Here is a 1,153,433-nt window from a genome sequence, read left to right as displayed (position 1 = left end):
ATGTAACCATCAAAATTAGACCTGCCCAGTATGTTCCAAAATGTCAGTGGTGTTTTGGTCAACATATAGGAAAGTAAGTCTATCCAAAAAAGTGTAGTTTTCTCTCCCTGCTGCAGGCAAAATTTTGGACAGTGTTACTGGTGCACTCCACCTGCTCTGCTACACTGTCACAAAACAATCCAGGACCTAGGAGTGGTGCAGAGGAGCCAAATCAGACAGGTGAATCTTGCTTGTTTGTTTTATGAAAGTGATTAGATCCAATGCTTGTGCTTTTAGTACGAAGACTGTCCAGTCACCTGCATTCACAGGATGAGAGCACCGAATACATTGTTACTCATTGGGTATTTGTACCCGCAAAATGCAAAGAAGAATTTTTCCAACAGTTTAAGTAGGTCTAATAAAAGATATCAGATTTACCCAAATAACTTTACCCAAATAACTTTATCTGCCCTTGTCACTCACTGGAACACTTTGGAACACTTTGGTCACTTGCTTTTGGAAGGTGAGCTCTGGGCTCCATTTTAAGAAAACCTGGGGTAAGCAAATGAAAGGACCAGAAATATCACACTAGAGGCAGAGTGATAAACAGTAACAGTAGTATCTATAGCAAAGGGCACTGATATAAGGTACTGGGGCTATTACAATGCAACTACTTGGTCTGCATGATTCTGTAGAAATGCAAGTGTAACAAACCCACTGGCCCTGCTTCATTCAGAGTCAAAGTAAAGGCAATTTAACTCACTTGTATCACTACAGGATCCTGCAGATGTAAGTTAGATTGTAACTGCTTATGCATGCTCCCAAGTGGCAGCTTCCTCTCTCCTTTTAACCCTGTTGCAGTGAAAGCACAATCTGTGAGGTAGCGATGCCTGGGCCATTTCTAGCAAAATATATAAATAAATACATCAGGAAATGTTGCTCGATTTGGGGAGTGGATGGAGTGATTACTTTTTGCCAAACCTGACATTTGTGTATGTTCTAGGTAACTTCCAGTTCCTTTTTGAAAATAAGGCTTTTGTGTGAGGCACTAAAACCCATGGTCATTCTACTGCCAGGATATCTGGGTTTCTGCTTTAATACGGGTACTTCATTTGAAGATCCAGACATGTATTCTGCAGCTATTGTTTACAGATTACTACAAAATGTTTGTATTTTTAGGCCACATACAGACATTCAAAAAAACCAGGGGAGAAATCTAAGGTATGTGATTTTCTCTAACCCAGACAGTTTCGATTGGGGTTGAACAGTATACATGTTTGCCTCTGGGGGGAAGGAAGGGGTGTACAGACAGCCTGCGCTGGCCAAGGCCCACAGGCAGGGGGCACTTCTGCATGCTTCCCAGCATGCCCTGCAGGCTTCCCAAACTGCCAGAGACTGACAGGCACAGCCAAATGCCCAGGCCAGCCCTAATTAGTTACTGGGCATGGGTAAGCATGCCCCCAACCCCCCACCATATCACTGGAGACCGTCCTCTGTACCCACTCTGAAAACAGAAACCTATCAAGCAATTAGTAGCCTGGGTCCCTATGGTTTGAGTGGTCAGAATAGGGTAATTCGCTGCCCCCCGTCCGTCCCCCCCACACACACACACACACCTCTCCATCCATGCACCAGGCCCCTACTCCAGGCTTCGCAGCCACAACAGCCTGGGAGAGGGCTGTGACTGAGAGGATGGCCTGTAACAGCCACTGGTCCCCCAGGGACTTGGGGTGGGGTAGGGGGGAAGCAGTGGGTTGAGTCCAGTACATAGGCTTGCAGAGGGCTTTGGGCTAGTGGGACATCATCCTGCCACTACCTGCCCATCATTCTGGTTGTGAACATGGTCCATTCACTCCTGTCTGCCCACTTTTCCCCATGGGCTTTGTGTTTCCCTTGGTATCTGGGTCTGTCACAGATGCGTGGAGCAGGATAGAACCATACTGTTCCAAGCAGAAGGGCATCCTCAGTCAGTGCCAGAGTCTTTGCCAGTGGGGAGAGGGCTGGCTGTGGGTCATGCTGCAGTAGTGGCCACTGAGCGGGTAGTCAGAGGACTGGGGAGTGCTCTGTGGATCTGGAAGGGGGGCAGCAGCTGGTGGTGGAGTATCTATGCTAAGGTTTGGGTCACAGAGCACCTGGATCTGGCCTCTGAGATGTGATGTATGGGTCCCAGGGCCAGGATCCAAAGGGCTGTGCCCAAGCACGGAGGCATAGAGGTCCTTGGCTAAGCATGTGAATGTCAAGGTCTGAGGGGCTGTTCCCAAGTGCAGAGGTTTTCCTAGGCTCAGTGTTGGGGCCTGCATGTATGTCATAGGGTGCTATGCAGGGCTGGGGAGAGAGGCTGGGGTGGGGGGGAAGGGGAGGGACCTGCTGGGCACTTGGCCAGAGCAGCCAAATGCAGGCCAAGTGCTAGCGTACTTCCCTATGGGGGGGCGGGCACAAAGCAGGCTGGGATGCCAGAGGACAGCAATCTAACTTGAATCAGTAGGGAAACAATACAGAAGTTTGATGCATCAGTCTAACCTAAATCAATCTGAGTTGAGTATACCCCACACCAGGTCTATTTTAGGTCACTTGCACCATTTTTAGACTGATCTATGTACACCAAACTTCTGTATGGTTATGGGTTTAGATTGCTCCATGTTTACTTAGACTGGTCTAAGTATAATGTCTGTATGGGTTAAAGCTTTCACTGTGAAGAAGTTACCAAACTAAGATTACCACTTTTTTTCTCCAAGTTGCATGAATTCCTTGTAAAACAATATCAGTAAAGTGATGAGTGGTGGTGTTCTTTTTCAGTCATTGCTATCTGCTTGTCCTAGTAGCATCAAGCAGGATGGCAGCATATTTTAGAAAGTAGAAATTTCAATTGATAACTATATAGACTTCATAAATATACTACTGTGGATGTGATTTTGTCAGCTCTCCCAAGGAATAATCAAATAAATACTTGAATGAAGAAAATGAAAATCCAAAATTCAGTATGAATAGGTGACAAGTAGGTCTTGTGTGTGTCTAACTCAGAATAAAAATCAAAAGTCCTACCATGGAGCTGAGGATAATGGTGCTACTGGAGGTGTCATCTTTCATATGCAATATTAAGTCAATTACAAGGTCAGGCTATTAATGATGTCCTAGTACTTTTTGCCAGAGAAGCGGTAGGGACAGGGTCCAAAGTAAATAATATTCCTATTTTGATAGAGGTTCCTCTTTTCTATCCATGATTGTTACATGGTGCTTGCCTGCTTAACTCAGAAGCTGCTGCATTTCAGTGGTGAGTGATGTGCAGGGATCCTAGTTTTCTCTGATAGAAATCCCAAATTTTTGTATTTAAAGAAGTAACCCAAAACCAGCAGCAGTCACGGTATAATCAGATGGAGAACCCTAGTGAAATGAGAAGTAATATCCAATAAGTACATGGCAAAAATGGACCCATGTTTTATCCAAACCAAACTCCCTCCTCTCCTGAACATTGGGGAAATTCAGATTTGCATTAAAATCCCAGCCTGAACATTATGGGGCTGTCCCATCTCTCTCAGACTGGAAATGGCGAAGGTAATTTGTCTGCATTTATTATGCTGCATCAGGTATTCCCAGCTCTGAAGTGCTCCTGGGTAAATAGCATCAGCAGAAGTTCTGTATTGTGGGTAATTCCCTGGCATGCTTCACCGTATTTTTAAGGGAATTTTAGGGTGAAAGCTACATAGACATTTTAAACTTTGAAAGTTCAAGACCTAGGAAGCTGTCTTTCTAAATGAACCCATTTCCAGGTGATACAATGTGCTAACAATAGACATCAATTTTTGTTCCCAAAAAAAAAAAAGGTAAATTCTTATGTTCCTGTGAGGAAAGAAAATAAATCAGGATACATGCCTACAGTTGTAAAAAGCTTATATAGCTCATAAGTCTCTGTCTGTAACTGTAACCATTCCACTGACCCTAGTTCTGAAAGCTTCTGTGCACATAAGGTTATTCCACTGAGACTTAACACAGAATTATGCATACAGGAAGAAGAGTTGGCAGGAAATTTGAAATTCCTACACTGTTCATTTAGTTTTTTACACTGAAAATAATGGAAACATTGCTCACTTGCTTTTGATATTGGATACTTATATACTTCCCAGATGTGCCGATAATCCACTGGAAACCAAACTACATTGTTAGGAAATATGTAGAATGTTAAAATATAGATACAAAATACTTGCATTAATTTGAACTGTATATACTAATCTCCTTTTGCCTTTCAGGAGCAATCAGTTAATTTCCTCTTTTTTCTATTATGTAAGCACAAACACGCACTTCTATCAGATATGGAAGTTGCATGATGTTCTATTTAAGCAGTGACCTGAAGAACTCTGTATCTCCCATCATTTATTGACTTGCTTCTTTGGGCCAGAGGAATAGCCTATAGCAATTAACTTTTCAGTTCACTGGTTGTTAACACTAACATCTGATGCACTAGTCTATAGGAAAGACTGCTGGAAAATCAATAGTTCTTTGTTGATTAATACTGATTTTCCACTGATCAAAATGGTCATGTCAATATGTTGCATCTGTCCAAGACTAACAAATGACATAGCTAAAAACAACATGCAGCTCCCCCTCCCCCATAAAAACACCCAGTTCCCAAGCTCTCTTCTTTTATCCTACAAAGTTTTTTTTTTAAATTGAAAATAAAGTCATAGTAAGTAAAGGAGATCTTGATATACTCTTATGTTCTGCCGTGAAACCCAAAGTTCAATAACTACACGGGAACTATTTTCTTTCCACTAGATGGCGCTGTAGCACCTTAATTACAATAGCTTACAAAATAAGGGAAAATAAGCTCCTAGGAAAGATACGGAGACAGATGAAATAACTACAATTTGTGCAAGTTAACCCTTCACAGCTGCTGGACTACAGCTGGGGTTGTACAGTAGGCACTGAAACAAGAAAACTCATTAAAATAAATGAAGAGTTATGACAAGTCTGTGAGTTACTTTTTGGTTACAGTAGACATGAATAGTTTCATACTAAGCACTTTCTGGTGTCCCTGTTGAACAGGTAAGGCATCTATTTACTCTGTAAGCAGCAATTAGTGTTCTCCTGTAAGAAAATGATTCTTATGCCTGCAGTTTAAATATTTATAATAGTCTCAACGGTTTCCTTTATTAGTCTAAAGCACAGTAGATTTTTTATTTTAGGTAATTTATTAAATGAGGTAATCAGGGAAATAATTAAAACCAAGCTCAGTCCTGATAATACAAAAGGAGCAATAGCACCTCTTATCATAAGAAGCTTCAGGAGGAAGTACGTTTTAATGGTTAAGGGTAGGGGGCCAGAATCAGTTCCTTTGTGATCTCTCTGTAAAATGGCCTAATACTACACTTACTTGAATACAAGGTTCCTGCCCCCCCCATAATTTAATTCTATATATGGAAAAATTATAAATTTGTTTTAATTTTCTAGGTATAGTATCTACTTGGAGAATTTCCTTGAATTTATACCTCTCCCACAGCCATAGAAGGGAAAATCCATCTGGAGAATCAGAAACCCCCCTACTCTCCCCCTGCAACTTCTTCTCCCTGCAGCTCCTACCCCTCATCTTTACTGTCAGACCCTGGTCTCCCTGAACACATGGAAGTGAGGAGCAAATTTCAAAACACTGACCTTGAAATAAACACACCTAGTGATTTGCTTATAGAATTAATTCACCTAAACTGCTGCAAGTTTTAGGGCAGGTACCCCATAAACACACTTTTAAGCAGCACTTGTCTACCTACTTACATATAATTCAAACTGGGCATATCTACATGAGAGGTTTACTGCAGAGCCAGCTAATTAGCTCCATAGTAATTGTCTCAGCATCTACACGTGTGCCCCTATTAGGGTGCAGGAAACTAATAAACTCCACAGCAGGGTGGTACTTGTAAATACAAATACCACCCTGCTGTGGAGTTTTCTTTGCGTGCAGCAATGGATGTGTGGACGTTGATCTGGCTGGCTGGGGCATGAGAGTGCTTCATTGAGGAGGCTGCCTGCTGGCTAGCCCCAAATTGAAGTATCCTCCTGCCCCAGCCAGCTCCCCCACTGTGCATTGAGCCTACTCAGAGCAGCCCCAGTCTGGCAGGCTGACACCTGGGGCATCTCATGAGGTTCAGCAAGGACACATGCAAAGTCCTACACTGACGACAGAAGTTTGGGCTTCTCCTACCAGGCTCCACATGCTACACAAGAGCAAACTCCAGAGCTGATTGCTTCAGAGTTAACTGCTCCTGGGTGCATATTCAACCAGCATGCCCAAGGGCAAAAATCTCCAGAGCAATAAGCTCTGGAGTTTATTCATTGCACTAATTGCATGTGTAGATTCATCCACTATGTAGGGTATTAGTCCAAAGGAAAAGAGTCATGATTTACCATAGTTTATTGATGATGTTTGCCAGATATATAATGCTGGTGAAGAAACATGAATCATTGGAAATGGGAAAGAAAGACACAGCTCGGTTTTGGGACTGAAGAGGCAATCACAATGTATTCAGTGTAGTGGCTCATGATGACCTGAAAGAGAGTCGGTGCTGAAGTGGACTGAGTGCAATGGGCACTACTACATGTCTTTTTCAGATGGGCTGCACTAACTTATCCGTGCAGTAGGCTCACATCAACATCTCAGTCTTTTTGGCTAAGATCAAATGTTAGCAAAAACTCAACTAGGGCAGGATCTTCAAATTCACCTTAGAGTGGGATGCCAACAACTATTTCATGACCAGTGGGAGCTTCACACCGTTCACAGACTGACGCTTCATCCACTGCACCCGCTTCAACTTCCTGCTGCTCAAGGTGCTATTGAGTATGGGAACCATGACAGGATGTGTCAATGCTGCAGCTTTGAGGCAGAGACACCCCCCACCTCCGCCACCCCACCACATGCTGTGTGCCTGCCAGCCCCACACCAGAGCGTGACAGCTGAGCTATAATGCCATCCAGAACTGACTGGCCAAGGCAGCCTCAGTGGTGACTGTGTTCATCAACTGCACTGTAAAAGAGAGGTCACTGTAACAGTTCACCAACTGCACTGTAACTTTAGGATAAAAGCTACTCAGCCAGGGAGCACTGCAGGGCAGGAAAGGCTCAGCAGCTGCTAGTTGCCAGGGCAACTGGGGAAATGAGGTAGTTAGCAGACATCTGCAAGCACCTACAGGGGTAGTGAGGCCCCGGAAGCTCACAAGGTACCCTGGCAGAGAGGCATGCTATACTAGAGGTAAAGGTTTACCCTTTTAAAAGGGCAGAAGGCTGTCTCTATTATTATTGTTATGTTATAGCCCAGGTGCTTATGTTTATGTGGCTGTTTGTATTGGGGGTTTGGGTTGGACTATAAGGGGTGGTTTTGGAGGTCCTATTAGTGCCTGTGAGTCACATGACTGCCTGGAGTCCTTGCCAGGGGTGGGCTCAGGGACTGAACTATTATTGAGCCCTGGAGAGGCAGTACAAGTCTACAGAGTAAATGGGGACCAGGGACCCAGTGCCCAAGAGGGTCACAATGAGATGGGGACCAGGTGCCTGAGATAGGCACAGTGAGACAGGGGTCAGAGACTCAGTGCCCAAGGGGGACACACTGAGACAGAGGCCAAGACTGCAGTGCCCAGTAGGCCAGGAGTGCAGTGAGATAGGGGCTAAGAGCCCAGTGCCAGCACAGCATGGCCCTCCTGGGCCATGGACCTGGTGGACAGAGGCCAAGGACCCTGACAGTGAAAGCGATAGTGCCTCAAAGCCAGGTCTGGTATGGTGGACCTAGACAAACTGGCCTAGTGAGACTGGAAAGGGCAGAGGCTGGGAAAGCCAAGGCCCCAACAGAGGAAACAGTGTTATTATAACACGTACAAAGCTTGGGACATGGTGTAGGGGAGAAACGAGCCACACAATTTGCCCTAAGGCTACACGTGCCTAGTCTAGCTGGGACTGACTTATTAGAATGAAAGATCAGAACAAGATCCTTGGGAGGGGAAACTGTAGGACTGAGGCTCACTCTGAGGCCTGCTGGTAGCCTCCCTTAAACATTTTTAATAATATGATCAAGGTATGGTGGATGAATGAACTAGAGGGAGAGGCCATAGAGTTTGCTCCAGACAGGAGTCACAGTCTCACTGAGAAGCATCACAGCTGCCCCAGTGGTTGCAACCTGTGACATGCTGTCAGAGGCAACTGCACCCAGACATTGTTGTGACAGATGAGGATAGCAAATGCATTGTGCTAGTAGATGTCACCATCTGCTTGTAGAATTGGAGGCTGGCTTTCATTGAGGCCTATGAATGGAAACAGCAGAAGTACCAGCCACCGGTGAATGTCCTGAGGAGCCAGGAATACCAACGTGATGGTCAAGGCACAGATCATCGGGACACTCAGAGCATGGGACCCCAGCAACAAGTATGTCCTGCATACCTGCTATGTATCCCACCACTACACCAAACTGATGTAGTGTCTCATGGTGTCCAAGACCATCTGCTGATTCAGGGACATCTATGTGGAGCATGTCATGGGGCAGCGCCAGTACATGGACTGCATAAGATTGTCAACTGGAAGTGATGCATAGCTAAAGCTTGGCTAGAGCCATGTGAGACCATTGCTCAGGCATCCAGGGATAAAGTCAAGAAGACCAAAGTGCAATTGGAGTTGCAGATAGCAAGGGATGGGAAGGGTAACAAGAAGGGTTTCTACAAATATGTCAGTAGCAAGAGAAGGATCAGGGAAAGTGTGGGTCCCTTACTGAGTGGGGGAAGGCAACCTTGTGACAGAGGATGCAGAAAAGGCTGAAGTTCTCAATGCCTTCTTCACCTCAGTCTTCACAGGCAAGGTCAGCTCCCAGACTACTGCACTGGGCAGCATGTTTTGGGGGTGAGCAGCCCTCCATGGTGAAAGAAAAGGTTAGGGTCTACTTAGATAAGCTGGACATGTACAAATCCATGGGGCTGGATGGGATGCACCTGAAGGTGCTGAAGGAGTTGGCTGATGTGATTACAGAGCCATTGGCCATCATCTTTGAAAACTCATGGCAATCAGGAAATGTCTCAGGTGATTGAAAAAGAGAAAACATAGTGCCCATATTTAAGAAAAGGAAATGGGAGGATCCAGGGAACTACAGACTGGTCAGCCTCACCTCAGTCCCTGGAAAAATCATGAAGGAGATCCTCAAGGAATCCACTTCTAAGCACTTGGAGGAGAAGAATGTAATGAAGAACAGTCAGCATAGATTCACCAGGGGCAAGTCATGCCTAACCAACCTAATTACCTTCTTTGATGAGCTGACTGGCTCTGTGGATGCAGAGGGACTGGTGGATGTGGTGTACCTTGATTTTTAGCAAGGCTTTTAATTCAGTCTCTCAAAACATTCTCCCAGGTAAGCTAAGGAAGAATGGACAGTAAGTTGGATAGAAAATTGGCTGGATCATCAGGCTGAAAGAGTAGTAATCAATGGCTCGAGGTCTAGTTGGTAGCCAACATCAAGTGGAGTGCCCCAGGGGTCAGTCCTGCCTGGTTTTGTTCAGTGTTTTCATCAGTGGCCTAGAAGATGGCATAGAGTGCACCCTCACCAAGTCTGCAGATAACACCAACCTGGGGGAAGTAGTAGATACACTGGAGGGCAGGGCTGGGATTCAGAGTGACCTAGGCAAATTGGAAGACTGGGCCAAAAGGCATCTCATGAGGTTCAGCAAGGGCACATACAAAGTCCTACACTGAGGACAGAAGAATCCCATGCAACAGTACAGGCTGGGGGCTGACTGGCTGGGCAGCAGCTCTACAGAAAATGACCTACGGGTTTCAATGGACAATAAGCTGAATATGAGCCAATAGTGTGCCTTTGTTTCCAAGAAGGGTAAGGGCATCCTGGGCTGCATTGGCAGTTGTGTTGCTAGTAGGTCAAGGGAAGTGATTATTCTCCTCTCTTCAGCACTGGTGAGGCCACGTCTGGAGTACTGTGTTCAGTTTGAGCCCCCACTATAAAATGTTGTGGACAAATTGGAGAGAGTCCAGTGGAGGGCAACAAAAATGGTGAGGGGGCTGGGGAACATGATTTAAGAGGAAAGACTGAAGGAACTGGGCTTATTTAGTTTAGAGAAAAAGAGACTGAGAGGGATCTTAATAGCAGCCTTCAACTGCCTGAACAGGGGTTTGAAAGAGGAAGGAGCTAGACTATTCTCGGTGGGGGCAGATGACAGAACAAGGAGCAATGGTCTCAAGTTGCAGCAAGGGAAGTTTAGATTAGATATCAGGAAGAATTTTCTCACTAGGTGGGTAGTAAAACTTTGGAACAGGTTAGCCAGAGAGGTTGTGGAAGCTCCATGCTTGGAGGTTTTCAAAACCTGGCTAGACAGAACTTTGGCTAGGGTGATCTAGTTGGGGCTGGTTCTGCTTTGAGCACTAGGTTGGACTAGATGACCTCCTGAGGTCTCTTCCAACCCTCATTTTCTATGATTCTATGTATGTTAGCAACTGTCAAGTGAACTAGATTGGACATCAGACAATGCCATCAGCGTAAAGGTGTGTCTGTGTGTGTACACACACACACACACACACACACACATGCATATGTATGTGTATATATGTATGTATATATAAACAATATCATATATAAATAAATATAAAATATATTTATGTGGATGTATAGATATAGATTTTTCCAATAAATTAAAAAAGGGTCCCATCAGCATGTTTGTCTCATATGGGCTATGTGTTTTATAGCTATGGTCAGTGTTGGCTTCATTTGATCAACTTCACAGTTGGTTTCCCCTCTTACTGAATGCATGCCACTTTTGGCACCAATACAATAATAGAAAATATATTCAATGAAGTTTCCTTGTACATGAATATAAGATAAGGGGCTTTTTCCCCCAAGCCAATTGTGAGAAAAAACATCATCTTGTTTTCAAGTAAATACAGTGGGATATTGTGAATCTAATTCCTGAGTACTAGCAAAGTATTTTGACCTCCTCATATTGAAGAATCTGTTGAACTATAAAGGAACATAGGACTGGGTCTTTCTTTTGTATGATTCTGTTCATGGCAAGTGTCCAATGCTTCAAAGTCTGGTGCAAAAATACCCAATCCCCCACCTCCAAAATAAAAAACCAGAAGCTAAATAACATCATCAAGAAGATAAAAATCTTCCTGACCCCTGCAGGTGACTAGCAGAAGCCATGAAGTAGGGGTTTACCAGACATTTTCCACACCTCCCTTTCTAATAATAACAAAGCAATATTGTTATTACAGTAAATGAGAAAACACTCGTTATTTATGGGATCTATACCAAAACTGAAAGCCAAAAATGGATCATTACTTCATGTAGTTTGAGCTGTGTACAGCAGGCATTTAGATGTTACCCAGTTAATTACATTTGATGACTTGTGTTTGATTAACAGATATCACCCCAAAAGACATTCAGCCTTGTTCTGAAGGCATCAAGAGATGAAGAATCCATTGCTTCCCTTGGAAGTTTGTTCCAAGGTAACAAATACTTCATCCCTCCCTACAATATGTATGCCTTATTTTCTGTTGAAATGTGTCTTTTTTTAGCTTCCAGCCATTCGCTTTTTTTATGCCCTTCTCTGATACATGGGTGTTTAGCACTCAGTATATTTTTTCATGTAAAGGTATTTATACACTGTACTCAAGTCAGTCCACAAGCTTCTTTCTGATATGTTAAGCAGTGGTATTGAGTTTTTGTCTCTCACTTTAAGACAATTTTTTCCAGCTCACAAGGTTTTGGTTTGTGGTTTTTTTGTGGGGGGGGGTGTTGTTTATGGATCTTTTCTACCCTACTTACAATTTTCCAAGAAATTAATGTGGCTTTCTTTAATTCTTACAGCTGAATTGCAGTTGTGTATAAAAATGTCAAATGTAAATGCTTTCAGTATGTCCAGAGATGTGAAACCTAGGGTCCTGTTTTTTCTTTATTCTAAGGACATTTACATCACTCTAACAATGTAAAGTGGCCTTGAAGTATGTGTAATTACATTATATTTATGTCCAACATAATCCCCTCTAACTTGCTAGAACAATAGTTTTCAACACATGGTCCCTGGGGTGTCCGCAGACTATGTCTAAGGAGTCCACAAAAAGATGACTAGGATCAATCAAAAGCAAGTGAATACCCACACTTACAATTCAAAGTAGCCCACACCTCCATTCAACATTTTTAAGGGGCCACAAATCAGAAAAGGTTGAAAAGCATTGCGTTAGAATGTTATAAAGGAGCTGTGGTGCAAATGAGAGTCTGGCCCTTATTTATTTTTAGTGATGTAGTTTTAATGCCTAGAAACACCATCCTAGCATTACTGAACTCTTGCTGCTTAGTACGCTATTAGAAGTACACATAAACTAGATGTTACACTCCCCAAGCCCAGTATGATAAATGTCCTTTTTTTTTCCCCATCTTGTGGTGGAAAGATTTATTTCCATCTTCTTTTATTTAGCAAGGGCAAAAGTGCAGTCCCTAGGGGAGTCTCTCTCTCCATTAGAGGGAAGATATTGGCTGGCTTCTCCTCACAATGGCATGACATCAATGTAACCGATCAATAGAGTGATTCCTGATTTAGGCAGCATCCATGAGAGGAGAATAAGGCCTTCGGATGGTACACTTACACTTCCATTAAACTCTGGCCGCCTAGCTGAGCTAAGGCATTCCTGTTTTTACATCTAGACTTTTCCTTTGCCCCTTCTTGATATGGCATTAGAAACAATGAAGTACTGAGATCTGAGAGGCACTAAATACATTTGTATTTCTAAGCATGGCTAAGGCTTTCTTTCATTAAAATCACTTACATGTAGTATCTACTTGCCTGAGTCATTAATTCCCCTTTTACAGAGGCTGTTGCTATTATTTCAATGCTGTGTCCTTGATGTTTGCTTACATTGTCCCACGTTTCTGTATCAGAGCAGAAGGTTCTGTACCCCACTAGAGATGACTAATACAGGGACAAACAGAGGAAAGAGAGACTAAAACAAAAAGGGATTTGTACTTGAAATGTTAAGTACTGCTTAACAGAAAACCCTGCTGCTTAGCTGAGAGCAGTCTGCATAAGGAAACTCTGACTTCTAGGGAGTAAGTGCTTTAACTGTATTTCCACCTTGGTTATATGCACCGGAGTGAAAGGACAGAAAAGGGATTAGTCAGTTAATAACAAATTTAAGTCATGAATGCACAAAGTGTAGAAGGAAAATTATGCTTCAGGTCTTTTTCTAGGAACTCATTAAAAACAGAGCAGCACAATATCTTCCCATGGAAAATTTCGATGGGCAGGCACTGCACAAGTGATCCCTTAAGGCAAGAGTTAACTGCCACTAACATGCAGGAAAGCTTTATATGGGCTTAAGGAAGGAAATATTCCTCTCCAAATCCTAATTGTAATATGTTCTTTAATTGGTTTATACCCTTACTGAGTGTGTGCCTCACAACAGAACAGTAGTCCCTTGATGGCATTTTATCTCATTTTGCCTGGCATATGTTGCAATTTAAAGCCTTATATTTTGGATATTAGAGTAAAACAATCGGTAGCAACAATTACTCTCCCCTCAGCTTCAGCCCTACCTCTTTTCACCCTCTTTTCTCTATGCTGTCTACTAGTTCCTGGTTCCTTGTATCCCCACATGCCTTTTATAGACAGGTTGCTAAATTCTCACCTCCAAATTCTGCTCACTCCCATGCCCTCCCAACAATGTCAGCCTTTATCCTGTCTTGTGCATCTATTTCATAGTGTGTAGGGACTGTGGGGACTGGAGAAGCAGAAATGCTGGGGACAAGGGATGACGTCTGGGTAGGAGTATTAGGAGCGTAAGTGTTCAAATGTTTGCTGCCCAATGAACTAGGGAACTGTGGCAGGAGCCAAGGGAGAGCTGTCAGTAAATCCTGATTAAAGGTAGGATTTGCAAAACATTCCTATTTTATCTGTCCCTGGAGATTTGGAGAACATGAACATTGTGATTCCTTATCTTAGAGGAACCTAAAGAAGAGTGAGGAAATCAGTGCCAGTTTTCAAAAAGGGAGGCTTTTTTTACATGGCCCTTCTGCAAAGTTATTACATTGTCTTTCCAACTGACATAGAACATTAAATTGTCCTCTGAGCAGTTATTTAGTCCAAATTAAATAGATACATTTAATCATTAAATTGAGGGAAAGGGGGATTTTAGTTTGTATAGGCAACCTTATGTGTATAGGTCCCAGTGCCCCTCAGTACCCTTAGAAATTCTGCCCCCAAGTTGCTAATAGTGCTTCCATCACAATAAAAAGTACATATCATACTGTTTTATGAAGCATTCTAGATATAAAAATATACCTCACTATATGTTCGCTCTGCTATTTTTTATAATACCCACCTATACCCAACCTTTAGATTGTAAACTCTATGGAGAGAGACTATTACTCTATTGCTATATAAATGAAACAATACATTCAGCAAGAACCAGGTGACTTTAAAACATAATATATAATATTTTCTATCATTGTAAGTTTTGGGATCATTCTGATGTATACATCTGTAATGTGACTGGATTGTTCCTGTCCATTTCAAATCTTGGTATTAACATTTCATTAGCATAGGTTTGTCAAAGCCTGTATCCGTTAGCACGGATATAGAGCAATTGCAGAATTTACTACTGTTCTACTTCCATGGTGCTCTGTGTACAGATTTAACCTCAGTGAAATTAGCAATAAAGCAACTAGCATATCTGCCCAGTCCACTCCTGTCCTCATTCTCACCTGTTCTCTTATAAACATAGTCAAGACAGCCTGCTCTCCTACCTGCCTCCAACCTATTTTCTTTCCTCCAAACTCCAAACTTTTTCTTTCATGAGCGGAAACACTCTTTTTTCTCAACTGCAGGAGTTAGCATTCCCAGCCCCTCCACCTGTCTCTCCAGTCTTGAGAAGATAAAGAAAGACCGCATTGAAAAATATATGGCTCAAATTTGTGGTTCAGAATTGCAGAATCCCTAGCCCTAGGAATGAAAAATCATAACACAAGGGATCCACACTGGGGGTCAGCCCAATCTCCCTCCAGCTGGAATGGACCTACCCACCGAGCTAGGATAGCTCCCTGCCACCTTCCAGAGCTCTAGGGCAAAACCCCTGTGCTCCCTGCCCTCTGCCAGCCCAGAGCTGGCACCCAGGGGAACCTGGAGGTCTCCCTGGCTGCTGCAGTGGTGGGGGGAGGGAGGGCAGAGCAGGGCAGGAGCAGCCCTGGACTGGATTCCTCCTATCAGGCTCAATTTGCTTCCAGTGGGGGTGCAAGTATAGATGCACCAGGGAGCATTTTAATGAGCCTGAATTTTTTGTGCAGGAAGTTCAGGCATATTAACCGCATGTGTAGATGCTTCCCATTACGTAGAAAACTCAAACTTGAAATGGAGTTATCCCTAATCTTGCAAATCCACATTAACACACTAGCAGGACAGCACATATGAACAAAGTTAAATACAACCATATATACTTACAGGATCAGAGAATACCATCCTGGGCTGGGAAGTGCAGGCCACAGATGATGACTGCTGGGTGCTGGACACTGTTTTGGACCTGGTGATCGCCTTTGTGCCTTAGCCCTACATACCCCCTGGCAAGCCACCCACCCAGAAGTAGGTCCTCACCTGGGCCTGGGAAGAGGCCCTGTGGTGTTTTCAACCGCCATGAGCCCTGCCCCAGGTCTGCTGCCACCCATCCCCCCAACATGGGCCCAGGCCTGCCACTTGTCCCAGCTCCATGCAGGTGCAGAGCCAGAGCTGCCAGCAGCAGGGCTAGGACCACACACCAGCCCTGCTGGCCATGGACAGCACCTGGTGGAGGGGGAGCTGCTCACACCATGGGACCAAAGTTCCCTGTAAGGTGAGTGCATGCATGGCTGTGCACAAGTAAAAGGCTGACCCCGCACAAACTTTTTCAGACCATGCACCTGCTAGGATAGGAACTGGGCTGTGGCATGGGCCATTTATTTGATGGAAAGTTCCTCTGAGAGGCAAAGCAGAGGCAGAAGCAGGGGCAGGACCCTGGTGCAGGCTTCTGCGGCTCCAGGGAACTGCTCCATTTCCCCACTTCACCTCAGGGAGTGAGGAGGCACTTGGCATCAGAGCTGGGGAGTGGAGCACTTCCCCAGAGCTGGCAGAGCCCATACAGCAGTTCCCCAGAGCCAGCGGAGCCTGTGCCAGCCCCAGCTTCTATCCCTGCTTTGCCTCACCTCAGGGAGGAGCTGCTGCCTGCCCCAAGTGAGGCTCTTCCAGCTCTGGGGAACTGCTTCACGGGCTCTGCCAGCTCCGGGGAAGTGCTCCACTCCCCAGCCGATGCCACAAGCCATTCCATGGCTGGGGCCTGGCGCAGGCTTCGCTGGCTCCAGGGAACTGCTCCACTCCCAAGCCCTGATGTCACATGCCTCCTCGCTCCCTGTGGCAAAGCAGGGGAGTGGAGTAGTGTCCTGGAGCTGGTGGAGCCTGTGCCAGGCCCCAGCCCCTAGCCCCCAGCCTCCTGCCCCCTGGCCTCCAGGCCCCAGCCCCTGCTGCCTGCCCCAGGTGAGGAGTGAGGAGCTTACCTTCAGTGAGTGTCCCACACTGCACCAAGCGGCGCGCTCACGGACCGAAGCAGTGCGCTGATGGACCTCTACTCCGTAGAGGGAACATTGCATGGGACGAGCAGCTGGTGTTACCCCTGGGCAAGCCCCCCACCTGCTGCGCTCACTGTGGTGTCTGCATCCATCAGGAAATGGCCAGAGGCTGGGGTGTTGGCTACCTGCCCCTGGGCTTGCCCCCTAGCTACCCCCACCCTATGGCCCCCCACTCCAGGACACCACAAAAATCACTTTGTAAAATGTTTGCACAGGGAAGAGGGGTTTTTATTGTTGGTGGGTGGGGTGGATGGTAGAGGAGCTCTATTTGTTGAGGGGGGAGGGGGGCTCTGTTTTTTCAGGGCGGGGGAAGGAGGCTCTGTTTGATGCGAGGGAAATAAAGACTTGTTCTTTTGGTGCCTCTGCAGTGAGCGTGGTGCAGGGGAGGGGCAGGTGGGGTTGGGGGTCTGTGGGTGGTGGTGCAGGTGAGCTAGAGTGGGGAGTGCTGGAGGAGGTGGTCAGCCAGACCTCCTGCACCTGGTGCCCTGGACCCCACTGGTGGGTGCACAACTCTCCTGGGGCCCAGGTGGGCTGTGGAGGCCAGCAGGGCCAGCACCAAGGTCAGCAGCAGCATGGGGTGCTTGTTAGTAGATGTGTGAGAATAGGGAACTATTCAATTTAGATTTGGCTGATTTGGATGCCAGAGATTCAATCTAAAGATCCAAATAATTTTTCTGATTCAATTCGGCCTAATCGCCTTGGAAGATTTGGAACCAATTCGGAGATTCGGCCATAGAGTATAATGGGGAATCAATGAATTATCTATACCTTTGGTGTCTTTTGGCTAATTCAGATGAAACTTTCAGGGGTGGCAGCTCTTGCTGAGGCCACAAAGCCTGCCACATTTCCTTGAAACTTATTAGGCTTTGTGGCATCAGCAAGAGCTGCCACTTCTGCAGTTTTCACCCTGCTGTGGCATAACACACACACATGACACGAGTTTTGCTTGTCAGAAGCTCGAGGTGCAGTTTCCCAGAAATCCCTGCACCTAACTCCATATTACCTCCTATTATTGCCTCTTGGGAAAGGCAAGAGAAATACAAGCTCTTCTGTGCATGTCTTTCTGATATCCCTATACACATTCGCAGTGGGAAATGGAGATGTTCAGCTTGGCTTTTCTTTTCCAACCTACTGTTGGTGAGGGGTCTACTGAAGTTGGTTCCTCCAAAAAATAAAATCACAATGTGAAAATCCAAATCAGAAGCAGAATTTTTTTTCTTTTTTGGGGTGGGGGGACGGCAAGCACAAAATGAAGACAGTTTGGAAAATAAAGGGAGCTCACAGAATACAGATAGCTTACAAGGTCAGGCAAAAACGAATATCTAACCCCAAATTATACCAATAGGATGGCAACAAATAACCAAAGTATAAAGTACTCTATTGAAAATGAAGACACTTCTACTGAGGTATGCTTCACAGGCACCCTGAAGTGAAAATAAGACACTGAGAAACGCTAGCCATTGATTTCAATGAGCCAGAATTTCACTTTCTTCCTTTATGTATTACCTAAAAAAAATAGGACTTTGATTTGTAATAACCACTTTAGTATTACTTAACTATAACAGTGACTAATAGCAACAAGAATAGGCGAGATTTCTTAAGTTTGGGCTCAGACTAAAAGGGTCATTTTTTGGTATCTTAAAAAAAAAAAATTCCGATTTTTGAGCTCTCCCTTTTGAGGTGGAAAAATGTATTTTCTTGCATTTCTTTAGGACCTTTTAGATGTAGTTCAATATTCAGCTACCACAGAAACACACTGGGTGCGTCTACATGAGACATTTTATTGTGTATTAGATTAATGTGCAGTAAATCGTCACCATCTACACGTGTACAGCAATTACTGCATAGTATATGTGTCTAATGTGCTGTTTTTCTAGCACCCGTAGTTCCATTAGGTAGAAATATAAGATTAATAATGTTGTCCAAAAGCATGAGTCATGATGAAAACATCAAAGTACTAGGTACAGGACATATATAAGATAGTTTAAACTATGTACAAACTTAAACAATCAGAGAGAACCTGAAGAGTGAGAGGAATCTGAACAAAATAAATTTAAGCTCTGCCCAGCAATGTAGCCAATATCACCAAGCTTGTTTATTAAACTGTCAGAGAATCATGGGTTTGAAATGGACATTCATAATCATCTAGTCCAATGGGGGCAAACCTTTTTGGCAGACACAACAGAAATTAGCTCTGCACCCTCCCTGAGTAACACTCTGATCTATTTCCCTTGCCCAATCGGCTGCTCTGCTTTCTGCTTCTTGCCCTTTCTAACACTGTGCCACTGAGCAGTCCCCTTCCTGGTCTACTGCATGCCACACACGGAAGCTGTGAGTGCCATTTGGCCAATCTGTGGCACATGTTGCACACCCCTGATCTAATCCAACCCTCTTCCCAGGACTTTTCAAAGGTATTTTCATTTTCTCTTTTGCCTCATGCAAATTTCTGTCCTGCATGCTATAAACAAAGATAGATGTACAAGACAATGGAATTATGAGTGAAAGAGAGGACTAGAAATCCCAGCTCTTAATACTGTATATAATTCACCCTTCATCTGTGAAAAGATTCCTGGAAACAGAGATGGAGAGACAAATCACTATTCACAATAACTAGTGATCTGTAAAGAACAGAGATGAGATTGTAATGGAGTGATTGACGTTCTATTGTTACATTTTTAATCAAGCTAATAAGCATATTCTATTTTATTGTATCTTATTTTAACATATTTAGATTTTGGAATTGAAATTGAAACCACTGAGCTATGCTTGGTATTTACGGGCACTACATTTTTATAGAAGAGTTCTTTAAGAAAATCTACCTAAATGTGCATAGTATATTCAGGCTAATGTGGAATGGAAATATAGGTTGACCTTTCATGAATTATTCAATTACTTTTTTTGCTTCAGCCTTTATAAAAAGGTTAATTTCTGACAGATACTTAGCACAATTAATTTTAACAGGAGTGTAGGAGCACAGGCCAGCAATGCAAAAGAACATGTTTAAGAATAGTTCGATAAGGTGGATGTATTAGCATTGGCAATAGCTGATGAGATTAATCCTTCAGTATTTAAAGAACTAGCCTCAGCAATCTTTGAACCATCAAGAATCATTTTTGAGAACTTGGGAAGATTAGGGAGGGAGGACCCAGACCAGCCTAACTAATTTCTATACTTCAGATGATACCTACTAGTAATTTCTGAATGCCTCAAAGGTAATAGAAAAACAATCAGTATTTTTTCAACATGGTTAGTTTCTGTCAAATCCAAATCTAATTTCATTCTATCGGTAACTTGCCTAATTAAATCATGACAAGAGGTAGATGATGCTTCTTGACTTTTGAAAATCTCTGTCTCTCATAACTTTGTCATAACCAAGCTAGAGAAATATGATCTATATGATTCTACTGTAAGTCTAGGGCATAGCTGGTTGGAAAAATATCCCAAAGTGGTTGAGAGAGAACCATTGATAAGCTGGAAGTCTGTATCAAGCCCTAGGTCATGTATTCAGTATTTCCACTGATGATTTGAATGATGAAATGGAGAACATACTAATTAAATTTTCAGATGGCACCAAGCTCAGAGGGTTTCAAGAAGTTTAGAGGACAAAATTAGAATTCAAAATGATTTTGGTAAATTGGAGAAATGGTTCCCCAAATCATCACAATAAGAATCAGTGCAAACAAGTGATAAGGAACAAAGGACAAACATGCACAAAAAGAGGAATCATAGAACCCTTGTGTTAGGAAAATCTACCTAGGGGCCTTCAAGTGTCATCTGGTCCAACCCCTGAATATGTGCAAGAATGCTATTCCTAAGCTATCCTTATCAAATATTTATCCAGCCTCCTCTTGAAAACTCCCAGTGAGGAAAACACTAACTCCCCTGGGCTGCTTGTCTGTTCTGCTGCCTTGCTGTTCTGACATTAAAGAAGTTAGTTTAAATCTCAGGAAAAAATCTGTTTTGCCACAAAAGGCCCACAATTTGTGGCTGCAACATAGGTGATATCAATTGGTGCTGCTTTATTGTGGCAGACATCTGTTAGGTTTATGGTGGGAAAGCACAGTTAGCCTAGAGCAGTCTGCACTTTCCAGACCCTCAGGCAGGTGTTCCCAGGGCTCCAGGGGCCCAATCCTGCATGCCCCAGGAATGGGAATTCCCAGGGAGTATAGGCCCAGAAACCTTGAGAGTGCCAGCATGGGTTCCCCTATCTGGAGCACCTGTCGACACACCAGTGCAGTCCGAGGGCTGGGACTGCCAGTCAGCTGATTGATAGTCTTGGCCCTGGACTGCATTGAAGCCAGCTTTCTCCACGTACATTAATGCCACAGAGATTCCCAGGGTGCATCTCTGCAAGAAGGCAATGTATCACCCATTATCCCACAGGGCCAATTGTCAAGATAACCAGTGATGCGTTTTACCCAATGAAGCAGATCAGCTGCATGGGCATCCTGGCACAGCTGATCCACTTCATTTGGCAACATCTATTTATACCCTAAGACACAGGGTGCGACTACTCTGCTCTGCTGGTAAGACCTCAGTTTTGAGTTCCCTCTTTTCAGAAAGATGTAACTGAAGAATCAAGGTTTGGAAAACATGACAACGTGAAAGCAGGGAAGGTTAAAAGAATTGGGTTTAAGTTCAGAAGTGAGAGAAGACAGCTGAGGAGGGATATGCTAACAGTCGTCAAATATGTAAGAATTTTTTATAAACAGAACAATGATGAATTGTTCTCTATTTCCACTAGAGATAGAACAAGAAGGAATTGGCTTCATTTGCAACACAGACTTATAAAAGAATTTAAGCAGTGAGAAGGCTGTCTAGGAAGAATGTAAAATGCTCTTCATCAGAGGTTTTCAAGAACAGGTATTTCTTGGGAATAGTCTAGGCTCCTTCTTCAGGACTGGGAAATAAACCACATGGTCTGAGGTCCCTCTCACTCCATGTTTCTGTTCAGAGGTTTGGAGTTATTGAAGTACTCAGACATGGTTGAGTAAACAGTGCCACAAAAAGGTGAAGTAAAACTTGATCAGGAATTAGGATGACTATAGTATAGTTTCATTATTTGATGTGACATATTCAATATTATATTTTGCTCAGCCTGTCCAAGATAAAGTACCAATACTGTGAAGATCTGTGAAAACGGTGTGTTAAATAACGCCATTTAAGAATACCATAAAATATCAGCTTTAGCATAATTTATGACAAATGAAAAAATGCAGACAGTGGAGTTCCTGTGAAAAGACATGGCAGGTCTTGTTACTTGCCCTTCCCTTTCACAATGCATTGAATATCATACTTGAGAGCAAATGTATTTAATTAATCAACGTTATTTATAACATTAGATCTTGAACAACACATCTGCCAAGCACAAAGGGAATTCCTCTTTTACAGGAACTCATAGGTATTCAATTACTCTTACCCTTCAAGACAGGAAATGCACTCTGAAGAGTGCATTTTAATATGTGGCACTGGAAATTCCCCAGGTCCCACCTGCCCCATGCCCCTTTGCTGGGACCTCTGCAACCTGTGCCTCCTGGTATGGGTATTGACTCCATTTTTCTGAGCAGGGACCAAATCAGTCCCCCCACCGGGCCCCCCTCAGGCCCCAGGGGAAGCGCACCTAGGCCATGGGTCAGGGAGGATCTAGTCTGAAGGGACTGGATGTATTTAAATCAGCTGGTCCGGACAATCTCCACCCCAGAGTGCCAAGGGAATTAGCTGAGATCATTGGGGGACCCCTGGCACAGCTTTACAAGCACTCATGGTGCTCTGGTGTGATGCCAGAGGACTGGAAGAGGGTCAATGTGGTTCCCATCTTCAAAAAAGGGAGGAAGGAGGACCTGGGGAACTATAGGCCAGTTAGTCTTACCTTGATTCTGGGTAAGCTTTTTGAGAGAATTATCCTGGCACATCCATGAGGGGCCAGCAGGGCAGGTTATGCTTAGGGGCAACCAACACGGGTTCATTAGAGGCAGGTCCTGTCAGACCAACCTGGTGGCCTTCTACGACCAGGTCACCAAATCCTTAGATGCAGGGGTCGCAGTGGACATAGTCTTTCTGGACTTTCAGAAGGCCTTCGACACTGTCTCTCACCCCTTTCTCATTAAAAAACTGGGGGACTGTGGTGTCAACACCTACACAGTCAAATGGGTCGCCAACTGGCTGGAGGGCCACACCCAGAGAGTGGTGGTGGATGGGTCATTTCCCACCTGGAGGGACGTGGGCAGTGGGGTTCCGCAGGGCTCGGTCCTCAGGCCTGCACTGTTCAACATCTTCCCTGTTCCCCCAAGCACTACCAGGAGTGACTAGAAATAATGGTCACAAGCTGGCAGAGGGTAAATTCAGATCTGACATCAGGAGGTGCTACTTCACTGTCAGGGCGGCTAGGATCTGGAACCAACTTCTAAGCAAAGTGGTGCTGGCTCCTACCCTTGGGGTCTTTAAGACAAGGCTAGACAATCACCTTGCTGGGGTCGTGTGACCCCAGTACTCTTTCCTGGCATGGCGGGGTGTCGGACTTGATGATCTGCTCAGATTCCTTCCAACCCTACTAACTAAGAAACTATGAATTCCCTTGGTCTTGCATCACCCCATGCATAATCAGTGTAGGTCCTGAAGTGGACGCATGGGGTACCAGGGATTCCCTGGGTCCTGCCCTGCTCCTCCATGCTTCCCTGCACTGACCTGTGGCTTCTCATGAGGCATAGGTTCACAGGATGTGATGTGGAGGCATAGGGAGCTGGGGATTCCCTGGGGCCCACCCACCCACACATCCTTGCTGGGACCCATGCAGATCTGTGCCTCCATGTGAAGCATGGGTCAATGTGGGCCCCAGACATGGAGACTGGGGTGCTGGGGATTCCCTGGGTCCCATGCCTCCCACTGGAACTCACATGGGCTTTCTATGCTTATGGAGACTTGCTTCTGGAGATCCCAGGCAGGTCTCAGTAAGTAAGGAAAGCTGGACAGGTGCTCCTGGGACTTGAGGGGCCAGATCCTCTGTGGGAATTCCTGGGTGTTTAGGATTGGGCCCATCAAGTCCAGACATCACCTTGCTTGGGGTGGCTGGATAGCATAGGCAAGCTCTGGGATGCCCATGCTCTCCCAACCCAGAGCAAATAGATGTCTGCTGCAATGAAGTAGTCATGGCAAAGGATAGGGATGGTTATTTGCTTCCCATTTATGCCGTCATAAAAGTTTGAAAGTAGCATAACTACAATACAGCCTCTCTCTTGCCAGCAGTGGGACTGTTCCATCACAGGTAGTCTAGGAAGCCACAATCCTTCCTAGAAGAGCTCTCAAGGCTCTAAGTATCTGTCCAGATCACTTGCTTTTCAACACTATTTCTGTTACCACATCTAGCCCTAATCCTTAAAATCATAAGAAATCAAAACATTTGAATATGATGACTAGAAACGTAGTCTGTCTTCTTAAATGCTGTTTACATTGTTCAGAGGGTGATATAATTATCAAGAAAAACATGCTAGTTTTGATAAAAGGCATATCAGTAAACAGCAGATTAAGTAGCACACACACAGCCCTATAGCCCAATTCTACATAATTTGCCATGGACATGGTTTGAGGAAGAAATGCACACAATGATTCAGAGAGAATTGCTTATCTTGGCCACAGCCTTATTAACAAAACAGTGCTTGAGGGCATAGTGTCCTTGAAAAATAACTCCTGGTAATGGAAGCCTGCCTTCAGTCCTTTTCCTCCTGATGATAAAGGAGGTACCTGCACCAGACCAACCCTGAGTGTGGCCATAACACCCTTTTGTAACTGAATTGTCTCCCTCCACTCTTCAGGGTAACTTCATCACTGTTCTTCCTGCCATGGCTGTTCCTCAAAGTCCTTGAGCATGTGTCCCTGGATCTGCATGGGGCCTAGCTGATGAGCCTTATTGCCCCTGTACATGTTCTCTGGCATTGACTCACCCTTAGGATGTTAATTGTTGCCTCCAGCTGTCCTCATAGCCACACCTATGCCTTGCAGGTATCACTCTATCACTATTTTTGTGGGACTTTCCAGTCCCACCCACACTGCCCCTTAGGCACTGATCCCTTTGTCCAAACCTTGCCCTTCTTTTAGCCTCAGATTGCTTTCTCTCACTGAGGCTCTCAGCCTTGGCCCACTGTCTTGGGCTTTGGCTTCCTGGCCCCGGTCCACCCTGTCCCTATCCTATGTAGAGTTTGACACAGAGCAGCCTCTTGGTACCCTGCTTTGCAGCCTCCAAACCTCCCCCATAGATACAACCTAGTCCTCTGGTCACTTAAATACAAACTACAAACATACAGCTAAACAGCACAAACCCTATGTAGTTCTCCAAGGAGACTAGCAGAGTTCCTTTCTCTTGCAGATCCAGGGTCAATTTGAGCCTCTGGGCCCTTTTCCTTGCCCCTTCCACTCACCTGACCTAGACCTGTGAGTAACAGGGCCCATGTGCTGCTACTCATTTCCAATCAGTGACCCCACCTGCCCTGTGTCTGCATAACTATTTGTACATACTAATGCTTGACCATACTGCCCTCTTATGCTGACAACCTGGGCCTACACTTCTGTCAGCCCTAGTGGTTGGCTCTTCAGAATCCACAGAACCATTCTTCTTCCCTTCCAATTACACAAGGATTTGGAGGCTGGGAAACTCCACCTAACTTGCCTACATTTTTAGATTTTTACCTAATAGTAATGAAAGGACTATTTACCACAAAATGTTACTACCTAGTTGCAGAGCTGTGTATGTAAGGCTTACCAACCAAAGCAAAGTCAAAATCAGTATCAGAGTCTGGTCAAAACTTGTTAACAACCTAAACAAAATTTCTCTGTTGCTACATTTCCAGGTCTAGTCAGTCATATGCTTCTCTTACTTCTCCTTCCATCTTACTGTAGTTGGGTCTTGAGAAACATCTGTCATAGTTCTCTTAATCCCATTTCACACTGATCTCTACCTGCAAGTTGATTTCCTACATCAACACATTTCTTTACTTGAAGTAGAATGAAATAATGACTAGCTGTCTGTTTCTGCTCCATGGCATGGAAAAGGGGCATAAGGAACAGTTCTATAATTGCATTAAAAGTAAGAGAAGCATAAAGGAAAGTATAGGCCTATTACTTAACAAGGAGTAAGAGTTCATAATGGATAGTGTTAAAAAGGCTGAAAGGTTCAAGGCTCTTTTTGCTTCAGCCTTCACAGGAAAGGTTAATACTGTGTTAAACATCTAGTCAATATTAATAACAGGGACACAGGCCAGAAGAGGAAAAGAACACGTAAAGAAGAAAAAGTTAGATAAATGACATATATTCTAGTCCACAGTCTATGACATTCAGCACAGTGTGCTTAAAGGATTAGCCTCAGCAGTCTCTAAATGATTAGCAATCAACATTGAGACCCCATGGAAGACTGAGGCAATCTGCAGACACATGGTACCTATCTTTGGAAGAGAAAGGAGGAGGAACACAGAAAATTAAAGGCCAATCACTTTAACTTTGATACCTAGGAAGATACTGAAAAAAAATTATTAAACAATCCATTTGTAATTAACTTCTATCTTTGACAGCACAACTGACCAAGTGGATAAAGGGGAACCAGCAGACGTGATCTATCTTGATTTTAAATAAGGTTATTGACATAGTCCCACATGATATTCTCATGTATTTCCTTAAAAACTAGGGAAATATTGTTTAGATGAAGCTACCTTAAGGTGAGCATACAACTGACTGAAAACCCCCCAAATAATTATCAATGCTTCATTGTCAAATGGAAGAACACATCCAGTGCAGACATGGAAAAGTGTGTCCTGGGTCCAGTTCCAGTCAATATTTTTATTAACTTGGATGATAAAATACAGAGCTGGGTATCATCTGCAAATTTTATAAGCAATCTGAAAAATGGGGTTGCAGACACTAAAAATAAATTGGGTTGCATCCAGGGAAAAGCAATAAACATGATAAGTTTGGAAAACATGACTTAGGAAGAAAAACTGAAATCTTTGGGTTTGTTTAGTCTGAAAAGAAAACACACTGATGTAGGACAGAACAACAATTCTCCAAATATGTAAAAGATTGTTAGAAAACAATGAATTATTCTTTTCCTTATATCATCACTAAAGGCAGGGCAAGTGATTTTCTTAATTTGTAGCAGGGAAGATTTAAGTTTGGAAGTAGAATAGGTAAGCACTGGAGCAGGGTATCTATCTCCTGCTTACAACAGCTTAGACAAATGTTTGCTAAGGATGCTTTCACCTTACTTTAGACCAAAATGTTGGAGAAGGACTGTCCAACTTCAGCCCCCAGTCTCCCTCTGTGTGATGCTTCCCCCATTGTTCCTCTCCTGCTGTGACTGGAATCTCCTGGCTCCCACTCTCTCCTCCTTTCTACTTATTACTACTACCTCAACTCCAGGAGGTGGGGTAGCACAGCCCACAGGTAGCAGGTTCCCCTATGGGCAGGGGGGTCTGCATGGTATGCAGCCTTGGGGGACTATGACCTGTATAGCATGCAGCTAGGGCTGTGAGAAATTTTGCCAGCCATTTCATTTCAACACTGTTTCGACATATTTTGAGGTCAAAACAGCAAAATCAAAAGGAAGCAAAGGGCTGCAAAACAGCCTTGAAACAAAATGAGGCTAGTTGAAGCATTTCAAAAGTCGAAATGCTTCGACCATAGTCAGCTGGGCTCACTTCCCATCCCTAGCACTAGATGGCACCAGGGTCTGGGATTCAGCCCAATTGGGCTGACTTCCCATCCGCCAGTGCCAGATCGTGCCGGGGTTGGAGAGTCAGCCCACCTGGGTTGACTTCCCATCTCCCACATTCTGTCGGGGATGGGAGGTTAACCCAGCACCTGGCGCGATCTAGCACTGGGGATGGGAAGTCAGCCCAGCTGGGCTGATTTCCCAACCCTGGCGAAATGTAGAAACAGCATTAAAACAGCCTTTCTGTTTCAATGGAACAGAACAGAACAGTTGTTTCAAATCAAAATGAAATTCAAAACAGAATGCTGTTCTATCAAACCATTGAAACTCAAGGCAAAATGGAATGGTGCTGTTTTGCACAGCCTACATGCAGCCTATATACATATTTTCCCAGTCATTTAAAAAGTTGGATGGCCCTAGACTAAATTATCTCTTGATACCTATCTTCCAGTCCAGCCACAATGACTAAGAGTGGAAGCCTAATGCCAAAGTAATAACATATGTATTTATGTCACCATGGCCACTGTCCTGCAGGGGATCCCCAGGAACTGGCCTATTCTACTTTTACAGTGACATCAGAACATATGTGAAGATGGCAGTAATCCAGAGGTGAAATGTCCAGATATATGGATTTGCCTGGGCAAAGTTACAAAGCACCAACTAGGCCTAGCTGTCCCTCTCTCTGGCTTAATCTGTTCTGAAGAACACGAGGCAAAGTTTCAAGTAGCTCTGTTTCATGCATGAGTTCCCAATTTAAATCTATGTCATGTAGTGTTTCCTCACCCCTGTGTCTGTCTTGTCCATGACTCCAAGAAGATGAGAGGGAAGACAAGTTGGAATTACTGATGTTCCGAATTAGAATTAGTGGTGAAACGAAGGACAGAAAACAGCTGCATCCACTGCAACATAGTAGACACACTTTCCCTTGCATCTGCATTTTTCTGCTGGTGATAATCCTGTAAAAGCTGCCTCCCAAAGAAAAAATCCATCAGGCAGGAAACAATAGGGAACCATGTGTATCCATACTCCAATACAACCATAATAAAGCACTAGATTGTAAACTTATTCAGGCAGAGATGACATCTTCATGTGTGTCTTTTATTGAACCTGAACTATGGAGTCCAGATGTTGAATGATACCTCATGTTGTTACAGCAATATAAACATTTATTGAATAATAGTTTAGATTGGCGAACATATATATCCAGGTTCCCAGAAAAGAGACACACACTCTTGGACTGCATTAGCCTCAAAGGTATCAGTAATCATGGTGTCATGGGATCCTCATCATCTCATCTGACTGTGCTCTAAATGCTAACTAGAAACATACATTTAGAAGGGGAGGAGTATGTCAATAATTCAGTTATAGGCTGGTTTCATCAAGCTGAGAAATAGATACAGTAGCAAAGGTAGTTGAACATGGAGTCTGCACCAGCCTTATAGCCCTGTGAGGTATTTAGATCTGGTGGTTCATACTGTGACAGTAGTTGTTATACCAGATATAAGAGGTAGGGCTGAGAAAAGGGCCAGATCACTTACTGCCTCAAATCTGTCTGTGTTGTAGCTCTCATGCAAGACTCATATACCTAATTGCTTTAGTGATTACTAATGGAAGCATCACTTGTCAGTTTTTCACTGTCGTTGTTGTGAGGTCATTTGTCTCCTGCAGCCACTTAAACTGGCTGATGTTAATAATTCATAGTAGTAACAAAGTAGAAGCCTGGGAAACCTCATAAGCCATTGGACTACAAATATCAAACAAATAACTATTTTTTTTTTTTTGCTCTGCCCACCCCCAGAATTACCTGACCTGAATGCAGGACTGAGACCTTCTCAGAACTTGGGTGACTACAGGTGTTCCAGCCCCCCAGCTGGAGACCTACATAGGTGGGCTTTCTAGCCTAAGGGCACTAAGGGCTGTTCCTTGGGTCCCCTCAGCCCCTAAAGCAGCCCAATGATTGACAATCTGCACTATCCCATGCCTGGGCAGGAAGCGGGCTTTCAATGGGCAGTTTGCAGCTGCTGGAAAATGGCAGCTACCACAGACAAACCCTTGTCTTATAAGGGTGGCAGGGGTGAAGAGAGGTATCCAGGTTATAGCTGTATTGGTCTAGAGCAGGGGTGGGCAAAATGCGGCCCACGGGCCACCTGTGGCCTGCCAAGCCATTTCATCCAGCCTGTGGGACCCCTAAAAAATTTAGACAATTAATATTTATCTGCCCCTGGCTGCCTGTCATGCAGCCCTCTAAGGCTTGCCAAAACTCAGTAAGTGCCTGAAATAATTGCCCACCCCTGCTCTAGAGGAAAAGGCAATCAGGACTCATAGTAGAGATGATATCTTTTATTAAATCAACAAGATTTTTGTAAAATAAAATTCTTTAATTGCAAACTTTTGAGCACAAACACCCTTCATCGGGCATTGGAGAAAAGATTGTAAAAGTTCTTCCAGGTAGAAATGAAAGTCTGTTACCAGATTTGCCCGCTACTTTGAGGTGTGCTCATTATTAGGGCTAGGTTCTTGGTAATTCTATTAATGTGCTGCTTGTGTTACTGGTGTTTCTATACGAAGCTGTATCTCTCCCCTGGAGCCCTCACCCCCAATGGAGCTATCTTGCAGGACTCAGTTCAGTGGGGCTGGGTTCCTCCAGTCCCCAAATCAGTCATACACACAAACACACACAGATTAACATGACACGCCTGACCTGGCGAGGTTGATCAGCATGGACAGGCTGACACCCTCAGATGCCAAGAATCAGTTCATCAGAGCAACAATAAACTACAGTCAGACACAAGCACACAGTTAAACAGAATACCTCTGAATCCGGCTAGGTGTCCAGATGACACCCTCATGGGCCAGCATTCAGTTCATTAGGGCACATCTGAGCCAACTGGGTCAATCAGCCTGTACAAGCTGATCCCCTTATGTGTTTCAAACTCAGCACGTCCCAATCTTTTAGCCTCTTGATGAGCAGACCGCACAGTATTTTGGGGCTTCACAGGGATCTTTAGCTTAGGTAAAAGAAGTGTTGCTGCAGAACAAGTGGGGAAGGAGAAGTAAAGAAGGAAAAATATACCCAATTACCACCAGTTTGACTATAAAAGTTATTTATTGCTAAGTAGATGAAATATACAATGGCACTAGCAGTAATAGACATGCAAAGGAAAAACAAACACAAATAGTTACAGTATTACCCTGGTTTCACTAAGTATTTGGGGAAACTTAGCTCAAGCTTAATTAATACGGTTCAGGTTCAGAAATCTATTCTTAGAGAGAGAGAAGAGAAAAGAGAGAGAGAGAGCTTGAATCTCACCAGTCCAAGGCATTTGGATTGCAAAGCTGACAGGTTAAAGTTCTCAGCACGATCCTTGAAGGGAGACGATCTGGCTCCTGCAGCATCTTGAGAAGAAAGCGGGTGGTATCAGCACACACACTGCTGCTTCTTTTACAGATTTTTATACCCTCCGTTCAGCTTCTTTCAAGCATTCTCGATAGTGTAAATCAAATTGTCTTTTCTATTGACAAGGGGTTATCTGGTTGGAACATCTCAGGAAACTGATTGATACTCAGGAAACACCTACTTGGGAGCCAGCTTGACATTCCTATGGATAGCAGATATACTGGTGGGATATCTCCTGGTGTCTTCAGAAACAATAGATAGCTTGCAGCATCAGGGTTTTGGATTTTTACTTGTTGTGAACAAGCCTCAGCTTAGCATGACTTCTCCAGATCTTACTATAGTCTTTTAACAGACTTAAGGCAATTATTAAAAGACTTACTATAGTCTTTTAACAGACTTAAGGCAATTATTGGCTTCAATGGGCTGGATGCTGTGATGAACCCTTTACCATTGTTCAAATGTTGCCCATACCCCCGACTTGGTGTATTGCCTCAGCATTCCCTAACCTGGCAACCGAGTTTTAGCCAATTAAGTTTAAATAGGCGTCCCATAGTGGGACCGGGGAATGTTCGGCCCAAGATGCCTATTAAACTTACTTCTGCTTAGAGGTGTGTGTGGTGGGGGTGGGGGGAGAGGGAGTCCTTTGTAAATCCAAATTAGAACTGGTCTGGTAAATGCTGAGTTGGGTGTGTGGGTTGATTAACATTTGGAGCACAGATTCCCCATCATGCCATGCCAGAATTCACTGCAGTCTCTGCTTCAGGCTTTCTGTTCTCCATCTCTCATGTAAATGAATGGTCATCAGATGCAAATGAGACCCTGGGTAGTTGTTTCACTTTTGTCACCCTTATCTTGAGGATTTTAGGTGTGTCTCTCACTGCATTTTAACCAGTTTCTGTTTAGGTAGAGGGGGGGATTCTTTGTGAGTCAGACAGTCTGCGTCCTGTGTCAGGGTTCCCCAAGAACATGGAGCTGAGAGGTAACAAGTTCATATTTCATAGGATTTCACAGAGGAGTCAATAGATGGAAGACTGCTCTGGGCAGTCAGTTCATAGCTGGTATGGAGCCTGTCATCTCCTGTGAGGATCTGTGATGATGCTAATTACCTTGAAACAAAGGCAGGAGCAGCATCTCAGGTTTCAGGTGGTCACAGATGCTTTCTGCTTGGGAAAATATGAAGATTTCATTTTTAAAAATTGGCTAAAATTCTATATTTTTTGTGTCAGGTATCCAGGTTGTAGCCATATTGGTCTAGAGGAAAAGGCAATGAGGATTTGCAGTAGAGATGATATCTTTTATTAGACCAACAAGATTTTTGCAAAAACATTTCTTTAATTGCAAGGTTTTGGGCACAAACACCCTTCATCAGGCATTGAAGAAAAGATTATGAAAGTTCTCCTGGGTAGAAATGAAAGTTCATATTTCATAGAATTTCACAGAGAATTGAACTACTCTTCTCACTGCTTCCACTTCCCACCCCTTGCACAGACAAGGGTACCCCCAGGCTGTGCAGGATCAGAGAGCAGAGGCAGTATTGTTCCACTCGTCCCTGGAGCAGTGAGGATGGGTCGAGCCATGGGGAAATCTCTTCAGCCCCCACCGTCTGCACAGACCAGGGTCACCCAGATCTGTGCAAGGAGTGGGAGACAGAGGCAGCAGCAGCTTGACGTGTCTTGGTCCTGTTCCTGGTGACCCAGAGCTGTGCACAAGGGAAGAGACAACCTGCAGCTACAGCTGTCCCTCTGGGGTACTTCTAGTTACAGAAGAATACCCCCACCCCATGCACAGCTCTGGGGTAGAAGGCATAAACCTTCAGTACCTGCAGCTGGGACCATCCCAGAGTCCTGGGACAGTTGATCAGTGGGCTGGGGACCATTCCCCTGCTTCATGATCCATCCTGGGAACACCCAGGATGGATTAAACATCAGGGAAATGTCCCCCCACTCCTTGCATAGACCCAGGGTGGCAGACTACTCTGTTGGGGGTGGGCAGCATTAGCATTAGCACTGCTGCTTGAACAGTAACTGTTCAAGCAGCAGCAACAGCAGCAGCAGCTGGTCCCCACAGGGCTCACTGACAGCTCACCCTGGGGGCCAGTCAATGCTCTGCCTCTTTCCCTTCCCTTGGAGGTGGGGAAAGAAAAAGGAAGATTGTGGACTACTGCAGGTATCTCAATATCAAGAGATGTGTACAATCATTGAAGCTAGTGGGAGATAAGAGAGATCTCACTGCTTGAAAGTGCTCTCATTTGTTGAAAGATCCAGTTGTCTTCTGTGAAAAAACCCTGGAACATCTGTATGATCTTGTATGATCTCATTTTGGGCCAGAAGAAAGGCATTTCTCCCAGCACAAATGTAACACCTGTCTACTGCCTTTGTCTAAATAGAGGAAAGTTGCTCTAGTTTAACTTAAATTGCTTTCTTCTAATACTGATATCATTGCACCAGTACTAACCACCAATATGAACACCCTTGCTTTAAAAGTGGGTTTTTTTCCCTTTCCATATTACATTAAACAGCAAAGAGCCGGAGAGAGAGGGTTGTATTTCTTAAGGGAAATTGAATCAAGTGTGGTTTTAGGTTAAACTGGTGCAACTTCATCATGTAAACAAGACTTAAGTATGTCTTAGTCCTGCACCACTGAGGCTGGGGAAGAGTTTTCATTGATTCTGTAGGAGCAAAAGCAGGCCCTTTGCCTCTCGAAGGCAAAAAAAGGATTTTTGTCATGTCTTCTGTCATGGTTACAGAGCAAGTGCCTCCCTCTGAGGTTACTCCAACTGCATTTCATCAGGACTTAGGCCTGTCTACACCCAAGCATACTTGAGGTGAAATCTCAAAATTGTTCTACTTTTTTGGACAGGCCCCTGGGAATAATGCCTTACTTCTGCCAACTGCTTATTACCATCAGCTGGTCCAGTTGGATACTTGCAATGCTTCTCTCCTGGTGTCTTATAATAATTTATACCAGGTGCATAGACCAACCATTTTCAGAATAAGGCCTTAGATAGTAAGTTATTTGGCTCAGGAACAGGATTTATATGTCCATTTGTGTGTGTTATTTGGCACTCGATAAATAATTGTAACCCTATTCCCATTTATGTCTATGGACTCCTATTGCTTTCAGACTGAGCCCTTGAATGTGCAGTAGACTCGTTGTAAGTTGTTTGAAGCTGCAAGGAGGCATAGACCCAGATGGAATTTATTTCAAGGGATGAAATCACAGCTCTGTGTATCCCAAACACTAAAAACAAAACTTTTTATATGAATAAGAAGTGGAAGCTCTTTCAAGTAGGTAGGTTTGCCTCCAAGTTTTGCATTATATTATGTCTGGTCTTTACCCACTGTTCTGAGTTGGACAACTGTGTGTCTCATGGAACACGTTTACATGCCATTTTTGATTTACCCACCTTCTGATATTGCCAGCCTCTGCTGATAAGAGCAAGCAGGCAGACATTCCAAAGCAATAAATTAGCATCCATGCATTTAATTTATTCAATTACAGTTGTGTTAAGCAGGCACATTTTCTCTACAGTATTTTATTCACTAGTTAAAAATAATTGCATATTTTATATGTTTATCCAACTGCTTTTGTGTCTGTTTCCTGCAGGAGGAAAATCATTCCATCACTGTAGAGCATACAGAACAATCAATTTTAATAGCTTTTTTCAAATGCTCCTATTTATAACTATGACTTCAGACAAACATACTGTCAGTTTTGGGAAAATCCTGTTACTCAGAAACCAGGAAAAGTAGACAGTCTCATTGGGCATGTATAAGTAACGGGCTTTCTACCAATGAGGCATGTAGTGGTAGAAAGGCATGTAGTGGCAATAAGTGGAGAGGCTGGAGGGAGACAGCACCATTTAGGGGTGGGTGGTCCAAGAGCTCAAGTTCGAGAAAAGCAGAAAGATCTAATGTAGTGGGGTTGGAGTGATGGTATAGGAAATATATGAGAGGCAGGGATTTTTGAGGGTGGTATCTTCTATTGGACCACCTGCATGGTGGGAACAGACTAAACATGTTTTCATTTAGAAAAAACATAGGAGGATTTGCAGATGGCTTGGCTGTAGCAGCTCTTACATCACATCCCATGTCCTGATGTCATGACCAATAAACTACAAGAAAAACTTCAGACACTGATCCCTCCACTACACAATCCAGGGATATTTTACATGCTCCTTAAAGTCCAAAAAACAAGGGAACCCTGGCAGACCTATCATTTCCAACCATGGAACCCTAATGGAAGAAATAGCAGGTTTCATAGAATCCACCCTAAAACCACTTGCCACCTGAAGACCAAGTTTCATCCAAAACACAACAGACTTGCTGTGAAAACTCAAAAATATAGACCACCTTCCCAGCAACTCCCTCCTAGCCACCACAGTATGTACTAGCTTATACACCAACATCCTGTACCAGGATGGCATCCAAGCCTGCATCACATATTTACAAGAACGAGATTACAACTCAGAGTACAGACCTCAGAATATCACTGAACTCACACAACAACTTCAGTTGCAACAATTAACACTTCCTCCAGACCATGGGCACGACTATGGGCACCAAAATGGCACCACAATATACCAACCTTTTTATGGCCCACCTGGAAGAAGAATTCCTTAAGAACTTTACCATCAAACCCATGCTATACCTGAGATACATAGAGGACATCTTCATCATTTGAACAGAAACTTGCAGTCTCTGATTGATTTCCACCACAAATTCAACAATCATCACCCCTCCATCAGACTATCTCTTGAATAATTTAACACCAGCATTTCCTTTTTGGACACCATGATCAATATCCAAAATGGTAAAATACAACCACCATATACAAGAAACCCACCGACCAACATACATATCTACACAGAACCAGCAATCACCATAAGCACCCCAAGAAAGCTGTGATTTACAGCCAAGCTCTCTGATACCATTGAATTTGCACCAAGGAGAATACCTGTAATCACCACCTCACAAATCTCAAAAGGGCCTTCACCCAGTAAGGACACTCCTCAAGACAGATAGATCGTACTTTTGAAAGAGCCACCTGGATACCATGCAAAGATTTGCTGCAGTACAAAAAGAAAATCCCCACAAACTGCACACCATTAGCTATGACATACCACCCTTTCCTGGAACCTATACAGAAAATCCTCAAACAATTGCAATCCATACTAAAAGAAGGCCCGGTTCTTAAAGAGATCTTTCCATCCTAGACCCATCCTAGCCTTTAAGCAAGCACTGAACCTTGCTAACCTCATCACCAGAAGCAAAATCTCTATTAGCCAAACAATACGTAATATATCCAGACCAGATCCAACAACTATGTACCGGAATGAATGCACACTCAAAATCTATCAAAGGCAAAAATATCCAATTACCTGTGGGTGCACACTTCTCACAAGACAGTCACTCCCCCTCTGATCTCTCAGTCCTGATCCTCAAAGGGAACTTATAAAACACCTTTCATAGACGAGCCTATGAACTTCACTTCAAAATCTACTAGATACAGAAAATCATGGGCTCAGTATAGACATTGGATTGATGACACACTGCAACCTGCCTGACATCTGCTTCACCAGATAGGTGCCTGAACTTACCATTTACATTACCCCCACCCTCCGCCTTCTTCCCCTCCATTTCCAGCTATTTGCTTTTTCACAGACAGCCTCTTTTCTACTTTGGAGAACTCATCACTGCAGCAGAGTCTCCCTTGCATACCTCTGGCATTTCTTCACCCATTTTCCCCCTTGTTCATCCCTCTCCTCCCTTCTTTACCCACTGTTTTCCTAATTTCCACTTATTCACATTCTCACCAACATCCTGTCACACTTTTAGCTTCTTTCATCCCTTGGAGATCTCAACAACAGCAGAGTCTCCCTATGCCTGAAGAAGGGTACTTGTGCCTGAAAGCTTGCCAAGACCTTTGTTCCAACTACTCAGTTGGTCTAATAAAAGATATTACCTCTACCCAAATAACCTTGCCTGCCTATGTCCTTAGACCAACACGACTAGAACCAAAAACCCTACAACCAATGAAAAGCAGACAAGGCTGGGGCAGTTACCATGGTCCATTGGGGCTGTTTCCAGCCTATACATGTTAAAGAGCCTGTAATACGTTCTTACTTGAACAAAGCATTAGGTCCTGTACAAAATATTTCCACAATTGGGGGATTTCAAAGATGGCTTAAACCCATTTTTTGTACCCTGTCCTTCCAGAATTTCACCAAGCATTCCCTGAGGATGAGGAATAAGTTACTTTTTTCTAAACAAATGGAAAATTGGGTGACATCTACACACCATAAGAGAAGTCTTTGTTGGAGGGTGGGGGCAGTGATCAGCAACGCTGTTGTTTTATATATATATATATATATATATATATATATATGTATATGACAGAAGCAGTAGCCCACTACAGAGATGCAATTCTAGATCATACCCCATCATACAATTCAAAATATGTACTGCATTACATATTGTGTGTGCAACCAAAGTAAGGAGCTGAGTCATACAATGATTGGTACCATCCATCACAACTTTAGAATCTGGCTCTGTTTTATGGTTACACCTGAGGCCCCAAATCAAATGTTCCAATTGCTGTAATAAAGACTGCTGAGCCACATTGTAGCAAAATATGTATTCGTAGATAAGTCTCACCACACAAAAATAGCACATCATATTATTTGAATGAATCTATCTAGTTTCAGAAATGAGAATGTTCTTAAAAAAGCAAGGCAAAATGCCAGTTTAATAAACAATATTTTATTTGTGTATAAAGTGCCTTTGGGGATTATAAAACACTTAAAACATTAATTCACTCTCTTTTTACTCTTGCTCTAAAATAATCTACATTTAAATGTGACCAAAAAGCTACTGCATCATTAACAAGCATATGATACTACATATTATACACCTAATTTACCACTGACATGCAGTCACCTCTGAGGTACTGAACAGCAGCTGCTTCAGAGCACACAAAATATTTTGTAACATTTTAAAAAGTAAACTGTTAGTATAATAAGACAGTTATACAAAAGAAAAAGCAAATGGTTGCTTGATGCCAAGCACACAGGTGAGCTACCACAAAGAAATATACAAATATAGCTCATACTGAATGGATGTATTCATATAGAAATGTATATCAGCACACATTGTCAGACACATGGCCACCTTACATCAGTAAAGACAATCAGTATGCTACAGTACGTTATCAATAGTTAGAAACAATAAGTATAAATGGAGTACATATGCATAAACGTTGTATTTGGTTACCAGATTCCAGGAATGCAGTCAGTTAAAGAGATGGAAGAATATCAAGTTGTCCATCAGGATGCAGCCCTAGAGTTAGTGCTTCTGTTCCTGTCTAACTTGCTGCAATTACGCTGGCTGTTCCTAGTGCTGCCTTAGTAATGCATCACTATACTATTAACTACATTTTCTGGACTGTATTCAGAAAACTTTCATGACAATCCCATTGAGGACAATACTTCTGGCTGAGAAGAAACTAGGGTCTGTGTAAAAAACATTCACTAAAGGCACTGATTTCTTATCCTTATCTATATAGTCTGTGACCCAGTGGGTGAGTTGCTTTTGTCAGTGCCCTGATATTGTAATCTGTAACATCCTGGTGATCATTTAGCTTTGAATTAACTCTTCAGAAGCGACCCTTGACTTAAAAAAAATCCTCCATTGTGATGGAGCTTTAATATATATATTGCATTAGTTGAGCAAATACCATCTGTAAATATCATTATACAGTAAATGAGGAAACAATGGCACCTTCTGCTGCCTGAGAGAGATGTTATTCAGGTTATTGTCCTTTAGACAAACTGTATCAGCATAAAACGACCAACTGTAATTTCATGTCTGAGATGTTTTTGATTTGGATGTATTGAACTATTTATGCTTGGTGCATTTCTTCATATTATTTCATTAATTACATAACAAGCCTTCCATTCCTCCACTAAACATGCAAAGTCTAATTATCTCTCTGTTGCACAGATGTTTCCTCATTTAGATGTTCAATGCATGGTCATTTGTCACTCCGGTTTTCACAGGGATTTTACTTTACATGAAATTGTTCTCATGTCCTTTCAGCTTGTGAACCCACTGGGTTAATATATCCCTTTGAATAACAAATTGAGTTATTGATTATACCCACACAGAATGGATCTATCTATCTATCTATCTATCTATCTCAACAATATGTCTATATGCTGTAATCAATTGTGTGTTTGGAAAGAGTCATTTGCATGACCAGTATATGCTGGGTTATAACTGGCTAAGCAGCAACTTTGAAAAAAACAAGGACCTGGGGGTTACAGTGGATAAGAAACTGAATATGAGCCAATAGCATGCCCTCGTGAAGAAGGCTAATGGCATACTGGGCTGCATTGGTAGGAGCATTGCCAGCAGATCGAGGGAAATGAATATTCTCCTCTATTTGGCATTGGTGAGACCACATCTGCAGGTCCAGTTTTGAAACTACCACTACAGAAAGAATGTGGACAAATTGAAGAAATTCCAGCAGAGGGCAAGGAAAATAGTTTGCAAATTGGGACACAGGACTTCTAAAGAGAGACTGAGGGAACTGGGCTTCTGCTGTCTGGCAAAAAGAAGACTGGGCTGGATTTAATAGCCTTCTACTCATTACCTGAAGGGCTGCTACAAGGAGGATGGAGCTAGCCCAGAGGTGGTCAAAATATGGCCTGGGGGTGGGGCTACATCTGACCCACCAGCTGCTTGGATCTGGCCCATGGACAGGCACCCACCAAATAATTGTATCCAGCCTGACCCGCAGTGCTCCACATGGGGCTTATCCCTGATGACAAAGCTAACCTATTTAACAAATTTCTTTGCCTCCATTTTTCTGAGCAGAGACCAGGTCACCCCACCCACCGATCCCTGATGGTCCCAGGGGAGGCACAGCCAGGCCCAGGGTCAGTGAGGATCTAGTCAGGGAACTTCTGGTGGGACTGGATGTGTTCAGATAAGCAGGTCTGGATGATCTCCACCCCAGAGTGCTGAGAGAATTGGCAGAGGTCATTGTGGGACCCCTGGCATGGCTTTACGAGCACTCATGGTGCTCTGGCGAGGTGCCGGAGAACTATAAAAGGGCCAGTGTAGTCCCCATTTTCAAAAAAGGGAGGAAGGAGGATCTAGGAAATTATAGGCCTGTTAGTCTTACCTTGGTCCTGGAGAAGCTCTTTGAGAAAATTATCCAGGTGCACATCTGCAAGGGGCAAGCAGGGGAGTGTATTCTTAGGAGGAACCAACATGGGTTCATTAGCGGCAGGTCCTGTCAGACCAACGTGGTGGCCTTCTACGACCAGGTCACAAGATCCTTGGACACAGGTGTCACGGGTGTAGCAGTGGATGTAATCTTTCTGGACTTCAGGAAGGCCTTTGACACTGTCTTTAACCCATTCTCGTTAAAAAATTAGGAGATTGTGCTGTCGATGCCTACACAGTCAACTGGGTTGCCAACTGGCTGGAGGGCCGCACCCAGAGAGTGGTGGTAGATGGGTCATTTTCGACCTGGAGGGATGTGGGCAGTGGGGTTCCCCAGGGCTCAGTCCTTGGGCCCACACTATTGAAAGTTTTCATCAGCGACTTGGACGAGGGGGTGAAAACCACCTTGTTCATATTCATGGATGACACTAAGATGTGGGGAGAACTGGGCATGCTAGAAGGGAGGGACAGGCTATAACTGGATCCGGACAGGTTACAGGGGTGGATGAATGAGAACAGGATGGGATTCAACACTGACAAGTGCAAGGTGATGCACCTGGGGAGGAAGAACCAGCACCATACCTACAGGCTGGAGAACTCCCTTCTCATCAGCACAGAGGCAGAAAAGGATCTTGGAGTCATCACAGACTCCAAGATGAACGTTGTGGGGATGCGGTCAGGAAGGTTAACCGCACCTTGTCATGCTTCCACAGGTGTATCACGAGCAGGTCCAAGGAGGCGATCCTCCCCCTCTATGTGACATTGGTCAGGCCACAAATGGAGTGCTGTGTCCAGTTCTGGACACCATACTTCAAGAGGGATGTCGACAGCATGGAGAGGGTCCAGAGGAGGGCCACTCGCATGATCAGGGGGCAGCAGGACAGGCCCTATGAGGACAGGCTACGGCACCTGAACCTGTCCAGCCTCCACAAGAGAAGGCTGAGAAGGGATCTGGTGGCCGTCTATAAACTGGCCAAGGGAGACCAGCAGGCAATGGGAGAGTCCCTGTTCCTCCGAGCACTACCGGGAATAACAAGGAATAATGGCCATAAGTTGACAGAGAGTAGATTCAGGCTAGATATCAGGAGGCACTACTTCACTGTCAGAGTGGCTAGGATCTGGAACCAACTTCCAAGGGAAGTGATGCTCACTCCTACCCTGGGGGTCTTCAAAAGGAGGCTAGACAAACACCTAGCTGGGGTCATTTGACCCCCGGCATTCTTTCCTGCCCATGGCAGGGGGTCGGACTTGATGATCTGCTCAGGTTGCTTCCTACCCTACCTACTATGAAACTATGACTTGCAGCATGCTCTGTGCTCTTACCCTTACCTGGCGGAGGGCCCCAGCCCCAGCCCCAGCCAGTGTGCAGAGCTTCTGGACAGGGCTGCTGCTGCCACTGCTGCAGCCACCCAGACAACTGTTTGGCTCCCCACCCCTGCAGTGGCTCCTCCTCCTGTCCCTGCTGCAGTGATCTGGGCAGTGGGCAGGGAGAGGAAGTGGTGGCTGGCAGGGAGCAGGCTGCAGCCTGGGGCTGGGAGTGCGAGGTGGGGCTGGCAGGACAGTGGATCTGGAGTCAGCAGCAGCATGGAGCTGGTGGGAGTGGGATGGGGTAGGAAGCTGAGGAAGCAGTGGCAAGCTGTGGGGGGAAGCAGGGGAAGGTGAGGTGGCCCCTTGGGACACTAGTGGCCGGCCTGTGGCAGGGGGAGCCCCCCAGTGGTGCTGAGCTCTCAGCCAAGTCCTGGGAGTCACATATGCCAGTGAGGCGAAGCTCAGCTGGCTGGGCTCCATCATGCATAGCTCCTCCTGGCCAAGTTCTGGGAGCCTTATGTGGTGGCAGGGAGCTGCTCCCTGCCATCATGTGTGGCTCTCAGGACACACCAGAAGCAGCATGTGATGGAGCCCAGCCATCTTGGCCTCACTCCCTGCCACCATGCACAGCTCCTGGGATTTGGTTAGGAGCTGAGCATTGCTGGGGGGAGCTCCACCTACCATGAGCACCCTGAGAAACCACCACCTGCTGGTGCTGCTCCCAGTGGTGGTAGGGGATGTGCGCCATAAGCTAGAGCCAGCCCTACTCCCTCTGTGTGTGTGTGGGGGGGGCACAGTGTGTGAGGTAGGGAGGTGGCCAGCAGAGAGGACAAGAGATGCCTGAATCCCCTCTGTCTATGCAGGGCAGAAGGAGCAATGGATGCAGGCAGCCATTACCCAGGGCTCCCTGCAACTCCCAGGGAAGCAGCAGTGACCGTGGCAGGGAGGGGGTGGAAGCTCCAGCACACAGGGCTCCTTTCCACCCACTCCGCCTGCCCAGCATGATCAGCAGCCAGCTATGAGCAGCCGAGTGTCTGGAAGGTGGCCCAGGCAGGGAGCTGTGTGCGCTGGGTAGGGCCAGGGAGGTTGCAGGCTGGAGTGTGGGGTGGGAGCATAGGGTGGGCTTAGCCCCATGCCAAGCACCAAGGAGCAGCCACAGGTCAGAGGCAGATTGCACTTGCACTGCCCAGGTGAACTCTGCTGCACATGCCCCCTGCCCCTCCCTTACACACCCACCCCCAGCCAGCTCCCAGGACCTAGCACTTCTGCAACCCCCCCCCACCACAACCATACACCCCAGCACACCCACACACCCCCCTCACACATCCACCCAGCTACACACCACACTCCTCCACATACACCCCCATACGCCTTCCCACACACAAAATACAAGAGTAAGACTTTATTTTGAACTATTATGCAATCACCTCTACATACATTACTCAAGCATACACTAATCAGGACAAAAACATTTTCTGAAATAAAATTAAAATGTTATACTAAACATCCAACACCTGCTATATGATTTTTTTAATCTATACTTTGTTAAAATGATTACTTCTAACAGATTTTATGTGTGCAGCCCTTGACTCGATTGGTTTGGCACCGTTCTTCGGGGCGGTCTGACATCCCAATTGGTTGAGGGTGATGGGGCAGGTTGTTACAGGGGTCACAATCCCTTGCCACGTGACAGGGCATGCCTGTGCCCTGTGGCCTAGAGGACAGACCTTGTGGGGCCCCAGGGGCAGGCCATGCACTGTGGGGGTGACCGCAGGGAGGGGCAGCGTTTCCTGTTCAAGGGATGGACCTTCTGTTGTCAAGGACTATGCGATGGGGGCAGGGGATTCTGGGACCAACGTGGCACCAGCAGCAGCCCGGTGAGGTTTGGTGTCAGGCAGGGAGGCCTTGGTATGTCTGGACCATGTGACAGGCTTCTGGTTCCAAGATGGCAAACCCAGCTCCCAAAAGGAGAATTTCTAGGACAAAGGGAGGGACTTCTGGTGGCAAAGGTAAGGTGTTACGGGTAGGACATCAGGTCCCAGCATTGGGGATGCATAAGGGGTGCACACAGGTACATATGCACCCCCTGAGATTGATGGTACACCCTCTGAGACTGGCCACCGCCACTGCTGCTGGTGGCACCTGTGGGCAGTCGCTGCTTGCAACCTCCCTCCCTCGCCACGGACACCGCTGGTGGCGTTTGCGGGTGGTCACCGCTCACCACTGCTTCGCCCTTGCCACTGCCTGCGGGCAGGCACATGTCATTCATGAGTCCCAAGCTGGCAAATGGGGTGGGCGCCTGTCAGGGGGCAGAGCATAGCAGCTTGACAAGGGGTGCAGCTCACTAAACCTGACACGGGCACCCTCCAGCTAAATAATCGACCACCTCTGGGCTGGACTCTTCCCAGTGGGCGCAGATGGCAGAACAAGGAGCAATGGTCCCAATCTGCAGCCAGGCAGGTTTCGGTCAGATACTACGAGAAGCAGGAGGGCAGCGAGGCACTGGAGCCGGCTGCCCGGGGAGGCTGCGGAGCCTGCAGCCGGCGGAGGGGGCGCCCAGGCTGGGAGGGCAGCGCTGGGGACGGCGCTGCTTTGCCCGGGGTGGGCAGAGGCGCTTGAGCCCTCGCTGCGCGGAGTGACACGAGGGCGGACGCTCCGCTCTCTGTGTGGTCCCGGGCGCCGGCCCCGAGGCGAGGCGGCAGCGCGGGCTCCGCGGCGCAGGGCGGAGGCTCGGCGGGCGCGGGGAGGCGGCCGGAGCCCGCTGTGCCCGGGGTAGCCCTGCCCCGCCCCGCCCCGCCCCGGCCCGGGGGGCGCGGCACGTGAGCGGCCGCCCGGGGCCCTCCCCCGCGCGCACGGCGGAGCCGCCCGGCCGGGGCTGGGGCCGGGGCCGGGGCCGGGGCCGGGTGGGCGATGCTCCGCGGGGAGGCGGCGCGGGGCGGGCGCGGCCCTGGGGCGGGCGCGTGGGGCGGGGGATGCGCTGAGCGGCGCCGTCCAGGCGGGGGCAGGCGGCGGCGGGCAGCGCCGGCACCATGAAGTCGCCGCTGCTCGGCCGCTTCGCGCTGCTGCTGCTGCTGCCCTGGGCGCTGCTCGTCGCCGTGGTGCTGGACTCGGAGCGCGGGCGGGCGCGGGCCCCGCGCCTGGCGGCGCCCCGGCGGCCGGCCCCGCTCCCGGCCGCGGCGGCCCCGGCCCCGGCCCCGGCCCCGGCCGCGGCGGCGCTGCCCACCATCTATGCCATCACGCCCACCTACAGCCGGCCGGTGCAGAAAGCCGAGCTGACGCGGCTGGCCAACACGCTCCGGCAGGTGGCGCGGCTGCACTGGGTCGTGGTGGAGGACGCGGCGGGCCGCAGCCCGCTGGTCAGCCGCCTGGTGGCGGGCGCCGGGCTGCCCGTCACCCACCTGCACGTGCCCACGCCCCGGCGCTACAAGCGGCCCGGCCTTGCCCCGCGCCACGGAGCAGCGCAACGCCGGCCTGGCCTGGCTGCGCCAGCGCCACCAGCACCTGCCGCCGCCGCAGCCCGGCGTGCTCTTCTTCGCCGACGACGACAACACCTACAGCCTCGAGCTCTTCCAGGAGGTAGCGCCCGCCGGCCCCGCGCGCGCCTCGCCCCGCCGCTGCCCGCGCCCCTTCCTGCCCCGCGCCTGTGGGGCGCCTTCCCCGGTATGCCTGGGCACGGGGGGCTCCCCCAGGGAAACCCCTGTCCTGAACCGTGAGTGAAGCTTTAGGTAACTCTCCCCCGCCATCTGCTGTCCCCTTGCAGGTGAACCCCCTGTCCTGAATCCTGGATGAAGCTGGTAACTCTCTCTTCCCCCCGACTCTATATCCCCTGGGACCCCCCCCCCGCCATCCTGAATCATGGGTGATGCTTTAAGGATAACTCTCCCAGACTCCCCATCCCCCATGGGGAACCTCCCCGCCAATCCTGAATCCTGCATGATGCTTTATATAACTCTCTATTTCCCCTCATCTCCCTGTAGGGAAAACTGCCATCCTGAATCCTGGGTGATGCTTTAGGTAATTCTTTCCCCTACCCCCCCCCCCCAACCAAACAAACAAACCCTGTCCTGAATCCTGATGCTTTAGGTAACTTGCCCAGACTTTGGGCAGGACCCTGCCTGGAGGTGGGCACTCTCCCTGAAGCCCTTGGCTGTTCAGAGAAAATCGTTTGCATGACAACGAAATCCTTTCAGGAGCGACGGTTGAAAAGGGACTGGGTTTTTGTCTGTATTCCCGGCTGGCTCCAAGGGAGCTGGCAAAGGCATAGGGATGAGGGTCGACAGCCTTCTGTCTGCTTCCCGCTGGCGGGGAGGATGGATGGTTCCTAAGTGCTCATAAAACGGCAGAAGAAAAATCCTGTCCATCTGTGAGAGAGAAAAGAGTCCCCTTGGCAGAAACATGGGGGAGGGAAAGTGAAAAGCAGGTTGCTAGATAGGAAAGGAGCAGGAGTTTAAAAAGGCTGAAATCAGTCTGCTACCCTGGTAAAGGTTTCCCGCCTGTCCTGCCTTTTTGCTCATGCCCTGTATCCCTGCCTGTTTTCTAGTCGCTAGATTAAAACAAGTGTGGCATTAAAAAATGCCAAGCACATAGACCCTGGAGAGAATCATTTTAGAAACGCTGGCGTTTGGATTCATAATGTATCCATTTCCCTCTCTGGTGTATTGGTAGATACAAGTTTCCCATTCAGGAGATTCCTTTTCCAGCATGACATCCAACAATGAAGCTCCTAATATGAGCACTTTAGCTGGCAAAAGCCATAATTCTGTGTTCTGGTTTATTTTGTTAAGATGTCGTGGGTGTGCTCTGATCAGGAACTCCTTATATTTGTCCCTTGGCCAAGGATGGTGCTTGGTTCTCTTGGAAATCAGCACCGGGGTGGACCAAACTGGTCCAAAAAATATGTCCCATACTACCAGTAGCATGAGGCAACTTTTACTTCATCTGGGAACAGAGAAAACAGTGAAGAAAGCAGTGAGTAGAAGTGACAAGCACACCAGCAGCGCATCCCATGAGAAAAGAGAGTCTTGAGTCAGGTTTAATCTCTTATTGTTTCCCACTACTTTGCTTCTGATTTCTTTAGATGATGAAAATAAAAAGGATACAAACTAGCTCTTTAAAGTGTTGGCTCTGAATGCAGAAAAGCAGATGAATGAATCTGCGGGGTTAACCTTGGAAATTACATGAACAACAGGCAATCCATGTTCAATTATTTCTCCTTGCTAAGAGCAATGCCAGCCTCTTCTCACATACAGCTAAGCAATTCTAAGCCTCCTTTTTCAGTGTGGTTCAGTGCCAGGAAAGAAATGTTTGCTTTGAACAGCCCCGCGTTCACAAGCAAATACATTTTCAAATGAAGCTGTTCATGTGAAATGCAGCGGTAGAAGAGATCCATTTCAAGGCGTGGGGAGCGATTTTAAGCTTCAAGTATCTACTGAACCACCCTATTCCTGTTTTTCTTGCAGTGCTGATGGGCTTTGTCTCAGAGACGGGGGCTGCTTGAGCACTGATAATTCCCTCTCTCCTATATTGATCTGGCACGCTCTTAAAGCAACTAAAAAGCCTTTGCAAATGCCACAGGCATTGTGCCTTTCATGTTGGGGGAAGTGGAGGTAACTGGGAAATGGGGGGGTGCCTGTAATCTTGTTTTCAGTCAAGCTGTTGATTGAATTTTTATTTTTCATTGGAAAACCTTCACTGTTATCATGGGTTCTGACTTGACAGTTTTCAAGTAAATCCCCACCTCCCCTTTGGGAATCAGTTGATTTATGAGGGTAAATTGTGTTCCTCCTCTCTAAGCGTGAAGAGACCAGCCTTGGAACATATCACATGTGGCAGAAATCCAGTAGTAATTCCCCTCATGAAAGCGGTTTAATGAGATGTGAGAAGGAATTTGTGCTTAATGCTGCTTCTCAGCTTTTCAGGAACAGTTCTTCTGAACTGTGGTTGCTGAGTCCCTGACTTGAAAATTATTGTAGGACAGGTAGGGAGCAATATAATGTAGGATGGGAGCCAGAAACTCCTGGATTCTAAGCTTGCCGCTGTCACTGGCTACTGGGTGATCACAGCCAATTCACAATTATAATCAGAAAGGTCCAAATTCTCAAAGGTACTTATGTACTTATCACCAACTGAAAGCATTCAGGATCTAGCCAAAGGCGACTATATGAAATTACAGTCTTGCTAAAGAGATCCAGTTTATGTCATAGCTGCTGGTTTTTGTGACGACAGTTTGATAATATCATTCACACCATGCCAATAAAATAAAGGGCCCATCTATATTAGGGATGCAGGCCCCTAGAGGTTGTGTTAATCTATTTAGGAGTGCTATACCCGTGCAGTTTAACTTGGTAAAGATCAATGGTAATGTAACCCTGTTATTGCAGATTTTTTTTCCTAATGACCTGAAAGAAACTGAGCCTCTTTCAGACATCCCCAAGAACATAAACATTATTACTAGTGCAGGTGTCCAAGCCACAAAGAACATGCCTTAATTTTGAGATACCAGGTTGTGTTTGTGGAAGTCAGTCAGATGGTTAGAAAAACTAAATCTCTGCCTATGATATTTACAATCACTGTGGTCACTGGCTAAACTTCCTAACCCTTCTGGCCACAAACCAAATATATTGTTACAGTAGTGGTGCTAACCCTGTTTAGACTGCATGCACCCCTCCATAGCTTCTGTGACTTCAGCAGCACCTCATTTCAAAAACTAATTTATTACAGTGCTTCCTTGCACAGGACTGGGCAGTTGGGAAGGTGGGGATGGAGGGATGGGAGAGGAGGAAGAGGAAAGAGAAGCAACTAAGCAAGGATGAGCAAGTGTGTACCTCCTTGTTCCTCACAACACCCTTCAAAGGCTCTTAGGGCTCTCCAATTGAGAATATATCCTTCAAAACAGTCAGACCTAGAAACTGATCATCTCAGGCATGATCCATTTACCTGCAGGCCAGTAGCATCTCTCCAAAAACAACCTTCATTCTGAAAATGTGTTTAATAAGTTGAACAACAGGTAACATACCTGATAAAAATAATTTTCATGGCAAAGTGAGTGGAAGAACAAACGCCTAAATCACCTTTATCTGATGAAAGTTACTGAAGTTTCTTCATGAATCATCATTCTGTTCTTCTGTTTTTCTTGTAGGCTGTTTTGTCATTTCGAATGGCAACATTTCACTTTTGGTTGTGTGTTTGGCTCATCTTGTGTGAAGACACAAGTTTTTGTAGTACTGTGACTAATGCTGTACACTTGTTTATTTTTAGATGCCCAGACAAAAATCTTAGATATGGCTGACAGTATCTGATCTTGTATTTGTGCCTATATGGAAAGATTATAAAATCAAAAACAATGTAAGCAAGCCATGGGAAATAAGGTGATCAAGTTTGGACTTGGAATTTTGTTTTAATTCTTTGTATCCTTGTTTGCTCACCACTGGGCCAGAGACTGATTTACTCTATCTTTCATATATTTGAAATAACAGGCCACAGGCCACCACCAGATCAGACTTTTTCCTTCTGGCTCAGTGGTTCTCAACCTTTTTTGTATCAGGACCCATTTTTAAACATCAATGGTCAGTCCCAACCCAGTGCCCCTCACTCCCCACCTGCTGCCCCCGGGCCTCAGCACCCCAGTGTGTGGGGCTGGGGGGGAGTGTGGCAGGGGGGCCCCCAAACAGCCCCTCGCAGGCTGGAACTCTATCAGCCTGCAAGGAAAAAGCCATGGTTTCCCACAGTTTTCTCCTTTAAAGGAGAATCCGTTTTTTAAAGTTTGTTTGTAACCCTTAAAAATCTAACAATTCTTTGCATGCATGCTAGTGACCACACAAGTGTTCCGGTAGCTGTGCAAAAATAGTCTTTGTTGCTTTCCAGAAAGTCTCGCTCATCAACAACTGGCTTCTTCCTTCTGTGTCCAAGTCAAGGCATCTTGTGTGTTATTGTTCTTTTACCCTTCAAGTATGGACCTACCTGCACCAAGCAGTTCCCTTCCTGAATTCTTACACAAATAAATCGTATATACAGCACTGCTAGCCCCAGATATACTATTAGCAGCCCTGCTTGTTAGGGATTCTGTGCCTAATCTATTGTCCATGGAAGATGACAGAAGCCTTTCCATGGATTTGAAATGAATGCTGGATTCAGGCATATGTGAGAAATGACATTTGAAGTTTTAGTGATGTAATTCATCGGAAGTGTGCTAGGAAAATCTTCTAAAAACAGAGTTTAAAGTTCTTCTGTCTCTGAAACCACTTCTCTGGTTTGTTTCCATTTTACTAGGACTATTTTATCCTGAAATGAGACTTTTAAGACTAGATGGGATTAATTCTGTTGCTGTTAGGAGTTGAAACTGTGCTTACATTTCAGTTTACCCATCTGTAAAATGGGAATAGTAACATTGATCTGCTTTGTAAAGCACATTGAGATCTATCAATGAAAGGCACTTTGCACTGCAGGAGATGGGTATTATTATTGGGAAGTGCTTCAGCTGTTCCTGTGGAGGGACCACTTCTTCCTTTAAATATGTAATATAATCTGTTAAATGGATTTGGATTATTTTAATAGTAGTGAAAAATGGAATCCTAAATTATTGTTTATGGATAAAACGATAGCCAAGGGGATTTAAAAATCATTTATAGACTCTATCAATAGTTTCTAACATATGGATTTAAAACTTTCTTAATGCCTTTCATAGTTGATTGGAAAAACAGATTTTTGCTAAGGCCTGTAGTTTTGAGCAACAGTATTCAGCAGCTTAGACAGAATTAAATATTAGCCATCTGGCACTGATATTTTCCTTCATATTAAAAATCCTTAAACAATAAAAGCAATTTAAATATAAATTAGTAGTGTGTTAAATACCTTCTAATGTGTAAATTACTCTGATACACTTGAAGCTTTTTTAATGCTTACTGATGTTAGAGTTTGATATGTGGTATCTTTTCTAAATAGCTTGGGATAAAAAAGATTGGTAGAAAAAGCTAAAGTAGATTGAAAAGGACAAAACATAGACATCAGAGGAAAAAAAAAAGTAATTTGCTGCAAATATTTAAGGATTAGGGGTCCAGGCTTAAAAGGTGGTTCTAGCATTTTAGGACAGGAACCTTTTTCATCAGGGTGGTACTGAGGTCAGTATGATGGCTGAGTGCTCATTGATGTCTGCAAGCATGGCTTAAGGGGCACTTAGCATCTTTCAGGATCAATACCTAGCAGAACAAAAGAAAGAGTGGGGAGGGAGAGAGAGAGAGTAACTGTAACCTGGAGAGTGGAAGAATAAACTTTGGTAGTAAGATATCTGCAGGGCTATAAAATCTGTAAATTCAAGGAGGTATGGTCTTTCTGCACATTTTGCTGTATTCATGCTCAAAGCCCAAGGTGCTGTTAACAAACATTCCCAGTTCTAATTGTAAAACTAGCTCTGGTATTGGAATGCTTTGCTGAATCCAGAGAAAGACTGAAACAATATGTGTGGTAAACTTATTTTGGTTAATTCAAGATATTTTTCTACACTGGAAATATACTGATTTTAACTAAATCATTTAGGATAGTGGTTCCTAACCTTTTAGATTCAGGGGACCCCCTCCATAATTTTTGTGAATTGAGTGGCACCCCATTTTTAACCCCATAAGTTAAAAAAAAAAGTTATTTATTACTGTGCTTACCCTCCTTTCAGAGGGGCCAAACATGGAGGCCCAGGAACAGTTAGGCAGAGACTAAGCCTAAACCTGAGCCTCTGCTTATCTTCTTACACCTAGTTTGTCTTCTCATGCCTTATGGCATCCTTCAAAGGATCTTGTGACACCCCTGGGTTCCCCGGTGCCCTGGTTAAAAATATAGATTTAAATCAGTACAGCGCCATTCTGTGGACATTAATTTCAGAGTACACTGACATAGGTTAAGTCAGCAAAGGGTGGACATAAGCTGTATCAACATGGTTATTTCATTTAAAAAATGCATCATGTCCACCCAAAAGGGCATTACATGATTTAGCCTTACATCATCCCTGTGTGTAAAGTAAAGTGGTAGATTAGCCTCATTTTACATTTGAGGAAATCAAAATACAAAGTTATCCTTGGCTGATTACTGTCTTCACTCACAGTTCTGCATTTGTCTTGACTTGCACTGAAGTTGCATGAGTATTATGGAAGTCAGAATTTGTTCTTAAATGATTTGCCTGTGGTCATATAAGAATCCTGTGTCAGTTGATAGTCAAGAGACCTGGTTAAGGTCCAGGCTTTAACACACTTGCCTTTGTAAGTGTTAAAGTGATAAGTCTGGAAGTGAAGGAGCTTGAGATACAATCTTCAGTAAAATAAACAGGGGCTGTGTGTAAGTCTGCTAGAGTTCTACTGGGCTTGAGTGACAAGCCCAGGCAATAATCTATAGACAGCCACTGCAGATTGCAAATTACGTAGGGGCTGAGGCAGTGAGGAGAAAAAACATATACTATACAAAGAAGCAGAATTTACTGGTGACTTTGAATCCCAAGCAGGGAGGCAGTGATAGCTGGCTGTGAAAACACTGGGAAGATTGTTATAGTCTGGAAGCATTTTCATGCTAGGAAGTGTGACCGGATTCCCTGCTCTTTTGTCTTTAGCTTTCATTCCACTGGGGGGTTTTCTGTTTTGCTACTGATTTGATACCGTCTCTATCTCAGTTGGCTCTTCTTCAGTGACTAATGAGGTCCTATTTTTGGCAATATTTGGTGGCTTTTAAAATCATTGCTATTGTTGTCTCTCTGTTTCTGCTTTTACATTCTTACCTGTTGGTTTCCAGGGTTTCTTCCTTCTGTCATTGTCCTCTCATTCTGCATTTCTCCCTTACTGGTTCTCACCTCTTCATGTCCATGCTCTCTCTCCGTGCCATATTCACCCTTCCTTTTATTTTTAGCCTTTGTTACCCTCCCATTTTCTTAAGTTGTCTTATTTCCTCTTTCTTCTTTTCATATTTTACTATTCATTACCTTTATTTTCTGTGCTGGTCACCATTACAATAATTTTATATGGCATAACTATAATGGCTATGAGGCATAGAAAGGTTTCCTACCCCTAGTGAATGGAGCAATGACAGCGAAATCCCTGGTCTGATCACAGCTCTGCCAAAAGAACAAGGCTGCTGCCTGCAGTGCTTAGCTAATGTTATTTGGAGAGGTGGTGTAACTGCACTGACAGAAAAAAAAACCCTTCTTCAGGCATTTGCTGCATCTCCACTATGGGGCTCTGTTGCTATATCTATGCCAGCAAAGCTATAGGAGCAGCAGCTAACTCCTACTTTGTCCCTTCTGAGAAGGGCGATAGATAATATGTATAAGTGACTATTGTGGCTTAGCATTTTGATTATTATAAATATAGTAGAGCAGGAGTGCAGGACTCATGGTAGATTTTATGAGGTTTTGTGGGTAATTACCTTTTGACTTCGCAACAGCAAAGATACTTTACATTTCAATATTTTGTGGCTAATCTTTCATGTGTCCCCACAATAGATAAAGTCAAGAAGAATAGATAGCATAATCAAATACCACATAGAAACTAACCAATGAAATTCAAAATCCCTATGATTTTTCCTTTGTATAGTACTCACAGTTCCTATGAATTTTCCTTTCCCTGGTACATGAACATAATTTACTACATAAATTGTGAGAGCCCCTCACTTTACATCATTCTTTGCAAATGTAACAGTAAGATGATGATGAAATGAGAATACTTCATGAGTGAAATTTAAGAGCTTGGTAAATATTTGGATACTTTTACTTTTTTAGGAATATGGATAGCTGTACACGCTTTAATACGGGGAGGGCAAAATACAGCTTGCGGGCTACATCTGGCCTGCCAGGCACTTTCATCCAGCCCATGGGGCCCCCCAGTGAATTGTGCCCTGCCTGGCCCTTCCACCCAAGAGGGTGGGAGCAAGGTGCCTACATCCTCGCTCCCACCCTCATGGGTGGAATGACTGGGCCCCACTAGCACTGGCTGGGGCTGTTCTGCAGGCTTCCCCGGTGTCTAGCTTCCTCAGGCAATAGGTAGGGAAGCGGAGGGGTGGGCGTGGGGGTAGGGCTGCAGCTGGGTGGGAGAACGGAGCATGGGGCTGGGGCTGGCAGCAGTGCAGAGCTGTGCCCAGGGGCTGGGGGCAGTGCAGAGCTTGGCTGGGCAGGTTGTGGATGTGGGGACCCCTCCCATACTCCTTCCACTGCACATAGCCCTGGCAGGCAGCAGCAGCAGGCAGGGTACTTGTGCTCAACACTGGTGCCTGGCTCTGGCCAGTGCTGCTCATTGCCACAAGGAATGCAGCTCCGGTCAGGCCTCTGTATCATGGGTGCTCCCTGCACTTGGATGACATGGGAAGGAAGCCGGCTGGGGCTGGGAAGGCAGCTGCTCCAGCACCTGGGGCTCCCTCCCATCCCTGGTGCTTTTCTCCAGAGCCTGGGAATTCCCTTCTGTGCCACTTGAGTGTGGGGAACACCCCCGATAGAGACAGCCTGGAGCGGCTTTGCTCCTTGTGGCAATGTGCAGTGCTGGTCAGAGCCAGGCACCAGCACCCCTACCTGCTGGTGCGCCATGGGGGGAGTGTGGGGAGGGGGTCTCCACACCACCCACCCCCTCTCACCCCCCACACCACCCCTTGCTTGCCTTGACTGCAGAAGACAACAATGTGTTCCAGAGCTACACACCCACACCCCACAAATGCCACACAACCCCCTAACATACCCTATGCCCCACACACAGCTGCACCCCTGCACAAATTCCCCCCACACCCTTCCACATCCCACCATACACACCCTCATCCCCCCACCATACACGCACCTACCCCCCACCATACACCCCCCATCATAAACACCCCTCACTCACCCCCACACCCGCCATATACACACACATCCTACCACCCCCCCACACCCCATATGCATACCCAACCACACCCTGCTACACAATATAAAAGACTTAAGAAATTATTTTCAAGCTATTATGCAATCACCTCTACATAAAATACACAAACACAAATCATGACATAAATATTTTTTTGTAGGTGTTTGACTTTTAGTGTATGATTTGTTTTTTTCTGGTTCTAAGATGGCAACTCCACCCTCCCAAAAGGAGTATTTCCAGGGGGCAAGGGGACGGGCTTCTGGTGGCAAAGGTCAGGAGTTAAGGGGTAGGTGGGACTTCCACTCCCAAGATGGCAACCGGGGGTAGGACAACTGTCAGGGGGCGGAGGTACCCATTCAGCCCTCAACAGCTCAATAAATCTTGTTAAGCGGCGCTCCACCCAAAATAGTTATCTGCCCCTGCTTTAATATCTACACAGAGAGAGGTAGATCTGTGCACATCTGTCCTGCTGTTTCTCTACAGAGGTTGACAAGGGTCCTAAAAACATAAGAACTAGCACGTACTGATTTATCCAAATCTACCTTTTTGAGGCTGGTGGGGTTATTCCAGATTTACACTGGCTGAGGACTGTTCTTTAGAAAGAAATTGGCATCTGGTGTGATTTTAAATCTGTCTAGTTAGAACACTTATATTCCACTACAAAAGAGAAGACTGGAAAGGACTATGTGGGTCTCTGAGCTTGCAGGCAACTCAGAGACCCACATAAATATGGGGTAAATATATATAAAAATGGGTAAAAATATTCAAATCGAAAGGATCCACAAGAACATTCATTCTGGATCTTTTCATACAGGAATAGCCATAAAGTTCCTCTGGCACTCTATGGGACATCAGAACTATAACATGTTATAGGAAGAGGGCAAGGGAGACCAGCGGCATCCCTTATGCCTTGGATTTGTGGAAAAGCAGGAAATTTGTTGGGTAAAACACAGCGAGATGATCCTAGATTTGGTTAGTCTAGGACAGGGGTTTTCAACCTTTTTTGGTTGTGTACCCCTGGCAGCTGGTCAAGAAGCAGGGAGTACCGCAGCCGGTTGACGAGTGAAGGAGGGAGGGGTCCCCTGGCGGCCGATTCAGCCAGGGGGGTCCCCTCTGCAGCTGATCGGTGGGGGGCGGGGGCGGGCCCCTACACACTGGTGGCAAAACCAGAAGCACCAGCAGCAAAACTGGAAGTGGTGGTGAAACCAGAAGTGTCCCTGCTTCTCTGCTCTGCTGCCGTTTACCTCCTGGGGGCTTCCCTGGTTGACAACCGCATGTCTAGGATCACTAGAGTTGCACTAGTTTAATTTAAGGTATGATTTTAAATTGACTTAGTGTGGACATTACTTCAGTTTGACTTATGTCAATTAGTAGTAGAGGGAGATCAAACCAAAATAAGCTTCTCTTTCCCTGAAAGAGGATTGACTTGCAGTTGTTCAAGAAAGCTAGATTTAGTAAACTCATGCACATTTGCATGGATACAAGGCCTCAAATAAAGAGCAACTAAAAATTTAGGGTTGGGAGGGAGTTTTGGTTTGTTGTCTTTCCTTGCTGATTTTTCTTTCCTTATCTTTCTCAGGGAGATGGTGCAAGCATAAGATATCCCCTTCCCATTCTCAACACTCGACTTAAGGGAAGCCTGTTGCATGTTTGGGGACCAATTCCACACATGTCTATTATCCTGAGTATCACATGCACAAGAATGGCAGGAGTAAGGAGATGGAACAAGCTTTTTGCAAGTGGGTGAAGACTGAGTCTAGGGCTTACGTATTTTTACAGAAAGCTCAGCAAATGGTCATGTTGCTGAAGTCAGAGCTGCCAAACTTTTTGTGTTTTTACAGTCAAGAAATAGTCCAAAGTGAAGTCTATGCTGTAAATATTTAAAAGAAGCAAGCAATTGATGTTGCTATTCTACATTTCCACGAACAGTGAGTGAGACACCAGAAAAGACACAACTTAAACACACTGGGGCCTGTGCACACACACGGGCCTGAGGGAGTGTGGTTTTCCTTGGATCTGTTGAGTCTACTTAAAATACTAGACTTTGGCAGTGGCAATGTCCTACAGTGATAGGGCATTGACCTTGTCCCTGTACCTTGCTTGTGACAAGCTAAAGTGGTTTTGATGTTTTTGGATGTTGTGCCTAGTAGTTGCATAAGGGGATTCTTTTTGTGGTTTTGTCTGGAATAAGCTAGACAAGGAATGTCAAACATAAAGGCCATGGGCCAAATCCAGCCCATGAAGCTACTCCATCCAGGCTAGGCTACCAGCAGGCAAATGGAAGTTGAGAGGTGGTGGCATGGCCATGGGGAGAATGGCCTGCTGTAGAATCCAGGGCCCTTGGCTCTGGTGAACAGAGCTTCAGTTGCCCTCTGCTTTGTGTGTCACTTCAGCCCTACCTTCTCAGCTGTTGGCCTCACCCCCACCATGTGGTCTGGTATAGGGCATGCAGTGTCAGCTCTGGCTCCAGCATAGGGCACACAGTGTTGGTGGCAGACCCAGTTCTAGCATGGGGCTGCTGCCACCACCACATGTCCGGAGCTGGAGCTGCTGCTACATGCTCTGTGCTAGAACTGGAGCTCGTGTCGCTGCTGTGTGCCTAGATCTGGCCCACAAGGATCCTGGGGCACAAGATGAGTTTTGAACTCCACTTGGACAGCCCTGGACAATTTTGGGCAGCCCTGGACTATGTGGACATTTGTATATGATGATTTAGATAGGAACAGTCCTTCCTTTAGCAGGGGGTTGGAGTAGGTGATTTTCTAAGGTCCCTTCTAACTCTAGTTTTCTGTGAATATGTGGAATTGGGATGCTTTGCTAAAAATAGGGTAGATGAATTTAAACATGTCCTACTATGAATTTAAAAAAATAGAATTATGTCTTCATAGAATCATAGGAAAGTAGGGCAGGAAGGGACCTCCATAGGTCTATCCATCGATCTAATCCTATCCCCTGCCTGAGGCAGGATCACCCCTATCCAAACCACCCTATACAAACCCATTGTCTAACCTCTTAATTAAAACTACACAATCAACTCTGACACAACCACAAGGCGGAATACTGCAACCTGCCACAGGTAAAGCAAGGGGACCACGGCAGCCAACATCCTGCTGCTGCAAAGGTGGTTAATATAAGCTCAAGAGATCCCAGGTAACTTTCTCAAGAAGCTTTATGTGCCAGCATCTAAATTTTTAATAAACATGTTGAACATCACTGGGCTTTTACAGCCTTTTAAAGAAAGCATGAAAGATAGGGTGCTATCACCTCTTCCTCTCCCTCTCTCTCTCCCTCTCCCTCTTTCTTTTTAATCTGCTAGTGTTTTTACCTTAAAAATGTAAGGGAGGTCAGGCTGGACTTGCTTGTTTTTGAAGGAGGACCTCTTGGGAGCTTAGCAAAGGTGTATTGTGGGCTCTTTTTACCTTGATAGAAACAGTAGAAGTGTTGCATCTTTAACAAATGCTTCTTTTCTCTAAAATGTCCACAGGTATTGGAGTTATATTAGAAACCTGCTCCTGATTCTTCCTGCTCCTGATTCTTCCCCCTTCCCTCCTTAAGGTTTACATATCTGGAAAATGAGTACTTGTAAACAGAGGGGATAACCTTGTCCATACTCTCAGAGTGATCCAGTTTTGCAAATAATTATGTTTAAACCAGTGAAACCTAGATATGCTTAAACAAATATAATCTTTGCCTAAATTAGAGTTCATTTAAGTGCACTTAGAGCAAGGGGGTTGCATCAGTTATCAAGAGTGGATTACATAGAAAAGTTCATCAACTTGTCTGAATCAATTTAAAAAATCAATGTCTTAAACCATTGGTGCTAGTCCAACTTCTGGCCCATGGGGCAGATCCAGCCGATAGAACGATAGCTTCTGGCCCATAGGGCTCTCCAGGGGTCTGAAAATTTGGTGGCAAGGGAGTGGAGCAGTCTTACGGCAGTATGGGAGCAGCACTTATTTCTGGGGCCAAAGTTCTGAGCCTGGGATTCAGCCTGTGGACTGGACCTGTGCTGCTCATCTGGCCTGCAGGACCAAAAGATTTTGCATCTCTGTCTTAGTTTCTTGCGTGATAATGTCTGTAGTCTTCCAGTTCTTAGAGGTGTTTATAGGGTCAACCAAACCTAAGTTTTAGGGTGCAATAAAGCTCAATTTCGATCAATGGGTAAACCTCCATACCTGAAGCACCCCCCTATCCTGTTTCTTTATTTTTTATGGATATCTTTTGATCATTCTTTAAAGATAATAAAAAAGGAGATGCAAGACCAATTCTGTTATTTGTTGCAGACCACTTTTAACATACCTAAACTACATTTTTGTATGTGTGACTGTGTGTGTTCGTGTGTGTATGCACATGTGTGCATGCTTCTAATCATAATTAGGTTTTCTTGTCCTCTTAGAATATATTCAATACTGACAAGTGCAGGGTACTGCACCTAGGGAGGAAGAACCAGCAGCATACCTACAGGCTGGAGAACTCCCTTCTTGTCAGCACAGAGACAGAAAAGGATCTTAGAGTCATTATAGACTCCAAGATGAACATGGGCTGCCAATGTGGGGACGCAGTCAGGAAGGCTAAACCGCACCTTATCATGCATCCACAGGTGCATCACGAGCAGGTCCAAGGAGGTGATCCTCCCCCTCTGAGGCACTGGTCAGGCCACAGTTGGAGTAGTGTGTGCAGTTCTGGGTGCTGCGCTTCAGGAGGGATGTGGACAGCATGGAGAGGGTCCAGAGGAGGCCACTCGCATGATCGGGGGCAGCAGGACAGGCCCTACGAGGACAGGCTACGGCACCTGAACCTGTCCAGCCTCCACAAGAGAAGGCTGAGAGGGGATCTGGTGGCCGTCTATAAACTGGCCAAGGGAGACCAGCAGGCAATGGGAGAGTCTCTGTTCCTCCGAGCACTACTGGAAATAACAAGGAATAGTGGCCATAAGTTGACAGAGAATAGATTCAGGCTAGATATCAGGAGGCGCTACTTCACAGTCAGAGCAGCTAGGATCTGGAACCAACTTCCAAGGAAAGTGGTGCTCACTTCTACCCTGGGGGTCTTCAAAAGGAGGCTAGATAGACACCTAGCTGGGGTCCTTTGACCCCAGTACTCTTTCCTGCCCATGGCAGGGGGTCGGACTTGACGATCTGCTCAGGTCCCTTCTGACCCTACCAACTATGAAACTATATTAGCTTCAAAATTGAATGTGTTCTTATACAGACTTCAACCAAAATTGTATTTGTGCCTTCATAAATATAGACAGCAGACTGAAATATAAACATTTTATTTCATCCTGATTCAAGTTTTGTCACTTCAATGTAAATATATAAAAAAATTCCACAAGAAATAAACCTATTGAAAAACTTAAACATTTTTGAGGGGACAATTTACCACAGACAATTCAGGGGGTTTTTTTTGGAGGGGAGGGCGAGGGCGAGGGCGAGGGGTTAGTTGTGTTTTTTAAATAAGGAAGAGAGGCTGCTTACAGACATGAAAAAAATGGTGCTTTACATTCAGCGTGGTATACTTCTGTGCCAAGTGCAGCACATGCACAAGAGAGGCATTGTGTTAGTCTGACCTGGCTTGCCCAATGTCTGTATAGATCACGCACTTCAACAGGCTTTTTTGGCACTTTTATCTCATAGCTGATTGAATCAGCTTAAGAGGAAAGTGCCAAAAAGCGCCCCCCCCCAAGCACCCAATCTGTATAGACACTGGGAAGCTGCGTCAAACTAATGCTACTCGTCTTCTGTTAAAGTGTGGGGTTTTTTCGTGTCTGTCAGCCCCCTTAGCATATGAGGTTTTTGGAGGCTTACAACTTCATTTTATTAAAACAACCTTGTTTATCCAGGGTTAGTTTCTGTGTAACTGAGGTGCCTACTGGTTAGAGAATTGCAGTTGTAGTTGAGAGCAAGAAAACATACATGTGTCTTTAAAATATCTCGAGAGTTGAAATATAGAAAGCAAAGAGCCTGTTATAAATAGCTGCTTGTGACTAGAAATGCGTGGGCTGCTTCTACACACCCTTACAAAAACTAGCACAACTTGCTAAGAAACAGAAAGTTAAATAACCCTGTGTCTCCTTGCAGATGCGTACAACCCGCAAAGTATCCGTGTGGCCTGTGGGACTGGTGGGAGGACGACGATATGAGCGCCCTATAGTGGAAAATGGCAGAGTTGTTGGCTGGTACACAGGTTGGCGACCTGACAGGCCCTTTGCCATTGACATGGCAGGTAAGGACTGATAAAATGCTTCTGCATGATGCACAAATATGTTATGCATATATCCTATGTCCTATTTGCAGTTTTGAACAGGGCAGTCAGTTGCTTACACTTAAACCTTAAGATATGTACAACATTGAAAGTTTTAAAACTTCCTATTGGAGTTCTTGATTACATAGGTAGGAATCTTGTAAAACAGAAGACCTTTTGAAAAGGCAGTCTTTGCATATTGCTTTTACTTTTAAATATCCCACAAGTCCTAGGCTGCACATGTTGTCAAACAGTTATTTGCAAATATCCCAAAATAACTTCAGTTTGTTTAGTTTTATGTGGTAATTTAGCATTTAGTTTAGATTTAATGCTTCTCTGCAAATGAGTTAATTTTTGTAGGAACCTGTCTTCCATGGGGTGTTCCACACAGTGTAAGTGTATACCCTTGTTGTAAAATGCTACTATATCATTAAATAATTCATTTTCTCTTGCTTATGTGAAATGACAAGGATAGCTGTAGATGGATATAGTTTGAAACCTAAACTGGGTTTAGGGGAAATCACTGACAGTTTCAGCCTAGTAGATGAAGGCAGAAAAGCTTCAAAATTGATCTCGTCAATCTTCAGTTGTGAAGTTAGCACACCATATAGTTCTGTCTAGCTGTCAATCCATGCTTGGCCAATCTTTTGTCTATACTGGGTGTGTCTACAAATTTAAATAATCTGGGAGCAGTTTATTCTAGAGTAAAGTACTCTAGACTAAACTCTTCTGGGCATGCATCTACATGTGCAGGGATGCAGGAGCAGATTTGCTGCTCCTAGCAACAGTGCTGCTGCTCCTTGTGGCCCTGCACCAGGCCTCTGCAGCCCAGGGGCTGGCAGGGAATATGTGGGCCAGGAGACAGCTGTCTCCTGGCGGGGGCTGGGACATTGCTCTCTGCCCCCAGAAGCTGCGTGATTATCTCCCAGCCCAGGCCCCACAGATTCTTACTTTCACCCTGAACCTTGCAGTCTTAGGGCTCAGGCTAAGAGATAAGGATCTCCCATCCCCAGCCCCATGATCACAGAGTTGGGGTTGGAAGCTCCCTGCTCCCCACATCTTCCCTTTTTCTCTGCCAAAAATAAATCAGTAGTCACTAGAAGACAGTAGGGGATTAATTTACAATACTTTTAATGCAGGGACATTGTCCCCACCCAGGCTCTGGTGGTAGAGCCTGCCCTAGCAGCAAGCAGCTGCTGGGGGTAGGGAACAATCTCCTGTCCCGTGCTTTTTGGCTGACTGGGACCACATTTGCTTCCGGTCAGGTGTCTACATGTGCATTACTGTGCAGTATATAATATAAAGTAAATTTGCTACTTGTATTTACAGGTGGCAAATATACTCAAGATTAGAGCAAATTACTGTGCAGTAAGTGTCTGCACATGTAGACCATGATGCTTACCATGAAGTAATTAACTCTAATCTCAAGTAAAGCATCTCACATAGACTTACAATGACTGATTGAATCTCCAATGCATAAAATTCTAACGCTGGAGGTAGCAGCAGCTGGTCTCCTAGCATAGGATAATCATTGTACTTATGTTGTATTTATTTCTTTTGCATATTTTTGTCAATATCCTCTTTTTTGTGGGAAGGTTACAAAGGAAAAAAGTGATAAAATATTATCTCACACTTTTATTTTGTGGGGTTCTGAGCGAGTATATTCTTTTCATAAGAACATTTGCAATAAAATATTTCAGGCTTATAGTTTGTAATATTTGGTGGAGAATATGAACGTTCAATGGTTATACATGGTAAAAGGAAACTAATGCTGGTTAGTGACACCATGGAGACGGTGATGTTTTTAAACAGTAAGTGATCATCAGAAAGTGATGTTTTAATGCTAAATCTAATGTGTAGGATCCTTTACAGTTAAGGCTATTAATTGGCATTAAAATGTCTGCAGTAAAACAATTTATGTTGAGTATGGTGGTAAATGCATGACTCTGTGTGAGAGCTGAGATTAGGGAGAGGCCTGGAATTCTCAGTCTATAAGTCGGTGCAGTCTGATTGTCAAAGTGATCTTGGGAAGCGCTGCAGCTGCATATGCTGAGTAATCATGCCCGTAGATTTATAGAGATGTATTGGTGTTATATTGTGGAGGTGGTGGCTCCTGGGCATTCAAAGGATGAGAGTATGATGTATAATTTATTAGCTACAGGCAAAGACAGTTATACAACATTAGCCCAGGGAATCTTGCCCTTAGGTGAAGAAACACATGAAGAGTTGATGAGTTACCTTAGCTTATACTTTGCAGTCATTGCCTGGCATATAAGGGGACAATTTGGTATTGCTACCAGTGAGATGCATGCTTACATTCTTGGAAGAAAAAGACATAGAATCAAAGGTATAGAAGTTGAGAGAAGATGAAATGTTGCTAATTCTTTTAAAATACAGTGCACACGTAGCTTTCTTTGAGCAAATTCATTTACATACATCACATATTTATCTGAGGGCCAAATAAAACCTTATTCATAATCATTATTCTGCTAAAGAAGCAGGTAGACTTTATGCCTTGACTGGTAAATGTTCAGGTCAGGTTTGCTTCATCATTTTGTCAGGGAAACAAGATTGAAGAGGATAGACAGTAATAGTTGAGTGTCGAGACAAAATTGAGTAGATATTTGCAATGAGCAGTGGACATAGCAAGTATTTTGACCAGTATTAATGATCAGTTTCTCAGTGTTGTCACATCTTCCCTTTTTCTCAGCCAAAAATATATCTGTAGTCACTAAAAGAAAACAGGGGATTAATGTACAATACTTTTAATGCATATTGTAGTATACTGCTGGAATTCCCTATTGTATTGGCACTATACTTGGTCCAAGTGTCCTACCTTGGGCTGTGTATTTTTGGAAATGGTTGAAGATAGTATTAATTTTTCTTCTGAAAACAGACAGTTCCTCAGATGCTGCATTTGAACACCATCTGGGCAGCATTTTTCATTTACTTTATTTCAGTTTACCTGAAGCTTGAGTGATTTTTAAATGGATACATTCTGTACTTCAGGATCTGGAGCCTGATTCATATCTGATTCAGTGGGCAGCTGCTTTTGGAGTGGATCTAGGAGTGTCAGTGGCATGCATGCATCCCCCCACTTTTCACTCAGCTACACCATGGGAGAAACAGTCAAGGATTTCATAGATTTCATAGACATTAGGGCTGGAAGGGACCTCGGAAGATCATCAAGTCCAGCCCCCTGGCCGAAGGGCAGGAAGTCAGCTGGAGTCACAGGATCCCAGCCAGATAAGCATCGAATTTTTTCTTGAAGGTGTTCAATGTAGGTGCTTGCACCACTTCTGACGGCAGGCTGTTCCAGACCTTGGGCGCTTGGACAGTAAAGAAATTCTTCCTTATGTCCAGCCTGAAATGGTCTTGCAAGTAGTTTATAACCGTTCGACCTCGTCATCCCTTGGGGCGCTCTGGTGAACAAACATTCCCCCAGATCCTGGTGAGCACCCCGATAAACTTATAGGTGGCCATCAGATCACCCTTGAGCCTGCACTTTTCCAAGCTAAATCGCCCCATGGCTCTCATCCTGTCATTGTAAGGTCTGTTTTCCTGATGTCTGATCATGCACGTGGCTTTTCTCTGGACTCTCTCAAGCTTCTCCACATCCTTTTTGAATTGTGGGGCCCGAAACTGGATGCAGTACTCCAGCTGCAACCTCACCAAGGCTGAGTACAAGGGGAGAATGACGTCCTGGGATTTGCTTGAGAAGCATCTATGGATGCAAGCCAGCGTTTTGGTCACTTTACTAGCCACAGCATCGCATTGAAGGCTCACGTTCATAACCTTCAATGTTTTTTAAGTCCCTAAAGCGCATCAGAATGCTGTCCTCCCCGCTGCATGTTACCTCCCCTGCCTGCTACTCTCTCCAACTGCTCCAGGCAGTATGGGGGTGGAGGTGGGGGGGCAGAGCACCAGAGCTGCTCCTGTTGTCTGCAGCTGGGCTCCATGCAGAGTTGGGCTCAGCCGGCAACAGTGGGTTGGTCCTTCCTCCCTGCCTGGTTCCTTTGGTGTTCCCTGCTGGCCTGGGATCAAGTGTTAGGGGCAGGTAACTTGCCTCCTGCTGCCACTGTCCCTAGCCAAGCCTGGCTCCATGTGGCAGTGGGGCAGGAGCAGCTCTGGAACTTTCTGCTTCCTGTCCCACGCCCAGATCAGCTGGGGACAGCAGAAGCAGTGGGTAGAGGAGGGCAAAATGGGAGGGGAAAGGAGGAAATGTGCAGCTGAGCAGAAAGGAAAGGAGTGGGGAGGGAAGAGTCTTACCTGCTTGAGGGAATTAAAAAAGTCCCCTGCTGCCATTCCTGCCTGCCTTAGTACATGTATGTATGAGGGGAGGGGGTCTGGGACCTCAGGTGCAGCCACACTCATGCACTCCCTTTCTGAAATCCTGGAGGATGTGGAGGGGCATGAGCCCCTGGATCTTCATGTGGGGTGGGCTGTGACCGGAGCAGCACCGGGTTGTTCCTGGCTGGGCTGCACTGAGGCCAGGTGGCTGCAGTGGCAGTGCTGGGAGTGGGGCCACAGGGTAGGGCCGTAACCCTCCCCCCCACCAACCTTCGCTCCCAGCACCGCTGCCATGTGCAAAGCGGGCCAGGCTCAGTGGAAACAGCCCAGCTCAGCCTTCCCCTGAGGACATGGGGGGCCTGGGGCTGGTGGGCACAGGGGAGGGCGGGCTGTACCTCCGGGCTGGAATGGCATGCTGGGCTGTTCCCATCGGGCCTGGCCCATGTTGTGCTCAGCAAGGACAGTGGTGGTGCACCCCCCCTGTGGCCCCGCTCCCAGCGATGTCATCGCAGCTGCCTGGCCTGAGCACAGCTTGGCGAGGAAAAGCCCAGTACTGCCCTGGCCCCGTGTGCAGCTCCGGGCGCAGAAACTCCTCCTGCCCTCCTTGGCTGCAAGACCCCCCTCTCTTCGTGCCCCCTAGATGAACCACTTGCAGCTGTGTCCCCCTCCCCACCCTGGCTGTGTAGGGCTTGCCCCTCCCTCACCGCTGTTGGGGCAGGGGGGCAATTGAGGCTTCAGCAGTGAGGGAGGGAGGCCTTGATCTGCCCCGCCCCCGCAATGGCCCTTTCCCCTCTCCTCTCCCCTCCCCTCCCCTCCCCTCCCCACAGACTTACCTGCTGGGCGGAGTGGGGGGGAGTAGATCTTCAGTTGCTCTTAAATTCCAAAAGTCATCTCTGACCTAAAAAGGTTGGAGACCACTTTTGTAAATGGTCCTTAAAGCATTTATTCACTATGACAGTGGCTCCCAACCTTTCTAGACAGCAGACCAGCAAACTGCGGCCTGGAAGTGACCATGGCCTGCAAGTGATCGTGGACTGTGGCAAACTGCAGAGTGTAAGGGACCGGCTTACTGTGGACTGGCAGCCAGCAGGCATTTGCTGAGTATAAAATATACTGAGTATGAAAAAGGGTTGGCAGCCGGTCCACAGTATGCTGGTCACTTCCAATCCATAATTTTCTGGTCCATGGTCACTTCTGATCTGGCAGCCAACCCTCTTGCGGACTGGCAGCCAACTCTTCGTGGCCCAGCACCAGGCCATGGTCCGGGTGTTAGGAACCTCTGCGTTATGGTAACCAGTATTTGGAGTCAAGATGTCATACCAGCAGACATGACTATAAGATCACAATTCATTGACTGAATTTCTCACTTTCATATCTGGTGTTAAATGCCTTCTGAATGAGTCTAACGCTAACATTCCTCTTTTCTTTAGAAGTGCCCCAGGTCTCTGTTTCCATACAACATCTAACCAGGCATTCATCAATTCACTTGACATCCATTCTTCTTCCTGGCACTTAACCACTATTCCCAGTGGCAACTTTTCTTTTGGAAGAATTTTGTTTCAAATCATAAAGGATGGCAATTTTCTTCCATCTGCCAATACTGTTAACATTACTTTAATTTATGACTTTTCATTTCCTATATTTCTCATAATTATGGATTTTGCACCTTTCATGTGGATAGTGACATTTCTTGGCATGTCAGAATGGACTGAAGTCTGATCAGCATTACCTGTCTGTCCCAGCAGGTAATCATGTGTTTTGCATAGCCCAATAATATACCCTAGAATTCAACAAGTGTCTCGCTGTAGTCTGTTGGTAACTTTTGTGCAAGTGATGTTTTTTGTCTCAGGGCTAAGCCATTACATTGCATCATTCAGGTATAGCACCCACTACTTGTTTTGAACTTTTGAAGCGGAATGTTCAATTCTTTCACTATTTCTAACTCCTTGAGTTGAAGCACTTCATAGGTGAATGGCTTTTCCTCCTTTCTTTTTTTTGAAGATACTTGAGAACTTGCTTACAATTTCAGAAAAGTGACCTTGTTTTGGACTCCTGAATGTTTTGTGTGTGGACTTAGCATTCTTGAGTTGTTCTTTTAATTGTCTTCACTAACTCACATTTGCTTCTGTAACATTATACTTTTTCCCACCTCACAGTTGTTATTTTTTCAGAATAATTTACAACCTTAATTTTAATGTTTAACTGCTCCTCATCCCTTTTTAGTGTCTTCTCATTTGTACCTCTGCTTCCTCTCTTTTTCTACGTGGTCAGTCAAGGGAGTTTCCCTGCTGCCACTCACTCTGCAAAACTTACCATGTGTTCCTCCTATGTTTTTAAATCTTTGCCAGTCAGTATTGATCAGGCCCTGTAATCTGCTGCTTTCCCTGCTACCCTGCTGGGTGCATCCGTGCCACCTGCTCCGCCACTGGGTGCCTTGTTGCCACAGCCTTGCTGCTGTCTGCTAAATCTCTGATTGGCATGCTCATGCTGTGCGCCTTACCAACCCCTCCCTACATTGTGTTGGGTGTCTGGCAGGCAGGTGCTCAGGCCACTCTTAGCTGCTGCCTGATGTGGAGGCATCTCAGCATATGCTGGCCAGGCTCCTTGCATGAGCTCAAAATGACCTGGCAGGTGCCAACTAGGCACGGTTCCTTTCTCATGCAGGGTTTCTATCTAACACATGCTGAGTTGCTCTGAGCTGCTGCTCAAGCAGCAGGTGCCAGAGCAACCCAGTACACAGCAAAGGACCTGTCCAGACTGGTATCACGTGATGAGTTGCTCCAGTACCCGCCACTCAGGCAGTGGTTCAGCAACTCAGCATGTGCTGGCCAGAAACCCCACATACTGCAGGGATGGTGCCTGACTGGTGCCTGCCAGGTCATTTCAAGCTGCATGCAGGGTTTCTGGCTAGAGGGTGCCAGAGCAACTTGGCACATGCTGGCAGGCAGCAACTTGGAGTGACCCTGCTGGCCAGGAACCCTGCACAAGGAGATGGTGCCTGACTGCATTTCTCCTCACATATATCGCTGTCCACTATGCATCTTTTGATTTCAGGTAAGCCGTATGTGATTATAAGATGTGGCTTGATTTTTTTCCCCCCCTCTTGTTGAATGGGGACAGATAGGGGGTGGAACATGATGTTAATAACCAAGTAAATATGCTAGCTCTTGCATGAGTTACTTATCTCTCGATTGCAGTGAAAGGTCCTGTTAAATTCAAAAACTCCATGGCATATGATTTAAGGTCAACTTTCTTCAAGCCTTGGTCCTAGTCTCAGTGCTCATTGTGGGAGTTTCTAGAGCTTGACCTGGCTTGTCACTGGAAACAAGGCAGAGAGAGTAATGGCAAAAAGTGATACTGGCACTAAGACAGAAATGAAAGAAATAAACAGCAAAGAGCAGATTTTAAGAAAGGAGGAAAGTGTACTCTTCTTCCCCTCTATTTACTCTTGTCCCAATATGAGGCAAGGAAAATGAGACAAATAGGAGAACAAGAATGGGGAGACAAATGGGAGAATTTAGAACAGGCCTGAAAAAGGCATGGGTTAAATGGGAGAAGTTGGCATAAATAGCAAGGAAACATTATAAAGGGACTGCAACTAAGTGAATAGAATAGAAAACAAAAAGACTAACAGTATTTTTTCTCTTCTGCGTCCAGTATTGAAAGATGCACCATTTTTCCATTTGAAAAGTGGGCAGGCTGGTTGGAATGGGGAAGAAAGCAGATAAGTACTGTTTTCTTTCTATTCACCAACCTGTCAATCTATAAAAACACCTTGTGCAGTATAACAGATCTCTTTTTCTCAATTAAATTGTCCCTCTACTAGCGAGAGTCTGCTAGGCTTCAGTTTTCAACTCATTAGGTTTTAGATCAGTGGTTCTGAACTTCATTAGACTCAAGGTACACCTCACTAGACTCAAGGCACCATTCAGAAAATGACAAATCTTTGTCAGTTTATGATGACAGAAACACAGTAGAGCAATTCTTCTGTTGCAAAGAACTCAGAAAGCCCACAAAAGGTCAGCATGTTTTTAACATTATCGATTCCTGTTTGAAATCTCTGGGTTTATCTTGTAAAACGTGTTTGCACACCTAACAGTGTAAACATTGAGTGGCATCCTGGGGCACCCTTGAAAGGATCTCAAGACACCCCATGGCACCCTGGTTGAAAATTACTATTTTAGATGCTAGAAAAGCAAGACCCGAGTTGAGCTGGTATGTCTGCTATTGTCACTCCCAAACGGCAGGACCCTGTGTAACTGATGTAAGAAGAGCAAAGCAGCCTTTCAAGTTTTGCCTTCACAGCAGAGGTACAGAGTTGTGGCACTCCAGAAATAAAAGTGGCTTGTCTCCTTTCTTGAAGATTGTCACAATCATGGCATCCCTGAGGTAATCTGGGATTTACTCATCATTCCAGAACCTTAAGATGAGGGGCATGAAGCTGTGATGTGAGCTTTTCTCCTCCTTGCTTAAAGATTCCCATGGGGATTTCGTCCACTCCAGATGTTTTGTTGTTCTTCATCTGCCTGAGGGCTTTCTCCACCTTGCCAAGTGTTGGAGGGATTCAAAGATCATCTCTGACTGGGTGTTGTGGGATGGAGTTGAGAACACTTTCATCAACAATGGAGTCTCAATTGAGAAGGTCTTGATGGCCTCCCTTTCCTTGATCAGGTCTTCTCCAACCTTAGGTATCAAGGGGGTTGGTCCCTGAATGCTCAGACTGTAGACGGCTTTGCTGAACAAGACCCAAAATTGATATGTCTCACCCCATCTTTTATAGCCTTGTCAATTCACCCAGTCCTCTGGGCTTTTCTTGTGTTATCACTGTGTTCTTCCTCAAAGGTCGATTGCCATTGTTTTCTCACCGTTTTGGGGTGGATTCTTCTTGTTTTGGTCTTTTATCTGCCTGCATTCTTCAGCCAGTTGCCAGCTGACGTTTTCCCTTTCCACAGACATGCTTTCACCCATTCTCTCACGCACACTGCATACTAAGGTCGAACACTTATGTCAAGCTACAGAGCAATACAAAATGGAGTCATTATCCTCTAGTAGCTGCTTATCATAAAGGCAGTGATAATAGTTTGCTATAACAGTTCAAAGCTAGGAATTTTTATATTTAAGTGCAGAAAACTGATGTAAATACTAAAGTACTGTACATAGCTCCATTAGAAAACATAAAATCATCCATTTAGACTAGGGATGTCAAACTCATCTTGTGCCCCAGGCCAGATCTGGACTGCAGGACTCCTTGCCATGGGTCAGGTGGCAAGGCCAGTGGTTGTGGCAGTGGCTTCAGTGAGGCCAGCAGTAGAGGCAGCAGAAATGAGGCAAGCTGCTGTGCTGGCAGCGTAAGTGGCCATGAGCCAAATAGCCACAGGCCACTTGTTCTCCCCCCCGCCCCGTGAGTCCCCCCTCCCAGCGCTGCCACCCACTCTGAGTACAGCTTTGGTCCGGATCCCCCCCACCATGCTGAGAAGAGCCTAGCACCATCCCCAGCCCCAAGTGGGCAGCAACAGCCCACCAACATCCCATGCACAGATGCAGGGGGAGCTGCCCCCCACCCCCAGCACTCCCTGACCAGCCACTTGTGGCTGCAGCCTCAGCTTCCCTCTTCCCTCACCATGGGGGCCTTGATCTGCTGCCCCCCACCCCCTAACAGACTTACCAGCTGGACACTGCTGTTCAAGCTGCTGGACTGCATATTGCCAATTGGAGTGGTGTTGGTTGGTATGGCTTGTTAATAAACAGCCATCAGTATCGGCCCAAAAAAATCTTTATCAGTGCATCCCTACTTTTAAGTACCTACTTTTAGATATTTAATCTTAGCTCTGGGTGTGTTATGAATCAATAGAGCCTCTAAACAACAGGAAATGCATATCCTATTCTGTCCATATGTTTCAGTTATATTAAGGCTTGTATTCACTTTTATGCTACATTGTCTATAGAACCATGGAAAAATAGGGCAGCATAGGAACTCAGGAGGTCATATAGCTCACTCTTCTGCTCCAAGTAGGTTCATTCCTTTATAAACCATCTGAGATAAATCTTTGACTACTGTTCCTGTATATACACAAGGTTCACCACATTGTCATCAAAGGAAATCAGGTTAGAGTTGACTTGTTTCTGACAAATCCTTGTGGGCCATTCCTTATGACCTTGCCATCAGCTATGTGCTTACAAATTGGTTGATAGATATTGTAGCATATCATTATTCCAGCTACTAAAGTTAGACTGAGCCTCCTTTTCCACTTTTTTAAAGATGATACTAGAGTTGCCCCTTTTCAGTCTTCTGGGACCTCACCTGCCTTACATGAGCTTCCAAAGGCAATAGTCAATGGCTTTGCACTTCCTTCATCTAATTCTTTCAGTATTTCAGGATGAATCTCAGCAGGGCCGGTTGAGTTGAAAACATCCATTCAAATTCCCCACCAGTGTTTCTGTGTTATTAAGAAATAGATTGAGAAGAGCCCTCCCCTCCCCTGGGTTTTTCACCATTTGTGCTTTGTTGTTCAAATAGAGTCTGAGATATCACAATTAATGTTCTTGTGATTTAGGTAAAGGATGTTCAACTGGTAGCCACAGGCTGCATCTAGCCTGTGAGGGGTTAATTTGCCAACCTGTGGGCTCCCATCCAACTGCTGCTTTCCCCCATTGCTTTGGCTGCAGAAGTAGTCAGGGAGCCTACACAAGATGCTTAATGCCTATTGGACTAATTCTACCACGTTAGTATGACTGGCAAAAACTATGCTAATGTGCAATAGATTAGTTCAATGGGCATTAAGTGTCACACAAAAAGTGTTCATCTGCACTAATTCGTAGTGCCAATTTATAGTGCATTAAGTTGGTACCTGTTATTACAGGGCACCCATACACAAGTGCAGAGGCTGCTCCGATGCACTGGAATTCCAGTATGTTAGAGCAGACTCAATTAATTGAGTCTGCTGGAGCGTGGCAATTACTGTGTCCTAGCATCCTCCTGAATCTTGTGCATCAGCTTCCTTATGTTTAAAAATGGTGATGGGGGCATTTGAACTAAGGCTCGTTTGATAAGGTTTAGTTCAAGTGCCCCACTGCTGTTTTAAGCGCGGGAATGCTGTTACATGAGACACAGCAGTGCTTTAGTGTGGCTCTCGGAGCCACCCTAATTAAAGCGCTACCCCCCCAATGTGTAAAAGTGCCCACAGGTACTAAATTTAATGCGCTGTAATTATAGTGCATTAATGAACATGTAGACACACCCAGGGCCTCTGGGCTCTCTCTGGCTTCCTACTTCCATTAGCTAGGGGGTGGGGTGGTATAGCATGGTGCGACCTTCAGTACTAAGGGAGACCACAGGCCAGGGTGCCTGAGACGCATGATACAGCAGGGGAACCTGGGGTGGGGAGCTTAGGGTGAGGCAAGGCACAGAGCAATAGGGGAGAAAGCACTGGGGCGCAGTACTGCATGGGGGGTCATATAGTGTGCGGCACCATGGATCCATTGGTTCCAAATGTTTCAGTCCCCAGACGCTTAGAAGTTAGACAGCCCTGATTTAGATTCGTCAGCTTAAAAATGGCTGGTCCACCTCCCACTTTGAAATGACCCTTACTGTTTTTACCTTTTACCTTAAAAACTTTAAGCAGGTCTGCCTATTACTTCCTTCTCATTCTCAGGGAAAAAGTTCACGCATCTTTAATATACACGGCAGCACTCATCATTTTCTGTTCTTGAGCAAGCTGTTTCTGTCCATATCAGTACTGTAGTTGTGTAAACACTTACCAAATCTGTTATCCCAATCTAATCATATTTTTGTACATAATGAGGATTTTAATTTCCTCCTACTTATTGCCCATATTACCTGTATTAGTATACGTACATCTTAGATGACCAGCAGATTATACTAGTAATTTCCTTTATACAATCTTAAAATTCCCTGTATTTCCTCCTCTTCCTAGACTTTATCCAGGTCACCTTGCTCTACTTAGCTGTCGGCATTTCTTTCCTGCCCCTGTTGAACTTAAAGCCCTTCTCCCTCTGTGCTAGTTTACTATCAGATGGATATTTTCTCAAAACAGAACCACCTATACTATACCTGTTAGTGGCTGTAGGCCACAGGTGACTGGTGCCACCTTAGTCAGCAGCTGGTTGGGGGAGAGGTCCCCCTGCAGCTGCCAGTCTTGTTGACTGGAGGGGGGGACCTCTCCCACGGCTGACTGCACCAATGGGGAGGCGGTTGCAGAGCTCCCAGAAGTGGCTGTGGCACTCTATCCAGGACTTCCACTCCCTGGCCAGTGCTTGCAGGGTGGGTACTGGCACTCTCGCCTACCCCCACCCCCCATTGCCTAAACAGGGAGCATGGCCTGTCAGTGGGTGCACCAGTGCTCTCAGGAGGTGCGCATGCACCCCCTACGTGTCACCACTGCCAGTAGCTGAGTAATACAAAGCATTTATGCTAAATGATAAAGCAATAAAATGTGCTTTTGACTTACTCCAAGCTCAAGGTTTTTTGACATTTCATGGGCAAAAGTTGAATGATGGAAAGCAGATGGATGCTTTGGGGAGAACTGCTTCATGCATGTAGGCTAATAAGTCCTCCTCCATATATCCATGGACAGGGATACTTTGGATTTGAGGTCCTGTTTCTATCCAGTATGCTACAGATTGTCCCCTAATACTTGAAATGCCAGCTTACTTTGGGTTTAACGGGCAATTAATATTCTGCACCAGTTTCATTTTCTAGGCTGACTTAATATATTCTACCCTTCCAAGGGTGCCTTACTAATCATATTAAGGTCTCAAAGACAGTAGCAAGGCCATCCATACAAACTTATCAAGGTAAGACAGTAAGAATATAAAGCAGGGCTGAAGAACTTACCTGACGGCCAGGTCAGGTGCATCTACTTAGATGATTTTACCAGTTGGGGTTGCTGCTTCTTGAATCCTTTAATTAGGAGACAAAGGCAAGTTGTGGAACAGGAAGAAAATAAACCCTTTTCGGAGTAGGCCAATTTGTATGTGGTGGGTCCTTGCCATAAAACAGGTTGGACTTATCTGGGTGAAGGGACAGTTTCTTTAAATTCCTTTCTCTGTTATCTGTGTTGGTAAAAGAAATAACAGCAAAAGATTTGTAGACTTCAGTACCATAAGGCAGCTGAAAAGTTCAGATCAGCTCAGAACCTGCTGCCTTATCAGCAGGAATCTGGGTTTTCCGTTTCCCACAGAAACAGAGAAAAATGTAGACTTTTCCCCTTTATCTGAAGAAAACACGGATTTCTCGTTTTCACGGAGAAACCTGCAGATTTTGCAGTTTTGTAAAGAGCTCTCTGCAGGCTGGCAGGGTTCCTTCCCTGGACTGGGAGGGAGCAGAAGGAAGGCAAACAGGGGGCACCATATGCACATGGCCACCAGGCAGCCTGGAGAACAGCTCCCGCAGGTAAGGTGGGTGGGAGTGGGATCGAGGACCCCATAAGGAGGGAAGGAGTTAGTCAGGGCTGGGGTTGGAACTACTGCCAAGCTGGGTGGTGCATAGGGCTTGGGGCTGCAGTGCATGTTTGGGGGACTGGGGGTAGGGCAGGCTCCCCAGTGCTGTGCAGACTCCTGGCAGGACAGGATGGACCCGTGCCCCCCCAAATCTGTGCATGGGGTGGGGGAGGGTGTGGGCTATCCACTGTGGGCATAGCGCAAAATGCCAGCCTGCAAGAGGCTGCTTGGGGTCCCCCATGTCCATTTCCCGCCCCCCGCCCCACACACACACACTGGGGCCTGGGAACAATGAGTCAGGACAGGCCATTGATGTTTACACATGGGTAAAAAAAAGGTTGAGAACCACTGGTCTAAACTAGTCTGAGACTGAGGAAAGGACCATGGTCTGTCTTTTATGAAAGAGGATGCGAGTGATGAGGTTCACACTTAGAGATGCATTGTCTAACTTCAACAACCTTTGACACGAGGACAGCGGTTTAGGGGAAATAAGTCTTGGGAACAAACAAAATCCTGTTGAATAAAGATGTTGAAATAGAGCTGGTTTTGATGGCACCTAAAGAGTGCTACTTCAAGGGTGTTGATATTAGTGAGAATAGGAACTATTTATGCTCTTCAGATTTGTGACTAAGAGTAAGGAAGTCTGTCTCGCACTGATCAAGCAGTCCCTGCCAGTGAACTAACAATATAAAATCAGATGATCAAAAAGTTTAATGATTCAGATACTAATTAAATTAGGACCCTGTAAAAAAATGAGAAAAGCCTTTGTCCCTAAATTACCTAGGGAATATAAAGTATGAAAATGCGAGAACACTGGGGGAAGAGCAGATGCATATGGAAAGGGCCTGAAGAATGTTACTATTTTTGAAGACAAATGTAGGCCACATATCTCCATAAAAGCCACAGAAAAGTAGAGTAGTTTGACTAGCTCTCTTGTTTTTAGATCTTCCTTACTGGTGCTTTTCAGTGTTTTGCTAAAGGAGAGAACATCTATTTTAACGTCTAATTCAAGCACACGTAAGTTAGAAATAAAATCAAAATACTCTGCTTTCCAAGCAACGTGAACAATTTCCTTTTTTCTTGTTGTTATCTGTACCTAAAAAGGCTGTTGTATTAAAAGGACAAGATATTCGAGCTCATTCAGAATTGGAATTTCAAGAAAATAGCCTGACAGTGTTAATCTAGTAGAAAATGTGGCTTGCATACACCAATAAAGCAAAATACCGTTTCTTTGTGGAAAGAGGGATAAAAATACTGATGCCTTCAGGCCCATTTTGCCAGATGTCAAAGCATGGCAGTCATTCCTTTTACAAACAGGTGGCACTAGGCATCACTGAATTGCCTATGAGAGAGCATTTATCGAGGCAGGTCCTGTAACAAGAATCTTGGAATCAGTCAGTACCTGCGGTTCTTCTCCAGAGGTGTGCTAGCCTCATTTTAAATAGTACTTTGGAAAAACTAAGCAGTTCATATTCCAAGTGTATATGGTACTAGCTATACCTTTTAGATCTATGGTCCTCAACCTTTTTTGAATGGGGGCACCTGGATAGACTCAAGGCACACTTTGAAAATGTCAGTTTTTTGCTTAACTACAGGAAAACAACAGAATAACTCTTCCATTGTAAAGAACTCAAAGACCACAGCAGGGCAGGGTGTTTTTAATGCTATGGATTCTTATCATGTTTGCACATCTAGCACTGCAAATATTGTGGGTCACCCCGCAGCACCCTTGAAAGGATTTTCACTGTCTTAGATATTGAATTTATCAGTTTGCTATTATGTCATAATATTGGACATAGAAAACCAAGCTTGCTTTGCTAAAAGAAATTTCAATACATTAAACCATTAAAAATTACATAATTTATAATAGAAAAAGTGTCTGCCATCCAGCTTGAGATTCTAATTACTGTACTAGCCAAGTCTGAAAAGAAACTTTTTTGTAGTCTAATATGGCTGTTTTCTTACCCGTACCATTAACCTGGAAATATTTATAGCACATGTAAAAGCAAACACTCCATATTAGCTAAAAATAACTATTGGTGTGTATAAAGAATGAAAGAAATAATTTGCTGTATTTTTAAATCTTCTCTATTTAATATTAAATATTACATTATATATTAACATTTAATAATTTAAAACAATTTAACTTAAGAGAACCTTTTATATGTTTATTATTTTAAAATAATTTAACAGTTTATTTTAAAAACTTGTTTTACAAAGGATTTGCTGTGAGTCTTCAAGTGATTCTTTCACACCCTAAAGCTGTATTCAAACGCCGTGGGTCTCAGCCAGGTATGCAAGAATCAGATTTTCTCAAACAGATAACAACAGTGGAGGAGCTGGAACCAAAAGCAAACAACTGCACAAAGGTACTAATTCCACTATTACTGCTGAGCTTCTACTACAGTCTCTGTAGATTGCTTAATACTGTACTAATGAAACTGCTGTTTTGTAGGTTCTTGTATGGCACACTCGAACAGAAAAGGTAAATCTAGCTAATGAGCCAAAATATCATCTGGACACAGTTAATATTGAGGTATGATCTGGAGATGTAACTATATGGACATACCTCAGAATATGGATGCGACCGAAGAAGTCTACCTGAGTTCAGCCAATTGAATTCAAGCACTGTACAATCTATTGCTGTGCAACATCTTTTACCAGTCATCTGATGGACTTCTGTGCAGGCAAAACAGTTGTCAGATAACCTAATACATACGTCAGATGGTATAAGCCATACGTGCTTTGTTCTAGCTTGTTTTGCATGCATTCCTCAACTTTTTCCCAGTTCATTAAATTGATATACACACTTTTGTTTTGAGATGGTTTCCATGGAGGGGGTTAAAAATAACCCCCAAAACAGAAGACTGAAACATGACTGCTGAGGAACATTTGCAAAAACATTTTTATATATTTTCTTGAATTTATCCCACTTAAATGATGGCAATTATAAACTTGCTTTGGACTACAAAATGTTGATCACCAAAACAGTGCTGTAATGCACCTTCCAAATTGATTTTTTTTTTTTTGTATTAAGCAGCTTTTTTGAGGGAAAAATAGTCAAGTAGATAATACAATAGAGAAATGAACACACACGCAATGATTTGTGGATTTATCTTTTTAATATAGGGAAATAACATTTTATCAATACGAGGCACCATAAAATGTAAACACAATTACTGCCATAAACCTGGATAATTCTGCAAGGACAAATGTTTCCATACGTGTCGAGTTACCCTGTATGCATACTGTGCAGTAAATTCTTTATATATTAGCACTGTGTATACACGTAAGGAGCCAAATTGCATATTTTGTCACAGGAAACTCAAATGGATCAAATACTCATTTTTTAAAAATAATAAACTAAAAATTTGTAGAACTACAGCAACATCCAGGTTTATCTTTCTTCACTAACCATGTTCCCTGTTAAGCACACCATAATAACATCACAGTGAAATGAATTATGAAACAAAATTTGTTTGGTACACTAGAAAACATTGTTCAGTGATACATTTACATTCTATTTATATGATTAAACATTTGTTCATACAGTACCTTCTACAGGATTACTGGGTAATTTTGGAGGGGCAAGGTTTATATTTGTAAAGATATTACTAACATGATAGCTACGTCCCTTATACGAAACATCTGACCTAGGATTTTGAGAAAAAACTGAATATGCAGTTGGCTAAGCAGCTTCTTAGAGATATGGTTTATGAAATCATATGTACTGTAACATGAAAAAGCTGCCAATGATATATAAATGTATTCTCAATCTGCTTTTCACTACATCAAATTTAAATCAATAGAGACCACAGCACGGTCAGTTAGGTAACTTCTTAATCTGAACAACTGGGGGGGGAAAGAAAAAGAATATGTACATGGAGAGAACAGGAAAACCAAATGTATTTAAGCAAGGAATGTCAGGTGGCTCTTCTAGATGAACCTTCTATTGCAACTTTCATTTCCACAGTTGTGTGCTGAGTGTCTGACCCGAGGAGCTTCCAGTCCATCCTGCCACAGTATTTGGGGGCTGACCAAAGCCCATCATATTGCTGGAGCTACTGAGATTCATGCCAGCCATCTGCTGATTCATCTGTAAAATGCATACATGACTGTAGTTAGTTTTGGTGTTGGAGCACAGTTTTCAATAGCTGGAGGTAGTAATGCATTCTGACTAACAAACCCAACTAAGAATTAATTTTAGGGTGGGGGGAAAAAGTATAGGAGATCAGTGTTACTTCTGTATTGTTTTCTAAAATGTAAATTGAGAACACTTCTCTTAAAGTATGTATTTTTCCAAAGTATAAGCTTTTCTAGGTGCAGGGTATTTTTTTAAAGAAGTGAAAAGATGCAGATTTTGTGGTACATGCCAAATCTGCACAAACATTTATATAAATTGAATTAATAGAAAACTCAAAAATCTCAGGACCTGTACGTTTTATATAAAATAAAAGCTCTCTCCCAAGTTAGACAGAAGTTGTTGGATAGCTTTGTTTTGTGATAGCTAAGAAGAAAAAAAAACGTCAAATGTTCTATGTCTCTATCATACAGTATGCTAAAGCACATTTATAACTCTTGATAGTGTACACAGATTAGCAATCAAGAGTTAGATGTCTTAGTTTGTGAAAGCTGAAATACTCAAGACCTTGCTCAAGAGTATTAGAAATCCAGTATTAAAGAAACTGACTCAAAATTTGGATTGAGATGAGTTAAGACATGCAGTCTTGAGCATTGCTGTCAGTTAAAAATACAAAAGCTGATCAAAAAATGCTAACATCTCTTTCAAATGAGAATAGAATGCTTTACAATAAAATATACAACTAATTAGAGGCACCCGGTTATTGCCCGTCATTTAATCCTAGTGTAAAGATATTTGGTTTTAGGTAGGAGGTACAATGTAACTTATTCTCTAAGAGTATAAGTTAATTCAGAGTAATTTTCAGGACTCAATATAAGAAAAAAATAGCCTTCTCCTACCAAAATATTCTTCTGTTAAAATAACTGAAAAGTAACTGTGGCATGTATTCAAAGTAAATCTGCATTTATGTAAAGTGTTCTAGGAACAAAATACCACTTGGAGAAATGAAGATTGACTGCCAAGTGGGAGTTGAGGGACAAGCCATGATAGCAGATGAGCCTAAAACAATTGAAGTACAAAGGATTTGGCTGAAAATCATTCATGGCAATTCATTTAACAATTATTGTTAATACTTCACCTTGGCTCTTAAAGCTGTAGAATTTTACTCTAGTAAAATGTCCTATATAGCTTCTAATTTATATATGCAAAATTAGAGCAGTACTTAATTCAAACACTGATATTAGAAAATAGCGTATGGATTTAAATACCAAGTTATCTTGATTTCATAAAACAGGTCATTAATTTCATTCGAACTAAAGGTTAAAAGACATGCTACTTCAGATATGCTATTAAATGCTACAGCACTCTTTATACATGGTTACTTTTTTTTTTTTTTTTTTGTCACACAACGCTACAGATTATTTAGTTAGAATACACCATTCATCTGTAGCAGACTCAGGGCAAAAGCTTACTTTAAATCATTGCCTAGAAAGGACAGAGTAAATATTCACTTTCAGCAAGGGCAAGCTATGCCCTTTGTTGCAACAGGGTGTCTATATTGCAGTCACTGCAGCACTATGGAGTGTAAATGCTGGCTGTAAAACTCACCTGAGAACCAGCAAAAACACAATGAATGCACACTGAATTCCGCACTGCCATGGGGAGCTACAGCTGCAGCTTTCCTAGTGTACCTAAAACACAGTATCTGGAAAACGAATGACTTCACTTTTGGAATAGTGTTTTTTTGCTCTAGTTAAAGGAAAAATGTATCCTTACCTGAGAGAGATTCCACTGAGCTTGCTGAGTTTGTGGCATGCCATATTTATTTTGTTGAGTAACCATTTGCCCCACCATTCCACCTGGGGGTGCAACAACATTTTGAGGAAGTCCCATCACCCCAGTTTGTGCAGTGCCAGTGAAACCATTTGGAACTCCCATTCCCACCATCATGCTTGCGTTCTGTCCAATGACAGGCACCGGTTGTCCCATCATGTTTCCCATCATTCCAGAAGCTGCAGGCACAGGTACACCCATGGCTGAAAAACCTTGAAAATGAGGTGAGGGTTGTGTGGTAAACGGCATAGACGATGATCCCATGAACATACCTGCATTTGGGTGGAGCAGAAAATGAAAAGAAGCATTAAGAAATAATAAAAATGCGCACTGATTCTTTTTCCTAACATTTGAAGAATTAAGTGCCAGTTTTAGAGGATAAAATCTGTGGAACTGAATCTGTCCACACTTATTCAGTTTAATAGAAAACCGGTACCCAGAAAGACTGCACAAATGTTTTGTAAGAATGGTTTAGCTGCAGAACTGGACCTGTGAACAACACAGCTGAACTGCCACTGGGAACAAATTCTGAGCGAAGCAGCCTTGGGCCAGAATTGTTCTGATTTGTATCAGTGCCATTTCAGTCATAGCACTGGAAATCACTGGATACCTACCAGTTTAACTAAAATCAAAATGTGATTCCTGAAAATGATTTGGGCAATCTGCTGTTCACATGCTAAAGACTCTTGTCTCACACCTGCAGCAATGAATGTTCACTCAACAAAAATTTAATCAAATCCTAAAATGAGGACTTTTAGTAAATTGTGTATGTGACAGTTTATAATCTGCAAACAGCTGTAACTTCAAATAAATAAAAATCAGTCTGAATCCCTTTGGCCTCAGTGCTTCATTCATTTTTGCTCTTCAGTTGTGAAAGTGGTGAAAACAAAAACCTAGTTTGTTTGAATATGCATAATTTAGGATAAATGTGCTTCATTTTGTGTTGACAGGGGATTATGACTATAATCTAAACAGTACTCAAGAATATGATCAATTTAGAAACAAATCTGAAAATTACCTGGAGCACTTTGTTGTTGCATGGCCCCTGTGCCATACAGTGATAAAATTGAGTCTTTAGAGAGTTGTTTCTTTGCTGACTCTTCTGATTTTGTTGTTTGCTCAGTGAATAGATCAAGATCCGCGGACACTGAAGATAAAGTAGCAGCTGCTGGTTTAGTTGAAGCAGTCTGAAAAAAATTGTTCAAAACAGATTACTGTATGAAATTATTCATGCAAATTGTGTTAGATTAAGTGCTGTGTATTCTCACTCTTAAACTAGATACAAATCAGTTTAATTAGGAGCTTTATTGTAAATGAAATTGGTATTTTAAAGTTTGTCATATATTACCACAAATAAGCCCAACATACAGCATCTAGAAAGAGGTAGATCAAGGTTAAAAAAAAAAAAGAGGAAGAGCAAAAATGCCTTTGGGTGGATTTTAATGCTTACATATATACATTACACAATTCCTGCTCTTCATAAATAATTTCTCATCTGTGGGTAGCATAAATCATGAGATGAAGTTAAATTATGAAAAATGATCAAAAACCAAGACAGGAGATTACAATTTCACATTTCTCATTAATCCTCTCAGAGACAGAATACATTACACAGGAACTAAATAAAGAGCTTTTCGGTGTTGGAAGACCTTGTCTAAGGTTATTTTTTATCAATAATGTACAGAAATATTTTAAAAGATCTGTACGTATACCATTTTTGGAGTTGTTGCACAATAGTTACAAACAGGAAATGGACTTGTGGACATCTGAAGTTCCCCATCAATCTGAAACGGTGAATTCCAAGTTGCAAACTTTAAATGTAATAAACTGAAAAGGTGAAGGTACATCTCTTTAATTAATGTAAATGATTTTATGTAGTAGTTTTCCTATTCTATTTATTTTGTTATTGATATTCATGCAGTTCAGTTACACAGTTCTTTGCCTCAAGCACCTGACTGAGCAATATATATTATTTTCTTTATGCAATGAATACCTCCTTATCAAAATTAATTGTTTTTTTTGCAGTAGAAACTTACTGATTGCGATTGTGAGCATGAAAAAAAAGATGCCAGACAAAAATATGTGCCTCTTGTTGGATTTGTCCTTTATTTAAAAGTACCAATTAAAATCTGCAGGAGCTGGATCAACCTCAAACATTCATATTATATTCATGTTGTTTTGGGGATTATTTGATGGGTCATTGTTTATTTGGTGATTTTTTTAAACTGTTTCAAGGAGGCCCATGACAATGGATACACTTATTGCAGACTGTGTTTTAAAAAGTTTGTTAGTTATTGCAGTTTCTACTTCAGTCTCCCATCTTCAGGCTCTGCTGTAAGAAGGGCTGGAACCAGACCACAGCACTGTATGTTTAAATTCTTTCAACTTTATACAGTTTCAGCTTTGGATACAAATCTGTAACCTCCCAGACTTAAATACTACATTTTAGAAAAAAAGGATTCTATGAATACAGAAAACTTAAAAACTTATGCCAGTACTAAAATATAACAGTAAAATGTATTCATCTTTTTAATCCCTTACAACTCAAAGTTTTGTATCATCTCACTGCAAGAATTTGACAATGCCCACAATGGCCAAATAGTATGAAGGGCTGCCATCATTTGATGCTTTTTGCATTAACCACATTCAAATACTTGCAGTGACACAGAGCCAACTACCAAGCACAAAAAGAATGAACCTTTAAGTTAAAACGCTTCACATTATTTTATAATATATTTCTCATTTTTGTTTCTAACATACTCTATTAATTATTTAAGACCTCTTTAACCAACTTCAGTATATATACAAAGAATATACCCGTAAGAAATTCTGTGCACAATATTCTTAAGGGAAATGTTATATACAAAACCTTTGAGTACCTTAATCTGCAGGTGTCTCAGTGGTTGCACTAAAGAGAAGTATCACAATATTTTAATAATTACATTATATTAGCTAATAAACACACTTTACTATACTGGAATCAAAAAAATTTTTAATGCTGCCCATAGTTTATACAAACAAAGATGAAGTATCTTTAGAGCAGAAGAAAAAAAGTGACAGAACCCTGAGGCACCAGACCCACGGAGAAGTAATTCCAAGTCTGACTGTAGGCAACGTACTTATAATACAGTGATACAAACTTCCTTTTTTCAGCCAAATACATAGTATCCGAGACTGGAAACAAATTCTGTTCTCATTCTGACTTGAATTCTTAACATATTATGCTGTTAAGGAAGCTGAATAATGGAAGGATTATGAAATGTTCACGTTAACAAGAAGTTTATATTAGTCCAAATGTGACACAAATCACAACAGACATAAAGAGAAGCTTACTTGCTTTCCCTCTGAACTTAATCCAAAGAAGTTCAGTATTTAACATGTGTGATATCATTTTGAAGTAGAATGGAGGTAAAAACATACTTTAAAAGGCAAAAAACTGAAAGCACATATTGCAAATAAAAATTACATTTATGATTGGTGCAATTTACCATGCATTTTCTTTAAGTCTTTTCACTGCTCAACTGAATCACTCTTAGAAACAGACCACAATACTCCTAAGCAATTTAGAAGCAGGATTAGAGAGAGTCAGGAGAAGAACCAGGAGGTTCTGGAAGCTGTCATGAGAGGACAAACTTTCATGGAGGAGGACACAGTCATTGATATTAGAAGCAGGTGATGGATCAGGATGAGAAAGGAACACTGCTTCTGAGCTGTGGCTAGGAAGACATTATTAGACTTAGGCAAATGTGACAGTTCAGTAGAGTCCAGCCACAGAAGTGAGACTGGAGGTGGTCTCAGATGGAAATGGAGAAATCAAATCTAGTTGAATAGAACGAGGGACGGTGGGTAATACAACAATGAATCCAGCTTCTGAATTCTGCTTGATATTATGAAAGTCGCTATGAAAACATTGTGGGATTCCTCTGCTTCAACACTGGGCTGGATTACCATGTCAGCTAAACCAGAGGTGAGTTGCTCTTGCTCAGCCATCATCTATTCAAGGCAAAGTACCTTAGGACAACAGGTTTGGGTGGTGGGACTGGAGGAAGCTATTTCTTCCTGTTACCCAAAGGGAGAAGGGAAGTGTGTATTTTAATTGTGAGCTCCTTGAGGCAGGGACCATGTACTCTTGACATCCTATTCCTGGTTGGCCCCTATACACTACCTGAAACATGAGGATCAGAGGACGCTACCCTAATTCCTCATGTCTTATCTCAACTGTGCCGCAGGAAGGTGAAGTCAAAGATCCGCTCAGTCTCTATGTACATATATGCAAGGAAGATTACTGACTTTAGGACAGTACCTACCTCCTCACCCTTCCCTACTGCCTGTGATGTAGGTAACCTGAGTGAAGAAATGAGTAAGAAGCCACATGTGGTTCATGTTACCCTATGTAGGCAAGAAAAGTAGCTCAAAATCATGAGGATGTTTTTTGTTTGCAAACAGTATCCCTTTTGATACCGGGAAGTTTGGTGGATCCAAACACTTCTTGTTTGTTTTGATATGCATGGATAGTTCTAATTCAAAATCCATCTTCTTAAAGGCTTCCTAAATTACATTTTATATATTACATGCCAGTTTCTTTCTTTTGAGAAAAGTATCTGTTAGGCCAACTAGTATCTTGCACTTTATAATTTAATCCTAAATTACTGTATTTCCCCCTGTGAGAGGGAGTGGGAGGGATGGGGAAATATATTCATAATTAATGTAACTTAGACTGAAAGCTCTTTCAATGGACATAGATAATGACAAAGGATTTTAATACCCTCAATGTTGACTGCTACTAAATTTTGGCTCCCTTTTTCTGTAAAATCCCTCGTAGATTTTGTCACAGCACTAGCTTTTGGTAAGGTTTTTCCTCTGAGAAGGTTGAATTTGGTCTCATATTGCATTCATGCTTACAGTCCTTCTGACTTTACCACCTCATGATTTCACAAGCATCTGTCTATCCAATACACTACAGTTACAACATATAATTTCTGGCCTGGTTGCTCAGACAGTATCACTCTCTGGCTGGAAACGGATGTTGCCTTTGAGCCACCATAAGAATTTTGATGGTGGAACAAAGCAAAAACAACACATGGCCTTTGAGACATGAGTGCCTTTGTTTGTGGCCGCAAGAAGCAGCCATAATTTGTGCTGCTTTTTAACAGCAGACATTGATTTGTTTTGTGGCAGGAGAGCACAGGCAACCAGAGCCGCTTGTACTCTGGTTGCCCTGAGCAGGTGCTCCCAGGGCTTGAGAAGCCCAAATCCCACACTGTATCGAGTTGCTCAAGCCCCAAGAGCACTTACAGAAATACAACCCCAGTAATCTCCAGGGTGCACCTCTAAGCAAGGGAAGCACAGCTGGTCTGCTTCATTTGGCAATGTCTATCGGAATTCCTTCACTGGCTTCTCTTCACCTTCCACAACAGGTCCTAATCGCTTGTCCTTATCAGCTTCTTATCATGCTAGATCTGCTCTGTGCAAGTCTCTCCTTTTTCTCCTATACTGCTTTGTTTTTATCTTCCTCTATGGTGTTCTGATATTTAACTCCTTGACTCTTCATATGAGTGTGTAACATAAATAAAAGCCCCAGGAAGGTATGGGTCATGCCAGTAATTACCATAGCTAAAATTGGCAATGAAAGAGTTCACTACAATTCAAATAGCCAACTGAAGAAAAATAGAAAGGAAGGGACATTGTCAGCCAAGAGGCAATCGTGACTACAGGAAACACCGTGCACTGGACAAGTATTCAGAAACTGTATTAAACCTGACCCTTATGCTAAAATATGCAGAGAAAAGAGGAAGGTGCCTGTTTTAAGTGCAGAAAGAAATTGTGTGTGTGAAGTACCACTTAGGGGAGAAAAAGTTTACAAACTCAAAAGACTAATTAAAATATGCAGACATGGCATGTGCAAGACATACAAGATTGAGCAGGGCACAAAAAAAAAAGAGAAGAGAGGGGTGTAAGAATCAATGTGGAAGTGATAAAAGTATCTGCAAAAGGCTTAATATCCTGGTGCTGGAAGAGTGAACACTGACACTTTAAATGCAAAGGGAAAATGGTAAACTAAGAGTGTAGTGATACATAGAAATAAGCTACAATCTTTGACCTATTTGAGAGATGCTTTAGTGTCATCAAGGGGATATAGACCACAGCAAGTAAGAACTGCTACCTAGCCCAGGAAAGAATGTAATAACACCATACAAAGATTTATCTACAGAAGTTGAATGCTTCCAGTAATGGACAAGATATGGTTAATAGAAGATGCTACATGATAAGTTCAGTGAGCCTTAAGAAGAGTCTAAATGAAGAGCTGTGAAACGTGACAGTAGAATATTATTTGGAGAACAGAATCACCAACCGATTGCAATCCCTCCCTAATCATCTTGCAGAAAAAAGAAAGGAGATTATGGCTGGGTGTGGACCAGTGCTTGTTAAGGTACCTCTTTGTTATAAAGAGGAAAACAAAACCAAATAATTTCAACTTAATGAAAAATGAAATAATTTTTGAGACTGGAGAAGAAGCTACATTCTTCAACAAATTGAATGTATCAGCAGGATTTTGGCAGATCCCCTTGGTAAGGAGAGCGAGCAAGCTAGGATCTACACCTTTAACATACCATTTGACAGATATTGTTTCTTAAAATGACTTATGTGAATACATTTGTCTTTGTCAGTATTTCAACACAAAAGCCAGATATCAGAAGGTCTGCAGGTATGAAACTACACATTGATAACACTATAATTTGGGCCATTATTACCACTGAGAAAAAATTATGGAAACTGCAAAAAACTAATAAACTTAAATAGCGTCAAACCAAAAATGTTAAATAGCAAATACGTTGGAGAAAAAATAACTTCAAACAGGATTTGTCTGAGTAATGAAAGATTCAGCCAGTGGTGAGGACATGATAATATGCGAAGATGAAAAAAAAAGAATGCTAAGGCTTTTATTTCAGCAAACTTGCATCTAATCATGCAACTCACTTGTAAGTCAACATCTTCAAAGGGTCACAATATAGACACGGATGCTGTGGCAGAAAGCCACCTTGGTTTCTCCCCAAAATCTCTGCCCTGTGACAACGTGATTAGATGGGCCAGCACAGAGGATTCACACCTCAGCCTGTCTCTTTTGGTAACCCGAGCTGGCTGCATTCCTGAGGGAGGGGGGAAACCTGCTCCCTCTGCCTATGTGACTGGCATCTGCCACCTGGGGAGCTAAAATCTGCCTAGTAACAGGTGATGTATTTCAAATTGGTTGGCTGACAGCCAACTGGGGCTGACCTCCACTGGACCAGGTAAATGAGGTCACAGGGGCTATATAGGTTGCGGGGGTGGGGGAAGGAGGCCCACTCTCTTCGGCCATGAGGTGAAGCAGCAGCAAAGCAGGGGAGACGGAGAAGCCTTACCATCTGAACCTAGCTCTCTCTCTCACCCCAAGACTCCAGAGGGAAACTCAACCAGCCTCTGGAAGATGCTTGTGAGTAAGCTACTTGAGATCTGATTAGATATTTAGCTGGCAGTAACACAGATGCGTGATCAAAAGGCTACCTCAGCCATACTGTTTGCTCTTTAGGATTTCTAAGATATTGCTCAATCCTGTACCTGGTTTCACTTAGCGCTTAGCGAGTTTTGTTATCATGCTTGCAGTCGCCATCTTGGGTCATTAAAAACAACTGTGGTCACCATCTTGGATCATCAAATACTTTTGGTTTCCCTTAACACTCTGTTTTGCAGGAACCAATTAAGAATGCTAAGCAGGGGTTGCCTGCATATCCAGCATGTGAAGATATTATTGTCATGCAAAATCTTACAAAAGAAACATGACTATCTATCTCTGCATGATAGCTGAGAAGCTGGTACAGGCAACTGAAGTGAGAGCAGACACAAGTTAAAAATAATGCACAAACTGATTCCATTACCAACTATAATACTGAACTACCTGTCACCAATCAGGCCACAATAAGGGTTTGATATACACCTGATAAAAAAGACTGCTTTAAATACCTTTAGGAGATTGACTGAGACCTGTGAAGTTTATATTAAAGCAACCTAAAGTGTCAAGTCAATTATTTTATTCGGTATAGCTTTCAAATTTAATAGTATTGTGTTTAGGACATTTTGAAGGTACCTAAAAAAGGGTTAAGTGTACTATAGTGTAATTCCTTGAGGAAACTGAGGTACCATACTTCCTGTATGTACTGTATACAAGTTTGGTATGCTTCCTGAAAGGCACTACATGATAATGCGTGTAAAAACAAAAAACAAAACAAAACATCACAGGTAAGCCTGTACATACAGCTAATAGTATTTAAAAGTACAGTATAATCCAAGATCAAGCTGCACAAGTGGAGGAATGCATTGACATGGGCAACATCTAGGGAATAACAGGAAGTTTGTGACCTATTTCTATACACAGCTTAAGCTCTTAGCACCTGGGTATAACGCACATGGAGGTTTTATACACTAATGTAAGTTATACCATGACCTAGCACAGCTGTATGCAGTTGCTGATGTTGACAAGTGCAAGGTAATTCACACCGGGATCAATGTCAAGAAGTGCAAGGTAGTGTATACAGGGAAAAAAAAAATCACTTTGATTATACATATACACACACACAATTCACTGTTATGACTCTGGAAAAAGACTGCTGCACTGCAGATAGTACTCTATAAATGTAATTTCAATGTGCAATGGTGACAAAAATCTCCAGTAAAATATTGGGCATTGTTATGAAAGGAACCAAAAACAAAATGGAAATCATCATCATGACACTACAGAAATCCATGATGCAACCACATCTTGAACACTGTGTGTTGTTCTGATCTCCCCATCACAGAAAGGATGAAGCAGAATTAGAAAAAGTACAGAGAAGGGCAACCAAGATAAGCACAGATTATCAGGAAACGAAAAAGCCTAGGGAAAGGGAAAAAGCTGAGGGAGAACATGATGGAGGTCTATAAAGTCATGAAGGGCGTGGACAAAGTGAATACAGAACTCTTGTTCATCAAGGCCCAGAATACTAGAACTAGGGGACACGCACTGAAATTAGCAGGAGACAGGTTCAAAACTATTAAGAAAAAATATTTTTATGCAGCATGTAGTTAATTTGTGGAACTTAATGCCACAGGATGTGGTAGAGGCAGATAGCACAGCCAGGTTCAAAAAGGGACTAGTTCAAATTAATATTTCTGTTACAAGATGTTGTAGAATAGCATGGTTGGAGATGTTTCCTCTGGTGTCTCTAAATCACCAATGATGGAGGTCAGGGAGAGTAATGAATAGAAAACAGATCACTCTAGATATGCGTGGTTCAATACTGTCATTCAGAAGCATCTACTTCTGCCACTGTCAGAAATAGGACTAAGCTAGATGGACCACTGGTCTGACCCAGTATGGCACTCTGTAGGTTCTTAGAGTAATATTGGTAATATCTGGTCTGTCTAAAGCAAACCCCTATCCTGGGATCAAATACAGACACACAACAGTTATACTAGCAAAATTTCACTCCACGTGTATATTTCAGCACTGGTTTCTCCTATGCCAGGGGTCAGCAACCTGTGGTCCATGAAGCCATTTGATTCAGCTCATGGACATGGGGCTTCAGTGGCAGGCACTATCCTCACACCACCACAAAAAAAAAAAAAAAGGTACTGGGTCCCAGTGCTCGACACAATATGGATCAGAAGCAGGCAATCTGGCCTACAGCTTTAAATGGTTGCCAACTGCTGTCCTACGGTAGTTCTACACCAGATGCAAATAAGTTACATCAGCATATGAATGAATATATGTTGCGTCCACTTCTTGTTTACACAAGGGTAATCATTACGTGTCCAAGCCTTTAAAAAAGCGCTCATCTTCAAACAGTCTTGCTCACGAAAGGCAAATTACAAATTCTTGGTGAAAAATATTTTTGTTAGCTGTTTGATTATTTCTCAGATCAGTTAAACCATCATGCACAAAGAAATCCAAGATAGCTTATCAAGTTTGTTGGATTTCACTATTTTGCTAGATACACTGTTTCATGCTCAAATTCTCAAAATACGTTTTCCAACATACCCAAAAAGTATCAATTTTTTATTGTCTTATGCACACTTGTACACAAATTCACAGACAAAATGCTTCAGTAGCCACTGCTTGATAAGCTGCATAACCTCAGATGCTACAAATGTTTCTTAAATGTTTTATGTACTAAAGTTACCAAAGCATGAATCAAGATAGCAACCCATTTTTTTCTATCATTAAAAAAATAACCACACTGTATTTGGAAATAAAAATGAAAGTAAATGAATTTGGACAGTGGTATTTATATAGACAGAGATGGTAAAAACCTCAGTTCCAACTCTAAGCAATGTTTGACAGCACAGGAAAGATTCAGCTTACGTTAGCAGAACATTTAAATTACAGTTCAGATTAATTTATTCCTTGTCTTAACTCTGATACTTAATTGTTTATGGTTTCACATTATTTTAAAATTGCATCTGAAAAATGTAGATGATCTTTAATTTATGCACCATACTGGTAATGCCAAAAGTTTGGGTCCTGCAAGCAAAATGAATGGTGGGGGGTTGGTCCATGGGCTAAACTGGGCCCTGGAGACTCCACACCTGCCCTGCACACCCATACATCAGGATTCAGGTCTTCCACCTGACCTAGGGCACAAAGCTATGGCCCATTTATGGGCCAAATGATATAGCGCCATGAGCTGTATCTGGCCCATAGGCTGGGGGTTGAGCACCCTTGCATTACCCAAACAAATTTATTATCAAATCTTATATATTGAACAGTATTACAACATGGAATCTTTCTTTTCCAAAACCACAATGCAAATTAATGATGCTTGGACTCTGCACTGTGCTTTCATGAATGTTTATGATGCTTTTGAAAGTGGGACTTAAGATCCTCAATCATTCAGAGACTTCTGAAAATGTTGCCCTACCTAAACTTGTTAGCCCCATAACACAGAACACTACAGGTTTTCCTCACCAACCATGGTTTTGAGTATTCACGGTTAATATTATGTATACTACTTTGGCTATCATGGCATAGTAACCACAGTTTTCCATGGCTGCATATCAGCCAGCCAAGCCCCTGGCCCTACTCATGCCTTTCCTCCCTCCCTCCCCAGCCCCCTCTCCCCCAGTCGGAGGTGGCACCCAGCCCTGCTGGAGGTGCGTATGGTGCGTATGGTGGCATGGCGGGAAATAGCAGGCTCACTCACCACTGTTCCCCGCTGAGCAGAGAAGCCATGTGGGAATCTCCTCGCCTGCCGCTGCTCACCCCGGTGATGTGCCTCCTGTGCCTGCTGCTGGTTTCAGGAGCACAGCCCTGCACCACTGCCCTCAGTGCAGCGCCACGTGTAGGAGGCACGTTGCCAGGGCAATGTGGGGCGAGCAAGCAGTAGCGAGTGAGGAGATCCTTGTGCAGCTTCTCTGCTCCCTGCCACACCAGGGTCACAGGGGAGGGAAGCAGGGTGGCAGGGAACAGCAGCCCTGGTCGTGGCTCAATTCGAGTCCAGCAGCTCATCCAGGGGTGTGGACAGGTGGCTCTGCTACCTCTGGGCTTGGATTGTCCCATGACACCTCCTTCCAATTCCTATTTACACATCCAATTGCCTTTTTGTCCACATCACTGCACTCAGTGTTTGGCTGATTATGCATCATCTCCCCAAGTTCCTTTTAGAATTCACTAGTTTCCCCTCCAACTCATCCTGAAAGCAAGGCCTGCATTCTTATTTTCTAAGAATATCTTAATGTTGGGCTATATTAAAATGTGGACTGTCCTCTTCAGTCTCCCAGTTTCTGGCTCATCTACAAATTTTAAATCTGTGACTATTTATCTTGTCTTCCAAATCACTGATAAAAAGGTTAAATACAGGGTCAAGAATTGATCCACAATTTTATAAGTTTCTAGTAAAATCATACACTAGATGGAAATCTCATGTTTAGTATTTCAATTAGCAGAATAAATAATGCAAATCACTTATAAGACTATGTTGGTAAGGTAGATGCATGCAAACATTGTGGGTTCATGCATCTTGGGACAAAGAATGCAGGCCACACTTACTGCCTATTTTAATCCATTCAAATCAAAGCTTGAAACCTACAGTTTTTAATTCACTTCAATCTTGTTCTTGCTTAATCAAAGTGTGTGATACCAAGTCAAATGCTTTACAGAAGTCTATTACATCAACATCATTACTGCCATCAACCAAATTTGTACTCTCAAAAAGAAGATTAAGTGAATTTGACATGATCTGTTTTCCATAAGTTCATGTTGAATGGTATTAATTACATTTCCTTCATTTAATTCCTGATTAATCAAGTCCTGCATCAGCCATTCCATTATTTTATGTCAGATCAATGTTAAGCTAATAGATCTATAATTAGCTGGGTTGTCTTTTCTTACTTTTTTTCAATATTAGTATTCTTCCAGTCATCTAGAAGCTCTTACAATTCCATGGCTTACTGAAAGAAATTAATGTTAGAAGTCCAGAAAGCTTTTCATCCAACTCATTTAAATTTCTTGAGGCAAGTTCTTTTTAGAATTGGCAAGTCCATATATCTACCTTTAGTAACTGCTGTTTAACATTCTCTTTGCCTACTGTTGTAGTAGAAAATATTTCATCACCACCATCATCAGCATCTAATTTTTTCCCAAATATAGAACAGAAATATTTAATGATTGCTTCGACATTTTTATTGCTTATAATACTACCATTTCCATTGTTAGTATTGATTTTACACCAGAAATGTATTTAAAATTCCTTATTTTTCTTGATTTTTGTTCCATAGAATTTTTCTAATCTCCTTTTCTTCTCCTTATCTATTTCCTACCATTATTAGCTTTTGAATTATACCTGTTAGTAACAACTTATCCTCTTTTCCAACCCCTCCCCCCCCAGTATTAGTTTGGTTTCTTAAACAGTATACCCTTCTTTCTCAATCGTAAGGTTGTGCCTTCTTTGGTTATCTTGTAAAATCTAAAAGTAATTTCTCATTAACACTTGCATTTTTCTAAGGCTCTAAGGTAAGGCAGTTAGTTAGAGCCTCTTTCAACTGGTGTAACTGATAATTGTTTTCAGCTTTGGGAAATTAACATTAAAATACAGGGGGATCTATATCATCACCAGGGATCCTAGTGTTCCCTGATAATAAAATCACAAATTCTCTGATAAAACCCCCAAATCCATGATTCAAATCAAAGCCCCGCCCCAGCTTGCTGGTGCCCCTCTTCCCCCTGCCCCCAGCCCTACTCATGCCTGTCACTCCCCCTCCACAGCCTTGCTGGTGCCCCTTGCCCCCCCCCACTCACAGCCCCTGCTCCCCCAGCCCTGCTGGAGGGGGCCCCCACCTGCCAGGGCTATGGGTCCAGGGACCCAGGTAGGAGGGAGGAGGCTGCTGCAGTGGAGCAAAGCCTCTTGCACCCCTTCCCCCCCCCCCACAGGCTCGGAGGGCTAGATCCACACTGTGGTGTGCACACCCTAGGGGGGACATGCCCCCCAGATCTATGCGTGGGGCAGGGGTGACTTCAAGCAACTCAGTCACCTGTGCTTCAACTACCACTTCATTTTTAAAGTTCTAACATGAATTTCTCTTTATTGTCAAGACAAGGTTTGACAGTTTCTGCCTATGTTGGATGTTATACTTTTTAAGTGTTATTTAGGAAAAGCAAGGATGTTTTAGTACTAACACCACAATCTGAAAGTGATATTCTGAAAGTCCCCCATGATAAAGTTCCTTTCCACCCTACTGCCCCCCCCCAGTCATAAGCAGATGATTAAGCTGGTCGTTCTCTTCTCCAGTGTGATTTTTTTGGGAAAGAAGCCAGTTGAACAAATGGGGTAATAATCTGCTTATCTATTAATCTATTGATCCCTAGTCACTGAAAAAAAAAAAAATCACTTTCTTCAGAGCTGTCAGTTAAAAAGGAAACAAACAACACCATTTCTGTCAATGATATTTCCTTCCCCTTTTTGCTCGACAATTTCTTCCTACAGAAGAAAAACAATTTATTTTAACATTTAAAATCATGCAAATCATCATAACTGGGTTTCAGGAAGCCCAACTACTTGAAATTTATGCTTATAAGTGGGCAATTACAACTCTTTTCATTTCCCATGCTTCTGGCTTTGACTGATAAGCAACACACATATTCTCATCATATCCTTTGGTGTTCTAGCTAGCTTGTTCTCAACTGCATGATGTGCTCAAGGGGTGTTCAGTAGTTTCATCTTTTCACCTTTCTGTTTTGCTACAAGGTGCGCACTGACATTCCAGTCAGCCCACTCCTAAAGATGACTGGTTCCGTCTACTGAGATGTAAAGGCTCCATGTAGATTGTAGACCGATGTTCCACAAAACCAAAACCCTCAACCCTACACTATTTATTCAGCCAGCAGTACTTTTCCAGAATATTTTGTTTTCAGTCTTCCTTCGCTAGTATGACAAAAGAACTATGAAAAGTCACTTGGACATATTTCACACCTTCAACATCCTTCTGAGGTCCTATTAGACTTCTATTATCTTCAAGATATCCTGGAGCATCATTATTAGTGTAGATACAAGCAATATCCATGGGAATCCTTGTCTATCGGCTTCCAGATAGCAGTATGTTGTGTCCGTACCAAAATCCAGCACTGTACCCTGTATCCCACCTGCTCCTTGAAGTATGGTTCTTCTATATTTATTATTACAGAATCTCCAGGAAGGAACAGTTGTCTTCCTTGGATAGTTAATTTCTTTGAAGACATGTTGGAGCTTCTTATAAATTGGGCAGAGCAGCCTTCCAGAAACATCTTACACATTTGTGAGTTCCACTCAACCAGCTAAGAAACAGTCTGCAGTTTTCTACTGTCAAAATGATTTTTAATCTGCACAGGATTCTTCCTAGCCCTCTTCTGCCAAACTGCCCAACTTTATCTACTTCTCTACCAATAATCTTCTTGCATCTCGTAGTTATAAAACGCCAAACCTTAAGAACTCCTCAGTTTTTCTCATGCTCCATTAGTGGCTGCAGATGTCCTTCCAATCCAAGAATCTTTTCTTCCTTCACAGCCAACCTGTACTTTATAAGCAAGCCCCTTCAAAATTTTTCTGTCTGCTGAACTTACCACAAAAATAGCTGACTTCTGTGTTTATACTTTCCTGCTGAGCTTGAGCATCTCAATAACATGGACTGATTAAGCAGTCAAACAATTGCTTCAAGCCCAAGGGTCATAGCCAGACTCTGCTTATCAAGGCCAAAAAAATTAAATTTGTATTTCCTAGTGTTCTGGATGGAGCCTATGACCCAACTACATGACCCAAAGAGAGAAAACCAACCAACCAAATGCCCCACTCACCATGTTCTACCACCTCCAAACACAGGATTCTCACCTTCATCCTTCCCAATGCTTCTGTTTCACCTTTTTCCAGATCAGCAACATTACTATGCCTTGGAGCTGCACTAAGAAGCTTACAGACTGCATGGGGTGCAAATTAAAACTGGTGAATGAAGCCAATTATTCTCTCAGATAGGAAATGAAAACTTTATCTGTGACTGCATCCAGAGTTACTCTCACGTGCTGCAAATCCTGTGTAGGATAGCCTCTTTCCACGGTTTTAATAAATTGTGGTTCTTACAGGAAGGTTAGTTGTCTTCTGGGCTCTGAATATTACCTCCCCTGCCCTCACTTCAGAAAACTCTAATGAGCTACAGACGTTTATTAGTGGGTGAACGCTAATTTCTTGGTCCTGAAAGCCAGTTAGTACTTTGGTAAGCATTCTTAAGGATGATAATGGTGTTTCTTGCAATAAGCATACACATATACACTTGTGATGATGCTCTAGTTATATTTGGAAAGGTTTTCTCTATGTCTACTGATGGCAGAAGCCCTTGGCGAGTAAAATGATTATGGAATGTTTCAATCCAGAACACTGCCTTCTAAGAGTACATGTTGGAAATTTTCCATCCAGAACAGTGATTTTGCACCTTCAATTTACTTTGGTATAACCAAATATAGTACACAGAATTTCCACAACACATGACAAATTAACTGTTCCTAGAATGTGATTTCAGAAAATCACAAATTTGCTTTTTGGGCACTGGCACAGCCTAGATTCTATATCACTACACCTTCCTCAATGAGTCACTGCTAATTGGTAAAATAAGCACTGTTTCAGTTTGTAAAGGTGCTCCAGATAAACATTTCTGCAGAAGTAACTCTACAGTTTATTCTCTTGCTGCTCTTCCTTAATTAGCCATATTTTCATGCCATCAACAGTTTAGGAAACTGCAGCCAAATCCATTGACCTGCACAAGTAAAAGTGCACCACTTGTTGTATTAATGACTGTTGTCACCATGTTCCTCAGCACTATATCTCCATGTAACACAATGATTCAAAAATGCTCCTGGCAAAACTAATGGATGCCAGAAGAACTGAGAGTTCATAGGTTTGGCATCAACTCCAGAATTTCTGCAGGCATCCCAGTGTACATTACAAGTAAAGATGCACAACACATCTAGAAGAACAGTGAAGTAGTGCAGTGTAGGAATATATACCCTAGCTGCTAAAGAGTTAAGTTGAACTAATGCAGATACTAATGCTGCAGATAAAATGATTAGCAGGTAAAATACCATAGGAGTGAGACAGATACAGCTTAATTTGCATAAATTAAAATCACTACATTTTGAGTGAATAAACATCATTGATGGAATTTCACCTTGTAGACAGCATACATATGAAAGCTACTTCTGCAAGAGATTTTACCATTTGTTCCCTTATTGGTTTTCTGCCCTAACATTTTTAGGTCAAAGGCTGATATTTAATTATACATCTATCTTCCGCAACTGGAGACAAAGATGTCAGCAAACAACTATGTCAGATACCATGGAACATGCTGATGAGTATAAGGAATCCAGTAAAATGTTTGCAGCTGATGCTGATGAGGCATACAAATATCTTTTATGCAGCCTAAATTTTCTTATTCTTTGACCACAGCCTTTCAGCCAGGGTTCATTAAAAATGATTTTTTTAATGTTTAGATTGGAGTGTGTTGTTTTGTTGTTTAAATGATCTTTTTTCTTTTTAAAAACAAACATGTTTAAAGTGAAAACATTTTTGCAGTAAATTGAAAGAAGACTTCAACTTGATTACAATCTCTATAACCATTTAACTCAGAGCTTCTCAGCCTTTTTTAGACTGAAGTCACCCCCTTGGAAAAATGCCAGCTCTTAGGTTTCACTTATTTATATATTTATTTTTACAGAAAAAATAGAGTAACATTTCTATTGCAAACAACTCAGAAAGACCATAACAAGTCTGAATGTTTTTGACACTAGGGATTCCCATTACAAATTTCTGGGTTTCTCTCGTAAATCCTGTTTGCACACCTAACAGTGCTAATATTGTGTGCCTTGAGATTGAAAGCATCTCAAGGCACTCCAGGGTGTTGCATCATACTGGCTGCAAATCCCTAAACTAAAAACAGATATAATTAAGTCAGGAAGCTCTATAAAATCATTTGAGCTCCAAGCTGTGTGCTTAGCTACTCAAATTATGGTTTTGCGATTTTTGTGAACATAGCAAGAAAACAGTGATTTCTACCAATATTGTGAAAAACTGCAGTTTCCATGATTTTGCATGGAATTACTGGAACCCAAACCCCCCCTTACGAAAATAACATGACGACTCCCCAACAAGGGGGGGCAGGGAAGAGAAGCCACTGGCAAAGGGGAACAGCTAAGATGGCAGTTGCCCCCTTTTCCCTCAGCCACTAATTGGCTGAGAGGGCTGCCTTTCATGGGGCCCCACCCTTCTCTGCCAATCAGCAATGAGGGGTGGGGTTGCATGACAAGGTAGTCTTCTCTACCAATCAGCAGCAAGGGTAGGGCTGTGTGAGGGCCAGTACTCAGTGGTAAGAGGCAGGGCCATTGGGGCCCCTTGGCCAATCAGCTGGGAGCTCACCAAGAAAAGACCATGAAAATGGTGCCAGGCAACCTGAGTAGTCTGTGATTTTTCCTTTGCCTTGGCGTGCCTTAAACAGATCCCTATATATGAAGAATGAACCAAGGGTAAAATGTATGACTTTTGAGGCCATGCTTTACAATTATGGCACACTAGGTCAAATAAGAGCCAGTCCTGACAGGGAGCCAAGAGGTAAGCTACAGGATGCAAGAGACTGGGATCTGAGATCTGGCCTGGGGCCCGAGAGGCAGAATTATGCATCTCGTTAGGATCCTCCACGAAGCCTAAATTGCTGGTCTCCAACATTTATTTGACAGATGCTCTCTACCAGAGCTCTCACTGGCTCAGTTATCAAATTATAAACATTTATGACTATACATCCATCATGGGAAAAAAAAGAAACACTCATTAACTATCACTTCATGTTTGAAGAGCTGCCCAAGTAATTTATGGGTACTATTTATTGTCAAGAGACTGGGTTATCTTAGCCTCTTAAGTACCAGTCACGTTCCACTTTCACATTAAAAAAATGTTCCAGGCTATTGTGAAATATTAAGTTGAATTCAAACTCTAGTTAGACCTTTTACTCACTAAATCAGTTGGAAATGTGAAGCATATTTTGATAAGAAAAGTTGGTTTCCAAAACATTTATGGTTCTTTTGTGTAATTAAAATAAACTTTACATGGTTTACATGGCTTCGTAGATTTAATTAAATTAAATTAGCTACTATCCTAATGTAACTACTTGACAAACTGCAGGCAAAAAGTGAATTATTTAGGGAATAAAGTTTCTACATGTAAGGCCTCTAGTAAGTTAAAGTCTCCATTTTTTTATGATTATACCAACCAACAAGAATGTACCCGTCTTTAGAACATAAAACTGAAGCACAAGCAAAAAGTTAATTTAAAAAGTCTGTCCACTTGGCAATTTAATCCATTCTGTCAAAGACAATGAAAGATCTTTCTCCCCCACAGAAAAAGTTTGGGTTTTTCAGAGGTTATGAGATACTACCAGACAGAATGATTTTGCAGTGGCTATGGCTACTTGTATTGCCCCTTTATATACTCTTTGAAAATTAGATTTGGGGGAGAAAGTTATTTACAGTAGATTTCAACAATAAATGGCAATCTTCTTTGACTAGACTTAGGAGCAACCAGATGCTTACAGCTGTTTTGGCTGGATGTAGACTTTCTATTCCAAGGGCTAAAAAATGTTGCCCAGCTTGTCTAGGATTTTTGGAAGACACTATTCATCATGCTTTAGAATGTTTTTTATATAACAACATAAAGAGAACCAATTTATCACTGTTCTTGCAGAAATTGATATACTTTTCAAACAAGCAGAGAGAAACTAATCTGGCTTTTCCAGCAAACCATCTTGCAATTTTTTGCTAGTGCAGCTGAAGCTATTAGAGTTGAACAACCTTTACTGTTGATATGATTGATAAATTTTAACACTATATCTGATTTTACTGTGTCAATTGTGGATCTATGTACAGCATTTTTATAGATTCATGATATGATTTACTACTATATTTATACTAATAATGTTTTTATAATGGTTGATTCTATTTTATTATACTTGTATTTCTGTTATTTTGCTTAAATTTATTAGTATTATGGTTGTATGTTTTTCATGTTGTTTTCAGGAGCATGGTTTTCAGCCAGAATCCTTAATAAACTAAACTAATCCATTCTGACTTCAGTCTGCTGATCTATGTTAAAAAAGCTCTTAAATGGCAGAATCACACCCAGGTAGCTTTTCTCAGCTTTTTCACGTCATTTGAAATTGTGGTAGCTCTAGAAAACTAATTCACACCTCAGTGATACTCTACTGAAGGTTGTAGTGATTTTGCCATCCACACTTGTCACTGGTCTCCTGTGAATACTGGGGATCTAACAGAGGCCCAAGGTCCCATCAACAAAGGATGCAGAAATGCTACATGGCACATTTTCTCGCCTTCCTCTGTTTAAGAAAAAGAGATTTCTACACCTGAACAAATGAATCCTGTTGGTTCCCTTGACTTGATTTTTGAGAAGGAACTTGGAAAAAAGGGTGAAGAAAAGCAACTGTTGTAGAGTAAATTAGTACAGACAACCTTATATTTTGATTATCCAGTGAGTCCAATTATGTAAGTATACTAAAACTTTATCTTAGAAAAACATCCACGCTTCCATTTTTTGCAGCAAGCTTGCAATACGCAACAGAAAGAAACATCTATAGAAGTACTTTTTCCTTCATTCCACAGAATTACACTGAAGTTCACTGAGCTAAATGCTAATGACTCTTCCCCTTCTCAACGTTTCTCCTTTGGAAATGTTTGGCAGTATATCAAATGACTGAACATTTTGAAGAGGGGTAGAAGCTCCCCACATAAATATAGAATATGGTCTCAGTATCCCAATTCCTCCATGCTTCTTAGATCATGTGATTTCTCTCTAAGTTACAAGGGAGTGGGAGGTACAGGAGAGAGCAGTGCAGCACAGAACTGGTGGTGCCTCGGTTCTCCCCCTGCTACCTTCTGCTTCCAAAGATTCACTCTCACTTTCAGATAATTGCCTTTTCCTGATGTCAGCTGATGTAGTAATGGTCTCAGGACAGAGTTAAAAACTTTGCAAAAACGTATTTATAGAAAAAAATAAAAAATACATTACAAAACCATATTAAAAATAAAAGTATCCTTAAACAGCAACTTGAACGTACTACATTTAACAGTAAGAGAAAAACATCCACTTAAATTGTATCCATTTTCCCCCCAAACAGGGGAAATTAAGTAGTTTAGCAGATTGGCAAAGAGGGATTTTCACATCAAGCTCACTAGATGAAATCCACTGTAGCTCTATAGGCAGCACAAGCTGCTGAAATAAAACAGCAGCTGAGTGGCTACATATAAATAGATGGTGTTTTTTTACTACTTTTTATTGCGCAGATGTCCACAGTACAAAAACAGACAACTGGCTCCCCCTTGACACTCAGGTGAAAGACTAAACTTTTCAAAGCAAGGCTCTCTTCATTGCATATCGCTGGTTTAAAAAAATGTGGAGAAACTTTTCTTGTTATATGTACATCTATAAAAGGCAGACAATAGCAATCACTGAATATTAACCTAGCATGTTTCATGAATACAATACATGAGACTGTGGTAGAAGTTAATGTGCATATACATATTTCTAAAGTGTACCTGAGCAGAAGTGCCAGCAGCTGCTGGCAGAGGATTGGAGATCATTGGGCCAAAGATATCCAAGTCATCATTCAGTGTTGTCATAGCAGTGGCACTTCCATTTGTAATAAGTGCTTCAGGTGGACCATCTTAAAAAGAAAATGGACTGAAGTTTTAAAGTAGAACGAATAAATAAGGAAATCACTTTAAACAGTCAAGTATTAAAAACAGCACCTGATTTTGCCAGAAACTTTCAAAGCACCTCAGAAACATTAATTCTGAGTTTGTCAAAAAAATGTTCCAGAGGAACTCTGTAGTCTGACAACTGCGGCACACTAAAGTACCCTGTTCAATAGAACACTTTTGTATAGTACTGTCATTTTTCAAAATTTTATTCAAACACTTCCCAGCATTATAATTTAATAGGAAGTTAATTATCATCTCATACCCACCTAGAAAAAAAATGGGTTACTGGATATTATGTTAATCTGAACTCCTTAAAAGTTAAAATGTTTATAAACATTGAGCTATTTAGTGCGCCAGATTTATTCAGAATACTGTACAAACATTCTTGAAGTGAGGCAAAAATTTTCCTTCCCACCATAGTGAAATACTTTATTTAGCAGTACAGTATACTTGATGTATATGCATGCCAGATAAATGTATAGCTCACTTAACTGTATAATACTGTGTTGATTTCTTGCCATTGCTTGCATTGTAACAAACTCTGAATATCTACCTATGAGTTACTGCAGAAACACTTAAGTGCATAACTTCTTTCACTTCCACTGTCTACTTTAATAAATTAATTGGATTCCTTAACTGCATAGCTATTGTAACTGTAACTATCTGCTTTGTAATTAGCTATACTCTGACTATCCCAGGAGAAGTAAATGGGAAGCAACTGTCAAAGGGCTGCTATTTGAAGCTGTGAAAATGATGGGAGCTTGTTTTACAGCTGTCATCTCCCCATCATTTTCATGGCTTCTAACAGGCACATTGGGGCTGCTATGAAGCCTTGAAAATGAGAGATGCTAGTCCATTGCAGACCTGCTAGTACTACAACTAAGTACTACAACTGTACATTTAAAATAAGAAGCGTTTAACACTGGGCTCAGTAAGGGCACAGCAGCCTTAAGCAGAGTCCTGAAACTGAAGTAAATGGAGAACAAGATACAGGTGTACATAGGAATTGACAGAAATAAAACCATTTTATTTGCCCTACACAGAGTCTGCAATCCATGGTTCTGGACTCTCGACAGGTATATAATTTAGGGGTGCACCAATAGAGATTTTTGGAGCCGATACCTATAGCCGATTTTTAAGGAGACATAATGGCCAATACCAATACAACCTTTGATACCAGCCCAGCACCTTGGAGAGCTGTATGCAGCTGGTAAGTCTGGTGTGATGGAAAGGGATGGGGGAAGGAAGGGGTGTAGGGGTGCAGATCATGGCCCCCAGTGAGGGAAAAGTGGGGCTGGGGCAATTGCTGCCCAGCCTGTGCAGGAAAGGCTCATCCGGCACTTGTTCAGTTGTCTGGCGGCTCCTCCTGCTTGTCCGGGGGGAGGTGGGGGCAAGCTACTGCCATGGATAACAGCTTCACAGGAGGTAGTGGGGAGACTGTGCTGGGGTTCAATATGATGTTGCTGCTGCCAGAGAACATTTCAATGCTGAACTGTCTGCGATCGGAAGTGAAGCTGAGGCTCAGCTACCATGGTGGTGCTGAAAGAATAGCAGTATTTGTAAACTTGATGCAGCTAACTATTCATCACTTGGTTCCAGTAGCACTGATGAATGCAGCAGTATCAATTCCTAGGAGGGATATTTGTAAATTATAACCCCTGTTCCAGTATACTCCCCACATTTTGTACTCCAGGCTGAAGGTCTCGAGACAGAGATATAGGTTGTAGCCATGTTGGTCTAAGGACATAGCCATACAAGGTTCTTAGGGTAAATCCAATATCTTTTATTAGACCAACCCAAATAGCTGGAAAAAGTCTTCTTTCCAAGATTTCAGATACAAATACCCTTCATCAGGCTGAGGAAGCATCTCCATTTAGCCTGTACTCTTCCCGGATGGAACAATAAAGAAGCCAGAAACCAGTGCACATATGCAAGAAATCCAGTCAGTGAAAATGTAAACTGAGATAGTCAATGGGTGAGAGAGGTTTTGGGGGGAGTTGGGGGGTGGAGAAGAGAATGAATATAGCTGGTAATTAGTAGAGAGATTACCTGAGGAGTCAGATGTTAGGCAAGTTATAACATGTCATAAATCCAATGTTTATTTTTATTCCATGATTTTTTGTATTCAGTAGGTTGATGAAATGAAGTTCACTGCCTCATCTGTGAAAAGTGTTTTGTAAATTCTCTTTGGCCAAGGCCAGAACTTACACACAAACTGGTTTAAGTGATCAGAAACTGATTTAAACCTGTAACAGAACAGAAGCTCAGTGCACATGAGCCAGTTTCAAAATGGCTGAAACTGGTTTAAAATAAACCTGGCTGAATGTAGCATCAGACTTAACTGATTTAGGTCAAACCAGTTTATGAAAACTTCTGTCCCAGACCCCTTCCTGGTTCAAGTTAAATCACAGTTCCCAGCATACTTTCCAGCCTTGGGCTGGGCTGGACTGTGCTATTTGCTCTAGAGAGCAGGGTTGGACTAGCCCCTCTGCTCTTTAGTTGGAACAGTGAGGGCTGCCTGACAAAGGCTGGGGGAGGGGGAACAAACCCAGCTGGGGATGCAACTCAGCCTATGGGGCGGGGGACTGCCCCCCCCCCAGCAAACCCCACTAGTGCTGTTAAATACCCCTTCCCCTGCTCAAACTTACTGCTGGCTGTGACTGTGGACTACAAATTCCACAGGCATCTGGAAGCATGAAGAGGAAGTAATGAGCAACCCTGTAGAGTCCTGCCACTGTAATTCTGGACTGCAAATCCCAGAAACCTTGGGGGCAACATGAAGAGGAAGTGAACACAGCCAGAGAGCTGTGCTCTAGCACCCCCCGACTTCTGGCCTGAGCCACTGCAGGCATGTGGCTGCATGTCATGAACCAAAGGTAAAGATCTGTTCACTTCTGTTTCAATTCAATCTGTGCAGTTTAAACTAACCTGCAAAGACTGAATCAATTCAGCCTTTGGCTTTTTGACTCTCTGTATACAGCCCTTGAGGATTAGGACTGAGAGACTGGAAAAAGCATGGGCAACTGGTGCTGCCTTAGTCAGGGGGGCATGTACCCCCCCCTTGTGACCAGTCCCAGAGAGGGTGCGTCCCCCTGGGCAATCTCAACAGCTGATCACTGCGTTTGCTACAGCTCCTTCCAGGAGGGGCTGTGGCTGCTTCTGGGAGCATGCGCTGGCAAACCACCACAGCCCCTCCTGAAAGCAGTCACAGCAAGCGCCGTGACTGGCCAGCGCTTGTGGGGCGGGGGGTGGTACTGGCATTCCTGCCTGCTCTCCCTGCCTATCGCCTAAGCAGTGAGCACAGCCATCAGGGGGTGCACGTGCATCCCAGTGCACCCCCTGCATGTTGCTACTGGGAAAGAATGATTTTCTTGTGAGAAATGTGCCCCCACAGATAATTGGGTATTCTTGTCTTTGATAGATTTTCAGCATGCGTTCATTCTGGTATGCAGCTGTTGTTTGGTTTCTCCTACATATTTTCCATCAGGTCATCTGGTGCATTGGATGAGATATTACATTTCTGGAGGTGCAGCTGTAACATCTAGGAATGTTGATGGTTCTCTTTTGGGGTGTAGTAATTCTGGGGGTGGTGGAGATATATGTTGGCAGGTTTTACATTTCTTGTCATTGCATGGTCTGGATCTATTCTGTAATATACAGCCAAGCCCCACAATAACACTGAATGCCCATACCACTGAATGTGCACTGAGAACACTCATGATCATCACTTCACAAATCTCAAAAGGGCTTTTACTCAAGGAGGTCACTCCTCCAGGGAGATGGATTGCACTTTGAAAGACCAACCCTGATAGCACATGAAGAACTACTGGAGTATGGAAGGAAAACCCCTATGAATCGCAAACCAAGGGTTATGACGCATCACCCTCCCCCGGAACCTATACGGAAAATCCTCAAACAACTCCAACCCGTACTAGAAGAAGGCCCAATTCTTAAAGAGATCTTTGAACAAGCACTGAACACACCTCACCAACCTCATCACCAGAAGCAAACTTCCTATGGCCCAAAACAGACCAAATGGATCCAGGCCATGCCATGAGAAAATATGTAAAACCTGCCAACAAAACCTCTCAGAATTAGTAGAGAGCATGCAGAAGAGCACGCATGCTCGAGACTAGAAACAATAGATCTTCCAATATGTAGGAGGCTCTTATAATAGGAATGATTTCTTTTCCAATATCCTCACAGAGTAAGATGAACAGTAACTGCTGAATTCAAGAGACTTAGGTTTCATAACAGGGAAACATTTCTAACCATAAGAACAATTAGACCATTAATGACAGAAGATCTCTAAGAGCACTTGAATCAAGCCAGTTACTTGCTGAGTGATTATCCTTGGACCAGACAGTTGTTCAGACATTAGGAATGCCATTTACTGGGTCAGTATAACAGGGAACCCTTGCCCTGTTACTGTGGGAAGGCTATGGGGCCAGCAGGACCAGCAAAGGCTCTTTAAGAACAAGGTCTTTGGGTCCTGGAGGGAAGCCCTAAAATTGTAAAGGAGTACTGGATAAAGGAGAGATTCAAACTGAATAAAATATCTCCTGCTAAGAATTTTGCAAGACCCATTGGTCCTAAAGCAGGGATTGCCAACCAGCAATTGTGATCGACTGGTTGACTGCAGAGTCTCTTTTGGTTGAACCTGGGCTGGGCGCATGCACACACACCCGCCCCCTCCCAGCCCAACAGATCAGTCTGTAGGGGAGGGAAGGGGCAGGGTCCAGATGGAGGCCACCGTGGTGAGGGATGGATGGAGTGCAGCACAGCCAGGAGCAGTGGAAGGCAAGTGGGGCCTCAGCCTATCCAGGTGGCGGAAGGATTGGAACTTGGGGGCTGGTCCAGGGGCATGGGGGAGGATGGTCCCCCATGCCCCTGGACCAGTACATACTCCGGTGGATGGCCTTCTATGTCACATGTGCCCACACTCCAGTGGAGGCCCTGGGGGCATGTGCCCCCCCAATCTCTGAATGCAGTGGAGGTGGCTGCTGCCCGCTGCAGCTAGCCATGTAGAGGCATGGCTCAGCCCAGTAGCAGGACTCATATGGGGTCAAGCCCCAGCACAGCCAGGTCTCATAAAATCTGCTCATCCAGGGGAATGGGGGTGGGGTGGGGAAGGGGGCCTTCCGCCACTGGGTGCACCCTGGCAGAGGCCCCGGGGGGCCATGGCCCCCTACCTGTGCTCGGAGCACAAAGGGCAGCCCACAGCAGCAGCCACCTGTACCCTGCACAGAGATGGGGGGAGGGGAACATGTCCCCTGGGCCTCCACCTCAGTGAAACCAGCAGCAGGAGCCCCCTCCACACACCCCTGGTAAAGCAGATAGTCCCAGACCCCACTGGGACAGGGCCTGACACCACATGTGCCCTGCTGCTTGGAGGATGTGGCTTAGCCCAGCGGCAAGACTCATATGGGGTTGGGTCCCAGCCCTGCCTGGTCTTGGAAGATCTGCTCATCCAGGAAGTGGGGCTGGGGCAGGCACTGTATGGCTGGGGCGGGGCACGGGACAAAGCCATGAGCGGTTCATCTGGGGGGTGTGGCCGGGGGGGGCACACACTTTTGGAGAGCATGGGGGCCGTGTGCCTGGGATCTGTGTGCAAGGGAGGGTGGGCTGGGGTCAGGGTCTTTTAAGTCCTAAAAAGGACCGACCAGAAGAGTGAGATGTAGTTATCCTCATTTTGGTGTCCTTGGATGCTTGCGTACAGTGCACACCAGGATGTACACTTTTAGATGAAGCCTCCACCACTTTTTATTCTTCTCAAAGAAGTAGTAATATATGGGACATTATTCAGGAGCACATCCCTTTTCCTAGATGAAAGGGCATCTGGAGTGTCCAATGAAGCATCACAAAGAGCAGGGAACACCAGGGACTGTCACATAGCTGGTGCCCCTGTACGAAAGGGTGGGGCAGAATCTAGTGTTTCAATGAATAGCAATCAAAAAATGGTCCCTGTCCTTCTAGTGTTTAAATAGGCATGATTATTATGAAGCATGAACAAGTAGTTAATTGTACTAATAACTAATTCTAAATAATGACTGTATAGAGTACAACACAGATGGACAATGCAGAGGCCCTGCCATGCATAGAAAGATAGCACAAAGACAACTGGGGAAAGAGGAGTAATGCAAGAATATCCAAGGTGTCACCATGACCACAAAAATCAAATCTCCCATGCAGGCAGTGCATTTACACCAAGAGTAGAATCCATGTGAACCATCAAGGAATAATAACTTATGCATCAAATTTGGTTATTCTATGCCACCAAAAACATATGATCATAGGATTATATTATGCTATTATAAAAAAAAAATATCAAGCATTTGACATCCATTAAACTGAAAACATACGATATACATTATGGGGTACTAAATAATAAAACAACTTTAACTTAATACAGATATCATTCAAAGGCCCACTGGATATGCATAGTCTAACATAATACATTCATCAAACTTAAAGTGTGGTGTGTGGGAACAAGTAAAATATGTGTTTAAACAGGTCTTTAAAACCTGTACCAAAGATACCCACAGACTATCTATAAATCCTTACAGGAAAACAATTAGTTCCTCTTTTACTGTAACATAAAGAAAGTGCTTTACTACTCTAACAGTGATTTGCCCAAGGGAAGACATTCACTAAGGTCAGGGGTCTATTAGCAAAGCAGCAACACTGAAAATTCAGTAAGAATATACAGAAAGTATACCTGGTTATTACAAAGAAATATGTGAAAAGGCACATTGGAGGCTTCTGTGTACCATGCTTCCCTGATTTATTATTCAGTCATTTTCTCAGAACACGTTTCCTAACTGAGAAGTGCAGCAGTGAAATAAGAGCTTTATTCATATAAAATAATGTAATTAAACTTCCCCATTACTTGCACACTTTACAACCATAATCTATACTCTGACTGAAATATGCTCCAATATACTCAACAGTAAGCTTCCTGACTAGCTCTATAAAACAGTATTTTTCCTCCAAATTATTTATTATTGAAAAAAGGAAAGGATAAATGGCAGACTCTAGCAATATACTTATTTACATAAAAAGGCAACAGAAAGACCAGGTCAGGACACTGCATCTTTCACTGTTTTCTCATGCCCTTACATGTTGTTTCCCTTCAGTCCCCACCAGACACTGGAGAATATTAGCCAATGGTCCTGACTGAAAAAAAAAGCCGGGGGGGAGGAGGGATGGGGCACAAGAATGTGGCAGAAAAAGGATCCTGTCACACATCCAAAATAAAGATGGATAGAAGCCATCTGTACAGTTGTTACATATTTTCAAGCATTAACTTTATAGCCTGTTGGTTCTTTTTATAGTTAGACATTTTTATCATGTGATAATTACTTTGCACATGTGGCTGATCTAAATTTGTTGCATGATTAACCTGTTAATTGTGTGATAATTACTTTGCACTTGTGGCTAGTCTAATCAATTCATTATATGATATATGTAACATGTACAAGGGGCCGAAGAGCCCTACTGCTAGTTAAAAAGAAAAGGAAACCCAATTTGGGCTTGAAGTGACCCAATCTGGAGAAGACTTTATTGAGAAATAAGAAAGAAATTATCTACAAAGTAAGTGTTTTCTGGCTATCTTGTACTGTTCCTGGGAAGCAGTAAATAGAATCAGTGGCAGGGAATAAAATGAGACAAGGTTTAAATTGTCTCCAAAATCCTGTGTAATGGGATCCAACCTGACTGCACTGCACGAAAAGATGTGCTCTTGAAGGAGAAAGACCATGCTATCACTAAGTTGTGTGTGAAGTGTTAAGATATACAAGTCGAGCAATGCAAAATTACAATATGCAAAGCAACAGTGAATCTGCCATCCTTGTGCATAACTGAATTTTGTATTACCACAGAGAGGTGTTAACCTTTATGCCTTAATATGTATATGAAATGTGGCACAGTTACAGTTGCTATGGGAACCACAACTTTGAACTGTCTTTATAGTGTGTGTAAAATCTCTAGCGTAATGCCTTTTTTTTTTTAGCATTTACTTTACCTTTTCATGAAAAGGGGATCCAATAAATACAAACACTAGAAAAGAAAACAAAAGATGCTTGTATACAGCTGTGTGATACTTTAAAAATGCTATTTTTGCAAACAACATATTTGCTAGATATATAAAAATGTAGCTTGTGGTTCTAAAAATATAAAGCAATATTCAGAATTAGGTGAATCTTAATTATATAAAACTAAATTATCTAATTACATATACAAATGCAACATTTCCATTTATATCCATCTTTGTGTTTTTAGATGATCTCCAATTTATATAACATGTTCCTAGTTGATAATTCAATTTATTTAAAATATCGCTGTATACTTTACATTATGCACAAGAACTGTGGCACTGGGACCCCATAAGAATAATCACAGAGCCTGTTAGAGTCTCTTAAATTTACTGCAGAAAGGTGTGCAAGTGAGCAGGGGTGAGGGGAGAGGAAGGTTTGAAGCAAAGATGACCTAGTAATATTTAAATTGGAAGGATAATTCAACATCTTCAAGAACTGTCTAAAGTTTGTGCAGATATCCAGCTGTACACACACATGGGGTGGGGGGACATGACACGCCTCTCTTGATCTTCAGCATAATGCAGTCCCATGCAGGAATATTTAAGCTAGCTCTGGTATCAGAAGCAGTATAGCCACATTGGTACTGTGATTTGCCCAGACTAATTAACTGAGAGTTTAGGCAGAGACCTGCATTGATACAGTTATATTGCCCCCAGTCCCCAAGCTAGCTTTTTTAGAACTAGTTTGGGTATCTCTGCATAACATATAACCATATCACACACCACTGTGCCATGCTGCACATCTGATCTACTCAAGCACTTCAGAGGCAAAAGCAAAATGAGGTCTCAAGTTCATTGAGATTCCCCTACTCTTAGGAAGTCTTGAAGGACTCTGGCATATTGGAAAGAACCCAGGAAGTCCTTTCCTGCTGTCATCAGGAACAATAATATCATATTTCCCATATACTTTTTATAGACTTCAAACTCCATCCTGAAAACAGTCACGTTTATTGCCCTTCCTGCTCCTTACCCATGAATGGCTTCTCCGTCAGTCTAGTGAACAGCTGCCTGTGAGCTGCAGGTGTTAGTTTGGGGCCCCTGGCTTTGCCCCAGCCACTGCCCCTTTGCACTGTTCCTGCTGCAGCAACAGCTGCCAGATGCTCTGAATTTCCCCACCCTCAGGCTTCTGCTTGGCCCCAGGAGACAGGGCAGAGCAACATGGCACAGCCCACAGTGGCAGGGAAGCCCACAGCAAGGTGTAGTGGAAGACCCCATGCTCAGAAAGCTGACGGTAGAGTTGAGGCAACTGCACTCATGTGCCTGGTGCACTAAGAAAAGTGCTCACATGCCTGGTGCAGCAGGGAGTGCATGTGGGCCCTGTGGCATACGCTTCCACTAGTGAGGTCCACAGGGCACACGACACTTGGCTGCTAAGCTGGACAACCTCAATCTAGCATTTCCCAATTCTGCTGAGCTCAGAACCCCAATCCCTCCTTCTTACCTGTTGGTGTAAGTCCATCTTTTACACCTGAATTACTGTGGGGCTCAGCCCTACTAATAAGTACCATCACCCAAGCTGAGGGCACAATGCTGAGTTTAGGAACTGTCATCTTAGTCCCTAAGGCTGCCTTACAGAGTCTTCTTCCTCTCAGGCAAGCTTTTTTTCCATTTTAAGTTGGAGGTTTTGTCTATTGTAGCCTCAGACAATATCCAAAGAAAGCTTCCCCTGCATATGAACTCTTCTTCCCAAATGTTTTCCAGTCATCTTTCTAAAGGGGATAATTTTGTGTGACCCCATAATCACAGTTACTACTATAACTTCACATGCCCTTGATTAACAAAAAGGCAAGGACCTACCATGCTTCAGCTGCTCTCTGTTAACCATCTCTGTGCCCAAAATGACTTGACAGCAAGGGCTAAGTAAGCCAGGTCAGGTTACTTTGAATGAGACAGGGTTATGATCCCCGATTTAGGTTTTGCTTACCACAAAGTAATGACAGACACGAACAAACATGGTAACATGGAGCAGCTGGCACAAATTGTCACCCACGGTTAAGTGCAGGTAAAGAACTGGGTGCGAGTCTATGACTATATTACAGTAAATAAAAGCTGAGCAAGGGCAAGTTAGGCTCTTTTTTATTCACTGATAAGCTGCCCCCGTTTAGTTCTCACTACAGGGTAACTGAGGGGACAGCAACACTTCCTGTGGTGCATTTGATGCATAGCAAGTCTCTGACCTCTGTTAATTAAGGACACAGGTCCTATACCCAGGGCACAAAATATAACTGCAGGCCTGTGTGAATTATAGGCTTCACGGAGTTTATGACTTTAATGCTAACTGCTTCAATCCCTGGTTTGGGAACCATTTAACTTGAGCAATTAAATAGATCCCTGCTCCCAAGAAAATACTGGGTTAAAAACAAATACTGGTTATCTTAACATCCCAAGATATTTTCTGGAAAAACTACTGTCATTAAAAGAGCAGCTTTAAGCATTGCTTTCTAAACGTTATGTCCTTAGTAATATAATGTGTGGTTAAACATGTATTCAAATACAAAAATAACAGGTTTATTAAAATGTTAACATTAATCAATTTTTCACAACTGTTCTGTATAGTCCAGTGTTTGAGAAAATTTACAAATTGTGATACAAAAAGTTTGTTACCACCTCGTAACTAGAATCCGCCATTTTATCTTTTCTTATTGCATATTTTCCCTGTAGACTGAAACCACTGGAGAGCAATGACTACACATTTGATCTGAAATGACCTTGCATCTAAAGGGCAGAGTTTTCAGAAAACATCCATGCAAGGCCAAATAAGAAAAGTGAGCAAGTGACAAAGCTCTCACTTAGGACACAGAAGTTGTCATTTAAAACCATTTTGTGAAACTGAAATTTGAACATTCATGCAACTAAAAACAGTCACTTTCACATTAAGGATATAAAAATTTGAAAAGCTGCATATTTTCCCAATCAATTATTTGTCTACAATTTTTAAAAGTAATATTTTTCACAGAAAAGAGAGTATTAATGAAAACAGGTAGATTTCAATTTAAAAATGGTCCAATTGTGCCAATTAAGAAAATAAAATAAAAATTGAAATGGTAATTGAAATGGTTGGATTGCTCATAAGAAAAACCAGAAAATGATGTGAAAGCTTCCATTTTTGAAGTTTAAACTTAATTTTGCAATTTTCATGCGTCTACAGAACAGCTAGATGTTAAGTGTGCTGCAGAATAGTAAAGTTTATAAGCACCACTGTTTAATATTTGAAGAATACTAAATTATTAATACCATGGGACTCCACATTTCCAAACCCTGAAACTTTCATTGCATCAGGTCTAAATATTTATAAAATGGTGGCAAGCATTTGTAAAAGTATAGCTTGATGACAAACACAGAGCCTTTTCACTCCTTCTGTTTTATATGACCAGGACAGGATTTATTGATAAAAAGCACAACAGTAATAATTTTTACCTTACTATTTTATAAAACCTAAGTAGTTAAAAGAAATGTTCTTAAAATAGTATATAGTGATAATACAGAAGTTGTGTAAGCAATTATTTTCTACAAAATGTATTGGGCTAATTTATACTTTTAATATATTAAGAAAATCATAACCAAAGAACATTGCTCCAACAGACTGAAAATTCAGAAAGGCACCAGGGAGTACATATCTTAAGATGTTTATTGATATTACTCCTTCCACTTGGTATTATTCCTAGTAGTAGTGCCAACATTTTCACTGGATACACTTATAAATGGTTCATATTTTATAGTGGAAAATAGAGGCTGTCACTAATTTTAATCTCAAATTAAACAAATATTTATCCATAGTGGACAATAATGTTTTAGATGAACCATGATGCATAGAGTTCCTTTTCATTACTACTTTTCTGTTAATTCCACAGAAGCAATGCTGTGAGGCAAACCTCAGAATTATCTATTTTGTATGTACCCAAAAACCTTAGACTGTTTATTTAAATAGAACACATATCTAAACTATACAGTAATGATGTAGCTCAATCCAGATCATTATTATGGCATTCTGATTAAATGTATGGGACTCTAATGATGTACTCTGCATTAACATAGAGATTAGCTATTCTAGGCCATATAATCTCATTCTTTGTTGAAAAAGGAAAAATTTACTGAATATTTTTAGCTTGAAAAATTTCCTCTCAATTAGATTTAGTCCATAAAATCTATGAAGGTGAAAGTCTACAATGCCTTCATTTGTTCAATAATCCCACTTGAAAGATTAACTTTTAATGGAGTGGCCGAAGAGTTTTGCTACTTGGGCTGTAAACAGAAGTCACGTTTGCCCCAAGAGAAAATGATTTATTCCAGTCCTACAGACATACAACAGCATGGTACCCCTTCCACTCCCACTGAAGCATGTAGAATAAAATGAGCTATTGTTTTTTTCTGAAACATCCTAGCGTGCAGCTACAAGGCTACTGCAGGTCATCCCTTAAGAAACCTGCCAGGATGTGTGCTCTTGCCAGCCACCTGGGCCAAGTACAGACAGTCGAAAAGCCTGAGGCTGAATCAATTCAGTTTTGCTTGGTAGGTTAGTTGAACCTCCATAGATTAAATTGAAACAGAAGTGAACAGCCCTTTGACTCAGGAAATACAGCCACATGCCTGCAGTAGCTCAGGCTAGAGGTCAGGGGGTGCTAGAGCATGGCTCTCTGGCTGTGTGTTCATTTCCTCTTCCTGCTGTTCCTGAGGTTTCTGGGATTTACAGTCCAGACTTACAGTAGCACGACTCTGCATGGTTGCTCACCACTTCCTCTTCCTGCTTCCAGGTGCTTCTGGGATTTGTAATCCACAGTCGCAGCCAGCAGTAGGTTTCAGCAGGTAAAGGGATGTTCAACTCCCCTCCCTGCCCCCAGGCCCCAGCTGAGGTTTGCCTGGCAGGGGGGCAGTCCTCTCCCTCCCCTTCCCCCCCCCGCAGACTGGACGGCATCCCCAGATGGGCTTCCTCCCAACACACTTCGTCAGCCAGCCTTCAGCTAAGGAGCTGAGGGATAGGGCCAGCCCTGCTCTCTGGAGCAGAAAGCACAGTGCAGCCCAGGGCTGCAAAATGCTGGGGGACTCTGGTTTATCTTAAGCCAGGAAGGGGTCTGGGACAGAAGTTCCATAAACTGGTTTGACCCAAACCATTTAAGTCTGATACTACATTCAGCTAGGTTTATCTTAGATCAGTTCCAGCCATTTGAGAACTGGTTTATACGCACTGATCTTCTGTTCTGTTACAGGTTTAAAACAGTTTCTGATCACTTAAACCAGTTCATGTGCAACTTCTGTCCCTAGCCCTACAGGCAGAGGAGCTGCAATTCAACTTGGAAGAGCTGTGTGTTTGACTGACTGTGCTGCTCCTATTTTGATCTACATCAAACAGTTTCAAATGTGACATCTCTTTACAATCTTACCCTCATAAATATCCTGACATCTGCAAAGGAACAACTGTTGGCAAAGGCCTTTGGCCCAGATCCACTGTAGGACCCTTCATGGAACGAATGAAGTTCCTAACCGGTCCCTGCTGACATCTACTCTTGGTCTTCTCTCAAAAGTGGACTTCAAACTGTTGATCCTATTAGTTTTAACAACTTACCTTAATGGAGATCTGTAATATAGTAAAAATGCACCTCCCTTTCAAGTTAAGCACTTTCTGGCAAGAGCTTTCATGAGATTTTTTTTAGGGAAAGTGGGAATATTTGCTATCTATGTCTGTTTCTCAGCTTGACATTGCTCCATCCAAATATGGTTCCTTTCTATTCATAATAGTAGGAAAGGCATATGTACATTTCCAGAAGTAGAAAAAGGCAACTGACCAATCATTTCCAAAGATTTTAGTTTTAACCTAGAACACACGTAGCAAAATCTGAGAACAAAAATGTTTATTGTAAAATTAAATATCTTACAAATCCTCCATTTTTTTCTTTGTATTTAGGATTGTTAATGTGCAAGAAGAAGGTGGTAAGGCTCAAAAAGAATAATGCTAACCATGCATTTTTCAAAACAGCAAAAGTTTTAACACCACCAGTAACTCGCAATACCTTCCTGATTAAATCACAAAGCCTGTACTTTGATGGATCAAAATTCTGAGAAAGATATTAAGAATTTATAGTAAGTCTTTCTGAATATCAAAACAGGAGATTTGTAAAGTAGTAAGCAACACAAGTCTTCTTATGGTGACCTTCACTGGAATGCACTGAAACAACTTATTTTAATCATTGGTACTTCCATTTTAAATTCATCACTTCTCTAGAGAACGCATCAGTAGCTAAGGATGAAGTATTAGACATGGCAGATTCTATTGCAATGGGGGCACACTCAAGGCAGACCCTTCATGCTCAGTAACAAATGGTAATGAAAAACATAACATTCATTTACTTTTTACGTTGTCCTTCCTACTTATCAACCCAAAATGGATATTTATTAGATATTAGTTTAAAGGCAATCCAACTTCTGTTCCTTCTCTTTTTGCATTTATGGTAGTATAACAGATTATGTTTGACTGCTGCCTACCACATCCTGCAACCACAGATGCGATTCTGCTCTCAAAGGATTAGATAGTCTTATTTTAACCTTTTAGTTGTGCTACCAGATAGCACTGTACATTTAAAAAGGAGGGGAGATACCACTCCAGGCATCTTTTCTGATGCTTTTAAAATGGGAAAGACAGTATTTTTTAGCTGAAATTTTCAGACCAAGTGAAATAAATATCTAAAATCTGCATCTTGTGTGACAGATCAGAAAATCCTCAAGCTTTGAAAGAGAAAAAAAAAATACCGAAAAGAGTTGTCTTGGGTCATAGTGGGAGCAAAACCTGTATACTTCTGGCAAGGCCCGGGGGGGGGGGGGGCAGGGGGCGCTGGACCCAATGATCTCATGAGGTCCCTTCCATCCCCTAATGTCTATGAAATCCAGTTTGTGAGCTGTTCTACTTGAAGTCAATACTGTTTTTTGAATACGGCAACTGCCATCAATACCTGTTAGATCTATAGCAAAAGTGCTGCCTGCTGCGCCGTTCCAAAGTAACACTGAAGCAGGAGGAATAGCTGATCAGAGAGAAAAAGATCTGGATAGATTCTCAACTTCACATTTACATTTTTGTATTATGGTGTAATTTCTGTATGAATAATCTGGACTACTTTGGGCAAACCTTTTTCAAACATATACTTAGTTTCCATATGGCATGGCTGTATGTCTGAAGTTATACTGAGAATTAATGCTTGAAGGGGCTGGTTATTCATACAAGTTTTCATTTTCAAAACCTATGAGGGAGTCATTAAAACCAATGAATTTGCAAAAACAAACAGAAATGCAGAACACAGACAATATTACAAGGTGAGGCGAAACAAACAACTACAGACTTGCTTGTCTACTGCGTAAGGAGGTCACATGCAAGTTAATCGTATGCTTTTGTGTGATAACTTTTCTTTCATGATTTGCTGCTCTTTTCTGTCATGGAACTCCAACTACAACCGGAGTTTTCCAATTTGCCAGTGCCACTGTGTTTACAGTGATACTGCCTTGTGACTGCACTTATCAATTTGCCTGATCTAACATTCAGCTCCACATCATGAACCTAATTAAGCATTCTAAATGAAGTATTACTTCCTCTGCCCTTAACTAATTGAAGTGACTCTGTATAGCATGCTTTAACAATAACTGAATAGACAAATGCATGCATACACACACATATACACACACACACCACACAATCACATTTACTCAATATTACTCTTCATACACACATATATATACATATCAGTTGATATGTTTTCAGTTAGCAAATTGATTATATTACTTACATTAATTTGTTAAAATAAAATACGAAGCAAAAAGTATGGCAATTACTTATCTTTTTTCAAGCACAATCTCAGATCATCCATTACAAGCAACTTCCACTAAAAATACACTAGATAGTTACTTTAATGTTATTCATCTATTGTTAATGGTTTTTCTAAATGAGATATGTAACTGCTGAATGATACAGAACACAGCTGTCCAACTGGCAACCTACAAGCCACTTGTGGTCTGTGAGTGGAGCAGAGCAGAGTTAGGCTGCCTGTGCAGCCAGGAGTAGAGCCAAGCTGCCCAAGCTGTGTGCTGTAAGCAGTAGAGTTATATACTTCAATATTATTTGAACATCTCAAAAATGGGACATTCTATAACAATGTATTTTTTTAAAAGGTCAGTTCTAAGTTATAGCATCTCTTTCTAAATGGGTTGTCCAAGTAGATCTGTATGATAACCCAAGAAAACCTGCAGTACAACCACCATTTTTTTAAAAAAAACAACTACCCCTCAATCCTTTTCACTCAAATCAACCTGATGAGAGTAAAAGCACATAGATGATTACAGAAAGATAAAATTAAGAAAGTATCCTGGTGTGCTGAGTTAGTAGAAAAGAGACCGGATGAGCAGTATCAACAGGTGACTGACTAGCCATGGCAAGGTCCCTGAAACAGGACTTGGGCTTAAATACTGTAGTGGTTTGTGACAGACTAATAAACTAAGGGTTAATTAGTTATACCAAAAAATGACATAGGCACTATAAAACATATTACTCATTTTGATAATAAATTTAATTTTGTGCCTTCACATTTTCATTTTCAATAAGCCACTATTGTATTCATGGCTAATGTCTACTTGTACTTCAGATGTCAGAGGATAATCTGGAGTTTTGGACAGCTGGGACAGTTGATGATGTTCTGATTACCAAAATAGCACAGAAGGGAGTTTGGGATTCTGCAACCAGAACATTAACTGTAGTTGCAGCTAAAATGCAAAACAAGGAAATGCCAACATGGACAACTATTTAGTCATCCCTGAATTTGAGAGCCAACAGCTTACAGACAAATACAGGGGCAGTTACCTTCCAAGACTATGCTTCATGTTGTCTGCAAATTGAAGACATCCCATAATTAGTAAAGATTCTTTACACAACTTTACCATTATCACCACTACTTTATGGGGAACAAATTATTATTTTTTTAAATGATGAAAGCTTTATGTTCTAGAACATGAGATAACAAAATAAAAGGAGTAACTTGTTCATTGTACTGCTGTCACAAAGTCAACCCAACAATTCTTGCTAAAGCTACATTTATGTGCTTCCTTTGTTGAGAACAAGAAGTTTTGAAAGGCCAAATTACTATTATTAGTGAGATGCATGTCCATTTATGCTTCAAGCCAAAACAGCTACACCATAATATCATTTTTAACTTTGTTTTACTACTGAAATATATAATAAACTAGAAGCCTCTTTGTTATCACTAGTATGTGAGTATCAGTGAATTCAAAACTACAAAATATACTGCTGGGATTAAGCAGCGCCACAGAGACTCCTGACTTCCTAGTACTGCAAAGGGTACTGCATCTTCCTCACATTACATTTACTAAATTTGTTCATTAGCTTCTCAAAATATCTCATTTCGCCTATTACACTGGATATATTCCTATTTGAAGCATACCTTCCTTACTAAATAGGAAGATTTTTAAGTACAGGTTTCCCTCACTAGCCACTGGGATTAAGTTCCTGAAAGTTTCTGTTGTTGGCACAACAAAAGGCTTATGGGAAAAAACGGCAGGTGGCAGGCTGATGCACGGCCACAGAAAACTGTGGTTACTCCAAACTGTATACCATGGTAGCCAAAATGGTATATAGAATATTAAGCATGGATACTCAAAACCATGGTTAGCAAGGGAAACCTGTACTCCTTCTTGCCTTATAAACAGATTTTATGATAATATTTATAGTTACACTATATACCCTCTCCCAGCCCTAATATTTTCACTGGACATTACTATGCTGAGAAAGCGTAGTTACTGAATATCACCAAGAAGTTATAAGAATGATCCTTATTGCAGGGTTCATGTTATTTTGAGTTAGGTACTGGTAATATGACTCCATCGCTGCCCAACTGCACTTGCAATGAGTTTATGTTAATACAGGTTTTCTATATAGATGCTGTCTTTTGTTCATTCACAATGTAACTTAACAGGGAGATGTTTTTAAAATAATATAAATATTCTATAATAACCACTGAGTTTAGAGTTCATTATTTAAAACATGATGCTACTCCTAATTCTCTGTCACAGAGGAACACATAAAGGTCTTTTAAATAAAATATCTGTAGGTATACCTGGAGCATTTGCCTTCAGTACAAAACACCTTTGAATGGCTTACATTATTAGACATTTTGCAGCAGGTCAAAGTCACTACTCCACCTCTTCTAAAATGGATTACTCCAAACTTGAAGAGCACATTTAACCTGTGCTACCCAAAATAATGTGAACTTATTTAAATTTTCAAATTATTTCCCTGTTTGCCCTCTACTTAAATGGTTAGTGCTTTTCATTATTTTCTCTCTCAACATTTCTGTCTCGAACAGCAATTACTTATAAACAATATCACGGCAGAAGGAAGATTCAGTGCCTGGAGCTAGATTGGAACTCAAGTGCTACTCCTTGCTCCATTACAGATTTCTGCTGTTGCCTCAGACAAGTCGCTTTAGACTTTATCCATAATGGGATTTAGGCACAGTGACACTAAGCACTGCCATTTCTAATCTTAAGGCATCTTGCCCCTGGGGCAAAAACCACAGGCCTGGGATTGGTATCTAAATTCCCTATACAATGTATAGGGCAGCAGTTCCCAAACTGTAGACAGCAACCCCAAATGAGATCACAACATCAGCAGTTGGGATGCAAGATTTATGTGCCTACAGTGAGGTGCAGGGCTGCAACAGGGCTGGACCAGCTCCAGGCAGCTCCACAGCCCAGTAGGCAGGATCCAGCAGAGAAGGGAGTAAGTACTACACCATCATGGCTTCTAAGGTGAATTACAGCAGCAGGGCAGAGTTGTGCCCCCACTGCTGCCAGGTGGGCAGGGGGCACCTTGGCTTGGCAGCCATGGCAGTATGGTGCTCCCTCCCATACGAGGTCCTGCCCACTGGGATGTGGAGCCCCCAGGGCATGAGGGCAGCAAGACAGGGAGCCCCAAGCCCAGAGCTTTCATCCTCCTCACCACAGGGTCTGCTCCAGCCACACTGCCCACAGGGGAGGGGATAGGGGGGAGCCAATTCGCTCTGGCTGCAGCCAGAGCTTGGGTGCTTCTGGTAAGGGCCAAGGGGCTACAGGCCCTGGCTCAGGGACTTGGTGGGAGTGGGGGGCTGCACATTGGGAGGAAGAGGTGGCAGGGTCAGGGGGCTGTGGTTTGGAGTAAGGGACACCAGAAGGGCAAGGGAGTTGTGGGTTGGGAGTGAGGGGCATCTGGGGGTGAAGGGATGCACTGAAGAAATGGGGTCATGCTAAGGAAGTTTGGGAAGCACTGGTATAGGGAAATAGGTGTAAAATGGAATTTACTACATGCCTAGATCAAAGTTCACCAACAGGAAATGTTGCAGAGTAGCCAGAATTTAATGGAACAGGAAGAAGGTTATGCAGATTAGAAATCATCCTGACCTGAAGTGGCATAACTTTTAATTGAATAATGAGTACTTTAAACCATTTTAAGGCATTAATGTCCAACCAATCCAGGGATTAAGAGCTCCAGAAGCCACCAATATTACCATGCAACAAGGCCCTTAGGCTGACAGGCTGAAGTAACTATGGGCCTTATTACACCTTATAGTGCAAGCTGCACAAATGTTCATCAGTGTTAATGCTAGCTTGGAGTTTGAAGCAGTCACACTCTTAGTCTAGAAATCTTCTTTGACTGTCCCCCCACTGCAGAGCTACGACTCGTCACAAGAGACCTGGTAAGCAGGGGCAGGATCAGGATCTGTAGCTGTGAGTTTCCACTAGAGAGCTGGTGAGCCAGGACAGACTTCTATTCCTGTTCTACAGGAGGTGGCATGAAAGATCCTGGATACTAGAGGACTTCAACTTATGCAGCACATCTGTGGGGACTGGCCACACATCAACAGAACAAGAGCTGAGTAGTGCAGATCGGAGATAACCCTGACCTGTAGTGGCATAACTTTGAGCCACATTATGAGTGCTTAAAACCACTTTAGGTTGTTAACGTGCAGACAATCCAGGGATTAAGAGCTCTAAGAGTTGCTCAAAATTACCACGTAATAAAGGACTTGTGTAGGTTTAGCTTTAAGAAAAGGAAATTTAAGAAGGAATTACCAAATAATGGAAGACTGCCATTAACAAAACACAAAAAAAAACCCTATCCTGCCACACAGGACAGGACAAGAGCAATAGGCTTGAACAACAAGCAAGATCAGAACAAATTTAAGGAAAATCTCCAAATAGTAAGAGTTTAGGGACATGGAGCAAACTGTATGAGTTGAAAAATCTCCTTATCAGAGATTTTCAAGGAAAGGGCACAATGAATCTGTTTAGGGGGCTAAGTCAGATGATCCTTAAAGTCCCTTTCAACACCATGATTCTGTTTATCTTTAATTAATGGCATAGTTTTATTAATTCAGGTATCTTTTTTCCCCAAAATGTATTTTTTTTTAAATGTGCAGTCTTTATATTGGACTATTTTAGAGTCCTAATTTTGGTGCCAGATAATAACACCACTTTTATTTTCAATTCAGGCCTGTTAAAAGTGTGAGAAGTATGATCATTTTAGAGTCTTTATAATTATCAAATTTTATTTCCTAAGTAGCTTGCTGGAGTAGCTAACATTCACTAATGTAAAAAAAAAAAAATCCACAAAAAACAACAACTTTTGTTAGAAGGGCTTTAGAATTGGTAATTGTTTATGCCACAGGCCACAAGGCCTCAACTCAGGGGAATAAACAGGAAGAAAAAGATTAATTTCTAAGGCTACTATAAAGGAGGATAAGATTTCCATCAACTTTGAATAGCTTTGTTCTTTATATGTTTGAGAACCAGGTCTGAGGTCTCTTATAGTAGGTGACTTCAGATAGCATGAAGACATGCGCAAAAATTGCAGTAGTTAACCGTACATTTTATATCTAATAGAATATTCCATTATAGTTAACATTAGCACAGATTCACAATCACAAAGTATAACACAACTGAATGGAAAATATTAGGTACAGACAGAAAGACACAACTATTTCTGAATAAGGAATTAAGAACTGGCTTCTGTTTTTCCAAAGTTAAAAAAATAAAAGGATAAAGCTATGCATACTCCAAAGAAATAAGAATTATACTTAGTAATTGGACTATCAAGCTCTTCCCAGAACTGTTCAATTTTTAAAAACTTATACTAGAATTATACTTATACATAACGGCATAAAATTACATCAAAAAAGTATGGGAATGATACTCACCAGTTAGTTTATTAGCAAGGAGACTACCCAACTGCAACTACCATATTTATCCGCGTACCACATGCCGCTAAAATAGACATGCACCCTGTTTTAGGAATGAAGGAGGTGGAGGGGGAAACGACAATGATTTTTCCAGAATCTTCTCTGCCATTGAACTGGCTTGTACATTATCACATGAAGCAGGGCCAGTGTCCCATAGTTACTGCCACTCCTCTTCTCCCTACTGCTCAGCCAACAGTTACAACCACTGCCAAACTGGCAGAAGAGAGTTAAACCTATAGCTGTGTTGGTCCTGCAGCAGGCTGAAGTGGGGTGGGGGGCATGACAATGATAACAGGACTTTGCTGTGCTCCATTTGGTCAGAGGGTTTCTGCTTGGCTAGACTAGTGTACAGTTGCCTTTCTGGCATTCTTCTGCCTCTATTCTGGCACAGAAATTAGTTTCTTTAAGACGCACCCAAATTTGGCATAGTTAAGTTTTGGAGAAAATGTGGATGTGGTATGCAAATAAACACAGTATTCTATAGAAAAAATATTTTCTCAATACAAAGCAAACAATACATAATTAAAAAAATATATAGTTGGAAGAGCTCTCTCTCTCTAATTTCACTCAAACCTCCCCAAAACCCCCATATTTATAATATTGTGAACTATGAAGATCAGATAGTTTTAGGAATGTGGCGTATTGAAGAATAGAGAAAAAAAATAAAAACACAGCAATGTGTAGACAGACATTACAAAGAATAAACTATTACCGGAATCAAAGTTAGCTTCCTTACAAGACAAGTACATTGTCACCTTCCAGCTAGAAGGAACGCAAGGCATGTTACATTAAATTGAATAATCTCCAAAGACATCACAAGGCATTAAAAACAAATAAGGATACTGAGGTTTCAAGTCAAATATTGGAGTTGGCAGTAGTTAACAGGAACTGGTAACTATTGAAACTAATGGACTGTGAAAGATGTGTACCCTATAGAAGTGTAACATGGTAGCTTCACTATTTTGTCTTGTAAAAAAATATACATCTGTACTTTAAATGTTGAAATGCCACTGTCCAAGAACACTTTGAAGAGCACTTTGCTAGTCTTCCTTTTCCCTAAGGAACTCATTACTTGAATTTTGTTAAAGACTGCTGCCCCCCACAAACCGCTCCATTACAGTTTTTCTTTATAGTTGGAATTTAACAGAATTAATTATGCCATTTTCAAGTTCAGCTAAGAATACTGGTTGGCACATCATAAAAGATAAAGCAGTTTATATTCTTTGTAGGGGCTCCAAGGTCTTGTTGTGGTCATTTTTACAACAATAACAGATCATTCCCTTATTTACTACTTACCAAGTCCTAAAAGATCAACAGTGGGCTCTGGTGTTTTTTTCGGACTTGCTTTAGGCTCTAGTGGCTGTTCCTCCTTCTTCTGAGGCTTTAGAAGGGAAAAAAATTGCATTCATACATTTAAAAAAAATAATACATGGTGAGTCTGTTGTTAGCAACTTACTGATATAAGTACTTCAAGCATTCCTGAATATATATCACATAGATACTTTATAGAACAACCTCGTATGATGCAGTCTGACTAAGCTGAACTAATTTTCTAAAGAAAATAAACTGAAAAGGTGAGGGGTAGGATTAGGAAATGAATAGCAAAACTTACTCTTTTACAAGCATTCATTCTAAACATAATAGGACAATTTACTGTATTTAGGACAAGTTCAATACCAAAAATATGTTTACTGTCTACTATTAAGACTGTTAGTGAGCAAACAAATGATTTATGAGTATAACTGAGTTGCAATTAATTTTGATTTACCACAATTAATCAGTATAGTTCTGTCACTGTAGAGAGAAAAAAAGCTAAGTTTATGAGCTTTTAAAAAGCTGGAAATAAAAACAGAAAAATGGGCAAAACTGAAGAAGACTGAGAAGTAAAAAACATATCTGGCAGCCCTGATATCAATTGAATTGCAGACATTTTGGCTGCTCAAGGCAGCAGAGACAGCCCTTTGAGACAAAATGTGTGTTCATAGGTTTAACTTGTTGACGTAGGAACAAATGAGAATCTTGTACATACAACCTAATCTATAAAATCAGTTGATGCTGAACTGAAAGAAATATTATGATTAATCTGTTGCTGAAAAGTAAGATTCTGAACAAGAATGCAAGCAAACAATCAAAATGACAGCTGTGTAAGGAACAGAAGATATGATGATATGTTTTCATTCCATTAAATCTAAATTATGACTAAAATTATAATAAAATTATAAATTAAAAGACGCATACAGTTCAGGAAAGGTGCACACAATAATATGAAAATTATGTCTGGTTCCTTTTCAACTGTTGTAGGAAATGTATGGGTCACTGCAATTGTGAGGAGAAATGGTTTGTTATGTTGCTTGGTCTTATGATTTTGAGAAAAATATTGTTGATTTTTTGCCAATATATACCAAAAGTTACTAAAACAATAAAAACTACAGTTAAAATGGCACAAGACAGTTTTTATTATATCAATTTCTGTTGAATATAGCAAATCTGAAAGCACCATACTGAAATGCAATAATGCATGACAGAGTTAGTTTCAAATGCTATTGTGTGTTCCTAAAAAGCAAAATACCTCTTTGCATTCATTAGTAAGCATTAGACAGCTGAAATGTAAATAATATTCTTCTTTGCTTAGCAATGTACTGATCATAGGGAATTAATCTCATTACTTTAATCTAAAAATGCAATAAGAGTAGAGTCCATTGAGTAGACCGAGTGTTTTTTTTCTTTTGTCAAATGAGTGTTTTAATTCTATGACTGTCTACTATTCAAAGGCTTTCATTACATATATAAACAGGCCAAAACGGGAATAAGAACAGTTTACAGAGAAAAACGAATATAGCTAATCAGCCCTAAATTATATTTTTTTCAATTATTATAGAAAAATTCAATACATCTGACAGAAGAACAGAGTACTATCCATATACAGTACTGCAACTCTTATGATTTGATAATGAGTTCTGCAATATTTGTTGTTTTACTTAAAAACCCATTTGGTGAAAACAAACCAATATATGTGAGTTTTAAGAACAGTTTGAAATAGACAAACACGTTTGTAGGCCTGCTAAAAGTCTAAGTACTGGTGTTCTACCAATGTCAGAAATATTCCCAAAGCATTCCCTTGCTTCCTCGTAAGTCACAGTATATATCGTGACTATCCTTGTAATTAACTAGTAAATAAGAACCGCCATACTGTGTGAAACCAGAGTATCTACTGCAGTACCTGGTTTTGGCTTTATTAGCAAGCAGCAGATGCTTGCGAAGAGTATTACAAATAAAGCGTGTGTAGAATGATGCATCCCCTGTCAACAACCTTTGATGAGGGACCTTCATCAAAAGGTTTTTGAAAAAAATCCACGTATACTGTATCAACTTGGCCCTCCTTATCCATACATTTCTTGACTCCCTCATCCAATTGTAGATATATGGAGAAAAATATATAAAAGTACTCAAAACTACGAGAAGGAGAGTTAGTCTCTTTCAAAAAAAACAAAGTGATAACAGTAACAGCAATTGAAAGTGAACAGGTTTTACTATTTAAAGGGTGGAGCTGTTTAATTTTAAATTTTACACTAAATCATAAAGAGAATCATGTGTGCAAGCTCAGTCTTTGAATAATTTTACTTATGTAGACTCATGCTCAATTTTCAGAGAAAACTGTTCCCGAGACATGCTAAACACTAAATATTCAATATATGGTATACACAGTGAGGAAGAGGAGCTATTGTGTACTGTTATGAACTGGTATTTTACAACAATGAACACATTTAAGATAAATCTAATGTGCCTCTGAATCTATACACTGCTATGTTCATGTAACTTAAGAAAAACTAGCTTGTTAAACCTTCTGCACTAAATACATAAACACAAATCCAGTTGATGACCATCATAGTAAATAGAGATTTTCCCTGTCTTGACTAGTTCTAGAGCTAAGATGCCCTCTGTAGGTTTCTCAAAAAAGAAAATTTGCAATCTGGCTCTCCACTACCACTAAATGACTACATCCGTAAGTTCTCTACAATGGAGCTGACCGGGTAGCAGAGAGTTACTGCTGATTTACACAGCGGCTGTCCATTGCTGAGTTGATCTTAGTAATTAAGTGTGTAATCTAGAGTAACTCCTAGATGTACTGAATGTGGGTCATGTAATAGTAATTTTCTATTCCAGAAAATCTCTGCAATGTGGTTAAGTTCCTGTACGGTGTTGGTTTAAATGAAATGGAGCATGCTTTGTTAAAGTCCCGACACTATCTCAGCAATGCTCAACCTTTTGGCCCCATGGGGGAGATGAGCGTCACAGGGCCCGTCTATGAGCTAGACTGCATCCCACACCAGAATTGGGTCCATATGCCAGGATTGGGCCCTGCACCACCATTTGGCTGTGCCCCAGAATCAGACTCCAGGATCCTATCCTGCCCTTGGCCAATTCTGCATGCCAAGATCAGGCCCTCTACTGCCCTGTGCACTCAAATCTAGCATGCAGCTGGATGACAGGGTGATGGGCCAGATCTGGCCTGCAGGCTAGGAGTTGAGCGCCCCTGCACTAGCTAATTACCTGGGTTAGGAACAAAAGTGGTCACAAAAGCTATCAGTTTAATATTAGTTTGCTTGTCTCGCTAAGCACCAACATCCTCTGCCCCTTGTCTTTTATATTCTAAATTTCTGTCTCCTTTTTATACTCTACTTTCTGCACATCCTTTCACAACATCTGATGAAGTGAGGTATAACTCATGAAACCTTGTGAGATTATAGATATAATGTGAAATACACACACGGTGAGTGGGAGTGAAAGAGTGATATCATGCACACACATTGGTTAATCTGTAAGGTACAGACTGGTTAATCTATAAGAGGCAAATCTTCTTTCCCTTATGTTATCTAATATCAAATCTCAGATACATTTTTGCATCAGGCTGTCATATTTTTACTTCAGGTTGTCTTCAATCTTTTTAAAATCTGTCTGGAAGCCCCTATCTGAATGGTGTGCAGACTGCTGGAAGCAGACCATTGGTAAAAATGTTAAAAAGAAGCACTCTCAAGACTCTGGATCCAACTCTGTATTACTTAGGATCGTCTCTCTTGAAGCATCATTTCCAGACATGTAATGAAGTATCAGGGTAATATCTGGACAACCAGCCAGCAAACCTGTGTGCCAGGAAGTGTCATATGCTGCTGGTCAAGTCAAATAAAGAAACAGCCTCTGTTTTCTCCATCTGTTGCAAGATATTTTCCATATAAACAGTAAGAGCAAGAACTAGGTCACAGATACACCTATTAAAGCTGAACCCTGCCTGGTTGTCAGTCAGAGACTACTTTAATCTAGGCATAAGTCTTGGGAGAATTAACCTCTCCAGCAGTTTGCATTCACATCTTAGAAATTATACTGGATAACAGCCAGCCAGAAGGAAACTATCCTTTCCAGATTTTGCTTATAGATATCAAACCCTAGCTTTGTATTGCATCTGGTGTAATGTGCTCTCTCAGATGACATGGGGCATAAGACATAACATCCATTGCATACTCTTCTTCTGAAGTATAGTATTTTTTGAGAAATTTTGTCAAAGCCACAGGAAGCTTTGTCCTGCTTTCAAGGTAGCTCAGTAGTCTCAGCTTCTTCAGTGGAGGATGGCTGGATGATTTCTTCCTCACCAATACATTAGCACCATTCTTTCTTTGCTGATCCTTCAAGATTTTGGGTTTGTTTTTTAAACTTACTTTCAAACTCAGGTTACTACTTCTCATCAGGTCGGTCGGTCGGCCTGTCTGTCGGTCGTCAAAAAATGCCCTCTAGATTTAATCCTACATCTGCATGCTTTATGAACTCGAAGTAACTGATATCGTCCACTAAACTATTTCTTCATTGCCTTCTTTAAATGTCAACAACTTTATTATCTACTCTATTTCTCCCTCACCAAGCCATCTTTAAATCCTGCTAGTTCTTTCCTCCTGAAATCCACTGTTTCCCCTGTTGTTGTCCTAGGTGGTGTTTACAAAACCATAAACTCCTTGGGAATATAAAGTACACGAATAATATACAGTTAAGTTTCTCATGATGACATCACACAACCAAATTTCAATATAGGCAGTTATACATACAGACTCCCTTTTGGTGCTGTATTACCTAAATGTACAAAATACAAGAGGCCCCAAAATAAGCAATGAACATTACATTTTGACAAAATCTTATTATAAATAACTTACTTATAAAACAAGAAGTTGGAATTTGGAGTACTTCATGATAAATTGTTTACCAAAGCAAATGGTTAATAACACAGTGTATGATCTACAAATTCTCTGGCACCCTTCTATTATTTTGGGGGAAATGACAAAGTAGTCTATACTAAATTTCCAGTCAATCGCACCAAGTTTGGTTAGCTTGGATTCACCAGATGGACAGCAGCATGTTCAATGCTATCAATCTTTATTCAGCAAGTCCACCAGCTTTAAGGTTTTATATGAATAAACCAAAACACATAAAATTCATATCCTAACAAATGTAAAAAAGCAAATCAACTCTGAGTAGATAAAATTAGACCTTCTATAATTTATCAACTTTTTTTTTTTTATAACAAGCAAGAACATAAGGTCCAACTTAGATGAAATAATTTTATAAAAAGTAATTTCCTTAGATGCATGCTGAGCAGATATCTCATTCAAATTATTAAGTTTTCATTAGTAAGAGCTTCGCTGTCCAAACTGCTTGTAATTCATAGAGCTACTCAATATAAATTTAATCAAAATCATTTACTTTCCCACTCCAGCATTTTTCATTTCTCTGATATTTTAAATATACAATGAAACAGTTCAGTCTATCAGTTTTTGGTAACTCACTGTATACTACTCAGAATACAGTTCCATATTTTAACTGTTACAATTAAGGACGAAACCCCCCACCATTCTAAAATATTAAACACACAAATACAAAAGGGAATTACATGAACAATTTCCATTATTAAAAAAAATTACTCTTTAGATGCAATTCTAACAACATTATTTTAACTTACTGAGTAAAATTCACCTTGCTGTTCCTAATGCTGCTTTGGTGCTCTATTTCCCCCTACCCCCTTACTCTATTTTTTCACAGAGGGAGCAGTGTTTGGAAACCTACCAGGAGCCAAAGCTCAGAAGTCTCTAGCACTCAAAGCCATACAAGACTTGCCTTTAAGACTGTGGTAGACCTGATTCATTCTCCAAAATAAAAAAGGTACAGTGCTTGGTCCTACTCCATAGGTGACATTTAAGTGTATAACAGTATTTACTTGAAAAATTAAATTTTCAGAAAGACTTATTGTATCATCATCAATTTAAAATGTACAAGTATTGTAGCTTAGTGGATAAAAGCTAAATAATCTAACCTAAACTTGCTCGCTATACTTCTCAGCAAAAACAAGCAGCAAATATTGAACTTTGTACAAACTGATGTTATATTTTATTCTGGTAAGAGAAAAGTATTATAGAAGAATAGCTTTTATGTAACAGCTTGTAGTATTAAGATAATACTATATTGACTCAATCCAATTTAAGTGAAAATTTCTTGAATTAGTTGAACCTTGATAAATCAGTAAGTAACATATTGCTAATTGCTCTATTCACGTCATCTATGGTTGATTTTGCAGGGGTTTGTTTATCTCTTTCAGATAAAGGAGAAAAATTATTTCTCCTACAAACATTTTCTAGTCATTAAGGAATTGTTTTTGAGAAGGAAAAGAGAATCAAATTCTATTTTATATTACATATTTGATAGGCTAATTACCAAGAACAGCATGACATAATTAAGACATTTAAAAATTAAAATGTCCTAGGTCTGAATTTAAGCCAAAAGACATTCAAATGGCTTGTCAGCTGGAAACAATATATCCGTTCTGAACTTAACTACTGCATACCATCTGTGCTGCATGCATAAGACCAAACTATTCAGGACTTCCACAATACACCAGTGAAACAAGTTAAAGACCTGGGTAATGGAATATAATTGATAGTACGTAATGTCGGTGCCCTAGCACCATCACATCAGTACAGCAGTTATACACTTTATTCTAGGAATTCTCATTTTGCAGAAAGTATCAAGGAAACAAAGATGCCCCTACATATTTAGTCACCACATGCTGATAGACTTGGATAAATTGCAAAGCCCTGACCCAGACTAAACATCAGGTGTTTCCAGTCATTTGCAATTCTGAAAACTTAAGCCCATCTCTAAGGGTCAGCAATGGTGCCCTACTTTGGCGCTGACAGGCTCTGTCTCTGCTGCAACCTGGGGCCCTGTAGCAGCTGTGCTGGCTCTGTGCTGCTGCTGCTATGAGGCAGGACTGGGATCATGCTCTGTGCCCCAGGCTACAGTGGGGACACAGCCTGCCAGTGCTGAAGCAAGTGTAAGTGGGAGGGAGGTGGGAAATTGGGAAAGGGGGAACAGAGGCGGTTAAATGGGGCCAGGGGATGGAGGGTCAGGCAACAAGCTGCTTGACTTTCCCATACCACCAGTTCTCCCCACTGCCTGCTCCCCTGTAGTGGTAAGGGAGACGAATGCAAGACAGCCCTCCAATAATTGAATTCTATACACAGAAAATTACAACAATTTACATAATCTAATTATTGGGGAGTTATCTTAAATTTAGGGTCATCTTGGATGCACCTATATATGCTATGTATAGAGCACTGGTAGGCAATCCCCAGCACACATGCCAGTGTGACACGCAAAAGCATTTTACTCGATGCACATGCCTTAGAGTGGATGGCAGGGAAGTAGCCAGGGCTGCACTGCCATGGCAAGGATTGAGACCTTGGCAGTTCCCCCACCTCCCGCCCGTGGCACACCAACATCTTACAGGTTGAGGTTACTGCTGTTTCTGGCACTCTGCCCACAAACATTGCCAACCCCTGGTGTAGAGTGTCACAGTATCTCAGCTGTGCAATAAAGGTAACATGCCAGAAGTCTAAGCAAGGGAATGTGAGTAGGACTGCCACCACCAACCACTGCAATATTGTAACTGAATACAATGCTGTTGATCAACTTGGAGTACCCCTAATGGATCGGGTCCCTACAGGGACTTCAGCACCTTTCCACTACCAAACTGGAAAGAAATCTGGAAAGCTTGGTGGGAGTTCATTAAGGGTTTTTACACAAGCTCCAGCAGTGGAGGTACTTTAATCAGAGCTTCTCTGAGAGCCGCTCTAATTAAAGTGTCTGCAGCATCTATGAAATCTTGTGCTAATTATCACACTCCAACCAGCGCGCCTCATGTATCAGCATCCCTGCACTTCAGAATGGCTGCAGGGGTGCTTTGATGAGCTTTACTTAAATGCCCCTGCTGTGATTTTGAAGTGTGGGGATGCTGATACACGAGGCATGGAGGCTGGTTGGAGCACGATAAATAGTACACTACAGTAGGCTTGATTAGTCAAGTCTGCTCTGAGAAGTTGTAATTCCTGAACAGCCTCCTTGCACATCTACAGGCACCCTAAGGTACCTAAGCCTTTCACTTCTGACCATGCTAATTTTTTTCTGGGCAAGTACAGAAATCCAACACCTTTGGAACAATTCTGTCCAAAGTGGAAACAATGGCAAAATTTACGTGTGCCGAGTTCTGTGGCTTGCAGAACAAGGCCAAACTTGACTACTCTGTGGGTCACAGGTACATAAAAACCCAAATTGGATTTGGCCCTAAACCGCGTACACACAATATACTGATAGAATCACATTTTGATACAGAAGAAAGGTTCCTGTCATGTGTTTGGGAATGATTTGCATAACTTACCTCACAGGAGTAGTATAGCCATCCTAAACTTTGTGGCACATTAGGGAGATTATTGAAATGTACACGAACATACAATGTATGGTGTACTAAGAAAGTTTTATTGCAGGAGTGGTGCCCTTCTAAAATGTGCTGTTACCCTGCAGACTATCTAAGAGCAACATATTTTTACTTTAGTAGTTACGTGCACAATAATCATCCTTAAATTATAGAAGATATAGAAAATATTGCAAACACCAAAATAGCTACTTGCTTATTTCAAACACAACTGGTAAGTTTTTATGAGTGGCTACTGAAAACAAGAGTGAACATAAATGGTTTAATACATGGAATGGCTTTCAAGAATGCTGCAAATTTGTAGTACAATTCTTTAATATTGGGTTACAACCAAAAATGAGCCTAGGTATTTTTATTACTAAGTAGACACAGAATACATCAGAAAATGTTATGCCAAACACACAAAAGAAAGGATTACAGTGCCATTAAATAAAAGATGTAACACTGAAAGTACATTAAAAATTGCATAAGTAGGACTAATCCTATACAATGCATCCAGCTAAAAAAGATACCTTCATTCTAGCACTGAAAAAATATACTGTAGTTTAAGAAGTTCAACTTAAAACAGGACAAAGTTTTTATCTCATTACACTTCTTACAATGATTAATTTCATTGGGAGAACAAAGAAAAGCTGTAAAACAGCAATCCTTAACCAGGGTCCAGTGGCAACCTGTGGTGCCTCGAGAGCCTTTAAAGGGTGCTAGGGAATATCATAAAATATTTGCACTGTGGGGTGTACAAACATGATTCACAAGATAGACTCAGAATTTTCAAATAGGAACCAAAGAAGTTAAAAACATGCAGACCTATTGTGATCTTTCTAAGTTCTCTGCAACGAAAGAACTGCTCTAGTACTCAGTTTTCACTAATATTTACTATAAAGAGCTGACATTTTCCCAGAAGTGCCTTGAGTCTAAAAAAGTCTGAGAACCATTACTCCAAAACAGTAAATTTTTATAGACTAATGATTGTTTTTTTTAGTAATTTCTGCAGAGACAGATGCAAAATCCTTCTAACATGTATTAGCAATAAAAGCACCAGAGGGAATCTGGTGGCCATCTATAAACTTACCAAGGGGGACCAGCAGGGACTAGGAGAGACCCTGCTCCCCCCGAGCACTACCAGGATTAACTAGGAATAACGGCCATAAACTGACTGAGAGTAGGTTCAAGCTGGACGTCACAAAGCACTACTTCACAGACAAGGTGGCTGGGATCTGTAACTAACTTCCAAGGGAAGTGGTGCTCGCTCCTACCCTAGGGGTCCTCAAAAGGAGGCTAGATAAATCACCTAGCCGGGGTAGTTTGACCCCAGTACTCTTTCCTGCCCATGGCAGGGGGTCGGACTTGACCATCTGCTCAGGTCCCTTCTGACCCTACCAACGATGAAACTAAGTGTTAGCAAATATCAACACAGTATCAGGGTACAGACCTCTCACGCTTTTATAGATTCAAAACACCCCTCACTAAACTCAAGTCACCTTTGGAAAATTTCAGCTCCGAGTTTTCAATATTTTTTTTTTACTTCAGCAACTAATAAAAGCAACTTTTCTGTTGCAGAGAATACTGAAAGATCACAACAGATCAGAATGTTTATGACACCATGGATTTGGGGGTTTATATTGCAAGTCGTGTTTGCACACCTAACAGGGCTAATATTTGTGTCCCCCACCCCCGCAACACCTTTGAAAGGATCTCAGGACCCCAGGGTGCCATGGGAATTACTGGTATAGACAGAAGTAACAACTCCATCGATATCAAAGAATAGCAAAACTTCTCCAACTTTAAGCCTTTTCCATACACGGTTACTTGTGTTCTTACATGATCTTGAAGACATAACAATTAGATAACAACAGCTGCCAAGTGCTCCCAAGCAGCAGCTCTGCAGTCCCTCTTTAAAGCAGCTAAAATGTGCTTCTGTCCATACTCTAAACTAACTAAAATCTTTATGCATCTCTTTGGACCAGAAGGTTCAAACAGTAAAATATTACAATCGTGTTTTGCTGCTGTTCTTAGTCACCTTGAGGGCAGAAATATGTTGCAACAGAAAAAAAACATGTTGCCTGCTCTATAAATCTAAAGTTCCACCCAGTAGGATATGAAAGGGTAACAGCTAAAATGTATGTGAGCACATCAGTGATTTCTCACTTATAATGGTTCTACATTTTATTCTCAAATGCCCAGAGGTTCTGCACTATATACACTAACAAACCTTTTGAAGTAAAAATTCCAGGGACTATTAATGTTTGGTCCATCAATCTACCAATAAACCAACGTAAAATAAAATAAAATATATATTATTGCGACCAGCGTCTTCTATTAATTCCATACTACTATAACTGCAAGAGACTTAAAGATGTCAACATTAAAAATGCACGCTATTAAGATAAGTATTATTCGAAATCAATTAGCTATATAGATCATGTATCCAAGGTCCTTTTCTAACCCAAATCGTAATATTAGCATGTTGAGCTGCTCGATGCCAAATCATAACGGCAACTGGACATGACTTTCACTAGAGGTGGCGACAGCTGAACACAGATAGATGGCCATGTCTTGGGACTGTCACACAGCTTATGTAGAAAGGGAGAAAATTATAGCTAAAATGTAGGGTATAAACAGGGGCAGATCTAGGAGGGGGGTGCAGTGGCATGGACATCCCCCACCTTCCCAATCATGCTGCTAGAGCAGAAGCCAGGGGCTTAAGTCTCAAAGAAGATACATATTTCCCCCTCCAGTCCCCTACATGCTCAAAGGCACATGCTCTTCCCTCTCCCTCTCTCCTATTCCCTCCTCCCTTATCTGCCAGTGGAACAGAAGGGGTGTGAGGAAGGTGGGGGGAGGGGGGGTGGAGAAACAGGGGAACTCCTGCTGCTCCAGCTAGGCCAGGGGTGGGCAAAATGTGACCCAGGGGTTGCTGCACGTGGCCCGCCAGGCCATTCTATCCAACCCACAGGGCCCCTAAAAATTTTAGAAAATTAATATTTATCTGCCCCCAGCTGCCTGTCATGCAGCCCTCAATGGCTTGCCAAAACTCAGTAAGTGGCCCTTCGCCCAAAATCACTGCCCGACCCTGAGCTAGGCTTTATGGGGGCCATGCTCAGTCCAGGACTGGCAACAGTTGTTTTCCCCCTCCCTGCCTGCTCCCCCAAAGTGCTTCCAACATGCACTCTAGTCACTGTCTCTGCTGCAGTCCCCAGCAAGTAAAGCCCCCAGTGCAGCCCAGCAGGAGCTCCTCACCCCCGGGGCAGCACCTGGCAGCAGCAGATGGGAGGGGGAAGGGACAAAAGGAGAGGGGACATGTCTCTGAGCATGGAGGGGAAGAGAAGGGGACTTAAATACTCAGTGCTGCTCCAGCACCACCACCTTCCTGCTCCAGTGGGGAACAGCAGTGCGGTACAGCCACCCCTGAAGCACCAGTCACTACAACCACAGCCCCTTTGTAAAATCCTCTGTCTGTTTCTAGGTACAAGAGTAATATAGAAACTGAAGCTAGACTTTTTGGCAGCCATTACATCCACTCAAAGGAGGAGGGGGAGCAAGTCTCAAGCCCTTATGTCCATTTGAATTCCATGCCATGTCTCAAACCATAGGTAACAAAGCATACAACTGTTCTTCTTTTAAGCCTTATAAATCAATAACTTGAATCTGGAGGAGATCTGTGACAGAAGTTCAATAAACTGATTTAACCTAAATCAATTACAGTCTGATACTACATCCAGCCAGGTTTATCTTAAACCAGTTTCCGCCATTTTGAAAGCAGTTTATATGCACTGGACTTCTGTTGTGTTACAGATTTGAACCAGTTTCTGATCACTTATACCAGTTTGTGTGTAATGTTTGTCCCTAGCTATGAAGTCCTTCCAGCCATTCTATATCTATCTATCTAAAAAAGTCTTAGTCTGTCTGTCAGTAATGCTTTATTCACACTCTGACTGGCCATCTCAGCAGCAAATCAGAGTAGGAATAAAGTGTTACCAACAGTAGGTGGTGGAGCACTATCATGCCAGCGGGAACAGAGCGGGAACGGGGTCAGGCCCAAAGTGACAGGGGGTGGGGGGTACGAAATAGAGTCAGGCCCGAACTGGGGTGGACAAGGGGAGTGGGAGGGTGCAGGGCTGGACACTGGGTTACGTCCCTGCCAGCCCCCTGGGTGGGGGTGGGGGGAGTGGCCCTGGACCTGAAGCAGTGGGGGCAAGGGTGGGTGGAGCAAGCCTGGCCCCAGGCCTCTGTCCCCACCCACCCCACCCCCAGCAGGTGGCAGCAATGGAGCAGATGGGCCAACAGTGCTGGCCCCACCCCCACCCTGCAGCAAGGCCAGAAGCCCTGGCCCTGCCCCCCCAGCCCTGAAGGTGGCAGCAACAGAGTGGACAGGGGGCAGGGCCAGCAGATCGGGGGGAGCAGGCCTGGCCTCAAAGGTGGGGGGGGCAGAGCCAGATACAGGCCTGTGTCCCTGGCCACCCCCACCAGCCATCTGTCATTCCTGACGGGCAATTGGCTAGTACTGTCCTATGAGCCTATGAACTCCACAGTCTATTCAAGAGTTATCATGACCACTGGGAGGGAAAGAAAAAAAAAAGAGGGCAAGGTTCTTCACCTACACAGAGACACCCTTCTTCAGGTGGTTTACAAGCACTGCAAGAAGAGCATTTCTTAAGTCCTCAAAATTTGCCACCACCTTAAATCTCAGAGCCAGAAAAGGGGGAGAGGAGTGGTTCTGACCTACTAGCTATTCTATTAAAACAGTAGTAAATAAAAAGGCAAAGAAGAAACAAAATTCGCTGCTTACAGCTGTATTAACTACTCACTAACATTAACTGCAATAGACTCAAACAGATGCAGGCAAACGCTGCAAGACTTTCACTTTGCTCTCATGGATGGTAAGAAGGGAAAAAAAAGGAAGAACGAAATGGTTCATGCATTTCTGCCATTGAAAGAGCACAAAGCATCCAGGGTACAGGCCCACATCAAGTGGATACAACTAACTAAAAAAATCTTGAATCTCAAACACATGGGGAACGTGTACCAAGAGTGGAAACCATATGGATAATTGCTCCAAAAAGTATTATTGCTTTTTAAGTTAAGTTTAATTATTAGCCATCATTCATACTATAATTCAAAGTTTTTGTGCTGCACACACAACTATTTGGCTGACCGTAAGAAGGAAAGAAGAGGGAACAAGAGAACAATGAAGATGGGCGGACAACAGTGTTATTTAAGCATTACTGGGTGGGTACACACCACAAAGCCTTCTTCCATCAGGACTTAAATTTCTGTTAGATTTTAACATACAACAAAGCAGAATTCATAGGGAGCAGCTTACATATATACTACTAACTGGCAGCAGTTGCCCTTTTTCCTACAAAATCTTTCCCCTCTCCTTACTCAAATGATACCCTGACTTAAACCTAGGAAAAGTTAGGAAATTAATGCAAATAAATAAATAAATAAATAAATAAATATGCTGTGGCTATGTTCCCTTCTCACAACAGTAATCTCCAGCATTTTACTAAGAGGATAGTACTACCATATATCCCAAAACAAATACCACAACTTAATCTTTGCTCTCTTGATTTAACTTTATTCACAATAGCATTTACCAAATCATTTTTCTCCAAAACTAGGAGATGTAGATGCTTTATACACTAGCTGGCTGTACTGGGAGTCCGATCAGCAAAAGACCAGGTGCATCCAACGTTCATTAATATGCTTTTGCTACTGCTCATTAAATTTAGTACCTCTGTGAGGTATTAAATAAATGCGCATTAGGTTGCCCTAATGTGCAGAAGTGAAAGTGCATGCATTTTAGTGACCCTTAATGTGCAGTAGCCTATTTTTACCGCACATTCACATGGTTTTGATGAGACACTTTAATACGCAGTAAAATAGGCTACTGCACATTAAAATACATGTGTTCTACAAATAACTAAACAGTGTGACTGAAGGCAAAGGGGCAGTTAATACTGCAGTTCATGGTTTGTGGTATATGACAGTTATTCTATCAGCCAGGTCTGTGGCTTGCGTATTAATACATTGTGATAAGCCATGGCTTTTATTCTAATATTTGTTCTAAACGTATTCCTGTTATAATAATATTGTGCACCTCCATTTCCCTTAGTAGCCCATACACAGGGAATGAAGAGTGAATAGTCTCAGAGCTGACAATAAATTACCCAGAGGGACAAGACAAGATGGACTCCCAGTATCAACTGAGAATAGTTATACTGACACTTCAACATAGTGGAACTGGAGACGACACTCAGGAATCTTTTATGGGAGGAGATGACAAACATGCCAATAGACAGAACAGCCCAGAAAACAAGGATCTGCTGCACAGAAACAACTCTGGAAACAGCAAACTAGAGCAGCTTTGGGAGTCATGGCTCTGCAGATTAGAAAGTGGCCAGCTGAGCTAACTCTGGGTGCTCAAGGCTGAACTGACCTTGTGGAAGGCGTAACCCTCTGGAGTGGGCAGAGAATCTCTGGCTAGGTAGTCTTTGCCCTTAAGTGCCTTCACTGAGGAGGAGCTGTCCATTTTGCTACTTGGAACTTTGGGGTATTCAGAGACCAGACAAAGTGAGGGTAGTAATAGGGAAGCGCTCCCCAGGGGGGCCCCATGACAATAATATTAGAATATGCAATTTATATTAATAATTTTCTTAACTAAATTAGTATTAGGGCTATTAAACTCCACAGTTCAAGAGGTAAAATGATCATAATGGTTTATAATTAGGAAGAAGCTATTCCTAGAGACATGTCCCTCTGAACACTGTAGTCCTATGTATCACTGTGAACACTGTAGTCCTTTCACAAAGAAGCATGATATACTGGCCAGTGTCAGACATGACCTGTGGGATCCAATATGGCTGTCTTCACTCCTATTTACTGAAATAAAGTTATCACATTGTAATGAAAATATTTCTCTTACACTTTCCTCATTTTCTTATTTTCAAATCTGAAAAGATTCACTTCGTCTCACTTCAAAAACATTTAGTAGATATCAGACCTCCTTTAATACTTATTTCTATGTACTATTCTGATTCTTCAAGACTCTTTATATACCACCACTACTACTTTAAACTAAATTCTATTGAAACAATTAAATAAGAAAGTATTTTCAATGTAAAGTAATTTCCAGTTTACTCACTAGAGCTTGTAATGCTTCCATGTTTACTTGAACTAAAGTCCTAACTTGTTCTCATTAGGTAGGAATTGTAAGCTTTGTGCTAAAGTAATTGGATTCTTTCCCTTTTATTGCCTTACTTGCAATAAAGGTTTAAATGACTGCATAAACATTTGAGAATTCCCATAAGGAGAGAAAGTAATGTTACCAGTTTACTATAAGCTTGCAGGAGGCTTGCAGATATGATTTTTCCTGACAGCTCTTATACTTTCACCATACTAGTTACTTTAATAAACATATATTCAAAATCTGTTACAACTACTGAATTCCTAGTGTTCTAGTCCTATTTTTGCAGCACTTACATCCCATATCAAAATAGACTTCAAAAATCTATTTTGATCACAAATCAATCTTCTTTCATATAATGGATCATTTTGTTCTACCCATTATAAAAACTGCAATTAAAAACAATATCGAAGACTAAAATGTATTATTTAAACTCCTTACATTTTTACTGACACTTATAAAAATATTTTTTTAAGTAGCATTTTTAAAAATATACGCCTTGTAAATTTCTTGTTTACATTTATTTTAGAGTCACAGACTTGTTCTTAAAAAGAACTATTACTTGCTAAAGGCTCTCTTGCTCCTCAGTCCTACAGTTTGATAGTAAAATATGCATTCTTATTACTAGTTCAGCAAAAGAATGCTGATCCAGTTGCACAGTACAACAGGATATAAGATGGTTGTGAGAATGTAGCAATGTCTTCTACAGATTTATACGTTTGGAAGCTCTATTCTGTATAAATAAAAACCCCAGTGGTGAGTATTTCTATTCAAGTATGAGAGACGTGTCAACAAAATATTTATTTGAAGCTGACAACTGAATGAGTGGCATTGACCAGAACAGCTACCCTAAAAAGGGAAATGTCATAAACTCTAGAATGTAAGAGTATTCAGTATAGCAAATATTGATTACTCTTCTGAACTGATGTCAGATATATTGATTAGCTGGTGTAGGTAAGATAGTTTAATGTTATTACAGAATAGAAGGCCAGGGAAACTGATGGCGGTAGCATTGGTTTAAACAAAATTCATGTATTCATGAAATAAATTAAATCTAAATGCATGGTTATAGCAGCAAAGCAAATACATTCATTATAAGTTTATATTAAATGGACCTTGAGTTATGCTTTATTATTTTAGTAATATGATAAAGTAAAATAAGGAAGTTACTAGAGCTCTTTCTCCAACCATGTTCTCCATACAGGTGGGCTCAGCCATTAAGTCTTTTGATTAGAGACCTTTGCTTTTTTACTTCAGTAAAGCCAGTAGAAGGCACAGCAGCTCCTTTCGTCAGCCCCCCTTGTACCAAAGGGATAAAACACAGTGTGCACCTCCATGTCCCAGCTTTCTCTCAGACTCCAAGTAAAAAACAGGGAGAGGGGGCAAACAGATGTGTGTGAAGACATATCACAATACTCATAAATAGCATTTTCTCCCTTGTGTAACTGATCACACACACTGTTACATATGGATGTATGTAACAAAGCCCATAACACCTGGAGGTGGGACTTGGATTTTCCACAGCTGAGACTGGCTGGAGTACTACTCTACCAAAAGTGGTATCACTCCAGGAGGCCTCCACACTTCCACAGTACTTAGTTTTGAGTTTCAGTTAATCAAAAACTTCTGTTTTGCTAGGCTAATCCCTGCAGCACTTTCTGCCCCTTAGATTGGGATACTTAATGCGGTCTTTTTAAAGTACAACAGTTGCTTGGATTTCTTTTCCCCCAAGAAATCTCTCTCAGACTCTAGTACACTGGGAACACAAATTTGGCTGAGGATGTCTTTGAACCCTAATGCTGGTTTTTCAGTAAGGGTCAGTATACTGGAGAAGTTTCAGAGGACCGGGGAAAAATGCTAAATAAACAAGATAAACCTGAAAATTGTTCTGCTAGCCTGATATTCTCAGTCAGAGAGATGATGACAGAGAACATATTCAGAAAAGGTGAACACAGTTATTATTGAGTCAACACGGCACCCATGTTTTGTCCTGAACTTGGTGCTATTAGGGTGTTCCAGCGTGACAACTGCATCAGGCCCTCCGCACACAATTCTACCTATTTCTGGATTCCAGTGAGTGTAAAACAGGATCTAGGGGCATTTTTACACATGCTCTGGGAGTGTGGGCGGGTAGGGGCAAGGGGGAGGGCTTTAGTTAGAACAGCTCTTGGAGCCACTCTACTTAAAGTGCCCAGAGTGTCTCACGTATCAGGGTCCCCATTCTTCAAAATGGCACTGGGGGCACTAGCTAAAGCTCACTGAAATAGCTTTAGTTTACTGGCCCCTGCCACCATTTTGAAGTGTGGGGATGCTGTTACATCAGACATGGAGGCTGGCTGGAGCATGGTAATTGCCACGCACCAGCAGACTTGATTAACTGAGTCTGCTCTAGCGTACTGTAATTACAGTGCATGGGAGCAGCCTCCTGGCTCATGTATAGGCACCCTAGGTGTCTAGTTAATCAGATCAAGGCAGTTCTGCACACTAAGAACTATAGGCACCTACAGAACTTTCATGTCAAAAAGGGAAGTGCCTAGTAAGTTAGCCAATGAACAGGACTTTTGGGAATTGTAATTTTGTACTTAAGTTGCCTTTAAGCTTCTAAACCCTATAGAATCTGACCCTAGAAAATGAAAAGATGGCCAAAGCCAGCACAGAATAAGTTTTGATACAGCCCATCTTTCCAAGTCGCCAGACTATGTTGGATAATAGAGCTTTGTGAACACCTCTCTCTACAATATACCATACAACAGAGGGCTTCAAATTCCATTGTGTTATCTAGCAAAAAGACCACAGTGAGATATTTGAAAGGGCTGGGCTTTCAGCATGGGTTAAAAAGGGACTCAAACAGCATGGTGTCTGTGGCTTTTCCCAGGTCCAGGCTAATTTCCCAGGCTCCCTCCCTATCTCTTTAACCTACCACTTTCTGCAACTCATTTCATATAAGTCTGCCAAACTGCATTAGGTCTGTGATTCCCACCTGAGCCCTCCTTTGCCAGATGCTGCAGGGAAAACTAGGAGACTGAGCACAAAAATACTGCTGTTCTAGATTAACCAGATTTTACATTCTAACATCTTTCCTCCAAAAAAGCTCCCACAAGCAGGTTGGATCAGTTTGCAAACTGGATTATTCACAGTAAGAAGCTCCTCTTAAAAGCCAAATCTTACACTTAAGTGAAACAAGCGACAACACAGATTCCCAGTTTCCACATGTTAGTAATCTGTCCATGGACTTCTCATCAATAGACTTGAAAAGTTGAGAATTGAAGAATTACTAAACAGATCAAGTAAGACTTTGGCTATAGACAGATATTCAGTTTCACCTGGGACAGTCATTGCTCTCCCAGGAGAAAACACAAATGTACAGATGCTCAGGATTTTTCTCCTGAAATAAAAATGACTGCTCCAGGAAAAAAATAACCTGGGAAAAAAACAACAACCAGGGTTTAATGGGAGAGTGAACGTCTAAGACAGGTAGGTCCTCTAACTTTGAATCCACACATTTAGTTACAAGGGTTGGAACATACCACCATCTTCTCATGGGCACTAAAACTAGTTTCCAGAATGATTTCATTTATGCATTTGGAAGCCGATTGTGACGTTTTGCTGGGTCACTCAATGATCCCTCACAGTTGGCACCTGCATGCTCACTGATGAGCACAGGCTTGCAAGCCTGTGTTTTTAGAGATTTTTTAACTTCAAAGGATGCATAAATATAAAATAGAGATCACTCTGGAGGCAAGCATAACCCTTTCTGTGGTCCTGTACCCATCTAGATTCCCATACAGTTCACCTACACATGATAGGTATTGTAGCAGGTTATTTATTGTGTACATCCATTCTTTAATTTATATTTTGTGATGATGAATAATTCCTGGGACTGCAGGTGACAGAAGAGAGGTGACTGACTCATCACATGTTGAGTATTATACACAAGTTATCATGATCTGACAGAAGAGGGCACAGAATGTACACCATGCACTTTCTGCACTGAGCTTCAAAACTGAAATATTTAAATAAGGGTTCCAATTCAGATTTTCAGAAATAAGTGAAGATTTATGTTCATTTCTGTATATCTGAACAATGACATCTGTACTTGCAGGGGAAAAAAAATGAGACGTCCTTAAATAAACAAAGATGATGCAATAAAGATAAGGAAAAAAGTCTAGGGGGTAAGAAGAATTCAAGAGGAAGAAAATCATCTAAGAGAAAACAAATTAATGTGTAGAAATTATTAGCTTCCTGACTTTCTCAGTTAGAAGACATCTCCAAGTCTCAGTTAAATCAACTCCATCTCTTTCCTTTTCACAGGAAGACCAAAGAAAATTTCCGGAGGGAGGGAGGAGGAAGGGGAAAATCACAACCATGGTGAAAGTTTTCAAATAAGATATTTCTCTCTCAGATCAGATTTAGCTGCCTGGACCACAGTGATCATAACACTGAAGTATGTTGCCAGGGAGAATACAGTGATAGCATTTTTGTTTTACTATACTGCAGTAGTAATTGTAATATAATACTATAATACTGAATAATACTACATTTTTACTATATGGAAGGAAACAGATCACACGCATCTCTTTAATCACTACAATAGCAGTGATACTTATGGATTAACATGCCAAAGAGAGGATGATGTTTAACTAAAAAAAAAAATTACTCTTCTGAGCCAGTATTTCCTTTAAGGATAGTAAGAGTATAATATTAAAATTGATCTATACTTCCTTCACTAGAATTAAAATAAAAATAACAAACTTGTGCAATTCACAAAAGTGGAATGCACAGAATCTTGAGAAGTGTTGTCAAAACAGAGAACCACAATTATACTTTAAGTAATCCAAAAGCATTTTTACAGAGTAAAAGCATATTACCCTGTAAATGTAATGTTTAATATTTTCTGTGCATAACTGACTTTGGGGGTAGCACAAAATGAATTTTTAGGGAAAGTTACCATAGTATTTGCCTCTTGGTAAAATTAAACTCATATAATAAACTGAGTAGCTTAAATACACAAAAAAGCAAACTGACAAAAGAACAGGTTCACCTGTGCATCTCTCTTTCTTGTTTGAAGACTACTATCTAGAATATGAGAGAAGCATTCAGACCTCCTCCCTCCATGCCTGAGTATGCATAACCATGATCCTTAAAACTTTTTCCACAGCCAAGCCTCATCTCGCAAAAACTAATACAGGTTTCTCTTGCTTTATGTGGTACATGCATTCCTGAAAAACAGCACATAACTCAAATTCACATAAAGGGAACCCAATTCACATAAAGGGAACCCACCTTACAATGTAACAGATAGGGATACATTCCAAGACCTGGACTGTACTGACCCCCAGACCTATTACTTCCCCTTTTACAATTTTGGTACTCACCAACAGCAGACAGTTGGAGATAAGCTAGCGGGACACTCAGAAGCCATAATGGAAATGGTTACTACAGAAACATGAGTTGCATACGAGCAAGGAGCACAGATCCACACGGGAAACTATATTTTGGTGCGTATCACTCTCACAATGCACCGCACAAAGCAGCTGACTTCAGGCTACAACCACACCGACTGCATAAAAGAGTGAATTTATATCAAGAATAACGAATTCTTGATATAAAAAGGATCATCGCAAAAGAGAGCATTTATGTGGGTTCTGTACGTACAAAGTGAGGGAAACCTGTATAACAATAACAAAATTAACAAAGTACAACTGTTCATTGATATAGGATCACTAGTTTACCAAAAAGTGTTTGCTCCTGAATGTCGTATTTCCAAACTTAAACACAGCAGAAGCTGATCTTCTAAATACAATTTCTCTTACCTTACTAAATACACATGATAGCATGTCAACCAACTATGGTTTAAAACTAAGCAGGATGAAACCATAACAAAAATATATCTCCACTTCATCACCATCATTTCAGGAGACATAAATCATAGTAAAACAGATAGGACTTATACTGTATTTATAGAACAATTAAAAAACAAATTCCATGTTATGCAATATGTACATATACGGGGGCTGAAGCAGTAATACACAAGGTTAGTAACTTCTTCATTACTGGCCCATTATACAGTCCTAGCTACTGACTGGCCAGCTGGAGGCAGGTTCACATGTGGTACTGACAGTGATGTACTGAACTGATGTTCCAAGTAAAAATGCATAATATTGTGTGTGAACACTTCTGTGAATTGTACAAGTGCATTATTTTGATTTTAATTCTAGTGAAATAGTCTGATGTAGGCTTCTGTAGTTCACTTTCTCTAAGGTTTGGCCAGTTTCAGGTCTTGGTTTCTTAAACTATCAATACATTTTTAAAACTCAAGCAATACACTTCAAGGGAACCCCCTTCCCCTCTTCTCAAAAAACAGTATTATTTTTTAATAAATTTTTTTTTAATACTGCAGTGAAAGGTGTAATAGACTGCAACTGAGAAGGGAAATTTTAAATGATAATTCAACAAAATTCAGCACTGTTTTAAGTGAATAACCACTACAATAGTATTATTTTTAAAAGGATCTTCAGGACAGGGTTATCAACATTTGCAAAAAAATTTCATTTCAAGGATCTTAACACACTTACAGACTGGATTAATTTAATTTATGACTAATGCAGAAAGGTAGAAGACAGCCACTGTTTTAAATGCCCAAGACTACCAATAGGTTAGACCAAGGAGTGATAAAAAAAAACAAAACCTCTCCCCAAAATGAAATGGTAAGGTGAATGAATGTTAATGATTGTAATGAAATTGGAATTTGGGGGGGGGGGGGGGGGGGGGGGGGGGAAACATTGATTCAAATGGAAAACACACATCCAGTTCGTCTCAGGAACAGTACACCAAGGCACCGACCTGAGCATGATCAGATCTTTCATATATAAACATTTCAAAAACTTCAGATGGATAACTATTAAAAATAAATGTCCCTTGCATGCCACCTTTCCTAGTCAAGAACAAAACTAGTTACTAGCATATCTGGAGAACCTAAGCTGTAAAAATCACATCTGTCCATATCAAGATGTCAGAGAACGTCTTCTTTATACTTCCAGCTTGCCATATTTAGGATCCCAAGATGCACAGTCTGTAACCAATGCAACACAGGGAGAACAATGAATGCTTGCTCTATGGCAGTGGTTTCAACCTGTGGTCTACAAAGCATGTGTAGGGGGTCTGTGAAAGGTGGCTGTAAAAATGGTGGCCTGAACCAAAAGGGAAGCACTGCTGGTGCTACTGTTTGTTATAATGTTCCAGCTCCCCCTGAGGTCAAAAGCTCTTTGCACACCAGCAGCAGGCAGCCCAGCATAAGCAGGCATGCAAAACATGTGCTGTTGCTGCTCCAGGTCCCCCCCACAGTCAGAGGCCACCTGAGTGCCAGGACCAGCAGCAGCAGCTCAGTAGGGCTGTGTAAAGCTTTGGTCGCTAATTTGATTCCTGCCTGACTCAGTGGCTGAATCTCCGAATCGAATCAGGAGACCCTTTAAATTCTCAAAACGGAATCTGAACCCTCTGAATTGATTCGGAGAGATTTGGAAAGATTTGAAGATTCAGACAGACACAGCTTTCCTACATACCTCAAGGTACCAGGCAGCTCGTGAACGCTGAGATGGTGGGGCGGATGGAGCCTCACACGGGAGTGCAGGGGGAGGGACGGGTTGGGTCCCCAGTGTGCTCAGCAGCAGACCCAGAAGTGGAACCAGAAGTACTTCCGGTCCACTGGGGAGCACAAAGGGCTTCCCCCCGGCACGCCTGTGGGACATTCCATCCACCCCACCATCGCAGCATTCACGAGCTTAGTACCTCAAGGTATGTAGGAAAAAATTTAAAGCTGTGTCTGTGGCTGAATCGCTGATTCTCCAAATCAACACAGAATTTTCAGATTCGGATTTGGCCGAATGGAAATCGGGACAGTAATCTGAATCAATTAATTGAATTACAGTCCCCGATTTGGGCCGAATCGGGATCGAATATGGTCCATTTTGCACACCCCTACAGCTCAGCACTAGCAGGCAGAGGACAGCTGGACAGCACTGTCTCATCCTGCCATCACCACTGCTGTTTCACATGGGACCCAGTGGTAATGGCCCCTCTGGTCGCCCAGCAATATCAGTCTACAAACTGAAACAACCATGTGTGCAAGAGAGAGACAGAGATGCAGAAAGCACGTACTAGTTTCATAGTTTCTAATGTCGGAAGGGACCTGAGCAGATTCATCAAGTCCGACCCCCTGCCACGGCAGGAAAGAGTACTGGGGTGAAATGACCCCAGCAAGGTGTTCATCTAACCTCCTCTTAAAGACCCCCAGGGTAGGAGCCAGCACCACTTCTCTTGGAAGTTGGTTCCAGATGCTGGCCGCCCCGATAGTGAAGTAGCGCCTCCTGATATCTAGTCTGAATCTACCCTCTGCCAGCTTGTGACCGTTATTTCTAGTCACTCCTGGTAGTTCTCAGGGGAACAGGGACTCCCCCAATGCCTGCTGGTCCCCTCTGACTAGTCTGTAACAGCCCACTAGATCCCCCCTCAGCCTTCTCTTGTGGAGACTGAACAGGTTCAGGTCCCTCAGCCTCTCCTCATAGGGCCTGCCCTGCTGCCCCCCCGATCATGCGGGTGGCCCTCCTCTGGACCCTCTCCATGCTGTCCACATCCCTCTTGAAGTGCGGCGCCCAGAACTGGACGCAGTACTCCAGCTGTGGCCTGACCAGTGCCGCATAGAGGGGGAGGATCACCTCCCTGGACCTGCCTGAGATGCATCTGTGGATGCATGACAAGGTGTGGTTGGTCTTCCTGACTGCCTCCGCACGCTGCCGGCCCGTGTTCATTTTGGCATCAATGACGACTCCAAGATTCTTTTCTGCCTCTGCACTGACGAGAAGGGAGTTGCCCAGACTGTAGGTGTGCTTCTGGTTCTTCCTCCCCAGATGCATCACCTTGCACTTGTCAGTGTTGAATTCCATCCTATTCTTATCCGCCCACCCCTGTAACCTGTCTACGTCCAATTGCAGCCTATTCCTCCCTTCTAGTTTGGGTGGAATTGCTATTGGGAAAGCTGGCAGTGTCTTGAGGCACTAATGAAAAGATTTATTTGGAACAATAAGAAGTGCACATATTTAAAGTGAAAGGCTAGGTCCTAAGAAAACCACTGCAAGGCTGGCCACCAACAAAAGTCTGGTAGGGCTTAGGGATATCTACTCTCAAATCTGTGCCCTGACTTTTCATTTTCACAACACATCTAATGCATGTGAATGTGTGTGGATTTGATGTGGCAATCTGCAGGAATCCCTCAGTGAATGGTTGCCTGTGTATACAGGGGACTGTACTTGATGGCTTTCATCAAGAAGCTTCAACTCTGGCTTTCTTGAGTAAGAGAAAACAACTGTGACACATTTAGAACCCTTGACCGCTTTTCGGCTGAAAACAAGTTGGTACTGGGCAGTGATGTGAAAAGCAAATTCAAGGAACTCTTGCGGTGCTCAAATATCAGTTTTGCCAGTACTTTCTTAAAATGGGCAATGAGAATAAGTGGATATGTAAACCTTTTGTAGTCAACTGCAACTCTAGGTCTTGGCTAACAGCTAAAGAACAGCAGCAATTACTTGAGCTATCCTGTGATGGGGGATATACGGGAACTGAAGCAGGAACCTCTTGCCCAATTTGGGTTGAAAATTTTAAAAAGGAGTACCCTGACATAACAGACAAGGCCATTAAAGTCTTGATGCCATTCACCACCATGTACTTGTGAAAGGGGGTTTTCAGCCTTAGTGTGAATTAAAAAAAAACAAACCAAAATGAACTGGATGCTGAAGGAGACCTAAAACTGGAACTGTCACCTATTCTACCAAACTTTCACATGCTTTCTACCAAAAAGCAAGCTCAACTATCTCATTAGACCTGATGACAAAATGGTGAGGTCACAAAGTTGTATTGTTGTTATTTTTTTTTGACAAGTTTGTCAATAATTATCTACTTATGATTGCCACACCCTCCCCCCCCAGATTTCCAAAGGGGTCTGCGCCTCCATTCAACATTTTTAGGGGTCTGTGAATGAAAAAAGGATGAAAACCACTGTTCCATGCATGGATAATCTTAATTTTTCAGAACATTTTCGTGATTTGAGGAAGTGAGAGAAGCTGGCATTTCTGCGTATGCATGGCCCAAGGAAAGAGAAACGAGGTTATTTCTGATGCTCATGAATGTTTCTGTCAGAGGCAAAATCTAATTGCACTGTTCTGTTCTAAGCTGCAAAACAGACTAGACAAAAGAGAAACCATTTAGTGGGCCGATGGTCATGAACATACTAATTTAATTCCTATTTGTACGCTAGAGAGGCAAAGAAGATTTTTTTGTGTTTTACTGAACCAACTGTGTAGTTGGGAGAGTGGCTGGAAAAGCTTGTGGCATCAAGTGCCTTTCCTTGCATCTAACTAATAACAAAAGGGCCCTTGAGGCCCAAAAGCCTGTCCAGTTGCTCTCCCAACTATACAGCTGGTCCAAAAAGCAAAAGAATTGTTGCCGCATATATTTCTTAAACCATCAGTTACAACAACACTCCAACCCCATTATTTGTATGCTATGGGTTGTGTGGGCATTAGGCCCAACATCCACAACATCTTTACTTGCCTGCATGTTGCTTTTGGTAATTAGGCTCTGCTTGCTGCAGAATGAGATCACTGTGGTTAGAATTATAATGTAGATGTGTTTTTCCACCCTCTCACATAGCAGTTTATACATGTCACCTTTGTCTAGATAGCTATCACATGCTATGGGGAAAATAAAAACTTTCCTGAGAATTTTGTGAAACAGGGCTTCAGTGACATTACCAATTGCTTTGAGGGCACTACACAAAACTTTTAAAGCAATTAAGAGTCACTACTTTTCAAGAACAGAAGGATCTTATAAATTACATGTTGGATTTTTATGTACAAACTTTAAGTGCAGACAGTATGGAAATGACTTTACAAGTAGATCATGGAAAGATACAATATAAAATGAGATGTTTTAGGTTTTCAAGTAATGAAGGAATTAACTCTGAACAAATCTTAAAATCTCAAAGATGGGTAAGGATAATACCATATTTTCTCACATACAATCTGCATTTTGATTTTGAAACACAAAAAGAATAAAATCTTTCCTTGTAGTAAAGTAACTGGCAGGAGCTAGAGAACAGAAGCTGCTCATAATTTATCTCCCTGCAAGTTGCAGGCAGATTTTACATTCATTTTTGTCCATAACTGACAAAAACTTTTTCATAATGCTCCAATATAATATGCATTACAATTTCCAGCAACTGGGAATTTTGTTGGGGGCGGGGAAGAGAGCACATGTATGTGATGAGTTATACTAATTAATTATACTCCAATTATCAAGCTTGCTGGCCTATGTGGAAAGAAATTTCCTGTAAGTATATTTTCAGCAGTGGACCACCTAGATAATGAAACATAGAAGCCCTATTTCATCATTTGGGTCATCAACAATCACAGTTTAAAAAGGTAATATATGTCGAGTTCATGGGTGGGCAAAATGACAGGTCTGGCCAGTGGCTGAACTGTTTCCCAGCAGCCCCTGCCTGCATCGCTGCAGTCAGTTTCCATGGAGACCCCAAGAACAGCGGGGCCATGACAGCATGGGGCCAAGGTCTCCATGGAGATGAGCCCCAGCAGCAGTGTCAGGGCATGCAGATGGGCAGGGAGATGCTCTGGAGTTTGGACTGGGATCTTGTGGCAGTGATGGTGTGATCTGGAGCCAGGCATGGCTGCAATCTGCTGTCTGCTGCACACACGCTCTGAGCAAGGGCATGCAGATTGCAGTTCTACCCTGGCTCTGGATCATGCTTGACCACGGCAAGATTTTGGCCCCATGCTGTCATGGCCCCACTGCTGCTGGCATCTCTATGGCAACTGTCCACAGTGACACAGGCAGGGGCTGCTGAGAAATGGAGTCCTCCATAGGCTTAATGTGGCCCACCAGACTTTGTGACTGCAATCATTGCCTCAACTCCTTTCCTCCAACGACATCTTACATTCTCTCCAATCCAGCTTCTGCCTCTTACATGCTACTCTTTTTAGATAAAAGTCAGAAACAGTACTACTCAATACTGCTTTTTGACTCATTACCCACTTTCAATAGTCAGTTTGGGAACCACAGACTTAGATGAAAGTATAGCTATAACTAATTTTGCTCAACTTCTTGCATATGTAAGGTTTGAAGCAGATATGGCAATTAAGGAAGATTTTTTGTTTTGTGAAGCTCCATCAAGTAGTATAACAGCAGAACAGATATTCAAGAAACTTGATAACCAACAACAGATTACGGTGGCAAAACTGTGTCGGCATGTGCACCAACAGGGCACAAGCCATGACTGGCAAGTCTGACAAAAATAAGAGAAGTTGCACCTGCTGCCAAATTCACACACTAGTATACATCATGAGGCTCTAGCAGCCAAGACAACACCAGCCAGTCTTAAGGTCATTTTAGATCAGGTAGTAAACGTGGCCAATTTAGTCAAAGCAAGGCCACTCAATTCATGATCTTTTTCACTTCTGTGCAACGAAATGGGGAGTGAGCATGAAAAGCTTCTTCTCCATACCAAAAGTAAGATGGCTCCTCTCACGGAACGGTGGTGGCCCATCTGTTTCTACTCCATTCTGAGTAGCAGCTTTTTCTAGGTGACTTTAAGTTTTCAGATAATTTCACGGATGAGCTGTGTGTGGTTAGCAAAGCTTGCCTACATGGAAAACGTATTTACACATCTTAATGAATTGAATGCTAGTCTGCAATGCCTGAAAACTACCCCTTTTTAACATTCATGACCAAGCAAGAGCATTTGTTAAAAACTTTAGTTTATTATTCTGGAATGAGAGAGGTAATTGTCAAATTGTTTACAACGTTAGACGATTTTCTCACTGGAAACAAAAAATTCACACTTCACCCTGATCTGATCGCTGATGTTAAAGAGCACTGCTTTGGTCTGATCTCAGATTTCAGCGACTATTTCCCTGAAGATGAAACAAAAGAAAACTGGATCAGAGATCCATTTTCATTTGAAGAAAACTGTTTGTCCAATGACTTCTCAGCTGACGAAAGGGATCAGGTAATAGAGGTTTCATGTGATGGTGAGCTCCAGCTGGAATTTAGAAGAATGCATCTTGGTGATTTTTGGCTCAGGTGAAGGATTGGGCTCGGCCAACTCCAGGCTGCCACGTGCAGAACTTGGCACTCCATCTGGGAGCTGCATGCCATAGGGCTGGGCTGAGCTGACTCTATGCTAGCATATGGGGCTCCTGGCACTGCAGTCACTGGAGCTGCACGCTGTGCCTCTACATTTTGCTCCCCACAGCTCCTGGCACTCCAATAGAGTCAAGCATTATGGGGCTGGGCTGGCTCCGTGCCACCACATGGCATTCCTGGCACTCCAGCTGGGAGCCAGGTGCCTTTGGGCTAGGCTGGGCCAGGCCCGGTCTCTGCCACTACATCCCATGACTCAGCCAGAGCTGCGCACCACCAGGGAGTTCTGCCTCCAATGGGCCATGAGTGTATTGAGGGCCCGCCTGCAGGTGCAGACTGTGCACCACAGGTGGGGTGTGGGGTGTGTATCCACGCTCAACCCCCTCCACAAACTCCCTCCCACACCCATTCCCCCCGCCCTGCCACACAATATACAAGAGTAAGACTTTATTCAGAGCTATTATGCAATTGCTTCTCTATTCATTATACAAACTCACAAGTCAGGACAAATATTTTTTGAAATAAAATTAAAATACATTACAGTACATGTTTGATTTTTAATATACGATTTGTTTTTTTTCCCCTGGTTCCAAGATGACAAAGACCCCTCCTAAAAGGAGGACTTCTGGGGGCAAGAGGGACATCAAATGGCAAAGGTCAGTGGTTAGGGGTGGGACTTCTAGCCACAAGATGGTGACCAGGGGACAGGACACCTGTTAAGGGGCTCACTAAAAGTAATTAAGCAGCCCTCCAGCTGAAATAATTGCCCACTCCTGCTTTAATTCAAAGGAGCACTTTCAGATTATCTGTCACCATCAAATAGAATAATTAAGAAACTACATCCTGCTGAAGTAACTGATAACTAAGGATACGGAATTAGTAATCTATACATCTGAAAGGACGTAAATATGTCCTAGATATAACTGAATCAGGAATGACATCTGGCCTCATAAATGCTTCACTACACTTCTAGGGAGAAAGTTTTTCCTAATATCTAATCTAACTAAGACTTGCTGCAACTTCAAACCATTGCTTCTTGTTCTGTCATCTGCCACCACTGAAAAGTACAGCTTCATCCTCTTTGTAACCACCCTTCAGGTAGTTGAAGGCTGCAATTTTAGCCCCCCCTCAGTCTTCTCTTCTCCAGACTGCAGAAATGCTCCGTAACAACTGAATAGAATGCAGATAACTAGATAACAGTGAAGGTACTTAAAGACATACCTTGAGAGGCAAATGGTTGTTTAAGGACAGGCTTTGGATAACTCAGTTCTGCAGCTAGATAGTGCAAGCTTACAAGCTGCTTGAAGAAAAATGACAAGTCAGAGGTAGAAGCTGCATTTTAAGTAAAGTGCAGGATAAGATTGTTCTAATACTTGTGTTTATTTCCCATGCATTTCTAACTCTCTCAGGCACAAGGCAGGGTAGAGATGCACTTGACAGACTAACCAAATCAGAAATGCATAAGCTTTGTGAGCAAGAGATCACTTTATTAGTAGTAGGAATACTGACCATTCATTAGTAGAGAGCTCTTGCTCATAAAAAGCTTATGCATCTCCATTTCAGTTGGTCTATAAGGTACATCATTACCCTGCCTTCTGCCTGACTTCAGACTAATACAGTCAATTACCTCTCTGGATTTCAATACATGTCTCCTGCACTTATGGTACCTCTTGTTTACATGATCAATCTTTTTCCCATTTCTTATACCTTACTATTGTCTGTGATAAATGCCATTTCAAAACAACTGGCAAATGGATGGCTTCAACTCCTACAAGGGTGAGGACCTATTACATGAGCAGGATAAGGGTGTGATTTTTAAATTAGCAAAGTCTTCCTTGCCAGAACTGGTAAGGCCTGGAGAAGACGGGCAGAGCTGAGGTTCACTGGGCTGAGTCAACCCTGTGGCAAATCTCAGCAGCCCAGCAACAGATGACAGAAAGAGGTTTGGAGATGAAGAATATCCCTGAACATGACAGCACCATTTGTGTCACAATAATTATGTCAGGGTAATTATGCACCTTTATAGACTAACTAAGACTAGCAAGCTTGTGCTCTCTCTCTGTATAAAATCTTAGTTATAACTGTCTATAAAGTGCATATCTATCCTGCCTTCAGACTAACATGGCTTACTACTTCTCACAATAACTGTGTCATGTTATAAAAAAAGGAGGCTACTGATTTATTACTTCTGTACTTCCTATTCATGTTCCTCTTTTTTCAATTTTTTCCTATGAATCCAAGTTATGTAATTTCCTAATAGTCCTAGAAGTAAGGGAAAATTTTTAAAAACGAAAGGCAATTTATTTAAGATTTTACTAGTTATAAATACAGAAGAGAAACTTGGAAATGTTCCATAAATGGATGGGATGGACTCCACCTTTCCCCTAAAGGTAAGCGTGTGTTCTCTTCTAGGTTGGTGGACCTCCTCTGGTGGGCTTTAAACTAGGCTCATCGGGGGAAAGGGAAGTTTAGGGCGGAGGAAACATCGGACTGCCAGACCAAGCAACACCCACATCTACAGCCCAGCCAAGACCAACGAGCGAAACAAATAAACAGGTAAGCGACAGGGGCCAAGGCAACACTGGGACAAGGGGTCAGTACACACACCCACAGGAGGCCTCAAATGCCTCTACACAAGCGCCTGTAGTATGGGAAACAAGCAGGAGAAACTCACCCTCCTGCTAGCTGACACCAGCCCAGACATGGTGGGGATCACTGAAAAGTGGTGGGACTCAACGCATGACTGGGTGGTGAATGTCGAGGCCTATAGGCTGTACAGGAGGGACAGGATAGGAAGGAGAGGTGGGGGCGTGGCACTCTATATCAAGGAGAAATACACATCCTCGTCAATTAGCAAGGAGTCGGAGGAAGGGCACTCTGAAGTGCTTTGGGTTAAAGTACAAGGCAGTCGAGGGGAAAGAGACTTAACGGTGGGGGTCTACTACAGACCTCCCAACCAGGGGGAAGAGCTTGACCAGGAATTCTTAGGTCAGCTCACTGAGGTAGTGAAGTCTAAGGATGTGGTAGTCACGGGGGACCTGAACTTCCCAGACATCTGCTGGGAAGAGCAGTCAGCCAGGTCTAACCGCTCACATAGGTTCTTGACCATAGTGCAGGACCTCCATCTAACCCAGGAGGTGCACACCCCCACCAAGGGAGACGCCTTGTTGTACCTAGTGCTGGCTACGGGCGATGACCTGGTGAGGGGGCTGCGGGTGCTCGACCACCTGGGCGACAGTGATCATCGTCTGATGGAATTCACCATCCAGCACAAGGTGGCAAAGGCCTGCAGTAAGGTAGCAGCCCTAGATTTCAGGAGGGCAAACTTTAATGAGCCGAGGAGGATAGCTGGGGAAGTGCTGAGGTCCCAGAGCGGAGGGAAGCCAGGTGTCCAAGGAGAGTGGTCACTCCTTAAGGAGACGATCCTCCAAGCCTAAAGGAAGGTAATCCCAATGAGGCTCAAAGGGAGCAGGAGGGCACACAAGCCTCCATGGCTCACCAAGAGCATCCGGGAATGTCTCCTTGCCAAAAGGGTGGCATACACCCAATGGAAAGAAGGGGACATCACCAGGGACAACTATACTGCAGTCGCTTGGAGATGCAGGGGGGCAGTCAAGAAGGCCAAGGCAAAGATGGAATTAGGGCTAGCTTCCCAGATTAAAGGACAATAAGAAGTCCTTCTTTAAATACATAGGGGGTAAAAAGAAGGTTCTGAGTAATGTGGGGCCCCTGCAGGACACGTTGGGAAATTTGGTCGTTACACCAGATGACAAAGTTAACATGTTTAATGAATTCTTTGCCTCCATCTTCCTAAGTAGAGACCAGAACAGTCACCTTCCTGCTGGGCCCCCCTTGGGCCCCAGGGGAGGCACACCTCGGCCAAGGGTTAGTGAAGAACTAGTTAGGGAACTTCTGGAGGGACTGGACGTATTCAAGTCAGCCGGTCCAGACGATCTCCACCCTAGAGTTCTAAAGGAATTGGCCAAGGTCATTGCAGGACCCCTGGCACGGCTTTACGAGCACTCGTGGTGCTCTGGTGTGGTGCCAGAGGACTGGAAGAGGGCCAACATGGTTCCCATCTTCAAAAAGGGGAAGAAGGAGGACCCGGGAAATTATAGGCCAGTTAGTCTTACCTCAATCCTAGGCAAACTGTTTGAGACAATTATTCTGGCACACATCCACAAGGGGCCAGCTGGGGACTGCATGCTTAGGGGCAACCAACACAGGTTCATCAGTGGCAGGTCCTGTCAGACCAACCTGGTGGCCTTTTACGATCAGATCAGATCACCAAATCATTAGATGCAGGGGTAGCAGTGGACATGGTCTTCCTGGACTTTCGGAAGGCCTTCGACACTGTCTCTCACCCCATTCTCATTAAGAAACTGGGGGACTGCACTCACACAGTCAAATGGGTCGCCAACTGGCTGGAGGGCCGCACCCAGAGGGTGGTAGTGGATGGGTCCTTCTCAACCTGGAAGGACATGGACAGTGGGGTTCCGCAGGGCTCGGTCCTCAGGCCTGAACTGTTCAACATCTTCATCAGTGACTTGGACAACGGGTGAAAAGCACCTTGTTCAAATTTGCTGATGACACTAAGATGTGGGGGGATGTGAGCACGCTAGAAGGAAGCAACAGACTACAATCGGACCTAGACAGGTTACAAGGGTGGGTGGACGAGAACAGGACAGGATTCAACACAGACAAGTGCAAAGTGATGCACCTCGGGAGGAACAACCGGCACCATACCTACAGGTTGGGGAACTCCCCTCTTGTCATCACAAAGGCGGAAAAGGATCTTGGACTCCAAGATGAACATGGGTCGGCAGTCAAGAAGGCCAACCGCACCTTGTCATGCAACACCAGATGCACCTCAGGCAGGTCCAAGGAGGTGATCCTTCCCCTCTATGTGGCACTGGTCAGGCCGCAGCTGGAGTACTGCGTCCAGTTCTGGGTGTGCACTTCAAGAGGGATGTGGACAGCATGGAGAGGGTCCAGAGGAGGGCCACTCGCATGATCAGGGGGCAGCAGGGCAGGCCCTATGAGGAGAGGCTGAGGGACCTGAACCTGTTCAGTCTCCAAAAGAGAAGGCTGAGGGGAGAATCTTGTGGCCTGTTATAAACTAGTCGGGGGGGGATCAGCAGGCACTGGGGGAGTCCCTGTTCCCCCAAGCACTACCAGGAGTGACCAGGAATAACGGTCACAAGCTGCCAGAGGGTAGATTTAGGCTGGATATCAGGAGGCACTACTTCACGGTCAGGGCAGCTAGGATCTGGAACCAACTTCCAAGAGAAGTGGTGCTGGCTCCAACCCTCGGGGTTTTTAAGAAGAGCCTAGACAAACACCTTGCTGGGGTCATTTGACCCCCAATACTCTTTCCTGCCATGGCAGGGGGTCGGACTAGATGATCTACTCAGGTCCCTTCCTACCCTAGAAACTAAGCAACTATGAAACATAAATCCAAAACCCAAGGCAACTTTGGTTCGTCCTTGGCAAATCCTCAGTGGTTATATTTTACTTTAGTAAAAATAAAAAGAGCTGACCAAACATCATTGCTAAAAATAGTTTAACTAGGCAAGCAGAACACAATTCTTCTAACAACAACTTACCCTCATAGGATTTAAATCAAAATCTTGCCCTTGTGACAGTTTTAATGCATGGCCTCCCATCACTGAGATTTAGTGTTTACTGGTCAGATAAATTAATTCCTTTTTATTTTTTTTTTTAAATTAAATGCCACAAAATGTGTTAGGATTCATAACAGATGTATGGATAAGGACAGCCACTCAAACATGTACTAAATGCAGCCATTCAGGTAAATACTACTCTGCCTACCTTATTACAGCTGGTTCTAAATCAAGCATTGTACAAAAGAGTGCATGTACCAAAGTAAATTAATTTGAAACGAAACTAAATAATTGTGCCTAATAGCACATAACAGTGTTCATACTATAGTCTACAACAAATATTGCATGTACGCTGCAAATAATGGCCATCAGTTTTCAAAAACTGAAGTCTGAGAATTTAAGAACTGCCTAAAAGAAAAAGAAAAAAGCTGCAAAAGAGTTTCTATTATTTGGAACCCTTGTTTTTTTTGTTCTCATTATATATGAAGACCTAACCTGTGTTACAGATGGGATGTTAATGGAATATCAACTGTCAGCAGAGAGACTATGGAAACAAATAAAGTTACCAAAGCTTTTCTTAGTCTTGAGGGAAGTCAATATTTTATTGATCACACTGGTCTAAATTATTATGAAATTACCTACAGAATTTTATTTATGTGAATGATAAAACAAGAGAAAACACACATACAAAAATATTTTCAACTGACTGAAGTATTTTTTAAACCGGATTTCTGTTCTTAAAACTCTCTCATAGAAGTGGCAGAATAAATGTAAAATAAATTAAGTGGGTGGGTTTTTGGTTGTAGCCATGTTGGTTTAAGGGCTGTACAGAGTCTCCCTATGTTTGACTGCCTGAAAGCTTGCCAAGAACTTTTTTCCAACTACTCAGTCAACCTAATAAAAGATACCACATCTACTCAAAGAACCTTGCCTGCTAAATTAAGTGAGCAGCTGAACCACTTTGTGTACTTAAATATATCAAAATAATTTAAACACTTAAAAAAAGTGCAAACATTCAACTTCCCATCTCAGTCTGGAACTTCAACAGAATCATTTTAAACTAGAGATTCCAGCAAGACAAATAAATAGTGCTCCAGTCTATTAAATTCAACTAAAACGACCCTCAGCCAAAAGGGTTTGCAATAGAGAAAAAAATTCGGTATAATATTGAGAAACCTGCTTGGATCTGTATAACTGATGTATAAATTTCACCGGGAGAACCACAAGCACCACAGTAAAGTAAATCTTCAAATCTGCAAGTATGTCTAAAGCAGGGATGGCCAACCTGTGGTATGCAATTCACAGGTGGCAAGGGACTTGGCCGATGGGAGAGGGAATAGGAAACACAACAGTAGATGGAACAGAGAGGAGAAAGCAAAGCAGCAAATCAGACAGAGAGCACAGGGCAGGGAGCAGAAAGTGGGTGGATGTGGGCCATGTTTGAAAACCCCAGTTGTTGCCCTGGGACCTGTCATTGTCCCAGAGCAGCAGCTGGGGCTGTAAACACAGCCCCAGTTTACCTCAGGGAGAAGCATTGTACAAAACAGTACATGTACCAGAGTAAATTAGGGCAGGAAGCAGCCTCCCTCCCCAACCCTCACTAGTAGCCAGGGGTTGCTGTTCCCCTGCAGCTACCTCTCCCTTGCCCACATGGCAACAGGGCAGACACCCTGTCTGCTACAGAGGCTGGGAGTGTAGGGGAGAAGAAAAACAGCTGCTCACCATCACCTCCTGGCTGGAGCGCATGCTTTTGAGGCAAGTGTTGTTCGCCAGTCAGAAGACTGGACCATCTGTACCCCACCCTCCTTGCCATGTATTCCAGTGCTTCGCTTTCTCAGAATTGCTACCTTCTCAGGTTGTTTTCTTCATGCATATCATTTTTTCTTAGCCGATATCCCTTTTTTGGAGGAGGAACAGGAGAGATCCAGAGACGAATGAAACAAAGAACAGTCTGAAAAATGGTAATTGGGAGACTCATCCTGATTTCCAATGGAAGACTGAAGGGCAAAGCCTAGAGACAGCAGCAAAAAAGATTATCTCCTGCCCCCTGAAGTCTGTCCCTGGATTCTGTTGGTCTGAATATGCAACAGCAATATTACAGCAAGTCTTATAAAAACATTTTGCAGTTGGGACTATCCCTAAGGATTCTTGAGTTTTGGTGCCTACAGCTGCTTGTATCATGTGATCTGGTAAATTTTGAGTTCTAATCAAACTCTCCGTGATGTAAATAGCTTAGTAGTACATTTGAATTCCATTAATATCTGCTTAATGTGTCTTAGTTATTAAACCTTTGATCAAATTCTTTTAAAAAAGCATCTCTTGACTGTATTTTATAGAAAAATTATTTGTATTTGCAAACATTAAGGCTAGTTTCACCATTTCCAACCATAATGAATCATGCATCAATATCACTTTGTAGAAAAGACTCATTTAATGCCCATTATGACAAATCTAGGTTTGGATAATCACTAATTATATATTAATTCAAGTAATTATGTACCACTCTGCCCTCGTATCTATTTTGCACTACTTATATCTATTTTGAAATTCAATTCATTATCATCAAAACCATCTTAGGAAGTTACTGTGCAAATAGATTTTTTTTAAAAAGTTCTCTATAGCAGCATTATCGGAACTTTGCTTCTTCAGCTTTTCTTTTTGAAAAATATTTTTATTTCACATACAACTCTACACATTTTGTGGTGACATTATTGACAATGCCACCACACTTACTGAAAACAAACAGCCTAACAGTAGATGGCTTAACTTACCCCAGTATTAAATCTGAACGTAGTTTATGTGGATTCTTAATCAGATGCACTTATCTTTTCCTTCTTGTTAGCACTAGCCTTTCTAAAATTCTAATGTTCTTTGCAATGTCAAGTCCACTTACAAATCACCCTGCTCTGGTTATCATTTATACTTCAAATAATTTGAGCGTCACATCATACATTTACATCATTCTACCAATCTGTATAATAAAGCTAATGGCCCCAATTGGCATCTTGTAAAGAAGATGCTTTTGTCAAATGTTACTGGGTGAATGAGAAATATATTTTTAAATTTGAATAGCACAGTCTTACAGCTGAGCTCCCATCATGTTCCCACTGAACTGTAGCATAGAAAATAACCAGCGATTCTGTGCTCATGTACATATCTGCGAGAAATACTCTACTTTCTGATTTCTCTGCACATGTCAATTAACTGTAAATAAATATGAAAGCTCTGCAAATTCATGTCAAGTTTTTTGCCAAGTTCTTTTCAAAACAGAGGGATTCAGGAGATTGTATTTGCTCAAATCTTGCAAACAATTTATCTGACACCATGATATAAAATACTGACACTATCAAGTGCTGTTAAGAAACTGATCTTTATTTCCTGGCCCAAATCACCAACTTGGCTACAGGAACTACAACTATGTTTGATGTCAGACCCATTATTTGCAGCTGAAATTGGCTTCAGTAAATGTTTTCTGTAGAAAAGGTTCAGCTACTTAAAATGGTACTTCTAATAAAATATTCTATTTCTACTTTGCACAACTAGGATGCAAAACAAACCTTTCAGAAGGACCTGCCTGCAACATACTATTCACCTACTTCCGAATTCTTAACCCACTTTTAAAGTCAAGCCCAAAAGGCATTTTAGGGTCTACCTACAATTGACTTTCAACTTACTAAATAAAAAAAGACAAGGCATTCCTTATTAACTCTTATTTGAAGAGGATAAATATAGTAATTAAAAGCTTTTACGATTTCAGTGAAGAAAACAAAACAAAACAAAAAAAATCAGCTTCCTGGCTTAAGATATACTTGCTAGTTTTAGGGGGTTGATGGAGGTGGGGGGTGAGGGGAGGAAGGAGGAGACTATGACTATATTTGTTATACAAGTAAAAAATGGTATTTTATACATTCTTTACATTAATTCCTTGAAAAACTGAAGGAACACACTGAAGTTAAAAATACATTGCCTTTTCTACCTTAGCTTTGCAACTTATTATTCAAAGTTACAGTAATAAGTCTTATACACTCAACAAAATAATAACATGTATACTGTTGGTTTGAAAAATGGTTGGCATTTGTACAGTAGTCTCACAATTTTAATCATCCTAAATGGAATCAATAATGTCATACAATAATTTAGGAACAGAACAAAAATAATGCGTTCAGTAAAAACAGACAAATTGAGATAACAGTAAGTGGAAAGCAATCATCAATATAAGAAATCTGTCAGCCAACCACATCAAGCTGCAGCGGAGAACTTTGGAGGAGCTGGACAATAAAGTTTTCCTGCTCCCTGTCAGTCTTTATTCCACCCAAGAGAGACAATAAGCAATGAAGTGATTGTTAGGGTACTTGCCTGGTACATGGGAGACTCTGGTTCAAATATTTTGAAACAGGAATTCAAGCCTGAGTTTCTGACTTTAAGTGAGCACACTAACTACTGGCTCTAGTCAGTCTGTATGGATCAATAAATGTTTATATTCAGTGAACAGCTCCCACAGGAGATACCAATCCAGACAGAGCAGACTTTGAACCTAGGTCTGACCACCAACTACTGGTTATTTTGAGATGGGTTCCCTCCAGGAGAAAGCCAGCCTGGATTTAAGGCAGTTTTCCCAACTAAGCTTTCATCAAGGCAGAGTTTCTCAAGCTGTTGGTCATAACCCAAAAGTGGGTCATAAGAATATGAAAGGGTCACAAACAATCACAGAAAAATGTGGAAAATCACTGATTTTCTCTTTTAAAGGAGAAAAGTGTGGGAAACCTGGGTTTCCCCTGGCAGGCTGGCAGAGCTCCAGCCTGCAAGGGGCTGCTTGGAGCTGGGGGAAGCAGGAGGAGGCTGATAAGGTAGGGCACCACATACACACACACGTGCACAAGGCAGCCAGGAAGTATACAGAGCAGCTCCCGCAACTTCCCACAGGTAAGTCTATGGGTGGGACACAGATGACATATGGGGGGCCATATGCCCCACCAAGATTTCTGCATCCACAACAGGCATGGGGCTGCAGCCTGGCTGGACCAGCAAAGACAAGAGCCACCTCCACAGCCCAGTGGGCAGGGCTTGGCACAGGAGGGCAAAGTGGGGTGGTGCTACTGTACCAAGAGTAATGGGCAAGGGGATGGAGGGTGCCATGCTGCCCTCACCTCCTCCCATTGCCACTGCTTCCCTCAGGCTATGGCTCTACTCTGGAGGAGAGGTGGGGTAGCAGACAATATGGGCAACCTAAAGGGAGTAGTGGCAACCAGGCCATGACAGCAGGGTAGAGCTGTGGCTTACCACGCAAGCAGCTGGTGGCAGAAAGTGAGGGCATTGAACCCCCTATCCATTACTCCTTGCACTGTTCCCATGACTAGCAAGGGAGTCCTAGTGGCAGTGGTGGCAGCAGCAACAAGTGTCAAGGCCCCATTACAGGTCCCATCCACTGGGCTACAGAGGTGGTTCCTACCTATGCCAGTCAAGCCAGGCTGCAGCCCCGTACCCACTGTGGATTCCCACCCCATGCTGCACAAACTGGGTGGTTGCGGGTGTGGGCGGCTGCAAGTTGGGAGTGAGGAGCACTGGCAGGGATGGCTGTGAAGGGCACCAGCAATATGCACCATGCAAACTGCACAATGATCAATGTCACTTGAGAGTAATGGAGGGCTATATGTTGATACTGCTGTTACTGTTTTCCTGTTGATGTTTTGTCTTTAAAAAAAACCCAGCAACTGTTGAGTTGCTTTAACTTGTAGTGTGAAATAAGTATTTTGGGGCCAATACGTTTGTATGCTTTCTACTTAAAACTATTTATTGGGTCAGGACTGGCCACTGATGTCTACAAATGGGTCCTGGTACAAAAAAGGTTGAGAACCACTGATTTAAGACAATGGTGCTCAACCTTTTGGCCCTGTGGACCATTTGAAGGGCACAGGGCCAGTCCATGGATCAGATGGAACCCTGAAAGTTGGCCACCTCCACCCAAACTCTGGCTTGTGAGACGGATGTTGTGTGCCATGGGCCAGATGACATCGCACCACAGGTGAAACACCCATGATATAAAGCATACCTTGCTACGAAAACTGTTTCAACAGATCAGGATTTTTCAATGAAAAACAGGTTTTAACAAAAATCCCAACTAGTTCTACAGTAACCTACAGTAACAGAGTCAAAAATTCACTTTTGACTTCTCATCAAAATCACATTTTAAATGGAACCTTTTATCCAGGTATTGTCAAAAATGGTAGTCTGCATTGTACAGCTAAGTACCAGTACACAAAAGAGAAAAGGGAAAGTTAAGCAACTCTCCTATAGAAGAATAGTTTATTCAATCTTATGAAAACATTTAATAGGGGAATTAATTTTCTATGACCTAAATACCAACTTTTTGCTAGCTTGGTATTCTATAACAATTTTCAAATTGGGGTTTTCATAAGGTTGAGCTCCTGATTTTGGACTGACCTATGACCAAGATGAACCTAAAAATACCTACAGAACTACCAAGTCCTTAATTCTTTGGCAAGCCTTTACAGTCAAGGATAATTGTCTTCCATGAAAGACATTTTCATGGAAGACACTTATGTGGAGAGAAAAACCATAGCAGGGTGCAGGGCCCAGACATGGCAGCTGGGGGGGAGGGAGGGGCATGAGTGGCCAGGTGCAAAGCTGGCTCAGCTCCACAGGGCCCCCACAAAGCTCAGGGCCCAGGGAAGTCATGCCAATTTCTTTTATTGTAGAGAAGCTGCTGCACATCAGGTCCCACACAACTCTTGACAGAACAGGACCTTCATCTAATGGGAGGAGACCAAGACAAACAGGGAATCTCATTCCATAGCCGCCTCCATCTGCTTTTGCAGCCACTGAGATTCTAACATCTTTTTCTGCCTGCTCTACTGCCAAGGATTTGTTGAGCCCATGGCTGGGGGGTAGATGGGCTTATTATAGTGGCAAACTGTACTTGCCATGTCACGGCACCAAATGATTCATGTGGCTTTTCAGGAGGGAAACTATTGCCATCTGCTGTCCTCACCACATCCTGGTGGTGCTGTCACTACTTGGTCTGTGATTGCTTATTTGTCAGAGTTACCCCTGCTTATTTCACAGCTAAAGGTTAGCGTGTGTTCTCTTTCAGGTTGGCTGATCTCCTCCAGTGGGCTTTAAGCTAGGCTCCTCAGAGGAAGGGGAGGATGAAGACGGAGGGAGCCACAGAACACCCAACCAAGAGATGCCCACAAGAACAGCCCAGCCAAGACAGGTGACGAGCACAAGTAGTACCCAGGTAAGAGAAAGGGGCCCAGACAGTCCTGGGATATGGGGGGGGGGGGTGCATTCACCCTCAGGAGACCTTAAATGCCTCTACACCAACGCTAATAGTATGCAGAACAAGCAGGAGGAATTTGCCCTCCTGCTACCTAACACAAACCCAGACATGGTGGGGCTCACTGAAACTTGATGGGCACCAGCCAGCACTGTTCAGCCTGCTGCAATGCCCGCTGCTCAAAGGCACATGTACAGTGAAAGATCTCACAAAGTACAATAAACAAGCACAAGAATGTGTAACAAAATGGTGAAATGTGGCACAGAGACATGAGAAGAAGAATCACGTACCAAACCACAAAAACAGGACTCTGTCACAAATATCAGCTTTCAAAATTTTCTTTTTCTCCAATACTTATTAGTAGAAGTGTGAATGCTAAAGTAGAGATTTTTTTTATTGTTTCTATTTTTTTCAGTCCACCAGATGACTATCAGCTTTTGCAGGATAAATGGAACCCTGAGGTTTTATTTAAACAGTGGCACGGAGAATAGTTCCTAGTTATTCAAGACACCCTAAGTTAAACAACATTGCTATCCTTTAAAAAAGGCATGTTTTACTTATAAAGTATTATTTGATCCTGAGAAATTTTCACCTAGGCTCCCCCACCCCAAAATTTCAACACAGTGTGGGTTAGGGGTAAATGCAACTGTTACCTTCCCAAATCAGGTGAAGCTTACAAAAAGTGCTGGTTGGTTTTATAGGGTTTAATTAAGATTAATTAAGCATATATTTTTGCACTGTAAGCCCCCCCCCAAAAAAAAAAGAAAAGAAAAACTGAAAGCTAGAAGCATATTTCTTCCTTAAACATCAGCATCAGTCCTGAGAAGATTTGATTGGTAGGTGACAAACACCTGTGTGATTTTTCCTAGTCATTAGTCATACAAATTGCCTCTACAGTCCTTGGATCAGGGGTTTATCAAATGGCATGTTCAGGATTTATCAAAATCATATCACTTGCCAAATTTTACTTTCAGAGTTGGTTAAAGCATACTCAAATGGGAAGAAAAGAAATAATACCTCATTGATTATTTGTTCCAGTCAGGATTTTATAAACGTTAAGTAATTGTGTAAATTGTTTTATCCGAAAAGGTAAAAGGTTATCCAGATTCTTAATGAATAAAATTAAATAAGGAGTCATGATACAGACTATTTCACAGTTTTTACTGCATTATACCTGAGAAGCTATTTTAATTGCTTGCAGGTCTTAATGCAGTTCCTTTATTTGCTTCTACTTCCAAGAAATTTAGTTTCCACAGTTGCTTCCATAAGCAAAAAGCATTAGTACTAAAAGCATTTACACTTTAAGACCTGACACATGTTCTTTTTGAAAAGCTCTAATCTATGCCCTTATTCAAACAGACAGTATCTGTTTGTAGGAAGATACCTTTATGTCTAATTCTCTTAGAAATGTGAAATTGCTGAAAGAAAAACGACTTTGTAAATTCAGCTAGTTTACCTAGCTCACTGACAAAACATCATGCTAATATTTACCCTCAGGATAAAACACACTGAGCAATATTTTCAACTTAGCTCTTTACACAGCTACTTACCTATTTCATTGTCTAGATTTTTCTTCTAAACATAGTTAGAGGGCTGCCAAGTGCTGACCATCACATCTGAAAAACTGACCTCTTCAATTAAATATGTAAAACAGAATAGTGCATCTGTCTCCATGAATGGTTTATCCCTGTGACATTCAGGACAAAAATAAGTATTTGAACTAACTTCAGGGAATTGGTGATTGACAGAACAGATCCTAACTGATGTTATAAAACCAGACTACTCAGAATATTATTTTTGTATAATTGATGGGGAAGCATAGTTTCACTGCTTTAAAGGAAAAACATTTAAAAGGAGTTTGAAAAGAGAAAAGAAAATACATTTGTAAGTTAAAATGATTTTGTATTTTAACCCTCAAATTAAAGCAGGAATGTTTCTGAAAGTGCATTTATGCAGCAAATCTGGAGTACAAATAGCAAAAGAAACTTAAAACTTGACCTACTTCTCCAAAACAAAATTGAGGAGTGTTAGTATCCAGCAAAACAGCTCACTGCCTAATGCCACTCAGGGCATAAGAGTCAGATGTTCTACTCTTCCTCTTCAACATTTAAGAACCCTCAAGATAGTTATGCCCTTTTTGAAGGATAGGAGTACCTGCCTTGAAACCATTAAATGAGCTTTAATTTGCACATTTTTGTTTTTGTGCAAACATGCAAACCAGTTTTACAGAGTAATGTACTGGATGTAGCACATTAGCATTAAAGGATCCCAGCTACACAACTAAAGATTAAATGAACACAAGGCTGACCATATTTATTAGGTGAAAATAGACTTTTTACAATAATCTTCTAACAGTCTGCATACCTGACAGTTACGGTAAAAGAAAAAGAATTAAGTGGAAGAAAAGGAAAGATGACAAAGAAATCACAATCATATACATTTATTAGAAGTAAAAGAGGATTTGCACTTGTGAATCATTTACTTTGCTGATGGTGCATCATGCTGAATTGTAATGCTGCACTTAATAAACAAACATTATTCTTTAATGCCTGTCAAGGATGCCTAGAGAATAGGATGGGAACAGTTTGAGTCTATGAATGCATCTAAATAATGAAATAATGCATCATGGAGAGAAAGATGAAATTGCCTTTGAAAATTTATAGTGCTACACAAGTACACCAAGAGCTTAAATGTTGTAATAGCTGCTTTAAAATGTTTTACTTTAGGAGAACAGACAGAAAACAGATTAGATAAAACCATAGCTCAAGAACACTGATACTTTATGTGGGCCCTCCATCCAGCCAACCTTAGGAGAAAGCAAGATGGTTTCCAGCTCTCTATTGTTCTATGAGGAATGGCACCTTTTGTTTGCCATGACACCACAAACCACTCATCTCTTGACACTCATGATTGGAGCAATGCTGGGAGAAGGTGGATAAATTTTCACAAGTGCAAAAAAATGATCTTGTGGAAGCTTACCGTTTCTTCCTAAAATCTTAGCCTGATTTTTATATATGAAAAAGCAGTCCCATAGTTCAGTCACTAATCAGTGCCATATATAGTATTTTAACATAAGACACAGATGAAGCTACTGTCTCTTAGGTAACACTAAGGACTTTCCATAAGTAACGTAAAATTATTTTTTATATAACCTCTAGTAATAAAATATGCTTCTCTCAGAAAATTAATAGAAGAGAACATGATATTTAATACCAATAATAAGGATAACTGAAAATTAAGTCTGTAATACAGACTTTTAACCTAGACAGAATTTGTACAGATGTAACATTTGTGTAACTTGTTCTAAAAACAAGTGCCAGTTAATAGTGATAGTGTTAAAACTCACTTGAAATATCAGTTAAATAAAAAAAAAAAAAAAAAAAAAAGGCTACCTACAATACCATTTTGATTCTTGAAGTCTTCATCTTTGTATAGCCATTTAAAAATGCGGCTATGAAAGAAAAGAAATATTGACTTGACATTGTTTAGGCAGAGAACAGCCACAGAATCCTCTCTTAACTTTTACAGCAGCAAGGGTAAGAATAGGAGGGCCTTTGGCAGACATTAATCTAAATTGTACAATTGGGATGTGAGGTCTTTTATATGCTGGATCCCCCTAAAGAACAAATCACATGCCAGACATGCATGGCAAGACGTACAAGTTTTGGGATCAGGGATAAATTTCCTTTGATCCAGATTGTGCAACTGCCAGGGCAGGAAAGACAGCATCAGGACCTATCCTACAGTGCCATGCTCCCTGCCTGCCAGGAACTCGAAAGGCGAGCTGTGCAGCCTGGCACAGGGGAACCTGCTACTCCATGCCAGGCTGCATGAATGCTTTACTAAGGGGCATCGTGACCCTGAGAATGGATAGAGGATTACCAATGCTGAAGTTGTGTTGCCTTGGAATCTTTAAAAAAAAAACAAAACCCAAAAACCCAGGAAAACACTTCCCCCGCCAAAACACAAAACCAAAACATTCCTCATTCAGAGAAAAGTTCAGAAATGCCAGTTTCCGTCGAATAGAAATTCAGTTTCAATCAGCTCTGCCTAATTTTCACTGCGTTTAAGAACCATGTTGGTTTCAATTATACTGATGTAATTAGGTCATTTCACTCTGCTAGAACTTAAGAAAGCTTGAAGCTGCAGCAGAAGCAGATACTAGTGCACATGGCCACGAAAGCAAAGGAGCAGGGCAGCAGAAATATTACAACTGCAGCAGCCAAAGGCTGGCGAGCAAAGCAGCAAAGCTTCTCTTTATACCTCAGAAGCAACCAGATGGCCATGTTACTAATCATCAACTTGGAAGCCATGCTATTATGACTGCATATAGAAGATCTCTGTTACTTCACTCCCATACAGCACTGGTGCAATTAGAAAAGGTGGAGTCTTCATTACCAGCTTTAGCATACTGACTTCTAGGAGAGCTTTGCCTGCTTCTCTATCCCTTCATTGAAGCCCAGCTTTGGGTCCTATAAATAGGAAATTTTCTCTTTCAGGCCAGAGAGAAAAAAGTTACTTCAAATTTATCAAGATATTCACTAGGTGTTTTTTGATACATATGATCATTACGTGCACCTTTGCCAGTCCATGATTCTGTGAGCCAGTGAGCATGCTCATGAAGATGCAGACCATGAGCTTATTTGGAGCCTCTGGTGCAGGGGAGGGTAAAACGTGGCCTGCGGGCCAGATGCAGCCTGCCAGGCCACTCTATCTGGCCCCTAAAAAAATTTAGGAAATTAATATTTATCTGCCCCTAGCTGCCTGTCATGTGGCCTTCAATAAACTTACCAAAACTCAGTAAGCAGCCCTCAGCCCAAAATAATTGCCCACACCTGCTCTGGTGGCATAGCTAAATTGGTCAAGCCCCCAAGCAGTGATATAGCACATACCAAAAAGGCTGTCTTTTTACTAACAGAACTATACCATCTCCCCAAATGGCTTTGAGATGAAATCAACAAAAGGCACTGTTTTCTCAACATCCCCTAGGGCTTTTCTGGTCTAAGTGGAATGGCTGGACAGAAAAAAAAAAAGGGAGGCTTGTAAAATTTTTCATTCTCCTTGGCAAAACAGCTAATCAGCTACACTTTCTATGTCTGTGTACAAATGTTCAGTTCTAGCAGTAGAAAGTTTCCACCACTAGAAATGATTCCAGGAGTACAGACTCAACACAGCTGCCCCCTCCCCCCTGCTTCTTGCATCTTCCTAGGGTGGACTGGAGGATTTCACCCTGGGGCAACAGGGCAAAGCCACTGTTTGTGCCTTGCACCAGAAACTCCAGCCTGAAAGCAGGCACAGGGCTGTGCTCTTCCCTGTGCTCAACTTCCACTGGCTGGCTGCTGAGTGGAGGGAAAGGTGGGGCAAAATCCCAGCATGCTTCTCACACCTGAAACTTCAGAGTGAGAAGCAGGCAGGGGGATCAGCTGGCAGATGCTCCTTCCATCTCCTCCTGGTCTATGAGGCAGGGGGGGACTGGTGCAACTCCCCTGAGCCATCCCTAGACCAGGGAACCTGGTCTCTGGAAGGCACAGGAGCCTTTCCCCTAGCTCCACTTTGCCAGGTGAAGTTAAGCCAGAGGAAAGCATGCAGACATTTAGCCTCCTGGGGAAAGAAAAACAAAAAAAAACACAACACACCTCTCCTGGGAGTGATTTCAACCTTGGTGTGTGTAGTCAAGTTACTTTTCTCCCAGAGCCACCAGTTTTGTCCTGGGAGAAAAAACTTCAAGTCTGCACATTTTTGGTGTCTACCCAGAGAATGGCAATTCTTCTAGTGGAAACAATGTCTGTACATGGCCTAAAATAAACCAACCTTCTGAGAGCTTGCAGAGAGATGAGCTTAACCCTACAACCAGATGTTCAACACCAATTCTGTTGATTTTATTTAAGCTAAGCCCATCCGAAATCACCCCTCCTGAATTTGTGTCATTGCTGCAGGACTAATTGAAATAAAAAGATTTCAAACACCGACAGGTCAATTAACCTGATGATTAAATGATGACATTTTAACAGCCTTTTTTGAAACCACACATCTCTAACTATTCTAGTAACCAGTTTAATCTGAACAATGCCTAAACTGAAATCAGTCAAAACTGGTGAGGCACACTACTGATAGGGGTGCGTGATCAAAAAAGTTTGGAGACCACTGCTCTAGACTTTGAAACTTGAGGTCCCCACCTCCTCAGACTTCAGTATGCAGAAGGGGAAGTGAACTAAACACCACCTTCAGCCTCGACATACCCTACCCTAAAAAACTTAACATGAAAGTTAACTCGTGTTAAATTCTAGCATTGACAAAGATGCTGTAGCTTTAATGTTAACATAGTAAAGCAAACCAGGGAAACAGCTTACTCCAAGAGCCAGGCAATGTTTAAAAATGCCTTTCTTGATGGAAGACAATGCCTCAGAGAAGACTGATGCTTTCTTTTCACTGCATTTAACATTTGCATACAAGTCAGCACCTACTATGCCTTAAAGCTATTGTTTCAGGCTTGCCAAAAAACTCAGGCAGACAACTCTCTCTCATGCTCAGGACACATTTTCAAGGTTTTCTTCAAAACTAGAACAGCTAGATTTTTTATTTATTTATTTTTTTAAAGGAACATTGTGGAGAGCAATCAATCTAAAATCCCAACCTCATGCACATCCAACTCAATCACAACTACAGGATGACTGAATAAAGTCATGACTGGTGCTCAAACTTTTGTTGGTATTTTTTACAAAATGTAAATAGGCAAAACACCTGTAAGTACCATTATACAACGAAACATCAACAGGTTCCTTTATTTTCATTTATTAATTTGACAACTAACTCAAATGTAAAGGGGGCACACTTTAGAAAACTAGATGCTTCAATTACATTAATAAGAAACAATTATATATGAAAACGTATTTTTGAGCAGCTATAACACATTACCACAGGGAAAACAAACTGACAGATGGATGCTTGGGTGCGGTATAGACAGAAGAGAGCTAGATTGCTGGATAAACATTATAAGAACATGCTAATTGATTTGTGTCATCTGTGCAAGGACATCTGCCCCAAAAGAAATGCCTTAGAAATTTTCACATAAATGTATTCATTCTATTTTTAATATCAAAGCAGATTTTACACAACAATGTAATTAATTCTGTTTGAAATGCAGTTCTGCTAATAATAATGTCAACACTACTCTAGAATTTTCAATTAGCTTGTGAGACAAGTGAACACATGGAACAGGTTTCTTTCTTTGAGCGCTGTTTCATTAGAGCAAGAGTGCTCAAGCCCCAGGTTGCAGGCCACATCTGGCCCACAGGGCTTCCGAAGGGTCCAGAAATATCGCAGTTGGGGATTGGTGACACTTCCCCCCTACTGCCAAATTTCCAGACCTATAGGGAGCCCTGGGACTGCATGCTGGATCAGGTGCCTGATCCTAGTGCCCAGGGCTGGGCAGGGGTGACACTAGCCCCCTGAGGCCCAATCCTCATATTCTGGGGCAGCACTGTACCCCTGGGGCCCAGTTCCAGAGCTGGGGGTGGGGGAGGAGGAGTGCTAGACCCCAGGGCCCAATTCTGGCATGCAAACTATACACCAGCCCTGTGCCACACATTTGGACCAAAGTAAAAGATTGAGCACTACTGCATTAGAGCACTTTACCCCAGGTATCTGGTGAAATTTCTAGGCAAGATCTCTCTCCCAAGTAACTATATAAATTCAACAAACTTTTCTTTAAAATAATCTCATTAAATTAATCAATAAATTTATTCTGATTAAATGCATGGTAATGTAATGCAGTCTTTGTTAAACAAGCAACAATCAAATTATTTAAGTTACTTGATCCTCTTGGGACAATAAATTAAAGTAAATATGTAACAACAATTTCTTGAAAAGTCAAACTGATGTAAGGTCTAACCCAATGGGTCTTAAGCCCAAACCTGCTACAAAGATGCAAGATTTGCTGTTCCTAAACCAAACCAGATAAATATCCATCCAGCCTCCTTTTGAAAACCTCTAAATAAGATTAAGGTGTTTCCACAAATTCCTTAAAGGAGCTTATTCCTTTGTCCTACTGTTCTAAGAACTTGCAAGATTTTCCTGACATCAGTCTACTATGCTGCAATTTAAAACTATTGCCTCATATCCTGCTGTCTGTAGTAAAGCAGAGCAATCCCTCTCCCTTTTCCTAATGGCAGCCTTTCAAATATTTTTTAAAAGTGCCATGACTTTCTCCAAAAACTCCTGTTCTCAGAGCTAACCATACCCAGTTCCTTCAACTTTTCTTTAAATGGCTCAAATTCCAACCCATATCATCTATATTACCTCTGAATCCCCTCCAGTTTCTTTACATCTTTCTTAGAAATGCAGTGCCCCAACAGAACACAATACTCACTTGACCCTAATTAGCTGCAAATTGAATGGTCCTATTATTATCAATGTCTTGCATACGATACTTCTCTTAATACAGCCCAACACTGCATTTGCTTTACGCAACAGTATCACACTGCTGACTAATGCCGAGTTTAATTCCCAGATAATTCTTCATATTCTTACTGCCTAACTAATGGATCCCCTATTCTGTACTTCTATATTTGACTTTTTCCCTATGTAGAGCACCTTACATTTGTTTGTTGAATTCCTTTTTGTCCTTTATAGGTCAGTTCCTTAATTTACCAAAATCCTTTTGAATTCCAATTTGTATCCTCCAAAGTGTTTGCAATCCCTTCCAGTTTTGTGTCATCTGTCAATTTGATCAACATGGTTCCTTCCCTGCATCCACACTATTACTCAATGTTAAAACAGCATTGAACCCCTGTGGAACTTCTCAAGACCTTCTGCCAGTCTGACAGCAATCCATTTGTAGTTTCTCTTTGCTTATAGTTATTCAATGACTTTATTCATCCAATAGTAATTCTAATCTAGCCCACATTTCTCCAGTGTCCAGATAAGAATGGTATGTGGGACCATGTCAAAAGCCTTATTAAGTCCAGATATATACCAAATGCATTTTCATATTCACCAAATTATTCCACTTAGAAGGAAATCAGTTTTTATGATTTGTTCCGCGACTGTACATCGACTGTTAGTGATGACTAATTCATCCTCCAGACATTTACAAAATTAATGTTTCTTAGTTTGCCTTAAGTAGCAACCCAGATACTGAAGTTAGGCTCACAGATCTGCAATTCATTCAATCCCCCACTCTGTTTTTGTTAAAGGTAGACACTACTGCATTCATGACTTGCCTGTATGCCTAAGATTGACAGTGGCTGCAAGATTTATTAGCTAGTTGCTTTGACACCCTGGGAGGAAATTTATCAAGATAGACTGACTTAAATTCACCCAAGTTTGTCAAAAGTTCTTCAACATACCCTTTACTTCTCCTTAGTACTTTTGCTACTCATCTGATAATAATTGAGGGGAAGCCTTAATCAGAGCAACAATGAGCAGCTCCATCCTCTAGGTCTTCTATTAACAGGACATATTCATTGAGCATCTTGTTTTGGTCTTATATTTGAACAACATCTTGTTGACAACATCTGTTTTCTTAAGCGGGGGGAGAGGGGTTGGCCTTTGCTTTCCTGATTTTGTCCATACATATTCTGCTATTTCTTTGGATGCTTCCTCAGGAACACAGTTTCCCCACCTACTTGCATCTCTCAGTTTTCAGTTGGGGAAAAAGCTCCTAGGTCTCTGGCTGCTCTTCTTATCTATTTTTCAGAACAGTTTGATGTTGAACCTCCCATATTAAGTCCTTTAGGAATGGTCAGATCACTTGGATTCCTTCATCTTTAAAATGCATCTGCCTATAGGACTTACCTACTATTTCTTATAATTGGTTAGGGAAGAAAGCCATTCAGTCTATTCCACTACCAATGTAGGATGCTTCCTACAATGCAGTTACTGGTAGTTTACTGGGCAAGGTATTTCAATGCACTTGCATAGTACTGCAGCTTCTACTAAGCACCTTCCGAAAAGATTGTAAGATCTCAACAGTGAGCATATTTTTATATTCAGATAATTTTTAAGAATATGCTTCATCTGCTAGTTTTCCCTCTCTTTATAGCACTCTAAATAATTATTCTCCCTCCCCCATATTTATCTCCAGCCTCAAATACCTTTGGTCAAAGTTCCAAAAGACATGATATTAATGAATCCATATATTACTTAAATATTTTTGGAAGCCTACATATTCTCAGGTTAAGAAACCTATAAAAGTATGTAGTTTTAACACTGGCAAATAGAACAGAGCTCAGTTATCAAAAATGTCTAGTTTAAGACTACATCATTACATTTATAATGGCTATGTTTTTAAAAATCTTTAGCTTCTGTATCCAATTTCTGTCAACTGTTGAATTCACTGGGGTCATTAATAAAAAAATAAAAACAACAAAAAATATTTGATGAGAACACTCCCTTTTCCTGTCTCACCAAATAGAAGGATGAGGATTTGTCATACTGCCAATCTTTGTAAACGAAGGCACTGTCTCAAATCATATTGTAGCTAAATATTACATTTTTTCAAACTGTAGTGAAAAAAGCAATTTTACCTTTTCAGTAGCTAGGGGTTTTGAAGGTTTTTCTGGTTCTCTTTCCCTTTTTTTCTCTTCCTTCTTTTTTTCCTTTTCTTTCTGTAAGAGAAATAATTTAGAAATTTAAAAACAAAAATTAAAAATGTTCACTAGTTGAAAAAGAGCAGCAGTCCAAGTGATATGAATGTAGTTTCCTGTACACCTCATGCAGCCAGCATTTGTAAAAACAGGTGATTATTTAAGGTCATTCTTGCTTTCTATATCAAGTAACAACATTGGACCTCACCCTGAAAAACAAAGGTTAATAACCAACCAAAAAATTAGTGTTATATAGATCCTGTTTTGGTTACATTTATCTTGTAAAAACAGAATATGGAAGTCACCGGTAATACATACCATTTAGAATATTATAAAGGCCAACACCCTAAAGCATAAACTTGCTGGCCTAACTAATTGGGAACAAATTCTATATAAGGAACATTAACAAAAACTAACAATTGTTCAAGCATATCCAAGAGCAAAATTGGATATCCCAAATCTTCACTGGGCCATGGCAATGATATTCAGCAAACAATACACTACAGGCATCTTCAGACTTTGTTGTTGTCAAACTCACCTTCAACTCTTAACTTCCCATGGCCATAAACATGGTCTTATGAACAACACGCCATGCATGAACTAAGACTTGAGGAACAGCACTCTACCAGGAGGTCCCCCAAACCAAAATACAGTTTCATAATACAGGTTTCCCTCAATTTATGTGGGTTCTTTATATGCAAGTTTGCTCTTATGCAGTGAGCATATTTAGACCCATAATTCATTATGTGCGAGGTAAATTCGCTTTTATGTGATCAGCATAGATGTGCCCCCCCAACCCAAGCAGGTAAGTCTGTGGGGAGAGGGGAAGGGCCATGGCCCCACTCACCCCAGCCCTGGTTGCAGCAGCCCTGGGAATGGCCAGGGCCAGTTGCCTGCAGCCGCTGGGCTGCACCATGGTCTGCCTGTCTCCCCATGCCTGGGCTCACCCTAGCTCCTGGGCTGTGCCATGCTGTGGCACAGGCAGCTGGTGTCGGCTACTTCCCAGGCTGCTCCAACATGGGCTGGGGACAGTGTAGACAAGTGAAGCCCCGGGTGGCACAGGGCACAGTGCTCACCCCAGCCCCAGCTGCAGTGGCCCTGGGAGTTGACACCAGCTGCCCACACCAGGACACAGCGCAGCCCCGATGCAGAGGTGAGTGGGGATAGGTAGAGCACAGTGAAGCCCAGCGCCTGCTGGCTTTGGCCACTCCTGGGACTACTGCAGCCAGGGCTGGGTAAGTGCCGCTCTGTTCCCTCTTCTTTGCTGCCTTGTGCCTCACTCCCTCCCTTCCAGTCATGGGAACCCACCCCTATTTGTTAAATTGTAAAGTGGATTCGCTTTATGTGAATTTGATTTATGCACTGTTCTCCAGGAATGCATATATAGCATAAGTTGAGGGAAACCTGTACACAGGAAGTTACACCTGTCCAAGAAACCTAAACTGGTTAAAAGGGAACATGGAGGAAGCAAAAAATTCTATACATGAAATGGAAAGAGAGGAAGTAAAAGGCCATGAACATAAAGTTACAAGTGAAGATACATAGGTGACTACTAAAAGATGACAAACCATAAAAAAAAAAAAACAAAAAACAACACAACAACAAATCAGTAGAGAAAGTCTAGGACAGGGTTTCCCAAAGTTTTTATGCCATGGCCCATCAAACAGCAGCCCACAAGTGGCTGCTGTAAGAGAAAACGGCAATACAATCATAAAAAGCAGATGACCCTTGAAAAAGCAGATGATCTTTTTCTTCCCCCTAAAATTAAAAGATTGCCTCTTACTGACAGTAAGCGAAGTGTACTCCTCACTGACAGTAATGTGTAACCGCAAAACCAGTCTCAACTAGCCCAAGCTTGCTCTGTACCGTGTTTTGCAATTTTGTAACGGCAAGGGAAAAAACCCAAACGCGCACGCAACAATGTAGCAATGCTTAATGTATAAATACCAAGCTGTAAACTCAGTTCGGGGGGAACTCTTTGTCTTTGTGACACTGGGTGGCCCGCCTCTGCAGAGCAATAAATCATCTTGTCGACACCCCCTCATTCTCTGCCTAATTGATCACGGCTAGGAACGAGTCCAACAAAAGGGACGAGATCAGTGCTCCTCAGTATGAGCACACCCTTCGGTGTATGGGTGCTACACAGTACCTGATCAAATTTCTACAACACTGCGGCCCGGCAGTCACAGCTGACTGACGCCAGAATTTCTGGCTGAAAGACAGGCAAGGATACCCCCAGCCCCTTGAGGGGGGTGGGGGGAGGCAGCAAACCCTGTACTCCTGTGGGCCCTGGAAAAGGAACCACAGCCTCTCCGTCTGGCTCTGGGGGACTGTGGTTTGTGGGTCCACACCCACTTCCGGTCTGGCAGCTGACCATGTGCCCAGCACCAGGCTGTGGCCCAGGGATCGAGAACCCCTGTTCTAGGACAACACAGGACCACCACTAGATGCAGATAAAACTGTTAACAATGTTACAAGGCAGAAATGTTTCTATTTTGTATTCAGAATGAAACTGGGAGATTTATATATTGGAAGTACTGTGGATAGAAGAGGAAGTTAACTATCTTGCAAAGGAAGCAGAACAACATCTGATAAAATTAGACAGCGTCTAATCAATAGGCCCAAGTAGCTCATACCCAAGTCTTAAAAGGAATTAGCCAATAAGCTCTCTGAATCATTACATTTTGACAAATATTAGAAATTTAAAAAAAGGAAATTTCAATGGCCCAGAGGACTGTCAATGTGGATCCAGTATTTTAAAGTAAAAGATGACACACAGAACTAGAGAACAGCTAGCTTAACATGGAACCCAGATAAAATAATGGAATAGTTAATCTTAGGCTATCATAAGAAGTAGAGGTTAAAAACCCAGTTAAAAGCTGTCCAGCATGGTTTAATGGAAGGCAGGTTTTGTCAATGTGATTTTAAGATTTCCAGTATTGTCGATTGCTAGTATATAAGGAAATGCTATACCTTAATTTCTCAAAAAGTTTTAGATTAAACGTAACATGACATTTTGATTTAAAAGTTTCATTTATAGAAATATACCTAATAGGATAGACATTACATGGAACAAAATTACCTGATTAATGCATCTCAAAACATGTCTTTTACTGGGATAACATTGTTGAGAGCTATTTCTAGCAGGTCACTCAGGGACTGATTCTGGATACAATACTAATTAACAGTGGTATCAATGATCTATAATTAAGAAAAAAAATCTCTCCTGATACATTTTGCAAATGTGATAGTGGCAGGGAATTGAATACAGAGGATTAGAAGTTACTGTTACACTTGGTCCAAGTGTTTCCAACACAAAAAAACATGTTTAATATAATGCACCTGGGAATCAGGAAGGCAGATAATGACTAAAGGATACAAAGCTATCTTGAAAAGTGGCAATAAAAAAGGATCTGAAAGTTAACAAAAGATAACCAGACTTTCATGAAGTCTGTGTCATGCAATAGCAAAAAGGGCTAACATGATTGCCAGATAGATAGATAGATAGATATGATATGAAAAAGGAATATGAAGTGTAGGTAAGAAAAGCAATCTTGCTTTTGTATACAATACTGGAAATACTACTGTGACAGACTGTGGGGTATCTAAAATATTTTTGCATTAACTGTGTTCATGTTGTGATAATGCTGGATGCACTTGTTTCCACTACCCCATTTATACAGAGTGGGAAGAATGGGTTAGGTACACTAAAGCCAGAGTTTCTGCACTACATGACAGAAGACTCATCTATGTACAGAAATTTGAATAGCTTTACTGACATTTCAGTTGAAGTGGGGATTGCAGATAACACTCAGGAGTCCTTCAGGGGAGATAGAACATGACAATGGCGGCAGCAGAAATGGCCACGCTAGGTATTATCTCTCCGATTGTCCCTTTCAGACAGAGACCAGTGGAGGAGTTCTAATTGGGGCTCCAGATCTGGGAGACTGGAAAGGAAACAGCTGAGCAAACTGGATGCACTTGGGTTGTGAGGGATGCTGACAGAGACAAAACAATAACCAATGCCCTGAAGGTAGACAGATTCAGTCTTCAAATCATGTACCATAACCAAGATGGGAGGATAAACAAACACTGGAACAGCTTACTGCGAGAGGTGGTAAATTCACCATCATGTCAAATTAGAAATTAGCTCTCTTTTTGAAAGATATGCTTTTAGAAGCAGAAGAATGTGGAAAGAGGTCAAGCTGCATGGTAAGAATGGTCACTTCTGACCTCTGAATCTGTGAATTTAAGATCCCCTGTTCACTGCAACCTTTCGTGGGTCTCAAAACAAACAGAATTGACTGCATTACCTTCAACATGCTCATAATATTTGCAGCTCTAAATATTAAGACAATGATTATAATCAAATCTCATGCTCCAGAGCTTCTGCTGGTAGTCTACAGGAAAGAAATTCTTTCCCCTCAGCATACAATTGGCTAAATGTATTTTTTATGTTGGTCTTTTGTCTAAAAAGTCAACCACCGCCCAAAGCAAGAGATGGGATTACTGAAGGGGAGGACCAGTTATCTCAAACGGTAGAGCCTCCTCTTCCTTAGATTGCTGGGCAGGTGTATCACAAACTCCAAGGTCATACTGACTGACAGATCTTGGGTTGAGACAGAGTCTCTCTCAAGGTCAGACTAACAGGGCACATATGATTTTTCTGCCTTCTGCAGCATCGGGGGTGCTGAACCTGCTAGAACAATCCGAACCTCTCGCCCAATCAATCTTTTGCCAGCGTAGGAGCCTTAGTATTAGTTGCATCTTGTTCTCTTCTGCTGGTTGACTTGGGTACACAATTTAGTCTTCTGGAGTTTGAAATGCTTTGGTCTAAAAAGGCCTCTGGGCTTGATGTAGGGCAGAGCTATCCAAAACGGTGGCCTGTGGGCTGCATGCAGCCCACATCAGATTAATATACAACCCCCAGGTTTCCATACAACCTCTGCATCCCCCTGGCTCCTGCTGTTGTAGGGACAGGGTCTCCAAGCTCCCCCTTCTTCCTCTGGCTACTGGTTCTTGTCCCTGCTTCTGGGGGCTGGGGAGTAGAAGCACACTGCACACATGGCAGGAGAGGAGTCAGGTTGCCCAATGTGCATGCTGCCAAAAGACCCAGACTGCTCACGACGCATGCACAGCAATTGCAGGCGAAGAGCTGTGCTGCCTGCACAGTGAGGCGGGGGTGGAAATTGCTGGAGGAAAGTTCTGGACTGCTCAGATGGTGGGGGGACCCTGGGTCTGCAGTCTATATGGTATGCAACCCCCCTGCTGTTCAGAAGTTGGCTGATGTAGGAACATCTGGATGGGACTGGAGGGCTTGGGATATGAATGTAAATATGGCCTTAACACCTGTGGTCACATTTTTCAGATTCCTACTGTAGTAATATCTCGTGTTGTAAAAGAGACTACAGAGAAATTAAATACACAAATTAAACTTTTAAGAAAAAGGAGTGGCCAGGTCAAATGGAGTCACTTAAGATAGCAAGTTTAAGACAGCATGATACTTGACCAAACCGATTGCCTTCTATGACGAAATGACTGGGTCTGTGGATGCAGGGAGAGCAGTGGATCTGAAGTACCTCAACTTTAGCATGGCTTGATACAGTTTCTTACAAAACTCCTGTAAGGCGGATAGAAAACTGGCTAACTTGTCGGCTCAAAGGGCTCAAATCAATATCTCAATGTCTAGTGGGCAGCCAGTAGCAAGTGGAGTGCCCCAAGGGTTGGTCTTGGGACTGGTCATTAACTTCATTGCTACGTGGGATAGACATCTCAATCCCAAATGAGAGTGAGGCACCAGAACAAAAAGATTTGCAAGCTTCTTTCTGAGCAGATGGCTGAACAAGCATAATGCTCAAAACAAGAACCAATGAAGAGTGCAAGAAACGACAGGGGAAAGTGGATTCAAAGAAACCAGGACCAAAATAATATCTCTAGGAAATCATACAAAACCCATACCTTCTACATGTAGCCCCAAACTGAGGGTAGCAGTAGATATGCTGCAGGGTAAGGCTAGGATTCAGAGAGACCTAGAAAATTGGAGGATTGGACCAAATAAACCTTGTAAAGTTCAATAAGAACAACTGCAAAGTCCTGCATTTAGGATGGAGCAATCCCATGCATGGGTACAAGCTGGGGACTGACTGGCTAAGAAGCACCTCTGCAGAAAAGGACCTGGAGGTTACAAAGGACAAGCAGCTAAATATAAGCCAACAGTGTACCATTGTGAAGAAGACTGGGCTGCACTAGTAGGAGCATCGTCAGCAGATAGAGGGTGCTGTGCATACACACAAATATTTTTTCATATTCCTGATCCTCAAAGCATATATCCAGAACAGTTACTTTGGTTTTTAGCCAGCTTAAATTTACATTGTGGATATAACTACTGTTATAGCTCATGATTTCTGAAGTCACTGAATCAGTGCAGTCACCACATACACATGTAGCTACAGAAGTAGCCTACCTGGTCTCCTTTCTTCATCCCGGATATTGTTAGAGGGTACTGACAAACACATGTGCCATTTGAAACCAGACTAATAGAAAGCAAATTTTAGTTTTGGAACCGTTGTTTAATGCCTCTGTTGTTCTCTACAACCTATATGTTGTTCTCTAAAACCTGAAGAAAATTAGTCATTAACTTCACTGCTATGTGGAATAGACATCTCAATCCCAAATGAGAATGAGGCACCAGAACAAAAAGATTTGTAAGCTTCTTTCTGAACAGATGGCTGAACAAGCATAATGCTCAAAACAAGAACCAATGAAGAGTGAAAGAAACGACAGGGGAAAGGGGATTCAGGGAAACCAATACTAAAACAGCATCTCTAGGAAATCCTATAAAAACCATACCTTCTACAGTGGGAGTATCTATGTGAGCTGCCCACTACACAGCTGTTACTGTGCAGTCCTTTTATACTTGCATAACCAAGTACTAAACAACTGTGCAGTAGCCTCTGTTACTACTGCACAGCAGTTCCCCATCACAGGTCGTGCCTGCTGATGCTCCCGTGTAGTAGTTACTGCACAGTAAGCATTTCATGTAGACACAGCCAATGATCCTATGCAACAAACTCACTACTCTATTAGACGTCTGTTAGGAGTCTAAAAGAAGAAGATATCATAAACTCACTAAACCTAAACTATTTCATAGAACGTAGGATTGTAGCTACCAGGTAGGGCTTTGTGCATTCGCAATGAGTCTTCTCCTAGGTCTAGACAAATTTTCCAAGAACAACAGGGCAACACAAACAAATTTGTGAAATATGGAGCCTTAACTTTGAAGTGATGTTTTTATTGTAATACAATTAGTATAGCCCTTTGAAAATAGTTGCAGGTTTGACAGCTGGCTTTGGAAAACTTACTTATGAGTTTGTCACCACAATCACCAACTGAAAAACAGATAGATAAAATTAAAAATAAAGGGTAAAGCCCCATTTCTCACATTAATTATTTTACTAAGTCCTGAACCACAGTATGCCTGTCACACTAAGTGCCACCTGCCTTGTCCGATCTCTACCTTCATCTTATCTGTCATTGCCTAATCCTGATTAAGTCACAATTATTTCTCTCGGAATGCAAAGAAAAAAAATATAAAAATGGTTTATGCTACATCAGAGTATAAATAATACAACAGTTTTATTGTGAGAGCAAAAGTTATAAACTTGTACAACTGACTACATAAGTTTTATTATAGAAGCTGGTACAGATGATTAAGCCAAAAGCTGCCTTAAAATTATTATTAAATCAAGTAAAATTATGGGAGTTTTTGGGCCTTCTTTTTACAACAAAAAATGCCTTTGCTTGTTAGCAAGCTAAGGCATTCACAGCACTCAATAACTGGCTTGTGCAGGATGGGATGCTTTTAAGAAAATTACAGTAAATAGGCACTATACCTGCAAGCTTTAAACTATAATGCTATTAAATTTATCAGCACTGAGTACTACAAGCATGAAAGCCAGATAATTTCAAACCTAAGTTTACGTATCACCAACCTTGTATCAGAAACTGATATGACAATACATATTATGTAAAAATTAGGGACAAACATGCATGCACCTAAATGATTCTGAAGCCCAAGTCCTACTTATTTCAAAGGTGATACAGCCATTCCAGAATCAACCTCATTGACTTTAATGAAACTTAGACTCCTTAGTAACATTCATTAATAATTGACCCATCTTGATTTATTTGTATTGTACCTCCGAAACTAGAGATCAAGGAACAGAGAGGTGGTTCATTGGGCAGATGCAGCTAACCGAGCTAAACAAGAGGAACAAGATGTGCAGCAAGAAAACAATGCAGAGAAGAGAAACAATAAAGAAACAAACAAAAAACTGCCAAAAAAGACAGGAACCATGAAATTCAAGTCTTTTCTGGTAGGAAAATGAAAACAAAAAAATTGGAAAAAAAATATACTCCAGCAAACTTCATTCCTTATCCTATCCAAAAGCCTTTGTCTAAGAGTATACCAAACTGCTGTCCTACTGGCAGCCTGAAAGAAGTTAAACTGTGGCTTGCAGGGCTTGTTTGTAGGCCTGTGCGGAACAGGTAGTATTTGCTCCAGATTTGGATTCTGCTGATGACAGTGATTCAAAATCACTGTCTCTCAAATTGATTCAGCCAAATCTCCGAATTAACCAGGCCCCATCAATGGCTGCCCTGCCTGGCCCCAGCATCCTGGCTCTTAAAATAAATCCCCACACTTATGGGCTGCTGCCACGCAGGGGCGCAATCTCCACTGCCCTCCCACTGCATGGGGGGGCTCTGCCACGAGCCCCCAACAGCCTCTGACACAGCCAGTGAATGCAGAGATTTTTTTTTTTTTTTTTTTAAAGTGCCAGTACGCTGGGGCCAGGCAGGGAAACCATTGCTGGGGCTGGGAGAGAAGGCAGCTCAGGGGGGCTGAGGGAGCAGGCAGGGGTCCAACCATGAACCCCACCCCCCTATTAACAGCATGGAGTCTGGGTCCAGCTCCCTGCGGTGGCGAGCGGGGACTCCCCGAATCTCCAAATCAATTCAGAGACTTCAAATCAATTCAAACCTTTTTACTAGTCTCCCAATTTGATTTGGAGATTTGGCCACTGAATCTCCTCTGAATCAAATCAGCACCTGAAGCTTTGCACAGTCCCACTTGTTAGTGCACCCAGGAGACCTGCTGCTGCTGCACTGGTGACTCAAATCAGTGGCAGGAGAAAAAGGAAGGGCAAGCAGTGGCAGAGTTTACCACCTGCGGTCTGGAGTACAACACTGGCTCCAGAAGCTGTGCCAACAAGCCACTACAGGAAGTGGGAACCTGCTCTGCAAGAAGCCCTGCCATCTGAATCTGGCCCATGAGACCAAATCAGTTGGACACTCCGATACAGAAGATCTCAGTCATACCAAGGAATATTTTCTGACAAGCATCATACTGTATCCGAGGGGACTTGATTTCTTATTCATTCAATTATCTGTTGTGCATGGCTGAAACTCAGTTTGGGTTTAATTTAGTTCCTTCTGTACAATATAGCAGTGACAGCATTTTTGGCTAATAAATAAGGATGCAAAGGCTTACTGGGCAGCAATAAGCATGGTTTACACAATAACCTTGAATTAATTATGGTATGCTTCCAGACAAAAGTAGTAAGAGAAAGTAAAATGTTTTTCATGCTCCCTACTCAAGAAACAAAAATGACAACAGAAAAGAAATTTATCTATAGCACACTCAATGCATTACAGACTCTCCAACTGTCGTTCAGTTAACCAAAGATGATTCCACAGACACAAAGTAAGAATTCAGGATGTAAATGGTACCTTGACATAACATTTTGATCTCAAAACTAGAACTGCACAGATACATCAGTCGTATATCAGATCAGCACTGATATAAGGAAAATTGACAGCACCGGCAATTGGCTTCTTTTGGCTGATATGGCCGATAATGTCACTGATAAATGCCCCCATGCATGCGTAGAGCCACTGTGAGATGTTCAGGTGGCCAGGAGCACATCCCAGCAGCATCTGGCTGGTCAGTCTGTTGTGAGGGAAGTGGCGAGGGGAGGGAAGAGATGTGGGAGGGGGGGTAAATCGAGGTCCCTGCAGTGAAGGAGGGAGTGGGACTGGGGCAGGGACAGGGCACACAAACGAGCCGCAAGTGGCTTGTCCAGGGGGCGTGGGAGGGGAGGCAGTTCCCACCGCTGCGCACATTTCTGCAGGAGGGAATGGGGGGGTATGTGCCCCCAGATCTGTGTGCAGGATGAGGACAGGCTGCTCTTGCAGGCTGAGGTTGGGGCTGTACTGGGTTGGGCCAGGCTGTGCTCAGGGCAGGTAGCAGTGGCATGGGGGGGGGGGGGGGTGAGAAGGGCTATAGCAAATTTTGGGGTGGCTCCCATAGCCCCTCCAGCCCCATTGCCACCTGCCTCGAGCGCAGCCCAGCCCAATGCCCCTGCTTGGAAAAGCCCAGCACAGCCTCAGTCCCAGCCTGCAGCGGCAGCCTGCCCTTGTTCCACACACAAATACGGGGGCACACATCCCTCCATGCCCTCCCCCTGGGGTGCACACAGCGGCAGAACCCGCCCTCCCAACTTGCATGTCTTACTGAGACTGAAGATCAGGTACAGAAGAGCCTGCATCACAGCAGTCTTCTGCACCTCCTCCTTGTTGACAGGAAGAGTTTCAAGAAAGGAAGAGAATTCTGTGATTCAGCAGAGGGAATTACGAAAGTGTAACCCTCATACCTACAGTTTGTCTGACATTTTTAAGCTATCCCTCAGTCTGACTAAAAAAGGCCAGAATGCAGCAAGGCTTAGAAACAATTAGACATTTATTGGTCTATACTTATGCATATTACATTTGTGGATTTTTCTTAATTTCTACAACAAAGCACAGGTTAAGTATCAACTCAGGGAGGAGAAGTACCTATCTCCTAAATCCCAAGGGTAGGTTCATTGAGTTTTTTTGTAGATCTCAGGCAAGTACAGGCTCAGTCCAACCCTGCCTAGCTTTTGAGATCTGTGCCTGTCAACCCATTAGGACAGAGGCAGAGGAACAGATGCCAGGCCACTCTAGCCTGGGTCTGCACAGCACAAGGAGAAGGAAAGCACGCTCTGGGGCTTATTGCTGTTTCCCCCTCCCCCCTTCCCCTCAAGCCCAACTGGAATCACTAGCTCTGCCCCCTGCCAGCTGCCCTTGCATCCCAAGGACTGGGGCTACCAAAACATAAACTTACTTTTGCCAAAAGCACTGACATCTAAAATTTCAGCATAAACAACAGTGGGAAACACAGAATAGTTAGAATATAGACATTCCTACAGTGGCAGCCACAGTAACTTTGTACATGTAAGATTATTTTCAAACATAATATAAACATGGATTTTAAGAACAAAGAGAATGGGCACATTGATGGAACAGAGGAGAGAGCATGTGATGCATATTTTGGACACTGAGGGAGAGAGTACCAGACCTCAAGGGCTAAGTACAGACAGTTAAAAAGCTCCAGGCTAAAATCAAGTCAATATCTGCAGGTTTCTATAAACTGCCTAAAGTAAAAACCGATAAGAAAGGGAACTGATGTTCACTTTTGAAACCAGAAAGGCAGCCAAACCTCTGCAGTGGCCCATACTAGTAGCTGAGGGTGCAGTAGAGCACACCTCCCAGCCTGCCAGCCACTGCTGAAAGTACATGAATGTAGGCAAGCGTGGATCACCCTTGACTGGCTGCACGGTACCGCCCCCCACCCCCCAACCCCTTGGTATCCCTCCCAGCAGGAAACAGTCCCTCCAGCCCAGAGTTGGCCAGATCCCCTAGCCTCAGTTGAGGTTCCCCAAGCCCTGCCCCAGTGCAGAGAGGGGATTCCCACTCCTCAATATGGTCTCACGGGGCTTGGCCCTGTGCCAGCCTCAGTCAGAGACTAGATAGCAGTGACTTTACTGCCTCCACTCTGTGAAAGCAAGGGGGTGCAACCAAGGGATCCCAGCCCAGCTCCTTATGCTGCAGGGCAGGGAGAGGGGAGACAAAAAGCCCAGCAGAAGGGGCTTTGCTCTCCCCATGACTTGCAGACCCCACTTGGGCTAATGTTGGGCTGGGGTGGGGGAAGAGTGTTCCCTTCCCCTACCTTTGGTATGCAAGGGCAGCTGGCAAAGCGCAGAGCTACAGTGATTCCAGTCTGGCTTGAAGGAAGAGGGGGAGGGGGAAAGAGCGATAAGCCCCAGAGCATGCTTTCCTTCCCCTTGTGCTGTGCAGATCCAGGCTAGAGTGGCCTGGCATCTGTTCCCCTGCCTCTGTCCTGATAGGTTGACAGGCAGAGGCTAGAGCAGAGGCAATAAAGCAGGAGGGCGGGATCAGTTCTGCTCTGCTGAAGCAGACAGCATAGCCCAGGGCTGCAAAACACCCCAGGGGACTGTGACAACTTGAATCAGGAAGAAATCTGAAACAGAAGTTCCATAAACTGGTTTGACATAAATCAGTAAAGTCTGATACTACATCCATCCAGGTTTATCTTAAACCAGTTTCAGCCATTTTGAAGGTAGTTTATGTGCATTGAACTACTGAACTACTGTTCTGTTACAGGTTTGAATTGATTTCTGATGACTTAAACCAGTTTATGTACAACTCCTGTCCCTAGCCAAACAGACCAAGACTGGGAAGATAAGAAGATAATATAAAAACTGACCAGGAAGGGATAGGTGAAGAGGTGACAAGGTTGTAGGAGACTGTGCAAGGCTGGAAGAGATGGAAGGCTGTAGTTAAGGCAGTCCTTTCTATTTCCCTGCAGTACTTTGTACCAGTATACCACGATTTAACTTAGCAGCTACTAAGACTTTCACTAGATTTGTTCAATTGTCACCCTCAAATCCATCTACCAAATTCCAGTATCGATAGTAACAGACACTAGCTAACACAGTAAAAGCTTGGATCCCTTGACAACTGAGGTAAGTGGACAGTCTTTGAAAATTCATTTCAGTGTTTATACACATGTCCACAACCTAGCTGATATTATTAGCTTTTTATTTGAAACCCCAACAAGGAATGATTTTTAATTCTGCTGCAAGCTAGTGGTCATCCTCAAATTGAAAGGATCTTTTTGCATTTGATTGAAAGCAGAAGAATCAAAGGGAAAAAGTAAATATGCAAAAAGAAGCTCTTTACTTAAAAATCTATTCCCTACAATTTGAGTAATTGTTAATGGCTTTTTCAGGAGGCAGAATCCTGAACAGCCAAGTATTAAAAACAACTGAAACTATGCTAAAGAACTTTTAAAAAAATACAACTCCAAAGGAGATCGTCATTGTCTAAGAAAAAGAACATTACCGCCATTGTATTACTTGATGCATGCACAAGATTTACGCTGAGAATAATCTGAGTTGGTTTCAGTTGAATATATAAAAAAAGATATAATAAGCTCCAAGGTGCAATGTCCATTATCAGTGAAAAATGTGGAGGCAGCTGGATCACTAAACCAGAGCCAAGACAATGGAATTTTGAAGCATCTTGACAGGATTAAAGGGTACAGATTACCCCCATTTGAAAACAGAACAATACACAAGAAAATGAACATGTTGCCTGTATAGTTTTCCCAAGCCTTTGCAAAAGAGGTAAGTGTAGTACCCAATTTGGACTCTAGCCATGGAACTATTCAATGCCTTGATACCTGGCTGCCAGGATAAAATTCTAACTCCATTTTAAAATGCTATACCACAAATGAACTGAACTCATCATGATATTACAAGATTGAGAGGAAAAAAGTTACTTGTCTTCTCCTCATCAGTTCTGAGAAGAAAAGAAAAATCAAAGCAAAATAATTCTTTTTTAGTTTCCCTGTAACATGCTAAACTATGTAGTTTTCAGTACGTATTGCCATTGCTGTAACTTTACTAGCATTTTAAAGGAGTTGGATGTCAATGCAGAACAAATATGTATTAACTTTATCTCACGTGTTCACACAAAAATATTTCATGCCAGAAGTTACACTGATAGTATGCTAAAGCTGAGTAAGACTAAGCAACCAAAGAAAATCAGGAATCATCCAAGTTATCTGCATGCTCCGAGTTCTTTCCATTTACACCTCTGCATTACAATATTATCCTTAAAGAAACACAGCCAATTTAAAAGCCACCAAATTATTTCTACCTATTGCTGCAGGAAACAATCACCATAGGATTATTATAAACAGAAAGACAGGTTTTCCCATTTATTTACTTTGTGTATTTGATAGCACATTGTAGGCAGTCAATTCAGTATTCCCATTGCTGCTTATGGATTTTTCACACAGCAAGAGAAATAAAATAAATATGAAAATGGTTATAAAGAGACTGGGGGGGGGGAATAGGGTGTATTATCTGAAATGACCTTTAATTCATTTTTTTGAAGTTTATAGGTATAAGAGTTGAACCAAAATATAACTCTTTTTAAGAGGTGCAACCATTTGTTTAAGATTGTAAAATGCTTATGAGAATGGCAAGGCAAAATTGGCAGCATCACATTCAGTTTATCCCATGATTTGTATAATGTACACATTTTAGCAGTTATCACACCTTACACAATTTCTTAAAACAGCTGCACAGCCTTCCTAATATGCAATAAGAAACTGAGGCAGCAATCGTGCAACTAACCTAAGGAAGCTTAGGGTGAGGACAAAACACTATTACCAAGGAGTAATTTTCCCTGGATTTTACACTGTAGTACATTAACTACAAGCCAGCACTTTTATTATACTAGGTGGTGGGGCAGCCTGTTTGCATCAAGCAAATGGCTACCTTGGAACAAAATTGATTAGGGAAGCAGACACACCACTGGTTTACCAGTGTAACTTGTACTGATATATACTTACTCTTCACTTTCTGACACGTAACTGCACTCGAGTGATTTTAACCAGCAAAAGACTGCACTCATTCTACTTTAGTTAAAGTAAATATACTCTGTAGTAAGCAGGCTGTATGTCTGCAACCTTGCCCAGTAAAAGCCAGCAGAACTTCATGATCATTATGCTGATTCCCATTACCACATACTGTAAGTTCATAAGCAATGTATTCGATCACCTGAACAAGATGCATACTAAAACGTGAATAACATTAGTGGGGTTCCCTGGTCTGCGCTTGTCAATTCGGTCAGCAAGAAGCACTGGGGCTACTGTCCCTGGGATTGAGGTCCTGAAGCCCCAGGAGCAGCAGGGGTCCAATCCTGCCTAACAACAGCCCCAGGTGATGTCTATACCTACCAGTCACATCTGGATCAGCTATGCCATGACATATGCCAGCACAGCTGATCCTGCAACAAGAATTATATCCATTTCTAGCCTACATGAAACAGATGGGGAAGACAGAGTATAGTAAGGGGAAGGGGATGGAAGTGAGCAGAACAGCTTTAGGTCAGGAGGTCCAGTATCCATTTCTCTAATACCAAGCCATGTCCAGTGAAAAGGGGCAAGATGACCCAAGTTTAAAGGACTTTAGCCTGGCTCTGGAGTGGCTCCCAACTTTCTTGTCAATTTTGTTGTTTATATTAAGGGCCCAATGAAAGAAGTCAACAGGACCCTCTTGGAATACTGGGACTTTTTCCCATGGAGGGAAGCTGGTTGTTAGCTTGAGAACAAGATAGTGGTCATCTACTGCTGAGTTTGTTATTTATGTAGTTTTCAATAGGACGCTGCAGCGTAAATCTTTAGCTACCACATAACAGCACCTTAATCTTCAAAGCAATTGTGATCTCAGTCTGCTCTACAGCTAAATAGCTACAATCCATTAAAGGGCAAGTCCTTGGTGCTAAGTTTGTGCACATCTTTTATCAAACACTAAAGCCAAGAGGCAAATCAATGCTGCAGCTATAAAGGATGTAAGCCTGGCCACCTGCAATACTTTCCTAGCAATGTGGCCCTTTGATTTTTTCAGTTCACCACTGTTCTGCCTGGGAAAGGAGAAAGATCCTTTCCAGAATATGTTTTAATTTGCAAACAAGCCATGGTAGCTTACCACTTACAATTTCATCAAGGCTGCATCCTAAACAAAATCTTTTTTAGGTCATGTCTACATATTAAAACCATAATATAACAGGCAGCAGCACCCTCAAATCACACAATGCTGCTGTGTACTGCCTGCCTCCCAAAGACGAAATAGTTTAGCTGCAGAGGACAAACTGGCTTCTCCAAACTGCCACACAAATATGGCTACACTGCTACAGTTTACGTGGTAGCCCACAATGCAGCATAGCGCGTTAGGATACTTCTGACAACAGGTAGAAGTACAATACAAGAAGTACATGAAGAAGTGGCCTTAGGGTGCTTGTCCTTAGACACATCCTTAGTGACATCAACAATACAAGATAAATCCAACAACTCTGTTTGGGTCATTGTTTAAAGCCAGTGGCAAGCACCAGAATTTACATTCCTTCTGTTCAGATGTAAAAGTGGCTACTGTATGCTAAAATATCTTTGCAAACTCAAGTGTGCCCTCACTGACAGGGAGAGCACTTTTGATTGGAGATATAGAGCTCAGCAAAGCCTGGAGCACCTTCTGCATGAATGCAGTTTCAATGTTCAACAATATGAAGCAGACAAAACTGGACCACCATCTATTGACTAAGGGGTTGGTGCCACTACCTCATCATCCACAGTGAGAAAAAACCCCTTTTGTGATTCTAGGGCTGGTGGGACTGTTAATTATACCATTAGGAGTACAGGAGCCTCTCCTTCGCCTAGATGGACAAAAGGGAATCTGCTTTGTGGCACATGACTGCAGTTATTAGCAGAGCCAATATAGGCCAGTTTCTTTTCCATAGGAATATCGGCCCAGTCAAGGCTGGCTAGCTCAATGCCACCCACACCTTGTCTGGGACAGAGGAAACTCTAGGTTTAAGTCCCAGCAGGAACACTAGCATACAGCAGTCAACCGAAATGCTGGCACACCATAGTCACAATCCCTAAATTTGGCTGTAGCCAACTCCCAACGCTTGAGGACAGCAAGTCACTCTCCCTCTCAACCCCAAAACATGCAACAGAAGAGTTCTCTCTGGCAGCCCTTCAGGTATTTGAAGACTGCTATCGTGTCCCCTATTAAGCATCGTTCCCACAAGCTGAACATGCCTGCTCCTTCAGCCTCTCCTCATGGCTTGCCTTTCAAATCCTTTATCATTCTTGTCACCTGCCTCTGCACCCTAACTTCTCCTTATCTGAATACATGTCCTGAGTATTCCCAGTTTTGTGTTGTGTTGTTTGCCCAATTTACTGAAAAGCTCTCAATTCCAGCATCCAAATCACAACAAGCATGTGGACCCACAATGAGACTAAGACTCCTGTAGGACTCTGCTCGAAAACCTCCTGCCAGTCTGACATGCATCCCTTTGCTTTGCCCTGATCCAGTTGTCTATCCACCTTATAGTAGTTTTGTCCATCCCATATTTCTCCAATTTGTTTATGAGAAGATCATGTGGCACTTTGTCAAACGTCTTGCTGAAGTCCAGATATGCTATATCCATTGCATTGCTTTCATCCACTAAGCTAGTTATCTTATGGGGAAAAAAAAAGAGCTAAAGTATATTGGGCATAATCTGTTCGTGCCAGCTGCTTGCGATGAGCAGGGATCCTGGTTTTCCCTGATAAAAAAAATAACCACAAGTTCTCTGATAAAAACCCAAAATCTAAAACAGTCCTCCAGCAGTTTGTGATTGTTAGACCTGGTCTTCCCTTTGGGATGCCCTGGTAAACAGACCTTCTCCCAGGTCCTGGTGCACACCCCTTATATACTTACAGGCTGCCACCACGTCAGCCTTGAGCCTTTGTTTCTCCAGGTTGAAGAGTCCCATGCCTCTCAGCCTCTCCTCCTAAGGCCTGTTCTCTTCACCTCTCATCTCCTTTAGACTCTCTCAAGCTTCTCCACACCCCTTCTAAAGTGCAGAGCCCAGAACTGGATGCAATACTCCAGCTGCGGCCTCATCAAGGAGGAGTAAAGTGGGAGAATGACTTCTTGGATCTTGCTTGAGATGCATTAGTAAATGCAGGCCAGAGTTTTATTTGCTTTGCTGGCTGCGGCATCACATCAGTGGCTCATGTTTACCTTGTGATCAATCATAACATCTAAGTCTCTTTCAGTTGTGGTGCTACTGAGTGTAGCACTACCAAGCCTGTAAGTATAATGTGGGATTTTTCCTCCCAAAATGGAGCTCCTTACATTTCTCCATGTTGAAAGCCATCAGGTTTTGATCCTCTCACCTAGCAAGCCTGTCCAGGTCAGCCCGAATTGCCAGCCTATCCTCTAGCGTTACCACACTTCCCCATAATTTGGTGTTGTCTGTGAACTTGGCGAGTCCACTTCTAACACCTGAATCCAAATCATTTATAAACATATTAAAGAGTACTGGGCTGAGCCCTGAGGGATGCCACTGGTCACCATGTGCCATGTTGACTCGGTTCCATCAACTACCACTCTCTCGGTCTGACCACAAAGCCAGTTCCCCAGCCATTGGACTGTAAGGTTGTTGAAGCTGCAGTTCCCCAATTTTACCAGGGGGACATCATGGAAGACCAAGTCAAAGACTTTTCTGAAATCTAAATACATGACATCAACCTCTTCTCCTTTGTCCAGGTGATGTGTCACCTGGTCACAGAAGGAAATGAGGTTGGTCAGGCAAGACCTACCCACAATGAAGCCATGTTGATTATCTCTCAGAATGTTGCCTTACATTATAGCCTGTTATTGATGGTTTCTTTGATGATTTTTTCCAATAGCTTTCCAGGGACTGAGGTCAAACTGATTGGCCTGTAGCTCCCTGGATCTTCCTTCCGTTCTTGATGATAGGCACTGCATTGGCCCTCTTCCAATCTTCAGGAACCTCTTCCAAGCACCACAAGTTCTCAAATACCTTTGTCATTGGTCATGCTATAATGTCAGGCAACTCTTTTAGTACTCTTGGGTGCATTCCATCTGGGCCAGCTGACTTGTGAGGGAACAGCTTGAGAGGCTGGACATCCCCAAGGCCTTTGCCAGTTATAGGCATATAATCACCCTTACCCTGGTAGTCTTGTGTCCTGTCAGGTAGGGTGATCCCCTTGGGCTGGTGGAAAACCGACGCAAAGTAACTGCTGAGGAGATCAGCTTTTCCCTGAGTGTCAGTTGTCAGCTGCCCCATTTAGTTCAGCAAGGGTCCAACGTTGCCCTTGCTCCCCCCCGACTTCCCACATATTTGAAGAAACTTTTTATTGTCCTTGATTCCCGTAGCCAGTTTGAGTTCGGTAACTTCTTGATGTTTTTAAAGAGGGGCACGTTGTTGGCCCTCTTCTAGTCATCCGGTACCGTGCCCATCTCCCATGACTGTGAATATTATTCCCAAGGGCTCCAAGATAACTTCTGCCAGTTCCCATCATTACCTTAGGATGAAGTTCATCAGGCCCTGCTAAGTTGAGTTAATTCAGACTCATCAAAAGCTTTCTGACATGTCTCTTGTGTTATCTCATCCCTCAGGATGCCCCTTCCTTACCCAAATCATCCTTATTAGCTGTTTGCTTGCAGCTTAATTAGTGATGGCAGATACTTGACTGGGATGGTTTTTATCCAGGGATGATCCTGCCCTGAGCAGAGGACTGGTGAGACCTCATGAAGTCCCTCTGAGACCTACTTTCCCATGATTATCTTCCCTTGCATACATTTTAAGGAGGCCACATCTACATGTTCATTAATGTGTTTTTGGTAATGCGCATTAAATTTAATGCCTCCATTGTGAGATACTAGAAAAAAAAAAAGCACACTGGCCTATTTTAATGCACATTTGTGAAAAGCAGAGTTTTTTGTGATTCTTTAGTGTGCATTAAAATAGGCTAATGCACATTAAAGCACACATATGCACCCACAGAGAACATTAAGGATCCATCTTTAGAGACATTTCAAGTCCTCCTGGCAGGATGACTTTGCATGGTATATGCAGATAAATTACTGCTTCATATAAAACTCTGCTCTTCTATTGCTCAGTTCGTAAATACTGGGATCACTTGTGGTTAGGTGATCAAAGTTGGAAGTGCCAGTCTTCACTGCCATTTTTACTACCCTATCCTTAGATGGGAGACCAGTACCCTGGGCTTCAATGCAATACCTCTCACTTCCTCTCAAGTGACCCACATGGAATGCTAAGCCAGATGCAACTTGGCCTGTATCCTTGGAGTTGTGGGTCCTAGAAGAAAGAAGTCCAGCTACTGAATATTTTCCCAGCACATGGTGGTGTCTATCAGTGAGAATACAAATCTCAGTGTAGTTTAGGCTAGATATCAGGAGGCGCTACTTCATGGTCAGGGCAGGTAGGATCTGGAACCAACTTCCAAGAGAAGTGGTGCTGGCTTCTACACTGGGGGTCTTTAAGAGGAGGCTAGGTGAACACCTTGCTGGGGTCGTTTGACCCCAGTAGGCTTTCCTGCCGTGGCAGGGGGTCGGACTCTATTTGCTCAGGTCCCTTCTGACCCTACTAACTATGAAACTAAGTCTGTCACAGGAAGTGTAGGATTTGAACCTTGACTATTTAGAATCCAGTATAGCAAACCCCTCATTTCTACTATACACAAAGGTCCTTATTTATTGATTTTTTATGGGTTAGAATTAAGTTTCTTCACCAAATTATTAAACATGGAATAAGTATAAACCTCTAAAAATGTAGCAAGTCTGATACTTGCTGGGGTCCAGCTCAATGCCAAGAATAGTAAGAAGGGAACTGAGGTTAACAGGTTGCTCCAATCTTTATGTCCTTGCAGGGTCGTACAAGACACATGCATGACTCAGACACTACTGTATAAAAGAACACAGCCTCAAGCAATGAAGTGCACACACTTCTACAGTGGGATCCCACACTGACACACACAAAGAATATTCTACATTTACATGCATCAAGCTGTAAAATGTATTCTGTGATGTTGCATTATTTCACATGTACAATAATACAATCAAGAGTAACACATTTGCAGAAAAGGGAAGAATTAAGGCTTTGCACATAAAATTCAGCCTTATCACAGTTCTGGTTGTTCACTGAATTATTAATGTAGTCCAATTAAAGTAGTTCTTCTATGGAAATCTTTATTTATTCTTCACACTTTACAAGGCCAATACGCACGTTTATAGGTTTTCCAAATGCAATCAAATCAAAACAAATTTAATTCAAAACAAGTAAAAAGATTTCTCAATACTACTAACATGTCAAACTTCAACTCAGCCATTTTTTTCAACAAATAGACAAAAATATTGCCAAGACACTACATTATTGTAGTGAAATTTCTACTCCTGCTTTCCTTGGGGTCAAACCCTGCTGTTTGTCAAGTTTTACTCAAAAATTCACCAATGGGAAACAACAAGGTAAATTTTTTAAGAGTTTCAGAAAGCTTTAAAGGTCAAATAATAAATTAGAAGAACAGTTAGGCAAATTTTACTAAAATAGGTGCTCCTATTTCTGATGCAGTATAAAATATGTGCAATACATGTTTTGAAATTACATTCATTAGGCAATTGTGGCTTGTTTCATGTGGGTACAAAGAAAAAAATTCAAACAGTACTTAGGACTGAATGTGCCATAATTAAAGGTGGTTATATTTACTACCTAAGTTTTTGTGTCCTAATTTACTATAAAGCACTTTATAAGTATGAAACATTTCATTCTTTGGTTGTGTAATTATTCTATATGTCTGAACTCAAAACAAAAATTCCAAATGAGTGCCTAAAGCTGGGTACGCAAGTGTGGGTTTAAAAAAAATACATTTACTATAAAATATGGATATTACCGTAAGTCTTAGGCATGAGTAGCGATGCCTTGCATGCCATCCATATTTGGTTATGGTATCCAAAAGGCCAGCAGAAATGCTCCTTTTAAATGTCTGAACTACAACATACTAGACTACTATCTTTTCAGTGCAATTCTTTTCCCATTACTATAAAGGAAAATGCAAAAGGAAGATAACCTATAAATTGGTAAAATCTCCACCAAATGGCTGTGTTAAACCACCCCATGGCCTGTTAAACCAGCTATATACTTTGGCTGGAATGATTTTGCCCCTACAAATCCTGGAGAAGTTTTAGCAATCCTGTTATACTGAAGAGCAGAGGCTTATCAAAACACTGTTCTTAATGAAAAGAATAATAAAGGAATCAAACTTGTGTCTCTGAGCATGGAAGTATTTACATGGTTTTGCAACACTAAGACAGCAGCATAACCTTGAACATAAAGGTATCAATCCAAATAAGTATAATAAAGCCAAAACCCACAAAACTACTTTACACCTAGCTGGATCAGCTCTCTTCAGTTACACAAGTCAATGAAGCAGGGTGCAGAAAGCTTGTTTTAAATGTCCAAAGCTCTTCTAATGAAGCCAATTAAGACACTATGCTAGAACACAAATAAATTTTATATTCTAGATTAAATTAAATACACAAATATTCTGTGCACTAGATCAAAATATGTTGTCTGACAGAATGGTGTTATACTAGAAAAAGAGATACCTCCAATTTGCTCTTTTCAGCAGCAGCTTGCAGAGAAGGAGAGGATGCCAAAGGCTGAGCAGCATCAGAGGAGGACATCTGTACAAAGCAGATGAAAGGGATGGATGAGAAGGAAACCAAGGCAGATGATCAGAATTAACAGGCTACAGATAAAGCACAGAAATATTATGATTTAATCCTCTTCCAAGATGCAGAAACACTTTTTTTAAAAATCACTTAATATAGAGAAAACAAAGCAGAAGAGAAAGCATTTGCATTTTAGACTTATGAATTTGATTAATGCAATTTCCAAAAGAAGAGAGATTTGTCAGGTAACAGTGAATGATTTATGATGAAATTCACTAGAATATAAAATAAGAAAATGAACCCGGATAAGATCACATCACAGGCATGAGAAAAATAATTAGGTTTTATCCATTGTTCAGTTTTATCCAATGTGACTGTTGAAATATTAATGTCCTGAAGCACGAAGGCACACTGTCCCATGGGGAGGGGAGAGAAGAGAGTGCCTTTGTTCTTGTTCACTGTAACAGAATATTTATACTAAGAATGTAGCAAAATAACTCTGAAAGTTATACATTAATTAAAGTTCTAATGAACTGTTCTATACTGAAGAACATACTGAATGCTAGAAAATGATGCGTGTTAACACATAAAGGCAGCATTTTAGCAGTAAACTGGCAGGCCTACTGCAAAGCAAGATATACAATTTTCTAGAAATCAGTACACAGGCAATTTTAGCATCACTGTACTTTAGAATTATCCAAAGGTATTTTGAAACAATTATATATGCATTAGATGCAATTTATACATGAAAATGGGATTCTCTAGACTCATGTTCATACTTTGTCCTACCCTATTTCTTTATGCATACTTGATCACTTTAATGAAAACATCATCTTTCTATTCCCTTTACTACAAAAATGAAACTAAAATATTTTTACAAAAAGCATAGTAGATCTTCTGAGCTATTAGAATGACATTGCTCAGCTGCCCTATAATCATTGTCACCACCAAAGGAAAAATTAAACATAAGTGGAGCTGTAGTAGCACAGAGAATCATAGTATCAAAAAAAACAAGTACTTAAAAAAATTAGAAGTAGTAAGAATGTGTTGTTTATGTAAGCCTGGGCACTGGCTTCTTAAAACATAACCAATACCTACATAAAATGTTCATGCCTTACATATTCTACATTTGTTATACCAGAATCAACTAGTAATACTGTAGTTAACATGAATACGTTAACTATAGATAACTGGTTTCAGTGCACAGAGGTTCAGGAAGTGTGCTGTGGTCTGCAAGTTAGTTCCCAAGGTTCCAGGAAGGAAGAAATTCCTACCCCTCCGATACCCCTTTTTATATAATAAGCAATTTCAGGAAGTTTTGCACTACATTTAACTTGTATGATTAAGACTTACATAGCTAGTTATCATTCAGTACTTTTCTGTTATTTAATTGTTTTAGAAGCTATCCACTTTTACCATAAAGCTACCAAATAAAATCTTTCTGATATTGTATCATTTAATCTTATTTTTATGACACAATTGGTGTGGAAACAGTCAGCATTTTGACATTACAACCTGAACTGTTAAGAAAAGAGGATCTTTCATAACAGCTCTGTTTGAGCATTAAATGATCTGGTAATTAATCCTATTTATAATTCAGGCACTCATGTTTTCAGTCATGATGTTCCACCAGAATTTGCTATCATGATTAACGGCTTATTCCAACTTTTCTTTTTTTGATTCCTGTAACAAAGAATTATTAATGTGTACTCCCTTTATATGTTAAGCCAAGAAATGATATGGGCTAGGTTACTGAAGTAACTAAACCAGAAGCTTTAAGTTCACAAATAATTCATTAAATATATCACAGTAGTTATCAAAGAACATAATAAGTTTAAGACCCTAGAGGACTAGCAAGGCTAAAGCATGCCAGTTTCTGTAGCCAAAGGCATATATGCCTTATATATAATGGTGATAGCATGACAGTCAACCACCACCGACTCCCCCCTGTTCAAATTGCCAAGTACCCATTTACAGAAGGGTAATGACTTTTGCCATGAGTCCAGAGTAGGGATTCAAACTCTTACCTCTGGAGTTGCAGCAACACATCTTAACCACTCTGCCATCATGCCCCATATAACTGTAATCAACCACAGCAAAGGATAATAATTTTGGGAACATGATAATCCAGTGGTCTCCAAACTTTTTTGATCATGCACCCCCACCTATATAAACAGAAGTTCTAATCTATAAAATAATTTTTTGCACCATCAGCAGTTCACACCTTTCAGAAGTCTGGTTCATTATTTGTATACCATCTATTGGAACTAAGATACCATCTGTCAATAGGCCAAGTTCCATAGCTATATAACTGATGTAATAAAAATTCTGAGCTGAAGTAGAGTCCCGTGCATTTGGAGTATTAAAAGGTATTTGAGTCCTTAGTTACCAATTCATTTTTCACTAATTTTAAGAACTTATTGCCAGGCTTGAGGAACATCAAGATTACCTCAAGTGGTCAGACACTTATAAGATTATTTGGGAGGTTTTTTTCATCTTTATTAAAAACTCTGTCAGCTTTGAACCATTCTTGAGATTGTGTAGCTGATCAAAAAGTTACTTGATGTTCAACATCAACATATCAAGGAAATATCTTCTATACTTTTGTGTGCCTCTGCATTGCTCAAAAGGTATCCCTTGGTTTTGACAACTGCAAGAGGTAGACAGAGCCCTGAGCAGTAGACTGAGCTAGCCTCGGCAGTGGACAGTCTACATGAGATGGCACGTAACTGGGGCTAATATGCAGTACTTCTGTACACAACAAATTGGCCTACAGCTATCTCTGGGTTGTCATGGCTCTACTGCATCAAGTACCTAGACTAGCATGCTAAAGACAACTCTGTATACCTGTGTTGCACCACAGCCTGCAGTGCAGACAAGCTGTTCATTGTGGGGAAATATAAAAAAAATATGTCCCTCCACATGATTTCAATAACTAAATGCATTTGAAAGCCAATACTATACTCTTATTTAAAACTGTATATACAGATTGTAGTTAAAAATATTTTTTTTAGTTTATGGAAGGCATGAGTTTGAGACATCCCACTAGAGTGAGAAATTCTGTGTAGTTTTTGGCATAACAAGTGCCACTAATTGTGTACAACTGACTCCAGCTCCATGCAACCGTATTGTTTTCATTCTGACACAATACTATTGGACATCAGATGCTTTATTAGCTCTACTGAAGGAGGAAGAGAATGCTAAATTTATTCTACCTTCCAGGTCACATCAGCCACCTATGGCAGATGCATGCATCTTTTTAGTCTAGAATAAGGAAAACTTTTAGATGTAGGAGCCATAAAATTGCCTTCATAGCACAAAGTCCACCTGTATGTTAAGTGTCTTTAAGGTAGTCCAAACCATCTACCCAATGTTACAATCTTGGTAACCTTCAGTCTCTGATTAACCTTCTAAGAAGTGTTATTAAGAAGGTTTAAATCCTTTGATAAATGTTTTAAATTTTAATTTCTTCATCTAGGTTCTATCTGAGATGTATCAGCTGCCACTTGTTGGAATTATTTCTGAACAAAGTATACAAGGGAAATAAAGCAAAATCACTTATTAGACTTCCACTAGAATGGAAGCATGACTTCCGCAAAAATAAAGCAAAAAAAGTTTAAACCCAGCAAGCCTCTTATTAAAAACATCGATCTTTATGATCAAGTGGTATCTAGATAATACATACAGTAAACACTTCAATTTAAAAAGTTATTGAACTATGGATGGACCATGTCATAAGAAAACAGAACTTTAGTTGAAAAAAATGTTTTAACCATACAAATAGGAAATGAACCAAGCACCAGGGTGCCCTCAAGTGGCCATTTTATACATGCACAGTCAATTAACAGGAAACAAATTTGGAAAGGTACTTAAATAGGAAAAATAAGAGTTCATAATGACAGATGAAGGCTAGTAAATAATTATATACCACATTTTTTTCTTTTGCCAAGTAATGCTCGGCTCAGACTTAAGATTTACATTAATAAACAAATGAAAAATCTGCACCCCTAAGATTTTTTGTTTTGGGTTTTGTTTTTGGTTTGTTTTTTTTAAACAGTAGCCGCTAGAGATCCTAGTTAGGACAATAGTACACTTGTATCTCTACAATTAAAAAAAAACAAATTACTTATAACATATAACATATAAACTTTTTTAAATTAAAAAAAAATGCAGCTAGAGCGAAGATATTCAGTTTTTAGAGTAAAACTGTATGACTTATGGAAAAAAGCCATTTTTGTGGTTTTTCAGTACTTTACATTAAATTTTATTCTGCCTCCAAAATGTACTTCCCCCCCTCATTTTATGACAAAAATCATTCAAGAATCTAGAAGACTAGAAACTTTTCCAAATTTGAATGCAAACCAAGTTGGATGATCAACTAAAAGGTTAAAAAATATTTTATATAAACCACCTGATAGATGCCAGAAAGATGTGGGATCTATAAAAATAATCACTATACAAAATTCTGAGGATATACATCTGACCCAAAAAAGTTAGTCAAAATAGACCCCCCACCTACAAGTGCCTGAAAGTCAGTAATTTATTTTACAACTATTTAACTCCCCTCTCAATGACATTCCAGCCAACATCAGAATCAAGTATGGTATTTTGATTAAGGCACTGGATTACCGTATTTTCTTGTATGCAGCATACCCCAAAATAAGACCTGCATCTGGCTTCTGAAAGTCCAAACGAAGAAAAAGATTCTCTCTTGAAAATACTGGTAAAGTAACAGTAAGTAGTACCAGCTTCTTCAGCAGAAGCCTCTACCAGGACAAAGGAGAAAGTATCCACAGCCAGCAGTTAGGCCACCCCCACATGCAGCACTGCAGCATTACTTTTGCTTTCTCCCAGCAGAAGCTGCTATCACCATATTTCCTCATTTATAATGTGGACCAGAATTTCCAGCAGCTGAACTTTGGAAAAATGTGTTCTATGCATGAAAGTATGGTAATATAGGAATGTCACTAAATTAAACTTTGTATGAACATGGGCATAAACTGCTTCATTTTTTGCGTTTCACTTCCCCACTTACCTACATTCTTCTTAAAGTCTGGAGCTCAGAAGCTGGGCAAGTCAGAGAAGATCCAGAGGAGAGTGTCAAAAGGTGATAAACAGTTTAGAAGGCAAACTATGTGTGGAAAAAGCTGAAAGAGCCAGGTAGATTTAGCTTGGGGAGGAGATTAAAGGAGGGTTACAATAGCAGTTTTCAAATGTCTTAAAGGATACCATAAAGAAGAGGGACAACAAGTTTCCTCCCTTGCTAGAGAATGCAGGATACTAAGCATTGGTTTTAACATGCAACAAAACAGAATTAGATCAGATGATGTTATTGTTAGAGCAGCAAGGCAGTGGAATAAAAATTGCTAGAGGTATACCAATACATCATAGATTCATAGATTTTTAGCGGCTGGAAGGTGCCTTGCAATATCATTTGGTCCAGCACCCCTGCACTAGGCAGGCAAGACAAGTGATCCCAGCAAGGTGACTGTCCAATCTCCCCTTGAACATTTCCAGGGTAGGTGACTGCACCACCTCTAGCGGGAGTTTGTTCCATAATCTAGACAACCAGACTGTGAAGGAGTTTTTCCTAGAATTGAGCCTGAAGTGAAGTGGTCTTCCAGGCATTTGTATCCATTACTCCTGGTCTTCCCCATGGGTGTCCTCATTCACCAAGCTCCTGATGTAACGATAAACTGCTACCAAGTTCCCTCTCAGCCTTCTCTTTTTTAGGCTGAAAAGGCCCAAGTCCCTCAGCCTGTCTTCATATGGTCTGCCTTGAAAGTCTCTGATCATATAGGTGGCTCTTCTCTGGACCCTCTCAAGTTTTTCCACATCCTTGTTGAAGTGCAGTGCCCAGAACTGGATGCAGTACTCCAACTGCAGTCTCACTAGTGCTGAGTACAGTGGAAGAATCACTTCCTTGGTTTTACATAAGATCCACTGGTTGATACATACCAGAGTGTTATTTGCCCTGCTGGCTACAATACCGCACCAACAGGTCATGCTCATGAGATGGTCAACTATTACCCCTTTCGGCCATGGTGCAAGTCAAATTGTTGCCACCGAGCCTGCAGGTATGTTGGGGATTATTTGCCCCCAGATGGAGCACTTGACACTTCTCCGTGTTAAACCTCATCTGGATCCGACGAGGTTCAACACCTCCACCTCTCCAGTCTGTCCAGTTCTGCCTGTATCTGCAGCCTATCTGCAGGTGTAACCATGCTCCACTGTAACGTGGTGCCATCTACAAGCTAGGCCAGTGAGCTCTTTACCCTCATATCCTAATCAATGATAAAGATGTTGAAAAGCACCGGAACAAGCATGGACCCCTAAGGGACACAGTGGGCCACTTCTCGCCAGTATGAAACAGATCAGTTCATAAGAACTCTGGGTTCTACCTCGCAGCCTGTTTCCCACCCACTGAACCACTGAGCAGTTGAGTCCACAAACTTCCAATTTTCCCACAAGGATACCATAGGATATTAAATCGAAGGCCCTTCTGGAAGTCTAGGTATATAAACTTTGACCTTTCCCACATCCAGGTGGCAAGAAAGAGATTGGGAAGACAGGACCTGCCTGTGACAAAGCCATGCTGGCTGCCATTGAGAATCCTATCCTCTACGAGTGAGTCGCACAGACTCCTTGATGAGTTTTTCTAGGATTTTCCCTGAAATAGAAGTTAGGCTGACTGGCTTATAATTGCCTGGGTCCTCTCTCTTCCCCTTCTTGAAAATGGGCACAATGTTGGCCCTCTTTCAATCCTCAGGGATCTCCCCAGAGTGCCACAATTTTTTAAGATTTGCCAGGGGTCCCACAATGACCTCAACCATCCTCTCGGGCACTCAAATTCAGTTCATCCAGTCCTGCTGACTTATAAAAACGTGTAGCTTTTTTAGTTGGTTACGTGCCAGCTGAGCATCAACAGTGGGAAGGTTGTCATTCCCACCATGCCCCACGTGAACCTTATTTTGCATGTTTTTCCCCTTGGTCCACTGAAAAACGGAAGCAAAGTGGGCATTCAGGAATTCAGTTTTCTCCTGGGTGTCAGTTACCAGCTGTCCTGAGGTGTTCAGCAGGGGCCCCATGCTTCCATTTGTCTTCCTTCTGCTCCCCACATAGCTAAAGAAGGACTTCCTATTGTCTTTGACTCCTATTCCTAACTTGAATCCAGTCACTACCTTAGCTTTCCTAATCTTCTCCCTACACACGTGGGCCACTGTGGTATAGTTCAGAAGCTCTCAAACTGTGGGCCATGACTCCCCGGCAACTTAAAAGAGGGTTGCAAATTCTCTTCCCCCGCCCCCCGAGAAGTGGTGGCATGGAGATGCTGCTGTCAAGCATTGTGCTGCACGCTACCTCCCCACACCCAAATTTGGCTGGCTGGCTGGCAGGGGCCCTCCTGCCCCCCAGCTCATTGACGGCCAGACTTGGGTGTGAGAAAGTGGCTCACAGCAGCACAGAGTGCTCGATGGCAGGGGTGACCTTGCCCCCTGTGCCACCGCTTCTAGGGAGGGAAGAGAAGTTTGTAACCCCCTTGTCACAGTATCAAAAAGTTGGAGAACATCTGGTATAGTCCAGATTAGGACTGTCCCTAGCTTCCATTGTGTTTATGCCTCTTCTTTTTCAACAGGACCATGATATCCCTATTGAGCCAAGAGGGCTTGAGAGCCCTTCTGCTGCCTTTCCTCTGCATGGGAATGGTCTTCTTTTGTCCTTCGAGGATTGTGTCCTTGAGGAATGACCAGTCATCACATACCCCATTCACCTCAAGTCCCTAGTCCTACATTGCCTCCCCTACTAATGCCCTGAGCCAGTTCAAGTTAGTATTTTTTAAGTCCAGGACTTCAATCCTGCTAACTGGTCTACCTTGCAGCAGACAGCGACCACAATCTCATGGTTGCTGTCAGCCAGGCTACCCTTAAATGTTCAAGTTGCTCAACCAAATCGTCTCCTTTGGCCAAGACCAAGTCTAGGAGACTGTTGGGGAGGGGCACAGGATGGAGCCGTGTGCAGGGAGAAGGGGCAGCATGGGGGGTGCCCCCAGATAGCAGCTATCCCCTCCCCCCGCAGTGGCCAAGGCAAATTTTGGAGTGGCTGCAATCACCACCCCCCTCTACCCATAGCCCTGCTCCCAGTACCGTTGCTGCCCACCCTGAGTGCAGCCCAGCTCAACACCATTGCCGGGAAGAGCTTAGTGGTGGCCCCAGCCCAGAGGCAGCCCACACTTGCCCCATGTGCAGATCCGGGGGCACATGCCCCCCCCCCCAGGGTGTGTGCAGCAGTGGGAGCTGCCTCCCCACACCACGGGCTGATCACAGCTGTCCTGTGCCCTGCCCCAGCTGTGTAGAACCTGCCCCACTCCCACTCACTGTGGGGGCCTTGATCTGCCCCCCTCACACCTGTCCCCACTTCAACTCTCCTCCTCCCTCACCCCCAACAGACATATCAGCCAGATGCTGCTCTCCAAGCTGCCTGGCTGCATATCGGTTATCAAACTGGTATCGGATGATATTGGCGCCTTAAAAATCTGTCATTGGTATTGGCCCCCAAAAATCTCTATCGGTGCACCCCTAAAAGTTGTAGGTGTTGCATGATTGTTGGGCTCAAGCATCAGATCCCAGTCATACCACACCATAGTGCTGGCACAGGGGAAGCCCAAGATCATGATCCTGGGCTCCTCCTGAACAAGCAATCTTCATTGTTGTGGCTGGGAAGCCCATCATGGGCTGGGAATTGACAGCGCCTCCAGCCACAGGGTAGCCCCTCTATGCTGAAGCTAGAAGTTCTAATCACTGACAGGGTTTCCTGCCACAGAGGGCTCAGCATGCTTCTCCGGCTGGGACCCATGATCATTTGGCCAGTATTTCCAGTTTGTGGAGTACCCCGTCCAGTTCAGGCAAGGTTGCTTTGTGATAGTGTGCGCCATTGGCTGGGAACACTGGTCACACATTTAAAGGCATGATAGGAACAAGTTGTAGTTATTACACATATACATTGTGTAATAACTTTGTTGCTTATTCCTCAGTTTACCATGACATTAACTGAATGAGCATGTGGCCAGATCACTACTTCAGACATGATTAACCAGTTAATCCAATACCATGCATCAGAAGCCTAAAAGAGCGTTTTCCCCCATGGCTTGAGCTTTCCCAAGCTGAACCATAAAGTCAGGGGAAATAAGTTTTTGTTTGCTTGTTTGTTTGAAGGTGGCATTTTGTTTGGTTTTTTGTGATGAACATTAGCTCCTGAATTAAGACACATGTTGCTGAAACATTCTTCTGCAGATATAATGACCTTACAACCTTTGGAAAACTTTGTTAAATCAAGAAGCAGGCTCCAAAGATGAGATCAGAGTATTCCAGGTTGGCTTCTTTATTTGGGACACAGAGTTCAGTATTGTTTCTCAAGAAACACTCTGACAATAAATGCCCTGGCTCAGCACTGGGAAGACAGACTTATTGATTTCCCTCCAACTGTGGTTTTCTTCCTCAAAAAAAATCTAGTTCTTTATAATACAAAGTAATAGGAGGGAAAATATATTCACATACTTCTTGGAAAATCTGCAACTTTCCATCAACCCCATTTACAATAACCAAGAGTAACCCACCATCAACAAAAGAAAGTTAAGTTTTTAGACTGAATCCTTTCCATTCCCTCAGAGCTAAACAAACATTCTTGTAACACGCAGCCAGATAAAAGCTGTTTTCTGCACTACAGAAGAATTCATACTCAAATCTAAAATTGCCTTAGAACATGAAATGGTTACTCCCTAGTTTTGTACCAACTCCTCTCAAGCACTGGCATTCACTTTATTCAGGAAAGAATCAGAATTTCTTCTTTATCAAACCTAACTAAGGTCTCAAAAATTCTATTGCATACACACAAAAAACATGCGTGATAATGGAAAATGGTTTGATTACTCACTCGCGCTCTCTCTCGAGCATGCGAGAGTGCGCACACGAGTAAACTGAACCACTTTCATTTTTACGCAAGTTTTATTTACCATTACATTTTGTAGAGCACTTTAAGTTAATGAGACTTAAAAGTAAGGTTTAGACCTAAAACCTAATTATATGTGAAAATTGCATTCCTTAGCATGTAACTTCTCTTTTCTTATGGACTAAAATAAAAATCACAGCTTTCATATGGTGATTGAATAAAACTGGTTTTATAGTAGTTATTAGTGATCATTAAATTGTTGAGCTCCTAAGAACGTGTGAATGTTTAAGTAGGGTAAGAAAGAGTAATGTTGTAGCCACAATGGTCCAGAAATTATGCAAGCAGCAAGGATTGCTTAGGGTGAGATCTTTCTATTGGATCAACTGTGTAGCGAGGGCAGTTGGATAAACTTTTGAATGCAAGACATTCTTCGTCCTGTCCCTGGACCATCCCTGAGATGCAGACGCAGACACATATGAGTAGTCAAACAATTTTCACTATCATGTGTTATTAGCCTCTTTACAATATTTAAATATCTAACTTAAGGAACTTTGTGTTGATCTGACCAAGTAAACGAGCCTCTTTTGTAGCACTGATTTAATTGCTTCACACTGTCACAGCTCTCTAGATCAGAGTTTCAACTATCAGTGAGGTCTGAAACACTTCTTTTATAGCTGTTTTATAGCTTCTTTTACTTCTTTACAGCTGTTGTATTACTAAGCTAGAAAGAACAAAAACTCATCTTTAGCAAACAAACTGAATTTACCGATTATGCACTACATGCAATGCAATTTACCTGCAAGGTTGTAGTATTACAAGGAAGACTTTGGGTTTCTTACCAAAGTTCCACTGGAAAGCTTTGGACGTTTCATAAGCCTCTCTCTCTGTAACGGCACTACCTTTTAAGTACCACAGAATGATGTAGCTATGCTAGTCCACAAAAAGTGAGAGATGCAAAGATTTAAGAGTGATACCTTTTACTGGACCAAATGTATAGCTGGGAGGGATATAAACAAGCTTCCTGGTATGAAGTACCCTTCCTCATCTCTCAGACCCGAGGACAGGATAGCTAAATTAGTGGGATATCAAGACTAATAAAAGGGGAGAAGGGCATTAATACCTTTCTAGCGAAGTAAATTGCACACTGATCAACAAACATTTGCCAATGACCACTTCCCATCAATAGATGAGAACAAAAAAAAAAAGTGTCAACTCGTCTCCAGTGCTACAATCAACAGCCACTAGAATCCACAGATCCTTCACATCTGTATCCCAGACTGTGGTACAAATCTCACCAAATGGTCTCTCAGAAGCCATGTGGGTTAAAACAGACTAAATCTACACACCAGAACAAACAGGAAAAGCTAAAGGACAGAGACATACCACTGTGCAGGAGAACACTTTTCACAGAACAACCACTCAGTTTCTGGCCTCATTATCCTCATGTTCAAGGGAAAGTTGCAACATACCTTCAAAAGGTGAGCCTACAAACAAAAAATCATAATCTAGCTGGACATTAAGAACCAAGAAAACAATGACTTCATGACTCACCTACCTGATTCCTGTTAATCTTTTCACCCTGCATGTGTTTATGAGTCTTCCTTTTTAATCATCTTGATCTTCCATTAATATAGCTATGCATTCTTCTGCATTTTCCGTCTCTATTACCTACTCTTGGTAATGCATCTCTCCTCTGATTTCATAGGACAGGATAGAACAATTTAAAATAGAACAAACATTAAACACTAACCTCCTGAGAAGACAGGGAACAAATCTACAAATAGGTTCTAAATGCCTAAGTGTTTAAAGCACAGAAGTTAAGTTTGTTGGCTGTAGTTGTGTTGGTCTAAGGACATAGGCAGACTAGGTTCCTTGGGTAGATGTGATCTTTTATTAGGCCAATTAAATAGCTGGAAAAATTGTTAAGTTTTTGTTTGTTTTTTTTCAAGCTTTTGGAGCACACGCACCCTTCTTCAGGCATAGGAAAAGTTTGCTGGTGTTTTGTGTACTCTCTCTATGCAAACACAGAAGCTAGGCACTTAACTTTTTACATATCTGATATTGTATATATTGATCTAAGTCTTTGCTAAGTTAGAGGTATTTCAAGACTGTTATGCTTTCATTTAAATGACACAAAAACTCTCTTTTTTTTTGCTAGAAGTCCATGTGACTATGATGATATAACCTAAATACTACGGATTTTCAAGACATCTTTCATAATATAATGACAACCTTCCCATACAAGCCTAAATAAATTGGTCTGAAGCTAGTGGACCCCAAATCTAGTTTTATGGTACGTACAAGTACTGTCCATCAAATTAACTGCACCATATCCTACAAGATGATACATTTGCTATTCCTATTTATAAGAAAGAAGATAACTTGTGCAATATACCTGACTAAAAATTCTAAACATTCTGTAGATGTTAGAATTTAGAAGAGGATGCATTTGGGATGTTATTCAAGATAAAAATCAATTGGGAAAGAAAAAATTTAAAAATTTACAAAAAAAAAAATTAAAATGTGAACCTGTTAGATTAGAAATGTATCCGTAATATATTGTAGTAGGCCTGGAGTCTTGCTGTAGCTGTGATGATCCAGGAAATATAGGAGAAGCAAGGGGTTTATTTTGGCAGCATCTTTTTATGGGACCAAGCATATCGTTGGGAGAGCGTGGACTTTTTCAGGTGCCAAGGGCCATTCTTCAAGTCTCGGAAAAAAGCAAGTGCAACTTAAACTGTGAACAGATATTTAGCTTAACAATGTAGTAGAAACAAAGTTTTATAAAATCAGAAGTCAAGCTATGCAAGGGGACTGGGTCATGGGTGGTCTGGCCATGTGGGTAGCCCACTAGAGGAGGGTCAGTGACAAGGGCAAAGTCTAAAAACACGGGCCAGATATACAGACCACTAAAACTGGTATCAATGAAGACAAGTTTGTCTTACCTGCTAATACAAAACTAAAAATTCATTATTTTATTAGTCTGTCAGGAGTCCCAACAGGCAACCCAGCCTGGGCTAACTGCTTAGTGAACCACACCTGCCTGGGGTTTCAAGTGGCAGCCCTAACCCACTTGTAACTCTAGCTGGGCACTCTTCTCACCTCGTCCCCCACCCCCCGCCCCATTTGTTGCTAGAAGAGCAGTCTACCCATTCAGTTGTGGCAACAGGCTTGAGCCCAGCCAACAGTTCCTGTTACATTTACCCCAGCACTTCATTGTACTTTCTGGTTTCCTGACCCTACCCGCTCTATTCCGAGACTCTGGCTTCTGGATTTTCCCTGGTATTTGGCAATTTGGCCTCTGCCTACTCAACTTTGACTCAATTTGTTATTTGGACCTTGCCCCAGAAGTCCTCTAAATCTGGAAACTTGGTATTTGATTCCTCACAGATTCACAGAAGCTAGGGTCAGAAGGGACCTCAACAGATCAAGTCCAACCCCCTGCCCTGGGCAAGAAAGAGTGTTGGGGTCATATGACCCAAGCTAGGTGCCTATCCAGCCTTCTCTGAAAGACCCACAAGGTAGGGGGGAGCACCACCTCCCTTGGAAGCCCATTCCAAATTTTGGCCACCCTTACCATGAGGAAGTTTCTCCTGATATCTAGCCTAAATCTGCTGTCACTTTGTGACAATTGCTCCTTGTTACCTTAAGAGGCGCCCTGGTGAACAGAACATTTCCGATAGTTTGCTGTGTCCCCCTAATGAATTTATAGGCGGCCACAAGATCACTTGTCAGCCTTCTCTTGTGGATGGCCCTGGATTAGGGCCAGTATTTTAGACTGCCATGGTTTAACCCTCCTCTGGCAATCTAACCACTAGGCCAGACCAACCACCACCAAGTATTCTTACATAGTCTGACTTCCAGTTTACACCCTTTTTGTTTCCACCTTGCTGTTTGTCTGAGTTTTGCACCAGTTCTCATCTTGTTCCAAACTTAATCCAATACACTTAGGTTATGAGGATCTATGCATATGAGACCAAAGTACCCAAAGGAAACCTATGAAATTGGCAACAAGGACAAGTGAAATGAGACTGATGTGCAGTACCTGTAACAATAGAGATATTGTTAAAAAAAAAAAAAACTAATACAGGAGTCAAAGATTTCTTAGGGTGATACCTTTTATTGGAACAACTGTAGTTAGGATACAGAGTTAGACAAGCTGTTGAATGCAAAACATTGTTCATCAGATCTTAGGGATGGTCCAGAAATTCGTCAGGGACATGACAAAGAATGTCTTCCATTCAAAAGCTTGTGTAACTACCCTAACTACACAGCTGATCCAATTAAAAGGATTCCATCCCAAGAAATCCTTGCCACTTGAGTAATTCTGGACCATCATGGCTACAACATCACTCTTACACTTTAATACATTCTTAGGAGTTCCATAATTTAATGATCACTACTGTAAGAAGTTTTATTCATTCACAATATAAAAACTATGATTTTATTCTAGTCCATAAGAAAAATCAATTTGCATACTAAGAATGCCATTTTCACAAATAATTAGGTTATGGTTCTAAACTTTACTTTTAACTGCCATTAACTTAAGCAGTGATTTAAGAACTGTAATAGCTTGAAACTGGAATTTAAATGCAAAGTTAAATAAAATGAAGTTGGTCTCTATTAAAATAAATAGCTCAGAAACATTAATAATACTTTAGACAAAACTGAGCATGACTACTTTGGGTGACATTAAGGCAAAGTTTTAATTTTAAAGAAGTAGCTATTTTCTTTTCTGGGTACAAACAGAAAACAAGAAGTGGTAAGCACATGCTCAACTGGATCCAGCTGTCAAGTAATTTTGGAAAGCAGTCTTTTGGACTTCAGATGGAACATAATAGATAATCTATTAAAGGATGAAAATGGAAAGAAAACCAGGAAATCCATCAGGATTCATTTAGACTGCTTCAGTCTAGTTATCTGACCCCCATGCCAAAAGTTACTCTCAATTACTTTTACCCACAATAAAGCATTTTTTTAAATCAACATGTAATCAAGGAGGGAAAACTGCATACTCTGATAATCTCTCTTGTACTACTTGACTGATTCAGGAAATATGGAAATCCCACTTAGGTCAAAAGAACATCCCTTCATGACACACTTGAACGCTTGTGGCTGAGCCTGGCTGCTCTGCATCAAGATGGTCCCTGGTACAAAACAAAGCAGCCTTTAGATAGGGGTGGGCAAAGTCTGGCCTGCGAGCCAGATTGCACCCAGGGCAGACTTCATTTCCTAGCAGCCCTGGCACCTGGCCAGTCTCCATCGAGTGCGGGCTGCAGAACTGGGGCTGTCTTGGCCCAGCCCAACCCCACACTGTTTCCATGGAGACCAGCCAGGAGCAGCATGGGCTGAGCATGCAGCCAGGTGGTGATCTGCTCTGGGGTTGGAGCCAGGATTGTGTGGCAGTGACAGTGTGGGCTGAAGCCAGAGCAGAGCCACAGTCAGCTGCCCGCACAGTCCAGTAATGAACGCAGGTTCCACGGGCAGGGGCATGCAGGCAGATTACCTCACCGCAAGATCCCGGCCATGGACCAGCTCCCCACCTGACCGTGTGCCCTGCCCATGCTGCTCTTAGCCGGTCTCTGTGGAGATGACAGGAGTGCAGGGATGTGTGACAGTGCAGTGTGAGGTGGGGCCAGGCTGATCCCAGCCAGGGCACAGCCCCAGTTCTGCAGCTCTGTGCCATCATGACCCCAGGGTCTCCATGGATACTGGCTGGGAACCAGGGCTGCTGGGAAATGTAGTCCAGCCACCAGCCATATCCACCACTTTCCCCACCCCTGCTTTAGAGCGTTCTAAACAGCTGCAAGTTCACAGGCGTAACCGATGTTCCAGTCACAACCACCACTCTCATTACTAGGATAGGGAGAGGGAGCAGTCTGCATTAAGGAATTACAGGGTCCAAGCAACCCCCCAAAGTAATGAGGAAAGCCAACTTTCAGTCAGCTTGACACCAACTGTGGAGTACAAATCTACCAGAGCACAAAGATCCAGGCTTCTGTTAGTCTAATGTTTAATAGCTGCAATTCAAAAGAAGCTATAGCAAGTCATTTAATAGTGAGATTGCAGAATTATTGTTCTAAATCTGTCCTGCTCTCCAACAGTGCTACATTTGGTTTCTTTACTGATGCATGCTCTAATTCTATTTGCTTTTAATGAACATTTTACAATACAATGAACACAAACTGCTCTTAATCAAGTTATCATCCAACTCCTACAACTCTAGCAAAAGATACTACCCCAATACCTCAAGCAACTTATTAAACCAGACTGGAATTTGTTAAGCAAGATTGTTTGAATGAGCCAATAAAATAAAAAATAACTTGCGTCAGAAGCCAAGAACTACAAGCTGCAGGTAACTCACCTCCCTATCATTCTGCCCAACCTGTCTTACGTATTCCAGAAAAATATCTACCTTTAAACCAATGAAATTTCAACATAATTGTGCACATCAGTGTGAGCAACATACAGTTTGTGCGCCAAATCCATTCAATAAAACCAATGGATCCAGCCACCAGTGCCAATGGCCTCTGCCTGTTCCTGTGCCCATGGCAGGGCCAGGCAGCGGCTGAAATCTATACCCATACCAACGCCACCTCCCCCAGCCCCTGTTCCCTGGCTGCAGTGTCATGCAGGCATAGCTTCTGGCTGACGAGGAGTTAACTCCTGCTTCCCAGCTGTGGCACAAATGGCTGCAAGGAGGCTACAGCTTCCAGTCACTGGGTCCCAGCACACCTTCCTTTCAACAGAAAGCTGTACCTATACTCAAGTCAGGGAAGCAGGTGGCTGGGGAAACCAGCTGTAGAGCGAGCATAACTTAGCCGCCTGGCCCCGGGGTGAGCACAAGCAAAGCCTCCCACCACTGAAGGAACTCCACCGATGTCAAAGTACATCCAGGTTGTTCCAGCCAGCTGCTTGTTAAAAGCTATTGGCCACTGCTGTATGTGGCTAAACACAGGGTGTCTCTCTCTCAAAGATCTTGCAAATCTAATTGCTTTCAACTCAGAGGGATTTGACAAAAATCATGCTAATAGGAAAGAGCCATATGCATCTTAACTACAGAAGAGGCCATATTTCTCTCATATATACCACATACCTTCCCCTCTGCAGAAATCAGCACCCCCAAAATTAAACTGTGTGGATTAAGCAGGGAAAAGCTGATAGTTTACTGGGATAAAATCCCCCTGCTTTGAGTCCTGCTCCACAGACAAGGAGCTGTTGTATTATTACTACGTCAGCTGAGGGAGTCAATTGACTTAACAACTCATTGTTCTTTACTCCAGGAGATGTTAACAATCTTCTCTTTTTTAACCATCTTAATATTACACTAATCAAGCCAACATTTTTTAGGGCGAGTTTGCTGTCTGGTAGTTGCTACTCATCCCCCTCATTGCACAGCTTTGGAGAGAGTCTCTTTTCAAAAGCACATTTGTCTCCCTAGCAGTTGCTACAGATGGATCAGTAACAAATGTTTCAGCTTTAATTAAAAGCAGAAAAAGGAGAGCAAGTCAACTGAAAATTAGGCTTTATCCCTGGTCCATTCTGCTATCACTATGGGGGGAAAAAAATCTTCATTTTGCCTTTCGGAAACAATATGCATATGATATTTTGGGGGTAGGTAACATATGAGAAAGTATGGTATTTGGACCTCTCCATAATGCTGAAATCCATCCTTAAAGCTGGAATCAACTTTAGCCTACACTTGTAAAAATTGGCAAGCAAACTCCAACCCTTATTGTTGAAGAATATATTCAAATCTACCCCAAACCAATAAAAGTTAAGATGGAAAGGACACATTTGTGCAAGTTCTCTACTTCACCATATTGCTTAAAACACCATCAGCACATCTAAACCTTCATAAAGGCTTTCCATCTCTAACAGACACCTAAAAAGCAGTGCATGCTCCAACTTCAGACACCTGTACAGTAGCCTCAAATTATTTTATATGCTACTTAAAGAGATCAACCAGCTGTACTTTTAATATATTCCATGCATTGGGAGCTTAACTGTCATCAACACTACTGAGGTATTGCCAGCCTTGGCCATTTTCAAGTGACCAAGGCTAAGCTGCAAAAGTGTACGTAAGCAGGAGGCTCAAAGCTTGCTGAGTAAATGTAAAGTGAACCTATGAAATGTGACAGCTAGCTGGGTCAGCAGTGAGATTTAATTAAACAAACAGAGCCTAAAAGGAGACATCATAAGGAAAGATCATAGATTATGTAACAAGCAGCCCCTTCTTCCCTGCACCCCCTCATTTTGTGCATTCCTTTTTCCTTCTGAGTACTAGTATAGACCTAGCACACTCATTGCAGGGGAGTGGCAAAGCTCAGAGCAAGCCAGAAAGCTGAAGTGGCTTTCTGTAAGAGAAAGCTACAAACTACATCTACATATCAATTGAGCTAAGTGTCACTACAGAAAACAGAAGAACTAAAATATCCATTTCAAAACAGGATGCACTTCAACACTGACAAGTGCAGGGTGCTGCACTTGGGCAGTAGTAACCAGCAGCACACTTATAAGATGGGAAACTCCCTTCTTGAGAGCACAGAGGCAGAAAGGGATCTTGGAGTCATTATCGACTCCAAGATGAACATGGCCGACAATGCGAGGTCACGGTTGGCAGGGCTAACCGGACCTTGTCGTGCACCCACAGGTGCATCTCTAGCAGGGCCAAGGAGGTGATCCTCCCCCTCTGTGCAACACTGGTCAGGCCACAGCTGGAGTACTGTGTCCAGTTCTGTGCGCCCCACTTCAGGAGGGATGTGGACATTGACAGGATCCAGAAGAGGCCCACCTGCATGATCCAGGGACAACAGGGCAGACCCTACAATGAGAGACTGCGGGACCTGAACCTGTTCAGCCTTCACAAGAGAAGGCTGAGGGGGGACCTGGTGACTGTCTATAAACTCACTAGGGGGGACCAGAAAGGTTTGGGAGAGACTTTGTTTCCCCTAGTGCCCCCTGGCATAACAAGGAATAACAGCCATAAGTTGTTGGAGAGTACGTTTGGATTAGACATCCGTAAGAACTACTTCACGGTCAGGGTGGCTAGGAGCTGGAACCAACTTCCAAGGGAAGTGGTGCTGGCTCCTACCCTGGGGGTCTTTAAGAGGAGGCTTGATACCTACCTAGCTGGGATCATTTGAGCCCAGTCTTTTTCCTCCTGCCCTGGCAGGGGGTCAGACTTGAAGATCTATAAGGTCCCTTCCAACCCTACTTCTATGATTCTATGAAAGCGAAGCCTGTGAGAAACAAGACAAACCAAGGTGTATTGAAAACATGACTGTAAATTTATCCTAGTAAACACATTCCCCCTTTAAGTAAAACCTATTTCCAAAAGAAAACTTCCAATATCTGTCTAAAGTTTATGCTAAATCAGGCTACTGCATCTAACCTAACTCATTTATTGTCCCCAGTGTTTGAACCTCACATTTACAGTTACTGATTAAGGTACATCTCTTTTTATATTTAATCTGTCTCACCTTTACCCTGGCATTCTGCATTTTAGATTTTATACTTTTACTTTAAAAAATACATTTGTTCAAAGTCATACCTTGTAGAACTATTATTATGAGAATACTTTGGAATTGTAATCACTGGAATTGTATTGCTGTGGGCATTGGGCTGCTCCCCCTGACTGAATGCAAGTATGTATGAATCAGTAGATAATTAAGTGGCAAAGCAAGAGCCTCTAGCTATTAATTGACAATAACCTAGCCATAGGAACTTACCATTACAATACTCAACTCTACACACCATTTTTGGCTAATCAACTCATTCCTGGAACTAAGCACCCACCCTACTGACTGTTCCTGTAACCCATGACAGTAAATCAATAAGGCCAGGATGGACTCCCAAAACTGCACCATTGGGCAGAATCCCAGGACTGTGACTGATAGCTGTCATGCACTAAAGGACCACGTGGGACAGCAACCTCCAGAATGGACAACCAAGATGATGATGGGAGATCACACAAGTCTGCCACAAAGGGATAAAAGGCAGTGAAGCGTGACCCCCTCCCAGTGGCACCCCCTCATCCAGTACCTGACCTACCAAGACAGAAGGACAAGCAGGCAACCCCCTCCTGAAGGAAGCTGACCATCAACAGCAGACTCCAGTGCCCCAGACAGGTATAAACCAACATCAGAGCTACACTACTATTGCAGCAATAGTGCATGTCAAGGTGGCCAGTACCCCTCATAACTCAGTTTGCATTTATGATTTTATTGGTAACATCACATCCCATCTAATAAATTAGAATTCATGATGATCCTGTAAGTTGGTCCTTCGTAGCAATTAAATAACCTAAATATACTATATCATAGTTTTAACTTTTAGTAATTGATGTAACCAAATGTATTAAATGCTGTTTTACTATAAATAGACATATTTTTGTTAAGATTCATAAATAAACAACAAAAATAGCTTCTTCTTTTTTAAATAACAGAAGACCATAAATTTGTGGGGGGGAAAAAAAAGACAGGAGAGTGGGGCAAGCAATCCCATAATGGTGAAGGAAAGAGTTAAGAAAACCTTCCTTCCAGAAGTAGTTTCCATAGAAACATAAATCCTAACCAAACTTTCATGCCCACAAAAACACCCAAAAAACCCCACCCCCAAAAAACAACTGGTTCAATACAGTTCCAGAAGTTTCAGATTTATATAAAACCCATTAATTAGAATATTAAAACCAGACATCTATAAATATGGGGCATGGGCTGGAGGGAAATTTGGAGAACTCAGCAAACAATCCTGCCACTATCATCCCACCCCTCAAGTCTTCCCAGCTAATATAGGTAAGAATCTACATTGTGCTGTCACAGGTAGCCACTACTCCTCACTGCCCAGCCACAGCACCAATAAAGCCTGTGCTGTAGCTGGGTGTTAAGTACTCCACTGCCCTGCCGTAACAGGGGCAAAGCCTTCAAGCTCTAGACCAAATTCAGTGGTTCCACAGGCTAGATCTACCACACAAGCCAGAGGTTCCCAAACCCTGAACAAGAGGGTAACATGATGTGCATTTTTCACAGAAAGTTGTATAACTATTTTACTAGTTTGTAAAATACTTGCAGTGTGAATCCTTGGCTCTAGGAGGATTGTTCTTTCATCCTGTTACCCATACCTTGATTATCCAAACAGCAGTTTTCTTTTGGTAACCTCTAAGTGTTTGCGCTGAATAACAACCTGTTCTCTTAGGTTTTACTGAATTTAACATATACATTGAGGCCGGCAGTGGTCTACACCAAATCCAGCCAACAATCTGCCCATGGCAATGCTAGTAATTTACTGACACTGGGCACCCTTGTACCACACCAGGCACTGAATCAGAGGAGGCCAACAAAAAGCACCAGCTTCCAGAAGCCATGCAATTATAACTGTGATTGTGGCAGCAATCAGAAGTCACCACTGCCCCTGAGCACTGGATGCCTGACCATGTCCTTAAGAAGCTGACCCGTGGGCTTCTTCTGGCCCTTGCAGGGTTAACCTGCACCCCCAGGCTCTGAACACCAGTCCTTTGCACCACTCTGCCTGCTTCTGCAGCCAGGGTCTTCAGACCCACCTTCTCTCTCCTCCTGCTTCTGCACCTGCCCCTAAGGGTGAGATAGCACAGTGTAGTTCACAAGGCAGAAGGGTAAGGGATGCCTTGATGTGCAGCAAGGCTGATACAGTGAATTGCAGGATGAGAGGCATGTGGTATGGTACAGGCATGGTGCTGCAGGGTGGAGGGAGGCCCAAGTGGTGCACTAGACACAATACAGCAGAGGGGGACAGTGTGGTCAATCAGATGCCAGACAGCTTTGCTCTAGATGACATTCTGTACTGGCATATACACCTCTTCATAAGATGCTGTATTTTACATTTAGTCAAAAGGCTTTTGGTGGGTGCTTGCCATAGGGGTTTGGATAATTAGGGATGCACTGTAGCTCAAAGTAGCGTAATCAAATCTAATTATATTACATTCAAAGTCAGAGCAGGGCAGTAGATAAGGCTGGCATTAGTCACGCTAGATACCCAAGTTCAATATCAGAAACAACTGCACGTAAGCTCAGTGTTCAACAGCTGTCTGCTATCTTCCACAGCAGTATATCCCATTGAAATTCATAAGAGGTTAAAATTTCAAACCTTGTTCCCCTCTTTATTCCCCCCCCAGGCTATAGGTACATTTGGTGAGACCTACACCTCGACTTGTAATTTTTAGGTCTCCCATGAATGAAACTACTAATGTGTTTGCACTGCAGTGTATTTGCCATCAAATTAAAACGTGACAGGCCTACCTCAACGCATATATTTTCTGTTACACCTAAAAAGTTAACCTGTAGATAACCACTGCTTTAATATAAACAGATTTTTTAGAAATTAGCACGAGGAGTAAGACTACGGCAAAAATGCTGATCCCAAAGTGATTTAGATTTCCTGAAAAAGGGAAAAGAGGAAAAAGTATGTGGAAGAAACTGCTAAAATTGGAGACATGAAAATATTCTCTGTATTGATTTACTTTTCATCAAGCCACCATGAAAAATTCAGATACCCCTCACAGCGTATGTTCTGGGTTCCTGTCATTTCAACTATTGTTTAAAAAAACAAGGTTAAAATTCTTGTTGAGGTTATATGTCAAAATTTAATTGAAATAATGAAGTTACCATAGCAGCAATATTCAATAATCACTTAAATCCCCACGAGCAATTCACTTCCAGTTTTACAGATAATGAATATCAAATGCATTTGGCTCTGGAGCAAGAGATTGTCTACTTTATTACATAATAACTATGCGATATCACTTGTGATAACAAGCACTTAAAACTTAAAATTTTCCTAGTTTAACTTAGGTTGCAAGATAAACCCATAAAATACTATCTAAATTATTAGGAAAATTGTTTACTTACATTGAAGGTATTGATTGCATTTTTGTCATAGTATTTCTTCTTTTCATATTTATCCCTGATGAAAAATTCTACAGCTCTGGTAACAAAGTACATTAAGGAAAAAAAGCAAGAGAAATAGAAAACAAATCAAATCAATGCATAAACAGGTTAAGAATCCTGAAACTATGGGATAATAATGTTCAAAGAATAGAATTCTCCAACATTCATTTTATTTTTCCCGATTTTATCTCAAAGAAAGAAAAATTGAACCCCAACGTTAAGTTGTTTTTGCTATTCACATGAATGCTTAATTACTCTCCAGCTCCCTCTACACATGCAGGTACAGGCACCATTAAATCTAATGCATGATGCACCTAATTGCACCTCCTGCCATGCTACACTGCACACTAGATCCAATTGTGCTTTATGGAAGGCACTGGCAGAGACCAACCCTGGGGCCCACTTGCATTGGCAAGAAGCAGGACCCCACAGCTGGGAGTCCCATTTGCTGAGGGAGCTCCCTGCTGTGGAGGCTGTGAACAACCCGGAACAAGAGCCCTGTCAGGTACAGGACTCAGTCGGCTGCCTGGGTGGGCCCAGCAGTTTTACACACCCCCTGAGCCTTGGAGATAGCAGCTGCTGCAATCCCCAAGGCCTGTGGATTTCACACTGGGGATAGTGCACCCTTGTGGTTAGAAGCCCTGTCAACTAATGGGACCCCCAGCTGCAGGGGAGACCCTGCTCGCTATACATGCAAATTAAAGCTTTGTAGCAATCAGCCATGAACTTAGTACACTTTCAAGGTCTAATTTCATAACTGATTGGAGCTTTTTATCATGTGATAACTACTTTGGAGATGTAACTAGTCTCAAGGTAACTGCATAATTAACCAGTTAATTGTGCAATGCCTCTAGCATGTAGAGCAGGTCTCCATGAACATATTAACAGCAAAGTTCAGTCATAGTTTCTAATTATTTAAAATTACGCATGCATACTTTCAAACTTTAAAAGCACCTTAACTTACTTAGTGCAAGATGTTTCAGGTGACATTTCACACAAAGCATGAAAAATAGATATACTGTCTTAGCATAACACTGAAAAATAGCTATCACATTTTCACTTTGTATTTATGATCGGTCACAAGTTGTGTTCATACACAAAAACACTTGTAGTATTAGATCTTACAAAAAGATCATTTTTAGCTTTTTTAGTGAAATTGTCAAAACACTTTTCTGTTAAAAAGTTCTTAGGAAGAAATCAAGCCTCACTGAATTTCCAGTGAACAAGACTTAAAACTGGTTCAGCTAAAGATTTCTGATTTCTTGGCAGTCTCTGATTTATACCATATTACAATTTAATCAGAAAAATAAAAATCAATCGTTTCTCTCACAAAGCAAACATTTCAAGAAAAATATACAGCTGAACTATATAAACATTAATGGAAAATTTCCCAGGCAGGAAAATTCAATCAACTCAAACAATGCAGAGAAAAACAGCAGTTATTAAAATCATAAATCTATTAAGCAAGATTTAAAAAATTAGTGTATATATTGACACAAAGCCAGAAGGACACAACAGGAAATACAGTACTGAAGTTCAAGTACACAGAGTTGAAGAAAAAGGTAAGATTTCATAGACATTAGGGCTGAGTCCAGCCCCCTGTCCCAGGGGCAGGAAGTCAGCTGGGGTCAAAGGATCCCAGGAAGATAAACATCCAATTTTCTCTTGAAGGCATTCAAAGTAGGTGCTTGAACCACCTCCAATGGCAGGCTATTCTAGACCCTAGGGGCTCAGACAGTAAAGAAATTCTTGCAGGAGTTTATAACTGTTTGACTTTGCTGTCCCTTGGGGCACTCTGGTGAACAAATGTTCCCACAGACACTGGTGGTCACCCCTGATAAACTTGTAGGTGGCCACCAGATCACCCTTGAGCCTGCACTTTTCCAGGCTAAAGAGCCCCATGGCTATCTGTCCTTGGACCCATATTGTTCAACATCTTCATTAATGATGTGCACACTGGAGTCAGTAGCAGACTGGCCAAGTTCGCTGATGACACCAAATTCTGGGGCAAAGCATCCACACCAGAAGACAGGCGGGCAATCCAGGCTGACCTGGACAGGCTCAGTAATTGGGCGGATGAGAACCTGATGATGTTTAACACTGAAAAATGCAAGGTCCTCCACCTTGGGAGGAAAAACCTGCAGCATCCGTACAGGCTCGGCAGTGCTACGTTGGCTAACACTACGGAAGAAAGGGACTTGGGAGTCATCATTGACCACAAGATGAACATGAGCCTGCAATGCGATGCTGAGGCTAGTAAAGAAACCAAAATGCTGGCTTGCATCCATAGATGCTTCTCAAGCAAATCCCGGGATGTCATTCTCCCCTTATACTTGGACTTGGTGAGGACACAGCTGGAGTACTGCATCCAGTTTCGGGCCCCGTGATTCAAAAAGGATGTGGAGAAGCCTGAGAGAGTCCAGAGAAGAGCCATGCGCATAATCAGAGGTCAGGAAAACAGATCTTACGATGACAGGCTGAGAGCCATGGGGCTCTTTAGCCTGGAAAAGCGCAGGTTCAGGGGTGATCTGATGGCCACCTATAAGTTTATCAGGGGTGACCACCAGTATCTGGGGGAACGTTTGTTCACCAGAGCGCCCCAAGAGATGACAAGGTCAAATGGTTATAAACTCCTGCAAGACTGTTTCAGGCTGGACAAGGAAGAATTTCTTTACTGTCCGAGCCCCCAAGGTCTGGAATAGCCTGCCATCGGAGGTGGTTCAAGCACCTACACTGAACACCTTCAAGAGTAAATTGGATGCTTCTCTTAGCTGGGACCCTATGACCCCCGCTGACTTCCTGCCCTTTGGGCGGGGCTGGATGGGACCTCGGAAGATCATAATGTCTATGAAATCTATGAAACAATCTAGTTAAAATCTGTTAAAGTGATATGAATATTTTGACCCCATGCAAAATTGGACCTTGAATACTCTAGGGTAGTTCCAATTTTGCAGTTTAATAACAGTCATAATCTCAGAGTCACTTTGCCATACATCTCATATTCATTGCACCATACCCACTTCCCCATCAATTTCACGCAGTTAAATGTATTCTAAGTGGTACCTAGCACAAGAATTTACAAGATCCACATAGAAGCCACTAATCTAACTAAATTTAATTAAGTGACTGCAAATCCATCTTGTGATTCTTTGGACAGAATTGTTGCCCCTCGCTCCCCCCCCCCCCAACCCTTTTTTGAGTTACCTTTGTACATTCACACTGCAGGAGACACGATGAGCATTGAGCTACAGTACTGTCCTTAAAAATTACCTCTGCTGGGTTACGTGAAAGTCCTCTAAGATGCCATCATTACTCTTCTCCACATAAGAGTTCATCCTCAGTTCCCCAAGCACATCACATTACTTCTACCTAACCAAAGAGTCTTGGAGCAGCAGGAAAGGTGGACAGGTAGTACAAAGAAAAGATTTTCAAGGATTAGCTATCTGTACCTAACCTCTCTTTGTTCTTTAAGTACCTCTATTCATTCACATCAGCCATGGGTAAAGAGTTCTTAGCTATGTAAGGCCTGCTGTCTGAAACCTGGAGTGAGTGCTCCTGCTGGGACAAACCCATAGCTTCCTGGCTAGGTCTTGCCCGCTGCTCAGGGTCAAACAGACTGGCATATCTGGAAGAAATTTTACCCCATGGTTAGACTGGCAACGACTGTGCATTTTTTTGCCTTCTTCTGTAGCAGGGGATATGTTTCTCTTCCTCGGCTCTTGCATACACTTTAACCTTTGCATCACTAGGACCTTGGCCTCTGTGGTACCCCTGCTTAACACCACAATCTGCCACAGGTAACATCTTGCATTTTGTTTAGGTTGACTCTGCAGTTTTGCTGGGCAGTTAGACAATGGATTTGTATAAGATAGTTTGGATAGGGAGGATCTTGCCTTAAGCAAAAGGTTGGACTAGATAACTTCTGGAGGTCCCTTCCAGCCTAACTTCTCTATGATGCCATGAAAAATGGTTTAAATTAAGCCTCCTAGACCACCATGCCACAGTTTCACAATGGGGATAAGCACAAAGTGTTCTTGTTTTGGGTCAAACCAGAAGTAGGAGTGGGAATAAAACCATGTTCCCTGACACTTTTGTTCTTTAGCTGTAAGGCTGCCCTTCCTGGCCTGGGTGATTCCTTTCTTCTCTAGCACCTGAGGTGTGCCTACATAGGTGTCACTCTAGAGTTTGACATTACTTCTACATAATTTAGTTCCAAAAAAGGTTGGTAGTAAGTACTTGGCAGTAATTCTCATTTATTTGCCCTCCTTTTTGAGTACTTTTTCCCCTTCTGTTCAATTACCAGTGAATGAAAAAGTTCCCTTGGCTGTTTGTTCCTTCATGCAAAGAATATTTTTGAACAGTTCAAAAATAATGTAAAAATACATCTTGAAAACCCAGTACATTTTCCTTTTAAAAAGTAATCTACAGTAAGTTCTCTCTTTTAATGTATTCTATTCCTAGCTGTTAGCATCCATATGGCTATTTCCAGAGACTGATTATTAGACAATATCTGTTAAGTTTGCTATATGAATAGTTCTGAATGTTTTTTTAACCCACTGCCAAATATTTTTTACAGAAATAAATCAGGAAAAGTATAGATCTTAACTGTACATGTTGATGCTATTTCTTTAAAGTATGGAAAGAGTGCACAGATTGTGGCTGTACCTATAATTTAGGTTGGCTAACGCTTCTGCATTACTGACTTCAATTCTCAGAGTCCTGTGGTCAAGAGGTACATTTCTGCTAGTCTTGGGGAATATCTGAAAGATCTAGAATGAGCAATATACTGCTGAAAACTACTACTGCTGAGGTATGGCTTCCAGAATACTGGATTTTTGTGCCAAACATGAAGTGTATTTTCTAGTACTGTGTCTGTGCACCATCCTGGTGCTTACCTTGAAATAGAGAGTACAAATGCCCTTTAGAATTGTGGAAATTGTATTATTTTGGGAAGTCACTTCTAATACAAGATGGGTGTTAATTGTGGGTTCTTCACAACCTTTTTATTAAGATAGACCCAAGAGGCTATGAAGAAGTTAAAAACAAGCTTGGCACAAAACAAGAGGGATCTCAGTTGTGAGGGCGCCCCATTTTATACACCTATTCTTAATACCTGCCCATATGTCTGTCTGGTAAAGGTGATTTCAATACCTTAAAGCCTGTCTTCTCCCCTGCCTGCAAAGGGGGCAAGCTGTCAATAGACAGAGCCCCCCCTAGTTTAGTTGGGCTGTACATGGCAGGGTTTAAAGCCAGAGGCATGGGAAGCAAGCTGGGGATAACATCCTTGTCCCAGCTCCCCAGCTGTTAAAATACCGCAACAGTGCAATGAGGTAGCCAGCAGGGCAAACAGAAATCTGGCATGCACCAGCCAATGTGTTGCCAGTAGATCCAGGGAAGTGCTTCTCCCTACCTATTTGGCATTGGTTAGACCACAAATGGAGTACCGTGTCCAGTTCTGGGCACCACATTTCAGGAAGGGTGTGGATATGCTCGAGAGGGTATAAAGGAAGGACCCTCATATGGATTAGGGGCCTGGAGGATAGACCCAATGAGGAGAGAATCTGGGAGATGGGCTTGTTCAGTCCCAGTAAGAGAAGACAGTGGTGACTTGATAGCCGTCTACAAGTATGTTAAGGATGAGCATCAAGATCTGGGGAAGCAACTCTTCAGAAAGGCACCTCAACGGAGGACGAGGATCAATGGGCACAAGCTAATAGGGAGAAAATTTAGGCTGGACATAAGAAAAAAAATTTTTTTTTTTGGTAAGGGTTACCAGAATCTGGAACACACTCCCAGCAGAGGTGGTGCAGTCACCAACCTTGGAGGTGTTCAAGATGAGGCTGCATAAATACCTTGTTCGAGCCCAATAACTTCCCGCCCATGGCAGGGGACTGGACTTGATGATCTTACAGGTACCTTCTGGTCCTTTGAGTCTATGACTGTGCGTGTGCCACCCAGGAGGCAGAGTCCACACAGGGCTGCCTATCAGCTCACCCTTGGGTGGGCTGTGCAGTGCTCCCTTGGAGGGAGGGGAAGGGAGAACAGTAGACTGTGGGGTACTGGGTGTCTCTGTCTCCTGAGAGAAGTATTGGCAACCTACAGCCTCTGTAGTATCCTCCTCTGCAGCTCTCCCTACTATTCCATGTCTGCACTTACCTTGCTACGCAAGGACTATGCATCTGCAGTGAGAAACAGGTGAATTACACGCTCCTGGGGGTGAGATGGAAATCTGTGACCTGCAGTAGTAGGTTGAGCCACAAGCTCCAGCCTCACAGGGGAGACCAATGACTCTAATAATGAAAGTTTAACACATGGCTTTGTTCTGCACTGGTACATCTAGTTTACAACTACTTAAAATGCAAAAGTGAAATTCTTAATATTAGCTTTTGAATTTTTGTAAACTGTTACATTAAAAATGACAAGCCATATTATGACTGCAGTGAAGTTTAAATACAATCACATTCACTCTGGTTTTGGTAGCCTGTGGGATAACAGCTGCCTAGTCTTTAGACCTAAAAGAAGTGGCACAATTAGTTCAAAAGAAAAATCAACCTACTGAAATAGTTACAGAAATCTTGCTCTTTGTTCAAATGTGTCATCCATTTTACCAAAACAGTTCTGACCCTTCAAAAGCTCTGTATTTAGAAAAGCAAGACGAATATCTCAGAACTACTCAATGAACCAAGCCAACAATAACTTTTTTTTGATCTTATTACCTGGTAGAAAGACCTTTTCCTACAGAAGCAGGATGACTGATCAGGGCTGAAGCATCAGAACCCAAAGACTGGAGAACTCATTTAAAAAAAAAAAAAAAAAAAATTTATACCAACCTAAATTTCAGAAGCCACTACTGGCTCCACAGAGATGGACCTTCAAACAAGGCCAAAAACATCAGCACTTCAGGAGCATGCTGCTCAATCTATCCACCTGCAAAAGGTGGCACCTGAATCACCAGTTCTTACAAACTTTTAAGACTGATCTTGCAACATCCCTTTGCAATAGTCATTCACATACTCATGGCCAATACTGGTAACTTAAGAGCAATGCGTCAGAGCCAACAAGAATGCCCCAGCAGTATAGCAATACCTCTGAAATGGAGAGGTGGACATGCTGTCAAAACTTAGAACTCTGGATTTATACCTGCTTACTTGCAACCTGGATTGCAATTCTTGGATCAAGCTGAAAGGCAGCTGACTGGGATGACCAGACCTGTGGATACAATATAGAGGTTTGTAAAATCCTGTCCTTTGCATGACTGCAGAGCAGCAGTGAGGTCTTTTGGATCTAGGATTCTTTAGGTACATCTTCACTAAGGGGCAGAGTGCTTAGTCACATCACCAAAACAAGCCTCACACCTGCTTTTGTTTCCTCAGCAGCGTGAATGATCACTCTGCCACTGCAGTACAGACATGCTTTGCAGACCCACACCGTACATCTGAGCTGCAACTGGTAGACTTAACCAGCTTTCAGAGCTGTAACATATTATGGTAGAGGTCTCTCTCACTGTATGGGAGTTTTGAGCCTGAAATTCAGAATCCAGTTTAGACTTAAAGGATCTGTCAGGTTCCACTCCAAAAGACTCACAATGGTATTAGCAGGGGATGCATCACATGACACACTTTCCCCTCCAAATTTGCCATTACAAGAGTCCATACAGATGTGAGAAGAAACTTTCCACTGTAACCTCCCCTCACACCCATGAATCAGAATCATAGAAAATTAGGGTTAGAAGGGACTTCAGGAGGTAGTTTAGTTCAACCCCCTGCTCAAAGCAGGACCAGCCCCAACTAGATCATTCCAGCCAGGGTTTTGTCAAGCTGAGCCTTAAAAACCTCCAGAAATGGAGATTCCACCACCGCTAAGTAACTTGTTTGAGTCTGTCACCACCCTCCTGGTGAGAAAGTTTTTGCTAATACCCAACCTAAACACCCCTTGCTGCAACTTGAAGATGGAAGATGAATACTCCCTTTTTCCTGCATGGTATTGGATAGCCATGCATATGAGATGAACAAGCAAGATTTACCACAAGATTCTATTTTATTCACAGATCTTAGGCCTAGGAGAAATCATGAGGAGCATCAAGTGTAGTATAGCCTCCTGCATAGAAGAGACCATACACATCCACACACAAAAGAATTGGAGTGTATATTTTACAAAGTTAAGTCTTGATTTAAGAACTAATGAAAGAATTCCAATGGTTTTTACCCTCACTACTAAATATTTGTGCATAAGTTCCCATTTAAGTTTGTCTATTTCAGTTTCCTAGGTATTCAATCATGAAGGCAAAAGGAATAACAAGATTTAAAAGCTTTTGCTATCAGAAATCTTATCCCTTTTTAAGAACTTACAAGCTATAATCAAGCTACTTAATGGTGTCTTCTGATGTGAACTTAAGTCTCTCGCTCTCAGACAGGGTTGTCATGCCTCAAATAATTTTGTTAAAAGTTGTGAAACATTTTCAATTAGTCATTAACTTTTGTCAGGACTTACAAAATAAAAATAAATAATTTAAGGTATCAATTCTCTTTTTTATCATCAGAAAAATATATATGCATTTGTTCAACACAGATTGCATTGAGATATTCTCTAGTGGCAAACACTGACAAAAAGGATACTGATCTGTCTGAGGTCTTCGAAAGTTTTCTGGTAGATTAGCTTCATAGAGTATTCTTGCCTTGGTATTCCCCATTTCCTGCATACACTAAAGAAAGGTGTTAAAGATAAATTATTTTTTCTGTCCATTGCTGTTTTAAGGTTAAAAACGTTTTAAAGTTTTGACCATTTAAAAATAGGATTTACAGATATCTGCATATGATGCATTAAAAAACCAGCCCGCCCCCCACAAAAATGCTGGAGCCTAAATCAGCTACTTCTAGATTAACGATCTGAACATGAATAAGGATTTGAATAAATACCTGAATAGGGAGTTGGTAATGGTACAGGATAGAGAACACTGTCTCTGTACCCTATATCATTACCAACTGTCTATTCAAGTATTACGCTCTGTACAATGAATCAACATTTTCCCGTACTGCACACTTTCTGTAATGAAGCAATAATCTACATTTTTAACCAAGTCTTCAATGGTACAATATTCTGGTTTACTATAAAATTATGTCCATTAAAAAAATATTTCAGTTTAAAAATTCAAAGTGATCTGCTGATATTAGATATTCTGCAAATATTAGTTATTTCAATGATTTAAAAAAGGAGATAAAGATTAGTCACTTATAACCAGAGCTTTTAGAGATGGGCTCTCTAACATGCACATTGTTGGGATGCACCAGCACCTCAGTTCTGATGGTGAAATGTTTCATAAGAGTGCAGCTGGAAATGTTCTTATACCCACTCCCAATCCTCTCTTCACTGTTCCCAATTATTCTGAGGATTAGGCTATAAAAGTGGGTGCAGCATGCCACCCACCTTCCTTTCTTCTATCAATTCTCAACCCCACAACCGTAATTAGGACTCCCTTGATAGAGATTCACATCCCATATCTGGGGGGCTGATACTATGCAACTTGTCCAGGGGCACATCTATCTACATGTGTATTAATGTGCTCTAGTTAATGTGCATTACATCTAGTAGCTCCATTATGAGGTACTAGGAAAATGCATTAGCCTGTCTTAATGCACATTAACTAAAGAGCACTTTTTTGAAGCGATGCTTAATGCACAGGCTAATGTGCATTACTACTTCCTGGGTGCATCTACGCCCACCAAAATACCTTAGCATTTCCCAATACTTTAATGCATTTAACATCCATATTAGTAAAGCACAATCTCTCATTAGAACTTTATTTTTAAGAAATTAAAGTTAAAACCTAACTTCAACCACTCAAGATTTTCTCTGCCACTCTTCTTAAACTCTGCAGGAGTCTTAAGCCTCAAAATAGATGACATTTGTCCCAGGTTAAACCATTTTATCCAGAACACATCCTGGAAAGGTTCATAAGAAACAAAAAAGTACTAAATATTCCAGGACACTGCAAAGTGTCTCTGAATGGTTATCTATTACATTATTAAATCAATGGCAGAAAAATGGTAGTGCATTTAACCACTCACTGAGCTCTGATTAGAAGAGTAATGTGTGTACATGCCAATCCTGGGATCTCTCTATTTCAGGACAAACCACAGGTATATTTAGTCTAGGGAAAAATGCAATGCCTGTTCTTAGCCACACTAATAGGCTATATTCCTGATTAAAAAACACTTTGGCATCTAAACATTGGTGATCTTTATTTCTGTGATCCATGACACAGATCTGTATAATTTAGTATCAAAAGTGACAAGTTACCAAGATTTAGTGGCCACAAAGTTAAAAACCGCACAACTTCTGAATCTCTTACATCTGTGGGACTGAAGGGTGGGTATGCCTCACACTACACTGAACAATCAATGTGTGTATGCACATGCAAGCACATACACACACAGTATGCATAACCCAAAGCAAAACAGGATATAAACATAAGGGGGGTTAGGGGTTGAATACCATCCTATTCCATCCTGCTGAGTCTCTGAAAAATCTTTGAAATGCCGTTGTCTTTGCCTCAAATTTAAGCCACAAAAAATAACTAGGAACAAATCTACATATCTTTTCCATTAACACAGATTTTACTAAGGCAGAACAAGATCACACCTAAGTGCCTGACAGCTGGTCAGAGGATTGGGCCCTTGTTTTTTTTTTCTGTTTGTTTGGTTGCTTGCTTGGGTTGGTTGTTTTTTTAAAGTAGCATCACAAACCCAATACTACAATTGAAGTGAAAGCTCCAGTATAGAAACCCTTACCATAGACCAATAAAATAAGATAAATGGGAGGAAAATTATCTAATTTGTATGTATTTTTACTGCAAATAATATCACCCTTAATAAGACTTTTTACCATCTTGTACCATCTACACTTTTCCCAGAGCCTGATGAAGGGACTTTGATCCCAAAAGCCTGCAGAAAAGGACAATTTTCTTGCCATTTTCCAGTTGGTCTAATAAAAGGTATCATTTTGGAACCAAGAGTTCTAGTTTTTTTCTATACCCTTAATAAATGCATTTTAGTAAAAATTATGTTTTTTTATAAAGTTGCTTGTGTCTTGTATATTCAACACATTAAAAAAAGTAAGATTTCTGGAGGACAAGTACACCCCCGCCCCCCACCATTCCCCTTCCCTCTGGGTCCCATTTTTCATTTTTGCCATACTTTTTTAAACATGTTCTCCCAGTTTTAGAATACACCTTCAAGGTATCCCTTACCTGTATTTGTTCTGGGGTCCACTGGTCCAGGTTGACAGATTTGACCCTTGATATATGAACCCCAAGGTTTCGATGTATCCCAGCACATCTGATGCAAATAAAAACACCGGTGTTCCAAGAAGCCCATCTTGGACCTAAGACAAGGTAAACAGGGAGGGGACAAAACACAAAAGAAAAAAAAAGTGTTTTACTTGGACATTTCTTCATAGATTTCAGGGATGGAAGGGACCTTGAGAAATCACTGGATTCAGCCCCCTGCCCAAAGGGCAGGAAGTCAGTGGGGGTCAGGTCACCCCAGCAAGATCAGAAATGCTTGGATGCTTATAAAACTATTTGAGACATGGAGATTTTTTGCACTCTTACACCATCTACAGACATTCAGTTCCTACTAAGAGTCATTGCTCTCCTAATAGCCACGCGTGTTCAGATGTTCAAGATTTTTATCCCAGAGCAAAAAATGGCTGCTCCAAGGAAAAAAAAAAAAAACCACGGAGAAATAACTGGGATTAAAAATCACTCCTGGGAGAGTTTCTCCTTGGAGAGTGAATGTTTGTACACTTTGCTGAAGGATTGTGTTGCAGTTTCTCTCAGGCATGTCAAGGTGCTTTTGCTCCCAGCTCCAAAGTCTCCCACCCTCAGGAGGTGTGTACTGCTCAGGCTGGACTCTGATGCTCCATCCAAGCTGAGAGCAGAATGTGCCCCTTCACAATCCCTACAAACAGTGCTACAGGGAGATACAGGCTGACTCTGAGCAGTCTGGGTCAGCCAACCAAGACTGCCTCATCCACTGCAGCCATCTATCACCAGGGACATGAGGGAGCCTGCAGAGTATGCGGAGATGTGTGCGCACAGAGGTAGCCTGCCTGTGCAGTGTCAGCTCTGCAAGCTTCCTTCCCTTCAGGAGCTCAGCATTCAAATGTCTGTTCAGGCAGGCATCTATGGGTCATTTTTTTCTATCAGGAGATCAAACCCAGAAGAATTCTCCCACATCATTTGAACATATGTATGCACCCTTAGTATACGGTTATCAGCCACAATGAAAACCAGAAACTTTGAAATAGAACTGAGAACTACAATTTAAGAGATGCCTCTGTATTAGTAGTGACTGGTTAACAAATAAAGCAGAGCTCACAAGGATTATATCTATCCATATTGGAATCAACTTTTAAAACAGTGTACATGTGCATTAGCTTAACAGGTTGGGTTTTTTTTCACTTAAGATTTAGAAACATACAAATATTACCCTAAGGTCGACAGTGTTATTTCAGCTACAGAGCAATGATTACACAAAAAGGACCAAAATATTTAAGCTACAGAATGCTGTGAAAGGAAACCACATGTTCAATATATTTAGTAAACAGAAACAACACAGGACTATTTCTATTAACAATACAGTAAGAATCTTACTAATACAGTAAGATTCTTCTGATGATTCAAGTCCCTTACATATTGCTTAATTTATCCTACATTTAAGAATATTCATCCCATGTACAGTCACTCTTTTCCAAATGTAGTTTAGTAAGCAAATGTGCTAGAGCCGACTCAGATTTTGTCGAAAAGAATCAAATTGTCTTGATAGTATAAAACTACTTCTTCATTCTTTGGACTGAGACATGCCTATAACTAAATGCCACCTAACTAAAAAAATATCCTAAAAGGAGAGCTTATTCCTGGTAACTTTAACACACACAAAAGAACAAACTTAAATAAAATATTAGCACTTTTAATCAGGTAAAGTTCTCCAAAATTAAGTGTTATCACCAATACAAATGCTTTTGCCACACCCAGGAAGTTAAACCTTTTCCAAGATGATCACAAAAGGAATGGTCTACAGGAAGGGCTGGGGCTACACATTTTAAGGAACATTTTGGCATGTAGCAGCTAAAAGTTGACTACTTAGCACTGTTGAAAAGCTAGTCAGGCCATTCTGAAAATATTTACTACCTACAATACAAAATCATTCATATCACATCTTGTCAATTAGCCATGCCCATGAGCTGCCTGACTTGGTACAGAAAGTCATCCTATCAAGACAGAATGCTAGCTTTCTTCAAAATATCATCTGTTGAACCAAGGTCTTAGAAACTATCACCTAAAATTAAAATTTCCTTAGCCCCTTGCTGTAACATCATTGCACTAAAATTCTCTTCTCATTTACAGACTTTTGGCTATCACTGACACAAGCTTTTATTTAAAATCAAACGGGTGCCTCAACCTTTCTGGGTCCATGAACCAATCAATAAGACAACATATGCTCCCAAAACATCCATTACCCAACATACCTCACAACCCTTTTTAATCCTATGGCATTTTAGCCATGGAAAGGAAACACAGTTAATGTTGGATGTTGTAGTGTAGACTGATAGGAATAATGGAAGTTTCAGATGAACTGGAAATCCATATGCACAATTCTAATGTATAATAGGGCACCAACTGGAGTAGTCAATAGCTGAGAAAAAAAGATCCATTTTTATAAAGGAGTTTCCATTTGGGAATGGAATCTCAGGGCATCTTACATGATAGGATTTTGTAGGTTTTATGATTAACAGGACTTTAAAAACTTTTTTCTTACTTATTGCTCAATTGTGTTTATTTGTTCTTTATTTTTATTTCATTTCACTTCTCTGTAGAGTTCTTCACACTACTCCAGTGAGTTGGCTACATTGCTCTGGAAAAGCCTCTGATCCTTCTTCTCCCTTTTAGGGACCATCATTCTAAGAACAGCAAGACAAGAAAACAAGCTGTCTAAAAAAGATAAAGATTAGATTTGCAAGAAGAGGCTAGATAGGCACCTGTTTGTGAAGGTTTAGGAATGAATGGTACCAACTATATCTGTCCAGCAGTTTGGACTAGATGACCCCCGAGGTCCACTCTAACCTGCGATTTAGGCTCATGAACTATTATGGAAAACTATTTTGAATATTTTTAAGCCTATTTAATCTATACTTGTGGCACTGCATTGTTGTCATTTTAGAAGGCTTTTTGTATGCAGTTAAACACACAAACTAAATGAATTAAATTAGATAACTGAAAAGAACCGCTAAGTGTTGTTTCAGCACTTGGAACACAATTTTTCCCCGAGGACCCAGAACTGGAGCTTCTGCCATTTGACTTGTAGTACTTGATGGGATTACCTGTTTTTCCTTTTTTTTTTTTTTTACATTCTTTTTTAAAATAATCTTGAACAGCATTCCTCCCAGGATGTACACAAAAGGATGCAATACCATGAACCTATACACATTTATTTTCATATATAAACCCAAAAAAGAATTAAATGTATGTAGAATTTTACTAACTGCATAAAAATTCTGAGGAAGAAAAAAATTAAATAAAAAACTCATTTTGCCTGTAGTAAGGCTTTCCCCCCCCCCCCTCGCATGCAATATAAATAATTTGAAACCTCCAGAAGTATACAAAACTTGGTACAGGATCCCAACATAAAGCATTCCCAACTGTTAAAAATATATGGTATGAAAGGTAAAGTTATTATTTCTAGGTCATCCTATCTGTGACTCAAGTTATTAACAAAAAAACAACCAGCAATTATTCCTTCCTCCACATTCCAGCTTTGTCCAATAAAACCGAATAGCAAAGATGGTACTAAGTCTATGTCAGCCGTCTCCCCGCCAGTTTGATCTCTTCCTAGAGCTGAAATCAGCCAGGCAGCATTTCAAATGCAGTGACACCCACACTAAGACAATACCAATACCAACCTAATCCTTGATAAGATGTCTATTCAGTAGAAGACATTGGTTATCAAATTCCTCAAGACTTCAGCTGCCTGGTCCCAACAGTTCCCCTCCAGCTACAGACTGCACTTGTGCCCCAGTCAGGGAGTCGGGGAGCTAAGTGGCACGAGTACAGCTCCCAGTCGCCCAGCCCCAGTAGTATTCATGATATGCATGCAATCTTCTTACTTGCATGCTCTTGGCCAATATAATTATGAGCCACAGATTTTCCACTCCTCCACTTCTCTTTTCAACCGCAAAATTCCAAGTTACATGGACCTTCAAGAAAGGAGGATCAAGTCACCGACTTCCCACTTAGTTATTCAGTGATATGTAACTGCTGGGAACAATTAGGCTGCTGTTCTGAAGGCTAGGCAAATATACTGCCAAGTTGCATATCATAACAAAATATATCAGTTCCACAATCTAACTGTAGAGCTGGAAAACATTAATTCCACCTCACCTGTGGATGGATAGTAGCATGACCATATTTACATAACCGGTATACAACAACCCAAATGTTACAGAAATGACTGAAGAGATCTGAGAACACTTTGAGAACCAACAGGCTGATGCGCATCTGTCTTATGCAACCATGTGCTCAAAAGGTCACCTATATGCACTTCTCATCCCAGGAGGAACGCACCCATCACAATCATCATATGCTGAGTTAAAGCCAACAGTTGTCCCAATCATTCCACAAGGCCAGGGAGGATTGAATCAATGTGGAATTTTAACACACACATTTTTTTCTTGTATGTGGATCACAGCAATGTTTTTTTCTTTATGTGAATCACTACCATTTAAAAAAGGACCTTGGTGAAAATCCTTGGGGCCCTTGACAGCCTGACTAGTGGACCCTGAACTGGTAGTAGTTCCTGCCCATCACAAGCCGCAAGTGTTTTCTGGGATGAGGTATCATGCCATTGTGGAAATATGCATCCTGAAGGTTTAGAGATACAAACTAGTCCCCTCTCCACTCAATTCAAAAGGGAGAGGATTATAATGGCCAGCATCACTATCATAAATTTCAGCCTAAAGATGAGTTAAGTTTTCTCAAGCCAAGATAGGTTGCCACATCTTCCTCCTCTTTCAGGGTCAAAACCCCCCAAACACCCCACTATGGACCTCCTGTACCCACTGCTGTACAGGTACTGCCTCTTGCCCTGAAAGCCAATATAGAGAAAACTGTCTGGCAAAATAAAATCTCATGAGAGGGGGCACTAGATTGAAACAAGTGATATATTTAAGACCCCCTAGTCCATAGTGATGTAAGCTCATGCATGTCTGAAATGGGCCAAGCAGTTCCCAATAGGAAAACAATAAGACTGCAATCTCAGGTGATACAAACTGTGGCCCAAGGAATGAGTCAATAAGGCTGTTGAGGAAGACTACTTTCTGCAATGAAAATGCTGCCTTTCAAGGTTGGAACAAATGCTCCCAGCTGGGCTCGCAGTCTTTGTCCGGAGTCAGACTGCTGTTTATAAATATTTAATTTCAGTGATGGTGTGGGTTGGAAATAACATTATGAACAGGAGCAATGACAGCAATAGAAAAAGAAAAAGCAGGGTAGAGGCACGGGAGCAGAAGAGTCTACATAACCACTAAATTAAAATAGAGAATTTTAAAAACTGAAAATCAATGAGTCTATGTGCCTGTACTGTAATCAAATAGGAGTAAACACTATTGAGAAGTAAAAAAAAAAAAAGAAAAAAACCCCACTTTAATACACACCCTACTGAACGGTCTATATGGAAGTCCAAATCATGATGAACACCCAAGCTGAAGGAAATGATAAACCCCAGTTTTCCTCTACACCAGCTGTTATATTAGGAACACAGGACTGGAGCTAAAAGAGTCCCACAATACAAAAACCAGGGGACATAAAATGAAACTAGCGGCTAGTACGTTTAAAGTTAGCAAAGAAGGTTTTCACACCATGTGCAATTAAAGTGTGAAACTCATTCCAACAATACGTTGTGGAAGCTGACAGTTTAAGTAAACTCAAAAAAGGGATTGTACCTTTCCTCCAGGAATCTGTCCATCAACAGCAACTGAACATGGGAGTTAGAGGCACAGCCTCTGAATCAAAACTTCCAAGATCTTCAAGGCTGGAGGCTGCAAGTGGAAGAAGAACTGGGGAAACACCCTGGTCATATCCTGTTCACTCTTTCAGCCACTGTATGATACTACCACTGTATGACAAGGCAAAATGGACCTATGGTCTGACCCATAAGTGGCAGTTCTTATGTCCAGTCCCCTGCATTCACAGGAAGTCCTTAGCTAAACAAATGCCTCAAATTACCATCTCAACACCTCTCCAACAAATACAAGGAACAATATCTTAAATAAATATCAAGAGAACTCCCGAAACAGCATTTCGCACCATAGTAGTTAGCCATTCTTGTGCCCTTCCCTCCCACCCCCACTTTAGCCAACACTGTTTGACACTTCTGCGCATGCACAGCATTTATGGAACATTGCATATGCATGGCCAGCGGACTTACTCAACATCAACATTATTTCATCCTTAGTTATGCCCCCACAGGAACGATTTGCATCTCAGTTTGGGAAACATTGCCCTAGGATATGATACAGGCATAAGCAGGGGACACCAAGATACTGCCACTGTAACCACAGAGAAGAATTTTTATTAATATTTCACTCTGAAGATCCTAGAGAAAAAAACTGCATTAAAAAAACCCATTAAGGACTCAGAAGAATGCAAAGACAGACACTAAAAAGCCAGACGCATCCAAAGTACAAGTTGCTTATGCAAAATTATTACAGCTATGTCTTCAATGACTTCATCACATACAAGTTTATTCCAAGGAATCCTTGCCTTACTACTCAAATGAACAATATTGTGGGGAAGAATCAAAAGCCACGTAGTAATCAACACTGTTATATTAAGGAGTACTATCCTCATTTTCTGGAACACGTGGAAGGCATGCAATAAGTGAAGCAAAGGACTACAAAAAGAGTTCAAACACCCAAATGCTGCCATAAAAAAGTGGATGTTATTCCTTCCTCTGCTATAGGTTCCTTGTGTAATGGTAGGAAAGTCACTTCAACTGAACTCCTCATAGGTGGACAGTAATTATTTTTGTTCTTTTTACAGATGCTCAATGTAAGGTATCAGGTAATTGATTTGCCAAATGTGAGGCTTTCACAGTTACAGCTGGTCACTGGGAGTTGTGCCTCAACCAAATGCTATAAAAAAAAAGCAATATAAAAATCAGCCTCTTAAGACGGTTTCTACCCCCCCACACACACACACTACTTTGGAGATCTGTGTATATTTGACAGTTTTGACTGTTTGCCCCATGCCTATCAGACTTCTTAAAAAAAACTTACCCCTCCCTCTTCAGAATGACTTGCATGTTCACAGTTTTGGTGTTAGCGAATACCTGAGGACTCCCCACTGCTTCAACATGGATTAATTTCGGTAGAATGGAATCAAGGGTAGAAGACAACACAGATGAAATGAAGGTTTAAAAGTAAAGGCAGGAAACTTGCATTGCATAGAACCACGGAATGTAAAAGATTATTTCCATTCTACAATGTAAAGACTAACCTAAATAATGTTCATGCTGCAAAAGAGTTAAATGCAATACGTGCCTTCGTTAAAAAAAGGGTGGAACAGTAGATAGCTAAATTTGCCTAACTTCTGCAGTCAACCCTTGTATTCAAATGGTAGAAGCTGTCAGTGAACAGTAGCTGTTAAAACATGAAAATACCTATAAGTTCACAAGAATGAAATGTCTCATGGATTTAGGAAAAAGCAATCAAGGCTCATGGTAGAGGAAGGCACTGTCAGTCAGTTAGTTAGCATTCTGAAGTGCTGCCTCACCGTAAATGGATTTAACTACTGGAGTTTTTAAAAGAATTAATCTCTTCTGGACTCCTCAAAAGCACACAGATCAGTTACATACTCTTGGGTCTCTCCTGCTAGGAGAGAGGTCAGAACACACGATCTTCCAGATACCCCATACGTATAAAGGACCTCATCAATTTAGCATGTTGAAAGGAAATGGAGATAGGAAGACTGGAAGAAATCAGAGTTGGTCACAATTGCCATTGTGACTATGAGAGTCAATTCATCTACTGCAATTAGAGATTAGGGGCCACAACCAAAAAGGAACCCTGGAGTTGCAACACTTAATTTGATGGTACCTGGCTTTTACAGTGGAATCTAGAGCCTGCCAACAGGTGGCTATGTGCCCTAAACAATGCCTGGGGAGAGCCTGGCATCGCAGAATGGCATCTACAAGAACTAGCACACTGAACAGCAAGCCATCTAGAGCTACGCAACAGGAGAAAAGGGGCAGATCCACAAAGGGTGCAGTAGCATGGTGGCACCTCCCTTCCATTATGTAGCTCACATGCCAGTGGCTCCAGTTTTCTGCTGCTCTGAACACAGTAAGGGATTGAGCTCATGTATCCAGGCAGCAGCAGCAAAGCACTTGAGCCTTTAAACCAGGTAAGAATTCCACCCTCCAGCCGCTGCTCTTAGGCACCACCTCCCTCCAGCATTCAGTGGCATCTCCCCTCCCTCTCTCCAGCAGCGCTTACCCAAGGTGCAAACTTTACTAACTAGGCCTCAGAGTAGGAAGGTAGGGAAGGGATCTGCCTGCTGCCATCGCAATCCCAGGGCCATCCCTGCCCCAATCGAGGAGGAAATTGTTGGGCAGAAGGAAGAGGGAGTGGGGCAGGGGACAGCTGCATGGGGTGCTGGGCTCACACATTTATAAAATGTCAAGTTTAACATTCCATTCCAATTGGAGTTGAGACCTTCAGCTTTTCCTCGACACTTCACAGATTTAAACCTCCCAGCTCCTAAGGGAATAAATAATATTCTCAGCCGCTAAACTTAAAAGTGGTTTCATCCTAAATGACTAGTTTCTCCCTCAACTTTTTAAAAACTTTCCCTTTAAGAATTAATTTGTGCAGCTAATTCAGAAAATCTTTAAAACAAGAAACAAAGAAAAAACTGTTTGAGTCATAAAATATGTATAGAAAGAAAACAAACAAAAAACTAGGAGCTCCTCACCGCCTATATGCTGCACTGTGGCTACACACACAGGCATTCATCGGCTAAATTACTGGCTGCATCAGGTTGATTTCTGATGCAGCCAATTTTCTTTATATCTGTGCTGATCCAATATTGGACTAATGTATCAGTGTACCTCTAGAATTTTCAGATGCATTTGTTAAGCATTAATGGTGTGCTCAACATGAGTGGACACAACACTTTCAGATAACAGAATATGAAGATAGGTTTAGTAATAAGCAAAATTCTAGAAGTTTAAGCAAGAATTTAGGGCAAACTATTTTGAAGTCATACATCATTTCAAATACTAAGGTTATACACTTCCATTCCTTCATCTCTTCCCTTCATCTGCTCTTAGGTCCTTGAAAATGTGGATACTTTTGACACCTTTTGCTTCTCCTGCCTTCAATTACCTGTCCTTCAAAAAGCTCAGGTCTCAAATAATTCTGAAAAAGAATGTATCGAGTGCATCTGGCTTCTCCTTTCCCATTTCTGATTTCCAGCTTCTCCCTAACACTTGATTTAAATAGCAAGTCCACAAGATAGCTCACAGACATCTTTGCCCACATTATTAATCAATCAATTATTAATCTACTCAAGTTTTTTGCTAATCACCACTCTCAAATCTTTTCACTGCTGAATTCTTCACCAGTGGACTCAATTACTCTAACTTTCATAATTCTCCACTGGCAGTTTCCATACAGTTTCTTCATTCTTCACCTCTCATCCACTAAGAGCAGAGATCAGCCCGTGTGTGGGGTGTGTCCTTCAACAGCTCGCCAATACTCATTAAGTGATCCTTCATCCCAAATAATTGCCCACCCTGTTCTGAACCGTAGTCTTCTCCTTCAGAGCACTTGCAACTCCACGCAACCTGGTGCCATCCTCAAATCTGCCAAGCATATGAATCCCATAGTCCAAATCATTAAACGCAGAAGATACTGAACAATGCCAGAGCCAGGACATACTCCTGAGGAACTTCACTTGATACCTCCTTCCAACTAGACATTAAGACACTGATGACTACTCACTGAGTTATGTATTCACCCTGCAACACTTACCTAATCCCACGCTGTCCAACTTCTAGGTAGATGGAGGCTCACACAGTGCAGATCATCAAGGCCACCCAAACTCCCCTCTCATCAAAGTTCAGGTCTGCCTGCCCACCCCCCACCCCATTCATCCCAGTTCCCCTTCTGCTCACCCCCTCCTTCAACCAAACCTCACTCTACAGTATGTACAGCCTGGCTCCTTCCTGCCATGTATGCAGCACAGGCAGCCTCACTCCCTCCTTTGCTGAGCATGCAAGTAGTGTGTGCAGCCTGGTTCTTTTTCCCCCCCGCAGCATACAGCACGGGCAGCCTGGCCCCCCGACTCACGGACAGCATGCCACCCATGGGCCATCAAGTTGGGCAGGCTCTTTTTCCTTAGCTTGTTAATTTGACCATCATGGGAGGCAAATGTCAAAAACTTTACTAAAGTCAAGGTATATTACATCCACTAGCCAACCTCCATCCAAAGAGTCCACCATTTTGTCAGAAGGAAAATCAGGTTGCTCATGTATAACTTGCTCCTGGTGAATTCATCCCGTCTGTTCCTAATCTTGTTCTCTTCTAGGTACTTCACAAGAGATTCCTTGGGGACTTACTTCATGATCTTTCCAGGTACTAAGGTCAGTCTGACCAACCTGCATTTTCCTGGATCCTCTTCCTTCCCTTTCTTAAAAATGGGCATTGTATTTGCCTTTCTCCAGTCATCCTAGACCTCAGAGGAGACCTGTCATCATAGAGGGCAACTCCCTACTAAGAGAAGCAGAGGGAAATATCTGCCGCCCAGATCCCATGGCGTGTGAGGTGTGTTGCCTGCCAGGGGCCAAGATCCAGAATGTCACAACGAGGATTCCTGACCTGATCCAGCCCTCAGACTACTATTCCATGGTCCTCATCCTTGTGGGAACCAATGACACAGCCAGAAGTAATCCTGACCGTGTCATGGGTGACTACAGGGCTCTGGGGGCTAGGCGTGCAGGTGGTCTTCTCAACCATCCTCCCAGTCAGAGGTTGCAGCAGGCATCACAGCGCCTGTATCAGAGAGGTCAACTTGCAGCTCAGGAGCTGGTGCCATCATGCAGGATTTGGCTTCCTGGACCACGACCCACACTTCCTGGGAAGAGACTTCCTGGGGCACGATGGAATTCAGCTCTTAGTGAAAGGTAAAAGTCTTCTCTCCAACAGGTTGGCTGATCTCCTACGTCTGGCTTTAAACTAACTCAGACGGGGGATGGGGAGGCAGAAGGAGAACATCAGGAAACTGCAATCCATGGGACATCCAGCAGTATAGCACAGGTAAGCAATAAGCAGGGGGCAACAAAGGTTCCAGTCACAGGGCTCAAGTGCCTATACACTAATGCTAGGAGCATGGGAACTAGCAGGATGAACTAGCACTCCTGCTTGCAGAAAACACTTACAACTTAGTGGGGTTAACAGAAACCTGATGGGACTCTACCCATGACTGAGCAGTACACATTGAGGGATATAAGCTGTACAGAAAGGATAGAGTAGGGGGGAGATGGGGAGGGGTTGCGATCTATGTCAAGGAGTGTTATACATCGACCCTTATCAAAACAGAATTGGGAGGAGAAAAGTAGAAGGATTGTGGGTTAGGATACATGGAGGTCAAAGGGAAAGGGATTTGGTGGTAGGGGTCTGCTACAGACCCCCACACCAAGGGGAAGAACTAGATTTGGAACTCCTGAGGCAGCTCTCAGAGAACAAAGACTAGGGAAGCGGTATCATGGGGGACTTAAACTACCCTGACATCTGCTGGGAGACGCAGACAGCAAATTCCCATCATTCATGCAGGTTGCTATCCTGTGTACAGGACCTGCACTTGACACAGGAGGTACATGGCCCCACTAGGGGGAAATACATTACTGGACCTGGTATTGGCAACGGGGGATGACATGATAGGGGACCTACAGATCAGTGGTCACCTGGGGGACAACCACCATGAAATAACAGAATTCACCATAAGGCATAGAGTGGGAAAGGTAACTAGTAGGGTAGAAGTGCTAGACTTTAGGAAGGCTGACTTCAGTGAACTCAGGAGTTTAGTCAATGATGCACTGCAGAGTAAGAGATTTGGCAAGACGGGAGCCCAGGAAGCATGGCTGTGCCTTAAGGAAGTGATCCGTTGGGCACAGAGGGAGACAATTCCGAAGAAATTGGAAAAGGGGGAAGGGGCCAAGAGGCTTCCTTGGCCGATCAGAGAAATCCAGAGCAACCTAAGGGCAAAAAGGGGGGCATATAAGCAGTGGAAATGGAGAAATTACTAAAGAGGAGTATGCCTCCTCAGCTCGCAGTTGTAGAGAGGCAGTTAGAAAGGCCAAAGCCACCATCAAGTTGAGGATGGCATCCCAAGTTAAGGATAACAAAAAATTGTTTTTCAGATACATAGGGAATAAAAGGAAGGCCCAGGGCGGTATAGGACCACTACTGAATGGGCAAAAGCAATTGGTGACAGACGGGGGGGACAAGGCTGAACTCCTCAACAAGTTCTTTGCCTCAGTGTTCCTAAACAAGGGGCAAAACAAGTCTCACAACGGGATCATAGAGAGACAACAGCAGGACGCCAGACTACCAGGCGTTGACCCTGAGATGGTGCAGAGTCACTTGGAAGGACTGGATGTGTTTAAGTCGGCAGGCCTGGATGAGCTCCATCCAAGGGTACTAAAGGCACTGGCTGATGTCATTGCACAGCCACTGGCAAGAATATTTGAGCACTCGTGGCACACGGGACAGGTCCCAGAAGACTGGAAAAGGGCCAGTGTTGTCCCCATTTTCAAGAAGGTGAGGACGGAGGATCCAGGCAACTACAGGCCTGTTAGTCAGTCTCACCTCCATCCTTGGTAAAGTCTTTGAAAAGATTATTAAGGCTTATATATGTGACAGCCCAGCAGGAAAAATTATGCTGAGGGGAAACCAGCACAGGTTCACAGCAGGTAGATCATGCTTGACTAATCTAGTCTTTTTATAACCAGGTTACAAAACACCTCGACACAGGATTAGGGGTAGATATCGTTTACTTAGACTTCAGGAAGGCCTCTGATACGGTATACCACCCCATACTGGTGAAGAAGTTAAGAGGCTGTGACTTGGATGATTACACAGTCTGGTTTGTGGCAAGTTGGCTAGAGGGTTGTACCCAGAGAGTGGTAGTGGATGGGTCGGTATCGACCTGGAAGGATGTGTGCAGTGGGATCCCGCAGGGCTCGGTCCTTCGACCGATACTCTTCAATGTCTTCATCAGTGACTTGGATGAGGAAGTGAAGTGTACTCTGCCCAAGTCTGCGGATGATACAAAACTGTGGGGAGAAGTGGACACACCAGAGGGCAGGGAACAACTACAGGCAGACCTGGACAGGTTGGACAAATGGGCAGAAAACAACAGAATGCAATTTAATAAGGAGAAATGCAAAGTGCTGCACCTAGGGAGGAAAAATGTCCAGCACACCTACTGCCTAGGAAACGACCTACTCGCCAGCACAGAAGCGGAAAGGGATCTCGGAGTCCTAGTGGTCTCCAAGATGAACATGAGTCGTCAGTGTGACGAGGTCATCAGCAAAGCTAACGGCACTTTATCATGCATCAGCAAATGCACGACAAACAGAAGCAAGGAGGTGATACTTCCCCTCTATCGGGCACTGATCAGACAGCAGTTGGAATACTGTGTCCAGTTTTGGGTGCCACACTTCAAGAGGGATGTGGATAACCTGGAGAGGGTCCAGAGAAGGGCCACTCGTATGGTTAAGGGCTTGCAGGCCAAGCCCTATGAGGAGAGACTAGGGCACCTTGGACCTCTTCAGCCTCTGCAAGAGAAGGCTGAGAGGCAACCTTGTGGCTGCCTATAAATTCATCATGGGGGCGCAGAAAGGAATTGGTGAGGCTCTACTCACCAAGGTGCCCCGGGGGGGGGGGGTCACAAGAAATAATGGCCATAAGCTAGCAGAGAACAGATTTAGACTGGACATTAGGAGGAAATTCTTCACAGTTAGTGGCCAAAATCTGGAATGGGCTCCCAAGGGAGGTGGTGCTTTCCCCTACCCTGGGGGTCTTCAAGAGGAGGTTGGATGGGCATCTTGCTGGGGTCATCTGAACCCAGCACTCTTTCCTGCCTATGCAGGGGGTTAGACTCGATGATCTATTGAGGTCCCTTCCGACCCTAACATCTATGAATCACCCAACCTTCTTTCCCTAACATACACCGATTTATCTTTATTCTTTATTTAAAGTTACTCAACCAATTATATATCCACCTAATAGTAATTCTGTTTAAGCCCACATTTCTGTAGCTCATTTGGGAATGCCATTATCAAAAGCCTTACTGAAGTCTAGGTATGAGTTCTATTATATTCACTTTACCTCTCAAACTGACTACCCTATAAAAGTCAAGTTAGTTTGGCAGGATGTTCTTTACAACTCCATGCTGACTGCTAGTGTTCACCTCTACATTTTGTATAATGACCTCATTTATATAAAATTTACACAGAAGACAGATGCAGAACTAGCATAACACCATTTTATACCAATCAATTCTCAAACTTGGCATTATTACAGAAGAAACTGAAATGCAAGACAATCAGAATGTGGAATACCTATTCTGCTATCCCTAGCACCACAGCTGAAAAATAATAACTGTTTTAAATTATAAATCTTATTTTGAAGGGTGCCTCCACACACTGTGCATTAGGTAAGACAGTCTTCTTTTCAAAAATAAAACTAGAAAAAGTAGAAATACCATTATGTGTCATAATAAAGCATCACCGTCTGAATGTTGGACCTTCAATTCCCCAGCACAGAACTATGTTACACTGGGGGGGGAAGTATTTTAAGATGCATCTCATCAGCCATTTATAGTTGGTCCACACAGGAGAGCAAGTTAGACTGGCAACAATTTGCAGAGCTGTTCAAAGGTAGCCCTAAGCTCAAAAGCAGAAACACAGCACATCAGCACATTCGTGAGCCTCTGACCCTGCAGAATTTTGTGGAATCTGTTTGAAATGTTTAGTTAATCTACCAACCTCCTCTTCTCATTCATCCATGAGGCTTTTGCTCTCTTACGAAGGTTGGAGAAAACACAGCAAGTGGCTTTGATCATAAGGAGACAGATGTTTCTCAGCATTTTTTAAGAGCACATTTAGTGCAACTTTTTGAGGCGTATTTAAACAATGCTTCTCTCACAAAGCATCCAGCAAAAAGCTCCATAAACCACAAAGGGCTAAGCTGGATCTCCAACAATTACCTGGGAATTGAAAATGTCAATGTTGTAACAAATCATGGGAAGAAAACCATCATTTCTCAGACAAAACAAGACAGTTTCTGAAGATGTTAGCACTGCAGACTTTCCAACCAATTCATACTAATATTTGTGAACCTTAGGTACCAACTTTTCACCACCCTGGAGAACTACCCCTTTTTGCTGATTAACTCTATAGCCTGATGCAAGGACTACAGAACAGGCACATGGATCCCCACCAAATGGTCCCAGTATGATTCAGGAACTTCAAAAACAGCAAATCCATTAGTAAACCTCCCAGCCTCCAGACTCCATAGCACTATCCCAGGGGCTGTCAACCAGAGGTTCATGGTCCCAGAGGGTACGTGGGGACTAAGTGCCACCATCCCAGGCCGCTGTCTTACAGGAGCAGGGAGGGGCAGGGTGAGAGCAAGTCCGCACAGATGTTTGCCACTCCCCCTCACTCAGCATCCAGCTGCTTGCTACGCTCTCCCCCCAGGTACATGTATTAAAAGGTACACTTATTAAAGAAAAGTGTACCCTTATTAAAAAAAAGTTGAAAACCCCTGCACTACCCTATCACTGCTGGGCAGACTGCTACTTTTCAGTCCCCAACAAATGAAGCTGCTCCAGGAAAAGGCCTCTGGCTCAACTAAGAAGCTTTCCTACTCCTCCTCTGAACCTTTTGCACTGGTTGAGAAACAACTGCATAATGTTACACATGTTGGCAGTGACATGTTTTTATATTCATCACTGCAAGGGTTACAGTGCTCCGTTTCCTCCATGCTGTCTGCCACCATCTTGAAAATGATGCTGGACTTCCACAAACAAGAATAAATGGGTAAGAGGATTCATGGGAATTTAGTTTGATCCCAACCCCCAGCACCTTCAATAACTTCTAGCAGGTATCCAACACACAGGGGTGAAAAGTCACATAACACACGTACAACAGCAATGGGGCATGCATCACTGTTGCTCATCTACAATGCTAGGTTTATTTTGCATCACCACTAAGCTATGTAGCCATAAACATACAAGACAATAATACCAAACTTGTAGTATAACCGCACTGTGCATACACTTGTTTATGCAATAGCTGTAACATTTAGCATAAGTGCACAAATATCTGCAATTGGCTTTGAATGCAGGCAAAATCTTCAAGGTACAACATAATCAGACCTCAAACTAAATAGGACAGGCCTTGTCATAATTTGGATATGAAATCTCAGTGTTTTACAAGATTTTCCATATTTTTTTTAAAAAAAATAACATGTTTAGATTTAATATAGATTTTATAACCTTCCAGTGCAAACTGAGTAACTGATGCAGACATGCCTGTTTAAGTTGCAGATAGCCTGATAATGATTGGGAAACATGGATTTACTTACCCAATATTAAATCTTACTTGGGTATCATTTTTAAATCCCAATAATGATACGTTAAGTGTGAAAGTTAATGCGATTGGCAACTGTTTATTGGAAAGAATAGGGCACAGCATGAGTGAAACACAGTAGACTGCAAATTGAGATCTGCTGCAGAGAGAAAAAAAACAACAGGGAAGGCTAGAGAAAAAACAAAAACATCACAACAGCAGTGAACTACAGCAAGCATCAGCAACCTTTTGGAGTGGTAGGCTACTTTAAACCGAGCTGGCTCCAAAGACAAGCTGACATTCCAACTCAGCCGACATCACCATCACTGCCCACTATTGCCATGCCATGCTTCCCTCATCTCACTGCCAACCTCCCACAAAAAAATACTGCAGATGGCCAGGCTTCACAGGCTGGATCAGAGCACTTGGCAAGTTAGATCTAGCCAACAGGCCATGGATTGCCAATCCTTGAGATAGAGTACATTTTTTTCAACTTTGTGATGAACAAATTACATCTCTAGGGATTGGAAAACACACGAAACTACAAGTTTGGTTTCCAGACGGAAGGCACTTCTCTGCTTGACCTCTCTGTAAATCTTGTGTGATGTCGGTGGTTACACTGAGCAGGATTCAGTGCTAACTTCATACACCAACCCATATTTAAAAAGAATTTAACCTTCTCCTCCAATACATTTGACACAAGTGAGGGAGTTCCATCTCAAAACTATAGGTGTATTGCACCATCAGTGCTTGACCTCCCAGAAAAAGCAGGCAGTACTACATCCAACTTGGGTTTTTAGGGGAGCAAAATCTGGCTAGGATTTGCCAGCATTATATCACTTGGCCAGTGATGCTTACTCACCCATGGCTGCAGGGCGCAATATAGTGCCCATGTAGGGTTAGCACCTGTGTGGTTCACCCCGAGTGGGGAAGCAGGGTCAGCCAAAGCTGAGGCATGGGACTGACAGAAAACAAAATCACACTGCAACAGAATTACCTCTGTGTTCCAACAGAGGTTGCCAACCTGTGAGCCTCTGGGTAGATCCAGCCCTCTCAGCCTCTGGATCCAGCCTGCAGAGTTGTAGCTTCAGCAACATTCAGCAGTGGGCGGTGTCCCTATACCACACCAGTCAGCCACCTGCCACTGACAGAGGGCGGGCTTCTGCCCATGCCACACTGCCACTGGGTGACACAGGACTTTTGCTGCACTGCAGCTGAACACAGGAGAAGCAGCATTAGGACCTGGCCACAACTGCCAGCCCACCTCCAGCCAGACCTGGGTCATTCTGGCCTCCCACTGCCAGAAAAATAATACAATCCTCTACTGGAGAGGTCAACAAATATTTGATTCCACATACAGGTACTCCTCAATTAACATCATCTTGGGTAACGTTGTTTAGTTATTACATCACTGATCTATTAGAGAACATACTTGTTTAAAGTCGTGCAATGTTCAGTTATGTTTGGCTGCCACCTGCTAGTAGATAACTACTGTGACGTAATCGGATTAGCTTAAAGTCACATTTTTTAAGAATGTAACTACGACGTCAAGTGAGGAGTAGCTGTATCACATCCAATGTCTGCTAAAACAAGAGCTCCTTAACCATGTAACTTGCTGTAGTCTCTCCCTTTAAGCAAACACCTCATCCAACAATTGACTGCAGTACTGATCTCATCACCATCAGTTTCCCCATGAGGGATGATATTAAAAGCTTTGCTTAAGTCTAGATCAAGGATAGGCAATTACTTTGGGTTGAGAGCTGCTTAATGAGTTTTGGCAAGCTGTTAAGGGCCACATAGGTAGCCCTGCCCCTTGACAGTTGCTACCCCTCCTCCCCCAGGTTGCCATCTTGGGACCATAAGTCCTAACCCCTGACTTCTGCCACCATAAGTCCCTCCTCTCACACCCTAGAAATACTTGGGGGGAGGGGGGGGGCGCAGGCAAAGGTTTGCCATCCTAGAATCAGAAAACAATGAAGCCATAAGCTAAAAGTCAAACATCTACTATAACATATTTTAATTCCATTACAAAAAAAAATATCATTATTTATTGCATAATAACTCACAAATAAATTCTTAGTCTTGTATATTGTGTGTACGTGCATTCCTGAGCAATCTGTTAATCTTTCTCGTCTCTTCGCCCTTTTCTCTTGGGACAGAAAGAATCTCACTGAAGACTACTTGAGCTGCTAGGGTCTTTAAGCATCTTCTGTAGACTAGCATAGACAACTGTTATCCTTGTCAGTGATTATCTGGCTATATCATTTTTTTCCTACATAATTAATGTGTTTTTGCCTGATCCCACCAGAATTCTTCCAGCCTTAGAGCTGTCACATATCTTTGCTCCTGGTAGACAAAGCAACTTTGTTTTCTAGGTCATCCCTTGCAACTCAGTGTATTCCTCTTACAATAATTCTCAAGGTCTAGAAATTTCCCTCCCTCACCCTTCTGACTTTTTGCTTTCCATTTTTATCAATTCATATCTTTCATTTTTTTTTGCTCATAACTTTTGGTTTCCTTTGATCCTTCTTCTAATAGTCCTAGGCTGAAAGTTACTTGTTAGCTTCATTTTCTCTACTTTCTGGACAAACTACTTTCCTCCACTTCTATACTTACACTCTTTTCTTGCCTATTTCTCATTGTCTTTTTATGAACTTACTGAACCAATTCTTCAATTCTTATTTCTTTTCCACTAGCTGGTCGTTTCCTTTTCCCCTGTCGAAGTCTACACAGAAGCAGGTTCCACTGCTCCTCTAAAGATCTGCCCATCAGACTACTTTTCTTTTGAAGGTGTCAAAGGCTTGTCTCCATATGTATCAAAGCCTTCTTTTTTATATGCAATGACTCCCCACTTTCCTCAGCTACATGAAACTCAGGAGCCTCCCTGAACTCCAGCACCATCTTCAAATTAATTTGCAAACCTTGATCTTTTCCATGAGCACTATAAAGAGATATTTCATACATGTATAGTTACCATTAGGAACCCATTCGAGAATGAGCTAAATCTTACAACTTCTGTATTATCCTCATTTCCTGACCCTTGGAAATTTCTCCATGGATGTCACACCTGTTGTTGTTTGTCCATATCTTCAAGAAAAAAAAGTCCCCTTCTCAATTTTTTCAAAGTATTTGTTGCACTTACCCATAAGAGCAGTTGTTCTGGATCTTCAGGAATAGAGAAGATTTAGACATCTCTGTACTTAGTGCTTCCTAAGGATTAGCTTCCCACTTAGCATGGCTTTTTTTTTTTTTTTAAATATATGATCCTTCTGAGGCACTTCACTTTCCATGTGCTGTACTTAGAGCCTAGCCCTTAAACCAGAATCTGAAGTTCTGGTTTCTTGCCAAAATTGGACCCAGCCCTTACAGTTTAGGGTATCTATAAGTTAAATGCAGCATAGTGTCTTATTTTTTTCTTGGATGCATGCCTAAGGAACAAACAATGGCTTGTCTTCAGTTCCTAAAGGAAGAAAAAAAATATAGAGATGCACCAATATGTCGGTCCATGTCAAAATCAGTATCGATAAAAGAAAATATGACATTAATTGACAATCAGCTTTTTTTTTTGACTGATGTGGCCAATAATGTCACTAATGCATGCATGCATGCATGCATGCATGAAGTCACTTCATGCATGTGGCCAGGAGTGTAGCATCTGGCTGGTAAGTCTGTTGAGGGGGAAGGGACAGCAGATTAAGACCCCTGCAGGGAGGAAGGAAGTGGAGCTGGGACAGAGGCAGACGCTGCACAGGTGGAGTGAAGTGGGGCACAGGACAGAGCCAGCAGCTTGTCTGGGTGGGGGGCAGGCAGCTCCTGCTGCTGTGCGCACCCCCAAGGGGAAGCATGGAGGCATGTGCTCCCAGATCTGTGCATGGGGAGAGGGTGAACTGCCCACTGAGTGCTTGGGACCAGGGATGTTCCTGCTTCTTCCTGGCAGCTGCGCTTGGGCCATGTGGGAAGCAATAGGTGACAGTGATGGGAGGGGGACTTTGGGTGAAATCTAGAGCTATGGTGAATTTTGAGGTAGCTACAGCCCCCCTGTAGCTGCCCCTCACAGCACCACTGCTGCCTGCCCCATCAAGCCCAAGTGCACACAGCAGGCAACCCACCCTCACTCCATACACAGATCCGCAGGGAGGGGGTACGTGCCTCCCATGACTCCCTCAGGGGTGCACACAGTGGCTGGAACCGCTACCCCTCCCCCCCCCCCCACACACAAGCTGCTGGTTCCAGCCCTCCCCTCACCCCACCCCAGCTGGACAGCACCTGCCCCAGCCCCATTTCCTCCCTCACCATGGGGGCCTCAATCTGCCCCCTCATGCCACTTCCCCCACAGACTTACCAGACAGATGCTGCTCTCCACATTGCCAGGCTGCATTTTAGCAATCAGAATGGTATCAGTCAATATGGCTGGTCACTAATTGGCCACTGGTATTGGCCCAAAAAGTCTTTATTGCTGCATCCCCTACAAAACTAGCTTCTGAAAAATCTAGTATGGCACTCACACCGCACTCCAAATGAATGTTTTTCACGTGCGTTGTTTTAAAGATATTGAATAACAGAACTGTGTCATAACTGAATGAGGAAAAGGCAAAAAAACTTCATCAGAATTCAGACCACGCTGAAGAAAGAGAGACATGCTTGTGAAGAAAGCAGAGGGTAGTTCTCATAAGACTGAAATTCAATGTTACAGAAAACCTAAAAAGTATACCTTCTTTTTTGGAAATAATAGCCTAAAGATGACATTGTAGGTGCTCTAAAAAGAAAGAAGATTAAGACAGGGCAGAAATTTTGAGCTATATGAAAGTCTGCCATGAAGACAGCAGTTAAGCACTGGAACAGATAACCTAGATACAATTTAGTGACAGGTTTCGCAGAGTAAGTGCAGGTCAGATAAACATTTGTCCGCTATGGTTCAAACTGAAATGATCCTGTCTTGAGAGCAGAGGTTTGGATTAGATGCTTGTCTGAGTTCACATTTAGCAGAATTTTTCTAATATTCTATAAAATGAAAAAAGCTGGCTTTCCCTATAAGCATATAGTTATAATAAACAAATATAAACTGTTCTCTCTATATACAAATAATAAGCATGATTATACTTCAGTCAGTCTATTTAAATTAGATTTCTTTATAATCCTTTATTCTATTCATTTTTATTAAGATTCAGAAACTTTCAAGAGTCTGTGTTAGATGGCCTAAAATGTTTATGTTACATACAAAATTAAATGTGGATTTTGCCAACTGATCAGTCCATTTTAAACAAGCTTCAATTCCAGTCAGTATCTCTCTTCACATGTAAAACAAGAGATGCAGCTGAACCCTTAGAAGCAGTCCACTTAATAGCTTTGTTTTTCTTAAAGTTGTGCTTCCTACCTACACACTGCTGAGAATAGTGCTCTACAAGTACCAAGGTGACAGATAAACATATAGACCTGTCAAAGTAACTTATGTGTTTGCACCAATATAAATTTGTCAATTACTCTGCTTTCAATGAGAGGTGTAAAAAGAAGACCATCTCTTTGACTGAAGCCAGAAAGGTTTTATAGAGACAAAGGAAAAAAAGCGAGATTTAAATGAAAATAGCTTTCATGCAAAGAAAGTGAAAATAGATGTTTTTTCGTGAGACCAAATATCTGTCAATTTCCCATATTTTGTCAAAACAACTTATAGCAAATTAGTCTATTTGGATTTTTTCTGACTACAACTGAAGAGATAAGAGAATATGATTAAAAGGAACAATATCAACAATCTGAAGACAGATACCTCCTCAGAGGATGTGGTCAAGGTGATTTCTTCTCATTATGTCCTCCCTCCCTTCCATGGTGCAACTATTATTCTTGTGAAGTCAAAAAACAAAAACAAAAAAAAAACTTAATAGCTGGCCTTTTTCTGAAGGATGCTGTGGAGCCTATGAAGGGGTACCTTGAGTCTAAAAAGATTTAAACAACTTGTCTATAGACTAGGTTTCATTACCCAGCTTTGTAATTCTTCTCAGTTTAAGCAAATGATACTGGCCGTGTCTACTGAAAAGGAGATGCTTGCTAGAAAACAGCAGGGATCTTAGAAGTCTTGTTTTGATAAATTCTCTATTAAGTTATTCTTTCCATTCCTAGACAAAATCTCCCAGAGCAGATCTATTTACATCAAAAAGGACCAAAATTGGGGTGAGGACAGGGGAAACCAATCTTGATTTAGAATCAGTTTTAATCATGGCTTTCCATTCTTGCATTAGTTTTACCTGAAAAAAGTCAATAACCATGAAGGCACATATTTGTATACAGGTGTATCTTTAGCAAAAAATTATAAAATGTAACCTTTTTGTAAACATTTTAAACTATATATACACACACAAAACACACAAACTATAAGACTGTAATTTTATTTAATAGGTTATGGTAAGTGCCTTTTTACTAGTTTGAATTTTTAAATTCATGATCTACATTTAAATTACTCTCGAGTGGAAACTTGCTCAGTTAAAAACACAGAAAGTCTACATATTAAAATTGTTTTTAATATTAGGCAAATTAAATTGCATTTAAAACCAGTGTATTTTAAGTATTAAGTAACAGTATTAATACTTTCTTTAAAATCAACATAACCCTCAACCTAATATTAATTATTTTATTGAATTGTTTCTGGTCACATCCTTCCACGTATTAAAGCTAGTAGATCTCAGCCTCACACACGGGTTTAATCATTAGATAGGGAGTTGAAGGACAGACAAACCTGTGTTGTTCTTATAATCAGTTGCTCCAATTAAACTGAACTTAAAGTGAAACTGAAGAAATGGAATAAAATGAAATGAAGATACTCTTCTACACTTGGAATGATACTACAGCTGTCAAAGAGGTGACTTTAGCACTTCAAATCCGTGGTGCTCGTTGTTTGCTAACATCTTCTCCAGTTTAGTGGAAACTTTCCTTACAAACTTCAGCAATGAATAAGTACTGCATGAACAGTATTTGTAATCAAATAATTTATTAATTTAATAAAGGTTGCACCTTGCTATACATTGTCATTTGCCAACTTACACTTAAATAAATTATTTTAAAGGTAGTTAAATAAGAACCTAAAACCCAACCTAAAAAAAAACAACAAAAACCTGCCACCCTGCCCTAAAGCGCACATTTCAAATGAATTTTGAAATCTTAATGGAAGGATGCTACAACAAAGCTGCAGCATCTTGAGCTTTACCCTTTAAACCGTGCTGAACACAAGCAGGATATTGCTTCCAGCTTATGATCTACTGAATGATTCTCTGTCTTATACTCCAACAGGTTATTTTTATTCTTCTCGTACACTAGAAAAGGGTTTTTCACAAAAAATTGTAATAGCAATCACACAGGCTGCAATTTTATTTTACACATATATGATTTATACCTTCCTGAACTAATTCAATCTGAACAATTTGTTCCAAGTTTAATTTCATTACATATCTTATTTAAGACGACTGACTAAATAAGTATCTTAGCCTAGATCAGGGTTTCCCAACCAGTGTGCCGTGGCACAAAAGTGTGCTGTCAGAAATGAACAAGTACACTGAGGAGTTTTATCATGGCAATGAACTACAATAGGTATGAGGATGGGGAATGCCTTAACAGGTGTGCCACAGAAAATTTTTATTACTGTAAGTGTGCCTCAAGCTGGAAAAGGTTGGGAAGCACTGTTTTTCTTGTATAGATCTAGGCCAATGTCACTTTCACTACCCTGACAGATTCTCCTATAGATACCATCTATCCTAGTAGGGAAAAGAATCTTTTTCTAGTATAGCTTATACTAGTCCCCTGAATAAAAATAAGCTATTCTCTCAAAAACACTGTTGCATCTGAAGTAGAATTTTAGGCCAGCTTATTTTAAAGGTAACACTTAAATATTTTGTGCAGACATGGTCCTTATTCCGCAGGCACTACTCTAACATTTGATGAAGCAAGAACAACATTTAAATGACAAAAGATACACCCCCCCCCCACACAAATATAAGATTTCAGTAGACATTTACTAGTTTGGACATTAAAGTGTACTTGTCAGGACTAACATGACAACAACAGTCGGTGGGATTTAAAAAAAAAAAAAAAAAAAGCAATTTCACATGGACTACACTTTAAGCCAAGTTTAATACTATTTGAAGACAATCTAAACCAGGGGTTCCCAAAATGTGGCGCACATACCCCTGGAGTTATGCAAGACATCTCTGGGGGTACACAGGAACAACTGTGCAATGGCAGATTTAATTTGCATTATAAAAACTGACTTCAAGAGGTTAAAATATAAAATGTATGCTGGTAGGAGAATGCAAGCACCTGGCAAATTGGAAGGGGGTATACAACACAAAAAGTTTGGAAACCTCTGCTCTAGGCCTAAATTCCTATTACAGGAATAAAAGAATTGCACTATATATTCAAATACTTGTGTAGTGCTTTAACATTTCCCAGTAATCAGGCTCCACTCCCATATTTATCAAAAAAAAAAAAAACCAAACAAAGCAACAAATAAATGCTGCCTGAAAGGAACAACTGTGAACACCATATTGAAACTACTTCCTAATGGAGCACGTTAAGAAAATTAGGGAAAAACTGAGACTAGCAGGGGACAAGGAAACTGAGTGGCATTAATATAGGAAAAATGTGACAGCTTGTTTTAGTGAATAAAGGGAAATGGGATGAAAAGGAGGGGAAACAGCCAAAAAACCTGCTAGAAATATAGGAGTGCACTAATTCCATAGGAAATGCCACAGCACCAAGGTTAGGTAGATACTAGTGCTGGTACAGATACAAAATGGAAGAAAAAGTGTTATCCTACTTCCTACTGCCATCTTTTCAACTTTTTCCTCATTTGATGGCTCTCAAAATTCCTTTCCTACAATTGCTTAAGTTATTCTTTCTGCTGTGCCACAACGTATTTAAACACAATTTCCTCTTCTGGCAGTTCAGAGTAGCTGTCCTATTGTTCCAGAACTTAATAAAACTCTTGTCAGCTCCATGCAATACAAGAGGTAAGCAAGAAAATAAGGGACAGAGAAAAAGAATACATAGGCATATGACACCTGCATTTTATTCCTTTATTTTACTCCAAGGCTAGAAAGGGCAACTGCACAAGCTACATTTGGTCCTTTGATTATAACACATGCTCAACCATATGTCTAGTGAAAGGTTTAGCAGACATTTGACTTACATGTGTAAGACAGAGGAGTAATTATCTGTCTTATTCTGAAGTCAGGCAAAAGGCAGGGTGACCAATTCATTCAGAAAGATGCAAACTTTCGTAGGCAACAGCTTATTTTGTTAGATGCTATGAATAGCATCACAGCATCTGAACAAGTTAGTCACTATGGTGCTACCCTTCCTTGCTTTTGCTTAGTTTTACATTTTTGCAGGTTGTATGCCATACAAGTTACTGCCAGCTGCAAGAACTGTGCATACTGGAAGACAAAAGCTTGTTAGAGAAACTATCCCAACACACACAACTTAATGTGACAGACATCCTGGATGGACAGATTATCCATGGCTTCCAGTACACACCAAGATTATCATCGTGCTACAGCTTCTCCTTGCACCCCTGCCTAATGTGCCCACCACTGCTTTCTTCTATTTTCTCAGGTCCTGGTCTTTAAATTCCAATTATTGTTGTGTAACAGGCGTAAAACCAGGAGATGAGCTTCTTACTGGGAGCCTTCCTTTGTAGAATTGACAATTGGCTCCACCTGGTGGCACAGTGAATTCACTGCATGCAGATTACAAATGCAAACCATCTTTCCTGGCTCTTGCTCACTGAGAACTAAAAGGCTCATGGGGCCTAAAGAACTATCATGGCAATTTAAGAATCATGTGCATCAGAAACGCTGACTGAACAAAAATGTATCTGCCTCTGTTCACACACAGGCATTTATGCACCTCCTCACTATCTCCAAATAAAAGAACATTCTGTTACTAAGAGCTTTTAAAAGGAATTTCACAATCCCATAATTCTGTATACTTTATGAACTGTAGAAAGATATAAACCTAAAATTACTGAAAATAGTAATTTGTCAGCTGTGGGTCCAGTCTACTTGATTAGGTATTCAAATAGGAACAGAAGGAGATTAGACTAGTTTGCCAACAAGCACTCATCAATACCTATTCTGTTTCCTCAGTAGTAATAATGAACAATCACGTAATATTTTGTTATTCAATGCAAGGTCTCCCCCCCCACCCCGATTTTTGCTGGTCTAGCTTTTATTTATTTAAAAAAAAAATCAAATTAGAAACAGTTATACTGATCCCATCCCTAGCTTTGCGAAAAATATATAGTGGTATATAAATGTGCATTTTGCATATACTATGCTAAGTACTTTCATATTGGTGTAACTACATCCGCTCTGCATTTAAGCATCTCACCAGAAAGCAAACTGGGGAATACATGAAGAGTGCCACTATCGGTAAACCATTGTGCATTCCTCAAAATGAAGCATTCTAAAGGATTATATACAAGTAGCAGCAGCTAGCTTTATGGGGCAAGAGGATCATGAAGAGAAAGACGACAGAAGATGTTTCAAAATAAATTAAAGAGACATGCCACAGCAAGAATACAGTTCTTGCTTTATTCAAGATAAATTGCTTGTTTATACAAGACTACAGGGGTGGGGGAAAACCTCACAGGACCACTACAACTCATGCCATGCACTTGCAAAGACTAAACATACCCAACTTTGCTTCTTTTGCAGACACACAAATATAGCATAGTATTTAAAATAAATTACAAAAGGAGATTTTAAAAATACCTGACAATTTCATGCTGGGGAAAGGGAGAAAAAGGAAGAACAAGTGCTTGTGTACTCCAAGAGGACAGGTCTCCAATGGCATTCAAAAAGACTCCTCAGCTCACAGTTTGTGACTGGGGATAACTTTGGACATAACCAAGTGGGTCACTATCCCTAGAACAAACTGCTGCTAAGAGCGGGATCTGATCAGTAAGAGAAACAGCAAAGAGTGAACCACTTGCAGAATTTTTTTTTCCTCTTTCATGACTGTTTTCACCACACACCAGGCTATCACACTCACATACCCTGTAAGCTTCTTTTGGAGCAGAACCAGATAGTCAACTTAAGACAGAACATGACAAACCCTGCCCTGCCACTTATGAACCAATTTAATCTAGACTTACCTTTTACAAAATTAAAGAACCCAGAGAATTCAACAGAGGCAAAAGCAATTCCATCTCTCACAGATTAGATGTTCAATACTTCAAAGCCATGGACAACTCTACAGTTAAACTGAGCAAGCAGAGTGCCCAGGCTCAATTAACTCACTCACCAAGCCTACCGTATTTTTCGGACCATAAGACGCACTTTTTTCCCCCCAAAAGTGGGGGGAAAACGAGGGTGCGTCTTATGGTCCGAAGGTGTGTGTTCCGGGGAGATGGGGCGGAGCTTGCCCGCGGAGGCGGCGGAGCCCAAGCGGGACACCCGCCGCTTGTTTATGCCGTGTCCCGGGGAGACGGGGCGGAGCTTGCCCGCGGAGGCGGCGGAGCCCGAGCGGGACATCCGCCGCTTGTTTACACCAGAAGCTGGCGCCCGTGCTGGTGGCCGGGAGCCGGCAATAAAAATGGCCGGCCACCGGCACACATAGTCTCTCCTGCCATAAAAACTGGGTGCGTCTTATGGTCCGAAAAATACGGTAATTACAATGCTTACAAACACAAGTTATCTTTACCTATTTTAACTTGGTCTTCATGATCCAATAAAAAGCTGGTAGTAGACTGAACTCCAGTACCACAATAAAATACAATTTTTTAATTTGCCTCAAAGATTGAGCATACTAAATTTCTTATTGAAACATGTGATTAGTTTTCCTGCCTTTGAACCTTTGTGTTCTCACCATAATAATTAACATATTTTTAATAGTTTAACTACAAGTTTTATTGAAAATCAAGTTTCTGATCAGTACCCTTTCAAACATTACACGGTATAAACAAACTGTACAATACACACACCAAGTTGCAAGTGTCATGAAACATCAATTTTGGGGGGAAGGAGGGTGGAGAAGAATGAAGCAGGAATGGAACTGATAGGCTAAAAGACTTGAAATGAAAGAAAAAAAAAAAAAAAACACTTACCTAACAATTGCTAATGGATACCAACTAAATACAGTGCACACAAGCAACAAAGACTATGCATGCGTGGGCACAGTCTTTCAGAATCAAATCAGTTTTCTTATCAAATTCAAGCCTACTATGCAGCTGGGCATGAGAGAAAGATCATGTAAAGTGTTTGGTTAACAGTGATATATCACCTCACCAGGCTTATCCCCACTTGAGGAAATTAATACATAAGTGTGCCTAACAAACCAGTAAAATCAGAGAAGAAACAAATTTAGATGACCTGCCTTCTGTTCATAGATACAGCTCTTCCCATACACCAAACAACATTCATCTTAAAACTGCCCCGCACCTTCCAGAGAATTTCATTCTTATCACCTTCACCGAACCCCATTTCTCAACAATGACAATGGGAACAAAGCAGTGAAAAAAAGGACTGTTGTAATGGGACGCAGTTGTCCTTCCCTTCCTCTGTGCACCAAACTATGCTGGGGAGACTTTCTTAGGCAACTTCAGGATCACGATGGACCTGGCAGTCCCCTCTGCCACATGGCGTGGCACTGGAAGAAACGATGCAGAAGTAATCCCAATAAAAACAGAAGCAGCAGGAGCAGAATATTAAAAGGTGGGAGCTTACCACACGTCAGACTGGTTTTTCTTGTGTCTTGTTTCTGTCTCTTGTCTATTTGCTCTCCTATTTGCTCTCCCTCTTTTGAGATTCATTCTGCATTTACCTCTCTTATATTCTCCTCCCCTGTACTGTCACTTTATCACAAATTTACTACTGTTCAAATTGAGCCAAAAATGACACAGCCTTTTAAAGTAAACTACCTCCAGCAAAATTTCCCCACATGCAGTTTAGTGTGGGGCAAATTGCCCTGTCTCAGGGAAAATGCCATTTCCCTTGCTCCTCCCAGCTCCCACTGGTTAATGCACACTGCCACTTTTTTGGGGGGCGTGGTTAGTTTTTGTTTTTTTAAATACTGGGAGTTCCTGGTATCCAATTTGCAGCACTGCACAGCACGTGGTTGCACAGGTGCCACATCTGGTTTGCAGCATGTCAAACAGCTTTGAGTCACCACAAACTACACATGTATGCTCATCTAGACATGCCACTTGACACCAATGCGCACTCGGGGGATGCTGGATTGCCTCTTTTACCCAAGCAAGAAGGGGCAGACTGCCACTTGCACCCATTTTCCCTGCATACACTTTCAGGAAAAGCAATGAGGGGGCCTGCGAGGACATGCAGTGGCACTTGCTACCATGAGAACAGCAAAAAATCCACCTTTCCCTATTCTGTGGGATATCTTGACCTAGCTGTTCCTAGGCATACCCTACCTAGGCTCAACCTACTTGTTCCCAAAAAACACACAGATCCAGAAGGTGAAGCTATTAAAGTAGGGCTGAACAATTATTTGAGCCAAAGGTCCACTCAGGGAATTCTGGTAAGCTGTTACAGGCTGGGTCAAGCAGTGGGTGCAGGTGGATAGGCTAGCAGTACCTGGGCAGCACAGAAGGGTCTGGCAGCAGTGGCAGCTGGAAGGAGCCACTGCTGTCAGGAAGCAGAGTCCAGCTGCCATGCTGCCCCAGTCCCGCTGGGTGACCAGGAGCAGCATGACTGGTTCAATGTACCCTGGCCTGGACTACTGCCTGCATCTGGGCCAGACAGGGCCAAAGAACCCATCATGGGCTGGATAAAATCCCTTGGCAGGCCAGATCTGGCTCACTGGCCGTATTTTTTCCACCCTTGCGCTAAAGGGTTGTCTCTAGTGGCTGCTCCAAAGTGTGTCAGAAACCAGTGTCTCAGAAAGATGTGTGCAAAGATACGTCAGACCATCTTCACTGGCATACTTACATGTTTGGAGCATTCCTGCAAGAGCAGGAGTGGGGGTGGAAGTGGCTGCTTTGGGACCTCACCACTAGGGTATAGACAAGTCCCAGGATATCAAGGAAAGCATTAACATACATCAAGACTGTTGGCTGTAGTCCATCCTGCCACGGTGGGACTATCAATAATACACACGTTAGCACTTCCTGGGTCATTCACAGAATTGTGGAAAGAACTGAGAATACTTTATTATGGAAAGAAAGAGAGAATTTCCCTTTGACCTAGGGTAAAGTGCAAGTATTTGAGATGCCACAAAAATTAAAGTTCTTGTGTCAATTATTCTGTTGATTAACATTACTAGTTCTATGCAAATTTCCATCTCATTAAGGTTCTGACCTAAAGACTGCCCAAGACAAAAGTAACACAGCCCAGTCAACAAACACTTCCACCTACTGCTCGTCCATAGTTTGCTAGTCCACGGTTACTTCTGGTCCACAGTTTGCATAAAAAAGGTTGGGAACCCCTGATCTAGAGAAGGGAGATTTTCCCAAAGTACCAAAACATCATGTCAATCAGTTTGGATTATCCTGAGTGAACCAGGATGATTCCTCCAAAAAGTGCTCACCCTTAGCACTTTCTAGGCATTCAGAATAAGAACATAAGAATCTGCCACCTCCTCTACACTTCCCCACCAACCTGTTTTGAATCTGTATTGATATAATGAATGAACCCCTAAGCTTTTTATTTTTATCTACTCATTCTGCAAATAATGGTATTTGCACAGTTTCAGGTGACCCTGCTACATGTGCAAATTAAAGACTTGAGAGCAACCAAGTATAAAGGCAGTATACATTTTCGAGGCCTAACTTTATAGCTGGCTGAAGTTCTTTATTGTGTAACAGCTACTTCGTACATACAGCTGGTCTTAACGGTGCAACTAGCCAGCTAATTGTGCAATACCTGTACCATATAGAAGGGGCCAGAGAGATGTAGCATTTCATAAATTTCAAGTCAGTCCCTTATGTCAGTATTTCTCAACCTGTGGGACGTAAAGGCTGCCTAGGTAGGACACAGAGAAGTAGCAGTAGTAGTGGCTCATTGACCAGCTGCCAGGGGACCCCCAGCTCATCATTTATCATGGTGGGACCAGGGTTTTCGGGACCAATGGCTGGTGGGATGTTAAAAGGTGGAAAAGGTTGAGAACCATTGCATTAAGTTACAGATTAAAAGTTATTTTGGCTTAACTACCATTATAATAAAAAGCAATTTTCTGGTAACGAGTTGAAGGGGAGTGAGGGGGTGGCACAGGAAATAAAAGTCCAAAAAAACCACAATTCCAGATATGGAGAAAATAGTAAAAAATGAGATGGATATAAAGCTATATAATTATGGATCTGTAACTGAAGAAGTTAAGAAAAATGACCATATTGCACTTTGAACTCCATATTAACAGTTTGGAGGCCACACTCAAGATAGGAGTTAAAGTTGTATTTACCAGAACCTAGTACATGGACTGAACAGAGGCCACAGGGATGAAAAGGACTTTGAGTCACAAAATCCAGTACCCTATTGTTGTGGCAACCAGATCACAACCTTGATCAAGCTGTGTTCCAAGAAGTCAGTGTCATTTCTCACTAACACTGTTCCTAATGAAAGGGTGTTCCTGAACTTTACTCCTTCATTCAATTTCGGGCCTAGGTTTATTCACAAGCAATTCATAACAATTTTGTTGTAGTACTAGCATTATCCTTTATCTTAAATACTGCTTCTCTACCTTTGGCACTCCTACTCAGGATGCAATCAGAAAAGCAAGTCATATCCCTCTCAGTCATCACTTAGCTAAAATACAAACGAACAAAACTCAAAAACCTCACAACTTTGTTTCCTCCCAGAACTTAGGTTTTCCACTCCCCTATTATCTTAGTAGTCCTTCCTCAGTGCCTGTTCCTAATTGTGTTTATCTTGATAAATCAGTAACCTACATTTCTCATTGTGCAGCCCTGTCAGATTCCAATGAATCTGTGAATTCTGCTGACATGAAATGGGAAAGAAACTGACCTAAACCATACATAGTATTCCAGAAGATGTTTTACTATTGCTTTAAAATATTAAGTTTTTCTCTACCAAAGACTATTTTCTCCAATTTATCCTAGACTTTTTCTTTTTTCACTGCCACATTATTGTGGTTTATGTCAGTCTTTTTGTCTCCAAAGTAGGATAACGGGAAAAAGCAAATCAGGGTAGCCAGCAGTAAGTACACCAGCTAAGGTACAATCACATTTAATAAAATGTATTTTTTGCTCAAAAATATCCTCAGTTTCTCTAGGCACACAAATAACAGACCTATGTTAAACTAAAATAATTCTGGACAAGTGAAAAATTAAAGTTATACTGGTTAAAGCAGCATAAAAAAGAAACCACAGGGTTGATGAGCTTTTATCCAATGCAACAGACTATTTTTGCCAGTGGAGGGCACAGGAGAATTGGCATTTTGCTTGCTTAAGCCATCTTCCCAGGTTTAAGAGCACTCAATATTAAACCCATCATAGTTTTCACTCTTTCCTGTTATAGAGACTAGTTCACCCCTTTAACTAGTCAAATACAAGTTGATATTTTGCTAGGAACTTCCAAAAACCAAGGTACAGCCCTGACCAGTAAATCTTGATTTTAAACTAATGCATTCACACGCTTCTCTTTAGAGTAAGTGCTACTGATGCATACCAAGTTTGTCACAGCAGCTGAGAGACCCAAACATAAAAACCCACCATAAGGGCATGACTAATCCAACTGTCTAAGAAGGAGATATCGTGAAATCCTTTTAAATGATGCATATGTCTGTGAAAGAGGGAAGGCAGGAGGGGGGAGTGTACACTTACCAAAGGTCTGAATATAACCTCCACTGCATGACATGAAAACAAAAACCCCAAAAAACCCAACAACTGACCACTGAAGTTGTGTTCAGTTTGCTTCTCATTTCTGTTCCCTTTCAAAGCTTGTTTGCACCAACCTTTCCTGCAAAACGTAAAAAAGTTACTGCTGAACTTAAAGTTATTTGATATTAAATGAATTTATGATCAGACACCTGAAGACAGGCTTTCAACAATACTAAAAGAGATGCAGACAGATCTCATTTGATTTTTTTCTTTTTGGTTCAGTGTATTATTGAAGTTTTCTATACACATCAACAAATATGCCAGTGTGACTTAGGAAATTCCTAAACACAATATGTGCAATTGTTTTGAGTCCTTCTTGAAACAGAAAATATTTTACTTGGAACTTAAAATGAAGTTAGCAGTAGGAAAACAAGTGTTTTATCCATGTGGAGTCTTTTAATTTCATTACAGGGATATCTAGATCTCTACACTGCAGTTTGACTCAGCTGCAACTTGACTGGGGATATCTATCACTAGGACTTACCCCTTGTCTCTGTACAACTATAAAAGTTGGCTGGGGGGTGGGGCAGGGGAAAAAGAAATGGTACCGATTTTCCTCCATGTATTCCAAAAGACCTTCTGCCTTGTTCACATTTGTTTGGTTTAAGATAAGACTTCAAACCACATCAATCCATTTGTTTTCAGAACTAAAGTTATATTTCAAGATCTTCATTACAACCACTGGAAAGCTATAACATTTGAAGCACTTTGACATACATGCCTTACAAAGTGCTCCAGAAAAAGTGACTCTGGAGAAAAGAGTCATTTTGAAGTGCTTCCTGTTACATGTGTCTGCTCTACAAACTGCAGAAGGGGGTTGTTCAGTCCTCTGGCATCTGGCTGAGTTTGCAGACAACTGGCAGATAAGAAAAGAGAAAAATCAGCTCTGAAAGAATACAACTTGGATTGCTTGATTTTTATTTTTTTTTTTAAATAATGGCCCCTATTTAAACTAAAGACAAGGTCACACACACCTAAAAATAGAGACTACAGAAGTAACACATACGACAGGGACTGTCATGAAAAGCACCGAATAGTTATACTAAGTTACTAAATGAAAATGAACTCCCACTGTAATGCTAAGACTAAGACTACCAATGTGATGCTCACTTATTGTATTTATCCAGATATAAAAAGACAACCCTGAATACAAAATGACCACCCCAGTAATTAGATTCTAATTGCATGGAAAATTAAAAAAAAATTGGTATAATTTTCCAGGTACAGGTTATTTCTCCACTCCTCTCCACCCCCAACCACGGGTATAGCAAAGGAAGCAATAAAGAGAAGGGGGGGGGGGAAAGAATCAGATGACCCCTTTGCTAGGGTTACCATACACCCAGGTTTTCCCAGACATGTCCTCTTTTTCAGCCCCAGGCCTCATGTCCAGGCAGGTTTTTTAAATGTGAGCAAGTGTCCAGGTCTTTGCTTTGCCTCCACTTTTCCCACGCATGAGCAGCTTGGATGCTTGAGGTCGGGAGCAGCAAGCAAGGTGAATGGCTACCAGGGAATCACATGCTCTGCCTGCGGCTATGCAGCCTCCAGCAAGTAGCGTGTGCATGTCTGCACACACATGGGCTGAGTGGGCAGCAGGGCTGGGAGGACAGGGGCTTAGGAGTAAGGGGCAGAGGCAAGGCACAGGCATATGACTGCCCCCCCACACAGATGTCCTCTTTTTTGATCTAGTATGGTAACTCTACGGGTCTTTGCCCTCTGTCCCACCACTTCCTTCCCCCTGCAGCCTCCCCATCCACTGCTACTTGCACCCCTCAGTTTCTGCCCATTCCCTTCTCCTCCCTGCCCCACCCCTCTCCCATGTGAGATGCTGCTGGGGCTGCTCTGTCCCAAAGCTAATGTGGCTGATAAATGTCCCATGCGCACACACAGCAGTAGTGCAGCATGCAGGTGGCCAGGAGCACAGCCCAACAGTGTGGAGAACAGCTGGGTCTGGCTGGTAAGTCTGTTGTGAAGAAAGGGGTGCAAGGGGAGGGCAAATCGAAGCAGCTCATCGGGGGGGAGGGGGAGAAGGGGTTCAGCTCCTGCCACTGCATGCACCCAAGGAGGGCTTTTTTTTTTTTTTTTTGCACCGGTCCTGGAAGCACTTGAATACCAGGTCAATCCATGGAGTGGATGGAGCACGCTCCGGTTCCACCACCCAATACCAAAAAGAATCTGCTCAATATAAACCTCCTGTGGAGGACATATCAGCGGGCCAAAAGCCCCATATGAGCAGAATGCAGGGAGAGGCTGCAGGGCCTGCCCGGCGTGAGGAGGGCATGGCAGCATATGTTCCTGGATCTGCACGTGGAGCTAGGACAGGTCACTGCTGCAGGGTGGGACCAGGGTGGCACTGGGCTCTTCCCAGCAGAGGGTTGGGCTGGGGCTGCGCTCAGCATGGCTGGTGCTGGGAACAGGAGCTACAGCAAATTTTGGTGTGGCTGCAGCTCCACCCTCCCTCCAGCTCCCCTCCCAGCACCATTGCAACCCGACCCACAAGTAGCCCCAGCTCAACCCTTCTGCCAGGAAGAACCCAGCGCCGCCCAAGCCCCAAGCGGCAGCCCACACTCACCCCATGCAGATCCAGGGCATATGTCCCCCCATGCCCTGCCAGGGTACATGCAGGTGGAGCCATGCCACCCCCCTGCGCCAGCCACACAAACCACTGTCAGTGTCATCCCACACCCCAGCCCCACTCCCTCACCATGGGGGCCTTCATCTGCCCCCCCCTTTATATCACATAATTGGTAACATTAAAAACAAGAAAAAATATAAAGGGGTACATGAGCTGAAACTTTGAAACAGAAGGCATACACTTGTTATAAAACGTTGGAAATCCCTGATGCATACAAATATAAGATGGGGCAGGGGTGGGGGGTACCTCATCTTGTTTTCAGGTAAATGCAGTGTATAAATAAGAACAAGGGCTATGGGTGAGGACATTACTATATACAGCACTGGTGACACCATTAGTGGAGAACATTATCATTCTGTGTCTACAAGAATGTGCAACAGTTTAAAGAAAAAAAGTTTGGAGGCAAGGGAATAGAAAGAACAAAGATCCAAAAGTTTGCCTGTCACAGTGAATAAGCAACTCAATCTAATTTGAGAGAGGAAGTCAAAAGGCAACTTACTCTTTGATAGATTTTTCTTTCCCTTCTTATTAGATTTAAGTCACCCTTCCTGAAAAGGGGCTCAGGGCAGCTTAAACAAAACCCAGAAGCAAAATAAAAGATTAAAATACTAAATAACACATTAAATTTCATCAGTGCCTGCCCTGTGTACCCACCCAAAGGCAGCTTCTAGTCCTTTTAATTAAATAACAGCCCCCTCTGTCACCAAATTTGGTCCGTAGACCAACACGGCTACAACATATACCCCGTCCCAAACCAGATATTTCACAGAAAAAGGATACAAATAGGTTGTGAAATTAGCCAGATTTAAACTGCAAACACAGGCTAACAGTACATCTAATTAGCCATCTAATGACCTCCATTGACAGAAAAGTTGGTAAAATCCCTACCCCTTCAATGTCTATGACAAGACTGAAAGCACTCTTAAAACGATCCCATGGCACCCCAGGGTGCCTCACCACCCTGGATGGAATCAATAACACATCAGTGATGAGTCACTTGGGCCCTTAGCAGCCCAACCCTCTGACATCAACATTAAAGAGTGGCAGTCTTCCCTTCCTCTCCCACCCCTCCCGAAGAACTTTCCTCAGTTTTGATTTACACCAATTACATAACACTTTGATACTCGTGTCTAAATTCCACTTACCTTCTCAATGACTGGGGCTGCTACCACCATCAATTCCATTATCCTTAGCACTGTGACTCAGAAATCATCCTTGCAATGTTATACAAACAATATTTTCTAAACAATCTGTCAAACTTGTATTATAACTCTGAGAAAATATGGTCTAGTTAAAAAAATATACTAAATATAGATTTTTTTAAAATAATCAAAATATATTCCCCCCAAATTTTTTTAAATTAAAAAAAAATAATAATAATAAAAACAAACAAACAAACACTGGAAATCCATAAGAATACATATTTTTCCAGGATTCACTCCAACTTGGAAACAAATTTGATATCTTATTCCACAAGCACCTCTGGAAAGAATCACAACTGTAGACTGCCACCAGCTAGTGTGCCAAGTATTTCAAAGCAAGTAATTCCTTCCCTTGAGAGCTTACATAGTAGCATCTGGATATTTTTTTATCCAAGTAGTTCACAGCAGGATGCTGAATTAAAAAGAAGCTATTCAGTTGTTTGCTGCAGCTTTTACTTCAAAGACTCCTCCGATAGGCTGGAGCGCAGCAGGGGGGCATCCTGCACAGCTGACAGAGAAGCAGTGCCCTTTGAAATAAAAGCTGAAGCAATTAGAGCACCTCAGCTATCCAATACAGCTGTTTGCTGCAACTATATGAAACCCCAGTTAATTCCCAACCTCCAGCCTCCTCTACACAAGGGCTAAGGGACCCAAGCCTATGAAGAATTTGGATTGTACTGTAATTTAGACATGCTGATATAAAACACAAGAATTAAATAAGGTGACAGAATAAAGTGAGAATAAAATAGCAACACGAACAGTCTAGAAACATGCACAAGTTGATAGCGGTGACATTTGTCATCAAACTTCAAAGAGCATCCATCAGATCATTTTTTTCACATTTATCTAAATTAAAAACTAAAGCAAAGAATACCTGCTACTGAAGCACTGTCTTTATGGGTATTTCTACCGTTAGCATGGAAAAACTCTGACCACTCCATGGTAAAAATGAGTAGTTCTCATGACTGCTATTCAAAGCCTTATAAACCATGGTAAAGAAAAATCAGTAATCAAGTATTTATTAAACTGGCTGTTTCTTAACGAGATGCAAATCAACACCAAAGCATCTCAGACCTGACAACAGCACAGTGTTCTTACAGCCTACAAAACACTGCCCCTAGAGAGTGACAAAAGATTTGTATTTAAATGGATAACTTAGCAAAGCTACTTCTTCACAGGCATAACTACTAAATGGAAATATGTCCCTTGATTTGTCAGAACAACAAATAAAGCAGAAATAGATATCCCGAACAAATCTGAGGAAATATGTCATTTAAATTTATAGATTATAGGGGTGCACCGATAAAGATCTTCTTGGCCAACACCAGTAGCCAATGATAAACCAGCCATATTGGCCAATGACAATCTGGTACCTAATATTTAGTAACAGCACAAGGCATTTTAAGCTACTGACATAAATAAACCTCTCTTTTATTTGTTTTGCATTTATCACATGCACATATGCCTCCTGCCTGCTCCAGCCCTCAATGAGAAAGACAGTGACTTCCTCATACCCACGTACATTGCTCCCTCACCCACAACTCCTACCCACATCCTACTCCCCATGCAGGCTGTGCGGCAGGACAGCGTGGACAGTGCCACTGGGCACATTTGGAAACCCAAAGCACGTCGCTGCCTCAGTACCAGCGGGCCCCGCACAACTGAGCTCCCATGGCCATGGGGGAGAAACTGCTTTTGCAAAGGTGCCTGGTGCACAGCAGAGCAGGAGGTCCCTTGCACAGCATCTTACCCTGCTGCGAACAGGCCCACATTTCTGCAGCAGCCCTAGCACTTGGGCCCCTGCTGTGTGTGCAGCATTACCATGACAGTGTCAGCAAGAGCTAGTAACAGTCCCTTTGTTGCAGAGTACAGTACCCTAAGACTGCTTTCTGGCACCTCATCTCCCTCCCCACCAGGACCTGTACTCTGGTGTGGGCTCAGGCCAGCAGCAGGGTTTGGGAACCGGACTACACATGCCAAGGTGCTCTGGGCATGTGGCTGTAATTAAATATGCTACAGTGATCAATAAGTTGATAATGTCATTTCTCCTTTTATCAGTGCTGATCCAATAGCCAACTGATATATATCAGTGCAACCCTAACAGATGATGAAATTAAGTTCAGTCAAGTTTAACAGTAAATATGTAATTTAAGGATACATGATAGAGCAGTGAAGATCAACTACCTAAATTCCTCCTTCATTAATCCGTGTTCCTTCATCTCTCTTCATACATGTAATTTTTCACATTAAGTTTACTCAGGAGATGCATTAAGGAACAGGATTCAAAGTGATTCAATATTTATTTAAGCAGTTATCTCAGCTGCTTTAAAAGTTCCTATTTAAAAATGCACAAACCCTTATTTTTTAATTTATCCCCTGAAGTGTAACTGCCTGAGGGTAGAAGTTCCCAAGTTAAACAATTGAACAAGTTGTCTGTGGAGTTATTTGGACCCATTTTCCCAATCATCTACTACCTGCTGCTATTACAAAAAGACTGCTGCACTGGACAAACTGCTGGTTTAATTAAAGCCGTTTTAAGCCTCTCTACAGACCTAACAGCATGGCAGTCTTTTTTGTCAGTTTTTTTCTGTCCCAATAAAATTTTAGAACTTTGTTACTTAGTGTTTAAATAGTAGTTACAGCTGTATTTGTTTTAGGCACTTCCAATAATTGTCTGTTTCCATGATACATAATGTTCATGTTTCTTTTTTTAAAAACCAGCTGCCAAGCCAACAACTTAATACAACAGCACAATCCAAACAAAAAAAAGCTGTCTTCCTAGCACTGAACTCTGGTTTGAGTCAACTTTGATAGTGGTAAGAGATGGGAATTTTCATAGATTTCATAGACATTTGGGCTGGAAGGGACCCCGGAGGATCATCGAGTCCGGCCCCCTGCCCCATTATTAAAAACATCAAATAAAAGAAGACTTTCAACTGGAAAAGGAGAAAGGCAATGAAATCTTAACTGACAAAACAGTCTAAAAAGTTGAAAAGTGGAGACTAAAGGACCTAAAATCTAACCTAATGTGTAACCTACATTAGGTCATGCCCACACAGTTGACTTATTTTGGATTGGTTCCAGACGTAAGCATGGCTATTGAAAAGGAGTCAAGGGAGACCACATTTTCAGTGTGGCAAGAGAACCATGCACAACTGTGGCATCAAGGAAGACTTCAAGATACCAGAGGAAAATCTGTATACAAGACTACTCAAATGGTACATTAACTTTAAATTCAGAGACTTAAAAAGCAGTTTCAGAACACCATCTGCTCCCACTGCCCCTGAGCCAATTTTAGTAATTTTGCAATGACTAATATTTCTCTCCTCCTTTGCTCCATGGAAGACCAATAAAACAAGAAGGAAAGCTGAATATACAACAAATCCATTAAGTCAATTATACATAGAGTAATGGAACTGGGAAGCCTGCACGTGCATGCACACACACTGATTGAAGAGACTTTCTGTCATATTTATCTCGGGTATCACTTATAAAAGTTAACACAGAAGCATGTTTATACTCTCAATGTTTCACCATAAACATCCAAAACTTCTGCTCAATTTTTTGTCAAAAAAAGAATGCCAGTCTGCGTTGAAGAGCCCAGCTATGTATCAAAAACAAATACAAATGAAAGAAAGACACCCCCCCCCAACTCCAAAAAAAGCAAAATAAGGATAACTGGCACAGGAAGCAAACTACTAAAAAAGAGAAAGGCAAGTAATTCAAATGAATAACTCCACAGCAAACAAACTGGCCAATATATCCAGGATTCTGATAAAAGCTACAAGTATGTTGTTTCCCATGTGTCAGAGCTAATATTACAATAGGGATAGATAAGCTACAGAAGACTGTAGAACTCCCACTACTATTCAGCCACAGAAGCACTTTTGATATAAATCAACTATCGCACCAGGGACATGAAAAGACAACTGGGACAAAACTAATACAGGGGATTATAGATTCTATGCTTCAGCACAAAACCAAAGCAATGGAAGCCAAATTACAGATATGTCAAGGGCAAACAGAGTTTTAGATTCATTACAAAGATTTTTCTGATCACTGTATGTTGTGCTGGTGGGTCTCATCATTTCAGTTGTTCAACATGACCAACAGAGGAGAAAGCAAAAGGGAGAAATACTATCCTGAACTATGTACTTGAATGACAAGCCACAAACAACACTGAAAAGTGTGGTGGTAAAATTCTCTGGATAAGGATACAAAACATTTTAGAGCCATGTTTAATGTTTATCCATCGATGTAGGCACTTTAAAAAATAATTCATCATTCCAACGTGCTCTTTTATGAGAGGTGACAGTCTCAAGTTTAATGGCAAATTAGACTAACACTTGGACGTTGGAAATGGGTTGTGAATGCCAATGAACAAAAGGATACATCTAGGGTGAGAGCAAACATAACCAAATGAGGGAGTGGCAACCTATGGCTTGTGGGCCCCATCCAGCCTGTGCCAAGAGTGTATCCATGTTAAGACAGTTCAGTGGATCAGCAGCATGCTGTGGCTGGGGCAGCAGAAGAGACTCCCTAAGTCTTACCACCTGCCATAGTCAGTTTATTCCCACTGCTGACAACCCCAAACTCCCTGCTCTATTCCTAGGGTGCTGTTCAATTTAACCTTTCCATCATCACTAGCCTCCTGAATCTGTGGCAAGGTTAAACACAGGTTAAACACTTAGCATTCGGGTTGGGGGGGCAAAGATTTGCAGCAGGGGTTTTGGTCACAAGCAGCAGCTCAGAGCACCAAAAAGATTGATGACTCATGAAGAGTTTCAGAAGCAGACCTGAAAGAATTTAGTATTCTCTTATTCCACTGCATGTGTGCATAACGTTGTCAGCACAGTTACTTTAAGGTGTCGTCTTGACCCCCTCAGTCAAAGGGGAATAGAGGTCTCATCTTGGATGCCAGTACCAGTGCTCTGGCCGTGCCCTAGCCCTACTCTTGGTCTAGGACAGAGCCATAGCTGCCACCTGCAGCCATGGAGTCAGCAGAAACGCTGTAAGTGCAGGTCAAGGACGAGGGACAGTATCCAGGATAAGGTGGCAGTGTGGGTAATGGAGGGGCAGCGGTGCAGGTGAGGAGATGCAGCTGCAGGGAATAACAATTTTATAATTTTTCACATATAGAAACTAATTATTGGGCTGTCATCTTCAAATCTGAAGTAGTCTTAGATTCAAGTTAATACACACGTTTTCTACAACACTAGTCTGGTTGATATTTCAGGCCTCCTACTTCCCTGCTACTACAAGCAGCTACTCTGTGACTTAAGGTAGATTCCAGTGCCATGGGGCTCAGAGGTCACATCTGGCCTTGCCCTCCTACAGCTGACTGGGTGGTACACCTTTTCATGCCACAATACCTGGCATCACCACTGCCAACACTCTTCTGATAATGAAGGCACACATCTATTCCTTGCAACACTACCATCTGGCAAGCAGTTGAAGGCAGCACCAACAACAATGTACTGCTGGTTATGAAGGTACTCATTTATTCAATGGCATGCTACCTAGTGACATGTTTGAAGTTAGTACTGGCCCAGGTTCAAGAGAGACCCATTTGGACTTGCCACAACGCCTGTTAAATCAATACATCCACCAAGCATGCAAACAACTAGAGCCAAGAAGAAATGTCATAGTTTCATAGCTGGTAGGGTCAGAAGGGACCTGAGCAGACCATATAGTCCGACCCCCTGCCACGGCAGGAAAGAGTACTGGGGTCAAACAACCCCGGCAAGGTAACTGTCAAGCCTTGTCTTAAAGACCCCCAGGGTAGGAGCCAGCACCACTTTGCTTGGAAGTTGGTTCCAGATCCTAGCCACCCTGACAGTGAAGTAGCGCCTCCTGATGTCTAGTCTGCATCTACGCTCTGCCAGCTTGTGACCATTATTTCTAGTCACTCCTGGTAGTGCCTGGGGGGAACAGGGACTCCCCCAATGCCTGCTGGTCCCCTCTGACTAGTTTGTAACAGGCCACTACATCCCCCCTCAGCCTTCTCTTCTGGAGGCTGAACGGGTTCAGGTCCTGTAGCCTCTCCTCATAGGGCCTGCCCTGCTGCCCCCCGATCATGTGAGTGGCCCTCCTCTGGACCCTCTCCATGTTGTCCACATCCCTCTTGAAGTGCGGTGCAGTACTCCAGCTGCGGCCTGACCAATGACCAATGTCGCATAGAGGATCACCTCCTTGGACCTGCTCGAGATGCATCTGTGGATGCATGACAAGGTGCAGTTGGCCTTCCTGACTGCGTCCCCACACTGCTGGCCCATGTTCATCTTAGCATCAATGACGACTCCAAGATCCTTTTCTGCCTCTGCACTGACGAGAAGGGAGTTCCCCAGACTGTAGGTATGCTGCTGGTTCTTCCTTCCCAGGTGCATCACCTTGTACTTGTCTGTGTTGAATCTCATCCTATTCTCATCTGCTCACTCCTGTAACCTGTCTAGGTCCAACTGTAGCCTATTTCTCCCTTCTAACGTGCCCACATCCCCCCACATTTTAGTGTCATCAGCAAATTGGAACAGGGTGCTTTTTACCCCCTTGTCCAAGTCACTGATGAAGATGTTAAACAGTGTGGGCCCAAGGACCGAGCCCTGTGGGACCCCACTGCCCACATCCCTCCAGGTGGGAAATGACCCATCTACCACCACTCTCTGGGTGCGGCCCTCCAGGCAGTTAGCGACCCATTTGACTGTGTAGGTGTCGACACCACAGTCCCCCAGTTTTTTTTAATGAGAATGGAGTGAGACAGTGTCAAAGGCCTTTGTAAAGTCCAGAAAGACTATGTCCACTGCTACCCCTGCATCTAAGGATTTGGTGACCTGGTCGTAGAAGGCCACCACGTTGGTCTGACAGGACCTGCCTCTAATGAACCCGTGTTGGTTGCCCCTAAGCATAATCTCCCCTGCTGGCCCCTCATGGACATGTGCCAGGAAAGTTCTCTCAAAAAGCTTACCCAGGATCAAGGTAAGACTAACTGGCCTATAGTTTCCCAGGTCCTCCTTCCTCCCTTTTTTTGAAGATGGGAACCACATTGGCCCTCTTCCAGTCCTCTGGCACCACCCCAGAGCACCATGAGTGCTCATAAAGCCGTGCCAGGGGTCCCGCAATGACCTCTGCTAATTCGCTCAGCACTCTGGGGTGGAGATCGTCCAGACCAGCTGATTTAATAAATACATACAGTCCCACCAGAAGTTCCCCGACTAGATCCTCACTGACCCTTGGCCTAAGTGCACCTCCCCTGAGGCAAGCCCAGTGGAGGGCTGATCCAGTCCCTGTTCAGGAAAATGGAGGCAAAAAAGTCGTTAAACAAATTAGCTTTGTCGTCTGGTGTGACGACCACATTTCCTAGCATGTCTTGCAGGGGCCCCACGTTACCCAGTACCTTCTTTTTACCCCCTATGTATTTAAAGAAGGACTTCTTGTTGTCCTTGATCTGGGAAGCAAGTCCCAGTTCCATCTCCGCCTTGGCCTTCCTGACTGCCCCCCTACAGCCCTGAGCAACCGAGGTACAGTCCTCCCTGGTGATGGCCCCTCCCTTCCATTGGGTGTACGCCTCCCTTTTAACTAGAAGACATTCCCGGATGCTTTTGGTGAGCCATGGGGGCTTTTGCGCCCTCCTGTCCCCTTTGATCTGTGTTGGGATTACCTCTCTTTGGGCTTGGAGGATCGTCTCCTTAAGGACCGACCACCCTTCTTAGACACCCGACTCCCCTCCCCCTCCAGGACCTCAGTGCCTCCCCAACTGTTCTCCTTAGCTCACTGAAGTCTGCCCTCCTGAAAATCTAGGGCTGCTGCCTTGCTGCAGGCCTTTGCCACCTTGCGCTAGATGGTGAATTTCAGCAGGTGATGATCGCTGTTGCCCAGGTGGTTGAACACCCGCAGCCCCCTCACCAGGTCATCACCCATGGCCAGCAGCAGGTCCAACAAGGTGTCTCCCCTGGTGGGGCTGTGCACCTCCTGGGTTAGACGGAGGTCCTGCATTTTGGCTAGAAACCTATGTAAGTGGTCAGACCTGACTGCTCTTCCCAATTCTTGACCTGCTTTCCATTTAAAGAAAGGAAGAAAGCCAGTGGACACTCCAGTCAAGCCACTGCAACCAGTTAAAAAACCAGAAGGGCATGAGATACTAGTTGGGTCTCTATATCAGGAGAATTATGTCCACAGCTAGCACTATGAAGCCTCATGTGCAAAGAGTAAGGATTTAAGCAACTGTATTAACTAGCCTTGGACCACGTTACCATCAGACCCAGGGAAACTCTTTAGTACAGTTACTCTAAATAGAACCCACCACAACAATAACTGTTTTGAGAATGAGACTGATATAAAAATGGATGGGATAAGCAAGCAATTCTTCATACTACATAATACTGTTGCACAAAAAGCAGTGAATGAGAGCTGCAACTGTGAATTAAGTAAATTGACAGAATGATCCTATAGCAAATACCAGAAAACTACTGCTTTCCTTATAAAATTAACAATTTTGAAAAGTCTGAATATGAAGATGCCAAATGATTTCTACTCAGAGAATAACAGACTGGTTTGATCTTACCAGCCGAGTTAGACAAGGGTGTGTTAGCAAACAAAAGAGGGGAGATATCACCATCGACTTCTGGCCTAGAAATGGAAATTCTGGATAGATTAAGGGATTTGAGATCTAGACTTTGTTCAACATCCACTAGTTTAAAAGACATCAGCTACTTACAAACATGAAGAAAAATAAAACAGCAACTTACTTTAGCTTGGAGGGCCCCTGCACTGAGCACACCACATGCCCAGAAGAGCCATCCTGTTAGTCTGATCTGGCTTGCCCACTGTCTGTATAGATTAGGTGTTTCAGCAGGACTTTTTGGCAGTTTTAGGTAATAGCGGATTTCTCTAAAGTTGATTCAATCAGCTACTACATAAAAGTGCCAAAAAGCCCCACTGAAGCCTGCAATCTATACAGGTGCTAGGGAGCCAGGTCAAAACAACACATTTCCTCCTCCAGTAAAGCACTTTTGGGGGGTCTTTTTCCATATCTGTCAACAGCCATTATGAATTTAAGAGACAAATAGCTTAGTTATAATACTAATTACTTGGCATTCCTCAGCTATGGAAAAAACCCTAGAATTATAAAAGTCAGTATGACGCTGGATGACCCCATTGTTCTAAGAGGAACAGCTTTGAGTACTATTAATGAGTTTATTTACCAAAGCAGCAATTTCCTTAACACTGAAAATTATATTTATGATGCAGTTAAAGCTGCACAGAGTGGGCTTATTTGACATCCAGGAAACTGTTTGCTAATCCTGCAAAGTTTGAGGCTAAGTGCTTTTCTTTTCTTGGCCATGTCTGCTACTACAGGCATTACACAATATATGCTGCAGAAGATCCTGGAGTAAGTGGTTTGGCTATTAACTGTACCTGCTATACTCCAAGTACCAAAGTAACAAGTCCCAATGAGGCAGCAACAACTGAGTTTCATTATCCCAGCACAAGTTAGCCAGCCTGCCCAATTCACTTAAATGCTGTTTTTATGTAGAAATCAATAATATTTAGAAACTGACTTGCACAGGGACCATTTAAGTCTAGGATGTCAGAAGTCATTCAGCCCTGTGGGTCAGACAAGGGGTTCAGGACTAGTCTGCAGGCCAGATCAAGCCCCTAGACCAGCCCTATGCACCAGAGCCAGAGTACAGTGCCCCTCTAGCACAGGCACCTCATGCAATGCACTCTGGACCAGCCTTGTGTTACATGCAGTGTATACTGGCCCTGTCAAGGGCTTACATGCCAGGTAGGTCCTGCATTTTGGATCCAGTGTGTGAGGAGGGTCTGTAGGCCCAACCTGGATTGCTCCTGAAGCCAACAGGCAGGGCAGATCAGGTGAGATGCCATGTGCAGCACGTGTCCCAGACTAGCCCCCTAAGCCACATGCAGCATGCGTGCCTAGTCTAGCCCCATATGCCACATGGAGCACATGCTGGCCCCCAGTCTGGGTTTTGCACTGTATGCAAGACTAACATGGGGTACATACTGCATATGGCACCCATATCAAACTGAACCTGCATACTGGTTCTGGCTTGCAGGGACAGTCAGTAGGCCCACCAGCCCTAAAGCCAAAACACAGGGCCAGTTTGCTGTGAGAACCACATACAACACATGCGACTGGAGCTAATGCAGCATGTGGGGTTGGTCCAAGACCCAAAGGCTGGATCCTAAGGACTCCACAGGCTGCATTTGGCCCATGAGTCATATTTCTGACACCCCTGATTTATGGATAATCTGAAGAGATATTACTTAAATATTTTAAGTGCCTTACCCAAACTGGTAAATCAAATCCTGCTTTTTGGAAACTTGCCACAATGTAGATATTAAAGCACAGATATCAACGCTAAGTTGTAAACCCCGAGTCAGAAGTGAAACTGTGAGCTAGAATCATGGAAGAACAAGTGTACTCAAATGAGATTCAGTAACTTCTGGAGTGGGTGCCTAAATCCAAATATTCAAAGTGAAGTAGTGAGGCAGAATCAAGATCCTGAAGCCAGCAGAACTACCAACACCTGAGCAAAAATACGATGAGTAATAGAAGAATTCTTGGAACAAGGTCAATCTAGGGGCCTCCCCAATAAATGGAGCTTAATGACCAACCTTGCCTTGAAGGACAACTGCTTGTCCCTCCTTAGTCGGAAGTTTGTAATTGTTTGCTAGAAGTGGGGTAAAAGCAGGATCCCCCTTTTCAGTGTGCATACAGAAAAAAGTTATATCCAAAATAGAGAACACACCTTTGAAATCACACACACACTTTCTTCTTTTCGGTAAAAATAATAGCAAGTTTTAAAAGATGACAAAAGGAAACTTCAGTGATGTTTACAAGAATGAACCGCAACACTGGATAAAGTGTATATCTGAAAATTCATAAGTAAGTGACTGGCTTCTTCAGCTGCACAGGTAGATAAGAAAGAGGGTTGAAAACATGTACCTTGCATTTGCTGAGAGAGAAGAGAAACCAGTACAGAAAGAGGGATGGATAACAAGATTTAGTATGTAGACAGAATCTGTGAGATTTAGATATAACCATAATGTGTGGACTAGAGCAAGGTTTGAGTTACAAACAGAGTATCTGTCACTGAGAGACAGAAACCATGAATACCTGAGGGGGAAGGAATCCAGTGGTTGAGAGCATGAATGGTTTTAGCCATGGTGCACTTAGCTGATGCTAGGTGTTCAGAATGAGACAGCCAAACTTCTTGTATCAACAAGAAATAGATCTGCATCTCTAAAAAAAAAACTGGATGAAAGTTGTCTACATAAAAGCCGATACATAGATTTGTTTGGTATAGGATTGCCTAAAGATCCATAGAAGAGAACAGGAGGAGGAAGGAACTGGAGTCATCTAGGATCCCCACAGAAAGTTGGAGAGGGGAAAGGGGACAATCCAAAGACACAGTGAATGGGTGACTGGAGAAAACCCAGATGAGGACAGTCATGGAAGACAATGGAAGGCAAGATTTCAAGATGATAGTCAGTAATGTTAAAGACACGTCAAGGAGATGAGATTGCAGCACTGATTCTAAGCTGTGACTGGGAAGAGGTCATTTGTGACTGAAAGCATGGGTTCAGTGGATCCAAGGTGCAGAAAGAAGCCAGGCTGGCAAGAATCTAAGAACTGATAAAGTGGAACTTCAGGTAGCTACACTAAACAGCGTGTTCAATAAGCTGAGAGATAAAAGGGGAAAAATAAACAGCTACGCGAGAAGCAAAATGCATTAAAGGTAACATGATAATCTGTGGAACCTGTGTGCCCCATCTGAAATCTGGATGATATAATGAAACAGTCCTTATGAAACTGCTGTCACACAATGCTTCTTTCTATGCACCTCAACCACAGCTCTGCCAGATTACAGAGAAAGGAGAGCTAGAACTCAGCCACCACCTATTTTAGGTGAGACAATGAGGTTTCTGAAGCTGAGACGGTCCTTTTTCCTGCTGACCAGAGAGAGAGAAAGGGGATGCAAAGAGTGCAGGAACTTTCCACCATGTAGACAGAGTTTAAATACGTTTCCAAAAAGGGATCCATAAGAAGAATGTTTTGGTAAAGAGGGGAGAACTTAGTTTTATCTGGAGGACTGATCAGGGCAACAAAGAGTAGACATGACCTGCCTGCCTTGCTCAATCCAACTCGATATCCATAGACTTCCAAGGAAAGAATAGACAGCAGCCTTACTTTGAAAAGATCTGTTATAAAATAAAACTTCCTACTTTTGTGCTTTTAAGTAAAATGATTGATATGACCTGAACTGTTTAAAGTCCCTTTATCAGATGCCCCCAGTAAAAAGTTAAGAGAAGGCTCACAGTGCTAGCAAAATTCTGGAAAGGGGCATGTTTCAGCTGCAGCATTGTGGTAGAATATACGGGAGTCAGCAGTGGCCCAATGGGAAAAGGGAAAGATGTAAGCAGCTGAACCTACTATTCCAGTTACTTCCCTTGAAAGAAGCCAGTAAGATCCTGTACCCACAGAGAAGTAGAACTGGAGAGCAAGTCAAGAACAGCAGAAGATGCCAGAAGTGTACACATGGGATTCACTGCAGTTGGAGAACTTCAAAATGTTTAGTTAGGAAAATGGCAGACTGAAAAAAAATCATGAGCAAATGAATGTGTAAACATCAACACAACCACAGCATTTCTAATGGGTGCTTCACAGTGCAAGAATAGGAATGAAGAAAATCCATGATGATAAGCCAAGACTGGGAACTGGTAGGATGAGACTTGGTGATGGCAGCAGGACAGGAACTAAATTAAACTAAACTAAAAACAAAACAAAACAAACCCCATGAAATAGGAGTGATGCTCAGACAGAAACAACATTAGAGGTGGGAGGAAAGGGGCAAAGGACAGAGGAAGTGGAACTGGGAGGAGGAGAGGAGAGAGACAATAGCTAATACTTCAAAGACAGCGCTGATCAGAAAGGAAAAGTTTAGTATGGGGGAACAGAGAGAGAGAGAGAAAGCCAGTCAGCACCAAGCACTAGGGCCTTACATTTAGGTAATCAAACCCCAGCTCAACCAAGTCATCACGGGACCCTTACAGAGTGGACTTGATAGTCTTCTCTTTCAATATGAAGAGTCACAAACGAGGACACGGGCCCAGCGTCTGCACACCCACGTCCCTGAGCAGGAACAATCCCCGGGCCAGCGCCCACGGGCGCCAGACCCACAACACGCCGGCAGGAGAAAAGGTAGCAGCCCAGCCAGGGGTCAGCCCAGGCCTCAAGCAGAAGCATAAGAAGGCGGGGAGAGGACAGGAGAGAAGAGAGGAGAGGCCTCACCCGGCCCCGCCCCAGCCGCGGCCCCAGCCCCAGCCCGAGGCCCCTCCGACCCGCGGGGTCTCTGCAACCACGGGGCCGGCTCCGCCTCCTCCTGCCGCCCGGGTCAGCCCTCGCCCGCCCCCGGCCTGGCCGTACCCTTGGCCTCGCAGTCGGCGCAGTACTTGTTGTCGTCCTCCCGCAGCAGCTGGGCCAGGATGGCCTGGTGCTGCTCGTTCTGCTTCTGCGCCTTCTCCCGGCCCGAGCGCGTGGACATGGCGGCGGGGGGGTTGGGAAGCGGCGCTGCTGCTGGGCACCGCCAGCAGCCGGTGCGGGGCCGCACTTCCGCAACCGGCACTACTTCCCGCGCCAAGGGCACGCGCGGTGAAGAGGCTGTGGAAAGTAGACCCTCTGCCGCCGGAGACGCCGCGGATGCGCGCCGTGATGGAAGCAATTCTCGCACAGCACTCGCGTCTCCCTCCGCCGCCAGGGCAGAGACAGAGTGGGCGGGGCTTCCCCGGGAAGTGCCCCGCCCCCGCGCCGGGCCGACCCGGGGCTGGGAGGAGCTGCTGAGCACCGGGGCAGTCTCTGAGATCACCTCGCTCACCGCCTGCATTTCCAGGAATTGGGAGGAGCAGGTGATTAAGGACAGGCAGGTTGGATTCACCAGGGGTAGTCATGCCTGCCCAACCTGGTTGCCCTCTACGAGGAGGGAACTGGCTCTGTGCACGGGGGAGAGTGGTGGATGTGCTGTACCTTGATTTTAGCAAGGCTTTTGATACCATCTCCCACGGGCCCCGCTTGGTTGGGGGGGGGGGGCACGGTGGCAGGGGTGTGGTGGCGGCAAGCAGGGAGCCCCCGCAGGGGGCCACAGCAGTGTCGGTGGCGAGCAGCAACCGCCCACAGTGGTAGCGGTGACCAATCTCCAGGGGTGCACGTGCATTCACATGTACCCCCTATGCAGCACCAGTGTCCCACATCATTCTCCCAGGCAAGATATGGAAGTATGGGCTGGATGAATGGGCTGTACGGTGGATAGAAAACTGGCTGGAGCATGGGGCTCAGAGGGTGGTAATCAATGGCTTGATGTCTAGCTGGCAGCTGGTATCAAGTGGAGTGCCTGAGGCCCTGGGGCTAGTTTTGTTCAATGTCTTCATCAATGACCTGGAAGATAGCATAGAGTGCACCCTCAGCAAATTTACAGATGACCTCAAGCTGGAGGGAGTAGTAGATATGCTGGAGGGTAGGGCTGGGATTCAGAGTGACTTAGACATATTGGAGAATTGGGCCAAAAGAAATCTCATGCTGCTAAGGATCCACAACCCAGACCTGCTCCCAAAGACAGCTGCCTACAAACTTCCTTTAAAAACGGCAGCAGGATTTACTTTTTGGTATACAATGGCAGTTAAGCACTACCCTCTTTACATAATAGCCAAATGCAGGGATCTTCAACCAGGTTGCCGCTTTTCTTGACTTCTTTTCCCTCTCTCTGTTCAACACTGTGGGGTTTTCTGCCTTGGAGAAGAGAGGAACCCTAGGTTATTGTGGATGCTTGGTTTTTCCTAGGTCATCACCAGAAGAAGGAACTTTTTTTTGTACTTATTTTTATTACTTCCGTTTAGCACAAAATGACTTTCATGTTTAAACAAATGGACTAACTTCCAGTCTCTGAAATGCTCCCTCATTTGCGGAAGCTCAGCAAATGCTGTTAGTTACAAAATGAGCAGATTGGATAAAGGTTAGCGCCATGACCCTCTCTGAGATCCTTTTATGAATGCTACAGCATGTGGCATATGAGCACTGTTAGGTGTGTGAACACCTACACATCAGTACCATAGCTAAGGGAAAGTGACTGAGGTAGCAGTTCCAGGTGCTGACTTAGTTGGGGGGGATACAAAAATAGCCACTGCAACAGCTGGCCAGCCAGCCACTACCAAAGGGCACCACTGCCCTGTTATGTCCCTACTACACAATTCATCCAGAGATTTCAACTAGGAATCCATAATGTTATAAACACTCTGACCTGTTGTGGGCTTTCTGAGTTACATGCCATAGAAAAATGCTCTACTATTTTTCCATCATGAAAAAACAAGTGAAAGCTAAGAGCTGGCATTTTCCAAAGGGTCTAAAATGGTTGAGAACCACTGTCTAACAATGAGGTTCACCTCAGATACTGTAAACACAAGTTCAGGGGTGTCCTCTGCCACAGGGGCCTCAAACCCACCACTTTCACCTCTCAAGAGTTCCCACCCACAAGACTACAGGAGTGTTTAGGTAGTTAGGGCTGATGGGGAACTGTTCACTTCTCCTACTGAGGCTAAGCAGAACAAGTTCATTAGACAAGAAAGCATGAATGGGAACATGACTCTGAACCCCTAGTTGTTACAGCACTTGTCTGGGAATGGGGGCCCTAGAACTTGCTACCCCAAGGAGCGTTTATGCATTTTACATTAAAGAATCACTGAATAAAACAATGGAATAATCCTAGGAGCACAATCTAGAACCCAGGACTCTCCCTTCCTCGATGAGTGCCTTCACCACTTGAATACAGTGTCCTACACCCTCCTATGCTATCTTTGGTAGCCAAATTTACCTTGAAATCTTCTGTGCATACTGCAGTACTTTTCAGTCAGGTTGCCATGGCACCCAGGGGTGGTGTGAGGTCCTTTCAAAGGGTGCTGTGGGGTTCCATGCAATGTTAGCACTGTTAGATGTGCAAACCTACACAAGTAGCATAGTTAACGGGAAACAACCAGAGGCAGGGGCCCCAGTTAACTTCATTGGAGAGCACAAAAAATATCAGTTGTTGCCACAGCCATCCAACCATGTTACCACCACAGAGGGTGTCTCTGGTACACATGATTCACAAGAGAAACCTGAGATTTAGAATAGGAATCCAGACTATCAAAAAAACTTCTGACTAGTTGTGATCATTCTGAGTTCTTTGCCTCCTTTTTCTTCAGCAATCACTTGCAGTTGAGGATCATTGTCTTCCATGATTGTCTTATCTGTGGGTCCAAAGATGGCTGATGAGGCTGATCTGGGATCAACAGACTCTGCTACAACTCAGGCACATGTTTCCATGCAGGGTGGGTGGCTACGGATTCTTGATTCAATTTGCAATGCGCTGTTTCTGCTGCTCCCACTTTTCCATTTCCTGTTGTCGTCATAAAGTTTCAAAGTACTGAGATCCTTGCAGCAGACTCTTCTTCCCTTTGGGGTGGTCCTGGGTGATAGTGTCCTATAAGCTGATGTTATGTTGCGTTTGTTCAAGTTGGCCTTGAGGATGTCTTTGAAGCATGTTCTCTGCCCTCCTCTTGAGTGTACACCTTGACTGAGCTGGAAGAATAAAATTTTTTCAAGTGTCTGGATCCAGATGATGTGGCTGGCCTAGGAAAGTTGATGTCAGATGATCTTCACCTCGATGCATGTGGTGTTTACTCGTGAGGGGACGCTAATTTTGGTGCACCTATTTTCTCACTGGATTTGAAGGCTCTTCTGTAGACAGATTTGATGTCTCCTGTATTTTGTCCACATCTCAGCTCTGTATAGTAAGGTAGGAATCACAACTGCTTGATAAACCATAAACTTGGTTTCAGATCTGATGTCACAATCTTCAACATCCCGTTTCCTCAGATGTCTGAAGGCTGCACTTGCACATTTGAGGCAACGCTGGATTTCTTCCATTGATATCAGCCTTCCGTACACTGTCACCTATGAAGGCTTATGTCCCTCTGAATTAGTCCCTAAGATGCCATTCTGTCCTGCCTTCTGCCTGTACAATAGGGTGCAAGTTGCACCATCACCACCATTTTAAGAGAAGGTGGGGAGTGTTCATGTATTATGTGAGAAGCCTGATCCTGTACATATGTACTCCACATGCTCTGAGAATGCCTCTTGGATGAAACTCTTCAGCATTCTGCGGTCAAGGAATGTCCAGGTTTGGGGATACTGAACGGGTTTAGAGGCAAGTTTGGAACTGAACTGTTTGGCCCTTTTAAGACTGAGAAGTTCATGGCATGTTCAGAAACAAATAATTTGGTGCCTCAGGCACTTGAGTGTAAGCAAGCCAGTACTTCTGGAGTTAGGTACCAGGCAGCAGGTGAGAGGAATTTTTGGATTTCAATTTTGAATATAAGTACCTAAATACTAGCTTAATCTTTCTTTAGATGCCTAAGTCATATCCTGGATCTAACCATGAGTCACTGAGAGGCATGTGGCTGAAGGTGCATCCCTGTTCTCAGCACTTCCTACTGGCTAGTTTTTCTGGTTTATCACGTTGACTGTTTTGGATCCTATTTCTAGGTGCCTTTGTCTCCCAATGCACTGCACAGCAGGCCCAGGAACCCAACTCAAAACCATGGATTTGGCTAGGCACAAAAATTGAATACTGCATCTCTCAGCAGTGCAGATGCTAAGTCCTTTTGTGGCCCCAAATATCATAAAGATTGGTATACCTGTATAAACACACTTCCTTTTTCTCTTCCCACTCTCAGATCTGCAGTGTGTTTCAGGCAACTTCCATGCCTCCCAACTGCCTGATCAAAATATGCTTAATGTACCTCTGCTACCAGCATGAGTACAAGATCCCAAGGTTGGAAGAAGTTGGAATTGAATTTTGCTCTACTTATGCAAAATAATATCAAGAAAATAATATGAGTACAAAATATTATGAGTTACCAAATGTCCATGGGTCTTCAAAAATAAGTACAGGCATACCTCGTTTTATTGCGCTTCACTTTATTGCACTTCGCAGATATTGCATTTTTTACAAATCGAAGGTTTGTGGCAACCCTGCGTCGAGCAAGTCTGTCGGCGCCATTTTCCCATCGGTTAGCATTTTTTAGCAATAAAGTATTTTTTAATTAAGGTATGTACATTTTTTTTTAGACATAATGCTATTGCACACTTAATAGACTACAGTATAATGTAAACATAACTTTTATATGCACTGGGGAACCAAAAAATTCATGTGACTCACTTTATTGCAATATTCGCTTTATTGTGGTGGTCTGGAACCGAACCCGCAATATCTCCGAGGTATGCCTGTAAGTCAAATTTATGCTAATACTACCCTGATTTATCAAAGCACTCTAAATAAGTATTCTAGGAAGATTTCTGAATAATGATTGTTATTTAGCCCATCCTGGTTGTAGGGGCTCAGCACAGCTAGGTCTACACGTCTGGCTGCCCAATACCTTCCCTGTCCTGCATGAGTGTCTCATGATCACTTGCCTGTTATCCCCGGTGGTGTCCCGACTCTTACCTGCCACATCTTGGTTTTCCTTTGAAGTAAATGATCGGGTGGTGTTCACTTTCACCACAGTTGGTCAACGACAACCCAATGGACTTTCTTTTGGGGCTCCAATCTCCCCTACACCCTGTCCTAACACCACCTAAAGCTTCGAGAACTTTGTTTAGCTGGAAGACCCAGCTGTGAGAACACTGCGAAGAGGAGTGATGCAGGGAGCCCGGGAACTCTGCTGGAGACAGACCAGCTTGAGACAAATGGCCAAGCCTTTGAGATTAAGTCGATGCTTTGTTTTTTTCCTTTTTATCTTTCCTTTCTCCTTCACACTGATTTACACTGTTTCAGTGTAAAAACAATGGCATCTTAAGGGTCAGGAAACCTGGGTTTCTTTGACCCTTTCTTGCTATGTGATTTTAAAATATATTTAAATACTTGGTAGAGTATTGTGACTGTCTTTGAGCTAGGCACTTCAGTTATATGTGCATCTGTTTTCTTGTCCACAAAACAGGTGTAATGGAACTTACCCTGTTTGCAAAATTCTCTGAGCTCCACAGCCCATATATTTAAAAAATATCACACAACACAAAATATTTTTTTTTATATTTACAGAGAGAGAAAAGGAGACAAGAAGTTAAGTATACTGCCTGGAATTTGCTGTGGCTAGTGGATTAACCATTGATTTAATTATCGGAACTTCTAATCATGTAAATCCTGATTTACCCACTCGTTTGATTCCATACCCTTCAGAGACGTCAGGTGTCCTACTCCAACTGAAGTCAAGGACAGCTTTATGTGCTAATTACCTCTGGAAATACTGCCTTTACCTCACAGTGCCCATCTTCCCATCTATAAAGTAATAACAACAGTTATTTATCTACTTTGCAGTGAAGTTAAGAAGAATGTTTCTTTAGTATTTTAATAGTGTTCTGAAAATAATATAAATGCTTTATTGAATTGTCTTTGGAGCTTGAATGAGCACAAGGAAGGAAAAAATATCAATTGTTATATGCTGGCTTTGCTGACCTTTGTAAGGGTAGACTATTATCAGAATGAATACATTGGGAGAAGAGGGATGTCAGCCAGAAGCTTTACTGCAGAAGAAAAGAGCAAAAAAAAATTATGGGAGATGATTCATTAGGTAGGAGTGTGTCTTTCATGCTATGCTTGTAGAATGATTTAGTGATTTAAACAACAGGTTTGAAATCACTTAGCCAGAGAGTCACATCCATGAAGTGCTGGCTCAAACCTTTCATCTTCAAGATAGAGAAATTGAACTCCATGTAACTAACTACATGAAATTTGCAGCCAATGCTAGAAAAATGAAAACCCTGCCATATAGACATTAAAGAGACCATGATGCATTTGGAAACAGTTTCATCACATGATTTACCCACATGAGAAAAAAAAATCTTATTTGCATCTGAGAGTTGCTGCCAGCCTTCATCCCAGAGGTTGCTGTCCATTTCAGTGGTGCTACATGGTACATCATGTATGAAGTAGCAGTACTTTGTAATGGAAGTTATTTTAGAAATCTAAAAAAAAATCACACACACTACCTAATTGAAACAGTGTGAATCAGGATGGCTGTTTTATTCAGAAATCTCTCTAGAATACATATTTAGATAGTGCTTTAGTAAATCAGGGCAGTATTAGTATAAATTTGACTGACTTACTGGGGAAGAAGTGTTTTTCAAGTGTAAAGTTATTAAACAGTGTATACTCAAGTGTTAAATAGGTTTGCTGTTCTAATCTCTGGTCTTCTAATATCAATGCTGTTAAACAAGCATCAAGAATAAATGGGATTCTAGTTAGACTTGAAGTGCCTGGCAATTTCTGGTTCATAGGAAATACTGATATTTCAAAATTTGATTCATACTGAACTGAAAGAAAACATGCTTTGAATTATTTTCTATAAACTGGAAACTCCTAAAATACTCAGACATAGAAACCATAGCAACAATGGAGTGATATTGAATTGCCAGTTTCACAGAGCACTCTCCTGCCTTCCAGGGTTCACCACTCAGGGAAACCTTGTTTCCAATACAGTGTCTTTATACTTCAAACAATCACTTCACTGCATACACTGAAGTCCAAGAGTTGTGTTTGTTTTACACCTTCAAAAATTAGGTCAAGAATTGGAAAATGCTAGAATGGGACTTCTGTTTGTCTTTCTCAACAATGAAATCATCTGCTAACATTCCAACATGTGATGGCACATCAGAAACACACTAGCAAATAGGCTTGTTTTACACTGAGTGTTACTCTCTGTATGGTAATTCTAAATGCAAACAACCAGTACAGGACTAGAAAAAAGCCTGGTGGGTTACTTACAAATGAAATAGGTTATGAGTAGCTCAACATATTCAAAGAGGTTTGCTGGTGGACAAGCTCAGTGAGCTGTCAGTAAAAGACTTCTATATTGTGTATATCAGTGCCCAACCTTCCATCCCTGCAGGCCAGGGAAGTGGTGGTCCCTAAATGCAATCCATCACAGTGACCTAGCCCTGCACACCACCCTAGCACCATGCACCAGATTCAGTCACATGCCAGCCTGATCCAGCATGTCAGATCTGGCTGTGTGCTGGCTTGATCTTACATGCCCAGATTCAGCCATGCTGGCCTAAACACCCACCAATGCAGTCTAGTGCAGAGAGCCACTATCCAGTCCTCGGGGTTCCCACAGGTCCAGAAATTTAGTAGTAGGGGAGCATTTTAAATTGTCACTGCTCCCCTACCTAAATTCCAGATTTGGGGACCCCCAATGGGCCAGATGACATGGTTCCAAGACTGCAAGTTTGGAGCACCTTTGATATATATAATTCATATCAAACTACTGTATATCATCAAGTCAAGTCAGTCCCACGGCTGCTGTGACCGTTGGGGCACCTGAGATGCTGTAACAACCCTCCTCCACTGCCCTGTGTTTGGCTAGTTGTGTGCACTCTGTCAGTTGAAGCCCCATCCAGTCCTTGATATTGGTTCCCCAGCTCTTCTTGGGTCTACCTCTTTTTCTCTTTCCCTCCACTGTATATGTTGGGCCACTATAGTCTTGGAAACTGAAGAGTTCTGTCCTTCTGACAGAGTAATGCAAGGCCACTTTGGAAACAAACACTTTTCATTCTGAAAGCACATAATCTGTTTTCAACTATTTCACACACATGCTTCAACCTGTAGTACTTTTTTTCAATTTGCATTACCTTAGCATGGGCTTTTTTGAACAGATGTTATAATACCTATGTATCTTAGAGAGAATATTAGAGAAAACTGTGCGAGTCACACACTGTTCCCTCAGTTCCTCAGAACAGGAATAGGTAGCCTTACATATCAGCTGTCCTTGATAGCAGTTCAAGGAGAAGAGCAAAAAACGTCATAAAATAAGTTGCTAAATTATAAAGGACTAGGGAGAAATATGAAGAGGAAAAATGAAATGGCTTATACATCAGTACTGTGAAATACAGGAAGGAACAGCTGAGCTACATTTTGAAAGTGGCTGTGTTATGAGTTGTGGTGTAAAAAGATGCTTTCTGGAGCCTTAAAATATTCTAGTTACTGAGATAAACTGAAGAGTTAAAGGATGGATGACTGAAGCTAGAGAAGGCTTTGGTCTTGTCTTCGGATGGTATCATCTTATGTTCAGCTATGTAATGGCAGGAACATGTGATCCATGAAGAGCCCCAGTAAAGTTATGTACTGGAGGAGGCCTGAACTAATTAGTTCATTAGGAGCATCAGGTTACCATAGACAAAAGCTATGGTATATGTAAGCTATATGTAAGTTTTGAAGACAGTTTTTTACTTTAATTCTTATGATGAATGTGTTGATTTATCTGAAATTTTCTGTATGATTATGCTTAAATGCTAGTGTAAATGAATCATTTCTTTTTACATTTTCAAGGTTAAAAGCTGCCACTAAAATATTGTGGAAGGAATAATTGCACATAAAATTTCTACCAGTCTGAAAATCTTTCCAAGTCCTGCCAGCATTACTCATGCTCTATGAAGGAATCTTCAAACCAATGAAAATATTCAAAACCATTTGGAACGTTTCAAACGTAACCATTTAATTTGTTTGCCTTCAGGACAATCGTATCAAAGAGAGGCACAGGAGAAATATATTCTCATCCTGATTCTGATCTTTCTTTGTGGCTCAGACCAAATTTTTGAGACTCAAGAATAATCTGTTGGCTTTATGTTAGGGCAGAATGTCTATTTTGATCATACTGGACTTCCTAGAACCCTCTGATATATTGAGTCATTACTTTAGAGTCTACAAGAAGATTGCTAGTATGCCTAAGGTCATTTTGAAGCAATTCCTACATATCTAGAATAGAGGAAGCAGTAAGAGTTAATGAATGACTAAGGAATCCTATGTGCAGCAGCCATCAAATTTCTGTGCTATCTCCCACACATTTGTGGCATTAAGAAGTAATAAGCCTTTTTAAAAACATGTTTGCATCCTTTTTTGACCTCTTCTATGGATAGCCATGTTTTGAACATGGCATAAAAGTAGATTTTTCTGTTTTTGTGGGTAATGCCCTCATCTTACTCATAAAGAAAATATGCTTCTTTAAGCCTCATTTTTATTTAACCTATTATTGTCTCAATACTTTGATGCAACTACACTTTTCCTTTTGCTAAGTGTAGAAATAAACAATAAACAATATATACCTTATCAGTTGTAAGGGACCCTGGGATCTCAAGCTACAGTGTTCATGACCAGATACTCCTTGCCTTTGGAAAACTGTAGAAATAAAAAATACATATACAATATCAGTTGTAAGGGACCCTGTAGTCTCAAACTACACCATTTAAATCGAAATGATTCACTCCTAGGTTATGCGGAAGGATTTTCTTCTACTTCCAAAACTCTGAAGCAAGACCAGGTGCCTTAGAATTGTCAGGTTCTTGGGAGTCACTGGTCATGTCAGACGCTGACTGCACAATCATTACTGTATAGTCATTTAGTACTTGTATAAGCAAGTACTACGTGACTGTGCAGTAACCCAAATTCCCGTGCAGTAGTGCTGATGAACACCTTTTTTGTGACACTACTGCACAGCAGCCCAATACTACTACACAGTAGCATCGTGTCACGGTTGTTGCCATGCAAAGCTACTGCGCAGTAGTATTGGGCTACTGTGTAGTCAGTGTCTCATGTAGATGTAGCCAGGCAGTCACCATCAAGAAGTCTGCAGGACTTTTTTTACAGTGTTTCCTCTGATCACTCCCTACAAGAAATTATTTCCCAATAAGAGAATATGGGTTTCAGCTCCCAGTATTTGTAGCTCCTCAAGGTCACACTGATCTTCAGAGAACGTGCAGGAGAACACGCCATCTGTGAAGAATACTAGTATCTCTGTGCTGGCTCTGGAACCCCCTTGATCTCTTGGCTCCCTAGGATTTACCTCTTCTATTTCCCCATATTATTGCCTCTGGAATTCCTTAAAAGTGGGTGGATGGATCTCTGCACAAAACCTAGGATCTCCATTGAGCTTATTAAGGACAAGGCTTGTTGTTGCTCTTCTGCCCCCAACCTATCAGTCTTTCCCCTGTCCCCATTTCAGATCCATAATCCTGCTCAACTTGTATCTCTAAAACATACCATGTTTGCATGCAGACATAGAACCAGATAACTTTTCTTTTTTACTACATTGCAGCACATAGAGTATCTGATATTAAAGTCTGGGTCCAAGAAAACTAGTACAGCAATGACATTATTTTTACAGCAATACTATTTTGACCATGGAAAAATATATAATCGAGACTAGCATCAGTGTGTCATTTTTTCTGTTTTAAGATTTAATCATCATTTGTTATGACAGACTTAATCAGCCTGATGAGTTTGTGTTCAATGTTCTGGCAAATGTCATCAGCCCTACAGTGTATTCTTACTCCCTGAAGGCACACTGGTTTTATATTTCTTTATTTAGTTCTGATATTTTTCCAGAAACCTGTATTTCTTTTGATTTGCTTCACAGTGCTAACATGTATCAAAATAATATTTGTTTACCCACAAAAATTTACATTTTTGATTGAAAACTTCAGAGTTTTATATTTAATTCACTGGATATGAAATTAAAGTGTTTTACTTATGAAAAATGAAAAGATGTAGAAGAAAAGTTGAGGTATCTGCAGGTATAAAAACAAAAGCTGTAAGAGGAAGGATAGGCCAGAAAAATGCATAGTATCCAGTAAAAAGTGAGCATTTCCAGTAAAAAGGCATACCTTTAGTACCAAGAGATGAAATTGTGGGCTATATCTAAAAAAACTGGCTGTAGTCTTAGACCCCAATCCCGCAACTGATTTTGTACATATAGAGCCCAGTGCCCACACAAAGTTAGCTGTAAAATTAAGAATTCATTTCTACAGTACATTTCTGTTGTTGCCCCTGTGCCTTCTGATGCGTGTTAGTCGGGTATAATAAGCCTTCATCTGCAATGGGACCATTATTCGTGGTCAGTCTCACTGACTGCAACAGAGTAAATCCTATTTGATTTTTTGGCACTGAGTTTGCAATCCTTTTCCATGTGCAATGTGGATGCTGCATTTTGGCCAGGGAGGTACATGCCACCATAAGTGTATACAGATACAGTCGTAAATCCTAAAATCGTTTGAGCAAGTATTTATTTAATCATTTCCTGACACACACAACTGGCAAGTGCTTTGTGAGTTGGCTTAGTTTGGACTGAGACCCATTTCATTTTATTATTGTTAATATAGCACACTTAATAATAGTCTTGTACTACTAGGGGATGACATTATTATTTACTTGCTGAAAGATGATTTGTAGCAGAGTAATATTACCATCAGAAGTCATGTGCTGTGACCCAGTCACCCAAATTGTGAATCTAAATGACAAAATGAAGCTAAGCCATTCCTAGTATTGAGATGCATTCCTAGTATGGTATTCTCTGATATGAGTTGTTTTTAATGTCCAAATTGAAAATGTTTAAGATTACAAGAAAAGAAAGTTACAGATTTTTATATTCTCTTCTTCATTATAAAAAAGAAAGGCTAATATAATTCTATGATTAGCAACACACTCTATAATGGTATAATATTTTGTAATGTGGATCAACATCAGAAAACATTCAGATTAAACCACTGTATACTTCTCAGTGCTATATAAGTATTATTATTTATCTTCAATTATAATCAACAAATGTGCAACAGTTTGATTTCATGTTAGCATACTTGTGACAAATCATTTTGAAATCAGGATGGAAATGTTAAAGTCTGGTCCTTCAGAGTTCTGAGTACCCTTGACTCAGATTATAGTTCATATATGTAAAAATACTCATCTGATATGCTGTTTATTCTACTGAGTAAAGGTAATAATCTATCACTAATTCTTACTTTGGTAGCAACATGGTGTAGTTAATCATGGCAGGGTAGCTCCTATAAACTACCACAACGTTGCAATCTCCAAAGTCAGGTGAGGATACGGCACCTCAAAACCCTAGTCCCCACTGCCTTGCGGGTACTCCTTGGTTGGAGAAAAGCTAAAGGACATCACCCTGACAGAAGCATGCCCAGTTCTTATCAGTTGCTCTCTGGCAGAAGCTGCAACTACTGAGGCACTGAACATCTGGACTTGGTCTGGCCTTTGGATTCTGTCTCAATGGTCTAAAAGGGTGATGGTAGGTCTTGGGCCCTCCTCCGTGGTCTTGCACTAGGTGTGCATGTTGAAGATCTTGGTGTGATGGTCACAGGATTCCATACAAACAGATCCATCAGGGACCTGACTAAACCTCTTATGCATACACCATGATCCAGAGGATCGACAGTTGCCTACTAGATTCTTATTTTGTAATAATAACTTCTTATGCTGATAAACATACATAGTAATAAACTAAAATGTCTCTCAGGGGGCTATAATAATATCAATTGATTATAAGAGATAAGTGATATGATGCTAGTAAGTTCTATATTTTTCACCAGCAGGGAGCTGCAATGTGAAATTGAACTAAACTACACTCTAGTTGGTTGAGTAACTTCTAATGGTACTATGATGGAAGGACTAGTAGATGTTGCTGAATAGATATCTTCCACAGGAAAGCTTGAGGCATTCCCTAATACAATATGCATAGGACACTTGTAGGTATTCGTAGAATCATTTCTGGCTCACAACAGTCATATAGATCTCCCATAGATTAGCAATGTTCATTTGGTCTTCCTAAAATCCTGATGCTGATGGTATACTCAACACCACACCTCTACACCTGAATAGGCAAAGTGTGCAATTCACACCCTTGGCTAGGGCAGAATAAACAACTCCATAAACCTTCGGGTTAAAGTTAGATTTCACCAGCTGCACTTACAAAATATCCCATCTGATAATCTGTCCTTTGGTTAAATATAGAACTGAAATTTTGGTGTACTTTTATATAAATTCCTTGCATTCTGTGCCATTTTTTACTTTCCAAATTCTATAGGATTTTTGTCCTTCAAACTGTAGCTTTCAGAGACATGACATGATTTACCGATCCGTTTAAACAGTTCTTTGATAGAGATATGACATAGATGATATAACTTAAAACTGAAATACTGAGCTCTGTCATATTTATGCAAGACACACTTCCATAAACGATTTATATTGATGAAAATAGAGAGAGGAAACATCAATTTTTCTGTTGAAATTTTCTGTATCACAAGCTTGACTCATACTATCACGTGGCCCATGCAATTCTGTGCTGAACTTAATTTCAAAATAATCTTGAAGTGCACAGAAAAATGAAAGAACATGGAAAATGGAGAGAAGCAGCATTCTGCCTACAATAGGACCTAAAAAAGGCTTGAGAAGCTATATATATTTTATTTTACACATGTTCTTATGATTTTAATTGCATCATCCTGTTCTAAATGTAATTTTCTACATTATCTATCATCAACACTGACGGTATTAACAGAAGTGAGCAAAAGTAAAACAAACATTTACAACTGCTTTTTCAATCATGTGTGATTGAAAAATATCTTGAATGACAGTCAAAATCATGCAACTTCCTTTCTTACACACAGATTTGTAATCTAAAGCCCAGGCTTCCAGGCTTCCATCTTTCCACTTTACATGGACCACATCTCAGAGGATCCCTTGGAAGTTCCTGGTGACAAACACATTGGCAAGAACATGGGAAAGTCTGGGATTCCACTGGAGGGACTTCAGAAAGGCCCACACTAACTGTACAGCAGGCTGACTAGAAGTGCTGTCAGCGCATTCTGGCTCAGTTTGATCACAAGCGTAAGGAAATTTCTGCAAACTTTCTTCTTGAGCAGCCCCCAAACCCTAAAGTCATTAAATATATGGCATCTATTACCTATTGTTACACGTTATGCACCTAAGATGTAGCCATCCACCTTCTCCTCTACTGCACAAGATACATATGTGGGGAAAGAGAGTTCATCTAGGACTTTCTAACAATAAGAAAAAGGCTCTATCAATGGTTAAGTCTTGAGCTTGTTTTCCAATTACATTTTGAACTACTAATGGTAACAAAAATACTTTCAAACCACTACTACATCCAGTTACTATATTATTACAACAAGGAAAAGTGACCCTCAAACTGGGCCTATCAGTTTTCCTTCTCAGGACTATTATACAGAAGAATTCTAGATCCCCATTTTAACTGAGTGAGATTAGAAAAGCAGTTCTCAGAAGTGGTGGGGGTGGAGCACAAATGGTCATTTAATTTCCCTGCAGCCTCATTCTCAGAGCCTTTCTAAAACTATCCAGCAGAAATCTGGAAAGGCCGAGTTTTGAAGTCTGTCTCTTCAAGTCAACATTTTTCTTATGTGATATGGAGACTGCATTAGTAGTCTTTTTGGATCTGAGGAATCCAGAAATCCATGGCTATTTTCAGCTGGAACGGGCCCAGAAAGTATTAAAAATATGTCTGAATAGTATGACAGATTATAGTTATACATGGCTAGCTTTGAAAGAATGCCTATTAATTAAAAGTTACTAAATTATAAAAAAAAGTATAAATCAAATAGCTGTTCCAAAGAAACAGGTATTTTCTCACACTCAACATGTGAATATCCTAAAAGGTTATATCTGAAGTGGAGTACAGGCCATACTACATTTCCACTGACTTAAATTGCCTAACTGAATCAGGGATGTGTAAGAGCAAGAGCTCATTTTGCCAGGTACAAGTCTATAAGGTGTATTTCTACCCAATCTTCTGCTTGACTTCAGACTAACACAGAACTAGCTGTCTCCAATTTCCTAGTCAGTGCTGTTACCAAAAGAATGCTTCCATGATTTTTTAATACTGAATGAATCTCTTAATACCTACCCTTGGAGGCTTACAGGTAACCAAATCCTCCCAGGATCTGTACAAACTGAGGAGAAGTAGCACCACCTGTCTTCTAGAGGGATGTTTTAATTACAGTCTTTGTAAAGCAAGCATTTATTTTCTGTTCTTAGAACAAAACTTCAAGGAGGAATTCTGGTTCTCAGTCCTACAGGAACTGTTTTTGAAAGAAGGAGGCTCTACTTAAAGAGTTTTGAACCTGTCAGAATATCTGTTATTAAAATGCAGTGGGGTTTTTGAAATATTAATACATTTAGAATAACTATTGTTATATAGTCTCACCCCCTTCATTAATACAGGCCACAGAATTTCATTCTGTTATTTCTGCCTTGAGTTCAATTACTCTGAATTAAGAAACTCATTTTAGAAGGATATCCAGCCTTGACAAAATGATTCACAAAGGTAGAGAATCTATCACATTCCTATTCCACCTATTAGGCACTTAAATGGATTTAAGTACAATCCAGTCCCTGAAAAATGTTAACACTTCTGTCTACTTTTGTAAAATGCCATCATCTTAGCTTTAAGACTAAGTCACAACAGAAGAGGAGGATCCCTCCACTTTCTTCTATTTTTCAGGGACTCAAGGAGGGTGGGTATAAGATTTCACTTAGGCCCCCAAGTCTACCGAGGTAGCTAATAGATGCATTAGGTTCCTTCATGTGTGTTTGAAAGGTATGTTGTCACTCATGTTTATTTAAAAAAACAACTTATGTTGTGACATTAGTCTTACTTCCCACCTAAGCAGTTCTCAACATTACACTTATTACTGAGGTACTTTTTTTAACTTCTTACTGTCTAGCAGTGACAATTCTGCAGAGAGGGTATCTTGAAATTCTGCTTTTCTCTGAATATATGATATTACAGAATTTGTAGTCACTCTCCATCATCCTAAGAAATCTCTTGCCTCTCTTTTCTGGACTTCAGAAAAGCAAACTTTAACAAACTCAGGGGTTTGGTGGGGAGGATCCCTAGGGTAGCATGTTTGAGGAGAAAAGAGTCCAGGAGAGCTGGGTATACTTTAAGGAGGCCCTTTTAAGGGCACAGAAGCAAGCTACCTTGATGAGGCAGAAGTGCAATAGGAGATCAGCCTGGCTAGACAATGTTCTTTTCCAGGAGCTGAAACTCAAACAAGAATCCTATAAAAAGTGGAAACTTGGTCATCATACTAGGGAAGAGTATAAAAGTATTGTATGAGCATGAAGGGAGAAAATCAGGAAGGCCAAGTCACAATTTGAGGACAGCAATCTAGTCACAGGTGATGCAGAAAAGGCTGAAGTAGTTAATGCCTTTTTACTTCAGTTTTCACAAATAAGATCAGCTACCAGACGACAAGCGCAGCTGGCAGCAGAGACAGGGAAGAGGACAAACGGTCCAGAATAATGAAAGAACAGGCTAGGGATTACTTAGAGAAGCTAGATGCTTTCAAGTTGGCAGGGCCAGATGGGATGCACCTGAGGGTACTGAAGGAATTGGCTGAGAATTTTGGAGTCATTGGCTATCTCTGGCTCGTAGGCTGGATTGGGCAGACTCCATGGCAGACTCCATTTCCCAGCAGCCCCTGCCCACACTGCTGTGGCCAGTTTCTACTGAGACCCCAGCAGCAGTAAGCCTATGACAATGCAGAGCCAGGGTTTCCATGGAAATTAGCCACAGCTACACTGGCAGCTGGGCAGGGAGCTATTCCAGGGGCAGGATCTTGTGGTGGTGACAATGTGGTGCAGAGCCAGAGCATCGCTGCAATCCACTGCCCATAGGCCTTGGGCAGGGGTGTGCTGGCAGTGAATCATGGCTTTGCCTCAGCTCTAGACCACGTCGTCACTGCTGCAAGATCCTCAACCCCGGAGCAGCTCCCTGCCCAGCCATGTGCCCTGCCAGCACTGCTGGGGCCAGTTTCCATGGAAACTCTGGCCCCACTGTTACGGTACTGCTGCTATTGGGGTCTCTGTGGAAACCAGCTTCAGCAATGCAGGCAGGGCCTACTGGGAAATGGAGTCCAGCCACTGGCCAGATCCACCATTTTGCCTACCCTTAGGCTATCTTCTTTGAGAACTCATGAAGGTTGGGTGAGGTCCCAGATGACTGAAAAAGGACAAATATAATGCCCATCTTGAAGAAAGGGAAGAAGGAGAACCCACAGAACTACAGACCAGTCAGCCTGACCTCCATACCCAGAAAGATCAAAAAGCCTGAACCTCAAGGAATCCATAGGAAGCATCTAGAGGAGGACAAGGTGATCAGGAACAGCTAGCATGGATTCACCAAGAGCAAGCCATGACAGACCAATTTGATTTCTTTCTATAATAAAGTGATAGGGTTGTAGGTGAGGGAAGAGTGAGTGGATGTGATATATTTTGACATTAGCAAGGCTTTTGAACACTGTCTTTCATGACTAGGGACCTATCAAATTCATGACAGAAATAGGGTGAACTGTGGCTCCTTTAATCTTGCAGGTTCCCTGCTTCCCCCACTGATTGGTGGAGGGGCCCTACTTGGGGCTCACTCCTGATCAGTGGGGAGGCCAAAGCTGAAGTTTTAAATATGGCTCCATTTTTGCCTCCCGCTACTGACTGGCTGAGGGGCCCCAGACGGGGGGAGGGAGCGGTGGGGTCCTCTGCTAATCATCAGCAATGGGGGGAAGGGGACAAGGGACAAAGTGCACGCAGAAAACAAGATGCATACAGAGGAAAATACACAATTAAAGAAGCCTCCACGCACTCTACTTCTGCCATGAATTCAGTTGGTCCCTACTTATGACATCCTCATTAACAAGGTAAGGAAATACAGACTGGATTAAAGTATTCTAAGGTGGATACATAATTGGTTGGATCACCCTACTCAACAAGTAGCTTTGAATGACTCAATGCCTAGTTGGGAGGAGTAGCAAGTTAGGTTCCTCAGGGGTCTCCCCTGTGCCTGGTATTATTCAGTATCTTCATTAATGATTTGGATGATAGGATTGAGTGCACACTTAGCAAATCTGTGGATGACACCAAGTTGGGTGGAACTGTAGACACTCCGGAAGGCAGGGCTAAGGATCCAGAATGACAGATTGATTGAAGACCATTTCTCCAGTCTGTGAAATGAGATTCAAGAAGGAAAAGTAAAAAAATCCTGCACTTGGGACGTAACAACCACATGCGCAAATATAGATTGAGGAATGACTACCTAGGCTGAAGTACTGCAGAAAAGGACCTGGAGTTATGATGGACCACAAGCTGAATATAAATCAACAGTGTGCTCTTGCAAAAAAGCCAACAGCATACTAGGTTGCAAATCAAAGGAAGTGATTCTTCCTCTCTATTCAGCACTTGTGAATACTTGCTTGGAGTACTGTGTCCAGTTTTGAGACCCAAGCATCAAGAAGGATATGGACAATTTGGAAAGAGTCCAGCACCTGGCAACAAAAATGATTAGGGGCCTCAGAGACAAAACTTATTAGGAAAGGCAAAAAGAACTAGGATTACTTAGCCTGGAGAAGAGAAGACTGAGTAGGGATTTGATAACAGTCTTCAAATACCTGAAGGGCAATTTTAGAAAGGATAGAGATGGGTTTTGCTCTGTGGCTGTAGAAACTAACTGGCTACTGTCAGGAACAGGGTTCTGGACTAGATAGCTCTGGGTCTGACGAGGGAAGGCAACATGGGAGGCCAGGAGTGATTGGTGCCTCCTGAGCCTGGGGAGGTACACTGCAGACTGGAAGCGGCCAGCCCGGCAAACTGTGGACCACTATTTGGAACGCAGGTAAAGCTACCTCCACCCCCTGGGTGGGGAGGTGGGCCCAAACCTCAACTGTGGCTGGCGCAGGTCCTACAAGAGGAGCTGTGGCCTCTCTGCCCAGCTCTGTGGGGTTGCAGTTTGCCATCCTGAGCAATGCCGAGTCAGGGGCCAATCTTGGGGGGCATAGTTTCATAGTTTCATAGTAGCTAGAGTCGGAAGGGACCTAGGTAGATCATCTAGTCCGACCCCCTGCCTTAGCAGGAAAGAGCCCCGGGGTCAGATGACCCCGGCAAGGTGCTCATCTAACTTCCTTTTAAAAATCCCCAGGCTAGGAGCCTGCACCACTTCCCCTGGAAGCTGGTTCCAGGCCCTAGCCACCCTGACTGTGAAGTAGCGCCTCCTAATATCTAATCTAAACTTACCCTCCGCCAGTTTGTGACCGTTATTCCTGGTCACTCCTGGCAGCGCACGGGGGAACAGGGACTCCCCCAATACCTGCTGATCCCCCCTGACCAGTTTGTAGCAGGCCACAAGGTCCCCCCTTAGCCTTCTCTTGTGGAGGCTAAACAGGTTCAGGTCCCGTAGCCTATCCTCATAAGGCCTGCCCTGCTGACCCCTGATCATACGAGTAGCCCTCCTCTGGACTCTTTCCATATTGTCCACGTCCCTCTTGAAGTGTGGCGCCCAGAACTGGACGCAGTACTCCAGCTGCGGCCTGACCAGTGCCGCATAGAGGGGGAGGATCACCTCCCTGGACCTGCTCGAGATGCATCTGTGGATGCATGACAGGGTACGATTGGCCTTCTTGACTGCCTCCCCACACTGCCGGCCCATGTTCATCGTGGAGTCAATGACGACTCCAAGATCCTTTTCCGTCTCCGTGCTGGCAAGAGGGGAGTTCCCCAACCTGTAAGTGTGGTGCCGGTTCTTCCTCCCCATGTGCAACACCTTGCACTTATCAGTGTTAAACCCCATCCTATTCTCATCCGCCCACCGTTGCAACCTGTCAAGGTCAGCTTGTAGCCTATTGCACCCTTCTAGTGCACCCACATCCCCCCACATCTTAGTATCATCAGCAAACTTGAACAGGGTGCTTTCTACCCCCTCATCCAAGTCACTGATGAAGATGTTGAACAGTGCGGGCCCGAGGACCGAGCCCTGCGGAACCCCACTGCCCACATCCCTCCAGGCCGAGAAGAACCCATCCACTACCACCCTCTGGGTGCGGCCCTCCAACCAGTTGGCGACCCATTTGACCGTGTGGGCATCGACACCACAGTCTCCCAGCTTTTTGATGAGGACAGGGTGAGAGACAGTGTCGAAAGCCTTCCGGAAGTCCAAAAAGACTACATCCACAGCAACCCCTGCGTCTAATGATTTGGTGACCTGATCGTAAAAGGCCACCAGGTTGGTCTGACAAGACCTGCCACTGATAAACCCATGTTGGTTGCCCCTGAGCATGCATTCCCCCGCAAGGCCCTCCTGGATGTGCGCCAGGATAATTTTTTCAAAGAGCTTACCCGGGATTGAGGTCAGACTAACTGGCCTGTAATTTCCCGGGTCCTCTTTTTTTCCCTTTTTGAAGATAGGGACCACATTGGCCCTCTTCCAGTCCTCCGGCACCTCGCCAGAGCACCACGAGTGCTCATAGAGCCGTGCCAGGGGTCCCGCAATGACCTCAGCCAGTTCCTGTAGAACCCTAGGGTGAAGATGGTCCGGAGCAGCGGACTTGAACACGTCCAGCCTCTCCAGAAGTACCCTAACTAACTCCTCGCTAACCCTTGGCCCAGGCGTGTCTCTCTCGGGGCCCGAGGGGGGCCCAGCAGGGAGGTGGCTGAACTGGTCCCTACTTAGGAAGACAGAGGCAAAGAAATCGTTAAATATGTTAGCTTTGTCATCTGGCGTGATGACTAAGTTGCCCATCGTGTCCTGCAGGGGCCCCACATTACCCGGGACCCTCTTTTTACCCCCTATGTATTTGAAGAAGGACTTCTTATTGTCCTTAATCCGGGAAGCTAGTCCTATCTCCAACTCTGCCTTGGCCCTCCTGACTGCCCCCCTACATCCTCGGGCGACTATAACATAGTCCTTCTTGGCGATGACCCCATCTCTCCATTGGGTATATGCCTCCCTTTTAGCAAGGAGACATTCCCGGATGCTCTTAGTGAGCCATGGGGGTTTATGTGCCCTCCTGCTCCCTTTGACCCTTGTTGGGATTACCTCTCTTTGGGCATGGAGGATCGTCTCCTTAAGGAGCAACCACTCACCTTCGACATCTGATTCCCTTCCCCTCTGGGTCCTCAGCGCTTCCCCGACTATCCTCCTTAGCTTGTTGAAGTCAGCCCTCCTAAAGTCTAGGGCTGTTGCCTTGCTGCAGCCCTTTGCCACCTTACGCTGGATGGTGAATTCCAGCAAGCGATGATCACTGTCTCCCAGGTGGCCCATCACCCGCAGCCCCCTCACCAGGTCATCACCCGTGGCCAGCACTAGGTCCAACATGTGCCCCCCTGTGGCCCCCCTACCAGTTGCCTGTGTGGGAGGCAGTATGGCCAGGGAGTAGTGCATTAGCCTGGCATTTAGATAACTTGGTTGGATCCAGATGTGCACGCACATGCAGTTTGTGGTGCCACAAACCTCTTTTTGGTGCTACAAGCCACATGTTGCATGTTAAACCATGCATGGCACTGCTGATTTGCTATGCTGGGGCAAAATTTGCTACCAGGATCTCCCAGGAGCAAAAAACGCCACTGAAATAAAAGGTGGCACAAAGCATGCCAAAGTGCCAAGTGCTGGGAAAAACATGGAGACAGGAGAAAAGGCAGCTGAGGATTGCCCGCTCCCCCTTCTCTGTGCACTGAGAAGCCCCCATGTTGAGGCACCCTGCACCCCAGCCAGCCACACCCCAGTCAGGTTAAGTGCAGTGTGCCTTGAGATGGGAGCTCCATGTGTCTCAACACAGAGGCTCCACAGTAAAGCCCTTGCTCTGAGGCATGCAGAGACATACGAGCAGCCATCCACGGCTGCCTGCTTCCCTGTCTTGAGGCATGCTGCATCCCAGCCAGGCAGGGAGTGGTTTGCTAGAGTGCAGGGTGCCTCAGCATGGGGGCCTTCACAGTGTGTGGAGACGGGGCAGCAGGCCTGACTGCTCCCCCATCTACATGTGCTGTTCCCCAGCTGGCTCTGCCCTGCACTCTGAGGCACCCTGTGCTCTAGCCAGCCCCACTGCCAAGCACATGGAGCAGCAGGATAATGTGTCCTACTGCGAACTGCATGAACAGGGGCATGTGCTGTACCACAAAGTAGTGGCACAAATTTATGTTGCTATATTTGTGCTGCTACAAATGCACACACTGGCTTGTGTGAACACAGCCCTTGAGTTCCATTCCTAGCTTTGCCATTAGTTTGCTTTGGTGACCTTGGATGAGTCATTTTCTCCATCTGGCAATGATAATGTCAATATTGATCTCATTTTTAAAGCTCTTTGAGATCTATAGACAAGATGTGTTATTGAAGTTATCATTAATAAGTTCCTAGAGCGTAGGAGCTGAAATGACTTAAGTGAGGTGTTCTTGTTTTTTATAAGGTAGGTCATTGCTCTTGTTCTAGAATGGTCATCTTTTTTGTATTTATTTTTAAAACACTAGAGGTAATTTAAGGAGGCTCTTGTTCTTGGAGGTGATTGCCTGATTTGGTTTGATGCCTTATTAGAACGTGTGTAGATAAAATGGGGGCCTTAAATTGAAGCAGTGGGTTTTTTAAAATAATGCTTCAATTTGGGCGATGTAAATACCCATGTTGTGCACACCCGTGTCTTACCTGCCTCTGGTGGCGGGCAGAGCAGTTGCTGGCAGCAACGGCCCCCCAGGCAGCACCCACCTGCAGGCACCTGACTCAGGTGGTTCCAGGGGGCACCGCACCTGCGGAGATAAGGACTGGGTCCGCACGCAACTCATGAAGGCAGGCAGGCTCCATGGGGGAAAAAAAAAAAAATCAGGCTCACCGCTTTTTCTCCCCCCCTCTTTGGTGGAGTCTGCCTTCCTGGGCTGCTGCCAGGCTGCCTGCATGGGCGTGGAGCCCAGTGCTTTACTCCGTGGCTGTAGTTCGGCAAACTAAAACCCCTCGGAGGTATTTTAGTTTCCTGCACCCCAAAGTCCTTTAAGGTGCATTATGCCACCAATGGTGCTAAAGCAGCTGGAATTAATGTGTAACATGCCACCGACACGTGCAAACGCCAACACCATTAAAGTGGTGCAAAAGCATTTAACCTGCCTTAAAATGTCATTCACATGTGCCCCTCGTTTAATCTACACATGACCTTGGAGCACCAGTTCTCTGACAGATTACACACCACCAATTTAAAACGATACAACCTTAAATACCAACATCAAATTTTTCAGTTCAACCTTAAGTACCATCAGCAAATTTTTGCCATATTAAGTAATTATAATAATTGGTTAATGTGTACCACTGACAGGTCTGTGTACCACTGGTGGTATGTGTACTAAAGATTGGAAACCGCTGCCTTGGAGCATCAAGAGTCTTAAGAGCTAGGAAAGTTTCCTGTATGATTCAGTCCTAGGATTTACATTTCTAGTTTATTTCATAGATTTCATAGACATTAGGGCTGGAAGGGACCTTGGAAGATCAACGAGTCCAGCCCCCCGCCCAAAGGGTAGGAAGTCAGCTGGGGACACAGGATCCCAGCAAGATAAGCATCCAATTTGCTCTTGAAGGTGTTCAGTGTAGGTGCTTGAACCACCTCCAATGGCAGGCTGTTCCAGACCTTGGGGGTTCGGACAGTAAAGAAATTCTTCCTTATGTCGAGCCTAAAACGGTCTTATAGTAGTTTATAATCGTTCAACCTCATCATTCCTTCGGGCGCTCTGGTGAACAAATGTTCCCCCAGATCCTGGTGGTCACCCCTGATAAACTTATACGTGGCCATCAGGGCACCACGAGCCTGCGCTTTTCCAGGCTAAAGAGCCCCATGGCTCTCAGCCTGTCATCATAAGGTCTGTTTTCCTGATCTCTGATCATGCGCGTGGCTCTTCTCTGGACTCTCTCAAGCTTCTCCACATCCTTTTTGAATTGTGGAGCCAAAAACTGGATGCAGTACTCCAGCTGTGTCCTCACCAAGGCCGAGTACAACGGGAGAATGACGTCTCGGGATTTGCTTGAGAAGCTTTTGTCGCTTTACTAGCCGCAGCATCACATTGCAGGCTCATGTTCATCTTGTGGTCAATGATGACCCCCAAGTCTCTTTCTTTCATAGTGCTAGCCAGCGTAGCACTGCTAAGCCTATAAGGATGCCGCAGGTTTTCCCTTCCAAGGTGGAGAACCTTCCATTTTTTGGTGTTAAACACCATCAGGTTCTCGTCTGCCCATTTGCTGAGCCTGTCCACGTCAGCCTGGATCACCCACCTGTCTTCTGGTATGGATGCTTTGCCCCAAAGTTTGGTGTCATCGGTGAACTTGGCCAGTCCGCTTCTGACTCCAATGTCCACATCATTAATGAAGACGTTGAACAATATGGGTCCAAGAACAGAACTTTGGGGGACCCCACTGATCACAGGGCATCATGAGGATTGACTTCCATCAATTACCACCCTCTGGGTCTGACCACGGAGCCAATTTCCCAGCCAGCGGGTCATGGTGGACCCAAGGCCACAATTGGCCAGTTTTGTCAAAAGGTGATCATGGGATACCGGATCGAAGGCTTTTTTGAAGTCAAGATATATGACATCAATCTCTTCTCCCTTGTCCAGGAGATAGGTCACCTGGTCACAGAAGGAAATGAGATTGGTCAAGCAAGACCTACCCGCAACAAACCCATGCTGGCTATCCCTTAGGATGTTGTGTCGGCCAGTCCATTAATGATGGCCTCTTTAATAAACTTTTCTAAGATCTTCCCTGGGATAGAAGTCAGGCTGATGGGCCTATAGTTAGCCATATCCACTTTCCTCCCTTTCTTGAAGATAGGCACCACATTGGCCTTCTTCCAGTCTTCAGGCACTACACCAGAGCGCCAGGAGTTTTCAAAGATCTGTGCCAGAGGCTGGGCTATAATGCTAGCCAGCTCCTTGAGTACCCCTTGGTACAGCTCCTTGGGTACAGATTGTCAGGGCCAGCTGACTTGAAGGTATCCAGCCTCTCAAGGTGTTCCTTCACGAGGTCAGCATTAATGGAGGGCAGGGGATCTCCCTCACCCGGACCTCCCTGTCCTGTGGTGGGCATGGGGGTCCCATGGGACTGATGGAAGACCGACGCAAAGTACCCATTTAATAAGTTGGCTTTTTCCTGGGCGTCAGTTGTCAGTTGTCCCATCTGGTTCAGCAGTGGTCCATCGTTGCCCTTGCTTTTTCCTCCGGCTCCCCACATATCTGAAAGAGGACTTTTTATTGTCCTTAATGCTCGAAGCTAGTTGGAGTTCAGTTGCAGCCTTGGCTTTCCTGGTTTGCTCCCTGCAGGACTGGACCAGTGCACAATATTCCTCCTTGGAAGTGAATCCCATCCTGCATCCTTTGTAGGCCTTTCTTTTTAGCCTTAGGAGGTCGCTAGATCTCTGGAGAGCCAGGGAGGCTGCTGTGCCCTCTTGCTACCTTTCCTCTGAGATGGAATAGGCTTAGCTCATGCATTGAGGATTGCTCCCTTGAGGAGCAACCACTCTTTCTGAACTCCCCTCCCCCTCGGATTGTGGTCTCTTAAGGCCTCACTGACAAGCCTCCTGAGCTTGTCAAAGTTGGCTTTCCTGAAGTCAAGGATTTCAATGTTGCTGACTGACTTGCCAGCTTTACAGTGGATGGTGAAGGTGATCAGCTCATGGTTGCTGTCACCCAGCTTCCCATCAATCACTAGGTAGCCGATTATGTCATCCCTGTAGCCAGTACCAGGTCAAGCAGCGTTTTACCTCTCGTTGGCCCGTAGACTTCTTGAGTCAGGTACAGGTCATCCATACATGAGAGAAAGCTTTGCGACCACTCGTATTTTGCTGAGTGATCCTCCCATGAGACGTCCAGGTAATTGAAGTCACCCATGACAACCAAGGTCCTGGAGCATGAGGCCTCAGCCAGTTCCTGGGTGAACTCCTTATCAAGCTCTTGACTTTGGGTGGGAGGTCTGTAGTAGACTCCCACCGTTGTGTCTCCTGTGCCATGTTCCCCAAGGATTTTAACCCAGAGGGTCTCCAGTTGTTCACCCTGGTTGCCAACATCAGCTTGCAGGGATGTGTAGCTTTCCTTAACATAGAGAGCTACACCCCCACCCTTTTTATCTACTCGATTCCTCCTGTACAAAGTATAGCCATCTATACCCATGGTCCAGTCATGGGTGGAGTCCCACCAGGTCTCCGTTATCCCTATGACGTTGTAATTATTTGTGCTGAGCAGGAGGCAAGCTTATTCCCCAAACTCCTGGCATTTGTGTACAGGTAGGCAAATGTCCCCATGGGGGCTCCTGCCTTGCCCACAGATTGTACCAGTGGGTATCTTATGAATAAGATAACCAGTATTACGTGTATTTTTTTCAACCTGATCTCCAGTAGTGACTCCTTCTGTAATTTTGATCAAGTCAAGTGCCTTCTGTGCCTCAGTTTCCATATTTATACTATTAATTTACATCCTTCGTAGACTTACTGTAAGAATTAGTTAATTTATGAGTCTGATGCTGAACAGATATTTAGCAGCTCTCAGACTTGCACAATAAATGCAGTTTTGGCCCCATACTTGAAGAAAGATGTGGGCAGAGTCCAATAGTAAAAAAAAATATTAGAGGCCTGGGTGTCAAGCTGCAGCCTTGAATGTGGGGCCTTGGCCTGGCCAACATAGCTGCTCGTCTCAGCCTTCCACCCTGTTGCTAATTACCCAGGCTGGTCAAGGCTGACCTGAAGCCTCCCATGAGTCCTAACTTTCTGCATACTCCCTGTCAATGGAGTGGTTGGCAGGGTCAGGTGACTCTACACTTCCTCCATACAAGCCCCTGAGCCAATACAGAAAGTGTCCAGGCAATAAGGTTCAATCTGACTCGAGGCTGCTTTGCTGTTTCTGCTGGGTCTCTGTGTGATCTCATGACTATTTGAGCTAGCTTGTTCCTAGACTCCACCCTCTGCTTGACCTCCCAGCTTCTTAACTTGGCTTTCTCTTAGACCTTGCTCTCAGCTTGACCTCCTGGCTTCCTGACTCAGTTTGCCTTTGAAGTCTGCTCACCCATCCTCACCTTGGCTGGTGCCTTGATCCCCAAGTGGCCCCAGACCAGCTATCCATGTGCTAGCATGACACTGGGAAACACAGTTTTTGAGGAAAGGCAGAAAGAACTAGGATCGCTTAGTCTAGAGAAGACTGGTGGCGGGGATTTGATAACAGTCTTCAAATACCTGAAGGGCAATTTGATGGAAATAGCCTTTTCCCTGTAGGGGACAGGACTAGGAGGAATGGCCTCAAGCTTCAACAAAGAAAATTTATATTGGAAATTAGGAGGACCTTTCTGACTATGAGGGTAGTCAAGCATTGGAACAAGCTACCTGGAGAAGTTGTGGAATCTCCATTCCTGGAATTTTCAAAAGCAATTTGAGCAGACATTTGGCTAGGATGATTAAGTTACAGATGATCCAGCCCTGAGCAGGGGGCTAGACCAGATGATCTTGTGAGGTCCCTTCCACCCATACTTCCTCATGGCAGATAAATTCTATATCAACAAATTCAAGGCCAGGAAAACTACACTAAATTATACATACGCAATGCTGCACTCTGTATTACAATGTAGGAAAAAGACTTTGGAGTCACTGTAGGTAGGCCTCTCAGATATCATCTTAAAGTGCAGTGGTGACCAAAAAAGCCAACAAAATGTTGCATGTCCTTAAAAACAGAACTGAAAACCAAATGGAAATCATATTATGCCACTACACAACTCCACAGTGTGTCCACATCTTGAATACCGTGTGCAGTTCTGGTCTCAATGTCTTAAAAAAGATGAGTAGAATTAGAAAACATGGAGAAAGGCAACCAAGATGATCAGGGATCTGGAGCAGCTGCCATACTAGGAGAGACTAAAAAGGGTAGGACTAAAAAGGGTAGGAAAAGGCTGAGGCAGGATATGATAACCGCATATAAAGCTCCCCTATAAAATCACGAAGGGCATGGAGAAAGTGAATAGAGAACTAGAATCAAGTGCTAGCATACTGAAAGTAGCAGAAGACAAACTAATATGAGAAACTGCTTTTTATGTAGCATGTAGTTAACTTGTGGAACTCATTACCACAGGAGGTTGTAGAGACAAACAGTATAGCCAGGTTCACAAAGGGGCTAAACAGATTCATAGGTGATAAATCCATTAATCGGTATTGAAAAGAACAATCAGGGATGTATCCTCTGGCATGTCTAAAAAATGGTGGATGCCAACCAAGCTATGACATAGATCACTCCAGATATACCCTGTTTATATGCTCTTCTAAAGTATCCACTCCTAAAACTATTGGAGACAGATTACTAGGCTAGATGGATCTTTGGTCTGATCCAGTATGTCACTTCTTATGTTCTTATGATCCTATATACAAAATGCTTTGACCCTGGGCAAGATTAAGAGAGAGCTAATTTTAGTATAAAGTGGAAAGGGTCTGCTTTTCTATTACTGAAAAATTCAAAAAGAGAAAAAGAAAACATTGGAAAAATAAAATGATTAAAAAGAAGAGGCCTAAAATGGGGAAGATTTTTAAGTATCAACTGAGGTATGTGTGATTTTTCAAATTTTAAATCAAAGAGAGCTTTAATCTTAAGTGAATGTTTGCTATTGGATATCCTGCTGTTTTCTTTTCCTTTTTTGCATGTCAAAGATTAATAACACACATAAATACAACTATTTTTATTTAAGAGTTTCAATATAAGTGCTATTGAAAAATAATCAATGAGAGATGGTGTTGACAATCACTTAAGTTTTTCCAGACAGAAGAGTGAAAGAACTTGAAGATATCTTAAAATTACTAGGAAATGCTAATGTGACCATGACAACAAGAAATTAAAATTTAAGGTAAGAGTGAAAACCGAGAGAAAACATTCAGTTGTAAAAAAGACAGCTTTAAAATAGATGTAAGAATCCTAATAGCAAAAGTAACATTGACAGTATTTTCTGAGAGATAAAATAGATTTTATTCTAGTTACATGAAGAGATGTTTGTGCTGAAGAAATGTAAAACGTGAGAGATGTTCATATCTTGAATAAGACACAAGTGATCTATTGTGTTAAAATCATATCCTTGTTTGACATAAGATAGGGTGACTATATGGGACGTGAAATCGGGGAAGCTGCCTGCCTGCCCCCTCTACCCTCCCCACCTCCATCTTCCTACTGCAGGCTGCAGGGAGTCAATGACCTGTTAATGACCCAGTGCCATTTACATCACAGGTGTTAACAATCACCTGTGAAGTAATAATTAGTATTAATAGAGCTTCCTATTTTACAGCTCCTACTTACTGCTCTGCCTCCACCCCCCCCCCCCCCCCCCCCCCCCCCGTCTGCCTCTGCATCACCCCATACTCGGGGTGTTTATTTCAATTTTTATTGGTAGGCAGGACATGGGCCAGGACCAGTCTCTAAAATCTAGGATTGGTCAATCCAGGACATATGGTCAACCAGCTCAAAAGGGGAGTATCAAAAGGTCACCAGCTTAGGAACAGCATGTGCTTGTCTTCATATTGGTGTCAAGAGTCTATCAATCTTTTATCTTATATTGTTCTTACCCTACATGTCTTTTGGCAGAACCCAGCTCTAAAGCATTTCCTGACATCAGCCCTAGTGCTGAAGAAGCTCAATTTATTAACCATCAGAGTATATAAAGCAGTCTGTTTTCCTCTCAAATGGCTGGCCTCCATCCTGTTAGTATACTGTATTTTAAAGACCCCCTGTTGTGCAAATTGTTGTTAACTTGGCTTTTCAAATTAGCCAATATGGCCAATGTATTTTCTTTCATTAGTAATTCCTTTCATATACTGTGACTTGAGATGGCTTATACATATTATAACAGGTGAGGTCCCTGGGCACCCAAAGAGATTGATGCCCCCTGCACCCATTCTAGGGCAGTCTGCCCCTGCACTCGCCTGCCACACCTTGATATTAAATTAATATATAAATGTGGGAAGCTTCTCTAATTTGTGGCCCTGGTGTACTGGGCCAATTAAATGGCTCTGAGCCACCCCTACACTGTGTCCCACAGCTCACAGATGGCATCCTATTCTTTTGGCTACCCCATCAGCCCCTCATTGGGCTGCATTCAGCACATTCAGGCTTCATGCCCCACTCAGCGAGCCTTGGCCCCCTGGCCTCTCCCTGGGCCACACTCCAACCCCACACTGGGCCTATATTCTTCTCCTTAGGCCTCAAGCCCCTCTCCGGACCTTGACTCTGGACCATTATTGGGGCATCCTTAGACCTCAGGCCCCACTCCGTGGGCCTTGGCCCCATAGTGCTTTTCTGCCAGGGTGTGCTCCCCTAGCCTTTCCCCTCCATGGGGTCACCCACAAGGCAGCACCCCTTCCTCCCCTTACCCTGGAGTGGCCCATGTGTGGCATTTCCTGGAGACTGCCCTGCCACAGGCAGCCCCATCACACCATCCAACCCCACCAGGGTAGTTTTAGGTCTTACCCAGAACTAAAAGGAACCTCCTCCATCCCCATAGTTCCTACCCTGACCTCCAGGTGTAACAGGAACAGTAACACCTTAAGCCACATGATGTTACTCTTCTAGCTCCCCAGATGTAGCTGCCAGCCCTGCTCCCAGGGTCTGGGTTTATACGCTTAGAGAGCCCCCTGCAGTCATGTGACTACCTTATTGAGCTTGAACCCACCTGCCAGCTTCTCCACAGGCTGCCTGATGGTCTTAAAGTGGCAGACACAACCAATGCAGTGCCATACATATCATAGAAAATAAAGCATTTTTTCTCTTCTACTACAGGAATTTAAACCAAATATTTCAGTGAGACTTTGTTGATATGTATGCTCAACTCGGGAGAAGAGGACAAACAGCCTAGCACCAACGGACATGTTTGAATGCTTTACCTGGAGTTAAATTAATTCATTTAACATACAGTGTAATAGACAAAAAACCAGTAACATGCTAGTAGTTGCATAGGGAAGGAAACAGGTAACTGATGTTTAATGCTAACTCTGACACTGACTTAGTTTATGGCCTTAGGCAAACACTTACTCTGTGACTCAGTGGGCGCATCTATGTGATGCTACATCACCGTAGCAATGCACTACAGTGACATAGCGTCCATGGGCAAAAATCATAATGCTGCTGCTACATTGCCATAGCAATGCACTCCCTCAGGATAGCATGTTGCTACAGCGACGTAGCAGCTAAAAATGCCCATGTGCCACTGGCATGGCATAGTATGGGCTGCTACTGCATTGTTACTTAGTACTTCCAAAAGAAAGTACTAAATGACGGCATAGTAACAATGACACCGTAGGGGCATGTGTAGACATGCCCAGTATCCCCATCTGTGAACATGCTCTTAAAAGAGTGTTTAAAGCAGCATTTAGCCATGTTAGTCTGAAGTCACACAAAATACAGGACAGGGTGACACTTTAGGGCAGCAGCTTCCAAACTGTGGGTCACAACCCCATATGGTGTTGCAATATTAGTGGATGGGATTGCAGGGTTGGGGGCTGTGGGCTGGGAGTGAGGAGCCATGCTGAGGATATAGGGCCATAAATGGGGTCATGATGCAGAAAAGTTTGGGAAGCACTGCTTTAGGTGTTAACTCATCTCAAAAGGCAAAAATGTCATAGGCAGTGAGGATTAATTAATTTATGTCTACGTAGTTGTCTGAAGATGAAACGCTCCATATAAGTGCCAAGGATTATTATATTAGTATGTGTTTCAGGTTAATGATTACTAATATATGAAATACCACCAGTTTAAACTATCTTTGTGTATATTAGATTATATTCCAAGGGAGGACTTATTTTATTAATATTGTCACATCCTCTTTTGCCTGGGCAATCCCATGGAAGGAGGGAGCCCTGGGTGCTGGCTTCTGCCCCCAGTGGTACTTCTAAATGTAGTATCTAATAATCATTAGATAAAATAATCATTAGATAAAATAGGGGCATAACACAGGGCCCTTTCCTTTCTAGGGTCGTTCTCAGGCAAGGTTCCTTCTGGTTTGCTCTCCTTCAAGTCCCATGCATCTTCTTAACTTGGCTGCCAAATGGGCTAGCAGGAAAAAAAAGAGAGGACAACTGCAGCCCTGCCCTATGGTTAGAACATTGCTGGGAAAATAGAAATACAGGTTTAAAACCCTTCTGGCTGAGGTGAGCCTAGAATCTGAGTCTCCCATTCCTTGGGCAAGTGCCCTAACCACCTGGCCTTTTGCATTGCCAACCAAAGATTTTTTTTTACTGACATTCCACAAACTTTTTATGGACATAAGTTTTTACTGGGAAATGTTTAACATAATGTCCATATAACCCTTCTGCTAAACCCTTCAAATTTAGGAATTTAACACCAACTTCTAAAAAGTCTTACTTGACTGCAGCAATGGTTGTGCACTATGCTTTCTCATGCCAGGGGTCCCCTACTCACCCATAAGCCCAGTACCCCTGATTGCACCCTGCATCAAGCTGTCCCCACCCCAGGTCACCCTCCAACCTTGGCTCTGCCAGCCCTGCTTCCCCTATCTAGGCACAAATCCACACCTGGTACTTCACTTCTTCCCTGTCCTGGCCCAACAGCTATTTTCTGGCCACAACACCCCCTCCCTGTTCCAGCTGATGCCTCAGACTACCCTGGGCCATGCAGCCCTAATGGCCTATGAGGCAAGCAGTTGTTACAGGCAGGCAATAGCTGATGAGATGCAGCGACAGCATGTGGTTTGGGATGCGGGGATGGGAGAGGACACCTACAGAGTCCACAAAACCTGAAGGAGAGCTCCCTTCAGGGTGCTGTGCTCCCATTCTGACACAAAGTGGTGCTGCTCTGTTCCATCTATTGCATCCAGCCTCATTCCAGTCGCAGATGTTTAAGACTAGCTTACAGTAAATATATGTGTGTGTGTATGCATGTGCATGTATATTTATGTGTGTGTGTATATACATACACGTGTCTGTACACACACACACACATTGCTTGGAAACTCTCTTTCACATTACTTCACTGTAAGAGGAAAAAGGTTTGCAGGAAATGGGATCCCTTCAGGATCAAGAAACAGAAGAGTTTGCTAGGGAAGGTCTGCTTGGAAAGAGAGCCAGGAACGGAGAGACAGAAGATTAGAAGACCGAGAGGGATGGCTGGAGGATGTCACAATCCCAGAATCTGGCCATGGCATCAGGGGGCATGGTTCAGCTCAACAACGTGCCCTGCCACTCCCAATCGTGGAGCCTTTGACAGACTGGGATCGACTGTCAGAGGCTCTATAATCGACCAGTTGATTGAGATAGACTGTTTGGTGACCATTGACCTAGGTCCTGGTTTGGTGCTGTGCAGACTGCAGCTTACAGGTTCATCCCAGTGTCAGTCAAGTGAGGGAATGCCTGCAATGTGCAAGGTACCGTCTTGTGGTGTCCCTCAGGGAGAAGGCAAGAGAGCAACAGGAAAAGGTAGCAAGGCCCTGAAACATCCTCCACCATGAGGACTTCACTGATTTCATGTTGGAGGAAACATCTAGGACTGTGGAAGAAGGACTGCCAGAGGTGGTGCTAGAAAAGAAAGAAGCCATAGACACCCAGGAAGGTGAAAGCTAGAAGCTTGTGACCTCGGGCAGCAAGAAGTTGTCATCCCTACCTGCAGTGGTTTGTCTGGGAAACAGATACAGAGCACTGGCAACAGAAGAGGAGAGCATTCGATTGGTGTAAGAGACCTTGACAGGAATCCCTAAAGTGGGGAGGGTCGAGACCACTGGCACCAAGAGGAAGTGATAGGGCATGGTGGTTAGACACTCCTTTCTGCAGAGGGATCCATCTGCTGGCCTGACCAGGGTTCCGAGGAGGCCTGTTGCTTGGCTGGAACCCAGATCTGAGATGTCACAGGATTACTGAGACCCACCCAACCCTCTAGTTGCTACCCCATGTTGCTCATCCATGTGGGCACCAATGATACTGCCAGGAGTGACCCTGAGCAGATCAAAAGCAACTACAGGGTTCAGGGTGAAAGGGACAGGGACACAGGTGGTGTTCTCCTCAATCCTTCTGGTCAAGGGGGAGGGCCTGGGCAGGAGTGGACACATCCTGTCGATCTGTGCAAGGCTGCACAGGTGGTGTCACCAGCCAGGATTTGGCTTCTTTGACCATGGGATGTTGCTCCAAGAGGAAGACTTGTTAGGAAGAAACAGGATCCACCTGATGAAGAGAGGGAAGAGCAACTTTGCAGACAGGCTTGCTAACCTAGTGAGCAGGGCATTGAAGTAGGTTCTCTGGGGGACAGAGACCAAAGCCCTGAGGTATCTGGGGAAGCAGAAGACCTGGAAGAAGCAGGGGAGGCCTCCTCTTTCTTCCTGGCTAGGTACTTCAGATGTCTGTACGTAAATGCATGGAGCCTGGGAAACAACCAAGAAGACCTGTAAGTCCTTGCACTGTCAAGAAACTATGATGTGATTGAAATAACAACAGACTTGGTGGGATAGCTCGTATAACCGGAGCACTGTCATGGATGGGTACAAACTGTTCAAGAAGGACAGACAGGAGAGAAGAGGAAAAGTTGTGCTGTTTGTGAAAGAGCTGTATGACTGCTCAGAGCTCCAGCATGAAACCAGAGACAGGCCTGAAACTGGAGACAGGTCTTCCTTGGCCACTATCTGAAACAAGATAGTGGACTCATGTATAATCCATCTGGATAATTCCTATGTTCCACACTTTTGGAATTTCTTATCATGATTCCTATTCAGTGACTGAACCCCTCCCCCCCCCCAGCATTTGGAAATAACTGTTCAGTTATGCAGATGAGGAAATATTATTCTCCCTCCTTTCCTTTGTACTCCAGGCATCATCCTGGCCTGCCTGTAATTTGTTTCAATTTATAAATGAAACATAAAAAAACATAAATTAACCAAATGAACTCTGAAATAAGAAGTTATTAACTGTTATTGCAGAGCTGAGATATTTCCTTATAAATTACATTTATCAAATCTTCATGCAATATGAAATTGTTTCATGAAATGCCAGCCTCCCACAAAATGATGAAATCTGTAAACATTTCTGTAATGAGCATATATATGAATAAATGTATGCAAATGTATGTAGATTTTCCTAGTCTAGAAATGCTTACACCTTTCAGTTTCTCTGTGTGGGAGGTTGTTCTTAAAGTAATTTCCTAGCCTGGGTAGAATTTATACAGTTTGTCTCAGTAAAGAATGGGAAAGAGTGAGGTCACAGGGGATGAATCCCTATATATGTTTCATGGCTGATGCAGGATCTTGGTAAAGTGTCGGGGGGAGGGGGGGAGAAGTGGGGTACAGCCACACCGCTTTCAGGTGTGCTGGGCAGTGAAGACAGCTTATTGTGCAGGTATCATTCAGCCAAAGGAGGTGTGGCCAGGACCCTTTGCTATGATCCTGGATACCAGTTAGCTCTCTAAGTGTATGGCATATCTGCATAGCTCAGCTGGAACCTCCACAGGTGCCATAAACATTGTGAGATCATTGGTTGGTTGGTGCAAGGTCTGTCTGGAGCCCAGGGTGTGACAACTACAGCTGTTTGCTCTTCCCCTCCCTCCTCCCCCTCACCCAAATTCCACCACAGGGGAAAAGGGATGAACAACATCAGGGCTCACCCCTGAGCTCTCAGCCCCTGCTTTTACGCAGTTCCAGTGTCATTGCTGGCCGCTTGTCCCCTCTTATCTTGCTGCTAAATTTGGGGTGTAGGGGAAGGGAAAGAGAACATCAGCAGTGCTCAAGCAGGGGCACCAGGCAGATACCACACTGATCCGCATATGTGGAACTCCTAGCAGTTGTGCTGACATGCTGGTGAGCTCATAGAGCTCACTGCACAGGGCAGACAGCCAAAGTGGGGTATGACTGTGCCACTGAATCCCATTTACATCTTCCCTGTGTTTCCCTAGATTGATGCTCAGCCTAAACTCCAGAGAAGCTAACACAAACTTATTGCCAAGTGTCTGGAACTTGTGTGCACAGTATATTATGAGCCGTCCATTGATAATATATAGCTCTTTTATCATCAGGTGTTTGGTTTTGCTTTCTGTTCTTAGATATACCATGTTAAAAAGTTGTCTATCTGACTTTGGGGTTGTAGACTGTCACTGACAGACAAGAAAGCATTATAAAAAAGCAGTAGACCAGAAGCAGGCAAAATACAGCCTGCCAGGCACTTTCATCCTGCCCTCGGCACCCAACAACAAACTGCACCCCACCCAGCCCTTCCACGCATGAGGGTGGAGTGAGGCACCCACACACACATTCCCCCACCCCAGTGTACCCTGTTGCACCTTGCTCCCACCCTTGCGGGCAGAAGGGCCTGGCCCCCACCAGCATGCAGATTCCAGTCAGAACTGCTACCCCTGCTGCAGCTGCCCCCATGGGAACCTGCTTGACTGTGCAAGGAGGGCAGGGAGGAGTGTAGCCACCTGAGGGTAAAGATCACAGTCAATAACTGACTTCCTAGTTAGCTTGATTGAGAGGAGAAGCACTTTAAAGGGTAAATGAGCTATATTGGAGTACTATAATGAGCTGCATTACTATAATGAAATTACCTTGAGTGGAACAACTTGAATTAAAAATTCAGTGAAGATCTACCCTTGAAACATCTGTTTCTATTTTAGCTCCCCTAAAATCAAATACTTAGATGATTATGAGCAACTTCTTCCCCACCTGCAAAAAAGATCAATCCTCTCCTCTATGCTGTTCAAACCTATAAGAAACAGTTGGAGGAAAAACATGAGTCAGGAGGGGCTGAAGTATTAGTAGCACACAGATGACACCAAGCTCTACATAAAGAAAAACCTCCAGTTACAATACACTACCACCACCTATATTTTATGCCCTCAGATTAAATTGGTCCTCAACATCACTCTTTTGGCATCCCTTGTTGTACTAAAAACCTAACTGGCCATGATAACAGAAAACACTTCCCTTTCTTTTCTGAGCTTTTTCAAATGATTGGGTTACCTTCTAATAGGCATAGACTGGCTTTACAGTGCTTTCATAACAGTTTTCATATGATATTATTACAACTGTTATCAAGGAATGAAGCCACATGCCCTGTAAAAGCTCAGACTGGTAGAAATCATAACAGCTTCGAACTCTATGCTCCATTATCTGGTCTGGCTTCAAATTAAATCCAGAGTCCATTTTGAAGGCTCTCTTCCAATGTTCAAAGTACAGTAAAAGTACTAGGAGTACCTATATAAAAAAAAATTCAAATACAGCAATGTTACATATGGTGCTAAAAACATACAACAAATAACAAATAAGTTTCTCATAATCGATATACAGCAACATTAATATAAGTTTTGAAGGTTCATTTATGACTCTTCCAAACAAGCTCAACAAATTATGCAATGAGAACTGACATGAAGGATCATCTGGCCCAACCCCTGTAACATCCATTACAGAGAGGTCTCAAACCCAGGGCCCCAGACTTGGTAGGCTAACAACACTGCCACTGACCTATCACCCATGAGATAATTTTTGGGATAAGGCTTTCAGCCTTTTTTCATTTGCAGATTTCAAAAAAATTTCAAACAGAGGTGCAGACACCTTCGGAAATTTCAAATGGAGGTGTAGACCCGCCTGAATTATAAGTGTGGGTATTCATTTTTGATTGATCATAGTCATCTTTTAGTCACCCCTACGTCTAAGGGATCATCTTTTGAGGACCCCTTAGACATAGTCTGCAGACCCCCAAGGGTCCGCGAACCTCAGGTTGAAAACCACTGTTCTATCCTAACTCCCATCACCCTGTTCTCCACTATTGTGGAAGAATCTGACTCAAAAGTTCTGCTCTTTTATGCCACATATGTACAGTGTGAGTTTCTAAAGGCATGATATTTTGTGTGTTAAGTAATTAATGTCTGGTTAAGCACGTTATAGGAAAACGTTGAGAAGTTAGGAACACACTGTGCCTTACCTCAACCTCTCACAAGGAAGTCAGCCTGCCTTTTTTTCCCCCCGAGAAAATGCTGGAGCCCCATGATCCAGACCATGGTGCTGCCACACATGCCTAATGTGGCACATACCAGCCCTACCTCTATGACACATCCTGGACCAACTCCATGTGCTGTATCCAGCATGCACTGGTTCCAGCCCTGCCTACCACATGCAGTGAGTGGGGCCCATCTGGTGCATATGCCACAAGTGGTAGGCAGGGCTGGTCCAGAAAGGTAGTAAATGTTTTCTGGTTAAAAATGCAGAGATTTGCTTGTGACTCAACAGATTAGGAATACTAAATGTCACAGGGGCTTATAATAGGGTGAAGTACTTCAAATAATAATTTTAGTCACCAAGTGGAAGCCTTAGCTTGGAAAATTGATTTTTAATAAACTTTTCTATTTGTACTTCAGTTTAAAGAAAGCTGCATTTTCATTGGTTAAAACAACCATTACAACTTTTTACAAACTATCAAGATACACTATACAGGGGCTGATCCAGTAGGGGTGCAGAGGTGATTGCACCCGTCCCCAACCCCGCCTTTGATGCCTGCTCTATCCCACATTTAAAACAACTGCCTCACAGTAGAAGCATTTCTATTCAGGCACTAGTGAGGAAGTCAATGGCTCCCTCTTCATAGCTTGTTAAAGTCTGTGAAATGAAGAGTTTAGAAGAAATCAGGTAAGTGTTAACAACTCATGCTCCTTTTTAATGGTCCAATAATCAAGCTAGCCTTTCTTCTGCAATTCTGCTGTCTGCTAGTTGCTCCTGTAATGTAGCTCCCTATTTCACAGCCTTGCAGACTGATTTTAACACATCCGAATAAAGTGTGATTTGTTTTTGCTTCAAACTTAAACCCTTGGCTCCTAGCATATTAGTAAACCTAGTTTTCTTACCTGGAAAAATGTTTTGTGTTATATGGGATGATACGTCACACCATCTGCATCCTACTTTTCAAAATCCTACGTTGCCTGTGACTAAATATACGTATTTAAACAATTATATATAGCTTAATATTTTCAGGTTTAAAATCATTAGGATGTCATGACATAAATAGCTAATGTTTATGAACATTAGATATGAACCTCAGGTGTACACAGAAGAAAATGCCCCATAGTAACTGAAAAACCCTAATCTATTTAGTTTATCAAAAAGAAGATTGAGAAGTACAAGATTATAACGTGTTCTTAACAGGAAGAAAATGGCAGGTATTAATCAATTAACTGATTAACCAAAAAACCCCAACATAATAAGAAATAAAGCCTAGAAGCTGAAGCCAAACCAATTCAAATTAGAAAGTAGGTAAATCAAATCAATTTAAATTACAATTTAAATCACTGGCTAGGAAGCCTTGATTTAGTCACTGTTTTCTACAAAAAGTGCATTCTTGTTGTTTAGTATCCTCTATTCATTTAACTTCTTGAAACTCTGCACTTTTAGAGAGAGGCAGGAGCTTGATTCTGTGTATACAAACTTGCAGAGACACAATAGGGCTGATGGGTAGGTAACCAGGTCTGTTCTCCTCTCATCTCCATATACTGCTGTTAACAAGATGTTATCTCTGGAGACACAAATCCACAGTCTGAGAGCTGAAAATAGGCATCATGGAGATGCTTAATAGGATCTTCCTAGACAGAGCACTAAGTCCCATTTGGGTAGAGTGGCTGGGAACCCCATAGATTGGGTCCCTAATATAGTCCATGGCCTGCTGTGACCTATCTATAAAACTTTTCTAAAAACGTTACATGAATATATACTCTCAAAGTGTACATAATTAGAAGATATAATCCCTATTCCATGATAATATATTTGAGCTTTAACATATCTTAAATTAAAACTATCTTTATATAGGTTTTTTTTTTTAAAAAAAAGCATCTTACCAAAAAAATAAAAAATAAAATTAAATAAAAAAAATCTGAGTTAAATAAAAAAGCCGTTTTTATTTTTTTAAATAAATCATTGATTTTTATTCACCCTGGTAGGTACATTTTTAAGTCAGAATGATTAACCATTGAAATAAATGACTAAGGGTGGATCGACAAGAGCCACTTCCACAGCGATCCCTGATAACAATGTCTGACAGCTAAGAACTCCCAAATCAACAAAAATGCTAAAGCACACAAAGATATGGACACCATTTTTGTCATTGTCACTGGTAGGTATTGTAAGGACTTGCCCCCCCAGCGATGTCAGGATGAGATCTGGTTTTGGTGCCACCTAGATGGTTCAAGCGCTGCTCCTTCTCACCTGCCACGCCTTTAATGTTGTTGGTGGGGAGGCAGTTCCCTTTCAGTGACCCAAAGGGGTCTCAGCCCTGAGGTGTTTTCATGGGGCTCCAAACCTCCCCTTTACCCCACCCTTACCATATCCTTGGCTTGGGTAGATGCTGCTCCCCACAGGTCTTCCCACATCCTTGGCTTGGGTAGATGCTGCTCCCCACAGGTCTTCCCACACTGCCCACCTTGAAAGGGTCAGGTCTTCCTGGCCATCAATCTTCAGGGGTCCCTTGTCCTTGGGTTGGCTTCCCCTCTCCTGGGAAATTAAATCTGCCCTGTCCAGGGCCAAACTGTAACTCAACTGAAAATGACTGGCTTCTGCTGGAGGACCCCAAAATTCTCTCTCTCTGGGCCCTCAGTTCCTTGGGGAGACTTGTCTGTCCCCTTTATCTTAGTAGGCATGGGTACAGGCAACTGCCCTGTGCCCAGCATCTTTTGGCGTCACCTCTGGGGCCCGGCTGACCTGTGGTCCAGTTGTCCTGGTCCCTCCAGCCAACGTTATTTACTTCCCCCTTCCAGGGGCTTGTAATCCCCTGTGCTCTGCCCGCTGCAGGGCTGTTTGAAGATGCCTGCGGGCTTGAGGAGCTGTCCCTAGCCACAGCATCTGAGCTCCTGGTTGCAGCCCCTCTGCTCCCTGGCAGCATCCCTTGAAGCTGCTGCCCCTCAGTGGGGCTCCCTTGCCCCTGTCAGCCCCCCAAGGCTGCCCTCCGCTTCACCTGTCTGGGTCCTCCAGCAGGTGCCCAGCATCTTCTTGGGGCAGCTGGAGTTGGAGCCTACCAGTTCCACAGCTGGCATCTCCCGGCTGGCCTCATTCCTCAGCGCCAGCTCAGCTGGATGCCCGGCTGCCTTTTGAGCAGCCTGCGCCGCTCAGGAGCCACACCCCCAGTTCGCGGATACACAAGCTCAGGCAGCTATGGAACTGTTGAGCCTGCACTGGCATCTCCTTCCTGCTGCTGCTTGCCACAGCTCCGAGGGTAAGTACCGGGGTACGTCAGGCGAGGGTCTGGGACATGTTGGGGGGACTTCTGCCTCCCCTCTCACAGTCATACAAAAGAAGATTGACTAAAGAAGTGGTAGATTCTCCATTCCTTCATGTTGCTGGTTGATGATCCCCTGAAAGCTGGTTACCTTCCTCAGAGATACAATTCAACTACTTGCTTCCAGTCAGGTGTAATACATTGAAATGTAGTGGGCTGTGATATAAAAGTTAAATCCAAGATGTCAAAGATCCGGCCTGATCGTCTGGCATGCACGCTGCATTCAGTCCTGGTGAAGGGCTGATCTGGTACATATGCTACATGCAACATCCACGGGGGGCGAGCCCCAGATACCAGATCCAGCACACACAGCCAGTCTGTGGGCCTGATCCAGCAAACAAACTGGCTCTGCTCTACACATTTGGCCTGCAGAGCCAGATAAGCTCAACACCCAGAACTAGATGACATAACAGCACTGCAGGTGTTTGAGTGCTGTTTCTTCTCATATCACATTCAGTCAATTTTGAAGTAGTCACTTTCATTTATCCAACACAGATGGTACATGCCTGCAATTACAGAAGCCAGAAAAAAAACAGTATGGGCATTTGAACTTCATGTTCAACATTCCCACTGCTTTAAACACAAATTCCAGAAGGGGCAATTCAGTCCTCTCTCTCTGAGTAGGTAAATGAAATATCATGCAGTTTGATGCAAGTCAGACTAAGATAAAATTAAAAAAAAAATTGCTCTTTGTACAGAGAAAACAAAAAGCCCCTGGAACTTTGTAAAAAGAGATGGAAGGGTTGCTTTGGTGCCCTTGATTAAATTGTCTCTTCGTCACTCATGAACTACCACATTGTATGTCAATTAAGTGCTGTGATGGCATTATATTTTGATAATACAAGTATAGGTTTGTGAAATGCACAGAATTTTCAGTACGTAAGGCACAAGTTAAATGTTAAACATAATGAGAGCATCTAAGGATTTGCATTTTAAACATATCTTAAGATTCTACCAGCCCTCATTTTCAATCTCACATTAGAGAGTACAAGTACCATGAAAGATTAGAGGCACACACTGCAAATAACTGCTCCAAAAATTGACTTTACAATTGAACATTTATTTGGTAAAAATATCTTTCATGGTAGTCATCAAATATACACCTGAAACAAACAGCTCCATTTAAGAACAAATTAGAAGTACATCAGGAACATCTAGGTGATTTTTTTCTACCTATTATACCTTTAAACAAATAAACATACTATATTAGCAATACAGATGCATTGCACATTAAAAATCTATACATCGTCCTTTTCTCTCCCAATCTCCATAACGAGTAGGTTCAGGGCCCTTGGGTCCACCTCTCTCTTTTGTAGTAGGATTGATGCCATCAGGAAATTCTAAAAAGATAGGAAAAGGTACATTAAATGCCTATGAAATTGGCAAATACATATGATAAAGACTAACAGTGTAACATGTTTGCATCCCAATTCCATAACAAAATAAAGACCAACTGCTTTAAAAAAGCTGAATGTAGGCTTAACATTTTGTCAAAACAATTAAAAAAAACCCCAAAAACAATTCAGGGAGTTTTGGGTTCTCTCTCAATTATAATCATCAAACATAGGTTCCTGGAGTCAAGAACCTACCACTTTATTTACGCAACTAAGCAAAGCAGCGACTAGATATTTGAAAATTTAAAACTGCCATGACTCCCACTTATTTTTAAGAGAGAAATTACTTTATTCAATAGCAGCTGCTTGTACATAACCACCCTAAAAAAGAAAAAAAATCAACTCATTTTTATTTAAGATGCTAATTTTAAGCACCCAAGCATGAATATTTGACACAAGAAGGGGTGCACCAATAAAGATTTTTTGGTCAATACCAATGGCTGATTATTAATGAGCTATATAGGCTGATATTGATCCAATTGCCAATATACAGCCTGGCAGCTTGGAGAGCAGCATCAGGCTGGTAAGTCCAGAGGAAACAGGCATGAGGAAGGGAAGGTGATGGGGGTGCAAATCGAGGCCCCCATGGTGAGGAAGGGAGTGGGGCCAGGGCCGCAGGTTATTCTGGGGGCAGAGGGCAGCTTCTGCTGCTGCGTGCATCCCCAAGGTAGGCTTGGGGCCACATGTTCCTCAGATCTATACGTGGGGCCAGAATGGGCTCATGGCCGGGGGCAGTGCTGGGCTTTTCCTTGTGGGAGGGCCAGGCCAGGGCTATGCTTGGGGTGGGCAGTGGTGGTGCTGGGATGGGGGAGCTACTGCCACCCCAAAATTAGCCGTAACCCTCCCCTCAGTAGCTTCCTCTTCCAGCACCGCCACTGCCTGCCCCAAGCACAGACCCAGGCTGCCCACCCCCACCAGGAGCAACCTGGCGCTGCCCCTGGCCCCAAGCAGGCAGCCTGCTCACGCCCCATGCACAGATCTGGGGGGCATGTCCCCCCCGCCTCCCCTGGGGGTGCTCACAGCAGCAGGAGTCACACCCCCATCACACTACCCAGACGAGCTGTGGCTCTGTCCAGTGCCGCACCCTGCCCTGATTGTGCAGCGCCTGCTCCTGCTCCTGCCCCTGCCCCAGCCCTACTCCCTCCCTCACCATGGAGGCCTTAATCTGCCCCCCAACCCTTTCTCTCCCACACATTTACTAGCCAAATGATTTTCTCCAAGCTCCTGCGCTGCACTCCTGGCTGCATGCATGCCACGGCCGCACACATGCATGCAGCATTTATTAACATTATCAACCATATCAGCCAAAAAAAGCTGATTTCTGATAATGTCAATTTTCCTTTTATCGGTGCTGATACAATATGAACCGATGTAACAGTTCACCCTAGCTATTTTGTGAAAGAGAAATAGTCAGAGGATTTTATACACTAATTTTTACTGCAATTGATCATTTCCACAGTAATTCTACTGGATGACAACTGGATGTATAGAGCATCCAGATTCTATGGCTCTGGGTGGAGGAATAAAAACTGAAGATAGACAGCTAAGACAAAACATTAAATATTTACTCTGAATTCCAACTGAATGCATCACTGTGTCATCTTAAGATCTACATGAATTTTCAAATATCAATAATCAAAGGCTTCAAAGTTAAGATGATGCCCCCTCCCACCTCCAATAATTAGATTCTATATATGGAAAATTAATAATTTAATCTAATTAGTGGAAGATCATCTTAATTCATCCCTTATTTTCCCCTGTGCCAACACCTGTCCCCCCAGCCACTTGTCCCCTGCCATGTTGTCCCTCTGCTGCCTGTCTCCTACCACTTGCCCCCTCCCCTTAGCTGCACACCACAGGTCTCCTGCGTGGTCCCTCTTTACCCCCCCCATCATGGTTTCTGCCACACTCTTTCAGCCACATGCCCCCTTCCCTGCTGCACTAGAAACCTGACCCTGGGGCAGGCAGTAGCTCAGCTCTGCCTTTAGCTCTGAGCCTGGAGCCAAAGCTGAAGCGAGCTGCTGCCTGTGCCAAGCTGGCACTCAAATCTAAAATGAAACTTTTTTTCACATGGAAAGAGGGGCACAATGCAGTCTTCAAAAGCAGTTAGTTTGAACCCTTTCACAGCCAGTGCCAAATTGGAAGTACCTTTTGGTTGAGTACCCAAAAACTGCTGCCAGTTCAGCGGTTTTGCTTCAGCAATAAAGGGAGGACAAGCAAGCTGAAGAGTAGGCTGTCCTTGCTTCATGCAGCTTTTCCGAGAAATATCTTTTTTCCTTCTACCTTCCCAGAACAAGATGCGTCTTATTTGGGAGAATGGGGTATGGCAAAAAATAAAGCATTTTTTCCCTGACTTTTGGCAGTGGTATGCTTCAAGGCCTCAGCCCTGTAAGCACCTCCATGTTGAACTTCACTGAATTCAGTGGGGTACTGTGCAAATATACCATGTCCTAAAGCAAGCTGTGTAGTAAAATCAGCTACAGCCCCTTATTTTTGCTTTATTAACCCTATTTACAACTGCACTAAAACAGACTAAGACCAGCTTCAATGCCAGCTACAAATATTTCACGGTCTGTTTCAGAGTGCTCCTCTTCAGACCAAACTCTCTGGTCATTTAGGAATTGCAGGCACAATCCATAACACTTACATAATACTCATTTATTGTTAAAGTAAGACTTACTTTCCAGTGGTTCCCTTTCTACATTAGACTCTTCTGGCTCATCAAGACGACCTACTGGCAATTTTGCTTTCTTAAGCAATCGCTTAGTAGGCTCAGACTTTCCGTCAGCGTTAGAAATGGTCCTCCTTGAAGAACTGCATAGAAGAGTTGACCCTATCAAATGAACACATTTAATTAAAGCATGGGCAGACAAGGTTCTTTGGGTAAATCCAATATCTTTTATTAGACCAAGTCAAATAGTTGGAAAAATGCTTAGCAAGCTTTTGGGCACAAACACCCTTCATCAGGCTGAGGACTTTTACATCAAATATCTGCATGACTCAATGTTTATAAAAGCTCTGAAAATCTGTGCCTACTAGAAAATGAAATATTCATTTTAGAACGAAATACTAAGAACTTCAAAGATGTATTTAAGCTTCAAAGTGCACTGCACTAATCCTAAAGTCTACTCTGATCTTCTGCCCAGTCTGCTGCTCTGATTTCTGCTTCTTGCTCCATCTTCCACCATGCTGCCTTTCCTCTCTCCAACCTACCATGTGCACTACACAGACTGCCCATGGTGCCATCTGTGGCATCCATACCACAGGCTGGCCACTCCTGTTCTAACTATATTCCAAATATCCCATGTTTTCATTTTCCTACATTTCAATGGTTTTCAACCTTTTTAAGGTCCTGGGCATCCCTCATAACTGTTTTTAATTATTTGGCAGCTCTGCAATGGAACTGCCCATGCACCTCATGTAGAGCCAGACCAGCAGGGACTGTTGCAAGAGCTCGTGCTCCTGCCTGCATTAGGGTTGGTTAACAAATGTGAAGCAGGCAGCACCCCATCTATGTGAACCCTTCCCAGTCCAACATGCATGCTCTTCCCACACAAAGACATGCTCTCCTGCCTGCTTCAAGTTCATCAGATTATCTAATGCAGGCAGGACTGCACACTATTGCCCCCGTTCCTCTCCCCCTGCAGTCTGGCTCTGCAAGAGGCACATGGGGCAGTGGCAACCAGTTGCAACACTGGTACCCACACTGTATCACTTCTGAAAGGCTCTTACAACCCTAGCTGAGAATCACTTGTCTACATTATACATTTTTCTGGTATAGATCCACACATTTTACTTCCTCCAGAAAGCCTTAAATTCCTGTGCGCAACCTGCCGATTTGTGGGTCTCACCTCCTATAGGAACCTACTGGCCCTTTAGGAAGACCTTGCAGACTGTGAGGGTGGTCAACCTGGAAAGGCAACCTAGAGAAACAGTCGCATCTCCACTCTGGGACAACCTCAGCAGCTTGACTGGGAGGATCCCGCATTGTGGCAGGGGCCAGACTACACCATCTCATGAGGTCCCTTCCAACCCCTTTCCTATGGTCCTAGTTTGCTCTCCTTGAAGCCACGAAAAAGAAACGGCAGATGCTGCAAGCGACCCGCAGTGCGGACATGTGGGGTCCCCTTATAACAGGAACAACATGGAAAGAAAAGCTTTTCTCTCCGAGCATTTAAACGGTGATCTGGGGAAAAGTCTGGCAGCGCAAGCTGCCCAGGGACAGGGACGCGCAAGCCTGCGGGGTCTAAGACGAGTCTTCCCGAAGTCACGGACCGGACCACACGGGACGGGACGGGACGGGACGGGACGGGACGAAGCGGCTTCCCGCCGCCAGCCTCCGAGGTCGGCAAAGAGCGAAGCACCAGCCACCCACCGCGGGGAAGGCGCCGGGAGCACGCATGCGCACTCCACCAAGGCCAAGCCGGGTCGGCCCCCCCCAGCGCCCCAGCGCTTTACGTCGTCGTCACCCGGGCCTGAGCGCGCTCGTGCCCCACTCAGGGTACGCATGCGCACGCGACTCCCCAACTGCTCGGGGCCCCACCGGGCTCTGCAGGGACAGTCCTGGCCCCGAGCGCACGCTTGGGCCTCCCCCGCTCCCTCCCCCAAATCCGCCGCTTACGCGCAGCTCCCGCTGCGGGCCGAAGCAGCCGCAGAGGCATGGCCGAGTGACGTGGCGGGGGGCAATGCGCAGGCGCTGGGGGGGGGGGGGGGGCAAAGCTCCCCACGCGCATGCGCCTTTCGCCCCCACACAGCTCCGCTCAGCTGCAGCCGCCCCTTTCCCGCTCGAATATTTGCTGACGAGGGAGAAGAAAGCAGCAGCCAAAGGCGGGGGGGAAATACAGAGGTCCGACTGTGTCTCCCGCGCAGCTGGGCTTAGCCCTGAATACGGGATTGTCCAACAAAAATCTCATTTCAGAGATTTGTAAGGTCCACCCTACGATGAAATAGCTGGTGGTAAAAAGAAAGGAAAGCTGCAGGATGAGCCAGCACGTTGAGTAGGAAGAACAATGCTCTGCGGAAGCATTTCGTCGATGTTGGGCAAGGCCTACACCTTGACGATGCTTGCGTTGAACTCTCTGCTTTGTGCCGTGTGTGGCATTTTCCCTTCAGGTTTTTTTTTGGTACAACCACAGCTAATTTGACATTTAAGACTGAAACTAAAGGAAAGGCCTGGTCCCTATTGGAAATGTGATAAATGCTGCTGGGTGAAGACAGTAGAGAGGAGAACATGGCGCGCACACAAGAAAAATGCTGATGCCCGAGGAGAAAGTAGTTTTGGGAGAATTTAGGGATGCAAACTGAAGAACATGCCCATGAAGAAAAGTACAGATTTCCCTAACTCTGTATTACACCCTCCCTCAAACTGGAAACTAGTAGCTTGAACTGACCAATTGGGGCAAAATTCATTTTTAAAAAGTATGTTGGGGTTGTAGTAGTTCAGCACCATTTGTTTCTAAAACATATCTGCACAGTTATTGCCCGCAAAAGGAAAAAGCAAAAGAACCCAGAAATGACTGCAGAACTTACTGACTGTTCCTGCAAATGCACTCACTTTTCACACCCTAAGAATGCAGTAAAGTAGGATAGATGGTAAAACACTTTTTCCCTACCTAAAATTCGGTTATGCAAGAAAAGCAGGATTAGGTGTGTTCTGTGGACACCAAACCAGCTCCTTGTCCTGAATTATACGTGTTTAGCCTTTGTGGTTATGGAGATAACTCTTACAGCACGAACTGAACGCATCCAATGCCCCTGTCTCTCGGGCTCAGGAGAGAAGCTAAAAAAAGTACTTCTGAGTGCTGCGAACTGTCCCATTCATCTCAATCAGGACCCAGTGGTCCCAACAAATACAAAGCCACAGAACGTGGCAGGATCCCAAGAAGCCACATCATTCTGCAATTTCCCATTTCGTTGTGGCTACATTCTGGCATTTTTTTCATTTCCCTGCCCCTCATTTTATAGCAGGGCTGTCCAGCTGGTGGCCTGCAACCCACCTGGTCCACAAGGAGTTAAGTTGCAGGTCCTTCCACCCCTCTCTTCCACATTGGTAACAGTAGCTTGAGTCTCTGGGTTCCCTCTCCCTCCTCTGGCTTCCATGCCTGCCCCCACCCGATGGAGAAAGGGGACCTGAGGATGAGCTTGCAGGCAGGCACCTGACGCAGCTGCCTTGTTGGAGATGGTGATGGGCATGCTGCAGCAGGGGTTGAAGTACATCCGTGTGGCACATAGCCTGGAGGGTTCTTGGCTTGCCCTGTTGCAGCCCCCAGCTGCTTAGAAGTTGGATAGCTGTTCTATGGCTTTCCCGCTGAGGGAATGAGATTACACTGTATGTAGTAGTTTTTCTGTTTTGTTCCTAAACACCAGGTGGTTGGAGAGCCAAAGCTTGAGTCTATTCTCCAGCCAGACAGCTTAGTGAGCTAGATGGGTGGGCCGGTCATATGAGCTGATTGCCTGCAAACATTATGAATTCTAAAGCTGCCTCTAAGCTCCCCCTTCCCACCTGGCACATTTCAGGATTTCTGAACAGGGCTGCTGGTACAAAAGAATGCAAAGTTCCCAGGCTTCCCATCTGGGCAACAGAATGAGGAAAGAATTGCTGAAAATACATCGACGTCTATTTGGTACTTCTGACTACAAACCACAGGTGTTTTTCTTTTTGCATCAGAAGGGCAGTATACGGGCAAACTGAAGGGTATTTCATGGCTATGAAATAAATGAATTTTGCCATGGAATGTCAGTAATTTTTGCTGAAAATATTGGTAATTTCTGCTGCAGAATGCTATGAAGCTTTAAGACCTTGATACAAGCAGCAGCACATGGATATAATTTGACTGAAAACCCTGTTCTCCAATTACCAAATGGAAGGGAGAAGAGTGTGTGAAGACAATGCTTCGGGATAAGAGTATGTTGAGAAATCTCCCTTCACAAGTAGAAATCAGGGACACCACAAAACGTGAAGAACCCACCCCGTCCAAATCAAAAGTCCTTTTTGGTTTCAGCAAGTAGGTGTGTATTCCCCAAATCTGTTATATCAGATCAATTACCAAGTTTAATTCTAAAAAAGGATTCAGATGCAAAATCAGAAACTCACCCAAACATGTAGATACCAATTCACTCTTTGTGCAGATTTCCTAATTATATCAATAGGAGCTTGTGCAATAACAGGAGAGAATATTGCCACAAGAGTAAAAAAAAAAAGAACTGGACATTTTATCGGAGGTTTTGGATCTCAGTTTTATTTCTTTGTAAGGTTGCATATGAAGAAGAATTCTAGGACCTTGGTTCAGTGCCACCTCAAAAGGAACAGTTCCACTTATAATAAAATTACCAACAATTTATAGTTGCTGTTAGTATCTTGGGTTTGCTTTCATCCAATTACAAACCAGCATCAACTCTCCCTAAATTTAAGAGATCTGCCATGTCAAAGGAAAAGAAAGTGTGGCTTTTAGCTTCCCACAGAAGGTTCATATCTAAAGAGAGATTTTCCAACACATTTAAGCAGTTTCTTTCAATGTGTTAAAAGACATTTTAAATCAATCAACGTGAACCAGACAAAACTGTTTTGTAGACCAGAGACCAGATTCAGTTTTGCAGGCACTTAAACAGGACTTAGGCAGAGTTTGGGCAGCTTTATTTTAAAGAGCAATCTAATTGGCCCTACTTAGCAAGCTAATGCCAAACTTAAGGCTGCACCTCCATTTTGAATTCCAAATTTCTGTAAGAACCTAGACTTAGACCACCTTAGAAGCAATCCAGTTTCATCATGTAGGCACCTAGCTCCTGGCTAAGCGTCTGTGCAGTCCAGATTGTTGCCTTCCCCATACTAAATTCCAACCTAATCCATTATTTACCAATAGCACTACATTCAGCCCATAAAGGACAGTGGTGGTTTCTGCCCTTAGGCACAACAGCTTAGTGATAAGAGCACTTGCCAAATAAGTGGGAGACTGTTATATGTCATCCACAGCTTCAGGAAATTAACACACACTTCCAGGACATTAAAACACTTCCTAAGCAACCATGCAATAGAGTGTAGCATGCACACTGTAGTTTTGTCAAATGCAGACTACTGAACCTAACTGAGCACGTGTTTAGGAGACTAGAAAACAGAAAAATGAAAGTGCCCCCAGTCACAGCTCACCTTCCCATGAGACTTCCAAAGCATGGGTAAAAGTACTCATGCCCCCCCATCCCAGAAGGCATGCTGGCCTGGGTGTTCACTTCCACCTCTGGTATCAGAGCCATAGCACGTCAATGCCTAAAAGGTGACCATTCTACTTGGAATGCTAGGGCACTATTCCTGTGCACAACTCTGAATATGATAGTTGTGAACTGGTTCCCGGTCAATGACATTTGTTATGTGTGTCCTTACCCACAGACTCCCGACTGATTTTACACAGTTCATGAGCGAACCTGCCCAAACTAGATCATCCTCACTGGACAAGGTGTCTAAGCAGCTATACAAATATTCCATCTGCTAAGTGAAGGTGCTAAGTAACCAAACTGGATATGTCCCAAAGTCCCCTAAACTCACTTTGATTTACCGATGGCCAAAGTATTTAGCTTCTTGTTGACAAACTCTCTGAACATAATTCAAATATTTACAAGATATTAACATGAGTGTAAAATGCATTTTTCAATTACTAATAAAATCAGCCATTTTCATTTGGAATGTTTTTAGGGCCTCAGTCTCCTGTCAGCATCATAAGGACTTGCACAACAAAACTTAATAAAAAAGTACTATTTAAAAGTGAACACATGCTACATTGCCAACTGTAGTCTGGGATGTTCACTTGAAAACTGTAAACTACAGGGGCAAATAATTTATTAAAGATCACATGAATATTGCACATCTAAATGTAATAATAATTATAATTAATAAAATTTCTCTACAAAATATATGAACCCTCCCAGTACTCTCAAACGTAGCAAAAGATTTCACTTTCTTAATTGCTTCTGTCAGAATCATTTGTTCATTTTATTAACACCAGATGCAATAACACAATGCTAAAAAGAAACATGCATTAGTTATACAACAAATTTATATTTTTCAAAAAAAATGTTCATTACAATTAGTGAACGCACATATAACCTCCTTTCCGCCTTTAGTGCATTATTGTTTGAAATAGGTAAAAGGGAAGGGAGGAGAAACTGAACTCAATGCTATTTCAGCACCAGTAAAAAGTCAATAGACCTTTAACATTCCTGTATATCAAAAACATTTTATCTGTAACACTAAACATGTAAAGTTTATAATTTTATCCCATTTCAAGATGCATTGATTTATATTTACAATACTTTGTAGTCAATAAAACATTTTAACAATATTTAAAAATTATCTAAATTCAGAAAAGTATTGCAGAAATTTATAACCTTTACTTATATTAGGTACATATACGGAAGTCCATGTAAAAGGTTTATTTGAAGAACTGAATTGACAATGTAAGAGCAATTATATTAAATTTTGCAAAACTCCAATTATTTGAAGGCAGCTGTCATTTAAACATTCAAAAATCTCAATTGCTGCTTACTTCTGAAAACTAAAGTTCCAGTAATAAAAGTGAATATGTAAACCAACATGTTTTTGAAAACATCAGTAGAAAATATATTTCCACAAGCATAACATGTTTAGTAATGATGATGATGATTTTGTAGAAAACTGTTAAAGATGTAGTGATATCTGATGACTTAGTTTGCTCATGAAATAATGGTCTTTCCCAGACCTTTGGATATAGTTGTTTTCAAATATCTGATATTTTAGCAGCTAATTATTTTTCCAGTTAAATTTTCTATAATGCTAAAACCTTACAACTGAATGTATAATACCTTATTACAATTTTTATATTCCAATTTATTTTGGCATTCAGAGTTTCTCATAAAATGTAGCCACTGCTTTGCACTGACTTTTGTAGTCTAGGAGCCAATAATAAAACAACCAAATGTACATAGTGTGCTTCAATCTCCACTCAAATAATTAGGTACCCAAAAATTAAGAGAAAGAATAGAAAAGTAAAAAGAATAAAATAAAAAAAATATTGCACAGCCACATCACCTAGAAAGTAAAGTTGATGTTAAAAAAGCTCTAGACATGGATGATATAAATTATCTTCCATATAAAAAGTATAAATATCTCTTAAAATACAGCTGCAGCTATACTTTAATACCACACATTATTTGATTCATTTGTTAATGAGGTAATAGCCAAGTATCTTACAATGCTTTTCTTCTACTGGAAATATTTTAGGGCAGCAACCAGAAAGAACTTTTCTAAAAATATTTCTGAATCAAGAACAGCAATGTGTGCAGCTCTCCCTATGAGAGAATCTGCTGTATTGGGCAACGCATTAATTACATTATATCGAACCAAATTACATTCCTTGTTCTGAAGAACTGGAAGAAGCAGGTTCTGGATCATTTCAGCATAAATTGGTCCTGAAAAACAAAAGAAAATATTATGTCTTCCATCTTCCTCCTTTTAATCATGCAGTGCTTATTAGGATCTAAAATCTGCATAAGTGGCAGTAAGTGTCACAGATCTAAGTAGTGGCGTGCAATTTGTGCTTTAGATATCTAAGTACCACTTGGACATGTGGTAAATGGAGAAGGATCTGCCCAAAACATTCTGTTATTTCTCTAATAAGAGGTGAACACATGAAGACTTATTTCTACAAATTTCTTTTAGAAGGCAAGATTCTAAACAGTTTTACTGTTTAGATTTAATAGTGAAAATGTATTTATGAAATCAGGATGACACCAGCATCTTTTTGCCTATTTTGCAAGGCAGATGTGCTAAAATACTAATGTCTCAAAATATTTCAATAATAGATATAAAAATAAATGATCCAGCTTAAACAGAAAATAGTAACTATTTTCATTGCTAGGATGGTACTGGGCCTCTGCTAAGCAAAGCCTGCTGAAGTTTTGCTGCAGACAGCATTCAGCTCCAAAAGTCAATGGCAAATTACTTCAATGGGATTGTGGTTAAGTTCTACATCAGAGTATATGAAAGCACTCAAAACAAGCCTCTTCTTTTAGAGAACCAAAACATTTCATACATACATATGCACACACATATGTTGGCTGTTCATCTTACCCTCTGTTATAAAAACACACATATTTTTGAAACACAACTAGCTCTGCTCATAGTTTCTTTCCAAGGCCTCTTTTTTTTTTTTACCTGATTGTTTATCTTTTAAAGCTGTTTTACACATTTCAATGCGGGCAGAGTGATAAGGAACATAACGATCCTGCAGAGATCCTACTAACACTACATTTTTAAAGTAATGAAGACCTGTAGGAAGAGGGGAAAAAGTAAATATAAGTAGATAGTAACGTTAAAATTGTTGCCAAACATATTAAAACCAAAACCCCAAACCCTGTGCCAGTTTTATAACAAGTTCTTGTTTAAAAACAAAAAAGCAGACAGAAGACCAATTCTATTAATGAGAGCTGAAGGCTTCATAAGTTGTCTAGATATTGCTTCCCTTACCTAAATCCATATATTAAATCATCTTAGGATGCCCCAACAGTAATGCTTCCCTTTACGTTAAAGTCAGTTAGGGTGTTGTTACATATTACCTTTAAACCATTCCAAAGGCACTTAAACTGGGAGCGTCCATATATTAAAGCGTGTTAAACTGGGCTAAGCACCCTCTGAACATTTTGAAGTTATGCCACTTTGGCAAGGATTATCTTTGAGCCACTCTATCTAGCTAGAAATCATAGAAAACATAGAAAATTAAGGTTGAAAGGGACCTCAGGAAGTCATCTAGTCCAACACCTGCTCAAAGCAGGACCGGCCCCAACTTTATGACCCCAGGCCAAACTCTATCATTTAAAAATCTTCAAGGATTGAGACTCCACAACCTCGCTGGGTAGCCTGTTTCAGTGCTTTACTACCTTCCTGGTGAGAACGTTTTTCCTAATATCTAACCTAAATTTCCCTTGCTGCAGCTTGAGACCATTGTTCCTTGTTCTGTCATCTGCCACCACTGAGAACAGTTTAGCTCCATCCTCTTCTGAACCCCCCTTCAGGGAATTGAAGGCGGCTGCTATTACCTCCCCCCACCAAGTCTTCTCTTCTCCAAACTAAATAAGCCCAGTTCTCTCTCAGGCTGTCCTCATAAGCCAGGTGCCCCACCCACTAACCATTTTCACTGTTCTCCACTGGAATCTCTCCAATTTATCCACATCCTGTCTGAAGGGGGGGGTGGAATCTGAACACAGTATTCCAGATGTGGCCTCATCACTGTCAAACGGAGCTAGGATATTATTTGTTATAAAGAGGGAAAAGTGACAAATTTACAGTCATCCAGCACCTCAAGATGCACCCTCTCAAGCTCTACTGCCCATGGGGTGGTACTGACCCCAAGCCAACACCCCACCTGCCTCCAGTGGGTATGACCCCTGCTGACATGGCATCACACAACTGGTTACAAGAACCCCAGGAGACTTGATCCAGGCCTCTGGGTAGGCCGGTGGTCCAGGCACATGGCCTTCCCCTCAGAACTTTGCCCCACATCTAGGCATCTCTCCCCTGGCCACACTGTGCAGCATAAACCTACTACCAGGTCTGGGCGCTGAGGCTCCCAGTGCTTTAAGCACACAGAGCCACTGCAGTGATTTTAAAGCTCTCCAGCCAGGGATACCACAGAGGCTGTAAGTGTCTGGTGCTGAAATGCTATCTTTTTTAAGAGGTAGAGATTTCTTAGGTATTTGCTACTGGACCAAGTAGATAGTTGGGATAAAGTTAGACAAGCTTTCAAACGCAAGACATTTTTCCTCTGGTTTTTTTTTAAGAAATGTTTTGTGTTCCAAGCCTAATCAACCAATCAGACACAGGGGGCACCACATGCATGTATGTACTGTGGTAGAAAATTTAGTCAGGCTTCTGGCCTACTTGACTAGGAAAACACACAAAGACCAGAAGAGCTGATACTGCTTATTTCAGTTACATGGTCCGAGATAAGGAATCCTGCATGCCTTATTACCCTGTGCACAGATGTCCAATTAAGTAAACTTGTTTTGGTTTCTCCAAGGTTGTATTTTTTCTCTTTATCTGTCTTAAGTATAAATATGCTTGAAAACTTAGAGAGTAGAAGGATTCCTTTGAAACAGACAAGTGGGTGATTCCCCCTGTTGTCTGGAATTCTCCCTGTGATCACAGTATAACCCTTAAAGAAAACCTGGCTCTGTCAGTTCTGATTCAACCACAACGTGAAGTTTGATTTCTTTCACAGTATGCACAGACATGCATATGGCCAGCAATACAGCCAGTGTTATGGAGAGCAGCTGCCCCAGCAGCCTGCAGCTAAGTCTGTGGGGGAACATGAGAGGGGGGTGTGTGCAGAAAGGGGCTGACTGAGGCAGTGGTGGTGGCCCACACAGTGAGGGAGGGAGTGGTGCAGGATTGGTGGCTGGGGCTGGGGGGGATGCCCAGCCAAGGCAGTACCCCAGGGCAGAAATGTGTGGCTGCAGAGCCTGGCTAGGGAGCAGGATGGAGCCATGGGCAGCTCCTTTGGTGGGGAGGGGAAAGGCTAACAGGAGGGCCAGCTCCCTGCTGCTGCACACACTCCCAGGAGGAGTCAGGTGCCATAAGCAATGCCTCGGGGAGGGTATGGGGGAACACGTCCCCCCCCGATTGCCATGCACCCACAGTGGGGCATGGGGCTGCAGCCTGGCTGGATGTGGTGCAGGAGGGTGAAGCAGGGTGGTAAGACTTGCTGCTGCTGGGACCCTCATGCAAGCTGTGCCACCAGGATATAAGGTGCTGCCAGCAGCACAAGTAACGGACAATGGGTGGCGAGTGAAGACCGCCCATGCTACACCTCATTCCACCTCCCCTCTGGGGTAGAGCTGCAGTCTGGCATGTGAACAATTTCGTAGTTGGTAGGGTTGGAAGGGACCTGAGCAGATCATCAAATCCAACCCCCTGCCATGGCAGGAAGGAGTACTGAGGTCAAATGACCCCAACAAGGTGTTCTTCCCGCCTCATTTTAAAGACCCCCAGGGTAGGAGCCAGCACCGCTTTGCTTGGATGTTGGTTCCAGATCCTAGCTGCCCTGACAGTGAAGTAGTGCCTCCTGATGTCTAATCTGTATCTACGCTCTGCCAGCTTGTGACCGTTATTCCTGGTCACTCCTAGTAGTGCTCAGGGGAACAGGGACTCCCCAGTGCCTGCTGGTCCCCCTGACTAGTTTGTAACAGGCCACTAGATCCCCCCTCAGCCTTCTCTTGTGGAGGCTGAACAGGTTCAGGTCCCTTAGCCTCTCCTCATAGGGCCTGCCCTGCTGACTCCTGATCGTGTGGGTGGCCCTCCTCCGGAACCTCTCCATGTTGTCCGCATCCCTCCTAAAGCACGGTGCCCAGAACTGGACGCAGTACTCCAGCTGCGGCCTGGCCAGTGTCACGAAGAGGGGGAGGATCACCTCCCTGGGCCTGCTCAAGATGCATCTGTGGATGCATGACAAGGTGTGGTTGACCTTCCTGACTGCATCCCCACATTGCTGCTCATGTTCATTTTGGCTTCAATGACTCCAAGATCCTTTTCTGCTACTGCACTGACAAGAAGGGAGTTCCCCAGCCTGTAGGTAAGGTGCTGGTTCTTCCTCCTCAGGTACATCACCTTGCACTTGTCAGTGCTGAATCCCATCCTGTTCTCATCTGCCCGCCCCTGTAACCTATCCAGGTCCGACTGCAGCCTATTCCTTCCTTCTAGCATGCTCACTTCTCCCCACATCTTAGTGTCTGCAAATTTGAACAGGGTGCTTTTTACCCCCTCGTCCAAGTCACTGACAAAGATGTTGAACAGTGCAAGCCTGAGGACCGAGTCCTGGGGAACCCCACTGCCCCCATCTCTCCAGGTCAAATAAGACCCGACCACCACCACTCTCTGGGTGCAGCCCTCCAGCCAGTTAGTGACCCATCTGACTGTGTAGGTATTGATGCCACAGTCTTCTCCTAGTTTTTTAATGAGAATGGGGTGATAGACAGTGTCGAAGGCCTTCCGAAAGTGCAGGAAGACTATGTCCACCACAACGCCTGCATCCAAGGATTTTGTAACCTGGTCATAGAAGGCCACCAAGTTGGTCTGACAGGACCTGCCTCTAATGAACCCATGTTGGTTGCCCCTAAGCATAATCTCCTCTGCTGGCCCCTCGCAGACATGCGCCAGGATAATTCTCTCAGAAAGCTTACCCAGGACTGAGGTAAGACTAACTGGCCTATGGTTTCCTGAGTCCTCCTTCCTCCCTTTTTTCAAAATGGGAACCACCTTGGCCCTTTTCCAGTTGGAGATGGTGCAGACAGCACAGCTCCTCCCAGTCCATCACTCCTTGTGCTACTGGTAGCATGTTACTCCCTTGGTGGCATGGCTGGCATGCGGGTCCTGGTGGCAGAAACAGCAATGAGTCTTGCCGTTGTACTCCACTCTGCTCTCCCACGCCAGGTTCCTTCCATGGGGCCACAGAGGTGGCTCTTGCCTGGTGCTGATCCAGCCACACTGCAGCCCCAAGCCCTGCTATGGGTGTACAAATCTGGGAACAGACATGCCTCCCCAATGCATCACCTATGGCCAGGCACCTCCCCTCCCCCCCACACCAACCTCCTTCCCCAAATACTGGGGGGCTGCAGGGCAGGAGTGGGGAGCACCAGCAGGAATGGGGCACTATGGGTCAGGAGTAATGGGCACCAGCAGGGCCAGGGGGCTGTCGGTTGGGAGTGAGAGGCAGGGCTTATCAGGCCTGCTCATCACCATGAAGCAGCAGGAGACAGCTGCAGCTGGATCTGGACAGCAGTGGGGGACAGCTACAGCCGGATCTGCATCCTGGTGAACAAAGTGGGCAGAAGGAGTTCTGATTTTTCTATAATAAAAGAAATCAAATGCCAAAATATGCAGGTATTTAGAATTTATTTTCTTACAGTGACTGAGGCACTGGTAGGCTTCCCAATTGCTTTAAAATTGTAAATTTATCAATAAAATATTGTGTTCAACTGATACCTATATGTATATAGTGGTGTTTCATTTTAATAGCAGAAAAACATGAATTTTGCTTTTAATCTCAGAATGGGGGGGGGGAAGGGGGATAATCAGAGAAGTTTGGTCTTTTAAATGGAGAAAACCAGGATCCATGCTGATCACTGTAGTAGCTTTCTCCGGAACCACTTCACTTTGAGTTCATCTTTCTTGAAAGCAAGTAACCAGAACTATACATAGCATTCAAAATGAGGTCTTGCACAATATTATTAATACTCCTGTTTCTACTGAAGTTACCTTATCGCCTACATCTTAAAACTGTATTTGCCTTTGAATTTTATCTGCCAGCTTGGCAGCTCAGTGTCATCCTATGATCAACCTAGATATGCAGATTTTTTCTTTTAAATGCTCTTGACTGATCACTGCCCATCTTATAGCAGAAATTCATGTTACTTGTCTGTAAGAGTATACCTTTATGCTCTGCACTATAAAATGTCATCCCTCTCCTATTACATAAGTCCTGAAGATCACCTAATTATATCCCTGCATGCTATTCTAATCCTGTGTTGACGATTTCTGCTAACTACATGTAATTGGTCAAATTAATTAGCATACCCTTATTTTGTATGCCAATGTCAAAAAATGAAGAATGATTCTTGAGGTACTCTGCTAAGAACCATTCTCCAGCCATTTCAGCACAAGCATCTCACCGCATAGTGCTGACACATCACCTATTTTTTACTTCCTCTTCATTTATGTGGTGAAAAAACCTTTTAATTTCTTTGCAAGGTCTAGCTCAGCACTACAAACCATTCGTTTTGTAATACTACAAAAGTATAGTGCTATGTAAGTGTGCAGGCAAGCTTTCTAGCCAAGGGGTGACAGAGGACTGCTCCTTAAATTCTCTCCTATCAGTGAGCTCAGTAACTGCCTGGCCTCTCCAACAGGCTGTCAGGGATCAGTGGTTCTTCCCAGTATTCCTACAGTGGTGGTGGCAGCTCTTCCTGTTGCTGCTGCCACCGTAGGAACAGAGGATATTCCTGGTGTTCCCTCAGGGGCTGTGGAAGCAGGAAGAGCTGCAATCACCCCCTTGAGAAGAGTGGCTTTTCCCACTTTTCCTAAGCATGGGTGGCAGCACTGAGGTCTTCTATCATAAGAAAAGTGGCTCCTCCTGCTGCACTCCATAGCATGTCTTCAACAGGTCACTGCAACTGAGTTAACTGCTATGGACCCAGGTGCTCTCCCTCCCCCACCACTCTCATCAGCACTACAAAACAGTATTGCAAAAAAGGTCCTTTTTGAAAGAGGTACTATATTTTGTGGTGATTTCATCATCCTTGTAGTGCTACAAATAGCTTGAATGGCTAAACACTCACTTTCTGTAGTGCTACAATGGCATACATAGTGCTACAAATGTAACACTTGACCATGCCTCAGGAGGACTTCTTTATATCCTTATAACTTTCAGACCCTCAAGAGGCAGCTTTCTTAGCAACAGTCTCTCTTTTTGTTCCATGTTTCCTCTTTGCTTACACCGACTCATCTTTTTGAGGGAGCTGGTTATCATCCAATTAAATTAGGGGCCCTTCTCTACAAAATTCTGCCCCTTCACCCTTCATTGGGATACACATTCCAAAAACTTTTTGCTACTTGGACTTAAGGAAATTCTAAGCCTCTTCCACACTCAGATCTCTGAGCTCTTCAGATCAGTTGATGCTACTGGTTGCCCTCATTTCTCAAAATTCAATCTTTGAAATAAACAGGTCTGTATTTAACATTTTCTGTTCTATCTTTCCACTTAAATCATATCAACTTGGGATCTCTCAATCTGAGTTCGTTTTCTATAACTAGTTCTTCTATGTCTTTGTGCTTATGAAAAAGAAGTCTAAAATAGTATCACTTCATGCTGGTTCTGTAACTATAGGGTGAAAAAAATCTGCCAGCGATTACAATCCATGCATAGCAGGACCCCACCTTTATTAGAAACATTTGTTTTCCATTCTACATCTTGGAAGGAAGTCTGCCATAATAATTCTTAGTATTGAAGTCTCAAACTTTTTTTTGATGTAAAGCTTTTCTTATCATTCTTGCTAGTCTGAAGCCCAGATCTGTTAGTTTCCAAGTTACTCAGGTGAAATCCATCTATCAAGAATGCCATGACTTCTTACCCCACAAATATCCCCAAACCTTCCACATAAAACCAATCCTTGAACCCTTTGTTTGTCTTCATTTTCTTGCAACATATTTGCTCACTTTTTCTGAGGATCAAACGAATTACACTGAAGATTACCTACTCATTATTACACAGAGCTGGGGAATCTTCTGCCACATATAAAAAAGAATTCCAGATAGCTTTACAGTATTGGAATGATGCTATAGCCATGATGGTCCAGGAGATATGAGGGGCAAGGATTTTTGTGGGCTATCTTTTATTGGAACAATAAATAATAAGCTAAATAAATAATTTCAGCTGGTTCAATAAAAGACATTACCCACAAAAATCCCTGCTATTCAGCTTTATATAATTTCTTTTTCTTTTTATTGAAAATAATAAAGAATAACAATCCATTTCAGCTTCATTAGTCAATTACATCATTCTTCAACATAGTTGCCTAGCCAGTCATTCACCATTTTCTATTCCAGGTGTTGGCAATTCCTACCTAAGTACAGTATTTTGCATTTGCCCATCTTGAAAATCAACGGATGCAATTTAAAAATGACACGTGGAAAGTAATGACTGCACAAATACATGATGGGGAAAAACTGTCTAGGCAGCAGGTCTGCAGAAAAGGATCTTGTGGATACTACTATGATCCAGTGGATCACAAACTGGACACAAGTTAACAATGTCATATTACTGTAAAAAAAGCAAACTAATAGGTGTAATCAGGAGTGTCATATGTAACAGCCCTGGCACACATTCACTTAATGGCATTACGGAATCTGATCCACAATCCCAATAATGCTGCCTGTCATGCCACACTTGCATGGCAAGACATGTGATTTTGGGATTACGAATCAGATCCCAATCATGCTACTACTACTTACCAGTGTAGGAAGAGTGTGGGATCATGATCTTGGGCTTCCGCTGCACTGGCAAGTTGCAAGGCAGGTACCCACAGCCTGACATGAGCTTGTACAGTATAGTGCAGCACTGGGACCTTAGAGATCATTTGAGAACCCACTCCCGATTAGCTGCAAGTTCCAGCCTCTAGACCACACCAGGGCCAGTTCAGGGCCCCAGTTACTCACTTATTATCACTGTTCATTGCAACTCCAGTACATTGACCATACAGCCATGGTCATTCTGTGGAAATGGAGATTTATCTTTTCTCAGTGCATGACTGGACTAGGAGGGTGCAATCCTTCTAGCTGGTAAAAACCTCTTGTAAAGCTGCCACTGACTGAGCAACGAAGACAGGGCTGATGCACCATAGGCCAAGGAGTTGGCTTCTGGCACATCCTGGCTTGTTTTCAGTGGTCAAGCAGCAGAAAGCAGAGAGGGGTTTGGAACAGAAGGGCACCCCGATGGCATGCAAGCACCCTTGAAATGTGTGTCAAGGCATGCCCAAGCTGCATTTGGGGTTGAGGCATGGCATATGTCAATTCCAGTCATGGGACCCACGGCTCAGTTCACATGGATAGCAAATCTTGTGTGTAGCACAGTTGCACACACTAGGACCCCAGGATCAAGGAAAGGTTCCCATCATTCTTGTTGTTTATAAAAATGATTTCTGTTGTTTGAAGAACTGCCTGAAGTTGGTGTAATACATCAGGGTATTGGACACGGTCTTTTAAACTGTCCTAGGATCTTGACTATCATGGAGTCTAGTATAGCTCCTATGAATTCCACGCATTGCATCAGCATTAAAAACGATTTTCCTCATGTTGACCTGTAGGTCCAGACATTTGTACAGTCGGAGAACAGTCCGCATGAAATCCACAAGTTCCTGAGGACTCTTTCCCTGACATGCAACTCCATATAGGTACGTTGATAATTATTTTCCTTATAAATGCAGCTGCCTGGGATAATTCCTAACCTGTGATTTGGTGGTTAGAACATTCTGCTTGGAAATCAGAGAGATTCGGCTCAATCCCTCTGCAGGAGAGGGACCTAGAACTCATGTCTGTCCCTTCCATGGCAACCTCAGCTGCTCAATTATTGGGGCCAAAACACAAGAATGGCTCCCCACTTCATTTTTCCCAAGACTTATGCCAGTTTAAATGCATGCATAGTCAAGTAGCCATGAGCAAGTATATAGCCTACTGCACACGCTTGGTTTAAGTGCTTATATTTACACATCTACACTGCAGGATAATAGAATTGCAAACTGTGCATGAGTACCAAAAACATCATTAATGCAGCTGAGTAAGTGCCATGTAGGCACACACAGTATAATGGAATTCCATCCCTGGGGTTTTGTCTTAACTTAGTTTCAGGTTTAGTATGATTTTATTTATTTATTTGTTTTACAATTTTACATGCACCCAAAGAACACAAAGTAGATGTTAAGGGCTGGGGCTCTCAAACAGAAGATTTTTTTGCTGTGGAATGGACCTTTTTAGGGATGTTTGATACCTGTAGTCATGATGAGCATCACTTCATTATTTATGCTGCCCTGAATAAAGATGCTGTATCAACAGAGTCCAAAACAACTTACCAAAGACACCTTTACTGTCCACTGACCTTTCTTAGGTAGTGTAAGACCTTTCTTAGGTACTGTTCTCTTTGAATAGAGTCAATGCATTTTTTTATACTTGAGAAAAATAATACTGTACCAAAGCACCTCATGATTTGAGACATTAAACTGCAAGCTTGCGGACAAATCATTTTTATGACCCAAGATATAATTGTATCGAGTCAAACAAGATTTATATATTACCCAAGAACTTACCAAGAAAGTGGGAACCCCAGAATCTGTCACTGAAATTACTATAACCATGAATACAAGTACATTTAAAACGCTCCAAATTCCACTTCCGGCTACAGACAGCCCCCACTGGGGCTCTTCAAAATCACCACAACCATGTGGCAGCATGCTTTACAGCCAGGGGGAGTGACAGAGAGTTGCTTAGTGCTGTTGCTCTATTCCTGCTCCTAAACAGGAGGAGAAAGGGGAACAGCAGAGCAGACAGCCAATGAGCGCTCTCCTGTGTGCTCAGCTTCCAGCCCCCCATTTCTGGAAACCAAGAGACATGTAAGGAATCATTATCTCCAGCCTCCCACTAGAACCAGGACACCAGAGTCCTCATCCCCCTCCTATTAGAAGTGGGAGACCAGAGGCAGAGAGACACTCAGGGATTTCTGGTTTCCAAATCAAGGGTTGGAGAGAAAGATTCCTTGCATGCATCTCAGGTTCTAGAGATTGTCACAGACCACTAAGGAGAGCACTCATCTGCTGCTCACTCCATTCTCCCTCTCCCCCCCCTGTGGGCGATATGGGGAGGAGGGCAGAGCTCTGTGAGATGCCAAAGGGCTGAGCAACCTCCTGTCACATAACACTTGAGCATGCACACAGAACGTGAAGTGTTTCAAAGAAGTTGCTACTCCATCCTGGGTCTATTTTAGAGCACTTCTGCCATTTTTAGAGTGATTCATTGGGTGTATATATTTGTCTGCTTGTCTTCTGAAGTGCTTCAAATGTCTGTCTAGGGCCCACATGACATTGCATTGATCATCTCACTCACTCTCTCTGTCTGCTTCCAGACAATATTTATCTTCAGCCCAAGAGTCTTTCAAGCTTTAGCTTCCATAAAAAGTGCAATTTATTTTTAATTTTCTATTAAACATCAACTGGTCAATTAACTAATTTTTTTCCTCTTCAAATACATTTTTAAATAGACCATATAATTTTTAATTGATTCATTTTTCCTCTTTCAATTTATTCTGAAAAATAAACAATATGTTTTTATTTTACATGGAAAAGGTAAGGCTACAATTTAAGATTCTATTTATATTAAGCACAGAATTAATGTTTCTGTTTTTACATTTTTGTGTCTAAAAGGTAGAACAGAATCTGCCTCAAGGTATGAGTGACATGTTGAGGCTGCCTCTAATAATAGTGGCTACTTGCCTATCAAGTGTCTACTGTGAACTGCAGAATTAATGACAATGAACTGTGTTTTGACTATTTTTAAATACCCACAACTGTGACATAAAAAAGTACAACTGAACTCACACACAAACCATACACAGTGATTTAAAGCATGGCAGAATTTGTTAATGACATAATTTAAGAAATTATTCAGTTTAAGAAAGGTGCTTGCTATTTTATCAACTGCTATTTATACATTGCTAACCTGTTACAATTTACTATGTCAGGCTGCCTTAGTAATTTCTTAATTTTCACAATATGATTGAAATATCCAAAAAGCTTTCAAGTTATATAAGTGATAATTATAACACTAATCTTGCACATGATAAAATCCTACAATTAAGTCTCTCATGAATATTCTATGGTGTTATGATTTTATAGTCATGGAAAAAGCATGTGCATTTATTATAAATCTGTATTTATTCAACTAAGTATATTTGTATTTACTCTTAACTAGAAGTATCACACAAAGTATTTATTCATTTATTCTAATTTGGAAAGCAGGTATTGTCAACAGTAGTCACCCTTTCAGAGCACAGTTTTATCTAAGGCTGTCCTCATTTCACAGAAAAAGCCTACCCAATTAAAGAAAATCATGCCAATTCCTCCTCTCCTCAAGTACCTATTCAGTTTAGCACTATCAGTTTCCACAGATGACCGTTAACATAGCATGAATATAGCTAATGAGCTAATAGCGGATATAGCCATGAAACAATTACATCTACCAAACTTTACCTCCAAACTGGATAATAAATCCAGTGCTGCCCATACATGACAATACTGTCACTTCCCTCACAAAAAAAAAAATATTTGTTTTACTTTTCATTCAGGTTTAAATTATTATCACATACATTTCTGTTCATTATTGTGCTTATTTGAAGGTGGAAAATATACATAGTTTTTATTTTTAGGATGGTTCTCTTACTAACCTTGGCAAATTTGATAGTCTAGTCAAAGCTGCACAAATGCAGCAGGTTTGAAACTATCCTGATGTCTCAAATGACCACGGTGTGAACTCTGCCAGATACTTCTTTGGCACAATATTGGAAGTAACAAGGCAAAGAGGCAAATAATAAACCCTGCAATTAAGATTAAGCAAGAAAGACCGGACTGGAAAGAGCTCATTAAAAAGCCTCAATTTAAGGTTTAATTACTAACAAAATGATTGGTAAACCATGAATATTATAAAGAAGGGGGCACATATAGTCTTAGTCATATTAATTACTGAATTACAGAATCCTGTATAGTTTATGATTTCTATATTGTAAGAGTATTCTTATGTGAAGTTTTCTTAAGTTGAGAGACAAATACAAAGACGGATAGCTTTGCTAATGCAACTATAAAGTAAGGAAAGAAAAGCAGGTGACTGACAAGGAGACATTTCTGACCAATGGGGGAAAAGGATGAAAAAAAAAAAATCTTCCTTTGTCAGAAACTGAACTTTCTAAAGGACATATGTTCCAAAGTTCATAAATTTTGTTTAACTGCCACTGTTCAAAATCACTGAAGAAATGGTTTAAAGCCATTTCTCAAGAGTCTCAAAAACGCAAAGAAATTGAAGAGCCCATCAGGAATTTTGCCCTTTGGGTCCCAGTCCAAAGAACTAGAAAGAACTGAAAGGACCGACGCAGTAACATAACTGAAAAATTGTCAAGGATGGATAGCAAGTAGTAGAGCATGCTGGCTCTCTCTATGCTGGTGAAAATAATTCAGTTTAAGTAAATTATAGAGGACTGAGAATAAATTAGCTCAAGAAGTGAAGAACTATATAAGACGACCTATAGTAAAAATATGAACTTAGACAAAGCACAGACCACTGAGAACCTACACTGTGTGCTGTTTTGTACTGTTTATCTACCAATTACCGAATCCACTTCAAGGTTGTTTGTTCTCACTAAAGCTCTGTACTGACCAAGAAACACTTACCTTAGGAACTGCCTTTCAGAATGATAGTTTCATTCAATCAGGATACTTCAGCTGATGGCACACTTCACAAGGTCTGAGGATAAATCTTTCCCAGCTAAGAGCTTGAGAACAAGCATCCACTGGAGTGTAGTGAGAAACTGAGTCTTGCTATCTTCATAAAATCATGTTATTAAGTAATTGATGGGATCTTTTGAATTCATCCAAATTTTTACTTTTATTCAGGAGCTGCTAAACTTCAGGAGTGCAATGCCACACTCCTTTTAAGAACAATACATACATATAAAGAGGACCTAGATATTATGGTGATGGATGCTTTAAAAATAAATCTAATAAAACACATTAGGTTTTTTGGAAGCTATATAATAATTATTCATAACAAAGAAAAATCTTGGCAGGGAACTTAAAAATATGAAAAGAAAAAGTTCTAAGTAACTATTTTTTCAGCAAAAAAGATGAAAAGCTTGATTATACTAGACCAGTGATTCTCAACCAAAGTGATGGGAGTCCCACCAGGTCCTTTGAGAAGTGCCACAAGGTGTGAGGAGACAAGCTAAGCAGATACATGCAGGCTCAGGCTTGTCTCTGCCTGAATGATCCCCCACCCCAAACCCTTCTGTAAGGAGGCAAGCACTGTAATATATATATTAGTTTTTGAAATTGGATGCCACTCAATTCACAGAAGTTATGGAGGGGTGCCTCGAGTCCAGTGAGAAGTGCCTCAAGTCCAAAAACATTTGAGAACCACTCTACTAGACAAAGGAAGGTTCTCAAATCAATCAATCAATCATGAGACTAGGGAGATCTGCCCAATGTTCTTCAAACTGAAAGCACCTATAGATCTCTGAACTATCACTTGACTCAGAGAATGAATACTATTTTTTCATTTCAACACCTTTTGCCTTTTCCTGCTCATTTCATAGGTTTCTCTGTGGCTGGACTTACATCTAGGAGAACAGCAGTTGGACAGATCAACATTCTCCCATCCATGCTTTCTCTTTGATCTTCTCCCTGCCATGTCTGAGACCAACTCCCCCAGAAAGTCAGATCTCTGACTGCTTTGATGGAGAAGCAGCCTTCTGCTACAATCACTTAAACACCTCTGCCTCAACACAGTGGCATACATTCAGCAATATCTATCTGATGATTCCTCATCAACTTTATAATGCCTAACTGTGAATAAGCCACAGGTGATAACATTTTAGGGCATCTACATGGTGCAAAATAGCCACCTAGTGAGACACACTAACTAGCTGTGAACATGCTTGCTCTGGAACTAATTTGCAAAGCAGAGCTTACTAGCCCACACACAGTACCACTTGTGGCTATACTACTTCCTACTTGGAATCTAGCCTGTGCACAGCAACTGCATTGTATCTTAGTATGATACTGGCCTAGATATCTTCAATCAACACCTAAACTTATTATCATCTACTGGCACATGTCAAAACACAAGAAAAAGAAATGGAGACAAGCGTGTGAATGATAACATGGGGACAGCTGGAAGGCTAGTAAAAGATTTTAATTAATTTAACTTTAAGTGTACTTTGCTAAAAGTTGGAGTTTTATTACATCAATCATCTCCACCTGGAACGGTCTCATTGTAGAAATTTTACAACAGAAGTTTAAAGTTTGAAAAGCACTCGATCTAAATAATCAAATAGCTCTACATGTGGAAAAACACGAGTAGTTCTAAGTCTTGATCCAACCTCCATGAAGCTACTGACCAAGTGTGAGAGTGCAAATCTACATATGGCTTGGCTGGCTGTACCAATCACAGCTTCAAGTTCTTTAATGCTAGTTCTGCAATAGTCTTCTTCCTACCTCAGTGTAACTAAATGTCTGACATGTTGCCTATGTAGTTTATTACTTCAAGAAACAATAAACTGTTTCTAGAAAAATTAGAAAATAAAAAGGAAATGGAAGTATTCAATAACATGCTAGCAGCTAACACGAGCAAAGCTTACCTGTTTTTTTACTAAGTTTGTACAAGAAGGTTTGCCGGGGGTCTGAATGATCTCGACACGTCAGTTGTAATAAAGAACCCGACTTTTTCCACTTCTGCATAAACCAGAGACCTGTATTGTTAGGTACAACATAAGTACAGTTCCACAATACAATCATCACTAAACATCAGTTAAGTGTGTAGTTTACTGTCCATACATTCAGTTCCCCCGATTCAGTTATTTAGCAGTGTCAGTATTATCAAGTCCAAAATCATTTTATATTTATTTCAGCTACTATTTCATCCTAATGGATTTAATGATAGAAGAATGTAGTCCTTTGTTTTCAATAAGTACATATTCTTAATGATAGGAAATACATTCTTTTACCAGAAAATCAGAATATGTCCTTAAATATTAACCACATGGTAATATGCAGACACAGGGTAGTCTCAAAAGCTGCTGCTCCAAGCTGTCACAAAGTAACAGCTAGCAGGTCCCCCTCCCCTTTAAAACCACTTAAAGGGAACCTTTGTCTAAGCTAGGGGCACAGAAAGTCTGACCTGTGGACCAGATAGAGCCCACAGCGGACTCCATTTCCCAGCAGCTCCTGCCCATGTCACTGCAGCCAGTTTTTCTGAACACCCTAGCAGCAGCAATGCCATGACAGTGCAGGGCCAGTGTTTCCATGGAGACCGGCCCCAGCAGCACCAGCAGGGTATGCAGCTATTCCAGGGCTGGGATCTTGTGATGGTGGCAGCATGGTCTGGAGCTGGGGCAGAACTGCAATCCGGTGCCCGCCTGCCCCAGGCAGGGATGCGCAGGCAGCAGATCATGGCTGTACTCTAGCTCTAGATCATGCTGTCACCACTGCAAGATCCCAGCCCTAGTCTTGGAGCAGCTCCCCTTCCAGCTGCACTGCCCTGCTAATGCTGCTGGGGCTGCTCTTAATGAACCCTGCCCCAATGCTGTCACAGCCCTGCCATTGCTTGGGGTTGCCATGGAAACTGGCTGCAATGATGCAGGCAGGGGCTGCTGGGAAATCGAGTCTGGCCACCAGCCAGACCCACCATTTTGCCCACCCCTGGGTCTAAGCCCATATTTTTATATTTTAAAAAAGTTTCAAACATTGTAACTTTGAGATATATAATGTTTGAAAGAGTAAAGTATACAATTTCTTTGTGATTTATGTCAAAATTTTCTCCATAACAGGGCATAATATACACTGAGGATTACATATCATACTCTGCGTGCCAAATGTAGAAAGTCCAAGCAATTTCACTGATTTGTTTACTCCAGGAAATTTGAAACCCTTACCAGGCAATTTGGGTGGTAAGGTGCGATAGGGTGCCCACAGTGTCTCATGTATTCAGCTTCCCATGCTTCAAAATAGTGATTGGGGTGCTTGTTCAACAACCTTTACTTAAAGCACCCCAGCTGCCATTTTGAAGAGTAGGGACACTGAATACACATGATGCCGAAGCTGCTGGAGCATGCCAATTAGGAAATGTTAATCAAGTCAGTTCTGACATATCTTAATTCAGTGTTTGGCACGTGTGTAGGTGCCCTTTAATTTTAGGCAAATAATTCATGACAAACTTCACTTCTTCCTTTTCACTAACTGTACACAAGCCATCATATAGTTTTCTTAATTATGCTATTAGAAATTACTGCAGAATAATTTGTGTTGTTTACCAAACACATCCAACACAGAATATTTGAACCCTGGTGTTTAGATTTAATGGATGCAAGAGTCATAAAGGGTTTGATTATATTGTACAAGGCTGAATTGTACTGAAACACACTGTACTGGCCCTGTGCACACTGGTTCACTGGATGAGAGAGCTGGAAGGGACCTCACAAGACATCTAGTTCAGCATCCTGCTCAATTCAGGATCATCCTTGACTAAGCTATCCCAGCCAAGTGTCTGCTCTTGAAAATTTTAAGGGATGGAGATTCCATAACCTCTCTAAGTAGTCTAGTTCAATGTTTCACCACCCTCATAATAAGAAAGTGATAGTACATATGAATGAATCTCTATTTTTTTTTTGCAAATATCTTAACATAAAAACTGGCTCAAGCACATTAGTATACTCCCATATGTATGCTCAGGCACTACAATAAGGTTTCCCTCTGCTCACAAGATCAGACCAACAATACATCTGGTTCTTATAATTCAAGGAACAGAAAGACCTGCATACTCCTTTTTAATTAACAATTTACTGGAAAAGATGTTGAGCCATTCTCCCCCTAAATGAATTTGTTCTAAAAATATACCATTGAAAATAACATTTTTACCTGTATTAACAAGAGCACTGCTGTTGTACAGGGTACCAAGATGTGGTCCAGACAGAGACAGGAAAGTGTGAAGCTTGGTGAGGTAATATTTAAACCGAGGTCTTGTGAGCACTGAACGGATTATTAAATTGCCCAGCGAATGTCCAATAAAGCTATTTAAAAAGAAAAATAGTAGTATAACATGGAACCTGAAGGGAACTTTTTTAAAGTGAAAAGTGAGAACAGGTGCCAGAGTTAAAAGTCTGAAGGAGCAATGAAAATGCATTTTTAAAATTATTAATAAAAGTACTGATATTTTCTATATTGCCCAATAGTTTAGACAGAAATATTTCAGTCATTCCTTTAGAATTAGTTACCAATAAAAACAATATTTGAGTAGAAGCACAAAGGCAGGCCCTCCACCAAAATGTGTGAAGTATATTGTTTCTGAACTAATTACCATTAGCACCAACTGTTTACTAAATATTAAGTGTGATGCACATGACTCAATAAAACATAATTTTGCCACTTTTGATGGTTGTGAAGTTTAATCGGCTAGATGCATGCTAGTTACCAAGAAAACTTGCAGGGTGCAGGAAGTGCTCCAGTGAGGAAGAAAAGGTTATTTAAACTAATATGGACAAACAATTTAAGCTGGAAGCAACATCATAAGTATGCTTGCTCAGTGGACTGAGCACTAAAGTCAAGTTAGCTACAACAGGAGTACTGTGCGTGTCAGGAGTGCATCAAAACTGATACCTCCTTTGTAGCATAATGTGGTCCTTATCTCACTTGGACCTGCTGGTAATAGTATAATAATAATAATAATGCTAGAGGTCTACCTTGAAAAAATCCATGTAACAGTTTATACATAAAGCGTGTGTGTGTGTGCGGGGGGGGGGGAGGGGACAACTACACATGCACATTTACCACAGTTTAGGTTAGTGCATACAGTAAAATCTCTGTTATTCACCAATCGGAATACCTTATTAACCAGAATTTTGGCACGGCACCAAAAGCAGCAGGATGGACATGGCACCATGCCTCTTTGCCTTCCACTGCGCTCCTGAAAGTGGTGGAATGCATATGGCGCCGCACCGCTTTGCCTCCTGCTGTGCAGGGGGACAAAGCTTGCACACAGTGGCAACTGCCACCCACAAGCCTGTGCTACCGCTGCTCTGTGCGCAGCTGCTGCCGCCCCTCCCACTCTGCAGCCGGCCGGAAACTCCGTGCCTCAGGTAACCAGCACTTCTAGCTTACCAGCACCCCCCATCCGCCACTCGTGCCAGATAACAGGGATTTTACTGCACTAGATCAGAATGTACTTCTTCTATCAGATGCATGTTGCCTCCAGAAAGGTGAAAAGGAGCTCCATTAATGTGGTTTAAATATACCAGTATAGTTTCATGTTTGGGGTTAACTTGCCCCTTAGCTCCCTGCATTCACCTGAAACTCAATCAATGTCTTAACCACAAGTCATCCTTTCTCCTTGCTTCTTGTATTACTATATTCCTAGACAAAAAGCATTAAAATGAATTTAAGTTGCGAATACCCATAAGTAATTTACTGCAAACATTATTTGGTAATCATTCTTTAAAAGAATTATAAGCCCTAGAAATTAGTAGTTTAAATTTAATTTTAAAAATCCACATGTATTAAAAGTATTAAATTGCTGAATTTGGTCAACAAAATCTTAAATCTGACCTAAGTACACATTTCTAAGAACAGCTTACATTTAAAAATGGCATTTTTATTAAAACAGGCACTATCATTTCTTTCTAATATGAAACTGAACAATCTAATTACATAATTTTAGATCAGTGCCTTTAGTAAAATAATGCATCTCTACTGAGATACAGTATATCTTTTGACAACAAACAGCAACAAGGAATTGGGATTATATTTGCCAATTTAAATTTTAAATGAAAAAATATGTTATACACAGTCGCATGAAAAAGATAGTAATAATGTACTTGCCTTTATTGACTTTCTGAAAAATAAAGATTTGAGATAGTGCATATAACCTTACAGACAATTTGTATCACCTAGGTGAGTTAGTTTTTAAAAATAATAGTATCCAAAGTGTAATTCTAATATTGCTAACCAGAGATTCTATGGTTTTCTCTGGCTTCTACCATTCATTTCATTTAGTTAAACAAAGACTATCTACCATCTTAATGGGCGAAAACTATCTGAGGATCCAATATTAACCTAAATTACTGGATCAGACAACCTTAGGCAAATCTGAGTATTCCCTGAGCTACAATGTCTCAAATCTGAAAAAACAAAACCCATTGTTAGGTAGAATCTTTGCACACAAATCAAAGATATTGACAGCTAAAGCTAAAACTTTCACACAGGTATTCAACATGAGCATAAGCTCACCACCTGTACTTCTATAGGAAAAACTGGACCTAAATTCATATTGTTAAAATATAAGGAGTTTCCTGACTTGAAACATTAGGACCTACAACATATTTTAATTCAGCTTTAATATGATTGAAATTCCATTAGAAAAATTAATCTGCCTTAAAAAAAAGTCACTAGAAAATAAACAAACCAAAGCATCTGGAATGAATTGTTTAATTGTACACATCAAAGGGCTAACAGTTTTAGTCCTAATTTTCAGAAAAAAATAATTATCAAATAACCAACCATGTGCATCTCAAAGATGTAAGTGAGCATTACAATAAGCTTTTAATGTGACTAAATAGAAAGTGTTATGAGCCTTTTCTCAAAGATAATATGAACAAAAAGCTTTTTAATGATGTTAGGAACAAATATAAGCCCATCTCACATAGAGAATCAAAGCTGTAACTATGCAACGTGATTTTGAACAGCACATGCGAATATTATAGGCCTTCTGCTCTGCACATAAAACTTCACACATTCAGGAGACTGTATAATTTCTGGTACCATAAACCATATAATAAAAACTACAAATGAGGATTACAACCTAGACCCATTTAGGACCAAAAAAACCACAACACAATGGACCCTCATTTCATGTACATTAATACACAAATAATTTAGTGGAGGTTTGTGTGATTTCATGGTAAATTACTATCATATCCCCATTAGCAGGATGAAAGAATTGCCACAGTAACCCATGGGCTTGACCCAGCATACACCAAAGTCCTTAGACAGGGCCACAGCACTTTGAGAGGTTATGTGATCAGTTATCGAGATTAAGTCTCTTCTAGCTCTTAAAGTTTGCATGCAGAGGTGCTAAATCATGTAGTAACATTCTGAATAGACTGAAGATTGGACATGAGTGATTTTTGGGAGACTATATAGGTCTGAGCAAAACAACAAAGGTAAAGAATGAAATTAATTAAAGGTAAATTCAACAGAATATACCGAATAGCTGTTGATGTGTGCCAAATTTTGGAGTGGAGAAAGGATGAAGATTAGAAGCTAGCAAAGTTATGTTTAAAAGAAGGTTGCATTTGAGAAAGCAGATGGATGATTTAGAAACATGGCTGGAATATATATTTGCCTCAAAAGAAGAAAATGTGTTTTCTTCATGTGCAGCTAAATCTAAGATAAGCCTATTTGTGCTAAAATTCAAATAATAAATTACCAACTCCAATAAAATGCATAGCTAGTCTTTCTGTATAACACAAAGTTAGGCAGGACTACTATGTGCATTTTTCACCCCCCTTAGCAAAGAAAATAGCAAAAGTTAATGTGAGTATATCTAGAGATGTCTATTAGAAAAATGGGTCCTTTTAACAAAAATATTTACCTTTTCCTAGTGTTGTTCTCTAAGAACTGCTGCACATTCATATTACCCTGTAACTGTAGGCAGGCATTAGTGTACTGGAGCTGAACTGTTTTCTGTAGTATTACCTTTTGGGGCAAAGCATATAGCTTCCTTCTTTTTAATTCCAAATGTGAATCTACAGAAGACAGAGCTACTCCAAGTTTCATTCAGTTCCTTAATGCCAGAATCCCCATATGTACACTCTGAAGCAGAAGACAGGGGGTACCATAAAAACAGTACAAGATATTGTGAACAAGTTATAGAAATGTGAATAACAGCTTTTGTTTCTTCAAGTGTTTGCATACCCCTATATCTGCAGATGGCTTTAATAGTGCCCAATGATGTCTCAAAATCCATTTGAAAAGAGTTCAGAACAGTTTAAAAAACTGCATTTGCTCTAAGCATGCCAGCAATGGTGTAATGTTTGAGCAGACATCTCTGGATGACCAAGAAGCTACTCTGCAGATGCCCAATATAAAAAGAAAGTTTTCTGAAAAAACCACCAATGTAATACATGCTTGTGACAGATGCATTGTCTCAAGGTCAACAACAACCAGCTCACCAGTCTGGGCAGTCTGCCCACCTATCTCATCTGCCATGTCTTTGATGTAATGAGTAAGTTGGTTCTAGATGGGAGGCTACACCTTTAATGCCCTAATGACTAGGGAATACTACACGACTCTGACCTTCCCTTATCGTGTCCCATGCCTCACAGATCTTACACTGTCATCAACTCTATGTGCCTCCTTGATGTCGAGCCCTTCGGCTCCTGTCTCTCTGCACCACTTGTGTGCCAAGTTTTCTGGTGTTTAGCTTTCTGTGTTTCTCTCCCAGGCACCTGGTTCTCCACCTTTCTCTGGCACCTGGCTCTATGCACCTGGCTCTCCCCATCCATCACTGGGTTCTGTCCAGATCATGTGCTTTCTCCAAGCACTAATGAGACCTCCAAACCTCCCCTTATAGCCTCATCCCAGTCCTCTGGAATAAACCATAACACAAATACAAGCCCCTGGGCCACAACATAACAATGCTAATGGAGACTGGGTTCTGCCTCTTTAAGAGGGTAAAAATTCTCCCTTAGGACCACGTCTCTTAGCCTTAGGTACCTTAGACTCCTGGATCCTCACTGTTCTTGCAGGCAGCCAAGTAGGCAGCACCTAGTCTCAGGTAGTTCGTTTGTGCAGGGGCTCCTTTCCTTGGCAGTTGCTAGAGAGAGAGCCCCTACTTGCTCCAGCCCTAGATTTATATATCCCCAGTGCCCTGCCCACTCCCAGTCATCTGACCAGCTGCAGGTGTTGGCCAATTATCCTCTTAGGCTGTTGCTCAGGCAACTTGCAGCTGTGGGACTCTGCCCAGCCCTCTGAGCAGCCTGGCCAGGCTGCTTCTGCCCTTTAAAGTAGCAAGCACATTTTGGTGCTCTGCTACAGTGCTGTTGTAGAGAAAGCTAGAAGTCTGTTGCAGATGTTTTATTAGTTTCTTAACTTTCTAATAGTGTCCTGATAATTAACCCGTGAGACAGCCTGTGCCAAGCTTGGATGTCTCTTTATTTTTACAAATGAAACAAATGGACAATGTGATGTCCAGAAACACTTTGTCCTCACTAAGCAAGGCAGCTCAGTGACCAGCAAGTACATGAAGTCTTTTTTCATTTGTATGCTAAGATACAGATTTAAATATTCTTGACTTGAAAGTCAAACATTTTGGAAATGCTCTCACAGAAGTCCTGTCTCTGTGGAAAACCATTAATAGATACCTTACCAGAAGAGCTTGTAGTACACCTAATCTTCTGGCTTAATGGTCACAAAAATGAAACTTCAGCTGACACGTGTTTCACTGAACATGTTACCACTGACTTCTATGGTGCATCATCAGAGCTGATAGAAAGAAGCTTAAGTCCCATGCTGGTGCTGGGTTTCTGGTTGGAGAAGTAAGAGTAGAGTATAATCAGACTTTTAAGAAGTGTGGATTAAAATGCCCTTGAATCATGATGGATAATATCCGATATCACAGAGAAATGAACAGTTAGGGAACAGATGGATAGCCCTGCTTCTTCAAGATGAAACGAGTAGTTCAGAATGTTTTGGATTTCAGTGTGATATAGGCTTTTTCCCCCATGTGGAAAAACTGTCTTCTCTTTAGTGATGTATGTGCTTCTGGTGAGATTTTCCTGATATTAAGCAAGGCATTCAGGACAGCCAGGAAGAGGTTCTGTCTGGATAATCTAGCTACTCAACATCCAAACTGTGAAATGGAGACTGGCAGGGATGGGATGGATACCTATGATATCCATAGGTAGGCTTTTCCAGTGGTAGTCATGGGTGGTTGAAGCAACAACGTGAGCAGACTGGAAAGCCATGACTGCTTCAACCATGGCCTGTACTATTAGAACTACTGTGATTTAGTCCTGTTTCAATCTTAATATCATCCACTGTTCTACACTCTTGGAAGGTAAACAGAACAATTCAGTTTATGATGCAGAAGTTGCAGAGTTTGATTAATTTCTGGCACAGTTGATTAGAGCTATTACTACTTGTTAAAACTACACTGTTGAGATCAGGTAGGATGGCATACCATCTATGCATCACCCATTTTTTAAGCAGAATTGGGGGCAAGACATACATTAGACCTTTCCCCACAGTAACAGGAATCTTTCTACTAAAAAAGTAGGACTGAGGTAGATACCCTGATGACATTTCCTTTTCCTAGGCAACAGGTCTGTATAAGGACACCCGGAGTCTGAATTCTGGCCAACACTAAAGTCTCCTTTAATAACCATCCATGATCATTCCACAACCTCCTGCTGACTTGGTCTGCCAAGCAGTTCTGCACTCGAGCAGTAAACAGAATCTGTCTGTTTAGGATGCAGAAGCTCCAGAGTTTGATGAATTTCTGACATAGCTGACTACAACTATTACCGACTGTTCAGATTATGCTTTTGAGATCAGATAGGAAGGCATACCATCTATGCATACCATCTGGAGCTCTTCACATTCGTTCATACGGAGGGATGAGCTTGTGTCCAAGTCAACTGGACAGACAAACCACCTTAAGGTGGATGTGTCCACATGCCCCAATGTCTAGAATGGTGTAGAACCTATCCTGAATCAGACAGAGGTTCCAGAAGTTCTCTTCACCTAGAAAGAAGCATTGCTCTAGTTTCCTTTCCTATTCTCAAAGTAGTATCAATTTTGTTGCTGAACTCACTGGATTTTGAGACAGGCAGTCTCTCAACGTGGAAATCCAACTTTCATTTATAGGCTCATTTATAGGACAAGTTAGTATCTAACCATTCTTTGTTGCAAAAATATCTTTAGAATGTGACCAAAATGCAACCAATGAAATAATGCTTTGGGCTTTCTGCAAACCCAGGTGAATATTACTTCTGAGGTATGTACTGTGAACATCTAACAAAGAATGTGAATCCCTTCTTCAAATACAAATCCCAACAAAATGTTAATTATGGAGATCAACTGGTTCATTTATGAGCATGGTCAGTTTATATGGATAGATGGCATATTCTGAACAGCAAAGAGGGTCCTCTATAGCATTCCAAGACAATCAGCCAGGAGGGCCCAGAAATCATAGCAAGCAACAGATAGTGAACCGCTTGTTACTGAGAACATAAAAGATTTATACTAGGTCAGACCCAGGTCCATTCAGCCCAATATTCTGCATTTCACCATGGCCCAGAGCAGATGTCAAAGGAAAGAGTATTTATACAGGGACTACATAAAGACTGATCTGTCCCCCATCCCTTTTCCCTAACAGCTTCCTATCACTTAAAGACCTAGAAAGTTCTCATTTGGAAATCACCCCCTTTAATACTTACTGATGGACCTATCCTGAATAGATCTGTCCAATCTGTTTTTGAATATGGTTAAACTGTCAGCATCTACAATATCTTGTTGCAAAGAGTTTCACAAGTTAATTATGTGCTGTGTGAAAAAGAACTTCCTTTTGAGAGTTTGCAACCTACTTCCTAATAATTTCCTTTTGTGTCTCCTAGCTCTGGTATTGTGAGAGATAAATAGCAAATCCCTATATACTTTCCCCACACCATGCAATATTTTATGCATCTCTATCATATCCTCTCTCAGTCTTCTTTTCTCTAAACTTAATATCCTAACCTATTTAGTCTCTCCCTGTACAGAAGCCTCTCTATGCCTTTGATCATCTTTACTGCCCACCTCTGTACCTTTTCTAGGTTTACTATATCCTGTTGGAGATGACAAGGGGCCAGAAATGCAAGCAATATTAATGGTATGGGTATACCATAAATATACAGAGTAAATCCATGTAGTTTTTAATTCCCTTCTTAATAATGCTTAATATTCTATTTGTCATTTTGACAGCTGTTGCGAACTGTGATGATGTTTTCAGAGAACAGCCCACAATAAATCCAACGTCTCATTCCTGAGTAGCATCAACTAGTAAAAAGCTCATCATTGTGTATGTGTATCTTGGATACTTCCACACCTTGCACTTAACACTGAACTTCATCTGTCATTTTGTTGTCCATTCACTCAGTCTTACAAGATCCTTCTCCAGTTCTTCACAGCTGACTGGTTTTTACCATCCTGAATAATTAGGTGTCATCCACAACCTTACCTATCTCACTATTCACCTCCTTTATAAATCATTCAAGGATATTTTAAAAAGCACAAGGCTAAGCACAGTCCCTTGGGGGACCCCTATGCTTACCTTCCTCCCTCCTGAGAGCTGACCATTTACACCTACTCTTTGGTTTCAATCCTTTAGTTAGTTATTGATTGACAAGTAGACCTTGTAGTTGTAATTCCATGACAGCCTAGTTTCATTACGTGACTTTGGTGCAGGACTTGTCAAAAGCTTTCTGAAAGTTCAGAGACACTCTATCAATAGGATCATCTTAATCCATATGGCTTACTGATGTCCTCAAAGAAACAAAGTATATTTGTGAGGCATGATCTTCCTTTATAAAACCAAGTTGACACTTCCTCAGCAAGTCTCATTAATCCACAAGACAGACAAAGCTATTTTTATTACGGCTGCTACCAGTTTCTCAGGAACACAAGTTAGGTTCACTGGTCACAGACACCATTTGATGCTTTGTTTTAAAGACTGATGTCATCCTGGCTATCCCCTAGGCCTTCAGTACAGAGGCTGCTTTTAGTGATAGGTTACATACTAAAGTCAGTAGTTATGCAATTTCAAGTTTGATCTTCTTTAGGATTCCGGGATGAATACCATCCAGGCCTGGTGACTTGCCACTATTTAGTTTATCAGTTTCTTCTATGATCGCCTTTAGATCAAAATTAATTAGTTCTAATGATTTGTACCCTAGAAGGAATGTCCCTGGCATAGGAATCTCTCCATGTCCTCCAAAGTGAAAACTAAAGGAAATAAATAATTTAAACTCTCTGCAATGACCTTATCTTCCTTGAGCAGTCTTTTTTACTCCCCGATTGTCCAATGGCCCCAGCTGAATACCTGGCTCCATTCTTGCTTCTAATGCTTTTTTCCCCCGCTTTCCTTATTATAGTTTTACATTTAGATTGCCAGAGTGTATGATCCTCTATTTTCTTCACTTGGACATGACTTCTATTCGAATGATATCATTTTGTCTTTAATAGCCTCCTTTACTCCATCACTTAACTATACTGACTCTTCCTGGTCCAATTTTTTTTTTTTTTTTTTGGATCTGAGTATGCATTTAATTTGTGCCTCCAGTATAGTATTTTCAAACAGCCCCTGTCCTGCCTGTAAAATTTTGAATGTTTTGCTTCCCTTTTTAATTTCTTTTCAACTAATATGCTCACGTTAGTGTAGGTCTCCTTTTTTAAGTGAAATGCTTCTGTAGTAGATGTCTTTGCTTTTTGTTTTCCTACGTGGCAAAGCAGATTACAATGTGGTTGGTGTTACAGAGTATTTAGGGTACAACTACACCCTGAATATGACTTGGCACTAAATCTTGTGACCCCTCTTTTTGTAGATTCCAGGACTAATTGCTCCAAACAAGTCATTTACCATGTCAAAAATAGTCTCTGTCCCACTCTGAAGTGAGATTTACCTAATATGTGGGGATAATTAAAGTCACCCAGCATTACTGTGTCCTCTGTTTTCACAGCCACTCTAATCTTCCTTAGCATTTCTTGCTCACTGCTATCACCTTAATGAGATGGCTGTTAATATGACTCCAAAACGAAACTCTTCCCATTTAGACAGTGAATTTCTAATCACAGGATTCAATACTACCTCTTATCAGGGAAAATTTCTATCCTATTTGATCCATGCTGTTCTTAATGTAAAGTGACAGTCCTTCACCTGTATGACCTACTTGCTCATTCCTATATAGTTGGTAACTAGGAAGCACAATATCCCATTGACTTTCTTCATTCCAATAAATTTCAGAGATGCCTATTATGTTGCTATAACAATTAAATAGCAGACATTCTAGTTCACTTATCTTATTATCACCTAGTTGCTTACTTTTACGTGCCTGTTTGGCTGGGAATGTGTTTGCTTTAGCTGTTCCTTTGTAGAATTTATATGAGCTCCATCACTCTTCCCTGTCCTCTTTAGGAGAATCTAGAGTTTTTATAACTTTACTCCTAGAGGATGCAGATGTGCTCATCTGCATCTAATAGCGCTGTTGTTCTATCTCCTACACCATAAAATGACATTAAAGCTAAACTGCTGGTTCTGGATTGTAAAGCTGCAGCAGGGCTCTCTAAGTTACTATACTATATTCTGAGAATACCAAGTAGTGATAAAGGGATTTGTTTCCAAGATGCTGGAGCCTTTTAGACTTTTAAACAATGGTAAAGAACTTGAAGCTGCTATACTATTTACACCTTTAAATATGGGGTGTTAAAATATTTTTGGTTGATTTTTAAAACAATCCTCCCCAACTCTTTCTACATTGCCTCTAAGCAATAATCAGCAGCATGACGACTCAAAATAATATTATCTGTATATTTTCTAGAAGATGGTCCTTATTTTACAGAAATAAAATAATATGCAATATAAGTATTACCTGATTTTTGAAATCGTTAGATTGTAAATCTGAATATATTGTATAACTTCATCTAAAAGTCGATCAGTCATGGAATCAAAATCGGCGAAGGTATCATTCTGTTGAAAAGCAAGCAAATATCTAAGTCCCAAATATTCACACTTCCTTTCAGTATGAACTCATATATGATAAAAAACACACATTAATACATATATACAAAAAACATTGACATTAAAATGCAACATTTAATCTGTTTATCCTCATTGTTTGGGCCTTCTCTGGACTGAGGGAATAAACGTGTATTGTTTCATAAGGCTACTTTTTAAATTTGTTTTGGTGTTTTTTAAAATAAATATAACACATTGTCAGCCTAGCCTCTATCATTTCAAAAATATGAAATGTTTATACCAAGTGGTTTATTATAAGACAAGCCAAAGATCCACCAGTAAGTCACTATGCCTCTGAACTGATAATATGAGATAATTTACTATAACGGTACAAAAGAAATTATGAGAATATGAATGAGAGCACACAATTGACCAGGAGACTCTCTATACGCCTAGAGAGGGGTGTTTGTGTCCAAAAGCTTGCAAAGAACAATTTTTTCCAACTACTGAGTTGGTCTAATAAAAGATACCACACATCTACCCAAAGAGCCTTGTCTGCCTATGGCCTTAGAGCAACACAACTACAACCAGCAGTCTGCAAATTATCCCTTTAATTGAAAGGGCTAAAGATTTGTTGTAATCTAAGTTTGCCAGTTAATTATTAACTGAAGTCTATCTACATCATGTAACATAGCTAGGATAAAAGTCACATGAAAGAAACGTTACCAGTACTTTTTCAAGTTAATATAATTTCATAAGCATTCCAAAAGTCACAGAAATGTAATGCAGAGATTATTTGCTACTAATTTATCTTCATAATGTCAATATTGCAATGTGGTAACAAAAGGAGATAAACTCAACCCCTCCAATTATTTGTTCAGATATTGTTCTATAACACATTACCTCATCTTTCTCCACACCCTTGATTCCACTACCAGCAGCCAGGATGTGGAAGGGGTGGGTGAGGTGGTAAAGGCAGGGGAGGGAGTATGGAATAAGGAGAAGGAATCACGGGCGTTTTTCTTATTATCTTAACTGGTGATGCTTGGAAATGAAGAGATTCTGTATTATTTTACTACACAGCTAAATGCTCTGTAGCACTGTATAACTTGTGTAACAGTAACGGTATCACTATGTTTTTAAATCTTAATGTCCTATCAGTGACTATAAAAACCAAAGCATAGATACTAAAAAGGAAATCTCTTGCATAAAACATTTGAAAATAATCAAACATAACTAAATGCAGCAAGAACCTGGGCAAAAATTATCTTTGTGCATTATTGTAACAGTTATTTTAAAATGCTTAAAATGTACTGTTGTACAGATATTCTTTTGTTACTGATAAATACCTGATTCCTCTCAGACATAAGAAAATCTATACGCCCGCCAGGTAGTCCAAGCTCAATGTAAGTCTTCACTAATCTTAAATCAGCGCTGTTTCCTAAAGGAAAAAAAAAAAGGTCAATTGTTTGGTAAGACAAAAGGTATTTTGTAATAAAAAAGGAAAACGTGAGATTATTTGGAGCAACTGTCTGATTTCATAGACATTAGGGCTGGAAGGGACCTCAGAAGATCATCAAGTCCAGCCCCCCACCCAAAGGGCAGGAAGTCAGCTGGGGTCATAGGATCCCAGCAAGATAAGCATCCAATTTGCTCTTGAAGGTGTTCAATATAGGTGCTTGAACCACCTCCGATGGCAGGCTATTCCAGACCTCGGGGGCTTGGACAGTAAAGAAATTCTTCCTTATATCCAGCCTGAAACAGTCTTGCAGTAGTTTATAACCATTCAACCTCATCATCCCTTGGGGCGTTCTGGTGAACAAACGTTCCCCCAGATACTGGTGGTCACCCCAGGTTTTTCCTCCCAAGGTGAAGATCCTTGCATTTTTCAGTGTTAAACACCATCTGGTTCTCATCCGCCCATCTTCTGATGAGATTGAAAAGCCACTGGACATCATCTTTGAAAATTCATGGCTACCAGGACAGGTCCCAGATGATTGGAAAAAAGCAAACATGGTGCTTTCTAGCATACTGTTGGCTCATATTCAGCTTATTGTCCATTGTAACCCCCAGGTCCTTTGCTGCAGAGCTGCTGCCCAGCCAATCAGCCCCCAGCCTGAACTGGTACATGGGATTGTTCCATCCTCAGTGCAGGACTTTGCAGTTGTCCTTGTTGAACCTCATGAGATTCCTTTTGGCCCAATCCTCTAAGTTGTTTAGGTCACTCTGAATCCTAGCCCTACCCTCCAGCATATCTACTACTCCCCACAGGTTGATATCATCTGAAAACTTGCTAAGGTGCACTCTATGCCATCTTCCAGGTTGTTGATGAAGACATTAAACAAAATGAGCCCCAGAACCACCTCCTGGGGCAATCCACTTGATACTGGATGCCAGCTAGACACTGAGCCATTGATTATTACCCTCTGAACCTGATGCTCCAGCCAGTTTTCTATCAACCTTACAGTCCATTCATCCAGTCCATTAGCTTGCCTGTGAAAATGTTGTGGGAGACCATATCAAAAGCCTTGCTAAAATCAAAGTATACCGCATCCACTGATCTCCACACATCCACAAAGCCAGTCATCTCACCATAGAAGAAAATCATGTTGGTCAGGCATGACTTATCCCTGGTGAAAACCCATGCTGACTTTTCCTAATCATCTTTTTCTCCTCCAAGTGCTTAGAAATGGATTCCTTGAGGATCTGCTCCATGATTTTTCCAGGGACTGAGGTGAGGCTGACTGGTCTGTAGTTCCCTGGATCCTCCTTTTCTCCTTTCTTAAATACAGGTACTATGTTTGCCCTTTTCCAATCATCTGGGACCTCTCTTGATCACCATGAGTTTTCAAAGGTGACGGCCAGTGGCTCTGCAATCTCATGAGCCAACTCCCTCAGCACCCTCGGGTGCATCTCATCCAGCCCCATGGGCTTGTATACGTCCAGCTTTTCTAAACAGTCCCTACACCCTGTTCTTTCACCACTGTCAGCTGCTCACCTCCTTCCCAAACTGTGCTGTCTGGTGCAGTAGTCTGGGAGCTGACCTTGCCTGTGAAGACCAAGGTAAGAAAGGCACTGAGCACTTTAGCCTTTTCTACATCCTCTGTCACAAGGTTGCCTCCCCCATTTAGTAAGGGACCCACATTTTCCCTGATCATCCTCTTGCTACCAACTTGTAGAAACCCTTCTTGTTACCCTTCACATCCCTTGCTAGCTGCAACTCCGATTGCGCTTTGGCCTTCCGGGTTTCATCCCTGCATGCCTGAGCAATACTCTTATCCTCTTCCCTAGTTATTTGCCCAAGTTTCCACTTATATGCTTCCTTTTTATTATTTAGTTTACTGAAGAGTTCCCTGCTAAGCCAAGCTGGTCTTCTTCCCTACTTGCTAGCTCTTCCTGTGCATCAGGATGGTTTGTTCCTGCACTCTCAGTAAGGGTTCTTTAAAGTACAGCCAGATCTTCTGGACTCCTCTCCCAGTCAGACTGGCTTTTCAGGGTATCCTCCCCATGAGTTTCCCGAGCGATTCAAAGTCTGCTTTTCTAAAGTCCAGGGTCCTTAGTCTGCTGCTCTCAATCATCCCTTTCCTCAGCATCCTGAGCTCAATCATCTCATGGTCACTGCCGCCCAAGTTGCCATCCACTACTACATTCCCCACCAATTCATCCCTGTTTGTGAGCAGCAAGTCAAGAATAGCATGGCTCCTAGTTGGCCGCTCCAGCACTTGCACCAGGAAGTTGTCCCCAACACTCTCCAAAAACTTCCTGGATTGTCAGTGCACTGCTATATTGCCCTCCCAGCAGATGTCAGGGGGATTAAAGTCCCTCATGAGAACCAGGGCTTGTGACTGGGAAACTTCTGCTAGCTGTCTGAAGAAAGCCTCATCCACTACTTCCTCCTGGTCTAGTGGTCTATAGCAGACACCCACTACAACATCACACTTGTTGCCCTCCCCTCTAACCTTAACCCAGAGACTTTCAACAGACCTGTCTCCAGTTTCATACTGGAGCTCTGAGCTCTTTTACATAAAGTGCAACTCCTTATCCTCTTCTCCCCTGCCTGTCCTTCCTGCACAGTTTGTACCCATCCATGACAGTGCTCCAGTCATGCCAGCTAATTTGTTCCTGAGCCTCAGTAAGGTTTCTTTGAAGTAAAGGAGTCTCTTGGACTCCTCTCCCCATCAGACTGACATCCCAGGGGATCCTGCCCATGAGTTCCCTGAGTGAGCTGCAGTCTGCATAATAATAGAAGGTATTTGAATTTTTGTTTTTCAACTAGAACATTGAAATGGCTAACCAGAAAAGAAATGAATGGTGTATACCAGTGGTGCCCAAACCATTTCTCCATTAGGCCAGATAGATGGTACTCAGACCCTACAAAGACCGGATGCAGGCAATGGAGCCAACCCAGCCGCACAGGGAGGGGGAGAAGCAGGTATGGCCTGGCCTGATCCAGCCACATGCATAAGAGAGGTGGGGAGGGGAACATGGCCTGGCTTGGAAATTTGTGAGTGGAGAAAGGTGGCAGTACTGATTGCCAGCTTGCCCTCCACCAAATTTCCTGACCTCTAGGGAGCCCTGTGGACTGGATATAATGGCTCTGGGGGCTGCATTTAGCCCGTAGGCCAGAGGTTGAGCACCCCTGGTATATACAAATCAAGATATCAGATCAAATTAATGCTCTATATATTCTACTGTCCTTTTCCTTTAAGTGGACAGTACCAGATGCTTCACATGAATGCAGAAAAAGTTTCATACTGAATGACAATTGAATAACCTAATCACAGAGAAAATTTCCTTTTAAAAAATATCAGTTGTTTGCTTTGTTGAACCATGCAAATGAATTACTCCTATTTTTATTAATCCTCTCTAATAATAGATGGTTTCATTACCAGTATAATATTTTTAATTCCACTAAGCTTTGGTTCAATATCTTACAACATTTTATAAGACAAATGCACAATTCACTTTTTTTGACAACCTAACTTTCTAATATTGATACAATACCATATCTCCTTTTATTTCTGGAGAACTACTTTAAGTTGGATACATCTCTCTGAAATGTATATAATTATGACAAAGTGCTTTTGCTCACGGTACATGTACAAAATTAAACCCATTCCTAGTTTATAGGAAAGTTTCATTTAAAAGATTTTATATAAATCTAAAAACAGAGTAGCAGCATAAAGGCTTCTGGTTTAATTAATCTATTTCTATTAGTATGTTTTAGCTCAGCGTTCAGACAAGAAAAACTTGATAAAAATTTGCAAAAGATCACCATTAGCTACCCCAGCATACCATCTAAGCCGTGGACACAAACTATAAGATGTATTCCATCTTCTGAAACATCCTCCTCTTCCATGCTGAAATAAGGTACTGAAGAAGCCAATCTGAGAACATCACTATACATAAATCCAGGAAGTTTAAGCTGCTTCAGTTCTTCTTTAGCCTGAAGGAAACTAAATGAAAACAGTACTTATTGTACTCATTCTCTAAGATAATTATTACTATCTAATAAATTTAGGTTTCTTCGGACAAAATTTTTCAACGTCTTTCTTTTAAAGCATAGTCCAACGTAAGTGAACAATGGCAAAACAATGGTCTCTTTCACCACACAAATGTTCAGTCTCCAAAGATGAAAATTTTTATTTCAGCTCCCCCAAAACTGTTCCTCCAAATAATATCCATATCATACCAATCCAAAACCTTTATCTTCCAAACACTGATGGACTCTAAAGCATAACCTGAAAGGTCAACAGGTTGTTTCCTGCAATAAATCAGGATTTCTCATTTAAACTGAATTATTAATATGAATATTAGGTTTAAATTTTCTTGCAAGGCCTGATCCAAAGTCAATGTAAAGACTACCAGAAGTCAATGTAAAATGACTCCAACTGACTGATAGGTTTTGGATTAGGACTTACTCCACAGGTCAGTAGAGGGTGATAGTCATGTACTGAACTGTTTAATGACAGTCCCCTCTGACAGACTGAAGAACTGGCATCAACTGGTTTAAAAATAAATGGTATTTGGTCACCCTTAGTGACATTTTTTTCCATTATGTAAAGTGTCAAAGATAAAAGATGGGAGAATCTTTAAATCATTTAACTGGACAACAAAAACAATAGGTATGCTGCTGTTTCTTGAGTCTCTGTTTATATTACTCACTCTAAAGAGCTTCAGGATCAAAAAAGTTGGGAATAGTGGTCTGCATCTCCAAAATATTCAATGGAGTCCAAAAGAGCTCATTTTAATACCCCAACTCTTTACCACTGTAGTTACTCAATTCGTACTTCTGGAGCCAAACTCATCGCACGCTTCCTGCATTCCTCCATCTCACTAAGTGCCATGCTTCTATGATTCTCTTTAAAGAGTCCCTGAAACTCTTCCTTCTCTGCCCCATGCTAATAACTCTTGCGTTTTCCTCCAGGATCTCCAGTTTCTCTCATCTTCCCTCCTGAATGAGTCTCTACGTGACCCCATAGAGCAGAATTTTCTCCATTTCCTTTCCCATATGAATTTTCCTCTCTACCTCTGCTCCCAAACTCAAGGTCCCTGCTTCTTCCACCTCATTAGGAAGACACTTCCCACTCCCCATTTCCAATCCAGGTTAATCTTTCCCAATGTTTCTACTTCTGCCCTCTCCCTCCACACAATTCCTCCCTTTCCCTTGCTTGTCCCTCAATTACCCCATCCACTCTCCTTCCCTTCTCCCCCACTCCTATTATTGCTTCTTGTACCATGTTTTCTCCCTGCCTTCAGCTCCTTGGTTTCCTCCTTCACCATTATCTCCTTTCTCAAGTCCTCCAGAACCCATTTGAGCCTTATTCTCCCTTCCCATCCAAATTTTGCTTCCTCCTCTACAAACCACTGTGTAAGGCTTTATTTTTTGCTAGAGGCCAGGGTACAAACATTCTTCCCACATAGCAAGTTAAGTTGCCTCTGCTATGTGTAGGCACAGGAAGATAGTGACTGTATGAGTCTTTTGACAGTACCAACAGGCATTTTTTTCTACTTCTACTTGATGGGGAATGGGAAGAATGTTTGTAGCCTGGCCTCTAAACATTTTTATTCTCTCTGTAAAGTATATGATTATTATTTGATCACTTCTCATCTGAAACACTTTTAAATCTCACTTAAAAAAAAAATTACTTTAAAACTTGCCAAAAATGTGAAATGAATAGACAAGAAATAGGATGAAGTCTGTGCTACTGCAGGCTTTCTAGCAGAACAAAAGAACTGCAGAAAGTTGAGTGTTTAGGGGAAAATGATTCACATTTCAAGACACCTTGAGCCACAACCATTTCTTGCACCTAAAAGCCATCTTTGAAATTTCTCAATATACAATGAAATTTGTTTAAAAAAAAAACAAACCACCCCAAACCAAACAAACAAACAAAAAAATCACTTACGCTAGCATTTGAGGCTTGGAGGAGCTTTCATACCAGGAAACAGATGAAGCCATACTGCAGGATATGCTTCCTGGCTGTTTTGTAATTGTATCAGATTTGCTTTTTGAAGAACATATAACATTGCACGGAGAGTCTCTCAAGGAAGAAGGAAAAGACAAACAACCAGAAGTACAAACAGGAGGCATACTCATCCCATCCCTTAAATGCTCATTGCTCATCCCCTCAGAGCTCAAATCTCTCTCTTTCATTAGTCCATTATTCTGCTCAAAGTCAGAATTCGTAGCTCCATCAAAAATATTACCATCGTCTGTTTCCTCATAATACCCATTTTCAACCATTTCTTGATCCTGCTCTTCATCCTCCTCCTCCTCCAGATGGGAAGAACTGGTAGGTTGTTTTTCAAATGTTTCCTTCTGAGGGCTAACAGGATCACTGTTGTCAGTAGGGCAAATATCAGAAACATCTGTACTGCTGTGAGAGCCAAAGTAGTTTTCTACAAGCCCTTGCTTTACAATATCAGTACTGCTGGTTGGTGAGAGGTTATCTGCACCAGTTTCACTTTTAATTGTTGGCATTTCTTTAAGTGTCTGTTTTAGTTCTAAAGATTCATCCAGTTTTTCTTTATTTGTGTTTTCTACCTGACTCTCAGCATTTATGGCCACGGACCCTGAAACAATGCAAGGTTCCCCCATATAAATAACTTCTGAGTGTAATTTAACTGTTTCTTCTGTAGTGTTCTGCTGCTTATCAAGGCTTTTAGAGTCCTTACGAGTTGTGCCAAAGTTTGCCTGTAAGCTGTAACTTTTCACATCAGTAGAAGCATCTTCATCTGAAACAACTTTTACACTTGAAAATGAGGAATGTAAAGAGATAGTTTCATTGTCTGAATGCCCTGAAAAAACAACACACTGGCTCTGTAAAATGATATTTGATTTTTTACTATCATCACATTTTGGCAAGTCAATTGCTCCTAGATCCAATATAGTTTTGCTGTCACTTAGTTGGCATTCAGGTACAACAGATATCTTTGAATTTTCATCAGGTGACAGCTCATCATCATCTGAAGGCAGAGAGTTTATGGATGTCAGGGATGACTGTATTTCACTTACAGCACTGGTACTCTCAGTACAATGGCTTTCTATTGCATTTTTTATATTATAGTCCGGTTTCAGTAAAAGCTGAGGAAATATTCTTTCACTGTTGTAGGCACTTTGCCCTTGACCAGTTTCAAAAACCACATCAGGGTTGGGATGCATTGCAAAAGAGCTTGGTTCACTTTCGACTCCTGAATCTGAAAATCTAGATGAGGCATAGGCAACACTAACATCTGGTAACTTAATTATGTCTCCAATTACAGCAATATGAGTCTCTTTTGTAGAAAGAGCAGGCTGATTGCTTTTCATTTTTGTGAAGGTATCTCCACCATGCCGTAAGTTTCTTTCTGGGACTTCATCCTTTTCAAGCACTAATTCCTGTTCTCCTAAATTAGTTGTATTTCCAGATTCTGTAGTCTGAAAGTTGGGCACCAGTAAATTCTCTCCACGCACTCCATCTTCTGGAAATTCTGCCCATGACCCAATGTGAACAGTCACTTTCTCCCCTTCATAAGGATTCTTATCATTTGGTTTGACCTCAATTGTTCTGACTCCTGATGAAGTTGGCTGATTTCCAAGACAACTTTCAAGTGTACCTCTTGGGGCCAGGACACTATCTACTTGTGTAATTTCAGTACCTGCCTGAGACATATCAACCCTACAAAAAATGTCCAGATTTGTACAAGAGTTCACAGGGCTACACTGACTTTGTTGAACATTCTCAGTTCTGGCCAATATTTGATCAGTTTTAGATAGCAAATATCTAAGTTCTTTTTGACTCATTTGTCTAGTGCAGGTCTTTGTATCATAAACAAATCCAGCTACTGTGGGATCCAACACTTCCTTCTGATTATATGAAGGCCTGCCTTCATAGCATTTAGAGATGTGTTCTGGTGCTGCACTTTTCAAACATTTGTAACCCACTAAGACTACAGAGTCTTTAGAATTCTGTTTTACTATTTTTTTTGTGTTTTCGGTTTTCATTGTTTTCATTAGTTTAGTAACCTTAGTTTTGGATTTAAGTACATCTTCATTTTTCCCTTTCAAAGGCTTTACTAGTTGCTTTTCACTTTCTGAATGCCAAATGTTGGTGGCACCTGTAGATCTGACTTTCAACTCTGGGCTCATAAATCCAGGTACAAAACTTTCTTCAGCCTCAAATTTATCCAGTTTACTGAACTCTGATTTCTGAAGATTCTGAACTACCAACCAAGGTGCATCCAAATCTTTTAATAAAAAAAGGGAAATGATATTGTTTATAACAACATAATGCAAATTATTATTGCTTTAAAATTATTACTGCAAATCAAATTTTACAGGTCCTCAAAAACCTTTAAGATAAGCTCACAATAAGATCATCAAAAGGCAACAAAAATGTCCCTCTGCCGGTAAAAGTAAATATACAGAAAAGAATCCAAATTTCCCATTATTTTTACGTAATTCTCTGATAAACAAACATCACAGAGAGCTGATATTTACCTTCAGTAATGGAATCTAAATATCGGTCTTCAAAAATTACTGGTAATGAGTTCATGTCTCCATCTAGTTCGCTGCATTCAATAGGGAGAGGTGGAAGAGTACTGCAGAATGAGGTGTTTTTAAGGGCTCCACACATTTGTAGATGACTCTGAGCACTGAAAAAATATTTCCTTTTATTAAGGGAACAAGAGTAAAAAAGGCACTCCCCCCCCTACATGCTATATTGTAATATCAGTACAACCTTCCCCTTAATATACTACATATAAACTTATATAACTAAGTTAGTTATACAAAAGTGTTTAACTGTACATATTTATAATCTAAAATATACAAGAGATAATGCTATAACATGGCATATACCATACAGTGTGTATTACAGTACCAGTTTCTGTGAATTTAGCAACACAATTTAGAAAACTAAAAAGAATAGCTTTTGTATTTTCTTCTCAGGTTACTCACTGTAATTCTTGATATGCAAGGGCAGCTTGCCTGGGATGTTCAAGACAAAAGAATGCTTCAGCAAATCTGCGTACCTGAAAAATTCCAAAATTGTTTTACACACAATAATTTTTCAAAAAAACTCAACAACATGGTTATATCATATCATCAACATGTAAATTAAAAACAGAGATGATTTTAAAAACTCAGTAAATTTCCTGATCAAGATTATCACTTGAGTATGTCATTTTTCTGTTCCACTACCATGGGCAGGATTGAGATCAACCTTATTAGAGTCCTAATTAAATGGGGAAGTATGTACAAATGTGGCAAATATGTACAGAGACATAAGAGAATTATCTTCATAAATGAAAGCCCACTTCATATTATTGAGTTCCAAAGAATGCAGCAGGACAAAATTAGGAAAGCAGTGTATGAGTCAAACTTTTTTGTCCCACATTTTAAAAGAAATAAAATGGTATTTGTCTGTCCAAGTACAACTAACAGATTCTTTTGCATTTAGATTACCACCCTTTTACCACTTTTCCTGAAATACAATGCAAGTACCATGCCACTGATTTCTAAACATTCAGATTGTTTCTTGTCAAAGATTAAATGAAAATAAAGCAAACAATTAAAAAAATATTTTAAGAAAGGTCCTACATTTTGTGAGAATACAAAAATGAAATATGTGCTATAAAATTAAAAAAATGGAGCAATGGGTTTCCTCCACATTCACAGTGGAAGAAACTAATCAATTACATTTTAAAAACAGCATAATACATTATTAGTTTTGTACAGCTCAACATGTAGTACCATATCAAGATAAGATTTGTACAACTATCTTTCACGTTACATGTATCATAATATTAACAATAAATAAGCTAGCCTAACCAGTAATCGCTAGTATTATACAACCATAATGCTTACATTAATATGGTTATGCAAACTTTTACTTTTCCACCTTCTCACCGCTACGTTTGAACATACAATTTTAATGTGGTATTACAACAGATTTTCCATTATTTGTCCAGGCAACCACTTAGGCTGCTGGCATTAGATATCTGTTTTACTTATTGGTTTACATAAAACTCTAAGAAAACTTTAAATCACTCAGCCACCTAATTTATAAGTAGGTGACCTACCTTCCATTTAACCACTATTCTCTTATCTAAACTTTGCTGTATCTTCCAATTACTCTATATAATCACAGCCTCTCCTCCTAGACTGCAGCCCTTCAGAGAAAGGGATATGGCTCTTCAATATTAATACAGCACTCAGTAAAAGGGCCCAAATCCTAAGTGGGCCCTCTAAATGCCGCCCATTAGGGCAGGGGTGGGAAAAATACAGTCTGCAAGCCAGATCTGACCCATCAAGGGAATTTATCTGACTTCTGGAGGGTCCCTCAGCCCTGCCTGGCCCAGGGGGCAGGCTGGATCATGGCAGGGGCAGCTGGTTCCACTGCCTCAGGCAAGCAGCAGGGCTGGGGAAGCTCAGTGACCAGACTCCACTTCCTGGCAGCCCCAGGAGTGGTTGCCCCTTCCAGCTCTGCTGCCAGTGTCACTGCTGCTGCCAGTCCCAGCCCCAGCCCCACTACCTAGGTAGCCCAGCCTATCCACCCCGTACACACTGCCAGGGGCACTGGACGGATCAGGCAGGTGGGGTCTCCTGGAGACCAGCCCAGAACCCACGTGGACAGGGCACAGTCAGCCAGGTGGATGGGAAGGGGCCGTGGATGGGTAGGGACCACCTACCAGGAGTGGGACAGGTAGGTGAGGCCAGGGCTGGGATCACAGGGCAGTAACAGCTCAGGCCTGGGGCAGAGCCATGCTCTGCTGCTGGTTCTTCTCTTCAACAGGTGCCAGTTCTGTGGGTAGGATAGTGTGGGGAGTAGATTGTGGCGCTGTCACTGCTTTGCAGTTCTGGACCCAGCCCTGGCCGCCTATCCTGCTCCCAGATACCGTCTCCCATCTGCCCAATGCCCTTTTCCATCTGCCTAGCCAAGCATGCCCTGGCCATGTGGGTCCTGCACTGGTCTCCATGGAGACCCTGTGGCTGGGATCGGGATCACTCTGGACAGTGACAGCATGGGGCTGGGGCAGATCCACTCCCATGTCTAGTGATCTACCACTTAAGAAGTTTTGGTGATCTGTTACGGTCTGAGCGGGGGCAGGCAGGGAATGTGCTGATCCGGTCCACAACAGCTCACCAAAACTCCCTAAGTGGCCATTCAGCCCACCCTTGTAGTAGGATAAGGCACATATCCCAAGAATCAGACCTAAATACAAGAGCACGAAAACCTAATTGAGCTCTGTCGAGTTTACAGCATAGGATTTCAGGACTGCACAATTCATGTGTACTCACAGGCAACAATTTAATCATTTTAACCCCATATTTCAAATTTGCTTATGTATAAAATCTTATTTAAGTGTTATTTTTTCCTTCCAATGTCCCTAGTAAATATTTTTCAGACATCAGCAATATATATTTGATATTCCTTGCTTCCTTAAAATAAGGAATTAAAGGATCCTGAAAAACCAAGTAATAATACAAAACAAATACTGGAATTCTTCCCAATTAATAAAAGGAAGTTTTGTAATGCAACACCCATAGAATAACCCATACTGAGAAAAATTAGAGCTGTAGCTCAGTTGCCAATCAACTTTCATACAATGCAGTTGGGATTAGCAAGTTGAGGGAACCTTAGGATCCTATCACCTACTTATCTGAGGTTGTACCTTAGCAGCAAGAGAAGGGAGAGTTTTGTTTTGTGTAGTACACACAGCAAGTTAACTGAAGCTTTTATGAAAGGAGTTAGGTCAAGGACATCAGAGTTCTCAGGATATAATGCCACAGGAAAGCTTCACTAAACTGCTACATACTTGACCTAAAATAATTAACATTTAGGGATACAATGGAATCCAGTGTCTATGTCTAATCAGCGCTCAGACTATGTACAGACTACAGACACAACAGTATCAGGTTAGTCCCAACAGTTTATGCAGAAGTAAAAAAATGACCAGCTCATTTTGTAGATGATACCTACATGCTTGTTGATAGCAATGAACCTACCACTATAATTTGAGATTATTTGACAGGAGAAGTCTAACTATGAAGTGTTTTATAAACACTAGTGCTTATGGTTCTCCAAAAAAAAAGTTGGGGGGTGGGAAGAGCAGGAAGGGGCTTTTTTAAAAAACATGTATCATTGTGGCAAATAGACTATCTCCTCATTGGTAGCAACAATGTATTTGAAATCATTAACCTTTTTTTTAGTATTTTAATGAAGAATCTATCTGTCTGGATTAAATAATTTCAGGGTAATATGTTCAGGCCTGCCAGAAGAGGTCACTCTAGAACAAAGATTTCTCATCACAGAACGCTCATATGCTATATTGGTTAATTTATGACATAAAACACTAACTTAAAAACATACATTTCATATAACCTACTATTTAACTGAAGCATCATTAGCTATATAATGTATACAAACTTTCTTCCTTATAATTATATTCTCCATTTTTAATGCAATAATCAAAATCTCGTGCAACCTCTCAGGGAAGGAAAATATCTCAAAGCAAATATTTTAAAAATAAAATGTTATTATGTGCTGAATATGTCAAACAATAACAATCCAGCTTCATAAATATTTATTACATTACAAAGACAGAAAATGCACATAATAAATAGACTCAGCTGTCTTATATAATGCCACACAAAACACAGTACAAGAGAAAACAGCCAGTATAATGGAAGAAATGATTCCCTGCAGAAGGTATTGTCTATAAATATAAAAATGATAATATTAGAAAAGATGCATCATTTGGTAGAGCCCATTAACAAGTAGCATATCAAATTCACATAATATATGGATGGCTCAGGAGATAAAAATATTAGACACTGCAAAAAACTTGATGCAATGAGTAGACATAGATTTTCCAAAGATGACAAACAGAAGAATTCCCATATCACAAGTAAATTCATTAACAGCCTGAAGTCAAAAAGTCTGCACCACTAAATATGTAGCAATCAAATCTCAAGTGAAACTACTTCTCACTGAAAGCCCTCTAACAGAGTGGCCCCTAAGCTGCCAGCACCACAGGCTGGATAAGAGATGTGGGATTGGTCTGTAGGCTGGATCCCACGTGGGGTCAGCATATAGGGCTAGTCTACAGGTATGATCCAGATCACTGGCTGGACCCCGTGGCTGAATCCAGATGAGCACAGCTGTGCAGTATATGATGCCGCAGACATGTTTGCAATGTCATATAATGCATGTTCACAGTTGTTCTCTGCATTGCATGGGAGCAGCACAGAGGGGTTTTTTGACCCCTGGATATCCAGGTGTCAAAAACACCCAGAGAGAAAAAGCAGAGCGGCACACTTGCAGGCAGCATGTGCCGCTCAAAAGTGGAGCTGGGCCACCTGGAACTGTGCTGCGGCTGCCAGCCAACCTCCATGCAGCAGAATTGCAGCTGCTACAGCCCCAGGAAGCCCCCAGGACCCAGTGCTGGCCCCAGCCTTCCCTACTACCTCTGGGTAACCTGCCACATGCCAGAGGGTGTGTGGCATGGGTGTTCTCCAGGGACAACTAATGGCAGCACAAAGTGTACTGCTGCTAATTGTCCCTAGGGAACCAAACATCCACTTCATGTGTGGATGCAGCCTGTATACCCAGATTCAGAAGCATATTACTAGACCCCATGTGCCTGGAAATCTGGCATCTGGGGGGGCAACAAATGATGCCATTGCTCCCCTACTGTCAAGTTTCTGGACCTTTTGGAAACTCTGGGGCCAGATGATATTGTTCCATGGGCCAGATCTGGTACACAGGTCAGGGATTGAGCATCCCTGTATTTGCAGAAAAAGCTCTCATGGGCCTCATGGTATAGAGGCTCAAAGGAATATTTAATATACAACATGAAATGTTATAGTGTACCTTCCAGAATGAGGTCTTAAGTGGTCAAATAGTCTGTAAAAATCAATACTCATAAATTACTATTTCTTTTTAATTTTGAGGGTCCTCAAGTCATGAGTCACGGGCACCTGTTCTGAGATTATCTGAACAATGAAGGACATATGCTTTCATTGAGTGTAACATCAGAATTCCCAGCTGGATCCTGCAGCCAACCTACAGGGAGTCAGGTAAATAGGGTTTTGGGGGGGTGGGGAGGGGAGGATTGGGGGGCGTTAAATTAAATTAAAAGGCATTGGTTGGCACAGTGAGTACCTTTCAGTACTGAATACAATAAAACATACTTGCAAACTACCCACTTAACTAACCTCCTGTAAATTGGCTCCAGATGGATTTCCTAGTTAAAGTTGTGTTATCCAGTCTATACTGGACTATTGTTGAACTAGCAATCTGACATTGTAAGCCTAAAATTAAGACAAAGATAAGTTTAAGATGACTTATGTCATTCATTTCCTTTGCAGCTGGTGGTATTTAGGTGGATCCCATCCTACGAATATTTAAAAAATGTTTAAATTAGTTTTACAAATACCTGCAAGACATTTTTAAACAGGTAAATTAGTCCAGCTCTATTTATATAAACTGTAAAAAAGGGCACCTTCAAGGACACAGCAGCTAATTTAGAAAAGCAGAATATAATGTGTCCCCCCTCTACAGGAACCTACATGGTAGGTAAAACATTCTTCCATCTCACTTTGCTGCTGCAAGCCTGGGTTTAACATCTCCAGAGTATATATTCCTGCAGGTACATTTAAAAATTGAAAAGTTTGGTTTTCTGCTAAAAATCAATACATTTGAAAAAATACTGACTTCAAAATTATATTTAGACATGAATTTAGCTACAAAGGTGCCATCTTTCTGCTTCAAAACAATGAATCCAAAGTACTGTGGGTATTTCCAGCTACCATAACACTTAAAAATACCGTGCAGACACTTGCCTGTTGGTCTGTAGCATGCTATAAGAAGCCTTTAAAAAAACTGGCAATTTCAAACACTAGTCAAGTTTTATAAAAGTCAAAAACAGAAACACCATCAGCTCTTAAAACACCCAAATTTTCTGCAGTTTTCACAAGCAAATTTTCACATTTAAATGTTTCTCTCAAACTTGCTAGAAACTACTTTCAGGAGGAAAAAAGGCCATTAAGGGAAGAATCCTGATTCACTTGATCTGCCCCAAAGGCAGTTAATCATGTAACTGCCACTTTTGGTATTTCTGGACAGCCTGTACTCCTATTCTACATAAACGACATAGAATAAGCATCCACACAGCAACTGAGCATAAAACACCTGCCCCCAGGTGTCACAAAACTGTACTTGGCAAAACCCCATAACTGGCAGCTGTTACATGCTGCAGGAGTAAGAGAAGAAGGAAGAAAAGGACCCTCCGTATCTTTAGTCCAAGAGCCTAGTGCTTAGGGCAGTCCTCCAAGAAACAGGAGGTCTAGATTCTAGGCCCCCTCACTTTCTGGCTTTCTACCAAAGTGCCTGAATAATGCCAAATCTGTGACATGCTAGTTAGAGCACTTCGTTGGGAAGCCAGAGAGATGTAGGTTCAACCCCCCTCTGATGAGGGAAAGAGTTTCCAGTTCCCTAAGCAAGTGTTCTACCTACTAGACTATGTGGTGAAAGCACAGAAGGGCCCTCCTCATTTTTGCCAAGTGTAATAGGAAGCCAGAGACTTCTGTTACTTTAAGAGTATACAGCAGGCTAGGCTGTAGTAGAGGAAAACAGGCCAGCCCTTAAAGGGAAAACTGTGGTGTTTGGCTGGGGAGCCACATGACAGGAAGGGGTGGGGCTTCAAGGCATATAAACCCAAGGCATGAGCCAGAACGGGTAGTCTGACTCTGCATGCAGCAAGGAGAGGAGCTCCCGAAGAAGCTGGCTGCAGAAAACAGACCCATGGACACCTAAGCTACCCACAAAAGTGAGACCATGGCAGCTAAGGGGTACTGACCCACAGTAGGGATGAACTTTAGTGGGAAGCCGTTTGACTACATTTCTGTTATGCTTAGGTTTGAGACCACATGACTGGGTGCTACGGGGTAGTATGGAGGCCACAGGGTAACCTGAGAGGCACCCAGCATTAGGGATGTGAACAGCTAAATGACTAATTGTTTAACCAATCAGCTGAGTGATAATGGGCTCTTGCTTACCAGTTATCATTTAGCCTGGGGACAGGCTCAGTTTGGGAAGGGAAGCCCCGAGATGCCCCAGTAGGAACAGGAAGGTGGCAAAGAGGAGGGGAAGGGAAGAGAGGAGGGGTGATTAGTACCTAATAGCTAGGCTACCGGAGGGAGGGAGGAGAGGAGAGGAGTTGCTTGCTCTCTCCTTTGCAGCATGCCAGAGGCTGCAGTGGGCTGGTAAAATCCCTTGTTGGCTGCTGCCTGCCTGGTGGGGCATGGCAAGGCTGCCTGCCTCTCCACTCCCCCTGGGCTGCTGCAGCTGGCCCGGGAAGCCATGCACTGGTGGCTGCAGCCTCTCATTGGCTGCTGCCCCCTAGGGCTTCCTGGGCTGTGCTGCCTGCTTGGTGGTCCCTGGCTTGCCACACTGCTCCGGCAGGGTGGATGCAGTCCTTTCTCCATGACCTGGGGCTCAGCACCCTGCTTCCTTAACTTCGCAAAGCCACAGGCTGGAGACCAGCACCACTGCACCAGTCTCCATCCTCGAGCCTGACTTTTATTTAAATCAATATTTACATCACTACCCAGCACAGAGAACCCCATGGGCACAGCAGCATACAAGCTGCCTAGCCAGGGTTGGGTACCCTAGGGACTACCGCAAGAGACAAGGGCCAGAGGCCTAGAGGGCAAGACAGTAGACCAGGGCTGGGGGTCCAGCTACAGAAAAGGGACTAAAGCCAGGAAGGTGTAAGCCTCAACAAAGGCTCAAGGCCTAAGGAGCCAAGTGCTGAGTCAGGGCCAGGGCTCCCCTCCCAGCCTCCAAATACTGACTGACATCTGTAAAGCACAGGCATAACTATGAGGGCAGCTGGAAGTCACAATTCTAGCCCCTAAGGTTCTCTTAAATAGGGAGTACACCAGCAGAGTGAAAAACAGAGAGCTAAGAGGCACCAAGGAATGGGCCACTCCAGCTTTTGAAGGCAGCTTCCCCTTTTATAGATTTAGCAGCAAGTCATGACACAGACAGGCGACAGATAGGAGGTAGAGAACATTGGGGAACACAGACAAGCCAGTCTGACCATTAAGGGGCCCAGAATCTGGGGAGGGCAAATACCCGAACCTGTCACTCCAAGCCATAGTTTTGGGGTTTGTGCTTAAGTACACATATATGCAGCTATGTACCCGCCCAGACAGAGCTCAGCCTACTCTGCATGCCTGGTAGCCACATAAATGTTCACGTGTCCATACTGTATATGGAGTAGGATGGCAAACTGTGTGAGTGGCAAAAATAGGACTTCAGTGGCTGGGTAATTGATATTTGGACATGAAGAGTGAAGTAAGATTCTGCCTGCAGAAATTTTTGCTCAGTAAGAATTGCAGGACTGGACTCAATGACAGAAACAGGAACTGCCTGTTTTCCAGTCCCCTTCTAAAATCTTTTACATTAAGAATATTTACTTTATTTTTTTAATAAGAGAAAAATGTAAAAGCAACACTAAAAATAAGAACATGCTACTTTACAGTTAAACAGAATCCACAAAAGTCAGAATACTGAAATGCAACTTTACTGGGGCTGTACAGAGTACACAAAATGGTATCCCTAAAAGCAGTTCTTGGTGCTCCCTCTTAAGCTGCAATAAAATAGCAGCTTGCATTTAACAAAAATATAATTCTGCTTTCCGTGCAGGCATAACAAATACCAAGACCCTACTGCTTCTAAAATCTGTAATTCCCATTCCGCTGTCACATCACAGCAGTGAGAGGATTTATGCTAGAGCCTCAGATAAGTCCATGTAGGATCAAGTGACTTCCTAGGACACTACATAGTTTGCTTAAAACAAAGGAAAGCATGCATCTAAATGGACATATTAGGGGTTGAAAAAATAAAAAAAGCTGTAAAATTCTATGAGAGAATTAACAAAAAAGTGGGGAGCTTTTACACCAACTTTGTGGGGCTTCACAGTAGAGTGGGAAGCTGTAAGGGAAAGGGATAGTCTTCACAAGCATAACAGAGTTAATAAGTGCCAATATTTAGTTTATTAAAAGAACTCAGGCCTAGAGAGAAAAATCAAGTTTACATTAATATTCATTTAAATTATTACACTATAGCATAGCTTGTTTTTATTTTGGGCAATGATTTTATCTTTAACATTGGAGCTTGAAAAGAAAACAGAATTTCTGTTTCTGTAGTTGTATTCTGTGCACACTTCTGTAAATACCAATGTAGGATTTGGACGCTCATACAAATACTACTGACAAAGAAAAGCTTCTCTTTTACATCCATCTGCAGAGGATCCTCCATCTTAGAGGATCCTTGCTATTGTGGTTTCTTTCATATAGCAGGTGCTCAGACTACAATGATGGGAGGCAATATAAGAAAATTAGGCAACACTACCCAATTACTCATGAAATAACTACCCTAAAGTAACCAGTTTTCCATTACTTCTGAAAGACGAAGGTTCACAGTTGAAGTCAATCTGTAGTGCGTATGATGCTGTGTACTCTGCTCCTTCATTTTTATAGAGCTTTTAAAGTATCTGAAGCACTACAAATACACTATCCGTCCATAACTATGGTCTCCCCTTGAGGGGAAAAAAAATTCCACATAAACCCTTCAGCAAGCCAGTAATGTACCAACTCAACTCCTGATGCAGACTCTGTCAAAACATCTATAAAAGTCACAGATTATGACCAGGGAACCTGGTTTTCTCCATTTTAAAATCGCAAATTCTCTGATTAAAAATCCACAAATGCTCTAATTAAAAACACCAAAATCCGCAATTAAAATGAAATCCTACTATACATATAGGCATCAACTGAACACAATGTTTTATTGATATATTTACAACTTTAAAACAATTTGGAAGCCTATCAGTGCCTCACTCACTATAAAATAAAATTTAAGTACCTATAAATTTAGGCATTTGATTTTAGGTTTTTAATCATTTAAAAATCAGAGTTTCCCTTTCACTCACCAGGACACAGGTCCAGGCCCCTCATTCCCTACCCACAGCCCCCCAGCATCTTCCCAGCCCTGCCACAGGAGGCCCCAGCTGCCACAGGTACAGGGCCAGGGACCTGGGTCTGCAGCCCCCTGCCCCACACCTGCAGCAACATTTGAGCCCTGGCTCCTGTGGCAAAGCAGAACATGGGGCAGGCCTCCCCCCCCCCGATGGGTGGTGTGGCTGGAGCAGAGCCCTTGGGGATGGAGTGGGGGCAGGTACAGGCTCACCACTGAGGGTTCAGGTCTCCCTGCCCTGCTGCTCTCCTCCTAGGACCTCTGCAGACCAGCAGGTGGTACCTGGCAAAGCAGGGCAGAGCAAGACTTGGAAGGGAAGCTAGTTGCTGCTGCTGGGAGCTCCATGTTGTCATGGCAAGGAGCCCCTTGTCTGCCCAACAGCAGTGACAGGCACAATTCCGCGCCGCCACTCCTGCTGGGTTGGTAGGCGGAGACTTTCCAGGGTAGCACGGGACTCCCAGTGGTGGCAGCATCAAGCTTCCCCACCTGGCCCCGCTCTGCCCTGCCATGTAAGATCCAGCCTGCTGGGCTGCAGAAGCCCTGGGTGGAGGGTAGCAGAGCAGGAAGCCCCGAACCCCCAGTGGTCAGCCTGCACCTGCCCCACACACAAAATCTAGGGGGCACATGCCCCCCATGCCCCTCCTGGGAGTGCACGTAGCAGAAAGGAGCCAGCCCCACTCCCCCACCCCATGGACCAGCTGCCCATGGCTCTGTCCTGCTCCCCATCAGGCCCCTGTGGCTGCGCATTCTGGCCCAGGGGCCCAAGCTCCATGCACCGCCTAGGTTGGGCAGCAGCATCAGCCCCAGGTTGCCCAACTCCCTCCCTCCCTCCCTCCCTGTGGGGGCCTCAATCCCTCCTCCCTCCCACCAGACTTATCTGCGGAAGCTGTTCTCTAGGCTGCCTGGCAGCTGTGCGTCTGTGTGGGTATGTGTGAGTGCACACATGCACATAGTGCCCACAGCCTGACCGCCCTCCTCGTGGTCTCTCCAGCCTGCAAAGAGCTCTTTGCAAAAGTGGAACATCCACTTGTTTCTCCATTAAAATGAAAAATCCCATGTTTTTTCTCACTTTCCCATGAGAAATGGAAAACCCAGATCTCTGATTATACCAGTCTGATCCAGGGCCTGAAGAGAAATGTCCTTAAGACAGCTGGATCCCAGACCAACCAAGTAGCATTTCAAAAGTAACCCTGGTTTCGGTAAGTAGCTAATATAACGTACAAAGCACTGGCATCATATGTTCTCACCAGCCAGAGCCATTGAATAGGCCAGGTGCAAAGTGTGTATAAGTGGCAGCTTCCAGGTGTGTATAGCATGTAGCCACAGACATGATAAAGGCATGAAAATACTTATTTGATGGTGCAGACTTTTCAGTAAGTCTGGAAAATACTTCACTCTGCCAAACAGCATTCATTGGTTTTCCCAGAAGTAAGCTCAAGACAGCTTTTTTTTTTAATTCAGGTTGTGCTCTCGCTTGCACTTTCTCGCTCTAATTTTTTTTTTCCCTATTTCAAGATTCCCTCCACAACAACCTTTCTTTTCAAGATATTAAGGATATTGTCATTCCATAAGAAATATACACTTGAAATATACACACTGTATTTATGGCTACCAAGAACAGCCTTTATATATCTATATAATGTGTCTTCATGTGTTACTTATTCAGAAATGTAATGAATTCCAGCTCTGCAATGAACATAAGCACCAAGAAGCATCAATAATATAGCTAATATACAATTATTAATACAGTACAGGAATTACTCTAAACATTTCACTTCTCTGATTTTCACAAATACAGCAGAGAAATTAGAATGTTTTATCTTATGAAGACCTAACAATTTTCAGTAGAAAGTGTCATAAAAAAGAATATGAATTTGTTCTGTATAATGACAGATTCAAGGCTCACCCTTAACGCATGATGTTCTTGTGCTAGCAATGATGTGACTTCCTCTTGTAAGGTAATGACCTCTAGAAACTGCCCCCACAGAGCCATGAGGAGAGAGCAAAGCTGTGCAAGATTCATGTTTATAAGTTCTGCCAGTTCATCAGGATTTTCCATTTTCTGAAGTAAGGAAAAAATATTCTTACTTAACACAGTCATGTATAGATACCATAAATCTACATGAAACAGAGGAAGAATCTTAGTTGCTTTATCCTCATAAGAATTTATTTTTAAAAGGTACGTTTAAATTTGTGCGTGTCCAAATATCAAACACTATAGGTTCTAAGCTACATTACTAAGAGAAAACGTTCATGGTTCCAGATACCATATTTACACGAATGCCCCTCCCCCCATCAGATTCTATATATGGAAAAAATGATAAATTTCTTATCATTTTCCCACTATAGAAATTAATTATTGGAGGTTTGCCTTGAATTTGTTCTCCTCCCACTGCTACAGCAGGGAAAGTAAATTTGGCAGGACATCAGAAACTCCCCCTGCCCTCTGCTCCCCAACTTCTTCCCCCTGCAGCCCCTCCCCGCCTTACTGTCAGGCCGTGCTGTCCCTGAGCACATGAAAGTGAGGAGCAAATTTGAAAAACTGACTTTGAGAGTGATAATTTGCATATAGGCAAACTGCATATAGGCAAATTACTATGGGTACCCATAGACTTAGTTGATCCAGAATTGATGCATTTAACCTTAACCTAACCTAAAACTGCTGCAAGTTTTAGCACAGGTACTCTACAAACACACTTTTAAGAAGCACTTTGGCAGCTGCTTATATATAGTACAAACTATGCATGCTATTGGTCCAAAGCCAAAAGACTCATGATTTACCATATAGTTCAATGGGCTGGGCCCCACCATAATCAACACCATTTCAAGCCATGGTGATCCCACAGCTCAGTACTGTTTAGTACATGTGTATACTCTAGATATCTTCGCAAAGGATCCATGTGCTAATTAACCACCCCTCCTCCCCTGTCCCCATTCAAGACTAAAACCAGATGTTCCCATCAAAAGTCCTGGAATCCTCTGAAAAAATTACAGGCAGGTGAGGCACAAGGCAACCTGGTCCAGCTCCACCTCATGGAGGGCAGGACCGCACTAATCATATGCAACAGACAGAGAGGGGGCAACAGAGGGCTTCTGGGTGAACTGTTTGGGGCCCAGTTTGGTGGTGATGTCTGCCATATATTGAAGGTCAGTGACGAAACAGGAAACACTGAAAATGGGAAAGAAAAACAGCTCAGCTCTGAGAGTATTGAGGAATTTGAAATGTATTCAATGCAGTGGCTCACCATGGCTTGAAGAAGAGTCAGTGCTGAGGGAACTGAGTATAACGGGCACTAACTTATCCTTGTGGTAGGCTCCCGTTAGTATGTTTACTTAACATGGCCCATATATTCTATAGTCATCCCCAGTATTGTCTGTATTTAATCAACTTCGTGGTTAGTTTCCATTACTTAGCCTATACTGCTTTTTTCTAAATACTCTATCAATGTATTTAATGAAGTTTCCTTGTATGTGAATTTGAGATGAAGAGCTTTTTCCCCCCTATGTTGAGTGTGGGGAAAATTTCCATCTTATATTTAAGTAAATATGGTATTTACCTTAAGTGTTTTAGACTACGTTGTGTGATCCTAGATTACAATGGAAACTCAAACTCATGTCAACAGTAATTTAAACATGGAAACAAAGTTGAGAGCCCTGTATTTTGCAGAATTCAAAACTACAGTGTAACTATACAGAAACTGAAAGTCAGTAATTAAAAACATTATCCCTGATAATAAACAATTATAATATAATTTCCAGTGATGGGTACACTTGAGATAAAAATGAAACACTGAAGTAATTTTATAACTAGTTTAAATAACAAATCTTCTTCATTCCCTAGTTGACTTAGGAGACTATGATTTTTCATATTATTTATATTTTTAAAAAGGTACTTTGTTTCCTCTAGGACCAATATTATGAGATGCTTAGGATTTTCAAGGTCTGAGGCTCCACAAAAGAAGGAGCCATTATGAAATTAGGCTTTTTTCCTCAAAGATGACTGCAATCTTGGGGTGTTTTTCTTTTATATCATCATTTCATTAAAGTCGCTTGTAAATAACATTTATAGTTTCATAGTTTGTAGGGTCGGAAGAGACCTGAGCAGATCATCTAGTCCGACCCCCTGCCATGGCAGGAAAGAATACTGGGGTCACACGACCCCAACAAGATGTTCATCTAACCTCCTCTTAAAAACCCCCAGGGTAGGAGCCTGCACCACTTCTCTTGGAAGCTGGTTCCAGATCCTAGCCACCCTGACTGTGAAGTAGCGCCTTCTGATATCTAACCTAAACCTACCTTCTGCCAGCTTGTGACCGTTATTCCTGGTCACTCCTGGCAGTGCTCGGGGAAACAGTGACTTCCCCAATGCCTGCTGATCCCCCCTGACTAGTTTATAACAGGCCACAAGATCCCCCCTCAGCCTTCTCTTTTGGAGGCTGAACAGGTTCAGGTCCCAAAGCCTCTCCTCATAGGGCCTGCCCTGCTGTCCCCTGATCATACGAGTGGCCTCCTCTGGACCCTCTCCATGCTGTCGACATCCCTCTTGAAGTGCAGCGCCCAGAACTGGACGCAGTACTCCAGCTGCGGCCTGACCAGTGTCACATAGAGGGGGAGGATCACCTCCTTGGACCTGCTCGAGATGCATCTGTGGATGCATGCCAAGGGGCGGTTGGCCTTCCTTACTGCCTCTCCACACTGCCGGCCCAAGTTCATCTTGGAGTCAATGATGACCCCCAGATCCCTTTCCGCCTCCGTGCTGACAAGAGGGGAGTTCCCCAACCTGTAGGTATGGTGCCGGTTGTTCCTCCCGAGGTGCATCACCTTGCACTTGTCTGTGTTGAAACCCATCCTATTCTTGTCCGCCCACCCTTGTAACCTGTCTAGGTCTGACTGTAGCCTGTTGCATCCTTCCAATGTTCCCATGTCCCCCCACATCTTAGTGTTATCAGCAAATTTGAACAGGGTGCTCTTTACCCCCTCATCCAAATCGCTGATGAAGATGTTGAACAGTGCGGGCCCGAGGACCGAGCCCTGTGGAACCCCACTGCCCACGTCCTTTCAGGTTGAGAAGGACCCATCTACTACTACTAGGGATGGTCTCTTTGGTTTGCTTTCCCCGAAATAAATATCTACATATTCCACTACACTACTGGTGCTCAACCAATCCAGGCCTTTTGGCTGAACAAGTGGCATGGGGCCAGTCCATGTGCTGGATCCAGTGAAGGATCAATCCACAAGCACAATCTGGCCATAGTGTGACTTTTAGACCACAGGGCTCCCCACAAGTCTCAATATTTGGTGTTAGGGACACAGTGGCAATATTAATTACCACAGCTCTGGGAGCAATTAATGCTGCTACAGCTCCTTGCCACCAATTTTCTAGACCTGTGGGGAACTTATAGCCAGGATGATGGTGTCGCAGGTCAGATCCAGCCCACAGGTTGGACACCACTGAATTACACCATATGCTTTCATACTCATTTAAAAAGTGTCCTTATTTCACAACAATGGAGATTTCTCAGCCCTTTTCAAATCACAGATCCATCCATGGAGACTAGTCTTCAGAAGGAGCTGCAGCTTTTAGTTAAGCAGGAAAGGGAGGATGAGTCAACTGTATTACAGAAAAAATTCTGTATTTCAGCTGTATTACTGTATTTTCTGTGTACAGAACATACAGTAATTGCCACATTTTACTACTGAAATTGAAAAAGACAACGACCTACCATATTTACTCAAATCCAAGTTGACCCTTAATTTAAGAAGACCCCCCCCCATTAATTAGGTCCTATATGTGGAAAATGTATAAATTTGTTATAATTTTCCAGGTATAGAATCTAATTATTGGAGGGCTGTCACCTTTCCCCCACTGATACAGAAGGAAAAGCAGTGGCTAGTGGTAGTCAGATGACCCCCTTGCCCTCTGGCCCTCCCCTTTTCCTTTCAGCCTTCTGTCTCCCACCCCACCCCAGGCACACCCCCACTCCCAGCTCCCCATAATCTCTGCCCCTCCCCTGCCTTTCCCCACAATGTCTGCCTCTTCCCACCTGCTCCCCAATCCCTGCCCCTCCCCCCCAGAGCACAGTTTATCAGGAGTGCTCATCAGGATCTAGAGGAACGTCTGTTCACCAGAGCACCCCAAGAGATGACAAGATCAAATGGTCACAAACTCTGCCGTGACCAATTCAGGCTGGACATAAGAAAGAACTTTTTTACTGTCCAAGCCTCCAAGGTTTGGAATAGACTGCCACCAGAGGCGGTTCAAGCACCCACTCTGAATGCCTTCAAGACACATCTGCATGCTTATCTTGCTGGGATCCTATGATCCCTGCTGACTTCCTGCCCCTGGGGCAGGGGGCTGGACTCCGTGATCCGCCGGGGTCCCTTCCAGCCCAAATGTCTATGAAATCTGTGAAGTAGAAGTGCAGCCCCTGCCGACCATGGAGCCATCTTGGCACTGCTGACTGGGCAGGCAGAGGCCAGGCAGCCGTGTCAGCACTAGCTGGGCATGGTACATAGTTTCCAGGTACTCTGTATTTGGGAAAGAATCCAGCCCATGCCAGAGCCAAACTGTGCCTGACAGTAAAGGGGGGAGGAAGTGGAACAGAAGCTGAGGAGGGCAAGTAGAGGGCAGCTGAGGAAGGTCTGACTATGGCCCTGATCCAGGCTCAGGGCCAGAGTCAAAGTTATAGCAGCTGCCTGCCCCTTCTCCCAACCCTAAATGCCACTCTGTACGTGAATCTAAGACAAAGGGCTTCTTTCCCCTGTGCTAACTGGAAGAAATAAAAATGTAATCTTAGATACAAATAAATAAGGTATGTATTTTTGAAGAACAGGGAGTTGGTCTGCATTATGAAAAAATTCAGAAACTTTCTCTTTTAAGCTTTGCTAATGGAGAACAATTTACTTGTTAAGGCCAGTTTCAATGGAATAAAGAAAGCAGAAACCAAGCCAGAAGACATAAAGACAGAGTTACAAAATAAATCTAAGGAGACTGAATAAAGAGTTATGTCATAGAATGCTGAAGACAAAAGAGCAGGATCTGACAGGACAGCAAATAGAGAGGCAGACAGGATAGAACTGGGTCTTTTTCAGAAAGAAAAATGGAATATATGGTGACTTGGAAAATCTGTCTGTTTACAGCTTATACATTTTAGCTGAAAGTGCTGTACCAGCAAATGCCTTGGTGTATACTGGGGTAAGCCATATGCTGCCTGAGCTGATCTGCCTATATTGCAGGTTAGGGATAAGGGAGAATGGTTGAACCTTGAAGACTCCTATTGAAATCAAAGTAACTTGGGACATCTACATAGGTTAAAACAGTTTTCTGCAGCTTCTCTGCAAAGGCCTGAGGTCAGAAAAATAGAAAATCTCTAATCACAAAGGGGGAAAAAATGGAGTCTGGGTCTTAAAAACCACAGAGCCTGAGGGACTGGGAGATGTAGGGAGGAAAAAAAGAGGGAGAGAACACTCAAAATGGTCAGAGACACAAATGACATTTGCACGGAACAGAAAAGCATTATTTCACAACACAGTCTTTTTAACTGTGGGACCAGCAGAGGAAGAAGGGAACAGGCTACATGGGAGGGAAACCATGATCAGGAATCGGGATCTAGATTAGCTCCTTATATATGAATAGTTTACAATTAGTTCACCTCTTCAGGAACGTCCGAAACCACTGTCAAGTATTTAGTTACAATAAGGAAAGTTAAGTAAATTGCAGGAGCGATGGCAGTAGAAGGAAATCATCATCAAACATGAAGAGGAAATTAAAACAGAAAAGAAAGTAGTGAATGTCTGTTTTGTTTTTAATAAGTTAGAATTCTAGACAGAGAAGGATTTGTAGGAGGGGAATACAGTTTAGGAGAAAAGAGCGATCCAAGATTTGACAGTTTAGCACTAAACAGTCTAACCGGAGGAAAAGAAATATTAGAATGAATTACAATTCAACTACCTTCCACATTTCAAACATCACTGGGAACCATCACTCTCAACCTACCAAGAGGCACTTGAGAACAGCTTAATTATGGGATTCATCCCTTTAGTGTAAATACTGATCCCTCCTATAATTTCAGTTTTATAGCATAAACATCTTTTTCAAATACAAAGAAGTTTCAACAATGAACGGACCAACACGTGTGTGGAGAGTAAAATAAGTGTCATGTCTTAGAATGAGGAATATCTGAGAGAAATCGTAGCAACGTAAAATACTGGGAATGACCCCTAGCAGTCTTTTTTCTCTAATGCAGTATCTGAAATATTGGCAACAGACTCCTGTTTCTTACAATTATTTTACATTTATTTTAAATGAAGGACAGTAAATACCTTTACTTCTTCACATAGGTCTGTTAGGCGAGCTTCTACATCTATGTTCTCTGGAAAAATTAGAGTACATAAGCTTGAAATTAACAAAATTTTACCATATTAAAAACTATGTTTTTCAAGCAAACAACCTTCTCCCATTAAACAACACTGTCAAAGACAGTTTGATGCTGCTTAAAGAGCCACCATCAACTTGAAATATAATGAATTTCAAAACTCAAGTAAAAAGTTTTAACTGATTACATTAAACACTTATTTCCTGTGACATTTAAGTTCAATTTATAATTACACTTGCCCATTTTAAACCCTGCTTTAAAACCTATTTCAACTTTTTCATTTATGTTAAAAAAATAGAAAAACCATGGCAAATGCATAATAGACTCTACAGAGGTAAACTATGCATGATGTATGGTCAAGTGTACACGAAAAAAATTTTAAAGAAGAAAAAATACAACATACACTATTAATAAGTTTAGACGTTATTTTAAACAATGGCTTTAGACAAAAGCATGATTTTTAAATTGATGGTGTCGCTTTAAAGTAAAGCCACATAACAGAATTAAACTGACATTTCTACTTTAACTAGCGAATTGCCCATCAAGAATGACTGGGGGGGGGACAAAGTACCGCCACCCACCAACCCACACATCTGTTGCTTCGCAGGGGTGGGGAGGGGGTGGGGGAGCTTGCCCCACCGCCCCCTCCGCCAGCACCCCACGCCGCCACCGCCTCCAGTGCCGCTGGCATTGCTCTCCCCCCAGCTTTGCTCCTCGGAGGCGGCAGAGTGCTGTCACGATGACATGGTTGGAGCAGGGAAGCAAAGCCAGCTGGCCTCATCCCCTTCCCCCCGGTCATGGCAGTGCTCCACGTTCTGATTGGTTGTTTCACTAACCAATCAGAGTGCTTCAAGAACGTTATGGACAGACAGACGGCCTAAGCTCTTTATTATATAAGAATGATTGTTCAAATTTTAAATTAATACTGTCACGGGGCAGGGCGCAGGGGCAGCCGTGATCCCTCTGGCGCCCCTACCGTGCCAAGTAGGGCGACTCAGCACCCTCTGTCTCGCCCGCCACGTCTTTGATGATATCTGGTTCTCTATAGGAGGCTGCCTTTGATCCCCTAGTACACAGTTTTATGCTGGAACTATTCCCCGTTCCGTATGGGGTGACTCAGTGTGCCTCCAACCTCCCCTTTAGCACGCCCCAAGCCTCGCAGCTGTACCGGACGTTCTCGTGTCATACGCTTGCCCCTACCTGGGGTCTCTCGATACGCGCACTCCCTCTCTCTGGGGTTTCTCCGTACGTGCGCCCAATATACTCACCCCTCCCGGGCTTCTATCCACCCTCTCGCCCTTTCCAGGCCTCTAGTCATGCGCTCGACTCTGTCGAGCTCCTATCAGTCAGGCCCCTATCCACACATCCGCCCCTCTCCAGGCTTACTCTCGCGCACCTGCCCCTCTCCGGGACTTCTACCGCGCACTCGCCCTTCTCCGGGACTTAGTGTCAGTAGGGTGCTAGTCGCTCACCCTGGAGCCTCTTATTTTATCCTGCCTGCCGGGCTTGTTCTCGCGTGCCAGCCTCTCTCCCAGACTCTTACCGCACGCTCGCCCAGGCTTCTGTTCCCGTATGCCTGCCCTCTCTGGGGCCTATACCGCGCTGCCCGCGCTTCTCGCCTGCACTCGGGGCTTCCCGTGGTTGGGGCTCAGGCAGCCTTAGCCTTACCTGGCCCCAGACCCGCCTTCTCGGGCCTAGCTTGCGCGCTTCCCACGCTTGGGGCTCAGGTGGCCCGTAGCCGTGCCTGGCCCCTGACCCTTCTCCTGGGTTGTACGCCCTACTGGGCAAAATACCGCCCCCGGTCACAACACCCCACAACGTCGCGCCTCTCTCTGGCGCTTACCCATAGTGCCAGCTCCAGCACCAATCACTGTGCCTCCCTGGCACCGCTTGCTGTGCCCTTACTGGGCACCAGGAACCCCCGAATTATTGGGGAGCTCCCGTGAGGCCTCTTCCCACCCTTACAGCCTCACCCGGTCCTCCGGTTTTCGCACATACAGCCCTACCACAAAGCAAACTACTAGCCAACCGGCTCTAACTCAAAATAGGCCTACCAGCTATAACATAAGGTTCCAGGCCCAAACTGGCCCTCTTGCAAAGGCATCTCCACCAGGATTTTCTCTGCCCTCACCATGCTGCGGGCCCTTAGGTGCTCAGGCTGCACTGCTCGTCTCTGCTCTGCTGGGCTCTTCTGCAGAGCTCCTGCTCCTGCGGCTGCCAGAAAGGAACTGGCTCTGGCCTCAGCCTGGTTGCTTATAAAGGCCAGGCCGTGCCCCCTTCTAGCCAGCTGACCCACATTAGTTGCCCCGGCAACCCTCACCTGTGCTGCCCTGTTGATTGGCAGCTGTCCTTATTACTATTACTAGTAGCAAGCACCCTAGTGCTCTGCTACAAATACAAAAACCACAATAATACAAATGTGTGTGTTCCTGGACAACTGCAGAACTTCAGCAGACCTCCATCCTGATGGATAAAACTATAGAATCCAGGACTAAGGACTGATTACATTTCTTATTTCAGAAAATAAGCAGGCTTTAAATGAAAAAGTATAAATACAAGAATGTTAAACAATGAAGTGGTCCTTCTGAAGTCAACAAGGCTGTTTGTATGCCTAATGCTATTATGGTGCAAAGTAGTTAAATAAACTCTATAAAATTTTTATTTTTCTCAATTATAGACCATTTCTAGACTCAAATGTTTTGATATCAGTAGCTTAATTTCATAAATTAGTTGGCATATTTTAAAAGTGTATATAAAATTGTATTTGTATTTTGTGGCTTTTCTAAAGATTTTAAATATATATACACATATATCTCATATGCATTTACAAACTTTGAATATTTAAAAACAAACGTTTTGTATAAAATGTTCAGAAATGCCTAATTAATTAAGGAGTCGGCCTCACTGAAAATGAGCTCACATACTTTAAATATATATTATAAAACTATTTCTTACAGTATCTGCCAAACTAAAATAACCGATAATATTATGTAATATCAGGTGACAGTTGTTATTTTTTTCCTTCTAAAGGAATTCAGGGGATGCTGGTAGAGTTAGATCATGCTAAGTACTGAAAAATGATGAGAATGGTACAGGATCTACTTAAATAAAATAAGTTCACCACTAAATTCTAAGACCATTTAACAAAATAACTGGATCTTCCCATTATTTAAAATGTTTTAAAGTTTAAAGAGTACTCTAGTAAGAAATATGGTGTTAAATAAATTGCTGTTAAAAGAAAAATGAACAAAATTTGTTGTTTTAGTTCTTCATACTTAAGAAATACATTTTTTTTCAAAAAGACGAGTCCATTATCATCAATGTGTCAGTTTTGTGACACAGCAGCTCAAAATCAGGCTCCAAAATGTGTATGACATTTATGAAAATAAATTTCTGTTTTTTGTAAATTCTGATGTGCTGTATTCTTCTACACTTATTCTCATTGGGACATTAGGAGTTATCTTGTTAGAAGTCAATATGAATATCTTTGGAATAAGATTTGTGTACATCTTTGGATTGAAGCATTCTCAGTAGTCCTAATGATTTATATTGACACAAGATAATTTATTTCCCCACTTACTCTCAATATTCATTATACTGTATTACAAAAAAATGGAATACCAGAAAAAAAGGAACCAATCTAGACAAACATTACTTGTTCTGCCATCTTCACTCACCTCACCTCTCATGAGTAAGTCTAAATTCATGTTTGTATCCAGTCTGCATGGTTTAATTCAGGGGTGTTAAACATCTAGCCTGCAAGCTAGATTCAGTCTATAAAGCCTTAAGATCTGGGTCATGAGTCTCAGACCAGCCCCATGTGCCACATGAGGTGTGCAGAACCAGTTGGGCATGCAGGTTGGACCTGGTGTCACAAGCACTGCATGCAGCACAGGGACTCAGTCCAGGGCGGGCACTGCTTGCACTGCCTGTGCCAGACAGGCCCTGAGCTCTGGCTCTGGGGCCAGTCTGGACTAGGCCACACCAGAGCTAGTACACAGGGCTGGTCTAGCAGAGTGCCACATGCAGCCCACACCCTGAACCCTCTGTGTGGCATGGGACACTGGGCCCAGCCCATATGTCACACCAGCTCTGCATGCCTGATGTCTGGACCAGATGCATGCACTGCAGGAGGAACGGGCTGGCAAGGAGTGTACACTATATGAGGCCAAACCAGCCCTAGGTGCTAGCTCCAGTGTGTGGTCCCAGTCTGGCAATCAGACCAGCCCAATGACCTCATCCAGACTGCTGGGCCAGATGAGTTTGACACCCCTGATTTAATTCCATTTTCTGAATCACTGAATCATCATACAAATCAAGGAAAAATGAGAAAATACATTATCTCATGGAAACATAGAAGTCAATACAACAAACCTTAAAGTATCCTGTAGAAAGAATTATAGGCTATACTTAAGAACAACATATTTTCAGGGTAACAATGTATTTACCCAATTTATCTTCAAGTACTGGGTAAATATCTAGTTAAAAATAATCACATCATTTTAATTAGATCTTGCAAACAACAACAAATTGTCTAGTCCATGTAACTAAAAGTTTATTTACCTTTTGAGAAACCATGCTTTCAATTTGTAGAAATGCATAAAGTTGTCAGAAACTAGTAAAAACAGCATTTTTTAAAATCATATATTTCTATTGGCTAAATAAATGCTAAAGAGAATTATTCTGAAAAAAGTGGCAAAATTCACATAGACATTTTTAATTCTGTGTATGGACACACATATTCAATCTCGATTGAGGTAAAAAAGCTATAGGGTTTATTTATCATACTCAATAAGTTTACCCTACATGTGGAACTGCCATCGGGACTCACTTTATACAATAGCCAATCCTCTGAGAAAAAAGTGCATCAATGGAAAAGTTTACAAATTATATTACTGCTATAATTTAATTCATCAAAGGTAACGTCAATCATCTCAGTAAATAAAGCATTCTTTATCAGTAAGTTTTATCTTGCTATTTTACTTGATGCAATTATGGTGGTTCTGTTTTTAAAAACAGTAAGAAATAAACATAAAAATAACCACAAAAACGCCATTATGTTTCATTTGGCTGATACCCTAAGAATTCTTTGCACTACCATGTAATAGACCTGGGTATGATCTGTGCACCAGTTTGGCTCTCCCCATCGAAGTCTGTTTAGCATTATAACAACATTCTCTGGCCAATTAAGAAGCACTGCTGGCAGTTTCCAAAAGGGGAGACTATCCATTTAAATAGGAAGTGCTACAATTTAGGTCTTGAGTGTGCTTTGTTTAGAAGTAGGAAAAATGAGTTTTGAGGTTCCAGTGAAGATATAAAAGACTCATCAGAGAGAAACACATGAGTCTTGTCATTTAGAAATTTAAAGTTGTACCAGTTAATTTCATTTTAGCCAGCTACATGATTCCAACTGTAACCATTTAAACCTTTCAGTCATTTCTGTTAGACAAGACAAAAAGTCACTAAACCAGTCATTACATCTAGATTCAACCCAGCCACAAGTATGCTCAACTCCACTGATTTCACCGGAATTTCATATACTTGCATCAGAGCCGAATATGATACTTATAGTTTCTGCTACTGTTTAAACATAAAGCAAAATTACTCTGTACTAATAATAAAATGCTAAGGGGTTATATCACCTGCTTTAAAAACATACCTAGATAGGCGTCTCTCTGGGTTCGTAGATATTTTCTTCTGAGAAGGCGTTCATAAAGGACCTGCATGCTGGCCTTGGCTAGTTATAGGGATTGCATACACATGACTAGTTACTACACTCTTTTTCCATCTGTGCTTTGTTATTATTTGCCTTAAAGTTAGTAAGAAAGCTTATTGCTAGCCTAGTAATTAGTGCAATTAAATCAAAACACTGAAGCAAAGATTTTAGTAAAGTTTCTAGCTTAGTTATTCATGATGTACATTAACATCTGCTTGAGAAATTTTCTAATTTGTTTTTTAAACCAACATTGCTCAAATACTAATAAACAAACTTATTTAAGATGTTCAACAGTATTTTGTGCATTATGTTGTGAAGTCACTATATTTTTATAAATATATGGACATTTTTACATGAATAAAAATGTACATCATAGAAGTAAGCGAAAGAAATGAAATAAAAAAGATAAAGACATTTAATTTAAATCAAAGTCTAGCGATTCTTTTTCTGAGATTTTAAAAGAATTTGAGAATTTTTCCCCAAATGTCTGTTTCAATCTCAGATATAGAATAAATTATACTGTGTAAAAACTGAAGGCAAATAGTAATATTTAGTGACAAAAATAATGTGCAGTTTGGTGCAAATCCAGTATTCCTTATTTTGGGATATTTGTAGAAATACAAATATCTGACTGTGTATCTACTGCTCCATTTAAAAGAAAATCATTTTTAGTTCTTACCTATCAGTACTGGTTATTTTCCATGAGAAAAAAAGCAATATTAGCACTGTTAGTAACTATATCAAAAGTATTAGTCACTTGTCACATACACATTCCAGATAGAGTATTTAACTGAAATAACTGAAAAAATCCATAAATGAGAAAACAAAAGATATTAGCAAACTGTATTGAAAAGATTTAGAAAAAAAGTAAAACAAAGTGTAAGCAATAAATATATACTATATATAGTACAAAAATGAATTTTCAAATAATGAAATATAATTATTTTTACCATTTCTGTTCTAATTTGCATTATCTCAATGTAGTTAAAGATGCTGATTAAAGAGCTATTTCTCTAAATCTGGTGTCAGCAACATACAGCACGTGGGCCAAAGCCAGCCAGCAAAGATGTCTGATCCAGCCTACAGAGGTGCGATCTGAGACAGGGGATCAGTTTCATGGAGCTGTGCTGTGCCACCCCTCCACTCCACAGCACTGCCCTCTTCTGAGGAGTCTGTTGCTTCCCTCTGTTTACCCCTGCTGCAGAGTGACCAGAAATCTGGCAGCTGACTGGCTGGTGCAGGGAGGAGGAAGATACATAGTCCACAGCCCTGGTGGTATTATAAACCTTCCGCCTGTGCCAGCAAAAGGCTGCCAACCATGGTCTAAGAGAAGCCCAATGAGATCCAAGGGAATTTTTCCATTGGCTTTAGTGGGTTTTGGAGAATACAATATGGTTGTATTATATGTCTGTAAATAGTGTTCTCTCTGTTTTTATTGTGTATATTTTGCTTTATAATAATGTAGCTATAAGCATTATTAGTTGCCTCCGGTGAACAGAAAGCCTCAGATTCTGGTGCTACAAGTACTGTTGTAAGCAAACAGTTTAACCAGAAAAAAAAAAAGAACACTATATCAAATTTATTAATTCTGGGGTATTCCTTCAGCGGATCACTTACACTTTTAAAATGTTGCCAATAGTTTTATATGACAAATTCATATTGATTATTTTCCTAAGTTAAGAGGCAAAATTAGTACAACTGGCAAAATCTACTGACAAACTACAATGCATTTCAAAAGATTTCTTTACTTTAAAAGAAAAGAAATCTTTAAATTTTCCTGGATGAAAAACAATGTCCTGGATTAAAAAAACATAATGGCTCTTGAGAACATCACACCTCAGAATAGACTTAAATAACATTCCTGCATTTTATTAAAACATTTTCTTACAATAATTTTCAAAGCAACACCTGTGAAAGGTTGCTGATTCAAGCTCCAGTAAGAAGTTCTATATAGTCAATAGAATACATCTACCATCCCTTTGTATATATTTCTAATTATAGAATATTCTATGATGGTTTCATCATGCTAAGGAAACAGATGCTTTCAAAATTATTCTTACTTAAATTACTGTAAAGTTTTACACAATTTAACCATAGAATATTCAGACTGTTTTTCAGAAGTCTCAGGTAATTAATATTACCATTTTTACTCAAATCCAAGATGGGTTTTTTCCCCATTTAACGTAAGGGGGAAAACCCTTCCTTTTGAATTTAAGTACAAGGTGGTGAGGAGAGCAGCTGGCTGCTACAAGCTCTGACTCCAGTCACTACCCAGATTCAGGTTAGAGCCGCAAGAGCTGCCTCTCCCCACCTCTGCTCTCCTCCCTCCCCCAAGTTGTTGCTTCCTCTCTCTACTAGCAGCTCTGCTCCAGCCCAGGGCTAGAACAACCATTTGTTCCATGCCCATATAAGAGCAGGGCTGGAGGTGGGAATGGAAGTGGAGGGTAAGCAGTGGTGGAGGGAACTGGAGGGGGAAGAAGATGCAGTGGGGAGCAGATGGCAGTAGCAGAACACAAGCAGTGGCAGCAGAGGTGGTGGTGGTGGGGAGGCGGTGGCAGGGTGGCAGAGGAGGAGCACATGGAAGGGGGAAGAGGCAGCAGCAGGAGGCAGAGGTGCGGGGAGGAAGTACTGGAGGAGAAGGCAACAGTAGTGCAGATACCACAGGAGGGTCAGACACAGGAAGGTAAGTGGTGACAGGGGACAAACAGCAGGAGGCAAAAGTCAGGCCATTTGACTTTCCTGCTATCTGTCCCCTCATCACTGCTCATCTCAATGCAGCGGTGGGGGGAAGCATTTAAGATGACCCTCCAATAGTTAGATTTGACACATGGAAAATTATAACACTGATAAATCTTTCAGGTCTAGAATCTTAATTATTGTAGGGTCACTTGGCTTTGGGTAAATACGGTAATTGGTCAACTTTCTGAGACATGGTGCCTGAGCAGTTGAGGCAAACTGTAATAGCTGGAGGCCCTGCTTTGGACTCATGCTGCAGCTGCCCCCAGTTGACCCAGATGTAAATCAATACCTAGTCATCTGAGCTAGTGTCAAGGCAAGAAGGATATAATGCTAGCCATGTTACTCTGTGTGCTGCTGACTGTTGAAGCTGGCATGCCTTAACCATACTAGCCTGATGCTGAACACAGGGTAGGAATTCAGTTTGAATAGGTCAATTTAAGAATTTATAACAAACAATTGAATTAAAAGCTATTTCTCCTCTATATGTCTTAAATTTCCAATTTTTTTACCATAGTGTTCTTCTCAAATTGTGTCAGAAAATTCAGGTTAAAAAATTTAAAATTTACTATACACTATCACATTTCCTTACAGCATACAGATGATTGTAGTATTTTGTTTAGATTAAGAAATTATTTCAAATGTTCTTACTATCCGATACACTGATTTGAGAAAAACCTTAAAATTAAGAGCTATAAAAAATAATTTACAAAAGGGCACAAGTCAGCTTGTTAAGCTGTAGTAAGTGTACTTAAAAAAAAAAATCTTGGACTATTAATAAACAATTTATTTCAGTTCCAGCAGTAAACAGATGTACAATATGTAGGTGGCATAAGATGAATTATATTTCAATCTCAGATGGGCTCTTCTAAGGAGCACAGCAATAGGGCAGAAAATAAAAGCAACTTATTTTATTATATTTGACATACCCAGTTCAATTCGATGAGAGGAAGGGAGCTCCTTTGTTATCATGATGAAATACCTATGCAACCCTTTGAATGCAAGTAGCAAACTGGCACAAAGTGTATAGTGGAAATTGTAGGCATGATTCAGGAAGGACTCTGCAATCACAAAACTGCAGCCCTAAAAAAGGATTCATGCAAATATTATTTTCAGACAAAAATCTTGCATTAACAGAAAAACTTTAAGATGTTAGATCTCCAAATCCTTCCCTACCCTTTACTAATTCTTATCAGTCTTTCTGCAATTTTCTCAAGAGATCACACTCCAGCAAAGTTATGAACTAAATAATTTAAGCTTTCTATGTAAGAAATCTTGAAACATATAGCATAGCTTTTTGGAAGAGTTCTCCTTACCCATGTCACTATGCATAGTAAAGGGCATAATGTTCACCCTTTTATTATCAATTTCTTAAAAGACATTTCCCAATAAAATATTTATTTTGTCCATCAAAAAAAATGCTGATAGATTATGTTCTTACATCTGCTGATAACTGTTTTGTGTAGTTATTGCCAAAGACCACACTTTCAAGGGAAGGAATTACAGAGTCTCTGTTTTGTGCTGGTGCATTCCTATTCAACCATGTAGTCTTCACTGGGCGAGGAAAGCTGCAAAAACAAATATGCACTTCATATAAATAGAGTGAAAGGATGCAATTATGAGTGCATAAATACTATGATAAATTATTCTGGCAAATATGTATCAGAAATTCTTAAAGCACATATGTTCTTAAAAAAAGTCAGTGAGAATAAAAGCTATTCAGTATCCCTGACAGTGCAAATACATGGGACTGGCCATCTTTGTTCAACTAGCCCCGCCCTTGACATGCAGTGGGTATTGGACATAAAAGGGAGAAGGCCCTTAAGAGGCTAGCTGAGAAGTGCAGAAAAACTGCTCCTATGAGAGGCAAGACACCTTGATTGGTGGGAGATGAACATAAAACAGATGAGAAACAGGGGAAGAGGGGAGTAGAATACATCATGTAGGAACAGTGTCAAAATACCTGACCAGATGTTTATAAGCAAAGTCCCTGGGCTGAAACCCAGAGGAGCTGGTAGATTTGGTTTCACCTACCAGTCCCCCTAAGGATAAGTAAAGATTGAGCAACTGTTGAGTCCTGCCCTGAAAAGGATAGACCAGCTAGTGAGTGCTTTCCTCAGAAGCCAAGGATTGTTAAAAACCCAACTAGGAAGCTGAAATTGGATGGAAAAGGTGAGTGAGAATGTGGATATGACCTAGCTGAAGGATCAAGTCATGACCCAGACCACAGGGAAGCCTAAAGGAATAGTGTGAGATATGATACAAGATTCAGGTTTCTCCCACAGGAGATGTTGCAAGAAAGAGAACATGATAAAGAGTGTCACTTTGACACTTAATTGAAACATTTCAAATGCCTCTGAAACAGTTTAAGGGGCCAGCTGTCCAACATACAGGTCCTTCAAAATCTTCCAAAAGTAGCTGAAATACTTCAAAATATTGTAATTACTTGTATATCACACACAGTGTCCCCTGACCCTGCCAAAAAAAATCTGTCTTCCATGACTGTGGTGTATGACTTAGATAGGAAAGCTGAATTTTTGTTTCGCTAGAATAGAAACAGGGAGCAATATAGAGTACAGTATCTGCTTGCTTTTGGATGCCAAAATGGACAGCTGCTTTAAAGTATTTAAAGTAGTTAAGGGTTGGTACTGCTCTTGCAAGGGTCTGTGGCCTAGTCTTATGGCTGCCTTGCCACACAAGGAAGTTCATCCTGCCATACTTCCTGGACACTATGTTTCTGTACAGTACTGTACAGTAAGGCATGAATTCAGAAAAATCTTTTTTCCCCCTACTTTCTGTCTTCCAAAAATAAGGTGCATGCCTCATTTGGGGGCATGTGATAGGCAAACAATGTGGCAGAAACCTCTTGAAATGACATACTATTTTGGAACTTTTTACTTTTTGTTACATTTGGATCAGGGAGGGAGAAAGGCCTGGGCTGAAGGGGGTGGGAGGGTAGAAGGAACTGGAGCTGTGTCAGACTCCCAACAGCAATTATAAAAAGGTATTACAAAAAGCACACACTGAACTAAACTGTATCCTCAAAATATTATTTTAAAATAATTTTGGATGGACTACACTAAGAATGGCTGAAGGCACAGGAAAGTTCATACCAAGTTTGGTGTCTCTTTTCACATGAAGTTGAGATAAAGTTAAATAGCTTCATTCACTTGCCGCTTTAAGAACCAATGATGGGTAATTATGCGTACAGCAAACTGAGGCGAAAAAACCCAGGGCCTACTAGAGTTAAATCGATCCTGGAAGAATTTCTCCTGAGAAAGGGAATGTCTCTACAACTTACCCTTCTTAGAGAAGCCACAACACAGTCCTCCAGTATCTCTGCTTCTGCTCCCAATTCCTCCCTCCCAGGGAGGCTGTGTGTCACTTTCTGGACTCTACTACTCCAGCCGAGTAGGGAGCAGAACATGCCCCCTTCACAATCCCCACATTGTGCTGCAGGAAGACACAAGCTGACTATAAGCAGTCTAGGTCAGCCAACCAGACAGCCTGTGCACTGCTGCCATCTGTCACCAGGTACACTGAGGGAGCCTGCAGAGCATGCCAAGATGTGAGCACAGGGACACCCTGGCTATGCAGCATCAGCACTGCAAGCTCTCTTCTCTTCAGGGGCTCAGCATTAGAATATCTGTTCAGATGTCTCCTAGCAAGTTTTTCTGCCAGGGGAATAAAACCCATGAGAATTCTTCAAAGTAATCTGAACATGTGCATACAGCCTAAGACTTACTCAGAAGTAGTTCTAAGAGAGGAGAGGGAGGTGGCATTAAACATATGAGAAAATCTGGGAGGAACATAAAAAAATATGCTATTGGGAAAGCAATTAAGTTACAAAATCAATGCTTTTTTGAGATTTCTCTCCTCCTCACTTTATATTTGCAAGAAGATGATCCAGGGAAGGAGTCTGAAAACTATTTAGTGATGAATTTAAGAAAGAGTTAATGAATCTCATGCTAGGCAGAAGGCATGGCAGGGCGGCACCTTATAGCCTAGAAACTTAATGTTTAAAAAAAAGCAGGAATGAGCAGTGGAGTATTTTTATTTTAAACCAGAAAATGAAACTCCTCAAACAATTTAATTTACTTTTCAAGAAAGGCAGAGAAAGTGGCATTTACAGATGCTTCTGCTTTTATCACAGTGACAAATACCACGAGAAAGAAGAGTAGTGCACCAAGAACAGCAAGTGCAGTAACTGCAAGTATACTAACAGCATCTACTGCAGGCATCTTCCCTTATCCTTGGACCAACAACCATACCAGCAATTGGTTTTCAACGCAGAAGAAAAAGTTTCTTCTCCTTCCAGTTACTCACCACTACCCGACCATCTGTCCCCTTTCTCTTACTAGTCTGTAACACAAAGTGGTGTATTGCAAAAGCAAGCACAAAGATGCTAAAATAATATTTAACTTCTTACAGAACTATAAAATGAACATCAACAGTGATTTGAGCTAGTTTCTGATTAAGTACAAAAGCTGAGCCATGTTATTAAAAGCACAGGAGATGTAGTTGCTTTGGAAACAGAATGTGAAGACAGAACATGGAGCCTTTTGGATCCATGCTGCAGAGCCATGCCTTTGGTGGCATAGAGCCTCTCTCTGCCTGCACCACAGACATTGGCCAAGAGTAAGGCAGGGGGGAATTCTTCCTGCACATACCACCTGCTGCTCCAGTGGAGTGCAGCTTTCACCACACCACACAGCACTGCACTGCAGCTGAGAGGCAGGGAGAAGCAGCAGTAGCAGCCAGATCCTAATGCCCAGGCATCTCCACCCAAAACTGGGTCATTCAGCTACCCCCAGCCAGAAGATGTTTTTAACCTCTGGATCAAAATATTGCACTGAAATTCAGTAATGCAGGTTCAGTTCCAAGCCGTGTCAAAAATTTGTGTCAATTTGAATGAGTCACTATCTCTCCCTCCCATTCTGACCTTTGTACTGTGAGAGAAAACAACAATGGATAACAGATTATAAGATCTTTGAGGCAGAGACTGTCCAAAATATGAGTGCATAACAAGTACAAAAGAATCACTCTTATTTAGGATATATAGAAAATACAAATAGAAATAAAGCCTGCCATTATAACCTCTGTCAATTAAGATCCTGCTGAAGGGCTATACAGCATTTGTTTACTGACCCCATCTCTCTCCTGCAAAACAAAACTGGAATGCAAGACTTCATCCAGCTTTTTGTGTAAGCAAAAACAAACACTTGACATCCAAATCTTTTAAGTACAATATACATCATACAAGCTTAATTCTTTCTGCAATTCTCAACAACTAAACCCAGTATTTTCACTGCATTGTATTAAGGGGCTATTACCTTATCAATGGCTGGTGTAGGGCAACCAAAGAGGCATGGACTATAACAGATATGACAGAGAGGTGGAAGTAATCAAACATAACATTGACATAGTGATGAAGGCCCCAGTGTATATTAAAGTGCAACTTTAACGTTCGGCTACTAATTAGCTGCAGCATGCTCAAGTCATCTGGCCTAAAAAAAAAAATAAAAAAAAAAATCAAACTAATACATGTAATTACTTCAAAAATTGTGACTGTACTTAAGTAATAAAATAAGGAATGCAACAACAACTAAAATTATTTAAAACACGTTCATCTGAAGACCAGCATCACAAACTGTACAATAAAAGACTCTAAATACTGGTTTAACATTATGGAATGTATAGACATCATCTACATCTCTACTAGGAAACACTGGGATGAATTTGCAAACAATAATAAAATCTCCTAAAATCTATAACTGAAATCTACAATTATACTGCCTAGATTTTTTAACCCCCAACAAATTTCTAATGAATATCTCAAATATTCTACAACAATATGTATTTTATGTATGATATAGTTTTAAATTCTCCATGTAAGAGTAGTTATCAAGAATTGTAGTGCTCTAAGAATATCTGTATTATACTTAAACTTACGAATAATCTGTATCTGTGAAGTGCAGATCTAAAGTTAAAAGGAAATTCATTTCATTAAGGGATTCTTCAATCTGAAAAGGAGTTATAAAAACATGACGTGTGTCCATTATTTTTAGCAAGGCAAATTATCCCTAAAGACACTGAAATATCTGAATAATTTTCTTTATTTGAATGACAGATTACCTTCTTTTCATCTAACAGCATCTTAACTTTGAAGATCATAACATCATTCACAGAAACCTCCTCATTTTTGTAAAGAATCTGAAATGTTTTACTGCAAACTGTGTTGTCATGGACTGATGCTGGAAAGGCAAGATCAGCACCTGAAAATACAAACATAAGTAACAGAAAAGCATTACCAGAATTGGTCTGTGAATCTGAAAAGCTTGTGGTTCCTGACTCTAAGCAGTCCACAGGGTGGGGCTGCCCTGAAACTACAGACCTTAAAAACCAAACCATAGCGGACACTAAGTGAATCTTGCAAGTTTCACCACTGCTATTAGAACTATGGCACTGAATGTCAATTTCAGTCAATAACTCACAGCATCTACAGGACATGTTTTGTTTTAGAATTTTTTCAAGATACATTGCTTGGCTTTATTCTGAAATGGAATTAAAATATTTCAGAATATTGCAATTTCCTATGAACCAGAAAAGATAAACTTCAGTCGGTTCTACCTTTCATCTTCAACCTGCAAAATAAAAATGAATCAGTCCTCTCACCATCCTGACAGAGTAAAGAAAAACTCACATTTTACAAATGGAAAAATCATGTTAGAGAAGCGAAATGACTTGTCAAAAGCCACTATGGAAATCAGGGGATAACCCAGAATTAAAATGAAGGTTTCATAGTTTCTAGGGTCAGAAGGGACCTGAACAGATCATCTAGTCTGACCCCCTGCCATGGCAGGAAAGAGTACTGGGGTCAAACGACCCCAGCAAGGTGTACATCTAACCTCCTCTTAAAAACCCCCAGGGTAGGAGCCTGCACCACATCCCTTGGAAGTTGGTTCCAGACCCTAGCCGCCCTGACTGTGAAATAGCGCCTCCTGATGTCTAACCTAAACCTACCTTCTGCCAGCTTGTGACCGTTATTCCTGGTCACTCCTGGCGGTGCGCGGGGGAACAGGGACTCCCCCAATGCCTGCTGATCCCCCCTGACAAGTTTATAACAGGCCACAAGATCCCCCCTCAGCCTTCTCTTTTGGAGGCTGAACAGGTTCAGGTCCCGTAGCCTCTCCTCATAGGGCCTGCCCTGCTGTCCCCTGATCATGCGAGTGGCCCTCCTCTGGACCCTCTCCATGCTGTCCACATCCCTCTTGAAGTGCGGCGCCCAGAACTGGATGCAGTACGCCAACTGCGGCCTGACTCCCCGCATAGGGGGGGAGGATCACCTCTTTGGACCTGCTTGAAATGCATCTGTGGATGCATGACAAGGTAGAGTTGGCCTTCCTAATTGCCTCCCCACACTGCCTGCCCATGTTTATCTTGGAGTCAATGATGACTCCAAGATCCTTTTCCGCCTCCGTGCTGACAAGAGGGGAATTCCCTAACCTGTAGCTTCTGGTCCTTTACACATCATACTACCCATGTTGCCTCTACCTGTAGAGTCTGAGTGCAGTATACAACCTGATCCATAATCTTGAAAAAACAGCAAAAAAGGTAGCATTACCAGGGGGCAATTTTCTACTGTCAGTGACCACAGAGTCCCATTTTTGTGCACAGCTGCACAATTCTTGTTTCTTTTATAGGCTCCAACCATCCAGAATGCTTTAAGACAATGACACTTAGGGTGCTTTGAGCTAACATGAATGTGGGAGTGGGAGAGAACGGGCATTCTCGAGGATGACTAAGAGTGAAAAAAGAAAAGTTAAACACATATGAACAAACATGCACGCCCTTGGGAGAAGTTGTATCTATTTGAATTTGCCAAAAAATTGGAATTTGTTATTAAGTAGGGATGTGCTAAAATAGGGATATGATATAAAATGCATCATGTCGTCCACGCACTCACACTGACTTGTGTGAAGTGGCTGCTTCTCCCCATTTAATTATTTTAAAAAACAAAACAACAAAAACAAAGCTCAAACCCAAAGAACTACAATTAGAAGGGAGGTCCATTATCTTTATCTATCTTCCAGGGTGATAGGGAACTAGGACTACCGCATCGCTGCCCAGTACTACTGATGGTGAGAATCTTCACAAGACACCAGATTAGTACACTTATACGACCTACAGTCTCTCTCAACAAGCCACTCTTCAGCTTTAGAGCCATACAAGAGGGTTAGTTCCTAATAGCTAAAATTTAGCCTCACTGTGAAAGAACTGAAAAGACCAGCTAGGGAGTCACTAAACAAAATCAATGAGGAATTTCTTTATTCTTGTACTGTAGAAATAGATATCCCAGCCCATATTTGATTAATCTAATCCACAAAATAAGCACTTTTCTCACGAAAGAGCTACTGAGCTGAGCCACTGTGCATTTTTCAGGTTAAGATGGTTTACAATATTTAGAGAATTTCAAGGTACATATGACTGTACCCTTCTAATATCCAAGTCACAAGAAGAGGGCAAACAGTGGAAGGCTAGAGATGCAGCTGGCTACAAGAGCTGGAGGTAGACAGCCTGCTACACCATGTCCAGCCACGAACAGGTGTCACTATTCCTATATAATAAAGGGCTTACCAATCAGAGTGTAGTGCGCTGCCGTGACAGCAGGTACGGAGGGGATTGAGCGGGGAGCAGGGGCAAGGCCAGCAGCACTGGAGGCAGCAGCGACACAGCGTGCTAGAGGAGGGGGACGGAGGGGACGGTGGGGCAAGCTCCCCACCCCCAGCGAGGCAACAGTGGTGCAGGGTGGTGGGCAGCAGTACTCCATCCTCATTCTTGATGGACAATTGGCTAGTTCTATATAACCAGTGAAGAACAAAGAGTGGTGGAGAAAGATATGGAAATGAGGTGCATAGAAAGAACTGAGGAGGACTGAAAAGGGATTCCTGGTAAGACAAGTGGAAGCAGGAGACTGAAATTGAAAGAGCAGTCTGGGAAGAGAGACTCCAACTGGGAACTGGGAAAGGAAAATGCACACAGAAAGAGAAATCCGGAGAGGGGAAACACAAGATTTACCAGGTATAGAGATGGAGACTGGAATGAGAAATTTAAGGACTGGGGCTGTGCCTAGATAGCTAAGAAGAATGGACTGTGACATGGAATTAGGCAAGGGGAAGAGGCAAGGGGAACTCACATGAGTCTGACTGAGACCACACTCCTCTCCAAAACCTGAAATGGAACCCAAGATTCTGTCTCACTGTTTTTCTGCTGGTACCATCTGGTGAAACTAGTGGCAAGGTGTATGCATCAATCCTCCCCAGTTCTAGTTCACAAAGACAACTTACTACTGTTATCAGTTATTCAATAGTGTAAGTGGCAGAAGTCTGTGGTAGACATAAATAAGGATCTATACAAATTGAGGAGGCAGGCAGTTGATTTTTTGGGCAGATCATGGGGCCAGCCGTCATTTTCATTGACTTATCATGGCACAAGCCTCTAATTGGCCAATGGCCCCAGCAGTCCCATCCTTTCCTGCAGATTAGCAGATGGCCGGAACCATAGCTTAATTACCCTGATTAAGCCCGCCCAAGCCATTATTAGGCAATCTAAGTATTTAATTAAACTCTAAACTGCAATGTCTTATTAAATTAAAGCTATACACAACATGAACTAATATCACAATTATACTTTATTAAAGGACACTGTAAAAAGGAGTTTACTTAATGCTAACCTTGAGACAGGCAATTCACGCTAGTGGTTAAATGCTAGCATGCAGCATCCAGCAGCAGTTGCTGCTGACATTCTCTCTCTGCAGAATGAACATTTGTCCATACACTGAGATGGCACACTCAGCATTCACTGAGTTTTTTAGGAATGGTAAAGCAGCATTTTGTCAGGTTGTACAGATCTGGAAACCAGTCACAGACAGAGTCCCAAAATACACGCAGAGGCACTCTTCACAATAGCCACATATTTGTTATTGTTGTTTCTGCCATCCAGGGATTGATTTCAGTAGCTGAGAGTCACAACTCAGAACAGGCACCTGGTTGGGGACCAAAATACGAAAAGTACTAATGAAGGAGGCAGCTGTCTGTCTGAACTGCAGTGGCAGTGACGGATTGTACTTGTAGTAATATTTCAGCTTCACAGGTCCCTTTCTCTTCTGGTTTTCATGCTGACATCTTGACAGTTTTTGTGATGCCATGTCTTCAACACAACTTATCAAATGCGTCAGCTTGTGGTGTGCATAATAGATCACAGCCTGCTGGCCTTCAAACCTCATCTGAAATTCCATGAACCGGGAGGCATTTTCTGGCAAACTTCACTTGATCTTGAATGTCTCCCTGTTCCAGGAGATCACAAAGCTTAAGCGTGCACTGTGTGCCAGGTATGATTTCTAGCTTCTTGCTCGCAAACTGCTGGTAGTACAGCATATGCTCAGCATGGTACGGACAGCACTGAACCATGACTTCATCTTGTCAGCACAGGCTCTAGCGACAGCAACAACACAGTTGCAGGCAAATCTTCACTTTGAGTGGTGAGGGACTTCTCATACCAGACCTTAGTTGACAAGCTGTAGTTGACATTTACCTTCACTATGGTCTGAGATACAGCAGAAAAATTGACAGACATGAGGTAGACCAGCTCTGTTTGAAAAACACGCTGGTCCAGGTCTGTTCAGCTCCCAGGTACAAATAAAATGTGCAGCACATAATTATCTTGAGGGTCAGTGGCTTCATCAGCCACAATGGAGGAGGATTCATATTCTGCCAATGCAGACTATATTTGCAAGGCAATCACTGCAGGGAGATAGTCTTGGTAAAGCTTGCTCGCACACAAGAAAACTGCCAGCATTTGGAACATTTTGGTTCAGGTAGACCCTTCACCTTGGGTGATCAAGTTTTCCAGTGAGATGTTTACAACCCGCAAAAGCCTCTGTGAGGGAAAATGCCACCTCTCGCAATGCCAAGCTGTTTTCTGTGGTCCTTTTAAAGAGCGATGACATGGTCGCTTGTTTCTTGCTTTGATGTTCAGCCTCTGCAGCAGGCTTTTGCTTCATATGCACCTATGACTCTAAGGCCACATCTACATGTGCAGGGTCATGAGTTTGCAAAAGCACAAATCTGTGCTGTTACTTTATGCCACAGTGCACCCCCCTGCACATGCACTTTGGCGAGAGACGGACTGTCCCACTTCGGGCAAACTGCCCTTTCTGCATTCCTCCTGGTTCCTGGCATGCTGGAGCAGCTGGGGCACAAATGAAACAGTAGAGATGGTCTGGCCAGCAGCTAAAGCATCTCTCCAGCAGCCAAAGCATCACTCTGGAAGACCAAACTTCCATTTGTTCCGATGTATGCTACTGTAGTGAGCACCATGCCACTATTTCTCAGCAATGTTTTTTTGCTACAGCGAAATCTTGGTAGCAAATTTTGTCCCCACACTGCAAACCTGCAGTACAAGGCATGTTTTAACATTACAGACATGCAGTTTGTAGCACCGCAAAGAGGTCTGTGGCACAAGAAGCTGCACATGCATGCACATCTGGACACTGCCTACATGCTGATCTACACTGGTTTTCCTCAACACTGCCAGACTCACATTGCAGGTGGTACAGAACAGTCTGCCTCCAGCTGCATGCAAGGTCCCAGCAGGATACTGCCATACACAGTCCAGAGTTGAAACATATCTGGCTCTCTTGTAAGATTTCTTCTCAGTGTTCATCCCTGCTCAATCCTCCTCAGGCTGCAGCATGCCTCTGGCTGCTTAAGAGATGGCACCAAAACCCTCTTGCTTCCTTGACTGCCCTGGACTGGCTCCTGTACTGAGTCTATGTCACAGGCTCAGCCTCTCATCTGCTCCCTCTCTCCCCCTTCCCCTCATGGTTAAAGGCTGCAGGCCTTCCCAACCTTTCTCTGCTTGCTAGTAATTTTTTTCCCCTGCAGTGAACCCACCAAAATTGCAGAGCCCGCCATTTTTCGCAGAAAACACCTGATTTCAAATTTTCTGCAAAAAATGCAAAAAAAAAATCACAATTTTGGTAGGTCCCTAGATATAAAGCTTTGAGCTCTGATGATGAACTATGCAGATGACTGACAGAGGATGAAAGAAAGGAATCCTGTGTAAAAACAGTATATGGCCAAGTAATTGAAGGTTACAACACAATGCATATGTGGAAGGGAATTTATTTAACACCACTTCGGCATTTTTAATACTGCATTTCCTAATGTAAGTGTTTTACTTCGCAAACATAATGTTAACTAAGTGCATACTAAAAGATGTAGAGGCAGTCCTTGACTTACAACGTTTCGAGTTACAATGTTTCGCACTTACAACGTTTATAGATTAATGTGTTTCAACTTTACAACACCAGTTTCGACTTACAACGCTTGATCCGATGCAATGCCATGCCAGCTAACAAGTTTGCTGTGTCGCTCATCTCCCTGGAGAACATCTGTCCAAACTTCCTTGAACACTTTCTTTAAGAAAGCAGACAAGACTCCAGAAAAACCTGAGACCAAGACTCCTGAGAAGACTCCAGCCAAGAACCCCTCAAAAAGTCTAACCAAGAGCCTTTCAAAAAGTCCAGCGAAGTCACCTCAAAGAAGTTCTTCCAAATCAATACAACTGCTGTTTACAATATTAATATATTAATGTAGCTATATTATTCATCTGTAATTGACCGAGTACAAAATTCTGGGGTATTTCTGGTGAAAATAGGGTAGCGGGTCTTGGTTCAAGAACCAATCCCCATTTATAACATTGTTTCTTATGAGAAAATTGGTTCCCAGTTGCAATGTTTCAACTTAAGATGCGTTTTTCAGGAACCTATTGTGTCCTAAGTCCGAGGACTGCCTGTGTAGCATAAGAGCGGGGATACATGCATTGAAGTATAAAAATACCACTGTTACTTTATGAAAAGTAACTGAAGTCTGCTCCAAATCATATCATGAATTAAAAAGAAATATTTATCTATATGAAGACATTAAAAGAGTTATGAGTACGGGCAAGTTGGTTCCTGTGTCCCACTACTGTACTGTTAGATTCTTGATTTTCAAGATTTACCCCTAAGTTGATGCATTTCCTTTCACCAAAACATTTTAATAGACGGCACTATAAAAATAGATGACTATTCTTCAAACAAATGGACTGCAAATCATGTGTCATAAAATATGCTTTTTAAATCATGGTTCTACTCACTATTACTTTTAAGGCAGTTACGGTAAATAAGTCTCTCAGTGACTCTACTTTAAATATGCTTAGTTTACAAGCAGAATTTTTTTTTCATTTAGCAACTCTGAAAACTCTGATAGCAGCAATCAAAATGGTTAATTTGCTTCTTGAATGTCTCCCCCCCACTACCAGTGTTCTAGGATGTGCAAACACCACAAAGTTAGAAAAGTGTTAATGGGCTGCTGGGACCTAATCAGTGCTGATAAGGTATCAGATATTCAAGTTAGCTTCAAAGAGGTCACCAAACCCTGCCTAACTTCAGACTAATATGACTAACTACTCTCTACATAGTTGAGGGAAGAGGAAAAAAGTACAGCCCTGTTCAGTTAGTGGCTGGCAGGGATGGGGGAGCATACTTTAGCAGCAGCAAGGGAATTCTACAGTCCTTTTTTTGTGAATAACTGTTAAAGATAAACAAGCTCCATGTATAACCAAGGTATTTTGCAGCTCACCCAAAACCAATTTTATTCTTGGATTTTTTTTTCTTTTAAATTTAGGAAAAGGAGAATGTGAAGCACTGTTAATGTACAGCAAGTCAAATTCTGCACCTAACCATTCTGGCAGGTTATCGTCTTAATAAACAGGACCAGATTAAACCTTATCACTGGAAAAGTTCCTGTACTTACCGGTAGCACGCAACAAGCTAGCTTCTAATTTGTGTGGAATTCTTGGAGGAATTTTCATAGATGCACGAATCTGGTAAAAACTGAAGTAAAAGAAAAAATGTGTAAAACGTAAGATAAACAGCATCTTTCTATATCAATATACAAAGGACACATTGTTATGAAACTATTTTCCCTCTAATGACCTCCTCCTCTAAATTCTACACTTTCAAAAAAAGGAGAGGATTTCCAGGCTTAAATTAAGCCAGCTCCCCTTTCCACTCTAATTGCTTATTGGTAATAATTTTGTATCCGTTTCATACCTTTCCAGGTGATGAATAGCCTGCTAATCTGGCATGTGCCTGCCTGGAAACTGAGTCTATCTACAATCCAATCTGGTGAGTTTCCTACCAACTTTTCAGACCAAATTTCTTGTGTTCCATATAGCCTGGAGACAACCCATTTAGCAGAAGAGTCTGAGTTCAGAGTTGGCGAAGCTCAGTCTTACCCTGTTTACAAGCATCAGTTTCAATTGCATTAATTCATTGCACCAGTGCAGACAAAGTGCTTGGTGGAATACAGGCATCCAGTTTGTGAAGTGCACTTGTAGCCATCGTGGCTTGTAAAGGATGGTGCCACTGCTGTAGGGGCCTGTCTTTGGGAGGGCAGGATGCCAGAAATTCTTAAGTCTGCAATTATTCATTCCCTACTCAAAAAAAATCTCTCTTCACACCGACTCCCCAGCCAGCTACCACCCCATTTCCAACCTCCCTTTTGGGGGAACATCATTGAATGAGTGGTCACATGACAGCTCCAGGCACATATGGACACTTTCACATTCCTTGACCCTTTCAGTCAGGCTTTCAACCTAGATGTAGAATAGACTGCACTTCTAGCCTTGGTAAATGATCTTCATGTAAAGATCAAAAGGCGAAACTGTACCCTATTGTTCCTATTAGATTTTTCAGAGACCTTTGATATTGTTGACCATGAAGTGTTGATAACAGGTTTACACGATTTCATGGGTATTTGTAGGAATGCTCTTAACTGATTCCACTCCTTCCTAGCAGGGAAGTTGCAGAAGGTAGCAATGGGCAAAGGAACTATCCCGTGGGATCACTCAGGGTTCTATCCTGTCACCCCTCTTATTTAACGTGTATCTGGGTCCCCAGGACAAAACCATGCAGATATCTGGAACCCTAAGTTCAGCTGAGAGTAACCTCCTGCAAGGTTGATCTGCATGCCAAGTTCATTTGTTGAAAATATGTGGGAAGATATTCTTGGTAGCTGCTTCTCAGCTTTGGAACTCTTTCCTTTTTGAGGACTGTCAGAGTCCAAGCCTGGAATCTTCTGAAAACATGACAAGACCTTATTGGGCAGGCTTTTAGCAAACAGGGTTAAGTTCTGGCAAAGTATCACTTACACGAGATACTCTTATACTTCTCCCTGGTAATATGGCGAAGTTGCCACTTTACTGTAGGATTCCCTTACTGAAGAGATAGTGGGGCTTTTAAAAAATACAATATAGTCATAAGTATAATTGCTGGATCCATAAAAGCATTTTTCCTAGATCCTGGCACACAATCATCTTGACTAGAACTCTGAAACTATCTCCATACCTTGGGCCAGAACAACAAGAAACTTTTCAAGGCAGGCTGGTAAGCTGAGCTTTTAACACCAGGCCTTTAAAAATACTGGACTTTAAAATGGATATGGCCTACAGTCAAATCCAGCCCACTGAGCCCTATCATCCAGTCCATGGTGCTGCCCATGAGTCTAAGACAAGACCCTCATGTCGCATGTGGCTTATGGGGGCCAGAGCTGGTGCACATGGCACACAGAGGTGGGTCCAGCACATGGCACGTGGGATGGGCCAGCATACTCCACATCCAATCTGATATACTGAGCCAATCAGGTCCGCAGACTGCCCTTGCTCCACCCATTGGGCATGAGGGGCCTGATGAGTTTGACATCCCTGATTTAGAAGAAGTGGTTCAGCTCAGGGAAAAACATGTGAACATTAAATAAAAAACTCAACCTCTTATCTGTGAAGCAATGTTTTAACTAGAATGAGGAATAAACCATGCATAGCAGATGACAGAACAGTGACACAATGGAATACACTGCCTAGAGAAGTTGTGGACTCTCCACCACTGGAGGTGTTCAAGAGGTTGGACAGCCACTGGTCAGGGATGATCTAGGTGCACCTATGCCTATGTTCTACTATGGGTATTTCCCATGCATGGACTTTACTGGTTGCCCCGTCTCCCCTTTCTGCTACACGTGTCAGGATGTTTTTAAGCCTTCCTCAGAGGCATTACGAGTGTTGGCTGCAGCCAAGGCTGGACATTTTGACTGGGGTGTGCCAATGCTCTTAAAGCTTGAAGTTCTTGGCTAGACAGCACTGCCCCTCTGCTCTGAGTCAGATCAACTGCATATAGTCAGATTGGTACAAACTGTGTAGTTTTTTGTCTTCCTCTGCACAAGGAGGCAAGGCCCTGTACCTCAGGTCTCTTGAGTATATATTAATAACCTTTTATAGAAGCAGGGCATTCCATTCAATGAGAGATATATAAAGGCTGATAGGCATGGGATTCTTCAAGCCTGGAAAAGCATAGGCTGAGGGGGGATGTGGTGGCAGCCTATAAGTATATAAAGGGTGTGCATCAGGATCTGTTCAAGAGGGCACCCTGAGGGAAGGCAAGGTCAAATGGTCACAAACTGCTGGAAGACCATTTTAGACTGGACATAAAAAAAACTTCTTTATCATCCAAGTCTCCAGAGTCTGGAATAGATTCCTCCCAGAAGTGGTGCAAGCAACCTACTCTGGACACATTCAAGAAGCATTTGGATGATTATCTTGTTGGGGTCATCTGACCCCAGCTGACTTCCTGCCCTTTGGGCAGGGGGCTGGACCCAATGATTTTGTGAGGTCCCTTCCAGTCCTAATGTCTATGAAATCTATGAAATTTATAAACACTAAAGCAGGGGTTGTCAGACTTGCCCAGCCCCCTCCTCGCCCCCCAGCTGGGTCTATACCATGGGGCTCCTCACAGGCCAGATACAGACACACCTTTGGAGGGGGAGCAAGTGGCAGCAGCATAAGCTGCTGTGGGTACCTGAGCTATGATGGTGGCTCTGGGAGTCACAGGGACTAACAAAGCCATTGCTCAGCCTCCTGCCACCAAAATGCACCCCCAGAATTTGATGATGGGCCCCCATCCCCAATCCTGAATTCTCAGGTCCTTCAGAAGACCTGCAGGATGGATCTGGCCCAGGGACTATAGCTTTAAAACCACACATTTGTTAAATGTTAACTCCTTTTTATTTACATTGCAAATCACTTCCACTGTATTTCATTTACACTCTACTCTTTCTCTACTCTCATCTCATCTTACAGCCACTCTTTGTTTTAGTCAAGCTTCACTTTCCTGGCTCTACCCTTCATTTACCTAAAGCATATCTTTTCTGACTTCGTACCTTCCTTCTTTGTGATTGGCTCACCTCCCCAGTTAACTTTCCCTTTCTGTTTTCAATTGTTTTTTAAAACAACCTGTCAACCTTGTTCCATCAGAAATTTCAGCTATGATGTAGTTAACTCTTTTTAATCTAAATATATATCTCAGTTCTGCCCACTTTTGCAACCAGGCAGCAATTATGTGAGCAAAGACCTGTTACTTTCATCATACAGTTCAACTGTGCTAAGTGTAATAAACACTTCAATTTGTATTAGCTTACCTCTCACCCATTTTAAGATGGGTGTACACATTTTGACTAAAGCAGCAAAACACTAAAACAGCTCTTCATGTTATTAGAAAGGCTGGGAAAAAGCATAGATACTTAAATAGTACCTATTCATGGATTTGAAGTTTCCTGAAGAGTAAAAATTCCAGGAACCTGTCAGAGTTCGTCTTTTGCTTATTAATGACTTCTGTGCTCACTGAATTAAATGCTGCTAAATCAAGTTAAAACTCAGAGTTTGCCAGCAAGTCAGGCATAAATTCGATATATATTTCAAGGCAAGAATAGCTATCTTCCTGGCTTTGAAAAAGGTAAGATAAGTGGATATCTATAAAGTATTATTACTGGACTAAATTGTACATAATTCAATTTTCTTGAATACTTATGCCTGTCAGAGGCTTGACTGCACCCTTTGTTAACCTGTCACTGTGGAATGTAGCACAGGGAATCTGCCAAAAGAGCACTAGGATAGTCACTAGGCAGTCAGTCTTCAGAGTAAGGTAGTGCAAGGCACATTCAGAGAAAGAGTCATCCTGAGCACTGCAAAGCCTATGCAGAAGTCCAGGCAGAAGTACAGACTAGTGTGTATACAGCCCTTTAAGAAGTTTCAGGATTGCTAAATTGGAACCTAACATATGGGTGGCAGGCTGAGAATGCCACAAGGGGGCACCAAACAAAAGGATGACCTACTTTCAGTCCAATAAATAAGAGAGCATCTTTGGCATGAAGTCTTGGACTCTGCTAAAGCTGAGAATTTTTCCATACACATTTTATCTCCTGCTGGGATCTGCCCTTGACCAGCTAATACTCCAAATAACGATAGATGTCAAAGCCCTTACTTCTGAGATGCACCACTATGATCATTTTATGAACACTCAGATGTAGAGAGTTTGTAAGGCATTATTTAAGTACTGTACGTGGTTGGGGGCCTGCTATAATGTTAAATTCTTTCTATGGAGTGAATGGCTTGAGTTTCAAACTAGCACTGAGCCTCAACAGATGAACTGAACACAACTGTTACCACTCTGAAGTTGAGGTTGCATATGTACTTGTTTAGTCTTCTTCTGTGTAAGTTTCTACACTGTTAGGAGTAGTAATCTCCTCTCATGTACTTCCACAATGGCTTTTTATGGCTTCTAGAGAAAACAACAAAGCTAGTTCTGATGGCAAGAACCTTCTTTGAGAGTAGCTCCTGAAGAAAATGGTATAAGGTAGGGAATGCTGTTGTGTAGGGAGCATGGGCAATGTTTAATACCCATCCATCTGCTGTGATGGATAGCTGTCTACGTTTGGCACCCAACCAAGGCATTTACTGAACAAGGAGGAATACTTCAGATTAGCTCTAGTGACTCAACTCTTCCATCAAAGCTGCTGTCTCAGAGTGCCAGGTTGATTCAAAAGGAAGACAACAGATAGTACACCATGATGTTTTTCTGCTCATAATTTGGATATTGGTTGCTGGAACAAGATGGTGTCCTCTGCCTCTCGAAAATTATACTTGTAGGACTTCACAGGCTAGCAGGAAAATTCACAGAGACTATAGCATAACCTTTTGAAAAAGTGAAACACTTAGTCTGACAGGACATTGAAGAGCTCTGTTTCCTTGAAGGGCAGGTCTCCTGTTGTGCCCTGTACTTTGTGCAATAGGCCTGGAGCCAACTGTCATAAACACCATCAACCCTCCCTATCAGTAGTAACCCTGGCTGGTGATAACAATGTTCTCAAGACCACTTGACTTTTGATCACCTTCATTTCTTTCCTAAGACTGGATCTTGTAAAGGGAATGACTCCCTTTCCTATACAAAGTGATTGTATTTTGTAAGCAATGCCTATCTGAAGCTGAAGAAATGCCTCACATTCAATTAGACATTCATAATTTCTTTGGATCCTTGCCCTTAGGAATGCCCTTAATAAATCTGAATTTTTCTGGCAGTGAACACCCAATCATTGCATCTAGTTTTATCACCACAGAAGTGTTCAAAGCTCTTTAGAAGCATAAGGTATCTTCACCTCTCTCGTGAAAGTAGAAGGAGAAGTCATTGATTCCAGAATCTTTCCATTAATCAAGCTCAAGGTTTGCACCCAAAATATCAAAGCTTAGACTTTTTCTTGAACTCTCTCAATGCCTTGGGTCTCCACAATTCAAGAATCATATCACTGGCATTAAATACCTCATCTGGGGAACTGGTAAAATTTATGGAGTAGAGAGTACAGGGAGCATTTGCAGAAACACTCCCAAATATCTGCTATAGCTACACTAGTCTTCTTCAGATGCAAGTATATCTATCACAAATCACACCTCTTCACACTCCTGACAACCCAGCAGTGTTGGCTGAAGTCCCGACCATGGACTCAGTTACTACTGTTAAAAGTGAATTTTTGCAAATGTGTTTGTTTTGTACACTGTAGTGAAATTGCTTCCAACTGAAACCAGTATGAGATCTAAATCTGACCCAATTGTTTTTTTATTTGTTTTTTTCCAGTAAACAAGATTTTAATTTGGGCCTTTAACAATCAGAGAAAAATTAAGCCAAATAAGAGGTGATCTTAAATACTTTATCTACCGCTCCTGTGAAAGCCTGAAGTATTTCTCAGTAAATAGCAAAATTTATATGAACAGAGGTAAATAAAGGAGAAAGCTTAAATGAAATAGGATACGTTTTCAACTTATTATAAAAACAAATGTGTCTAATTTGCAAGACAAAAATCCTAAGAAAAGTATAGCAGCCTGATGGTGGGAATAGTTTGGAACATTAGTATATCCACATCAGGCGCAGCTGCTGGAAATAACTGAAAGACAGAAGTGAAACATAAGTTAAACAAAACTTATGATTATTTCTCCGTGGGATGGCCAAAGCCTTTTTTTGTTCCTGCTTACTGTTAGGAAACACCCAGGATTCCTGTGGCCCAGAGAATATGCAAGTAAGGTTAATTTGGTACTATCTTTTTGGGACTTTAAACTTCAAAAACAAAAAGTAAAAACGCAAAGCATCTTTCTGATTTTAACATCCAAGTAGATGTATATGCTACGATATACAAGACTAAAAAAACTTATGAAATTAATCTACATCTTTGAATAGCAGCAGTCCCCCGAAGGACAATCCTAAGTGTTGAGAGTTCCTATATTCTAAAGTTCTTTATAGCTATATTTATTTTACTTACATTTTAATTTATTTTTATTTGAAACATTGACTGTGCAGCTTGTCATCATGTTTCAATTCAATATTGGTAACTATGACCAGTGCTCAGCTTTTGGCTGCCTTGGGTGAACTGATTTGTGTTCTATGTTGAGAAAAGATGGGATGAGGGGGATGACAGGACTTTTTCAGTGTCTTTGAAAACTAGTTTAGAGTTCTGTCTTTGCAAACAAACACTCATAGTTGGTCATACACCTTCGTTTTATACAATGTTTTCCAAACGCAACAGATGGAAGAACAGAAGATAAGTCTTTCAACTCACTGTGTTTTTTACTGCCAATAATCTTTCAGATTTTGAAAGCTTTACAGTTGTGTAGTACTGTTTTATTTCCTCTCATCTGTACATATGTGGGTGTACAGGCATTGGAATTCACTCATAATAGTGAGATTTTAAATGAGTGTCAATATCCATTTTGGTAGCAAATATATTTGGCACTTAACTGGAAGTTAATACTAAACAGACTGAAGATAAAATAATAAACAGACTGAAGATAACTGCAGCTCTGCTCCTTTCTAACATAATTATCATAAATTTTATGTAAAGATGGATTAGCTGAACATTAATATCAGGGTTTCTCACTCTCTATCCTCTACTCGCTTTCATCTCTCTTGTTACCATTCTTCTTTCCCTCGGTCATTTTCCACAGCACTCAAAGAACAATAAATTGCTCCTCTTTAGCTAACTGGGACAACAAATACCACTATTAAGTTGCACAATAATTTAACCTTGAGAAGTTGTTCTAAGATACAATTATGAAGTAAACACATGGATTCAGATGCATGGTTCTAAAAAAGTACTTATTATACTTCCTTATTTTTCCAACACACACCAGCTACAAACACAAAATTTTAAACCAGTTAGTTTCTACAAGTTTGAAAAAAAGTATGAAAAGCAGAGCTATCCAATGGTTTATGTAATTACAATTCAAGAACAAATCTGAAGGACTGATTAGAAGCAGCTATACTTTAGAAGCGAGTTACTAGTTTCCTGACAGCATTTCTTTTGTTAAATTCATAATTTATATCCACGTGTTCGAAAATCCATATTCTTAGTTGGAGTGCCCTAAATCTGGCTGAACACCAATGGGCCATGAGGCAGAGAGGACTAGGAGAGCAAATCATATTTGTGCTCAGTTGTTCAACATTTCTCCCATCAAGTATATGGTATATGCCATCCTTTTGGAGGAGCGAAACTGAAGAAATTGTATTCACAACAGTTAAACTCTAGAGGTGCCAGGCTACTGACAGGGCAGACAATGTCTTTTTAATCTGTTACTTTCCCCTCCCCCCAGCAGAGTTCAAATAGACATGCAACAGCTACTAAGCCCATGTACAACCTGCCAATGTCAGTTTGAATCTCTCTTGGCAGGTATCTGGAGAAAAGGAAAGCAATCTGCCGCAATCTTCTGGCGGGGAGGGAGGGGACTTATTTTGGGAAAACAGTAATCTGAGTACGGCAGGCGCTCATGTATTTGCAAAAGATAAATAAATTACACTTGAGATTGCCTGTGGGAAGGGCTGAGATGGCGGCGGGATGGATTTTAAATGACGGAGAGGTGTTTGGATGATAAAGTGAATGGAGAAGACCATCAGATCTCATTCTTCTCTCCTGTGAATGGCAATGTGGGTAATGTCCAAACCCTTCCACGAGTGTCTTGAACTTTTCTGATGGCATCGTATAAGACCTGGGTAACCTCTGTCTACCCCTTCTCCCTGTTTCCTCACCTATAAGCCACTAACTCAAGATCCCTGTTCCTATAGATTTTTTCCAAAGTCCCTTTCCTTGCTCTGTGTTGCAGTCAGAATTGGGATGGGGATATTTCCCCCTCTGTGAAAGGAGCTATGAACAGTCATGTTGCAAGTATACATAACATGCACATTGTCTTGAGACACAGGCAAGGAGATGAAAATGAATATATTTTATACATAATCACAAGTTCTTTGTATGAAAGAAAGAACAACCACAGAGCTAAATAGAACATCTTTCAGAACTACTGCTTTACCATGCTCCATTGGGTGTTTAATTCAGTTGAGAACATCACATTGCTGAAACTCTCATGCTGCAGGGGGAGGTAACAGTCAGGCAACAGCCAGGGAGTCAACATAGATTTGCAGCCCCTATCTGCCTCTCACTGCTGCAGAGCAAGGTGTCAGTGCAGCTCCTGTTGCAGCTGCCAACACTCACCCCTGTCTCTAAGTGCCACCAATTCCTGGTGCCACTCACCCTCCCAATGTACTCACTGAAGTACTTACAGATTGATCCAGATTGACAAAGCAGAATGATAAATTTGGCAACACCTCCCTACACAGCAGTGTGAGAGTGATTAGGGAAGACAAGCCCCCGTAAGCAGTAAATTCCTACCCAGATATCTCCATTCCAGCCCCAGGAGAAGACAATAGGCTATCTGACCCACCTCTGCAGGTTGCATCCAGACTGTGGGGCATATGTTTGACACTTCTGGCTTAACAGGAGTGGGAGGGGAGGATGAAATGGTGGCAGTGCAATCTTGCAGAGGATGATAGGAAAGACATACCAGTCTTCTATCATGTACTTACTTGGGGTAAGCCTATAATAAAAGTCAAGATTTCGGAACACAGAACATCCAATTGCCCACTACCCCTGGCAACAACCATCTTTTCAGACCATTCAAAGCATAACCATAATCTCTCACAATAACGAAGAGCACAGGAGGAGGGGACACAAGCATACAGAAATCAAGCATTTCCTTAATCCCTACCTAGCAACGCTAGTACGAGCTCCTAACATCTGCAAATAGCATTTCTTTGTAAACTACAAATCCCAAAGACAAAAACCTAATGAACGTTTAAGATTGACAATGGTCTCATGTGCCCTTTCTGAACAATTAGTTCAACAAAAAAACTCAGTTACTGATTTTCAGAAGTGTAAGAGGAAAGGTATACAACATGCAACCTTAACTGTATTCTTACAGCAATATACCTGCATACACTATCTCTGGACTGTAATGAAAAGGAACAATCTACATCCACCCTACAGTCCAACACTTAGCCTACTGAAGGACATCTCAGCTACATTTTGCAACCCCTTCCCTCTAAAACACATGAAATCGCCTAATACTATACTTTCACTTACTTTGTTACATCATAAATTTCAACTACACATCCTTCCACCTACCAGCTGACAAGTTTCATGGTAAAAAGACCACTGTACTCCATTAAACAAAACTTATGAAATGAAGTGCTGAAAAGAAGCATACTAGATCTCAAGATACTTATACACTTCTTTCCTATTACTGTACGCCCATGTGGATAAGGGAGAGGCAAATACATGAGGGCATAAGGCAGTTCAGGCCAGCTACATCACAGTAGGCGATAATCTCTCTACCATGCAATACCTCTAAGCATAATGCTGTGAATGCAACTGAAGTGCTTACAGATTGATTCCTTTTCCTTGGCAGTAGCATCTAGAAATAAAGTTGCATGGGTGCATTCCTTAACTCTTTTCCCATTTTCCAGGAATATGAGTTTTGCTGAACTCAGTGTTTCAGAAGGATGCGAGATGCATCTTGATTCTGCACCAAAAAAGCTTTTCTGTAACTGAGAATTTACAAACATTAAAAACGGCTTTGGGTGACATTTACCAAAGCACCAAGTGGACTAAGACTGTGGAAAGATGTTCATCTGTAACACCACAAAAAGTGCCTCAGCACTTTGTAGCGCTAGAAACATATCATGCTACAAAAGCATAGAATAGAAATATTCCAGCCCCCTGGTTATGGCACTATAAAGTCGCTTCAAAGGCACACACTTCATCCAGGGACCAATAGGGGGCTGCCACATGGGCATAAGCTGGAGACAACAGCAGCAGAGACTGTCCCCAGTGGATGTCACTGCTAGCATCAGCTGGTGGCAGCCATTACACAAAGGCAGCCAGAATTGCCTGCATGTTCTCCTCATCCCCACCATGCTCAGAGTCTTCATATTTCATATTTGTTAAGTGAGGTAACTGGATGATACTAGACATAAATGACAAATAGCCCAGCTACCCTAACTCTCCCCCTACTGCCACAGGGGCAGAGTTAGCCTTTTCCAGTTACTGGTATCTGAAGACCCTTTATTACTTAGATATTAAAATTCCTAGGCACTTTAGTATTTTCGTGTAAAATAAACAGATTACTAGTAATATTATTTCACTGCTATGAATTTTAGAAGAGATAGCTGGAAAATGAAGAACGCATCTTTGGGTTTCAGAATCAACAAATCCAGTGGGATAAATGAGATACACCATACCGCTCAGTCATAATTTTTCTGCTGATTCAAGTGGAATAATGCTAAATTTAACACTTTTTACGTTTTCCATATTAAATGCACAGTACAGAAGACAGTTTCATTTTGCTTTTCAATAAATCTGGAGAGTCTGATGCACATTCTTATGTTAAAATGTTGATTCCGTGGAGTCCCCATCTTTATCTTAGGGATTTTCAGTTTGGAAGATGTCAGATTTTAAAAACACGTAACAAACTAAACCAGGACTAGCCAACTTGCCAGCACAGGCAGGCTCTGTACGTAGTATGCAGCAGCAGCAGCCGCCACGTGGGGAGGGGACAGGCAGTGGCAGATAAGGCAGGAATCAGAAAGCAGAGCAGCAGATTGGGCAGGGGAAGAGGATCAGAATAGCACTCAGGGACAGCCTGGAACTAATTTGCAGCACATCTGCCAGAAGGTTGGCTCCCACTGAACTAAACCATGCCAGCATTTAATATTGCAATTTTCCCCCCAGAATATAGTATTGCAAACACTGCACCTTGGACCAGCGCAAATTTTCAATCCTTACAAGGAAGACTACACTTACAAATTTAGACCAAACAACCCAAAGGCTTTAGTCAAAATGTAAGATTACTTTCTGTGGAGATTAGCTTATGCTAAGAAAAGAGCACTGTGGAATATTGCAGGAAGAATTTCTGCTGTGCATCAGAACTGAAACTTCTGCACAGAACTGTGCACTACTGAAAACTCAATACATTTGCTAGTTCAGTCAGCCCCATTTACTTCCATGCTCAGGTTACTCTGTACTACTGGGCTGCAGCAGTGAAAGTCAGGTGGTCTGCAAAAAATTATGAAGCATCTCTTGGAAGTTTGCTTTTGAAAGTTGTAGCATATTTGTACCATTACCTCAGTGTTTAATCATAAAAAGAGTCATTAATTATCCTCAGTGCATTAGGAATCAAATTCAGGAAGAATTTATTTTTATTTTCCTTGTAAAACAGTAAATCTTGACCCTTCTTCCATAGGAGCATCAGGTCTTCTGGCAACAAAACTAGTGCTTTCTGTTCTGCAGGAAAGAGCAGAATTTGTAGCCATCTTGCAGCAGACGGACGTTCCCTGAACGCCATGCTGCTCAGAAGTAATAGGACTCTTTTAGCACTGCTATCCTGATCCTCCAGTTTCCCTCTACCAAACTACCTCATGTAGCAAAGTTCACAGAGGCTGTTAAGGTTGCATGCTGGTGCAGTCTGTACAACTACTCTCTGCTATTCTTCAGTGAAGTCAGAATCATACACAAGATTCCTCCTACTCCAGGGATTCTTTCCAGTGCTAAACTAAGTTGGCTGTCCTGGTAGGTTGAACAGCATAGAAAAAATAAAGTTATAGAACACTTAATATTGCCATGCCTACTAAAGGCAAGCTGCCAATTTTTATAAAAAAGACCACTTAATCACAGTGAGATTCATAAATATTCACACTGTTCTTCAAAACACTTAACCTGAAAATTCATTTTTAAATAGCTACAAAAACATGTTCATTGCTGTACAAATAAAAATAAAAGCTATTTATCATAGAAATATACTAAATCAATGATCCAAAACCATAAGAGTTAAGGGCTATCGGGCTCAATTTTAAAACTGTATCCAAGTCATCTAAGAGCTCAAGTCCCATAAGTTTTCAGTGGGTCTTAGGTTTCAAAATGATTCAATAATACTGAAAAGCTCACCCATAAAACTGATCACACATGTTATACATTAAAAAGCATACTATATTAGAATCTGGCTGGAAGTCTTGTTGCAGGAAGTGCTCAGGCACATTATACATATTCTGCATTTACTAAATGATTTTGATAAAGCACTTAAAAAACGAAAAATTAACACAAACGAGCAATTTCTTGATGCACCTTTGCAAGAACCTCTCTGCATAAAGGCACTTATCTACTAACATTGATCACAAATACAAATCATCATGAACAACACTTAATTATTGTCCAGACTTTATTGCAGAGTGTTTTTTCCCCCTTTGCTATTTGATATGTTGCAATTAACACATATCTACACTTAGTTATTAAACCCATTTCAAGTTTGTGTTTTTAAAACTTAATTGTTAAACAAAACTCAAATATAGAATCACACCAAAGAAAATTATGATTTCCTATGAAGGAATACAAGGCTAAAGGTCTACATTATTACCTAAAATCTGCTAAAATCTGAACAATTCATCATTTATCAGCATCACCAATTAAAGAAAGAATGACAAACAAAAAACTGTATCAAAACTGCAAAAAAAAACCTAGACTGAGATGCTTTAGTTAGGAGCCTTTCTTCTAATATCTGTGGTATGCTAAATTAACTGTCAACTGAGTTCCTGCAGTTCATTACATTCGTTAATCCACCCCTGCAAATGTATCCACACATAACCCTGCTCTTCTACTTCCTGCCTGCTCCATGCCGTGAAAAACTCAGAGGAGTGGGATAGAATAAAAAATCTATACCTCAAGTCTGGGGTTAGTGAAAGAGAAACAGGCTCTTAACATTTATCTACAGAATGGGTGTCATATTCATTAGCCCCTCCAGGCTGGATGACCCACAAACCGTGGGGGTATTATTAATCCCTAAAGCTGCTAGGGGCACTATATCAATGCTACTCCAGATCCAGAAGGTTAATCTGGTTGCCATGGTCCCCACTTCTTCTGCTGCCAATCTTAGTCTAAAAACTCTGAATCAAGCAGCAAGTAAGGAGGTGGAGGGTGAGGTGGGACAAGCCATGGCATCATTAATCCTTGGGTTCCAGAGCATTGAGGCAGCAGCTCTGGCAGCTGCACTGACATGCCCTACAGGACAAATCCAGCTGGTGGAGTTGGGTCAACCAGTGCATGAGAAGCCCCACAAGCCAGAGGATCCATCGCCACGGGCTGAACACAGCTTGCATCACAGGTTACAGTGCCAAGTATCCACTCATCAGCTGAAAATATTTAATTGAGAAACAGTACACCCCATCAAGAAAAATATAAGTTAACACAACAGATCTGAGGGACATAAGCTGCTCTGTTAGTTTCATCAGACATTCTGCATTATGTATTTCAGGCTTGTGCCACACTTTGATCGTGCCAGTTCTCAGCTTTTCATTCCGGTCTCGGCACTGCATGCTTAGTAATGCTCCCAGCTATGATCTCAGTACTGCATGCTGTGCTACTAATCAAACCCAATCTCCATTGCATAGCTCTACCTCCTTTCTTCCTCGCTTCTGCATTTCTTTGACTTCCATTTCCCTCTAGAACCAGCACCACCAAGGGAAAGGGTGAACCTGAAGTGAAAATAAGGAAGCTGAGGTTTGGTACTGACATAAGACATGGGCAGCTCATTTCCCTTACTCCGTCAGTGTATGGCATATACAGGAAGCACAGAGACAAACCCCCAGTGCCAGGGTCAGGGACTTCTGTATTACAACTCACACATATAGGGTTCCCAGTTATCCAAAGGGGCTGGAGTTCATTGATGTTACACTCCCCCCTGTATGAGAGGTATCTACCCTCCAACCATCACCCTAAGACAGTGGTGCTCTAACATTTTGCCTGGCAGGCTGGATTGCCAGTGGCCGGTCCCTCTGCAGACCTGGTCAAAACCAGTACCCAGGCAGGCACAGTAAGCACCATCTGGCCACATGAAGGGGGGCAGGCCAGCCCCAATGCAGCCCCCCAGGAAAAAGAAGCTTGACCTAACCCATGGAAAAGAAAGAAGATGAGGCCTAGCCCGGGGGTGGGGTGGGGTGGAGAGGAAGCATTGCCAGGGAGCAGGGACAGAGGGCACCATGGGAGAATGGATCTAAGCCTAGCTCGGCCCAACTGACCATGTGGGGCTTGGGGTTTTGGTAATTTGGCAGGGGGTGGAAATGTGGCATATTAATGGCCACCACTTCTCAACTGTCAAATTATTCGATCCATGGGGATACCGGCAAGCCAGATCTGATGGATCTGCGGGCCACATACGACCTACAAGCCAAAGGTTGAGCACTCCTGCTCTAAGACATGGAAAGCAAATGCTAGCTATTTCCCCTACCTCCCACTGCCCAGTACAAATAGCACCAGATAGAAAGAGTCTGTGGCTTCAAACAGGACCATGTACTTACAGATTTTGTTGCTGCACACAGCTTTCTATTCAACTCTATATACACAAGCACACACCTATGCACTGACAATGATTAGTCAGAACGCAGCTGTACGAGGCACCTCCACAGCAAAACAGGATGACCCAGACATGTGCATGAAGCTGGGTGAGTCCAAAACTTTAGACAAAAATCCAGGTCTCATGAGTATTTCCCAAAGTAGAAGGGCCCTCACACGGTTTAGCCAACAGCTTAGTGGTTAAGGCACTAGCCCAGGTGAGACAGGCTCTAGGTCAGGGGCAGGCAATTATTTTGGGCGGAGGGCCTTTTACCCAGTTTTGGCAAAGTGTCATGGGCCGCATGGGTAGCCCTGCCCCCAGTCACCATCTTGGGACCAACGTCTCAGGGCCAGCACTGGTGGAGCCCAGAGCCGAGTGCATATTGGCAGGGGCCTATGGAGCCCCATGGTACAAGCAGAGGGCAGCATGCAGCCCTGCCCCCCTGCTCCCTGGCAGGGAACGAGCTGGTGCTGAGGTCGGGGGAATAGCAGCCCCTCCGCCGCCCCATGGTCAGCACTCCCTGCTGCAGCTACTCACAGGTCAGGCAAAGGGCTGCTTTTCCTGCGCTCAGCACCAGCTTGTGACCCACCCCCACTGCCAGCCTGGGCCCCATGCTGGCTCCGGGTTCGCCTGTCGGGGCTGCGGCCCCCCTGCTTACCACTCCCGGCAGTGTTTGCCATCACCGCCTCTGTGCTGCTCAGCGCACGAGCTCCAGGCAGGCAGCAGCAGCAGCAAACATTGCCCGGTGTGGCAAGCAGGGGGGCCGCAGCTGCTGCGGTGCAGCCCCGACGGGCAAGCCCAGAGCCAGCATGGGGCCCAGGCTGGTTGAGGGGGCAGCTTACAAGCTGGTGCTGAGCGCAGGGAAAAGCGGCTCCTTGCCCGCCCCATGGCCGGCACCCCGCACTGCAGCTGCTCACAGTGCGTGTGGGGCTGCCTGTGCCTGTTCAGCACAGCCCCACATGGGCTGCGAGCACACGCAGCAGGGAGCACCGGCCACAGAGAGAGGAAGGGGCTGCTCTTCCCCAGGCCGGTTTTCCCTGGCCTCCTTCCCTGCTTCCCCTGACTTTCCCCTCCCCCCGCTTATTTGAGTTTCCAGTACAGTGCAGCCACATGGTCCCAGGCCAGAAGACCCGCCTGGGGCTTCCAGCTGAGGAGGCGGGGCTGGGTGGGTGCCCACTGGGCTTCCCCTGGGTCCTACTGCCCTTGGTTCCTGTCATTTTAAATATTAATTTTCTAAATTTTTTAGGGGCTCCATAGGCCACTGGCCCATGGGCCATATTTTGCTCATCCCTGTTCTAGGTCCTCCTCACACAGGGGAGGTATGAATCTGTATCTCCTGCTTTCTGGCAAAGTGCCCCAACCAGTAAGCAACAGGCTAGCTCAGGGGTGGGCAATTATTTGGGCTGGAGGGCACCTAACAAGTTTTAGTGAGCTGTTGAGGGCCACACACACAACATCTTTCAGAAGATATCATTTTAACAAATTACAGATAAAAACAAATCGTGTACTAAAAATCTTCATCAGCTATAAAATGTAAAAAAAACCCCAAAACCAGAGCAGTGAGCTGTTATGAATTACAGAACTTACAGATGGCCAGCATGGCGTGTGTGGGTGGTTGGACGTGAGTGTCCATTCTGTGTAACCTGTGTGTGTCTGTCCTGTTTATTCTGCATGCGTCTGTCATTCTGTGCGTCCTGCGTCTGTCCTATGCTTTTCTTGTATGTGTGTGTATCCACTGGGGCTGGGCCCGATGCTCTCACAAGGTTCCTTCCAGCCCTAATGTATAGGAAATCCATGAATCCTGCATACATCTATCCTTGTGTATCCCTGTGTCCATCCTGTGTGTACGCCCATCCTGTGTATATCTGTCCTATGTGTCCACCCCACATGTCCCCGGTGTCCGTCCTGTTTATTCTGCATGTCCATCCTGTGTCCCCCATGTTTTTCCTGTGTGTCCTGTGTGCATTCTTTTTATTCTGTGTCCATCCTGTGTTCTGTATGCATCTATCCTGTGCCGTGTGTGTCTTTGTTCCATGTGCATTCCCTCACATACTCCCTGCAGTTACATTCCCAGCCAGGGGGAACTAAGGGGCCTGGAAACCTGTGCCTGCAGACCACCACACTCGGGTGCCCAAGCCACAGTCCTCGCCACCCCACAATCACCCCGGGAGCAGCAGCACCTCATATCTCTGTGCAGCAGCAACCTGGGGAGGAAGACCAAACTGCCCTAAGCCCAGGTGATGTGAAAGCTATCAATCCCTACTGAGCCTCGTTTGTTGCTGCCACATGCCACCCTGGAGAAATTCCTTCAGCCTTCCTCCTCCTCCAGGGCTGTCCTCTAGAACCGCTCTGGGGCATTTTGGCACCTTTGGGGGATGGGGGCAGGCACTGTGCCTTCATTCAGACTTTCCTTCCCCTCCCAGCCAGACCCAGCCCAGCCGGGCCCACCCGCAGCTCTCCTTCCCCTTGCACTCCCCTGCTGCCTGAGAATCCCCAGCATGAGCAGAGGGCAGAAGCCTGGCCAGGAGCTTCCAGCTTCTTGTCCCCGGCACCACCTGCTGGGAAGGGGGTTGGCCACTGGAGCCAGAGCTGCTGCTATAGCCAGGGCCTACTACACAAGGGAGGGAAGAGAGCGGAGAGGAGCCAGCTTTCAGAGAGGCAGCCATGGGCTGAACAGAATCACTTGGTGGGACAGATCCAGACTGTGGGTCAGATTTTGCCAGGGTGGATAAAAATCAACTATTTAAAAAAAAAAAAAGATTAAAAAAAAAAGATTTTTTAAAATTTAAATCAGATTTTTTAAGGGGAAAATTGTTAACCTTAGTTTTGACAGGTGGAGCAATGTCCACAATAATCCAGTAATACATGCTTGCGTGACAACAGAAGAAGAGATTGTCTACCTTACAGAAATAATTGATACATCAGGAAATGAAAGGCAGCTGAATACTTACCAGTAGCAGTAAAAATTACAGTAAACTGAAAAATAATTTAAAAGTCTAGTATGTAGCTTTGTCACAGACAACGCTGCAAATGTATTAAAGATGAGACGAAACCTAGAAGAAAGTGAAGAAAGCTCCAAACTAATAACATATGGCTGCCACACTTATTTGACACACCTCTTAGCCAAAGATTTCAGTGCTCCAGATATAAAGGCTAATGTTGAAATTGCAAAATACTTCCGTAACAACCACTCTACAGCAGCTGCTCTGAAGAAAGCGGAGGAAACCAAACTAATGTGCAATAGAACTCAGTAGTGGACTGTTCTGAGAGATATATATCTTGACTTCAAAAAAGCCTTTGATCTGGTATCCCATGATCACCTCTTGGCCAAACTGACCAGTTGTGGCCTTGGCTCCACCACGATCCTCTGGCTGGGAAACTGGCTCCGTGGTCGGACCCAGAGGGTTGTAATTGATGGCAGTCACTCATCGTGGTGCCCTGTGACCAGTGGGGTCCCTCAAGGCTCTGTCCTGGGACCCATCCTGTTCAACATCTTCATTAATGATGTGGACATTTGGAGTCAGGAGTGGACTGGCCAAGTTCGCCGATGACACCAAACTTTGGGGCAAAGCATCCACGCCAGAAGATAGGCGGGTGATCCAGGCTGACCTGGACAAGCTCAGCAAATGGGCGGACGAGAACCTGATGGAGTTTAACACCGAAAAATGCAAGGTTCTCCACCTTGGGAGGAAAAACCTGCAGCATCCTTATAGACTCGGCAGTGCTACTACGTTGGATAGCACTACAGAAGAAAGAGACTTGGGAGTCATCATTGACCACAAGATGAACATGAGCCTGCAATGCGATGCTGCGGCTAGTAAAGCAACCAAAATGCTGGCTTGCATCCATAGATGCTTCTCGAGCAAATCCCGGGACGTCATTCTCCCCTTGTACTCGGCCTTGGTGAGCCGCAGCTGAAGTACTGTGTCCAGTTTTGGGCTCCACAACTCAAAAAGGATGTGGAGAAGCTTGAGAGAGTCCAGAGGAGAGCCACGCGCATGATCAGAGGTCAGGAAAACAGATCTTACGATGACAGGCTGAGAGACATGGGACTCTTTAGCCTGGAAAAGCGTAGGCTCAGGGGTGATCTGATGGCCACCTATAAGTTTATCAGGGGTGACCACCAGGATCTGGGGGAACGTCTGTTCACCAGAGCGCCCCAAGGGATGACGAGGTCGAACGGTCACAAACTCCTGCAAGACCGTTTCAGGCTGGACATGAGGAAGAATTTCTTTACTGTCCGAGCCCCCAAGGTCTGGAACAGTCTGCCAGTGGAGGTGGTTCAAGCACCTACATTGAACACCTTCAAGAGTAAATTGGATGCTTATCTTGCTGGGATCCTATGACCTCAGCTGACTTCCTGCCTTTTGGGCAGGGGGCTGGACTCGATGATCTCCCGAGGTTCCTTCCAGCCCTAATGTCTATGAAATCTATGAAATGTATTGAGAACTGGCCTAATCTGACTGACAATTTGTGAACAAAATCATGACAAGATAGATGGAACCGTCATAGCCAAAGTTCTCAACATTGGGCTAAAGAGAAATGTAGAACATATGCTGACTATCCTGAAGCCTATTTGCATAGCCTTCAACGAAGTGCAGGGAAATCACTGTTTTATTGCTGATGCTGTTGAAATTTAGAAGGAACTGAGTGATGAGTGAGACCTTGAAAAGAGAAATACACAATCCATTCAGTAAATATGTGTTTACTGATCAAGTTTAAAGAAAGTCACACCAGTTGGAAGTCACTTAAGCACCTGGATCCACCAGAGACTACTGAAACAATAATCCAGTTTTTAACAGCAGTAGCTTCTTCTTTGGGTATAGCAAGAATATTTTCTTCCTTTGGACTAATTTGTTCTAAATTGAGAAATTGCTTGGGAACTGAAAAAGCAGAAAAGCTTGCCTTTCTTTTCCGTCTACGAATAAACAGGAAGAGGAAGGTAAAGACTGAGTTTGCTGCATAACCCAGTACTTTAAGTTTCTCATGTTGATCTGGCTGAAATAAGCTATTTAAATTTTTGTTAAAAACACATTTCACATTTATAACTAAAATAGTTAAGAATTCAAAAATACATACGTTTGTTCTGTTAAAATAATGAACGTTTGTTGTTGAAGAAAAAGATCCAAACTACATAAGCTTGTTGTTTTAGTTAAATAAAACAATTTAAAGGTCTGTTATTTTTGGTGAGGGGTGTTGTTGTCTTCCTAATATACTGTGGCAAAAATATCCCACAAATATCCATCATTAATCTAGTGCCTTTGGAGATAGTTCACCTCCCAATGACTTCAAAAGTATCTGCTTCAATTAGCTTTGCTAAATGAATAGCCAAGACATAATTCAGTCTTCTACTGGAGCTGCAAAAGTAATCTGAAAAAATATCAAAATAAATCACTGCCTTAAAACTGATAGTGTTTACCTTCTAAAAGTGAAAACAACATCTCTCTCTGAGTTGTGAATAATATGTATTATGGTTATATAAAACAAGAATGCACTTTTTGTAGAAAACAATGATTAAAACTGAGGCTTCCTGACCAGTGATTTAAATAATGATTCCAATAGATTTGATTTAAAACTAATCCACCCTGGATTCTGCCTTTCCCCACCAAGGGCCCCTATTCTTCTCTCTTCCTGTAGTTACCCTTCTGCACACTGCATTTAATATTCACCAGATAAAATGGATGGACAGCAATAAGTTTTTGCACCACCGGGGGCAGAGGCCCAAGCTAAAACCCAAGGCTCCCTCCCATCCCAAGCAGCATCTGTCTCACTGAACCACATCCCCTCAGGCTTGTTCTCTTCATCCTGGCCTCAAATGTAAGTCGATAATTCTTTAATGGCTGAGATCAGCATGACCAAGATCAGCCTGAATGGCTAAAATCAGTGCCAATTTAAATCCAAAGTATGTATAAAACCAAAGTTAAAAGAACACAATTTTGTGAAATGTTTTATAGAGTTTGTATCTCAGAAATTTGTTGCTTAATTGATCCAGGGGTGGTGCTAGTGGCAGTTTGGTAGAGCTACAGCTTCCCAAAAATTCACCTTAGCTCTCCTTTGAAGCCACCCCTCCTAGTGCTGCTCCTGTCCAAGCCTCTGGCCTCCCCCCAGGCCGCTGCCACCTACGCTGCGCAGCTGAGCCCACCCCACTCAGCTCTCAGAGGCACGATGCTCCCCGGCCTGGCTGCGGTCCATGTTTTGCCTTTGTCTGCGCAGCCCTCCAATTTTCTGTCTAGCCCACCTCAGCCCCACCCTCCCCGAGGCTGGAGCCATCCCTGAACTGATCCCAAAAATCAGAACACCTACACTACCCACCACAAGCAAATTTCAGGATAGTGAACTGGCTTATGACTTTTAGAGCACTCAGAACAGTAGATATATAAATAAGTGAGGTGTTACGTTAAGTAAAGCACATTGTGCTTACAGCATCTTCAAAGAAATGAGTGATTTTCTTTCTTTTAGCCCTCACCACAAAAACCTCACTCAATGCTGAATACATGTAGCATCTTGGAGTAAAACTGAGTAATTTGCACTGAGCCAGGAAGTATCCAATATGCTACTGTGATAAAAAGTGATAGTTACTTTTTCCATTTTGTTTTTATTGTGGATTGTTGTTTTTTTTAAATATAAGGAAAAAATAATAGCAAGGTAAAAACACAACACTGGAGGAAAAATTCTGAAGAAAAGAAGCAGATCCCCAAATATAAGAACTCAGAGAGGGAAGTCATAAAAAAGCTACACAGCTGGTAGACTTTGTGTTTCCCTGCTTTGAAAATGGGGTTAGAATAAGTAGTATCACACTTCCATATGCTTACACCTGGCCCACAACACAGGGCCCCAATTGGAACTGAAGCTTTGGGGGCTGGCAAACCAACACTTAAAAACAGAGCCTTTTGCCTCCTAGTTTCAGCTAGGAGCTTTTTCACACTGGTTCCAGCTGACAAGCTTGCTAATTTTGTTAGAACAGAATTAACATGCCATTATATTAGCAAAATGCTTTTAGTGAAGCAAAGTTTGGCTTCAAGTTTGAAGCTGTACATAAGTAAGTCTTCATAAAAACAGTTATACTAGGTAGACACTAGTCTACCTCCACATAGTCTATGAGAGATTAAAATAAATCACCAGATACTGATGGAATTACTCCTTAAGTAATTTGCATTGAGATAGATGAAAATGTAGTCCAGATACTCTGCATGGGGCAGATAAATGACCTCTTTTACATTACACTGCTACTTTTTTCAGCTTACAATTTTAGGTTTTTCTTGCATATATCTACCCCCTTGTATAAATGAGACCCTTTTCTAAGGCAAGAAATCAGGGAACGGGTTTACATAGTGGAATCGAGTTCTGGTTCTGTTCAATCTTCTGACACCGAATTTTCAAACTCATAAAGTTGGTTAAATTATTTTTAGCTGCTGTAAACGTTATTGGGGTCCTACTTTGTTAGGACCCTTCCTACTTGAGAATCTGGTAAAAAGATGTAAAGAAACCTCCTTCCTAAATGCATGAGGGAAGTATCTATTGCCATTCTGCTCTTGGCGCTGCTGAAAGGAAATCCATACTTCTAATAGGTAGCAAGAGAAGCAAGATGCACCTAATCCTCAGAACCTCTCCCATACTTGTTTCCATCTTAATAAAACCTTACAAAAATTGAACATGTCTAGCCAGGGAAAACCCAAAATAGGCAACCTTGAAAAGATGGTGTCTTCAAAAGGATAATTTTTCACTGAAATTAAAATTTGGGAACATTTCTATTAATCTTCAATCTTTGTGAAAGCTATTATCCTAAAACTAGCTGTAGATAGACAAAATAATTACACTGCTTTAAAGGGAGAGGGACTTCAGCTTGTAAGCATACAGCAACATCCACTCTAACATCTGCCTGCTTCTATCCCAAAGTATGTGAAGCCAAAATAAAATTATTTAAACTTGAATAAAAGACAGCAAATCTGTAAAACTATAAAAAACCACTTCGGTATCCACTTTCTGCTGGATAAAGCAGATTAAGAAACAGTTACAGCAAATTCAAATTGAACTGTGGCTGCAATCTTTACAGTGACGTAGTACGAAAAGATATGCAGCTGTTCAGGAAAGATTGAAAGAGAAAGTAAGAATAGAACAGTGTTTTCTTTTAATTATACCATTGTAGATTGTGACAAAATAAAAAGGGATTACAATGGGTCAAAAATCTCTTTAAGGGAGTATTAGAAGAAAGACAACTTGAGGCAGTGCTGCAAATATAGTATGGACCTGTGGTTCTCAATTTTTTTAGACTCAGTGCACTTTTTGGAAAATGCTGGCTTTCACTCACTTTTTGACTCTGGAAAAATAATAGAGCAAATCTTCTGTTGTGAAGAATTCAGAAAGACCTCAACAGGTCAGGATGTTTTTGGTACTACAGATTCCTATTTGAAATCTCTGGATTTATATTTAGTGAATCACATTTCAGTGTTTGCACCAAACAGTGCTAATAGTTTTGAGGCACCCCCACAACACACTCAAAAGGACCTTCCAGCACCCTGTCTGAGAATCGCTGATACAGACCTTCAGGGTCCTGTCTGGATTAGGGCTGCACCAATAAAGATTTTCTTGGCTGATACCGATGGCCGATTATTAACCAGTCATATTGGCAGATACTAATCCAATAACCAATTTACAGCAGTGCAGCCCAGCAGCGTGGAGAGCAGCCTCCTGCTAATAATTTTATAGGGGGGAATGGGGAAAGGGGAGGGGGGCAGATCAAGGATACCATGGTGAGGGAGGAAGTGGGCCAAGGACAGGCACTGCCCACCCAGGATGGTGAATGTCACACCATGGGCAGGTCATCCAGGGCTGTGCTCAGGGCAGGAGGGGGTGGGGCAGGCAGCATTACTGGGGTGGGTGGCTACAGAGTGGGCTATAGTCACCCCAAAATTACCCATAACCACCCTTCTCAGCACTGGCTGCCAGACCCACCCACCCCAAGCGCAGCCCCGGATGAGTGGCCCGTGGGGTCTCATTCACTGCCCTGGCTGGGCACAGGCGGCTACGGGTAATTTGGGGGTAGTTATAGCCCACCCCATAGCCACCCCTCCCAGTTTTGCCACTGCTGGCTTGAGCCCAGCCCTGGGCCAGCCTCCCCACTGGGAAGAGGCTGGAGCAGGCCTTGGCCCTGAGCCAGGTAAATACAGTAGTTAGTTAAGTCAATTAATACAGAAAAGGTTGAAAGGCCAGGAGGCCTGGGATTTCTTTAAAATCAGAGTTGCTAAAATTATCTGGGATTTGTATCTCTATAAAGGACCAAAAATTAAGTTGGAAAGATTTCCAAAAATTTATCAGGAAGAATACACACCTTAAGGAAGATATTTTCAATAAAATGGGAATCTACACAAGATGTTTATTGTGCGGGTGCCTAATTAACTGCACAGTACATGTCTCAGTGTCTACATGTGTGCTCCTATTAGGGTGCATGAAACTAATAAACTCTGCACTAAATACAAGTCCTACCCTGCTGCAGAGGTTTTTTTGTGCACAGCAGCAAACATGTAGATGCTGACCAGCTGGCTGGGGCACAAGGGTGCTTCAGTGCAGGGGCTACCTGCCAGCTATCCCTGTGCTGAAGCACCCACATGCCCCAGCAAGTCTCCCTGCAGCACAATGAACCTGATCAGAGCAGTCCCTGGCTGGCAGGCTGACACCCCGGCCCCCTGCCAGCCGGAGCTGCTGCAACCCAGCTCAATGTGCTGCAGTCCAGGAGCACCTGCTGATGACTGCCTGTGAGCTTCCCAAGTTTACTGCTGCCCCCCAGTGGCATATATAGATGTACCCACAGAAGGTATATAAGGAATGGATATAAAATGATGGACATTAAAAAAACAAAAAAAGAAACCAAAAGAAGCACTGTGTGTTAGAAGTAAAAAAATGTCAAAATAAAAACAGCCTCAAAATCAAGATTCACCAAAGGATATTAAGATAAAATGAAAAATATTTAAACTAATAATATTTAAATACTATTTTGAAAAATAAAAAAAACAGGTAAATAAGAGGACAGTGGGGCCACTATGCATTGAGACAGTGGCAGACATTACAGATAATCTAGGTGTGGTCCAAAATCTAAATAAATACCTTCTTTAGCCTTCAATAAGGATAATGACATCAACCATGAAGAAAAGATAGGAAGGATGATAGAAATTACCACAACAGATCTAGAAGCAAAACTCAAAGAACTTAATACATTCAAGTGAGAAGGGAAAAGATAATCTCTCTCCCAGAGTTCTGAAAGAGCTGGTACATATTAAAGGTCCTGTAACAACCACCTGAAGGGGGGTTCCAAAGAGGATGGAGCTAGACTGTTCTCAGTAGTGGCAGATGACAGAACAAGGAGCAGTGGTCTCAAGTTGCAGTAAGGGACGTTTAGGTTAGATATTAGGAAAAGCTCACTTACTAGGAAGGTAGTAATATACTGAGATAGCTTACTCAATGAAGTTATGGACTCTCCAACCCTGGAGGTTTTTAAGACCCAGACAGACAAAGCCTTGGTTGGGATGCTCCAGTTAGGGATAGTCCTGCTTTGAGCAGGGGGTTGGACTAGATGACCTCCTGAAGTCCCTTCCAACCCAAATTTTCTATGATTCTATGAGTAAGTACTTTTGAGTGAGCTATCAAACTGGAAAATAGAAGATTGGAGAATAGAAATGTAGTAGCTCCATTTATGGAGGTAGAGTAAGTGATCTAGATAGGCCTATTAATGAGGCCTCAAAAATATGCAAGGCTTCATAGTAAATTTGGAGAAAATTTGGAATAATTTAAGATAGAAAGCAAATATAAAAATACTATAAAATGTAACACGGTTTCATCAACGATCATGCCAGACCAACCTGATACCTTTACAAAGAGACCTAACAGATGCTCTACAGAAAGTAAATGCAGTAGATCTAATCTGGATTTTGGCAAAGCAGAGACAGAAAACCACATGGGAAATCATTACTGAAACTGGAAAAAGTAGGGGACTAGCAGAAGAAGAACAAGGTTCAAAAGATGAGGTGGGTAAAAAAAAAACAGGCCAAAAAGAAGACAGCAGTCTGGAGAGAGATTACTAATCGTGTTCCTCAAGCATCTGTCTTAGGTTCAGTCTTGTTCAATAATTTAATTTTTAAATTTGATAAAAGAAACAAGAATATGATGACACAAAGGTCAGAGGCACTGTCAACACAAATGAGGATATCATATGGAAAGAAATGGATGATCATGAGAATAAGAGTAATGGACACAGGATGAAATTCAATTGTAAAAAACCAAAATTTTGCATGTAGAAACTAATAAAAATTATTTGTGCTACAGGTTGGGGAACATCAGTTTTAAGTAACTAAAGAGAAGGACCTACATGTACAGGTTTCCCTCGCCAACCACTGGGATTAGGTTCCTGAAAGTTCCTGTGGTTGGCAAGACAAAAGGCTTATGGGGAAAGTGCCAGGTGGCGGGGAAAACCTGTACCAGTTAAATGTATGATGATCAAGAATACGGCCAAGAATGATCCCAGGATTTAACAGGCAAAGTTATTTTCAGTAGGGAGTGAAAATCATTAATGCCACTATATAAGACGCTGGTAACTTTATCTGGAATACCATCTAAAATTCTAGTCACCTTTGGTCAAGAACAATGAGCTCAAACTGAAACGGATGCAGGGAAGGATGCTAGCGTGATCAGACTAAGAGCTGGCTTTTTAATTTAGCAAAATGAAGGCTAAGGGGAAAAATGCTGCCTATAAGTATCTCATAAAGGAGAAAAAATATTCCAAACAAAGAATAATAGTAGTACAAAAACAAATGGGTGAAATTATAAATTACAGAAATTAAGAAATTAGAGAAACAGAAACTACGAAGAAGTTTTTAACAATCCATGAGGTTCTGAGACTTCCAATGCAGTAGTGAAAGAAAAACAAATTCTAACTAGGTTTAAGTTGAAGACTGATGTTTTATGTAAGGGACTTGACGGCCTGGTTTTCAATACCAAGGAGCAAGACCTTGACTCAGGGAGTCCCTTCCAATCTTACAGTCCTAAAATGTGAAACTCAGACACGCTAAATGTAAGTAGGTTCTCTTTTTTAATGTTCTGGAAAAAACCTGAAGCTTACCCAAACTCAAATCAGGAGAGCTATTCCTGCTAAGCATGAATAAAAAACATATAAAACCCAAGCAGTTTTTCACAGAATGTAGTTGTACTTTGTGTTAGCCGTACCTAACACATGGTTAGGTAGCAGGCACAGAAAAAGACAAGTGACAATCTTCACAAAGTTCAACCTTAATTACTAAGTGACCTAACAGCAATGGAGTGTATATCATAGTCTACTGTCTGGTAGCAGTACTGTGCTAGACAGCCAGCCATGCCAGCATGGCTTTGGCAAAAAATACTGATGCAGACAAAAAATAGTTAACGAAGCTCAAAATTTCTCTTTGCTGCTGAATCTGTCCTCTTATCTGCGGGAATGTAGAGATGGTTCTGTCCCTGATTCTGTATGGTAGACACTGTAGGATGTATAATTATGCTACTGTCTTTTGACAGAGGGTAAAACTTAAGAGGCATATGAAGATCTAACATGGAATCAGAGGAGTAATGTTAGCAAGTGGTTTCACTTCTACATTAGACTGTTTTCCCTTCGTCTCCTCTCTGTGTACTTCCTCTGGAGACAAATTCAGAATAGTTATTGCTTCTTTAAACATAGTGTTAAAATAAGCAGAAAGGGGGGAAAAAAGAATGGTTTACCCCCAAAAAACACTTCTTAATTTGGATGAGAATCTAAAAGCTGACTCTCCGCTCACAAGGAGTTTTGGGATTTAGACCATTTGTGAGAAACAAATGACACTTTGCACATCTTAAAACACCTTTGAAGACCATGGGTCTGCAACCTTCTGAAAGCTGTGGGCTGGAGCAGGCTGGGTGGCTTTGGCAGTGCATCAGCAATAGCTGGATTTTCCCTGTGCCTCTACCAGAGCCTTGCAGCTGAGAGCCGTGCCTGTGCCACTGCTGCTTTTCCCAGCCCACTGCTCCCAAGCTGCAATATGAATGCAGCTTCCAGCCAGAGGAGAGCAATATGAGCACAATTTTCAGCTCCTTTACCCTAGCACAGTCCCAGCAAAGGCAACCCATTTCAGTCAATGCTCCCACTCAGACACCAGACGATGAAGGCAACCAGGAGACTCACTTAACAGGCTTATTTCTTCTGGGTACAGAGGGGACTTAGAGGGACTCCTACCTTATTCAAAAGGTATTTCTGGACATGAAACAGACTCTACCCCCAGGGAACACCAGCTTCTAATGCTGGGGATTCAAAGGAAGTCCTTGTCACCTGCTACACTGGGAGACAGAGAGAAGCTGATCTGGCACGAAGTAGGCCAGAGCTAGTGAAGAGCTGGAACATTTGCTGCTGCTGCCGCCATTTCCCAGGAATTCTCTGGACACAGGGAGAAAGATCCGCCCTAGCCCAAGAACTTTACACTTCACATTTACACTTTACAATTCAGACATTCAATCAGCAAAGGCCATGGGGAAATAATTTCTAGCTTTTCCTTTCTTTTTACACTACTCAGTCACAATGAACTCTAGAAACTATGGAAAGAAAAGAAACGCTCTCTGCTTAAAAAGAAACGGAGAGTCTGAAGGCAGTCTTGAAACTGTTTTATTCTGTTTGTTTGTTTTTTTCATGATGCAACAGGGAAAAGCCTAGATGAAGCCGTCAATGCAGAACTGGGGCTCACTTAAGCCCCCTTAGACATTTACATTTCTTGTAGGACATACGAGAGTATGAAACATGCCACACAACAAAGCAATATGTTCAAGGATAAAAATGGCAGATCTGCAAAAAAAAGGCAGCTCCACGACAAAGGGGAGGGAAAGAGAGCAGCTGGCAAACTGTCAAGGAGACTTGCATCCCAGTTGCTGCTGGGCAAACCAATTCTAGCTTACTCATACACTCCTTGGGAGGAAAGGAAGTAGGGGGGTGCTATAAATCTCTGGTTCTCATTACTAAGACACGGTACTACAGTGATTCTCAACCAGGGTATCAGGGCACCCTGGAGTGCCACGAGCTCTTCTGAACAATGCCACAAAGTGTGAGGAGATAAATAGCTGTGAGGAGGCAAGTGCAAGCTCAAGCTAGTACATGCCTGGTTGCTGCCCCACTTCCACTACCTAGCCCTTCTGCAAAGAGTCAAGAACTGTAATCAACAGGTTTTGAAACTGGGTGGTGCGCAACTCATGACAGTTACAGAGGGGTGTCTGGAGTCAAACAAGAGGTGCCTTGAATCTAAGAAGGTCGAGAACCACTGCTTTATAGCATTAGATACCCACTGTCAAGAGAACAAATCTGAAGAATCTTGCTTGGCAACCTTTCCAATTAACAGCTGTACAACAGACATGGCAATTCTAGTTATGGTGTGAAGAGAAATACAAGCCCAACCAGCTTCTAGGCTACAGCTGTCCAACTGGCAGCCCAATCTGCATGCGGCCCATGAGGAGTTAAGTTGCAGACCCCTGCCTTCTGTCTAGCTGCCCCACTGCTCTGACTGCAGTAGTTCCGGGCTCCCTTCCACAGCAAAAAGACCGGTAAGATCGGGTCAGACCAAGGCAGCCCAAGAATGAGTAGAACAGAGCAAAGTACTCAAAGCTCACTCCAGCGTTCTGAGGGCAGCCTCCCAAATATAAGTTATGTGAGGGTGAGGACATACCTTGATCAACCAAAGCGGGAAGATGGGATGAGAGTCACTTGGGGGTACCACACATCCTATTACAGGGTGCCCATATGGGGCATGAAATGCAGCTGGGGGTTGCAGAGAACATCCACACAGCGCCCAGCGCCCCGGTGTAGCCTATGGGGTATGTGGCTGCCCAGGGATTACAAGTTAGACAGTCCTATTCTAGGCCAGACCAGAATAATGTGTCATATTGATAGTGGTGTCACAATGTTATTTCCCCTCTTTTCACTTTTCTTGATAACATCTCTCTGCTTCTCATTGCCTTCACTGATATTCTTACACTATTTTAGGCTAATTATTTTTTTTAAATTTTTAATGAAAATATCTTTTAATAAAATATGCTTAGGGAAAGGTAGGTCAATAATATTTTTAAAAAACAACTACTCTTAAACAAACACTTTAAAGACAAAACTGTAGACCAAATTCTCCCAGGACTTAACTGTATTTGTTTAAAACAAACGTGAAAAATACTGCTGCCTATTTTTAGCCTAGTCAGCCAGCAATTGTACAAAGGGACTTTGTACTACAGTACTAGATAATCAACAGTTTGGACATTTTGTTAAAAAAAAAAAAATAAACTACATGTATTATACTGAATAAAACTTCCTTCTCCGGGAAAGGAATCTGGGTATTTCATAATGGCTCCTACAAGAATATGCTGTATGAAATACAATACTAAGGTAACATGATATGTCAAACAGAAGCATACAGAAAGTTAGGACCCAGTTGTGGCTCTCAAAACAAATGTAACTCTGTCTTTTCTTAAAACACAGTATTTTGCATTATTAGATGTCTGTCAAGGCTTAGAAATCTGGAGCAGGACTGCCTATGTTTCAATACTAACCCCAAACCACAACCATTGAAATCAACAGAACCAGATAGACACAGCTTCAACCTGCTACAACATCAACCCTGTGACAAGGACAACAGAATTCCTCTGGCTGTCACCTATAGCTCTGTCACAACCCTGTTATATTTTGGGGGTTTGAAGAATGTCATGAATGTTTTCTTGTGTTTTACTGTACTGAGATGGCATGGGTGGCCCCATTAGAAAGCCCAAGTTATGTTACATCTGTTTATGTTACTTTTATTACAGTATAGATTATATTATGGTGTCTGTATATATCTTTATGTCCTGAATTACAGATAGCCTCCTAGCCTCAAATGAAATCACTCCAGAAACAGACTTTGTAACTCCAATTCTTACCAATCCATTGGTTTTCCCACAGACCCTGATGCCAGCTAAGTTCTGTCAAAGACCACATTATCACTGGAGCAAACAACACTAATAGCAACTTCCAAGGTTCCTTCACTTGCACATCTACCAGTGTCATATATACACCTGCTTACAGTGCCTCTCTTGTCTACTTTGGATAAGTGAACCCCATGTAACAGAATAAATGGACCCCAATCTAACATCACACACACAATCTTGTGGCAGAAAAGGCTTGGACATTCCCTGGACATAACCTGCTTGGACATCCCATTATGGACCTCAGAGCTTCTGTTCTGAAACACCAAAACTTCACAAACTGACTTGAACTCCAAACTGCAGAATAAAAAACCATCCACAGCCTGGATTGTGTTAAGAGACTCAGGATTCTTATCACATTACCTGGTCTGGCTTCTATAACCCCCATGCTGCTCACAGAGTTAACTGCCTTTTTGAAACTTACTAACCTATTCAACCCACTTATACCTATCTCCACAGAGTTCCCCTCCCCATATTCTTTGTATTTCAGTTCCCTTCTATTTAGAAACACTGCTTTATACAAGTCTAGTTACAGTATCTGATGAACCATTCTCTAAGGTGCTATACTCCCCTGCCTTCTGTCAAAAGCAGGGACTAGATCAGCCCCCCCACTGGGTCCCCCTCAGGTTCCAGGGGAGGCACACCTAGGCCAAGGGTTAGTGAGGATCTAGTCAGGGAACTTCTGGTGGGACTGGATGTATTTAAATCAGCTGGTTCGGACGATCTCCACCCCAGAGTGCTGAGGGAATTAGCTAACGTTATTGCGGGACCCCTGGCATGGCTTTACGAGCACTCGTGGTGCTCTGGTGTGGTGTCAGAGGACTGGAAGAGGTCCCGTGTGGTTCCCATCTTCAAAAAAGGGAGGAAGGAGGACCCAGGGAACTATAGGCCAATTAGTCTTACTTCGATCCTGGGTAAGCTTTTTGAGAGAATTATTCTGGCACATGTCCATGAGTGGCCAGCAGGGGAGATTATGCTTAGGGGCAACCAACATAGGTTCATTAGTGGCAGGTCCTGTCAGACCAACCTGGTGGCCTTCTACAACCAGGTCACCAAATCCTTAGATGCAGGGGTAGCAGTGGACATAGTCTTCCTGGACTTTCGGAAGGCCTTCGACACTGTCTCTCACCCCTTTCTCATTAAGAAACTGGGGGACTGTGGCATCGACACCTACACAGTCAAATGGGTCGCCAACTAGCTGGAGGGCCACACCCAGAGAGTGGTGGTGGACAGGTCATTTTCAACCTGGAGGGATGTGGGCAGTGGGGTTCCGCAGGGCTCGGTCCTCAGGCCCACACTGTCCAACATCTTCATCAGTGACTTGGACGAGGGGGTAAAAAACACCCTGTTCAAATCTGCTGACGACACTAAGATGTGGGGGGGATGTGGGCATGCTAGAAGGAAGGAATAGGCCACAATTGGACTTAGACAGGTTACAGAGGTGGGAAGATGAGAATAGGATGGGATTCAACACTGAAAAGTGCAAGGTGATGCACCTGGGGAGGAAGAACCAGCAGCATACCTACAGTCTGGGCAACTCCCTTCTCGTCAGTGCAGAGGCAAAAAAGGATCTTGGAGTCATCATTAATGCCACGACAAACATGGGCCGGCAGCGTGGGGAGGCAGTCAGGAAGGCCAACCACACCTTGTCGTGCATCCACAGATGCATCTCAAGCAGGTCCAAGGAGGTGATCCTCCCCCTCTGTGTGGCACTGGTCAGGCTGCAGCTGGAGTACTGTGTCCAGTTCTGGGCGCTGTACTTCAAGAGGGATGTGGACAGCATGGAGAGGGTCCAGAGAAGGGCCACTCGCATGATCAGGGGGCAGCAGGGCAGGCCTTACGAGGAGAGGCTACAGGACCTGAACCTGTTCAGCCTCCACAAGAGAAGGCTGAAGGGGAATCTAGTGGCCTGTTACAAACTAGTTAGAGGGGACCAGCAGGCATTGGGGGAGTCCTTGTTCCCCCAAGCACTAGCAGGAGTGACTAGGAATAACGGTCACAAGCTGGCAGAGGGTAGATTTAGGCTAGATATCAGGAGGCGCTACTTCACGGTCAGGGCGGCTAGGATCTGGAACCAACTTCCAGGCGAAGTGGTGCTGGCTCCTACCCTGGGGGTCTTTAAGAGGAGGCTAGATGTACACCTTGCTGGGGTCGTTTGACCCCAGTACTCTTTCCTGCCATAGCAGGGGGTCGCTATGGTGAGTGGCAGACGGTCTCCCGTGCCAGGGCTATTAACCATGTTGCGGCACCAGTTCCTCCTGTCCATCTGGAGAACAGGTACGAGGCCCTGGCAGCCCCGGAGGAGGAGGGAGCAGTGGAAGATACCAGGGAGGAGACTCTGCACACACAATGTCCTGTGCGGGCGGCGGGAGTCAAGAGGCCTAAGAGGAGGAAGCGTCGCGTCATCGTGATTGGTGACTCCATCCTGAGAGGTACGGAGGGCCCCATCTGTCACCAGGATCCCTCAGCACGTGAGGTCTACTGCCTGCCCGGAGTGAAGATTCAGGATGTGAAGGGGATGCTCCAGTCCATCATCCAGCCCACCGATTATTACCCCATGGTCCTTGTCCATGTGGGTACTAAACGATGCGGCCAGGAGAGCTCCTGATTGCCTGATGGAGGACTACCATGCTCTGGGAGGCGTGCTGAGGGAGATGGGCGCACAGGCGGTCTTCTCTTCCATCCTGCCAGTGAGCGGTCGAGGCAGACGCCACGAGATGTGCATAGCGGAGACCAACTGGAGGCTACAGGAATGGTGCTTCGAGGCGGGCTTTGGCTTCCTCAGCCATGACCGGCACATCGTGATGAGAGACATGCTGGGATGGGATGGGCTCCACCTTTCCCCTAAAGGTAAGCGTGTGTTCTCTTCCAGGTTGGTGAACCTCCTTCGGCGGGCTTTAAACTAGGCTCGTCGGGGGAAGGGGAAGATGAGGGCGGAGGAGACGATGAACTACCAGGCCCAGCAACAGCCAGCGAGCCCAGACCAATGGTCAAAAGGGAGAAACAGGTAAGTGATGGGGGACAGGGCATTGCTGAGACTAGGGGGTCAGTGGGCACAACCGTTGGAGGCCTCAAATGCCTCTACACGAATGCTCGAAGTATGGGGAAGAAGCAGGAGGAACTCGCCCTCCTCCTAGCTGTCACCAGCCCTGACATAGTGGGGATCACAGAAACATGGTGGGACTCATCGCATGACTGGGCGGTGAGTGTCAAGGGCTATAGGCTATACAGGAGGGACAGGATAGGAAGGAAAGGTGGAGGAGTAGCACTCTACATCAAGGAGGAATATACTTCCTCGTCAATTAGCAAGGGGGTAGAGGGGGGACACTCTGAGGTGCTCTGGGTTAGAGTAAAAGGCAGTCCAGGGTATAGAGACTTAACGGTGGGAGTCTACTATAGACCTCCCAACCAGGGAGAAGAGCTCGACCAGGAATTCTTAGGTCAGCTCACAGAGGCAGTGAGGGCTAAGGATGTGGTCATCATGGGGGACCTGAACTTCCCAGACATCTGCTGGGAAGAGCAGTCAGCCAAGTCTGACCGCTCACGTCGGTTCTTAGCCAGAGTGCAGGACCTCCATCTAACCCAGGAGGTGCACAGCCCCACCAGGGGAGACGCCTTGTTGGACCTGGTGCTGGCCACGGGTGACGACCTGGTGAGGGGGCTGCGGGTGATGGGCCATCTGGGAGACAGTGATCATCGCTTGCTGAAATTCACCATCCAGCGTAAGGTGGCAAAGGGCTGCAGCAAGGCAACTTTAGGAGGGCTGACTTCAACAAGCTAAGGAGGATCGTTGGGGAAGCGCTGAGGACCCAGAGGGGAAGGGAGCCAGATGTCCAAGGTGAGTGGTTGCTCCTTAAGGAGACGATCCTCCATGCCCAAAGGGAGGTAATCCCAACAAGGGTCAAAGGGAGCAGGAGGGCACATAAACCCCCATGGCTCACTAGGAGCATCCGGGAATGTCTCCTTGCTAAAAGGGAGGCATACACCCAATGGAGGGATGGGGTCATCACCAAGAAGGACTATGTTACAGTCGCCCGAGGATGTAGGGGGGCAGTCAGGAAGGCCAAGGCAGAGATGGAGATAGGACTAGCTTCCCGGATTAAGGACAATAAGAAGTCCTTCTTCAAATACATAGGGGGTAAAAAGAGGGTCCCGGGTAATGTGGGGCCCCTGCAGGACATGATGGGCAACTTAGTCGTCATGCCAGATGACAAAGCTAACATATTTAACGATTTCTTTGCCTCCGTCTTCCTAAGTAGGGACCAGTTCAGCCACCTCCCTGCTGGGCCCCCCTCGGGCCCCAGGAGAGACACGCCTGGGCCAGGGGTTAGCGAGGAGTTAGTTAGGATACTTCTGGAGAGGCTGGACGTGTTCAAGTCCGCTGCTCCGGACCATCTTCACCCTAGGGTTCTACAGGAACTGGCCGAGGTCATTGCGGGACCCCTGGCGCGGCTCTATGAGCACTCGTGGTGCTCTGGTGAGGTGCCGGAGGACTGGAAGAGGGCCAATGTGGTCCCTATCTTCAAAAAGGGAAAAAAAGAGGACCCGGGAAATTACAGGCCAGTTAGTCTTACCTCAATCCCGGGTAAGCTCTTTGAAAAAATTATCCTGGCACACATCCAGGAGGGCCTTGCGGGGGAATGCATGCTCAGGGGCAACCAACATGGGTTCATCAGTGGCAGGTCTTGTCAGACCAACCTGGTGGCCTTTTACGATCAGGTCACCAAATCATTAGACGCAGGGGTTGCTGTGGATGTTTCTGGACTTCCAGAAGGCTTTCGACACTGTCTCTCACCCTGTCCTCATCAAAAAGCTGGGAGACTGTGGTGTCGATGCCCACACGGTCAAATGGGTCGCTAACTGGTTGGAGGGCCGCACCCAGAGGGTGGTAGTGGATGGGTTCTTCTTGACCTGGAAGGACGTGGGCAGTGGGGTCCCGCAGGGCTCGGTCCTCGGGCCCGCACTGTTCAACATCTTCATCAGTGACTTGGATGACGGGGTAGAAAGCACCCTGTTCAAGTTTGCTGATGACACTAAGATGTGGGGGGATGTGGGTGCACTAGAAGGGTGCAATAGGCTACAAGCTGACCTTGACAGGTTGCAACGGTGGGCGGATGAGAATAGGATGGGGTTTAACACTGATAAGTGCAAGGTGTTGCACATGGGGAGGAAGAACCGGCACCACACTTACAGGTTGGGGAACTCCCCTCTTGCCAGCACGGAGACGGAAAAGGATCTTGGAGTCGTCATTGACTCCACAATGAACATGGGTCAGCAGTGTGGGGAGGCAGTCAAGAAGGCCAACCGTATCCTGTCATGCATCCACAGATGCATCTCGAGCAGGTCCAGGGAGGTGATCCTCCCCCTCTATGCGGCACTGGTCGGGCCGCAGCTGGAGTACTGCGTCCAGTTCTGGGCGCCACACTTCAAGAGGGACGTGGACGATATGGAAAGAGTCCAGAGGAGGGCCACTCGTATGATCAGGGGTCAGCAGGGCAGGCCTTATGAGGAGAGGTTATGGGACCTGAACCTGTTTAGCCTCCACAAGAGAAGGTTAAGGGGGGACCTTGTGGCCTGCTACAAACTGGTCACGGGGGATCAGCAGGTATTGGGGGAGTCCCTGTTCCCCCGTGTGCTGCCAGGAGTGACCAGGAATAACGGTCACAAGCTGGCAGAGGGTAGGTTTAGATTAGATATTAGGAGGTGCTACTTCACAGTCAGGGCGGCTAGGGCCTGGAACCGGCTTCCAGGGGAAGTGGTGCAGGCTCCTAGCCTGGGGATTTTTAAAAGGAAGTTAGATGAGCACCTTGCCAGGGTCATCTGACCCCGGTGCTCTTTCCTGCCAAGGCAGGGGGTCGGACTAGATGATCTACCTGGGTCCCTTCCGACTCTAGCTACTATGAAACTATGAAAATTGATGATCTGCTCAGATCCCTTCTGACCCTACAAACTATGAAACTATGAAAAAGGAATGAGAGGGCTTCCACACAAAGGAACAGATAGGAGGTCTGAGGGTCCTAATAAAAAAATAAATAAACAAGCTGGACCGCTCTCCATGCTAAGCCATAATTAAACTTGGCAGAATTCAGTTTTTATTTTTTAATAATTTTGACAGCTAAAATGAATGTTTATTTGAAAGCACTTCTTTTGATTTTTATCAATTTTAATTTTCAGGATTGTATGAAATTAGAGGTGTGGGGAACAAAATTTAGTAATGACTGTTACAGTATACTGTTAAAAGCTTTACAAAAATCACGTTAAAATATAAAAAGTAAAATACCCATGATCAATACCTGATCATGCAAGTAGTCAGCCAGGTTCGCCAGGAGTTTGGCCCCTGCCCCAATCGTGCAGGGGCCAGGGTGGGCTTGCCAGGAGTTTAGCACCTGATCCTCAGTTGGGTCCTGGGCAGAGCGAGCAGCTGGCAGCACTGGGCTTCCAGATGTCAACAACCCTGCCCCTCCAAACACAGCGCTACCAGCACAGCCTCCAGCTCTGAGCAATGCACAGGCATGGCTCCCCCCATCCTGCCTGCAGCAGCTGATGTGTGTGTGTGTGCACACACAGTGCCCCCTGCCCCAGATTTCCTTACCTCATCCTGATTTTTTTCTCATCCCCTTTCTATATATTTCAATGATTACCAACAGAAATATTTTTCCACCGATCTGTGTCAGGTGAAATCAATGATCAACAATGTTTATCAATAAAAATCAAATCTTTCCAAGCCTAGGCATAATGCACAGGGATAAATAAAAGAACAAGTGGAAGAGCTCATAAAGGAAGTGAGAGTCAAAATGATAAGCTAGAAAGATGACTACAGCAGCACCATGGTTTTAAATGGACTTGAAGAGAAAAAGTTGTAATAATCAAAGCCAGAGAGATTACAGCAGCTGAAATGTTAAAGGGTAGGAGCTGGGATAAGAACAAACTCCATTCAGAATCAGCAACATTTTCTCCCTCTCCAGGCAGCTCAAGTTTTATGCCCAAAGTACTTGAGACTGTGTTAATTTCTAGGAAGTAGCTGCTCTTCCCAGCTAACTTTGGTACGAAGCAGTATACAATTCTTGAGTCAATCTATAAGAATTAATAAAATATGGAGCAATGCTATACAAGTTAAGCATTATGGTTTTCCAATAACATCCATCCACTGCAATACAGTTTACCTTTATTTTGAGAGAAGGCAGTACCTACCCTCTTTGAAACAAATCCACATTGTAGAATTTGTGGAGCTCCACGGAGAATTCTACCATGGCCTGTACTTCACTCATTTTTATGAGGATTCAGAAGCCCAAACTTGTCACCACCTTAGTTACTGGAAACAGAAAAAATAAACTTTTTGAAACAAGAAACAAGACACGTCTTCTGGAACATAGTGATCTGGATGACACATAACCTTTTGAACAGACTCCCAAGTTTAGATGCAAAGAGATAAGCCGGTGCTGGTTGTCCACACTGCTTCTTATCATCATCCCCTTCCTACACCAACACATGCTTGGCCAGTATAGCAGTAATAATTTTGTAGTGGCTTAACTAGAGCAAGATGAGGAAAAAATTATTTTTTCTTGATACAGAAGTGTAAGGAAAGCTTTCTTTGGACAACACAGGTATGTCTACACAGGGCATTAATTTAGTTAATGTGTATTAAATCTAGTACCTTGACTGTGAACTACCAGGAAAATGCACGTTACCCTGTCTTAATGAGCATTAACTAAAGAGCATGGGGCACTTTTACATGTGCTCTGGGATTGCGTGTGGGGAGGATGCTTTAATCAGAGAGGCCCCAGGAGCCTTTTTGAGCCTTTTTTATGAGGATTTATCTTAATGAATAAAAAATCCCCACAGAAAAGGGGCAAAGGGTGGTACAGAGCTCACTGCACATGCACATGACAGGTGAAACCAGAGCTCTTAGCAGCAAAGAGGGGTGCAACCATACCACAATGTACCCTTCTCAATCAGCTCCTGGCATTATAAACAGGTTTTTGGCTGGACATTCATCTCCAAACAATCTGTCAATTGAACTGTAATGTCTCATGACCAACTGAAGTCAACACTTAAGTAAACATATATCAGCAAACCTGACAATGAAGATGAAATTAACCTTAGTGTAAAGGTCAGAACAAAGAGAGGGCTTTAGCCAAGTGCTATGTCTAGTTCTTTCCATATATACAAAATCTAAAGCAAATTTTAATATCTAACAGTATTTAACCACTGAAATTGAAAAATTGTACAAGGAATCCCAAGCGGTAACTAGAATGTCAGTTAAAGTCTATGATACACTAAGCGTCAAAATTCTGCTTTCACTTACAACTTTCTCTTTGGCCATTTCAGGACTTGTATGAAGAGTAGATTTTTTTAAAAATCATCTATAAATTACTACCAAAAGGATCTTTGCTCTCACCTCCACTTGTAAATAATCCATCTTAATACATGAAATAGCCAGTCTTCTATTTCTTCATTACTGCTATCAAAAGCATGTCGTTTGCACTAAAAGTAAATCAGATAGAAAGATTTTAGTAATGAAATCTCTTTGAGTAGGCATATAATAGATCTCTCCCCCCACCCTCCATCCCATCCCATTTCTTCCTGACACATCCTCATGTTTTTATTAATCCATTACCTACAAAATATTAGTAAAGTGTAAATTTAGCTCTATTTCATGCTTAAATTATGAAGTATTTTAAATGCAAGAAAAAATCCTGTCAAAGCCTTTTATTTGCCTGATACGTTTTGGATTTCTGGGAGGCAATATACCTGTTTCAACACACGTAAGATTACTTTCCTTTTATAGAAATAATTTTAACAACTCAAACAGAGAAAACAGATCTTTTACAAATGAAAACCAAAATTACTTCAGTAGGTTGTAGAGATGAGTAATTAAACTTCTGCTGCCCTTCCATGTCTTTCTGAACCAGAAAGTGTCTAAAGCAGGCCTGGGCAAAATATGGTTTATAGGCTGAATTCAGCCAACCAGACCATTCTATCCGGCCCGCAGGGCCCCTCCAATAAACAAATATTACAATTATTGTAATAATAATTATTACAATTATTATTATTATGGCTGCCCCTCTGAAAGCCAGCAGGAGGCAGGTTTTCAGAGGTCTCACACCACTGGACCAAGCAGACTCTGTGCTTCCACCTCCATGGGGCTCCCAGCACTTCAACTGGGAGTCCAACGAGGAGGCAATGAGCGCGATGGTGGGTGATTGGACAACTGGTGAGTGGAGAGGGGAGCTCCTACCTGCACTGGTAGCAGGGAGCCCGCCCAACCCAATGGCGCATGTATATGTGGGTGAGTGTGGGGAGTGCATGTGGGGAGTGCGTGTGGGTGAGCCACATACCCATGGCCCCTTTCATGGATCCCTTCACTCCTTCACAACCTGCTCCACAAACCCCATACCCACCCAGGCCCCCACAAACTCCACACACATATACCCCACACCCACGCAGGGGCAATGCATAGGGGATGCTTTTACTGCAAGTAAAATTGGTGCCCCCAGCCAATGGGATTGGCCACTGGGGGACGCTCCCCACCACCCAGTCGCTGACTGGTGTCGGGAGGGGGGGGGGGGCGGGGCACATGCCCCCCTGACTCAAGAGGCACCAGACACCCACGTACCCACACACAATACACAAAAGACTTTATTTTGAGCTATTATGCAATCACCTCTATATATGCTATGCAAACACGTAAATTAGGATAAAATATTTTTTGAAATAAAATCAAAATACGTTATAGTAGATGTTTGATTTTTAGTATACGATTTGGTTTTTTTTCCAGTTCCAAGATGGCAAACCCCCCTCCCAAAAGGAGTATTTCTAGGGGTAATGAGAGGGACATCTGGTGGCAAAGGGCAGGGATTAGGGGGTGGAACTTCCAGTCCCAAGACAGCAGTTGGGGCAGGGCACCTATCAAGGAGAAGGGTTACACTTGTGGCCCTTGACAGCTGGAGGGTTGCAGAAGTTGTTAAGTGGTTCTCTAGCCAAAGTAATTGTCCACCCCTGGTATAAGGGCATGTACACACATGACACTTAAAATTCTTTAAATGTGGTTTAAACCTGAAATAATCAAATAAACAAGCTTGTTAAACCAGTTTAAAGCTACTCAGAGCAATTCAAAATTGTACCTGGAAAATTAAGTAAAATTTGAACTGGGTGTGCTGTGAACCACTGCAGTCTTGAGTGCAGACACGAAGCATTCCAAGATCAGTTAGGTCCTCTAGGCATCCCATACTGCATTGCTCTCTATCCCCTCCCCCCGACTGCTGCAGATTGGCTGCTCTGACAGCCAGAATGCCACTGCCTCCCTTTTGTTCGTTCTGTTGGCACTTTTTTTTTAAAAATCAACAACTCTCTTTGACTGCTGGTTCAATAAAAGCAATATTTCTAAAAACCATCTTTGCCTTCACTCCCAACTCGACTATAACTAGAGACCTCTCTAATTTGTAGTGACTGCTTACCAAATTTGTAGGGAGCATACAGGGCCCGGCAGACATATTGTGGGCAAAGTGCTGCAGCCCGTCCCACACCTGGGTGGCCAAGGGGCCGTGTGGCCCCACCTCTCTCCACTAATTGTCTATGAGGGCTGCCAGCCCCACCTCTCATCACCGATTGGTGGAGAAGGATGGGCCTGCATGACAGGCAGCCCTCACACACAATCAGCAGTGAGGGGCAGGGGCGGCAGCCATCTTGCCAGCAGCCCTTCAAGTTAGCAGCCCCCACTTCCCCGTTTTCTGCCCCAGCAGGCTACCACAGCACCCTGAGAACTGCTGGCATCCTCTAAGGAGCCAGCTTTTGGGGATGAGAAGGCTACCCCCCCCTTGATTTCATGGGCAATGCCAAATTTCACAGAATCCAAAAATTTAGTGCCTTCACAATAAATAGCGAAGTGGCCAATGCAGTCTGGCAAGTGATTATGTTCACTTTAAATGCATTTAACGCCAATTACAAAAGTCAAGACAAGGGTCTAGAAACAGTGAATTAAAAAAAAAAATCTATCAGAAATAGATTTCAAAATTCCAGAGCCTAGAAAATAACAGCTTTATAAAGGGCAAAGCCTCTCCTTTCAAGCTTCCTATTCCATTACTAGTATGAGAACACTACATTGAGACTTGTGTGACAAGTTTGAGAGAGATTAGAGAACCTATAAGAGGGGTGGGCAATTATTTCAGATGAAGGGCTACTTAATGAGTTTTGGCAAGCCATCGAAGGCCACATGACAGGCAGTGGGGGGCAGTTAAATATGAATTTTCTAAATTTTTTAGGGGCAGGTAGAATGGCCTGGCGGGATACATCCGGTCCGCCGGCCACATTTTGCCCACCCCGACCTATAACAAAGAGTTTGCATATTATGATCACAACTGGTTTTAAATAGCCACTTTAGCTTTTAAAGAGAATATTTATATAGAGAATTTATTTCATACTGTAAAAATTAACATCTTCCAAACTAAGAAACTGGTTGTGTCACCCCACCTCTATTTTATTCATTAAAATTAGTTACATTTATTCTTGACAGTCCTGGAGAGCCATAAAAGCTTTGAGGGGAAAAAAGTTTCCATTGTAGCCCTATTTATCAGAGCTGCTAGCCAAGTTCTAGTGACAGCATTTTATTTGTGAACTAGTGTACTCTTTATAAATCTCCTACAGTATCACTTTAAGAGCAAAATCAAGTTTACAGTGAAAACTATTGGAGGGTAAAAAACAAACAAACACATAGTCCCTCAACAGCATTTAAAATAGCACAAGATCAAAACGAAGTAGGTCTGGAAGGGACTTATCCTTCTTCATGAAGTCATTTAGTCCAGCCCCCCATAACAGATTTATTTGTTCTTAAACAAAATTTGATTGTACCTCCTTCAGGCCAAATACAAAACAATAAATGCAAAATTTAAGATTAAGACTAGTTAATGGAACACCAAGCTCTTTTATACTATAAATGGTTGAGAATTAATACGTATAGTTTAATGGGGAAGCTGCTGACAGGAATTACAAGAAGAATTTCATTCTGTCCGAAGTCTAAAATTGAGATCAGAAAAGGTCCTTGCTGAGATCCTACATCTTAACTCATCTCATGGATATCCTCAGAATTTAATCTGCACTTCATACTTGCACATGGCAAGCAGTCACAGGGTACAAAATAACATTTGTTTAAATTTCATGCATGGACTTGTGCCTTGATCTCATTAGGTGAAAAGCAGTTCTCATTAACATAAATTAATTTAGTGTTATAAAGCTCCGCAACTGCTCTGCATGTCATTACCCTGTATTTACTTCATGAACCGGAATACTGAAAAGAGTAAGTCAAGAGCTGTTGGCTACTTTCCCCAACAAAAGCAAACCTACTGGTAAAAATGTCAAGTTTTATTAAGAAAATGCAGAGCATTTGTTACCAGATTTATGTCAAAGTATAGTTATTCCTCAAAGATTAAAAAAAATATATAAATCATACAAAATGAAACCATCTGTAGATTAAACATAGGATTCCACCAACATTTATATAGCCTATATAGTAAACCACCACCTTTTGGTATCTGCCTTGAGATACCAATAATTTTTTATTCTTTAGGTACTAGCAGACTTTTAAGCAAGAAGCAAGGATTGTTGTGGGTGATATCTTTTATTGGACCAATTGCATAATTAGGAGAGACTTAGACAAGCTTTTGAATGCAATGCTGTTTTCATCAGATTTAAGCACCTGAAAGACTAAATCTATCGCAACCACGCAGTTTCCAATGAGAGATCACATACAGCAATATTGTCCCTCACATAATTCCTGGACCATCACAGCTACATTACTCCAACACTATCAGAGCAACAGGCCAGATTCTCACTCAGTTAGCCTAAACATTCAATCCAACTGATGGAAGCAGATGTCTGCACCTGTGTGAAGTCCCTTGATTTCAGTGGGAGATTTACAAAGAAGCAAAAAAATCTATGCGTATAGATGTGACAGCAAAGGACCTGGGCCTTACTATTTACTTCTCAACATTCAGTGTACTCAGTCATGCTCAACAGATTTTGAGTTGCCTGTATAGAAGTGAAAATCTTCAATAAATTGTTAATTTAACTGTCTTCTGCAATTTTACTTTCACAATTTTCCACCATTTTTATAACACAAAAAAGGACATATCCCTTGCTACATATTTCAGCCTTTTATAGATTCAACTTACAACACTTAGTTACGAGTTACAGTAGTTCCATAGTTTCAACTTTTGTATCCCACTGTTTTTAGTATTCATTTGGTACAATCAAACTTCCTAGCATTATCTGTCCCCATCTGTCCAAATCTTCAATCAGCTTTTAATTTAGAACTGGGAGAGGCCAATCTCCAGCCCACATGCCACAAAGTGGCATGGGCAGCTGCTGTATGTGGCAGGTGAGCTCCAGCCATTCAGTAAAGGGAAGCAAGGAGAAGACCTTGGAGGAGGTATCAGATGTCACTGCCAAGATCCAAGTTGACCCCTCCCTGATCCTGCAGCTGCTGATGATTTCAGGGATTTAAATTCTCATTCACCATATAAAACTGCAGTGGCTACAAGGCCAGGGAAGGGTTAACTTGGCTCTTGGCAGTGACACCTCCTCTTACAACAGTGTCTTGCTCCTTCCTGCTTCCTTCCACAGAGGAAGAAAATTTCAAGTAAATATATTTTACTTTAAAGAGTAAGGAGAGCTCTGTATCATGTTGTTAGTACAGCTCTTGGTAAAGTATAACAAAACAGCTGTTCTCTTTGTTTTCCAATACCTCTTCTACCCTGACACTTCTGAAGAAAATTGAAAAAAAAGGAAAAACAGATTATGAGTGGGAACTATCTACAGAAGATGAGACTGGCTGAGGTGGTTTTGTTCCCCTCATCTCCAAGTTTTCATTCCCTATATTTCAATCTGTTTTCCTTACAAACTGCAGCCAAACACATTTTGTTCTACTTCCTATGTCTCTATCTGCATTCTTCCTAGGAAATGTGCTTTCCTAGTTTTACGTGTTTGCTTAAAATAAATACAGCTTGCTCCCCTGACTTCTCTGTGACCTCAAGGCATGGATAAACTTATTTCCTCCCTTTCTGTTTTTTTGTTGCACGCTCTGTTCATCTTGCTACCATATGTTCCATGTATTGTTTTGGATGGAACAGAATTAACAGGGCGGAAATTATTTTACAAGTATTAAGAAAACTAAATTTACTTTACAAAGTATATACTGCTGTTTTTGTTAGAAACGAGAGCATATGTTTGATTTCTATTTCATATATCAAAACAAAAAACCCTTATCGGCCACATCCAGACGAGGAAGCACATGCCTGTTGCAGCGTCTCAAAGTAGTTTGAGATGCTGCAGGAGGCACGCTAGAAACAAAAAAATGTTCCCCGCGCTGCATATTTGCAGTGTGGACTATAAGATTGATAGTGGGAGATCCTGGTATCAAAAAACAAAACAAAAAAACCTGCAGGAAAAAAGCGGTGCATGGTGTGCTCCTAGAGCATACCTTGAAGCAACCAGAGACAGGGCCTCCAAAGAGACGCTCTGGCACTCGGCCAAAGCATTTCTATGCCTGTTGTGTGCCCCTGCTACTCCAACACTGCAGCATGCTGGAGCAAATAGAAGCAGGGCAAGGCTGGCAGCAGTGGCTCAGACCCAGGCAGTGTCCCCAGTAAGCAGGGTTGTGCGGGTTCCCTACCTGCCTGCACAGCACACAGTCCCCCTGCAGCAGCAGCAGACCATCAGGGATCCTGTAGCCTGCTGCAGGCAGAGATGCCCGCCAGCTCCCCATGGCACATGGCGCTGACCCAGCCCAGCCCACTGACGTGCACCCTCAGGAAAGACTGAGCCAGTTCTTGCTGTCACCCAACACTGCAGGCAAGAGCTGTGCACCATCAAGCCAAAGCAGCTCCTGCCTCTAGTGGTTCATGGGGCACATGCCTGGCCCTACGGCACACAGCTCCTGCCTGCGATGTTGGGAGCCCCGGGTGACAGCAAGAGCTGGCCTGGTCTTGTCTGAAGGCGTGTGCCAGTGGCGCAGCCAGGTCAGCGTCATGCGCCACATGGAGCCCCTAAGTATCAGGTGGCTCCATACACTGCTAGGGGTCTCTGCCTACAGTGGGTCACAAGTGTCCCCATGGCCTGCTGCTGACTGCTGCTGCTGCTGCATGCTGCATCATACACCCACCCTCCCATACCTCTTCCCCCCCAAACCCCACATCCTCCCCCAACATATCACACCCTGCATGCCCAGCTGCCAAACTATATGGGACCTGTTGGCAGGAGCCATGGCAGCAGGGACAACTGCCACACTGTAGCTCTGCCCTGTCCCCACACCAGTGCTGGGACATGCAGGCTGAGCCTGGGGGATAGCAACTGTTCCCCCAGGAACCACTTGGGGGTGTGACAGGCTGGGAGGAGAGGTGGAGATAGCAGCAGGGGTGTGTGAGAGAGAGGGAGAGATGGGGGCTGGAGATAGGGAAGCGCTCTGGGTAGGAGAAGCCACCACAGCTGGGCTTGGAGCCTAGAAGGGAAGGGGCTTGCCCAGCCCAGTCCCTGAGTCCCAGTTGAGGGCCTCCCAGGAATGGCATGGGGATTGCTGGGGCCTGGGCACAGGTGCAGGGAAAAGAACAGTAACGGTTGGCACTGCTCATAGCCACAAAGCAGTGGGTGAGACAGCTGTAGCTGGACTCATGTCTTGGTGCTGGGACGGAGCTGCTGCTAGGAGAGAGCTAGTGGGCGGCAGGCAGGAACTGTGGGTCAGGAGTGAGGGGCAGGGACAGGGCACTGGCATCCCAGTGCAGCTCAGTACCTCACATCCTGGTGAGCAAAAGGGAAGGGGCAACTCTGATTTTTCTGTGATAAAAAAAGCCAAAAGCAAACGCCAAAGTGTATATTTGGGATTCATTTTATGATGATGATAGAGGCACTGGTAGGCTTCCAAATTGCTTTAAAATTATAAGTACTGTATATCAATGAGACATTGCCCAACTGATCTCTCTATATATAGTGGCATTTCATTTTAATCACGGAAGAATGCGGTTTGGGTTTTTAAATGAGATAATTTGGGGTTTATCAGAGAATTTGCAATTTTTAAACAGGGAACACCCAGATCCCTGCTGGTGAGGCAAGTGGTGGGGACCCAGCCGGAAGAGCCTGCCCACGGCTGGCACCGGGAACCCAGCTGGAGGGAGGATGATGTGGCTGACCTCCTGGTCATTTGGGGCTAGGAGGACATGCTTTGACAGTTCAAAGCAGGCCACCACAACAAGCACATCTTTCAGGCAATCGCTTCCCAGATAGCAGAGCAGGGGCACCAGAAGACATGACAGCAGTGCCACACAAAGGCAACTGTGCAGTCATGGGAAATTGGCAGCTGGCCCATAGATGCAGGAGGATCTGCTGCAGTGCCCATACCACAGACCAGGCAGCTGTGTGGTCCCTGTCTGGGTCTGGCAAGTGTGCAGCCATGGGGCTGCAAGTCCATGGGGATGGATGTTGTTGCAGGCGGCAGCAGGTCACAGCCAGGCAGCAGCCCCCACTGCCACAGTGCTGCAGTGGGTAGAGGATGCAGAGGCCATTCTAGTTTAGGGCTGCTTCCACAGTCCAGCTGGCACAAGGGGCTAGTACCTCCAGATACCAACTGGCTGGGCCTCATAAGATCTCAAGGGCAAGCAGCCCTCAGCTGCTTGCCAGGGAAGCTTTCTATACGGCTGGGGGCAGCACAAGTGCTGGCCCCAGCCTCTAGCTCCCCTGGCTGAAGATCTGGGAGGAGCTGGACCAGGTCAGCTTGCCCCAAGTGGCACAATTTGCCCCACACCAAAGTGCACCAAAGCACGAATTTGTGCTGCTGCTATTTGAGCTTCTCCAAGCACACATGCATGTGCGTATGCACTCACAGTTCTCAATATGGCATGTTTTGAGATATCTTTATAATCACTCCCCCCCCACCCCAGAACAACTTTACTAAAAAGTTATTAATACAATGGCAATACCAGCAAAAGAGCGTCTGCATGGCTCTGATTCAGCAAAACACATAAGCAAGCATTTATTTAAGAGATGCAGTTAAGCACATGCTTAACTCACACATACTTCACACTTAACCCTTTTCCTGAATTAAGGCCACAGGACATGACTGTGGAAACATTTGCCCCAGGTAGTCATTACTCACAGAAATAACCTGATTGTAAGCAATAGGACTACTCACACAAAGGGTGATGCATACGAGCATAAGACTAAATAGGGTCTCCCTGGCCATCAAATCCAGCCCACCTATTCACAAGCACTATTTAACCATAATCTTAATTTATCTACTCCAACACTTCACGTTCACCAGTCACAAAATACTCCATGGAAACAAAATCAAAAACTTCTTACTGATACTCCAAAGGCAATAACAGGGGAGACAACAGTGCCAGTAATGCCCTGCTACTGCAGGGAAGTTATTCACATAATATAGTACCACCTTATTACAACAAACCCGCGTGAGATTGGCAGAAAAGTTTACCAGAAGATGGTATTCATTATAATAGCATTAGTCAATTTGCTGCATCATGGCAATGAAAAAAAAAATAGTTCCTACTGCTGAGAGAGGGGTTGTAATAATGAAGTCAGACTACATAGATTCAGATGATCCTAGGAAAAGGACCATGCCACATGTTACACAAGAAAGCAAGAGCCTCAGAAGTCCTTATCAATCTGACCTGCGGAGAATAAGAACATCCCTGGCCCAATCTAATGATAAATTTGATTCTAAGCAAAAGAACAAGACCCTCCACCCAGATCATAGAAAGTTTTCCAAGTACTAACAGAAGTACCAGCACGTCAGTCAAAACTCTGAGCCCAATCCAATGCTTCAGAGGAAAGCCAAAAAACCCCAAAAAACCCATCATGGAGACCAAAAAAAGACATTCATGGCGGGAAAAAATGCATTCTTGATTCCTACAAGCATCAGCAGGCCTAATGCAGCAGAGACCAACCTTTTTGGCAAGTATGTGACAGACTGCCACAAATTAGTCGTGTGTCCTCCCCAAGTAGCACTCCAATTCCTTTCCTGGTTTACCCAATCTACAGCTCAGCTTTCTGTTCATGCCCTGTGCCCCCAGACCAAGCTGCTGCTCTACTTTCTGCTCCCTGCCTTATCTGCCACTGTGCTGCCTGTCCCCTCCCTGGCGTGCCACACACAAGGCTAGCAGGTTGGCTACCTTTGATCCAATATGGGATTAGTAGACACTTCTCACTCAGAGTTACTTTTCAATTCCACCACAAGGAAAGCAAATACCTGCGCCAATATATCATATTAGTGACTGAAGAACACTCTTGTTTTATCAAGCCATCTTTTCCTAAACTTGTTGAGTTCCATTTTTAAGTAATTCTTCAAGGTGCTCTGCCCATATACTTTATTCAGAAGTCCATCCTAAAACTCCATTCCTCTAATAGTCAGAAACTTCCTTGCAATTTCTAGTCAAAGTTTGTTCACAACCAGCTTTCAGCTCATTTTGCTATTGTTCTTTAAATTAAATAGATCTTCTCTCCCCGACGTCCACTTGTAGCAGGACACCAGGGTGCCTGCTACTAGATAATGGTGTGTAGGAGGGCACTAGGTTGCCTGCTACTGAATAGTAGTAAATGGGTTTAGCTGCCATTCATAGGGCAGCAGGTGCCAGTTACTATGGCTACTAATTGGGTCAGCTGACCACCAGGGGACAGGGCCTGGCCTTTATAAATAGAGAAGGCTAAGGCCAAAGCCAGTTCCCCTCTGGGAGCTGGAGGAGCAGCAACTCTACTGCGGAGCAGACCACGGCAAGGCCGTCTGACTGACTGAGAGTCTACATGATGGGGGGGGGGGAAGAGAACCCTGACAGGAGTGTACGTTCTAGCTGGTAGGCTTGTTGTTATGTTACAGCCGCGTGGCTTGTGGTTCTGTTTAGTTATTGTTATACCCGAGGACCGGGCGAGGCTGTAGGGGTGGAGGAGGCCTCATCAGGAGCTCCCTAGTAAAGTGGGGGTGTTCCTGGCACCATTGAGGGTGGCGCATTGTGGGGGTGTCCCAACCTGAGCCCAGTGTGGGCAGCTTCAGGAAGAGTTCGGTAGAGGCAGAAGCCCAGTGGGGCGCAGGCCCAAACAGGCGGGTCTGGGGGCCAGGCGAGGCTGAGGCCGCCTGAGCCCCAATCCTGAGAAGCCTGAGTCGGGCGCAGGATCCGAAGAGGGATCTGAAGAGGGATCTGGGGCCCAGGTAAGGCTAAGGCCGCCTGAGCCCCAACCTTGGGAAGCCTGAGTCGGGCATAGGAGGCCTGAGAGCAGGCGAGGGGCACGAGCACAGGCCCGAGAGCAGGCGAGGGGCGCGAGCAAGGGGCCCTGGTGGGGGCGGAGAGCGCGAGAAGCGCGAACAAGTGCCCAGTGTAGGCAGGGGAGCGCGTGAGGTGCGAGTACATTGAGCAGGCCCTGGGAAAGGGCGCGTATATTGGACATTGGGCAGGCCCAGTGGGGCACTGCCTGTGAAGGGGAAGCCCCGGAAGGGGGCAAGCCCAAGGCTAGGCCCTGGAGAGAAGGGCGAGTCTACTAGGAAGCCTGAAGAGAGAGCGGGTTACTTAGAACAATCACAGACAGGCTGGCGAGGGCCAGCACAGGGAGTAAGCCCCGGAATCGTGGTATAGCAAGACTGGCCCTGTGCCAAGGGGGCAAGAAGGCAGCCTCCCATTGATAATAATAAGATCAAAGATGTGGCGGGCGAGATAGAGGGTGCACTCAAGACCCCGACTTGGCATGGTGGGCAAGGGTGCTAGGGGAGGTCATGGAACCCCTAGGGACCGTCCTGCCACACCACGCTACGAATATATTTTTATAAAATTACTAAATCCTTTAACTTTTGGAATACCACCTGGGTTTCAATTTAGTAATACAAGAGGTACCCCCTCTCCAATTGAAGGGATCAAAGCAGGTGCACAAGCACTGCGGGAGGTGTAGGGACTCTCCTCCCCCTATAGAGGAGAGCCAGACCATCAATGGGGACTTAACCATATACCTTTTAATACTAGGAACATAACAGGCATAAATCAGAGAGGATAGTGGATATTACAATGCCCCAAGGGGGCAGGATTCAACAAAGGTTAGACAGACACTTACAATCACTGACAAAAAACAGGGTTAACAAAATATAAAACACAAACAATACGAGTTGGTGAAATATAAAGAAGGGCACAAAATGCAAAATGTCACATGACATGGAAATATAGGGCCTTGGTACCTGGAGGGGGAGGAAGGGGAGAAAACAATGGCCCCTTCCTTCCACTGCAAGAAGATTTGCTTCTTGTTAGCTCACTCACCCTAAGTCACCTCAGCTGGGACTTGAACCCAGATCTCCCATGTGGTAAGCAGGAACACTGCCATAGAGCCACCACTGGTGATACTATGCCAGCCTGCTAGGGGTCTTGACCTTCCTGGAGCCCTGGCCTCATGTCAAACTGCCTGGCCTCTGATTGGTGGAGCTGGAAGCAGAGCTGGGAACCCCTCAGGGGCCAATCAGGGGACAAGGGGGGGGTGAGTCTCTGGGGCCTGATTGGTGCAGGAAGGGAATCTCAAGTCCTCCAATCATCTTTTACCCCTTCAAAATCCCTGGGCCAGGTCACTGGCAGCTAGCCCATCACAAAATCAAACAAGACAGACTTTTTTTAACGTACAATGGTAAGATTAATTTTCCATTCCGTCAACTGTTGTGGTATTCTCTCTCTCCATCTGATCACTTTAAATCCTTCCATTTTTTTTTTTAACTATAGATAACTACAAATTTAGACAATATGTGTACTTGCAAGATAAGGCCCACAGTTCACTGCTATTGACCTTTAAGAGCACTTCCCAAATTAAAAGTCACACCCACACCCATCACAAATATTCTGGGGAGGGAGCAGGGGTGGGGAAGATTGAGACAGATCTTTCAAACACAAATATTTGTATAGTATTTAGATTTGCTGAATATACTCAATCAGATAACATACAAATCAAGACATTTTAAATAAAACCTGCATCATTTTGCAGAAAAACCAATGTGTAATCAAATGGCTGTTTGTCCACCATATGATACAAGAAATTAACAAAAACTATTTGTTACATTACAGCAAGGCTTACAAAACAGTAAAGAATGCTTACTAGCCTGTACTCAAGGGCTAGACATCTGCCCTTATCAAGATAAGCAAAGCACCAGTCATATTTTACTTACCTACATACAAAAAATAAATATTACATTAATTTTAATAGGCCACACTAAATTGGAGCTACAAAAGCACCAAAGGATTCTGAAATAATACACAGAAGATGATTCATTTAGTAAACAAGAAGCACTACAGTGATTCTCAACCTTTTTAGACTCAAGGCACCCCTCCATAAGTTTGCAAAATGTAGTGGTGTAATATTTAAAAAACTAAGACAAATATAGTATGACTATTATAATGTAAACATTATTTACTGATGTGTTATTAATTGGATTGCTGTATTATAATATAAAATGTAGATTATTACACAGTCCGGTGGGTGGAAAATTGACTTATGGGATGCACCCAGAGAGTGGTGGTGGATGGGTCAGTTTCTACCTGGAGAAATGTGGGCAGCAGACTCCTCCAAGGCTCTGTCCTGTTCAATATCTTCATTAGTGACTTGGATGAGGGAATAGAAAGGACTCTGTCCAAGTTTGCAGACAACACCAAACTATGCAGGGAGGTAAACAAACTAGAAAGGAAGGAGCAAATCCAGGCGGATTTGGACATGCTGGAGAAGTGGGTGGACCAAAATAGGATGCAGTTTAACAAAGGTAAGTGCCATGTGTTGCACCTAGGGAGGAAGAACCATCAACACTCCTATAGCCTGGGAGGTACCATTCTAAGTAGCACAACTGCAGAAAGGGATCTCGGCGTCGCAGTCAACTCCAAAATGAACATGAGTCACCGCTGTGATGAAATAATAAGTAAAAATAACCACACTCATTCTTGCATAAGTAGGTGCATCACAAACAGGTCTAGGGAGGTGATACTTCCCCCCTCCATGCATTGGTCAGGCCACAGCTGGAGTACAGTGTCCAATTTTGGGCGCCGCACTTCAGGGGGAATGTAGATAACCTGGAAAGGGTTCAGAGGAGGGCCACCCGTCTGGTTAAAGGCCTACAGGTAAAACCTGACAAGGACCAATTGAGGGACCTGACTCTCTTTAGCCTCCACAAGAGAAGGCTGAGAAGTGATTTTGTGGCCATCTACAAACTCATCAGGGGGGACAGCAGGAAACTAGAAACAATGGCCACAAACTGAAAAAAAGCAAATTTAGATTGGACATCAAGAAAAAATTCTTTACAGTGAAGGCTGCCAAAATAGGGAATATGTTTCCAACGGAGGTGGTGCTGTCCCCTTCCTTGGAGGTATTTAAAACAAGATTGGACAAACACCTGGCTAGAGTCATATGACCCCAGCACTCACATTCCTGCCCAGGGCAGGGGGTCGGACTCAATCTAATACAGGGATGGGCAAACTCCAGCCTGAAGGCCAGATCTGGTTGGCAGTGGCCTCATTTCCCAGCCTCCCCTGTGCATGGCTGGGGCCAATCTCCATGGAGACCCCAGCCACAGCTACATGGGAAAGTTCAAAGCTGGGGTTGCCTTGGAGACTAGCCCCAGCCATGCGGGCAGCCCTCCAGGCAGAGCAGGGGAGGGAGCTGCTGTAGAACCCCTGGGAACTTGGGATGGGGGCAGCTTGCTCCGGAGCCAAGGCAGAGCTGCGATCTGTAACCTGCATGCTCCAGGCAGGGGCACGCAGACAGGGGAATGTGGCTTCGCTCCTGCTCCAGACCAGGCTGTTACCACTGCAAGGAGACAGGGCAAAGCCACGATCCCATTTGTGTGCCCCTGCCTGGAGCACACAGGCTACAGACCACAGCTCTGGAGCAAGCTGCCCTCACCCCAAGTTCTCAGCAGCTCCAGAGCAGCACCCTGCCCTGCTCTGCTATGTGCCCTGCCAGCATGGCTGAGGCTAGTCTCCATGGCAACCACAGCCTTGAGCTTTCCCACACAGCTGCAGCTGGGGTCCTCATGGAGAACAGCCCCAGCCATGTGAGCAGGGGCTGCTGGCTGCCAATTGACTCAACTATTTTTCCCACCCCTGATCTAATAGGTCCCTTCCAACCCCAAAATCTATAAAACATACCACAATATTCACTCTTTCAGAACACTGGTGATAAGCACACCCCCAGCAGTGCCTGCCCCCCCAGGCACCAGGACTCATTATACAGGTCACACTGGGAACTGGAAACTGGCAGGAAAATTTCTACCCTTAGTTATCCCAATGCTGCTTGCCCTGAACTCCAGCCCCATGCTGAACAAAGCTTGGGGACACCAAGCAAGGTGCCAGACTATACACATGGCACACAGGTCAGAGGAAAGGGGAGGGGGACACAAAACACACAAAGCCTGGGAGGAAGAAGAGGGACTACCTTCCCACTCCCTGGCTATACCTGCAGTAGCAAATGCAGCCTCCACTACCCCAGCTGCTCCCCCAGGAATCTGCATGCTGGGGACAGGAGCCACCTGGCCACACAGCCCTGGAAGCACGCAAGGAGCACAGGAACAAGCTAGGCTGAAAAGCATGGTTCTGAAGCCCCATAACCACCTGCTTACAGCAAATTGCACTGCTCAGAGCAGCCAGCACAGGGGCTGCTGGGCCAGGGGCAGCTGCTGGTGTCATTTGGCCTGCAGGATGCTGGAAGAAAGTGTGCAGTACCAGACAAAGGAAAAGCAACCAACATGCTTACCTCCTTACATAGGTGCTGGGCGCTACAGCAACCTTACAAGGATCTCGAAGCACCCTGGTGTCTCACGACACCTGGTTGAAAATCACACCAGTAGCCCATACAGACACAGCCTTCAAACACTGAAAAAATTCTCTCTCTAACCTCCGCTGTTGCAATTTATTATAATCCTACCCTCTGGTAGGAAAATAAGGAAAAAGAAATGGAAAAATAAGTAAGGAGAAGGTGGAGTAAGGAGGAAGAGGAGGAGGAGGAATGAGGATAGGAGGATAAGCAAGGAGGAAAGAAAAGGAATAAGAAAAGCTATATAGCATATACCTACACTGCAAAGGGATCATAACACTTGAGACTGTAAAACCAATCTCTTCAGCATCTTTGTCCTCTGAAGAAATCTACAAACTTGAGTTAAGGCATCTTTATAATGCATGGGCAGTTAGCCACCTCAAATGGAAAACAATGAAGCCGCTACAAACAGTGGGAGCTAACTGAATAGTCAATAGGAAACATCAAGGACATGGGTATGTCTTAAATTCCACCTCCCTTGGAGGCTGGACACCCCACTCTACTCACAACCTTACACGGGATAAAATATATAAGTAGTCCTCAGAAAAAGGATTATATCCCAGGACTAAGAAGCAAAGGAATAGTTAGTTTGTGAATAATGAGACCTAGGTCTGAGCTGCTCAGGCCCATCAAGACTAAGATGCCTGTAGGCAAAGTGGAACTTTAGGTACCTGGAGAACGGAACTTGAGGGTAAAAAATTAAGGGGCTTGCAGAGTTTAAGTATTGCTACTGTTAGTATCCGAGTAGGAGTTCTACGTCTTGGTCCTCAATTGTTACTATTCTTGCCAAACTTCACTAGCATAGATTGTGTAAAGACTGTATTGAGTATCTTTCTATTCACCTCAAGTTACACATTTATTTCACTTTAAAAAAAAAAACAGAAAAAAACCCATATTCTCCCTATAAGCAAAATCACTAATTTTATTTCCTATTATCTTTCAGTTCCTATAGCTAATCTAAGAACTACTCCATTTATACAAAACTAATTTAAACTACTCAGAGAATACTTTCTAACTCATGTTCTAGTACTGGAAGTTTAAATAGATTAGCCATGCCATTTAAAAGCTCCAGAAAGCTTGGCAGGGGTGGGGAGATGAAGAATACACAGAAGTTAGAAGACAAAAAGAAACACAAATTATGAACTCTGACATTTCTGATGTGGATACTAAAACATGGATTGGGATAGTCACAGGGATGGAGGGAAATGGAATATAAAAGGTCTGTTCTTTACTCAGACAACATTTTTCAAAGATACATTACTGAGACTTGGTTCCCTGGTTGCTCCTTTGAGATCCACCCTTTCCAGGCTGAACAGGTTCAAGGACTTTTAAATGGGGCTATTAAGCTGGCCTGGAGTCTTCAATTCCCTCTTCCATAAACCAAGAATTATTTCAGCACAAAACAGACATACATAGTATTCCAGCAAAATAAAACCTTACAGAATCAGATTCAGACTGTCAGCATCATCCAGCCTACAACAGGAGCCAGACTCCCTTTGGAGTTGCTCTTCACAATCAAAATGCTAACTAAGAGTTTTCTACATTACCAACGCAATGCATTCCCTTCCAGAGTAATAAGGATCACATGAACAACGCTTTTCACTCTTGTCAACATGAACAAAATGAGACTCCCCACACCCCAACAGTAATTCGGTGCAATGTAACCCACTTCTTTTTTAAAAAAGTAAAACAAAAATACACAAGAACTTCTTAGTCCACTAAAAAAAAAGCCAGACTCCAAACAGAAATAAACATTACCCTCCTTCCAACCATGCAGATTCGCAGAAATGAACACAAAAGGTTATAGGGCTTCAACATAAATGTAACAGCACTATACAGGTTTGCCTCGATTTATGAGGGTTGTTTATATGCAAGTTCGCTCTTGTGCAATGAGCATATTTACACCCACAATTCATTATATGCAAGGTAAATTTGCTCTTATGCGATCAGCATAAACAGCCTCCCCCCAGCAGGTAAGTCTGTGGGGGAAGGGGGTGGGCCATGGCCGCACTCACCCCAGCCCCAGCTGCAACGGACCTGGGAGCAGCCAGCGCCAGCTGCCTGCAGCCGTTGGGCTGCACTGTGCTCAGTCTGTCCCCCTACACCTGGGCTCACCCCAGCTCCTGGGCTAAGCTGTGCTGTGGTGCAGACAGTTGGTGTCAGCTGCTCCTGGGGCTGCTCCAGCATGGGCTGGGGTGAGTGCGGACAAGCAGAGCCCTGGGCAGCACAGGGCACAGTGCTCACCCCAACCCCGAGTGCAGTGGCCCCAGAAGCAACCAATACTACCTGCCTGCACCAAGGCACAAAGCAGTCCAGGCACAGAGATGAGCGGGGACAGGTGAAGCACAGTGCGGCCCAGCCACTGCCGGGGCCAGGGTGAGTGCCGCTCTGTTCCCTCTGTTTTGGTGCCTTGTGCAGCCCTGGGAGCAGCACCCCTCCCCCTGCCCCTTCTCTAGTCCCAGCCTCACTCCCTCCCTTCCCATCATGGGAACCTATCCCTATTTGTTACACTGTAAAGTGGGTTCCCTTTATGCAAATGTGATTTATGCACCATTCTCCGGGAACGTATGTACTGCATAAATCAAGGGAAACCTGTAAAACTGTTTTGAAGGCAACTTTAAAAAACTGACTTGCTCGTGAGATACCAACAGGACTGCAAATTATTGTTTTTGTCTCCCCTCCAAATTAATTTCTTACTTTGTGTGAAGTCACTCCCACATGGGAAAGACTAGTCACTAGTTTAGGATGAGTTATGCAGCAGTACTATACTGAGCGCAACGATATGAAAAAGTTTTCAACAGAAATGTTTTAATGAAACCTGCTGAAGTTCAGGCAACTAAAATACCAGGCAACACTTACTTTTCAAATCCCAATAACATAAGAATTGCCATTTACTGGATTAGACCGTAGGTCCATCTTACCCAACAGTCTGTGTCAGATGGGTCAGACACTGCCCTCGCCTACATCAACAAGGTCCTGCACAAGGACCAATCACCACCCCCCAGTATCACCCAACCCTCCCCTCCCCCAACCCCCCCCCCAGAGCTCATCATAGGGCTCCTGCCTTAGCAGGCCCCATGATGTTCCTCACCCTGCTATCTTAGTAGGCTGAGGGATAATACCAAGCTAGTCTACTGCCAAAGCACCCATCACTGCCAGATGTACATGCTCATGGTTTGCACCCTCCACCATTCCATCCTCATGTCCCACCCAAACAGCAAGTAATGGAACATGCTTGATGAGAACAAGGGTCCCTGGTGGACAAGTCTATATCCACCCTGATCCCACGAGCCACCAAGGACCTCAGCTGGCAGCTCCTACAGAGCCATCACCATGCTCATGTAACTGGTGCGGTTCATGGACAACCCTGATACCTGCCCCTTCTGTAAGAAGAGGGAGAGCCTGGCGCACATGTACTTGGAGTGCACCAGGCTGCAGCCCCCACACTGCTTTCCTCAGAACTTCTTGCTGAGGTGCTGGCTGCACTATTGCCCTCATTTGGTTATTTATGAGCTCCCGGTCTGTGGCCCCACCAAGTCCCAGGACTTCCTGGCCAACTCCCTCCTGGCCCTGGCTAAGCTGGCTGCATATCTTACCAGAAAGGTGGCTTTGGCCAAGAGAGGACCTGTTTGATCCTGTCTCCAGGCAGAGTAACACTGGGCAGTGTCTACTGGCTCCTCAGACTCATGTGAGAGCCAGCGGGTACTGTCCATTGTGCTCTGCTCAGTGTCCCCCCTTGAACACTACTTAACCTTTGACTATCACTCCCGCCGCTGTTTAATCATCTGTCCCAAGCAATCAGTTGTCCCTTTTTCAGTAGCCTCCCTCTCTAAGGGGGGCTTACAGTTTCCCATGGTGGGGCTTTAGCCCACAAATCCCCAAAGCGGCAAATAAGCTTGCCTGGACACCAAGTAGTGGAACACACTTGGTACGGATGAGAGTCCCCAGTGTGCAAGCATATATTCCAGCTTGATCCATGGAGTCAGTGCCAGAAGTATGTATCTGGTACACTTTGTGGACACCTCTGACACCTGTCCCTTTCGTGAGCAGAGGGAGATCCCAGCACACACCCACCTGGAGCGTACCAGGCTGCAATCCCTTCACCACCTCCTCAAGAACCCCCTGCTGAGGTTCTGGCTGCACTACTCCCCACACCTTTTCATTTACACACTTCTCAACACAGCCCCACCAAGTCCCTGGACTGCCTAGACAACCTCCTCCTAGCCCAGACTAAGCTTGTGAGCTGACTGGAAAGGAGGCTTTGGATGGGAGGACGCCCAGGGACTGTGGTGCCACTTTCCTGTCCCTCATCTGTTCACATCTCTTATCAGTGCCTACTGGCTCCTTAGACTCCTTCAAGGGTCAGAGTATACGGTCTGGTGTGGTCTGCTCCGTGTCTCATCTCAGTGCACGTTATGAACCTATGACCTTCACTCCCGTTCATTTTGTTTTTATCCATTCCAAGTTATCGGTGATATGCCCTTAGTGGCTCCACGTGCTAGGCTTTGGCTCACTGTCCCAATGTCATATCTAAAAGGCAGAGTAGCTGAAAGGGAGAGGGAACTGGCCTGTTTTTTTTGCCCCATTGTTCCTCCCTCACTTTCAGCCTCCAGCACTTAAGGTCAAGGAAGCCAATTCAGAGGCTGTGCCCCTCACTCCCACTGATGCCTCTTTCCTTCCCAATCTGCCCAGACCCTTTTTTCAAATCTGGCAAAACTGCTGGCTCCTGCAGCATGGGCTGGCAATGAGTTCCCTGCACGAAGGCCCTGCCAGGTGAAAAAGCCCCTCCTTTTGTTAGTGCCCTTTTATTTCCCACGTCTCATTACCTAAAAACTTTCCTGGCCGCAGAACTTTTCTGACCCAGTTGTTTGCTTCTTCTGGTTGGAGACCCCCAGCGCTCCTGCTGAGGCACCTACATGGGGAGCTGGGGGGTGGACAGAGGGCTGGCCACAGAACAGCCTAGGGCAAGGCCCTCTACCACAGCCCAGGTTTCATTTCAGGAGGGACTAGAGCCGCTTCCACTTTCTCCACAGCCCTCCCACCCCCGGCACCCGCGGTTCCCGGCGCTGTTTGGAGGAAACTTCGTGCAGCGCCTTTGCCGCTCCCGCCGGGCGCCGGCCCCAGGACTGCCAGCAAATGGCTGCAGGCCGAGCCGAAAGCGGCGGGAGCAGAGGGGAAGGGCCCTGCTGCCAGGTCTGCCCAGCCGCCAGGACACCGCGACCCCCGGACAAAGCCCCTGGCCCACCAGGGCCGGGCAACGGCGGCAGCGAGCTCCCCGCCCGGCCGCGGGGCAGGGCCCGGCGCCGCCCGACCCACCTGAGACACAAAGGAGCGGTCGTCCGGGCTCCGCACGGGGTCCAGGCCTCGGCAGCACCGGGCTGGCGTAGCACGGGCATCCGCCGCCGCCGGCCTCCGGGAGGCCCGTGCTCCGGCGCCCGCTGCGCGCGAGGCAGCGGGAGCCGGGAAAGGCCGAGCCGCTGCCACCACCGCCGCCCGCCCGGCCCCGCGCCCCGGGCTCGCTGTGTGGCCGCGTCGGGCTCCGCCAGCCCCTGCTCCCGCTGCCCCCGCCTCGGGCTCCCTCCGCCGCCGCGGGCGCGGACCGACCCAGCGCGGCCGGGGGCCGGGCACGCGCTACTCACCCTCCTCATTCCGTCCCGGGACCCGCCGGGATCGCGGCCGCGGCCGGTCCCCACTGCCGCCGCTCGGCCCAGGCCCCTCCAGGGCGCGGCGCGGCGCGGTCAGGCGGAGCGCGAGGGCGGCCCCTGCCGGCGGGGACACGGGCCCGGCGCACGTGGGGCCCCGCGCTCCTCTGCCGGTACAGCTCTGCCGGGGGCGGACTCGCCGAAGACTTCTCCCGGCAGCCGCCTGCCTCCCCTCAGCCACGCGCTCGACGGCGCTGAAGCTGAGCGGGAATAAGGCACCAACAGCCGCAGCCCGGAGGACCGGCTGCAAGAGCACACCGACCTGGCACCAGCGGCTGTAGCTTTGGAAGGGAGGCGGGGAGAGAGAGAAGGAGAAAGTGTCCCTCGAGCTTGCTAACGGGTGAGCTGCCCAGCCTGAAAATTAGTCTGAAAACCTGACCCCGTGTCCAAGCAAAAACCTGGTTAACTAAAAGCAACACACATTCCGCTCCCCCCACCCCCTCTAGTCCTCCATGGGAGAAAACTGGCCTTTCTGTGCCTTGCAAACAGGTCCTGAAGGATCCAAAAGGGAAAGGGGGAGGGGGGCGGAGCACCTGCACAGCTGCTTCCTAGAGGTCTGTGTTGGAAACGTTGGTGAGACCCTAGGTGAAGCCATGGACAGGAGATGTGAGAGCAGATCTACGAGTTTGAAAAGGGTGGGATTCATCATTCCATGTAAAAAACATATTTTCTTCCCTTCAGGATAAACCAAATTATTAAGTAATAGGCTAGCAGCTCAAGGCTGTATTAATCTGTTTAAGGCTGAAGCAAAAGCAAATCTATCTCCGTTGGAATGAGTTAAAGACAATCTGCAGGACTGTGTTCGTTACCAGGAGTAGCAAACAAACAGCAGAATTGCAGAACAAAGCACACCTTGTCTGGTGGAAGATCAAGACCATTAAAAAGCAGAGGGCTGTTAATACTTGTGAAATAAAGAGTTTAAAAGGGATCAGGTAGATTACAAGGAGCCATGAAGCCAAGTGACTCCCTCAGTACTGCCTGACTAGAAATGCTGCTGCTGCCGCCAGGCAGTTGGTTTTAAATTTTGGGTGGCACAGGAATTGACGGAGGGTGCAAATGCACCAGTGCACAACCCCACCCTGGATCCATCCCCACCTGTAGGTGATACACATGCCTTAAGTGTAGTGAGCCTGCTAACCTTGTTCTTTCATGTCAGTCAAAAGTCATAAAAATGTTAAACATGATTAGACAATCATTTGAATAGGGTAGTTTGGAAATACTGAGTGACAAAATAGGTATTAAAAAAGTGTTTTGAGGGAGGGGGAGGGAAGTATCATTTGCTACATATAGAAAGAACATTGACTCCTGTTTACATGGTCACTGACTGCCTGTCTTGCCTGCATATCGGCTTCTGGCTTCTTTACTATTCATTCCATCCAGGAAGAGCACGCACCAACTGCATTCCTCATCCTGATGAAGGGTGTTTGTGCCCAAAAGCTTGCAAAGATTTTTTTCCCCAACTATTTGAGTTCGTTTAATAAAAGATATCAGATTTACCCAAGGAACCTTGTCTGCCTATGTCTTTAGACCAACACAGCTACAACCTATACCTCTTAATATTGAAGTATATGACGAAAGACCTTGCTGGGATAGGCACTGGAAGAACTGTTGCAGATGAGTAGGGCCATAACAACGAAACTCCCTAGTCAGATTGGAGAGAAGTCTGTTATGGGGCCATAGCACAAGCTAATCCATGTGAAACTGAATACAAAATGGATTGGTCTCTACAACAGAAGCTTACCTCTGTAGGCTGAAAGCATGGCCAACTGGCAAATGAACTTCCATGTAAGGAAACTAAAGCTTGCAGAAAGTGAATGAAGCTCCAAAACTAAATAGGATATAGCATTCCCAATGGAAAATCCTGGGGCATATTGTTGCAAAAAAAAATTATAATAATAGCATATGGAGATTTATTAACAGGAGTCCTGTTACAGGACTGATGTATGCAGGTCACATGAATAGATTCTTCCTGTCTATTTAGCACTGGTGAGAACTAAGAGTGCTGCCTCCAGTTTTTGGCACCATACTTACAGAAAGTTGTGGACAAATTAGAGAGTCCAGAAGAGAGCAAAAAAAAATATTACCGGTCTAGAAAATATGGCATAAAATGGAAATTGCGATTATTTTGTCTACAGAAGACAAGACTGGGGTATGACATCATTAATAAGCCTCCAAATACGAAACAGCTTATTATAAAGAGAATGGCAACTGATTCTTTGCATCCAAATCAGATAGGACAAGAAGTAATGACCTTAAATTACAACAAGGGAGATGTAGGTTAGATATTCCTGGGAAGAACTTTCTAAATATGAGGGTAGCAGGCACTGGAAACAGATTACCAAGAGATGTTGTAGAAGCTGTGTCCCTGTATATTTTTCCGTGCAGTATAGACAAATATTTGGGATGGTTGAGTCAGGGGCCTACTGAAATTGTCATTTTGCAATTTTTGCAAAAAACGTGATTTTGGGCAGGCGCTACAAAAAACATGGGCTTGCGCTTTTGGTAGGCTCCCTGAAAGAAAAAACTCACTGAAAATACAAAGTTTCATAGTTTCATAGTCGGTAGGGTCAGAAGGGACCTAATCAAATTATCAAGTCCGCCCCCCTGCCATGGTCACGAAAGAATGTGGAGGTCAAACGACCACGGCTAGGTGAATGTCAAGCTAGAAGTTGTTCCAGCTCCTGGCCGCCCTGACTGTGAAGTAGTACCTCCTGATGTCTAGCCTGAATCTACTCGCAGTCAACTTATGGCCATTATTCCTTGTTACTCCCGGTAGTGCTTGGGGGAACAGGGACTCTCCCATTGCCTGCTGGTCTCCCTTGGACAGTTTGTAGATGACCACCAGGTCCCCTCTCAGTCTTCTCTTGTGGAGGCTAAACAGGTTCAGGTCCCGTAGCTTCTCCTCATAGGGCCTGCCCTGCTGCCCCCTGATCATGCAAGTGGCCCTCCTCTGGACCCTCTCGATGCTGTCCACATCCCTCCTGAAGTGTGGTGCCCAGAACTGGACACAGTACTCCAACTGCGGCCTGACCAGTGTCGCATAGAGGGGGACGATCACCTCCTTGGACCTGCTCGTGATGCATCTGTGGATGCATGACAAGGTATGGTTAGCCTTCCTGACTGCATCCCCACACTGGCAGCCCATATTCATCTTGAAATCAGTAGTGACTACGAGATCCTTTTCTGCCTCTGTGCTGACAAGAAGGGAATTGCCCAGCCTGTGGTGTGGTGTTGGTTCTTCCTCCCCAGGTGCATCACCTTGCACTTGTCCATGTTGAAACCCATCCTATTCTCATCTGCTTACCTCTGTAACCTGTCCAAATCTAGTTGTAGCCTGTCCCTCTCTTCTAGCATACCCACTTCTCCCCACATCTTAGTGTAATCCGCGAATTTGAACAGGGTGCTTTTCACCCCCTCGTCCAAGTCACTGATGAAGATGTTGAACAGTGCAGACCTGAGGACCGAGTCCTGGGGAACCCCACTGCCCACAACCCTCCAGGCTGAAAATGACCCATCCACCAGCACTCTCTGGGTGCAGCCCTTCAGCCGGTTTGTGACCCATCTGACTGTGTAGGCACTTACACCACAGTCACCTAATTTTTTAATGAGGATAGGGTGAGAGACAGTGTCAAAGGCCTTCCTAAAGTCCAGAAAGTCTACATCCACCGTGACACTTGTGTCCAAGGATTGTGTGACCTGGTCGTAGAAGGCAACCAGGTTGGTCTGACAGGACCTGCCTCTAATGAATCCATGTTGGTTGCCCCTCAGCATAATCTCCCCTGCTGTTCCCTTGCAGATGTACTCCTGGATAATTTTCTCAAAGAGTTTTCCCAGGACCGAGGTAAAACTAACGGGCCTATGTTGGTTCCCTCTGGGGAGCCAGCAGTCCTTGCGCTTGCTGTGTCCCCCATGCAGCCCGCTGGGAGAGGAAGTGAGGAGAGAGGCTGCCAGCACAGCAAGATAGCTGCCACCTGCCACCCCTTGCCACTTATTGGCTGTAAGGACTGTCTGTCATATGGCCTTGCCCCTCACCATGACGCAAAAGGCAGGAGCCACATGAGGGACAGCTCTCACAGCCAATCAGCGATGAGGGTTGGGGCTGTATGGTGGACAGCCCTCATCCAATCAATGATAAAGGGTGGGGCCACTGGAGCCCCTTGGCCAATCAAAGGCATGAGGGTGTCCACTTCACCCATGAAAATGGCTGCCCAGCCTGTGGTCTACCTGTAAAATCAGCCACCAGGTACCTCAACTTCAGTAGACCCCTGGTAATGGCTTCTACTACCCCTTCTGTTAGCTTTGATAGCTGTAACCGTTTCCATTACTTTCTGTTCTTTCTTCAGGCCATTCTTTACTATTGCAAGGGTTAGAATTTTTTTTTTCTTCAAACAAAACTGAAATTGATGTTATTTGTACCAAATGCCGGGCCAGGTATAAATCTCTTATGATTTGTTTAAATTACTGGCATGTCTCAGGAAAAGAGAAGCAATCGGGATTTCAGTCAGGGTTTGGTTGACTCTTCATCTGAATACATCCCAGTGCTACTGTACTGCCGTAGTCTGGAGTACAGTTCCACAAAGTGCAATCAATGGTTCTTTTATCTGCTTATACAAAGGAGCTCTTCTAGGAAGGATCAGTTTTTAAGAAGGATAGAAGGATATTGTTTCTCAGTCGCTATCTAGATTGTTATGAAGGATGTGGAGCTCTCTTAAACTATAATGTCCAGAGTAGGATGCAAGAGTTCATTAACTTCTACAGAACAGAAGTGGCCTGATCACTCTCCAAATCACTCTCAAACTAGGGAAAACTATTTACTACCCTATGTTGTTTTAAGCATGTGTGGAAAGCATGACCTGAGCCTAAGTGTGCCTCTCTGCAAGAAGCAAGAACTGTCTAGGCCAGGGGTGTCAAGCATACAGCCCAAGGTCTGGATGCAGCCCATGACGGTGGAACATCCAGCCCAGTTTTTTCCCAGGGCCAGAATGGAGGAGTGGGGACAGATGCTCACTTGTTTATATGTTTTACATCCCCTTGTCACCCTTACATTGCTGAAGTGGAAGGTATTAGTGCAGCTGCTATCAAATTTATTGGGTTTCATTGCTCATGGCATAAGGAACTGGCAGCACTCAATGACAGGAGGGGAGGTGGTGGAATGCCTGGGCTACGGCAAACTGGGCCTATGGGGGCTTAGCACCCCCAAACACAGGGCAGCAGGTATGGTTGCAACGTAGCCCAGCTGCAGGTGCCGCGTGGCTGCAGTGGGGTTGGGGAGGGGCACACATGCAGCGGTGAGGGAGGGAGTGAGGCTGGGGCTGGGCTGGGGCAGGTGCTGCACAGATGGCACAGCTGGCATGGGATGGAGCTGCGAACAGTTTGTCTGGAGTGGGTGTGGGGGGCTGGCTTCTGTTGCTACGCACACCCTCAGAGGGCAATGGGGGGGGGGGGGCACATGCTCCTAGATCTGCGCATGGGGTGAGCTGCTGTTGTGGACTGGGGCTGGGGTGGCACTGAGCTCTTCCCAGTGGGGCTGGGCCGGGCTGTACTCAAGGTGGGCAGCAGCAGCATTGGGAGGGGGCCTGGAGCCCCCCCAAAAATTTGTCTTAGCCCCCCCCAGCCCCCTCTCCCAGTACCGCCACCACCCACCCTGAGTGGAGCACAGCCCAAACCCCCATACAGGAAGAGCCTAGCACAGCCTGCCAGCCCCAACCCACAGTGGCAACCTAACCTTGCCCCACATGCAGATCCAGGGGCACACAACCCCCATGCCCTCCCAGGGTGCATGCAGTGGCAGAAGGATCCTGTGCTGGGCACTCCCCAGGCAAGCTGCTCATGGCTTTATCCCGCACCCCGCCCTGGCTGTACAGGGCCTGCCCCTGCCCCAACCCCAGCCCTACTCCCTCCCTCACTGATGTGGACGGGAGGCAGATGGAGGCCCCAGTGGTGAGGCATGGAGAGAGGCACAGGCAGGAGGAGGGGCTAGGGTGAGTGGGGCCTTGGCAGGGCTGGGTGGTGGGCCAAGTGGAGGCCCAAAGGGCACATGCTCCCCTGATCTGTGCACAGGACAGAGGCAGCTGCTGCTGTGCACTGCACTTTGAGCCCTGCTGCCCTGAGAACTGCGCAACGCTACGTGCATCCCACCACCAGGTGAGCAGGGGGTGTGGGACAGCTGCAGCAGGAAGCAAAGCACAGCATGCAGCGGCAACCGCCTCTGTCCCACGTACATATGGGGGGGACACATGTCCCCTAGGCCTTCACTTGTCCCACCACCCAGCCTGGCCAGGGTCCCACTCACCCCACCCTCTGCTGCTGCCTGTGCCCCACTCCCTCCCGCACCACTGGGGCCTCAATCTGCCCCCATTTCTACCACAGCCCTTCCCCTTCTCCTGCCCCTCCCCCACAGACTTACCTGCTGGGTGGGGAGGTGGTGCACACATGTGCGCGTGCACTTAGCCCCCTCTCAAATAATTGTTTCTCCCTCCACTTATGGACAGAAGTAAACTGTGGCATCAATGGCTACAGTTGACATTCAGCTTGCCCTGCAGCAGCCTAAGACTGATGAAGGGATGCAAATCTATTAGCCCTTCCCTGCTGGTCACACACACACGTTTCACCCAGCAGCAGTGGCTTTGGCCACAGTGACAGGGCCTTCACTGTGGCTGTCAGCAACTTGGCACGATCCAGACTTCTGGCAGCCTCAGCAGCACCATGGGTAGAATACACTGCAGCCAGAGTAGATGTGGCCCACAGGCATCTGGAAAGCAGGGAATGTGGCCCATGAACCAGTGTGAGTTGGACACCAGTGTGAGTCTAGGCAAATGGGAGGACTGGAGCATAACAAGTGCAGCAACAGGCAAGAAATGCAAGAGAATAGAACACAACGTCTACCATGTAGTAGTGTTACAAAAGGAAATGCATGCAAGCTAACGGGTTGTATAATGTAATCTGAGACCACAAACACTAAACACTTTAAATCAGATTCACATAGTTTTTGCATGATGTCATAACAGGGCAGAGTTAAGTTTGAAGGCCTTAAATATGCACTTCTTACATTAACATGTTTGGATTCCTTTTAAGTGTAAGCATAAGCCGAGAAATTCAGCTAACAACAATATTCCTGTAAAATATTTATGACTGATTTACTGATACATATTCTTAACCATCACTCCATCTTAACACCAATTTTGGCTTGTAATAATAATTTGCTGTAAAGAATTTACAACCAAAGACAAGCTATTTGTAAAGGGTATGAAGAAAAAGATGTTTACATATATATCTTTAAACACATGGGTAGACATTTGCTACACACAGGGCCCATGTACACAAGACACCAGATCTGTTCTACTGTGCATTAGCCTGTCACCGCAAAAGCCGTGCTAATGTGCTAATGTGCAGTAGAATTACTCTACTGCACATTGGTGTCACTAAGGTGCGTACTGGCACTACTGTACAGTGTGTAGTACCACCGGTTACTGTGCATTAAGTTAGTACCTATTATTACAGGTACTAAATTTAATGCGCCATAACTACAGCACATTAATAATGCATATATAGACATGCCCACAGAAATAAGGATTCCGAATCTATTCCCTGGGGGGTGGACCTCAACACCTGTATAGATCCCCTTTAAATTTCAGGACTATCACATTTTGGGAGACTGGAAGTATGATAAAAGAGCAGCAAGTAAAGAAGGGTAGTGTTGTAAAGATCTTGAAGATTAAGACAAGAAGTATGAATTTAATTTGTGGAAGGAAGGAGAGTCAGTAGATTATTGAAAACAGAAGATAATGTCAGAGCAACTGGCAAGGAAGGTGACTTTGATAGCTGCACAGGAGAAATGATATAGGTGCCATGAGGCCATAGAGGAAAAGGGTGGAATAATTAGGTGGAAGGAAGAAAAAACATTTTATCTAGGTGGACAGACAGAAAATGTTGAATCTGAGAAATATTATGGACAGAAAGACCAAGATTCAGATACTGCATAGGGTAAGAGGGAGAGGACATATGACTGCTGGATTTTGAGACAGTATAACAGGTTCTCTGTTCATGAACTCCTACCTTGCTTCTAAGGCTAATATCAGTCCAGTAATATGATTGGGAGATGACTTCTATCAGTGAAGTAGTTGATTGTGCTTTTCTGTGCAGATGTTGACTGAACTTTCAGTTGTTTGCTCAATAAAAATAAAATTTCAGAAACTGTCAGTTTTAGTTGCGTACCTTAAATGAATATTTAGGTATAGGATGTGAGGCTGTTAATTTTTTATATGTGTGTATGAAATATGCTCAGCAATGGCTGTAATAAAACAAAAACATAGAAACATTACATTTCAGAATGATTTGATAATGTGGATTGCAAACAGTGAACCAAGAACAGAGAATTTTATGTACTGCCCAAAACCACAAATTTCTCATTAGCTATATATAATTAAATTGATATTCTACTTAAATAGATAATAGAAGAATACTGTAATTTAGTAACATTGCTATGACTTTTTTGCATTGAAGATGCTGATTATTTAAAATTGAATAAATTAGCTTTAATATTATAAAACTAAAATTTATCTTTTAAAATTATCTAAATTAGTAACGTTATTAATTAAAACATTAATACTGATCAGTTATCAATAAGTAATCATTATAATAATTGTACTTATTAATAATTACTAATAATTAAAATTATTAATTAAAGCATTATTAAAATTGAATAAATTAGTTTTAATATTATACAACTAAAAATTATCTTTTGCAATTATCTTTTAAAATTAAGTTAATTTAATATTTATTTCTCAGATGCATAACTGAGTGTTTAAAAGCTACTTGTTACCAAACTGACATTACTTCTTAATGTGGAGCATCGTTAGCATTTTTTTGCCATTTGTGGGGTTCCAAGTCAAAAAAAGATCAAGGATTACACGTGCAGAGCAATCACTATTGATATATAAATTGCTATGGTTTGGAAAAGTAAAAGGTTCTCCATGCACACATCAGTTCAGGGGTTCTGAGTGCTGCTTCGAAAACCAAACTGTCTGCTGCATATCAGGAGCAGGTTTTGGCTTGCGTGCTGCTAGATGGATGTAAAATTCAAAACAAAAGAACTTGCGTGTTTAACACAAATTCCTTAAACATTAATGTGCAAAACCCTACAAATAGCTGCTGTTGTCAGTAGCTGTAGCAGAAATAACAGGAATTCATTTTTCGCCATGGTAACATCAAATAGCATTCCGAAAGAGATATCAGAGTGGCTGAAGGGCAAGATGGGATTGAGGGAAACAGGTCAGAAGTTCAGGAGGTAGATATGTAAGCTGTCTTCATAAAGATGGTAGATGTGCAGGCACAAGAGATTGCCTATCGGGTAAAAGTGGCTTAAAAGTGGAGTCTTATGGGACTATAGTGGAAAATGAAAGAAGGAAAGAGGAGTACAGTTAAATCTTTGTTATCTGGCATTTAAGTAACTGGATATTCTATTAACCAGAATGTCCAGCTGACTAGGCAGACCAGGGGGAAGAAGGCGGGGTGTAGGGGAAAGCTTGCATATAGTGGCTGCCACTGCCACCCACCACCCTGTGCTGCCGCTGCTCTGCATGCAGCCACTGCTCTCCCACTCTCCCCACCCCCCACTCTGCATTATCTGAAAACCCCTGCCAAGTTATTTCAGATAACTGGAATTTTTACATAATTGGCAATCCCCTTACCCCTGGGGATGCCAGATAACAAAGATTTTACTGTACTTCTGAAAAGAGCTGTTTACAAGGAAAAAGTGGAACAGCAGGAGAACTGTTGAAGGATGTCAATCTAAAAATTAAGGGAAACAAGATTCTAATAAGAAATACATAATCAACTTTCCAAAGAAGCAGACATCAATGACAAACAAGAAATAAAGGGCAAGCCCTGAAATTTAGTTATAAAGTTTGCCATTGATGAAAGTTAAATATTTTTATTTGCACTTTTAATAAAAAATATAATATTTCAAAAGCCAAAAATCAAACAAGTTACACAGAGAAAAAATATCAGTTACTAGATACAAATTCATAGAATGCACACCTGAAAGAGAGTGTTGTGCAGAAATACTGTAATACTGGGCCAATATTAGGTAGCATGTATCAAAAAGAATGCAATTTACACATTAGCTAAATAAAAACAAATGTTAAACCTAGAGCAAGTATAAAAACTAAACCATCTCAAACAGTCATTCCTGTTCAGGAAGTAAAGATGTGTTGGGTTGGAATTCCTGAGCCAAGTAATAATTAATAATCTCATGTATATCTTAAAACTTTCATCTTAAACCCCTTATAAGAAAAAAATAGCAACAGGAACTACCTAGAGCTTCCAGGTGGCAGGCAGAGGGACAGTCAAGAGGAAGTTTTCTTGGATACCAGCTAGACCAGAATTACAGGTCACGGGATGATGGATCTACTCACTCTTCCACGGGGCTTCTAGAAATAGTTTTCCTTATGCTTCTCTCTCACCTCTGTATCCCCAACTGACTCCCCATTTCTTGCTCTAACTCCAACTGCCGTGGAATGTTTTCCTCAAGACTCTGTGAAATCACTGACCAGCAGCTGCCACTCTTCCCCAGGTCCCATCCAACAAGATCGTTTCACGTATTATCTTCCCCTGTGCTCTACCACCACTGATTCTGTTTACAGGAATTGTGTATCTGCCATCCTGGCTACAGGCATGAAGACTGCAGAGGATGTTGGGTTTCTTTTTTTGGGTGCGGGGGGGTGGGAAATGGAGAGTGTGGCTAGGGGGGAACTGTATAAGGATGAGGGGTTGGGGCGACGGGGATTGCCAAAACACACAGACATTTGTTTATGTTCATTTTCTGAAAATGGTGGTCAGGGAGGTTGAAGCAGGATTGGGGATAGTGGGGTATTTTTGTAGGTTTTGGGCACGGAGGTTATCAAGGAGATTGGGTTTATATGGGGGAGGGTGGAAGGGGGTGTGGGCATGGAGGATATCACTGCAGTATGCATGACTTGGGGCTTTTTCTAAAGCACAGGAATTGGAGGGATTGGGGCTTAATGGGCTGGGGGATTCGAAAGGGGTTTTTACATTTCTTAGGGAAAGGGAGGTAGTGACAGATGCGGCAGCACTGGAATGAGACCAGGTTAAACAAGTGTGGAAAGGTGTGGTAGGGAAGAAATGGAAGGGGGAGCACGAGGTGTTAGCGTGGGGGGTGGTGTGGAAAATATTACCAGTAAGAGAAACATTGCATCCGTGTGGATTAGATAGGTCACCAAAATGTCGGAGGGAAATTTGTGATAAAGATGAGTCAGTGTTTCATGTTTTATGGGATTGTTTTTATGCACAGAAAGTGTGTGCGTGTGGGGGGGTGACTAATTGTTTGAAAAGCACGGGAAAGGGACATGGGGTGTCTTTTGAAAATGCGTTGTATGGGCAAAGGGAAGGCACAGATGGGTCGTGGGTTGACTTGTGTTAAAGTGGCTATTTGGAAGGTTAGAAGTTTGTTAGTTAGGAAGGGGCTTTGTTTGTTGATGGTGGAGTGCCTGAAGTTAGAGTTACATGAGCTGAAATTTTATATAGTGAAGAGGGGAAAAGGGGGTAAGGGCAAGGACAAAGGGAATGGGGAGCTGTGAAAAGGGACTGATTGGCGCCCATTGTTCTTGCCAAAGTTAGGCATCGGGTAAGCTTTGGGAATGTCAAGTAAAGAAAATTTGTAGGAGGTGGGACTTGTCCTTGGGGTTTGGGAGAGTGAGTAAGCAGGTTATGTGAAAAAAAATTGTTGCTTTGTAGTATATATGATAGCTGATGTTGCAGATAGCTTTTCTTTGGCTATATTGTCTTTGTTGTGATATTTGCTGATTCGTATGCAATGAAACATTTGTATATAAGATAGCTATGTAAATTAAGTGTTACAAATGTGTGTTTCTCTACTGCTGAATATATAGTGTATTTGGTACTGTGTTATACTTTCCTTTCTTTAAAGTGAATATTAAGAGTCCTTTGAGTTTGCTTGTATGATAATTCTAGTGCTGGTTTATGTTAGTATGAGATTTTGTTATGTTTTATGTACTTTTGATATATTTCTAACAAAAAATATCTTCCCCAATGCTTTGTCTAGTCTTATTTTAAGTCAGTCAAAACATAGGAGGCTGCTACTGAGTGTTGGAAGAATATTCCAGTTCAAAAGACAACATCTCTTAATATACAACTTACATTTTTCTGGGCAAATTCCCATTACTCTGTGGGCATGTCTACATGAGATATTTATTGTGGAGCTGACTAATTAGCTCCACAGTAAATGTCTCAGCATCTATATGTGCATCCCTATTATAGTGCAGGAAACTAATAAACTCCACAGCAGGGTGGGACTTCTATTTACCTTGCTGTGGAGTTTTTTGTGTGCAGCAGCACATAGGTAGACACTGACCCAGCTGGCTGGGGCACAAGGGTTCTTCAGTGCAAGGGTTGCCTGCCAGTCAGCCCTGCACTGAAGCATCCTCATGCCCTTAGTCAGCCCCTTTGCAGCACGTTGAGTATGGTTGAAGCAGCCCTAGGCTGGCAGCTGACTCCCAGGACCTTCTGCCAGCTGGGGCTCCTCTGACCAGGCTCCACATGCTGCTCATGAATAAACTCCAGAGCTGATTGCTCTAGAGTTAATTGCTCCCAGGCATACAATTTGAAGGTATGCCCAGGAACAAAAAACCCCAGAGCAACACGCTCCAGAGTTTATTCATGTGCATTAATTGTATATGTAGACAAGCCCTGTTTAAGGTTACAGTCACTTCTGCCACAATTTAGTGTCTTTTAATGGTGTTTGCATGTTTGTAACACCCACCCCAAATCTCTGCTTAGTATTTTATTGAGCTGTACGTATTTAGGACTGCCAGCTTTTCCTCAGAAGGAAACATTTCCAGCCGATCAATAATTTTTGTTCTTTCTGAATTCCTTTCAATTTTCTAAAATTGTTGTGTTGTTGGTGTAGAACAGAACATACTATTACTTGTGCAATCCCACCAATGCCAGATGCATAAAAAATATTGCCACTTTATTGTGCATCCTGATGCCTCCAAGTATGCAGGTCATAAAAACACTGATTAATATACCTACATTCAAGATTTACAAACAATCTGCTAGCTATCATCAGCCATATAGTAGGGTCTTTCATAACTTTTCCTTTCAACTGAATATTTTGCAATTTTTAAAAATTTTTCTATATGTATTAGTTTGCATTCATCCAGACTGAACTATATTTTGTTATTTCCTGTTAATATATACTCCTTTTGTATTCATTCTTTGACTTTACTGGTGTTCCCAATTTAGTATCACTTAAACATTTGATTAACATACTATTTACTTTCACCTCTAGAATATCAATTAAAATGTTAATTAAGACCAGAACAAAAATCAACACCTATAATCTCTGCTAGATGCTTCCCTACACCTCAGGGAACTAGCTTTCTTCTGAGGCATAATCCATTTAAGAACAGATGTTTAGAACTAGTAGCTTGCATATTGGAGTACCAGGCACAGCTCGGAACAGTGCAGGAGGTTTGACTCTTGCAATTATTTGTTTGCATGTATAAAGAAAAGCTTCCGATTCAGTCATAGAACCAAACAGGAGAACCAATTGGGGTCAAGTCTGCCCGATGGAGGGCTGAGAGAAACAAGGAAGAAAAACTATTTGGAACTGTAGCCTACTTTGAGAATAAAGAACTTCAAAATAAGTCCTACTTAGAAGCATCTAATATTAGCATGATTGATTTGTGACATACCCTGTGAAATCACATTACATTATATAAATACAGTTCAAATGGGTTTTATCATCAGTTCATGTACAACAGTTTTCAGAGGCATCAAAGGTTATGTTTAAAAAATGCCTATTTTCAATGGATTCCACATTACTAAAATGAATGGAGAGGGAAAATATGGCATCAGACAACATTTATTTAGTCAATATATAACATTCTCCCTGTCAAAGCTGTTATATCAAACATTGTATGAATCCTTTAGACAGAGTGAAAATGTGTGAGAAACATCCCCATAAAAAAAATTTTAAAGGAAAGATGTAATAATGACTGTACTGAATCAAACCAAAGGTCCCCCTAGACCAGAACTGTTTCTGTCTGATTTCAGATTTCATAGATTTCATAGACATCAGGGCTGGAAGGGACCTCGGGAGATCATCGAGTCCAGCCCCCTGCCCAAAGGGCAGGAAGTCAGCTGGGGTCATAGGATCCCAGCAAGATAAGCACCCAATTTACTCTTGAAGGTGTTCAATGTAGGTGCTTGAACCACCTCCGCTGGCAGACTGTTCCAGACCTTGGGGGCTCGGACAGTAAAGAAATTCTTCCTTATGTCCAGCCTGAAACGGTCTTGCAGGAGTTTGTGACCGTTCAACCTCATCATCACTTGGGGCGCTCTGGTGAACAAACGTTCCCCCAGATCCTGATAAACTTATAGGTGGCCATCAGATCACCCCTGAGCCTACGCTTTTCCAGGCTAAAGAGTCCCATGTCTCTCAGCCTATCATCGTAAGATCTGTTTTCCTGACCTCTGATCATGCGTGTGGCTCTCCTCTGCACTCTCTCAAGCCTCTCCACATCCTTTTTGAATTGGATGCAGTACTCCAGTGCTTGTTAGAAAACTATGATTCCTGAAAGAAGGCACCTAAACTCTTGTTGAAAGGTGTGATTACTTTCCTCAGCATTTCCTATTAGCTGACTGAAGCAACTCAGTGGCTTTTGTGAATCCTCTTTTAAGGCACCTAACTTGGAGCATGGATTCCAAGGCACTGAAAATTATTTTGTACAATGCTAGTCTTGCAAAGCCTATTTTTGTGTGTGGATTTAGTTCTTAATTTTCTTTTTGAATGACATAAATAAAATAAAATATGTAATTATTAAGGTCTTTCACAGGACACTTAGTGTGCCTGCCACTTCAAGAGGTCAGGCAGTGAGCCAGAGGCAGGTGGGGTCGAACTTAATTAGAGAATCAGCTGACCCAGAGGTCACAGGTAAGGCTGGAACTGATCAAAGGAGTCAACTGACTGATTGGAGGAGGTGATTGGACACCTGGATTGGAGGTGGGCTGGGTATAAGCCCAGAACCTGGGATCAGGGCTGGCAGTAACATCTTGGAATCTGGTGAAGGAACATCACCCAGCAGGAAAGCTGCAGCTCCTAAATGCTAACGAGGAGAATGGAGAGTTGGTTGTAGCCATGTTGGTCAAAGGACATAGGCAAACAAGGTTATTTGGGTAAATCTGGTATCTTTTATTAGAACAACTCAAATAGTTGAAAAAATTCTTCTTTGCATACTTTTGAGTAAGCTTCTTTGCAACTCTTTGTCAGGCAGAGGAAGCATCTGCAGATGGTCTGTGCTCTTCATGGATGGAGCACAGTGAAGCAGCCAGAGGCCAGTACATATGCCAGCAAGGAGAATAAGATCTGAATAACAACTGGAGGTTTGGGTAGGAACTAAGGAGATGGAGGAGATTCCTGGCAACCCAGTGTGGAGTTCTCAGCCCTGACAATTGGGCTGAGTGCCTAGGCCTGCTGAGAGGCCAGATGAGCCCTGAGAAGGCTGAGTGCACAAGGGCCTAGTGAAGAGCCAGGCAAGCCTTGGAAGAGGGGCTGAAAATTAGTGGTCCTGTTGAGGAGCTAGGTGAGCCCTGAGAGAAGGGCCAGATGTGTGAGAGACCTAGGGAAGGACCTGAGTGAACCTACGGAGTGGGGCAGAGCATGGCGGGGGGTGCTATTGAGAGGCCTGTATGAGTCCAGGGAAGGAAACGGAGCTCCAGTCCCAAAGACCTATTGGGAGCAATGGGTGAGCCCAGAGAAAAGGAATGATCTATAGAGGGGCTTGAGAGGGCAGACCCACAGAGAGGAGAGGGCTGGTTGCTTGGGGACTGACCCTGGGAACCTCAGCTGGTCCAAGCTGGGCCCAGGGTCCAGGAAGGGCTGAAGGGTGAAATAGCTCACTGTAAGACTGCCAGAGACAGGATCCTGGAGTCCCACCTGGCCTGGAGGTGGGGCCAGGACCTAGGAGAGACCAAAGTTCCCTGTTGGGGGGCCACAGCTGAGAGGGAAGGGTCAAGCAGCGAGCAGCCCAGGATGATGATGGCTGGTGCTAGGCTGTCTAAGGAGGGGAGGAATCAAGGACAGAGGTCTGAGAGTGAGCTGGGGGCCAGAGATGAAGGATCTGGAGTGGAGATGGAGCCAGGGCCAGGGGTGGCTAGCAGCCCAGCAGGGGTATAGGGCATCTAGGCAGAGCTCAGAGGGACATGTATGATCAGGTAGGCCTGAGTCCTAGGTAAGACCTAAAACTGTACCCTACAAGAGTTGGTTGGTGTGATGGGGCTGTCTGTGGCAGGGCAGCCTCCATGAAATGCCACACCTGGGCAACTCCAGGGAAAGGCAAGGATGTGGCACTGGAAAGCCCCAGCCCACACTTCCTTGTGGGTTACCCAGGGAGGGGGAAGGCTAGGGCAACATACGCCAAGAGAAAAGAACTTGGCAAGGAAAACCATATGGACCACCATGGGGTCCAGAGGCCCAGTGTTGGGCCAGGGAAGACCAAGCCCATGTGATTCTGGAGGTCCAGTGAGGGGAGCTTGAGCCACATAGTGAGGCCCAATAAGAAGGGGCCTGAGGACCTGAAGAGCATTTGGAAAAGTAGGTCCAGGACAAAGGACTAGAAGGGGCTGGCAGCTGAGAGAGGGGTGAGAGAGAGACCAAGGGGCCTGATAACCCAGGAAGTGGTTGCACAAGACTGAGGAGTCTGAGGGGCCAGAAGAGATACCAAGGGCTCTGATAGCCTGAGTGGGGGACAAGAAACAGGCCAAAAGTCTGAAGGCCTCAAAGTGGGGCTGAGAGGCCAAGGGGTCAGAAGGCCCAGTTAGGGGCTGTTTCAGCAATAGGTTGAACTTTGATAAGGATGCCATCTGCAAAGCATGGGACATGGTGTAGGGGAGGTACAGAGCCATGTGATTGGCCCATAAGGCCATGACCACAAGTCAGGTGGTCATTATAGTAAGATATGGGCAGCCTCTTGCAATATACATATCTATTAATGTCAAGCCATAGCAGAAGAGAGCAGGGCAGAGTGGGGTAATTTCAAAATTTTTGGGAGATACCACATGACAAGGTGCTACAAGCACTCTGAGGTATGGATCCTGTTTCTTTATACATTTATGTAGGGTATCTAGCACAATGGTGTTCAACATTTTTATCCAGTGGGCCAGATGGGCATTGCCCAGTCCTTCCTTGGGCTGGATCTAGCAGATGGACCCAATGTGGCACTGGAAAGGTACAGCAGGAACCCATCCGGTTGCATAAGAGGGATGTGGGGGCAGCCTGGCCCCAATCCAGGCATGTGGGGGAAGGGGGCTTGGTGCAGCCCCATATCAGGGGAAGGGCATCACTCAGCCCAAATCTTGCTCTGCAGGGGAGGAAGCATAGCCCAGTCCGATATGAGGAGGAATGGGGTGTGGCATGGCCATGAACTAGCTATGCAAGGCAGGGGGCATGACCTGGCCCTGCAGGGGGAAGGTGGCATGTCCTGGCCCCAGCCTGGCTAGGTGAAGGGAGGGAAGAGGTGTGATCTCAATCCATGTGGGGAAAGTGGGGAGCATGGCCCAGCTCCAACCTGGCTGCACAGGGGAAGTGGCATGTCCTGGCTCTGATCCACCATGTGGAAATTGAGACTTTGGCAGTGGGGAAGGGTTGCGGTAGTTGCTTCCCTGCTACCAAATTTCCTGATCCCTTGCAAACCACACAGGCCAGATTCCAAGGCTCTGTGAGCTGCATTTGGTCCATGGGCCAGAGGCTGAATATCCCTGAACTAATAGAATGGGGTCCCAATCTGATTAAGATAATGCAAATACTGCTGCTAGTGGAAGTACAGAGACTTAATTTAAAGCAAGGATTAAGTTTTTGTTCTGAATGAATGACATTGTACTGTGGTTCCCAACTAATCACAGTGAAGTACATACTAAATTAGAAATGTGTCATGTATAACCCTCCATCACATTTATCACTGCAAGAACCACCTACCTTCCCATTCTTAACTGACAAACCTCTCAGCAGCAGCTACAGCAATTGCTTGCATGGAAGAGAAATAATAGTAGTTTACAATTTTTCTTAATACAGCTGAGTAACTGGAATTAAGGAGACACTTAAGCCATGCAATCTTCCAGCTCTCACTACATCAGGAACAAATGTATTCTGTAGATTGAAGACCACAGATAGAAAATGTGAACTTGTGCATCCTGTCCAAACCTACAACACTTATTCTTGGACACTTCATGTGCTCAAATGGCACTTAATGAACCATGTAACTGTCATTTTAGGTGCTTACATGCCATTGCAATCCTATTTCACATGCAGCATAGATATGCCAGTAAACTGTGCTCTGACAAGGGAGGTATGTAATTCTGTATGTGCGTACCTGGATGAACTTAAGTCCTGAAATTGTAGCTGGGCAAAAACCCAAGACTAGTAGGTATTGTATGCTGGGGAAGGGTGGATAAACATTTTATCTTTTAGCCCAATGCCTAGAGATTAGGGCATTTATCCAGAAAACAGGAGACCCTGGTTCTACGCTCCCTTCACTCAAAGGGGACTTAAACCTACATCTCTGTTGCTTCCCAGGATAATACTTTAACTACCAGGCCACAGGTTAGGCATTGCAAAGACCTGACTCCAGCCTTCTTTTTGAAGCTGGCCCATAGTGACATTCGTATGTGACTACAATGCTTCACATTTCAGGGGCGGCCTGTGCAGAGCCACGGAGTGTGTTTGAGCATGCTGCTGCCCAGTATAGCAAGTTTATTCCATAGACATGGCTTGAGTCTCTCTGGTGGATTAATTAGACCTCCAACCCTATGGAGTAATTTAAATAGTTGATATCAGAAACAACAAAAGAGAGAGAGAAGTAGATGCTCCTTTTGTGGTCAGGCAGTACAACTAATTCATATCATTAATTTCTTTTTCCCAACCAGGGGTTGGCAACCTATGACCTGCATGTCTAGACTCAGCCCTCTGAATCAGCTTTGGCTTTTCAGGATTGTTATCTTTGCTTCATCTAAATTTGTGTATGTGCTACACAATTGCTAAATGTACAGTTTACACAATGTGGTAAATTCTTGCTAATATTTTTATTGTGACTCTCACAGTATTTAGTGTGTTGTTGTGTTTTGTTTTTTTTAACACTCAAGCTCTTAAAAATTAAATAACATGAGAACCTCAGCTTTTATTTAAAACTAAAATTTCTAGTCCTCTTCATTATGGATACAAGACCAACAACATGTAAACCCTAAAACCTGAAACCATATTTACATTCTTCTTTTTATATATTCTCTTGCTTTTTTGTGAGTGGAGGTGCTTGGGGCTGACAAACACCAATATGCTTGTGTGAAACATATGTTTGGACATAAATTAGCTAATTATGGATTACTATAACTTTATTGCCTAATCAGATAGGAAGGTAATAGGGCCTTCAGGAGTTTATACCGGCTACCTACATTCTGAATCTCTGCATCTGTTTAATCTCTCCCCAGAACTTGTTGCCTCCTACTTGCTGACTCATAGATTCATAGATGTTAGGGGCTACAAGGGACCTCTTGAGATCATCAGGTCCAACCCCCCTGCATTTGGGCAGGGAAGAATGCTGGGGTCAGATGACCCCAGCCGGGTGAACATTCAGACTCTTTTGAAGATATCCAGAGTAGGTGATTGTACCACTAGTTGTGGGAGACTATTTCAGACCCTGGACACTCAAATTGTGAAGTTTTTCCTTATGTCTAATCTAAAGCTGTCTTCTAGTAACTTATGACTGTTAGTCCTAGTCTTCCCTGGGGAGCCCTGGTGAACAGAGGTTTTCCCAGTCCCTGATGTGGGCCCTTTTATATACTTATAGGTTGCCACCAAGTCTCTTCTGAGACATCTCTTCTCCAGGCCTAACATACCCAAGTCCCTCAGCCTCTCATCATGTGGCCTACTCTCCATACCTCTAACCATACACACAGCCTTCCTTTGGACTCTGTCAAGCCTCTCCACATCCTTTCTGAAGTGTGGTGACCACTGACCAGAATTACTGAGCCAGTGTCCTGATTTGCTGCTGCTACACACAGTACAAACTATTACCAGTCCCCTGGACAATGCAGGAAAAGAGAAGTGATTCGGGTTCTTCCAAGTCATAATGCCCCCAGGGGTAGTACAGGCTACCCATGCAACATTTTGCTCATTGCTGTATCTGAGGGTTGGTCTCTACACTAGACTTATTTTGCATTAAATTCTGAGTCTTCTCTGTACTGCATTTTGCATTCTCATATTCACATGCCCCTACCTGTAAAAGGTAGTCACCACATGCTAAGATAGTACACAGACTCCAATTACTTTACCCTTGAATTGCTAACTTGAAGTAACTGCACTGAAAATGTCAGTTACAGCTAATCACAGTTATTAATACAGTCTGGTCTTCCAATCCATCCATTCAGCTGCAGGGCCCTCCAGCATGTATACTTTCTTAATCGTCTTCTTGTACAGCTTCTGCAATAGCACATATTTCTGGCTTAAGATAGCTGAACAATGTCCAGGAATAAGTTCATGTTCTTATGGCTGAAGGGTCACCGTTGAAGCACAGTGCAGCTTTGAGTCAAACCAAACAAAGCACAATTTTTATTTCCTGGAAGTAGTGTGTGAGATGATGCAATAGCATAGCTAAGTGGTTAGTAGCTGATCAGGGGAACATGCTAACTGAAACGCAAATAGAAAATAAAGGGCATGTCTGTATTGCCAGGCAATGCTATACTGAGATGCATAGCGTCTGCTCTGTGAATGGTACCTCCTGATCTGGAGGTTGTATGGTAGATGTGTGCCAATAATCTCTGCTGACAAAGCAGAGGCTGTTGGCACGTGCAGAAAGTGCCATAATGGTGCTATCCCACTTATTTGGGTGATAACATGCATGGAGCGGGCGCAGTGTGTTCTGGTATGGCAGTGCCTGGCACTATACTACAGAAATAAGGATACATCCAAAGGGTGTCCAGGTAAGATCCCAGGATGAGAACTGGAAATCCACTGCTGCCCTGACAACCTGTCTGTTTTACAGTTAATGGGATCATATTCCAAGCATTACCCCCAACAGGTACCCCTATGTCATTGTGTTATCATGTTGGAGATGCAATGAATGTGTGTTTAGATGCTTAATATCCATGAAGATATGTCCATTCCTCCCCGAACTGATAGCCCAAAGGGGAGGATCTCGGTCCCAGATTGCAAGAGCTCTTCCATAGTCTGGACAAAGAAAGGCATAGTGGGTGGAAAGAAGACATAGTCAGAACCTCAGCCATCTTTATTAATATTAAAAAGATATTATGAAATATTTGGATAGGTTTCAGCCTGTAATCTTCCACTCTAGTTGTGGGCCAGTGCTGTGCCATTATCTTTGCCAACCCACTCTATCCTTCACTTCCCAGCCTTCACTGCTGCTCTGTTTAAAATGATGGACAAGCACAGAAAAATGTACACTGGCCACTTACAATGGGTTAGTGCTGATGAAAAAGCCTTAATGCACAAGAAAAAGCTTCCAAGGCACAACCTGGCCAAAATATTACTTACTCTAACATCATTCTTAGAGACACCATCATTCAAATATCCTTGCATGGTAAAATTCCTTCCCATTATTGCTGCCCTGAATTATTGTGGACTGTTTGGCTCCATTTCTGGAGAGCAATAAGAGATAATATTTTGCTCAGTAATAATCCTGGTGTGGAGAGGAGGGGGAATCTCTAAGATGCCATAATAAAGCCAGCTTTCCTCTGCCACTGTTGGAAGTTGTAGTCCCTGTTTGGGCATTTACTGTTCTATCTGTATAGATCACAAAATTCAGGAAGTTTCTCCCGTATAAATGGTTTCCTCCCTGAAACCTGGAAACAACAGTTCTTCCAGTCTGGTATCTGATACAGTATGATATAATATAAGGTTGCACAACCCTGACAAGGATTTAACATAATCACTGTTGGTGCTCTTATTGCTTGGATTGAGACTTACTATGCCCACTCTTCTCTTTAAAAAAAAAAAAAAAAGAATTTTTTTGGGGAAATGGAAAGTGAAATCAGCTTTCCATTTGCTTTCCTGGGGAAAAATGCTTTATAAAATGTACAGGAAAAGGTTTACTGACCAAGAGAATCAGGAAAAAAATGGCATTATTTCTTAGATGAAGTGTTATTTTTTTAGTTGCAGGTGTGTACAGTCAACATGATATTATAGGGAGTTATAAGTACTCATAAGCTCCCTTTTCCTCTGCCAGTTTGGACAAAATTCAATCATATCAGAAGCAGCACCTAGAGAAAACATTCAAGCATGTGTTCTCTTCTAGGTTGGCTGATCTCCTCCAGCAGGCTTTAAAGTAGGCTTGTCAGGGGAAGGGGAAGATGAGGTTGGAGGAAGCCTTGGACCACTAAACCAAGCGTCACCCACAAGAACAGCCCAGCCTAGATGAACGATGAGCAGAACAAATATCCAGGTAAGCAACAGGGGCCCAGGTAGTACTGAGATTAGGGGGGCAGTACACACAACTTCAGGAGGTCTCAAATGCCTCTACACTAATGCTCATAGTAGGGGGAACAGGCAGGAGGAGCTTACCCTCCTGCTAGCTAACATCAACCCAGACATAGTGGGGCTCACTGAAATGTGGTGGGACCCAACGCATGATTGGGCAGTGACTATCAAGGGCTATAGGCTGTATAGGAGGGCTAGGACAGGGAGGAAAGGTGGGGATGTGGTGTTCTACATCAAGGAGAAATACACATCCTCAACGAGTATTACTGGGTCAGAGGAGGGGCACACTGAAATGCTCTGGGTTAGAATACAAGGAAGCCAAGGGGAAAGGGACTTAATGGTGGGAGTCTACTACAGGCCACCCAACCAAGGGGAAGAGCTAGACTGGGAATTCTTAAGTCAGCTCACTTGAGGCAGTTGGGTCAAAGGATGTGGTCATCATGGGTGACCTAAACTTTCCAGACATCTGCTAGAAAGAGCAGTCAGCCAGGTCTGACTGCTCACGTAGGTTCCTAGCCAAGATACAGGATCTCCATCTAACCCAGGAGGTGCACAGCCCCACCAGAGGAGATGCCTTGTTGGATCTGGTTCTGGCCATGGGCAACAACCTGGTGAGGGGACTGTGGGTGCTTGACCACCTGGGCAACAGTGATTATTGCCTGCTGGAATTCACCATCCAGCGCAGGGTGTCAAGGCAAGGCAGTAGCCCTGGACTTCAGGAGGGTGGATTTCAATGAGGTAAGGAGAATAGTTGGGGAGACACTGAGGTTCCGGAGGGGGAGGGGAGTCAGGTGTCCAAGAAGAGTGGTCGTTCCCTAAGGAGATGATCCTCCGAGCCCAAAGGGAAGTAATTCCAACATGGATCAAAGGGGAAAGGAGGGCGCAGAAGCCCCCATGGCTCACCAAAAGCATCCGGGAATGTCTCCTAACTAAAAAGGAGGCATACACCCAATGGAAGGGAGGGGCCATCACCAGGGAGGACTATACTGTGGTTGCTTGGAGCTGCAGGGGGGGCGATCAGGAAGGCCAAGGTGGAGATGGAACTGGGACTAGCTACCTGGATCAAGGACAACAAGAAGTCCTTTTTTAAATATCAGAAGGTACCGGGTAACGTGGGGCCTCTGCAGGACATGCTAGGAAATCTTGTTGTCGCACCAGACAGCAAAGCTAACCTATTTAACAATTTCTTTGCCTCCATTATTCTGAGCAGGAACCAGGTCACCCCTCCCACCAGGACCCCTGTAGGCCCCACGTGAAGTGGACCCAAGCTTAGGGTCAGTGAGGACTTAGTCAGGGAACTTCTGGTGGGACTGGACGTATTTAAATCAGCAGGTCAGGATGATCTCCACCCCAGAGTGCTGAGGGAATAAGCAGAGGTCATTGCAGGACCCCTAGCACGGCTTTACAAGCACTCGTGGTGCTCTGGTGTTGTGCCAGAGGACTGGAAAAGTGCCAATGTGGTCCCCATTTTCAAAAAAGGGAGGAAGGAGGACCCAAGAAACTATAGGCCCATTAGTCTTACCTTCGTCCTGGGTAAGATTTTTGAGAGAATTATCCTAAAGCATGTCTGTGAGGGGCCAGCAGGGGAGATTATGCTTTGGGGCAACCAACATGGTTCATTAGAGGCAGGTCCTGTCAGACCAACTTGGTGGCCTTCTATGACCAGGTCACAAAATCCTTAGATGCAGGTCTTGCAGTGGACGCAGTCTTTCTGGACTTTAGGAAGGCCTTCAACACTGTCTCTCACCCCATTCTCATTAGAAAACTAGAAGACTGGCATCAGATGGGTCACTGGCTGGAGGGCCGCACCCAGAGAGTGGTGGTAGATGGGCCTTATTTGACCTGGAGGGATGTGGGCAGTGGAGTTCTCCAGGGCTCAGTCCTCAGGCTTGCACTGTTCAACATCTTTGTCAATGAGTTGGACGAGAAGGAGGACTGTAGTCTATGTCTACTCCAATAGTGGGAATGAGAACAACTACCCTGTACAATTTCTTTCTTTGTGACAAGTTTTATGTTGCATTTTGTGCACACATACTATGTCTGTGCAATTAGTTTCCTATTAACTGACATTATAAATGTCAATCAACTTCAGTAAAGGTAAAGAAATAAATACTTATTTTTTTCAATGATATAAACACTATATCTGAGCATAAGTCAGTGTAAGAAACCAGTCCATTGTTGTGCCGCCACACCCGCATACTGCCCTGTACGTAGTATCCTTATGTGTTGGCATATCACCGCCTATGGCCCTACTGGCCAACGGGCACGTGCGGCCAGCATGGAATCATCGCGTGATTTCAAGTAATTGAGCACGCCAGTAACTCCCACACTTTTTAGCTGCCACACTGTTCAAGTCAGGCCATGAATAGAATGCCTGAAGCTGAATGGGTGAAAGCGCACCTCAGGGTTGTGACGAGTATAAAAGGCGGTGGTTAATGCCGCTCGAGGAGGACTTAGCGAAATCCACTAAGCGTGTAACTTCCACACGCCACAGGGACCGGCCACCCCCATGCCTCCTGCCATCGAAAACTCCCGGCGTACCCCTTCCCTGGTTAGCGCATCGAATCCTACGAGCAGTTCTGCTTCACGGTAACCAGTGAACGTTGTAACAAAGTGAAATTTTTGTAAGAAGTCTGCAGCCTGCACCTCCGACGCGGAGTGTAAGTAAAAATAAACTTGTTTGTAACCATACGTGTGAGTTCCCTGCCTGCCTTTATAAGTCCAGATACCTGACGAGAGCAAATCCCTTTTGCGACCCGCTCGGGGAAGTCAGGAGGCCACATATTCCACAGTGCCTATGCACTCACCAGACAGCTTGGGAATACAAATACAGAGCATACTTTATGGCCTTTTGTGCAACAGACCTTGTGTCAGTAAGAGGTGTCAACAAACCCTTAGTGGCGCATACACTGTGAAATACACTACTGATACCATGTACAGTCCATATGGATTAGTAGAAAGTAGAGCTGTGTGAAGCTTTGGGTGCTGATTCGATTCAGAGGAGATTCGGCCTGTTTTGGTGGCTGAATCTCCTAATCCAAACTGAATCAGGAGACTAATAAAAAGGTCTGAATTGATTCAAAGCTCTCCAAATTGATTTGGAGAGCTTTGGAGATTTGGGCAGTCCCTGCTCGCTACTGCAGGGAACTGGACTTGGACTCCATGCCACATGGGTGACTGGTGCCACCTTAGTTGTGGGGTGGGGGGATCCCCAATGGCCAATCTTGCTGACCAGGGAGGGGGGTCTCCCACAGCAGATATTACCCCTGGAAGTGTCCGCATCGCTTCATCTGGTGCTCCTACTCCCTGACCAGTGCTCTCAGGGAGGCACTGGTGCTCCCACCTATTCCCCCCTGCCCATTGCTTAAGTGGGGAGTGCAGCCTGTCCCGGGGTGCACCAGTGCTCTCAGGAGGTGCAAATGCACCCCTGTCCACCTCCTGCATATCACCACTGCTGTGACAGTAAGTAGGGGGTAGAAGGCCTGGGGGGGAGGGGACCATGGGGGACCCCTGCCAGGCCCCATCCCCTGCCTCCTCCCCCATTCCACCCCTGAGCACTTCCCGCCTGCTTTCCTAGCCCCCTCCGTGGCTGCCATACCTGGCCCCACTTCCTGGTTCCTTAAAAAAAACAAACAAAAAGCCCTGCACTCATCAGCTGTGCAGTGTGGGGCAGCAGGGTACAGTGGGGATTATCCCCCATGCCTGGCAGCAGCCAGTGATTTCAGCATTTTTTTTTTTTTAAAGGGCTGGAAGGCTGGAGGCAGGCAGGGCAGGGCAGGGCATTGATGGGGCTGGGAGAGTGGGCGGTGGTGGGGCCTGTTTGGTTTGGAGATTCAGCCAATAGCTGAACCTCCAAATCAGATTCAGTTGAATTGATTTGGGACAGTGATTTAAATCACCAGATTGAATCACTGTCCCCTCAATTGGCTGAATCTGAAGCGAATACTAGCCGCTACACCAGAGGTGGGCAGAGGGCCACTTAGTGAGTTTTGGCAAGTTGTTGATGGCTGCATAGGTAGCCCCAGGGGGAAAACCCAGCCCCCACACCCTGCAGGGGCCCGGCATCCTGGTGGCAGCTTGCCCCCAGCCCTGGGACGGGCAGGAAGGCTTCGCCAGGAGCTGGAGTAGAACTGTGGTCACTTTTTTACTTCAGAAGCTGCTGCAGCTTCCAGGAGGCTGGGGGCCCTGGGGAAGCTCCTGGCTGGCCCCAGGGGCAGTGTGGGGGCCTGCCTGAGGCTGCTGGGGGCAGCACAACCCAACAGGGATGTGGACCAGGATAGGGGAAGCCCGGGGAGGCGGCGTGGAAGTTGCATCCCATGCCTGGCTGCACCCCCCACAGACAGCCTTGGTGCATGCTGCTGCCCCAGGGGGAAGGTCTGCCCCACTGTGCCCTGAAGAGGACCAACAGCAGCTTGTTTCCTGGCCCCGGGATGGGCGGGGAGGCTGCACCAGGAGCCGGAGTGGAGCTGCAGCTGCTTTTTTGCGCCAGAAGCTCCTGCAGCCTCTCCAGGCTTCCTGCACCCTGGGACGGGACCCTGTCAGGGTGCATCACCCTCAGCAGCTTCAGGAGGCAAACTGTGCCCTCCCTGGAGCCGGCCAGGAGCTTCCCTGGGACCCCCGGTCTCCTTCCAGCTGCAGGAGCTTCCAGAGCAGAAAAGCAGCTGTGGCTCCACTCCCACTTCTGGAGCAGCTTCCCCACCCATCTTAGGGCCGGGAAGCAAGCTGCTGCTGGGACCCTGTGGGACAGGTGGTCCTGGGCCTGCCATCTGGGGCTGTGGCAACCACCAGAGCCTCCTGTGGGGAGGGCAGCTGGGCCATTGCCCCCCCAAGCCTCAGGCGCGCATTTCAAGTTCCAAGCCACCTCTCCGCGCTTCTCGTGCCCTGGGCCACATCCCTGCCGGCCAGTGGCCCCAGGTGCCCAGCACACTGTGCCCAGGGCCAGACAAGGAGGCTGGGAGCCAGCAACAGCCAGGCAAGAGCCTGGGGTGCAGCTGACTGGGCTGCCCCAGCAGGGAGAGAGGGGAGCCACCCTGCTCTGGGCCCCACTGGTGCTGGCCCCAGGGCACCAGCACTAGCTCCTGCATGCCCTCTTGCACCCAGCCCACCTGCCTCAGCCCCATGGTCAGGTGGGGACCAGCACATGCAGCCCCAACCCTGCTCTTACTGGCACAGGCAAGAACAGCTCCACGGTCTGAGGCCAGAAGCCCTGCCAAGGGCACAGGCAAGAACAAGCTCCATGGTCCCTGCCAGAAGCCAAGTATGGGGTGGGGCTGGGCAGGCCCTGCTCTTCCAGGGGCTTGCTGTGGCTTCCTCTGGGTCCTACTGCCCCTGGCTCCTGTCATTTTGGACAGGAGCCAGGGGCAAATAAATATTCATTTAAAAAAAATTTTAGGGGCTTTGCAGGCTGGACAGAATGGCCTAGTGGGCTGGATGTAGCCTGTGGGCCATATTTTGCCCACCCCTGCGCTATACACAGGTCTAATAGAAAGCTCTGTCAGCCTGCAACATATTCTACTATCATCCTGCACTTGGATGGTGTGAAAACTAACACTTGTCTTGCTGGTGCACAACAGATACTCTAATATTACAGTTGTCATTGGCATCCCATTGACCACATTGTGATGAGGAAAAAACATGAGCTTGCCATGTTGAAACAGACCTCTGAAACTTTGACACTGTGCACTCTGCTAGTGTATCCAGAGTCTAAGAATATGATATTGTGATCCACAAGGCCCTGAAAAATGATGGTGTCTTTTCCTATTAATGTACTTACTTGCTTCAAATAGAATGATTATATGCACCCCACAAGCCATACACAGCTCAGCTCAGCTCAGGAACTATCTCCATTCAAATTCTGAAGTTATTTCAAGAATTGTCTTAATTTGCAGTCATGGGGCACATCCACACATGCAAGCACGTGCACTTGCAGCAGCTCAGATAGAAGCAGTGCAAATTTGAGCCTTAGCTTTTTGCTTCAGCACACGTGCTCAGACATGCACTTTGTTGTGGAGCAAATTGTGCCACTTGGAGCAAAATAACCCTGCCTGGCTCCTCCCAGATCTTCAGCCAGGGGGAGCTAGAGCCCGGGGCCAGAACCTGTGCTGTCCCCAGCAGTATAAAAAGCACCCTAGCAAGTAGCTCAGGGCTACTAGCTCTCAGGAACTTCTGGGGCCCAGCCAATTGGTACCTGGGGAACACTACCCCTTGTGCCAGCTGGACTGCTGAAGCAGCCCTAAGAGTTCCCTGCGCCCTCTACCCACTGCAGCAGTCTGGCAGTGGGGACTGCTGCCTGGCTGTGACCTGCTGCGTACCTGCCAGACCTGGATGCGGACTGCACAGCCAGTAGAGGCATCTGCTCCTTTGGGCCAGCTGCCAGTGGACTGCAGTTACAGGGTTGGCCTTTGTGCAGCACTACTGCCATTTGTGCTCCCTGCCTGACCATCTGGGCAGCTGTCACCCAGAAGATGTTCTGGGTGTGGTGGCTCGCTTTGAACTATCAAAGCATGTCCTCCTGGCACCATTTGTCCAGGAGGTGAGCCACAGCCAGATGGGTCCAAGGTGTCAGCTCTGAGCAGGCAGGGTCCTGCCACTGGCCTCCCTAGCAGGAATTCTGGTGTCCCCTATTGGAAAACTGAAAAATTTGTGATAAAAAAAATCCCAAAGTCACTCTGTAAAATACCCCCAAATCCATGTTCCTCCACAAGTAAAACAAAAGACCACTATAAAGACAGAGAGCAAGACAGAGACAGCGATCAGTTGACAATGTTTTATTGATATATCTTAGAGTGTTAAAGCAAGTCTCTTATAATAATAAAGTGAACTGTAAATACATGTTTCATGAATTCATGTTTTGCTGCACTCGCACAGGGCGCTGCCCTCCACACAAGGGGTTTGGCCCTCCCAACAGGGGATTCGGCCCCCCAACAGGGGGTTCAACCCATACACAAAGAGTATGGGCCCCCAACAGAGGATTCTGCCCCCCAACAGGGGATTCAGCCTCCACAAAAGGGATACGGCACCCCAACAGGGGGTTCACCTCCCCAACAGGGGGTGAATCCCCAAACAAGGGGTATGGGCCCCCAACAGGGGATTCAACCCCCACACAAAGGACTCACACCCCAACAGGGGGTTCAACCCCAAACAAGGGGTACAGCCCCACAACAGGGGATTCAGCCCCCACACAAGGGGTAGGGCCCCCCAGTGGGGGCCAAATAGCCTCCACAAGGGCTACCACCCCCTTTGCAAGGCCCTCATGCCCCACCCCAGCCCCCTAATTGCTGCCCCACCTGGCCCCATCCCTACCAGTTGCTGCAGCCTCCCCAATGGCTACCCCACCAACCCCACACCCTGCTCCCCCAGATCCCCCCAATAGCTGCCCCACACAGCCTCACCCCCACAACTTCACCCCAGGCCCCTATGGCTACCCCACAACCCCAGGCACCATCACTTAAAAAAAACAGAAAGAAAATGGGAAAAAAAAGCCTGTGCTTACCTTAGAAGCAGGCATGGGGGGGGCTCCAGAGCCTCCTGGTAGAGCCCCCCCAGGATAGCAGGGGGGCAGCAGGGCCCAGGCTGGAGCCGCTGGGGCTGCCACCCTGCCCCAGGCAGTTGGAGTGCAGCTGAACTGCCGGTAAGTGCCAGGGTTTGTTTGTTTGTTTTTAAAGTATGGGGTGGGGGCAGGGCTTGGGGGTTTGGGGGGATGGGGCTGGCCAGAGCAGGGGTCAGGGGCCTCAGGGGGGCTTGTGAGGGGAGGGGCCAGCAGGGATCGGGGGCCTCGGGGGTGCTGGCTGGGGGAGGGGCTGGCCCCGGCAGGGGTTGGGGGCTGGCAGGGGGATGGGGCTGGGGGAGTGGGTGGGTCTAATTATCTTCCCATGCTGCAAATTTGGAGCGCGAGGAACATTTTTTTGTTCCCGCATGTGCCTGTTGCCCTTCCTCAAAGGGGGTTGAGGTGGGCAAGAGGCACGTGCACATTCATGTGGACGCGCCCATGAAAAGGAGCACAACATTAATTGCCTTGCATACTGCAATCACCATCATCATGCCAGTCCTGGGTTTAAGAAACCCAAACTGATGGTCAGGAGATTTGTAACTGTCTGGGTTTGCCACCTTCCAGTGGACACTAGTAACATGTTTCTGAACAGCTACTGCCTGAAGGGCCTAAGCTAGCTCCTACATTTTCAAGGAATGTGGTGAGTTCTATATCCAGTGCTGGTCATATGTTGCCCTATAGCTCTACCAATATGTGTTTTTGGTCTGTTCTACAAGGAATGGTCTATTTAGAGTACATCTGTCGTGAAAAACAACTTTGTGTATACCTTCATGTCCACAGATTCCCATTTTGTGGTGCTTATTTGGCTTCTGTTTGGGACTTCAAGTCACTGCATCCATCTCCTCCAGCCAAAAGCAGCCTTTGCAACACCCATCACTTTCACTTGGCAGCAGCTTCTGCTGAGACATGCCAGAGAAACATTTCTTCTGTAAAAAACAGCAGCTGTTAGTTCTGTTTTTTTGGGTGAGCAGGATCCATAACTTTGACACATGACCACACCAGTTTGAGACTTGCCAAAAAAATAATTTCTTAGGCCTGGATCATTTATTCCTATAATAATTAGAAAAGCAGACAGGTTGTCCCACAGTATCCTACAAATACTAACATAAAGCAAAACAGTGACTTGTGATACTGTAAATTGTTATATTTATTTTGCTTGTGATAGTTATATTGCTTTATATTATATTTATACTCAGATATTTTTACTGTTTGCCATGGCCAGATGTGGGCCACAACATGTTCTGTAGTGGATCAAACTATCCCACATTGATAAACCTGCAGTTTCTTAACCATTATTAGCATACAGTATGATTCTTAAGATATCTTCAATCTAGTCCTGTGGAAGGGACCTAGTTTCAAAACCCCAGTCACAAGCTAAGAGACAGATTGTTGGGAAAGAATTAAAGAAAATGTGTGGGTGGGCAACCTGTTCAGGGAAAAGAGGTTGCTTTTACTTTCACAGGGTCAGCATTGACTAGAATTTTCTTCAAAAAGGTCCTCAACACTTTGAAGTGCTAGCTCAAAAAAACATGGTTCATATCAGCAAACAAATCACAAACAGAAATGTATATATGGCTAGAAAACCTTCTAATCTAGGGGGCAGAGATGTTTCCTCCATAAAACAAACAGCTGCTTTCTGCTCAGTTTGCTTCTTTGTATTTGACTCTAGTAAACAGTATCCAGGTGCTACAGTTTATTGCCCCTTCAGAAAAGGAAGATAACTTTTGCTTTTCACTATATAATTGTCTATTTTTGTCTGTGACATTAGATCATAGGGGAACCATGATGTGGAGGCCATCTATTTGGCTCCTGAAAGATGTGTACCTTTGAACTACCAACCTCAAACGTTTTAAAATAATGATTTTTTAACAAAACAGCCCATTTGGAGGGGTTTTTTCAGTTGCTTTCTGTTTTTAAGCAATTAGAAAGCACTGTTTCCAGCATAAATCTGCAACCAGCGGAGGTGGAAACATTTTTTTTTTAATTAAAGCAGAGATTCTCATGTAATATTAGACTTCATGAGCTGAGGCTTTTAGAAAAACACGAAATATTCCATGACTCATGGTAACCTGTGGAATTCGTGATTTTAATTGTGGCTGTCATAAGCCCTCAGGCTTCAATTAAGCAAAATCATTTAAGCATTTGCTTAAGACATCACCAGGGAACCTGTTTTTTTCCGGTTTAAAAAAAAACAACCAATTTTTGGTTAAAAAAGTAACCCTAAATCCACATTTTCCAGTGATTTAAATGAAACACCCTAATATATATTTCCATTATTTAAATATATATTAGTGGTGTTGCATTTAAATCACAGAAAAATATGGATTTGGGGGTACTTTTTAAACCAAAAATTGGGGATTTTTTTAAAACTGAGAAAACCAGGATCCATGGACATCACTATTAGGCACTGCACCTAAGTATATGGCTAACTTCACAGCTGGCAGAAGCTGAATACTTGAGTTTCATGTGCACATGTAAAAACGTGTGCATCCAGTCAAGATTATGTGTACAAGTATTCCACTGGATGGAATTCAAGGTGTTCAGTTCTGCATCATAGGAATGTTACTGCTATTATCTTAAGGAATTTCCTCTTCAATTCAAAATGCTAGGAGCTAGGATTTTGGAGTAGGAGAATCTGAGTTCTCTGGTATGTCCATTGCCTCTGTGAGGTTCTAAAGGGCCAAGATTTTCATTACAATAATAGGTGAAAAGTTCTGAATAACCATAGTCTGTTATCATATTACAGAATAACTTGTGGTTGCTAAAGAATGCATGTACTAGTTCACTGTAGGTAGTTTATTAATTTTCACAAACTGACAAACGAAAACTAGTGAACAAATTCTTTGTCTAAAATCTTGTTCTAGCTCATATATAAACTAATATCACCAATGGACTGAAGAAGTGTAAAAGGTAAATTAGAGAGTAAAAAACAAATTCATTTTATTTTACTGCATAAGACAGGGCTGTCCAACTTGTGGCTTGCATGCTGTATTCAGGTGGCTCTTATCTGATTGCCACTACCCTCATTACCCCAGTTGTAACAGTAACTGGAGTCTCCAGATTATCCTTCCCTCTTCTGGCTGCAGCTTCCTGCCTTGGTCCCAAGGGGTGGGACAGCATGGTGCACAGGGAGCTGAAGGTAAGTCTGGGGCCTTATATTTGAGGGGAGAGGGGAAATTATGGGTGCACTTTGCAGCAAGGGGCAGTGGAAATCACACTCATGGGCCCCTGTGGTTCAGCAGTTGGGGGAAGATTTCATAGATTTCATAGACATCAGGGCTGGAAGGGACCTCGGGAGATCATCAAGTCCAGCCCCCTGCCCAAAGGGCAGGAAGTCAGCTGGGGTCATAGGATCCCAGCAAGATAAGCATCCAAGAAGAGGGAAAGGTGTCCATGCAATGTGGTGGTAAATGAGGGGAGCAGCTGCATAATACTTGGTTCCCATTGGTTTGGCCCCTGGGAAGTTGGCTAGGAAGTTGGAGAGCCCTGGCATAAGCAATTGAGGTTTTTTTAAAAAAAATTGTACTATATAGTGAAATTGATAGAAATTAGTTTCTGCAGGTAATAAACACGAGACAATTCTTTAATAATTCTGGTCCCATCTATATATAAATGCAACAACTAGATCCCATGGGAATTTTCTTATATAGATTTGCCAGTGCCAAACTGACGGTCAACAGATATGTAAATATTTGGGTTTGCCAGCTTTTAGAGGACACCGGTATCATGTTTCTGCACCATTATTGGCTCAAAGGCCAAAGCTAACTCCTCACGTTTTGCAGAGCTCTGAGTTATTTACATAAGTTCCTGTAAATAAATAGTTGTTTGTACACCACAAGCCTCACCAAGATACTATAGACCACAGGTAGCAACTCATTCACCCTCAGCCGGCTCATCTCTTCACCCAATAGCTACTGCCTCATCAGTGGTTGTGAGAGGGTTAACGCCGGACTCAGTTCCTGCTCTTTACAGACCCAGGGAGAAACAGCTGCCATCTTGGCAGCCATGAGTCACAGTGTCTGCTTGTTCCAGTCTACCCTTCTTCTATTCCAGTGAAGAAAAATCAACTTTCCTGTCAAAGGTATGCACCCTGATTTTGGAGGGCTGATTGTGGGGCGGGGTGGGAGCGAGGTGCATGTAGTATGTTAGTAAATGCAGTATTTTGACCAAACAAACTTGGCACACAGGGGGCATGTCTACCAGTGCAATTAATGCGACTGAATAAACTCCAGTGCAATTTGAGCTGGAGTAAACTAATCTTAATTCCACAATCTACATGTGCATCTAAGCATAATAATTTACTCTGCCGTCAGATATAGTCCTGTCAGATACAGGTACTCTGACAGCACTGTAAATTAGTTGACACTGGTCTAATTGCCATACACATGTAGACAGTGATGCTTTTCTGCTCAGTAAATTAGTCTGCTGTGCAGTAAAGCATGTATGTAGATGCACCCAGACAACACCTGCAGAAAGTTGATCTCAGCTGTCTTTGGGACCACAATGGAAAATAAGTGAGGAGACAGTCCCTTATGTATATAGGACTCTGGCTAAGCTCAGGTCCCTACATACTAATGCTGAACTCTGGGGCATGTCTGAAATTCAGCTGGATGGGTAAAAAATTGGCTGATGGGACACATCCAGAGGGTAGTGGTGGATGGCTGTACTCAATCTGGCGAGATGTGAGCCGGGCACCCAGGGTTCAGTCCACATTGTTTAACATCTTCATCAGCAACTTGGCCACGGGGGTGGAAATCACACTGTCCAAGTTTGCTGATGGCACTAAGATGTGGGGTGAGGTGGACACACTTGAAGGGAGAGAGAGGCTGCAACTAGATTTAGACACACTACAAAAGTGGGCAGATGAGAATAGGATGGGGTTCAATGTAGACAAATGCAGGGTGCTGCACCTTGGGAGAAGGAATCCACAGCATCCATACAGGCTGGGGAGTTCCTCTCTTGAAAGCAAAGAGGTGGAATGGGATCTTGGAGTCATTATTGACTCCAAGATGAACATGAGCTGCCAATGCCAGACTGCAGCCAGCAAGGCCAGCCATACCTTGGCATGCATCCAAAGATGCATCTCAAGCCGGTCCAGAGAGGTGATACTCCCCCTCTATGCAACTTTGGTCAGGCCACACTTCAAGAGGGATGTGGCCAACCTGGAGAGGGTTCAGAGGACGGCCACTCACTTGGTGAGAGGGCAGCAGGACAGGCCGTATGAAGAGAGACTGAGGGACCTGAACCTGTTCAACCTCAGCAAGAGGAGGCTGAGGGGGGACCTGGTGGCTACCTACAAACTCATTGGGGAGATCAACAGCAAATAGGTAGAGCCCTTTTCTCCCCAGCACCACCTGGGGTGATAAGGAACAATGGTAATAAGCTGATGGAGAATAGGTTTAGGTTAGAGATCAGAAGGCAATTTTCTACAGTTAGGGTGGCTAAAATCTGGAACCACTTCCCAGGGAAGTGGTCCTTGCTGCTACCTTGGGCAAATTCAAGAGGAGGTTGGATGATCACCTGTCTGGGGTCTTGTGAACCCCACATTAATTCCTGCCTGTGGCAAGGGGTCAGGCTAGATGATCTGTTCAGGTCCCTCCTGGCCCTAGCTACTATGAAACTACTATGAAACCATGTGTCTTCCCAGAAGGGAGCAGGATCTAAAATCTGCTTAGGTGACCCAAAACATCATTCCCATGATTAAGTTAGTTGCCTGAATGCTACTTACCTTCCTAAAAATGGATTTGGAGTTGGGCCCATGTGACTAATGTAGGCTTTTTCTCAGATGTGGCTCCAACTCCCTTGGCAATTCATTTTTTTTGGCAGGCTATTAGAGCCAGAGACTTATGACTTTCAGGGCACAATGCAGGAGACACTCATTTTATTGAGCATTAATTTACTTTTTGTTCTCAATTTTTGTTTTTGGTAATACCATATTTGATTTGTTTTAATCTTTGTAATTCAATGATTGGCTGCCTCAGCAATTGATATTATAAACTAGTAAACAAAACATACACATCTTAACTCTTCTGTTTGCAATTTAGCATCACTTGTTATGACTTATCACTAATTCATTTTAATATCACTAATGGACAAATATTATACCTAGTTTAATTGTCTCTATATTTTCACTAACTGGTCCTATGCAAAGACTGTTGTTTTAAAGGAATTCTCTAAATTGAGAAAGGGTAATCATCTGACCCATGGATTCATTTAAAATGCATAACCATGTACAGTTGTACAATGAGACATGAGCTGAGTACTTTGATATTTGCTACATAGGCAGCTGAAGTTTCTGTTATCTACTTATTGGCTAATACATCTTTTAACTACAGGTTTCCTTCACCAACCACGGTTTTGAGCATCCAGGCTTACTATTCTATATACCGTTTTGGCTACCACGGTATACAGTTTTGAGTAACTATGGTTTTCCGTGGCCCACCACCTGCCATTTTCCCATAAGCCTTTTGTCTTGCCAACCATGGTTTTTGCCAGCCACAGGAACTTTTCAGAAACCTAATCCCCAGCGGTTGGCAAGAGAAACCTGTATTTCATAACTATGGTTTCCCCTTCTAAATTAGTGAGGGTTTTAATTTAAATATGAAATTTATGTTTCTGAAGCTGACACTGACACTATTCTAAACAGGGCATCTTAGACAGTATGTTACCATATTCTGGTAAAATAGATCTATGCTCCTTCTTTTCTTATTTAGATTCCTATGGCCCCTCTACATGTTATAGCTTAGTAGGCATCTGTCTCTTTTGCAAAACAATAGAATTGTGTTGAGTGAGGCATCAGCTCACTGAATATTTGTGAGTGTTGCTGTAAAGCCCTATTCTTGAGTGATAGTAGGTGCGTCTACACATGCATTTGATCTAGCCTAAATTTACTCTGGTGTAAACTAATCTGGTGTTAATGCTTTCGGGCAAGTATCTACACATGAGGGGATTAGGGAGAAGAGTGATTGCTCTTTGCAGCAAGTTTCTTGGCAGCCCTGCAGTGGGCCCCTGCCACAACTGAGGGAACTCCAGCTGCAGCTGCCAGCACATGGCAGACATCTTTAAAAGCCAGCCCCACTTGCTGCTCTCTGGCCAGCCACTTCCCTGCCCAGAAGCAGCATGCCCAGAGTAGGGGCAGCATGTAGTAGCTCTCTCCTTGCCCATTCGGCATCCCTGCACCATGTCTGCTCTAGCCCCCACCCCTGGCAGTGATGACCAGAGATCCTGCTTTTCCTAGATAAAAAAATTGCAAATTCTCTGATTAAAAATCTCAAATTCTCTGATAAAAACCCCAAAATCTGTAATTAAAATTAAACGCCCCCCACAGCTCCCCTGGCCCTGCTTGTGCCCCTCATGCGCCACACAACAGCTCCCCAGCCTTACTGATGCCCCTCACTCCTGCCCAACCCCCCAGCCCTACTGGGGTCCCTCATTCCCCCCACAGCCCCCCAGTCCTACTGATGCCCTTCACTCCCCATATAACCCCCCCGGCCCTGCTTGTGCCTCTTGCCCTTCACCCACAGCCCCTGCCCCCACCAGCCCTGGTGGAGGGGGCCCCTAGCTGCCAGGACTATGGGGCCAGGGACCCAGTTCCACAGCCCCCTGCCCCTGACAGAAGGCAGTGGCTGCTGTAGCAGAAGGAGCATCAAGTTGGCTCCTCCCCTGCTGCCTGCCTGCTGTGAGCTCAGGTGGGGGCAGAGCAGGATCTCCACCACAGTGCACACTTCTGGGGAGCAGGGAGGACCCATGCCTCCCAGATCTGTGCACAGGGCAGGGTGGATGCACACTGTGGGCTCATGCCTCTGGCCCTGCTGCCTTCCCCCAGGGCCTCTGCAGTGCAGCACGTGACCTGGTGCTGCAGGGGACAGCAGGGCTGCACAGGAAACTTGCTTGCCCCTTTGACCTCTATGCTGCCCTGGTGACACTTCCCCTGAACATGGAAGCAGCAGTGAGGGGCAAAACCCTGCACCACCGCCCGCACTGCCCATGCATACAGGGAAAGTGTCTCCAGGGCACTGCAGAGCTCACAGGCTTAAGCAGTTTTCCTGCACAGCCCTGCTGTGCCCTTTCACATCTGGTCACACATGCTGTGCTGTGGAGGCCCCAAGGGAGGGCAGCAGGATGGGGAGCATGAGCCTGCAGCATGCCTCCACCTCCCACACAGATCTGGGATGCACGGGTCACCCATGCTTCCCGGGAGTGCACACCGCAGTTGGGAGCCAGCCCCACCCCTCGCCCTTGAACAAGCCAACTACCTGCAGCCTCATCCTGCTCCCCACTGAGGCTGTGAGGCTGCACATTGTGGCCCTGGTCCCCAAACCTCACACGCTGCCCAGCAGGACAGCAGCCCCAGCCCCAGCCCTGCTCAACTCTATCTCTATAAGGGCCTCAATCCCCCGTTCACTTACCTGCAGCACCTGCTGTCCAGGCTGCCTGGGGCCACGTGAATGTACATGGCACCGCCTGCCCGACTGCCTTCCTCCCGCTCCCTCCCGGCCCCCTGCAGGCTGGAGCTGTGCTAGCCTGCAGGGGGGCACAGAGAGCTCACTGCAAAACTACAAAATTTGTGGCTTTCTCTGCTGAAATGCGATATCTGCATTTTACTCTAGTAAAGGGGGAAATCCGTGATTGACTCCATTTTTCCATGGGAAACAGAAAACCTAGATCCCTGGTGATGACCCTGTGCTTCTGCTGGCCATGGTGCTGGCCTTGCTGGACCCAGCAGGCCCTAGGAAAGCCATGCACCTGTGAATGGGGGTCAGGGCACCAGATGCAGGGAAACCTGGCTGACCACCTTCTGCAGCACTTCCTTCCGTAGCTCACAAGCACCAGTCCACCTAGGGACCCCCTCCCCCTCACCTGCCCAACCTCTGTACCATACTCACTGCAGACATGTGTCAGAAGAAAAAGTTTTTATTTCCCTGACATTAACTAGAGCGTCCCCTCCCCCCCCCAGCACACAGAGCCCCTTGCCCTGCTATATCACCCAACCCACTCACCCAAAATATAAAACCTTCTTCCCTGTGAAAACTTTTTAAATCCTGTCCTTTGTGGGCCATCCCAGAGTAGGAGGACATGGGGTGGTTGTGCCTTGGGGACAGAGCCCGGGGGCAGGTGGCCAGTAGCCTGGGCTCAGGCTTCTTGCCTGAGGGTCTGGATGCCATGGCAAGTGTGGCAGGTGGGGGACTCACCCAGGAGTGATGGCAGCCAGTGCTCCCCTGGTATGGACAGCTCCCTTTCCAGCAGGTGGAGTCCAGGTCCAGCAGGCCAGCATGTGGTCCTGGCACTGCCGTAGGCATCTCCAGGTCTGTGACTGTATGGAGCTGGGGTTAGCGGCGGGGCCAGGCCCAGGTGGAGGGAATTGGTGGTGGGGAACCTGGCATGGGGGCCAGACCAGGGGCTTCTGGTAGATAAAGGCACTTCCTGGTGGCTAGTGGCACTCCTCCCAGGCCCAGGCAGGGGCCTGATGCAGGGTGGTGAGCAGCTGCCAGGGGGTGTATGGGGCTAGGGTCAAGGGCTGGGCAGTGGGTGGCATGAATGTGACTGCCAGGGCCAGAATGGTGTCTAGCACCAGACAGTCATTGTCCATGGCCAGGATAGCATTTTGTTTCATAGATTTCATAGAGATTAGGGCTGGAAGAGACCTTAGAAAATCATTGAGTCCAGCCCCCTGCCCCAGGGGCAAAAAGTCAGCTAGTGGTCTCAGGATCCCAATAAGATAAGCATCTCTTAAAGGAGTCCAGAGTAAGTGCTTGTACCACCTCTGGCAGCAGTCTGTTCCTTGGGGGCTTGGACAGTAAAGAAGTTCTTCGTTATGTCCAGCCTGAAACCATCTTGGAGGAGTTTGTGACTGTTTGCCCTTGTCATCCCATGGGGCGCTCTGGTGAACAGGCATTCCCCCAGATCCTGATGTCCACCCCTTATATACTTATAGGCAACCACCAGGTCCCCCCTGAGCCTGTGCTTTCTAGGCTTAAGAGTCCTGTAGCTCTCAGCCTCTCATCATGTTTTTCTGCCCTCTTATCATGCACATGGCTCTCCTCTAGACTCTCTCAAGGTTCTCCACATCCTTTTTAAATTGTGGAGCCCAGAATTGGATGCAGTACTCCCGCTGCAGTCTCATCACGGCTGAGTACAGTGGGGGGATGACATCCTGGGATTTGCTAGCAAGGCATCTGTGGATGCAAGCCAGAGTTTTCCTTGCTTTGCCAGCAGCAACATCACATTAGTGGCTCATATTCATCTTGTGGTCAGTCATGACCCCCAAGTCCCTTTTGGCTGTGGTGCTAGCAAGTGTAACACTGCCGAGCCTATAAGCATGCTGCGGGTTTTTCTTCCCAAGGTAGAGTACCTTGCATTTTTTGGTGTTGAATGCCATCAGGTTTTCATCTGCCCATTTTCTGAGCCTGTCAAGGTCAACCTGGATCACCATCCTGTCCTCAGGTGTGGACACTTTACCCCAAAGTTTGATGGCATCAGCGAACTTGGCCAGACCACTTCTGACACCAATGTCCACATCATTAATGAAGATGTTGAAAAGAATAGGCCCAAGGATGGAACCCTGGGGGACCCCACTGGTCACGGCACACCACAGTGATTGACTTCCATCAACTACCACTCTCTGGGTACAACTTCGGAGCCAATTCCCCAGTTAGTGGACTGTGACATAGCCAAGGCTGCAATTGGCCAGTTTTCCTATGAGATGATCATGAGATACCATAGTTTCATAGTTGGTAGAGTCGGAAGGGACCTGAGCAGATCATCAAGTCTGACCCCCTGCCGTGGGCAGGAAAGAATGCTGGGGCTAAACAGCCCTGGCAAGGTGATTATCTAGCCTCCTTTTGAAGACCCCCAGGGTAGAAGCAAGCACCACTTCCCTTGGAAGTTGGTTCCAGATCCTAGCTGCCCTGATTGTGAAGTAGTGCCTTCTAATGTCCAGCCTGAACCTACTCTCAGTCACCTTATGGCTGTTATTCCTAGTTACTCCTGGTAGTGTTCGAGGGAACAGGGTCTTTTCCATTCTGCGCTGGTCCCCCTTGGTAGGTTTATAGACCAGATTGAAAGCTTTTTAAAAATCAAGATATATGATGTCAATCTCTTCTCCCTTGTGCAGGCTATATGTCACCTCATCATAGAAGGAGAAGAGATTGGTCAGGCAAGAAACACGTGCTGGCTGTCCCTCAGGATGTTGCCATCATCCAGTTTGTCAAAAATGGTCTCTTTGATAATTTTTTCCAAGATCTTCCCTGGGATAGAGGTCAGGCTGATGGGCCTGTAGTTCCCTGGATCTACTTTCCTCCTTTTCTTGAAGATAGGCACCACATTGGCCTTCTTCCAATCTTCGGGCACTTGTTCCTGCAGCACCTGGAGCTGCTCACACTCCAGAGCCAGGAGCTTGGTCCTGAACTCCTGGTCCAGCTTGTCCTGCACCTCCTTGTGTTGGTCCTGTGTGTCCTCCCGGGTGACATCCTCTGCCTGCACCTCCATCCTGTGCTTCCACCCCCAGCTGGGCAGCACCTGCCCCTGCCCCTTTCCTCACCATGGGGAGGGTGCTGATCTGGACCCCCATGCCCCTTCTGACTCACCAGCTGGAGGCAGCTCTCCATGCTGCCAGCTCTGCTCCATACTGTGCTGCTCTGAGAAGACCACATCTATGGTGAACCTACTAGCTTGGAAGCCACGCTGTGACTCGGGGTAAACATGGTCAATAAGGATCTGACACCACCCAAGCAATGATTAACTGGTTAAGTGTGCAATTAATTTAGACCATCTACAAATGCAAAGTAACTATCATGCCATAAGAAGGTTCATCCAGCTATAAAGATAGAGCTGGAAATTGGGCACATCTACACATGCATTAATACATTGTTGCTACTGTGCATTAAGTTTAGTACCTCTAATACGAGGCACTACTGTGCAGTAGCAAAGGTGCAAGGTCCTTTCATGATGCCTAATGTGCAGTAGGCTAATTCTACTGTGCATTAGCATGGCTTTTACCTTTATGTGCAAAGCCAAGCAGGTGGGAGGTGGGCTTGGGCGAAATGTGGGGCCCTTTCTCTTTACTTTCTCAGAAGTTCCCCCGAGCTACCCTGGCTGAGGTATTTGGGGAAGCTGAGCCAGACCCACAGGGGGATATCCCTTCCTCCACCCCCTGCCCAAGCCTGTAGACAGTAGCAGCACGCAGCTGCTGGTTTGCAGCTGCCAGCTTTGCTTTGCCATGGCCAGAGCTGGGGTTGTGGAGGGGGTGGAACAGAGCCCCCTTGCCTCCTGGGCCAAGCCTGGCTCCCCCACTTTCCCAGCCAGGGTAGTTGGCAGGGGGGCTCCCTTCCACCCTCCCCTCCTGCCCCAGCTCTGACTTTGGCAAAGTCAAGTTGGCAGCTGCAAGCTGGCAGCTTCATGCTGCTGCTGTCAAGAGGCTTGGTTGGGGGGGCAGAGGATGGGACAAGGGAACCCTTCCTGCCTCAGAGGCCCCTCTCCAGGTACCCTGGCTGCAGTACTGGAGGGGCGGGTGGGGAGGGAAGGCTGTGCCAGGCCTGTGATGGGAGAAGCTTTGTTCCCCCAACCTCCCACCTGAGACTTTTGACAGTGGCAGCACATAGCTGCTGGCTTACAGCTACCAGCTCAGCTTTGCCACAGCTGGGGTTGGGGCAGGGGGGAGAGTGGGCAGAAGAGGGCAAATAGTAAAATATTCTCAGTGGGACCTCTACCTTGCCTGGCTTGTCTCCCTAGCCTAGCTGGGCTACCCAGAGTCCGTTGGATTCCCTGCGGTCTCAGTCCAGTCCCTACCAATAGGGTATAGCACACAGGAACACCAAAGCATTGTCTGGAGACCCCTTATCCAGTGATGGCAGGCACAACCCCAGGATGGGGTACTATTTGGAGGTCCTCTACTACTATACTCCCATGATGAACCTTTGTATCTGTATACAGTCACTTGAGCTCCTGAGCTCTAGCTGAAAACATTCACAGGACACCCAGCCCTCCAGTCTCAGCCTCGCTCTCCCTAAACCAGCAATAAGCCATGATTGGATCTGATGCTGGATCCCACAGTCATGCCTCTTGACACACATGTCACAGCAGGGGAAAGGCTGTTAGTATTCAACATCCTAACACCTTTTAAGGTAGAGTTTGGTAATCTTAAAAATGGGATTATATGACATGGTACCTACAATAGACCATGATTTAGGAGGTCTCTTCCAGTCTTATATCCCTAAGATGGTTACAGTTACTTTCTTTTTATTTATTTGCTTTTCTTTAAGTAAAGAAAATAATTCATCTGCATTGTTATCATAAACCCAGCTTTAACAGTGCAATGCAATATTCATTACACTGAATGTAGCTAGCCAACATTAAAGATTTCTAATGAAAGCTGCTCATTAAGTGGGAAAATCATTACAAAAATATTCTGTTTTTAAACATAATTGCAAATATCAGACTTAGATGCATTAACAAAAATATATACATAGCCTATTCATAGACTTGAAAAAGTAATGCTTCAAATGTATATTAATTATACATATTCTATTATCTTATATTAATGGAAAATATGGAGGCCCTTAGACTGCTGCTAGTCATGTTGTATATAAATATTGTCTGAAATAAATCTATATTATCTGGATAAATAAAATTCCATCTTGAGGCTTATCCGTCTGGCCCCTCATGAAATTAAACTTGTATATACAACTAAATTAAACCTGTATATAATTAAACTTGTATATGCAGGTTGTATAATTTGTTAGTCCTTTGTTGAATGTTTCTCTTTTTCTTTCATGTTTATGCCATTAATTAGAACAGGATTTGATTTAAGTATATGATTTAATAATATTCACTGAGTTCTTCCACTCTGATAACCACTGAGAATGTTACAACTCAGCTTTGGACAGTTTACATCATGTACATGCTACTGTATAATTTTGTTCTGTGGAAACACTAATAACTTTTCAACAGCTCTAAGAAAATAATTCTTTACATTAGTAAAATAATATTTGCTAATAAGTTATGACACATTTGATAATTTTAAAAGATTTTCACAATGAACCATAAACCTCTGAATTACCCATTTTTAAGTTGTTCTAAATATAGTCTCACTGTTATAGAATGTACTGATATTTTCCGGGTTTATTCTGGAGACCTGTGTATATGTGTGTGTATGTGTGTGTGTGTGCATGCATGTGCATGCATGTGTGTGTGAGGGGGGGAGGTGGGTTTAGAAAGAATTAAAGTAGTAATGATTTTTTCAGTTTCATCATCAAATCAAAGACTCAGAAGAAAAATTCAGTTCACTATGAACCAAAGCAGAAATTTTTTCAGGTTTTCAACTAAACCAACACAAAATTATTGAGGGTCAACCTGAAATATTTTTTTTCAGCCTGAAACTGACCAAACAAAGCTGTGTTTTGTTTTGGATTGTTTAAACTTTTCTTTAAAACTTTTTCTAAAATTAGGTCAATTTTAAAACAAAACAAAATTAAAGTCAATAGGTAAGTCGAAGATATCAAAAGAAAGTACAGTATTTTGGCATTTTTAAATGAAATCTTCCATTTAAAAAAATGTCAAAATCTATGTTTCACAAATTTCAAAAAAATAATCCTCAGTTTTTTGGATCAAAAATTGTATTTTTGGCATATTTAGTATTCATTGAAAATATTTCACCCAGCTCTAATCTTAAGTGGTTTGAAAGCCAATCAAATCTCCAAGTGTCAAAGACATTCAGAAATTAATTTCTGTGAATGTACAAGGCATTCATAGTGTTCAGTGTCTATGAAAAATGTGCTCCCATACTTTTTTCCTGTACCTTAAACAAAGCAAAATAAAATTAATATACAGTAAACTCTGGTTAATTCATCAATGTAAAAATTAGCATTCGCTAATTAATTCACTGTTGTTCTGATTCCCTGCCAGCGTTATCTGTCTCCTCTGCTTCCCACTATCAACTCCTGATAATTCACCATTATTATAATTCTTATATTGGTGAGTTAACCAGAGTTTACTGTATTGTATTTATTTCCACATAAAATATTAAAATACATTACTTTTGAATTCAGTAAACAATTCTGGAGCAATTAAAAAATGTTTCTGGCACAAATTCAGACATATTTTGTTAAGATCTACAAGTTATTTTTCATATTGTCTGCTTATTTCCCCTGGCGGTGATATAATATAGGTTCCCTTTGCTCTTCCAATTCAAATCCATTCTATTATTAGATTCTGTGACTGACAATTAATATTCTGTGGGTTATTATGTGGACTAATTTCAATTTGAACTATTTTAATATAAATGTGCTGCTTCTGTTCTTATAATTTTATTCTTATTGTATTTATAATTAAATCCTGTAATAATAAAAGTAGCTGTTTTCTCCATAGATAAACTATTATTTGGTTTGTAACTATACAAAGCACCGAGTAGGCATGACTTGGAATCTTACAGGCCACAGTCATTTTTCTGTTTTCTTTGTAGAGTACTACAGTTTTTAAACTTTCTTTCACTGACTTTGATCAATCTATGCATTAGATAATAGCACACCACATATCATCTCCACAGTTATGTCACAACCAACCTGCCCAATCTTAAACTCTTCTATAACTGCACTTGTGTTTTTTTCCCTTGTAACAGAGTTGCTGACTTGCCAATGGCTTGAAACACTCAGTGCAAAGGTCACACAGCAATATAAAAACAACTACTCCTTTTTTAATGTAAATTAAACTGCATTAGGTGGGATTTGAGGGGCAGAAAAGAAGATCCACTGAATCTTCAGGTAAATGGAAAATTAGTTATCTTAGATTATACCTTATTCTGGGAGACTCAAAAATAAAGGACTTTATTTTTCATTGTTTTCTTTACCTTTAAGAAATCACATCTTACTTCTATAAGCAAACAAACTGAAGCTAAATGTCAATGGAGTTTATTTCCAGATGGGTAATACAATTATTAACAAGCAAGTAATCAAGCTCTCAAATAATATAAAATGCAGAACACTGCCTTTAACATTTTGACTGAGAGGATGAGTGTGCAATTAAATCACTGCAAATCCCTAATAGATTCCTTACCTCAGTATTCTGAGTAACTAATGTGAACTAATAAAAAAGGATTTTTTAAAAACTCAGCATGAGCATTGACACCTCTTTCTTCTGCCTATGTTTCTGCCGGTATCAGGGGAAGGGGGAACGGGCCTAATGGGCTGCACAGAGGGTACTGGAGGAATCAGGGGGCAGGTAGTGTCCACAGAAGAGATTGGGGAGGCAGGTGGAGTCCACAGGGAAATTGGGTGGAGGCAGGCAGAGTCCACAGAGAAAACTGGGGGGATTGGAGGGCAGGTGTGGTCCATAAGGGGTAGGCAGGGTCTGCAGGGGGAGGGATAGCAGGTTCCTCTGGAACCAGGGGCTTTTTTAATCCTCTGAACCCCAATCCCCACATAAACAACCCCCCCAGCCAATCTCTCCTTCACTCTACCTACCTCCCCCCCCAACCTACTTCCTGGCACCAGGAACACCATAAAACTAGCTCTGGGAGCTTGTGGGATGGGGGCTTGGTGAGCTTGTGGGGGTGGGGGGTTGGTTGGTCCATGGGGATGGGGCTGTCCATCTGGGAAAGGAGCAAAAATAGCTAGGTGCCAGATGGAGGGGGTGGGAAAAGTACAACCCCAGGGCTGAGGCCAACAGCTGGGCTTTCCCATTCCAGAGGCTGTGCTGGGAACTGTAGAGAAGTTCAGTTAGATCAGACCAGGTCTAAATTGGATTACTGCATTAGTAGATTTAAGTTAGATTGGGTCAGCCATTTTTAGATCAATGTAACCTTTCTGAACCTGTACAGTTCACACTTAGATCTGCCTAACTAGGGATCAGTGGACAGAGACAGAAGTGACAATTTTTGCCTGATCTGGCCACAGAAAGCAGTTTATAGCCATGACCAAACACAAGTGCATGGCTGCAGACAGCTTAAAAAATGGCCGATTGGGTGAATATCTGACCCCTTATTGCATGAGGGGTCAGATGAAGATGTATCAAAACAAAGCCTTCTGTAGCTTCTATCTGCACTGCCTCCCAGCCTGTTGTTTTCAGAATAGGAGGGGGAAAGGGAGAGGAGGGAGTTTGGTCTGGGGGCTGATCAGCCCTCACTGGAGGGTGGGGCAGGTGTATTGGAGCTTCCCCTCCTCCCCCGAGGTGGGAGTGGGGCTCCAATTCATCCACCCAACGCTCCAGCACTGGCTGGGGATTCCTCCACTGGCTTTCCCCCTCCCATTCTGAAAATTTTGCAGTCTAGCAGGCAGGAGAGACTATTACTGAGGAAACTGGCTCCAGGGTGACGGCCAGCAGCTAGATTCACCTCCTTCCTGGAACCTACAGTGAACTTCCATTTATTCCAGGAGATTGTTGTAACTTAGAACATTTCCTAATTAGGCTGCCGTAATGCACAGTAGTGAAAACACATGCTTTTTAAGTCACGCTTAATGTGCAGTAGCCTATTTTACTGCGCAATAATGTATTTGCACCAATTCTTACTTGACACTTTAATGGCAAGTAAAATAAACTACTGTGCATTAAAGCACATGTGTAGATGTTAGAAATAGAATATTGTTAGAAATGCGCAGCTTGCATCTTGCACCTGATAAGAAAGAAATACTGCCAAGGACTTTTTCTTTCCTAGCCTTGCTACAGCCTTTCTTATGCTAATTGCAGTTTCTCCCCCTCACCTGCCTTAAATCTTTCTCATGCAGATTGCAGGAGCCAAAATTCAATTATCTGTGTCCTTGAAAAAGGGGCGGGGGGAAAGTAAACTTTTGGTGACCTGTTGTAGTTTCTGAGCATGCTTAATTAGCTGATGCATATTTACTTCTCTGCCCTGCATACTTAAGTAGTTAATTATACTATACATGCGATGTATGTAGTGATGTAACTTACATGTATGTTTGTATGAAACGGAAGTAAGCTGTAAGAGTTCCTGTTTCTGCACACGTGCCCAGGAGAGAGAAGATAAATTTCGCTTGCGAATACCAATACGGGGTCAGAGTAATCTGAGTACCTGACTCTGCTCTGACCTTTGTTTGCAAACAAATGCCACCTTTGTGCCGTTAAATGTATGTGTGTCTGTGATTTTTTGCGGGCCTCCAGAGAAACGAACTGCTTTATGCATCATAGATGTGCCCAGAAAAGTGGCAACACATCCAATTTAAAGTATGTCTGCATAGCACAGTTCAGTGTAGCATGTATGCACTGCTGAGATACTTGAGCTAGCTTGGAACAGGAATACTTCAGTACTGGAAGCAGCCTGGCTATATTAGTGTAGCACTCTACCCCAGCTAATTAGGCAAATTAGCACTACCTAATTAGCTCAGCAGGCATTTTGAAGGAGAGTTTGGCTACTGAAGTTCTTTTACTTTGCATAAAATATTTGAAAATAGGCAAGGGAGAGAGTGTGACTTCATAACCTGGTGATCGGTGCACTTGCCTGAGAGATCCAGGGGTAGTCTCTACACCAATAAATATTTAACAATTGTATGCAAAGAGGAACAGCTTCAGCAAGAGATATTGACAATCTTACCACAGACTATCCTATAGCTTCCTGGTGAGACTATAGGCTTGGAAAGTAGGAGATCTGGGGTCAAAACCTTGGTCAAAATTAGGTAGAGGAATAATATGAATTTTGGTTTCTCACATCCCAGGTGAGTAATATAATTATTAGATAAAGGAAGATTAGTACTACTCTGATGTTATATTTTATTTGCAACTCCATCTTGAATGTCTGATAGGTTTTGAGCACCTATTCTGAAGTGAGTCCTGCAGATGACATAGTTTCATAGTTTCTAGGGTCAGAAGGGACCTGAGCAGATCATTGAGTCTGACCCCCTGCCATGGCAGGAAAGAGTACTGGGGTCAAACGACCCCAGCAAGGTGTACATCTAGCATAGGAAATGAAATGTCTATTTTGTGAATCTTGTCAGGGTTTAGGTGCCAAGAAGCACTGTCAGAATCATAGAAATTAAGGGCTGGAAGTGACCTCAACAGATTGAGTCCAGCCCCCAGCTCTGGATGTACGTGTATGGTACAGCCTGTATAGGTGCCCAATGGCAAAAAATTATCTGCTTAGGAGACCTTGCTAGTGAAAATTTAGGCACCTGAGCACATGTGCTTATTGGCATTCTAATTAGAACACATCAGAGTGGACTTGATTAATCGAGTCTCCTCCATGTTTTAATTAGAATGCTGCAGCATTGCCGCCTTGTCATGTGTATTAAGCCCCTGCGTATTTTAAAATGGACATGGGGCACTTTAACTAAACCTCATCAAATTAGATTTAGATAAAGCATCCTGTGGTCATTTTTATACATGCAGGGCCTTGATGGTAAGGTGTTTTAATGTAGAGTGTCTGCCTGGGAACCACTCTAATTAACCCCCCCCTCCCCTACATATACACCTATGAGCAAGTAGGCAGCTCTGGGCAATTTAGCCACTTCTAGGGTTAAATGGTAGCTGAATTGCACTTCTGAGGATCTTTGTGGTGCAAAAATGTTGGCTTAAGACATATAAACTTCCTTTGCAATCTAGCCTTGGGATCATGGTTTTTTACTGGTTTACATTTCATATAACAATTTATAGTAGGAGTTTTAAAATTCACCTAAAAGAAACAGTCAAAACTGTTAAGCTGAAAATTTCACCTAGTTGCTTGTGTGCTTTGCATCCATGACAAATAAATAATGTATGATGTATTTCCCTTGTTGTATCTGTATCCCTTGTTGTATCTGTATGCTCTATTGTTGTGGTGGACTTCCTTTAAAATAGCAACTACTGTTGCCTGCAGTGTTCTTGTAACTTCTTCTGTTTTCTGTTTCTAGGATTGAACATTTTTGTTTGCAAAGGAGCTTTTACTCTTCCACTTTTCCTACAGTTAAATTATAAGTAGGGGCCTAATGAACTTGAGGAGACAGCCAGGCAATTTCACAGGAAGATCCAAGGACTGACCGCCATTTACATGGGTTGTGTGTGGCAGGGCCTCCCCATGCCTCTGATTGACTGAGGGGCCCTGGTGGCCCTGCCTCTTGCCAGTGATTGTTTGTAAGGACTGTCCGTCATACAGTCCCACCCCTCACCACTGATTGGTTGCAAGGGGTGTCCATTCTGTGGCCCCACCACTTGCCACTGATTGATGGAGAGGAGTGGGGCTGCATGACTGGCAGCTCTCACAGCCAATCAATGGTGAGGGGCATCAGCCACTTTGCTGGCAGCCCCCTCCCCTCTTTCCCCCTGATGGGCTGCATGGTCAGAAGGAGCAGCTAGGAGGATTGCTGGCTCCTGCTAGGGAGCCAGCATTTTATTTATATTAAGTTTTTTCTTTTTCAGTGAGCCTGTCATTTTTTCACGGAGCCTGCCTGATTTTGTATTTTCTGTGCAATCATGAATTTGGTAGGTCCCTAATTATAAAAGCAAGCAAATCAGTGGGCAACAAGTTGTCCTCTTGACATTTATGAACTCTGGCACTTGTCTTCAAAATCTTGTTGCTCTATGCTTTGTTGGTGGCCCAAAGATGTTGGCATAAAGTCTCCCCCAAAAAATATTTTTCTGCCTTCACCACAAAATAATAGGAAGAGGAGGAGAAGCTTAGGTTGTCTTGTAGCTATTTTCTTGAAACTTATCTTTCTAGAGAGAAATCACATAACTGGGGGGAGGGAGGAGGAAAGAGGGGGATGTAATCCTTCTCTCCAGCAGGTCTTTTCATGCAGTTTGAAAGAGTGAAGGAACATAGGCTAGCTAAGAAGCTTGTAATCCAGTAGGACTGCTACGACAGTGGAATTCAAGTAGAACCTAAATTAAGTATAGTAAGAATTTTGAGGTCTTTTTTTCTTCATCATGTCTCCAATCCAACCTTTCTATATGGCCTGTTCCCAGTATTCTGCACAGACTATTGCTTCTGGTGTTGGTGTTGCCAGATCTTGTTGGGTGCATTGTGCATCCTGATAGGGCATCTTAGAAGATGATCCATGGTTTGCTTCTCCTGACAAACACATGGCTTGGTTGCCTACAGACCCCATGATTTCATGACAAAGTTGCATCTTCTGAAACCCACTCTTAATCTGTTCAGGCTCTGCTATGTATGCCATTTGTAGATGGAGCTGGATGCTAGCTCCTCACTTGCAGTTATTCCTCACTGGCTCCATTCAACAGCTTTGTTGCATAGTTTCTCATTCTTTTGCCAGAGGATAGTTCTGGCTGATTCTGGTGATGTGGTCAATGGTGTGGTAGAGGACAAAAGCTATTTCTCCATGAGAGACAATAGAGCACTGGTTGATGTCCATATAGCAGGTGGCAGCTGTCTGACTCTTGAACCTGCTAGTCAATGTCACCTGCTACTTTTCTCTCAGTGTAAGGGGGCACTATGCCGGATACTGCATTAAGGCAGAGAACGGGGCGGGTTTTAGGCAGCCTGTTGATATGTGTATCATTTAGGGCAGTATCAATATGTTTACTGTGACTTGAGCATCCCCAGATGGTGCTGGCATATTCAGCCACCGAGAAACAAAGTGCTAAGGCAGTGCTGTGTGAAGTGATGCATGTGCTCCCCACTTGGAATTTGCAAGCTAATGCAGAATGTTGTTTTGTATATTGCCCTTGGTTTTGGTATTTAATATGTGCTTTTTGTAACAAAGTGTATGGTCCAGTGTTACCCCTAAGTAGACTGAGTGTTTATGATGGTTGAGACTCTGGTCACCCCAGGTGACATTCAGGTGTCATTCCACCTCCCAGTTTCTCAGATAGAAAGTGCAGATTTGGTTTTTGCTAGGGTTGGGTTTGAGATAATTATTTAGGTAATAATCTCACATCTCATTCAGTGCCCTCTCCAGGATTTTCGCTACGTCCTCAAAATTCTTCTGCTGTGTGGTAATGCAGAGACTGTTAGCATAGATGAAATGCTGACATTTGGCAAGAACTGGCTGATCATTAATGTAGATTCTGAATAAAAGTGGGGAGAGCACACTGCCTTGTAGTAGTAGTGGTACTTTTCTGGTCATTTGGTTTCATGTAGAAGCACTTATTCTCCAAGAGGCTATGGATGGTCTGGCTTAAATCTGGGTCATCAGTCATAAGGTACAGTTTGTGGATCATAGATTTCATAGACATTAGGGCTGGAAGGGACCTCAGAAGATCATCAAGTCCAGCCCCCCACCCGAAGGGCAAGAAGTCAGCTGGGGTCATAGGATCCCAGCAAGATAAGCATCCAATTTACTCTTGATGGTGTTCAGTGTAGGTGCTTGAACCACCTCTGATGGCAGGCTATACCAGACCTTGGGGGCTCGGACAGTAAAGAAATTCTTCCTTATGTCCAGCCTGAAATGGTCTTGCAACAGTTTATAACCGTTCGACCTAGTCATTCCTTGGGGCGCTCTGGTGAACAAACATTCCCCCAGATACTGGTGGTCACCCCTGAGAAACTTATAGGTGGCCATCAGATCACCCTTGAGCCTGCGCTTTTCCAGGCTAAAGAGCCTCATAGATCTCAGCCTGTCATCATAAGGTCTGTTTTCCCGATCTCTGATCATGCCCGTGGCTCTTCTCTGCACTCTCTCAGGCTTCTCCACATCCTTTTTGAATTGTGCGGCCCCAAACTGGATGCAGTACTCCAGCTGCGGCCACACTAAGGCCGAGTACAAGGGGAGAATGACGTTCCAGGATTTGCTTGAGTAGCATCTATGGATGCAAGCCAGTGTTTTGGTTGCTTTACTAGCCGCAGCATTGCATTGCAGGCTCATGTTCATCTTGTGGTCAATGATGACCCCCAAGTCTCTTTCTTCCATAGTACTAGCCAGCGTAGCATTGCTGAGCCTATAAAGATGCTGCAGGTTTTTCCTTCCAAGGTGAAGAACCTTGCATTTTTCAGTGTTAAACACCATCCGGTTCTCATTCGCCCATCTGCTGAGCCTGTCCAGGTCAGCCTGGATAAGCCCTCCTGTCTTCAGGTATGGATGCTTTGCCCCAAAGTTTGGTGTCATCGGCAAACTTGGCCAGTCCGCTTCTGACTCCAATGTCCACATCATAGACAAAGATGTTGAACAATATGGGTCCAAGATATGGGTCCAAGGCAGAGCCTTGGGGGACCCCACTGGTCACTGGGCACCATGACATCATGATGTGGTATTGAACAGTATCGTTCAACAGATAGGTCAAAAAACGCTGTTGAAAACCATCTTTGATATGCTGTGTGAGGCTTGGCCTGCATAGGATCAACCTGGTCTGAAAATTTTGAGTTTTCAGGGAAGAAACAGCTATTTTATCATCTGAGAATTAAAGAAAAGAAAATGGGTCCATTACTTGAATCCATTACTTGTTGAAACTGTTAAAGTTCTGGGGAGCACTGGAGAGCTTGTTTTTACCACTGAATTCAGACTCCCACTCACTCTCTGTTATTTCCCAGGTGGAGTTGCTCTTACCAAACTGAGTCAGCACAGCAGCTTTATACAGGTTTCTGATATCTGCTAACAGTTTATAATACCTGTCAAAAAGATCCCAGATAACCTGTTTGCTAGTTATAAAGGGAGTGTATTCCTCCCCCCCTTTGTGTACTGGTTTATTTGTACATAAACCAAATATTTATGGTTTATAATATTGGTTGGGGGTTGGATGTCTTTCTTACAAAAAAAATCTTTTGGGATTGATTATTTCAGTGGGGGCCAACGCTTTTGGCTGATATGCCAGAAATTAAGCTCTGTATCATCCCTGACTGCCACACCAATCCTCTTCCCCTGTCCAATTTGCTGCTGTGCTTGCTTCTTTCTGCTTTGGGATCCCTCCTTCATCTCTAGGTGTGCTCCCTCCCTCATCAGTTACATGCCACACACAAGGGCTGTTAGTGCCACTTGTGGCAAGCATGCTGCAGGTTGGACACCCTTGGGTTATTTCAGACTAAATCCAAACCTGGAATGCAATGCTGCATGAGGTACAAGCAAGGAACAAAACAACCAGCCTGTTGAGCAGGGAACTGTGTAAAGTCAGTAAGCAGGATGCAGCTTCCTAGAACTAGCCAATAAAAAGTGATGAGCATAACAGTGTGTATCTTAAATTCAGCCCCTTATTCTGGGTGGCAAGTCAGTGCTTCTGTTTATTTGGTTTCACAGCCTGGAGCCCTCTTCTGAAGATGCTTCTAGTTTTTAAAAATGACCAGAAACTACTCTTTAGTTTTAAATGCACTTCAGCAGCTCACTGTTATACAGTCCATTGGTAACAAGAACACTCATTCAGGATGGGAGAAATCCTGGTTCAGTTTTCTTCCTATACCTAAATAGTCAGATACTCAAACCAGTATCTTCTATTTCCTGTAATAGGACCCCCTTGGTTCCCAATATAAAGAAGGAAGGGAAAAAGGAGAAGAGTCCTTCAAGAGGGATGCAGACTTGGAGGCTCCCTCTTTACAGGGGTGTAAGGGAAAGGTCCCAGAAGCTGAGGAACATGGAGCTCCTGTGGGAGATGGCCGGACCCAGGAAGTAGATGCTGTAAGTAGTTCAGGGAGAGGCCTGAGTGGAGAGAAACTGGACTAGGCTAGTCCAGAAAGTCCATAAATAGTCTGAAAAGAAGGCTGGGACTAGTGACAGTTTATTAGAAGGACCAGAAATGACTTAAGGAAAGGCTAATGCTGAAAAAGACACAGCAGAGACAGAGTTGGTATAATGGACTGGAACAAATCCCAGGCGGACTGATAGTAAACTCAGTAGACATTGTAAGGAGCAGGCTGGCTGTTAAGAAGCCATAGAAGACTCCATAAGGATGCAAGGAGACTCAAAAGACCTACTTGCTGAATTAATATAAAACTATGGCCAGGAGCTGAAAGTATAAGAAAGCTTGTTTCTGCAGGGACCATATGGATTGCCCCTCACCCCCTGAAAAGGGGACATCAGTGTACGGTCACACCACCCTAAACACTGTAAGCATTGTCAAAACAGGTACATTTAAGCAATCTCAGGATAAATACAGAAGTAGTCCTGAAACAAGAGGCCAGAACCCAAGTCTCCCCAGTCCCAGTTGCATATCTTAATAGTAGGCTCCACAATCATGTTCTCTCTTGTGCTTGCTCTTTGGTTCAATGACTCTTTTCTGAGGTCAGACAACTTCACTAGTAACAGTAGAGAGTGCCTCCACTCCAGAACAGAGAAACATATATTATAAGCATATTGTGAACGTATTTATTATGTTAATATTATATGTATATAAATAAAATAAAAATTATATTTTTAATGTATATGGTATTGATTTTTCATATTTAATACTTCGCACAATCATTATTATTATTTATGTATTATTGCTTTTCTTGCTGCCATCTATTGGGAATAAATACATTCTAGTCTGTATCCTGAAAATACATTACATTTTTACAGCTGTTTTATGAATTTGTTCCCATTGCTCATTAAATTAGATTTTTTTCTTCAAGAAAATATTTTTAGATTTCTACTAAAATTCAAGTAATTTGAATTTTAGGGAATGGCGGTAACTAGCTTTTTCCTCCCCCTAAAGGTGTGCTACTTCAATGGACAATTATCAAAGTTTAAAGATTTTCCTATTATTAGCTTTGTGTTAAGTGAGAAAAAATATCCTGTAACCTTTTATGGATTTTATCTCCTAACAGAAGCAAAAGAGAGCAGAAAATACTACCAAATCCCATATTCAATATGGAGCTTCTGATCTGAAACAGACTTTATGCTCCCAAATAGCAGTTTTCCACTGTGCAAATGTCATTTTTTTGCACTTATGCCATTTTTTTTGCACCTATGCACAGACTCCTGTCAGTGGTATTCCACATTGTGTCAATAATTAAATATTTATTTGACCAGAGACTTCAACTTCAGACTCTTGTGAGTGCCTTAGTTAAAGCAACCTTCTTCTTTCCCTGTAGGAATAATTAGGCTAAAGTGAGATTGAGGTTCATGTTCATGGAGTAAGGATCTGAACATGGTTTTCTGCCCTCACAAGTTAGGGTTTAACAACCTACACACATAAGAGATTTTGGTCCTGCTGGTGAGACAGATAGAGGAACATCTATTTCAAAATCTGTACATCAGGGCCTTTGTAGCTAGAGTTTGAACAAGAACTCAAAGCAATTGTTAGCTGTGCAGGTAAGAGCAGTGTTTACAGCCTGTATGCATGCTCCCTGACAAGAAGTAGGGCACTGAGAGGATCAGCAGTAAGTGAACAGAGGTTTATATGAGGTATGTGGTTCTTAAATGGTAGCTTTTGATGATACAGAACTTTGTGCCTAAATACCTTCAATGGTCTGGCCTTCTGTGTCTCCATTTCTTATTTGTAAATAGAGGATGATGGTACTTCCCAACCTTGCAGAAGTGTTATTAAGGTAAATAAATTAAAATGTCAAGCACTTAGATACAATGGTAATACCAGATACAATGGTAATACCAACCAAAGTAGTATCTTATGGGTAGTATCTCATCTCTCTGCCATCCCTCCCTTTCTTTTCTCTTGTCCTAAGGCTTACATAAGATCTTAGATCTTGTCCTCAGATCTAAGATCTGCTTTAGTACATCCACAAGCCCAGTGACTTGTAACACTATATCAGATTGTTTCACGACAGGTACCACCTTATAAATTCCCAAGCCCACTTTGATGACTAACCTTACTTGGATTTTCCCTGGACAGTTTACCTAAAGAAATAACCCAGCCAAATCCCACTTAATTTGGGAGACCAGAGTAAATTAGGGTGCAAGTTACAGAGGATTAAAAATTTCTCAGTTCATATGGTAAATAAAATTTGACATTAATGCTAACAAATCAAGTAACTATAAAACTGAGCTGTGCTGGGGAAGTCTATCTTATATAAGCTCTATATTTCAAAGACTTTTCTAAAATTTGTAAAGAAACTGTTCATTAATTTCAAATGTACCAAAGCTTGCCAAATTTCTTTAAAGTCTTTCCCTTTTATATGACAATTAAATGAATAAATGAAAGATCATTTATACATGAGTTACAATGGTTGTAATGAGTCATAAAAATGTGCATAATTCCCATCAAGCAGCAAGATGATGTTTTTTTAATGAACAAAACACTGGTGTCATTCACTGGTATGTTAAGATGAACTGAAATGGAATAAAAGTAATTACCAAAAAACCAAGTTATTTAATTATTTTATTATACGAAAAAATAGCTAAGGAGACTAAATTACAGTGATTATTTTTATTGGATGTTTCAATGTGTTCTCAGGTGGTTTCAGAGGGAAAAAAAAGGAGGAAAAAAGCCAGAAAGGGATCATTTATATGGAAAGGTCCTAGAATATTACTGAGTCCAATCCCCTTCAAATGTAGTAGGATGCAGCTCCTTAACAGAAGATGTAGCATACAGAGCTACCTGAATAGCAGGGCTTTTGGTTTACAGGAAAATCATGATTTTTTAAAATTTGGGTTTGGTCTGAATTGAACAAAATCCAACAGGGTTTTTTGTTTGTTTATTTGTTTTGTTTTTAAGCAAACTGGAATCCCCGCAGGCCTTGCAATGAATATTCAATACCAGCAGTGAAACAGACAATGTTAAATTCATGTGGAGCAGCAGTAGGAAGTACTCAAGTTTCCAGCTCTTAGGGGAATTCTCCCAGGACACTTCCCCCAGGTCTGGGGATCCTGTAGCACAGAATCATAGAATCAATGAGTCGGAAGGGACCTAGACAGATCATCTAGTCTGACCCCCTGCCATGGGCAGGAAGGAGCACTGGGGGTGGCAGGGGTCATAACTGTCCCTGTAGCCACAACCCAAACGTCTGCTAATGGATAGGAACACTAGCAAACTACTACCAACTAAAATGTTGATACCTGCTCAACTTCACCAATAGTCATTACACACACTCACAAGTTAAAAAACCATAAAAGGCATGATTTCAGACAGGAGTGACCAAGCTATAGCATGCATAGCACAAGTGACATGTGCAGCCTTCATGTGCCCTGAAAAGGCTGAGGCAAGGGCTGGGAGCAAAAAGGAGAGGGGACACAAGAGTAGGTCATTGCTCTTTCCTTCATCCTACCTCAGTCCACCTAGCCCCTTACACCACAGTTCAAACTGTGAAGTGCCTTCCTGACACACCCTGTGGCTTTTCAGGGGCACTAGCCCTAATTCTTTTAATGTTTTCTAATAAGTCTTGCCAGGGCTGTCCCTAGAGGGGGCAAATCGGGGCAACCATGGGGTGGTGGTGGGGATGACTGCGTGCCAACTAGTCACCACCATGCTGCTGCTCAGTGGCCAGCCACACAGCTCCAGGCATGGCTCCACGGTGGCAGTGGGAGGTTTTGTAGGCAGCGGTTGTCACCACCCTCCAGGTAAGCAGCAGTGGCCGCCACGTGCAAGCCCCCGCCACCCCTGGGCACCCCCATCCCTTTCCATGGCTGCAGAGCTGGCCATGGAGCTGTGCTCCAGCCACATGCCAGCCTCCCTCTCCCCCACCCCTGGGCAGGTGGCCAGGCAGGAAGTGTGTGGCCTGCACATGGTGGGCACCACCACACTGCGCCCCACATTGCTTGCCTGCAAAGCCTCCCACAGAGGGGCACCCCTGCCCTCACCCCCTGGCCCTATTCCCAGCTGCAATGTGCCGCCTGGGGCCGGCAGCACCCCCTGCTCCCTCAGCCCCCAACCATCTTTCCCAGCCCTGCTCCACAGCCCCACTTACCTCTATGCTTCAGGGGCAAAGGGTGAGTCTAAGCCTGAGCCGACCCTGGGCTGCCTCAGAGGCTCAGGCCCTGCCCTCCCCCTCCAGGCAGGGCTGGGGGTTTCCTGCCCTTTCTGCAATTGGCTCTTGAAGGCTGGAGCTGTGAAAGCCTGCAAGAGGTCTTTGCAAAAGCGGAGAATCCATGGATTTCTCTGCTATAAAGGGAAATCTTCGTTTTCTCCGATAAAAACAGGGAATCCATGGTTTTCTGTTTTTCCATGGGAAACAGAAAACCCAGATCCCTGGTGATCAGTTCCTATTATCCAGCACATGAGCCATAATTTACCCATAAACAAACCTAGTGTTCTCCCTTGAGCCATTGTTAGTTCTCTACAAAAACCCCTTCGTAAGCTCAAGTTTCTGTGCTGGTGCTTGGATCCAAAAGCTGCACCAGTTCTACTCCTTTTGTGCCTGGATCCCTCCACTCTTTGTGCTGAGGGCTCTGCCTGTCCGCAAGCTCCAACAAACACCTGGGAACTTTGACTGGTTCAAGCTTCACTGAGTGGTGAGAGCCCAACTCTTTCTCTCTCTGACTCCAGGAACCTGACTTTTGCTTTCTGACTCCAGGCACAGCTTTCTAAATTGGAATTTTGCTTATCAAACTTGAGCTAGACTTCCCCAAATACCTAATTGAAAATATGTAATATTGTAACTGTTTTATTTGTCTCTCTGGTATGGCTATTACTACTGGTATTATCGTAAGTTCATATATCTGGCAATAAATAACTTTTAAGGTTAAGCTGGTTGCTATGCTTTCTCTCTGAACCTTACTTGGTCTTCCTTCCCCTTGACCTCCCCAGTTGCTCTGCAGTAACAGTTCTTTTACCTAAGCCAAAGATCCCTGTAATACCCCAAACTATGGTGGGGTCTGCTCATCACAGGAGTTACTACTCGGACCATTGTAACAAGAGATTGGGATGTGCTGAGTTTCGAGGTGCATGAGGTTATCAGCTGAAAGTGTTGATCAGACTCAGACTGCTCAGACGTACTCTGTTAGCATGTGTGTATGTGTCTAACTGCATTTATTATTGTCCTCCTGAAATAAGGGATGAACTGAGTACAAGGCACATGAGGGTGTCAGCCTGTCAATGCTGAATAACGCAGTCTGGCTCAGGCACACCCTGGTAATCTGTGTGTGTATGTGCATATATATGTTTGACTGATTTGGTGGTTGGAGGAACCCAGCCCCATTGAAACTGAGTCCTGCAAGATAGTTCCATTACAGGTGAGGACTTGCAGCTCCATATAGAAACACAACTAACACAAACAGCCATTGATCGAATTACTTTTTCCAAACTGTCCACATCCATCCTTTTAGGGACACCAAAGCTGGACATAGTACTCCAAGAGAGGCCTTAATGCTGAATAGAGTGAAAGAATCACTTCCCTTGATTTGCAAGTGACACTTCTGTTAACTGAGTATAAATTGCAGCAACTCTGATGTGAAGTACTTTATTGTTTGAAATTGTACAGCTTAACTGTGACTCACATTACTCCTGTACCTTATGCATAAGTCATCTTCTAATTTATTCATTTTGCTATCATATGAAAAAGAGGGAGAAAAAGTAAAAGGTTAGATTTTGCACAAACAGAATTACAAACAGGATTTAGAAAGCCCAACCAGGGCCAAACAAAAGCCATCAGGGACTTTATATATATTAGACACATTTGACTTCCATAGGTATAACTCTACACTCTGTCCATACTCCTCCTTGATTTGAAACCAACTTACAAGAGCTAAATGGACATGGCTGTTTCACACCTCATGCAGCTATTATTTCAGGCTGTCAGCACAGGAGATAAGAGCTATAGTTGGCTCATATTTTCAAGCTTTTTTTTTGCATACATGAGAGTTTGAAATACATTTAAAAAATGAGAACTGAAATACTGGTTTCCTTATTCAGCCCTGGACTCAGCATGGGATTGTAAAGCTTCTGATGTACTATATATACTCAGTAATTGACCCTCCATTACTTTCTGGCATCTCCTCTATCAACTCTTCTTCTCATGATTCTCCCCTTTTGTTTCTGCCTTTTCAGCAAGGGTTGTGTCCCTATTTTATCTTCAGTAGATCACACTGAACCTGAGCTTGTTTTCAAATTCTGTCCCCTCCCGAGGTTTGGCTTTATGTGCACCTCAAACACTAACACAAAAAAAATCTTTGCCTTAAGCTTTCTCTCCAGCCTTGGCTGCTAAGATTTTTCTTCAGAACTCACTTTCTTCCTAATTTTCTGGGATAAAAGAGACACTCCTGGCCCTTTATATCCTGGCTGGATCAAGCTGGTAGAGCCAGGGAGCATCTATACATGCATTTAAAGTGCAGTAGCTTATTTTAATGCATATTAAAACATCACAAAGATTTGCTCTTTAGCTAATGTGCATTAAAACAGGTACTAAATTTAATATGCATTCTCTAAAGAGCACTAAAGAATGTGTAGACATACCCCCAGTGTACAGCATGACCCACAATAATTACTCTGAATAATGCTGTGAGTTTTTAGCATCTGACTGTATGCTAACTCAATAGGGGAGCCCTGAATTCTCATACAGGGCCTTAATCTTCCCCCATCATGGCCCTACACTACCTCTAGACCTCCTTGCCTTGTCTGGGCTTCAGCACCTTCCAGGCTTTACCCTCACTGGTTTGGCCTTCAACCCTTTCTTGTGCCTCTTTGCACCCCCTACCTCTTGCAGAGATCAAAACCTAGAGTGCTCCAGGCACCCTGCTACATGGCCTTCTATCCACCCCTACAGCTACAACCAAATTTTTGGTAAGAAACAAACATAAATGCAAGCAAACCTTGTCAAACTAAAGTACACAAAGCCCCCTGTGAGTCATGTTACAGAGCACCTTTGGTATCTGTCACTTTAAGGGCTGGAGCATGGAGCTGCCAGGTGGTTGACTGCAGTGGCCATTTTCAAACTTAAGCCAGAAAGGCAGCAGTCCAGGTTTAACAGTCAAGGAGGAAACATTGGGTTGAGCTGCTCCTGAAACACCTTGGAGGTAAGGGTATGAGCTATGGGGGATGGTTTAGAGGTCCTGGCCCTGGGTATGACTTGAAACTGCACCCTGCCAGGGAGGGGTGGCCTGGTGGGGCTCCTAGTGGTGTGGAAGCCCCAGGAAGTGCCAGGCCAGTTACCTCCCTAGTGAAAAGCAGGTAGAGGTGCCTTAAAACCTCAGCCCCCGCCATTATATGGTGGAGAATATACAAGATATGGGGCCAGGCATGCTGAGAGAGAGGCACCTGAGCCCCTGTGGGTTTAAGACCCTAAGCCAATGACGGGGCATAGAGTTAGCCCTGGAGAAGGGGCAATATGGAGCCCTAGAGAGGGGGCATTGTGGAGCCCATGAGGGGCATAAAGGTGACCCCAAGGAGGGGTGGAGAGTGGCCCCAAGGAGGGGCACAAAGAGCCAAGTGCCCAGGAAGGGGCCAGTGGCTAGATTTGGCCTAGGGTTAGGCATGAACCATCACTTGTGAGCTGGATTGCAAGAGGCACCCAGAGAGATGCAAAGTTGATCATCCAGACTGAGTGGGAGAAAGCCTAATGGTCTGATGGCTGCTCGTGAGGAGCAGGGCAGAGTTGAAGAGGCCTTGTGAGAGGGGGTGGAGTGTGTGAGGCCTGGCACAGTATGACTGCGTGAGTGGAAGAGGCCCAACATGGGGCAGAGTTTGGCCCAGCTTCTGGCTGGAACACTTGTAATTATGGATGCTATCTGTGAGGCATGGGCTGCAGTGTAGGGAAGGTTCAGAGCTGAGAATATCACCCCTAGACAGCAGGGGTTCAAAATGGGCAGCCTCCCATTAATCAGCAAGATGTGGCAGGAGAGCTAGGTGGGCAGCGTGCCCACAGACACGAGGTCAGCCAGTGCTAGCACCAGGTCTGGAGGCTTACCCTGTCACAAGTCATTTACTGTAAGAGTCTCATCCCCATTCAATGACTCTCTCACAGTCAGGTACCAGTCCTGGCTTGTGGCATCCACTGTCTAGAAGCGCAGGCTGGCAGAGTTGCATTGCAGAGCAACACTGGTTCCCCTGGACCTAGAACCCAACTTTATGTCTCCTGAGTCCCATCTCTTCTGTTAGCTGTTCCCTGACCACAGGCAGGTGTATTAGCTCTGCTTAATGAGCATTCTGCTGCTGTTTTCCTAACAGAGCTGTAATGGTCTCCGTCCTACCTATATGGAGCTCTGCCTTATTGTTCTGTACCTAGCTCCCAGGTAGTTACTTGCATCTTTAGCTCCCTGGCTGCCTACTCTAGCACAGCTAGCACTTACTCTACTACCTACATTTGCCTGCAGGCCTTCCTGCTACACGTTCCCTCTTACAGTAACAGGAGCCTCTACCCCCTTGTTACATCCACCTGGTTTGATCTCTGGTCTCTGACAAAGACACAAATGTCCCAATAGCTTACAAATATTGACTATACATTAGTTAATTTTATACTTTTATTCTGTCTTCTCTTATTCATCTTGCACCTGTATTAAACAGTTGCAACCTTTTCAATCCTGCTTTACATGAAAGCTTTTGATGCTTCTTATTATTTGTCATTCACCTCTGAAGTCATTTCTGTTTCTGCTTGATTTAAATGTAGTCAGTACATTTTACTCACAGAGATATCCCCATGTTACTGACTGCATAGTTTTTCCATTAGGTTTTTTAGACAGAAACCACCCTCCAGAGGTAGGTCAATAATTATTTAAGTAAAAAGACAGGTTTCTCTACGTAATAGATTAGCATTTCCCAACTGTTTCCAGCCCAAGGCACATTTACACTAATAAAAATTTTCTGCAGCACACCTGCTGCAGGGGCAGGCAAAATGCGGCCCGTGGGCCAGAGGTGGCCTGCCGGGCCATTCTATCGGGCTTGCAGGGGCCTTAAAACATTAAAAAAAATTAATATTTATCTGCCCCTGGCTGCCTGTCATGCAGCCCTCGATGTCTTGCCAAAACTCAGTAAGCAGCCCTCCGTCTGAAATAATTGCCCACCCTTGTTCCCCATCCTCATACCTATTGTAGATCAGTGCCATGGCCAAATTCCATGGCACAACTGTTCATTTCTGATGGCACACTTTTGTGCCATGGCACACTGGTTGGGGAACACTGTACTAGATTTATTTTAAAGCACTTCCAAGCAAACTGCTAATTTGTTATTAGAAAAAAACATGCAGAACATATTAGCACTGAGTTTTATAATAACTGGGGGAGTAATTTCAATAATTCTAGTGTCTTGAGTCTCAGTCACAGTATACCAATCCCCAGGTATTATGGATAAAGTTAACAATTTTAAGCTTAAAAAGCAAATTTGAGAAGGTACATATTTTTGGAACAGACATGTAGGCTGAGAGTTTTTTCTAAATTAATAGAAAATAATCTGCACCTCTTGACTGAAGTTAAAAATAATGCTAAATCTATTAGAACCCCAACTACGCCGCCAGCTCCATGGTAATTTATTTTATAATATGATGCTGATGCATATTGCTATGCCTCTTGGTACAAGCAATTAGCAAGGTTTTTTTAATTGGACGCATTAATTGATAACCAGGTGCAGTCCTGGTTATTTTTTGTAAAGAATGGATATAAGATTATATTTCTCAGCCAGCACTTTGTCCAAGAAGTTTCCACTCATTTTTCTTTCAGGACCAGTTCTACTCTGTTGTTCTGCTGCCTTCTACTATGGATGCCTCTAAATACATATTGCTCCCCTCTACTAGCAATGAATACCTGGTAAAACTCCTGTCCCCCAGTAGCTTTTTCTGTCTAGCCTTACATATCGTCTCTGTCCTGGGTGATGTTTCCTATTTTTTCAGCTAGCTTACTTAAAAAAACAGCTTAACACTTATTTTCTTCTTGGGCCAGGTACAGATGTTACACTTTTACCAGTCTAAGTGATCAGAAACCAGTCTCTAACAGAACAGAAGTCTGGTGTACATAGACTAGTTTAAAAATGGTGGAACCCAGTATAAGATAGACCTAGATCAATGTGCACACAAATTTAATTAATTTAGACTAGACCACGGAATTGAATTTCTGTACTAGATTCCATATCAATTTATGTTAGGTTGCTGTCCATTGGCAACTTGTGATTACTAAAAGCCCTATTATGCCTAATGTTTGCATGCATATCTAATCTTGTTCTTTCCACCACACTTCAAAATTGGTTAGGAGACTTGCAAGCCTAAATCTCATTAATTGTCAAAATCAATGTAAAGCTGGCTCCTAGGTTATCTGAGCTGTTTTGGAAATTTTAACATAAACCTTAATTTATATCTATAAAGGCCTGTCTTATATAATCTGCAATTTACAGGTTATATTTTTCACTCAGCATCACTAAGGATTTATGTCAATTTTCCTTGTGATTTATTACATTTGAATGTATATTGCATTTAGAAAGAGAAATCTCCATTCTGCAAGGACAAGAAAGTTCTAAAGCCATGGTTAGGTCAACCAGATAACATTCAGCAGTCCCACTATGTGTAACATTCTTGATCTAAAAATAGAATTTGTCAAATAGAATAAAAATGCTCTGCTGAAAAATGTATACCATGGGAAAAGGGGAAAAAATGTTAATAATTAGGCAATAACATTTGAACAACTCTGCCTGCAGCCAGGTGGCACTAGCTAAGGAAATGCCGCCTTTAGCAAACACCAAAGAAATCACATGTGCTTTGATTTTTTTACAATTAAAAGTCCAACTGAGGGGGTTAACCAGGGAAGCAGCCCTGGGCATTGCCTCGGCTAGGGGGAGAGTCCCAATTCTGCTCCATACACTGTCACAGGAGCTGCACTGTTATGCCTCTGCTGTATAATAATCAGAACTGCTGCAAATGATGACTAGTAGGCCCAATTCCACTACTTTGCTTTCTTGTCAACAGACCACTGAGCGCTCAGTAGGATCTATCTATCATGGCATATCATGTAGTAGTTGTGACATGCCCAGATGTGGCCTGGGTGCACCTCTGACACATACTCCCATGCTGCTCTCACATTTTCAGGGTTGCCCTTCTGTCCCAAACTCCTCCCTGCCATCTGCTGCTTGACCACTGAGAACCAACTGAGATGTGCCAGGGGCTAATTTCTTGGCCTATGTTGCTTTGGTCGTTCCTGTGTGATTCAGGTCTTGTCAGCTCTTAGCAGAGGGGATTTTGCCAGCTAGAAAAAAATCACACCCTAACCCTGTTATGAGTTCAGAAAAGATAGATACCCTCTTCCTTAGAAGAGGTTTGCTTATATGGTCAAGGGCTCTGAGAACCCAGTTAACACTGAACAATAAACTTGATAGTAAACAGATAACAACAGGATGTATTAAATTAAACAAGAACAAGCAGAAGACATCAGTAACCATATGCTGAGATACAGAGAGGTATGAGGATAAACAAACAAAAGGAAACACGTGTTCTTACCCTACACTTAAAAGCCAAGTATGCAGTTCCTATTCAGCTCAACAGGTTAGCAAAACGGCCCCGGCCGTTTTACTCAGCCTCTGGCTGAGGGCCAAAAACTTTCCTTATCTAGAGAGCCCCTCTGCTCCCAATGAAAGGTTTAAATGTAGTTTCTTATCTGGCCATTCACATGCATCACCTATAAGATTCTTGGGCAGCCCACACTATGCATATAATATCTTGCCGTCTGCATGTGTTTACCAGATTAAATGTGTTTCCTGATCTAATTGGCTGCTGACAGACATGCAGTTCCCTGCTGTAACTAATGCAACTTTGCAGGAAATGCTGTGAGTTACAGAGTTCCCCATACCCAACAGATGTTGGCTGTTGGGTCCAGGGGGTTAGGGGATCAAGTCCTAGTTTGGAGTGGCTGCGTGTCTGCAGGCACTCTCTCCTAGCCCTGCCCTTCCTCTTTCCAGCTTCCCACTTCGGGTGTACTCCAATCCATCCACCCCACCCTACAGATAGGCTGGGCAAATCTCAGATGGAGCTCCCTCCCCTCTCTTCTCCCCATCCCATTCTGAAGATGGCACTGGGAGCAGGGCTGGGCTGCTTCAACCCAGCTCTGCTACCAGCATACACTGACAGACGTTAATGAAGGCACTCCACTTTGAAGCACCTTCATTTGAACCCTCATGTAAGTGCACGGCTGTAGATGATAAACCATCACTTTTGCTAGCACCCATTAAGACCAGGAAAATATGTACATCCTTTCAGGCATGAGGAAATACTAATCCAGTATACCACCTCTCTTCCCCCAGTAGTAGAAATAGCCAAGCGTTATGGCTTCTTTTAAAATGTAAATTCAACCTTGCCTCAAAGCATGTCTGCAAAGGAGATGAGTAACTGACTCCTGTCAAATCCTAATTCTAAGTGACTACCTTGTTCACATGTGAACAGGTGAGAAAGAAGTTAATCACTGCTCCATTAAAATAGTTTTAGCTATAAAATAAAAATATATCAATAGTACACTTATATAAAATACCACAATTTATGTAGGCATGTAAATGATAAGGCTGAACAGAGCTTGATGCTAGCTATCTGTAGACACTACACATACCATATTAGTGAAACAACCTCAATAAACCATGAAAGACACCCCACAAACCCCTCAGGTCAGTAATATTCAAGACCTAGTAAACAAACCATTTTAAAAAAACCTTTCTTAGTAAGCTATAAACGGAACCACCTTAGTTGGGAAACCAAGTTTACTCCAGACATAGGCTAGGTCATTGTTTTCCAAACTTCTGAAATTGTGGCACACTTTTTTTCCCCCTGGATTATAACTTGTGGCACACTTCACTCTTACACCTGAAAAGTTGTGTGGGTGTGCGTGTTGGGTACATTCATCACCCTTGTATCATACTATCACTTGAATACTCTAACACCAGCATTTCCTTTTTGGACACCATGATCAATGCCTCAAATGGTAAAATACACCATATACAAGAAACCCATGGGCCAACATACATATCTACACAGAACCAGCAATTACCCTAAACACACCAAAAAAGCTATAATTTACAGCCAAGCTCTATGATACCACCGAATTTGCACAGAGGAGAATACCTGTGATCACCACCTCACAAATCTCAAAAGGGCCTTCACACAACAAGGACACTCTCAGGCAGTAGGTCATTTAGGTGGTCGGTCAGCTAGTAGAGGAGGACTCTTATGAGTGTGTTTCCAGCAATTGAGTGGAGGGAGATGCCCCTGTGGTTGTTACACAGTTGGGGATTTCCCTTCCTCTTGTACAGACGGACAATGGAGGCATCCTTGAATTCTTGGGGGACTACCTCCTGTGACCACATACTGCAGAAGATCTCAGTTAGTTTCTCTGTAAGGACATGACCACCTGATTTGTAGACCTCTGCTGGAATCTCATCGGCTCCAGGAGCTTTGCCACTAGATATTTGTTGTATGGCCTTTTGGACTTCCATGATTGTAGGTGGAGCTTCAAGTGAGGTGTTGACGGTGATTTGAGGCAGCCTGCATATGGCCCATGTTGACAGAGGAGGTCTGATTCTAGCATGGTGCTGAAGTGTTCAACCCATCTCTGGAGGATCTGGTCCTTGTCAGTTAACAATGTGGTCCCATCAGCAGACAGCAGAGGGGAGGATCTGTGGACTGTAGACAGCTTTTATGGCATTGAAGAACTTCTTTGCATCATTTCAGTCAGCATAGTGCTGGATCTTGTCTGCTTTGTTCCTCAGCCATGTGTGTTGTATCCCTCACAGCTTGTGTTAAATGGTCTTCCATATTGAGCTGTAGGTGTGTTGTGCTGATGCAGACTTATCATAGGCTTTGTGTAGATGTTGTTTCTCTTCCAGCAGCCATTGTATCTCCTTGTCATTTTCATCAAACCAGCCTTGATGTCTGTGGATGCTTGGTCCCAGGGTCTCAAGGGCTGCGGAGTGTATAGCTTTATGGACCCGCTTCCAATGGCTTTGATGGAATCAGAATGGAGCAGTATAGTATGAAACTGATCTTTCAGATGGTTTGCAAAAGACAGCCTAGTGCTGTCATTTATCAGCCCTGCAGTGTTGAGGCACTTCAGTCACTTTGTCCTTTTGGATGCAGTTTGGTTTGAATCACGATCTTTAATGAGGAGATGATGAGTTGATGACCAGTCCAGAATTCAGCACTACACATTGCTTTGGTTACTAGGGCATTGTGTCTGTCCCTCCTTCGGACGATGACAGTTGATAAGATGCCAGTGCTTGGAGTGATGGTGCATCCATGTTGTTTTCTTCTGGTTGGGGAGATGGAAAAAAAATGTTAGTAACCAGGAGCTTGTGTTCAGCACATAGTCTGAGCAGGAGGACATCACTGCTATTGCAGCTTCTGATACCACGCTTGGTAGTCAGAGCCAATCCTGGCATTAAAGTCACGAAGGAGAATGAGGTGGTCAGACTTTGGTACAGCAGTGATCACGGCATGGAGGTCATCGTAGAACTGGTTATTGACTTTATCGGAGTTGCTCATGGTACGGGTGTATGCACTGATGATAGTGGTGCACTTTATGCCAAGCAGGGGGAGCTTGAGAACCATTAGCTGGTCATTCACTCCCTTTGGTAGGTAGTTCAGCTTCTTGGTGAGGCAGTTTTGTATAGCAAAGCTGACACCTGCTTCCCATTTGGCTTTACTGCCACAACCACTCCAAAAGAATGTATAACCAGCTTTTCCTTCTGTGAGCTGCCCTTCATTGAGCAGGTGAGTCTCACGGAGAACAGTGATCTAGATGTTATTCTGGCCAGTTCTCTCCCAATGAGGGCAGTTCTCCTTTCAGGTCTGTTGGTGTTTCTGTCATTCAAAGTACATACCTTCTATGCACCCAGCTTGAGGGGGATTGATTTATTCCTTTTCCTTTTCGACCACTATAGTGGGACTGCTGCCAGCCATGGTATATTGGCCAGGGTGAGGTGAAGCAGGCAAAGTTTGGGGCACCTTTTCTAGCCCCTTCCTCACTCTAGGAGGTGAGCAGTGCAGTCCTCAATAGGGCTGCTCAGTCACCCAGGGGGCTGCTGAGTTCTATTGCTGCCTCTCAGTAGAAAGTAACCCAAAGCCCTAAGCCACCTGTGTGCAGATTTGTGGCTACAGCCTCCAGTGTCTCCACACCAGCTGCTTCATCACTGGCCTGTTGCCACAGGACTTATTGCTGGATGTGAATTGCATGAAATTTGGACTTAAGTGAGGAAGAGTTGCACAGTGTCAGCCTCACTCTCTCATCTGAGCCAATTGGTAACTAGTGGCAGGACAGTGTCAAGACAGCTTGAGATTGACCCAGATGTGGCGGATGACTAGGATGCCTTTTGTGCTTTGTCCTGCTCTACATAATCCACGGCACATTGCTTTATTGCCTTCATGGCCATCGGACCATATGAGCGTCTCATCTGCCCAGTCAGCAGGAGTCGGACTTTGTGGAGATAAAGGCATGCCTGCTCTTGCTTGCAGAGGTTGAAAGACTGACTGGATACCCTCACCTGGTATAGCCTGCCCATCGAGGCAGCTTAACAGGGTGTGGCTGCTGTCACATGCAGGCAGCTACTTGGAGCCACATGTGAGAGTTGAGTGCTGGTGAAGACCAACAGAGGAAGAGTTACTCAGGTGAGTGTAATGTACTCTTTCTCTGGAGGTGCTACCTCTGACAGATACCCCAGACAGCTAATTTGAAAACATACTGAATTGACTGATTATTGATATCTATGTTTAGCAGTAATCATGGATTCCTTTCTGGTACTAAATTCTTAAATAACAGCATCAGTTTGGGATAGCGTCAGGATTCCAGCCCACTCTGGCGTAAGAGGTGCTTTCAGTTATTCATGCCTTCAGCAACTTTTAGATGGGTGATAACAGTGGATGCTGTACCCACCTCCGCTCTACCGTCTGTTCCCACACCGCCTTCACCCGGACAATCAATCTCATCTGCCTAGGTCCCACATGCAGACCCCTGAGGATACCTCAGTCATCTTCCGGGAGACCCTAACTTGCCTGCCATGACTTTGAATGACTCTTCAGTGGTCGTCATGTCTCAGCATGTGCTCACGGGCCTCCAACCTCCCCTACACCCTGGCCACATGCTACCCTTGTGAGACGGGCATCTCAGTTTAGTTTGTGGCCAGCCCCATAGGTATCCTCTCTGGCCTCCGCATCGCCTCTCAATGGCAGTCACCCTAGGCCCTTGGTCAGACTCTGGTGGGTGGGCCTGGAGACCCACAGCTTTCAGACCCATCTTCTCTGGGTCCCTTAGTGCCTGCCCCAGTGGGTTCCTATGCCACCTCTTTCTCTTCTCTTCCACGAGGACCGGACAACCCTCACCTGATACTGAGGACTTCACCCACCTACCCTCAGTAAAGAAGAAGGGAATGGATAGAACTTAAAGGGGACCGCTACCACAGTCTGGGCTCTAAACGCCTCTTCCTTGAAACACCTGTCATGACACCAAAATGAACAGACCCACCACCATGGCTACTGGTGAGGTGAAGCAAAAAAAAAAGAAAACAAAGAGGGGAAGGAATCTGAAGGACATGGGATGCTCACTGCAGGAATCGTGTCCCCTTAGCACCCTTGACGCCCTAAGCCTTGGGCACCCTATGGGTCGGGACCCATGTCTTTGCCCCAGCTGGGGTCCCTCTCTTCCCCTCTCCGGGCCCAGCTTCCACTCGGGTCTGTGTCCCCTGTTGCCTGTAGGTAGGCTTGCCCACCAATTCGCCCCAGTGTTACCACAGGGTTGCCACCAGGCGTGTCTGGCTTGGGGCTCCCTGCTGCTCCTGCCGTTGCTGCTGCAGCTACCATCGTCAGCTTTCCTGCCAGCTTCCTTGCCAGCATCTTCAATCCCCGCCAATCCTCGACTAGGGGATCTCCCACTGCTCCGGATGCTGCAGCCGCTGCTGCTGCTGCCTCTGCCAGCCTCTCTACTGGTGTCCTTGATCCCCATCAGGCTTCCTCAGGTCAAGGATTCCCTGCTGCCTCCACTGCTGCTGCAGTCCCAGCTGCCATCACTGCTCACGCCATGGCTGCTGGTGCCGGTGCCGATGCTGGTGCTGGTACCGGTGCTGCTTCCGCGGCTGCCCGCCATGGCTGGTTCCCTCCTGGCCAGTGAGTTCCCACCGGTTCTCTGGCCCTCGGCAGGGTTCCCGCGCTTTCACAGCTCCCTTTAATCTCTGCCAAGTGATGTCTTCTCCTCATGACATCACCCGGCCCCAGCTGGATATGGGCACAGCTCACAAACCGCATGGGCGGTTTCCCGCCCCGAGCTTCCTCGCTCCTCCTGGCCCCTGGAACAGGTAGGTCACTATTTTCTCTCTCTTTCCTGGTTGCGGCTCTGCCTCTGGGCAAGCCTCCCCCTGTTCCCAATCCTGTGCCCTGGCACAGATGAACCTGGGCGTGAACTATCTAGTACAGAATGATGTAGCACATCTTCTCATCAATTCAGATTAATGTGAACACATTAAATCTGTCACGTGTTTTCTACAGAATTTTGTAACAAGGTCCAAGTCTTGGCTCTTATCTTTACAACTTCCATAGACTTTTCTTAGGACAGACACATTCAAACTATTGCTTGCAAGCCTTGTACAGCTCCCAGGTTGTTTAAACATGGCTTCTGATGAAAAAGTAGCAGTGAAATAAATGAGACAAAGGAATTTTTAAAAATTTTTGAGCTTTGATTTTCTTCAGCTCTTGCCTATTTTATATTCTAAAAAGTCATTTAATAAAAATGATTACAGCTAGGATTCTGTGTGCAAATGACTGATTCTGGGGCATGTGCATCTTTATTTCTGTGGCTGTTTGTGGCTTTTGGCTTTGTCAAGATTTTGGTGTATGGTTAGAAAGGTTAGGAAGATTAGCTAGTTCTGCTCTAGGATATCTAAAAGGCACCTATGCTCTCAGGCAAAGACTGTGTTTGCAATCTTGCTCCTCTGAGAACATGGTTTTCTACAACAGGTATATCAGACATTGTCTACAGGTTGGATCCAGATGGCAAAGCCTCTTTATGCACCCCACTAGGCTACTGGCATGCTACTGGAAGTGGGGGCTTTGGCTTGTCATCCAAGTCCCCAGCTGAGTTTGACACTGCTGTCTTAAAGATTACATTTGTGGGTATAGGAGACAGCTTTCTCAGGGGCAAGTACAAAACAGTGTAGTGTTCATTCCCTGCAAAATTTAGTCACAATGCTTAATCCACTTCTGGTAAATAGGATAGAGAAGAATGGAATAGGTTTACTGCTTCTTTCCTAACACAACATCCTAGTTTTCAGCACGTCAACAGGTTTGTCTTCACTTACCTTTCTACCTCCCTTAGTCAAAAAGCATTCCCTTCTGTTCTCTTTCTGTATTCTTACCTTTGGTTTCCTCATTTAGTACCATTATTTTAACTATATTTAGTACTTATACCAGTTAGTACTTCAGGCAGCCACAATGAGGATGTGAGAATAAAGAAGGACAAGGAGAATAAAGCTGAAGTAGAGGCAAAGAAAGAATAGGTGGAAAGAGGGAGGAAAAAAGAAAAATATCTGGCTCAAAACTGATAGCTTCTCCTTAAGCCTTTGCAGTGGTAAGAAATTATCTGGCACACCACAGCTGCTGAGGATACCATTGTGGCTTACATCCAAATATAATATGGATGCAATGTAAAGAGATCTCTGTAATTAAAGTTAAACTAGAATTGCATAGCTTGTAAGGTTGTGATTCACTGGTCTTTTTCTGAGGCATTTACTGTCTATGTATAAGAAACAAATGCACACTCAGAATGTTGTATACAATAATAGTAAACTAATTTTAGCAATCTGTAGTTTCTGCTATACATATAACAAGTATACAGACTTAAAATTAAATGAATAGCTAAAAAAAACCTGTCACTAGTCTCCTAGCAAACAGAGTACACCGGTTAATAATCATAATGTTTCCCTCATTAGTTTAATCCACTGTCTCCTTAGCTCCCCATTTTTCATTACACTGAGTTTATTCACTCACTGGAAAATCTCAATTAAGCCTCATCAGACTGACTTTACTTGACAAGGGTGCTTTTCCCCTGAAAGGCAGGCTTTTGCCAAGATGATTTTGTATGTACTATATTTTATTTTAAGACTACTAAACTTTGTGATAAGGAAATCAGAGAATGCAAGAACTCTTCAACTAACTGGCTGAAATGTAGAAATGCATGTTCTATTTTTGTCTAGAAATATGCCTATGGCTTTCATTCAGCCTTTTTATTAGTTATAAATTCTATTTCTTGGGACTTTTTGGCAAGTATTTATGCAGCTTCTAAACTCTTAGCCTTGGTTTATTAGTATTACTGCTCTAAACTGGTCATAATTTTATTACATTAAGCTACCTCTGTATTACTGTATTATTATTATTACAAATTTAATTAATATAATACCAGAGATTGTAGTCGGGTTTGGGACCTCACTGCATTTGGTGCTGTACAAACATATAAGACAGATATTGTTTTAGAAAGCTTACAACTTAAACCACTAAGGAAGAAGGGTGGTGGGAAATGATACAAAATACAAGCCAGGGAAAAATCACACATCAAGTGTCCATCATGCTAGTTCTCCTTGATTTTGTTTTAGTGTCTCATATTTATTACGGGAGCTGGTGTTGGATAGGGAAGATTAACTAATATGGATCTTGGAATGAACTTAAAGTTATTATTAATGTTGAAAAAAAGAAAGTGAATCAAAGCAGGATGGAGAGAGAGAGACTAATGAGAAGTAGGGGAGTGGGCCGAGGGGAAGAGGATAGTAGCAGGTTGGTGTGGTCAATCAATCAATTAACAGAGAAGAAAAATGAGAACAATATTATAAGCAAAAAGTTAGCAGATGATAGCAGAATCTGAGGATGTCACTGCTGCTTAGGATTATCAACAGGGGCAATGGGCAGGGGGTGCACGTGCATAGCGGTGTACCCCCTGCACGTGCACCCCCTGTGCATAGCGGTGTGCTCCCTGCAAAAAGGCACCACCAACACTGTCAGCAGCACCTGTGGGTAGGTCCTGATTGCCCTGGCTGCCACCAACACTGCCAGTGGCATCTATGGGTGACCTGTGGTTGGCGCTCGCAACCCCCCCCCATGTCACCGACAGTGCTGGCGGCATCTGTGGCAGCTCCCTGTTCCCTGCTGGTGGGCTCCCACAGCCGCCAGCGCAGCCATGCCGTCCCAGCCGCTGAGGACATGCACCATTCCTGGTTATCAAAAGCTTGTCTAAGCTCTTGCTGAGGAAATCAAGGGACCCTCTATACCTCTGAGAGCACCAATTTATTCTTCTCCTAGCCCATAAGCAAGTGAACAGTATGGAGCATGCTGCCACAGACATTTGTAGCTTGAGCAACAAGGTCACCCTTCTGTTTGTGGGGAAAGAAGAAGGGCAAAAAAGAACCTCTTAGTGGAAAATGAATATAGTAAATTCTAATATTATAAAAGCCTTAGTCTGTCTGTCTGTCTGCAATGTTTGATTTGCACTCTGATTGGTTGTCTCCGAGCCCAGTCACAATGCTTACTGAAACAACCAATCAGAGTACTCTGCACAGACAGAAGTGCTGCCCTGACAGTGGGGACTGAGAAGCCAGAGCAGGGGGACAAGGCTAGTGGCACTGGGCTCACCCCCGCCACTGTGGTCCTGGTCCTTGGAGGCAGAGGGGGACAGTGGGGATGGTGCCACCATGACAGTGGGGACTGAGGGGGCCGGAGCGGGTGGGCAAGGCCTCACCCACCCGCTCTGGCACACAGGGCCGGACACAGGGGGTGCAATTAATTAGTGGTGGGGCCAGGTGAGGAAAAGCATCAGCCCCTCCAGGGGCTTTGAATGTAAGTCAATATATATGTATAGGAAAGACATTAAATACAAACCCATGTGATAAAATTCAGATCAATATTGGCAGCAATATAGCTCCTTTGTGAAATACTAAAGAGCATTTCCTTCAAATGGTTTCAACTTGGCATCAATTCAGCAAAAAAGTATCTAGTAGAGTAGTTATCATTAGTATGACACAAAATGGATGTTTCCATTGAGATCTTCCTTCCCCTAACTCTTGCAAAATGATTTCATAAAAATGGAATTAATGCCATTAAGAGAAGCACTAGCAAAGCATTTAAAAGCAAAGTTAACTCTGCTCTTAAACCACCTTGATTGGAAGAAGATTGCATATATCTCCTCCTGCCACATAACTGGACTGGATCAAAACAATTATTGCCAGAGAAAGCACTTCTTCCAGATCATGACTGCTGTACAGATCCCTAATAAGAAGGCATGATAAGTTTTGCATCTTTCAACCATGAAAATATCTCCTCTCATTTGATCCACATCAAGACAAGATTTTTCAACCTGTCAAAGTGATTTTTTTTCACTTTCCTTACAATTTCATTATATTTTTATGAATATGCAAATTACTAATTTTCATAATACAAAACTTCTGGTTTCTGCGTTGGATTTACTGTAAATGCATGCGTGTGTGTGCGTGATCTTAAATGCAATTATTCCTCTCTCAATTTACCTATCTGTAAAATGAAGATAATATTTACCTCTCAGAGTATTTAATTCTCTGGGTTTGCTGTTACTTACTAGATGCTTGCATAGCCTTGGACAAAAATATTTAAAAATACAGAAATGCTGTTGTTATACTAGGTTCTTAAGAAGTTGCTAAACATTTTATTTGGTCACTTTGTTCTACTGCTTAATTATTATCAAAGATTTTAACATAACATGATTGGAATCTTGGATTAAAAAAATGAAGTGCCTTTTTAAAGGCGCTAATACTTAATGTTATTTTTTCAATGAGGTAATTGGACTTGCAACATAATTGGAAACATTGCATCTGATCAGAACAGCACACATAGTGCCATCTTCAACATCATAACCCTCTATTCCACTGTGGCAGGGCACCGTAGCTGCCTGCCACTTTAAGGGCCTGACGTTAGCAGCCACCAGGTGCCGATGAAGGCAGCCATTTTGGACCTACGGCTGCTCATATAAACAGGGCAGCTGTGCTGCTAGAGGCCAGGAAACAACATTGCCTGGCTGTAGGGCTACTGGTATCATCTGGAGGTAAGGGAGGAACTGTAGGGGATGGATAAGAGGCTCCTGGTCCTGGGCATGACCTAAAACTGCACCCTGCCAGGAGTGGGTGGCTTGGTGGGGCTGTCAGTGGTGTGGGAGCCCCCAGGAAATGCCAGGCCAATTACCACCCTGGTGAAAGGTGGGTAGGGGTGCCTTAACCCTAGCCCTCACCTTTGGGTGGGTCTGCGTTCCATCGGAGGTAGTTGCAGGGGTGCAAGTGGGGGCCAGGTACAGCTGAGGCCATCTGAGCCCTGAGGGAGTTTGAGACCCTGAGGGGGAAGGCTGGGGCCAGGTATGACCGAGGCTGCCTGAGCCCTGAGGGGGTGCGAGACCCCGAGAGAGAGAGTTGGGGCCAGCCATGGCTATGGCCACCTGAGCCCATCAGGGCATAAACCTGCCCCCTCCAGAGCCCCAGTGAAGGGGGTTGAGATCAGTAGCCCCAAGTGAGGGGCAGTGTGCTAGCCTCAAGGGCAGGGCAGAGTAGTGGAGCCCCAGTGAGGGGGTAGCCCCAGCAAAGGGGGCCAAGATCTGGAGCCCCAAGTGAGGGGCGGTGTGCTAGCCCCAAGAAAGGGGCAGAGAATGAGCCCCAAGTGTCTGGGTCATGGGGAGCCCCCATGCAAGAGGAGTAGGCCCAGGTAAGTCTTCAGACCCCTGAGGCCAAGGTTTGGGCCAGGGGCCAAGTGAACAGGGGGGCTCAGCCCCAGAGTGAGAGGCAAGTCCTGATCCCAGTAAGTCCTCCACTGCTGGGAGGCAGAGTGGATCAAAAGTAACATCCAGAGTAGCACCACGACTTTCTGCCCCAGGGGGGGAAGTGAAAGTCCCTTGTGAGACCCTGGGGCACCAGTTGTGGGGAGAGGTACCCCATCTCCCCACATCTAGGAAGTGTGACCCAGAGAGGGTGTGGGGCTAGTGAGGCCAGAGGTAGAGTGGCTCCTCAGCTAGTCTATGCTGGTCAAAAGGGCCAGGTGCCCACCATAAGGGGTACCCAGAGTTGTGGGCCTGGGACCCTGCCTGGCCTTGGAGGTAAGGCCAGGGCTTATGTGTGGCTGAAGGTCCTGAGTGGGGACCATGCCCAAGAGAGGAGCCAGCTACGTGAAGCTCGGCAGCCCGGATGAAGGCAGCGTAGGCCACCAGAGCAGGGGGAACCAAAGGAGGGTTCTATGGGGAGGATTCTGGAGCCTAGTGTGGGGCTGGTGTGCCTGTAACATCTGGATGCTGTCTGTGAGGCTTGGGCTGCGGTGTAGGGGAGGATTGGAGCCGCACATAGCGCCCCTTGGCATTGGGGCAAGAAACGGGCAGCCTCCCGCTTAATCAACATCTACTTTTTAATTTTCCAGTAAGTCATGGTGGGTGAGACAGGTGGGCAGTGTGCCGGTAGGCAGGTGGGAGGCTGGTGATGGCTGGTCTGAGAGAAGCTCACTTTGCTACATCCACATTTCAGCCTGTAGTATGAGTGGGACTAAAACAGTTAATTACAGGGAAGGAGTTCATGAAGGTGAACATGTTCTGGTTTTATTTGTTCCCTATTATCACCATCCAGGATTTAGCCAATAGACTGGAAAACAACCATGTAAATACAATGTTGTTTAGAGGATACCAGATGCTTTCAGAACAATGAGTCCAGTTTCTAGTCATACAGTAAGTGTGTATGTAAAAGTGATAAATGCTAAAAATTTCACCAAATAGATTAGTTTTCTGTATCTTAATTACTGCTGTCCTTCATCTTAAAGAGAATCAAAGCACATTTTCAGAATTCTATAAAATGTTTTCTGTACCAGATGATATTCTATGCAACCTATAATTAAAGGTTAGAGAAGAAGAAAATGATAAGGTAATGCTCTCAGACAAAGACTGCTAAAAATCTTACTTTCTGTCTACGGAAATATCCAATAGAATTGAAGTAATTAAATCAATGAAAATCTTAGGAAACTTTTAATAGGAAATCTTAACCTGTACAATTTGATACATAATTACATACCTTTTCTACAATTACTTGATGCATCCTATACTGGATGCAGCTTTATAGTAGGGACATTTTACTATTACATTTTGTAGCAGTGGGTTACAACCTTTTAAAGACTTGAATCACCCCTCATTTGACTCAATGCGCCCTTCCATAACTTCTGTGAACTGAGCAGCACCCCATTTCAAAAACACATTCTTTTATTACAGTTGCTGCTTCCTTGCTAGGCAGTGGCCAGACGTGGATAAGCCTGACTTACATTTATCTCCTCACATCTACTTATTTTCTCACACCTCATGGCACCCTCCAAATGATTTCATGGCACCCCAAGGTGCCACACTACCCTGAGAATCACTGATTTATAGGGTGGTTAAACATTCATCAGCATTGATTAGGTGAATTTATTAGCATTCTCTATTGAAAATTCGAGAATATTTTAAGGTGTTCAAAGTGGAAACAGAAGCATGCTAGCCACAAGTTACGGGCCGGTCCTTTGTTACACTTCATTTTTTATGTTCTTAGTTTCAATCCAGGATTTCCCATTTATATAAATAATAATGGAACTTAACACTACATACCACTCCATGTCTTCAAAATGTTTTTATAACTTCAAAATTCCCCATGGAAGTAGAGAAATATGTATTGTGGGCCTCTGTTTTGCAGATGACAAAACTGAACACTGAAAAATTAAATGAATTACCACAAACCAGAAACCATCAGTCTACATAAAGTAAAAAGCAAAGCAAAGGACTTAAGAGAAAACACTGGCTATAGTCAACTGAAGTGAGGCATATGGTATCCTATGTTACTTTCATTTCTGTTAGGTTTACTCTTTTAGTTTGAAAAATATATTTTGTATAATGAATTGCTAAAAAAAAAAACACAAAGGGGACAAAACAAGGTGTAGCCAAAGGAATAAAGACATCAGGGATAAGTACATGCAACATTGCAATACTAATACTAACAAGACAACATAATCATCTGTATCTGATAGAGTGTTCAATGTTATTTCTTTCCTCCTATCAGTCTGGTTATTACTTTTGGCTTGTCATTAACCTCCCCTTTCTACAGCTTCACTATATGAGCAAAGGAACACAGATTTATGGCCAACAATTAGTTAATAAATGTGCATTTCTCATTCCAGATGATGAAACACGTTTTCAGAATCATATGGTAAAGATTATTGAAGCATTTATACTGTAACAGCATTTCAAAATTTCAAATGTCTTTTTGCCTGGGGTTCATCCTTTTTCACTTTTGTAAGGATCACAAAAATATTATCATCCTCACCAAGGCATGGGTGGACCAGATGACTTTTATATATGGTTTGGTTAATTATCATGAAACTTTAGCAAGGTTTTTATTTTGTAATCCAAGTTGCCATTCATAATGCACTTTTTTTCCAGTTATGGAGGTCAAATAATCAATACCATTTCAAATACATGGTGAATTGTGGATACGTTCATTTAAAGATATGTGTAAATATTAATGGCCTGATGATATGTAGTGCTCTGAACCAGATAGTAATGTTTGCTTTGAAAATGGGCAATATTCCATGGATATTTTTACTTACAGATTTTGATATGTGCATCTCGAGGTGCAGTTGTTGCCATGGCTACTATAGGTTTTGCAGAGCTTGCAAAAAACCCACAAGTTAAAATTAGCTCAAATTCATGCACAGGCTATAAGGACCCTAAGGCAATGCAAGTTTGTGCAAGTATTTTTGTGAGGATGAGGGATGAGTACTTTTTGTTGAGGATGACACAGTCCAAAACCCTTCTAGTATATCAAAGGCTTAAACAGTCAGAATTTGAGTGAAAGCTGAAAGCAAAAGGTTTTGGAGGGATGCGTCTCAGATCGATAATTATCTATTACACTGTATTTCCTGACACAACAAAATTGATGGATATGCTCAAGTGTGTGAAGTGGGTTTCTCTGCTGGGTTACAATGAATGTAAACAAAATACAATTACTGAGAGGACTGGTTTTTGCTACCAACTAAGAGTTTGTTGAGATTCATACCAATTTACATTTGAATTATTTTTCTATTGCCTGGGCACTATACCTACATCTGCTGTAGGCTGACTCACTTCATAGTCACAGAGCTGCAGTTTAAAAGGGCCCTCAAACATGACATTGGTTTGTTTCCTCCAGTTCTCTATTTCCAGCCTATACACTGCAGCAATTTTAGATATATTCATGCCTAAATGTATCCTTATCCTTAGTTTTCTAAACACAGAAGTGCAGAAATTCAAGTGGGAAACATGAAATTCAGCTACTACTATTGTTTACTTGACCAGTCTGTGTCTGAACTTGTTTTGCCAATGCGTAATGATGAGTGTGAAAGGCACACCAAGTGTAAAGCAATATTTATAGCATACCTCACCTTTTAATTATATGCCTTTGTCTTTTCTTACAAGATGTTTGTTTGGTGCATCATAAACAGACAATGTGTTACAGCCAGTGTCTCATTTTCATGTCTTATTAGAAAATGTATTTTGAGGTATGTACTTGGAGATGGTGTTTGGTAAATTCATTTGTATGTTAATATACAGAATAATTTTCTAGAACTTCATATGCTTTGGCTATACCAAGTTCATTCTCTGAAAGGATTAAGGAAATAATTTAAATGGCTGGATCATGATTATATTGTAATCAGTGGTAAACTTTTAATTTGCTTCAGTAGAAATAGATGACGGCTATGACACCTTAGAGTATTGAAGAACCCAGTCTTGGCTTTGGTGGAAGACTTACAGAAGTAGAGACTACAAGATCACTGATGTTATGAGCAATCTTCTGATTTTTACCTGAACTGCAGGACTTTATCTGAAAGGCAAGTCTGGATAGTTTTTTTTTGCTAGTGAAAATTCTTTTAGAGATAAACTGGCTGAAGATACTCTTAGATAATTTCAGATGAGAAGAAATGTAAGATGTTGGAAGGGGTTTCTGGGTCACCGTAGCAGTATTATTTTGATTGTTTGTTAAAATATATACATCTTAAAAGAATGTTGAGCTCATTCAAGATTGTTTGTACTCAGCTAGTACAATGATTTCTATATTGCATCAAAATATATTCAGAGTACACTATAATTACATGATTAAATGTTCAGTTACAGGTAATGCTAAACTTCAGATTGCATACTAAGTTTGGACTCTCCCTGGTGTGCAAGTATTATGATATAGTCTGAATCACATGATCCCATACTTTTAAAAAAAATCTAGTAAGGGAAGGGAGGGAGCACCATTCTGAACAGCTAAATTAAGGTATTTTCTGTATGTGCATCAGCAAAAAACATGTTGGGATCCATGGGAAATAGCAAGGAAATAATACAGAAAAAAATAAAGCCATCATATAAATCAATTGTGCTTCTTCATCTGGTGTAGTCTGCAATACTGTTCACCCCATCACAACACATATAGCTAAATTACAGGGGGTTCTGAAAAATATCAGAAAAATAACTGAGGGATAGAAAATCTCAAATAGAGAGACTGAAAACATTGGGATTGAATAATCCCAGGCTGCTCATCTTTAATACCATACCAAATACAAATGTATACTACAGTATTCTCTTTCATTGTATAATACTGCTTGCATAAGCCATGTGAAGTCTGCGGAAATAAGCTTGGTACGAAATGCACTTTTTAAAAGTTGCAGCAAAAAGTTGTGTGCTGCACAAAAAAGTTGCAGCAAAAAGTCTATTTGAGATATAGTACGAGATCACATTAGCCATGCTATCATGTGCAGTGTCTCAGGAGCATTATGGTCTCATCTTAAAACAGACTACTGCCCCAGCATATGTTCAACAAGCTGTAACCTGGCCATCTCAAAACTGATTTTCATCAGCACATTCAAATGCTCTTGTCCTCAGTAAGAGCTGTTCTGCCAAATACCAACTTTGTATTCCTGCCATTACATCACTAGAGCTGTTAGAAAGAATCAAGCATATTTTTTATATTCTTCTCTCATCTTAGTCCTAGAATAGGCTCAGCCTGGGCAGAAAGGTCTGGCAGGGAACACCTAGGCAGACCAAGCAAGGAGACCACCCACCACTGCTATCTCTGGCTCAGCTAGAACCCCACAGAGCCTGGCTGAAGCCAGGAGAAGTCCTCACTTCCCAACCAGTGGAGGGGTCATGCCTCTGAGCATGGAGAGAAAGGGAGGGAAGACTTCTTACTTGCTTGGGGGACCTCAAGAAAGTCCCCAGACACAGTTCCTGCAGCATGGTCAGGAAGGGAGGGGGGCAGGGGGTGCTGGCTGCACCACTACACCCCCTCTCTGGATCTGCCCCTGCTTCTTTTATGCTATAATACTCTTAGCAGTTACACATGTGGTGAATATATATCACCAAAGCCAGACAGTTTCTATCACTGCTATATTAAACCTAATTGATTAAACCTAATCCAGTCCCTGGATAGAATTCTAATATCTCTTCTGCGCTTAAATGGCAGTTGTCCAGCGTTTAGGTGGCTTTTTTGGTATTTATGTACCGTTTGCAATTCTATTACCCCTGCCCTGTGGACATGTAGCATGAGCACATGTACCAAGTATGCACAGTAGGCTACATACTGGCCAAGGAGGTAAAAGGCTAGGTATACACATACAGTTTCACAAGGAGTCCTGGAGATGGGACTCGGTAGGAATTAAGCTATAAAATGGCGGTTAGAGCACCATGCTAGAAAAGTAAATGGATGTACATTCAAGCCTTTTGGGGATGAGAGGAGCCAAGAACTTCATTTTCCCAGTCCCTCCTGCAGTGCCCTAACCACTCAGCTAAGAGTTTTCGACATAGGAATGTAGGTCCTCTTCCTCTGCCATCAAACCCCTGTTAGTCACAGAGTTTTGTCTATGTTTGGCTGTGCCTCTGTGACTTGTGTCCACAATGGCCTACTGTGCTCAGCACACACATAGATGCTCATGCATTCACAATGCAGGAATAAGCAAATCACACAATATGTAAGTACCAAAAATGCTACTTATGCAGCTGGAAAACAGCCAGTTTGGTACATGAAAGGTAGCAAAATCCTCAGCCCGGATCCACATAGACAAGACAAACATACCAAGAGATTCTTATATTTACTTCGGACAGTGACCAGCAACTCTTAAAAGCTGCAGGCCAAATCAACCCAGCTCTAATCCAACACAGGTTGGGGCAGGAGCTTAGGGGGCATGTCAGCAGCAGGCAACTTTAACTGCATTCATGCTTAGGCCAGGCAGCTGGGAGCTGCACCTGTATCACCACCACTTCTGTCTGCACCCTGTTCCCCAGCTGCATTGCAGGCAAAGCTTCTGGCCAGTAAGAAAGTGGGTTGGAGCTAGACAGCTGGAAGATGCATCCATGTGTCGGGGAAAACCGAAGGATCGGGCCCCAAGGTCACGGTGGGCCGGGGTGGCAATTACATACGGACAGGTGGGATTAGCGGCGTAGAGTCTGGAGATAGGGACTCGGAGCGGATTGAGAAAAACAGGTGAATTTATTGACTTACGCTTCAGGCGTAGGCAGAAAGGTCTTCAGTTACAGTTTTGAAACACAAACAAACAGTTAACAACAAAGGGGTCTGTTGGCCAACGAGGTTCAGTCCGAAGACCTAGTCCCAGGGCTGGTCAACAGCTCATAAATGGGGATCACAAACAACAAAAACGAACTGGAACACGGTGATGATGAACCGCGTAACGCCAGTCCACAGCAATGGACGAATCGGGTGGTCGAATGAGAAAGCCGAGGTCAGTAGCCAGAAGATGAAGCAGCGGAGACGTCAGTTGGAGGGATGAGCAGAGTCGTAGTTGGTGAAGAAAGCCGAGGTCGATGATTCAGAACCGGGTTAAACAAAGTCCAGAGGGTGATCCGAAATCGTAAGCCGTTAATCAGTTCAAAAGGTAAGTCAGGAGCCAGATGATCGTAGTCAAAAACCGCAATGCAAGGAGTAATACAAAGAACTAAGCCACGGAGCCAAAGGAGGAGATCAATAGGCCTTGAAGCCTGACTCAGAGAACAGTCCCTGCAGCAGCAGCCTCTGTCTCTAGTCCACGCGATCTCCCCCCTCACACACCACACACACCACCCCGAGGGAGGGGCTCACAGAACTTTTATATCAATTTAGTAGCCAATCAGCGTGCTCTCCGCAGAGAAATTTCTAGTCCGATTACCTCATGTCAGGTTCTGACTGAGCATGCTCTCAGTCAGGAGCTGACACAATCTGAGCATGCCTCTGTGGGGAAAGTAGGTCAGCAATGATTGACAGCTCCGCAGGTCACCCAGGGGGCAAGGACTGGGTGAGCCTTGGAAATTTCCACTCACAGCTTCAAACCGCGCATGTCAGTTTAACCTCTTCTGTACTGGCAGCACATACTCAAAAAATTTCCATGACACCATGATGCCACTGCTTTCTTTTGGCTCTCTCCTGCTCTTTCTCCCCTCCTCCTGAACCCCACTGGGGCATGGACACACTTGAAAGGTACCTGGCCCCACTGTAACTCTCCAGAGACCATGCCACAGCCGGGGGAATGGCACAGAGAAGCAGTGATGGCATATATACAGCTTCTTGCTGCATGCCCTGACACAGGCAAAGCCCTCTGGATCTGTGGGCTGTATATTGTCAACACCCAACCCAAGAGGTTTTCATACCTGACTTAAGAGATCATCAATGTAGTCTTTTGAAAAATGCATTTCTGGTAAAATTCCAGTCTTGACAAAATGCTGGATCTGGAAAGCTTCCATTTGCTTCAGAGGAGATACTTGTGTTTACCTTCAGTGTCACAAAACAGAATTTAGACTTCCTCATCTGTACTTGGTCCATCCTATACCCTGAACTACGAAGGGATCAGAAGCTAGTTGTTTATTATGTTCTTCAGTAATGAACATCAGTTAAGAAAAGTTCAAGATTACTGTAACTAGCAACTGAAAATTCTCATTTTCTCACAAAATGAGTGTAATGGAAACAGTACAAGATTTCCTGAGGTGTGTATCTTCCTGTTGAAGTCTCAAGGCCTATATTCCATCTCTATCCCCTTACACTTGATGACTTTGGTACTCTAGGGGTATGTCTACATGCGATGTTAATGTCACTATAGCCATGTGGCATGGTGCCATAGTGTCTGTGGCATCTACACATGACCAACAGCTACCTTGCCGTAGCAATGTACTCCCCCAGTATAGCATGAAGTAGCTGCTAAAAATAACTGTGCACCAGGCATACAATGCAAAAGGAAGTACTAAATCATGGTGCAGTAACAACATTGCCATAGCAACACGTGTAGATGCACCTAAGAATGCTCTCTGCTCCTTTGGCTCCCATGGCTTTATCTGGAGTCTGCTGTTCTTTTAGAGTATGTCTGTAGCAGGTGGTCAGATCCACTTGCTGTACTCTCCAGCTTCTATAGCACCTCCCGTTTCTTACCTCCTACACTTTTGGACTTAAATGTTACAATGAATTTGGGAGGTTGGCTTTAGAAGCCCCTGCACCCTTGCAAAAATCCCTCAAAACAATAACCAGCACAGTCCTCCAGGACATGCCTCCCCCTCAGCCCAGTTCACATAGTGTGCCTCCCAACACAGTCCTCTAGGCTTGTTCACCTTTGGCACAATCCAGGGCATGCCTCCCTCCTTCAGTACAGGTCCTCTGCAGCCTGCTTTCCCTCAGCAACTTGCACCAGACCCCTGGCTCTGCTTCACTTTTACTGGGCCCCTGGCTATATCTCTAGGATAATCCCCAGACTCACACACCCACCATTAGCTATCCTCTATTTTATGTAATGCAGCACCTTCCAGCATAGTCTTTAGGGCATCCCCATTGACCGCCACTTCTTCCTAGCTACCCCGTGCTTCACAGTTTGTCATCTCAATGTTTAACTTGGGGTGTGCCCATCTCTAGGATCTTCCCCACTTCTAAATATCCTAGAATTGTCCTTTCCCAAGGCTCTTCCCCACTTCTTTCAATAGCTTATTTATAGCTTGTGGGGTTGTTTGCACTACAATAGCCTATTTAGAGCTTGTTTTCTTTGGACTTCCCCTCTCACTTCCACCAAGGTTTCTCTATTCTGTGCTTATTGCCCACTGCCTGGCACCAGCCCCACAGCCTCAACCCCTCTGAGCACACCTACATGGCTACCCCTCCCTCCCAAGAGCAATTTTTCCCAAGACTGTCACAGCAAGTTTCAGGGAGCTTTCCTCTCCCTTGTATCTTGAGCCCAAATACCTGCTCTAGCTCAGGAGCTGGGCCTATAGAACCCTGGGATCCACTTCCTCTCATTGTCCTAGGAGCTCTGCAACAGCTACCTCTTAAATAGACACATGGAGTTCAGCACCTTATCCTATTCCTACTTGTTTCAGGGAAGTGGTTGGCAGCTTATTACTGCCTTGGAATTATGACTCCTAACTTGCTTCTGTTGCTTTTTTCTTTGCAGCCGGCATCAATTCAGCTGCCAGCAGTCCTGCAGCCACATAATGCCATCTTCAGTTCCTCTTAAAGTAACAGGGGCTAGGGGCTGCCTGTTTCAATGTCTATCTAGTATAAGGCAGTACAATGCAGTGATACCCAAGCTAGCTTTGCATGTGCTACCTCCAGAGCCAGAAGCAGTGTAGACGTGCTAGTGTAGTGCTGTATCTGGTCTAATAGCTCTGTGAGAAGTGACAAATATCCCTCTTTTCAAAATCAAGACCATTTAAGGTATCTTAAGTGCTCAAAATTACCAGTCACTTGAAGATCTTGGCCTAAAACCTTTGGAAAACAGAGCAGTTTTGCATGTGGTCTCCAAGTCTCTCAGGGCATGCCTATGCCATTAACTTATTGGTTCATGCAGAGCGGTGCTGAAATACAATGTATTGCTCTGCACACATTACTTCCTGACCCAGAAGTACTGTAGACTCTTTCAAGTACTGCTATGATGAGGCTAATTAGCCCTAATGAGAGGCAGAACAAATTAGGCAAATATGTCATATGCAGATAGTGATATACAAACATGACTCTGGGGTAGGAGAGTGAGAGTGGTTGGTCTCACTCTTCTTTTTTCAGTGACTGGGGAATTCATATGGGCCTCCTACACCTTAGGCGAGTAGCACATCCAAAACCTATTCTCTGAAAACCTTGGTAGATTTTTTTCAAAGGGATTCTTGTTTTTTTTTCAAATCCAGTCACTCATCCATAGATATTTTCATTTCTACAGTACAAATCAATCCACAGTGATTCCCTAACAAAAATCTTAGGATCACTATTTCATAATGCTGGGAGTACCCTTCAACTACCAACACATTATTCCAGTGATGAAATAATGATGAATCCAACATCCAAATAACCCTGATACTCATATTCATGGGATTATTTCTGCAAACCAGGGGTCTATGTAAATAACAGTAAAAGTCAGCTGAATGGCATCTAATTCTATTGCTTTTTGCCACTTTTAACCAGACCAGAGAACAGAACTTTGAATCTTTTTATAGCATAATATGCTGTCACTTGTTTTCCTCCTTTCAGTGTATACAATATTTTGTCGGCTCCTTTGTCATGAGACACAAATTTCTAGCCATTAATATATTTTGTGCTGAACTGTGAGAGAGAGTCCTGGAAATTTGTTGCTCCTCTGGTACTTGTAATAATTTGCACTCATTTCTACATTTGGCTTCTGTCCAGTTAGATTATATGCAGCTCAAGAGGACATCTGCAAAGAAAAAAAAAAACTTCAAACCCTGCAAAAGCTGCAATTTGTTAAAGTCTGTTGCAAAAGGAAACAGTCTAGCCAGTAATGCTCAGTGAAGTTGACAATGCGAGTCAATTTATTCTTTTCTTTTGCATTTTTACCATTTTGTTACAGCTGATTGAATATGTTTATGACTAAGCCATCAGACCACGGAGTAAATCAGCTCAGTTTGTCTGAACAAATTAAACTGCATTCTTGTTCCACTTTACCTTCAGTGCATTTTCCTTTTTCAGAACAAATATTAGTTTTAAGTGCTTGTTCTATATCACATGTAGGACAAGCATTCCAGGTTATTTCCAGAGTAAATGCTATGTTACCTAATGACTGAAAGGCCTAGCTGATTTTTCAAAAGGTATGTATCATTTGTATTAACTGTTGTAGTTAATGACTGTATCTTGCACTTTTGATGTTTATGCATGTTGTCAGTTTGGTACTGACTTCTTTCCTTCTTATGTTACATTCACTGTTTATTCTCATGTTGCCCATTACTCTAGTCAGCAGCTGCTGTTTGGTTTCCATTTCAGGTAATCTTTAGGGGCTAAATCCTTCTTGTTTTACTTAAATAAATAATCCTATTAAAATTTTAGGAGTGGCTTCTTTTCCTGTAATGAAAAAAAATGAACCTTTAGCCATTTTTGCACTGTAAAGCTGAATAGACTAAAGTTGCAAAATTAAAGGCCCTGTCTATTGGATGCCATTTGAAGGAACACTGTCATCCAGACCTGGATTTTTGTATACCCTACCCTTCATCTCTGCACGTCTGCTTAGCACATTTTCAGTTTGGCTGTGATATACACAATAGCAAAAATAGGATACACAATGTATGATGCTTATAGAAGAAATGAGCACATTGTCTCCCTAGACTTTAAGATGGGTATTTTTGTGGTTATTCTTAATATTAATCTAGCAATTTGTGGCTAGATTACTTTGTTTTTCATATACTAAAAATGTGGACCAACTCTTTAAACTCACAACAGGAAAAAGTTTGATTTGATTTTATTGATATTTTTACAAAAAGAAGCCTTATACTTGGGCTGGGGTCATTAAAAGAAAATTCAGTGTGAATGAAAGTAGCTGAAAGAATTATGTTACTTAAATAATACCATTTTTTTCAGAATTAAAAATCTTTTTCATCTGTCATGAAAGTATTGATACCGATATGTCATAAACATATTTTGGTTAATTTGGCTCACCTCCTAGAGCTTCTCATTGTGTCTTCTTTATTGGACTAATTCTGTAGACTGAAAGGTTTTCTTCTGATCAGATATTAATATGGCTGAACTAATCTTTAAATTTGGTTTTGCTTTTTGTTGGTATTTTATATTTAAAAAGTTTTCAAAAACTGGTCATGTAAAACCTCCATGGCAGAAATTAAATGCAATTGGAACGCTGTGTATTTGTCTTGGTAGATATGAAACAATAATTTCTTTGCATCTATTGAGGATGCTGGGAAGACTTACCCTCCAGAAATGCTCTTTTCAGGTAATAAGAAGACTACCAAATTTTACAAGGTTCTGGACAAGAAGAAGCAAAGCAGATGTACAGTAAAAGGCAAAGTATTGACATGAATCAAAACCTGCCTACAAGACAGGAAATAAAGAATTGGAATAAATGGTTAACTTCTATCATGGCAAATGATGAACAGCAGAATGCCTCAAGTTTCTGTGCTATGTCCAATTTTAAGATATCTATTAATGATCTCAAAATGAGGGGTGAATAACGAAAGAGCAAAATGTGGAGATAACTTAGAGTCTTTTAGATTATGAAGGACAAGAAAGTACTGTGAAACTTTTAAAGAGATTTAAACAAGCAACAGACATGGAAAAATTCTCCATAACCAAGGCATCTATTTTTTAGGTGATGTCAGAGTGATTACTGTTTAGAAAGCCCTAAAGGTATAACATATTGTGTTTTGATCTTTTCAGCACCAGTTTTCCTCTGGTACAGGTAATAAATATTCTGCTTCCTTTCATATCTAAGTTTGGGTTATTGCTGTGACTCAGTAGTTTCTACAGTGTATATAATGATGGAAAGGGCTACTAATTCATGTAACACAAACATTTTACTTTATTAATGTCAAATAATGTTAAAGGCCAATTTCATTCTCAATGAAGTAATCCTCAGTGGAGCATCTTGAAAACAGCATTAGTGATTATAAAACTCCACCTATTGGAGAGAAGAGAGAATTCACTAAAAAATCTCTTACTCCTCACATTACACTGGAAAAAACCTGAAGGTGTTGTTATACCAATATATCTTCTAAAAGGGACATACATTTACCAATATAGTTTATACCATTCCCTCAGATGAAATAAGCTGTTTTTGGACATGACAAATGTGTACATTACAGATGCGTCACTCTGTAACAAACTGTCACACTAGCAAAAGATTCTGTAGTGTAGATCTGGCTTCAGTCCTAAAAAAAAAGTATCACATCAGAGGACCTGGAAGGCTTCTGAAGGACACTTAAAGATGCACATAATAAAAAATGGGGATGTTGCTAAGAAAACTCTAGAAATTCTCAGAACCTGAGAACGCCCTGTGCTAAATATGCGCTACATCACTTCTAAACGTGTGTGCTGTGCCCTAGTGTGTTGTTCTCAATTATATCAGAAAAAAATGAAGTACACCAAGAAATGTCTTAGAGAGAAAGCAGCCATTCTGGATGTTTGAGAAAAGGTGACCACTTGCTTTTATGTGCTGACACGGTCAGACAGATATGTTCATTTATTATTGCTCCAGACTGCTACCTAATTCATTGTGGGTGCTATGCTTAATGTATTTAAATCTATTTATGTATTTATAAATATATTTACCAAACATTTCATTAAAAGGTGCTGTAATCATTTTCTAATTGATTCAGTATGTTAATGTATGTAAGTATGTTTGGCCAACTGCCTAGAAATATCCATGTCTTATGTAGGTGCTTGCAGCTCTTGACATATGCCCCCAAGCCTGCAATTTCATATATGCAGTCCAACTTGTATATATACACCTGCTGCAATATGTGTGCTTTTCAGTAAGGAACAGGAACTTCAGAAAATTTGGCTCAAAAAGACTTAAAAATTGATAGATTCAGTACAATTAACATAAAAACAAACAACATTATTATGTATGGCATATGTAAGGGGACATTCTAAAACAGCTATCCATCTTCAGAGTTTCATAGTTTCATAGTTTCATAGTAGCTAGAGTCGGAAGGGACCTAGGTAGATCATCTAGTCCGACCCCCTGCCTTAGCAGGAAAGAGCACCGGGGTCAGATGACCCCGGCAAGGTGCTCATCTAACTTCCTTTTAAAAATCCCCAGGCTAGGAGCCTGCACCATTTCCCCTGGAAGCTGGTTCCAGGCCCTAGCCGCCCTGACTGTGAAGTAGCGCCTCCTAATAGCTAATCTAAACTTACGCTCCGCCAGTTTGTGACCGTTATTCCTGGTCACTCCTGGCAGCGCACGGGGGAACAGGGACTCCCCCAATACCTGCTGATCCCCCGTGACCAGTTTGTAGCAGGCCACAAGGTCCCCCCTTAACCTTCTCTTGTGGAGGCTAAACAGGTTCAGGTCCCGTAGCGTCTCCTCATAAGGCCTGCCCTGCTGACCCCTGATCATACGAGTGGCCCTCCTCTGAACTCTATTTTGAATAGCTGCATAAATTTATGTTCAGGTTTTCAAATTTATGTTAGACTTCTTTGAAGGTGCTGGGTTGACAATTCTGGAGAAAAAGGTGCTCTTTTTATCCTCAAAGCTGGGACTGCTTGGGAAGTAGCGCTGCTGGTCTGTGTATCCTTGTCATCTGGCCTTGTCCAGAAACTGGAATAACCCTTGCTAGGGGTGATAATGTAGTACATTTCCATGCTCAATCTCTTCCTCAGCCCTCTTATGAAGCTGTCACAGGAAGCTGGTGATTTTATGACTGGACACTTGTCTGCACTAGTGTAATGGGGGAGGGAATTGGGGAAAAGGGTGAGTTTCTGTCACCTTTACTCCCCCCATCACCCTCTCCTCCAGAAGCAACCAGGCCATTGGAGCCAGGCAGGTCCAGACCCACACCCAACAGTGTATTTCATTGGGTGGAAGGATAACCTTGCTCCATGGAGGCTTTGCTTTGGGAGGCACAGCCCTGCACCCCAGGATGGAGCTAACAGGATACCAGTGCCTGCAGCAGTAACATCTGTTGCCCAAGTGAGGAGAGCTAAGGCAGGTAAGACCTCCCCCCCCACCCCTTGGCTCACTCCCCTTCCCCTCCATGCTCTCTAGTGGCTAGTGTAATTTCATATCCCTTCCATCACTGCCCTGATCACTGAAAGAGCTTGCTGTGCCTCTGCTTGTGTGCTGGAAGTTGGTCTGAGATCATTTCATGCAGGCTAAAAGACATTATATAGTGGCAACTTTTGTTCACTTAGATGTAATTTGTTTAGAAGGGCTCGAATTCACAATTAACAATAACAATAATATTAATTCTCTGTATCTCTAACGTCCTCTTGAACATACATTGGACAGATGTTATGTTTGTGTTGGGAGAAAAGCCGTCAAGAGGTTTCTAGACTGAATCCAACCAGTAAGCTCTCTTTTCTCCCTCACTAACTGGAATTGCCATATACTTCTCTTGCGAGGCAAGGACCCAGTCCTCTGCTCCCCCATAAGATGGGGAGAGCGCTGCTCCATGCCCCTCCCAGCCACTGAACAGAGCCAGGTGACCCTGGGTTTGGGCAAGAGGGGACATTCCCTCTGACCTGAACTGTCCCTTGAGGAAGGTTCAAGCCACAGTGCATCTGCCCCCCTGCACAGACCAGGACCTTCCCCTGACTGGGAGGGATACAGCTGCGCTGCCTCCCACCTTCTTGCATAGCTCCAGGTCTGCTGAGACTGGAGACAGTTTGGGTTTCTTGAGGGCAGAGGGGAGCAAAGCAAAGCAACTCTGTATCACTTCCTAGCTGGAGAGCTTTACTTTGAGGCAATGGTTGTTCTCCAGCCAGATGGCTGGTATGTTTGTACACTCCCTCTTTCACTACATTTTCCAGTGCTGCAAATTTCTTTGAGCTTGTGGTGCTGGAATTGAAAGCCTGGCCTGACCCTTATTATCTGCACTATTTAGAATAGATGATAAATCTTTACAGTAATTGGTCCCATCAGCAACAATGAGAGTTCTGCATGTAGAAGAATATTATAATGTTGCTTTGGGGTGTAGGTTGTAGTCGTGTGGGTCTAAGGACATAGGCAAACAAGGCTTCTTTACTTTTCGTTCCATCCAGGAAGAGTATGCACCAACTGCAGAAACTTCCTCAGCCTGACGAAGGGTTTTTAAACCTGAAAGTTTGCTTTAAAAAAAATGTTTTTCCAACTTATAAGTTAAAAGATACCAGATTCACCCAAAGAACCTTGTCTGCCTATAATGTTGCTTTTGCATTTGCTTTACACTGGGGTCTATTAACCCTTGAATTATCAACATGCTATAGCCTTAATTATTTTCCTGATATTTTTGTGGCAGATTTACTTATTTTACATCTAAAATTAATAATCTTCCCTCCAGAGGTTATACTTCAGCTGCAGGTTATCAGCTTTGTGGATTTTTAAGAAGGAAAATTTATAGAATTTATAGAATTATTGTAAATGCATATATTTAGAAAACTAGGCATCAAAATTCTGTGAAGATTTTAGTTTTAGGATGTTATCATTATTACCAGGAATTTTGTTTCACCAATATGTGAGATATAACTCTTTGATAGGAACCTTTGGGATATATTACAATAAGCCTGATAGTAAAAAACCTGTCCTCCTCCAACAACACAGAAGATATGCTAAGAACAAATTTGTGTCATAGTTTTGGGGGTGTTGGTTATAGCTGTGTTGGTTTAAGGACATAAGCAAACAAGGTTGTTTGGGTAAATATGATATCTTTTAATCTCTTGGGTGGAATAGAAGTTTAAGGCAACATGCAAAATGCAGGTTTGTGAAAATGCAAATGCAGGGGTGGGAAGATCAGAGAGGATGGGAGTTTATGGGTGTGAGTCAGGTAGGTGGCGGGGTGTGGGGGAGAAGACATAAGAGTAGAATGTTGATTAGTGATAAAATGTAGCTGGTAGAATGTAGAGTATCACAGGGTGATGGCACAATATGGCCCCAAAGGGGAAAAGGGGAACCCCAGAACCTGGAATAATGCCAGGAAGAGAAGGGGAGAATGAAAGAAAACAGTAAGTTTCTTACCTGCAGTTGACGACGTGGAAAAGCTAGAAGTGGCAGCGGGACCCACAAGGCTTATTAGCCGCGTCTTTTTCAAACTGCGGCCAGCTGCGATCAATAATGATCGAAGCCGGCACAGAGATATAAAAAGCACCCCGAGACACAGAGAGAGGGAGGAGGGCTGGAGACCAGCCAAGAGGGGAGAAAACCCCAAAGCCTCACCTGGAGGCAAGTGAGAGCTTAGCAACCAGCCGCGAGGCTGGAGCATGTTCCCCAGCAGCGGGGAGGATAACCCCCGGGGAGAAGCGGCGGATGCCAGGGCTTGCGACTGCGGAGCCGGGCATAAGGATCAGGAGACAGAACCTGACGTTAGGAGCCACCCAGAAGAGAGGGGGACGCAGGAGGACCCGGCTATCAAGGTGGGATCAGCACAGGTGTGGGAGAGCACCCCAAGTCCATTCCAGCAGGGATCCAAAAACACCAGCAGCGAGAGGGGCTGCAGAGTCCTGGACCTTGCCAGGTGGAATCACTCGGCGTGGGACTGGGTGCAAAGGGAAACCAGTGTGACCGGCAGCAGTCCCGAGCGGCCGTTAAAGAACTGCAGCACCCAACCATAGGGGTGCCGCAGAGAGAATTACGTAAGGAGAAGATTGTCTCCAGGACAGGGAGCCCCCAGACTTTGATTTTTAACCCGGGAAACTGACGGGTAGTATTTTCGTTTGAGTTTTGCAGAGTGGCACACGGTTAAAGGGGGCAGGGAGGGACCTTAGAAGGATTCCTTTACAGCCTTAAGCGGAAATCAGGACAAGCCCACGGATTTGCCCAGTTACATGTGGGCATCGCAAGGCGAGGGTCAGCTTCGGGTATCACTGACAACTCGGCGTGGTTGGGTACTAGGGCAAGGTGTAGGGGAGGGCGGAGCCTCGCAGAAGACCATCACCGCAAGAGTCCCAACGCTGGATAAACTATAGCAGTCAGCCCCTCTACTGAGGTTCCAGCAAAGTTGTGGCAGGCGAGATAGGGGCAGGAACTACATCTAAGACCTATCTGGAATAGACAAGTCCAGGGATGAAGCGACAGGAAAGCCCATATGCCAGAGGCTGAGCGGCGTGAGACCTGATGTTTGAGGCCTGCCGGCAGCATAGAGCTACTGGATGTCAGGCAGGTTATAGTATGGCATAACTCCAATGTCTATATTTAGTTCATGATTTTTGTATACAGTAGATTTATGAAGTGAAGTTTGTAGGCTCATCTACAAAAGGTGTTTTGTAAACTCCCTTTGAGGATTAGACCTGAGAGATAGAAAACAGAGTGGTTGTCTTGTGAGAAATGTGCACCCACAGGTAACTGGGTATTTTTGTCTGATATATTTTTGTTGTGCATTCATTCTGGTATACAGTTGCTATTTGGTTTCTCCTTTGTAGTTTCCATCAGGGCATACAGTTCACTGGATGAGATATATTACATTTCTGGGGATGCCAGTGTCAGCTCCAGGAATGGTGATTGTTCTGTTCTGGGGTATAGTTATTGTGAGAGTGGTAGAGGTGTGTTGGTAGGTTTTACATTTCTTGTTCTGGCATGGACTGGATCCATTCATTGTGCCATGAGCCATAGGAAGTTTGCTTCTGGTGATGAGGTTGGTGACATTCAGTGCTCATTTAAAGGCTAGGATGGGTGGTTCTAGAAAGATCTTTTTGAGAATTGGGTCTTCTTCTAGTATGGGTTGCAACTGTTTGAGGATTTTCCATATATGTTCCAGGGAAGGATGGTATGTCATAACCAATTGTGTGCAATTCATGAGGATTTTCTTTTTGTACTGTAGCAGTTATTTATGTGGTATTCAGGTGGTTATTTCAAAAGTAAAATCTATTTCTCTGGAGGAGTGTCCTTGTTGAGTGAAGCCCTTTTGAGATTTGTGAGATGACAACTGCGGGTGCTGTCCTCAGTAGAAATTTGGTGGTATTGGAGGGTCATAAAGTTTGGATTTCTTGGGTGAAAATATTTCTTAGGTTTAGAAAAAATTTCCCCAGGTGTAAACAAGGAAAAATATGTTAATGGTAACAGCAATCAGTGTTTGGCCATAGTGGGCACATCTACACATGTCCCTATGGTGCCATTGTTACTGCACTGTCATTTAGTACTTCCTTTTGGAAGTACTAAACAATAGCACAGTAACAGCTGTTACTGCGCCATGCCAGTGGTGCACAGTCATTTTTAGACATTACATCACTGTAGCGATATGTTATACTGAGGAAGTGCATGTCTTCAGCAACATAGTAGCACAGTTTGTGACCACCAATGCTACATTGCCATAGTGTGTTATTATGGCAACATAGCATGTTGTGTAGACGCATCTACATAGTACAAAAAAAAAAGATAATGTAGCAAGACAAGTTCTGTGACTCATTCAGGAACAGGTGACTACACACCTTATGGCAACAGGAAATAATTACAAAGATATGATATAACTCAGTGCATTGCATCAGAAGCTTGAGACAAACAGAGAATGCCGAACCTCAAGGTATACAACTGAACCATTTTAATTTATAGCTAATTCTTAATTTATAGCTAATCCTTCTTAGATGAGCAATAGGAAATAATTTACAAGCCTTATGTAAAACCATAAAAATTTAAAATACATTAAGATGATGAACATTTTTCTGGATCAGCCTTATTCTCCCTTTTATTTTCTTTTAACATGAGCTCTTCAGATTGAGCTCTTCCCTTAAATGCATAGGAGACATCTCAAAGCACTGGTACAGTTCAGGATATTTTTTGTTCTGAATTCAGTCTTGCCCTACTTTGACAGTTCTTGCCTTAGACAGAACAGTTGATAACTCGATTTTTCACTATTTTGGACATCAATAGCCATTTCCACATGTGCAGCATGGTTATAAAAAGAATTTAGAATTATCCCTATTCCCTTACATTAGGAAAATGTTATCAATTCTAGATTTTTATTTGTTTGTCCCTCTGACTACATCCTCTACTTTTTCCACCCATTCTGAGGACTCCTTTTCCTTCACTACAGCACACACAGGGTGTGTCAGTATGATATGTTTACTGTGGAGTTGCCTAATTAGCTCCACAGTAAATGGCTTGTCATCTACATATGTGACTGTATTAGGCCACAGGAAACTAATAAAGTCTGTGGCTGTGGCTTGCGAGTGAGGGGAACCAGGGCAGGGGGAGGACCTGCAAGTTGAGAGTATGAGGAAATGGGGTCACAGGCTGAGAAAATGGGGTCATAAATGTGATCATGCTGGGGAAAAAAGTTTGGGAAGAACTGACTTATGCCTTGTGGCAGACACCCAAATCCTCTCCAGGTTTACCATGAAATAAAGGCAACCTGCCTTCATAAACAAGCCTTTCTCTGTGCCTCAGGTAACTATCCCTTGTTCCCAGGTTTGCAGAGTTGCTTACCAGTTGCAGTCAGTTCTAAAACCCTTCTGCTCTGCTGCCGGGAGCTCCTTTCTTCATGGCTGCCGGTGCCAGACTGCCTAACCAGCTCAAGCTCAGGGCTAGTATCAGGGACAGGCAAAATATGGCCCGCAGGCTGGATCTGACCTGCCAGACAATTTCATCTGGCCCGTGGGTACCCACCAACTGCCAGGGGACATGCTTAGCTTCCCTGGTGCCCTGTTTGCTCCAGACACTAGGTAAGGAAGCAGCAGGGGCAGGGGCAGGGGTAGGAGGGGGAGCTCCAGCTGGGCAGGAGTGTAGAGCATGGGGCTGGTGGCAGCATGGAGCGTACACCCAGTGGGGCAGTAGGAGTGCAGAGCTTGGGTGGGCAGGGTGTCGGTGTGAGCAAGGGTGAGAAGGGATACACATGTCCCCCTCATGGTGCACAGCCTGCACTACTGGAAGCAGCAGCAGAAGCAGGCGGCAGGTGCTTGGGGCACTCATGGCACACATGGCCTACGCAGGCTCTACCACCCAGTGCATATGGTTCTGGCCAGCACTGCATGAGGTGGTGAAGAGTGCAGCCAGGCCAGCCCACCTCTATTGTGTGGGGCTTCCCATGCTACATGTGCAGCTGCTAGGACTCACATGGCACTGGGAGAAGCCCTGTGCAATGAAGCTGGGTGCCATTGCTGTTCCCTGCCTTGCAGGTCCCGGGATTCCACTGGGAAGTAGGGGGTGGGCTTCCCCTCCACTTCTGGTGGAGTCCTAGGACCTGCGTGGCAGGGAGAGGCAAAGAAAGCTAGCTCCATCGCGCAGGGCTTCCCCATCCTCCCCCACACTCCACATACCCACACCCTGCCCCCACAATCCCCCCACATATACCTCCCAAAATGCCCTATTGCCCCTCCACACACAGCCACACACCCTCACGAACCTCACACACACACTCTCCCCACACCTCACCATGCATACACACCCTCCCCCAACCACAACCCACACCCCCAGCACACAAGAGTAAGGCTTCATTTTTGAGTTGTTATGCAATCACCTCTATGTACACTACACAAACACAAATCATGACAAAAATATTTTTTGTGATAAAATTAAAATATGTTATAGTTGGTATTTGACTTTTACTATATTATTTGGTTTTTTTTCTGGTTCTAAGATGGGACCCCCTCCCCAAAAAGGAGTACTTCCAGGGGGGAAGGAGATGTACTTTTGGTGGCAAAGTTCAGGGGTTAGGGGAACAACTTCTGGTCCCAAGATTGCACCTGTGGGTGACCTGTCAGCGGCTGAGACTACCCTTGTGGCCCTTAACAGCTCACCAAAATGCATTAAGCACCCCTCTAGCTGAAATAATTCCCAGACCCTAGCTTATATAGGTCCAGCCTGGCTCTCTGCTGGTTCTCATCTGCAAGCTCTCTCTCAGGCTGCTTGCCCTCTTAAAGGGGAAGGTGCAACAGCCACCGTCACAGGGTTTTATTGCTTTCCCTTCTGTCTTACTGCCTGGGCAGCAAGAGGGGAATCACTGAAAATGAAGGAGAGAATCTCTCTGCTTAGCTCATGCCCTGCCTAACAGTGGCTCCCAACAGCTGTGAGGAAAGATAATGTCCTGCTCCACTGCAGCAGCCTGGGACGGAGTATGCTTAGTCTAGTCAGGCTGTAGGAGATATGAGCGGGTCATAGGAAAGCAGAGCAGGTCCTCCTAAGGTCATCTAGTCCATCCCTCTGCCTAAGGCAGGATCATCTCTGACTAAACCATCCCAGTAAAGTGTCTGTTTAACTTGTTCTTGAAAATTTATTTCCAGGGATGGAGATTCCACAGCTTCTCTAGCTAGCCTGTCCCAATGCTTGACTATCCTCCTAGTCAGAAAATTCCTCCTAATCTCCAGCCTACATTTCCTCTGCTGAAGTTTGAGTCTATTTCTCCTAATCATGTCTCCTATAGCAACAAAAAGAAGTCTATTTCCACCTTCTCTATAATCATCTTTCAGATATTTGAAGGCTATTATTAAATCCACCCTCTGTTTTCTCTTCTCCAGACTAAATAATCCTAATTTTTTCAGCCTTTCCCCATAAATGGGGTGGCCATAATTTGGGGGAAATCTGGGATGGGGTCACCAGGGGTTGCCAGCATGCAAGTGCCTGCACATCCCCTACTGCAGCTCCCAGGAGGGGGTGCTGCCACGACAGTGCAGTGTGCATGCATGCTCACACACACATACATACAGCTCCAACCCTATGGCTCCCAGGAGCAGCTGGGCAGGACAGTGTGTGCACACACACACTCGCACACATGACCCTGTGGCTCCTTCCTCCCTCCAGCCCAAACCCTGACTCTACTGTGCAAGTGACTCCATTCACAGCCCAGCTGAGTCCAGATCAGGAAGCAGCCCATTGGCAGGGCTTCCTGGAGAAAAATGAAGCAAAAGTCCTAGACTGGTGTGAACCTACTTGTAATAGACCCAAGCTTTTTTCTCTTGGAAGTCAGGCCTATGAGAGTGGGTTCATGCCAATGTGGGACTTTTGCTTCAACTTTTTCCAGTGGCTGGAACTGAGACAGCTTCTGAAATCCGGGACTGTCCTGACCAATCCAGGACATATGGTCACCCTTCTCATAAGTCACACTTCTCTGTCCCCTAATCACTGTCTCCAGACAGTCCACATCCTTCTTGAAGTGTGGGGTCCAGAACTGGACACAGCTGAGACCTCACAGGTGCTGAATAAAGTGGAAGAATCACTTCCTTTGATTTGTAAGTGACATTTCTATTAATATAAAGGCTGTTGGCTTTTTTGCAACAAGAGCACACTGTTGGATCATATTCAGCCTATGTTCCAGTGTAATCTGCAGTTCCTTCTCTGCAGTACTACAGCCAAACCAGTCATTTCCTGGTTTGTACTTTGCTCTTGTGTTTGTTGAATCCCATCTGATTATTTACAGACAATTTTTTAGTCTATCCAGGTTATTTTAGATCCTAGTGCTACCCTCCAGAGCACCTGCAACTCAGCCCAACTTGATATCATCTGCAAATTTGCTAAGCATGCTAATTTTCATCTATTGGCAATTTAGTGAATATAGAATGGAGATTATATATACTGTACAAATATGCATGAAATCTATCATACTCTCATTTGCCAAGGATTATAAATTTTCTCAGGTAAATCTAGATGGACCACTCTACATCTTTCTATAACTCTAATTCAAGTCAATCACTGTTATCTTTTATTAGAGTATAAGAGACAGAAGAGAAAACATCATTAAAGTGCAGACAAAAAAATTCTTCAGCGAGTTTTTAACAAGTTTCAAGGAAACACTGATAGACAAGTGAGAATAACTGAGAACAATATTCTAATGCTAATTATCACTTATATTGACTCTCAGCTAAGGACTTGGAAGACTGCAGTCGCATGAAAAGAAAGGGCCTCCACTAGAAAACAGATGCGTCTAAACAGCTAATTATGCTTTCCAGTACATTACCTAAGTGTTATTGTATGCAGTTTTTAGAAAATATGTCAACTAGAAAAAACATGTACTTTAAGGTTCACATGAGGGAGAAAATAATCTTAAGAGCCTTTAATTTTAATAGAATACTTAATGTATGTTAACAAATAATAATATATATTTTTTAAATTGTAATGGGATCATGGAATATCTTGCTGCAGAAATTTTCATTTGGAACTCAGCTCCCAGTTTAAAACAATTGTGTGCCTATCTTTTCCTCCCAGCCTCCTACTACCTTACCCCTCCCCCTCCAGGAATATAAAATTGGAAACATGAATAGATGTAAACCAGTATAATGATGTCTGCTATGGTCTTTAGGAAGCAGGAAACAATAGGTAAAAAGAGACTGACCTTATTCTTGAAGCTTCTTTGAGGATTCTACAGTTATGGAATATGTCTAGTTACTAGGGTATCACTAAATCAGAAATTTGCTTTTTATTGCTGCAGCCAAATAATTCATACTTGTTTTCTGTCACTCCCTGCCACTCCTGGGCCTGTCTACCTTTACCTTTTGCTCTTTAGTTTTCCTCACAAGGGCTGTGTACAGACATTGGGGAAGGTTAGATAGAGTTAAAAATTACCACCCAGTCTAAGGTAAGTTGGGATGGGGGGTACTCGTGAGAGGATTGGGGGGACTGCAGAGAAGATCAGGGGGATTGTGGGGGCAAGGGGCATCTGTGGGAGTTACTGGGGGGATTGGGGGAGGCAAGTAGTTTCTACAAGGGTGAATTGGGGGAATCATGGAGGCTAATGAGGTCTGGGGGGCAATGGGAGAATTGAGGGGGAGCAGGAAGCATCTTCAGGAAGGGCTGGGGGCAGGTAGGGTCTTCAGGGGGATTGGGGGGGGGTCGGGAGGAAGCCAGAGTCTGGGAGGGGGGAGGTTGCTGGTGTCCAGGAGGGTTTGGCGGCATGAGGGAGGCTTGCAGGGTCTTTGAGAGAGGGCTTGGGGTAATGTGGGGACTTTCCCCACTCTCCTGGGACCATGGGCTATTTTTAGCCCCTAACCTCTCTGTACCCCCAGATAAACAACCTCCCCTGTGAACCTACCCCCCATTCCTTCTGCCCTTCCCCCAACCAGGACTTACTTCCTTCGCTCCTGGCATCAGTGAATGCTGATAAAACTGGCACCAGGAGTAGCTTGCGGGATGGGGAGGGTGGGGGTTAGCTGGGGGGGGTTAGGTGGGGGTTAGCTGGTGGGGAAGGTTGAGTTGCTAACAAGAGCCTGGTGCCAGTAAGGCAGGTAGGAAAAGCCAGCGGCTGGCCTTTCCCAGCTCTTGGGCTGTGCTGGGAACAGTACAGAAGTTTGGGCGAGTTAGATCTATCTAAAAATGGCCAACCTGATCTAAGTTAGATTATCTCAGAGTAGGGTTAACTTAGATGGGGTTAGCCATTTTTAGACCAGTCTAACTTTCCTGGATCTTCTGTACAGTTTGTACGTAGATTGACCTAACTAGGTATCTAAGTGTAAGGTCCACACCTGGATGAACTAAGTTAGATTGGGTGGCCATTTTTCATGTGATCTAGTTTCCCCCTAACTCCCCTGAATGTCTGTATGCACCCAAGGTGCAATTAACTGGGTGAAGTGCTGCTTTCCTCCACTGACCCATGGAAGCAGGCAGTAGAGAGTCAGGGAGCCAGCTGGCAGGCAGAGGTACTGTGGGATGCTGGCCACAGCAGAGGCCCAGGGATTGTGAATATAAGACATTTTTTTCCTGGTGCCTTAGTGGGAGCAGTGTGGGAAGGAAGCATGCCATGAGGAAAAAAACTTGTGACAGACAAGGCTGAGGGTGGGGCAGGCTTTGTGGGGAGAGTCGTAGAAGATCCATCTTCAAATATAATCACCGTCAGAAATAACCATGCACTCCAGTGATTATTTTTAACTACGAGCCATTATAGTATGTTTGCATAAGGAGAAGGGATAGCAATTATGGGTGAAATCCTGACTCCATTTAAGTCAATAAGAATATTTCTACTTGCTTGAATGAGAACAGGCTTTGACTGAAGGAAGATTTAATGACAGTAAAATAAATTAGTGTTGCTGCAGCCTTTAAGAGCTGCTGTCATGGAACTGAGTTTCACTGTTTGAAGGAGTACAAAGGGCCCTGGTTATAAAAACCACAATGTGAGATCAGATAACGAGTGTGTTTTCAAATGACTCTGATTGAGTTTAGAACATATTTTATTTTCCTACTTCTGTTAGAACTTTGAAGAATATGTTTTTTAGTTGTCAGGACTGACGCTTTGTCATGCCTGGGGGAATACTCACGTACCACACAGTTTCACAGACTGGGGACAGCAAAATAAGCAAGGGAAAGATCCAGGCAAGCAGAAATCCATGGAGACATTTTTAAATGTCATAGAACGCATATGCAAGTATTTTGAAAATTCTTGTGCAGAAGTTAGGTTTGGGATCTTGTGAATTTTGAGACCAACACTTAATTGATGGAGTCTGATCATTTTTGAGTATTTTTACAGAGCAATTGCTGCACTTTATACTCATCACATATACTATCATATAATCATGTTTTATATGTGCTCCTGACCTCATTTACATTGGTGTCAATCAGCAAATTCACTGACATCAATAGATTTATGCTGATATAGAAGTAGTATGCATGAGATCAGACTTCAACCCTTTGCTGAAACCTAGCTGTATTTGTTTTAATCTTAGCATAAGTTTGATTATTTTCTGCTTAGTATTTTCCTTTGATTTTTCCCTGTAATTTCTCTAGAAAATAAAATTTGCTCAATTTAAGATAATTGGAATTGCTGATTGTAAGGCTAGGAGATAATCACTGCTTGGTACCTATGGAGCTAAAGTACACATCTTCTGACCTGGAATTAAATGAAAATGGGAAAGATATCACAGTCAAGACTTTAATTTAAAGGCAAAGGAACTGCAAGCCCCATCCTCAAAGGGATGTGTTCAGACCAGAAGGATAGGCAGGCACATTATCTGTTAAATTGGCTGTAATTTTTGTATTTCTTTACTTTGCTCTTTCAGATAACTTTTTCAGTTTTTTTTCACAACTAGTTTTTGGAGGAAATAGAACTTACAGGTTGTTTTTGGTGACCCTTCAATGAAGTTACATCAGATAGACACCTGTGTTAAAGGGATCAGAATGTGATCCTATAGGTTTCTGTGTTGGGTTTTTTTGAGTGAAGGATACTAGAGAGATGCTATCTGATTATTACATAAATTGGAACCTGACATCTAGGAGAGAAAAGTAATTTTTCTCTCTCTGCCAAAATTCATATAACTGGACACAAACGTATTTTTTTTTATGATGGAAGTAGTAACTTATTGGATAATAAGATTATTTGTTAAATTTTAATGATGTGTTAGAGCCTGACAAGGATTATAGTATCATTGTCAGTTCAGTTCTCCCATGTTTCTAGATGTTAGTTTAATTATTTGTTATTGGTTAAATAAGAAGTGATTGATGTTGGTGCAAGTTTTGCCACTGATGCAAATGAAATCATTTGTAAGTCCAGTGTAGCTTAAGTCTTATAATGAGTATCAATGAGAAGAACTTTCGGAAATGCAATCCCTCAGCTCACATATAGCTATTATCTAACAATCAGAACATGGAGAGCCAAATATAATCTGGGGTAAGAAGGAATAAATTTACTAAAGTCAATGAAGTTATGGACTGATTCTAGTAGGGGTCTAATACTGCTCCAGTTAAAATCAAAAGACAGACAGGGAAAATTATATATGTAACACTAAAAACTTTTTTTTTCTTTTGTGGCTAGGTCATAGTGTATGGAGAACAGATGGTGAGAGTAATTTGGAGGGGAGAATAAATAAGAAATTCAGGCCCCTCCACAACATTTGAATTCCCGTGTCAGTAACTTTGGGTATGGACATACGACAGGTTTACTCTGGAGTAATTTACCCTAGACTTTACTGTATAGTAAATTTACTCTCTAGTTAGGAGCAGATAAATGACCCCAGCTGTTTTCTAATGCTCCCATCCAGTCAACAAATTAAGCATGTGAATAGTGTCATAGGATTAACCACATATTTAGAAATTATGATCATGGAAAACAGTTAAGAGACGCGCTTAAATTAAACTAACACATGTGTAAACTCCCATCCAGATTAAAGATGCTGAATTTCTGGTTTTACTTGATTGACACTCTAACAGGACACCATCCCCAGGGGTGGCATAAACCCCCAGAGGCCCAAAACTTCTCTTTTTGCTCTGCTCACTCTGCGAACAATCTCCCTTTCACTTGCCTGCCACATTTTGATGTCTTTTATGGTTATAAAAGGGAGGCTGCTTCCAGAGCTTCCCAGACCTGGTCTTGCTCTAAGGAATACTTGGTGGTTGTGGTCCCTTGCCTTAAGGGCTAATTGCATGGCTCCATACCTTCCCTACACTATGCCCCATGCCTCACAGACTTTGAGTGACCAATTGGGTAGGACACTTGTCTCTTCATTTCCAGGCCACCCTAGGCCCTCCTTCCTTTGTTGGGACTTTAGCTTTCCTGGTTTCCACTCCTGTACTCTGTCCAGTCCTGCAGCCCAGGCTCCCTGCTCTAGGCCTAGCTTCTGGGCCCTAGTCCCCACTCTGCCTTGAATTTGCCCCCAGCAGGGCCCAAGAAAATCATGTGCCCCAAGGTCACTAATGGGACCTCCAAACTACCCCTCTCGTCTCAAACCCAAGCCACGGGTATTAACATAGAAAATGAAGGCTACTTGCCTGCTTAACAAGTCTCTCTCCCTCTCTCTCTTTCTCTCTCTCTCTCCTCCCCACCCTACCAGGTAGCTCCCAGACCAGAAGAGCTGCTTTCTTCCAGCCTCCTTGTAGATTTAGGGGCCCAGCTGTTCTGATGGCAGGAGCGCTGCACTCCATGACTCTCAGGACTCGCTTCCTTGACTGGCTTGATCCTAGGGCTTATACAGCTGTTGCCTGAGTCCTCTTATGGTCATGTGAGGCCCTAGTCAGCTGACATGGCTGTCCTTTAACCCCTGCTCTGCTGGTTGCCTGTGTTATAAAGACTCTGCCCTTAAACGGGTGGCACCAGCACCCAGTAACAGGGCCAGAGTTCTGTGTTACAGGCACCTACAGGGTTTTTGAAATAGATAAATCGATGCTGTTCTAGCATCCAGCTATTAGATGGCAGGGGAAGCAGTTTATATTGTGCAAATGGCCACTCTGGAGTGAAATTGGCAGTGGTAGCAGGCTCATGACAGGTACACTGGAGTATCTTTACTTAGAGCCACTTTATAGCAGAGAACAACATTTGTGTGTTTTTCTTTGGGATAAATGGAAAATACCATGTCCGCTCAAATAGAAGATGACCCTGATTATAAGATGACCTCCCAATAATTGGATTCTATACAAGGAAAATTTATAAATTATAATTTTTCAGGTGTAGAATCTAAGTATCATCCAGGTTACAATAGCTACAACCGTGCACCTGCATGCCCACATGCCTATCACCATCTCTTTTACCCATCACAGTTATGAAGAAAACTGCTTCAGTGCACTCTGTATATGACCAGGTTGGATGACGTGCTCTGAGTTAGGGAAGACCAGCATGGTGTGCAGAAGCACGGGTAACAACACCACCCTGATTGACATGTGGACCATGTGCATGAGCGCCATGCACCCCCTCATTGACATGTGGACCATATTCCACAATCTCTCAGTCTCTACTTAATTTTGGCTTGGGTCTTTTCCCATGCCTTCTGCCTGTTCAGTTCTGGGTCAAACTCCACCCTGAAGCTCTTTATCCCTTTCCGGGGGATGGGTACCCCCAGGGCTGACAGGTCCCCAAATTTGCCCAGTACCAGACAGGTACTCTTGCTCACGTTAGGCTTGGCCCTTGCTGCCACTCCATATACCAGAGTGTGTTGTTACACTGTTTCCAGTGACTACTTGTTACTGCACAGGCCATTGAGATTATCCATGTCCCTAGTTTCTGCCTCACTTCCCCCAGGCATCTTCACTTTGCTGATCCCAGAATCTCATCAAAGCACCTATAACAGACTTAAAGCACTCAGACAAGACTTTAGCCATCAGTTTATAGTCAAAGTTATGAGTTTCCAGTTCTTCAAATCCTCCCTCACTCTTTCTTATAAAGAAGGGTTATGAAGCCCTGATGCATCCCAGTCCTGGTGGCCCTCCTGTAGCTGCTGTCTATATGTCTCCAGCAGGTCCAGCCCTACCTGGTCCCAGAAGGTGACATTGAACTCCATCTTCTCTGGGAGTCTTACTGTTCTTGAAGCTGTGGAAAGTCTTGGTGACTTCCTCCAGTGGCCACTCCTCCATCAGCTTCTGGTTCTCATCCCCCCACAAGGACCTGGGTGACCTCCTGCAGGCCCCTGGGTCCTCTGGGCATTTGTGTACAGATTCTGGTAGAAGGCTGCTGCCATGCCTAGCATCCCTTCACTCAACTGGTGCTCCACTCCCACACCATCTACCAAGCTGGTCATGGCTTCCCTCTTGGCTTTCCTTAACCTGCTGAAGTAAGCAGATCACTTTTTCCACTCTTCCACCCAGAGGCTCTGGCCCTGTTCCCTGTAATAGGCTCCAGTCTGAGCTTTTATCTCCTGCTTGGTGTCCTTCACATCCCAGCCCCAGGCTATCTGCTTGTGCAGGCTCTGCAACTTGCAGTTTAGGCATTCATAGTACCTCCTCTAGAATAAAGTTCACCTTCTGCTGGCCTGTTGGAAGAAGGGTCCCGCTCTGTCTTTAACACTGGCCCACTACCCTGTGTGGTTCCAGTACCCAGCTCTGAGGATCCTCCATCCTGTATAGCACTTCATGAACTCCCACTGAATCTTTTCATCATCCAAGAGGCTCACATTCAACTTCCACACACCCCTGCTCCTATCTCTTTTTTCGCTGTCAGGAGGCAGTGATCTGACAGGTGTGGATTTGATGTTCACTACTGTCCACTCTGCAGGAAGGAAGACGAAGTCTATGTGTGACCTTGTCTGCCCCATGGGGGTCTACCTGGGTGAAGTTTTCCCTGGGTCCTTGGGCTCCCTTGTTCACATCCATCAGGCTATGGTCACAGGCAAGCTTCTTCAACTGCTTGGAGAATCTGTCCAAGCCTGTCTTTTGTCCTCTGCTTATTCTGTCTCCCTCTTTGATGATGTCATTGAAAGACTGTGTGATCACCAGTGGCTGGGTACTGGCCTTTGCCACACTCATGTTCTCTAGAAAGACACACCTGGCCTTTTCTTTGTTTGCTGGGGCAAATTTCCCTCCCCTTGTTTCAAAGGTGGCTTGTAATGGCCTGCCTGCAGTAATCTCCCTATGCTGTAGAGGTCTCACTTTTTCTCCTTGCAGCAGGATAGCCATGCCTGCTGGTCTGTTGTCATTTGTTACTGACCCCAAGGAGAAGCCATGTGGCCATCATTTTTCAAACAAAGCATAATTTTTAGAGCTGGACAAGCCACATTCCATAACACACATGATATCTGCTTGCAGCTAGTCCAGGCACTGGCATATAGTGTCCCATTTCATTTTCTTTATCAGGCTCCATACATTTTCTGAGGCTATTAGGATCGCCATGATAAAAGCTGTGATTGGGGAGGTGGGCAGTAGATTGCACTTGATTTTTAAAAAAATATATTTTGCTTGGAACTACATACTTTTTAATTAAATGAAAACTGGTAATTTGATGAACACGGGACCATATTGATGAATGTATGAAAAGGTCATATTACCATATACTGGTCAAATGAGACCCTGCTTTCCCAAATCAACCAATTTTTTTTGATTAGTGGTAAACACCAGTCTTCTGGCTGCTTACTTTCTTTTCCTCAGATGTTTCATGCATATATACTTTAATCTTTTTCACTTTCTACATCTATAAAAGCAAATTTGAATGGGTTTATATGTGTCTTTTGGCGATGTGTAGGGGGTGCACATGGGTGTATGTGCCCCCCCAAGATTGGCGGCGTCCTTTGTGGGTGGTTGCTGACTGCCCATCAGTGCCCACTCCCCCCCCACCCCTGTTGCTGACATTGCCGTGGCCACCTGCAGGAGCTCCCCTCGCTGCTGCCACGCTCACCGTTTCCATCACCTGTGGGCAGTCGCCGTGCCCCCCACAGCCTCCAGGGGCATGTGTCATTTATGTATGTGTCTGAGAACATATCAAATGAATTACCTCTAGAAACAGCATGCTCAAAAGCCGGGACCAAGAAACTGCAGGCTTGTTAGCTACATAGGACATTTTTACACAGGTAAGTGCTTCGGTGCCGGGTGCTTTGAAAAGTGCCCAGTGCTGTGACACTTGCAGTTGTATAAGTGGTGAAATGCATGTCAGCACTGAGAAAATGGCAGCGGCATGCTTTTGAACTAAAACACATTATAGGTGCTTTAGTTCAAAAGTGCACTGCCACCATTTTCTGGCGCTCATGCACATTTTGCCACTTTTACAACTGCATGTGGCACAGCATAGTCCGCCTTAGCTTGTGTGCAGAGCAGATTCAATTAATAGTCTGCTTGGAAGCAGCAGCTCTCCAGCATGGCGCAGGACATGAGTCTACACAAGCATGGCTGTGTCTACACGAGTCACTGACTGCACATTAGCCTGTGACTACTGCACAGCAGTGTCATGTGGCAGAAAGGCTGATGCAATGCTATTGTGGAGTAGTCTTGGGCTACTGCACAGTCAGCATCATGAAAAAGCTGTTTGGTGACACTCCTGCGCAGTAACTCCAGCTACTGTGCAGTCATTTAGTACTTGTACAAGCAAGCACTAAATGACTGCACAGTAATGACTGTGCAGTCAGAATCTCATACTGACATGGCCAGGGTGTATTTCTACCTGAGTTTAAGCTATTAAGTAGATTTTAAAATGATTATTTCTATTTAGAAGCCTGATTCTGCTACATCTCTGGAATCAAGCTAGGATAGTCTAACAGGGAACCAGTGAGAAGTGAAAGGCTCTTCTTTCTAAACTTAGGTATACTGTGACCTTTCCTAAATCCAAGTTGTGAAAATATACACACTATTGTATGGTCACCTGCTTCCTCAAGACTTTTAAATGCATCTTCCTCTTTCACCTGTTTTCCCCCACCCAGCAGACCCTATTCCTGGATGGGTGGTATTGTTTAAATCATATTCTTGACTTTATATGTCCCTACCCTGAGACTGGCATACTGCAGCCTTTTCTCTGCTCTCGTTGGCTTTTTTATATCCCAGCTAGTTCATGAGATCCGCCCTCAACCCCATCAAGGCACAGATGTCTGTCTAGACCCCACCTCCTTTTCTCCTCAGAATTAAAACAGTCCCAGCAGCCTGAGCCTCATTCTCTCCTGGAGCCCTGCACAGGGAGAAAGAACACAGCCTTCATCTTTTCCTGTTTTCTTTGATGGGGCTATTGACAGGAGATCACAGGGCATAAGTATACTCCCCAAATACTCACATGAGAGAGCTGAAGAAAACCAGCAGAGAAAATGAAAAGCAACTGGTAAGAGAACAAGGGACACTTGTAAGAGATTAGTAGTTAACAAATGAGAGCATTTAAAATTGTTTTTATCAGCTGTCTTCTCTATTTTTATTTTCATGACAGTTTTATATGTAGGATATGGAAACTGAGACAACATCATAGACATATTTTGTTGCACTGACAAAGATAAAAAGCTTTGCTCTAAAAAGGTTTTCTTGCCAACTGTGCTAGTAAATCTCTAATTCATGTTTTATGTATTTAATGTGCATGACCTTGAGATGAAAATTGATCATAGAATCTATCAGGAACTGTAAATTCATGTTTAAATTTTTTTACAGGCAACTTCCAGCTTTCTTGTACATATGTAGTTTTCTGGGGTCTTTGGTGTCAGCTACCGTTCAGCATCAAACAAGTAAGAGTATAGCCTATATCTGTATTGTATTTCACTGGGACCTTGACCATCACAGTTTACTCTGTACTTAGTTACTAACTGCATTTAATTATGGAACTAAATAAATGCGTATGTGAGAAAGAGACTGTTATTTTGGGTTATCAGTTAGGTTTTACACTTTATTTCTTTCCATGGTTTCCCAGTCATTCTGGTTTATCTTCCTACTTTCTAAACAGAGTAGGGTATAAGTACATTTCTAACGTTAGGATCATAGTCCGGAAATAGATGGTAGGTATGGAATGCGTTCTTCTGCACCTCTAGTTAGATATTCTTCTGGTAGATATGGCAGAACACTAGGTCCACTCTATTAGCAGGGCATGAAGGATAAATGACTGGATGTCAGCCACATATCTGTTTAAATAATATAGAATAAGGCTATTTCTAAGGTGTAAAATGTTAACTCACCATTTCCTTTACGTCTATGCTGTGAGAAGGAAACTCACTTTTATGGTTGAGTCCTTGCAGAATACAAGAGGCTCTCTGTAGGCTGGGAAGGCATGTCCTTCCAACTTGTACACCCCTTTCTTCCCTATCCAGAATCTACTAAAATTTTCCAGATTGCCTTGGTGCTGGGCTTGGGCAAAACTCTTAAATGATTTTGAGTAAATGTTTATTTTTCTGCTTTCCATCTTTAAGATTGGGGGCTGTGGTTTCTTTCAGTGATGCCTTTATACAGATAGTATCTTAAAAACCGAGCTCTGTGTTTAGCTTCCCAAGAGAATTTCTTTATGCGCTTGTTCATGTTCATAAAAAGAGCCCGTAAGTCCCTCTGGCCCCCACCCAATGCTTCCCCAGGGCTTGTTATGTGATCAAACATGGCAAAGATGAGGTTGGGAATACCTGGAATATCAAGGAGGGAGGAAGGGATGCCAATAACATCACTTCTCAACAGCTACCTTAGCTGGCATAAAGTTTGTCTGAGTTTGCTCTAAATTAGGGATGATGTAGATTCAGCTAACTAGCATTTATTTAAGTTTGCCTAAACCACCAGAGTTTATGAACCAGTGCCTCCATAAATCACAAGCTTCTTTTTGCTGGGACAGCTGCTTCTCAAAAGTAGAGTTGGAGCAGGAAGAATTACAGCATCTTTATACATTAAAGATTTAAGAAAAAATGTAAAAGTAAACCAAGTCAAGTGATATTATTAAATTTGAAAACCTTTATTAGCAGATGCTGTCCTTTTAGGCCACAGATCTCAAGTTGAATTTCAGGCAGTGTGATGAAAAAGGATTACAAGTTTTCTCTTTTTTGCAGGATTTCCAGTCACTTTTGCTTCTAACCAAAAGACCAATCTTTGCCCAACAATCAGGATTGGCCAAGATGACTTGCCAGGCAAGTAGAAACTTCATTTTACAAGTTAAAAGACTGGTTTTTAGAAGTGATACAGGCTACATTCAGCTTTGTGATCTTCAGTGGTCAAATGAAAATTCTGAATGTGTATGTTTGGTTTTTGTAGGTTATGACCTGATTTCTCAGTTCCAGATAGATAAAGCTGCCTCCCGAGGAGTTATCCAGAGAGTGGTGGGCTCCACAGCTTTACAGGTGGCTTATAAATTTGGCAGCAATGTCGACTTCAGGATCCCAACCAGGTAATACATTTGGTTGTTTTACTTTAAAAGAATATTTTAGCATATTATCTACTTCATATTACCCTACAAGTAAGCTTGATACCAGTTCTTTAGCTGGATTTAGCAAAGCTTCTGGAATGAGTACAGTTTATCCTGTTCATCTTTTTGGATTCAGGTGATGATACTAGATTTTATTGACCTGCTAGAAACAGGGACCTCTGCCAGCTCCCTTTTCCTACCAGGTGTACTGCTCAACAAGACTGGAATTTTGTTGCTTGAAATGCTCAGTAGCTAGAGAAGAACAGGGGAAGGGAGCAAGGCAGAAGGAAGATTCCTTGGCCAAGAAAGGTTCATAACATGTACGCAGAGATCATGGTCATCAAGTGAGGGCATCTTTGTTCTGACGGATGGTCCTAGGGCGAAGTAAGAAGGGTGACTGACTACACAGCAGTTTAGTCTCACTTGGGTAGGGTACACACCTGCTTCCCTGTCAGTGTCAATAATATGAGTTAGAGAAATTTAAAACCACTATTCTATGTATCCCAGATTGCAATGGGAAATTGGATTTTGAGATCCACTTGCATTTGCATGTTATGGACTGGAGTTAGAAATGACCTCTGCCTAGCATAGGACCAGACATGATATAGGGGTAAAGAGGGCTGGGAAAAACCAGGAGGTATTTTAGCTCCTACTTAGAATAGCCTCGGTTCTCCTGGCTAGTGCTACCCCTCAAGGTGCTTTTATTTAGCTAGGGATCACTGGAGATCAAGATGCTAATGTCACATCAGAACTGGCTCAGATATTTCCTATCCTGCTCCAATATACCCTGGCTGCTATGTTCTTAGCTGGTAGATTGAAAGCTTTTTTACAGTTTAGCTGGCTAAATTGGATTTATGGCAACTTTATAGCATTATACCAGTACAAAATAGTTGATGTGCATAGGTAAATCTGGTCCTTAATAGCTATGACAAACATGGAGTCTTGGGACATTAAAAATAAGTGATTCATAGCTTGTCAATGGGGTACAGAACTCCTTTTTTCTCTAAAGATATCCAGAGTTTTTAGGCTTCAGGATGGTTGAACTGTTATATAAAAAAGTTATTTTAGGTCATTCAAATATATTGATGTAGAGGTGATTTAGGGGGAAACCTATGGGTAACTAAGGGCTTGTTCCACTGCAGTGTTAGCTTATGGTAACTCAAATGTCATCTGTGACCTGACTCTTTGTCGAAATGCAAAAATCTTCAGCTCATGTTATGTAGTACTCTTAACTCAAACTAGCTGGTCTATTGTGGGAGCTTGGCTGAAACTTGAGTGCTCTTGGCATGCAGTGTAGTAATACTGCTACTCATTCCTGATACTCCAATCCTTCTGTGCAGGTCCAGTGCTATTTTGCAGTTCTTTACTCTGACTTGTGCTAAGCTAATTCAAAATCAGCAAAGAGAACTCAAGCTAACACTACAGAAAGGCATGCCCAAGAACAACACAAAGTTCCAGTGAAGGTCTAAAAAAACTCCTCTAAAAGTTGTCTCTAATGTGGTGTGGTATATGGCTTTTATTGGCATGAATTTTGGGTGGCTGAATTATGCAAGAGCATTAAAGCAGTGAGTGAGCTATGCATACCACCCCAAATCCACCTCAGACGAAACTGAAACGTCTTTGATGTGACCTGCATAATTCTGCCTTTGTCAGTCCTGTGTAATTCAGCCATCCCAAATTCCTCCTAATACATATCCCTTAGACCTCACCACACTATTACTTATTCATATATAAAAAGTTTAATAATATTTTAAATATTTGCTTGGGTAAACCAGCCAATGATTACTTCCCAGATGCTGGAAGAGTATTTTCTTATGCACACTCCTTTTTCCTGTGATCTGTCTGGTTTTGCATTGAAAGCTGCACTGTCTTCTTTGCGTAGGAAAAGACTATAGGCAATCATTGAATGCAGGGCCACCTGGCGGCTCTACTGAGTTATAGCAGTGCTGTTTATTTGCAAAGGTGCTGAAATGCAGCCACAAGTGGCCTTGGTAGGCTTGATCTTGCACTCATTACTCTGTGTGTAAAGAGAACTTAACATCCACCTAATGAATTGCATCCATTCTACACTGTCCTTGGACTTTTAATTCTCTGAGTCAAAGCCCAAACTACATAGTACAGCTATGGCTGAGTGATGAAAAACAAAGGATCTTAAGGCAGTTCTAATCAAAAGAGCAAAGCTGCCAGGTGAGCAACCTCAGCCAGTAACTACATCAAACAGTTTCCTGTTCAATATCTGCCCTTTTGCTGGAATCCATTTACATGCTTCAATTACTGTGTTGCTTTCTTGGTACATGATTATGAAACTGAATTGTACCATGGAAACTGTGATCAGTTTGCTTTGTGTAGTATGGAGGATCATCCTCACAGAAAATGTTTTTTGGGGTGCAGCACATGAAAGTCACTGAGAATCTGTACAGGGCAGAGATGTGGGGAGAGAGAAAAGTGATAATGCCACTACGCCCCTTATCAGTGGGTAGGATGTGACCCTTAATATCCAACTAATGCTTATCAGGAAAAGGCAATTTTTTCAGGTTAAATAGTGAACACTGTGGTCTCCTCCATGTACTGGAGCATTTTATAATAGCTGCAGCATGGGGTAAAGGCTCTGTCAGAGCAATGTTATTTTGCACATTTATTCAGCATTTCCTTGAGGAATTTAATATGTCTTTTCACAGAGATCCTTTAAAAAACTTACGAATTTTTATCCCACATCCTTTGGCAATTGCCAAGTTCTCCACTGCTAATTACACAAGACAGTTAATGATGAAGGGTATGATTGGGGTAGCAAGAGCTAACTTCAACTTCATCCATCATTTAAATAAGCCTCTGTTGGTCCTTGTTCATTTCTAGTACAAAATCTACTGGAGAATCAAGGTTATATCATTTTGACATCATAGGAATCACCCATGAAACTGCAGCTATAATGCTTTCTTTATATACAGTCAAGAAAAACTTGAGCCTTTGTCCCTTATATAGTAAAGTTTCCATTTCTGAATTCATCTGGATATCTGTTGTCAATAATTAAATAATAACTAATGCTAAAATTTACTAATAACAGATTCTTTTTATATGCATAGACTTTAAAAATATTGTACTAGCACAAAGAAAAGTGTTTGTGACATATTAAGTGGGGAAGAAGAAGGCTAGCCACTCTAATGCCTTGGATTAAAGGACTAGAAAAGCAATTTAGCTGACATTAGGAATAATAATCTCAGGCCTATATATTTTTCATACATTAAAGAGCAACCTCAGCTAAAAACCTGAGGATTCAGCTTTTCCCTGAAAATGCTTTGTAGTTTTATAACTAAAAGCTACAAAGTACAGAGTAAATTGTGATGGTCAAGGTCCCAGTGAAAAATAGGAGTGGTTACATTTTGAGTTAAAAACCCCCTTGCTGGGGACTGTTATAACTCCTATAGATCATCACACACAACAGATTAGTATCCTTCACCTCAAACAATCCCAGTGAAGTCAAGAAGAGTATTCAAGCAATAACATTACTCTAAATGGCCCCACTGCCTAGTGAGAGGACTTACCCTGGATACATTAACACCTCATTGATAAGTAGCAGACTCTCAAGTATTAATGAAATCAATCTAAATTAGTGTTTTAGGTTTACTACATCTCTTACATGCTTTTGTAACATTTTAAAAGAAAACAGCAGTGGTTTAATAAGTTCCATGAAGGTGAACAGCAAATGTTTGCAGAAGGAAAACTATAGCCCTGGGTACACAAGGAAAGTGGGATTAGAACCTATCTATATCTGTACCTGGACTTAAAAACTACATACATAAAGGCTAAAATTCTGCTCTGAATCTCCTTGCTGTATCTCTTGCAGCTGTAAAATGGAGGAGGAGTAAAGTCAGATTGGGACTTGCCATATAGATTTACTCTGTGTTTGCATATTAGCTTTTCCTTCACTAGCCCAGCAGATTCTAAACCCAAATTTGTTGATTACTAGCTTTAAGAGCTTGCATCATCGTCAATTGTCATAGGGGAAAATACTGAGCATTTACTGCTCGCAAGGCAGCAGAGTGACTAGATTATTATTTTTCTGTAACTATGAATATTTGTATTTCAGGAAAAAAAATTATCTTCACATTTGTTATTACATATACATTTCTCAGAGAGATATAGGTAGCCATGTTAGTGTAAATTCAAGCATCAGGCAAGGTAAATTTGAACCTTATAGACTAACTAGCTAAACATAAATAAATAAATGAACTGTCATGAGCTGGCACTCAGCTTATCTGCTGCTATGAAGGGAGATGCTCCTCAGAATAGCATATAGAATGGAGAGAGTGATTTGAATAGAAAAGGCTGGAAGGAAGGAAGGGAGAGAAGAGGGAGGGTGAGGGGGCAGTGCTGGGAGAGGAAAACAAGCAAAGAATCCATAGGAACAAAGAGGTCACAAAAACCAATATAGGTAATGGGAAAAGAATCCATAGTCCTTGTTTAAACCATATTTAAGTCAATCCAGTCTGTGGATGATTTCTTGTTCCACAATTTCCCATTCAAATTGTGCCTGGGCAGAAGCTGCAACTTGGCACCAGGGAAAAGCAGCCCTCCTGCTCACCACTGCCAGGCCCTTCTTGCTGCAGTCGCCCACAGCCTGTGCCTAAGCTACCCTGTGGCTCCTCTCTGCTGCTGTCACTGCTGCTTCTGGGCTGCCCAGCAGGGCAGAGGTGACTCTGCAGAGGAGCCACGGGGCAGCCTGGGTGCAGGCTCTGGGCAGCTGCAGCAAGAAGGGCCTGGCAGCAGCAAGGGACTGTTTTTCCTTCATGCTGAGCAGCAGCTTCTGCCTGTTTGCTGCTGCTGATCAGCATGAGCAGGTTTGTCAGGAGCAGGCATGGGGTGGACTGGGGCTGGGGCTGTCCATGCAGGTTCTGGCGGGTCCACTTCTGCTGGGGCTGTGTGCTCTTGGTGGTGGTGATAGAGAGGAGCCACAGGGCACATGGGCTCAGGGCTGCTGGGTGGTGGAGTGCTGACTATTGTTTAATTGTGCAAATAAAATTGTGATTAACTGCAACTATTTTTTTAATCTCGCAATTAATTATGATTAGTTTTTTTAATAGTTTGTCAGCCCTAGTTTTTAAAGATTTGCTGCCCAAGAACACCCACTCAGATTTTAACGATTGAATGTCCAGGAAGATTAAAGTGTTTTGCCACAGGCTTTTGTACTGTTTTGGAGATGACATTAGATTGATGAACATTCATTCTTACCCATAGGGGTTGCCCCAAATGTCCAATGTAGGCAGCTAAAGGGTAGCGTAGGCACGTGATGGCGTATATGACATTGATAGAATTGCAGGTGAATGAACTGTGAATGTTAGAATCCAGGTTATTTGGTCCAGTGATGATGTAGGCTGTACTGATGTGGGAACACAGACAGGCCTTGCAGTGAACACAGATGTCTGCTGTGCCCCCACATTGTACTAAGCATAATATAAATAGGGACTATGGATTCTTATCTCATTATATTAACTTTTGTGCCCCTTTAATTTCTGTGGGTTCTTTGCTTGTTTGCCCCATCCCTCCACTTTTTCCTCTTCTCTTCCTGTCTTTTGTATTCAAATCACTCCATTCTGTACACTTCTGTAGAAATTCTTATGTATGTTCTTTTACAGAATCTGAGGAAGTGAGTTCCAGCTTACAAAATCTTGTGCTATGTACATCTCTAATTTAGTTTTCCTAAAAGGTGCAAATCGACCCTACCATATATATCCTCTTCATTGTTTTTGTTATCTCTTGCCTATGTCCATAGATCTTATTATACAACATTTTGTACAATCTTTTTTAAATTCCATTTGAAAAAGTTACAATATGTGTTTGTTTTAATTTCTTAAGTGGAAAGAAGGGCTGTCTGACAGTTTGTATACACCTATAAGACAAATATCCTTGCGTTTGAGTTTATACGGGCAAAACACTCCTTTTCCCAGTATAGCACAATTAGCAAAATAAACTATATTGATAAAAGAATTCTTTTGCTGGTATAACAATGTTTTTGTCTGCATAGCTGGGTCAGCCAGGGGATGATTCTCTCACACTCCTAATTTGCAGAGCCATGTCAGTAAAACCTTTAGCTATAGATCACTCTTAAGAGCATTTCATTGTTTTGTTTTACCTTATTCTGCATCTGCCTTCCCCAGAGATCCTTGGATAGAGTAACATTTCCACAAGCTGGTGTGAGTGTCATATTGGTCCTACAGGGTTACTGAAAGATGGGGAAAAATGACAATTAACAGAGATAAATGATGTCACAGCAGCAGGAAAGAAATATAATCTAAAGGCAACATGTTAGACTATTGGCATGGATAAATCAGATGTCAGAAGGCCAAACAAATGAGGTATGCAGTAAATGAAGAAAAAAATGACCAAGCCATGAGCCAAAAATGGAGAGGGAAGTGTGCATTTAAGATATATAGAGAAACCCACTGAGGCAGGGCTGGGCAGTTATTCAGGGAGTTTTGGTGAGCTGTTGCAGGGCTGAGTGGGAGGGGAGTGGGGCAGGAAGTAGGGTGGTACTGACCTGACCCAGTGTGCCAGGGGGGTGGTGTTGACCCGGCACAGTGTGGGGAAGTGCTGACTGGGTGCAGCTGGGAGGGGTTGCTGACCCTTCCTGGCACAGTGGGGTGCGGAAGCAGGTGGGTGGGCAGGGTCTCCATGGAGACTGGTCTGGAAACCCAGTGTACAGGGTGCACTTGGCTAGGTGGATGGCATGGGGCCACAGGTGGGCAGGGAGCAGCGTCTAGGAGTGGGATGGGTGAGTGGGCCAGTTGGGCTCTGCCTCTGCCCACCCATCCCTCTCCTGGATACCACTCTCCACTCACCTGTGACCCCATCCCATCTGCCCAACTGAGTGTGTCCTGTCCGCAGGGGTCCCAGGCCAGTCTCCATGGAGACCTTGCCCACCTGCCCGTTGTGTCCAGCACTCCCAGCAGTGGATGTGGGGTGGACAGGCCAGGGTGCCTGGGTTGTGGGACTGCGTCCAGCAGTGGTGATAACACTGGCAACAGCAGTCAGAAGAAGCCACTGTCACTGGGGTTGCTGGGAAGCTGAGTCTGGTCACTGCACCACCCCAGCCCACTGCTTGCCTGAGGGCAGCAGGACTGTTCACATGCACCACAGCCCAGGCAGACCCTCCTTCCCCCCACACACACACACACCGAGTGAGGCTGAGGGACCTGCTGCAGGCTGGATTCCCAAGGTAGCCGGATCCAACCCACAGGCTATATTTTGCCCACCCCTGCACTAAGGTCAATGAAAGATTGAGCTGGAGCAGGCCCTTAGTGGCAGTTTGAATGTGTGTACATAGTACCCATGTGTATACATGTAAATACAGCTTCATAAACAGTTTTATCTCCCCTTCTACTTTATTCAGCTGTATACATTTCAAGTATATATCCACATGCACACATACATTCTGTCTGGTATATGGATGTACTGTATACATGTATGTTTTCTAGCTTACAGAGACATCTCCAGATTTATCCATCTAACAAATATTTAAAGGTACCACTCCCTTGGGGCATAACCCAGTAGTTCTGTACCCTGGGTGCAGGCAGCTCAAGCGGCAGTAGCTGCAGCGAGGCTGCTGGCAGTGGTGTGGCAGCCAGAACAGTAATTGCAGCAGCTACTATTTTTGTGCCTTCCCTCAGTCAGTGCCCAGAACTGATGCCCTGGTTGCCCCTTCCTTAGTCATGTTACTGCTTTCCCCCACGTCATCTGCCCCACTCTCAAAAGAACTTGAATAAGATCATTTTGTGGAGTGTCACCATCCCATATGTTCCTCCTCCTAACACCTGACTTTTCCTGATACTCAGGGGCACATCTAGGTGAAATGTTTACTGCACAGTAGATTAATTAGCTGTGCAAATATATCACACAAATATTACACAAATATTACAAAATCTATAAGTGCACCCCTATTAGGCTGGGATAAATTAACTAACTCCACAGCAAGATGAATACAAGTACTATCCTGCTGTGGAGTTTTTTACTCCACAGTACCACACATGTAGAAGTTGCCCCAGCTGGCTGGGACACGAGGATGCTTCAGTGCTAGCTAGCCTTGCATTGGAGCACCCTTGTGCCCAGGTAGCCCCTCCACAGAACATTGAGCTATGTCAGAGCAGCCCTGGGCTGGCAGGCTGACATCCTCAGGCTTTCTGCCAGCTGGGGCTGCTCCAAGTTGGCTCAAAGTGTTGCAGTCCCATGTGCATGTGTAAATGCAGCACCTGGGAGCAATAAGCCCCAGTGTGATAAGTACTGGAGTTTATTGTATTACATGAATATGCATGTGTATATGCGACCAGGCAGTTCTAAGCAGTTTATTCATAGGAATAAAAAAAGCAAAGGCAGTTTCCATTAAAGTTTTAGGAAGAAACTATTTCTGTCCCTTCTCAGTGGCTGTCAATCTATTCAGTTCCCTCACTGAAGTCCTGTTGCTGCTTGGGAGACCTACTGGAATGTGAATGCACTTTAACAGCTGCACTGGAAACAATGAAGCCTTTATGTGAAAAAGTTACTGTAGCTTGCTAGAGTAACAGTAACAGCCAGTGGTGCTCCAGGATAAGCAATTGAGGGGGGACACAAACTTTCACTAAGATTATTTTCTCATATTTCTGAACAGACCAGTGTCTGAGCTACCCCAGTGGCTGAATTAACGTTCATAAAGGGGAAGTAGACAGCAGTGCAGCCAAGCTCTCCTGGAGCTGTTCTGTTCCCCACGCCTCCACCAGCAGCACCTCCTCCTGCTGCTGCCCCAGCTGTGCTACTCTGGGTAGGCAGGAAGGTAGCTTTAGCTGGGCAGCTCCTGCCCCAGTGTGTGGGGCTCTGCTTCCAGCTTCTACCCACTCCACCCACCTGCAGGTGGCTGATCATTATGCTGGGTGGGCAGAGTGGGTAGAAGGCAGCCAAAAGCTGGAGTCAGCTGCCTGGCTGAAGCTCCCCCATGCACAGAGTGGTGCAGCAAAGGCAGGAGTAGGAGGAGGAGCTGTATTTGGAGGCAAGGGGAGTAGAACAGCCACACTGGCCCAGGGTCTGACCAGCGCAAATCAGCTTCTGGTGGGGCTGCAGCTGGCTAAGTGCTGCTTTGGTCCCCTCACCTCCAGTGGTGCCACCTCCTCCCATTCCTGCCCCTGCTGCACCACTCTGGGCAGGTGGGCAGGGGGGAGCTTCAGCCAGGCAGTTCCTGCTGGAGGCAAAGGGAGCAAAGCAACACCAGGAGCAGCCCTGCCAGAAGCTGAATATGCTGGGCGGGGCCCAGGCTGGCAGGCGCAGGTTGCCCCAGTAGGAGTGGGTGGGGCTCAGCTCCATGCAGAGTGCTGCAGGGGGGCAGCCATGGGCTGGATCCAGTCAGTTGGCAAGCCATATTTTGTCCATCCCTGGGCTTGGGAGTCCAAAGTAGCTGGATGCTGGGTCTAGCCAAATTGCTTCCTTATGTACTGTTGGCTATAGTAAATGGTATACCTTAACTACGATAGCCTTATGGACTGCTAGGTTTGTGTAGATTTCATAGTTTCATAGTTTCATAGTTTCTAGGGTTGGAAGGGACCTGAGTAGATCATCTAGTCCGACCCCCTGCCATGGCAGGAAATAATACTGGGGTCAAATGACCCCAGCAAGATGTTCATCCAACCTCCTCTTAAACACCCCCAGGGTAGGAGCCAGCACCACTTCTCTTGGAAGCTGGTTCCAGACCCTAGCCGCCCTGACCGTGAAGTAGCGCTTCCTGATATCTAGCCTAAACCTGCCCTCTGCCAGCTTGTGACCATTATTCCTGGTCACTCCTGGCGGTGCATGGGGGAATAGTGATTCCCCCAGTGCCTGCTGATCCCCCCTGACTAATTTATAACAGGCCACTAGATCCCCCCTCAGCCTTCTCTTTTGGAGGCTGAACAGGTTCAGGTCCCGTAGCTTCTCCTCATAGGGCCTGCCCTGCTGTCCCCTGATCATGCGAGTGGCCCTCCTCTGGACCCTCTCCATGCTGTCCACATCCCTCTTGAAGTGCGGCGCCCAGAACTGGACATGGTACTCCAGCTGCGGCCTGACCAGTGCCGCGTAGAGGGGGACGATCACCTCTTTGGACCTGCTTGAGATGCATCTGTGGATGCATGACAAGGTACGGTTGGCCTTCTTGACTGCCTCCCCACACTGCTGACCCATGTTCATCTTGGAGTCAATTATGACTCCAAGATCCTTTTCCGCCTCCGTGCTGACAAGAAGGGAGTTCCCCAACTGGTAGGTATGGTGCCGGACGTTCCTCCCCAGGTGCATCACCTTGCACTTGTCTGTGTTGAATCCCATCCTATTCACATCCGCCCACCCTTGTAGCCTGTCTAGGTCTGATTGAAGCCTGATGCTTCCTTCTAGTGTGCCAACATCCCCCCACATCTTAGTGTCATCAGCAAATTTGAACAGGGTGCTTTTTACCCCCTCATCCAAATCATTGATGAAGATGTTGAACAGTGCGGGCCCGAGGACTGAGCCCTGCAGGACCCCACTGCCCACATCCTTCCAGGTTAAGAAGGACCCATCCACCACCACCCTCTGGGTGCGGCCCTCCAGCCAGTTGGCGACCCAATTGACTGTGTGGGTGTCGACACCACAGTCCCCCAGTTTCTTAATGAGAATGGGGTGAGAGACAGTGTCGAATGTCTTCCAAAAGTCCAGGAAGACTATATTCACTGCTACCCCTGCGATCATAGAAGGCCACCAGGTTGGTCTGACAGGACCTGCCACTGATGAACCTGTGTTGGTTGCCCCTAAGCATGCAGTCCCCTGCTGGCCCCTCCTGGATGTGTGCCAGCATAATTTTCTCAAACAGCTTGCCTAGGATCAAGGTAAGACTAACTGGCCTATAGTTTCCTGGGTCCTCCTTCCTCCCCTTTTTGAAGATGGGAACCACGTTGGCCCTCTTCCTGGCACCACACCAGAGCACCACCACAAGTGCTCATAAAGCTGTGCCAGGGGTCCTGCAATGACCTTGGCCAATTCCTTTAGGACTCTAGGGTGGAGATCGTCCAGGCTGGCTGACCTGAACACATCCAGCCCCTCCAGAAGCCCCCTAACTAGTTCCACGTTAACCTTTGGCTCAGGTGTGCCTCCCCTGGGGCCTGAGGGGGGCCCAGCAGGGAGGTGGCTGTTCTGGTCCCCACTTAGGAAGACAGAGGCAAAGAAATCATTAAACATGTTAGCTTTGTCATCTGGTGTGACGAACAAATTTCCCAACATGTCCTGCAAGGGCCCCACGTTACCCAGGACCTTCTTTTTGCCCCCTATGTATTTAAAAAAGGACTTCTTATTGTCCTTAATCTGAGAAGCTAGTCCTAATTCCATCTTTGCCTTGGCCTTCCTAACTGTCCCCCTATAACCCCGAGCGACTGCAGAATAGTCATTCCTGGTGATGACGCCTTCTTTCCATTGGGTATACGCCTCCTTTTTAGCAAGGAGACATTCCCGGATGCTTTTGGTGAAGCATGGAGGCTTGTGTGCTCTCCTGCTCCCTTTGATCCTCATTGGGATTACCTTCCTTTGGGCTTGGAGGATCGCCTCCTTAAGGAATGACCACTCTCCTTGGACATCTGGCTCCCCTCCCCTCTGGGACCTCAGTGCATCCCCAACTATCCTCCTTAGCTCGTTGAAGTTTGCCCTCCTAAAGTCTAGGGCTGCTCCCTTACTGCATGTCTTTGCCACCTTGCTCTGGATGGTAAATTCCAGCAGGCGATGATCGCTGTCGCCCAGGTGGTCGAGCACCCACAGCCCCCTCACCAGGTCATCCCCTGTGGCCAGCACTAGGCCCAACAAGGCATCCCCCCTGTTGGGGCTGTGCATCTCCTGGGTTAGATGGAGGTCCTGCACTCTGCCTAAGAACCTATGTGAGTGGTCAGACCTGGCTGACTGCTCCTGCCAGCAGTCTGATTGCCTTAGCTCTTCATGTGAATATCATGGGATACAATTCATTTCTGAATGTGAGGTCTTATCTTTTGTATAATTTTTCAATTAAATAATCTGATTCTGTTAAAGTGATGGCTAAAGCGATAGGCAGAGCAACAAAGTATATTTGAAAAAAAACCAGCCTTGGATATAATAGTTCCTTGTTCAGGTCTATTGCCTGAATCATCATGGGTCAAGAGCTTGCTTTGACCTTTAGGCCAAATGAGGACTACACACGTGTGCATGAATAAATTACTGTACTTTGATCTTATACAGGGCTTTGTATCCCAATGGATTGCCTGACGAATATTCCTTTCTAACTACTTTTCGGATGACTGGAAGCACACTTCAGAAATACTGGAGTATTTGGCAGGTTCAGGATTCTTCAGGAAAAGAACAAGTTGGAGTGAAGCTTAATGGTCCAGCTAAGAGTGTTGAGTTTTCTTATACGGGACTGGATGGAAGTCTCCAGACTGCAAACTTTTTGCATTTGCCTTTTCTGTTTGATTCCCAATGGCACAAGCTTATGATCAGCGTGGAGAAGACCAGTGTCACTCTTTTTATTGACTGCCTTAAGGTAGAATCCTTAAACATAAAACCAAAGGGCAAAATCAACACTGATGGCTTTGCTGTGCTGGGAAAACTTAACAATAATCCTAAAATTTCAGTTCCGGTAAGTTTTAAAAATTTATATTACAAAGCAGTTGCTGTGACATCTTTTTTCTTGTATCTTTCTTCTGGTGAATTAATCTTCAAATATTTTCTGACAGAGGAGGGGTAGCAAATAGGTCTATGGACTTGAAATTGTAGGTAACCATTGCTTATTGCCTTTCAGACTTCCCACATATGTAACTTATATAAACTGGTTCTAAGTAGGAGGAAGATTATTTAGATGAGCAGGAGCTGAAAGAGTACAGTTGAAATAACTGAGAAAAATGGAAATTAGATCCATACAGCTAATAAAATATGCTCTCAAATGGCACTGCTCTAGACCAGTTACTAAAACATGTTGCATATGGCCTGCTTATAAATTCTGTGTCATGAAGAAGATTTTGTAGCTGCACTGGAAATTACTATGCAATGGGAAAGTAACTGCTACCTAATAAACTAATATTAAGCAATCTAATAAGCTACCATGCTCAGTATTACTGTAGTTAATACAGTTACTAGGTTTAATCTTTTTATTTTTTAATTCTCATAAATTCAGCTCTCAGATATACCTGAAAAAATCACTAGCTTCTCTAGGGTTGCAGTGATATAACTGGAAACAGAATGTTATTCCTTGTTTTCATAAATAGAAACAAAGACATGTTTAGGTTCTTATACAAATGGGGCAGAATTAAGGCACTTCCATAACATGGATTTCTCTTTGGGAGGATGTGCTGTGCCAAGGGGTCACCGTGTCACAAGAAGGACATGGGAATGTAATTGATGGCCTTTTAACAAATAGTGGTGCTTGCCCCTTCTACCTGCCCCATTGCTACATCCCTCAATAGAAACATTGTCAAAATAAGTTAATTTTGTTTCTTTACATAGAATATGTATGGTAGGCAGTTATTTGTTTCACAAATTATTCTGACTTCTCAGTGATGCATGGTCCTAACTGCTAATGTTGACACCTAACTCCAAAATTTAGACCCTCCAAATCCTGCTTAGCTCCTGCATAAACCTGAAGATTACTACATTTCCATCAACTGAATCTCCTGAATTTCTGCCACTGTTCCCCCAAATGCAATTCAGTTTTGCCTGTAGGTCCAGGAGGCACATCTCAGAATGTATCTACTGCATTGGACCTCACACAAAAACCAGCAAGAGTATTTACTGATGCAGAGTTTAAACCTAAGTGTCTCAGGTAAGTATGTGGGCCATCAGGCTATAGTGCTCTTTCTATGGCTCAACCGATTTCATAGATTTCTAGGGTCAGAAGGGACCTAGTAGATCATCAAGTCTGACCCCCTGCCCCAGGCAGGAAAGAGTACTGGGGTTAAGTAACCCTAGTCAGGTGCTTGTCCAATCTCCTTTTGAACACCTCCAAGGAAGGGGAGAGCACCACCTCCCTTGTATTTAAGTATTTACCAGTATTTAAGTGTTGTATACAAACAGAACTGTTTCAAAAAGTATCTTGATGTCCATCCACCTTGCTGGAATCATCTGACCCCAGCAGTCTTTCCTGTACAAGTGTGGGGGGGAGGGGTGGACCCCATGATCTGTAAGGTCCCTTCCAGACCTTAACATCTATGAAACTAAAGGGATTAAGGAGGGCCCAGTCAGACTACCCTGTAGCCTAGGGCTTTGGTTGTCTACTTTACTTTACAGGTGTGTCTTAACCTTGTTTCAAATCTCACCTCCAAAACAGGGGTTAGATTTGAATAAGGATTTCCCTCATCTCAGGTGAATGTTCCAACTACAGTGCTATGCAGAATGACAGGGGAAGGAAATACAAACACCTCTTCAGTTTGCAAGAATGGGCCAAACCTTGCTTAATCAAGTAACTCCCTCCACACTGAATATGGTGCTGTGGATTCTATTTCCAGCAGGCAAGTGCTTAGAAGTTAAGCAATGCAGTGCCTAACTTTGAAGGTATCTAAGCCCTTTATTGGGTCTGGGTTTACATGACTACCTCCCCTACAGAGATGAAGCATAAGCTTCACCTGTGTTCTCAGCATTTCCTGCTGGCTGTCTTATGTGACTTAACACTCAAAATAGTGACTTCCGTCAATCCCTTAGGTGCCTAAATTTCCTTATGCATTTTATAGAGATGATGAAAGTATCACTTGGCATGAATAGTAAATGTCTTTTGTGCTCTTTGCTGAGGCAACTGGATATCAAGAATGTCAGTAAAGTTATTTTTCAATTGCTTATTTATTTTCAAAGATGGGTTATGATTACTGTGAAATACCTAAGGGGAAAGTGTGAAGTATCTATCATTTGTAATAGAAAATAATTTGTAGCTGCCACATTTTCATTCTCTCCTGTATGCACTTGAGAAAGTGTTTTCTTAGCTAATGAGTTATTAAGCCGTATGTGGAATAATGTCTATTCTTTGCCTGATGGCAACACTGAAAGGCATTTCAAACTCTGTGCGGGGTATTTTAACACTCAATAAGGTAAAATAGTTAAAAACAAGGAGAGAAAATTATACAAAGTATTGAAAAATTCAGCATGCTGTCTTGCTTGTCTCATGAAGGGCACTTGATTCTCTTTTAATTATCTTAGCAATGTAGAATGTGGCTGGTAATATATAGTACTAGAAAAATAGTATGTTATGGATATTTAGTTCAAAATTGGTTGAACTATGAAAGAGAAATCAGGTAAATAATAAACTATAACCAAATTCCATTTCATTTTAGCAGAACTTTGCACCAGGAAGTAATTGACAGAAGAATAAGCAATTAGCTGTGATCTTACATTATCCTATATGATGATACTTCAGCTGATTTCCCAAAATTCTGCCATAAGCTAATTAACATTGTATTAAACACTAATAGGAAACTAAGTTATTTTGCAACAAAAAATCCCTCAGTGAGCCCCAACCCAGTGTACTTTTTATCTTTCAAACTACCCAGGTATTTATATAAGGACTTGTAACTGCATTTCATTGATTTACAAATTTACTTGTGAAATGGCAATTTAGATAAGAAGCTGTCACTGGTGCCTGAAGATGACAGGCTTTTCAACATGTTAATATGTCTACAACTAGGAAAACATCATAAACTAAAAATTTAAGTTCTACTGAAAAAAATACCATATCTGAAAGTGTGATTCAAAATATATAAGGGTGCAGCTGAGAAATTGATGTGTTAAGCTGCATGTTCTCAGCTATTAAATTGCTGCCTGGTCTGAGGGATTTGGGATGGATGATTTGTGCAAATTGTGCATGTTTTTAAGGCAACAGTGTATCTTCCCCAATATTGTGTTGTACCTGAGAAGGGTTTTAGGGCTAAGTCCAGAAAGGGCTTTAGGGCTTATTGGTTTCTGGAGTGGAATCCACAGGTTACACTCTGTAGCCTCCCTGTACCAGTGTTTTTCAGCTAGTGGTCCATGCTCCCAATTGACTGCAAAGATTCTGGGGTGCGGAAGGGTGAAATAAGGATAGATACTGTGTGTGTTTGGAAAGGGATCAGCGAGGGTCTTGAAAGCATTCACAGCACCAAGCAGAAGTGTCTTTAAACATTGCACTGTGTGCCTGGCTTCCCAAACAGGAAACAGTACAGTGGCCTCTGTGCAGCACTTCAGGTAAGCTAATTAAATTATCCCCCTTGTGAAGCTAATTAGGTTGGGTATTTACCACTTGAATACAGCAATTTATCTTACCTAGAGCACTACCGTAAGGTAGCTATACTATACTAGCTCCACTGGCAATATGGCCTCCCATAGCAGGGGTTTGAACAAGTTGAGAATCACTACAGAATGCATAGGTAGAGTTAAGCCAGTCAGCATGGGATACAGCCACCATGCTGATCAGGCAGCAACCTAAACTAGATGGGTCTAGGGTCAGACTAGATGATCTGCTCAGGTCCCTTCCGACCCTAGAAACTATGAAACTAAACTAACTGAACAGAGGCATATATTTTAGGTCCTAATCCCTCTCATAGATTTAGGAACCTAACTGAGAGTTTCAGACAGGTATCAATGTCTTTTTAAGATTCACAGACCTGGGCCCTCAAAAACAGAGCATTGATTGCTCTTATTTTGAAATGGTGATTGCAGTAGCTTACAGCAAGGTGATTGGGGCACTTTCCTGGGAAGTGAATAATCTGGATTTGAATTCCTTCAAACTGCATAAAACAAAGATGATAGTTGCCTTATACCTTAGGAAAATTCTCCAAATACTGAGAAGTTTTATACAAGGAGGGCGGTACCATCCCCCTATTTTTTAAATTGGAAAAGGCTTTTGAAGATTTTTAATGTTTTTAAATAGCTGCTGCATATTATATGAGGCTCATTCTTTTCAGTTATATCATAGGTATGCTTTGGGCACTCCTACCAGATTGATCCCAGGTTGCTCAATCCTGCCAAAAAGAAGGCAGTTCTGGGCATGCCTAGAAGTATGATTTCAGGTGCCTAAGGATTTTTTCTAGTGAAAGCACTTGAAGTCATGTGGGGCTTTAGGGGTTGCCCTCTTGTTGGTCAAACAACAACACTAACTTAACTGTAGCAGGCAATGCCATGCTGAAACACATAATATTGGGCTGAGTATAATACCTCCCTAGGAAGATGCAGCATAGCTATGTTTGTGCAGTGATGTGTCCATCTTAATTAGCTCAGTCTTTTCAGCAAAATCAATTACCCCATCCACAATACTATATTAAGGCTATTATATTACTTCCAGACTCAGGAAGCAAGATAGTATGTTTCAGCATGGTAGATAGAGCTTGGCACAATAAGCTATTGGTATAGATGCCCTTAGACCTAAGCATCTACATTCTACTCATGTTCAGTGTTAGGTACCTATGACATTTTGTGGATCAGGATGCTATAGTGTCCTTCTTCATGCACTGCTGCAGTCTTCTAATTACGTCCTGTAACTTTATGGAACTGCATGTGATTGTAAGGTGTAGTTGGGAGGAAGATAGTTATAATAATTCATGCTCTCAAATAGGGTAAGTGACACATGTATTAGCTATTAGCTGATGTCCACATTTACTTGAACAAGGAATTAAATTAATGCAATGCAACATAATTACAGGAGCAGCTAAAGATACAGCGTATATATCTATTCCCCCTATAGCCATTTCTGTACCTGAAACTCTCACTAGAGTTAGCACATTCAGAAATAGTGGGAGTTTGTGATATTCAAAGAACATGTGATCAAACTTTAGAGAAGGAATGAGTTGGGTAAACTAACAGGTACATAACTAGTTTTTTCCCTTTGGATTATTCAAAGGCTTACACCATCATTTATTGAGCTCCTTTCCTACTGAAAATACATTTGATACAAGTCATTTAAGAAAAATCTTGTATGGAGAAGAGATCCTTTGCTATTCACAATGTTGCGAACTCCCACAAGTTTGGTGAAAGAGTTTGCTGATTTGATGATTTAGCTAGAATCTCAAATCCTGGAAACAAGTGATTTCAGAAAAATGTCAGTTTTAGAAGTTCTTAATCTTCATGCTTGTAGAAAAATTGTTAAAAATATGACCTGAGTGCAATCTACACATTCAGTACATAAAATTTAAATTAAAATGCAATTTAAATGTAAGATCAGATCATGATTTTTGAGCCTACTACATTCGTTTATGAGAGATTCTTAACAGAGAATCAGATCCTGAGTTGGTACCAAATTGTCAGAGTTCCTCTAGTTTCCTTAGTTTCTGCTAATTACAAGACATGCAAAGAAAAAACAAAACAATAATAAAGAAAAACCTGTCAGTATTAATGCCACCCACCTAAAGAAACAAATAGCCAACAACTATGTTTGGAAAATGAAGACAAACATAAAAGGATGAAAAAAAGCAAAGAATAAGTCTGTGTCGATCTCAAGTTTAGGTTATTTTTTCCAACAACATTGAATTATGTCACATTACAATGCAAGAAATTAGCTTAAGATTTTTTTTTACTTATTGCTCTTGTGAGAAGAATCAATTACAACCGGTTTGAAAACAACCGGAAAACTAGGGTAGTTACCCACTGGAACAAACTGACATTAATAGGTTGATTCAGTAGGTTGAGATTTGCTGTCTTTCTAGAACTGCTTTAGCATCAGAAATTACAGGCCTGATGCTAGAATTACTAGGTGAAATAATATGGCTTGTGTTATGGAAGGTCAACCTAGATAATCATAATGGTCCATTTTGGTCTTAAAATCTCTCAATCTATGAAAACATGTTTTGAAATGTGACAAAAGGAATATCCAATTTAATAGCCTACTAACTTCATTTAGATCACAAGAACATGTTTCCTCTCTCATTTTTTTCTTTTCCTTAAACTGAATAAAACAGTATATAGCTGTGGAGGTTTCTAGGCTTTTCACTGCAACTTACCATGCTGCACACTGTTTAGGTACCCAATCACGCTTTGTTATTTAATAATCAAAAGGCAACATTTATACTTTATATCTAGATGTTGTTAAAACATATTACTTATGATGGTATAACTTCTTAAAATACTAGACTCATGTTTCCTAGTTGCTCTATTTATCCTGTAGGTTGGCTCCCTCTAGGTGTACTATCAAACATGTTATTTTAAAAGAGATTTGTTATTGTTTGTTGTTACAATGATTGCCCAGGAAAGTCACTGGCGATATTCTGTTAGAAAATGAGGGTGGCCTTTGAGCCTTTGCAAGGATTTATGCTCAGGATTTCTGGTACGTTTTACAGAGGCCAAAAGTTCTGATGACATTATAATTGTATGCTATTGTTTTTTTCCCCATCTAAAGAAATTTCAAAAAAGAACTTAACATGACATATATTGTAGTTTGAAAATTGAAAAGGGACCCTCATAAAACTATGTCCAACCCTCTATTTGTGATAAAAAAGAAAACCAGTTAGATCAGTGGTGCTCAACCTTTTTTACAGGCAGGCCAGATGGGCAGTGCCCTATTCATCTAAGGGTCAGATCTGGCTGATGGTCTCAATCTGGTGCTCAGAGCAAGTTTAGCAGGCACCATTTAGTGGAATGGAAGGGGCTGAGGGAGCAGCACAGCCCCAACACAGCCAGGGAAGGGAGTGTGACATGGCTTTGAAGGAGGAAGGGGATGTAGCCCGCTCCCTGGTGGGGGGGAGAGAAGGCAGAGGGGAAGAAGGCTTGAACTGGCCCCATGGTGTGGCTTGGCCCCAGCCTGGTCCCTTGGAGGGGAAGAGGTCATGGTCTGGGCTCCATCCACCCCTGTGGGTTGGGGAGGGGGCATGGCCACTGCACAGGGTTCTGGAATTAGGTAAGGAGAAGAAGGGTGGTGTTAATAATGGGCACTGCTCCCCACTGTCAAATTTCTTAACCTGCATTTAGCTGCAGGCCAGAGATTAAACACCCCTGACTTAGATCTTTATTGTATAAAAGTCAAAAACTGTGAGCCAGATCATCAGCTCATATAAATTGCTGAACTTTCATTGACATCATTGGCACAACTGTGATTTTCACCTGTTGATGGTCTAGGCCCTTATTTATAATTGTGTCAGGTATATAAATCATCATGTTAATGACCTTTTCATTCCTGCTGATTGTGATTATGTGCCTGGCCCTACAAAGAATTGTACTTCCTTAACTCATGCTGACCATGGGGAAAGGAGGAAACACAGCACCTCATAGTAGACACACAGCATCTTCTGGATGTGTAGTCTCCATCACCACAGTTAGAATGTTTAACTGATATTTAAACTCGTTATCAGTGGCAAGGCAGTTACATGGCATTTAACATCTAAAAGGTAACTCTTTTCACCAGGCAGCACAGGGAGATGGACCAGAGCACAGATTAGGAAAATTGCTTTAGTAGTGCATGCTGTTGCCAGCAATCTTGGCATTCTAAAGGGTGCTGGATCCATTCTCTCCACTGTGTAATGGGGGTTCATTCTCAAGCTCAAAAGGTTGAACACCTGGTACACAAGGTCATCTGATGCAAGCAATAGCTTAATTGTCCCAAGGCCTTAACAAAGATATTGAAATCATAATGGAAATCAAAATTTTTAAAATTATTATTGATGTGTAGAAAATTGTATTATACAGGTTAAAAAATGCATGTAAAATAGCCTTTGGTCATTTTAGTATAAATGTAGCAAACAAATCACATGCTACCCATAAAAATCAATATGAATATAGCATAGTAAAATTTTTGTAGGACTCTTCAGCTTTTTCCATGTTATATACTGTAATTGCAAAACAGACCCCAGCATCTGGATTTCCAGAGAATATGAAGCATTTCTTCCTTGGCTATTATTCCAGCAAAGTCCATCTTCCGTTTCCCTGAGAAAGGAATGAGAGAGTAAGCCCAGCTATTTGATGAGATATGGTGTGCTTTATTTTCCTCTGTTCATTCTTGGGCCTTAAAATTCTGAATGTCCAAATGCAGGAACATGGGAACTGGGGCCTTTATCAGTATTTTTAAGACATATTTATCATTACAGGATAACGTCATAAGATAACCTTTTAGGAAAGAACTGAAACGTAATGGAAAGTAGTATTTCCCTTGTTTGTATTCAATTAACCTGACATAAAAGAAATTGGAGCATAAAAATCCCTACATGAAATATTACCTTGATGGAAGACAATGAGAGTTGTGCCACTGAACTTCAGTGGCATCAGGATTTCATCCCTAATATAGAAAGAAAACCTATCTATGCTCAATACATCAACCACTATGATAAAGGAGTAGACACTGTAATATCTATACTAACATATAATTCCTCTTCTCAAAATAAGACCACTGCCTTAATTGATTCTGTGCTATATAAATTATCAGTGCTTCCTTGTATATGTGCCTGCTGTCACTGAACTGAGAGTAATAGGCTGAAATTAGCAGGGAAACTGAACTTGACTGCAGTTAGTGATTGCTGTAACCGAGCTATCTCCAGTTCCTGAACAGTTTCTATTTATTTTGTTCATTTTGTTGATAATGTTCCTTTTTCTAATTGTTTGCATTATAGTTATCATGTTTTTTCCTCTCCTGACATTTCTTTCAACAAATGTTGAAGGTTCTTTGCATGGTGAAGAACACTGGCCTCTGGAATTTGCAGAAGACTGTACAATATGAATGTAATATATAACTTCCATGGAAATTGACCTGTATAACTCCTATAAATATCATTGTTACTAGGATGCATGCCACACACTTCATAGAAAGGACCCTTGAGGCTTGATTCACTTTTCATTTGCACTGGTGTGCAAATCAGTCTTTGATTTCAGTGAAAGAAAGGAGCAGGCTATTAATACAGATCTGCCCAACTGTAGTTTTACCACAGGTGTAACTTATTTTGATTCACCCCCTAAATGGCAATACACCAGTGACTGCGCACACACCAATTTTTGGAAAAGTTGCTCAACAGATTGGAGATATTTTTATTAGTTTTTCTCTATAAAATAGAGGAACATATTTTTTTCTTAAAGTATAGCATGCAGCTGAATGTTTCATTGTGACTTGACATTACTCCTGTTGCACAGCAGACACTACCCTGGAAACTTAGCTTTCATTTACATCCCACTTATGCTTCACTGATCTCAGTTTTTGCACAGCACAGATAAGATGGTACTGCTAGTGTGGCATTCTTGTTAAGATTTTGTTAATACCTGGCATTATAACAGTATTTCTATTGATCTTAGAAAGATGGATCAGGTACAAACAGAACTAACCCCAAGTTATAGGTAGTGGCAAAAGATGAATGCCACAGCAACCTTGGATTGTTAATTAGAGATCTTTTACTAATCTCAGTTCTTAAAAGCCACTGAATTATTGCATTTAAATAGATTTGGCTTATATTAGTTCTGATTAATTTGTGCTCTTTCCTGAGGACTTCAGTCTGCATCTGCAGCTGTCAGATCTTAATGACATTTGGTGCTAGCATTGACAAAATATCTATGTATAAATGCAAAACACCCTCAAGGAAAACAATGCAAAAAACAAACAAACAGTGAAATCCTTTATGTCACCATTACCCAGGCAACACAGTCACTGTCAAATGCCACCTACCCATGTGGGAAGAGACAGAGAAAGCTGGCCAGGGCTGAAATTGCTTGTTTGACATTTTTTCTTTTTAATTTAATGGTCTCCAAACTAACTGCAGCTTTAAATAACAACTTATTCATAGTTGGGCTTTTATTTTTTTTCATTTTAAAACAATGACTCTATTATATATTAGATTAAACCCCTCCTCCCCAAACCCATGGTAAATGAACATTAAGGCTGAAAAGTTTACCAGTCATAATTTAGAAATACTAGATTAAAGGCTGTAGGGTTTTTGTTTGTAGCCATGTTGGTTTAAGGACATAGGCAGGCTAGGTTCTTTGGGTAGACAAACTGAGTAGTTGGAACAAAGTTCTTTGAAAGCTTCCAGGCACAAGTACTCTTCTTCAGGCATAGGGAGACTCTGCTGTTGCCCTTGGCAGATCCAGACTTCGACCAGTTGAACTAGGGGCAGTAGTTGGCTGTTTCACTCAACCAGAACTACACAAGGTATGAAGGGACTCAGTACTCTATGGTTCAATGGCCAATGGTTATATAGCTTTTGCTCTGTTCATCCAGCCCATCTTCTTTTATTCACTATCCTCTTGGATCCTTGTATTTTCCCTTTCTTTCTCTGAGCTCTTATGTGCTCATATCAAATCTCCATCTCCATTTCTAACCCCTCTGGTCTTCTGTATGTATCCACACATCCCTCCCATCTTCACCATGCTCTCTCATCCAGATTTCCACACAAGTTATTAGAGTTTAAAAATTCTGAGCATCGGGAAACAGATTCTTATATTTAAAAATGCCAGGCAGAGTTGCTAACTCCAAAGAAAAAAGACTTTTTGGTATACCAGGATCAGTTTATCTTTTTATGCCTGGAGTCAAGTTTTCATTTAAAAAGTTTTGGGATTCATTGAAACCAGAGCCATGGAGTTTAAACTTAAATTTTAAGTATCTTTTTATTATTAGTTTGAATTACAACCTCGTTAATGCTTAAATGTATTACTGGTATATGTCATGTAATTATGTTATATGTTATATATAACATTTGCTTTAGTTATTGAAATCAAGAAAGTTTAAAAATTAGAGATGGAGAAAGGAAATGAATCATTGACTCGCAGGTAGGGAAAGAATGTTGAATAGATAATATAGAAGAGGTAAAAAGCACCCCCCCCTTCAAATATGGAGTGTGATATGGTTGAATCAGAGATTAAGTCAGTATTGGAAAAGCAAAAGAAGCTAGATAGGAAGAAAATGAATATAGACAGTATGGAAAGATGGAGCCTATGAAGAGTTCTGAAAACTAGAAGAATAGATTTTTAAATTAGATTCATACATGAGTGTGAATGTACTAGATATTGGAAACTACTTGGCTACATATTTGAAAAAGGAAAAAACAAGCTAAGTGACAGCATTTTGGAAACCCTGAAGTGTAGCGACCAAAAATAGAGAACAAATATCAATAGCAGCAAGGTCCAGGTAATGTCTAGCAGTGTTCTGGAGATATAAGCTAAGTGCTAAAAACATAGATGTTATTATCAAGGTTGAAGATGAGATGTCCCAGAAGACGCCGAGAAGACTAAGAAGCCTTAAGTTAAAGCAAAGAAGTGAAGATGCATTACCTCAGCCAGAATAAGAAAAAGGAAGACAAACATGAATCTAACTAGTAAACAAAAGTTGCAGAGACTTAGTCTCCATTGGGGCTCTCAGGCTACACCTCCATTTTTCCATATGTGACTCTATTTTATAACAGAAAAAAACTTGGCCCTCCATTGCCTGTACCTGGCCAAGTCTGGCTTGCTTGAGATATCCAGGCTGAGAATCATGAGTTAGACCACTTGCTAACCTCACGAACCATCATGAGATCATGTAGAACATGAAAGAATCTAAGACTTCAAAAAGAGGTTATAATTCTAAATGATGCATGGATGCACCCAAAATGTGATATACTATGCAGTACCAAAGATACTAGAGGACATACCTTTTGAAGCGTTCATTTCAGCTATTCTCATTAGTGTTTTCAGTAAAAGGTATGTAGAGGGTACTTATAAGCCTCCCTTAATCTCCCTCAATAAATAAGTAAAAGGTACTTATTTTTCAGACATGTAAATAGGGGTCCAGTTAGTTTCTTGAAAAGAAAGAGGTGGATTTATTTGTGGGCCAGATTGCAGAGCTAATGTAAAAACATTTAGAGAACATGTGAAATCTCACAGAGGTATATCAGCCAGCCTGACTTCTGCTTGTTTAAATATGATACAGATCTTTAGAATTCTTCTTGCTTAGACCTTCTACTCCTGCATTCATCTTCAGAGCTGTCATTCTTCCTTCATAGGACTGTCCAATTCCAAAAAAATCCTTTGAGAATATGTGTTCTTTAATAAAGGCATATTTGCAGTATATGAATTAAGAAGCAAAATCTACGCTTTGACATGACCAACTTAGAGGTTCGCTTCATCTTAAATTCCCATAATAGGTTTTATGCTTCTCTGTAATGCAGACAGTAGAGAGAGGGGAGAGTTGAGGGTAACTGGCTGCTCTGTTCTAAATAAGCAAGCTCCAAGAACTGACTCAAGCCATTTGTTTGTCAGTTAAACAATAAACAATACTGGATTATCCTATCCAGTGCCTTTCACAATGCACCTTTTAAAAGCCACTGGTGGCTGACCAGAGTATTTCTATTATGAAACTTCCAACCTGGAAACTGCACATGTGAAATACATTAATCTGATTTTATCTCTCTGCTAGTTTGAACTCCAATGGATGCTGATTCATTGTGACCCTCTGCGACCACAAAGAGAAACGTGCAGTGAACTTTCATCCCGGACCTGGGTAAGGAGCTCTCATCCTTAATCAGACTACTGTGGAGCCTACATCTTCAGCCTCTTCCTCTGGGTTAACAGTACCATAATTTTCTTCTGGTCACTGGATGCCTATTTTTAATATTGCTGGAATTTGGTACATTTCAAAGTCCAAGCCCATCAGCTACCATCTCAGGGTTTTAACCCTTTTCTTGCTTTCTTACTTTTTCCTTATCAAACTGCCTAACGCAGAAGAATTTACTTCTTGTGCCTCCATAGGAAGTGTGTGTGGTGGGGGGAGAAGTTTTCTGCAGGCACCATGCTTTGCTTTTCTCTCTTGATAATTCATGCAGAAGATGACGGGAGTCTAATTCACACAGAAGCTAAAGGACCAGGGTCAGAGCAGCAGCAGCAGGACAAAGGGTTAAAGGAGCTGGAGTCCTTCAGTCCCCTCCTTTCTTGCCTTCAAGTTTCCTCCAATCCCCACTATGCTCTGCTAAATCCATTAATAAACAGAAGGCACTGACACCTATAGCAGGGGTTACCTTTCTGCTGCTGCTGGAGGAGTCACTGGGGGGGCGGCTTTTGTATGTTTTAAGGGTCCTAAAATCTATCAAGAGCAACAGAAGGGAAAGCTCAGCCAGAGAAGTGACCATGGCTAGCACTGCCTGGGTCAGGGGAGCCTTACTGCTAGAGGTTTTCCTACAAATGATTTGTCCTTGCCTGGCTCAAGTAAGTTTATGCTGACTTTTATTATCCATTTCTTATTCTTTGCAGATAAGCCAGACAGCTGTGTTGGTAAGTTTTAAGGGGAGGAAGTGTGTTCGGCTAAATTGGAAAGGTCTGTACCAGGTTTTCCAAGGAAACTGAGGACAGTCTCCTGTCCTGGTTGGAAACCAAATCTGTGCTGGTTCTTCTAACCCTTGTCCTACCAGCAAGAGCTGGGCCTGGTGTATTTCAACACTGAAACAGCAAGTTAAGAGAAGAGATGTATTTGCCTTGCTTTTATGCTTTGAACAGAACCCTTCTAGCCCAGTGGCAGGGCAGCAGTTTCAGCTCCCAGTAACAGTATCATTCCTTTAATTAGCATTTGAGAGGTTGCAAAAAGGGACTCCTGACCTGCTGGCACCAGTGGGAAGGGGAAAAAAGTGGGCAGGACAGGAGCTAGGGCTCGAGTTGGAGATGCCATCCTGAATAGGGCTGGAGGCTTGAAGACCTGGCAAGGCTGCAGCCTCAGTGCATTACTTTATCCAGCAGGCACATGGAGGGGCTCCAGGTTTCATTAACAAAGCCTCTATTGTGAGCTCTGCCCAGCCAGGCAGCTGGAATCCAGTAATAAGGAAGACAGAGCAGTGCATTATAGAAACTGGGGGTTAGAAGCAGGCAGCTAGGTTCAAAAAAGGGACGGGACAAATTCCTGGAGGAAAGGGGCATTCATAGCTGTGGAGCCTCGGAGTGAAGGGCACAGTCTCTGAACTGGCTGCCTGGCCCTTCAGTGCTGGAGGCTGCAAGTGGGAGAGGCAGTGGGGGAAAGACCCAATTCCCTCTCCCTGCCCCTGTGTGACCCAGGAGCCGGGTCAAGGGCAAGTCTCCTGTTCTGCCAGCAAAGCCTCTGGCCTTTCGAGGCCTTCTATAGCTGCTCCCCGCTGCGGCGCCGGGGCTGCGGCCGGGAAGCCGGGGCGGGGGACAGGCCATGGTGGGGCGGCAGCGAGCCCACAGGAGCCGGGGGTGGGGAGGCTGAGGGCACGGGCTGCGGGAGGCCGGGGCCCGGGGCGGGTCGTGCAGGCACAGCGCGGCGGCCCCTGCTGTCGCGGCCGGGAGGGGCGGCTGCTCCCGCGTCCCCCCGGTTCCCTCAGGCGCCTCCGGGCTCTGACCATGGTTTCCTCCTCCTGCAGAGAGGCCCCCCGGGCCCGCCCGGCCCCCGCGGCCCGCCCGGCCCGCCCGGCGTCCCCGGCATTGACGGCATCGACGTAAGTGCCCGCGCCCTTGCGGCAGGCTCTGCCCGGGGTCCCTCGGGGCAGCCCCTCGGCCGTGCCGGGCTGCGCCTGCCCCGGACTAACCTCCCCCTTCTCTGCCCGCTAGGGAGACCGAGGTCCCGACGGCCCCCCCGGCCCGCCGGTAAGTCCCCGCGGCCCCAGCCCCGCCCCGCCCCGCCCCGCCCTACCCCCGGGCTGCGGCCGGCCGCTCTGAAGCGCTCGCCTTGTCCCTCTTTCCCCTGCAGGGGCCGGACGGGGAGGCGGGGAAGGCGGGCGGCCCGGGCCTGCCGGGAGAGCCAGGAGCCGACGTGAGTAGACGGCGCGGGCGGGCGGGCGGGGGGCGGGTGCGGGGCCATGGGCTCCCCGCAGGCGTGTGCGGGAGCAGGGACCAGGCTGCTCCGTCTTGCTGATTCGCCTGGGGAAGGGCCGGTGGCTTTCCAAGCGACATGTATGTGGAGTAGCACCGACCGCTGGAAGCTGCTTTGATCCAGAGGATACAAGTGACTGGTGAAGGAAGAAAGCAGCATGCTGTAAACTTGGGATCCGACTCAGACAAGCAGTGGGATGTGTAGGGGGTGCATGTGCACCCCCTGAGAGCACTGGTGCACCCCTGGCAGCCAGCGTCCCCCGTTTAGGCAGGGCAGGTGGGAGCACTGGTGCCTCCCCCAAAGGGGTCGGTGGGGGAGTGGGGGCACCAGGAGAAATGCTGCTGGCCCTTTCCAGCATGGCCCTGGTCCTTCCAGGAGGGCTGCTGGCACTTCTGGGTTGACACAATTGGCTGTGCGGGACCTCCCCCGCCCAGTCACTGAGTGACTGCCGAGGGGACAAGTGCCCCCCTGACTCAGGAAGCACCAGTCACCCATGCAGACGAGGCATGGATCTGTGAAACTTGTAAAAAAAACTGTCCCTCTGGGAATTGGCCTTGTCAGCTGCAAGTGGTTCATCAGACCTTGTGCACATATACCATGATCTAGAGCAGGGGTTTTCAACCTTTTTGGGTCAGTGTACCCAAGGCAGCCGGTTGAGAGGGAAAGAGTCCCCTGGTGGCCAGTCGACAAGCTGGGGAGGAGGGTCCCTCTTGGAAGTTGGGCGAGCGTGTCAGTGGCACAGCGGGACAGCAGCGGCAGAAGTACCCCCTGAGGCCATGCCAAGTACTCCCAGGGGTACGTGTACTCCCAGATGAAAACCCCTGATCTAGAGCAGTGGTGTACCTTTTCTGTACTGGGAGTAATTTGTAAACTTTGATGGCCAGGCCCAACCCAGTGCCGCCAGGCCCCAGCCCCCAGTGTGTGGGGCAGGGGATGGGTGTTCTACAACTCTTTCATATATTCTTGTGACTCACTTTTGGGTCATGACCCATGGTTTGAGAAATGCTGATCTAGAAGATGGATGGTTGCTTACCTATATACATACACATACATGTATATGATATGTAATACATAGATGCACACACGCACATATAGCTTTTTAAAACCATTGGTCCCTTCCTCAAGTGAATCAGTGAGGAAGGAACAGCACTTATTTCCAGGAAGCACTTGTAAGCACATAAGTCTTTTACACATGTGGTAGGGCAAATACACAGCCCTTCATAGTCTGACATAGCCCTGCGTATAACATCACTAAGTGACACTAAGACTTGTGTGAATATATATATGTGTGTATACATATGTGCATGTGTGTATTTACACACATACACAAATATATCTAGGTATGTATATATCTATAGCTATATTCTGTTTATAGGCATATAGCTATAGATAGCTTTTAAAAACCATTGATCCCTTCCGCAGTTTAAATAGTAAAAAAAGGGTAATATTACTTGTTTCTGTGAAGCACTTAAAAGCATAACTCTCTCAAACATGTGACACAGAAAATACACACTCACTTGCGTATAATTTTTAGACATCCAGATCATTAAAGACTCTTCCAAATGCAACAACAGCTCATCCCATTCTTCTGTTTATATCCTTTTTGATACTACTCCATGGTGGACACTTTTTTCTACTTGTTTTAGTTGGCTTTATTTCTTCATATGGCCTTTTTTTTGTATTTTCCATACTGCTTTTCAGTTCAGATTTTCTGCTTTCCTGGTCTGCTTCATTAGTTCTTGTCTGTATATTCTTGCTATGAGGTCAATATCAACTGCAAGATTTGGAGAGCTAAAGATATTTCAGTAAAATAAAAATCAGCCTATATAAGGCACCTGATATGTCAATTGTATGGGATGGGTTGTAATGCTGGAGTATGAGGAAAGCCAATGAAAAAAAATTAAGTGTCAAAGAGAGTTAGTTGAGGGAAATATTAAGAATTTAAAAACTGCAAAAAATAAAATCAAGAGAATAAATAGGTTAGGAAAGAATGCTGTTGCAGAAGGTTGAGGAAGGATGGCTGTGATCATTTGGATGTGTCAAAATGGACTTAGGACATGCAAGCTGAGTACAAGGAATGAAAAACTGGAAAACTGAGGATTTATTGAATAGATATGGTGAAGACTGTCATAAAGCAAAAAGGTTTAAAGTTGGATGAAGCCATGAACTTGGTGCAAGACACAAAGCAGTGGAAAGGCTTAATTTGATCTCATTGTCACTGCATGAGTACTTTTATTATTTGCTTATATATAAACATATGCACACACAATATAACTGTTTTGGGGCAATCAAAATATTATTTGAAAACATAAATCTATTTAAAGACCCAGGCAGATGATTATTTCTTTATCTGTATTACTTAATATATTAGAATAGATTTATATAATATAAACATTTTTCCCAATTGGATTTTTTTTATTTGATAGCAATGATGACCTTGTAAAGGGAGGGGAGTCATATTTACATTTCAAGTGAGGCTGTGAACTGGGATCAAGTGAATGATTATGCCTGATTGAACTGGAACATAAGGGTGAACTTTAACAGTGCATCCAAGAGAAATGAGATCTTAAGAGAAACTGTAACTTCAATGTCCGTTATTTTGAAACAAGGACATCAATCCATCCCCAGTGGTTGTTACTTCCTTTATGACTTAGTTTTTCCATGGGAAAAGAACCTCCTAGGACCAAAAGAACAACAATTCAAGAGAATAGGAAAAGTAACATTAATCTCTTGAAAAAAATATACTGGCAGTGGAAACATTATTTATACATTTGGGGAAACTTTTCATTGTTGATCTTCGGAGGTCAGTATTTATAAACTGCTTCTTTTTGCATACTGGTACTTGCATCTCGTGCCAGGGTCTAAGTGTACTGAGAATTAGTTTGTATAATTGGCAGAAGGATAATTTATCATATAAAAACAAGAAAAAAACTAAGACCCAACATAGCAATTTAAGGAGTAGAGATACTCTACATGAATAATGAAGGTACTAAAATTTATTTGAAATTGTAAGATGGTGCTATAAGTTGGTTTTTTGTTTGTTTGTTTTGCAGAGGTCTTATCCAAAGGTGAATTAAATATTTCTGTTGAAAATTTTAAGATTCCAAAATTATAGGGAGCTGATCCTGTAAAGATCTTGTTAATTTCAGTTTTCCAGATTGATTCCATTCCAGAATAATGAATACAGTATCAGCAAATCAGCACAGCAAATCACAAGAGGCAAAGATCAACCATTTGAAAATCTTTTTCTCCTTTTCTGCCAAACTCAGTTTTTGTTTCCTTTGCAAGAATACATGACAACATAGTCACTGAATGCACAACATTTTCTTGAACACTGCTGTTTTGCTTTGGGAGCTTGTGTTGCATGTACCCTGGTCTTAGGGCATGAGTGAAAATGGAACCAATAATAAGACACCATGAAATTCAAATATAGTGAAGACTAATTATGCTTCCATTGTGCATCCATCTGGCATGGGATTCAAACTATCATGTGTCTGTACTTGCATTTCAGAGTGTCTTCTCCCATTCCTTAATTCCTGGGTCAGTTCTGCCTTTTTAATCTTGTTCCTTACAAATCGTTCCACTGTCAGTTTTAATAAAATGAACCAGAATACAGTGATTATAATGATGATATAAGCTGCAGGAAATCAAACTAACAGGAAAAATTTCTGGGTCACACACTGAATTACTGGAAATTCATGAAAAAGGGGAAATATTGGACAAATATAAAAGTAAGGTTTTTGTAGTAGATCTCTTGAATATTTTAAGCCACATGTTGATAAGACATTGAAAACTAAAAGGAAGACAAATGAACCCTCGTTTAATTCCCGGTTGTAATGCCATAATTATTGCTCTCAGACAGGTAGTATGGTTTAAGGGCCAAATTCTGGTCAAACCTGTCAGCTAGATGGAGCTATCATTCAGGGATTTCTCAGCACAGAAGCTGTGTGACTATCATATTTATGTTGAGGCAGCCACATAGGTTCAACACCAAGCCCAATGAGTCTCTTTTTCTCAGATACTGAATTTATGGCCCAGTCGTTTCTGACACCACTGTGGTCACTGGAAGCTGGAAATAACACAGAGGAGGCCAGTTTTATGGCTGCATGACAGGAACCTTGAATGGACTGGTGTGGGATAACCTGAGCAAAATTTTATTGACCAAAATATTCCTGTCCTTTCTTAATGCATTCTGGAGTAGTGAGGGAAGAGAACCTGTCTTTGTGATGGGTCAGCCTAATCCCTCGCTGACATGTAGCTGTGCCACTTAGCTGTGTTAGTGTAGGCCATGGCCCCAGATGACTAACTCATAAGGGAAATTTTTAAAGCTATAAACAGTACTCTTTTTTGGATACTTGTTGGTAGCTCTTATTTGGCATTTGTGACTTCTGTATATGCATTACATCCAGCATATGGCCTTATATAAGCTTAGGAGTGTGTTTGTATGTATGTATGTATCTAGCAGAAGAACAGAATCTAGTTGCATACATTTAATGAGATAAACATGTTTTTTTAAGGGGTGACTGTTTAATTGAATGCTAATTTCTATGTTCCTAATGAACTGATTACAGCGGAGAGAGGTCAGGAACAGGTCATCAGTCTTATCTGATTATGAAACATTCAGGTAGGCTTCTGGGATAGTCTGGAAATTTGCTCCAGTATTCTAGGTACAAATGTTTAGGGTGGAAAATATTGCAACTTGTTATTTTTAACATAAACCACAGAAAATCATAAGTCTAACAGTTTGAAAAGACTGTGATTTAGAGGAATTTGACTAATTTAATATCACCTTTTTATTAATATGGAATTTAAGTAAGAAGTTGTTGAATGCAGCATACCACAATTGCTAGTACTGATAACCACAAACTAACACTTTTGAACTCTGACAACATTTGAATATTGAATAGAATTGTGAAAAACTCTATCCCTTTATCTAATTAGATATTTGCTCTCTAAGTTCCCTGCAACGTTTGCCAACTATTTTGTGTGATAGTTTCTTGTTTTGTTTTAACAAAAAACATATTAGCGTTATATAAACATATTACACCTAACTTCTTAAGGGACTAACAGGACCTGATGGATCATTTGGCCCATCTGGTCGAAAAGGACAAAAGGTAAGATTAAGGCTACTTGTTCAATTTTGTAATATTTTTTTCACATGCAAATGTGATCATTTTAATGAAGCTAATGAAATTCTTTCTCCTTCCTTAAATTTAGCAATGTTAAATGGAATGGATCCTGATTCTGCTAGTCCAGCAGTGGGCAAAATACAGCCCACAAGCAGGATCCAGCCTGCCAAGGGATTTTATCTAGCTGCCTAGCCTGGTCATGATCCATTGGGTTCGCCCTGTGCCACTGGGCTGGGCTGCTCCACAATTGCGCTATACAGTGTGCCTGTGTTTGGGCAAGGGCAGCTGAGGTTGGGTCACAGGTTTGCACTCTGCCCCTCTCCCAGGTTGGACCAGTCATGATCTGTCATGTGGGGAGTGGATCACAGCTCTACCTCGGCCCTGTGCTGTCACCTGCCTGTGATCCTGGCTCCAGCCCTGCCATCCATCCTGCTTCTGGATGCCATACCCTGCTTGCCTGCGGCCCCATCCTATCCTATCTCCTGGCTGACCTTGCCCAAACTGCAGGAGTCCTGTGCTGGTCCAGTAATCTACCATGTAGGAAGTTTTGGTGACCAGTTGAGGGCCAGAGCCAGGGATGGGGGTGGGGTGTTGACCCGGCGGCAGGGAGAGGGGTACTTACCCAGGCCACAACTCACCAAACCCTGTTAAGTGGCCCTCCAATCCAAATAATTGCCCACTCCTATGCTAGGCCCTCCTTATGAAGTACTGAAGCCTTTCAGTTCCAACTGACTTTACTAGGAGTTTCATAGATTTCATAGACATTAAGGCTGGAAGGGACCTCGGAAGATCATCGAGTCCAGCCCCCCGCCCAGAGGGCAGGAAGTCAGCTGGGGTCATAGGATCCCAGCCAGATAAGTGTCCAATTTGTTCTTGAAGGTGTTCAATGTAGGTGCTTGAACTACCTCTGATGGCAGGCTGTTCCAGACCTTGGGGGCTCGGACAGTAAAGAAATTCTTCCTTATGTCCAGACTGAGACGGTCTTGTAGTAGTTTATGACCGTTCGACCTCGTCATCCCTTGGGGCGCTCTGGTGAGCAAATGTTCCCCCAGATACTGGTGGTCATGTTGAGCATTTCTAATAGGGTATTCTTTATCTTGCATGATTAGACTTTATAATACTGGGACAATTACAGCTGGAAAATCTGTGTTAATCTGTAATTCACATGTAGAACATGTATCATAGGAAGGCAGAGTAAACAACATGTTCATTTTTTCCCCAGAAAATAAGACCAATATTTATTTACAGCCTTTTCTTACACTAAACATTGCATTCCTTTATCTTAATCAGTAGTAGCTAAATAGTGAAACAGACTGCCTAGAGAAGTCCAGTAATGGAGATTCCACAACATTTTTAGAGGCAGGTTAGACAAATACTTGCTAGGTGTTAAACAGGCATGCCTTTCCCCTGAGGAGAGGATTGGACTAGCTAAACTTCCAAGGTCCCTTCCAGAGGCCTGTTTTCTTATGATTGTATAATTTTAAAAGGACAGCTCAAGGAAGTGTTAATCAAAGTGAGGAAGGATTGCAGACTATGCCTTTTTGCTGGTAGCTGCCCAGAGTGAAGGATTGTATCTTCTTGTATGTTGTGTACAACAGTAAGCATGATAATTGAGCTTGACACTCTAATAATGCCAGTGTTACTTTTTAGGGTGAACCTGGATTACCTGGAGCTCGTGGGCTTCCAGTAAGTGACATATTTATTATTGTCTGAAAAATTAGAACACTGTATTCATATTAAATATATGCCATTCATCCCAGTTTCACACTTAGTTTACATATGGGAATTTATCTGGTCCTTTTAGATGAAGGACCATTCTGGGAAAACAGCTTCCGACAATGTATCGCTGTTTCTCTGGTGGTGTCCAGCAGAAGCACAGTTTCACTGGCCTGCCTGACAGTTACAACACAATACTCAAGGGGCACTTTGAAAATCATTCTTAAGTAATGGGCACAAGTTCTTCTTCACCTGAAATTTTTCCCCGCAGTTACAACTGGGTAAATAACATATAGTGGGTACCTTTCAGACATTTTCTTTTATCACTAGGCATTGTATTAGAGGTATGACCAGTATTGTAACACTAGGAAATACTATTAGTTCCTAGCAATAAAATGATTAAAAGGAAAATTTTAAAGGGAATTCACAGAGCCTTCAGGAAAGCAGTTACTTTTCTTCTGAAGAGAGGCTGCATTATGATAACAGATCCCTCCTGCAGATAAGTGCTGTCAGCATGTGACTGTAGAAATGTGTATATGAAGAAGTGGGATTTTTTTATTGACAGGAAAGTAATAAGGTTTTCCTTGAATATAGTATTATGGTATGGCTATATTAGAGGTCTGAATTGCAACATGCAAGAGTTATCTAACAGCTGAGGGAAAGATACATGAAATCGTGTAGACAAGAAAGAAAGGTTACTTATTGCTTTGTATTAGAAGGGTAAAATGTAACTGAATTGCATTATTGATATAATTGAAATTCTTCCTTTATTCTTCAAATTCTTCTAACGCTACCCTTGAAGAGAAATCTGTGTGCAATGTTCTGTGGTTTGCAAGCACTGTCCCACCCAGGTGATTTAACAGTGTCCTTTTTTTCCCCAGTGTTTGGGGGTAGTTGTGGCTCCCAACTGCTGGAATGCCGCTGTGGGAGGAGCAGGAGGTAGCAAATTTTGGGCTTTCCCTGTTTACCCTTCCACCTCAATATTCTTTCCCCCCCCCCGCTCTCTCTGTGAGACAGGATACTGTCATACCCATGGTATGACCCAGTCTGTGACAGTTTTTACATTCTTGTCTTGCAATGACTTAAGCATGCATGAAGCTTTACGTGTTGGCAGTTTCATTGATTTGAATGGCACATGCTTAAGTATTTGCAGAATTTGGATTCAAACGTATTAGGGGAAATATCTTATACCAAGATGGAAGAATAATATTTGTTTCTTGGGCATCTCTCCTTAAAATTATGAAGCCCAAATCTAATGACAATGTAAACAGGAACAGCTTATCCTGCTCATCTGGAAGCATGGATTACTGGTTTTAGAAGGCTTTTTTCTTCTTTGTTTCTCTCCTTTGTTTTCAGTGACTGTTCATTTACATGTTCTTGATGTAGCGTCAGGGTATAGCTTTTGTTATGGGTTTCAGCACTTGATAAATAGTTAAGCCTAAAAGAATTAATACTTTTAACCCTTTGAAACTTAGTTTATTGTGTGTCTATAAATTCGTGGTGCTGCATGTTAGTTTTGTCAATCAACAGAATTATTTCCATTGCTTTCTGAAATCAGGTATTGCATAACAAACTCTATATTTGATAATCAGTGAAAATTATCAAAATATTGATCATATTAGTGTCAAGCTACTAATGCTTTGCTATTCAGTTGTTGAAGGAATTACTGTGATTTTGTGTTTGATCATGCAAAATGTTCCTACCTTTGCCATCCAATCAGATTAACTGTCAGAAAACGTCTCAGCAAATTTTCTTTTTTTACAGGGTAAGGGAATTCTTGGATCAGCTGTAAGTATCATGTTTCACAGCCCATATGCTGATTATTTTAGTTTTGATATTCTTTATTAATATGCACCATTTTGAATTAACATTTTAGACCTCTTGGTGTATCCAGGGCAACTATACATGTGTGTTTCTATTGAAATATATATTTTTTTGCTGTTCTGTTTGGCAAAAATATTTCTCTTATGTGATTGGATATTTTCCATACACATTATTGGAAATAATTTATAAATGTCTTTTATTTGGTTGTTATAGGGTCCCCCTGGTGCAGCAGGACTTCCTGGTGAAGTTGGCCGTGTTGGTCCACCTGTAAGTACCAGACTGTTTGCCAGAAATGTGCATTTATTTCTACTTTATTTCCCAGAACTACTTCTAGCCAGCAAACAGGGGTTAACAACACTGTACCAGCAGCTAAAAACATGTGTTGTTTTCCCTGCGTACAAAAAAACAAACAGCCAGCCTCCCCCACAAAAACCAACCAAACACTGTAGGAAAGGATTCCTAGATTTGTAAAAAGGGCTGCTAAAATTTAGGAAAGGACAACATTAAGACTATCTGTAGAACTGTAACTTTGCACTGTTGTGTGCATTGTATCTTTTAAAGTATTTTACTACAAGAGTCATAAATTATTTTTCCAAAGGACTTCTATCTGTCTCATATCACTAAATAGAACTGTTGCTAAACATTTCTTAAGATTAGCATTTGGGTTATTCAAAGAGATTCTTAATGTATGATATCTTTATTCATTGAGTATAGGATTTTTTGTAGTGTTTATCCTCATAGCCAAATACTTAAGTCGTATGCTTGAAAAGTACTTCCTGCTCCTAGGAGAAATTTGAAGGCATAAGATACAAATGAGCACAACCTCTCTCCTTCATAATTAAGGGTATTTCTCACTATGAAAGTTGAATTCCTGAATTTGAGCATTCCTGTTTTCAGACCAGCTACTTTGCCTTTCCTTTTAGTTGCCTTACTCTTAGTTACTGCTTGCCTGAATATGCAGCTGCTATCTAAGTCATTACTGTGGACTGATGAAACTTATCCTAAATTATTAAGGGTGATCCTGGGAAGAGAGGACTACCAGGCCTACCAGGACCACCAGGCCAAAGGGTGAGTGATTATATTTAACGTATGTTATTGTTTGGAGAAGTGTTGCTGTTCTTGTGTGGGCAAACCCCCATACAGTCAAGGAAATGACAAGGAATATCAGCAGGGCAGGATTAAAACATAGGTACTGTCAGCCCATGTCTAGAGCTCCAGATCCTAGACTTACACAATAACTCTGATTTTACTTTTAATACAAAAGTAAATTTCTAGCTCTTCTGATTGCAAAGAGAAATTTTAAAATGTGAACGTAAGTATAACAGCCACAGTCCTATCTTCCTGTGTCTGTAGACAGCCTAAAACAATAGGTTTCAGAGGTATGAGCTGCCTTACCCTATCATCTCTCCTCATTTGTCCCTATAGTACCATAAAAGATACCTCTATTGAGTGAGTCAAACATTTCAGAGCAGTGCCTCTGGTTCTCCTCTGTGGGCTTTTTTTGAACAAGGATATTTATTTTTCAGGTTGTTTGCATTCTTGGTATTCACAAGTTGTGAAAATTAGAACTGAAAGTCACTGGAAGACCTTGAATGTCAGGCAGAAAGCAGGGTAGATTTGTACAGACCAACTAAATTATAGATGTATAAGCTTACAGACCAACTAAATTATAGATGTATAAGCTTCCATAGGCAGCGGCTTACTTTATCAGGTGCTATGAAGGGGCTGCAGGAAGCTGAACTTCTGAATAGAAAGTAGTGATTAAAATACAAAGGGTAGGGAAGTGGGAGGAAAAAAGGAAAGGGAGCTGCTGGGAGAGGCAAGGTTCATACGAGAGAGAAAAACAAAGCAGTTAGCCCAGTGAAGGACATAGGGGTTGTAAAAGCTGATTTAGATAATGGGATAAGAACCTGTAGTCTTGTGTTAGACCATACTCAACACAATCCAGTCTATGGATAATTTCATATTCTGCCATTTTCCTGTTCAGGTTTGTTTTAAAGTTTTGTTTTCTCTGAACAGCTGCTCTGAGGTTAGTGATGGGATGTGTCCAGGGAGGCTAAAATGTTCTGCCAGAGCCTTGTCTGTCTGTCTGGAATTGATGTTGAATCGGTGTTCATTCATTCTTACATGTAGGGATTGCTCTGTCTGTCCAATGCAGACAGCAGAGGGGTATTGGAAACAGGTGATGGTGTATATGATACTGGTTGCATTGCAAGTGAATAAACCTCTGATGTATAATTCATGTTAGTTGGTCCAGTGATGATGTGGTCTGTTTTGATGAGGGAGCTCAGCTGGCATCTGGGTCTGGAGAAAAGTCTGGTGCTTGGGAGGTATAGGAGGTATGTAGTCTGTTGCTTGAAAATGTGAATGATACAATGGAGAAAAATAACTAGGAGATAAATACAGAGCGGGAATCTATACCAGGTTTTGAGGTTTCTTCTTTATTTTCAGTGGTAGTTCGACGCCTTTTTGAATCCTGAAGTTCACTGACCTCATTCCAACTGGGCCATTATATGCCCTTGTATTCCAGCAGCCTTCTCCAAATTTCAGCCTTAGGGATTTAAACTAGGGGTGGGCAAAATGGCAGATCTGGCCAGTGTCCAGGCTCCATTTCCCAGCAGCCCATGCCCATGTCATTGATCCAGTTTCAGTGGAGATCCTGGGGGGGTGGGGCTGTGACTGCGCGGGGCCAGGGTTTCCAAGGAGACTGACCCAAGCACCACTGGCAGGGCGTACTGCTGGGCCAGGAGCTGCTCTGGGGCTGAGGCCAGGATTTTGTGGTGGTGTCAGCGTGGTCCGGAGCTGGGGCAAAGCCGCGATCCACTGCCTGCACACCCTGGATAGGAGCATGCAGGCAGCAGATCGTGGCTGTACCACAGCTCCAGACCATGCTGTCATCACTGCAGAATCCTGGCCTCAGCCCAGGACTGGCTCGCCACCCTGCTGTGCGCCCTGCCAGTGGTGCTTGGATGGGTCTGCTTGGAAACCCTGCGCTGTCACAACCCTGCCCCTCTGGGGCTCTCCATGGAAACCAGCAGCAGGGGCTGCTGGGAAATGGAGTCTGCCATGGGCTGAAATTGGCCCGTGGGACAGACTGCCCACCCCTGATTTAAATTATTCCCTGAAGAGGCCCTCTTATGGTTTCCTTATGCTTCCTTAGTCCAACAGAAGGCATTTCTCCTTATAAGAAACTGCCAGCCCTTCCCATGAACTGATTCCATCCACACAGGAGTTTTTTCCTAATATGCTCCGGTCCTCCCTTCCAGGTTCCATGAAGTTCATTTCATTTCCTAAAAACTTTCCTTTCACTGCTGAGTCCATTCCTATTTGTACAGATCTCTAATTTCTTCATTACAGTTGGTTAACAGACTCCTGAATTGTCTATACATTCTTCTGGTGTGAAAAGGATTTTTGTCTCTAGGGCATGGCTGTTCAACTTCAAGGTGGCTGGGGCACCCAGACCTGGAGCCATAGAGGAGACCGGGTTGAAGCCCAGGAGCTGCATACAGCCTACAGGGCACCAGTTGGACAGCCCTGCTCCAGAGCACTGAGCTGCCATAAATTGGGAAAAAAGTTTTCTATACTAAGGAGATTTTATTTTGCTCAATTTCAAATTAACAAGGTTTCAACATGAGAAAGCACTTTAATTTTCATTATGTTTATCCAAACAATGTCTTTAAGAATCTCAAATCTGAAAGCAATTTTTGGTAAATTACAATTTAGATACACGTCTCCTGAGAATATCATATAACAACTTGTTAATGTTGCACTGCACAGCCAAATGGGATATGTATACATAAGATGGCCCGCATAAGAAAATGAGAGGCAGCTATGGTTATTTTAAAGAAAACAAAATGGCCTGTTTTTAGGATGTACTGATTTCATATGCAACTTTTATTCTGAATTTATATGAAAACTTTTATTTTATTTTACATCTAATTATAGAAATATAACTTTAGATATGTAAAAGAAATCTGCATGAGCTTCTAAAATAAAAAAGGTTATTTTGCTTGTAGAAAAGCAAATCTAAGATGGAGTATAGTTTTTTTCAGGTGTATCCAAAATTCTGCTGTTTGTGGCACTGTGCATATTAAAGGTCCTTTGCATTGATTGCATTTCCAAAGATAAAATCCATAACTTCTGCTTTCCTCCACCATAGTAGCCAATATATCAGGAATGTTTTTAACTCCTTTTTATTAACTTTCAAACATTTCATCTAATTTAGGGAACAATTGGGCTACATGATGGAGATCCACTGGTAAGACATTTACTTATCTTTTTGGAAAAGATTGTCTTAAACAATAATAAACCTTTAAAATTTCTCATGAACATTAACTTAGTGTGTGGAGTCTTTTTCAGTGTCCCAATGCTTGTCCACCTGGTCGTCCAGGACATGCTGGCCTGTCAGGAATGAAGGTAAGCAAATGAGCTGGATTTAATTAGATGTGTTACCATTATAAATACAGGCTAGCCCCTTGAATTACTACTGTGGGAAGCGGCCTGATAATATGGTGGTTTGATATTAGTTTCAATGAAGATTGTATTTGGTACTGTTGTATTGAGCATTGTGCTATTTCAACTTCAACTGCCAAAAAGAGCCATCACTATTTAAATATCTCATTGCTGCATTTATAACTTAAAATTTTCAGACATGCAAATTATTCCCAGTTTTTAGTCTTCTGTTTTTTTTTTCCTATGAAAACTAATGTGCCAAATTGAAATAATACCATCTTGTCTTTTGCTAATTCTGATTTCTTTTATGTTGTGTTCTTTTCATAAGATGTCCAGGGATAGTGTCTCTATGAGGGAATTATTAGCTGAATGTTGGAAACGCTCTTTTGCTAGATATGGGCATGTGTTTTTCTGAAGGTGGTAAAATGGCTATCAAAGCATGTATCAGTGATCAGGCAGATGAAGAGGGTTGTTGTCAAGAGGTAATTATAGAGGGAACACCCAAATAGCTCTTGGCAGTCTGTGTTGGAAGACCCTGTATCTCAAATTGCCAATAAATAGTATTCATTTATTTTTTTAATGTATCTTAGGGTCATAAAGGTGCAAAAGGAGAGCCTGGTGAACCAGGAAGACAGGGTCATAAGGTAAGGAAATGTTTTAGTGGGAGAAGTGATATGGAAAGGAAGTGATTGGTAGCAAAATAATAATGACTTAGCCACTTCTTCAAAAAGCATTATCAAAATTAATGTTTGTCCTGCCACAGTGCTGCAGAGAAAGTGACTTGCTGCACTGTACTTGACCCAGCATCATCATCTGCTAATTTGTTCGTTTCTTTTCTGCATTTATGATTGACTTGGCAATTCCCTTCTCACTTTTCATTTTGTCCTTTTACTTGTTATTGAACTAATTCAAGAATACCAAAAGGATTCATTAGTTTAAAAATATTAAGATATAAGTCTAAAGAAATTCTGTAGGCGATCAAGGAATACCTATGATAGCAGAAGTGAGTGAGGAGAGAAGAGAGATAACTAGGTGTAGGTAGAATAAGAAAGGGAAAACGCAATAGATATAAAGGAAATGGGCAAGGACCAAATCTGTTTTGCAGTTCAACTACGTTACCATCCAGAACTGTGGGTTATTTAGAATGACAGCTTTTCAGACACTGGTTTCTGTAGGGAAATGTAGGGAATCTCCCACGGCCTTTCTTGATGCTGTAACTCATCCACAGAGGATTTGTCTTTCCAGGAGAAATGAACTAGAGCCTTTCAAAAGATAAATGAACTTAAAAAGTAGGGACAAAAAGTTGTGCACTAAAACCCTTTCCTTACATGGACTGAGGAAAATATTAATTTGTTGGAATTAGTTCCTCCTTTTTTTGAACGAATGAGATATAAGAATCACTGAACCCTTGTTATACCCCCAGAATGGTTCTTTTACAAATCAGCCTGGCACTGGGAGTTATAGTTCCACTCTCTAACAGCATGAGGAAGGTAATTGCCTGATCAAATATGGGTTTACTAAAATGTACTATCTGTTAAATAATAACTCTGAAGGATCATGTTGAATTGCAATGCAGAGCTACCAACTGCAGAACTGATTTTCAGACTCTGACCTTAACCATATCACATCTTTTTATCTGAATGAACAAATAAATTGAGGAATATTAACTGTGGGGGGAAAAAGGCTTATATAAAACAGTTTGACATATTTTTGCTCTGCCTGTGTCAATTGATCACTTTCCATCAGCATTCAGATTCTTTAAACATGTTTTGTTCCTAAAGCCTATGATGCACCCTTGAAAAAACCCTATTTTTATGCAGACAGATTTGAATTGCTCTTTCATTTAATGAACCAGTGTATTATTTGCTAATTTGGCGTAGGGAATTTGCCTTAAGTTAGTTTCCTTTTGTGCAGAACACATTGATGGGAATCAACAAGTAATGGGTAGTAATCTTTACCATGACAGACTGTTGTTCCACTCAGGATGTGGATTTGCTTCAGCTTTCTTACCTTTGCTTTTTCAGGGTGAGGAAGGAGACCAAGGAATCCTAGGTGATGTTGGAACTCAAGGCCCTCCAGTAAAGTATTTTCTCTTAAATATCACTATAAGTTTGCCTCATTTAGTCATAGTTGTTTCTAAAATATAATATTTTTATTTGTTTATAAAAAAGGAGGCAGGTAAAACAATATATTTTAAAATAATATTCTCATATTGACTATAAACATAATTCCATGCATAAAACAACACAATGCAACAGCTGCTTTTCTGTTGTAAGGGCATAATTTGTAACACTTTCATGTTCAAAAATTTTTTTTTTGTTGCTCTGAAAAGTAAGATTGGGCAATTATATGACCTATATACACTTTTTCAGGCCTTCTCATCCGTGGTGTTGTTGCCTTTTACCCTAAATTTGCAATGACTGAGAATGCCAGTTAGATTGAGACTCTCATAACACAGGTAGAAGAATGCCTGTTTTGTGTATTCTGCCAGGTGTGGAGTATGACAGGTATCGTCAAGACTTGAGGTACTTTCTGGGTTGATGCAGTAATTGAGTAGGGCTTTTCGGGGCCAAACTATTGGACTTTGTTACCTAAGTTCTTCCTAAGTCCTACTTTAGGCACCTGAATCTTTTTGTGGACACTTTCAGCTCCTCTTGATCACATTTTACAGTGACATTACTTCAACACTGTGATGTTTAACAGATCAAGACAATATTTTTCTGACATTGCAGTTTACTTGTGTTTGGAACCTTTGTGCAAATTATGACCAATCTCTTAGTTTCTCTAAATCTGAGCTACCTGTGTTCTGTTTGCTATTTTATTAACTGTAAAATTTTAAGGTTACCATAGTAAGTCAACATTTTTCCTGCAGAAATAGGAAAAAGTAAAATAAATATGAAGAAAGCATATAGTTCTGTAAGAAATCTACATGAAAATCAGTGTATTTCTGATAAGAAAATACTAGAATGGTCTAAGGTGTCTCAACATACTTTTAACTTTTCATTTCCAGGGCCCTCCAGGTTCAAGAGGTATGATTGGTATAATGGGACCAAAAGGTGACAAGGTAAGTACGAGCAATTATTTCTTAAAATAGAATGGAGTGAGTGGGAGGAGATGGATCACTCTATATGTAACATTTTAATCAGTGGGTCATTACTTAAGGGCACTTCCTGGGCTTTTCCATATTTAGATTGATTTTGATGCCTTTTTCAGCTTTCTCTGACAAGTTTACTTCAGCAGTTGTTGTCATCATACTTCTGGTTAGGAAGAAAGACAGCTGTGTCCTTTCTGGTCATCTGTGTTTTTGTATCAGTACATATAACTGCTGTGTACCTGCTCACCTTATTATTCTTTCCTTGTCCCCAGGATTTACTTGCTTGGCATATCGTGCCTCTTGCTTTTGGATGCTTTTGGGAAGACATAAAATTAATTGTTATGTATATGTATGCCAATGTTGTCCTTTTTCACTACAACTAGAATTCACTGAATATTCTGTTCTCTGAGTGCATCCTCCTGAGCTTTTCCACTTTTACTGTCTCCTGTTTTCTCTTGCTTGCCGTAGTACTTAGATCATTTCCATGAACTCAGCTCCTGTTCTGAGTAACTGTCAGGCTAATGCAGTGGTGTTCAACCTATGGTCCACTGGCTTGATCCAGCCCCAAAGTGACTGGATCTGGCCTGTGGCATGGGGGATCAGTGGCAAGCAGCTCAGTCCAGTGCGTTTCCTTCCCTACCCTGTGCTGTGTCACTGATCCCATCTCCAGCCTTCCCTGGGCTCTCCCTCTCCCCTCCCCTATGGCAGGCTCTGCTTACTCTCTCCATCCTTATCTCCCTCCCATCCTCCTGGTTCCTTCTGACATTGGCAGCCACCTCCATTCCCAATCTCTCACTTCTCCTTCCCCTGTGCAGTTTAGTTGGACTGCAAACACCCAGCCCATTTATCTAAAAGGTTGAGCTGTTTTGAGTAGTGCTCGTCTGACCTGAGTGTCCAATGGAGGATATGGAAAACACAGCACATATCCGCTAAACTTTATTTCTTGGTGCAAAGGTCCAGTTCTCTTAGTGTTGCCAACGTAAAATACTTGTTCAGCAATTCCAGTATCTCCCTTCCTGCTGCCTTTCACACTTTTTGTGTTTTCTAGTCTCCATATTACCAGGAAATTGCCCAGATTGATTAATCTTAACTGAATCCTTTGCCTTTCTTTAATCACTTTCTGAACTGATTTGCTTTTTTTTATCTTCTGTAATCTTCCTAAATTTATGGCCAGGATGCAGTGATTGAGCCACTTGCACATTCCCAGGAAATGGAACTTATCACATCTTTTCTAAGTAATTTTTATCAGCATTCTGTTCTTAGAAACCAAATGAAAACCACCTTTCTGCTTTTTCAAGACTCCATGATTTACCCTTTTAGACCTCTTGAACACAATTGCTGGCCTACTTCTGCTTCTTTTTGGTGTTGTACTATTCTAGCTATATATTTCTTCTGAACTCTCTGGGTTTATTTGTCCACTTATTTGTGATGTCTTGTCTATTGAAATATTTATTGTCTTTAAGAAATTTCTTGTTCTTTCCTTCTTTCCTCCAAACATTTCATTTTGGGTTGTAATTGATTCTCTATAAAGCATTGTAATACTGTTTTATGAGAAACGGTATTAAGATCAGTTGCTTTACATTATGCAGTTGCCATTCACATGTTGGTGCCATTTTTTTATGATCTGTATCTTTAGTATGTTTTGAAATGATTTAAGGAAAGGAAATTAGTTAAAGCCCATGATAAATTGTTCTGTTTGGTACTTTTTGATAGAGGACTGTGTAAAGCAGGGGTGCTCAATCTCTGACCCGTGGGCCAAATCTAGCCCACTGAACCGTGACATCTGACCTGTGGTGCTTCTGGCATCTGGGGAGCAGTGGAACTTCCATGTAACATGATCTAGCTCGGCTCGGGCCATTGCTGCACAGCAGAATCAGAGCCAGGCCTGCCCTCTGTGCACCTGGATCAGCCCAGACTGCTCCCTGCCTCCCACATGTGTAGATGGGGGCTGCTCCACTGCCTGCCAGTGCATCTGGATTAGGGCTGGGCTCCTTCCTGTCCCCTCAACACATCCTGATTGGGGCCACCCTGTCCCATGCCCCGATGCATCTGAATCATGGCTGGGCTGCTCCTTTCGCTCTGGCATATACTGGGGTCACTTCAGACCTTCCTACCCCCTTGTACAACTGGATCAGGTCTGGGCTGCTCCCCTCCCCAATGCATCTGGATTGGGGCTGCTCCACTCCCCACCTGTCTTGTGTGTGTCCAGATCAGGGCTGCTCTGCCATGTGCCCCACAGTGGTCAGACTAGGTTCAGGCTGCATATCCCCCCCAACAGCTGGATTCAGTCTGTAGCTGGGCTTGGCACTGGCCATTTGGCCCACATGGTGAAAGGGCTGGGCACCACTGATGTAAAATGCAGTTATTAATTCCATACAAATAATTGCCAGAATTCTGTATGCAAAATTTGTTCACATTTAATGTGACTTCCAAAGGGCAGCATAGAGTTTAAAAAAGGTTAAAAACCAGCTTGCCGCAATGTTTGTATTTATTATAAAAATCCCTAAGTCACATTCAGAGAAGGGTATAGCATTTGTATCTCTCTCTAAAACAAGTGAAAGTTGAAGATGCTCCATGCCTTTCAGGATTTGCTTAGCCTCTTGTGGTGTCTCTATTTTGCAGGGTGCTCGTGGGCTGGATGGTGACCCAGGTCCCCGAGGTCTCCCTGGTGCACCTGTAAGTAGCTTTTTGTAGCAGCCAAACCCTCTAGTGTGGCAGTAGATTTTAGAAAGTTTATAGTTGTAAAGCAGAAGAGTCTCTGCAGAGACAGCTGGCCATTAAGGACTGATGGTATAAACTCTTACCACAAATCTCCAGCAACCACTAAACAGACATTATATCTGTATGTGGCTGTTTTACTGTCAAATACTGAACAGCCTGTTATGATGAAGGGAATTAGTAACACAGGACTGGAAGGAAGTCCTTAGACCACTAAAGTTCATTTGCCACATTCCCAGGCTATATTTTGTTCAAAAGAGTCCCCAACTACAACCACTTTGGTCTCTCTCATATACCTTAGCTATAAAGCATCCAGTAAAAAGAACCTCCAGTATGCCACAGGAGAGACAAGTCTGCTACTGCTGAGGAATTTGTGAGGATTATCTGAGTGTATTTTATGTAGGAAGTGAAATGTGCCCCATGCTGCAGATTCAGGCAAAAGAAAAAAAACTAAGGGTCCTTGTCAGCCTGACCTGAGATAAAATTCTGTCCTGACCTCAAATTTGACAGCCTGTTTGGCTTTGAGTATGAGAGCAAGACTCATCTGCCACCATTCCAACATCATTAGGAATACCTCTGCCACCAAACCAGTCTGCCACATCTAGCTGTGCCCAGTGTTCATGGCTTTAAGTGGAAACAAAAAATTCCCCATAGGCTGCAGTGGTCGGGTGGCACATTGGTTATGGAAAACACCGACATACAACCAACAGATCCACCTGCACACAATTGTTCCCAGATGCATCTACACAGACCATAGTGGGGCTCAGGTTTTCCCACCTTCAAGCACAAGTTGGCTATTGCACATTTAACTGCTACTCAGGTTCTCCACTTTGGGTTGGAGCTCTTTTAGTCCCAACTGGAGCCATCACAGCATGATGGTTCTCCTAACTCCTTTCTGGGTGACATTTATTTTCAGTTGCCCAGGCTGCCATATTAGTTGTACTTCCTTTTACAGAGTTAGCCTAGATATTTAGTCTGATTTTTTTCTGAAAGTGTTTTTCAAAATCCCAGTTTCCAGACAGTCTTTTATGTGTCCTGCTGACTGATTCCAGTCACAGTGCTCTGCATATTCATCCAAAGTCCTCCAACATATCTCCAGGCAGTGGCAATGCCAGCAGCACCCTGATTGAGAACTATTAGTCCACAAACAGGAGAATTCACTGATATGCTGACGGAGCACATGGTGTTTGACTGCTTATATAAAAAAGATCAGTATTTATTATATCAACTGTATTCCCACTCAGACACAGTATTTCTTTTCAAATAATTCAGAACATCTTTCTTTAAATCTGAGAGGGGAGAAATGTGTTATGTAAGCTAGGAAAAATCAGGTCAATTTGAATTCATTTAACTGAATATTTTACCTTTATTCCACTCTTAACAATTCCACTCATATCAGTAGGAGTCTTTCACAAAGGGAAAAAGTAGAATAGCATTTTATTCTGTTTTGCTGTCTAGGCTTCATTCCTATCTCAGCTAATGTGGTATAATTCAGGAGTATTTCTATTGCAACTAACTGAGACTTTCTTATGTAAGCAACAGAAAAACCTGTCTGGGGGCAGGAGTTGTTTTCTGTTTTATTTAACAAGAGTGTGGACAGGAGTCAACAAGTGCACTGCTACTGTCTTGTGCTGTTTTGGGAAAAGGAAAACATTAAGAGTCCAATAAACTTCTTATTAAATAAGGAGTTACCTGGCAAGCTGAAACAGTATAACAGTGGTTCTCAACCAGGTTGCTGCCAAATTCAAACATTATGGAGGGGTGCCCTGAATCTAAAAAAGCTGAGAACCACTGATCAGGTGTTAGTAGTCATGTCAGGCTCCCTCAGTTTTGTGTGGTCTATGAGTATTCTTCTAAGACACCATCTATGAGGCGGTTACCCTGTTATATAATACTGGGAGCATCTACATGAGATACTAACAGCACAGTAGCCTAATAATAACATTGCACTGTAGAATGCTGGGCAAAACCGTGCTAATACGCTACTGTGCAGTAGCATTATGCAACTGTGCAGTAAGCTTCACTAGCTGTGTGCCAGCAGTATTGTGCAGTAACATGTGTTACTGAACATTGATTTAATACTTGATTAACCAAGTATTGAACTTAATGCACAGTATCTATGGCTCTTTAATGAATGTGTGCATGCACCCACTGTGACTGGAATCAGTCAGCAGGATGCATGAATGTTCTTCTTAACCCCTAATAAACTTGTAATTATAAGAAAGAGACTATAGGCTTTAATTCTTCATAATAAAAGCTCATCCAGGTTTATTATTCATAAACTAGCTTATAGACCCTAATACCTGTGCCCAACTGGTACATGGTGCTAGTTGGGTTATTTCTTGGTATAGGTGTGAACATATAACCTTGAAGCCAGATACAAAGTACTAAGGGTTTGGTGATCAATCAATTTAGTGTTTACAGCATGCATATTCTAGTTCTCACCAAATAATAGGACATGTTTTGGTGATATTATCTATATCCCAGTTTTTGCCAGATAAATGAAACAGTTGTACATACAGGGAAATCTGTTCATCAGGTCATTCTAATCCCTGTTTTGGTGTTTTGTAGCAATCTTATCAACATTTACCTATCTATTGGCTTTCTAAGGCACCAAACTTATTTTTTCAATGCTTCCATATGTGCCATGTAGGGTATGCTTAGTTCTGTTCTCAAGCCTACTTTGGTTTATGCTGGCAGTGGGTTTCTGTGTGATTTGTATATTGAACTGATCAGTGGTTTTATTTAATTTATACTGTATCAAGGTCTGCTAGATCCTGTGCTGAAAACTGTGAGCTATGATTGATTTTCACAAGCAGTTTTCAGCATCAGTGTAGTTTTGTTTAATTTATTTTCATGTATTTGGTGCTTCTTGCAGGAAATCTATAGACTCAACCTCCTCCTTAGAATGGATACCAAAAGAACTAAATGTATTTTTTATTTAATAGAGGGAAATACATTTCCTTATCTCAAAAAACATAGAGTGAACTTCATGTGTACCTATAATTGTCTAAATGGCCTGTTCAATATGGACAGGAGCATGGTGCAACCAAGATAGCCAGTTTCTCTGATCAGATGAATCTGTTTAAATTTGTTGTAATCAATGGTCCTGTGTCCATTTGCCTTATTTGGTGCTCTGTTTATAAATATCTTGAATTATATTTCCATTATTGATGAATTCTTCCCTTTCTATATGAAATAATAGTTCTTCATAGATTAATCTGAGTGTGGGTAAATATGAAAGCAAAATGAAGTTTGAAAGTCAGGAGGTAGACCCTGCATTCGGAAACACCCAAACTCTAAGGGGCAACTCTGGGAGTTTTGGGTTCCCAAGAAGTTCAGGACTGCTCACGGGCTCACCAAGGTCTGTCTGCAGTACTTATGGAACTACCTAAAGCCTCAAGTTAGAACTCAAGACGCATGTAGAATGATGATTAGGTTCTCTGAATCACAGGGAATTTAATCTTTGATATTTTACTAGGTTTTGTTCCGTCAAGGTTACCAATTATTTTCAGATTTTGTTAATTAAATCCAAATATTTCTTACAGGGTGACCAAGGACAGAGAGGTTCTCTTGGAGAGTTAGGTCCGAAGGGAGACAGAGTGAGTTCAAAACAATTTCCAATCTTATTTAAAAGTAAACTGTTATAATAATTAATATTGTGTGTTATAAGTTCTGGAGGTAACTTACTATAGATTAATTAATGAGTATTCTTGCAGCTGTCATTTCAATATCTTTTTTTGTTTAATTTAAGGGCCCTTCTGGTCCAAGAGGAATAACTGGTCTCCCTGGGCCAAAAGGACAACCTGTATGTACATTTTGTTATTTAAAATATATTGCCTTTTATCATGATAACTTATATTTCACATGCTAGGAAACAGCATTAAGGAAAGTAAAGAGTACTGTTTATAACAATGTGCTATCTGTCTTTTAAGGGCTTGCCAGGAGTTGATGGCCGGGAAGGGATCCCTGGAATGCCTGGAGCAAAGGTAGGGAATATTTTTTTACCTGCTGTTGTCAGCGCACGTGTGGCTTGGTACAGGGGGCTGAAACTTTGCCTGAGATCCATTCATCAATATGTTTAATATGTTTTTGGTTTGTGTTGCTGTCTCTGGTTGTGTGGACATTTTTATAGTAATCAAAGATTTATTATACTTATGTAAATCAAACATTTTTTTCAGGGTGAACCAGGTAAACCTGGCGTTCCAGGGGATGCAGGACTTCAGGGACTGCCAGTAGGTATCTGGGACATTCTATGGGAAAGTTAAATTCAGTTCACACTTAATGAATAGACTACTCTGTGATGTACTACTGGTGTTTTTTGGATGGAAAAACTGAGTGAACAGCTAGGGAGGGTAGCACCCATGCAAGGGGGATCCTGCAGTGTGTAACTAAACTAGGTGTTTGCATAAACAAAACCCCATGACCTTTGACATGGTGGAGGAGTAGGTTTCCTTCATGAGGAATGTTCAGCCTGCAGTTTCACCAAGAGTTTTAAATTAAATGTTTGTTGATTTGTGGCTAGTACAGGTTGACACAAACAGCAGCTCTTAGATCACTCAGGCACAGCCAGTAAAAGAAGGCAGGCACAGCAACAAGAGGCTGGGAATTTTATACCATCTTTGCACATTTTTGCTTAGTGCATTTTGGAAATATCCATTTGGGGTGCCTGTACATGTGTGGGATATCTGCTCCAACATATTCTAAGTAAAACATGTCGGAGCAGGCTCAAGTAATTGAATCTTGTGGAGTGTTCTAATTGGAACACTCATAGTCGCTTCACTGTCACATGTATTCAGCGTCCCTGTATTTCAAAATGGTGGCAGCGCCATTTTGAAGTGTGAGATATTGAATACATGAGACGGTATGGGTGTTTTAATAAGAGCAGCTCCCAAGAACCACTCTAATTAAAATGCCTCACCCCTCCCCCATGCACACACTGCCCCAAGCACATGTGTAGACTCCCCAAGTGTATGGCCCAAGAAATTTTTGATATAGCAAAAGGTTTATCTTGGCAACAGTAGTAGCTAGACCATGACTGTTAGCAGTGATGCATAAGTACCTTTTATTTTTAAGACTAAATTGTTTGATGTAAACTGGTAATATAAAGTTGTTTTAGTTTGCCATTAGAAAAAACATGGCAAAAGATGATCTGCAGTGAAAGTTATGGTATAAAGGGAGGGAATGTTGAATGAATACAGCAGAGGGGGTCTTGTACTTGGAACATACAATTGTATTTGGATAGTTCTAGGTATCATATGCAACTTTGCAATTTACATTGCAAACCTAAAAAAATGACAAGCTCTCATTCTGTGACCTACTTTTTGCCTGTTTACAAATTGGGGATAATACAGTTTATCTGTTATTTTATAAGTATTATTAATAGATGGACTTTAGGCTTTATCAATTACTGCTTGCAGATGCCTCAGTATCTTCATGTGGAAGAAACTAGGAAATTACAGCATCAGGTTAATTTTTAAGAATGATTGCAGTAATCACTGTACATGTGTTGACAAACTCCAAAATAACAAATAAATGATGTGGTTTTTTTTTTTAGGGTTTACCTGGCTTTCCAGGTGCAAAAGGTGTTTCTGGACCAAAGGTAAATTGTTTAAATATTCTACTTTGAACACTTCGGTTCCTTTAAAAATGGTTTTTATATTTATATACTTTTAAAGCATACAGGGAAATTTATTCATTTGCCATTTGATTAAATGATAGTGAATAGAATTTGAAATGCCATATTTACTTGAATGTAAGATGACCCCCCGCAATAATTAGATTCTATGTATGGAAAATTTATAAATTTGTTATAATGTTTTTAGGTATAGAATCTAATTATTGGAGGTTTGCCTTGAAATTGTCCCTTCTTCCCACTCCTACAGCTGGGAAATAAATCTGGGCAGGGGGCCAGATTGTCCCTTTACCCTTTGCCTCCTACCCCCAACTTCTTCCCTCTCTCCTTATTGTCAGACCCTGTTCTTCCTGAGCACATGGAAATGAAGGGAAAAATTTGCACATAGGCAAATTACTATAGGTATCCTTTGACTTAGTTCAGCTAGAACAGAAAGAGTTTACCTTTTTTTAAACTGCTGTAAGTTTTAGCACAGATACTCCATAAGCACACTTTTAATCAGCACTTTGGTACTTACTTCTACTTAGTACAACCTATACAGGATAGTCAAAAGTGCAAAGGCTCATAACTGACTATTTAATTCAATGGACTGGGCCCAGCAGAGTAAACAGCTTTTCAAGTCATGATGACCCCACAACTCAGCACTGGTCACTAAGTGTGCGTACTCCAGATACCTGCCGACAAAGGATCCATGTAGTAACTAGCCCCCACTCATGACTGGAACCAGGTGTTCTTGTCATGAGTCCTGGGATTCTCCAAAAATGTATATGCAGCTGAGACAAAGGGCAACTTGGTTTGGCTGCACCTCATGGACGGTGAGGCTACTAATCATGTGTGACAGGCTGAGTGAGGGATTGACAGAGAGATTCTGGGTGAAATGACATTTAAGGCTGGCAAAGAAATAGGAATAATTGGAAATGGGAAAGAAAAAGTGCAGCTTAGCCATGGGAGTGAAGTTGAAATGCATTCAGTGTAGCAGCTCACCATGTTCTGAAAAAGGGTCGGTGCTGAGGGGGACAGCATACAATGGGCACTAGTGTATATTTTGTTCAGATGGACTTCACAAAAATCTGTATGTTTACTGTATGTGGGTCATGTGTTTTATAGTCATGTTCAGTATTGCCTGTATTTAATCAGCATCACCGTTGGTTTCTGTTACTGAACACATGGCACTTTTGGCGCAGCTTTTACGGTAGATAGTGCATATAATGTACATTCCTTGTATGTGATTGTAAGTTGAGTGACTTTTGTCCCCATGCTGACTGGGGGGAAAAAACATATTTTGTATTTGAGTAAATACAGTAAAGAAAACAAATGCTAGCTTTTATAGTGCTTGGTCTTTGCAGTTCTTTTTCTGTGCAAGTAGCAAGAATTTTGGGTAAAAGATGAAAGAAGATGGTGATTCCAAACACTTGAAAGGAATTAGTGTCTTTGTGTGCAGCATGTAATTGATCTGTGGAACTTAGTACTACAGGATATAAAATACTGTTAGGTACCCTGGTGAAAATGGTACATGCTCATTTATTGAATAGGATTACAAGGGCTATCAATTCTAATAATTCAAATAACTAAAATTGGCTGCAGCAATTCTGCTGAAGCCTTTCAGAAATATTCACTTAGGGGTTAAGCCAAAACATTCAGTATTTTAGACCAGAAGTGTCAAACTCATCCAGCCCCGTGAGCCAGATTAGTTAAATGAGACTGGTCCAAGGCCCATATGAACAGTGAAGGGCTGGTCCTGAAGGCCAGATCAGACCTATGGACCCTCCCTCCCCACCAACAAACTGGATCAAGACAGTCTGGCCAGTCTGGCACTGTGCTACATATGGCACCTGCTCCAACTGGTCCAGGACCCATGCTTCACACAGCAGCCACCCTGGACTGCCTGGAGTAGGTGCCATGGAATAGGATCCACACTGTACATGGTACCAACATGGGGACCGTTCCTCTCCACATGCTGCACCAAGCTCCTGCAGTGCCCATTCCAGGCAGTCTGAGCTACAAGCCCCACATGGCACAATGGTGACTACTCTGGTTGGTCCAGCAGATGGGGAGGTGGGGTCTCAGAGAGGGTGCTGCATGGAGCCAGGACAGGTGCTACATGAAGCTCGCATCCTGGGCCCTGAGTGTGCCCCATGTGGCATGTGGGCCAACTCAAGACCTAGCACTGGGGCAGCATTAGGGGTTGGATGATGGGGGGCCCTGTGGCCAGTACATATTTGACACTCCTGTCTGGGGCAAAGGAAATTAAAAAACATGAAAGGCAGTTAATGAAGAAGATATGACTGAATTTTGGAATACAGTTTAAGTAAGCTTGGGGTGCTATCAGTTACTCTTATACCACATTTACTGAAATCCAAAACAACTTTACATTTAAGAGGCAGCTGGAGTCAAAATTGCAGCAGTTGGCTGCTTCCTACCCTGCTTTGTACTAGAATCCAAGACAAGGAGCTTTTCCCCTCATGCTGAATTATTGTGTTTGGTTGCTCTACAAACATAAGGGAAGAAATAAGAACTGATTTTAAAGGAGTTGGGTGGAAGAGATTAGCCGGAGACAAAAAAAACAGCGAGACAAAAAATGAGTATAGGATGTTATTGGCATTTTAGAACTGGTTAATGTCCTCATTAATGTGCTCAAACTGGTCTAAATAATTGCTGTTTTGGCACAGCTAACTTTATCTACCTTTTCTCTAACAGGGTAATAGAGGACCCCCTGGAGTACCAGGTTTGATGGGAAATTCTGGTAAACCTGTAAGATCATTTTCCCTCATTTTTGTGGCTTTTCTTCTTACAACAAATTTGTTTTGTGCAAAGAGTCAGCTTTCATATTGTCTTGGTCCTTGTCATTGAAACAGGGAGAACAAGGGATAGCAGGGGCAGTGGGACCAATAGGACCAAGGGGACCACCAGTAAGTACTATTATAAGTACAATATATTTATTGCTATATATGCTTATGATTGTAATGCTGCAGGTCATAGTTGAAACTGTCAATGTTCTGTAAGTACTATTGACCACAAGTGACAATTATTTAAATAAAATATTAAAGTCTTCAGTCAGGTAGATGCACAACACAGAAACCAAGCAACCTCATTACATACTGACTTCAGATGGACCCAAAACAGAACCACAGATATTAATATCCCGCGGTTTTATTTCTGCTAGTGAATTTGAAATTAAAATCTGCATCCTTATTTTGCAGTGAGCCCCTTCTTTCCCAATTGGCTGAGCAAAATATCCAGATCCAAATAGAAGGAACCATGGCTGCACACAACAGATCCCATGGTCAGCACCAGAAACCATACCCAAGACCTTCCACACCAGCAGCACAAGTCTTACCACTGGAGCTAGAAAAGTAACTGAGTTAGTTGTCAATAAATGCCTTGCTTTTTTCCTTAATGGGGCTACCTACTAGAAAGAGAAATGATCATATACATTGATACAGTATATTACCTCTCTGTACTCAGCAGTGTGTGTTCAGAATGTGAAATTAATCTTAGCGCCATTTCTAACTCTCCATTTTCAATGCACTGGAAGGCACAATATGACCACATCTACACGAGGCATTTACTTTGCAGTTGACTAATTAAATACAAGTACTATCTTGCTATAGAGTTAAAACTGCAGCACCACACGTAGAGGATCGAGGGGCTGGCTGGGGCACAAGGGTGTTTCAGAGTGGAGGCTGCCTTCTGGGTAGCCCTGCATTGAAGCACCAGCACCCTCATGCCCCAGCAAGCCCCTCTGTAACATGTTGAGCTGGGAGGAGCAGCCCCAGGCTGGCATGCTGGCAGCCTGGGGCTGCTCCACCACAGCTTAGCATGCTGAGAGTGAATAACCAGTTTATTCATGTGCTGTAATTGCATGCATAGATGCACCCTGGGATGATAGCTCTTTAGAAGATTCCATACTTTACAGCTTTTTGCAAGTTGCTGTTTTGGCACTTGCTTCACATTCTCACATTTACCTGGAATCTTCTGGGTTTGTGCTTGCACATGATGACACCAGTGTTTGATTCCCCTGAACCAACTTATCTCTAATTTTTAAGATGCACAGTCAACTGATTAACTTTTTCTATTATTTGTGTTTACTAAATGTGCTGCATAATAGCATGCTCTTTATTTTGGATCATATCTTTGCATTACTTTCACCATCAGATGCCTAGGAATGACACAAAAACAAGTAAAGTGAAACCTGAAGAAGAATGTCTTGCATTCATAATCTTGTCTGTCTTTATGCCAGCTACATAGTTGGTCCAATGAAAGATATCATTCTAAGAAATCCTTTCCTTTTGCATAATTTCTGTACCATCATGGCTACAACATCACTCTTACACTACCATAAAAATATGCAGACAGGTAGTTTGCTTTGCTATTTTGAAATCAGTTTGGGCACAGTCAGCATGTTGCAACATAGTAGCTCAGTATTACGTTTGCACTTTTCTAGACTCACAAAAGCTTGGGTTCACTGATGATATCTAAAATTGTTGGTTTAGGTGGATTGGAATTCTTTTTAAAATTGTTTTATTTGCACTGACTATTTAAATATTGTTAACAAAGATGTGAGTTATAACTGGATCAGCACAGAGTAGTCCCCCACATAGATAATACAAGATAAGCTGCTAAACTATGCTTTTAATCTCATAAATGCAAGTATGGGTTTATAAAATCAGCAGTCCATAGAAACAGGAGTTGACATGCTGGATTAATTATTGTGTTGTAAAACAGAAACACTTGATGTAGATTAAGTGCAATGACTTCTCTTGTTTGCTGTTCCAAATATCAGCCAGACAACTGGATGTGTTCCTCTTGTTTTAGTTTATCATGAAATAATGTACCTATGTCTGTAAAGTGTTGTGGAAAATATATCTCGAAAAGAATGACTGAACGTTCATGAACATGGAGAGTGAGCTTGTAAATATTCTGATTAATAAAATCATAGAAATTTACTCATCCAGCATCCATTGGATTAGGTAGAAGTACTCTGCTTTTCATTACTAGTGTTTCCTGTACTAGTTTATAAATTATCTTTTGATGTAAGTCATAAAAATATTTAACATCATTTGAGTGAGGGACATGGCTGTGATTGGCTTGCCTAGGCTTCCTGTTGGCTCTCAGGGAAACAGTGCAGAAAACCAATCTCTTGCAGAAAAGCCTAGTTAATAGCTGGAGTGGTTTAGCTTTGCTGAACCTCACTTTACTGTGGGTGGATTCTGTTGATCCTTGCCTTGTGTGGAGGGAATGGGGAGCTTTGCCCTGCTGTTTTTGCAGTCTCAGTATGCAAAAGGCAGAATTTTATTTCCTGATTTCAGGAGCACAGGAATTGCTCTGCTTCTCCTACTCAAGGTAGCTTTTTTCCTTTGCCCTCATCTTTGCATTGGTCTGTATGGTGGGAACGGACTTGGCTTCTAAATGGGTGAAGTAGCCATGCTAAGAGCACAAGGGTCAGGAGCTCATCTCCTACTTTGCGTATAAGGTACAACATGACCCTAGAATACTAGTCCATACTATGTTAGTGGTGAAAATGGTGACCAGATTTTAATGGGAGGTATCAACTCCAGCTTTCAATTTGGGACATTTGCTGCTGTGTGATGACCTCTGCATATGTTGGAAACAGTAATAGAGATAAGTATTTTCCAATTGAACTGATCCTTATCCTGCTCAGGAGTAGGTTTTCATGTACTGTTGTATAGTGTTTGTGAGCTGTTAAATAACTGCTGCAATTCACTCACTGATGAAGCTGAATTTCAGCAGTGGAAAATTAATGTCTTTGATGAAAGGTGCTGCATCAATAGATTATTTTTTTATCAAGCCACTATTGTAACATATTTATGAAAGTGTTGTCACATAGGTCTAAAAAATTGCGGTCCTATACATTGCAATACTTGAAACATATAGTTTTATAGAGGAGGTTGATAATTATTGAAAACAAAGATAATTCAACTCAATTTATTTACTTGTTGAAGTTCCCTTTGTTTCACTACTGATGATTTCCTGTGGAAGAAAATAAGCACTTGAGGATAAATATTACATTTCCTTAGAAAATTGAAATGGACAACTGAGAAAAACATTTTAATTGATACATTCTTTATATTCATTGTTCAGTTAGTAAAAATATTCCTTTGAATACAAGATGTCCTTGAATTTAATACTCACCCAAAATTTATAACTCTCAGGAAAAAAAGAAAACATCAGATAAGACAAAGTCACAAGAATATAAGAACTTTTAATCTTTTTTTCCAGTATAATTTAAGCCATAGGCCATTTTATAGCAGAAATATTTTGTTTCAAGAAGTGTCTCATATCAAAAGAAATAAGGGAATTGTTTTGTCAGTTAACATTACATTTGCTTCACATTATGTTAGCCATTATAAATAATTACAGAATTAATTTGTGGTTTAAATCCTTCTTAAATTATTTGTCCTAGCAGGTGGTTCAAAAGAAAGAATTCTTGAACTTTGAAGTGTCAAGCCTAATCAGTGAAGTTTGATTGTGCTCCCTCCACTAATTCTCTGTGCTGGGCTTTTTATTTAGTAAAGCTTAGCAGGATGTAATTTCTCCTGTTTGTATTTGTATTAGATGCTTAGTTATAATGTTTATTTCCATTTTTTCTATGTAGTAACTGCTTTGTGCAATTCTGAACCTGATAAATATTTTTCAGGGTTTTTTTTAAAAAAAAACCAGAATTTTTAGATACCTTAGTCTACTAAGTTCAATAAATGCTCTTGATGTATATGTATATCAGTTTTTACATAATTGCTTCTTTTAAAAAATGTTAAGTAGCTATGGTAGTTTTCACCTAAATTATTTCTTTGATTTTACAGTGAAGCCTGGTTTCTTAGCTATAATCATAAAGTCTTTTTCTTTTTGAATCAGAAACATCACTTGGATTGTTGTGGTATTTAAACTAACCATCTGATTTAAGTCACTATTTTGATACCAAGACTTCTTTACCATACTCATCTTTAAGCCAACGGGCCAGTTTTCCTCAGTGGGGAATCAGTATCGTAACAGGATCATCAGTCACATTCATGTATTTATAAATGTATGTTGTACATTCATGTATTTCTGGGTGTGCTAATCAGGCAGTATATCTGAGTGCTTCATGAGCAATGAATTTAAACACCCCTTCTGAGGCTGGGGAATATCACTGCCCCCATTTAAAGCTACACAGGGAGACTGACATCCTCCAGGAAGACTATGTCTAGGTTGTATAACAGTTTATGGCTCCTACCCTGTTAGTCTTACTCTTTTACCAGTAGACCTAGATTTTCCCTTCTGAGTACATGCCTTGATTTGAAGGTAATTTTGTCTTAGACACCACACAATATGTGTAACAGATGCATGTTTAACCTTATCAGAGTCAATAGCTGTGCTGTTAACCTGCATCCACATCTGATTTTGCTTGGATAACATACCCAGAAGTATAGCTCAGATAACTTTAAATGAAGCTGGATGTTTAATGGGATGGAAAAATGAAGGCTCCTAAAGTACACATGTTCTTTTATTTTTTATTGTAGCTTTTCTTACCCATGACAACTTAATCATTAATTCTACTTTCTACTATACCAAAGAGTACAGCATGGTATATTTTGTAGAAATACGATCTCACATTGCTAAGAAAGTTATTGCAGTATAGGCTATAACATTTCAGCCAACAGGTGTGGAGAGGGTGCCAGTTTGTGGGTAGATGAGCTTTGCAATTTAGTGATGTGCAGATTAGCCAGGTGCTACTGTAATTCTCAGAACGGCTTGGTAGCAATAGTAAGACTGTAACACCTAAAACAAACCCCCAAAAAAACTCCCCAAAGGCCAGAAAACAAGTAAAATGAAAACTTAAACAAGCTGTAAATACATTCTGTCCTGTAATGCAGTGGTTCTCAATCTCTTTTGTACCAGGACCCCTTTGTAAACATCAATTGTCAGTCCCAACCTAGTGCCCCTCACTCCTGATCTGCTGCCTCCTGCCCCCAAGGGGAGGCTCCAAGCAGCCCATTTGCAGGCTGGAACTCTGACAGCCTGCAAGGGAAAAGCCACTGTTTCCCATGTTTTTCTTCTTTAAAGGACAATCCATTTTTAAAGTTTGATACTTTTTTTGAAGTTTGATCGAGGCCCATTCATATATTCTTGCACCCCACAGGTTGAGAATTGATGCTGTAAAGGTTTGTTTTATAGGTAAAACCTTAAAACCTCTAACGGAACTAGCCTGTCTCATTAAGTAAAGCTTGAGTGTTGCTGTAGCCATGATACAGGAAATGTCTAAGAGGCAAGGGTTTTTTATAATATCTTTTACTGGAAAAAGTAAAAAACTCTTGCTTCTCAGACATTTCCTAGACCATCATGGCTGCAACAACACTGTATCATTAGCCCAATAAAAGTTAGTACAAAAAAATCCTTGCTTCTCTTAAAGTTTTATGGAGAGTAAAATTCACTCCAGTACAGAAAGCTAGTGTCCCCTAGTATCCCTCTAATTCCTCTACTGCCTGTGTGTCTCTATCAGATGTGACATCAAAAAGGCTGATGTGCAAGAGCCCATCAAGGTAAACTGAGAGAGAAGCCATTGGATCTTCACTGGTACAGACACAGTGGTTCAAAACACCTCCACAAGGCACAAAAAACCTGTGTTTTACATTGTGCAATAGTGGGCATGTGTATGCATGGCTGTACAGCGCCATTGTTACTGCACTGTCCTTTAGTACTTCCAAAAAGAAGTACTAAAGGACAGTGCAGTAACAGCCTGTACTGCACCATGCCGGCTGTGCATGGTTATTTTTATGAAGGAGTGTGCTGCTACGGTGATGTAGCTGCAGTGTCATGGTTTTTGCCCATTGATGGTACGTCACCATAGCACATTTCTATGGCAATGTAGTGTCACGTGTAGATGTGCCCACTATATATGAAATCCAATTATCTGGAATGATATGTAACAAGCCTGGTTTAAGGAGCATTACAGAAATAAGATGGCTAAATATAAGATTTACAAAAGATTACTTGGTTTCATGGGTGATAGAATGGGGGTCAGAGTTTTACTATGAAAAATAATTTTACTGGGAATAGTGGTTCTAAAATCATAGTCACTTTCTGAGGAAATGATCTGATCTCTCTAGGTTACCCAATTATTCTTAAAAACTTCAATCATACTAAGCTTGCCTGAGGAAGACCTCCAGACATTTATAACCTGGTGTAAAACACCATTTTTAGGTCTTCATTTATTGTTTAACATTATCATAATATTCTTTTAATTCTAAAATACTAACTACAGTTGAAATTATTTACTATGTGCCGCATTGGAGTATGCAGATACACTGACATCCAAGTCTTATAGAGCCACATACAACAACCTAACTAATCTTTAAATTGATAGCTCACAACTGTATATTTTTATGATCTTGTTAAATGTTGTATTTAACACTTTTGTACGTGCTCTGCATAATTTTATACCAGGTTTTCACCTTAAATTATGTAGGATAAAATTTTTGAAACTGCTTGGAGATGTAGACAGATGCCCAAGTCTCACTGAAATGCACTCAGAAATCCTGGCCTGAGTACCCAGGTCATTTTTGAAAATGTGACCTAGGCTCCTGGCAGACATTACATTTGTTGCATGAGTAGCATACTGCATGTGCAAGCAATTTATTCATGGCAAACCAGTTGCAGATGATCTTTGTTACATGTGGAATATCTTTGTGGCTGATTTGTATTTCACTTTAATTTGAATTTGTGGCATGTATGCCCAGTTCTCCTTTTCCAGTCTTCCTCCAAAGAGAGATGGAAGAAGAGAATGCCACTGGCTCCCTGACAGCCTGAGCTGTCAAGGGAGTTTTCAAGCTGTTGTGTCACTATTGCCTGGCAGTGGCAATGGCAACAGGGATGCTGGGCAGCCCTTCAAAGGTCTAGGTACATGGGGAGCTGGGGAGCCAGTACTTATATTTATCTTTCAGGATCAGGGAACAGCTCTCCAGTGGCAGGCTCCCCATAAGTCACATAGATGCTTTTGCAAATTCCTCCAAATGTTGAAGTTTACCTATAGCTTACATGTAAAGAGACAGTTTCAGTGTTAAACATCAACATGGATATGATGATGCATGAAGTAAAAAATGAGTGTTAAATCATAAGGGTATATGAGTGCGATGATGTCTATAATCACAAGTTTTCAGGATATTTCCCTCATAAAATTCATAGCTTTTTGTTATCTCAGTACAACTCAAGAAATTTTCAAATGTGGCTCTGTATAGTGTGCACAGTAGGGGAGTATGAGCTTCAAGTACTTTGAGACCAATAGTTTTAAAGGTCATTTATAAAGAAAGCAAACTCAAACTGGGCCTTCCTATTAATGGCAGTGCTTAAAGATAATCTTAAATTTAGCTTACAGTTTAAGTCCTGTGGATATGACTGAACATATGCCTAAAATGAAACTCATGTTTAAATACTGTTCCTGAATAAGGATGGATTTAATGATATGCCTACAAGCTTTCCTGATTTGGAACTAGTGATGGATGATTTCTCACAGAAGCAGTCCCGCTGAAGGGAACATTATGACTGTGAGCACTTGTGGGATCACCACAGTCTGTCCCTAAATGTTATTCAATGTGGCTATAAAAGTATAATGGTTTGTTTTGGGGACACTGAAAAATCCAGTCATTTAACATTAACTAAAATCCTGTGCAACAAGGCACAGCTGCATTGTAGTTTTTAAACTATATCTAAAACCTTTTAGTGTCTTTAAATTAACTTTATCTTTTGCATGTTTGTAGTAAAAAACAAGGACCTACATTAATGCCATATAATAAACAATAATTCAATACATTTTAAGGGGGAAAAAAGATCCCACTTCATTTCTAGCTTACAGGAAAATAAATATTTCAGGAAGTAACAATGTCCTTCTATTTCCTTCCAGGGTGGTAGAGGTGACCCAGGTCCTGCTGGTCCTCCAGGACCACCAGGGAAACGGGTAAGCAGCAGATTTCTATTTCCAGCTTGCAGGAACATGAAGAATCCGTACTTGCCTGTTCATTTCTATAGGGAATTGGAGAATGATGATGTGGCTCATGGATAAGCTTCCTTTTTGGTACTTTGTGACTGTACTAATGTAACAATGTGCATTTTTTAAAGCATATGAAAATGTGCGGTATGGGTAGGAGGTGGCAAGGACGAAAAAGTATAAAAGCTCTTTGTGATTCTTGAAGCTGATGTTGTAAACTGTTGTATGTGCTATGCATTTTCAAGAAGCAGGAGGAGTGAAAGGCCACCTTTCTGCTAGCAGCTGCCTGGAGCTAATGAAAAGGATGGATCATGAATGCCCTCTTTTACTACTGCTCAAACAATATTTACACAGTAATAGTTAGAAGCATAGTTAGGGAGGTCTTGGTGAAAGAGCCTGCTGTTAGGGAGGAATGCAGGAACCGTGGGGGTGAAACATCACAGGATGGTTTTATAAGACAACCAAACTATTTAGCCCAAGGACTGGAGGGGAGAGTCTAATTACTTTTGCTATTTGTGTTTGGGAATTATACAATCCTCATGAGGTGCTATTTACAAGGGTAATATTTTGGGCAACATTCGTTTGCTGTTGCTCACACTGCATAATCCCTTCTTTACTCCATCAGCTGTGACTACTCTGGGAATCAAGTCCTACTTTGGGAATTAGAATCTGACCCTCTTTTCAGCTCCTGGGGTTTTTTTTCACTTCAGATGCAATATTGATAAGTTTCCCTCCTTGATTTATTTTCACAGGGCTCTGAAGGGGATATAGGACTTCCAGGACTCCCTGGTCCTCCAGGCCTTCACGGTGTTAAAGGTGACAGGGTAAGAAATGTACTTGGAGGTGTACCAACTGCAATATGTGGTCAGAAGGAAAACAATGATTTTGGCAAAAGTAGGTAATGTTTCTTTATTTCCCATAATTTCTTCCGTACCAAGACGTATTGATCTGTTTAGAAACAGTGGTGCTTTGTGTATCTAGCAACTACTTATGGCTCATAAGCACATACCAAAAATACTTGATCTTACCGAAAAATGGTACATGAAGACAGCTTTTCAAAAGCCCTAGGTCATAGAATCATAGAATCATAGAAGTAGGGTTGGAAGGGACCTTATAGATCTTCAAGTCCAACTCCCTGCCAAGGCAGGAGAAAAAACTGGGCTCAAATGAGCCCAGCTAGGTAGGCATCAAGCCGCCTCTTAAAGACCCCAGGGTAGGAGCCAGCACCGCTTCCCTTGGAACTTGGTTCCAGATCCTAGCTGCCCTAACTGTGAAGTAGTTCTTACGGATGTCTAATCTAAACCTACTTTCTAACAACTTGTGGTCTTTATTCCTTGTCATGCCAGGGGGCGCTAGGGGAAACAAGGTCTCTCCCAAACCTTTCTGGTCCCCCCTAGTGAGTTTATAGACTGTCACCAGGTCCCCCCTCAGCCTTCTCTTGTGAAGGCTGAACAGGTTCAGGTCCCGCAGTCTCTCATTGTAGGGTCTGCCCTGTAGTCTCCAGATCATGCGGGTGGCCCTCCTCTGGACCCTCTCAATGTTGTCTACATCCCTCCTGAAATGGTGCGCACAGAACTGGACACAGTACTCCAGCTGTGGCCTGACCAGTGTTGCACAGATGGGGAAGATCACCTCCTTGGCCCTACTTGAGATGCACCTATGGATGCATGACAAGGTCCAGTCAGCCCTGCCAACCATGACCTCGCATTGTCGGCCCATGTTCATCTTGGAGTCAATAATGACTCCAAGATCCCTTTCTGCCTCTGTGCTCTCAAGAAGGGAGTTTCCCGACTTATAAGTGTGCTGCTGGTTACTACTGCCCAAGTGCAGCACCCTGCACTTGTCAGTGTTGAAGCACATCCTGTTTTTGCTAGTCCACCCCTGTAACCTATCCAAGTCTTACTGCAGTCTTTCCCTCCCTACTAGTGTGCTCACCTCACCCCAAATTTTGGTATCATCAGCGAATTTAAACAGGGTGCTTTTCACCCCATCGTCCAAATCACTGATAAAGAGATTGAACAGTGTGGGCCCAAGGATTGAGCCCTGGGGGACTCTGCTGCCCACTTCTTCCCAGGTTGAATATGACCCATCCACCACCACCCTCTGAGTGCAATCCATCTAACTGTGTAGGTATCAATGCCACAGTCACCCAGTTTCTTAATGAGGATGGGGTGGGAGACGGTGTCAAAGGCCTTGCTGAAGTCCAAAAAGACTACATCCACAGCAACACGTGCATCCAAGGCTTTTGTGACCTGATCATAAAAGGCAATCAGGTTGGTCTGGCATGACCTCCCCCTAATGAAACCATGCTGGTTGCCCTTGAGCATCATCTCTGAGGCCGGCCCATCACAGAATGGTCATCTTTGAGAATGATGATCTTCTCAAAGAGTTTCCCTAGGATTGAGGTAAGACTGATGGGCCTATAGTTGCCTGGGTCCTCCCTCCTCCCTTTTTTAAAGATGGGGACCACGTTGGCTACCTTCCAGTCATTCGGCACCTGGCCCAAGCACCACGAGCGCTCATAAAGCCATGCCAAGGGCCCTGCAATAACCCCTGCTAGCTCCCTCAACACCCTGGGGTGGAGAGCATCTGGACCTGCTGATTTGAACACGTTCAGCCCCTCCAGAAGCTCTCTAACCTGGTCTTCCCCAACCTGAGGTCTGGAGGCGTTCCCCTCGAGTCCGTCTTGCATGATGGTGGGGAAGTCCCGGTCCCTGCCCAAGAAAACAGAGGTGAAGAATTGGTTAAAGAGGTCTGCTTTCTCCTCTGGCTCAACCATCAGATTGCCCAGAGGATCTTGCAGGGGCCCCACATTTCCTGGTGCTTTCTTCATCCTCCCTATATATTTGAAAAAGGACTTTTTGTTATCTTTGATTTTGGACGCAAGTTCTAGCTCTAAGTCTGCCTTAGCTTTCCTGACAGCCCCCCTACAGGCATGAGCAGAGGAGGTATACTCCTCTTTGGAGATAGCACCCCCCGCCTTCCAGCGGGTGTACGCCGCCTTTTTGGCAATCAGGCACTTCTGCCTCCCTTGCTTTTTGTTGGGATGGTCACCCCTTGGGCCCTGAGTATCGTCTCCTTAAGTCACTTAGGGGTCTTAATTCCTTTGAAAAAAAATTGATTTAGGCACTTTGGGACATGGGAATTAGACTTTTTAATCAATAATACTTTTGAAAACTTGACCCTGTTTCAGTTTCTGCAGTGTTTTTGAAGTGTAATACATTTCTCTACATGTATTACAGAAATACACAGCTGCAACTATTCAGGTATCTACGTACATACACCCATGCTCATAAGGTATGGGGGGATAACTCCAACAGTAGTGCCCCTGGAGCTGTAGACTTCCACTATACTTATGAGGCTGTAACCTCCCTGGAGTATACATGTCACAGAAGATCCCAAAATTCCTGTACAAAAGGTGCTCCATTACTACACTTGCTCACAAAACACAGAAACCCAGGTCTGGGATGTGAAGAGACTGTGTAAGGGGTTGCTGCTTCTCTTCTTCCCTTGGCTACAAGGGATCAGTGCCAAGTTGTGAAGTTATTGTCTATAGATTGGCAGGTTTTCAAGGGTCATGAAACATCTTTTATCTCTATATCCTAGGGGTGCACCAATAGAGAGTTTTTGGGCTGATACTAATAGTCTTTTTTTAAGGAGGCATATTGGCCTATACCAGTTAAATTTCTGATATGCAGCCCAGCAGTTTGAAGAGCAGTGTCCAGCTGATAGGTCTGTTGTAGTGGAAGAGGAGGGGGAAGAGAAGAGGCATGGGGGGAGGGCAGATGGAGGCACCTGCGGTGAGGGAGAGATTGGGGTTGGGATAGGGGCTGGGGCAGGCGCTGCCCAGCTGGGACAGGGTGTGGGATGGAGCAGTGGCTTGTCCAGGGGCATGGGAGGTAGGGGGTGGCTCCTGCCATTGTGTGCACTCCAGGAGGGCATGGCCCAGATCTGCCCCTGGATCTGCGTGGGGCAGAGGGGGTTGCCATTTTGGGCTGCACTGGGCTCTTCCTGGTGGGGGCTGGGCCATGCTGCACTTGGGGTGGGCAGCAATGGCACGGGGGGGGGAGGCTACAGAGTAGGGGCTGCAGCCACCCTATAATTTGCTGTATCCCTCCCCACACCACAGCTCCCTTCCCAGCACCACTGCCCACCCTGCCCCAAGTGCAGCCCGGCGCAGCCCCAGCCCCAGCCTGCAGCAGCAGCCCATGCCATCCCGTGCAGATCTAGGGGAACATGCCCCCCTCCATGCCCTCTTGGGGTGCGCGTAGTGGTGGAAGCTGCCCCCCCCACCCCAGCCCCTGCCCCAGCCCCCCTCCCTCTCTCACTGTGGGGGCCTTGATCTGCACTGCTCTCCTTCTTCCCTCCTCCGCTTCCACCACAACAGACTTATCAGCTAGACGCAGCTCTCCAAGCTGTCGGGCTGTGCTCCTTGCTGCCTATGTGCTGCGCTGCAGCTGCTCTCATGAACAGGGTGTTTATCAGCTACATTATCAACCACATCAGGCAAAAAAAAGCCAATTTCCAATACAGTCAATTTGCTTTATATCAGTGCAAATCTGATACTGGACTGATGTATCAATGCCCCTCTACTATATCCATGTAATCTTGGGCCATGTCACAACCATGAGCTTACCATGCCTGGCAGACACACCCTCAAATGTGCTGTTCTCACTTGGTGGTGCTGATAAGCCTGCCTGCAGTGCCATACAGAGGGGGCTACTTTATTTTTGGTTCAGGAGACAGCCTGCACAGAGCATCCTATTGAATTTATGGGCTGTGCTGCAGGATACAGCAAGTTTGTGCTCTAGGCATGGCCTATGTTTTATGTGGCTTTTTAAAATGTGAGTAGGTTTGCAAACTTCTCATCAGCTGTCAAGTTCCTTCTGCCAGACAGTTACTTGAAAGCTCCTCTTTTTTATTATATCAGTTAAGTGCTCTACTCATTCTGAATTGAAGCATTTTAGTCACATCAGCATGAGGCTCTGCATGGATTAATCAACTCTATTGAGAAGGTGAAAAGCAGAGCTAATTAGCTTATGTAGACTTAATGTGGTTATGCTGGTTCTGGGATCCACGAAAATGCTCTCTTTATGGTCGTGAACACACACAGCATGTGCTCTGTAGACATACCAGATGGTTCAGAGCTAGTGTGGGTTCTTTACATGACTTTGCTTTGAGCCATGGAAGCAATTCCTGAGTGCCTTGTCGTAGATTTAGAGAGTGTTTTCAAGAGGCTTCCATTTACTGACCTAAATAATTTGCCAGGGTATTTTGGCAGAGCTGTTTTTTAAAATTATACAGCCAAGTTCATCCCCAGTGTTTCTCCCTGTACTGTTATGCTAGAAATTAACTTAGCCTGTCTTTAAAAAAAAAACCCAACCTTTTTTGTTTAGTTTTCCTATATTGAGACAATACTGAATAGGATCTAACTATATCCACAGCTTTATTCTTTCTTCAACACTAGTCTTAGAAAGTGGACACACTTATTTGGTATTAAATTTGATATATTATATGTTAAATTATACCAGGTAAGCTGTTCCAATAGAAATGTTACATCCATCCATCTGCTGCTATATCAACATAATTTGAGCTACACTACTCTAATACCAAACGTGTTTCAGACCAGTACAGGAGTAGAAAAATGTAACAGTATAGTTGAAGCAGTTGATGTGTACTCCCAAGTAGCAGGTATCCCTTCTTTGCTTTTAAACTTTTTAAAAACCATGGATGAATGTTCTGTAGCATTTGAAAAATGGGCTTACCAGCTTTCAGGTGGCATACATAGCTTTGGTTTTAATGCTAATGTTTTAGAGTCAGTTGGTGCATCTACCTCAGACTCTTTACTGCACAGTAGATTCATCTACTGCTCAGTAAAGTGTCACTATGTAACTGTGCAGCAGCTACTGCACAGTAAAATAGGCTACTGTAATAGTTCCACTGTACAGTACCTACTGCACATTAACACATGTAGACAGCTGACCAGAATTAAATCTCGGAGCAGGGGCCTGGTAGCAGGCAGCTGCTGGGATAGGGGACAATGTCCCCACCTTGACATTGATCTCAGAGTTGGGTCCTGGCAGCTGGCAGCAGGCAGCTGCCTGGGGCAGGGGTGCAGGGCGGAGAGACAGCTACCCTGGAGGCAGGATAGCTCCCTCTGTGCCTCTCCTCCCCAGAGCCCAGGCCTGACCCCAGTGCCCATTGCCAACCTGGGGCTGGTACCTGAGGGAGCCTGGAGCTTTTCCTGGCTGCTGTAAAGGAGCAGAGCAGGGCAGCAGTAGCCCTGCACTGAACTGCTCCCATCCGGAGTGCCCAGTGTTCTGCTACACCCCGTGGCCACTAAAATAAAGCTTGAACTGGTAAGCAAGGCAAGATGACAATCAAAATTATTGGAATTAAGGGTTATATTTTCCATTAACATAGTGGTTAGTATTGAACATAATTTCACATATTTCTCATAGCTAGATAGAGCTCTTGGCTTTTTATGCAACCTCCTCCTCCTCAACACTTGCAGGGTGGGGCTAAATGTGGAAAACAGCATATGCTAATAGTCAGCCTCAAGACAAAAAGGTTATGCGTGGCAAAGAATCTAGTCCTGCTCATATAGAAGGACAATTCTATGCAGGGTTGTGGTTTGAAAGCCCCAGGCTAGCCTGTAGTAGGTGACTATGTTATGTTATGTGTGCTGTATTGCCTTAATTACAGTGCATGTTTTAGAAGCATTTTCATTGTGAATATATATAAATGCAATACAGGGTTTTTTTGTCTAACCAGTAGAGGAAATGTTGAATGTAATTTTGAATATTTTTTAAACCAATTAACCTTATTTTTTCTACCTCACAATTCTTGCCAACAGGATTACAGCTGCACAAAAGATCACAAGAAAGGAAACTGAATAGACTGAATAGCACTGCATGATGTGTGTGTGTGTTCATTAAACAAATCAGAAAGGTTTTGTCTAATTGAAACAGCTCTCATTAGCTTTAATTTCATTTACAATGAATTGAGTGCCCCAGATTGGCAGTAAACATGAAAATCCTCTCTTTATCCATTCAACCTACACAACATGAGTAATGGCACCAGTGCAAATTGCTCCTATCTACCCTATCCATATGCCTCAGCCTTTAGGTGGATACATGTCTAATTATGAGAGAATATTTCACTCTACATGTCCATTCATTCCTTGGCATCTCTACTGAGACTGCCACTAACAATAGCAACCAGAGTTTGTTAGGATAGGGGTGTTTAATTGTGAACATTTTTCTACTACTAACTGTATAGTGATTGCCAAAGCCTATTTTGCATGAGTTTAAGGATCACTGGTATTGGGCACTTATTTTACCCTGTGGACCTTAATGAACAGCCATCACGTTATAGTGGATTTTGGTAACTAACCTTCTGCTTTGGACTTGAACTGAAGCTGAAATCCTCTGCATTTCTGTTTCCAAATGCTTGTTTTTAGTGGGGAGCTAGAAAAAAATAATCTGTACAGGTGTCTACACATGGACAAATGGTTTGGAAAATTTCAGATGCAGTCCAACATGATATACCCCTGTATGTGAAGTAGGCCCAAATTATTAAAGAATTTGAGTGAGATATGAAGATTTGCTCTTCTTTCCTTTTTACCTGTCCTTCTTTATAGGAGTTGCCGTAAGAACAGTGAATTGTGATTTGATCTTTGCATAAATGTAAAAATTATTTATTAGTACATTGAAAAATCTCCTGGATTGTCCTAGAGTTCTCTCTAGGAATACATTTGATAGAAGTAATTAAGAAATGGAGGAAGGAAGAAAAAAGAATACTTCAAGTATTACTCCAAGAATCGTGGTTCGAGATTACATGCTTTTAGCTATGAAGACAGTACAGTGAACTCTACTGTAAAGTCTCAGTAATTTCAAAATTTATAATACTTTGGTTTTTATTTTACATTTAGGGCACAGTTGGTGAGCCAGGTCCTAAAGGTGAACAAGTAAGTCTTCTAATGCAAAGTACAGATGGTTTACTTATGAGTCATGATATCCATTACTCAGTGATTCTATATCTTAAATTACTTAAGGCATTTCAGACTTACCATGTCTCTTTCTTTGCTGTAGGGTACTGCTGGATCTGAAGGAGAACCAGGAGGAAGGGGTGACCTGGTAAGACCTTATTGTCATTGCATCTATGAACATGTAGTCATTTGGTGCATTTTTACTTTTTGGTCTACTACTGTAGTACCTTTTATAATGTGTCTGTTTTTTGTCATTGAAAACCAAATTCCCTGAAAACCCTCCTATGTCATCATGGCACACACTCTTTTGACCTGCTGCAGAATTTTTAGTTTTGTGGGCCTGGCTGCGTTGCTGTCGCTGTTTTGAAATCCTTCTGGCTCCCTTAAAAAATCAAGAGCTTCCGTTTTGTATTTACATGCATATGTAAACAAAACACAGCAGTTTGCTGGTCCAGTGAGTCTAATTTGCTCCCTCTTAATATGTTTCTATAGCAAGATACTTTCAATCTATGATACCGTCAATCCATGATCAGTGCCATTAATACATCAATCCTATGTTCAACACTGCAAGATGAAACTTGAAAAAACAAAAAGTTTAGGAACAAGTTTTGAAATTTACAGTAGTGGCCCAGGAAGTTTGCTCCTCACTAAAGAAATCCTTCCCCCCACACACCCATGTATTTGCAGTGGGGGTGTGAGTCTGGTGTTACGGACTCTTTTTCTAAACTGATGACAATTTAATATGTTCAGTGTAGATCATCTATGAGAAGCATGGGTTCATTTTATATAGTCGCTGCCTATTGATACGATCCATTTCCAATCCATGGAATCTCATTAATCCCAATTGCAGGAAAATATCTCAAGGTGGTATGGTTAAATGCTTCTATATCTCATGAATAGAGCTGGGTGGAGAATGATAATTCTGTTTTATGGAAGATTCTGAGATTTTTTTTTAATCTATCTGCATTCTAGTTCATAGTAAAAAATTAAAAATCTCTAAGCCCCCATGAATCAGAATTGCTTTTCTCACCACAGGTTTATCGGGAAACCTGGCTTTTGGGAAGCCTAGGTGGCAGGCTGCATAGGGGTTAGGAATCTTGAAAAGCTGGATGACTGAGGAGCTTGGGAGCGAGGATATCTGGGTCTCCAGGTGAAACTTGACCAGTTTCCCAGGAAATATAATCAAACTAGAGACAGTCTTGTGTAATAGCTTGGTTCAGCTGTTGCACAAGACTGGATATTCATCTAAATATTTCCAACCAGTTCCTATTCTCTCAGATTGGGATGGCATCTGGCTCTACATGCTCATATTTTAAAAATCTGAATTAAAGTGCACAATAATGCCTTAAAATACTTTTTTGTTTATATGTAGCAAAAATATCTCTGAGGTGTGAATACTAATGGTATAAATGAAATCTATACTTTCTTCACAAGAAAGTATTTATGCCTGGTTTCCATTCTTTTGATTGTTTTATTGGTCTCAGTTTTTGTACTTCAGCAAATGCCTTCAGTTTTAATAGTATGCTCATTTGTTAAGTATTGAGGAAATCCTGTACAGCATATTGTATTTGTAATTGCATGTGAATTCCCCGGTCTGACATAAATCATTTTATTTTTGTCTAGGGTGATATGGGACTGCCGGGCCCAAAGGGATCTGTAAGTATGATGAACTACACTGCTACAGAAATTCAAAGGCATAATCAATCAAGTAGATGGTTTTCTGGTTTAAGAAACACAGTACAAATATTTCACTTTTCAAGAACTGCAGTTAAAGCAAATGAGCTTCCATGTCCATTTAATTTTTTTAAAATTCTAGATGACTAATATGAAAACTAGCTCCTTTTGAAAATGAATTCTGCTCTTGGAAATTAGACCCCAGGCAAAAGAAATAGCATTCTAGCTTGCCTTTAAAAAGGACTTTGGAACTATGTCAGTTTTCAGAAAAAGAACGGCCTCTCTGCCTAAGTTTGGGCAGAACAGAACTGCATATTTTGTACCAGTGATGTTTAAGAACAGATAATGCAGTGGCCTGTAGGCAGTATACTCTCTTCTTTCCATCACAAAACTGATGGACAGAGCAGAACTATAGTCAAAACTCCATGTACTTCGTTGTTCTGAAATGAAGACACAAAGGAGCTGATGTGGAAAAGTAGCAGAAGTCTATTTATAATAGAGGGAAAGAGTTTTTGAGGCCAGAACATGATCCTTTCTGATTATGAAAGTCTGGCAATATTGTGCATCTGAAAGCTAGTCTGTAGCAATAACTATTCGTATCATAGGAGTTGAGAATGAATGCTATGAGGAGGAGCTCTGCTATTGTGTTTAATGAAAAGTGCAGTTGTGAGTCTGAGGCAGATAACGTTCTTTAAATAAATCTGATACCTTTTATTAGACCAACTCAAATAGTCAGAAAAATTCTTCTTTGCAAGCTTTTGGGTACAAATACCCTTTCATTAGGTTGAGGAAGTGCCTGCAGTTTGTATGTGCTCTTCCTGGATTGAATAGTAAAGAAGCCACAGGCCAGTATGCATGCGAGAAAGACTGTCAGTGAAAAATGTAAATTAAGGTAGTCAATGGATGAGAGACAGGCATAGTGGGGGAGGGGATGGAAAGGGGATTGAATATAGCTGATAAATTGTAGAGAGGTTACTGGGGGAGCCAAATGTTAGGCTGGTTATAATGTGTCACAAATCCAATGTCTATATTTAGTCCCGTAGATTTATGAAGTGAAGTTCATAGGCTTGTTTGTGAAAGATGTTTTGTAAATTCCTTTTGAGGATTAGAACTGACAAATTGGAGAGAGAGTGGTTTCTTGTGAGAAATGTGCCTCCACCGTTTAATTGGGTATTCTTGTCTTTGATAGATTTCCAGTGTGCATTTATTCTGGTGCACAGTTGTTGTTTAGTTTCTCCTACATATTTTCCATCAGGGCATTTGTTGCACTGGATGAGGTATATTACATTTCTAGAAGTACAGGTGTCAGATCCAGGAATGTTGATGGCTCTGTTGTAGGGTGTAGCAGTTGTGGGGTAGCGGAGATATGTTGGCAGGTTTTACATTTCTTGGCATGGCATGGTTTGGATCCATTTGGTGAATTTTGGTCCATAGGAAGTTTGCTTTTGATGATGAGGTTAGTGAGGTTCGGTGCTTATTTAAAGTTTAGGATGGGTGGCTCTGGGAAGATAGCTTTAAGAATTGCATCATCTTCTAGTATGGGTTGCAAATGTCTGAGGATTTTCCATATAGGTTTCAGGGAGGGGTGATATATCATAACCAGAGGTGTGCAATTCATGGGGGTTTTCCTTCTGTACTGCAGCAGTTCTTCAAGTGGTATCCAGGTGGCTCTTTCAAAAATGTGATCGATCTCCCTGGAGGAGTGTCCTTGTTGAGTGAAGCCCTTTTGAGATTTGCGAGGTGATGATCACGGGTGGTCTCCTTAGTGCAAATTTGGTGGTACTGGAGGGCTTGGCTGTTTATTAGGGCGATTGCTGTTTCTGTGCAGATATGTATGTTGGTGCATGGGTTTTTGTATTTGGTAATCTGTATTTTACCGTTTTGGATAGAGATCATTGTGTCTAAAAAGGAAGCGAGTCTGAAAAACTCTGGCCAGAAGGCTTAAGTTTGTACAGTGTACAGTTTGTACAGGGGACTTTATGGGAGGACATGGAGAGTGGATGGATACATGAGAAATCTGTTGGCTCTTATGAGTGGGTGTGCATAAAATACTGTTTTTTGCTCAGATCCTAGAATAATCTTTCTGGTAAATGGTCCCACAGGGGTTGTGGGGGGAGAGGGTTAGACCCAGCAGGGAGTCTGACAGCTGGCCAAATATATGGAGAAGGAAGGAGTTGAAGGATGCAGGGATTTCTTGTTAGACAGGGTGCTGTTCAGCTTAAAGAGGGAAATCACTGTCTTTGTGATGTGTATGCTGAATCATACCCATTGGATTTCCTTTCTGCAGCCCAGAAATCAGGTGCCTGCCACACAATTCTAATAGAACTGAAATTGCTCCATCTTGTGGATTTGATAAAAATTACTGCTGGTTAATTCCCCTTGAATTAGGAATTGATTTATTTCTGGTAGATTGTTGGAGCCTAAAGTGTTTGGTATTATTATTGTTGTCAGGACAGGGCTTCACTGTGCTGACTGCTGTATAGAAACTAAGAAGCAAATCCTGCCCTGAAGAATTAAGTCTAAGGCCTTGCCTACACTTACATTAGGTATACTAGTATGGCTATATTAGTGAACTCCCTTAGAGACGATGCAGCTTATTGCAGAAAAAGGGTCCCTCAAAGAACATAATACAGGGGTTATGTGACTGCACAGCATGTTGCCAGCCCATGGCTTAAAGTTATGGACAAAAAAGCAAATTACAGTGAGTTAAAACAGGCATGAGTATCTGCTGCACTGAAGTAACTATTTGTGTGCCTGTTCTGATCCCGCAGTCAGTGAAAGTAGAACCACAGTAGCTTATTTCGTTGTGTGACCTAAACTTCCCTGATTTAGTCTTTACGTACCACAGGGTCAGAATGGCCTCACGGAAAGTTACTTTGAAGCAGATGACACACAGAAAGGCCTCAGTGTTACAAATCCATGCCTATTTTTAAGCAAGTGAGTAATGGCATCTATTCATCTGTGTTCAGTGTAGCATATATCTACATGTTTGCAAGATCATAGTCTATACATTAATACGTATTTCACAACAGAAGATCTGTTCAAAGAGTTTTTCCTCATTTCATGCTGTTACAGAATTCATGTTTGTGTAGAATTTAGTGCTAATTGGTGTCTGTACTTAATTTTACATGTGCTTGGGTGGTACTTTAATTATAGCAGCTCCAAGAGCCATTCTGATTAAAGGGCTGCAGTATCTCATGTATTGGTGGCCCCGTGCCTCCAAGTGCCGTGAAGTGGCAGGGCACTTGAACTAAAAGCTCATTTGACAAGGTAAAGAAGCATATGATGATGGGAAGAGGGAGGTAAGTCAGAAGGAGCTGCTACAGAGTCAGATGGGGAGATGGTGAGTTTGTAGCCAGGGATAGGTGAGATTGCATCTGGTATGAATTAGGGCAGAACTAGTTCTTTGTCTAAAACGTGTTTTATATGCATACCCAAGATTGATACTCATTCATCTGTTTTGATGGAATAATTTTTTAGTATATACACTTTTGCAGTCAGCCTACAATATCATGGTTGTGTGACCATTGACTCCAGCAACCTATTGAGTCAGCAACATACTCTGCCCTCCCTCCCCTCGTTATCTATTGATCCAGCTTAACTTGCAGTTTCCATCATTTGAGGGCCTTGCAAATGCTAATATGTCCCTGTGGAGTAGAAAAATATTATTGACTGCATCTGAAAGAGAATGGAAAGACATTAAATGATGTGCCCCATGTCACACAAAAAATCTGTGATAGAACTGGACTTGGAACCTAAATCTCTAGAGATCCAGATAAGCACCGTCACTGTGAGACCATCCTTCCTTTCTCTAGTTCTGAATATATAAAGTATGCTGAGCAGAAAAAAAAGACAGGGCCTGGGATATTTGGATCCAAACCGACCCAGGCTAAAAATAATTTCTTTCATTGTCTTAATTTTAGTTTCAGAGGTCTAGAATTTTTAAAACATATTCAGAATTTCTAGTCTAAGCATCCTGGCTTTGCATTGATGGAGTTCTGGTTTGCCTGCAGGCATTGAAAATTAATTACAGTTAATGCATATGTATGCATATGCGTGCTTTGGTGAATGCACGTGTAAACCATTTCAATGGTAATAATTAGGTGAAACAGACTTTACAGTGTCAAAAGCATTGCTTCCAAGCTTTGTGCAGTTCCATGTATGGCCTTTCATGCCAATTATAAGGCACACAACGAAATAAGCTACTGTGGTTCTACTTTCACTGACTGCGGGATCAGAGGTCAGGAAAACAGATCTTACGATGACAGGCTGAGAGCCATGGGACTCTTTCGCCTGGAAAAGCGCAGGCTCAGGGGTGATCTGATGGCCACCTATAAGTTTCTCAGGGGTGACCACCAGGATCTGGGGGAACGTCTGTTCACCAGAGCGCCCCAAGGGATGACGAGGTCGAACGGTCACAAACTCCTGCAAGACCGTTTCAGGATGGACATAAGGAAGAATTTCTTTACTCTCCGAGCCCCCAAGGTCTGGAACAGTCTGCCAGCGGAGGTGGTTCAAGCACCTACGTTGAACACCTTCAAGAGTAAATTGGATGCTTATCTTGCTGGGATCCTATGACCCCAGCTGACTTCCTGCCCTTTGGGCAGGGGGCTGGACTCGATGATCTCCCGAGGTCCCTTCCAGCCCTAATGTCTATGAAATCTATGAAATCTATGAAAATATTTAATATATCTGTAAATTATATTGACAGTGACATGGTAGGACATAAAACTATACAAAAAATGCCTGCTGGTGTTAGGTTAGATGAGCTAGTGCTAGAGGATGGATAGGACTGCTTGGGGACTATTTGAGGCAGCTGTGGTAAAGTGATACGGGGTGGGTGCTTAGATCATGTTTTCTGGAGCAGTGCAATGAGGGATCTGTTGTGCCCATCTGTAGGTGGGTATGAGAACCAGAAGCCAAAATATTGTCACTAACTTTGCTTTGATTTTTACCTCTTCTTAACCATTCCTTTCTAGCTGAGGACAGAAGGGGGAGCAATGAGAGATGGGTCTTGCTGCCTGCACAGCAGCCGTATGTGACCAGTAGGCACAATTACAGGGCAATGCCTTTCACAGCTGGCTGAGACATGGGGTAGTGAAACACTGGGCTGCCTTGAAAAAACAGACTTCACTGTCAGTTAAAAACTGTGTTTGTTTTTTCCTTAATGCCAAAGAAGTGGATGTCAAAACCCTTGCAATTTTTTACTTAGCGAGTGAAAAGGACTGTGGTCATTGTCACTGACTGTTTCAATTCTGTCTCTCTGAAAAGTAAGGTATTTGTGTTCATGAAACTACATTTTTAAATTCACTTGGATTACCTGTCTTCAGTGTGTCCTATATTTAATTTGTAGATTCTATGTTTCTGGATGACAAAATAGGACATCTTCGTTTATGGCTTTTCTGATTCTTTTGCTACTTTAAATATTTAAGCTATTCATAGGATTTGTATAAGGCTATTATAAGCAAGTTCCATTTTGCTTCAGGGACTTGCATTGCTTATGCAGTCTCATGGAGGAGACTTGGAATGTAAGGAATAGGTGTAAAGAATATGCTCTTGCTATACGGAGAACCTCCTTTCTCATCAGCTCATTATGAAAAGTGATTGTTTCCCCAGATGAAGATGCTGGGGTCCTCAAAACAGTATGTAGACCTATGTTAAACAAGCCCTACTTTAGACACAAAGAACAAATTCCTGGTGTCTGGATACCATCACTTTCTAAAAATTACTCCTGTTTTTTATTTGCAGTGTGACAACTGTGGGGATCTTTGCACCTAGGATTTATGGAACATAAGAAAGGGGGCTGTGCACCTGCAGATGTAAGCCTGTCTGCCTCAGAAATGGCAGTGTCAGTCCCATGGCACACTCTTTCTGCCTCTGACACTGGAAAGGTTATCTCTTGGTGATCATTGGGACAAAAAGGCATGAGGGCTCTTTGTGTTTCTTATGGATATACGTGGTGCCACTTACTGCTCTGGTCCAACAAGTACAATAGAACACAAATCAGAAAATGGCTTCTTATTTGCTCTGGGTTTTACCATGTTTCTTATCTTGCTTTATTCCTTTTTCAGCTGAAAGCATATTATTTGTTTACAAAAGTAAAGACTCAGAAAGTAGGTGGACAATGGAATTTGAAAGACGTTCCATCTTTCAAAGGAAGCAATGAGAAAGCATGAGTGAACAGGATATAATATGTCCAGTATTGAAGAAGCCAGGTGGATGGCTTATATTGCAAGCATGCAGTCCTGCAAGCTCCTTGTCTTTCATTTTAGGCTGGTAACCCTGGAGAACCTGGTTCTCGGGGGCCTGAAGGAAGTCGTGGATTGCCTGGCATGGAAGGGCCACGTGGATCACCTGGACCTCGTGGTATGCAGGGTGAGCAAGGTGCTCCGGGTCTGCCTGGCAGCCAGGGTCCAGCCGTAAGTGGTAGTTTCATTCTACATGTATTTTTCTCTCTTTCAGCTGTAGTATGGAATGAGAGTTGCGGTGACAGTAGAATGAACCTGGTCTGGTAGGTCAGGAGACATAAGCATGAAGCCCAGATGATTTCAAACATGTTTGCGCGTTCTGAAATAGAGTAAATGCTTAAATATGACAACTACACAATGAAATAATTTCTGACCTGCAAGGCTGGAACCTTTGGTCCTCAGTCTGCAGCTGGTCCTGGAATTACATTGCAAGTGCTAACTTGTATGTGGGGGTAAGTGTGTGAAGCTCCTATACACAGCCCCTGCACTGGTACTCCCATTGATATCAGTGGGAATAGCAACATGTGTAAATTGAAGGACTGGAAGTTCTGTCATCCTTCAGCAAGTCTCCATTGTATCATTTTGTATGATTTTTCTATGGTTTTCATCACTTTCTCATGATGAGGGTAGTAAACACTGGAATAAGTTACTCAGAGAGGTTATGGAATCTCCATCCTTGGAGGTTTTTAAGACTCAGCTAGACAAAGTCTTGGCTGGGATGATCTAGCTGGGGATGGTCCTGCTTTTAGGAGGGGGTTGGACTAAATAACCTCCTGAGTTCCCTTCTAACCATCATTTTCTATGATTTTCTGTTACTGTACATTAAAATCTGTTTAATTTTTTATCACAGGGTAGAGAGCCCACAGATCAGCACATCAAGCAGGTTTGCATGAGAGTCATGCAAGGTAAATAAATCTCTCCTTATGTTAACTTTTCATTGCATTTAAACAAGGGGCACAACACATCAGGTCAGGTTTAACTTACTTGATATATTGGTGTTAGTGTGGCTCTTTTGACATATTCTGAAAAATGTAAGCTTTCACTTTTTAAAAGGCGAAGTTTCTAGGCCTTATAGTTGGAAAGGTAACCTTCCAATATGAAGCAAGTGAAGCCTATACTGTTTTCTTTTTGAGACAACAGAGATCTTAGCAGTGACTCCACTTTCATTCATTCACTCCCAGCCCCTGATGGAGGAGCAGACTTGTTGTTGGCTGTTTTGCATCTTTTCCATCAACCAGGACCTACAAAGCTCAGCAATACTTCAGACACTTTGTCTGCTTGCAGATGTTAAACAAACAAACAAACAAACTTTGTTTTACTGGAAGCAGCAACATGTTACTTCCGTAGTTTCATAGTTGGTAGGGTCGGAAGGGACCTGAGCAGATCATCGAGTCTGACTCCCGGCCATGGCAGGAAAGATTACTGGGGTCAAATGACCCCAGCAAGGTGTACATCTAGCCTCCTCTTAAAGACCCCCAGGGTAGGAGCCAGCACCACTTCACCTGGAAGTTGGTTCCAGATCCTAGCTGCCCTGACAGTGAAGTAGCGCCTCCTGATATCTAGCCTAAATCTACCCTCTGCCAGCTTGTGACCATTATTTCTGGTCACTCCTGGTAGTGCTCGGGGGAACAGGGACTTCCCCAGTGCCTGCTGGTCCTCACTGACTAGTTTGTAAATGGCCACTAGATCCCTCCTCAGCCTTCTCTTGTGGAGGCTGAACAGGTTCAGGTCCCGTAGCCTCTCCTTGTAGGGCCTGCCCTGCTGCCCCTGATCATGCGAGTGGCCCTCCTGTGGACCCTCTCCATGTTGTCCACATACCTCCTGAAGTGTGGCGCCCAGAACTGGACACAGTACTCCAGCTGCGGCCTGACCAGTGCCACATAGAGGGGGAGGATCACCTCCTTGGACCTGCTTGAGATGCATCTGTGGATACATGACAATGTGCAGTTGGCCTTCCTGACTGCCTCCCCATGCTGCCTGCCCATGTTCATCTTGGCATCAGTGATGACTCCAAGATCCTTGTCTGCCTCTGTACTGACAAGAAGGGAGTTCGCCAACCTGTAGGTATGGTGCCGGTTGTTCCTCCCCAGGTGCATCACCTTGCACTTGTTGGTGTTGAATCCCATCCTATTCTCATCCACCCACCTCAGTAACCTGTTTAGGTCTGATTGCAGCCTATTCCTTCCCTCTAGCATGCTCACATTCCCTCACATCTTAGTGACATCAGCAGATTTGAACAGGGTGCTTTTTACCCCCTCATCCAAGTCTTTGATGAAGATGTTGAACAGTGCAGGCCCGAGGACCGAGAGCTGAGGAACCTCACTGCCCACGTCCTTCCAGGTTGAAAATGACCTGTCCACCACCACCCTCTGGGTGCGGCCCTCCAGCCAGTTAGTGACTGATTTGACTGGGTAGGTGTCAACACCACAGTCCCCCAATTTTTAATGAGAACAGGGTGAGAGACAGTGTTGAAGGCCTTCCGAAAGTCCAGGAAGACTATGTCCACTGCTACCCCTGCATCTAAGGATTTTGTGACCTGGTTGTAGAAGACTACCAGGTTGGTCTGACAGGACCTGCCTCTAATGAGCCCGTGTTAGTTGCCCCTGAACATAATCTCCCCTGCTGGCCCCTCATGGACATGTGCCAGAATAATTTTCTCAAAAAACTTGCCCAGGATTGAGGTAAGACTAACTGGCCTATAGTTCCTTGGGTCCTCCTTCCTCCCTTTTTTTGAAGATGGGAACCACACTGCCCCTCTTCCAGTCCTCTGGCACCACACCAGAGCACCACGAGTGCTTGTAAAGCCGTGCCAGGGGTCCTGCAATGACCTCAGCTAATTCCCTCAGCCCTCTGGGGTGGAGATCGTCCGAACCAGCTGATTTGAATACATCCAGTCCCTCCAGAAGTTCCCTAACTAGTTCCTCACTAACCCTTGGCCTAGGTGCGCCTCCCTGGGGTCTGAGGAAAGCCCAGAGGGGGGGTGGCTGCTTTGGTCCCTACTCAGAAAAATGGAGGCAAAGAAATCATTAAATATATTAGCTTTGTCATCTGGTGTGACAACCAGATTTCCTAGCGTGTTCAGCAGGGGCCCCACATTACTTGGAACCTTCTTTGTGCCCCCTATTTAAAAAAGGATTTCTTGTTGTCCTTGATCTGGGAAGCAAGTCCCAGTTCCAGCTCCGCCTTGGCCTTCCTGACTGCCCCCCTGGAGCCCTGAGCAACCGCAGTATAATCCTCCCTGGTGATGGCCCCTCCCTTCCATTGGGTGTATGCCTCCCTTTTAGCTAGGAGACATTCCCGGGTGCTTTTGGTGAGCCATGGGGGCTCTTGTGCCCTCCTGTTCCCTTTGATCCAAGTTGGGATTACTTCCCTTTGGGCTTGGAGGATCGTCTCCTTAAGGAGTGACCACTCTTCTTGGACACCTGGCTCCCCTCCCCTTTAGGACCCCAGTGCTTCCCCGACTATTCTCCTTAGCTCTTTGAAGTCTGCCCTTCCCACTTTTCTTCAGAACAGAAAGATCCATGAGGCTATGACAAACAATTCTACTCAAAATTAGTTTATATATTACACCATAAATGAAAATCTCTTCCCTACTTAAAAGTCCTTTGCAGCTCACTGAAATGCTAAGTACTTTGTACACACAGAGAGAGCTTCTATAATATTATACAATAACAATGTTTTTGTAAAATAAGTGTATTTTGGCTAATATGGTTTGCTACTGTGTTTAAAAATATTATGGTTATTATGTCTTTATTTAAAATGTGGTAATGACCAAGTGCAAATTATAGCAATCAATTGCAAAATGTATATACATGTAGAACTGTAAAGGGCTTTTTATATAGGATTACATGCTGCATCAAAGTAAAAGCCATTGGCAGGTGTTCAAAAATCCTACTTGGATTTGTTCAGGATTCTTTAATAAACATAAGTATGAAGCTTTTCTAATATTGTGGTATTGCATGGGATATATTAAGTTTAAAAATTTATGCTTTCCTGCACGCACAAAAAAGATTTTTCAGTGCCTGCTGTAGAAGATGCCCTTTGGGACATGATGCTGTTGTAATGCTAGAATTTACCAAGATAAAATTGGTCTTTGTGATTTAATTAGAAAATTCTCAGCAAAAGTCACTGTTTTCAAAATTGCCCAACAGGGTATTACTTTTTTTTTTCCATTTCAGATTGGGGATAAAAAACTTTTGCTCTATCTGTTATCAGTGTAAAAGGATCCTTTTAAACAAAGTGATTTCTTGAAAGATAGAAAATGCAGGCTGTTGAAGAGGCTTACGGCACCTGAATATACTTGTAGACATCACACTTAGTGATGGACAAAACGGTTTGGAAAAATCTGAACTATACTCATTATACTTGTTTTGACATTTCCAGATAACGAGACCTTATCAAATGTTTACATGAAACACCCAAACCAGCTGGCTTACAGAGAAGTGCCTGAAGCTTGACCCTTTATCTATGTCCACCACCTAATGATTATATCCTAATTTCGGTTTTCTCTCCTGAGGCTCACCAGATATCTTACCAATTCTTTGCCAGCATTCCTAGTACAGTATTTACTCTGCATCAGCTATGCTTTTCCTTTAATGACAATCAAGTGCAAAATCTGTGGAATTTCTATGAAATCCCCTCTTTTCTTAACTAAGTTAGAATCTGTCTCTTAATTTGTACGTTCCTGTTTGTTTCTTGCAGAACAACTGGCTCAGCTGGCGGCCAGTCTTAGGAGGCCTGAATTTGGTGCTACAGGTCTTCCAGGTAGACCTGGACCACCTGGTGCTCCTGGACCTGCTGGAGAAAATGGCTTCCCAGGACAGCTTGGACCTCGTGGTCTACCAGGTCTCAAAGGACCTCCTGGTGAGATTGGTCGCAAAGGTCCAAAAGGTAAGAGATCTTGTCACTGGATGTCACTGTAAATGCTACCTGCTTCTTTGCTTTCATATTATGTGGAAGCAAATTGTACGTAAGTGAGGCTCAGCACTGCAAGACACTAATTGTATTGAAAAACAAGTTTGGTCTTCTGAGTTTCCCTAGTATTAAAGCTTTCAGAACAATTTTAGGATTAGCATCTGCATTCAAGCCTCTAATTTTCTTGTCATTATACATGCTAAAATAAATAACAACAAGGCTATGCAGTTCTCCTTACCATGCTACTAAGCCTTCAGTTCTGGTTTCCAGTGCTAGCTTCTCTGAGCATTAGAGTGAGAAAGGTCTAGATCCAATAATGGAATGAGGTGCCTACAAATTAGGCACTGTGATGCTTCACATTTAGATGCTTGGCCCCCACAAAGCAGAATTTAAGATTGTGTCTTAGGCACCTGGGTTCCCTACACGGTGCATGCGGAGTTGGGTGCCTCCAAACGGCAATCCAGAACAGTTAGCATGGGCAAATGGAACCACCTAAAGCCAACCAAAAGGAAATGATAAACACAGAGGCACACCTGAAAGCCCTCTACTTTCAGGAGACTGTATTAAGGCTCCTGGGAACCCCCCTCTCCACTTGCAGTAGAACCTTACCAGAGAGGATGCACCTACATGAATTCTTTCAAAGAAATGAGCAGGGTCCCTTTTTTTCTTTAAAAAGTCACAAGAACAGCACTCATTATTTATGTCATAGCATAGTGGTTAAAGTACTTGTCTAGGAAGTAGCCCCTCCTGTGTTAGACAGCCACTGAATAGGGCTTTTTGAATTGCAGTTTTGGATAGTACTTTTTAAAAAGGAATAGCACCTTTTAAAAATGTTCTTCCCTTGCAAAGCCCTCTGAATACTGGAGTATATGTCTTGAGGTTTTAGATGAAAACCGTGATGACATAGGAACAGTATGGAAGGGAAACAAACACCACTTGCAGGTGCTAGAGATTTGCTCCTTTGTGCCATTCTACCTGGACCAAGCTGTTCAGAAAGGTTCCTCTGCATGGAACTGGATGCCAGACTGGTCAGGTGATTCTGCATCAGTCTTACACATGGATTTTGAATAGTCTTAGATATAGTTTGTAACACTTCGAAAATTAAGTCTGAACTGATGAGAGGATGAGAGTTTCACCCTTGATCTTCCTTAACCCAAACCTATAACATCTAATCAACATGCTACACAGGCACTAGACAAAAGCATAGGTTTAGATCTAAAAAGCTTTCAGTTCAAGTTTCTCTGAAGCATAGAAATATTAGCTTTAGATTTAATGAAGAATTTAGGCACCTGCAAATTAGATGCTGCAGTACCTAACTTTAGGTGCAAATTAGATGCTGCCCTGACTGGAATCCAAAACCCAGAAAGAAATGCCTAGGCTCCCTGTGCAGCATTGGATGGGAGCTAGGTACCAGGGATGGCAACTGAAAACAGCTGTATGCTGAAGCAGCTTGACTCAGGACTTTTCGTAGGCACCTCAAGTTATGGGGACTGCTTCTCAGGAGCAGCACTTACTGCTGTTAGCTGGCTAGCCTATAGCCATTCTCTGGTGGACCCTCCTGCAAAGGAGAGTGAGCCCTGAATTCTGGCTTCTGTGACTGGCTATGCATTTTTGCAATAAAGAGACATTGAATAATAGGCATAAACAACATTGGAACTTGGGGCCAGAGCTTCCTCCGTCCCAGGCTAGAGGTCGCCTCACTGAACCTAGAGAATCAGGCTCTTTCTTGCTTACTGTCCTCTAGTCCAATCATTCTGGCACTTAGGGCTGTGAAATGGCTAAGCGTCAACAGTGAGGGGTGGTGGAGGGTGCCCTCAGTGTAGTCCAGCCCAAATCCTTTGAATCCCCTCGCAGCAGAAACTCCTAACTTGGGGCTGCAGAGAATAGTATAAATATTGCTTCACTTGAGGCAGGATTCCAGGTACAGTCCATTCTTCTGCACACACTATTGGCTGCCCTATGCATTCCCCCTGCTTAGGAGGGAATGCTATTAATTTTGACCAGAAGGTGCTTAACCTCTCCAGTCAAAGTAGGGGAGGTATGGGATGCCTGACTTGGTTTCTTGAATTTCACTTACGGGCATGTAAGCCTAAATTTTAGATGAGCCAATGCACAACATTGCTGCAACCGGGTGCCTTTTGAAATCTTAGCTCAAGGGCTTAGATTACTTAGTACCCCTCAGGATCTGACCACCATGTGTAAATATTGAGGTGTTGAAAACAAGGGTAGGAAAGTAGCTGCATATGTGCAGGAAAAGCTGTGTGGCTTCCCTGCAGCTTTAATGACTGGAATTGTAGAAGCACGTTGATATCTATTTGATGGATAGAGCAAATGAGAATGTTCAGTCTGTGTCTAACTGTAGTAAGATAGCAAGGTAAGGCGCACCTTAGAAATGGTAACAATAGTACATGCTGCTGATTTTGGCTAGTTTTTCTGGGTTTCAAATGTGAAAACAGCATTTAACTGCAGTCATGGAGAAAAGAAATTCTGGGGAAAAGATATTCTTGCAGAAATGCAAGTTGGGCCAGGCAGTCAGAGGTGCCTCGAAGGCCAGCTTGGTTGGCTGAGTTGTGTTAAACTCTTGAGGCAGAAATCTCTTCTTTGCGTAAACTGTAAATATTGTATCACTGGTTTATCACAGGTGATGCTGGTGAAAAGGGGGACAGAGGATTTCCTGGCAGAGGACCCAAAGGCTTACCTGGAACAACAGGCCTTCCAGGTAAATATACTGGGTAGGAGGAAAAGTAGAGGAAAAACAAAAATGTAGCAAAATTAATTAATTGATGTTTTGGTCTCTTTGAAAAACTGGAAGTACAAGTGTTTATTAAGAGAAGAGGCAGGTTTCCTCATGTCTTCATTGTAGATAAATAGCTACATAATCATATTGTAGAATGTCAGTTTCATTGTAGATACAAATGTAGATCTGCAATTTCATTGTAGATAAATAGCTACATAAGCCAGAATGATGACTATTTTATGAAAAAAAGAAATAAGCCTGCTACCATTGATATCAATTAAGACCTCCTGTGCAGTCAAAGGCACAATGTGATCTTATGCACAATCCACACAATTGCACCTCCTGCCAAGCCACAAGGGTGTGGGATCCAGCATAAGAGCCTATCATGACCTACTGCTGGTACCAGGGGAACCTGGGATTTCCATCCTAGGCTTCCTTTGCCCTGGCAATTAGCAAGCTTCTGCAGCTGCGAGTCTTGCAGCTGGGGCTCCCTGCAGCTGAAAGAGCACAGCAGCTGCAGTTTTCTGCCCGTGGGGGCACAGGCTACATATTCAAATTAAAGTTGGATAGAAACAACATTTTCCAGCAATAATTTTATAGCTGGCTGGCCCTTTTTAAGACACCATAGTTAATTTGCATGTGTAGCCAATCTAAATTAATTGTGCAGTTAACCAGTAAGCAGGTAATTGTGCAATAGATATAACATGTAGAGGGGGGCCTAACAAGTGTCTGCAAATAAAAAATATTGAAATATGCAATTTCCGGAATGAAAACTACAAAAACACAACTCTTGTCCTAGTCGGCAGAAGCAGCATTCAAAGCCTCCATTCTTAATTTAGGATTTCAAAGTGTAGATTGTCTTTACTCTCTGATAGTGAATTGCCATGTTATGCTACAGAGTATCAGAAACAAGCTTCTTGCTCATAAATGCAACATAATTGGCCAAAAGTGGCAAAAAGAAGAGAAATCAGGCCATGCCAGAGCCAGTGCTCAGGGCCAGTCTGGTGGGATACTGCATGCAGTGTGCCCCCCATGTGGGCCCCCTGTGCCATGTGGCAGTACCTGTGGTACCAGGTCCAGCCCATGCACCACGCACTGGCCCTGCACCAGCCCTGTTCATGGCTGTGCATGGCATGCATGCGTGGCCCGGAACATAATCTAGACCAGCCCTGGAACCAGTGTTCAGGGCCTGTTCTGCCGGGCACTGCATACAGTGCTTTCTCGGGGTCATATGTAGCACCTGAGGTGCTTGGCTCAGCCCATGTGGCACCTGTGGTGCAAGCACTGGGGCAGAGGAGTCCAAGGCTGGCATAGGGAGTGCACTGCATTCAGCACCCTGCCAAACTGGCCCTGCGTACTGACTGTAGTGCAGCCTGATCCAGCCCACAAACTGACTCTGAGATCCTCATCCAGTCCATAGAGCCAGGTGAGTTTGAGATCCCTGGGCTAGCACACCAGCAGTTTCTGCAGCCAGCCTCACACAAAGAAGAGATGTGGTCAGAGTCAGGTCTGGCTGCCATTGAGTCCCTGCCCTAAGTGACTAGGTACCAATTTATAGCTGGGTCAGCTAGGGATACCCTTTAGCACAAGTCCAGAGTTGGGCTTGACCTTGCATCTCCAGAGCTATTGCAAGACACTGTCACCGCTCTGCCACTACACCCATTCTCTGCTTCTGTGGAACTCATTGAGAGACAGTAAACATGGAACCTCACAAAACTACTTCACAGTCACTTTGAAGAAGGGAGTTTTCTATGCTGTATGCTGCTGCATGTTAATGTGTATGTTCACTCTTGCAGGTGAACCAGGCAAACCCAGCTACGGTAGGGAAGGACGTGATGGGCTACGAGGCCCACCAGGTATAGCTGGTCAGCCTGGAGTTCCTGGTCCTCCAGGTCCTCCTGGTCCTCCAGGATATTGTGAGCCATCATCTTGCACAGTGCAGGCTGGACAGAGAGCTGGTAAGAATGTGAAAGGGCCATGAAAGTGCAACGCAAGTACCGGGAAATGTTAGCATCAGTTTACTACCTGCACATACAGCTGACACAGAGGAGAAACATACCAAACAAGGAAAACTTCATCAACCAAGGCTTCAATAGGAAAAAACTTTAACACATTGTTGTACCATCTTTCAAATGTTTGTTGGCAATACGATTTGGAACAGTGGTGCTTTCAAAACTGCATAGGCAAGGCCTTTGGGCTTTGTCTTTGCCCTAGGGATACAAGGCAGTTTTCAAATAAATTGTTTTAAAAATAAAGGCATTTTTCAGTCATACCCCTGCCATGATAATGTTCAGTGATATACTGGGTTTTAGGGCCCTGACTAAATAAAAAAGAAGGAATGTTTTTCTTACCTCATTTCTAGCTATAACTCCTTTGGGTTATCTATGGAATTTATTTTCCAAATATGCCAACTTAACTGATCACATCACCTTGTCTACATTCATTCTACCTGGTGTTTGTTTCTTTTTCTCTACAAATTACTGTGATTTCAACAGTCATGGCTGCCAAGCCACACTGAATACCTTTTATGCTGTAAATCTTTGTAAATGTGTGATCATTATGAAGAAGTCATGTAGAATAATCTATGCATAATGCCAGCTTTTAGTTTCTGCTCCAGTTTGTGTTGAATCCCTAATTTTGTTTGAAGCCTGTTCCATCTTGGGTCCTTCTGGGTAAAATCTAAGAAGGCAAGAAGCCACTGGTAAAGGAATTTTAATTCCCAGAAATAAATACATTTTATAGCTCGATTATTTATTTTAAAGATCTAAAATGACATCGCTGGTTGTACAAAAGGAAAAAATAAATAATGTTTCTTAACCCCTTGCATGTTTTTGAATGAATGATCATATATGGTACAGTAAAAAATAGCTCAGTTAGAAAAGCCCCATTAGATATGTCCAGATTCTACCTTATCTATTGCAACTTCATTTTTAAAGAAATATGTGCAATGCAGATATTTTTGTTTCTTGCTGTGTAAATTAAAGTATTGGTGTTTTGGAATATCTTACTTCCTTAAAGTGTCCTCTCTCTCTGAAAGAACAAAATAAAACTATCCTGATTTTATGATTTTTTTCCCCATGTTACCCTTAGTTCCCCAAATAGTTCTAAAATATTTATGGCAACTGTCCAAGATGCTTATTATTTTCTTAGAGTCCCTTAATTTTTTTTGATTATGTTCAAATCCCTTAATATTTTTGTGACAGCAAATTGAAAAATGTAAAAGAATAATTCCAGCAGTGGAGTTACAAATTTTGCCCTGAAAATATATAGCAATTCTAAAATAAAATACACTTAGCAGCTACACAGTGAATCTAAACATTTCTGAATAATGTCTCTGATGGGCAATAATGAATTGAGTTCCTATCAGGTCTTTTTATAACCAGGAATCTCTCCCCCAGGGGACAGTTTCCAACATAAACAAAAGATGACAGTATCAGATCCAGCAAAACACTGAAACATGCTTAACTGTAAATATACTGACAACCCGAGATCATCACTGTAGTGTTACAATAGGGGAATGAAAGGTGGAGATGGTCTTTAGTTTTTGCAGCAGTTGCAGTAAATCTCAACATCACATGGTGGTATGGCCATTATGAAACACACCTGTTAGGAATGAATGACATCAAATACACCAACTATGAACTATGGGTTCATAGTGCCAAACAGGTCTCCAGCCTGCAGTGAAGATGGGTATAGGGGAGTATCCAGTTCATAAAAGCACTTATGGGCAGGGACAGCTGTAGCCCTGTAAAGTGAAACATTTAAACTGGGCCAGGATAAGTAATCTGTGCAGGTATGAACATAAAATACAGAAGGCTGGAATGACTTTTCCCAGCAAATTCTGAAATACGGAGTAGGATAGCTTATATTTAAAAGACACTAGGATATTAAAGAAGTAAGATTGAATTGTGAAATTGCAAGCTTCAAAGCAGCCAGTGTGCACCTCTGTTTCTTCTTCACACTGGGCCTACACATTGGCCTACTTATACATGTATACACTTTTGCCTTCCATTTTCCTTCCTTTTCTAAAGTCCCCTCTCATGGTCATCCTGTGGCAACAGTTTCCTTGAGAACAGTAGGAGATGGCAGATGCTTTTAAATAGGCAAATTCTTTGCGTTTCTTATGTAAATGTTATTCTTCAGGCTCTGCTGAAACAAAACTTACAGTTATGAAGCATTTTGAGAATAAATTAATCCTAATTAGAAAAAAAATCCATCACCTGCTACGTTAGGTGTATTCAAAGTTTACTTCTCTACTACTTTTTTGTGCAGTCAGAAAGTGTCTGAACAGATCACTTGGGAAAATAAGTTTTGCTATTAAAGGGGTCTTTTAAAAAGTTGACAGATATTTTCTCTTGTACAATTTCAAAAGGATTCGTCAGTATTCAGAATGAGTATTGCAACTCTGGAGAGCGTACACTGCTTTTGTGATACATTAGAAGGAAGCTGAACCCATGTCTTATGCGCAATCCTCAACTATGGTGCCTTTGTAAAGAGAAGCTTGAGGGAAGACATAATAAGGGTTTACAAAATACTGAATGGTGAAGAGAAGGTAAATAGGGATTTATTTTTTACTCTGTCCCAGTACAAGAACTGTTGGGGAGGGGGGTCACAACATGAAACTAGTAGGTAGTAAATTTAAAACTAAAAAGGAAGTTCTTTTTAACACAGTGTGTAATTCAAGTGTGGAACTCATTGCCACCAGATGTTGTGGAAACTGACAGTTTAGCCAGATTCAAAAAGGGAACAGACAAATTCTTGAAGGAAAGGGGCATCAGTAACTACTGAGCCCAGAAGTTACGTCACTGTGTGACGTAGGAGACTGGGCAAGAGGGACGCGAATGGTCCAACCCAGGTAAATGGCATTTCTTGTTCTTATGATATTTATTGTGTGTATGATGTTGTATTGAGTGGATCCAGCATCAGGTTTGAGGCACTCCATGTACACTTACAGTTTAGAGACAGTTCATTCCCAAACCAGTTTGTTCCCACCTTACCAGAACTTCTACTCTTAATGGGTAAGCCAGACAAGAGGTGGAAGGAGGAGATGGCATATAGAGGGTGAAATTATTTCCCAGTGGCCTACAGCAGAGCCAAGGATAGAATAGTTTTCTATACCATGCCCTTATACCAGACTATTGCTCATTTAGAGGCAGCCCACAGGCGGCTTCCAGAATCTCCCCGGGCTGCCTGTTCCTCCCACTCCTTTCTCTGGAGCAGGAAGCTGTGGGTGAGTGCACGGCTATGCAAGGAGAGAGGGGAGATTCAGGCCCATGTGTGGAGGAAATTGCACCTGTTGGGTGCAGCCGGGGGGGGGGAATCATGCTCAAAATTATGTTGTAGAGGAAAACATAATTTAAAAATAGAGCACCATCCTGTGATATGTACCTTCATTTTCCTCTAGTTGCTCAGCACCTTAAAGAACGTGGACCTTACAGACTCAAACAGCACTGAGGCTAAATTGTAGCTTCACCAACAAACTTTTATTTGGACTCTATTGGCAGAATAAAATGTGAAAATTTACAGGAAAAAAAGCGAACAGAATGATTCCCCCCTCAAAATATATAACCATAAGAAATCAGTGGAAGAAAAAAAAAGAATCAAATGCTCTTCAGCTGCTTTTAAAAACTTCAGGCTTAAAATGCTGAAAACTTTCACAATCGAAGTGAACAATGTAGGTTATAAAACATAAATCACGTTAAAACCATCATTATTACAACAAAGATATTTGATATTAGCATTTAGGTTCAAGTCAGTGCAACATTCAAGTGGACAGCCTATGGTGATGCCACCACATTTCTGTTTTGGACCTAAGTTATAAACAAACTTCTAGCTCAAACACAGTAAAACAAAGACCAAACTCTGCTAATGCATATGGGACTTGCACTGAGGACTTAGCAGTCAAGATATACTTTGCTCACAGTTGTATGTAAGCTATGCATACACGTATGCAAAATGTATCTCTCCTTATTCAGGAATAGAAAAATATTCTGACTTAAAATTGTTAGGAGGCTGGTATGCACTTGGTTTTAGCAATAATACGTTATTCTGTCAAAGATCTGGCAGGTTAAAGGGATTTATTATTAATTTAAAAGAAAGGCAGTTCACATATTAAAAAAAGCCAAACCCCAAATGTGATCACAAACGGACAATAAAATGAAAACATTATAAAACCAAGGAAGAAAGAGGGAAAACAAAGAACAGAAGTGAACAAAAAGGAGTTCATAGAATCTTGACAGGAGCTGATTTTAAGAAGCAGCGACCTTACCTGTCTCTGACTTCCACTCTAAACTGACAGAATCGTGTGAGGTAAGACATGTAGAAATCCCTCACTAACCTGGAGCATGACTGCTTTATTACTAGCACCCTATTAATTTGTTTGATCTAACTGCATAAGAAATAGGTCTGAAATGGTGGCAAATTCTTTCTTCATTTGACAGACAAACTTAATGCTTTCTTATGACTAATCAATTCAGGATAAAATCTGATTAAATTAACATTTCTAGCCTGAGGTGATGCTCATTAGGCTGTTAGCCCAGGGACTACTGCAGGGTAATGACAATTTCTAAAAGATACTCATTTTGAACAGGCACCCCATTACTGCCATTTAGCAGTGTCTTACTTCGGTAGTGGTTTATGCCTGGTTCCATCAGTTGGCTGTTTCCAGTGCAGCTTTTATATTTTACAAGTAGTTCATGCACCTAAGATGGCAGAGGGCAAAAGGACAGAATTTGTCTGTCTTTCACCAACCTGTCCCTCCCTCCTAAAAAAAGAGGCAAGAAACAATAGATGAAGCAAAGTATTTTCCCAGGGAAAAAAGACAGCAAGGAAGAGACTCTGCCTTTGCTTCAGAGACAACATGATAGATTTCCTCTAACAGCAACTAGCAGTTACGCTCCATGATACTAGTACATATTGTGCTTGTAAAAATATGCTTTCAATTGCTGGAGTAATTGGATGAAACATGTTTGCTTGACCTAATGACTGGATAGATCGTGGAGATGATGGATGCATTGATGTTGATGTTATTAATTATCCTTGTGTTACTTACCTTCTTTTAGTTATTGCTTAAAATGAGCAGGACTTTGGGCAGAACCCCGTTTCACCTAGTGGATAACCACCATGCAGCTTGTGATTAGCTCCAAGTTATCCAACTATTGTGTAGAATTCATTCTAGCACCCCTTTGCACATGTAAGGAATAGGGAGATGGTTGTATGTCTCAGGAGTGTGATGCTATTCCTATGTCGAGGATGGGGCTTGTCATGCTCCTACATAATAGTTGGGTAACCTCAACTTATTTGAGGTTGAAGCTTTATTTGGTAGTGCACTAGGTGAAACAGGATTCTACCTTTTCTCTCTGTTAAAATCAGCAGTGAGAAGGAGAAAGATGTTGGGTGCTTACAGACATGGGGGGGGAAAGGGGGGGGGAGGGTGCTTTATTTTCAGCTTGATGCACCAAGCACACTGCATGCCCAGAAGAGAAATTGCATCAGTTTGACCTGGCTTGCCCAGCATCTGTACAGCTTGTGCTTCAGTAGGGCTTGTTGACACTTTTATCTAATAGCTGATTGAATCTATTGACTGTGTTAGTTTAGCTCAACTCTTACCAACAGGAAGGCCCTTTTTCTTTTCATTGAGTTGGTCAGTATTTTTCAAATCTTCAATTTTCTTTCTATTTATAGGATGAAGGCATCCTTTTCACTACATGTGCTCTTTTGTGAGTGCCTTAGATAATATATAACATGAGCTTGCTGGAGTCAGTTGCTAACAATTTTTTTGAGAAAAAAATTAAAAAGAAATCAATAAGGGTCAGATTTTCTATCCTGTGCACTTTCAAACACTGCCAAGCTTTACAGTCTTTTTTCCAATTTGGGAAAATTATACAACAATGTAAATACCTAAAGTTAGGCACTGACATGAATCTGTTTTTAGGCTACCAAAACAATACCTTGATTCTCAGATGGAGCAAATACTTTCCTGCAGCTTCAATTAAAGTGAATAGATCCTCGGAAAATCAGTATGCAATACTGAGACATTGAAATACTGACTGCTGACATCCTGACTCCAATGATGAAAACTAGCCACCTTTCTGCTCACCTTTGACCTCAGCATTGAAAATGCTGGCCGCTAGGAATAGCAAAATGCTTTGCATTTATTTGTGGCTGCTAACCTGATGTATTCACTTTCATGTGGACGAAGGTGGTGCAGAACATTCCCCTTGCCCTTTGATTGCATTAAAATGATATTAATAGCATTGCAAGGTAGTGGCATATCAGATTTTCTAATCCACTTAACAGGTGCACTGAAATGAACCAAAATATTACAAATGAAAAAATTAACAAGAAAAGAGTTATAGCATTTATCAGTGTGAATGTGCTGTGATGAATTCAATGACAGCTAAATGCTATTTGAATATTAGATTTAAAGATAAAATAGCGTGGGCCATCAAAAACCCTTCAAATATGTGAACTGAAGACGAAATTCAGTAAATACTTCAATGCATTCACTTTCATAAAACAACAGACTTTCAGATTCAAAATATCAAGGAAAACATTTATAGATTACATTCTGTATACCCATAAGCTTATTTTGGTCTAGTAATATGAACATATTTGTAGCAAACCAAATGTATACACGCTTTCTTAAATCATTTTGAAACTTGAATTTTCCATGTAAAAACTTTCTTGATGAGTGGTAGGTCTTCTTGAGTGATGCCAAATACTGCAGATGGAGGCAGATTTAAAAATAACAGGTCATCTGTCACACTGCAGAGGTTAATTTACACTACTTGGCACACTCAGTATATAACAATATCTGGTAAAAATGTAATTGTCAACTTTTGTCTTGCTTCCTGAGACACTTTTAAAGTTTGAATAACAACGGTATTATATCATAGCAATCATTTTTATTAAATTGGACAATGCAAGAAACTTTGCTGGCTTGCATATGTTTGGGGAAAAAAGCAGGTGTATGCATATATAAAGCACTCACTTCATATTTTTTCATACAACTTTTATATAGCAGACAACATTTACAATGATAATAAAAAGGGGGAAAAAAAATCAGATGATCAACACAGGCTGACCTGAAAAGTAATCTCTCACCATTGTGACGGTCAGAAGTGCTAAGGGATTTTAAGAAACGCTTATCAATGAGATAAAAAGCTACTTATCATGTAGTCTTACCTATCAGGTAAATATATTATCTTGCATTTGTCAGTCATACATATGATCATCAAATGTACAGAGAATGTTTATAAAAAGAGAAATCACCCCTAACAGTATGCTATGAAAACATAATGCTTATTTTACTGCTGAAACCAAGTACAGGTTATTTATACAAAAATATCAAAGCATTAAAATGTTAATGTAAAATAATATAAGTAGAATGTACTGCTACCTGATTTTACAAAGCATACTACTCTAATGTTTAGTCATTAATTCAACAGAATTTGCTGCTCCATTAAAGACACAAACTGGATAAAATTGATGTCTGAAAGTGACGTGTTTTACTATAGATTCCCTTGCATTTGATGAATATACAAAATACACACACACACACACACACACACACACAAATTAAGTCACTAAGTCATATAACCTGAAAATATACATGAAAAACAGTATTTTCTCAAACAGTGCTCTCTAAAAATAAACTGTAAATTGTAGAAAATTATATTAGACCCAAAGCCAAAAGTGAAAAATGTAGCACAAGACTGAATAGGTCAATACTGCGCTGTTCCTGCCCTGAATGGTTAAAATTCTGTCTCTATATTATTACTCACACTAACGTGTTCTGAACACCATCGTGTGGACAAAAGGAGGTATATCACAGGCTCTGAATAGCTCTGAAAGGCTTCGGCATAAAATCAGCCACAGCAGCTTTATTACTTTCCCCAAAACTAAGTTCTATATGCAGCTTAAGAAAATTCCAAAGATATCTTAGTAATGGTGTCAGTGTAGAATTTAAAATATATGTTAATAAATGGTGACAAGAAATAGAAGAAACTCATGCTGGTACAGGCTAAATATTCTGAAACTTAGCTAGTACAGTTTAAAGGGCCTTTTTTCTTACATTATTGATATATTTAACCTCTACATTTTGTTACAGCTAAATATTCCCAACTCAGAAAAAAATACTTTGTGGCAGTGCAAAGATAATCTCTTGCATTTAATTTTTGTAATATTTTACTATAGTACACCTTATGAGCCAAACATATACATGAATTGGTGTAGAAAATAAAATATTCAGAACTGCAAATATTCTAAAAATAAAACCTGAAAAATCAGAAGCATGTTGTAGGCCATATTCTGCTCTAAGTTTTACCAATGCAAATCTGGAGTAACTCAATATAAAATAAAAATGAATCCAGAATGACTCCATTCAACCCAAATACAAAATATGGCTCAGCATCTTCAAAATGGTACAAAGATACCTAATATAACTAAAATACTCGCTTTCTCGCATGAGAAAATTAAGTTGGGTTTATAACAAAATGAAAAAATCATTCATTAAGGACAACATGACATAAATTAATCATTACCAACAAAGTCACGTGTAGATAGCTTCTAAATGTTCAAATAAAAAAATTTAGAACTCTAGTCAAAAAGAAGAAAAAGGCATTTGTAGGAAATGTGTATGAAAAATAATCTTCTTAAAATATATAAAACGCTCTAATTTCCAACAAATTCAAGTAAATTAAGTTAGAAACTCATGCTACATTAAGTTATAAGATTTCAGAGGTGCAGTTCAGTTAGCTAAAAGCCCAAAATATACACATAACACCAAGTAAGACATACAGCTAGGGCATTTCTAGAAAGGAAACAATCACATGAATATTTTAACCCTGTCATTTTGTTAAAAGACCATGCCCTTTTTGGTATCATTACAGGAAATGAAGTTCAAGACTAATTTTATCAAAAATATTTAAAATATTTAAAATAAGATTTGGAATCACAAGAGAAGTAAAAATAAGTCAACTTAAAAAAATACTCATGCCTGGCCAGCAGTTTGTTAATTAAACAGAAAGCAAACAGGATAATTTCCTCTGGGGGTTCTTCACTGGCTTCAGTGGTCTCATGACAGTAGAGAATCTGGCCCATAAGGTCTTGGGTGCATTTTGACAAATAAATACCCCATTTCAAAATCTGCCTCAAATCAAGATATTCTTACTAGGAATTCTATTCCAACCGAATCCAGATTTATTGTAGATTCCCTGAAGGCTTCCACCATTCACTGTACTTAATGCCCATATTTTATTCAAAAGTAAAAAATAAATATTTTTCTTGATGGCTCTTCCAGAGTTGGAAACTCCCAAGTTCTGACAAGAGTCCCCTGATAGTTGCAGATCAAGACATTTCATCTAAAAGCTCAATTTGTATTTTACATCAGTAGTTTTCAACCTCTGGTCTGTGTATCCCTGCAGGTCCACAGACTGTCTAAGGGATCCACGAAAGATGACTATGATCAATCAAAAGTATGTGAATACCCATATTTACAATTCAAAGGGGTGCACACCTCCTCAAAATTTCCAAAGGGTTCCGTATCTCTGTATGAAATTTTTTTAGCGGGCTGCAAATGAAAAAAAAGGCTGAAAACCACTGCTTTACGTGTCTAAGATCATAGATAATCATGCTGATGGGAAAGATCACTTTGATGGTATTTTCCATCATTTTAGGGCTCTACATCAGAGCTATCTGTGCCTTGCTAACAGCAATTTCAGTTGCCAAAACATGATAGCTTCAGCTTCTTGTAACCTTGTATCTGTCTTTGGAATGACTGAGGCTGGGGTTCAGATGATCATCTGTTTCACATAAACAAAAGTGTACCTTAGGCCAAAAAACCCAATCAACAAGAAACAACTCATACAATAAGTTTCTTTTCTTCATTAATCCTGCATGGCTACTTTTCTATTCACTGATGAACCTTTGCTAAATTGTCCGCTTCCTAAAACTGCTGGAGTTGCAGCACCTTATTCCAGGTTGTCATTTAGTGAAAATGTCTACCGTGGTGAGATTCACATAGGATTTGCATTCTGGATAATTATGTCCCATGTCCTTTACCTTTCCAAACTGAGGTTTCTAAGCCTCTCTTTCCATCTGGTTAATCCTTCTGGTAGTCACTAGTGCCTGTGAACTTTGCATTCTAATCTTCCCCTGTTCATAAAACCTTTTCTGACATATACTGTTAAAATGTGAAAATGTCATCAAGGAAATAAGATCTATGAATGTATCTGTACCTGATTATAAAGCTTGCCTCATTGACTCCATTGTTGTCTAAAATGGAACTAGATTCTAAAGCAAAAGGCCTTTCCTTCACTAGTAGGCACAACGCCTGTCTATTGAATTAGTGTTAGTGTTGAGAACCAGAAAACCACCAGTACATGATTATAGCTGTGGTTGAATAGAGTTTCCAGCTGGGAATAACAACACCAGAGTCAGAAGACTGGCCATCTCAGATTTATACACCTAGGGCGCATCCCGAGATACAGGGCCATGTGCTTGCAGTAACAAAAATAGCAGGGGAACAAATCTGTGCCGCTACTTTTTGCCACTGCACACCCCCCCTGCATGTGTGCTTTGGTGTGGAGCAAAATGCTCCACTTTAGGCAAACTGCCCTTTCCCCAGCTCTCCTGGCTCCCAGCATGCTGGAGACGTCGAGGCAGAACTAAAGGAGGGGAGATGCTCTGGCCAGCAGCCACAGCGTCTTCCTGGAGGACCAAACCTTTGTGTCAGCTGGTGCATGCTCCTGTGGTGTGGTGCTGCACTGCTTTTCTTCGTGGCATTTTTTTTCCTACTGGGATTTCCCAGTAGCAAATTCTGCCCCTGTACTGCAAATCTGCAGCATGGGCACATATTAACATGCCCAGTGTGTGGTTTGTGGTGCCACAAAGAGGTTTGCAGTGCCACAAACCTCACATGCCTGCATGTCTGGATCGGGTCTTAGGGGTAACTGAATGTGCCAGTCCTGAGCTGGATTAACGTTCATTTAATCATACAAAAGACTTCTAGTAGCCACACATGGTGAATATCCAGACAGTCTAAAACCAGCAAAATACTGCATGACAGAGAGGAGATCATAAGAAAATCATTATCTCCACACTTTGCTGTCAAGGAAGTGCTTCAAGTGACCTTGAGTAAACTTGTTTAAGTATAAGCATAGTTCAGCAGGGTATGGAAACCTGTACTGTTACTTTCCAAAAGAATGGGTAACATTTCATATGAACAGAGTTCTCTAGAAGTCCATCTAAGAGCCTAAACTTCAGGATTAATCTGAATTAAAAAACTTTAGGAAAACTGTAGTTTTACTCTACTTCATCATCATAAATAACAAGGTGAATAAAACCACTTAACAAGATTGTAAAATTCCTGCTGTTTTAAGATCAGCAAGCTCTAAGAAAATAACTTTCTGTGGAAGAGAAAAGCTCAAAAGAACTACGTAGGCCTACTGTCTTCCCTAAGCCAAAAAAAAATTAAAAACCAAACACATGGAATGAACTCAGGAAAATAAATCTCATCATTTCTCATCATAACTCTGATATTGAAATTAATGTAGTAAAAGGCTTGATGTAAGTGCTCTATAAAATGTCTATGAACTATACAGAATAAATTGACAGAAATACAACAAGTATCATGAAGGTTAAATTGATTCATAAAGAGAAATACGGTAGAAACATGAACCTAAACGTCTCTGAATGAGGTGTTTATTTCCTACTGGCACGTGGTCGAGCCTGAGATACGTGGTAGAAACAATCTGCTGGGCTGCACCTTCCGACAGGCCCCGGAGGCCCCTGTGGACCTGGAACTCCAGGAAGTCCTGGTGGGCCTGACAGATTGATGGCTGATAAAATAAAGATAGTAATTAGCACTGGTAATACCCCTGTGCAGATGGTGAACAGCAACACGTCACCAAAAGCCTGCTCCTTCACACCAGCTAAACAGCAAGAGGCAGCAGTGCTCGGTCTGACCTCAGATTGAGGGCTGAGCTCTAACCTCTGCAAACTGGGAATTACTCAGTGGAAGACCATAGAGTCATCCCGGTGGAAAAGCGGAGAGAGAGAATCAGGTGCACAGTGTTCATCTGTTAATTAGTAACAATAGCCACAGTAAAGCTGGAGATGTTTACCTGAAGGGCCGGGGGGACCAGGATTACCCGGGAGTCCAATTCCAGGCTCACCTCTTTCTCCCTTTTGTCCTCGGTAGCCTACACAGGATAAAGAATAAAAGCATTCTGTTATTACAAACACTGATTGTCCGTCCATCTTATTGATGTTAAATTACCGAATCAAGCCACCTGAAGAGATGTCCAACTTTTTTCTGAGGCTAGTAATACAGCCACTGTTATTTACCTTCCCTCTTCTAGAACATGGGAAGACTGATACTTGTAACTTGTAGATTTTTGGACAGAGGGACTGTTATTGTATAAACTGGCATCACCTTCTTCAGAATTTTCTGTTACTTTTGTAAGTGCTCTAAAACAAAAAAAATAACTTTTGTGTCCTACTGCAGGACTGGTCCTAGGGTAGTGTTATACGGCACCAACCAATAAGATAGATTTGACAGAAAAAGCAAAAAACCCCTTCCATCAATATAGCTAAAGAAATAAATATGAGGTACAGCAGTCCATTTAACTGACCTCATTCACTACAGTGAGCTCTTTGCTTTTGAACAGAAAAGTATCAAAATATAGCCTACAAACCAGACTGCCAGACTACTAGCTCATCATCTCTCTCATGCATTCTGGTCTGTACCCAAACTTGTCAGTTGTATTATATATTTGAGATTGGAAGCTTCCCAGCAGGAATTTCATCATCTTGTGTACTTTTAAAGTTGCATGCAGATCTCTAGATATAGAAAACCTTATAGTTACTCACTGGTTGCACAGTTTTTCCCAACATTCAGCATGGTGTTGTTGGAACTTGTGCATGTTATAGGCTCCAGCACACAGTGCATTATTGTGACTTACGTGACTGCACTTTGTCTACCAAGCAGGCCCAGTAGCATATTCAGGTGTTTGCAAGGCATAGTTACTGAGCATATTATTACTAATTATGTAGCATTACTGTATACTGGACTACTCTAACTACATGAGACCCTATATTGCCGTGGTGACAAGCTACAGAGATGTGGCTTGTTGCTATGGTGATGTAGCATAAGTGCGCACCATCTGTGATGCCACCGCCACTGCACAGTAGCAACAAGCTACTGTGCAGCACCAGCAGGTACTGTGCAGTCATTTAGTACCAACTGTGCAGCAGGGCACCCACTGAGGATGAGTGGCTGTCATTAGCTGAACTGTATGAAAATTAGATTGTACCCTCATGTTTCTTTGTAAATTATCAATTTGTTCGCATCTGCTAGACCTTAAAACAGAGAGTGCAGGGCAACAATAAAAATTCTTGCTTACAATTTCCCTTATAGTTAAGTAAGTATCCTTCAACTTTTAGAGTAGAATGGGACATAGCTATATGGGAGATGACTACACTTTTATAAAGAACAAAAATCCAACACCTACCATAACACTTGCCTTTCAGAGGGCTTATTGGGAAGTCCTTCATCCTTTTCAATACAAGAATAAGACTGTTTATCTGTCTGTTTATGGGAGTGATACATATTGAGGATCGTTTGCCAACTCCAGGCTCGATTTAGAATTAACAGATAAGTTTAATTTTGCTGTGTTTAAGATGCCAATATATTTTCATTAATTTGTGCAATTCACTGTAGTTGCTACACTTTATGAAGATCAACCACATAATCAGGCATGTCAGTGTGCTGGGTAAGAATTTTTCTCTTTGGAATAGCTGTCCACTGAAGAGAGGAAAATTAAAATATAAAGGTTGTGGGTGACTGACCAGCATGGAGTCAGTTGATATCACCTGAGCAATAAGGGACACTTTAAATTATATGGCTAAAGTAGTCTTGTCTAGTATAATCTTGTAGCAGTACTATGTGGTAACATAACTTCATGTGACAACTGAAGAAGAAAATGGGGTGAGGTATAACTACTGTGGGTTCCAGCTGAGAAATACAGCCGAAACTATACCAAAGGAAGGGAACACAAATGCATACAAACTTCCTATTAAGCACAAGCTCATACATTTCAGCAGAAAACCTATTATCTATTTGCAATCATATTGGGTTTCAGAAAAGAGTTTCAGATTGTATCTTATTATCCTCAACATCTCAAAATTCCCTCTCAAATAACAATAAAATCATAGTGGAGTCCAAGAAAAAGTAAAACATGCATGCAGAGTGACATGCAGACACCACATCACAGTGATATAGAAACAAGCAGGTATATAAAAAAGGAAGTGAGCCATTTGAAAATGCACAGAAAAACCCAAACTTTACATTAGTCATGCATTCTAGTAACTGGGCCTATGAAAGAACTGCATAAGAGTCCATACGTAATCCATAAAAACCTGCAAAAGGAAAGGTGAAGAAGTTCATACTGAACAGTGGATCTTAAGGTTGCTCTTTAATTACAATGATTAATAATATTTATAGTTATGTCAGCTGGTGGTTGGCTGTGGAAATTTTGTGCATTTCATGTAGTTATTACAGTTTATGAAGGTCAACCACATAATCTGGAAACCTATTACATTTCCTATTTATTATATCTCTAAGATTCTTTATCTTACAGTAAGTGGTTAGAATACAATTTATTAAAACCAAGTTAATTATACTTGAATAAAACAGTACTACCACTAATCATTTCTGTATTGAATTTCCGCAGTCACGAGGCACAGAAAGAAATGTATTTAAATCACACTTACACCATTAATTAATTAAACATTATTGAAATCCATATCAATAATGGAAAAACAATAATACATATAGCTGTCCATCTGTGCACATTATATGAATGAGAAAGGTATATACAATGGCTGGCTGTATTTGAATATATATACAAATGAGTATTTTGTACATACTGGCAATGTTTCCAAAGTTTAAATGATACCAACATTTAATAAAACATTCTCAGGTAACTTTTCTAAAAATAATGCTTTATTTTGCAGGGCATAAACTATAAGAAAAAAACATGCAAGTATAACATTGGGGCACCACTTCAAAACAATCCAGTATTTAACTCTCACAATAAAATAGTTGATTTTTATATGAGGTATATGTTACTCAGAAGTAGGTCCCATGATTACACTTCTGGAAGATAATATTACAGTCTACCTGAGCAAAATTTTAGGTTTATAGTTGCAAACTCGTACACAAGATACAGAAGAATATTACCATTTATATAAATAGTATTAGGTCTATTATAATGATCCAGGCACAGTTATGAGGTATAGATATGATGCTATGTGTGTCTGTTTTCATGGTTATAACTCCACTAACAGATGTTTAATTCAAAAAGCTTACAAAGGCAACAATTGTACCAAAGCCTTTTGCTTGTGTTCAGGATATATAATTTGGTTGAAAAATTTACAACAATGAAAAATATCAGAAGCTTTATGTAAACAACTACCTTACGTGGGTAGTTTCAGTAAACACATTGTAGTATTCAGGAACCAGATATTAAAATAGGAACATGCTTTTTTTTGGCTTGTAAACTTATTGTACATAGTTAGAATCCAAATTACACTTTTATTACAGCAGTAGCTGACACTATCACCATCATTATTAGACTGGCAGTATCACTATTAATTCTACAGTGGGCACATCTACACATGCACATTTACTGTGCAATAATTTAGGATACTGCACATTAACAAAAATTTACTGCACAGTATGGGCATGTGTGTACATGTGCATGTCCATACGGCACATTAACTATGGTGACTTACACCGACTTGAGCATAAATTTGATACCTGCATCATCCAGGTATCAGATTTATGCCTGATTAATTACTTTGCAGTAATTCACATGTAGACCTCAGTAACAGTGTGTTTGTGGACTGACTTGGGACCATAGTTAGACTTGGGACCTAAGTCAGTCTATGCACAGAATTACTATACTTTAACAACTGCACATGTAGACACTGGCCTAAAAACCACTTACTGTTCAGTAACTAACTGTGCAGTAAATGCACGTGTAGACATAACCAGTGTATACTTAAAGATGTTACAATTGCATGTCTGGATGTTTTGGAGGGAAAAAAATGACTGAGTTTTTCATTTAGAAAAGTTTCAAAATGAGCCTCTTGTCCCTACCACATACATGGATAACACCAACACGCTGATGACATTTTTATGTCTAAAGTAGTATGATGCTCCTTGCTATACTTTTGAGGCAGTTATAATATGTTGAAATAACTGGTATAGGTTACTGCATAAATAATTGACATGTATTTAAGTACTCTTTGATATACAGCAACAAGGTGACAGACTCTAAGAGCAGAATTTTCTTGTCTGATTTCCAATGAATATTTTAGGTTTGTTCTGTGTGCAGGGTCTGTTCAACAAATGCAACTAAATCTGTAACTCCAGAGGAGGGGGAGGGTTTAACAATGGTAATATTAGTTCACTGATTATGTTGCTGTGTAATATGATGTGGAAAGGAACCTGTTTCAGAAAAACTCTGTCCTGATAACAATAGCAGCCCCTCAAGATCACTGCTTTCAGCTACTGCTATTCACAGCTATTCAAGTAGCCCTGCAAGAACACTACTATGGAACATTTCAGGTTCAACCTTTCCCCTGTCAAACAGGAAATTTCCAGCTATTCTTACTCCATATACTCTCCAAAAACAGCCAAACTTGTTTTAGACATATTTTTATATTCTATTGTATTCATCACCCAACAAAAATCCTAGTCCATTATTCCCACTGTGGGCATCTACACATGCACTTTACTGCAGAGTAGGTTAATTAGCTCCACAGTAAAGTGTCACCATCTACATGTGTGCTGGTATTAGGGCATTGTAAATTAATTAACTCCACCATTAGATACATTAAATAGCACTGTTGAAGACAGTACTGTCTCATGGCAGAGTAAGGAACTGTGCTGAAATGCACACGTAGACAGTGACAGGGGCTGGTGGGGCATGATGGTGCCAAAGTGCATAGGCTATCTGTTGCCTAGCTAGATGGCTCTGCACTGTTGGTATACTCATGATCCAGCCAGCCCCTCCGATGCTTGACATTGCCACCTGGAGTCTGGGGCTAACCCCCATGATCCCTGCCAGCCTGGGGATGCTCTGCCCCAGCACGAAGTCTTGTTGTCCCAGGTGCATGTGCAGATGCTGTACTCGGGAGCAGTTTTCTCTGGTGCAAACTGCAGTGGAATTTATCACACTGCATTAATTGCACTTGCTGATATACCCCATGTCTCCACAGACAATGAGTTACTTGAATTTATATTGATCTAAAATGTAAAGGGACTCATTTACCATCAATGAAATTAATAGTCAGTTGTGTCGCTTTCTGATTGTACTGAAACACTTTGTGCTTGGGGATGGACCCTTTTCTCAACTGCCAAGACAAAGGAGTTTGAAGTAAGGGAAGAAACTTCGAGGAACAAATTAAATGTTTTGTCTAAGACCCTAGATAGACAAGTGTAACAGAATTTAGGAAATAAAATAGCCAGCCTGTATCTCCAAACCTTGAATGGAGGCATTTAAGTGTCTTTTTGGTTGAGATTCACAACATACAGGATGGGTCAACATGAAAAGCTTTACTATGAATTAGGCTAATCTAATGCATAGTAAAGTGTCATTGTACATGTGTGTATCAATTACTGCACAGTATATTAATCTAATGCACCATTTTCCTACTATCTGTAGATACAGGAACTAGAAAAATGGCACAATAACTAATGCACTGTATTGCATGTGTAGATGCTGACCAGGACCAAAATTGCTCCTGGTCAGCCTAGGCAGCAGGGGGCCACAGGTGGTGGGGAGAGCTGTCCTGGGTCCAGCGGATGCTGTCTGACAGCTATGTGGAGATTGGGGTCTGTTCCGATCTCCATGTGGCTGGGAGAGCTGCCTGCCAGCCACATGGAAAACTGTCCCAGCTGCTGGGCAGCTTCCTGACAGCCATGTGGAGATTGGAACCTGTCCCGAACTGATTGGAACCTGCCCACGTGATTTTCAGGCAGCTGCCCAACAGCCAGGACACCTCTTCCAGCCACATGGATATTGGGACAGATCCTGATATTGAGACAGATCCCGATCTCCGTGTGGCTGGAAGGCAGCTCCACCCCCCCCCCCTTCAGGGCCCCAATTTCCCACAGATGGGACAGCTGCCCTTCTCCCCCCAGAACTTGGGGTGAAGCCCCAAAGCCTGCTACCAGTCTGGGGCTGGCACCCAGGGGAGCCTGGAGCTTTCCCTGGCTGCTGCAGGGGGTAGAGCAGGACAGGAGCAGCCCTGGATTGAGCTGCTTTTGTTGGGCTCAATTTGCTCTTGGTGGGGGTGCATGTATAGATGTATGCTGGGTAGTGCTTGAATTAGCTTGAATTTTCTGCGCAGAAAATTCAGGTGCATTAACTGCACATATAGACATGCCTACAGCACAGTAAAGATTGGGGATGAATAGGCCAGCCAGTAGGGAGGGAGGATGGAGAATAGGGTTGAGAGAAGAATCCTGCCCCTTTCATGAAGTCAGGCAGCATTCATGTGATTCCCTATATCCCTGAGTTAAGTGGCTCTGTTGTTATATGAAACCCTACTGAGGCTTAGTCCTCTAAGGGCACACCCTTATTGAATTGCAAATAGGTGAGGAGGAAGATCCTGCTTTTGCTTGAGAACTTAGTGGTTAGGGCCCTAACCATCAGACTATAGACTGGGCAGACCTGAGGGCACACTTCATTCCTGCTTTTGAAGCTGGGCTAATGGGCAACCAAAAGCAGCCAGAGTAAGAGCAAGAAAAAGAGTACCTTACTATGTAGCACAGTGAGGGAGGGCATTATCTTGGAAGAAAGATCCCTTGAATATTCCTCCCTGCTTCCAAGTGTATTTCTATATTTTATGTAATAACTAGTTAGTTGAAAATACACGACCAATCCTAAAGCTTAGGATCAGCCTGAAGAATGTTCAGGTCTCTCACTTCTTGGGTAAATCACCTAACCATGATATCACTGGAACACAGGTAGGTCATCCATCCTCCATCATTAAGTGAATTCAGATTCCCTTCAGGGGACTTAGATGTAGTGATGACTAGCATGTGAACCCCAAAAGGCCCTAGGCAGGATTCATGGCCTAACATGTACATCTCATTCAAACTAGTGGGAATACAGAACAAACCCAATAGCTATACTATACATAGGTTTTCTTAGTGATAAAAGGCATGAATAAAATGAGTCAAATACATTTCTGATCTATGGAGTCATACAAAAGTGAATTTGGATAACAAACCAAAATTTGTTCTCAATTGTACACACGCAGTCCCAATTAAATCAAGGAAGTTGAGTTAGTTCCTGAAATTTATGATAGAATTTGGCTTATTGTATGCAAAATGAATGTTATTGCTATGATTAACTTGAAAATAAAATTACAAATTAACTGAATATAGATTGTAAGACATTGTTCCTTTAACAGACTGTAGGTAGTAACAAAATTAGTGAAGTAACAAACACCCTCTCTAAGTAAACATTTAAAATCTCATTAGCAATACTGCCTTATAGTATTACAGCAGTCCTATATTTTAATTTTTAAAAATTAAAAAGGCATGTAAAAGAAATACTCACACACTATTATATATTGCCTAACTTCTTTGCTGCTGAATGGATATTTCAGTTGAGACTTTTTGTTATTTTGGTGACATTACCCAGTTCCACTGGAATTACAATGTAACATTATAATTGTTTGTACCTGATACATTTGACAGTATTTGAGGTATATAATGGTTAATTTCAATCAAGGATAGCAGGGAACAACTCTTAATAGTTTTATGAATCTGTTCCCTCTGGTCTCCTGATTCCTTAAATAATCATGTTTAAAAGAACCTAAAATAAATGCAAAAAACTTGAGCATTATAATATTTTATCACCGGAAATACCCGTTCTATTCCCAAAACAATGGGAATCCTTTGACCTAGCTGACTTACTGCTCCTGGGGCAGGGGGCTGGACTCAATGATCTTCTGAGGTTCTTTCCAGCCCTAATGTCTATGAAATCTATGAAATCTAAGAACAATGGTGGCACTGTAGACTTTTTAAATCATACAGTAATAATTCAGTGGAGATTACCTGATATATTAGCTCTGCACATAAATGTGAAATGTTTCCCTGTTGAGCCTGGACACATGCACATATATGGCTGAGATGGTTTAGTCAGGGAAAATCCTGCTTGGAGCAGGGGGCTGAACTAGATGACCTTGTGAGGTCCTTTCTATCCCTAGTAGCCTATGAGCCTGTAATATAATACTCTGGTGATCTTAGACATACATGCATGAAACTGATTTACCTGAAGAACCTACTACATTAATATTTTTATGGCTGACAGCAAACTGAAATTTGCAAGCATACTTTTCAGTCTGCTTAGTATTTTAAGCTTTGCTTTTTTACTGCCAGCTCACAAGAATGAAATGATCAGACATAGCAGGGAAGGGCATGGGTCATGGTAATACATCTTTGGTTTTGCACTCCTGGTGTAAAAGGAAGGTAGGCCAAACTATTGGCTTTCTTTACTTACTTTTTTATGCATCAGACATGGAAAAGCCTCCTACTTAAGTCTTGCTATTTTATATATTGGAAGAGGGTGTTGTTCTGAGTGTAAAATATGTGGGAATATTGTGTAAATGGGATATGACTATTATTTGAAAATAAAGCAAGAAAAAGAAGCTTCATTTTTCCTATAAGAATAGCTATAATCTTCCCTTCTTGAAACCAGGTAATTGAAAGAAATTCCTGTTACAATTTGCTAATTGACACTCCTCCAAATACATCCTAACTGAACAATCTGACACTGTTATTAAAGTTAATTATTTACAGCAATCTGCATATTTAGATAATTAACAAGTAAGTGTTGTAAAACTCTAATCCCTTTCATTGTTTTCCTTGATCCTTTATTCTTGTTTGTTCTTCTGATTTTGAGCTCATCAACATTTTTCAAGCTTCAGTCAAAGGTTTGTTGTTATCAGTGTTAATAGCCTTTATTCTTCTTATAGCTTTAGGTTCCACACATCTTCAGCTTTCGTTTCATGTTCTTCATTCCAGTCTGACTTGCCCTGACTCCAGAGCAGACCAAACTAACAAAAGATAATAATTAAGAACTACCTATACATATAGGCTACCTATACATATAGGGTAGATATGCAAAAAGCCTGAGCCTGAATTGATTTAATCTTTGCAAGTTAGTCTAACCTGGCTAGGCTGAACCAGTTTGTAATTGTGCAGACATTCCCTCTTGGCTGAAGAAATGAAGGCACATGCCTGCAGTGGCTCAGGCTAGAAGCTGGGGGGCACTAAAGTAGCCCTCCCTTGCCTTCCATAGTGCTGAGCTGAGGGGGGGGGCATGGCCAGGTCCTGGCATGACACTCTGATTAGGGATAGGTTCCCCCCCTCATTGCTCCTCACCAGCCCAGCAGGGAATTGATAACAGAGCATTTAGCACCCCACCAAAACAAAACACAAGCCTCTCTCATTAGTTCAAGCTTTTCTTAAACAACTTTTCCCAAGGAAGGAACAGAGGGACCAGCTGACTTGTTGATTAGCTCCAAAAAGCCCTAAGCAAACGTTGTCCTGTCTGCCTTACACAGACACCTCTCAATACTAGCTAGCATACCACACGCTGCCTACTGTCCGTGCTGTGGGAGAGGGGAGTGGGGAATCCCTGCTTGAGCAGGGAGTGGTGGGGGAGGAGGGAGAAGGCACAGGGAAGCCAGGCAGATGGTCCTTTGCCTGCTGTCTCTGCTGGAGCTCCAGCCAGGGAGCAGAGGGGAGGGGCCAGCAGATCTCTCTGGAGCAGAGAGCCCCGCCCAGGGCTACAATGCATCTGGGATGCTGAGGGAACTCTGGTTTAAGTTAAACCAGGAAGGGGTCTAGGACAGACTTTGCATAAACTAGTTTGACCCAAATCAGTTAAGTCTGATACTACATTCAACCAGGTTTATCTCAAATCGGTTTCAGCCATTTTCAAACTGTTTTAGCCGCACTGAATCTCTGTTCTGTTACAGGTTTAAACCATTTTCTGATCTCTTAAACTGCTTTATGTGTAATGTCTGTCCCTAGCCATACTGTAAATTATGTAACTACTTCTCAAATAACTCTATTTTATATTTTTTCTTATTATTCTTGTATCCCTTTTCTAGTAATCTCTCACACTAGTAATATCTAGACTGAGGATTTCTAGACCTGAATGAGTTCAAATTTCATGAAGTTTATAGCAGAGGTCAGTGCAGCAGAGGCCCAAATGATTTTGGAAAAACACAATATGCAAATGACAATTTTAGATAGCAAAAATCCAATTAAGTGAAATTGTTTTGTGAAAAAAAATTATTTCACTACAATAATATAACCAGTTAATCTTCACTGCTTTTATGTTATTTTATTTGCATTCATCCCTTCTCATCAGTGTTGCCTCTGCATTAGAACTCAAATAATTGCTCCTTAGAAGAAAACTGCATGGCTGTAGACTTGGATCAAACATATAAGTAGCTTTGACAGGGGATTGGCCTGGTTTCTATGCTTTATGGAAGTGTTTTGAGAAAAATAACTACTAGAGCAAGTTTAGGTAAGCTCTCTGTCAGTAGACAAAGTGTGTAATTTATTAGAATAAAATGCATTGATTAGGAGTTTTTAATAAATAAGAACACACATTTATTATGGGTTAATATGTAGATCTAGTTTGGAAAAACACAATTATGGTTTTAAAAGTTAATTATTAGGAAGCTATATGAATGGTTCTGTCTAATTTAACCATCATTAGCAAGTGTATGAAAAATCAAAGTTACAGTTCATGTATGAACAATTTATTGTTAACCTTACCTTGAGGCCCAGGCTCTCCTGGTGGTCCTGGTAGCCCATCCTTTCCTGGTGGACCTGGCTTTCCATGAGCTTGGGAAGCTAGCATTGCAGCTGGCAGTTTGAGCTGAGATAGAAACTGAGCCATCCTCTCTTCATTAAGAAAGGACACAGAAAAGAGAAAGTGTAAAAGATTTAGTAGAACCACATATATAAATGACCCAAAGCCCAGCCTCAGCTTCTGGACTCATTCAAAACATCTTACCAGAAATAATTTCATTTGATCCTTTAAAAAATGAACACCGTAATTTTTCAAAGTGCTCCTGTAAGTATAGAGCAACTTCAATTCCAACTGACTTCAATGGCGGGAGTGCTTATACCTTGTTCAACTGAACGTGTAATGAATAGGTGCTAAACCTACAATTTCTCTGCAGATTGTTTTTTATATTAACATCCTCCCACCATTCAAGTGACCTCTATCTCTTAGTCACAGAAATATGACTATAGAAGAGATAGTGTTTAATATACCTTTGTAACTCCAGTTAATTGCAAAAATAGGGTTTTACATGGGACTTAAAATTTCCATCCATTGTCCCTCTGCTCAGGGGTGAATTATTCCCTCTAGCTCACGTTCTATGGTCTGAAAGCTCCTTAAGGGTCTACAATTTTGGTTCTGGGCGTGCACAGAACAACCCTAGTCTGAGGGAATTATTGCCCAGTGCTTGTCTAAACTCAGCCAGGATTCAGACACTTCCTAAAGGCCTCCAGTCTGGTAGGTGTATTCAGGGTAAGGCTAACATATTGGCAAGGTGTTTTGTCTCATTAAAAGTATTTGTATTTGCATTCTTTTTAATAAACAGCTGGAGGAGGAGGAGAATGTGGTGCTGTTCATACTGTTGCCAGTGAGCCAACCTTGTATATAACAGACTAGAGGTTACAATTCTCACTCAGAAAGCAGACTGCCTTGGTTAAATGTCCTCCTCAGCCTGAGGGGACTGAACCCCACACTCTCATTTCTTAAAAGAATGCCCTAACCCAGGCTACAGGCTAGGTTGGATAGGGTCGTCCTCAACCCTGGATAGGGTCCTTGACCTGGTGAAGCATGTCTCTTGTCCAGGAAGCAGCACTAGACAAGATAGTGGAGGGAAAGAGGGAGAGAAAGCGAGGAAACGTGACTCTAGCATAAGGGTTAGAACATTAACCCTTAGGAGAGAGGGGGTGCATCTACATGTGCTAATAATGTAACACAATAAATTCTAAGGCATTTCAGGATGGAGCCAACTGCTCCTGGGCATGGCCATGGCATCTACATGTGAGCCCAGGACTGCAGCAATTTGAAGTTGGGGCAGAGCAGTCCTGGGCTAGCAGGAGGCTTGGGAGGTCAGCCCTGGGATCCAGGATCTGGTGGCAGAGAGGCTGACAGGAGCTGGGTTCTGGCCCTCAAGCTGGCTGGGCTGACTGGTCACAATTTGCTCCCAATTGTCACTGTCTACATGTTTGTTTTATTGCACTTAATGATTCCACCATAAAACAGTACTGTCCCGTACAGTAGTATCTTAAGGTGGAGCTAATTAGCTACAGTAAAGGACACGTGTAAATGGACCCAGGAAGACCTATTTTCTTGCCCCTACTCACAGAATCATTCTTTCTCTCTCTCTTTCTTTCTTAATGGCCACTGACAGGGGTGTTTGCTCAGAGCTCTGAAACCTTCTCCCTGGTTTGTGAGCCTTTCTCTTTCTCTTGTTTTGGTTTTCCTCCCCTAAACAGTTTGACCCCTTTCTCACTGTAGTCCCCCACTTTTCATTACCTTGCCCTGCCTTTTTCCCCTTTGCTAAGTCCTTTCTTCTGCAGTCATCCCCTCTCCCTCCCCTCTCCCTCCCTCCGGTTGTTTTTTGTTTCCCCCTCCCTCTCCCTGCAGCTACTCTGCTGTTTGTTTTCCCTTCCCTTCCCTTGCACATTGCTTACCGTTCTCCTCTCCCCTGGGGTTAGTACAGTGGTTTCTAGCTTCTTTGTTCCCTGCCTGCAGAGGGCTGCCCATTCCCCACCCTTTGGTTCCCTGCAGCATATAGGACATGTTTGCAACCTAGGAGTGCCCCCACAGCAGCAGCACACTTCTCCACTCCAATGGAGGGAGGGCATGAAGCCAGAGACCAAAGCTCCAGTCCAGAGGGGCTGAAACCCCAGCAGTTAACTGCTGGGAGCTGCCTTCAGCCGTTCTAGCAAAAAAAAAGCTGGCCACAGTGGAGCCTCTTGCAGCTGTGCCTGAGCGTGACTTATCCACCTCTAGTGTGGCACCCCCCTGGGTCGTGGGGAAGGCCCTTCCTCTCAGTCACTCCCTGTTTCATTTGAGTCAGCTAGCTCGGTGGCAGTGGATCCAGTCCCCTCTGCTTCTCCCCCTCTCAGGGGAGGATTTGTCCCCTCCTGCTGGGGAAGACAAGTCCCAGAAAAAAGGGGTCTTCTAAAAAGGCCTTGTTATCCCCTCAAGACCTCCCCACCACTTCAAGGGGAGATGAGGTTAGTGAGCAGGGCCCCCGTCCCCTCTGCCTGCCTCCTTGGCATCTCCCCCAGACCCTGTAGTACTCAGGGGTGACCTGGGGGTAGGGGAAGTGGTGGTGGAGTCCGGTGGCCCTCCCCACATCTCTCAGCTCTTTGAGGATGACAAGATTGATATGGATGTTAGACCCTCCGGGAGCCACAAGTGGCTCTGGGAGCAAGAGTGCCTGGCCCATGAGAGCACCCCACCCAAGAGACCAGGGACTGATGTCCCCCACTAGGCCATCTTGGAGGATCCATATCCCACAGGGCCTGATGCTGAGGATCTTGGTGAGGGGACAAGTGCCTGACGTGTACAGCTCTTCCTCCTCCGGGTCAGATTTTGATTCTGCCTCTGAGAAAAAGTTAACAGTAGTCTTGCCTGAGGAGGTGGTGTCCTCTGATTCAGCTAAGGTACCCCCCTCCATAGGGAGCGTCCCCACCCCAGAGGCGGAACTTATTCCTGCTTCCAAAGAACCTCCCTGCATTGCTTACTCAGTTGAAAGTCTTATTGAGTTTCTTGAACAGACAAAGCACCACCAGAGGGTTGCACAGCATATACATACATGGCTCCCAGAACCCGAGCAATTTGTGGTGTTTGCTAAGGCCGTTGAAGCAGCGCTGCACTCCACTGCAGTGATATAGTTTTTGCTTGAGCAAGCTTGCTGGCAATGTTGGGAACTTGTTGTGAGCAGTGCTGGCTGACAAGTTGTAGGCCTGTTTTTTTCCCTGTCCTGCATGTTTGCTCTTCTCTGCTGTTCCTCTCTGTTCCATTGGCTTTGCTTGTCCCCTTTTCTACACCCTTTACACATGGCTGCCAGAACCTTTGGTTCACTCAGTGCCAATGGCTGCAAAGACCCTGTGAAGCAGACAGCACTCTTTGATTTCCTGCACCAGAAAAAGCTGGATGTCACCTTTCTGCAAGAAACTCATACTGATGCAGCTAGTCAAGACAACTGGCATGCTTCCTGGAGGGGCCATATGTTGCTGATCCATGGCACCTCTCAATGCAGGAGTCGCAATCCTCTTATCACTGCAACTGACTCCTGACTTAGTGGTAACCCAAGAGGTCATCCCTGGCCACCTGCCTATTGCACATATCATGCTAGCACAACATAGCCTCCTCCTAATTAACATCTTTGTACCCACTGCCAGGTGAGAACAGGCAGATTTCTTCTGGCTGATTTTTTGAGGACTGTAGCTGATGGTGACAACCTTCTCCTCCTGGGTGGGGACTTTAATTGCACGGTTGATGAACGGTGTGCCCAGAAGGGGCCAGAACTCTATCTGTTCTCAGCTTGGCAGTTGCAGACAGCCTTGGAGGCAGGGGACCTTGTGGATGTCTGGTACCATTTTCACACTGACGCAAGGCAGTACACTTCGATAAAGGCAACCGCTGGTGGGATTGCTATGGCATGCCTTCACTGCTTGTATGTTGCCAAGCATTGCCTGCCAGTCCTACATGGCAGCTGCATTATTCCATCTGGACTCTCAGATCACAGTCTTATTTGCTGAAAGCTGGGTCTCCTTGGCAGAATACATTCCCAGGCACCCTACTGGTGTTTAACACCAGCTTGCTGCAAGATGCTCACTTCTGTGAATGCTTTGCCTATTTCTGGTGGACATGGGAGACTGCAAGAACCACCTTCTCCTCCTGGAAGCAATAGTGGTATGTGGGGAAGGCACACATCAGAGCTTTCTGCCAGCAATACACACAGCTGGCCCCAGTGTCCAGACGTTGGAGGAGGATGTAGCAAAGCTTGAGGTGGCCCTATGTCATGCTGGTGGAGACACAGGACTACTTGAGAGCCTTCAGCTTCAGAAGAAGCACCTGCAGGAACTGGTGAAGGGCGTAGCCCAAGGTGCGAGGATTCATGACTGCTGCCAAGAGCCCTGACCCAGTTCTTGTTCAACTTGGAAAAGTGACAGGCCCTGCAGAACATCTTTGACCATCTGAAGACTCCAGCCAGCTGGACACTCATGGATTTTGTTAAGATCTGCCATCATGCTGTAGCCTTCTATCAAGACCTGCTTGCAGAGGCCACCAAAGACACAGGACCTTGGCTGCATTAAGAACTGGTGGCCAGTATCCCTTCTGTGTGGCGACTACAAGATTTTGGCCAAAGCTTTAGCTAATTGATTGTGTACTGTCATAGCCTTAGTCATCTGTCCCGAACAGAGCTACTGTGTACTGGGCAGGACCTCCCAAGACAATCTGTTCCTGCTTACAGTACAGCTGTGTACCTTTTTGGACTGAACATCAGGTTTGTCTCCTTGGACCAGGAGAAGGCCTTTGATAGAGTTAACCACAACTACCTTTTTCAGACCCTAGAGGCCTTTGGTTTCAGACTGGTCCTCACCTCTGCCCTCCAGGTACTGTACTGAGACATCTCCAATCTTTTGAAAGTGAACGGCATGCTCTGTGCTCCATTCCCGGCTCACAAGGGCATCTGCCAGGGCTGCCCCTCTTTGGAATGCTGTACACTCTGGCCATTAAGCTCATGCTTCATGTGCTGCAACAGTGCCTGACCAGCCTCGTTCTTCCACTGACCTCTGGTTTGGTTGGCAGCTCGCTGGCTAGGCTGACAGTGTATGCAGACAATGTGACCATTCTCCTCAGCACTCAGGGTGATGTCCAGTCACTGGTGGACTGTCAGCATGCTTATGAATGTGCTTCCTCAGCTCATGTTAACTGGCCTAAGAGCAACACCCTACTCCTCAGTGCATGGACCAATCATCCCCCCCAGACCTGCCTGGGGGTCTTGCTTGGAAGCATGAGGGCCTTAAAGCTCTGGGAGTGTTCCTCAGCCCATCAGTCTTCCCATCCTGGAATTGTGAAGCCCTCAGTGAGGAGGTGGAGGTGCGCCTGCAGTGGTGGTGCTGGTGCTTGCCCAACCTCTTCTAACATGGGTGGGTCCTCATTGTGAACAATTTGGCAGCCACAACATTATGGCACCAGTGTGCCATGTTGGACCCTCCCGCTGGATTTACTCGAACAGCTTCCAAGACTGCTGGTGGACTTTTTCTGGGATGAACGCCATTGGCTCCCCCCAGCTGTTCTCTACCTGTCTATGGCTGAGGGAAGCCAGGGATTGGTTGACCTGGCAAGTAGAGTGGCTGCTTTCTGCCTGCAGGCTCTCCAGAGACTCCAGTGCAGGCTCTCCAGATACTCTTTTATTTTGAAGACCACCCTCCCTGGCAGCAGCTGGCCTGTGTGTTTATGTGCTGAGTAGAGAACCTCGGGTTTGACCAATAACTCTTTCTCCTGGATCCTGCCCTCCTGGACTGGGGGAACTTCCTGCCCTTCTACCACGGCCTGCCATGGTCCTGGCAGGCTGCCTTCTACCTCCAACCTTGGACCAGACATCTGCAATTTCCACAGTTGCTGTAGAAGCCACTTGTCTACAACCCAGCCCTGCAGCACAGGCTGTTGAGCCTCGGGTCTGATAGCCTCACTGACTCTCTTATCCAGTCACGTACAGTTCAGCTAGGCCACCTTCTCGATATGGCCCAGTCGGACTGGCTGTTAGCTGAGGCTCTGGTTGCCTGGTTAAGCATGCATCCAGTCCATTGCACCAGCCATCTCTTAGGGAATGTGCAGACCACCCTCCCAGTGGAGGCAGTGGCTGCCATCAAGGATTACCTCCAAGCGCGGTGGGACATCCCTGCCAGAGATGTCTCCAGAGAACCCTTTCCACCACTGCCCATTATCCTGGCTGTGGATAATGATCTGGGCTGTGGGCCTGGCACTTTCTTGACTCTTTCTGTGCCTCCTGACAGTGATGCTGGGATTTGTCTTGACGTGCTCCCCCAGAAAGCCCTGCATACATGGATGGCTTGTGTCTGCCACGCTTATGTCCTTGCCACTTGACCTGACACGACATGGAGGCAACACTTAGTGGCACTGGCATTTGCACCAGCATGCCCTGCACGGCACACACTTTATAAACTACCGATTGCCAAATGGACTGGCTACCTCCAGCGGTGGTTTTTGCATGGGATACTGGCCACCAGCACTCTTGTCCGCCACATGGACCCAACTGGATCAGCAGCCTGTCCCTTTTGCCGAGGGGAGGTAGAAGAGGTTTTATTCTATGCCTTCCTTGGATGCCCCCAGCTGTTGCTGCTCTTGGCATCTTGTTTGAGATACTAGGCTTAGACCTCTCGGAGACAAACTATTTGTTTTATTTCCCATACAGGGCAGCAGCAGGGGTGTCATCTGCCTGGCCAAATTTTTGCTTGGTCAGGCTAAGATGGCCATCCTCAAGAGCTGCAGGAACTGGCTAGCTGGGGCCAGCTCTAATGACACCCTAAGACTTTCAGTTCTTGGTTTGGGGATGCTTGACATTGGAATTTGAACATGAGGGCAGTACCCACCATCCAGGCACTTTGGACCATTCAGGGGTTGCTCTGGAGTGTTGAGGGCATCCATTTAGTCCTCACACTGTGATACTGTTTGCCTCTTCCCAGGGTACTGGCAGGTGTCTGAGCAGACTGTTGTTGGACTAGCTGTTTTTGTTTTTTTAGACTCTGAGGGCAGAGCCTGCAGGCCATAGCCCTAGGTTCTGTCTGTTATACCAGGTCCAGTGCGTGGGCAATGTTTTATTACTTTCTTTGGTTGTTACCCCCTTTTCTTCTTAATAAACCTTTATAAAAATTCTGTCTGTCTTTCCTTCTTTCATCCAGTCATTGGATAATTAACATTAAAAAAACCAAACATGAAAGCAGGGACTACAAACCAGGACTCCCCCATCTGAATGCTCTAACCAGGAGGCTAAAGAATTAGGCTCCTTTTTTCTTATTCTACTTCTGGTCTTGTGAATTTGGAATTCCTTTCTGCATGGTGCCACAGCTTCAAGAGAAAGGGAAAAGACCACATCCTTCCAGAATAGCTTATTGGCTGGTTCTTATGGCATACACCAGGAGGTAGCTCTGAATGTCCTTGGGCTGAGGTGGGAATGGAACCCATCTTTTCCAATTCTTGGCTGGTGCTTTAACTACCAGCCTTAAATACACAGATAAGTTGTTTATTAAGGAAAGAGCCCTGCTCAGTTCTTTGAAAGATTAGAGTAGTAGTGGGGTAGAGGGAAAGTAGTAGACATGCTGTAAGGTAGGGCTAGGATTCAGAGTGACCTAGGCAAATTGGATGACTGGGCCAAAAGGAATCTCATGAGGTTCAACAAGGAATACTGCAAACTCCTGCACTTAGGACAGACCAATCCCATGCACCAGTACAGGCTGGGGGCTGACTGGCTGGGCAGCAGCTCTGCAGAAAAGGAGCTGGGGGTTACAGTGGACAGTAAGCTGAATATGAGCCAGCAGTGTTCACTTGTTGCTAAGAAAGCTAACAGCATCCTGGGCTGCATTGGTATGTGTGTTGCCAGTAGGTCAAGGGAAATGATGTACCCCTCTAGAGATTCAGCACTGATGAGGCCATATCTGGGGTACTGAATTCAGTTTTGGGGCCCCCATGACAGAAACGATGTGAACAAATTGAAGAGACTCCAGGGGAGGGCAACAAAAATGGTGAGGGGATTGGGGGACATTACTTATAAGGAAAGACTGAGGGAACTGGGCTTATTTAGTCTAGAGAAGAGGAGACAGAAAGGGGATTTAATAGCAGCCTTCAACTACCTGAAAGGGGGCTCAAAAGAGGATGGAGCACAGATTTACGAGCACCCATGGTGCTCTGGTGTGGCACTCTGGCATGGTTCCCATCTTCAAAAAAGGGAGGAAGGAGGACCCAGGAAACTATAGGTCAGTTAGTCTTACCTCGATTCTGGGTAAGCTTTCTGAGAGAATTATTCTGGTGCATCTCCACGAGGGGCCAGCAGGGGAGGTTATGCTTAGGGGCAACCCAACACAGTTTCATTAGAGGCAGGTCCTGTCAGACCAACCTGGTGGCCTTCTACGACCAGGTCACAGAATCCTTAGATGCAGGGGTAGCAGTGGATGTAGTTTTTCTGGACTTTAGGAAGGCCTTCAACACTGTCTCTCACCCCATTCTCATTAAAAAACTAGAGGACTGTGGTGTCGACACCTGCACAGTCAAATGGGTCACTAACTGGCTGGATGGCCGCACCCAGAGAGTGCTGGTGGATGGGTCATTCTTGACCTGGAGGGTTGTGGGCAGGGGGGTCCCCTAGAGCTCGGTCCTCAGGCCCGCACTGTTCCACTTCTTCATCAGTGACTTGGACGAGGGGGTAAAAAGCACCCTGTTCAAATTTGTTGATTACACTAAGATGTGGGGGGATGTGGGCACGCTAGACGGGAGGAATAGGCTGCAATCAGACCTAGACAGGTTACAGGGGTAGGCGGATGACAATAGGATGGGATTTAACACTGACAAGTGCAAGGTGATGCACCTGGGGAGGAAGAACCAGCAGCACACCTACAGGCTGGGGAACTCCCTTCTCGTCAGTACAGAGGCAGAAAAGGATCTTGGAGTCATTATTGATGCCAAGATGAACATGGGCCGGCTGTGTGGGGACGCAGTAAGGAAGGCCAACCGCACCCTGTCATGCATCCACAGATGCATCTCAAGCAGGTCCAAGGAGGTGATCCTCCCCCCCATGCAACACTGGTCAGGCCGCAGCTGGAGTACTGCATCCAGTTCTGGGTGCTGTACTTCAAGAGGGATGTGGACAACATGGAGAGGGTCCAGAGAAGAGCCACCCGCATGATCAGGAGTCAGCAGGGCAGGGCCTACGAGGAGAGGCTCAGGGACCTGAACCTGTTCAGCCTCCACAATAGAAGGCTGAGAGGGGGGATCTAGTGGCCTGTTAAAAACTAGTCAGGGGGACCAGCAGGCATTGGGGGAGTCCCTGTTCCCCCAAGAACTACTAGGAGTGACTAGAAATAATGGTCACAAGCTGGCAGAAGGTAGATTCACACTAGACTTCAGGAGGTGCTACTTCACTGTCAGGGCGGCTAGGATCTGGAACCAACTTCCAAGTGAAGTGGTGCTAGCTCCTACCCTGGGGGTCTTTAAGAGGAAGCTAGACGAACACTTTGCTGGGGTCGTTTGAACCCAGTACTTTTTCCTGCCATGGCAGGGGGTCAGACTTGATGATCTGCTCAGGTCCCTTCTGACCCTACCAACTAAAGCTAACATATTTAACGATTTCTTTGCCTCCGTCTTCCTAAGTAGGGACCAGTTCAGCCACCTCCCTGCTGGGCCCCCCTCGGGCCCCGGGAGAGACACGCCTGGGCCAGGGGTTAGCGAGGAGTTAGTTAGGGTACTTCTGGAGAGGCTGGACGTGTTCAAGTCCGCTGGTCCGGACGATCTTCACCCTAGGGTTCTACAGGAACTGGCCGAGGTCATTGCGGGACCCCTGGCGCAGCTCTATGAGCACTCGTGGTGCTCTGGCGAGGTGCCGGAGGACTGGAAGAGGGCCAATGTGGTCCCTATCTTCAAAAAGGGAAAAAAAGAGGACCCAGGAAATTACAGGCCAGTTAGTCTTACCTCAATCCCCGGTAAGCTCTTTGAAAAAATTATCCTGGCGCACATCCAGGAGGGCCTTGCGGGGGAATGCATGCTCAGGGGCAACCAACATGGGTTCATCAGTGGCAGGTCTTGTCAGACCAACCTGGTGGCCTTTTACGATCAGGTCACCAAATCATTAGACGCAGGGGTTGCTGTGGATGTAGTCTTTCTGGACTTCCGGAAGGCTTTCGACACTGTCTCTCACCCTGTCCTCATCAAAAAGCTGGGAGACTGTGGTGTCGATGCCCACACGGTCAAATGGGTCGCCAACTGGTTGGAGGGCCGCACCCAGAGGGTGGTAGTGGATGGGTTCTTCTCGACCTGGAAGGACGTGGGCAGTGGGGTTCCGCAGGGCTCGGTCCTCGGGCCCGCACTGTTCAACATCTTCATCAGTGACTTGGATGACGGGGTAGAAAGCACCCTGTTCAAGTTTGCTGATGACACTAAGATGTGGGGGGATGTGGGTGCACTAGAAGGGTGCAATAGGCTACAAGCTGACCTTGACAGGTTGCAACGGTGGGCGGATGAGAATAGGATGGGGTTTAACACTGATAAGTGCAAGGTGTTGCACATGGGGAGGAAGAACCGGCACCACACTTACAGGTTGGGGAACTCCCCTCTTGCCAGCACGGAGACGGAAAAGGATCTTGGAGTCGTCATTGACTCCACGATGAACATGGGCCGGCAGTGTGGGGAGGCAGTCAAGAAGGCCAACCGTATCCTGTCATGCATCCACAGATGCATCTCGAGCAGGTCCAGGGAGGTGATCCTCCCCCTCTATGCGGCACTGGTCAGGCCGCAGCTGGAGTACTGCGTCCAGTTCTGGGCGCCACACTTCAAGAGGGACGTGGACGATATGGAAAGAGTTCAGAGGAGGGCCACTCGTATGATCAAGGGTCAGCAGGGCAGGCCTTATGAGGAGAGGCTACGGGACCTGAACCTGTTTAGCCTCCACAAGAGAAGGTTAAGGGGGGACCTTGTGGCCTGCTACAAACTGGTCAGGGGGGATCAGCAGGTATTGGGGGAGTCCCTGTTCCCCCGTGTGCTGCCAGGAGTGACCAGGAATAACGGTCACAAGCTGGCGGAGGGTAAGTTTAGATTAGATATTAGGAGGCGCTACTTCACAGTCAGGGTGGCTAGGGCCTGGAACCAGCTTCCAGGGGAAGTGGTGCAGGCTCCTAGCCTGGGGATTTTTAAAAGGAAGTTAGATGAGCACCTTGCCGGGGTCATCTGACCCCGGTGCTCTTTCCTGCCAAGGCAGGGGGTCGGACTAGATGATCTACCTAGGACCCTTCCGACTCTAGCTACTATGAAACTATGAAACTATGAAACTATGTTCTCAGTGGTGGAAGATGACAGAACAAGGAGCAATGGTCTCAAGTTGCAGCAAGGGAAGTTTAGGTTAGATATTAGGAAGAATTTCCTCACTAGGAGGGTAGTTAAACACTGGAACAGTTTACCCAGAGTGTTGGTGGATGCTCCATCCTTGGAGGTCTTCAAGACCTGGCTAGATAACGCTTTGGCTGGGATCATCTATTTGGGGACGGTTCTGGTTTGAGCAGGGGATTGGACCAGATGACCTCCTGAGGTCCCCTCCAGCCCTAACTTTTTATGACTTTATGATTAGAGAGCTTCAGGAGAGGATTCGAGGCTCCAGGATCTCAAATACATGAGGGAAGCATCTCCTTGTAGCCTTGACTGAGTTGCCTAATTCTGAGCAGGCTGACATACCTCTCTGCTCAACATTTCCTATTGGCTGGCTCTGAGAGACTCCCTGCTCCCTGAAAGATTACAACTCAGAGTACTGACCCAAAGATATTACTGAACTTATACATTTCATCTTCACACACAACAACTTCACTTTCAATAACCAACACTTCCTCTAGACCATGGGCACAGCTATGGGCATGAAAATGGCCCCACACTATGGCAACATTTTTATGAGGTAGAAAAATTCCTCAAGGACTGTACCATGAAAACCTTGCTATACTTAAGATATACTGATCTCATAATTTAGAGTGAAAATATGCAATCTCCAACTGATTTCCATCAGAAATTCAACAAGCATCACCCCTCCATCACACTATCTCTTCAATACTCCAGCGCCAACATTTCCTTTTCAGACATGATGATCCCTATCCAGAATGGTAAAATAGAGACCACCATATACAAGAAGCCCCTGGACCAACATACAAGAGCCACCCAGATACCACATGAAGAATTACTGCAGTACAGAAGAAAACCCCCCATGAATCCACTAGTAATGACATATCATCCCTCCCTGGAACCTATATGGAAAATCTTCAACAATTGCAACCCATACTAGAAAAAGACCCAACTCTTAAAGATCTTCCCAGAATCACCTATCTTATCTTTTAAACAAGCACTGAACTCCACCAACCTCATCAACAGAAGCAAACTTGCTACAGACCAAAACACACCGAATGGTCATGCCATGCCAAGTAATGTAAAACCTGCCAACACATCACCACCCCCACAATAACGCCCCCCACAACAGAACCATTAATATTCCTGGATCATACACTGGCACCTCCAGAAATGTAATATATGTCATCCAGTGCACCAAATGCCCTCATGGAAAACCACACAACAACTGTGTACCAGAATGAACACACACTGAAACTCTATCAAAGAGAGGAATATCAAATTATCTGTGGGGCCACATTTCTCATAAGAAAACCATTTTCTCTCCAATCTCTCATTTCTAATCCTCAAAGGGAATTTACAAATCACTTTTCACACACAAGCCTACAAACTTCACTTCATCAATCTACTGGATACAAAAAAATCATGGGCTAAATATAGACATTGGATGTATGACACATTATAACTTGTCAATTATCTGACTCCCCAGGTAACCTTAATTTACTTTTTACCAGTTACATTTATTCCCCTTCCCTGCCCCCACCCCCCACTTGTCTCTCACCCATTGATTACCTCAATTTACATTTGTACTGACTGGCTTCCTCGCATATATACTGGCCTCTGGCTGCTTTACTATTCCATCCAGGGAGAGCACAAACCAACTGCAGACACTTCCTCAGCCTGACAAAGGGTATCTATACCTGAAAGCTTGCAAAGAAGAATTTTTCCAACTCTTTGAGTTGGTTTAATAAAAGATATTGGATTGACTCAAAAAACCTTGTCTCTCAAACCATCATCCACGCTTGCATCAAACCTATTGAAAAAGGCAGTGGGGGGAGCGGGGAGTGGTAGAGCATCTAAAACAATTTAATACAGACTTGCAGACCATCAGTGATCTGTGAGAGATATTTAGGGAAAGACTGACATAAGTTTAACCTGCAAAGTGATTCTTTTGCTGCATCTCCACATGGGCTAGGCATAGCTTTTCTGGTATCTCCCTTCACAATGGTCAGATCATTGTACAATTGCTGGCATAGCTGTCAGTTAGAGGGGATGATTTTTTTCTTATTCCAAATCAGCAGAGTCACATGGGAAAATCTTTGTATTGTAGGCCTGCATAAGTGAAATAACTGAATATCCCACATAACTGAAAGCCACCTTTTCTTGTATTTATTTGTTATGTCCAAAACAGCTGGGTATCCTCATGGTGGTTGTTTTAATACGTTTCACTGTATTCAGTTGCATTGTAATTTTCCTACTTATGTGTGGGAAGCACAGGCTGAATTCTGAAAGCAGCCATTTTTTAGGTAATTTAACTGTTAAACAAGGTCTTTAGAATACAGTAAATGTCTTAAACGCTAAATAACTTTCATTAAAAATCTTGTGGAAAAAAATAATTCAGTGCCCCTACTCAAGCAGCATACTCTGAACAACTCTGAAGAACTGAGCACATATGAGAGAGATTTTTATAGTGTTTTCTGTCATTTAGAAACTGCTGCATAAGTGCCTGGCTTTTGACAGAGAGAAAAAAAGAACAAGGCTGAGGAGTACCATTTAAATTAAGTACAGAACACAACATAGGAATCATAAGAGGCAATGACTAGCAGAGGTGCATGCTGAGGAAAATATTAATATATAAAAAGGAGAACAGAAGGGGGAATAATTTCTACAGAGTAGACAGGCCACATGGTAGAATAGCGTATCCCTTCTGGCTCCATATTCCCTCCTTTGTTTGCCCAGAGGCCGACAGGGCTCCCAGATGCAGGTGAGACCTTGTTACACTTGCAAATTATAGCTCAATGCAAACAGCTATACAATTTGTACACATTTTCAAGGTCTAACTTTATAGCTTGTTGGAGCTTTGTATCATGTGGTAGACAATTTGCACATGTACCTGGTCTTAAGATAATTGTGCAATTAACCAGTTAATTGTGTATTACATGTAACATGTAAAGGGGGTCTATATAGCATTTCTCCTGTATTCTACTAGATAACTTGTTTTATTCCTAAGGTTATTTTAAAAATAAATACTTTATAGCAGTGTTTCTCCCTTTGACTCTGTTATGTTCTAAAGCACTTCACTGTGGATCTGTTTAGCCTTCTCAATTACTATGTCAGGCAGCACCAGACTTGGACAAGCCAGGATGTTCTGCAAGCACAGCCTCCCAGACTGGAAGTATCCTTAACAGTGCTGTTTATATACCTACTGGCTCTATCTTTCAGCAGTGACAAGAGGGTGCTCCCTGAGTGGTACTCAGCTATGATAGTGAATAGCAACATGGAAAAAAACTGAATGCACGTTTGGCCAAGCCTTCTTCTCAGAGTCATCCTAAAACTATTCCATACTAACATATCTGACATGGTTCTTCAGCACCTATGTTCCTTCCAACCTTTGTCAGTAAGCTTGAAATACAAAGCTCACTCATGCTATTGTGATGCTTCTAGTTTGGTTAGAAACCAGCAATGAGGAAGTTGGAAAATTCAAAATACTGTGAACATCAAACCAATTCCAATTTTGCAACTGATTGCATGTTGGGTTAATTATTGGGGTACAGAATAGTTTTATTTTTAACCAAACTGATTAACCTATCCTTCATAAAGCAACAATTACTAGCTACCTAAACAAAGGTTTATAATAAATGTGGAATCAATGGACCACATCCAGATGAGCAGGGAGATGCAATTGCAGAAGCACAAATAGTAGTGGCACAAATTTGTGCTGCAGTGCATGCCCATGCTTTGTTGCAGGACACATTGTCCTGCTGTGGGCAAACTGCTGTTGTCCAGCTCCTCCTGGCTCCTGACATGCTGGAGCAGCCAGGACACAAATGGAGCACAGAGATGTTTTAGCCAGCAGCCAAGGCATCTCAATGGAGGACCTGGCCTAGGTTTGTTCCAGTGCACACTATTGTAGTGTTGCCATGCTTCTTTTTTCCTGGTGTTTTTATTTGCTACTGGGAAATCTGGGTAGCAAATTTTGCCCCAGTGCTGGGCATAGTTTAACATTCCATGCATCCGGTTGGTAATGCCACAAACTGCACAGCCCGGCTGGTTTGGATGCGGCCATGGAGTTTTTCCTTAACAGTCTTTATAAAAAAGTAAAAAACATATAATTAGAAAAAAAAGAAACCTCCTGTTATAATGTAAATGGAATTATATAACTCTCAGATAATAAGGGGGAAAAGTACAAGTGCAAAGAAATTGGGAAAAGAGAAAATATCAGAATGCAAGAATTTGGGAACACAGAACACAATTTGCCAACTACTGCATAGAAGAATAATTTAAGTATAACATTGTGAACACCATATATCTTCATTTTGAAACCACTCATGACTACTAACCACCTTCCTTTAACAGTCATCATTTAACCATTCAACACACGGGAAAATAATTACATTTAATAAATGCTGCCCTAATTTTGAAGCTACTTTTGATTTAAAGCTAGAAGGGTAGCTAATATAATTTACACAGAAACTGTGATTTCCATGTCGATTTCTGTGTATATGTTTTCTCTCAAATAAAAATACAGTACTTGAGAAAGCTCTGAACTTGTTAGAAACAAAAACACATAGTCCTGAAAGCTGTCCAGTTGGTGTCTAAGGACAATAGGAACTTTATATTTTCAGTATCAGGGCTTTTATATACTGAGTTTATTATTTATCAGCATTCATATATTATTTAACATTCTTTTAATTTTTACTCTTAGGGTTATCATTTGGAACAAACCTTTGTTTTTAATAGTTTGTAATACATGAGAAAATATTCTGATTAACAGATTTCTGAACTGATAATAACAATTATTTGTTATAATAGGATTATATTAGATAGACTTTGACTTATATTAGCTTTAACTATATAACAAGTTAGTCAATTAAGCACAATGGGATTTCTTGCCTGAGTGGATAGAAAGGATATGCAAAGGTTATAGAGAAGTTAACATTCAGAACAACACATAATATTTACATTTAGTTGTGCATTTTATTACCTTACCTTCAAAAACTCTAAGAACCTCTTGTTTGATATATTTTTTTATTTCTTCAAATGAAACTGCATTAGCCTGGTAGAGAAACAAAGAAACATAATTTATCTAAAATTAAGCAGGGAAAGCAGTCCAAGAGTACATCTACGATGCTAGCAAACAGATACTGTTACTGACACTGAATATATAAAACAATTATACAAAGCTTTCACTGAAATACTGAAAAGAAGCTGATGTGCTCAATTAATGGTAAAGGCTATTTTATTGCAAGTACAGATCATATTGCTAATATAATGAGACATAAGAAGAAATATTTTAGCTATAAAGTCAAATCAGAGTACTTTATGTATACTTATGTATTTATTTGATTTATATGCTGCTCTTTCCAACAAAGGCTGAGAGTGGCTGACAATAAGAGAACAGGATTGTGACAAGAGAACAAAACAAAAGAAAACTACAAAACAATTCTGAAGGGAGCTAAAATATCCATATAAAACAGAGCTCTGCCAAACAATATCTCTAAGTTTATACATGTTTAGAACAAGTTTGTCCCTATCAGTTTGTGACAGCCTTATTCAACATCTCAGCTTTTGATGTTGAGCTGTTGAATAAGGCTTCCATTTCTCTCTCATGCTTTCTGTGTCATTTGTGAAAGCTATTTCTTGTTATGTTCTATAGCATAGCATCTAGCACCATAAACCCCTCTCATTGTGTTAGAGACTAATGACTTTCATACAGTTAGGCTCCGGAGTGGTGAGAGACGCGCGGGTGAAGCCCGCTGTGCCCCCGCTCCCCCGAAGCCCCCCAGACACCCCCTCAGCAGCCGCAGAGCCCCCTGCCGACCCCCCAGCACAGCCGGAGGTAAGTGGGCTCGTGGTGGGAAGGGGTTAACTCCTCACTCCCTGGGACGAGGCGGCTGCCTGGTGCCGGGCCGGGTCAAGCCCCTGCCCAGGTCCCTACTTGGCCCAGCCCCCCAGGGAGCCATGTGACCGGAGCCGCGCGAACAGGCTGCGTAAACAGGCGCTCGAGTTAGCGTGGAGTTCACGCACGAGAGGGCATGGGAGGGCACGAGACCCTGCCTGCAACCCCCCCAGCCATAGCCAGCCCCAGCCGTAGCCAGCCTACCAGAGGCATGACACGGACGGGCACGCGCTGCACCCCGAGGGCCCCCTCGGGCTCTGTGGACCCTCCATTGGGCACTTCAGAGACGGCCGCCTAGACGGAGCCCATGGTTCCGGGCTCCACGCAGACAGAGCCCCTGGCTCTTGGCTGCGGGGGCTGCCTGTCCCTTTTTCAGGCTCTGGGGCCTGGGAGCATGGCCACCTCCCCTTGCGGGGTCTTCTCCCTACTGGGGTCTCTGGCGCGCCAGCTGGAGGAGCTCCAGGCCACAGTCCAGAGCCTGCGTGCCATCAGGGACTGCGAGCAGGAGATAGACTCCTACTGCCAGGCCCTTCTCCCCCGGGAGCCGCAGGGGAGAGCTCCGTCTCCCTCCACGACTAAGGAGGACTCTGGGACCTCCCGCTCTGCCCAGTGAGGGGCATGGACCAAGATGGTCAAGGGCCCTAAGGCCCACCGCACCAAGGCCCCCCCCCTCGCTGGAGCTCAGCAACAGGTTCGCACCTCTTGCAGCCCCAGCAGAGCCTGCTCAGTTGCCGGCTCCCGCAGGCAACCCAGGTTCAACCACAGCTACTGCCCCCGCTCTCCAGCAGAGGTGGTTCAAGCACCTACATTGAACACCTTCAAGAGTAAATTGGATGCTTATCTTGCTGGGATCCTATGACCCCAGCTGACTTCCTGTCCTTTGGGCAGGGAGCTGGACTCGATGATCTCCCGAGGTCCCTTCCAGCCCTAATGTCTATGAAATCTATGAAACACATAATAAGTAACAGCAATAAGAATAATACTGACAGTGATGGGATGATTATCTGATTGAAGGTGTCTGACAGTTTAGTAAGATTTATGGCATAAGTATGCATGGAAAGAAATGAAGGTAGTGAATGGAAAAATGTAGTGTCAGGAAGCATTTTAGTGTACTTTTTAGTTCTTCTGTTTATGAAACTTTATTCATAAAATTAAGCAGATTGAGGAATCGGCTCTTCAAGTTATAGCAAGTGATTATTTAATTGAAATTAATCTAAATTTAGTCTAACACAAGTAACCAAAGTCTACATATAATATGGAAAGAAGGAGTCTATATCCAATGAGTCAAACACTTTTCTGTTTTTTTTTTCCTTTTTGACAACCAAGCATTTAAACAATTCGAAGCACCTTAAGTATTTGTGAACCTTTGTCTGGGTATCTACAGTTTAATTTCCACTACTCAGTACATGCTGTATTTGTATCTAGTGGCTTCACCAGCAACCAGTCAGAGGTCTTATTTTCTTACCGGAAGGCCTGGAAGACCTGGTGAACCAGGAGGGCCTTGATAACCTGGTGATCCTGGGTAGCCTCTGTCTCCTGGTGGTCCAGTAGGTCCTGCAATCCCCTTTTCTCCTGTAGGTCCAGGTTTTCCTCTTTCACCTTGTGGACCTCGGTCCCCTGGAATACCTTGATCTCCCTTTTCAAAATAAGAGGCATGGAAAAAACAGCTTTATATTTATATAAATATAAATAAATATTACTAATTATAGTTTCTAATCAACCTTTAGAAGCTAGTGAAACTCAATCAAAAATTCTGAGGAGAAACTTCTTTCCCAAGCAGCACTGACAGTTTATTAGTAAAGGGAAAATGCAGGAAAAATAATTTTAGGAGCTTATTTTTTCTTCTTAAACAAAAGGAGACAGTATTCCTTCTTTCATATTTTTAAAGTTTATAATCAATGACAAAGAACATATTCATAGACTTCAGAAAGGTGAAACTCAGGTGTTATTAGATTTCAGCTCTAAGATAAGGAAATAAAATTAAAATTTCCTGGAGTATCACATTTTCTTTCTACCTACTGAATTTCTATAGTCCCCACTGACATGGTATTTGAGCATCCCAGAATATCAATTAAACCTGACAACATCACCATTAGGTAAGGGACTGTTTATAGATGTTAAAATGGCTACAGTTCAGGTCCACATAAGGACTTAGGCACTTAAAACCGTAAAGTCCCTAAGTTCCTATCTCATGGGGACTTCTCTTTTTAAGCTGCTCATAACACAGCAGTATCAGTTCCTCCAGTCCAACAGGAGGCCCTGGCAACTCTGGAGGAGAAGAAAGGAGAGGAGGTAACCAGACAGAAGGCAACTCCACGCTCTCCATGATCCAAGCAGGCCAAAGGAGCTAAGCAGGCCAGGAGGAAAAAGCATCGAGTGATCGTCATAGGTGATTCCATCCTGAGAGGTACAGACAGTCCCATCTGTCACCAGGACCCCTCGACACATGAGGTCTACTGCCTACCTGGAGCAAAGATTCAGGACATGAAGGGGATGATCCAGGCTGTGATCCAGCCCACCGATTACTACCCCATGATCCTTATCCATGTGGGTACTAAAGATGCAGCCAGGAGAAGCCCTGATCACCTGATGGCGGACTACCACACTCTGGGGTGTGTGCTAAAGGAGATAAGCGCACAGGTGGTTTTCTCTTCTATCCTACCAGTGAGTGGGCGTGGAAGGTGGCATGCAATGTGCATCGCGGAGACCAACTGGTGGCTTTGGGAATGATGTCTCAAGGCAGGCTTTGGCTTCCTTGACAATGATCAGCACATCATGACACGAGACATGCTTGGATGGGATGGGCTCCACCTTCCCCCTAAAGGTAAGTGTGTGTTTTCTTCCAGGTTGGCGGATCTTCTCCAGCGGGCTTTGAACTAGGCTCATTGGGGGAATGGGAAGACAAGGGCGGAGGAAGCATTGGACTGCCAAACCAAGCAACACCCACAAGTACAGCCCAGCTTAGGCCGACAAGTGGAACATATACACAGGTAAGCGACAGGGGCCAGGGTAATGCTGAAAGTAGGGGGTCAGTGCACACATCCACAGAAGGACTCAAATGCCTCTTCACAAATGCTCGTAGTATGGGAAACAAGCAAGAGGAACTTACCCTCCTGCTAGCTGACACCAACCCAGACATAGTGGGGATCACTGAAACATGGTGGGACCCAACACATGACTGGGTGGTGAATATCAAGGGCTATAGGCTGTACAGGAGGGATAGGAGAAGGAGGACAGGTGGGGATGTGGTGTTCTACATCAAGGAGAAATACACATCCTCAACAAGTAGCACTGGGTCAGAGGAGGGGCACACTGAAGTGCTCTGGGTTAGAATACATGGCAGTTGAGGGGAAAGGGACTTAATGGTGGGGGTATACTACAGGCCACCCAACCAAGGGGAGGAGCTAGACTAGGAATTCTTAAGTCAGCTCATGGAGGTAGTTAGGTCAAAGGACGTGGTCATCATGGGGGACCTGAACTTTCCAGACATCTGCTGGGAAGAGCAGTCAGCCAGGTCTGACTGTTCACGTAAATTCCTAGGCAGAATGCAGGACCTCCATCTAACCCAGGAGGTGCACAGCCCCACCAGGGGGGACACCTTGTTGGATCTGGTGCTGGCCACCGATGATGACCTGGTGAGGGGGCTGCGGGTGCTCGACCACCTGGGTGACAGCGATCATCGCCTGCTGGAATTCACAATCCAGCGCAAGGTGGCAAAGGCCTGCAGCAAGGCAGCAGCCCTAGATTTCAGGAGGACGGACTTCAATGAGCTAAGAAGAATAGTCGGGGAACACTGAGGTCCCAGACGGGGGGCAGCCAGGTGTCCAGTAGTGGTCGCTGTTTAAAGAGATGATCCTCCAAGCCCAAAGGGAAGTAATCCCAACACGGATCAAAGGGAGCAGGAGGGCGCAAGAGCCCCCATAGCTCACCAAAAGCATCTAGGAATATCTCCTAGCTAAAAGGGAGGCGCACACCCAATGGAACGGAGGGGCCATCACCAGGGAGGATTATACTGAGGTTGCTCAGGGATGCAGTGGGGTAGTCAGGAAGGCCAAGGCGGAGATGGAACTGGGATTGGCTTCCTGGATCAAGGACAACAAGAAGTCCTTTTTTAAATAGGCCCTTCTCCCCCGGGAGCCACAGGGTAAAGCACCGTCTCCCTCCAGGACTAAGGAAGACTCTGGGACCTCCCACTCTGCCCAGTGAGGGGCATGGACCAAGCTGGTCAAGGGCCCTAAGGCCCACCGCACCAAGGCCCCTCCCTCGCCGGAGCTTAGCAACAGGTTTGCACCTCTTGCAGCCCCAGCAGAGCCTGCTCAGTTGCCAGCTCCCGCAGGCAACCCAGGCTCAATAACAGCTACTGCCCCCGCTCTCCCCAAGACAAAAAGAAAGGTGTTTGTTGTGGGAGAGTCCATCCTGCGGGGGAATGAGGGGGCAATCTGCTGCCCCGACCCCTTAGCTCGGGAAGTCTGCTGCTTCCCGGGGGCCCGCATCTGAGACATTGTGGAGAGGATCCCAGAGCTCTTCCGGCCCACAGACCACTATCCCATGCTCCTTATGCACGTGGGCACCAATGACACAGCTTGGAGCACCCCCAGCCAAGTCATGAGGTGCTACAGGGATTTCGGAGCAGGGCTTAGGGGTCTGGGAGCTCAGGTGGTGTTTTCGTCGATCCTCCCAGTCTCGGGCTATGGGCTGAGGAGGGAGGGGAGGATCCACGCAGTGAACCAAAGACTGTGGAGCTAGTGTCATCGGGAAGGCTTTGGCTTCCATGACCACAGCCCGCTCTTTGGTGAGAGAGGCAGTGAGCTGCTGGGAAGAGATGGCCTCCACCTCTCCCCTCTGGGGAGGAGGCTCTTCTCAGCCAGGCTGGCAGACCTGCTCCACCGGGCTTTAAACTAAGCCTGCTGGGGGATGGGGGAACTACTGCCACTGCTGGCCCGCTGAGCAACCCTTGCAAAGCCAGCAGACCAAGGCACTTAAGGGAGTCCACCCCTGCCCCAGCCCTGGCACAATCTGTGGGCAAGGCAAGAGCCCCCAAGGGCACACTTGCCTGCCTGTACACTAATGCCAGAAGCCTGGGCAACAAGCAGGAAGAGCTCATCCTCCTGCTCAGTGCAAAGAATTATGACGGCCTTTGGATAATGGAGACCTGGTGGGACTCCACCCATGACTGGATCACGGGTATAGAGGGCTATACCCTGTACAGGAGGGATCGTGTTGACAAAAGAGGCGGGGGTGTAGCTCTCTATGTCCCTGCAAGCTGATGTTGGCGACCGGCATGGACAGCTAGAGACCCTCCGGGTAAAAATTCATGGGGAATACAGCACAGGGGACACAACAGTGGGAATCTACTACAGACCTCCCACTCAAAGTCCTGAGCTTGACCAGGAGTTCTCCCGGGAACTGACTGAGGCCGCTTGCTCCAGGACCTTGGTTGTCATGGGTGACTTCAATTACCCGGACATCTTGTGGGAAGATCACTCAGCAAAATCCGAGTGGTCGCAAGGCTTTCTCTCGTGCGTGGATGACCTCTACCTGACTCAAGAAGTCTATGGGCCAACGAGAGGCAAAGCGCTGCTCAACCTGGTACTGGCTATGGGGGACGACCTAATCGGCGACCTAGTGATCGATGGGAAGCTGGGTGACAGCAACCATGAGCTGATCACCTTCACCATCCGCCATAAAGCTGGCAAGTCAGTCAGCAACACAGAAGTCCTTGACTTCAGAAAAGCCAACTTTGACAAGCTCAAGAGGCTTGTTGGTCAGGCCCTCAGGGAGCATGACCCCAGGGAGATGGGAGTTCAAGAAGAGTGGTTGCTTCTCAAGGAAGCGATCCTCAGTGCACAAGCTAAATCTATTCCAACACGGAGGAAAGGCAGCAGGAAGGCACAGCAGCCCCCCTGGCTCTCCAGAGACCTAGCGGACCTCCTGCAGCTAAAAAGGAAAGCCTACAAAGGATGGAGGATGGGATTCACCTCCAAGGAGGATTATTCTGCGCTGGTCCGGTCCTGCAGGGACCAAACCAGGAAAGCCAAGGCTGCAACTGAACTCCAACTAGCTTCAAGCATCAAGGACAACAAAAAGTCCTTTTTCCGATATGTGGGGAGCCGGAGGAAAAGCAAGGGCAACACTGGACCCCTGCTAAACCAGATGGGGCAACCGACAACTGACGCCCAGGAAAAAGCCAACCTATTAAATAGGTACTTTGCGTCAGTCTTTCATCAGTCCCATGGGACGCCCATGTCTGCTATGGGACGGAGAGATCCAGGTGATGGGGATCCCCTACCCTCCATAAATGCTGACCTCGTGAAGGAACACCTTGAGAAGATGGATACCTTCAAGTCAGCCGGCCCTGACAATCTGCACCCCAGAGTACTCAGGGAGCTGGTGAGCGTCATAGCCCAGCCCCTGGCACAGATCTTTGAAAACTCCTGGCGCTCTGGTGTAGTGCCCGAAGACTGGAAGAAGGACAATGTGGTGCCGATCTTCAAGAAAGGGAGGAGAGTGAATCCGGCTAACCAGAGGCCCATTAGCCTGACTTCTATCCTGGGGAAGATCTTAGAAAATTTTATTAAGGAGGCCATCCTTGATGGACTGGCCCAGGCTAACATCCTAAGGGATAGCCAGCATGGGTTTGTTGCGGGTAGGTCTTGTTTGCCCAATCTCATTTCCTTCTACGACCAGGTGACCTATCACCTAGACGAGGGAGAAGAGATTGATGTCATATATCTTGATGTCAAAAAAGCTTTTGATCTGGTATCCCATGATCAGCTCCTGGCCAAACTGGCCAGTTGTGGCCTTGGCTCCACCATGATCCGCTGGCTGGGAAACTGGCTCCGTGGTCGGACCCAGAGGGTTGTAATCGATGGCAGTCACTCATCGTGGTGCCTTGTGACCAGTGGGGTCCCTCAAGGCTCTGTCCTGGGACCCATACTGTTCAACATCTTTGTTAATGATGTGGACATTGGAGTCAGGAGTGGACTGGCCAAGTTTGCCTATGACACCAAACTTTGGGGCAAAGCATCCATGCCAGAAGATAGGCAGGTGATCCATGCTGACCTGGACAAGCTCAGCAAATGGGCAGACGAGAACCTGATGGTGTTTAACACTGAAAGATGCAAGGTTCTCCACCTTGGGAGGAAAAACCTGCAGCATCCTTATAGGCTCAGCAGTGCTACGTTGGATAGCACTAGAAAAGAAAGAGACTTGGGGGTCATCATTGACCACAAGATGAACATGAGCCTGCAGTGCGATGCTGCGGCTTTTAAAGCGACCAAAACGCTGGGTTGCATCTATAGATGCTTCTCAAGCAAATCCCGGGACGTCATTCTCCCCTTGTACTTGGCCTTGGTGAGGCCGCAGCTGGAGTACTGCATCCAGTTTTGGGCTCCACAATTCAAAAAGGATGTGGAGAAGCTTGAGAGAGTCCAGAGGAGAGCCACGCGTATGATCAGTGGTCAGGAAAACAGATCTTACGATGACAGGCTGAGAGCCATGGGACTCTTTAGCCTGGAAAAGCGTAGGCTCAGGGGTGATCTGATGGCCACCTGTAAGTTTCTCAGGGGTGACTACCAGGATCTGGGGGAACATTTGTTCACCAGAGCGCCCCAAGGGATGACGAGGTCGAACGGTCACAAACTCCTGCAAGACCGTTTCAGGATGTACATAAGGAAGAATTTCTTTACTGTCTAAGCCCCCAAGGTCTGGAACAGTCTGCCAGCAGAGGTGGTTCAAGCACCTACACTGAACACCTTCAAGAGTAAATTGGATGCTTATCTTGCTGGGATCCTATGACCCTAGCTGACTTCCTGCCCTTTGGGCAGGGGGCTGGACTCAATGATCTCCCGAGGTCCCTTCCAGCCCTGATTTCTATGAAATCTATGAAATACATAGGGGGCAAAAAGAAGGTTCCGGGTAATGTGGGGCCCCTGCAGAACATGCTAGGAAATTTGGTCGTTACACCAGATGACAAAGCTAACATATTTAATGATTTCTTTGCCTCCATTTTCCTGAGCAGGGACCAGAACAGTCTCCCCACCCTGGGTCCCTCTTAAACCCCAGGGAAGGCATGCCTAGGCCAAGGGTTAGTGAGGAAGTAGTTAGGAAACTTCTGGAGGGACTGGATGTATTCAAATCAACTGGTCCGGACGGTCTCAACCCTAGAATACTGAAGGAATTGGCTGAGGTCATTGTTCTGGCACGGCTTTCCAAGCACATGTGGTGCTCTTGTGTGGTGCCAGAGGACTGAAAGAGGGCCAATGTGGTTCCCATCTTCAAAAAGGGGAGGAAGGAGGACCTGGGAAACTATAGGCCAGGTAGTCTTACCTCAATCCTTGGCAAGCTTTTTGAGAAAATTATTCTGGCGCATATCCACAAGGGGCCAGCAGGGGAGATTATGCTTAGGGGCAAGCAACACCGGGTCATTAGCAGCAGGTCCTGTCAGACCAACCTGGTGGCCTTCTATGACCAGATCACCAAATCCTTAGATAGAGGGGTAGCAGTGGACATAGACTTCCTGGACTTTCGGAAGGCCTTCGACACTGTCTCTCACCCCGTTCTCATTAAGAAACTGGGGGACTGTGGTGTTGACACCCACATAGTCAAATGGGTCGCCAAGTGGCTGGAGGGCCACACCCAGAGAGTGGTGGTGGACGGGTCATTTTTGACTTGGAGGGATGTGGGCAGGCGGGTTCCGCAGGGCTCGGTCCTCGGGCCCGCACTGTTCAACATCTTCATCAGTGACTTGGATAAGGAGGTCAATAGCACCCTGTTCAACTTTGCTGATGACACTAAGATGTGGAGGGATGTGGGCATGCTAGAAGGGAGGAATAGGCTGCAATTGAACCTAGACAGGTTACAGAGGTGGGTGGATGAGAATAGGATGGGATTCAACATCGACAAGTGCAAGGTGATGCACCTGGGGAGGAAGAACCAGCAGCACACCTACAGGCTGGGGAACTCCCTTCTCGTTAGGACAGAGGCAGAAAAAGATCTTGGAGTCGTCATTGATGCCAAGATGAACATGGGCCGGCAGTGTGGGGATGCACCTTGTCATGCATCCGGAGATGCATCTTGAGCAGGTCCAAGGAAGTGATCCTCCCCCTCTATGTGGCACTGGTCAGGCCGCAACTGGAATACTGCATCCAGTTCTGGGCACCGCACTTCAAGAGAGATGTGGACAACATGGAGAGAGTCCAGAGGAGGGCCACTCGCATGATCAGGGGGCAGCAGGGCAGACCCTATTTGGAGAGGCTACGGGACCTAAACCTGTTCAGCCTTCATAGTAGGAGGCTTGGGGGGGGATCTAGTGGCCTGTTACAAACTAGTCAGGGGGCACCAGCAGGCATTGGGGAAATCCCCGTTGCCTTGTGCACTACCAGGGGTGACCAGGGGTGACCAGGAATAACGGTCACATGCTGGCAGAGGGTAGATTTAGGCTAGATATCAGGAGGTGCTACTTCACGGTCAGGGTGGCTATGTTCTGGAACCAACTTCCAAGAGAACTGGTGCTGGCTCATACCCTGGGGGTCTTTAAGAGGAGGCTAGATGTATACCTTGCTGAGGTTGTTTGACCCCAGTACTCTTTCCTGCCATGGCAGGGGGTCGGACTCGATCATCTGCTGAGGTCCCTTCCGACCCTAAATACTGTGAAACTATGAAGTCCCCTGAGTGGCCAGATGTGGAGGCATTATCACTATGTGCTTGACACATACAGTATTCAGCTCCATATGAACAGAGGCAGCTATGGCCACGTTCATTAAAAAACACAGGGTGATGGTGGTCCACTGCAATAACATAATAGGCAGAGACATATTCCAGGAAGTTCAATTCTTTCCTTAATCTAAGGGGGTTCAAAACTCCTAGAACACAGTCCTAATCCCCTGGCCACAGATTGTTTTAGTGGGGAAAGGAAGTGCTCTCCACTTGTTTAAGCTGTGCCACTTTGAAAAGAAATCAAGATTCATTAACTATGAGAAAAGGAGAAAAAGGAAATATGACTGAAACCCAGTGATGTAGCTCATTCACCTAGGTTCTGATCCTTTGTCCAAAGACTATTTATGCATGATACATTATATAGAGAGGCAAGGATTTCTTAGGGTGGTATTTTTTACTGGACCAAATATTCAGTTGGCTCTGTATAGTTGGTCCAATACATGATAACACCCTAAGAAATCCTTGCTTCATATAATTTCTGGACTGTCATAGCTACATCATCTCTCTTATACTACTTATACATTATATAGTCATTGGATAAAATGCAACTTCACAACTTCTAAAATATATAAATCTTGGAAACTCAATGAAACAGTAGAGACAGCTATTGTATATGAAAAAGCATTTCATACAGCAAGAAAGTACAGGCAGTATCCAAATGGGAGTTGCACTGGTGATTTTACTGGTATTGGGAACCTCTATATTAAACTGAATTCAACAATATGATGCATTATATAACTCTACAGAATTCAGTGTGGGCTACACTGGGCTCATAGATAATTTGTTTATGCCACCAAAAGGACAAGAAATAAATATATGTAGCTTATACTGACTCAGAGTGAAGGTCATAATGAAATTAAGGAGGGGCTTATGTATTTATGTACCATTTTCAAGTTATGATTACAAACAGTTGATATATTAAGCTGAGTTAAAGGCCTCTGAACAGGTTTTTTATATTTGACCTTGGCAATAAAAATGTGAAAGATCAAGTGCATGTGGTGTTCTGTTTCACAATTTCAGTTAATAAAAAATACAGCTGATACAATGAAGCCATTTTTAATTAATTAATTCCTTGCAAACAAAATAAATCAAAGACTAATGAGATTGCCAGCAATGGTTTTCATCAAGGCTCATGTGATCGAAGCTGAGATGCCACTTGATTTGTTTTGTTTGTAAGGAATGAAATCCTTAAAAATGACCTAATATATTTTCTACTTGTTTGCTGAACTAAGGTTATGGAACAGAGGAGCAAGTCATGCATTTGGACTGCTAATAAACAGTTGATGATTCTTAAGGGTCACTGACTGCCTTTGCTGCATCGCTTAACCTAATGTTAAGTTACACCATTGGAAGGAAATAGTACAAGGAATTAATTAATGCTTTACCAGATGAAATCCTGAATGGGGAGGCTAAGTGAACAACTCTATTAGCTGTATAATTATAATAAAGAATTGCTAAAATTATGTAATGTTATATTTTAGGTTTTAAAAAAATCACACTAGAAATGTAATGCTGTACACAGTAATTTACATCCCTCCTTTCATCAGTCATTTGAACTCCAAATCTGTTTGGTTTCCAATGAGTTAGAGTTTATTAGTCACTATAATTAAGTTTCAGTATAAAGACCCCTGTGACTTGTGATGTTTTACTAGATTAATTGAAATCATAATGAATTCCAGACTGAAGTTTAACTTGACACTGGTAAATGTGCAGAAAGAGAGAAGTATGAAAAGGCTACAAATGCAAAAAACTTCCTAAGCCTTGCAACCTCCCACCTGATATGTGAAGTTAACCTGTCACAAACTGCTAACATGACATGAAACTATTCTGTATATATTAACAGTTATAGATATTTAAAGAGCTATTCAGCCAATATCACAGAAGCATTAACATATGGATTTAGATTTGTGTCAAAAATCTGTTGGATGAAGCTGTAATATATACAGCAGAGAAAGGATCTGCTACATGCTGATAACTAATTCAGACCTATGAAATATCTGAAAGATGTGCATGGAAGGTTGAATATGACACAGACTCATTACAAAAGCCATATGAATCTAATTCTTTTCTGAAGCCGCATAGCCTCATCTGTGCTGTGTTGCTGATGGACTCACTCTCTCTGCTCTGTGCCACCATCCAAGAGAAAATATTCCCTGAAGAGCAGACCATTAGTACAACATCCACATCGAGTCCAAGATAGGGTGATATTTACCTGAGGTAGCATTAATGTGCCCCTGGGTCTGGATAGATTAACTATCTTTTGCCTAAATCATGACTCCCTATTAGCATGCCACTTTGGAACTAAGAACACCTATCACCTCATCTCCTGTTGCTTTTGGTGGCTGCAACTGCACAAGATGATACAGATGGTCTTAATCCATTCTTATAATGGACTGTGCCCAAATCAAGAAACCTCCTCAGAACCTTTGCTGACTCCTCCAACTCTTCACCACCCCACTTTGGCCATGGTCAGCTCCCTGGACTTCACTGTAAAGTGGCAATTCTCAAATGTTTTTTCTACAATCCTGACAATAATTGACCAACTTACAAAAATTGCCCTCTATCCCATGCATGGGCCTTTCCTCAGCAAAATCTATCACCTGAATGTGGCTGGACCACATGATACATTTCCATGGCCTCCCAGGGAGAGCGGGCAGGGATTGGGGGGGCTTGTGATAGAGCCCTCCACATGACATGGGGCAGTGGGGGGTAGCAGGGATCATGCCCTCTGCCTGGCAGCAGCCGGTGAATGCAGGCTTTTAAATTTTTTTTATTTTTAAAGAGCCGGGAGCTGGGGCAGGAGACCGGATGGGGGATAGGGGCTCATGACACAGTCCCCCCACGCAGCATGGGGCAGTGGGGGCAGCAAGGATGGCCACCCCACCTGGCAGCAGCTGGTGAGTGGGGGCTTTTTCTTCCAAAAAGCCGGGACCTGGGGCTGGGTAGGGCAGTCATTGATGGGGTTGGGAGAGCACGTGGGAGATGGGGTCTGTCTGATTCAGACATTCAGCTGATTCGGTGGGGGCCGAATCTTCAAATCAGATTTGGACAAATCAGTTCAGGACTGTGATTCAAATTACCAAATTGAATCACTGTCCCCCGAATTGGAAGAATCCGAAGCAAATACTAGCTGCTTCACACAGGCCTATCAGTTATCTCTGGATTCACTGATAATGGTGGGGGTCTACTAAAGACCACCCAATCAAGGGAAAGAGCTAGAACAGGAATTCTTAAGTCAGCTCACGGAGGTAGTTAGGTCAAAGGACGTGGTCATCATGGGGGACCTGAACTTTCCAGACATCTGCTGGGAAGAGCAGTCAGCCAGGTCTGACCGCTCACGTAGGTTCCTAGCCAGAATGCAGGACCTCCATCTAACCCAGGAGGTGCACAGCCCCACCAGGGGGGACACCTTGTTGGACCTGGTGCTGGCCACTGATGACAACCTGGTGAGGGGGCTGCGGGTGCTCGACCACCTGGATGACAGTGATCATCGCCTGCTGGAATTCACAATCCAGCGCAAGGTGGCAAAGGCCTGCAGCAAGGCAGCAGCCCTAGATTTCAGGAGGGCGGACTTCAATGAGCTAAGGAGAATAGTTGGGGAAGCACTGAGGTCCCAGACGGAGGGCAGCCAGGTGTCCAAGAAGCGTGGTCGCTCCTTAAGGAAACTATTCTCCAAGCCCAAAGGGAAGTAATCCCAACACGGATCAAAGGGAGCAGGAGGGCACAAAAGCCCCCATGGCTCACCAAAAGCACCGGGAAATGTCTCTTAGCTAAAAGGGAGGCGCATGCCCAATGTAAGGGAGGGGCCATCACCAGGGAGGATTATACTGCAGTTGCTCAGGGATGCAGGGGGGCAGTCAGGAAATCCAAGGCAGAGATGGAACTGGGACTAGCTTCCTGGATCAAGGACAACAAGAAGTCCTTTTTTAAATACACAGGGGGCAAAAAGAAGGTTCCGGGTAATTTGGGGCCACTGCAGAACACACTAGGAAATTTGGTTGTCACACCAGACGACAAAGCTAACATATTTAATGATTTCTTTGCCTCCATTTTTCTGCACAGAGACCGGAACAGCCACCCCTCCTCTGGGCCCCCCTCAGACCCCAGGGAGGTGCACCTAGGCCAAGGGTTAGTGAGGAACTAGTTAGGGAACTTCTGGAGGGACTGGATGTATTCAAATCAGCTGATCTGGACGATCTCCACCCCAGAGTACTGAGGGAATTAGCTGAGGTCATTGCAGGACCCCTGGCATGGCTGTACGAGCACTCATGGTGCTCTGGTGTGGTGCCAGAGGACTGGAAGAGGGGCAGTGTGGTTCCCATCTTCAAAAAAGGGAGGAAGGAGAACCCGGGAAACTATAGGCCAGTTAGTCTTACCTCAATCCTGGGCAAGCTTTTTGAGAGAATTATTCTGGCACATGTCCACGAGGGGCCAGCAGGGGAGATTATGCTTAGGGGCAAGCAACACGGGTTCAATAGAGGCAGGTCTTGTCAGACCAACCTGGTGGTTTTCTAAGACCAGATCACCAAATCCTTAGATGCAGGGGTAGCAGTGGACATAGATTTCCTGGACTTTTGGAAGGCCTTCAACACTGTCTCTCACACCGTTCTCATTAAGAAACTGGACTGTGGTGTCAACACCTACCCAGTCAAATGGGTTGCCAAGTGGCTGGAGGGTTGCACCCAGAGAGTGGTAGTGGATCGGTCATTTTTGACCTGGAGGAATGTGGGCAGCGGGGTTCCGCAGGGCTTGGTCCTCGGGCCCACACTGTTCAACATCTTCATCAGTGACTTGGACGAGGGGGTAAAAAGCACCCTGTTCAAATTTGCTGATGACACTAAGATGTGGGGAGAAGTGGGCACACTAGAAGGTAGGAATAGGCTGCAATCAGACCTAGACAGGTTACAGGAGTGGGCGGACAAGAATAGGATGGGATTCAACACCGACAAGTGCAAGGTGCTGCACCTGGGGAAGAAGAACCAGCACCATACCTACAGGCTGGGGAAATCCCTTCTCGTCAGTACAGAGGCAGAAAAGGATCTTGGAGTCATCATTGACTTCTAGATGAACATGGGCTGGCAGTGTGGGGAGGCAGTCAAGAAGGCCAACCACATGTTGTCATGCATCCACAGATGCATCTCAAGCAGGTCCAAGGAGGTGATACTTCCCCTCTATGCGGCACTGGTCAGGCCGCAGTTGGAGTACTGCATCCAGTTCTGGGCGCCGCACTTCAAGGGGGATGTGGACAACATGGAGAAGGTCCAGAGGAGGGCCACTCGCATGATCAGGGGGCAGCAGGGCAGGCCCTACGAGGAGAGGCTCAGGGACCTGAACCTGTTCAGCCTCCACAAGAGAAGGCTGAGGAGGGATCTAGTGGCCTGTTACAAACTATTCAGAGGGGACTAGCAGGTATCGGGGGAGTCCCTGTTCCCCCAAGCACTACCAGGAGTGATTAGGAATAACGGTCACAAGCTGGCAGAGGGTAGATTCAGGCTAGATATCAGGAGGCGCTACTTCACAGTCAGGGCGGCTATGTTCTGGAACCAACTTCCAAGAGAAGTGGTGCTGGCTCCTATCCAGGGGGTCTTTAAGAGGAGGCTAGATGAACACCTTGCTGGGGTTGTTTGACCCCAGTACTCTTTCCTGTCATGGCAGGGGGTTGGACTTGATGATCTGCTCAGGTCCCTTCCGACTCTACCAACTCTGAAACTATGAAACTATAACTTCCCTATCTACTGGAAGACTGTTATCCTTGTATTGAGGGACTACAGTGACCACGGCCACTGATATTATAAAGAGGTATGCCTGAACCTCTAGACAGATTCTTTGCATATTAATGAATATTAGTAATATGTATATATATAAAACTGTTATATTGTAAATGTAGAAGCTAGGTTATAAGAAATACTGTATATTTTTTTATTTTGTAAATATGTAACAACTTCAACCTCATGAAATTCCTGTGTACTACTCCAGTGCTGGAGATTTGTTTCTATATTTGCCGGAATAAAAAGAGTTAAAAAGTTAATTTTTTATTTATATGTTTGATTTGTAAAATATGTTAGATAATGCAACAAACCAAATAAAAAAACAAATAGTTCTTGATAGGCATATTAGACCAGGACTTACTCTTTCTCCTTTGGCACCTCTGTCTCCAGGTCTTCCAAGTGGACCCTGTTAAAATAGTTTTTGAAAAAGTAAAATACTTTGCTTAAACATTTGCTTAGACATTTTCCCATTAACTCTGTGGAAGGCAATTGTCTGGGACTAACAGTTATATCATCATTAAAAAATGTAATATATTAACATTCCAAATAGTAATTTCTTACCGGAGGACCTGGAAATCCATCCTTTCCATTGGTTCCCTATAAAAACAGGAATATTTTGTTATAACTGAGGGTACACAAATATATTAAAAATAAAGTCACAAGAACAGAAGAAGTTCATGATCTATTACAGAACTGACAAATAAATATTGTAAAAGAAATAGCAGAATTAATAGCTTGTGTAGCCAAAATTTTGACCTAGCTAAAAATAGGTATACGGGCCTGGAAGTGAAAAATAAGAGAGTATGGGATAAAGCTGAGATGCCAGGACATGCTAAATCTGACTACAGATGATACAAATAATGAAAATAATACTTTAGTTGGCTAGTCCATGACCATACAAAGACAGACAACTGAGTTGGGAATTCAACAGACTGGGTTCTATGGATATGGATACACATTTCCATTGCATTTCCATACATAGTCATTAAATCTGGCATATATATTTTAATGGCCCTAAATGCTAGAGCTTTCAAGGCAAATCTAGAAAGGGAAGGTAAGGATAAACCGATAAACCAAATGAAGTACTGTATCGTTCCATGTAAACTGGAAATATTTTCAGTGCATTGGGACAAATTCAGACTCTTCCACACACAGCCATGGAGAGCCCAAGCTACAGCAGAGTCATGGAGTCTGCACATGCCATTCCACAAGAACTGGACTTATTTAATAAATTGTTTGGTGGAGAGACGTTAGTCAGGTTGAGACAGATGAGGAATATATCTGTTTCTCTTTAGATTCATTTTGCTCCTAATGGAACAGGAGACTAAAAGAACTGGCACAAAGGCTAGGGACAGAAGTTATACATAAACTGGTTTAAATGATCAGAAACTGGTTTAAACATGTAATAGAACATAAATTCAGTGCACATAAACCAGTTTCAAAATGGCTGAAACTGGTTTAAGATAAACCTGATTGAATGTAGTATCAGACTTAACTGATTTGGCTCAAACCATTTTATGCTATGTCTGTCCCTGCTCCTGCCTCTGTGGCTCACCACAGGGGCCTCGATCTAGCCCCCATCCCTTCCCTCCCCAACAGACTGACCTGCTGGGCTGGGGCACACATGTGCATGCACGCAGGCACTCAGCCCCCCATCCCAGCCTGGGATTGACTGTACCACAAGAGGCTTCAAGATCTACTGGTTGGTGACCACTGTGTAAAATAAACATTAATAAAGAACTGAAAGAGAACCTGGCTTTAGATTTTATCCAGTCCCTTGTCTACAGGCAAATAGTTTTGTAGAATTTCCTTGTAAATCATATTTTCTCCTGGCCAAAAAGATTAACATCTATTTTTAAGTTAAAATAAGAAACCCCCTAGGGGAGTTTAACACCACTGCTTTACAGTGTTTTAGAAGGGCACAACTGATTTAAGTACCTGATGGTCCTTTCCACAGATGCTAAGCCCTTACCAGTCCCCCATGAGAACAGACAAACACCATTCACAAATAGCTTTTGAAGCCTGTCATTTCCATTTAAATGTCTATTTGGGATGTTCTAGTTACTTTTGAAAATCTGCCTGTTAAGAACATAGAGAAGAGCCACTTATCTATGCAGTAAAAAGCAGTATGTTATAGCAACAATATTGCACTTGCAACCTACAGATGATAAACCATGAATCAAACATTCTCTAACTGATCTGACATTACAAAGACCTTAGGAATTCCATCTTCTATAGATTGTATTGAACATTTGGAATGACATGCCTACTCTCAAATAATTCTGGGAGGTCCTTTGGATTTACTACTTAAACCTCAGCATTCAAGGCCCTCATTCAGCAAGAACTCGCTGCACAAGCAATACCTGGACCTACAGCACTGTATGCTCTATGAAGGTTTCCTATCGAAATACTGAGCAAAGTTAAGTCTCTATTTTTTCAATGAATTTTTTTCACACACTTATTCAGTGGTTAATTACTTACTGGTTTTCCAGGAGGCCCTTCTGGCCCAGGAAATCCGATGTCTCCCACAGGGCCTCTTTCACCCTAATAAAGAACACACACATAAGCATAAACAGGGTTTTCCATTTTGTATTTAAAACACGAGTGTCAACATAATATGCCAACAAGGTTCTTTGGGTAGATGTGATATCTTTTATTAGATAAATAATAAAAGATGATTATTAGATAAATAATAAAAGATATCACATCTACCCAAAGAACATTGTCTGCCTATGTCCTTAGACCAGCATGGCTACAATGAACAACCCTAAAACACAATATGCCAGAATTCAAACTTGCACTTACTGGTTCCCCTGGTATCCCTGGAGGCCCTGGGGATCCAGGCTTTCCCTGTCAAAGGAGATCGAAGAGAAATATTTAAAATACAAATTGCCCCACTAGCAAAATAGCAATTTTCTTCAGATCAAGCATGACGTATAATCCGTATTTGGTTTAAAAATACATGTAACTCACTTTTGAGTTAATGTGTTAAGAGAATTTTCAAGAATATGTTGTATGAAGCACTTAAAAAGCAGTTGCTTATATTAATTCGATTTTATCCAGTCCCTTGTCTACAGGCAAATAGTCTTTTAGACTTTCCTTGTAAATAATATTTTCTCCTAGAATCTTTCTGATTTGTCTACCTCTTTATCTGAAGAAAGGGGCCAGACTTGGACAAAGTACTCAGGTAAGGCCTCACCAGTACTGCAGAGAACAAGAGATTTATTTCTCTTGCTATGCAGAAGATGGTCCTATTAATATGCCAGTAGACACTCTTTTTTTTGCAACAAGAGCACACTGTTGGCTCATATGTAGCTTATGATGTACCACAACTTCCAACTCCTTTTCTGCCATACTGGAGTCTAGCCCAGCATTCCCAGGTCTGTATTTGTACTTGTTATTGTTGTGTCCTAAGTGCAAGACTTTGCACTTATCCTTACTACATTTAATTTGATTGATTTTGGACCATTTCTCAAGTTTATCAAGGTCATTCTGAATCATTGTGGAGAAATCCTTCAGAATGTCTACAGATCCACCCAACTTGATGTCATCTGCATAACTGGTAAGTGTACAATCAATGCCAACCTCCAAATCATGACTTCAGATTTTAAACAATGTTGGACCCATGACGGTCTCCCTGAGGAACCTCACTCAACACATCCTCCCTGTAAGGTAAAAAGTACAAATCTCCTCTTAGATTCGAACTCCCCAAAGAACTCTCCAAACTATTCCTGAACTACAAAACTCTAGTGCAATGATTCTCAACCATGATGCTGTGGCACCCTGGGGTACTTTCAGATCCTTCATGGAGTGCTACAGGACGTCATACGTTAGGTGAGAAAACACAATTCACAAGATAAACCCAATGATTTTAAATAAGAATCCATGCTATTAAAAAAAATCAGACTTATGGTCTTCTGGGCTAGGGACAGATATTCAAAAAGCCCAAGACTGAATTGATTCACTCTTTGCAGGTTAGTCTAAGATGTGCATCTTAAACCAATTAATAGCTGGACAGATATGCTCTATTAAACCAGGAAATGCAGGCACATGCCTGCAGTGGCTCAAGCCAGAAGCTGGGGGGTGCTAGAGCATACCTGCCAGCCACTGCTGAAGGGAAGGGAAGAGAGATGCCCTCCAAGGCTCTGGCTTCTCCCTGCTGGAGCAGAAGGAGCGTGGCCAGACACCAGCCGGGAACAAAGCAATTTGCAAAACATACAACAGGGAACTAGCAATAATCTTTGCCTAAGCTAAGATACAGCCCAGCAAAACACAGCATACACAACTTCGTCCAACTTAAAATGTAAACCAGAAAGCCAAGAGTTAGTTTTACTAATCCCGAGGGCAGAGTGTCTCCTTACAGCCACACATTTAGAAAAGCTTTGTTTACATGTTCTGCTTCATGTTTACATGTTCTGCTAAATGTAGCTCGCTGCATTTTTTGGTGCAACTTCTCTTAACTAAATCTCCAGCATGTGTGATCACTGACGAATGATCTTTGCCAACCCTTTCCACCTCTCAGTCTGATCCTGCAAGCCTTAGCTCTGGGCTCAAAGCTGCAGCATAGCTTGGATCTGCACACATTTGCTCCAGGGCCGCTGTGTAAGCCACACGAACTGCAGCCAAAGCCTTGCATTCCAGGGGAGAGAGGGGACAGAGGGAGTTATGGAGGTATGGCTGGGGCTGGCAAACAGCAGCTGCAGTCCCCAGGGTTTGCCAGCAAAGGGAGGGGGAGGGGAGAGGGGATGGATGGAGAAATTTGCCATAGGGGCCATGGCAGGCCAGTGTCTGACCACACCCTACCCCTGCTCTGGCTAGAGAGCAGAGGGGAAAGGCCAGCTCTGCTGTGGAGCAGAGAGCCCCACTCAGACCAAGAGCATGCCAGTATGCTGGGGGAGTCTGATTTATCTTAAACGAGCAAGGGGTCTGGGACAGACGCTGCATAAGCCGGTTTCAGCCAAATCAGTTGTGTCTGATACTATATTCAACCAGGTTTATCTCAAACTGTTTTCAGCCATTCACAAACTGGTTTATGTGCACTGAAGATCTGTTTTGTTACAGGTTTAAACCAGTTTCTGATCACTTAAACAGGTTTATGCATAATGTCTGTCTGTAGACCTGGAATTCCTTGCAATAGGCAAACTGCTGTATTATTTTTCCCTAGTCAAAAAAGAGTGAAAACTAAGAGCTGACATTTTCCAAGGGGTACCTTGACCCTAAAAAGATCCATAATTACTGCTCTAATGAATCTGACATTGGCCTGTGAATTTATTTATAAACACTTTTTATCATAAAATGTTAAAGGAAATAATTTATTGTACAGAACCGTGGACTAAAAACTTAGTAGTGAAATGGTTTACAATAGGGCTAAAATGAACTCATTAAATACTTCATATTCACCCAGCATTTGGAACAATGCTTTAAACAGAAACAAAATTTTGGCTATAACCCAGGGGAAATCCACAGGAAGTGAACAACTATGACAAGCTTAACTGGTTACAGTATTATGGATTTATAATGTTCAATATAACATCAATTGTGATTTTAAATACCATGCTTTGAAGCTCTTAGACTAACTTGTAGACACGGAAAAATGTACTCTTATTCTTTTAACATGCACTTTTAACTTTATTTTAGGGATGTTTAACAAATTGAATTATTTAACTTTCTCCTTCTCTTGAAACCTATAGTAAATGTGTTGAAATATTGGTTAAAGGAACCTAACTAGATAAATATCAACCTCTCTTTGATTCATAAAGCATGCATTCATAATTAAAATAAACCAAACAATAACAAGAACAAACCAGTTCCTGATCTGGTTGGAAATTAGCCACATTTAAGAATAATGCATTTGCATATAAATTACGCTATTATCATACTGTCTGTTGAATAGCCAAACCACTCTATTTTAGTCAACTGCAATTGTAATCTAAAGAAAAGTAGCATTTTATGTCTTGTAAGAACATGTATGAGCAGTTCAACTTCAGTTTATTGTCACGGTTACTTTTAATCTTATCTGCAACAGAGATTCTGGATGGCTTCTGTGAACTCAAATGTCTTTCAGACACTTTGTCCATGTCAACAGATTAATAGCCAGGAAAAACACTCACTGTAATTTGGCACTAAAAATGTCTGATAGACTTTTTATGTAAATCCTAAAGGAAATAACTGTCAAGATTTTTCAAAGAGCACAAGATTTATACATGTCCAAGAATATATTAAATGACACCTTACTTTTCTTTAATAAATGGAAGAGGTTCTGAAGAGTCTCATGTGATGTTTTGACTTAGTAGAAACACTCTTGAATTTCAACCTGTGTCACATATTTAGTTCACTCTTTTATCATTTCAATCATATAACTATGGCTTGATATTAATAAGGCTGTAATCTCTTTGGGAAAGGACCTTATCTTCATAACTGTTCATAAAGTGCCTACCCTACTAGGAATATATGAGAATTAATAATGCATATGAGCATTTGTCTCGATTTCAGATTATTTCAACTTTTCCCCCAAATATATTTCTTTAAGTAATACATTTCTTTAAGTAATACTCACTTGTATCCCTGATACTCCTGGTGCACCAGCTGGTCCCCGGTCACCCTAAGGAAAAGAAACCATTGCAGTGTCAAACATCTCGCAACTGGCAACACAGGATCTCAAAACAGCATTTGTTAATGAAGAAGCAGTTATACTCTAAGAGGCAGGAACTTATCACAGTTACTGGAAACAGAAATTCTTACTTTCTAATATTTACCTCTACCATTGACTTATTTTTCAAAACTGAATAATTCATACCTTCCCAGGTATATGTTTTCATTTTGTAAGGTCATAATTTGCATATTGTCCCTTATGGTCACTTCAGAAGATAGTCAGGCATGAGTTAAAGAATTACTGAGAAATGGATCAAGGTTAAGTAACCGACTGATCTGTGAATCTCCAAGTAGCTCTTTCTCTCATTTATAGTCATGCCAAAGACCAGAATGAACAGATAATTCAGTATTATATTTTCCCTTCATGTTACTCTAAAATATTTGACACTAACAATAAAGTTATACCTATAGCCAAAGTCACTCTAACCAACACACAAGGAGGCTGTTTAAGGGGATGGACAGACATTATATTTATAGAGATACAAAAGCCCTTGTAATGTTATGAAATATGAGAATACAAATGTGCAATCCATTTGTAGTGCCACAAAATTCCTGTCAGACCAACCTGGTGGCCTTCTATGACCAGATCACCAAATCCTTAGTTGCAGGGGTAGCAGTGGACATAGTCTTCCTGGACTTCCAGAAGGCCTTTGACACTGTCTCTCACCCTGTTCTCATTAAGAAACTGGGGGACTGTGGTGTCGACACCCACACAGTCAATTGGGTTGCCAACTGGCTGGAGGGCTGCACCCAGAGAGTGGTGGTGGATGGGTCATTTTTCATTCATTCAGGTAGGTACACAGTATCATTGCATACACAGTGAAATTCACATGAAACTCTAGAGAAATGCCAGACAACTTCTAAAGAGAATGTTTTCCTCTCTTAAAGTCCTACCTTTTCCCCTGGGAGTCCTTCTAGACCTGGTAGCCCCATTGAACCGGGATCTCCCTGGTTAAAAAAAAAGTCGCATAGAATAATAATTCCACCTTCTTGATGAGACATAAAATGGCTGGAGAGCAAATAAATGTAATGCAGAGGATTCAACCTGAAAATATTTAAGAAACAACTAAACATTCTATTAACTTTGAGTGAACAGATTTTGCCAGGTGAGGTTTTAATGATCTGAGAATAAAAACTATTTCCAGAGGCAGAATGTGATTATTTTCTGATTAACTGTTTTGATTTTGATTAAGAATGCAATCAGGGAGAACCCCTCTGGTGTAGCTGCCTGATCAAGGTCAGCTCTAAACCACTTTCAGTCAATACAATGATAGGTTTGAGCATATGTAGTCAGTTAGAGAATTAACATAGGTTATAAGGTAATTCTGGAACTTTTCTTTAACTTTCTAGATAAATCTAGTGCTTCTGAGCAGAACTCTGTTCCACAAACAAAGTTTAGTCATGAAAGGGCTTTGTGGGACAGCAGTGTCTTTGCATTAGTCTTTGAGTTCTGACGGACATGCCAGGAAGAGTAAGATCAAATAGCAAATGCTGAGCAGTTTAATTCCTTTTAACAGACTAGTTACACTGAGTTTCATTTACTAGAGAAGAGCTACTAGAAAAGGGCTTCATTTACTAGAGCTTCTTCAATGTCATCATGTCTGGGACCAAGCATATTTATGGTGATGTGGCATACAGGCACATTTCTTTTCCTGACAGCTCCATCTTCAGGGCTGATATCATTTATTGTTGAAGAACGCTGGTAGCTCCTCACAGTGGCCGATGCCGGTATATGGATTCTGGATAATCTGGACTGATCAGCAGTTGACTATGTGAAATAGGTCTGCTAGCTCTGATCCTGTTGAATAGTTGGAGAAATATATCTTAGCAGGATTTCAGGTTTAAAACCCTTTGTCAGGCTGAGGAAGCACCTGCAGTTGGTGTGTGTGCTGTTCCTGAATGTAAGGAATAGTAAAGAAGCCAGAGGCTGGCATGCAATGCAGGCAAGAAAGTCAGTCAGTGAAAATGTAAAGTAAGGTGTCAGGGGTGAGGGACAGGCTGGATGCAGGGTAGTGTAGCATATAAAAGTGGAGAGGTGCCTGTGGAGTCAGATGTTGGGAAGTTTATAGGGTGTGATAAATCCAATGTCTATATTGAGTCCATGAGTTTCTGTATCTAGGAAGTTGATGAAGTGAAGTTCATAGACTTATCTGTAAAAAGTGGTTTGTTAATTCCCTTTGTGGATCAGGACTGAGAGACTAGAGAGACAGTGGCTTGCTTGTGAGAAATGTGCCCCCACAGGTAGTTGAGTATTCTTGTCTGTAATAGATTTCTGGTGTGCATTCACTCTGGTGTGCAGTTGTTGTTTGTTCCCGCCTACATATTTTCCATCAGGGCATTTGGTGCACTGGCTGAAATATATAACATTTCTGGAGGCACAGCTGTAAGATCCAGGAAAGGTGATGGTTATTTTGAGGGGTATAGTAATTGTGGGGGTACTGGAGATATGTTGGTAGGTTTTGCAGTTCTTGTCATGGCGTGGTCTGGATACATTTGGTGTGTTGTGGGATGTAGGAAGTTTGATTCTGGTGATGAGGTTAGAGAGGTTCGGTGCTTGTTTGAATTTACAAAACACTTTTCACAGACAAGCCTATGAACTTCACTTCATGAACCTCCTGGATACAAAAACTCATGGACTCAATACTGACATTGGATTTATGACACACTATTACCTGCCTGACATCTGACTCCCCAGGTACCTCTCCACTTTTACCTGCTACATCCCCCCTCCCTCACCAACCCCAGACTATACCCTCACTTCCTGACATCTCAATTTACATTTTCACTGACTGGCTTTCTTGCATGCATACCAGCCTCTGGCTTCTTTACTATTCACTCCACCCAGGAAGAGCACACACACCAACTGCAGATGCTTCCTCAGCCTGACAAAGAGGTTTTAAACCCAAAAGTGTGCTAAGATATATTTCTCCATTTAGTTGGTCTAGTGAAAGATATCAGAGGTACCCTCAACTGGTCCATGCTGGGGCCAGGACCCAAAGTGGGGTCGAAGGGCCAAGGGCCTACTGCGAGGCATGCCCAGAGCAAAAGGCTTGGGATTCTGACTTGCCTGAAGGTGGGACTAGGGCCTAAGGGGGAACCAAGGTCCAAGAGAGGGGACCACAGCTGGAGGGGCTGAATGATGCAATCTGTGAGGCACAGGCCGAAGTGCAGGGCAGGTACAGAGCTGAGGAATGGATGTCATCCCAAGATACCTAAATGGGCAGTCTCCTGCCTGGGAAACATCTGAATCAGTTTTCCATCAAGGTGTGGCAGACAAAAGAGGGGCAGGCAGTTGGCCCAAAAACAGGTGGGCAGAAGGAAATCTAACTGGCACCAGGAAGGCCCACTTTTACAGGTTACCTGCTGGTTTCATCCTGCTCTACCTACACACACACTAGCGACATGAGTTTTGCTTTCAGAAGCTTGAGGTGCAGTTTTACAGAAACCCCTGTACCTATCTCCTTGAAACCAGGCAGGCTTCATGGCCTCAGAAGGGGCTACCATCCCTGCTGTTTCATCCCGCTGTGCCTTAACACACATACAAAGTGACATGTCATGACTTTTAATTTGAACAGTTGGAGGTGCAGTTTTGCAGAAAACCCTGCACCTACCTCCTTGAAACCTGTCAGGATTTATGGCCTCAGAAAGGGCTACCCTCCCTGCAGTTTTCACCCAGCTGTGACTTAACACACATACAGTCACACGTCATGAGTTTTGCTTTGAAGAGTGTGAGGTGCAGTGTCACAAAAAACCCTGTACCTATGTCCCTGAAACTTGGCATGCTTCCTACTCTGAGAAGGGGCCACCATCCCTGCAATTTTTATCTGAATCAGGCAAGAAATTACAAAGTTATAGGCATTTTAGTGATTCCCCATTATAGCCTATGGCTGAATCACCGAAACATCGTTGAAACTCTGAAACAGATTTGGCTGAATCGAAATGGAACAGTGATCCAAAACACCAAAATGAATTACTGTCCCTCTCAAGTCGCTGAATCTGAAACTGAATCGTAACAGAGCCGTTTTGCACATCTCTATTAAACACATACAGTGACAGGATTACGTGATTATCTGGACTCTCCCATCTCCACGGTTACTCTGAGCTTTGGGTCCATTTTTATTGTAATCTTTGAAGGGCTAGTTTCCCTACCATTATTCCTGTCACTTTCTCCATGCTTCAACTTATGAAGACACTCTTAAAACTGAAATGACACATTCCAACAAAACATACGTACCATCGTGCCAGGATCACCTTTTGGACCCTTTAAAGAAAGATTCATAGAGATATTTAAGACAAGAATATGGCATCTCACAGTGCTAGTACAACATAAATACATAATGACAGTGATAATACAATGGTAGCACAGCATAGTCAGAGTCAGTACTAATGGCTATTTCTTTTTGTCAGCTTTGGGTCAAATCTTAGTTGCTCTTTGTGTCGTTTCCCCGAAGTGCAATGTAGGAGAGATCTCTGAATAAGTCTGTGATGCTACAATGCAAATGATATAAGGAACAGTAGCCCCTCACTGTGGTGGCAGAACGTTTACAGAGCTGCCAAAGTGACTATGTAGCCTGGATGGGATGAAACCGGTCTATACCAATAATTACAGAGAGACTTACATATGTGCACAGCCTCTCTGTCTCAGAATACATGTATAAGTTAGAAGGATAAAGAAAAAAGACTCAGATTCTACTGTACTTATTACATATGCCTAAATACAATCTTATTTTACCCTGTTTGAGTCCCTGAAAATCTATTACACTACACTGACACTAAAGATATACATTTTAAGTATTACTTTTAGAACAGGTATGGCATATAATCCAATATCAGATTATGCACTTGATTCTGCAAACTTTACATGCAGTTCTTAGTATTGAAATCAAAATGTGCCATTCTCCCAGCATATATCAAAATATTTGATAGACACACGTCTAAAAATAAATGCCTTAATCTTCAAATGTAGCAAATTTAGTGTGTTTGGGCACATCCAAATGAGTATGCATGGGTGTTTCCCTGGGGATAAGTAGCAGTGGAACGTATTTGTGTTGTTGCTGCTAGTGGTCCCTGAGGAATGCCCCTGCATGCATACTATGGTGCATGAAAAGTTACCCCAGGTGGGGTAGGGGAAGCTGGGATAGTCCCAGCAGCCTTACCTGGGGTTCTGGGGTCTCCTGGGGCTCCAGCAGTGGTGACCCGGATGTATGGAGTCTAGCCAGCAGCTGGTCAGCCAGGCTCTGGTTTCAGGCTGTGCATGCAGCTGCCAAATGCACCACCCTGCTTTTTATCCACATGCTTTTTTTTGATATTGGGATCACCCAGTATCTAAATCTGGCTCTGTACTGCAAGTATGCAGCATGGAGAACCAAATCATATGCATGGAGCGTGTATTGTGGTGCCTCAGAAGCCTATAAGGTGCCACAAAATGTATGTGTGCATTTGTGTGGACGCAGCTTTTGAGTGTTTCATGTTTAGGATGTAACGTCTGCTTTTATCCATCTCATAAACAAGTTGTATGTAAGTAACAAAGCCTTCTATCAAAGTTTAAATTAAACAAATGATATCAATTAATACTTACAGGAGGGCCAGGTGGGCCAGGATAACTAGCAGCACTCATGCCTCCCTGGAAAAAAAATGTTTAAATTTTGATTTGTGTCAAATTTATTTATCAAGAAAAAAATCAAATCATATAATAAAGATGAATACCTGTAGCTTATATAAACCGCCCATTCCATTTCTTTCATTGTGAGGAATGCCCTTAAAATATGAAAAAATTAAACATTTCACAACTTTGAACAATAAAGGTGATATCCTAGCCCATGGGTTGTCAATCGGGGCTATGCGTACCTCTGGGGGTAGTTGAAAAGGCCCTAGGGGGTATGTGTGGGTGGGCAGGGACAAAGCACTACCATGCACCACCCTATACTTCCACGCAGGTACCACCTGGCTGCCTGTCCGGACGCAGGGCTGGGGGGAAGCTCACATGTGGCAGCTGCCACTGCTCTGCATTCAGTTGTGCCCCCACCCCCACCACTGTATATCCGACCATATGCCATCCCTCCCTCCCCTGCCCCATTTCTGCATCCTGGGGTATACTGCTCTGCGTCTGGCTGCTGGAGGTACACTGATCTAAAAAGGTTGAAAACCTCGTCCTAGCCCAAGAGACATCATCCCATTTTACCTTTTCTGTAGTAATTATACAATAGAGCCACAGAACATTTCTGTTCTTGCAAAATTTCCAGTGAAGTCAATTAGAGTTCAGGGTATATAACGAATTCAAAATTGCAACTTTCATTTGTTCATAAAAATTAATGCTCCTAACTTCAAAGATAATTGCATAGGGTGACAATATTATATGACATCTCCAAGCAGTTAAGATAGCTGACCAAATGATATAGTAAAGGAATTCAAGGTACTATTATTATATATAGTATATAACTATATCGTTATATCATCTAAAAAATTATGTTTAAAATAAAAACTGGAAAACCTCTGAAGTCAGCCTTCAAGTACTTTGAGAATATAGGGGCTTGTACTGTAACTTTGAATTAATATTCAAGTTTGACAGATTAAACACTAATGAAAGCAGAAGAAAAAATATTTGGGCATAAAATTTAGTAACTAGCTTGCCAATTTCTGCTAAATGTTTACAGGATGGTGACTTTCAAAGTACAAAAAGCATGACCTAACTTCAGTGCATTCAATTTATGAATGGTTTAAATGTTTCTGAAAAGAGGATCATATTTTTTTTCTAATTACATTCACTAAATATTTAAACAGAAATAAGGAAATATAGATATCGTTTATTTTTCTTATATGTAGATTTATGAAAAATATGTTTTAGGTTGAATATCAAGAAGAACATGAAAGCTGACTTGCACTTTCCTCGGTTGCAAATTGATTTATGCCTGGACCACTATGTTTTTGGTAGCAAAATGAATTTTATTGAGCTCAGAAGAATTTAAAATGTGAATTTTTATCACACAAAAAGAATACATGAAAATAAATATAACAAGTTTTGTTTTAACTTTCATATACTTTACAGGTAAATCCTAGATGCTACAGAAGACCTTTGATGCAGAAGAAGTCATATTCCTGAGAGGGGGAGGATGAAGAGGGGAATGGCAGATGGAGAAGTCACACAGTGTGACACTACTAAAACTTAGTGGTTGTGACAACTGTGGTCATGCACAAGCTGTGCAGGTAGCCTGCACCCTGACTATAGGTTTGGTGTGGGAGAGTCTGTCCCCAGAGGCTATAACATATGTTGCATTTGTCCTGAGACTGGTTGGGCTGCAGCTTTTCTCACAAGAAGTCACAGGATTGACTCTCTACATGTCACCCTTGGATGGCTGCTACGATCACTTCCATTTGGACAAAGAGTAAAGAAGCAGTACTTTGGGGTGTGGAGGGGAAAGGTGTGGGGGCTGGCGGGTAGAAACTCGGGCATGTGTCCTTGCTAAACAGCATGCCATCTGTGACTATGTCCAGCTCCTAATCTATGGCAGCAGCTGCCATTCTGAAGATGTTTTGGCCACAGGCCACCATGTTGGGTTGGGCAGATGTGGGAGTGGCTCTAAACTATGGAGTGGTGTTTCTGGGCCAGGGAAAAACCACCCATACAACCATAATCAAAACTCTACATAAGACTATCATCAACCATGATATAACATAGACCTAATACCCTAACTTGCCACAGGTAAAGAAGGGGAAACACTGCAACCAATGTTGTCTATAAAATATTGTTAATATATGCTCAAGAGGTACCAGGTAGAAAAGCCATGTCCCTCACTACAGAGGAAGGCAAAAACCCCCACAGTCCATACCAATCTGACCATGGGGTAAAATTCCTTCCCGACTCCAAATATGGTCACCTTGAATGGAGGGGCAAGTCCCTTTAGCCAGGAACAAAAGTCCCTCTGGCTTTTGTCCAGGCAGAAACATTAGCACACCTTATTCAAAGTTCCCAATTTTGGCTGTGCCAACAACCAATACCTCTGAGGGAGGCTTAAAAATGTCCTGACACATGTAGCAGAAAGGCAGGGGGAGGGGGAACCAACATAGCTCCAAACAGTGGGAAATACCCATAGTATATCATAGGTGTAACTATGCCTAGGTCATCCTTGACCAGTAGCTGTTCAACCTCTTCTTGAACACCTCCAGTGATGGAGGGTCCACAACTTTGCTAAGCAGTCTATTCCACTGCCTCACTATTCTCACAGTGAAGAGGTCTTTCTAGAAATCCAATCTAAACTTACTTTGCTGCAATTTCAAGCCATTGGTTCATGACCTCCTCTCTGAACCAAGAGAAAAGGTGCTTTCTTGCTTCTTTATGGCAGTCTTTCAAGTATTTGAAGACTGCTATCATGTCCCCTCTTAAGCACCTTTTTATCAAGCTGAACATGCTTAACTTCTCAACTTCTCCTTATACGACTTGCCTTCCAAGCTCTTGATCTTCTTTGTTACCTACCTCTGGACCCTTGCTAACTTCTCCATGTCCTTTTTAAATTGTGGAGCCCAGAACTGCACACAGTACTCCAGATGAGGCCTAATCCGTGCCAAGCAGAGAGGGACTATCGACTGCTGCATTTTGCACCTAATGCTTTTATTGATGCATCCCAAAACATTATTTGTCTTTTGTGCAGTAGACTCCCAAGTTCTTTTCTATAGTGCTGCCATCCAGCCAGGTGTCCCTATTTAGTATTTGTGTTTTTGATTATTCCTACTGAAGTGCAGCACCTTACATTTGTCTGCATTGAACTTCATCCTGTTAGCTCCAGCCCAACTTCCCAATCTGTTGAAATCCTTCTGAATTGCGCTTGTATGATCCAATGTGTTTGCAGTCCTTCCCAGATGACCTTTGTGTCATCTACAGACTTGCTCAAGAAGCTTTCTATGCCAGTATCCAAATTATTAATAAACAGGTGAAAGACCCCCGTGGGACTCCACTTGAAACCTCCTGACATTCTGACATGGACCTACTAATAACTACCCATTACTTGTGACTATTGAGCCAATTATCTATTTACCTTATAGTAGTCTAGTTTTATCTAGTCCATATTTCTCCATTTTGTTTATGAGGTCATGTGGGGCCCTCTCAAAAGCCTTGCTGATGTCCAGATACACTACATCCACAACATTCCCTTCATCCACCCAATTGGTTACTTTGTCATAGGAGATCATATTTAGTTTACATGATTTATTTTCATAAATCCATGCTGGCTGCTTGTGATCAGCCTTTCCTCCTCCAGATGCTTGCAAATGGCCTTCCTTAGGATATGCTATAATAACTCCTCAGGTATACAGGTGAGGCGTACTGGTCTGTTGTTCCTTGGGTCTTTCTTTTATCCTTTTTTAGAGGTGCACTATGCTGGCCCCTTTCCAGTCGTCATACCTGGCCTGTCTACCATGACTTCATAAAGATAATTGTCAAGGACTCCAAGATCTCCTCTGCCAGTTACTTCAGAACCCTGTGATGAAGTTCATCTGGCCCTGCTGACTTGAATTCATTTTGACCCAACAAAAGCTCTCTGACCCTCTTATTTGTTATCTTCTCCCTCATCTTGCCCCTTTCCTTACCCAGGAAATCCATATTAGGTGTCTGTCTGCAGCTGAATTTTTTGTGAAGACTGTGGCATGGTAGCTGTTAGGTAACTCCACCTTCTTTGCATCTTTGGTTAGGAGTTCCTCCTGGCTTGTTAACAGAGGACCCACAGTTTCCTTGGTTCTTCTTTTTTGGCTAACACAGAATCCCTTCTTGTTGTCCTTAACCTCTTTTGCCAGGTGCAGCTTGTTTATCTTTGCCTTTCTGATTTTGCCCCTGAAGGTTTCTGCTCTTTCCCTGTATGCTTTCTTGGTGACCTGTTCATTCCTTGATTGCCTGTATGCTCTCCTTTTGCATTTGAGGTATTTTAGAAACTACTTGTGCAGCTACATTGGTCTCTTGCCATTCTTATTGTGCTTCCCTTATGTCAGGACAGTTTATTGTTGGGCTTCCAATACTGTACCCCTTAGTAGAAGGGGTGTTTGAAGCTTTGGTCACCAATTTAATTCAGAGAAGATTTGGCCTGATTCAGAGGCTGAATCACTGAATCCAAATCAAATCAGGAGACAAAAAAACCCCTCTGAATTTATTCAGAAAAAGACTTGGCGATTCGGAAGGCAGTCTTTCAGGGGAACAGAAACTGGGGGCGGGGGAGACTGACATCTCTAGCTGGCCCATGACTGTGATCTTTCCCTGAGTTCCTTTCAAATCACAGTGCTCTGGGGGAGGGACAGAGAAACAGCATATAAGCCTCTGTCTGCAGCCTTTCTGTCCCTTTTGTGAGCTGTTTTTGCCTGAGCAACTGTGTCTGAAAGGTACTACTGGACTGACTTGGCTTCCTAGTCAGTGTCCTGCTTGTTTCTGTTCTTGGAAAGGATTGGATACCACTTACTAATTACCCTTGCCTAGAATCCATCTACTTATCCCTATCCAATACCTTTCTTTCAACTTATTCTTCCCCCAAAAACGTCTTATTTGTTCTTGTTATTTTTCCCCCCTCACACTTTAAAAAGTAAGCTGTGTTGTCCCTGGTAGTGTGATCCATCACTGTGCAAGAAAGTACATACATTACACACACTCACACATACAGTAAACAGAGAAGAAGAGTAGTAGTCACACACATACATTAATCAGAGAAGAAGAAGAGATATCAGTTAGTTACGCACACAGATAAAAGAAGAGATATTACAGCTGCGCACACACACACACATACATTTTCCAGAACTGCAAAGATTAATGTGAAGCATGCTGGAAAGGCAGGTGCCAGGTATTCTGGCAGGGGAGGGGCTAGAGGGGGTAGGGGGAGAGCTGTAAGTCCCCCCGCCCCCAAACATAGATGCATCCTTTTTCCTGGCAACAATGAGTCTTCTGCTGCTAGTGGGGGCAAGGAGGTAGGAGCAGTACCTGTAACCTGCACCTGCACCACCTCCTTTAACACCAGAAATAGCCACCAGCACCAGAATGACAGTCTCCTCCACCCCAATTTCATCTCCCAGCATGAGCTGTCAGAGGAGGAGCTGGATCTGGAAGCAGGGGACCTGAGTGCCCTAGCAAAAGAAATTCTGGGGAATGAGGGGAAATCTGAGTTTGTGTTCCACACTTCTCGAAGTTTCCCTAGAGCCAGGTCTCCTTCTCTGGAAAGAACCTTGGAGGAGGTTGAGGTAGAGGCTGTGGAGGCAAGTGGCTCAGCTAAGTCACCTCCTGCTGTTATTGTGCCTCTGCCTGCCGAGGAGGGGGATCAGGCAGGATTCCCACCCTCAGCCCAGAAGCTGGGGGGGCCATGTAGTGTGGGATCATTTTGAGGCGGCAGATGATCCTAAGTATGCTATCTGCCAGCACTGCCAAAGGCAGATCAGCCGGGGCAAGGAGGGGAAACACTTCACCATCACGGCGGTGCTGCTGCATCTCAGGAGGTAGCACCCCCTTGCCCTTGCCCCTCCTCAGCACCAGTGGGAGTGTGTCCAAAGGGAAGTTCCCCTTGCTCTCCAAAGCCCCCGCCCCAATGAAGCAGAGGCAAGCTACCCTGGAGCATTGGGGGAAAGCCACAGACAAAGGGAGGAGCATTGCAAGGGTGAGTAAGGTTATCTGGAGCATTGGGGAGATGCTTGCTCTGGATGGCCAGCCCTTCTCCTTAGATGAGTGGCCAGGGTTCAGGCAGCTCATGGCACTCATGGCCCCATCCTACCAAGTGCCTGCACACACCACCTTTAGCAGGATGGTGATGCCCTCCCTGTACGAGGCATGCAGGGAGTACTTGAGGAAGGAGTTGCGCAAAGCAGGTCTGCAGGTTGCTCTGCACTTCACCTTGGACACCTGGAGCAGCTGGTGTGGAGATCATGCTCTCCCTCACAGGGCACTGGTGCAATCAGTCACGCCATCAGTAGGCTCTCCTTCAAGCCAAGGTGATGGACGAGTCCCACACAGCAAGGGAGACCATGGTGGCCATGAACCAGGTGGTGCAGGGGTGGCTTACTGGGCAGGGTGAACTCACCCGCAGATTCATGGTCACCAACAATGGGGCCAATATGGTCAAGGTAGTCCATGATGCCAACTTTGTTAGCATCCACTGTGTGGCACACAGGCTGCACCTCATAGTCAGGGATGCCTTGGAGGGGGGCAGGGCTGCCGGTGATGGTGCTGTCACTACCACCCAGCTGATTTCAAAATGGAGGAAGGAGTTGGGCTACCACCCCTGGAGCATCAAGGGGGACAAGGTGCTGTGGAACAAACAGGCAGAGCTGAGCATCCTGCAGCACAAAATCATGCAGGATGTGGAGACTTGATGGAACTCCATATACCTGATGCTTGAAAGGCTGGTGGAGCAACAGAAGGCCATCAATGGGATGGCCTTGCTTGGGGAGATTGGGATCAGCAGCCCCCTTAACAAAATAGGGTGGGATACCATCTCCCAGATCTTGGTGGACCTCAAGCTGTTCCTCGAGGCCACTGAGACCCTCAGTGCTGGCAATGTTCTCTTTGCCAGGTGATCCCCATAGTGAAGGAACTTGAGAACCAAATAGAGAAATTCCAGGGGATCAGTGTTCCTGGCTGGGGCAACCCACTTTCACCAGAGGTACAGGCACTGGTGAAGTGGCTGAAGGAGGGCATCAGAAAATGGCTGGATCCCTAGCAATCCAGTACAGTCCACATGCTGGTGAGCACGTATGACCCAAGGGTGAAGGGTAGCATGTGCAGCACCAAAACCCTGGATCAGTGGATGGAGGTGCTGGTGAACAGAGTAAGGGAGGCAGAAGGGCAGAGGCAAGGGGACATGAAAAAGGCAGATCCACTTTCCCGTCCAGCACTCCCGGCACCAGCCAGTCTCTTCTATACCAGCCGCTGCCAATGTGGGCCAACAGCATCGCTTCAATGTTGGGGTTCAAATGCACCAGACCCCAGCCTTGGGCAGGTAGTGCTGAGGTTCTGGTGGCTACCTATCTCGCTGAGGATGTGGCGTCACTAGACTGCAACCCCTTGGCTTATTGGGCAATCCACAGCCAGATGTGGAGGATCTGGTCACGGTTGCCTGGGAACATCTGTCCTGTCCATCAATGAGTGTTCCAAGCAAGAGGGTGTTCAGCATTTGACACCCCACTGTACCTCCTTGGATCCTGATCTGGTGGAGCAGCTGCTGTTCCTCAAGGTGAACCTCTCGCTGCTGGGGTTCCCCAAGCTCCACATGCAGACGGAGTGCCACCCTTCTCACTCCATTTGCACCCATTTCCTTTTCTTTTTAAAAGCCATTTAATGCCCCACTCTCAGAGCTGGAGGTGGCACTCACTGCATCATCAGACAGCAAGGGAAGAACATCTCTCTGCTGAGCTCCTGTGCCAGGATGAACTTGGAGGTATGGGCTGGGGCTATGGGGAAGGAAGAGGCCCTAAGTCCTGGGCATACCCTAAAATTGCATCCTGCCTGTGGATGGATGCCGGGGGAGCGGGGGAGGGGTGCGGCAGCTCCAGGAAATGCCAGGAATGAGAACCTTCCTGGTGAAAGGGGTAGGAGCAGGAGGTACCTGATAACCTCCAGCCACTGCAGAGTCCTGGCTGGGGAAAGCCCAGACCTGTAAGATCTTTGAGAGACCTTAGGCTTGCTGGTTGCAGTTGTGAGGGTGAGAACATGGGCTACTATCCCTACAATTTTCATCCTGCTGCACCTTAACATGTACCTTAACATACATCTTAACAAAGTCACACGTCACAAGTTTTGCCTTGAACAGTTTGAGGTGCAGTTTCCCAGAAATCCCTGCACGTATCTCCTTGAAACCTGAAAGGATTCCTGGCCTCAGAAGGGGCTACTATCCCTGCTTTTTAAATCCAAATCTGTTAAAAAATCATGAAGTTATAGGTATTTCAGTGATTCCCCATTATAGTCTATGGCTGAATCACTGAATCGCTCCAATCAGCGCTGAATCTTCCGAAGTCAATTCAGTCAAATCAATTTTGAGCCGAATCAAATTACTGTCCTCAGAATCCGAATCCAAAAAGAACACTTCCCTATTTGCACAGCCCTACTTGGAAGCTCCAAGCCCTTCTGCACACTTTTATCCTTCAATCTATTCTCCTATGACACCATGTCTATTAAGTCTTTGAGTCAGCTAAAATCCACCTTTCTGAAATCTAGCATCCTAATTTTGCTGACCTCATGCTTTCCCTGTCTGTGATCTGGAATTTTATCATATCATCATCACTTGCTCTCAAGTTTTCCATCACCTTCACATCCCCATCAATTCTTCCCTCTTACTTAGGACAAGCTCCAAGACAGATCATTCGCTAGTTGTATCTTCTACTTCCTGGGACAGAAAATTGTCCTCCACACAAGTTAGAAACTGGCTTGACATTTTATGTTTGGCTGCATTGTTCTTCCAGCAGATGTCCAGAAAACTGAAGTCCTACATCAGTATTATCCCATAGCTCTTGGATAGATTTGTCACCCGCTTGAAGAGTGGCTCATCTACCTCCTCTTACTGATTTGGTGGCCTATAATAAATCCCTACCATAATATTGCTGCTGCATCTTTCATGTTTCATCTTCACCCAAATTAATTCTGCTTTGCTGTCTTCCTCCTCCTGAATCAGGGGACAAGTGTGTATATTTTTGACATACAAGGCAACACCACCACCTTTTTTCCCAACCCTGTTTTTGCAAACAAAATGTAACCCTCAATGTTGACATTCCAGTTATAAGAGCTGTCCCACCAGGTCACTGTGATGCCAATCAAATCTGTTGTTTTCACAGGCTGCAGCTTCCATCTTATTTTGTTTATTCCCCATACTTCTTGCATTTGTATACACACATCAGAAGCATTTTGCATTTTGACTTCCTCACTTCTCTTTCATGCTACTTGTTGCAGTCCTGTAGTTCTCTGGCCCTTTCCCAGAGCTGAGTTGCTTTTTTGAGTCCTTTCCCCTCTGGATGAATAGGAGTCCTCTTCTCAAGAACATCTGTTGATTGTCAAAGAAGCCAAAGCTTTCAAATCGACACTATCTCAGACACCTCTCCACTTGTAGGCTATGATGGTCTCTCTCTGGACCTTTGCCTTCCATGGAAAGAATCGATGAGAATACCACTTGGGCTCCAAGCTCCTTAATCCTCCTCTCAAGAGCCTCACAGTCACTTCTGATCTTCTCAGTGTCATTCCTGGCAATATGACTGGTGCCTACATGGACAAGCAGGAAGGGGTAGTGATCTGAAGGATGGATGATGTTTGGCAGACTCTGTGATGTCCTGAATTCAGGCTCCAGATGGGCATCACACCTACCAGGCCCCCAGATCTGGATGACAAAATGGTACCTCTGTCCTCTACACAAGTATGGCACATCCTACCCAGGTCACAACAGCTGACCCAACCTCCATTTGTGCCTCCTCCTTTGCTCTCTGGAGAACACCTATGCTGTAAGGAGAGAAAAAGGAGAGAGGGGGAAGGGGGGAAAAAAGACACGCCACAAGAACCTGCATGCCAAACACCCACACCTGGGCCCTTGCAGATGTACACGTGTGCATGTGCACGCACGCACGCACGCACGCACACACACACACACACACACACAGAGTCTCCTTCTCCTTTGCCCCCTCCTTCAGTGATTTCCCTAAGCCAACTCCCTCTTTGTTTGCTGCCCTCTGTTCACTTCCCTCTGATTTGTTCAGGGCTGTCCAGGTTAGCTCCACCCCTGAATTACCTAAACCAGCTCCACCCAGAGCAAGCCTTGTCATTCAGTTACTTCAGAAGGGGGAAGAAATGAAAAGAGCAGAAAAGAGAGAGAGAGAAAAAAAAGAGAGTGCAAAGGGGAGGGTGGAAAAAAGCAAACACACACCAGGCTCTAGGCAAACACTGTAGCACCAATCAGCCACCCAACCACAGATAAAAGCTTCTTTAAGGCAGTCCAGCACCTGAGCTCTCTGCTTACTGCTCAGCTTACTGCCAGCTTGCAGGGAACAGTACACAACGCCAGGATATTTAGGAGCTCCCTAACAGTGTGGAGAGAGTTTTCTCTTGGTATGCCTAACAGCCAGGCTGAGGGTGTGACTGTACCCCCACTACTAAAAAGGGGCCATATCCACCCACTACACCCCGGGCTGAAGTTTTTCACTGGGTGCCTGGACACCTGGAAGGAGTTGTTTAACTATCAGCTCAACAGGTGTAGAATGGCTTTGGAGCCTGCTTTCAAGTGTCTGAAAGCTCACTGGAGGTGCTGAGGACATGGTTGGATGCCAGTGAGTACAATGTGCCCCTGGCATTTCTGCATAACATCTGCAAGGCCAAGAGGAAGCCTCTGTCTGAGTCTCTGCAAGGTTAAAAAGGAGGGGCCTCTTGAATCATGCTCGTGAATTCTCAGACGGAGGGTGGTCCCGTGGCACTGCATGTGTGAGATGAGCTGGCAGGCCACATAACCAGACTTTGGGCTGAGGGTCGAAATGGTGAATCAAAGAAGGATTTCAAGTGTGCGATTAAACACTCTCAACTGGACTTGGGGGCTCATGTGGTCATCTCCAGCTCAGGCAGGAGGCTTTGGAGGGGTGGGAGAGTGTGCAGGATAGGGATGTTGGGGGTGAGGTGGGAAATGTTCACCTGGGTGCTGTGCCATGCTTCCAGAGATGTGGAGGATGGGGGACAGGGGAGGAGTGAAGGGAGGTGGTCAAAGCTTGGGCTGTGTGAGGCTGTGGGCTCCTTCAGACAAGGATGGAAAGAGGGGAGCAAGAGATAGGGCTGGTCTTGATCAGGTTATGGCAGAGCCAATGTGCAGGACCAGTCCAGCAGGGCGCTTCATGCAGCACACACACTGTACTGGCTCTCTGCGCTATGTGAGCAGCCAGTCCAGGCCCACTGGCACGTACCATCCCAGGGCTCACTCTGCATGAAGCACAAGGGCTTGCTCTGTGCTGGATGCAGCACAGGGGATCCAGGGTGGGGGCTGCATGTGGCATCCCATGAGACATGCTCTGCATGCTGGCTGCAGTATGGCCCGATCTGCACCAGTCCTGAAGCCAGCACACGTGGCCAGTCCAGTAGCATACCACATGCAGTCTACATCCCAGGACTGAACCCTTGGGCTGTATGTGCATGCAGTGGGCTGGCACCTGCTGCGCACGATGCACAGGCTGGACCTGGTGCCGCGGCACTGCATATGGCAGAAGGAATCAGTTCCAATCTGGTCCACAGACAGGCCCAGTGACCGTCATCTGGCCCAGAGAGCTGGATGAGTTTGACATCCCAATTTGAGAGGGACAATAAACTTGATTTAAAGAGTTCAAGTATTGTTAGAATATCCATCACACACATCCCCAGAAAAACTGTTCAAAATACATTATTTAAAATAAAAAACAAATGTCTTACCGGAGGCCCTGGTGGTCCAGGTTTTCCAGGAGACCCTTCATTGCCCTAGGTATGTATAAGAAACATATATTTCACTTGGTGAAGCTTACTAAGGATTTTTACTATGATAGTATGATCTCTACCCTTCTCTTGTTCGGAACATGAGCCTACGTTACTAAAGACACATCAGAGATGAATTTGACTCCTTTTCTCTAGGACTAGTTCTACTAGTAAGCTACAGTGATCTCAATCAGTGAATATAAAATATGCCTCAGATCTACTCAGAGTGAACTGGTAAATGTAGATATTAATACAAATAGGGTTACCATAAGCCTGGGTTTTCCCAGACATGTCCTCTTTTTGAGTCCTCCGATTTCTGTTTGGGTGGTTTTTTGAAATCTGAACAAATGTCCAGGATTTTGTTTTGCTTTGCTGGTGGGAGTAGGGGGAAGGCAACTGGAGGCAGGGACACCATGTTGGTCTGCACATGCCTTGGCAGCTTAATGTAGATAAGTCTGTGGGGGGTGGGGTTTGGAGGGCTGGGGCTGTCACAGGGCAGGGCAGGGCAGGGCAGGGCAGGGCAGGGCAGGGCAGGGCAGGGGAAGTGGGGGAAGTGCCTGCACCTCCAGCAGGGGAAAGGGTCAGGAGGGGCCCTTTGACGGCAGTGGGCAACTCCATGGCAATTCTGGCAGCACAGGGGCCAGTGGCCCTGCTTGAGGAGGTGGGGTGACCTTGAGATGCTGCCCAGGAGTTACGGGAAGAGGGGACCAAGGCCAGGATGTCTGGTGTGGCACGGGAGGCCAAGCCCAGGGTAGGGGGTGTCACAGGCCTCCCCTTCTCTTCCCTACAGCCCTCAATGGGCTGGACTTGCTCTGCTGCCACCCACATGAATTGGAGTTTCTGTGCTCCAGCCCAGTCAGAATGGGGGCAGCTGGAGCCCCCTCCAGCAGGGCTGGGGCGAGCAGCGAGCTGTGGTTTGGGAGTGAGGGGCACCAGCAGGGCTGTGGGGGCTATGGCTTGGGAGAGAAGGCATGGGAGGGGTGTGGGGCTTGTGGGTGGGGATTGTGTGTCACTGGTAGTGCCAAGGGGCTGTGGGTCAGGAGTGAGGGGCAGGGTTAGGGGGATGCAGGTTGGGAGTGAGGATCAGCAGCATAGCCCAGGGGGTGGAGGGCTATGGCTTGGGAGTGAGGTGTCACCTTGACAGGTATCCTCTTTTTTGGAAATGGAAATACGGTACCCTAAATATAAACTTCACAACAATAAGTATAATTTAGAAAATAAAAGTGTATAGGCATTTTTAATGAATAGCAAACAACTTTGTGGATTCATAGGTAAGTAAATAAAATGTATTGTTTCAGAAGTTGACTCAATCCAAACAGTATTGTTGAAATGTGATGGGAAGAAAAATATTCATGACTTTTGAGAGTAGGTTGTGGTGTTGATTTTTTCTCTCTGGGCTCTGGAAGCCAGTCCTTAGTAGTAGTAATTAGTAATAGTAATGATGTTACTATTAGAATTAAATTAAAACATTGGACAACTCAGAGTGATCCTATAAGAGGGTCTACATGGTCACTTAGATAAAAAAAAAGAGTTTTCTTGGTCTGGAAGTGATATGGATTTCTTCTTTATTAGATCTTATATTTAATGTACTTGTGTGACATTTCAGTAGTACTCACGAAGTCAAAAAATGCAGAAAGTTCCAAATGCAAAATTAACCCAGCTAAGCAACATACATTTTATATTTTATAGTAGCGGTTTTCAATCTTGTTTGTTCCATAGGGATCACATGACTGGGGCCTGATCCTGCTGTGTAGGTTTGGAAATTTGGTGGCAGTTTTAGTTGCCACCACTCCCCTATCACCAAATTTACAAATCCACAGGGATCTCTGCAGACCAGATAACATGGCTCTGCAGGCCAAAGGTTGAGCTCCCCTGCAGGGTTGAGCTCCTCTGTTTTATGGTGTACGTTTTATAACAGGGTCAAAGCAAATGACCAATTTCAGGACTAAACTTTGGCTTCCATGAGCATGGCTTGTGTGAAGATATACAGGAAACCCTTGCCATTCGCAGACTCGTGATTCACGGTTTTGAATATTCACGGTGTGAGTATTTGAACCCACGCTCTCTCCTCACGTGCTCTCCTTGGCTCTCACACAATCTCCTTATCACTTTCATTAAGTAACTAACTTGCTGCTGTGGTAATGGATCATGCGCTCCTCCAAGCTCACAGATCAATCAATCTGCTGCCCCGTTTCTGGGGAAGTTTTTCTCTCAAAATTAGTCTTCAGCAGATCCATCCAGCCCACTCTTCTTCACTCTTCCCTCCCCTGCCACTGGCAGTGCCTGCAGCATCTGCGGGAGTTCTGTGCTTGCTGTTGCCAGGCTTCTGATGTACTCACGGCTTTCGCCATTTGCGGGGATCTCTGGAACAGATCCTCTGCGAATGGTGAGGGTCTCCTGTATACACGAAAGTGTAACAACCAAAAGGCGTAGGTAGAAAGCATTCTGCAAAGACAATCAGAGTAGTTCCTGGACTGCTAGGTGGGGTGCTCAAATGTGGAATTGAGTCCATATTTAAAATAGCGTGGTCCCTGACTGAGCACTGGCCTTCAGATAAAAAAAAAATGGCACAAGGGTGGAAGAAGAAGGGATCTTGGTTATAGATTCAATTCACTCAGTCACTCTGTGTTATACAGTGCCAATGGCTGAGCTCCCCGCATTTTGATCAGGGAGCTCTGCATATGGAGGGTTGGTCCTCCTTCCCTTTCTTTTCTCCATTGTATCATGCAGTAATAGCCATAGTTTAGGCCTCTATCAAATAGAAGGCAGGGTAGAGATGCATAAGCTTTCATGAGCCCAAGGTCACTCTACTGAATGTGTACTTTTAGCTGATTTGATGATGTTACTGGAACTTTGAAATCCCAGACTTTTTAGTTTGAACTGCAATTTAAAACAATAGCATCTTTATTTTTTGTTTTGCATTTGATATTTTTTTAATGAATGTTACGCACTAGGTAGGATTCCCACCTTTGTTGCTGATATTTTATGGTTGGAGGTAGTTTTCATCTAATTTATACTGTGATAACTCCATTGACCACCAAAGGAAAAAAAATGATTTTCTTTGTTTTTAAAAACTGCTGCTTTTCAGCATTTGCAGGCTATTGTGCAGTCCTGTCATAGTTACAGTGAGACTAAGCACTGAAAATTCTAGGTTTTAGAGGAAAACTTCAAAAATGTATAAATACACAATAAAAGGGAGACATACGATGGAGTCTTTTTCAATTGTAGCCTATGTTTATACCTACTTGTAACTCCACTGAACTGAGTTGAGTTGCAATGAGAAATGAATTTGGCACCTTGGGCATAAGAAGTGCTCTAAAGCACCTGACAACTATATGTACAATATTGTTAAAAGAAGCCTTAATGCAAATTAAGCAAAAGGCATTTATTTAGAATTTTTGTAGAAGTTAAATAATGTTCTTTACTTCTAAGATAGGGGATTGCTTTTGATTAATATGTTTCAGAGAGCAAGAGAGAGAGAGAGAGAGAAATGATCCTGTAAATAATCACTGCTTATATAATATACAACAAAGACATGTAAAAGTTTCAATTTTATATAGTATGCTATTCTGAGAAAATTCTCTTCATATGTATATCAGAAATAGGATACTACTACTTTCTTTTTTAGGGATGCACTCTTTGAGAAAAACACTTGTATTAAAACTGGGTATAATTTTTCTAGAAAGTTAATAATATTGACCTAGCAAAAGACATTGTCTATTATATTCCTTTTCTTGCACCTATGTCTCTTCCATGTTGAGCAGTTCACAGCTAAGGATTAGAAATAAACAGTCTTTATAGACTTTCACTGAAATTGAAATAAAGAATAATAAGCCTGCATACCTTTTCACCTTTTGGTCCTGCTGGGCCAGGATGTCCAGGTCTTCCTACTGTTCCCTGTACAACACAGGTCTACATTAGTAACAAATAATAAAACAGGGTATTTGGGTTGCAATTTTGTTTTTAAAACTTGTGCTTTCTGAAGGTCATTTTTACTTAATTAAGTCTCTCTTCCAAGCTTATATTTCTCCTGGCTGATACAACAGCTGCATCCTGCTGATAAGCTCTCTGAAGGGCAAAACTTGTGTTTGCATTTTCACCTTAGCAAACTAACCACAGTGACCTTAATTGGTACCTTTTGATATTGCTAAGAATTTAGCGTTGTTGCTGAAATGGCAATTCACAAATTACCTATTAAGTTTTGCTAATAAGTTATAATTTTTTTAAAAAAGCCAACCTAAAGTATTACAAGCATCATAGCAATTAATAATAAACATAGCAAATAACACAATCTGAATCACACAAACAGGAAATAAAATGTAATATTTTTTCCTAAGGGTTTGGCTAGACTCTAATGTATTTCATGATTGCTTTACTTTTACTGGCTTTTAATATTAATAATCAACATAATGTAACACTTCCCAAGGATCGCAAACCTTGATGGGGTGGAGAGGCTTGCATGCTACCAATGACCTGGAGTGCAATGGTGTAAGGAGTTTTATCCCCATGGCAGCAAGATTGAAAGTGAGATTTCCAGACTAATAGTAATTCAAAAACCAAGATAAAAGTCCTCAACAGTGGAGCAGGCAGATGACGAAGCAATACTTCCCAATGCTGCAAGGCTGAAGTGGAAAATAAACTTTCGGTCAGCTAGGTGTTCCTTGGCATTGGATTAAGGTCTCCTTTCTGTGAAACATTGTGTGATTGCTGATGTGCAATGGTATCCCCACATTAAAAGAAAACATGCACAGACATCTTCCTTCAATAAGAAGTCCTATAGTGATGTGTGAGTGTCAGAGGTGGGAAGTGATAGTGGTTATTGGAAGCCCGTAGTCATAGATCTACATGGCAATGGTTGTATGATGGTCATTTTGTACTTAGAACTGAGACAGGTATGTAATTTGGCACCTGCACTCATGACTGAACAGGCAAATTTAGGATCCACTCTGCTCACCCTGTATGGCAAGTAGGGAGAGGGCTAGAAAGGTGCACTAAACATAGTCTGTCTCATTTCACCTGGCTGCAAAACTACATCCAGTGGAATCATTCCACCTGCGGTTCAGATCTAGTAGTGCAGTTTTTCTGCACCTGGATGAACAACCTGAATAGTGACTGAGTGCAGTGAAGGACAGAATTCATGACCAGAAAACTTTCATGACTTGATATTAACATTGTTGCACTTAGTAATACCAGGTATGCAACCTCTATATCGCCAGAGCTATGACCAGCGCAGAAGACTGAGGGATGGATCATCATTTGATATGTTTGATCATGTCCAATCATATTACCTGAAAATGGTGTAAACAAAAGAAGCAACCAAGGAAGAGGTTCAGCACTGAGTGTTTGAAATACCCTGCTACAAGTGATCCTGTCCAGTAGTGCCTCAGTGACACCAAGAAAGGCATCCATGAGGCTTGTGAAGTATCTCTGCCCTCCAAAAAGAAACCTCAGGACTGGTTCAATGAAAATGATAGGAAAATTCAAACTATCATTAAGAGAAAAAGGAGAGCTTTCAAAGCTACCCAGAATAGTATCAATTTCAAACGGAAAAAAACATTTATTTGCCACACTGAAGCTGAGACAGAGGAAAATTCAAGAGCAAAATAACTAGTGGAGAACAAAGCAAAACAGAGCCAAATGTTTGCTGACAGCCACAAAAACATATGTAGTTTCTTCAGCCCAACCAAAGCTATCTATGGGCCAAACATACAAGGAGATTTCTCTCTGAGGTCCAAGGATGGAACAGCACTCCTTAAAGATAGCTCTACCATCAATGCACAGTGGAAGGGCACTTTCAAAAGCTTCTGAACTTAGATTTGAATGTTAAAGGAAATACCACTGAATCCATTCCACAACATCCCATTAAGGGCTACTTTACAGATCTACCAACTTATCAAGAGGCCTTGAAAGTTATTAAGCAGATGAAGAACAAAAAGCATGTGGTCTTGATGGAACACCAGCTGAAATGTATAAGCAAGGTGGAGAACAGCTCTCTCACCAACTACATACTGCTATTCTGAAAACCCGGAGACAGGAACAGATTTCCAGTTACTTGAGAGACACCAGAATTGTGACCATATGCAAGAAAGGAGATTGATCAGCAGCCATTACCATATGATAGGACACACCCTAGGGTTGCTGCAGCACACCTTGATGACTGTCTTAGTTCTGTCCAGCCTTCACTCCCAGCTCTCAGGTTTTTCCCCTGATGTCTCATCTGCCACACCTTGATGTTGTTAATGAAGAGGAAGGCTGCTCTTTAGAGGCTGGTGAGCCTTAGGTGCTTTTCCTAGTCCATTCTTTGCTACCCAGTGAGCTTGACTTGGCCCGCTTGACTTGGGGCTCCAACCCCGATACTCAAAGTATCACTCTCTCACTCGTTCTCTCTCCCTCTCTCTGTCTTTTTCTGCCTTGGACTAACACTGGGTGCCTTGGGCCGCAGCCATGGTTCAGGCTTCAACCTATTCAGCCTCAGCCCCTTTGCCTCCAGCTGAGGCCCCTGGAACCTATTCAGCCTCAGCCTCAGCCTCACGACAGAGGGTGCCTGCTAGGTACCCTGCATAAGGGCTCTTCCATGCCTACAGCCGTTTCCAGTCCTCCAGGTCTCAAATAAACCTAACAAACATGAACACCATCACAACAGAAATAAAAAAAAACTGGTCTCATAAAGTTCTTCCCTGCTGTCAGTCAATACCCTACCACAAGCTATAATTCCCTGTGCGCTGCTTCCTGCAGTCAGCTTCCCTGGGGAGCTCCTCTCCTTGCAGCATGCAGGGTCTGACTGCCTGCTGTGGCTCGGGTCCTGGGCTTATATTCCTCAAAGATCCAGCCCCTTTAGAATCATAGAAAATTAAGGTTGGAAGGGACCTCAGGGGGTCATCTAGTCCAAACCCCTGCTCAAAGCAGGACCATCTCCAACTGCATCATTTCAGTCAGGGGGTTGTCAAGCCGGGACTTCAAAACCTCCAAGGATGGAGATTCCATAACTTCTCTATGTAACCTGTTCCAGTGCTTCACCAGCCTCTGTGAGAAAGTTTTTCCTAATATCTGATTTAAACCTCCCTTGTTGCAACTTGAGACCATTGCTCTTTGTTTTGCCATCTGTCATCACTGAGAAAAGTCTTGCTCCACCTTCTTTGGAACCATCCTTCAGACAGTTAAAGGCTGCTATCAAATCCCCACAGTCTTCTCCTCTGCAGATTAAATAAACCCAGTTCCCTCAGGCTCTCCTCATAAAGTCATGTGCTCCAACCCCTTAACTATTTTTGTTGCTCGCTGCTGGACTCTCTCCAACTTGTCCAAATTATTTCTGCAGTGGGGAGGCCCAAAACTGGACACAGTACTCCAGATGTGGTCTCACCAGTACAGAACAGAGCAGAATAATTACTTCCCTTAATCTTTTGGCAATGCTCCTACTAATGCAGCCCAGTATGCTGTTAGCCTTTTTGGCAACAAGGGCACACTGCTGGCTCATATCCAGTTTTTTTGTCTGCTGTAACCCCCAGGTCCTTTTCTACAGAGTTGCTGCTTAACCAGTAAGACCTCAGGCTGTAGCAATGCATGGAATTCTTTTGTCCTAAATGCAGGACTTTGCATTTGTTCTTGTTGAACTTCGTAAGATTTATTTTGGTCCAATCCTCCAATTTGTCTAGGTCACTGAATCCTAGCCCTACTCTCCAGTATATCTACTACAGCCCACAGCTTGGTGTCATCTGCAAACTTGCCAAGGGCGCAATCCAGCCCATCTTCCAGATTGTTAATGAAGATATTGAACAAAACTAGCCCCTGGGGTGGACTGACCCCTAGGGCACTCTACTTGATACTGGCTGCCAGCTACACATTGAGACATTGATTGATACCCATTGAACCTGATGCTCAACCCAGATTTCTATCCACCTAACAGTCCATTCATTCAACCCATTTTTCCTCAGCTTGCTTGAAAGAATGCTGTGGAAGACGGTATTCTTGCTTAAGTCAAGAATGTCACACCCACTGCTTTCCCCAATCCACAGAGACAGTTATCTCATCATAGAAGGCAATTGGGTTGTTCAGGCATGACTTGTTCCTGGTGAAATCATGCTGACTTTTCCTAATCACCTTCTGCCCCTCCAAGTGCTTAGAAATATATTCTTTGAAGACCTGCCGTATGATTTTTCCAGGGACTGAGGTGAGGCTGATTGGTCTGTAGTTGCCCTGATCCTCCTTCTTCTATTTATTAAAGATGAGCACTGTATTTTCCCTTTTCCACTCTTCTAGGATCTCCCCTGATTGCCACAAGTTTTCAAAAATAATGACCAGTGGTTCTGCAATTACATCAGCCAATTCCCTCAGCACCTTCGGATGCATTGCATCCAGCCCCATGGACTTGTGCACATCCAGCTTTTCTAGTTCCTAACCTGTTCTTTCACCATAGTTGGCTGCTCACCTTCTCCCCCAAACTGTGCTGCACATGGGCAGCACAGCACTTTCTGTCACATGACTTTCCCCAGCCATGCACAGGGGTTTTACCCTCTCAATTAAGGGCCAGCCTGTACTCCTGTAGCTGTGGCCCCACTTAGCCAGCTTAGCATGCTGCCTTCTTTTAAAGTGACAGGAATCCCCTGGCTCCCTGTTACAGACCTCTCTCCTCCCCTCCATTTTGCCCAAGTAACAGGGTTTGCAGTCCCTGTTACACCATGGTATTGCAATCTGTCCTTGCCTGCATCCTTCTCAACAGACTCCCTTTCCTCACTGAGGAGATTCCACCTGAGTCCCAGTCTAGTTTCAGACCACTCAGAGGTACCACAGACACAAAACTTGTTGCTAGACAGCTGAAAGAGAAGTGGTGTAAGCAACATCCAGATCTTCACATGGCCTTCACTGACCTAACTATGGCCTCTGATTCAGTCAACAGAGAGGCTTTATGGAAGATCCTGATGAGATTTGATGCCCACCAATATTTATTACCATCATCACTTTTTTAGGATGACATGACAGCAAGTGTCCTAAACAAAAGCTTGGAAATGGACCCCTTCACTATTAGAACTGGAGTCAAGCAAGGATGTGTCATTGTACCAACACTCTTTTCCACTCATATAACAGCTCTTCAGCATCTCATTGCTGACAGACTTCCATTTGGAGTCAGCATCCAGTATCACATGGATAGGGGAATCTCTTTAACCTCAACCAGTTACGTTACAAATCCAAGCTATCCAACACTTCCATTACTAACCTTCAATATGCCCACTCCACTGAAGAGGTCCAGGTTATTCTTGACTGCTTCTGTGAAGTGTACAAAATGCTTGGACTCACTGTCAACTTAAAAAAAAATCCAAGAGATTGTACTAACCTACCCCAAACCAACTAGCTGCTCCTCCATATATTAAAATGTGGCAATCTGTGGAAAATGCTGAGCATTTCCCCTTCTTGGGCTGCCACCTTTCTCAAAAAGTAAACAGAGTCAAGGATATTCAACACTGGATAAAATCTGCCAGTGCTCCCAAGTCATGTCTTCGATGATCATGACATCAGGAACCAAACAAAACTTGTTGTATACCAGATCGTTTTCATTCCTATCTTCTTGTTTGAGTGTGAAACTTGATGACATATCAGAAACTCCTGAAAGCCTTGGTATATGACCATCAGTGGTGTCTTCAGAAAATACCCCATATCAGTTGGAAGGACAGAAGAACAAAGGCCACCATACTGGCCAAACAAACATCACCAGCATCAAAGGGCATTTCTAGATGACATGACATTTCTCATTTAGGGTAATGCAACTGTGTTTGTGTTTGTACGATCAGAATTTCCTGCTGCTCTAAAAATCTTTTTGGTGTGTTAAACTACTTGGATATGTTTTATTTTGCAGTACTCCCCGTTTACATCACCATGTCTATAGATTCATGTTGTTCAAACAATAATTGACTCAAAGACTTGTAATTACTTTTCTTGGCCATCAAGTGGGGCTGCGTTATTTCTGTAGTTCTGGCCTTTAGCCAGTAAGTGCCACTGCGATTTTATTTTCTGTGTGTGTTTTTTTTTACCCTCGCTTCCTCCTCCCTCCTACTCCACAGCTGACTGTACGCATCCAGGGCCCAGCGCGGCATGTGGTCTCCAGATATAATAAGAGAAATGGAGGAGCCAACCATTCCCATTTATGTGCATACGATATGCTACCTCATTAATTTTTCCCCGTCTTCTGCTGCCACTGTTACCTGCTGTGTATGCGATACCCACCACCTCCCACGCCCCCTGCCCGATGTGCCCACCGCTGTGTTCAGAATTGCAGGTCACTGGTGTCACCAGAATGCTAAGTTTACACCAGAATGCTAAGTTATAAAAATCTGGAGTGTGCTACCCTACCTACCCCCTAAGGACTTCCTTCAAATTTCTTATAATATAATTTACATTCACATTGCAGAACCATGGCAAATAGTCCAGATGGATACTACCTGCTAGACCTGCCATCTCAGATACAGGGTATGCATCATCCCGGGTGATATGTAGGTAATGTCCTACCGACCTTGTGCATGGTGGGTTTGGGGGGCAATAATTTGGGGGCCAAGAGGTTGGTTTTTGGACTGTCATCCAAAATTCTGCCCTCTTCTTCTTTCTTCCCCCTCCCTGCAGAAAAGTTTCACAGAAGACCACTAAAAAGGAGCATTTTGGTTGTCTGTTATGTAGAAAGTGTAATAGTTAAGTTAGTTAGTTAAGTAGTGTGTCTTCAGTTACGTATAGGTGTGGGGAAATCCTGACTTTTTTTAATACTATATTTATATTTTACTGTTTATTTTAAATTGGTTTTTTTTGTTTATTTAGACAATTTTTTACTTATGCACATGCACTTACGCCTTTTTTTTAATAAAGTTTTTTCATTTTTGTAATAAAGTTTTGTAATTTGTTGTCTACATATGCGTGGCATGTTTTCTTTCTTCATAGGGAGATTGGCATACATTGTGCAGTTCTGGAGTGGGTGGGTGGGTTGGAGAGGTGAGGACTGTGCCCACAAAAAAGCGGCATGGATATAGAGCCTGGCTACTTAACATTTGAAAGAAGGCAATTTAGTAAGTATTTGGTGTATTATGAGGCAAATTTTTGCTCGTAGTTTCATGAGGAGTCAGTTACAGGAATCATTGCCTTTCAGCAATCCATTATGTATTTACCTTTTTCATTTTCTTTTAAATAGCAAAACCATGAGTGAGTTACATTTGTATTCACTGAGAAAACACACAAACCCACCCACCCAAGCCGAAGCCCAAGCCCAAGCAAGAAAACCTACTCACCCAAGCATGCTGTTGGTAGGTAGTCAAGAATAAAGCAGCGGGGTACCTATGAGGGGACATTTTTACCCAGCCACAAGCAGGGTGACAAAGCAAGGTGACAGGAGGGCCACACCATGAGGCAACAGAGAGTTAGCTTGTTAATTAGCTAACATGACCACTAACCAGGAAGGAATTTGGAAGGCTGGTACGTGGCCAGTAACCAGGGTAAAACACCGCCCTGTGTGCTAGGAAGAGCACACAGACAGGCATGGGGCAACAGGGAGGGAGTGATGTGTGTGCATGTGTGTGTGGTTCTGTGTGTGAGGGTTTTAAGGCCCACCATGCAGTGCAGGACTCAAGTGGTGAAGCACAGCTGTAACAGGGAAAGAGTGGCCTTTTCTCAGTGCACTCCAGACTCAAGGAAGCATCTTGCAAGGCAGAGCTTGCTTAAGGCACTTTTTTTGTTTTACCTCAAGCAGTTATTGTATTTTTGCAAGTGTGTGTATGTGTGTGTGTGTGGTTCTGTGTGTGAGGGTTCAAAGGAAGGCTGAGGGGTTGGGGGGACGGGAGGCGAATGAGCCAGTGTAGCAGAGGTGGGGGCGCAAACTACAACCCAAGCCCAACAGCAACCCACCATTTCAAAAACATTTCACAGCACCCCTCCAAAAGCCATATGTTGCACGACGCACACAGATTCATGGTGGAATGTGGGCAGGGAAGTGGGGTGGAGGGAGCAGCAGCATTTGTCCCCATGGAAACTACTGACGTGTCCCCATGGAAACTGTTTCAAGCCCTGTCAGCTTGGGAATGCTGGGAAACATAGTCCTAAAAAGCCAGAAAAGTAAGAGCTCGCCACCACCACAACCGTCAGCGGCAATCACCAAGCAACACCCACCCGCTAATCTCAACCCTGTACATTCCTGCTGCTACTCTCAGCCCTGTACATCTCTGATAGCATATTAGTTCTATATATATATAAAAACAAACCTATATATTTGTAATATGGGGGGAAAGCAAAGAGGCAGGAGGGGAGGATTCATATGGCTTGTCGTCAGGATCATCATGGGGTCGCATACTAGGAGACTAGCCCGAACTTAGGCAGGTGCAAGTGGCAGGGTTTTGGGATGAATGTGCCCAGGTGGGGGGTGGGGGAGGCTTAGCTGGAGACTCCTGGTAGGGGCAGGGGCAGGGGCAGGGACTGTGGAGGCTGGTAGGCTGGTTTACATGTGCCTCCTCCTGTAATTCATTAGGAAAAACATTCTGGGTGGAGGAGGGAGATTGGTATTTGGCCTTCCCTGCTGGAATCTGCAGGGAATGACACATGGGACTTAGGTCACTTGAAACAGCATGTTGTGCAAACACAAATGTGTTGCACCAAATTAACCTGGGTTTAAATGTTAAAGGCATGGGTAATTAACAAGGACTAAGCAGTCTATCATGTACAAATGCCTAAAACCATGTTTATACAGCATCAATTCTGTTGGACAGGACATGTCACAAAGATGGACCTCTCAAAACAGGTCCTATAATCCCATCTCTCCAGTGATCACCACTCTAGAGCTGGGCAAAAGAACAAATTCAAGGACACCTTGTAGGCCAGTCTAAAAAGCTGCAATATTAACATTAATACCAGGGAGACTCGAGCACTGAAGCGTCCCCAGTAACACCATGATGTACAACAAGACTTTGATAACTTTGCATGAACCTGTCTAACCATAGAGGCAGACAAATAAAAGAGCTGTATCCCAATATCTCCTGGATTCATTCCTTCCTCTAGGAACTATTTGCCATTATCTCCAGTTGAATGTATGGATCTCAATTGGCCTCCTCAGTCATCTCAGGACTCACCAATGGCTTCCCTATTTACTGAGATTGCCACCCATATGCACAGGGACTGCTCCCACCACCACTTTTAGTGGCTTATGAGATTAATACTCAACCCAAAGTAATACTTTATCATTGATAAGTTTCAGCCAAAAAAATTACTCTTTATTTTAACTAAAAAGAACAGAAGAAACTGGCAATAAGATAATTATGGTGATTTCCACAGGATTAGACCACAGGTTATATCAAAGACTTACTGAAGGTCCACTGGGTCCTGGGACACCAGGGGTTCCTGGAACACCTTGAAGGCCCTGAAAATTAAAATAATTAATGCATGGTTTTCTTCACCATATGAGTTGTGTTTTGAAATCCATTGTATTTTACATGCCCCTCATTGTTATGGTTTATATGCACCTGTTTTATCTAATAATCTGTCATTCTATACTAGCAATATACAATGTTCATATAATATATTAACAATATATAACACTGTAGAGTCATTTATTTTGAAGCAGAACACAGGAGCAACAGTTATTTGATTTGTTATGTGATTGATAAATAACAATCCTTCTCCACCATTATTCCCACTAACTTTTGTCCTGTATACCTTCTCTTTATCAGCTCTGGAGGTAAGAGCTAACATACTGCACACTTTGTTTAGAGATGATTTTTTCTTTTCTTGTTGCTACAAGTTTTCCTTTGGTTGAGAGGTAGCATCTGATTATTCTTTGGAACATTACCACACACTATCTAGCCACAATACGGATTTCTACCTAGTTTCCAGATTGTTTGACCTACGTAGGTGGTTGATAACGATATTTGGTCATGAACTGTTTTATGATACAATATTTTGTGCTACCTAGCTTATGAACTACTGCCCACTATTGTCCCAATTAGTCTTCATAATTCTATTTTATGGCCCAGAAATTTAGGTCTGCTGCTGTATCTCTGCCACCCCAATTGCTGCTATCAGTTCCTCCACCCCCAGATGCCCTGATGCCCAAATAAGCCACAAGTGTGGTGGAGGTGCTTGTCAGGGGGTTCCCCCTCCCTGTCTGCTCCTGGGGTCCCTGTAGATCATGCCAACCCAGCAGGTCCATGTCCAGCTCCTGCCAGGCCCTGCAATTGAGGCTGCGTACAGGGAAGTGAGGGGAAGGCTAGATTACAAATGGCCACTCAATCTAACTTAGTACACCTAGATGTGGACCTTACACTAGTTAGGTAAGGAGTGGGCAATTATTTGACGGGTGGGCCAGTTAGTGGGTTTTGGTGAGTGGTAGAGAGCTACATAAATAAAACCTTTCAGAAGATATATTTTTAACAAGTTATAGATAACCCCCCCCCATGTCATATACTAAAAATCAAACATCTATGATAATATATTTAAAATTAATTAAAAAATAATTCTTGTTCAAATTTATGATTTTTGCAGTAGTGTATATGGAGGTGATTGCATAATAGCTCAAAATAAAGTCTTACTCTTGTATATTGTGGGGGGGGTGAAGGGTATATGTGTGGTGAGTGGGATGGTGTGTGGGGGGGTCTGTGGAGTGTGTACGGAGGTGTGGAGTGGGTGTGTGTGTGCAAGGGTTTGAGGGGGTTGGTGAGGGGTATGTGTGTCAGGGTGTGTGTGTGTGTGTGGGGGGCATATACATGTGTGTGGCGGGGCTGCTCATGCACTAAGTCCTGGGAGCCAGCTGTGGATGGGAGGATGGAAGGAGCAGGGAAGGGGGCGTGGGCAGGAGAACTTGCAAGGGCAGTGCAGCGCAGGTGCAGCGCAGGTGCAGGTACAGGTAGAGGTGAAGTCCACCCCACCATACAACCTACGGTTGCTTCTGTGGTGCTCTGCATGGGGCCAAGCCCCAGCCATTCCTGGCCAGGGCAGCCTGCACTGGCAGCTCCTGCCCCAATGCATGGGGTTCCAGCTCCTGGACTCCTTCCACCCACTTGGCCACTGATAGGTGGCTGCATATCATGCCAGGCAGGTGGAGTGAGTACAAGGTGGCAGGAGCTGGAGCCCCATGTGCTGAAGCAGGAGCCACCCAGCTGCAGCTTCTCCTCTGCCTGGCTGGGTATGTGGTGCCCAGCATGCATCCTTATGGCCGCTGCTGGTTCTGCATGTTGTGTGCTGCATGGAGCAGTGCAGAAAGGGCAGGAGGAGGAGGAAGAGCTGCTGGAGGAGGGAGGAGCTGAGCAATACTGGGGTGGCTGCAGCAGCACTGGGAGGAGCAATGTTGGGAGGTGTGTGTGCTAGCCAGGGTCAGAGTGGTGCTGTTAGCAGGCGCAGGGCAGGAGTACAGCCTGGGCTGCCCTTGGGTGGAAGTGACTGGAGTTCAGCTCCATGCAGTGCTGCAGGGGCAACTGTAGACTGGATATAATCAATTGGCAGGCCAAATCTGGCCTGAGGGCTATATTTTGCGTAGCCCTGGGTTAGGTGGATCTATGTGAGAACTGTACCGAACTTTCATAGATTCATAGAAAACGAAGGTAAGATTCATAGATAAGTTCAGAACAGTTAGATCATTCTGAAAAAATCGATACTGATCTAAGGTAAAAGTACCTCTGAGGTAATCTAACTTAGCTTGGATCCCACTAGACTGATTTAACTGAACTTCTGTACAGTTCTCAGCACAGTCCTAGGGCTGGGAAAGCCCAGCTGCTGGCCCCAGCCCCAGGGCTGTGCTTTTCCTACCGCAGCCCTGGCACCAGCCTACTTTTAGCCCCCCAGCTCCTCCCCTCCCCATATCGACAACACCCACAACCTCAGCCCATCAAATCCTCATCCTGTAAGTCACTCTCAGTTTTATCTGCATTTGCTGTCAGGACCTGAGGAGGTAAGTCAGAGTGGGATGAGGAGTGAGAGGGACCTGGAGGTAGGGTTAGGTCTGCCAGGGGGTTGTTTGTCTGGGGGTAGGGGGGGCAATCCAGGGGTGGGAGGGATTATCCAGGCGCTGATGGGAGGCAGCAGGGTGATTTGGGGGGTTGAGGGGCATGATCCAAGCAGCATGGAGGGAATCTTTCTCCTCTCCTCTCCTCTCCTCTCCTCTCCTCTCCTCTCCTCTCCACTCTATACTTTGGCTAGAGAGCCAGCAAACAGGTCAAGTATGGAGAAGACTTGCGGCCTCTAGCCAGGTCCCTGCTTGTCTGCCCTCTAGCGGCAGGTCTGAGCAGTGCACATTAGAGACAGCATTAACTCCCATGTGTTACTGATCCCTAGCACTAATTAACCTGAACACAGACTAACATTTCTTAGAATTAGCACTTGCTAACTCTAATGTGTAATCTCACCGTTAGTCCAACGCACAGCTGAAGCTGGTTCATGATTATGCAAAATACTCCATACAAATTCTTGTCAAACCTATTCCTAAAACAATACAACCAATACTGCTATACTACAACACCTCATGTTAAAGGAAGGGCACAGGAAAGCATCACTGAAAGGGTATAGAGAAGAATATCCAGGATGAAAGGTCTCTAAAAGAGGGACTACTGAAGGGGAATTGGAAGAGTTAAGAGGAAAAGGAGAAACCAGGGAAGAAGGGAGAAACAAGAATTAGAGTGAGAGTCCACTGATATGGGAGACACTGATGTTTAAGAAGACCTCATCCCTGCGAACTTTGGTAGAAGGATCTTCTTCTGTGGGATCTGTACCTGATTTTGAATTAGTTAAGCCTAGCCATATGTAGCCTACCTTGTAATATACAGTGACCACAACAGGTTTATATAAACACTGAGTTAATTTTATTACCATTTAACAGGCATTACTAATGTCACAGCAGCCTTCAAGAAATGCATGTTTGAACTAGTTACTGCAGTCTACATAGCACTTGATAAATTTCCTACCATGGATTTTCACGAAATTGAACTAGTCTTACTAATGACATTTTCAATTTAGAATTAATTTATGAGACCAGACACTGCAAGGGAACATGAAGGAGGTAGAGGCAAGATAAAAGGGAATCTCAGGTTACAGATGTTTGTGTACTAGGCAGAATATCTGATCCTTATCCTACTGAAATCAGTGAAAGTTTAACTTTGAAATAAATGGGGGCAGCATTGACTCACTTATTTTGATGAATACATTTTTGGTTTACATATCCATCCTGCTACAAATCTAAATAAACAAACATTAAGGGCCTTTTCCAAAATCCACTTGTATCTGTGAGAATTTCCACTGGTTCCAATGAACTTTAGATGAGGCACTAAACCATCATCTATGTTTTGTTGCTAAGCAAAACAAATCATAAAGACCATTGGAGTTTCAGACTCATTAATGGAAGATAATCTCTATTACATACTCTCCTGGAAATAACATTCATTCACCCACTTAAAAGGTAGTAACCTACAGCTATTGCTGATATGCAGGAGCTGCCAAAGAGTGTTGGAGTGCCTAACCAGCTATTAGACAGCAAGGGAGCATTATTAAAAGCTTAGCTATTGACTGAATTAGCTTGGCACCCTACTGAATCAATAAAAATTTACTTAGACTGAATTTACTCTAGAGTCCTTTTAAAAGACTAATTGCCAATTATAACCCGGCCCTTTTCTTATTACCTTCTCAATTGCCTTTAACATCTCTTTTGATTCTCAACAGTTAGAAGCTGTCAGAATTGTTTAAAATTGCTTCTCTGTGTCTCATGCTGTTGCTGAATGCATGACAAAGAGATATTCTAGAGTACACACCGAGGAAGGATGTGATATTTTCTTACCATTATCTCATTTTTAATAGAATGTTATTTGGATCATATTTGTGACTAACTTTATTTTAAAGTATGCATTCCAAAATTAGAGATTGAGCATTTAAGAAGTTGAAAAATAGTAAGTTCTCTAGATAGTGTTTTCTCAAAGGAAATAAAAAGCATGATCATTTCCAATACCAGATTAATACTTGGGGAATCTGCTGAGTTCTTGAGAAAAGCAGCTGCAATATGGGAATATATTTAATACTTCTTTTGTTCTGATTCTTTACATCAGAATTAAGACAGCACAAGTTGGACGTGCTTACTTATTTATCAGAAGATGTATATTGGATGCTTAATTCTGACATTAGTTCATGATTATAATTAGCAATTTTTCTGGATTTATTTGACTTGTACAGAATAAGAAGCATATCATATAAAGGTAAAAAGACCCCTCTACCATAACCTTGGTAAACATCTTACACAGAGGCACATCCAGAGAGGACACAATGGCATAGTTGTACCCCACTTTCAGATCACTGTGCAGAAGCAACAGCTGGAGACTTAAAGTCCCTGAAGCAGGTAAGAGCCATCCACCCAGTCTGGTACCCCATCCCTTCCCCAGGACTCAGTGGCACCTCCCCATCCTCCTATTCTTGTCATCTTACACCTGCTGCTGCTACTTTCTCCAGATGACCCAAGGGAGAGATGGGGGAGGGATAGGGTTCCCAAAGGTGAGGGGGAACAGAAGATTTTTACCTGGTTTGGAGACTTAAAAAAGGGGTATGCCCACACCAGTGGGAGGGGGAAGGCTGGAAGTGGGGAAGTGCAGGTACCCTTGCAGTGTTGTGCACTACTCCTACCCTCTTTTTAAAAGCCTGGATCTGTCTATGATCTTACAGGTAGCTTAACTCAGGGATGGGCAATAATTTCAGTTGGAGGGCCACTTAATGAGTTTTGTTGACCTGTTGTGAGCCACACATGCAAAATCTTTTAGAAGATATAATTTTAACAAATTATAGATAAAAAACAAATCATATGCTAAAAATCAAACAAGTACTATAACATATTTTAATTTTATTTAAAAAATATTTTTCATCCTGATTTTTTTTGAGTAGCATATATAGAGGCAATTGCATAATAACTCAAAATAAAGTCTTACTCTTGAATATTGTGTGTGTGTGTGGGTGGTGTATGTGTGGGCGGTGGGAGGAGCTGCTTACGTGCTAGTTCCCAGGGGCATGTACAGCAGAGCTCACCTGAACAGTATGGTGTAGGTTCAGTCTGTGGCTGCCCCCGTGGCACTCCACATGAGGGTAAGTCCCTCCCACTCCTGCCCAGGGCAGTCAGCACCATGCTCTCACCTGTGCTCACCGGCCTCTGCCAGGGCCAGTGCAGACAGCTTCCCAGTGGGGCTACTCCTGGTGCAGCTGCAGCTGTCTGACTACTGCTCCGCTTCCCCCAGTTCCAGCAACTCTCCCTCCTCCTTCTGCCCCTGCTGTACCACTCCTGGAGCGGGGGAGCTTCAGCCAGGCAGCTTCTGCCCCAACTCGCAGGGATCCAGCTCCCAGCTGCCTTCCATTCACTCAGTCACCTTCAGGTAGCTGCTCATGGCACTGGGCGGTTGAGTGAGTGGAAGTTGGCCAGGAGCTGGAGCTGGAGCCCTGCATGTGGGGCAGGAGCTGTTCGGCTGCAGTTCCCTCCCTGCTCAGAGTGACACAGCAGGGGCAGGAGTAGGAGGCGCTGGTGGTGGAAGGGACAGCCAAACACTACCTGAGCACGTAACCAGGAGCAGCTCTGTTATTACTGGTTGGAGCAGGTGAAAGCACGACACAGGCTGCTTTAGGTGGAGCTTGGCCCTAGGCAGAGCACTGTGGGGGCAGCTGTGGGTGGATCCAATTAATTTGCAGACTGGATTCGGCCAATGAACCATTGTAACAGAGCACCCTGGCCTCTGCCACCTACCAGGGCATAGGCAGCAGTCTGCTGCCATAAGCCGGAGGGTCAGCACTGGCTAAGCTTCTGCTCAGCACCAATTAGAGGTAAGGGCTGGGGCTATGGGGAAGGAGGCCCCTCGGTCCTGGGCATGACCTGAAACTGCACCCTGCTGGAGAAGGGTGGCCTGGTGGAGCTACCTGTGGTGGGGTAGCTCCCCAGAAATACCAAGGCAGTTACCTCCCCAGTGAAAGGCGTGTAAGGGCGCCTGAAAACCCCAGCCCCCCCATCCCTGGTGGGTTTTGATCTGAGACAGGGGGAGCCCAGGCTCACTGTGAGCACCAAGGCGGGGCCCAGGCCAGGTGGAGGGACCTGTGGCAGCCCCAGTCTCACAGGAGAGCCTGGGGCATATTGGGGAACTGGATGTTAGGCTTCGTAGAGGGATGGGGCTTGGAGCCCTAGTCCATATTGTGAGGGGCTTGGAGCCCATAGTAGAAGGGCCTGGGGCCCAGAGATAGACAGAGGAGTTAAATGCCTGGGGCGGGGCTTGGAGCCCAAGGATGGAGCCTGGAGCCTAAGGATGGGGCTTATAGGCCCAGAGATAGGGCTGGGAGCCCAGTATGTGTAGGAGAATATTATAAGGCCAGGTGTGAGGCCAGGATAAGGAACCCAGTGTGAGGGTGCTGGGACCTCGAGCTCCGGTGGGGAGTGAGAGTCCCATGTGAGACTCTGGAGCTCGGGTTCCAGTACTAGCTAGCTGGAGGAAACATCTGCGAGGCCTGGGACAAGTCAAGGGAAAGCTGGAGCACATACAGAGGCCCTTGTCATCAGGGAAGGTAAAGGGCAGCCTTCTGCCTGATTAACATGAGACAATCGCGAACATCAAGGCATGGAAGGTGAGATGGGAGGCTGGCTAGCCCGGAAACAAGTGGGCAGATCTACTATGAGATCAGCCCTGGGACACCCGCTTATTACAGTTATATTCTGCATACCCCTCACTGAACACCCTTTAAAATGATGGATTATGTTTAAAGAAGATTTTAGTTTCAAAATCACCTTCAAATAATCATTTTTATGTTCTATTTCTCCTCCTGTCCATTCTTACTTTTGTCTTGTATCATAAAATCTATAAAAACAATAAAAGATTAATCATTTTATGAATTAAAAAAAACTGTGAAATTTTTTCCAATGTTTTGCCTTGAAGCAAAGGAATATAGTTTAAAATTTAGTAGTAATATTGGACAGGTTCTAATTTGCATGCTTTGGTGTTTGAGCACTCAATGAATGTTATAGGCTGAAAACTGTATTTTATTTTACCTATTTCAGCTGACAAAGTGTTCCTGAGGAGTTCATTGTTTCCTTATATATTGCTCAAATCATTTTAGTAAATTCTTTTGACAGAAGATTACTCTTGAGCTCATCAGCACAGATCTATCATATTAAGAATGGGAGAACTGGTTTTGACTGGTACCAGTATTTCTTCCAGTTCCTGACTGGATGACAATAATTCTTAGGAATCAAAGTTCTGGTGCGAATATTCCTATTTACAAATTTGAAATTCAGTCTCTAAATATTTTCCAGTATTAGCTTAACATTTCCTTTGGCCATGGATGCTCCTGCCAATAAATTAATAAACTTACAGTGTTTGGAAAGTGAGTTATAAGAGGGGGACTCTCATGCAGTCAAAGCAAATTTATTGCAACAGGCGAAAATGTTTAAAAACATATCTGGCAGATGTGCATTTTTTGCTGCATGTGGGACACTTTGCTAAACATCAGTATTTAAATATACATTAACCTCTGAAAATAAATGATGAAATGAAAAATGAAACTGTCTTTATATAATTGACAATATAACAAATTAACATAACAATAACTAGAATGTAATCATTATAGAAATGAAAATAATGTTACCTCTTCACCTTTCTCTCCAGAAATTCCAGGAAATCCACGCTCACCTTTGCTTCCCTATGAAGACATAAGATTTCAACTATTACTGTATTTTATTATGGCCACCAAAGTTCATGGCCTACTGTGGGCTTCGTGATGTGTATTATTTCAACTAGCTTAACATGGAGTTTACATAGGAACAATAAGAAACCATAAAATGGACAAAGGGCCAAATTCTAAGCTGGAAGATATAAAACATGCTTCCCAATAGAAATTATGCTTGCTTATTCAGCAGCTGAATCTAGCCCACAGAACTGAGCCTTGCTTCAGAGTTTAATGTGATAAGCTGCAATTAATTTAGACATTCCTCTTAACAGAGAATATGTTTTCTGATTATTATTCTGTTCTCCTTTAAGAGATTTAGATATTAGATTATATAGTTTTCTGTCAGAACTCAGTGAAGCATGATTCCTATTGATACCAGAGCTTGTTCAATTCCCATTGATTTTAATGGGAGTTTAGGTGCTTAAATACCTTTGTGGATTGGGTGCCAAGTCCCACTGAAATCAAGGGAAGAACTCACACAAATAATGAGTTGCAAGAATTCAGGATGTGAAATGGTCTACTGATTGTGGTACTAGCCTGGGACATGAAAAATTCCCTCCACTGTCAAAAATGTCTTGCATGGCCAACTCAGTCTTTCTCTGTACCTTAGTTCCCTATCTATAAAATTGGACTGAATAAAAATAGCACTTCTCTACTCCCCAGCAGCATTGACATAATAAACATATTAAAGATTGCAAAGTGTTCAGACACTACAGAGAAGATTATAAGACAGGTGCACAAGAAACTATTCAGCCTCCACAAGAGAAGGCTGAGAGGGGATCTGGTGGCCGTTTACAAACTTACCGGGGGGACCAGCGGCAATTGGGGGAGGCTCTGTTCCCTTGGGCACCACCTGGGGTTACGAGGAATAACGGCCACAAATTGTTAGAGAGAAGGTTCAGGCTGGACATCAGGAGACATTACTTTACAGTTAGGGCTGCCAGGCTCTGGAATGGGCTCCCAAGTGAGGTGGTGCTCTCTCCCACCTTGGGGGTCTTCAAGAGAAGGCTGGACGGAGATTTGGCTGGGGTGATATGATCCTAGCACCCATTCCTGCCTGGGGCAGGGAGTCGGACCTGATGATCTGTTTAGGTCCCTTCTGACCCTAAGAACTATGATACGATGATACTATGAAGATTTAGCATAATATTTTTATGGAACAAAAACCCAAAGTACTCATTTCATAAACTTACCTTTGGCCCTTCTCTACCAGGTATACCTGGAGGACCTCGTGGTCCAGGATCACCCTGGAGAGCCAAAAAAAAGAGGGGCGGGGGCAGGGTAACTATTTTAACAAAGTATAAAGGCTCCCACCCATAAGGAGCTTCCTACTATTGTGCCTTTGCCTATGACTATGCCTGTCAGGCAAACCTGCTACTCCTTTGCCTATTGTCATCTATTAAACTGGGAGCACTAGCTTGGCATTTGCTGCAAACATTCTGTTAGATGCATATAACACTGGCATGAATGCCTTTTACATAGAGATACTAAATACATTCAAAACATCCTGAGACACTGGCATTTTACTTATTTAAAATCTTTCTGTAGTATAATTTTAGTGATAATCTAGGAGTTGTGAGTAAAAAAAGAATAGTGCATGTTATGAAGGCAAAGTGAGGAAAACAGATTGTAGGACTCAAGTGTAGATGACCTGGATTATTATAATTCTGTAGATATGCATCCAAATAGATTTCAGTTTAAATTTTATTCAGGGCTTTGTGAGCTCTGTGATCCCAGGTTTTATAGAGTTGTACTTAATTTTCAAAATTTAAGAATTTTTTTTCCCCTTAAAACCTAGGGTCTTATAAATTGTTCCAGTTAGGAAGGAAACCTGTTGAAAGGATCAGGTATTTCTTAGATGTAATCTTAAATTAATTCACAATGAATGTGAAAAGTTCTGTTTCTATGAGTACAGGAGGATCAAACATTAATAGTATCCAAAGTCTTTTTCAACCAAAAGACCCCTCTCTCTAAGTTTCTCTCAGGGTCACCACTGATGATTGTTCAGGTTGTATTTGGAACTTCTATGCCTGTGTGCTTATGTGCATATAAGCTTGCTCTCTCTTTTTCTCTTCCTCTCTCTCCCTAGCATACACACAAACAATGCTCACATGCAAAGTGTACCCAAAGAAAGACCTCTGACCACTTATATCTAATTCCTGAACATGCCTGACTGCCTTGTTTTGGGTGGTGCCATCTACTTATGTTTTTGTTTAAGCCCTACGCCATTGTAGCATTCCTTAAAATGAACATAAATGAAGGGGGGTCATTACTCTCCCCAGTTCCAATGGGTGTAACCAAAATCTCTAACTTTATCTTCCTGAGGATAGCAATTAATCATGAATGTCAGCACAACCAGGGAGAGACATGGAATGAAATATGGAAGAATCCATGAGATCTAGATGGGGCAAAGTGTGTGGCATATATTACAGAGGGAAGACAGTAGTTTTGAAAGACAGAGTGAAAACCAGTAAAAAGGGACTCACAGATGAAGAATAAATAAGCAACAACCTGAAAAGAGTTAATATATTTAAAACATAAAGAATAGATTATACCTCACCTTAGAGATGGCTTATTTATTGCACACAAAATTGCTTCTATAAACAACCTTTTTCTATATATTATGGTAAATTCCACCAAACATCATTTACTAAAAAATGACTTTTTTCTTACCAGAGAACCTCCAAGACTCCTTCCCCCACCCCCAAATGCTATTTATTTCAAACACTGGAATGGAAAAGGAGGACGACTTAATGTTTGTAGTGACAATTTATTTCAAATGAAAGCACTGATGGGGTGTGGGCAAGCAGCAATAATATATCAAGCATTTTATCTAATATCCCAACAGCTGGGCAAGAAAAATCATATTCATACATACCTGTTTGAGAATCATTAAAAAATAACTAAAAGAATGTCTGTTTAAGCTGGACTGTAGCATGCTATAATTTCCTCAACCCTGCACATACCCTAGCATGCTCAGTTTCTTATTGATTAGAAAGCTTCCAAGGATGCACAGCACAATTTTAACTAAGCTGGTTTCAGTTTAGTGCATAGCAAACATTTTTATCAGGTACATATTTTCTTAAAAGCATAGACAACAGGCATAGAAACTTAATTTGTTTCTAGTCAAGGAAAGAATTGACAGGTTTAATGAAGGGCAAGAAGGATGTCCAGAATCCAAACTTTCCAAATGACAGGCATGCCAAGCCTTTGTCTGTCTCAAATGTTTTATACCCTAACCTATACTGATCCATTATCTATGGTAAAGCCCTGCAAATTAAAAATCAACCTATGAAAATACACCAGTACTTGTTTTACTTTGAGAAGTTCATTCATATTGAAAAAAAGAGAGGAGCAAGGATTTCTGAGGATGGTATCTTTTGTTGGAACAGTTGCATAGTTGGCATACAGTTAGGACACAGATAGATATGACAGTGATGCTGACAGAAGTGACAGTTTGTTGTGCAATTGACCACTGAAAAAGCTCTACAGCTGTGCACTGACAAAAGTGAACGCCCTCAGAACACTTTAAAAATGCCCTATCAGGTGACAATGTGAATCCTCATTATATGAGGTTCAGATGAGGATTCTCCAGAGTGCCTACATTAATGTCTGTCAGTGCTGCCAGGAGCAGAGCTTGCTTGATGCAGCCAGGCTCTGCTCCATACATTGTCTTCAGAATGGGAGGGAAGGGAAGAGAGGGAAGTGAGTTTGGTCTAGATGTTCCCCATCCAGAGCTGGAGGGTGGGGCAGGTGGAGTGGAGCACACCCCATGAGGTGGTGGGGCTCTAATCCACCTCCCCCCGACTCTAGCATGGCTGGGGAGACCCCAGATCGAACATCCCTCCCCTGCCTCTGCACAGAGCTGGGCTCCACTGACACAGCCCAGCTCTGCTCTGCACACTGTACTCAGACTGGGAAGGCAGGAAGAAAGGGGAGTGAGTTTGGTCTGTGGGTTCCCTAGCCAGCACTGGAGGGTGGGCTGGGTGGATTGAGGACCCCTAGGTGGGGGGCTCCAATCTACACCCCTCCCCCGCCCCCACTTCAGCCAGGGTGTGAAAACCCGAGACTGAACTTCCTCCCCTGTCTTCCTCCCTTCCCATCCTGAGACAGTACAGGAGACTGGAGTACAGGGTGGGGCTAGGGGACAGACGCTGCAGACTTGTAGCTTCTTTTCCACACATCAGCTCCAAAAGAGAGCTGGATCACATACCCTCCTGATCCAACAGTGAACATGTGTTGGATTGGGAGGTTTGGTCTAATTCATGATGCTTTCTGTGAAGCATCATGAGTTAGACTAGGGAGCTGCATATCTGTCAGCACCCTTTGATAAGCTTTCAAATGCAAGGCATTCTTCACCAGGTCTGACCAGTACAAGCCAAGCACAGCATAGTAAAAACCAACTCTCCATAACAAAACCATCAGAATCCATGTTTTTACTCATGCTTTTCATGCCCATAGAAAGATTACCTTCAATAAAGCACCCATGTCTCCCACAAGTGGAAGTGCAATCTGAAAAAGAAACATGCACATAAGCTTATAACATATTGAATATGCTTTACGTAGCAAGTATCTTTAATATTTGGTCAATGGTGTTCATAGTATTGACACAGTTTATACTGTTACTTAACTGAGTCACAATTAAGGTGGTCTACCATTACATCTTTCAGGAAAAATAAAGAAACAATCATAACAATAAAAGCAAGAGTCAAAGGTTCATGCTACATGCCAAAAAAGAAAAATTATGTGGTCAATGTTAGAGAGGTTCTTGGTATATCTAGCAGCACTCTCATGAGACTGAAAACCAGAGAACAGAACTATGCATGTGTCAAAAAGTAGTTGCATTATATTTTTTGGTATGGGGTCCTATCTTCTCTTCCTAAAAATAAACTATACATCTAGGATCTCCAGTTCTTCCTGTTTATTCCCAATACTTGTATTTGTATGTAGACATCTCAAAGGCTAAGGAACTGCCAATACCAAGAGAAGTGCTCAACAGTTAAGAGGCTGACTTCATATCATAATAAGACAGGGCCAGGGATTTGGAAGAAAGATATCACAAGTTCCCAAGTACTAGAACAATGGTTCTCAACCTTCTTGGATGAAAGGCACCCTTCACTGGACTCAAGATACCTTTCCAGGAGTGGATCTAGGGGTGCTGTAACTACACTCCCCCTTTATTCCTGCTCTGCCCAAATTTAAATCAACCACCCGCAAGGGGCATCTCTATACTTATAGCACCATCACTGTGATCACTTATAGCATCATCCTTACATTGCATTTCCAAACGCTAACAAGGTTTTTGGATGCCAATTTTTCTCTGCACTCATAGCATCATCACTGTGTCTCATTGATTATCCAAAACTAATCCTATTTCAAACTACAGCTAAGCTGTAAAGCATGAAGCCACATGACATTAAAACAATAAGGCCACAAGTGAATTTAACCATTTTTAAAATCTATTTTTAATAGTGTGGATAGGTCTTCTGTTAGTAACTAAATATTTTTACTTTGCTGAAGAGCAAGCCTCAACAGCTGTTCTGGGAATTTTGAGTGTTTCATCTGCCTTTTTAAAGTCTTTCTTTGTCAGTATTTGTTTTAAACTAGGATCAACATAGCTGTGGGGACTTCAATGATTTGAAGTGAAGAGAGGAATAATAATAAGGAACACATTTAGCCCTCAGGTAGGCACTTGAGACTCATAGTCTCCTTGTAAACCCTCACGTTTACATGTTCACTGGGGCTAGAATTTGTTCTGAAGTATATGTGGCACTTTATGGGTCCTTCAGTGCCAAACTTTATAGGACTGTGAAGCTCCCACACATGTAATGTTAGTATAATGCATAAAATAAACCCTAAAATGAACAGTCTCTACATCTTAAAGTACTCATCCTAGCAATGTAACTCTTTTGCTAGCACTGAAGGCCGAGGTCATTGCCAGTCCCCTGGCACAACTTTACGAGCACTTGTGGTACTCTGGTGAGGTACCAGAGGACTGGAAGAGGGCCAACGTGGTCCCCATCTTCAAAAAAGGCAGGAAGGAAGACCCGACTATAGGCTGGTTAGTCTTACCTCGATCCTAGGCAAGCTGTTTGAGAAAATTATGCTGGCACACATCCAGGAGGGGCCAGCAGGGGACTGCATGCTTAGGAGCAACCAACATGGGTTCATCAGTGGCAGGTCCTGTCAGACCAACCTGGTGGCCTTTTACGATCAGATCACCAGATCATTAGATGCAGGGGTAGCAGTGGATATAGACTTCCTGGACTTCCGGAAGGCTTTTGACACTGTATCTCACCCCGTTCTCATTAAGAAACTGGGGGGCTGTGGTGTAGACACCCACACAGTCAAATGGGTCGCCAACTGGCTGGAGGGCTGCACCCAGATGGTGGTAGTGGATGGGTCCTTCTCAACCTGGAAGGACGTGGGCAGTGGAGTCCTGCAGGGCTCGGTCCTCGGGCCCGCACCGTTCAACATCTTCATCAGTGATTTGGATGAAGGGGTAAAAAGCACCCTGTTCAAATTTGCTGATGACACTAAGATGTGGGGGGACGTGGGCACACTGGAAGCATGCAACAGGCTACAATCAGACCTAGACAGGTTACAAGGGTGGGCGGACGAGAATAGGATGGGTTTCAACACAGACAAGTGCAAGGTGATGCACCCCGGGAGGAACAACCGGCACCATACCTACAGGTTAGGGAACTCCCTTCTTGTCAGCAAGGAGGCGGAAAAGGATCTGGGGGGTCATCATTGACTCCAAGATGAACATGGGCCAGCAGTGTGGAGAGGCAGTAAGGAAGGCCAACCGCACCTTGGCATGCAACCACAGATGCATCTCGAGCAGGTCCAAAGAGGTGATCCTCCCCCTCTATGCGGCACTGGTCAGGCCGCAGTTGGAGTACTGCATCCAGTTCTGGGCGCTGCACTTCAAGAGGGATGTGGACAGCATGGAGAGGGTCCAGAGGAGGGCCACTCGTATGATCAGGGGACAGCAGGGCAGGCCCTATGAGGAGAGGCTACGGGACCTGAACCTGTTCAGCCTCCAAAAGAGAAGGCTGAGGGGGGATCTTGTGGCCTGTTATAAACTAGTCAGGGGGGATCAGCAGGCATTGGGGGAGTCACTGTTCCCCCATTCCCCTGTGCACTACCAGGGGTGACTAGGAATAATGGTCACAAGCTGGCAGAGGGTAGGTTTAGGTTAGAAATCACGAAGTGCTACTTCACGGTCAGGGTGGCTAGGGTCTAGAACCAACTTCCAAGAGAAGTGGTGCAGGCTTCTACCCTGGGGGTGTTTAAGAGGAGGTTAGATGAACACCTTGCTGGGGTTGTTTGACCCCAGTATTCTTTCCTGCCATGGCAGGGGGTTGGACTAGATGATCTGCTCAGGTCCCTTCCAACCCTAGAAACTATGAAACTATAAGGATGCTAGTTTAAATTATACGCTAATTATTCTTAGGATATTATTAAAAATAATATCTATCTTGTGAGTTAGGGCAAAACCAATTCCAGAATCCAACAACTTTAGATATTGTGACTCAAGACAAAAATAGTGTTCTTGAAACACAATTAAGCATGAAATATATATCAGACTTAAAACCATAAGTTACAACCTGCGGTCAAGCATTAGAGGCAAATCATAACCTCCTGAAAATAGGCATTTATTACAAGAGATTGATATAATCTTAATTTTCAACATATACAATGATGAAAATAAAAGTAAGTCTTTTCAGGCACTCATTGAAGATTCTAGCTGATCTGTTGTGTAAAACTTAGCAGCTCCATAAAACATCTGGCGACTCTCTGTTTTAAAATAGAGACAGCTTAATAATAGGAGTCAAACTTAAATTGTTTACGTACTGGATCACCTGGAGGGCCTGGCAGTCCTGGCTTCCCATCTCGTCCTGGAGTACCCTAAAAACAAAGTCAGTGAATCTTAATTTTCATGCATTAAAAAGGAGAACATATATTAATACTGTATTATGTACAGGACTATTACTTACATCAGTACCTGGGGTACCTGGAGTTCCTGGTAATCCAGGTGGTCCTCTAGGGCCCTAAGATACAGAATAGTTACTTAAGATTCAAGAGACTGATCAATAATAAATAATGTTAAATTTAATTCATTTTCCTTATTTTATAATAAATGTTCTACCTGGAAGCCTGCTTCTCCCGCTGGACCCTTAGGACCCTATAAGAAAATCCCAAATATTTAGTGAGATTACAGCAGTAAAGCTTTAAAAACAGGAGTGTCCATGAGCAAAAAATACTGACTGGGATTTAGGTTAAGTCCATGGTAGAGAAAAAGTCTTGTGGTAAGGTTGGTTCATAGACAGCAGGGTAGATTTCCACATTATAGACTAACTAAATTAGAGATTTATGTAGAGCTCACTTCATCAGATGTTGCATTATAGACTAACTAAATTAGAGATTTATGTAGAGCTCACTTCACCAGATGCTGTGACAAGATGTGAACAGAGCAGTGTATAGAATGGAGAGGGTAATTTGAACAGTGCTCTGTTCATGTCTTTTTACAGCATCTGATGAAGTGAATTCTATGTATATCTCTAACTTAGTCTATAATGTTCAAATCTGCCCTGCCTTCTGTGTGATTCAAAACTCAACATCTCTTTCCCGTACCACTGATACGAAAAAGCATACTGTCCCTCTGCTGTAGGCCTCAGTGTGCATTAATAAATGCAGGGGTTAGGGAGTTGCAAGAGCCTATGCTCCTTTCCTACGCACGCTAACCGCAAAGAAAGGAAAGAAAGCGGATGAAAGGGGGGGCGGGGGGAGTGGTGGGAGACAGTGCTGGGAGAGGCAAATAAGCAAGTAATAAATCCATCAGAACAAAGAGGTTACAAAAGCTAATCCAGGTAATGAGATATGAATCCATAAGAATCCTGTTTAAACCATATTTAACACAGGCCAGTCTGAGGTTGAATCATATAGCAAGGAACTCATATCAGGAATTGGGTTACAAGGTCCTGTTTCTTTATATCAGTTTCACAGTAATTATCAGTATGACATTTGCACAACTGGCTACTATACTTACTGGGGGTCCTTCAGTTCCTACTCCAGGTGGCCCCACCTCTCCAGGGGTTCCTTGCACACCAGGAAGTCCTCTTTCACCCTGATAAGAACATAGAGCCTTTTTTTATAACAACCGCAAAAGCAATTACAATTATGTGTAATTGTTTAAAACAAGAATGTAATCATATTTGTATACCTTAGGCCCACGTGGACCTGGGTTTCCAGGAGTGCCAGCAGGACCCTAAAAAATAATGGTTTTATCTTAAATATTAAAAAGTCTGACTGAATTTTATTGTCCAAGATAAAAAGCTTTTGTAAATAAAGTATTTTTTCTATCCATGCCTTGATAATTAATGACAAGATGCAGAAGCATAAAAATGTACCTTGCATTAACAAACAGAATATCCAAACTACATTCTCTATGCACTTGCTTTGCTCCTGTAAAATCTTTTCATTAAGGATATTTGAAAAATATTTGTTTTGTTCTATACATTATTTCAGTAATTACATCAGCCTCACAAAAAATAAGTCAGGACAGTCCACCGGAAATGCAAGGTGAATTACTTACTGGATTCCCACGCAGGCTCAGTCCAGGGGGTCCTGTGTCGCCTTTTGGACCTGGATGTCCAGGGGGTCCTATAATGCCACCAGAATCTCCCTATAGAATAGATTTAAAGCACTAATTGAAATGCTCCTCTCATGAAAAAAGAAATCCATGTACTTTAAATTATCAGGGTGATTTTCAGTGGTAGATCTTTGTTGACTGTTATCTGTAGCATACAGGAAAAAGAACTTTATATGGCTCTATGTTTCAAAACATATCACTGTAATTATTTGAGTTTGAGTACCAAATACCTGACTACATTTGTATAACAGAGAATCAATGTTTTACATTTTTTAATGTATTTGAAGATGGCTATTAAATCTATAGTCTTGTCCTCTCCAGATTAAATAACCCTGGGTCCTTCAGCTTTTCCTTATAATTCTTGCTTCCTAGGCACCTAATCATTTTTGCTGCTCTGTGCTGGACTCTTTATAATCTGTCTACATCCTTCTTCTAGTGTAAGGCCCAAAACTAGACACAGTACTCCAAGTGAGCACTCACCAGCGCTCAGTAAAATGGAAGGATCACTTCTGTTGATTTCCAAGTCACACTCCTGTTAATACAACTTGGTATGCAGTTGACTTTATTTTGCAACAAAAGCACACTGTTGCCTCATATTGGCTGCCTATGCATGTGCTTGGGGATAGAGGGGAGGGCATTTTAATTAGCTCAGTTCCCAGACAGCTGCTCTAATTAAAAATGCTCAGTCACATATATTAAGCTCCTGCACATTTTGAAATTGCCATGGGACACTTTATCTAAAGCTCATTCAATGAAGTTTATATAAGGTGCCCCTGTGGCCATTTCAAAATGTGTAGGCCTTAATACACGACAGTGAGGCAATGCTGAAGCATTCTAATTAGAATGTGAAAAAGCATGTCTATAGGCATCCAATTCATCTTATGGTCCACTGTAACCCCCTAGGTCCCGCTCTGCAGTACTGCAGTCTAACCAATCATTGGCTAGTCCGTATTTGTGCATGCAGTTATTTCATCTCACGTGCAAGACTCAGCAAGTGTCCTTCTTGAATTTAATCCAGTTCTGGACTGTTTCTTGAGTTTATCAAAGTAATTCTGAATTTTAGGCTAGATAAAAGACATTTAAAAAGCCTGAGGTACAATCAAAATTACGTGGTTTTCTGTAAGTGGTGTAGTTTAGATTAGTAGTGAACAGAATTCACATTTGCCTTTTGGGGGGGAAGGTGGGGAATCTTAGACTGGGCTCTGTCATTTTTAAACCAGTCTGTGTGCGCCAAATTTCTTTTCTATTATGGATAGAGACCAGGTTTGTGTCCAAAGCGTATGTTCTATTATGGCTATAGACCAGTTTCTGATCAAGTGTAATGTCTGTACCTGGCCTTAGTGTCTGCAACGCCACCTAAGTTGGTGTCATTTATAAATCTGGGATCTCCACTTGATGCCTCCTCCCAGCTAGACAATGAGCCACTGATGTCTTCTCTTTGAACAGGATGATCCAACCAGTTATTTATTCATCTAGCAGTACTTTCATCTAGTCTGTATTTCCTTGCTTACTAATGAAAATAGTGTCAAAAGCCTTGCTAAAGTCAAGGTATATCACTTCCACTGCTCTCATCCACAAAGCCTGTCATTTTATTGGACTGGCCAGGCATAGCTTGTTCTTGGTGAATCCATGGTGGCTGTTCCTGATTATTTACAGTAGTTATAGCCCAAATAAAGAACAGCTGAAATTAATGTATTCTAATTATGTGGAAAAGGACCATTCAAAAGGGAAGAAGTCTGTTATTTCCACAGATAAGGAAGTAAGGGTTAAAGCTAAAGGATCATAGAACATAAGAATGTATTTAAGTTGATTAAAAACACTGTTTTTCTTCCAATTACCCACCCCAACCTTACAATATTGACATCATATGTTCTTTCTTTTTCATCCTCTAATACTCAGGCTACTCCTAAATCTTGCCAGTTATCTTCTACAACAATGATGACCTTTTTGGTCTGTGAGTCAGAGGAACAGGTCCAAGTTGGTTTGTGGGCTGGATCCTGTCCATCAGCTCAATCCAGAATGAGGTGCTGGCCTAGCTGGAATGGAACCCAATGCAGCTGCACAGGCCTAAGGGTCTGATTCAGCTTCACATGGGGCTTGAAAATGAGGCAGTGAGGGGCATGGTAGCAGTGTTAGTTGCCACTGCTCCAGTGTCACCAAATTTCTGGACCCATGGAAAGCCTTATGGGTCAGATTAAATGGCTCTGCATGTCAGGGTTTGAGGACCCCTGCTCTACACCAACTTCAGAATCTTCTCTATCCCACTGGTAAAAGTTTGATATGTTTTAGATGCCATTCATCGATGTTAATGAAAATTCTTTTCTTCTGCATTTTGGGATCTGATGCTGTACTCTTATCTACTAGGGGTGTGTGAAGCGGGCAGCATTTGATTTGGATTTGGCCTGATTCAGGGGCCAGTGATTTGATTAGCTGATTCAGATCATTGTTCTGATTTCAATTCAGCCGAAGTTGAATCTGAAGATTCGATTCTGATTTGGAGAATCAGTGATTCATCCAGACACAGCTTTATATGTTTTTTCTATGTACCTCAAGGTACCAGGCGCGGCTTATGAATGCTGAGATGGTGGTGTGGATGGAGCGTCCAACAGGAGCATGAGGGGTGGGGGGTTCCCCATGCACTTTGCAGCACACTTCTGTGGGATGCTTCATCCACCCTACCATCTCAGCATTCGTGAGCCGTGCCTGGTACCTTGAGGTACGTAGAAAAAACATAAAGCTGTGTCTATGGCTGAATCATTGAATCTCTCTGAATTGAATCAGAGGCTTTCCATTTGATTCAGAGAAGTTAATGGGTTTCTTGATTTGATTCAGATTTGGCCGCCGAATTGGGCTGAATCGCTTCTGAATATAATCAGTGACCAAAGCTTCGGACAGTCCTATTATCTACATCCTTTCTTATTTTAACCTTATGCTCTGCCAGCACCACACAACTCTTGCTATTTCACTTTTTCTTCCATAATTGACTGTACTTCTTTCACTTTGCCCTTTTGTCATGAAGTACCTAGAGCCTTCTGCATTGTTGTCATCATTCTTTTGTAGATCTCTATGTCACCCTCAGAGTGGCTTGCTGAAATTACCTTCAGAGTGGCTTGCTAAGAAAAGCCTAATAAAATTATGAAGGCAGATAAAATATTAATATAAAATAGTATGTATAGAACAAACTCCCAGGACAATGCCCCCAAACTTGGCCTTGCTTGGAGGAGGCCTGTTCAAATGAGAATGTCTTTCAGAACTTCCAGATGATATCCAGAGCTGGATTCTGAAGGGCCACAAGTGGGAAGGTGCTCTAGGACTGAGCAGCAACTACTGAGAATGATTACCTGCACATTTCTGTGAAATGAACTTGGCACACAGATGGTCTTTGCAGGGCGTTGATTTCAGCTGAGCTTATGCTACCTAACTCTACTCCTTGCAGCTGTAGAAGACTGGCTTCTATCACTCAGTCTTCTATAGCCACACTCAACTCTTGCCTTTGCAACCATTAGTCTATTTTATTAGCTTTCTTTATATTCTTCAGATATCATATTTATTCCTTTTCCCCCAAAATTGGGGTGCATGTTTTAAGTGGGGAAGCTGCCCCAAACAGAAACACTCTGCTTTGATTTCTGCTCCACAATGCAGCAGCTATGGCATTACTATTCAGACAGCTGGGGTAGTCAGTTGACTTAATGGCTTATTGTTCCTCACTCAAAAGATGTTAACTGTCACCCTTTCTTTTTAATGGACTCGATGTTCCACTAATCAAGCTAACCACACTTAGGACAATTTTGCTGTCTGCTATCTGTCCTGGTTTTTCTCCTCCTGTTTCATAGTTCTGGAGATTCTTTGCCTTTTTTCAAAATCCACCCACGAAGACCAGTCTTTAGGAATATCTAGAGTTTCAGCTTTAGTTAAGCAGGAATGGGAGCATGAGTGAGCTGAAGACTAGACTGTCCCTGCTCTATAAACTCTGGAAAAAGTATTTCTGCCTTTCCTTCAGAATTGTTTCTTTTTTCTTTTGAATAAATTGTTTCTTCATTCTGACTTGCCAAAAACATGTCTTATTTGGGAGCATACTGTATGTAAGAAAATTACAGAATCATAGAGAAGCAGATTGGAAAGGAACCTCCATGTGCCATCCAGTCCAAAGTCCTGCTAAAGGCAAGATCATTCCTATCCAAACCATCTTATACAAATCAATGTCTAATGTCTTAGCAAAATGTTCAAGAGAACCCAGGAACAGGTCCACATCCCTTGCTACACAGGAAGACAAAACCTACCACTGTCCATACCAATCTGACCATGAGGTAAAACTCCCTTCTGACCCAAAATATGGTGAATCAGCCTGACCCTGAGCAGAGGGGCAAGGCCCTCTAACCAAGGACATCTAGGTTTAAGTCTCAGCAGAAGCACTGGCACAACCCAGTCAAAATCCCCGGCCTCAGCTGAAGATGACACCCAATGCTTCTGAGGAAGACTTAAAAAAACCTCTCTAACGCATATAACTGCTGGGGGTGGCGGAGAGACTAAGGGGGAGGACATTCCCTCCCACCACCATGGGGTATATGAAAATACAGTATCTAAATACCAAGCTTTAGCTCACAATGTATTGCCCCCTTACATATACCCTGCAACATATACACTGTTTGTCAACTCTTGCTTGTCTATAGTACCCATATACACAGTTCAACCAGAAATCAATGTGATTTTTTTCAGTCATTAGGACTGAGTAGGAATTGGGTCAACACTGTGGACTATGAACTCATCATGGTGAAGACAAGTGCTTTTCATCAATCTGTAATGCATCTAGATAGCTCAGCACAGGAGCTAGGATCCACAGCACAGGATGGAATAAAATTTTCAGGAGCAAAGTTTCTGATTAATATCCCCTGGAGCACAAATTTAATTAACCGAAGTAGAAAAAAACCCTACCTTTTCTCCTTTAATTCCTGGTTTTCCTGGTAACCCATGCTCTCCTGGTAAACCCTAGTTAAGAAAAACATAGCAGGTAACACAATTTGATAATAGATAACTAGTTTCCAAGGATTAATGGCATTTGCCTTTTTGAAACTGCAGTTTTTTTATATTAGCTGAGTGGATTTCTTCAGCCTTAAAGCCTCAAGTCTTAATATTGCTACTTTTTAAATATTCCAATGTCTTCTTTCTGAAATATGTTTTAAATATTCACAGACATACTGGAAAAAGCTTAGCAAAATAATGGCATTCCAGCCCTACTTTGAAAGAGATGTTTTTTGAGTCAGATGTCTGCTTCCAGATGTTAACTTTAATTTTCTGTAGCTGTCCTTTTTTTAATACACAATAGCTGTTATAAACACAAAGAGATGAAAGAATAATAAAACTATTTTAGTAAGAAAAATACCTTTAACTTAAGCTTATTGTGCAACTCCCCAAAACTTTCATGTATTGTGTTGGAATAAACATGGTCTTTTAAAAGAGACACGGAATTCTCATCTTCCATTGTTCTTCACATTGATTTTATTAAATAAAGAATTGTACACCTGGCTGTACGCCTCACTCAGGTAGGCTCCGGAGCAGTGAGAGACGCGTGGGTGAAGCCCGCTGCGCCCCCGCTCCCCCAAAACCCCCCAGACACCCCCTCAGCAGCCGCCGAGCCCCCTGTCGACCCCCAGCACAGCCGGAGGTAAGCAGGCTCATGGTGGGAAGGGGTTAACTCCTCGCTCCCTGGGATGAGGCGGCTGCCTGGACCCGGGCCGGGTCAAGCCCCTGCCCAGGCCCCTACTTGGCCCAGCCCCCCAGGGAGCCACGCGACCGGAGCCACGCGAACAGGCTGCGCAAACAGGCGCTCGAGTTAGCGCGGAGTTTGCAAGGGGGAGGGCGCGGGAAGGCACGAGACCCTGCCTGTGACCCCCCCAGCCATAGCCAGCCCCAGCCGTAGCCAGCCTACCAGAGGCATGACACGGATGGGCATGCACTGCACCCCGAGGGTCCCCTTGGGCTCTGTGGACCCTCCATTGGGCACCTCAGAGACGGCCGCCCAGATGGAGTCCATGGTTCTGGGCTCCACGCAGACAGAGCCCCTGGCTCTTGGCTGCGGGGGCTGCCTGTCCCTTTTTCAGGCTCTGGGGCCCGGGAGCATGGCCACCTCCCCTTGTGGGGTCTTCTCCCTACTGGGGTCTCTGGCGCGCCAGCTGGAAGAGCTCCAGGCCACAGTCCAGAGCCTGCGTGCCATCAGGGACTGCGAGCAGGAGATAGACTCCTACTGCCAGGCCCTTCTCTCCCGGGAGCCTCAGGGGAGAGCTCCGTCTCCCTCCACGACTAAGGAGGACTCTGGGACCTCCCGCTCTGCCCAGTCAGGGGCATGGACCAAGGTGGTCAAGGGCCCCAAGGCTCGCCGCACCAAGGCCCCTCCCTCGCCGGAGCTCAGCAACAGGTTCGCACCTCTTGCAGCCCCAGCAGAGCCTGCTCAGTTGCCGGCTCCCGCAGGCAACCCAGGCTCGACCGCAGCTACCGGCCCCGCTCTCCCCAAGACAAAGCAAAAGGTGTTTGTTGTGGGGCATCCTGCGGGGCACTGAGGGGGCAATCTGCCACCCTGACCCCTTAGCCCGGGAAGTCTGCTGCTTCCCGGGGGCCCGCATCTGAGACATTGTGGAGAGGATCCCACAGCTCCTCCGGCCCACAGACCACTACCCCATGCTCCTTATTCATGTGGTCACCAATGACACGGCTTGGAGCACCCCCAGCCAGGTCATGAGGCGCTACAGGGAGCTGGGAGCGGGGCTTAGGGGTCTGGGAGCTCAGGTGGTGTTTTCATCGATCCTCCCAGTCTCGGGTTATGGGCTGAGGAGGGAGAGGAGGATCCACGCAGTGAACCAAAGACTGCGGCGCTGGTGTTATCGGGAAGGCTTTGGCTTCCATGACCACAGCCTGCTCTTTGGTGAGAGAGGCAGCGAGCTGCTGGGAAGAGATGGCCTCCACCTCTCTCCCCTGGGGAGGAGGCTCTTCTCAGCCAGGCTGGCTGACCTGCTCCACCGGGCTTTAAAGTAAGCCCGCTGGGGGATGGGGGGACTACTGCCAATGTTGGCCCGCTGAGCGACCCTTGCAAAGCCAGCGGACCAAGGCACTTAAGGGAGCCCACCCCTGCCTCAGCCCTGGCACAATCTGTGGGCAAGGCAAGTGTCCCCTTGGGCACTAAGTGTACTGCCTGTACACTAATGCCAGGAGCCTGGCCAACAAGCAGGACGAGCTCGTCCTCCTGCTCAGTGCAAAGAAATATGATGTCATTGGGATAACAGAGACCTGGTAGGACTCCACCCATGACTGGACCACGGGGATAGAGGGCTATACCCTGTACAGGAGGGATCGTGTTGACAAAAGGGGCAGGGGTGTAGCTCTCTATGTGAAGGAAAGCTACATGTCCCTGCAAGCTGATGTTGGTGACCGACATGGACAGCTAGAGATCCTCTGGGTAAAAATTCGTGGGGAATTCGGCACAGGGGACACAACGGTGGGAGTCTACTACAGACCTCCCACTCAAAGTCCTGAGCTTGACCAGGAGTTCGCCCAGGAACTGACTGAGGCCGCTTGCTCCAGGACCTTGGTTGTCATGGGTGACTTCAATTACCCGGACATCTCGTGGGAAGATCACTCAGCTAAATCTGAGCGGGCGCAAAGCTTTCTCTCATGCGTGGATGACCTCTACCTGACTCAAGAAGTCTATGGGCCAACGAGAGGCAAAGCGCTGCTTGACCTGGTACTGGCTACGGGGGACAACCTAATCGGCGACCTAGTGATTGATGGGAAGTTGGGTGACAGCAACCACGAGCTGATCACCTTCACCATCCGCCGTAAAGCTGGCAAGTCAGTCAGCAACACAGAAGTCCTTGACTTCAGAAAAGCTGACTTTGACAAGTTCAAGAGGTTAGTCAGTAAAGCCCTCAGGGACCATGACCCCAGGGAGATGGGAGTTCAAGAAGAGTGGTTGCTTCTCAAGGAAGCGATCCTCAGTGCACAAGCTAAATCTATTCCAACACGGAGGAAAGGCAGCAAGAAGGCACAGCAGCCCTCCTGGCTCTCCAGAGACCTAGTGGACCTACTGTGGCTAAAAAGGAAAGCCTACAAAGGATGGAGGATGGGATTCACCTCCAAGGAGGATTACTCCGCGCTGGTCCGGTCCTGCAGGGACCAAACCAGGAAAGCCAAGGCTGCAACTGAACTCCAACTAGCTTCAAGCATCAAGGACAACAAAAAGTCCTTTTTCAGATATGTGGGGAGCCGGAGGAAAAGCAAGGGCAATGTTGGACCCCTGCTAAACCAGATGGGGCAACTGACAACTGACACCCAGGAAAAAGCCAACCTATTAAATAGGTACTTTGCGTCAGTCTTTCATCAGTCACACGGGATGCCCATGCCTGCTATGGGACAGGGAAATCTGGGTGAGGGGGATCCCCTACCCTCCATCAATGCTGACCTCGTGAAGGAACACCTTGAGAAGCTGGATACCTTCAAGTCAGCTGGCCCTGACAACCTGCACCCCAGGGTACTCAAGGAGCTGGCGAGCGTCATAGCCCAGCCCCTGGCACAGATCTTTGAAAACTCCTGGCGCTCTGGTGTAGTGCCCGAAGACTGGAAGAAGGCCAATGTGGTGCCGATCTTCAAGAAAGGGAGGAGAGTGGATCCGGCTAACTACAGGCCCCTTAGCCTGACTTCTATCCTGGGGAAGATCTTAGAAAAGTTTATTAAGGAGGCCATCCTTGAGGGACTGGCCCAGGCTAACATTCTAAGGGACAGCCAGCATGGGTTTGTTAAGGGTAGGTCTTGTTTGACCAATCTCATTTCCTTCTATGACCAGGTGACCTATCACCTGGACAAGGGAGAACAGATTGATGTCATATATCTTGACTTCAAAAAAGCTTTTGATCTGGTATCCCATGATCACCTCTTGGCCAAACTGGCCGGTTGTGGCTTTGGCTCCACCACGATCCGCTGGCTGGGAAATTGGCTTCGTGATCGGACCCAGAGGGTTGTGATTGATGGCAGTCACTCATCGTGGTGCCCTGTGACCAGTGGGGTCCCTCAAGGCTCTGTCCTGGGACCCATACTGTTCAACATCTTCATTAACGATGTGGACATTGGAGTCAGGAGTGGACTGGCCAAGTTTGCCTATGACACCAAACTTTGGGGCAAAGCATCCACGCCAAAAGATAGGCGGGTGATCCAGGCTGACCTGGACAAGCTCAGCAAATGGGAAGACGAGAACCTCATGGTGTTTAACACCGAAAAATGCAAGGTTCTCCACCTTGGGAGGAAAAACCTGCAGCACCCTTATAGGCTCGGCAGTGCTACGTTGGTTAGCACTACAGAAGAAAAAGACTTGGGGGTCATCATTGACCACAAGATGAACATGAGCCTCCAATGCGATGCTGCGGCTAGTAAAGCGACCAAAATGCTGGCTTGCATCCATAGATGCTTCTCAAGCAAATCCCAGGACGTCATTCTCCCCTTGTACTCGGCCTTGGTGAGGCCGCAGCTGGAGTACTGCGTCCAGTTTTGGGCTCCACAATTCAAAAAGGATGTGGAGAAGCTTGAGAGAGTCCAGAGGAGAGCCATGCGCATGATCAGAGGTCAGGAAAACAGATTTTACGATGACAGGCTGAGAGCCATGGGACTGTTTAGCCTGGAAAAGCGTAGCCTCAGGGGTGATCTGATGGCCACCTATAAGTTTCTCAGGGGTGACCACCAGGATCTGGGGGAACGTTTGTTCACCAGAGCGTCCCATGGGATGACGAGGTCGAACGGTCACAAACTCCTGCAAGACCGTTTCAGGCTGGACATAAGGAAGAATTTCTTTACTGTCCGAGCCCCCAAGGTCTGGAACAGTCTGCCAGCGGAGTGGTGGTTCAAGCGCCTACACTGAACACCTTCAAGAGTAAATTGGATGCTTATCTTGCTGGGATCCTATGACCCCAGCTGACTTCCTGCCCTTTGGGCAGGGGGCTGGACTCGATGATCTCCCAAGGTCCCTTCCAGCCCTAATGTCTATGAAATCTATGAAATCTATGAAATCTATGTTCAGGCTCCTGGAACTGCAACCCGGGATGGCCATGGGTCTCATCCCAGGCCAGACTTCTGGGTTTCTGCCTGAGCGCATGGGCTCCCCCATGCCCTGGGTGGGGGAAGCCAATGGCTCTGTCCACTTTGAGGAGTCACTGGGCACCAACCACAGGGACCCATACACCTGCTAGGGCCCTACAGAAGTGTACAAGCCTCCCCACCCCAGGGTCGGTTCACTGGGGTAAACATGGAATTGTGACTGGAGTCCCGGAACTGCAACCTGGCATGAACCCTTGGGCTTATCTCCTGGCAGAGCTCCAGGACTGGGGAAAGCGTGCAGACTCATCCCCTGGGAGACTTTCAGTAATGGGCCAGCTGCAACTACCCTCTCCCTATATATCTGCAGGTACCTTTCTGAAATGGCATCTGGCCTGACTACCAAGATGATTCACCAAATGTATCTGCCCTTGTGGTTTGAATGGTCAGCTAATGGTTTTTGAGCACCCCCTTATAGATTTCTGTGGGTGTCTCAACAACAGGTCAACCCCATTTATTCCTATGGGAGATCTTTTGGGCAACAGGTCAACCCATGCATTCCTCATGGGTGGTTTCTGTGACAACAGGTCAATCTGTTCATTCTAATGGGAGTTTTTTCTGACACCTCGTCAACCCATGCATTCCTGTGGAAGGTTTCTCCGACCACAGGTCAAACCATTCATTCCTATGGGGGATTTTTTGGACACCTCGTCAACCTGTTCATTCCAATGGGAGTTTATTTGGACACCTAATCAATCCATGCATTTCTATGGGGGATTTTTCCAACAACGGGTCAACCCATTCATTCCAATGTGATTATTTTTTGGACATCTCATCCATTGTAACCCCTCAGGTCCCTCTCTGCAGTACTGCGGCCTAGCCAGTCATTTCCCGGTTTGTATTTGTGCATGCAGTAATTCCATCCCAAATGCAGGACTTTCATAGATTTCACAGACATTAGGGCTGGAAGGGACCTCAGAAGATCATCGAGTCCAGCCACCCACCCAAAGGGCAGGAAGTCAGCTGGGGTCATAGGATCCCAGCAAGATAAGCATCCAATTTGCTCTTGAAAGTGTTCAATGTAGGTGCTTGAACCACCTCCAATAGCAGGCTGTTCCAGACCTTGGGGGCTCGGACAGTAAAGAAATTCTTCCTTACGTCCAGCCTGAAACGGTCTTGTAGTAGTTTATGACCGTTCGACCTCGTCATCCCTTGGGATGCTCTGGTGAACAAACATTCCCCAGGAACTGGTGGTCATCCCTGATGAACTCATAGGTGGCCATCAGGTCACCCCTGAGCCTCCGCTTTTCCAGGCTAAAGAGCCCCATGGGTCTCAGCCTGTTGTCGTAAGGTCTGTTTTCCTGACCTCTGATCATGCACGTGGCTGTTCTCTGTAGCATACCTGGAATCATCTGCCACATCAAAATGATCCCACAGTGCACTACCCCTGCCACTTCTGGGGTGAGGGTGGGGTTCCTGCCTTATCCCCCTCCTTACCAGCCAGAGACACAACAGGAGGAGGAGCTCAGCCACCTTCCCCTACAACCTCCTCCAAAGTACCTTCCAGAAGAGACCAACCTCTAAGTGAACTTTGAGGGGTGTGGAGCACAAACTCAGATCCCCCCTCCTTCCTCAAAATTTTCTTAGCTATGGCATTCAGCTCCACTGCTTGCAGATCCAGCTCCTCCTCTGGCACTGGAAGGCCTATGTTGGGAACTCAAATTGGGGTGGAGACTGTCATTGCTGGCGTTAGTGAAGGTGGTGCAGGTGCAAACACTGCTACTCTCTCCTTTCTCCCATGAGCAGCAGAAGACTCATTGCTGCCAGGAAAGAGGGTGAATCTGTGTTTGGTGGCGGGGGGGACAGGGACTTGCAACTCTCCCTCTGCCCCCTCTCCATCCTCTGCTAGAAGACCTAGCACCTATCTTTTCCGCATGCTTCATAATGCTTGGTGTGCTGCAAAATATGCATGTGTCTGTAATATATGTTGTGCTTTCCTGCAGTGAACAGTGATGACACTGTCAGGGAAACAAAAGAGAGACTAGCTTGCTACCATGAGACTAGATGGCAAGCCAGAGCCTTTCAGACACTGCTGGTCCAAGAGAGAGACAGCTCACAAAAAGAATAGATCACTTCCTATGCAACCTTATATGTTGTTTCTACATCCCTCCCGCGGAGCACTGTGATTGGGAGGGAACTCAGGGAAAGATCACAGTCACTGGCCAGCTACAGATGTCAATATTAGAGCAATCTTCCCCCTGCCCCCGCCCCACCTTTCTCAGTTTCTATTTCCTGCATGTCTGCCTTCTGAATCTTTGAATCTTTCTGAATCTTTTCTGAATTGATTTGGAGGCTTCTGAATCAATTCAGACCTTTTAATGCGTCTCCCAATTCAATTTGGAGATTGGGCTGCTGAATTGGGCTGAATCTCCTCCTAATCAAATCAGCTACTGAAATTTCACACAGCCCTAGAAGTTACTAGTAACTGGAGTTCTTGGACCTGTGTTGACTATATGCACATCCACATGTAGGGATGTATGTATCAGAGCACTTGAATTCAAAGACTTCTTGCCTTAGCAGAACCCCTCACCCCCATTTTCCCTTCCTTGTGTTCCATATTCTCAGGGGGGCTGGGCTCATTTTCTGCTCCTCAGTTTTCTCTCAAAGTTTAAAGTTGCATGCTACCATAAGGAAGTGGAAGAGGAGGGTGGATGCAGATATGCAGAAAGACAAAACATCTTAAATAATTCAAAGAAGGAATTTCACCAGATTCAGCCTCCTCACTGCAAACTTCTATAATTGTACAGTCCTTAGTGAAGACATAAATGGAGCTTCAGGTGGGTGCCAAGAAATTATCAATTAAGAAGACACAGGGTTGAATTCTGCTTGTCTAAATGGCAGCTTTCTAACAATGTAAGAGGCAGTGGTAGAACTTGTACATCAGTAGTGATATTATGGCCCATGCTATGTAGATATGTGAGTGTGCACAGGCAGACTGAGTATGAGCACTAGCCTTTGAACTGGCTAGGTACATATATGGCTATGTACATGTGCCCATTATGAATGTGCACCTGTATTTAAGTCACAAAAATGTAGCTAGCTAGAAACCCATGGCTATGGGGAAGGAAGAAGGCAGGGTAGATATACACCCTAAAAACCAGTATACTGAAAGGATGTGCTGGGACACTCTACTATGTTGTGAGAGCAATGGAAGTATATCGCAATCTCTCCCTGTGTGAAGAGGTAAATGCTTTCCAACCCCATCTGGCACACTGCACCTGCCCCAGCTGCTTCAGTGGCACCTGCAGCTTCTCCTCTGGACAATACTCCTGCCATCTTCCCCCATGTCCCCTGCCCCCATGGAGCCCCTGTGATGGAAACCCTCCCTTTCCCTGCCCAACAACTCTCTCAGCAGCATGCTCTGAAAGGGCAGACAAATGCACAGACTGAGCTACATTTTGTACCCCAGCTCATTCCTTCCACTCCTCCCACCATCCCAGGGTTGGTTAGAGGGGTTGTGTGCATGGTCATTTTTGTGTCAGACCCTGCAGGAGCAGCAGGGGCTGCTGTTACCTCCTAAGGTACAGTCCAGGGGTTGGGAAATTCCAAAAAGTTCTGAAGGGGGTCCTTGAGACTAAAACGGTTAAAAATCCCCGGTATAGGGACTAATCCTTTGCTTGAAGAAAGATGTACTTGGTGTAATTTTTAACTATACATCTCAGCACTTGTGTTCAGAGTTCCTTTGGCAGGGGAACAGAATGGGTTGTATTTTGAAAAAAAAATTACATACACACATATCTCCCTTTATGGGTTTACGAGTGAAGTGCGGTGCAAATTTTAATAAAGACAAAAAAGTCTGCCCCAGGTATCAAAAGCATAACAAACTGTTATAAATGAACTATTAACATATCTATAGAGCACAAGATTTTGTGAACTTGAGTTCACTGCATCAGATGCTGTGAAAGGACAGCATAGAACAGTGGAGTGAGTAATTAGAAGACAAAAGGTAAGAACAGAGGAAGGAAGACAGCCTAGAAAGGAGCACCAGAAAAGGGTCTGGAAAAGGGCCCAGGAGCTGGGAGGTGAGAGATGCAGATTCAAGTCCCTGCTGGGTATAGACAGCTTAGAACCTAAGCCATTTGCTTCCTGGGCAAGTGCCCTAGCCACTTATCTAATTGGCACTAAAACATGGGAGGGTCCTCATGGGAGACAGGCCACATACCTGAAGCCTGGAAAAGTGCCCCTTTTTAAAAAAAACCCAAAAAATAGGATCCAGGAAACTACAGACCTGGGAAGTTGGAGCATATTCTAAGGAAGGCATCTAGAGAAGGAGAGGCTGATCACAAGCAGCCGGCATAGACTTATGAAAAACAAATCATGTCAAACAAACTTGATCTGTCTTAGTCAAAGTAACTTTTTGGGTGGATGAAGAGAATGCTGTAGATATAGTGTATCTGGATATCAGCAAGGCTAATAACCTTTTCAAACAAATTGGAGAAACGTGGGCTAGATAAAACTACAATAGGGTAGATAGATAACTGGCCCAATAGTTGTAAGCAAAGAAGAATTATTAATAGGTCCATGTAAAAATATCTGGAGATTTCTAGTGGAGCTAACAAGATGAAGCTCAATGCCTACAAATACAAGGTGTTATACTTCAGGAGGAATAAACACAAATTCAAAATGGGGTACACCTGGTTGGATGGCAGCTCTATGGAAAAGGGCTTGGGGGTGTTAGTAGGCCACAGACACAATATAAGTCTGCAGTGTGATGTAGCCACACAAAAAGCGAATGCAATTTTGAGATGCATCAACAGAAGCATTAGGTGCAAGACATGGGAGGTGATAGTGCCTCTCTACTCAGCACTGGTTAGGCCTCATCTGGAGTACCATGTGCAGTTCTGGGCTCCACATTTTTAAAAGGATGTGGAGAAGTTAGACAGGGTCCAGAGGCAGACAGCAAAGATGATCAAGGGGAGGAAGGCAAGTCATACAAGAAGAGGCTGAGACATTTAGCTTGCAGAAAAGGCACTTAAGAGGGGATATGAGAGCAGTCTTCAAATACTTGAAAGGCTGCCATACAAAAGGGCTGCTGCAGAAAGGAGGACATATGTCATTGGCTTGAAGATACAGCAAAGTAAATTTAGATTGGATAGCTGGAAAAACTTCTTCAGAGGGGTCTGGGACAGGAGTTCCACAAACTGGTTTGACCTCAGTAAGTTAAGTCTGATACTACCTTCAACCAGGTTTATCTTAAATGAGTTTCAGCCATTTTGAAACTGGTTTATGTGCACTGAGATTTTGTCCTGTTGTAGGTTTAAACCAGTTTCTGATAACTTAAACCAGTTTAGTTGCAACTTCTGTCCCTAGCCTGTTAGAACAGAGAGGCAGTGGAATAGACTGGCTAGGGAAGCTGTAGACTCTCCATCACTGGAAAGGTTCAAGACGAAGTTGGACAACCACTGGTCAGGGATGAATATTTCCCAATTTTTCATACTTCTGAGAATTGCTGGCTACCCCACCAACTTTTTGCTACATGTGTCAGGGTATTATTAAGCCTTTCTCAGATGCGTTGGGTGTTGACTACAACCAAGACTAGGGACTTTTCCTAGGGTGTGCCAACGCTCGTGCTGGGAATAAAATCAGAAGTTCCTGGCTAGAGGGTCTTACCCCTTTACTCAGGGTCAGACCTATTGCCATATCTGGGGTGAGAAAGTAATTTTACCCCGTGGTCAGATTGGTATGGATTGTGGGGTGTTGTGCCCTCCTCTGTAGAGGGGGGCATGGCCCTCTACCTGGGATCTCTTCAGCATATATTGATAACATTTCAAAGAAGCAGGATGTTGACTGCCATGGTTCCCCTGCTTTACCTGTGGCAGTTTAGTACGTTAGGTCTGTGTTGTGTCAGGGTAGTCTTATGTAGGATTTAGATACTGGTTTGTATAGTGATGATCCTGCTTCAGGCAGGACATTGGACTAGATGACCTCTTAAGGTCCCTTCCAGCCCTACTGCTCTAGAACTCCTCCCCTGTTATTTTTCCAGGTCTTATGCATGCACACATGTAGCTGCATACACACACACGCACAGAGCTACTGCTACACAGGCTCAGTCTACGTGTGCACACATAAACATTTCTTGCATAAACTGCAGTTAAAAGCAGATAGCTAGAAAACTATAGTTATGGTAGATAGCTAGAAAACTGCCATCTAGGGAAACTGAACAAGGGGAAAATCAGCTCTGCTCATTGTGAAAAAAGGCAATGGAAGTTGCCTGGGCTTTACTAAAATGAGCTCTTACTACTGCTGACATTGCTGTGCTGTTGGATTTCTCCAGTAAAGAGACTACAGCCACAGAAATTTTCAGAATATTTTAGTCTTAAACAGATAGAAGGGCAAAGGGAATGTCCATAACAATGCCTCAACTCTGGAGAAATTATGTTTCAGAAGAATCATGTCACTGGCAGCCATTGGTCTCAGAAGACCATGGAGACAGCACCTTTGGTGGGTTATCGGGTACCACCACAGCTTCTTGAGTGACTGAGGAGTCCGATGCATGATGGGCAGATCCTCAGGCAAGTTGCACATACAAACTCAGTAGAGCTTGCAGTGGCATACCAAGTACTGTTTTGTTTTGTTTTGTCTTGCCTGCCTCTGATGCCTCTTCTCTAGCTCTTCATTGACCCTCTCCATCTCAAAGCAATGTAGGCCTTATTTCAAGTTGATGTTTGCCAGTGGCCAGCTGATCATATAGTGTGTCTTTGGGAATTTGGCCATCACTCATATGATTCACATATCCTAACCAACAGAGGTGTCTTTGTCTCAGGAGCACGAACATACTAGGTATCCTGGCCTGTTCCAGAACAGTGAAGTTGGAGATTTTGTCATGTCATATTATGCCCAGGATATGGCAGAGACATCCAAGATGGAAACGGTTCTGTTTTCTTGCTTCCTTAGCATAAGGAGTCCATGTTTCACTGCCATACAATAGAGAGCTAAGTACACAAGTGGTGTAGATAGACATCTTTGTCGATAGAGTGAGCACTCTGTTTTTCCAAACTCTCTTTCGAAGTTTAGCTATGGCGTTGCTTGCCTTTCCAATGCAAACATTGATTTCAGCTTTCAAGCCAAGATTTTGTGAGATGATGGAGCCCAAGTAGTGAACTTTTCAACTGCTTCCAGGCTTTTATCATTTATTCTGACTTTGGGAGGGAAGTCAACTTGCTGACCCATGACTACTGTCTTCTTAAGGCCAATAGTCAGACCAAAAAAAACATCACAAGCACAAGAAAGGTGACCCGTGAGATTTTGCAGTCCTGCTTCTGAATGACTAACAATTGCTGAGTCATCAGCAAAGAGCATTTCCTAGGTAAGAACTTCTCAGATTTTTATTTTTGCTTTAAGGTGAGCAAAGTTAAAGAGTTTCCCATCAGATCTGGTCCAAAGGTATACTCTTTCTGAACAGACACTGAATGCATATTTGAATAGGACAGCAAAGAAAATGCCAAAAAGTGTTGGAGCTAGGACACAGCCCTATTTGACAGCACTCTTGATTTCAAATTCTTCTGAATGTGACCCATCAAACTGCACCATTCCACGCACACCAACCTAGAAGGAACGATGATGTTCAGGAGCTTAGGAGGGCAACCATCTCTGCTGACAAGATCAAAAACTTTGGTGAGACTGACATTGAAATTCTGTCTGCAAGGGTCTCCAGGCTTAGCAGGACAACTTTGAATTGTCCATATAAGGATATACTACAGGGGCAGGCAATTATTTCAGGCAATTATTTTGCTTACCGAGTTTTGGCAAGCTGTCAAAGTCCTCATGGGTAGCCCTGCCTCTTGACAGGTGCCCCACCCCCGGTTACCAACTTGTGACCAGAAGTCCCGCTTCCTAACCCCTGACCTTTGCCACCCGAAGTCGTTCCCGTTGCCCCCAGAAGTACTCCTTTCAGTAAGAGGTCCAAGATTCAGTAAGGGGTTTTACCATCTTGGAACCAGAAAAATACCAAATTATATTTTAAATAGCAAACATCTACAACATTCATTACTTTGATTTCAGAAAATATTTCTGTCCTGATTTACTTGTGTTTGTGTAGTGTACACAGAGGTAATTGCACAATAGTTTAAAATGAAGTCTTACTCTTGTATATTGTGGGGGGGTGTATAGGTTTGTTGGGGGCTGTGGGTGTTTGGGTATGTGGGGTATGGGTGGATATGGGGCTTGTGGGGGACTGTGTGGGGGGAAAAGTGGCTGCGGTGTTTTAAGGGGTGTGGAGATCTGTGTGTTTGGCAATGCAAGGGGGGGTATGGGTGCATGTGTATGGTGGGGTGCGCATGTGGGAATCACCCTATGAAGACACACACACACACACACACACACTGCCCATGCCTGCACACATATGCACACTGCTCCTGCCTGTGCACTCTGCCCCGGCCTGCACACAAACACACACACTCTGCCCCTGCCTACACATACGCACACACAATGCCTCTTCTTGCACACACACACACACACACACACACACACAGCCTCTGCCTGTGTACATGTATGCACACACACATGTACTGGTGGGGCCCCATGCTTCCCCATCTGGCAAGGGCAGGAAGAGAGTGAAATGGTTGGGGGTAAGGCAGGGCTGAGCTGCTCAGTTCAGCTGAGGGCTCCCCCTGGGTCCTACTGCCTCTGTCTCTTGTCAGCTTTGACAGGCAGCCAGAAGCAAATAAATATTAATTTACTAATTTTTTTAGGGGCCCTTGCGGGCCAGATAGATGGCCTGGTGGGCCAGATTGAGCCCGAGGGCCATATTTTGCCCCCCGATATACCATGATAGTTACTTCAGTGGCTCAAATCACCTTTGTTTTTGTATAGAGTGACTATGCTTGCATCCTTCATGAGGAAATTCATCTTCTCTTCAACACATACATAGTTAGTTCATACAGATGGAAGAGGAGGGTGGATTTCCTGTATTTAATAACTTCAGCCAGTATGCTATCTGCACCTGGGGCTTTACCACAAGCAAGCTGATCAATGGCTTTTTCTACTTTGTCTAAAATAGGTTCATGGTCAAGCACTGTCAGGGTTGAGAGGTTTTCAAGTGTATTGAGAAAGAAGTCACGGACTATATTTTCATGAGAGTTCTGAGTAATGTTCAACTCATCAATCCATCTGTGTATTGTGATCATTGATGACTTCACCTGTGGAGGATTTTAAAGGGATGGTCTTCCTTGGAACAGGCCCAGGAGCTTTCCTAATGCCTCCATACATTGCTTGCATGTCACCCCGGTCAGCAGCTTTCTGGATACTTTCGTGTAGTTGTAGCCAATAATCATTTGCACGACGTTTCACTGAGTGTTTGACCTTTTGCTGGATCTCTTAAAGAACCTGCAATTTGGAGTGGTTAGGGCCCCACTTATATTTAAGGAGAGCTGACTGTTTCTTTTCTATGGGTGGGATCATTTCAGATGAGTTCTCATTAAACAAGTCATTTAAGTGGTGGTGCAAGGTACTGCAAGAGTCCAAGGCAGTTTGATAGAAGGCTCCTTTGAGCTGAACTCATATCTCCTCATCAGTAGTATACACCTAAAGATATGATAGAGCCCCAGAGAGAGTTTTAATGAACTGAGATGATACCTGAGGGATTATTCACAGCATTGATCTGGATAGATGATACAAAAGAAAAATCCACCATGCAGATTGAATTTTGCTAGCCTCTCCTTGGTGAGATATTTCCTAACAAAGGTAAAGCTATATTCATGGACAAGTGCAGCAAAGAACACATTACCATGGGCTCAAAGGGGAAACTCATTAGAAACATGAGAATCACATTGAGGTTCAAAAGTGGAACAGGGTATTTCACCTGAGAAAAGATCTTGGACAAAACTTTGAAGAATTTCAGGAGTACATGGGGAGAAAATGCATGTTTTGACCAAGCTAATTGTATGTTTTGACCAAGCTAATGGACAAGTCCACATGGTCAGGATCTATCAAGTATTTCAGTCAATTTGGAATAGAGGAACCAGGTGAAAAAAATAGATGAAAAGGCTTCTTTCCTGGTATCATCCTGAGAATATGAATTATTTAGCCATATCAGTGCATCTTTCTTCTATGAATAAAGATAATTCTGATTGGGACAGAGCATTCTCTCTATTTCTGAGAAGCAGCCATCATTCAGTCTGCAGAGGACTGAGGATCTGGATGAAAATATTTTCTTGGAGTCCTTTATGATTATTGGAAGAAAGTCTTGGAACCAAAAGGTGCCCATGGTGGTGTTTTTAAGGGGGGAAAGAGGGATGAGTGTGTGTAGCATCCTAATAAACTAGTCTTTAATTTGGAATCAGGAAGAAGGTGTATAGAAGAATTCCTGACAACAGAATAAGGAATATGGAGACCAGTCAAAGGCCTCCTCTAAAGAAGGATTTTCACTTTCTCCGGATGTCCATTGCAAACACAACTATCTTCATATGGCCCCATCTGCAAGTTCTGAATACAGAACTGAGTCTTTGAATTCCCACTCACAGTGAAGGGCCTTTAATTCATTGAGACTGTCTGCTTTGGTGTTCTGGAGACCAAGAAGATGGTAAATGCACTACTCTTAGAAGTGATCATCTTCCCTGAATAAGGAGCAAGATCTCACAGTGCTTTGTTAATATAGAACTTTGCTTTGGTGTTGCCTATTATTACCTATACATGACATGACAGTATGTGGTATAGCAAGACCGACCTTGTTCTCTGTAGCACTCTGAGACTGAGCAGGTTGATAGGAAGTTTCACATCCTGTGGTATCCAGACTCCCTCCACTTGGAGGTCCCAAGTTTTTTAAAGAAAAATAAGACAATAACGATAAACATAAAAAAGGGATGAAAGCCAGAAGAGGCTTCAAGCAATGCTGTAGGCCTGAAAATCATGAACCAATAAAGCACTCTGTCTCAAATCAATAGCAGTTGAAATGAATTGAGAAGCATGAAGTATGTACCACCCTTAATCCTCTTAAAATGGAACACTAAGAGGGGAAGGGCTATGGTGTGTTCTCTAGGTACTGATTAGGCAAAAAGTCTCTGAACTCAGAAGTGAATACAATAAATTTGTGTACTATCTGCCAAGAATAATCAAATGCTGTTATTTCTCTGTTCTATATAGGCCTTTTAGCAACTGAAACCCATTAAGACATTTTTTTAAAGGATTCTATTACTTTGTTTCGTTAAAAATAAAAATGGACTACAGGCTTCCCTTGATTTATGTGGGCTCTGTATATACAAATTCACTCTTATGTGATGACTCTTTTTATACCCCAAATTCGTTATATGTGAGGTAAATTTGCTCTTATGCAATCAGCTCCTGGGCTGCGCCATGCTGTGCTGCAGGCAGGTGGTGTTGGCTGCTCCTGGGACTGCTGCAGCATGGGCTGGGGAAAGTGGGGAAAGGCGGAGGCTTGGGGTGCGATGAGGTGAGTCTGTAGGGGAAGGGGCAGGGGGAGGGGTACGGCGCAGCCTGTTGGCCACTCCCAGGACTGCAGCAGGGAGCAAAGCAGAGGAAACTGTGAATGGGTATGGGGTATGGGATGGGGGTGTGGAGCATGGCTCTTGCTCCTATGAGCACCTCAGGAAGGCTGCAAGCTGGTGGGCTGTGCTGGACTCTTCCCAGGGGGCATGTGCCTCTGGATCTGTGCATGGGAAGACAGCAGGCTGCCACTGCAGGCTGAAGCAGGTGGCAGCACCAGGCTCTTCCTGGCACTTGGGACAGGCTGCAGCAGTGGGATGGGGGCTGCTGCCACCCCAAACTTTTCCATAGCCCCCCACCCAACCTGCCCTCCCAGTGATGCTGCCGAGTATCATCTTAGATAGTACTTCAAGTGTCTCCGACAGTACTATCTTATGGCAGAATAATTATGTGTGATCACATGCACATGTAAAGTGCAGGGGCTCTCTGCCAGCTAGCCCTGCCCTGTAGCACCAGCCAGCCCCTCTACCACTCATCACCACTACCCAGACCCTGCGGCTGAACCCCCAGAACTGCTGCCAGCCTGGGGCTGCTCCACCCTATATCAAACTGCTGTGGTCCCAAGTGCATATGTAAATGCTGTGCAGTTTTCCTCAATCAGTTCCTGTGGTCCTGGGAGCAGTTTTCTTCAGTGCGATCTGAGCCAGAGTTTATCACTCTGCTTTAATTGCATGTGTAGATGCACTCACTGAGAGCTAATTTGGCCTTCTCTCAATGCAACTATAGAAGGGATACATTTCTTTCTACTACATTTTTTATTTATACCACTGACTTAGGGTGCTAAGATAACAAACAAGTTTATATGATTATGGACACATTTAAGGAAAGTTTGTTGATAATGACAAATCACAGATTTAAAATGCAGATTGTAAGAATTAGGTTCTGTGTTTTAAAAATCTAGAATTACCATAATCTTTCTACTTTTCCAATTTTGTCTGATATTACATTATTCTTTCCAAGCTACTTTAACAATCGGAGGCAAGCTCTGAAATGTGATTCTCCTGTGTTAGTGGTATGATCCACGCTTTGTGGATGGTAATATACAGGAAAAAAAAGGATATTCAAGTTATAGAGCTCCATGGTCTAAGTTGAGGCAGAGTTTGGATGTGTTCCAAGTCCCTTGGGACAACTACTAAATCATCCCTCATAAAAAGCCCGCACAGTGATGTTTCCCATGGCATTATTTTATCATCTCATACTCTACTCTCATAAATTCTGCTGTCTGTTGAAAATTACACAATACTTACAACATCTCCAGGAAGTCCTCGGGGTCCAATAGGTCCTGGAGGTCCCTGGGGTCCCTGTGATATAACACAAGATGATATGCTTATTCATCCTGAATAAGAACATAAAGCCAAAATGCCTTCTACTAAAATTATTTCTACTTGGATAAAGCAGCACAGTTTTAAATTAGATTATTCTGCATTAGCCCAATGAGATTTGTGTTGCTACGCTTAAAACATTCCATATTAAGGAATTAATTTTTCAAAGCATGCCCACAGCAGGGGTTTTCACTACATGCCAGATCCTCATCTTGAATCAACTGTCATAGCTCTGTTCTAGTCAATAAAGGTTGACTATTTTGCAACAATGGTATATCTGGCCAGCACATCCACATAAGGCTAACAACTAGTACTGAAGAGACTGAAAAAATAACCTGGATCACAGAAGTCATAACAAGACCAAGAGAATCTCAAGTCATTGGACTACAAAACTTGAATCAGGATTCTGAATCTATTTTAGTGTTCAATTGAGAGGAATGACTTATTTGTCTGTCATGCATACCACTATTCTAAGATGTATCTCCAAATGCAGCTTAGAGGGTGTTAAATAAATTTTTACTATATTAACTTATTTTAAAGGTTACTGAAGATTACCAGAGGGATCAAAAAATTCAAAAAATTTTGCATTAACAAGTCACTAGATAAAATGTATACATTGTACAGATGGGAAGTGAGACACAGGAAACAAACTGACTTGCCAAAGGTCACACAACAAGGCTGTGGCAGAGTAGGAACTCCAACCTATGTCAGCTGCATCCCGGGCTAATGTAATGACTGTGCCATCATCCCTGGGGTAGGGGCAGATAAGATTACAACAGGCAGCACTGCAACCTGGCTGCAGAAGAATATTGTAAAACACCATCTGGAGAGGCTAGGCTGAGGTAAAGGGGAAGTTTGGAGCCCCACAGAAGACAAAGGGATCAAGACCAGGCGGGATCACTGTGGGCATTGCCTTCTGGGAATATATAGGTCATCAAAGTCATGGCAGGCGAGAAAATGTAAGATCCATTTCCTGGCAGACCTGGTGATCCAGAGCCAAGCTCTACCCTGTTGCCACCGATAGGCAGATGAGTGCAGGGCAGTACTAGCAAGCCCTATAATACCTACAGATGTCACAGGCCTGCTTTGCACACCCTAGTTTCTGCTAATCTCCCAAGTTTTTCTTTGAATCTCAGCCTTCAGTACTAAGTTATGGAGATCATATAAGCTCCTAAGATAAATCAACTGGCTGAATATTCCTGGCAACACTAGGGTAGTTACAGAGCCTTCTTATATTACTTGAACACAGACCATCAAAGAATTATGAAGAACTTTCTGAAGACTGCTGAGGCAGAGACTCCAATTTTTGTTAAGGCCTTGGGACTGATAACTGATCAGAAAAAGCCCTTTTCTGAGTTAGAAGGGTAAAAAAGAAATGCAGTTAGTGCTTGGAGCTAAGGAATTTTAGGACATATCACCCAAGAACCATAAGCAGTCTTGTTTTAAGAGTGAAGGAACATAGATTTTTATTTGAAGCCCCAGATGACAAACAAGATTAATCAGAAATGCTGGCAGCTGTTTTTTTCCTCAGGCCAGGAACAGATTGGATTTAGATTCTTTCTTGTCAAGAGAATGCTGAGGTTTGTTTTTCATCGAACTTTCCCCACCAAGATGTTAGGCCTGCACTTTCAGGAGTAGAAATAAGATGGGTTGTATTTCTCTAGCTAGGAAGCGGCAGTTGAAAGAAAAGATTTCTCCTCCAAAATCTCTGTCATGGGGAGAAAAAAGGGGGAAGACCCCGAGGAGCCAGGGGAGAACCCTGGGAGCAGGAGCTGGCAGGGGAAAAAAAAACAGAAAAACTTTTACCTATAGCCAGAGCCGCGGCGAAGCCAGAAACGGCAGTGGGGCCTGAGCAGCTCATTAGCCACGTCTTTATAAAGCTGCGGCCAGCTGATAACATCAGCTGCAGGAGCTGGCCGGTGGAGATAAAAGGAGCCACTAGTAAGGAACAGGGGAGGAGACCAGCAGGAGCACCAGAAGGGAAATCTCTCCTGGATTCCCCATGAAGGGGAGGAGCGTGGGGATTTGCATCCTGCACAGGAGGAGAGAGTGAAGCACTTCGTGAGGAAACACTGCCGGCAGCAATGCAGGGGGTGAGAGGGCTGAGGAGCCTTACTCAGAAGAGGAGCTGAGACCTGGAGACAGAAGAGAGCAGGAGGGGCTTGAGACCCAGAGTTACACACAAAGAGCCAGGAGAGTCGGCAGAAGCCAGAATGCCACACCAGGTGTGACCGTAGAGGGCTCAGACAGCCTCAAGGAGGTACCCCAGGTGGGGGCTGAAGGGTACAGTTAGCGGAAAGGGCGATGGAAGACGGGCACTAGCCGTATAGAGCCACCCCACCAGGAGACGTGGGGAAGACGCGCCAAGAGGGATCACCGGGGTACAGTGAATCCTCAGGCTCGATAAGGAGTGGAGGGGAGGACATAGAAGCCAACAGGTTGACCCAGACCCAGTCAAGGGCTTGTTAAGGGTCTTAGGGGCTAGAGCCGGTTGGAGTAGGGCAGCTGGGGAGAGCAGGATATAAAAAGGGGCGAAGGCCATCCCTTAGTATCTCATATTGCTTCATCGGTGATATTTTTTTGTGTGTGTTTTTTTCCATTGCCCACTTTTGGAGGGGTTGCTGGGTGAGGAGCCCAGGTAGTTTACAGCTACGGACAGGGCTAGTCGGCTGTGAGGGGTAAGGGGGCGAAGTGGGCCTTTGGCTTGACTACTATATAGCCTGCTAGGTAAAGGGCATGCAGCCTCAACTGTTGGAGGGACTTGGCTGAAGATCATCAGGATTCAACATGGTGGGATGTAAGGGTGAGGTAAAGGGGAGGTGGAGCCTTGCAGAAGATCATCGTCCAGTGGTCCTATGAATGAGAGACGCCAATAGTCTAACCCCACCACTGGGATAAGATCAAAGTTGTGGCAGGCAAGATTGGGGAGAAAAAAAAAAGCGTGGCGCTTGACTGGATGTTCAAAGCAGGCAGGTACAATCTCCATCAAGGCAGAGTCTACTTGCATACAGATGGGGAACATTAAAGGACAAAATTTAGAGCCAAAATTTGGACATGATACTGTTACTCCAGACCAGATTCAGAAGTGCCAAAAAGGTTGACTGCAGGACAGGATCTTGCTCAGGGTCATATTAATAAACCATTATAAGTTATATTAATAAGTATATTTTACATACCTCTGGGCCAGAACTTCCAGTGAGGCCAGGTAGACCGGGATTTCCTATTTCACCCTAAGTAAATTATTTTTAAAAAATTACGTCTATAGTATATCCATGAATAACCATTGCACATATAATAGCATTTAATATGTACACAAATCAGAAAAAAATCCCTTAAAGCCTTTTGATCCTTTCACACCAATTTCTCCCTGAAAATTACAGGTCCAATCATAGTAAATTGAAATTTAAATTAAGATTAACTATATTAACTGTATAGTCTACCAATTACCATCATATTAATTTAGCTAACACAATTTATGTTAACTTTTTTCAGGAAGAGCTATTGATGTCTCTGAAATTTTGAAAAAGATTATTTTAAAACAGCTCTGCTTGCAGTGGAGTGTATAGTGTTTTGTTTGTTTTTTTTTTTGCATACGGACATGTGCATGAAAGCAAGGTATTACTTAGGAGTTCCTCTGGTTTGGTGCTTATCCTTCACCTGAAATCAATATCTTGTGTATGATTTCATATTACTCTCTGGAATAGCTACTTTTAACATTCTATTCAATATTATATAGTTTTTAATAATGTGCTTACAACTATATTATCTGAGTGACTTTCAAAGGAGCATTAAGCAATATGACTAATATCTGTTGTATATTACAAAAGACTATGACATAAAAACAAGCAACAGGAATAAGTAGAATCTTAAAAGAATGGGGAGTTTGTTTTCATGAAAACACTCTTAAGGAATAAACAAGTGAAGTGTAGACAATAAGGTCGTAAGAATGGCCTACTATTAGAAAGGTTTTTTTAGAGCTTCCCAAATGAATTAATAGGCCTTTTTAAATGTAGCTGTTTTTTAGTTGACACACTCTTTTGTTAAATTCTTACTTCGTATTCTACATATACACATATGCATAACCCCCCCCAAATACTAATGAAATACAAATAGTTTATCCCATCCAAAACTCCACCGAAGAAATTAAAGGGAGAACACAGAAAAGCTAAGCACAAGGATGCTAGCAGCCCCAATAGAGATGCATAGGAATGGGTAAAGTTCCCTGTACCCAAGTCTGTCTCTAACTCTGTGGAGTCAGCACTCTGAAATCTCAACTTTTGATAGGTAAAAGTGAGTGAATTTGATATAAATAGCTGAGACAAAACAAATGTAGAACCCTGTGATGACATTTTTACAGCTGAGTTTCACAGTAACATAATCATGCTGTTCCTGACACTTAAACTATTAAAATGCATGAAGGTAAAAGCTCTGAATTCAAATATGGTGAGGTAATCTAATCTAAGTATAAAGTGTCTTTAAATTTTACTTATACTCACTGGATCTCCCTTTTCTCCTTTTTCCGTGAGCTCCCCCTATAGTAGTATACAGAAAATGTGAGCAGTTACTTGGCTATTTTAAATGGTTAATATATTCCTCTGCTTTTGGAAGACAGCCCTTCAAAGCATAAAGAAAATAACTGATATGTATTCAATGACAACAAATCATTTTAACTAACATTTAAAATTATGAAAGTCCATCTGAAGTATTGCTGAAACAGAATATAAAAATATAAGAAAATGGAACTCTACTACCGTTTGATTTTTTTAAAGTCTGGTTCACATACATATTACACAAAACAAAGCATAAGGCAGAATTAGAGACATCTACAAGAAAAAAGCATTGATGACTATATTAGCAATATAACAATATGAGTAAAATTCTTAAAAGCAAGAATCATCATTGCTTTTGGATATGTGGATGGCTAGTGGAGATGACCGGCTTCCTGCAGCAATGATGGGCATTTTTACACGTGCATGCATCACAGTGCCAGCTGTTTTGAAAAGCACCTGGCACTGCAATGTGTGCAGTTGTATAAGCAGCAAAATATGCATCAGTGCTGAGAGAATGTTGGCTGCAATGCTTTTGAACTAAAACAACCTCAGAGGTGCTTTAGTTTAAAAGCTCACCGCAACCATTTTCTGCATGCTGATGCACATTTTGCCACTTATACAACTGCATGCGATGCAGTGCAGTTTGCCTCAGCTCGCATGCAGAGCAGAGTTAATTAATCAAGTCTGCTCCAAAGTGGCGGATCTCTGGCGCGTCTCTGGAAAAATAGTATGCGTATAAATACCTGATGAGTTTAATGACAATATTCAAACTATGAAGCTACCAATTGTCCAGGCCTTTACTGATGTCCACCCAACCCCCAGTTTGGCAAATCTATAATATGCAAAAACATTACTGTTTCAAATGAACAGGCTAAACCTGATTTCTATTTGTATAAAGTGTATTGGAAGCATAAGGTTTTAAGTATAAGGACTAGTGGATAGTATAGCATACGTGGGCCTGACTTCCCACCAGTTCAAATCAATACCAACATTTCTGGTGGTTTAATGGGAACAGAACTGAACCTTTACATTTTTTAAAGAAAAATAGTTTGTTTCTTTCATTATAGTTTGTTCATTATGTAGCAATGAACATAATCGTTTAATAGAATTTGCTACTGGAAAGTACCAGCAAAAACTACAAGATGGTAAACTGAAAAAATCTATTTCCAAATTCTGATAATGGCTTGGACTCCATTTTTTCATCTATATATTGAGTGTGGGAATTTAAGAAAATAAAAAGTATTGTTATTTTGAGCAGCAATCAATGTCTTATAGTCTGAGATCTTTTCATTTTTTAAATGTAATTTATACTTCTTGGTTCAGAAAGCATGTTCTGAAAGCAGGAAGAGAAGCATGAAAAAAGAAACAAGAACCAAACCATAAATACTTCAATTGTAAAACCCCCCTACACCACAAATAAAATGTGAAGGTGAGTAATCCCATATTCAGTCCGAGATTTGGCAAGCAGATTCATCTTATTTTATTCTAAGTCTCTACCTTTGATTCTTTTCTCTTAACCCCTTAGTATCAGAAGAGAAAGCTCAAACATAGTAGAATGCTGCAGAGGCACAATGTTTGCAAGTAGTGCAGCAGAAAAAGCAATCACATTCTCCGTATCACAGCCAAGCAGTGCCTAGGGCTACATACAACTAGGATGCGGTAAGTTCAATACTGTCTGTGACCCAATTCAACAATCCATCCTTATTCAACAACTTCCTTAAGAATACCTTTGAAAGCAAATGATATAAGCATATATTTAAAGTGAAATATGTCCTAAACAATTTGCTGAATTTACAGGTTTGGCTGGGGAGAGGGGTCTGGGTGAGTTGCGGGGGGGGGGGGGGGGGCAGCAACAGGTTGGGGGGAGAAGGGGGCTAAAATAGCATGGTGCCAGGAGGCAAGGAAAAAAACAACAGCCCTGGGACTGGGGCCAGTGGCTGGGTTTTCCCAGCCTTGGGGATGTACAGGGTACATTCACCAGCCTAACCCAGATCGATTAAGGAGTGTGCATTTATCCAGGTCTATTTTGGATTGGATTATACATTTTTAGACTGTTCTACACAAAGGCAACTTTTGCATGGTTATGGGTTTAGATTAATTTCCTATCACTGAGACTGGGTCTAAGTGTAAGATCAACACCTAGCCAAAAAAGTTAGCTCAGGTAGCCATTTTTAATGTGATCTAATCTCTCCTTAACCTCCTTGAATATATGGACTTAGTCCATGCCTGAGGGCTGTCCTCTCAGAAGCAAACTGTCTTGCTAGAGCATATTTTCCTGTGCCTATTGTCCTTCTACTTGATATACAGTCTAGTTTCAAAGATTTTTCAGTTTCAAGGATTCTAGTAATACTTAACTATCACAAGTGAGATTATGAGTTAATTTTTTTACCTTTTCTCCTTTTGCACCAGTTAAGCCTATTTCTCCTTTCTGGCCCTATTAAGAAAACAAAAAATATTTACAATCTCATTTTCATTCTGACATCCAGAGAAAAGCACTCTGGCCCAAGCTGCTTTTTGCCTTAAATGAAGTATAAAATCTTGTCTCATAATTAAGATTTGTGATTTTGCCAGCTTTGAGTCACTTAAAATTACTGTCTTCTATTAGAGAAGGGGGCTTCTGAATCCTAAGTACTTGGACCCTACTTCATATATCCATGGAGAATTTTCTTTTTCCTCCATAGAATAAAAGTATATCCAACCAGCAAATATACATTTCACAGTTTAAAGTAGACAGATTTTTTTAATGAAATACTGTAAAAAAATTGGATATAAATTTTAACTCCTAAGCATCTAGGCTGCTATGTGATCTCCATTTTTTAATACTTTTAGTGCAACAAACTCCATCATTTTGCTAAAGAAGAACTTTTAAAACAATATTTTCTGGTGTTAGCAAAAATATTGATGATTTCCCCATGTTGGTTCAACAGACAATATGACATATAAACATATCCCAAACAATTTGCACGTCCTTTTGCCCTGTTAAAAAAACAAAAGCAAAACGGAAAAAAAATTCTCCCTTGTTTTATTATGTCCTAGCAAATAGAGAAAATCTTTATAGAATTCTAAAAAAGTATTACAGCAATTTCTCCATGCCACTGCAAACAATGTGGTTTTAGCTGTTGTTGGAGCCAGTCTCAGGAAGATATACGAGGCTCCTGCTCTCATATAAATTCCACCCCTTCTTTGAGAAAATTCTTCTGGCTGGCTGCCCTTTCAATTTCCCAGGAAAGATCCACCACTGATTTCTGCTGCAGAAACCAGGTAGAACTTTCTCTTTGGGAACAGAGAGATGGGCCAGATCAACACCATTATTACAGACAACACTATGCTCACTTACTGGTGAGTACCATAGGTTAAATACTGGTTGCAAACTGATCTCGATGGCCCAATGGCCCAGGCAAATATAACATTTTTTCTTCTATTAAAGGATATTAGGATAAACAAGATAAACGGGACTGGATAAATTAAGCAGTAACAAACTAGTTGGGTATCTTGCAATTTGTCATGCCCTGAGACCGAAAGGCTTACAATTTCTCCCTTTTGTCCTTTAAGTCCAACAGCCCCAAGGAATCCTAGTTGTCGTGAGTCACCCTGTAAACAAATGCAAATGAAATGTAATTAATAAAAATACAGTATGACATAACACTAATATATAGTTACAATAACTTTTGAAATATTGACTCATTCATTAATATGTATAAACTCTAAAATTCTACTTAACCATCAAACACAGAAGATAATAAGATACTCAGCAATATATCAAAGTAAAGGACTATAACAATGTATTCTTTACCATGCAGGAGATATTTCTATTCAATGTATGATTAACACTAGTGGAGGTGCTATGTGTATGTAGGGAGCAAAACACCTATGTTGAGGAGTGTTGCATGGCTATAATGAAAGAGATTTTGTCTTAAATCATCAGAATGAATACTATTTTTATGGTGACAGTAAACTTTTTGTGTGTACCAGAAAATATCAAAGAATTACTTCACTAACATGAAAAAGTACCACAAGAACTGTTTGTTTAGTTTAGCATGAAAACAGGGAATGGTATTAAAATAGGTAAAGCCTAAAAGTGATATAGAAATAGATGGAATTAATATTAGTGACAGTATATTTGTGATGTTTCTCAGAATAATAGATGATATTGAGGTAATTTGGCTGGAAGAGTGTACTGTATCTATTTAACCCTTTTGTACAAAGTAAATATATATTAAATATACAATGAATGACATTTGGCTTTAATTCTGTGGAGGGAAGACATGGTGCAAAAGGAGAAAAAAGGCACATTAAGAGCAAGATGGTCTACTAGAAAGACTGCTGGATTAGGAATCAGAAGACCTTAGTTTTAGTCACGGTTCTGCTAACAGCCTATTGGGTAAGTTAGCTCACTTTCTATGCCTTAGTTTACCCGTCTGTATATTGGTTTATATCCTGAAAACTTTGTGTTCAATAACCAGAGGATTTAAATAGTTATACAACCTGTGAATTTTCACTTGCCTGCTAGCTAAAGAGTATTATTGGTATTACCCTCAGAGATGGACAATGTCACTCAGCAGACTGTTGAGCGGCAACACACCATGGTGAAGGGAACAAATTGCAGGCTGTAGACAGGCTGTGATTTATACTGAGATTGCCTTGAATTGTACGTCTAGAGAAATTAAACTTTATTATGTTTTAATTTCCCATACTAAATGGGAAAGTAACAACAGGTTATTTTAGAATTAAGATAATTATTTGAAAATTGTCTAAAACAGCTTATGGACATACTTCTAGTTCCTTTTTGGTGGGCTCTGATTTTTACCTTCCAATGTTGGTAACATTGTTAAATTAAGATGAATTTTGTGGCAAGTCTAATGATGCTTGTAAGCAGGTTCTGTTTTCAAGTTGAAGTGGTATTAGAGTACATAAATTATTACATTAAAAGCCAAATTCCATGCTCACTTATATCCATGGAAACTACACAAAAGTCAGTAGAGAACTGCCAGATGTGAGTAAGAGTAAATATGCAGAAAATGGATAGAGATGAATAGCCTTCAATGGCATTACTTAGTGACCCCATAGTTTATCTTATGCCAACCACAGCATTTGTCTGATTCCTAAAAGTACCAATTTAAATAAATCATACAAATACCCCCAGAAAAGAATGGTATATGAAGGCTTCCGAAGAATGGAGGTCATTATGACCTAAAGCACAATGAAAAACTTATCCAGTGAGAACCTGTGAAATTGAGAATCTGCATAAAATGAAGGAAAATAGCATGACATCGTTTCTTATACAAAGGGGAATTTCATAATACATGGAACCTCATAGAGAATATCATCTTATATTTCTATAAGGATTTTCAACTTAAAGCACAAATTACTAACAGTAAAAATTATGTAAGGAGACTTTTTGGCACCTTCCAGGTGAAGTGGAATGCTAGCCAGCACATGCCAGACTCCGTAACAAAGTGACAAAAGAGAAATTTAGGTCAAAGATAGAAAGACAAACCCTAACCCTTAAGAACAGTTACACATCCTATGACTTTGAGATTTTTAATGTTGAAGCAGTGATGACGAGTTTTACTAAACACCCCATACCATAAACTTCATAGAACCTCTTTTATTTGCTGCAGTAGTAGGTTTGGATCAGCTCTAATGAGTCTGAAATTGTGGTTCCAAAGAGTCTGGCTATGTGGTACTGATATTCAGATTAAGCCATTCTTTTTATCATATAAAATGCTAAATCTAGCACTCACCTGCTAAGAAGATACTTGCTTATGAATAAGCCATTAAACCCTTTATAGTGGACAGCTGAAAGTAGTAGTAAGTTTGTGCACTGTAAAGGACTTGAATAATGATTAATTTCTTCAAACAAAACAGCTGGTCTATATTTTGCCAGAACAGATTAATTGGGAAACATAAGATGCCGTAAGAACTCCTGTGGCCTCACAACGGTGAGAAACATGATTCTTGGAAAAAGATGTATCTCAAATATTGAGGACCTCCACTGTTACTACTTTAGAATGACTCTTCAATAAAATAGATTTAAGAAAACCTTTGTGTTGAAGCAATAGTTTAAGTATGGGTGCTGCCAATGCAAGAACCTGCTGGCTGAGAGTGGAAAACTCCATACAGGGTCAAAGCTGCCCTTTTCATGACCTTTGGGCTTGTCAATCAAGCATGACCCAGTTTCTGTGTTACTCATGCGCAGAAACAATCAAGCCCCAATCTAACGCATGCTCAGTTTCCCTGAAACATGACATAATCTGGCTAGAACATTCTGTCGGAGGATTGATTTGATTGGTTAAAGAAATTCATATTTAAGGCTAGTGAGCCCCTCCTCTGGGGGGGAAGAAGTTCGCGTCACTGGAGACAGAAGCTGGTGTTTCCAGGGACTGTCTGGCAGTCAGGCTCTTGGGCCTACTGATCTCCTTCCCCGATTGGCACTTCGTGCTGTTAGAGCGATTGTGGTTTTGATCTCCTGGTTCCCGATTAAGTTTCACCGATTACTGACTACGATTTGGACCATCCCACTGCGACTTCACCTCAGCATTCCGGCATCCTGACCTCAGCATTACTCTTCGGCTACCCGATCGTCCACCAATTGGGACTGGCGTCACACCACAGCTTTCTACGCTTTACAGTTTTGTTTGTTCAGTTTCCCAGTTCATGAGCTGTTGACCAGCCTTGGGACTAGGTCTTCGGACCGAACCTCGTGGGCCAACAGACCCCTTTGTTGTATTTGTGATTACTGTAACTGAAGACATCGTTTTCCTAGGCACCTAAGCGTAAGTCAAATAAATTCCACCTTGTTTAAGAAACTGCTACGCTTCCCGTGCCTCAGTTCTCCATAGCCAAAAGAACCCGGCCTGTTTCCGTGCCTAACTGCCACCCCGGCCCACCGTGACACTGGGGTTTGGTTCATCCCCCCGGGACATGGCGTCACGAACAGGATACTCGGGAGGTGAACTGGAGACTGAGTGGATAAAAAACTGCCCATGGAGCAGTGGGAATCGCCAGGCAACTGAGCTGAGTGATGTGTGGGATCATCTAAACTACCACCAAGCTGTAAATCCAGCGGGGGAGACTATAAGCGGGTATCTGTCCCTCCGGGGAGATGACGGGGAAGGAAAAGCTGTCCGGCTCACCCCGGGAGCTCTGGGCTGTGTTTTAAAAGATCCTAGGGCTGTGTATCGCCCAAAGGGAGACACTGGATCTTTGTCTGTATTAAAGAAAAAAGCTCTGGCTGTGGCTAAATCCCATCCAGACCGGGAATTTGCAAAGTGCATACAGTATATGAAAAAAGGGGGTGAGGATACTCCTCCCGACGAATTTAATTGTCCGAGCCTTACATGTGGGTCAAGGGGGCATGAGCTCCTGGTTAAATTACGAGAAAATTTGGAGAAGAACGGGAGAAAAATAAAGTGGACAGGAGAAAAGTGGAAGAAAGGCTGCATAATAAACATTTTATTCAGAGAGTACGTAGCCTTATTAAGGGAGCTCACTGACACCAGGGCACAGCTCATCTCCACAACAAAAGCCGCCAGCAGAATTATAGCTGAGAGGCCATTACAACATGGCGCCGGGCATGTGGCAAGAGCGCCAGAAAGCATGCTGACACCACAGCGTCCAGCTCCACCCATACCCAGCCCATCTCACGTTAAAGCACCGCCTACGATCCCACCCACCTGGGATCCGTCCCCCACCACAGCGCCACCTGCTGAAATTACGTCGCCGCCCCCGTATGTCAGCCAGCGCCCCCTGGAAGATGCACGAGAAAACTGTGATCACATTCGCAGCTCAGAAAGAAACAATGTAGCTCAAGACTTGGAACCAGATGTGATAGGTGAAACAAGTAACCGAATGGGCAATGATAAAGGCGGGAGTACAGAAACTACTAGTGGAACCATGAAAAAGAATATGGAACCCAAAATTACATTCGCATATCCGATAGCTGTACAGAAGTATACTATGGGACCTAATGGGCAGCAGCAAACGACCACGACCACCAGGTCTAGGACAAGATCGGAAATGAATGAACTCAAAAAGGAAACTAGCATTAGAAATGAGGAGACTCCTATAGCCTGGCTGGGAAGGCTAGTGGCTGAGGCTGGGAGTGAGTTAGTAGACAGGGAAGAAGCCTTGCAACTGGTTAGGAATGCAGCCTGGAGCCGAGCAAAGGTGGTGGATCCAATCCCCATGTTAGCAAATCATTATTGGCCCATTCCTTTGCCAGCACTTGCAGTGGAGACGTTACAACGAAAAGTTCATGCATGGCATGCGGGGATAGTAAATAAAACCAGTGCCACTGCATTGATACATGAAGTTATTGGAGCATCCTACGCTCTTTGGAATCCAGCCTTTAGGCCATTAAATCTTACTCTAGATCAAGTGCAAGGGGCTTGGCCACATTGCTACGCCACTATGCCAGGGGATGTTCCGTGCTTAGCAGAAGCTATAGAAGCGGCATCAGAAATTTATGGAGGGAATTTGACCATCACCATCAGATTATTATTGAGTCCCTCCATAAATGGGCCTGTGATGCACACCCTAGGGTTATTAGATCAATTTCAGGGAGCGATGCAACCCAGACCCCAAAAGAGTGCATACCCTACTACAAGTGAAGAATACAAGATAGAACAAGTATACCCTATTGGGAGTCCCAAAAGCCTTTACCTCTGACCAGTTGAAAATAAAACTTATCAGAGGGAAGTAAATAGAAGTTCCCCACAAACAAGAATGAATCATCAACCACAAAATTCACCGCCAAAAAATCCCAGGAATTCCTCAAGCTATCCATTCTTTCAACGCACGCCACTGGAAAGAGCCATATTCGCTTTCTTGGTGGAGAAGTCAGGTCTGTCAAAGGAGCAATTGCGGTTACTCGGAGGGGAGGGACAACGGACTTTAGCCAAGACATTGGGCTTCAAGGAGAAAGGAAAGCCAAAAAACGAGTAAGTGCTGTCGGCGGGAGTCCAACGACCGGCAGCTACGCCAACTCGGTAAAACAAGACGGCAAACGGACAACGGACCCAAACGATGAAATGACCCTCGAAATGATTATGCAGAATCTGAAGAATTACAAAAAGTTGAAGGTAGAACAAGGAGTAGAGATAGATTATCAGAAGGGAGAAGAGTCAGGAGACGATGGCGTTAACGGTATGGAAAAAGAGGGATCACGGGTTTTAAGAGAAGAAGTTGATGTGGCGATAAATCACTCGGAAAATTTCAGTGATGACCCACAGCCGTATTCAGTGGTAAAGATTCGAGATCCGGAGGAACCAACTAAATTAGTCCCCACAAAATTTTTGTTAGACACAGGGGCACAGGTAAATGTAATAAGAGCAACGATTCCACATATTAGGACGAGTCGGATAATGCGAGTGCAAGGGTTGAACACGGCCACCCTAATGAATAGGGTAAAGATCTTGGTAAAAGGATACAAGAAGAGTTTAGGTGCAGTATTAGGGAGCATGAATATCTTGGGAGTCCCCAGAATAAAGATGTTGAACTTAAAGGGAAAAGTGATGGAGGCATTACCCAAAAACATTATTGCAACTCACAAAAGACATAAACCCAAGTTGAAGATCCTTTCTTCCTGGAGGTATAACCCTATTCCCACAAAGGACAAGCTTAGGGAGCCGTTGGAAAAAGTACTGAAACACTTGGAAGATCAAGGGTCTATTACCACTATCTCAGCAAGCACAAGATTATCCCCAGGTTGGGGCATAGCAAAACCAGGAAAGCCATCTGAAGTCAGGTTAGTCGTGGACTACAGGAAGGTGAATAAACGTTGTACCGAACTGACGCAACCCACTTCATGCAACTTGGTTCAAAGTTTGAGAGAGATGGCCAAATACCAGGCAGAGAAATGGCTGGGAACTACTTTAGATCTGAAGGACATGTTTTTTTCAATTCCCATCCAGGATGACAACGGAGTGCTAAATATGTGTGTGGGAGGTCGAATGTTCCGATGGAATGTATGCCCCCAGGGATATCGGAACGCTCCAGTGTTGGCCACCACTGCAATGAACTATAGCCTTGAAAAGTTCCGCCACGATAACCTGGATAGTAAACAGGTGGAGATGTGGAGCTACATTGATGATGTGGCCATAATGGGTAGAAAAGAAGGAACAGTCAGGAAGGTCACTCAAGATCTGGTAGAGCACCTCTCAAAAGATGGGTGGTCGATAAATTTAAGGAAGTTGAAATTAGATCCAACCCCCGAAATTGAATTCTTAGGAACGCTATTCAAAGAGGAAAGACGGTATGGAGTGTCTCATGGGGAAAAAAGACGTTACTAGTTTGTTAAAGAATAAAATCCCCAAAACAAAGGCTGAATTCCAGTCCATATTAGGGAAATTAAATTGGCTGAGACACTACATCTTACCTGAACACTTGCCAGTATTATCAAGAATCTAGCAACAGCTCAGGGACAAATCAAGAAGAAGAGCACCGTGGACGGGAAGAGACACAAAAGCTTTGGAGAAACTATTAAATGCCATTGAAAAGACTTCTCTGAATGCTATGAATTTTTCAACTCTCATGATAGTAACTGTAGGATTCTCAGATGAGCACCTATTCTCCACCGTAAAGGACTCTAATGGGAATCTAATATATACTGCACATAAGACAATTCATTCCCCCCAACATTGATACGGGACTATTGGTAAAATTTTGCTGGCCGCTTAATTAGTGGAACCATTATCAGTAGGACACGGGAAATTTCAAGCGGTAGGAGCCACTCTACTCCCACGTTTGCTCCACGATCGACCGGACCCATGTTTCCAAGGGGATTTATCCACTTGGAGTACTCTAGTGCTAAACCATTTATATCAATGGCACCATTGGAAACATGCGGATATAACACCTCTAGAACCGACAAAACCTGAAGAAAAAGTCATTTTATACGGAACTATAGAACCCGTTTGGATGGCTTCGGACAGTATCACCCGAGAGGGAGGAAGATATGGGTATCATTGTAACCCCTGCCAAATACATCAGGTCTACCCGGGATGCGAATCAGCCCAGTGAAATGACCCTTGGAAACCGAAATTCCAACCTTCGGAACTCGAGTTACAACACGAGGTCCTCAGTTCTTGCATTGACAGCAAGGGGGCATGTTGAAGCAATAGTGTAACTGAAGACATCGTTTTCCTACGCACCTAAGCGTAAGTCAAATAAATTCCACCTTGTTTAAGAAACCGCTACGCTTCCCGTGCCTCAGTTCTCCATAGCCAAAAGAACCCGGCCTGTTTCCGTGCCTAACTGCCACCCTGGCCCACCGTGACACTGGGGTTTGGTTCATCCCCCCGGGACACTTTGGAATTCAAAAAAATCAAATTGTCCAGAAATAGTTACAAGAGACAAAACTGTAGCTATAAAAATTACTAAGACTGATACTAACAGGAGTTAACTTATGGCAAAGAAAGGAAATTAGTAAAGTGATAAGGAAGTAGAGGTTAATTACACACATATTTATCAAACGTGCATGGGAAGGTGACAAACAAAGCACAAGAATACAGGATTTGTTTAGGTCCCAATGAAGTCAATAGAATTGCCTTGAATTGTGACCTATGTCCAAAAGACATGTATTGACCATCCGGTTTGATTATTGAAACAAATGACCGAAGCACTGAAAAAATGAGCTGCATTGTACATTTTCCTATACACTGGTTCCCAAAGGGTGGCTTGTAAAGAATATATACATAGCCCCAAAGAGACTTCAATGGTAGCCATCATTGCTGTATCTATTGAACATAAAGGATGGATCCAGACGTGCATGCATGTGTGGTTTGTGGCACCACAAACCTCTTTGCAGTGCTACAAACCATATTCCCGGCATGCTAAAATGTGCCCTGTGCTGCAAAATTGCAGTGTGGGGGCAAAGTTCACTACCAAGAAGTCCCAGTAGGAAAAAAACCAATGCAGGAGCATGCATCAACAGACACAGAGGCTCAGTATATCTGGGAGACACTGGCTGCTGGCCAGAATGTCTCCCGTCTTCTAGTTCTGCCCTGGCTTCTCCAGCACACCAGGAGCCGGGAGGAATGGGGAAACAGCAGTTTCTCCGAAGCAGGGCATTTACCTTGCACCAAAGCCCATATGCAGGGGTGTGCATAGCAGCAAAAAGTAGTAGCACAAATCTGTGTCACTACTTTTTTTGCTGCTGCAAGCACATGCTCCTGCATGTGGGGATGAGCCCAAATATATTATATTTCTGATTAATTTTGTTATGTTGTGCCATTTTGTTTTGTTATGCAGCTTTCAGCATGACACCTTGATCATACAGTCTGATTTGCATAGCATGTCAGAAACATGATAATAAGTCTGCATTTTATCCTTGAAAATACGTGAAGAAATACTATATATACCAAGGCTGAGATAGTCAATATTCATTAGGGTTTAAAAGAAGATGCTTCCTTAAAAGCCTGTAGTAGTTATAAACTTGAGTTTGTAACTTTTCACTTTACTCTTATGATCGTGACAGGTCAGATTAAGACAAAAAGAACTTTAAACCAAGGATGAAAGGGAAATAAATAAGATATCGATGGGGAAGGTAAACCTTTACATTTTCTATATCCTTCATTTCTGTAATTTCTTATCTGTTGCCAAAAATGAGGACTCAGGTAGCAAAAAAATCAGATTTTTTAATTTCAATTGGCAAAAAATGGGTTAAAGTTTCTTAGCTGAAAGTAATGATTAAAAATATCAAAGCTGTTTCTCCTCACTCTGTGAAAAATGTATGAGTAGAGAAGAAAAACTAGCAATCATGCATTCTTTCTTCCTGCTCTCTCCTCTTCCCCTGTTTTCTGGGAAATATCTTTATGTAAAAGCAAGAGATTCCCCATTTTTGGTTAACAGGCTTTATTGATTTTTTTTTCTTTTATAGTTATTAATGACCATTCAGTAAGATGTTTATTAGAGCAGAGGTAGCAGAGGTTCCCAAACTTTTTCTTACTGCATACCCTCTTCCAGATTTACCAGCTGCGCACATACCCGACTAGCATACATTTTATATTTTAACCCCTTATATGCCAAATATGAAAGAAAAACAACCAAACCTGATTTGGGTTTCTTTTACATAAGATAAAGCTCAAATTGTCAAAAAAAAGAAAGAAATTATGATTTGTCCAAATACTAAATACATTTCAATATACAAACCCTCATTTTCATGCATAAATTAGCCACACAAACAATTAAGTGAATGAATACTATGTGTGTTGTGTATCCAACCATTCAACTTAAAGAGTATATATGTGTGTGTATATTTTTTCTGAAACTTTGGTTCTGAAAATTTGGTTCTGAATTATGAAATTGAATTGCTACAATTAATTATATGCAAAAGAATACATTTCTATTAATTGAGAATGCTCTTACAAAGAATAAGTGTAACTTTGTGGCAGGAGTTAATTTTACAGTATCATCCAGGTTTATATCCCAATGAAAATTCCTGAAAACTCAAACTCCACTGCCAGGGTTTATTATATAAATAAAATCAAAAGGGACGGAGCCTAGACCCTTCTGATACCCTTCTGTGTCTCTGGTGTTGCTGGCTCAGCTGGCAGCATTCTCTCTCTCTCTAACATACACACACATACATACACACAGATGGATTCCAATTAAAGTTTCATACCTCATAATGGCTGTTCAAGGAATCTGGAATTCCAGGTAACCCAGGAGGACCCTATATTGAAACAAAACATCAAGGAATAATTTTCATTTACAGACTATTTGGGCTAGTTATATCAGTGTTAAAATTGTGCCACACTTTTAAAAGTTTCACAGTTGTAATTTGATTATTTAATATAATGACATTACATCTATCTATATCTATATATTTTATAGATAGATAGCTAGATAGATAAGCAGTCTGGCAGAGCTGGACAGAGATAATAGATATATCTGTTTTAATCTGAGTCAGCTCTATTACATGAGGAATCTGTTTAGTTGTTATTGCGATGCCTCAGGTCTTTTATCCACAGAATTAAAAGTGAAAACATACATGTTCTGAAGCAGAAGCAATTATTGAGGGGGTTGGGACAATAGTTTGATCTATGAATCTGATCTCAGAGTTGTCTGTTTCCATGTGAAGTGTTTTGTTTCCATTTGAAGAACATTAAAAGGACTAATGTTCAATTTCGATCAATAATAAATACAATTAGAACTTATATAGGCACCCAAAGATTTGTAATAATGTGTAATAATAAAAGGTATAATGTGCAGAACCTATAGGACAAAGGAAGCTATAAATAAAACCATGTCAAGATCTGTTCCACCAAGAACAAAATATGTTTGGCCAAATCCTGTCCATGCAACTCAACTGGAGTAGCTCTCCATTAGCTATATCAGGGCAGAACATAGGTTGCTGCAAATAAGAAATGGAGAAATGTTAAAAATAATATTGTTTGCATCTTACACAGGAAATTTCATATCCTATATGATAGTCTGTCTTGATGGTTGTGAGAAATAGTTATCTAAATTAATAAAAGAAACATGTACTTGGATCTGGGCAAGCTATTTCTCTTACTTTGGCAATTTACTCCTTTCTGACCCTGGGGTTGCCTGAGGCCAGTTCAGTCTCTGGCACATATTATAACAGCCCAGCCCTTTTGTTGGATTAGGGAGGCTGGGAGAAGCTGTCATACAGCCAGCTTTTCTGGCTGAACAGCACCTGAAGATTGTAGGTGCAATATGAATCCCTTTCAGTTTTGGATTAGAAAAATACAGTGTTATGGATTGGGATCATATGGCTTAAGTACCACAGAACCACAGTGTCACTTCATTCATTCTTATTTATGAGGTATATTCTGTGCAAAGCAGAATTGGGGCACAGCTATAGCTAGATGGGAACTCCCAGTGAGTTCAAGCATGGTAAGAATTGGTGTAACTATTTTAGTGAGTACCATTCTTTCTTCAGATCAGTACTGAACTGATACTCCAACATGAATGGATCCAATCTTTTGAAAAGGGGGTGGGGGTGCAGAATGTGTGGCACAACTTTACATATAACATGACACATTTTTCTCTAGTTAAAGAGAACCTAGAAACTGTATGAGGGGGATAAGACTATATTATTCAATCTAAGTTCAGAGTAAAAATAAATATAAGTATAGGAATGTGCACTAATTTGCTCAGTTATGAAGTATAAAGTTTAAAAAAATAAACCACAACAAACTAGGTAAAAAAAATTGTCAAAAGATTTTGTGTCATTAGTTATATAGTCATTATAGTTAAATGTACATCTCTTATTCAGATTCACAAAACAAAATCTAGCCTTCTTGAGTGTCTTCACAGTGCCTTCAATACTTGACTCAGCCATTTCTACTCCCGAATTAATATTGCCACACTTTAGTTAAGGTTTATAAAAAGCTAAAAAGTCTGCTGGGCTGTGAAATAGAAGAGAGACAATACCAGGAATGGCTAACAGACAGCAAGAATTGTGGCATAAAAGAAAGTTTGAAAACTGGTATATAAAGATAATTAAAAAGGATATATGGGTCATTAACACCTCTGGAATGCAGAGAAATTAGTGGGAATCAGGGAGATGATAATCAGTCATGAAGTCAATTGTTTCTTTTAGCACTTCCAGAATAGAAATGCTGCTGCCAGGCAGTTGATTTTAAAGGTTGGTAGGACCACTAATCAAAAACAGGGTGCAATTACATCACTGGACCTGCCTGGATCCACCTTTTGACTCGAGTTGAGTGTTGGGCAATATCATCCTTTCGCAGGTGTAGTCTTTTGCATGAACTATCATGACCATTAAATGTCTCTCAGTAAGTTTTGAGCAGAGAGAGGTAATCAGCTTGCAGGGTAGGGATACACCTTATAAACTGACTGAATCAGAGACACATATACTTTTGTGATCAACAGCTCACTTCATCAGACGCTATGAAAGGACATGCAGAGAGCAGGCTATCAAACAGAGAAAAAGTAATCTGTTCAGTAATCTAAACAGAAAAGACAGGGAAGGAATGGAGGTTGCGGGTGAGGGGAGTAGTGCTGAAAGAAGCAAACAAGTAATAAGTCTGTATGGACATAAGGGTCAAAAAGGCTCAGCCAGGTAATGGGAACAGAATACATAAACCCCTGCTTTTCTGGCTAAAACTTAGACTATCTAAATAGTTCCACTACAATTTTGACTGGATAAGCTATTTCATTTTCTGTCCTAAAAGGTGGCCTAGCACTGGTGTGATAAGGGTGTAGTGGCATACTGGTTAAGAAGAAGGTAACAGGGCTAACCACCTCTCTGATGGTGACTTCAGGAGTCTTGATCCATACTTGTGCCAAAGGCCAACACAAACCAACCCTGCTGTACATAAGTACCTACATAGTTTGAGCTGGGGAGTAGAGGTGATTGGATCTGAACAATTAACCTAACTGCTTTTTACTATGCTTTTGGTTATGGTACTTTCCTAGCACAAAGCTACTCCAATGGGTCTTGTAGGACAAGAAGACCAGGACTTGAGTATTACTGTGCTCACTTAAGTAGCTGCTGCATGTCACCTGGGAAGTAAGTACTGTATTCACTTGAATATAAAGCAAACCTGAATATAAGATGACTCTGCATATATTAGATTCTATATATGAAAAAATTATAAATTTGTTACAATATTCTAGGTATAGAATTCAATTATTGGAGGTTTGCCATGAATTTGTCCCTCTCCCACAGCTACGTCAAGGCAAATAAATCTGAGGACTTAGCTAGCCCCCTTGCCTTCCCAATCCCTGCAGCCCCTACACCCCTTCACCCTTACTGCCAAACCCTGTTCTCCCTGAGCACATGGAAGTGAAGGGCAAATCTGAAAACACTGAGTGTGAAATAAATATGCCTATAGTAATTTAGCTCATCCAGAATAGGTGTATTTTACCTTTTTGGAAACCGCTGCAAGTTTCAGTACAGGTATTCCCTTAATATGCATTTAAGCAGCACTTTTGTACCTACTTATATATAGTACAAACTATGCATGATATTAGTTCAAAGCCAAAAGCCTCATGATTTACCATATAGTTCATTAGACTGGGCCCCACGGAGTCAAGAGCATTTCAAGCCATGGCCCATAGATCAGCACTGCTCAATATGTGTGTGTACTCCAGATACCCCACACAAAGCAGCCATGTGTTCATTAGCCCTACATTCCTGACTAGAATCAGATGTTCTTATCATGAGTCCTGGGATCCTCCAAAAATGTATATGCAGATGAGGTGTAGGTCAACCTGATCTGCCTCCACCTCATGGATGGAGGGGCCACACTGATCATACATGACAGGCTGAGGCAGGGGGCAACAGGGGGATTCTGAGTGAACTGTTTAGGGTCCTGTTTGATGATGTTTGCCAGATATTTAAGGCTGGTGAAGAAACAAGCATCTTTGGAAATGGAAAAGGCACAGCTCACCTGTGGGAGTGAACAGGAGGTAAAAATGTATTAAATGTAGTGGCTCACCATGACTTGAAAAAGAGTCTGCACTATGTGGGACAGAGCATGATGGACCCTTCTATATATCTTATTCAGATTCACTGCACTAACCTATCCTGTGGTAGGTGCCCAATCTTGGCTATGTGTTTCATAGTCAGGCTCGGTGCTAGCTGCATTTAATCAACTTTATAGTTGGCTTCCATTACTGAGCACATGCTTCTTTTGGCAGTTGTTTAATGATAGAGAATGTATTTCATGAGCTTTCCTTGTACGTGAATGTAAGATGAGGAGCTTTTTTCCTCATATTGATTGGGGTAAATATGATATTTTTCAGTGGTAGAAAAAATGTTCTCTCTCAAATATCTTTTCTATATAAACACTTTGTTAAAGTCTACAGGAACTGTCATGATTTTATAGAATGAAAATATCAATATAGTGTGAAAGAGTGAAACATTTTTTTAAAGACTTCAAAGCATGAACATATGGAAAATATAAACTCTGATCATTGTTACAAGAATTCTTAACCTTACAGTCATCTGCAAAAAATTAGTAGCCAGAATCACCCTCCCTGCTGGAGAATAGGGAATCAGATAGTCTTAGAATTCTACAGCTTTTAACTAGGTTAGTAGATAAGAGTTAAGGTTTTCAGATCAAGAGCAGTGACAAATTCAAAAGCAATGAAACGTTAAAAGACTCTAAGAATATTTCAGTAAACTCAGAAAAGTTATCAGCTCTTGATCCCATTAGTAAGACCAGACTAAGGAAGCTTCCAACTTTTAGAATGCTGGGAGACATCCAGAATTTGTTTTGTGGAAGACTTCCAGGCCCAGACAACTTGAAAGACTGAATTGAGATTATAAATATGTATGTCTTTATAAGTATAGAGCCAAATATCCAATAGATTTATTTTTCTGAGAAAAAAAGAAATGCTGAATGAGCCCAACTGTACAATTGGAGAGTAGCTACTAGAAAAAAGTAAATACTTCAGGAAAAAAGACACGTCTAAGGAGTGATTTGGCTACAACTATACACCATGGCCATACCACAGATGACATTCTTGATATCTCTGACAATTCCACATATATTAATATGTATAAAAGATGCTACCAGTAAACTTGATGTGACATGAGATCTTTGTTATGTGATACTTTTGTATTGTGGTACCAATTGTAGAGGACATGAAGAGGTAGTGATGGATTTGTGGCAGCACTTTGCTGTAACTTCTGAGAAAATGATAGCTCTCAGGAGTAATGGAGCTCCAACTAAGATTGGAAAGACAAATGATACTGTTATCCTGCTGAAATAGAAAACCAGAACTGATACTGAAAAATAATTCTTCTCATGGTGATATCTACCATTTCATATTGCTTTTCTATCAACTAGTTCTATGTGCAGAATATGAAATTATGATAATGATATAATAAGCATATTCTCTGGGGTAGGAAGTTACTAGTAACATTACCTGAGCATGAGACTTCCTTTCACCCCATCATATAAGGAGATGCAACTTCAAAGTTCACGAGTTCATGAGTATTTGGAGAGAAGTGACAAGACTTTCATTCATCCAATTATTTTGAGTCATTTCTCCTAGTACAATTCATTTTTTCCTTCATTAAGAGAAAACAGGATCATAGTATTCAACCCATGTCTGAGGGAGTAGGTGGTTTTATAACAAGAGAACTGCACTTCTTTTTTCTCAACCTGGGAAATAAAAGCATTACTTCTATGACACGTGTTCTACTTGTAAGAGTTAAGAGCCCCAGGACAGGTTTGGCACTGCGTTTCTTAATATAATTTCCTTATACTACACACTGAGTCAGCTGGCTAGTTTGACTAATTGTTATTAATGTCTAAGAATTACCACAATGTAAAGCAATTGTATAAAGAATGTTACACTAGTTTCATGATTCTGTTTTGCATGTTGAAGTCAGACTGCTATCCTGAGGATGCACATCCAGAGGGTTGCATCATTTGGCTCCTATATAATCATGTTTTGAAGTGTTTTGACACAGCATTTAAATGAAGTAAATCTGAACCGGCAAGGGAGCATGATTTACATTCTGACACCAGTGTTTTCCTGCAAGCTCCATCTGTTCCATAAGAGTGCATGGAATGGCAAACACAAAGTTTTCCCACATATGTAGAATATCATTCTACAACATCCTGATGGGGTTCCTAATAACCAATTCTTCTCCGAGGTACCATGCTTTAAAAATGAGAAACAGGCCTATGTTTTCAAGTAATCAAATAAAATGTTAGTTCCCAGGGGGAAAACATTTCCCTCTGTTGAAAGCAAATGAACGGCAGAGAGGCATTCAAGGGTGTAAGTCCTTTCTAAACTCCCCATGGAGTTTGTGGAGATAAAAAACTAAGAAGATGGTAAAGACAAATGAAAGTCAAATAGGCAGAAGTTATTTAAAAAATGATGCGCTAGATAATAAAATCTGGCAGAACATCATTATACCATCACAGAACAACCCAGGTGTGTTCTGAGACATAAAGCTGAAGGCCAAATGCCCCCAGACACTAAATTAACATAATTAAGAAATGCATACTCCATGTGGCTTACTAAGATTGTACTGTTAGAAAGACATTGGTACTTAAGCATTAACATCAAAGGGTTAGAGAGTGCTTAGTCATTCACTGAGGGAGCGAAGGCTTAGGACTGGGGAAAGACAATGGAGCAACAAAACTTTTCTTATATATGTGACCATAAACAGGGACTTGGCATGATCTAAGCCCTTGTATTTTACACATAAAATGACTGGGCACTCTAGCACACACAATGACCTTAGAAACTCTGTAGAAGATGAGGAAGGCAACTAGAAAGCTATCACCTAATCTACAAAGCTGGATCACTGAATCCCAGAAAAGGCATAATGGATGTTATTGTCTTGTATACTCCAGGAAACCTCAGGCCTATCTCATCCTCCCTTCTTTGTCTCCAGCATGGTGGAAAAAAGCCACCATTTGGTTTATTGCTTGTATTTTGGAAATAAAGTGTTTACAAGGAAAAGATAAAATAATTTTAGTACTGGCCTTTTTTTCATTAAAAAAGATACCTGACACATGGAAGATATCACACTTTAGCCAATGAAATCTTCATATTTTCCCAAGCAGGAAGCAACTGTGACCACCTGAGACCTGAGATCCTGCTCCTGACTTTGTTTCAAGGTAATAACTTCATCATCACAGATCCTCACAGGAGGTGAGCGAATCCATACCAGTTATGAACTGACCGCCCAGAGGAGTTTTCCATCTACTGACTCCTCTGTGAAATCCTATGAAATATGAACTTTCTTTTCTACTCAGGAGAACTTTTACAATCTTTTATCCAGTGCCTGATGAAGGGTGTTTGTGCCTGAAAGCTTTCAATTAAAGAATTTTTTTTTTGCAAAAATCTTGTTAGTTTAATAAAAGATATCATCTCTACTATGTGTTCTGATTGCGATTTCTTTTCCAAGGCTTTCACAAGGAAAACTACTGCACTTGAACTATAGTACATCAAATCCAGAAAGGATTTCATTGTTGTATCTGCCACCAACTCTGACCTCTCAGTTATTGCCTTATATGTACATTTTTCATATTATGACAAAATGGAATGCCTTTGTCTCATAAAACTACTTAGCCCTTTAAAGCAGAATATTTTTGTGAATAAAATTCTGGAGTGGGATGCAGGAAATTTGGAAAGTATTCCTGACTTTGCCACAGAGTTGCTTTGTTACCTTACAAAAGCTGTTTGATATCTCTGTGTAAATTTCTCCAACTGTAAAAGAAAAAGAATAACTTCCCTATTTTTGTACATTTTATCATTGCACCATTCTTGTAAAATATCTGAGGTGCTTAGTTACTATAAAGGTGTAACACACATGGAAAATTATAGAAAAACCCATAAAGAAAAGTTGCATTTGACAGCAGAAACATCCCTTCTCTAGACTGTCTCACCTCAAGAACTGTCTTTATTGTCCTTTCATATTACCCCTCTATGCTGACACACTGTATAATTCTTTCCAAAGTATTACAAAGCTATCTCACAAGTAAATTTTATTCTCCCTTCTGCTCCCCCACTACTCCATCCCCCTAAATTTTTTTTTTTTTAAAAGCATGGTATTACTAGTTCACAGGTTCAGAATCATTGGAATTAACAGTGGTTGAAGGATTACTGCAAAGCCAGTTTCTGTCTTCTAAATGAGTATTGTGCACATCTGCCACTTTGGACATTTTTCAGACTTGCTCCTGTGTGAATACCAGTGAAGTGCTCACTTGAACACTTGTGTTTGCCTGTTTTTGGATTGTATATTGAGTTGTGTAATTGAGGGAACTGAAGCATAGACAGATTATAGTTGTATGAATGAGAAAAGTACTGAAAATGTGTCCTAATTATTTTCCAAATGCATATATAGGTTTCAGGTGTTGTTTTGTAGTAGACGGAGAATGTAGGATGAAAGAACAAAATGGTTTTAAACCATAAACATATACACACACATTTGCAGATATATTTTAATATATATTTTAATCTAGAAAGATATCTCTCTGTGTGATAAAAAAGTGATAAAAAAGTTTCAATGAAGCCAAGTTGTCTAAATATATCCCCCCAAAAAAGAATACCATTATTTTTCTACTTTTCTTGTAATATAAAGAAAAACAAAGGTCCTCAGCATATTTTGTGACATAATATCTATCTAAAGGAAAACCTGCTGAGATCCATGAAGGCATGGCATCTATCATGATAGGATAAATTTTAAAAATCACGTTACCATTGTTTTTAAAAGCTATAAAAACCAGAAAACAAACAACAGGACCAACCATTGCCAGATGCTCCTGCCCTACCCATGAGTTTTTCAATATATTTTCCAAAAGCAGTAAAAGTCTGCATTACCAGAAGCCCTACTGACAGTCTCCACGTATCATTGCTTTGATTTTCTGTTTACTGTAATTAACTGATAACATTCACTCACTTTCAAAATATTGGTAGAATGACAATATTTCCTGAGGCAGAGGAAATGAAATTTCCAAGGCAAACTGCTGGCTACTTAAGATAACTAGGCTGGTGGCAATGACATACATACTGAATTACCAGCTACTAGAAGTGTACAGAATTAAATGGGCAGAATGCTAGTAGTTTGTGAAACTCTTAACCACTAGAGAATATAAACAAAAGTATTCTTTTAAAGGCTCTCAAATGGTACAACAGAACAATGACAGCTCATATTAATTTAAAATATTAAACAAGCACCATAAAGCCAACATTTCAAGAAACAGACATTGCTAAAGATATACAACAGGGGACCTACAGATCGGTAGCCATCTGGGGGACAGTGATCACCTAAAAGTACAATTCAACATAAGGCGTCAAGTGGGTAAGGTAACCAGTAGGGTGAACGTGCTGGACTTTAGGAAAGCTGATTTCAGCAAACTCAGGCGATTAGTGAAGGATGCACTGCAGAGTAGTAGTTTTGAAACGATGGGAGCCCAAGAAGGGTGGCTGTGCCTTAAGGAAGCTATCCTTCTCGCACAAAGCGAGACGATCCCCGTGCGAGGTAAAAGAGGGAAAGGGGCCAGGAGGCTTCCCTGGCTGACCAGAGAAATCCTGGGGAAACTAAGGGCCAAAAGGGGAGCACATAAAAAGTGGAAACAGGGAGAGATCACCAAAGAGGAATATACCTCTTCTGCTCGTGCTTGTAGGGAGGCAGTTAGACAGGCCAAAGCTACCATGGAGTTGAGGATGGCAACCCAAGTAAAAGACAATAAGAAATTGTTTTTTAGATATATAGGGAGTAAAAGGAAGGCCCAGGGAGGAATAGGACCCCTGCTAAATGGGCAGAAACAATTGGTGACGGACAGAGGGGACAAGGCTGAACTCCTCAACGAGTTCTTCGCCTCAGTGTTCCTAAGTGAGAGGCATGACAAGTCTCTCACTGGGAGTGTAGGGAGGCAGCAGCAAGGCACCAGACTTCCATGCGTGGACCCTGAGGTGGTGCAGGGTCACTTGGAGGAACTGGATGCCTTTAAGTCGGCAGGCCCGGATGAGCTCCATCCGAGGGTACTGAAGGCACTGGCCGACATCATTGCAGAGCCACTGGCGGGAATATTTGAACGCTCGTGGCACACGGGTCAAGTCCCGGAGGACTGGAAAAGGGCCAGTGTGGTTCCCATTTTCAAGAAGGGGAGGAAGGAGGACCCGGGTAACTATAGGCCAGTCAGTCTCACCTCCATCCTTGGCAAAATCTTTGAGAAAATCATCAAGGCTCACATTTGTGAGAGCCTGGCAGGACAAATTATGCTGAGGGGAAACCAGCACGGGTTCGTGGCAGGTAGATCGTGCCTGACCAATCTAGTCTCTTTTTATGACCAGGTCACAAAACGCCTCGACGCAGGAGGAGGGGTGGATGTCGTATACTTGGACTTCAGGAAGGCCTTTGACACGGTATCCCACCCCATACTGGTGAACAAGTTAAGGGGCTGTGACTTGGATGACTGCACAGTCCGGTGGGTGGAGAATTGGCTGGAGGGTCGCACCCAGAGAGTTGTGGTGGATGGGTCGGTTTCGACCTGGAAGAGTGTGGGCAGTGGGGTCCCGCAGGGCTCGGTGCTTGGACCGATACTCTTTAATGTCTTCATCAGCGACTTGGACGAGGGGGTGAAATGTACTCTGTCCAAGTTTGCAGATGACACTAAGCTATGGGGCGAAGTGGACACGCCGGAGGGCAGGGAACAGCTGCAAGCAGACCTGGACAGGTTAGACAAGTGGGCAGAAAACAACAGAATGCAGTTCAACAAGGAGAAATGCAAAGTGCTGCATCTAGGGAGGAAAAATGTCCAGCACACCTACAGCCTAGGAAATGACCTGCTGGGTGGCACGGAAGTGGAAAGGGATCTTGGAGTCCTAGTAGACTCCAAGATGAACATGAGTCGGCAGTGTGACGAAACCATCAGAAAAGCCAATGGCACTTTATCGTGCATCAGCAGATGCATGACAAATAAGTCCAAGGAGGTGATACTTCCCCTCTATCGGGCGCTGGTCAGACCGCAGCTGGAGTACTGCGTGCAATTCTGGGCGCCGCACTTCAAGAAAGATGCGGATAACCTGGAGAGGGTCCAGAGAAGGGCCACTCGTATGGTTAAGGGCCTGCAGGCCAAGCCCTATGAGGAGAGATTAGAGAAACTGGACCTTTTCAGCCTCCGCAAGAGAAGGTTGAGAGGCGACCTGGTGGCTGCCTATAAGTTCGTCAGGGGGGCACAGAAGGGAATTGGTGAGTATTTATTCACCAAGGCGCCCCCGGGGGTTACAAGAAATAATGGCCACAAGCTGGAGGAGAGCAGATTTAGATTAGATATTAGGAGGAACTTCTTCACAGTTCGAGTGGCCAAGCTCTGGAACGGGCTCCCAAGGGAGGTGGTGCTCTCCCCTTCCCTGGGGGTATTCAAGAGAAGGTTGGATGTGTATCTAGCTGGGGTAATGTAGGCCCAGCACTCTTTCCTGCTTATGCAGGGGGTCGGACTCGATGATCTATTGAGGTCCCTTCCGACCCTAGCATCTATGAATCTATGAATCTATGAATCAAGTTGCAGCACATTTCCTGGAGAAACCATTAATTCAACAATGATGAGAGACCTTGATATGAAACATCATGTGACTCTAGAGCAGTTGTTAAAAAAAAGATCTTCAAGGCCAAGGCATGTGTGAATAGTTTTTCTGATTATGCAAATAATAATCTTTAATGTGCTGCCAGAGAAATACCAAAGAATAGTTTTAAAAGGATGAATAGTTAGGAGTCAGGACTTAAGGATGGGATTCAGGAAACTCTAGATTTATCTCCCTGCTTTGCCACAGATTTTTTCTGTGATCTTTGCCAAGTCACTTGGATCCAGATTCACAAAAACATTAGGCACCAGTGCTGTAGAAATGAAGTTTGGTGCCCAGGGCAAAGCCCACAGTGGTAGCTTGCCTTCACTCTGCTCACAGATCCAGGGGGCACATACCCCTCCATGCTTGCCTGGGAGTGCGTGGAGTGGCAGGAGCCACCCTTTCCCCCTTCCCGCACCCCACCAAACGAGCCGCTCGTGGCTCTGTCCCATGCCCCGCCCCGGCTGGGCAATGCCTGTTGGCACCCCTTTGCTTTGGTGCCCAGGATGATGGCCCCGCTGGCCCCACCTTTGTTACGGCGCTGTTAGGCACCAAATTCCTATTTCTCTCTTCTGGGTTTACCAGACTGGTATAAAATGTATTTTTGCTAGTGTAGCAGCAGCCACTCTCAGAGAACTATGCTAGTACTCTATGATGAATTTGTATTTGTATACTGGTAAGGCATTCCAAGTATAAAAGCAGCCTTAATATCTAAAGAATTATAGGCCGATTAATATTATCGTTGATACCAAGCCTACCAGGCTTTTTCTAGGCACAAGTGCCTATTATGTTCCAATCACTGTATGTCCTTCAACCCATGTCAACTATTTATTAATATATTACTTAAATTGTCCTGATTACCGCAGGATCTGGGTAGCTCAAATAAGAAAATACCATCAGAGAGAACTAAACCTCAGAGAGACTAAGGGCCAGAAACATAAAAGCATCTAGGTGCCTAACTACTATTTTGGTACATAATACTGCAGTTAAAATTAGATAAATTGAACACCTAAATAGAAGTCAATAGTTGATAGGGATGATGGGAACACAGTGATGAGGTCAATGGAAGTACATGTCCTACATACTTAAGGAATTGCCTCCTTTCTGATACTCCATTGTGACCCCTATAGTCAGCTGAGAGCAACCTCCTGCAATTACCATGTGTGCATCAAGTTATCCTGTAGAAAACATATGGGAGGTTATTCTAAATAGTCACTCCTCAATTTTTGGAACTCCCTCCCCCTTGAGACCTACCCGAGCATCTTTCAGAAGCAGTTTAACACCTTTTTTATTTGGGCAGGCCTTTAGCAGGTAGGGTGAAGTGCTGGAGTATGTTTTATTATTTTATCTATTTTTATGACTTTTTAAGCTGTCTGGAGTCTTTCTTAGGGGACGGTGACATAAAAATCAAATAAACATATGGAGTAATAGGCACTCCTATATGTTTGATACTAAGGGTATATTAACAGATTTATTATTCTTTAGACAGTGAAGTCATGTTTAGACTCACAGCAGTTTATGCTTTTAGGAATACCAATAGATCACACTAGCATAGTGTTTCAACTGTTAATGTAGTTATGGTGTCAAAGATACATTTCATATCAGTCGGTAAAGACACAAACTCCTCTTCTTCCTGAATACAACAAGATCAACTAAAAACCCCCCAGTATTGCTGATATAACTGTCTTTACACCAGGGCTTCTGCCATACAGCTGTGTTTGTCTGGGAGCACACCTCTTCTTACCACTTTTCAACACATTATGCACGTGAGATACATTCCAAAGTAATTAGCTGTGTTAATCTGAAGTCAGGCAAAAGGTAGAACAGTGTAGTACTTGAGAGACTATCTTGTCCAGAGAGGCACAAGTTTTTGTGGGCAACAGCCTACTTTGCCAGGTACTATGGATAGTCCAGTTATAAGTAGGATATTGCCTACATGGCTAAGTACAGACAGTCAAAAAGCTCAAGGCTGAATTGATTTAGTCTTTGCAGGTTAGTCTAAGCTGCACGTATTAAATTGAAACAGAAGTGAACAGACATTTGCCTTTGATTCAGGCAACACAGCCATGTGCCTTCAGTTGCTCAGGCCAGAAGCCAGAGGGCACTAGAGCACAGCTCTCTGGCTGTGCGTGCGCTTGCTCTTCCTGCCCCACAGTCTCTGGGATTTGCCGTCTAGAATTACAGCAGCAGGACTATGCAGGATTGCTCATCACTTCTTCCTGCTTCCACGTGCCTCTGGGATTTGTAGTCCACAGTTGCAGCCAGCAGTAAGTTTGAGCAGAAGGGGTGTCTAACCCCGCTCCCTGGCTCCAAACCCCAGCCGGGTTTTGCTTGGGGGGGCAGTCCCCCGCTGTAGACTGAGCTGCATCCCCAGCTAGGCTTGCCCCTTCCCCTTGGCAGCCAGCCCTCACTGCTCCAGTTAGGGAGCACAGGGGCAGGGCCAGCCCTGTTCTCTGGAGCAGACAGCATGGCCCAGACTAGGGCTGGAAAGCATGCTGGGATGCTGGGGGACTGTGATTTAACTTGAACCAGGAAGGGGTTTGAAGTTTCATAAACCGGTTTGACCCAAATCAGTTAAGTCTGACACTACATTCAACCAGATTTATCTTAAACCAGTTTCAACCATTGTGAAACTAGTTTATGTGCACTGAGCTTCTGTTCTGTTATAGGTTTAAACCAGTTTCTGATCACTTAAACCGGTTTATATGTAACTTCTGTCCTTAGCCCAAAAGCTCATGCCTCTCTGAACAGGTTAGTCTCTTAAGGTATCATCCTTCCCTGCCTTCTGCCATTACAGAGTAATATGACTTTACTCAGTGGTCAAAGGAAAAAAAAACACGCAACATAAAGCCTTACATTGGTGTAAGTCACTCCACTGCAGGATAAAGTTGCTCCTTTGAAAGGAGAAGTAATTGCATGACTCCTTCCAAAGTCACTTACATTCAAGAGTAGGCATTCTGATCAATGCAAACTGTTTCTCCCACCACAGCAGTGGCCAGGCACTGAAATAGCATTCACTGCCAGCAGTTTTCAGGTTCTGTGTCTGCTCCTTATTACAGAATAAATATACTACAGAGAAAATCTGTGGTAAATTATTCCATAGTAGCATGCTGTGTGCATTCATACTCATAAGTAAATTTGCAGAAATTTGGAGATATAGACCAACGTTGTTTTTAGCTTTGAAGCAATCTGGGTTTTGTACCATGACAGATGGATATGTTGAACAAACATCAGTTTCAGAGTAGTCCCAGTGAAGTCAACAGAACTGGGTCTTCCAGAGGAGATGAAGCCAACTCATTATGAAAAGGCAGGTAAAGCCCTTTCGTCTCTTTAACCCAAGAATCCAAATGATTGAGAAATATCCCATTATTTTCACTTGCAACAGCTGCATATAAGAGAAAACAGGCATGTTCAGACTGTATGAACAGCAAACACTTGTGATTTTAGATGGATTTCTGTATCTGTCTATGTTTGATATGAGTGTAGTATGCCTGTCTATGTTTGACATGAGTGATACTGCCAGGTCAAAAATGGGACTAGCAGTCTGGAATTATTAGTAAGTGATTACCTGGAACTACTAACCTTTCACAGGATTTAACAGATTTTTAAACATAAATTGTCATCCCATGATTTTGACTGAATAAAATGATAATTGCCATAAGTCAAATATGATTGATTGGTTTCCCCAGCAAAACTGTCATGATAGCATATTTTTCTCACAACTACAACTGTATGTTATTTAGCACTTTTCCTTTTCAGGGCTTTTTTTTTTTGGCAGACATTAGCTAGCTAATCCTCACAATGGCCCCAGATCCAAAAAATCAGACAAGAAAATACAGGGTTATTTTCACTTATGAAGCTTGCAAAAATGTTAGAAACAGTCAATATAGCCATGCAGACTATGATTCTGCAGATCTAAGGCAGACAAAGAATTTCTTGAAATTAAAGAGTTTTGCCTGACTAAGAACTTCAGGGTTGGACCAATTAAGCTGATAGTGTATATAAATCAAAAAATCATTCCCCACTTTCCATAAACACCACTTTAAATGTCCAAAGAAAATTCTTGCTGGCACAAGCCTGAAAACAGAATATTTTTACACAAAGAATTACACTTTTCTAGCATCTCTTTCTGTGTTGCCAGTTTCTGCATATACTTGTATTAACAGACACTGCAGGATAAAGCTCGTATCAATTTAATTTTGTAATAAAATCATAATCCTGTGCTTAGGACCTAGTAATGTTTTGCTATGGTAATGACTACTTTCATATCACAAATTCAGCATTTTGACTTTAACAAAGAATCAAGGAGAAGAAGAAAACATTTGAGAGAGAGAGACGGTATCTCTTTTCAACGGAAATGTGTCAAGTGCAAAACAAGCAGGAAAAATATTAAGTACATATGAAGAATAAATGGATTTTAGTTTAAGAGTCAGACCATTTGTAAAGTTTTCCCCAGTAACAAAGCTATGCTGTAATTAACTGGAGCCTACAGTTGTCTGTGCCTGAAAGAGGGGAAATGAAGAACGAAGACAGTAGAGGGAGCTGCTGTTCTATTTAAGTAGTTCTCTGAATTCATCTTTTCAGCATAAATTGTTACGCATTGAAGTATGACAAGTAGAAGCACACAGCTTGGCACTCTAGTATTGATATAATGGAAGAATACTAGAAAAACAATACGAGACAGCAAGGACCAAATTTAAGGATTCTGCACCAGAACGAGATAACAGTACATTTACAACTCTGTGCTGTTTACTAAACCTTTAAAAAATCTCCAAAGGAAAGGAGACTGTGATATGAGTGAGGTAGGATGACAGAAACTGTTTTTTTTATAACCCATTAATAAAAATTCTAATTGACTCACTGGCCCAGGATTTGGCCCAAGGAGAATAATGAAGCATAATGAAAGACATGAAAGAGGCTACATAGAAAATGGCTCATTACTGAATATTACTTCTACAAAACGTCATGGTTTACTTCTCTGACAGACAAATTTTAACTGAAGTTTTATTATAAGGAGGACACCACAAAATTTAAACTCTGAATAAATTAGCTAGCAACAGATGATAGGATGAGAAATGTTATGTAAGTTATTGTGTCCAGTTCAAAAGAGTGTGCAGAGGGAGACTAAAGTGGTCTAATTTACACTTTTTCTGACTACCAGTAACACTTTCTGGGACTTAGCCTATTTACCAGTATAGTCCCCACACATCACCAGAATTTTGGTCTTTCTAGCCTGTTCCCCTGCAGTAATTTATGACAGTCTTTACACTAAACTCCCTGATGATCAGAGACCCAGGTTTTCCCTGATAAAAAAATCACAAATTCTTTGATAAAAAAATTGCAAATTCTCTGATAATCCCCGCCCGCCCCTACAAAAAAATCCATGATTAAAATGAAAAGCTCCCCACAGCCCTCCTGGTGCCCCTCACTCCCCTCCGGCCCTGCTTGTGCCCCTCACTCCTCCCCACAGCCCCCTGGCTTCTCCCCTCCAACCCCCCCCAGCCCTGCTCATGCTCCTGACTTCCCCCAAATTCCCCCAGCCCCCCATCCTTGCTTGTGCCCCTCACTCCCCCTCCACACCGCACCAACCTCTGCTGGTCTTTTAGCCCTGCCATGGGGCTATGGGGCCAGTTCTGGATGTGGGGCTTGGACTTCCATCCTGCCCCGCTGGGAGTGCATGCTGTGCATATATCACCCTGCATATAAGCCACCTGCAGCCCCATCCCACTCCCTGCTGGTGCCTTGCAGCTGTGCATTGCAGCCTTGGGCCCCAAGCCCCACACACTCCCTGGCTGGACAGCTGCCCCAGCCCAAGCCCTCCCCAGCTCCCTCCCTTATGGGGGCTTCTATCCCCTCTGTCACTTACCTGTGAGAGCTGTCCTCCAGGCTGCCTGGCAGCCATGTGCATAGATACATGTACATGGTGCCCCCTGCATGACTGCCCTCCTCCTGCTCCCTCCCAGCCCCTTGCAGGCTGGAACTCTGCCAGCCTGCAGAGGGCTCATTGCCAAATAGCAAAATCTGCAGGTTTTGCTGCTAAAATAAGAAATCCATGTTTTACTTTGATAAGGGGGGAAATCCGTGTTTTACTCTGTTTTTCCATAGGAAATGGAAAACTTGGATCTCTGTTGATGATTTATCCACATTTTTTAATCTATCTGCACAGAAATCTGTAATGTAACATAGCTTTACACAAGCACAAAAACTGAAGGATGTATTGAGCCTAAAACTTACCAGTTTTATTTTACTTGTTTTTTGTTTGTTTGTTTTAGATGACGTTTGGCATTTCATAGATTTCATAGACATTAGGGCTGGAAGGAACCTCGGGAGATCATCAAGTCCAGCCCCCTGCCCAAAGGGCAGGAAGTCAGCTGGGGTCATAGGATCCCAGCAAGATAAGCATCCAATTTACTCTTGAAGGTGTTCAATGTAGGTGCTTGAACCACCTCCGCTGGCAGACTGTTCCAGACCTTGGGGGCTCGGACAGTAAAGAAATTCTTCCTTATGTCCAGCCTGAAACGGTCTTGCAGGAGTTTGTGACCGTTCGACCTGTGCTCACAAAGATTTTATTTTCAACTCTAATCTTTTTTATTCTTGTTTGGGTCCCTTTAGTAGGTAACTTGTCTTTATTGCAGGGAATTCTTTAATCAACATACATTTATTTTATCCAGAAATAACATTTACATCTTAATAACTTTTATGTATTTCTGTGGGATGGTATTTTTACAATATGACACACAGGGTAGAATATTACATGTCTGATCAAATCTTATTCTATCAAAAAGTATATTAATTCCTGATCTGAAGAGCCCTATATACCAGACTCACAATGGAGTTCAGATTCCAAATCATGTATCTCTAATAAGACAAAAAACAAAAACTCTTAGATCTGAGTTAAAACCTTTAGGGCTGCATATTGTAAATCCTTTCATATTGTTATGTATTTCTTAATCTTTTTAATTCTTCAGTAAACTCATTTGAACTACAGTTCAGTGCTCATTCCAGCATTGGGTATAATCCTCTCCATCATTCAGACTGTTGGCAAGCTCATCACACAGTCCTTCATCTTTCAAATTACCCCTCTGAGAAAGAAATTATCCCATCTTAAACACAGCATCATACATTTTGTAAACAGAATGAATGCACAATATTCAAAGTTAGCATATATAGCCTGTCCTTCTTTAAGCAACTACACAATTTCTGTTTCCTTCCCTGAAGTTTGGATCTTGTTCTCTTTTCTTTCCTCTACTGTATTTCTTCGTATAGCATCTTTTATTTAGGATTCCAATGATTTACCTTTGTTTTATCAAACTCTACATTGGTAACCTATTACAAAAATACTAACAACTATAGTGGTTCTAAACAGGTTCCCATTTTCCCTGCTGGTTACTCACAGGAGGTCCTGGTGGGCCTGGTTTACCAGCAAGTCCTGGTTTGCCTCGTCTTCCCTGGAAATAAAACAAGAACACAAACATTCATAAACATTACAGCTGAGGATTGATTTAGAATAAGGCAATTTGTTTAAAAGAAAGATTGACTGCAGTATTTATTAACAAAAAGATCAAAACCTATTCAAATTGGAAATACTTTGTACCATTTATTGCAGTATCAATTAATTCTAACAGCTTTAAGACAGTTCTCAATAATTATGGCAAACAAAATATTTGCATCACCAATTATTTATTAGTGCATTTTTTATCTGTCTCAAGATTGAGACTATATTGATAGGGCAGTAATATGCTACAAATCCAGCAACTTAATGATGTCCAAATAAATTACATTTTATCTGATGATGGTTCTAAGCTCTGGGAGGTAAAACTGTAATACAGTTGTCACTTTAAGCTGCATAATAATTATATAGGCTGAATGTGGCTCATTTAACGTATGTCCAGCACTCTATTTCTCCAGGCTCATTTTCAGTTGTGTCACTAGTGAGCTGAAATATGTGTTTCTTACCTATTGATCTCTATTACCCAAGTCATCTGTCACCTACTCAAATTCACAACCAGCTAAACCTTGATACCAAGAGCTAAGCAATTATATGAGTATGCAAGACCAGAACAGTGGACTAAAATCTTCCAGTGGTTAAATGTCACTACTAATATCACTTCAAATGTATGTATTTAAAATATGCTCTCAAACTGTTAAGTTAACCTATCGATGTTTAACTGTGTAAAGTGAAATAGAAACCTGATAAACATGAACATTTTTGTAGCATTAAAACAGACTGATCAAAAGTATGAAGTCTGATTTCTTGTTTTTTCTCCCCATGGTTCTAATACAAGAATGGAATGTTGTGCTAGAAAATGAAATAATGACAGTGACCCATTATGGTGTATCTTACTTTAGTGTGTCACTTGCTACGCTTTCAATGTGAATATTAAACTTGATCAGCCTAACTGAGGTTTATGCTACAAACATGGAATGATAGTATTGAAGATTTTGTTTTATTGGACACACATTCAAAAGGTTTAGTTGTGTTTCATGTGTTTAGCTATATGCTGCTTCAAAAGCAGTAAGGAAGCATAGGAGAAACGTAGAGAATAACTTGACCTATGACAGCTGTTTTTTTAAGTGGGATTGCCTTGCTGAATTTGCTGATGTTTTATGCAGTTAGGTGGGTTGTAGGGTAAGGAGGAAAGCCATAATGAGATATATCATACAAATATACACATTGTTGCTTGAGTTATTATCATTCTATGTATGAAACAGGTGTTTTACCATGTACATGGAGAGTATCCATTCATACAAAAATGCAACATGGGCATGTTCCAATGTCCATTGAAGTCAAAAGGAGTGTTTCTATTTACTTCAAAGACCCAGGATAGGCCCTGGATGAACAACTGCATTAATCTGATTCACTGGAAGTAATTTGCAAGTTTAAATCTTGATTGTGAAAAGTAAATTTGGAACAAATTATTGGAAACAAGTTGCAATGGCAAATAATACACAATTGTGTCTATAAAATTCACACTTGCCCGTGAATACACACTGATTGCATAAGCAAATGGTACAAATTTCTTATTTATTCATGGGCCCAATTTATTTGCAAGTACTCACTTGAACCAAGAAATGAACTGACTTATATGTATCTTTGGCTGTGGTTATACACACGCTTGTTTCACATCAGGAGCAATTTAGGAATATGTCTTGAAACCTTCACAAAAAGTTCACAGTGAAAATACCTATGACCAAACTGGGGTGTTGGTATTACCATCCGGTTGCCCTTTACCTCCCAAAACTCTCTCTACTATTCTGCTGTTTCACCAATGAAAAAAAGCTGAGATTAGAACCAGGACCAACTTATTGGTTCAGTAAACCTCAGCTCTACCTGTCTCAATCCAGCCCTTCTCAGCTCCAGCAGAGGAAATCTGCCAGCTCAAGAGTCATACACTAACCAGTTATTATTATAGGTCCTCAGCCCTTGCTCAGTCTGTATTTGTCAACTGCTCTGAAATCACACTTAGAACAGGCAATCAGTAAGGAATAAGAAATAAAGCAAAAAGTATTACACAATCAAGGAAAATCTTTCAGAAACAGTTACCATATGTTGTAACAGACAAAGATATGAGAAAGTTTTTCTCAGCCAGAATGGCAGATGTCCTGGACAGAGCTTTAAACTGAGATTGTCAGGGGATGGGCCATCAACCACCAACATGAGCACAAGAAATGGCAACCTCAAAACCGAGGGTACAATAGGAAGCCATCTCCAACACCAGGCAACAGACACGTTCTTCCAACACTTACCAGAAAGCCTAGGGTCTCTACTGGAAAGCTTAGTTGCCTGTACAGTAATGCCAGAAGCATGGAAAACAAGCACGAGCTACCGGCCCTCATACTAACCAACAAGCAGTACAGTCTTATAGGGATCACAGACACCTGGTGGGACCCCACCTATGACTGGACCATAGGCATAGGGGGATACACCCTGTACAGGAGGGATTGTATTGGGAAGAAGGGTGGAGGAGTTGCTCTCTGTGTAAAGGAACATTACACCTCCCCTGAGGCGAAAATTGGATGCAATGAAGAGTGACTTGAGACCCTCTGGGTCATTATATGGGGAGAGCATGGGGAAGGGGACTTGATCATAGGAGTTTATTACATACTTCCAAGCCAAAACGAACAGCTCAACCAATAATTTTCTAGAGAACTGACAGAGGCTGCATGCTCGCAGAGCATGGTCATCGTGGGGACTTTAACTACCCAGACATCTTGTAGGATGAGCACTCAGTTAGATCCAGTTGCTCACAAAGCTTCCTTACTTGCATTGAAGAGCTCTATCTAACTCAGAAAGTTTACGAGTTGACTGGGGCAAGGCAATCCTAGACTTGGTTCTGGCCAAAAGGGAACATCTAGTGAGCAACCAGAGACAACAGGCCTGAAAACCAAAGGTCTCCAAGCCCACCCATCGGAGTCCAACCAGGGGTCCAGGGTGACTGCCGTCGTGAGGCGATATGGAGGCCAGAGAAGATACCTGGGGGGCTGACTGCCAACTAGACTTGTGAGACGGGCCTCCAGGGGTGGTGCGTGGACAGGGTGTAGGGGAGGCTGGAGTCCCATGAGCGCACACCGAGATGCATGATAACCCTGGAGGTAACACCAAAGGGGACCCCCTCCACTGAAGAGTCATTCAAAGTTGTGGCAGGCGAGTTAGGGGGTTTCCCGGAAAACAACCGAGATAGTCTCTGGGGTCCACACGTGGGGCCCAGGTATACAAGATCAATTGTCTGGGTGAAGGTGACACGGGAGCGGACAGTAGAGCGGAGACAGGCACAAGCGATCTTTCCTCAAGGAAGCAATCCTAGAAGCTCAAAGAACATCTGTTTCCTCTCACAAGAAAGGCAGCAAAAGAGCTAGGAGACCCCCTTATTTCAACAGAGGAGTCAGAGACCTCCTGAAATTAAAGCAAGAATCCTACAAGAGATAAAAATCAGGAGCAACTACCAAAGAAGAATATTCAGCAGTGGCCCACACCTGTAGGGAGCAGATCAGGACAGCAAAAGCACTAACTGAGCATAAATTGGCAGCTGGAATCAAGGGCAGCAAAAAGTCCTTTAGATTTCATAGATTTCATAGACATCAGGGCTGGAAGGGACCTCAGGAGATCATCGAGTCCAGCCCCCTGCCCAAAGGGCAGGAAGTCAGCTGGGGTCATAGGATCCCAGCAAGATAAGCATCCAATTTACTCTTGAAGGTGTTCAATGTAGGTGCTTGAACCACCTCCGCTGGCAGACTGTTCCAGACCTTGGGGGCTCGGACAGTAAAGAAATTCTTCCCTATGTCCAGCCTGAAACGGTCTTGCAGGAGTTTGTGACCATTCGACCTAGTCATCCCTTGGGACGCTCTGGTGAACAAACGTTCCCCCAGATCCTGGTGGTCACCCCTGAGAAACTTATAGGTGGCCATCAGATCACCCCTGAGCCTATGCTTTTCCAGGCTAAACAGTCCCATGTCTCTCAGCCTATCATCGTAAGATCTGTTTTCCTGACCTCTGATCATGCGCATGGCTCTCCTCTGGACTCTCTCAAGCTTCTCCACATCCTTTTTGAATTGTGGAGCCCAAAACTGGACGCAGTACTCCAGCTGCGGCCTCACCAAGGCCGAGTACAAGGGGAGAATGACGTCCCGGGATTTGCTCGAGAAGCATCTATGGATGCAAGCCAGTGTTTTGGTCGCTTTATTTGCGTGGATCTTATGATCTTACACTGCACTTTCACTAAAATGCAGCTTTAACCTCTGACCAGAGATCTGTCTTCAGCAGCTTCCCTTGTTAGGCTGCATCCACACAAACAGGAGTGTGCATTTGCAGCAGCACAATTTTGTGCCGCAACTTTGTGCTGCAGTGCACGCCCCTGCCTGTGCACTTTGCAGCAGGGCACATTGTCACGCTGCTTCATGTGCTGCAGGGTTGAGGGGGGGAGCAGGCTGGAGCACAAGGTGCCTTAGTGTGGGGTTAGTCGGCAGACAGCCCCTATGTCCCAGCCAGCCTGGAAGCGGCATGTGGAGATGTGGAAGCAGGCAACCCAGAGTGCTGTCCTGACTCCATGCACTGTAGAACTCCCATACTAAGACACCCTGCATCCTAGCCAGCTGCTTCCCACCTGACAGAGGCACAGGATGCTCCAAGATGGGGTAGCAGGCAGCTCCGAGCTGGCTTCTACCCTGTCTCTGTGTGCCTGAGAGCTGGGGTTCTGCATCAGAGTCCCCATGCTGAGGCACCCTACACCTCAGGCAGCTGTAGGGGGCTCTGTAGCACATGGACTGCCTGCTCCCCTGTCTCCGCGTTTGTCCTGGAACATGCCACTTTGGCATGCTTTGAGCTGCTTTTTTCAGGGTTTTTTTTCTGTGCTATCAGGAAATTCCAATAGCAAATTTTGCCCCGGCACTGCAAATTAGCAGTGTTGCACATAGTTTAATGTGCAACACATGCAATTTGTGGCAGTACAAACTGGTTTGTAGTGCCACAAACCACACATGCCTGAATGTCTGGATCCAGCCTTAGAGAAAAAATCTCTAAGCCACTTACCAGTTTGCCAGATTCTGCCAACTGGGAGCTAAATCACCCAATACTTAAGGATTAATGACCAAAACCCTGGTGGCAATGCTTAAGTACCTACCTTGTCTCTTTATTTACATTCTTTTACTCAATTCTTGGGGTGGGGCATGCTTGTATTATGCAGGTAACGAACTTCCCCCCCGCCCCGATTGTGCATTTTTTGTCAGGAGAAATGTTATCCATTCTTTATAATTATCATATGTTCTCACATACTCCACACCCGCAAATAAGATATGCAGGGAAAAAAGTTTTTTTCAGAGCCATGGCTGAATTCTGGCCATATGGAATAGGGGCAGAGTCTACTCATCAGTGTCACTTGCCACCCCCACTCTCCTTCTTAGACAAAAGCTAGAGGCTTAAAACTGAATTGGCAGCATCTGTAATAGCATTAAACCTCTAGTTTTTGGCAAAGCAGCAGGCTCTAAGTCTCCTGCCTGTGGCTGGGAGGAAGCCAGCCCCTAGTAGCTATTCCATTGTTTCCATGCCTCCATTCCAGTGCAGAAATGGGCTTCCGCACTTAAAAAATGCACCCCAATCTTGGATGGCTATTTTTTAATATGCCTGTGATATGCAAATAAATGAAGAAATATTTACATTTTTCAGATCTATAGACTGCTAATCCAATATCCTCATTCAAGAGAGATAGGATGTCTCACTTAATCTCAACAAGGATAACAAATACCAATTTTTGAAAAAGAAACCTTTCAGGCACCTGTCACCTGAGAATGGACTCATGTTACAGGTTTTTCTCTTTGAAATGTAAACCATAGTCTTTTGGGATGATATGGCTTTATTTATTCTGGAGAAGAGAAGACTGAGAGCAGATTTGATTTAATAGCAGCCTGAAGGAAGGTTCCAAAGAGGATGGAGCGAGACTGTTTTTAGTGATGGCAGATGACAGAACAAGGAGCAATGGTACCAAGTTGAAAGATGGAATGTAGGGCTGTACAAAGCTTCAGATCATGATTTAGATTCGAAGATGATTTGGAGGCTGAATCTACAAATCTGAATCAAATTGATTTGGAAAAGATTTGAAAAAGATTCGGCAATTCAGCCATAGGGTATAATGGGGAATCAATGAAAAATCTATAACTTTGTTGTTTTTTGGCTGATTGAGATGAAGCTCACAGGGGCAATAGCCCCTGGTGAGGACATGAAGCCTACCAGGTTTTAAGGTGATAGGCACAGGGGTTTCTGGGAAACTGCACCTCAAACTCCTGACTGCAAAACTCATATCACATGTGTGTGTTAAGCCACAGTGGGGTGAAAACTTCAGGGATGGTAGCTCTTACTGAGACCACAAAGCCTGCCAAGTTTCAAGGAGATAGGTAGAGGGGTTTCTGGGAAACTGCACCTCAGACTGCTGACAAGCAAAAGTCATGACATATGTGACCGTGCGTGTGTGTTAAGGCACAGGGGGGTGAAAACTGCAGGCCTGCTAGGGCATGCTGTGGCCACAAAGCCTGCCATCTGTCAAGGAGATAGGGGCAGGGGGAATCTGGGTTCTGGGGCCCTGCACCTCTGGCTGCAGGTAAGCAATACTCGTGACATGGGTGCTTGTGGGACTATGTGTGTGTTCAGGTGTGCCCTTCCTGGTGCTGGGGCCTCTGCACAACATGGCATTGTGTCCCCATGAGGCCTCCTCCTCCCCTACAACCTCATTCTGGTCTACCACTATAAACAATGGCAGGTCAATATAACTTAGCTGGCTTAACACCAATAGCACCAGCAGCATCTAAGGGGTGGGGGGGAAGGGGGATGTAGCAGCCCACGTGAAAGTGCAGAGGTACCTGGGGAGTCAGATGTCCAGCAGGCTGCAGTGTGTCAGAATTCCACTGTCTAATTTATATTGAGTCCATGAGTTTCTGTACCTCTTATGGAGGCTGATGAAGTGCAGGAGGCTGATGAAGTGCAGCCCAATTGTGAAAAGTAGTTTGCAATTTGTTCCCTCTCAGGATCAGGCCTGAGACTCGAGGCAGAGTATTTTTTTGCTGAGGAATATGCCCCCACAGGTAGCTGGGTATTGTTGTCTTTGATAGAGCTGACTCCGCAGGTACCTCTGCACTTTTACCTGTGCTGCTACATCCCTCTTCCCCTCCTATCCCTAGCCTGCCCCTTACCCCATGACACATCCATTTCCATTTTCACTGACTTGCTTTCTTGCCTGCATTGTGTGGCTTCTTTACTATTCATTCCATCCAGGACCAGAAGACACACCAACTGCATGTACTTCCTCAGCCTGACAAAATGTTTTTCAAACCAAAAGCTTCCTAAAGGAAGAGTTCTAAAGGAACTGGCCGAGGTCATTGCAAGTCCCCTGGCACAACTTTATGACCACTCATGGTGCTCTGGTGAGGTACCGGAGGACTGGAAGAGGGCCAATGTGGTCCCCATCTTCAAAAAAGGCAGGAAGGAGGACCTGGGAAACTATAGGCCGGTTAGTCTCACCTCGATCCTAGGCAAGCTGTTCGAGAAAATTATGCTGGCATACATCCAGGAGGGGCCAGCAGGAGACTGCATGCTTAGGGGCAACCAACATGGGTTCATCAGAGGCAGGTCCTGTCAGACCAACCTGGTGGCCTTTTACGATCAGATCACCAGATCGTTAGATGCAGGGGCTGCAGTGGATATAATCCTCCTGGACTTCCGGAAGGCTTTTGACACTGTCTCTCACCCCGTTCTCATTAAGAAACTGGGGGGCTGTGTTGTAGACACCCACACAGTCAAATGGGTCGCCAACTGGCTGGAGGGCCGCACCCAGAGGGTGGTAGTAGATGGGTCCTTCTCAGCGTGGAAGGATGTGGGCAGTGGGGTTCCGCAGGGCTCGGTCCTTGGGCCCACACTGTTCAACATCTTCATCAGCGATTTGGATGAGGGGGTAAAAAGCACCCTGTTCAAATTTGCTGATGACACTAAGATGTGGGGGGACGTGGGCACATTGGAAGGATGCAACAGGCTACAATCAGACCTCGACAGGTTACAAGGGTGGGCGGACGAGAATAGGATGGGTTTCAACACAGACAGGTGCAAGGTGATGCACCTCGGGAGGAACAACCGGCACCATACCTACAGGTTGGGGAACTCCCCTCTTATCAGCACGGAGGTGGAAAGGGATCTGGGGGTCATCATTGACTCCAAGATGAACATGGGCCAGCAGTGTGGAGAGGCAGTCAGGAAGGCCAACCGCACCTTGGCATGCATCCACAGATGCATCTCGAGCAGGTCCAAGGAGGTGATCCTCCCCCTCTATGCGGCACTGGTCAGGCCGCAGCTGGAATACTGCGTCCAATTCTGGGTTCCGCACTTCAAGAGGGATGTGGACAACATGGAGAGGGTCCAGAGGAGGGCCACTCGTATGATCAGGAGACAGCAGGGCAGGCCCTATGAGGACAGGCTGCGGGACCTGAACCTGTTCAGCCTCCGAAAGAGAAGGCTGAGGGGGGATCTTGTGGCCTGTTATAAACTAGTCAGGGGGGATCAGCAGGCATTGGGGAAGTCACTGTTTCCCCGAGCACCACCAGGAGTGACCAGGAATAACGGTCACAAGCTGGCAGAGGGTAGATTTAGGTTAGATATCAGGAGGCGCTACTTCACGGTCAGGGCGGCTAGGGTCTGGAGCCAGCTTCCAAGAGAGGTGATGCAGGCTCCTACCCTGGGGGTGTTTAAGAGGAGGTTAGATGAACATCTTGCTGGGGTCATTTGACCCCAGTATTCTTTCCTGCCATGGCAGGGGGTCGGACTAGATGATCTGCTCAGGTCCCTTCCAACCCTACAAACTATGAAACTATGAAGATATATTTTTCTAACTATTTCCTTTTTTTTTTCATAATAAACATATAAACATAAAAACACAAGATAAGCCATCACAGCTTGACAGCTGGCAGGCTTTGTGGCTGCAGCAAGACCTAGCAGGCTTGCAGTTTTCACCTCCCTGTGCCTTAACATACACACAGTGTCACCTATATCATAAGTTTTCCTTGACTGGGATGATATAGTTGGAGATGGTCCTGCTCTGAGTTGGGGGTTGGACTAGTTGACCTCCTGTAGTCTCTTCCAACTCTATTTTTCTATGATTCTGTGAGGCCCTCTTGGCTAACAATGGCCATCTTAAATGCAAGTTCCTAGAGATTACCTCCCTTCCAAACAGGCCTTTTTTTCCTCTGAGGTGTAAAACACCTTTGTCTGTCCTGATACCTAATTAGCAATTACTTCACTGGCTAATGTCAGTCATATTATAAAATATAAAAGTACATTCATATCACATACCAGAGTTCGTACAAATTTAAAAATGATCAAACTGAACACAGCTTGACATTAGCTACAAATAGAGACCAAACATTAGGTTAGTTGGTAAATCTAATTCAGGAACATTTCATGCATGAATCCCCAGCACCAGTCTTGTTTCTGTGTGGGTTCATGACAATATCCTTGGACACTGGACACTTAATCAAACAAAGACTTCTCTGGCATCACATAATTGGGTACTGTTCCCTGCTCCTAGAATTGCATCTGTATTTTATCCAAGGACTATGTAATGGAAAATATAGAAATGGCCCTGGGAATGAAGACTGGAACCCAAGTGAATGCTCTAAGCACTTATCTATAGTCATCATATACTTTTTAATACCCCCCTCTTTGAATCTTTTCTGCACAGTTATAAAACATCAATAGGTGGGACAAAAAGTACTGTGTCCCATACATTTCTGCCAATACTTAGTAGTTAGGGCACTCCCTTGAGAGGTAAAAGATGTGGGCTGGGACCCTTAAGACTAAAGAGGAAACTGAACGAGGGCTTTCATTTCTTGGGACAGTACTTGAACCATTAGGCTAATATATAAAATATGGGCATGCCACATCATTTTGTGAGGTACCTGATCTTATCAGTGAAGCATGCTCTGAGAGTGTTCACCACACTGAACTTTTCTGGGGACTGATAAAGAAGGATGCCTAGTTTTGGATCCCAACTGGCTTAGGGATATACTAGATCATGGGAGGGCAAAATGGCAGATCTGTCTGTCAGCTGGACTCCATTTCCCACTTCTGGTCACATGGCTGGGGCTGGTTTCCATGGAGACCCCAGCAGCAGTCATGCTGTGATAACATGGGGCTGGGGTTTCCATGGAGACTGGCACCAGCAACACTGGCAGGGCATGCAGCAGGGAAGGGAGCTGCTCTGGGGTTGGGCTGGGATCTCGCAGCAATGACAGCATGGTCTGGAACCAAGGCAGAGCTGCAATATGCAGCCTGCATAATCTGTGTAGGGGTGTTTAAGCAGCAGATTGCAGCTGTGCCACAACTCCAGACCACACTGTCACCACTGCAAGGAGCTGAGGCAGAGCCGCAATCCACTGCCTGCGTGTCCCTGTCTGGATCATGCAGGCTGCAGATTGCAGCTGTGCCCTGGCTCTGGACCACAATGTCACTGCTGCAAGATCCCAGGCGAGCCTTGAAGAAGCTCCCTGCCTTGCCACATGCCCTGCCAGCACTCCTGGGGCCAGTCTCTAAGGAAACCTCAGCCCCACACTATCACAGCGCAGATGCTAGGGTCTTCATGGAAACCATCCCTAGCCACACTGGCTGGGGTGCCTTGGAAATGGAGTACACTGCCAACTGGATCTGGCCCATGGGCTGGATTTTGCCTGCCCCTCTGCTAGATGTTAAGCTGTTCCATATGGTCAATACCAGGACAGAGGTGCCACTCCAGTATCTTTAGCATTTGTCTACAGCTGAGTGGGCATTTTTAGGATCATAATTTTGATCTTAGATTCTATATTAAGCCTAAATGTCACTTTAGCAGACAAACTTCTTTTTGGATTTGGCCTTTGGTGCCAAAACTGATGTCTGGATTCATATTTTTCAAAAGTTCAAAGGCAGTCAGCTATATGAGATTTTGAGGCATATCTCTGCTGAGAAAGAGTAAATATAAGCTAACATATGCTAAATTTATTTGAGAAATAGTAAAATTATTCTAGAAGATATCATTCCAAAAATATCTTTACAAGGAAATGACTGATATAAACTGAAATATGATGGTCTAAATACAAAACTACTATAAAATGATTCATCTTTTTAAATAGCCTCTTGGAGTTCTTAGGATCAGCATACCATTGACTCCTTTAAAACATTTTTCTTTTCCTGTTTGGTTGTATTTAGGCTGTATTGAGGATGACACTTCAAATCAGAATAGTCTAAACAGGGAGTATCAAGGGAGTGTCAAAGGAAGGAAGGCAGGGTTTTGATTGGCATACCCAACTGTGAATGAGGTGTTAATTACACAGGAAAACATTATAGAATATTTCAGAAGCTAATTTTTTCTTTTCTTACAACATGAGCTAAAATATAATTTATGATAGATGTTGGCAAGTTAAATTGAGAGTGGGTGGCAAATCATTTACAAATCAATTACATGAAAAAGGAGGAAGGAAATAATTTTTTCTGCCATCCATTAGTCAGTGGATCACTTGCTCACTGAAACACAAAATATATTTTCTTCTATCGTTTATTCAAGAATTATTTTAACAGACATCAGTATCTGCTTGATGCACAAGTACTTTTGGGTATGCATATATCTGTAGCAGACTTAAAAAATACATTGTTAAAGGATTAAAAGGCAATGAAAACAGCAGCATAAAGGAAAATGTTCAAAGAACACACATTTCTGTCTCTAGCATGTTTAACTGTTTCAAATCTTTTTTATTTTTCTCCCATTTCTTTTTATAATTGATATGAAAGATTTAAATTATTTTCACATAATTAATAAAAGTAAGCAGATATTTTTCTTTAATCAAATTGTGTTTTGTAATAAGCAAACAATTAAAAAGAATGGTGTGTACCACTTTTCTCAGCATTAAATAAGTACAAATGTAGACACCAAATACATAAAAGAAATGGTAGTACTAAGTCTCTTGTACTGTACATTAACCATGGGTATTTGCCAGAATTTATTTCTGAAAGTAGCAGCCACACCTGGAGAAAAGAAAATCAGTTTTTTTTCCACCAATAAATGCAATCCTTTTCTTAAGCTCTTGTGCTACACTATTTAAATTCCTCTAAGAACACTGGAAAGCACAACTTCAGCTGTTCTGCCTTTGGGATTCAGGATTACAAGTCATTAGGGTGAGGTAATATAGGGGTGGAGTGTTCCCCAGCTACTCTTTGACCTTTTCTCTCATCCCTTCACAGCACTGATGGGCAGAGAATTAATTACTGAATAGAAAAAAGGCTCATTACTGGGGGAAATAGATAACCATAAAAAGACAGCCCCTTTCTTGATTTAGCATAAATAAAAGAATAATACAGGCTTTACCACAAGCAGAGCAGACCAGGAATCAGTTTGTGACACAGATGTCTGCATGGTGCAATGCAGTGCTGTGGAGAAATACTTGAGTTAGCTTGGAATGAGTTGGCTATTGGAAGTAGCATAGCTACGTTGGCACAGTGCTCTGACTGGGTCAATAAATCCTCCTTTTCAAAACTAATTAACCCATAGGAAAAGCTGCATTAATACATTGCGCTGCACAGACAGTCTGAGAGTTTCAATCTGTCTACAAGTCCCCCTTCACACCAGGTAGGAGGGCACTGAAACACCCTTAGAATCTTATTCATTGTGTAGATATAGCCCAATGGGAGACCCATGGTGCTGTATACTCCCCACTCAAGCAGGAGAGCATCCAGAGGAGCTGCAATGGTACAATTACAGTACCGTTCAGACCACGCTGCAGGAGCAACAGCCAGGGAGTTGTTTTAAATCCCCCCAAAAGTAGTGTTCCCTCTGTCCTTGCCCTCTTCCCTTCATGCTCCCTGACTTTTCCCTTTCCCTCCCCTCCCCTTTTCTGTCCACTGCTGCTGCTCTCCCTGGCTAGGGGCAGAGGGAGCTCTAGAGCCACTCCTGCCCCACTCCATCTGGGCTCTGTAGGGAGCCAGGCTCAGCCCCGGACAGCAGCAGCAGGCAGCATCTTCCTTCCTGCCTGGTCTCTGGAGGCTTTCCTTGCTAGCTGAGGAGGTGTAGGGAGAGAGAATGCACTTGCTACTGCACCTGGCTGACTCTGGTGCCTCACAAAGCCTAGATGGAGTGGGGTAGGAGTGGCTGGCTCAATGGCAGCAGTAGGCAGGTTCCCCCTTCCTGTACCCTGAGGTGAAGGGGGAAATGGAATGGGAAGGAAGGTGCCAGTGAGCATGGAGAGGAAGGGAGGGGATGTTGATGGAGAAAGAAGATTGTTAGATGATTCAGTAATCAGTTAGCCATCTTTTTACACCCCCTCTCCAGTAAAAGGTCTCTGGGTGCTGCTCCAACGCAGGGTCTGCACACCCTCATGGCATAAGACTGGAGGGCAGCCACTTCTGTAGTACCAGTCACTGTTCCCACACTCCCTTTTAAAATCCAGAATCTACCCATGCACACAGGTGTATGGAGGGGGGATTAGGCAACCCTTAGAAGTTGGTCTTCCCCACACTACTGCCCATGATACAGATACCTGGTATAGGGGAATAACAGAGTGCTTTTCTGCCTCCTGATTTCCCTCCCCGGTAGTATAGACAGGCTACAGCTGAATCCACAATGAATGAAAAGTAAAACTGCTAACTCACTGCATAGCACAATGTTTTATAATTATATTATCCACAAATACTGCATTTAGAGAGAAATCCATGATTTTCATTGAGAAGTTAAGCTCATGTTGGTGTGAATATTGAGGTTATAAAAGAGCTCAAATTAGAAAATGGAAAAAAAACCCTTTAGTTACTATAAATTTATTATAACTAAGATGAAAAATCAATACTACATAAACTAAAATAAAAGAAAGAGAGGCATGATACTAACCAACTGTTTGAAACTACCCGGATCAATTTCTATTAAATGAAATAACCAAATAATTCAGAAATTAACTTCAGTAAATTACTGCTGGAATCCCAGTGGTGCTGCCATGCATTTTTGTTAGCAATAAATATTATGGAAATTTTCTAGGCAGTGTCTACCTAAGGTTTATATTCCTATCCCCATTTATTCCTGAAATGTTTTCCCTGAATTAATTTTTATACCACTTTACTTTTTTTCTTTAGACCCACTTCTTTGTGATGCCTCCTGGCAATCAGTCAACTAATAACTGTTAGGTCAAAACCAAACTTAAAAAAAAAAGTAAAAACAAAATAAGAATACCCTTCAGAATTCCTAAACTCAGCACATGGCTAGAGCATGTGGTCTCATGAACTTATTGTTACTTTCCAACTCATTATTTTTGTTTGTCAACATTTTCTTTTTCTTCGCATGTCCTGTCGTCATGTTCAAATCTGAGTCCAGAAACAGGAGCAAACTATTGCTTGATCTGGAGCCTGAGCAAGGTCCTGCTTGGTCAAAGTTTGTCAAAGTGACTGTTTTTTCTTAAATTAGATTGGAAGCACTTCAAAATAAGGACTGTTTGGACATGGCTAAATATAGCAGCAACGTGCCTCACTTGGTTGAACCATAAGCATACTACTACTCACCTACCCCTGGTTATCCAAGACCAGAAATACTTGGTGGAGAGGCTCTGGGATTATCCCGAGTCATCACTGTTGAGCGCAGTGGAGACCAAGGTCTCAACAGCAGCTATAGAAAGATACCCCAGAGCATCTTCACTGAAATAGTTCTGAGTCTAGAGCATACACGTCGAAATAGGGGGACCGGGCGCACTCAGGCATCACAGCTAGGGGAAGCTGCCAAAATAGGATAGGAACATCTGTTGTCTTTCCACATGCTCATGCAATGCCCTCTGCACTGAGGATCTGATCCTGATAGGGGATTTGGGCACTGCTGCAGTACTAATGAATAAAATATTATTACATCTATATTATAACTCTTGATATTATTACAATACCTCTTTCTATTCCATTTTTAGGGATAGAAATCATCGGAAGAAATATGATGATTAATATCTAGAAAAAAGCTGCAAGATTATTAATTTTTGAAGATGTAGACAAGCAGTATTATGCATAAAATCCTATGTGGCTTATAAGAGAGAATTAATAATTTACAAAACTCATATGCAACTACAACAGGAAAAAGTTCTTGAACATGTCAAGATGAAGTTTCAAGGGTAGTGGCTAATTAGTGGTGTCTGAAGAATATGTCATTACGTTTTGAAAACAGGAACTGGTCCCTACAGAGAAAGTAGGAAGTTGGGTTTTAGTCTTAACTGCTCTTGCTAATATATATATTAAGGAGCAATATGTCAACTGCTGGCACACCTAATGTAACATGCCTGGAGAAAAAAAACATAGGTTCAGAGCCACAAAAGGACTTAAGTAGAATTTAGGTACGGAAATCCAAGAATGCAATCTCAAAATCCCAATCTAATTTCTTGGATATCTGAAAAAGTCTGCAGGGGTCTATCTAGAAAAGATAGGGAAAAAATCTAGTAAAAACAGGAGTTTACCTAGTAAAGGTCCCTAGGTGCTTAAAGTTCTGCTTCTGTGAATGCTCAGGAGATTCCCCTGTGTGCTTGCAAGTGCAGAGGGGATAACTCCCACTCCTCGCTCAGTGTTTGCTGGTGCATGTAAGAAAAGCCTTTGCAGGAGATTTTCCTGTGTGTCTGCAAGCGCAGGGTTCCCTTGTGAGGTCCTTCTTCTGTGTTTGCAGGTACATGGCGCAATCCCTCTGCAGGGGATTTTCCCACATGCTTCTGCAAGCACCGAAATGGAGGAACTAACATGGGAGGGGAGGTCCAGTCTCCTCCCATGTGTTAGCCTGTGCTCCACAATGCTGCCAGGAATATGTGCAAGGTGCATGCTTGTAAACAGGGAACTTCTGCTTGCAGACATCCAAAGTCCCTGTCTTTCCTCTGGAGGGACATGTTTGGGTAAGCAGCGAAAGCAATGGAGGTGGTCCCAAGGCTTGAGGGGGGCTTTCATGCCTGGGAATTCTTGGGGTGTATAGGACTGAGACCCCTCAAGCCCATGGAGCTTGTGCCCCAAGAAGGCTGGAGAGCCTGGGAAGCTTCATGCAGCCCAAGCTCTTCCATCATAAGGAAACAGATGTGTGCTGCAATAATTTGGCCCAATTTAATATTATCTTCTTGTTGCAACCACAAATTTGTTTGCTTTCACTTTGTGCTGCCATAAAAATGGTGATATCTGTTTCCACCCTGAAGATGTAGGAAATGGGATTATAATGCTCCCAGAACACAGAGGGGCTCCAAGGCCACATTTCTCACCTCTTGGGAGAGTACAGAAAGAACCTATTCTGAGGTACAGAGTAGCTTTCTATCTTTCCTTTCCTATTTAAGCTACATCACTTTATACAAAAGAATTCAAAAGTCACTGGTCAGAAAGAGAGAGCGTAACTCGGAATCAAAGTGATTAGGATGATCACATTGGAGAGGGAAAACCTGAGTTCCAAGATTGTCTTATGCATTTTATCCAATGAATGTTAACTTAAACAGTCCCAAAGCCATATTTGCCTCCACTCATTCAAACTGCTGGATGATGAAAACAGTGAGATAGCAGATTAGATTTCAAACCTAACAGCTGTAACGATGGGTGTTCTGTAATACAAGCTTTACTTGAAGAAATGGTACAGGTTCTAGTCCTACATATCTAGTCTTTTAGAAAATCCTTCTAACATGGTAATATTAACTATAGATTCCATATTCTGAAAAGTAGGGGTGCACTGATAGATTTTTGGGGCTGATACCGATAGCTGATATTTAAGGAAGCATATCAGCTGATACCAATCTGATATCTGATACAGCTGCCTCCAGCTGGTAAGTCCAGTGTGGTGGAAGGGGAGAGGGGAGGGAAGGGGCATGGTGGTGCAGATCAATGCCCCCTGTGGTGATGGAGAGGGCAGGGACAGGTGCTTCCCAGGCAGGGTGGGGGTGGAGCTGTGGCTTATGAAGTGGGGGAAGTGGTTCCCACTGCTGCTTGCAGCCCAGGAGGTCATGGAGGTGTGAGTTCTCCCTGGATCTATGTGGGGGCGGGGCAGGCTGCAGCTGGAGCTGTGCAGGGCTCTTGGCAGGGGCTGGGCTCAGAGCGGACACCGGCAGTGCTTGAAGGATGCTGCATACACCCCAAATTTCGCCACCACTCTGTTCCCAGTGCCACTACCACCAGCAGCCCAGTGCAGCTCCAGTTCAACACCTCACCTCCACCCAGATGCTGGGAAGAGCCGGGGCTGTGGCTGGTGTCAGCAGAGTGGTGGCAAAATTTGGGGTGGATGCAGCATCCTCCCAGCACTGCCAGCATCCACTCTGAGCCCAGACCTGCCAATAAAAGTCCCATGCAGCTCCAGCTGCAGCCTGCCCCACTCTTCCCCACACAGATCCAGGGGCACATGGCGGCCCTCCCTGTGCCCTCCCAGGGTGCAAGCAACAGTAGAAACCACCTCCGCACCCCCATAAGCTGCAGCCCTGTGCCCTCCCAGGGTGCAAGCAACAGCAGAAGCCACCTCCCCACCCCCATGAGCTGTGGCTCCACCCCCCCACCCCGCCTGGGCAACGCATGCCCCTGCCCCCTCCCTTACCAAAGGCCCAGGCAGGGTGTGGGGGTGGAGCCACAGCTCACGGCGGGGAGGTGGCTGATAAGAGTAAAAGAATGTTTGTGTCTCATCAATTTTATTTGTGCTGGTTAAAAAGGCAATTAGCTAAGAAGATAATTTAATTATTAACATATGGTAAGTTGTAATTACACAAACTGCTTTTAACATACAAGTGTAGTAAGATAAATGCCAAAACACTGGATAGAGAGCCCTAAGAGACTGTCAATTATGAGGCATCAAACAACTTTGTAGTACTATGTGATGGTAAAACCTATTCCTAAATGAAGTATCTAAAATGTTCATTTGCAATAAAAATAAACTTCCAAAAAGATTGATTCTATGATCCCTGCAGCTTCTTAGGGAATGCAAAGCCACAAATATGACCACAGGATTGTAGAAAGCTTTTTAAGTGTTTCAAACTGAATTCTTTATTGGAACTGGGAAAACCAGATAGATGAAGAGCAAGTGCTTATAAAGAAGTGCTTTGAAAAAACAAAGCAGGTGTTGTTTGATGTGGACCAATCAATTTAAACAGCATCACTGGTCACCTAAGAGAGTGACATGGGCTCAAGCCCCTGCCCCCATGCCATGAGGACAGGGCTAAAACAATAGAGCGGTAGAGGTGGAGTTCCCACCCTCTACCTAAAGTTCCTCATGTCTGCAGTAACCCAGAGCAACCAAACTGACAGGCAAGTGAGAAAACAACGGCAAAGAAAAGACCTAATCGTCATGACTGGGAAGAAACTGGGATGGAATTCTTCCACACCTCCATATTCAGATTGTATGGACGGCCATTGTCAGATTGGTATGGCTGGTGGTGGTTTTCACCTTCATCTATAGCAGGAGGCATGGCCCTCTATCCCTGGACTTCTTGAGCGTATACTGACAACATTTTATAGAAGCAGGCCATTGGCTGCAGTGGTTCCCCTGCTTTACTTGTGACGGTTTCAGGTGTTAGGTCCATATTGTGTCAGGGTTTATGGTAGTCTTACGTAGAGTTTAGATTATGGTTGTATGGGATGATTGGGATATGATAGGATCCTGCTAGATTACCTCACCTCGCTGAGGTCCCTTCCAGGCCCACTTCTCTATGACTCTAAACTGATTTTAGCAGATGAAACATTTCCATAAGTGTTTTTAAAATGCAATGTAATTTACTGACAGTTACACTGCAAAAAACAGATCTAGTTGAAAGTTTTCAGCAAAGATGCTACTTTTATGGAAATCAAATTATATTGAAAAAATGTATAAAGTTAAATAAAGATTCCTTTGACAATCTGAACACAAAAAGAACAGAACAATGTTTCAGGATTTTTTGAAAGCTTTGGAATTACATTTTGGAATGTCGAGATTTTATTTTATTTTTCATTCATTTTCAGTTTCACATTAAACTAGTCATAATGTATTAATGTACACTAATAAGCACTAGATTACAAATTTTATTTTTAAATTTATTTTAGTTTATTTTAAATGATCTAGGTAGCTGCTAGTAATATGTTTGAAGTATTTAACCTTCTTTTCTTGATCAAATTATCTTCTGTTTGCGTTATAATGAAATGATTTGACACTGCAGAATTTACAATACAAAGAAGGGGCACATAGACTTAGAAATTAAGTAGTAACTGCACTTTTGTAAAAATATAAACACAAAACAATTGAAATATAGTTTCAAAATTTTGTAACCAAACAAACTTGTGGAATCTCCATTTAGGGGAAATCTTGAAAATATTTATTTTTGTTATAAAACATGTTTTGACACATCAATTTTCCCACAACAAAGAGATTTCAAGTTTTGAACAGCTTTTGTGAGAACTTCCCCAATTTTCCTTCAATTTCACTCCTATAATTTTAAAGTTTTGGTCATATATTGGCCTACGTCCCTTCCTATCCTAACAAGGCTCTCTCTGATTTAGAGAAGTAGAAGGAAATATCAGACATTCTGTCACTGGCCCATAATCAGAGGAATTAATGGAAGTGTAGGGACAGGGAAAGGCAGGAGAGGGCTTGAGACCCTGGTAGTAGAGTGGTTCTCAATCTTTTTGTATGAAAAAGTCCCCCTGGTTAAACTCAAGGCACCCCTCAGAAAATGCCAACTCTTAACTTCTATGTGTTTTTTGACTACAGAAAAATAATAGATTCATTCTTCTGTTGCCAAGAAATCAGAAAGACCACATCATGTCAGAATATTTTTGACTCTATGGACTCCTGTTTGAAATCTCTGGATTTATCTTGTAAATCCTTTGTAGGTGCTTCCACACCTAACTGTGCTTATATTGCTTGGCACCCTGTAGAACTCTTTAAAGGGTTTGAGAATGACTGCTAACATTGTGGGAAATGAGTGAAATATCTGGGATAGAACTGTAGTCCTAACAGAGTTGGCTTAGATCTCTAGCCTGATGATATAAAGTTTTAATAAATTTTAAAATAGCAGGAAAATACCAAAAGAATGGAAGAATGTTAATGTGTTTCTGTAATTGGAAGGGAAAGCAGGATGCCCCAGATACCTCTAAGCTGCTTGGCTTAGCTTCATTTCTGAGCAAAATAATGGAACAACTTATCAAGGATTCAGTTAATAATGTAGTAGAGGATAATAATTTTGGTCAAAATGGTTTTACAGAAAAGAGATCCAACAAACTTGACCTTGCTTTTTGATTATATTAAAAGTTTAGTCGCTAAACATAAGTGTATAGATAAAATATTTATTTTTTAAAGATACCTGACTTCATATCATACAACATTTTGATGGAAAAATAGCACTTACATACAATATGAAAGCATATTAAAACAGTAGAAATGGACAGATCTCAAAAAGTTGTCACCAGTGGGGAATCACTGAACGGTGCTGTTGCTATTGGAATTAAACAGTATTTGGCATGAAGCCTGATGCCATTCAAAATGTGAAATAATTACTCAGAAATAACTATAAAAGAAATTGTGATAAAATTTCTTAGGATGATAAATTTCTTAGGATGATAGGACACAAAGGATGATAAAATGATAAATAATGCTGAGAAGGGGTTCATACAGAGGCATGTGGGTTATTTGGTAAACTTGGGGCATCTGTCTTCATAGAGCCAAAAGCAAAGTTATATATTTAGAAAAAATGTAATGTAGCTACACATATATAATGAGGGACTGTACCATGTGCAGTGTTGTGGTAAAAAGGGACAACGTAATCCCTGGATATAATGAATCCAGCATCTGTTCAAGGGGTTAGATTGGATGGCTCTTGAGGTCCATTTCTAGTCTAATATATGAATCTATATGTGGGGTGACCATATTATGGTTAAGGGAACAATAGCACTGAAACAAAGACTTGTAACATCTAATTGTTTTCCTAAGTTCCTATCATGTCTGTTAAACTAGCAGTAATTGTAAAATGTACTAAATATGTGGGCTCAGAAGTATCATCTATAAGAACTAGATACAACTCTCTTTCAGGACCAAGAATAGAACCTAGGATTTCTGATTTAAAGATTTTTCCCTCCTTTCTAGCAAATACCTATTAGCTCATGTGGTAGAAGTGTGTTATTGGTATATAAGTCTTTTGACCCTGGGGCTGAATAATGTGAGATTAATGGGCTTTCATGAGAGAGAAATTTTGTTCTTTCAAATTTACTTTTTAAAAAGCACGTAACGTTACATTTAAAATGATTAAATTATAAGAGCATTAAGGTTGGAAAGTAAAGCAGCAATTTTGTCATGACAGTCCTGGAGGTGATTGTGAAAGGGTCAAGGACTTGGGGGGCCGGAGCAATGCGAAGGACGGCGGAACCCGGCCCGGCTTCCGGGTCCGGACCCGGAAGCTGCCCCTGAGGTCTTCCCCTTCCAGGAACCTGGACGGATCTGGGTCGGGACCTACACGGAGCAATAAAAGGAGCACCCCAGCTCCAGTCGAGAGGCGAGAGAGGTCCCTGCAGCAGCCAAGATGGGAGGCGGCGGAGCCGGAGGCAGCGGACCCGGAGGCAGCGGATCTGGCAGCAGCGGAGGCAGAGGTGAGCGGTAAAGGAGTCAGCGGCAGAGAGTCCCTCCTGAGGCGGCTGCGAGCTGTCTGGCCATGCGGAAGGACCTTCTTGGGCGGAGGTAAGCCCCAACGTGACCAGGGGGCACGAGCGGCCGGCGGTGGAGGAACGAAGACCCGGATACCGCAGAAGGCAGCAGCACCTGGCCAGAGCCGGGTACCGTAAGTACTCTAATAGGGGCTCGCACAGGTGGGAAAACACCCCACAGCAAGGGTCCGTGGACGGACTCAAGGACGGGAAGTGCCCCAGGGCTAAGGGCAACAGATCCCAGCCCGAAATCGGTTGAGGGCAATTGAGGAGTGAGGTGAACTCCGGCCCAGGGACAGTGGGCTCAGAAGTTGTGTTGGAGTTGTATTTCTTTGTTCCTTTTTGGCCCTTTTTGAACATTACAGGGGCTAATGCCCTGTAGGGTAGCTCGCCCCGAGAGGCGGCCAAACTGGAGGACCGGGCGAGGGTGTAGGGGTGGAGGAGCCCTCAGGACCCCTGGACGCTACAGTCGAGGGACCGCGTCCGGACTGCCCGCACCCCATATGGGTGAACCCCCATATTCCATCAAGTCATGGCAGGCGAGATTGGCGGAGGTGCGGTGTGGATGGCAGATCCTTCTCTTCTCCAGGGGTCATCCCTGTGAGGTGGGTGGCCGACAAAAGTAGCCCCCCACAACTGGTGCATTGGCCGGGAACTGAACCCAGGATCCGAGGCCAGCGACACCAATCCAGATGGAGCTCCCCATGGGCGTCAATACTGCGCAGCAGACGTTACATTTGGTGGCCCAGCTGTTGCAGCAGCATCAACAGACTGCCTTGAGGCAGATCAATGTGCAGAAGCATTTGCTCCAACAACAGACACGGGGAGGTTTATATTCAGGGGAGTTTAATATGCCCCGGATGACCAAGGAGGACGATGTGGAGGCCTTCTTGGAAGCCTTCGAGCGTGCGGCCCTGGCTGCAGGACTAGACTGGGTGAAGTGGGCCGGTCGGGTAGGGGTCCTGTTGATTGGTCCAGCGCAAGCCGCGTATCGAGCCTTGTCACGTAGCGAGGCCGGGGATTACGATAGGGTGAAGGCGGAGATCTTACAGCGGCTGGAGATTACTCCGGAAAAACACCGCCACGTTTTCCGAGGGGTCAAGACAAAAAGTGAGCGGAGCCCTAAGATGCTATGGCAGTTCCTCGCTGACGAGATGACCAAGTGGCTGAGGCCGTCGGAGACTACAAAAGAGGAGATCTGTGACGAGGTGCTGCTAGAACAGTTCCTGGCTGACCTGGAGAAGGACATGCAGCACTGGGTCAGGTGCCACGGGCCCACAACCTCCCGGCAGACTCTGCGTTTGGCAGAGCAATACGAGGCAGCCCAGATGGGACGGCGCTTGGACAGAGGGAAGCCAAAACGCGAAGGCTCGCCCCGAAAGGGGAAGGGAGGTAAGAGCGAGAGGGCCCCAGAAAGCAAGAATTTCTTTTGCTTTCGCTGTGGCGGAAGAGGACATATGACCAGGGTTTGTCCCGTCAGCCCTGACTACCACTTCGGCAAAGGTGGGCCGTTCCCCGGCGGGTCAGGGAGAGAACAGGAGCCCACGAAGGAGGAACCTATGGAATGTGGGGTCGGCAATCGGGTGGGGACCCCACCTCAGCCTTTGCCCCAAATTCGAGCTTGGGTAGGACAGCGACCCCTGATGGCCGTAGTAGATATGGGGTGTGCACAGACACTGGTCCGGCCGTCCCTGGTTGAATGGAGACGAGCCCCCCGGTGCACGGGAATTCATCCGGTCTGCCTCCACAACAAAAGATCGTACTTGGAAAGAAGGCTCCGAGTACAGGGTGTCTCCCGTCACTTGCCAGTGGGGCTGAGCGACGAGATACTCTACCCCATGATCGTGGGGAGGGACTGGCCAGAGATTTATGAAGTCCTGGCAACACTTCGGCCCCGGAATGAGCTCATGGGGGGCTTAGCTGGAGGAGAAATGGAGAAGGGGAGGGAAGAAAGGCTGGAAGACCTAACCAGTGGCCACCAGTTCCGTGAGGCCCAGGAGGAGGATGAAGAGTTGTGACCTTTCCGTGAGGAGGCGATCACTCGGTTTCGACTACAGGTAAGCCCCACTGTACGACGGGCGCAGGGCCCTCGAGTCGAAATGAGGCGGGGTTTACTATATTGTATTAAGCCAGGTCCCCGAGCAGGAGAGGAGATAGAACAACTCCTGGTTCCCCAGTCCTATCGGGCCCCATTATTACGGCTAGCTCACGGAAACCCTATGGGGGGGCACTTGGGGAAACACAAGACAGAAGCTCGGTTAACGTGCTGGTGCTTTTGGCCTCATTTGTATGAGGATGTTGAGAATTTCTGCAAAGCGTGTCGAAATTGCCAGAAATTGAGCACCCACAAGCCCCCTCGAGCTCCTCTCCAGCAGATGGCGGTGATACAGGACCCATTTACAAGGGTCACCTTAGATGTGGTGGGGCCTCTACCACGCAGTGCCGTGGGACACCAGTTCATCCTAGTACTCATCGATTACGCCACCCGTTTCCCGGAGGCCGTGCCCCTGCGGGCGGTGACGGGAGCCAAGGTTGCAGAAGAGCTTATGAAATGGGTAGCTAAGTTTGGAATCCCAAGAGAAATAATAATGGACCAGGGGACGAACTTTATGTCAGCCGTTGTGGCGGCGCTGTGTAAGGTACTGCATATCCAGCATCTGAAAACCACAGTGCACCATCCCCAGACTAATGGGCTGGTGGAGCGTTTTAACGCTACTTTGAAGGGGATGCTACAGCGCTGCGTGCAGGAGGACCCCCAGAAATGGGATTTGTTAGTGCCGCCCCTGTTATTTGCCGTCCGGGATGCCCCACAGGCTTCCACAGGGTACTCTCCATTTGACTTGGTTTTTGGACATCGCCCCAGGAGTCTATTGGATGTTGTGTGGGAAGGCTGGGAGGCCGGTCGTCAGGCGGCCGAGTATGTGCAGGAGCTCCAAGACCGACTCCGCCGGGCCCAGAAGATGGCCCAAGATAACTTAGCGGAGGCCCAGAGGCAGCAAAAGGACAGGTATGATCGGGGAACAAAGGTGCGGGAGCTGCAGCCCGGTCAGAAGGTGCTAGTCATGTTGCCTAGCGCCAATAGTAAGTTTGAGTCGCAATGGCAGGGACCGGCAAGCGTAGTAAGGCGACTCGGCCCGGTAGATTATGAAGTTCGGAGGGAAGGCTGGCATAAGAAGACTCAGATTTTTCATGTTAACCTTTTAAAGGAATGGCAGGAACCCCAAGGGCTCCTGCTAGAGATGGATTGGGAGGCGGAGGAAATAGACAGTCAAGGACAGGACGTGGGGCCAACACCCTCCGGGGACAGGCCCGCTGGGGAAGGACAGTCTCTGACGGCTGAGCAAGAAAAACAATTACAGGAGCTGACCTCGGAATTCTGAGATGTTTTCACTGAAAGCCCAGGGAAAGCCAAGGGGGTAGAGCACGCAATCGTGACACCAAGAGGCCAAGTCGCGAGAGAAAGGTGGTGGAGGATTCCCTTTTACCGTCGTCAACCGATTAAGGAGGAACTGGACCGAATGCTGGCACAGGGAATTATTACCCCCTCCCGCAGCCCCTGGCGAAGCCCTTTAGTGGCAGTAACCAAGCCGGATGGCAGCCTACGGCTGTGTGTCGACTTCAGGAAATTAAATGCCATAACGCAGTTTGATGCCTTCCCTATGCCCCAGATAAATGAACTTGTGGAGCGGATTGGACAGGCCAACTTTATCTCCACCCTGGACCTGTCAAAGGGATACTGGCAGATTCCCTTGCGGCCAGACCAGCCCAAGACTGCGTTTGGGACGCCATGGGGTCTGTACGAGTTTAAGAGAATGCCTTTTGGGCTGAATGGTGCGGTGGCCACGTTTCAAAGACTCATAGACTGGGTACTCGCTCCCCACCAAGAATACGCGGCTGCCTACATAGATGACATCGTGGTGTACACCCAGACGTGGGAACAACATCTCCAGGCCTTAAGGAAGATTCTACAGGAGCTCTGACAGAAAGGCCTAACAGCCAACCCAAAGAAGTGCGCCCTGGGAAGAACGGAGACCAAATACCTGGGGTTTCTGGTAGGGAAGGGGCAAGTAAGGCCCCTACGGGACAAAGTGGAGGCCCTCCGAGATTATGAGGCACCGTTAACGAAGAAACAAATGCGGGCGTTCCTGGGGTTAGCCAGTTACTATCGGTGGTTTATTCCTCAGTTGGCTGAGCTGGCTAATCCGTTGGTGGAGACAACTAAGGGGCATGAGCCCCATAGAGTCAATTGGACCCCAGAGAGGCTCGGAGCCTTCGAGGAGCTCAAAAGAGCATTGTGCCAAGGAGCCGTGCTCCACACGCCTGACTTTAATGTTCCCTTTATTCTTCAGACGGATGCTTTGGCGTATGCATTAGGAGCGGTCCTCACGCAGGAGGTAGCGGGAGTGGAATGCCCCGTGGCGTTTGCCAGCCACAAGCTGAACGAACATGAACAAAGGTACTCTACAATCGAGAGGGAGTGTCTCGCTATAAGGTGGGGTATTGACTATTTCAAATATTATTTGGTAGGCCGGGAGTTCCGGCTAGTAACAGATCATGCCCCCTTGTGCTGGCTTAACTCCGCCAAGACCGAGAATGCTTGGATCATGAGGTGGGCCCTGGCACTCCAACCCTTCCAATTTCAAATTGGATACAAGCCCGGACGTACTAATACTGTGGTGGACTTTTTGTCCAGATGCGGAGAAACAGGACCGCAGCCTGAGCCTCAGAAGAGGGCCCCCCCTTGGCAGGGAAAGCAAAGTGAGGGTGGCAGCAGTCAGACTAAAGAAGCACCTAGCGGCGTCTTAAAGGGTGGGGTATGTGAAGGGGTCAAGGACTTGGGGGGCCGGAGCAACGCGAAGGGCGGCGGAACCCGGCCTGGCTTCTGGGTCCGGACCCGGAAGCTGCCCCTGAGGTCTTCCCCTTCCAGGAACCCGGACGGATCCGGGTCGGGACCTACACGGAGCAATAAAAGGAGCACCCCAGCTCCAGTCGAGAGGCGAGAGAGGCCCCGGCAGCAGCCAAGACGGGAGGCGGCGGAGCCGGAGGCAGTGGACTCGGAGGCAGTGGAGCCGGAGGATCCGGCGGCGGCGGAGGCAGAGGTGAGCGGTAAAGGAGTTGGCGGTGGAGAGTCGCTCCTGAGGCGGCTGCGAGCCGTCTGGCCACGCAGAAGGACCTTCTTGGGCGGAGGTAAGCCCCAACGTGACCAGGGGGCACGAGCGGCCGGCGGTGGAGGAACGAAGACCCGGACACCGCAGAAGGCAGCAGCACCTGGCCAGAGCCGGGTACCGTAAGTACTCTAATAGGGGCTCGCACAGGTGGGAAAACACCCCACAGCGAGGGTCCGTGGACGGACTCAGGGACGGGAAGTGCCCCAGGGCTAAGGGCAACAGATCCCAGCCCGAAATCGGTTGAGGGCAATTGAGGAGTGAGGTGAACTCCGGCCCAGGGACAGTGGGCTCAGAAGTTGTGTTGGAGTTGTATTTCTTTGTTCCTTTTTGGCCCTTTTTGAACATTACAGGGGCTAACGCCCTGTAGGGTAGCTCGCCCCGAGAGGCGGCCAAACTGGAGGACCGGGCGAGGGTGTAGGGGTGGAGGAGCCCTCAGGACCCCTGGACGCTACAGTTGAGGGACCGTATCTGGACTGCCCGCGCCCCATATGGGTGAACCCCCATATTCCATCAAGTCGTGGCAAGCGAGATTGGTGGAGGTGCGGTGTGGACAGCCGATCCTTCTCTTCTCCAGGGGCCATCCCTGTGAGGCGGGAGGCCGACGAAAGGTAGCCCCCCACAGTGATGAAAACCAGGAGTTTGAAGAAACTGTGATTTTTCAGGATATACACTGGTATCTTAGTTAGGAAGGAGAGTATGTAGGATCACAGCAAGTATAATCCAGTCATGGTTTAGCAATAGAGAAAAGAAGAGGGACTTTATCCTTCTAAACTAAAACTCATGATGCAGTGCTCCCTAGTATGGAATGTCATTTGGTAACATATTATCTAGCCCAATAAGTATGTATTACTGCTGTAAAATTTACTAAAGATTACAATGACAATAAGTTAGGAAATTTCGGACAAAAAAATCCTTGTATGAATTTAATTCAACCTTCTTTTACATCTGTATAATTGATATTGTCCATAGTACACAATTATATATTACTAGCCAAGTGCCCATCAAGAATGACAGGGGGGGAGAGAGTGAAGGGGGACAGAGTCCCAAGCCCGTCTCCCCTTTCTTCTTGCTGGTTGGGGTCCAGGCCCTCTCCTGCCCTCCCTGCTGCAGCAGTGGGGGGAAGGGAGGAGTGGGCCTGGGCCTGACGTGGGGAAGGACCCAGCCCCAGGGCAAGGAGAAGCCGGGCCGCTGCAGTGGGGGGGGGGGGCAGAGTGGAGCAGTGGGCCCAGGCTGACCTGGCAGTGGCAGGGGGATGGGAGGAGTGGGCTTGGGGCCAACACAGGGGAGCGGGAGTGGGGGAGGAGTGGGCCCAGGCCTGATGGGGGGAGGAGGCTCACTGTAGCCAGCTGCCATGTTGGGCTGGGCCAGGCCGGGCGGACCTGTTGTCCCTCCTCAACTGCCACGATGGGCCAGCTTTTCCCTCAGCTCAGGCTCATTCCCTGCCCCCTCTCCCCATCAGGCTCAGGCCCAGTCCTCCCCTGGCCCCACTGTCACTGCTGATGCCATGGTACGCCCACTCCCCTCCACTGCGTCAGGCCCACTTGGGGATGGGCAGAGCAGGCTCAGGGCTGATGCAGGGGAGTGGGGTGGGGGGATGAGTGGGCCTGGGCCCAAGTGGGGTAGGAGGCCCACTACTTCCCTGCGCTAGCTGCTGCCATGGCTGCAGACACATCGGGCCGGGCCCACAGTTCTCCCCCTCCCCCAGCTCAGCAGGCCGGCTTTTCCCCCCACTCGGGCCTGCTCCTGCCCTCCTACCCCCCCCATTTTTTTTGCTCTGTTGCCGCTGCCTCCAGGAAGCAGGATGGGCAGCAGGGGTGAGGCCAGGTGTGCCGGCTTTGCCCCGCCCTGCTTCATCCCCTGTATCCCCACCATCATGGCAGCCTTCCATCAGAATGCTTCTTCACACTCTGATTGGCTGTTTCCTTCAGCCAGTCAGAGCACGAATAAAGCATTATGGACAGACAAACAGACAGAGAGACTTAAGCTTTTACAATATTAGAATTTTATACTCCAGAATCATTTCTGCACGCAGGGTACTGGCTAGACAATTAATAAGACAGGTGGTGTTAACAAGTAAAGGGATGGTCTTTTCTGTTTAAGATTCCAGAATGGTGAACTAGGTTTTGCCTCTGGCTGAATCACAGGCTTCCTATATGAAGAAGGATAAGACTAATGCAATGCACATAGGTGGGCTGAATCAAAATCAATCTTAACTGAAGTGCTTGGCTCAGGATACTTACCATTCTTGTAACAGATTGTTCATATAATGTAGATTGTACGGTCTTCAGAATAGGGACTTCTGTTATGTATGCAGGCAGAAGCTAGCATGACAGCAGTAGGATCTTAAGTGGAGCACTGATGCAAGTCTGGGTGTTTATCTAACTTATGAAAGGTCAATTCTTTATACCTGAAGTCTTTCAAAACAGCTGTTCTTGAAATTTTTACTTTTTGCATCATTGAGAGGAGACCAGTTACTGCACTATCTAGTCTTCAGAGGAGGTTGACAATTTAATCCTTCTTAGCAAAATAAGGAGGAAAGATGACAAGCTTGTTATTGTAGTTTTCATAGTGCTTCCCTTTATTGTCTCTTATGTCTTTATGACGCTTCTATTCTTTCTCTCCTTTTCTTTTTCCACGATAGATGTTCTAAATCTTTCCCTCTTTCTTTCCTAAAGGATTCTTTCTTTATTCTTTTGAGGTTTTTTCTCGCTTGTCTTTTCTGCATTTGCTTCCTCTATCCTGCTTCTTCATCTGTTTCTGAAGTCCCGCTTCTGAGGTCCCTTCTCTGTGATACTTCTTTCTGACAGTTCCCTCCACTGAAGTTCCCACAGGTCTCAATTCTCCAACAGGGCTCTTGTTTCTGCCTCTGCCTGCCACCAAACAGACACATTCTCCTTCCAAAGGTAAATGTTCAGCCATGGACCACACATGTATACTGAGGCAATATTACTAATCTTTACATTTTCATCTTTACATGTGCTCTTCTGTATACTACATCCTTTCTGCTTAGAGTGACTATGATGACATGCAAATCAGGAAGAGGAAAAAGAAGCCAAGAAAAGACTGAAGGGCAGAGAAGTGATTGAGTTGTCTACCCTTCTGCTTAACAGTCCCAAGGAGAAAAGTTTAATGGAATTCTTACCAATGCAAAATGTGAGGGACAAATTGTCCGAAATGAGATATATATGTTAAATTTTCCTTGACGCTGGAGTTCTGGAAGGCATTTTACAATGGAGAAAAACTCAAATTCTAGAGAAATCACTGAAAAAAAGTTTTGTGAGAGAAGTATTTTGCAAGTAGGGATTTGAAGGGAGAGATTTCCTTGTTACAAATGAATTACCTCTTCTTTGATGTCCATGTAGCAAAATAAATAAGGAAGTTATTTTTCTCCTTCTGAAATTCCATTTATTTTTCTTGTAGTTAGCTATTTGCTTCAAAGAACCTGTATGATGAAGAGTGATTATATTTTAAAAGATGTGACTATTCTAGAGTCATAGAAAAGTAGGCCTGTAATGAACCTCCAGAAGTCATCCAGTCCAACTTCCTGCCTGAGGCAGGATCATCAATCCAAAACATCCTGTACAAACCATAATCTAAGTTCTGCATAAGACTACTGTGAAACCTAACACAACACAGACCTTAACCTGCCACAGGTAATGCAGGGAAACCACAGCAGTCAATGTCCTGATTCTATGAAAGGCTGTCAATATATATGCTGAAAAGATCCTAAGTAGAGAGCCACGTTTTCCTGGAATGGAGTTGGCCTGTTTCAATATACTGGATTTAACGAGGTTTTTTTTTTTAAACAAAACTCAAGGCAGGACCTTTTGTCTTTGTAGAGTTTTGTTCTCCTAACAAGTACTTGTTTCTTCTTATTGCCTGTAGCATGGGATGTGCTCTTCTGGAGTGCTCAGCTAGGCAGCTTTCATGTCTCTCATCTTTCAGAACAATAGCAATGTAGACCTACTTTCCTCATGCAAAACTGAGTCAATCTGTTTGCCATCTCTTTAGCAATGAGACTCAAATGTATTTGTTGCCACTTTATCTCCAGCAGGACTTGAGAGCTGCCCTATGGTATCATTGCTTCTTTACACAATAATAATGCCCAGAGCCTACAAGGCACTACGTTCATTCTAGTAGCCACTGTGCATACACATAGAACTAGTATATGAAAGGTGAGGAAGAAGTCCACAATAAAATGTGTATGATTATGGCTGGAGGGGAGCTTCATTAGGTTCGGCATAGGGCAGTTATTATAAAAGCACAGTTCAGAATGTAATATAGTGCCCAAACTGGGAGTCCCAAAACAACAGGATTTTCCGTTGTTTCCATGTTGATTTACTACGTAAATCTCAGAGTAAAGAAAGCTACCTAATGTTGGTTTTCTATAGCAAGCTTCTCACAGCTATAAAAAGTTGTGGATTCTTTAAAAGAACAAAAGCAAGAACACAAAAACTAACTGCAGAATGTTAGGAAAATTCATTGGGGGTTTTTTGGCTCTTAGTTTTCAAAAATATGCCTGGATATTATTGGAAATAGTATGACACAAAGCAAATATATTTCTTATTGTGATCAGGAAAAAAAAGTAGTCACAGATCATAAGATTTGAAGTGGAGTGTAAGTATTAAGTAGGGATAAGAACCCTATATTTGGGAAATATGAAATAATAGATGAGTTTTTAGAATAAATAATTTTAAAGTGAAAAACTTGCTTCTGGAATAATGTAGTGGTGATGTCACCTCTTTTGTTCCAACTCTCAGGCCTTTGGCAAAACTGTTTGATATATTGTCTACAATAGGGCCACACTAGAGTATTTCTTACGAAAGTATATTAGACATGCTTCAATTATATGCTTCTCAAAAATAAAGGAGGTGTGTACTATTTTTTATTATGCAATTAATAGCATAACTTCTTCAGAATTAGTAATGTTTAGTATCTTGTCTGTTTTAGTTCAAGGTTCCATTTCCATGGAAACCTCTTCATACTTGGAAAGAAATGTACCATATTCAACTCATCAGTGACCAAAAAAATGTAATAAAATATGTAGGCAGTAGTAGTTGACAATTTATACAGTAAGTTTGGTTAAACTAACTATTTTGAAAGTGATAAAGTCCTACTAACTATTGGAAGCGCTTATGTTGGTATTTTGTCATCTTTTTGTATGTATATCAGATTAGCACATTTCAAATATTTGTCATTCTAAAAAATAAATTAGAAAAATTAAAAGACAGGAAGATATAAAGAACCAAGATATAAAAATGTGAATATAGCCTATGACAATAAAGATAAGAACACTTTTTGTGACAAGGCTGTAAACTACACCAATCAAACACACTGTTCTGGAGTTTTGTACACCATACTGAATCTACAACTTTATGTGATTTCCAACAGATTTTAGGGGACCGGAGGATATTAAATGCGTAGTATATATGTGATTTGTGTGTGCGTGTGTGTACACATTTACTACCATACACCTAAACACCATGTTCTACATCACTCAGCTCACAGGTAAAGTGAAAAACTGGAAATATTGTGGAATATTAAGAGGAGGAACTTAAGGATAGTAGGAAAGGGAAAAAAGAGAGTACATATAAATGTGAAGCCAAGAGATAAAAGAAGGGTAGAGAACAAATGAGGAAAGAAACTGGTCAAAAAAGAGAAAACAAAAGGAATTCATGAATGAAGCAGAAAACAGATTGAGAGACCATGCTCATGACTGCTTAACTTGAACTTGGGTTGTAATTTATTTTGCTCCTAAGGAAAACAATGAAAGAAAACACTGGCTGAGACTAACAAGTTTAACTTGGTATTGTTTCAAAACTAAATGTAATAGGAAATTAAGTGCAGACTCATAAAAATTGATGCAAAATTCACTCTGAGGCTTTGCACAGCCAAAGGAACTTGGCAGCAAGTACGGTTTGTGTTTCACGTTCATAACACAGTGAGAAATAAGATTTTTGTATTATTTTTGGATTTTCTATTACATTTTTACACTGTTCATGAAATAACCACAGGCTGAGTTCTGCTTCATCTTTCACTGCTGTCAGTTAGGCAATGGACATACATTTATTTGTAGTACTACAAATTCTAGGGAATTTTATAGTGCTATGAAAACATAGTATGACACATGCATCCAGATGTTCAACTGCCTGCCTGTCTGAAGTAAAAAAGGGGAGCAGGAGCACACACTTCTGGGGGCTGGTGAGAAGACACCTGAACATGCTTTGAGGTGGCCCTAGTCTCTACAGAAGGGTTGGGCAATTATTTGGGCCCAAGAGCCACATGGGGAATTTTGATGAGCTTTTGTGGGCTGGACCAGCAGCCTGCATGTCCCCACTTTGCCTCCTCTCCATTGCAACAACTCACCAAAACTCTCTACGGGGTTGCAGGTGGGTGAGGAGTGGTGTTCAAGAGCAGGAGGGGCAGGTGAGGCTGGGTTTACAGGGATAGATCACAAGACGGTGACAGCTCCAGGGGTGTGAGGTGGGGAAGAGTGTGGGAGGGGTGTGTGTGTGTGTGTGGGAGGGGGCTAGCTGGGTGCTAGGTCCTGGGAGCCTGCCATGGGCGAGGGGAGGTAGGGTGGGGCAGAGGACCCTTGTAACAGAGCTTGCCCAGGAGGTGCAGTCTGCATTGCCCCTGTGGTACTCTGCATGGGGCTCAGCCCCACCTGTTCACACCAGGGCAGCCCACATTGCTCTCCTGCCAGTGCCTGCAGCCTGTCCTGGCTGGGTGTTGTTTTGCTCCTCGTCTCCAGCAGCGGCTCCTGTTCCTGCTCCTGCTGCACTGAACAGCTTCCCTGGGGCTGTTGCCAGTGTGATTGCAGTCAGCTGGGTGCTGCTTTGCTCCTCCTGCCTCCAATGGCGGCTCCTGCTGCTAACCTTGTCTGTGCTGCACTGCACCACTTTGGGATGGCAGGCAGGAGGGTACCCAACTGCAGGCACACTGGGTACATTCCCCCCCTGCTGTGCCATTTTGGGTAGGCAGGCAGCTTCAGTTGGGCAGTTCCTGCACCAGCATACAGGGCTCTGGCTCTAGCTCCTGGGAAGGTGGTTGGGAGCTGCTCTGCTCCCCCTTCTTCCAGAGGTGGCTCCTGCAACTGCTCTTGCCCCTGCCATGCTGTGCCATTCCCAGCAGATCAGGAGCAGGAACCACTGCTTGAGGCAGAGTAGTACCTGGCTGCAGCCAAAGTGGGAACAGCCCCACTAGAAGTGGGGTGTACTGGCTGCAGCTAGGCCGCAGGCATTGGTGGGAGCCCAGCATAGGCTGCCTCAGCATGGGTGGATGGGGCTTGGCATCATACAGAGAGCTGCACGGGCAAGGGCAACTGTGGGTTTGATTCAGTCATCTGGTGGACTGGATCCAGCCTGAGGGCCATATTTTGCCCACCCCTACTCTAGAGCTTCTTGACAGGGCCATGCGAGTTGGCAGTGATCTGATCCAGCTTCAGATCTGGCCATTTTGGATGGCCCTGATCCAGAGCCCCAGACCGGGTTTCCACCTTGATCCAGCTGAAGTGGCTCTGAAGCTTCGGAGCTGCCTCAGAGATCCTGTTACAGGGTATAATGGGGAATCAATGGAAGATCTATAACTTTGTGGTTTTTTGTATGATTTGGAAGGTAGCCTCTGCTAAGAGCATGAAGCCTGCCAAGTTTCAAGAAGATTGGTGCAGGGGTTTAGGGGGAATTGTACCCCAAATTCTTAAAAGCCAAACTCATGTTATGGCTATGTATTACACCACGGGGGGGGGGGGGGGTTCAAAACTGCAGGGGTAGTAGCTCTTACTAAGGCCACGAAGCCTGCCAAGTTTCAAGAAGATCGGTGCAGGGGTTGGGGGGGGGGCACCGCACCCCAAGCTGTTGACAGGCAAAACTCGTGACACAAATGACCCTGTGTATGTTAAGGCACAGCGGGCTGAAAACTGCAGGAGTGGTAGCTCTTGCCAAGGCCACAAAGCCTTCCAGCTGTTTGTGTCCTAGAGCAGGCCTGAGTGAGCACTGGCCCTGCCAGGCTGCAAAGTCTGCCTGCCAGTTGTGTGTGTCTCACTGGGGGCGTCTGTCATCTGGGGCCCTGCACCAAAAGCTGCTGACAGGCAAAACTCGTGATGTGGGTGGGTGACACTGTATGTGTCTTAAGGTGCACCCTTCCTGGTGCTGGGGGCTCTGCACAACATGGCAGTGTGCCCCATTGAAGCCTCCTCCTCCCCTACAACCTCACACCCGGTCCTCTGCTTTACGTGACAACAGGTACAATAACTTAGCTGGCTCAACACCAGTAGCATCAGCAGCAGCATCAAAGGTACCCAAACGGAACTGTCACAGAGCCTTTCTTTTTATAAAGGGATTGACAGCAAGAGGTAAAGATGTTGTGTTGTGTTGGACATATGACGGTATTTATGGTGTGTGATGGCTTATCTTGTGTTTTTATGTCTATGTGTGTATTATGAAAAAAAGTACTTAAAAAAATGTATCATTGGAAGGTTTAGGGTTGAAAACCCCTTTGTCAGGCTGAGGAAGTACCTGCAGCTCGTCCTGAATGGAAGGAATAGTAAAGAAGCCAGAGGTTGGCCTGGCATGCAATGCAGGCAAAAAAGCTAGTCAGTGAAAATAGAAATGGAGGCATTGTGGGGAGGGACAGACTGGGGTTGGGGATAGCAGGGAAAGGGGAATGTAGCAGTGCAGGTAAAAGTGCAGAGGTGCCTGGGGTGTCAGATGTCCGGCAGGTCGCAGCATGCCAGAATTACACTGTCTACATTGAGTCCATGAGTTTCTGTACCTACTACCTATGAGGCTGATGAAGTGCAGTCCATAGGCTCAGCTCTGAAAAGTGGTTTGTACATTCAAACAAGCACCTAACGTCATCACCAGAACTGAAGCCAACTTCCTACAGCTCAAAACACAAAGCCTGCCAACTATCTCCAGTACCCCCACAAACTACACACCAGAATCTATCAAAGACAACAAAATCTGACTACCTGTGTGGGCACATTCTTCACCAAAAAAACCACTCTGCCTCCAATCTCTCAGGCCTGATCCTGAGATGGAACAAATTACAATTGAAACCACTTTTCAGAGCTGGGCCTATGAACTGCACTTCATCAGCCTCCTAGGTAATAGGTACAGAAACTCATGGACTCCATATACACAGTGGAGTTCTGGCACACTGCAACCTGCCGGACATCTGACACCCCAGGAACTTTTGTACTTTCACCTGAGCTGCTACATCCCCTTGTCCTCCCCACCCCCACCACAGCCTGTCCCTCCCCCCGACCCCTTCATTTCCATTTTCACTGACTGGCTTTCTTGCCTGCATTGCAGGCCAGGCCAGCCTCTGGCTTCTTTACTATTCCTTCCATCCAGGACCAACTGCAGGTACTTCTGCAGCCTGACAAAGGGGTTTTCAACACTAAAGCTGGCATCCTGGGTAGCTAAGCTGAGCTTACTGGGAGCCTCACAACTGTACTGCAACCAGCAAGAGTCAGGCCTGTTAAAGATGTGACAGGTCTGAGCATTCCCCACCAGGACTTTGTGCATATGTGCGTTAGCTGGAGGTTATGGTGCCTCCTCCCCGCCTTTCACCAGGGGATCATTTGTTCTGGCATTTAAGGGGCTGCCATGCCACCAGCAGTCCCACCAGGCCTCCCTACCTTGGCAGGGTGCAGTTTTAGTGGTCATTCCCAGAACCTGGGGCTTCCTCCTTCCCCATAGATCCAATTCCATACCTCCAAGTTCGTCCTGGCAGGGGAATGAGCTCAGCAGGGACATGTTCTTCCCCTGCTGGCTGGTGATGCAGTTAGTGCCCCCTCCAGCTGAGAGCAGGGCATTACTTGGCTTTTCAAAACCTCAAAAAAGGAAATTGGTGCAGACGGAGTGAGGAGGGTGGCACTCAGTCCATCTGCAGGTGGAGGTTGGGGGACACCAGCAGTGGGAAGTTCACCTTTAGGAACACCAGCTGCTCCACCAACGTAGGATCCAAGCAGGTGCGGTGGGGTGTCACAACATCCCCAATAATGCTGAACACCCTCTCTCTTGGAACACTGGTTGGTGGACAGGACAGGTGTTGCCAGGCAACCATGGCCAGATCCTTCCACATCTGGCTGTGGCTTCCCCAGTAGGCCAGGGGGTCACATTCCAGTGGCTCCACACCCTCAGTGAGATAGGTAGCCACCTAAGCCTTGGTGCTACTTGCCTGAGGCTGGGGTCTGGTGTGTTTGGACCCCAGCACTGAAGTCATGCCCATGGCCAACATTGGCAGTGGTTGGCACAGGAAAGTGGATCCCCCTCTTCCACATCCCCTCACCACTGCACTTTGGTCTCCCTAACTTTGTTCACCAGCACCTGCATCCAGTGATCAAGGGTTTTGGGGATGCCAGTGCACATGCTCCCCTTCACCCTTGGGTCACACATGCATGCCATCATATGGACTGTACTGGATCTCAAGGGATCCAGCCATCTCCTGATGCCCTCCTTCAGCCGCCTCACCAGTGCCTGCATGCCTGGTAACAGCGGCCTGCCCCAGCCAGGAACATTGATCCCCTGGAACTTCTCCATTTGGTTCTCTCACTGGGGGGATCACCTCACTGAGGAGGGCATCGCCAGTGCTAAGGGTCTCGGTGGCTTCGAGGATGATCTGCTCAGGTCCCTTCCGACCCTAGAAACTATGAAACTATAACCTCAGATAGATCTTGTGGTTCATGAATATGTTGTGGGACTTGTCCTCTGGGAAAGGTGTTGCATCTCCAGTTCCTAGCTTTTGAATATATGTCATGGAATGCCATGAACTCCTCCTCCTAGTCTTGTACCTGATCTGGGATGGTTGCAGGATGCAAATGGTAGTCCTGTACCCCACCTCTGGCTCCTTGGAGGCACTGGAGTCTTTGTTTGTTTGACCTGGGATAGCTGTGTTAAAGGTGTGGGGGGTGGTGCTGAGTTGAGCATTCAAAGTAGTTTCCCATGAGAACATGTGGCAACTTCTCATATTAGGCAGTGGTGGCCCCAGGGCATTAGCAGCCTGTTTGGCATCTTGGGCCTGAATATAGTGGGTGTTCAGGACCTTTGTCTTGGAGTGACAATCCTGTCAGTTGCAGCTGTTGACCCAACCTTTCATTTCAGTTGCAGTACTCTCAAAGATGGTCTGTTTTGAGTGAATAAGCACTGGATTTCCTCCTTGCCTCAGAAGTGAATAACATCCAGCATCTCTGCTTGCCTTCAGTGGGTGAACCTCCTGAAGGCTGAGGAAGACAAAGTTGTGGATGTTGTGGATCCCGGTAGTGGATCATGTGATCCAAACTGCATGCTGTCTTAGTTCAGCCCTGAACCAGTGAGCAGGGCAGGTGAGAGGCCCTGGCATTCATTTTCACTGAGTAGCAATATGGCATGGTGACAAGTTCTTAACTCCTGTACCCTGGGGCAATATGGTTCAGCATGAGACACAGACTGACCTCCTTGCAACTGTGGAGGAAGGAAGGGAGATATGAGCAATGCCTTCTAGAATGCCTTTTGGGACCAAGGGACAACTTGTAGCACTGTTTAAATGTCCATGCTTTGTATGTGGCACTGCAAAACATAGCACTACAGAAAAGTTCTTTGAAAGAAGAATATTTGTGTGGTCCTAAAAACAGTGTAAATGTATTCAGGCTTTTTGTAATGCTGAAACAGTGTAGACAGAACTACAAATGTAATGTCTGTCCTTACCCTGAGTGGGATAGAGACATATCAATGGTCAGAATTTAATCCTTGTAGCACATACCTTTCTCAGTCCAATTTCTGAGAGATACTCACAACCAAGAACACTCCCTACTTCCGTGGGAGGCAGATGTTCAGCCTCTCCAGATATCTGGCCTTTCATATTTGGTATAAAACAAATATTCTGGATCTTTTAGTAATGTCACCTTTTAAAAAAAATTCTTACCTCTCACTATGCATAGAACACACTTCCAAACCTGCTACTCACACTGTCCCAGTGACTTCATTTAAATACCTCCAAAAACACTAATTTCTGCTGTGTTACTGATGAGAAAAGAGTTTAAAAACCCACAGAAAAATCAGGCTAAGATAATGGATGTGTATACATAACATCCTGGGAAACCCCATGATATTACTTACTTTCATCTTCATTCTCTCTCCTCTCCTACCCTTCTGTGTATTTAGGATCTGTTTTTCTGCCATGTTTGCATTTCGATGGCAAGCTCTTTCTGGGACAGATTATATCGATAAATTTCTGTGTAGAGCTTGGCATACTTTTGAAGAATATGATGATATTAAATAATAATTATAGTTCTGCTGTAGTGAGTTGTTATTGAGTTTTCAGCTAATCTTTTCTTCACAAACATGTGAAGTATGCATATATTTAAGAAAGTATTTAAGGGTCAAAAAAATTGCTTTGGGGCACAAATGAAGTACTCGATTGTACTCTGAATGCCTGCTTCCCATTGACTTCAATCAGACACATACATACATCAGGCCAGAATTTGATGATGTAATTCTTGACTATACAGCTAGGAAGCTAATAATGAATAAATGTTGCTGGAAATCTAACCTTTCAGTGGAGGGGAGGAGTCCTACTAATAATTTGAAAATAATTATTCAATATTCTTATAGTATATTTGCACTAATTACTAGCATTCTTCATTGCTAGCAACATGGCTCTTTTAAATCACCATTAAAGGAAGGAGCAAATGAGTAACTTTGATAAAAAGTAAATTAACACCAGTATGATTTATGAACAAGTGGCATCTCAGCTGTCTACTGAAATTTAAAAATGTGCCCTAAGGCCAGATTATTATGTAGTGACTGTTTTCTCTGTCCTAATGGCTGCTGAATACAATTCTAAATGTAGAGGTGTCACACAATCATTGAAGACCAAGTGTGCAGAGGTGAATAACTGGACATTGTCAGTATTTACTTGGGCTAAATTGTAGAGCTGACATCAGGCTCTAAATCATAATGTCTCTGAATCTCTTGTTTCAGTGGGGAACTAAGCTACATAAGCCTGATACAGCATAAGAGAATAGACAACTGAACAAGTTTTGTTTCCTCCACATACAAGGAACCCTAGAGAATTAGATCCCTGAAGAGAAAAAGAAGAGAGTCATTCTATGGATAAAGATGTAACAAGGAAGTTAACAACATAACTATTGTTATTATTCTTGCATTATTCAAAGAATGCATGCCTCTCTGAATCAGTTAGTCTCTAAGGTGCCACTTTGACCTGTCTTCCGCCTGACTCCAGACTAACATTGCTAACTACATCTCCATTTCACTGTTGATCAACAAAATTATAACATCTTAAAAACTGTGTGTGCATGTGCAACAGGAAAGGGAGGTTTTGATGCAGGACTAGTCATAAAAAGGTAATCTGCACTAGCTCTCCTAATTTTTTAGATTGTATAACTGCTCTATTACTTTGAACATCTGTGGACTTATTCAGTCCATTCTTGGCTTATAAACATGTAGATATTTTGGTTTTAAAAAAATGAAAAGATGCTAGAAAATATAGAAAGCTTGTTATATAAAAGGGGACACTGTGAAGAGGGTCAGCAGCATGGCACAGAGCAAAGAAGGGGAACAGTCCAGGCTGAGCTATGTGCCACTGATCTCCTGTGCCACTGCAGGCCAGATCCAGCCTATAGGTAGTAGGTTGCTCACCTGTGACTTAGGGGTCAACCTATATAACAAGTTGTATAACTTGAGGATTGGGGCATTTGGTTAGGAAGTGCAAGGTGGTGCCTCAAATCCCTTTATAACAAGAAAGAATTTGTTCTCTCACTTCCTGGACAAGTGCTATAACCACTGTGAAAAAGCAGGGCATGATCCCTTCTTCTTCAGAAATGTTCAGTTGTTGTCCTCAGAAGGAAAACAAAGTATTGTGAAGTACAATTAAATAGATAATGGACAATAGTAAGCCTGATGCCTGTGCCCCTGAGAGAGAGTTTAGACATAAGCCTGTGCTTAGCATCTCCTACTGGCTTCCCCTCAGTGCCTCTGGCTTTTGTAAATTACCCTCTGTTGATACATACCACTCACCAATCTCTCTATATAGGGCAAAAGTAATTCCAAAGAGTCTTGTTTGACTGTATAGAGATCCTAAGTCAAATGAATTGTCCTCTAGAGAAATGAGTCTAGTACCTATGCTTAAAGAACCAATTTGAACCCTGGCCTAGCTCTCTCTGTCAAGTAAAGCTACGTATCCCTGCAAGCTGACATTGGCACCCATGGTGGACTTGAGACCCTTTGGGTTAAAATCTGGAGAATACGGCACTGGGGATACTACGGTGGAAGCCTACTATAGACCCCCTACCCAGGGTCAAGATCTTGACCAGGAGTTTGCCAGGAAATTGGCTGAGGCTCTGCGCACCCAGTGTATGGTTGTCATGGGAGACTTTAACTACCCAGACATCTCATGGGAGGAGCACTCAGCCAAATCCAAGTGGGCGCAAAGCTTTCTCTCATGCATGGATGACCTCTATCTGAAACAGGAAGTCTACAGGCCAATGAGAGGTCTTGGTACTAGCAACCAGGGATGACCTAATCAGTGACCTAATGATTGAAGGGAAGCTGGGTGACAGTGACCACGAGCTGATCAAAGGGGAGGGGAGGGAAGTTCAGGATGAGTGGTTGCTCCTCAAGGGAGCAATCCTGGATGCACAAGCAAAGTCTTAGAGGAAAGGCAGCAAAAACCTTAGAGGAAAGTCTTAGAGGAAAGGCAGCCCCCTTGGCTCTCCAGAGAACTAGTGGACCTCCTACATTTTAAAAGGAAGACCTACTAAGGATGAAGGACTAGAACCACCACTAAGGAAGAATAGTCTGCTCTGGCCAGGACCCGCAGAGAGAAAACCAGGAAAGCCAAGGCTGCGATGGAACTCCAGCTAGCGACAAACATCAAGGACAATAAAAAGTCCTTTTTTAGATATGTGGGGAGCCGGAGGACAAGCAAGGGGAACACTGGATTCCTGCTAAACTAGATGGGACAAGTGACAACAGATGCCTAGGAAAAAGCAAACTTGCTAACTGGGTACTTTGTGTTAGTTTTTCACCAGTCTCATGGGACAACCCTGCCCACTGTGGGACAGGGAGGCCTGGGTGAGGGAAATTCCTTACCATCCATCAAAGCTGACCTTGTCAAGGAACACCTTGACAGGCTGGATACCTTCAAATCAGTCAGCCCTGATGGGTTATACCCAAGGGTACTCAGGGAGCTGGTGAGCATCATAGCTCAGCCACTGGCACGGACCTTTGAGAGCTCTTGGCACTCTGGTGAAGTGCCTGATGATTGGAAGAGGGCTAATCTTGTGCCTATCTTCAAGAAAGGGAGGAAAGTAGATCCGGCAAACTACAGGCCCATCAGCCTGACCTCTATCCTGGGGAAGGTCTTGGAGAAGATTATCAAGGAGGACATCCTTAACAGACTAGCTGAAGGCAATATCCTGAGGGATACCCAGCATGGGTTTGTTGCAGGTAGGTCTCGCTTGACCAATCTCATTTCCTTTTATGATAAGGTGACGTATCATCTGGACAAGGGGGAAGAGATTGATGTCATATATCTTGACTTTAAAAAAGCCTTCGATCTGGTATCCCATGATCACCTCTTTGCAAAACTGGCTAACTGTGGCCTCGTCTTCACCACGATCCTCTGGCTGGGGAATTGGCTCCGTGGCACGACCCAGAGGGTGGTGGTTGATGCAAGTCAATCGTTGTGGTGCCCTGTGACCAGTGGGGTCCCTCATGGCTCTGTCCTAGGGCCTTTACTTTTTAACATCTTCATCAATGATATAGACATTGGTGTCAGCAGTGGGCTAGCCAAGTTTGCTGATGGCACCATGCTCTGGAGTAAAGTATCCAGACCTGAGGACAGGAGGGTAATCCAGGCAGATTTTGATAAACTCATGAAATGGGCTGATGGAAACCTGATGGTGTTTAACACCAAAAAATGCAAGATTCTCCACTTTGGGAGGAAAAACCTGCAGCATGCTCCCCAGCTCAGCAGTGCTACACTGGTTAGAACTACAGATGAAAGGGACTTGAGGGTCATGATTGACCACAAGATGAACAGGAGCCATCGATGTGATGCTGCGGCTAGTAAAGTGAGCAAAACACTGGCTTGCATCCAGCCTGATGCTTCTCAAGCTAATCCTGTGAGATCATTCTCCCCTTGTACTTGGCCTTGGTGAGGCCACAGCTGGAATACTGCGTCCAGTTTTGGGCTCCACAATTCAAAAAGTATGTGGAGAAGCTTGAGAGAGTGCAGAGTAGAGCCATGTGCATGATCAGAGGTCAGGAAAACAGACCTTATGATGAGAGACTGAGAGCCATAGGACTCTTCAGCCTGGAAAAGCGCAGGCTGAGGGGCGATCTGGTGGCCATTTATAAGTTTATTATGGGTGTTCACCAGGATCTGGGGGATTACAGTCTCAAATGGTCACAAACTCCTCTGTGACTGCTTCAGGCTGGACATAAGGAAGAACTTCTTTACTGTCTGAGCCCCCAAGGTTTGGAACAGATTGCTGCTGGAGGTGGTTCAAGCACCTACTTAGAACGCCTTCAAGACACTTTTGGATGTTTGTCTTGCTGGAATCCTATGATGCCTGCTGACTTCCTGCCTTTGGGCGGGCAGTTGGACTTGATCCTCTGGGGTCCCTTCCAGCCCGAATGTCTACAAAATCTATAAATTATCCTTTGAACACTGGCCGTTAACACGTTTTTAAATAATGTATTAATTTTCCTTTGCTATTGATATAATAACCTGTAGTCATGATTTGTTCCAGTGAGATCACAATCTTGTATTAGCAAGCAAAAATCACAGCTATCTGAAATTCTTTAAGTCTTAGATAAGATTGGGCTAATACTAAAACAATACATTCCTAATAATATATCGAAGGGCTTTGTTTCCACCTGTTGATCATTCTCAATGTAATGATGGTGTAATTCTTAATGTAGACATTTTATACAAGTGAAAAGAATGAAAGTTTAACACATTAAATTTAACAAAAATGCACTGATGCACTGAGGTCTATAGCAGGTGGCTTCACATATAGCCAATAGCACAGCACAGTCTTTCACATTTATGAAAGTATTTCCTTAGGTAACAAACACTTCAGCATCATTGGCATATTGGCTGAAATACAAATAGGAAACCTACTGAGCTAAACTCTGAATTCAGCTACACATATGTAAATTCAGAGTAGCTCTGATGAAGGGAAAACAGTTATTTTAGATATATTCTCCTCTTGTTTGAGAACATACTTCAGTTGATACTCATGTATGTGCTTGTGAGATAGGAGGTAAGAGAAAGAGGAGGGAGGATGCTGCAAAATGTAGTCCAGCTGGAGGAGGAAAGGCTGATCACAGGCAGCCAGTGTGGCTTTACTAAGAATAAATTGTGCCAGATGAACTTGATTTCCTTCTCCAACAAGATAATTAGCAAGGTGGATGAAGAGAATGTAGCAGATATAATGTATCTTGACTTCAGTAAGGCTTTTGACAAAGTCCTACTCGACCTTTCTATAAACAAATAGGAGAAATGTGGGCAGGACAAAACTACTATTAGATAGGTAGACAACTATCTCAATAGCTGCAAACAAAGGGTAATTATAAATGGATTGACATCAGAATGGAGGTAGGGCTCAACAGGAGTCCCACAGAGGTCTGTCCTGGGCCCAGCGCTGTTTATTGTGTTTATTAATTAATTAGATGCTGGAATTGAGCACATCTTGAGAAAATATTTCATAGATGTCATAGATTTCATAGACATTAGGGGCTGCAAGGGGCCTTGTGAGATCATTAAGTCCAGACCCTCTGCCAGAGGCAGGAACTCTGCAGGGATCAGATGATCCCAGCAAGATAAACATCCAAATGCTTTTTGAATGAGTGCAGAGTAGGTGCTTGCATCACCTCTGGGGGGAGTCTGTTCCTGACCTTGGACACTCGGACTGTAAAGAAGTTCTTCCTTATATTGAGTCTGAATCAGCCTTCTAGAAGTTTCTGGCCATTGAACCTACTTATCCCTTGGGGAGCCCTGGTGAACAACTGTTCTTTCAGATCCTAATGGACCCCCCTTATATACTTATAGGCAGCCACCAAGCCCCCCCTGAGCCTTCTCTTTGCCAGGCTGAAGAGTCCTATGTCCCTCAGCCTCTCTTCATAAGGATTGCTCTCTTGACCTTTGATCATACAGCTGGCTCTTCTCTGGATTCTCTCAAGCTTATCCAAATCCCTCCCAGGGTGTGGGGTCCAAAACTGGACGCAGTACTCCAGCTGTGGCCTCACTAAGGCAGAGTAAAGTGGGAGGATGATATCCCTGGTTTTGCTCGAGATGCATCAGTAGATGCATGCCAGAATTTGGTTTGCTCTGCCAGACATGGCACTGCACTGGGGGCTTATGTTCATCTTGTGGTCAGTCAAGACCCCTAAGTCCATTTTTGTCGCAGTGCTAACGAGTGTAGCACTGCCAAGCCTATAAGTATGATGCTGGCTTTTTCACCCTGCATTTCTCTATATTGAATGCCATCAGGTTTTGGTCTACCTACTTTGCAAGTGTGTCCAGGTCAGCCTGTATCCCCAGCTTGCTTGCAGTGTGACCGCCTTCCCCCATAGTTTAGTGCTGTCTGCAAACTTTGCCAGTTCACATTTGATGCCTGAATCCAGGTCATTAATGAAGATACTGAAGAGCACTGAGCCCTGGAGGACTCCATTGGTAACCTTGCGCCACGTTGATTTGTTCTCATCAACTAATACCTTTTGGTTCTGACCCCAGAGCCAGTTCCCCAGCCATCAACTGTGAGATGGTTGAGGCCACAGTTCCCCAGCTTGCTCATGAGACATCATGGGAGACCAAGTCAAAGGCCTTCTTCAAGTCCAGATAAATGACATCAACCTCATCTCCCTTGTCCAAGCAATGCATCACCTGGTCATACAAGGAGATGAGGTTGGTCAAGCAAGACCTTCCAGTAATAAAACCATGTTGGCTGGCATTCAGTAGGTTGCCTTCCATTAGTTTGTTGCAGATGGATCCCTTGATAATTTTTTCTAAGATCTTTTCAGGGATGGAGATTAGATTGATAGGTCTGTAATTCCCTGGATCTACTTTCTTTCCTTTCTTGAAGATTAGGATCACACTGGCTCTTTTCCAGTCTTCCAGTACATCACTGAAGCACCACAAGCTTTCAAATATCTTGGCCATGGGAAAGCTATGATGTCCACCAACTCTTTTAAGACTCTCAGTAATCCGTCTACATCAATTGTGGGCCCATATCTTGAACCCTGGTTCCTTTGCATCCTGTCTGACAGCGTGACCCCCTTGGGGGGGTGGAAAACTGACACAAGCTAATCGTTTAGGAGATTGGCCTTTTCTTGGGTGTCAGACATCAGCTGCCTCATTTAATCTCGCAGGGGGCTAATGTTGCTTTTTTCCTCCAAATTCCCACATATCTGAAGAATGACTTTTTGTTATCCTTAATTCCTGTGGCTAGCCTGAGTCTGGTTGCTGCTTTGGTTTTTCTGGACCGTTCCCTACAGGTATAGGCTAGTGCTGAGTAGTCCTCCATGGTGATGATTCCAGTTTTCCATCTGATGTAGGATTCTCTTTTTTGTTTCAGGAGACCCAGAAGTTCCCTGTTGAGCCAAGGGGGCTTCCCTGCGCTCTGACTGTTGTGTCATCTGCAAATGACATAAAACTGGGATGGATGGCAAATACATTGTAAGACAGGAGTGCAATTCAGAAAGATCTTGACAGATGGGAAAGTTGAGCTGGAGCTAACAGGGTGAAGTTCAATGTTGGTATCTCAAGTGGCTACACCTTGGGACCAATAATAGAAAATATAAATACAAAATGGGGGACATTCAGGTTGCAGAAAAGGCACTTAAGACGTCCTCAAATACCTGAAGGGCTGCCATAAAGAGGGAAAATACATTTTTTGTAGGGGTGCACTGGTAGAGATTTTTTGGGCCGATACTGATGGCCGATTTTTGACAAATCGTATTGGCTGATACTGATCTGATTCTGATATGCAGCCCTGCAGCATGGAGAGCAGTGACTGTCTGGTAAGTGTGTTGTGGGGGAAGGGGTGGGGGGCAGATTGAGGCCCCTGTGGTGAGGAAGGGAGTGGGGCTGGTGCTGGGGCAGGCGCTACGTAGCTGGGGTGGGGCAGGGCACAGGATGGAGCTGTAGTTCGTCCAGGGGGTACAGCTCCCACCACTGCATGCACCCTAGGAAGGCATGGGGGGCCAGGGAGCATGCCCCCAGTCTTGTGCACAGGGGAGGGCAGGATGTCACTGTGGGATGGGGCCGGGGCAGTGCCAAGCTCTTCCTGGCAGGGGGCTGGGCAGGGCTGAGCTTGGGGCAGGCAGCAGCAGTGGTGGGAGTGGGGGCTACGGTGAATTTTGGAGTGTCTCTAGGCCCCACAACCCTCCCACCCAGTAACACCTCTGCTGCCTTGAGTGCAGCCCTGCCCAGCACCTGCTAGGAAGAGCCTGGTGCTGCCTCTAGGCCCAGCCTGCAGTGGAAGCTCACCCTGCTCTGCCCTTTGCACAGATCCAGGGGTACACACTCCCCATGCCCTTCTGGGGTGCGTGTAGTGATGGAAACTGTTCCCCCCCACCCCATGCCCCCAGGATGAGCTGCAGCTCCGTCCTCTGCCCTGCCCTGCCCTGGCTGAACAGCACCTACCCCTGCCCCTGCCCCAGTGCCAGCTCCACTCCCTCCCTCACTGTGGGAGCTTCGATCTGCCCCCCCCCCACACCCCTTCCCTCCCTCTGCCCTTTCCCCCACAGCAGACTTACCAGCTGGATCCAGATGCTCTCCAAGCTGTGGGGATGCACTCCTGGCCCCTGCATGCTGTGCTGTGGCTAAGCACATGCATGGGGCATTTGTCAGCTACATTATCAGCCATGAGCTAAAAAATGCCGATTGCCAATACACTCTCAATTTTCCTCATATCGGTGCCGATCTGATATGGGACTGATGTATTGGTACATCTCTAATTTTTTGTCTTGCTGCAGAGACCAAGATATGGACTAGTGGCCTGAACTTGCAGCAAAGTAGGTTTAGATTGGATATCAGGAAAAAGTTCTGTACTGTTAGAATGGTGATATAGTGGAACAGACTGCCAAGGGATTATGGAATCTCTATCACTGAAGGTGTTCAAGAAGAGGCTGGATAGGCATTGATCAGTGATAAACTAGGAGTAGCTATGCCTATGCTCTAGGATGGCTATTTCCCGTACTTCCAGTTTGTTGGGCTTTGCTGATTGCCACATGGGGCCAGAAAGGATTTTTTTTGTATGCCTGCTGTTACATGTGAGAGGGAGAGTATGGGGAGAAGTGGGAAGGGTGGGTGTGTGGTTTTACTCTCCTCGGAAGTATGGGAGGTAAGCCTGCAGCCAAAGCTGGGGATTTTGACTGGGGTATACTAATGGTCATGCTGGAACTAGAATCCACAGATTCCTGGCTAGAATGCCTTGCCCCTCTATTCATGGTTAGACCAACTGCCATATCTGGGGTCAGGAAGGATATTACCTCATGGTTAAATTGGTAAGGAGTGTCGTGCTTTTTGCCTTCCTCTGTTGCAGGGGGCATGGCCCTCTTCCCTGGATCTCTCCAGCATATTTTAACAACGTTCACAGAAGCAGAACATTGGCCGCAATTGTCCTCCTATTTTCCCCGTGGCAGGTTAGGGTTATTATGTTTTGTGGTTGTGTCAGAGTTGACTATGTAATTAATAAGTTAGATGATAGATTTGTATAGGATAGTTTGGATAGGGAAGATACTGCCTCAGGCTGGCCAATTGGATTAGATGACCTCTGAAGGTTTCTTGCAGCCCAACTTCTCTATGATTCTATGATATAAATATAAAAGAAGTACAGTAAAAGTTCTGTTAACCAGCATCTTACAAGCCAGCATGCTCAATTAACTGGCATACTGCTTGTAAGATAAAGTGAAACTGAAAGTGCCCACCATTTCTCCAAGACCCCACGGCCCAGGGGCATAACAGGCTGTGTGGGGCCTGCCTCCCTGGCCTGCAGGGCCCGCAAGGCCCACAGGAGGGCTGGCGATGCTGTAGGAGGGGCAGTGGGACGCCCCAAACTCAGCGGGAGAAGTGGTGACCTGGGCCGCTCAATTAACCGGCGTATTTTGTTATTCAGCATCCCCTATTCCTGAGGGATGCCGGATAACAGAGCTTTTACTGTATCTTTATACTGACTATGACAAGTTTACTAAGAAAAAAATCCTTAGAAGACAAAGGTGATGTTTCCACAATCTTATTCATAGCACATCCGCAGAACTGAGCAAAGCACTGTTTACAACACATAACAACATGGAGCGGCTTCAGAAGAAGATTATGTTCATCTTTCCCAAAGATTTGAGGTCCTTAGTAAAACATGAAGAAAAAAGACAACCCCAACCAAGAAAAAAAATCATTAACCCAAATATGTAGAACACAATTTTATTTCCTGCCCATCAGAGAGTAATTTAGAAGAACTGGCTCAGTGCTTTTGCATTAGATAAAGTTCATCACAAAGCAGTACAGTTAGCTACAGAAGAATTCAGTACATAAATAAATCATGTGTGTACTCCAGACACTCAAAGTTTATTGGTAGTTCAAGTGTATTGAGCTTTGTGATATTAGGTGATATCAAACAGTGTTCCACATGAAAACAATATCAAATGTATGGCTCAGTTTACAGAGTGAAATCCAGAGAGAGAGAGGGAGGAAAAGGAAACACAAGAGCTCTCTCACCCTCCATTCTCTTTTCTTTTATTGGTAATTCTGCCGTAAAGATAATCCATCCATTTGCTTTTTCTAATTCTAACATATTGTGCTGATATTATATCCTCCTTTTAGTCCACCTTCCAACTATCATTTCTGTTGTGGGGGCCAAGACTATTATCCATTTAACACTTCTCCTACTTCTTATTAATCAGCCATAAAATCTAACCTGGTCCTCATCTGTGAAAGTGTTGTGCACTCACAACTGTAACTGAAGTCAATCGGAGTTAAACCTTGAACATATCAATTGCTGTAAAAATAGTAAGCGTTAAAAACTGTAGTCTTTTAATCTCTCAAATTTGGGGCCTAAATTTAATAAATACATCTGAAAGTTTTATCCTTTAACTATCTGTGTCAGAGTTCCAAACTGTAAAATGGACATGATAATATCATTTACTCTTGCAGTCTGTCATGAAGATAAAGTACTATTCCTACATTCACTACAGCTCATGAAGGAATGAATAATTTTATACAAGTAGAAGCTTTGGATGGCCTGCAGCAAATAAAGCAGTGAGCCACACAATGAATTATGCAATAAAACAATAAATAAAGGGAAATATTCATTAGCTTTTTCATGACCACCATCCTTTCTTAGTAGTGAATGAGGTGGAATTTTTATTTAATAAGTTATCACATAATTAAGGAAAATGTGACTGAATTAAGGTTGCAGGAACAATGTCATTAGTGGACCAAGGAGAATTAAAGAAGAGAAAAAAAACTGCAGCTAAAATTTACATATGACAGGTAAATAGTTAAGACATATTTATATGTTTGCTAAATTTCAGCAATTAATTTTTGGCATAACATGCTATAATCATCACCCCATTAAAGCAGCACCCCAACATCATTAAATCTAAGATATTCAGAGGAATATCAGTATCTGTCTTTAAACACAAAATTTCTTCTTAGTGTTTACGAAGGGGAAACAAGAATTGATTTTCTTGCTTATTTGAAGACTCAAGACTCCACTGAAAACCATTCTATTTCCAATATATATCAACAAATATTATTTCCTGCCAAGGCAGGGGGTCGGACTAGATGATCTACTCAGGTCCCTTCCGACCCTAGAAACTATGAAACTATGAAAGTAGACCTCAGAGCTTTTGCCATATGTCTAGCATTTAACAGCATAACACTATGGTTACTAACAATAACTAACTCTCTATTAACAACATCATGCTCTCATTTTATGCAGAGTAGTCTGTTGCTCATAGACACTTATGATCTTTCTTTTAGATGTGCTTTCTATCCTCAGTTTGCACCTTAAGCAGTTTCAGCATTCAAGTTTAAGAAATTTTCAGTACCATTTAAATAGTTTCAAATAATATAATGATGTATAATATAATACTTAGAGGCTATGAAGTTTTGAGCCAATCCTTTTAACCCTGGAAGTGTTCCTTTACTCATAATTTTGTAGAAGTCCAAGATCTCACCCTGTGAGTAGTTCCATTGAAGTCAATGGGAGTGCTTTTAAGTAAGGAGATATTTATTTGCAGAAGGGCAGCCTTTGGCCATCAGCACTATGTTGTTATATAAAGAAAAGGACCATTACTATTAGATACTAAAGCACTTGATTCCAGGATCAAGATCCTGAAGAACCTTTCCAGGTGCCTTTCCCCAGTTAATAATGAATTAGTAATAGATAAATGTCAAAAGACATATTCTTTTAGCTTGCTTCAGAAAAATATCTAAAATTCAGTTGTTTTTCCAAACCTTGTTCTGGTATCAGTTTGGGAATCTCATAAGAACAAGTATTCTCTTGATATATCAAATACTTCCTGGTTTAGGACAAAATATAAATACTATGACATTTTTCCTTCCCTCTCTCCCCCAGTTTAGTAGCTATAAAGATAGTCGAGGAAGTCACTTCCCCCCACAATAATTAAAAAACCAAAAACAGAGCACAAGAAACAGTGAAACAACCAGTCAGTGCAACATTTTTAACCTCAAAAAATGAGCTTCGATTCATTTCAAGTTTGAAATATTTGTCTCAGTGGCTTATTTCTTTCTTAAGTTGTTACTCATTTCCTGTACAGATATGTTAAAAGTATGACATCAACAGCAATCATAAAACTTGGTTACTATTCTTGGCTTTAAGCACTGACTTAAATAATGAGCATAAAAATTCATAGGCTCATGCTTGATACATACAATAGAGTATTTCCCATTCCTAAACAGAATTAAAAGCTAATATCATTATTTTTTCAGTTTAAATTACAGCAAATGCACTTTACCTAACCTACAGTTCTGCATCTGTGCTGACCATCATTAACACTTTCAAGTTAATTTAAATTGCTAAATCTCATTCAAATATAGACAAAACTCAAATGTCAATGCTCATTTTTTGCCCCTGTGCTTCATAGTCAGCTGCTCTCTCTCAGTTTTATTTTTATTAGTGCTCAAAAAGAAGTAATGCATTGAGGTCAGTTATCACACTCACAGTTGTTCACAAAATTTACTGACCTTCTGACCCTCTTTCCCAGGTGGACCTTGGGGACCTTCAGGCCCTGGCAAACCCTGCAAATATAAACATTAGTAAATATAACACTTCAAGTTAATCTTAGCTTCACGTATCTCATCCTGTAATGACTCTGTGTAACCGAAAATAACTCACAAGTTTTAGAGCCAGCTGCCATGGCAAAATGTTCGTACTGATATAGATTTACTTCAATTCTGGATGATGTTATGCTGAAGTGTAAAAAACGAACAATGATAATTATTACCACTTTCGTACCACATTACAGTTAATGGAACAGACTATTTTTTGTCTGTAAATCAGTCAGCTTGTCTATATTTTTTTCTCTCTTTGTCAAGCTGCGCTGTACTGACACATGTTTTGGGCATGGTAGCCTCCAAGCAGAAAACAGTGCAGCAGCACTTCTACAGCAGTTCATTGAGGCTAATTAGTCCTGTGGCAAGGTACAGCTAATTACCATGCCCAAATTGCCACACTGCCAAATTTCTGTTTTAGGAGGTAGGCATGTGCAGCCACGTGGCAAGTTTCAGCATGGTGCTGCCTTGCATGATATTTCTGATGTACAGACATAACCATTATTAAATGAGTTTATAAATTATTTAACTGTGATTTTTTATATTGTTACATATCTTGTGAAGTTAGCATGTCACATGATAATTGCCTATGAGTATTAAACAGAGCCATTCAGACTAAATATAGCACTTAGCTCTGTGACTGATTCCATGCTGGTGAACTGCTGAGCTCATGCAGAGCTACACTGCTGAGTTCAACAGTAGGATCTGGTCTGTGAATAACAAGTTTCAGGATCAGGGCTTTATGTTTGGGAGGATCTTTAACCTAAAGGTATTTGGTGCATCAGGACAGTACAGACATAAAATCATTACAGAAAGACTCAAGACTAGGAGCACTTAGTTTTCACAACTACAGAGCTGTTTTCTTATATTTCTGCAGCAACTTATGACTCATCAATCATTCTGGAACTCATGAATTTTTTAAAATGACTTTGAACAGCAATTCAGTTTCTCATATATCAAAACAGAAGGTACAAAGTGAGCTTCAAAGCAATCAACCAAAAAAAGAAGAGTTGTACTTTATTCAGTTAAAATAAAACATGCACTTGACTCAGAGTTTTTATAACTTTATATAGAATCACAAAATTAAGAAAAATGTGTCTATTCTATTTAATCTTTTAGTACAATACCACAGTGCCATGTTAGATGCTTAAATGTTTAAATTGCTCAGAGTTGGCCATTATTTGAGTTTCAGCATCATAAACTTTTGCCCAATCTTGCACACCTTATTCAGGATAAACACCCTTTTATCTAGATAAAATGTGCAGAACAGGAGCCATGTTAATCCCAGTTTTCTAAAGTTGAGTGGCACAGAGCCAGTTTGCAGGATGGATCCCTTGTGGGGATGGTGAGTGTTGGTGGGTCCCAAGCACCCAGATCAGGTCCTGTGCCACCTCTGTCCAACCCCACAAAACAAGATTTGGCCCTGCACACCTAGTTCAGATCCCACACCGCCTCAGCCCAGCCCCATATGTCCTGATTGGGCTCCATGCTGCTTGGTTCTGCTGCACCTGCCAGGATCCTGTCCTGCATTTTCCCAGCCCACATACCCAAGGTAGCATGCAGGACAACATTTTCTGGCCTGCTCAGCTCCTCACAAGTCCAGAAATTTGGCAGCAGAGGAGTGGCAACTAACACTGCCAAAACTCTCCTGCCACCAAATATCCCTATGTTCCCACAGGGAACATGGAAGGCCATATGACATGACAGCATTGGATGTATCTGGCCCGTGGACTAGAGTTTGAGCACCCATGTTGTAGGAAATGAATTTTAAAATAATGAACTATACTATGGGGGATAAGATCAAGAAAATGATGGGGGTGTTTAAATTGAAAGCTCAGATACCTTCAAATAGTAGTATTCCTTGATTAAAATGATGTTTGAATATATAGTTTTAAATGAAAAACACCAAGCTCACCCATTTTCTTATTTTCATCATTTTTTATTTTCCAAGTCTCAAGAGTTGGGGGAATTCCTCATAACTTTATTACTTCACTACAGGGTATTTCTTCCTATTACTCAAATTTAAACTATTAACAAGCTTTTATCTGAAACCTTTTTATACCAGCTACAAACTGAGTTTCCATTTTCTACACTCTGTATTATTGGTTGATGATATTTAGCTGATCACAAGAGAATTAGTATAAAGCTGATAGAACATAGATGATGCCAAAAACTTTCTTGCATGTTCTAGAGATCATTCTGTGTTAACAATAGATTAGCAACTTAGTTTATACATTTGCAAACATGGGGGGGGAAGGGGGGTGCGCACACGCGTGCGTGTGTGTGTAGTAGGGCTGTACGAAACCATATCATTTCATTTCGATGTCTGTTTTGCCATTTGAAAAGGACAGTGTTTCATTTCATTTTATTTCGAAGCACTGTCCCATTTCATTTTGTTGACACTGCTTCGCTGTTTCGACGTTTTGCCCATAGGCTATAATAGGGAATAATGAAAATGCTTAAAACTTTGTCATTTGTTGCCTGATTCAGATGAAATCACAGGGATGGTAGCCCCTTCTGAAGGCATGAAGTCTGCCAAATTTCAAGGAGATAGCTGCAGAGGTTTCTCAGAAACTGCACCTCAAAGTTCTGAAAGCAAAACTCATGACGCTTGTTGGCAGCAGCAGCCTCCTGTCATCCAGGCACAGACCTGGAGGCCTGCAACCCCGGGAGGGCTGTGAGGCTATGCTGGACTCCTCCCATGGGTACAGGCCCCTGGATCTATGCCTGGATGACAGGAGGCTGCCACTGCCGCCTGGGACCAGTGCTAGGCGTAGCCCATGCCCAGTACCAGGCTCCATGGAGCTCAGCCCAGCAGCAGGAGGTGGGCAGAGACAAGGCTGTGCTCCACCTCCCACTGCCAGGCTGAGCTCCATAGGGCTGTGGAGCCACTCAGAGCACAGCCCGGCAGTAGGAGGCAGGCAGAGCTACAGCTGTGCTCTGAAAATTCTCCATTCTAACCCCCAAACAAAAGAGCTTTGTATCTCGTTCAGTAAGGGTAAGGACATAAATTACATATAAATTGGTATGAATGATCAGAAACTGGTTCAACTATGTAACACAACAGATGTTCAATGCACATAAACTGCTTTCAAAATCACCAAAACCGATTTAAGATAAACCTGAATGTATGCAGTATCAGACTTAACTGATTTAGATTAAATCAGTTTATTGAACTTCTGTCCAAGATTCCCTCCAGATTCAAGTTATTTTACAGTCCCCTAGAATCCCAAGATGTTTTGCACCTCCCCCACAACCTGCCTTTGCAGTGTGGGCAGGCTAGCCTTGGTCCAAGCTTTCTGGTCCAGCAGAGCAGTGAGGCATGGTCTAGTAACCCCTGGCTTCTGGCCTGAGCCACTGCAGGCATGGCTGCATTTCCAGAATCAAAAGTCAATGTCTGTTCACTTGCTTATCAATTCAACCTACACTTAGACTAACCTGCAAAGACTGAATTGATTCAGCCTTAGGTTTTTTGACTGTCTGTACTTAGCCTACAGGGTGCACCACAGGCTGATGCCCTTAGTTATACTACTGATGGTCAGTGACTTCATTGGAACAAGTTGGTCTCCCAAGGGCTCTTTAAGGAAAAGGCATTAAGTACATAAACTCACACCTCTTTTAAACACTGTGATGTGCCATGGCGGAAAGAAGTCAGAAAAGAGTGTGTCCAGAAGTAATTTTAAAAGAAAAGTAGAGAAAAATAAGAAGTGTGAAAAGGAAGTGAGATTTCAGAAATGAGGCAGTATCTTTATTGGACTAATTTACATAGTTGAGAGAAGTGTCAGAAAAGTTTTGAGAGACTAAGCACCCTTTGTCTGGTCTGGGAAAGAAAGAATTATATTCTAAAACAAAACAATTGCTTTAGTTTAACCTGATTTTGTCAATGAATTTGGCCACTTGTAGGTGCACTGGGCAGTTATTACTTGTGGGACAAAGAGAAGTTAACAGAAACAGCAACAGAAAATGCTGTAGAGAAAGAAGTAATTTTTAAACTGTCAGGTTAATACATATCTTCACATACTGTAAATCTCAGCCTCAGCAGGAAATCTATCATTTTATTACTTTTAACTGGTTTGCCTCCATGACACCACAGTTCCCAAACATAAGTTTCAGGAACTATTATTAAATATCTACATATGGATTTGTTAAATGTCTTGAATAAATCGTTAAAATGTGTGAGTTTCTCATACTTTAGTTACTGACCACACAAAAGTAATTGTTAACATTTTTAGTTGATATGCCATAGTTTAATATTTCTGGCAAGCAACTGGAGACAAGATTTAAGGGGATTTACTAAACCTAGGATGAGAGAAGAGAAATGTGTTTGGCAACCATGGAAATATGCAACTTACAGTTCATCCCAGTTAAACAGTTTTAAGTTTCAGAGTTATCAGTTGAAGTGTATTAGATTTCATATAACACTTCCATTAGAAGCTGCTTACTACAGGATAAAGGCTAAAATCCTGTCATGTGACCATTCAGCTACAAAAACATTTACACTGATTTAACAGGTATTTGAAAATGTTTTAAAAACCACAGCAGATGCCTGCCTAGTAGATTTAATAGTTCAAATTAATTGCATTAGAACATGTTTTATACAAAGGCAAAACACTAAACATAACTTTTAAGTCAATTAAGAAGAGCAGCTGAAATGGAAGAATGAAGTTTTTTAAAGACATTATTCATATTACTTCCCCTGGAAACTTACAAATGACGCCAAAACATAGTTCAACAAAAATATACAAGCAAGTGTATTGCATTCTAGAAGTTATTCAAGAATGTGTCTGATGGTTTTTTAAATAAAATATTGGACAGAACCCCTCTGTACTCTTAGAACTGCTGAAATGGATTCTATGCATATAACAGGGGTCTTTCTTGGGGCCAGTCTGCTACTGGTTCGCCCACCTGTTTCTGGGCCAATCACCCACCTCCTCACCTGCCATGCCTTGATGATACATAATTATGTCGTTAATTAGACGTGAGGCTGCCAATTCTTGCCCCGATGTCAGGGGGCACTGTCTGCGGCTCCATTCCTCCCCTATACTGCAGCCCAAGCCTCACAGGTGGCATCCATGGTTCTTAATGTCATTGGCCTCACACTGGGCCCCAGAATCCTCTAGTCCAGACCCCAACCGGATCTCTCCAATCAGACAGCCTACTGTGCCCTCATTCTGGGCTGCCTAGCTCCCTGAACTCTTCCCTGTCTTGGATGTGGCCCCCCGGGACATTTGACCACACAGGCCCTGGCCTCACCTCTAAGGCTAGTTGGAAGCCCAGGCCCTTAGCTCTGGGCGTCCATTGTGGTGGGCCCCTGGTCCTTTTGACCCTTCTGGTCCTGGCCTCAGCAACAACCAGTCAGGGGTGTTTCAAGTCAGGCTTCTGATCCTCTAGCCCACTCTCCAACCTGGGCACACCGTCTTGGCCCTACTATTGGGTAACCCACCTGGTTGTGGGAGCTGGGGTTATTAGGGCACCCTGACCCACCTTTCACCAGGGTGGTAACTGGCCTGGTATTTTCTGGGTACTCCCAACACCACTGGGAGCCTCACCAGGCCACCCACTCCTGGCAGGGTGCAGTTTTAGGTCATGCCCAGGACCAGGAGCCTCCAAACTATCCCCTTAAGCTCCTGCCCTTACCTCCAGGGCTGTTCTTGCTGCAACTCAGCTAGGCAATGTTTCTGCCTGGCTGGCAGCAACAGACTGCAGCCTTTATGTACTAGGTTCTCAAAATGGCTGATGCCATCAGGCACCTGCTGACCCAGGCACCAACAGTTCCCTGCCACAATGCACAACATAGTTTGTTCATTAGTACATATAATAAATATACCAACTTATTTGAAATATTGAAATGCTTCATATCATGAGAACTTTATAAGATAATTCACCTTTAAAATTAAACAAACGTGTCTTCTTACACATTTTATTCCTTGTTCTGATACTGTCAGATTCATAAGAAACCCAATCATAAGAGCCCATGCTAATTAGCACTGCTGAATGACGGGTTCAGTTAGCCCACTCCCATGCTAATTTATCTGATTGAAACACTGTGTACAGGTGACTACATTACTTCTGGTTTATGAAATAGCTAGTACGAAGCATTATATTATACTCAAGAGCAACATTGCCAGGGACAGTATTTTTAATAATTTAAAGTTGAAACTTGATGCCTAAAATCCAACTAAGTAATAGACACCTAATATATAGAAGATCGTTTGGTCTAAAAAGTCTCACTTGATAATGTAAGAAATGATTAATTTTCTATATTTGACATATGATTTTATACTAATAAAAGGCAGCACCACTCAATTGTCATGACAATTCCCAGACTTTGCAGTTGAGCTATGGCATATTTCTTAACAGAAGGGATATTAATTTTGTAAATTTAATAGATTTCATAGACATTAGGGCTGGAAGGGACCTCAGAAGATCATCAAGTTCAGCCCCCTTGCCCCAGGGGAAGGAAGTCAGCTGGGGTCACAGGATCCCAGCAGTATAAAGGCCAATTGACTCTTGAAGGAATCCAAAGTAGGTTCTTGTACCACCTCTGGCAGCAGTCTGTTCCAGGTCTTGGGGGCTCAGACTGTAAAGAAGTTCTTTCTTATGTCCAGCCTTAAATGGTCTTGGAGAAGTTTGTGACTATTTAACCTTGTCAATTTGAACACCACTGAACAAAATAAATTCTTATTTACTTGCCATGGAAAAACAGAGCAAAATTTGCTCCTCTCTATTTTTCTTTAGAGATGAATCAGTAATGCTTGTCATTATGTACTGAGCTTGATTAAGTGGCATAAAGAAAGTTCCTAACCTGCATAAATATACTCACTAAACAGTGCTTTTCTTTGCAAAGACTGCAGGTAGAATAGTATTAATTTGTACAAATGATTCCAAAACTCTATGATTACAAAGAGAGCAATTACAAAGAGAAGGTTTGTTGGCCGTTCACAACATGCATTAGGGCTTCCCAAAATTACCTCAATCACACTCAGACTACCACAGGCCACACAGATAAACAGATAAGATATAGTGAGTGTGGTTTAATTAGGCCTCAGCTTTACTCTATGAAGAGCAGATCATCACCACTCTTTCCTTAACCCTTCCAACCTATTTTTAAAAGTTCTCTTTCAGCTGTATCTTAACCCTGAGCTCATCCCAAATCATTTCTGGGACTTCCCCTCATAAAGGCTAAGGGATATGACTCTCAAGGTGCAAGAGAGGAGCTCATCCAGTGCAATGGGTGTAAATACTTTCCTCCTCACTTACATGGGTAGGTGAGCTGCTCCCCTAGGCAGCTCACAATTACCTTTGTCTTTGGACATGGCTTCTTTGTCATCTTGACAATCTTAAAAAAGGATGGGGTGGGGAGAGGTCAAAGCTAATCCTTTTCTTTTCCTGTCTACAGGACAAAGCCAGGTGCTCCACATAGAGTCTATGGGGACCCCACTCTCACTGTACAATTTGGCTGAAATAGGGCAGGACGAGACAGAGTGTAAACCTAGCCCTGGTGCCACTTCACTTCCTCCCAATCAAATCTGCTGGGTCTCAGAGAAGCATGTTGTATACTTTAAAGGATGTTGAAACTTGTTCTCAATCCAGCAAGCTGGATGCTGTACTGCTCCAGCAGAGCAGGCTGCCCCTTTGCATCCCCACTTTGTACTACAAGGAGACACTGCCTACATAGTCTGGGCCAACCAATCAGGGCTGCACTGTGTGTACTGTCACCTGTCGCCAGGCAGGCTGGGGAGCCTGTAAACGCTGAGACGTGTGCAAAGGGAGCCCCTTGCTATTCAGCAGCTCAACATTCAAGTGGCTGTTCAGGGGACTTTGGGTAAGTTTTTCTACCAGGAAAAAAACCTGGGAGAACTCTCCCATATCATTTGAATATGTGTAATAAAATATATCAGATTTACCCAAAGAACCTTGTCTGCTTATGTCCTTAGACTAACATGGCTATAACCATACCTCTGATTGTAAGTATCTTCTGCACTTAGGCTAGGGACAGACATTAAAAAAGCCTTAGCCTGAACTGATTCAATCTTTGCAAGTTAGTCTAACCTAGCTAAGCTAAACTGGTTTGTAACTGTACAGACATACCCTCTGGACTGAAAAATTCAGGTACATGCCTGCAGTGGTTTAGGGTAGAAGCCAAGGGCAATAGAGAAGCCCTCCCTTCCCTTCCACAGAGCTTAGCTGAGGGGATGTGTGGCCAGGCCCTGGCAGGATGCTCTGATGTTCCCATCCCCGTCCCCCACTCCTGAGCAGCATGGCAGCGAATGTTTATCACCCCTAACTCACCTTTTATCAATCCATTAAGAAAACAAAGCCCCTCTCCATTAGTTCAAGCTTTTCTTAAACAGCTTTTCCAAGGGAGGATATTACCAGCTACCTGCTGATTAGCACCAAAAAGCCTTCGTTGTCTCCCACAACACGGACTGTAGCCAGCATCTGGGCTGTTAGCTAATACTGAGAGGTGTATGGCAGAGGGGCAGGGGGAATAATTCCTGTTTAGCAGGAAGAAGCCAGGCAGGGGGCAGGGGGAATAATTCCTGTTTAGCAGGAAGAAGCCAGTCTCTGCCAGGGCTCCAACGAGGGAGCAGAGGGGAAGTGACCAGCTCTGCTGTGGAGCAGAGAACCCCGCCCAGCCCAGTGAGCATGCCGGGATGCTGGGGGAGTCTGGTTTATCTTAAACCAGCAAAAGGTCTGGGACAGACATTGCATAAACCAGTTTGACCCAAATCAGTTACAGCTGATACTACATTCAACCAGGTTTATCTCAAACAGGTTTCAGCCATTTTCAAAGTGGTTTATGTGCACTGAACATCTGTTCTGTTACAGGTTTAAACCAGTTTCTGATCAATTAAGCTGGTTTATTTGTAATGACTGTCCCTAGCCATCAGGCTCAACAAGGACAAGTGCGAAGTCCTGCACTTAGGACAGAGCAATCCCATGCACTAGTACATGCTGGGGAGCATCTGGCTAAGCAGCAGCTCTGTAGAAAAGGCCTGGGGGTTGCAGTGGACAATAAGCTGGATATGATTCAACAGTGTGCCCTTGTTGCAAAGAAAGCTAACAGCATGCTGCATAAATAAGAGCATTGCTAGCACATCGAGGGAAATGATTCTTCCCCCATCTTTGGCACTAGTGAGGCCATATCTGGAGTTTTGAGTCTACTTTTGGGCCCCGACTACAGAAATGGTGTGGACAAATTAGAGTCTGGTTTATCTCAAACCAGCAAAGGGTCTGGGACAGACATTGCATAAACCAGTTTGACCCAAATCAGTTAAATCAGATAATACATTCAACCGGGTTTATCTCAAACAGGTTTCAGCCATCTTCAAACTGGTTTATGTGCACTGAACATCGTTCTGATACTGGTTTAAACCCATTTCTGATTACTTAAACTGGTTTATATGTAATGTTTGTCCCCAGGCTTAAAGATCCCACTGAAGTAAAATGGAAATTCCATGTGCAGAGCTGATGCAGGATCTGCTTCTACATCTGGCATGATAACGCATCTACTGAAGTTAATTGTGTTTTGCCATTGATTTGAGATAAAGAAAGTTCCATATACATTCTTGGTTACTCTGCTACCAACCTGTTAACTTCAATGGAAATCAAATCATCATTTAGTCTTAAATAGTGCACATTTCAGACTATATCAAAATATGGCCTACTGCATTTTTATGACAATATTTTATTGAAGAATATAATATATTTTGTGGAAATCTGTTTTCTAATGGGTGTGGTGATAGCTACACTTTATTCTGGTAATACAGCTTGAAATCTATCTTAATTTTCTTTCAGCAGAGACAGCCATTTCGGTGAGAAATTAAGAAAGCCATTTCAGAAAAGTTCAAATTTTATGAACTCAGCACTTTAATAGACAAGGGTTTATTTTCTAAGTGAGAAAATGCATAATTTAAACTCCTGAGAAAGAATAATCTGAAATGCTCCTTTACTTTGAAGTGTGCTAGTAATAGAAAAGAACAGGGTACTAGTCTCACATCATTCTTCTAATGAAATATATATAAATCATTTTCATGTCAATTGATCAGACTGCAGGTTTTTACAAAACATAAATATTCTTTGAGGCCAAAACATAAATCTTCATTCAGTCCCCAAACATCAGCTCTCCTGCATTACTGCATAGAAGTGATAAAAGTAAGCTTCAAACTTCAGACACATCTTTTACCTTGGTAGGATCTTCCCGCACATTTACATAAGATTTAAAAAAAGGAGAGTATTTCCACCTTCCATTGTTAAGGCTATGGATTATGTAACAGTTACATGTTAAAATACGGTCTAATGAAAATATAAAATAATTTCCAAGCTACAGATTGTTTTCTTAATCATTATGAGCTGACATGCATTTTTTCTGTTGAATATATTTTTAATTTTTAAAAGGTAGGATGATGGCAACTAAGATATTTATTAATTAGATTTTCCTTTGTAAGGTCCAAACCTACAATTCCTTATTTACATAAGGGAAGTCCTGTTTCTCATTGTGATGCATGAAAGGTCAACTTGCAGGAGATATGCAAGATCTGCAGAATAAGCCCCTTAATTGTGAAAATGGGAGTATTATATAGAAAAGCTACCTACAACAATATTAAAAAACTTAGGGGTAGAGTTTGCTTTGAGTAAAATAGCAAAGTAACTGAAAATCTTTTGTTAAATGAATCTCTGATTATAATTACCCTTAGTGGCAGAAAATAAATTACAGTTTTTATCTTTTAATTATGTAATCTGCTCTATTAAAGCTGTATAGTCTCCAGCTGCTGTGTCACTTGTTTACTGATTGACTACCTGAAAGTGACCACAGAACTTGTCTAGGCCTGAATTTGCAACTTCCTCCTAATGGCTGTCTGTGTGCATGAATTTCCTCTGAGCTTGATTTTACCAGGCCCCACAGTCTAAAGAGCCAGCATTCCAAATATCTGTTTAGTAAGCAAGTCTTAAGTACTTCTGCTTGAGACTGACTTAACCCTTGGCTTCTGTGTAAACACTTGGTGCCATCTGGGTGAGTATTTTATAACTCCCAAAAGGGATAGGTCCACAGGAACGTAGAGATGGACACTCATTTTCCTGGGGAACTAAAAGCAGCAGATCAAGTGTCAAGAGAAATAGTTTTCGTATACTTTACAACAGAGACTGCAGTACTACCTTCCTTCACCTGTCACTCTTCTGACACGACATGCACAGACTTAAGCTGTGGATGCCAGAGGGGAAGAGAGGAGCTTAGCCAAGTGTCTTATTTCAGAGAACTGTTCCTATCTTCTTAAGAAATCTTCTGCATTTTGACAAAACTGTACAATAGGACACAGTAATCCCTGATGTTTATTCACTGGAGAGTCCTTAATAAGTCCTATTTATTACAAGACTTAAAAAATTAAGACTTGACAACAAAAATATATATTCATGTATACACTAGCTTCAATAACTATCATAGGGGATAATATAATTAAAGTGAGAAAGATCAAACTACATTTCTTACACTATTATATAGAAAAAGTGCAAAATATTAGTACTTATGTAGTATTTATAGAAATGTAAAACCATAAACATAGAAATGAACAGTGACATAAGCAATGTATGAATGTCAGACGTCTTTGGATTCCTCGTGTTAGAGCATTACTGTAATTAAGTACTTAATATAAAGGACATTTCATGAGCATATATATGTGAAACTGATTGCATGGAAATATATATCATCTTAAAAGATCTTCTTTATTAAAAGTGTTTAAATATCCAAATATAGTGATAAAAGCCATTTGAGTTTACTGTGTAAATAATACATGATTCAAATTAATACACTGGTACATCAACTCTATAAGAAACTTTCCATAAACCTAGAAACTTTCCATAAACAAATCCCTTGTGACTACTAATTTCAACAGTCTGACACACAGAGGCTTTTGAATATTTATGTTTTCCCTTTTCACTTGAGCTTACTTTATAGTTCTAATTCTGTTTCTCCCCTAAACATATAACTATGGTGACATTCCATTTAAAAACTAACAAAATATTTATGCTCACATATATACTTTTACATATCTCAAAGAAACACATGAACTATATGGCCAAATCCAAACCCAGTTAACATAAGTGAGCTATGATCAGGACAATATTCAAAAGTGGCACATACATTTACTTCTGAATTTATTGCTACTTGTGTAGCTGAATGGTAAAAGTTTTGTGGATATTTTGTGAAAGGTTATCAAACTTTTTCTAGAGAGAGAGAGTTAGCTGTATTCGTCTGAAGTCAGGCAGGGGAGTGTGGCAGCTTAGGCAAAGTACAGAAAGTCAAAAAGCCCAAGGCTGAGTTGATTCAATCTTCACAGGTCAATTTAAGATCCGTAGATTGAACCAATAAGCAAGCGAGCAGACATTCACTTGTGATTCCAGAAATGCAGCCACGTGCTTGCAGTGGTCGAGATTGGAAGCCAGGGGTGTCTGAGCATGCCTCCCTGCTTGGCTGGAGCAGACAGCTTGGGCCAAGGCTAGCCTGCCCATCCTGAGAGGAGGATTTGTAGGGGATGAGCAAAGCATCCTGGGATGCTGGGGGACTGTGAGTTAACTCAAATCTGGAGGGGATTTGGGACAGAAGTTCAATAAACCAATTTAACCTAAATCAGCTAAGTCTGATACTACACTCATCCAAGTTTTTCTTAAACCAGTTTCAGCCATTTTGAAAGTGATTTAACTGCACTAAACTTCCATTGTGCTACTGATTTCTGATCACTTAAACCAGTTTACGTACAATTTCTGTCCCCAGCCTTAAAGACTAACTGGTTCACAGAGGCATAACCTTTTGTAGGCAACAGTCAACTCTGAGACTGTGCATTTACCCAAGTAGATTATTACATAGGAAATCTCATGTCTCTCTGAACCAATTTGGCTAGGTAAAGACATTCAAAAACCTGAGGCAGAATCAATCTAAGTTACGTGGGCTTTCCGTAAGTGGTGTAGTTTAGATTGGTCATGAACAGAACACACATTCTCCCTTTGGTGAGGGAGAGAGGAGAGGGGTAAGGCTTAGATTGGGTTCTGCCATTTTAAAACCAGTCTGTGTGCTGAACTTCTGTTCTCTTATGGCTACAGACTGATTTTCAATCATTTATACTAGTAAAAATGTAATGTCTGTACCTGGCCTTAGCTTCTAAGGTGGCATACTGCCCTGCCTTCTTCCAGTTTTGTTCTAATAACTGGACAGACTCTTCAGGTCATTATGAATTCTCAGAGAAATGCATATATTGATTTATGTAAATATATTTTTAAACAAATCAAAGTATTTTGTATAATTTTAAAAGTAGTAGTATTTCTCTTGCTATGTAGTTTGAAGTGGGCTTCATTTATCTAGTAGATAGTTACAGACTACTGTTGTTCATGTATCTTGGCACATATGATAGCTTCCATCGTGTGTTATTTCCTAGACACTCTATAGTAGTTATACAGTTAAGCATTTCTGAGGAAAAAGAAAGCTTTCTTATCTTCAAAAACAAAGTATTCAATTCTTTTCGTATTCTGTTCCTCTTGGGGTGTGCCTACACTGCTTCTGAGCTACGGCCGCAAGTACCACTGTGAAGAATCCCCTAGTCAAATGCTTGTGCTCTGAATCAATTAGATCCTGAAACTCAGGAAATGCAACTCCTTGGAACAGCCCTCAACACTTGCCAATAGTAGGCACAGCAAAACAGTGTAAGAGTCGCCTTGGGTACATGCTCATAGCTGCTTTATAGAAGCCACCTTGTCTCATTTCTGAGCTTTAGTGCAGATGGAGCGGAAGTAAATAAACAGAGCATGCTCCTTATAGATTTCATAGACATTTGGGGTGGAAGGGACCCTGGAGGATCATCAAGTCCAGCCCCCTGTCCTGGGGCAGGAAGTCAGCAGGGATCACAGGATCCAGAAAGATAAGCATCCAAAAGTGTCTTGAAGTTATTCAAAGTGGGTACTTGAACCGCTCCTGGTGGCAGTCTATTCCAAACTTTGGGGGCTTAGACAGTAAAGAAATTCTTTCTTATGTCCAGCTTGAATTGGTCACAGTGGATTTGTGACTGTTCGATCTTGTCATCCCTTGGGGGGCTCTGGTGAACAGACATTCCCCCAGATCCTGATGAGAACCCCTGATAAACTTATAGGTGGCCACCAGATCACCCCCGAGCCTGCAATTTTCCAGGCTGAAAAGCCCCATTGCTCTCAGCCTCTCATCATAAGGTCTGTTTTCCTGACTTCTGATCATGTGCGTGGCTCTCCTCTGCACCCTCTCAAGATTCTCCACATCCTTTTTGAATTGTGGAGCCCAAAACTGGATGCAGTACTCCAGCTACGGCCTTACCAAGGCTGAGTACAGCGGGAGAATGATGTCCTGGGATTTGCTTGAGAAGCATCTATGGATGCAAGCCAGCATTTTGCTTGCTTTACTAGCCTCAGCATCATACTGAAGGCTCATGTTCATCTTGTGGTCAACCATGACCCCCAAGTCCCTTTCATCTGTAGTGCTAACCAGCATAGCACTACCAAGCCTATAAGCATGGTGCAGGTTTTTCCTCCCAAGGTGGAGAACCTTGCATTTTTTGCTGTTGAACACCATCAGGTTCTCGTTCACCCATTTCATGAGCCTGTCAAGGTCTGCCTGGATCACCCTCCTAAGGTGTGGATGCTTTACCCCAGAGTTTGGTGTCGTTGGCGAACTTGGCCAGTCCGCTTCTGACACCAATGTCCACGTCATTGATGAAGATGTTAAACAGTATAGGCCCTAGGACAGAGCTTTGTGGGACCCCACCGGTCACAGCACACCAAGGCAATTGGCTCCTGTTGACCACCACTCTCTGGGTCCTACCGTGGATCCAGTTCCCCAGCCAGTGGATCGTGGTGATGTCAAGGCCGCAGTTACCCAGTTTAGCCAAGAGGTGATCGTGGGATACCAGATCGAAGGCTTTTTTAAAGTCAAGGTATACAACGTCAATCTCTTCCCCCTTGTCCAGATGATACGTCACCTCATCATAAAAGGAAATGAGGTTGGTCAAGCCAGACCTACCTGCAACAAACCCATGCTGGGTATCCCTCAGGATATTGCCTTCAGCTAGTCTGTTAAGGATGGCCTCCTTGATAATCTTTTCCAAGACCTTCCCCAGGATAGAGGTCAGGCTGATGGGCCTGTAGTTTGCTGGATCTACTTTCCTCCCTTTCTTGAAGATAGGCACAAGATTAGCCCTCTTCCAATCATCAGGCACTTCACCAGAGTGCCAAGAGCTCTCAAAGATCCGTACCAGGGGCTGAGCTATGATGCTCACCAGCTCCCTGAGTACCCTTGGGTATAACCCATCAGGGCTGGCTGACTTGAAGGTATCCAGCCTGTCAAGGTGTTCCTTCACAAGGTCAGCTTTGATGGAGGCCAAGGGATCTCCCTCACCTGGGCCTCCCTGACTCATAGTGGGCAGGGCCATCCCATGGACCTGGTGAAAAACTGACACAAAGTACCCATTTAGCAAGTTTGCTTTTTCCTGGGCATCAGTTGTCAGTTGCCCCTTCAGGTTTAGCAGGGGTCCAATGTTGCCCTTGCTTTTCCTCCGGCTCCCCACATATCTAAAAAAGGACTTTTTATTTTCCTTGCTTTTTGTAGCTAGCTGGATTTCCATAACAACCTTGGCTTTCCTGATTTGCTCTCTGCAATTCTGGACTGAAGCAGAGTATTCCTCTTTGGTGGCTGTTCCAGTTCTCCATCCTTTGTAGGTCTTCCTTTTAAGACACAGGAGGTCCGCCAGTTCCCTGGAGAGCCAAGGGGGCTGCTGTGCGCTTTTGCTGACTCCTCCGAGACAGGATGGACTTTGCTTGCACATCTAGGATTGCTCCCTTGAGGAGCAACCACTCATCTTCATTGGGTTGTGGCCTTTTAGGGCCTCTCTGACAAGCCTCCTGAGCTTGTCAAAGTCAGCTTTCCTAAAGTTGAGGACTTCTGTATTACTGACTTGCCAGCTTTATGGCAGATGGTGAAGGTGATCAGTTCATGATCACTGTCACCCAGCTTCCCTTATATTGTTAGATTGCTGATTAGGTCAACCCTGGTTGCCAGCATGAGGTCAAGCAGTGCTTTACCTCTTGTTGCCCTATAGACTTTCTCTATCAGATAGAGGTCATCCACACGAGAGAAAGCTTTGCGACTGCTCGGATTTGGCTGAGCGCTCCTCCCATGAGATGTCTGGGTAGTTAAAGTCTCCCATGACAACCATACACTGGGACTGTGCGGCCTCAGCCAATTCCCTGGTGAATTCCTGGTCAAGGTCTTGATCCTGGGTAGGGGGTCTGTAGTAGACCCCCACCATAGTATCCCCTGGGCCGTGTTCCCCATGGATTTTACCCCAGAGGGCCTCATGTCATCCACTGTGGGTGCCAGTGTCGGCTTGCAGGAATGAGTAGCTTTTCTTGACATAGAGAGCTATGGCCCCGCCCCTTTTATCCACTCAATCCCTCCTGTACAGGGTACAGACATCTATACCCGTGGTCCAGTCATGGGTGGAGTCCCACCAGGACTCCGTTATCCCACTGTCATCGTAATTATTTGCATTTAGCAGGAGAACAAGTTCCTCCTGTTTATTCCACAGCCTCCTGGCATTTGTGTATAGACACGAAAGTGTCCCCTTAGGGGCCCTTGCCTTGCCTACATTTTGTTCCAGGGCTGGGGCTTGGGTTTGGTCCCTTATGTGCCTTGGCCTGCTGGCTTTGCAAGGGCCACCCAGTGGGCCAGCAGTGCCAGTAGTCCCCCTATCCCCCAGTGGGCTTAGTTTAAAGCCCTGTGGAGCTAAGCCAGTCTAGCTGAGAAGAGCCTCCTCCCCAACAGAGAGAGGTGGAGGCTGTCCCTTCCCAACAGCTCGCTGCCTCTCTCTCTCAGGAGTGGACTGTGGTCATGGAAGCCAAAGCCTTCCCAGGTTGACTACCTGGCTACTCCTCTCCCTCCTCAGCCCATAGCCCGAGACTGGGAGAATTGAAGAAAACACCACCTGTGCCCCCAGACCCTTTAGCCCTGCACCCAAATCCCTGAAGCATCTCATGACCCAGCTAGGAGCACTCTGAGCTGTGTCATTGGTGCCCACATGGCTGAGGAGTATGGGATAGTGCTCTGTGGGCTGGAGGAGCTTAGGGATCTTCTCCATAATGTTTCGGATGCAGGCTCCCGGAAGCAGCAAACTTCCTGGGCTAAGGGGTTGGGGAGGCAGATTACCCCTTCAGTTCCCCTCAGGATGGAGTCTCCCATGACAAACACTCTGTGTTTGGTATTGGGGAGAGTGGGGACGGTAGCTACAGTGTCCTCTGTGTTGCCTGTGGGAACTAGCAACTCAGCAGGCTCTGCAGGGCTGCAAGAGGCTCATACCTGTTGCAAAGCTCCAGTGGGGCAGGGGCCTTGGTGCAGTGGGCCCCGGGGCCCTTGACCACCTTGGTCCAACCCCGTGGCTGGACAGAAGGGGAGGTCCCTGGGTCCTCCCTTGTCCTGGAAGGAGACCATGGTCTATCTCCTGCTCACAGTCCCTGATGGCATGCAGTCTCTGGACTGTGGCCCGGAGCTCCTCCAGCTGGCGCGCCAGAGACCCCAGTAGGAAGCAGACCCCACAAGGGGAGGTGGCCATGCTTCTGGGCCCCAGGGCCTGAAAAAGGGACAGGCAGCCCTCGCAGCCGAGAGCCAAAGGCTCTGTCTGCGTGAAGCTCAGAAGCATGGGCTCCGTCTGGGTGGCTCTCTCTTAGGTGCCAGAGGGGGGTACCGCAGACCCCGAGGGGACCCTCAGGGTGTGGAGTGTGCCCATCCATGTCATGTTGCTGGTGGGCTGGCTACGGCTGGGACTGTGTACTCTGGGGGACTCACAGGCAGGACCTCCCACTCGCCCTCCTGCTCTAACTCCCGCACTAACTCATGCACCAGGCCCAGGAACGGGCCTGTTCATGTGGCCTGTTTGCACGGTTCCCTGGGGGGCTGGGCCAAGTAGGAGCTGGGGGGGCGTGACCCTCCTCGGCCCACTTAGTCTGCTCCCAGCTGAGTAGATCCCTCCCTCCATGTGCCCCTGCTTACTTGCTGGCAGGCCAGGGCTTGTTGGGGGTCCTGGAGTTGCTGCTGGGGACCCTGGGCTCATGGGGGCACAGCAGACTTACACCTGCGTGTCTCCGCACTGGAGTTGGGACTTTTCTGAGGCTTATGTCATTGCTGGGCCCTTTTTAAACTGCACGCATGCGCAGAAGGGCTGGCCAGTGCTTCAGTGCTTTTGGGGGGTTAAGGGGGGTGTCCTTCCCTTCCAACGAGGGAAGGAACAGGTGGGTGACTTTCCCCTAGCCTGGCACACGCACCTGTAGGGGGGGTCGCATGGCTCCCTGAAGGGCTGGGCCAAGTAGGAGTCGGGGGGGTCGTGACTCTCCTCAGCCCACTTAGCCTGCTCCCAGCTGACTAGATCCCTCCCTCCATGGGCCCCTGCTTACCTGCTGGCAGGCCGGGGTTCATCAGGGGCCTTAGTGGCCTCTGCTACAGTTAGCACAAAGGCAATGTAGATAAGTCCCTAGAGTTCATGATGCCAGCTTATTCCAATTAATTGCACTTATGAATGGTCTCCAAGATTATTTAGACCAGTGAAAGATCGGAATAAGGCATTAGGACTCTGCCATGCCACTGTGACCTGCCGATCAGCATGCCATTTACATTGCAGTGGAGGCTGGTTTACACAAGAGTTGCCCTGACAAGCCCTATTTTCAGCCAAAACATAGCCCTTTGGCACCACCTGAATAGTACAAATACCAAATCTACCCCAGAATGTCTGTTTTGTAGGACTTAGCTCCCAAAATATCAGGGTTTTTCCATTTATCTTGCCCAAAATACTCCCGATAATTATTTTGTGTTTCCATAGCATAAACATAACAAACTAGTTTTCTTACTAAGAAAAAATAAAAATGACCCCATATATAGGAAAAATTCTGTCTACTATCAATCCAAAATATTATCTTAGACAAAGTTTTAAAATTCAATTGAGTATAAGGTATATAACTGAAACACTGACAATACAGCCTTTGTCATAGACTGTAATCTGTATTGCTATGGTAAGGCCTATTTAAGTGGCATAGGAACCTCTAGTGTTATCTGCCTTTTTTTTCCTTATCTATGGCAGAATGACCCAGCATTCTTACAAGCTTATGTAATATAGAAGTCATGGCTACATAAAAATAGCACAAAATGCAGCCAACTTCAGATATTGTGTTGGATTTTCCCCTAATCACTGTCCCTGACCTCATTAATCTTTTTTTTAGTACTTGCCACAAGAAACCTATGACTATTTCCAGCTGGCCATCTATTTCTGCAGTGTTGTAATCAGTCTTCAAAGTGCTATAATAATTCAACTTCACCCTTACTTTTTCCCTCAGTTAATAACTCCATGAAAATTTTTCAGTATGTCTCCATAGCAATTCTCTAAAGCCTTCATCAGTTTCTGTAGAATTTAAGTTTTAACTTAAAAAGTGGTGAGGACAATATAACATGCATATATTAATACAATATTGTCTTGTTATACCTGAATCCACTGCAACTTTTTACTGCACCTTCCATCAAAAATACTGCAGCTTTTTAGAGGTTGGTTTTTATAAATATAAATGATTTATGTCACCAAGATGTTAAATGAAAGTAGTACAAAAATAGCTGCTGATATTGGCTGCCAAACTTGAGGCATCCTAACTTTTGAACACCAACAATTCCAGCTGATGTCAATTGGAGGCTGTAGGAGCTCAGCACCTCTAAAATCAAGATTGAGACATCTTTTTTTACTACATTAGGGTAGGTTTATGGTCCCATTTTAGGAAAAAAGAATTGTTCTAAAGGACCTTATTGTAGCTATGGAGCACATAGTATATACACCTTGATTTCCATCCCTGTGCCTTTTCCTTAAACAGATTCTGTTTCCAATCCAATGGTCTCTCTGTTTCCAATCCAGCTTTAAAATATGTGAATTTATTTTAATCATGAACTGACTGAAAGAGCATTAAGTCTGAAGAATGAGTTCAGAGATGAAAGGGTGTGTTAAGACATTTACTGAATTAAAAGACCTGTAACACTTTCTGGAATAAAAAGACACTGGTAAAAAAAAATATTTTCTAAGCTTATGTTCCTTGCTTTGCATAATCTCTGAAATAGTTTATGTAGAGACTAGAGTATTCACAACTAAGTGGAACATTAGGGAATCATACAAGCAACCATGGGTCTGAGGAGATCTCAGACACTTGTTCCAAGGTGACAGGATCCTAGGATTTCAGTAAGCCTCCATCCCTGATTCCAAAGAATTAAGTCAGACAAAAAGCCTGAACATTAGAATACGCCCAGCAGACAAAAACAAGTGATGAAACTCAGCCCAAATTTAATTGGATTAGGTATATGTAGAACACAGAGATTTGGTCCATTTGCTCCTGATCAGTGACAACACAGGGGATATAGGATGAGGCAGTAACAGAAGAAAAAAATGCCTGTTCTGTATAAGAATATTCACAAAGGAAGACAATTTTCAAAGAATTCAGAAGTTCTTTTTAGGTAAATTTATAAAAATTCCATCAAAAACTTGCAATATCTGGCGCGTGTGCCAGAAGTCATCACACAATGTTACTGAGGTAAATTCTGTGCCTCCTTCATTGGCAGGCTTACTGAATATACAGTATCAAATACATTTCAAGCACTTGCATTTTAAATCATTGGGTCAGACTTTGGGCAAAGCTATGACATAGAGACACTGAAGACTGAAAATATGAAAAATTCTGTATGAATTTAGAAAAAGTTTAAATATCCACATTAGTTTATCTATCATGCAAGATAGCAGTGAACATGAGCTGTTGCTCATCTAAACAGTCTTGAAATTGTGGGAGAAATTACACGAGGTTGCATTTGTTGTCACATCTGGAGTCAGTGTTGGAAAATAGTGACCTGTTTCTCCAGTATATATTGTTTAATGGAAGAGTCAGTAATAAGAACAACATTATCATTCACAATTTATTAATGAACGCAGACCCTGATATGACATGTATACTAAGACCTGCAGGGCCCTTATCAGCTTTGAGATCTTCAGCCACATATTTAGTTTGGCACAAATGGAGACCTTCTGAATGGTGCTGGATGCATCCATGTCTTCAAGAGAGTTGGAGGTCTCTTATTTCAAAATCAGATCTGACAGACTATACCCACCTAGTATGAGAATATAAAGAATGGAATGGAGGTAGAATTGGTTTTGGTGCAACCTTTGGGACAATGTTACAACATAGAATGCCTACTTGATCTGACTGAAATTCTCATTACTGAGGCGTTATAGATGATGAGAATTAAATGACCCTGAACAATCACTGTCAGCATGTATGACAGTCCTTTTGGATTAATTTAAGATGACATGGATGCCATGAATACTATGGCATTATCTCAGATGGCAGCTGACTCAATGAAAATAGCTGTCCATACTATCGGTCCTTAACTGAGATTAAATGTGTGAGATATACAGTATGCCTTTATCTTATTTTCCATTGTGATATTTGCATTATCCTGAGCAGAGGAACTGGCAGTGGTGAACAGCTTTACTTCATCAGCCTCCTAGGTACAGAAACTCATGGACTCAATATAGACATTGGATTTATGACACACTACAACCTGCTGGACATCTGACTCCCCATGTACCTCTCCACTTTTACCTGTGCTGCTACATTCCACCTCCCCTCTACCCCAACCTGCCTCTCTCACCCCTGATGCCTCAGTTTCCACTTTCACTGACTGGTTTTCTTGCCTGCACTGCACACCAGCCTCTGGCTACTTTACTATTCCTTCCATCCAGGAACAGCACACACTAACTGCAGGTGTTTCTTCAGCCTGACAAAGGGTTTTTCAACTCAAAAGCTGGCATCCTAGGCATCTAAACTGAGCTCACCTGAAACCTCACAACTCCACTGCAACCAGCAAGTCTCAGGCCTGTCAAAGACATGATGGGTCTGGGCTTTCCCCAACCAGGACTGTGTGCATGCTTGTGGTGGCTGGGTGGAGGTTATGGCATCTCCTACCCACCAGGGGGATCCTTGGTCCTGGCATTTCCTGTGGCTGCTGTGCTGCCAGCAGTCCCACCAGGCTTTCAGACCCTGCCAGAGGGCAGTTTTAGTGGTCGTGCTCAGGACCTGGGGCCTCCTCCTTCCCCCTAGCCCCAGGCCATATCTCCAAGTTTGTCCTGGCACGGGAGCTCAGCAGGGACATGTTTTTCCCCTGCTGGCTGGTGATGCAGTGAGTGCCACCTCCTGCTCAGACAGCAGAGCATTAACTAGTTCAAAAAAATAAAATGGAAATAAATGTGGATGGATTGAGGAGGATAGCACTCACTCCATCTGCAGGTGGAGCTTGGAGAACCCCAACAGTGGGATGTTCACCTTGAGGAACACCAGCTGCTCCACCAAACCAGGATCCAAGTAGGTGCAATGGGGTGCCACAACATCCCCAGCAATCCTGAACACCCTCTCACACAGAACACTGGTTGGTAGACAGGGCAGGTGTTCCCAGGCAACCGTGGCCAGATCGTGCCACCTCTGGTTGCAGCTTGCCCAATAGGCCAAGGGGTCACAGTCCAGTGGCTCCATGTCCTCGGCAAGATAGCCACTGAAGCCTTGGTGCTACCTGCCTGAGGCTGGAGTCTGGTGCATCTGGAGCCCACCATTGAAGCCATGCCCTTGGCCCACACTGGCAGCAGCTGGCATGGAGGAATCTCGCTGGTGCTGGGAGTGTTGTCACAGGAAAGTTGATCCCTCTCTTCCACGTCCCCTCACCTCTGCCCTTCTGCCTCCCTGACTCTCTTAGCCAGCACCTCGGTCCAGTGATGGAGGGTTTTGGTTCTGCCAATGCACATGCTCCCCTTCATCTTCAGGTTGCACATGTGTGCCAGCATGTGGACCATACTGGACCACAATGGATCCAGCTGTTTCCTGATGCCCTCTTTCAGCTGCCTCACCAGTGCCTGCCTGGCGATTGGCAGCGGCTTGCCCCAGCCAGGAACACTGATCCCCTGGAACTTCTCCATTTGATTCTTAAGTTCCCTCACTACAGGGATCACCTGGTTAATGAGGGCATTGCCAGTGCTAAGAGTCTCAGTGGCCTCAAGGAAGGGCTTGAGGACCACCAAGAACTGAGAGGTGGTATCCCACTCTGCTTTGTTAAGTGGGCTGCTGATCTTAATCTCCCTGAGAAGGTGATGTAAGTGCAGGGACAGGTACTGTTCCCACCTCCTTGCTCCCACTGGCAGCACAAAACTCATGGCTGCCAGGAAAGAGGATGCAACTATGTTTGGGGGTGAGGGGACTTGCAGCTCTAGCTCTCCTCCTACACCCTCTAGCCCCTCTCACTTCCTTGCCAGAAGACCTGGCACCTGCCTTTCCAAAATGTTTCATACTAATCTTTCCTGTGCTAGAAAATGTGTCTTGGTGTGTAACTAACTAATAATATCTCTTCTTTTTCTCTGATGTATGACTGTCTGACGTCTTGTGTGTTTAGTAATCTCTATCTGCCTTCTTCTTCTGTGTTGTGTTTAATAATATCTATCTTACTTCTTCTTTTATGAAGAATGTGTGTGAGTGTGTGTAATGTATGTGCTTTCCTGCACAGTGATGGATCACAGTGCCAGGGAAAACACAGCTTTCTTTTTTAAAAGTGTGTGTGTGTATGGGGGGAGGGGGGAGACAAGAACAAATATACATTGGAAGAACTGGATTGGATAGGGATAAGTAGGGGGATTCTAGTTAGTAAGCTGTATCCAATCCTTTCCAAGAACAGAAAAAAGCAGGAGACTGACTAGGTAGGAAGCCAAACCAGTCCTTTCAGATGCTGTTGCTCAGGCAGAAACAGCTCACAAAAGGGACAGAAAGGCTGAAGAGAGAGGCTTGTATGTTGTTTCTATGCCCCCCCCCCCGCCAAAGAGCACTGTGGATTGGAGCTGGATTCAGGGAAACATCACAGCCACTGGCCAGCTAGAGATGTCAGTCTTTCCCTACCCTCCTCCCTCTCCCTCTTCTCAGTTTCTGTTCCCCTTAAAAACTTCCTTCCAAATTGATTCAGAGGGCTTTTTTTCCCCTCCCAATTCAATTCAGATTTGGTGATTTGACCTCTGAATAAGGCTGAATCTTCTTTGAATCATATTGTGGACCGAAGCTTTGCACACCCCTAGTCCCTACCCAAAAAAAGTGTCTTCATTATGCATATTTCATATTTTATTTTTTGAACATCTTGGATTCAGGTGGAATGTTCAACCTGTATGAAGCAAAAGCTATTTCAGAAGAATTTTGGCCAGTACCACTCAATGAAGTTTTGTAGATGACTAGGGAAATTCAAGCTATCCTGCTATCACATGCAAGCTGAATTCTTTTTTTCATCTGATTGACAAAATTAAGCAGGAACATACCTGAATTATTAATGGTGGATTGTAGGGTATAAAGTATCCCTCTTCTAACAGAAGCAGTGTAATTCATAAAATCTGTTCTTGATTCTGGGACGTGTACTAATTATCAACTGGAATCAACTCTTTTTTAAGAAGCAATTTACAGGGAATGTGGTAAGAGGAACTAAAACAATGCCAGCATATGCAGTGGAGTTTTCCCTTGACACAAGAGACACCCTCATTTGGAGATCTGTAGCTTCTGTTTTGAACCTCATTCTGATAGAAGGGTTAGAAATCATGGTCACCATATAGTGTATAGGTTTAAGGAGTCTCCATTACATGCCCCTGCTCGAGTGACCCACCTGTCAGACAGACCTTTCTACACCAGACCTGAATTTGTTGACTGGGCAGAGACTAATCCAGAATTAAAACTATTTTGCACTGCTCCAAAAAGTCCTTGTGCAACTTAATTATATTGGGTATGACAATTCAGGTACACAGCCATCACCTTCTGAAAGTAGAAGCCCCCTTGCATTACTGTAGAATTATTATTAATAATAGCATAGTATTACTGCAGCATTATGATGACCACAGATGTGGTAGGTGCTTCACAAAAGATACTTAGGTGGTGTTGTGTTAGGTCATCTACACCACTTTCCTGTTCATTCCAGGTGCAAATTAAGATGCTGATTTTAATTTATAAACTCCTAAATAGTTAAGTGATCCTGATTACTTCAAGGAATTTTCCCCTGTAATGCTTGAAGACGCCTCTTTGAGGCTGTGCTTAAAATTTGCCCCAGAAAAACTGACTGGGCCAAAAATACAAAACTGTAAACAAAATAAAGGAGAATCCCCAGCAGACTACATGGACCACTTGAAACTAGTATTTGAAAGACATTCTGGTATTGAAAATGCAGCTGAAACTGCCCCAGAAGCAGTTGCTTCCGCTTTTGTCCACAGACTTCTTTCTAAAATCCAGGAACAGTTGTGCACAATTGCTGTAGGCTGGCAGACTAAGCCACTTGCAGAACTAGTCACCACTGCAAATCATTGAACAACCTGCCAGGAAAAGAAAAAGGAATCCATGGAAGCTAAGCTAACGTCATTACAATTACAGACTTTAGGCAGGGGCAGAAGCCGAAGTTTCCATCAAGGACAGTTCAGGGACATGGTCATGGGATGGGATGAGGAGGATTTCAGTCCCAAAATAATGGTAGTTGTCATTATTATGGCCAACCAGGACACTGGAAAGATCAATGTCCTCGCTGGCCTGGCCAGCTGGGGATAACGTTTAACCCGACACCACCTCCTCTCACTCAGTTCTCTGTCCCAAATCAGGGCGCCTCCTGTTAGGCCAGCCTGAGAAATAGTAACATCATCACAGCCCTGCTTCTCCCACTTAATCAAGATGATGCCTTTGCTTCCTGTGTGATAAATGGCATTTCTACAAAATGTTTAGTAGACACCGGTGCGAGCCACTCTACTCTTTGTGCTGAAGAATTTTCCACAACTCCCTTCTCCTCTGCTGTTGTAAATGCTGTGGGAATTTCAAATCAAATAGTTCTTCATCCTGTTTTCCAACCATTACATGTTTCTCTTGGTCCTGTTTCTGATCAACATGTCTTTTTCTTTAGTCCTTGTTCTCCTCTTAATTTGTTAGGCAGAGATTTGCTTTCTAAACCCGGTTGTACTATCTATTGCTCTCCTAATGGTGTTTATTTAAATGTCCCCTGTGATAAGGAGATGGCAGTAATTGCCACTTTAGCTAGTTCACCTCCTAAGCCTGAGTTCCCTGATCTTTCTGTGTTGCAAGAAGAAATCATAAAAGCTGTCCTTCCATTTCTCTGGTCCCAGCATTCTAATGAAGTAGGACAAATCCATACTGCCCACCCTGTAAAAATTAAATTAAACTCAGCTAGGCCTTTATCCAAAGTTGCTCAATACCCTTTACGTCCAGAAGCTGAAGAAGGGATACGCTCCGCTATTACTGCCCTTTTAAAGCCAGGTATCATTGTCCTGACTAAGAGTCCTTGTAACACGCCTATTCTTCCTGGAAAAAAACCTGGAAAAAATATCTATCGCTTTGTACAAGACCTTTGTGTGGTAAATTCTGCAGTTTTACCTACTTTTCCTGTTGTACCAAATCCAGCTACTATCTTCCTAATGCTTGTTATTTTTGTTAACTTGCGTTCTGCATTTTTCTCTATTCCTATACACCCTGATAGCCAGTTTCTCTTTGCATTTACGTATCAAGGACTTCAGTATACTTAGACACGATTGCCCCAGGGCTATACTGAACCCCCTTCTCTTTTTTCTCAAATTCTGAAGAAAGATCTAGATGACATAATATTTAAAGACAATTCTGTGCTTGTGCAACATGTTGATGATTTGCTCTTGACATCTACCTCCCTTAAAACCTGTAAAAACAAAGAAGGCAGCACATCCCCCACCTTAGAGACCATTTGTAAATTTACAATTAGATTTTATTCAAATGCAGAAATGTTGTTCTTATGAATATGTTCTTGTTACTGTATGTATGTTTTCTAGATGGGTAGAAGCCTACCCACGTGCAAAAGCTGACACCATCACTGTAAGCAAAAAGTTGCTCCGAGACTTTATTCCAAGGTTTGGTATTCCTTTATCCCTAAACTCTGAGAGAGGAACTCATTTTACTGGACAGATAATGAAAGAAGTCTGCAAAGTCCTGCAGATCCAACAGAACTTTCATTGCCCATACCATCCACAGGCCTTGGGCCAACTAGAACACCTAAATGACATTCTGAAAAAATAAACTGGCCAAAATTTGTGCTGACTCACCTAAAATGGCCAGATGCACTTCCCATAGCCCTTATGAGTATGAGATCTACTGCCAACCAAAAGACTGGGCTTAGCCCACATGAAATTCTAATAGAAAGACCCATGAGGCTCCCCGCCTCACCACCTGTTGCCTCCCACTTTTGCGACATACATTCACTTGATGATACCATTCTGGGCTATTGTAAAGCACTAATGAAGTGTGTTAAGGCTTTTCATTCACAGGTACAGGCAGCTTTCCCCAAAGAACCAGATGAGCTGTGCCATTGTATCCTGGTTGGTGACTGGGTCCACATAAAAGTCCATCAACGAAAGTCATTGCTGGAACCTTGCTGGAAAGGTACTCCTAACCACCAACACTGCAATAAAGTGTGAAGGACTCCAGACATGGATCCACGCTTCACACAGCACGAAAGCATCAGACTCCACAGACTGGTAGTGAGCCTAGCGCCTGCCAGCAGGAGAGCTCAAGACCAGTAGTGAGCCAAGCACCTACTGACAAAGAGGATTTGCCACTACAGAGCAAAGAGGATGTGCCCCAACGACACCACTATGCCCTTTGGGACAGGAAAAAGGCCTCTATCTAGTTCCTGGTTCCCGAGGTGAAGCTGGTTAGTCGTGATTTGGGTAGTTCTCAGTATTTCTTTTTGAGCCATCTTATATGAACTTGACTCATCAGTTATAAGAAACTCTGTAAACCAAACTACACTTCCACACCGACAAAGGTCATTTCATGAAAATGTGTTCTTGTCTTTAGTTAATCAAATTGGGATAGATTTAAATGTCTTTCATTGTTGGCTTTGTAGTCATGTCCCTATCTATTCTACTGGAGGAATACCCATGATACTGGTACCCTTGAATGCAACTCAGATGTTATCTCCTTACTATTCAGATTTTCATAGAAACGAAACTTGGCAGAATGTAAGTTGCAACTGGTCTATGTATGATTAGCCTATGCCACCCCTGGAAAGTTCTGTTGGACCTGTAATAGGTCTTATGTTGCAGTAGGAGTCAGTAAGTGTGAGGTAGAATTTAAGATAAATGGTGCTTAGTTTTCTAATGGCTATAAATATCTAACTTGTTAGGAAAAAAAATTAGGGACCGTAGGAGTAAATTTAGTCGGCTTCTGACCTATTTAACTAGAAAAACAGATAGAGACCAGAGGTGCTGATACTGCTTATTTCAGTTAAATTTTCTGAGATAAGAAATCCTGCATGCCTTGGGTTATCCTTAGGTTATCTTGATATATTACCCTGTGCACAGATGGTTTGTTTAAGTAATCTTCCTAAATTACTGTGTAATTTACTATTGTTTTGTTTCTCCAAGGTCGTATTTTTTATCTCTTTCTCTGTCTTAAGTATAAATATGCTTGTGAATTTAGAGAGTGCGAGAAATCCTTCGAAACAGACAAGAGGGTGATTCCTCTTGCTGTATGGAATTCCTCCTGTGATCACAGTATAGCCCTAAATAAAGAAAAGCTGGCTCTGTCAGTTCCGATTCAACCACAATGCAAAGTTTGATTTCTTCCACACTAGTTAAAACTTTTAACTCACCATGTGTCAAGGCCTTCTGTGCATTTGCTTAACTACTAATGGACAATCTAGTGTTCTGTTTTTACCTACAATCAAAAATATCACTAGTTGTTCAAAATCCTTCATCTTCAATAGCCAAGAAGGCTTCAACTCTGTCTCTTGGAACAGAATTTTAGGTACATGAATTCAAGCTTCTGCCATGTCCAGGCTAGAATAATAGAAAGTACTATATCTAGGACTGAAGACACAAGCCAAACAGAAACTTTCTTAATAGTTATATATTAATGATGGTTAGTCTTAAAAAATAATTAGACATTTATATGGATATGACATGCATGATATTTATATGATATTAACCAGTAGACTGAATTAAAAAGAAGTTTCACTGATAAGTGATGTGTTGCAACACTGTATAATCCTAACTAACAAAGTTTAATAGGAAACTTTCTCTTCGGGTGATGATTATTCTATGATTTCCCCCTATATGGTTTCTTCAACCTGCCTCTAAAGTTCCTGGCAGATGTTACATTTATCACACTGTATATGTGAGTATCATGTAATATACTGTAACATGCTAGACATTAAATCAATTTATCCCTGGATAAAAATGGTGGATAAGCCACACAGAAATTGTTCACTGAGCAGCAACTTTGTAGGACAGAAATATAATGTGATAATTTTAGTATGTGGCATGTTACAATGTGTAGTATAATACCTGCATATAATACTCAACAAATATAATACTTCCCAGGGACCTAAAATATCTGCTACTGGCTATTGTGGCAGAAAAGATAATGAACTGGATGAAGAAGTCTGTCTAGAAAATTCTTAGTTCCTATGTTCCACATTGCATGCTGGCTTCCTGTAAAATACTGGATTCATTTCAAGGTCCTGGTTCTGACATTTAAAGTGATGACTAGCCAAGGCATAAGCATTTATAGAGCTTGTCTCCTTCTGTGCTTTCCCACATCAACTATGAAGGACTGCCCATAAAATACAACTACCTTAACCCATTCTCTCCTTAACAACTTTAGGAAGGAAAGAAAAATATCGGCTGTCCAGCATGCCTGGAAGATTAACAAGATTAGGCTCTGGCAGATGGAGTGAGAAAACAAGCTCCATAACAAGGAAACCTTCAGATAGAATAACCTGCCCACAGCTACCTCTCTTTTTATATGGAATGAGCTGCAAATTGAGTGTTAGGGCTGATCTCATCTATATGAAGCTGAGACTTACTGATCATGATCTTCAGAAAGACAAAGCTCAAGATTTTCATGCATTCTATGCATGTATAATTACATATCTACTTTGTGTTGCAATTATATGAGTACATAGGCAAATTCTCACTTTGCATGAGGAAATGTAACAAGTAATAATAGCTGTAATTGTGTGCGTAAAAGCCAGCCTTCAGCTTTGTGAAAATCAGATCCTGTATGTCAAGTTTCAATATCCTGATAATGGATAGATAGTACCATATCACAAAAAACTTTATCAGACACATGACTAATAAATGAGATAAGTAATAAAACACTCACAATCTCTAAAGGAAAAAGAATCATTTGTAATATAACTTTTTACTGAAAAGCAGCAGTTTAAGTCTCTCACTAGTACCACACTGTGTTACAAATAAAATAAAGAAAAATGTTCTTATCAGAGTCTTCAGAAAAGTCTTGCAAGACATTTTAAATACTGCTTTTTTGTTGTTTATGTTTATACCTTTCCATCTACTGAAATTGCCACTGGACAGAAGAGAACATCCCATCTTATATTAATTGTTTATTGATGAACATAAAATTTAGAGGCATTCTGGAGAGAAAGACTTGGCTTTTTTTCTTTAACAGTAAGGTTATCTGGATAGCAAATAAAAGAAACCATTGCTTGAGTGCTTTCCTTTTATATATTTATATCTATACACACACACACACACACACACACACACACACACACACACATCTCTTTTTTGTTTTCTAGAGCACTTACATTTACGGCAGCCTGTCCTGGTAGCCCTGAATCTCCCTAGTAAAATCAAAGGGGGAAAACAAATCAGAAGTCTGTTTATAGTTACACAAATTATAGCGCAGTTAGTGGACATCAGACGGCATATAAATAAATGTGAAATAGCTGTCAGCTACATGCTCTCAGTTCACAGACACTAACATGAAATGTTGTTATTTATTTATTTGTAATACATGCCACAGCTATACATAGAGTTTTAGAGAAAAACAAAATGACAGGCCCCCAATGCAAAGAATTACAGTTTAAGGAACTAATCCTGAAAATACTTTTGTATAAAGTTAACTTTGAATGCACAAGCTTTTCTATTTAACTGAATGGGACTGCTCACATATATAAAATCACTCATATTTATAAGTGTTTTGCCATTTTAGATCCCCAGGGCCTGAGCCCCTACATAAGGCTTTGAGCTTTAGGTCATAAATTTGACAAGGGATGACACACAAAAATAGGAAGAGGGGCTTTGAGAAGGTCTAATATTAATAACCATGACACCCAATTTTATTTTCTTTTTAATCTACACATCCTGTTGATATTTTTATTAGAATAATTTGTATTTATACTTAGCAAGTTAAAACATGCAGATAGATCATATTAAAGTAGGAAAACATGGTAAGAGCATATGTGGTTTTCAATGGAATTTAGCTACGGAAGAAAAATAAGTGAAGGTTACACTCCTGAAAAGAAAAGCACATTGTATACTAAATTATCTTCAGAACAAAATACATTAAATATTTGTTTACTGAGAACTAGATTGGAATAGGGTACATAAGGATTGTAGACCTGGGATCACATACAATACAATGAGGGTAATACAAAATAAAAAAAAGGGGATAAAACAAAATACCAACTCATACTTAGAACACATTCATCTTGCACTTCAAGGTAGGGGGCTGTGGGAAAATTTGCATGCAATGTATGAAATTAAAGACTACATCACAACATAATAGGATTGCATAAATAACCTTATACTGCATTTCCCAACTTTTTAGTGCTTAACATGAAAAAATTCTTTTAATTCTACATTCTTTTAATGTAACTTTGCATATGAAATATGCATCTGTATAAACTAAATGGTTTAATATATTAATTAGTTTAAACAGACATGTATCCTCACGCACAAATAAGTACCTTTTCTCCTTTAGGGCCAGCCATACCAGGAATACCAGGATCACCTTTTAAACCCTGTGCAAAGAAGAATATGCATGTGATGTATACAAGAATTCCATGAAAGGTCTTGGGCAAAATTTTCTGCTGCTGTGAATCAGCACATATAAACAAAATCAATATCAAGTCATTAGCATTTAATAGTTTGAAATGCATTAAATTCTTCAGTGTTCTGTACATTTCATGTAGTGCAAGAAGTGTAGAAACCTCCTCCTACATTCTTGCCTTAGGTGCTTTAGCAGGAATAAAGCAAAGTGACTCCATTTCTAAGCCATCCCTCTCCCCTCCTCTCCCTTCCCCCTCGCATCTTCTGGTATAGAAGATATGTAAGAATGGGGAGGGTTGGGCAGATGGAGTAGCCTGAATGTACAGAGATTGGAAATCCCCATTTGGTGTACTGTCAGTAAAACACCATTGTCTGTAAAACACCATATTTAGCACACACAGGTCAAAGTGGCTCTTGCTCCCCGCTACCCTTCCTCCAACCAAAGAAAGCCAAAGATAGCTCAAGAAGCAGAGAACATGGTCCACCAGTATTAGGACCATGACAGAAATTAAAGTGATGGTGTATTTGGAATCAAAGAAATGTTATGCTCAATCCAAAACCTCATGCCCAGACAGTCATGGCAGGAGGCACAATGTTTGGGATTGGGCATAAAATTCCTCCAGTCCCAATCACGCCACTGCCAATCAAGTAGGAGGTGGCTCTGTCTCAGAACCAGGGCTGCCTCAAACCCACAGAGGTTTCAGAGCCAGGGCTCTTAGAGCTGCATCTGAAAAATCAACTGCTTGTCAGACTGGTCTGACAGTCCTGCACCCAGTGCAAGACCCAAACCCAACAGCCCTGGCTGCATTCAAGACCGTGGGTGTCTGGGCCATGTCTGACAATCAGCTGTTTGTCAGCCCTGGCATCAACAGCCCTGGATCTCAAACTGGACACAGGACTGTCAGGACCAGGTCTGACAATGAGCTGGATTTTTGGACTGGCCCCAAGGGCCCTAGGTGGGTTCAAGATCCCAGGCTGTTGGGCTGAGAGTCTGACAATCAGCTGATTGTCAGCCCACCCCAAGACAGTCCAGCTGCACACATGGCTTTTAGAAGCCCTGGAGCACTGGGACCCTGGGATCAGGGAGCTTCTTCTTCATCCTGGAGTCCCCATTACCTGGGATGTCTAAAAATCATAGGCTCATCCCAGATCTCAGTCACCTGCCATTTTTAAGTGTCTTGTTCTGTGGGCGCCTGTAGCAGGGGCTCGGCCCAAGTCCCTGCTACACTTCCGCAGAGCTGGCAGCTCTCGCAGGAAATTTAGTGGGTCTGGTCTGGGAAAGTGGTACATCCCCAGTGTGCCAGGGAAGAGGGTCCAGGGAAAATCTGGGAAACAGGCAGACCCTGGGGGTATGAGAACATGTGCCCCATGGAGCCTGCACTGATTGGCCTGGGGAGAGAACTGGGCATCTTAGTTTTAGGTCATTCACCAGGATCCATGCAAGCCTACCTGCCCTGGTCTCTCTTTGCCCCTATAGGCTCCTGGATGGTCTCCCTGGGCTACTCACTCTGGCACTCTATTGCAGTCTCCATCTCTTAACTTCACTCCTCCTCTGGCCCATCTCTCTCTGACCCCTTAATGGATGTGTCCCATCGACAGGCTGAACTTCATTCTCCTTGAATCCAGCCTGCTGTCCAGCTGAACCTGTCATCCCTTTGGTAGTGATGCCCCCCTCAACTGAAAGGACATTCAGCCTCTTTAGGCTCTGGCTCCACCTCTAGGCCATTCAGGGTGCCAGATGGCTCTTTGCAGCCCTGGATTACCCCTCATGGTGGGCTTAATTGCCTTTCAGCCCTGGCCTCCTTGATTTGACCAATCGGGGTTTTCTGGCATCAGTGAAGCAGCAGCTGATCTCCTTAGACAGCCAGGGTCCCACTCTGGGCCCCACCATAAAGCCATCCTTAGCTGGTCTGGCCTGCTGCCTCACAGGTCTTGTATGAGGAAGCCATTCACTCAACTAGGCTCACCTGAGCCTCCAGCCTCAGCCCCTTCCAGTTCTAATCAGGGTCTTGCCTAGCCCCTGTATAGGCCCACAAGCTACAAGCACCTTCCTAACTTTTCCTTAGGCCCATAGACTTTTCCTTGGGGCTTGGGACCCTACTGGGTCCCTAGGAACCTCCTCTATACTCACAGTTCCTACCCAGACCTCCAGGTGTTCCTGGGAGCAGAGAAGCTCCAGCTGGGCAATGTTAACTTGGAAGCATCCCAGCAGCAACTCCCCGGCTTTGCCTCTCAGGGCCTGCTCTTATGCTGAGGCTCCACAGCCTAGCTCCAATCAGGTGGCCAGCTGGCTGTCATGTGACTGCCTGATTGGCTCTGCAGTCACCTGCAGGCTGCCTCACTACTTGCCACTTTAAGGGCCTGAGCAGGTGACAATGGTTCCTTGCCACACCACTGACAAAAAAACTCACCTTTACTTTCCCTGTTTAAATGAAAAAAGCTGGGAAGAAGGATTCCCTGAGGGTTTGATTTATGGTTAAGCAGGGCTCTATATCCTGCATCTGGAGATATTCAAAGAGATTAAGTCAGTAAGGCTCGAGGCAAGGCTGGGAAGAGACAGGAAAGAGTTAATTGAGTAGATCCAAGGATTACCCAACTATCTGAGCCAAAGAGAAATTTGGCCAGAGAAAAAAGAGACCAAGAAGCTGCTAATTAAAGAACTTGGGGAAACCTGAGAAGTGACGTTACTAGGCATTCCCCACAATAATTTGGGAATAGCTACCATCAGCCTGAGAGGAAAGGGGAAGGGTGTAGGAAGGTGTAGCCCTGCAGACCAGTGACCCTGCCAGACTGACCCTCACTCCAGAAGTCATCCGTCCTCCTGAATATAATTTTACCATCAAGACGTGGTGGGTGAGTAGGAGGATGAGACAGAGGTTAGCTGGTGAGCGTCATAGCCCAGCCCCTGGCACAGATCTTTGAAAACTCCTGGCACTCTGGTGTAGTGCCCGAAGACTGGAAGAAGGCCAATGTGGTGCCGATCTTCAAAAAAGGGAGGAGAGTGGATCCGGCTAACTACAGGCCCATTAGCCTGACTTCTATCCTGGGGAAGATCTTAGAAAAGTTTATTAAGGAGGCCTTCCTTGAGGGACTGGCCCAGGCTAACATTCTAAGGGATAGCCAGCATGGGTTGGTTGTGGGTAGGTCTTGTTTGACCAATCTCATTTCCTTCTATGACCAGGTGACCTATTACCTGGACAAGGGAGAAGAGGTTGATGTCATATATCTTGACTTCAAGAAAGCTTTTGATCTGGTATCCCATGATCACCTCTTGGCCAAACTGGCCAGTTGTGGCCTTGGCTCCACCACGATCCGCTGGCTGGGAAATTGGCTCCGTGGTCAGACCCAGAGGGTTGTGATTGATGGCAGTCACTCATTGTGGTGCCCTGTGACCAGTGGGGTCCCTCAAGGCTCTGTCCTTGGACCCATACTGTTCAACATCTTCATTAACGATGTGGACATTGGAGTCAGGAGTGGACTGGCCAAGTTCGCCGATGACACCAAACTTTGGGGCAAAGCATCCACGCCAGAGCACAGGCGGGTGATCCAGACTGACCTGGACAAGCTCAGCAAATGGGCAGACGAGAACCTCATGGTGTTTAACACCGAAAAATGCAAGGTTCTCCACCTTGGGAGGAAAAACCTGCAGCACCCTTATAGGCTCGGCAGTGCTACGTTGGTTAGCACTACAGAAGAAAGAGACTTGGGGGTCATCATTGACCACAGGATGAACATGAGCCTGCAATGCGATGCTGCGGCTAGTAAAGCGACCAAAACGCTGGCTTGCATCCATAGATGCTTCTCGAGCAAATCCTGGGACGTCATTCTCCCCTTGTACTCGGCCTTGGTGAGGCCGCAGCTGGAGTACTGCATCCAGTTTTGGGCTCCACAATTCAAAAAGGATGTGGAGAAGCTTGAGAGAGTCCAGAGGAGAGCCACACGCATGATCAGAGGTCAGGAAAACAGATCTTACGATGACAGGCTGAGAGCCATGGGACTCTTTAGCCTGGAAAAGCGTAGGCTCAGGGGTGATCTGATGGCCACCTATAAGTTTCTCAGGGGTGACCACCAGGATCTGGGGGAACATTTGTTCACCAGAGCGACCCAAGGGATGATGAGGTCGAACGGTCACAAACTCCTGCAAGACCGTTTCAGGATGGACATAAGGAAGAATTTCTTTACTGTCCGAGCCCCCAAGGTCTGGAACAGTCTGCCAGCAGAGGTGGTTCAAGCACCTACATTGAACACCTTCAAGAGTAAATTGGATGCTTATCTTGCTGGGATCCTATGACCCCAGCTGACTTCCTGCCCTTTGGGCAGGGGGCTGGACTCGATGATCTCCCGAGGTCCCTTCCAGCCCTAATGTCTATGAAATCTATGAAAAAGATTATCAAAGAGGCCATCCTATACAGGCTAGCTGATGGCAATATCCTGAGGGATACCCAGCATGGGTTTGTTGTGGGTAGGTCTTGCTTGACCCATTTCATTTCCTTTTACGACCAGGTGACCTATCATCTGGACAAGGGGGAAGAGATTGATGTTGTATATCTTGACTTTAAAAAAGCCTTTGAGCTGGTATCCCATGATCACCTCTTAGCTAAACTGGCTAACTGCAGCCTAGACCTCACCACGATCTGCTGGCTGGTGAATTGGCTCCATGGCAGGACCCAGAGAGGGGTGGTTGATGCAAGTCAAACGTCATGGTGCCCTGTAACCAGTGGGGTCCCTCATGGCTCTGTCCTAGGGCCTTTACTTTTTAACATCTTCATCAGTCATGTAGACACTGGTGTCAGAAGCGGTCTGGCCAAGTTCGCCGATGACACCAAACTCTGCAGTAAAGCATCCACACCTGAGGACAGGAAGGTGATCCAGGCAGATCTTGACAGGCTCATGAAATGGGTGAATGAGAACCTGATGGTGTTTAACACTGAAAAATGCAAGGTTCTCCACCTTGGGAGGAAAAACCTGCACCATGCTTATAGGCTCGGCAGCGCTACTCTGGTTAGCACTACAGATGAAAGGGACTTGGGGGTCATCACTGACCACAGGATGAACATGAGCCTTCAATGTAATGCTGTGGCAAGTAAAGCAAGCAAAACACTGGCTTGCTTCCATAGATGCTTCTCAAGCAAATCTCAGGATGTCATTCTCCCACTGTATTCAGCCTTGGTGAGGCCGCAGCTGGAGTACTGCATCCAGTTTTGGGCTCCGCAATTCAAAAAGGATGTGGAGAAGCTTGAGAGAGTGCAGAGGAGAGCCATGCGCATGCTTAGAGGTCAGGATAACAGACCTTATGATGAGACACTGAGAGCCATGGGACTCTTCAGCCTGTTAAAGCACAGCCTGAGGCCACGATCTGGTGGCCACCTGTAAGTTTATTAGGGGTGTACACCAGGATCTGGGGAAACATCTGTTCACCAGAGTGCTCCAAGGGTTGACAAGATCAAATGGTGACAAACTCCTCTGCGACCGTTTCAGGCTGGACATAAGGAAGAACTTCTTTATTATTCGGGCCCCCAAAGTTTGGAATAGACTGCTGCTGGAGGTGATTCAAGCACCCACTTAGAACGCCTTCAAGACGCATTTGGATGTTTATCTTGTTGGGATCCTATGATCCCTGCTGAATTCCTGCCCCTGGGCAGGGGGCTTGACTCAATGATCCTCTGGGGTCCCTTCCAGCCCAAATGTCTATGAAATCTATGAAAATTTGGAATGAGCTTTCAAAGGAGGTGGTGCTCTCCCCTACCTTGGGAGTCTTTAAAAGAAGGCTGGATAGTCACCTAGTTGGTGTAATCTGACCCCAGCATTTGCCTGTCCAGGCAGGGGGTTGGACTCTATGATCTGTTGAGGTCCCTGTAGACCCTAGTATCTGTGCATTTATGGTGCCATACAAACAACCCACAAAGATATTCCACATTTTTGGAATAACTTTGTGTCTGGTTTCCTACTTCATGGCATCATAAATCAGCTGAATTTGTAGCACAGTTACTATTTATGATGAGTTTAACATATTAATCACATGACAACTACAACATGTGCCTGGAGCCTTACACTACAAATCCAGCAATGTCACTTCCCACATCACCAGAAATGACACGGTAAGAGTTTATATAATGGTAATATGTCATCACCATTAGACATTTGCTGTTTTCCCCTTTTCCCTAAAGCACAAGGAATGGATAAACTTCCACTGTATCCGTGAAGGGAACAGATTCAAGTCATTTGCAGCAAGTGGGCACTAAATTTTGAAACTAAAGCACTACCTCCTATCACAATTATGAAAGTATGCCAGGAGTCAAAAAACACATTTCCCAAGTTATGTGTGATGTTATAGGCCAAAACCAACTCTTAAACTACCTAGAAACTGACTGGCAGATCATGCAAGGAATAGAAATAAATGCAATATTATCACAGTGAAATGTTCCATTTAACAATCAGGCTACCGTCTTCAGTATTACATATGTTGGACGAGATGGAGTTATAAAAGCTAGAGGTCATTCAGATCTGAATTTGAATTTATTGTCCTGAATTCTTTTCCCAACCCCCTCTCTAACCCTTTACAAACTCTATTACTCACTTTGCAATAATTGGAAAGATAAAGACAACTGGCACTAAAATGATAAGCAACATCTGTGCCTTGGTGGATACAGAAACAAATCACTGCGTGTTTTAAATACTGCATATTTATGCAACTTCACTTCCTGCTAAAATTACATTAATTCACCATCTGGAAGGAACGTCATTTAGAACTATATGAGCATTTAAGTACCCACTTTGGATTAAATTTGTGGTTGTTGTAAATACTCCTGATTTAGCTTTGATTTGTCCTTTATTCAGCTCGTCAAAATGTAAGAGTTAAATCAGAAGCAGTTTTGCTGGATGATCTTAAAAAATGCAAAAGGCAGATGGATTAAAAAAAAGGAAGCCAAATATCTTTCCTCTTTAATGATCATAGTTATAATCCACTTAATGCAACTATCTCCATTTACTGCACCATCACAAAGTTTGAGTGAGTTATATAAAAAAAAAAAATAAAAGCCATTTGACAGATATTTCAAGTTTCTGGAAAATGTTTGTATTATTGACGATTTTGTGGATCTGATTCAAAATTGGCTGCATTAGAGAATCAGTGATGAAGCAATAGTTTTCACTAAAAAAGTCACTCCTGTGGCTGCATGTTATAGACCAAATAGAGCAGACACACACACAAACAAATTCTGCAATAAAGGCCACCTCTACATGTTACAGGTATTTAACAAGTTAACTGCATATTTACCTTAAGACCAGCTACATGTACAAAGTAGCTATCACATAATAAAAAGTTTCAACTAGCTATAAAGTTAAACCTCAAAAATACATATTAATGTTATAGCTGGGTGCTATCAAGCTTTAATTTGCATGGGTAGTAGGGCTGTCAGGGCTCCCAGCCTCAGGGGTGTACTATATCCAGAATGAAACCTCTAAGCCCTTCAGATTGCAGTTTCTATGATCCCCAAGGCTCGGGGGTGCATGAAATCCCTGGCCCGCATGGGGCTCTCGATTCTGGCTGCACCGCACATGCAGCCAGGACAGAGAGTCTCACAACTGACATGGCTCTCATTTCTGGCTGCACCTCATGTGCAGCTGGGACCAAGAAAGGGTACCTGTACCCACTGGGGGGGTCCTAGTCCCAGCTGCCTGTGAAGTGCAGCTGGGACTGGAAGCCCCTGTCAGGTGCAGAAACTCTTGGTCCTGGCTGTACATGGCTCCCATGGCTTGCAACCCCCTAAGCAAACGGGGCTCCCAGTTATGGGAGCCTGCTTTTTGCCAGGACAGGGGAAGCCCAGGATGCGTGGTACATGTGGCATGCATTAGATCCAATTGCACCTTTACCTACACATGTAGAGGGGGCCAAGTAGAATGAAAAACATGCAGAATGTATTAGTACGGAATAGGAAAGGCAAGAATTGATGAATAATGGACAGTGAAATCAAGCAAAGTTTGCTAAGATATATGGTATGTTTACAATTCTTAATGCTGTTCCTGGAAGAAACCTAGGTGAGGTAAACAGCCTAGTGGCTACTGCAGGAAGACAATGAAGACAAAGGTCAATCTTCAACGGAGAAGAAAAGAGAAACTAGGAGAATGCTTATATTTTTATTTAAAATGAGTATTTAAGAGGAGCATGTTTGACAACAAAATTTTCAACGCTGAATGGTGTAAAGAGAGGATTTTAGTAATGTAGAAAGCCTTTGAAATCATGTATTACAATATTCTTTAAAAGGTTAGAAGTAAGTAGCCATATAGCTTTTCGTTATGGTTTACATCCCAATGAAAAGGCAAGAAAAGTTTGAGGACAAATTCTGAACATGTTTTCCTACTATATGTATTTTTATTTTGTTTTTCTACTATATATTATTAATATTATGTCATTTGATTTATGTTAATAAGTTGCCGACAAGGAGACATGGTTGCTGCCAGGAAATATACAGCTGGTCTCATAGAAACATTGTTTCTTCCTCCACCTCCATCATCTAGAATTGATTGAATTCTTTTAGTTACTGCTGAGTGTTTGTAAAGCAACCTAATAAAATAAGAATTTCCATCCTGGACCAGACTTGTGGTTCAACTAGTACAGTACTGTGTCTCTGACAGCAGTCAAAACCAAATGCCTCAGTTTGACGTCAGTTTGATTTCAGTTATTATTTTAAAATAATTGCTTTGCACCTTTAATAAGATAATTGAACTTCAGATTCTGAAAACAAAAGACTAATACTGACTTCTGGAGTCTACAGTCATATTTCACCAATGTCCAAGAAGCATATAAATATTCTAGCAAATCTTGTCACAAAGAGTAAATGATCCAAGTAATCTCAACTGGTTTTAACTAACATTTCTGGAGTTCACAACAATACGGTTAGAAATTCATGATGCCTCCTGTTGTTCTTCACAGTCTGCATAATTTGATCTTAAGAGTTTCTCTTAGAGGAACTCAGTTTGATCTTTTTACAGGCCAAAAATAAAGTGAGGTTTCAGCAGTGGTGTCAAAATGCAAGTTAACATTCTAGTTCAAAGGTTGGCAACCTTTCTGCAACTGTAGACCATACCAACAGAGCTGAGAACCAAGGTGGGGTGCAACTCAGATGCCAACACTTCCATTGCGGCCAATTCCTTCTGCTGCATTGTGCTGCTGATTGCTGCCAAATGCTATCATATTCAACTATTCCCCCACCACAGCCAGGAGCCAAATGTCACCATGGCTGGGATAAAACCTTGGCAGGCCAGATACAATTTGTCTGTGAACTTTATTTGGTCCACAGGCCATAGGTTGCCAACCTCTGTTCTAGTTCATTTGAGGCCTTTAACCAGGAGGTATGAAGTTTTTTAACATAAGTTAGGCTAAAAAACTGAGCTCTCCATTGACTTCTCACAAAAATGTATCTTTTGTACAAGGTTGCATTACTAGAACAGTAAATGACCTAATACCAAAGACAATCATGGTAAATGAAATTTAAAGGGGGAAGTTATGGATGCACAGCTGTTACAGTTTTGTGAGCTATTTTTTAAATCAGCCTTTTCACATTTCCAATACCAGTTTCTTTGACTGTCAGATGAACTAATCAACTAATAGACTAAGATAGTTAGTTGCCTTTCATTCTTCAAAAAGGGCCTTCATTTCTTACATATTCCAAAATGGTCCTTCACATGAAATACAGGTGTAAATATAAACTAAACTCCATTACCTACTGGAGGCAAAAGAAACCAGCGCTTTGTATTCTTTGCACTTTTTAAATTGTAATAAAGCAAAGAAACAGAGTTCTAAACAGTTTTTAAGTAAGAAAAAGTGCCGTTTTTAGGAGTGTCTTGGAAACACCAAGTGAGAAACAATTAATATTAGTTTTTTGACAAACACTCCTTCAGCTTCATCTGTTTGGTAGAGTTCAGATCTCTGAGGTTTGTGTACTAGCTGGAATTGAGAAATAAACAAGTCCCACTGAACAGAGAGTAGGCTGAGATAAGAACAGTCAAAGACAAAAGAAAAATTAGGAAAGAAAAGGTAGAATGTTGTAATCATGACAGTCCATAAAAATGTGAGATACAAAGATTTTTGTGGATGATATCTTTCACTGGATCAACTGTATAGTTGGAAGGAACAGACCAACATACAGAAACCCTTCACTTAGAAAGCACCCAATCTGCTCTGAGAATGCTCATGCTACCCACATCCCCAACACGATAAATGCCTTTACCACAACCTCTCTCGGGAGCCTGTTCCAGTTCTTTACTACCGTCCTAGTGAGAATGTTTTTCCTAATATCCCATGTAATCGTTCCCTGCAGCAACTTGAGACCATTGTTCCTTGTTCTGTCATCTGCCACCACTGAGAACAGTCTAGCTCCATCCTCTTTGGAACCCCCCTTCAGGTAGCTGAAGGCTGCTATTAAATCCCCTCTCAGTCTCGTCTTCTCCACACTAAATAAGCTCAGTTCCTTCAGCCTCTCCTCACAAGTCCTGTTCCCTAGACTTCTAACCATTTTCATTGCTCTCAACTGGACTCTCTCCAATTTGTCCATGTCCTTTCTGTAGTGGGGGCCCCAAAACTGGACACAGTACTCCAGATGTGGCCTCACCAGTACAGAATAGAGCAGAAAAATCACTTCCTTTGATCTGCTGGCAATGTTCCTACTAATGCAGCCCAGTATGCTGTTAACTTTCTTTGTAACAAAGGCACACTGTTGGATCATATTCAGCTTATTGTCCACTGTAACTCCCAGGTCCTTTTCTGCAGATCTGCTGCTTATCCAGTCAGTCCCTAGCCTGTACCGGTACATGGGATTGTTCCATCTAATTTCCATTGTTAGAGGACAGGAAAGAAGGTGCAGAAAAAAGGTTTAACACCTTGCTGAATACATCTATATTTATACATAATATCTGAGCCATTGTACCAGGCAGGTTACTTGGCATTCCAATCTAGGGAAGTATTATCTGGCACACCAGAGGAAGGCAAAAACACCTTTAGTTAGATGTAGTTTTTGTGTACCATGCAATGTTTGTACCCTGCAATGGTCATATCAAAATATAAGCCTTGGCTCTGGGGCGTTGTGCAGAATACCCTAGGTCCTGCAAGTTAAGAAGTTTGTTTCTGCAGACTGGTGTTTTATAGCAAGCTCTCCTGTTGCTCAGACCCTACGGTGTTGATCTCCATACTGGTAGAGATGTGTGACAGGGGCTGCATCTACACAAGATGCTGGTTGCACAGTAGCCCAATACTACATGATGTGACTATAGCCCAACAACCATGATGTGACTATACTGCACAGTAGTATTAAGCTACTACACAGCAGTGTCACAAAAAAGACATTTATTGGATGAGTTACTGCTGCTGTGTGGTAACTCAGGTTACTGCACAGTTTCAGTACATGTATAAACACTTGTGACTGTGCAGTAGCTTAATACTAAAGAATACGCAGCAATGACAGCGTAGTCAGTGTCTCTTGTAGATGTGGCCAGGGTGTTTAAAAACTATTCTGGAATAGCCACTAAAGGGTTAATGTACAGATTATATACTTCCATATATAGCAAAGTAACTAACCACATCTGGGTAAAAGGCTGAAGCCTGGATGGGGTAAGGGTGCTGCCAAAGAAGCTGGCAACTGCCTTAAAAACACTCCTCAGCACCATGGCTGTAAGTTGCTTGGGAAACAGATCCAGGAACCCCAACTAGAACTGGAATAAGCTATTTGGAGAGTCAACTAAGTAGGAATCCCTACCTCACATGGTAGGAAGAAGACCAGACTTTCTGGTTCAAATCATCAAGCCAGAGGAAGGTTAGGATATGGAAATTAACAACATGACAAATAACTAGAGGGTCTGAGGTATTAGAGGTGCAACATATACTTTATAGTCCCTTCAGAAGAGGTCAAGGAAGAATCTCTTCAACAAATAATATTGAAAGAAGGATATTAACTGTAGCATGGACCTGACTATTAGTGGTAGATGCCCTGGCTGCAGCCACTTAGCTGTTACTCCATTATTTATCCACAACTGGGAAGCATCTGGTTTGTCCATCAACCCCTCATCCCATTTCAAGATGTTTACTGTCACATGAATCATTAAGTTGGCTATAGACTATTAGTACAACATAAATTATTAGTAAGAACAAGTCGGGTCATTTTCTGAAGCCTAAGCAATGTTAGGAACATCTCTGGGTCTATGGGAACACATTTCCTTCCACACCCATTCCACCATCTAGGGTCCAGTGGCAGCAGGAATCCAGGGTCCAGCAGGGCTGGGAGCAATGCAGGCTCTAGCAGAAATAAGCCAAGCTTGCTGCCAATGGCCATGCTCAATGGCCCAACCTCCAGTGCCCTCCAGTAGCCCAGTGGGCAAAACAGAAAGCTTCCACACTCTATATGTCTGACATCTCTGGTCTATAAGGTACAAATCTTCCTGCCTCCTACCTGACTTCACACTAACAACTAACTATGTCTATCAGGTCCTGTTGCCATTGAACAAATTATATCACAAATACAGGCAGTATAATACCAACCAAAATACCTAGCCTCTTCTTACAAAAGTCAAGTGTCAACGGGTGGAACCTCTGCCTGAAGAAGGGTGTTTGTATTTGAAAGCTCGCAAGGAAGAATTTTTATAACTATTTTAGCTGGTCTAATAAAAGATATTAGATTTACCCCAAAAACTTTGTCCAACTACTAGAACCAGCGATACAATATACTAACAGTGTATTGATGAAAATGTCTCATTGAAAAAAATACAGCAAACTGGCATCTTTTGAGGATCCTAAAAGAATACTGGAAAAAAGAAAGAACATTGCTATTATTAAAACCATGTTTGTTGATGCATGTAGAAAATGTTCTCATACCTCTTCCATACATATTCCTTTACATGAATTCCATGCCTGGAATTTGGGTTCATTAGCTCAGTCCAAACTTTAATGAAAATTGCCTGTGCTAGTGCAGATCCCCTGAAAACAAAGGAAACAACCCATTGTGCTGCTACCTATAGTGTGAAAGCAAATGACTATGGGTCCAATCAGTAATCCCCTAGTGAGTTATACAATGTACAAATCCAGAGCTATCAGGCTCACAATTTACTGTACAGCGCACTCAGGAAATCTAAATAAAAAATATTAACTGTAGAGCCAGTAGGTTGATATCATCAGGGTGTGATCACTTGGGGTAATTTTTAAAATGGTATCGTGCTTAGCCACAAACAAAGGACTATTTTCCTGTGTGCACCTCATGTAGTTCTAATCTTGTTGCTGATCTTGCCCTTGTTCTTTCTCATTAAACATAATGTTAAAGAAACAGCACATAGTATATTTCCAATGATGATATTTGTTACCATTCCTCCTCTGTCCTTATCTCAGTTGTGATAAATCAAAATTGCTAGACCTGATGATAATTCAGCCATAATGATTTTTTCCTGGCATTCCAATTTGATTTTTAAAAAAATTACCCGTAGTATCTAAATGACACTTTTCATTGCCACCAGTATCACTGATCAAGGCAATGACCTCCCTATATGAAAAGTCTAGTTTCATTGATTAGAATTTCCTGTTCAATCCCAATTCAGCTGGCAGTAATATTAACAGCACATAGATCTTATTGTCACTCCACAAGTAGGTGGATATGTATTTACATTGCAAATCTGTTCTGATTTCATGTGGGATGCGAGCGTGATTGAAAAGTAATTATATACATCAGGGTTTATTTCAGCATCAGTTGCTGCCTCTTTACACTGCTGTCAGACAGCAAGCCCATACAGATTCACTTCCTGTAGCGATTAAAAGCTGATGATATTATTAAGGTTAGAACTGGACTACAACTGACTCCAAGTGAATTTTGTTATAATTGCATCCAGAATAAATGTGTAAGCACATAACAAAAGGCAGAATACAATCGCAGCACATGAACTACTTCTGGCCAGTCTTCAAGAATCCCAAACCAGTGGCAGCAGTCTTACTACTTGTATTCAGAGTAAACCCATATGTTGTTGAATGAATTTTGAGCAATAGCCCAAATTGGGCCTCACCAAACAATAAACAGGGAGATGCACAGTGCGATTCAAAGTTCCCATGCCTAAAGATGTTTTGAATGATACTAATAAAAAAAGATAGCAAGGGCAATCATTCTGGGGCCAGGAAAGTAGCTATTTTAGGTCAGGCACTTCAGCATTGCATACTAATGATTAACAATAAGCCCTGGCATCGCTCTGTCATTTTGGCTTACACATGCAAGGGCTCTTCAGCTGGCAAGAACGAGGAAAAAAAATATTACAGTCAAAACAAGGCCTTCCGCTGGGGTGCCTTTTTCTTCAGATATGTTTTTTAGTTAAAATATTACACATGACTTATCTTTAAATCACTTATTTGAACTATTCAGTCAATGCTTTTCATTTCTTTTTAGTGGTATGAGCTGAACCCCAAACTTAAAATGGTAGACCTCACTCTTCTGAGCAGTGGGACAGCAGCTGCCAACAGCTGATACCACTGACTTTACTTGTTTTCACTCTTTCTTTATTCAGCACTACAAATTACCCTAGTGTAAGCAGATTAACTTGTTTATTTCAGAAATATCAGATGTTACATTTCTGTATGTGGAATGAGTTTGAGAGACACTGACAGCAACAGAGTCAAGGATACATGATCCTTTAAGTTTAAACCTAATGACTGGTATTTCTAACCACTGTGCTAATTGAATCCAAACATTTTGTTTAAATGTTGTTAAAAAATAATTATGTCTGGTCTCCAAGTAATGGAATATATTTTAGTATTTTGCGCAATTCAGCTTCAAAAATATGCTTTTCTGGAGCTCCTATATTCATGATAACTTACTGCATTATAACACATTGTAAGCCGCTGACCTAATTAAATCATTCAAAATGTGAAGCTTTAATATTTTACGCATTCATATCACGCTGGTGTCAAACCTGCTTTATAGTTCACCAGATACTCAGTATACCTTACTCCTCCTCAAAGTTTTATGGAACAAGATCTTGTGTAGTAACAGAGATCGTGTAAGAACCAACACAGAAATGTCTCCTGAGCTATGGAAAGAACACAGATGTGTTTTTCCATGCTGTCAGCATATATGTATGCATGACAGAAGTATACAGTTCACCTTTGTAGACAAGCAGGCTACAAGAGAATACATCTTTGAATCCTTAAATGTAGTTCAGCTGAATGCACAGTATACACTTTCATACAGATTAGATCTACTATTATCCAAAAATAGGACCAAAATCTACTACAAAAAAATAGCACTTTACAGTAAGAAAATACCTTTCATGCAAATGATGCACTATATAAAAAGCCATATGAAATAAAGAGTACTATATTTAAGGTGCTTGCTTAAAAAACTAAAAACTGTATATTTTGCTTTAATTAATGATGCTTGCAGTTTTTAGCAAATTTTTATTTTCATGTGAGCAGCACAGTCTCCCTGTTGGTTGGTGAGGTGATAAGGCATGCATTGTGAATTCTTCTGAATTTCAGATCTGACTCTCCATTGCTTGGCCATAATTCTAATTATAATGTCAAAATATTCACAAAAGAATATTGCATTTATGTTCAGAGCTTCATCTGAGGTGCTTCAATTCTCACTACAGTCCCTTTGTAATGAGATGAAGGTCTTTGATTTGCTGCAGAATCAGGACCTGACCCTAGGGTGACCTTCAGATAGGGGACCAAACAGGGGCCCTGGGTAGAAGAGATAATTATGTTTTATTACTGTCTTGATGCTAAAACTGAACTAATACCCCATTTTCCAAAAGATGAGATCTTTGAAAACCACAAATTTCTGCCCTCTTCCCTTCACTTCTTTCCTTCTGTCAAATAGAAATAAGGCACACTAATGGGAAAAGACCTCTGGTACTAATCCATTCACCTGTGCAACTGGCTGAGAGGTCTCACGTACCCTGGAAAAAGGAGAGGTAGACAAGGAATGAGGAAAGTGCAGCACATGGGCCCTGAGTTTTGGTGTGCTGCTAAATGCTAGAGGAGTTTTCCATTCTTTACTTGACTTGATAAAGGTTTTATGGTTGGGTGGAGACTAAAAAAAGAAAGTTACTTAACAGTAACTGGAGTACTTTAAGATGTGTTGCCCAATTATCCATTCTCATATGTAGGAGAAGCGAATTTTTGTATGTCAGCATTACCTACACAGGCTGCCCCAGACGCTCCTTCAGCTTCATCTGTTTGGTAGAGTTCAGATCTCTGAGGTTTGTGTACTAGCTGGAACTGAGAAATAAACAGTTCTACAAGTCCCACTGAACAGAGAGTAGGCTGAGATAAGAAAGGTCAAAGACAAAAGAAAAATTAGGAAAGAAAAGGTAGAATGTTGTAATCATGACAGTCCATAAAAATGTGAGATACAAAGATTTTTGTGGGTGATATCTTGCACGGGATCAACTGTATAGTTGGAAGGAACAGACCAACATACAGAAACCCTTCATACACAAAAAGTATGTCTATATCCTTCCCAACTAAACAGTTGATCCAATATCACCCACAGAAATCCTTGCCTCTTCCAGGAGAGAAAAGTGACTTGAACAAAAGCGAAGCTAAGTGGCTTTAGCAGCATCTTTCTGAAAGCCTGATAGTCACCAACCAAAATTGAGTCTCCCCAGCCCCTCCACTTGAGCCTGCTCCCCAACATCAAGGGGATATAGTGTGTAGCATATCCCCCACACATAATTTGTCTCTTAAATTAGCATTTCAGAAGCAAATTCCAAGGAAAAGCAAAAGGAGATCAGGATTCAAATGTGTGGGTGGACAACATATCTCAAAGATTCCCAGGTACTGACAAATACACTTCTTTTCAAGTAAAAACCAGAAGCCACCACAGACACACCAAGATAACTGTAATCTATGGTCAGTCACTTAGAAAGCACCCAATCTGCTCTGAGAATGCTCATGCTACCCACATCCCCAACACGATAAATGCCTTTACCACAACCTCTCTCGGGAGCCTGTTCCAGTTCTTTACTACCGTCCTAGTGAGAACGTTTTTCCTAATATCCCATGTAATCTTTCCCTGCAGCAACTTGAGACCATTGTTCCTTGTTCTGTCATCTGCCACCACTGAGAACAGTCTAGCTCCATCCTCTTTGGAATCCCCCTTCAGGTAGCTGAAGGCTGCTATTAAATCCCCTCTCAGTCTCGTCTTCTCCACACTAAATAAGCTCAGTTCCTTCAGCCTCTCCTCACAAGTCCTGTTCCCTAGACTTCTAACCATTTTTATTGCCCTCCACTGGACTCTCTCCAATTTGTCCATGTCCTTTCTGTAGTGGGGGCCCCAAAACTGGACACAGTACTCCAGATGTGGCCTCACCAGTGCAGAATAATTACTTCCTTAGAACTACTGACAATGCTCCTACTAATGCAGCCCAGTATGCTGTTAACCTTCTTTGTAACAAGGACACACTGTTGGCTCATATTCAGCTTATTGTCCACTGTAACTCCCAGGTCCTTTTCTGCAGTGCTGCTGCTTAACCAGTCAGCCCCCAACATGGGATTGTTCCATCCTAACTGTAAGATTTTGCACTTGTCCTTATTGAACATCATGACATTTCTTTTGGTCCAATCCTCCAATTTGTCTAGGTCTCTCTGAAACTTAGCCCTATCCTCCAGCATATCTACTACTCCCCCCAGCTTTGTGTTATACACAAACTTGTTGAGGGTGCACTCCATCCCATCTTTCAGGTCATTGATAAAAATATTGAACAACATCTCTTGTTATCTGCATCTCCAATTGCAGTTTGGCCTTCCTGATTTTATCTCTGCATGCCCAAGAAATACTCTTATACTCCTCCCTTGTAGTTTTTCCAAGTTTCTACTTTTTGTAAGCTTCCTTACAATAGATCATATCTTTGAACTAGTCACACAAATACACCACAACAACACCACAAAAAGAAAACCCCTACTGAACACATTCCCCTGTGTAGATATTATGAGAATAATCATCCATGCTATCCGACACAAGAACTTATAAGAAGGATCAAAGTTTATACTTTGAGGGGAAAAAGTCCTAACTCCCTTACTTCTTGCCTTCAAGCAATACCCAGATTTGGGCCAACTCATCACTAGAAGCAGACTCCAAACAACAGTCTCCAAATGGGATACATGCCTGACTTAATCACAGAGACACCAGAGAAGGTAGCTGCAAAGGTAACCTGAGCCATTTTGGAGTGAGCTAAAATCATGAAAGTAGGGTCCCACCATAGCTACTTTCTGCATGAAGGTTAGGAAAGAGCTCTCTTTGGTCCTAACTTTAGAACAGCACATAGACAATAACATGGTATGTTGAATCAATGCCAGCTGATGCAAATGGACACCAGGAGGAGGTGGTCCTTGGGGAACTGTGCCAGCCCAATGACTTTGTGCTGGGGCAGTGGTCTCCAAACTTTTTTGCTCGCACATCCCCATCAGTAAAAAATTTTTGAGCACGCACCCCCAGTATATGTATATTTATATTTGTGCACCCCATCAGTAAAAGATTTTTGAGCATGCACCCCCAATATATGTAAATTTATATAAATATACATATAAATAGTAGTTCTAATATTTTCTTCCTGCACCCCAATGGATCATCTTGCGCGCACCCCACTTTAGAGACCACTGTGCTGGGGTATGAGGTGACTGAAGGGACTTGCTCAGCAGGAACATGCACCATTTTATCTCATGCTCCTTCCTCGGCCTGGCCTTCAGTGACTACCAAATGTTACACTTGTTGCGCACATTAAATTCCTAAGGCAATACAAACACCTTGTGTGCAAATAAGATGTGCAAATCATCCCCTCACAAGAGGAAGAGAAAACCTGGTAATTTGGGAAAAGGCATCATAATATGACTAAGCAGAAAGGTGCCCTCTACCAGATCATGGCTAAGAGGGTAATAAAAATAAAGGAAAAAAATGCTTAGGATAATCCATCTCAAACACCAGACTGGAAAATGGTGGTGCCATGTGGAGAAAGTGTGTGTGCTGGGGGGAAGGAAGGTGGTGAGATGACTCCAGACAGTCTCTTGAAATAAACTGGTTTCAGTCTCCCAAAACTTAGGTTTCTGGAGAAACGAAAAGAAGGGAAGATAATGAAAGGAAGAGAAACCAAAGCGCAACAACAAAAAGTGAAAGGAGTAGTCACTGCAAGTCTGATCATAGCTACCTGACGAGAAGTTGCTCTGACATCCAGGCAATTGCAAGAGAATGAAGACTAAGAATGTATGTTCTGCTGTTTATTCCCTTTGTATGGGGTGGGAAGCCTGATGGGATCAGCTGGAACAGGTACTGCTAAGCTAAAAAAGTATATAGTTAAAAGGCTCACAAACAGAAATGTGTACATGGAGAACTGAAGGATAACAAAGGTTTTAAAATCCCAGTACTGGCCTGTTCCTGAGGTTTTGCTACATCGTATGCTGGCAAAATACAAGTGCCAAAAGGTTGCCTCCTCTGCTGGGCAAGATGATGGGGTCAGGTGCCAAAATCATTTTGCCCAACGGGTGGTATATTTGTGATACTTTACATAGTCAAGTGGAAGACAGCTTGGCTGCTGGCTGCAAAAGCAGATGCTCTGGCATGTCCCTACTGTACTGATAAATATTGAGACAAGCTCTGGTACAGCAGGAATCTGGACCCACCGCTTTACATTATTTTAAATGCACAACTCCTCTAACACTATGTTTACCTGTGACTCAGTCCAGCAAATCCCTTGGTCTTTCCTTCTTAGACATCTCAGACATCAAAGGGTTCAACTTCAGCTTTGCTCATCTCCCAAAAATCTCTCTTCCTTCCAGAAAACTCAAACAGTGAACCCATAATTACCCGCAGTGCTCATTTCCCATTACCAAACTTGTTAACTTGTTCCATCTTATTTTATGGATCCTGAGCAGTAATCCCTAGGTATTTCCTGTCTCCTTAGGCACAACATCATGTTTGGCTAGATCCCAAACAGTACGCTAATAGTTCCTAATGTGCCTCTTAAATCTTGATCCCCAGATCCCTTCTTTTCTAACTCTTTTATTTAGGTTCCTTGTAGCTTACTACCTTACTAGAGACTCATTGTTACTGTTACATTGCATTTTTTTCAGTTTACGTTTCACTTCACATTTAATCACATCCAACTCAGTCTGATGAAACTGGATGGGACGATGACACTGCAGGACAATAATCATTCATGTTTTTACAAATACAGGTACAGAATTAAACACACTGTTTTAGGTTACAGAGAAAATGTGTTTTTAATACAACATGCACATTCCCTAAACCAGCAATTAAATCCCTTGCATTGTAGTGGGTAATTTAATAAATTTACATAAAACTGTCCTCCCCACCAAAACACATTTAAATTATAGACCGTTTAAATATTAATCAACTTACATCTTTTCCATGAATGCCTTCTTGTCCTGGTTCTCCTTTATCCCCTTTTCCACCCTAGGAGAATGAATACATATTTTAGTTTTCTATACAAAAATTGTATTCAATTGGAAAACCATGTTTTGGATAAAAACATCTATTTCATAACTATCTCTCTATATCATATCATCTAGACCTTATTAAAAGCACAGGCAAAGCTATTTCCTATACTCCAGGAGAAGTATAATAAAAAAAAAAATTAAAAGCCTGGCCCTGAATAAGTGTCCTAGAAGCTGGTGCTCCTTACCTTTTCAAGGAGTATTAACCAGCCAGAGGAAAAACCATGTACTTATATTTGTCACACTGCATCCATAAAAATAGGGATAGTGAAAAAATTAAAAGAAATAAAATGATTTATATTAGGATACAGTCTTTTCTCTGGAACTGGGAATTGACACCAACTCATTATTGTAGCTAAAATAGTTTGTGTACTGATACTGGGTTTGACTAAAAATATATGTGTGACTTCTACAGAACTTAAGTAAATTGCTTCCCTCTGCCCCACTGTAAAATCAATGGTTTATTGTTTTAATCTAATATTTTTAACTGCACAGAAAAAACTTATAAAAGCAAGGGGTTGCACTCAGATAGCGAAAAAGTATTTATCGTTCTCCTGCACACCCTGTCAAATGGCCCATCATTACAATTAGTGGAAGCCCCACATGTAAATATGGAAAGTGTACATTCCAGAGAAATAATTCTAAGTGTGGTTTAGAAACTTTTACAGGAACATGGTTTACAGGATTTTTATACACTACAAAAGATTGGGACTACATTTTTATGCCATACCAAATTGCTCCATGGAATCTGAATTTCAGTTTGAATTTCTTATCACTTAGAAATAAAGTATATAGTATAAAAATACTATGTCTACAAAGTAATACAAAATGCAAGCTGTCTATTAGCCATCCAAAGATCTCTGACAAATACTGATGATGTAAAAAAGACAAGCACTAAGAAAGGCTCTTTGAGGGCCACAACTGCATACATATTTGTGCAATGCTTCCAAAATAATTACCCTGATATAGACATCTATTTGTTACTGTAATATAATTATTAAATATGAATAATCAGAACAGTAAACTTCCACTTTCCTATTATGGTTCTTGTAGAGAATAGTGTCCACAATGACCTTAATGCAACTGTTTATTGATGCCCATTGTTGTATAAAAAAGTAAAATTCTCCTATAATAAGTCATCTTTTGTATTAGTCAATAAAAGGAGATGCTGCCTTGAAAAATCAGAACAATGTATATTTCAAAATATTAAAGTACAAGCTTTGGAGACGTGAATATTTTGCGAACAGAAAAGATAGTACGCAGGATTCTCCAGGACAGAAAGTTGTAGACTGGTTCATATATTTCCACAGGAAGAATTACAAAATAAAAATCTCTTTTAATGTTACAAGAAAGGAGTCAATTCTTTACAATTTTATATCACCTCTTTTTACTTAAAGTAGCTTCCATTAAGAGTGACAGAGATTTTTGCCTAAGTAGGCTACACTGAACACCAAACCCTTTGTCAAGCAAAGAGAGAAAGAACACTGTACTGTCATCTCAGTTATCTCAAGGGGACTACGGTGATATGAGCAGTAACTATTCATTATGTCAGAATATCCTTTATACTTCTGTCATCTAAATGAACGGAGATCATTCAGTTAATTTCATTTGTGACATGACCCTGATTCAAAGCTATTCCTCCAGTGGCAATAACAAAGAGCATTTAATCTAATAATAGAAGAGCATTTTTGCAAAGCAAGTTTCTCTTAGCTTTCTTAATCAGCTAAAGCTTACAAATAAATTAGCATCCACAGGACCATGAGTTTAATTGTCCCATACACAAATAGCCTCTAGGTATTTCCTTGTTGTAACTCTAGTACATCTAATTCACAACAAACATAATATTATACATTAGCCCATATTATTCATTCAAGTCTTTTCCTCTAGTATTCTCTCAACCTTTTATATCTGGCAAAAAGTACAATTTAAACTGGAGACCTTCACATATACTCATTGAAAAAAATCCTTAGAACCATTTTCTCTCTCTACCATGGCACTGTTCAAGACAGCAGTATCTAATGACAAGCAACTTAAAATGTAGCAGTTAAAAGCCCAAATGTATGCTATTTTTTAAATATCTCAAGTAAGACTATAGAAGAAAATTAAATAAGAAATCTTTTCCATTTGTATCCCTCTGACAGACTGAGGATTTCACCATCTTTCAACTCACATAAGCCAAATCATCATTATAGTCTGACAATATTTCTAAAACTACAATAATGTATTTGCAATAATATCTTGTTCCTATAGTTGAATTATTTTAACATCTCAATTTCTATTATTTTTAGGATATTACAAAATTGGACTAATTTAAAGATTTTTTCATGGTTTTTCTTTATCTGTTTATAAATTCTACGTACATGGAAATAGGAGGAATATACACAGTATTGTTGGAAAAGTGATGCCATTTTGTAAAATCATGAATGTCTCTATGAGTCTAAGAATAATAAAGCATTCCTTAATACTATCAAACATGTACACTGGCAAAAACAACATACAGCTAGAGGTCACCTAAAACAAGAGCTCTCTGTGTCATTTGGTTACAAAGGCTGGGTTAGAGTTTATGTTACACCATGATGCAGGCCTTGAAGTACATGCCTCCTCACCTGCACTCATTGCAGGCAAGTGGTGAGAGGTACAAAAAATATGCTAGTCCTTCTGATTCAAAAGACATCAGCAATTCAATAAGCTTATTGTTTCCTTAGGAAAGACAAAACCAAAGAGCTTTTAGCAGTGAGACTAGGATACTTTCATATTGAAAGAGCCTTGGGCCAGCCTGTTGCAGTAGGACTTTCATATGAACATATATTGATTTTTCACTATATTAAAGTACTTCCAGTCAACAAAGCTATGACAAACATTGCGTGGATTGTGTCTTTTCAAAACAAGAATTCCAGTGCAGCAGAGTTCCAATTCTCATCATTTCGTCTTATGTAAACTGAGCCAAACCGTGCTTTTTCCTGCTGTTAGGGCAGCACATTATATAGTGCATGATTGACAGTTTTAAATGTAATCAGTCTGAAGAATTTACCACTCAAAAATGTTTGGCAGGCGTTATAAATAGTCAATATTATGGGTTACCTATTAGGTTTCCAAAAGAGTGTTGAAAGCTTTCCTAAGTCTAATATTCCAATCTGTTCAAACCATCTTCATAAATTAAATCTCACAAATTAAAGATAATTTGTGAGATTTGCACAAACAGGACTGGAAACATTGTACCTTATTTGTTACTTAATTAAAGCTAATCCAGTACAATACTGAATTACTTCCAGAGATTTCATTTCCTGGGTTGGATTCTGCTTTCAGTCGCACCCATGTGGAGAGGGCACATGCTATTCATGTGAAATCTTGAACCTAGTAAAGTCAGTGGGAATACTCTGAAGAGGGCCAGGAGTTGACTCATGGTCTTTACAAGAAGCTGTAAACATGTGCGCCAATTTTTAACCCTTTCCAATTTTGCCTGAGTTAAAATTGAATCAGTTACGACAATGCTGAAAGCTGGCAATACTTCTTCACTTTACTCCTTTAGTTTTTATTTTAAATTATACAAAAGGCCATCATTAACGTAAATTGAAAAAAAACACTAAAAACATCAAAAAATAAGGTATCATATGCAGCATTACCTTAGCAGTGTTTACTTATTCTGTATTTCTAATTTCCTTGTTCCTTGATATATTCCTGTTTGCATTGTCTGTCAAATTTCCTAAATACTCAGATTATCAATTATGGTAATGGATGAAATACTGGTGAGAAACTTTTGAAATATTCTCATTTTATGATGTATTATTTTAGATCTTTAACAAAGATAGTTAAAGCTAGTTTTGCTACTGCTTTATTAGAGCAGTATTTGTGATAGAAAACTTCATCTCACAATTAAATGTCTTTATTACTTTCTTTTCATAATTTATAAGTTGAATCAAGTTAAAAGCAATGCTTATTTTCTCTGCCAATTGTATGAATATAGCCAACTACAACATTTGGCTAAAAACATCCCTTAGAGCTCCGTGAGACACAATTAGGCCTCCATCCCAATGACCTTCTCACCAACTGAACCAGAATCTCTCTAGGAGCACTGGGACACTATATTCCAGAGAAGATGAAACTTTAAAGCTTCACAGGACCACTACTTATACAGATACTTTGGTTCTCCACACAGATCATCCACTTAAACTAATCTACTTCATCACCTACCGCAGTTCAAGTTTGGAGGACATGTCCATAGAAACAGAAAAGCACACATAAGTAACCTAATTCCATATATCTGTAATATCTGTATGCTCCACAGAACTACTACCTAGGCATGGACCAGAAACAACAGTGAAAAATATTGTGAACTGAAGCTGGTACTGATCGACACAAAATCTATTGCTAAAAGACAATCTTTGAACTAAGCAGTGAGGGTGCTTAATATAGCCTGTGTCACAGAGCTGGGTGGATGACACCAAGTCCTGCACTAATCCACATCTATTTCCAACCCCTATAGGGCACTCTGTATATCAAATCTACAGAAGTGAAGAAGGCAGTGACCCGCATTCATTTCTTCAGCAAATATCAAATGCAAGACAGGAGCCTCAGGTGCAATAATTTTATTCAACTTAATTCATCCCAAAAAACTAACTGCTCTTGTGATTCAGCCACAGTAACTGATCTTTGTGATTGTTTATAGAATCATTGTAGATGAAATGATTCAGAAAGGAACTCACCAATACTTTGTTGGCAATGGTGGTGAAGTAATCCAGTTTTATTTCTCTGTAAGATTTTATCATATCATACTGCTTTCCGTAGGTACTTCCCCTGCAGTTGGTCACACCATAGATCTGATCTTTGGCCTACATATTCAGATCAAAGTTACCTTGCTATGGAAGTGGTCAGAAACCATCCATCTCCCCGGGGGAAAAGAATGACCAATGATCCTGATTCAATCATAAAGACTCATGGACTCCAAAAGAAATCCAAAGTCTACTAAAGAATCAGAGCATTCCATCCAAGGGACAAGGAGCTGTGGCCCTTGGGAATTATAACCCTAATAAATAAGAACCTTTACTATAAGTAGAGTGGCCTGCAATAGCTTGTTCCTCTCCATCATCCACAGATCGGACTGATTTTCTGGTACTCCAACTTAGATGAAAAGAAAGATGTAAACATGAGCACTGATGGCAGCAAATAAAGGATAATATACACAGGATGACACAAACTTATTTCAGGCTAAACTGAAACTATGGCACAGGCCAAGAAAATCTTTCTGTCAGCCTCCATTGAAGCTCTTAAACCCATCCTCAAGGAGCTATGCAAGGTGGCCAATACAGCTTTAGCGATACTTATTGTCTACAGCCTGAAACAAAACTGAGTACTATATGGAGTATCGTCTTAGTTCACTGAAAAAAATCGTGTGCATTTGATTTCATAGATTTCATAGACATTAGGGCTGGAAGGGACCTCGGGAGATCATTGAGTCCAGCCCCCTACCCAAAGGGCAGGAAGTCAGCTGGGGTCAAAGGATCCCAGCAAGATAAGCATCCAATTTACTCTTGAAGGTGTTCAATGTAGGTGCTTGAACCACCTCCGATGGCAGACTGTTCCAGACCTTGGGGGTTCGGACAGTAAAGAAATTCTTCCTTATGTCCAGCCTGAAATGGTCTTGCAGGAGTTTGTGACCGTTCGACCTCGTTATCCCTTGGAGCGCTCTGGTGAACAAACGTTCCCCCAGATCCTGGTGGTCACCCTTGATAAACTTATAGGTGGCCATCAGATCACACCTGAGCCTACGCTTTTCCAGGCTAAAGAGTCCCATGGCTCTCAGCCTGTCATCGTAAGATCTGTTTTCCTGACCTCTGCTCATGCGCGTGGCTCTCCTCTGGACTCTCTCAAGCTTCTCCACATCCTTTTTGAATTGTGGAGCCCAAAACTGGACGCAGTACTCCAGCTGCGGCCTCACCAAGGCCGAGTACAAGGGGAGAATGACGTCCCAAGATTTGCTCGAGAAGCATCTATGGATGCAAGCCAGCGTTTTGGTCGCTTTACTAGCCGCAGCATCGCATTGCAGGCTCATGTTCATCTTGTGGTCAGTGGTGACCCCCCAAGTCTCTTTCTTCTGTAGTGCTAACCAACGTAGCACTGCCGAGATTATAAGGAAGCTGCAGGTTTTTCCTCCCAAGGTGGAGAACCTTGCATTTTTCGGTGTTAAACACCATCAGGTTCTTGTCTCCCCATTTGCTGAACTTGTCCAGGTCAGCCTGGATCACCCGCCTATCTTCTGGCGTAGATGCTTTGCCCCAAAGTTTGGTGCCATTGACGAACATGGCCAGTCCACTCCTGACTCCAGTGTCAGTATGGGTCCCAGGACAGAGCCTTGAGGGACCCCACTGGTCACAGGGCACCACGATGAGTGACTGCCATCAATTACAACCCTCTGCGTCCAACCACGGAGCCAGTTTCCCAGCCAGCGGATCGTGGTGGAGCCAAGGCCACAACTGGCCAGTTTGGCCAAGAGGTGATCATGGGATACCAGATCAAAAGCTTTTTTGAAGTCAAGATATATGACATCAATCTCTTCTCCCTTGTCCAGGTGATAGGTCACCTGGTCATAGAAGGAAATGAGATTGGTCAAACAAGACCTACCCGCAACAAACCTGTGCTGGCTGTCCCTTAGAATGTTAGCCTGGGCCAGTCCATCAAGGATGGCCTCCTTAATAAACTTTTCTAAGATCTTCCCCAGGATAGAAGTCAGGCTAATGGGCCTGTAGTTAACCGGATCCACTCTCCTCCCTTTCTTGAAGATCGGCACCACATTGGCCTTCTTCCAGTCTTCGGGCACTACACCAGAGTGCCAGGAGTTTTCAAAGATCCGTGCCAGGGGCTGGGCTATGATGCTCGCCAGCTCCTTGAGTACCCTGGGGTGCAGATTGTCAGGGCCGGCTGACTTCTAAGGTATCCAGCTTCTCAAGATGTTCCTTCACGAGGTCAGCATTGATGGAGGGTAGGGGATCCCCCTCACCCAGATCTCCCTGTCCCATAGCAGGCATGGGTGTCCCATAGGATTGATGAAAGACTGACGCAAAGTACCTATTTAATAGGTTGGCTTTTTCCTGGGCATCAGTTGTCATTTGCCCCTTCTGGTTTAGCAGGGGTCCAACATTGCCCTTGCTTTTCCTCCGGCTCCCCACATATCTGAAAAAGGACTTTTTGTTGTCCTTGATGCTTGAAGCTAGTTGGAGTTCAGTTGCAGACTTGGCTTTCCTGGTTTGCTCCCTGCAAGACCGGACCAGTGCAGAATAATCCTCCTTGGAAGTGAAACCCATCCTCCATCCTTTTTAGGCTTTCCTTTTTAGCCACAGTAGGTCCGCTAGGTCCCTGGAGAGCCAGGAGGGCTGCTGTGCCTTCTTGCTGCCTTTAGTCCATGTTGGAATAGATTTAGCTTGTGCACTGAGGATCGCTTCCTTGAGAAGCAACCACTCTTCTTGAACTCCCAACTCCCTGGGGTCATGGTCCCTGAGGGCCTGACCGACTAGCCTCTTGAGCTTGTCAAAGTCGGCTTTTCTGATGTCAAGGACTTCTGTGTTGCTGACTGACTTGCTAGCTTTACAGTGGATGGTGGAGGTGATCACCTCATGGTCGCTGTCATCCAGCTTCCCATCGATCACTAGGTCGCCGATTTGTCCCCCGTAGCCAGCACCAGGTCGAGCAGCGCTTTGCCTCTTGTTGGCCCATAGACTTCTTGAGTCAGGTAGAGGTCATCCACACACGAGAGAAAGCTTTGCGCCCGCTCAGATTTTGCCGAGTGATCTTCCCACGAGATGTCCGGGTAATTGAAGTCACCCATGACAACCAAGGTCCTGGAGCAAGCGGCCTCAGTCAGTTCCCGGGTGAACTTCTGGTCAAGCTCAGGACTTTGAGTGGGAGGTCTGTAGTAGACTCCCACCATTGTGTCCTCTGTGCTGTATTCCCCACGAATTTTTACCCAGAGGGTCTCTAGCTGTCCGTGCTGGTTGCCAACATCAGCTTGCAGGGACATGTAGCTTTCCTTCACATAAAGAGCTACACCCCCGCCCCTTTTGTCAACACGATCCCTCCTGTACAGGGTATAGCCCTCTATATCCATGGTCCAGTCATGGGTGGAGTCCCACCGGGTCTCCGTTATCCCAATGACGTCATAATTCTTTGCACTGAGCAGGAGGATGAGCTCCTCCTGCTTGTTGCCCAGGCTCCTGGCATTAGTGTACAGGCAGGCAAGATTCCCCTTGGGGGCTCTTGCCTTGCCCACAGATTGTGGCAAAGTAAGTATCTTATCATAATAATAAAGTGAACTCTAAATACAGGTTTCATGAATTCATATTTTCATAGTTTCATAGTTAGCAGGGTCGGAAGGGACCTGAGCAGATCATCAAGTCTTACCCTCTGTCAAGGGCTATAGGCTGTACAGGTGGAACAGGACAGGGAGGAAAGGCAGCAATGTGGTGCTCTACATTAAGGAGGAATACACATCCTCATCAGGTATCACAGAGTTAGAGGAGGGGCACAATGAAGTGCTCTGGGTTAGAATACAAGGCAGTCAAGGGGAAAGAGCTGAACCAGGAATTCTTAAGTCAGCTCACGGAGATAGTGAAGTCAAAGGATGTGGTCATCATGGGGGACCTGAACTTTCCAGACATCTGCTGGGAGGAGCAGTCAGCCAGGTCTGACCGCTCACATAGGTTCCTAGCCAAAATGCGGGACCTCCATCTAACCCAGGAGGTGCACAGCCCCACCAGGGGAGACGTCTTGTTGGACCTGGTGCTGGCCACCGGCGACAACCTAGTGAGGGGACTGTGGGTGCTCGACCACCTGGGCAACAATGATCATGGTCTGCTGCAGTTCACCATCCAGCTCAAGGTGGCAAAGGCCTGCAGCAAGGCAGCAGCCCTAGATTTCAAAAGGACAGACTTCAATGAGCTAAGAAGAATAGTCAGGAAGCACTGAAGTCCCGGAGGGGAGGAGAACCAGGTGTGCAAGAAGAGTGGTTGCTCCTTAAGGAGCTGATCCTCCAAGCCCAAAGGGAGGTAATCCCAACACGGATCAAAGGGAGCAGGAGGGCACAAAAGCCCCATGGCTCACCAAAACTATTCAGGAATGTCTTGTAGCTAAAAGGAAGGCGTACACCCAATGGAAGGGAGGGGCCATCACCAGGGAGGATTATACTGTGGTTGCTCGGGGATGCAGGGGGGCAGTCAGGAAGGCCAAGGCGGAGATGGAAATGGGACTAGCTTCCCGGATCAAGGACAACAAGAAGTCCTTTTTTAAATACATAGGGGGCAAAAAGAAGGTACCAGGTAACATGGGGGCCCTGCAAGACACGCTAGGAAATGTGGTCGTCACACCAGATGACAAAGCTAATGACTTCTTTGCCTCCATTTTTCTAAGCAAGGACCAGATCAGCCCCCTCACTGGGCCCCCATCAGGCCCCAGGGGATGCACATTGCGGGACCCCTTGCACAGCTTTACGAGCACTCGTGTTGCTCTGGTGTGGTGGCAGAGGACTGGAAGAGGGCCAATGTGGTTCCCATCTTCAAAAAAGGGAGGAAGGAGGACCCTGGGATCTATACGCCAGTTAGTCTTACCTCGATCCTGGGTAAACTTTCTGAGAGAATTATTCTGGCACATGTCCATGAGGGGCAGCAGGGGAGATTATGCTTTGGGGCAACCAACAAGGGTTCATTAGAGGCTGTCAGACCAACCTGGTGGCCTTCTACGACCAGGTCACAAAATCCTTAGATGCAGGGGTAGCAGTAGACAGAGTCTTCCTGGACTTTCGGAAGGCCTTTGACACTGTCTCACCCCATTCTCATTAAGAAAATGGGGGACTGTGGTGTCGGCACCTACACAGTCAAATGGGTCACTAACTGGCTGGAGAGCTGCACCCAGAGGGTGGTGGTAGATGGCTCATTTTTGACCTGGAGGGATGTGGGCAGTGGGGTTCTGTGGGGCTCGGTCCTCAGGCCTGCACTGTTCAACATCTTCATCAGTGACTTGGACAAGGGGGTAAAAAGCACCCTGTTCAAAATTGCTGATGACACTAAGATGTGGGGTGTGTGTGGGCATGTTAGAAGGAAGAAATAGGCTACAATCAGACCTAGACAGGTTACAAGGGTGGCTGGATGAGAATAGGATGGGATTCAACATTGACAAGTGCAAGGTAATGCACCTGGGGAGGAAGAACCAGCACCACACCTGCAGGCTGGGGAACTCCCTTCTCGTCAGTACAGAGGCAGAAAAGGATCTTGGAGTCATCATTGATGCCAAGATGAACAGGGGCCGGCAGTGTGGGGATGCAGTCAGGAAAGCCAACTGCACCTTGTCATGCATCCACAGATGCATCTCAAGGAGGTCCAAGGAGGTAATACTCCCCCTCTATGTGGCACTGGTCAGGCCACAGCTGGAGTACTGCATCCAGTTCTGAGTGCTGCACTTCAAGTGGGATGTGGACAACATGGAGAGGATCCAGAGGAGGGCCACTTGCATGATCAGGGGGCAGCAGGGCAGGCCCTATAAGGAGAGGCTCAGGGATCTGAACCTGTTCAGCCTGCATAAGAGAAGGCTGAGGGGGGATCTAGTGGCCTGTTACAAACTAGTCAGGGGGGACCAGCAGGCATTGGGGGAGTCCCTGTTCCCCTGAGCACTACCGGGGTGACTAGAAATAACGGTCACAAGCTGGCAGAGAGTAGATTCAGACTAGATATCAGGAGGCGCTACTTCACTGTCAGGGCGGCTAGGATCTGGAACCAACTTCCAAGTAAAGTGGTGCTGGCTCCTACCTTGGGGGTCTTTAAGACAAGGCTTGACAATCACCTTGATGGGGTCGTTTGACCCCAGTACTCTTTCCTGCCATGGCAGAGGGTCAGACTTGATGATCTTCTCAGGTCTCTTCTGACCCTACTAACTATGAAACTATGACAGGAAAGAGTACTGGGGTCAAACGACCCCAGCAAGGTTGTATGAAACTATGAAACTATGAAAAGGGGTTCAGACCCCCAACAGGGGGTTCTGCCCCCCAAAGATGGTTCATCCCCCTAAAAGGGGTTCAGACCCCCGAAAGTGGGTTCGTCCCCCAACAAGGGGCACGGCCCCCCAAGGGGGCTAAATGGCCCCCGTAGGGGCTACCACCCCCCCTGCAAGGCCCACATGCCCCACCCCAGCCCCTCGATTGCTGCCCCACCTGGCCTTATATCCCACCAGCTGCTGCAGCCCCGCAATGGCTGCCCCACCCAGGCACACCCCGCAACTTGCATCCCCAGGCCCCCAAAGCTACCCCCACAACCCCAGGCACCATCACTTAAAAAACAAAATGAAACAGAAAAAGAACAGAAAAAATGGGGAAAAAAGGGTCTCTGCTTAACTTAGAAGCAGGGGTGGGGAGGCTCCAGGGCCTCCTGACAGACCTCCCCCGGGCAGCACACGACAGCGGAGGGGCAGAAGGGCCCAGGCTGGGGCTGTCAGCCTGCCTGGCACTGTGCGGGCAGGGCCCCAGTCAGACACATGGCAGCTCCAACTCCCGGTAAGTGCTGGGTTTGTTTTTTTTGTTGTGTTTTTTTTAAAGTATGGAGTGGAGGAGCAGTGATAGGGCATTGGGGGGATGAGGCCAGCCCCAGCAGGGCTCAGGGGGGCCTGTCGGGGGGAGGGGCTGGCTACAGCAGGAGTCAGGGGCCTGGCAGGGGTTGGGAGGCTTGGGGGGGGCTGGTGGGGGGAGGGACCAGCTGCAGCAGGAGTCAGGACCCTCAGGGGGGCTCACAGTGGGACGGACCAGCCCCGTCAGTGTTTGGGGGCCTGTAATGGCTGGCAGGGGTCAGGGGGGCTGGGGAGGTGGGCCGGGCTGGCGGAGTTCCCCCCCCACAGTCCTTTCCTCCCTCCTCCAGCCCCGCGACCCCTTACTCACTGGCACCAGAGCCCTGGTGCTGAAACATGTGGCCTCGCTGGCCGCATGTTTCAGCAACAGGGTGAGGGGCAACCATAGAGACGGTCTGGCAGCCAGAGTGTGTCCATGAAGGACCCAGCCTCCAGTTGCCTCAGGGCACAGTCAGGGACCGTGCCCTGCCCCGCCTTTGTATACTTCGCTTTTTTTAGACCCCTGGATATCCAGGGGTCAAATTTTCTCCCCGCACTGCAAACTTGCAGGTGCAGGGAACATTTTGTTGTTCCTGCATGTGCCTGTTGCCCCACTTTAAAGGGGTTTGAGGTGGGGCAAGAGGCACATGCGCGTTCGTGTGGACGTGCCCCTTGGGGTTATTGCAAAAAAAGCACATATCATTATGGGATAAATTAACACTGGTGTTCTATGTAAGCCACAGCAGGTAATTATACCGCTATATTCAGTTTTGGTGAGGCCTGAATTGGAATACTGCATCAAGTTTTAGGCATCACACTTTAAGAAGGATGTTCTTTCTTAAAGACAAGAAAAAGTCCAGAGGAGAGCAATAAGAACAATGGACGGCTGGATGGAGAAAAGGTGACGGATTTAGGTGTGCTTAGCTTAAAAAAAGGAAACCTAAAGGAGCAAATGATAACAGTGATGCAATATGTAAAAGGTTGTTATAAAGGAGATTGTGATCAATTATTCCCCTTGCCCACTGGGGACAGGAGAAAAAGGACTATGCTAAATTTGCAGAAGAGAATAGTGTTAGATGTCAGGAAAAAAATCCAAATTTAAGGGTAGTGAAACAATGGAGTTAAGTGCTGAGAAGGACAGGTTTTTAAAAACACATTAAAGAAACATATATTAGAAATGTTCTAGGTATGCTTGATTCTTTACTAGGGCAGGTGGTTGAATGAAATGATTTTATGAGGTCTTTCCTAGCCCTATATTTCTAGGATTCCATGATTCTTCTGGACCTCTCTGAAACGTCTGAATTTGCTGAACATGAGATAATGGCCTTCTATGCACTTCTACTTAATGAGTGTCTGGAGGTCCCAAGTGCTGGAGTGAAGTACTGAATGAGTAATGTTGGAAAAATGCACAAACTTCAATAGGTGCCTGACTTGTGGCCTTCCACAAATTCTGTCACTCATTTTTTCCATGCAGCCATGAGAGAAATGTCTTACTTGAAAAAGACTGAAACACAAACAACATGTAGAGACATAGCTCAATCAATCCTTAACAAGATAGAATCACACCACTACCAACAAGGTTTCCCACAGAATTCTTAATCATATTCAAGAATTTGGTTCTTTTCTTCAGTGTGCTCCATGGCTTGTTCCCAGAATATGGAAAAGGTGACATGAAGGTCCAGGATGAAGATCATGATCAACAACTTTACTCCTCTCGTAATGCAGAGCTCTACCCCACTGGGAGGGCGGGGGAGGGGGAGGGGCAGCAGAGGGGAAGGTCAGTCAATGACTGTGAAATGAATTTCTTTAAAAACTAAGATCATGACAAACCTCACCACCTTCTATTCCAAGTGCAAGGCACACTTCTTTGACTTAATCTTCTCCAAGATTAATACAACACACTTATTTAACACAAAAATAAAACAACAAAACTCAAACAAAAGCATTCCACTGAATATGCTTTTCTCCCTAGCATTAAGGATGAGGGTGCATACAACATGTGATAGACGTTAGTCACATGGATCAGCACACAGCACTGGAAGGCATTCAGATAAGGCAGGGATGAACACTATATAAGAACGTAGATAGAACAGTATTGAAAAAATGCTCTCACTCCAACATTGGTTAGAATAAAGGAAGAACAGATGTAGCCTCATCCCTTTTGCAGTGTTCAGTGTTCCTGTTGCCAACAATTCTCCAACCTTGAGCATAAGGACACTGTCATGGCGTGGGTTCCCCAGTGATGGCTGTGATGCTCCTAGGGCTCCGTGACCATGCCAAACTTGCCCAATGGGCACCCTTTTCCTTGCCTGCCATGTCTTGCTAGTAATTATAATAAATAGGGAGGCTGCCCTCAAGTTTATGTTTGGACACGGTCCTGATGGACCCCACTGAACCCTGTGGGTTCTTGGACCCCTTTTTGGGTACTGCTCAAAATGGATGCCTCATGGGACAACCTCAGCCTGATGGGCTAGATGCATGGCTCCCAAACCGCCCCTTTATCATGCCCCAAGCCTCGCAGATGGTATTTAAATGTTGTCCCTCTGAGGCCTTGGTATAGCTCAGGCTCTCCTTTGTCACTGGGCTCTATGCAGCCCCTGTCGCTGTGCCCACACTGGCGCTGGGCTCTTCACAGCTCCTATCACTGTGCCCACAGTGGTTCTGGGCTCTCTTCAGACCCTGTCACTATGCTCTCCGCAGCCTGGTGCTGGGCTCTCTGCAGCCCCTATTGTTTCCACACTATAGTGTGCCCCCAATGAGGCCTCTTCTTCCCAGTCCACTAGTTTATAAACAACAGCCAAAATATATGCCCCTGGGTACTATAACCAACAGCCAAAATATATGCCCCTGGGTACTATAACCAGTTCAGGGTGTTTGCTGTCCCTTTAAAAGAGTCAAACTTCCCTCCCCAAGCATTAAGCATTAAGGTACCTAGTTAGCTCCTGGAGCCCCATTAGTCCTATAAGCAGTACATCAGGCGGCCACAGTGTCTCTGGGCAATTCTTCTCTGCAGGTTCCTTCCCCTGGCTGCTGCCAGAGAACTAACCCCTGGCTGGCCTCAGATCTGAGGTTTATAAATGCCCAGGGCCCTGTCTTCTTCCGGTCAGCTGACTGGGTGCAGGTGCAGGCTCATCCCCTTGTTAGCCTACTGCCATAGTAACCTAAACCTGTGGGGTTTCTGCCTAGCTCCTAGGGCACTCTCCCCAGGCAGTTTCTGCTCTTAAAGGAGCAGGCACTTTAGTGCCCTGTGACAGACACATAACAAACAAAGCTATACATACTTCCTCCTCTGCAAAACTTACTCGAGACTAGCTCACTAGCTCACTTATTTTTCCCAGCAATATTAAAAAAAAAAGTCCCCATTTTCATCTCTCACCTTATCTTGCAAACCTCAGGAAGTAACTGATTTTATTTTGTTGAATACATTTTTTAATATAATACTATCATGTATGCTTGCATAGTTTTTATTTTAATCCTTCTATACTTACCATGTTCTCTTTTGTTTCATTTCACATCCATAATAAATCACAGACTAAACTTTGATAGAAAAGTTTTCAACCCAAGAGTCAAACTTTTATTCATAAAAAGAAATTTTACTTAGCCTAAAGTGTGAAGTCTGAAAACAATAGTTTCAGTTATGTAAGTTTACATATATGCATACTTATGGGCTTTTCGAAAGTATCAGAAACCTGCATGCCATCTATGGAGTTTGTGCAACTTGTGAGATAAAATGTATTTATGTGGTAAAATCTCTAAATGTTTTTTCAAGGTATTATCCACTTTAAAACATTCCTTGATACATATATATACAGACTATAATAGGTATACATTGTTGAGTTAGCACTATGTATTCTAAAATACTCTAAACCAGGGGTGGGCAAAATCCCACAGGCCAGATCTGGCTCATGAAGGGACTTTGTCTGGGCCACAGCAGGTCCCTTGGTCCTCCCTGGCCCAAGCACCATTCAGCCCATGGTGTGTCCCCACTACCTCCAGGAATGCAGTGGGGCTGGGGCAGCTCTGTGGCTAGACTCCATTTCTAGGCATCCCAGTTAGTGGCAGCTCCTTTCAGCTGCCACTGCTGCCACCAGATCTGGTCCCATGGAGACTTGCAGGGACCCACATGCACAGCCCTAACCCCAGCTTCTAGAGCAGACTAGCTTCAGACCAGCTGGGATCTATGCACACAGCTCTGGCCCATCCCACACTTGCTCCAGACTCACCTGACCATGGTGAATGGCAGCAGCAGTGGCTGGGCAGAAGCTGCTACTGGGTGCAGGGGAAAAGCGGCCTTCCCCTCCACACCTACCACCACCATTGCTGGGACTTTCTTGCTGAAACTGCCTAGAGCTTGCACTCAGACTGCCCTGCAGCTCCTCTCTGCCACTATCACCATGACCACCACCATCATCTCTGGACTACTCAGTGGAGCATTGGAGAAAAACCACAGAGCAGCCCAAGTGTGGTCTCCAGGGGGCAGCAAGAAGGGCCCAGCAGCAGCAAGGAGGAAGTGGCCATTTTCCCCCCATGCGTAGCAGCAGCTTCTGCCTGATGGTTGCTACTCATCATGGGCAGGGCAGTCTAGAGCAGGCATGGGGCAGGCTGGGGCTGTGCACATGATTCCCAGGCTGGTCTGAAGCTGATCCACTCCAAATGGGGTGCATACAGAGTGCATATGGAGCAAACTAGGGCTGGGAAGAGGGCTATACACTTGAATTCCAGCTGATCTGGAGCTGGTCTGCTCTGGAAGGGGCGAGTCCAAAGTGAGCACGGGGTGGGTGGGGGCTGGGGCTGTATGTTACTGCATTGGTAGTGGTGGCAATAACAGGGAGGAGCTGAAGAGTCTATGGGCTCCGGGTTTGGTGAGCTGTTGCAGGATGGCAGAGATGTTGGCACTGGATTTATGACCCTTATTTTGGGCAGAGATGTTGGCACTGGATTTATGACCCTCAGACTGACTACAACTTCTTCCATTTGATACTAGGCAAATGTTATTGATACACAGTGATAACAGATAAGAATCGCAGATTCAAAGAAGTTTAGGGCTGGAAGGGACCTCATGAGATCATTGGGTCCAGCCCTCCTGCTCTGGACAGGAAAGACTTCTGGGGCCATGTAACCCCAGCAAGGTGTGCATCCAGTCTCCTTTTGAAGATCTCTAGGATAGGTGCCTGCACCACTCCTGCTAGGAGTCTGTTCTAGAGTCTGGTCACAAGAACCATGAAGAAGATTTTCCTTATATCCAAACTGAAACCTTCTAGGAGTTTATGACCGCTGTCCCTGGTTTGCAGAGAGCCCGGGTGCCTGGTGAGGCACAGTGCGAGATGTGGGCTGCGGAGAGCCTGAGTGCCTGGTGAGGAGCGGTGCGAGACGTGGGCTGCGGAGAGCCCAATCATCAAAGAGAGTATAAGACCAAACAACGTTCAGTACCACAGCGAGGCTTGGGGCATGGTAAACGGGTGGTTGGAGCCATGCATAGCCCATAAGATTGGGGTGCACAGGAACATCCATTAGCAAAACAGGGCTAATGTACAGAAGGAAAACTGTGTCCAGGGAGATGAAAAGGCAGCCTCCCTATCATATACATTTAAGATCAAAGACGTGGTGGGAGAGAATGAAGGGTGCTTTGTAGACAAACTGGACATGGTAAGGGGTGCTAGGGGAGAGCATGGTGACCCTAGCATGCCCCTCCTGCTACACATATCACAAATCTAATTCTACCCTCAGTTAAGTATGCTAACCTTCCATTGTCTTCAAAGGAAACTGCAAGTGCTGACTCAATGGCTATATTTAGCCCTCAGGCCTTTTCTGTTTGAGTAAATCACAAGTTAAATAGAAGCTGTCTGTTTTGATGGGCATTATTTTTGCTACTATATTTTACATTAAACCAAATATTACAAATTGATTAATTTAATTTTCAACTACAATTGTTTAATTTTTACATTGGTTATCCCGTTTAGCTAGAGAGGTTACATTTATACTGCTTTATTGTTATTATTGAATGAGATTTTTTTTGAGAGACAAAGACTAGTTTCTTTTCCAGGCTGGTCTCCTAAGGCAGGCTACAAACCAATCTATTTCTGTCAACAGTTGACAAATAGCATTGCTTTCACAAAATGTAGGAGTTTTTTAGGCACCAACACCTTCACAGTGTCGGCAGACTATAGCTGTTGTTATTTAGACACCTAAAGATATTCTGCCAATAGTTAGAGCAATGTCAAATATTTTCAATACCTGACAGACTGCTGTGCCTTTTCTGCAAAGGCAGAAACTTGCTGGATCTTTCTTTGTAGTGTATCCATGGAAACACTACTACTTTCTATAGTAGGTCTAGATAGGTATCAATACATGTAGCCCCTGTATTCTTAAGCTAAAATCATTAGTTCAATTTTAAAGAAATATATATCCTAGTTAAGAAAGTTGTTGGCTGCATCAAAGATGTAAAAGATCTCAATGTGTTTGAGGAGCATGGACAAGTGATAAATTTGTATCAGGATAAATGCCTTTTTCCCAGCCAAATATTAAATGTACAGGCATGCAAGCAGTTTGTAGCAGAAACACCTTAGTGATCCCACCATGAAATGTTGGCTCTTGAAACAGAAACATCGCTGTTTTCTAGTACCATGTGTAAAGTCTGTTTAATTACACCCATGGGTGTCCCTACAATTTCCAGTATCGCCTGCTGCCATGACCATTTAAACAGCCCTGGAGAATCCTGGGTCCATCCAAATGGCAGCACTGATTCAAGTCACTGCTTGAGAACCCCAAAAGTATCCTGGGTTGCTCCAGTAATAATGCTTATTATCCTACTTCTGTTTAATATTTGCAGGACTCTCAGGACAGTTCTCTTGCGTACCCAGAACTATTCAAGTAGTGGCACCAATGCCCACTGCCCCTTGAACGGTCCCAGAGAGACATGAAGCTGTTAAAAGGGTGGTAGGAATATCCACAGTTGGTGTGAGAGCAGTTCTCCTCTCTTCTGCACCACCCTCCAGAGCAAACCAGTTCTTTTCCTTTGATTTTTACTGTATTAAGACTGTCAATATAAGTACAATAAGAAAATTAAAAAACCCAAGTTATTTTGAGAAGTGAAATATGTGTTTTCTAAAATGTTTTAATTTAATTGTTCACCAGATAGATATCAAGATGGCAAAAGAAAAAAAAGCACCACTAGTTTATTTCTGTGATTTGGCCCTGTCAAATAGGCTGCAACAATGATAGTGACCAAAACTCGGAGGCAAAGGAAAAATCAGTTTTCTCTAGTTCAGTGGTTCCCAATCTTGGGGTTGCAATAAAAAATGGGGTTGTGCATTCTCAGGGAGGGAGGCATGGGGGGACACATGCCCCCCAGATATGTGCACAGGGTGGATGTGGGCTGCATGCTGTGGGGTCAGGGCTCCCCGCCCTGCTACCCTCCCCCTGGGGCCTCTCCAGCAGAGTGGGGTGGGGAGTCTTGGTGATGGTGCTGGGAGACCCATACTGGCAACACTGCCAAGGAGAGATGCCTCCTGAGTGACAGCCAGAACCAGAGGGATTAATAAGCAATAAATATGTGCTTCTTGGAGGCATTTAGTATTTTGCCTAAACAGGTAATATTAGTTAATATAAAACTTGTAAGTTTGTAAACTGCAAATGTAACTTGTCGGTCATAAGTTTAACCAAAATGATAAATTAACTGTTTGTGGCATTGACTGGACCCCACAGGCAAAGCTGTAGCTGCAAGATTAGGAGACTTAACAGTTTTTTGCTCAGGGCTCAGCCTTGATGATAAAACTGGATCCAACTGCCTGGCACACCCAATACATTCCAGGAAAGCACACCTCACGAAAACATATTTAAATGAAACCTAAAAGGGGTTGGGTCTTAGGCAGAGCAATGCCAATTTCAAACCTAAAGATGCTGCATCATAATTTGCTTATTGGATAAACCCAAGTCTGGGTTGTAACCTTTTATGATAATTTTAACACCTTTCAATCCCATAGTGTAACAGCTATAGGGTAACATTGTGAGTGGCTCTAAAGCCAACATATTAGCATAAAACTAGGTATAAAAAGTGAATGCATTAGGTGATCAGCAGGAAGGAGGGAACAGAACCGTCATTTCTGTTCCACACCTGGACTCCCAGTGTGAGTGAGGATCAGATCCTGATCAAGGGACCTCCCCAGTAATCCCACTGACAGCGTAGATCAGGGACGCCTGACTTCGCTGGAATCATTTGACGCGTACCTGGCATTGAGGGACTATCGATGTCTGTCTATCTGTTGTTTTGAACAGCCCAGTGGTTAATACCCTCGCAGGGCCGAGTTGGCCTGTGACAGAATTGATCTATCTGTTGTTATTTTCTGTTATTTACTATTAGCTCTTTAACACTGCATTATCTGCCTTTCGCATTTATCTTTCTGTTAACTGGTGTGTGTGTGTGTAAGCTATAATAAATTTGCCTTCACTTTACTCCCAACTTTGCCTCCTCGATCCAAAACTGAATCAAACAGCCAAGTTGGCCTGTGATAAAATTGATACACTCAGAGTGCCCAGCTGGCCTGTTACACCCCTGCCTGCCTGACAGTAGTGGGGGGCCCGACTCCGTGCTGCCACACCACTGCTGCTGGCAGGACAGAGAGCGCTCACCATGGCAGCACAGTTGGCATTGGGCTCCTGGAAGCAGCACCGAGCCTCCCTGCAGTCCCATGCCAGGTCCCACCCACTGGACTGCACAGGCCCTGGGGGGAGGGCAGCAGGGTGGGGAGCAGGAAGGAAGCCTGCATTCATTCCCTCACCCCATGAGCTCTGCTTTGGCCATGACACCTGTGAAGGAAGGCAGGGGAAGGATGGAGCTGGGCTCTGGGCAGCTGGGGCTCAAGCACTGGTGAGGGGCAAGGGGCTGCAGACCCTGGCCCCGGTCCCATAGCCCAGGCACCTGGTTCCCCTCTCTGGCAGGGAGCTGCAAAGCATGCATGATAAGCAGCTGGAGGGAGTGGGGGGTTGTTGTTTGGGAGTGAGGGACCATGCTTAGGCAATGGGATCATGTTAAAGAAATGGGGTCATAAATGAGATCATGCTGATGAAAAGTTTGGGAAGCACTGCCCTAGTTCATTTTACTATCTTTATTCTATCAGAAAGGATAGAGATCTGTATTTTAGAAAGTTGACTGTGTCAAGTGAAACAGTTTTCCAGCTTTATATGGTACTCATGTGTGGCTGGAAGAATTTGAAAAGACAAGGAGGAGATGGAAGCTACTGCTGCAGGGGGTCATGAGTCAGGAAAAATCTTGTCATTTTCAGGCACAATGAGGTTTGTCTCTTGTGTGGGTATATAGTGTATGTATTGGAGTTTAAGGAGAATAAGAACAACTCCATCACTAATTCAGTAATAAAACATCACCTGCATATCAGTGGATCAAATACAGCCCAGTTCAATCCTTGGCAGAAGTTATCATCCTCTGATGCCTATTGCCTACATGAAACAAGCTCTCTCTGAAGAAAACTAAAACTTACCTGGATCTCCCTGATAACCTTGCTGACTGTTTAGCAGAGGAGAAAAGATGATGGATTGTCTGCAAGTATAGGGTAGAATTTCAGTAGCTTTTCAAACATAAGTTCTGTGACTGCAGTGGATGAAGACATGATGAGCAGTACCAGAAGATGATTAAAAAAACAACTCTACTCAGTGTATAGGCTATAAAAGCCTTTGCCTTTTACTTTTAAGTTTTCATCTACACACAGAATCGATAATGACAGGCTCCTAACAGTCTCGGGCTTAATGTCTGCCTAAATGTATTCCTGTATTTATTTTTCACATGAAAGTGTAAGAAAAATCTGCTATGGATTTGAAGCCAAATAATTAGTGCTGAAGTTTTGGCCTCTAGGGAAATGCTGGTGGTATACTGCAGATATAGGAAGGAATGCATTACTAAGAGAAAATGAGCCGATCTTAGAAAATGCCATTCAAATCCACAGGTCAGCAAAGCAACTGCTATTGCAAGTGCAGAATCTAAGGAGATATGAACCATACATGAAGTTATCCTACACTAGTAGGTGAAGTACTGTGGATATAAAAACATTAGGGACAATCATCTTACCAGACAACACAGGCAATAGAAAATAGAGAATACAGGCCATGTCTACATGAGTGGCGGACTGCACAACTGTTGCATAAGCAAGTACTAAATGACTGTGCAGTACCCAACGTACTATCACCACACTTTTTTTTCCTGTTGGTACTGAGCAGTAGCAACAAGTTGGCTGCTATGGTTATTTGTTGCCTGCAGTGCTACAGACTGTGTGTCACAATGTATTTTGCTATGTTAATTATCTGCCATGTTAAATACTGGAAATCTCATTAGATCAGCTACTCACACACTGTATTACAAAACTTTCCCCCCTAGTCAGCACAGGAAACTAATCTTTCATAGATTTCATAGACATTAGGGCTGGAAGGGACCTCGGGAGATCATCGAGTCCAGCCCCCTGCCCAAAGGGCAGGAAGTCAGCTGGGGTCATAGAATCCCAGCAAGATAAGCATCCAATTTACTCTTGAAGGTGTTCAATGTAGGCGCTTGAACCACCTCCGCTGGCAGACTGTTCCAGACCTTGGGGGCTCAGACAGTAAAGAAATTCTTCCTTATGTCCAGCCTGAAACGGTCTTGCAGGAGTTTGTGACCGTTCGACCTCGTCATCCCATGGGGCGCTCTGGTGAACAGATGTTCCCCCAGATCCTGGTGGTCACCGTTGATAAACTTGTAGGTGGCCATCAGATCACCCCTGAGCCTGCGCTTTTCCAGGCTAAAGAGTCCCATGGCTCTCAGCCTGTCATCGTAAGATCTGTTTTCCTGACCTCTGATCATGCGTGTGGCTCTCCTCTGAACTCCCTCAAGCTTCTCCACATCCTTTTTGAATTGTGGAGCCCAAAACTGGACGCAGTACTCCAGCTGCGGCCTCACTAAGGCCGAGTACAAGGGGAGAATGACGTCCCAGGATTTGCTCGAGAAGCATCTATGGATGCAAGCCAGCATTTTGGTCGCTTTACTAGCTGCAGCATCGCATTGCAGGCTCATGTTCATCTTGTGGTCAATGATGACCCCCAAGTCTCTTTCTTCTCTAGTGCTAACCAACGTAGCACTGCCGAGCCTATAAGGGTGCTGCAGGTTTTTCCTCCCAAGGTGGAAAACCTTGCATTTTTCGGTGTTAAACACCATGAGGTTCTCGTCTGCCCATTTGCTGAGCTTGTCCAGGTCAGCCTGGATCACCCGCCTATCTTCTGGCGTGGATGCTTTGCCCCAAAGTTTGGTGTCATCGGCGAACTTGGCCAGTCCACTCCTGACTCCAATGTCCACATCGTTAATGAAGATGTTGAACAGTATGGGTCCAAGGACAGAGCCTTGAGGGACCCCACTGGTCACAGGGCACCACGATGAGTGACTGCCATCAATTACAACCCCCTGGGTCCGACCACGAAGCCAATTTCCCAGCCAGCGGATCATGGTGGAGCCAAAGCCACAACCGGCCAGTTTGGCCAAGAGGTGATCATGGGATACCAGATCAAAAGCTTTTCTGAAGTCAAGCTATATGACATCAATCTCTTCTCCCTTGTCCAGGTGATAGGTCACCTGGTCATAGAAGGAAATGAGATTGGTCAAACAAGACCTACCCGCAACAAACCTGTGCTGGCTGTCCCTTAGAATGTTAGCCTGGGCCAGTCCATCAAGGATGGCCTCCTTAATAAACTTTTCTAAGATCTTCCCCAGGATAGAAGTCAGGCTAATGGGCCTGTAGTTAGCCGGATCCACTCTCCTCCCTTTCTTGAAGATCGGCACCACATTGGCCTTCTTCCAGTCTTTGGGCACTACACCAGAGCGCCAGGAGTTTTCAAAGATCCGTGCCAGGGGCTGGGCTATGACGCTCGCCAGCTCCTTGAGTACCCTGGGGTGCAGGTTGTCAGGGCCAGCTGACTTGAAGGTATCCAGCTTCTCAAGGTGTTCCTTCACGAGGTCAGCATTGATGGACGGTAGGGGATCCCCCTCACCCAGATTTCCCTGTCCCATAGCAGGCATGGGCGTCCCATGTGACTGATGAAAGACTGACGCAAAGTACCTATTTAATAGGTTGGCTTTTTCCTGGGCGTCAGTTGTCATTTGCCCCTTCTGGTTTAGCAGGGGTGCAACATTGCCCTTGCTTTTCCTCCGGCTCCCCACATATCTGAAAAAGGACTTTTTGTTGTCCTTGATGCCTGAAGCTAGTTGGAGTTCAGTTGCAGCCTTGGCTTTCCTGGTTTGGTCCCTGCAGGACCGGACCAGCGCGGAGTAATCCTCCTTGGAGGTGAATCCCGTCCTCCATCCTTTGTAGCCTTTCCTTTTTAGCCACAGTAGGTCCGCTAGGTCTCTGTTGAGCCAGGGGGGCTGCTGTGCCTTCTTGCTGCCTTTAGTCCATGTTGGAATAGATTTAGCTTGTGCACTGAGGATTGCTTCCTTGAGAAGCAACCACTCTTCTTGAACTCCCAACTCCCTGGGGTCATGGTCCCTGAGGGCCTGACTGACTAGCCTCCTGAGCTTGTCAAAGTCAGCTTTTCTGAAGTCAAGGACTTCTGTGTTGCTGACTGACTTGCCAGCTTTACGGTGGATGGTGAAGGTGATCAGCTCGTGGTCGCTGTCACCCAACTTCCCATCAATCACTAGGTCGCCGATTAGGTCGTCCCCCGTAGCCAGTACCAGGTCAAGCAGCGCTTTGCCTCTCGTTGGCCCATAGACTTCTTGAGTCAGGTAGAGGTCATCCACGTATGAGAGAAAGCTTTGCGCCCGCTCAGATTTAGCTGAGTGATCTTCCCACGAGATGTCCGGGTATTTGAAGTCACCCATGGCAACCAAGGTCCTGGAGCAAGCGGCCTCAGTCAGTTCCTGGGCGAACTCCTGGTCAATCTTAGATTTGAGTACTAGCTTGCAGCAGGTAGCTCAGCTCTGACCTTGGCCCTGAAGTCAGGGCTGAAGCTGGAACTGAACTGCTGCCTGCCCCAAGCCAAGATGGTTCATGCCGCCCATAAGGGAGTACACAGCATCAGAAACATAGAAAAGACTGTGTTGGGGGAGAACTGCTTGGGTGGGGCATCAGGGGAATGTAGCTTGCGGGGAAGCATAAGGGAGATTGCATACCCTGCCCTAGTCTAGTGCCTGCCCCTCAGCGCCCAATGCCTGTCCCCCTCCTGCTGCTTACTTTCAGCTGCAGCTGAGCTCAGGGCCATCTAGCCAAAATATGGCCAGCCCTGCAGTTGCTGCTGCTGCTTCTATTTGGCTGGGCCAGGGTGGGACCAGACTGGTCCAGAGCTAGAGCAGAGAAGGTAAGAGGCAGGCAGCAGGGGAGCAGGCACAGGCATACGGTGGCAAGGGGGGAGGGACAGGCACTGGGGGAGGTGGCAGTTTTGAAGTAGAATGCAGATGTCCTAACGGTGACAGCATGTCTGGGAGTGTGCATTTAGATTTAGAGATCTGACTCCACAACCACCGCCACCAACTCAGTTGTTCAGAACCCAAACAACCGTAGTTAGGGCTATCTTTTGAGTACAGTATATAAAGAGCTCTTTGAAGAAAGTAAAGGGAAGATAAATAGGTGGTGACTTACTAAGCAGAGTCTGAGTCATAGTAATTTTTTATTATAATATTTTAGGCAATTGCACACAAATTTGAGCAGTTTATTTAGGTCTATATTTAGTTAACAGTGCTATTTTTTCATTTTTTAAAATTATTTGCGCATCTAGTAAAGGCAGACTTTGTCAAATTCAATTAATTTCATTTACAATGTCTGAAAAACACTTTCCCAATTTTATATTTTCTCTGACCAAAGCCTCTTCAAACATGTAAAATCTTCAAATTGAATTTTAGCTGCTCTTTTTTCATGGAAGTGGATGATGTATTCCTGAAGATTACTCTTTGGAGAAGAGAAGTTTTCTATCTACCTGTCCCACTCTGAATGAAATATTTCAGGAACTTTCACAGAGGATTTGTATTTTACAGTTTGTGTTGTTTTAATTTTCCTTGTGAGCTAACTCATTACATTTTGAAATTTAAGAATTCAACTTCAAAAATCTCTGCTTGCATTAACTCTAGCAAATTAAATGTAGGCATTTCAGAAGAAAATAGTGTCTTTGATACTCCTATATATTTTAGCAATAGTTTTACATGTTATAAACAAAAATAATTTTCATAATTCTTATAACTTTAAGATGACATTGATAGCAATATTAATTTGGATGATTTTTTTTTAAAGATTCTGACCACTTAACAAGGTATATAATTTATGCCAAATTGTTTTCTATTATAATCATCAATGACATAATTTATAAGTACTATTTATTTTAATGTATTTTTATTATAGATTCTTCTGTCTCTTCTTCTTTCGATACCCTGTCAACACTTTCCCTCCTAATACTGAATAATCCTTCACAACAGTGAAGCAACACCCACTGGCAGTAGCAGCTGCAGTATACTGTTGGCTTCCCTGTGGTGGAACCCTGCCAATCCAATCTAACAGCATAGCCTGGATCAGCACTTCCAACCAAGAGAGAACTCCTTCTATCCTGAAAGAGAAAGGAGACTCTCACTTTATTCAGTTTGTTAAGTTAAAGCAATAAATTCCACCTGCCAACTAGGATTCAGTTATGCCTGACTCATGTTATTGCAAAACATTCTCCACTGCAAAACCTCCTTCTCAACTTAAAATGGCTGGTAAACAAAAAAAATGTTTCAATAAGTGTAATACATAAAATGGAAAGCACTGATTGTAATTAGACCTAACATATAATTTATCATATGTCTATTATTTATTATTATATTTCATTAGTTAGATAACCTCACAGGTCAGCTGAAGAGTTGGAAATTAGTGTGTTTTGATTCATAGCATAGACCTCCGCTGAAGGAGCTGAATGTGTAGCTGGTCCCCTTTATTTGGACTAGAGGTATGGAGAAGCAAGCAACAAATATTTTGCTTATGGCTTACGCAAACTATTTAGATCAAGTGTTGGCAACCTTTTACTACTGTAGGCTACTGCTTGCTACCCAGCCCTTGCCATGGACCACAGATCTCTGCACCACCTATTTGCAAATGCTCTGGAAAGACTACAAAATGAAGCAACTGGTAGGATCTTTGGGGACACCTCCTCTGTTGCCTTGGTGGCAGCAGAGAGAAGAAACTGAACACAGCAAGAAACATAGGTGCTGACTTTTGCTGGGGGGGCCGGGGGGAGCATTAAGATGATTCACATGTGGAAAGTTTTATGCATTTCAGGTGACAGCCCTCTTCCCGAGGGGGGCCAGAGCCCTTGGGCCCCCACATATTTGGCACCTTTGGCAAGAAGGAGGGACCAGGTGACGCCTCCTCTGCTGCTCAGGATGGAGCAGGCAGCTGATTTCCTGAGCTCCTGCAGGCTAGATCCAATTGCTTCACAGACCAGAACCAGCCCATGGTTACCAACTTTTCATTTAAACAGTTGAGGAACACTGGGAATCAGGAATCTTGGGTTCCAGTCCTCATTCTGTAGAGGAGTAATATCACCAATAGTCCATCCAACCACATGGATTTGGCATTTCCATTATGAAAAGCAGTGTAGTCAGACTAGAAACTTTGGTTCTATTCCCAGCTTAGTGGAGACTCCAAATTACAATAACTTTCAAATAGGTGAATAATTGCATCTTGCCCTTCTTTTTTGTTTGAAGTGTGAGAACTTACCAAAGGGTGTGAAAGTAAATATCAGACCGTAAAGATCTAAGCTAAAACGCAGGATTTCCCAAAGCCAAAGTCAGAAGAAATGTGGTGGCAGCTACTATTGCATCTCTGGCTACATCTGTACAATATACTGGATGCTGCACAGATACATATAGGACAGCTCTAAACAAGCTAGCTCAGGTACTCATACAGCTATGTTAGTATGATGTCTTGACTAATATATTCTATAGGGCTTAAAAAGCACTCTTGGACTTCTCCCTCCCAGCCCTGGGAAGGCTGCCACCAAAATAAACCATACCTACACACTTCCTCTAGGGAAGTGTGTTGCACCAGAGAGCGGCAACTAAGCAGCATAAACACCTTGATTTTGCAGGCAGAATGCAAGGCTCTTTGGGTAGATGTAATATCTTTTATTAAATCAACTGAGCAGTTGGAAAAAAGTTCTCTGCAAGCTTTCAGGCACAATCAACCTGCTTCAGGCATAGGAAGTCTCTGCTGTTCTGAGACTCCAAGCAATGAAAGAAGCTAAAAGCGTGACAGGATGTTTTCTCTTCTCTCTTGGAGTCTCAGGGTGTACGTAGATGAAATGGGGGCCCTAAATTGAAGCAGTGGATTTTAAAAGCAACACTTCAATTTAGGACCAAGTAAACTCCCATGTTGTGCACACACCCATGTATGTACCTGCCTCTTCTGTGGCAGGGAGGAAAGGGTGAGCTGTTGGTGGGAGGAGCAGTCCCTGGGATGCAGGAATGCTGGTATTCCTTCCGTGGCAGCAGCAACACCTACGCAGGTGGCACCTACCCTCAGGCACCCAGCTCAGGAGGTCCTGGGGGGGCACTGCAGCTATGGAGGGAACCACCAGCCTCCCCACACAGCTCAGGCACACAGGCAGGCTCCGGGGGGAAAAAAAACGCCAAAAAATCAGGCTCGCTACTTTTTTTTTTTCCCTTGGGTAGAGCCTGCCTTCCCAGGCGGCTGCCAGGCTGCCTACAGGGCTTCCTGCAGAGCCCGTGAGTTGCACGGAGCCCAGTGCTTCACCCAGGCAGCAAACTAAAATTCTTCAGAGTTTTAGTTTGCTGTGCCCCAAGTCATTTAAGGCTCATTACACCACTAAATTTGCTCCAGCAGCTGGACTTACTGCGCAGTATGTCACTGACATGTGCAAACACCAACATCATTAAAGTGGTGCAAAAGCATTTAACCCATTTTAAAGTGGTATGCACACATACACCTCGTTTTGTCTACACATGGCCTTAGAACAGCCCAGACTTCCTATGCCTGAAGAAGGCTGATTGCGCTCAAAAGTTCACAAAGAACTTTTTTCCAACTACTCACTTGGTCTAATAAAAAAAAAGATAGCACATCTACCCAAAGAACCTTGCCTGTCTTAAACCATAGGTAGCAGTTTTATAGATGCAACTGTTGGAATACTTCTTAAACAGCTGAGATTTCATATACCCTAGCAGAATGGACTATGGTGTATCTTATTTAGCTAATTCACAGCAGAGCTTAATACACCCTGAAAATTATTTGTTTAATCTTCGGGTAGAAATGGGATGGGGCCCTTTATCCTCTTGGCAAAAGATAAGAAGCACTAAGGATGAAACATATGGTTATGCTGTATGTTAAAGGTTAAGATCTCAAGAGTATTTTGCTTTCCTTCGGTGCAACTGTAATGAGGTCTAGAAAAACGGTAGATTATTTAAATCAAGTTATGCATCTAAATTCTGTCACTGTTACTGTAGAGACAGTGGCCTAGTAGATACTTTGTCAAATCAGAGAACAAGAGAGACTGACCATAAGTGTCCTGCTCTTCCCAAAACTTCTTGCTGAAGTGACTGACTGCTGCAAGAGCAGATTTTCACAGATAGGTGTAAGAGCTGTCATGGAGTCAAATAGGGGACTCAGGAGATCTACATTAAGGTCCTCTTTGGAGGTTGGTTACCCGAGAGATGGAAAGAGTGCTCCTTAGAGGGTTATTTAACCCTTAAAGGTAGAGTGAAATGGGAAAAAAGATATGCCCAAGCCTTTAGTAGCATAGATGTTTCTGACAGAATCTTTGCTGCCATTATTTAGAATGTTCTGTATACTGTTCAAACAACACGCTTTAGGATATGCTTGAAAATTAGGTTGAGTTGGGAGGCAGGATTATTCCTTAGTTCTTAGAAAAGATGTTTGAAGATAATGGAAGTACTATCAAAGGATAACTGTGCAAATGCTTCTGGGGATGAGGACATCCTTGGTCACACAGAAGATCAGGAGTGAGGGATAACTGAACATCAATGAATAGTGGATCGGATAGGGATTTGGGACTCTGTTCCCCTTTTGAATAAAAAGTCTGACATTTCTTATTCTTCTCAGTAACAAATAAGTTCAACAGATGGTCCTGTTTCTTAAAGATCAACTGAATCCCTGAAATTGCAAATTTACCATTTGTGCATTTTAAGAAATGCCAGATCATTTACCCAAAAGATTATTTTGTTATTCAAATTACTCACCAGAAGGTGAATAATTATGCAAGATACCCAAGAGTGAATGCACTGCTAAGCCACTTCTCAATAGAAAAGATTTAGCCCCTCTCTCTTTATATTAAAGAAAGAAGTTGCATTTGTCAATATTTGAATAGATACTCCTTGTAACAAAAACAGAACATCCTACAGGTTGGAAAATATGGGTTCTATAATATCTGCGAGCAAGTACTTATGCCTTGGGGGTCCATTTACCATATGTCTAGTGGTGATTTAGTTGGACTCCCAAAGCCAGAAATGGTGCATCTATCAATGTTTTGATCTGGAAAAAGAGACACTGATACTTTTGTCAAGTTCTTTCCACCAACAGAAATAATGGTCTGTGGACCAAACCAGAGGCATGTCTATTTTTTGCCTCCCCAGGATGCACATAAACTTCAGCTAACCCATTTCTCCATATTAAACGACACCAGGTTGAGGTCTGCCCACTTTGCAAGCTCGTCCAGGTCATCCTGTATTGCCAGCCTCAAGCACAGAGGGAGTGATCTGCCACTCTGCTCTCTTAGCCCATGAGGTCTGCTGCCTCTCAGGGGCCCATATCCGGGATATAGCTGAAAGGATCCCGAAACTTGTCCAGCCCTCTGACCACTACCCCATGTTCCTCATCCATGTGGGCACAAATGACATGACTCATAGCAACCCCAGCTGGGTTATGAGTGACTACAGGGCTCTGGGGGGAGGGCTGAGAGAATTAGGGGTGCAGATAGTTTTCTTCTCAATCCTTCCAGTTATGGGTCATGGGCACAGGAGGGAGAGATGAACTGAAGATGTCAGCAGAAGACTGCATGTTAGTGCCATCCTGAAGGCTGCTGCTTCTTTGACCTCAGTCCACACTTCAGAGAGAGGCCGCAGTTTGTTGGGAAGGGATGGCCTCCACCTCACTCCAGTGAAGAAGAAGCTCTTCTTGGCCAGCATGGCTGACCTGCTGGACAGGGCTTTAAACTAAGTTCTCCGGGGGATGGATGGACAACCACTAGTGCAAGCCCACAAAGTGACAACCACAGAATCAGCAGGTCAGGTAGCACAAGGGAACTCATTCCTATCCCAGCCCAGGGATAGGACACTTCTAGAAGTGCAGGGAAGTCTAGGGCTTCCTTCGGCAGGCTTACCTGCCTGTATACAAATGCTAGCAGCCTGGGAAACAACCAGAAGGAACTGGCACTTCTGCTAAACAAAAATGAATGCGATCTCATGGGGATAACTGAGACCTGGTAGGACTCCACCTATGACTGGACCACAGGTATAGATGGCAGGGTTGTGCGAGTCTTCGGATCGCGCTTTGGATCCGGTGAGGAGCGGCATGCCCAGATCAAAGCAGGGGCTCAGTTAAGTTGTCCAACGCGGTTCAGAGCATCTGAAGTGCTTCAGAAATGCTTTGGACAGCTTAACTGAAAGTTAGAAGAGGGAAGGGGAGTGGGGGAAGGAGGGAGAGTGGGGCAGGGAGGGGGAGCAAGGGGGAAGACTGATATCTGTAGGTGGCCAGTGATAAGGATTTCTCCCTGATTGCCCTTTCAATGACAGCGTCTGTGGGGTGGGACTAGAAACAGCATAAAAGCCTCTGTTTGGAGGCATGCTGTGCCTTTCCCAGCTTGATCCCTGTCAGGAACCAAGAGAGAGAGGCACGCCCAGACTGAGGCATTGAAGCCTGCTGGTTGTATTCAGTAGTTGAACTTGCCTGCTCCTTTTTCTTGTTACAAAGGATTGGGTAGGATTTAGCTTATCTTATCTTAGCTACTCTATTCAATTACTATTAGTATTACTATTCAATTCATTTCTTTGAATTTATATTTGCTCTTTTTTTGTGTGGAAACTTTGAAAAAAGAAAGCTGTGTTTTACCTGCCAGTGTGATCCATCACTGTGCAGGGAGGCACACAGATTGCTTCCATGTACACACAGACACAATATAGAGAAAAATCAGATATTCATAGGAGAAGACAACAGACAGACAGAACAGAATTTTTACATAACTCTTAACACTGAAGCAAATAATCAAAGAAGAGGCCAGTGCACACACACACAACAGAGGGAATAAAATGCACAATACAAAAGGATTCACACACACACAGAGACCTTTTGCAGCACAGGAAAGATTAATATGTAGCATACTGGAAAGGCAGGTGCCAGGTCTTCTGGCAGTGGAGGGAGAGAGGTAGGGGGAGAGCTAGAGCTGCAAGCCCCACCACCTCCCAAACACAGAAGCATTCTCTCCCCAAGCAGCCATGACATTGGCGCTACCAGTGGAAGTCAGGAGGTGGAGCAATGTCTGCACCTAACGCCCCTGCACCTGCACCACCGCCGCTCAGACCAGAAGTGGGCATCAGCAACGGAATCACTGTCTCCTCCACCCCAATGTCAGCTCTCATGTGAGCCTCCCACTGTCAGAGGAGAAGCTAGAACTCAAATCGGATGTGCGCTGGCTCAGACAATTCTGGGGACTGAGGGGGAAATCAGAGTTTGTGCTCCACACCCCTCACGTTTCCCCTAGACCCAGGTCTCCTCGGAAAGCAGCACCTCGGAGGAGGCTGAGGTTGTGGAGGCAAGTGGCTCAGCTGAAGCAGCTCCTCCTGCTGTTCAGGCTCAGCCTGCTGAGAAGGGGGAAAAGGCAAGATTCTCACCCTCAACCCAGAAGCTAGGGAGTAGTGTAGTGTGGGAGCATTTTGAGGTGGCAGATGATCCCAGGTTTGCCATCTGCCAGCACTGCTGAAGGCACATGAGCTGTGGCAGGGAAATGAGACACTTCACCATGGCCATGCTGCTTCATCTGAGGAGGCAGCACCCCCTTGCCCTTCTTCCTGCTCAGCCTGGCACCAGTGCGCACGTGCCTAAAGGGAAGTCCCCCACTTGCTCCAAATCCCCCTTCCTCCAGAGGCAGGCCACCCTGGACCAGTGGGGGAAGGGTGGACAGAAGGGAAGGGAGGTGTGTTCCCAAGGTGCGAGAGATCACCCAGAGCATTGGGGAGATGCTTGCTCTGGATAGCCAGCCCTTCTCCCTAGTTGAGCGACCAGGGTTCATGTGGTTCATAGCACTTCAGGCCCCATTATACAAAGTGCCCACATGCACCACCTTTAGCAGGACGGTGGTGCCCTCCCTGTATGAGGCATACAGGGAGTACTTAAGGAAGGAACTGCACAAGGCAGGGTCACAGATAGCCTTGCACTTCACCTCCAACAACTGGAGGAGCTGGGATGGCGATCACACCTACCTCTCCCTCACAGGGCACTAGTGCAATCAGTCAGACTGTTGGTGGGCTCTACTGCAAGCTGAGGTGCTGGATGAGTCCCACACGACAAGGGAGATCATGGGGGCCATAAAGTGCATGGTGTAGGGGTGGCTCATTGGGCAGTCTGAGCTCACCCGTGGGTTTATGGTCAGCAACAACAGAGCCAATATGGTGAAGGCTGTCTGTGATGCCAACTTTGTTGGCATCCACTGTGTGGCACACAGGCTGCACCTAACAATGAGGGATGCCTTGGAGAGGTACAGGGCTGCCAGTGATGGCACAGCCACCACTACTGCTGCAAGCCAGCTGATTTTGAAATGCAGGAAGGTGGTGGGCTACTTCCACCACAGCATCAAGGGGGGCAAGATGCTGCAGGAGAAACAGGCAGAGCTGAGCATCCTGCAGCACAAAATCATGCAGAATGTGGAGACTTAGTGGAACTCCACATACCTGATGCTCAAAAGTTTGGTGGAGCAACAGAAAGCCATCCATGAGATGGCCTTGTCTGGGGAGATTGAGATCAGTGGCCCCCTGAACACAGCCCAGTGGGGTACCATCTCCCAGATCTTGGTGGTCCTCAAGCCCTTTCTTGAGGCCACCAAGACCCTTAGCACTGGTGATGCTCTCCTCAGCCAGGTGATCCCCTTAGTGTGGGAACTAGAGAACCAAATGGAGATGTTCCAGGGAATCAATGTTCCTGGTTGAGGCAGGCCACTGTCACCAGACGTGCAGGCACTGGTGAGGTGGCTGAAGGGGGGCATCAGGAGATGGCTGGATCTTTTGCAGTCCAGTACAGTCCACATGATGGTGGGCATGTGCATCCTGAGGGTGAAGGGGAATATGTGCACTGGCAGCCCCAAACCCTTGATCACTGGACAGAGGTGCTGGTAAGCAAAGTCAGTGAGGCTGAAGTGCAGAGGCAAGGGGATGTGGAAAAGGGGGATCCACTTCCCCATGCCAGCACTCCCAGCACCAGCCCTGGTGCCAGCACCAGCCAGCCTCCTATACACCAGCCACTGCCAATGTGGAGCCACTGGACTGCAACCCCTTGGCCTACTGGGCAAACCACAGCCAGATGTGGCAGGATCTGGTCACGGCTGCCCAGCAACACATGTCCTATCCACTGACCAGTGTTCCAATTTAGAGGCTGTTCAGCATCAATGGGGATGTTGTGACACCCCACCACACCTGCTTTGAACCTACTTTGGTGGAGCAGTTGGTGTTCCTAAAGGTGAACCTCCTGCTTCTGGGGTTTCCCAAGCTCCACCTGCAGATGGACTGAGTGCCACCCTCCTCACTCCATCTGCACCAATTTCCTTTTTTGAGGTTTTGAAAAGCCAAGTAATGCCTCACTCTCAGCTGGAGGGGGCACTAACTGCATCACCAGCCAGCAGGGGAAGAACATGTCCCAGCTCTGAAAAGTGGTTTGCATTGTAATTTGTTCCTTCTCTGGATCATGGCTGAGAGACTGGAGGCAGAGTGTTTCTTTCATGAGGTATGTGCCCCCACCGGTAGTTGGGTTTTGTTGTCTATGATAGATTCTGGTGTGCAGTTTGTGGGGGTACAGGAGATAGTTGGCAGGTTTTGTGTTTTTGAGCTGTAAAAAGTTGGCTTCAGTTCTGGTGATGAGGTTAGGGGCTTGATGGAATGTATAAACCACTTTTCAGAGCTGGGTCTATGAACTGCACTTCATCAGCCTCCTAGGTAGTAGGTACAGAAACTCATGGACTCAATATACACAGTGGAGTTCTGGCACACTGCGACCTGCTGGACATCTGACACCCCAGGCACCTCTGTACTTTTATTTGCGCTGCTACATCCCCCTTTTCCCCCTACCCCCCACCCCAACCTGTCCCTCCCCTCCGATGCCTCCATTTCCATTTTCACTGACTGGTTTTCTTGCCTGCATGCATGCCAGGCCAACCTCTGGCTTCTTTACTGTTCCTTCCATCCAGGTACTCTCTCAGCCTGACAAAGGGGTTTTCAACCCTAAAGCTTCCAAAGATATATTTTTTTAAGTACTCCTTTTTTTCCCCATAACACACATATAGACATAAAAACACAAGATAAGCCACACACCCTGAGTAACATCATATGTCCAACACAACAGAACATCTTTACCTCTTGCTGTCAATCCCTTTATAAAAAGAAAGGCTCTGTGACAGTTCCGTTTGGGTACCTTTGATGCTGCTGCTGATGCTATTGGTGTTGAGCCAGCTAAGTTATTTCATCTGTTATCACGTAAAGTGGAGGACCGGGCGTGAGGCTGTCGGGGAGGAGGAGACCTGACTGGGGCACACTGCCGTGTTGTGCAGAGGCCCCAGCACCAGGAAGGGCGCACCTTAAGACACACACAATGAGTGGTTGCTCCTTAAGGATGTGATCCTAAAGCACAAGAGAAGTCCATTCTGGCCTGTAGGAAAGGTAACAAAAGGGCTGGGTGACCCCCTCAGCTAAGTAGGAAACTCATGGACCTCCTGCATCTGAAAAGAGAAGCTTATAAAGGATGGAAGTCAAGAAATACCACTAAGAAGGAGTATTCAGCATTGGCCCATACCTGTAGGACGCAAACTAGGAAAGCCAAGGCTGAAACCAAACTCAAACTGGATATGGGAATCAAGGACAATAAAAAGTCCTTCTCCAGATATGTGGGAAGTCAAAAAAAAAAAAAAAGGCAACACTGGACCCTTGCTAAACCAAATGGTGCAGCTGACAACCAACGCCCGGAAAAAGCTAGTCTTCTTAATGATTACTTTGCATCGGTTTTCCACCAGCCCAAGGGGGTCACCCTCCCTGACAAGATGCAGGATTACAAGGTAAGGGCAAACATACACCCCTAATTGGCGAAGATCTTGTGAGGGAATTCCTTGAGCGGCTGGACATCCACAAATCAGCTGGCCCAGATGCAATGCACCCAAGAGTGCTAAAAGAGCTGGCTGATATCATAGCATGGCCAATGGCAAGGATATTTGAGAACTCGTGGTACTCTAGAGAGTTTCCTAAAGATTGGAAGAGGGCCAACGTGGTGCTTATCTTCAAGGAAGAGAGGAAGGAAGATCCAGGGAACTACAGGGCAATCAGTTTGACCTCAATCCCTGGAAAGATCTTGGAAAAAATCATCAGAGAAACCATTAACAACAGGCTAACATTAAGAGTTAGCCAAAATAGCGTTGTTGTGGGTAGGTCTTGCCTGACCACTTCATTTCCTTCTATGACCAGGTGACACATCACCCAGACAAAGGAGAAGATTTTGATATCATATATTTGGACTTCAAAAAAGCCTTTTACTTTGTCTGTCATGATGTCTTCATGGTAAAATTGGGGACCTACGATCTCCACAACCCTATGGTCTGATGGCTGGAGAACTGGCTCCATGGTCAGACCCAGAGTGATAGGCAATGGAACTGAATCAAGATGGTGCATGGTGACCAGTGACATCCCCCAGGACTCCATACTTGGACTAGTACTCTTTAATCTCTATATAAAAGGGCTTAGACCATCTGTCTGTGTGTCTGTCTGGCTGTCCTTAATGCTCTTGCGGGGTGTGGCTGCAGCCAGTGCTGCATCAAGAATAGCGTGGGGCCAGATGTGGAGTGGCGGCAGTGTGGGGTGGTAGGTGGTGGTGGCCACCCAGCACACCCATGCTGGGGGGGTGGGAGTGTGTAGGGCAGGGGTGGGTGGGGTGTGGGGCCAGACACAGAGCTGGGGGGGCGGGTTTCAGGGCTGGATGCAGAACTGGGGGCAGGAGTCCACAGCCGGACACAGAGCAGCAGCAACGCACGGTGGTGGATGGTAGCAGCTGCCATGTGCAAGCTTCCCCCCCCCACACACACACTGGAAAGTGGCAGGGGTGCAAGGTAGTGGCTGGCAGCACTCTGTCCCCCACAACCCCTCCCACCATCATTCTTGATGTGCAATTTGCTAGTAGATTTATAAATTATCTGGATTCGGGCATCAGAAGTGGACTAGTTAAGTTCACTGACGACACCAAATTACAGGGGGCATGAGGTCATGCTAGAGGATAGGCTGGTGATTCAGGCTGACTTGGACAGGCTTGCAAGGTGGGTGAATCAAAACCTGATGGCATTCAACACGGAGAAATGCAAGGTCCTCCACCTTGGGAGAAAAAAACCCACATCACACTTATAGGCTCGGCAGTGCTACACTCACTAGCACCATGACTGAAAGAGATTTGGGGGTTATGATTGACCACAAGATGAACGTAAGCCACCAATGCAATGTCACAGCCAGCAAAGCAAACAAAACTCTGGCTTGCATCTACCAATGCATCTCAAGCAAGACTCAAGAAGTCATCCTCTCGCTTTAGTTGGCCTTAGTCAAGCCGCAGCTGGAACACTGCATCCAATTCTGGGCTCCGCACTTTAGAAAGGATGTGGAGAAGCTTGAGAGAGTCCAGAGGACAGCCATGTGCATGTTTAGAGGATAAGAGAGTAGATCTTATGAGGAAAGGCTGAGAGCCATGGTACTTTTGAGCCTGGAGAAGCGAAGGCTCAGGGGTGACTTGGTAGCAAGCTATAAGTATACAAGTAGTGTGCATCAGGAACTGGGAAAATGTTGGTTTGCCAGGGCACCCCAGGGAAGGACAAGGAACAATGGGAACAAACTGATGGAAGATTGCTTCAAATTCGATATAAGGAAAAACTTCTTTACAAGTTGAGTGCCTAGGATATGGAACAGACTCGCCCAGACATGGTACAGTCACCCATCCTGGCAATCTTCAAAAAGTGTCTTGAAGCCCACCTTGCTGGGGTCATCTGACCCCAGCGGTCTTTCCTGCCCAAGTACATGGGGGCTGGACCCGATGATCTGAAAGGTCTCTTCCAGCCCCTAACATTTATGAAACCATGAAAATACAGTCTAGAGATAACCCAGCATGTTGCATTCTGAGGCTACGTACAGACATGTACATCCATTAAAAAGCTCAAGACAGATTCAAACTAACTTATGTAGGTTTCTCTAAGAGATGTTATTTTGGGAGTAAATGTTAGTTTGGGAGCAAAAAGAAAATGAGTCTGACGTTTTGGGAGGGGTGGGGGGGCATAAAAACCCCCTGCACTGTCCAAAGCCAGCAGCTTGGGCATGCTTCTGCACACCTCCCACTATGCTGGAGAATGATGAGGGCAGCTGAATACAGGTAAATGGTGGGCCACCCCTGATTGGCTGTTGAGCACATGCCTCTCCCCACCGCCCAGTCAACTGTCATTTGCAGTTATCCAGCAGAGGGAGGCACACTTGCTCCTACTTACAGTGGCATGGGGGTCCCTAGGTTTTGTCTCGAATGGGGGCATGGCAGTCTGCCCATTGCAGGACAGAGATGGGGAGAGCAGGGTTCCACCATTTTAAACCAGTCTACATACACTGAACTTCTAGTCTGTTACAGATTTAGACTGGTTTCTGACCACTTATACCATTTTATGTGTAATATCTGTATCTGGCCTAAGAGTGCAGGATGCCACATGACTCAGAAGGAACAGCCAAGTCCTTACAGTTATTCAAGAATTTTTCTAAGGGAGATAAGCATGGAGACAGTTCTGAACTTGTCTTGATGTAAATAAACTCTGGACATCTTGAACTTTAGAATAGGCCCTATGGTAACAAAATCAGCAAAATGTTGGTAGGTCACAGAGGCTTAAAAAGCTGAAGAATACTTTAGGTAGAATTGTGCACCCTTTTTTTACAATTCACCTCTGATAAACCAGTAATCCAGCTATGGAAGGATTGTTATTCCATGCCTGCTTAAATTTGTGGTCACCACAACTAAGATTTTTGTAAATATCCTTGGCCTTCTTATAGCATCAAAGCTATATGCATTAGTAGTTCCAACTGACCATGAAGCTAAGCAATTTCTTGTGCACCAGATGTCAGCCAACATGAAAACAGACATCCTGCAAGAGCCACAAACCAGGCCTCTTGACCTAGGGATGGTATTAGGAAGGCTAAGGGGACTCCTAAGAACTTTATTTGGTGTAAGGCACAGATCACTCTGCAATCTACAGCTGGCCTTTACCCTCCATTCTTCTTAGGTATGAGAATGTAAATCGAGAATGTAAATCAAGCAGACACCTTTCCCTCTGTATTGTATACATTTTTATAGTAAAAGAAAAACCAATAGAATTTAAAATGTTCTTCTGCCAATGTTGTGAAGTTATATTTTTGATGTCAATAAACTGAAAGGCTCTATAACTTAGTTACATATTTTAACATATGCCAATAGCTTGGAAATTTTGTATCTAAGATATTTTATACTAGTTGAGACATAAGAAATAAGAAGTTACAAGTCCTTAAAATATGGCCTTAGAGGATCTTCTATTAATAATTTGATGACAAGCAATATAGACCACTCCCAAACTCATTTCTTAGACCGTACAGTGAACATACACATGTTATAAATACAGTACTTATAAACTGATAGTAATTTTTTGCATATAAATGCTTCAATTTTTTTTTGTTTGGATTTATATATTCTCTGAGCTATCTTTAATCTGAAAACTGTAGCACTGTCTTAGTGTCTGATGGAATTATCTAAAAACAGGATCTTTCTGCGACCTTTTGATTGATTGTTCATTATCCTGATTCTTCCAACCCCATTTGTGGGCATTCTTGTGTGCTATATGTCAGGTAGACAGTAAACTACATGGGGCAGATATTACCTTCTCTGTTTATACAGTGCCTTAACAAGGCATCTTTCTTCTATGGTATATACTACTATAAACAAAGGTGAAACTGAATAGTCTATTTCCATTTACTAACTTGTGAATGTATAGGTAAGGAAATATGGTTTTTAGATGTTTTTTATATATGATTTTTTGAAGACAAACAAATTCTTAAGGAATTAGAAAGTTATTTACAAGGAAAGATTGTGGTCATGACTGAAGATAAACGTACCATTTATAGGTGTAAACTCAATGGAAGGGAAAATTATTTGGGAAACTACAGGAGGTTTTTAATTAGGGGCAATGGAATGAAAGAGAGAAACAAATGTAAGTAAGTATCTGGAAAACCTTCTGAACAGCAAAACCTATTAATATCTTTTCTCCAAGAGGAAGTACCGGAAGCCTTATCTCCTGTAATATTTCAAACCTTATGTCACAAAATCAGTAAATATATGAAAGGAACATCCTACCTTTGCCAAAAAAAAGAACTAAATGACATCTTTTTCCCACCAACACAAATACATTTAATATTAATGTGGAAATGCACGTTAGTTAGGATGAGGATATTATGAATAAACTACGGAAGTGAATGAAACATCATTATCATCATCATCATCATGAATTTATAAATTAAGGTTTGCCCTTGAATTCATAGAAGTTTTTTAAATCACTTCATTGGCAATATTCAAGTAAAGAGTTGGTAAAAGTTTAGAAGTATAAAACATGTACCTTTCTAAATTCAAAGTGAACATCACAGAAATTATGTTGCCATATAAATAAGTTTAAAAACTACCAATCTCAAAAAAAGCCCCAAACATTTGGAGTGTTGGATGGAAAGAACAGATAGTTTTTAAGGAAAAGCAGTCAGATGAATTGCAGAGTTCAACTTAGGAGACCCTAAAGCACAGGAAGAAGAAGCAATGTCCAGCTCCCCCATGCAGCCTTCCCCTTCCAGCCATTTGCAATTCCTCTCCAAAGCACCTGCCCTATCAGACAAGCATTTGAATATGATTATATGTATCCCAGAGTGTGATGCACTTCCCTGTCTTGAACTGGAGGTGCTTATTATATACTACAGCAGTATTCAGAGCTGCGCATTTGGAGTCCATAATTTGGGGTTCCTCGCTCTGTCAAGTCATTGCTATCTTATTTGACAATTTGTACCTCAGTTTCTCACCTATAAAAGGAAGTTTATGCCTATCTCAAGGGTGACTGTAGGATTTCACTGATTTCCCTTATAGTGTTTTGTCTTTTGTCAGACTACTAAACACTTTTAGTCTGCCACTGAGCACTATTTCAGGGGGAGGGAAGAGGGCTAAAGTTTAGTTCACTTCCACCAGGTCAGATCACCAACTGGTTAATCATGTCCTAAGTGTAATGTGTAGATGGGGCCTTACATACCAGAGTCTAAAAACAATTCCTGAGGAAATATAAACCATATATAGAAAGAGGGGATGGATGATGAGATAGTGATATTAAAGATACTGCAAATGGCATCAGTATTTGTTAGCTCAGCACCAGCTGACTTTAAGCCCAGTAGCCATTGAGAGGCTGCTATGATTTCAAAATCTCCATCTCGGCTATATTCCATTTGTTTTAGTTTCACAGTAGTTGTCAGTTTCAAAACCTCACATACAACCACTTCATGAAGCTGTAGCACATTTACTTCATTTACTCTGGGTAAGAAGTAACTACACACTACAGTACAGAAGCTGACAGTCGGGAAAAATTCCTGAAGTAAAATGCTGACAATTATGGATAGAAATATTTACAATTTTACTTTCAATTTTGAAAGAAAAAATGAGCAGCCTGCATAACTTTCCCCCTCCCTAACAACTATATCAGTACAGCTCAGTCCTGCTTAGCATTTCATTTGACCTAGTCTTGGGTAATTTTGCTTCCTTGTTTTTCTCTCTTTTAATGTAACCTGACAACAATCAGGACCTATACCAAAGTGCACAGTAGGCCTTAAATATTGTATTTACTCAATCCAAGATAAGTTTTTTTCCACATTAAACATGAAGGGAAAAAAACTCTCATCTTAAAACTTGAGTACCAGCCTGGCACACGCAGCTGCTGTGGCTTTAACAGTGGCTGTGGAGCCAGATCCCCCGTATTCCCTCAACTGGGGGGTAGGGGGGGCTCTTGTGGCAGGGGGAGTGCAGGGAAGGCCCTATGGTGTGGGGAGACTACACAGTGTGCTGTCCAGGAGGAGTGTAGGGGAAACGGTATGCAGTTGAGTAAGCACAAGGTATAGGGAAGACTACGTGGTGCAAGGGGGACTGCTGGGGAGACCACACAGTGACAAGGAAGCTGTTGCGGCTCCAGCTGAAGGTTCACACCTGACCCAGGCCCAAAGCTGGAACCACAGTCTGCCCCAGGCTGGTGCCAGAGCTGTAACTACTGGTGGTGCCTGGCCAGGCCAGGGGGAGCTATTGTGTGCTCTGGGCCCCTGACGGGAGCTGGAACCAGAACCACTGCACAGGGTAAGCAGTGGTGGGGGCAGAGTGCGAGTAGATGTCAGCGGGGTAGGTGGCACAGAGGACAGGCAGCAGGCAGGAAAGTAACTACAGGGGAAGACAAGAGGCAAGGATCTGCTTAATCACTGAAGCAAGGTAGGGGGAGGGGGGAATAAATTTAAAATGACTCCAATACTATACATAGAAAATTCTAACAAATTTATAATTTTCTATTAATTGAATCTAGTTATTCTAGGCTGGTTACCTTAAATTCAAAGTCATCTTGGAGTCAGTTAAATGCAGTATATGGTTTAGAATAGCAGTATCCCTAGTTATTCTGTTTTATAAATGTGGAGTGGGATTTTGTCCGTGTGGCTCAAGTGGACCCTTTGTGTCTGGGGACAAGAAAACAGAAAGAGCTGAAGACTGAACAAACCAGAATTCCTTCTGAAAGAAGTCAGCAAAAATATATCACATCCACCCCACACGGATAGGCTCAGGATAAGTGTAAAGAAAGAATCAAAGAGAAAGTCTGACACTCATATGAGACGGTGGAAAACATTAGTCATTAGGATGGGCCAAGGGCTTATTTCTCTGCTGTGCCTGAGGTCTACTCAATGAAAATAATGAAAAGTGGAGTAGGCTGCAGCTGAGCTCTTTAAAAAATCCCATACTGCTTTCCCCGTGATGGGGCAGAAGCAAGAACTCGCATCATCTTCCTTCCAAGACAGTCCCCCTCACACTGAACCACTACTTCTCTGGCTTGTTCTGATATCTATTCTCCTTTTGGCAGCTCAGGGAGCCGGCTTCAACAGACGCTGTGCAATAGGCACAGTAGACAGTGGACAGTGGAGACAGGCAATGCCTAGTCTATGTCTTAGGGGCTAGGACTCTTTGGAAATAGTAAGTTCAGACCCCCTCTGGATAATGAGACCTTTGGGTTTCCCATTCTCTTGGCAAGTTACTCTAACCACTAGGATATTGTACTAACAAGTGGGAGGGTTTTCCTCCTCTTCCAGAATCAAACAGTTACTAGCTCTGGTGAATAAAATTTCAGGGAGATGCATGAAGTTACATGCCTCCCTTTGTGGAAAAGAATCACAAGAAAGTTTAAGGACCAGGATGATACCCTTCTGAGCAAGCTCAGGGAAAGGGTAGGATGTAAAATCTGCATTAGTGAACAAGAAGGCCACTTATGCAGACAAGTACTTCTTACCCACTTAAAAAGGAATTGGATTTGGGTCAAGATTTTGACCAGCACAACCAGTCAAAAGTTCATCTGGCACAGAAGGCAAGGCACCACTCACTAAATTCTGAATAACCTTGTATTCAATGCCTAAGCTGAGAGAGAAGATTTCACCTTCTGTTTCCTCCCTTTCATATTTCTTCCTGTGTTCTCAAATTTATGCAAACCTTTATGCAAAGGAACTCCTAGCTAAAGACAGACACTGGGTTTCCTCCAAAAAGGAACTATAAGCTAGGACACTGGAAGAAAAGGGCCATGACGAGAGAGCACATGGAAAATTTAAAAAATGAAATAAAAAAAAAAGTTCCTTTTAAGATGGAAGAGTGGAAACTAGCTAGGTAGTAGGCAAGTCAATGGAACTATGACAGTTTGCACAAGCTCAGGATCTGACCCAGACATTTTTTTTCATTCTTTTTCTTCCACTTTTTATACTTAATACATTGTAGCAGGTACACTTTAGGCACAGTCACATTTCATTATTCTGGTTCACATTATTTTCTTTCTTTGTTGTTTTGTGTTAGTTACAGTATAATTGGGTGCCTGTACACTGTAATTACATGATTAATTATTTCTTGTAATTACAGAATTAATAGATTCTGCTGGAGTGTTGTAATTATCTTCAATGTCTTGTGTATCAGTCTCCCCATGCTTCAAAATGGCACCGGGGCCACTCAGCTAAAGCTCATTGAACAAGCCTTAGTTCAAGCACCTTCACTACCATTTTGAAGCACAGGGATACTCACACATAAAACACTGCAGCGCTTTAATTAGAATAGCTCTTGGAGCCACCCTAATTAAAGTGCTCCCCCTCTGCAGCTGGTGTACAAGTGCCCATTAAGGTCAAATTACCCTATATCCTTTCCTTAGTATATTCCAACTATCAAAGAAGTGGGAAGACTACTAAACAGATCTTGTATATTAGGGCTTGAAGAAGAGGGTTTACCAGTTATCTAGCAATGGAGCCAATGGAGGAATTTAGCTTAGACATTGGCCAGCTAAAAGATACCATGTATAAATGTGCATTCTTCTTAAATGTACACAGAATCTCTTAACCTCATTTCAGGGTGCAATATTTCTCTTATTTTTATTAAAAAAAAATAAAGGGCTTATAAAAAGCTTGTGCCGCACCACTTTAAAATTTCTTCCTGAGTCATTACTTTAACAAACTATACATCAAAAAAACCTGAAGCATTAAGAAAAACCTGGCCACTGCTGACACTGCCAGCGGGCAGTTGCCGATTGCTGGTCAATGCTCGCTGACCCCCCCAGCCAAAACCACTGCAGCCTCCTGCGGAAGCTCCCCGCTCGCTGCTGCTGCCTGCAGACGGTCACCATGCCTCCCCAGCCTCGGAAGGCACACAATGTTCATGCCACAGCCCCCTGGTCCTGCTGGTGCTCCTCAGGTGCCACTGCCCCCAGGTACTCCAAGGCCAGGGCTTGCAGCCCCCTGCCTCCCCATATAAGCAGTGCCTGAGCCCCAGCTTCCACCTGCAGGAAGCAGCAGCTACTGAGGCTGAAGAGCACAGATTGGCTCCTTACCGCCCCAGCCCCCGTCTCCTCCCCTGTGGGCAGCATGACCAGAGCAAAGCCTGGGGGGGGGGGGGAAGGATGTGGGCTGCCTGCTGCAGGCTTGGAGTTCCCCACCCTGCTGCTCCTCCCTTGGGTCTCTGCCAACCAGCAGGTAGGACCTGGTTCAAGAGAGAGCACTGTGCTGTGAACCCATCTGCTGATGTTGCAACCCCATTTGGAGTCATGAACCACAATATGGGAACTGCTGGTCTAGCTCCATCCTCTTTGGAACCACCCTTCTAGTAGTTGAAGGCTGCTGTCAATTCTGCCCTCAGTTTTCTCTTCTCCCAACTAAATAAGACCAGTTCCCTCATCCTCTCCTCATAAATAATGTGCCCCTACCTCCTAAATATTTTTGTTGTCCTCTGATGGCACTCTCCAATTTGTCCATATCACTTCTGTAATGGGGGCCCAAAACTGGACTCAGAACTCCAGATGTGGCCTCACCAGTGCCAAAGAAAGGGGAAGAATCATTTCCCTCGATGTACTGGCAATGCTCCTATTAATGCAGTATGTTGTTAGCTTTCTTTGTAACAAGGGCACACTTTCATATTCAGCTTATTGTCCACTGCAACCCCCAGGTCTTTTCTACAGAGCTGCTGCTTAGCCAGCTGCTCCCCAGCTTGTACCAGTACATGAGATTGCTCTGTCCTAAGAGCAGGACTTTGCACTTGTCCTTGTTGAACCTGATGGCTAGGGACAGACATTACACATAAACCGGTTTAAGTGATCAGAAACAGATTTAAATCTGAAACAGAACACATGTTCAGTGCACATAAACCACTTTGAAAATGGCTGAAACCTGTTTGAGATAAACTTGGTTGAATATAGTATCAAACTTAACTGATTCAGCTCAGAACGGTTTATATAATGTTTGTCCCAGACCTCTTGCTGGTTTAAGATAAATCAGACACCCCCAGCATCCCAGCATGCTCTCTAGGCTGGGCAGGGCTTTCTGCTCCACAGCAGGGCTGGCCCCTCCCCTCTGCTTGGCACAGACTTAAAGGCACAGTGCATCTGCCTGGCTTCTCCCTGATAAACAAGAATTATTCCCCATCCCCTCTGCCTTACACAGACACCATTCAGCATTAGCTAGCAGACCACACACTGGCTATGGTCTGTGTTGTGGGAGAGGACCGAGGCAGACAGGCTTTTTGGAGCTAATCAACAGGTAGCTTAATGTCCTTCCTTGAAAGAGCTGTTTAAGAACAGCTCTGTTAGTTAAGGGAGAGAAGCTTTGTTTTCTTAACTGGTTGATAAACACTAAGTTAAGGGTGATAAATATTCCCTGCTAAGCTGCTTGGGAGAGGAGGTGGGGATAATCAGAGCATCCTGCCAGGGCCTGGCCACGCATCCCTCAGCTCTGCCCTGTGGAGGCAAAGAAAGGGCTGCTCTAGCACCCCCTGGCTCCTAGCCTAAGCCACTGCAGGCATACCAGCATTTCTGGGATGTCTGTCTGGGTTGCAGACTGATTTAGGCTAGCCAAGTTAGACTAACCTGCAAAAATTGAATCAATTCAGGCTCAGGCTTTTGGATAGTCTGTCCCTAGCTGATGGGATTCCTTTTGATCCAATCATCCAAATTGTCAAGGTCTTTCTGCCTATCTAAGCCTACCCTCCAGCATATCTACTACTCACCTCAGCTTGGTGTCATCTGAAAACTTGTTGAGGGTGAACTCTATCCCATTTTCCACGTCATTGATGAAAATATTGAACAAAACCAGGCCCAGAACTAAACCCTGGGGCATTCCACTTGATACCAGCTTCCAACTAGACACTGAACCATTGAGTACTACCCTTGATGAGCCCAATGATCCATCAAGTTTTCTATGCACCTTGCAGTCCATTCATCCAACCTGTACTTTCTTAGCTTGTTTGCAAGAATGTTGTGGGAGACCATATCAAAAGCTTTGTTAAAGTCAAGGTATATCACACATCCACAGCTCACCCTACATCCACAGAGCCAGTCATCTCATCAGAGAAGGCAAACCGGTTGGTCAGGCCTGACTTGCCCTTGGTGAATCCATGCTGACTGTTCCTAATCACCTTCTTCTCTTCCAGGTGCTTAGAAATGGATTTTTTGAGGAACTACTCTATGATTTTTCCAGGGATTGAGGTGAAGCTGCTTAGAGTATAATGCCCTGGTTCCTCCTTCCCTTTCTTAAATATGGGCACTATATTTACCTCTTGCCCATCATCTGGGACCTCTCTCAATTGCCATAAGTTTTCAAAGATGATGGCCAGCAGCTCTGCAATCACATTAGTCAAATTCCTGAGCACCCTCCAAGCACATCTTGTCCAGTCCCATAGACTTATACATACTCAGCTTTTCTAAATAGTCCTTAACCTGTTTTTTCACTATTGTTGGCTGCTCACTCCCTCCTCAAACTGTGCTGCCAGGTGCAGTAATTTGGAAGTTGCTCTTGCCTATGAAGACTGAAGTGAAAAAGGCATCGAGTACTTTGGCCTTTTCTACAGCTTCTGTCACTAGGTTGCCTCCCCCGTTTAGTAAAGGATCCATTATTTCCCTGAACCTTCTCTTCTTGCTAACATATGTGTAAAAACCCTTATTGTTACCCTTCATGTTACTTGTTAGTTGAAACTCCAATTGTACTTTGGCCTTCCTGACTTTATCCCTGCATGCCCAAGCCATATTCTTGTACTCTTCCCAAGTTGTTTCCCAAATTTCCACTCCTTCAAAGCTTCCTTTTTGTGTTTAAACATACTGAAGAATTCCCTGCTAAGCCAAGCTGGTATTCTGCCATGCTTTCTGGTTTCCTTGCACATTGGGATGGTTTGTTCTTGTGTCCTCAGTAAGGTATGTTTAAAGTACAGCTAACTATCTCGGACAACTTTCCCCCTCAAACTGGCTTTCCAGGGGATCCTGCACATCAGTTCCCTGAGTGAGTTGAAGTATGTTTTTCTGAAGTTTGGGGTCCATACTCTGTTGTTCTTCTTCCTTCCTTTCCTCAAAATCCTGAACTCAGTCATCTTGTGGCCACTGCTATGCAAGTTGCCGTCCATAACTGCAACCCCCACCAATTCATCCCTGTTTGAAAGCAGCAGGTCAAGAAGATCATGGCCCCTAGTTGACCTCTCTAGCACCTGCAACAGGCAGTTGTTCCCAACACCCTCGAAAAAATTCCTGTATTGCCTGTGTACTGCTGTATAGCTCTCCCAGGAAATGTCAGGGTAGTTGAAGTCCCCCATGAGAACCAGGGCCTGTGACTGGGAAACTTCAGCTAGCTCTCCCCTCTGACACTAACTCAGAGACATTCAATGGGTCTATCTCCAGTTTCATACTGGAGCTCTGAGCAATCATACAGCTCTTTTACATACAGTGCAACTCCTCCTCTTCTCCCCTGCCTGTCTTTTCTGAACAGTTTATACCCATCCATGACAGTGCTTCAGTCATGCGAGCTATCCCACCAAGTCTCTGTTAGTCCGATCAAGTCATAGTTCCATGACTGTGCGAGAACTTCCAATTCTTCCTGCTTCTTTCCCAGGCTCCATACATTCATGTACAGACATCTAAGGTAACTAGGCAATTGCCCTACTTTCTCAGGAAGAATGAGAATGCCTCTCCTGTTGCCCGCTCCTGCTTGCTGTTCTTCCAGATCACTCACTTCCCCACTTAGCTCAGGGCTTTGGCCTCCATCCCCTGACAAAGCTAGTTTAAAGCCCTCCTCACTAGGTTAGCAGGCCCATCTGTGAAGATGCTCTTCCCTCTCTTTGTCAGGTGGATCCTGTCTCTTCCTAGCAATCCTTCTTGGAACAACATTCTGTGGTCAAAGAAATTGAAGACATGCTGGCAGCACCATCTGTGTGGTCAGGTATTGATCTGCAGGATGCATCTGCTCCTGCCCAAGCCCTTCCCCATGACTGGAAGATGGAGAATAACACTTGAGCCCCTGTTCCCTTCACTCCTGCACCCAGAGACACTTTTGATCTGCTCAGGGTCTCCCCTGGCATTATCACTGGTGCCCACATGAAGTTGCTGCATGAGGTAGTAGTCAGAGGGCCGGATGAGTCTTGGTAATCTTTCCGTGACATCTCGCTTGTCTCACTTTTCAAGTTAATCACGTGAGAAATAAGTTTTAAAAAGGGCAACATACCTTTTACACACTATTTGTCTCAATGGTATGATAACAAAATGAGTAGACAAGCTGATTTACTGTTTCATTTTGGTATTAAAAAATTCACTGCATCTGGAAAACTACTGCTGGTGTTGCTCATATTACCACCCATCTCTAGTACTAATGGCACTGCTAATAGCAGTGGTAACAGGACAATACAATCAACAGATTAGACTTTCAGTTCTCATGTGGTTGGTCTTCCTTTAGATTATACCTCTTAATGCAAAGAAATAAACTGTGCAGAATAGTAAAAGAACAGCTTACTTTCAAAGCAAGCATCTATCTGCTATAGCAGGTATCACACAAGCTGTGAAATCAGACCCTTCCTCCTAAGCTTGCAAGATATAAGAGAAACTTGGAAGCAACTGGTTTAATTTTCTGGTCTGCCACATTCACTTGTCACCCTTTATATAGCACAGTGAATTTAAACCAGACAGAGATTTACACTGCAGAACACTTCCTGTGTAGAAGGAATTTTGAGAACTAATGGAGGCAACTCTACAACTTCCTTTTACAAGCCCTGGCTCCTTAGTCCCACTGTCTGGCATAAGAAGGAGCACAACAGAATAAGACTGTCCTATATTTGACTTTCCACAGACAGAGTACTCCAACTCCCTGAGAAGTCTTCCACTAACCAATTTAAAAATGCCTCCATATTACATTGATCTTTAGTCAATGCTCCATATAACCTTTGATGATCTGCTACAAGAGGGCAAATCAAAAGGACCCAGTTAGTAGGATGACCATATATCCTGGGCAAACTGGATCAGACCCAGCTTACACAGCCCACTCCTGACCAGTTGTTCAAAAGTTCTAAACCAGAGTCTGGCAGGGAAGCAGAGCAGCATGGTGCCACCAGACAGGTGGCTGGGCAGGCACTACTGGCTCCTGTGTAGGAGCAAGGTGGGCAGACTACAGCAGGCATTACCATGTCTGCGTGTAGCATGTCCTTGCTCTTGCACAGGAGCAGCAGTGCTGGCCTGGTGCACCGAGTGTGGCTACCTCAAGACAAATGCTATCCTCAAACATAAGTGTCTAGTATAGGGGTTAGCAATTTATGGCCTAATCTAGCCCATGAAGAGATTGGATCTAGCCCAGGACAGATGGAGTGGGGAGGGGACCAGCAGTATACTGTGGCCCAGGCAGAAGAGGGGGCACCCCCAGGGTCCAACCTCCTGTCCTGTTCTATCTAGTCCCTCCACAGCACCTGCTGATGTCTCAGCCTTACTCTGATGCCACTGAATTTAACTCTTTTCATTGCCATTGGTCATTTGAATCAGTGGTAAGCATAAGTGTGGGTTACTTGGATGCTCTATAAGGCAGAGCTCTGCCTGCTGCAGGGTTCTGGGCTGCAAACACTGTCTTGCGGTGGCAAAAGGCTGCAGACTGCTGGTCTAATAGATGTAAGTGCATATTGAGTTTTTAGACTCTTGGCATAAAGCTAATTAGAACTGCTCTACTGGACTTTGGTACCTAACTTAATTCCTGCCTAAGTTGCACGTAAGCGTCTACTTAAGCTTTAAGTTATAAGTGATAATGCAGCTGTGATTCAGATGTCTACAGCTGATGTCCTATCAGATCATATTCTTAACAGCCTTGAACAGAGATTTTGTACTGTAAAGAGTACAGTAAACCCAACAAACTTCTATAAACCCAACAGAGTACGATAAACCCAACAGAGTTCAGTCCTGCTGAATTTAAAGATGGTAAAATTTGGTCATGTTTAACCAGTCATCTTGACAGAATGGTATAGTCATTGGAACTGAAATCCAGGATTGTTAGTTCAGATATTTTTTTGATGCAAAGAATACTTACATACTTATATCTAATTTGTCAAAGGTCATAGGTGTTATTTTAAACAAGTGTGAAACTGTATTTGAACGGACATTATTCTCTTTATATAAAATAGGTCCTGGATAAGGTAGTAATTTCTGCAGTAATAAAATCTATCTTTCATTTAGAGATGCTAAAAATTCAGATTTTTTAATTCCCTTTGACATGACTATACAATTAAAATATACTGCAACCTAATGTTTTCTAGCAAGGGATTCATTTTGGTCACTAATACAGCATTTATACATCAGGACTATATGGGAAGCGTCACGTGTGATGAATTTTTAATGATCAAGACCAGCAGCAGTGGAGTAATGGGAAATGAATTTAGCTTTACTGTTCTTCAATATTCATCTGAATTGAAAAGGATCTGAATGACTGATAAAACTTAAATATAGCGCAGTCTGGGCTGCATCTAGAAAGCTACCATGTCTTCTTGCCCCATATATCAGTAGAAATACCTCTGAAGAGACTGAATTAATTCATTATAGAAGATATGGGCAAGCATTAAAGAAAAAAAACTCATCTCTTTTTATTTCATGAAAATAACCAAATCTCACAAAATTGTGTCACAATAGCAGAGCAAACCAAAATGCTAGGCAATTGCAATAACAAAAGGATTTTATATTTGCTGGCCACCATTCACTCTATTCATTTAAATGTATCTAGAAATCCAAGCACTTTCTTAAGGCCCAGAAATGCCAAGCTGCATCAGTATAAAGTTATTGGCACTGTTCTTTATTTATCATCACATTCTCCTCTTCTAACATGGCTATTTTTTAAAGATGACAAGCTACTTTAAGTAGGGACTGTTTTGTGATGTAAAAGCATTATTAAAATAACACTTTTTAAAATCTTTGGCTCAAAAGATAGATTCATAAACTGCTATATATTATTTTTGGGCACCTAGACCTCACTTAATCTCACCTAATGCCGTTACAGCTGTGCTATGAGTTGCATTAAAAAAAAAAAGCAACACCAACCCAAACTGCATTTTTGCTTACAGATTCAGGAGCCACCTCTCTCTGTGTGAAGCTAATGGACCTTGTATGGATTGCAAAGGTTATGTACTTGGGTTTAGGTTACTAGGAGAAGTGTCAAGCTTGTCAATTAGCTCAAGGAAGCATACTAAGTCAGACATCCTAAGAATAAATAGAATTTAAAAGTGGAAAAGGTAATGCAATCTGTCCTATTGATACAGTTTGTTTCCTGCAATATGCATCTCAATGCTTTGCCTAATCTGTATTAAAATTGCTCAGGATAGCAACTCCTCCCTTTTCATTAAGAAACTTTCCTACAATAAAACAGTCTCCAACTATCATCTCTTTGTATTGCAGATTTCTTCAAGCATAAAATATGCTTTTTTACTGATATAGAGCTGAACACCCTGTCAACACTTACATTTAAGAAAGGCATTAACAATTATTGGTGCTTTTAATTCATTCCTAAAGTAACAAAAATTAGATGTGTTGGCTCCGTTTCTACAGAGTGCTGTTACTGTAAGTGGTCAGATGTTTTTAAATGTTCATCTTAAAGTAAACTGAACAAAGTAAGAGTGGCAATAGCAGCTGGAGTCATGCTCATGTGTCCAAACAACATTAAAAACGAATGGAAGTTGCAGCACAGCTGGAAAGGAAGTATTTCTAACAAGTAGTCCTTCTGAACTGAAGAACAGTAACAGAAATAAAGAAATTTAAATGTTCTGTAAAGATAGAAAAATCTTTAAGCACAACAAACTCTTTTTCTGAAGCCAAAACCTGTCCTCACATCTCATAATCTTTAGTGACTCCAGATGTTGACTCTGATAGCTTTGTTATTATTACCAAGTTTGATTAATAGAATATCTAAATAAACAGAACTTCAAATTTGCTTAAACTGTACTAATCTATAAACACATTTTTGAAATGCTAATATTGGAAAACTGGCTGAAGTATTTAAAAACACACAGACACTGAAGCACCCCTACTTCTAAAAGAGCAAAACTCATAAGTAAACTGTACTTTCCTTAGATCAGAAGTTGTTTCCCATATTCCTTCCCTACAACTTCAATTTCATTAGACAAGTCATCTCACATGGCCCGCATAAAATATAGTACTTAAGTACCTCATGATCTTTAATGCAGTAATCCTCACAACAGACTCAAAGTTGGGAAGAACAATTATCTACCTATACTTGTGTTCTACTAGAGGTTTCTGGAATAGAAACTTAAACTTTATAACATGCTTTGGTTAAGAGTATGAGTTAAGAGTTATTTATTACTGCAATTTAGGATCAAACAGCCACCACAACCATGGCAGCTAGCTGTTGTGCTACTTCTACCACCACAGTGGGGATCCCCATGGCAACAGCCATTTCTGCCACCTGATCACAGACAGCCTGCACACTGGTCCCCCTTTCCCAGGGGAGAGAGCAGGCTGTCAGATATCAGGCTCACCAACACACTCAGTGGGAGGGGAGCACCCCGTGGTTGGAGAATGCAATTTTGCAGTGATTTTTTTTGCTACAGCCCGGGATTGCCACATGTGTAGATGTAGTACTCTATTTTTGTCATGTTAAAATGCAAATCTGAACATGGTCAAAGCCTACTGTAAAGATTTAAGGAGGTATAAATTTAAACTAGACAGATAAATAAACCCAAGCTGGGATTCTGCAGTGGAAAGCACAAGGCAGCAGATGCCATAAACTAAATTTTTATCTTGGTTACACTGGTGAAATTCTAGCAAGTCAATTCTGCCGTTGGCTGTCCTCCAGTATTTTCAATAAAAGTTGAATAAGTGTGAGAGGGCAAAATTTGTTACCTGCTACTCATCAAGTAATGCCATACAGTAATTTTTATTTAAAAATGTCAACTTTTGTCTGGACACGTAAGAGATGAGTAATAAGTGTTGATTCTTGCAATTCCTGTATTTATCACATTTTTAACGATTTGCAAATTACTGGGTAATTACAATTAATATATTCCAAAGCAGTCATTTATAAATTGCATTGTAATTCAAAAGAAGTAATCATGTACTTTAATTATATTATGCATCTCTTAATGATGTAGTTTATAGTGTGTAAATAAATAGCTACCAATTACCACGGGATAAAGAATACTTGCCTGATTCTAGTGTCTTGTTCTGCTAAATATATAGTAGGATTAGTATTAAATCTTTTCTACATATACAATTCCTAACAGAGCTACAAAAAAAAAAGTCCTTAAACCATTGAGAACACTTTACAATGTGTAATTAATGTGACAATTTTTCTTGGGTATTTTCTCTATCATTTCCACAGGAGAATACATACATTTTGTCTTTGAAAGAACCAAACAGTTTAGAAATGGCCTTATTGTCAAAAATTAACAAAAGCAGAGTGCACAGATTAAATTGTTTACCTTTTCACCTTGCTCTCCTTTATTACCATCAAGACCACGTTCCCCCTGATATAAAAAAAAGAATCATGGACACATATTAGTTCAAAAAATTGCTTAAGAAATTGTTTTATTATACATAATTGCCAATGTATGCAATTTCTATTGCATTTCACTTGTGTTCTGGGTAAGAAAATAAGACCTAGGAAAATTATGCAAACTGGACCATGGATATATTTTCACAATTTTAAAATATTTGAAATTTACACAGAAAACTGGAATGCCTTGCTATGGTTCTGGTGACTATTCTTATTAATCATTTTCTTAGTCAGAAGTTCAAATCTTTCTCAGTTCAGATCTTAAATCTAGTCCTCCTAGTTTTCTCATTCTGAAGAATCGGCATTATATTCCTTTTTATTTAAAAGTATTTATATAAATGTGACCAACTAGGTATAAAGTTGTTATAGAAATTCATTAATTCAATCAAGAGCAGACTACAAAAAGACTTTTATTTAGCAGTCCTCAAACAAAAATCTCAGTTACTCAAATGCAAAAGCTCTATTCAATTAATGAATTACTTAGAAAAGCCTGATCAGTGAGACAGTTGGTCTAATACAAGATATCAGATTCACGCAAAGAACCTTGTCTGCCTATGTCCTTAGACCAACACGGCTACAGCCTACACCCCTGATCAGTGAGGCACCTTTACTACATATGCTGAATCTAAGTTCAGCTGAATCCAAAAAGGAGAGAATTCCAGATCTGAGGATTCTTCACCAAAGCAGACCTACTACCTTCTGTTCAAATTAGGGAAGATTTGGCTGAAGAGATGGAACACAGATGTAATCAAAAAAAGTTTTGCACTCTAGCTACATTCAAGAGTGTTGTGGAGCAAACACCAACATCTTTAATTTATCCAGGTATTTACAAAAGTAGACACCTATCTATAAGGAGAAATGGAATAAAATTATATTAGTTTAGGTATAGATGTGGATAGTTGGTGTTTGCACACGATCCACCTGCCTGAAAGAACAAAGCAGAAGATGGTTTGTATGCCATCTTTCTTCTTTAGAAACCAGATCTTTTGTCTCTATATCAATACATGAACTCTATAGATCTAATGATTAAGAAACTGGAAATCTTCAACTGCAGCATATGGCATTTCACCAAAGTTACATTTGACATTCCCCATTCTGTTTTTTCAATGTCTCACTTTTCCCCTTTTCCCCTTTCCCCTTTTGCTGAGTTTCCTTCCCTAATTTAGAAGAGTAAAGTTTAAATGAGGTTAGCTAAAAAAGCATGCAACCAACAGATGCTTCCTAACAGTATTTTGCCAAATTGTTCAATTGATACAGTATCATGTGCTACATCTGGGAATCAAGTTCAAAGCTTTGAAATGCACAGATTCATATACCAAAAAATAGTTCTGGACTTTCCAGCAGCTGTCTACGATGACTATGTTCTGCTTAACGTTTTGACTGGTGTGGTTGGTGCAGCCAACATCGTAGATATCATTTTTATTAGTGTGCCCAAGAAAAATTCTGTAGAATGAACACCAGGTAAGATATTAGTTCAGTTTTCAGTCAGTTTCCTGAGCAGATACAGGCCCACATACTGGACAACCAGAAGGAAAAAAATATTGAAATATTAAATGAAGTTGGTCTAGTCCAGGCACTGAACAACACAGATTCCAACACTGTGGGGAACAGTATGCAACCACTGAAGTAAAGGCTGTAACATAATACAGACACAAGAGTGCCTGACTAAGCTTGTACTGACGACCATAATATCTGAAGTTCCTAAAGGCGTAACTTCACAACTTTAACCATTATTTTCACATAGGAATGTGGCAATACTTTTCAGACCATAATTTCCTACTTAAAAAAAAAAAACCACAACTCAAATTCCCTCCTTTGGTTCCATGTTGACATCCACATCATTATTGCCATAACTGGAATCTTTGGATCTACCACACAGAGCTCCGCCCCTTCAGCAGAAGGAGCAATTGATAGCAGAAGCAGGTTGCCACCCTGTATAGACAAAACACAACTAGGAAGTTTGTTTGTTGTAGTTTTCACTTGTAGATAAACTCATTTAAGACACTAGAATGGAATGGAGGTGCACACTTTGCTGATGAGTTTCATAGATATTTGCTGATGGCAAGTAATGATAAGACTCAGGTATTTTTGGGGAACCCATATTAATACCACATCCTCTGTAGAGACTTTAAAACTTTAGCAGTTAAAAACTGAAAAAGATTCCATCTTCTCCAAGCATGCTTGAGCATCTTGCACCACATGGCACTGATTCAAGTGTATGTGTATCCTTTTGCTCAGAGGAGTAAACATGTATCCCTTCTTTGCCACATTAGGGTCATTGTCCAAGCTCCAGCTACCCCCCACCAAAAAAATATAAGGGGTACATGAGCTGAAACTTTGAGATAGAAGGGGTACACCTGTTAAAAACGTTTGAAAACCCCTGCATTAGTACAATAAATATATTCTTTTTTTATCATATTTGCAAAACAGCTTATCCTAGAAAATTCTTGACCACATAACTGGAAAGATCATCTTCTTTATATACATGATAAAGTTCCATTCATTTCAGTTCATTTTATTAGTGGGCATCTCTTGTAACTATGCATATGAATGCATATTCAGATTTGTTACTGGGGTCTTTTTCCTGTGAAATAATTCTTTATTTATAACTCACAAATGAAGACGGTTAACAATAAAAACCTTTATGCAAGTTACATAATAAAATCTAAATAAATGAAGTTTAAGTGCTGAACACAGGACAACAGTCAGAAATGAAAAAGAAAAAACATTTCACATATTTTACTTACCTCTCAAAATTATAAAGATTTAAAAAATCTTTTGTATCATTAAGAGGCTTTCTATGATTCTCTTGATACTGAGTATTTCAAACTGACACTAAGTAAGAAAACCAAACAGTTTAGTGAAAGTGCAAAAAGCAACATGATTTATGGTCCTAACTTCATACATGCATTGAGGGCAGAAGGTGCTGAAAAGATGGTCAAGGCAGCCTGAAACAGCAAATAAAGGAAGAATGCCTTGTATTTGTTTCTAGTGACCCTCTCTAGCCTTCCAAGGACGTGTCACAATCAACTCCAAAGGGAAATTTGTTTAACATATTCTGGAATCCAGTTGATTAAGTATGTCCATACTTCTGGTAAAGAGAACACCAGGGCTAGCTCTGAGAGACGGATTAAATGAGAGAAATCTACAAAAAGGAAAAAGTCAACCTGGAACATAGCATGTGGCAATGCTGTTCTTGCCCTCCTCACTTGAATTTTATCAGGAGAAACTAGCTTTAAATTTCTGAATTAGCACATTGTAGGAAGGCAGTCTGGCCCATTAATTGGGGCAGCTGGCCTTACTAGGAGCTCAGCTGTGAGTGATTGGTTGGCAATTAAAAGCCCAAGGAGCAGTTTATGAGCAGGAAGTAGACAGTTCTAGGAAGGGCCAGGGCTAAAGAACCTTCTCCTGGAAAAAGAATAAAGGTTTGTTTTACTCATTCACTTGTTTGTTTGGACCAAGGATTACTGTTTTGTGTTATAAGGACTGGATGAAGGGCTCCCAAGGGAGCAAAGAGACAGTGAGGTTTCAGGCACACAAGCTTGCTTACGGACTGTTGTTTGACCTGTCTGGAGTGTTAAAGGACTCCTAAGGGAGTAAAGCTCACTTACATGGTAACAAACCACTTACAGACATTTCCTGGCTGGAAAGCCCCTACCAGTTCTGAGACATACCCAATTGACTCCAAATACAAAATGATGTCTACTGAAGGATTATGTCACTATGTTCACCTTTCCTATACAGTTTCTGGTATCAAGTGCCCAGTACTCCATTTGCATTGACACATGATTCAATTCTGAGCCCAATTTGTAATTTAAAATACAATACATTTTGTGGGTATTGGGCAGCTAGAAAGAAGAAAACTTTGAAATATAACATGAAAAATTAAATGAGCTCTTTTACCTTGGAACCAGTAAAACCAGGTAGGCCAGGAGCACCTATCAGGCCAGCTTCCCCCTGAAACAAAATGCAATCAACATTATTTTTCATCATTCTTCATGACTGATCCACAATTAAAATTAGAAATAACTCCCAATTTAAAGGCTCTTAACAGACTAATAATAAACCCCAATAAGAAACTTCCCAGCTAGGTTCACTGGCAGATGGAGACAGAAACCCAAAAGTAAGTAAAGAGCCTGGAGACCTGGTTAAAAAAAACTTAGCAAGAGAAAGCAATAATAGAAACTATAGCAATGTTCTCCAGAAGAGGCTAGGACAGTCAAATATCTAAAATGTTTATATACTAATGTGAGAAGTAGGGGAAATAACTAAGAAGAATCCTAATACAAACACAGGATTATGATGTAATTTGGGATTCCAGAGAAGTGGTGAGATAATTCACATAACTAGAGTGTGATCATGGATGGGTATAGCTTGTTCAGGAAGGACAGATAAGGGAAAAAAGGAGGTCTTGCCCTACAAAAATAAAATGTACATGTGTATATGTATACAATGTACACATTGTTCAGTATTGCGACATGAAGTGGAAGATAAGCCCGGTAAAAGCCTCTGGGTAAAAGTAAGATGGGAGAACAGTCTGGGATGTCACAGTGGAAGTCTGCTACAACCCTCCAAACCAGCAGAAGTAGGTGGACAAGACCTTCTTTAAACAAGTGATGGAAGCTTCCAAATTGTAGGATCTGGTTCTTACGGGGGGCTTGAATTACTGAGACATCTGCTGGGAGGGAAACATAGAAGTACGCAAGCAGTTCTAAAAACGTATGGAGTATGTCGGGGATACCTTTTGACGTAGATGGTAGACAGGCCAACTGGGGGGAAGCTCCTCTTAACCTGCTGCTCACAAATAGGGAAGAATTGGTTGCAGATGAGAAGGTTGAAGGTAACTTAGGTGACAGTGACCATAAAATTACAGAGTTGAAGATCCTAAGGGAACGAAGGAAGGACACTGGACTTCAGAAAAGCAGACGTTAGCAAACTTAGGGAACTACTGGGAATTGCCTGGGAGGCAAACCTGTGGGGAAAAGGAGTCCAGGAAAGCTAGTTGTACTCTAAAGAGGCCCTCTTAAGGCTCAGGAGCAATCAATGTTGATGCAATGGAAGAATGGGAAGTACAAAGGGAGTGTAACAAGAGACCAGCCTGCCTAGAGAGCAATTTCTTCACCGAATTGAAACTCAAAAAGAAATCTCATAAAAAGTGGAAATTTGGTCATAGTACTCGGAAACTGTATAAGAGTACTGCACGAGCATACAGAGAGAAAATTAGAAAGACCAAGGCACAACCTGAGATGCAGCTGACAAGGGATATAAAAGGGAAAAAAGGGATTCTGCAAGTATGTCAGAAGTAAGAGGCAAGGATTTCTTAGCGTGATATATTTTTTGGTCCATCTTTATAGTTGGGATAAAGTTAGATAAACTTTCAATTGCAAGACATTTTTCATCAGGTTGGAGTAGTGAGAGCCAAAACAGCATAGTAAAAACAACAACAACAAAACCAGTTCTAAGAGGAGGGACAGAAATCCCCAGGGACAGCAGACAAAAAATTACAAGAGAAAAAGAAGTTGACTATTAGGAGATCAAGGCCTATCAAAAGGGAGGATGGTCTTTCTTACCTTTAATATGTGGGGAGAATTCAGAGATCAGGTAAGTTATAATAAGTAATCCTTGGGACTTAACACCAATATTGGTTTTATGGTTCATTATAACCTACCTAAAAAAGAACAGGCATGTAAAGGACTTATTGCCTACTATTCTTCCTATCCTGTAGTCTATAAATGCCTTCTTTCCTTCAATGCCATACTATAAAATAAATTACCACACTATTTTCTCGGCATGAAATCTAAAATGTAACTAAAGTGTAAATATTTTATTAGTTTCTAGAAAGTATATTCTCTGCAGAATCAGGGTTCTCAATAAATTATTTTTATTTATTAGTTTTCGATTTATCTGCTTATATTATTATTTTTAAAATAAATAAACAAATTTTGTCCAATTCTACACTGCTCCCCTGCAGCCCCATGCAACTGGCCTCAGAAGAGACATGCTTTGGCCAGGTGCTCATTCTGTTGTCACTGTACCTCACTGGGAATGGGCATAACTCCAAGTCCCTGAGATACTAATCAAAATAAAAACACAGCTCACTACCACTTGCAGAGGAAGATCCTTCCAAATTGTATCATAATAGCACCTCCCCAGAGAGTAGGATGGCCCAGATCCTAGGTCTCACTGGCCAAGGAAGAGTATGAACCTACTTCTGCTTCCCAAGACAGCAACCTCACCACCAGGCCATGGGGTAGGAGGAAAGCAAAAAAGTGTCCTTTAACTCTCCTGCCTGCAACTAGCTCATGGATAGCTAACAAGAGAAGATATATGGCATTCAGAGAAAAGCAAGCAAGCAAGAGACAGCTAGTCTTTTGTGACTCAGCAAGCCTGAGCATACCCTTGAAGGGAGGTTGCCCTAGGTTTTGGCCTCTGTTCCTACCACCACAGTGTTGTCTATCTATTTTATCAAGCATTTGGAAATGAGGAAACTATTTTTAGTGGTGTAGAAATTGAGTGAAATGATCAACATTGTAATACCACAGGACTGTACTAATGCCCTTTTATAACATGTACATGAAAAGCCTAAAGCCACTAATGGAATTATAACTTTTTTATATATAAATAAAAAAAAGAAACACACATAAATTATTCTCCACTCTGAGTTTCCTAATCCCACTGGAATCTTTCCCGGTTTCTTCATGGAAACTTCTCTGCTAGTAGTTAGAACCACCTCATAAAATATTAATGAAATAAAAATATACTTAACTGATACTTACTAGGACTTGCTCTGTGAATCCTGTAGATTAGTTACATCAAGGAGCCTACTCTAAGCATTATGACATTTTTGTCTTATTGCATTTAGGTATTCTTTGTTCTCTTTTCAATCACTGATCTCAGAACATAAACACATTTTAAAATGCACTGAGATCAAGTGAAACCACCAATACTCAGCATCTCTGAAAAATCAGGTCTTGTTGGCCCAATGCAGTATTGCTTTACTGCAGCCTGCCAAAGAGCACAAAGGAGCAATGAGAGAGGCGTTAATGCCTGCTCAGAATGCCCCAGCGGACAAGAGTTCCTACTAGACGCAGAATCTGTTTTATACACCATGTATCCCATACACCAGAAATTGCAGTAGGCTTTCCTGACTTATCCAACACCATGCTGCAAATCAGTGGCAGAGTCATATTATAACTGGACCCTGGCTCATTCCCTACTGTCTATTCTCTTCAGATTGCATCCAGTTTTTACCTTTTAAAATGTTTCATTCATATGTTTTACATACAGCAATAAAACTTGAATGGCACATTTCATTCATTCAGATAAATAAAGGATGTGTGAAGTGCTATGCAGAGAACTGAGTGAGCCTGCCTGGGAACCTCTGAAGGAAGAAGCTGGGGGAAGTAAGTCTGCATTAAGTGGGGAATGCATGGCTTTGCTGCAAGTCAGTAAAGTGAATATCTGATATGTGTTTGTTTGCAGCGACTGCTTAATTGAGAGTACATTTGATACTGTGTGTGGAGTGCTCCCAGGTGGGCTGTGTGTGGTTACCGGAGTGTAAACCAGGGCTACGTTTGAACAAAGTAAGCTTTATTCAGGGATGATAGCTTAGACCATGCAGTCTTATAAACGGCAGCCCTTGCTAATACAGTAAGCAATGAACAGAAGAGAAGTTAGTAGAGTAAGTTTGTCTTGAAGAGATCCAGGTGATCAGGGGCGCTGAAGGAAGTGATATTTGGTCATATGATCAGCTGCTTGAAAGTGCTCTACAGCCATGCCCTGACAGAAATGCACAGCTGCAGAGCACTTTGATAGTCCCCATTCAAATGACAAATTAACTCTCATTTAATGAGGGTTCAGATAAAGGTGCTCCAAAGCAGAGTGCCTTCATTAACTTGTGTGTGTCCCTGACCCTAGTACTGTCTGTAGGATGAGGAGGAGGAAAAAGCTCTTGAAGGGAATGCGGGTGGATTGGAGCTGGCCACCTCAGGCAGGCTCCAGTCCATGAACTCCCCCCAAATGCAGGCTGGAAATCCCAGGTCAGAGTTTCCTCCCTGCTTTCTCCCTCCTCCCATCCTGCAGACAGCACTGCAGTTGGGGGGTGGCAGAGCAGGGCTATGGGACAGAAGCTGCGGATACGCAGCCTCTCTGCTGGATCGGCTCCACAGTGGGGCTCAATCCCTAAGCCCAACCAAACAGCGAACATCTGCTGGGTCAGGGTTGGGGGAGGGGGTTTTCGGTAACTCATGGTGCTTTCTGTGAAGTGCCATGAGGTGCAGCAGGGTGCTGCACATCTGTCAGCACCCTAGGAGTTTTTCCTTTCCTCTCCCTAAAATGTTTCTTTGGCTCCTTTGAAACTAAAATAAAGATCAAACTAAAATAAAATCAGCTGTTGTCAACTGCATGTGATTTGTGATGCTTATGTTCTTCCTTGAAGGCACTAGATGAAAATAGCTTCACTTGCACCAAGAAGTCAGCAACCATATTAGAAGAAAAGTTCAAGGAGTAGAGTATAACAAGGAGCCATCTCAGGGCTGGTCCAACCATTGGCATGCCCACCTGTCTAGGGCCGTCCACCTACCTGCCTTTCCTGCCACACCTTTGTTAAAACTAAAGTTGTTCCTAGGCAGGAGGCTGCCCATTTAATTGTCCTGATACCAAGGGTGAAATACATGGCCCTTTATACCATGTCCCATGCCTCACAGTTGGCATCGAAGTCCACTATTACTCATCTGGCCCTTTGGCTGGGCCACACACAGCCTCTGGCCCACACTGGGCGTCAAGTGTCTTCAGACCTACCTGGGCCACATACCCACTTCACTGGGGCCTCTATCCAGCCCCCTTCACTGGGGCTTTTGGGCCTCAGGCCTCACAGTGAGCCTGGGTCCTGTCTCAGGCCCCCTTCTATCAGCCTGGACCCCATATCATGTCCCACTCACTGGGCTTTGGTTCTGTGCCTTTCTGTCAGGGTGTGTTCCTCTAACCTTTCCTCTCCACAGGGTCACCAACAAGGCAGTGGTGGCTGAGGCTTTCCAGCACCCTGTACTCACCTTTCACTGGAAAGGCACAGGTGTGGCATTTTCTGGAGACTGCTCTGCCACAGGCAGCCCCACCACACCATCCTCCCCAGCACAGTGTAGTTTTAAGTTATTCCCCGGGACCAGGAACCTCCTCCATCCCCATAGTTCCTACCCTTGACCAGGTGTTCTAGACTCTGCCAGCTGGGTGACGATACTACAGCATCTGCCAGCTCTGCTTTCAGGGCCCAGCCTTATACCCAGGCTCCCCAGCCTTGCGACTAATCATGCTTACTGAGTACCATTAGACTGCCTGATTGGGTCTGCTCCCACCTGCAGACTGCTTGTCACCTGCTCAAACCCCTTAAAGTGGCAAGAAGAGCCTGTGCTCTGCCACAGAAGTTCAACTATCCACCTTGTGCATCATCACAGACAACCTTCCTGGAGATCAGTTTCAGGTTCCCTGCATTGGAGCTGCTAGTGAGAATGTTTCAGAGAAAGCAATCAATGAGAGGCATCAGAGGTACACACCACAGATGAGCAGGAAGGAGTCCAGGGGTGGATCCAGAGGGGTGCAGTGGTATGGGTGAATCTCTCTTTCTGTAGCAGAAGCAGTAGTACTTTTTTAAGATCCCAAACAAGGTAAAAGTTCCCCCTTCCTAGGCACATCTACACAAGACATTTACTGCTCAGTTGACTAATTAACTGTGTAGTAAATTTCTCGGTATCCACATGCATCCCTATTAGGGCCCATGAAACTAATAAACTCTGCTGCAGAGGTTTTTCCTGCAGAGCAGCACATGTGCAGATGTTGCTCTAGCTGGCTGGAGCACAGGGTACTTCAGCTCAGGGCTAGCCAGCAAGCAGCCCCCATGCTGAAGCTGCTCATGTCTCAGCCAGCCATTCCACAGCATGTGGAGCCTGGTCAGAGCAGCCCTGGGCTGGCTGGCAGGCTGACTCCCCAGATCTTCAGCCAGCTCAGGCTGCTCTGACTGGGCTCCATGTTCTGTGCATAAATTAACTCTGGAGCAATATGCTCCCGTTTTTTTGCTCCGAGGAGCACATTCAAGTGGTGCACCTGGGAGTAAAAAACTCTGGTGTGATAAGCTCTGGAGTTTATTCATGCACATTAATTGCACATGTAGACATGCCCCCTGGATGTTCCCTGCAAGCCTAGGAGTAGGTGCAGGGAAGGGAAACCTGCCCACCCATCATCACCAGTGCTGCTGCTGTCCTGGTCTGAACACCTATGCAACCTTGGTTGGAGCAGGATAGGATCTCCCTCGAGTCCCAGGGACAGCACAGACAGCAGAAATACTGGCAGTAGCTGGTAGGTGCTGGGGAGGGCAGAGGAGGGAACATGACAAGCCTGTAAACATGGAGGGGAAGGAAGTGAATATTCTTACCTTCTTTGAGGCTTAAAAGAGTCCCTGGCTTCTGACCCCACAGTGTGCTCTGCCCACCCTGGTGGGGGAGGGAGGGAACAAAGGCTGGGAGTGAAGGCTATATACAACATGTATAAATGCATCAAGCATGTGCTAGTAAAAAAAAGTCCTATTTGACTGCCCTACAATAGCCTACAGAAAAGATAAAAATAGTCCAAATAAAAATCATGAAACACTTCCTTCAGAATATAGTATCAATAAAAAGCAAGCAGGCCTTTCTGTTCAGAAAAGGTTCTAAAAGATTCATAAGCTCTTATGGATGAACAATTTAGAAAATTAAGCCTAGTCAGTTGGATATTTCTATAAGCAGTATCAACAGAGTAGAAGAGATTTTCCTGTGATATTAAACTGGACACACTGATAGGGGTTTTTTTGGAACTGTTCTTTTTCCCTTAAAATGGATCTGTCAAAAAGGAAATTGCCTTAGACTCATGCAACACTGTTTGATTTATTGTTAGCCCAGCTATAACAAAGCTGTAAAGCAAATATAAGTCCTATTAAAGTTTTCAAAGAACTGGAAATTCATTTAAACTCAACTGACCTTATTGAAATAATATTTGAAAAGAAAATTGTGCTACATAAAAACTGTTCTACAACACTGGCAGATTCCTTGGGTTGTAAGGAAATGTGTCAAGGCTGCTTAATAAATTAAAATATAGATTTTTCTGATTAATAGATTAACAGTAACAGTTAACACCTCTAGCATAGGACAGTAGACTAATAGAAAAGTAGGGCAGAACCTCCAGAAGCCATGTAGGCCAAACCCAACATGAAGCAAGATAGGCCCTATCTATGCCATCCTGTACAATCCATTAGTAAAACTACACAGTCAACCTTGACATTACTACAAGACCTAACACCTTAACCTGCCACTGGTAAAGCAGGGGGACCAGGGCAGCCTTCTGTATCAAGACTGTTAAAATATGCTTGAAAGATCCCAGGAAGAGGACCATGTCCGCTTTTACAGAGGAAAACAAAAACCACCACAGTCTGTGCCAATCTGACCATGAGGTAAAATTCCTTCCTGACCCCATATATGGCAATCAGTCTGACCCTGAGAAGAGAGAAGACCCTTTAGCCAAGATTCTCTGAGTTTTAAGACCCAGCAGAAGCATTGGTACACTTAGTGACAACCTACAGCCCTGGCTGCAGCCATCCCCCAGTACTTCTAAGGAAAGCAAAAAACAATCTATGTCATGTAGTAGCTGGAAGAGAAAAGAAAATCCTTCCTGGCTGGAAGAGAAAAGAAAATCCTTCCTGGTTCAGTGTGGCAACCAGCAAAACAGAAGCATGGGAAATACCTGTACTAGAACACAGGCAGATCTTTGGATAGATGATCCCTGGACAATGCTTATGCAACATCTTCTTGAACACTTCCGGTGATAGAGATACCACAAGTTCCCTAGTGGCCTATTCTACTGCCCTACTGTTCTAACACTGAAGACGTTTTTACTGATATCCAATCTAAACATACTTTTTTGCACCTTCATGCCATTAGTCTGTAACCATGTCCTATTATTTGTAGCAAGAGTTTTCCTCTTCTTAATGGCAACTCTTCAAATATTTGAAGCCTGTTATCATGTCCTCTCTTAAGTGCCCTTTCTGCAAGTTGAACATGACTGTTTCCTTCAACTTTTCCTCATATGACTTGCCTTCTAAGCCCCCTATTATTTTTGTTCCTGCCTCGGTATGCTCTCTAACTTATCCATGCTCTTAAAAATGTGAAGCCCAAAACTACACACAGTACTCCAAATGAGGCCTACCTAACCAGTGCTGAGTAAAGAGACACTATCATCTCCTGTATCTTGCACTTAATGCCTCTATTAATGCATCCCAAAACTACATTTGTCTTTTACACAGCTATATCACACTGCAGGCTCACATTAAATCTGTGATTGACCAAGCTTCTTCTTGGTAGTGCTGCCATCTAGCCAAGTGTCACCTATTTTGTATTTGTATTTTTGACTATCCATCCCAACGTATAGCACCTTGAATATGTTACCTGTCAGCTCCATGTTCTTAGGGAACCCTGACACAGGACACAGACTGTCCGACTCACAAAGAATCGCCGCCGCCGCTGCCGCCCCCTACCTAAACAGAAACTGATTAAGATGCAGTGAGAGACGCACCTAAAACCCTCCAGATAAGGGTGACAAAAGTGAAACAACTGCCCTAGGTCTCATTTGCATCTGAGATGGAATCAGATGACCATTCATTTACATGAGAGATGGAGAACAGAAATCCTGAAGCAGAGACTGCAGTGAATTCTGGGATCAGCAAAGCAGGGGAGCACTGCATGATGGAGAAGCTGTGTTCCAAATGTTAATCAACCCACACACCCAGCTCAGCATTTACCAGACCAGTTCTAATCTGGCTTTACAAAGGACTTTTCCTCGCCCCCCCACACACCTCTAAGCAAGAGTAAGTTTACTAGGCATCTCGGGCCATACATTCCCCAGTCCCACCATGGGAGGCCTATGTAAACTTAATTGGCTAAAACTCGGTTGCCGGGTTAGGGAATGCTGAGGCAACAGACCGAGTCAGAGGGGGTATGGGCAACATTTGAACAATGGTACAGGGTTCATCACAGCGTCCAGCCCATTGGAGCCCTGACCACAAGTGTTGTCATACTTTTCCAGAGATGACTGGTGGAAGTCCTCTCCGCAACAAGTTATGAACACTCCAATAATTGCCTTAAGTCTGTTAAACGACTATAGTAAGATCTGGAAAAGTCATGCTAAGCTGAGGCTTGTTCACAGCAAGTAAAAATCCAAAACCCTGATGCTGCAATCCATTGTTTCTGAAGACACCAGGAGATATCCCATCAAGTATATCTGCTATCCATAAGAATGTCTAGCTGGCTCCCAAGTAGGTGTTTCCTGAGTATCAATCAAGTTCCTGAGATGTTCCAATCAGCTAACCCCTTGTCAATAGAAAAGACAATTTGATTTACACTATTGAGAATGCTTGAAAGAAGCTGAACTGGAGGTATAAAAATCTGTAAAAGGAGCAGCAGTGTGTGCTGACACCACCCGCTTTCTTCTGGAGAGGCTGAAGGAGGCAGATCATCTCCTTTCAAGGACTGTGCTGAGAACTTTGACCTGTCAGCTTTGCAACCTGAGTGCCTTGGACTGGTGAGATCCCAGTTCTCTCTCTGTCTTTTCTCTTCTCTCTCTCTAACTTGAACTGTACTAGTTAAGCTTGAGCTAAGTTTCCCCAAATACTTAGTGAAACCAGGGTATACTGTGACTGTTTGTGTTTGTTTTTCCTTTGCATGTCTATTACTGCTAGTGCCATTATATATTTCATCTACTTAACAATAACTTTTATAGTCAAACTGGTGGTAATTGGGTATATTTTGCCTTCTTTACTTCTTTCTTCACTTGCTCTGCAGCAATGCCCCTTTTACCTAAGCTAAAGATCCCTGTGAAGCCCAGAAATACTGCAGGGTCTGCTCATCAAGAGGCTAAAAGATTGGGACGTGTTGAGTTTGAAACACATAAGGGGATCAGCTTGTACAGGTTGACTGACCCAGTTTGGCTCAGATGTGCCCTAATGAACTGAATGCTGGCCCATGAGGGTGTCATCTGGACACCTAGCCAGATTCAGAGGTATTCTGTTTAACTGTGTGCTTGTGTCTGACTGTAGTTTATTGTTGCTCTGATGAACTGATTCTTGGCATATGAGGGTGTCAGCCTGTCCATGCTGATCAACCTGGCCAGGTCAGGCGTGTCACGTTAATCTGTGTGTTTGTGTGTATGACTGATTTGGGGACTGGAGGAACGCAGCCCCACTGAACTGAGTCCTGCAAGATAGCTCCATTGGGGGTGAGGGCTTGCAGAAGGGAGAGATACAGCTCCGTATAGAAACACAAGTAACACAAGCAGCACATTGATAGAATTACCAAGACCCTAGCCCTAATAAATGAGCACACCTCAAAGTAGCGGGCAAATCTGGTAACAAATATGTCAGCATTTAACTTTACCCTGGTAGCTGCAATCCAGCTTTCCAATCTGTTAAGATCCTTCTGGATTGTGCTCCTGTCCTCCAGCGCATTTGCATTCCTTCCCAGTTTTCATGTCATCTGCAAACTTGCTAAACAGGCTCTCAATTCCAGCATGCAAATCATAACAAATATGTTGAACTGCACTGGACCCAGGACAGACCCCTGTATGACTCTACTCTAAACCTCCTGCTTTTCTGACCTAGATCCATTTATAGTTATCCTTGGCTCATTGCTATCAAGCCAGTTATCTATTCACCTTAAAGCAGTTTTATCCAGCCCACATTTCTCCAACTTGTTTAGGAGAAGGTCATGTGGGACAAAAGCCTTGCTCAAATCCAGATACAATGCATCTCCAACATTCCCTTCATCCACCCAAGTAGTTATTTTGTAAAGAAGGAGATCAACTTTGGAATGATTTATTTTTAGTAAATCCACACTGGATGCTTGGGGATCTGCCTTTTCTTCTCCAAATGCTTGCAAATCGATTTCCTTAGGATATGTTCTAGTAACTTCCTGGGTATGAAGGTAAAGCTAACTGGTCGGTAGTTGCCTGGGTACATCTTCTTGCTTTTTTAAAGAAGATCTTTTCCAGTCCTCTGGGACCTCGTTCATGATTTCATAACTATGTACGATTCATATTGATGCCATAATTTCATAAATATTATAGTCAAGGGCTCTGAGATCACTGATCTCTGGGATCTCAGAAAGGAAACAGACCTGTTCACTCCCAGTGACTCCTGAACTAAATTTGCTCTGTGATTTTTTTTCAAGTAGATTTCACCTATTTATTCCTTCCATCTGTTCAAGAGTCAATAGGTCAGATACTCAGCTGATATAAGCTGTACCTCTACTTGCACAAGCTAAAGATGTAGCCCAAGATGCAGAACTAATCCCCATGTCTAATGTCTAACAACATTGAGTACAAGAGAAGCCAAGAATCTTAAGGAGGACCAATAATATAGTAAATCAACAGGAATTGAGGAGACACAGATAAGACTGTCCAAACAGGAATATAACTCAGACCAATGTTTGTTCTGATAACATGTGATGGTATACTTGTCTAGTTATAAAACTTGTGCCAACTATTGGCAAATCAAGTAATTCAGAGAGATAACTTTAATATTTCTTGACACTTGGAAGTGTAATTTTTTGCTCTCAGAATTATATCTCCTTTTTGCAGAAGCAATGGCTTTTGACATTTGATATATTTTAGGGATGAGCTAATAATCCATTTGGATTAGAAGGATATATGCACTGGGTGCTTAGAATTTGATGAGATACTTTTCAAATCTCTGAATCCAAACTCACCCTGTCTGAAATCAGCATGTGATCAACATGGAACTTCCTCCCAGCCAAAACAATTACAAGGCTACTTCACCATTTCTAGTTTTGGTAGCCTTACAAAAGATTGTAGCAGCCTAGTAAACTATCTCCATGTCCCTTTACTGAGCGTCTTTGAGTTGGTTAGCACATCTCCAGTTTAATTTTTGGGGTAAACATCAGAGAAGGCTTCAGGGGCAATAAGCTACTTGCAGGCTAGCATGCCCCATTCTCCTGCAGCAACATAGGAACAAATCAAGCTACCATAAACTTTGCCACCATGGGCCCTAGTACACATAACAAAGGGCCCCCCCCACCCCGCAGCTCAGGGGCTGCATGACCTGATGGCAGCTCATCTGGGTAGGCTCTGCTGAGGAAAAAAAAAGTGTCAAGGAACCTGCTTCTTTTTTTTTTCCAGCAGAGCCTGCCCACACCTCCTGCAATGAGAGTGCGAGCTGCCAGTGGGCTGAGTGGCCCCTGAGCTGCAGGGGGCTCTGTTGCTTCCCTCTGTGGTGGCAGTGGCCCCCCAGGCAGCACCCATGCAGATAGCACCCCACCTGGACAGTTCTGGGGGCCACAATACTGTGGAGGAAAGCACCAGGGTCCCCTGCAGCTCAGAGGCCACTTGGCCCACTGGCAGCTCACTCCCTGGATACAGGGGACATGGACAGACTCCAGGAATAAAAAAAAAAAAAGAAAGATCAGACCTCTTGCAGTTTTTTTCTCTTTTTTTCCCTCAATGGAACTGAGTCCTGAACACCATTAAAACCCAGTGCTGTCTGTGCCTAGTCACGTTTCATGGGGTACTCGTACATGTGCCGGGGGTTTAGTTCTCCCTAAACTGAAACAGTGGGTCTTTAATTGGTGGGTTTTTAATTGTGTTGATTAAAAACTCACTGTTTCAATTTAGGGATTTCTATCACTATAATGGAACAGTGAGGGCCCTGTCAGCTCATGTCCCCCACCACGGCGCTGCAGGCAGACTGATAACAAAAAAGTGAGGGGCCTGATACTTATTTTTTTCCTGGAACTTGCCAGCCTCTCCTGAGGCCGGGGGAGAAGGGGGTGGGGTGAGCTGCTGGCAGGCCCTGAGCTGCAGGGGGGCCTAGTGCTTCCGTCTGTGGTGGTGGTGCCCCCTGGAATTACCTGCATGGGCTGCGAGTGGCTGCTGCCTGGGGGGTGCCGCCACCACAGAGGGAAGGATCGGGGTCCCCCATAGTTCAGGGCTCACTGGCAGCTCCCCCACTGCCCCTGGCTGCAGGAGAGGCAGGCAGGCTCCAGGGGAAAAAAATAGGATTGGACCCCTCACCGCTTTTTTTGCAGAGACTGCCTGCAGCACAGGGGTGGGGGCATGAGCTGACAGAGCCATCACTGTTCTGTCACAGTGATGGAAGGCCCTAAATTGAAACAGTGAGTTTTTAACCGACACAATTAAAATCCCACCAATTAAAGACCCACCCTTTCAATTTAGGGAGAACTAAACCCCCGGCATGTGTATAAGCACCCCATGAAGCTGAAACCTGACTTGCCACAAACAGCATTGAGTTTTAATGGTGTTCGAGATTCAGTGACAACTAGTTGGGGGATGAGCTCTTTTCAGCTCAAATGCTGGTCCATAGTAACTAGGGAAAATACACCATCCAGTGTCCTTTAAGGTAAGTAAATTATCTTAATTACAACCTTTTCGGCACCTCTAAGAAGCAGCTGAGATTAGCAAACTGATCCCTGAAACTAGGTCTGCCACTGCACAACGCTGAAAATTACCACAAAACACTGGGGGGGAGGGATGGCGCATGGCGGGTGTGGGTGTTGGCAGAGTGAGGGGTGGTTTTTAATCATTGTTTTTGGTTTGGGTTTTTTAAAAAGCGGAGATTATTTGGGAAAGTACATACAGGAAACAAGCACAACATTCCATTTCCACAGGTCTTGGCTTCTTTCTTTCCTGCGGGGTTCAGCAAAATGCCACTAGCAAACATCTTAGCAGAATTTGTACCATCTGGTTAGGAATCCCCCCTGACCATCTTGCAGCAGTGACTACAAAACTCTATCACTGCAATTAGCTACACATTTTTCTTAAAGTTCTTGTGGTATCATCTTTTTCCAGATCTCTGGCTTTCATTACTAGACTGGAAAAATGTCCAATCTAAATGAAATGAAAAATGGAAAAATCACAAAAGGAAAAAATTGACTGAAGCCAGTATTATGCTACATGTCCTACTGCCTACGGCTGCATTGGGTTCACATTAATCAAAAGTGAGTTATAGGGCTGTACTCCTACAACTGCTGGTTCTGTTTTGTCATAGTTGTGTCCCCCAAAGCAAATACTAATGAACACCCCAAAAGAGCCACATTTCTTTCACTAATCATTATTAAAAGGCCAACTCCCAATGTAGGCAGGGTAATTTAAATAATTTCCTATAAAGACATTCAGAAATCCTCTTTTTAAAAAAAGTAATATGGAACACTCTTTGGGAACTCACAATAAAACTAAGAAGGAGTTGAACTTGAAAAAGATCTTTGCTAGTGTGTCAATTAACTTTCCACCTCTACTTTTCTTTCAGGAGTGTCTGTTCACTGTATAGACAGACATTAATAATAGCTCTTAGGAGCAGCTATTTTCTTTTCTTCCTTACTTATGCAGGACCCAGCAGAATGGAACATTATGACTTCTCTGTGTTAGCATAATGCAAATACAGAAATAACAGGTGTGTGTCACTATGAGTTTTGATTTCTCTTTTATACATGCTTACTTCTCCATGACTCTTGGAGGAAGCTTTCAAGGACATAGACAGCTACATGCCCATGTCTGAATCACTTGAGACTGCAGATAATAAGAGCACTTAAACAATTACAGCATTTTCAAAACCTGCAAGAAGGCAGTAAGAAAATATTATCTTACATATATAGAAGCAATGGATAAAATTGATCCTGCCCTATATAGTAAACTTACAACATGAATGTTTATCCCATGCAGTATACCCTTCGGCATCAAATTAAAACAATCTAGCCCATGTTTGTGGAGAGGGAAATAACAAAAACAAAACAAAAAAAAGAAGTCACGGTATTAAGGCATAAAAAGCGATATCAGTGCTAAGTCTGTGACAGAAAATAAATCAGCTAACTAGGCTCTCTACAGCAAATGTAAAAATTCGCTTCTGTAAGCTACTTGATAAATACAAGTCAAACACCTGTGTACCAGCTGGACTGCATGTGTGTCACTGCTGAACCATCTGCAGAACACACCCTGTGCCAACTGCTTCACTTAATGTAGTTTGGAAATGGGAGTGCATTAGACAGAAAGTGTCAACAGTGGAATTAGCAGCACTTCTAACTTGTTGCCCTCTTGTATTTCTATTTTTGGAAGCCTTATGCCAGTGCAGCGGTACTGACTGCTGATGAAGCAAGACCTAGCCTAGCCTCAGCCAGTCTCATTCAACTAATCAACTGAAGTTTCAAACATGCAACCTGAATTGCACATGTTCATGAGTATGAATTCTCAATGAAAATTTCAATTTGGTCCCCTCTTGAAAATAAATCACAGTTTTGCAACTGTTACTGATTTTCTCATATAAAGTACATAAACATATACTGTTTTTATGCCTTAAATATTAACATAGGTGGCACAACAGAAGAAAATTCATATTTGAGAGGGACACCCTTATAGCAAATAAATTATAATTTTTTTACCCCCCAAAAATTACTGTGGAAAATAGAGCACAAAGGCTCTTAGCCCAGGCACTAAAGGCTATTTTAAAAATCTTTCCCTGTGTTCTGCCTTGAGAATTTGGAGACCCAACAAAAGTCATTACAATTCAGAGTAACCAGCAGTATCCCTTGTAGCATCAGTAAAATTCATATTCCATATAATTTGATTAGGCTGAGAGAAAGCTTTTAAATTTTCATTAGAGGCAAAAACTTAGAATAGAGGGCGTTAGCTAGAGGGAAAATGTTGTTACATGTAAGAAGAAATACTAAAATTAAAATAAATTGATTATTTTTAAGTCATTTTTAAGAATCAGTTAATTATTCGTAAAACACAAGATCCTGCCTTTGACAAAGTTCAATTGCTAACTGCTAACAATACTCAAAAGGAAATGAAAGAACAAAACAGAACATGCCTGACAAGTCGTACAATACCAGGATGGTGGAAAAAACTTTTTTTTTTTTAGCAACTTGTTTACTTTCTGGAAGAGAAAATTGATAATCTATATGATTTTATTATAAACCATTCAATGGGTTCTTCTTAAAGTCCTAGCTTCTGCAGTCATGTGATTTGAGAGGATCAGCTTTGAACTTTCCAGCCCTCATGACTGGAGATAAAAATCATAAAAATGTGACACAGTGTACCCTAAAGGCACATAAAAATAAGCCAGTGTGTTTAACATTTCAGAAAAGTCTCCAATTTTTAAGTCTGTCTCTTAGTTTTCAGGGCCCTGACTCATGCTTTTTGAATACTTAGGTTTATCAACACTGAAAGCATGCAGAGACTGCTCGCATTTAATCCAGGATTCATACTGTAGCAGACATATGTCTTTTATCACAGTACAAAGGGGCTTGTATTTAACAACTAAATAATTTTTATGTAAATGTTATGCAATGCAGCAACTATAGCCTGCTGCAAGCTGCAGCCTACCAATCTATTCTCTTTTCAGAAGCTCATAACCCTCACACATTTTTGAGTCATGTATACCTTTTTTAATTTGTTATAAAGCTGTGTACAGCCAGTCCTCGACTTACAATGTTTTGAGTTGCAACGTTTCACACACAAACATTCATAAATTGACACCCTGTTTCAACTTTATGACATCAGTTTCAACTTTAGAACGCTTGATCCAATGCAATGCCACACCAGCGAACAAGTTCACTGTGTCATTCATCTCCCCTGAGAACATCTGTCCAAACTTCCTTGGACATTTTCTTTAAAAAGGAGACAAAACTCCAGAAAAACCTAGACTCCTGAGAAGACTCCAGCCAAGAACCCTTCCAAAAGTCCAACCAAGAGCCTTTAAAAAAGTCCAGCAAAGTCACCTCAAATAAGTCCTTGCAAATCAATATGATTGCTATTTACAATACAAATACATTAATATAGCTATATTATTCATCTATAATTGATCAAGTACAAAATTCTGGGGTACGGTTGGTGGGAAAAAAGGTATCGGGCCTTGGTTCAGGAACTAATCCCCCATTTATAACATTGTTCCATATGAGTAAATTGGCTTCGAGTTACAACATTTCGACTTAAGACACAGTTTTCAGGAACCTATTGTGTTGTAAGTCCAAGGATTGCCTGTACTCCTATGATTTTGTAATGGCTAATAAAAAAGGAACACTTATGTTAGCTACAACCAAACTGTAACCTCCCTGACAACCTAAAAGATATTGTAGAGTTGTTTTTCCTTTTTTATTGTGCCTTTTTCTCAATTTACATTCCCTCTTTCCTTTTTTCTACTTTTTTCATTTCTTCCTCTCACATACCATCATGTCCCCATAGATATGCATACTCCAGTTTGAGTACTGCCCTAAAATGGGAGGATGACCTTGCTTTTGCAATACACCACACATCCTTACATAAGAACAGTCATTGCACATAGTGGTCATGTACCATTACCTACATTTTTTCTAGTAACTAATACCTTGTTTTAACTCCCAGAAGTCCTCCCACTGCATCTCTATAGCATCAATGCTAGGGGAGCCAATGGTGCCAAATTCAAGTTGTGGCTGAAACTTTAGAAACCCTAATAAAGGAACAGGTAGTTCTTAATTTAGAGAGATGCAAGGACAAGGAGCAGATGTAGCAGTCCCTTCTACCCAAGGAAGTCAAAGGAGAAAAGTACTGATGCTGCATGAGTAACGTGGGGATGAACCTCTCCTGTTGGACTGCCTTGACCAGGGGTGCTCAAACTCTGGCTCCCATGGAATACAGCTGACAGGGTTCCCCATGGGTCTGGAAATTTGGCAGCAGGGGAGCAGTGTCAATACTGTCACCCCTCTCTGCTGCCAAAATCTTAAGTCCCCTGGGACAGGTCTGAGCTGGGCCATAGCCCCCGTCCAACTGCCAGATTGGAGCTGGGCCATGTCCCCTTCCCTTCAGGCTGCCAGACTGGGGCTGGTCCATACCCCCTTCCTCCCATTGGGCCAGGCCATGCCCCCCTTTCCTCCCCATCCCTGTTCATGGGGTGAAGCCATGCCCCCTTCCTTTCACCAGGCCAGGTTGGGTCAAGGTCAGACCCCCTTCCTCCTACAGAGCTGGGCCATGCCCCTTTCTACCCAGAGGGCTGGACTGGGGCTAGACCATGCCCCCAGCAGGGCTGGATCAGAGTCATATCACTGTCTCTCCCCTCCATGGAGGTAGGTTGGGGCCAGCCCAACCCCCCTTCCACCATGTGCCTGGACTGGAGCCAGGCTGCCCACCAGATGGACTCTGCTGGATACAGCCCTCAGAAGTACTGAGGACTGCACATCTGGCCTGCCAGCCAAAAAGACTGAACACCACTGGCTTGGACCATTGCCCTAGAGAAGACCTTAGGCAAAAGGCCAGCTCGCCCGTCCAAGCTTGTCCTGGATAATACTTCCAACCAATGAGTATATGATTTTTTTTTAGTTTGCTCATCCTTACAGCGGGTAAATCATCACTGTCTAGAAAGGATTCTGTTATGAAGGAGCCTGTCACAGAGACACTGAGCAGTACCAATAAGTATCAGTATTTAACTCAACTGCAAATTTGCTGCAGCTTTGATTTTAAGCAGACCATAGGAGCCAAAGCTTCTCTAGTCTATAGCCTATAGAAGCCAAAGCCATGAGGTTTGTCAAGCAAGTGAATCATTTCATATATGCTGGATAAGTCAGACAGTTTAAAAGATAAAGATAAAAGGGAAAGGAGATTTTGCATCAATATTAGACAACAGAGAAGCCATCAGCAATACCATTCTTTTCAGTGACACCCAAGGCTGCCTGTGGAAGTAATTTGATTCCATACGATTCCTTCTGAAGAAGAAAAATGCACTGTTGTGGGTGTGTGAGGTTTAAGAATTTGGGAACCAAAAATAATGGAAAACTTGGTTGTACATAGAGCTTGTGAACTGAAAAATTACCTAATATGGCAAAGTCAGTCAGCACAGCTCTATGAAAGCAAACGTGTGATCAAAGGCTATTCAAACTACAGCTTGCAAATTAAAAAAAATAAAAAGAGATAATGCTTGCTGAAGCAGTATAATACATCTTTGAAAATGCAGTGGTCAAATGTGTGCCTGTCCAACAAGATTTTTCACACAACTCATTGAAGTATCTAAGCATACACATTTGTGTCTTGAATGGATTCAATATGAGATAAACTCTTTAGTAAAAGTATGTGCTGGCATCACTAAAAACAAGTTAATAAAAAATAGAGAGGTCTTAGATACACAGGCAAGTCAGACCAATTTTGCTTAATAGTAGACAAGTGCCTGACCACAAGGGGCCTAGTTTTCCATTCACCACAGAAAACTGCAGAGAAACACAAAATCTGCATTTTTCCACAACCTACCAAAAGCACAGCAGCATCCTGTGGTGAGTAGCACAATTTCTGCTCTATTTTATTTTTGTTGCTGTTTTTGCCCCTCAGCCAATCAGCAGAGAATGTTGAACACTTTGCATGCCTTGGCAGCCATCTCTCCAAAAAGGCCAACGTAGATGAGGAGCTCCAGCATAGGATCCAACATGCCAGCTCTGCCTTCAGAAGACTGAATCACCCATATCACACTTACAGTCTCGGCAATGCTACGCTTGCTAGCACTATGACCGAAAGAGACTTGGGGGTCATGATTGACCACAAGACGAATATAAGCCACCAATGCGATACCGCAGCCGGCAAAGCGAACAAAACTCTGGCTTGCATCTACCGATGCATCTCAAGCAAGACCCAGGATGTCATCCTCCCACTGTACTCGGCCTTGGTGAGGCAGTAGCTGGAGTACTGCAACCAATTCTGGGCTCCACAATTTAGGAAGGATGTGAAGAAGCTTGAAAGAGTCCAGAGGAGAGCCATGCACATGATCAGAGGGCATGAGAACAGGCCTTATGAAGAGAGACTGCGAGCTATAGGACTCTTCAGCCTGGAGAAGTGCAGGCTCAGTGGTGACTTGGTGGCAACCTATAAGTCATAAGGGGTGTACATCAGGATCTGGGAGAACACCTGGTCACCAGAGCACCCCAGGAGATGACAAGGTCCAATGGTCACATACTCTTGCAAGACCGTTTTAGGCTGGACATAAAGAAAAACTTCTTAACTGTCTGAGCCCCCAAGGCGTGGAACAAACTCCCCCCAGAGGTGGTGTTAGCACCTACTCTGGACACTTTCAAGAAACATTTGGATGTTTATCTTGCTGGTATCCTTTGACCCTTGCTGATGTCCTGCCCCTTGGGCAGGGAGCTGGACCCAACGATCTTACAAGATCCCTTCCAGCCCCAATGTCTATGACATCTGTGAAATATTATGTAAATATACTTTTAGCATTTTAAAAGTAAATTGTAAATTTAAAAGTAAATTGTATGCAAGGAAATCTAAAATGGCACTGAAACTGAGTTTTCAGAGTTGCATTCAAGTTACTCACTGGTCTCTGTCTTACATTAGAATAAAATGTATACTCTACTTCAAAATCACTTTACTATAGATAAAATTAATTTTTTTATCTGTGTTGTTGAACTGTATATGCACGTTCTTAATTCCACCATCCTATTCAAAATTAATAGATACTATCTCCAATTTGTAAAACTCATTATACCATCTAAACCAGAATCATTCATATTCTATATCATTTCAGAACTAAAGTAGACCAATTTATTCAACTATTTTAAATAAGCATACAATATATTAAAAAGAATAGCCTTACTCTGAAGCACAACTGGATTTAAAATATAATATATTCATTGTTTAATCATTTTAAAGATGAAGAATAAAAGCTTAACAATGGTTTGATGGGACAATACCTTTCTTTCACCAAATTTCTGTTGATATTAACTATTTAAGCATAAACAGTAAAGTATTGTAAGAATTTTATAGGTATATTGTGCAAATCATGTGAACAAACATACCTTTTCCCCAGGAGGTCCAGAAGCTCCATTTTCTCCTCTGACACCCAAGTCACCCTGCAAGGTAAATTTGCAAGCTTAGAGGTTTCAAAGAATTTGGAGTTTGCCTAGCTGCCTATCAAAGGAATTTGTTATTTGAACAAACAGTTTATTTTTCATGTATATAATTTTGCTTTTAGTAGCTTTAATAATACTGCAGGCAGATGTTAAGCCAGGGGTGTGACTGAAGTCTGAGGAATTTTATGTCCCATTATTGGAACTGCACAACCTACCATGCCAGATTTACAAGGCAGGCTGTACAATTCCAGAAATGGGGCATAAAATTCCTCAGACCTCAGTTGTGTAACTGCCAGCTACCAGCATGGGGGAGCACCTGCAGCTGAGGAAAAGGAAGATTCCTGCTCCTCAGTAGGGCTGTGTGAAACGCCTGTGTTTCATTTCTGTTTTGGATTTGGCATTTCAATGGGACAGATATTCCTTTCAGCATTTTGAATCGCTGTTGTTTCATGTCAGCCAAAACTGTTTCAAGTTTCAACGCTGTTTCGACACTGTTTCAACCATAGGTTATAATGGGGAATGACTTAAATGCCTATACCTTTGTCATTTCTTGCCTGATTCTGATGAAAATTGCAGGAATGGTAACCCCTGCTGGTGCCATGAAGCCTGCCATGTTTCAAGGAGATAGGTGCAGGGTTTTATGGGAAACTGCACCTCAAGTTGCTAAGAGCAAAACTCGTGTCACGGGTACATGTTAAGGCAGAGTGGGGTGAAAACAGCAGGCGTGGTAGCCCCTGTTGGTACTGTAAAACCTGCCAAGTTTCAAGGAGATAGGTGCAGGGCTTTCTGGGAAAATGCACTTTGTCATGGAGTAGGGCCCCTAGAAATGGCCTTAGGGCCCTGTGACCATATTGCATGGCAGCCTTTGGCTTCTTTACTATTCCTTCCATCCAGGAAGAGTGCACACACCAACTGCATATGCTTCCTCATCCTGATGAAGGGTTTTTCAACCCAAAAGCTTGCTACATTCCTCCAACTATTCAGTTGGTCTACTAAAAGATACTGGATTGACCCAAAGAACCTTGTCTGCCTGGTATACAATTCAGCAGCTCTGTACCTTCCCTACACCACAGCCCATGCCTCACAGATGGCACCCCAGGCAGCTAAGCTGAACTCACCTGGAGCCTCACATCTCCACTGCAACCAGCAAGCCTCAGACCTCTCAAAGATGTTAGAAGTCTGGGATTCCCCAGCCAGGACTGTGTGTGCATGTGGTGGCTGGAGGTTATAAGGCACCTCCTACCCGCCTTTCACCTGGGAGGTCCTAGGCCCTGTTATTTTCTGGGAGCTGCTGTGCTGCCGGCAGTCCCACCAAGCCTCCCAACCCTAGCAGGGTGCAGTTTTAGGTCATCCCCAGGACCCGAGGCCTCCTCCTTCCCTGTAGCCCCATTCCATACCTCCAAGTTTGTCCTGGCATGGGAGTTCAGCGGGGATATGTTCTTCCCCTGCTTGGTAGTGATGCAGTGAGAGCTGCCTCCAGCTCTGAGAGTGGGACGTTAAGAGTTTTCGAAACCAGAAGGAAATAGGTGCAGATGGAGTGAGGAGGGTGGCACTCTTTCTCTCTACACCTGGAGCTTGGGGAACCCCAGCAGTGGGAGGTTCACCTTGAGGGACACCAGCTGCTCCACCAAACCAGGATGCAAGGAGGTGTGGTGGGGTGTCACAACACCCACAGCAATGCTTAACACCCCCTCACTTGGAACACTCATCGGAGGACAGGACAGGTGTTCCCAGGCAACCGTGGCCAGATCCTGCCACACCTGGCTGTGGCTTACCCAGTAGGCCAAGGGGGGTTGCACAGCAGCAGCTCCACATCCTCAGCAAGATAGGCAGCCACCAAGGCCTGAGCGCTACCTGCCTGATGGGGGGGGTCTGGTGCCTCTGGACCCCACCATGGAAGTCATGCCCTTGGTCAACGGTGGCAACACCTGTAGTGGAAGAGGAGACTCCCTGGTGGATGGTGTGCTGGCACTGGACAGTGGATCCCCCTTTTCCACATTCCCCTGCCTCTGCCCTTCTGTCTCCCTGACTTTCTTCACCAGCACCTCTGTCCACTGATCCAGGGTTTTGCTGCCGTATACACTTCCCTTCACCCTTGGGTTACACATGGCAGCCAGAACATAGACCGTACTGGATGACAAGGGATCAAGCAGTTTCCTGATGCCATCCTTCAGCCACCTCACCAGTGCCTGCACATCTGGTGACAGCAGCTTGCCCCACCCAGGAACATTGATCCCCTGGAAGTTCTCCATTTGGTTCTGAAGTTCCCTCACTACATGGATCACCTGGCTAAGGAGGGCATCAACAGCACTGAGAGTCTCCATGGCCTCAAGGAAAGACTTGAGGACCACCAAGATGTAGGAGATGGTATCCCACTAAGCTCTGTTAAGGGGGCTGCTGATCCCAATCTCAGGGATGGCCTTCTGTTGTTCCACCAGCCTCTCAAGCATCAGTTATGTGGAGCTTCACCGAGTCTCCACATCCTTCATGATTTTATGCTGCCGGATGTTCAGTTCTGCCTGTTTCTCCCTCAGCATCTTGCCCCCTTGGAAGTAGTCTGCCACCTTCCAGCATTTGGAAATGAGCTTGCTGGTGGTGCTGACACTGTCACTGGCAGCCCTGTCCCCCTCCAAGGCATCCCTGAGAATAAGGTGGAACTTATCTGCTGTGTGGCACTTGCCAACAAAGTTGGCATCACAGACTGCCTTGACCATATTGGCCCCATTGTCGGTGACCATTAACCCATGGGTGAGTTCACCCTGCCCAATGAGCCACTCCTGCACCTAGCGATTTATGGCCCCCACAATCTTGGCTGCTTTGTAAGACTCATTGATCGCCTTGGCTTGAAGCAGAGACCATCGACAGCTTGACTGGTTGCACCAGTGCTCTGTGAAGGAGAGGTAGGCACAATCTCCACCCTGTCTGCTCCAGATGTCCAACGTGAAGTGTAAGGCCACCTACGGACCTGCCTTGCACAGCTTCTTCTTCAAGTAGTCCCTATATACCTCATACAGGGAGGGCACCACCGTCCTGCTGAAGGTCGTGCATGCGGGCACTTTGTACAATGGGGCCATGAGTGTCATGAGCTGCCTGAACCCTGGCCGCTCAACAAAGGAGAAGAGCTGCCCATCCACAGAAAGCATCTCCCCAATGCTCTGGGTGACCTCGCTTGCCTTGGGAAAGTACCCCCCTGTGTGCCCACCTTTCCCCACACTGTTCCAGGGTGACCTGCCTCCGCTTCAGGGAGATGGGGGCTTTTGAGCAAGAGGGGTACTTTTTGGGTACACTCCCACTGGTGCCACGCTGAGAAGGAGCAAAAGCAAGGGTGTGGTGCCTGCGCAGATGCATCAGCACCCCCGTGGTGCTCAGGCATTTCACTCCTCTGCCCCAGCTGGTTTTGGCTCAGCAGTGAAGGCAGGTAGCATATGTGGGATCATCTGCCACCTCAGAATGATGCCAGACCACACTACCCCCTTGCTTCTGGGGTGCAAGTGAGGTGCCTGCCTTATCCCCCTCCTCAGCAAGCAGAGGCACAACAACAGGAGCTGAGCCAGCTGCCCCCACAGCTTCCTCCACAGTCCCTTTCAGGGAAGGGGACCTGACTCAAGGGGAACTTTGAGGAGTGTTGAGCACAGACTCTGCTTCCCCCTCCTACCCTAAAATTTCTTGTGCTATCAAGCTGAAGTCCCCTACTTCAAGACTGAGCTCCTCTTATGACTAGGAGTGGGAGGCTCATGCTGGGACCTGCAATTCAAGTGGAGGAGACTGTGCTGCTGGTGCTGCTTGTCATCATGCTGGTGGTGCTGGAATTTATTATTACAGCTGATGTCAGAGGAGGTGCAGCTGGAGGCACTGCTGTGACCTCCTTGCTCTCAGTACCAGCAGAAGTGGTACCATGGCTGGCTGAAAAGAGGCTGCATCTCAGCTTAGGCAGCGGGTTAACTGACACCTCTCCCTCTACCCCCCTCACTCCCCTTTCAGACTTGGCAGCACCAGCCTTTCCAGTATGTTTCATGTTTTCCTGTGCTGCAAAAGGTGTCTGGCTGTGTGCAGTGTGTGTATATATATATATATATATATATGTAGGTGTCTGTGATTGCAATCTATCTAATCTATGCTGTAATTTCCTGAACAGTGCCCAGCGATCACACTATCAGGCAAAACACAGATTTCTTTTTCTTAAGGTAAAAAAAAAAAGAATAATTTCAAAGGAATGGATGTAGGGAAAAAAAGAAATGATATAGGAATAACAATACTAGTATTGGAGTTAGGCTAGTATAGCTAAACTGTCAGTGTAAGCTGTATGCTATCCAATCCTTTGCAAGTAGAAGGAACATTCCCTAGCTAGACAGTAACAGCTAGAAAGCAGTCAGAGTCAGTGCCTTTCAGATGCTGCTTTCTGGTGAGAAAGAGGCTGACAAAGGCTGACAGCTTAGGCACTCACAGGCTTATATGCTGTTTTAAAACTTTTTTGGTCCCTCCCCCAGAGTACTGGGATTGAAAGGGATCTCAGGGACAGCTGGGAGACACTGGCCAGCTACAGATGACAGCCTGTTCCCTGCTCTTCCCCCTCCTGCCCCTTATTTTATCTTTCCCTGAAAGCTCAGCTTTGAAACACCTTCAAAACGCTGAAACATCTTCGAAATGTTTGAACTTGTTTCATTTCTTTTCAAACTTTTTAATATGTCTCCCGTTTTGTTTCAGATTCGGAGTTTTGAGCATCAAAATGCTCAAAACACTGCTGAAATGAAACAGCAGTTGAAATTTTGCATAGCCCTACTCCTCAGCTACATTCCTAATGCACTTGGAAACAGCAGCAACTTCTACAGGCACCCAGGAAAGCAAAAAAAGCAGGCATGTCACTGAGGCTCCCAATTGCATACTTACTTTTTAAAGGTTTGGGGCACCACAACCCCAGCATCGGCAAGCCTTTCCCTGATGTCAGGATCCCAGTGCCTTGTATCTATAAGAGGGCGGTACATGCAGTTGGGAGCCTCACTTTTTTGAGCTCCCTGGGCACTATAACCCCAACGCTGGGAAGAGGCTCCCTCATGGCAGGCACACAATGCCCACCATGCTGCAGCTGGGGATGGGGAGCTTCCTTAAATGAATAAGTGTGGCTGTGCCTTTAAAAAGGGAATTGGCATAGGCAGCGAAAAATTAGGGAGTTTTCCCATTGCCCCCTGCTCATACCTGGTGCTTCTTTAAACTGGTGCACATAGCTGGGGATCAGGGAAGTTCCCCTATCCCCAGCTGTGCATCTGTTTTTAAAGAGGTACCTGGCATCATCTGGGGATAGAATGGGGCAGCTGGGTTTGAGACCTGACCTGTCCTGCAGCCTGATTCCGTGAATTGGGCATGGCAGCTTTGTCCTGGACCTCAGGGTTGTAGTGCCAAATCCCAATACAGCAAAGTGGTTAGGTCATTTACTTAGGAGAGTCACCTGGGTTCTGATCCCTAGCTCAAAGAACTGGTTTTAAATGCTTCGTTTAAAAGTATTAGCTAAAACAGGAGGGGATTAAAAAAAACAAAATTAAATAGTAATTTTGGCCAGATGATTGTGTCATAGTAGCAGCACAGGCTGAGAGAAACTCCATTTTTATAATGTCATGACTACATCCTTTTCAGCCTAACTATAAGCCAATACCTTATTTCTAAACTATAAAGAACTATTACAGAACCACAATGTGGATTTATGTGGGGACAAGGAGGCAAGCATGAGTCAAACATTAGGTCTCTTGGAATACACAACATTAATATCTACTACACTTTCCTGAAGCCACGATTACGTTAATTGTGGATGTATAACTCTCTTCAGAATCTGAAGTTGGATTAGGCAACCAGAATTGTAGAACCTTTCCAATGCACCTAACTTTAGGTGCATGGCTCCAAAATAGAATACAGAACTCAATGGGAAGAGGCGATTAGGCACCCTACAGGGTGATGGGGAGAGTTGTGTCCCTCTTTTTGAATTGAGCTCCAAATGAAAAAGAAAATATCCAGGTACAAAGGGTTATACTTTCTATTTTTTAGCTTTTAAAAGCAGAAGAATTTATCCAGGTAGCTATTTTTTTAACTTAGAAATGATACTAACAGCTCCAGTCATTAGCTTTTATCTGTTGGTTGCAAGTAGTCCTTATGTCTCACTCTACACCACCCTCTAACCCTCTAAACATCCATTTGCAGAAACCCATCCATGCAAATGATTGCACCTGCGCAACCCAGCTGGTAACTCTTTTTAGTGGCATATGAGTTGGATAAGCAAATCAAACAAAATGAGTTACACATGGATGTGCAGCTGCACACCATCCAAAAATTCAAATCTTTTCAGTTTTTGATACTGGTCTTGAATAGAAACAGTTTGAGTTAGCCAAGTCCCAACAGCAGAATAAAATTTTCGATATATGAATGGCAGAGAATCTCCAGTGCTGGGAGGGTGAACAGTGATACTTATTCTTGTTAGCTTATCTAATCACCCACAGAATGAATGTTATATCATACTTTGTTTCCTAAGCCACACTCAGCTATTCTAAGAGAGGCCAGGATGATTTTTATTTTCATCAGTGTATTTTTAAATTCTACATGTAAAGCTGCCCTAAGTATATGTTATTAAATAACTGATCAACCATGCTAAATTTACATAGCTCCTTCATAACAGTAAATAGATTTTCTTCCTAAAGGTTTTAAGACAATTATATCCCATAGTAACCTAAACTATGAAGTTATGCTTTCATCACATAATTATGATTGTAATAAGCAGAGTATAAAGGATACTAAGTTTTTCTGCTTTATTTTTATGTGCTGATAAATCAGATGTCATATGTTATATATGCAGTTAACATTACTGCACTTTTATACAGACCATTTGATAGAACAAAGAAAAAGAAAACAATGTAAGTTTACATTTTAAAACTCTTTAATTCAGCTACCTTATTTTTATAACAACAATCATGCTTTGGGCTGTGTGCAGATGAAATGAGGCATGTGTGCACACTTTAAAGCACACTAAATGCTTTTACACCGCTTTAATGGTGTCAGTGTTTGCGTACCTCAGTGGCCTTTGTGCATTAATTGGAGCTGCTGTAGAAAATTCAGCGGCATAATGTGCCTTAAATGACTTGTGGTGCCCTACAGCTGCAGAGCAAAGCACCAGGCTCCGTGCAGCTCCATGGTTCTGCAGGAAGCCCTGCAGGCAGCCTGGCAGCAGCCCAGGAAAGCAGGCTCTGCCCAAGAAAAGCAGCAATCTTCCCTTCCCCTCCCCCACTGGAGCCTGTCTGTCTGCTGGAGCTACACAGGGGACGAGTGCTTCCCTCCACAGTTGCAGTACCCCTGGGACAACCCAAGCTGGGTGCTTGCGGGCGGGTGCCACCTGTAGGGGGACACCGCTGCCAAAGAAGGAAACACCAGCCCCACTGCAGCCCATGGACTGGCAGCTTGCCCTCCCCTTCCTGCCAGACAGGCAGGTAAGTCAGCAGGGTGTGTGCACAACATGGGAGTTTAGTCAGCCCTAAACTGAAGCGGTATTTTTTTAAAACCCACCACTTCAATTTAGGGCCCCCGTTTCATCTATACACATCCTTAGTTTTCATTCATATACCAAAACGTTCTTAACCAGGAGAGGCAAGAACCAGTATCTCTTACCTAGAAGCAAGGGTGACTAAAGTACAGATATAAACAGCAAAAATGACAAGAGAAGTCAAGTCTCCTGACTCCCATCCCCATACGCCATTTCCTAGATCAGTATTTTTAGTTCGTGAACATAGTAGGAACATACTTATTTCTTAATTAATTAGGTGTGTGCTACATAAATATAGATGAATAAACAGTGAAAGTAAGACTATAGGACAACTATCCTTATGTTTGCCCGGAATCAAAATCAATATGTTTTGGAAACGCAATCAGCAACAGTCTTTAATTACGCAACAGAATCACTCCTGAGCTCAGTGTTCTTAGACAAAGCCCACTGGTTTCTCAAGCTCCTATTACCTGCTGTCTTGTGTTTAAAAAAAATGAAGAACTTAGTGACAGGGGTAAAAAGTATTAATACCCATTTAGTCTCCATATTGTACAAGTAACTTAGAGGAAATTTTTTAGACACAAATGTCTTTGTGACTTTAGTCATTAAATTTCTATTATTAGAATTAGTGATTTCAGCTATCAAAAACTAGAACCATATGGTAATTAGGTAACTGTCTTGTCATGTTTGTACATTATGAAATACACCTGACAAGTGTACTAGACTGATAGTCTAGTTATAGGAGAAAATCTGAGTTAAAACATCAAGCTGTGTAAACCCCACAGAGATCCACAGATCGTGGTAAACAGAACTTGGAAGATTTATTCACAAAAGGAAGCAAACCATTCAAATAATGTTTGCTCAGAAGTTATAGTAGTTGAATAAACTTTGACAACCATGAGATTCCCATCACTGTAGTCATTTCTACTCTAGGCCTCGTCACTATAAAAAACAATTACTGTGGAATCCTTTAGTGTTGAAGGATAGGCAATACCTCTTTATAGCTAAGATCTAGTGGTCACATCTCCTTTCCTATAGCCTAAGAGACAGATGGCCCTATATTAAAGGGGCTACAAGAATGGCCAATGTCAATAGTCCTGGAGAAGTTAAGGCACAATATCCCCACCTCCCCAAGTCAGGCAATGGGAAAGAAATTCTAGGGCATCAATATATTTTAAACTCATTGGTAGAGAATACTGTATATTGTCTGACTCAAAATAAGCACTATGTTTTCTAATGCCCAACTTGTTTATTTTATTTAGAATTCTTGCTACTTATTTACCAAAAATTATTCAGATTTCACAGATCAAAATATAGGTATTTTGCTGCGTTTCTTTGTTACCTGTGTAGACCTTATGTGAGGAAATATCAAAGTAATCCCCATGTGGTAGCAAGAAGCTACAAACTTCCTAATAGTGGCAACAATAGGAAAGGCTTATTGATGCTGGTGATGGTTAAAGTGAAGGAAAGGTAAATATGTTCAAGCAAGCTTCAAGTAAATCTAAGCAAACTGCACAAAAACTCCTAATACTGTAGGCAATTTGACACAATTTAAACTAAAACCAGTAGCTCATCCAGAAATCATCTCCTTCGCTAAATCCCATTAATTATATTCCCCAAGTCTTTCTCATGCTCCACCAAAGACCAATTAAAGACAGCAATCCTGAGAATGCACTGAAAGTTAACATAGTTCACTTTGTACCAAGGGAGGAAGCAGAGAATGAATTTCCTAAATAACAAAATCTTTAAGATTTAATGTTATCTGGACCTAGGGATTAGCATAACAGCCACTCCAGACAAAGATGTTACAGTAAGAGTGTTTTCCTCTCCTGTTGCACATACAGGTGATCAGATCTTCACTAAGAAGAAGAGCTTCAAGATAGAGTGAGACTCCAAGACTGATTCACAGTCCCTGAAAGAAACAGAATAAGGGAAATGGCCATTCTTTACCAACCAGAAGCTAGTAAGATCCATAGGGCACATCCAGATGAGCATGCACGTGCCTCTTGCCCCATCTCAAATCGCTTTGAGACAGGGCAAGAAGCATATGCGGGAATGAAAAAAATGTTCCCCGCACTGCAAACTTGCAGTGCGGGGAGAAAATTAGACCCCTGAATATCCAGGGGTCTAAAAAAAATGGAGTTAAAAAAAAGCAGGTCAGGGCAACTGGAAGCTGGATCCTCCACAGAGACACTCTGGCTGCCAGAGAGTCTCTGTGGTTGGCTCCTAGCCCTGGTGCTGAAGCACAGGCAGCATGCTGCAGCACCATGGCTCCAGTGCTGGTAAGTAAGGAATTGGGAGGAAAGAAGGAGAGGGGAAGGGAATATGAGAGGGATCTCCGCTGGCCCTGCCTACTCCCCCAGCCCTGCCTTGCCTGATCCCACTCCCTGACAGCCCCTCAAGCCCCCGATCCCTTTCCTGCCTGGCCCCAGCCCCCAATCTGTTTCCTGCCTCGCCCCATCCCCCACCTGCCCCCCCAAGGTCCCCGATCCCTTCCCTTCCCTGCCCAACCCCACCTCCCGCCTGCCCCCTGCCCCTGGGGGACATGCTCTGCCAGGAGGCCCCAGAGCACCCAGAGCCCTTGCTTCTAGAATAAGTAGAGGCCTTTATTTCAGGGGGGGTTCCGTTTTTTTTTTTAAGTGATGGTGCCTGGGGTTGTGGGGGCAGCCATTGGGTGGGGTCTGGGACAACATGGAGGGGCTGGGTGGGGCAGCAATGGAGGGGCTGGGTGGGGCATGTGGGCCTAGCAGGGGTGTGGTAGCCCCTGTGGGGGCCATCTGGCCCCAGTTGGGGAGCCGTAGCCCCTCCTGGGGTCCTGTAGCCCCTGTTAAGGGGGCAGCAAAATATATATTCATGAATGTATGTATTTAGAGTTCACTTTGTTATTATGATGGAGATACTGGTAGGCTTCGACATTGCTTTAACACTGTAGATATAATCAATAATACGTTGTCCAACTGATCGCTGTCTCCGTTTCACTTTCTCTTTCTCTCTTTAAAGTGGTCTTTTGTTTTACTTGTGGAGGAACATGGATTTTGGGGTATTTTAGAGAGTGACTTTGGGAATTTTTTTAATCAGGGATTTTTCAGTTTTCCAATAGGAAACAACAGAATTCCTGCTAAGGAGGCCAGTGGCAGAACCCTGCCTGCTCAGAGCTGGCACCTTGGACCCATCTGGCTGTGGCTGATCTCCTGGCCAAATGGGGCCAGGAGGACATGCTTTGACAGTTCAAAGCAGGCCACCACACCCAGAACATCTTCCAGGCAATAGCTTCCCAGATGGGCGGGCAGGGGGCACACATAGCAGTCATGCCACACACAGGCCAGCTCTGCAGCCATAGCCCACTAGCAGCTGGCCCACAAGGGCAGATGCCTCTACTGGCTGTGCAGTCCTCAATCGGGTCTGGCAGGTGCACAGAAGATTGCAGCCCCCACTGCCAGACTGCTGCAGTGGGTAAAGGGTGCAGGGAACTCTCAGGGCTGCTTCAGCAGTCCAGCTGGCACAAGGGGTAGTATCCCCACATACTAATTGGCTGGGCCCAGAAGCTCCTGAGAGCAAGTAGCCCTGAGCTACTTGCCAGGGCAGATTTTTATATGGCTGGGGCCCTGGTCTCTAGCTCCACCTGGCTGGAGATCCAGGAGGAGCCAGGCAGGGTTATTTTGCCCCAAGTGGCACAATTTGCTCCAAAACAAAGTACATGTCCAAGCACGTACAGTGAGGCAAAAAGCCCCGGCTCAAATTTGCACTGCTTCTATTTGAGCTGCTACAACCACACATGCTTGCATATGTGGACGCGCCCAGAATGTAATAAGAAGCCACTATTTGATCCACAGAGAGACTTGTTTATTTTTACTGTGAGAGGTAACACCAACTTAGAAAGGTGAAGATACCTAAGCAGGCTTCACAGACTTGCCCTTGTATAAGCATCTTCCTGCAAGTTTATAGTCTAGACTTAACCTTAAAAGAAGAATTAGTTTAAGACAGTGAAAGCTAAACCAGAAATACTGAAAGAAGCATAGGGATGAAAGGGACATTGAAGTTCATTTAGTTCAACCCCCTGCACAAATGGCAAAAAATCACTATTCTGATCCCATTCCAGACACGTACTTATTCTGCCTGTTCTTGAAAACATCCACTGAAGTTGATTCCACAACGTCTCATGAAAGCAGTTCCCACTACTTTTTCCACTGTCCTAGTTTTCTGACAGCTAGGAAGCTTCTTCCCAAGATTTAATACAGATCTACTTTGCTGAAATTTAAACTGATTGCCACATGCCCTGCCTTCTATGGCAACAGAGAGAACTTTCTTCATGGTATCCTTCCAAGCATTTGAAACTTGCTATCAACTCCTCTCAATCTCCTTTTCTCCAAACCACCTTTTCTCTAGTGGCTTCCTTTCCAACCCTTTTACCATCTTTATCATTTATCCCTGGGCCCTGGTCACTTTCTTTATAGCCTTCTTGTAATACTGTGCTCAGACCTGGACAGTGTCACAGTGTTGACTCATCTGAGTTTGTGATCCACCATAATTTCCAAAACCTGCAGACAGAAATGTTATAGCAACATCGTTAGCTTTACAAGACTAGAGAAACTTGCACTGGTAATTAAAAAAATAATCATCTGGGGAGTTCTGGAATCTTTTCAGAGAGAATAGACTCAACTTTCCTCAGGCACAAAGATAGAAGCTGTCATTCAAGTGATTTCTAGAGGAGCTTATGACAAAAAAATGGGAATAAAGTAAAGAGATGTTCAGGGCTCCAGGAGAACACTAAAGAATAATCTCTCTTAGCCTCCTAAAATATAATAATAGCTTGATTTCCTCCTACAAGGTTAGCTATGCAGACCTTGGAAGAACATTAAAGAAACTACAGGGAAATAAATTGTGACCTGGTGTGTCCAACCAGTGATCAATGATACCTGAATGTACTAGACAAGAACAGTTTCATAAAGTGATGAACACAGAAAAGTTATTGTAAACTTTATAGGTCAGTGTGAGGGAGTGAGGCCTAGGAGTGGCCGTGAACTCCCTAGCGCCCTTCTACCATCACTTCAGGTGGTCCAAGCACCCTCAGAATCTCGCCCGCCATGCCTTTGCTGTTTAATAGGTTAAATAGGAGGCTGCTTTTGTTCCCCTAGTGAACGGTAAGTGTGTTCTTGCCCCTACTCCAAACGGGGCGCCTCCGTGCACCCCTCCCTTAAGGGGTATGCGTGCCTCCAAACCTCGCCTTTAGCACACCCCAAGCCTCGCAGCTGTTCCGTGGGACATTGTACAGTCCCCTGCCACTCAGGTGCTCTCCCTCTGGCACCCTGGGCTCGTCGCCGCCGCCCCGTTACCGGCGCCCCTTGGGCCTGGCTCGTCGCTGCCGCGCCTGCCACCCCCTCTGGGGCCTATACCGCGCCTCTCGCGCTTCGCCCCCTCTGGGGCCTCGCCCCCTCTGGGGCCTATACCGCGCCTCTCGCGCTTCGCCCCCTCTGGGGCCTCGCCCCCTCTGGGGGCTCAGGTGGCCGTAGCCCCTTGACCCTTTCTTGGGTCTTTGCCAAGAATCCCAGGTTGGGCTCAGGCAGCCGGAGCCTTACCTGGCCTCCCCGACCCTACTGGGTCTTTATCAATCAGAGCCTGCCCCGCTCTGGGGCCTGTGCCGCGCCTCGCGCGCCCGCCGCCCCGCTCTGGGGCCTGTGCCGCGCCTCGCGCGCCCGCCGCCCCGCTCTGGGGCCTGTGCCGCGCCTCGCGCGCCCGCCGCCCCGCTCTGGGGCCTGTGCCGCGCCTCGCGCGCCCGCCGCCCCGCTCTGGGGCCTGTGCCGCGCCTCGCGCGCCCGCCGCCCCGCTCTGGGGCCTGTGCCGCGCCTCGCGCGCCCGCCGCCCCGCTCTGGGGCCTGTGCCGCGCCTCGCGCGCCCGCCGCCCCGCTCTGGGGCCTGTGCCGCGCCTCGCGCGCCCGGAGCTACAACCCCCGCTCAGCAAGCACCCTCCTGGCACTCCTTATACTGTGCCCACTGTGGCACTGTGCTCCTAATGGGCACCGGGAACCCCCAAGCTGCTGGGGAGCTCCCGTGAGGCCTCCTCACTCCCCTACAGCCTCACCCGGTCCCCCAGAGTAAACTGTAACCAAACTTAAGCCACCTGGCCACAACATAAACAACAGAGCCTCCTGCTCATAACACATAAACACCAAGCCCCCACCAGGGCTCTCAATCCTACCTCCCTTCAGGGTGTTCTTGTTCCCAGCATCATCACAGCCAGTCAGCATGGTGAGGCTGCAACCACCCACCCAGGCTGCTCAGCTCCTGCTCCTACAACTGCCAGAAGGGAACTGCTCATAAGGCTCCGGCCTGGGCTGTTTATAAAGGCCCGGCCCTGCCCCCTTCTGGCCACCTGACCTGCCTGGTTGCCCTGACAACCGGCACCTGAGCTGCCCAGTTGATTGGCAGCTCAGTTCCTTTTGCTTCCAAGGCACAGGACACCTTGGTGCTCCTGTGACACACCCCCACCCCAAGTTACACTACCTGGCACAGGACACCTCCATGCTCCTGTGACAGTCAGGAGGTACATTCAATTTAATAAAGATTTGAAATAGCACAATGACCTTCCATTTAAAAATGAGCTTAAACCTATTGTTAATACTCACTACAAATCGTAAAATAATGACAATTCTTTTCAATAGGTATCATATGTAATCAATAATAGACTCTTCAGAACCTGACACACTTTACAGACAACCAGAAAATTATTACATTTTTTGACAAAGCTCATGTCTGTCAAGCCATAAGCAGACACGGTAGAAGTTTAGTAGATCAACATGAAAAGAAAATGTTCCTCCAAGATTTCTCATAAAGCAAGCCAAGTTTTAAATGATTTTGCAGACATCAAATGCACTCCCCTCCTATACTCCCAATCATCCCTCAGTCTGAAGTAGAAACAGTTTTGCACATCTGACACCATCTGCAGTTCTATACTTGTGATTATTTCATTATATTAACTATTCAGAGTGCCTCAAAGGCAATTGACCTCGTAATCTTCATGCTATGCAACCATTTTTCTGTGCACCTGTTGTAAAAACTGGAATGTACATGCTTGTAGTGAACACAAAATATGGCACCTTGTTTATTTTATCATGTATTACAACTACAGAGCCCACATAGCAAAACTGCCTTGAAAGCAAAATGTGGTATTAGAAAAGATTATGACAGCAACTCCTTTTCAAGATGAAAAATTGCTCTCACCTTGCATCAAAAAGCCCTAAGAAAAACAATGCTATTAGCAATGTATTTTGGTCAAAGGTGCACATTTTAAGTTATGGAACAAAGTAATTTATAATGCATTTGCATGGTGATGGGGCACTAGAGTAACATGGACTGTTGATGTTTTAGTTAGAAGATAAGACTACAAAAAGTTTTGAAAAATAAACTTGATAAAAAAGAATAGAATCAGTTCTCTAAAGCAGTGGTCTCCAAACTTTTTTGATCGCGCACCCCTATCAGTAAAAAATTTTTGAGCACGCACCCCCTATCAGTAAAAAATTTTTGAGCACACCCCCCCAATATATGTGTATATATATGTATATTTATATATATATAAATTGAATTAGAAGTTTTAATATTTTCTTCCTGCACCCCAATGGATCATCTTGTGCACCCCCTGGGGTACGTGCACCCCACTTTGGAGATCACTGCTCTAAAGTATCTTTTGTTATTATTAACATACATTCATATCTTTTTGATAGCTATACCTGGGGATATCATTTGGCCCAGAACACCCCTTTTAAGTATCACATTGCAATTTTGCTTTTGACCTTGATAAAGAGTGAATGGACACAGCCACATAAAATGAAAATCTACCCTTTCAGGAACCTTTGCTAGCAACAAATAAAGTTACCTAAGCCCAGATTTTTCTGATCTTTGATTAAGTCAATTTAACTTTTTCTTTCCAGTCTTCATGTTTAAAGTTTTATACTTCTATGCTCCAACTGACACCAAGTATGGACAAGGCAGTTACCTTAAGAAAAGCATTCTTACTGTATTTATGCTCTAAGCAGATATAGAAAATATTGGGAAGCCTAAAATAAAGTTATTTCCATGAGATGCCCATCCAATTCTGAATACCCAAGAAATCTGATACCTGAATAAGCTTTCAGACCTCTGGGTGTGTACCTGCTAAATGGGGTCTTCAGACATGGTAAGATTTTCCCATCACTAGTAAATGAAATGAACATCAAGTATGGAGGGAACCTTGATGGATACTTCAAAAGTATAAGAAAATTTTATACAGTTGAAGGTTTTAGCTGGATTCAGAGGATTTCAGGCTGCAGGAGGAGCCAAAAGGTGGCTGGTTCCTTTTCATGACAACAACTGTTCACCAATTCTTAATGTTGCAAAGTTGAGACTACCAAGGGGAAGAAGTGACAGGAAAATGATATAGGATAAAGATTTTTTTTCTGCTTTCTGCCCTATTCCACATTACCAGCAACATTATTTTTCTTTTTTAAAGATATTTTCACATAGAGAAGAGGTCAGCAACCTATGGCTTACAGGCCAGATCTGGCCCACCAACCAATCATCCAGGCCATGAAGCTGGGACACTGGTGGCAATTTGGTGGTGGAGGGAAGCAGTGACATTCGGCAGTGGCCAAGTGGCAAGCATGTCAAGGGCAATTCAGTTGAAAGGAAAATGGTGGTTTCCTGGTCATAAGTAGTGGCCCAAAGGTGTTATTTTAACCATTTCTGTGTTATTTTAATCCACTACTAAAAGAATGTCAACACCTGACACAGATGATAAATTAGGTTCTTCTTAGTACCAGATAGCAAACTGTTTCTTCATACTACCAGACAGCAAATTGGCACATGTCTAAGTAAGACACTAAATAGTTATACATCAGGCAAAGGAGATGAAATCTGCCTCCAGAGCAGGAAACAAGACACATTTCTTAGCAGAAAATAAAACAATATAAATATCAAAGAAATTATATCAGCATGTATTAACTACCAGGAAAATGCCCTGCCACTTTTTGATCTTTGCAAACACAAGAATATAATGAAAATAATATAAGCATAGCCAGATGCTATGATGGTAAGGCACTAAAATAATAGCTAATGAGAGCAGATACCTTGGAATAAGTGGTCAGCATTCTTATGCATGGTCCAGAACCAGGACCAGGTCATACTAGGACCAAATTAAAAGGGCCAGGGGCTAACAGAAAACCCTTACCAAGAGGAACAGATCACAAAGGAAGAATGACCTGCCATAGGCAAGTTACTGTTGGATAATTATGGTTTGGATAGGGATGATCCTGCCTCAGGCAGGGGTTGGACTAGATGACCTCTGGAGGTCCCTTCCAGTCCTACAAAAAGAAAAAAAAGAGAAAAGAAATCCCTGTATGTATTAGTGGAGTTGTGTCCTAATTAAATCATATTCTTCACAGTCTGTATTTCTTCCAACAGTCTCTGGGAAAACGATGATGAGGAAAAAGCAGAAGGAAAACTGAGGGGACATGGGGTACTTGCAGGTACATTTTGTTATATTTATTTTTATTGTAATATTTATATCTCTGTTATTACATGTAAGCAATGTATAAACAGATTTCTCTAAACAATGTTAACAGCTATTCTTTAAGAAAGAAGGAAGCAACAAAGATAAAATCCTGAGACTTATAATATGGAATTATTATCTTACCTTTTCTCCTTTTTCTCCTTTCTGACCTGGCAAACCAGCTACACCGGGCAATCCTGCTTCTCCCTATTTAAAAATGAATGTTCAAGTTACCAAAATTTTTGATTTTCCTCTTTCTACTGCAGACACTTAATGATACAAATCTGTCAAGATAAATATATACCACCAGAGTGAACATGATATAACACTTATTTTCTACTAAAAATAATATATATGAAATAACTGACTCTCACATAAGCAAATACAAGTTAAATATAACGGTGTAGGAATAGATTTCATTATTTTTCATTGATTCTGAAAATGATGCAACCACAGTCCACTTTTTCTTTCCCTCCAACATTTAATCATGTAGGTCCATAGAACACTAACTTTTAAATTTATTAGGTTTAAATTTATCTTAGCTTGGAAGTATAAGCGTGGGCCCCCCAACATTCATAGTTTAAAGTAATCAACTATTTTCATATCTCAAAGAAAATATTTTTTTCTACATCTATATCAGTTAAGACTGTGAAGAGTTGAGTAACAGTAGAAACATTTGGAAAGCATACAAGATAAAGAGTACATGGACACAGAAGTTGATCTTCTTACTTTGCTTGGAAAGCAGAAGCATCTGTCTCTAGGTTCTTGTTGTGTTATTGGAAGCATGTGTATTTTGCTGGCATGAACAGTCAGTGGTGATGAAGCGGTAGTAATTAGCCTGTCCTCCATTGGACACTAAAATAAAAATAAGATTTATATGGATTTGAGTCCTCTTCTAGTACCTGACAAGAAAAAAAATCATACATTCTACTACTCTAATCTTTTACAACTCTTCCTCTCTGCTATTTTTCATAGAGCACATTACTGAGAAACCACTCTGAGATTCAGAGAATCATAGGGTTGGGAAGGCTCTAAAGAGTCATCTAAGGCCATCCCTCTGTACAAATGCAGAATATGTTATTTGTAAACCATCCCAGACAGATGACTACCCATTCTCTTGTTGAAAACTTCCAATGAAAGAGATTCTAGAGCTTCCTTTGGCAGCTTGTTTCATTGACCTGTGGGTCTCAGAATGAGGAAGCTTTTCTTGAGATTTTCTGCAACGTTTAAACCCACTGCCTCATGTCTTGCACCCCGTAGAAAGGAAGGCCAATTGTTTATTTTTTTTCTTCTCTGTGAGGGGCAGCCTCTCAAATATAAACCAGGTCTTTTCTTAATCTCCTTTTCTCTAGACTAAACATACCCAGTTCATACCTCAACCTTTCCTCATATGACTTGTACATCAACCTCTTTAGCATCAGTGGCCCTCCTATATGATTACTTCAGTTTCTCTACATCTTCTTAAAATGTGGTACCCAGGACTTGCCAGAACACCCCAGCTGAGGCCAAGCAGTGCCAAGCAGAGTCACACTATCACCTCCTGTGTCTTATACCTAATATTTCTGTTGATGTAGCCCAAAATTATATTTGCTTTTTCCTGCCCCCCCCCAGCAGCAGTATCCCACTGCTCACTCAAACTGAGTTTGTGATCCACCATAAGACTCAGTTTCTTCTTGGCAGTGCTACTGGCTGTCTGCTATCTCCTATTCTATATGCATGTAGGGTTTACTTCCCTACAGGGAAGAAAAACATTTGCTTTTTTTCCCTCAATTTTTGTTTTGTTTTCTGTAGCCCAGTCCTCTATCAAAATGCTTTTGAATTATAATCCTATCATGCCAGATTATTTTCAAGTTTACCAATACATATAGCCAAAATGTACACAGCACAAAGATTAAAAAAAACTTGGAAAATTTCACATTCAGCTATTATGTTATTTTATTTATTTCTATTTTCATTATGTTAGTAAAATGAAAGCATGTAAGTAAAAGTTCACTGGCATCCTCACTTGTTCCCCTTTTCCTTCATCTCAGAAAGGTTCACTCAGTAATGATCTCTTTCAAAAGGGCTACTGTCTCTGTATCAGTTACACATATAAGCTAGGGATAGAAGTTACACATAAACTGGCTTATGTGATCAGAAACTGATGTAAACCTGTAACTGAGCCTGGCAGCCACCCACCACAGCCATCACCACACCCCCTGCCCTGTGCAGCACCCAGTGGCTGTGTCTGCATCAAAAGCTGCAGGCTGGCCAAGGCCAGGCTGGCTGCTCTGTCTACCTTGCCTCCAGCTGGCACTGCTACTGCTCCTGACCCTGCCACACCATTCTGGGTGGGCAGGAAGCTTCAGCCTGGCAGCTTCAGCCAAGCACATGAAGCGCCAGCTCCGGCTGCTTTCCACCCACTGTGCCTGCCTGCAGGGACTGCTCATTGAGCTTTGTGGGCAGAGTGGATAGAAGGCAGCCAAGAGCTGTTGCTAGAGCTCTGTGCACTGGCAGAAGCAACTAGGCTGAAGCTACCTGCACCACCCAAAGTGGCACAGCAGGGGCAGGAGTGGAAGGGGGGAGTAGTCACTGGAGGCAAGGGGAAGCTGGCTGGGCCCAGCAGTGCTGCTCTGCTCCCCTAACCTCCAGCTGTGGCTCCTGCTCCTGCCACTCCATGAAGCACCACTGAGGGTGGCAGGGAGCTTCAGCCTGGTAACTTCTTCCCAGCACATGAAGCTCTGGCTATAGCTCTCAGCTGCCTTCCAGCAGCTCTGTCCATATGCCGCGATGAGCAGCCCCTGTGAGTGGGTGCAGTGGGTGGAAAGCAGCTGGAGCCAAAGCTCCATGTGCTGGGCTGAAGCTGCCAGGCTGAAGCTTCCCACCTGCCCACCCAGAGGGGCATGATGCAGCAGAGGCAGGGGTGGCAGAAGCAGCGGCTACAGCAGCTGGAGGCAAGGAGGGGCAGAACAGCTCACCCAGCCCCAGTTAGACCACAGCTTTTGCTTCATCTGCAGTTGCCGGGTGCACAGGGCGGGGGGCACAGCAGCAGCTGCAGCAGGTTGCTGCCAGGCTCAGGGCCTGCTGGTGCCTCTGGGCAGCTCGCAACCTGGCCAGCCCCTGCCTGTGCTGACAGGCTGGGCTGCCACAGAGCCACAGCCTGGGAAGGGCCCTATCTAGCTGACTATGGCTCCATGACAGCCCCACCTGGTCTGGGCACAGGAAGCTGGGATCAATCTGGCTGCACAGTCTCTGTGGTGCCAGTCCATGCTGCAGCCTGCTGGGAAGGGCCCAGCCCCACAACCCAGCCCAGGCTGGCCCTCCTACCTCCACCCTCAGCAGCACCTGCAGGCCGACTCAGCTCAGACCCCCAGCCCCACCACCCCGCAGCCCTAGCTGCAACTGTAGTCCCAGCTCTGGGTGGACAGCAAGGCCATGCTGCCTGACTCTGGCTAGGGCCCCCCACCACCTAAGCAGGAGCAGAGAGGAAAGCTGGATCCTTCAGTCCCACTCAACTGAACCTGCTCCCACCAGGTTTGAGGGGCAGTACGAGCCATGGTGCATGTGACCAGTCTCGCCACACCTAGATGCACAGTGAGGCTGAGGTGGCACAGTGGCTAGACTCCACTTCCTGGCAGCCCTGGCAACAGCAGCTTCTGGCTGCTGCAGCTACCATCACCAATGCTGCCAAACTCAACACCACTGCCTGGTCACCCTGGCTTGCTCACTCCACACCCACTGCTGGGGGTGCCAGGCAGAGTGGACAGGAAGGCAGGGTCTCCACGGAGACTGGCCTGGGATCCCCATGAGCAGGACACACTTGGCTGGGTGCAAGACATATGGGCAGGCCTCGAATCATGGGCCAGTGACAGCCCAGGGCCAGGGCTTGGGCAGAGCTGCAATCCTCCTGCCACATGGCCCCAAGCTGTCACTGCTCTGTAATCCTGGACCCAGCACCAGCCCTGCCCCGTCCCCCTCCCAAATGCTGCTCCCTGCCTGCCTGCAGCCCCATCCCATACACCCAGCCAAGCATGCCCTGCTGCAGGGGTCCCAGCCAGGTCTCCATGGACACCTCATCTCCCTGCCCACTCTGTCCAGTGCTGCTTGACCACTTAGGGAGTTTTGGTGAGCTGCTGCAGTCCAGAGCAGGGGGGGTGTTGACCCAGCTTGCATCAGCTCACCAAACCTCTTTAAGTGGCTCTCCAGGCTAAATCATTGCCCACCCCTGCTCTAGCTCAGTGGGAAAAAAATTATCTTTTTCATAGCGTATTTGTGACTCCCTTAACTTCTAATAATCTATGTGAATAATCATATTTATAGAGCACCAGCAGCCTCCACTGATATTTATTTAGACAATGTCCTTTAGACTCACCTTCCATTGAAGTTCTAGTCTGCTAAAACCATCCATTTCAGAAGCACGTAACCTTCCACATGGGATGAGCTTTCCTGGCAAATACATCCCACTATATATCTAAGGTTTCCTTTCTATTATTTTATACCCTTTATGTAATAAGATAAGGTGAAAAGTTTGTCAAAAGATGAGCAATGCATTTTGATATTTACATTTGTATTTTTACTAACAACTTACCAAGCTTTCAGATATGTCACAACAGGTATCTTGAGCTGCAAATTTTGGATTACAATAAACTGATAAGTGGCGAAGTTCAATCTATTGAGAAACAGAAATAGGGAATTATATCAGCAGTAAAAAAGGAATATTATTTACACACAAGAGGAAACTACTACAATTTTCCAAACTTGGCAAAATAATCTGTCATTCTGAAATATTGTTTTGTGGAAGAAATGGATAAAAATAAAAACTTAATAGTTCTAGTCGTGCCAGAAGCATAACAGGGTAGTTCTGCACCTTGGGCAGCAGTGATTCATTGGACAGTGATGGCTGCTGGTAGCAGCAGCACAGTCAGTTGCCAGCTGCAGCTTTTTCTGCTCCCCTCCTGGAAGTGGCATCTGGGGCTGCTGTCCTGGTCACCTCAGTTATTCTACTGAGTCATATGATTAAGGATCAAACTCTACTCTCAGCTACTATGGTGCAAAACTCATAGCAGGACCCAGTTAACCTCATGGCAGTTGTAATCTACAGTGCATAGCTTTTGCTATCTGTCCTGAGTTAAATATTTCAGGAAGTGCCTTTTCAGATCCAAACCTTGAAATGTGCTCCCTTCAGTATTTTACCAGGTCCAGTTTTATGAGCTGAACTCTACATTGTGTCAGTGCTTCTGTAAGGCTTTTGTTGTTGAGCATTTAGGGTTGATTATCCTGGTCAGGGCAAGCTTGCTTATCACTACCTAATCCGGAGCTGACCAGGCCACCAGAAGTTTGAGAACATAAGGAACTACACTAATTTAGATCACTTGCATAAAGTGTAAAAGAGACCTTATTTCAGAGAAGAACCAAAATAGGATTCCTGTATTTCACCATACCCTTACTCCACACCTTTTCTGCTCTCCATCCTTGACTCTTACTACTGGCACACTCCCTGCACTGGAAAGAGGCCACTGGCAGGCAGTACAGGGGACCACTCTTCTGTATCTACCAGTCTTAGGCTAGAGTTCTTATATGCATCGGGATATTTCCCTCAGAAGTATCCAGAAGGCATATATCCAGTATATAATATCTGCAAATGGTATGGAGCAAAGTTGTGGTTAGGATTTGAGACAAATACTGAGGTGATGGAAGATATTCTAACATATTCAATTAAATATGTACTCAATCCTTCAAAATGCTAAAATTAAGTATACAAGTGGACTTAAAGGCGATGTCCAGACATTCAGGGGCATGTGTCTGCAGTGGCACAAATAGCCAGTGTACACCCCTGCAGTTGCTCTTTGTTGCAGGACAAATTGTCCCTCAATGAATAAACTGCCCTTGCCCTGATCCTCCCAGCCTTTCAGCCAGGGGGAGCTGGCCCAACAGTCTTACTTGGTGGCCTGGAGCAGTAGAGGCACAGGTCAGGTAGCATGGAGGCCTGGCCAGCAGCCAGTGTTGCTCTATATGACCTGGCCTCCACGTATACTGGCCCACACTTGTTGCGCATGTGTTGCACTGCTTTTTGTGGCAGATTTTTTTTTTGCTATCAGGAAATCCTGGTAGCAAATTTTGGCACCATGCTGTAAATTTGCAGCATGGGGCACTTTGTAACATTCACTGCATATAGTTTGGGGCACTACAAAGATGTCTGCAGCACCATAAAACACACATGCCTGGATGCACCCAGGGAAGTTAATTTGAAATTTAAGGGCTTTTCTGGATTAGGTCCAGAGTCCACTGTTCCCTGAAGGGCTAACCCCTATAATAATGTTAAATTATGATAATATTATAGTGTTGCTGTTTAGTTTTCTAATGTATTTTCTTTAGGTTTGCAAGAATATTGAATGTAGAATGCTATCAAAAATCTTTCATGGAATCACTCTAATCCCTACGGCTTGGAACATGATACATGAATGTGTGCTATATTTAAAACAAACTACAATTCCCACTACAACAATTTACTCACTTTGCTTCTTTATATTAACACACACATGTAAATACACACATAACCACAATAGAGGAAAAAGAATCCCTAGAGTGGCATCCCTGAATATGCCATAAAAAAGTAAAAGGAGTTTTACTTAGTGTGCTTTAGTTGTTGGATAGCAGAAAAATAAAGATCCCCTTAGTATTTGATAGAAAAATTCAGCTGCCTCTGAGCTGATGTAATTTTCTTCCTGCGCCATCTTATTAAAAAAATACCCTAAATAATCTCTTGAATTTGCCCTTACTCTAACTGCATGTACTGTATTCTCTATTTCAGATTTATTCATCTGCAACTTTGGGATGGGAAAGAGTTAATGAAAACACTTTAACTGGCTAAACATATAAGACATTCTTTCCCCTTCGGATAAAAAATTCAATTACAGGGAAACTGAATACAAAACAGTTATTATAAAGTAAGATTTTAATGGTACTGTAATAATAGGTCTGAATGGCTTTCACTACTAAATGAATACAGAAATACAAAGACTACTGAAACCATGAACTCAATTCTTTAGTTCTTACTTAGGCAAAATTATCCAGTGAAAATAACAGTGAGTTTTGCATGAGCAGAACGTGCAGAACTGAACATCTAGTTTAAAAAAGAATATCTGAAAAATCTAGCAGTGAAGGGGTGGGGGGAACATCCAATAGGAATTTAGCATTTTTGTATTTTTGTAATTTATTACTTTGCTATTTCACATGATTTCTACATTGTCCAATTTCGCACACTGGTGCTCACTCACATCTACAGGCTTTTCATCTGCAGCGCGAGCAACAATAAGAGTCTTTCCTTGTAAGTCAACAGCTTTCTTCTCATCTGTCTGTCTTCTTGCAATTAAGTTACAATCCAGATAGAGGGAAATAAACCTCGACTGTACGCTGATGCTAAGCTTATGCCACTGTCGATCAAACAGAGGATGGATTTCACGACTCTTAAAAATGTAATGAAGTATATTTCCCTGAGCAGATTTGGTCATATACTCTACAACTTTCTTTGTACCATCAACTAGGACAGAAACCTGCAAAATAAATAAAAATAATAGTCATTCAAAATCTGAAATAAAAACAAGTATGAATAGAAGAAATAAATTAATTTACCCTGAATAGAAAATAGGAAGAAAAAATAATTTAGCAATCTGATAGATGGTTTGAATAGAAACTATAAAGCTCAGTCAATACATGAGACCTGTCTTATGCCACTGTTTGAGTGGATTTGGAAATTTTTGATGGACTTCAAATCTATCTTTTCATTAACTGTATCTGAATCCAGAGTTAAAAAAAACCCACTAAACTGTATCTGTCATTCTTCAACCAAAAAGAAACTGAACAAAAAACTAAAAATCTATGCTCACCTCTGGGGTGTTGTGCTGATTTAAAATTTGCCATATATACCACCGCTCTTTTTTTGTGTTTCGTCTTACACGGAATGTGGCTCTTAAATAGTATTCTTCAGGAAGCCCACTTGGAAACATTTGCCTGCAAGGGAAAAAAAAAGAGAAGAAATGTTCTTTTTATTCTGATACTCATATGTAACAGGAATGGGGGTGAAGAGGGGGGAAAGAAAAGGAAACAGGAGACCTATGCTAAACACACAGAGTTAAACTCTCACTCACACTCATGTAAACCTTTTTTACTTTCAAAGTCCAAATGTGACAAAATATAAACTTTTTTTGTACTCAAAGTATAGTGTAATCCATGTATAAGAATAAGTGATTAAAGAACAATATACTTAGAAAGATCAATTTATGTTTTCTGAATCATTTAATACCTTTTATAACTGTTAAAATGACTGATGATAAATAACACCATTGAATTACAACTGAATAATTTGAATGATAGATTATAATTTTTATCCATGTTATTGCTTGAATTCCCCAGAGAAATACTCCCACTCCCAAACTCACCATTTCCATCATGAAGATGAAATTTCTGTAATGAGCAGAATAGGCTCTAGACAAATCCTGACTGATAGGGAAAATGGTAAGTAGGCAAGAAGGGACAGCAGAGGAACCAGGCCCCAGGAACTCCATCTCCAGATTGCAGATGTGAGCGTGATGCCAGCCAGGCAGCTGGCTCAGAACACACTGAACTTTTGAATGAGTCACTTCTGTAATTGTTATTTTTTTATATGGGAGATGAATATTTTCTCCTAACATTTTGAAACTATTGATACATTGTATAAAGTTTCTACTTTATGAAAAAACTTTTGGTTGAATAGTCATGAGTCCTAACTAAATGTACCAAAATATCTATTAACTCTTTAAAGACAAAATAAAACGTAAGGCAGCAAAAGAAAATAAAACAATAAACACGTTAAATGTCACTACAGTGCAGTATGAGGTCTATACAATTGGTGACTTCACTCAGCAGTAAGTAAAGTGTTAAATGGAGCACTTAGAAGCCAGTCCTAAAAAGACAATACATGAACATCTAGAAACAATGGCTCATAACTCTTCTGATTTCTGTATTCCCAGAACAATGACCACAACACCCCACACAACTATGATTCCAAATGGTTTCCCACGTTTCTTTCTTCTTCTCACATCATTCTAGTTCTAGTGCAAAAGAAATTATGATCATTCCTACATTCTTCCCTGTTTTATGACATGGAAGAAGATGGAGGAGGGCACATTTATATACAATTATAACCACAGTCATAATTACCTTGGCAAGCACAATTCTGTAAATGGAAGAACGACTAAGCAGCAGTTCCATCCAATAAGACTCCTTACATTTAGCAATCTTTCCCTTTTCCTATCCAATGTTCTCTTTCTTACCAACTACTTCTGAAGAAAAAGAACTTGACAGTGAGCGAGACTAAGTGCTGTCCTGCAGTCTTTAGTATTACTTACATCTTGATGGATAGCACTTAGTATTGATTTACAATAAAGTGGATACATGTTTGTGTGTGGGATTTAATAATTAAAACATACAACCAAAGTAGCTGTAGTTGTAAGATGTAAATCATACAATAAGGAACTGCTTACACCATTTTGTGCACATGTAAGTAACTACACAAGCTTCAAGAAAATATAAAAACAGGATTGACTATCACAGAAAATATGATCCATACATGTGTGTATTCCAAATAATATTAAAATAACTGGGCTTTGGCAGGCCAAGGGAAAAATATAAAGTACATTTCAAAGTGAAACTTCTGCTACGTCTCATTTTTATTTTTTTTGTGATATGATAAAAAGATATTTATTTGATTGCCTCCAACAGTTCATTTTACTGAAAGGGTTACATTACTTATATTTTAAAACAAATTAAGATTTCTATTAAAATCATTTGTAACTTTTATATTGCAAAAGAAAAAAAGTAGATCCATAAGTTTCAAACTCAGACTATCCTTGTAGTTTATCAGCTGATTCATTTAATGTTAAACAGTGAATACAATATGAACTAAACATGCTAGGATGGTGAAAAAATTAAACCTCTCATTTTTTAAACAGAAAAACACTCTCCTCCAAACACAATCATTTTCAAAGACTGAATAAATAAGTTTCAAGCAGCTGGAACAGATGTAAACAGCCAAAACATACATAACAAAAATGAACTGATATCTTACAACATGCAATCCTGTCGTTCATTATTCAGGGAACAATTTTTGTCTGATAAAAAATAACAGGGTTATCCACTTGGAAGTGCAAATTATGCACCAAAAGTCATTCCCTTCATCAGAATGCACAGAACCTTATTTCCATAAAACAGAGAAAGTGTTCCTTCTCACCTTTTATAGGACCATTCAATATAAATGGTTTAATTTTAGATCACTGCATGTTAGTAAAATTACATGCTGATTTACAGTTTTTTTATAAGCCCAAAGACGTCAACATGACCCCCTAATGTAATAGAAACAAGGAACAACTTTCAACATTAACGAATATTCATTATAGCTTATTTATCTGAAAAGCGCCATAAAAACCTTCACCTTTTACTGCTGGAGGAAAAGAATATAAGATGTGTTGCTCTCAGCATAATATTATGTCCCCTAAGACAAGAACAGGAATCCTCCAAATAATTTAAATTTGTCTGTAGCAATTCACATGACAAAAGATCAATGTAATCCTTCTGGGTGTGTCTTAAAGTTGGAAACTTGAGTAAACAATGCATGTTCTGGAAGAAGTCTTGAGGATACGGACAGGAGAGTGAGTATGTGACAAAGGGGATATTAGTTTTAAGAACAGCAATGGTAGCAGGAGCAAAGTACAATGTGAAACAATATAGTGCGATCCACTTACATGAATGCTTATGTCAGCTGGTAAATACTGTTCTTTCCCTTTCTTCTGGCCTTCACTATGTTCCCACGTGTTTTCAGTTACAATATATTTCAATGGAGGTTGTTCTATTTAAAATCAAACATCTTAACATGTTTAATATTTAACATGTCAAATATTTTAACATGGATTCCATAAATTCCTTCTTTTTGGAGGGGCTTGGCTAAGTTCTGATATTAAAGTTCATTTGCTGTTTCTGAGATGTAAAGTTTTTGTTCATGTTATTGTTAACTCTGTTTTGTTGTTGGCAGGGCATGAGGGGAATGACTGTTTTGCTGCTGCTGTTATAGTTTTCTTGGACTGTTTTTAATAATCTGGCCAGATGCCTAGAGCACTTGGATCTATTTATTTATTTATAAAAAAACATAGAAAGGTGATTATGCTGGAATACTCTTTGGTCAAGACTGGCACACGCCCAAAAGAAAGGTACAGTCTTCAAAAGGTTGGAAATCCCAGCTGGATATGATAATTATTTGGACACTTCCATCAAAAATAAATAACAGGGTGCTTCTTTATTAATGCCATTTCTTTCATATACTTGCAAAACGGAAAAATTCACAAGAAGCACCTTAGATGAACAGTTACTTGGAAGAGGCTCTCCTCTCCCTGTTTCCGGGGCCATGGGCAAGGTAACACCTGCAGCATTTCAGGAAGACATCTCTAACCCAAAGAGCATCTCTCTGGATTTGAATATTGACAGTCTTTCCAGCCTTATGTGAACATCTCTTTAGGAAGATATGAGCAGGTTTTAATTACTGGAAGAAGAAGGTCAGACCAGCTTGTATTTTTGTGGTAAGAAAAAGCTTTTGCCAGTTGGAAAGGGATGAAGGGAAATTAGAGAAACTGTGGAGAACATAGGGGGAGGGGCCTTTCTGAAAAACAGAGGGTGGAAAAATTCCTGGGAAAATGTATGTTAATATTAAGAAACTTAAATTAGGTTCTTGTTACTTCCATTATTTTAGAAATTGTGGATACTTGTGTGGTACTGTCTAATAATATTTAATTGTCTTTTGAAATTATGAACATTCACCTCAGAAAACTTTTGACAATCTGAGTATACAGAATATAATAAAGTGCCCCTTTTTCCTGTTTACCAAACAGTTTTAAAAACAGCATAAGAGCTAAATTATAAGCTGTTTATTCTAACTTCTTTTGCCACTGAACTGACATAAAACTGATAATGGAGGAAAACATTTTAGAAGAAGTGAGGAACACATAGAAAATCAAATTAATCCTTAACAGAACTCCACTGATTACAATAGAATTAGATAAGGAATTAACTGAACCAATAATTTATAGTGGGTGGGCAAAATACAGCCTGTGGCCTTCTTGCCTGGGCTGCCCAGAGGCTCCTCTGTATTGCCACTGTTGTCCCACTGGGTGGCTCAGAGGCAGCAGCGATAGTGGCAGAGAGGAGTAGCAGGGCAGCCCAGACATGGGCTATGGGCAGCTGCAGCAAGAAGGGCCCAGCAGTGGTGAGGGTGAGGGAAGATGCTTTCCCCTGGGACCAACAGCAGCTTCTGCTCAGCTACTGCCATTGTTCAGCTTGGGCAGACAAGTCCATACCAGGCACAGGGTAGGCCAGATCAGGGCTGCGCACACAGGTTCCCCTTCATCCGTTTGCAGCTTCCTTTCATCCCCATCTGGCTGGTCCAGAGCTGGTCCTCTCTGCTGGGCTGAGTCCAGAGCAGGCTCAGGACAAAGTCATGTGCATGGGTTGCCACCAGTATCATGGGGCTGAGGCCAGCAGTGACGACAGCCAGAAAAAGCCACCACTGCAGCCTGTGCAGCACAAAATGGCAGGGCAGGCCAGGGACGGGGGCTATGTACTCTTGCAAGTGGTGTGGGGGCTCTAGGCTGCTGCTGGTGTAGCATGAACTGAACTAATGTAGCTGATGTTAGCATAGAGTGTAACAGTAGCGAAATCTAACCATGTTAGTCTTGTCTTGTAAGCCAGCGCTTCTCAAAGTGGTGGTCCGCAGACCGGTGCTGGTCTGTAAGCCACCGGTCGCTGGTCCGCAGCGAGTTACCAGGAAAGAAAGAAATATATTCACTGGTCCACAGTGAGTTGCCAGGAAAGAAAGAAATATATTTTCAGAAACATAACATTGATATGTCATAGTGCCACAGTTCGTACATTCCAACACTCTAGGCGACGTCACTTCGTGCGTGGTTTGGAAAAAGAAAGAAACAGCCAGTCACGCATTTGTGTAACACTATTACATGCAGTTGCTGCCACCGGCTGAACCGGTCCCTGGCCCACTGGAAAAAAAATTGCTGGTCCGCTACATCAGATAGTTTGCAAAGCACTGTGTAAGCAATTTGAAAACTCCATTTTGTATCCTTCTGCTTGACGTAAGTGAATGAACTCTGCATAGCCTTTATGTATGAGTGTGTGTAAAAGGGTGAATCATGAGAGAATGGCATATAGACAGGAGAAGAAGATTTAACTGTTTATGTAAGTAACAAGTTGCCAAATGTAAGTTACCAGTCAGTAAACTAATTAATGAACAGCTGAAGAATCCCTTTTAGGCCTAGAGCACAAAGAAGATAACGAGAAAAAGGAATGCACCTATCCTTCCAGACAGGCAGCAAGAACACTCCAAGGCTGAGATAAGCTGAAGACAAAAGAAGAACAACAACAGCAAAAAGAGAAGCTGGGTATGGAAAAACCTCAAAGCACTGAAACAAAAGATGCCAAGCCGTATAAAAGAACACTTTGAAAATGCCAAGTTGGGCGAGTCTCTTTTTCTACTGCTGTTTCATCAGAGCACGGATGCATATGTTCACCCCACTCCAGCTGTTATCTTCAAATCTGTTATCTTCAAATCATCATCTACTCAGTAAGCCCAGGTTGGCCACCCTGGGCTAATACTGAGCAACTATTGCTGGTAACTATATCTGGTGTATGTGTGGATGGAAATGTTGTTTTGTGTATGTGTATGCCTGTGTGTAATGATGTGTATGATGATTTATGTGTATTTGTATGAATGGTGTGTCTGAACCTCTATGTCTAACTCATGTAATCAATAAACACGGTACTGTGCCTTATCCCCCTTTATAAAGCCTTTGCTTGCTTTGAGCAATTTGAGTAACACTGGTAGGGGTGGGAGTGCTGAGTAGCCCACAGCAGCTCCCCAGAAATACCTATGAGGCCCATGGGCCCAAATAATTGCCCACCCCTGATTTAAAAAGCACCCTATTTACCTGAATCCAAGATGACTTCAAATTTAAGATGACTGGCCAATAATTGGATTCTATACATAGAAAATTATAAATGTGCCTGCTCCCCTACCATCTGCCTACCTAGTTCCTGTCCCACTGCCAAGTGCCCTCCTGTCACCTGCCCCTCCCATGCCTGAGCCTGCCCGCTGGGCCTTGACCACATGCCTATGCCTCCCCCTACCTCTACCCCTACTCCCCCTGTAGCCTGCCCCTCTGCTCCTTGCCCCCATGCCTGTTCCTGCTCCTCCAACTTCCTGCCACTCCATCCACAGGTTGCTCCAGTAGCCTGTCTCCTGTCCCTTTACACACCATGCCTCTGCCTGCCCCCACACCTTACCCACCCATGTCTGACCTCTGCCCCACTCCCATGCCTGCACCCCTCTCTACCACTTATCTCTGCTGCAGCTCTGCTCAAACACTGGGGCAGTCAGCAGCAGCATAGCCCTAACCAGCCCCAGCTCAGCTCAGTCAGGGAGAAGTGGCAGCATCTCCCAGCTGGGCCAGGTTGGGCCTAGAGAGACAGAGCAGAAGGGAGAAGGCTGGGTGGCTGTACAGTTTCCCCCATGTTCCTCAGCTACAAGTGCTCTCCTCCACCAAATTAGTTATCCTGACTCCAAGTAGGTGGTGGCTAAGCTCTGGCTTCAGCCCTAAGCCCAGTGCCAAAGCCAGATCTAAGCTGCCACCTGCTCTGGGTCAGTTCTCAAATCAGGACAATGGAGCAGGGTTGTGAAAAATACAAACTGGTTTGAGCTGGTCAAAACAGGCTACAAGGACGTAAGATTCTGCAAACTTCTGCCATCTGATAACAGGATGGTAACATCTGCATTCCCACACTGCTTGCATAAGGACCTTTTGAAAGGCTTATGTATCTGCTATAAGACATGTGGTTATTGGAGAAAGATAGAACCTGCCCAGAAATTGAACGAGAGTTGCCCTTTGGGTAATTTTGCCATTATTGTGAAAAAGTTGATAAAAACCTGTAGTAAGGACTTCATGGCAGTGCCCTTTTACATCAAGACAAGAACCAGAACCAGACTGCACCTTGGAGAGACATGCCAGTGTCACAGGGCACTTCAGTGCCCTGCTCCTATAAAAAGGTACAGGTGCCGGTTGCCGGGGCAACTCCAGTGGGTCAGCTGACCGGAAGGGGGCAGGGCCTGACCTATATAAATATAATCCAGGCCAAGGAGGAAGGAGCTCTGCTGGAGTAAGCAGAGTAGGGAATCCTGATGGCCTGAGCAGCTTCTGTTCAAGGATACCGGGTGGAGGAAGCCCTGGTAGGGATTTGAATGATGATTAGCCAGTTGGCTTAGAGTTTATGCTGTAGCCCAGGAGCTTGAGTTTTCTGTTTGTAGTTTTATAAGACCGGAGGACCGGGTGAGGCTAACGGGGTTGGAGGAGGCCTCAGAGGGGCTCCACGATAGTGTGGGGACCCTGGTGCCAGAGAGGGCACAACATTCAGGGGTGCACTGACCCCAGCCCTGAGAAGGGGCACAGAGAATTGGGGGGCCAGGTAAGGCCGAGGCTGCCTGAGCCCCACAAGAACTTTCAGACCCGAGGAGGGGATTTGGGGGCCAGGCACAGCTATGGCCACCTGAGCCCCAATTCCTGAGGAGCCCCAGGGCAGGGGCGGGTGAGAAGCCCCAGGGGGCACTCGCCTTAATACCCAAGGAGGGGATTAGGGGCCAGGCATGGTTATGGCCACCTCAGCCCCAACTGACAGAAGGCCCCAGAGCAGGCACGGTTGTGAGAGAAGGTCCTGGAGAAGGCACGGCCGCGAGAAGAGGCCCCGGAATAGGCACGGTGAGAGCACAGGCAACTGCGAGAAGAGAGAGGCCAGGGAATGCCCGTGAGGGTGTGGGGCAACCGTGAGAGGAGCCAGAGAGCGTCCATGAGGGCGCAGGCCATTGTGAAAGAGGCCAGAGAGCCCATGAGGGCCTGGGCCAGTGTGAGACAAGCCCAGGGAGCCCGTGAGGGTGCAGGCAATTGCAAGACAAGTCAGGGGGCGCCCGTAAGGGCACTGCAAAGAATTGACCATACAACATCCAGTATATCTGCAAGGCTTGGGGTTTGGTACAGGGGTGGTAGGAGCCACACATAGCTCATAAGGCTGGGGTGTACCAAGTCAGTCAATACAGAACAGGGGCCAGGATAGACAAGAGCACCATGTCCAAGGGGACAAAAAAAGGCAACCTCCCTTATAAAATACCTAACATCAAAGACGTGGCGGGCAAGGGTGCTTTATCTCAGATTTGGCACGGTAGGGGGCGTCCGGAGAGATCACAGCTGCTCTTAGGACCCCGCCCCATGACAGCTGGTAACCCCTCTTCTAACATCAAGCAACTACACCCCTGTTCGATTGGCCATTGATTAAGGACAGCTTGATCCAGTGATGTATGAACGAATGAGAGAGAGAGTGTGTGTGTGTGTGTGTGTGTGTGTGTGTGTGTGTGCGCGCGCGTGTGTGTATTAGATGGGGGTAGGGTTTTTATTAGAAATATATAGACTCAATAAATTTACGTCTGTTTAAATGAAATTCAAGACTGCCTTTTGTTGTGCACCGTATCAAATTTAGTAAGGCAATCTTTTATTTACTTTTTCCTTTTTTTCTTTAAAAGGTACTAACAATAAAGTAACTTCTATTTTTAATTGGGTTTTTTTGGTTTGTTTTTTTTTTTTTAGTTTCAATTTAAACTCTTAATTGTTTCATAGTGAATGAGTGAGTTGGAGTATATTATGAACTTCCGTATTTACAAGTATCAATGGAGCCTCTGACTTGCTGAATATCTTCCAGGAAGAGAAAAATGATCCAGCTTACATTTCCTGAGAGTGAAGTGAGAGATGTTTGGAGTTTATGGCAAGACACTTCTTTTCCAGCTGACATATACCATCACCTGTCATGTTACAAATAATTTGGTGACCAGAAGTCAGAGAGACAGCTTGAACTGTTTTCCTCTGGTGGGTGATGATGTATTTAGTATCATGCTGACTGAGATACTGAAATCTTACCCTTTTTTGTTTGCTAAGGGGATTCAAATTGTTAATAAGAAAATAAAGCTCATATGACCAAACCTAATAATCTCACTTAGTAAATGTTATGGCTATTGGGCAAATTTTGACAGTAATACTAAGTGGGGAGACAAAAAATAAAGATATTCTGAAGCTGAGAGTTTTCCCAGCCTGTGCTTCAAGGAGGTATTTTGAAACCTTTTTCAAATAAAAATTAAGATCAGCTGTCTGTTACCCAAAATAATAAGAAATTATTTTCCCTCATCCATCTTCCTCATATCACATTATGATAGAGTGTGTGGTTTCACATTGCATTAGTCCTCAAGTTGCATCATATAATATGTCATATGAAAACAACTTAAGAGAAAGTATTTATGACTCAGAGATGGCACAAACCAGTTCAAGAAAAATAAGAACCAAGTAAATCCTTTGCCCCAAATTCTGTCTGAACTCAATACTAAATATGTTGAAAAGGTTGGAAATATTTGTAGTGTACTCATTTTTAGGATTTTTTTTGGTACATTTTTGTACCTCAGCATTTTTTCATTTCTGAGAAGTCTTACAAATTTAAGTAATTTCTCATAATAAATTCCTATTTAATTTCCAAAAAATGTATGGCCTCATTCCTATTAATTTCTATAGAACTTTTCCACAAGGGTTGATTTGGATCAGAGGTAGAAATGCAAAAAAAGTATTAGGAAAGTATCTTTCAAAGAAATGTTATTCAAGGTACTTTTTAGACTATAAATTATTTGGGGTAGGGATGCTGGGCAAAATCCTTGACCTACTGAAGTCAATGAATATTTGCCATCAATTCCAAAGTAGTCAGGATTTCCCACCATACTTTTCTTTATGTTAAGAAAGCTCCTTAAAATAAATTAACAATAAGAATTATAGCTTTGAAAAACAAAAAGAAACTGAAAATCGCATATATGAAATACTCTTCTTAAGGATTATTTTAGCCCAATTTTGTAAGGCCATGACATTTAGATAAAGTTCATAAACCTCTTGAACTCCAGCCTATAAGTCTAAAAAGGAATTATCTAGCTTACAAAGTGCTCCTGCCTTGGCTCCAGAACACCACCAGATAAAGTCTAATGATGACAATGTAACAGACAGGCAGGCACGGGAGTAAGATAAGAAAGACACAAAACTTCCACTGTTCTCTGCGGAAAGAGTATATTTGCCATTATATCAATCTGTCAGTGATTCATCAGCCAAGACTTGAGAATAGTTTAGCAGATCACCTGAGCAGGAAAAGACTCCACCTTCTAAGAATGAGAGCTAAAAAACTCAATTTAAATCCATGGTTTTGGGCACTGACGGGTTCCCTTAGTGATACTGTTTGCCACACATGGCAAAAACAACCATCTGATGTTTTAGTCATCCCACAGAAAAGAATGAGTCTAAGACCTGGATTCAATGGCATCAGAATTTATGTCTTCTTGTTACTCCTCAGACTTAACTGACTCTTAGAGAGACAACTTCCAAGAAAACACATTAATACAAGGCTTGGTTGAGATTGAAACCTCCTACTGAGCCCATCAAATCTGGTGGTATACTTCTGTAATATGAAAGATGGCTGATGATACCAGATATCAAGACAGTAAACTAAAAAGCAGCTCTAGCTTATGTGAAGGGAGCTAAGGAGAAACTATGATTGTATTAAAAGTATCATGACTAATTTATGAATATATAGACAATATTCCCATATAGACTATATTTACAAATGTATGTGCATTATTTACAAGACAAATTAAATAAATGGTATTCTACAGCTTATAAAATTGGTACAAACAGTCCTGTGAACTTATTCTCAGTAAAATAAGTTTATAAAATATGTTTCTATCAATTCACTTGAATTGTATGTGGAGACATTAGATAAATTTTCAAAATGTAAAATCCCTTAACTTTTTCATCAGTCTCAAAACTAAAATGTGAATTGCAGAATTAAATGCAAATTTCATAAGGAAAAAAATAAATAATCTGGACCAAGATGACATAGACACAGAACTTGCATATAGAAATGAACTTTTTCCAGAAAGTTGGAGAATGGACAGGGTGAAAAAAAAAAATCAGGCTTAAAATAGCAACTTCTTATATCTTTACCCATTAAGTTGTAACTATGTGTAGGAGGATGGCTTGCTCTTTAAGAGCTAGAAGGATATAAGCTATCCTGCCACGTACAATCATCTGGTCTACTGGAAGTGGTCAGGTGTTCCTCATAAAAGGCAAGGAGAGACACTCAAAGAAATGTTGTAAAAGGAAGTCAGACTCTTGTTTAGGAGGCTGAGAGATTGAAGAGAAGGGGTCCTTAGGAGTGTTAGCCTAGGGTTGTTTGGGGAACATTTGATTTGACATTTTGTTTAAATTTTATGTTAAGAGATAAAATTGTTCCTCAGAAAAGAATTAAGTGGGATGGTGAGTTCTAAGGCAGGGAAACAAGCCAATTACATTAAACCCAGTAAGTCTGCTCATCATATTATGAGTCTACAACTGTTTACACAATGATGCATTTTGGTAAAACTGTGCTTATTAATGCAGTTCTCTATTGTGCTAAATCATATATGCAACTTCTGTGTGACAATGACATAGGCATATACTATTTTCTAGTAGTAATTTAGAGCTAGGACAATTTTTTCTTGGTAATTTAACTTTTAGCATGAAGAATATCACATCGCCTATTGCAAAACACTAAATAATGAAAAAAGTATGGTAAACTTATGACATTATACTGTCTTTATTGTATTACAAGTGACTTTTGGTATAATTATCCCATACATGCAGATACAGAATATGCATGCATAGAAGACGACAAAGTTAAATAAGGTAAGTTAAATAGTAATTTGGTTAATTCATGCCCAAGGTACACAGCCTGACATGATTAACTTTCATTAAGTAATTTTATGCATCACTGATGGTACTTAGTACTTTTTAAAAATATATTTATTTTTAAAAATAAAATCTGTTTAATATAGTAGAAACAAAATGTTTCTGAAACAAACCAGAACTTTTACTTGTGGATAGTAACTAAATCAAACAAGCTTTTTTAACAAGGCAATATTCAATCAAACTGATGTCAATCAAACTGATGCAAATAAAATCATTTTAGTTATATACAGTTCACAAAATGCCAACAGATCCTTAAGCAGAACAGTGTGTCTGGGCACTGCTGTAACACTTAAATCTTTCAAGAATTCCAAACAGCTAATGAGTCATGACCTTCCTTTCCTGAAATCTTATCAGCCATCTTAAATCACAACATGTTTTTTGAATGCTCCTAACCCTTTCACAACAACCCAATTTTAATTTATATAATTTCCTGTCTCCATGTACACTTAAAAATACAATTATTGACAATTTCCCAAGTTCCAAGAACCTTCTAAACCAAAAAATGTGATAAAAATAGTTGCTTGCAGTTCCCTGATACTACTCCCTCCTCTCAGAAATGTGGACATCTAATATTCCTTGCGATTGATGGAATCCTTTAAGATTTATGGCAAGTTTCTATTTCACCTAGTTGACAATCAAAGTTGTGTAGGAACGATTCTATTACATCCTCTGGAATCGTAAATGCCTCCTTTATTGGAACAGGGAGATGTATGTACTTCTCCAGAAGGCAAGCCTAGTCCATTGTACATGCCCAGAAGGAGTAATAGAATTGTTCCCACATTTCAGCAGAGAAAGAACTAACTAGCCATGTTAGTCCAGGCAGAAGAAAGGGTAGATTTGTACCTTATACTAAATCAGAGCTGTATACCCCTTTTTCATAAGGAAAAGGGGCTTACTTCAGCAGATGCTGTGAACAAAGTGCCTTCTGCCTGGCCTCCTACACTTCAGTCTGTTAACTCAAGGTGCCTACAGACATTCAGGCTCCTGCTCTAACTCATGGAACTTAACATAAAGTGCCATGAGTTTGAGTACCCTCCAACCCTCCTCCAACCCAACAGACGTTTGCCTCTTGGGTCCGAGGGCATCAAGTGTGCCTGCACCACTCTCCTGGCCAGCAGGCAGATGTGCTCTAGCATCTTCCAAGGAAGCTGCTGAACTGCCTCTCTCTCCAGTCCCGCCTCTCCCTCCCAGCTCCAGGACGGTCAGCAGGGAATGGGGGGGAAGAGGAAGTGAGCAGCATGGAGCTGCTGGCTGGGCTTTGTCCAGCCCAAGTTGGGGGTGGGCAGTGGAATGGAGTTCTCTTACCTCTTAGGCCCCCACAACTACCCTGTACTGAAGGGAGCTGAGCTAAGCCAATGAGATGAGGGGCCTCCATTCCACTGCCCCCTTTCCAGCTGAGGCTAGGCAAGCCGGCAGCTCCATGCTGCTCACTTCCCCCTCCCTCCTTGAGGGAACACAAGTTCCCTAAGGTGCTCTAAAGCAAAGCACCTTCAGTCACATACCTGATTTGACAAGACTTAATTTTTCACACTATCGGCCATTTTTAAAGCACTCTACAGCCATGCACATGTGTTAGGTCAGAGACTAAACATTATATAGTTGCTAAAGCATAAATCCATATTTTTCATTTTTTTCCCCAGCCTGCTGGCGAATACCCGTTATGAGCTACAGCACACTTCTGCATTATCTGGAATATTATACGCTTTTCTCCCTACATCCAAGATGCACAGATCATCTCAACCCACTCAGCAGAACTGGTAAGTGCAACACATGGGGCCAAGGTCTAACACTAGTCATACCATACAACTTTACTGATCTATGTGGTTGTACATGCATTTAACTTGGTCCATCCCCACCATATGTGTCAAGAATATAGCTCCTAAAGAAGACATAGTTCTAAACCATCATGGCTTCTATTCCATCAGGTATGCCTGCACCCTCTAATTCTCTTCAATGGAGATTCTACCCAGCAAAATTAGGGGATTCGTAGCTGCAAGAAAGAATCGGTACCCAAGCCTTATACGAAGGATACAGTGATAGCAGTCCAAGAGAAATGTTTATGATAGATTTGGAACCTTGACAATGGCACAACAGCCTTGTTCAGCAGCAGAAATAACTCATAAAGAAAAAGGAACTAAAAGGCAATGTTGAAAATAATACTGGTGAAAATGAGTTTTCATGACATTTGAGATATTCTAAACCAGCAAAATATATATGGCAAAACAGAACTGTTTAATACAGTACAGTCAAAGCTATTCATGTACAGTTGGCAATTTGTTAAATTCAATACTACCAATGTTATTTTCTCCTAAATAATGTTGACTGGAAAAAGTTTTTTCCTCTCCTTTTTTCCTTTTTTTTAAAACAAAAGCAGCAGACATTTGGATCATTTTTACTCCCTTTGTCTGTAATGCTCAGATGCATAAAATAAGAAAAACAAAATTATCTTTCCTACTCTTTCACACAGTGCTTCTGTGCTTAGGTCTTGTCCTACAATGTGAGGTACATCAGGAGACCTCTATACCAGTTAGCGCCGCATAAGACAAGTGATGTCCTGCATGCTTCCTGTTGTAGGAGAGTGGCCTTAGACTGAAAATTCCTTAAGGAAGGAATTGTGTCTTGCTTTATGTTCTGTGAAGTACTGCAAGTTAAGCACACGGATGCTGAAATAAAAATTAATAACAATACAGTCACCAATAATGTGTTCCAGATATCAATTCATCCAGATATCAATTCACCTGTCATTGATTCATTTGGCTGCAGGTTTAAGTTCCCAGATTCATACATGGGGAAAGCTAAGGTGCAATATATAATTTAAATGTCTCCAACAACAGAGGTATTAGAGTATAGATCATTTAACTAAGTGACATTTTAATATCTTTCTTCCACATCCCCACTGCTTCATAATGATATTGTACCTGTGTTTTTGATTCAGCTACTATAATATATATGAGCTAATTGCACTTAAGAATGACAGGGGGGGAGCAGGCAGGGAGGGAGCCCCATGCCTCCACATCTGGGCCTGCTCCCTCCTTCCCTCCTGCTGCTTGGGGTCTGGGCCCATGCCCCACCTTGCTACCACACTGAACTGGCGGGGGGGAAAGGGGAAGGGGAAGGGGAAGAGCGAGCCTGGGCAGCGGAGGACCGGGCCAGAGGGTAGGAAGAAGCTGGGCCACTGTGACAGTGGGGGAGCAGCAGGCCCAGCCTGTGGTGGCAGGGGGATGGGTGGAGTGAGCTCGGGGCCAACACTGCGGAGAGGGATGTGGGGGAGCAGGCTCACTCTTCTTCTCCCCCACCTGCTGCTGCATTGGGCTGTGTCAGCCTGGGCCGGCTGCTCCCACCCCCACTGGTGCAGTGCCTCAGCTTATAGATTTCATAGATTTCATAGACATCAGGGCTGGAAGGGACCTCAGGAGATCATCGAGTCCAGCCCCCTGCCCAAAGGGCAGGAAGTCAGCTGGGGTCATAGGATCCCAGCAAGATAAGCATCCAATTTACTCTTGAAAGAGTTCAATGTAGGTGCTTGAACCACCTCCGCTGGCAGACTGTTCCAGACCTTGGGGGCTCGGACAGTAAAGAAATTCTTCCTTATGTCCAGCCTGAAACGGTCCTGCAGGAGTTTGTGACCGTTCGACCTAGTCATCCCTTGGGGCGCTCTGGTGAACAAATGTTCCCCCAGATCCTGGTGGTCGCCCCTGATAAACTTATAGGTGGCCATCAGATCACACCTGAGCCTACGCTTTTCCAGGCTAAAGAGTCCCATGGCTCTCAGCCTGTCATCGTAAGATCTGTTTTCCTGACCTCTGATCTTGCGCGTGGCTCTCCTCTGGACTCTCTCAAGCTTCTCCACATCCTTTTTGAATTGTGGAGCCCAAAACTGGACGCAGTACTCCAGCTGCGGACTCACCAAAGCCGAGTACAAGGGGAGAATGACGTCCCAGGATTTGCTCGAGAAGCATCTATGGATGCAAGCCAGCGTTTTGGTCGCTTTATTAGCCACAGAATCGCATTGGAGGCTCATGTTCATCTTGTGGTCAATGATGACCCCCAAGTCTCTTTCTTCTGTAGTGCTAACCAACGTAGCACTGTCGAGCCTATAAGGATGCTGCAGGTTTTTCCTCCCAAGGTGGAGAACCTTGCATTTATCGGTGTTAAACACCATCAGGTTCTCGTCTGCCCATTTGCTGAGCTTGTCCAGGTCAGCCTCGATCACCCGCCTATCTTCTGGTGTAGATGCTTTGCCCCAAGGTTGGTGTATTCAGCCACCTTAGCCAGTCCACTCCTGACTCCAAATGTCCACATCGTTAATGAAGATGTTGAACAGTATGGGTCCAAGGACAGAGCCTTGAGGGACCCCACTGGTCACAGGGCACGACGATGAATGACTGCCATCAATTACAACCCTCTGGGTCCAACCACAGAGCCAATTTCCCAGCCAGCGGATCGTGGTGGAGCCAAGGCCACAACTGGCCAGTTTGGCCAAGAGGTGATCATGGGATACCAGATCAAAGGCTTTTTTGAAGTCAAGTTATATGACATCAATGTCTTCTCCCTCATCCAGGTGATAGGTCACCTGGTCATAGAAGGAAATGAGATTGGTCAAACAAGACCTACCCGCAACAAACCCGTGCTGGCTATCCCTTAGGATGTTAGCCTGGGCCAGTCCATCAAAGATGGCATCCTTAATAAACTTTTCTAAGATCTTCCCCAGGATAGAAGTCAGGCTAATGGGCTTGTAGTTAGCCAGATCCACTCTCCTCCCTTTCTTGAAGATCGGCACCACATTGGCCTTCTTCCAGTCTTCGGGCACTACACCAGAGCGCCAGGAGTTTTCAAAGATCCGTGCCAGGGGCTGGGCTATGATGCTCACCAGCTCCTTGAGTAACCTGGGGTGCAGGTTGTCAGGGCCGGCTGACTTGAAGGTATCCAACTTCTCAAGATGTTCCTTCACGAGGTCAGCATTTATTCATAAGGGTAGGGGATCTCCATCACCCAGATCTCCCTGTCCCATAGCAGGCATGGGCGTCCCATGGGACTGATGAAAGACTGACACAAAGTACCTATTTAATAGGTTGGCTTTTTCCTGGGCGTCAGTTGTCAGTTGCCCCGTCTGGTTTAGCAGGGGTCCAACATTGCCCTTGCTTTTCCTCCAGCTCCCCACATATCTGAAAAAGGACTTTTTGTTGTCCTTGATGCCTGAAGCTAGTTGGAGTTCAGTTGCAGCCTTGGCTTTCCTGGTTTGGTCCCTGCAGGACCGGACCAGTGCAGAATAATCCTCCTTGGAGGTGAAACCCATCCTCCATCCTTTTTAGGCTTTCCTTTTTAGCCGCAGGAGGTCCGCTAGGTCCCTGGAGAGCCAGGAGGGCTACTGTGCCTTCTTGCTGCCTTTCCTCCGTGTTGGAATAGATTTAGCTTGTGCACTGAGGATCGCTTCCTTGAGAAGCAACCACTCTTCTTGAACTGCCTTTTCCTTGGGGTCATGGTCCCTAACAAGCCTCTTGAGCTTGTCAAAGTCGGCTTTTCTGAAGTCAAGGACTTCTGTGTTGCTGACTGACTTGCTAGCTTTACGGTGGATGGTGAAGGTGATCAGCTCGTGGTCACTGTCACCCAGCTTCCCATCGATCACTAGGTCGCTGATTAGGTCGTCCCCCTTAGCCAGTACCAGGTCGAGCAGCGCTTTGCCTCTCGTTGGCCCATAGACTTCTTGAGTCAGGTAGAGGTCATCCACGCACGACAGAAAGCTTTGCGACCACTCGGATTCTGTTGAGTGATCTTCCCACGAGATGTCCAGGTTATTGAAGTCACCCATGACAACCAAGGTCCTGGAGCAAGTGGCCTAAGTCAGTTCCCGGGTGAACTCCTGATCAAGCTCAGGACTTTGAGTGGGAGGTCTGTAGTAGACTCCCACTGTTGTGTTCCCTGTGCCATATTCCCCATGAATTTTTACCCGGAGGGTCTCTAGCTGTCCATGCTAGTCACCAACATCAGCTTGCAGGGGCATGTAGCTTTCCTTTACATAGAGCGCTACACCCCCACCCCTTTTGTCAACACGATCTCTCCTGTACAGGGTATAGCCCTCTATACCCGTGGTCCAGTCATGGGTGGAGTCCCACCAGGTCTCCGTTATCCCAATGATGTCGTAATTCTTTGCACTGAGCAGGAGGATGAGCTCCTCCTCCTTGTTGCCCAGGCTCCTGGCATTTGTGTACAGGCAGGCAAGTGTGCCCTTGGGGGCTCTTGCCTTGCCCACAGATTGTGCCAGGGCTGGGGCAGGGGTGGGCTCCCTTAAGTGCCTTGGTCTGCTGGCTTTGCAAGGGTTGCTCAGCAGGCCAGCAGTGGCAGTAGTCCCCCCATCCACCAGCGGGCTTAGTTTATTCCCATGCTTGGGCTCGCTTCTCCTCCCCGCCTCCACATCAGGCCCAGGCCCGCTCCTCCCTTCCCCCCCACACCACCTTGGCATGCCAACTCCTCCCTCCACCTGTGTCAGGCCTCTCCTCACCCCACCGCTGTCATGTTGGGCCTGCAGGTGGTGACAACAGAAGGGTGGAGGGACGAGCTGAGGCCAGCACCAGTGGCCTCAGCCCCCCACAGTGTCCCAACCCTGCTCCCCACTGCACCACCACCTGCAAAGAGGGGGGAGCAAGGCGAGGTCCAGTAGACTTACTCCAACATCTCTGCTCCATCATCACCACCTGCAGGGTGCTGGCCTCTCCCCCCCATTCCATCTGCTTGCTTGCTGCCACCTCCAGGGAGCAGAGTGGGGGCACAAGGCCAGCCCCCTCGTCCCGTGTCTCGCCATCATGGCAACATGCTGCCACTTGTCAGAACACTTTTTCGCACTCTGATTGGCTGTTTCTAGAATACTGACATGCAGACAGACTTAGGCTTTTATAATATTAGAATCATATATGCATATATGCTCCCCGTTGTAGGCCATGGCCTAAGGAGGGAAGAATGCACTGACAAGGTGAACTGGCATCTCCGACAGTGGTGCCACTGAGAAGGCTTCAGCTTCTATGACCACAGTGCCCATTTCAGGGACAGAGGACTCCTGGCTAGAGACGGCATCCACCTAAGTCCCTTTTCTCAGCCAGGATGGCTGGTCTCTTAGATAGGGCTTAAACTAAGATCGCAGGGGGATGGGAAATACACTAACTGCAGCTTACCCAGGGACCAATATACAGGAAAGCTCCATTGACAATGACAATGAAACCAAGCAAGTCACTCTTATGGGAGCTGAGAAAACAGGGCCCTTCAACATGACAGGCCGCCTGTACACCAATGTCAGAAGCACATAGGTGCTGTACACCAATGTCAGAAGCACTGGCACTGCCACTGTGCACTACAATCTGTGCAGGCAACCCAGGCTCGACCGCAGCTACTGGCCCCGCTCTCCCCAAGACAAAGCGTAAGGTGTTTGTTGTGGGAGATGCCATCCTGCGGGGCACTGAGGGGGCAATCTGCCACCCCGACCCCTTAGCCCAGGAAGTCTGCTGCTTCCTGGGGGCCCGCATCCGAGACATTGCGGAGAGGATCCCGCAGCTCCTCCGGCCCACAGACCACTACCCCATGCTCCTTATTCATGTAGGCACCAATGACACGGCTCGGAGCACCCCCAGGTCATGAGGCACTACATGGACTTGGGAGCGAGGCTTAGGGGTCTGGGAGCTCAGGTGGTGTTTTCGTCGATCCTCCCAGTCTCGGGCTATGGGCTGAGGAAGGAGAGGAGGATCCACGCGGTGAACCAAAGACTGCGGCACTGGTGTTATCAGGAAGGCTTTGGCTTCCACGACCACAGCCCACTCTTTGGCGAGAGAGGCAGCGAACTGCTGGGAAGAGATGGCCTCCACCTCTCTCCCCTGGGGAGGAGGCTCTTCTCAGCCAGGCTGGCTGACCTGCTCCACCGGGCTTTAAACTAAGCCAGCTGGGGGATGGGGGGACTACTGCCCCTGCTGACGCACTGAACGGCCCTTGCAAAGCCAGCAGACCAAGGCACTTAAGGGGGCACTTAAGGGAGCCCACCCCTGCCCCAGCCCTGGCACAATCTGTGGGCAAGGCAAGAGCCCCCAAGGGCACACTTCCCTGCCTGTATACTAATGCCAGGAGCCTGGGCAACAAGCAGGAGGAGCTCATCCTCCTGCTCAGTGCAAAGAATTATGACGGCATTGGGATAACGGAGACCTGGTGGGACTCCACCCATGACTGGACCACGGGTATAGAGGGCTATACCCTGTACAGGAGGGATCGTGTTGACAAAAGGCGCGGGGGTGTAGCTCTATGTCCCTGCAAGCTGATGTTGGCGACTGGCATGGACAGCTAGAGACCCTCTGGGTAAAAAGTCGTGGGGAATTCGGCACAGGGGACACAACGGTGGGAGTCTACTACAGACCTCCCACTCAAAGTCCCGAGCTTGACCAGGAGTTCGCCCGGGAACTGACTGAGGCTGCTTGCTCCAGGACCTTGGTTGTCATGGGTGACTTCAATTACCCGGACATCTCGTGGGAAGATCACTCAGCTAAATCTGAGCGGGCGCAAAGCTTTCTCTCGTGCGTGGATGACCTCTACCTGACTCAAGAAGTCTATGGGCCAACGAGAGGCAAAGCGCTGCTTGACCTGGTACTGGCTACGGGGGACGACCTAATCGGCGACCTAGTGATTGATGGGAAGTTGGGTGACAGCGACCACGAGCTGATCACCTTCACCATCCGCCGTAAAGCTAGCAAGTCAGTCAGCAACACAGAAGTCCTTGACTTCAGAAAAGCCGACTTTGACAAGCTCAAGAGGATAGTCAGTCAGGCCCTCAGGGACCATGACCCCAGGGAGTTGGGAGTTCAAGAAGAGTGGTTGCTTCTCAAGGAAGCGATCCTCAGTGCACAAGCTAAATCTATTCCAACACGGAGGAAAGGCAGCAAGAAGGCACAGCAGCCCCCCTGGCTCAACAGAGACCTAGCGGACCTACTGTGGCTAAAAAGGAAAGCCTACAAAGGATGGAGGACGGGATTCACCTCCAAGGAGGATTACTCCACGCTGGTCCGGTCCTGCAGGGACCAAACCAGGAAAGCCAAGGCTGCAACTGAACTCCAACTAGCTTCAGGCATCAAGGACAACAAAAAGTCCTTTTTCAGATATGTGGGGAGCCGGAGGAAAAGCAAGGGCAATGTTGGACCCCTGCTAAACCAGACGGGGCAACTGACAACTGACGCCCAGGAAAAAGCCAACCTATTAAATAGGTACTTTGCGTCAGTCTTTCATCAGTCACACGGGATGCCCATGCCTGCTATGGGACAGGGAAATCTGGGTGAGGGGGATCCCCTACCCTCCATCAATGCTGACCTCGTGAAGGAACACCTTGAGAAGATGGATACCTTCAAGTCAGCTGGCCCTGACAACCTGCACCCCAGGGTACTCAAGGAGCTGGCGAGCGTCATAGCCCAGCCCCTGGCACGGATCTTTGAAAACTCCTGGCGCTCTGGTGTAGTGCCCGAAGACTGGAAGAAGGCCAATGTGGTGCCGATCTTCAAGAAAGGAAGGAGAGTGGATCTGGCTAACTACAGGCCCATTAGCCTGACTTCTATCCTGGGGAAGATCTTAGAAAAGTTTATTAAGGAGGCCATCCTTGAGGGACTGGCCCAGGCTAACATCCTAAGGGACAGCCAGCACGGGTTTGTTGTGGGTAGGTCTTGTTTGACCAATCTCATTTCCTTCTATGACCAGGTGACCTATCACCTGGACAAGGGAGAAGAGATTGATGTCATATATCTTGACTTCAAAAAAGCTTTTGATCTGGTATCCCATGATCACCTCTTGGCCAAACTGGCCAGTTGTGGCCTTGGCTCCACCACGATCCGCTGGCTGGGAAATTGGCTTCGTGGTCGGACCCAGATGGTTGTGATTGATGGCAGTCACTCATCGTGGTGCCCTGTGACCAGTGGGGTCCCTCAAGGCTCTATCCTTGGACCCATACTGTTCAACATCTTCATTAACGATGTGGACATTGGAGTCAGGAGTGGACTGGCCAAATTCACCGATGACACCAAACTTTGGGGCGAAGCATCCATACCAGAAGATAGGCGGGTGATCCAGGCTGACCTGGACAAGCTCAGCAAATGGGCAGACGAGAACCTGATGGTGTTCAACACCGATAAATGCAAGGTTCTCCACCTTGGGAGGAAAAACCTGCAGCACCCTTATAGGCTCGGCAGTGCTACGTTGGTTAGCACTACAGAAGAAAGAGACTTGGGGGTCATCATTGACCACAAGATGAACATGAGCCTGCAATGCGATGCTGCGGCTAGTAAAGCGACCAAAATGCTGGCGTGCATCCGTAGATGCTTTTCGAGCAAATCCCGGGACGTCATTCTTCCCTTGTACTCGGCCTTGGTGAGGCTGCAGCTGGAGTACTGCATCCAGTTTTGGGCTCCACAATTCAAAAAGGATGTGGAGAAGCTTGAGAGAGTCCAGAGGAGAGCCACGCGCAAGATCAGAGGTCAGGAAAACAGATCTTACGATGACAGGCTGAGAGCCATGGGACTCTTTAGCCTGGAAAAGCGCAGGCTCAGGGGTGATCTGATGGCCACCTATAAGTTTCTCAGGGGTGACCACCAGGATCTGGGGGAACGTTTGTTCACCAGAGCGTCCCATGGGATGACGAGGTCGAACGGTCACAAACTCCTGCAAGACCGTTTCAGGCTGGACATAAGGAAGAATTTCTTTACTGTCCGAGCCCCCAAGGTCTGGAACAGTCTGCCAGCAGAGGTGGTTCAAGCGCCTACATTGAACACCTTCAAGAGGAAATTGGATGCTTATCTTGCTGGGATCCTATGACCCCAGCTGACTTCCTGCCCTTTGGGCAGGGGGCTGGACTCGATGATCTCCCGAGATCCCTTCCAGCCCTAATGACTATGAAATCTATGAAATCTAGTAGGGATCACAGAAACCAGGTAGGACTCCCCTCACTCGCAGCCCATGCGGGGCTGTCTGGAGTGGACACGGGCAGCCCCAAGCAGGCTGTGAGCAGCTGCAGTGTGGGGTGCTGGGCATGGGGCAGGGAGAGGCTGGTTTCTCCCCCACACACACTCAGCACCACCTTGTAACCCGCCCCATTGCCAGGCTTGCAGTTGGGTGGGTTACAAGCTGGTGCTGAGCATGGGGAAAAGTGCCTCCTTGTCTGTCCCATGGCCAGCGCCCCGCGCTGCAGGTACTTGCAGCCTGCCTGGGGCTGGTTGTGCCTGCTTCAGACAGCCCTGCATGGGCTGCAAGCACCTACAACACGAGGCGCTGGTTATGGGGCAGGTGAGGGGCCACTTTTCCCCACACTCAGCACTAGCTTCCCCCCTGCTGGCGAGCAGGGGGTCAGGGCTGTGCACTGCCCCCTCCCGCCTGTACCGCGGGGCTGTGGGGCACTGGGTGTGAGTGGGAGGGGAGCCAATGGGAACATAGGGCCCACACCTGTGTCCCAGGGCCACTGCCAGTGGGGCCCAGAGCAGGGTGGCAGGACCGTGGGCTCCCAGCTGGCAGGGGCTCTATGGAGCCAGACCAGCTCCCCCCTCCCTTCCGGTGCAGCCCAGACCAGCTCCACAGACCCCTGCAAGCCTGCACCCTGCTTTGGGCCCCACTGGTGCTGGCCCTGGGACACAGGTCCCAAGACATTGGGACGTTGGTCCCAAGATGGTGCCCAGGGGGCGGGGCACCTGTCAAGGGCTGGGACTACCCAAGGAGCCCTTGACAACCTGCCAAAACTGGGTAAGTGGCCCTCCGCTCAAAATAATTGCCAACCCATGTGATAAGGATTCAATCTGGACCTTGGACTGGGGTTGAGTACCCCAGGTTTAGATAATGTATTTGTATAGAATGGTCTGGATTGGGATGATCCTGTCTCAGAGCGTGCGGCAGGACTAAATGACTTCAGAATGTCCCTTCCAGCCTGACTTCTCTATGATTATATGTCTGAGTCACAGATTTGTGTATTCAAGACTGTTAAGGCCATGTCCAAAAACAATACTTGGACATGCAAAGCGCAAGTTGGCCAAACTTTAGTTATCTGTGTTCAAGAATACAACTGACAAAACCTTACTTATCCTACCTAAGAGTCTGAAAATGCCTACATATTCACCAATACATTTCCCTAGGTAGTAAGCACTGCTACTGAGCATGTCCAATACAGGCATCATCTTGGCAGAATTTGCCATTTGGTATTCACAAAGTAGGTATCCCCATGTTTAAGTCCCATTGTGGGCCAATGACATACAGCAAGTCTAGAGTAGGCTAACATACACTGTACTAGTGCATGTATCAGTAAAGAGTTCAGCAAAAAGTACAAGCCTAGCAATGGTTATGTTAGTACCATTGCCCACCTTTGATATAACAGTCTAGTAGCTAGAGTAGTTTTAGTTTCTTCTTCATCCTAGGAGGAAGAACTCCCCCTGCTCCTCAGTGAAACTGTGTTACCCTGTATCAAAGAACACAAGACTTGTAAGACGAGAAAGAATGTAAACAAGAGGATGCCTAACTATGGCACGGTGATGGCAGCAATCCTCTGGGAGGGAAGGGACCTGCATTATGTTCTCATCTCCCATCTATGTTATCCAGTGATTCTTGAATGCAAAAAAAAAAAAAAAAAAAAGGTTCCAGGAGCAGGGACAAGTTTACCTTCTTCCAAGGAGTATTCTTCTTGCTTGGCCTCAAAAATCACTCCCCTGCCTACACTTTCTGGACCTATGAATCTTGCATTTTTTTGCTGTGCACAGCTTCTACAGGACAGTGCCATCATCACAGGCTTGCTTCTAACCTGATGGATAAGGTGCTCTCCTAGAAGGTGGCCCTTTTGAGTTTCAACCCTCAGGCTATGAAGGGAACTGAATCCACTTCTCCATCTTCCTGTTCATGTGCTCTGACTAGTGGGATCATATTTGAAAGCAGAAAGATAGCCAGTGGTATTAGTTTGAAGTCAAGCAGAAGGCAGGGCTGAGTGGCACTTTTGAGACTAATTTGTTCAGAGAGGTATAGCTTTCATAGGTGACAGCCTACTTCATCAACATTCATAAAATGTGACCTGTTATCAAGTTTCTAGGATTACAAGCAAAATGAACAGTTTTACTACGTGCAACCAGACACAGAAAAGAAATTAAACAGCAACCCAACTTCCTACCCAGCCCAGGCACACAGTCTTAAGGAAAGCAACAGACTTCCACTAACCTCAGGCTTTTGTGTCACCTATGGAAGTGAATTCCAGAGTCAAGGGCCTTCCCTTGAAAACACTTTGCAATTCAAAATACCAGACAATTCAGTCTAAAAACAGCTAGCTCAAGCAACTCATCTCATTCAAATACATCTGTGGATGGATGTGGAGAGACTATTTTTCATATATATAGTCTCACATACACATACATAATCATTTCATATATATGAAATGATTATATAATTAGTATCTATTAGGTAATAGTGCATTACATTATGCATCATTATTATATAATAATACTATTATGTAATTATAGTGCAATAATATCATATAATGTTTACAACCTAAAGGTCAATACTTGATTACCTGTGAAAGGGAGATAATCTCTGGGTAAGATGTCACATGGAAGTAACATGATCAACCCTACCATCCAGATCAGTATTCTAGAAACAGTCAGGATCCAAACTGGATACCCCAAATATAGGGTCCTTGGACAAGAAGCAGAAAATGTCCTCGGTAAAGATGACAATAATGACCGTCACACCTTTTCAATAGATCACCAGAATCATCTCTTTGTTGTCCAGATTTCTATGTCACCTCAGTGCAGTTTGCAACCTAGGTTAGGCAATTATAAAGCAGACAGAAAGTACAGAACAGTGCTCCACTTCCACAGCTTGCTGAAGAAACTCTGGCCACAGACAGATGTTCTATTTCACGGATGGCCAACCTGAGGCATACATGTCACAAGTGGGATGAGGAGCCTATGTCTGTGGGACATGTCAGATTGGGGAGGAAGCATGGCACATAGCAGCAGGTAGAGATGGGAGTAGAAAGCAGAGCAACAGATTGCGTAGAAGAAGAAAGCAGGGGTGCCTCCATATTGGCACTTAGGGAGTGTGTGGGACTGACTTTGTGGCACCCCTGCCAAAAGGTTGGTTCCCACTTCTCTATTTTAAGCATTCCAAGTGCCTTTCAAACACTACAAACAGTGTGGGTCCAGACATTCCCACCTGATGAAACTCTTAAAAAATGTCCAAAATGCTTCAAAAATCATAGAATCATAGAACTGAAGAACCAGAAGGGACCTGCCAGATCATCAAGTCTGGTCCCGTGCCATGGACAGGAAGTTATTGGGCTCAGACAAGCTCAACAAGGTGCTTGTCCAGCCTCATCCTGAACACCTCCAAGGATGGCGACTGCACCACCTCTGCTGGGAGTGTGCTCCAAATTCTGATGACCCTTACAAAGGAAAAGTTCTTTCTTATGTCCAGCCTGAATCTACTCTCTATTAGCTTATGCCCATTGGTCCTCGTCCTCCCCTTGAGGTGCCTTCCTGAAGAGTTGCTCCCCTAGATCTAAATGACCCTCAGAAAAACAAGAACATCTTTGAAGCACTTTCTGAAATGTCTGCACCCTCCAGTAGAGTGTGCTTGATTCTCCCACAGTGCTCTGCTCCCTACTCTACCCACCCAGGAGGGATGAGGAAGGGGGAAGGGCAGACAGCTATTGAGTGCTCTCCTGTGCACTTGGCTCTTCTTGGGAATTGCCTAAGACTAGAGACTAAGACTCATGTAGGGATTCCTGCCCTCCAGTCCCCCAGCTGGAAAGCCCTGCCACAACATGGCTTCACAGCCATTCTAAAGTACTCCAGGGTGAGGAATGGCAGAGGGCTAGACCTCTGCATGACACCAAAGTTCTCCCAACTTGAAGGGCTGCAAATAAGAGTGAGATTTGGAGTGCTTCAAATGAACGTCTGGTTATACCCTCATACCAGATCATCTCATTTCCTCCACTGCTTCTGAACACCCATTACAGAAGACTGGTGACAAAATCCCCAGCAACAATCCCAAAGGTGGAAGAGGAGTTGACATAAAATATGTTATTGAATATCTTTAGAAGGAATGTAACCAGTTCAATACATTACTATTCACCCAATGAGGGCCAGCTGTAAAAATAAAAAATAAAAACTTAAAGCAAATGGTTCCCAAAACTGCTGACAGAATTAAGAAGGGTTAAATAGCCCTTGTTGAACTATATACTACTGCAGCTAGACTACTAATGGGACCTCAGCTAGCTAAATTACATCTCAAGTGTCTCTACAGCGCACAGAGATTTCAGTGAATACAGTACAGACATGCTAGTTGTACACATAGAATCATGACCATTTATATTCTTATTCTTAGCTTTCCAGCTATGCTTCTAAAAGACACTGGTTATTAAGAAGTTTATCTCAGAAAACAGTAGAACTTTAGAAAACTGTGGTGATTATTTTCTGTTTCTAGAGCAGGAGGCTGCTTTAACATTTTGGAATTAGTGGCTGCTTTAATGAAACCACAGCCAGAACTGCAGTGTTCACTTTCCCCTCACTCCCAAACACCACTGCTGCAGAGTATTTTCAAGGGAAGGTCCTTGACTCTGGAATGGGGCTGGAGCCATGACTGACATTAAGCAGTGGAAGGGCAGATGCTGTGAGTGGCTGGTAGGGGAGTAGGCACCAGGGGAGCAGTGACAGTGCAGGGGGAGGCAGCAGCTGAGGTTCCAACTCTGACCCTAAGTCTGGGTCAGGGCTGGAGTCAGAGATGCAGCAGCCCTGCCCCTCACCCAATTGCCCTGTACTCAAATCCAAGACGAGGTGTTTTTTCTTTCATGTTAACTGGGGGTGGGGGAAGGGGACTTCATCTTGGATTCGGGTAAATATGGTATTAACAATGGAGTTGCATGAATATAATCAAATCGATATTTTCTTTTTTTGAGAGTAAAACAAAGCTGTGCACATTAACTTCCTGTTAGAGGATAAAGGCTTTAAAAAAAAATCTTAAACATAAATAAGAGACTAAAATAGGAAATTGTTCAAATTCAATAAAAATAGATTCATTTTCCTGTGCTGATCTTGCACAGCAAATTATTTACAAACATATAAATAGCAGCAATGTTACTCCAGACCCATTGAAAAATCAAAATGGCATCACAGAAGAGAAATGGCACAGCATAGCTTACTATTACCCATACTGTAACTGAATGAATGAAATGTAAGTGGAGATGTGTCAAGCTACCTGACACTTGCTAGTCAGCTTAATAGGATACCCCCTAGTTTCCTGTAGTATGGGTACCAGTGTTCTGCTACTCACAGCATGCCAGGTCTATTTACATAGCCTATGAGGCAGGATGAATATATAAGTCATATTACATCTGGTAACACTTGGGTGTTTAGAGCTACATAATCTGACACAATGTGAAAGAAGGAGATTTAAATGAAAAGAATGTATTAAAGATGCTGTACCTGGGCAGCTGAGATAAAGTGAATTAGTTATGGTGACAGGTTTTGAGGTCCTGACCATCTTTCATTATAATCCCACCATGTCAAATTACAGTGACTTTACCCTCCTTACTGCCAGCCTCTTATTAATTCATTATCTTTTCTAAAAAGCAAATCAAATATTTAGATAAATATGTGAAAATAGGGAAGACTTCAAACAGAATTTTTCCCAGAATAAATAAGAAAAGCTATACATTTAACAAACTGCAGAAAATTATATGTACTGTACTTAAGTGTGGTTCATACCTCAAAATGGAGGTAATCAACAACAGAAGGATTGTTCCCTTTAAGAAATACTAATTAACATTAAATCATGTTTCAAACTCCCACAACACAACCTGGAGCATCCCACCTAATATATTCAAATGCTCATAAAGTTAGTTTAAACTCCTATAAAGTTCAATTTTTTTTTGAAAAAAACGTTTTTCTCCAATATGAAGATAGTTTTTATTTATGTACCAATCTATTGCTTTCTTCCTGACCTCCAGACAGATGAGCTGAAACAATCTAGGAGAAGCCTGATCTGTTGCTATTATTATTAATAAGATGTTACCTCTTCAACCCAATCAAATTTACACATAAATGTTGCTAAATATGCCATATTTAATTGTATCCATAGACATATCAAGCTAATAAACACATCCATTGTAAATGGAAGCAATGTGCTGGGAGATGGGACACATCGTTTTTTACCTCTGTGGCAAGTTACAAGGTATTCCTGATGTTTCCAATGTTGTTCCTTGTAGTTGAGCTTGAGGGTTTGAAGTACAATTTTAAGAATTCTTTCAGTTAACTATTGCCCAAGTTTGATGGCATGGGAAGCCTCTACCAGTCTGATATTCCTGTCTAACTTGTTAAAAAATGTGTAACCTAGGCCTTGCAGAGCCGTTCTCATGTATGTAGCCATCCAAGCCCAAATAAAGAATGAAAGTGGAAGAGAAAAGTGAGCAACTTTGGGGTTTACCTCTTTTTGTCTCTGAGGAAGAAAGGAAAAGCCCCCTGACCAGCAGGCTGAAAAGAAGCAGGGAAGAAAAATAACTCACTTGGATTTTCAACTTCCCCAAAAGAAAAAAGAGAAGAAAAAATGTTATTTCTTTCCACAATTTACCTTCCACTTGTTATGAGCTGCTGTTTACAACTATCATCCTCGTTCTGCTATTTTGCACTGTTCCTTCTACTGCTTATTTCCTTATCTAGGTCAGGTACAGACATTACACATTTTCCAGTTTAGGTGGTTGGAAACCATCTATACCTGTAACAGGACAGAAGTTCAGAACACACAGACCACTTTAAAATGGCAGATCCTGGTCTAAGTTATACCTGGATCAATGTGGTATTAGACTTAATTGAGACCAGTGAGTCAAATCTCAGTACCAGGTTCACTCCCAAATCAAGGTAGGTCAAAGTCCTACAGCATCCCAGTTGCCTTTGTGGGCTCCTGGTAGCCTTCCTTCACATGGAACTATGCAGGCTGGAGATGCCTGCCATAACGGCTGCTGATGAGGGAGGTGGGGGAAGGGGGACTGGCTAATAGCCTAACTGATAGAGCTGAGTTAAAATTAGTTGTTGTTTTTTTAATTTTCTACTCCCTTGATGGCCATTGGGAGAGGGATTGCAGAGAGAGGGTGGGTGGGGGTGTGTGTGTACACGTGTGAGAGAGGGGGAGGGAGGAACAAGGAGTGCAGGTGATAGGGAGAGTGTGCAAGGGAGAAAGTAAAATAATCTTTTCAAATCATCTCCTCCCTCTTGTTTTTATTTTGCTCTCCCCTCCCCTTCCCTCCCAACAGTTCCTTGCTTCTCTCAAAAGATCTCTGGGCTGTGAAAGACATTGGCTGCCATGGGAAGATGAAGAGGCTCCCGTCATCCTCTTGCCGGGTAGTAAGGTGTCCCGGGGGGACAAGCAATAAATGGGACTCACCTACAGCTCCCGACAAGAGGCACACGAGGCGGAAGAAGGAGCCCGCGCGGCTCATTCACTGTGCGGCTCGTTAGCTGCGCGTTTATCAGATTACGCCCAGCCGGTGACATTGTGAAGGAACGCCAGCCGCTGAGGCTAAAAATGATGGCTGCAGCTGCAAAAGGGGTGGATTGCGAGGAGCAACGCCCAGCCCCATTGTCTAGGGAAGCGGCTGTCGCTAGCATGGCGGCAGCAGAGCTGGCAGGGGCTCCAACGGAGCGAGGACAGACCTCACAGCTGGGAATGGCCCCAGGCATCACGGGCATTGAAGGCACGGCTCTGGAGGACGCGCCGGATGGAACCCCAGAGGGCAGTGTGACCCACAGGTGGGGTGCTGGGCCTACAACAGGCAGAAGCGGCCACACTAGGCAGGAGAGACTCCAGGAGAGCCCTAAAGGGGTACAGCTGGGGCGGGCATCGCCGCCAAGTTCCAAGGCAGTGAACTGGAGGAGGGACCAGTAAAGCAAGGGGCCAAGGATGGGCCAGGAGGGAACCGTAAAGGGTGTAGAATAGGTTGCTCAGCAAGGGGAGTAGCTGAGCAGGTAGCTTTTCCTTTTGAAGTTTGAGTTATTGGGTAACCCTGGCTGAAGGAGCAGAGCTGGGGCAATGACCTTATAAAGTAAGGTTGACGGGGTCTCAGTGAGACCAGAGTCTATACGGGAAGTCCCGCCCGGTGCAGGAAGGGGAGTAGGCTAGGAGGACCGTGAGTCGAGCTTGCTGGTGAGCACCACAACAGGGGTAATGGCCATTTAGGGGCAGACCAGAAAGTATCATTCTACGGCTGGGGAACAAGGATCAACAGAGGAAGGATGCACTAAAGGTGGCGTGAGGCCGGGGTGCAGGGGTGGTGGAGCCTCGTGAAGTGACCATCGGGGGATCCTGGGCCACGGAGTGTATCGCTAACCGACCCTTAACACTGAGGAACACCAAGTCGTGGCGGGCGAGAAAGAGGTTGGGGGCACGGGGAAAAGAGAACTGCCCCGACACCTAAGAGATCCCCACAGGTGTGTGACATCTACCTACAGGACCAGAACTGCCCAAGAATGGGTAATCAAAGCCTGGTGGTCACATAAGGTTGCACTGGGCTTGTCCTTTTTAAATTTCTTTTAAATTCTTTTTAATTTTTCTCCTCCTACCTTCACCATTGTGATGATTGTGAATCACTGCTTGGGTTATTTTTCCTCCTCCTCCCTCCAGGTCTCCAGCACAAACCCAGCTGTTCCCCATCTCCCTCCTTGTTTCTCTGCTGGCCAAGGCAGCATCTCCATTTTGAAGCAAGATTAAAGCGAGTGCCCCTCTTCTCCATCTCTGTGAGGGCAGTGGCTGTAGGGCTGGATGTGTCTGCCATGCTCTCATGGCTGATTCCCACTTCCCCTCCCTGTCAGCAGTCAGTGACAGGTAGCTCCAGCCCACACAGCTCCCTATCCCTGCACCTGTTCTTGGGAGGCAAGGGAGTTTCTTGGTGGGCTCCCACACAGCCACCAAGAGACTTCCATGTCTCCCACAAGCAGACCCAATGACAAGGAGGAGACCAGGCTGGAGATGCCTGTCACTGACTCAACAATACTCAACAATCCCTGGCATCCCAGGGAGGCTGCAGGTCATACTGGGAAACATGTTCAAGCATCCCCACCCATGCTCAAGTACCCCCAGTGCAGGCAGCCCCACCCCCATACATACACCTAACAGCGAACTTCTATTCTGTTCACTCCCAGACTAAACTAAGGTGCTTACAGAAACCCGTACAGGTTTGATCAACTTTACCTCAGGCTTTTTCAATGTCTGTACTTAGTTCTAATGAAGTAGAAGAGAACAAGGAGGGAGGCACAAAGAGCAGCTGGTGATAGAAGCAGCATGTTCACAGTGGTTGCGTACATTGGTAGAGGAAAAAGAAGAACTAAGTGTTGCCAACCTCAAGAGATCAGAAGTCATATAGCAGACCAAAAAAAAATGTGCTCCCAAAATAACATGATTAAAAAACCCCCCAAAAACCTAAACTCACCAAGCTATTCATGGTTTTTAGTCTCTCTTTAGACTTTTTCTCTCTTCTTTACTCCTCTGCCAGTCTATGCATGTTAAATTCAGATTGAAAAATCAACCTTTGATGCACATAAAATATAAGCCTCCCCTGGCTCTTCAAATGTAAACTCCACTTTCCCACCCCCCACCCTGCCATACATTTTACTGCCGTCTTAACTCTCTCCCCTTCTACTTTTCCACAAGAACCCCACATCCATCATGTATCAACGCTATAAAATGCAGCACGAAAAAGAATAAACATCCATAAAAATCAAAGTACTCTTACTATGTATCAAGTTTTCCACAACTGTCTTGACAACATCTTGCTAACTGCTGAAAAACCCTAACCCAAGTAGAACTTTCCATTACTCAGCACAATAATTATATGAGAATCCTCATACATTTTAAAACATTATTACCTCTTTGTATAATCTTCATCACCTATCACATATATATATATATATATATATATATGGCTTAGTCTGTTTGTCCTTCTGTCTGTCTGTAACACTCTTGGGGGGCATGGCTCCCAGCAGGGTGTTGCTCCAGCCACTGCTATGTGCAGGGTGAATTGGACATCAAGAACGACAGTGAGGACAGAGCACCACCATGATGGTGAGGACAAACAGGATGGAGTGAGTGGGGGGCATGGCACAGGGCTGGATATGGAGCAGAGGGGGGAAAATGACAGTGGGGACGGAGCGCTGTCATGATGGTGGGGACAGATGGGATGGAGCCCCCCCACCCTGCTTCTTGGAGGTGGTTGTGCTGGGTGGTGATGGAGGGGGACAGAAGAGGTGGCAGGCATGAAGTGGGATGGAGGGGATGAAGCGGGATGGAGGGGATGAAGCCAGGGGGCAAAGCTAGCACCGTTGGCCTCACCCCTCTTCCCCCCCAGCCCTGCTCCTTGGAGGTGGTAGCAGTGTGGGGTGGTCGCAGAGCCTCGCTCCCCCGCCCCCCCACAATCCTCGCCATCATTCTTGATAGGCAATTCGCTAATGTGTGCGTGTGTATTACATTACACATACATACACACACACACAAAAATATTATAAATATATATATAAATTATCCAATAAGTACAAGAAATGTAGCTTTAAGACATGTCATTTCAATTATCATTAATTGTCCAATTAGCTAAAGATGACCATCTTGCTTGTTTCAAGCCCCGACAGAATTTATTATATGACAGGAAAATATGTAAACTAGTAGCCTTTCATCATGTTACCACAATACACATTAAAAAGAAAAAGAAAAAAAACAGCTCAGACTTACTTGGGTAACAGTAAAATCATGAGTCCTAAGAACACAGAGAACTTCTGAAACCCACCATTAACATCATCCTTACAGAAAGTTCTACAGAACTGAACAAAAAAATGCTAAGTTTTGTCTAGGTCCTTAGAGTAACTGCTGTATAAACTTTTTACATATCTATGGAACCCAATTTTAATTCTGTTTTCTAAGAAGGACAGATCTGAGAAGAGGATCTGCCAAGTAAATAATACAAAAATTTAGAGGAATCAGGAAATGAACCTATGGGAGGAGACATTGGGAGCAGCTGGCAGGATAACTCTTGCCAGCTGCTCCCAATGTCTCCTCATTCAAATGCAAATACAAATTTTAAGCTCAATTCCTGGAAGGAGAGACAGAAAAGTTAAAGACAGAGAAGCATGAAGAAAGAAGAATCAGTTTAAAATGACTAAAAAAAGTCATGTAATGCAGAACGAATAAAGGAGAATATATACAAAGAAACATGGTCTTTTTTCAATGGAATTTATATCCGAGTAAGGACTGCAAAACCCATCTTATATTCGCGGTTCAACCTAATTTTAATTACTGCTGGACCAGACCCAATATCTCCTGAAATTACTGGAACGATGCCTACTAACTTCAGTGAGAACTCAATCAGTTTGTCTGTATTCCCGGACTCCAAAAATGACAACAGAGAGCACACCTAAAGATAAACAGATGTATTTTTCAGTAAATGCAGTACTTAGTAATTCAACCCCTTATTATTTACCTGCTTTTTGTTTGAAATAATAAGAAAGACATTTATGGATAAAGTAATATTTTACTTACTTAGTGTCTCTGATAAGAGGTGTACTTCCCAGTTTAAAACAGATGTTTTCACCTCCACATGATGCCTGTTTTAGAGAAAAGCTTTCTGCTAGATCAAAACCTGTAAAATGTAATATACTGTATTAGTTCATTCTTTAATACAGTTTATAAAACTGGGGTAAGATATTGATTTTTTAGCATGTGTGGTGTTTTTCTAATAAATTGACTCACAGGCTATTTCAGTTCCTAGTGCTTTAGATCACAGAAATAAAAACTGAATATTTTCTCAATGGAGGGGTAGGAGTGTGAAATTCTCTTAGCACTTGACCTTGCAACCTCTTAGGAATGCAGTGGCTGTTTTCCTACCATGTGAACTAATGAGAATAACTATCCTGCAGATCTACAGTATATTTGGGAAGCAAATATAAATGCAGATTAATTTAGCAAGCGAGTAGGGAAGATACTTCATGTATAGAATTTAAACAACAAGCTATAGAAATAATGTGTTCTGACCTTAATCAAAGATATTTTTCTGAAATGTATATTCATTTCATAGAGTTTTAAAACCAGTTGCAATACGGCCAGAATTTTATTCACAGTTCGTAATAACTTTAGATTCTCTACTTACCTGAAACACCAAGTAAGCTACTTACCAAAAACATTAAGAGCTTCTCTGTGGATTTGTGTAAACTGATGTCTGTCTGCACTCATCATAGGACACACTGCAACTACAAAAGAATAGAATAGAGTCTACCTCATCAAATGTTTGCAAATAAAAATTAATCATATACAAAGGTATTCATTATGGCAGTGATATAGAACTACAAAACAACATAGACCAAAATTCATTTTTGATTGCTATGAGTACTCCTTTCTCTATATTTAGGGGCAAAGAATAAACAAAGCTACACTATTCAAACGGTGATTACATTTTAGTGTTTAACACATATTCTCACAATTATAGTTAAAAACATATATTATCATGTTTAATTTAACTGTGATTAAATTAAACACATATTCAAGATACATATTTTAAGGGAAATAACATTATTAGAGTTCATCTAAAATGTCAAAAAACATGACATCCATAAGCTTTGCGTTTTTTGTGTTGGTGTACACTTAACTTTGGAAGACAGCAAATTTTACAGTAAATGTTACTATGAAAAGAAAAACATACTATAAAAGCATGCGACTGGAAATGGACATGTTACTTGAACTGAAGAAAACATTTGTTTCAAAACGTTTGTTAAAAAGGTTAATGTCATATTACATAAGCAATATAAACAATGAGATTTTCATGATTTAGATTTTTAAAAGACTGTTATAAATTAAGCAATTTTTCATTAGGGATTGTTCTGAGTGTATGCTAATGTGTTTTTCTGTCGTAAATAAGCAGAATGTTCTAATATTTTAACGTAGTACACATTCAGAGGCTAACAAGCTGGTTACATTTAACAACTTGTACCATACCAGAATATAGGAAACTAACAATTTCATGAATTATACTAAAAGTTAATTTGACATGTACACATACAATTGAACCCCCCTAGATACATAGTAAAATAAAGTCTGTACATTTGAAAAAGCTGTATCTTTTTTATCAAACTCATGCAAATAGTGCCACTGAAAACTATTGAGACTACTGCATGTAATAAAAATAAGCGGGATTGGGATTATTAGTTGGCAGGCATAGAACTGTGTTTTAAATAAAAATGTAAAGCACCTAAAAATACAGCCATAATAAATTGAGAGTTTGTCAATAAGGAAGACAAGGAGCTTTACAACATGTCAGTCCAGCAAATAGGAAAAAGGAACCGTTTAGCACTAACCTGGGAAATCATCTATATTTAAAGATTTCAAGAACTTGGGTGACTGAAAGTTGACCTGAAAAAATGGCTACATTTGTAATTTTAAAGTGCCTGAAATACTACATTCACTCTGTAAAAATACAAAGACTATATACTTTTTCAAAAATCTTAAAGTTAACTGCATGTATTACTGTATCCATCATAAGAATTAGCGTAAGTGGTTAATTAGAAGTGGCTGGTAAATTTATAGCTGGAAGATAACATTTACATTGAAAAGTAATTACCTAACAAAGTTAACTAAACCAATGTTGACCTTATCTGAGGAATGTTTAAACACAGATTGGACAAAAGTCATGCTATGAAAAAAACCACTGAATTCTGCTAGACACCCTGCTTCCACTGTCTAACCTACCATGAGCTAGGTTCTACCCAAAGCACTCATAGTTTCTGTCCTAGTGAAGGTAGGGAACAAAGACTACAATACAGCGCTCTCTACCACATGGAGTGAAACCTGTTTAACTGAGCAAGCTTCCCTCCCTCTCTTTTGCTCTCCTCTTCCTCAGCCCTGCTCTGTGGACCAGCTTCAAAAAGAGAGCTAGAGAGTGCTCTGAACAATGCCTACCCCAAAGTCTCATAATTAGATCATGTTTCAGGGAACTGGGAGATAAAGGACCAAACTCTCTCTAGTTGAGAACGGCCTACAACTTGGTTTCCTGCTCTCTGAGCAAGCACCCTAAACTTACATGGAGGGACTGGCCTTTACTACTGGTGATTTACTTTTAGCAGGCAGTACGTATGTGCTACAAACAGAATCAGAATCTAAAAGTCGTGTCAGTGTCAAAATTTCACTTATATGCACATGCTATTTAAGCACATAAAGGTGAAATAGCATTTAGCCCTCAGTTTGAGATAGGGGCATAAATTATAATGGCATGTCACACGGCCATATATAGAACATATATTCTATATTTCCATTTATTTTCACCCCCATTCCTCCTTGGGATTAAAGATTCAGGACAGAAATATTAAAATCACTTCGTAATGTGTATAATCAAAGTAGCCAGAGATAGCTAATACAGTATTCTCCTTGAGCAAGAGAACTGTCCACTTCCAGCATCAGCCACCTGCCAGACCCTTGCAAGGGAAGAGAAGAAAGCTTCTCAGGGACTTTCCAGGTGGGAACTGCATTAAGCAGAGAAAGCTGTAGCCTTTTGAAGCAGATCTCTGCTATGCTTGATTCTTCACTGTGGTATGGTCATTGGGAACTTATGCCAATGCTGTAAATCAAAGCTGCTTGAAATTACACAGATGCTCCGCAGCTGAGGATTAGGGAGTTGCAGCTGGCTCCCTCTGGCCATTTTCTACTATGTTCAAATAAAGAATCAAGTGCTAATATCTGTGCTATCCAGCTGATTGCAGTGATCCTTTACCTGCTCAAGACCTGGGCTTATTTTTATCAATGGCAAAACAGTCACAGGAAGAACAGTGTGCCGAGGACACAAACACTGATTCCCTGGTCGTATTCCACATAGCCACAAAAATGGAAAGGGTTACTGCACTTCTATCTTACTTTAGGCTATGAACTGATGTCACTTATGTCCTGGGAGAAAGCCTTTGTCCTAGAATTTTATGCAGCCCCTGCCCTGCTTCAAGTCCTTCTAAAGTATCCCAAATACAAAGTACAAACATTTTTCCTGGGACATTTTGTATGTCTGTACAGTTACTGTGGTTTATTCTGGGGACAGGTTCATCAGGCAGTGTGCTCTCACTGCCACATAATAGCAAAGATGCGTCGTAAAAGGGCAATGTGTAAAATACTGAGCCACTCCTCTACTGATCAGTCCTTGGTCAAGCAAAGCAACTGCTGTCAGCCTTAATGATGACCCCATTGGCTCAATGGAATATTCTGCTGAAGAGTTGAGGCAAAAGATAACACTACTGAAACCAGTATCTTTCCATGCATGCTCTTTTTATAAGAAGACTGACAAACTTCAGTTTTATAGATTGATGCAAATTCTGCTTTACAGTTATGTTCTATGGGAAGGAAGTGTCTAACAGGATTTTAACTACTGCTGGAAGAACCTTGTATATGCCACTTGTATCATGGACTGCTTAGCAAATTTCACTAGAAGAGTGGTCTACTTAGAGAGCCTGAATAAAAAATTCTTAACGTTGAACCAGCATACAGAAACTGTGGGCCTGTGTCATCACTCATTTGTACAGCAGGACAGAGAACAGCCCTGCCCCTTGACAGGTGCCCTACCCCCTGGTCACCATATTGGGACCAATGTCCCAATGTCCCAGGGCCAGCACTGGTGGGGCCCAAAGAGGCGCACAGGCTGACAGGGGTCTGTGAAGTCAGGCTGCGCTACACCAGCAGGGAGAGGGAGGAGCTGGCCCAGCTCCATAGAGCCCCTGCCAGCTTGGACCCTGCGCTCCTGCCACCCTGCTCTGGGCCCCACCAGCACTGGCCCCGGGACACTGATGCAGGCCCTGTGTTCCCACTGGCTCCCTGCCCACTCACATCCAGTGACTCCCAGCCCCGTGATACAGGTGGGGGGCAGTGCACAGCCCCAACCCCCTGCTCTCCAGCAGGGAAGAAACTGGTGCTGAGTGCAGGGAAAAGCAGCCCCTTGCCCACCCCATGGCCAGCACTCCCTGCTTCAGGTGCTCGCAGCCCACACGGGGCTGTCTGAAGCAGGCACAGGCAACCCCACACAGGCTGCAAGTGGCTACAGCGCAGGGCGCTGGCTATGGGGCAAGCAAGGGGCGGCTTTCCCCACCCCCCCACGCTCAGCACCAATTTGTAACCCGGCCCCACTGCCAGCCTGGGCTCCTCGCCTGTCAGTGGCAGCAGCTGCAGCCCCCACACTTGCCGTGCTGGGCAGCATTGGCTGCTGCTGCGTGCCCGGAGCTCGCACACTGGGCAGCCCAGAGGCGGTGGTGGCAAACACTGGCCAGCATGGCAAGCGGGGAGGCCGCAGCTGTTGTTGCCACATGCAGCCCTGACTGGTGAGCCCGGAGTCAGTGAGGGGCCCAGACTGGCAGTGGGGCTGGGTCACAAGGTGGTGCTGAGGAAAAGTGGGGGAAAAATGGCCCCTTGCCCACCCCATGCCTGGCGCCCCACACTGCAGCTGCTCGCAGCCCGCCTGGGGGTTCCTGCGCCTGCTTCAGACAGCCCCGCGGGGGCTGCGAGCAGCTGCAGCACACGGCGCCAGCCTTTGGGCAGGCGAGGGCCCACTTTCCCCTGACCCACACCCAGCTTTTCCCCAGGCCACTTTTCCCCCAGGCTCTTTCCCTGCCCAGGGTCCTCCCCTGCCCTCCCCCCCACCTTCCCCGTTACCTGCGGTTCTGGCATGGGGCAGCTACGTGGTCCCAGGCCAGAAGCACCGGCTGGGGGGGGGGGCCAGGTGGGCCCTGCTGTAGTAGGAGCCGGCCGGACTTCCTGTCATTTTTGACAGGAAGCAGGGGCAGATGAAAAATAATTTTCTAAATATTTTAGGAAAAAAATCCAGCCCACAGGCTGTATTCTGCTCATGTTGTAAGTGTCTTTAGTATGTTCCAAGTGTAACTTCATCCTTAGTCACGTTTCTCACAGATCAGCCAACAAAGTTTAGCAGTCCCATGTTAAGAGAAAGGTATTAAGTTGAAAAGGCTACAGTAATCAGAGAACTTAAAAAAATATATCAACATCTGAACACAATTTTAAAATAATTATATTTCTGGACCATTATAAAGAAGGGCCACATCCATACTGTGAGAACAAAAACTCCTACCAATCAAAGTCTGCTTAATTTTACAATGTAAAAAAATAAAACAGTTAAGAGAAACAAGTTATCCTTAATATAGTTAGGTTTAACATACAGCTGTGGAGAACTCCATGAGCTCCAGAGCCGAAACCCTATACTCTCCCTTAGATTTGCTATATTTTATTTTTAGAAGTAATCACTTCCCTCCAGTAAATGGTTAGTACACCAGCAGTCCTGCCCAAGCAAAAATTGAAAGGAGCCCTACTTTGAATCAAATAGATATTAACACACACAACAGCGCTTAAGGAAGACTGCTGCAAGCAGGTTCATGTAGTCTGTCATATTCTTCAACATCTGTTTTTTCCAGTCCTGACATTTCTTTACTCAATGTAATATTAATTACATGAAGTAACTCCCAAGGCACATTCAGAATGCAAACTCAAAAACAAGCCTCCTCTTCCCCATGAAAATCCACATATGTAATTTTACATTTTTGCATAAGAGAACTCTTTCATTTAAAAAAAAAAAAAGCCTCTTATTAATTCCACACTTTATTTTGAATTCTCCTTAATTTTAGATTTTCCAAAGAAATGTAGTAGGGGGACTGTCAGAGTACTATAGCAACACAGTCTGTGAATCAACTGATGTAAACACTGTTGGGATAGCACTGACTGAGTAGTAAGTAAGGTGATTGGAAGCAAATGGTTCAGACAGAAGTGACAGTTTTCACCCAATCTGGACACTAAAAGAGCTCTATAGCTATAACCAAACAAAAGTGCATAGTGGCAAAGCACTTTAAAGGGCCTGATCCCATAAAAACAATCCTGCATGTGGGTTCAGATGAAAACGTTTCAAAACATGGTGTCTTCAGTAACTTCTGTCTGTAATGCCTCCCAGTCTGTTGCTGCTTTCAGAATGGAGTTCGGTCTGGGTTGTTTTCAGCATATGCTGGAGGGTGGGGCGGGTAGATTGGAGCTTCCCCAAGGTCGGCAAGCTCCAATCCATTCATCCCACCCTCCAGCAGTGGCTAGGGAACCCCTAGAACAAACTCCCTCTGCTACAGAAACTTTCCTCCTCTGAAAACAGCATGGGCTGGCAGGGAGAACAGGACCATTATGGGGAAACCAGCTGCAGGATTCAAGCCAGCAGCTAGATTCCCCTCACCCCTGGAGCCAACAGCAAACTTCTGTTTGGTCCAGGGGATCATTGTATCTCAGAATACTTCCTGCAAAGCCTTTTGAGTTACAGTGGGGAGCTGCATTTCTGTCTGTGCCAAAAGTGAGACAGGACAATCAGAAGAAACTGCCAGTAGAGTTGCCATGAAGAGAGTAGAAGAGCAGAAGTAGGAGCAGGACAACCATACAAGAGGACATGACCTTGAAGGAGAACTAAGTAACTAAGTAAGAACTAAGTAACTAAGTAACTAAGTAACTAACTAATTGAAAGAAGAGAAAGCTAAAAGAACTTAGATCTTTCTTCCTTCAAATGCCTCCACTCTTCCTCACAACCTAAATACCCTAGTCTTCTATGACTAGCTTACATTTTACCTGGAATGCTTTATTACAGGGGTGGGCAATTATTTTGGGCAGAGGGCTGCTTACTAGTTTTGGCAAGCTATTGAGGGCTGCATGATAGACAGCCAAAGGCAGATAAATGTTAATTTTCTAAATTTTTTAAGGGCCCCACAGGCCAGATAGAATGGCCTGGTGGGCCGCATCCAGCCCCTGGGCTGCATTTTGCCCACTCCTGCTTTTTTCCTAGGAGAGAACTGCACACTTCCTTCTTTCATTTTAAAATATATTTAAATTACATATGCTGTTGATTATTTGGGAGTCTTCTACAATCACACATTTCCATAATCACAGATTTCCATGATTTTAAAAATGTCCTTCTTCAGCTCTGCACTGAAGAAACTAGACATGGCAAGCAATTACATAGCTCCAAACAGTAAGAGAAAATTATTGCAGGGTTATTAAATGAGGTTTACCCTCTTCCAGAGGTTTAGAATAGGACATTTTCAAAGCCTTTAGCTTTGAAAGAGTTTGAGGTTCAACCTCAGATTCTCCACCATAGTGTACTGTTACCCTATGTCAAAATTATAATTATGATTATGATTTGTATTCCACTAGCAGTTGGAAACACTAAATACAGTGGGGTTTAATTTTCAGAAGCACTGAGCACCCAGAGCTCCAGTTTTTTTCAAACATACTTTTTATATTTCTCTGAAAAGATATAATAGTTTCTATTTATTTTTTAATAAGTAGAAAGCCTTATAGCTGCTGTCAATGTTAGGCAAGTTGCAGAAGGTTAAAATGTATGTTGAAACTCTAGCCAGTCTCAGGAACCTAAGAAGTCAGTATTTGGTCCAATATCACACCACATGGTCCCTTTTACAAGCGCACAATTGATTTATTTTTGGGAGACAGTAAATTCCAGGAAGAAGAGTCAAAATACAGGATACTAAAAATAAAATGGAGTAACTGGCAGAAAAAAAAGATGCTGCTTTAAAGAAAAGAGCTAGATTAGTGACAGATAGCACAGAAGGGAGCCCAGAAAGGAGAGGTAGAGGGAATTCATAAAAGACATACCAAACTTTAACTCGGCCAATTTGCTAGAATATTATAACTCTTTCCTCCCTCTGCCTTCATTCAGGGGCAATTATCTGTCTTTGTCTACATCCATGAAGTACATGCCATGCTTTTGAGCTTTTAATAATGCTAGTAAGAACAATTGTTTTTCCAGGCTTAAGGCCTAGACCCAGTGCATTACAGCTGTATTCATACTATGCTAGATCATTTAAGCTCAGGTTCGGATGTAAGAAATTGAGAAAGTAGCAAGGGGGCACACAGCAAACCTATTAAAGCTTAGAACTTCTCCCAGACGTATTTTCCTATATGCAGAATAGGAATACTACCTTTCAATACCTCAGACATGGACTCTTCAAACAGACATAGATCATAGAGCTTATGTGACCCTTACTTGATTTATTTTCTGTGCAAAATGATTATCTATTATTACTATTATTTGCTGACCTCTGTCAATATTGAGATTTATGATAAGGCTTTTTTGTCTGTTTAACAAAAGCTAAGTACCTGTTTTGTCAGTGACTGCCACAGAAGCAGAAAAAGGAAGGAGGAAGATTGCCATCCAAAGCCAAATTATGCCAAATCCAATGTGCTTCATCTCCCTGTGGACACATGTGAACAAACAGCCACAAATCTGAAACAGAAAGTGAGTGCTTTGGAAACAATTTCTTTTATTCTCCCTTCTCTGGTCCCCCACCAAGAAACCGCAAGAATATCTTAATTGTAAAGAAAAGAGAAAGTCGCTGGCTGTATACCGTGCGTATCATTCTTTTGTGTTAAAGAGGCCCTCAAAAAAGGTCACAGGCTCATTTAAATTTAGGATTGGGTGATAAATATATTCCTATGGTATTCATTTTGCTTTGTGAGTAATATATTTTCAGCCATGCTAACTCATGAACATTAGCTACAAAGCCACTGAATTAGCATTTTATTAGCAATGACTACTCTCCCCCCCCCCCCCCAGACTTCTGCTCTTAAATACTTTTGTTGAACTGGTTGGTGCTGCAACGCTGCAGACTGAATGGCTGCTGAGGAATGAGGGAAACTGCTCATTCCTTTGATTAAACTCAAAATGAAGTGAAATGTGACATGTTGCGTCTTCGTAACAGATGCAAGTCTCTGGAGCAGCCTGGTCTGAATTATCTCCTGAAAAGATAATTATATTTGCCCAGCACAATAACTTTGCCCTCTAACCACCACATTAAGTTTCCTCCGAGGCAGCAACAACCAAGAGGAAACTATGGATTTACAACAATAAAACAGCATTTCCCCTCCATGCTGCAGTCCTGCAAGGTGAGGCGGAAAGGAAGAAACAAGACTGCACCTGGTAGCTTGGCTTGAGACCTGACCTCTGCGTCCTTCTTTCCCTGATGCATTATGGGGGGAGGGGGGATGCATCTGGCTCTACAAATCTGAAACAAAGTTTGCTTTGAAGAAGTGGAAAGTATCACACGGGAGAGGTAAGTGCTGCGACGTCTGTGACTCAGGGGCGCGAGGGCGCGAGTCCCTGCACCTGCCTTTCGAGGAGCTTGTCGAGCCCGGGGCAAGGCGGAGGGCGTTTGCCGGGGCGGCTCGGCCATCCCGTGCCGGCTGCCCGCGGCTGAGCTGAGCGCCCGGGGGAGCGAGAGGAGGGCAGCCGCGAGCCGCTCGACCCGCGGAGCTCCCGGCTCCTCGGTCCCGGGGCGGGAAGGGGCCCGGCGTCCGGCGGCCGCAGCGGCAGCCGCGCACGGCCGGGGCCCCCGGCTCCGCACCCGCCGGCTTCACCTCCCGGCCCCGCCGCTGCAGCGCCCGGCCCGGGCGGCCGCGCCCCGCACCCCCAGGCAGGAGCCCCAACCCCGGGGCAGGGGCCGCCACGTGCGGGCACCGGCTCCCCCCTGCCCCGGGCCAGCTCCTTTCTCTCGGCGCCCCCCGCTCCACCTCACCTCGCCAGCGCAGCCCGATCCCCGGGCTTGGGCCACTGCACAGGGACTCCTTGCCTCTCGGCCACCCGCACACACGCGCCTCGGGGGCGCCGTGCCCAGCCGTGGCACGGGGAAGTCCTCTGGGTCACTCTGGGCATGCACTAGGGGCGGCTGGCATCACACACACGCCAACAAAATCATTATAAAATCACAGCGCGGGGGGAGTGCATGGAGAGAGGGCAGAGACATCACACTGACACAACCTGAAATAAACTTGGCTGGCAAACCAAAGGAACAAACACAAAGACTGTGATGGGGAAGGAGGGAGGGTGTATGTGGCTACACATCTGAGCTGCCTACTTTTAATTTTTTAATTTTAGGAAGTCCCCCCTGAAGCACCTCTGTACAAAGCTGGTGTGTGTGTGCTCGCGCACATGTGTGCTAGTATGTGCGTGTGTAGATATACGTGATTATGAAGCCAAGCACCTTTAATTGTTTAGGGTGTCTACCAGAAGCACAGTCCATGTCTGTATAAAGCTGCTGTGCTGGTGCGTGTGTGTGCGTGCCTGCGCATGTGTATGATGTGCAGACTTACATGACTACAAACATGAGCCGCTTACCTTTGATTTATTTTAGGAAGTCCCCCAGAAGCACAGTCAGTGTCTGCACAAAGCTGCTGTAGTGCTGAGGAGTTGCTGGAGTGAGTCTCCAAAGAGTGGGAGAAGGGGATGCAGCTCTGTCCTTATTAGTCTCACACAGTGTGACCCTCCCACTCAGCGAGCACAGAATACACTCTGCAAGACAGGACAAACACCAATGCAGATGAGGCTTTTTGCATAATTGCACTAATATCTTCCGAGCCTGGTAATAATATAAAATAGAAATGTTTTTTATAAACAGTTCCACTAATAAAATTGCCTGGGTTTGTTTGTATGAATGAAAGGGTGTCTGGTTTCTAGTTGTGGAGCATTCACTATGAAGTACTGCATGACATTAACACACCAGCAGGGAACTGGCTTTTAACACACAAATGTAAGCACACATCATTAATTTTATATATTTTTATCATAAATTTAAACCCAACCAAGGAATGCACCTATTTATGGCACTGATGTTGCAAAGCACAGCAGAAGACTGGTATTTGGTTTGCCTTTTTAAGCCTATCATTTAAAAGCCAGGGTGTTCTTGAACTGTAATATCATCTGTCTGTGATAAAATGGTGACATTGAGCCTTGCCACTAATTCTTACTTCAATATGCTAAACTGCACTTTTTTTGGGCCCTCCGAACACATTCATGACAGCTTTCCAGTGTAGCCTTTTGGCACACAAACCGGAGAATAAAAGGATCTAGAAAAAGCAAATGACTGCAGATAGAAACACTGAAGGTAGAGAGAGCAGGATCTTGTTTTAATGCATCTAATTTAAATATATTTAAGTTGTTAACTTTCTTTTTTCTACTGGAACATTTTTGAGGGCGAGACACTTATACAGGCAGGTTATAGTGACTTGTCATGAATGAATCTCAAAGGGTTTAGCAGTTTTAGGTTGACATTTATGAATGTTGGTCTTAAAAATCAGAAAATGGATTAGGTTTTTCTGACAAGATTTTGATCAGTGCTTCATGGTTTCAACCAAAATGAAATATCTGGGCAGCATAACAAATGAGTCAGAGTTGACGTCATGGTTCATACCCTTTTATTCTATCTTTGTGTCATAACTTTTAAAATAGTATCTGTGCTTCTCAGCTCAGAATCATAGTGGGAATGGAAAGATGTTCATATAGCTAAGTATTGGTGTGGGAGTCAAAATCCTGTTTTCATTTGTAGTCCTGCTACAGACTTGCTGTGTGACCTTGAGCAAATCAGTTTCTCAGTCTGTAAAATGCACATAAGGTGTGTATAAGTGTTTATGGGATCCAGCTCAGGTTTAGGCAGCTTAGTTTAAATTGCCTAAACCTGGGTCAGGATCAGCACTTGCAAGCATTCATGGCTTGCCAGGATGAGGCATGTGCAGGGGAGGCAAGTAAGTTGAGGAAAGGCGGCCAATGGGTTGGGAGATATGGGTCCACAGTGGGGGCTGGCAGGTCTAGGTGGAGTATTAGCAGGTTTAGGGGGAGGTGGGGGCTGCCCTCGTCCAGGAGCACTTGTCAGGGGGTCAGAATAGCCTAGTTAGGGTTTGTGAGGCCCTGGGGCAGGGAGCAGAACAGTGCAGCCCCAGAGCAGGGCCAGAAACATGTGGAAAAGTTCATCAGGCTAGGTTAACTCTTGCCAGGTCAGGTTAACCCCATGATCAAATAAAGTTATTTCTTGTTTGACAATAACTAATTTTAGATCTGGTGCACCATTCTTAGGGCAACCTAAACCCTGTGAGCTGCCCTACAATTGGTTAGGGCAATCTAACCTAACACTTGTAAATATCCATAGTAATGTCTTTCTACCTCACGGGGTGAGCCATAGGGGCCTGATCCAGTAGCCAGTACTCGTTCTTCTCAGTAGTCCCTTGGTAGATCTATTGCAAAGTCTCTTATTATGAGTATTGATTTAAAAACAAGAATTTTATGTTCTCATTATTTTTTCATGCTACAAAAATCCTGCAGTGCTTCTGTTTTGCTCCAGTTCACATGTCCTAAAAACCTTGGAGTCAGATCTGCTAGAAAGGACTCCTGCATCCAGGCAGCATCTGACTGGGTTCCAGTGTCCAAGCAATAAAATTGCTTTGGCAATGTTTTACAATGAGCTAAAGATACTTTTTAAATCCCACAAAAGTTTGTACATGTGATATAAATATTCCAGACTTTAATTAGCTACCTTTCCAAAGACAAAAAAATGGCGGTAATATCTAGGCTCAACATTAGGAAAAATTTCTTCACAGTCAGGGTGGCCAGAGTGTGGAATAAGCTCCCTCCAGGGGTGGTGCAGTCACCTACCCTGGAAATCTTCAAGAGGAGACTGGACAGTCACCTTGGTGGGGTCACCTGGCCCCCCAGTTATCTTTCCTGCTTGGTGCAAGGGGCTGAACCTGATGATCTTTCAAGGTCCCTTCCAGCCTTACAATCTATGAATCCAGACAGACACACAGAGTTGTCAGTGCCCTAAACTTGGTCCTTGGTTTGATACAGACACAAAATAAAAGGGAGGGAGTAAGCCTAATGTCCATGATGCAGACATACAAATTCTGCTCATGAAAGGCAAGATAAACTAATGCCATGGCCCTTTGCTGAAAACTCTTGGGATGAAGTTGCACATTACACACAGACTATACGAAAACTGTTGAATGGTAAACAGCATTAAAGTTAGAATGTGCCATGAGCAGTTGCACTTTAAGGCTGGGGCAGAAATTACACATAAACTAGTATAAGTGATTGGAAACCAGTTCAAATCTGTAACGCAACATAACTTCAGTACACATAAACCATTTTCAAAATGGCTGATACCTGTTAAACATAGACTTAAATGGATGTAATGTCAGACTTAACAGATTTAGGTTAAATTGGTTTATTGAACTTCTGTCCCAGATCCTTTCCAGATTCAAGTTAACTCACAATCTCCCAGCATCCAAGGATGTTCTGCACCTCCTGCACAAGTCCCACCCTTGAAGGGTGGGTGTGCTAGCCTTGGCCCAAGCTGTCTGCCCCAACCAAGCAGGGAGGCTTGGCTCCCCCTGGCTTCTGGCCTGGGCCACTGCAGGCATGTGGCTGTATTTCTGGAATCAAAAGTGAATGTCTGTTCACTTGCTTATCAAGTCAATCTATGCAGCTTAGACTAAGCAAATTGATTGGGCTTTTTGAGTATCTGTACTTAACCTAAGGGTTAAAACTGTTTCTTGCCTGCACTGCTCTGACTTGCCATTAGAGGACTGGTGAACAGAGGTGTGGCTAGGAACCAGGACACCTAGGCATTATCCCTGCCTGGGGAGGTGGGGGGCAGCTAGGAGTACTATGTCCTGGGACACTGGAGGACTGCAGATTGCTCATTTTATTTCTGTGGAGCAGACTGAAGTTAATCTAACACAAGTGAGGTAGCACAACCCAGAGTTAATCCTTGCCTGAAGCAGCGTAACTTTGAGACACTCAGAGGGCACTTAACATGAGTTAGCAAGCTTTAACATGAAAATGCTCATGTTTTAAGTTCCCTTAGTGTGGTCTAAGCATAACATGGAACATCATCCTTGGACCTTGCCAAAACAAACTTACAAAAGACACTACCTAAATGAAGGGACAATTAGTAAAGTACAACAGCCATTCCCCAAACCCTGTAAAACACTTTGGCCCAGCTACTATTGAAGTCAGTAGAGCTTCATTATTTTTACATCATCTGAGGAACTAGTGCTCAAATGGCAAAGCACCGTTGCCCATAGCGATCAATATAGTTTTGGGAGACTATGGAAGAAAAAATTGGGAAGAAGGAAGCCTGGCTGTTTACAAACTGCTGCCAGGAAGAAGACAAAAGAGCCTACATCTCTTTTGCCATATAGACATCAAAATCACAACTGAAAACATGTCTCCAAATTATAGACCATTTTAAAAATTCAAATTATCTTCACTTGTTAACGCAGGCAATTATTAGCTTATTTTAAAGAAAAGCTCATCTTCCTCAGCGTTCTTTCACCTGAGGGAGCTGGTCAGATATAAGTGGGAATTCTTGGAATATGTAGCTAGTACCCAACACAACCCCTCTTTCATAGCAAGTGTAAGTTGCAGAATTGCTTAATTTTCTCTGTATATAGCCCAAACCAACATCATTATGAACAGCAGAGGCTAAAACTGAGCCTAGAGAAGACAGAGACCAGGCTGACTGGAAGAAAAGAGTACTCAGAAAAAAATTACATCCTAATGAACATTGTCTGGCAACCTTTAACAAGCCATGGAACAAAACAACCTTGTTCCAGTTCAATATGGGCCTTGTGGTTTCAGTGTCATGTCAGGGGCAGGGGGCTTTGCCTATGCCTATGCCAAGACTAAACAGGTAGAAGCAGCACTCATGCTACCACCACTCTCTGCGTGCAGTGTAGGCACAGCTTTCAGCAGTGAGGAGCTGTAATAGGGATGGGTATCTGGAAGCTGTGTCCATACTGCCACCACTAAATTAATTAATATTTGTGAAGTGTTTGAGATCCTTGGATGCAAGAAAAAGACTTGGGTTTTAACATTTTAGAACATCTTACATAACTATCAAAAGTTAATAAGTTTATGACATATTTTTCCTATTTACTAACTGCAAAAAACAAATAAACCAGACCTCACAGCCTGAAATATAAGATCTCCTTGTTTTGGAATGGCAGAATGAAGATAAATAGATTTTTCTAGAGTTATGGCTGCATAGAACCTGATCTTCAGCTGACTTACCCTCCCTTTCCTGCTTCGCTAAAGCTGAAACCCTAGCTGCTCCTGAACACCGATCTCCATAGTTGAATCTCTGATTTTGTAAAGAGCTAAAGATTCTCCACAGCTGTGAAATAGATTCATAGATGCTAGGGTCAGAAGGGACCTCAACGGATCATTGAGTCCAACCCCTGCCTAGGCAGGGAAGAGTGCTGGGGTCAGATGACACCAGCCAGATACCTATCCAGCCTTCTCTTAAAGACCCCCCAAGGTAGAGGGAGAAAGACCAGGAACAGAGAGCAGACAGCAACATTGCCCTTAGGAAAGATATTAATTAGTGGAATATCAAGACCATTAAAAAGGAAAGATGATCATTAGCACCTCTGGAGTGAAAAACAATGAGCCCGTTAAGTCAATTGACTCCCTCAGCTGCCTGAACAGCAGTGAAACAGCTGCTGCACTGTGGAGCAGGAATCAGTCTCAAGATTCTATCTCAGTTAGGAAATCACCTTCCCCACTTAAGACATGCACCCCACTTTTGAACTATTTTTGGTGGGAGAGGTACATGTTGTATACAAGAAAACATGGTATTTCAATAGCTACAGCATATATTATGCAAAATAACATGATTATACTAGCACCAAAAAGAGTACACTATAAATTTTGTTCCTTGAAGCAATACTAGCTGTCACTACATTATTTGATGATAATGCATAAGTAGTGGAACCCAATTTATCTGTTACTAGCAATTGCCTATCAAGAATAACAGAGGGTGCGGAGGGAGCACCACCACCCACCACACCACACTGCTGCTGCCTCCCAGGAGCAGTGTGGGGAGGGAAGCTTGCCCTGCTATCCCCTTCTGCCAACACCCCACATTCCCATCACCTCCAGAGCCACTGGCCTCACCATCTCCCTGGCCCTGCTCCTCGGAGGCCCCAGAGCACCACACCAGCGCTGCTCACCTCACCCCCTCTCTCCATCCTCCTCCATCCTTGCTGTGATGGTGGCTCTCTGCACTCTGACTGGTTGTTTCACTAACCAATCAGAGTGCTCCAAGAGCGTTATGGACAGACAGATAGATGGACTAAGCTCTTTATTATATAAGAATAATCAGACTATGCCTATAGAAATAATACTAAACAATACCATCATTAAAATGAATATTTTCTAATCCTACACTTAATTTCTTATGTACACATTATATACTGATAGATCTCTATCATATTCTCATATTAGGAATTGCTTGCCATGCACACTAAAAATAAAATATGTAATGAAGAGTAAATGTTTTTGCTTGATCTGAGCCTTCAAGAGGCTGAGAAGCGATTAATACACAATGAACAATTCCAATTTTGAATATATACCATTGCCTTTATTACCATATGTCATCAACCTTTACATTGCTCAAATATCTTCCTTTTCCTACTGTTCCTAAAACTTTTCATACTGTTTTATTTTGGCAAGATAAATTTTGGTGGAGTGGGTTGTAAAAGAAGAGAGACTGGAAAGTTGTTCTCTAAAACAGACAAACATAAACCCAAGTCACATGGCTTTTGTTAGTCAGCAGTGCCCATATGTTTTTAAAAGTCATTTGCACATAACAAAAAAATGAAAGGGTAGTTGTAGGCAGCAGTATTGGGACCTTCAGGTGTTTGTTGAATATTCAGTGTATATAGTCTTAAACATTCAGATCACAGTGGGAAAACAACTCTAAGGCTGTGAGATATGCTAATTTAAAATTGCTCTATTTCAATTTTTTACATAAAGAATAGTAGAGTCCCCCAAAAATACTTAGAAAAAATACAGTTGAAAATAATTTTGTCAGAGGCGGAAAATTACATCACGACTTTGGAGGAATAACTGCTATCTTCTGAGGCAGACTGGATGCAATTTATGCTACAGTAAATTAAAGAGTACAAAACACAATGGAAGCTTTCTGTGGTAGAGTTATAAGAAAACACTAATAGCAGTCGGCTGGATTGTGACTTGGATTACATGCCCACACAGAGCCATAAAGGAGAATAGCAATGTTGATTACTACACTGTGGGGAGACTACCTTGGATAGGGAAAGACCCCATAAATGGACTATGCATACCTATTCTTTCTTTCAGAACAGGGGAGCAAGAAGTGAATCAAGACTGATTTCTCTCACCCCTCCCAATGTAGACAGAATAGGAGGTACAGTGGGGTGATACACACTAGTAGTTTTTTACTACATCCTTGTGTTCCTTGAATTGAGATTCACAGATTCCAGCATGTGCACAGGGGGGACCACTAAGGCAGTCAACAAGAAATGCTGGAGAGGGGGGTATATTAGGAATGCAGCCTCTCTTAGAGTGCTGCTTCACTTAAGCATCTCTTTGTGACCCTGAATTAGGCACTAAAGTGAGTCATAGCCCCAAATACACGTCTAGACTTAGGCACATAAGCCATCAGTTGATGTACAGGTGACCGGCTCACTTTTTTCTTTTAAGATACTGCCAGAGATAGAGGACATGATAGTGACTTTCCATAATATCTCAGGAATCAAGAAACCTATGTTCAGTTACCTCCTCAGCTCAAAGGAAATCAAACCCAAGTCTCCCAGAAGAAAAACCTAAACCCTATTCTAGAGAGAATGCTGGAGTAGGGACATTTCTTCTGTTGAACCTGGACTATTGTGCAGAAAGGAGTACCTGAGCCATGAGGCCAGGAGAACAAATAAGAGAAAGCTTGACTCCATAGGCCAGACTGAAGGCACCAGGCACAGCTGGTGAACTCAAACTGATGAGGCGTGTGGAATGGGACACAGGAGCGGGGGTGGGGGTGCGGTTTGCAGCCAGCCAGGAACAGTGGGGTTTGCAGCCTCCCCACTCCTGGCCAGAGTGCCCAGCTAACTGCAAACCCCTCCCACCCCTTCCCCCAAGTCCCCACTTCACCCACCCCACCAGTCTGAGTTCACCAGCTACGCCTGGAAGGCACTTCTCTGAGAAAGAGGAGTCTTGGCTCCTAACATTGTTTATGCATTTTTATGTAATTACTCTGTAAATCAAAATGCATAAATCATTCCTGATGATTAAGGCATTCTGAGAAAATAGATAAATGTACAAGTCCATGGGGCTAGATGGGATGGACCCCAGGGTGCTAAGGGAGATGGCTGATGTGATTGCAGGGCCATTGCCCATGATCTTTGAAAACTCCTGGCAATCAGGAGAGGTCCCAGATGAGTGGAAAAGGGCAAACATAGTGCCCATATTTAAGTAAGTAGAAAAGGAGGATCCAAAGAACTACAGACCAGTCAGCCTCACCTCCGTCCTGGAAAAATCATGGAGTACATCCTCAAGGAATCAATTTCTAAGCACTTGGAGGAGAAAAAGGTGATTAGGAACAGTCAGCTTGGATTCACCAAGGGCAAATCATGCCTGACCAACCTGATTGCCTTCTATGATGAGATGACTGGCTCTGTGGATGCAGGGAGACAGGTGGATGTGGTGTACTTTGATTTTACAAGGTTTTTGATACAGTCTCCCACAACATTCTCCCAGGCAAGCTAGGGAAGTACAGGCTGAATGAATGGGCTGTAAGGTGGATAGAAAACTGGCTGGAGCATTGGGCTCAGAGGGTGGTAATCAATGGCAGTCACTATCAAGTAGAGTGGTCCAGGGGTCAGTCTTGGGGCCAGTTTTGTTCAATGTTTTCGTCAACAACCTGGCATAGAATGCACCCTCAGCAAATTTGCAGATGACACCAAGCTGGGGGGAGTAGTAGATATGCTGGAGGGTAGGGTTAGAATTCAGAGTGACCTAGACAAATTGGAGGATTGGGCCAGAAGGAATCTCATGAAGTTCAACAAGGACAAGTGCAAAGTCCTGTACTTACAACACAACAATCCCATGCGCAAGTACAGGCTGGGGGCTAACTGGCTGGGCAGCAGCTCTGCCGAAAAGGACCTGGGGGTTACAGTGGACAATACACTGAATATGAACCAGCAGTGTGCCCTTGTTGCCAAAAAAGCTAGTGGTATACTGGGCTGCATTAGTAGGTGTGTTGCCAGTAGGTTAAGGGATGTGATTATCCCCCTGTATTCAGCACTGGTGAAGCCACATCTGGAGTATTGTGTTCAGTTTTGAGCCCCCCCACTATAGAAAGGACAAATTGGAGAAAGTCCAGTGGAGGGTGAAAAAAATGGTTAGGGGGCTGGGAACATGACTTATGAAGAAAGACTGAAGAAACTGGGCTTATTTAGTTTAGAGAAGAGGGAACTGAGAGGGAACTTAAATAGTCCTCAACTACTTGAAGCAAGTTTCAAAAGACGATGGAGCTAGACTGTTCTCAGCAGTAGCAGATGACAGAACAAGGAGCAATGGTCTCAAGTTGCAGCAAGGGATGTTTAGGTTAGATATAAGGAAGAATTTTTTTACTAGAAGAGTAGTAAAACACTGGAACAGATTACCCAGAGAGGTTGTGGGAGCTCCATCCTTGGAGGTTTTCAAAACCTGGCTGGTCAAAGCTTTGGCTGGGATGATCTAGCTGGGAATGGTTTAGATGACCCCTTGAGGTCCCTTCCAACTCTCAGTTTCTATGATTCTACATAGCTTTGAATCCCTTCAGGGTGAGTGTGCTTAGATCTTCTAATTCACAGTCCTCTAACCATAAAGCACCTATGGAAAAGGGGTAGGGCATTCCACCTCCTTAAATTCTATACTTTGCATTGATCTATTGGGATGTGTTAGGTATACTCTGATATTGTTCCAGCATGGTAAACGCTCTTAAGATGGAAATGTCTATGTGTTAAGGCAAAAAATTATGACCTAAATGCCTTCAGAGCATCTCAAAGTTATGTCTCCTGGGACAAGGAGTATGCCCACCTAATATTAGGTAGCTTGTGTTGCAGTACCATCAGTCTGCTCTACAGGGCCAATACCAGCCATTTGTGGTCCTCTAGTACCCCAGGATGTACCACTCCCAGGCCTTCCCATGCCTATCATCTAGAACTGTACTGCTGCAGACTGACAGAAAACCAGGAATAGGTGAGTAAATACAGGTGAGTGGGGAGCCATGGTGGGGTCGGGGGGGGTTGGGTAAGTTGAGAACTGCTGCAGAGCAGTAGATGAGCTGTGTGGAGGGGGTCGGGTAAGCAGGGACCTGTCTGGGAGCCATGGGGAGGGAGGAAGGTGAGTGGAGAGCCACTGGAGAGCCAGGCAACCACAGGGCAGACTTGGCAGCTAATAGTCATACCCCTGCATGCCAGCCTTCTAGCAGCAAGTCAGACCTGTGCATGTTAGAGAGGGTATTACCTTTTAATGTGCAACTGCTCACAGCACATGCTAACTTTAATACTGCCTAACATTTCTTAGAGTTAGCATGTGTGAATTTTAACACATAACAATGCTCTTAGGCAGAGCTTAAGTTTTGTCTTTGGGTGACACCAGGGTTAGGCGCCCAGTTGCCCAGACTGGAATTTGTCTGCACACAGACCGAGCTGAAGTTTATGTACCTAAAGAATGTTCTGATCCAAAACAGAAGTGCTGAACAATGTAAGGAACATTCAGGAACAGCAGGCTGCTGAGAAGGTATTTTCTTTTTTTCTTTTTGGATGTGGCCCTAAGTGCCTTAGAAGAAAATAAGCACTCAGAGTTCACTGAAGTCCTTCAATGAGATCAATGTGAAGTATTTGGAGTATATTCAGTCACATTAATTGCATGTTTAGACACACTCACATTGTACCTGTTTAAAGCCTTGCTACCTTAAGCAGGACTCCATGAATATAAAAGTGTCCATGAGTGATGGTTACAGAATAAAGACCCTATTCTATTACGCAATAAGATGTATTCATTAGAATATATTTGATTTAATGCTATTTATGTCTTCTGCCTTTCCTAGCAATGGTATAATGCAGAATCCTAAAATGCATACATACCCATGCCCATACCTACAGCCACCCACGCACACACATTTTTCTTCTTTTCTTGTGATGAAAAAGAGATTCATACTGTGACTCTAAAAGTTTTAATATTTGTTTGATAACCTGACAACACTGTAACTAAAATAAAATTAAATAAACTTGAGGGGAACTAAAAAAATGTACTTTTAAAAACTTCCATACACACTTGAGCTATGCAACTTTTTCTAGGCCCTGGTGTAAAAAAGATAATTAATTTTAAAAAGCTCTGTATTTTAAGTTGAACTGAAAGGAAGAACTGATTTGATTTTCAGCTGTGGTTAAAGTTTTCAGGAAGTCAAGCCAGAAGTACACCTAACAATTTAAGATTTTTGTTTCATTTTTACCAAGAGGTGAAGGATACCTTGTAAGTGGTAAAAGCTATCTACACTAAATGCCAAATTTCACTGTCAGGCTTTGTCTCCCGCTGTTTTGATAGTAGTATTTATCTCACCCGTGATGCCTCCTCCCTCCCTCAATTTACCTCTTCAAATATGTGTTTAGAATAGGACACTACTGTGATAAGTACAGTTTTCAGGTCCTGTGAAGAACAGGATTTTTAGCTTTCTCAAAAAGTGTTTTATATACACTTGTCAGTACAGTAATTGGCATATGTGATTGTCATTATTATCATGGAGCATACATAATAGGTATAATAATGAAAGTTAATGCACCTGCAGTTGTGAATACTTAACTGGGGCAACTTCATCACCATGTTACTGAAGGCCCCATAATAGTGTTTAAATCTAAGATCCCAACATCTAGGCACAAAAGAACCTGTATGAATCATTTAGATTAGTGGTGCTCAACCTCCGGCCTACAGGCTAGATCCAGCCCACAGAGCCATGTCATCCAGCCCAGGGTCTGGGATTCCCAAAGGTCTGGGAATTTGGGGGCAATGGTGAGATAGCAACATTAATTGCTCCCAGAACTGTGGCAACTCATGCAGCCACTGCTCTTTCCCTGACAAATTTCCAGACTTGCAGCCTGGATAACACAGCCCCTGTGACAGATTGCATCGATGTGCAGTCCCCGCCATAGCTGGATCTAGTGCACAGGGTCACACTGGTATGCCAGATTGCACCCACAGACCAACCCCACATGCCAGCCTCATGCTGGATCTGGCCTATGGGATGACCCCACACATAGGATCCAGTTCTCTCAGTGGCTGAGTGCCACTCTTCTGGCCCACAGAGCCAGTGAGATTGAGCACTACTGATCCAGACTTATACTACGTTTGTACACTGCTGTACATTTAATAGAGAGTGAATCTAAATTACCTTTTAAAATTGATAGACTTATATTGATTTAAACCATTTGAGTATCTGGGCCTGAATATGTAGTCATGATTTGATAAAAAAGAGCCCATTATTTCAGTAGTATTCATGGTCTGCTGTTAAAAAAAAAAAAGTATAACAGTGTGCAAACAAAGCTGGCTGATGTAGAACATTTGCCCTCTGCACTTACCCACTGGCCTAGACATGCTGTGAGTCAGTATCATAGACAACCCTTTGTGTATGGATATATTTGGGAACCAGAGAACTTGTATGCTAATGTAGAATGACAGTTGAAACTATAAAAGCAAACATTAAATCCTTCCTGCAGTATATTGACAGGCCTCTGGGTCCTCTTACAGTGCAATTAAAATAAATAAAATTAAACTTTATTAGGAATACAGTGTAAAAGACAAGATTGTAGTAAGGATAAAGAAAATAGACCTAGCTGTGAAGTATATTGAGAATGTTGGCATAAATTCAGAGATTATTTTTATTTTATTTATATGTAATTGTTTACATTTTGGTATAGCAAATGTGTTTTGGCATATCCAGGGCTTAGATTATTTTTCTTTATGGGACTGACTGAACTAAGACAGATTTGGACAAACAGTACCAGTATTTTTTTAGTATTAGTTTAATAAAGCACAGAAAAGCTGGGTGTTGGGAGAAGCCCTGATTATTTCACTCTCTAAGGTAAACCAGTGGAGCTCTGCTGTATTACAGTAATAACTGTAATGGAGAACCAAACTTATGTCTTATTAACTGTCACCTCAGTCTCATATCAGAAAATGGGGAAAGAATAACAGGCAAGCCTATAACAGACACAGAAGAGGATAACACTCCCAGCTCATCTCTATACCAGGGATATCCAACTTCACTGCATCTAGGAGCTGCAAACAGCACCAACATTTGGCTGCTGGGTTGCCCCCCCCGATGGTGACGGTACCAATGACACACAGCTGCAAGGACTCCCCCCCACCCCGACCGTGTGGCAGCAGGAGAGGTAGCCACTGGAGCCTACACGCCAGATGATAAGTGCTCACAGGCTGTGAGCAGCGCATGGCCATGTGCAGCCTACAGACTGCCAGTTAGACAGGCCTGTTCTACAGAGTGTGTGTCTTCACTGAAGAACAGTAACATAACTAGGGTGGGGCGACTATGGCAGCTTCCCTGGGCACTGACTTGTAGAGAGGGGAGGAAAAAACTGCTGTCACTGTAGCTTCACAAGCATGTTGATGGCACAGTGGCACGGCAGCAACTGGAATTCTCCATTGCCCTGCGTGTCACAGCTGCCCCAAGTACCTGACTCCATTCCTATGCCTTTGCTGTAGAAGGAACTCTGGTGATTAGCACTTCATTTTCAATGGTCGGGTTAGTTTAGCTAGGTTGTGAGCAGCCACACTGTCATGCCCCACATCATATCTGTTGCTAAACTCCCCAGTCTCAGTCAGCAGGGCTTCAATTGTGTCACAGTAAGCAGAGCTGCTCTATGATTCTTGCGCATAAGTTGTGGGAGAAGTAGTCTGTTCTTCTGGGCACACTGGGAGTTATAAGGCACAGAGGACTGTTACCACTCAAATGCTTTAGCCTGCATTCACATTGCAAAGTGTGCAGCTAACCAGTCAAGTGAAAACCAAAATTTGGGCTCTATAGCCTTCCATCTAGCCCAAACTGAAAATGCAACTTAACTTGGATTAAAGGATTTAATGTGTGGAATGAAGCAGGATTTGGACAACACCAGGGTGCCTAACTCTGGTGACCAGGGATTTGGGTTTTCCATTTCCCGTGGGAAAAAAAATGCAAATTTCCCTTCTTACCAAAGTAAAACACAGATTTTTCATTTTAGCAGAGAAACACACAGATTTTGCAGGTTGGCAATGAGCCCTCTGCAGGCTGGCAGAGTTCCAGTTTGCAGGGGGCTGGGAGGAAGCAGGAGGAAGGTGGTCTGGCAGGGGGTGCCAGTAGTCTGGAGAGCAGCTCCTGCAGGTCACTGGTGGGGGAGATTGAGGCCCCCATAGGGAGGGAGGGAGGGAGGGAGTTGGGCAGGGCTGGGGTTGCTACCCAGCCAGGCAGTGTGGGGCTTGGGGCCCGGGATCGTAATGTGTGGCTGAAGGGCCCCAGTGGGGAGTGGGATGGGACTGTGAGTGGCTAGTTTAGGGGTGGGGCTGGCTCCCTGCCACTGCCTGCCCTCCCAGGGGGACAGAGGGAAACTGTGCCCCTCAGATCTGTGCGCAGGACGGCGGTGAGGGTGGGCTGCTCACTGCAGGCTCAGGATACCACTCTGCTGCCCTCCCCCAAAGCCTCCACAGCCCAATGAGTGCAACCTGGCACTGCAGGGCAGATCAGGGCCACACAGGAAAGCTGCTTGCCGCTGTGAGCTCCACGCTGTCCTGGCAATGCATCCCCTGGGCATGCGGCAACAGTCAGAGTGGCAGTGTGGGGTTGTGTGAAGGGGATATGTCACCAGGGTAGCATGGAGCTCACAGCAACAAGCAGCTTTCCTGTGCAGCTCCACTTCAGTGCCGGGTCATAACCGCAGAGCTCCCAGGGGAGGGCAGCAGGGCAAGAGCCCAAGCCCCATGCACAGATCTAGGGGGCACAAGTCCCTCCTGCTTCCCAGAAGTGTGTGCACTGGCTGAGGAGCCCCCCTCCCTGCACAAGCACAAGCCCACAGCAGGCAGAGAGCAGGTGAGGGGAGCCGGTGCAGGGAACAGCAGATCTGGGTCCCTGGCCCTGTAGCCCTGGCAGCTAGGGGCCCCCTTCAGTAGGGCTAGGGGGACAGGGGCTGTGGGTGGGAGGTGAGGGACATCAGCAGGGGCAGAGAGGCTGTGGGGGGAGAGGCTTTCATTTTAATCACAGATTTGGGGGGTTTATCAGATAATTTGCAATTTTTTATCAGGAAAACCAGGATCCCTGCCAAGGTTCCCTCTAAGGTGTGTGCGTGCGCGGCTGAGCACTACTAAAAGTGTGGCTGCACACAGACTTTTCAAGGCCGCGCACAAGGAGAGGACCTGAGGTCAGCCCCTAGGCGAGGTGGGGGTGGTAGTGTTGCACAAAGGCAGTTCGTTTCTTTGGAGGCTCGCAAAGTATCACAGACACACACTCAGCCGCCGGCATAAAAAGTTGTATTTGTTTGCAAACAAAGGTCAGAGCAGAGTCAGGTACTCAAATTACTCTGACCCCACATTGGTATTTGCAAGTGGAATTTATCTTCTCTCTCCTGAGCACGTGTGCAGACACCGGAACTCTTACAGCTACTTCCGTTTCATACAAGCATACATGTAGTTACATCACTACATACATCACATGTATAGTATAATTAGCTACTTAAGTATGCAGGGCGGAGAGGTAAATATGCATCAGCTAATTAAGCATGCTCAAAGACCACAACAGTTCACCAAAAGTTTACACTTCAAGGCTACAGTCAATTGAATTCCAGCTTCTGTATCAGCATGAGAAAGGCTAAGGCGGGACTGGGGGAGAAACTGCAATCAGCATAAGAAAGACTAGGGAGAAGCTGGGAGGAAGGAGCCTTGGGCAGTATTTTTTTCTTATCAGGTGCAAGATGCAAGCTGCGCATTTCTAACAGTAGCCTGGCGCGGGCTGTCGGCTCCAGGGAAGTGCTCTGCTCCCCCGCATCAGGGCCGGGGAGTGAAGCACTTCCCCAGAGCTGGTGTAGCCCATGCCAGCCCCCCACCCCACCCTCCATCCCTTCCTTGCCTGACCTCGGGGAGTAGCTGCTGCCTGCCCTGAGTGAGGCTCCATCTGCTCTGGGACACTGCTCTGCTCCCCAGCATGGCCTCGGGGCGCAAGGAAGCACATGGCATCAGGGCTGGGGAAAGGAGCAGTGTCCTGGAGCTGGCGGAGCCTCACTGAGACAGGCAGTAGCTATTCCCCGATGTGAGGCAAGGCAGGGATGGAGGCTGGGGCAGGTTCTGCCGGCTCCAGGGAAGTGTTCCGCTCCCCAGCCCTGATGCAGGGGAGCGGAGCACTTCCCTAGAGCCAGCGGAGCCCATGCCAGCCCCTGGCTCCAGCCCCTGGGCCCCGGCTCTCGACTTCAGCTCCTTGCCCCCAGCTCCAGCCCCTGAACCATTGCCCCCGGCCCCTGGCTCCAGCCCCTTGCCCCCAGCTGCAGTCCCCGACCTGTGGCCCCCGGCTTCTGGCTCCCGGCCCCAGCATCTGGCCCCAGCCCCCAGCCTCTCGGCTCCAGCCCTTGGCCCCTGGCCCTCATCCCCCTTCGGTAAGTGTCCCATGCTGGCCCGAGACAGCGTGCTCATGGACCAAGGCAGAATGCTCACGAATCGCTACTCCTTCAAGGGAACATTGATTCCTCCTGATGACACACTCACACAATTTGTAACTGACTGACTTAAATCAATTTAGTTGAGCCAGTTCATTTTTGTGTTTAGATTTTTATTGTTGTTTTAGTTTAGCTTATGCCTATACATTTAGTGAAACAAGCCAAGCAGATATAACCTTATATAAGATTGTCCACACAAAAATCTGCAGTGGTTTAACTAAATCTATTCATAATCATATCTTCAGTTAAAAGAATACAACTTGATTTGTAGATCAGACCTGTATGAGTATTCTAGGAGCTCTAACACGGACAGTAATTTTGTCAATTAAGAATACCTAAATAACGATTGTCTAAAAACTCAGTAAAAACAGAGAAGCAAATTCTGTAAATTGGTAAATTACCAAGACATTCTCAATAGACAGCTATGCCATACAAATGCACCTTTTTATACCAAGTGTGTTTAAGGATGTGTTTCCTGTTACAATGCATGCTGTAGCATCTGATCCCTATGTCTATTCTTTCCAAATATTTAACATTAACACATTTGGGTGTCTGGAGCTCAAACATGATCCTAGATCATGGACTAGAGAAAAAATAAATTAATTAAAGAAAAATGTCAAAGCTAGCAGTGGTAGTTAGTGCAGGAATCAGGTCCCTGAGGGCACATCTACACTTTCAATTAATTCAAAGCTTATTGCACCAGAGTTTATTGATCCCAGGCATGCTGTTTGGCAGGGAGCCTGCGGGGGGTCAGCTTCCCAGCTTGGGTCTGCTCTGACCCAGCTCAACGTGCTGCAGAAGGGCTGGCTCGGGCATGAGGGTGATTCAATATGGGGCTAGCTAGCCAGAAGGCAGCTGCCACACTGAAGCACCCTCATGCCCCAGCAAGTCCTGCCTGTGTCTACACGTGTGCTGCTGTGCATGGAAAAACTCCGCAGCAGGATAGGACTTGTATTTATATCCTGCTGTGGAGGTAATTAGTTTTCTATGGCCTAATAGGGCCACACATGTAGATGCAAGACACTTACTTTGAAGTTAATTAATTTACTTCACAGTAAACATCTCGTGCAGGCATGTCCAGATTGTTTCTGTTGTATTACAGTTTGCTGTATTGCAATTTCAATTCCTCTGATGTTGACTTATAAAAGTCAAAGTACATTTACAAATTTATATGAAGACATTCTCACCTGTGTGGCAGTAGAGCTCAAGTGCAGTGGAGGGGGGCAATTGCACAGAGAGCAGATGGCAGGTTCCTGGACCTTCAACTACTTTACCTTTTCCAATAGCATAAATTAACTGCAGTGGGGCATGTTTACATGTGCACTTTACTACTCAGTAGACTAATTTACTGTGCAGTAAAGCATCACCGTCTACACATGCACAGCGATTGAGCCAGTGTAGACTAAATTACAGTGCCAGATAGTTCTATTAGACATAGGTGCTATCCAATGGCAGAGTAAATTACTGCATTTAAACATATGTATAGATGGTAATGTCAGGATTAGTTTACTCCTGCTCAAATTGCACCAGTTTATTCAGCTGCATTAATTGTACATGTAGATGTGCCCATGGAGTATTTCTAAATTATGACACTGGGGAAAAGCCCTTCAGAGACTACATGCCATCTGAGAACTATGTGTACTTGAATGGAGCTCTATTACCAACTTCTCTCCATTCCCCATTCTACCTATACACCATCACTGGGATACTCCATACACTTTTCCCTTATACCCACCGCTAACACTGGAGATGGCAGTGTTTCCAAGTGTATAGGCAATTCTCCATTGGCCCTTTCTAAGCATTTTAACATAATTGTGTACTGTGTAAATAATGAAAATACTCTTAACAGACCATAGAATCCAGCTTCTTAATGCAAATCATACTTTATTCTCTTGCACATATACTAACAACCATTTATAGAGGCAGGATAGTGGCTGTTGTGGTCCCCCTACTTGTGCCAGGTTAGGGTGTTATGCCTTGTGTTCTGCCAGGGTTGACAATTTTGCTAAGAGTTTACAGTGTGGATTTGTATAGGATAGTTGGATAGGGATGATCCTGCCTCAGGCAGAAGGTTGGATTAGATAGCCTATGGAGGTCCCTTCTAGCCCTACTTCTCTCTGTTTTCTATTAATGTAATTCATTTTACACACTTGAATTAGGCAAAGAAACTTATATACATGCAAAAAGACCTCATATATAGCAAATCAGTAAACGTATCAAGCAAAAATCCAGTTATGAAGCCTGTAGAAGTCTCTGATTCTTAACTTATTTTTATTTTAGCCTTCATTTTTATGTTATTTCAATCTCATTTTATTTTATTATTAATATCTTATAATTTAAAAGTAATGTGAATAACTATGCCATCTTCAGACTTACTTATTAAGGTTTTACTAGATGGCTATCAATGCTGTTATGATTTGGGTTAAGCCTATTGGAATTATAGTAGGGGGAATTACCAAAGCCCAGTGGCAGTTGCACTTCAACATTGGCTGTGCACCACATGTACATTGAACTGAGCTCATTGACATGTCAGCATTCCTCCTGCCCAGTACTCCCCAGGGGCATGTCCACACATGCAAGCATGTACACTTGCAGCAGCTCAAATAGAAGCGGTGCAAATTTGAACTGGGGCTTTTTGCCTCAGAGAACGTGCTGGGACATGCACTTTGTTTTGGAGCAAATTGTACCACTTGGGGCAAAATAACCCTGCCTGGCTCCTCCTGGATCTGCAGCCATAGGGAGCTAGAGCCCGGGGCCAGCACCTGTGCTGTCCCCAGCAGTATAAAAAGCTGCCCTGGCAAGTAGCTCAGGGCTATTCACTCTCAGGAGCTTCTGGGGACACTCCTATCCTGTTTTTTTCATTAGTTGTCCCAAGTATTTTGTTAAAACATTCACTCATTAGCCCCCATACAGTAGGGGCTACGCATTAGTTGGGTGGGCCTTAGGGCCCATGCTATTTTGAATGTTACAAATAGACAGGAGCTTCTGGGGCCTGGCCAGTTGGTACCTGGGGACACTACCCCTTGTGCCAGCTGGACTGCTGAAGCACCCTGAGAGTTCCCTGCACCCTCTACCCACTGCAGCAATCTAGCAGTGGGGGCTGCTGCCTAGCTGTAACCTGCTGTGCACCTGCCAGATCCAGGTGGGGACTGTACAGCCAGTAGAGGCATCTGACCCTCTGGGCCAGCTGCCAGTGGGCTGTGGCTGCAGAGTTGTCCTTTGTGCAGCACTACTGTCATGTGTGCCCCCTGCCCAGCCATCTGGGCACCTATCACTTGGAAGATGTTCCAGGTGTGGTGGCCTGCTTTGAATTGTCAAAGCATATCCTCCTGGCCAGATGGGGCCAGGAAGTCAGCCACAGCCAGATGGGTCCAAGGTGCCAGCTCTGAGCAGGCAGGGTCCTACCAGTGGCCTCCCTAGCAGGAATTCTGGTGTTCCCTATTGGAAAACTGAAAAATACCTGTTAAAAAAACCCCCAAGTCACTCTGTAAAATATCTCGAAATCCACGTTCCTCCACGATTAAAAGAAAAGACCACTATATAGAGAGAGAAAAAGTGAGAGACATAGAGACAGCGATCAGTTGGGCATGTTTTATTGATGTACCTACAGTTTTAAAGCAATTTGGATGCCTAGCAATGTTTCTATCACCGTAATAAAATGAATTCTAAATACCTGTATGTTTTGCTGCCCCCCACAGGGGCTACTGCTACAGGGGCTAAAGCTGCCGTAAGTGCAAGGGGAGGTGTTGTTTATTTGGTTTTTTTTAATTGTGGGGATGCTGAGTTGGGGAGGCAGGAATCAGGGACCTCTGGGGCTGGAGCCAGGTGGAGCAGGGATTAGGGAGTGGGGAATGGGCCGGGGGAGTGGGTGAGGCCATGTGTGGCCATGTCTGGACACACCCTGTATGTCATAAACTCTGAGCATGAATTAAAAGCAATATTATTCTTATGGCAGAAAGAAAGGCTTTGTGTGAAATGTTGAAAAGTTGTTAAATGGTGGTACAGAAGCATATGTATTTAATGGTTTATTGGTTAAATATTGCCACCCTAATCACAAAATTAATTGTACTAATTAGTACTAGGATTTGACCAATTGTAGAAGGGGACTAATATAGCATAAGATGTTTAGTTCAACACATCATTTAACAATAAACAGCAATATTTTCTGGATAGTGTATTTGGTGACTGTTATTTGATTATACCAACTCAGCAGAATGAAGGAATGGAAGGAAGGAGATTAAATATCACTAGCCTAACATATAGAGTGGGCTGAATATGTGGACAATAGGTCAGAGGACTGGCAGAGTCAGACCATGGATTTTGAAAGCCAAAAGAACAATTTGTTAATTGGATTTTGAGACAGATAAGGTCTTGATGAAAAACAAGTAATATCATTATTTCTTAGGGCAAGCAAAGCTGCATCATGTTGACATCAAGGGACCAGTGCCTCTTGTGCTAATGTACCAATAGTGCTGTATAATGACTTTGAATCATGTCGTAGGTGATAGGTATGATGAAACCAGAAGACATGAGACCATGTAGATAAAGAGGAAGTATCAAGTTAGACCTTGGATGCCTGATTGGTTATTTAGCACGTAGAAAAAAAAACACTGGACAGCCACATGAGCTATTTTAGGTTTCCCTTCTGTCCTCTGAATTCTTAGGCTCCTAAACCAGTTAGAGAAACTTCAGAGCAAATTAAAACTGATTCATACTATAGTTTGTAATCAGATAAATTTCAGTGTTAGGCAAAGAAATACTTCTTCTGTTTTACACTTTTTAAGTTTCTTCCTTGTAACTCTCAAATATATTAGATTTAAAGAACACTATAGGGTCAGTATGTGGCTAATTGAGCACTTCTAAATGCCTTTGGAAATTAAGTAAAGACAATGAAATGGAGTTGATGAAGAGCCTGCTTATATTTTTCTTATGCACCCAAAACTTTATTTCAAATAGAAGCTTTAGTGAACAAGAAAATAAAGTCACACCTGGAATGTCTTACCCACAGTCTAACTGTATTTAACTCAGTTTCTTTGAGTTGGTATATTTATTAAAACTTCTTCATAACTTTTTCTCCTCTGTGTCAAAATCAAAAACTGCTTCTTGCTAATATTTTCTTAATTGAAAAACTGTTAAATACTAAAAGATCAAAACACATAGCAAAGAAATTAAGCATAGAGAAAGGTGCCTTATCATTGTAACACAAAAGATTAGTAAAAGTAGTTAAATGTAATTATTTAGTCATAATCTTGAAAAAAGCTATTACAACTAATTTGAAAATGGAATTTTGTATAATAGATTCTATAAACCTCTTCATACTGTTCTTTCCCGCAAGAAAATTTCTCCATTAGGGTTGATATCAATTTATTTAACTTTGCTGGTTCTGTGGTCAAATCATATTACATACCGGTACTTTTTAAGATGGTGGTGTGTTATGAAAGTAGGTGCATTAATGGATTCTCAGAACTTGAATAAAGTGAAATAGAATTATACTTAGATAGCCAAGTACACATAGGATGCTTGTATATGTGACAACTTTCCCAAATACACATGACTAAAATAGCCATTTATGTAGTTTAATAGCATCACCATACACACATGCAAGGTTTGGGTGTCTCAAATTGTCCCACATCATGACAAACTAAACTGCATCTTGTTGTAGTTGAGTTTGACACGTGGCAAATTGTCCCATGGTGGCCAAAAATCTGACACATATACATGGCAACTTAGATATGTCATAGGTGAAGCAGAATCTGGTCCATGAAGCACTAATGCTACCTACTGTCTTTCATCTCTTTGATAGTGCCCTGCTTATAAATTCAAAGACAGAATTAGCTTGTTAAGGAGCTCATGTTCAACTAGATAGCCACCATGACCTAACTCTAGTTTGCTTTTCAGAATATGCCCCTATTCTGCAATTGCTACCTACAAGTTCCCAGAATGTCCCATTAAAATACATGTTAAACCAAGGGCTGGCAACCTACAGATCTGGCCTGTGGCAGCTGGGGAATTAGCAGCATAGGCACCAGAGCATTCCTATACTGTTCCACATTTCTCCTCTTCTTGTTGCTTTCTTCCTCTGCTTACTTAAGCTGCCAAGTGTGGAGACCTGACATTGCCTTCTCCTTAGTTACTATTGTATTCAGCCCAAATGCAGTGAAAAACAAGAGGAATCTTGACTGGTAGTTCTCAACCTGCTTAGACTCAAGGCACCTCTCAAAAACTGACTGCTCTGAGTTATCATTCATTTTTTGGCTACTGAAAAATGATAGAGCAATTCTTCTATTGCAAAGAACTCTGAAAGATGACCACAGGTCAGAATGTTTTCCTATGGATTCCTAGTTGAAATCTCTAGGTTTCATTGGTCATTTTTAACTCTTTGTACCCCAGACACATGGAGATACGCAGTAATACCAATAAAAATAGATTCCTATTTGAAATCTCTACCTTTATCTTATGAATCACATTTATACATCTAACAGTACTAACACTGCGTGGTGCCCAAAGGCACCCATGAGAGGATCTAAGCAACCTTAGATTTTCATAAGCACATTCAAATATCTCAGTTTCCATGCATTTTTGTGCCATTTGCAAACTCTACCAGCAATGATATTTGACCAAGGGGTCTGTACTCAAGCTGATGGTGTTTATCTAAATGTAAAGTGATAATTTTTGAGTACAGCATCTGATAAAGTTCCAAGATTTCAAGGAATTTTCAAGGCATGAATGAAGAGAACGAGGGGTGCACCAATAGAGACTTTGGGGGCTGATACCCATAGCTGATAGGAGGCATATTGGCTGATACCAATCCATTATCTGATACAGCTGCCATCAGCTGGTAAGGCTAGTGTAGTGAAAGGGGAGAGGGGAGGGAAGGGGAATGGAGGAGCACAATACCTCCTGTGGTGAGGGAAGGGACAGAGGCAGAGGCTGCCCACCTGGGGTGGGGGGAGGGCGCAGGACAGAGCCATAGTTTGTGGGGTAGGGTCAGCTCCTGCCACTGCTTGCACCCCAAGGGGGCGCAGGAGAGGCATGTGCCCTTGGATCTACACAGTGGGGGCTGAGCTGCCACTGCAGGGTGGAACTGTAGCTGACACCATGCAGGGCTCTTTTTGGCAGGGGATGGGCTTAGAGTGGGCTCCAGCAGCACTGGGAGGAGGCTGCAGCCACCCCAAATTTCACCACAGCTCTGCTCCCAGCCCTGCACTACTGGTTCCTGCACCCGCGGCTTTCCCTGGTGCTTGGGTGAGGTGAAGCGTTCAGCCAAGGCTGTGCTGGGCAGCATGTGGCAGCACGGGACTGGGAGTGGAGCTGCAGCAAAATTTGGGGTGTCTGCAGCCTTCTCCCAGTGCTGCTGGAGCCCACTCTGAGCCCAGCCCCACCGAGAAGAGCCCCATGCAGCACCAGCTCCGGCTCCACCCCACAGCTGCAGCCTACCATGAAGGGGGGATCAGATCAGGGGGCACACGTGCCCCACCCCCCACTCTCCCAAGGTGCAAGCAGCAGTGGAAACTGCCCCCCCCCACCATGAGCCACACCTTTGTCCCATGTCCTCCCCCTGCCCCAACTGGGCAGCCCCTGCTTCTGCCCCCTCCCTCACTGTGGGGGGTGTTGATCTGCCCCCTTTCCCTCTCCCTTCCCCTTCTGACTTACCAGCTGGAGGCAGCTCTCCAAACTGCTGGATCTGCTCCATGCTGCACTGTGGCTGTGGACAGCACGGACATTTATCAACCAAAGTATTGGCTGCACTGGGTCAATATCTGATATAGACAATTTTCTTTATACCATTACCAATCTAATGTCAGACCGATGTATCGGTGCACCTCTAAACAGAACCCTATTATTTTTTGGAAAACTATAAAATCAGAAGTGGGAAAAGAGACACATAGAAAGACACTTCATATCTGCATACTATACCTACTGTCTTCAAGCATTTCTGTAATTGTGTATTGTGAGAAGGAGTCATCAGGTCTGGGGAATCCCTGCAAAACCAACCCCTGACCCAAATCCTTCCTCTTCATACTTAACTCCAAGGAGGAAAGGAACAGCCGGCAGCCTCACATCTGGGGAGCATGCTGGCTCAAGATGGGTGGGGTCACGGTGTGAAAAGTGGAACTGTGGGCTCATGTCCCAGGTTTGAATCCCAAAGAGAAGCATTGGAGGCAGAGGGGCAGCCCAAGTAGTTCCCGGTTCAAATCTGAGAGAGGAGAGTGGGAGGCAGAAGGGCAGGGCACATCAAAAGGTCCCTGGTTTGAAGCCAGGGGAGGAGAGAGAGACATAGAGGGGTAGGGCATGCCTGGAAGGATCCTGCTGGAGCCAGAGAGAGAGCTGGACTCAGAGGAGTGGGACAGGCTCAGAGAGCCCCAGTCCAGAGTCTGAAAGAGTGAGAGATGTGGAGGGCTGAGACAAGCCCAAAATTCTGGAGGGGGAGAGCTGGAAGTAGAGAGGTGAGACATGCCTGGAGAAGCCCAACTGAAAAATAGAGAGAGAGAACAAGACAGGGAGTGAGGCAGTGAGCCCATGGATACCCTACTGGGAGCCAGAAGGAGAAAGCTGCACCTGGAAGGGTGTGGCAGACCTGCATAGACTCTGCCCTAAACCCAGGAGGGAGAGAGAAGGGGTAGAACTGAAGGCTGGGAAGTTAAGTCTTGCAGTGGGGAAGGAAGAGACAGAGCAACATTAAGAAAAGAGAACAAAGAATGAAGAAGTTTTGTTGAAGCCACAGAAAAAGGCCAGGAACTGTTTATTCTTATTTTGTTTAACTTTCCTTGAACTCTGAAGAGATTCAAGTGTTAAGGTGGCATAAGGAAGGGGTGCAGGGTATGGTGGAGCCCCATATTTCCAAATAGCCACGTGTTGAGATACTGTGCCACTGAGAGCACATGTCTTCTGTGTGTTTTCTTCTGGAACATCGTCCCAGAAATAAGAAAAATCATTATTAAACAGCAAAATCATGGCAGTCGAGATATTTTCATCTGGGACAGGCTAAAATGAGGTGACATAGGAACCCTCTTCCCCTAAAAAACAGAAGAGGAAGACGTCATCACGTAAGGACCATAAGCCCTATAGCACCTACAGTTGACCTATATAGATTAAAGAACTAGTTGATCATAGCCATTAACACATTCCTACATAACAACATCCCGTTCTCAGCTGTCTGAAGGGAGTTTAAAATTCTGAAACTTCCAGATGAAAAAAATCACGGGGAGGACATGCTGGAAAACAAGTGTAAAGAAGGCTTCTTCTCTCTCTGTGTGCTGCCTCCCCAAAGCCTACCCTATGTTGTATGAGAGAAAAAGAATGAGAGCACCAGCTATCTGCCTGTGCCTTTCAAAGGGGGAAGGAAGACACTTTTGAGGAAGGAGGAAACAGGAGACTCATACAGAACAATGAGAAAGGGAGAAATGGAGGGACACACAAAGGCTGAAGTAGGGAAAGAATAAGGGGCCCCTACACGGGCAAATGGGGGGATGGAGGACACTGAGGGCCATGTCATGATGTAAGGAAAGTGTAAAAAGAGCAGAAAACATTCCTATTTTAAACACCCTGTTTTAATACTCCTCCTTATGGATGTTGGATGAGCTTAAAGTACTTACCTGTACTTTGGTGTACTATGTGAAGTTTTTTAATTTTACAGTTCATTACCTAGATCATAAAAAAACAAAAGACAAAGCAAAGCTAGGCAATTTAGGATCTACAAAGGCAATGAGGGAGTGAAAGGTGGCAGTGAGTTAACAACAAACATAATGCAATTGTCTATGCTACAGAAATTACTCTAAAAAAAACAGACAATTTCTGCAAGATGACCAAAGGCAACAGACAATTAGCTATGCAATGCAAATTTTGCATGACTATAAAAATTAAGTAGTCCCAAAAGCTGTATAAAATAAAAGCTCACACTATAAAAACTAAGTTGCACAATCAACAGCACCTGCAAAATGACTGACAAAATGTAATAGAACTAGGGCCAAATATGAAAGTAGGTCAGCTGTTACAAAATGTTTAAAAAACCCATGGAATCTATTAAGCAAGAGAAGAGAAGAAGGATGTTAAGTAAAGTCAACAACTAGGTACACTGTACCAGCATACCAATACTCATGTAATTTGCCAGCAAAGCAATCCTTGTGTAGAAGCAGTAATAACAATAAAAATGCACTTTGAACTGATAAAGTAAAATTGTTCCCCCTGAGTAAAACAAGGTATACTAGTCAAAATGCAGTTTTGTGAAGCAGGGACTCCTGCTCATGCAGCAATGTTGACCAGTCATATATAGGATGACCAATGACCATACAACCCAGTTTGACTGGGACACTCCCAGATTCCCTAGGGTGGTCCCAGCCAGTTGGTCAAAAGTCCTGGGCTGGAATATGGCAGGGAGGCAGAGCAACATGGTGCGCCAGGCAGGTTGCTGGGCAGGCACGGCTGCTACTGTGACATGCCACATGCAGGCAGGATGGAGCCTGCTCCAGTCTGCCTGACTTACTTCCCCACAGCAACCATCTGTTCACCTACCTGGTGCATGATGCTGCTCCTCCTCCCTGCCGGACTCTGGCCCAGGACTGTTGACTAAACAGCCGGGACCAGCCCACAGAATCTGGGAATGCCCTGGCCAAACGAGATGTATGGTCACCCTGGTCATTTATAACGCCTTGGACCCCAGACACATGGAGATATGCAGAAAGAAGTCTTTAGGAGAGATGTGGCCTTAGATGAATTAACTATCATATTTAGCGTCAGTGACAATATCAAAGAGAATTCTTAGAGATGGAGTTCATCTAAGGAATCCACTAATTCTAACTTTATATGTTTTTCCACCCAAAAAACCCTTGGAAAACATTGGCACTTAACAAGTTTAATACTACACACAAGTTAGCTTCCGTGAAAAAGGAAGTGGAGGTGGCATATAGAGGGATGCAGGGTTGGAAGAAAGCTATTGTATGTGTAATAAACTCAGTCTCAAAAGTAATGAAGTGTGTGACTATAGTATAATTTGCTTCCAGATTACTGATAAACAACTGAATCACTTTGGAGCTCAAAAGAGATCCTTATGAGGCCCATAGGGAAATATCACTGTAGCAAAGAATCAAAGAACCATAGAAAATCAGGGTTAGAAGGGACCTCAGGAGGTCATCCAGTCCAGCTCCCTGCTCAAAGCAGGATCATCCACAACTATATCATCCCAACCAAGACTTTATCAAGACAGGTCTCAAAAATCTCCAAGGATGGAGATTCCACAGCCTCTCTGGGGAGCTTGTTCCAGTGCTTTACTACCCTCCTCATGAGAAAGTTTTTCCTAATATCTAACCTAAACTTCCCCTGCTACAACTTGAGACAATTGCTCCTTGTGCTGTCATCTGCCACTACTAAGAACAGTCTAGGTAACACCATCCTCTCTGGAACCTCCCTTCAGGTAGTTGAAGGGTGGTATTAAACCCCTCCCTAGTCTTCTCTTCTCCAGACCAAATAAGCCCAGCTTCTTCAGCCTCTCCTTAAGGGGTCTGTCCATCTCAGAGATCACAGGCTCCTGGAGTGTACAGGGACCTCTCAAACAGGCCACCCAACCCTCTCCTCTGAGTGAGGCAGCCCCAAGCCCAGCCCCAGCTGTTGTCTGACTGCCCGCCAAGACTGAGCCCGCTCTAGGCCAGTGGGGCCTATCCTGGGGCCAGGCTGAGCCCAGGCCATAGCTCCCTAGTTGCAGAGGGAAGGGCTCTGACACCACTCGCTCGGGCTTACCCTCATTTGACATCTATCATTTGATCATTTGTTATTTCATTAAATATATTATAAATTATTTTTGTAAGGTGATTTTTTTTAGCTAAAATATTACACGCTACTAAGTTTAATGCCTTAAGAAATCCATTATGTCAAAAGTTACCTTTATGAATTGAAGTGATCTCAGAAAAATGATTCTGAGTTTGTTTGACTTGAACAAAAATACATTGTTTGGCAATAAGTATTGTACCATTCTTTCATTCTTACAAGTCTGATTGTATCTCTGCATAAACCTTTCCATGATTTTGTAGGCAGTCAATGCCAGGTTAACTGGAATATTTTACCCAGATCATCCCATTCACCTTTTTGTAACGCTGACACACTATAGATTTTATTCAGTTGTCTGCCACATCACCAGTATTCTAAGATTTACTGTAACCCAGGCAGTACTCCAAGAGGTACCCCCTCTCCAATTTAAGGGATCAGAGCAGGTACACAAGCATTGTGGGAGGTGCAGGGACCCTCTTCCCCCTATAGAGCAGAGCCAGACCACCAATGGGGACTTAACCATATACCTTTTAATGACAGAACAGTATGGGGAACATAACCAGTATAAACCAGGGGGTATAGGGCACGCTACAATGCCCTGAGGGGGCAGGATTCAATAAAGATTAGACACTTACAATCATAGACATATTCATCCAGTTGACAAAAAGACAGGGTTAACAAAATATAAAACAAACAGCAGAATAAACAATACTGGTTGATAAAATATAAAAGGCACAAAATACAAAACGTCAAATGACAAGGAATATACGATGAGGGAGAAAGGAGGAAAACACAATGACCCCTTTCCACTGCAACAAGAATTTCTCCCTGTCATTTCACTCACCCTAAGTCATCCCAGGTGAGACTTAAACTCAGATCTCTCACATGGTAGGAAGAAACTACCACACAGCCACCAGCACTGGTGCTGCTCCAAGCTGCTAGGGCTCTTGACCTTCCCAGAGCCCTGGCCTCATGTGGAGAAGCTGGCAGCAGAGCTGGGAACCCCTCAGGTTGCTGCTCAGATCCTTGCTGGAGCTGGGCAGCCTCTCCTGCCAGCCACATGCCACACTGCTGAGGGTCCAACTGCTGCCTGCAGGTCCCACTCCTTCAGGTTCTTCTGGGGCAACTGCTCCCACCCCACTGGCCCAGCCCTTTGCCAGCTCTTTGAAACTCCTTCCTCATGGTCTCTCACCAGTCTCTTCTGAGTCAGCTGTACTGCCTCTTTACTGCTCCAGGTGACCCAACGGTCCAATCAGGGGACATGGAGGGTGAGTCTCTGGTGCCTGATTGGTGAGGAGAGGGAATCCCAAGCACTCCAATCATCTTTTAGCCTTTCAAAACCCCTGGCTAAATCACTACCAGCCAACATTATTGGCTCAGAGATCGTTTTGCTCATGTTTCTAAAAGTTTGCAAGGTATCTGTATCTGCACATTTAAAGATTTCTAAAGACCTTGTTACATAGTAAGTTTGGGCTGCTTCCAGAGCTCTTAACATCTTCATTGTCCACACATTAACACTGGAAACTAGGTTTAAGCACTCGTTATACCACTCAAATTTATACCACTCCAGAGCAGGATTGTTTCTGATCTGTGTTATACAGCTCACATTACACTAAGATGTACACATTACACTAAGATGTAGCCACTCTAGGCTACAACTTAGTGTAAACACCCACCTGCCCCAGCTCCCCACTGGCCTAGATCAGGCCCACTGCTCCTCCTGCCCTCCCCAGTATCACAGAGCCCTGCTCATTACCTCCTTTTGCCACTTAATTGTGGTTGCCTGTGCTGTCTATATTGGGGGAGCAGGCAGGGAAGGGTTAACCTGCCTGCCCAGACACCTCCTTCCCCCTAACCTCCCCACTCTCCTCGCTGCCACCACCACTGCTCCTGTTCTGAGTCTGGATCAACTCAGAGAAGAGCAGGAGCCTGGAAGTCTCTGCAGTGGCTGGGTAGGCAGGTTAACCCTTCCCTAGTGCGGGCAGCCAAAACTAAGTGGGGAGGATGGGGAGAGAGTCTGGAAGATAGGAGGGGAGCCCTGTGGGGCAGAGAGGAAACTCAGAATGGTGGGGGGTGGGGAGGACTCTTGGCTCCTGCTGGCCTGAAGGTGTGCCCTTAATGTACTCCCCTAGTGTAGTAGCAAGTTGCTACCAGGTCTCCACTCAGCCTTCTTTATCTTAGGCTGGAGAGTCCCAGATCCCTCAGCCTTTCCTTGTATGGCTTGCCTTTTAAGACTCTGATCATACAGGTGGCTCTTCTTCGGACTCTCTCAAGCTTGTCTATGTACTTGTTAAAGTGCAGTGCCCAGAACTGGATGCAGTAGTCCAGCTGTAGTCTCACCAGTCCTGTATATTATTATACTATATATTATATATTATTATACTATAACATATTTTAATTTTATTACAAAATATATTTCTCATGACTTGTGTTTGTGTACTGTATATAGAAGTGATTGCATAATAACTCAGAAATAAAGGCTCACTCTTTCATATTGTATGTGGGAGGTGTGGGATGTGGTTGGAGGTGGAGGGGTGTATGGTGGGGTGTGGGAGTGTGTCTGCATCTATGGTGGGGTGTGTGTCTATAGTGAGATGTGGGGGGGTTGTGAGGGGGTGTGGCTATGTGTGGGGGGCATAGGGTATGTTGGGGTGTGTATATATGTGGGGGGTTATGGGCCAAGGTGTGGAAGCGTGAGGTTTGTGGGGTGTGAGGGAAGGTAGGGGGTGTGGGGATCCCCACACACTCTCCCACATGGCACGCAGCCCCTGCTGCTGGCAGCAGCAGTAGGCAGGGAGCTCAGGGAGCTCATGCCTGGTGCAAGCACTGACACCCAGAGAATTACAGCTCTGGCCAGTGCTGTGCACAGGGGGACGAGGAGTGCAGCCTGCCTGGCTGTCTCTATCATGAAGTCTTTGCACCACATGCCTCCAGCTCCTGCACTGGTACTGGCGGAAGCCCTTTGCTGGGCTTTGCAGAAAAACAGGGGGTGGGGAAGGCAGCTGGCTCCCTCCACTCCTGGCAGAGTCTGCAGGCCTGTGCAGCAGGGAGCGGGGAAGGCAGCTGGGTCCATCATGAGGCTTCCCCCAGTGTGAGTGCTGGAGCTACCACCACCCTCCCTCACACCCACGCCTTACCCAGCCAAACTCCATGCTCCTGCTGCCACCCTGGGCACAGGATCTGTGCTTCCACCCTGCAAGTCTACTGCCCCAGACCCTACTGCCTGGAATGAGCTGGATGTCAGGGAAACCAAGCAGGTTCCTGTGGGGCAGCTGCAAAAGGAACCCTGTCCAGAAGTTGCTGCTGTCTGGGCTGGGCCCTTCTGCCCAAGAGGGTGGGAGTGAGGTTCCATGGTGGAAACTAGTGGGTTGCTTGCCACTTTAGGGCTATCATAGGCTCTGCGAGAGCCTGTTTTGCTGAGCAGCAGGAAAAAGCCTTCCCTGCTAACCATTGTAAGGGGGAAAGTGGGTGTCAGAGCACCTTAAGTGCTTTGCCACTTTAAGATCTGGATCAGGCAGCAGGCAGGTACAGCCCAGTCCTGATGAGTGGCCATCTTAAGCCCTAGGCCACCAGGGGCTGGAGGCAGCAGTTTGTTGCCAGACACCATGGAAGCAACATCTCTCAGAGCAGCTGATGCTCCGAGAACAAATAGGAGGTAAGGGCAAGAGCTTATGGGGATGGCTCAGAGGCCCCTAGTCCTGGGCATGACCTAAAACTGCACCCTAATGAGATAGGGAGGCCTAGTGGTCCTGCCTGTGGTGGGGCAGGGCCAGTAAATTCCAGGTTCAAGGACTATCCCAGTGAAAGACAGGTTGAGGCAGCTAAATCCCTACCCCCACCACCCAGTGGGTTACCTGATAAAAGTAGATAGAGAGTAGTGGGGCCATGGATGTCCATAGGGAATGCTTGAGCCCATTGGGGCATAAGACCCCAAAAGGGAGTAGTGAGAGCCAAGTAAGCTTAGAGAAGCTCCTGAGCCTGACACACTAAAAGACCCTGGAGATGAGGCCAAGTTAGCTTTGGGAAGCGCCTGAGCCTGAAGGGGTGGAAGATCCCATGAGAGGAGTTGTCAGGGCCCTGAGAGAGGGCACCAGCAGTTGAGGCTCTGATGAGAGGGGGTGAGTTGTGGGCCAGGCATGCTGATGAGTGGCACCTGGGTCTTCAGGGGTATCGAACCCCAGAGTTTGGGGTGGAGTAGAGAGTGGCAGTGGTGAAGCCCAGTGAGCGAGCGGTCTGAGTTGGGGCCCTGAGGGCAGGGGCTTGAGTGGAGGCCCTGCTAGCATGGAGGCCTGAGTTAGGTCCAGGTAAGCCTTCAGGTGCCTGAGGCCACAGGTGGGCCAGAAACCTATGGGAGGGTGGCAGAGGAGGAGCTATGAGGAGAGCAGGGGGCAAGTCATCGGCCCCTTGATGAAGAGCAGCTGGGGGAGTTACCCAGCTATGAGACAAGGAGCAGGGTCAGCACAGCATTTTGTGAGCTTCCCAGTGCTCGCTCAGATGAAGGTAGCAGGAGATGCCCAAAAGGCTGCCTGTTTGCTGACTGGGGAGCAAAGAGTAGCAAGCCTGAGGACCCTCTGGGCAAGGACAGGGTGAATGTGGTCCCCAGGAGAGAAAGGGTGGTACATGTGAAGCCCAGAAAGGGCGGGATGAAAGAGACTGGGTGAGAGCTGGGGGAGAGCAAGAGGCCTTTGTGAGAAGGAGGTGGTATGAGTGTGGCTCTAGTAGGGTAGAGTGAAAGAGATTCAGTGCTGTGACAAGTTGGGTCTGGCCTCAGTCCAGAGCTTAGCACAGCTGTGAGCAACATCTGTGAGGCATGGGACATGTTAAGGGGTAGCAGGAGTTTGTACTTTTGGCCCTTAGACATCAGGTCTTTCAAAGGGCAGCTTCCCACCTAATTACCAACTAATTACTTAACAGCAAGGCGTGGCTGATGAGAGAGGTGGGCAGTGTGCCTAGAGGCTGTGCAAGACCAGCACTGTGGCTGGTCATGGACCTCCCATGTTGCCACAGGCGCAATAGGGTAGGTTTGAGGGTGTGCATATGTGTGGGCGCCTTGCTCCCACTTTTGTGGGCAGAAGGGCTGGGCAGGGCACAATTAATTGGTGGGGTGCCAAGGAATGGATGAAGGTGCCTGGTGGGCTGGATAGAGCCCACAGACTATACTTTACCTGTCCCCACCCTAAATTGAACAGTTAATGTTAAATATTTTGCCTACATAGCACTGAAATTGTCACAGTAACATGTGAACTGGTTCAATTTCTTTCCAGATCTAGAATATAAATAAACGTACTGAACACTTGTGTCTTTTCTAGACCATTATGGGCAAATTTACCAATCCTAGCAATTATTGGACCTAAATCATTTCCAAGACTTTTTTTTTTTTTTTTGACACATTTTTAAATGCCTGTAATTGTCCTTGACTGTACTGGCTAAAATTTTAATTGATAACTTTACTTCCATTATCAGTTATAAACATTTTATAACTGCTAACATATAGTGATTGCAGTCAATTGCCTATTTACCTATTTGTACATTGTGACCGTCAGGCTGGAGAAGGGGGGAGGGTGAACCCCCTTCGGAATAGCGGCTTACGGTGAAAGGGTGACGCTATTTCCCTGGGACGCCGTTGGTCCGGAGCAGATGTTGGGTCATCAGGTTCCCGCCCTGGTTCTCGTCCGCCACGACTTGCGGTTAGGTTCAGTGGGACGGCTCCTGGTTCTCTGTAGCCCGGGGTCCCCGGCGGCCACGTTGCGGGGCTCCGCCACCCCCTTTCACCCCGGCCTCACGCCCCCTTGGGTCTTCTTGTACTCGTGGCCCTGGCCCTCACCCGGACCTTCCCGGTGATGCCCCTCACCGGATTCCTCGTCCAAGGCGAGAGATCTAGCCAGCTAGCACCAAGCCTTCGACCTGGGCCCTCCCGGGGATACTCCTCACCGGGTTCCTGGCTGCTAGTGTCCGGCAACGGTCTAGGCGCTTACTGTGCCTCGTCGGTGCCCTCCCGGGCCCCCGCGCTGACCCCAGACCTGTAAGTCCTGTGAGCTGGAGGTGCACAGTCCCAGAACTCCCCGTTGCTGGAATCCTCCTCCTCCGGGTCTACCAGCCGCTCCCCGCTCGGGGTCCTGAGTCCGGCTGCCACCGCTGTCCTTCCCTCTGCCGGGGCGGGTGGCCACTCCCCGCCGGGGTCCGCACTCCCGCCCGGTGTGGAGTCGTCTGCCGGCTCCCCTCCTGGAGCCTTTGCCTCCACGGCAGCAAGTCCCCTCTCTGGGCTCCTGCCCCGTTCTTTCTGGCCGGCCATTTTTATTGCCGGCTCCCGGCCGCCGGCACGGGCACCGGGTTCTGGCGCAAACAAGCGGTGGATGTCCCGCTCGGGCTCCGCCGCTCCGCGGGCAAGCTCCGCCCCATCTCCCTGGGACATAACCCCCCCCCCGCCAGTTGCCTCGTGGCGATTTGGGGGGCCTCTCCGCCTCTGGTTTGATCCTCCTTTGATACCCGCCCCTCATTCCGGGCCTCCCGCCGGAGGTCGTCGGCTCGGGGCATCTGGAGAGGAAGTCAGCTGTTATATTATCCTTTCCCAGGCGGTACCTAATTTGAAATTTAAAGGGTTGGAGGGCTAGTGCCCACCGCATAATCCGAGTGTTATTGGTCCTAGTGGAGCTAAGCCATTTGAGGGGAGCATGGTCTGTGATCAGTGTAAACTTTCTCCCCAATAAATAATACCTAAAGTGGTCCACTGCCCACCGGATCGCCAGACACTCTCGTTCTATTGTCGAATACCTGGTCTCTGCTGGGAGTAGTTTCCGACTGGCATAGGCCACAGGTCGATCCACCCCTGCATCCTGTTGCGTTAAGACGGCTCCTGTAGCAACCTCGGAGGCGTCAGTCTGCAAAGTAAAAGGGTTTGCAAAATTAGGGGTATGTATCACTACTTCCTCGCATAAGGCCTTCTTCAAGGCCTGGAAACTCCGTAGTCTTGGCTCAGCCCATTCGAGTTCCTTCCGGGGGGTACTTCTCAACGCTTCGAACAATGGGGCCGCCACTTCGGAGAATCGGGGCACAAATCTCCGATAATAATTCACTAACCCTAAGAAGGAGCGTAGTTGTTTAAGCGTTTGTGGGGGTTGGAAGGCCCAAATGGCCTGCACCTTGTCTTCTAACGGCCGTATAGTTCCTTGGCCTACTCGAAACCCTAGGTATTTCGTATGTTTCTGTGCCACCGCACATTTGCAGGGATTTGCTGTCAGGCCAGCTTGTCGCAGCTCCTGAAGTATTGCCCTGAGGGCCCGCATGTGTTGATCCCAGGAGCGTGTGAATATGACGATATCGTCAAGGTACACTGCTGCGTACCTTGCATGCGGCGCCAGCAGCTGATTCATGAGGCGTTGGAACGTGGAGGCGGCCCCATGTAGGCCGAACGGCATTCTGACGAACTCGTACAGGCCCCAGGGGGTTCCAAAGGCCGTCTTTTGACAATCCTCCGGTGGCACCGGTATTTGCCAATACCCCTTCGCGAGGTCCAAGATGGTTATGAATTTCACGGCGCTGATACGTTCTACCAGCTCCGTTACACTAGGCATCGGGAAAGCGTCGAAGGTTGCCACCTCATTTAATCGTCGGTAGTTGACGCATAGTCGCAGACTCCCATCGGGTTTGCGTACGGGCACTAGAGCACTTCTCCACGGGCTTCTCGATGGCCTAATTACCCCCAGGGTCTGCATCTTCTTTACCTCCTCACATACCTCTTTGGTCAGGTGGTGTGGTATTGACCGCCAACGATCCCGTACAATGACACCAGGCGGGGTTGGGATGGAATGATACGCCGCCCTGGTCCATCCAGGCTCTTCGGAGAAGATCTTTCAGAATTCCTTTAGGAGGCTCCTCACTTCTTGCGCTTGGGGCCCCGACAGTTCAATATTTATTTTAATCTCTCCTATGGGCATCGGGGTCCCTCCTTCCCCCGCCGCTTCTTGCCTCCTTACATTTTGGCGCTCTCCTTCCCCGAAGGCGGCCCAGCGCTCCAGCTGGTGCCATTCTCGCAGAAGGTTGACATGATAGATTTGTCGTGTGTTCCGATGCCCCGGGCGATATACCTCATAATCGACAGGCCCCACCCGCCGCGTGATTTCGAACGGTCCTTGCCACTGGGTTAACAGTTTGCTTGTCGAGGTGGGTAATAGCACTAACACCTTTTGCCCCGGCTGGAATTCCTGTACCTTGGAGTGCGAGTCATACCTCTCTTTCTGCCGTTGCTGGGCGTACCGTAGATTGTCTGCTGCCAATTTGCGGGCCCTCCGGACCCGTTGCTGGAAATCCCGTTGATATCTGGACGGGTTGATGACGGCCGCGGGACCCTGCTTCCACTCCTCCCTAAGAATTTGTAGTAGGCCTCGGGGTCGGTGGTCCAGCACTAGCTCAAAAGGGGAATACCCCAGGGACTCAGACGGGGCATCCCGCAGCACAAATAATGCTAGCAGCAGCATCAGGTCCCAACGCTGCGGGTCATTCTGAACGCACCATCGGAGCACCTTTTTCAGGGTACCATTGAACTGTTCTACCAACCTGTTGGTTTGAGGGTGGTACACCGAGGTTCGAAGTTGTTTGATCCGCAGGGTTTGGCATACCCCGCGCAAGACGCTCGACATGAAATTCCGCCCTTGGTCAGTGAGGATCTCATGGGGCACTCCCACTCGGGAGATCCAGTGCACTAACTCCTCCGCAATCCGCGGCGCCGTTACCGACCGCAGCGGGACTGCATCCGGGTATCGGGTGGCGTAGTCCACGAATACCAAAATGTACTGGTGGCCACTACTACTACGGGGCAACAGGCCCACCACGTCCATAGCAACCCGTGAGAAAGGCACATCTACAAGGGGCAGGGGTCTTAAAGGGGCCCGTGGAGGCCGGTCCTCCCTAGCCTTCTGGCACACCGGGCATGCGGCACACCGCCGGGCCACGTCTTCCCTCATCCGGGGCCAAAAGAACCATCGGGATATCTTCCCGAGGGTCCAGTCCCTGCCCAGGTGCCCCCCCATGGGGTTCGCATGAGCCAACTGCCATACCATCTGCCAAAAACTGCCTGGCACTACCAGCTGTTCCCCCGCCTCAGTGCCAACCTCCCCGCGCCGGATGTGATACAAGAGATTATGTCTCACCTGGAACTCATTGTCTCCATCAGACTCCGTCTCCGGTTGGTGTTGCTCGTCTCGAGCCCTCATCCACAACTCCCGCAACTCGGCGTCCTCTTCTTGTCCTTGTCGGAACTGTGATCCACTCGCGACGTCCTGCCAGTCCACGAGGGGCTCCTCTGCCTCGGCCTCACCGAACCACTCATCCCGAACCCACTGAGCCCTTCGGGCTGTTTCTAGGTCCCGAACCCTTCCTAACACATCATAAAGAGGGGCCCAATCCCTACCCAACAGCATATCACATGCCAGCTTAGGGGCGACCCCAACCAATATCTCATCTCGAAATTCCATAACGTGCACTCGCACCCGGGCTCGATGAAGGGCCTGTGTCTCCCCATGGAGGCACGCCACCCTTATGGGCTCCCCTTGCCACTGCTGCCCGGGAGGGAGGAGCTCCGCCCTAATCAACGATTGGGCGCACCCCGAGTCCAAGACGGCCGAGAGCGGGCAGCCCTCCACTCGGGCTCTCACCGTGGGACGCTCCCACCGGGGTTCGCCCTTCCCTGCCCCGAAGCTACAATCCATCGGCTCCCCTTGGACTTGGTCTCGGGGGTTTTCTCCCAACCTATGACGGTATCCCTGGGACCGCCACCTATCCGCGCCCCGCCCTGGACATTCTCGGGTGAAGTGCCCCATCTTTCCACAATGGAAACACCACATCCCTGTTCGGGGTTTTGGGACCTGGTTTGCGTTGCTCGGTTTCCCTCCCGGCCGCAGGCCCTGGTCCTCGCCTCTTGCGCGGGTAGTGCCACTCGGCCGCCATAAAGGATTCCGCCAGCTTTACAGCGGTCTCGCAGGACTCTGGGGAGTGCTGGCGGACCCATCTCTGCGTCTGCTCCTCCAGATCGTTTACAAATTGCTCCATTACAATCCTATCCACCAGTGCGGCCATCGTGCACGTGGGTAAACTGACCCACTTACTGAACAGATCCCTAAGGCGTTGTAATAATACCCAGGGTCGCCTCTCCTCGGGTCCCTTCCTGGCCCAAAATAGTCGCCGATAGTATTCTGGGTTGATTTTGAGGCGGTATAAGATAGCGGCTTTAACAGCCTCATAGTCACGGGCCTCTTCTCGCGGTAAGGCTCTATAGGCCTCTTGGGCTTTACTCACCACTAGCGTCCCTAGCTGGCTCGCCCAGTACGCCTTATCGAGCCCGAGTATGATGGCCTGCCGCTCGAACGCCTCTAGGAAGGCCTCCGGATCGTCTTCCGTCGTCATTTTCGGCATCTGGATGATCGGGGGGCCCTGTTGCGCCATCATCCTTTGCTAGGCCCCTAATAACTGGGTCACAGCCTAAAGTGTCTGGGCCATCAGGTCAGTCGCCGCCATCTCGGCTGCCTGCATTTAAAAAAAATCGTCCCCTAAACAGGGAAGGTGATTCCCGGCCAATGCACCACTTGTGACCGTCGGGCTGGAGAAGGGGGGAGGGTGAACCCCCTTCAGAATAGCGGCTCACGGTGAAAGGGTGACGCTATTCCCCTGGGACGCCGTTGGTCCGGAGCAGATGTTGGGTCATCAGGTTCCCGCCCTGGTTCTCGTCCGCCACGACTTGCTGTTAGGTTCAGTGGGACGGCTCCTGGTTCTCCGTAGCCCGGGGTCCCCGGCGGTCACGTTGCGGGGCTCCGCCACCCCCTTTCACCCCGGCCTCACGCCCCCTTGGGTCGTCTTGTACTCGTGGCCCCGGCCCTCGCCCGGACCTTCCCGGTGATGTCCCTCACCGGATTCCTCGTCCAAGGCGAGAGATCTAGCCGGCTAGCACCAAGCCTTCGACCTGGGCCCTCCCGGGGATACTCCTCACCGGGTTCCTGGCTGCTAGTGTCCGGCAACGGTCTAGGCGCTTACTGTGACTCGTCGGTGCCCTCCCGGGCCCCCGCGCTGACCCCAGACCTGTAAGTCCTGTGAGCTGGAGATGCACAGTCCCAGAACTCCCCGTTGCTGGAATCCTCATCCTCCGGGTTGATCAGCCGCTCCCCACTCGGGGTCCTGAGTCTGGCTGCCACCGCTGTCCTTCCCTCCGCTGGGGCGGGCGACCACTCCCCACCAGGGTCCGCACTCCCTCCCGGTGTGGAGTCGTCTGCCGGCTCCCCTCCTGGAGCCTTTGCCTCCACGGCAGCCAGTCCCCTCCCCGGGCTCCTGCCCCGTTCTTTCTGGCCGGCCATTTTTATTGCCGGCTCCCGGCCGCCGGCACAGGCACTGGCTTCCGGTGCAAACAAGCGGCGGATGTCCCGCTCGGGCTCCGCTGCCTCCGCGGGCAAGCTCCGCCCCGTCTCCCCGGGACATACATCTACATCCATTTAATTCCCTGCACTGAGAACAATATTATTTAGGTTATTGTCATGTACATTTGAGAAATTCTGAAAACACTTTACTTATAGCAGCCCGAGACATTTAGCATATTTTACCCAAACTGAAATTCCACATTATAAAAAAAATGATTCTTCTTATACATTTTGGATACATGTTTAAGCAGCTAGTCTTACTGTTGTCTAGTTTGATTTAGTGGCCAATAAACAGACCCATTAATACTCCATATTGCATTTTTTATGTTGTAACATTGATTTGTAAATATTCTAGGTCTTGACTTTTTATTTGTCAATAATTCTAAGTAATGGTCTCTTTGATTTTTAAATTCAATTCTTACCCCCTATTGTCCATTTTTTTCTGTACTAAATAGGGGGTATTGACTGATCTTACTATTCCAGGATATGAATATTCCCACCATGCTCCTGCAATATTTATTATGTACATCTGTGAAAAGTAATGTAACATTTTCATGCTTCTTATTTAGTATCAAAGCTTGGATATACCAATAATTTGAAGAATTTCTGGCTGATAACCCTCCATGCTACAATTCTTCATATTCTGGAGTGTGAATTACACTTCTGTATATTTATATCATGTTTGTTTCATTAACACTTCTCCTCCTCTTTTCAAGCTTTAGGTACCAGGTGAGAGAATGCATGGAAGCACTCAAAAAATGACGATAACATGATCAGCATGATGAACGTCGGCAGAATGCTTAGTCCGGGATGATCCTGCCTTGAACAGGGGTATGGACTAGGTGACCTCAGGAGGTCCCTTCCATCCCTACTTTCCTATGATTCTATGAGCCTAGGGCATTTTTCAGCATCATTTTAAATAGAACAAGGTGACCAAAAGTGGATATGAAAAGTCAGAGTAGAAATTGTTGCAGCAGCTGCTGCTGATAAAGTCCTTAATGAGTAATAGTGGTGTGATAACAGAGAAAAAGACTGGAACTTGAAAATGTAGTAGAGAAAGTGGTAAGATTTGGGTAAATTTTATGCATGTGGGTTTAGGGAAAAGGGAAGAGTTGAATGTGACAATCAGATTTGGGGCTGGAATGAGTGGGAAGGTAATGCTTCTGTCAATGGTGAGCGATCAAGAGACCTTGGGGGAGGTAGGGTGAAACTTAGTTACAGTTGTGTTAAATTAAATTTATCGATATTCAATAGACCATACTCACTGAATTCTGCCTGCAGGTAAAGCTTAGCATGAAACTTCCAAGCCTTTTTAACATTAATTGTGCAGTCACTCTGTGCATAGTCATTGTATTAGGAATGAAATCATAAGTATTCTGAAAAGATCCCTATCTAAATTCTGAAGTCAGAGCGTGATAATATCAGTTATGTAAGGGGTTTTAGTTTTGTCCCTAGGACCCAGTTCTGTTGCCACTAAAATCACTAGCAAAACTTATTTAAATAAAGAGTAGGAGCAATCTCAGCAAACTATAATATGGGAGCCCTCTGGTGGGTAAAATAAAAAATACCCCTAAATTCCCATTACTAAATACATTAAAATTGTACAGAAGTCTGAATTAAGTCTTCAGTTCACATCTCAAAGTTGGAGTACTCTGCTCCAGATAAAGAATACACTCTCCTCCGGGATCTTCTTTCCACACTTGAGTTCTCTTTCTCTGATTCCAATTCTCAGCTTTTCCCCAGTTTTTATATATATCTTTCTCCTTCCATACAGCTGGTAGTTCACTTGTGAAATAAATCAAAGTTAAGCCAATTTCTTGTAAGCATCACAGAGAAATATAATCCCCATTCTTTTTATAGGAAGGAGGAGAAACAGCTAAAATAAAACAATTTACTCCTTTGTGAGGCTGCAGCTATGGGAAATGCAAAGTATGCTTAGGTGGTAAAGACACTGACATCTTAATTCCAATGCAACTTTGCTTTCTTCTCCCTCATCCGTTTCCACTCACAATGGATCAGAATTCCTCAGAAGAGCATCCTACTTTGATTTACCAAAAAATTTTATTTTTTCTTTAGCTAAGACAACTCTATGAGTGAAAAGTGTTAAATGAAGCTTGGAGCAGTTGAGGAGGCTAACTCTACCAATGGTCACACCAGACAGAGGCAAGAGGTAGCATAGCATTTCTTCTACCCTCCTCACTCTTCTGGTGTAGCAGCCAAGTCTCTTCCATGCCAGTTGTGTAAAGTACAAAATCCTATGGATTTGCATAAACACATATTACAGCTCCTTCCTAGACTAACCTCCCAATGGCCTTCTATATAGACCCAGTGAGAAGATCCTTCAGTGGTATAAAAAGAAATGTCAAGCCCACACTTGGGGTTGTTTAACTAAAGTCTCCCTTGTGCAAGTCACATGGAAGGCTTAGGTATAGTAAAGTAACTTTATACTAAGCTAACAAACTAAGGTACAGCATCTGGCATGAAGACCAGCCTTTAACTATGATATACTGGGCAAAATCTTGGCCCACTAGAAGTTGATGTGAATTTTGCCATTAACTTGAATGTAACAAGAATTTCACCCTCTATTTAAAACTCTTAGCTTATTTTCTCCTATCCATTTAGTAGAGAGTTATGCAAACTTGTTCTTTCCAGCTTCCTGCTCCTCATACCTTGCGTAAGGATTGTCTCCACAGAGAAAACCTGTAATATCTCCCAATAGTGATATGAGAGTTAATTTTATGGGGATACAAATATGCAGAAAATGAGAACTTATGTGGTTAGGTATAATCAGCCACTATGCCTCACTGCAGAGTGTAACTGTCATAATTTGAAAAGTACTGCTGATGTGGAAAAGGTCTCCGTTTTTATTCTGATTGAAAATGTAGATTTCATAGACATTAGGGCTGGAAGGGACCTCAGGAGATCGAGACGAGCCCTCTGTCCCAAGGGCAGGAAGTCAGTTAGGGTCAAAGGATCCCAGCAAGATAAGCATCCAAATGCTCCTTAAAGGAGTCCAGAGTAGGTGCTTGCACCACCTCTGGAGGGAGCTTATTCCAGGCCTTGGAGGCTCGGACACTAAAGAAGTTTTTTCTTATGTCCAGCCTAAAATGATCTTGCAGGAGTTTGTGACCATTGGTTTTTGTCATCCCTTGGGGCACTCTGGTGAACAGACGTTCCCTCAGATCCTGATACACACCCCCGATGTACTTATGGGCTGCAGACAGGTCACCCCTGAACCTGTGCTTTTCCAGGGTGAAGAGTCCCATGGCACTCAGCCTTTCTTCATAAGGCCTATTCTCTTGCCCTCTGATCATGCCAGTGACTGTCCTCTGGACTCTCTCAAGCTTTTCCACATCCTTCCTGAATTGCAGAGCCCAGAATTGGATACAATACTCCAGGTGCAGCCTCACCAAATCCGAGTACAGCGGGAGTATGACATCCTGAGATTTACTTGAGAAGCATCTATGGATGCAAGTTAGAGTTTGGTTTGCTTTACCAGCTGCGGCATCACATTGGTGGCTCATGTTCATCTTGTGGTCAATCATGACCCCCAAGTCTCTTGGCCTTGGTGCTAGTGAGCGTAGTACTGCTGAGCCTATAAGTATGTTGTGGGTTTTTTTTCCCTTACGTTTGTCCATATTGAAAGTCATCAGGTTTGTATCTTCCCACTTTTTCAGCCTATCCAAGTCAGCCTGGATCATCAACATATCCTCCAATGTGGATGCTCTATCCCAAAGTTTGGTATCATTGGCAAACTTGGCCAGTCCACTTCTGACACCATTATCCAAATCATTGATAAAGTCATTAAAGAGAACAAGACCAAGGATGGAGCCATGGGGGACACCACTGATCATGGAGTGCCATGATGATTTGTTTCTGTCGACCACTACCCTCTGAGTCTGGCCTCAGGGTCAATTCTCCAGCCATCAGACTGTGATGTAGCCGAGACCACAGTTGGCCAATTTTTCCAAGAGAAGATCATGGGACACCAGGTCAAAGGCTTTTTTTAAAGTCCAGATTCATGACGTCAATCTCTTATCCCTTGTCTAGGTGATATGTCACCTGGTCGTAGAAGAAGATGAGATTGGCAGGCAAGACCTACCTACAACAAACCCATGCTGGCTGTCTCTCAGGATATTGCCATTAGCCAGCTTGTCAAAAATGGAATCTTGATTATTTTTTCCAGAATCTTACCAGGGATTGAGGTTAAGCTGATGGGCCTGTAATTCCCTGGATCTACTTTCCTCCCTTTCTTGAAGATGGGCACCACATTGGCCTCCTTCCAATCTTCAGGTACTTCACCTAAGCACCAGGAATTTTTGAAAATCTTTGCCAGTGTCTGGGCTATGACTCAGGTAGAATACTTCAAAGTTTTCAGCAGTTTATAGTAAAGGGGATTTTTGTTTCACTGTCTTCATTTCTACTACCAAAGCTCACATTGTCCATTACTATCATGCTATGACCTAATTATTTGCACACCAAAAAGGCAATCAAAACTTATAAAAATGCACTTAAAACATTTTATTATAAATGGACCTTTGTGTTTCCTAATAATTTCAAGAACCCCCATTTTTTCACTGACATTTACTTTTTTTACTAAAAACAAAGTAGCTGAAACCTGAGTAGAAAATATGTAGAATTAGATATAGCATTAGAATAGGAACATTACAGAGCATTTTAAAGTATACTATAGATGCATTTTACATTTGTAAATCAAATAATTTCACAAAAACATTAACTAAGCATTTCCTAAACTTTCAAAAGATGTCTTAGACTCCCCTGCTTAGTAAACTGAAAATAATCATCATCACCCACTTCAATAATTCCATAGGTTGTTAAAAGTTGCACCTGCTTTCAATTGTATACTTTCCATCTGACCCCCACCTCTTAGCATATCTTTGCACTTTGACAAACAGTGCATTAAATAGCAAATATAATCTGTGCAAGAAGTCTAACTTAAAATTTCTTTTTTTCCTCAAAAGGCAAAAATCTATATGTTTAAGTACTGATCCTGTGACCGTTTATGCATGTAGAAGTGATAGTTCCCTTGGGCTCAGTTAGGTTACTTAAGTCTTTGCAGGATGGAGGTCATTGGTTCTGAGTGTGTTCTCAAATCTACTAAATTACATAATATATTAAAATAATCTTGCAGAATCACCAAAATGTTGTACTGTTTTTCTTGATGAGTCTTTTCATAATTGAGAACATATTGTACATCTAAATAAACATTATCTCATACTATGCTTTATTCCAATAATTTTTATATTGCTTCTAAGTCTATAATTCTATGATTTTTTTTTCTAAATATAACTGCTTAATTACACAGAGAAGGAAAATCAAACATCCTGCATTAGTTTCATATCTTCAGAATGGTATGTATGTTGTTGGGAATCTGTGGAATATCAGCTTTCCTGTCCAGATAAGATTTTCAAACACTCCATTGTTATATTCTGGAGTCTGTCCCCCAAACTCCAGAATCTGGTCCCCTATCTGGTACAGTCATTTGTTTTCATATAGTAATAATGCATCTTGGTGACAGTAGTAAATCAACCATATTGGAACAGTTGGTACTAAACGGGCCATTGATTTATCACATTTTTAAATAGGCTTACTTTCTTTTTTATTTTGCTACTGTTCAGCATCATTTTTTTTAAATCTTTGGAAACTCTGCCTACAGTAAGAAAAAAAGGAACTGAGGGCCCTGGCAGATGTTAAATCCGTGGCCTAATTGAAGTGTTAAGTACTCCTTAATCACACCATAAATTGCAGCAAGCCCCATATTCAGCAAATTTATGGTGCTGTAAAATGACAAACTAGCCACAAAAATATTCTAGTCCCTAAAATGTCATATATTCTTGTGTGGGGAATATAGGGTGTAAAACAAGGCTGTAAATATACTAGGCATGAGGGGAGCCTTGCCATTGGACCCTTGTTCTGAGATATATATTTGCCTTGCCTGATCGCTAGAATGGAGCAGGGGAAAGACCCAGGTTCAGAACCTGGATCTAGCACTGGGATCCAGGTATGGGGTAGTCCAAGATCTACAAAACTAAGCTGGAAATGCATCATCATTGTGGGGTACCAGGAACCCAAGATCAGGGAGAGACTTTCTCTGATCCTGGGTTCCTCTGCCTTGGCCTTTTAAGGCTCATGTGGCTTCCTGGGTGATTGAGCCAGTTCTCTCACACTTGCACGTAACCATTTACCTAAGGATTCCCCAAAATCTTCATTTTAAACACTCATGATCAGTTACAAAGCACCAAGAACATCCCAGAAAATGTAGTTGTAAAAGCAGGGAAGATTAGGACACAGCCGATGTTCAGCCACTGAAATAACAGATATAATTGGTTCCTATATATTCAGAGAATTCTAGGAAGAGAACCATGTCCCATGATGCACAGGAAGGCAAAAATATTCACTGTCCTTGCCATTCTGACTTAAGAAAAAAATCTTCCCTGGCCCAAAATTTGACATTCAGTATGATCCTGAGACGAAGAGAAAGATCTGCCAGGCCGTAATCTCAGTAGATGCAGACACAAATTCCAAATGAACCATTCCCAAATATCACTGATTACACAACTGTGAGCCAATTTCCAAAGTGCTATGCCTCTGACATTAGGGGTATGGAAGCAAACACCCAGCCCAGCATGCCTTGTTGCAGGTATGGGGGTGTCTGCACCCATGTTTTGTGGGCTGCAGCTGACCTGTGATTGGGAATGTTTCAATTTTTTGGCTTTCTCTTGTTTCTGAAACATGAGTTCAATAAACTTCAATATCCTGCAGTTGATCTAAGTCTAGTCTGCTAGCTTGCTTTGGGGTGGCTGTCAAGGGTAAGGGTACTTGGTAGGGGTGCACCAATGAAGATTTTTTTGGGCCAATACTCATAGCTGATAAATAGCCAGCTATATAAGCTGATACTGATCTGATTGCTGATATTGGCTTTTTTGTCCAGATCCAAGTCCAGCAGCTGGAAGAGTAGCACCTGGCTGGTAAGTCTGCTGGAGGGAAGGGGTGGGGGGGAAGGGAAGTGGTGTGGGGATGGCAGATTGAGACCCTGTGGTGAGGGAGGGAGTGGAGCTGGGGCTGGGGCTGGGTCAGTGACAGGAGCAGGAGCTGCACAGCTGGGGCGGGGGGTGGGGGGTGGGATGGAGCCGGTTGTCATCCAAGGGGTGCAGGAGGGCAGGGAGGGGGGTCTCCCACTGCTGTACACAACCCTCAGCTCCATGTTTTTGGGGAACCCTGACACAGGACGCAGACTGTCTGACTCACAAAGAATCCCACCCCCACCCTTTCCTCTACCTAAACAAAAACTGATTAAGATGCAGTGGGAGATGCACCTAAAACCCTCCAGATAAGGGTGACAAGAGTGAAACAACTGCCCTAGGTCTCATTTACATCCGAGATGGAACCAGATGACAACTCATTTACATAGGAGATGGAGAACAGAACACCTGAAGCAGAGACCACAGTGAATTCTGGGATCAGAGAAGCAGAGGAGCACTGCATGATGGGGAATCTGTGCTACAAATGCTAATCAAGCCACATTTAAACACACCCAGCTCAGCATTTATCAGACCAGTTCTAATCTGGATTTACAAAGGTCTTCCCCACCCACACACACACACCTCTAAGTAGAAGTAAGTTTAATAGGCTTCTCGGGTCGTACATTCCCCGGTCCCACTATGGGAGGCCTATTTAAACTTAATTGGCTAAAACTCGGTTGCTGTGTTAGGGAATGCTGAGGCAAAGAGACCGAGTCAGAGGGGGTATGGGCAACATTTGAACACTGGTTAAGGATTCATCACAGTGTCCAGCCCGTTGGAGCCCTGACCACAAGTGTTGTCATACTTTTCCCAGGACAAGTCCTCCCTTCCCAAAGGTTATGAACACTCCAATAATTGTCTTAAGTCTGTTAAAAGACTGTAGTAAGATCTGCAAAAGTCATGCTAAGCTGAGGCTTGTTCACATCAAGTAAAAATCTAAAACCCTGATTCTGCAAGCTATCTATTGTTCCTGAAGAAACCAGGAGACATCCCATCAGTATATCTGCTATCCATAGGAATTTCAAGCTCCCAATTGTCTGGTTACTCCCTAACTGTATGTGTTTCCTGATTATCAATCAGTTTCCTGAGACCAAACCAGATAACCCCTTCTCAATAGAAAAGACAATTTGATTTATACTATTGAGAATGCTTGAAAGAAGCTGAACTGAGGGTATAAAAAAGAAGCAGCAAAAGTGTGTGTGTGCTTCACGAGGAGAAGTCTCTCTCACACCATCTGCTTTATTCTTGAGAGGCTGGATGAAACAGATCATCTCCCTTCAATGTTCGTGCTGAGAACCTTAACCTGTCAGAACTGCAACCCGAGTGCCTTGGACTGGTGAGATCCCAGCGCTCTCTCTCTCCTTTCTCTTTTTTCTCTAGGTGTAAAATTCTGAATCTGAACTGTATTAGTTAAGCTTGAGCTAAGTTTTCCCAAATACTTAGTGAAACCAGGGTAATACTGTAATTGTTTCTGTTCGTTTTTCCTTTGCATGTCTATTACTACTAGTGCCATTATGTATTTCATATACTTAGCATTAAATAACTTTTATAGTTAAACTGGTAGTAACTGGGTATATTTTCCTTCTCTACTTCTCCTTCACCACTTGCTCTGCTGCAACGCTTCTTTTATCTAAGCTAAAGATCCCTGTGAAACCCAAAAATACTGTGGAGTCTGCTCATCAAGAAGCTAAAGAGTGGGACATGCTGAGTTTGAAACACATAAGGGGATCAGCTTGTACAGGTTGATTGACCCAGTTTGACTCAAATGTACCCTAATGAACTGAATGCTGGCCCATGAGGGTGTCAGCTGGACACCCAGCCAGATTCAGAGGTATTCTGTTTAACTGTGCGCTTGTGTCTGACTACAGTTTATTGTTACTCTGATGAACTGATTCTTGGCATCTGAGGGTGTCAGCCTGTCCATGCTGATCAATCCAGCCAGGTCAGGCATAGCACTTTAATCTGTGTGTGTTTGTGTGTATGATTGATTTGGTGGCTGGGGGAACCCAGCCCCATTGAAACTGAGTCCTGCAAGATAGCTCCATTGGGGGTGAGGGCTCGCAGAAGGGAGAGATACAGCTCCGTATAGAAACACAAGTAACACAAGCAGCACATTAATAGAATTACCAAGACCCTAGAAACATATCCCGGATAAATGAGCATACCCCAAAGTGATGGGCAAATCTCGTAACAACCCGGGGGAGGCATAGGGGGCATGTGCCTCCTGGATCTGTGTACAGGGTGAGGGCAGGCTGCTGACTGCATGCTCGGGGTCCTGGTGGGGGGGAACTCTCAGGATGGGCAGGGGAAGGGGGGTGGGCGGTAATGGCACCAGAAGAGGGGCCTATGGGGGGGGCTGAAGCCACCCCAAAATTTGCCATAGCCCCCCTGTAGCCCCACGCCAAGCGCTGCCTCTTCCTATCCCACCTCTGCCTGCCCTGAGAGCAGCCCAGGCTCAGCTTCCACCACTGGAAAGAGGCTGTGGCCCTGAGTGCACAGTGGGTAGCCCACCCTTGCCCTATGCACACATCCAGAGGGCACATGCCCCCAACCCCACTACACCCCTCAGACAAGCCGCTAACTCTGACCAACGCCCCACCCCAGCCCCACTTCCTACTCACTGTGGAGCCTCAATCTGCTCCACCATGCCCCTTCCCTCCCCCCTGCCCCTTCACCCCACAGACTTACCAGCCAGATGCTGCTCTCCAAGCTTCTGGGCTGCACTCCTGGCCATGTGCACGCTGCGTCTGTGTGC

The 1,153,433-nt window shown here is 43.5% G+C and overlaps 6 protein-coding genes and 2 long non-coding RNA genes across 17 annotated transcripts; 4 read left to right on the top strand and 4 right to left on the bottom strand.

The window, feature by feature from the left end:
* Nucleotides 1–44,115: 44,115 nt before the first annotated feature.
* On the top strand, nucleotides 44,116–77,600 carry B3GAT2 (beta-1,3-glucuronyltransferase 2). 2 transcript variants are annotated; one of them, XM_090034696.1, is made up of 4 exons: nucleotides 44,125–44,792; nucleotides 60,145–60,289; nucleotides 76,277–76,425; nucleotides 76,512–77,600. In XM_090034696.1, the coding sequence occupies exons 2-4, from the start codon at nucleotides 60,145–60,147 to the stop codon at nucleotides 76,596–76,598; spliced, it is 381 nt and encodes a 126-aa protein (XP_089890822.1). In that variant the 5' UTR covers nucleotides 44,125–44,792; the 3' UTR covers nucleotides 76,599–77,600. The 2 variants fall into 2 exon arrangements, with proteins under 2 accessions (XP_089890827.1, XP_089890822.1); XM_090034701.1 differs by lacking the exon at nucleotides 76,512–77,600 and having other exon boundaries at nucleotides 44,116–44,792; nucleotides 76,277–76,413.
* SMAP1 (small ArfGAP 1) lies at nucleotides 77,160–283,833 on the bottom strand. 2 transcript variants are annotated; one of them, XM_090034686.1, is made up of 11 exons: nucleotides 283,495–283,833; nucleotides 232,930–233,063; nucleotides 230,300–230,385; nucleotides 221,646–221,721; nucleotides 198,754–198,831; nucleotides 176,264–176,344; nucleotides 123,910–123,994; nucleotides 101,092–101,219; nucleotides 80,989–81,157; nucleotides 79,914–80,242; nucleotides 77,160–78,152 (listed from the first exon to the last, which is right to left on the bottom strand). In XM_090034686.1, exons 1-11 carry the CDS (start codon nucleotides 283,610–283,612, stop codon nucleotides 78,018–78,020), a joined length of 1,419 nt encoding a protein of 472 aa, XP_089890812.1. In that variant the 5' UTR covers nucleotides 283,613–283,833; the 3' UTR covers nucleotides 77,160–78,017. The 2 variants fall into 2 exon arrangements, with proteins under 2 accessions (XP_089890812.1, XP_089890818.1); XM_090034692.1 differs by lacking the exon at nucleotides 198,754–198,831.
* LOC149872812 (uncharacterized) lies at nucleotides 81,164–155,336 on the top strand. The gene is made up of 3 exons (XR_016440435.1): nucleotides 81,164–87,441; nucleotides 129,694–129,813; nucleotides 155,229–155,336. It is a non-coding gene; the product is annotated as an uncharacterized LOC149872812 (long non-coding RNA).
* A 39,804-nt stretch (nucleotides 283,834–323,637) lies between the features above and the next one.
* On the bottom strand, nucleotides 323,638–331,095 carry SDHAF4 (succinate dehydrogenase complex assembly factor 4). 2 transcript variants are annotated; one of them, XM_090034679.1, is made up of 4 exons: nucleotides 330,481–330,976; nucleotides 329,670–329,682; nucleotides 329,089–329,241; nucleotides 323,638–326,354 (listed from the first exon to the last, which is right to left on the bottom strand). In XM_090034679.1, the coding sequence occupies exons 1-4, from the start codon at nucleotides 330,580–330,582 to the stop codon at nucleotides 326,245–326,247; spliced, it is 378 nt and encodes a 125-aa protein (XP_089890805.1). In that variant the 5' UTR covers nucleotides 330,583–330,976; the 3' UTR covers nucleotides 323,638–326,244. The 2 variants fall into 2 exon arrangements, with proteins under 2 accessions (XP_089890805.1, XP_089890800.1); XM_090034674.1 differs by lacking the exons at nucleotides 329,670–329,682; nucleotides 330,481–330,976 and adding an exon at nucleotides 331,030–331,095.
* Nucleotides 331,096–336,312: 5,217 nt separating this feature from the next.
* Nucleotides 336,313–478,027, bottom strand: FAM135A (family with sequence similarity 135 member A). 4 transcript variants are annotated; one of them, XM_090034657.1, is made up of 22 exons: nucleotides 477,458–478,019; nucleotides 456,406–456,491; nucleotides 455,199–455,319; nucleotides 416,708–416,787; nucleotides 408,984–409,123; nucleotides 408,801–408,871; nucleotides 408,182–408,355; nucleotides 404,290–404,416; nucleotides 403,778–403,931; nucleotides 400,056–400,133; nucleotides 394,344–394,393; nucleotides 387,928–388,083; nucleotides 375,932–376,005; nucleotides 375,473–375,627; nucleotides 372,900–375,219; nucleotides 370,786–370,946; nucleotides 366,840–366,931; nucleotides 365,405–365,502; nucleotides 354,645–354,796; nucleotides 352,370–352,480; nucleotides 337,588–337,701; nucleotides 336,313–336,842 (listed from the first exon to the last, which is right to left on the bottom strand). In XM_090034657.1, the coding sequence occupies exons 3-22, from the start codon at nucleotides 455,273–455,275 to the stop codon at nucleotides 336,637–336,639; spliced, it is 4,590 nt and encodes a 1,529-aa protein (XP_089890783.1). In that variant the 5' UTR covers nucleotides 455,276–455,319; nucleotides 456,406–456,491; nucleotides 477,458–478,019; the 3' UTR covers nucleotides 336,313–336,636. The 4 variants fall into 4 exon arrangements, 3 of the variants coding, with proteins under 3 accessions (XP_089890783.1, XP_089890786.1, XP_089890790.1); XM_090034660.1 differs by lacking the exon at nucleotides 477,458–478,019 and adding an exon at nucleotides 477,135–477,318; XR_016440409.1 differs by having other exon boundaries at nucleotides 336,820–336,842; nucleotides 352,370–352,463; nucleotides 477,458–478,027.
* A 110,258-nt stretch (nucleotides 478,028–588,285) lies between these two features.
* COL9A1 (collagen type IX alpha 1 chain) lies at nucleotides 588,286–680,101 on the top strand. Of its 2 annotated transcripts, XM_090034640.1 has the most exons (38): nucleotides 588,286–588,452; nucleotides 588,770–588,843; nucleotides 590,137–590,214; nucleotides 590,339–590,471; nucleotides 602,706–603,102; nucleotides 615,772–615,855; nucleotides 616,602–616,622; nucleotides 617,720–617,794; nucleotides 617,907–617,942; nucleotides 618,046–618,108; nucleotides 623,229–623,282; nucleotides 624,948–624,983; nucleotides 626,778–626,801; nucleotides 627,051–627,104; nucleotides 627,852–627,905; nucleotides 631,063–631,095; nucleotides 631,197–631,253; nucleotides 631,880–631,933; nucleotides 633,314–633,367; nucleotides 634,300–634,353; nucleotides 637,006–637,059; nucleotides 640,650–640,703; nucleotides 640,856–640,909; nucleotides 641,037–641,090; nucleotides 641,283–641,336; nucleotides 642,659–642,703; nucleotides 645,434–645,487; nucleotides 645,592–645,645; nucleotides 653,631–653,684; nucleotides 654,467–654,538; nucleotides 661,648–661,683; nucleotides 661,808–661,852; nucleotides 663,328–663,360; nucleotides 669,651–669,797; nucleotides 670,477–670,531; nucleotides 674,328–674,516; nucleotides 677,182–677,259; nucleotides 679,074–680,101. In XM_090034640.1, the coding sequence occupies exons 1-38, from the start codon at nucleotides 588,439–588,441 to the stop codon at nucleotides 679,256–679,258; spliced, it is 2,766 nt and encodes a 921-aa protein (XP_089890766.1). In that variant the 5' UTR covers nucleotides 588,286–588,438; the 3' UTR covers nucleotides 679,259–680,101. The 2 variants fall into 2 exon arrangements, with proteins under 2 accessions (XP_089890766.1, XP_089890773.1); XM_090034647.1 differs by lacking the exons at nucleotides 588,286–588,452; nucleotides 588,770–588,843; nucleotides 590,137–590,214; ... (2 more) ...; nucleotides 615,772–615,855; nucleotides 616,602–616,622 and adding an exon at nucleotides 616,343–616,556.
* Nucleotides 679,831–1,104,510, bottom strand: COL19A1 (collagen type XIX alpha 1 chain). 2 transcript variants are annotated; one of them, XM_090034633.1, is made up of 50 exons: nucleotides 1,104,275–1,104,510; nucleotides 1,102,261–1,102,387; nucleotides 1,094,265–1,094,339; nucleotides 1,093,633–1,093,732; nucleotides 1,059,031–1,059,154; nucleotides 1,058,422–1,058,697; nucleotides 1,055,733–1,055,813; nucleotides 1,051,895–1,052,020; nucleotides 1,051,310–1,051,372; nucleotides 1,034,076–1,034,129; nucleotides 1,013,122–1,013,175; nucleotides 1,009,145–1,009,189; nucleotides 954,727–954,780; nucleotides 934,270–934,323; nucleotides 933,106–933,141; nucleotides 902,295–902,348; nucleotides 850,187–850,240; nucleotides 831,382–831,432; nucleotides 821,286–821,348; nucleotides 820,147–820,191; nucleotides 817,704–817,739; nucleotides 816,384–816,437; nucleotides 813,133–813,186; nucleotides 795,251–795,304; nucleotides 790,262–790,351; nucleotides 789,890–789,934; nucleotides 789,716–789,793; nucleotides 788,816–788,851; nucleotides 788,664–788,717; nucleotides 788,521–788,574; nucleotides 785,131–785,172; nucleotides 781,854–781,907; nucleotides 780,580–780,633; nucleotides 772,310–772,363; nucleotides 762,832–762,885; nucleotides 758,950–758,994; nucleotides 747,279–747,329; nucleotides 747,151–747,195; nucleotides 745,807–745,833; nucleotides 742,467–742,520; nucleotides 741,478–741,522; nucleotides 737,727–737,771; nucleotides 737,403–737,465; nucleotides 735,483–735,518; nucleotides 735,283–735,327; nucleotides 720,902–721,072; nucleotides 718,527–718,593; nucleotides 702,158–702,286; nucleotides 691,404–691,481; nucleotides 679,831–691,118 (listed from the first exon to the last, which is right to left on the bottom strand). In XM_090034633.1, exons 2-50 carry the CDS (start codon nucleotides 1,102,349–1,102,351, stop codon nucleotides 690,982–690,984), a joined length of 3,351 nt encoding a protein of 1,116 aa, XP_089890759.1. In that variant the 5' UTR covers nucleotides 1,102,352–1,102,387; nucleotides 1,104,275–1,104,510; the 3' UTR covers nucleotides 679,831–690,981. The 2 variants fall into 2 exon arrangements, with proteins under 2 accessions (XP_089890759.1, XP_089890754.1); XM_090034628.1 differs by lacking the exon at nucleotides 1,104,275–1,104,510 and adding an exon at nucleotides 1,103,676–1,103,855 and having other exon boundaries at nucleotides 1,102,261–1,102,355.
* On the top strand, nucleotides 1,102,800–1,152,206 carry LOC149872806 (uncharacterized). 2 transcript variants are annotated; one of them, XR_016440406.1, is made up of 3 exons: nucleotides 1,102,800–1,103,213; nucleotides 1,144,352–1,150,624; nucleotides 1,150,955–1,152,206. It is a non-coding gene; the product is annotated as an uncharacterized LOC149872806 (long non-coding RNA). The 2 variants fall into 2 exon arrangements; XR_016440407.1 differs by lacking the exon at nucleotides 1,102,800–1,103,213 and adding an exon at nucleotides 1,114,446–1,114,531.
* Nucleotides 1,152,207–1,153,433: the final 1,227 nt, after the last annotated feature.

Source organism: Crocodylus siamensis, chromosome 1 (assembly GCF_052110815.1).
Source record: "Crocodylus siamensis isolate JL-2025a chromosome 1, ASM5211081v1, whole genome shotgun sequence".
Lineage (NCBI taxonomy): Eukaryota > Metazoa > Chordata > Crocodylia > Crocodylidae > Crocodylus > Crocodylus siamensis.
The sequence above is the reverse complement of the archived record's forward strand: the minus strand, read 5'-3'. Positions and strand labels throughout refer to the sequence as shown.

Bases quoted from the DNA above. Each gene is read 5' to 3' on its own strand.
- FAM135A (XM_090034657.1), bottom strand. From the start codon at position 455,275: ATGAGTGAAGTACAGGCCATGGTAGAATTCTCCGTGGAGCTCCACAAA. The intron at 404,417-408,181 runs GTAATAGCCCCT...TTGTTTTTGCAG, and splicing joins CTACACCAGCCATTGATAAG to CTTTCCTCGCCCAGTGAAGA. The intron at 366,932-370,785 runs GTATGCTGGGGT...TTTTTCCTTTAG, and splicing joins TTGTGTCCACGGCTTAGATG to GAAACAGCGCTGATTTAAGA.
- SMAP1 (XM_090034686.1), bottom strand. From the start codon at position 283,612: ATGTCCACGCGCTCGGGCCGGGAGAAGGCGCAGAAGCAGAACGAGCAG. The intron at 198,832-221,645 runs GTAAGTAAACAA...TGCTTTGTACAG, and splicing joins ATGCAATCAATACCTTCAAT to ATGTCCTCCTCTGATGCTGC. The intron at 123,995-176,263 runs GTAAAATTGCTT...TCCCTTCTAAAG, and splicing joins AACCCCTAGCTACTGAAAAG to CCTCAGAAGAAGGAGGAACA.
- COL19A1 (XM_090034628.1), bottom strand. From the start codon at position 1,103,812: ATGCCCAGAGTGACCCAGAGGACTTCCCCGTGCCACGGCTGGGCACGG. The intron at 788,852-789,715 runs GTAAGTATAGTA...ATTTTCTTATAG, and splicing joins TAGGAACTGAAGGACCCCCA to GGTCCTAAGGGTCCAGCGGG. The intron at 702,287-718,526 runs GTAAGGTAATAA...TTCTTAATGAAG, and splicing joins GGTTCTTAGAGTTTTTGAAG to AGAGGATGGCTCAGTTTCTA.
- SDHAF4 (XM_090034679.1), bottom strand. From the start codon at position 330,582: ATGCTCGGAGAGAAAAGCTTTTCTTTCCATGTTGTTCCTGTTATAAGG. The intron at 326,355-329,088 runs GTAAGTCTTACT...CTATCTTTTTAG, and splicing joins AGAAAGGGAACCACTGGAAA to AATTTCCTGATGGCATCAAT.
- COL9A1 (XM_090034640.1), top strand. The intron at 618,109-623,228 runs GTGAGTAGACGG...TAACTTCTTAAG, and splicing joins CGGGAGAGCCAGGAGCCGAC to GGACTAACAGGACCTGATGG. The intron at 631,096-631,196 runs GTAAGACATTTA...AGTCTTTTTCAG, and splicing joins TACATGATGGAGATCCACTG to TGTCCCAATGCTTGTCCACC.
- B3GAT2 (XM_090034701.1), top strand. From the start codon at position 44,246: ATGAAGTCGCCGCTGCTCGGCCGCTTCGCGCTGCTGCTGCTGCTGCCC. The intron at 44,793-60,144 runs GTAGCGCCCGCC...GTCTCCTTGCAG, and splicing joins GCCTCGAGCTCTTCCAGGAG to ATGCGTACAACCCGCAAAGT.